This window comes from Ursus americanus, chromosome 33 (assembly GCF_024610735.1).
Source record: "Ursus americanus isolate L20-20 chromosome 33, mUrsAme1.1.p, whole genome shotgun sequence".
Classification (NCBI taxonomy): domain Eukaryota; kingdom Metazoa; phylum Chordata; class Mammalia; order Carnivora; family Ursidae; genus Ursus; species Ursus americanus.
The window spans coordinates 25,049,044-26,197,073 of record NC_142159.1 but is presented as its reverse complement, the minus strand read 5'-3'; the positions used below and the strand labels follow the sequence as shown (position 1 = coordinate 26,197,073).

Here is a 1,148,030-nt window from a genome sequence, read left to right as displayed (position 1 = left end):
ATAATGAGAGCGTAAGGTACATGCACGTGTTTAATGTGTGCCAAAGCTAAGAGTAAAAAGAGCTGGAAGCAAAAGATGGTGGCAGGGGAGAAGCAGAGAGACATTTCATCCGCTGATAGGCAGGGAGACAGGGCTCGGGCTGGGGGGCCAGGGATCCTAGGAGCAGAGCAGAGCCAAGAGAAGCCCTAAGTCTTTCTGGAATTGATCAGTCTTCTCCCCAAACATCCGTGATCTCAGCAAGTGCATGGCTCTGTACTTTGGTAAGCTGCTCATCTTCCTTCCCCATCTTCTTGGGAAATCCAAGGAGAGACAGGTGGAGGTGGCTTTGTCACAGAGGACGCTTGACTGGGGATCTACCTTGACCACAGAGTCAGGCCAGGTTTGAAGAAATGTCTTGTTTTAAATCAAGGGCCAACTTCAAAGAAAAACCTCTGGCTATTGTTGGTTGGCTGGTTATTTTATTATTCAAATTTTTTAAAAAAAATTTTGAGTAGGTTCCACGCCCAACGTGGGGTTTGAACTCACGACCCTGAGATTAAAAGCTGCATGCTCTACCCACTGAGCCAGCCAGTGCCCCTATTTTATTTTGTTTTAATTTGTTTTTACATGTTTCTTTTCCCCTCAAACACTGAGAACCTTATTATCTAACAAGAGGCCCAGAGGCAGGTGGTTCCGGAAGTGACGGATCAGCTGCTCAACTGTATCATCAAGGAGGAAGGCTCTTGCCATGTTGTTCCTGGCGTCTCGGGAGTTGTGTCTGTTCAGGTTGGATCCTCTTACGGTGCCTGGATGGCTGCTGTAGGTCATTAAGAAAAATACACGAGTATTTTATCTAACAAAAATAGCAGGAGGGCTTGTAGGGAGGGGGGATGAGGAGCTGTTTAATGGGGATAGGGTTTCAGTTTTGCAAGATGGAAAGGGTTCTGGAGGCTGATTACACGACGAGGTGAATGTGCCCAACCCTGTTGAGCTCTACACTGAAAAACGGTGAAGGCGGTCAATTTTATGTTGCGTGTGTTTTATCACAATTACAAAATTTTTTTTATATGTTGGGAGTCTTGGCCTCTTGACTTTGGGTGACTTTTATTTTTTTTATTTTTTATTTTTATTTTTTTCAAGATTTTATTTATTTGACTGAGAGAGAGACAGCCAGCGAGAGAGGGAACACAAGCAGGGGGAGGGGGAGAAGAAGAAGCAGGCTCCCAGCGGAGTAGGGAGTCTGATGCGGGGCTCCATCCCAGGACTCTGGGATCACGCCCTGAGCCGAAGGCAGATGCTTAACGGCTGACCCACCCAGGTGCCCCTTTGGGTGACTTTTAAATCCAGAGATTTTATTCCTGATCTCACTGTCATCAAGAAAGCCAAGCAGTAAGCAGAAATGTTGCCTGTCAGTCAGATATCGAAACTTCCGGAACTCAGCTGAGGGTCACTACTGCTCAGGGCCAACCTGACACATCTTGAGGGCTCCCATTGCATTTCTGAATGAGTTTTCAACGTGACGCAGGCATGAGTTCCGCTGTCGTCAGTGGCCAGCCGACGCCTTCGTTGCTCAGTGTTAAAGCTGCAGTGGCCCCTGGAAAGGCCAGAGCAGGGCTTCCAACCCAGTGCTATCATTTGGTGCTGGGTTAGTTTCTTGGGGGGCTGTCCCGTGCACTGTAGGAAGCTTAGCAGCATCCTGGCCTCTCCCTACCAGATAAGCGGTACTCTCCCCTGCTGCGGCCACCAACAATGTCTCCAGAAGTCCCCTGAGGGACAGAATCACCCTGGTCAAGAACTCTGGATTAGAGGGGAGGACACTGGTCACGAACCACAAGGACGCTCCTCTCCAACATCGGCTTCTCTTACTGCGGGCACTCGGAGAAAAAATTTCTAGCTTCTAGAATTTAATGAATTGAAAAAAAGTATATTTAAGCTACCATTTATGGGATATTTCTTTTGTGCCAGACACTATGCTGATTCATCTCATTGAATTCTCTGATGTAATTTTTTTTTAAGATTAAAGAAAGATTTTGTTTATTTATTTAAGGGGGAGAGAGAGAGAGAGCATAAGTGGGGGGAGCAGTGGGCAGAGGGAGAAGCAGACTCCCTGCTGAGTGGGGAGCCTGATGCGGGGCTCAATCCCCGGACTCCAGGACCATGACCTGAGCTGAAGGCGGATGCTTCACCGACTGAGCCCCCCCAGGCACCCCTTTCCAATGTAATTCTTAGTAGCTTCACTTGGCAGAGAAGGAAGCTGGGCTCAGGCAGGGGCTTGTCCCAGCCCGTGGAGCCCATAAATGGCGAAACCAGGATTCAGACGCAGTCTGTCTCCGCTTATGACTGCCTTGATGTTTCGTTGTTTTTTTCTTTTTTAGATTAATCCGTATAATGATGTTTCAGAGGACTTGGAGCCGTATGTGTGGTAACGTCAGCTTTATCTTATACTTCCCTCGGACATGTGGTGTGAGATGATGTTATCAGGGACCTGTGAGGGCGGGGAATGTTCTGTTGCCCACTCAACAGCTCTGAGTCCAACATCAAGTGTCTGTGAGTGGTGGGGGATAGGTACCTTCTTGCATCCCTGGCGAGACAGGTGGCTCAGGGGCCCCACATTATCCCCTTCCCAGTTGTAATACTGCTTGAATGTCCCTTAACCAGCAGAGGGCAGACCTGTGGTCCCAATCGACAGAAGTGGGCAAAGAACATTGTTCCTGAAGGTTTGGAACGGAGGGGGAAAGGCTTAGGAAAATGGCACCTGCATCCCTTGCTTGTCCAGAGGTGGGGCCGTTTTTATATTTTTGTGGGCAGTGTATTTCATTGTCCTGTTCTTTAAAAAAAGTGCATAGCCTCCTTCCAGAACGATAAAGTTGAAAGACCACCTTAATTTGGTCTCTTCTTCCTGCCTTACCACTATTAAGCTGATCTTGGTCTGTATTACAGTCACAGGAGCAAGAACGGTCTCTACTGGGAAATACCATTAAGAAGGAGAAGGTTTTCCTCTGCATCCTCCTATTTGGTAAGTTCTCACAGGCTCAGTGGGGCCATGTGTTCAGGCCCCAGCATGCTACCTTTAGAGAGGACAGGCACACCGGTCCTTTTTTAATAAAAAAGGAAATTACCCACAGAACCTTTAGCCAAAATTCTATCTGGGCTGAAACTCTGATGGATTTACCCAAATCTTCATTTTTACATGCTCACCTGCATGAAAACCGCAGGAAGGGTAAACAGAAAGTTCTCCAAGTTTGTTCCGTTTCCCAGAGAAGCAGGCTTTCCCCTGCTGCCTGGCCTTTCTGGAGCTCCTCGTGTAACTAGCTACGTGCCTGGCAGAGCCATATTAATCATGATAAGCTGTTCACGCAGAGGCCTTTCCTTTCCTGTCTGTGTTACCACCCGCATTTCTGTCGAGTTGAGCGTTTTCAAAATCTCTCTTGGATGCGAGTGGTGGAACATGGTATTGGGAGCATTTCCTTCCCCTTCAAGCTCTGCTCTTCACTCCCAGACATGTCTGATTACGTTCAAGGTTGTTGCTAAGCCTAGTACAATGGTTGTTTGGGAAGAAATCCAAAGAATGTCACAGATTTGGTTTGTTTGATGAAGGGGAAGCCCCCCTCTGAGCAATGAGTTTCCTCCAGAAACAGCCCACCTCTTGGATTCAGGTGCTAGCCGTGATTTTAGAGTAATTAGTTCTTTGCAAACAATACGAAAGGACAAAAGTTTCAAGGTGTGGGATCTCCATGGCAACGACTCAAATTCCCTGCCTTGCCCAGGTTTCAGAATGGTAGGAGCTGGTCATGACATTCCTCTGAAATTGGCCAAAGCCTCAAGACCCGCAGGGTTGCCCATTCAGGGCCAAGAATCCAAATTTTTGCATCTCCCAGGCAAAATGTCCTGTTAGGTGGGTGTGGTGGGCGGAATAGTGCCCCCACCAAGGTATGTCCCTGTCCTAATCCCTGTATCCTGTGAATATGACCTTACTTGGAGAAAGCGTCTTTGCAGATGTAATTAAGAATCTCATGATGAGATTATCCTGGATTTAGGGTGGGCCCTAAATCCAAAGTCGGGTATTCTTACAAGAAAACAAAGAGGGAGATTTGAGGCGTGGACACGCAGGGCAGAGCCCATATGAAGACAGAGACAGAAGTTGGAACAATGTGTCTGCAAGCCAAGGGTTGCCAGGGTCCACAAGAGGCTGGAAAAGGCAGGAAGGTCCTCCCCTGGAGCCTCCAGAGGGAGCGTGGCTCTGCTGTGACCCAGATTGGAGACTTCTGGCTTCCAGAACTGTGAGAGAATACATTTCGGTTCTTTGAGACCTCCAGCTTGTGGTACTTTGTTACCACGGCCACGGGAAACTCGTATCTGGATGACTTCTGCTCCCCCCATCCCATGCTTTCTGTGCTTCAGTTACGGCCAAGAGCCCTTTACCATTGACCCGAGAGCACACTTGCTGCATAAGAAAAGAAAAAGGGAAAACAGATTTGGGGTGGAACGCACCCTGGCCAGGTCATCAGAACACAGTCTGGGGTCCGCAGGGTCGACCTGGGCTACAGGTGCTCATCCTGGGCACCCCGAGCAACAACTCTAGGTCCGGCTCATTGCCTGTTCTGTCCTTCCGTCTGTTGCAGCTTCACTGGAGAGCTCGGATCCATGCTGCTACTCCTTTCACACTCTGGTCAGAATCCCTGTTCTGTGGCATCATGAATGGTTTCCATGGAAATGAAAGGTTGAGATAGAACGGTGCCAACATACATCTGAACTTTAGAATTAAACAAGGGCTATTGTTTCTGCCAGCCGTGGGGTTTCATTCATTCTGAAGATGTCACAGGGGGGTTTGGAATGTGTGTCCCTTACTTCCTGATTTTTCTGCCACATTCCAGACCACCTGGCTAATGAAATGTGGAGCGGCATGGGAGCACCTCGAATCTTCACGTACCTCACTCTTCAGGCTGTCTCCTAGCTTTGCCTGTGCATGGAAATGTCAACAAGTAAGGTGAGATTTGCTGTAAATAACCAGATGGTCCCCACGGGGTAGGCTGCAGGTGAGGTGGAAATCCTAGCAGGAGACATCACGGCCAAAACTTCACCAATCGAAACTCACCTCTGGTTTAGTGCATCTGAACAAGCACACAGAAGGGGGAAGGCAGACCCAGGGCGATGGGCTGGCCTTCAGGACCTTGAGGACAGGGGCTGGGAGTCCACACTGCTTCCTGCCAGTACCTGAGGCACGGCCTCCGTCGTGCACAGAATTCTCCAAGGGTCAGTCACAGGGAGAAGCAGACCGTAACCAGCCCTCTAACCAGCTCCTGGGAACTGATGTGCCCTGGGCAGAGAAGCCCAGGTACGGATTCCGAATCACTGGGGCTCTGCACCCTCGCCTTACAGGAGATGTCACCTGGTGACTCTTACTTCAGAGTAGGTAGGGTGACTATATATATATATATATATTTTTTTTTTTAAGATTTATTTATTTATTTGAGAAAGAGAGAGCGCACAGAGGGAGAGGGAGAAGCAGACCCCCCGCTGAACTGGGAGCCTGACACGGGGCTCCATCCCAGGACCCTGGAATCAAGACCTGAGCCGAAGGCAGACGCTTAACCAACTGAGCCACCCAGGTGCCCCTAAATTTTATTTAATTTTAATTAATATAAATTTAAACGGCCACATCTGGCTAGTGGCTACTGTATTGCACGGTGCAGACCTAGACAGTTTCAGCCAGTCTTATAGCCCTAAGGTTCTGAGTCCCAAATTTGTCCAACTGCCTCAGCCTCTCTCCTAACATCCAGACCCAAATATATCCGATTTGTTGTATTTACTTGTATGTCTAACATACATATGTATGTATGTATTTCAGACTTAACATAGTCAAAACTAACCTTCTGATCACAATATAATACCACTTTGAACGCCTTCGTGTGGCTATTAAAAAACAAACAAAGTAGGGGCGCCTGGGTGGCGCAGTCATTAGGCATCTGCCTTCGGCTCAGGGCGTGATCCCGGCGTTCCGGGATCGAGCCCCACGTCAGGCTCCTCCGCTGGGAGCCTGCTTCTTCCTCTCCCACTCCCCCTGCTTGTGTTCCCTCTCTCGCTGGCTGTCTCTCTCTGTCTAATAAATAAGTAAATAAATAAATCTTAAAAAAAACAACAACAAAGTAGCAGGTGCTGGCAAGGATGTGGAGAAATTGGAACACCGTGCACCTGCCGTTGGAAACATAAAAAGGTGCAGCTGCTGTGGAAAGTGACAGGGTAGTTCTGCAGAAGTTTAAACAGGATGGCCGTGTAATTGAGGAATTCCACTCCCAGGTATATATCGCAAAGGACTGGAAGTGGGGACTCACACAGACATTTGGACACCCGTGTTCTTAGCAGCGTTATTCACCGTGGTTGAGAGGTGGGAGCAGCCCAAGTGTCCATCAACAGCCGAATGATAGACTAGAGGTGGTCCATGCACACACAGAATATTATTCAGCCTTAAAAAAGAAGCAGATTTTGACATGTGACCGTGGGGATGAACTTTGAAGTCCCTCCATCATTAGTGGAATAAGCCAGTCACAAAAGAACAAGTATTGTGAGAGTCCACTTATGTGAGTTTCCTAGAGTAGTCACCTCCTAGACACAGAGCAGGATGGCAATGGCCAGGAGCTGGGGAGCAGTGGAGTGTTCAAGGAGTACGGAGTATCAGCCAGGGAAGGTGTAGAAGTTCTGGAGGTAGGTGGCGGTGATGGTGACACCACAAGGAATGTATTTTTTAAAAAATATTTTATTTATTTATTTGGCAGAGAGAGAGACAGGCAGCGAGAGAGGGAACACAAGCAGGGGGAGTGGGAGAGGGAGAAGCAGGCTCCCAGCAGAGCAGGGAGCTCGATGTGGGGCTCGATCCCAGGACCCTGGGATCACACCCTGAACCGAAGGCAGATGCTTAACGACTGAGCCACCCAGGCGCCCCAACAAGGAATGTATTAAGTGCCACACAGCTGTAGAGCTAAAGATGGTCGAAATGGTATATTTTGTCATGTAAAAAACCTGACTTTTCTGACATTTCTTTCAAACCTGCTCCTTTTCGGCAGACTTTTCATCAATACCAACTCGATTTTTCCATTTGTTGAAGTGAAAGACCTCTTCTCCCTCTCGCAGCCCACATTCGGCACACCTGTACATCTCAGCCCGACATGCGTTCAGAGCCTCACCGCATGTCACATCACCCAGCATGCTGGGCCACGGATCACCCCGCCACACACCTGCCCGCTGACTTCTCGCGTCACCCGGAGCCACAGCACGTCTTTGCTCTGACCCGAAGGCCCTGCGTTATCTGTCCTGCTACACAGGCCTCCTCCGTTTCTTCGGACACCCCAGGAATGTCCCCACCTGCCGTTCTCTCTGCCTGCAGGACCCTTTGCCCCAGATCTGCATGGCCCGGCCCCTAGCCCCCACCTTCTTAGGCATGCACCCCTATCTCAGTGGCCCTTCCCAGTTTACTCTGTCAAAACTTTCAGCACCCCTCCCCCCACTCCCCCCCCACTTCCCCCTTCCCCACACTTCCTATCCTTCTTGCTTGGTTTCATCTTTTCCTCATTCACATTCATCAATAGCTAACATATTATATGTTTTATTCATCTTGTTTATTTTCAGCCTCCCCACTAATATGTATGGTGGTTAAGGCAGGGGTTTTAAACTCTCTTTCGTTCTCTGCTTCCCCCCACCCCATGCCCAGATCAGGACCCAACATACAGCTGGCACTCAATACGTATTTGTTAAATTAATGAAGGAATCCAGACGGTGAGGGAATTGCTCAGGACCCATCCCTTTCAGGGACTCTTCTTTGACTGACGTGAACACCTCATCTCTTCAGGGTTCAGTCGACGTGAAGCACCTTCACAAGCTCGGTTTACTTTTCATCTAAGTCCGTGGTTCTCAGGGCGATGTTATCCTCTTAAGGGACAATTGTCAGGAGACATTTTTACTTTAGTTTATTTATTTTATTTTTTATTTTTATTTTTTTAAAAAGTAGATTCCATGCCCAGCGCAGAGCCCAATGCTTGAACTCACGACCCTGAGATCAAGACCTGGGCTGAGATCAAGAGGCAGACGCTTAACCAACTGAACCACCCCAGCGCCTGTCAGCAGACATTTTTGGTTGTCAAAAGGGGCAGGATGTGTGTCCCTGCACTCTAGTTGGACAGCTAGGATGCAGGAGAGCTCCCCACGACAAAGGGTTATCCTAACACAGTGTCACTTGTGCCGAGGTTGAGAACCCTTCATTCAGCCTAATCATGTGAGGTGCTATCTAGGCTGCGTGTAATGAGAGGTGAATTCCTTTCAGGCTGTTTTAGGCTGAACTGTGTCCTCCAGAAAAGATACCCTGAAATCCCAAGCCTCAGTTGTAGCATGGTAGACATTGAGAACATTGAGAACCCTTCATTCAGCCTAATCATGTGAGGTGCTATCTAGGCTGTGTGTAATGAGACATTGAGAACATTGAGCAATGTGACCTTATCTGGAAATAGGGTCTTTACAGAGGTCATCAAGTTGAGATGGGGTCATTCCGGTGGGTCCTAATCCAGCGTGACTCCTGTTCTTATAAAGAAGGGAAATCTGGACTTAGACACGCACCCAGGGAAGACCAGGTGAAGACAGAGGGAGGGATGGCTGTGCCACTAGAGCCATGTAGCTTCAAGCCCAGGGACAGCAAGGGCTTCCGTCCACCACTGAAGCTAGAAGCCACAGGGAAGGATCCTCTCGTCTCGGGTCCCCAGGTAGAGCTCACGGCTGCCCACACCTTGGCCTCCAGACTGTGAGAGAGTAAATTTCTGTTGTTTTAAACCACCTAGTTTTTCACACTGTGGTAGGGCAGCCCCAGGAAACGAATACAAGGGCAGAGCCAGTGCTAAATCCAAAATTGATACTAATGGGGTTGATACCCTGTGACCATTAAATTAGTGTCTGGGAAAAACGAGAGATTTCACCAGGATTGTGGTTAGATTCTCATCTGGGAGGAGAGACAAGGATATTTAGTCTTTTGGGTATTATGAAACTCATGACCTAGAGTCGGCCAAGAGCACTTGGATAATAGATGTTCAAGCCGCCAGTCGCCAAAGCCTTGCATGGGAAAATTACCCCAGCACAAAGTGGTTTTTGCTAATATTAACTTTGGTTCTATTTCAGATCAATGGAGGCAAAAAACCAGGAGATCCCATAAATCCCGTTGAGCCTGTCACAGCTGCCAAATTATGCCCTGATAAAGCTTTTGGTGGCTAACGATATGGCCGTTCACCCGGTGTGGATGCGACTGGGAGGGGGCTTTCTGGAGAGCATCTGGCCCGCGGTGGAGACACTTGTCATAGAGCGTTATCTGAAGGCTCTTTGGCTCTAATGAAGGGTGAAGCTTTGAATGTGATTATTTCTAAACAAATAAATAATGAGGATAATTTAAAAATAAACAAAGATCGGGATTTAAAGGCTACTTATTGTCCCAGGACCAAGATTAACGGTGAGTGGCAAGTTTTCGTGAGAGATAATGTCTTTTCACATATAAAAGATCCTATTGATTTCCTGTTGGTATTATTCGGAAAATGTGCAGTGCGTATCTACGGAGAAGAGACAATCTTCCATCACTCGCTTTATGGGAGGAGAATGGTTATTGTATCTCTTCCCATAAAATATAATCTCTTTTCCTCCTCCAAAAAAAAATCTATCTGTTCCTCTGGGAATTTCCATCTGTAATCTGGGAAAGTGAATTGATTTTTTTTTCTTTTCTTTTTCATGTGCCAGTATTTTTATATTTGGCTTCTTTACATTTTCTCATTGTTCTCTGGAGTCTGGTTTTTCTAGATTGTTATTTGAGCGCATCTAAAAATTCCTTTAAAGTCAGTGCCATTGACACACACACACACACACACACACACACACACACACACACACACACGATGGTGGATGTCAGGTTCCCTGTGACTCGCTTAGGAGGAGAGCCCCTCCCTCATCCTCCACTGGGGGCTGGTGTGAGTGCCGAGGAGGGCTTTGGAGGCAACGAGAGGTCGTCTACCATGTTGCAACAGGATAAAAAGGCAAAAAACCCAAATCACCGAAGGAAGGAAATGTTCTTCCCGAGGATTGGGGTTCTCAGCATTACCTCCGGGCATTTCTTCAGGATCAATGAAGATACAAGGGCAAAGTCCTTCATATTTAAATATCATGCTCTGAGCAGTGGCTTCCCAAGCTATTGAGTTTGGCCACGAAGAGATTAGCAATGCAGTCCTGTCCAGATCTTACACGGGGAGGTCTGCGAACTATAGCTCCAAGCTGCAAAGCCCGTCCTGTGGCTCTGTCTTCACCTCTTTATTAACACAGACCCTGCCTCAATTCTCCTAGCCCAAACCTACCCACCCTTCCAGGTGCAATCCCTCCACAGCCCCCTGCCACGCTTTCTGCCCTCTATGCTAGTTTTTCTCTCTTCCCCGAACCCCTGTGGTAGCCTGGATGGACCATCCCAGCCAGTACTGGATTATAACTATGTCTCATTCTCTCTGTACGTGTGCTCTTCTCCAGGACCGTCGTGGGCCTGCTCTTCATGCTTCGCTCCCCATTCTCTCCCTCCACTTTTGCGCTGTGCCTGGAGCCGACCGTTTATTTTGCACTATTACTAGATGATTTTTTTTAAAGCCTAAAAAAAAAAAGTATATATATATATATATATATATATATATATATATATATATATATATATATATAAATGTGTGTGTTATATTGTAAATCTCAATGTTATGGGCTGAAATGTGTCCCCCCAACTTCACACGTTGAATTCCTAATCCCCAGCACCTTAGAATGTGACTGTATTTTTAGAGAGGTCTTTAAAGAGGTGGTTAGGTCAAAATGAGGTCATTAGGGTGGGCCCTGATCCAACAGGACTAGGGTCCTTATAAGAAGAGGAGGTGAGACACGCACAGACGCGCAGAGGGACGACCACGTGAGGACACACGGAGAAGGTGGCCAGCCATGAGCCAAGCAGAGAGGCCTCAGAAGAAATTAACCTGCCAACACTTTGCTCTCAGACTTCCAGCTTCCAGAACGGTGAGGATGTAAATTCCTGTTGTGTAAGCCCCCAGTCTGTGGCACTTCATTACGGGAGCCTTAGGGAACTTGTCTCATCAACTAGTCACAGAGCCTAGTGACACAGGACAAAGGCCAAATTTCTTAGCTTTGGTCAAGACCTTTTATGTCCTTGTCTCACCCCAAATTCCCAATCTGTCTCCTCCTTTCCTGTCGTATCCCTCCGGACACCCTATCTGGGTGACTCCCAGGCTGCTCCTACCCCAGATTCCCTCCCATCTCTGCCCCTTGTCCTCAGTGCATTCCCTTCCCAGACAGCTCTCTCTTCTTCCCCCAAATGCAGACCCAAACCAAGGCCAACCCAAGCCCAAATCCTCCTAAAGCTTCAGCAATAATCCATTACCTAGAAAGAATCATAGAGGTTTTTTGTGGATCATGCAGTGGTTTTCAAACTGTGCTCCCCAGGATCTCCCTCAGGGGCTACCGTGTATAACGGGGGGGGGGGAGGGGGGCAGCAACGAAAAGGGTCAGCCCCTCCCAGCCATCCACCAAGCAGGGAGCTGCTGGACTTTTTTCTGTGTGATTTGTTTGCCTTTCCACGTGTTACTTAAAAAAGGGCTGTGCGGTGCTGGAAAGCACCCCCAAAACTCCTATCCTGGATGGAATGACGACACAATGTCCAAAAAAGTCATACAAAGCTAATGGTCCTTGCTCAGGAAACACTTAGGCTAAACAAAGCCTGTAACTTTTATCTAGATTTCCTAGAACTGGACTCATTGCAAGGGATAAACTCAATTATCAAAACTCATTGACTCCGAAAATGCAGCTTCCAAATACTACTGCCCATTCCAATTCATCAGACAGGCAGCTGTTACGCTGTTAATGTAATCATGACTTCCCTGGTTATTAATCTATTTTCTAAGTGTGAAAGGATGGCCGTTTGGATTCTCTGACACAGATGTGGACATTTGCCAGGTCACATCTGGCCGGGGGTTTGTCGAACAATGACTTCATGAAGAAATCAATTCCTGTCCCCTTCGGCTGACCTTAGGGCTGTCTTCTCAGGCTCGCTTTTCTCTATTGTAATCTAAAAATTAAATTTCAGTCTTTATGATTTATGCAGTGCTATTTCTTTCAAATTTTAGCAGCTCATCTTGTGTGTTAAGGAGGTCTCAATGAGGCAAGGAGGGGGGAAGGTCTGTAATTATGTCCCTCGCAGAATGAAGCTAATGTCCCTGCTGCGACGTTTGGAGCACGTTTCCTTGGACCTTTTTGTTTCAGAGTTCTGGCCAGAAGATTTCCTACCTGTAGGACTTACTGCTTTCTTCAGCTAGCCTTTCAAGATCAAATATCAAATATCCACCTGTGAATGGACAGTGGGTGTACTGAATGCCCATGTAAGTGAATCAGGAACGTGTGGCTAAATACGCAAGTTCCTCCTCGTTTCCCGCCCCCAACCTGCCAACGCGCGCCCAGCTCTTGAGCGTCAGGTCCCTGGATATTTTCAGAGAGAAAGGCAAGTCCCTTGGAATCAAGGTGAGGTTATTTGTTCTGAGGCGGTTGGATGTTCTGTTGCGATGGGAACCCTCTTCCTTCCCTCTCCTCTGCTTTTTCTCATAAAATTCCATAACTAGATTCATAAGTCAGTATCATCCATCTGATTACTCTGTTTCATCAGAGATGCCTATGTCATAGATCTCCTATGTTTCTGATCAGTTACCATGGATATGGTTTCGGTTATCAGAGTTCTCAGCAACTGCAAGCTGTACTTTGTGGGCTTCACCCACTGTAAGGACTAAACTGCAAAGCTCTCGGTAAACCTCGGTTATTTATTTGTGTTTAATTCCTTTTCATGGAAGTGGAAGGATTACAGATCCAGGGGAGACAGTGGGGAGGGGAACTGAAGAATTGGACCATATGCTTGTTTATTACCCAACATTTGCTTCTCATCCTCACTCAGAGCATACATTCCGAACGTGGTTGAAGCTTTGGGGACACTTCCCTCGGAGACGGCGGAGTTTGGGGACCTTTTAATCATTTCCTTCCTCTCCCTGTCATGCTCAACACACCACGGCATAATTACTTGTTTACCTGTCTGCCTCCTCCCCTCCCCCAAGGCTACACACTGAGGTCCTTGAGAGGAGCCCCCCGGCTTATCACCGCATCCCCAAATCCTGGCAGAGCGCCTCCCGGTTCTGATTATGTCTTTTCTTGTATGTTTCTCCTCTCAGCTGAAAAGTGCAGGTAAAGCTAAGATCCCTTGTTTGAGACAGGGCTCCTCTGGTTGTGAGAAAAACCTGCTGAGAGAACAGGGGAGAATAACAAGGAGCACCTGCAAGGCTCGCAGGTTTAGGGCTGCTCTGGATGCAGGGCTGCCCTCGGGCTCTGGGGAGTGGGAGTTTGTGGGTTTCCCTCTGCCCATCATTCGGGGAGGCTACTCAGTGCCTCCATTCCCTGCTCTCCTGCTTCTTGCCTTTCACTCAGCATCTCTGCTCTATGGCTTCTGCCGTCCCTGCTTCCCGCTCATGATTTCAGTTGCAGAAGACCCACTGTGGCCTCTCTGACTTCTTTTTACGTCGTAATGTTTAAACTGCAATTTTGAACATTAACTAGTCCCCCTTCTCTTTTGCTCCTATAGTTTCTGCCTTCAAATGCCTAGAGCAACAATCTGGTCCAAGCCATCTTTCTATACCGGACAATACATAAGCAATGGATGGTTGGTCCTCAGGTGAGGGTACCCTTGTCCCAAACAAATATGGCTAGAGGTCAATGTCATATGCTAGAAAACAGGGCTGCTCATGACAGCTTTCCCCAAGCGATATGGGCAGGCCCTGGTGCGGTCACGTGGGTTTGTCTCTACAACACCCAGTGTTGCGTGGCAGCCGTGTGGCTCGGGCTGAATCTCAGCTGGGTGGGAAGGCACTGCTGAAGCCAATCAAGGTAATTTCTCCTCCCCCGTTCTTGGGTTCTCAAAGGATCCAAGGTTGGTTCAGTGCACAGTACTGTTGTGCACTGTTGGGGTGGCCAGAGCGGGAGCCACTCTTGCTTCCACCCTGAGGATGATGTCATTGCCCAAGAGGGCAGAACCCAGGGCAAGGCGGGGAAACTGAGCCAGAGCCAGCAGATGAGGTAGGTCCCGAAGCCCAGGCTTTCTCTGGGCTTTCAGTCAAGTGATCCAATACATTTCCTTGCTGTCGAAGCCAACTTGCTTTGGGTGTTTGTACTTTGCAGCTGAAAGCACACTGTGGAGGGATGAGGGGTAGGAGGTGGAGGGGAGGTTGGGGGAGTCTTGGGGCATGGGAGATAATGGGTCGTGCACATGCCTCAAATGGTTAATTCTGAATCTCAGCGGGAGCTGGACCGCTTTCACAGGCGGCTGGCCTGGGCAATCACGCAGGGTCCTGTGCTTGGCTTAATGCTCTACTGCTGCTGTCTTGAAATTCCACAAAATTTTAAAATGGAGGTCTGCATTTTCATCTTGCAGCAGGCCCACAAATTATATAGCCAGTTCGGGCAGGTGATACGATATATGGGAAAGGAGTTGTAAACTGTAAAGCACTATACAAAACATTTTTTTTTTTATTACGTATAAGCCTCCTGTCCTTCCTCCCAGGGGCTGACGCTACTGTGTGGACCCCCTAGTGTAGTCACCGGTCTTCCTGCCAAGAAACCTCCTGTTCATACACTCCCAACTGTCTGCTGCCAGACCCCCAGTAACCTGCGTAGGCAGTGAGTGGGCTCAGACCCTCTGGGCTTCCACGGGAATGTGGAGAGAAAGGTGGAGAATCATTGCTGATAGAAATTTCTTTTCCATTTCTAGGAATTTGGGGAAGCATATGGCCAAAGTTAAACTAATTGTTTAACTGCTAAACAAGCGAGCAAAGCAAACACACAGACACACAGACACACACGCACACACGTGCACACTCGCTTGCGCTCACGGCTCTCAGATAGAAGGAATGGCTGTCTGGCTCAGCCTGTCCTTTCATCCTGCCGATGTTGTTACTGAGTGAGTGTTACTTTGGAGATAATTAATGTGTCCCATTTTAGTGCAAAAATATACCTTGTCTCAGGTCACATGACAAATGTAACCATAAAAAGTTTAAAATGCTATTATTTAAAATTTATTTTCTCATAAAAAATGGTTCCTGAAATGATCTTAATTTGAATAACTTACTCCATAGTTATGATCCATTACGCCCTGGCCCGGGTCCAGGTTTGGTAATCCGGGAGCCGCGTGAGATCCCAGTCGGGAGTTAGGGCTGTGACCACGGTCTCGATTAGCAAGTCCTTCCTGGGAGGCTCAGTTCTGTGTCTGCCCCATTTTGCATCTGCCTGAAACTCAGGCTGCATATTACCCATTTTACACTCCTTCCCCCCCGCACCCCTAAAATGGCATTTCTTTGTGAAATTACTGTGGAGTTTTAGAGATGTTTAAAAAGTAGACTTTAATGCTTAGATAAGGAAAAGTGCACGACGCTGGCTACAATCGTCAGGACTAACGTCCCCGTTGTGCCTCGTCAGTGATTCTAAATTCTTTGCTTTGGGGATCCCCCTCTCCCAAGCTTTTCTGACCTCTGGGCATCGGAAGTGCTTGGAAGCAGGATCCTATGGTCATCATTTGGTAATATCTGGGGCTTGAACCCCTGAGACACACTCCCCGACTGACCCGTTTGGGTCAGCGTGTACCCTCTCTGCAGTGACACACTTCCCCTAGTCGTTAGTGGGTGCCTGTACCCTCCAAACCCACAGGGGTCCTGGGCAGCGCCTACACTGAGTAAAATTCTCACATGTGGCAGGTACAAAATCATGGGCTATCGGCTCCATTGCTAATCTGCACGGGCAAGGTCAGGAATTAGAAAACGTTCACCTTCCAAATCAGGACCTCACCACACCCAAGTAGCCTGCTGTGTTAGCCTCACCACACCTCCACCCACGTTTGCTCCCTGTGCCTGGTGCCTGGTGGGCTTTTGTTTTGTTCTTGGTCCCTGGGCCAGCAGCATCGGCATGCCTGGGCACTTGCTAGAAATCAGGATCTCTGGCCCTTCTCAGACCTGCTGAATCAGACACTGCGTTTTAACCAGCTTCCCCGGCGAATGAGTGCACGTTCAGGTTGGAGAGGCTCGGGTCTCAAGGGCCAGGCCCCATTCGGGCTGCCCCCTCACACACCTATGTCTCCTTCTCTCCCGCCCCCTCCTGCAGGTGTCTGGGGCTCTGACTCCAGCAGCGTGGAGCTAGCATCAGGGAAATGTCTATGCTGCTCTTTCTGTCTTAGCTGCTGGGAGTTGGCAAGCACGAAGGCACCGCCTGGCAGGGCTCGGCGAGCCCTGCAGCTGGGTGGGAGCGGGGGCAGTGGCCGGCCAACCTGGGGACCCTGCTGGTCCTCCTGTGCCTCCTCGCTCCTGGGCAGTGGTTCTGGACGGGCTGGCTGGGGCAACGCTGGGCGCCTGGTCCCTCCTCCTGTGCCCCAGCCTCTCAAGAGCCGAGGAGAAGGTGTGAAATGACTTTGACCTTGGCGTCTAGTCCGATCCCTCTCGCTCTGAAAGTGCTTCTACATGTTGGCCTGGTACGTTCTGAGCGCTGCGGAGTTTTGGCAGAGTGTCCGATAAGTATTTTTAGTTCCTTCCTCCTTAATGTTTGCCAGAAAACCACAGTCATTACTCATGAGCAGGGCAAATTTCCTTCCTCCCGGTCTCCAGAAGAGTTTGGGTCTGCCCTCAGATGCCCACTGAGCGTCCCCTGCCCTGGCTTCGGAGTTGCCTCTGGAATCAGCATGAAGCCAAACACCCAGCACAAAGCACAACGCCGTGGCATTTTTTAACAGAAAGAGCCCCGACTTAAAAAAAAAATGTATTTTAAAAATTGTAGTAAATATATATAACAGAAAAAGTACCATTTTTAACCATTTTAAGTGTATACAGTTTGTTAGCATTAAGTACATTCAGTGTTGTGCACCCATCACCACCCTCCATCTCCAGAACTTTCTCATCTTCCCAAACGCAAACTCTGTCCTCAAGAAACTCTCACTCCCCATCCATCCCCGTCCCCCAGCCCCTGGCTGCCACTCTTCTTCTCACTGTCTCCCAGCATGTGACTCCGCTAGGACCTCACGAGACGAGACGGATCACACAGTGTTTGTCCTCTTGTGACGGGCACACTCCAGGGAGCATAACATTTTCAAGGTTCATCCACGTCTAGCGTCCTAAGCTGTTAAATAAATCACTCCTGTAACAAGAGTAATGCTAAATTAAAGCACAACTACATTTTTTGTTTTAAGCCAGTAGTTTCTGATTAGTCCTAGTGCATGTTTGCTAAGACAGGGCAGCTCTGCTTTCAAAAGAGGGATAGCAAACTAGGAGGATACCGAGCACAGACCACCCCTTGGCTCCTTCGTGGGAACGGTCGGGGGAAAGCTGCCTTGGCCCCATCAAAGTCCACAGGATTAGGGTGTAGATCTTTCCACAAATGCCAAGACGCCAATTACCTCTGCCAAGGGGAAAGTGCCTGCATTCTCAGCATCTTCAATTTTGGTTCCCTGTGTGGATCTTATTTTTAATGGCAGTACCTTCCAGACCACAAGGGACAAGGCTCCCTCAGAAAAACCTCACCATTGGTGGAGGGATAATGGCCCTAAGGATCTAGTTCAGTAAACACAGGATTCTTTTGTGATGCACTTTTCCAAATGAAGTGCACACTTTGGGATTAATTAAACTCTTTTCTAGCTGCCTGCCAGTGTAACCTTTCTTTTATGCTTCTTAGGGGGGCACACGATGTAAAAAGTCAAATCTATTATGTTCATGACTTGGAGGAAAAGATCTGGGACAAAATTACCTTACACACTGTTGTGTTTCTTTCTTTCTTTCTTTTTTTTTTCCTGAGCATTGGATCAAATGCAGAGCTCCCTGAGCTGTGTGCCAGCTAAACAACAGATTTGACCCAGAAGAAGAGTGACTTAGAATTAAAGTCATACAGACCGCTGGCGACAGTGTGAACCCCCGATTTCTTGGCACACTTGGGGGGCTGTTTAAGAGGTACGCAAAACTGGAGTGCTGGATGCTTAAACCACAGCCATGTTCTTGCTCCAATCTTGTGGCGATTTTGATGCATGACATTTAATTAATTTTACAGTTAATTCTTTACATTGTTCCTCTCTTGACTGTCACTCACTGATCTCTCAGCTGGTTGGGAAAAGTCTGTGTCAGTCATTACCCTTGCTGGAGCCCAGACAGGGTCATCTGGCCACAGCGGGAGGCAGCAGCGAGAAGCAGCAGGCATGAAGCCGAGACAAGATTTCAGCACGAGGGCGGTTTCCTGGAAGAATCTTGGTCTAGAAGCTCCCAGGTCTAGAAGTGTCCCATGAGTACCTTTCAAAGCTTCTCTTTCCCTGGCCTCGACCTCCAGGAGCTTTGAAAAAATGCTTGCATTTTTAAGACTTTTTCCCCTGTTATGTCAAAATCACACACACGCACACACACACACACACACACACACACACACACACACACACACAGAGGCACGCACACACGCGGCAACAAATAAGTAGAAAAGAGATAATGTTGGGCGCGACTGGGTGGCACAGCGGTTAAGCGTCTGCCTTCGGCTCAGGGCGTGATCCCGGCGTTATGGAATCGAGCCCCACATCAGGCTTCTCCGCTGTGAGCCTGCTTCTTCCTCTCCCACTCCCCCTGCTTGTGTTCCCTCTCTCGCTGGCTGTCTCTCTCTGTCGAATAAATAAATAAAAAAAAAAATCTTAAAAAAATTTTTTTCAAGAAAAAAAAAGAAAAGAGATAATGTTGAAAAGCAACTTTCTCCCCTGACATCCCCAGCCCTCCCCCCAAAGTGACTTCACCTGTTCCCTGTTTTAATTCTTCCAGAGTTTCCCCATGCTGTTCTAGGGTTACACCTCTACTGCTGGATTTGTCAATTTGGGGCACTTACCTTTTGACTCCTAACTAGAAAGATGAGGCTTAACTCACCTAACTCCATCCTTTCTCCTTTGCCCTCTTCTCTCTTTTATGTTTATAACTTCTTTCTTTCTCTTTCCTTCCTTCCTCCCTTCCTCCCTTCCTTCCTTCCTTCCTTCCTTCCTTCCTTCCTTCCTTCCTTCCTTTCTTCCTTCTTTCTTTCTTTCCAAGATTTTATTTATTTATTTAACAGAGAGAGAGCACAGTAGGGGGAGTGGCAGGCAGAGGGGGACACAGGCCTTCCGCTGAGTGGGGAGCCCTATGTGAGGCTCGACCCCAGGATCCCGGGATCACGACCCAAGCCGAAGGCAGATGCCCAACCAACTGAGCCACCCAGGCGCCCCTATAGCTGCTTTCTTGAGCCAGCAAGCACATACCATAAAATCCACCCTGTTCAAGTGTATAATTCAGTGGTTTCTTCGCGTGTTCGCAAAGCCGTGCAACCACATCTAAAGCCAGCACGTTTTGCATTTTGTCCCCCACTGAGAAACCCCATCTCCATCAGCAGACAGTCCTTCATTCTTCCCTCCTCCCAGCCCCTGGCAACTACTCATTTCTCCACATCCTCACCAACACAAGATACTTGTCTTTTTTCTCATGGTCCTCCTAGTGGATGTGACGTGGTTTGTGACCGTGGTTTTGACTTGCATTTTCCCTGCTTACTAAAGATTTTGAGCATCTTTTCATGAGCTTACTGGCCATTCATCGATCTTTGGAGAAACGTCTATGCAGGTCTTTTGTCTTTTTAAATTGGGCTGATTGTTTATTGTTGGGGTGTCAGAATTCCTTATGTATTTTGGGTACCAGATCCTTACCAGATACATGATTTACAGATCTTTTTTTTTTTTTTTTTTTTTTACCATTTTATGGGTTGTCTTTTCACTTTCTTGATGGTGTCCTTTGAATCACAAATATCTTAAATTTTGACCAAGACCAATGCATCTATTTTTTTTTTTTTTTTGCTGTTCATACTTTCAGTGTTGTATATAAGAAATCATTGCCTAGTCCAAGGTCATGGAGATGTACTCCTATGCCTTCTTCTAAGATTTTTATAGTGTCAGCTCACCCGTGAAGGTCTCTGGGGGATTATGTTGAATCTGTGGGCCAGTTTGGGGAGCAAATATCTTAACAACGGTCAATCTTCCAGCCCGTGAACATGGATTCCACTCATTTAAGTCTTCCTGAAGTTCTTTCAATAGTATGTTGTGGCTTTCAGGTTTTGCTGCAGTTGTAAGTGGAATTGTTTTCTTAATTTCATTTTCAGATTGTTTGTTGTTAGTGTATGAAAATATAATTGATTTTTATATATTGATTTTGTATCCTGCGGCCTTGTTGATCTTGTTTATTGGTTCTAATAGTGCGTGTGCGTGCATGTGTGTGTCCCTTAGGATTTCCTATATGGAAAAGCATATCATTGGTGAATAGTTTTATCTCCATTTTCCCAATTTAGATGCTCTTTTTTTTTAGCTGAATTGCCCTGGCTAGAACTTCTAGTTCGATGTTGGACAGAAGAGGTGAGAACGGCCATCCTTGTCTTGATCCTGATCATAGGGGTAAGTATTCAGTCTTTCACCATGAAGTGTCCTGTTAACCGTGGGCTTTCCGTAGATGCCTTTATCAGGATGAGGAAATTCCCTTCTATTCCTCGTTTGTTAAGTGCTGTTAAGTGAAGGAGTGCTGGATTTGGTCAAATGTTGCTTCTGTGTCTGTTGAGGTGATTATGTCGCTTTGTCAGAGAGAGAGAACAAGCAGGGGGAGCGGCAGGCAGAGGGAGAAGCAGGCCCCCTCTGAGCAAGGAGCCCAATGAGGGACTCGATCCCAGAACCCTGGGATCATGACCTGAGCTGAAGGCAGACGCTTAAACGACTGAGCCACCCAGGCGTCCCTATGGTTGATTTTCACATGTTAAACCAACATGGCATTTCTGGGTGAAATCCCATGTGGTTATATAATCCTTTTCATATGTTGCTGGACTTTATATGCTAATATTTTGTTGAAGTTTTTGCATCTAATTTCAAAAAGGATACTGGTATGCGATTTTTGGGAGATGTGTTTATCCAGTTTTGGTATCGGAATGCTCGCCTCATAGAATGAGTTGGGAAGTGTTCCCTCTTGCTTTATTTTTGGGAAGAGTTTATGAAGGATTGGTATGAATTCTCGTCCAGACATTTGGTGGAACTCACCGGTGAAGCCACAGAGGCCTGGGCTGTTGTGTGGGAGGGTCGGTAGGAGGGGGAGTTTTTGTTTACTAATTCAGTCTCTTGTAGGTCTATTCGTATTTTTTTTTCTTTTTTTTTTAAGAGAGAGAGAGGGAGAGAGTGCATGCTTGGGTTCATGAGCAAGCAGGTGGGGAGGGGCAGAGGGAGAGGGAGAGACGGAGTCCGCAGCAGGCTCCATGCCCAGCGGGGAGCCTGATGTGGGGCTCCATCCCACGACACTGAGATCATGCCCTGAGCCGAAATCAAGAATTGGATGCTTAACCGACTGAGCCACCCAGGTGCCCCAGAGCTTCTATTTCTTGAGTCCCTTTTCGAGTTTTCCCTCTTTTCTTAACGTTTGATATTTACATTATTATTTTAAACCTTCTAAAAGTCATTTTCGTAACTTTAAATAACGGGCTTATGTCTTGATTTCTTGTACATCAACTGTCCACAATTTTACTTGACCCTCCACTTTGTCAGATAAGGATATTTATACCCATCCTTTCCTCCCTTCTTTCTTGTTATATCCGCTAGCTACGCTTTCACAACAGGGTAATGTTTGTGTTCTGACAACACAACCAGACCTTGGGGGCTCTGTCTACAGTGTGAATTGAAAAGCTAAAAACCAATGCATGGCTTTACATCGTGATGATATCCTCAGGAGTGTTTGGTGCCAAGAGTGAACTCTGTGCCATCTTTCCAAATATTAAAAAAAATTATTATTATATTCCATTGATTGCTTAAAATTATGACACATTTTGTTTGCTTCTTTTTTGGGCCTTTCTTTTATTTTTTTTAAGATTTTATTTATTTATTTATTTTTTTGAGAGAGACAGAGCACGAGCTGGGAGGAGAGGGAGAAGCAGGCTCCGCATGAGCAGGGAGCCTGATGTGGGGCTTGATCCCAGGACCCTGGGGATCATGACCTGAGCCGAAGGCAGACGCCCAACAGACTGAGCCACCCAGGAGCCCCAACCATTATTTCTTGTATACTTTCTGTTGTTTTCCCTCCAAGGTCTAATTGCCTTTCTTCCTTCTTCCCTTCCCTTCCCTTCCCTTCCCTCCCTCCTTCCCTCCCTTCTCCCTCCCTTCCTTCCTCTTTCTTTCTTTCTTTCTTTCTTTCTTTCCTTCATGTGACTTGCATTCATCCTATTCTCAGTTCCTTTTCAAGCTCTCATTTATTCCCTTTATTTTCACCAGAGATCTTCCCCCTGGAGCCCCCCGCTTTCCTGCTCCGAACTGGATGATTGCTCACAGGATTCCCAGCAGCTTTTGAAAGCGGTTTTCTGCTCCAGCCCTAACCACTTGGGCCTCCTGCTCTTTGCCAGTAACGTCAGCTCCTCTAATCTCTGGGTCTTCCCTCCTTCCTAGTTAAGCCCTTTCTGAATCATTTCTTCTTCTGATTTTTCTTCCTGCCACCATGGAACTTTGCTTTCACTTGGTTTTTCTGTCTCTAAAAGGAAAAGTCTAGATCTTTCTATAATATAACTTCAGCAGAATTTAGAAGAAGGAAATGAGCTTATATTGAAAATCTGCCTCAGAATGCCCAGGAGAAAGAGGTGTGACACAAAATCAAGGAATTGATTTCATTGTTAATTTCTTGTGACTTTTCCCTGCTTTTGACTAATTCTCTATCCTGCAGGCTAGATTAATTTTTGAGTTTAATATCATTGTATAGCGTTCAATCAGAAAAAGGGATAATCAAGGTTAAAATTGTTATACAATTAAGTTATAGGTTTCCTGTCCTCCTAAACAGGAAATATGAAGAATTTGCTTCTTTAACATTAAAATTAAGCTAAATATTGATAAGTCTATCAGCAAGTTTTTGAGGAAGATAATTTAATGGATAATCCTTGTCGAGTGCTTATTAAACAGAAGACTCCCTACTTCAGTGGACAGAATTTGTATTTGAATCTGATGCTTCACTGGAAATTTTTTGGCTAACTTCAACACATTTTTTGAAAGGAAAAACAAATTGGATGTGCAAGTCTTCTTTGTAAGAAGACAGAAAAATCGTTTTATTATGAGCAGTAACTCAAGAAATCAAGCTTTTACACCTGTGAGTGTTAGGGGTCGGCTGAGTAGATGCTCGGATTGTGACAGACCTCACGGTGTCTCATGTCATATTATAAAGCACATGTCATGATTCAAGTTTTAAAATTTGCATGAAAAATTCAGCCCGGAAAGAAATTAGGATAAATTGGAGAATGTCAAAATCATATAAAAATGAAGATGTTTGACATCACAGGTGACTTAAAAAAATTTTTTTTATCTACGTTCTTTTTTTTTTTTTAAGATTTTATTTATTTATTTGACAGAGACAGCCAGCGAGAGAGGGAATACAAGCAGGGGGAGTGGGAGAGGAAGAAGCAGGCTCCTAGCGGAAGAGCCTGATGTGGGGCTCGATCCCAGAACGCTGGGATCACGCCCTGAGCCGAAGGCAGATGCTTAACAACTGCGCCACCCAGGCGCCCCAACTTTTAAAATTTTTGAGAAGTATTTTTGCCTTCATCAACGCAAACCTTTGGGCAAATGTTGGATCAGATGTGCAAATAATATAAGAAAAATTGCCAACTCATAAAACGTTTACTTGTCTGCCAACCCCCTGTGGTAAATAAGGAAGAAAACCTTATCTTTTGCCACCTTCCCAGTCAAAATAGTTAACAGTTCTAGGCAGGTGGGCTAGTAGCTGTTTGTGAAGCCGACTTGAACACATGCCATCCCAAAGATAATGCATATCACTTAGAACTTGGAATTGACACATCATAGGTTTCCCCCCTTAATTTATAGGGCAATAAAAGCGGTCATAAATGTAGGTGCACTCCACCCTTGCAAAGAGGTACCATTTTTACGATTTTGACAAGTTCACACTCCTGGTTTTACCCTCACAGTGTCCTAGGTTCAAGTATTTAATATTTAACAATCTGTATTCTATAAATAATAGATGTGCCTGTCTTCACAACTGAGTATCAGCTGCAGATTTTATTGTTGACAAGAGTGATAATGTTCTTTCACCTTCTTAACTTTTTATGTTACTGTTAATTTTCCCTTTGTGGCAGAGAGTCGAGGGAGGGGTCTGGGTCATTCCGGAGGAAAATGAGCAGTTATAATCCAATTGGAATCGAGCCCTGGGAGAAGCGTGGGTAATTCTATGACCATTTCAGTGGTTTGAGGTCACAGGCTCATGCATGGAACTCACGGAACCGGAAAGCACCCCAGCCATCATCCACCACCTTCCCGTGATAGGGAGGCAGCCCAGAGTTTCATGTAACACATACTGGGCTCAAATCTCCTAAGTGCAGAGAAGATTCTGCAGGACGGTTTTTGGTGAAGGAATTTGGTCAAGGTCTTATGGCTAATATTAGGAGAGTGGATGAAATTCAATTCAGTTCAAGAAATGGTTGGAAACCATTGAGAAACAAAGTCCTGGCTCCCCAAAAGTTTAGATCATAGGATTTCCTCTGCTGAAAATCCTACAGATGAACTTCTACTACATTAATAATGAAATCCAAATCCAAACTCCTGAAATCCAAACTCCCCATTAGGGGCCAACAAGTACCTTTGAGTTCCCGCTCCTTCCTTCCCTGTCTGGTGTTCATATCAGCTTCTCAGACCAAGCTCATTCTATCCTCAGGGCCATTGTACAGGCTATTCCTTGTGCCTGGTATGCATTTCCTCTAGACAGTCACGGCTCCAGCCAGAACAGCATATCCACCCACGGTCCCGTGCACCCGGTGAGGCATTCCCTGTCCCATTTCCCTGCTTCGTTGATTTCACAGCACCTGTCACACTGCATGCTGCCCTTTTCTGTTTTCTCTCTGGTCGTCCATCCCTTGCTCTGTAAGGGGCGGACATTGTCTCTGTCCTCTCCAACCGTATCATCAGGGCCTGAGCTGGTACAGAAACACAGATATGGCAGAATACAGAGGGCAAACGTTCTGAAAGCAATCACGATGCTATGGGGTGGTGATGCCCCTCTGGCCTTCAAGGCCGGTCTTGGTCAACCCTCTCCTGTAATTCTGCCTTGATGTCCTCCCGAGGAGACAATCTCTCCTTTGTTCTCCCCAGCACTTAATGGGATGTTTCTTGGAATACTTCTGATGTAACAACTTAGTTACTTTGATAGTTAATTTTATGTGTCAATTTGACTGGGCCGGGGGATGCCCAGATTAAATGGTATTTCTGGTTGTGTCTGTGTGTGGGGGTGGGAGGGTTCCGAGTGACAAGAGCCTTGGAATGGATGGACTCAGTAACGTGTAGGTTTGCTTCCCAGGGTGGTGGGTGCCATCGTCCATGGAGGGCCAGAACAGAATTGAAGGCAGAGGAAGGAGAAATTTGCCCCTTCTTGCTTCCTGCCTAACTGCCTCAGTTGGGACATCTTATCTCAGCTTTTCCATTCCTTGCCCTGGGATTTAAATCGTCAGAGGCCTGGTTCTCAGCCCTTTGGACTCAGCCCCAATTATACGACTGGATTTCCTGGGTTACCAGCTTGCGGATGACAGATCATGGGACTTCTCAGTTTCCATAATCACATGAGCCAATTCCTATAATGAAACTCTCTCTCTCTCTCTCTCACACACACACACGCACACACCCTTTCTCTCTCTGTCTCCCCCCCCCCCCATATCTCCTGCTGGTTCTGTTTCTCTGGAGAACCCTAATACAGTTACCCTTAAAACTCCCTCTCTGGAGGGCAGCTTGGAGCTCCTTCCCTATTTCTTTTTTCTTTTTTTTTAAGATTTTATTTATTTATTTGACAGAGAGACAGCCAGCGAGAGAGGGAACACAAGCAGGGGGAGTGGGAGAGGAAGAAGCAGGCTCATAGCGGAGGGGCCTGATGTGGGGCTCGATCCCATAACGCCAGGATCACGCCCTGAGCTGAAGGCAGACGGTTAACCGCTGTGCCACCCAGGTGCCCCTCCTTCCCTATTTCTAATGGCCCACGGAATCCTTGGATTTTCTGGGAGGTCAGTGAATGAACAAAAAACAGCTGAATGAATGGAGCTGAGCGTTTGGAATTTGTGAAAAGCCTTTCTCCTCACGAATCATGAGCGTATCATTGGTGACTCTAGTCTGAGCTACCCTTTACTCAAAGGTTACCATACATGAGCCTGGGCCTCCTCTTTGCTTTCCAGCCCCGGAGGCAGGCAGGCTGGTTCTCTTAGTTTAGCATGGTGGGTTAAATAGGCTTTGTAAACACCCATAGGAAACAACATTGACAAAATAGAGAAACAAAATGTGTTGAGAGTCTCCATTTGAGTCTCCAGCGCTGGCTGCCTAAATTCCTACAACCTCAAATGGGGGTTCTATGGTTTGGAATGAGAATGACTGGCTGGACAGAGGCTGCTGCAGATCTGTAAACAGTAGGGAGCAAATAGCAACCGTTGTGTCTTCACTTCCATGAAATACCTTGCATTTTTTTAAAGATTTGATTTTTAAGTAATCTCTACACCCAACATGGGGCTTGAACTCACAACCCCAAGGTCAAGAGTCACACAATCCACTGAAATATCTTGCATTGTCAAAAGAACTTTTACAGGTAGTCTCTGACATTCGCAGCCCATGAGATGCCACGGTAGATACTATGCACGTTTTTGGACTAGGAAACCGAAGCTCGCAGAAGCCATGTGACTTGCACAGTGCCCCTGTGTCGCTTTGGCTGAGGCAGGCCATCGGTCCAGCGCCTTTTGCAGATGCTCTGAAATTGCAAAGCAGCGCTGGGAACAGCGAGGGAAGCTGAGGACTTCCCTCCATACACAATGTTGATGGCCAAATAAGAGTTTGGAAGCATACTCCCTTGAATTTTCTCTCCATTTCCTTTCCCGTCTTGCACATTTACTGCTAACTATGTGATGATTCGAAGAATTGTGCTTGGTACTGGCTCCAGCCTGTCTTGTTCAATAATCCTCTGTAGGGTTTCACTGTGTCTTTGGGGAGTCCCGGCTGCAAACCGAGGAGGTGTTTGCTGCCAGTTCATGCACGTGCCGGGAGGGGGGGGTTCCTGTCTTGCCTACCCCTCATCCTGGGTCTGGCATTGGGTGGGGGTGTTCCGGGAGGGGCGCCGCTGTGTCCAGCTGAGCATTGTTATTTTAGATTCCGGGTAGCTCATGATCATTGCCCGTTGTCATGGGCAGATTCTCCTTTCTATTTAGGCTCAAGCCCCCCTTCCCCACCCTGGGCCCAGGTGCAGCCTCAGCTTGCCCCTCGATGAGGGAGAGCTCTGAAAGAGGCCTTCCCTCCCTCTTCCCAGAGCCTGTCATAACTCAGGACTATTTTTACCCAGAGAAAGTGGCCTCTGAGGAATGGCATGGGAAATGAGGGAATTTTCTCCCTGCCTTTGACACAGACTCTCTGTGTGTACTGGGGCAGGCAGACTCCCTCTCCCATGCAGGGTTTCCAGCTCTGGAAGGTAGGAAATAGTCTGGTGACTTGTCTCATCCCGCCAATAAGGAAATATTATATGCCAAACCAGTGCTGACTCAGCACTGACGGCTCATATGAAATTCCTGGCATAGCTATTTTCCTTCAAAACCCAAGAACGTATCAGTGAATGGCAGGACAGTCACATTAGATGGATGGCCCACCAGCCTGTGGGGCTGTAAGGAGGGACAGGGAATTTCCTGTGGTTTTGAACCCGTATTTGGTAAGCTTGGCAGTGTCTCATTGAGCGTACAGCTGGATTGCTGCAAGGATTCAAACTTTTATTACAACAAAGAAAAAGGACTGAGCTTATCTGCATTTCACACTGTAAGGTAGGCTAGCTTAGCAGGGTTTCCCCTCTACCCTGTTTAGAAAGAGCGATCCATGGAAAGATGCAGCCAAAAGAACAGTTGGTTTTATCCTGATCACACAAACGTTGAAAAAGTGAGCCTCATGTTTGGCTGGTGTTGAACAAACAACATCACTTGGCATTTGCACCACTGTTTTCCTCTGCAGAGAAACTTTGTAACTGGCACAAGGGGGAAAAGGTCTCCATATTGCCATTCTTACCGTGAGAGAGGGTATAAGTCATCTGGTTGTGTTAGGCGTGAGAGCCACTGGACAGCTATGTATGTAAGTGGTTGAGTGTCCACAACAAAATGCCTGGATGTGGTCCCCGATGCTTACATGTGTGCATTTTTTAAAAAGATTTTATTTATTTATTTGATAGAGACAGCCAGCGAGAGAGGGAACACAAGCAGGGGGAGTGGGAGAGGAAGAAGCAGGCTCATAGCGGAGGAGCCAGATGTGGGGCTCGATCCCGGAACGCCGGGATCACGCCCTGAGCCGAAGGCAGACGCTCAACCGCTGTGCCACCCAGGCTCCCCTACATGTGTGCATCTTAAATAAGAAGAGACAATCTATAAATAAAGAAAACTCCAGAGAGGGAACCTAGAAGATAAAGGCATGAAGAAAGGTCCCTTCCTATTCCAATTTTCCAGCGCCTACCCTTCCTGCAGGCCGGGATTGGTGGTGATGGTGGGAGGGGTGGGGGGGTTGGTGGGGGGAGCTCTGATCATTTGCACAGCGCCTCGCAAGGGTAAGCATCAGGGCCCATCAGAATTACCTGGGGGATTTGTTAAGACGCAGCGCGCTGGGCTCCTCTTCTGTAGGATTTCCTGACTCAGTAGGTCTGGAATAGCCCCCCAGGATCTGCATTTCTCACAACTTCCCAGAAAATGCTGAATGCAGCTAATCCAGGGACCCCACCTTGAGGACCACTGATCCAGTGGTGTGTCCCACCAGAAAAGTGTGGGTGCGTTACTCACTGAGGGACACCCCCACCTCTGGCACATCTGACTTCTCAATATTCTGACGGTAGACAGGTATTTACAGAACTGTCCACATTAAACAAAGGAAAACTGAAATCAATCCCTTACTCACCTGACACGTAAGCCACATCGACGTTGACTCTGATAATCAAGAAATGATAGGGCCGTGTTTTGGCTGCATTCTGGTTCTCTAAGAAAAGGGACAGGCTACACAATTATTAACATTTTATTCTTAACTTAATTATTAACATTTTATTCTTAAATTATTAACATTTGTAACAGGTTCATTTTCCACCTACCAGTGGCAGAATAGGTGGAAAGTAAACTCTGGATTCTAAGCTTTGAGACGTAGTAGAGAAACTCCAAGTTCACATCTCCTGGGTGGGGCCGTCAGGCCGGTGCTGGGAAGGAGCTAGCTCACGCAGGGAGAGGACTGGACCAGGGGATGGGCAGCCATCCAGTGGTGAGCTGAATCCTCCCCCACAAACACACTTCCCCTTCTTGGAATTGTTCTTGAGTCTTCTTTCTCTTGCACTCCACATGCATTCTGCCAGCGGATCCTGACTGCTCTGCCTTCAAGATCGATCCAGAGCCCGACTCCTCTTCACCCCGACAGCTCTCACGCTGGTGCAACCCACCATCACCTCTTGCGTGATTGCACAATTGCTTTGTAACTGCTCTTCCTGCTTTTTTGCTTTTGCTACCTGCCCCCCCCCCCAACTGTCTGTTCTCCATACTGTGGCCAGATCGATGACTTCAGTTCTTACATCTCATCACAGCACTCCTGTCCCAGCTGATGGCTTCCCCTTGTGCTCAGATCTAGAGCCAAAGTCTCCACGTGGTTAGCAAACCCCACCATCAGATCTGATCGCTCCCTTCTTTAAACTCTGAGCACATCTCCCACTGTGCTCTCTTGTGCTCACTCAGATACAGTAGTTTACCCTCTTATTCTTTCCAGCCCACCAGGGAAGTGTTTGCCTCAGGGCCTTTGCACTGACTCTCTCTCCTGCCTGGGATGCGCTTTGCCCAGGGACCCACAGGGCTCTCCCTCACCTGCTTCGATCCTTGCTCAAGTATCACCCGAGGCTTGCTTTCCCTGATAGCCCTTTTGGAAATTGCAATTCCATTCCTCACTCTTCCTCCCCCTTTTCCCCATTTCTGGACTTATTTTTCCCCCCATAGAACTTACCACCATCTCACATATGTACTTAACTTTTAAACTTTATTATGTCTCCCACTGCAAGAATGTTAAAATCCACAAGCAGGAATGCCCTTCTGTTTTGCTTACGGGGCCTGCCATGTAGCAGGTGCTAGTAAACAATGTGTTGAATGAATTCTGATGTCAAGTGTAAGGGGAGGTGGAGCATGGCACGAGGGCACTGGGAAGACTACACAGGAGAGGAGAGGAGGATGAAAGGTAAGGTCTGTGAAGGGGAGCTGGTAGAAAACGCATTCACCTCTTTGGTTTCATCCATCAAGAAGCTGCACACGGGCTCTGAGAACCCAGGAAGCGTGTGCACTAGGTGATGTCCTCTGATGATTGCCTCCCTCTCTGTATTTTCTCGTTTTCCTTTCGCTTCTTCAGGTGGGTAGCTGGCTCTGCATTTCATTGCCTCCGACAAGCTCTGAGACTGGCAGATTGTGGGGGTAGCTGCAAGATGCTGGTCCTTGTTTCTGAAAGCCTAAACCCATAAGAAAACTGAAGAATGTTCACAACGGAAGAGAAAGGGAGAACAGGGTGGCTTGGAGGAAGCCAGAAGGTCCCTCGGAGTGGGCATGGGGTGTCTCCTCCTCATACCTCAGCCCTAGCAATTGTTCTAGAGCCCAGGCCTGGCTAAGGGAGCAGAGAAGTCCAGGGATGGCTAAGAATGTGCTCCCCAATCCTTAGCTGCCACCCCACCTTTCTCCCACGTCCTCATGCCCTTCAGTCTTGCCCTACCCACACCCACGCTTGTTTGGCTTCTGCCCTTTTGCCTTCATCAAAATCCCTGGTAACTTCTAGGTTGGATTCACATCCATCCTGTAACTTGATGTTTTGGTGATGGTGGTAAGATACACTCAACATAAAATCTACTATTTTAACCATACCGTTCAGCGGCAGGAAGTACGTTCACACTGCTGTGCAGTCCTGGCCGCCGTCCACCTCCAGAACTTCTTCATGTTGCCCAACTGAAACTCTGCGCCCATCAAACACTAACGCCCCGTTCAGCCCCTCTACAACCTCCATTATCACTCTGTCTCTGCGAATGTGACTACTCTAGGGCTTCACGTAAATGCAATCCTGCAGTATTTGTTGTCTCGTGACTGGTTTATTTGTGACTTAGCATATTGTCTTCAAGATTCGCACCTGTTGCGGCATGGTCAGAATTTCATTCCTTTGTAGAGTCAAGCCACGTTCCCTTGTGTGAAATTCATATTTGTTTGTGCGTCTACCCACGTTTGTGTCACTTTTACCTTCCGGCTACTGTGAATCACGTTGCTACAAACGTGCGCGTTGAATGTTTTCGACAGACTCTGTTCGAGTCTCCGCTTTCAGATCTTTGGGGGTGTCGACCTGGGAGCGGAATTGCTGGATCGTATGGTCATTCGACGTTGAACTGTTTGAAGAATCACCCTGCTCTTTCCGCATCAGCTGCACCATTTTACATTCCCACCCGCCGTGCACGAGGGTTCCGGCTCCGCCACACCTCCCAGTGCTTGTTATTCTCGTTTGTTTTTTTCTTTTGACGGTAGTCACCCTAGTGGATGTGAAATGGTTCTACCTTGACTTTTCTGTGGCATTTGACTCTATGGACACTTCCTTCTCAAAACCCACTTCCTTCATTTTCTCCTGGGTTTTCTTTCCTGCTTCTCTGGTTGTCCTTTTCCTCAGTCTCCAGTCCAATCACCTCATCAGTGTCAGCATTGCCCAGGACTGCACCTAAAGTCTCTCACTACATATATTCACATACTCTGTATGTTTTTTACTCCAGATACTCACGTACTCCATGTAACTCATAGACTCCGTATACGCATTTACTCCATACGACTCATATAATCTATACGATTAATATAGTCCATATACTCATATAGTCCCTATAACTCATGTAGTCCATATACTCATATATTCTATGTAATGCATATGACTATCATTTGAATAATGATAATAAATTAATTTTAAAATCAGGACTGTGACTCTGAAAAACAATACCTTTCAAAAATAGGTACTCCACATGTTTAAAAAAATGAGGTAGGGGCACCTGGGGGGCTCAGTCGGGTAGGCGCCCGACTCTTGGTTTTGGCTTAGGTCATGATCTCATGGGTCTTGGGATCGAGGCCTGGGTCCAGCTCTGCACTCAGTGGGGAGTCTGCTTGAGAATTCCTTCCTCTGCCCCTCTCCCCACTCATGCTCTCTCTCTCACATAAATAAATCTTAAAAATCAGGTAATACAGAAAGGTTTTGGTGTGAGGTCTCCTTCCCATCCCTGTCTCCCAGTTCCCCAGGTCTTTATCTTGGAGGTAACCCCCCGTTGTGGGTTTCCTTGTATTACTCCCAAGTATGCTTGGCATTCACAAGCATTTATAAATACCCACACGCCCCCTGCTTTTTTAAAACAAATGGTAACACCTTGTTCTGCACCTGAATTTTTTCACTTTGTAATATATCTTGGCAATTGTTCTATATCAGTACCCGGAGAGCAGCCTCATACATCTTCATGGCATAACCAGCATTGCTTCGACTTCCCACCCAGGTCCCCGGGACGTGCAGCAAGGACACATTTTATTTCAAGTCTTCAGTTTTGTTTGCATTTCCTGCCAATTTTTTTGTTCTGCTTCCTAATGCATCGGTGCTTATTTTACTATAACGATCATATTTTAAAAGCGATGCTCTAGAAGAATGGACTTTGTTTATTCTGCGATTTATACACCTCATTGGGCACATGTACCTGGTTGGACACATAAACATGACATCGTGAGATCGTCACAGTGACCTTGTGAGGCCGGCAGAGCAGGGATGATTAAGCCCCTTCTGAGGGTGAGGTGGCCCTCAGCAATGTCGAGTGAGCTGCCCCAGGCGACGGTTTGTGGGGCCACAGCCGGGAGGGCACCAGCACCTGATAACATGTCACGCTGCCTCTCAGGATAGAGAGGAAAGAGGATAGAAAACCAGAATCTAAAAAACAAAGTACAGCAGGGTTTACATGGAGGGATACTTGCATAACACGTTTTGCCAAGTGTGGGGTGAAAGCCTTGGAAAATACAGCCCTAGCTAATACAGCAGGAAATGAGACCAGTGCTCTCGTATTTTAAGAAGCCCCAAAGTACTGAGCTTTAGTGTGAGAATAGTCTGGACCAGTTATGGACTGAATTGTGTGCCCCCCAAGTTTGTATGTTGAGCCCTAACCGCCCCCCCACCTGTACCCCAGAGTGTGACTGTATTTGGAGATGGGGCCTGGGAAGAGGTGGTTAAGTTAAAAAGCTGTCATTAGAATGGGTCCTAATTGAATAGGACTGGCGTCCTTCTAAGAAGAGGAAATTTGGACTCGAAGAGAGGAGAGACAGCAGGAATGCTGGTGTGCAAAGGAAAGACCATGTGAGGACATGGGGAGATGATGGCCATCTACGACCCAAAGGCAGAAGCCTCAGGAGAAACCCAACCTGCTGATGCCGTGCTCTGTGACTTCCAGCCCCCAGAACTGTGAGAAAATAAATTTCTGTTGTTTAAGCTCCCCCAGTCTGTGGCCCTTTGTTATGGCTGCTTGAGCAGGTTAGCCCAGGATCTGCCCAAGGGCTGTCTTTAATTCCTTTCCATGTGAATTTCCTACCCCCCAAACAATGGGGTTCCTTGGATAAGGCTGGGTTGAGCGTTTGTTCAGCCATTCGGTATTTATTGCACCTGTGCCGTGCCTGGGCCAGTCTGGGCATGAGGCATGCAGCAGTGGCCGTGGCCAAGCCCCTGGTATCCTGGAGCTCCCATCTCCTCTCCCATCTCCAGCTTCCTTCCCAGGTGAGCTACTGCAAACATCTACCAGGGAAAGGGGGAAGGGGGTGACATACAAAGTGAATTTAATGACCCAGATCATGATTTATGGAGGGATCCAAATGTTTGTTTGTTCTTGCTTTTACCCACGAGCTTCTCTTGTCGGTGGCCTCGCTGAACATGGGCATAGAAGACAAAGTAGCTAAGGTAGATTATAGTTATGCCTCGTCTCATTATGAGAGTGGTTCAAAGCACCCAGCGCAGCCAATTTGGAGGCTGGCGGGTTCTGACAATGCTCGGAGCTACTAATTTCCTTGCGTGTGTTTGCGTGTGTCCAGAAAACCCTCAGATTCAGAGAAGAGCTAGGATCCTCCCAGCACTGGTGAGGATCACTTCCCCTCTTGGTGGGGAAGACTCAATGGCCAATGTGTGTGGGTCAGCCTCTCTGGCCAACAGCAGCTCCCCCCCCCCCCGCCCCGACTTCCCGGGCCCTTTATGCCACCGGGTGCCAGGAAGAGCCAGCGTCACTGTGAAGCCCGGCCGTGACTCATCTCATCTCCCTAACTTCGCTCTCAAAATGTGCTCCCTGGACTTTGTCAGGCAAGCCCGAGTGGCTCATTGCAGACACCATCATTAACGTGCCTTTCACGCTTCTTAATTCCCCCCAGAGCTTTCACAATCATCGCAAACCCGAGCAGGGTATTCTTCCCAGAGAAAGACATTCATCATGACCGAACCCAACCTCCGTCTCCAGTGCAGGAATTACTACAATTGCCAACGGGAAGAGGGAGCCAACAGGTATTTTTAAAGAGGCTCTATCCACCGGAGGATCGCAAAGAAAATATCCCCTTTGAGCACTTAGTCACACACATCAAAGGAAACAACACTTTCAATCTTCATTTGCATCGTACGGGCATTAGATGTGGTCCAGTTACACTGAGCTCCGCTTGAAAAGGCAGAAGTGCCAGTACTTTTCAAGCCTTGACGGAGACAGAGAGAAAATGCAGCCAGGCAAATAATATATCACCCTGCCAAGGCATTTTCCATTTTTAAAAGGACAGAACAATTTTACATTATTTCTGGAGCCTCTTTGCAGCAAATATCCCTTGACATTTATTCTCGCACCCCGGCCGGCCTAAAAGCCCTGCCTGCTCCCAGCCTGCGGCTCCTGGGTGCCGGGACCACATTCTGCCTTTTGGTCTTGAAGCTCCAGACGTGAGAAGGGCAAGTGGCCAGGGGTTGGCTCTGCGGAAGGGGCCGACGAAGACACCAGCCTGGTGGAAAGAACATGGCGTTTCAGGTCACTTGATGCTGGATGGAGAACCAACAGGCAGGGCCCAGAGCTGCCAGGGTGGAAACGCGAGGCAGGCTCGCAGGTTTTCAGAGATGAAACAATGAAGTGTGGTTGCACTTGGCGGGGAGGCCTCTTGGGGAAGCGGAAAACGGCCACCGGTTCTAGAATAATTAGCACCAAATGACTTCTAGTTAGGGTGACAAATGAACACGTTTTCCGAATCTGGAGAAGCAGGATTGGGCTGTTAGGTAGAATTTTCCAAACTGTTCTTTCTAAGGTGGTCTGTGGTTCCCTCCTTGCCAAGTGCGAGGTCTTTTCTCAGAGGGCGAACTATGGATTTTATTGTTTCGAGCCCTCAGCCCCGGCTGGCCTGAAAAATCTCAGGGTGCTGAATGATTAATTCCAACCTGCCCTAGAAAACGTTAGTCAGCTGGCAAAAGGAAATAGCCCAACACAGAGGCAAAAAGAGCAAATTGACTTTATCTGTGAGTGATTATGTTTGACAAGATGAAAAAAGGAAGAAATCTTTTGTCACGGAGGAAAAATTGTGCTTTGAGAAATCTTTGCCCAAGTCTTAAGACTCTGCTTTACACGGTTTGAATTAAAATGGAAATAATCCCAGCCCCCCCCTTTCTCTCCCAAATAAAGAGCAGAGAAACAAAACTTCATTTTTATACGTTTACTACAGTGGAGTTTTAGAAATCAGATCAGGAGTTCCCGGTCTACTCCAGCCAGCGCTTCCATTAACTAGCAAATTCTCTTTCGAGAAACCTATTTTTGAATTGCTATTTACTACTAAAAGTTTAATTTTTCCTTTAAGTATTTGTCACACATGTAGTCAAATTCTTTGTGGGTGGGATAGCAAGGCAGATGGGGCTCCTCTCCAATAAGAAAGAAGAGCCAATTTTCACTCGGAAGGGCGAAAAGATCAGGACTGTTAGAATCATTCTTCTGATTTAACATTTATCTTGTACCCACGGCATCACAGTCTGCTTAGAATTGGAAAGAAGGCATCGCAGGCAGGAAAACAAACTGTTTTGACTCAATCTATGACTCAAATTTTACTGCTTACATTTTTTTCCTTCACTAATTAAAAACAAAATTAACCTTCTTTTAAAAATCCCGAACTCTTTTTATATTTTACACAATCTTCTCTCTGGTATCCGCAAGGCTAACTCTCTCAGCTCCTTCAAGTCTTTGCCCAAATGTCAATTCCTTATCTATCTATATCTATCTATCTATCTATCTATCTATCTATCTATCTATCTATCATCTATCTATCTATTTACTTATTTATGTAATCTCTACCTCCAACATGGGGCTCGAACCCACAACCCCGAGATTAAGAGTTGAATGCCTTTCCAACTGAGCCAGCCAGCCACCCCCCCACCCCCAGCACTCCTAAATGTCAATTTCTTTCTTTTTTTTTTTTTTTAAAGATTTTATTTTTATTTTTATTTATTCGCCAGAGATAGAGACAGCCAGCGAGAGAGGGAACACAAGCAGGGGGAGTGGAAGAGGAAGAAGCAGGCTCCCAGCGGAGGAGCCCGATGTGGGGCTCGATCCCATAACGCCGGGATCACGCCCTGAGCCGAAGGCAGACGCTTAACCGCTGTGCCACCCAGGCGCCCCCTAAATGTCAATTTCTTAATGGTGTCTTCACCGACCATTTCTATTTATCAGCACCACGCTCTAACCTGCTGAGCTAACTGGCCTTCGACCTGACCATTTCTATTTGAGACGACATCTCCCCAACACTGGTGCTTCTGATCCCCTTTGACCTGCTCCACTTTTTATTTTTTCCACAACGCTTACGGACTTCCCACATCCTGAGATTTTCTTTATCATGTTTATTGCCTTCACTGGAAGGTGAACATCAAGAGAGCAGAAATCTGTGTTTTTCTGTTCAGTGAGGGACTTGCATGGGACAGAGCATTGCCTGTGAGTAGGGTGCTCAAAAAATGTTCAGTCACTGTATCGGAAGAAACCGTCCAAGATTTGGAAATGAGCAAGCCTGTCCATCCGGCAAAGTATTGGGCATTGCCTAGAGGACCCTCTGGGGAGGATGTGATTCTATCAGAATGAACACCTTTAACTGCCTTTCTGTGAACTGGGTAGAAGCAGAAAGCTGGGCGGAATGCAGATGATTCTTGCCCGTAGACGAGACTGAGTTCTGCCCTCTGGAAAAGAGGACCCCAAACATGACACTTTATTGCCCTATAAGATATGAACCACTTGCATCTTCTAGCAAGCATTCTTGCTTGCCTATAAATATACCTCTGTTCTTCAAATTCTCCTTCCAACTGGTGTCAGTATCTTACTGGTTCCCTCATAATCTAAGGAGCTAAGGACAGTTCTTGACACATACTCACTTTATATTTGTGTGAGAGTCATGGTTTTTATAAGCTTTTTGAAAATTATGAGCGAGTAAAGGAGTGAATTATACTCCCTGCCCTAGGAAACCTTAGCTTGTCCCGTGGTTTTAGATACCATGGAAGGCTGATTGCTCCCTAATTTGTATCTACAGCCACAACCTCTCTGTGCCCCACGTGCGTATATCCAGTTGCCTTCTTGATGTCTCCACTTGGCTCTCTAACAGGTATTTCAGAATTAGCGTCCTGAACGGGATTCTGGATGCCTCTTCGAAACTTGCTCCTCCCCAGTCTTTAACGGGCAACACTTGCCGACTCAGTTGTGGAGGCCAATACCCTAGGAGTCAAACCTTGGTCCCAAGTGCTTCTTTCTTGTATACTTCACATCCAAACATTCAGCAAAACTTGACCCATATCGCTGCTTTCAATCCCTATTCTAAATCCACCTATCTCTTAAGTCTATGGTCTATGACCTGCCTCCCGTCTTTGTAAATAAAGTTTATTTGGAGCGGAGGCGTGGCCATTTGTTTGTAGGTTGTCCGTGGTTGCTTTGGCAACATGGGGGCAGTTTTGACAGTTGAGTAGTCGTGACAGATCGCAGGGTTTACAAAGCTGAAATATTTACTATCTTGTCCTTCAGTGAAAAGAATTTGCTAATCCTTGGACTGAATAATGGCTGCCAAAGATATCAGGTCATAATCCCTGGAACCTGTAAATGTTGCCTTATTGGGGAAAAGGGTCTTTGCCAACGTGATTAAGTTAAGAATCTTGGGGCACCTGGGTGGCACAGTGGTTAAGCGTCTGCCTTCGGCTGAGGGCGTGATCCTGGCGTTCTGGGATCGAGCCCCACATCAGGCTCCTCTGCTAGGAGCCTGCTTCTTCCTCTCCCACTCCCCCTGCTTGTGTTCCCTGTCTTGCTGGCTCTCTCTCTGTCGAATAAATAAATAATATCTTTAAAAAAAAAAGAATCTTGACACGGGTGAGACGGTCCTGGATTATGTGGGTGGTCTCTAAATGCCATCATACATGTCCTCATAAAAGAGAGGCAGGGGGAGATTCTCTGTCTCTCTGCCTGCCTGTCTGTCTGTCTCTTACACACACACACACACACACACACACACACACACACACACGAGAACAATGTGAAGATGTTGCAGAGAGAGTTTTGAAGATGCTGGCCTGGAAGATCGGAGAGATGTGGCCACCGGCCAATGCCGGCAGCCCCTGGAAGCTGGAAGAGGCAAGGAATGGATTTTCCCTGGAGCCTCCACAGGGAGCTCGGCCCTGCCAACGCCTTAATTTTGGCCCAATGAAACAGATTTCGGACTTTTGGCCTGCAGAATTGTGAGAGAATAAGTTTCTTTTGTTTCAAAATCACTGAGGTGACAGCAGCCACAGGAACCGAATATACCTTGTTTGCACCACCGTCGAATTCTGACTGCCATCATCTCCTGACGAGCCTCTGGGCTCCCTCTCTTATCCTCTTGCTGTCTATTCTCCACCTCATGTTCCAGTGATGTTTTAAAAACACCACTGAGATATACTCCCAGCTCAATACCCTCCATCGACTTTCTAGGACCTTGGGAATAAAATCCAAAGATTTCACCATGCATTCAGAGTCCTATGGGTTCTGGCCTTAGAACCCTCTTTGGATTCACTTCCCCCTCTTCCCGAATGGCCTCAATGCAGTTCCTCCAACACAGCAAGTATGCATTTGCCTCAGGGCTTTTGCACCTTCTGTTTCCTCTTCCTAGAATGTTCTTCCACCCCACTCAAACTGCGCGGCTCACTCTCACTTCCTTCAGGCTTCAGAGACCCTGCCCTATCTAAAATAGCACCCTCGACTCCCCACCCTCTTATCCGACTTTATTTTTCTTCAGGCATTTATCATTCTCTAACCTTAGATCATTTATTTCTTTATCATCTGTCTCTCCTACTTCCATGCCAGCTCCACGAAGGTGGGCATTTTTCTGGTTTGTTCTCTGCTGTACCTCCACACTAAGAACCAGTGCCTGGTACCTCGTAGGCACCCGATAAATATTTGCTGGGTGAATGCACATGGTACAAAAGACTTAAACCATTTCAAATGAAGAGTAAGCTTTATTTCTTTTTTCTGCTTTACCCTCAAAGGAAACTATAGGTTTCTTGTTATCTTTCCAGAAACGTTTTCTGTATGTGCAGGGATATCTGTATGTGCAACAGATGTTAGATCTCTGTATATAAGAGAGGAGTATACATCGTGACTTACTTTGTTCCCGTTCAACAGTTCAGCTGGAGAAACTCACATAGCATATACCCCCATCTTTTTAATGGCTGTGTAATATCCTGCAGCTTAATACTTAAAAATACATTGCTCACTTCTTTTGAAACAGGGAGAATTTAATGGCAGTTAAATGCTATGGGCCACGCTGCGTTTATGAGCTCCAGGGGACAGCAGAGGGCTGATGTTTCTCGGGTGCTCCTGGGTGCCCATTAGAAATGATACCACTGATACCTACATCAGCAGCTTTCTCCTTCAGATGTTTTGACAGGTCATTTTACCTTCAACGACTAAATAAAGTTTCCTTGGAAGACTGAGAGTCAAAATAGATGGCATCGGAAAATGCTGAGGCAGATAAGAAAACAAATAAAACAAAACTTAGGAGCCCTGCAGATGCTCTCGCCAGCCTTCGGTGGGGGCCGCAGTGAGGAGCAACCCTACCATTTGCATTCGCCTCCTGGCACCACCTAAACAGAGGATGACTGTGCAAGCCCGGGGCTCGCAGGGCAGATGCTAAGTGCTTTCGCCCCCTCCCTCCGATCAGACTGCTGCCCACAAGTCCTTGCTCTCCAGAGAGTTTGGGGGCCCTACTAATGTCTCTTGGGGTCCCAGGAAGCAGAGGCAGTGTCCTGGTCTCCTAAATCTGTTAGCTTCAGAAGTTTTACCTCACTTTGCATACGTGCCCTTCTGAACCAGCAAAACCCATTTCTTTAATCTTTTCTCCCCCTCTTTAAAAAAAGAAGCCATTTCTTTGGTTCCGGGTTCACATTCAATTAAAAAAATGATTAGGCTGTCATACCAGAAGGCTCATGAGGGGAGGAAGAGACTTTAGTTTTGATTAATTAATTAACTTTAAGATTTTATTTTTAAGTAATCTCTATACCCAATGTGGGGCTTGAACCTACAACCCTAAGATCAAGAGTCACATACTCTATGGACTGAACCAGCCAGGCACCCCAAGACTTTAGTTTTAAAGGGAAAGTCCAGAGAAAACTGGATTAACTTTTTAAGTAGGGCTCGGAGATGAGATACATCCTATCAAAGACATTTAGCTTTAAATCCAAGGAGGGTCCGTGGAGAGCAGATGCCCTCAGGTCTGTGTTATGTAATAGCTGGGCGATGTAGAAAGGTTTTACTATTACAACTATTGTTTAAACAACATCTCTTGAAATCCCTACCACAAGGATAATGTTCTGTTCTGGGTTCTAATACTAAAAGGAGAGCAAACCCACCAGAAGGAAGTGGTGTGGTTTGTCCTTAGACATCCCCCCGTTCCTTCTGACTTGGCTGTACTTCAGTAAAGGAAATACAGAACACTAAGATTGAGAAAATGTTCAAAATTTCAACAGATTCCTGGTCCACGAAGCAGGACTTTTATGTTTGAATTACATTTCCAATGAGCTGAAATTCAGCTCTACAAGGTCCAAAGATCTCCTTATGTGTAGACTTTCTGACAAGTCTGTGCTCTTGCTCTCTGAGAGTATACCCTGGATATGACAAGGGCTGAGATGCTGTGTACCGAGGCAGGTGGGGTGCAGAGAGGAGGAAAGATGGGGGTTTGTAGGATTGGAAAAACAGGGTATATAGGGGAAGGTTTGTTGTAACAAAGCTCACGAGTTTTCATTATGTTTTATCTTATAAAGGCAAGGGGGATATGGGATCGCCTGTATTATTTCTTGCAACTGCATGAAAATCTAGTCATCTCGAAATAAAAAAAAAACAAACAACATTTAAAGCAAAAAGCAAGAGGAGAAATTTTTGGAAGTAGAACTTTTGGATAGTATTACTTTTAACAATGCAGCCTTTAACAAGGCACAGGCGGAAGAACTCCTTTGTTCCTTGTCCTGTGTTGGGAAAGAGTGAGCAGGAGTCTTTAAGCCAATGAAGGGGGTTCAGTGCACGCTTTTCTCTGTCAACTCAGTAACATGGAGTTCCAGTAACTTCTGGTTTAAGGAACGAAGTCCTAGCACTCTTATCTTCATTACCTGTAAAGATAAACAATCACTTTAATTACTTCAGAATGCTGACCAGGAAAGAATACTCTCTTACAATTATTTTTGAGGTGAAAAAGTAACAATTTAATATTCCCATGATTTACCTATCTTCATCTGTCCCTCCACAGTAACACTCTTTCCTTGAAGAATATTGAGGCCCAAACGGGCAAGGATTCAGAGGGTGGGGTGTCCAGGAAATTTTCTGACTCCTCCCCTTTCTAAATGGGCTCATTTAGCCAGTTTCTAAGTGGATGCTTCCCAGACCATAAATGCCCACCTCTTGGAAGCCTCCCAAACAAAGACAAACACCAGTTGTTATGGATTGAATACTTCTGTCCCCCTCCCCAAATTTGTATGTTGGAGACTTACCCCCTATGTGATGGTAATAGGAGGTGCGGCCATGGGGAGATGACAATTGGATGAAATTGTGAAGATGGGGCCCTGTGATGGGATTAGTGCCCTTTTCGGAGTCAAGAGAGGACTTGCTTCACCTCTGCTTTCTGCATCGGGAGCAGGTACCATGATCTCAGACTTCTAAACTGTGGGAAATAAATTTCTGTTGTTACAAGCCACCCAGTTGCTGGAACCTTGTTAGAACAGCTTGAACTGACCAAGACACCAGCCAGCCAACGAGCCACCCCCCACCCCCCACATCTAATCCTCTGGATCAGCAGTTCTCAAACCCATTCATTTCAGGACCCCTTTACGAACTCTTAAAAATTATTAAGGACCCCAAAGAACTTTTATTTTTTTAAAAAAGATTTTATTTATTTATTTGAGAGAGAGAGAGAGGGAGAGCACAGATGGAGAAGCAGACTCCCTGCTGATCAGAGAGCCAGACACAGGGCTCCATCCCAGGACCCTGAGATCATGATCTGAGCCAAAGACGGACGCATAACCGACTGAGCCACCCAGGCACCTCCCCCCACCAAAGAACTTTTATTTGTGATATGTTTATTTATTTTTATTAAAGATTTATTAATTTTTTATAAATATTTCATTTATTTGACAGAGAGAGATACAGCCAGAGAGGGAACACAAGCAGGGGGAGTGGGAGAGGAAGAAGCAGGCCTCCCGCTGAGCAGGGAACCCGATGCGGGGCTCCATCCCGGCCCCTGGGATCATGACCTGAGCCGACGGCAGACGCTTAACGAATGAGCCACCCAGGCGCCCCTATTGATTTATTTTAGAGAGAGCACAAGTGGGGTGAAGGCAGAGGTACAGGGGGAGAGAGAGAGAGAATCTTAGGCAGACTCAGCACTGAGCACATAGCCCCAGGAGGGGCTGGATTTCACAACCCTGAGACCAGGACCTGACCGAAACCTAGAGTCGGACCTTAACTGACCTCACCACCAAGGCACCCGTGATATGTTTATTTATAGCTTATGTACTATATAGAAATTTAAAAAATATTTGTGAGTTCATTTAAAAATAATATACTATTTACATATTTTTAAAATAAAAACTGAATTTTCCAAAACAAGAAAGTGATGAGAGCGGCATTGTTTTACAGTTTTGCACATCTCTTTAACACCTCCCTTAATAGAAGACGGCTAGATGCTCCTATCTTCTCCTGCTCTCAGTCTGATTTGATGTCATACATTACATGGCCTCCGGAAAACTTCACTGTACATGCATGACACACTGACATAGTATTATTAGGAAGATGGTTTTGACCGTGTAGAACCAGAGAGTCTTGAGGACCCCCTCACCTCCCCAGGTTTCCAGGCTGCACTTTGAGAACTGCCATTTCCGTCTCAGTCTAAGACGCTTCCCATAGGTGCTTTCCACTGTGACAGTCCTGCTTCTCTGAAGTTCTGGTGACATTCGTGACTTCTGTGTCCCCACTTCACCTTGACCTGCGACCTGCTGTGGTTGATGTTTGTCAACCCCTGCTAGGCTGTGAGCCCGGTGGAAGGGGACACTCAACTTTATTCACTTTTATATCCTCAGGACCTAACACACTGTCTGGCCTCCATTAGGCACCGGATAAAAGCACGTTTTAATTTAAATACATGTTTTAATTTTAAAAGCTGTATCGTTATGACTACATTATAGAAAATAAGAGACAGTAAGAAAAAAACACTCCCCATCTCCCAAATGTTATTTCTTGGGTGTATTTTGTATCTGTCATTTTACAAAATGCAGTTTTTTAGAACTAGGACCACATCATACATAATAAATGAACACCATAATTTCGAATAATTTTTTCCCCTCACCTACCAAAGGGTAAGTTTTTCTTTCTGATGTCTGTGACTACCATAGTGTTCCATCCCATGGATCCAACACAATGTACTTACTAAATATTCAACATTAACATGTTCAGGATGCTTCCAAATTGTTGTTGTAATAAATACAGTGATCCTGTAAAGAATACCTTCACACATACAACTTTTTTGGCATTTAGTGTTATTTCCTTAGAATAGATTCCCAGAAGTAAGATTACTGGGTCAAAAGATGCAGACGGTTTTTATGGCTTGTAATACGTACAGTAAAATTGCTTTTTAAAAGGGTTATACTAATTTCCAATGCCACAAGCACTTTCAGGAATGTTTCACTACTCAAATTGTCAACATAGGTACTATTAAGAATGCCAATCGATAAAATATTGTACCCTAGTTGTCAAAATTTTGCATTTTTTGAGGCTCATAAAATTAGTTTGTTGAAGAACGAGTGTCTAATACAAACATTCTTCTTGGACATTTTTATTTCTGGAAAACTTAAGAGATTTTTACTTGTGAACACAGAAAAAGAACGCATGTTGTTAGGACTGGCACAGAATTCACTTTGACATTCAAATCTTAATGCCAAAATTATCGAACCGGGACCTTTCGCTGATTCTGCTAGTTGTCTTCAACGGTAGCAAGGGAAAAAAGGATAACATCTGAGAAATGAAATGTTCCCACCGCAAACCATACAAGATGCACATAGAGGGGTTGGAGTTCTGCTTCTCCTTCAACTTTTCTCCCTCCCCACCCCCCGCCCCAACTTGGAGGTTTCTGCCCTCTCCTTTGTTTCCGGTATCACCTGCCCACGTGCACCAGTGCTGAATTTCTCTGGCAGGGGGCATCTTCCTCCCTGCCACCTCGCGTGGCTCCGGGCTGCTCCGTGCAGTGAGCGCCGGTGCTCCGGGTGGACTCGGACTTCCAGAGCGGCCGCCGCGGTGCGTCCGTCCCCCCAGGAGGCTGCTGACCTGCTTCTAGGCTGGCCTCCCACCCCGCGCGCAGCGCGAGTGCGGCGGGCGCTGGAAGAGACAGGACCGTGCGCCCAGGAGGGAAGGAAACTTGGCTTGCCTCGCCCTCCGGGCGGGCGCGCCGCGGTTCAGCGCTCCTCCAAGATTCCCTTCGGCGGCCTCATCCTGGGACAGGCACTTATGAGTCATCGGCTCTGTGGGTCACATGGCCAACGTGACCAAAATAAAGTTTCAGTATTTTAAGCCGCTAGAAAAGGGGACAACGGAGCACACCGGAGGCGGGCAGCGGAAGGCAGGCATCGGCGGGCACAGACTGGCCGGGCACCCGCGCTAGGGGCCGCGGCGGCGCGGGCGCCCGGGGGGAGGGGGGGCGGGGCGGGGCGCCGGGGCCCTGGGGAGGGGGGAAGGGGCGGGGCCTGGAGAGACGCGCCCCTCCCCCACGGCCGGCAGCGACGCCCGGACTCCCGGGCCGGCCGGCTCCGAGTGCGGCGCCCTGCCGACCTCCGCCCCAAGCCCTGGGCCCCGCTGTCGCCGGGCAGCAGCAGGCCGCGGGATTCCGGAGATCCCGCCGCGTCCTCCACTGCCACCGGGACCCCACGCGCCGGCAGCGGCTTCCCCGGGAACGTCCTTCAGCCCCGGGAGCACGCGGGAAAAGCCCCAGCGCGCCAATGAGCGAGCGCCTTCCTCCTGACGGTCACGCTCGGGGGCGGGGCTTCCCTTCGCCGCTCCCGAGTTCCGGGAACCCCCTTTGATTGGTCTGGACGGCCTGGGAAACACTGTAGTAACGCCCAATCAAAGCTCCACGTCCCGGCCTCGAGGAAATATTCCGTGTCGGCTCGGTCCTAACTGGGCAGTTCTTCCCGGCTCTGGCCACTGGGAAGCTTTGTTTAGGTCTGGAAGGCGGGCTTTCCTGGGAGTGGGTGGGGAGGGGGCGTTGATTCTTGACCAATCTTTTCATTCCGTTGGGTGGTGACCAGCCAATGGGCCGGGCGGATAGGACGCTCCTCCCGGAGAGTAGTGAGACCCCTGGTGCGGGGCGATTGGTGGCGGGCACTATGAGTGGCAGCCTCCCGGCCCAACGGGCGCAGTGCGTGGGCCGCGGGGCGGGGCCAGGGCGGGTGCGCGGCGGCGGCGGGGTGGCTGGGCCGGCGGCGGCGGCGGTACGAGGCGCGCGCTCGGGGTCCCGGTCGCGAGGAGGAGGAGGATGTGGCGCGCGGAGGGGAAATGGCTGCCGAAAACAAGCCGGAAGGTAAGAGCCGGCGCGTGAGGGGCCGGGGGCGGCGCGGCGGGCGGCGGGACCCGGCCCCGCCGGACATCCCGGGCATCGGCGGCGCCGGGCGGGAGCGCGGGGGCGCGGCGGCGGCGGCGGGCGGGCGCCCCGGGCCGGGGAGGGGGCGGCGGGTGGGGGGGCGGAGCGCGGCCGGGTCCTGAGGTGACTCGCCGGGCGGCGGAGCGCGGCGCCGCACACCCCCACCCGGGGGCGGGCTGGGGCCGGAGGGGCGGGGGGCCGGCGGGCGGGGGCCGGGCCCAGCGAGGAGGAGGAGCCGGCGGAGGGAGGGCCGGCGCCTCCCCCACCCGGACCGGGCATCCCCGCCGCTCCCGGGCCCGTGGTGCGGCCCCCGCCCCTCGCGCCGGGCCCGGTGGGGGCCGCGGGGCGGAAAGTTTATCCGCCTCAGGCCCCCTCCGGCCCCGCGCCCCGCTGCCCCGGGCCGGTCCCCGTCGGGGGCACGGTCGGCGCTCAGCCCCGCCGCCGGTGGCTCTTGGGCGGCAGGGCCAGGCGGACTCCGTCCAGCATCACCCTGGAGCCCCGTGGGCGCCTCCCAGAGCCGGCGGGGGTCCCCGTTCTTCTCCCCGCCAGGGGGACCCCCTCCTGCGGAGCGTCCCCGGGCAGAAGGGCCTCGTGTGACCCCTCCCCCTTCCCTTCCTGGGAAGGGGGCCTGCGCAGCATCCCCGCCCCTGGCAGTCGTTCCCATCCTACTCCTGCCCTTGCACCCCTCGCAGCCAGGAGGGTGGGGTCTCCGTTTCTATGGCAAGTGAGGATCTCCATACTCCCTTGCCCTTTACCTTCTGTGACCCTGATCCTTCTTTGGCAGAGGGGTCTGTCTCAACCTCTCATCTTCTGTGGAATCTTTTGGGGCTTCTGCACACCATCTATTGACCCTTTAGCCAGGACAAGGGGACTTGGGCTCCCCATGTTCTTCTTCCCTCATCCAGAGGGTAGTGGGGGCCTGTGCAGCTCTGAAGTCATTTCTAAATAGGAAAGCAGATACTTCTTACAGATTTTGCATACTCTCTGCACACTTTCCTGGGTTAGGGTGAGCTCATTTCCTGAATACCCTTTGAGTTGCCCTCTTTTTCTTAGGGGAGAAACTGGACATTCCAGTGCCCCTTTCCCCATTTGGCTATCTCCCCTAACATGTTCTCACTCCTCAGAGTTTCTTGTCTGGGTGAGGATGGGGGTCCCCCATCAGATGTAGGGCAGGGCTTCCATTGTGCCTAGTACTTGAGTAAGAGGCGTCTACGGTGATTACTCCTCAGTGTCTGAGGAAAACAAGGGTCTGTTTTTGCTTCCATTTCCCTTTTGCCTCTGAGGTAGGGGCAGCATTCACCAGTTGACACTACCCCACCAAGAACATGGTCTTGTGCCCTTGTTTTTTGGTGTTCCCATCACTGTCTTCTGTGCAGTAAGAACCTGACTTTGTACATCCTACATTCAAGAGTTTTTGAACCTTCCCTGGAAATAAACTTCCCATTTCTTTTTTAAGAGAACCCATATCCTCCTTATGGCTTCTGTTTCCCAGTCAGCCATATTTAGTGAGCCTGTTACCTTGACTTTTTCTGATTTTCTTAAATTGTATTCATGTTGGCTGGGTAAGAAGAAGCCATATGCCTTTCCATCTAGAAAAGGGAGTGTAGACACTCATGTCGCCCACATGCCATTCGGGAAGGGGTTGCTAGTGTGCTTGTTGTACTAGAACCTTCCTTTGGCCTCGTGTTGTCTCTCATGGGATCTGAACCTTTTTTTTTTTTTTTTTTGGATCATATAGCTTTCTGGTGAAGGGGAAATTTGGATGCTTTCTATTTATTTGCTGCTTTTGTTCTCTTTTGGTGAAAAACACGATGCCATGCATTTGTTTGTATATATACACATGTAGGTATGCGTTAAAAGACAAAGTCACATCTGTCACATGTACACCGTAAGTCGGAAGGGTTACATGGCTAGCTCTGCATTCTGCGTGTATGTGGGGACCTTGACATGTACAAGTATGAATATATATTACTGTTGTTGGTAACTCTTCAGGCTTAGAAGAATCAGAAAACTCATTGATAAATGGCCAGTTCTTACCACTCTTTCATTTGTCATTTGTACTGTACTGAATAAGCAGAATGACATCTGGAACGTTCAGCAAGTCCCCGAATACATGAAGTGTAGAGTCTTGCCGATGCACACCAAAACTTAGGCATTCTGAATTTAGGGGCAGTATTCTCTGCTTGATTCTTCATAGGGTGAAAAGTTCTCATCTTGATCTCTTTTCTGCTGGGTAGGGGAAAGAGGTTTCATGTATTTGGGGCATCAATAGGAGGGGGTGAGAATATGTGTTTCTGTGACAGAACTAGGAATGAACAGCCATAAATATGTCGCTGTTTTATTTTGGCCATTTAAATAATTGAGAGAGGTTGTGCGCAGTAGGAAAAGGTACCTTTGGGAAGGCCTGTGACACTTCATCAAGGGGTGGGAGGGACTGTTGTCCAGGTTTGTCCTGAGTATCACAGTTTGCAGATTTGACTCTGGGTCAGGGCCATGATGGAGCCTCCTCTGGGGCCCCAGTCCCTTCCCTCACTGAGTTTGCAGTGGCTGCTGGCTGCTGTCACTCAGCAGCAAAGTCTTACTTTTTGACAGGCTTAGCGTGGAGCCTCATCCTCTGTCAGACTCAGCATTTGGACCATTAAGCATTTTTTGAGCAAGGAGTCTCTGTCCACCTGGAGTACCAACTAAGGGAGGCAGGGTGAACTGGAGCATTGGTCAGCATTAGGCTTTGACTTCGAGATTTTGCCCTTCAGGTAATAACGGAGTTATCCAGTGGACGTAAAACCCACTGCCCCAAAGTAGCGCTGTTAACCTCAATTTCCCTTTTTTTTTTTTTAAGTTTTTATACTGTTTTTATTCTGTCTGGATCTATACTCAGCTTGATGGAATTGTATATTTTTAGGGTGTGGTATTAATGACCTTTGGAAAACGAGAGTTGAGTACCTGCTGTAGATGTTAGGGTGTTCGCAGGAGAGTGAGCGTTCCCATCTCACTTCCGGTGGTGGATCCTTTCCTGTCCTTCTACCTACCACTGACTGACTTTCTGGGTCTCCTCTGCTAATCGGGGTGCTCTGTACAATGGGCAATGGAAGGAAAATGGTAAGGGTTAGAGGAACACACTATGGTTAGTGTGTAAAGTTGGGCTCTTTTCTTTGAGTTTAATATGGCTGTGCTTTCTGTGTCACCCTCCCCATAGATTATTGGAAATCAGCTTTTCCCTCTTACTCGTGCGGCACATGGTGGTCTCTCGAAGTTAGGCCTGCGAGATGGATTCTCTTAAGGACTTTTCTTTCTTACATCTTTTTGTTAGAACGTCACTCTCTCCTCCCGCTCAGTCCTTACCTCCAGTTTTTTGGACAAGGTTGGGTGACTCACGGGACAGCTCTTCTTCCCTTGTCTTCTTGAAGACTTGACTTATCCTGCTGTTAAATGTTGGGTTTCTCTATCTTACCGATAAACTCAGTGGATTCCAGGTGTTGACATGTACATAGCCACCTCTACTCAAGGTCAGACTGGTTGGATTTTCCTTTCCAAAAGAGTAGGATTGCTCTTGCTTGTTCTTTGAGACATATTTATATATCCTGCTTGCCCATGTTTTTCCATTTCTTTAGTGTTTAGGCTTTGCCTTTAAAGTAGACTATCCTTTAGTGTCAGGTGACGTTATTTTAGTTCTCTGTTTATGTCGGATGTAGCCTGTGTGCCTGGTGGGATTATAATTTTTCTTACTGCTTTTGAGGTAGCCCATCTTGTGGTTTAACTTTTTTTTTTTTTTTTTAATTTTTTTTAATCACTCCTGTGGGCCATTCTTCATTTCCCACTTCCTAAGGTTCAGGGAAGTACCTCGCTGTGTGCAGTTGTACTATTTCTTGATTTCCTTATGCAAAAGGAATAGAAAGTGATTCTCATGTTCTTTCTTTCTCCTCATAGTTGTGTCTGTTGCCTCCTTTGTGGGACCTTTGAATTTGTCCTTCTGGAGGGAAGCTGTTTTGGGATCCGTATCCCATCACTGGGCGCGCTCATTCTGGAGACATTCACTGAGCTTCTATTATGTGTAGAGCTCTGTGATGGTTATATGACTGTACTTGAAATCTCTTAGTATGAATGACATTCCAGTGTTTCTTGTACTTGTCTTTCTATATATTCTTTTAAGGAATTCTTTTCTGAATTTTAATTGTTTGGCTTGTAATCTTACAAAAATTTACTTGAATGGTGTGCTATCTGAACTCTTATCCCCTCCCTGCAGGATTGGGGGTGTTAGAGAGGGTGGAAGGCAGAGTGAGAGGCATTTAACAGCTTTCCCTCAGACTGTGTGTAGGGTGTATGTAGAAAAAAGTAAGGTCAATCTTCTTTTTAAATGGAAGGGCTTAACTTTTAGGTCACTTAGATACATGGTTGGTTGGAATGCTTGTTTAACATTTGAACAGAAGCATACCAGGTATTGTATAGAACATACTAGGTATTGTGTAGAACATAATATCAAATGCATCCTTTATAGAAGGAAGGGGTAGAAAAATAATTTACTCATATGATGAACTGGTATGTTTCATATCCTCAGATAGTAAGAACCGTATGAGATCCTGTTACATTTTTGCCGCCAAGAAGTGTTATATCTAACTTTGTGCCTAATTGTGGTGACCATTCTTAGGCTAGATATCTGGTTTAAATTACTATGCTTTTGTTTATTATGTGGCTCTAATACTTTATACTTTCTTTAATACTTTATACTTTCTTTAATAGTACTTTTATTTGTATCTTTTTTTTTTTTTGAGGTAAATAATCTCTGATTATTTTTGGTTGTAGATTTGGTATTCAGAATGATGACAATAGTAATAAAAAATTAACCTGAAATGCACTTTTTTTCATTCTGTATTAAATCAGATTTCCCTTCCACAATGTCTGTAGAAACCAGTTCTTCTAGTATTTCACGCTTAAGAACTCTTGTTTAGGGGCGCCTGGGTGGTTCAGTCGTTAAGCGTCTGCCTTCAGCTCAGGTCATGATCCCAAGGTTCTGGGATCGAGCCCTGAGTCGGGCTCCCTGCTCAGTGGGAAGCCTGCTTCTCCCTTTCCTACTCCCCCAATTGTGTTCCCTCTCTCGCTGTGTCTCTCTCTGTCAAATAAATAAAATCTTAAAAAAAAAAAAAAAAAAAAGAACTCTTGTTTAGGGTTGTTATAGTATGTGGTTTGGCAGTGGCCTTTATTCATGTGAATATTTGAAGATTTTTTGTGGTGACAGGTGATGTGTGTATCCATTATAACAGATCATTTTCTAAAATGTTCTTTATCTTCTAGAATCTCTTATCCTGCCTGTTTTTGATGTTCTAGGTGACCTAAGTCCTACCTCCCTTTCCCATATGAAGAAGTTTCCTTATTGCCCTTGTCATTATTATAAAAAAAGTATTTGTAGATCTACTGTATTTAGTCTGTCTTTACTAAAGGAGTGTGCTCACCATTCCTTTTGTCTTGTAGTAAGAGGCAGTGTCACTTCTCTCTCCCTAAGGATAGAGGGATGAAATGAGGTTTAAGCCATAAGACCAGGGGTGATAGTAGTAATTGTAAGTGGATAGGATCCCAGGGTGAAGCACCATGTCCTTCTGGCATCTGGGACTCCTCATTTAGGATTTTGGAAATTTGTTTTTGCTGCATTTAGCCAGCTTCCTTCTTGGCTTGATAATTGTAAATTTCTTTGGGCAGAGTCAGCAAGTATACTACTTCATTTGGGACCTTCATTCACAAGGAGGTAGGGGTCTTCTAATGTTACTGTCATACTAGCTGAAGTCTTTGGTGTGTTTGAGTGTGAGAGTAGGAAGTATTCTTGTGCTCTACTTCTTTGTCCGTATAACATGAATAGGGTTGCATGCTCATTCACTCTCTTTTCCAGGTTATAGTGTGTAACCTGTCTTTCACTCTCTTCTTCTTCCTCTTGTTCTTCTTCCTTTTTTGTTTTGTTTTGCACACCTGATCAGGTTCAGGATAGAGGTCGACCAGACATTATCCGGTCCCTGTATTTTGCACCATCCTTGGATGTAGTGCCTATCAGTCCTGTCATTAAGATGTGTTGCCATTCTGTCAAATGTGATGGTCTTCCATCCCATGATATTTGTCATGTGTTGGTAAGGACAGTGTTTCTCTCTATATATTGACAATAGACAGCAGTCCCTGATTTTTTTATGTGGAGGGACAAAGTAAAAGGGGTTTTTTTTCCCCCATCAGTATGCTGGCTGTGTATTTCTAAGGTTGTATTGCATCTTTCTGCTTTGAGCGCCATTGCTTGTAGAAGGTCATGGGCCTCCTTGTGTAAAGATTGGTAATGCTTCCTGAGCATTTTTTAGCTCATTACCCTGGATTAAAAAGGAAATACTATGTACCCCATTGCAAAGAGAGGCCAAGTGTCAGCCATGTTACTTCCCTTCCACTCTCTCTCTCTTTTTTTTTTTAGAAGATTGTTTATTTACTTTCAACTGATGGACTGTCATAGATGGAATGGCCAGAGGTGTTTTTTAAAAGGTTCTTCTACATTTACCCCAGTATTTTGTTCATTTTTAATAGAGTCGCATGTTTCCTTATACATGAGTCCTTTACTCATTTGGAAAAAGTGCAGTCACATTTTATGTCATTTTTTTTTTCAGATTTAGCCAGGCCTTTCAAGTCACATAGCATATCTCCGCCTGAGACTTCCCAGAAAGTGACTGCGAGGGAGATGTACTGGTCTGGGGCCGTGTTCCTCAGTCCGCTCTCTGCAGCGTGGGCCTGTAGTTCCAAGTGTACAGAGTGACATGCCTTGAAAGAAATGTTTGGATCTGAGTTCTTTATGGTTTGAAACACATTACTGCTTGGAGACTAATTAAGTGGCCTTACTCTCACCACTAATTTTACTTCTAGTGTCATCTGAAATATCTTCCCCCTACCTTCTCTCAAAAAAATAAAAATAAAAAAAAATCCCCAAACAACAATCATAACACAATCCCAAAAAAGCCAGCTCTGACTGCGCCTGCTGTACAGTTGAGCCACTAGCTTTGGACATGTTGCTTAATTGGTACTTAACAGTATTCAGTGGGGCGGACCTGTGAAAGCCTTTGGAACACATAGCATTCAGTCATTTAGCAGCAGACCACACAGTGTGTCTTTCGTTTTTTCTTATCTGTCACCACGAGGTAAGATTGTGTATTTAGTTACTTAAAAACACTTGCAAAGTGAATTGTTTTTCCTTTATTTTCACTTAACCATTGGAATGAAAACCGGGGTTTACTTCTCATAATAATAGTAAGTTATTGTGTCCCTACTTTTGTATACCATGTCTGTGAGCAAATGGGGAGCTAACTCCCAGTAATGGCAGTGGGACTAGTTAGACTTGCTCTTTGTAGCCGGTACATTATTGTGGAGATGATTTATACTTCAAGCGAAGTCTGGTGTCTGTAACACGTGATAAACCAGATGTTTAAGTTTATTTAATCTTTTTTACAGTATGCGTTTACGACGTATCTGTGTGTTTTGTTAGAATGATCCGCAGATACAACTGGAGGTACTCCTGCAACTAAAAACAAAATGAGAAAAACAAAGCCTTTCTTTCTAGCTTTGGAAAAACAGGTGTTATCTTTTTTTTTTTTTTTTTTTCCTTCATTGGGGTTGATTTAGAGTGCCAGGAAGCATTTCTGAAAGTGTGGTAATACAATCAAGAATTAATCTTTTTGAAACTTAGATTTGGTTTTTAATCCTTGTTTGAAAAGTATTTCTGAGGATGTACGTGCCCCATTGGTTTTCTGGGGTACTTGAATATCAAACCATTTGGAAGCGATAAAAAGAAATTGGTCTAAAGTGTAAAATTATCAAATAGAAGAACGATGCACTAGTGAAGAAATTACGCATTTATCATTGAAGATAATCTGAAGTGATGATCGGAAGTGTAAATTCAGATATTCTAAGGAAAAATGGAATGTTGGCGTGGGTACCATGTTGAAATTGGCACACACAGCTATTGTCTGAAGAACACTCTCCAACATGGAGGTGCTTAGAAGATAAAGAGGCTGATGGCATTGATTATTTTAAAATGTTAGGTGTTTTTTCTCTTTTTTTAAAAAGTAATCAGAATAAAATAACCCTTCTTAGTGAAGAAAATGTGAACTTTAATGGAAGTTTAGAATGAAATAATTTAAAAAGTGAACATAAAAGATAAGGATTTTTTTATTGCAAATCCACAAGGGGGTAGTGATGTTCTATCAAAGATATTTGTGGTGGAAATGTAAGATGATCTCTTTTAACATTTTAGATTTATAGATAAAACCGGTATGTCTGCATTTTAACTTAATAAGATCTTCTTTTTAAAATGTTTATTGGCAAAAATGTTTATTGCTTAAATTAAAAAAAAATCCCATTTTGGGTGAGTGGCTATTTTAAGCCATGTGAATGGTAAGGAAGAGAGGCTCTCCTTGTCGTGCTGTGCTTTGGAAAGGTTACCAAGGATCTGGGGGTCGCTTATTTTCTAAGAATGTAATAATCTTAAATTTCTTGGGAAGTGTTAGGCATCTAGGAATCAGTGACTTAAGTGTCCTTAGTAAAAGGATTTTAGGAAATCGTGTCTAAACTTTACAGAAGTTTGTATTACTGGTTGTATTTTCAGCCTTGCCAAGAGATGAAAAATGTGAACAATCCACACCAATAGGCACTTTTTTAATAGTTCTAAGTAAATCAAATTTTTATAATGTCTTTTTTTATTAGTTTATATTACATCATTAGATAAAAGCGTTTTTTCCCCTCGCACATAAAAATTCTAGTAGCTTGCCTGAGGTCATTGAGTCCCACCCCATTATATTCAGAATTGCTTAAAATTAGGTGTGGTATGGCAGTGCCAGGTAATTTTCAGTGGAGAACTAAAGCTATTATCATGTGCTCTTTTTTTGAATGTGATGGAAGAAGATTTAAGGTGGGGCTGAGACTGTATTCTACTTATTTAGAGACCCGCTAGCCATATTTTTACAAAATATCACTTTTAAGAAGACCATGAAGCAGTTCCATGGTTTAGAAGTTATGCTTGTTTGTGGCATACATATTGGGCATTTTTGCTTTTTGGTCTAGGGAAAAAGGTTAATAGAGCTTTTTCTCTTTCTGTTTTTCACTCTCCCTGCCCTGAGCAAGGGCTTTTTCTATTTTATCTCTTTTCCTAAATGACTGGTGGTTTAACATCCCAAAAGGTACACAGTTTCTTCACAGACTCCCCTGAGCTCTGCTGAGAGCTGAACTATGACGTCAGCATTTTCATTCATGAATTTGCTCGTCTAACTCTTTTCTCGTTTTGTATTCCTGAACTGACTTCTGGCACATGCACAAATCAGTTTACCATTAGTCAGCCCACAAATCAGCGATAAAAGGTAAAACAAAAGATAAGATAGGGGGTTGTTTTGATAGAGCTGAAGTTGCTCAAGCCGATTTGCGTCAGTGTAGTTTGGACAGGGTTTCTGGCGAAACAGATTGAAACCTAAAAACAGTCAGTTTAATTACCTCATGATTTTGTGGATTGAGCCGTGTTGTGAGCATATTGACACTACATTTTTGTTCTCCCATGAAGTTCAGAGCACTCTGCTGCAGTTCCTTTGTTATAAAGTAGCATTTCGGTGGTAATTTGACTAAATTGGAGGAGCTGCTTTATTTCAGAGAGGTGAGGCCTGGACATTAAATTATGTTCCACTCAAATTGCTTTTGGAATGCATTTGGACTTTTTTGGGAGTGGGGTGGGGTGGGGAGGGCATTGCGTTGTTCTTGAAGCATTTTCGGTAACTTTGCTGCTTGAGCCTTAGATTTTCAGCAGTCTGCAGTTGTTCGTCTGTAACTGGCGTGCTAGCCGGGCTGTCTCAGTAGGTCTCCTCTCCCTCCAGGAGGTGCAGCACACTCCAGGTACTCCCTGTGGCTGTGGGCTCCTGGTGCTCCTGCAGGGAGGCCACTGCTTGTAATTTAGTACTGCGTGAGAGCAGTTCTTGAAGAAATCTTATTTGGAGTTTTCCTCTGCAGGGCCGAGTTTGAGGCTGAGCCTCCGGCATGTGGCATCTTCCAAGCCTCCTGTAGTTGATGAATGGTGAGCTTTCAAAAAGTTCATTTTCTCTGCTTTCTTGGGGGTTTGTTGACTTTCTACATATTTAATTGCCAAGAAACATTTGGAAATAGAGTGTGTTATATTTAGAAATCATTTTAGCTCAGTTACAATTTATGGTTGGAGTAGATGATTTGAACTGCAGCCATTTTGATTGATACCTAATGTTGCTCCTGAGATGACTTTTTAAACCTCATGGCAACTGAGAGATACCGTCTCCTCCCATCCTGGATGGCTTTGTGTTCCTTTAGGTTGCGCCGAGGTGGCTGATAGGAAAACAGAGATATGTGGTCTCTCACTGAGCTTTGTCCTTTGTCTAAGAAAAGAAGTAAGAGCAAGTAGATGTGAATAAGCATTTGAAGATGACTGAATGTTTATAATTTTCTCTGAGAACTAAGACATTTTAAAATTGTTTAAATATAATTTCTGTGAAGGAATCTAATTGTAAATACTATTAAAGAAAATAATATCTCATGGTAGAGGGTCTCTGCAAACATTCCCTAATTTTCAACGCTGTGTTCTACTGCAGGATTGATGAAAAGTTACGCGTTTTGATATCAGACTTCAGAACATGGGGAAGACTTGCTGTGCTGTCAGCATTACCCCAGTTTTGTCATGCCCTGAACCAAATAGTGCTAGGTAAGTCCTCTGGTCAGAAAGGCTTAGGAATCCCACATGGCTTTTAGTGCCAGGCCCACTGTGGCCCCCAGCTCCTGCTCTTCTCTTTCATAGCCAGGAACCTGGTTAAGTAGGACCAGGGACTCCAGCCAGAGGTGTATTTTCTGCTGTTCTTGATGCCACTTACGTAGGCCACGTGCTAGAAGCCTCTTCCCTTGGCCCCCACGACCTTCTCTTCTTACCAGATTCTACTCCATCACTCTTGGTTCTGGCACAGCTTCTCATCCTGCTTTCCCTAGACTTGAGGTCTTGTATACTGAGTTGATAATAATTTTGAGATAATTCAAGTGTTGGGTACAGGGTTGTCCTAGTGATGACCTCTAAAGTTCCTTCCCGTCCTGACTTAGGATGATAGACAGTGAAGTTGGATGTATGGAATTTGCTTTGTGGCTTCTTTGCTGGTATGCAGCCGTTCTCTTCTGTGTAACTGTGTCTTTTCTTTTTGAGGTACTTGTTCCAGGTCAAGAATTAATATTGTTGGCTCAAGCTGTGTAGGAGGAATTAGAACTATAGTCACGGAAGTGCCTTCCTCCTGGCGTATGTAGAGGGTTTGATTTTTTAGGTCTAACACCTGTCATGAATGTTTACTTTAAAAAATGTAAAAAATTATTAAAGTTGTTAAGGATGCACAGCACAAAAATGTTCATTCTGCTTGGTTGTTCCCTAGGACACATTTAGCTCTTTATTCTAATGTGGATGAGAGTTCACAGTTTTGGAGAAATAGACTTACATATCATATGATTACAGATCTGCTAACCTCAGACTTTTTATGTTTAAGGTAGTCTTATTTATATTCATTTAGTTGTGTTTTCTGGAGTTAGTTGATAAAACTTTTATGAAATGTGTAGATTCCCAGTAATTCAGTGAACCATGAGTCTTCCTATTAAGAAACTCATGGAGGGGCGCCTGGGTGGCTCAGTCAGTTGAGCATCCTACTCTTGATATTGGCTTAGATCATGAGATTGAGACCCACGTCAGGCTCTGTGCTCAGCGTGGAGTCTGCTTGTCCCACTCCCTCTGCATCTCCCCACTGCTCATGCTCTCTCTCTTTCTCTCAAATAAATAAATAAATAAGAAAAATCTTAAAACAAACAAACAAACAAACAACCCAGAGACCTCCACACTGTTTTCCAAAGTGGCCGTACCAACTTGCATTCCCACCAACAATGTAGGAGGGATCCCCTTTCTCCACATCCTCTCCAATATTTGTTGTTTCCTGCCTTGTCAATTTTTGCCATTCTAACTGGTGTAAGGTGGTATCTCATGTGATTTTGATTTGAATTTCCCTGATGGCTAATGATTTTGAACATTTTTTCATGTGTCTGTTAGCCATTTGTGTCTTCATTGGAAAAGTGTCTGTTCATATCTTCTGCCCATTTTTTGATTTGTTTATTTGTTTCTTGTGTGTGGAGTTTGAGAAGTTCTTTGTAGATCTTGGATACCAGTCTTTTATCTGTAGTGTCATTTGCAAATATCTTCTCCCATTCCGTGGGCTGCCTCTTAGTTTTTTTGACTGTTTCCTTGGCTGTGCAGAAGCTTTTTATCTTGATGAAGTCCCACAAGTTCATTTTTTCTTTTGTTACTCTTGCCTTTGGAGATGTGTCATGAAAAAAGTTGCCGTGGCCGATGTCAGAGAGGTTGCTGCCTATGTTCTCCTCTAGGATTTTGATGGATTCCTGTCTCACATCGAGGTCTTTCATCCATTTGGAGTTTATCTTTGTGTATGGTGTGAGAGAGTGGTCAAGTTTCATTCTTTTGCATGTAGCTGTCCCTTAAAAAGTTAAAAATTGAGCTACCCTATGATCCAGCAATTGCACTACTGGGTTTTTACCCCAAAGATACAGACGTAGTGAAGAGAAGGGCCATATGCACTCCAATGTTCATAGTAGCATTGTCCACAATAGCTAAATCGTGGAAGGAGCCGAGATGCCCTTCAGCAGATGACTGGATTACGAAGATGTGGTCCATATATATATACAATGGAATATTACTCAGCCATCAAAAAGAACGATTTCTCAACATTTGCTGCAACATGGACGGGGCTGGAGGAGATAATGCTAAGCGAAATAAGTCAAGCAGAGAAAGACAATTATCATATGGTTTCACTCATTTATGGAACATAAGAAGTAGGAAGATCGGTAGGAGAAGAAAGGGAAGAAGAAAGGGGGGGTAAACAAGGGGGAATGAACCATGAGAGACTATGGACTCTGGGAAACAAACTGAGGGCTTCAGAGGGGAGGTGTGTGGGGGAATGGGATAGGCTGGTGATGGGTATTAAGGAGGGCACATATTGCATGGTGCACTGGGTGTTATACGCAAGTAATCACGGAATTTTACATCAAAAACTAGGGATGTACTGTATGGTGACTAACATAATATAATAAAAAGTATTATTATAAAAAACAAAAAAAAACCAGAAAGAAGCTTGTGGATTGGGGAGCTTTGGTGAGTCCACTAAAATCGATCACATAGGATCTTCTCTTCGTCATATTCCTCCATATGCTATAGGCCTGGCATTTTGAGAGGCGTTGAACATCATTTGTATTTTAGAAGTTTTTTTCATATTTAAAGGTACTGAGGGGCAAGTTACAGTTCTGGTGTTCTTGTCAACTTTCTCTGCCTTATCCTTCCTGTCTCTGCCGTTAGGAAATGTGCTGGTTGGATCATTTGCCTGGAGGTTTCTTCTTGATTTAATTTTATTGATAGAGGCCATTGAGCTTAAAAAGAAAGCTATAACAAGCAGAAGGTGGTGAGTGGGCACTCAACATTTTTGAAGTACTTGTTTATGTTCCTAGGGGTCCTCCAGAAATTGATCATGATTACTTGACCAAATTCAAGGCCCAGAGATTTATTCCAGGCATCCTGGGAGGCAGAGAATATCAGTCTTTCTCCACTGAATCTGATTATTCTACATGTGACCCATTGCTGCCTGTCCGGGTGTCTCTGATGCAAATCTGGTGATAGTGGCAACCTTTCTAACTGGCTTAGTATTCTTGACAGTTGTTATCTGTCCTCTCCAGGGATTTTTAGTCTCCAGCCTCTGTGGCCGTGTTTGGAGTTAGCTGCTCTGGTGCTGCACCAAGCGCTTATGGATGTTCTCGGCTCCCTTCTTCACCGGCCTGCCTCAGTACCACCTCCGTGAGGTTCTTTGCCCCTATCATTTCGTGAAGGAGCATAAACAGAAATCATTTGTTTAGTAAGAATGGAAAGGTCATGATTTTCAGAATGCTTTTTAAAAATAAACATTGGTGAATGGCGATGGTGTGCGACAATGTGAATGTACTTAATGGCACTAAATGGTATACTCTAAGAAGGTTAATTGGTAAACTTTATGTTATGTATATTTTACCAAACGCGTGCGCGCGCACCCACACACACACACACCACACATTCCAAATGGGTTCAAAACCTAATGAGAAAAGTAGCTATAAGGTCCTCACAGTACATATTTGACAATATTTTCGTTATCCCAAGGTGGGACATTGTGCCTTAAATAATGTGTCAGAATCTCTCTCTCACACAGACACACACAATTAATAAATGATGGTAATCAGGTCCGGAGGTTCATTTCTACAAGAAAGTGGATGCTAGGACACTTGCTGTCACGGAGGGTGACAGGCCCTACTTTAGAGCAGTTTTGATGGCAAGGAACACAAGCCATTCAAGTTAGGTTCAGTGAAGGTGGTTTTTGTGTAAGAAGAGCTAGAAGCACTCTCAGCCTCCCAGGACAGAAACTGAAGTGCTGCTAGACAGTTCGGGAACTGCGCCTGGAGACTCTGAGGTAGTAGGCTTTTCCTCTGGAGACCCTGTGGGGTGAGCTGGGGTCTCTTCTGGGATGCCAGAGCTCCCAGCTCTGCTGTTCCCTGTGTTTCTCCTTGCAGACGAGATTTCTCTGCTTCCACGTAGCTTCCTTGCTCTGCCCCCTAGCCTGTCGTGGCCCCAGGCATGGCTCCTGTATGTCCTCACTCTGGTCCCAGTGTTCACCATCATTGGGCTCCAGTCCCCAAGGTTTGTATTTAGAATATTCAAGATGGAGAATTGGATTGATTCCTCTCAGCCAGTTGCTTTGTTTCCATAGGGCAGGTGTTCATCCTGGTCTAGTCAACTGTGAAGGAGGGTTGGTTAGGGTCTGTGGGCCTCCTGACTGCTTAGAGGGGCCAGAGGGAATTGTGTGAGAGGGTTCTGTAGCATGGGGTCCTGGCATCTCAAACTCTGTCTCCATTAGTGTAAAAAGAAAGAATATTGACTCCAAAATGGACTTCTTACGTTTGGTTGCTATGGGGAGGAAACTCTTTGAAGAAGAAATGTTCACTGTAGCTGCAGGTAGGAGGCCAAGTGTCCTCAGCCAGGCAGCCTAGGTGTGTGCGAAATAAGTCAGCCACACGTGTGGTAACTGTCCCAAGGCTTGTGCTTTGAACGTTGGTGAAGCAGGCAGGATGCACTGGAATGAGATGGTCTGTGCCGTCTTTGCCCTGTGTGGTTCTCAGGTAGAATAAGGCACCTTGGGGATGTCTGTGTCATCTGAGGTTTTCCACAGGTCAGATACTTGGGTGTGGTACTGGCATAAAGTCAGGTCCCAACAAGGTCCATGAAGACAGAGGCTGTGTCTGTCCTCTGTGCCTGGTACTTTATTATTACTTGTCAAGTAAATGAATTGACTTAAGAGTATTAACAATAACTGATGGTCACATGGCCCCCACAGGACTCTTTGCTGTGGACCATCAAACTCAACAGGTTGGAGACATGCATCCTTAGTAAGTAAGGGAGATGCTACCTCAGAAGGGGCAGTGTTGGGAAAGAAAACAGAAAACAACCTCTGTTTACGTGTGTGTGGTCACCTGGATGCACACTTGTTTGGCTTTTCCTTGCTGTATCCATCGGCCCTCTCATAGCTGGTTCTTTTTTGATTTCTCATGGTGGCAGGTGGAAGGCTGTAAAGGGCCAGTAGTCTGCGCGCCATTGAGTGCTCTGCAGATGCAGCTGCTTAGTGATTGCCGTTTCAGAGCGATGACCCTTGAGTACATTGAGAAAAGCAGTACTTGATATGTTCTGCTTAACAAGAGAGTAATGTATATAATGATTGATTGATTGGTTTAGTCGGCTTCATGGCCAGGGTGGAGCCTGATGTTGGGCTCAGTGTCATGACCCTGAGATCAAGACCTGAGCTGAGATCGAAGTCGGATTCTTAACGGACTGAGCCACCCAGGCACCCAGAAGTATATGTTTTAAAGAAACATAACCATCAAAGTAGTTTTTAGTAGTTGAAGGGATTTGCTTCCTTTTCTTAATAACGCCTTTATCGAGATGTAATTCATATATGATTAAATTCAGAATTCACCCTTTAAAATATACAATTCAGTGGTTTTTATTATAATTACACTGTTGTCCAACTGTCACCACTATCTAATTCTAGAACATCTTCACCATTCCACAAAGAAACCTCTACCTGTTAGTAGCCACTGTCCATTCCTCCCTCCTCCCAGTTCTAGGCCATCATTAATCTATTCCCTGTCTTTATGGATGTGCCTTTTTTGGACATTTCATATAAATGGAATCCTACAATGCGTGGCCTTTTATGACTGGCTTCTTTCCCAAAGCATTGTGGTTTCAAGGTTTGTCTGTGTTGTAGTATATATGAATACTCCATTCCTTTTATGGGGGAATAATACGGTACTGTATAGTTACACTACATTTTGTTTATTCAGTTGGTGGGCGTTTGAGCTCCTTTTTGCCTATTGCGAATAATTCCACTATGAACATTTGTGTTTTTGCGAAGACATATGTTTTCAGTTTCCTTGGGTATATACCCGGAGTGGAATTGCTGGGTCATGAGGTAACTCTGTGTTTAACTTTTTCAGGAACTGCCAGACTGTCTTCCAAAGTGGCTGCACCATATTACATTCCCGCCAGCGATGTTTGAAGGTTCCAGTTTCTTCACATCGTTGCTAACACTTGCTGTTATCTATCGTTTTTGATTAGAGGCGTACTTGTAGATGTGAAGTTGTATCTTATCGTGGTTTTGATTTGCATTTCCCTAATGACTAATGATTTAAGCATCTTTTCATGTGCTCACTGGCCTTCGTATGTCTGCTTTGGAGACATGTCTGTTCAAGTCCTCTATCCATTTATGAATTTTGTTTGTTGTTTGGCTGTTGGGGTGTAGCTGTTCTTAGTATATTCTGGTATGTCAGCCCCTTACCAGATGTGTGATGTGCTGATATTTTCTCCCATTCTGTGGATTGTTTTTTCACTTTTGTGATAGTGCCCTTTGAAGCACAAAAGTTTTAAGTTTCAGGGGCACCTGGGTGGCTCATTTGTTAAGCGTCTGCCTTCGGCTCAGGGCGTGATCCCAGGGTCCTGGAATCGAGCCCCGCATCAGGCTCCCTGGTCCACCAGGAGCCTGCTTCTTCCTCTCCCACTCCCCCTGCTTGTGTTCCCTCTCTCGCTGTCTGTCTCTCTCTGTCAAATAAATAAAATCTTTAAAAAAAATTTTTTTAAGTTTCAAGTTTAGTTGATCTGGTTTTTCTTTTGTTGCTTGGGCTTTTGGTGTCGTAAGTAAGAAATTATTGTCTAACCCAAGGTCATGAAGATTTAGACCTGTGTTTTCTTGTAAGAGGATTATAGTTTTACCTCTTGTATTTAGGTCTCTGATTCATTTTTGAGTTAATTTTTGTGATTTTGTGAGGTTAGGTAGGATTCCAACTTCATTCTTTTGCGGATATCCGGTTGTCCCAGCCCCATTTGTTGAAAAGACTGTACTTTCCCCCCCTGAAGTTTCTTAGCATTCTTGTCAAAAACCAATTTGCCCTGAGCGTGTGGATTTAATTTGGGAGTCTCGATTCTGATCCATTGATATGTATGTCCATCCTTATGCCAGTACCACACTGTCTTGATTACTGGTTAAGTTACAGTTAAGTTTGTAGTTAGATTTTGAAATTGGGGAGTGTCTGTCCTCCAGCCATGTTCTTCTCTTTAATGATTGTTTTGGCCATTCTGGGTCTCTTGAATTTCCATATGAATATTAGGATTGGCTTGTCAGTTTCTACAGAAAAGGCAGTTTTGATATCAATAGGGATTATGTTAAATCTGTGGATCAGCTTGGGGAGTTCAAATCCTTTTTATGAATCCTGATCTGCTGTTTGCTTTGGGAACTACTGGTAACTCAAGCAGCCAAGCATCTTACCTTAAAAAGAATATTGTTTTAACTTATTAATATGGTAGGCTGCCTTGGTGGAAACATGTAATTCACTGTCAGGCCAGAATTGGACTTTTCAGGTTTCAGAAGAGCAACTTGCTATTCGTATAGCCTGTTGTTTGGCTTGTGTATGTGTTCTTTTGGTGTGAAAGTTTGCTGGTACCTTGCATGTTTTGAAAAAAAATGTGGTATTCTGGTTAACACTTGTTATGATTAATAGAGAATTAACAGATTCCACATATGAATATTTAGTTATCCAAGAGTTAGAGCATGTTACAGTAAGATTGTAACATTAAAATTTATATAATTGTTACTGTCAGGTGTGTCAGAAGAGAGTTTAGGGTCTCACAGTCCTGTGGGGGCCATGTGACCGTCAGTTATTATAAATACTCCTAAGTCAGTTCATTTACTCGACAAGTAATAATAAAGCACCAGGCACAGAGGACAGACACAGCCTCTGTCTTCATGGACCTGACTGGGAAACTGACAGTAAAGGTGCCCTGTGCCATGAAGAGCTCTGTGCTGTAAAGGCAAGTGTCTCATAAAGGGATTTGACTGACCCACGGGATTGGGGGAGGCTTCTTGAGCTGAGCTCTGAAGGAAAATGGGAATTAATTGAGGGAAGAATGAGGAAAATAAGTTTCTGGTAATCGGATGAGCTGGTTAGTGAGATGTGTGGGGATGCTCTGGTTATATTCTGGCTTTTTATAGCTTTTGAAAAAGAGTATGTGGAGACTTGACTCTGCCCCTTAAGTGCCCTGTGACTTTGCACAAGTAGCTTAACCTTTTTGAGCTTATTTATGTAATGTTTGTTAATCTTATGAGGCAGTGAATAACCGTTTTTATTTAGAGATTCTTATATGAAAACTTAAATTTAGGCTTTTGATTGATTGTATTTACAGAATCCAAAAATACTTATTTTTTTTGGTCATTTTCCATGGTTGGTTACTTAGGAATGCAGTACTGGTAAAATGAATATTTTCCTGAACGTTTTTCCTAGTCTTTGGAATTGGGATTCACTTCAGTTCATACAGAAGCCTCTGGTCTGCAGAGCAGCAGATATTGATGTCACTGATTCAAGGCAGGTCATAAAGAATGCTGTCATCAGGCACTGGGGGGAACTGGGAAGACTTATTGAAGGAGGTAGAATTTGACCTGGCATCACTGATAGGCAAACATGGTAGTTGGAGGAGAAATTCCAGGCAGAGGGAATGGAACAAAGGCATAGAGCCAGGAGAGTACAGGGGGTGGCTGGAATTGTGGGTGCATGTGGGTTGGTGAGCCTGGACAAGTAGGTAGGGTTCAGGTTGTAGGGGCTTGGAAAGTCAGGCTGAGGAGTCTGGATTTTATTTTGTATATGCTCTGGGAGAGGCTTTTAGAGCTTTGTTTTGTTTGTTTTTTTCCTTTAGCAGAAGAGTGGGATTGACTGGATAAAGTCAATTCTCCTTTAAGGTGCTAAGAAGGGCCTCCTGCTTACCTCTCCAGCATCCTTTCCACTCTCCAGCCATGTGACATTTTTGTAGATTTTGATTGGTGGGGGCACCATGTTTTCTCTTGGTGTTGGCCTTTGTACATTGCCGCTGCCTTGACTTAGAAGGTGTACCTTCCTCCAGAACACATGCACACGTATTCAAACATGTGCTCTGCTCTACCGACTTTCCTCTGGATTTCACCTTCAGTGAGACTTGTCCAAGAAGCCTCGTTGACCATCCCTCTCTTTTTAGATTGGATTGTTTGCCCTTCCTGTGTGCATCCACAGACTCTATGTTTTTTTATGTTTAAGCACATTTGAGTTTGCATTGGAGTTGTTTCTTTATTTCTCTTTCTCCCTCCACTAGGCGTACATCTTTAGTCGGGGACTTGAGTACCTGGCACCTAGGTTGGGCTTAGTAAATGTCTGTTGGTTGAATGAGTGAATGAACGAAGAGGAAGGGCTGGCGTTGGGAGAAAGTAGCTTCTGGCAAGAGTGTCTGTAGCAGTGGGTTGCAGAAAGGAGTTGAGTGTGACTAAGTTGTCTGTGTGAGACACACAGTCTTTTGGGCCTTGAGAGATGAGAATAGGTGAAAGTGACTTTCAGCTTTTGGGCCTCCACAGCTGAGGTTAGGGAAGGTCACTAACCAAGATAGGCAACCCAGGAAGATGTGTTTTGGGAGACTGGATACAAATGTATCAGTAATCTGTTAGATGCAATACCTATACAATATGACATTTCAAATGTAGGTCAAAGTTTCGGGGAAGTCATTCCTGTCACTGTGTTTTTTTTCTTCATTGAACTCTCAGAGGGCAAGGGGGCCCTGGTGATGGAGTAGCCTCCTTGGCACAGGGCAGGTGAGTAGACTTGGAGTGGCAAGTAGAGATATGCCGGCACAGTCTCTGGTAGAGCACATAAGCTTCATGAAAGTAGAGAGCTGGTTTGTCTTGCTTGTTGTTAGATCTCTCTGCCTGGAGCAATGCCATTTGGTTGAAAGAATGAATGAATCAGTTCAGAAGAATTGGAAGACATAGTAGTGAGTGAAATTGTCGTGGGAGAAGAAGGGATGTGGGAACAGAAATGTGTCACCGAAGGGGAGAGGACCAGTGGCCACTGAGAAAGAATGGTCAGAGGTAATAGAATAAGAAGAGTATAAATGCAGAGGGTTGGAAGGAGGTTATCGGTTGTGATGCTGTAGAGAGTTTGGGCAGAAAGAAGACTGAGAAAAAGCTATTGATTTTGTCACTTTGGTGGCGAGTTGAAAGAATGAGAAAGAGATGGTGTGAGGGCAGATAGTCCCTTCAAGGGTTGTGGTGGTAAATGCGGAGTGCTGGTGAACATGAGAGTGACATGACACACGAAGTCTAAGCTGAAAAGAGAGGTCGCTGGGTCCTGGTGGGCCATGGATGTACACATTATCTATTGTTGCTCTAGCAGTTGCCACGTACTTAGTGGCGTAGAACAGGACACCCTTATTATCTGATCCTGTGGGTCAGGAGTTCAGTTAGGGCTCTGTGAGTTCTGCTGCTTCAGGGCTTCACAAGCCTGCAGCCAAGGGGTTTGGCCAGGGTTGTGGTCTCATTTGAAGGCTCAATCGGGAGAGGATACTTGGAATTCCAAGTTCACACAGTTTGAAGGATTCACTTCTTGGGTGGTTAGACTGAGGGCCTCCATTCCCAGCCACATGGGCTTCTCCAGCATGGCAGCTTGCTTCTCAGAGCCAGCGAGGGAGCGAGTCTGCTAGCAAGACGGAAGGGACAGTCTGTATCACCTGATCACGGAAGTGATATCTTGTCACCTGTGCGCTGACCTGTGGGGCTGGAGCAAGTCACCAGGTCCATTGCACATTCCAGGGTAGGGGTTACACAGGATGTATGTTAAATGTCATCAAGAGATGGGGTCATGGAGGGTCCACCATAGAATTTGTCCACCACAGTAGGGAGGGACGATGGCACTAGAAGGCATAGGACTGTTCTTCAGGAAGAGGCCCTGTAGGATGCAGATGGCAGGATGGGAAGTTTTAGAGAGGGAAGCTTTGGGGATGAAGGTCCAGGTGAAGGTTCAGATAAAATTTTTGGTGACATTTCTCAGGAGACCTTCCCTATCCTCTCTCTTCATCCCTTAACAAAGTGGGTAGGTGCCTCTTGAAATGCTCTTTCCTGTTAAACAGATTAACAGACTGTATTGTAATTGCCATCGATAAACCCTTCTGCCTTGCTAAAGTTGAATAATTTACCAGTAAATTCTTGGTCAGTGGAGATATCTGCCTTGTTTGCCTTAGCATGTTAGTGAGGAGGACCAAACGAGGTAATTCATATGGAAGTATTTTATTGAATGTAAAGTGGTATGCAAATAAAAGTATTAAGCTGTGCTTTCTTCCCCCAACCCCAGGTTCAGTAGGCTGTATGGACTTTAATATACATTTTACTTGTTAACATGGCTTCATTATGTTGTACCTAAGTTATTGAACTAGGCTTTATTTAATACTGTGCTATTTTTAGGGCCTTTTGAGTAGTGTTTGCTTTTGTGATAAATGACCCCAAACTGCTGTACCTTTCAAGCCCTTGTATCCAGTTTTTATTGTTTGTGAAAAATCTGTCCTTGCTGTCCCTCGTCACTCTTTTTGCTTCTACTGATCTGTCAGTTTCTAGCTGTCTTTTCAGACCCTTCTCATTTGTTGTTTCTGATCTTCTCCGGTCTTGGCAACCTGATAATTAAGCTTATTAGAACTGTGAGTAGTTTAATAGTAATCAAGCTAGGAATACGGATCAGAGAGCCCTTCTCACAGTGAGGTGTGGGAGCTTTTGTGCTTGGACTTTGTAAAAATCTCTTTTGGCCTCAGAGTGTGTCTTGGCTTCCTTCCTAGCTCTGGCTGTGTGCGGATTAGGTGAGGTTCCCACATAGCCCGAGTTCCATTCGGGGGAGTGAGGCTGCCATTTTCTTGGCGTACGCTTCATTGCTCTGTTATGAGAAACAGTGTCATTCTCCCCTTGAGTTTTGATGAGGTTTTAGTTTTTGGGCAGTAGCAAGTGGTGATGTTGATGGGTGGTCTGTAGTTCGTGGACTAAAAAATATTTGAGGAGCCCAGAAAATCTTTCCACCAGATCAACATCTAGGCACGTGTGATATTGCGGTGCCTTCCCTCGTTAGTCTTTCCTTTGGGACCCTGAACTCCCAGCTTATGTACTTGATATTCTTGGATAATCCCTCGGTGTCTACATTTGCTTTAGCTTTTCTGTCAGAGTGCCTTGTGTACTTTTCTGCCCAAACTTCTGCACTGTTTCCTTGTGGAGAAGCATTACTGCATCTTTAGGGAGAGAGCCTTGGTTCTTGTGGAGATAGCTCAGGAGTGTGTGGGAAGACCTGCTCCTGGTTCTTGCTCTGCTCCTTTCTAGCCAGTGGCCTTGGCAAATGTCTGTAACCATGCTGTGGCGTCTCCTTTTCTAGAATAGGCATCATGTCTGCTCTGCTACCTGCTGGGGCCAAAATAGGATTTTATATACGGAAATGCTTGTTACTTGTATGTAATATCAAATAGAATGCCTTGTTTATTGGGCTGATTTTGTTGATATTTTATAGTGCTCTATCTTTGAGAAGTTAAAAAAATTGTTGTCATTAGTGCTAGTAATGATAAGTGCTGCTAAAGCAGTGTAATTTTAAATTTCATCTAGTTTTTTTCTGAGTATGTTCTACTAGAATCTGTACAAATGTGGACATTTAATAAGTGCTCTTTGATTATTTTCAGAATATTGAGTATACTGGCTTCCTAGCCAAATTAAATTTATGAAAATTCTAATGATACTGTGATTCATATCTAGAAAGAATAATTTTTTTTTTTCATTCTGAAATCACTTTAAGTACGCTTTACATGAATCTCTGGTAATTGCGAATCAATTAATGTGATTTCTCAGGTCATAAATCAGGCTTGATATATTGTAGTATTAGTTCCTGTGTAAGCTTCTTAGAACTTCAGCTGTTTTGTGGTCTGTTTTAGCTAGTTGTTTGCTTTTGAACTCAATTCTAGGTGTTGAACTCAATTTGAGAGCCTAAAATGGTTTGTGCCCCAATTACCTTAGAGGTTACTACTTCACTTTTTTATTGAGCCAGCCCTGGTAGGAGGGAGTCAGCCACCTATCAGACGGTTTTCCTTTTAACTTGAGTACATACTTTAATTTTGTCTCTGTCCCATAGGAATGTTGTAAGGGTTATTATAGTAGCACCTATGATATATTTTGAACTTCTTGAAAAGGGGTAATATGTGAGCACAAAATATTTTTGTACTGTACCACCTAAGTTTCCCCCCACTAACCTTTTGTGGTTCAGAAAAAGGATAAAGTTACTTGTGTTTAGGGGTACAGTCTCAGAGATCATTAGCCCGATTTTATGGAGTGTCTCCAGAGCAGGGCCTTTGCCAGACCTCATGTTCCTTTTTGTTTGGCAGTTCTGTGCTCTCGCCAGAAATGTTTTAGTATTGGCTCTCTTGGTGTCTGTGAACACTGTTGAGTATTTTTACCCCTTAGTTCTTCTTGGTGGGTCTAAAGTAGCTTTTGTCTTACTGCTTGATTGTTAGGGGACCAGAAGATGGGTGGCAATTCAGGGCAGCGTTAGGGGAGGGAGAGAGGGTCGTAGAAAGGCTGGTAGCTGCCGTAAATCCCACCATCACGACGATAAGACATGGGGCCACTCGTTTTCCTTTCCGTGAACTTCTCGGAATGTCATTCATCTGGGAATTCACCATCATTTGAGCTTCCGTTGTGTGCCAGACATTAAGTATTAAGTACTGGAGATACCAGGACCAAAAGCCAGACATCCCTTTAAGGATGCCCTTGAGATAGTCTTATTTTGAGTATGTTAGAAAAATATTTATCAGAGAAGAAAAGCTAGTAGATTGGTTTTAGCTGCTGAATAGCCTTAGGGATTAAAGGTGGAGTTGTAGGTTAACAGAAGACATTTCTGAAAGGAGTGATTCTTCTGTAATTAGAAACACACACACACACACACACACACACACACACACACACACAAATGGCATTGTGCAAGAGACTGCTAGCTGATCAAGAAATCCATCTCTTCTTCCTGGGCATGTAGCCAGACCACATTTCCCAGCCTCTCTTGCAATTAGGTGTGGCTTTGTGGCCAAATGTTAGCCAATGGAGTGAGAGCAGGGAAGTGTGCCACTTCCAGGCCTGGCCCGGAAAACCCTCCAGGCATAGTCCCGTGTGTCCCCCCCCTTGCCCTCTCTGCTGGCTGAGAAAGAAGAGCCTAGTGACCTAGTAGGGTGCCGGGCGCCAGAGCCGCTGCTTGGAGGGGAGCCCTCTACTGATCATGAGCACCTGTTTTGGGCTTTACACCATCAAGAAGTAAATATTTATAGTGTTTGAACCATGATACAGTTTGCTCTGAGTAGCCTCCCTAACTGATCTAGGCATAATGCCTAGAACGCTAGGCAACACTAGCGAGTTTAGTCAAGGTGCTAAGAATTTCTGACTCTGCTATATGTCATGTTGTATGAAATGACCAGCGAATTTCAAGAATCAGTTTAAGTCATAGATGAAATATGTGGCAAAAGTTTTTTAATGTATCATTTCTAATTGATACAAGTGGTTTATTGCGTTTCAGTGTGGCCTCTCTCTGTCTTTGATTTAATGAGCTGTGTGGGCCTCAGTTGGCTTTAAAGGGACTCTGTGGAGACTTAAACATTCAGAGTCCTTATTTCGAAGAACTGTAAATACAGTTTTCATCATGCAGCTTCTCTATTCAAAAGCCTGTCATCGCTTCTTATTATGTAGCATTTTGTTTCATTTATTCCAGCAGCATTCCAAAACTATGTGTCACACCCTGACCTAGGTTCTCTGAAGGGAGTCCGGTGCCTCCAGAGTTTGGGCTTGGTACACAGATAGTTACTGAGTTCTGTACTGCTGCCATCTGCTCCTTTTAGCCTTTAATAAATCATGTATTGTTTCTTCATTACATTTTTTTTTAGTATTGTCTGCAACTTGGTAGAGTAGTTTTTGGAGGCAGGGAGTGTATTTTATAGAGCTTCTGCTTCTCCCTTCTTGGGTACTTCTAGAGACGCTGGACACTATATTAATTGAGGAACCATCCCTGTAGTTTCTTTTAATTATCTTGTTTGGATTTTCTGGTATAGTTTTGTATTATAGTTTGTGTTAACAGTCAGATGTACTTTTTTTAGTCTGTTAGGAATTCATAGAATTATGGAGGAATGTTACGATTGGAAGGATCTTTTTTTACATGAATTCCTGATCTTTTAGAAAACCGTCTAGTTCCTGATACTCAGGGTTATGGCCCTGAATCATGGCATGGGCATCACCTGGGGGCCTCTTAGAGGCACAGGGCAGGGCCACACTCAGACCTGTGAAGCAGAACCTGCATTTTAACGAGGCCCTCAGGTGACCCGCATGCACATTAGGGTTGCAGATGCTCTGTTGACGGTCGACGCCCCATTTTACTCTCAAGGAAACTGGTTAAGTAGGGAGTGGCCCAGAGTCACACAGCTGTTCATTTTATTGGTCCCCGTCTTTGGATACATCTTGGGATCATTTGGGAACTTTTCAAAAATACCGATGCCTGGGTCCCAGCCCCACACATTCTGACTTACCTGGTCAGGATTGCAGCCGGGGCATCAACATTCAGAAAATCTCCCTGGATGACTGACATGCAGTCAAGCTGAGAGCCACTTGTCTGGTTGATGAGATAAGCCAGCTTTCTTGATGCTTCAGTCAGGGAGGCCTTTTACTCCACGCATGAATACACGTTCAGAAATGGTGTTTTCCCTACCTGATTTCTCACCATCATGCATCACCCATTTTATATCCATGGCATTTACCCCGATTACCACCTGCTTCCCCCACTGGCACGTACTAAAGGGTAGGACCTTTGTCTGTCTTGTTCCCTGCTAGGTCCCAGCTCCTAGACCAGTGTCTGGCACATATTAGGTACTCCTTTAATATTTGTAGAACAGACAGAAGGAGTTGTGATACAGAGGGAAATGCAGGCCGCTCAGATCTCACTAGCAGGATGACCTGTCTTGGAAGGCTCCTGAAGGGCAGTTGAGCTGAAGAGTCAGCCAGGGAGGGCAGCATGGAGATGTGCAGCTGAGGGCGGACATGGACCCAGATCTGTCTGCCCTTGAACTTGCACTTAGAGTGTTGTCCTGGGGACAGAAAGGCCAGCTGTTTGCTTCAGACCTTAGCAGTTAGTGGGACTGGGATAGAGGCTCCACTCCATAGACCTTCAGACTGGTGTTCCTCCATCCCAGAGCCACCTCTGGCTTGGTATCGTGAACAGATCATCTGAGGGTCCTCGGAATGAGAGGCCTATCCCAGAGTCTGGCCTGTGGGTCTGCAATGTAAGGTAGCCATTTCTCATGGAAGTTTTGTTGGGTTTTAGCTTCTTTCCCTTGAGAACCTGGTGTTTTTGAGGGTGGAATGACTTGATTTCACTCTCAGTTTATTTGAGTTTCTTTTCTGGTTAACTATTAAGACTTTATTATGCCAGTGTTGAAGAGAAGTCATGGTTGATTGTTCGTGATATTTCTGTTACTTTTTCTTTTTTTTAGCATTTAATTCTTCTGATTTGTTATTTGGTATGTTTTACTGCTCATTTACCTATTGTCGAACGTTGAAGTTAGGTGTAAAAGTCCTTTTTTATGAAGCCATTCATCAGTGTGTCCCGCTGTACATTAGTCATTTTTAAATCTTTTGATGTTAAGATCGTTGTTAAGATGTCTTGTTAAGTGGTAAACTTATACTATCTTTTCTGGGTAATAGGAAGCCAGAAAATGTTAAGCCTTGAATGTAGCACATTCTTTTTAACATCATAGAATTTCAAGTTTCAATTACGAAATGACATTGAGATGAGATGTTGCATTCTGTGGTTAGAAGGCTGTTGCTGGCGGTTCTTGCAGATGTTACTCGAAGTCAGACTGCTGTTGGCTCTACATCAGCTACTCACTGGAAGAGATGAATGTTGATTTTCCAAAGGATACATGAATTTTGAGCTTAGTCCATAGTTTATAGGGAGAGTTCTTAGGCTCAGATGTTACCACAGGTTGCTAGTCAGTAGGCACCACTGTTGATTAAATCAAACAGAGGAAGAGACATTAAAAACCCTTGAACAAGAATTTTCCAGAAGCAGTAAATAATTAGGGAGCTGATGGTTATCCTCGTAGCTAGCAGTCACATTGTGGAGAAAGACCTAGTCTGTGGTGAAGCATTTGGTCATGGATATAAGGAGAGGAAAATTGAAGATTCAGAGAGGTCAAGTTTAGTCAGATTTCAATACTCTTTGGCACAAAAAATTCAGGCAATCCTTGGTACTTAGAAAATGTTAACATTGTTAAAGATTATTTTTACTAAGCACAGAAACAATAGCACTTCATATTCGTGTTGTAGTTTTGAATTTAAAGCACTTTGTACACATCATCCCTTGTAATTCTCCCAACAACCCGTGAGATGGGAGAGGTACTATCACTACCCTTTTTGATGAGATCATATATAGAGAGGTTAATTTACTTTTCCAAGGATAGCTAGTGAGAGAACTGAGCTTTTCATATTTTAAATATAAAATGTTAAGGGTGATTATTGAACTTCTAAACTGTCCTTGGTTTTCTAAGTATATACATAAGTGGTTTATAATGCAGGATGAATAATCTAAAAATTTTTTAATACTGAAACTGAAGAAGGATATTTTTAGGACCAAAATAATCGCCTGGCAAGACTCACAGAAATTGTTTTCCTTTTTTTAAAGTTACTATTGTGTAGTTTTTTGTTTTTTTTTTTTACATGAAAAGTTTGATTTTATTTACATGAAGCAGCCTGAGAGTAGAGACCTGGTCTTCCAACTTCCTCCTGGCTTACTGTACCTGCCGTACTGTTAGTTAGCACTCATTAAGTCCTTTGGAATGAGTTGGGGCTTGGGCCCACTGTTGGGAAATGGTTAGTAATGTTGTTGAATCCTGACTAAACTGCAAAATGAATACGGCATTGGTTCTTAGCAAACACTTCCTGTATGTACAGCACATATGGTCCCTATTAAAAAAATTATACACATAATATGTGTTCACCAGCATGTATCTTTTTTTTTTTTTTTTAACACACATATATTTTGAAACACTCTTGAATCTTCAGAAAAATTGCAGGTGTGGTAGGAAGAGCTCTTCCCCCCTCTCCTAGCTCTTTCCCCCCTGAACCCTGTGAGAGTAAGTTGCTGGTGTGTTTCATCATCCCCACATACTTGCTTACCTATTTCCTGCAAACCAGAGATGAGAGCATTCTCCTCTGTAACCACTACATAGTGATCAAAATCAGGAAATTAACACTGAGACATTTCTACCCCTTGATCCTCAGATGCTCCTGCAGCTGTGCTGGGTGACCCTGCGGCAACCTTTGTAGAGAAAGGTCCAGTCAGGACCCTGGGGCACACTGTCTTGTTTCTTCAGACTCCTTTGATACAGAACAGTTCTCAGTCCTTTTTGACTCTCATGACCTTGACACTCTCAAAGATTACAGGCCCGTCATTTTGTGGAATGTTCCTCAATTTGGATTTGTCTGATGTTTCCTCACGATTAGATTCAGGTTTTGCATCTTTGGCAGGAATATCACAGAAGAGCCAGTATATATCTTTTTCAAAGATTAGTTTTACATTTTATTTTCTGTTTCCTTAGAGCGTTTCCCAAAGTGTATTCTGCGGAACTAGCACCTACTGTGTTCTCAACACCGTGCCACCTCTAGAAGGTAGGATTCGAAAAGCTTTTAACTTACAGGAAGGGGTGGGCTTGGCAGTAAGAGTAATTCCATCATGGTAGCGCAGTGGACATAGCCTGTGACCATGCCTCAGGGGACCTGGGTTCTGCCTTTAACTTGCTGTGTGATCTTAGATGAGTTACTTAATCCTTCCGGGGGTAGCAAAATAATACTCCCTTTGTAAAGTTTCTGTGAGGGTTCAAAAAGGCAAAGGGTTTAATCACATGGGAAATTCAAAGCACTCTGCAAATGTTAGATACTAATACAACAGTTGTATAATTCTAGTATCCAATTCCCGTGACTTCGAGTAGGAGCCGTGTGGTATTGTGGGAAAAGCCACAGGTCACAATTGAATCCCATTTGAGTCACTAGCTGCGGCTCCTGGGCAAGTTAATCTGAACCTCAGGTTCTTCATCTGTAAAATGGGGGTAATTATGCCCTGATGGGTAATTGTGAAAATTAAATGAGAGAACGCAATGTAAAATCCTTTCTGGATGCCTGATGTAGAGTCCTACAAATGTTTACTTCCTAATAAATAGTAGAAAATAAGTTTACTTGATCACATGCGGCTCAAATTGAAATTGAATGGAATGAAGCAGGAGAGGATGCCCCAGAACCCAAATTGAAGCAATCGATTGTACAGCTTCTGTGCTCCCACTTTATCTGCCTCTGCTCGCATATTTTTACATTAAAAATGTAAATGCAGATAAATAGTGAGAAGTTTATTGAACCTAAGTTAGGAGTTGACCTAAACCCGGACCAGAGATTTTGTGGTGTGATTGACAGGGAGAGGGTAAACCTGGGCTACCTAAAAAAAGACAGGATGAGTTTTGATGATCATACACTCTTAAGGAGAGAGAGGAAAGGGGTCGTTAAATAGCAAAACTAGTTGTTTTCTATGAAAAAAAAAAAACCCAAAACTATAATTTTTTGTTTTCTTCAACTTCAAAAGTCTTTTGGATAATTACAATTGAGTAACTCATTTTGGAGAATTTCTTTTAGAGAGATATCATACCGATGCTTGGCACATAATTAAGCACATTGTTGCTTAATTAATATTTATTTTGGGTGCATAGTGATTTGAAGGTCTTAGGTTAGTGACGGCGGTATTTGCTGCTGTGAGCGCTGTGCTGACTTGAATATAATAATATGTGCTTATGTTTCCCTGAATCAGTTCCTATTCTACTAATTAAATCTAAGCACATAATAATTAGAGCTGAACAGAAAAATTGTAGAGCTTCCTTTTAATTTTACTATTCCAAGTTGTTGATCAAATATATTCCCAATAAGATTTAGCAGTTGGATACACTGTTACACCAACTTACTTTGAACAGTTTGGTCTAGAGGTTGAGAGATTAATCATAATCGACTTGATTGAATAACAGTGTTCATAATTATTCATGGAACCAAAAATATTTAATTTTAATTAATTATGAATCAAAATAAAATGGATGTTATAATTTCCAGGTTAGAGTTAATATAGTTATGACTTCCCTTACAGGAGTCAATAGTGTGTTCCAAGGAGAGAGTTTAAATATATCTTTTAAAATTTAAATAAAGGATTTGGTAATGTTAGTTTCAGTTTTTTGAACTAAAACATGAAAATAATTCTACTTTTTGCCTAATTAAGTGAATGAGCATTTTTTGCATATTTTTTAGTTAAATTGTACTATGCCTCTAAAATTATTGTTTGGGAAATATTTGAAGGTTGTCTGGAAAGGATGGTTCATTCTCTAGAATTATAGCTGTCAGCCAAGCACATCATCTGTCAATTTCAAGAGTTTCACTAGTTATTTTTATTGTGAAGTAGGTTAGAAAACTATTTTGCAAAGTCATATATCATACACGCATATTTTGCCAGATAATGATAATGAAATGTTTTACTGTCTTTTGTTGACACTTCCATGATGCAATGTCAAAGTTTAACTATTTGAATTAAATGCTGAGATGCAGTTAAAACCGGTATATACCTTACTTTCACTGTTAACTCCAGATACTATTAATAGTCTTAGTACTGAGACAAACATTTAAAAACTGGCACAGGAATTTATCTAATTATTGTATCATTTATAGTTATTCCAAAAACATTAAAAAGCAGCTTTTAATTAAAAAACAGAGTTTTGTACAGTCTGGCCATGTGAGCAGTTCTTTTCCAGTGTGAAAAGCAGAGTTGCTCTCCCATCACACTGTAACTGGAAAACTGAAATTTGAAAATAGGAGTTTTAAGATTCTGCCTGTTTGAGCTCCTAATATTCTTTTCCCAGTATTAAAATTGCCATCTTCATAATGCACATTGGGAAAATTTACCCATTGTTATGTTTCTAAAAAACATCCAATTTATATTCAGCATGAACCTAAAATTCTGGAAATAGCACAGTTTAAAAACTGATTAAGGGGAACTCATTGGCCTGTCATACTCCTCTTCCTTTTGAACCCATGGCTGCACATCCCCATAAAGTGCTATATTTGGAATCGTGATTGAGACAGTGCTTACACAGCCATTCTCCTTTTCCTCTTTGAAAGCCTTTGGGCCGATTCACCGCTGCCTGATTTGGTATCAGAGTGGAAGACAGAAGCCTTTTCTGTGGCAGTTAGTTGTGCTGTTGAGAAGAGTATCTCTTTCTCTCGCTCCACGTGCGTGCATACACATGTGCACGTACACACGTGTGTGTCTGTACACATATGTATACACACGTGGGAACACACATGTCTAGGTGTGTGTACACATGTGTACATATATGTAGGGACACACACACACACACACACACACACACACACACACACACCTGTGTTTTATAGCCACAGGACAGCTGGGTCCCTCAAGGAGGCTTAAAAGAACAGATAATTAACATCAGGTTGTGATCACAAACATAAAAATAGAAGCTGGGGTTTAATCTTCTGTTCATTATTGTTGAAAATTATACTTTAATAGTTTTCTTGGAGGTATGACTAGTCATATACAGTTCAGAGTAAGCCTATTGATTGAGCACCTAGTGTAATACTGTTTTCATAAAAGGTATCCTGTAAACGGTGACTCTTTGAATTGAGTATAGATTTTAGAATTTTACCTCTACTTACAGAATTGTACACATCATGGGAGATTAAAAAAAAATGAGAATAACACCTCTTTAGGGGAAGAGAGAAGGGAGGTATTGGCTCATGTGATTTGGTATTCTGCGCTTTATAAAGTTTTATGGCCCATGGTGCCTCCCTTGGGAGGATGCAGTGCAGGGAGCATGCATAAGCACGTAGTATTACACCGGTTTTATAGAGGGTGATTAATACAGAACTTTCTATGAACATTCTCTTAGTTGAACACTTTGTTTTCTGGTTTCATAGCAAGATTTTTAAGAAGTTTAATTTTATTTTGCTATTAAAATTTTGGATTCTTAAAAGCAGTCAGTTTTTAAGTTTTTCAAGTTTTAGTACTGCTTACAGAAATAGAGGATTGGGCATTCTAATTCAATTGGTTGTGTAGTTCATGGACCAAAAAAGATTTAGTATGCTACAATTCTCTTAAGTTCCTCCCTTTAAAATATTTCCATATTATGTAGTAAATTTTTCCAGACTTATTTCTGTGCCCAATATTTTTCTGTTAAGGTCTTTTCCTTGAGAAGAAATGTGTTAATCAGATGAAAAATGTTTGGAGAAGATTTTGTCGTGATTGTAGAAAATTTTTTATTCTTATGTTTTTCACATGCTTAAAAAATAGGCTGTGCTAAGCAAAATTGCAGTAAATGGCTGGAAAGATATATTGTTGTATTTCACTTTTAATATTATTAACTAATTCCTGTATGCCTGTGTAGGGTTCTTTAATTGTAAGACATTTAATTTATTGAATGGCAGTAAATTTCATAGGGATTTATGCCTGGAGGAGAATTGGAGATTACTTAATTCTCCTTGATTTAGAAAACTGAGAATATTAAGTAACTTACCCAAGGTCACACAGTTAGAAAGTAGCAGAACTGGGTCAGAATCTTGGATTCTTGATTTGGAGTTCAGTGTTTTTATTGTACCTTTTGATACCAGAATAAGTTATTTTAACTATGATTTTCTGGAGCAAATTCAGTCTTTAGGATTTTAGTGTGTTGCTCCTAGTACCTGATTATGTATTGCACTCTTTGGATATTGGGGCTTCCATTTAACATTAAAAAAAAATTGGACTGGGTGATTCAAAACTTTGACCTAAATGTGCCAAAACTGGCAAGAAATTTTGAGCCAGGCAGAGGGACTTTGTTATCGGAATGAAACAAGAAATGATCTGTAAATGAATGAATGAATGAATGAAATAATACATAAAGGAAATGTTCTCTTCTAGAAAGTATCTGGGAGACTGATTATCAGGTAGTCAGACATACCATCTTGTCTGAAAGTAATGAACTTTTCTCTCACTAGTTTAGAAGAGTTACATTTTGATGAAAGACATTAATTAAATAGATATGTATATGTAAATCAAGTTAATTAAAATGATATGTTTTTAGATTTAGGCTAGAAGGACCAGCCTCTGTATTTACCTAGGTTGCTAGTTGCAGGTTTAAATTCCTTATATTTATAAGATCTATAATTTGCCTTTGAAAGGATAAGTCTTATTTGTATTCTTGGGGATGAAGTAGTATTAGTTCATAAATAAAATAGTCATATTTTATTATAATTCCTCTTCCTTAAAAAACTTAAAACTTTTCAACTGGTTAATAGAAGATTTCTGGGTTTCGTGAGATTAAATCCTTTTGCAATTTGGATGTACTTCATGGAAACCTGGTGGGAGAACCTTTAAAAGTAATGTCCTGCTTAGGGGCAGCTGCTGGGATATTTCCTGCTCGCTCACTTGTCGTGGAGCAAAAGCTCCATCTTATTTTAGAGCCTCTTGACCAGATTCCTGCTGCCACCTCTCTGATCAGTGTGTAAATGAGCATCGTTAACCAGAGGAATGGTGCTCTTGGTCTCACAGTGACCAAACTAAGCTGCCGTTTCTTAGCTTGCCAGTATACTTAAAAGGAGATTTTCCTCTATTATTTTCTCTGAATCTATTGTTTTCTTCTTTATAGATGATCATGGGAACAGCAATAGTAGTCATGTAAAAATCTTTTTACCGAAAAAGCTGCTTGAATGTCTGCCGAAATGTTCAAGTTTACCCAAAGAGAGGCACCGTTGGAACACTAATGAGGTAGATAAATTTCTATTTTTAGGGGTATAATTATTTTAAGGGCAAAGTTGTTAGGTCATTTGGCATAGTATACTACTTTCTATTAGTTTTAAAATCAAAATACTGAACTAGGGGATTGTAAATGAGAAGAATATTTAATCTGGGTTTAACAGAAACCAACATGTTTCTTGAACTATCTCTAATCGGCTTGGCTTGCGTTGAAAAATATAAAATATGCACGCTGACTTACTAAGGTAGCATGAGTTATCATACTTGTGTTCTCTTGCATTTTGGCGTCTTGCATTTGGTGGTTAACTCTGCCTGCATCTCAGCTAAACACTAGTTCTTATGTTGTCATGAATTAATAAAGAGACAGCCCCAGTGTTCCACAGAACATGCAGTGTCTTGACAGTGTGAAGTTTCTGTAGCATTGGGAAGGACAGGCTTCTTATTAGCAAAACAGCTGTCAGTCCTTTGTGGTGAAAAGAGTTTGCATGGAGAATTTGATGAGTTTACCTTAATGATAGGAGTTTTTATATTAGGAACAGAGGCTGTATGGTAGATTGTGTATTTGGCATCCAATTAGAAGATTGGTAAAGTAGAATCAATAAAAGTATCTTCTTGGATGACGTTTCTTGTTTTTGGTAAGTCTTAGTCTGGGAGTCTTAATATTAAGGGTGGATTGCTTTGTCATCTTTTTAATTTTGAAATCTGAATATTTCCGTGTAGGGTAATACCCATTTAGTGTGGCGATGAGAACTGGGTATGTGTCCATTGATCTGGGAATTTTATTCCTTTAGTTCAGATGGCTGTGATTACTGGCTTTCCAAAGTTGGGCTAAGTCCATTTGTGTGGCTGGCTCAATGTTCACTTCCAAGTTAAGTTAATACAACCTCCTGCTCTGTGTTGGGCCCTCAGTTTTGTTAGAAGACACAGGAAGACAGTAGTGCTGACTACTTTACCATTATCTTTTTAAGATTATTTTGTTCTAACTTCTTGACTTATAGTGCCTTTGTTTTGAGTTTTAAGAGGTTATATGGGTGAAAGTTGGTCTGCTTAATCCTAGTTGATAGATTTAAATACTCAGTAGACCCTCATAGCTTTGATACCTTGTCTCAACTGATTTTACATTTCTTCTAAGGTATGTATATTTTGATTATTTGCATATATTATATTTCCCCCTTAGACAGAATACTTTTACCTCAACAAACATTAGCTAGTTTAGAGGCCTGTTGTTTTAATCAGTTATTGATTAACTATTTTAAACATGAAAACAAAGTAAATATGCTGAAAATTAGTTTTAATCATAGATCATTACTCTGTCAGCAAAATAGTATGATTTGGGAGCCATTCAGTAGGTCATAACTAGGTCATGAATTATTTAAAAACTCAATATGTTTCTTAGTAGTCCCTGAAACATGGATCTGCTCCCTTACTATTATATATTAGCTCCAGTTTATGTAAAAATGAAACAAAACACATAATCGGTATATATTTTTTTCAATATTATGTTTTATGTGAAATTGGCAATTTATTTTTAATTACGACTTGAAATTATATTTGAAGCCAGCAAGCGCTTAATTAAAATTCGTGGTCTTTAGGGTCTTCTGAAGCTGGAGTCACAGTATCTGAAGCTTAGTTGGTAGAGTGTTCAGATCCTTGTATAGGACTTCACCTTTTACGTATTTATCTCTGGTGTTGACATGTTCCCCTTTACTTGTAGTTCAGGTACATTATAAAGCACCTAATAAAGATTTTTTATAGAGGATGAGATTAAAAGGAAAATATGGAGCTGTTCTGTACTTTCTTCTAGGACCCTGGCCCACAGAGCTCCTTGGAGACCGCTGATTTAGGTCACAGTGTTGCGAAAGTTCCTGTCCAGAGAGGAGACTGCGGCCCCCTCTCTGACTGGTGAAACATAAAACTGGGGGCTCTGAGACACGTGGGTTGTTTTGTGCAAGCTACCACTACTGCTGAAAACGCCAGTGAACAAAGTGTGTTCCCAAGGGGTGTTTGGAGGCAGGACAGGTGGCTCAGCTGGCAGGGGCCAAGGCTCACACCCTTTTCCCTCGTGACCCGTTGTTCACTCAGTAATTTGTCAGCTCAACACTGACAAAAACTCTTACGAGAGAACTGAATTTAAAAGTTGGCCCATATTTCATTTCAATGTAGAGGACACTGGCTTTCTTTCTTGTTTATTTTTGGCTTTAGGAAAAATAGGGGAATCTTGGAGTGACAGCTGAAGACTTAGGGGTCCTTAATTCTGCAGAGTGTTACGTGGTGATGGTAACCTTTTTATTTTTTTAAAACTGGCTTGGATAACAGGAACAAAACAGTCAGTACTCCTGTTAAAGCACTTCCTTCTTTGATCTAGCTGGTGTTGGCATTTTCTCGCTTGCTTCAGCCCACCGTCCTGCACGCTGACACTGAACCTGAGGGAAGCGGCCTTCCGTGGGCTTGTCTCTCACTGGGGCTCTCAGTCCTAAATACGGTGGAGTCATGCTTAGTCAGAGTTGCCTGTGAGGTCCGAGGTCTCTTGAATTGCTCATGAAGTGAAGTTTAGTCATACTGCCATTAGTAAGGGCCCGTTTCCCGCTGGGCTTGCAGTAGATTGCTGTGTTTTGGTGGAGGGCCACAGGAAGTATTTGGCTTGTATTTAGGAGCAGTATTGTTCAAAAACTGGTTTAGATTCCCCTTCCCGGGGACAAGGCGCTGTCACTGGGAGAGGCATGAGGGAGGGAGAGCAGTGGACAGCACACCTGATTCCCGTTTTCCGTGTCACTCTATGCAGCATATGTTTGCGGAGCAGCCTGGTGGCCGGAGTTGCCTGTCCGAGGTGTCTCTGTCTCCCATGCTTGCTCTCTGTTGGGTGGGTACAATTCAACTTCTGAGTATAATGTGACTCCTCCACACTTTTGAGAAATTCCTTTTTTGAGACCTGTGTTGTAATATTTGTGATGATTTGAGAAAATCTAGGTTTTGTACTGTGTCTTTGTTGAGAGAGGGAGAGTGAGATTGTGCCCATTCAGATGTTGCCATTTATCGAGGCCCTGTTTTTGCTGGTGGCTGGGCACTGTTTATAATTATAACACTGAGCCTTATAATAATGTTACAAGATATGCCATATTTCCTTTTACTGATGAGGGTGTAGTGGTAAAAAGTGGTTAACTCATTTGGTCAAGATGGCATACTTATTAGGGCCTGTCGCTCTTTGAGCTTAATTTCTTGTATGTTGCTTACTAATTCTTAGGAACGTTCATTCTGTTGTAATGTTGCCTTGGCTTTTAATCAAAGACCCATAACTCTTAACCACATTAGTGTACTTGGCAAATCCATTCTGTCATTTAATTTTGGATTAAAAAGAGTTAACATAGGATTAGTATTGTGGGTTCATACGCAAATATTTGGTGAAGCTGAAAGTCACTAAAAAGGAAGACTACTAGAAGATAAGGAGGTCTTAGGGCCCGGCTAAGCTCCTGGAACCTTTTTTAATGCATTGGAGTAGGTAAAATCTCTTGCCCTTCCTGAATGTTATTTGCAATTGCAAAATAAATGTTGTGTCTAGAAACAAATCAGTTTGGATTATGCTTTCTCAGCCACACACAGCCTTCGCCCATGTTCTTGCAGGTGATAAAGGAGGGGTGATGATGATGGTGGCAGATTATGGCAGCCCACATTGACTGAGCATCTACTGTGTGTGAGGCACTGGTGGGTCCTTGATGCGAATAATCACATTTACTCCTGGAATTCATCCTATGAGGCGGATTATGTGATTATTCTTATGGTATCAACGAGATCTGAGCCACAGAGATGTTAAGTGATGTGCCCAAGAGTGGTGGACTTGGGAGTCTAACCTTGCAGCCTGATTTCAGAGCCCATTCTCTCCAGTTCTGTCCCAAAGAATAATTTCAAGTAGACTTTCTCAAGATCTCACAACTGTTTACTGACTTCTAATCCTTTTGTTTTATAGAGTTGTTTGGCATCTTTATTTGTTTACATCTTCAAGTATTATACATAAACTTAATATATTTTTGCATGAAGTTTTTTTTAAAAGCACTCATTTCAGGGCACTGGGGTGGCTCAGTTGGTTAAGCATCTGACTCTTGAGCTCGGCTTAGGTCTTGATCTCAGGGTTGTGAGTTCAAGCCCCCGCGTTGAGCCCCATGCTGGGTGTGGAGCCTACTTAACAACAACAAAAAGGTAGCACTCATTTCTTAGGCGAGTAGTTTTGATTCTTAATGAATATTAATATGTAGGCACTGGATAATGAAAAATATATTAAACGTAGAAATTTTGAACCTGTGCGTAATTTGAGGGTTAGGCTTGATTTTCTGTCCAGGGCTGGAGAGAAAGAATGTGTTAAACAGAGCAAAATTGTGGAAGAACCAGCTCTTATTCCATAATCAGTTTGGCATTCACCTCTTCATTAGGTGAACTGTTATAAGGTTTCTGCATTTTAAGTTAATATTTTTAAGGCCCAGAGCCAGAAAAAATTATGCTAATGCAACTCTCTGATTGCACAGAAAGTGCATAATTACACATATTAGTACTCCATGTATGTTGTCCAGACTGAAATTCTTTTGTTTAGTCATTAATTAGCTGTTTGACTTAAAATACAACTATTGCATTCCCCCAGTCGCTGGATCTGGATTTCAGATGGCATTCTTCCAAAGCCGAACTAATGCCACACCAACAAACCTTTTATAATGAAAATGTTCTGCTTAAACGTTCAAATCACTTTTGTGTGCTACTATTTTTGAACTATTAATGCTCTTTTTTTTTTCCTCTAATACAAAGTTTCTTTAGAGGAAGTAAACAAAATAGAATTCTAGTTTGTACTGATCTTAAGGAAAGTTGCATCAAAGGTTTTTCAGTTGGTGATAGCTTCAGAGATTTTCATATTAAATGCATCTTTTTTAATGGTAAAAATGTCTTCGTAGAGAGCATATAGCTCTCCACTGGTACAGTCTAAGTCATGCCAAAGAACCTGCAGAAAAAAACCCTAAGTGTAATGCTTTTTATAGGGAGAGAATTGCCTTTTTAAATCCTGAATACTTTTCTTTTTCCTTCAATTTTTTATATTCAAGTAAGAAAAAGGGACGTTAAGACTATGAGGTTTCTTAAATTATATTTCATTTCAGTTGTTTTAATTAAGAAACTACCTTTTCAAAATTTCTTTAGTCATTTTTTTGTGTAGGCATATATTCTTGAGTGTTTTTTGTGTTTGTAATTTTTCTCTTGGTATACCTGATAGAGCCATAGTTTTAAGGGCTGTAATTTTTTTCAGTGATTGGTTTTTCTAGTGTGTGTTTGTGTGTGTGTATATATATACATAATCTTTTTGAAAGACAGACCCACGTTTTGGGGGGATCATTTAGCACTCTTCAGACTTCCACCAAGCAAGCTATGAAGTTGAGTGAGGTATTTGGCCTTGGTGACTGGGAGGGTTAGTTAACCCTGACGTTGGCCTTTGTTTTGTGTAGCTTTGGGCGGTGGTAATGGTTTGAATGGTCCCAGGTTATTCTTGGAGTGCAGGCAGGGCTCTCCTGGTTCAATCACAAGTAGGAAAAGTGCAGATACGAACAGTTCACAGAAAGCCAAGCTTTAAGAGGGACCCCATTTGATTTTCGAGTACAGTATATGGTACCAAATTTGAAATTAAATCTGATAATTTTGTAGCAGGTGGGTTAACTGTAGTTCCTCTGTTTCACTTAGTAGTATGAGGTCAGTAGTATGAGGTCCAAATGAGCGCGCATCTGGTTATCAGACGACCTGTATCGGCTTAGCGTTGGCGGTAGCAGAGGCGGATTGGATGTATTGAAATGCTGGGGCGGATGTCTTTCTGTATCTGTGGGGGAAGGCAGGTGAGGAGAGGTCGAGACAAGCGGGTTTAGCTCTGAGGAACGTCAGGAGAAGCAGATCTTACCTGCAGAGAGTAGAGTAATGTTCATAACGCTTGAATGAGATACTAAAGGAAAAATTTTTTAAAGGAACTGTGGACCTGCCTCACTAGTTTTGACCCTAGTGGTTTTCATTATATGATATTACTTCAGAATGTAGCACTTAGAAGAATGCTTGGCCCATAGTCAGTGTTCAACAAATACTTGTTGAATGAATGAAATGTGTAAAAATACAAAAAACTCAGTATAAATTTCTGAGCTTTTGGAGTTCTTATGCAGATATAAAACTCAAATGTATATATGTTACATAAAAAAGACTAGAAAACTAATAAAATTTATATTAACATTAGTTAAATGCGATGGATGATGTTTTGCTAAAACCAAATTGTCTCTTGTGATACGAATGTAATTATGACTGTTATCAGGCAGGGTCTTTTGAAATTGGCACATGACACTATCATGTGCCCTGCAGTGATCCCACCCCTCTCCGCACTGAACTGTATAGAATCATTTCTAGAAGTCTGTGGTTAGGCCTTGGTACAAATACATGTTTTAGTCTGAAGTTCACTTCTGGATTTTCTCATTGGTCCGAGAACAACTTAAACAGGTACCCAGGCGATTATAATCATAGATCACAGACTTGAGTAGTGGATGTCTGTGTTAGAAAAATTGGTTATAGGTTTTATTTTTTCAGGTTATAAATTAAGATGTGAAGTGAAGAGTTTCATAGTGAACTCAAGGACCACTGAGATCTTGGAAGGGATACATGGTTGGCAGTCAGGAACCGGTTCTACCTAGTCTTGGCTCTGCCACCAGTCTGCTGAGTGCTAGGTAAGCCACCTGCCTGGCCTCGGCCGAGTCTGCTTTGATTGTGCTGAGTGACCTTTAGAGATCTGTTGTAAGCCCCGTTCTCCAGTTTTGGAGGCTAAATCACTGTTGCTTTCAGAGTTGTTAGGGAGTGTAGGACATTCAGGGCAGGCTTGGGTCCACCTGGGGTGTGTGTTTATTTTTTGCTGTTAATCGTCCCTTATTTTTATTTTTAAAGTCTGTGATTCAGTGTTTTTTAGTATATTCTACATACAGTTGTGCAGCCATCACCACCATTAATTCTGGAACATTTTCATCACCCCAACAGCTCGGGTTTTCCATGTCTCTGGACTTGGTGGAGTCAGCACCCTCAAGGGGTGGCCAGCCTTTTTTTAGGGGGCTCAAGGTTCTTATTTGGTGTCTCCTCCAAGTTTCTATACATTTGTGGCATTGGAACTGAAATTAGAATAGATGTGTTTTTGTCTAGGTCTTAACAGAGTGCTGTGTCCTGAGATTGTTTTCAAACAAGTACAAGTGAGTATCGAGTTGGGGCCTCATTTTCTGAGGGAAGAAGAGGGTTTGAGGAGAGTTTTCAGTTGAAAACTGAAACTCTATACTGTGCGAACTCCCATCAGTGGGTTACGTGGGGATAAACTATCCTGCTCTTTCTAGTAATGGTGGGAGACCCTGTGGCTGTGACTAAGGAGAAGCTGAGCTCTGGGCATTCTTATTTACTTATTGATTTATTTGAGAGAGAGAGCACAAGCAGGGGGAGCAGGAGAGAGAGAAGCAGGCTCACCACTGAGCAGGGAGCCTGATGCGGGACTCAATCCCAGGACCCTGGGATCCTGACCTGAGCCGAAGGCAGATGCCTAACCGACTGAGCCACCCAGGCGCCCCTGGTGGGCATTCCTTTTAGCTTACTGGTTTTCAAGCTGAGCAGGCATCAGAATCACTTGGAAGGCTTGTTAAAACACGGATTGCTGAGCTCCACCCCCAGAGTTTCTGCCCTAGTAGGTCCTGTGTGGGGCCCCAAAATGTGTATTTTTAATAAGTTCCTATTGAAACTTACCTAGATGAAGACTCTCAGGCCCCTGGAAGTGTATTCTAACTAACTTCACTTGACTTTAGTCTTAGCTCTGCTACCCTTATACCATTCAGGTATATTTTGGTGTACTTTGGCTACGTGGGGTACAGTGGAGCTTTCTAGAGTCTTATTCTGATATACCTAGAAGTAAGAGAATGCAGTTAGTTTTTTGGTATTTATCTCAAGTATTGGTTAAATGTCTCGTTGAATAGGAAGCCCTTTTAAAGTATGGGTGGCAGTAGGGGTATGTGGAGGCATATTCTAATTTTTGTGACCTTGTTTTGAAGAGGTAGCATGAAGAATCATCTCCACTCCCCCTTTCTTTTCCATCTCTGTTTGGCCCAAATAACTGAAGACAGCAGAACCCTAAAGCTGAATGTCATAGCCTGCCTACTTACCTACATACCTATCTTCCCACTTCTGGTCTTTTTAATACTACCTTCCAAATGTTTCTAATGATAAATTCTGTTATCTTGGTGATTATGAAGTTCTGTTGAAGATTTTGAGAGAAGTTCCTAAAATACAATGTAAGTTTTCCAATTTTAATGCTTTTAGAAAACTGGAAAAAATGAAAAAGAAAAAAACATACAAAGGAGTCCTTTCTTGATGGCTGAGAAACCACAGATGGGCTGGGGTGGGTGTGATGAAGATAAATTTGTGTTTGGGAGAGTGTTTTCTCTGTAAGGGAGAGTATTATGGGCAGGATGTGTGGATTTCATGAGGCTTTCTTGTATGCTTCCCTGCTTGTGTGTTCTCTGGTCTGGTGAAGGGTGTAGAGTTGAAATAAATGTAAAACTTACAGAACCTGTTGTTTACATTTGGGGAGAAAGGAGGAAAGTAGGAGGAGCTGAGGAATTGGACAGGACTGAGCAGAGGTGGGTGTGTGTGCGCGCGCACACGTGTGCGCGCACAGTGTGGGGCAGCTGTGGTGGAATTCTGAGGCAAGCTTCATTTTGCCTTGAGTTCACTTTTCTGTGATTCCAAAGGAGTTTATGGGAGAAAAGAGAAGGTTCCATGTCCAAGAGAATAGGAAGCTGAAAAGTAGCTTGACCTGGGCTAGACAGTAGGGCCTCTTATGCCTATCAGAGGGAGCATGTGACGGAGAGGGTTGGCCTCCAGAGATGCTGCAGCAGGAGCACTTGAATCCAGGCTCTCCATTCTACTTTTTCTGTTTACTTTTTTTTAAAATTAAGGTTTAATTTTTTTTTTGTTTGTTTGTTTAGAGCAGTTTCAGGTTCATAGCAAATTGAGAAGAAGGTACAGAGAGTTTCCATACAACCCCTACCCCCAAACATGCATAGCCTCCCTGACTACCAATGCCCCCACCAGACTGGTACCTTTGTTACAACTGATGAACCTACGTTGACGCATCATCATCACACAGAGTCCCTAGTTTACATTATGGTTCACTCTTGGTGTTAAGATGTCTTTTCATGGCTTGGTAGCTCATTTCTTTGTAGTGATGAGTAATACTCCATTGTCTGGATGGACCATGGTTTGTCTCTTCATCTACGGAAGGACATTTTGGTTGCTTCCAAGTTTTGGCAATTATGAATAAAGCTGGTACAAACATCTGTGTGCAGGATTTTGTGTGGACATAGGTTTTCAGCTCCTTTAAGTAAATAATCAGGAGTGAGATTGCTGGATTCTATGGTAAGAGTATGATTAGTTTAATAAGAAACTGTCAAACTGTCTTCCAAAGTGGCTGTACTGTTGGTATTCCCTCCAGCAACAGTGAGAGTCCCTGTCGCTCCACGTCCTCCCAGCATCTGGTGGCGTTGGTGTTCTGGATGTTGGCCCTTCTAATAGATGTGTAGTGGTTATCTCATTGTTGTTTTAATTTCCCTGAGGATAGATGTATGGAGCCTCTTTTCACATGCTCATTTGCCATCTGTACCTCTTCTTTGGTCTGTTAAAGTCTTTGGCCCATTTCATCTGTTTGCCTTCTTATTGCTGAATGTCAAGAGTTCTCTGTGTGCTCTGGACAACAATCCTTTATGAGATGCATTTTTGCAGGTATTTTCTCCCAGTCATTCTCTTGACTTTGTCTTTCACAAGGCAGAGATTTTTAATTTTTATTAAGTCCAGCTTATCAGTTATTTCTTTCATGGATCCTGCCTTTGGTGTAGTAACGCTACACCCAAGGCCAGCTAGGTTTTCTCCTGTGTTATCTTCCAGGGGTTTTATAGTTTCACATTTTTTTTTTTTTTAAGATTTTATTTATGTATTCGACAGAGAGAGACAGCCAGCGAGAGAAGGAACACAAGCAGGGGGAGTGGGAGAGGAAGAAGCAGGCTCATAGCAGAGGAGCCTGATGTGGGGCTCGATCCCATAACGCCGGGATCACGCCCTGAGCCGAAGGCAGATGCTTAACCGCTGTGCCACCCAGGCGCCCCTATAGTTTCACATTTTATATTTAGGTCTGGATCCATTTCTACTTGATTTTTGTGAAGGATGTAGATTTAGATTCTTTTCTTTTTTTTGCCTCTGGACGTCCAGTTGTTCCAATACCATTTGTTGAAAAAACTGTCTTTGCTCCATTGTTTTGCCTTTGCTCCTTTGTCAAAGATGAGTTGAATGTTGATGTGGGTCTGTTTCTGGGCTTTCTGTTCTTTTCCATTGATTTATTTGTCTCTTTCCACTATACCACACTGTCTTGATTACTGTAGTTTTATAGTAAGTCTTGAAGTTGGGTAGTGCCATTCCTCTGACTCTGTTCTTGTCATTCAGTATTGACTTGGCTATTCTGGGTCTTTTGCCTCTCAGTGTAAATTTTAGAATCATTTTGTTGCTATCCACAAAATAACTTGCTGGGATTTAGGTTGGGATTACATTGAATCTATAGATTTAAGTTGAGAAGAACTGACATCTTGACAATATTAAGTCTCCCTATCTGTGAACGTGGACTATCTCTCCATTTGTTTACATCATTCTTTGATTTCATTCATCAGAGTTTTGTAGTTTTTCTCATGTAGATTGTGTACTTTGTTAGATTTATGCCTAGTTATTTCATTTTTGGGGGTGTTAATATTGTGTTTTAAAAATTCAAATTCCACTTGTTTATTACTGGTATACAGGAAAGTGATAGACTTTTCTATGATTGCTTATTAGTTCTGATTTTTTAAAAGGCCTAACATCGGCAGAGCAAACATCTGCTCTGTTTACTGATGGATCTGAAGAGCTTAAAACAGTGCCTGGTACTGGTGGGTCTTCCGTGACCAAAAGCCTTTTGAAAATTTCTCTGAGGGATGATCATTCCATGTGTAACTCAAGCCTGAAGTAGTTCCCTTTTAAAGAAAGGGTGGGTAGCACTTTAGGGAAGGGGGAAAGTCCCAGCACAGAAGGTCAAGGACAAGTGGGAAAGGCCACACCCTCTTCATGTTCTGGGTAGGAGACAGGGCCTGTTCAGAGAAGCTAGCCAAGAAGAAGGCTATCCTGTTGGAAGCGGGGATCTTATTTATAGAAAGGGCTACAAAAGCTTCTTTTTCAGAAAGAGAAGGGGAGAAAACACTTAAATATGTTTACCTTTTTAAAAGTTAAGAAAGATTTGAGAGAAAGGGACAATGCTATTTGCTTCCCATTTCTGAGAAAGGATACATTAAAATAGCTTGAAATTAAGCAGGATCTATAAAATTGAGGTCAGAGTAGAGTCATTTCCCATTTTTCCTGTCTTTAAACCATGTAGTAACAGACACCCCTTTCCTGGCATCAGAAGACAGCTGTTAATGTGCATGCTAGGATTTGATTTTATTTTTGTACTGTTGAACAACATTTCAGCTTCCTAACTCTAATTGTTCTATTTAAGAATCAGTTTTGTTAGATGCTTTAATCGTTATTAATCAGAATTTTTATATGTATGCATTTTCCAGTAATTTTTAACAGTCCATTCCTGTAGCAGTTCAGAGAGCCTGCTGTGGGGTGATTATGTATTTTTTATTTCATAAATGAGGATGGCAAGATGTGTTTTAGAATTAGCATGTAACATCATCTAATGCAACATCATCTAATTTACTGTATAAGTCACTTCTTTTTATTGTATATGGTCTGGGTGCTCCTGCTGGGCTGTGAGGTCTAGGTGGACAGGCATCTTCATCTGTTCTGTTTACTGATGGATCCGAAGAGTTTGAAATAGTGCCTGGCACTTAGTGACTGTTTAGTGACTAATGGACACAGTTTAGGTTTGCTACTCACGTGTGCTGCTAATAACTTTGTCTCTGAATTCTATAGCCTGGGGAGTAATAGTCACTGGTAGTGACAAACCGATCCATGGGAGCTACCCCTGAAAAGTTGTGATGTGGAGAAGAGGAGAATATGTACTCCCCACGTGTGCACTCAAATCGTTCCCAAATCCATGGAGGGAAGGTTTTAGGCAAACCCACTCAGTCCTTATCTCAAACTTAAAAGGCAGATAAGTACGTCACACCTGTCCAGGGCGGGAGGGAGGATGAGGCGGGAAGCCAAGACTACCCTTTGTGGAGGAGCTCTTGCCATGTGGGAAATGAAACCGGGGAGAGGGAGGGCCCTCCCACTGCCACCCCCTGCCGTTAATTCACACAGTACGGCACGGGTAGGAAGGTAGCCAAATCACCCCAAAGTCTACTGTCAGATAGAAATAGTTGACTTTTTGATAGAAGTCTCTTCAGACATTTTTCTGTGCTGATGTGGCCGTACATTTTATTTATTAACTCAGAGTAGGTTTATTGTGCATGTAGTTTTGTAATCTGTTTTTTTCTTAATAGGTTGTATACATCTTAGGGCTTTTTTTTTTTTTTTTTAAAGATTTTATTTATATATTCGACAGAGATAGAGACAGCCAGCGAGAGAGGGAACACAGGCAGGGGGAGTGGGAGAGGAAGAAGCAGGCTCACAGCGGAGGAGCCCGATGCGGGGCTCGATCCCATAACGCCGGGATCACGCCCTGAGCCGAAGGCAGACGCTCAACTGATGCGCCACCCAGGCGCCCCTGTCTTAGGGCTTTTTGGACAGTGATCCATAGCATCATGTTTATTGACTGCATATTACTATTCCATTGTATTTCATGCTATCAGTTATGCTTAGCAATATTTTTGAGGGCCTAATATGTGCCAGGCACGGGTCGAGGATGGTAAGGATACCAGACAGTTAAGTTTCTGTTCTCATGGAGTTGATAGTTTAGAAGGAAAGACAATACCTACGTAAATAAGGAGACAAGAATTTCAGAGAGTGCTAAGAAGAAAATAGAACAGAATACTGAGGTATGAGTCTGAGGTTTGGTCAGGTGGTTTGACTTCCTTAGGAAGTAACTTTTGACCTGAAATCTGAATGATGAAAGAGGGCTAGCTGCTTGAGGATCTAGGGGAAGAACATTTTAGGCGGAGGGAATAGCCGAGTACAAAGGCCCTGAGCAGGAATGCATTTGGTTTGAGGAACAATAAAAAAGACATTCTGGCTGGAGCAAAGAGGACATCTAGAAGGTTGAGATATAGGCTGGGTGGGTAATGACTAGCTCTCGAAGTGTCTGGTAGTCATAAAGATTTGGAATTTTATTTTAAGAGTTACAGTCATTGGAGGATAAGCTCCCAGGAAGTGAGTGACATATTATATGGATTTTTTATTTTCAAAGTCTTTCTCTGGCCACTCTGTGGCCAACAGGGGAAGTAGAGAGACCGGCGAGGGGGCTGTTGCAATAACTGGCGATCGTGGTAAGAGTGAGGCTGAAAAGTGGGGTGTATTTTGGAGGTGGAGGTGTTAGGGCTCGTGGGACCGGACATAGAAGTAGGAGAAAGGAGAAGTCAAGAATGATTCCTAGTTTGTGGCCTCAGGCACGACCTTGGTGCTGGTGCTCATACGGAGACCCAGAAGACTGAGGGAAGGGAGGGTGGGGGTGGATCAAGAGTGTTCTTTGGGGTATTGATTTTGCGATGTCTGTTAGACACTGAAGCGGCAGCATGGAGTAGGCAGCTGTCTGGGAGTCTGAGAGAGGTCCTGTCTGGAGATATAAATTGGAGAGCTATTAGACTAGATGAGATCACCCTGGGGGCAAAAGATACTTAGGAGAAGGGATGAGATAAGCCCTGAGTGGAGCAGGAGAAGGCAGCAGAGCCAGGGAGTAGTGGTAAACCACGCAAGTGTGAGATGGAAGCCCGGAGAAGAATGTGTTTCAAGGAAGGTGTATCAGTTTTCTTTTTGCTGCTGTAACAAATGACCACAGACTTGGCAGCTTAACACAGCGCGGATTTATTATCTGAAGAGTTCTGTAGGTTAGACATCTGACCCTGGTCTCAGTGGGCTAAAATCAAGGTGTGGGCAAGGCTATGCTCCGTGCTGGAGGTGCTAGAGAAGAGTGTTTCCTTGCCTGGGCTCCCTTCTAGAGGGCTGCTCACATTCCTTGGCTGTGGCCCCTTCCTCCGTATTCCGAGCTGGCAGCACAGCCTGTCTCTGACCCCGCCTCCATTGCCACACCCTTCTCTTGAACTCTGACCTCTCTTGTCTGCTTCCAGTTTTAGGGACTCTTATGATTACATTGGTTCCATCGGGTAATTCAGGATAATCTCACTATTTTAAGCTCCTCTGATTAGCAACCTTAATTCTTTTTTTTTTTTTTTTTAAGATTTTATTTATTTATTCGACAGAGATAGAGACAACCAGCGAGAGAGGGAACACAAGCAGGGGGAGTGGGAGAGGAAGAAGCAGGCTCATAGCGGAAGAGCCTGATGTGGGGCTCGATCCCAGATCGCCGGGATCACGCCCTGAGCCGAAGGCAGACGCCCAACCGCTATGCCACCCAGGCGCCCCTAGCAACCTTAATTCTTAAATCTCCCTGCAACTTTGCCGTGTAACACAACATATTCCCAGGTTCTGGGCATTAGGATGTGGCTATCTTTGGGGAGCCACTGATCTTCCTAGAGGGTATAGTCAGAGGTTACTGAGAAGTCAAGTAAAATGAGGATGAAGTCACCATTGATTAGAGCACCTGGAGGCTCTTAGTAACCCTGATGGGTGGTTTCAGTGGTGTGGTGGGCACAGAGGCCCCACTGGAGTGGGGAGAAGGGCAAATGGGTGAGGATGTGGGGGCTGCAAGTGTTAGTGATTTTTGAAGAGAGTTTTGCTGTGAAAGAAGGGGAATTATGGCTCGGTTTATAAGGGTAGCGCAGAGCACAGCTCTAAGAGAGTGAAGTGGGAGCCCTCTTTGGTGCAGAGGTTCAGGGAAGACCTCTAAGGAAGGGGTTGAGTCTGGCGTCGGCTGGTGTGGGTTACCTGAGCCAAGGACCTGGAGTGAGACCAAGAGAGGTTTATAGAGTTGGAGACACCTGAAAAAGGAATTAATACGGTAATTTACAATCAAGCAGAACGTACTGATGATTTGTCTGCATGCCCCTGGGTCAGTGGACAGGATGTTTGTCAGCAGCTACGGCAGGGTCCCCACCCCACCACCCTGTTGGCCAGACCTCTGAAGTCCATGTAGAACATCTGCCTTTTATTCCTCATGGACCCGCAGTGGTCGGGCCCCAGTGGTCGGGCCCCAGTGCCCCAGTACGTCCTACCTGCAGCACAGAGCTCAGTCCTTTCCTGCCTCCGTCCCCCCCCCCCGCTTTTTTGTGTTTTAATAACATTCATACTCAGAGTACTTCTTGAACAGTAGGCTCTGGGCAAAATAGGCATGAACCAAACAGTTCCCTGCCCTGTGGAGCTTGCATTCTAGAGGACCCATCTCAACTAATAGGTACATCCAAAGCTGTCATCTCCAGGAGGCAAGGCGCTGAGTTTGTATGGGCCACTCTTCTGGGGCTCTTGGGTGCTCTAACCAGCTGGTGGGCCCTCTCTTAAACCTCATCATTCGGCCACCTCTTGGAGTGGGCCAGCGTTTCCTGTTGGCAGAGCTCCCCGTCCTCACTTCCCTAGGGGATGACCTAAGTGCTACTAACACCCTTCCTTGGAGAGGCCCTCCCTGAACCTCATCCACGGCTGCCCTCTTTTCCCTTTTTTTCTCATCCAGGTTAAATTCCAGAGTCCACAGTATGTAATCACTCTCTTACAAATGTCCTCAACTTTCCTGCCCTTCTCTCCTCCTGTCACACCCAACTGGATAAATCCCTGTTCCCAGTGAACCCTACCCATCTCCTGGCCTCTGTGTGCCTGCACCCAAGCAGCTTAGTGTTGCTGGAGAAAAACGGAATAAAGAGTCAGACTTCTGTCTTTGTCAGTTCTTGGTCACCAAGTGAGCACTTAGCATCACCCACGGTTCTCTAGGATTCTCCACCCACTAAGCCTGTTCTGACTCCATGACCACTTCATACTTTCTGCATGTTTTCTGCCAGACCACCCCCTTTACCGTCACCATCACCTCTGGCTCTCCGCTGCTGAGCCTCTTTACTCCAGATTTTCCCACCACCAAACCGAGTCTTCCTAACCTCTGTCAAAGGCCAGTCTGGTCACAGGAGCTCTGGACGCCAGCCCTCCCCCTTCTCAAGGACTTCAGTCTGGCAGTCATCCTGCATTCTCCTGCATTCCGGTCCCTGCATTTCTGTCAGCTTGTCCAGTTTAATGTCCACAAAATCCAGCTTCCCTTTCCATCAATAGCCCCATTTTTAATTCCTCAGCATTAGAAATTTCCTGTGTGTTTTCACTTCCAGTTCCTCTTGCAATTCCTCTTCCCCTGCTCCAGTGAAACTGTCCGTCTTTTCCAGCATCATACAAGTTGCCAAACCCAGCAAATATTCTGCAGCCTCTTCACAGCCCTTCCTTCCCCAGACACTTTGTGATCGTGTGTCTTTTGGGCACTCCTTCCTCTTGGGCCGCTGCCTCTCGGTACCCCATGCCCATCTTTCTTCTCATCCAGCCTTTCAAGGGTCAGGTTCCCCCAGGCTCTGCCCTCGGGGTCTCTGTTCACACCACACAGTGTCTTGAGGTATTCTCATCTACCCACAGAGCTCACGATACATCTGTATATCCCCAGTTACAGGCCCCGACTTTTCCTTAGACACTTCCTCAGATGCTAATGGGCACCTCAGGCAGCTCGTCCACAATTGAACTCTGGATCTTTCCCTAACTGGTGCTCCTGCAGTAATCCTTACTGTCCCTTTCTCCCACCCCCAAGATCAAATGCAACACCAGACTGTACCACATCTCTCCGTGTCCCCTGCCCAGGGCTTTCTTGGGCTTTTTTTGCAGTGGAGTGAAGAAGCCTGTGGATACCTTCTTGGAATTATGTCTTAAAAAACCATTTATGGGATTACAAAGGAAACCAATTGTATTGAAATAGTTACCAAAATCTTACTAAAACACGGATCTGATTTGTGATATGACAACATATATACTCCTTAAATGTTCTTAAATAACAAGATCTAGTGGTGGGTCTGTAACTACCATAAATTTGAAGAAATGAAAAACACAGATGATACTTCCTGTCACGGCATCAGTAATTGGGATGAAAGACATCTGAGATTTTACAAGTCACAGGTACTGCCCGTGTTGCTGAGGTTTGTTGCCTATACTCACAGTTAAACAAAATACTGCATTTCTGTTGGAGTTTAGTGAAATAAGGATATAGTTCTTGTCTCATCCAAGTTCATGAACCCGGTTCTGTCTTCACTGTGACCCTTCTGTCCCAGGGCCACGATCACCGCTGCTCCCCTGGACACCCACAGGAGCCTCCCATGTCACTCCCTTGCCTCTGCTTTGGACCTGCTCTAGTTCATTCCCCCACAGCAGTCAGAGTTACCTTCTTAAAGTAGTGAAATGTGAATCAAATCATGTTTTTCCCCAGCTTTACATTCCTCAAGTGCTTTCCACTGTTTTGTGGGTATAAATTTAAACAGATGGTCGACGCTCTCTGCTCAGCCTGGCTGCCCTCCTTCTCCTGTCTCACCTCAGGCCCTCATCCCCACATTGGTTGAGCTTCAGCCATGTTCTTCCAGCTTCAGTTGTGCCTTGCTCTTCCCACCCACAGGACCATGGAATGTGCTGTTTGTGTCCTTTGTTGCACACTGTAATCTATTGCTGCATGACCATATTACCATATGCTGAGTGCCTTTAAACACCGTACGTTTCCTGTCTTACAGTTTTTGTGGGTCCAGTGTCCAGGCAAGGCCTAGCTGGGCCCTCTGCTCTAATTTCTCCTGAGGCTGCATTCAGGGTGTCGGCCAGGATTCTCATCCCAGGGCTTGATTATGGAAGGATCCTCTTCCCAGCTAATGGGGTTGGCGGCATTCAGTTTCTGGTGAGCTGTTGGACTGTGGGCCTCAGTTTTTTGCTGGTTACTTGTGCCTTCCTAACTGTGGCTGCTTGGCTTAAAGCCAGGAAGGGAGAGAGAGTCCTAATGCTGCAGTCATAAGCGATGTAATCACATGTGTAGTCACCGACCCCATCATGTGGTTGTGTTCTGTTGGTTAGAAGCAACTCTCAGGTCCACAGGTGGGTCCTCCTTCCCACACTCAAGGGGAGGGCGTTTACAGTGGAGGCCAGGATGGTGGGAGCCAGCGTTTTAGAGCTGGTCAGCTCCCTCCCACCTCACCCTCCACCCCAGGCATCTACACTTGTATCCTTAAAAGAAGAAACAAAATTTCCACATGCCTCTCCAGAGGCCCTCCTCACAGACAGAATGCCCTGTGGTCAGCATGTGCCAAGCCACACATGACATACAGGAGCTGAGTCTACCTCTTAGCAAATCCGCAGTGTCAGAGATGGCCGTGAGGAGTTGTCCAAGTGGTAGATGGAAACGGAGGAGAGAAAGTCACTTTCTCAGGCTCCTTCTTACTCCTCCTGCCCACTGGCCAGTCATTTACAAAATCCCTACTCTGTGCTGAGTGTTGGGGTTGTGTTGGGCTTAGATGCAGGAGGAGTAAGATAGGAGCTTGCAGTTTGGAGCCCTATGTTTCTCAGTTGAACACAAGTACTTTTGAACTGGAAGGTCTGCCAGTTTTCAGACTTAAAAAAATTTCTTTAAGCAGCTGAAAAATTTCTTTAAGCAGCTGAACCGTCTTTTTTCAAATATAAACTTATGGAGAACCTAAATCTGTAAAACAGATGAAAGTAGAGATGCCCTGGCTGAAGCTGGGGAGCAGGGCTATACTCTGCCTGCTTGGGCTTCTGGCTTCCTCCAGAGGCGGCTGTCACAGTGAGGCCTGGGCTCTTGGGGTGTCAGAAGCAAGGTTAGAGCATGACAGACCAGAACGGTGGCTCAGGAAGCTGATGCCCAGAGGGGTGGAGACCAAGTTAGTGCAGACCAGATCTGTTCATTGTCTGGATCAGTGGCTTTCACATGGGGTTGGTGCTAACCCTTTAAGGTATTTAGAAACAAGTGGGAGTATTCTTTGAGTGTCATGGTGAGTAGTATGTGTGGGTCTTCTCTGATTCTGTTGTACAGAATGGTAAAAATGTCCTCCTGGAGGAGCTTAGAGAAACCAGTCCCTGCTCTTAGAGCTCCCAGCGCTCTTCATGTTGGTGGTTCTCACCCTTAGCTGAATGTTAAAATCGTCTGGACAGCTTTTAAATATATCAGGCCTAGGTCCCACCCCCGACCAATTAAATTGAGGTCTCTGGGGTGAGCCCCAGGCTCAGGATTTTTAAAAGCTCCCTGGGAGATTCTAAGTGCAGCCAGGGTTGAGAATCACCACCTCAACTCTACCGTTGACTGCTTTCAGAAGAAGCCTTCATTATAATTAAACAGACTGTGGTTAAAAGTAAGCAAAAGGAAATCTGGAGGGGAACATTTGTAATAGTCCAGTGGGCTTTATGAAATGTACAGTTACATTATTAGAGCACAGATCATTGGAACCAGCTGACACTTCCGAATTTGGACTAAGACTCAAGTGGTGGATAGCACTCAGAGTTTGGTGTCTGGGCAGAGGTTATCTATTTCTGTTTTCCCTGTTACCTTCTTTATCCTTTTCCTTTCTGAATATTTTAACCTAATTCGATGAAGCAGCTGTTTGTAACAAATTTTCTGTCTTCTTTTCTTCCCGCAGTCCATCTCCATCCGTTAGCTACTGTTCTTTGTCCATACCATAGGGCTCTTCATTGTTCGTTCCATTTCCTGTCTAATCCCAAACACTGCGACAGTGAGCATTCCTGATGAAGTGGCCATCCAGTTTGGAAAGACAAGATATTTTACAAGATGTTTAGTTTCTGAGAAACTTCAGTTGTTAGAAAACTGATGTTGTTGGCTTAGTCAGGGAAGGATCTGGGAAAAAAAAGCTCAAGAGGTTAGCTCAAACCTTACGTAGGGAGTTCTCAGAGTAGGTGTTGGCTACTGAGGGTCTCTCATAATTGTTCCATTGAGAGCAGTCTTATTGAGAATAATTACAGCCATCCTTGTTGTACACTTCCAAATTTCCTTCACGTACTCCTCCTCTCTGACACTGACATAAGCTCACAATGACAACAAACTTAGAATGGCTTTAAAAATACTTCACAAATATGTAATGAAGATTAATCTCACTTTGCTTTCTTTTACCAAAATAGTTGTTTTCCTTCAAACCCACTCATTAATTTTCAGTTTTCTTACTGTTTGATTTTTTTGAATTATTCATCTGTACCACTAAATTCTCTGCTTGTGGTTCTCTGTGAATTGATGCTAGTGTTAATGGTTTAGCCCTCTATCTTTTTTTCCTTTCATGAAATTGCATTGGAAACACAATTTAGTCTTCAGTCAGGCTGACTTCATTGGTTTTTGACTTCTTTAATCTTTGAAATGTGGGCTGGAAATGTTATGTGTATGTGAGTAAATGTTACATGTTTGTTATATATGTGTATGTATGTTTTGTGCATGTGGGTAATGTTATATATATGGGTGTGTTCTCTGTGGGTAGATGTTATATGTATATGTGCTTGTTCTGTGTATGTAGGTAAATGTTATATGTGCATGCCTGTTCTATTAATGTGGGTAAATGTCCTAGGTTTATGTGTATATGTTCTGTGTATGTGGTTGTTATTTATATGTATCTACCCTGTACGTGGGCAAATGTTACACATGTGATGTACGCGTGTGTGTTCTCTGTGTGAGTGAATGTGATGTGGGTGTATGCTCTGTTTATGTCGGGATTAGGTGTGGTTTGAAGAGCATTCTTAGTAGGGGTTGTTTATTACACAGTGCTGAGGTTATTATAAGAGCCTGCTGGATCTGGCAGTCTCCTCTTCTGCTCAGTGCACCTCTAGCACTGTGTGCCTCCAGGATAATCCTACTTACTTTTTAAAAAATTTATTATTTTATTTTACTTACTTTATTTTTAGTTAATTTATTTTTCTTTTTTAGAGAGAGGGAGAATGCGTGTGCACAAACAGGGAGGGGTAGAGGGAGAGGGGGAGAAAGAATCTTAAGCAGGCTCTACACCAGCCTGGAGCCCAATGTGGGGCTCGATCTCATGATCCTGAGATCATGACCTGAGGTGAAATCAAGAGTGCGCCACCCAGGCTTCCTGATCCTACTTACTTTTTCAGATGGTTTGGAGGATTCTGTGAGTTAACAGTTACAACACGTAACATAATACATTATAAAACTTTACTTCATTTGCCCATATTTAAAGTTTAAATAAATACTAAATAAAACACAAAAAGCACTAACTTTATGTAAAATAAAAGGTTGATATGTTGGATTATATTGAAAGAACTTCTGTTTATCAAAAGGCACCATTAAGTGAATGAAAAGTCAGGCCATACAGTAGGATTGGCCAACAGAGGCTTATAATTAGAACATTTTGAGAAGTCCCGAAAATCACGAAGAAAAGAGAGGCAAACCCAATAGAAAATGGGCCAGAAACTTGAAAGGCACTTCACAGATGGTCAGTATACATAGGTCCTCATCAGTCATCAGGGAATAGTAAACTAAAACCTCGGCACCATGCTATTATGTACCCAGATGACTAAATGAAAAAAGCATCAAGTGCTGGCAAGGCACAGAGCAGTGGGAGCTCTCAAACACTGCTGAAGGGCATTTATATCAGTGCTGGAAAACTAGAATTACCTATCAGAGTGGAAGATGTGCACACCACGTGTCTCAGGGGTTCCATTGCTCATGTATATTCCCAACAGAAACCTGTGCCTATGTATACCAAAGATACACATACAAGAACATTCTCAGGAGTGTGATTCCAGATTCCCCAAAACCAGAAATAGCCCAAATGCTCACCAACAACAGAATGGAAAAATTAATTGTGTTATATTCATATAATGTAAAATTGTGCAGCAATGAAAATGAATGAACTTATGCTATATTCAGGAAATGAATAACTCACATACTGTGGTGTGAAAGAAATCAGACTCTCAAATTTATATATCGTGTGATTCTGGATACAAGTTCAAAACAGCTCAGAAGCAGGAAAATTAACCACAGGTTGGATGTCAGGAGTAGGCACCTTTGGAGGGTAGGGGAGGGTCTGTTAGCAGGGCTTCTGGGGTGCCGGTCATGTTCTAGTTTTTGATTGTGAGTGTGATACGCGTACATGGACACACAAAAATATACTTGTGATTTGTGCTTTTTTTCTGTTTGTAAATAATATTTCAATAAAAAGTTCATTGAAATGGCATATAACGTAAAATAGATTATTAAAGAGCAGTGAGAAATGAGCAAGATACAGCAACATGTAATGGCATGGAAGAATCTTGAAATGCAGTGTTTGATTCTATTTTTGTAAAGTTTAGAAGGAGTCAATGCTCAGCTCTCATTAGGGAAAACAAGTAGCTAGTGGGTATCAGTCAGGACAGCAGAGCTATGAGTGTTACGAAATAAGGGATTTATTTAAGAATAGACTGTATGCAACTGTGGGAGAAGCTGGAAACAAGAGTCCAGTGGAAGAATTAGAGGGTTAGAGAAGCATCAGAAATCACATCCTAAAGCTCTATTGGGGGTGGCCTGGCAGCCAGTGAAGTTCTGGGAAGCCAGGCAGGAAAAGCTGTCACCTCTGCCAGGCTGCTGCTTTCTTTTTCCTCCCTTCCCTTCCCCTCCCTCTCTTTTTATTTTTTTTAAGATTGATTTATTTATTTTAGAGTATGCACGAGTGGAGGGAGTTGTAGAGCGGGGGGTGGGGGGAGAGACTCTCGATCAGACTGTGTGCTGAGTGAGCCCTAGGTGGGGCTCGATCCCAAGATCGTGGGTTGATGACCTGAGCCAAAACCCGAGTTGGACGCTTAACCGGCATGCTTAACCGACAGCCATGCCGCTGCCCCAGGCTGCTGCTTTCATAGGTCTGCTGCCTAGCATCTAGTGGTAGGTGCGGCCTGGAGGGGGGCTGGCCGTTAAGGGGGAAGGTGTCTTCTCTTGGTTGTCAGGGCTAGCAGTTGGGGAATAAAGCTAGTGTTGGAAGAGGAAACATGTGGACAAGCTGGAACCTTCTGGCTCCTGTTTCTGTCTGTCACCACCTTCTGAGAGCAGAGGCTCTTCTGCTTCCACCTTTTAAATCTTGGGCAGACTCAGGGAAGGGATCCTGGGAAAGTCCAGCTTGACCAAACTGATTGAGGTAAAAATGGCCACAGTGGTGTTTGCACAACCTTGTGACTATCCTAAAATACTCTCTATTGTATGTGCATGATATCTCTGTAAAGTTGGCGTTTAAACAGACTGCCGTAGGTTGAAAACCCCCCAAAAAAGCAAGGAAATGATGAGTTCAAAAATTAGGATATTGGTTAGCTCTCAGTGGTAGTATTAGGAACTCTTTCCTTGCTATGGGCGAGGGCTCCACTGCGTTTGCTCTATGACTGCACAGTCTTCTGCAGATGGCATATGGCAGCCTACACACACAGTAGCCGTGAATTCACAGCCCCGTGCGGGAAGTGGTGCGTCAGTGTGGTTTATCATGTTATGGGGGCACAGTGTGCTCTAGTCTGCGATTTCTAGCTTTTTAATGATTAGAAGATGTTAACGTGGATTATTTCAGTGTTCCATCTTGGGATCTGGAAGTTTCAGGGTAGTAGTTGCTGCTTCTCCATCTGTGTCTGTGTTACCGCGAGGTGTTTTTCTTAGGGCAGCAGGGGTGGTGAGCGGAACTGTGGGTAACAAGGCCTCCAAGAGCTCCTGACGTGCCCGTGAGTAGTTCTGAAAATAGGTTAATAGGATATTCCTAACATTTTACTGTATATATTTGATTTTAAAATTTCAACCAAGATTTCTTTGCACTTAAAAGTAGATTATACAGATTCATTAAAGCATTTGTAACAAACCTGTTTTGATAATCTGAGAAATCAAAACACTCTCATCATCTGAAACTTAGTGGAAAATGCCCTTATCCACTCTTCATTTACATGGAGCCACTTTTTATTTGATTGCTTGCTGTGGCTCTTTTTATCCTCTTTGTAATGAGGAAGCAGTTGCCCAAATGAAGGAAGTTCTGCAGCTTTCCTGCCTGGGGCTGTAGTCGTACCATAGTCAGGAAATGGGTACGAAGGTTTTTACAGAAGTTGAAAACAAAGATTATCTTGTACTTTTTGTATGCAAAGGCTAGAAAAATTTTTGCTGTAGTTACAGAGACTTTTAGCTTTACGTTCTTTTGGTGTAGAACATAAGTAGCAAGGTATTTGAGTGAGACAGTTTAACTCCTTAACTAACAGGCGCCCCCATACCATTATTTCTACAGGGGTTAAATTTATAATATAAAGCCTCATTATTGTTACTTAGAGTGCCCCTGGACTATTGCAAAACTTCAGAGGTACATTTGTTACATAATGAGATTCTTAGGGTTTTATTTTGAGTCAGATGTCATTCTTTATAGTTTTCCATTAAGAAATATATTTTTGGGGCACCTGGCTGGCTCAGGCAGGGGAGCATGTGACTCTTGATCTCCCGAGTATGAGTTTGAGCCCCATGTTAGGTGTAGAGATTACTTTAAAAAAATATATTAGAAAAAGAAATACATTAAAAAAGATTTTATTTATTTGAGAGAGAGAGAGGGAGAGTGCACAAGCAGGGGGAGGGGCAGAGGGGCTAAGCGGGGAGCCAGACGTGGGGCTCCATCCCAGGACCCCAATATCATGACCTGAACTGAAGTCAGATGCTTAACTGACTGAGCCACCCAGGTGCCCTAAGAAATACATTTTTGATAATTTTTATAAGCCAGTTAATTAAGCATTTTGTCTGTTAATATGTTTGTTCAGTAGTCATTTTCAGTGTCTGCTATGTGCCCCGAGCCCTGAGATAAGCCTAGCCATTTGGAAGGGAGGAAAAGGTGGTCACGGTCATGTCAGAAGACATACATAAAAAATAATTGCAATATGGTAATCAAGGATATAATGAAATTATGAAGTGTGTATGTACAGGATAAATTTGAGGTCTGTAAATGGTGGCTGTTGTATAAAAAAATGACACTCAAGCTGTATTTTGAAGATGATTAAGAGTTTGTTAGGCAAAGAGAATCAGCAAGAAAACTTTCCAGGGAGAAGGAACTGATTGTGTAAAGGAGTAGAAGAAGGAGTGATTTCCTTGGGTAATAGGAATGGCTGGCATAGGGTTTAAGGAAAGAGATGGTTGAATTAAGGTTAGAGAGACAGGCAGCAGCCAGCTCACAGAAAGCTTTATATGCCATGCTGGGTTTATATTTTTATCTCATAAGTAATAGGGATCAGTGGAAAGATTTTAATCAGAAAGGTAAAATGATCATACTTTCATTTTATACAGTCACTCTGTGGGCAGTTTAGAGGCTGGAAATCTGGGGAGGAATCCATACCAGAGATAATTAAGACCTGTTTCTAGGCAGTGGAAGTAGAGAAGGATCTGGCCTGAGATCTAGAATCAGTAGGATTTACCATGACCTCTAAGATGTGATGACAAAGGAGAGGAGAAATTACTGAGACTCTGGCTTGAATGATAGTGATATTGTAGATAATGGAATATGGAAAGAAGAGCAAGTTTGAAGACACTGAACTTAATATTTGTATAGTCGAATTTAAAGCACCTGTGAAACACCTAGACAGAGATCCTAGAAGGCAGTTGGATATAGATTTGGGTGCTCAAGAGAGATCTTGAGGAAACTGACCTTATAGGTGACCTTTTGCAAGGAGAGTTAGGGAGAATGAGAAAAGAGGCAGGTTCGAGAAATGAACTCATTTCCCCCATCCTCTCTGGAAAGTAAGAGAGCATCCTTAGATGAATAGGAAGAGAGAATAGGAAGGAAATTGAGCTTATGAGGGAGACTCAGAAGGAATAGTTGGAGAGGAAGAGAACTAGGAAAATCACAGAAGCCAAGGGAGGATAGAGTAGTAAGGAGAATGAGCAAGAGGAAAATATGGGAGTGGGGAAAATTTTTCTTAATGGTAGACTAAGTGGTTGGGCCCTCTTTCTTACAAGTAGAAAAGCTGGATAAACCAAAATTTATGTTGAAGGTAATGGGGAGCTAGAAGATGGTGAAGATTTGTGAGGCCCAAGATCTGTGGGAGGAGGGAAGCTCATAGATATGAGATCAGATTTGAACCTACTTATGTTATAGAGGAATCTGCTAATTCCAGAAGAGGCAGGCAAGCAAGAAACTGGAAAGCCAAATAGAGATTTTGATGGACTCAAGGGATTGGAGGTGAGGGGCAGATATTATAATTTGATACATGTAGATCAGGGAGGAGGGACCCTGGAAAACTTCTTAGGCTTTGAGCAGAGTTCCCAAAGGCCTGTATTCTAGGAATAGTAGTCTCTCGGAAGTGCTGAAGTACAACTTCAAATACTCTCAATTTTTGATAGGATCAAGATGATCTTGACAGAAATAAATGTAAATCCTTTCTGGAAGAAGATAACATGATTATTTCTGCATTTATTTATAATGACTGGCACTCATCCAGCAGATGAGAATTTAAGACAATTTGACTGTGAAACCAAAAGAAACAACAGACTATGGAAGTGGATCCACAGGGATCCAGATAATTAAGTTTTAGAAAATGGTGTTGTATGTAATATGTTTAAAGAAATAAAAGACAAAATTAAGAATCAGTGAACTGGAACTTTAAAAAAAGAAAAAAGAACCAAATATAAATTCTAGATTGAAGGATTATAACTGAATTGAAATTAAGATCTTAATCAATGGGTTTAACAGATTGGTAGTAGTAATAATTTGAAAATAAATATTCAGAGCAATGAGAAATGTGGAGAAAAATGGATGGGGAATACGTAAAAGAGTGTAAGTATGATGTGAGTGAGGTTCAGTGAAATTGTTTAATGAGTGTGTAATTGACATCCCAGTAGGAGAGGAAGGAAGAATGGTGCAGAAGCAGTATTTGGAGAGATAATGGGTGAGAATTGTCTATAACAGACAAAAGCATCAGATCACAGATTCAAGAAATACTGTAGACCCTAAGCTAGATAGATAAATGCAAATAAAATCTCATTGAAACATAAGATTGCTTAAAACCAAAGATAACAAGAAAATCTTAAAAGGAGCTAGAGAAAAATTATGTACTACATTCCAGAAGACCAATAGGGGTGCCTGGGTGGCTCAGTCAGTTAAGCATCTAACTCTTGATTTGGCTCAGGTCATGATCTCAGGGTCATAAGATTGATCCCCAAAATAATTCTTGGACAAATTTCAAAAGGTTGAAATCAGACTTATAAAGATAGACTTACTATTTGAAAAATTAATATAAGTCACTAAGTTAATAAGATAAAGCAGAAAAGTAATGTGATAATGTCAACAGACACAAAAATTATCCATTTAAAATGCAATCCCATGACACGTTATGACTAAATAGTAACTAACAGTCCTTAGTTTGATAGATACTACTTAGAGAAGTCCTATGGCAAACATCATGTTTAATGATGAAATGCTGAAGAATTTCCTTCTGAGACTGGAGAAGAAATAAGTTGTTTTTGCTGTTACCATTTCTCATCATTATTTTACTAGAGGTCCTACTTAGTTTAATAAGACAAGAAAAATAAAGAGTACAAAAATCAGAAAGTAAAGAATAAAACTGATTTTGTAGATGACATGATTATATATGAGGAAAATCCAAAAAATTTCCTTGTAAGTTAATTATGATTAATAAATAAGGTTGCAAGATTTAAAGTAATGTGGGACACATCGCAATTTTACATATCAGCAACTAACAGAAAATGTAATAAAAATCTCATTGCAGTAACATTTTTTTCAGAATTAATCTAAAGAAATATAAGACATCTATACAGAAAACAATAAATATTGAGAAAAGTTAAAGATCTAAATAGATATACCATGTTCATGGATTGGAAGACTCAATATTATAAGATGTTGATTCTTCTCAAATTCATCTATGCATTCACTATAATAGCAGTGAAAATGTCAGCAGATTTTTTTTCTTTTTTGTGGAACTTGACAGACTGATATTAAAGTGTATATGGAAATGTAAAAAGCAAGGAATAGCCAGAATAATTTCGAAGAACAACAAACTGAGCAGGCTTACTGTACTGGATAGCAAGACTTATTATCAAGCTGTAGTAATGAAGAGCGCTGTTTAGATAAGTAGACCAATTGACCAAACTAGTCCAGACACAGACCGTTTCTGATCTGGACACTCGATTGATTGCACAGGAGGCACTGCTGAATAGTAGAGAAAGGGCAGTCTTTTCAGTGAATGGTGTTTGGTTAATTAGATACCCATGTGGAAGAGAAAAGTAAAGAAATGTGACCCGGTACCTTACAAACATAGAAATTAATTCCAAATCTGTATCAGGCTGGATCCAATCAGGAAAGAGAAGCTAAGCAGTAAATTGAAAGAAAAATTTAAAATGTAGAATTTTTAACTGTAACAGGGAATTGAAGTAATGAGAGATTGGCTAGTAAAAAAAAGAAGATAAGAGTAGCAGTTATGCAGGGGCGCCTGGGTGGCACAGCGGTTAAGCATCTGCCTTCGGCTCAGGGCGTGATCCCGGCGTTATGGGATCGAGCCCCACATCAGGCTCCTCCGCTATGAGCCTGCTTTTTCCTCTCCCACTCCCCCTGCTTGTGTTCCCTCTCTCGCTGGCTGTCTATCTCTGTCAAATAAATAAATAAAATCTTAAAAAAAAAAAAAAAGAGTAGCAGTTATGCAGAGCAGCTGCTGCCTCTAGGCCTAAGAGAGAGCCCCCAAGGAAAAGGTCCCCTACCCCCAGAATTGAGACCTGGTGTCTTACCGCAAGGCAGAAACGTGGCTGCTGGTGTTGTGCTGGTGGAGCTTGTGGAAATCTGCTCTCTGGAACTTGGCAGAAGTTGCTGTCTAGTATATCATAGGAAAACTGTCTTACAGGAGGTACCCTGCTCTAAAATCCCCCAAGGGGGTGGTACTGGGGGAAGCTGCTGGCTGCCAGGTGATGCTGCCTGCACTGCAGGAGCTGGGTGGGTGCTGGGTGGGTGCTGGGGAACTGCATGTGCTGCAGGAGGTACGTGCTGGAGAAGCCACCTGTGTTGAAGGAGCTGGACACTTAAGGGAAAGTATTCAGAAGGCTGTAGAGATTAAGATGCCAAGATGGTGCCAGTGGTTTTTTTTTTCTTTAGCATATAAGATTATGGTGTCTCCCCTTGTTTGTATTCATCACCATTTGTTTAATACGTGTTGTTAAACATTCTGTCTATGCCAGATATAGAAATGTGTTTGTTATCAGATACTTGAGTGGACAAAATAGACATTGAACTTGCTTTTGTAGGGTTTATAGTCTAGTTGGATAGCCAGCCATTCTGTCAGGCAGTGGAGCGCCTTCATCAGGCACTGCTCTAATCCCTGGAGATGGATATATCTATATCTATCTATATCTATATCGATATCAAAATCGATATCGATAGCTATAGCTATATCTGTGTATCTATATCTGTATCTGTATCTATACTGGTGATCTGGACACCTTTTGCCTTTGAAGGGAAACAGCCATTAAGCAGATAGTCATAAGAGTAGGTATTGTATTTACAAAGTCAAATAAAGGGTAAGGAAGCAGAAACATAGGCTGCTACAAGAGAGGAGGGTCTGTTGGGTCTAACTTAGACTGGAAGCGGGGAAAGGTTTTTTTACGGAGTGATATTTTCATGACATGAGACATGAGGGTGAGGAGGAGTTAGCTTGATGAGTTCAGCGATCAGAGAGGAGGTCCTAGACAAGAGGGAAGAAGAGTGTTGGCACATCTGAAGCAGTGGGAGGAGAAGCAGGGAGTGGCCTGGGGCGCAGTGAGGTGGAGCGCGGTAGAAGTGCAGCTGCACCATTCTGCAGCTTGAAGGAAGCTTGGCTGTGAAGCGGAGGCTGCGGTGGGGTGTAGAGCAGGCAGCTTTGTGTTCTGTTTTATAGGTGGGGAATGTGAGTGACTTCTCTTGGGAGGGAGAGACCATAGAGAGAGGAGAAGGCAGTCATTAGTCCAGCAAATATTTGAGTGTCTCATGCGAGGCGGTATTCTGCACTCTTGGAATACATGAAAGAAAAAAGGTCTCTGTCTTCAGGGAGCTTACATTCTAAAGGATGAGACTGGAAATAAACAAAATAAGGTGCTCAATGTATTGTAGAGAGAAAAATAGAACCTACTCACGGAGCTGCAGGAGCTGAGGCCGGACGGGCCGTGGGAGGTAGTTTCAAGCGGCGGGTGCATCTGAGGCCCCTAGAACGCAAGATACACCAGGGCAGAGATTGTCGTTGACGCGCTGCTCTATCCCCGGAGGCTGGAGTGGTGCCCGGCACATAGTAGGTGCTTAATAAATGTTTTATGAATGATGAATGACGCAGGATCCCAGGGATGGGATGGAATGAGTTGTGGGAAAACTCAGTTCGCCCCTGTCTCCCTAATGCTCACATTGCTGCCATACTCAGCAGCACTTCTGACACCAGATGTTGGGGGGTGTTCCCCCACCAAGCTGTTCTCCCCAGCACCAGCTGGGTGTCCTACAATTTAGTTCAGTTCTGACACCGTGCATCTGGAAATTACTTCGGATACCACAGGGTAAGGGCTCAGTCCTACAAGACTGCTCCCACCCTGCTTTAGATCCCTGTGCTTCTGATGGGCTGTAAAGCTGAGGTTCATTTAATTTGCTAGAGTGCTCACAGAACTCAGGAAAACACTTAGGTTTACCAGTTTATTAAAGGATATGATAAAGGATACAGGTGGACAGCCAGATAAGAGATACATAGGCCAAGGTCTGAGAGGTCTCGAGTGCAGGAGCCTCTGTCCCTGGGGGGGTGGGGTATATCACCCTCCCTGTGTGGATATGTTTGCCAACCTGGAAGCTCTCTGAACCTTGTACTGTTGTGGTTTTATGGCGGCTTCTTTATGATCAGTTGTTAACACCATTTCCAGCCCCTCTCCCTTCTCTGGAGGATGGGGTGTGGCTGAAAGATCCAAGCTTCTAATCGTGGCTTGGTTTTTCTGGTGACCCGCCACCTTTCAGTAGCCATCCAGGAGCCCATGTGAAGATGTCTCAACTGCTCTTATCACTTAGGGATGTACAAGGGGTTTAGGAGCCCTGTGTCCTGGATAGGGTTGAATACCAACTATGGGAAAAAAAAGAAAATCTTATCACTTAGGAAAATTGTGAGGGTTTTGGGAGCTCTGTGCCATGCATGGAGCCAGAGACTAATAAATATTTCCTGTTATCTCGCGTTGAGAGACCAAAATGAGATTAGTCATGGATGAAGGTATATTGTAGGGAAGGTGTGCATATTGTAGGGATATTATTACTGATAACCCCCGATTCAGATTATAGTAGTCACCCCTTTTTTTTTTTATTTTAAAGATTTTATTTATTTGACAGAGATAGAGACAGCCAGCGAGAGAGGGAACACAAGCAGGGTGAGTGGGAGAGGAAGAAGCAGGCTCATAGCGGAAGAGCCTGATGTGGGGCTCGATCCCATAACGCCGGGATCACGCCCTGAGCCGAAGGCAGATGCTTAACCGCTGTGCCACCCAGGCGCCCCTATAGTAGTCACCTCTTAACTGTGGTTTGCTTTTCATGGTATCACTTAAACACCGTCAAATGCAGATGATCCTCCTCCTGACATATTGTCAGAAGGTCAGTAGTAGCCAAACACTCTGTCACAGTGCCTGTGCCATTCACGTCACTGTACGTCCTCATGGAGGCGTTTCATCCTCTCACGTCATCACAGGAAGAAGGCTGAGTGCAGGACAATGAGATATTTTGAGAGAAAGGCCACATTCACATAACTTATTACAGTATATTGTTATAATTGTTCTGTTATTAAATTATTGTTAATCTCTTCATTTATAAATTTAGCCTTATTGCAGGTATGTATATATAGGAAGAATATATACCGTATACAGGGTTTGGTACTAACTGTGGTTCAGGCATCCACTGGGGGTCTTGGGACATATTCCTCACAGATAAGGGGGGACTACTCTAAATTATATTTGCTTTTAAAGGATTTGATTGTTCAATTATATTTTGAATTCTTTGAGTTAATGTTGTTTCATGGCATTAGTTTTGTCCACTGTATGTTTCTCAGTTGTATTAGTATTAATTTACAGATCTACTTATCCTCTGGGGTATTACCTAATTAAAAGGGGACTAGTTTTAGTAATTTTAAAATCAAACTGGTATTATATATTGATTTATATATTGAAATTCTTTTACCACCTGTCTTGCTGCATTATACTGCCTTAAGGTGGTGGTGCTGGCAGGGTGGGTATGGGCATGTGTGGGGTGTGTTTTTATGCCAGTTAAACCACTTTAGCTAGAGTAGTTCAACAGTTTAGCAGTGTTTGAGTTTAAAGTTACACTCCTTGCAGTTATTCTTCTGATCCATTAATTGGATGGATCCTCAGTGAGTTTTCATGTAGCGTTTGCTAAGTTTAGCCTCACGATGATCTTTTTCTTTGCTTGAAATCATATTGACGGACCATAACTCCTTCTTCTAATTCAGGTACGCACGAAGATTGCCCTTTATTTGCCGAGTCTTATGCTTTCTGTTTGAGGATTCCAGTGCCATATATAACGTCATAGCTCAGGAAGATAGAGCTTCTGACTGATGAGTATAGGGCATTCCTGTGTTGAAAAGACTTTGATACAGATGTTTTAAGACCATTGGAAGCTGGCTTATATTTGAAGGACTTCATCTGTGAGTGAGGTAATGGGGGAGCACACTGAGTCGCCTACATCCTTTTTGCCATAGGTAGTCTACCCGTCCCGTAGGAATCACTTTATTGTATTTCTATTATAAAAGTATACAGACAGGGTGCCTGGGTGGCTCATTCGGTTCAGCGTCTGACTTGGGTCATGATCTCGGGGTTGTGAGATTGAGTCCTACATGGAGCCTGCTTAAGATTCTCTCTCCCCCTCTGCCCCTCCTCCTGCTTGCATTCTCTCTCTGTCTCTCGAAATAAAATATTTTTTAAAAAGTATGCAGACATATATTTTATTATAAAAATAATGAATGGTCATTGGAAGCATACTAACAACAAAGGCATGTAGAGATTAAAAATTGAAACTTTTTCTTGAAATTGTATGCTCTAGGAGATAACCATTCTCAACAATTTGATTTATATCCTTCTCTGGACTTTAAAAATGCCTATGTAAATCATGTGTTTACATGTAGTGTGTGTGCATGTGTATGTATAGATGCATGTTTACATGTTTATAAGTCTCTGTGTGAGTACCCCCCCCCCCCCGAAGGAATCACACATGCCTCTTGCCTGACCATTCTTCTCCCCACACCACTGTCTGTTGTGGTCGTTTCCCACACGAATGCATGGGTGTGGCCATGCATAACTGCAGAGCAGGGATGTTTTGTAAAAATTTTAAACCAGTCCTTAATGGATTGTCTCAGCATTTTGCTCATGTAATCAGTGATGCACTTAACATTCTTGTTCCTGTATTTTTGCACTCTTCTCCAGTTATTTCCATAGGAGAGAGGCCTACTGTGCAGTTGCTCATCTAAGAGTGGAAACATTTGTCATGTGCCCTCTAGAAAGGTTGTGCCAGTTTGTATTCTCAGTAGCTGAGAGTGTCCATTTCCCCAAACCCTAACCAACACTAGGTTTTTTAAAATGTCTCAAGTGAAAAATGGTGTCTCTGGTAATTTGCATTTCTTTGCATATTCCTAAGATTTGGCATGTTTTGGCTGCTTGTGTTACTTTTCTTACTTGTCTGGTCATTCTTCTACCCTTTTTTTCTTCTTTTTTTAAGGATTTTATTTATTTAACAGAGAGAGACAGCCAGCGAGAGAGGGAACACAAGCAGGGGGAGTGGGAGAGGAAGAAGCAGGCTCCCAGCGGAGGAGCCTGATGTGGGGCTCGATCCCAGACCGCAGGGATCACGCCCTGAGCCGAAGGCAGACGCTTAACGACTGAGCCACCCAGGCGTCCCTACCCTTTTTTTTTTTTAAATATATTCTTCATCTTTTCCTTCTGATTTCTGTGTGTTTTTCTGTAAACAAGTGTGTGTATAATTTTCCCTGGCTAGTCACCTGTATTTCATTCTTAATTTTCTTAACTTGTTAAATACATCATAAGCAGTCCTGTAGGTCATGCATTCAGACTTTGAATCTTTCTGGCCTGGATAGCATGCCTGGGACAGTCTCCCCACCCCAGTTATTCAGTATTCTCTCTAGATTTTATCTGTTACATATTTTTATCCTGAGATGTTTAATACAGATAAACGCTTATTATAAATGGGCAGGGTGACATATACCGAGCTCTAATTTCATCCCCCTCCCAATACATGCTAATTATTGAATCATTGATCCTTTCATACTGGTTTGAAATGTTGCCTGATTACCTTGTGCTAAATTTCAATTAACACATGGTTCTTTATCTTGATGGCCTCTCTTCGTTGATCTATTGAGTATGTCTTCATAAGTCCCACATAGTGTGTTCTTTCCTTAACACACTCATCGTGAAAATTATTGCTCTTATTCTAGTCTTAAAGATCTTTCAAAAAATGGAGTGTGACTTCATTGGCTTCTCTGAATGATCTGATACCAGTTTCTGTAAGCTGAGGTCACAATCTTTTTTTTTTTTTTTTTTTTTGGCAGCAAATGTTGTGGGTTGATGAAGAAAATAAAGCAACTTCTTGTCACTGAAAATAGAATTGAAATAATCTCTATCCTTCATTTCTCTAGCTGTTGTGCTCCACCTATCCTCCCATCTTGGCACACATCAAAATAGAAGTATTTCTGGGGTGTGCTGGGTTAGTGGGTGAGTTCTCTTGAGGTCAGAGCCCGCTGGGCAGGGGTCTGGGTGTCCCAGGCTCCTTGCAGAGCACGAGGGGCTCAGCATCTGTAGCCCGCACGTGATGTGCCTTGTGTCGTCAGGAAGTACTGACCTGGGTTAAGGTACTCCAGCTTCAGGCAGTTTTCACTGTAGGCCATTACAGCTTCATATAGATTTGGCATTCTGAGAGCCAGACTTCTTCTTTAAAAAAAAAAGAATTGTAAATATGCATAACATAAATTTTATCATCTTAGCCATTTTTAAGTATACAGTTCTTTGGCTTTAAGTACATTCACATTGTTGTGTAACTGTCACCACCATCCCATCTCCTGAACTCTTTCCTCTTGCAAAACTGAAACTCTGTTCCCATTAAACACTCACTCCCATTCTCTCCTCCCCATCAGTCCCTGACAGCCTCTGTTCTACCTTTGTCTCTGAATTTGACTGCTCCAAGTTCCTCATATGAGTGGAATCATGCAGTATTTGTCTTTTTGTGACTGGCTTTTTTCATTTATTGTAACGTTCTCAAGGGTCATCCATGTTGTAGCATGTATCAGAATGTCCTTCCTTTTTACAGGCTGAATGATGTTCCATTATGTATACACCACACTTTGTCCATCCGTCTGTTGATGGACACCTGTCTGGCTTCCACCTTTGGGTGTTGGGACTCATGTTGCTGTGAACATGGGTGTACAAACCTGAGAGCCAGACTTCTTAGAAGACTTGTCTTCTCCCCCCATTTTTGCCTCTTCTTTAGATACTGGCAATCTGAATTTAGCTTCCGTTATTCTGCTGAAACTTCTTTCTTAGATCACCAGTGACCTCAAAGTTGTTTAATATAAGGAACATTTTTCAGGACTTGATTTGGTTTCTCAGATGCAGTCAAGCAAGTTGACCATGCCTTTTCCCTTGGTGTCTGGGATGGTGTATGCCCCTGTTTTTTTTCCCCACTGCTGGTTCTTCCTTCTCAATCTCTACCCGGCATCTAAAGGTGGAATTTCCTCAGGGTTTGAAACTAGTCCTTCCTGTGTGACTGTTAAATGTAGATATTTCTGGGAATCTGAGGGCCTTTACTTCTTGATTTCCACTCTTTCTCGCAGTGACCGACCCCACCCCTCCCCCCAGCCCAGTTCCACAGTCTCAGCCCGTCCAGGCTCCTAAGTTTGTTTTCTGAGCTCAGTGCTCTCTGTGGAGCTCCACACCAGAACTGCTACCTGACATCTCTGCTGGAGGGTCTGACAGGCTTCTGCTTAGCATCTGAAATAGAACTGATTGTCTTCCTCTAGTCTCTCCTGTCTCAGTAAAGGGCATCTCCCAGGTGCTCAAGTCAGGCCTGGGGGTCAGTTTAAAATAAACCTCTACAATCCGAATAGGTTTAGATTTACAGAAAAGTTACAAGATTAAGAGAGTTTTTCAGTACCTCCCCGCCCCCCCACCCCGTTTCCCCTATTAAGATTACTTTGGTACGCTTTTCCCTCCCCGCCCCCCCCCCCCGCGTTTCCCCTATTAAGATTACTTTGGTACGCTTTCCCCCCCGCCCCCCCCCGTTTCCCCTATTAAGATTACTTTGGTACGCTTTCCCCCCCCCGCCCCCCCCCCCCGTTTCCCCTATTAAGATTACTTTGGTACGCTTTTCCCTCCCCGCCCCCCCCCCCCGTTTCCCCTATTAAGATTACTTTGGTACGCTTTTCCCTCCCCGCCCCCCCCGTTTCCCCTATTAAGATTACTTTGGTACGCTTCCCCCCCCCCCCCGTTTCCCCTATTAAGATTACTTTGGTACGCTTCCCCCCCCCCCCGTTTCCCCTATTAAGATTACTTTGGTACGCTCCCCCCCCCCCGTTTCCCCCTATTAAGATTACTTTGGTACGCTTCCCCCCCCCCCCCCCGTTTCCCCTATTAAGATTACTTTGGTACGCTTTCCCACTCCGCCCCCCACCCCGTTTCCCCTATTAAGATTACTTTGGTACGCTTCCCCCCCCCCCCCCGTTTCCCCTATTAAGATTACTTTGGTACGCTTTCCCTCCCCGCCCCCCCCCGTTTCCCCTATTAAGATTACTTTGGTACGCTCCCCCCCCCCCATTTCCCCTATTAAGATTACTTTGGTACGCTTCCCCCCCTGCCCCCCCCCCGTTTCCCCTATTAAGATTACTTTGGTACGCTTTTCCCTCCCCCCCCCCCGTTTCCCCTATTAAGATTACTTTGGTACGCTTCCCCCCCCCACCCCGTTTCCCCTATTAAGATTACTTTGGTACGCTTCCCCTCCCCACCCCGTTTCCCCTATTAAGATTACTTTGGTACGCTTTCCCACTCCGCCCCCCACCCCGTTTCCCCTATTAAGATTACTTTGGTATGCTTCCCCCCCCCCCCCCCCGTTTCCCCTATTAAGATTACTTTGGTACGCTTTCCCAACCAAACAACCAACTGATTCATTATTATAAACTAAATTCCACCCTCGATTCAGGTTATCTTGGTTTTCCCCTAAAGTCCTTTTCTATTCCAGGACCCCACCCAGGATGCCACATTAAATTTACTCATTGGGTCTCCATAGGCTCCACTGGACTGTGACAGTTTCTGACTTTCCTTGTTTTTGTTCACCTGACAGATCAGGTATTTTGTATGATGTCCTTCAGTTGGGTTTGTCTGCTGTTTTTCTCATCACTAGGCCGGGGTTGTGGGTTTTGGGAAGGAAGACCCCAGAGGTGTGCTGCCATCCTCATTATATCACATCAAGGGTGCCTGCTGTCAGCATGACTGCTCGCCGATGACCTTAACCTTGATCACCAGGCTGAGGTGGTATTGATCAGGTTTCTCCACTGTAAAGTTACTATTTTTTTTCCCATCAGAGGCCATTTTGACCCCTCCTTCTTTTACTCCACATTGAATCCAGACCTACTGGTTCTGTTTGCAAATAAGCTTCCTTTCTGTCCAAATCACTCTCTACAGCCGCCACTGCTGTCTGAGCCACATTACCTGTGCCGAGACTGCTTTGAGGGACCTCCTGGCTCCTGTCCCTGCTTGTACCCTCCCCACCAGTCTCCACCCAAGTGCCAGAGTGGTCTTTTAAAAGCACTTGGGTTACAGTACCCCTTTCCTCAATCCTTTGGTTGTTTTCCTGTTGTACTTAAGATACTGTCTCAGCTTCTCAGCATGGTCTGCGAGGCCTGTAGGATCTTACGTCTGTCACCCTCCAGCCCCTGGACAAGCCCCTCTCCCCTTCTTCTCCCTGACTCCCTCCCACACACTCTGGTGCTTCCTGCCACTTTGCCTTTTACGTGTCGCTTCCTCTGCCTGGAAGATGGTCGCAGGCCACCTCGTTGTCCTTCAGATCGCAGCTGTGTGGTATTTTCTTAGGGAGAACTTGCAGGCCCCCTTGTGAGCCGAGCGGGTACCTCTGCATGGGTTTCCACAGGATCTTGCACTCCACCTTCCCTCTGTGCTCAGGGTGCTGTGTGGGAATCCTTACTCACTGGTGAGGACTCACTGCCTTTCGCTGTGTGCCCCGGGCATCTCTCACACGGAGCTTGCCCCAGAATTTCATGCTCAATAAATATTTATTGAGTAAATGAATTTGTCTTTTATTTAAAATAGTAGGTAGAACTGCAGAATGGGAACCAGTTTATCTTCCTTGTTTTAAGCATGCAAATATGTAAATAAGGTTTTGAATTTAATTCTGTCATTCCACTGCTTTAAACCCTACCTGTATTCTTGTAAATGCATTGTATAAGGTCCTGTGATGGGTACAGCAGTGGATCAAGAAGTGTGTATTCACCTCAAGGACCTACCTATTCATTCGTTGCCTCATCCTCCAAACGTGTGTTGAGAGCTGCAGTGCAGAGTCCCGCACAGGGCCCGTGTGATACTTTTGGGGCCTCTGTTCCCTCGGGTACTAAGTCATGGAATGGGGCAGATCTGGACAGATGTAATTTGAATTCCAGCTCTGCCATTTTTAAGATTTATGTCTTGAACTTAACCTTTACCCGCCTGCAAACATAGGGATAGCGTTATCCCTCTTGTAAGTCTTGGAAAGAATAAGGTAAGAAAAAGAATATAAGATGATCGGTATCATAATCATTGCAGTCACACAGCTAATGTTGATTGCTTTTTAGGTTCTAAGCACTATGCTAAGCAATTGATACTACTTATTGTCATAAATTCTCACAGCAGCCCTATGAAGTAGGGCTGTCGTTATCTTCATGTTATAAATGAAGAGAGTGAGAATCCGTTAAAAAATTAAATAATTTGTCCAAGGTCATGGAAGTCGTAAGTGGTAGAACTGTTACTGGAAGCCAGAACTGCGTGACCTGATTTCAGAGCCCAGGAAGGACTCCCTGTGTCTTGTGAAGCCACCGACCTTCCAGTGCAGCTTCAGTCTTTTGGGTTTTAAAGATTTTTTCGGGATCAATTGGCATTTTAAAAATGTTAATAGTTTTGGGAGGGAGAACTGCTTTAAGCTGTTATCAGCTGGAATTTGTTGGCAACTCTGACATCTGTGACTCCGTGCCTGTGGGAGGCAGGGTGTGTGTGTGGGGACTGGAAGGTGGGGTTGAACCTACCTGGGCACTTTTTCTTACAGTGAGGATTGTGACTCTTACGGTTGGTCATACTCACCTGGTGGTTTTACCAAAACTGCAGGCCTCAGTTCCTCTTTTGATATGCTCAGTCGTCGTCTCCTAGTCTCCTAGTGGCAGGACTTGGGAAACAGTTTTTACAATGACTCGGTTTACGTAGGGGGAAACAGTTTTTACAATGACTCGGTTTACGTAGGGGATACTTTCTTATTCAACTGAAGTTTGAGAAGAGATGGGAAAGGTGATGATGATCCTGACTTCGTGCAGGAAGCCACAGAGCAGTTAAAAAGCATGGGCATGCACATAAATACACAAGCAAAATATACAGTGGACGGATCTGTTCTCCTTTTGTTTTATTTTTTGTAAATTTGTATTTTGGGGCAATTTGGCATATGTTGTGTTATTCTTTTCCCCTAGTGGGATAGTACCGAAAAGGAATGGGTCTTGGCTACGACAGGTTGACATAATATAAGTTTAAAATCTGATGAAAAAAAAAAGTGAAAATATTTGGTGAATTTACATATCATTTGCAAAGCCAGGAGTATGTTGTCTAAAGCTGATTCTGTAGTCTCAGAGAAACTACGTCACAGTGCCCTGATTTTCTATTTAGAAAACGTGGTTCTGGAGTTGGGGTTCAGTGGCTCAGCAAGAGCGGCTCTCCGTCACTCCCCCGTGATTCTCCGCTTTCTCTGCATGGGGACTGCAGCCTGGCCACGTGGCTCAGAGGGTGCAGGGGAGGGCAGAGTCTCTGTCTTGTGTGCCCCCTCATTCTGAAGTGGCTTTTTGAGGTATAATTGGCATGTAACAAACGGCACTTAGAGTGTATGGTGCTAAGTGTTCACACGCACACGCCGCACGGCCAGCCCCCCTCTGCCGTAAGGAACGTGTTCATCACTCTGAAAAGTTCCTGGGGGCTCTCTGCTGTCCCTTCCTCCCACTCTCTTGATCCTTTTGTGGAATCTTTGAAGCTGTTAGGCCAAAAAAATGATATTGTTGAGGATAAAATCATAGGTAGGAAGGTATTTAACCTGTAGTTTTTAGCTTTTGTTTTCTTTCTGAAGACTAGTGGAAGTAATGTGATGATTGTAACTGTAAGTTGCTCTGTCATTGATGGAAAGTTTTGAGAAAAAGACATGTATCTTAGAACAGACTATCTTTGAGAAGCTTGGCAGAGATGTATTTCTAGAAAGGTTGAAGAAATGATAGAGGTGGTGACGGTTGTTGGAGGGGCACGGAGGACCAAATGCTTTTATTTTAGGTTTTCAGTAGATGGTATTTCTAACAAATTCTGTCATAAAAGGGTAATAGGAATAAATCCCCACTTAACTGAAGGATATACTTAGCTCAAGTGCATTTTATTCTCGTCTGTTTTATTGAATGACATAGTGGTGATTTATTTATTTATATTTGTAGGCAAACAAACTGTTTTTGGCCTCTCACTGTATGAACTCCTGTCTGGACGTTCCTGTTTCCCACCTCTGAATACACTTGCTGAGGCTGGTTTCTGTGGAGCGTCAGATTGTTGAGTTACTGGACGTTTGGTAAAGAAGTGGTGGGATCGATAGGGTTCTGTTGTAATGTTCATTTCCGGCTGTCTCCTAGCTTTCTGACTCTCTGAGTTTTCTCAGCTGTTTATTTTTCATTTCTTTTTGGTTCTCGCATGTATTTTGTTTTGTAAGTAATATGCTTGAGGTAAACATGGCAGCATTTGTGTCATGATTTAACCTCATTAGAAATGATGTTCTTTGTCCTGTGTCTGTTTAGTTGAGAAATGAACCAATTCTCTGTGCTTATAAATGCTGGCAGGTCCTTGGCAAAAAACAAAAACAAACTAACCTGGAATACAAATTGAGTGTGTTGGAAAACGTCCTTATAAAAAGTGATCCAGACATGACATTGAGAGCTTACTGTGGGTGAGGATTTCCCTGGAAAAGCGTTCTTCATTGGAACTCTGATGACATGATGGTCTCGTGACAGTGAAGCTTGGTTGAGTATTTCCGTGATTTGATCAGTCTGCACTACGGCAGCATAGTTCTCCAGTTTAGATCGAGGATAGCATGCTTGTTAGTTATGCCCCAAGTTCTGGGGGGTTAGTAGGATTTTTGATCATTTCTTGTTTAATTCAGTGACTGGTCATCATTTTGACAGGGGACTATCTTGCAGTAGATGAGCTTCTGTGCCCGTTGATGTAAAAATGCCAGTTCTAACAGCGAGGGATATGTTTTGGGTTGAAGAAGCCTCCTTAGTCTTTGCGAGCACTGGTATGTATAAATTCAGTCCATATGTAGTCAACCAGTGCCTGGACTCAGGGAAGAAAACGGGGCTCCTGGAGGAGACCTGAATATGGTAATTTGGTTTCTGAGCCACTCCATCTGGGGCCCAGGATGGGAGCTAGGAAAATCTTTTGTATACATCAAGTTTCAGCTTGGGTCAGTCCTTTGGGAAAAAAAAAATAAATAAAAAGCTAAGCGGGTCCCATAGCTTCTAGAATTCAGAGCCAACCTATCGCTTCAACAGATTTCAGGTTAAGTAGGCAGTTGCCATATTGTTTCTGTGGGAAAACGTATGTATGTTCCAAATGCCTGTATCAGTGAAAGGGCTCTGGCGAAAACTCATGGTTGAAGTTCTCCCTAGGTTTCCCCTGTCCCCGAGCCCTCCTCTTAGGCATTAAATTATATTCCAGGACCCTCGAATATTAGGGACGTACTAATTCCTGCTGGCCTTTACTTTCCTCCACCCCAGATAGCAAAATTATTCGTAGATTTTCTTGAATCACCTACAGTGTTATTTGTTGGCACAATTACTCGAGCCACTTGTTTGTCAGGACTTGGGGAGAGTTCTGTTTGTTTGTGTTTTTTACTTAGATTATTATCGTTTCCATGGAATCCTGTGGGAATTTGCTTGGTTGTAGTGAGAGCGATTCCTTACTGCTTGGGCTGCTGTCATGTTGGAATGGGTTGGTGTCTCTGCAGCTTTTGGCAGGGGTTAAACTGGTACGGCATTTGGGCTAACATATTTTTGTGAGTTGGTGAATTTTAGAAGTGATTTAGAAGACTTTAGAAAAAGCCTCTATAGGTGCTCTATCCTCTTGTTTTAGGAAGAAATTATCTAGTAAGTACATGTGTTTTGGTAATGAAGGGGTACGTGTAGATACTTAGATCTGAGTTGATACCCTTTTCCTTATTTTAATAGAAAATCTTTTAGTGAAACAAAACTTGACTACCGGTATGCTGGCTCCTTGCCTCCTCCTGCAGACCGGCGGGAGCGGTGTGGGCACCGGTGCTCCTGAAGCCACATGCGCCTTTTTTTGATGGGCTATCGATTCCTGCTGTAGTGCTCCCAATTGCTTGCATGCCTCCCAGCAACAAATACGTATGTGACAGACTTTACGTGAGATGAGCATTCCAGAGAAATGAAATGCTAGTTTACTTTTCAGTAGCTGTGGAACTTAAAAAAAGAAATCATGTTTTTAGAACCGTGGCCTTAAGGCACTAACAAACACACTTGTATCTGGTGCATGAAGCTCTGCAAGTTATTTTTAACAAAACCTAATCGGGGGAACAGAAATCTGACGTTTATAGAGTTTGTTTATTTATTGATTGCTCTAAGCCATCAGAAAGAATATGTTGTTCCTTTTAATAAACTCCTTTTGGGCAGTTGTCTATATTTTAATATATAAGTATTTTTGGAATTTGATTTTAACAAGGTAAACTCTGATGTTGGATACTGTGGGATGGAACACAACTAGGGGCCTGGAAGAAGGATGGTACTTAAATCAGGTCCTGTTTTGCTCCCCGTGGTGCCAGTTATGTTCCCATTTACCCTCTCAACCCTTGAGCCCTCATTTGCACTGCCCCTTAGAGCCTGCGGTCCAGTAAGTGCTGGAGACTTGTGGGTCCTGAAATCAGGGAATGTAGCCTGCTCCAGTTTGGTTTTAGAGAGCAGACTAAAGATTACTGTATCACGATTGTGTTCACTTCCTTTAGTAGTGAAAGGAATATGGAAATTAATTTGCTGTAACTGTTAATTGTTACGCTTGCTGTTGCTGCAAAGTTAAGTATGTTTGTCATGATTTAGATGGCAGCTTTGTGTTGCAAAACAAAACCTTAGCTCTTTTTGTCTTTTTTAAAGCAAACTATTCTAATTTGTTAATGAGGAAGATGAGTAAATAATAACTAGAAATTGAAGCCTAACCTTTCAGATACTTTTCATTGTCAGAGATTCCTCTTGTCAAGCTTCTATTAATTCTGTGTAATTCCAGTAGAACTGCAAGTTATTTTGCTTAAAATGTCTTTTCTCCCCTCTGTGCAGTGAGAGTTGAATGTGAGAACAGATCTTAATAGATAGAGTTACACAGTTTATTTGATCATGTATCACTTTATCGCTGTCTTCTAGAACATTGTTATACTAAATGTTCCAATAATGGAAATTTTATGCAGCTACTTCAAATGAAACAAATTTGCAAAAACTCAATTTTGGAACTCATTCCTTGAGGAGAGGAAAAAACTCACCACACTGTGACCAAATTAGATTTCTGATATATTGGCAACTTATCAAACACTGTCATTTCCAGAAAACAGGGTGTGGGGTCCAGTGGAAATGTCAGTACTTCTCAGCCACTTATAATTGGAGATATTTTGGGTTTTAATGTAATTGTGTGGTTAAACTTTTACAAAAATTTTTTGGTAACAGGTAATTGAAATTTGGTTTTGTACCTAAATAAAAATGGCTCTACACGGAATCAGAAATGACTTGTGTTCAATTACAGGGGAGTCTTCTTTTCAAGAACTTGATTTTAAATTCTCAGAGATACTAGTTTTACTTACTAGAGCTCCTTTGTTTTGCAGAGATCATGATGCAGCCGTCCTTTTGGATTTCTTTTTAATAATGTGTGACCCTTCACCTTTGATCCCCTGACCTGCATTACCTTGGTAACCATTTCATTTTTTAATTTAATTTCATTTTTTAATTTTGGTGTACAAGCTGTAACATTTCATCTCTCAAAGTGTAACACGCTGATTTCCTTAAATAGAGATACCCCTTTGAGCGATAAATTTGCAAAATGCTGTCTTCATTTTCTGTATTAAAATTCATTTCAGTTTTTAAAATAAAGTGTAATCTGTGTTTTCATCCTTTTAAAATTTAAGTTTAGCGAGTGCATTTCCCCATACAGTAGATCTCCTTTTCTATTCATGTTTTGCAACAGCTAGATTACCTTGCTGATGACACGTAACTCTCACGCACAGCAGCCAGCCACCACCACCTCCTTCCACACATACCCCCTCCCTCTCAGCACGCACCCCTTCCTGTGCAGATTACCTCCTCTTTCTTTCAGAAATAGTGGCAACTTGAGTTTAGCAGTCTTAGCTGCCACGTTCTACAACCTCAGATTACATTTTATATTCTCAAGTATTATTGGGACAGAGAGTTGAGCCCCTTAATTCCATGTATGGACTAGAAGATAAGAAAGTCGTCTCTTCCCCAGAAAGTACCTTTCCCCTCCTTTAATATTTATTTCTTTATTTGAGGCATAAGTTAATAACAAGCAACATTTTTAACATGGTCAGAAATGTGCTTTTGTCTCTGCTGAAGCCTGGGGAGTCAGCTGCAGTGGTCTGCATACCTGATTGCTTTATGACATGTGCTATTTTGTGACTGTTGTTTAGACATTTTTAATTGTATTCTGCTTTTCAGAAAATTCTTATTCAAAAGCAAAACAAACCAGAGTCTGAAAACAAAAATCAAACTTGAGTTAGTTCTTTGAACTGGCAGGATATTTCTAAGAAATCATGTTCCTTAAAAAAAAGTTGTGGGAATTTCTTAGCGTGGCCTGCTGAAGCGCAGATTATTTTTTAAGCGTCTCATTATTTTATTCTCTAACATTTAATGCTGATGCTTTAATTGCACACAGCTGAAGCTGCTAAATGAGCACTGAAATGGATTTAAGTCCTCTCTGAGCTTTGTTGATACCTATAAAAGTTTATGTCATTCATTAGAACCACAAATTAAAATTAGTTGTAGTGAGCTGTTCAGTGGAGATTGGAACTCTCGTGAACACGTCTTCAGGCTTACTAGCTTGTTTTTGTCTGTTGTACTTACCTGGAAAACTGCCTTTGACCTTGGCTATCTTTTCACAGAATTGCAAAATACCAAGAGCTGAGAAATACAGATCCTATGATTACAAAGCCAGAAAGTACATGGAATGAATGTCCCAATAGTTACGAGCCACTTATTGTTGCCTTGAATTTTAAGGTTTTTTTTTTTTGTTTTGTTTAAATGAGAATGCTTCAGAGTTGTGTAGGAGTATTTTCCAGATCCCACCCATGATGTGTTCCTCCGATGGTGTTATCCTCCCCGCCCCGAAGGAATAGCGCACAGAGTGTGCTCCCCTCCTCTTGCGGAAGCACCGTGTAGCCACCCAGTGCCTGAGGGGGGCGGGCTGATGGCCCCCAGAGAGTCACAGGCTCCCTGTTGACTGACAGAATCAGGGCCTCTTGACATCTTCCCCGTAGGCTCCCATGGCTTCTAGAGATAGTCAGCTACTTTATTCCTAAGTCCAGCAGGCGCTGAAGAGACATAAATAGGTGCACTAGAGAAATGTTTTTATTGTGCTATTTTATTTTGCAATTAGGTCACTTAGGTTTTCTTTAAAGTGTTCTGCTTAGTGCATTTTATTTTTTATTTTTTTATTTTTTATTTTTTTAAAGATTTTATTTATTTATTCGACAGAGATAGAGACAGCCAGCGAGAGAGGGAACACAAGCAGGAGTGGGAGAGGAAGAAGCAGGCTCCCAGCAGAGGAGCCTGATGTGGGGCTCGATCCCGGAACGCCAGGATCACGCCCTGAGCCGAAGGCAGACGCTTAACCGCTGTGTCACCCAGGCGCCCCTGCTTAGTGCATTTTAAGCTAACTTAATTTTTCTAAGAGAGTTAGTGTATGGACATATTTATTACTTAACTTTCAAGAACCGTTGTTTATTTGGTTCATATGTAGGGATTCTGGTAAGTTGTAAGCCACATGGATGTAGGTTTTGTAAGCATGATTCAGAGAAAACTCTAGTCTGGGCGTCAGAAAAACCTGCTTTTAACTAACAGGGTATCTGGATGTGCCATTTGGATCTCTTAAGGTAGTTCTACAAAACTAAAGAACTGGAATAGAAAGACTTCAAAAGACTTACATGTTGATGTGATTAAAAACACGGAAATCAGTTCAGTTTAAAAATATAAGAGTTTATAAAACATTTCACAGATTCGGCTTCAGTTTTATCCTATATAAAATGTAGACTATTGTTATGTCTCCTACTTACTTTTTAGGGTTGTTGGCAGGATAAATGAAACACTGAATGCTGGACCCAGTGGGAACCCAGAAGGAAGGTGCTTTTGAAATTAAACTTCGTCCTGTGGCTGTACTGTTGGCAGCTGTGACTGTCACACTGAGAGGCAGTTGTAGTGAAGTCTGTGGTGAATGGCCAGGAGCATGGGCTCTGCAACCAGGTCGCCTGGGGTGCAGGGCCACCTCCCACTTTGGCCCCTTGCAAGTGGTTTGACCTCTCTGTGCCTCAGTTTCCTTCTCTTTAAAATGGAGCTGATAAGAATAGCCCCCTGCTCAAGAGGGTCATGGGTGCGTCTGAGGCAGATGCAAGTTCAGGTGTGTAAAGGTAAATCTGGGCTCCTAACCTTTTAGGAAGAAAAGCTTAGATGAGTAAGAGCACTGAACGCTTTCATGTTAGTGGTTTTTCGCTGTGGAGATACAGGAAGAGACCCATGGGAGAGACACCCCATCTCTCACTGCTCCGCTGGCTCCCAAGGAGTCAGAAAACTGTATGAGGCTTCAGTGCTTCCTCCTAAGTTGAAGAAGTGGAAGGAAGTCGCCGTTGTGGGGGGGGGGGGGGTCACACAGTTTTCCAGGTGCTTTCTATACATTTTAATTATCTAAATTTATCTACGAGGTGAGTGGTGTGTTCACCCTGTTTTGCACCTGAGAACACTGATGATCAGGTGGTTAAATCAGCCCTCATAGGGTCATACTCCTAGGAAATAATGGAACTGGGACCTAAGTCCAGGTGCTGTCCTTCTCCTGGCACCTGCATCCTTATTTTACTGGCAAACGTGGCTGGACCCCTGATAGGAAATTGTTTTGCCGTTCGGTTGCAGGGGACTCAGCTGTGTGCATTATGGTCCCTTAACCATTAGCAGTCCTGACTTAATAAGGTCTCCAGTGACCTGCTGCCACTACTGCCGGGAAGGCTCCATCTTGACTGCACACCCAGGGTCACTGTACAGCTTTGAAATATGGCGCTCTGGCCACGTCATCAGAATGGCTCTGATCTGGCCATTCTGGTAGAATCAGTAGGTTCAGAAATACAGGAAGTTTATGTTATAAACAGAAGAAAATGTAAATAATTGGTGCACATATAGACCTGTGCTTCCAGAACATGGGCCAGTGCTATTAATTCTGTAGTTAGCTACACTGTAAGTTAAATGGGCCTTAGTGGGCCATTTTAGTAATTCAGCCACCTATAATCAGTACCCCTTCTGTGGGAAAAATCCCAGCCATCCACTCCATAGAATATAGTCCTCTGGAAGTGGGCACCTGACCATCCCCAAAACCAGGTTTGAAGTTAGTCACGGAACTGAGTATAGTTAGGGGGCTCCACCTTCTTCCTCTCTCACTTCTTTTTTTTTTCCCATCTTGTATGCTCCCCCCCTCCCCCCGCCTTCTTTCCTCTAGCTCCCAACTCATCTTTCTCCCATCCTTCCTCTTTTTCTTTGTCTGCATCCGTGGGCCAGATCCCTCTGGGTGTGTCTATCCTTGGACCCCAGAGCACTTGAAATACTCCAGGAGGCCTAGCACGAAGTAGGTGTTCACATCGACATTTCTTAATTTGTCTTCATATCGATCTTTTGGAGGAGTAGGCATTACCCCTCATTAGCCTGTCAGCTTTCATTGGTGATTCGTTGAATAGGGCGGAATGTGGGACAGTAGGATGGACTTGACCGTTCTCGAGGCACTGGTATCAGGCTTTTAGTGTGTTTGCTGTACAGTTTTTAGAGCTGGACTGTGAGGCCGTCTTGGTTGGACCCCTCACTTTGCTCCTGAGAGGGCAGGCCCTTCCTCAGGGTGCTCCGCGGGTCCGGACGTGCTGCTCGGGTGCTTCCCCCTTCGTCACACTGACGAGGGGAGCAGAGCAGATGCTGGAACACCTGTGCGTGTGTGCCACTCACTGTCTGTCTCGAGAGACGGTAGGAAAGCATCCAGCCCTTCTGCGTTGGTGCCCCCTCCCGTGAACAGCTTCCGCAGCAGAGTGCTTTGGGGGTGACCCAGGGGCCTCCTCACGGCCCCCATCTGGCCTCTGCAGGAGCCATGCTGACGGAGGTTAGCCCTTCCTCGGGCGTTGTGGACACCGGGAAACCGGCTCCAGGAATGAGGAGAGGGTTTTGCCGTCTTCAGCGGCAGTCGGCTCTAGCCAGAGAGGGAGTTAGAGGAGGAGCTGCGGCAACCGTATAGCTGCACAGTCAGGGGATCACGGGAAACCTCTCCTGTTCCTTCTCGTTTGTGCTGCTTGTTTCCCTGGGAAACTGTGGCCCTGGTTACCATGGACTGTGTGACATGCTTCAGAGTCCTAGGATTTAGACCAGACTTTCCACTTCAAGTGTACATCTTCACCTGGGGACACAGATACCCCGCACGATGACAAAGAGCACACGTGCCTACCTCAGAACTTGGGTTATTCGGGTTTGATCATCCAGTCCTTTCCCTCTCTCTCGTGCTGGTCCTTTCGAGTGGTTTACCCCTCTTCGCCCTTCATTTTTCCAAGGAGAGACCTGGGTGATTGTTCTGCTGCTCTCGTTACGGTGGCGAGGAGGACTGGTAGGGAGGGTTGGAGCTCGGGCCTGGCTGTTCGCCGTGGTTTTGCCTGCTCGCGGACCTGTTACAGCATCTGGTGCAGAGGAGCTTTGCGCGTAGTAGACGCTCAGCAAACACTCGCTCTTTCTGTTCTCATTAGCACAGGTAATTAAGAACAGGAGCTGATAGACTGCACGTATCTGTGCAGAGATATGTCTGTAATTAAAGTTTTAATTAAAGAAACACCAGACCAGGCAGATGGTTCTTATGCCTGCATCCTGTAAACCAAACAGCCATGGCTTTTCGATCTTGCACAGAAGCAAAGAGGAGACTAGCCTCACTCGTGGATGGCACCAGAGGGGAGGGGGGACTCTTATTAACTAGCCATAATCTAATTTTGGTGGTACTTTTTGTGATGTCAAATCCAGGGATAATCACTGCAGTTTGAAATGGAAATATGATACATCAAAGTTATGTCCCAACCAAAGCTTTTAAGTCTCCAGTCAAGGGCATTACCACAGCCCAGCTGGTATATCACAAGGCGTGTGGTTTTGTGCTAGATCACAAAAGCTGACAAAGTGTTATTTAGGATCATCAGCTAAATACAGTATTAGAGTGCTGTCATCCTGATTTTCCGGGTTTTGCCACTGTATGCAGTGCAGTATTGAGATACGGGGTGTGTGCCTGCTTGGCTCATTCAGGTCTTCTGTGCTGTTGATGTCACAGTGACCTTAATGACCAACCAAGTGTAGAATTTAAAAAAAACAACCACAGGGGTAGCAGAAAAAAACTTAGGTCTTACCACTTAGAACAACCTCCGCCCAGGGAGCCCCGTGAACTCGTTCAGGTCATGGCACTCTTAGCAGGAGGCCTGAGCAGTGCAGAGAAGAGGCGTTGGGAGGTCCGTGCCAGTTCACCTTGACCTCTTGGGATGCATCCACTCCTTAGTCCCCAGTTTCTTACCCTTACTCGTAATCGTTTACTCATCCGTGCTCACGGTTTTCTGGCCTCACTGCACTGCCGGTGGGCAGTAGCTCAGCTAGATGCCCGTTGATGTAGGCATGTTTTTATCACTTAACGTCTCACTCATTTGTTTTCTGCTTGGTGGAACCAGCGTTGAAGATGTTCATTTTCTATTTCACAGTGAAACATCTTAGAGGATTAGGAGAGTGGTTTTCTACTTTGCTTAATGGTAGGTGACCTTATCCCTGTTTATTTTTGAAGAAAGTAGGGCTCTCATCAGAAAAAGCCCGTGCCACACTGGGACGTACGTAGGTATCTCCACATTAAAGATGATGGCACAAAGTGATAGAACCCAGAAGTACTTTAACTCATCGTCATGCCGTCTGTAGATCAGAACTCCATCCCTCCCAGCAGAAATGCCAAATTCACGAACCTGTGATGCACTATGAGTGACGCATGTGTACGATGGGTAGAGAGAAATGTTTTTATCATCTTTTTGCTTGGGGAAGAGGTCAGTTACTTGGGGAGGTACTGTTTGTTTTCGGAAGAAGCCAGTTCACTGTAAGCTACTTTGAATAAGTGGGCTTCGGTGTTTGTGTCCAGGAAATATTGTCAGACCCATAGAGAAGTGCTCCTAGGTAGTGAGTTGCCATTTTATGTGCATAATTTGAACCTGACTGGCTCTGAGGTCTGCTTCTTCTCTCATCTGGTGAGAGACCTGAGCATGTAACCCTCAACACACGTAGCACGGCGTTCGGTTGTGGGAGGTTTCCTAGGAGGTGATGCGTTGTTGCTCAGAGTGCAACAGGAGCGCCTCCCTTCAGGGGAGCAGATTGTTGCTTCTCCACAGGGAGAAGGAACCATCAGCAAACAAACCCACCTGGAAAAGGAGGTTTTTAATTTCTTATTCTGTGGTGGGTTTGGAGAGAACTTTCGTTCTCCCTGATACCTAGGTGCTGATGGAGTGGGCGGTGGAGTGTTGTCTACCCTCAAATGACTTAAATTTGAACACTTACTCATTGGTTCAATATTTATTGAATGCCTAGTAGCAGGCACTGTCCTAGTTACCAGGAATAAAGCAGTAAACAAAAGAAGGCCATTCCCCTCAAAAAGCTTATTTTCTGGTTGGGTGGGGAGGGGTCACAGCCAATAAACAAACAAAAAACAAGTAACAGTAATTGAGTGATTATATGTGACAACATTTATTCACTAGTTAGTCCTCAGAGCAGGGAGGAAGCAGGTGCTCTTGTTGTCCTCGTTTTGCAGGCGAGGACACCAAGGTACAGAGAGGTAGCAGTTAAGTGCTCAGTGTCACACAGCAGGACGTGCTGCTGGTCTTCCAACCCCGGTGACCTGCCTCCGGGTGCATGCTCTTCACACCATGCGATTTTCTCTTTTAAACAACAGCCTAATCTGTTTATTTCTCCACCAACACAGAAACGTTGATGCTACTAAGTGTGATGAGGAGCAGTGAAGCTAAGTGAACCGTTGGGAGGGTTCCTGGATGTTGGCCCGGGGGTGTGCAGGTGTGTGCTGTTTGAGAAAGTGTGACTTGAGCAGGTGTCTGGTACAGTGATTTGAAGGAAGTGACACAGTGATCCAGGTAGTATCTGGAGTGAGAGTATTCCAAGCAGAGGGAAAGCAGAAGCAAAGGCCCCCAGGTGGGTGCATGTGGGTTTGGCAGTAGCAGAAGAGAAGAAAGGAGAATAGCGAGGAGGCCAGTGTGGCTGCTCTGAGTGGGTTTGGTGAGAACAGTAGGATGAGGTATCAGGGGCTATGTCCCACGGGGTCTGACGGGGCATGGTGAGGTCTTCTGATTTTAGTGAACGAGAAAGGAAGCCACCCGAGAATTGTTGAGCAGAAAGACACCATGATTTAAGGGATCACCCTGAATGCAGTGCAGAGAACGGTTTAGGGCAGGGGTTGGCAGACCATCCCCTGAAGGCCCAATCCAGCCAGCCACCTGTTTTTGTGCAGCCAGCAAACTGAGATGTTTTTTGTATTTCTAAATGGTTGAAAAAAATAAGATGAATAATAATTTGTGGTACATGAAAATTATGCGTAATTCAAATTTCAGTGTCCATTTAAGTTCTAGTTTCACTGGAATAGAGCCACAATCATTCGTTTGCATATTGTCTGAGTCTGCTTTTGAGCTGCAACAGCCAAGTTGAGTGGTTGCGACAGAGACCATCTGGCCCACAGAGCCGAAAATATTTACTATCTGGCCCTTTAAGAAGTTCGCTGATCCCTTAGGTTTAGGGCCGTAGGGATGGAAGTAAGAAGACTAGTGAGTAGACTGTCGCGAGGGCTGGTGGTGGCCTGGACCAGGGTGGTGAGAAACGGTCAGATGCTGGATGTGTTTCAGAGGAAGAGCTGACAGGTTGTGTGCAAATACAAGGAGTTGGGGTGGATGCCAATGTTTTTGCACTGAGCAGCTGGGAGAATGCAGCTTCTCTTTGCTGAGATTGGGAAGCCCGTGGGAGCCGCAGGTTGGGATGAAAGGGTGAGGAGAAAGCAAGAGTTGTGTTTTGGACGTGTTAACTCTAACATGCCAAGTGGAGGTGTTGACTAGGCAGTCACATATATGAATTGTAATCTAGAGGAGAGGCCTAGGCTCAAGCCAGACTTCTTAGTGTTTTCAGCATTTAGAAGGTTCTTACTTGCTCTGGGATGCATGGGATCCTTAAGGGGGATTTGGATAGGGAGAGGTGTTCAAACATGGAATGCTGTGGTGTTAAGAGGAAGGAGGAGAAGAAAGCAAAGGAGAATGGGAAGGAACAACCAGAGAAGGAAAGCCAGGAGAGCAAGGTCTCTTGGAAGAATGTGTTTCAAAGCAGAGAGAGTGGTCTTCTGTGTCAAATGCTGCTAAAGGTCAAGTAAGATGCAGACTGAGAATTGACTGTGGACCTGGCAGCATGGAGGTCAATGGTGACTTTGATATGAGCTGGATGAGTGAAGTGGTGAGGACAAAAACCCTATCCCAGCTGGTTCAAGCAGAAATGGGAGGACAGGAAGCAGAGTTGGTGCTTTTGAAGAGTTCTGCTTTCTGCTGCCCAAATGTAGGCTGTGAGGGGGCAGAGTAGGGTTTAACCTGGGATTGGGATTTTGCCCTGGGAATGCTGGCGGGGGAAGGGGCAAGGGAGCTGAGCGTTGGTGTGATGAAGGATCATATACTCTAAGACAGATGGGCAGCAAAAGGGAAGCACAAGGAAGATGAGGGCAGTGAGAGGCCATGGCAACAGGGGGATTGAAGGAATAGGATCAGGAATGGTGCCTGGGTGGCTCAGTCAGTTAAGCGTCCAACTCTTGACTCTTGATTTCATCTCAGGTCATGATCTCAGTGTCTTGGGATAGAGCCCTGAGTTGGGCTCTGCTCTGGGTGTGGAGCCAGCTTCGGATTCTCTCTCCCTTCTCCCTCTGACCACCCAACTTGTCTCTTAAAAAAAAAAAAAGGAATGGTTGGAGTAGGGATAGTCAAAGAGAGGGATGCTTGTATTTGATATCGAAGGAATGCAGTTGTAGTTAACATCAAGGCCTAGGATAGTGCTGTCCAATAGAAATGTAATGTGAGCCACATGTGTCATTTTGAATGTTTTAGAAGCCATGTTTTAAAGAAGTAAAAAGAAACAAATGAAATTAATTTTAATGATCTATTAGCTCAATATATCTAAAATATGTGAACATGCAATCAATATAAAAATTATTGAGATATTTTACATTTATTTTGTACTAAGTCTTTGAAATCCAATATGGGTTTTATACTTTCAGCATATCTTAATTCAGACCAGACACAAGTTCAGGTGCTCAGTATCCACATGTGGCTCATGGCTGCCATCTTGGACAGGTTGGGGATGCTCGTGGAAGTATGGTTCAAGGGTATTAGAGAGGAGTGGGTCAAGGAACAGGCCAGTGTTTAGGAAGGATTGTCTGCATGGATCTGAAACCACTTATGACTCCTGATGAGAGTAACAGGGTTGGAGAGGCAGAAGGGGCATGCTGTGGCTCTTGGTAGGATCTGTGCCTCAGTGGCTGCTGCTCTAACCTTCTACCTGCCAAGGAGCATTTCCTGACCCTGATCCTGTCCTACTTCTCAAAGCATCCGTGAGGTTATGAGGGATTGCTCTTGCCTCATTTAAAACCCAGGTGGTGGTACCTCCTTGGAATGATGGATTTGGGACAAGATTTCTGAATCACAGTGAAGTATCAGAACACAAGGCCATAATTTTGACAAGATCTTCCAAAAATGGCAGCTTTTCACTTGGCATGTTTTTATTTTCATCCACAAGGCTTTTCATTGACTCACTAATGAAAATACTAACTCCATGTGGGCAGCTCATTACAGCCACACACACCCCACCCCCAGGAAAAAAATACCCTTTAGATTCTTATGTTTATTTTGTTGTATCTTTAGATTCTATCTTTATTTTGGCATAATCCTCACATACCTCAAATGTTAGTTATACTTCATCCTAAATGTGTTTGAATCCCTACAGAAGTCAGCGTTTAGTAGCTTCGAGGCTGTCCCATGTGGTAGAAGCAGCAGCATGCAAAACCTGCCTGTCCTCATCTGATGCTTTTGAAAGGGCAGGCATGGTCAGCCTTTTACTGTGTAGAAGATTTATATGTATGTGTGTATATATATATGTATATATATATATGGCATGTGCACGCTTGCTCTGTTACGTGTGTGTGTGTATAACAACTTACATAGATAAATTTATATATTTGGTTTGGATCCACAGTGTGTCTTTAAAGATTAATAAAAATTGATGATGAGGTCAGAAGCTGTTTTTAGCCTTGTAGGCCAGGAAAATTAAACTGTTTTGAGAGGATAAACAGGAACGCCTCAGGCCACTCACATGGTCTTGCTACTTTCCATACAGATAATGAGCCCCAGGGAAAAAGATGCATGGATACTCCCCTTCTGTACCTTTATCAAGTTTAAATTATTTTAGCTTCTCTTTAGTTTCCTGTTATATTAAGATTATTAAGATTAACCAAAAAAAAAAAGAAAGTCCTCAAAAATCCTACCAGCTCCAATATTTAGGAAGAGTCTGTTTTGAGCCATGGATTTGTGAACCTTGTGTTCTTGGATGACCTCTGTTTTGAAGGAATAATTGCTTGTTCATTTCGTATGAACTAATGTCACGAGGATGTGGGGTCTAGGTAGTTTGTCTTGTTAACGTCCGGACTTAAGTAGTTCCATGAGGGTGTCACAGCATTTACTGGTCACTAGCTGTGCACCCTCTGTAAATACAATGTCCTTCTGGCACCAGCGTGCTCGTGTGAAAGAAGACTCAGTAGACACAATTTAGTAATAAGGAAACGTGCTCACTACATAAGTTTTCTTAAACTCTCTTTATTCTAATTAAAATGTTTATCTAATAGATAAGTGGGTGAACGCTAAGAACTGGAAATTAAGCAAGAAATTTAAAGAACGTTGATGGCTTTATTGCAGTTTGTTTTGAGGTTTTTGTCTCCACTAAATGCTGGTTTGCTTTTAAAGTCACTCCTTCACACATAAATCTTTATGACGAATGGACTGGAATTTATTCCAACAAAAGAAGAGCTAGTTTACCATGCCACTTGTAAATGATAACACATGTTATATAAGAGAACCAAAGCATTAGCTTTTTAAAAGCATTGTTAGCATGATTACTTAATGTGGTCCACACACAATTCTAGTTTCTTTGAAAGTGAAGGTCAGTGTGTCTAGAAGACTAGGGAAGTGAGTGCTTTGACATTTGTTCATTGTTTTTTATTTAGATCTGGGTCACTACCATGCTCTTGGTATAATTCTTGCCTCAAAAAAATCCAGAGCATAACATTTAAACTTGTACTTTATTCCTTCAGAAATTTACTGCTGACACTGAAACTTGATCCACCCTGGCAGGCGTAACCCTCACCAAAGCAGATGCTTGTTCGGTAGTGGGCAAGCCTTTCCTTGCCCTCCCTTGTCCTAGAACCTGTGTGCAAGCCAGCTCTCTGAATGCTTCTCTGGGTTGGCATCTGGATTTGCCTTTATTAATAAAGCATTCATTAACTCAGAACGCCCATCTCTGCATGCAAGTGGAGGTGTTCACGGACAGATACAACCTCCCCCACACGCTCTCCCAGCCCTGGCCTCCTCCTCTGCTCCCGCCCCTTCCTGGTTTTGTGCCTGGCAGACAGTCTCTTTCTGGAGGCCAGCCCGGATGTCACTTCTCCATGTGCCCTTTCTGCACAGCCTGTCCTACTGGCTCGCTTTTAATGGGCACTGCTTTCCGTGTTCCTCTGAGGACCCTTGCCATAGCATATTGTAATTTGTCTCTTTATTGGTGTTTTTAGTCCCCTAAACCATGAGCTCCTCAGGGCAGGTGCTAGACCTTACTGATTTCTCTTTCCCTAGAGGCCAGCCCAGCATGTGTGCATGGCTGTTAGTGAATGAATGTGGCTGGGTAAAAGGGGAAGGGATGGTGGGGTAACGCACCTTCAAGCCAAAAAGGTAAACTTAGTTGTTTTGGGGGAAGAGAATAAATACTCTTTTCGTTTATGTAGTTCTTAAAATTTGGGTGGCAGAAAGCAAATATGCAGAAAACAAGTCAGAAGCTGCTGTCTGATTCCACAGAGACAGTCACATTTTATATTTAAAAAATGTAATTTACCATTGATCGCCTTGAAATCTTCAGTTTGTTGTTCTGGTGTCTTAACTAATTATTTAATTGAGTAACAGCTAGGGGAATAGATCATACATGTGAGGACTTCCTTTGTAAGAAGCCCACAGCTCTTTTCTTTCTATGATGTGTCCTTTTTAGCACCATCCTCGAGGCTTGTGAAACTGAGCTGCCTCTCTGCATTGGACACATGCTTGAATGTGATGGTTCTTTCATAAGTATCTGGTTCCACGGAAGTTCACTAGTCATGCTTCTGTTGCATCAATTTGAGGTTTGGTTGGAAATCATTCCCATAGTAGAAAAACAAATTAGCGTCCTCCCTCTGCACCCAGCTTCCAGCTTCCCCTCAAAGATTCATTAGCATGGTGTTCAGTATTTTACCCAAAATCACTCACTTTAAAATGGCTCTTCCCCTCTTAGCATCTAAGCAAGGGGAGGTAAGTGAGACAGATCAGAAAGAACAGACCTTCTGCGGCTTCCTTCCGCGTCAGTGTGCGTTTGGTGGTTCAAGGGCCACTGTGGAAGTCACCTGTAGCTTCTTAGGATCTTACCTAATGAAGGAAATGTTAGTCCTACTCATTCAGTGTTCCTTTGAAATACTGCATTCCTCTAACCTGTGAAGCTGCTTGAAGGGACGAGTGGCGGTGCTGGGGATTCAGTTTGAGCAGTCCGCCTTCTCAGGCCCGTGCTTCACCTAATGGTGTCCAGCAGGGGAGCCTCTCGAAGCATTGTGTCCTGTTGCATCAATATGTACTTAGACACGCTAATCTGAATTAGAGAGCTGATTGTACATAATGACTCCTTGGGGATGCCGTGGTAGAAAAAAGAAAACAAAAACTTAAGTAGTCTACTGAATATGCATAGTCAGTAGAAAATTCTCCTAAAATTAGTGTTAATTGAATCTGAACCTTGATCATCTTTGAACCCTTAATTTTTAATTCGATCCCTTAAAAAACTCTTGTGGCCTCTTAAAGATACATCTTGCAACCAGTAAAAGTTACACTGTAATGATTGTAAAAAGGCTGAGTTACCGTAGGGAAGTGAGTCATCTGTGTGGATATATATATGTGAGTAGTGTGTCTGGTACATTTATACGTCTACATACACATGTGCAGGCATGTGTGTGTTTATACAAACCGTAGTTTGTCTTTATTCAGATGTCTCCTCCTCTCTGCCTCTGGAAATGGGGCACATTTTCTTCAGTTAAAAACAGAAATAGAAGCGATGGTCTTGACCCATTTTACACTTATTTATTTCAGGCTCTCACCACACACTTGTTCATGGGCGCAGCAAGAAGAGGGACCCACAGAGCTGGAGCCGCGAGGGCTGGCACATTGGACTCAGAGCTGGCAGAACTCGTAGGGGGATCTTGCCATCCTGCAGCCCCATGTCTGGCTCCAAGATAATTCTGTTAGTGAAGTGCTTGCACTTAAGATCCAAAATTAATTTGAACTGAATGTTACTGAAAATAAAGTAGATGAAAGTGCCCCACTCTTGCCTTACCCACAGTTGTTACGCGAGAGATCCACAGTCTGACCTGGCTGTGGGAGAGCAGGTCTCTGCCCACGTGCCACCTGGTCACGGAGGTCTCGGCGATTGTCCTCGTGCCCAGATGCCACTCTCCGTCCCCTTTGCAAGCTTCTCTTTTCCTAAGAGCACTCATCTCCAGAGTGGTGGTAGGGTCATGTATTGGTGGCTGTCTTTGTCCTACAGGAATGGAAGCCCCACGAGGGCAGGGCCTCTGTGCTGTTCCTGTCTTCACTGTGTGGGGAGAGTCTGAATAAATGCTGTGAGTGCATAAATGGGTCACCTGATGTGGTGTCCTTTCTGAATGTTTGCTTTTAATTTGCCTTTTATAGATAACTTTTTAAAATGATAAAACAGTGAAACTTGGGGGTAAATATAAAAATTTTGTTATGATTGAAATGAGCAGCATGGGGTGTTTTTGAATTGCCGGAGCAAATCAGGGCTTTAGAATATTGAATTACAAATTTACGCTCTGTTCTGGTAGCCATGCCTCCTGATGAAGAAGCAGAGGAAACAGATGTAGGAGAGACAGGAGTCCTGTCTCTGGAATAAGGTGTACCTTGGAGAGCTTGCAGTTTTGGTTCCAGACCACTGCAAGAAAGCGAGTATCACAATAAAGTGAGTCAGATGAATGTTTTTGTTTCCGGTGCACATGAAAGTTAAGTTTACACTATTTTTTGCTCTATTAAATGTGTTAATAGCATTATGTCTAAAAAAATGTACATATCTTAAAAAATATTGCTGAAAAATGCTAACCATCATCTGAGTTTTCAATGAGTCGTGACCTTTTTGCTGGTGGAGGGTCTTATCTATATGCAGTGGCTGCAGACTGCTCAGGGTGGTGGGTGCTGAAGGTTGGGGTGGCTGTGATTTTTTACAACAAGACAACAATGAAGTTTGCTGCATAGATCAACTCCTCCTTTCACAAATTTCTCTAGCACGCGATGCTGTTTGATAGCATTTTCCCCATAGTAGAACTTTTTCCAAAATTGGACTCTGTCCCCTCGAATGCTCCCACTGCTTTATCAACTAAGTTTATGTAATATTCTGAATCCTTTGTTGTCATTTCAGTAGTCTCCACCAGGAGCAGATTCTCTCTTTAAGAGGTTCGTCCATAAGAAACAAGTCCTCATCTGTTCAAGTTTTATCATGAGATTGCAGGGATTTGGTCCCATCTTCAGGCTCCACTTCTAATTCTAGTTCTCTTGCTATTTCCACCATACCTGCAGTTCCTTCCTGCACTGAAGTCTCGAACACCTCAAAGTCATCCATGAGGGTGGGAGTGCATTTCTTCCAAACTCCTGTTCGTGTTGATATTTTGACCTCTTTCCATGAATCATGAATGTTTTTAATGGCATCTAGATGGTGAATCCTTCCCAGAGGTTTTCACTTTACTTTGTCCAGATCCATCGGAGGAATTCGTATCTAGGGCAGCTATCCCCTTATGAAATGTATTTCTTGAATAGTAAGCCTTGGAAGTTGAAATGACTCCTTGATCCATGAGCTGCAGGATGGATGTTGTGTTAGCATGCATTAGTCTCCTCGCACATCTCCGTCAGAGCTCTTGGGTCACCATAGGCATTGTCAGTGAACAGTACTATTTTGGAAGGGATCTATTTTCCTGAGCAGTAGGCCTCAACAGCGGGCTTAAGATACTCAGCAAACCATGTTGTAAACAGATGTGCTGTCACCAGGCTTTGCTGTTCCATTCGTAGAGCACAGGCAGAGTAAATGTAGCCAGTTCTTTAGCGTAGTTCGAAAATTCGCACCATGGCAAATGAGCATTGGCCCCAACAGGAGAGGCAGCCTGTCCTTGGAAGTTGGAAGCCGGGGGCTGACTTCTCCTCTCCAGCTGTGGAAAAGCGAGGTAAGCCTTCCAGCAGCAGGTGTTTCGTGTCCGTGGAAAATCTGTTGTTTCGTGTCGGTGCCGTCGGGAATCCTCTGAGCTAGATCTTCTGGAGAGCTTGCCGCCGCTCCCGTGTCAGCACTTGCTGCTTCCCCTCGTGCGCTCCTGTGATGAGCACGGCTTCCCTTAAACCTCATGAACCCACCTGCGCTGGCCTCAGACCTTTCTAGTGCAGCTCCGTCCCTCTCTCAGCCTTCAGGAACTGGAGAGTGAGGGCCTCGCTCTGGATGACGCTTTGGCTGAAGGGAATGCTGGGGCTGGTCTGCTCTTCTGTCTAGACCACTAGAACTTTTCCCATTTCAGCACGAAGGCTGTTTTGCTTTCTTACCCCTATGTTCACTGGAGTAGCACTTCTAATTTCCTTCAAGAGCTCTTCCTTTGCAGGCACAACTTGGCTGTTTGGCAGGAGAGGCCTCGCTTTCAGCCTGTCTCGGTTTTCAACATGCTTTCCTCCCTGAGCTGAATCGTTTCTAGCTTTTGATTTAAAGTGAGAGACATGGGCTCTGCCTTTCACCTGAACACTTAGAGGCCATCGTAGGGTTGTTAGCTGGCCCGATTTCAATATTGTGGTGTCTCGGGGACCAGGGAGGCCTGAGGAGGAGAGAGACAGGGGAACAGCTGGTCAGTGGAGCAGTAGGACACACCCGACACTGATCAGTAAAGTTTGCCATCTTACACGGATGTGGTGTGTGGCATCCCAGAATAATGACAGCAGCAACATCTGATCACAGATCACCTTAAAAATATAATAATAATGAAAAAGCTTAAAATACTGCGAGAATGACCAAAATGTGACCCAGAGACACAAAGTGAGCAAATGCTGTTGGAAAAATAGCACCAATAGACATGCTTGGCACAGGGTTGCCACAAACCCTCCACTTGTAAAAACTCAATACCCGAGAAGCCCAGGAAAGCAAAGCAATAAAACAAACTCCTTTATTTTAATATCAAGGCATCTAGTGAGAGTCTAGAAAGAAGCAATGAAAAATAAAAATAGGTAGAAAGTAGATATTTTTTTGACTTTTCTTAATAATTAAAAAAAAATAGATTTTGGCATCAAGAAAACAAGATAAACCAGAATATTTCCTAGGTCAAAGGGGCATTAACAAAGACACAGAGGCAGTTATTCTAATGGAACTAACGGAAGTGCTTCTGTTCTAGAATACACATTGCAGCTGCTCCCTCTTTATTCCTTTCGTGCTGGTGTCGGCCACAGTACCCACATGTTCTTGAGAACCTTCAAGGAGGATTGGTTTGTTTGTTTTTAATACAAAGGTCAAAACCCAGGGAAACTGTATCCTTTGATGTAGGCTGTTATCTCAAGGTGAGTTTATTCGGGGCACTAAGTTGAGCCAAACTGGTGAAAGAACTTCAGCTTCTCAGGAATAGTGTACTGCATTTGTCAGATTGTGTTCCTTTCATTGTGAACTTCAGTTATTCATTGCACACTGAAAGAATCACCTAAAACCGGGAAAACCAAAGGCCCAGTTGAGCTTGAAGTTTATGTCATGTAGTGAGGTACCCAACATTTCTGATGAAATCAGTAGTATGTTTCACTTCCTTTTAAATAAAGTGTGAAAAGCAAAGAGCAGGTTTTTATGTACCACAAAGCAAAACAAAAAAACCTTTCAGGGCATAATGCATTTTTCATTAAACTCACCACTGAACTATTTTGATTATGTAATCTTATCCTCCCATGAACGTATAAGAAGTGTGAATTTTCTGGGGTGAAGAAATAATTGCAGAAGCTGGTTAATGAGGCAGAACTCACACATCTGCATTTATGGTTTTGTGGGCAAATAAATCATCAGTGGAGGATACAAATGTAAAGAAAAATTCTTGATTGCGCTCAAGAAATGCAAGGTTGAACTTTTTACTAAAATAGAATTTTACAGCCTCTCCGAGGGATGTTGTGAGTATTAAATAAGTGTAATGTGCTCAGAATAGCAACCCAGGGCGTAGTGAGCACTAGGAAATGTGTGCCCTTTATCTCTTACACGGATTTTAGTACAAAAGACTAAATCATGTCTTAATCATGCATCATAAACTGAACTGTAATTTAATGTGGTGAATGTCCACCTTAACTCAGTCAGGAGTGGCTTTCAGAGCGAGGAAGATCCTGAAACGTTTTTCTTTGGGCCCTTATGTGTGCCATGTATGAGATCCTTGGACAGGTTACCCAGATGATAGGCCTAGAGCCAAGAGATGCGGGAGCAAATATGTAACTCTTAGTTGTATTTTGAAATACATTATTTTAAAAAATCCGAAGATTCGATTGACTTACTTTTTTTTAATTTTTTTTTTTTTTTTTTTTAGCATGCCCTGTTGCTGTGTTTGTGTACTTCTAAGTTTTCTGGAATTCAGTTGAGATTTATGACCAACAGATGCTTAAAGCCGTTGTCAGAATTACGTACCTAGCGCTTCATTGATTTGAAATCTAGTTTTCATTCAACATTCCTGCAGTTTAAAATGTGACAGAAGTTTTTCAAGAGTGATTACATGAGTTAGTGCCCTCTGGTGGCACACAGAGGACATCAGGCAGAGAGGGACTGACCCGTTGAGCCTTCTAAAGGAAACTCTTCTGAGGAGGAGTCTTCTTGTAATTGGTTCTTTTCTGAGAGCTTTTCTTTTTGGTGGATTTTGAAAAGGTCTGCAGTGGTTGATTTATGCCCATCTGTAGTTTATTTTTCATGTGTTGGGTGCTCGTCAGTGCGCTCGTCCATTAAGCCATGGCCCTGGAGGTGACTAGTAACAGCCTTATGGGGAGACTTCTTTAGCAGTGTGGGCTAGGATGAATTTCCGGGTGAGAGGATTTTCAGGTGAATTTACTGGAGGAAGGTATACCAACGTTAAGATTTTCGAAGGGGGATCAGGACATCCATTTTTAGATGCATCTCTTAATTTGCCTTTTGAAGAGGGGACCACTCACTTCTTGGATTGATGGCCTTTGGGTGACTCAGTGGTGCCACTTGAGACAAACCTACCCAGTGGATTGGAAGTAGGTGGGCATTGTGGTACATTTAGATCTTCCCTGCAGGGCAGGCCCCACCTTTCCCAAAGCCTGGGTCCTTTGGCCAGACTCGCTTACTCTTGGGGCTTTGGGGTCAGGCAGGCCAGAAACAGCATCTCATTCCCACCTCTGAAAAGCTGTGGGACCCTGGGAAGTCGCTATGTCTTTTATGAGTTTCTTTAGCTGTGCGATCTGGCTGTTGCTGCTTCGAACCTACGTCAGGAGACAGTTGTGTGGTGGAAATGAGCTCGTGTGTGAGAGAGTTGTAAGCTTTGTGCAGATTGCTATTACATACGTGTTTCTTTCCTTCTCTTCCCCAAAGCAAGTTCCTCCCTCCTTTAAAATGAAGTCTTAATCTTGAATAATGTTATATTTACAGCCACGTTGCAAAGGTGGTACAGAGTTTGCACAGTCCCCTTACCTAGTTTCTCCTGCAAGCCTCACTTTGATATGACCAGGTTTCCTTATACTTTTCATGTATAATCCCTGTGATCTTTGATCACATTTGGCTTAAAGTGCCAATTTAGCACTTGGCTAAGGCTGAAATATTTGCCTAAATACCTGAATTTTGCTGAAGATGTGCCATTTGCTTCCAGATCATCCTTCTGTTTTTACCTTGGTCCGTGTCTGTGACCACTTGACAATAGAGTAGTCTTTGATTTTCCAGGATCTTAACACCTAAACAGTTTCCCCGTTGAAGAAGTTAATGAGCTGTGCACCCATAGGGGAGATGAGGCAGGCGGTTGGCGTCAGCGTGTTACCGAGGCACATTGGCACCCCGGCCACATCTCACACCGCCACAGTTTAAGTCAGGGTAGAAATGTGCATATTCCAACCCCCCTCCCCCAAACCCCAAAAACATTTCTTACATTTGGAAATACAAAAAGAACTGACATAGCTTCCTAATCAAAAGCCCACCAGCTAGTTTTAATATATAGTCTGTAATTAGTGTATAAAAAAACAGTAGCAGCTCACATTGTATCTACCTTTATAATCTAAGAAAATGATTTCAGACAACATCTCATTTGGTTTCTTAACCCTGAGAGATAGGTAGGGAGAACTTTGTCACTCCCCTTTCGTGTACCTGGATGAAGTAACGGAGGCCAGGGGGTGACTGATGGAGGCCGAGTTCATTAGAGCCACTCTACACACGACTGAACACTTCTCACCCAGGCCTCCTCCAGCACTCCTGTAATAATGTGGCTTTGAAAATGCTGTTTTCTCTCTTTTATGTTGGCTAAGTGCCATCCCAGTGATCATATTTGTGCTTCTAATATGCACATTTTTTGATACCTGATTGACAATTTATATATTTTGTTTCAACGCAGATCCTTCCTGAATATTATCAGATCAGCACTATAGGCTTGATTTAACAGAATCTCACCATCCTGGGCCGTCAGGGAAAGTCGAGGTCTGTGCCCGGGTGTGCCTGCAGCCTACTTTGAGGCGGTGTCCTGTGTGTGATCTTTGGGCTGTGTATTGTGCTGTAGGGAACCTTGGCACTGGAGACACGTAGGACTTTTTATTTATTTTTTTATTTTTACGAACCACAGAGATATTTGAGTCAGAAAATGATGTAGTTCGAAAAAGTGATAAATGGACCAGGTTCTTGAAAAGCCAGCAGAACATCTTACTTACACAAAATCAGAAAACAGAAATGAGTCTCCTAAGGAAAAAAAAAATTTTTTTTTTTTTTTTGCAAATAAGGTGCTTTTATATAAATTCTCATATCTATTTTTGTGGTATAAAATTTAATTTTGTCATCGTTTGTTTGTTTTGTGGTTAGGTCTCCATTTCTCACAGCATCTCACTTAACCTGTCTGAAAAGGTGAGTTCAGAGGAAGCCATGTGCTGCTGCCTGTGGTGGCACTCATGCCCAGACGGTTAAGTCTCACTGCCCACTTGGGTGAGTTTGGTGGGTGATTTTCTTTTGTTTTTTTAATCAGTAACATAGACCAAGCTACAAAGCCAAGTGGAAGAATTAAGATATGTTTTAATCTTTTCAAGTTCTAAGAGTCTCATTAAAGAACCATCTTTTTTCTTTTTTTTCTTAAGCTGACAAAATGTCCAAGTGCTTGCCTGGTTCCTGCCTGGCCCCTCAGAATTCTGGAGCCACAGCCAGGGTGGATCCCTGGTGGCTTCCCTCATGGCCTCTAGCGAGGGTGGGTGTGCTGCTCCCTTGCAGCAGCTCCGGATGTCACCTGGGAGGAATCTTCGCTGTGGCTTTGATTATCCTCTTCAGGTTGTGCCTTTTAGGAAGTTGTAAAACAGATGGTGCTGTCCGGCTGGGTAACCAGCCGTCTGAGATCAGCCCTGCTGATGTGGGCAGAATTCAGAATGAAGTTTTAGCTTCACGGACATGTCGTGGGGAAGTTGCGTGTCATGACAGGCCGTGTCCCATCAGGGGGAGTGCTGTGGGATGGACCCCGAGGAGGTTAGACTAGGGGCTGCTGGGCTTCCTCTGGCTGGCGGACTTGGCTGTGGGTTGCCCAAGATGGTGACCGCTTCCCTCTCGGAGTGGTGGGTCTGTAACCTGAGTCGTCAGTCTGAGAAGGGGGTGTTTTGTGTTCACTTGGGGTTTTCTGACATTGACTGGAAAGAAGAGTAAGACTTTAGTTGTGTAATTTACAATAATGACCAAAAACCTCAAGCCTGCTCCCCACAAAACATCCAGTTATCCAAATATTCATTCAAATTATAAATTTCTTTCAGCTACGGGCACTTTTTTCCTTGTCTTTTTCCATTCTGTTTTCTTTCCCCACCAGATAGATTCACACTGAAAAATAAGACAGGCTCCAGTATTTGCATGTTGAAAATTAAGATCCGTGCCCAGAGGCGCCTGGTGGCAAGCACAGTGAAGCAAGCGGAGAACTGGGGCAATTGTTTATTTGAAGGTTGGTTGTGACATATGAATGAGCCTATCTTTTTAATACCTGCCCATCTGTCCTGGACTGAAACAGACTTTTGGAATAGGTTTTGCATTCTAAGTTCAGTTTTGAAAACCAACCATTCACGGTGAATGCAAAGTTGCTGGAAGTTTGTTTCAGAGGTGATGCCACCCTCTATTTCTGTGAACCCTATAAAAATAGCATGGAATAACATTTAATTATGCTATGCTGCATATTTCATGTGGCATTAAGGAGCAAGAGTTGCCTTTACAACGCATTAAGTTTGGAAGGAATAAAGGCTTTTTGTAGGTTCTTTGGAAGATACTATAATTAAAAGATTTGCTCAAATGTATTTGTCCCCTTTTGAAGAGTTTAAAGAAATCCATCCCTCCCTTCCTAAATTGATTGCCTCTCGAACATCAGCCACGCTTGGCAGTAAATACGGTGAAGCCATTGCTGCTCTGCTGATGTGACGGCTTCTTTCTGTTAAATGTAAAATAGGTTTTTAATCTTCTGATTTAGATGTTTAATAGAAAGTAAATGTTTGACTTGCTTTGGTTTCTGCTGAACCTGTATTTAAATCCACACAAACAGTTTGAATAAAGTGAAAACATCACTGGACTAGCTATTTTAAACATTTCAGGACGTGAGAATGCTAAATGGGGTTCCCTTTTAAAACTAGAAATGGCTGCTTGCATTTACATAATTACTGCTAACTAGCACAACATTTTACATGGTGACAAACGCAGGGTAGAAAAAGTATCTGTTTTAAAAAGTCTGGTAAAGCTGAAAAGCTCTGTGAGCAGCTGCTTCATGCGGAGGGCCTTTGCAAAGCCAGGGGAAGGAAACCTTTCCGGAGGGAGGGTGATGTGATGTCGTGGGAGCAGGCAGGTAGCTCAGGCAGCTGCTTGGAGATGCTTGCAAGCTGTCCCCTAGGCCGAGCTCACAAACCTTTCATTTGGAAGCAGGATTGTAGGTATTAGTTCCTAAATTCGCTTTTCAGTTTTGGAGCGGGTAGGGCATTCTCTGTCCGTGGTTCAATGGTGTCTGGTGAGGTTGAAGTTCAGTGTTGGTAAAAACAGCCTGGGAGGATGTTTGTGAAAATAAAGACTAGTGTCTCCTCGTCCAGACTGAGCAGTCAGTACCTCCAGCCGGAAGCTCAGGTATGTCCTTGATTCTGCCTTTTGTCCCCTGCCACAAGTGGGACCCACCTGTAAGTCCCTTTTTCCTTCTCACATGTGCCCCGCTGTGTGCATCTCTGCTGGTGCCTCCCGAGTCCGGGCTGTCCTCGTTTTCTTTGCCTGGACGTCTGACCCCTCTTCCTATCTGGACTCCTGTTGCCAGTCTGGCTCCCTGTACAGGGACCAGTGTGATTTATGAAGAATATAACCTGGGTGAGGTCACTAGCTTGCTTCAAAACTCTGCAGTGACTTTCTACCCATTTGGAGTGCACTTGGCCTGTGTGGCCTGGTCCCTGCGACAGCTCTCAGGCTGTACCGTGTGCTCTTCCTCTGGGCGCATCGACCCTTCCCACAGTTGGAACACACCCGGTCGTGTGCTTCTCCTCTGCAGTTTTCTCCCCATGGGGTACTGTCCCCCCCACTCTGTGTTTGTGTGCCAGCTTCTTCGTGCCACTCAGGTCTCACCTCAAATGTCATCTCAGGGAGGCCCTTCCCAGACAGCCCACGCTAGCGTAGTCCTCCGTCACTCTGTCATGTGGCGTGTTTTGGTAGCATTTATACTGTCTGAAATTGTCTCTTGTATTCCTTTGCCTTTCTCTGCTCTCCTCCCCAGCCCTCTAGAACGTGAGCTCTTTTAGGGCAGGGACCTAGTCTGTCTCCTCAGTTGTATTCTCAGCAGCTACAGGTTCCTGTAAGTGTACAGGTTGCCACTGATTAGATGAATGCAGAAGAGGAGTCCTGGACAGCACTCACGTCCAAGGAGGGGGCTGACCTGGTGGAACTGGGCACCCAGACGGACGGTCCTGAAGTTCTTGTCGTCTCCAGGTGGTTTCTGGAGCTGTTTGGGAAACACCACTCTAAACCTTGCCTTTTGGCATTGAAAGTTGACATTTGGGGTCAATGAATGGCTGTGGACATGGTTCAGCCCATGTCCCACGAGAGTCGGGGACCTTGCTCTCATGGCTCCCTGAGTGAGATGAAAGGTCAGTATTCCCAGTGCTCTTGGTTCAGTGGGAGCTCAGCAGTGGGGGTTTTGCCTCCTTGCTGGGGTGGTGCCTTACCTTGCTAGAGAATGAATTCGAACTCACCCACACCCAGCTTGAGAGCTAGACCTCATTTTCTGTGATTGCCCCTGTGGCATCTTTCTTATGACAGTGATGGGTACACTTTCTATGTTCCACATTCTTTCTGGGGCTAGGGGACTATTCTCCTAAAGATACCAGTATTTGCAGAAGTCGAAACTTTGGTGAGTAGCTTTGAGCTTCTCTGGTTCTCCTCTTGGCTACATCCCAAATTTTTAGGAGGAAAATGTGGTGAAGCTATAGATAGCTGGGAAGTTGATGAGGATGTTTGGAAGTGAATTGAACCCTTCGTGTTCAACTTTCTTAAGGAAAGAAGAGGATCACATTTCCAACTCACGGCCATCTCAAATATGATATGCCACTGCAAGCTGTCCGTCAGGGCATTTACTTTGGTCTCAAATATGCTGGTTTAGGGACTGGGTTGTAGAACTCAGGAGACCTGTCTGCTCAGCAGAAGTTCCACTGTACAACCTTCCATTCTTGCTGCTATCTTTATCAGGACGTTGTTACGGTGTTGGGTTGTTTCACTAAAAACACCAACTTCTCAGTTATTTTATAGTGAAACGGAGCTTCTTAGAACCGACACCTAGGGACAGAGTCCTTGAGCTGGAGCATTTGCATTGCTTTTGATTGATCACCAGTTCATTAGACTGGATTTAAGAGAATCCCCCCTGCCCTTTTCTCGTGTGTGACTGGAGCCTCGTGCCACCCATGGCATGGTGTCTTGATTGCCTGGCCCCCCACTTGCCTGGCTAGAGAACAGGCTCAAGCTGGAGGGAACAAGCAAGATGAAGACAGGCAAGAGTCAAGAGAGGGTCTGGCCGGCCGGAGCCAGAGACGTGTGCAGTGGGGGTGGCTAGATAGGGCTGGAAAATTGGTTCCAAGCAGCTTATGGGAGGTCTTGTGTGTAAGAAGTGGGCAACTGTAGGTCATTTCCCCTGATAACTGAGCTGGTGACCTGGGGTGTGTGTAGGGCTGGCTGGGGGCAGAGAGAAGAGCTTGGAGGACGTTATCAGTCATTGGTTTCCTAGTTATTGGAAACTCCGTCTTTCCTGGGAGCCATTTTCCTCTCTAACAGATGCTGTGAGAAGCTGTCTAGTGCATACCCCTGAATTGTGTATCTTTTCTGATTTGGTCCTTTTGGTTGGTTGCTTTTGAAGTTAAGGTGCTGGTTTGGTCAACTAAATATTCGAAACAGACTCCCATACACTCCTGGCTGGTAAGTATTTGAAGAGCAAGAGCAGTGACTTCCTGCGCGAGTGATTAGCAGGCATGCTTGATGTGTGGTGGACACGCACAGTGTCTATGGTAGTTACTGTGTGATTGCTTGAGCACAAACCAGGGCACACTGGTCCAGCCTGAAGTGAGGTTGCCCCTCTGAAAGGACATCCTGGTTGCATTTTACTGGCACTGTGTGTAAGCAAGGGACAAGCGCCCATTTACTATTGTTCCCATCTCCTTTTCCAGCCTTAAAAAAGCCAAAATGATTTCCTGCCTGTAAATTGCTTGGTTTTCTTTTTCTGGTCTTTTCCTTTTGTGGCGAAGATATTTGCAGAAATTTCTGGCTAACCAGCCGTCCGTAACTTTCCTCTTCACTGCGGATGCTGTGGTTAGTGGTATCTGAAGAGCCCCACAAATCCAAAGTTGTTGCCTTAGGAAAGCTGAGATTCCAGCGGTTCAGCCGCTGCAGTGGGGTTTTACATTCCTTGTCTTGAGACTGTGTTTGACTCATTAAATATTTCAAGTTAGTTGAGAAACTTAAATATTTGTTAAATTTCAGGGTGTCCTGACTTAGAGAAAATGAATTACTGTGTATACTCTATAAGACCCATCTTTTGCCCATTCCTCAGCTTGTAGTGATGATGAGGCTTAAAGATTCTGCCCTTCAGGCGACAAGTGAAAGCCCCTTCGACAGGGAGAAAATGCGCCAGCAGTGGGGAGCAGTTCTCCTGCATGGCATTAGCTTTGGCTTGTGAGTTGGCCCCTCAGGATGGTACACACAGTTTCCAGGGAAGAGTTCAGGAAAGACTCTGGAAAGGGATTTTCCCGACTCTCATCTCAAGGGGAATCTCCTTTTCGCTTCAGCTGGCCAAGCTTAGCTGGCTCAGCGTGCCTGATTCCTAGACCGGCTTCCCGCCCTCTCAGCACATAGCAGACCTCCAAACAGGTGCCTGGTTGACGTGGATCCCCTGGTTTGCTTTGTTTGAACTATTATCTTTCTAATGGTGAAGTGGATGATCTATACGGAGCACCAAGGTTCTCCTTCCTTCCATCCCCTCCATGAGCCCGGATGCCTGCAGCGTGCTTTCGTGTGGATCTGTAGGACAGACCAGGCAGTCCTTCCTGTAGGGTCCGTGAGGTCATCTGTACCTCGAGTGCTTCTTCAGGGTGGGGGACGGTTTGCTGCCCCCGGCAGCGCTGCTGTCTCCGTGGAAATGTGCGCAGCCTGCTTGCCCATCTGAGATGCACCACGGATGATAAATAATAATCATGCGGCGTGATTGCTGAGAGGCAGGCTCCAGCCAGTGTGTGCTGGGTTGTAGTGTTTTCCTGATGGATGGAGCCTATTCTGGGAGGCAGCTTATTGTCTCACGTGAGCAGGCTTTCTAAAATAAACGACTGCTTTCTTAATATTTTGAATCCTTTTCTTCAGCACATGTTTTGTAGCCGTGGTTTGAAAGCTTGCCAAATATATGCCTTCGCACAACTCCCTGTAGGGCTGGATATACAACCAGACCAAACAGTGTGATTTAAGGTTGAACATAATTGGGAACTCAGCAATCACTTGCCTTGCATTTGATAGAATGGCAGCAGAGTGCTCTGGAGTTATTTCTCCGTTAAAAAATTATATATGTGTAATACACACAAACGCATACTTGTATATAGTTTCACTGCCTCATAATAAAGAAGTCGTGTCTGAAACCACTGGCCAGAAACACTAGTGTGAAAATTATTACTTGACTTTTGTGATGGAGGCAGTAATGAGCTTCAAACAGATCCTAGCAGTCGATACCACCGATGTGACTGAGGACCTTAGTCAAACTGTATAAGGTTACAGAATGGAGAAAAATCAGAAGGTGGCAGAAATACATCTTAAACCCAAGCCCCCATCAAGACTTTCATCAGGTGATGTGTTCCTTGTTTCTGTGCACTTCAGTAATTGAGCCATAAACCTGGTGAACTGGGTGCGGCCTCCCTGTTAAACAAGGGGCTTTGGTGTTTACATTTCAAGCGCTGCCGTGTATTTGGGATTGTTGGACCGTCAGTCTCCTGTAATTGAGACCTTTTCATGTGCCTCTTGTGCGGTGGGAAAAATGCTATTGACAGCCCCACTTCCTGAAGCTCTTTAGAAGATGTAATTGAGAGCTCTTTGAGAAGTCACATGTGGAATCCCAAGTTTGTTTACCAGGCCGAGGGAGATCATACCGGCAGACATTTATGGTGACTCTCTGGATCGCAGAGGGTGGAGATGCACGAGAACGTCTGCTTCACTCCCGGGCACGCTGGCTCCTTGAGGCTCTCGCCGGCCCTGGCGCCATGCAGGAGGAGGGGCGTGGGGAGGGAAACCATGCCCAGCACAGCCGCCACGGTTTCCTGATGATGGCATCCCATCGCCACACCGTGATACAGCCTGCCGCCACCCCTTGTAAGAAAAGGAAATAAAACTCTGAGGTGGAAACGTTGCTATCTCAACTTGTGCGATTAAAGTGATTTTTTCCCAGGGATTTCCTCCCCACCCCCTACCAAAGTTTGGACACTTTTCTAGTCATTGAAAAGCTATCTTTTGGAGTTTCAGACAGTCAAATAAACCGAGCTCCAGAATTTAACTTTTATTTGCAAACAACATGATTATGAAAGATCCTGTGGAATAATATCTATATATTCTACCTCTAAGAATATGTGAGTTCAACGAGATACAAGATACAAAGTCAGTTGTATTTCCGTATATTAGCAAAGGTGAAATCAGAAAACCAGTGTCATCTGATTACTTATCAGTAGAGCATTAGCTTTAGAAACATCCAGTACAAAAGCTAAGAATGTGTGTACGACTTCTGCCCTGAAGACGAATGCGTTGCTGAGAGAGGTGACGTCCAGCACAAGCGGAGGGTGAGGCTGTAGATTGAAAGACTCAATATTGTTAAGATGTCTGTTTCCCCTAAATTGATTTAGGAATTCAGTGCCATCCTAGTCAGAGTTTAGACAAGCTGGTTGTAGTTTATATGGAAATGCAAAGGACCCGGGAAAACCATATCCATTTTGAAAAGAAAAAAACTAGAAGATTTCATTGCCTGATTTTTAGGACTTCTTATAAGCTACAGTAGTCAACCTAGTGTGGTTCTGCCAAAGGATAGACACATAGATCAGTGGGGCAGAATGAAGAGGCCAGAAATGGACCCACACATCCATGGGCTAGTTGATTTCTGACAAGGGCACAAGGCAATTCAGTGGAGAAAGGATGGTCTTTTAAACAAATGATAATGGAACAGTTGGACATCCTATGCAAATGACACGAACCTCGACCCGTACTCTGTACCATATAGAAAAATTAACTCAAAATGGATCATAGATCTAAGTTTAGAGTCTAAAACTTTTATTAAACTTTTAGAAAGAAAACACAGGAGAAAGTTTATGTGACCTTGGAATAAGCAGAGATTTCTTAGATACCAAAAGCGCAATCCATAAGAGAGAAAAATGGATTTTGTACTCATCAAAAGTTTAAAAATTCTGATCTTTCAAAGATACTGAGAAGACAATGAAACTATAGGGCACAGACTGGTAGGAAATGTAGGCACAGCATATGTCTATTAAAGAACTTGCACCCCGAATATACGAACTCTTTAAAACTCAGTAACGTGAGTTATTAAAATGGCCAACTTAAAAATGGGGAAGAGAAAAATTGAATAGGCATGTTAAGATCTACAGATGGCAGCTGAGCACATGAAAGACATTCGGGTCATTAGTTACCAGAGAAATGAAGTAGAAACTACAGGGAGAGACTAGCACTTACCTATCAGAACGTCCTCAAAACAAAAACCTTGGTACTACCACTCATACCTTGCTGGTGGGAATGCAGAATGGTACAGCCATTTTGGAAAGAAATTTGAGTTTTCTATAAACCTGCACTTTAAAAAAATATTAAATCTGTACTTAAAATATGGCCCTGCAGTTCCACTTGTAGGTATTTACGTGAGAATGAGAGGCTGTGTTCATACAAAAACTGGTGTGTGAGCCATGGCTTTATTCATGACTTCCCAGAGCAGAAAACTCGGTGTCATTCCACTGTCGAGTGACTCAGCTCAGTGGAACACTACTTGGCAGCGAAGAGAGGCAAACTTGCTAGACCACGGATGAATCTCACGCGCGTTGTGCTTAGTGAAAAGGCTCAGAAGGCTGCAGACTGCCTGATGCCACTTAAGAACATTGTGGAAGAGGTAATACTACACGGGAAGGGAACAGATCCGTGGTCTGGCGTTGGAGGTGGAGGTGAGTGCACTACAGATGGGTACTAGGGAACTTTCTGTACCTTTATTATGCTTCTGGTTGCACAGCTATACATGTCTGTCCGGATATGGAGACCTGGGCACCTGAACAGGTACTTCACCAGAGAAAGCATATGACAGGCCAGTTCACATGTGGAAAGGTGCTCGACACCGCCCCTCCTCAGGCAGGTAAAATCAAAGGCCTTGGGTGCCGTGTTGTTGCTGCTGGCGTGTGTCATGTGACCCAGCTGCTTTGAGTGCCTGCTTGGTAGTTTGTGTGAAATCGAGCATCTACATTATGATCCAGCAGTCCTACTCTCCCTGTTTACCTTGGAGAAATGAGAATATGCAGTCCTCCATTCCTCGAGATTTGCTTTCTGTGCTTTCAGTTAACAGGGGCAGGTGACCCTCCCTCTGACGGAGTGGCAGAGGGTCATTAGTCACCTCCTTCATCTCATCACGCAGGCATTTCATCATCTCACATCAACCCAGGAGGAAGGGTGAGTACAGTACAATGAGAGAAAGAGAGAGAAAGACCAGAGTCACCTAATTTTCGTTACGGTCTTTTGTCATAATTGTTGTATTTTATTAGCTGTTGTTGTTAATCTCTTACTGTGTCTGATTTATAAGTTAAACTTTATTGCAGGTATGTATGTATAGGAAAAAAACATAGTATATATAGAGTTCAGTGCTATCCATGGTTTCAGGCATCCCCTGGGGGTCTTGGAAGGAATCTCCTGCGGATAAGGGGGTGCTCCTGTATATGTCCACACAAGGACTTGCACAAGAATATTTATATAAAGCCCCAAACTGGAAACAGCCCACATATCCATCATCTGAAAAATGGATGAACAAATTGTTATCACAATGGAATTCCACCAAGCAATAAAAAGAATGAACTATTGATACAACTATATGGATGGATCTCGAAAACAAAAGAAGTACATACTTTTGAAACCCATCTATGGTGATGGAAAGTGGTTCTTGAGGACAGAGGGTGGGGGAAGTAACTGGAAAGAGAGCGAAGAAACTTAGGGTGATGGAGGTGCACTAAATCCCATTTTAGGTTGTGATTGTGTGGGCATACGTCATTGTTAAAACATCAAACAGATTCAGGTCCGTACATTCTGTTGTATGTTAATTACACCTTAATAAAATTATCTTAACTCACTTTTATAGACATTTTCTTGAATCCTTTTTTTTTTAAGCCATTTATTCTGTTGGGTCATCATTACGTGCATTTTGCATGAACCCAGGTTTCTGTGTGGTGCATGTTGTTGACATTGTACAGTATCCCACTGGGGCAGGAGGAAAGGCTCAGCTTCTGATCGCATGGCTTGACATGGCCCACGGCCTCAGAATGTCGAAGGGACAGGTAAGTAACCCCGTGTGTTTTGGCTCTGTGTCCTATCGGATTTGCCTCTATTGACCGGCTCACCATGTGTGGGATCGGTGCTGTGGAGAGCTTGAAGACTCCCATGTACCTTACTCATAGGGGCAACCCCTTCTGGAAGCTGATGTGGCTGAAATTGAGCCCTATGGACGGAGCTGGATGGGTGGCACGAGGGATTGAAAAAGAGCCTCTTGCTCCAGCTCTCTTTAAACATCAGGGCTCTTGCTTTGGTCTTTCTTTTCTCACTGCACTTTCCGTGGGTAGTGCCGTCCGTGGGCATGGTTTCTACCATCACCAGTCTGTTGACGATTCCCAAATTATCTGCAGTTTGTGCTCTTCTTCGAGTCAAAACTCTCTAGATATCTTCTCTGTATTACTCTGTCTTCTCTGCTCACAAATGTGCTGTTATTCTCATTTTGTGTGAAGTTTCTCTCAAACCTTTCTTGCAACTGCTTCATCTCTGCGTTTCCCTTCCTGTCCTCTCCTCAACCACAAAGGTCGGGCATCGACATCCGCATCCCATGCAATAGAAACTTCTCCTGTTAGGATTCACTGAGAATGCTTATTACTAAATCCTGTGGCCCAGTTTCGGCCCTCCTCCTTCCTAGCTTCTGTGTACCGTTTGTTAATGTTGACTTTCCTGTTTTTTCTTGGGGAAAAAAAAAATCTTTCTCTCCCTCGGCTTGGGGTCACAGTTCCCTCTCCTGCTTTGCTGCACAGACCCCGCCTTTCTCCTGGCCATCTTTTGAGATTGTAGTGCCTCAGATTTGTGTCCCTGGCCCTCTTTTCTCCTGTGAAAGAATTCTGGCCTGTGTTCCATTATCCGATGGCTTAAATTTCCCCTTCTACACCCACAGCACCACATCTGGATCTTTAGGCCCTACCCCTCGCCCGAGTCTGATATCTTTGTTTCATGTTGCATACTGAACTCTTGAAACTCACTGTGTCCCAAGCCAGACTTACCGTTTTCCCTCCAGCTGATCTTCTGTCTGTTCCAGAGTATCCCCTGAGACCGCCAGCCCAGGCTCACAGCTCTGGAGTCCGATCGGCGATCCACAGGTTCTGCTTGTCTTCTCCGTCTCTCCCAGCCACTGCCCCAGTGTGGGCCCTCACGACCCCTAGACTATTCCTGGGTCTCCCTGCTTGTTCTTCTTTTTCCTACGACCCACTTCTGCCTTCATCTGAAGGCGGTTACCCCTACTCTGCCGGTTAAAGCCTCAACTCCTTAGGATGACAGTGAAACCCTCTGTCCGTGCAGCACCTGTCCCTTCTGCACCTGGGTGATGGGAACACCTGTAAGTTTCAGTTAAATTTCCCCTCCTCTCTGTATCGTCCTCGTCGCCTGGCAGAATGACTTGTTCCCTTTTCTGGGTTTGTGTGGCACTTCACATATTTTCTTAATAATTTGTGGATGTGTGTCTCTGTACATATTGGGGATCATTCGCGGATCTCTCGTGTGTGTTCCGGGACCAGATAGCCTTTGCATCCCTGCCCTGCCTCTGTGCTCCCACACACTCTCTCTGCTCCTCCACATGCCCCGGGGAGGCAGAGCTGAATGTTGACACTCTGGCCAAACGAATCCGTTGCCTGCTTGGGAGTGTGAGCGGAAATTGCCCACAATTTCTTCAGACAAGCCGGGAGGGACCAGTCTGTGATCTGGAAGCGGTCCAGTGTTGGTGCCAAGAAGAGGGATTTCCTCTTTCATGTCCTGTCCAAATGGTTCTGGTGGTCTGATTCTCCCAGTGTTCTCCGGTTCCTGGGGAGGGGTGGGAAGAAGGGTGGGGAGAAACCCACCGCCTAGCGGCTTTCTACAGGAGATAAAGATGCCGGCCTCCTACCAGAGAGGACTGTGTCTGCCGTGCCGAATATGTGCGAATACGTGGTTGTGTCTGGGCTGCTCATGCTAATTCCAGATAGAAAAGGCTCGCGTCAGGCCTGCTCCTTCTTCCCACTCCTGGCAGGGCTGTGGGTGGGCGGCAATCCCGCTCCTGACCTTAAATAAAGTGGCCTGTGGACCCAGAGAAGAGGCTTTATTGTGGACTGCTGCTACCCCACTGACACAGAAAACAAGGGTGGCGGCAGGTGCTGCAGGCGGGGCGGGAGGTGTGCCAGGGACGGCGGCCACGGGGACGGCAGAGTTGGGCATTTTTAATTGATGCCTTTAATAATTACTGTTTAAGCAACAGAAGGCAAAGTGAGATTGTTTCAAAGGCAAATCAGAGCAGCACGAGTTTGGAAGTTGGCTCAGAAATCTGTGCCTCCCATTCCCGCTCTGTGGCTGTTATTTGAATATGTTTTTTATTCAATTTTCCCTCCCCCTCATTTTTGAGCGCGGCAGTCTTTTCCCTAGAGGGAGTGGAAGAGGAAGGTGCTATATGAAATATTCTCATACAGTTATTATTTGCCCAGGGCCAGTGCAAGTTTCTTCGGCAAATCCAAATACTAATTTTAGTGAAGTTTGAAACCCTGCTGCCTGTGCCGCCGTGGGCACCTGAGGAGGAGCGGTCGTGACCCGCCCGAGAGGCGGCCGCGGGGCCGTCTGTGCCTGTGACACAGCCTTGCTGTGCTCCAGCAGGGCCCCCTGGGTCTGAAGAGGAAATGGAGATCCATCTTCAAGACAGACATCAATTTCAGGCCTCAGTATTTAAATATTTGTGATTTGTCTGTTCTAATTGCTTTTCAGTTTGTTTGCTTTTTCAAAATCCGGTGTGTGGTTTCCACTGTGTCCTTGAGTTGGTGAAATGGTAAGAGTTAGAGGATGTCCTGGAGCCTGGGCAGCCTCGTCAACAGTCACTGTTTGCTGAGTCGCCAGACATCTGGGCTCTGGGACAGATAAAGGGACACGGGCCCTGACCTCTCGGAACTCTCGCTGTAAGGAGGCATGGCAGACTGACCTGCAGCCTCAGCTGCTGTCCTCCCTGGCGGCCCCCTCATACCTTGCCACAGCCCGTGTTTCTGGGAGGTGTGTGGAGATTTTAACGGGCAAGAGTAAGTCTGGGCAGCTTAGGCCAGGAGCGCCGCCTGAGCCGGGCGTGCTGCAGGGTGAGCTTCAAATGCACGCAGCTGAGGGGTCCTGGGTTTCTTCCAAACAGCTGCTGTGGGACCTGTGTAAGCCTGGGCGCCTCCTGGGTCTCATGTCCCCTGCTGTACAGTGAACTTGCACTGTTTCCTGGGTTGACAGTCCCTTCCTGGTGAGACACCGAAGGCTCTGTGAGTCTAGCAGCTGGTACCAGGCCAGCCCAACAGGGGAGTACAGGTGGTTGTCCCAGGGGCCACAGCCACCTTCTGCCTGGGCACAGGGAGCTGGGAGTGCCCTCGGTCAGCCCAGGACTGCCCCTGGGCGCATGTGCGAGGTTGTGGTCCTGGCTTCTCAGAGACAGAGTTCCTGGTGACGGGCTGAGCAGCCAGCCCTTCTGCTCGGATCCCATCACACTTTGGGTAAAATCCAGAGGCCACCCATGACCTCCAGGCTTCGGGTGGTCTGGCTCACAGCTCCCCCATTCCCAGTGCCTGTGTACTTACTGCCCTTCTCCCTGGAACCCCAGACAGTTCTCTCTACGTTTCGCTCTCAGCTGTGCTCAGACGAGCCCCTCCGGTGACTTCCGTCGCCACCTTATCCGACGAGCACTCCCTGACCCCTCTGCCTGCTGGCTTCCTGCGAGGTGCTTCAGCTCCCTGCTGTGTAGCATCTTCTTATCTGTGTATCCTCCGTCTCCCTTGTGACAGGAAGAAGGGGCTTTTGCTGTCAACTGTTACCGTGGCCCCTGGCCTCCTGAGCCTGGCGCTGAGTGCCGCCCTGCCGCCCTGGGTAGCACACAGGCTGATGGCTAGGCCTCTGTGTCGCACTCCCCAGCCAGGCCTTCTACCCACAGCTTATCTGTATCCTGGCACAGGAGACACTGTTCGCTGCTCACTGCAGATGCTAAGCTAGAGTATTCAAGAAGCATATTGAAAGTCAAAGTTAAGTGTGCTTTTCTGAAGAAAAGGTTTCTGTGTCAGCGATTTGGCAACTCGCTCACCTCCTGATTCTCCTCCATAAATCCAAGCCTCTCAGGACAGTGGCCCTGTCCCCTTCTCCACGTTTGGCAGTCAGAGTTCATAGTTGTGAACCATAGTCCTCATTCGCTTTATTTTGTTGGGGTGGAGAATCGGAAGGTGGACATAAAATTTAAAAAAAAAATGCTTTGATTCAGCTTTGCCACAAAATACTGTTCATGAGGCACTGGGGGTCCAGAATTGTGAGACCAAACTGCACAGCTAGCTGGGAATATATGCTGAAATGCCCTGTGCTTTGCCCTCCCCACCTTGCTCAGGGGGACAGTCCTTGCCCGGCTCCTGACTGTGCAGTATTTCACGGGAGTTGTCACTGACAGGTAGGCGTGCAATAGTAATTCAGCCAGATTCCGACATTCTCAGAATCACATGTTAGCATTGAGAAATCATTTCTGGGACTACTCAATCAATTTAAACTTAATTAAAAGGCATTGAATCAAAGAATAACATGGTAAAGTATAATAACCACAAGCATCCTGGTCACTTTATATCCTAGTCCTTATCCCACCTTTTCAATGGAGGCAGGTAGGATTAAGCAGGCCGACTTGCCACGTTCTTTTTTACTCTTCAGGAAAACAAAGATTTCTTTGCCTTAAAAGAGAACTCTATTTATTTGTCTGCTTTGGTCATTTGAAATATTAGACACAGACTGGAGAATCCTTGAGAATTTTAATAATTTAGAGGAAAGGGCACTCGAAGTCAAGTCACCTAATGTTCTATATTTGGATAGTGTATGTCTGAATTAATTCGAAATACACGTGAAAGGTCAGTTTTGCCTCCCCATTCCAGCTGCATTTGGGAAAAAACCTATAGCTGTTCTTTCTAAGCAAAATCATAGTCGTTTCATTCTTGGGCACTCCCTAAAATGATGCACAAAGAAATGCTCTGGCCCCTTGGGGCAGGTTGGGAACAGGCATCATCTAGAAATTCATAGCCAGAAAAGGCCCACCCCAGGGCTGCTGGTCTTGAGGCCTCTGCGGCAGGGGTGTAGTTCTCAGGAGAAGAGGGTCTCCGCCCTGAGGTGGATCCTAGAGCAGACCCTTGCCCCAGTTGACATGTCTGAGGGGTGGAGCTCTACCTGGCCGAGGTGTACATGTGTGGGAGAGGGAGAGAGCGTGTGGGGTGTAGAAGGCTCTAGTCGTCTAAAAAGCTGGGGTCCTGACAGTTTGCAATGTAGAACTAAGTGCAGTGGGTGGAGTGGGCCATAGGAGGCCACTCTACCAGCTGAGGCCTGGGTACACTCAGAGGCCGCCTTGGGCTCATCTCTGAGTATGACCAGGTAAACTTGATCCATGTGCACAAAAAGACTTGTCAAAACCACGCCTAAGTGAACTTCCCAGGTCCCATTTTTCAGACTCAGCTCTGTGAGAGGCTGGTGTTAACCTAAGGCCAGGGAAGATTTCCTGCGTCTTCCTCAGCTGCTGGCCTCGAGGGCTGCCCAGCCTGTGTTGAGCTCTGCCGCAGCCAGCCTTGACCAGTCCCCAGATCAGTGGCCTTTCTCACAGTGTGCCATCACGGACTCTGCGCTGCCCCATGTTGGCTTTTGGCTTTATCCGTGCATCGATGAGGTCCTGGGTGTGAACACGGGAAGGCAGTGTTACCTGATGGAAGGCCCAGGTGGCTGCGAAGTGATTGAAGGGGCACTTTGTGTTCCTCCTGCTGGATCATAATTAAGTTCACAGCCCAGATGATTCCAAAGCTGCCACGGACTTTCCGTAGGTAACCTCTGGGTAGGAAAGAAGAGCCACAATCTCCAATATGGCAACTTTTTCCCCTTCTTTTCCCCTGGCTATCTTCCAGCTTCCCGCTTCTGCACAGCTAGTCACCCGGGTGGCCCAGAACCTCTTTGTGTCTCTTTTGAGCCAGGCCGGAGCATCTCTTCGCAGGGTTAACCCTCTCTACAGAAATGTTTCTGCAACATCTGAGGTTTGCAAGAAAAAGCCAGCCTTTTTTTTTTTTTTTTTTTTTTAAACGCTGGTCTTGTTGTTTGAAGGGAAAATTAATACGACTTGATGTGTGCTTGTTGAAAACAGCTCTCTGCATGCCCATGTCCCTCCAACATGTCACGATTTGGGAAGGTCTTCAGCTTCTCACAGGCCCATCTTGTACCTTCTGTGTTTACAGAGCGCAGCAAACAGGGTCAGGAACCCATGCTGAATATTGAATGAGGGGATACTGAAAAGATGGAGGTGTGTTCTCCCGTCACCTAATAGGTCTCTGTGTGGGAACCGGTGGTTGCTGAATCCGAGGGTGCTCGGGGCCTGGCCCCCGGGGCCGCCAGCCTTTCCAGAACCAGAGCCCCATTGCCGGCTTCCAGCAGCTCAGAAGGTTCTGCTGGGGGCACTTTGTAATTGCCCCACAGTGAGGAAATTGAAGTGGCGGGTGAGGCATGGACCTGAAGGGGGCTGTGTGTCCCCATTGCTGTCCTCCAGGATGTCGTCCTAAATTGCTGTACATCTGCTAATGAGGAGACAAGGCGTTACCTTCCGTTTGGAGCAGCTGCATTAATTACATCCTCTCAGACATCCCCTGTGCCTACCACTCCTGGCCAGCTTCCTTTGCTTTAAATTAATAGACCAAAGGAGAGGGATTGGGGAGGGTGTCCCTAGAGGCCACATGCCCTCTGCTCCTCGGATGTAGAGGCTGACTTTTCCTCAGGACCAGGACCTGCGGACTGGCTCTGGGAGGCGGTCCTGGGAGGGAGTGAAGGAGCCTGGGAGGCCACTTCTACAAAGGCGGCCCATTTGAGCTGGAGAGGACACTGCCTGTTGTCATTTCCTTGACTTTCTGTGCCAGTCCTCCTGCCTTTTGGCAATTATTGTCCATCCAGAGAATGAGACATCAGTGACAAGTCTAGAAGCCGGAAAACAAAGCCCCTGCAACGGTGTCTGCGCCCATGTACTGTCATCTCCAAATACTCTGGAAGGTCGGCCAACAGAGGGGCGGCCAGGCCCCTCCCTGTGCCATGCCCCTGCCTCCAGCCGTAGGAAGAGGCAGCTGAGTCCGTGGCCCTGAGCTGCTGAGGGCAGTTAACTTCCCTGAGAGTTTCCATCTGAAAAGTGGGAACAGGGGTCTTGCCTCCTGGGTCTGTCATAAACGTAAATCCACGACTTCATTATTTCTCTCTGCTTCCTTGTTTGAGGTCTGCATGCTCCCTGCCTGAGGCGAGCATCAGGCTCATTCCTGGCATACACTGGGAGCCTGGTACATATTTGTTGAGCAAATGAATGTGACAACGATTTGCACAATGATAGCTAAGGACACCCCATCCCTTGTCTTTCCAGATCCCTTCTCCCTCCCCTCCCCTTCCCTGCCTTCCACTGTTGATGGCCCAGATTTTAGAATGCCCTGGTTGGTGGGGGGCTGTACTGTGCCAGGCCTGGACAGGTGAGCAGTGTGAGCGTGGCTTACGAAGCATAAGAAAGGTTTGCCTCCTTCGGCTCGGCAGCTTCACTCTCGATCCCGGATTAGCAGGTTTTGTAGGAGGCACCCAGGAAGTCTTGCACTCTTGAGTTCATTGGCTCAGGGAGCCATAGTCCTGAAGGTCAAGTCCTTTCTGACTGGCTGCCTCGGGACGCTTAGCAGGCCAGCGGGGTAAGGAGCAGCAGTGTCCCCTGTTTGTTTCTGAATGAGAAGTTATTCCCAAGAAGTCACCAAGTGTGAAAATGTGTGTTGTCTTGCTAATGGGACACTAATGAAATATTAAAGTGTGTCTCTCTTCCTGTCTGTCTCCCGGGGGCCACTCTATCCTCTTGACTTTAGTCATCTTCACATAAAGAGCCCCAGGGAATTAACATTTCTTAGTACTCTTCAAAATGACCTTGGTATTTCTGCTGCCATAGGAGAGAAGTTCATACTGTACATTTGGTGGCTCTGTGGCTGGGCCGAGGCTCTCCCTCTGCGGGTGTGTGTGTGGTGTACCTGGGGAGGGTTCTTTGGGTCGGTTCTACCAGTAACTTGTCCCCCAGGCTGACACGTTCTCCCAATTCCCATATCCCCCATCTCTGCCTCTTTTTCAACAGAAGATCTGACCCCAGTTTGTAGGGGATAGGCTGTCATAGCTGCTCTGGAACCAGGCCTGCTGCCCGTCGTCATGAATGTGTCACAGAATCCTCCCAACTCGCACCCCCCGCCCCCAGTTGGGCAGCTGGGGAGGTGTTTCTGTTCCCGCTTTGCAGGGAAGGAAGCTTGGGCTTAGGGAGGGTATGTGGCCTGTCCAAAGGCGCAGCCTTGGTAAATCATAGAGGCAGGATTTGAACCCAGCCCACATGCCGAGAATGCCAGTGCCTGGGCTCAGAGCCGCTCTGCTGTGTTGCCTTCCCCAGCACCTCCTGTCCCACCTACAGACCTGGCCTCCCCAGGCTGCCTTCCATGTGCTGTGCTCTGGAGTGAGTCACACTGTCTGTGCCTCAGTTGCCCTCTATAAAAGGACCAAGCGCAGAGAGGACCTTCCTCTCCTGTGTGAACACTCCAGAAGACAAAGGTCACTGAGGAAAGGGTGGGAGTTCAGGGACTAGTTTCTCCCACTGTGCTCCAGATCTGTGCCTGCATCTTTGCTCTGGCTGCCACTGCTTGGCCCCAGGAGCCCTGGCCTGGATGCCTGGGAAGGTTGACTTAGCCGGCTCACGTGGCTCTCAGTCCCCCTTTCGCACCTGTACTCCTGTGACTTCCACATGCTGGACACAGGTCTGTCAGGTTGCTCAGCACTCCGCGGAGGGGCCTGCGGGGAGACCTGCCTTTGTGGTTCCCCATTCCTCCAGCTGCACTGGGATGCCCTCCCCGCAAGAGCCCTGTCAGAGCAAGGGAGGCATTCTACTTGACCCCCAGGAACTCTTGGCCCAGCCCTGACCCCTGCTTCCCCCCGCCCCCCTCCCAAACCTCAGCTTCTTCCACCCTAGACCCAGATGGGCTTTTTTTCTGGAAGCTTCCATCAACAAACTGTTCCTTTGTACTGGATTTTGCACTCTTCTCTTCCTGAATGTGTTCAGGTTGCTTCATGGCCGAGCATCTCTGTGCTGTGCCAGGCTGTGCACTCAGGGGCAGAGACTGTGGAGGAGAGAAGGGGGAGGGGAGAGGAGAGGAGCAAGGGGCTCTCAAAGGACATGAATGGACCTGGGTTCTGAAGGTGGAGCTGGATGTTTGAGAGAGAGGGATGGAGGCCTGCCTAGTGGGGGAGAATGTGGGCTCAGGAGCAGGTGAGGTTGGATATGGGGTCACATGAAAAGTGTGGGGCTTGTCAGCATTCTGAGAGGGGCCAGAGAGGCTGCACTAGGGTGAGGGCCTCTGCTCACGTGGTCTCATACTGCCTTTGGGGTTCCAAGTGTAATCACAACTGATTATTTCTGAGGGGTTCGGTTTGATGCCTGCCTCCCCCAGTTGAATATAGGTTGCAGTAGGGCAGGGCCCACTCTGACCTTTTCATTGTGTACCTCTGGTGTTAGGAGAATGATGAATACACAGGTATTACATAAGCTCACGGATGAATGGGTATGCGTGTGAGTTAAGGTGAAGAGAAGTCACACACAGCTACAGAACGCCCCAGCTAGTGGCTGCCCGTGGCCATTTATCGTGGCCTCTGACTAGTGGCCTGGCTGTCTGGGCACTGTCTGCCCCTTCTCAGGTTCTGGTCCCAGGCCAACCCTGGGGGAAGTGGTGGCACGTGTGCTGTATGGTTGGGCCACAGACCTTTCTTGATTCAAGATGCAGCCAACCTAGACCTGGCTTGAAAAGTTGGGGCTTTTAGCTCAGCGGGTCTGAGGAAACGGGGAGCTCATGTTGTTATCCAGGGCGGTGTCAGCAGCCACAGAGTCTGGGGTGCTGCTCCGTGCTCTCTCCCCTCCCCAGGAACACATTCTTGTCTCCACCTCACCAGCTTTTTATCTTAATTTATGAGCCTGCTGGAGTACCAATGAAGACATACTGTACTGCCTGAAAAAACACAGCGTTATTCTAATTCTGTACGATTCGAAAGCATGCCTTTGGCTGGTGCTGCTGCAGAAATAAGAGAAGCAGGAGATGTACCCCTGGACGAGCTTCCTGGGCTTGTCAGGGGCTCCATCCTGGCGGCCTCTCGTTGGCCCTGGGCTTAATGAAGCCTTCTGATTTCGTTTTCAATTCATTATTTTTTGAAAAAAGAAAAGCTGCTTTAATGGAAGCTTTTAAAATCCCAGAGCTTTGGATTTCTCTACTTTGTCAGGCAAAAGTGGATTCATTTAAGTAGTTTTATAAAAAAAAATGCATATACTTATGAAGATTTCAAAAATTAGATGTTTTACTCCTAACACTCCAGGAACCTAAAAGCCAAACTTGGAAAATAATTTTTATAGTGGGGTATGTGCATTCACTCAGCCAAAAAATGTAGCAATTTTATAAGATCTCTGAATTTCTGCATTTCATAATTTCTCTGTCCTGTCCTCTTGGGTTGAACTCCTTCCCTGCCCAGCCTCCTGAATGGGGCTATAGTTCGGGAAGTTTCACAGGAAGAGGAAGAAGAGCAACCCAGTGGGAAGAGTTTTGGTAGAGCCAAGTAAACATTACTTTTCAAGATGGGAGAGACCAGTGCCGTCTGCAAGGAAATGGAGGGGTCAGAGAAGCGGTCTAGAAGGAGAGGCTTGCTGGAGGAAGGTCCCTGGGGTGGAGGCAGAGCGGGGGCAGCAGGAAGAGGTGCACGTGCGGGCCAACATGGGGAATCATGTGAGAGGCAGCAGCTGGGCTCTGGCCTCCAGCTCCTTGGCAGGGGTGGAGCCATAGATTTGGGAAGGAACATGGAGTCAGTGATGTTCATGATTGCTAAGAAGGGGAGCAGTCAGCCCAGCTGCTGACCAAGCCTGGGGCCTGGAGGCAGGGGTGTGGCCCCAGTGACTTTTCCCAGGCCCTCCACCCTACCACCAAGAGTCTGATCCCACCGTCAGGCTGTCGTTCCCAGCCTCCAGCACAGGACTGGTACCCCGTCTGTGTGTACCGAGTCTTTGGCTGTAGGTCCTGCACATTGCACATGGGCAGTAGAGCCCCGGAGTCCTCTGGCTACGCCCTAAAAACACTTTCCTGCCCCAGGCCCAGATGCCTTGGAGAGGTCAGGAAGGGAGCCAGGGTATGCAGTGTCTGTGTTCTTCCTCTGCGCTTCTCCTTGCCCCCGGGGTGGAGGGGGGATCCTCCTGGCTGGACTGCATCCGGTTCCCCCGGCTGTCAGCACAGAGCCCGGGCCTTTCCCAGGCCTCACAGAGTGGAGAGCCCATCCATTTTCCAAGAAAGGACGCTGAGAGAGATGGCCAAATTGAGTTAGGAGTGCCAGGAATCCAGACCCGCGAGCAGCACCGAGTTCCTGTAAGGCCCGCCCCGCCCCTGAATTACAGCTGCTTCGGCGTCTGCAGGGAAGCGGGGCCGCTCTCCCCGTGGCTTTGACAACAGCTTGATTTACAGGCCCGCATGTTGGCTGCACGCTTCACATCAATTCTCTCTCCTTCTTTAAACTTTTAAGACTTTGCCTTATGAATGAGGCCACTGGTTTTCTGGGTTCCCTGTGCTTTTATGAGTTTTCTTCCTTTCTTCTTTCCTAGTTTCTCCATAACCTGTTCTGAACACCTGCTCTGTGGTGAGACCGCGCAGGCTCCCCAGGGGTCTAGAGATGAACGTGGCACAGTTCTGGGCTTCAAGGAGTTTGCATTCTCGGGAGGGATGGGAAGAACCTGGGTGTACAGAGAAGTGCAGCCACTGAGCAGCTGTGTGACGGACCCTTACTCTGTGCCAACGCTCTGGGAGGTGCTAGGGCCCCCGTGGTGACCCAAGGCCAAGTGGGCCCTACGCTCACCCTGTGGGGAAGGGAGAGGTGTGTCAAGAGGTGGGAGGACTGAATCACAGGCTCCTCCCAGAGCCCACAGCAGAGACTGTGTGGTCTGGGGGGCCCGGGGTGGGTCAGGGAAATTTCTCTGAGCAAGTGACATTAAGGCTGGCACCTGGAGGATGAGTTAGCCAGCTGAAGGGGATTGGGGACAAAGAAGATTGTTCTAGTCAGGGGAACTGCCCTGTGAAGATGTGGTGTCCAGAGAGCATGGCATGTCCAGAAACTGCAGGAAGCGGAGAAAGTGTGCAGCTTGGGGAGCGAGGGTGAGGTGTGGCCAGGATGTGGCTGGAGCTGTCTGCAGGTGCCAGGTGGTACAGAGCCCAGTCAGCGGGAGTGGAGCGTTTGTATCACGCGCCTAGGAAGGCTCTGGAGGGCCCAGGAGAGGGGCGGCTGACAAGAGTTCTGTTGCTTGGAGGGGAAGGCTGGGATGGATGCACGGAGAGCTGTTTAGAGACCGCGAACTTGGTGTTACTAGTCTAGGTGACAGTTGGGCCAAACTGGGGCAGTAGAGCTGAGTGACAGGTCCAGAGGTTAAGGAAAGGAATCTGTAGGAGTTGGTCGTAATCAGAGATGGAGGGTGGTCCAGACAGGAGTGCAGGGTAGCTCCAGGGTTTCTGTGTTGGACAGCTGGGCTGGAAGAGACTGTATTCTGCCATGCGGGACCCAGGGGAGTATGGGAAACTGCAGTCGGGGCCCCCAGGAGGCCCCCGTGTGCAGTAGGATCTAGGAGCATGAAACTCAGAACCGAGATGGGCCTGGAACACACAGGTTTGGGAGCCATCAGCAGCTGAAGCCCTGGAGGTAGATGGAAACCCCCCAGGGAGTAGAGTGAGAGAGAAGAGAGCCTTGGAGAGCCCCAGAAGGCACAGCATTTAAGGGGAGGATACAGGCAGGACCACAAGCAGGATCAGGAACATTTGCACGTCCTCTGTGTGCAGAACAATGGCAATTCCTAGCCGGTGGAGACCATGGGGGGCTGAGGAAGATAGTGCAGGTCAGTGGACCAGCATGCAAAGCAGAGAGGGAGGGAGGCCCGTATGCCTGGGACCTAGGCTGGGTGGGGCCCTGGATGCCTGAGGCCTTGGGCCTTGCTCTCCTGGTTCCAACTTTCCTGCTGTGGCACCCAGTGGTGAAGGCCTTGCCGGCTCCTGTTTGCAAAGTTACGCCATTATGCTCAGCAGCCCTGACGTTGAAGAGCACAAACACGTTCCAGAAGGAGAAAGCTTCCACCCAATCCTGAGCTGCTACTGGAGAGTACCGAGGAAGAATAATATTTTTTTAATCTAAGAGAACTTTACATTTATGCTTGACTGAAGCACAGACCACATTTGTCCTGGGAGCCAATGGGAAGCCGGGGTTTGGGTAATCTATGCAAAGGCCCCTCAGCTGCCCTGCATCCATCATCCCAAGTGACAGAATTTACATCATTAATCATTGGCGGTAATAGAAAAGTCATTGGAATAGAATGTTGTCACAGGATAAATGTCTCCCAATTGCATATAAATGTCTGGGCTTTACTGTACTGTTTGTGCTCGAGAAATACTGTGGCTTCAAAACGGTATTTATCTGGCATCGGGAAATAATCAACACTAGCCGGTCCTGCCTGCAGCCTCTCCGGAGGCGGCCCAGGGGCATTGCACCCACCTCCGTGTGCACACACAGGCTGGGCAGAGGGTCGAGGCCGGGCTCCTGGGTGCCCCTTGGCGGACAGTGGGGTGAGTCAGACACGCTCAAGGTTAGGGACCCCACTGTGTTATCGCAGGTGGGGTCCCTGAGCTGCAGGGATCTGTCCCCTCCTCCTCTGTGGCCTCAGACCGCTTGCTGCAGAGGAGACAAGGCCACGAGCCTGGGCCGGCCTTGCAGCTGCGGTGGCCTCCCCGAGAGGTATGGTGGCTCCAGGGCACCGCAGGCTGCAGGAGGCCGGGTGAGGCCCAGCAAGCCAGAAACCAGAGAGCGAAACATTTCAGGCCACCTCCCCATTTTAGAAATGAAGTCCACAGCGTTTTTTGGCTGGCGTCTTTCTGTTCCGTGACCTGAAAACACTCTGTTTTTGGAAAGTGCAGATCTGCTGACACCTTTTTCTGGAGGTTTGTTGTGTTTCTGTCTGTGGCGAGCCGCCCTGCCTCGGACAGGCCAGATGCTGCTGGAGGAGGTGCTCGGCCCCAAAGCCCGGCGCCTCGTGCTGCGGTTTGGAGGAATTGTTTCTGTGTGAGCCTCAGGCTCTCCACCCACTCGGTGGCCCTGGAGCCTGGTAGGGCTCAGCAGGGGGAGTGGCCCCCGGAAGCAGGGCAGGCGGGCGGGAGCCTGGAGGCCGCTGCCTGTGGTGGAATGGTTTGCTGGAACCTGTTAGGAGCCATCACATGACCGACGAGCCGCGTGAAAGCAGAGCCAGGTGTCTGAGCTGATAAGCCAGGGCTTCGTAGCGTGTATCTGGTGGGAGAAGAGGTAGCTGCCTCCTTTCTGTAGGGAATTCCATAAATCGGCCTATCAGATGTAGAAGTGATCTGAGCCCATCTAACTGGGTGGGTTCCCTGACGTTGGATGTCACAGACTGGTCATATTTTAAAAACTTTTTAATTTGACCAAGTGAGGCCATTAAAAGCCAATCACCAGCTACTATATCCTCATTTGTAAAAGGAAGAATATTTTAACACCAACATTATAAGAGGAAAGTAATTTCAGGACAAAGAATATTTCTTTAAATGGCATAAATTTGGCTTTAGGAGGAATTTGTTCCACTGTACCTGTTTTTGTTTTTTTCTCTTTTATCTCTCTTTTTTTTAAGGGCTGACAAAAATCTGTTTCTGGTCCCCAATTCCCTCATTTCAGATGAACGAAAGGAGGGGAGAGGCCTGGCCAGGGCCCCACAGCCAGCAAGGTCTGTGTATCATTCCAGCTATTTCTGGTTCCATAACAAATTACCACAGACTTAGCAAACTCATTCGTTATCGCCTCTCCTGGGTCTGCAGGCTAGCTGGGCGTGGCCAGGTGGCTCTCGCTTGGGGTCTGGTGCCATTCCTGTCTTTGGAAAGATGCGGACTGCTAGACCAGTGGGGGCTACTTGGGCATCACCCCCCCCACCCCGCATGGTCTCCGTGGCAGCTTCCAGACAGCCAGCCTGCACATGGGCCCAGAGGTGCGTGTCCTGAGAGAACCAGCTGGACTATGGAAGCACAGTGTCCCTTCCATGTGCCATTATTCAAGGAGTGGACACTTAGACTTGACTTTCTGATGGGAGGAATCTAAGGGTTTTCCAGACATATTTTAAAAGCACTGCATGACTCCCAAGCTCCCTGGAAAACCAGGTTTTAATCTGGGGCACTGAGATCTTGGGAGTCCCCTCCCCTCCATATGTGTTTCAGGAACAAGTCAGGTGGAGGATAAAGTAGGTGGCTCTCTGGTGATGGGTGGCGGGCTCTGCTTGTTGGTCCCTGCTTGCACTTCTCTGGAGTAATAAATTTCCTAGTAAGGTGGATTCCACCAACTAAGTATCAATTAAGCTCTTTTATGGTCATAACCAAGATGATGAAGTCAACCTAGAGGAATAACCTGTAAAAGAATAGAGACTTCAGGAATCTGGAGTGAACTCACAGAATCCCAAGCACCTGCTCACTCTGGGAGGGCAGCCTTTAGCCCTGGTTGAGCACCTGCTACGTGCAAGGCACTCGGTTGGTATGTGGGGGTCCAGTGGTGTGCAGAGGCGGGGCAGGTACAAACCTGTGCTCCTCAATGTCCATGGTCAGATTGGGAGTGTCCCTGTGTTGCCCCGTCAGGACCAGAGCATAGGAGGGGCTCTGCTTGGTGTGAGCTGGTGGGCTGGCCGGCTTTTGGTTCTCAGAGGTGCTCCGGAGCTTCCTCTGTTTCCGGAGGTTTGATGTAAAGGTCCCAGGATGGTGAGGAGGACTAATGGACCATCCTCACCCGGTACATGGCCCAGTCCCCAGCATGGTGCTGGCAGCCCTCGCTGGTCTCTTGTCACAAGGCCTGGACTGTTCAAGGTCCGATGTGTGAAATGGGGCAGGGAAATAGGTTTCAGCCAGCCAGGGACATGTCTCGTATGCAAGAAGTGGCTGACTACGTGGGTTGCTTCCGGTGGTGGTGAGCCGGCCAGCTGGGGTGTGTTTAGTGTCAGCTGGGGCAAGGTGAAGAGTGGGAGTACCTGCCATTTATTGGCTTCCTGGTGACTTGAAACCAGGTGCCTCCCCTTGGGTCCGGCCCTGCATCCTGCCTCCATGCTGACTCGGGCTTCCCGGCTGCCAGCGACCTTCTCTCCTCCTCTGGCCTCCCATCTTCTCTGTAGAGCCTCTTTGAGTGTCCCTCACCTCCGCCCCACTAGCTGTGTCTGCCCTTTGTGCCTCCCTCCTTGTGGGGTAGTCTGGAGACTTGGATGCTATGAAATGTCTGAGGGAAATTTCTGGTTCCCTCAGGGTGACAAGCCCCATCCCTAGGGGGCCCTCCAGAGCTGGCCCCTTCTGTGTTTCCTGTGGTTCCTTGGAAAAATCAAGCGGGGAGGCTTTACATTTCTGCCCTCCCTACTGCCCCTCTGAGAACAGTTCTTCTAGGGCAGTAGATCCGCTACCAGCCCTGCGTGAAGCATGACCACATCTGACGGTCCTTAGGAAGCTGGCCAGATGCCCATCAGTGGCTCTGTTGGGGGTGCCCACTCGTGGATAGTGATTGAGCACCTGTCATGTGCCAACCACACCTCTCAATCCTCGGGACAGAGCAGTGGACAGACACTCTTACCTTCCCCGCGGACTGCCCAGAAAGTTGAGTCAGCCAGACCTGCTGGGTTTGGTGGATAATTGTTTTATACCATATCTCTGGCAAAAGGGAGGGCAGGTACAAAGAGTTCCCTAGGTATAAAATTAATCAGAAGCAAGGACTCCCTCCATGGTCATCAGACAGACTGGTCTGCAACCTTCCAAATGAAGGAGAAGCCCACCCGTAATCAGGAACAGAGTGCTCTGAACACAAGCTAAGTCAGGCCTGGCCACACAGACACGAATCCATTCATTGGATCAATGTTTATTTATCATGTGCCAGGCACTGTTCCGGGGACTGGCTGTAAATACTGGGCCCAGAGAGAGCTTCCCTTCTCCCTGGGGGGATAGGCAGTAGAAACACACGAGGTGCTGGAGAACAAGCCAGCTGCCTGGAAGGGGGCAGGTCTGGGAAAGCCTGGCTAAGCTAAATGGCTCTCGGGCAGTGAGCAGTGGGCTGCAGAGCCTGGAGTCAGGGCTTGCCTCCTTCCAGAGCTGGGACTCGGGGCTCCACGGGGTCCCCCACCCCCCGCCACCCTGGCCCTCTCAAATGTGGGAAGGTAGCCGGGGGCTGCCCCTCCTTGGCCTGGCTTCTCCCTCCTTCAGTGCCTGGGTGTCGACTCTGTGTTTCTGATCTGGGTGCCTGTGAGGAGGGAATATATATTTAGACTCTTCTGTACTTTCCGTGGTAACAGTCGCTTTATTCCTGGTGAAGAATGAGGAAAATGGGTCAGCTGTATTTACTAAGAAGCGTGTTCCAACTTCTTTTCTGAGGCTATTTATAAACTTTAAAAAATGTGAGCTAAGTTTTTACATCTTATTGGAAGCTGGAGTGCCTATGAATACCCTTTCTATTACTATACCGGGGAATCTAGCACTTTGGAATTGAAACGATTCGAGTAGGGCAGATAAAAATCTTGCAAATAGTGATTTTGATGAACTCTGGCAGCCTAAGTTTGCCTCTTGGTCTGATTTCTCTGAGCATTTTCTTCATGTAACACAGTCTAGCTTTGTTGGGTAGGGTGGGGGGACTGCACTATACCTGCGGACGTCAGCCCCAGGCCGTGCTGGGCCTTGGTGGCTGCGGGTCGAAGGGAAGGTGGGCTCCTGGAGCGTGGGAACCTGGGGAAACTATTTTGGAACCTGCTCCTTGTTTCTACCGTGGAACCAGGCCATGCACGGGGCTGCTTGGTCCTGCTGGCTCAGCCCACCGCTCACTTTCTCCTGCATCCCTCACCTCTGATGCCTTGCCCACTGTGTCATGGAGTTACAAGGTCACTCCCATGTGCCTCTGTGCAGAGAGCATGTAGCTTCTTTCCAGGTGGCCTGAGCTTGCTGGTGAGAGAGGAGGACTAGGGTGTGGGATTTGCTCCACTCTGGCAAGTTTAGTCCAGTGGCTTGCTCCAGCCCCTTCTGTTACTCTGTCTCTGCCTGGCTATGTTGGGTTCATGTTCAGTCTTTCTGAGTGCCCCTCAGAGGCCCCCTCCATAGAGGGGTACGGCGAGGGGTATGTCCTTGGGACTTGGTGGTAGCTGAGGGTGAGGGTCCCTTCTGCAGAGAGCTGCACTGTTGATGCCCCAGGAGCAATGGCCCCGTCTGGACTTTGGGGGAGGAGTCCTTGTAGGTGGAGCCTGGTTCCATCTTTATCTTCTCCCAAGAGGACTTTCCATCTTGACCATCATAGGCCTCAGCCTTTCTGAGTCCTCTCAACAAGGCATTAAGCTGCCCTCTGCCAGTTGGTCCCCCTGGGGACCGTGTGTGGGGTAAGAGGCACGCTGTAGGTGCTGTTCCCCTCACTAGCTTAATAGTTGTGGGGACCTTCCCTTCCCTCTGTGCCCTCACCTCCAACTGCTGTCATGTTGATAATAAAAGTTGTAATAATATGATAGTGATGACACTCCCCACTGGCTGATCACTCACTCACTATGCCAAGCAGTGGTCTAGGCTTCACACCAAGTCAGTCCCTTAGGACAGCACCTGGCATGTTTGCTGGCAATGATTACTCATTATTGTCCATCTGCCTGCTCTGTGTTGGGAGGGGCCTTGGGCCAAGATCCCCCCGGAGCAGAAGTTCCCAAACTTTCTTGGTTCTTGGCCTCCCAAGTGCCTCAGTGTATCCCTAGGCTGCAAGAAATACCTCACAGTTCTGTTTATTAAGTAGTTAGATCCAAATACCTTAATAAATATCTGTGTCCTAACAACTTAATAGTGGCTTGAAAATATAATACTCATAATATTTTATTTCTTTCTTAAATAACCAAGTTACTTACTAATGGAATGTGTGTGCCCATCGGTCAGCAGACAACTTTTCAAGTCCTAGAATCATATTGGGCACCACCACCCCCATAACATACTGATTTTTGCAAGGCTCTTACTTATCTCTGCAAGCACTGAAAACCCAGCTCTGCAATGACATGGCTTGCTCAAAAGGGATGTAGGATGATCTGCTGGTGGAACTGTAAACTACCCCAAGCTAGTAGTTCCAACAGTATCTGACGGATACTTAGTATTGCTCAATAACTGAAGATTTTCTGCTGGTCTCCTAGGTGTTTACTGAGGTTCCCCAGGGTGCCTCGGTGCACAGTTTGGGAACCATGTTCCTAGAGCCTGTGACTTCCTCTTCATTTCCAGGATGCAGATCATTAGGCCTCAGGCTCTCAGAATCCTACGTACCTGTCTGGGGTGGTGTGGGAGAGAGGACGAGGATCTCATGTCCCACCTTCTTCCTCTGTCTCCTCCCCTCCCTCGTCTCTCAGGACAGGCCAGGGTGGGTGCCACACTCTTGCTCCCTCTGCCTCCTGTTCTCCTCCCGGGAGCATCAGCTGTGGAGCAGGGGTGGGGATGGAAGGGCATCTTCTCCATACTCATGGAAGAACTTGATGATCCGAATCCTCCAGGATATGAATCAAGAAAACCCTCCCTCTCGATAAACTGCTTTCCGATCTGTGGCCATGCTGCTGACACTCATGAAAATCACATTTGCCATTCAGAGCTGAGAATATTCTTTGTTGTTTGGTGGATACGTGGTCTCAGCCTAAAGTACTGAAAGCTGTTGCTTCAGTGGGCAGGGAGCTTCCCAAACCACTGGACTTACAGGATAGGGAGTCTAAAAAGGCTTTTAAGATGCAGTGCCCACCTGCAAGTATCAGAGCAGGAACCTGATGTTCTGTCCCTTCCTGTTCAGCAGGGACCTGTGTCTTAGGTACAGACCAATCATAAACCCAGGTGGGCAGGGCTGTGTCTTATTAAACAGGTGCTTCACTCCAGGGCCTTGGCTTCTTCTGTTCCGGCCCTCACACAGACCTCCTTTTTACCTTTGCTTCCATCTGAACCCTCTCCAAAGAAGAGTTTATTACCTCTGTCTGCCCTGGGAAGATGCCTCTGGCTGCCTTGTTCCCAGACAGGCCTTTACCTGCGGTTCTAGCTGTGTGCCTCTGCACTGTCTCTTCCTCACTGGCCCTCTGTCCATTTAAGATCTCACCTCAGGACCTTTGCACTTGCCACCCCCCCCCCACCTGGGACCCTCTGTCTTCAGCCACTCCCATGGCTGGCCCCAGTTCATTTTCCAGGTCTCATTTCACATGTCACTTCTCAAAGAGGTCATCTGCGAGGACCCTGTCTCAAGAAAACCCCAGCCCCACGGCTTACTCTTCACAGCCTTTTGAACATGAGCTTCATCCAGGTGGAGACCATGTCTACATCTGCGTCTGTGTTGTTCACTGTTGTTTTTTCTGTACCTGGCCCCAGGCCTGGCCCATCACGGGCACCCAGCAGACACATCCTGCTGAGTGAATGTTTTCACAGGGCAATACAGGGTTTTTTGTTTGTTTGTTTGTTTGTTTTTTGTTTTTTAATGGGAGAGACTTATAGGTTTACCAACTCTTAATTTTGCCGAGAAAGACAGAAAAAGTCTAGCAACCATGTATCATTAACATTTCATAAAAGAAAAGTTGGAAGGATACAGTCTCAGAATAAAGGACAGTTCTTTAACTGGAATCAATTTAGCTTTATTGAAAACGTGCTACATTGTCCCTTTTCTCATCTCATGGAGGATGGGTGAAAACCCTCATGAAAGGGCACTTGGGTGGCTCCGTCAGTTAAACGTCTGACTCTTGATTTCAGCACAGGTATGATCTCAGGGTCATGAGATCGAGCCCCATGTTGCCTCCCTGCTCAGTGGGGAGTCTGCTTGAGAGTCTCTTCCTCTGTCCCTCCCCTGGCTCGCGTGCATGTGTTTGTGCCCAGGCGCTCTCTTTCTCTCAAATAAATAATTTAAAAAAAGGAAAACCCTCACAAAAGACATAAATCCATCAGTGAGCACTTGGGGAACACCACTTTCACCCTCCATGGAACTTAGTGACCCTCCACCGCCATTCTCGTATAGCTCTCGTGGCATGTGTGTCCTTCGCTAAGTTGAAACCCCTTTTAGACTTCAGTTGTCTTTGCACTTGCTTCGTTGCTCTTGTCGATCCCTGGACACTTCCAGATTCTGCCTGGACAGAAGCTTCTCCCCAGAAGCTGTGCAGGACGGGCCTCGCCTCCGCCTGCTCCCAGTAACCTGCAACCTTGTTGTCATCTGTCCGCACACCTGTCTCCCGGGTGGGCGGTGAGCTCCCCAGGACAGGATGCAGCTCTCCCTCCCTTCCGTGCGTGGGGCCTGGTGGACTGCGATCCTCACTGTGCACTCGCTTTGCTTTCGTCTGCGGAACTGGCAGTGACCATGTACAAGTGTGTAGCAGGGCCAAGCTCGGGCCACAACTCAGGGGCCTGCGACACACAGCTCGCTCTCTCTCCCTTTCGATAACTGAATTTAATTTCTATTTCAATCCTTCATTCCACCAGGCCACAAGAACATAATCTCATTTAGTTCTAGGGTTTCTAAATCAATTTAAAGCTTCCCTTAATCCATTACTGGGCCTATAGGTGGGTGAGGAGGGTGTGGAGGTGAGGGGTCTGGTCCTCAGTGCTGCCACTTCCTCAGGTCCCTGGCTGGCGCCCCATACGAGTCACTGCTCTGCCCCTCTGACCCCATGCAAGGCCTCTTTAGGGCCAGGTCCTTTTCAGCTGCTTTCACACCCCTCTTGGGTGGGTGAGGAGCCCTTCGGCTGCCCCTGTGCCCCCACCAGCCATCTCTGTTTTTGGGGGCGCAGGGTGAATGCTACCAACTCCCCTTGAGGAATGAGACTCCTGCTGGGAGCGTGAGCCTCTGTGGGGTTCTCACATCACCCATCACCAGGGCGGAGAGGGGATGGGATCCGTGCCCCTCATGTCCGGCCCCCACTCTCCCTACAGCTTGGCAATAGGCAGGAAGAGGCTTCTGCTGTTGGGGCGTCCCCTGCACCTCCTCTGTATACGTCCAGGTCGTGGCTTCTAAAACTCAAAAGTCATGGCTTCGATTCTTGGGTTCTCTGTCCCACATAGCAGCCCTTCCCCCAGGTGTAGCCGCCCTCAGTCGGGTCAGAGTTACAGGCTGCAAAAAAATGCGGGGTGAGGAGAAACCTGTAGCCACACCTCCAGCATATGAATCTGCTGCAGGTGAAAGTTTAGATCTGGGCTCTGTCGGAGGGCTTCTAAGACATCTGAGGAAGGGGAGAGGGTGTGAGCTCAGCACCCATGGGGAACTTGCCTTGGAAGTGAGCCCAGTAAATACGGTGTTGTAGCTCATTTGTTCATTGGTGGATTTGTATTTACTTAAAACTTTCAGTTTTAGAAGTGATAGAGGAGCAATGAGGAAAAGTAAGGAAATATAGAAAAGCAGATAGAGTCAGTCATTTATCTCAGCCCCTGGAGACCTCTTTATATCATGGTGTATGTCTCTACAGATAGTTTAGTGATAAAAGCAGAGATAATTATAGTGCAAAATGTGGCTCACACTGACTGAGTGCTTACATCTGAGTGCCAGGCATCCTTCTAAGAATCTAAGACGATGTTATTTGGTTAAATCATAACAACTCTATGAGGTGGAGAATACTACTATCCTGTTACAGTTGAAGAAACTGAGGCACAAAGCATTTATGTAATTTGCCGAAGCGCAGTCAGCTGGGAGCCTGGCCGTGTGCTCACCCTGCGCACCTGCAGGTGGGGGTGCGTATTTATGGCCAAGATAGAGAACAGTCAGTGTTCTTGTCCTAATTTCTTTCAGGAGAGTAACCATATCTTTCTCTGTGTCCTCAGGGCTCCGAACACCCATTTACTGACTGAATGAACGAGACGGGATGTTTTGAATTCTAACGCAAGCTTTTTCACCACTAGTCACGGGCAAATCACTGTTCCTTCTGTTGATGTGTTTTCTTTTCTCTCCCGGGCTCATGGCACCTGCACATCCCTGAGCCTCTTCACACAGCCTGAGGGGCCCCGGGCACATTCTCATCTCTGTCTAAAAGCAGCGTCACTGAGGCATAATTGACATACGCTAGACTGTACATATTTAAAACGTACAACCTGGTGGGTTTCAGCATCGCCATTGCTAACTCAAGAGAGTGAACGGGTCCAGCCCCCACTCCAGAAGTGTCCTTGAGCTCCTCTATAATCCCTCGCTCTGGCCCACCCTGCCTACCGCCCCCAGGCAACCCCTGTTCTGCTTTCCATTGCTGTAGTTAGTTTGCATTTTCTGGAGTTTTCTGTAATTGGAATCGTACAGTCTGTACTCTTTTTTTGATCTGCCTTCTTTCACTCTGCACGATTATTTTGTGACTCATCCACATTGCATGTATTCACTTCTTTTTATTGCTGAGTAGTGTTCCACTGTGTGGATCTGAGACAGTTTGTCCGTTCACTTGTTGATGGACACTTGGGTGGTTTCTGGTTTTTGATTATTACAAAGCTGCTAGGAACATTTGTGTACAGGTCTCTGTAAGGACATATGCTTTCTTTTCTCTTGAGTAAATACCTAAGAGTGGAATGGGCAGATCACATGAAAACGCTAACCCGCTTTTCAGAGTGGTAGCATCATTGTACCTTCCCACCGGCAGGGTCCAAGAGTTCCCCGCCCTCCTCACCCTCCCCAGTGCTTCGTGGGGTCATTCATTTTAATTTTAGCCATTCTGCTAGGTATGTGGTCACATCTCGTTGTGGTTTTAATTTGCATTTTGCTAATAACTAATGACATTCATGTACTTATGGGCCACCCCTTGTATCTTCCTGGTGAAATGTCTGTTCAAATCTTTTGTCCACTTAAAAAAAAATTGGGTTATTTGTGTTCTTATTATTGAGTTTTGAGAGTTCTTTATGTATGTTCTTTAGCAGACAAATGTTTTACAAAGATTTTCTTCCAGTCTGGGGCTCTCTGTTCATTCTCTTAGCAGTGTCTTTTGAGGAACTGAAGTTAATTTTGATGAAGTGCAGTTTATTGATATTTTTGCTTTTAAAGATGGTGCTTTTGGTGTCATGTCTCTGCCTAACCCAGGGTCATAAATATTTTCTCTTACGTTTTCTTCTCAAAGTATTATAGGTTTTAAACTTAGGTATATAACGTATTTTAAGTTAATTTTTATATATGGTGTGAGGTATGGAGTGAGGTCCACTTTAATTTTTGTTGCATGTAGATGGCTGGTTATTCCATCACTATTTGTTGAAAAGCCTCTCCCTTTCTTCACCGAATTGCCTTTTGCTGCTTTGTAAAAATCATTTGTCTGTATATGTGAGGGTCTGTTTCCGGACCCTTCTATTTTGTTGATCTGGTTATCTACCTCTATGCCAGTGCACACTGTCTCGACTACTGCAGCTTTATAGCAAGTCTTGAAGCCCTTTGAATCAAAATAGAATTAGCTCTCCAACTTCATTCTTCTCTTTCAGATCGTTTCGGATACTCTAGGTCCTTTGCTTTCCCATATGGATTTTAGAATTGGCTTGCCAGTTTCTGAAACAAAGCCTGCTGGGATTGTGATTAGGATCGAGCCTCAGATTGTATTCTCTGTGGGTCCTTGATTCTGGAGTTGTCACCTGGCAGTGCCCCACACCGGCAGCTGCAGGGTCAAATGAGTGGCTGGATGGGAAGGCACCCATAGTCAGTAAGAGAGGATATTCATATTTATAATTGGAGACAATTTGCATTGACCATAGGGGTCAGGATTTGATTTTTTTTTGGCTGAGCCCAGGTCCCTGCTGAGGAATACAGAGCTGACCAGTTCAAACATGCTTGTGGAAGTTCCCATTGCTCGTGGTCCTGGGTCAAGGCTTGACAAGGAAACTGCCATTCCTTTGGGATAGTACAAGTGGGTCTCTTCTTTAATCTGACCCTGTCATCTGCCTTCAGCGTTGGCGTTTGAGGTTCTACAGGTGTGAATGCATGTTCAGGTGGCCCTGCTAGTGGACACTGGGCAGGGCTTTCCTTTCCAGAACATTCCTTTGAGAAGGAAAGAGAAGAAGACTCGCTAATTGTGGCCCTGCCCGGGCTGGTCATGTATCTCTGTGTGCTCCTGTTAGTGTGTGCTGTGGAGTCCCTCACTTCCTTCCAGGCCTGGTTTGTGGCTGGCAGGAGCTGTCCGAGGCCCCAGGGCAGGTGCCCTGGCTTCTCCCAGACCTGCTTTTCAGTGAAGGTATTTTGCAGGCGATGTGTTGTTGGAGAGGAAGGAGAGGCTCTGCAGAAGCTCTGATGTGCCATTTCAGTGGGCTTTTCTGAGGACTGCTCACTGGAGGCTGCCCCTGGGGAGAAGGAGCTGTTAAACTGTCAAAATAAAAAGTCAACCAAACTCCTTAGGCCAATCGAAAGCACTTAACTCAGATGACAGGCAGCAAAGGCAACGGATTTCCCTGCAGTGGGTTACAGGGGTGGGGGGTAGGGGGAATGCTCTTGGGGAATTTAAAGAACGGAGGAAAAGTTTTAAAATATGGGAATATACCTAGTCAATAATACATTAAATTTGGGATTCATAAAAAGAAATAGTGGTGAAAATCTCCCCAAATAAGTTTTTATTCTAGAATTTGATGACAAATCTCCCGGAGCACTGGTTATCCCGTAGGTGTGGTACTCTGAAATATAACCCGAGGCATATATATTGTCAAATAATAAAGTATTATGAAACCAATCAGCTGTGAGCTCCCCACTTGGCAGTTTGGAAGCAAAACCCTTTCTCCTTTACAAGGCCAAGTGACTCTTAATTCCTCCCGGGAGATTTCACGTTCAAATGTGTTCACTGCCAGCTGACAAAAGAGGCGAGTCCAGATTTATTACCCTGGCACCTGCAGCAAAAAAATGACGGATGATGAAAATATATTTAATTATCATTCCATGCTACATCTCTGCCTGCTCCAGTCGCAGGGCTGCAGCTGTTGGCACACACTTTATTTTAAAGTCAATGTGCTTATCTGGAGCGAAGGCTGCTCTCTCTGAGTAAATTGACTTGTGGGAGGAAGGGAATGGCGATCTTCTGTAGACCCAGCTGAACAAATGCAGATTTGTATTCCGTGTGCTTGCTTTAATTGTCTAATCCGCCCCACATCATATTAGCTTTGGGATTTGGCTTTTGTTAAGAAAACATTTGCAAGAAGTAAACTTTTCCATGGCCTTTCCGAGCCGAAATGAATGATTTTCCTTCCTGGACCGTAAAGTGCCACCTGATGGCGGGTGCTCACGTTTCTGCTGTTGGCATGGAAGTCACCGTCCGTTGCATGTCAGAGAGGAGGAGCCCTAGAGAGCTCGAGAGCCCCTGGCTGGGCCTTCCTCTGTCACCAGATGGGGACCCCACAGACCCAAGGGAGTGGGCTCAGGACCTCAGAGGGCGGGAGGCCTGGGATGGAAGCCCCTGTGTTCTTGTGGACCGTGGCTGTGAGAGGTCTAGCCGCTTGGGGTGATGAGCCCGAGCCTAGAGAGTGACCCCATAGAACTGCCCTCCTGCTTGTCTTGCACTGAAACCTTCTGGAAAGCAAAACCCTGGACAGAGCCACAGCACTCTGACTCCGTGGAGAGCATTGGCTTTCGTGGAGTGAAGGCCATGGGGAGTCTGCCGTGGCTGCTGGGAGTGTGTGTCATTAGCCTGCGCCTAAGATGATGCAGTTTTCAACAGAGAGTCCAGATAATAGGCAGTATCTAACGTGGCAATTTTCCTGCTGTATCTCTTCTTATCAGTAGAAGCCACTCGATGTTTTGTATACGGTGGGATTTAGTACAAAGTGATGGAATTTCCACTGAAAGTAAAACACAATAACTGGCTTAGTTGGGATATAGGGAGAGATGATGCCGAGTGTTTCCGAAGGTGCCTCGTGCTGCCGATGGCCGGAGGCGGATGCCTGTGGATGGGGTGGGAGGGGATGAGGTTTCTGTGAATGTGAGCTGGCACAGGGAGGGGCTCATTTCCTCTGACCTTCTCTTTGATGAATAAGGATGCAAGATTGCCTCTGCTGAGCCTGCAGGACCTGGGGCTGGGGGGAGGAAGGAGAGCTCTGGCTTATGGATTGGGGTGGTGCGCAGAGCTCTCGTGCAAGATTTTGCCTGGAAGCCAGAGAGAGGAGTCCGTCCTCACCAGCACCACCAAGGCCACCATGATGGTGTTGCCAAATTCGTCATCATGTCACCACGTATCACGCATGAGACCCCTGGCTAAGTCTTGCATTCGTCCTCTCCAATCCCGCGGGGCAGATATTATTCTGCCCAGTTTGCAGATGAGGAAACTGAGGTTCAGGTAGGTGACAGAGCTGGGACCTGAAGCCAGGCCCTGGAGCTCAAGTATACCTTTTCAGTCAGGAAATGTAAATACATACATGACAAATAGAATATGTGTAATGTATATATTTGATTTTGTAGGGCAAAGGAAAGAACGAGAAAGCCAGCTCCGCTCTTGTCAAGAAAACAGTTTGAGGATGTCAGCAGTCTTGAGTTTGAAGACTAACATTTAGGGATTCCTTTTCCCCAGTAGCCAACGGTCTCTCAGCTCCAGGAACCAGGGTCCCTGAGAGGAGCCAGAGCTGCGTGCGGAACCAGAGGAGGTGCTGTGGGGTCCCAGGGCAGAGTCCCAGCCGGCGTTGGGGTGCCTTAGGGGAGCCACAGCCTCTGCTCTGTCCTGGCAGCCTGGGGCCTCGGCTGCTGGAGGGAGATGGGGACGGGGCCCTTGGAGGGCTCGCTGGCGGGCCTTGGGCACAGACACTCAACCATGCTGTCCTCCCAGGTCTCCTAAGCGGTCACCCACCAGCCCTCACAAGCAGTGCAGCCCTGACCTTTGTATTTCTGGTCCTTCATGCCCTCGTCTGGCACCCAGTGGCCCAGCAGGGCTCTAGATTTGATGCTTGACTATAGTGCAGGCTGACTGGGTTTGTGACTTCATATCTGCGGCTGAGCTGCGTGGACACATGACAGGGTGCGGCCACGTGCTGGCCCCCCTCTGCTGCCGAAGCCCCACACTCACAGCAGGGGCCCGGGGCTCACCCTGGCTCTCCACGACCCTGGGGCCTGCCTGCTCTGAGTCTCGGAGCGAATGGCTTTCAGCAACAGTTGTTGTGTGTCTCCTGCGTGCCGGGAGCTGTGGTGGCTGTCCGCCATGTTCACGCGTGTCATTAGCAGACCCCAGGCCATCAGAACTTGAGGTTACTGCCAGAGGAGCAGGCGTCTCCCGTGTGGGTTGTATCAAAGGTCGAGGAGATGAGACACGTCGTGACTAGCTTATCAGGGTAACCATGGGCAAAGAAATTAATACCGATTTCATTTCCAAGTGAGGCTGATGACTCTTCTTTCCACATTAATTTTTATTAAGCATTTTATGTATTATTCCAAAACCACAGAGTATGCAGACAGTTTAGAACACATTATGGGTTGTGCGTTTTGTAATGATCATATGGCCGTAGTCCAGAATGTAGAAGGGAAAATAAACACGGTCGTTTTCCAGTGGAAGGGAATCACCATGGTGCTGTGTGGATGGGTGTCGGAGCCAACAGCACCGCTCACAGGCTGGGCTCGGGACCCAGCGCTACCCCATGCACGGAATGTGGAGTTAGCCCCCGACCTGGGCCAGCACCTGGCCCCTCTCAGCCCCAGTCCCTGCCCCAAGTCCTTCCCTCCTGGCCCTCTGCTGTCCGGGACTCTCTGATTCTCTGTCACTGGACACACCATACAGGGCCTTCTTGCCACTCAAGCCTCCGCTCAGGGAAGCCTTCCTTACCTGCCCAGACCAAGGTAACCCCGGTCATTCTATCACATCACAAGGTTTTCTTTTCAGACCTTGGCCCTCACTTGCTCTCTGAGGGTTTTTCTTAGTACTTGTCTCCTCACTCCCACGTGAACTTCAGGAGATCAGGGAGTTTATCTGCTCATCCCAGTGTTTCTGGCAACCAGAATAGCACATAGCATGTAGCAGGCATGCAACAAATATTTATTGGATGGATGGATGGATGGATGGATGGATGGATGGATAACCGTCTCCTCCCCTAAACTGTGTGCTCCTCAAGGGCAGGGAATAACCCCACCTCAGCCACATGGCTGGTGCCAAGCATCCTGTCTTCACTCGTGTCTGTGTGGGACCTTCGGCAGTCCAGCCAGGGGGGATGGAGGCCTGCTTGGGGCTGTGCTGGGCTAGGGGTTGTGGATCACTCAGTATAAAGAAAGGTTGGGCTTTCTGGGGAGCCAAGGGTCCAAAATGAGTAACAATCCAAGGTCTCCAGAGGCAATGGAAATCAGGGCTTTGATGATATGCCTTGAATCCTGGAGGGAGGACAGAGAAGGGCACAGTAGGTGTCCACTCTGGAAGTGTCACTGTGGGCTTTGTCCCGTTGTCAGTCATCACCCCCGCCTGCCCGTGGTGCCTGCGGGGCATCCTGATAGGTGGGTGTGGTCTGTCTTATTTTCCTATGTCGCGGCCCACAGGGCCAGTAAGTACAGGCCAAGGAAAATTCCAGAACCCTCTCCTGCCTCCATCTGCCGCTGCCTCTCTGGGTACCTCCTCCCGGGAGGTGTCTCACAACTATATGGGGACTCCCAGCAGCCCCTCCCAAGCCAGCTTCAGTTGTTCATGGGTACTGGGCACTGCTGTGTGTGAAGCTGCAGGACGCCTTTGGGAGACTATGGTGTCCCCACGAGAAAGATGCCCAGCAGCCCCCAGGCCCTCCTGGAGGGCACATGTGCCCAGCTTTCTAGCAGCTCTTCCCTGACCCCAGTCCCTCAGGGGTCACATGCTGGTGTCCACTCCATAGTGGGGAAGCCATGACCTGGAGAGTGCAGGGACTTGGTGCCCTCATGTGGCTCCCCCAGAAGCTGACCCTGAGGCACCAAATTGGTGCCTTTTGGAAGGTGAGGTGGCAGTGAGTGGTTGGCATCATGGGCCCAGAGATGTGGGAGCACAGCGCAGAGCGGTTCCAGGAGGGGGATGACAAAGTAGGGCATTGATCCACTAGCTCCCGTGTCTCACAGGCTGACAGTCACTCCTAGGGTGTTAGTGGCCCGGCACTTCTGGGCTGTCCTGCAGACCGACTGAGCCCCATCTGAAAGCAGTGGTCAGACGCTCAGAGAGGTCTGCGGGTGACCTCCGGGTGGGTGGAGGCAGTATGGGTGGGTCACACATCTCAGTAACCGTCCCCAGCCAGGTGGTGCCTGCGGTAGACCAGAAGTCAGGTGTGGCCACTCCAGGCATGAGCAGGGCTCTTTCCCAAGACTCCGGAAGGAGAGATGAGAGGCTTGTGTCATGATAAATTCATGCCACCAAAGAGCCTGAAAAAGTGGGAAGCATGTGAATGACAGAGGGCAGAAGCCAAATTGGCCACGGGGTGTGGGTGGGTCGTGCTGCCCTCCTGGGGGGCCTCATCTACATGGTTCAGCGTGTGACTTTTCAGCTGCACGAAAGCCTGCCTCTCTGCCCCGATTCTCTGTTCACCTGTTTTTTTTTTTTTTTAAAGACACTCATTTTACAAATGGCCTTCTGCATATTACAGTGCTGTTCACAGTGCTTACACCCTGTTTCATAATTGGCCCATACAATACACCCTGTTCAGAATTTTTAATCAATTCTGGCAAGTTGCCCCAGCAATTTAAATAAAAAGTATATAAATGAATTTAGTATTTTAATATTACAGTGACATTAGCCTTATATATGTACTTTGCAATTTCATGCAGTATTACAATTTTATAAAATATTCCTCTTCATTTGGCTGGTGGATAAACCTCAGAGTTAAAACCCTGGGCTTTTCATGGAACCAGCAGAGAAGGGAGTGAGCTCAGAAGGCAGAGAGCAACCTTCAGGCCACACCGTCCCCGGAGGCCCAGCGGCTGCCCTTCTTTGCCAGTGATGCCAGTGTGCCCACCTGGCGTGGGGCTGCAGTGGGCAGCGTCTTTGTGTGCTGGGACGTGGCCTTCAGCTGGGTGGTCTTGGGCACGCCCTGACCCAGAGTCATACCAACGGGCCAGACCCCTCCAGAGATGCTGCCAGTACACACCTGGGCAGCCTGCTCCTCGCTGGCAGGGCCCGAGATGGTGCCTCGTGGCGGACTGAGCATGTTAACGCAGGGGGGCCCAGCCCTCCCACCTGGTAATTTCTGTGGAGGCCCTCAATGTGCTGGGCAATGTGCTGACCGCTCTGCAGGTGTTACTCCTTGTCAAGGGCACAGTGACCTGCCCGTGGCTGATGCAGTGGTTCGTCCTCATGTCACCTGACCCACCAGAGCGTTGGACACAGCTGATTCCTCCCTTCTCCCTGGAATAGTCTGTCTGGTTAGCAGGTTTCCTCTCACCTTGGTGACAGCTGCTTCTCCGTCTCCTCTGGAGGCCTCAGGGCTCAGCTCCGGTCCCCTTCTTTCCCGCTGACTCCCTCTGGGCCACCATACTCTGAAACGTTGCTGCTCCCGAGGCGGAGGGGAAGAGGCTAGGGGACATCAAACGCTGGTGACACCTACCTCCAGAGGGCAGGGAAATGGGATCTGTGCTGTGCCAGAAATAGGTATGGATGCTGCTAATGGCCTCCAGCCCCATTTCCCACTTGTGCATTCCTTCAGACTCATCTCAACGTGGCAGCCAGAGTGAGTCTTTCTTTCCTTTCCTTTCCTTTCCTTTCCTTTCCTTTTCTTTTCTTTTCTTTTCTTTTCTTTTCTTTTCTTCTAATTTTTAAAAATTTTGGTAAAATACGTGTAATGTGAAAATTACGGTTTCACATTTTTTCGCATTACAGTTTCACATTACAGTTTTAAGTGTACAGTTCAGTGGCATTAAGTGTGTTCACATTGCTGGGCAACCATCCCCGGCGTCCATCTGCAGAATGTTTTCGACTTGCAGAACTGAAGGTCTGCACCCATTACACACTAAGTCCCTTTCCCCTCCCGCAGCCCCTGGCACCCACGATGCTACTTCCTGTCTCTGAATTTGACTGCTCTCGATTTGTCAAATAAGTAAAATCGTACAGCATTTGTGTTTTTGTGACCGGCTTCTATCACCGAGCATAATAGTATCCTCCACGTGCAGCCATGTGGTAGCAGGGCTCAGCATTTCCTTCCTTTTTAAGCCTAAATAACATTCTGTTGTATGGGTCTACCACACTTTGTTTACCCATCGGCAGAGACTCGGGTTGCTCCCGCTGCTTGGCTGTCGTGAATAATGTTCTGTGAACATGGGTGTACAGAGATAGAGCGATTCTTCTAACACAAGAGAGACCATGACAGCCCTCTGCTCAACCGTGGCCTTCCAGTTCTTGCTGAGAGGCCCATGCCCAGACCATGGCACATGAGGACCTGTCCAGCCTGCCTCTTGTACCCCGTCCTCAACTGTGCGCTGCCCTGCAGCCACACTGAACTCTCCTTTCTTCCTCAGACCCATGGGCTCACTCCTGCCTTGTGGCCCAGGCACATGCTGTTCCCTCTGTGCGCCCTGTCTGGGACACTCTTCCCTGAGAGCTTCTTGGCTTCCTGTCATCTCCCTCAAATCTTTGTTCCAATGAGACACCCGCCCTGATCACCCTACTCATGTTGTGTCATACCCCCCTCCTCTCTCCTTCAAATCCTCCTGGCCTGTATAAGATAGCATTTATCACCCTCTACCATGCTACGTAAGTCACTTTTTTATTATGTTTATTATCTGTCTCCTACTCTCAGGGGGCAGAGATCTTTTCTGTTTCATTCACTGAAGTTTCCTGAGCACCTAGAACAGTGCTTGGTACATCATAGGTACTCAATAAATACTTGTTGAATGAATACATGATTTTCTTTTTCTGGTAACAGCTTTATTGTGATATAATTCATATGGCACACAACTCACCCATTAAAGTACATGGCTCTGTAGGTTTAGCATATCCACAGAGTTGTGCAGCCGTCAGCACGAGTGTTGGGACACTTTCATTACCCTCCAAAGAAACCCTTTAGCTGTCACTCCCCGATCCCCCCGGCCCTATGTTCTATCTGTATAGATTATGCTATTCTGGACATTTCATATAAATGGAGTCATATATCATATGGTCTTCTGTGACTGGCTTCTTTCCCTGAGCATAATGTTTGCAGGGTTCAACCATGTTGTGGCGTGTATTAGTGCTTCATTCCTTCCTACTGCTGGATAGTATTCCATCGCATGGATATATCATATTTTGTTTATCTATTCATCAGTTGATGGGCATTTGGGTTGTTTCCACTTTTTGACTATTATGAATAATGCTGCTGTGACCATTCATGCACAGTCTTTTTTTGTGTGGACATATGTTTTCATTTCTCTTGGGTATATAGTTAGGAGTGGAATTGCTGGATCATGTGGCACCTCTGTTTTTAACCGTCTGGGGACCTGCCAGATTGTTTTCCAAAGTGGCTGCACATTCCTGCCAGCTGTATATGAGAATTCCAGTTTTTCCACAGCCTCTCCAGTGTTATCTTTCTTTTTGATTCTAGCCATCCTATTGGGTGTGAGGTGGTATCTCACTGTGTTTTTGATTTGCATTTCCCTGGTGACCAATGATTTTGAGCATCTTCCATTTGCATATCTGTATATCTTACATTTGGTTATCTTTTTTTTGGAGACATGTCTATTCAGATCCTTTGCCCATTTTTAAATTAACTTATTTCTCCTTTATTACATTCAGGTCTTTGATCCATTTTGAGTTATTTTTGTATATGGTGTGAGGTAGGAGTCCAACTTCTTTGGTGGATAGCCAGTTGTCCCAGCATTATTTGTTGAAAAGACTATTCTTTCCCCATTGAATGGTCTTGGCATCCTTGTTGAAAGTCAATTGACCATAAATGAGAGGGTTTGTTTCTGCACTCTTTGTTCTATTCCATTGATCTGTATATATATCTTTATGCCAGGACCACACTGTCTTGCTTACTATAGCTTTGTAGTAAATTTCCAAATTGGAAAGTATGAGACTTCCAACTTTATTCTTTTTCAAGATTGTCTTAGCTATTCTGGATCCTTTGTATTTATACCATATGAATTTTAGGATCGGCTTGTCAATTTCTGCAAAGAAGCCAGTTGGAATTTTGATACAGATTGTGTTGAATTTGTAGATCAGTTTGGGGGAATATTGTCTTCTTAACACTGTTAAGTCTTTTGATCCATGAGCATGGATGTCTTTCTTTTTATTTAGATCTTCTTTAGTTTCTTTCAACAGTGTTCTAAGATTTCAGAGTATAAGTTTTGCACTACTTTTGTTAAAATTATTCCTAAGTATTTTATTCTTTCTGATGCTATTACAAATGGAATTTTTTAAAATTTCATTTTTGGACTTGTTCTTTGTAAGCGTATGGAAACAAATTAATTTTCGTATACTGATCTTGTATCCAGCAACCTTGCCGAACTTGTTTATTAGTTCTAATAGCTTTTTTTCTGTGTGTGGATTCCTTAGGATTTTCTTATAGATGATCATCTCATTTGCAAATAGAGATAGTTTTACTTCTTATTTTCCAATCTGGATGCCTTTTATTTTATTTTCTTACTAATTTCTCTGGCTAGAACCTCAAGTACAAGGTTGAATGGAAGGAATAAGTGAATTTTATTTTATTTTAAAAATATTTTATTTATTTATTTGAGAGAGAGAGAGAGAGAGTGAGAGCACATGCAAGCAGGGGGAGGGGCAGAGGGAGAGGGACAAGCAGACTCTGTGTTGAACTCGGAGCAATCCCATGACCCTAAGATCATGACCTGAGCCAAAATCAAGAGTCAGACTCTCAGCTGACTGAGCCACCCAGGTGCCTAGGATTAAATGAATTTTAATTAATGTTCACATCATTCTAGTATAGTAATTATAGTGTTTATTCCCGTTCGTCAGTTAAGCAAACTGAAGCTTTAGAGAGATGAAGTAAATTGAGGTTACATAGCTGGCAAGTGATAGAGTTGTGGGGCCAGCTCAGAACTGCTGCCGATAGTTTACTTGTTAGAGTCCTTTTTCCTCTAGTTGTACCATCTCTATGTATGGTGGGCACTTGGAGACAGACCAAGGACAACCTGCTTGATGACATTCAGAGGGTTTGATAGTAAGTCTGGAAGTCTGAGGGGCAGGACTAAGTGCCTGTCTGTGTGCTGGATGCCCCGTATAGGCATAGGCAAGTCAGCAACATGGAAGCTGTAACATTTGCACATTCTACTGAAGTCTTCCTCTTCCAGTATCTCACTTTATCCTCTAGCAGCCCTGGTATGAGAGGGATGAATCTTAGTGTTCTCCCATTTTACTGATGAGGAGCTGTACTTAGAAGGCTCAAGTGACTTGCCTGGCCTCTGGGAAATGTTGGCATGGTAGGGAAGGGGTGGGATGTCATGTGGATTGAACATCTTCTAGATGCCAGACACTCTGCCGAGCACTTCACATACAATGTTCTGTTTACTTATTTACTTATTTTTAATAATATTTTTTATTATATTATTTTAGTCACCATACAGTACATCCCTAGTTTCTGACGTAAAGTTCCATGATTCATTACTTGCGTATAACACCCAGTGCACCATGCAATACGTGCCCTCCTTACTACCCATCACCAGCCTATCCCATTCCCCCACCCCCTCCCCTCTGAAGCCCTCATCTGAAGCCCTCAGTTTGTTTCCCAGAGTCCATAGTCTCTCATGGTTCATTCCCCCTTCTGTTTTATTTAATCCTCACTCAATATCACTATCCCCTTGCTATTGCTCTGAAAATTGATGGTTACAGGGGCTAAGTAAGTGGTTCCATGCACACAGCTCATAAATGGCAGGATCTCCCCTCAAACCCAGGCGTTTGACCCCAGAAATTATACCTGCTGTCCCTGCACCAGGAGACCTGAGATGATTAAGGAAATTCATTAAAGGGAAACAAACATGGAAAAAGCACGATCCCCAAAAGACCAGCCTTGCCAGATTTTGTCGCTCCCGGAGACGTGGCCCTTTGCTGTGGCACCTCCCCCTCCGCCCCCACCCCCTTTGGTTTAGCTACTGTCAAGAGAGGCTAGATAATCTTGGAGGAAAAGCAGAGACCTGTTCACACAAACTCCTGCTTTTTCTGAGAGAAGTCTGACTAATCCAGTCCCTGTGACTAATCCACTCTCCGACTTTATCTTTGGAACTGATGATTAACTGAAATGGGTTAAATCATTCCCATTTCAGCCCCACACCTGGATGTTCCCCGGGGGGAGGGGGTTAGGGTGTTGTGGGGATCTGTGAACCGTTGGGCTCTCCATGTTTCCGGCAGGCAGGGCTGGGGCCAGGTCCCACGTGGCACTGCAGCGTCTTCTGCTGACATCACAGGTGATCCCGTGTGGATGCTCAGAGCAGAGCCAGATGCCGTGGGGACAGGTACGTGCAGGGTGGTCCCCTTTGTTCAGACCTCGTGGAAGGTGCTGTGGGCGAGAATTCTGGGAAGAGGAGGCTGCTTTGTTGTGACTTTCCTTTCCCATTTTATTCCAAGAGCCGACATTTTACTCCCAGATCACAAAACTCCCCGAAGGGGGGACAGAGTCACCAAAGCTGACAAGTGCTGTAGCTCGGGGAGGTGCTGCTGGCCAGGAAGCCCACCCCTCAGACCCTGCCGTCGGGGTAGGTAGAGCCTGGATGTTGGAGTCAGGCCCCCGGCAACTCACTTGCTGTATGACCTTTAGCATATGGTTTAGTATTTTTCATCCTCAATTTTTTCATTTTAGAGCTCACTTAGTCTAAGCTCATTTTTCAAAAGAAGGCACTGGATTTTGGAGTTATCCACAAGGACACACAATAAGTAAGTGACAGAGGGAAGGGCAGTGACACATGTTGATGGCCAACGGTACACCAGGCATCTCATCGTCCTCACAACCAGCCTCAGGAGGCCTGGTGCTCTCCTCTCACTTGACACGAAAGGTTACTCAGCTGAGACCGCACAGCAACAGCATGGCAGAGCGGGACTGGAATCCACGTGGGCCTGACTCCAGCCCCAAAATGGATGCATCCTTGGACTTTCCACTGGCTGGTCTCAGCTCAGCCCCCAGCCGTTGCCTCTTGGATGCTGAGCAGGGGCGCCGTCTGCCCAGGGGCGGGAGACGGTGTTGGCTGGGAGAGCCTGGGGAGGAGGCAGTGAGGAAGGGTAGGAAGGTCATCACCTTCTCCCAAACTACCTCCCATACTACCCTTTTGCACATAAGCCTAATTGTGAAGAGGAGCCTGGGACCTGTGGAGGTTGTCAGCTCCTGTGACATGTTGGCAGCCTCCTATCTTGATGGGGTGTTCTATGTTATACATTTAAATTATAGCTGGTGAGGTATTCCCTTGTATTCCAAGGCTGAAAGCTTTGGGACTTTCGTGAAAAAGGAACCCAGTGTCTTCCGAGCCAGGCTTCCTCCAAAGTGCATTTCAGAATAGCCTGTGGGAATAGTGGCCCCAAGTCTCAGTGACTTGGAACAGCAACAGGTAACTTGCCACTCCTGCCTGAGGCTCACTAGGTGGGCAGGGTCTAGGCTCATTGGGGCCACTCAGGAACCTGGCTGATGGAGCCCCCCTTTCAAGCATGTTGGTCACTATGCAAGCGGGAAAGCAAGAGCCTTGGGTCTTCACCTGGTAACTAAATGTTCCAGCCAGAAGTGACGCGCTACCTGGAAGCTCACAACCAGACAGAACTAGTTCCGTGGCCCCTGCGCCCCCCTCCAACCAGGGTGGGACAGAGAGGCACTCCTGCCACATGCTGTCAGGGGGAGAGTGGGTCCAAGGAGTAATCACAGTAGAGGAGCAGTGGGACAAGAGCTCTTCTGGGTGGTGGGGGGGGGTCTCCTGTCATGGGGCTGTGCAGCAAGCAGGGGTATCCCGTGGAGTCCCCAAGGCCTGTGCTGACCCTCCTGCAGGGATCTGCAATGCCTCTGCTGAGGGAGAGGCTTCAACCAGGGGCCTGGAACAGAAGGAAGAGGCTAGAGAATCATCTTCACCTTGTTTTTCCTTATGGCTGTGGGCTGGGAGTTGCAGACACCCTTCTGATTTGGGGTCTGGAATCCTGATGGGGCCCAAGGACAAGTCCCAGAGGAAGGAAATGGGCTCGTTCTCACTTTTCTGTGGGGTCAAGCCGTGGAAGGGCTCGGGAGACATGGTGAAGACAGGAGCGTGACAGCTGCCTGCAGGGGAGGCTGCAGGGCTGGGGGCTGGGACCTGGGTCAGATGGGCCCCATCCATTTATCAGTCCCTCCTTCCATTACTGAATGCTAGCTTTGTTCGTCTTACTAGCTGTGTGCCTTTAGGTGAGTCACTTAACCTCTCTGAGCCTTGGCTTTCTCATCTCTAAAATTTGGGACCTATTTCCTACCTCGTGGAGGGATTGTGAGGATTCAGTGGATATGCATGGAAATCTCTGGTGTGGGCCTAGCACACACTGGACGCAGCAGAATCGAGTTGAAGGAAAAAGATCACAGTTCTCTGGTCTGTGAAATGGGTGTCATAAGAGGCATCTTTACCTCATGGGACTATTAGGAAGACCAAAAGAGATAATCTGTGCAAAACCCCAGGCTGGTGTAGGCACTTGGGGGACCTTAGTGTCCTCCTGGCCTTCAGGGGCTGGGAGCTATGGAGGGGACTGCTCTCCCTCCTTTCCAGTCAGGCTGCAGCTCTCCAGAGCCCTCATGCAGCCCTGTCCTTCTATCCTGTGGCTGGGGCAGAGAGCCTCGCCCTGTCCTGGGAAAGGCCTCCTCCCCTGCGGTCAGCCTGGGAGGGTCCAGGGTGAGGGTACCTCACACACTGTGGGTGCCCATGGCGGTGAAGTGCTGTTTTTATAACCTGTGTCTGGGCTGGCTTCCGCCTCCCCCTGCCCCTGCAGCACCTTGCTGCTCTCTTGAACCACTTGTCCAGCCTCTGTCCAGCAGAACCCCACTGCTGTGTGCACCCTCTGGTGCCTTCTGTCTGTGGGGACAGCTGTATAGAAGAGGAAATCATAACATCAGGCCGTTGAGGTGTTTCTGGCATCAAATGGGATAAAATGGTGTGTTTTCTTTGGGAAGGAATATTATTTAAATATTTAATTTATTTTACCATAATCAATCCCCATTATAAAAATAATAAATCTTTGCAGGGAACTTTGAAAATACAGAAAAGAATTTGGAGGAAAAGGGGGGGTTACCCCAGACCTCACCTCCCAGAGGTCACAACTGTTGGCATTGTGGTCTGTTTCCTTCCAGCCCCCTGCTGTCTAGACATGTGTTTGTTTTGTTTCATAAAGCTGGGATCGTAGTTTTGGTAGCTTACGTGTTCATTTAACAACATATCATGAGCTTGTCCCCTGGTCATTAAATATTCTTTGCAAACATGATTTTTAATGTTTGCCTGATAGCCCCTCGTGTGGTTCCCATAGTTTTTCTCTATGTTGCTGTTTTAGCTTTGAGGAATTCAGCACAGATTTCCTTTGTGGACTCTGGCCCTGTCTGAGAGGGTGAAAGATTCTAGAAACTGTCAAGAGAATTCTCCCTTCGCCAGGCCTGTCGCAGACCCTTATGCGCTGTGCAGAGACTGGAAGGATAAGGCAGGGCCAGGGTCCAACCTGGGGAAGTTGGCCACAGTGACCTCAGATGTCTGGGTCATGTTACTGTGTTCTCAGTCCCTGGTCCCACACCGCGGGCCCGCCCTCAGGCAAGCCGCTCTCAGCCTTGAGGGGGACACTGTCACCATCATACTCCAAAGCTGTGGCTTCGCAGACCCCCAGGCCTGAGAACCAGATCCCACCCAGCGACGCAGCCTTGCTGGCTCAGGGCTGACCGCCTCATGGAGGACGGGCTTAGGACCTAAATGCGGGCCCCCTGGTGCCCACAGGGAGCCAGCTTGCTCCAGAATTTCCCGTCTCCCTGACCTTGGAATCCACTTTCCTTACCTCCTTGTCACCTCCTTATGCCCAGAGTCTGCTTTGATTGAGGAACTCTAATACAAGATGGAAAAAACCCAAGGGTATGAAAGTCACTGCACTTTATAGCCTTTTAAGGGCCTTTTAAAAACAATGTTCATTCATTTTTTTTTTTATGAGCTTTTTGGTATACACAGTGCATAATTCCACATAAAATGGCTGAGCATTATACCGGCATAAAAACCCAGTGCCAATGTGAAAGTCCATGAAGGTAGGGGCTGGCTTCTGGGGGAGAAGCCCCAGTCCTCCGGTTTGAGGAGGTTCTGGATTTCAGGGCCAACGCACGCCCTCACTGACCTGAGGTCAAGACTCGGGTGGTTGAGTCCTTGAGGCGCGAGGCTCAGGCTCCTCCCCAGCCAATGATGCTGACGTTGCTTGAACCCTGACCTCCAGAGTCAGCCACACACACTGTTCTGTACTTGTCCATTTTCTGGAAAGTTGGCTTTGCTTTTGTCAGCTAGCCGGGGAGAGCTGGTCCCATGTTGCCGCTTTTTAAATGTCAGTTTGATGACGGACCAGTGCCTAAGCCGGCCAGGGGTGATGGCTGTCTGCAGAAGTGCTGGGCGCTGTGTGCAGAGATTGGCGCCGGCTTGGTCCCAGACCCCAGAAGATTGTGGGATTGGAGGGCATTTGCTCAGTGCCCAGAGCTGTGTTGAAGGAGCCTCCTACTCACGTCCAAGGTATGGTGTGGGTGGGGGAAACTCCAGTGTTATTTGTCCTCAGACCCTTGACTCCTCTCTGTAATCTCATCAACCACAGCTCTGTCCCACAAGTCCCAACATTTCATTATCCAAAGTGGATCTCCCAGGTCATTTCTTGAACCCCCCAAACAAGTATCTTGCAACAGGTATTTTGTAGGGTCCTGAGGTCTGAGTTTTGCTTTGCAGGATAGGAAGGAGAGTTCCTGTTTCTGGCATGGTCACTTTGTGCCCGGCTTGTGTCTGGTACAGAGCAGCCCAGTCATGGGTACTCTACAATGAGACCATGAGAAAGAGAGACATCATGTCACTTGTCCAGTGCCACACAGGAGAGAGGCTCTGAGCTCAGCAGCCCAGCTCCATGGCCAAGCCCCTAAGGAACGTGAGCCTGTTAAAAAGTTCAGCAGGGCCCCCCAAGCAGCTGGGAGTTGGAACAGCACCAGTGGGTGCCTATTCTTGAGCACATGGGGCTGGGACTCTGCCACCTCCTCGCTCTCTCTATTTGCCTGGGGCAGGGCTGTTCCTTGGCTGGGGTGGGCTGCAGGGGCAGGCTGCTGTGCTCTGACCCTGCCCTTTCTCAGTCTGCACCTGCTTTCCTGGTCATTCTTTTGATGCCTCTTTACTTCATGGTCCTTATTCTCCTTTGTTAGAAGGGCTTCGTGTTTATTGATTGTCTCCAGACCTTCCATTTTTCTCTGCAGCTCCAGAAATCTGGAAATGAGTCTTCCAGCCTCGTTAGCCACCGGATTCTGCAGAGCATCCGACCTTTCCCTAATCAGCTTCCACTAATCATGGCCAGTGGCTCTGAGTGAGCTGGGGTGGGAGGCAGGGTGCGCAGGGCTGTGGCTGCGGGGGGAAGGCCCATGGGACCTCCCCAAAGGCTAGAAGACACCAGACACTGCACCTGCTGCATCTCTTCCTACCTCTTCTGTCACCTCCATGCCTCTGACCCGGGGTCACAGGCACGTGTCTCTTAACATGCTAGGGGGCTGCCCTGGTTCAGAGGCAGACATGGGGTTGGGGAGAGAAGCTGCGGCTTGTTGACAGCCCCAGGCCAGTTCCAGATGACATGTAAGATGGAGCCAGGGCTTTGGGGTTGGTTAGATCTGGGTGGAGACCTGGCCCCAGCTGAGTTAGCTTCTCTCTACACTGGGGAGAGTCAGGGCACCGTGGGCTGATGCTGCTGTGGGAGTGGCCCTCAGGATGACATGATTATTGCTGTGGTTGTGGAGTGGGAACTGATTTCTCCAAGGACCCTGCCTGGACCCCATCTGTGTCTCTAACCTTGTACCACGTCTGGATCGTGGTTCATGGAGACCCTTCCGTGCTCCGGTTGGGGCCTGAGGCTCCCCATTTTGCTGCCTGTGGGGAAGAAGCAGTTTGGATTGGGTGGAGCTTGGCTGCCAGGGCTGTGGGATCTGACCGCCATCCTCCCTGTGGCCAGTGGGAGAAGACTCAAAGCACTCAGAGAGATTTGCTCCAGTGGGTCTTTCTGTGCAAATAAATAATCCTGCAGACAACAGCCAGGAGGGAAGCCACGCATCAGGGGAAGCGAGGTTCAGCGCCGCTTCTGTGGTCCCCCCCCAGCCCCGCCCAGCTCCTTCGCGGCAGCATTTTCTGCTTGAGAAGGTGCTGCGGCAGGGTCTCATTTGGGGACCCACAGCTCATGTGGCTTGAGCATCCACTGTTCCAGGCACATTGCCTGGAGCTCCCCACTCCCCAAGTTCAGAACCATCCTGGGTCCTGCTGCATTCTGCGTCTGGCAGCCCCAACAGTGCCCCAGACCCTGGTAGGAATTGGGGAGCAGGCAGAACTCCGCCCCTCACCTCGGCCAGGTGCTTACTCAGGTGTACACCGAGGTCAGCCTGAGGGCCTGCCGGGTTGGTGTGGGCTTCCTGGGGAGCGGTGCCGGGTCCCAGGTGTCGTCCGTCCCTCTGCCTTCCTGGGTCCACAGTGTTTTAGCGCTCCCTTTGGCTGGCCCTCCTCACGCTCCTGTTTACCATTTGCTGTTAACAGCAGTAATTACAGTACAGTTGTGAGATGAAAACATGACTAAATTATGACACTGCTTGTGTAACAATCTCTTAAAACTGACTCAGAAGGCAACAGCTGCACAATCAGGCCATAAATCCTCCTAAATGAACTTGTCGGTGGCAGCGGTACCTGTGTGGCAGTGCTACGCGCGAGCTAACTAGGCTTTAATGGGCTTGGTGAGGGAGCACCAAGGATGGCCTCGTAAAGAAGGAAACTTTGTTCTTTGTCATGAACCACTTGTTCTCTTATAAAAACAAAGGGCCCAGTGTTGGCCCATTAACTCCCTCTGTCGTCAGGGACGTGGTGGCAGAGCAGCCAGAGCAGCCATCTGACAAGCTGACATCAGGGATCCTGTCCTGCCTGAGGCGGGGCCTTCTTGGGGTCCAGGCGGAGGTCGTGCGCCAGGGGCCGGGTGGATGTACCCCAGTGCGCGTGGCCTTGGCGGGGCCCAGGGGAGCTTCTGCCATCCTTCCTGGGTGGGCCAGCGCTGTCTGCCATTCTTTTTTTTTTTTTTTTTTTTTTTAAGAATTATTTATTTATTTGAGGGGAGGAGGGACAGAAGGAGAGGGAGAGAGAGAATCTCCAGCAGACGCCATGCAGAGTGCGGAGCCTGACTCAGGGCTCAGTCTCACGACCTGAGATCATGACCTGGGCAGAAATCCAAGAGTCGGCGGCTGTTAAGCCTGTTAGGACTGCACCACCCAGGCCCCCATGATCTGCCACTCTTAAGCTCAATGCACGGAAAGAGGAAATCCCAGGCAGGACTCTGCAGTTCAGTGGGGGTGATGGAAGCTTGCAGCCAACTTGCTCTCTGGAAGAAAACTTCATGTACCACAAGTCTCAGAAGAAGGACGAAGACTGGTAGGTAGGTTGTTAAGTGTGTTTTTGTCCTCCCCCTTCCCCCCATCCCTGCTGGCAGCCTGACAGGGTGATGCTTTCCCAGGAGCCCTGCTGCCCTTCTGCAGACCAGCTCTCAGTACTGTGCTCACTGCCTGTCGCCGCCAAAACAGATGACTGTGGCTTCAAATAACATGGATATATTGTCTTACAGCTCTGAAGTCAGAAGTGTGACGTGGTCTCAATGGACTAAAGTCAAGGTGTGGGCAGGGCAGCTTCAAGGGGCCAACTAGATTCCTGGCCTGCCCCCCCCCCCCCCATGATCAAGGCCAGCAATGGCGGGTGGAGTCCTTCTCACATCACAGTTCTGACCTGCTCTTCTGCCTTCTTTCTCTTCCATTCTGAAGGACTCGTGTGGATTATACCGAGCACACCCGGATAATCTTTCCTTCTTGGGATCAGCTCATTAGCAACCTTCCCGGCACCTCAATCCTACTTGCCCCTTGTCATGTGACATAACATATTCATAGGTTCTGAGGATTAGGACATGGGCATCTTCAGGGGGATGGGATTTGCTCGACCAGAGGCAGGTGGAGAGCAGGGCTGTGGGCTGGTTTGGCCTCTGTAACCTCTGAGCCAGGCACAGGCAGGGCTCGGACTTGAGGAACGATTGCTGAGCTGGTCCTCCAGGAAATAAGAGAAAGAAACATGGCTGGGTCAATGGCATGGCCTGTTGGTGCAGGTGACAAGCCACAGTAAGACACTGCTGATGGGACTTGCAGTTTCCAGGAACTCCTAGTCAGAGACAGTGTGGACGTGTGTGAACAAAACCCAGGAGACGTGCCCCACAGCGTCGCAGACTATTGGCATCTTCCTGAATGAAAATAAAAAATTGGGGGGGCGGTCAGCAACAATCTTCCCTTCCCAGACCACCTCCCTGGAGAAGGTGCAAATCAGGAAACTGGCCTTTAAAGAGGAAGTTAGCGTTAACAATTTTCAAAATAAATGGATGACACACAAAGCCCAGACATGGCACAGACCCATTGGCTGGGGCACGATAACTTTCTCCATCCTGGGACCGCAAAGCCTACCACGCATAGCCCGGAACGGTGGGCTGCCTCCACCCTCTCCCATGGCAGCCAGGAGGCAGCTGGACTCCCTCTCGGATAGCTTTCGTGATGATTTGCAGGCATCTCCCCGGACCTGTCCGCACAACAGATTTCTGGAGCGTGTCCTCAGGGACCTCCAGCTCCAGGCCTATTACTGAAGTCCGTCACCCAGAAAATCTGTTGACGGAACCGTTCTCTCTGAACTGCAAGCAAATTGGGAAATTTGAATGTGATGCAATAAGCCTGCAATAAAACAGAGCCTCCGAGAAGCGCACGGAGCGCATCTCCTCCCTGCCCCAGTCCACTGCGCCTCTGCAGCTTCCTGAGCTGTCATCCTCGAGGGTGGCCACATACAGTATTTATTTTTTTTAATTAAGCCGTGTTGCTGTGTGGCTCACCCTCCACAGATGCTTTATAAAGCCCAGCCTTATAAGTTGCTGGAAGTTTTTATTTTTTTTAAGCGGATAGTAAAATTAAGCAGTTATTAGTATTCACGAAAAATGTTCGTGGCAGGCTTTGCACACGTAATGAGAAGCCACCTGCAGTTCAAAGCAGTACTTGATAATGCTGTAATTAGATTTGAGATGCAAAAAAGCTCATTAAAATTAAATAACATATTTGTCACTGTTTTAAGAGGTACAGATTGCCTAGAACCATGCTGGTCTCTTGACCTTGAGTATTTTGGCGGAGTCCTTGCTGCCAACAATTGGAAAATAACATCAGCAGTTCTACAGAGAGTCCCGAAAACATGTTCATCCTCGGTTCAGTCTGTGTTGAAAAAAATTATATAGATATCCAGGGGAAATTACGGATTTGTACACAGTGTGCTCTGGGAGAAGAGGGTGACCTCTTCAAATAGGCAGTTCAAATAGTGCTGAGGAAAGATGAGCGTGCGTACAGGGGAGGGCTGGAGGGCTGGGGCTGGTGGTAGTGGTGGGGCATTGTGACGGCGGGGTCTGCAGGAAGTGGTGGGGGAGCATCGGACACCACTGCTCACCTGTCTGACCCCGGCCTGCATGAAGCCACTTGCTCAGAGTGGGCCCAGGGCTCTGAGAACCAGACCGTTGGCAGTCTAAGCACCAGTGAGATGTGGCCTAGACTTCCAGAAGGTCACAATCTGGCTTGGGAGACAAGTCACAGAAAAGTCAGGTGCCAGGAGAGGGAATATAGTTAATAAAAGCAGCTAATGTTTACCAAGAGCATCTCGCATACCAGGTACGAAGGTCATCATGCACTTTACCTTAGTAACCCTCTCCATTGTGCCCACTGTTGCCTGGATATTATTCTGAAAACTTCACATCCATGTACCATTTCATCCCCACGGCAACCCTGTTACTCCATTGTACAGATGTGGCAACTGAGGCCTGAGAAATTAAATAACAAGCCCAAGGTCACTGGGTAGTTTTTAAAGCCCTGACCTTGACAGATATTCTGTATTTCTTTTCTCTTGAAATCTGTAAAGCATTCTGAAAAAGTAGGATGTAATTTAAAAGCAATCATGATGATTTTCATTCTTGGAGGAAGAAAATGCAAGCTGCATTCAAGAGGTGGAGACTGGGGGAGTTTGCCTGGAGCAGAGAGCTCTTACCTGGAGGTGAGCAGACAGCTGGATTGTGGGAAAAGACAGCAGTTTGTACACAGAGGCCTGGCCCAGCCTGCAGGGAGAGTGTGGGCTCTCACAGCCTGGGGGAGCTGAGGTCCCGTCTGTCCTTGTCCTGGGGAAGGGAGCCTGTGGGAAGTCAGCCTGCGGCGGACTGCCCCTCCCGCGGTGGCTGGATTGATTTCTGAGGCTGACTCTCTTGGCACTGGGTCCAGATTTAGTTCTGTGGAGAGCTCGTCTTTCAAAGTCCAGCTCAAATGTCACCTCCTCTGCAAAGACTCCCCCAACCCCTGAAGCAAAATTAATCACCCCTCCTCTGTGTTCCCACAGCACTTTGTGGATACCTTCAGAATAGTCTTATCACATCGGGCTCGGATTTATGTGTTTACAAGTCTCCCTCTCCCGCTGACAGCGACTTCTCGAGGGCAGGTCCCCTGCCACTCTGCCTTTGTGTCCTTGCACCTGGGGCAGTGCTGTGCATGCAATGGGCGCTCAATATATGATGAGTGAGTAAATGACGGACTGTTAGGTGATTGAATTTGGTTTAATTCAACGGATAGTGACAGAGCCCTTATGACACGCAGGTCCTGCCCTGAGCCCTTTACATAGATGAATTTACTTAGTCTTCATGACAGCCCCAGGAAATCAGCTCTGTTATCTCCATTTTACAGGTGAGGAAACAGGCCCAGAGAGGTTTTGTAACTTCTTCATATGGTGCAGCTGGCGAGTGGTAGAGCTGGGCTTTTCAATCCCAGGTAGTCTGAGGTGGACACAGCTGCTTAAAGCAGTCTTACCGATAAGTCCATTACGATTCTGAGCAGTGATTCTTGCTAGGGAATCTCTGGAATTAATTCTTGTTTCACATTTCTTTTTTTTTAAACTCGTCTGAGTTTAGGGAGGTTTGGAAAAAGTGTTTGGGCTGCGATGCAGTTAAGGCTCCTTTGTTGTAAGCCACAGAAACCAACTGTAGCTAAATTAAGCAAAAGTGGATTCTCCTGTAGCTTGCAGAATGGATACACTGGCTGAAGAGCTCTGGGGAGCCAGGACCTATGCAGCAGGAGCTGAAGGGTAGGCTTGTGGGGATGCGCTCCCTCATCTTCAGTCTTCCTGTCAAGTCCCCCCTCCCTCGCGCCACCCGCAGATTCCTGACTGTGTGGTGAAGAGGGAGAAGACCCAAACAAAACTAGGGGGCTGTTAAGACTGACTGTGGATGGGTGTTGGGTGGGTGAGAAGGTCTACCGGACCTTTGCCAGAAGCCGCCTGTCTGCTGCTGTGAGTTCCTGCTCTTCATGTGCCTTCAGCGGTCTGGGGGCCACCCCCTGTGGTCATGGAGGCTGAGGAGCATGAGGGCCCAAGGCTCACCGTCCTGTTTCCTTGAGACATATTCCTGGAGTTGGGGGTGGGGTGGGTTAGATGATTCTTCCTGAAAGGAATATTCACTGGCAGTGACCTTTCTCAGGTTTTTAACATTTTGAGGGGATTGATTGAATTGATCCAAGCCCATTCATTGTGGGGCTCCAAGGGACACAAATATCACAGGCCAGCCCAGCTTGGAGGTTTGGAAATGGGCATAAACTGGGGTTAAGACTGTCTCTCTCACGGGGATGGCACCAGACCCTAGAACAGGGGAAGTAGGGTCTGGCTGGGTGTCCCGGGAGAACTGCGCAGACAGAGGGGAACTTTCTCAAGGTTGCTGCAGGTTGTTGCCCTGGTTCAAGGCAAGGTGGGGGCCCCCTTTTCCGGCGGTGGGAGAGCAGGTGGCTGTGAGTCGCGCCAGGCAGCCAGTCCACAGTCTTCCGGGATGGGAATCATCTTGCCTCGTTTTGTCAGACCCAAGTCCTCAGCCTCAGCCGGCCGTCTCCATTGCCCCACTAACGCGTCTCCCCCAGACGTGCCCCGGGCGCACGGGGCAGTTTCTCTGCAGCGTCTGCTGTAGGGAGCATCCGCCATACGGAGCATCAGCGCCTGCAGCTCTCATGGCCTCCACGCCTCTTCCAGGCGCCTTTATGTATTCATTACACAAACACGCTCAGAGCGTCTGTCTGCTCTGTGTGGGGCACAGGGTCCCTGCTCAGACACAAACAGGTACCACCGTCTCCCCCACTCTCTGCCTGACAGCCCCTCCCAAAACCCTCTTCTGAGGCCGCCTCACTTCGCTAGGTCAAGGTCAGCTCGCCCTGACGAATGGTGGGCCTGGCTGTGAGCGTCCCGCCAGCGTCCCAGGCCCAGGAGCCGGCACAGGGGGCGCCCGGCCCCTCCCAGCCTGTGTGGTCCCGCCCTTCTCCCCTTTTGCCGGGTCGCTCCCGGCCGGGCCCCGCCCTCCCTCTTTGCCCCACCCCTCCTGCTGTCGCCCCTCCCCTCCTCTTCGGTAAGGTCCTGCCATCCTCCCATGGCCCCTCTGGTCCAAGCCGGGTCCCGCCCCTCCCACCCGCTCCTCTCCGCCCCCCGTCCTCACCACGCTTGCAGGAGGCCCGGTGATTTATATGGCCGTCTGAGCGGTGACCTATAAACCCTTTTCTTCAGAGGGTGCCTGTTCTTGGATTAAATGCCTCTGAAAGGAGCCTCTGCCTCAGAAGTATCATGTAGAATGTTTCCGCTGACGGAGAACATGACCTTTAAAACCCCAAGTAAAGGAATCTGAGCTGCCAGGAGGAGAAGGAGGTGAGAGGGCGCTGAACTGGGCTCCACCTGCCCGCGGGGTTCACGACCCCCCCCCCCCCACCTGGTTGAGGGGTGCTGCGGACCCCAGCCGGGTGTAGGGGCCCGAGGCGCTGGCAGGCCCTTTTGGGGAAGGGAGGTAGTGACTTGTACCCTGTCGGTCACCAGTGGGTGTGTGCTGGACTCACATTTCATCTGAGGCTTAGGTCTTTGTTGCTTGGGCAGAAAACGTGGTGATCGTGACTGCTTTCCTCCCATGTTGGGGTTTGTGGACTCTTGGCAGTGGCCACTCAGTGGGTCCACATAGACATTGTACACGAAGGAGGCTACCTTTTCTCACCTTGCTGTTCCCAAAGGCAAATGGTCATAAATAGAAAGGTGACTGATTCACTCCTCCCCTTCTATATTTTTTCTTAATTCTTTATTCACGTTCAATTTAGGTAACATATACTGTATTATTAATTACTGGGGTAGAATTTAGTGGTTCATCAGTTACATAGAACACCCAGTGCTCATCACATCACGTGCCCTCCTTAATGCCCATCACCCAATTATCTCTTCCTACCCCTCTCCCCTCCAGCAACCCTCAGTCTGTTTTGTAGAGTTCAGCATCCTTACGGTTTTTGTAAAAAACCTTTGCAGACATTGGTTTACTTTGGTTCCTGTGCAGTACATGGAGGGGTGTCTAGATTCTTCTCTCCGAGAGGCCTCTTGGTGGAAACAGCTAGTGTGTCTTGCTTGTGGATGCCATCAGGAATTTTCTGGAAGGAGGATTAGAAGGTTTCTGCAGAAATGAGTCAGTTGTAGGCCTGTGGGCCTTTGTGGCCAAAAGCAGGGGACTGTCTTCCATCATGTCATCTTTGTAGGGACTCAGGGAGGGGAGGCCGGGTCAGCTGGGAAAGAGTTGTCTTCTTTTGAAGGTTTGAGGCCTCTTCCAAGGATCTCAAAGTGGCAAGTGGAGATTTATTTGTGTTCTCACACAGAGAGGGAGGGTCTTGTTTTGGAGACCTGCCCAGTCCTGTCTGACCTGGGTGCACGGTGCTGGGCCCAAAGAGAGGCAGGCTTCACCACCACGGCACAGAGAGGCAGGGTCTAGTTAGGAGGGCCTGGCTGTGCCCTTCCTTGTGGGATGAAAGTGATGTATCCTACTTTGGGAAAAGCAGCATGACGTGTGTGGGTCTCTGTATGTGTGTGTGTGTGCGCGTGAGTGCCCCTGTGCTCATGCCCACATGTACTTCGTGTCTGTGTGTGTTTATATGTCCTCGCATGGGTGTACGTTCATGCACGTGTGTGCCATGTGTGTGTGCGTGTGCACATGTGCGTGTGTATGGCACAAAGCCATGTCTAATCCAGGGAACAGAGGTGTTCTGTTGTTATAAATAAGGCTGATTTTTATATTCCCACTTGAGCAAGGAGTGCAACCAGCAGACCAAAGGTAATGCATTTCAGCTGCCCGTTGGGGAAGGTAAATGTGGTTTATAAGCCCCTTTAGCTCAGAGGGGGCTGGGTAGTGGTGGCAGCTGAAGCAAGGCGTGCTCCAGATGGAGGGAAGGGACAGGGTGGTGATTGTGTGCCCGGGTTTCTCTAAAGGAAAAAAAATGACGTGCCGCCTGTTAGCTAATCAACAGTGAGGAGAAAGTCCTGACAACAAGTAAAGAAAACTTAGCTGGCAATAAAATAAGGGACTTTTTATGGTGGTTTTTATGGGAACATTTTCACTTTGGGAGTTATTAGAGTTAGTGCCGGTTGTGACAAAAGCCGCATTTGCATATCGCCCGTGATGGAGGCGGGATGGAGCCTGAATGCGGCATTAACTGCATATCAGAGACCCTTTCAGAAGCCAAACAGGATGACATTTATTGCAAGCTCGATGCCGCGTGTCTGGCATTAGTTACTGCTTGTTGTGTCCTGTGGAATGTAGATTTTCAGTCTTGGGATCTTTCTGGGACTTGGCGCAGCAGCTCCCTGGGTCAAGAGCAAGCTAGAACTTTTGGAGTGATGGTGGGAGTGGGTGGCTCTGGAGGGGCTTTGCAGGATCACACTTGGCCTGGGCGCCTGTTGGAGGCTGATCTTGGGGAGACTGCCATTCTAGGATTCAGGCCCCATTCCAGGAGACATAGGAATTTCTCTCAAACGCTCTTAAAAAAAAAAAAAAATCGAGATTTAATTCACATACCGTACAATTCACTCATTGAAAATACACAGTTCAATGGCTTTTAGCGTATTCACAAAATTGTGCCACTATCACCACAGTTAATTGTAGAAGATTTTCCTCACCCCCAAAAGAAACCCCTGATTCCTTAGCCATCACCCCAGTCCCCTACCCCTTCCTGCACCAGAAGACCAGTACCCCACCTTCTGTCTCTGTGGATTTGCCTCCTCTGGACACTTCACGTCTATGGAATCATACACGTCTGGTTCCACTTGCTCGACATCCTGTGTTCAGGGTTCACCCACGCTGTAGTGCGTGTCAGGGCATCGCTCCTTCTTGAGGCCCCGTAACATCCCATTGTATGCACGGAGCACATTTTGTTGGTTTTCATCAGCTGATTTCCCCCTTGTATGAAATCTCTTTCCTTTTTCATTTTAAAAGATACATGGAAAAATCCTGGTTGAGCCCGTTGGAACAAACTTGAGTTTTCCTGATGGAAGGTGGAGTTCTGGATGGAGGAAGAAGCAGAGGGTGCCAGGAGATGCTGGGTGGTGGGTCCTTTTGAAAAGAGAGAGCTGATTCTTTGCCATCTGGCCTGGTTGAGGCTCACTCAGCAGGAGGTCAGTTTCCTCTGACCCAGAACTGATGTTGGGGTCCTGGGGGCACTTTGCTGCTCTTCTTTCTGAATCAAAGGGGACCCTTGGCCTCTTCGAGGAGGGACATCAGTGTGGAGAGGGCTGTGGAGCAGCCTGGATTGGAGGTGTGGAATGGGGGCATGTTCCTGCCTTGGCCCCTCCTCCCCACAAACTCTAGGGGTGCTACATGGGGTAACCACCAATTTGAAGGTCTGGTCTGAGTCTGCGGAGGAGGGGCGGCATTATGCGTTTCGGAGATGGTGTCTTCTGCTGATGGCAGAGGGTGATTCCAAGGGAGGCACAGTGGGCTTCTGCCTGGCCCAGATTTAGGGAGGGTCTTAGGGCAGGGTGTGAAGACAGAACATCCTATTTTTTTCCTCTCCCAGAAAATCAGTAGGATTCCTCAGTGACTCAGCTCTGAGTCTTAATTATGCTGCTATGTAAATATTTCTGAGGTCTCTTGGTTTTCTCAGTTGGCATTATATCACCGTTAATAACTAGAGGGCACATTATAAATATGCAAACTCATAATAATGCATTAACTCGAAGAACATCGACGAATTGCCAAACTGAGCCTGAGGCATTGGGCAGCGTGTTCACTTTGCTGCTGAGACCACCCCCATCTCCTGAATCATGGAATCCAAGAATTCCCTTGGCTCACCCTGTCCCAGATGGCACCCTCAGGAGCAGCCCATTACCCCATTTGTGTGCTGAGCAAACTGCTCTCAAGTGGCTCTGGACATGTTTTCCTGGATGCTGAACCCTCCTGAGCTTACCCCCTGCTTCTGTCTGTGCTTGGACCAGATTAGCTGAGGGATTGCCCTTGGCCTTCTCTCCCCTTGGTTAAGTTGGAAAAATCATAGCTGCTGCTTTAGTTCCTGTCCCAGCTCACATTCATGAATGTGGCCTTGGGAAGTCATATCAGCTTCTTTGTCTGAAATTCATTAATTTGACAAGTATTTACTACATACCTATTGCATGCCAGATGATGTGCTGGGCAGTGCATATGGTCCTTGCCGTCTTGCAGCTGATGGTCTGCTGGGGTAGAGAGACAAGCAAACTGGCAGTGATAGGAATGTGATCAATGTGTGTGTTAGAAGCATGGGGGTAACTGGAGCACCTGTTTAGGGCATGATATCCAGTCCTGGTGGGTCAGGGAAAAGTCTTGGACGAAGTGCTATCTCAGTTTAGATCTGAGGATGAGTTGGAGATACCCTGGCAAGGGGAGGTGGCTGGATAGAGAGTGGAGGTGAGGTGCAGGGAAGAGCATGTGAGGCAGAGGGAACAGAGTGTGCAGTGGCTTTGGGGAGAAAATGCAGGGTATGAGTGGGGCCACAGGATGGAGCAAGTCAGGGAGAGGTGTGGTGAGGTGGGCTGCAGAGGTAAGCCAAGTTCAGTCTTCAAGGGCCTTGTCCATCTAGCCAAGTTGGGAGATATGTAAAGAAATTGGGTTTTATCTTGAATGTGAGGAGCCACTACAGAGGGCCCCTGTTTTGCCTTAGAGAACTCCCGGCTGCATGTTGGTGAATGGATCAAAGGGGACGAGAATGGCAGCTGAGATACATGGGGGTGGGGACAGGAGGTCCTTGCTTGGCCACCCTGAGCATTTGCAGTGAAGGCTAAGCTAGTGGCCTCATCCACTGCTGAGTGCACCGTCCCATTCACCTGTGCCATGCTCAGTTAGGCAGCTTTTGAACAGGATGAGGGTGACGGGCCTGAACTTGGAGTCTAGGCAAGAAGGAGGTGGTGTTCATGGTCTGTGGAGGCGGTGGCCAGATGCATGTGACCTCACTGGAGCCGGACGGGGGTCGGGGTGCTGCAGAAGTGAGGTGGCCAGATGGGGGAGGCACTGGGTCTGGCAGCCAGAGTTCTGGACCCCAGTTGCTGTGCTGCCACTGACATAACCCGGCTAGGCTCCTCACCTGAAGACAAGGATAATGACACCTGCTTCGCAGCTGTGCTGAGGCCAACTGATGTGCTGGGCTTAACCTGAGACAAGCTTTTGAAGGCAGACTGCGGACGGAGGAGCTGGTCCTAGCTCTGTGCACTTTTTCTGCCTCAGCACCCTCATCCATAATATGGTGACTTTCCTTGGAGTTTTTTGGGGGCTGAATACAACAAGAAAGTGTGTGTTCTTGGTCTTTCTGTTCAGGACGCAAAGGTTGGATGGGTGTTTATTGACCTTAAAAACCAGTGTCGTCCCACAGTTTCAGCTTCGTCTGCATTTCTTCTCATTGGATGTGGACCATAGTTAGATCTATTTTAAACTTTCTATTTTGAAATCATGATAAAATTACAGGAAGTTGCCAAGATGGCACAGAGAGGCCCAAGTACCTTTCGCCCAGCTCCCCCGGGGGCTGCATCTTGGCCTGCTGTAGCACCAGGTCGCAACCAGGAACCTGGCGTTGATACAACGTGCATATCTGTCTGGTCACTTCATGTCACATGTATAAATTCATGGCACCTGCCCCACAGCAAGATCCAGAACAGACCCCCCACCACGAAGCTCTCCCACTCCCCTTCTTTGTGCCCACCCTCCCACTCACTGTCTCGGACCCCAGATAACCGCTGGTTTGTGCTCCATCTCTGCAAGATTATTTTGTATTATGAACTTATTTATTTGTATTATTATAATCTATAATAATCTTCCAGAAATTTAGGAACATGTAAGGAAAAATCTTCCTGCTATTCTGCCGTGCCCAGATGGCTACCACCATCGTTTCAGTGTACGTCTTCCGTGCCTTCTTTGGCACATATGCAAATATTTAATGTATTTATAATCTTAATGCATGTGGGTTCCACACCCTGCTTTTCCGCCTGATACACCACGCATCCTCCACATGCATTGGATGGAGTAAGGCGCGAGCAGCATCTAGAGAGTGAAACTGGGCGGGGCCGCGCAGGGACCAGGTGTGGTCGGTAGAGAGGCCACGGGTGCCTCTTGCAGCCCTGCCTGCTGTTCCCGCAAGGTCCCGGAAGCCCCTTGGCTTTCCAGAGTGGGCCCGTCACCCCACGGCTGGCTCGCTGGTCCTAGGACTGTCAAGGAGCATGAAGCAGAGACGGAAACCTTGAAACCTTGAAAGTAATTAATAGAGCGAGAGCACATGAAGTTCCTGAAGAAGAAAAGCACGTCGTGGGTCTCCTGTCTTTCCTCATCCTCCTCACTTTGTGAGTAATTACACGTGGCTGTCTGGGAGTGGGAGTATTCATAGCAACGCCCCTCGTGCTCGGTGTTGGAATTTTGTCTTAGCGGCACTGTGCTTATAAAAAGGTAATCACATTGCAGAATGTGCAATTGTATCCGCGTCTTTCTGCTGCAACTTTAGTTAGGATTACAAGTAAACAGAAAACAGAAAACTTGAAATTGTAATATCCCAAAGAGTTTGTAAGCGCCCCGGCGGTGGGTGGGTGGCGCTTCCTCTCCTTCCGCCCTTACTACGTACGAATCTTACGGTCTGTCTCTTAAACTGCGTGCGCAGCGGCAAAAGCACCTTCCGGGTAGATTTGTAGCTGATGAAGAGATCCACAGGCAGGCCTTTTATTAAAAGGTGTTTAATAACTTTTACATCTTTGTTGCATTAGAGCTGATTTGGTGCAGGGTAATGGTGTCTGTGGCCAGGATAAAAACACCCGTGACCATTTTCCATCATTATCAGGTAAGTGACGGGCATGGATTTCCTGCTCTTTGAAGAAGAAAGAAAAGAAAGGAGAGGACAGGGCTGTGTTGGAGAAATAGGCGGGCTAGTCCGCGCTGGCTCCAGGGTCACCCAGTGGCAGCCAGGTGTGACTCCACGTACTCTGTCATTAGTGTTGGCTCGCGACCTGCTGCCCCTCAGCTTCCTGGTGGAGCTGCTGGCTGTTCTTTCCAGGGGACCCCTTTGTATGTCCTGGACAGGCCGAGAACAGGAGGTGGGTCATCTTGGTGGGGTGAGCATAAGGGTGGAGCTCCTCAGAGAGCTTAGATGCTGCTTTGTGCCTGACATTGTTGGGAGGGAGAAAAGCAGGAGGTGCACACTGAGGGCTCCAGTAGGAGCACTTGGCTGGATGTCTCCTGTGCCTTCTCTGTACCCCCCAACAAGGAGCATCCGCCTGGAGAAGGTTTGGTAAGGCAGGATCCTATGCAGAGAAGCAGGTAACTGCTCTGTTGCTCTGGAGGGGAGGGACTTTGGTTTCTAGAATGGCTAAAGACTGTAAGCTTCTGTAAGTTGCAGAAAAGTATAATAAGCAACTTAAAAGAAAATCCTATGTGTACTCTTAGTGACACACCTGGTCATTTGTCTTTAATAAGGATAAAAAAGCCTTGTTTAAGACATTTACTCATGCCCTTGAGTAAATTAATATTGATTTGATGTTTGACAAGGGTTTGAATTTTTACTTTTCCTGCATTTGGAGCACTAGTCCGTGGTTAGTAAGCACTTTCTTGCACCAGCATCTGCAATGAACCATTATTCATTCCATCCAATTCCACTGAGGGCCCGCTGTGTGCCAGACTGCCCTTTTTGGAATTCAGGTGGCTAACCAGGTGAGCCCTGCCTTCATCGAGTTTATATTCTAAGGAAAATGCTGTCCAGGGGAAGAGGGAAGTCCTACCCAGCTGTCTTAGGGGCTGGCGATTGGCCAGGAAAATCTTGATTAAAGGATCTGCCTCAGTCCATCTGGACTTCTATAGCAAAGTACCATTGACTGAATGGCTTATAAACAACAGACGTTTATTTCTCACTGTCCTAAAGGCTGGAAAGTCACTCTCTGGGGCACTGCCCTCATGATCACTCCCAAATGCCCCACCTCCTAATAACAATCACACGAGGGGGTTAGGATTTCAACATGTGAATTTAGGGGGACACAAACATTGAGTCTATAGCAGGAGTTGAAATTAGAGGGAAGTGGGGGGGGCAGGGTAGATTTCATTATCTGTATCCACACACAGCCAGAACCTATTTTGTTCTTGACGTTGGCCACATTTCTTAACCTATTTGGTTTCCTCCCTTGCCGACTACACCTAGCTTACAGGGCTATTGTGGCCTCAAACACTCAGCCACATCTGGACTGTGGCAACTGCTCGTGGGTGTTGGCCGTTCCTGTGCCATTGGAGTGGATAAGGATCTCCTTTCTCTTACTTCTCCTGCGGCTGGTGGGGGGGGCCTAAGCTGGAGATGCTGCCTGCCACATCCAGGACATCTGGCTGGGGAAGGACCGCTCACATCTCCAAATCTCAGAGCCGAAATGAGCTGCTCTTGGTCTTGCTTGGGAGTCCTGGGGTGAAATGTCCCCAAATCCAACTTGAAGCTGTGGTCGATTTTTGTGGGGTTCTCATTATTTAAAAGTTGGCCTAGAGTGGCATTCTGGTCTGAAGAAAGATGGAGGCTGGAGCTAATCGGGCCCCTGGCACAGCACACAGAGCAGCTCAGGACCCTGCAGCTTGGTTTGGGCTGTTCTGACAGGGAGCTCATTTGTAATATATATTGTTCTCGATGCCAGGAGCTGCAAGCATCTCACGTGGGGAACCAGGAGAAGGAGGAGCAAGGTAGCAGGAGGGGAACACAGGAGCTGAGAATCCAATTTTTCATATAGTAACAAAACAATACAGTTGTGTATTCCCATAATATCTCTTCAGTTTCTTGGGGTCTGGAGTTGCATCTATTTTTAAAAACACTTGGACCAATAATTCTGCTTTATGCAGACCGACTGGAGGGTCTCTGGCTTGGAGATTTAATGTCAAATAAACCCTAAATGGGGTGGCCCACAGCATGGTGGCCAGCAGTTGCAGGTAAGCAGTTTTTCTTAAACAAGCTGAGAAAGTGATAGAAATAGTCGCCGTGTTGCTCCTTGTTCCAGAGTGAAAGCTTTCTGTGAGCAGGGGAGTTGGTCGCTGGCAGGGGAGATGGAAGGGGAAGCTTGTCTGATGTCCTCCTGTCTGCTCTGAACTCCATGCCAGCAGACGTCTTGCGGGGCTCTGGAGGGCAGGAGGCTCCCAAGGTGGAGGCCGTAAGGAAGCCTCCTCTCAGGGGGCTGGATGTCTTGGAGAATCCTCTAGGCGTCAGGACTGTGGTTTCTTGGCACTTTGGAACTGGTCACAGACGGCGGAAGTTTGGCAAAGAAGTGCTGTGTTTTGCAGGGTTACTTGAAGCAGGACTGGGGCTGATCTCTGAGCCACATCAAATCGGAATATTTTTCTTCGTCAATCTCTCCTGAGTTTAGAGCCCCACCATTTGCTGTCTGTAACGCATGTGTTTTTGGAAAAGTTTCTCTCATAGCCATCTGCCTAAGTCCTGGCAACTGAAATGATGCGTCCCTGGGACCCCCACCTACAGGGCTCCCAGCCATAGGCTATCTTCAGGATCGTCCTAATCTTTTAAGATTTCATTGTCATTAATCAGTACATCATTATTGAGTGTCTTACCTTTTGTTCCAGTAGTGCTGTAAGAGTAGCGAGTCTCTTGCTCATTCATTGATAATAGGGTATCTACTATCTTCTGTTCACAGCCTTTTTTCTTGAACATTCTATTAGAAGTTGGTCCCAAATCTGGAGTTCTCTGGGCTCCCCTCTCTGGGGCTGTATGAGAGTCCAGAAGAGCCCCCTGTGTATGGCTGCCATGGCTTGCCCAGGTCTGCAGACACCAGCAGAAGAAAGCAGAGGCCCCTGGGGGTTGGGTGGTCCCAGCTTGGCCAGGCAGGGCCACTGTGAGCCTTGGTTAGGCATCTGGTCTTTGCAAACATCCCCCCTTCCTCTGAAGTCCTACAAACTCAGAGTTGTTGTGTCCAATCAAGATCAGATCCCCAGACCCTGAGACCCTCCACCCATGTTCTCCTCAGACCATGGAAGAGCCAATACCCCTGGGATCAGGCCTGCTCTGGAATAGCCTCTAGCTCTCTCCCATCTCAGGAGTCAGCTCAGAGACTTTGGATATACAGAGATCTCTGTCCAGGAATATTCCCCAGGGAGCCAAACAATCTCTTCCAGCCCTGAAACATAAGATAGTTATTTACTTCCCTGTGGGGGTAAGTAATAATTTAAAAAAAATCATCCATTCATTCAACAAATACCAAGTATGTGTTGGAGTAAATAAAAGGCTTACCATCTTCCTGGGAGAAGGGGAAAATACCTTTCTTTAATTTCTGAAGAGCCTACAAGACAAAAGTTAATTTTTCAACGGATTATCCCACTGATACTAAATTCTCAATAAATCCCCCTGCTGCACACGGCTTTTCCTGTGCAGGAGGCGCCATCACTGTTTTCTAAGGGACCTTAGGAGACCCTAGGGGACTGAGGTGCAGAGTCACACAGTCGATGGAACCATAAGCAGTCCCAGGCCTTCCAAAGCCAACTCCAGCACTCACTCCACCTACCACATACCGTGTCACCTCTGAGAAGTACAGAACATTGTCCCTGCCCTTGGGGGCGCTTGGGGTCTTTTCCAGAGGAGTAAGAGTCAAACCTGAAAAGTTTAGTACAAAAACTAAGGAGCAAGAGAGTGGTATGATTTGCATTACTACCCTGTAATCATCCTTCGGCTTGCTTGTCTGTTTGCTGTTATTGTTCGTTGTTTTTCATCAGGCTGTGTTTGCCCCTGAATGCCTGGAAGTGCCTGGGTGTCATTTGTTGAATGCACGCATGCATGAATGAATGCTATAGGAATTCGAGGAGGTGGACCTGGAAGGGTGGGCATTCTTTGGTTAGGCTGAATGGAATGACAAACACCGGTTTAGGCTGGTGGGGTGCTGTGGTGGGTAAAAAGGGAGGCCTGATTGGAGCATAAAACCAGCTTCATTGAGATGTGATTCATATAGGGTACAGTTCACCCAAACTCAGCTGTTTTTAGTGTATTTGCAGAGTTGTGCACGCATCACTACAGCACCTTCAGACCATTTTCATCCTCCAGGAAGGAACCTACACACCTTACCTGTCTTCCCAAAGCCGCTGGCAATTCCGAACATCTCACTTAAGTGGAGTCCTACAACATGTGGCATTTTGTGCTAGCTTCCTCCACTCAGCACAGTGTTTCCAGGGTTGGTCCACGTTGTAGCCTGCGTAGGGCTTCCTTACGGTGTTGCTGAATGATATTCCCTGGTGTGGATACAGATTGGAGCATCTGGACTGCAGCTCACGTTAGGGCCCGGGACGCCTGAACTGAAGCTGTAGGAGCAGGAGCTTGACCTAATCAAATGGGAGTTTTGAGAAGCTCAGTCCGACAACAGGGTCAGATGAAATGGATGTCTGGAGGCAGAGAGAAGCATGGAGGCTTTCTTGGGTTTCTTCGTAGGAGGCAAGGACCGTCAGATCCAGGGAATGGAAAGAGACACATGAGCAGGCAAGGTTCTGGGGACCTTATGAATGCGTGTAAGGGACCTCAGAGGGAGATCTGCATTTCTGGCCTGGGGTGCTGGAGCCTGGGGCATGAATTGTGTGGTGACTGATGAGAAGGGGAGAGGTGAGTCTCTACGTGTGCCCCACCTTTTGGAATGATGTCAGGTACAGGGTTCAGTTGGCTGGAGGGCTCTGGGGGGAGGACCTGAGAGACAGAGGTTCCTCTTTTAAGGAGATTGCCTTTGAGAGGGCAGATCCGTCTGAGAGTCAGGCCCTCGGTACAGGGAGCACATCTGTGAATCAGGAGCCAAGCTCTCCCCGAAGGATGGGTGAGCCATACGCAGGCAGAGAGGAGAGAAGGGAATATTCCAGATCCAAGCCAGGCAAGTAGCAGGAGCAGGGGCACTGGATGGGAGAGAAGTAGTGTGGGTCTGGCCCTAGGTTGGCACCAGCAACCTGCAGAGAACATCAGGGAACAAGGCAGCCAGGCAAGTATCAACACAACATCTGAATATGGTATGTCCTAAGCACCAAGCGCTGGGGGAAGCTTCTGATGTTGGTCTTTACAACAACCCACAGGGCAGATTTTATTCTAATTACTACTTTATTAAGACTTAGAGAAATTAAGAGCTTACCCTAAATCACATATCTACAAAAGTTTTCATTTAGGTGTGAACAGAAGGAAGTACAGTGCGTTTTAGCCTGGATAGACTCTACCCCTCACTCTACTCACTTCTAGAAATGAGCTTGCAGTTCAACAAACACTAATTGAGGGCTGGGCATTTGGGATACAAAGTCAAGTAGGACCCACCCCTGATTTTGGGAGTGTCTCTGACGTGCACAGTGAGGACACACTCACATGTATAACCTGCCCATGTGTCTCCACTGCTCCACCTTTCTGGAGACGCTTGTTGAACTGGTGCATTAAATGCACTAGCAGGAATTGGCCTGGGACACTCGATCCCACTTCCACCTGATGGGGTGGGAGTCTGAAAGCATGGGGCACGGTTCAGGACCCAGTGGTCTGGTGGGACTGGAGGAGGGTGTGTGGAAGGCCGTGCAGGGATAAACAGGAGATGAGCTAGGATGCTGACGGATGGATGAAGGGGCAGGGCGGCATCTGTCTCCTCTGAGGAGGTTTCTGGAAACCTCCCTGCCTTCCCCACCACGCCCCAGGCCCAGCAGGGCTGTGCTTCCCAGGTAACATCTTCCCACCTGCTCTGCACTCCGGGCCACCTCCCCAGCTCCCAGCCTGCTTTGCGAGGGCAGGGCCATTCCATTCTGCATGGAGACGCTAAATGGGTTTCCAGCAGCTCCAGAGAAAGAGATCCATTTAAACTGCCGGTCCTGGGGAGGAGGCTCAGGAAGAGGAGCCATCACAGAGTTCCTGCATTTTGCAGCCTTCTGGAACGGGAGCAGCTTTTAGAATTTCAAGCCACAATTTGTATTCAAATGAAGGTCATTTGAAAGGTGTAACAGAGTAAACAGCCATTATTTCATTTTGATGGTGGCACTAAAATTATAGTGTTGGTTGAATTATTTTAGTGTAGGACCATTACCATCTCCCTAAAACACTTAGAGGGGTTCTTAGAACGCAGCTCCAATCCTAAAATTAGAAGAAAATTAAAAATCACAAAGCGGTGATGGCGATGGTGGTATAATTTGGGGGAGAGGACCCCTGAGTGTGGGGCACTTTCTCTGTCCTGTGCACACCCGCTGTGCTCGCCTTGCCCAGCACAGCTGTGGGAAGGGTCCCCTAAGCGCATGCGAAGAAGGGGGTGTCGTAGTGCTTTAAATTGTGGGACATAAAGGAACACCCTCCCCCCACCTGTCCTTCTGTCATTCAAGTCCTTAAAATCCCACCACTGGGACTTTACTCCCTTGGGCTTTTCTTCCAGAGGAGCACCCTTGGTGGGAACCCCATCCCCTGTCCCTTTGACAGGAGACTTCGCTGGAGAAGGGGAGTCCCTTGGCTCACCAGCTAGTGGTGCTTCAGGCTTACCCGTGAGGGGCCTGCAAGTTCACTGTGGGATCCAGGGCAGGCGCTCTCTTCCCTGATGGCCAGTTGCCTTTCAGTCTGCCATTAGGGAGGCTGAGGGGATGGGTCCCATTTAGGAACCTGTTAAATTGCAGTGGCACCAGGACTCAGGAGTGTGTAGAAAGGCAGACCCAGGAGAGGGTTTGGATCTTCTGACTTCATTCTGGATTCTGCAAATCCAGAAGCTGAGGCCACAGAGGGATGTGACTCCCCTAAGATCACACAGCAAGTCAGTAATGGAAGAAGACTCCGCCTGGAAGCTTGGGCTTCCTTTGCTATGCGTTTCAAATTTCCGTTCCCCTCTCCGAGAGCCTCCAAGTCAGTTGTTTGCAGAAATAGGAATCCTCTGGGTTTCGGACAAGAAATACAGTGTATATGCTGGCACAGCCTCAGCGGCTTTGGAACAACACCCTATAAGCAAACACATTGATATTTCTGCGGCAAAACACATGAATATTCACACTAAGTGGGGTAAACAAAGACTAGAAACTGTGTCAGTTCAGATTAAGGCTTGCCGCTACATGGTGCCAAATTTAAGAAGAAAACTGGAATTCCTGAGTCTTTTGGATTTGAGAATTTCTAAGAAAGAACATGGCCGCCTCTAGTAGCGACACATGCTCCTTGAGGGTAAGTTGAAAGGTTCACAAAGGTACCCTTTGGGAGGAGATGGCCATTGCTCCCAACTTTACTGATTGCTAGACTTTAAAAAAGCTTATTTTGTGAAGATAGAGTCGATATGTAACATTATGTTAGCTTCAAGTGTACAACGTAACGATTTGATACTAGCACGTAGTGCAAAACGATCACCACAGTAAGTCTGGTTAACGTCTGTCACCCTACAGAGCTGCGAAGTCGTCTTGTGATGAGAACTTTTAAGATCTCTTAGCAATTTTCCGATAGGCCCTATAGTACCATTCACTAGAGTTGCCACGCTATACATGACGTCACCCGGTGACATTTATTTCATAGCTGGAAGTTCGTGCCCTGCGACACCCTTCACCCGTTTTGCCCACCCCTCACCCCCGACCTGGGGCAGGCACCAGTCTGCTCTCTGTGGCAGTGAGCTTGCTTGCTTGTATTTTAGATTCCCCACAGAACCCACGTCGAGACTTTTGTCTGTGTATTTTTATAGAGCTGGATTCTTCCTCTGTACAGTTTTGTACTTTACATTTTCACTTCTTATTACATAGTAAACACTTTTGTACGTTTCTGAACGCTGAAGCCTTTTCTGTGGTTCCACGGTTGTGAGAAGCCCACGTCTCGCCCCTCAGCCTGGAGCTTTTCTCCCTACAGCATGCGCTGCTTCTCCACCAGTCAGACCGGGAGCCCCACAGGGACCCCGCCCACCCCACCCGCCCCCCAGCATCCGGGACGGCTGGGAATGACCTGACAGAGGCCTCCAGGAGCTGTGTGGGGTGGCGGGGTGGGCACAGTCTTCTGGGCAGAGCTCTGGGGCTGTTTCCAGGATGTTTCTTCTTCCATGTGGGCCGCCGGCATCTGAGAAGCCCGGCAGCCTGGAAAATGAGAGTAGGTCCCGGAGACGTGGCTCTGCATTTGTCTGTGTTTGTAGAGGGCAGAAGGAGAGGCAGAGTGGGTGTCTGCGTCAGGCCCCCAACATGGGTGTGTAGCACAGACCTCGAGGGGAGTATTTCTTGCCTCATCTCATACTCGAGAGCCCCTTCTTTGCTCCCTCTGTGTCCCAAGCTCCCATGAGCTAGTGTCCTTCCTCAGAGTTGCAGCCAGCATCACCCCGTCACCAGCTCCCTGTCCCTAGGGAGGTCGTCACCCAGAGAGTGGCTCCAGGCTTTTGATCCTGGTCTGCACAGATTTGCCTGCCTGACTTGGGACTTGGTGGGAAGCAGGCCATTGGAGATGACTGATCCTGCTTTCAGGCTTCTTGTCACCCTCCCATGAGATGGGGCTGTGGGATAGAGGTGGGGATTTTGGACTATGTGACCTTGAAGTCCTTTCTGGGTGGGGGAGCCTCTGAGTTGCCCTGTTTATACTTTTCTAGATGGTTCTTGGGGTTTGGGAACAACTCCTAGGGCTTACAGAATGTGGTGGGCCCTATTTGCTGTCTTTATCCCATCTCACTGTCCCTTGAGGCAGGTGGTGCGAGTGGGAATTCCAGGAAGAAACCCAGAGTGTGTGTGGGGAAAACTGCATTCCTGGAAACTCTTCTTATTGATGCCGTGTCTTTTGAAAAATAGTTGTGAGTTCTCAGAAAGGACTAGATTTTAGGGCCTGTGTGACCCCCCACCCCCAGCCTTGTCCCACCCTTCCTTCCACCACATTCCAGCTATACTGGCTGCCTTTAAGTTCCAAGACCTCAGGCACCCACTCTCTCTATTCTCCCCACCTCCTCTGCTAACTCTTACTAAGTCTCAGCTTACGTCTCAACCCTCCAAACCTACCAGGCACCTCTGTCACTATCTGTCATCACACTATATGCTTTTCCTTCATAATATTTATCACAGCTTGTCTTTGTGTATTTACTTTAGTGTTTTGTTTTATTTCACATTTGTCTTCTCTACAAAGCTTCATGGAGGCAGTTTCCATAACTTATTTGTTCAATCCTTTAGCCCAGTGCCTGCCATATGGTGGGCATTCAATACATAGATCTATTGGACGGATAGATGAATGGGTGGTTGGATGGGTGGATGGGTGGATGGATGAATGGGTGGATGGATGGATGGATGAATGGGTGGATGGGTGGTTGGATGGGTGGATGGGTGGATGGATGGATGGGTGGATGGATGGATGGGTGGATGGATGGATGGGTGGTTGGATGGGTGGATGGGTGGATGGATGGATGGGTGGATGGATGGATGGGTGGATGGATGGGTAGATGGGTGAATGGTTGGATAGAGGGATGGGTGAATGGATAGATGGTTGGATGGATACGTGCATGGATAGGAATATGGACTCCTTTTGGGGCATTCCATGAAAATTAAGCTAAGAATCCCAAAATGTCCCTAGGCCCATCCTATATTAACCAACTATATTCTGACTCTTTTGTCACAAGTACAGAAAAAAGCCAAAGCAGGTTGAGAAAAAAGGGAACTTATTGTGAGGGTATAGGAATGTCTCACAGGGAGAAGCAGGCTCAGGTAGAAACTGGAACAGGGAATGGGAAAGCCATCCAGACTCTCTCTCCAGCTTGCACCCCTCTGCACATTGCATTGTTTTCTCTTGGCAACTGGCTTGGTTCTGTTCTCAGTCCGTGTGGCGGGACACTGGTACCCTGAGTCCTGAGTTTACATGTTATCAGGTCAGCCACATGAAGAGGTGACTGGCACGCCCTTGAATCCAATCCCAGATTCCTGGGGAAGACAATCTAGAGTCATCTGCTGGGGGGACCGGGGTCACACATTTGGACTGCCGGGGCACACCCTTGGATGTGTGTGTGCGGGTACTTCCCAGAGAAAGGGATTGTTGTATCTGCCACACCAGTTTTCCTTAGCCTACCCTGTGGATCTTGTTTCCAGTTTTGGCAAACGTTCTTATATCCCATTTGATGCCTGTCTGGTCCTATGCTTGTTAGGTCCGAGGCCTAGAAGCCTGTGCTGATTGTAAGGCTCTCCGCTCAGCTGCAAGCCCGGAAAACCTGCCCATCTGGAGCTATGAGTACAGGGCAGCGGGGCTCACCTGCGGAGCTGAGATCAGCCCTGCGAGGCTCGCCTGGTTTTGGGGAGCGGATGGTAGCCATAGCTGTAGTGCCCCCCCCGCCCCCGGAAAAGTTTCACAGGTTTTCCCAAGTGAGATGCTCCTGGGCTACATCAGACACCCACCATGGAACAAGAAGCAGCCAGCGCCTGGGCTCTTCAGATGAGCCCGGCTCTTCTCCCTCATCTAGTTCTGCAAGAGGCAGTGTGCTGCCATTTCAGACTAGAAATTTTCTCCGTGAAAAGAAGGAAACCTCTTTATGCACTTTTGCGATGCAGAGTCTAATTTAGGTTTCAATAAGGGAAGGGACCATTATATCACCCTACTTCAGTGCTTCCTGTCATTATGTTATATTTTTAAAAATACTTTCATCGGGGGCCCTATATACACTTACAATCTCTCTGCATTTATTTTCTTTTAAGAACACATATAATAAAACTCAAAGTTAATAGCATGAAAATAATTTCTACAATAACAGTTGTAGCAAATCTTAGACTTGCCAGGGTGAAGGTGGCTAGACAGAGCGAGGCAATTACGTCTATTATTAGCAGTGCGCGCGAAGGATTGATGTACAGTGGGCTGCGTGTAAGCAGAAGCCTTCAGACGTGAACTACATTTTAATAGTGAAATTCTCATAGATTATAACTCCCTTCATTAACATTTTCACACATCGCTGACTAACAAATGAGGAGAGAGGCCTTCTGCACGCTCAGATTTATCATGCTCCGGGTGCTCTCTGCACCTCTGTGTATGGGCAGAAGCTTCATCTTCTAACCTCTGACTGCGGGAGGATTAACCCTTCCTGGGCTGACGTGTTTCCTTCAGGGATGGGAGAACATTCTGGAAACACAGGCTTGCACTTTCACACTCCGAAGGGGTTGGGCCTGGGAACAGCCCTGCTGGGACTTTCTCTGCATCCCGCCTGGAAGCACGTGCGGGTGGCTGTCTGAGGGTGGAGGGTCTGAGGGGAACGGGCTTCACGGCCACAGATCACCTCTCAGTAGAGAAGCTCTGCTCAGGTGCTTGAGTCGCCAGGTGGGGTGTGCTTTCAGCATAAGGGGATGGGCGATGGGAAGTGTAGATGTCCTCTTAGCAAGGGGAGTAGAGTGGCCTTCTGTCCCCAGCAGAGGCAGAGGACACAGGCCAAGGTGTGACAGGGAGTGCAAGGAGGGCTCACTGGGCAGAGCAGATCCCAGTGAGAGGGAAGTGGACCCTTTGGTCAGGGTCAGGGTGCACAGTCTAGTCCTGGGAGAGGCTGAGTGTTTACGAAGGACGTGGATACCACCATGCCTGCCCTGGGGGGTGTTTATGATCTAAGGAGAGAGAATGTGGAGGAAGGGATAGTGTTCCTAGGTCATTCACCAACAATCCTCCGTGGGACCATATAAACCGAGAGTGGGTGCGGGGGCATGCTGAGAAGGGCTGTCTGTGGTCACCCCATGAATCGGGAGGCTTCCTGGAAGAGTCCGTAGGTACAGTGGTCCCGGGAACGTGGTTCCTGGTGCATTGTTGGTACCTGGCCCCAAGTGGGTTGGAAGAATGCTAGGGATGAGAATTAATGCAAAGAGAACAGCTCGCAGCTGTCAGAGCACTGGGGCAGAGTTTGCAGCCCAGCTTCCCATGGAAATACCCCTGCTGCTTTCTTTTGGGACACAAGCCCTTTGGTGTCTGCGGTGCCAATCTTTGTAAACTGGCTCTTGGGCAGATTTTGCAATTTGATTGGGCCCGTAATGGCATCTGAGACCCCTAGGGTCAATTCCCTCCAGTGTTCTTTTGTGTGTCTCTTGGGGTGAGTATTTTGATAAACTTTTCAGAGATGATCTGACCCAGACATTCTTGGTCTGCACGTTATCATCCCCTGGGGGAATTTTAGAAAACTACTGGTCCCAGGGCCCATCCTCAGAGCCTTCATTTTAAATGATCTGGGGAGGGGCTCAGGCTCCCTAGATGGTTCTAATGTGCAACCCAGATTGCGGACCCAGAGACGATTCAGGCAGGTGACCTGGCCTTCAGCTGATTTAGCTGGAAGAACATAGGTCCTATCAGAACAAACAAGCTGTGGACACAAGGCCATCTGTCTATAAAACTCCTCACTCTTCCTTTCTCTCCTTTGGTAACCTACAGATATTCATTACTGTTGGTGCAATGCAGGGTGCACAGGACCAAATCCTCTAGGTCATTATGAAAAAGGGCCACCTTGCCCTGGGTGCCAGGAATCCAGGTGCCCCTCTTCCCTGTCACTCTTTCCTTTCCTCTCATGCTCAGCCTGTGCCACGTGGCGCCCACCCCAGCCTCGTGGTCCCTGGGTGAGCATCATCTGCCGCAGGAGCTGGCTTCTGTAAGCTTTGACCTCCCCCGTAACTCGGTGGGCTCAGCCGGCTCAGTCTGACTCCAGCACTGCACCATCAGCAGGGGCTGCTCTGCCTCCCATTCCTCTTCCCTGGGAACATTATCCCTTAACTAAAATCAATAGGCCCAAGACATGCTTGGAATCTGGAAGCTAATCGCTCACAAGCTCCAGTTCCCTGTCAGGGCTCTCCTAGCGGCCGTCCTGGGCTGTGCAGTCCGGGGGAGGTGGGACTGAGTACTGGCCAGGGGCTTGGAGGCCCTGCGGGGAGAAGGGCCGGGGTGCTCTGCAAGCTGGTGCTGGGTGTCCTTTCTTGAACGGGGCTCCATCCTGCATCCTGGCACCCCATCAAGTGTTAAGGAGCACAGGAGCCAAACGTAATGAAAACTCAGCCTCATTTTGCATAATCAGGCGCTACTGAAATGATCCTTTCAGTGCTGCATGTTGCAAATTAACAATCTGACTTATATACAATAAAAACCCGAGTATTGTACCAAGCACTGCTTCTTAGGTGGTGGATACACAGATGGAAATTCATTTAATGAACTACAAGTCCCCGAATGGATCCTCAACTTCTTGTAATTACCCTGGAAAAAACCCCAGTAGAAACTGAAAAAAGCTTTTTGTATTCCTCCACTCCTGCTTTGTGGCAGCCAGCATTCTCCATCTTTAAGGTGGCCTTGTAGGAAAGGAGTATCTTTACATGAGAGTTCTCTGGTAGGGTATGGGCCATAGGCAAGTGAGCCGACTCTATCCCCCCACTCCAGATTCAGAGAACAGCATGGTTTTCAAAGACCTTGGTGCTGAGCAAAATGCGACTTAAATGGTCTTATGAAGAGTTTAACCCACAACCCTGGTGTCAGCCCGTGAATAATCTGGCTGGCTGCCCGAGGGATCGGGGAGACCTGGTCTTTGAAGCACTTAGCTGAGAGGCTCTGCCCATCCTAGGCGGGGACTCAAACCTCATCCTGGTAGTTTTCCTTGAAAGATGTTATCTCAGTGTGGGAGGCTGTCAGGAGTGTTCCACTGGGCCAGAAGCTGCTTCCCTGGCTAAGGTGAGAGGGGCAGAGGGACAGAGGGACAGAGGGATGGAGCCCAAGACCACCATCTTCCCACCTCCCGCAGTCAGGGCCGGGTGCAGGGGAGCCGCTTCCGTGGCAGGGGCTAGGAGTGGACGTGGCATCCGCCAGGAGTGCCACACTCGATGAGTATCGGAACCTGTTCCATATTTATTATGGGCAACAATTTGACTAACGGAGAATTTAGATTAATAACATTCAGGCCGGAGAAGTAATTTCCTTTGAGAAAGCGATTTACATGCACTCTGCCAGAAAGAGCCGTCACTGCTCTCTTGTCGTGTCAGCTCAAATAATGAAGTTGAAAATAACACGGGAGGTTAATAGGTCCAGCTTATCTCCTTAGAACTGAAAAGCAAGATTTACAGTGTGGAGGCTGTTTTGCATATTTCCACTGGGAATTGAAAGGTTTTCTCCCCAAACAAGATTTATGAGAACCCGTGGTTCAAGGTATCTGCACTGTTATTGCTCCTAAGTGAGGCTGTAAACCTCTTCATTTCGGTGGGTGCCCTCTGGCTTTAAAAAGAGCATCACACTGGCCCCGGGCCCCGGGGGGGGCCACTCTGGTGCCACTGTGGGCTTTCCTCTGAGAGCAGAACCATCTGCTTGGGACTCTGGACGTCCACGTCATTTATTTGCAAAGAGGTTTAAACATTTAAAAAACGTGTTTTGTCATCGTTTGGTGGCCGGCCCTGGTCTTGAGGAACACGGGGGAACAGAGCTGCCTGGAGGCAGAGGAGGGTGGAGACAGCCGCGGTAGGGGTCCTGGACTCCAGGCAGGAAGTGAACGGAGAGGGCCGGCCAGCTCTCTGTGGGCTCCCTGCAACCAGCTTTCCTGGAAGTCCTACCCCACCACTTCTGGTAACATCTCATTGGCCACCTCTCTCTGCAGGGAACGCTGGGAGCAGTCATCTTTTTGCTCCTCACTTTCCTGCCTCTGGTAAAATCAGGCCGTGCTATTTAGGAAGAAGGGGAGAACGGATATTGGTCGGCTACCAACGGTGTTTAGCACAAATGCTTAGTGCATTTATTCTTAATCTTTCTTGTTTGCTGTTAAATGCATTCTAATGATAAAATTCCCCTTAAATACTGCTTACACTGTATCTCACAATTGTTTTGCTTTTTCCCCAATGCTGTGTTAGGAAAAATTTCAAGCAAAAGGAAAAGTTCTAACAATTGTAGCTAACATCCTCATCTCTGCCTCTTGGACATTTTGCTATATTTGCTGGATCACGTATCCAAATTCATGTGCCTATTCATCAGTCCATCTTAGTTTTTGGTGACTTTCATAGTAAATTGCATATTGCAGAATGCATATTGTTTACTTACTTTTTAAGGGAAAATTTATATATGTGAAATGCACAATTTTAAGAGTACCATGTGCTAAGTTTTGACAAATGCGCACACCCACGTAATCCAAATTCCTATTAAGATACAGACATTGTAGTCACCCCACAATGTTCCTTTTTGCCTCCTTTTAGTCAACGCACCCCTCCCACTGGCCACCACTGTTGGGATTTTTCTCACCATAGATTGTTCCTGCCGGTTGTAGAACTTCCCATAAATGAATTCATATAATATGTACTCTTTTGGGTAAGGCTTCCTTCCCTTGTTGTGTTTTGAGATTCATCTGTTGTTGCAAGTATCAGTGGTTTTTTTCCCTTTCTATTGATGAGCAGTGTTCTATTGTATGAATGTACCCAAGTTTGTTTATCCATTTGTTAATGGACATCTGGTGTGTTTCCAGTTTTTGGCTGTTATGAATAAAATTCCTGTGAATATTTTGTACAAATCTTTTTTGGGGATGTGTGTTTTTATATCTCTGGAATAAATGCCTAGGAGAGAATTGTTGGGTGCTATTTTTGTCTCTTAAGAGAAACAGACAGATTTTTTTCCTAAAGTGATCACACCATTTCACATTTCTGCCAACAATGTATGATGATTCCAGTTTCTTCACATACTCACCAACATTTAATGTTGTCAGTCTTTTTAATTTTAGCCACTCTAGTGGGTATGTAGTGGATTTTCCTGTGGTTTTAATTTACATTTCCCTGATGACTAATGGTATTTTTTCATGTGCTTATTGATCATTCATGTATCTTCCCTGATGAAATGTCTGTTCTAGCCTTTTCCCCATTAAAAAATTTGGATTTCCTTTTTATTATTGGCTCCGAGAAGTACTTTGTGTAGTCTGAATACAAGTCCTTCCCAGCTATATGTTTTGAAAATATTTTCTCCTAGGGCATAGCCTGCTGGTTCATTTTTACAATGGCATCTTTTTGGGAGCAGAAGTTTTAAATTTTGCTGAAGTTTAATTTATGACTTTTTCCCCTTCTATGGTTATTGCTCTTCCTGTCCTAAGTAGCCTTTGGCTACCACCTTGTCATGAAGATATTCTCCTGTTTCCTTCTGGAAGCTTTATAGTTTTAGCTTTTAAATGTAGGTCTGCTTTCCATCTTAAATTAATTTTTGTGTATGGTGTAAGGCAGGAGATAATACTTACTAATTTCCACAATGATGTCCTGTTGTGTCAGCACCATTGTTAAAAAGACTTTCCTTCCCTCATTGGATTGCTTTGGTACCTTTGCCTAAAATTAATTCGCCATATAAGAATGGATCTAATCTGTCTCTCCTATGTTAGCACCTCACTGTCTTGATTGCTGTAGCTTTTTAAAAATTCTATTTTTTAAATTAGTTTCAGAGGTAGAATTTAGTGATTCACCAGTTGCATAGAATACGTAGTGCTCATTACATCAAGTGCCCTCCTTAGTGCCCATCACCCAGTTATCCCTTCCTTCTACCCACCTCCCCTCCAGCAACCCTTGGTTTATTTCCTAGAATTCGGAGTCTTTTATGGTTTGCCTCCCTCTCAATTTTCATTTTATTGTATTTTTCTTTTCCTTCCCCTATGTTCATCTGTTTTGTTTCTTAAATTCCACATATGAGTGTAGTCATACGTTATTTATGTTTCTCTGAACTTATTTCACTTAGCAGAATACCCTCTAGTTCCATCCATGTTGTTGCAAATGCCAAGATTTCATTCTTTTCGATGGCTGAGTAATATTCCATTATAGCTCTATATCTCTATATCTATATCTATCTATCTATCTATCTATCTATCTATCTATCTATCTATCTATCTATCTATCTATCTATCTTTTCCATCCATACCACATCTTCTTTATCCATTCACCTGTCGTGGACATCTGGGCTCTTTCCATAGTTCGGCTATTGTGGACATTGTTGCTATAAACACTGGGGTGCATGTGCCCCTTTGAGTCAGTATGTTTGTATCCTTTGGATACATACCTATTAGTGCAATTCTTGGGTCTTAGCTCTATTTTTAACTTTTTGAGGGACATCCATACTGTGTTCCAGGGTGGCTATACCAGCTTGCATTCCCACCAACAGTGCAGCAGTGTTCCCCTTTCTGTACATCCTCGCCAACATCTGTTGTTTCCTGACTTGTTAATTTTAGCCATTCTGACTGGAATAAGGTGGTATGTCGTTGTGTTTTTGATTTGTATTTCCCTGATGCTGAGTGATGTTGAGCATTTTTCATGTGTCTGTTGGTCATTTGTATGTCTTCTTTGGAGAAATGTCTGCTCATGTCTTCTGTCCATTTCTTGATTGGAATTTTTTGGTTTTTGAATGTTGAGTTTGATAAGTTATTTGTAGATTCTGGATACTAGCCCTTTGTCTGCAAAGACATTTGCAAATATCTTCTCCCACTCCATAGGTTGCCTTTTCGTTTTGTTGACTGTTTCCTTTGTTGTTCCTAAAGCTTTTTACCTTGATGAAATCCCAATAGTTCATTTTTGCTTTTGTTTCTCTTGCCTTTGGAGTTGTGTCTAGCAAGAAGTTGCTGTGGCCGAGGTCAAAGAGGTTGCTGCCTGTGTTCTCCTCTAGGATTTTGATGGATTCCTGTCTCACATTTAGGTCTTTCATCCATTTTGAGTTTATTTTTGTGTATGGTGTAAGAAAGCAGCCCAGTTGTATTCTTCTGCACGTGGCTGTCCATTTTCCCCAACACCATTTGTTGAAGAGACTGTCTTTTTTCCGTTGAATATTCTTTCCTGCTTTGTTGAAGATTAGTTGACCATAGAGTTGAGGGTCCATTTCTGGGTTCTCTCCTCCGTTCCACTGATCTATGTGTCTGCTTTTGTGCCAGTCCTCCAAAAGTATTCTTTTTCAAAATAGCTTTGGCTCTTCTGCTTGCTTTGCATTTTCCATTTAAATTGTAGAATCAGCTTGTCAATCTCTACCAAAAAAAAAAAAAAAAAAAAAAACTTCAGGTATTGTAAGTGGAATGGTGTTAAAGATATGGATCAATTTGGAGACAATTGCCATCTTTAAAATATTGAATCTTCCAATCCACAAACATGGAATATCTCTTCATTTAGGTCTTCTTTAATTTTCCCTCTGTTATGTTTTATGGCTTTTAGTGTAGAGGTTTTTATACATAATTTGTTAAATTTATTCCTAGGTATTTTATGGTTTTTGGACACTATTGTTAAAATCTCCAATTAAGATAAGAAATTTATTAGTTTCTTTCTTTCTGCCAGTTTTGCTTCTTGTTTTTTAAGCCCTGTTATTGAACATATTCATATTTATGATTGTAGTGTCTCCCAGATTAATTACCCCACTTATCATTATGGAATGTTTCTATTTTTGGTAACACTCTTTATCTCAAAGACTACTTTACAATACCCACTTCAACTTTCTTATGCTGATGGTTTACATGATATTTCTTTATTCATGTATTTCTTTCTTTCACTTTATATTTAAAGTATGCTTCTTATAGACAACATACACAACTGTCTTGATTTTTAGTCCATTCTGACAATCTCTGCTTTTTAATTGGTGGATTTAGTCTAGTTATGTTTAATGTAATTATGAATATGGTTGGATTTATGCCTACCATGTTGATATTTGATTTTTTTCACTGTTTTTTTATTGCTCTTTGGGTTAATTAAATATTTTAAAAGAATTTCATTTTAATGTCTCTATTGGCTTTTTAGCTTTGCTCTTTTTACATGTTTTACGTTTTTTGGTGGTTGCACTAGGGAATATAATATATATTCTGAACTTTTTATTGTCTACTTACAGTTAGTATTTGTACTGCTTCATGTAAGTTATAAGAATCTTGCAATTATGTAGTTTAATGTACTTCTACTTCTTCATGCTATACTGGTTATATGCGTTATATCTACGCATGCTGTATAAGCCTCTATAATGCATTTTTTCTTTTTGTTTCGAACAGTCATATGTAACTTAGGAAAATTAGAGAATAAAATGATATCTTTTTATAGTCATCCACATTTCTGAGGATCTTCATTCCTTTCTGAAATGAGAGTTACCGTTTGTATCACTTCCTTTCAGCCTGAAGAAACTCATTTAGCTTTTTTTCATAGAGAATACTTTCTGGTGATGAATTTTCTTATATTTTATTTTTCTCAATATGCCTTTATTTGCCTTCATTATTGGTGGATCTTTTCATTGTGTATAGAATTCTTGGCTGACAGTTTTTCTTTTTAGCATATTAACGTTGATGTTCTCCTCTCTTCTGGTCTATTGCTTTTGATAAGGAGTTTTTCAGCATTTATTTATTTACCTCCTTTATGTAATGTGTTGTTTGTATCTGGCTGCCTTCAGGATTTTTCTTAATTTTTAGTGTTACTCACTTCGACTGTGATGTGCCTAGGTATTTTTGACTATGTTTTGTTTATTTTGTATGGGGTTTGCTGAGCTTCTTGAATATGAAAATCTACATTTTTCAATATTTGGGAAAATGTTGTGTATTATTTCTTCAAATATTTTTTTTCTGCCCTTTTCATAGTCTCTTTTTCTCCTCGGACTCCAATTATATGTATATTTGACCTTGCATTATTTTCCCACCAAATACTGATGCTTATTCACTTTTTCAAAAAAATTTGTTTTTCAGATAGAACAGGATTTATCACCCCAGAATGACTGACATTTTGGGCCAGATCATTATCTGTTGCCTGTGGGAAGGGTTCCCTCTGCATTGTAGGACATTTAGCAGCATCCCTCACCACCACCACTAGATGCCAGTGGCATAGCCTCCCATTTGTGACAACCAAAAATATCTCCACACATTTCTAAATGTTCCTTGGGGGGCAAAAATCATCTCCAGTTGAGAATTAGTGAGATAAGTAAATGGAAATTATCCAGTTTTCGGGTTCACTAACTCTTTCTTCTGTTATCTCCAATTCAGTGAATACATTTTTTTTTCAGTGAATACATTTTGATATTTTATTTTTCAGTTACAGAAATTTCATTTGGCTCTTTTTTTTTTTGTAGTTTTTACCTTTCTACTGAGTTAACCCATTTGTTTCTTCATTGCAAATGTATTTTCCTTTCCTCACTTGAGCACAAATAGCTCCTTTACAATCTTTGTCTTCTAATTTCAATAGTGTCTTAAAATGTAGGTCTTACTATTATTCTGGTATGGTGAGATGAACAAATTGGAGGATGACTGCTATTGAAAATATAATTTGTCACTTATAGTTCTCAAGAGGAAGGCACACAGCATGCCATAGTGGGCCAAACAGGGAAGCACAGGGCTGTTTAGGAGGCAGAGGGAATGAGGAGAAAATGTAGACAAGAACTTTTATTGTGGTTTTTGAGAGCAGGACAAGGCAAGGCAGGGCACACAGGGATAGGATTAGCTAGTTTGGATAATTTCAGTGGGCTCTGGGGTGTAGGGGCTGTCCCTAGTTGTCTGGTAGCTGGGGCTGGGGTGATTGGGCATGGGGATTGTGGTCTGTATAGAAGAGGCTTGTGAGAGCCCAACAAGAGATGATTGGGATATGGGCTTCAGGTTGGCTTGCATATGAAAGGTGTGCTCCTTGTCAAAGTTGTTGTCTCTGTCTAGGAGTGAGCTAGCCCTAGGAGGGGCAGTTTCTCCCAATGTCACAAGGCCCCAAGATGTCAAAGCATCAGAATAAAAAGAATTGCTTAATACAAACTTTTGTCATCTGAGAGTTAGTCCCCACCCCACCGATTACCTTTTCTCTTGAGTCTGGGTCCCATTTTCCTGCTTGTCTTTTTTTGTAATTTGGAATTATATTCTGGATCTTGTGGATGGTATGTTGGAGGGACTGCAGATTCTGCTATGTTTTTCTGAATAACAGTGAGCTTTTGTTTTAGCACACGTTGCCAAATTCAGACTCTAAACCAACTCTGCTGCATTGGGCAGCAGCAGAAATCTCTGCCCAGGTCTTACAGTATTAGTGGGCTGCTAAGAGTCAGCTCCATGCACATGTAATTCCGGGACCAGCCAGACATTTGGGCAGAATTTATACACCAAATTTGGAACTCTTGCTTTGTAGTTTTCTCCTTTCTGGGATTTCCTTCTTCATTTTCCAGCTACTGTGGTCCCCTTCACTCTGTCCTCTGATTCTACAACCAGTAATAAATCTGCAGGTTTCTATCTGAATATTAGCTGCTCCATGACATTGACAGGGCTCTGCCTTAGGCAAAATCTATAAAAAACAAAAATGCTCAGAAGCTTACTCAGTGCCATCATCTTCTTCCAGGTGTCCAAATCTCTCCCTTTCTACCTGATTTTGGTCTCTCTCTTGTGTCTTCAGATTAAAAATATATATATTTTAAATGTGGGGGGTTGGTCCAGTATGAGCTACTCCTCCATTATTGGAAGTGGAATTCCTTGTATCCCATAAAATTTGACATACTGTGATTTTACTAGGTGTTCCAAGTATTTTAAATTTCCCCTATGATTTTTCCTTTAACAAGGATCAATACAATGTTTCTTAGTTCCCAGATATTTGGATTTGCAATCAATCCTTTTGTTATTATTTTAAAATTTTATTATGTTACAGTCTCAAACACAGTTTGTATGGTGTTGATTCTTTGGCCTTTACTAAATCTTCCTTTACGGCCTAGTGCATGTTTAATTTTTGTGAATGATCTATGTGTGCTCAAAAAGGACGTGTATTCTCTATTCAGTGAGTTCTCCATATATTTATTAGTTCAACCTTAATAAATCTCTTTATCTTTTTATTTTGCTTTTTGTGTATCTGAGCCATCAATTTCTGAGAGGGGCGTGTTAAAACCTCCAACCAAATCTCTTGATTTATTTCTTTCCTTTTGTGGCTCTGGCAGTTGTTAGTCTGCATTTTTTTTTTTTTTGAGGCCAGATTCTTAGGTGTGTATCTTCTCGTGATCATTATATCTTCTTGAGTTATTGTGCCTTTCAGAAGCAGCTACTATTCCTCTATCTCTCTTCTCTATCCTTTGGCGCTCTGTGTATCTTCAGTGTGAGGTGTTTACATCTCATCTCTCTTTAATTTGGGGAGATTCTTGGTTATTAGTTCTTTATTAGTTTCCCCCTCCATTTATGTCTGTCTCTGTCCTTCTGAGGCTCCTAGAATATGGGTGTTGGCAGGTCTACTTCTGTTCGCCATATTTCCTTTCACTTATTTATCTAAAAAATATTTCCCAGCTTTGTATCCTTTCTTGGTGCTTCCCAGGAACATTTCCCGACGTGGTCTTCCAGTTCACAAAATTATTCTTCAGCTACATGTTGAATGTTTTATTTTAGGAAAAGAATATGATAACCTTGAACCTCTGACCACCTTTATCCCCTCATTTGAGTCAAGAGGGAGGTGTACATTCTTGGCCCCACCCCCGTTTCTCCCATGCATCTCATGTGCCCTTGCCCCCACTGTCTGCTCCTTATTGGCAGTTGCCAGAGGAGCTCCGACTCCTAGGGCCCCTTCCCAGTGATACCCATCCTCACCATCTTGTTCAGAATCCACTCCCATCCTCTCCACCTACCACCACTTACTTTACACTGCATTTTATTTCTTTATCTTACTTATTTTCTGTCTCTCCGGCCAAATGTAAGGGCCAGGAAGGAGCACCTTTTGGTTTGCTTTGTGCTCTCATGTTTCCCCAGCATCCAGTGCAGTGCCTGGCATGGAGTGGATGGTCAGTAAATATTTGCTAAGTGAACCAATGATTACACCGTATTCTTTTTTTATCTTTTTTTTTTTTTAAAGATTTTATTTACTTATTTGTCAGAGAGAGAGAGCACAAGCAGGGGAAGTAACAGGCAGAGGGAGAAGCAGCCTCCCCACTGAGCAGGGAGCCCAATGTAGGACTTGATCCCAGGACCCTGGGATCATGACCTGAGCCGAATGCAGGCGCTTAGCCAACTGAGCCATCCTGGTATCCCTACACTGTATTCTTTATTTCGATGATGATGATGATGATGATGATGATGATGATTATTTTGTGAGAGCTACCTTTTATTGGACATCTTCGTTGTTCCAGAAACAGTGCTAAGGTCTTTACATTTATGGTATTATTTCAATATTCATTTATTCATTTATTTCTGTATGTTTTTATTGTGGTAAAATATACTTAATATATAATTTATTATTTTAACCCTTTTTAAATGGACTGTTCATTGGCCTTAAATACATTCAGATTACTATGCAACCATCACCACCATCCATCCATCTCCAGACCTTCCTCATCTTCCCAAGCGGAAACTCTGTCCCCATTAAACAAAAATTTAATGTGTTTCATACCCAGTGTTTCCAGTTGGGTCTTCTTTACAACTGCCTGTTCCTACTTTATATTCCCAATTACCTTTCCTTATTTCTTTGAGGATATTTATTTGGATTCTTGTGTTTTGTCCATTAATTCTGCTTTATGGACAGATATGGGGTGTCTACCGCTTTCTCCTAGGGTGGCTGCTCTTCTGCCAAGTCTCGTTATTTTTCCCTGGGAGCTACAGCTGCCTTGATGGTGATAAGCACCTGGCAGAAAGGTTGTGCCCAGGCCCACACTTGGGCTTTTCCTGGAGAGTTTTGGAGAATGGGCAGGGGCAGGGGTGGAGAACTTGGATGTTAGTCTGGGCTTGACCAGTCCCTGATTTGAGGTGCCCTCTGCTTGCGCCCTGGTCAGCCTCTTTTCTGAGAGCTGCCATCCTTTGCCACAGACCCCTTGCTTATGAGGTGGAGTGTTTAGGGGCCACCCCAAGACCCGTTCTGCTTGTCACAGACTTCTCATCTTGGCCAGGTTCTGTCACCACAGTGGTACTAGGTGAGGGGCTGGTGTTTTTGCCCTTTGGCTGCTCTTCCTCTAGGGACAGGGCGGGAAATGACCATCCAGGGCAAGATGGAGTAGAGACATGGGCCACTGGGAAGTTTCCTTGCAGCCCTGCTCACCATGGAGCAGGCGCCTCTCCCACTTCCCAGTCCTGCAAATCCCTGCATGGGACTCTGCATCTTTCTCTTCCTGAGAACTTCTCAGTTTCTGCTTCTTGTTCAGGGGCATCTCCGAAGCATGGGGAGCCAGCAACCTGTGTCAGCTCACTTCTTGTGAGCTTCTTGTCTTTGAAAGTGCTTTGCTCTGAAGGTCACTGGGCAGAGGGTTGGCTTCACATGGCTTGCTTGGGGGGCAGTTGAAGAGGAGGAACATTGAAGACTTGAGGAGCATCTCTTGTGGGGAGTGACCCAGAGCAGGTGGGCCTGGGGGGTCACAGTCCTACTAGAGAGCAGAGGGCTGGGCAGGTGCCTGCAGGCCCTTTCCTTGGGGCCTCTGTCCATTGGGACCTGAGGTTCTGGGTTATGTGGCTTCTCTTGGCTGTGACCTTGGGTGTGTCTGACCTGTTTACTACATGAGTTTACTTTCAAATTCATTGCTTCTCTTTCCCACCTTTACCTGTTAACTTCCCCCATTCCCGTTCCTTCTTTTGCCTCATGGGCTGCCAAAGACTCCTAGTTCTCTGCTCTGTTGTGAAGTGGTGAGGCTTGTTTCAAAAAAAGAGTGTGTGGGAAGCCACAGACATGTTTTTATAGAATTCCAGTGTCTTTGGGCAGGAAGGGGCTTTGGAGGTGACAGATTTCATTGATTTCAGATGATCTTATATTTGACTCACTAATGACCCATTTCAGGGATCCAGATCCCATACCCATTGGAAAGCTCCCATACTTTCTTTTACCTGCACACTTGTTCAGTTATTTGTTGTTACATTTGTAATTTCTTTAAGTTTTAAGGTCCCGAATATTAGAGGAATAGTGTTGGCAAAAAAAAGTGACTGGAAGTTCTTAGTTATCTTGAAAGCCTCATGTCTCTGTGGCACTGCCCACCACCCTGTAACCACAGACTCTCAACCCCACAAGAATGGGATTTTGTCTTTTGTTCACTGCTGTCTCCCCCAGTGCCTGGGACAGTGCTCTCAGTGTGTGTTTGCTGAATGTACAGATGACGGAGTTAGTAACCCTACTCTGGACCCCTTCTCTTAGCTCCAAGCTGAGCTTGAACACTTTCAAAGGTGGAGAGCTTCGATTTGGCATGGTGACCTGCCTGCCATTTCTGAGTGGTATGAGTAGTTAGGAAGTTCTCATGTCTGTCAGACTTAGATTATTCCCCCTCAATATTCATTATTCCTGCTTCTGTTCTCTAAAACCATGGAGAAGACCTTGCATTCATCTTGTCTGTGACGGCCCCTCTGCTGTTGAAGAGCAGCGTGGTGGGCACCCTGGGGTGCCTCTAGCAAGCATATGTTCCCCATTCTTTCCATCTTCTTCAAAGGGCTTGATGGTGATAGTCTTCTCCGTCTTAATTATCCTCCACTGAGTGAGAGCTAGTTTTCAGTGCTGCTTGTAAATGTGGTCACCAATCCAGCACTAAACCACAGCATGGCTGCTGATCAGAGCAGAGAGTAATGGCACTGCTACTTTCCTTTCCTTGACATTTCCTTGCATGAATGCAGCCGAATGAACACCTTTCAAGTTTGCTCAGCTAAAACCCTTTTCCAACGGACTCTTTCCCTGGTCCTGGACTCTAGCCGGGAGAGGCTTTGAACATAGGTGCAGGTTCAACCCCTCAGCAAGATACGGAATAGAAAGGAGCTGGGCTGGGGCTCAGGAGACCCGCCCACACTATGGACTGGTGATCTGATGGTCATGATCCAGTGAAGCAGCCCGGCGTGAAAGTGCTTTAAAAGCCATAAAGATGTCTAAGGTCCCCTGTTATTGTGGCGTGCCTGCCTTATTCTATTGAAAATCCATTGAGGTCTGTTTGAATTGTGCTCAGCCCACCAGAATATCAGCATCCTTCTCAAAGCTGTTATTCATGGGATGTCATAAGCCCTTTCTAAGACTTTATTGAAGCCATTGATAGAAATGTCCCATGTGATAGGGCCCAGGGCAAATCCCGTGGCACACTATTGGAGGCCTCCCCCCGGGAGTGACTGGGATCTATTATTGTAGACTCCGCAAGTTTGGTTATTCAGTCAGTGATGAATTTGCCCACCTGTACTACTGTCTAGCTTGTATGGCTTCATTTTGAAGGATAACATGAGGGCCTTTGCTGGTGGCCTTGCTGAAACCCAGGGACATTGAGGCATGCAGAACCCTTGTCCTGTCACCAAGGAACATGTGATGGTTTGCCATGACTCAAACTGATGGTACTGGACCGGCTCCCGCTGCTCCCAGCTGCTTTCTGAGTGCTCCCCAAACCCACAGTCCCCAGCATTTTATCACAGAGCATGGAGCACTCAAGTCACAGCAACTTCTGGAAGGCACATGGTAAGGACCATGGTAAATGGCCAGTGATCTGCCTAACTCGGTGCTTCTCAACCTTCACATTCTTGACACTGGGGGCTGGAGAGTTCTTTGCTGTGGGGGGCTGTCCTGCACGTGGTAGGACGTTTAGCAGCGTCCCTGGCCTCTACCCGCTAGGTGACCGTAGCACTCACCTTCCGCTGTGATGATCAAACAATGTTTCTAGACATTGTCAAATACCCCTTGGGTCGTTGGCGGGGGTGGGGGGATGGGGAGTGCTCTGCTTAGAAACCATTGGTCTAACTAAAGGGGAGAGGGGCAGGAATATTTAGAACAGTGAAACCTGCTACCACCACATCTTTTGAACTTGACTTCAGAATAGGTTTGCTGTTCTAATTACATTTTGCAAAGATTAGTATTACAGTGAGTTCACATGCTTTGATTTTGTTCTGTCAGCATAGAGTAATGTCCAGAAGCATGTTTGGTGCTGGAGTGAGAGCGGGGGTCGAGGGGAACTGCATTGGGATTAATATCTGGGGCCTCAATAGCTGGTTGGGGGTGGTCCATGATGAAACAAGTGGAACCGGACTTGAGTCTTGGGGGAGGACTTTGACAGACTCTCAGATCTTGTCTGTGCCTAGTAGAGGGGCTTTGGGCCTTCATTATTGCAGTTCAGGCAGCAAAACCAAATCGAGGGGCATCTTCTAAGGTTCTTTGATTTTAAGTAATCACTCATGCAGGTAGGTTGGCGGCCAGGGGAGGCCACACAGGTACTTTGTTCAGAAGTTATTGTTTCCATTAGAAAGAGTAATAATTTTCATACACCAGTGAGAACAAGCCCATCTCACCACAGGTTGAGGAGGAGAATAATGGAGAATCTCCAGTTTTACAAAAGTGTCTCCTTTATGCCCTGGGAGGTAATAGTGGTTGAGAGAGGTGAGGCAAAGCCTGTCATTGCCTGTCCAAGAAGATATTATTCATCGTTATTATTTTTATTTTGAAAATTAACTCCCCAAAGGGGCCAGGCTGTGCTATGCCTCTCCAAGGGATGCTCCCACTTTAAAATGTAAGCTGTTTTGAGATAATCTGAGCACAAGAACACATCCAGTTACAGAAAATGATTTCCCTAGCTTTTCCTGAAATAAAAAATAGCCCAACATGCTTAGGAAATGGGAATTATGGTGGACACTACATTATTTTCTAGATGGATCACCTTATAAACTAAAGTCCCGTCATCCAGTTAATGGTGAAAAATTGTCTATTTGAAGAGAGAATAATTGCCAAGGAGCAGAGAGGCCGAGTCTGTTGTTTTCTTCAAAAAGAGGGGTCTAGCATCAATTGTATTTGGACTTCCATGTGAGGCAGCTGGGAGAGCTTGGATGGGGAAGGAGAGGGAGCTGCCCTGCACGGACTTCTGGAATTGGACCTGGGGGCTTGGCCGGTCAGCAGAACAAAGCTCAGGGGGTCCCATCCTAGTGCTAGAATGTGCTTATGATCCCACAGAGCCTTCAGAAATGTATTTGTTTGCTTTAAAATTTTCTTTTAAGTCTTTCTATTGTGACGTTAATCATATATACAAAAAAGCGTCCCAAACAAAACTGTGCAGATCAGTGGAAATGTGAAAACCATCTGTTTCAAGAATGGAACATGCCAGTGCCTCAGCAGCCTGCTCCCCTCACTACCCCATCTTCAAAAACAACCACCATCCTGACTTCTAACCCTATAATTTAGTTTTGCCTGTTTTTTCAGTTTTTTGAGTTTGAGAAGTTTAGACCTATATAGAAATTGCAAGAAGAATGTCATGAGCACCTGTCCCCCCTTCACCTACATGGACCGATAATAACCATTGCCATGTCTATTTTTTCTTACCTGAGAAATTGTTAGATGCCAACCTTGGAGCCAGGTTTTTAGGTCCTATCCAGGCGAGGTTATATTCAGGCCGGTTTTCCAGACTGTTACAGGTACTCTATTTGCCAAAACCTGACCGATGCTAAGTGCCCATTTGAAGGCTCCTGGCAAAATGAAGAGGGTGGGGGCTCCTTGGAGCCTTTGGGGGTCCAGGTTCAGTTATCTGGGAAAAATGACCAATCAACCCATCTTCTTTCTCCCCTTTTCTCCTTTCTTCTCCCTTTGAACAAATATTTTCTTTTCTTTTTAAAAAGATTTTATTTATTTATTTGAGAGAGATAGTGAGTATGAGCAGGGGGAGGGGCAAAGGGAGAGGGGGAGGGAGAAGCAGACTCCCTGCTGACCGGGGAGCCCGACGTAGGATTTGATCCCAGGACCCTGAGACCATGACCTGAGCTGAAGTCCAACACTTAACTGGCCGAACCACCCAAGTGGCCCTGAAGAAACATTTTATGAACACAGTAAGGATCTGTGCCAGGTGCTGGGGTACACTGATTGGCAAGATGGGTCTCTTGTCTTTGCCTTCATGGATCATATCTTCTGAGTGTGAGGGAAGGCCTGAGCAATATACCCATAATGACAAAGAGTGGTATACAGGAGGTTCAGGTGACGGGGAGGGGACTAACTCAGTCTAGGAGGGCCAGGGCAACTTCCTGCAGGCAGAGAACTCAAAACAGAAGGAGGAGACCCTGATGTGGACTGAATTGTGTCCCCCCAATTCACATGTTGAAGTCCTAATTGCCAGTGTATTAGGAGCTGGGCCTTTGGGAGGTGACTGGGGTTAAGTGGGGTGCTGAGGGTAGAGCCTGCACAATGGGGACTTCTAGGAAGGGTAAGGGGCTGGAGTTTACTCTTTCACCATGTGCGGACACAGAGAGAAGCAGCCACCTGCAAGTCAGAAAGAGAGCTCCACCAAACCCTGAAACCTGCTGAACCTTGAGCTTGAATTCTCCAGTGTCCAGAACTGTGAGCAAATTAATTTCTGTTGTTTAAGCCCCTTAGTCAATGGTATTTTGTTGTAGTAGCCTGAGAAGTCTAAGCCTGACAGCATCACGCAGGAAAGAAAGGAGAAAAGATGTTTCCAGTGAGGGCTACCATGAGTCCTGTGTATGCCACGTACTATGAGCCCACCTAGGTGGGCTAAGCACGCAAACGCACAAGACCATTCACAGAATCTATGCAACCAGAGCACTGGGTCTGGAGGGGCACTCCCCACGAGTAGCAGCTCTAGGAGCTGGCTGAGTAGGAGATGGTGTGGGATGGACAACGGCAGGGGATGTGATGGAGAAAGAGCTCAGGGAGGCCAGGGAGATGGAGAGGAAGAGTGGCCAGTTGGCCAGCAGCACTGGGAGAGATGGGGAGTGGGGGGCCATGCCAGTGCCATGTTTTGGGCTTAGCTAGACTTGGAGGAGCACTGGGAATTGCTTCTTAGACCAGGCCATGGTATTAGGGCTTGGGAACTCCCCAGATTTAAATCTAGTCTTGTCTTGAGCAATGGGATGTATTCTGATTCTCCTAACTCTGTTCTTAAAACCCTGGGTGGTAAGAGCTGGTGAGCAAAGAGATTTTTAAGAATGGAGTTTACTTTTCTTGGTTATAGACTAACATATGCTTATTACAGAAAATTCCAAAAGTTACAGAAAAGTAGGAAGGAGAAAGAAAAGACAGGATAGTATTTTACCAGAGTGTAGTATCAGTTTTAGAAATTCTGTTGAATGGAAGGTGGCAGGCTTTATTACTTCTATTGTTTATCTGATGGACAAAACAACAAAACCCTCTACTCCTTTCAGAATTACCCTGAGGCCAGGCATAGGAAATTGGGTTAGTGATTATAAGGAAAATGATATAGAAACTGACCCATCCCTAAAGGCAAGCTTAGGAATGTAGTCAAGGGGGATGAGATGGTGGTGGCCTCCTCCAAAGTGCTGAGCTAGATGAGGTATCCCCTGGGCTGTCACCAGTGCTGGGCACCTGCTGTGGCTGAGTTCCCGTCACCTGTCACAGAGGACTGTCTGCACCTGACATGCCTGAGCTCACCTCCACTGCCAAGGGCGGGAGTCTATCCCCAGCTGAGTCCAAGATTTATCTTTCCTTCATCTCCCACACATGTTCCATGATTTCTCCTTTAGCCTCTTTATGAAATCAAACATTGGAAACACTGTGTAATTTTTAGTTTTTTCTTTCTCCCCTGGTTGGAGGACTTATTTATTTACAGTCGGTCTCCGACTTCCAGTGGTTTGACTTCTAAGGATTCGACTTGACGACAGTACGAAAGTGATACACATTCAGTAGAAACTGTACTTTGAAGTTTGAAATTTTTTCTTCTTTTTTTATTTTTTATTTACTTTTTGAAATTTTAAGTAGGCTCCATGCCCAATGCAAGGCTCAGATTCATGACCCTGAGATTAAGAGTCACATGCTCTACTGACTAAGCCAGCCAGGTGCCCCTTTTCCTTTTTTATTTTTATTTGTAATTTTTTTTTTTTAAGATTGAATTTTGATCTCTTCCTGGGCTAGCGATACGCCTTGCAATCCTCTCTCGTTATGCTTCCGGGTGGCAGCAGCTAGCCCCAGTGACCACAAGGGTGAGGGACCCACACGCTGGCAGTGACTGCTCGGTGCTTTCAGCAGAGCATTCAGTGTGTTACACGGGATAGTCAGCGCTGTTATAACATAGGCTGCGTGTTTCTGAATCACTACAGGTGATTCTGCCCAACTGTAGGCTGGTGTAGGTGTTTGGAGCACCTTTAAGGGAGGCCAGGCTAAGCCATGATGATCAGTAGTTTAGGTGTATTAAATGCATTTTCAACTGACAGTATTTTCAAATGTATCATGGGTTTATTAGGCTGTAACCCTGTTGTAAGTCAAGGAAGATCCTTACTTTGGTTTATATCCTGTTCACTTCCAGGAAGGATTTGTGATGGCTTATAATAAAATTTGCTTTTCCAACAAGGCTGCCAGATAGAAGTAAAAAATTAAAAAACCCATATTCATAACATTGTTGTAATAGGCTTCACATTTAGCTACAAGTGCCTGGTAGTCAGGGATAGGAGGGAAAGCTGCTACTGGGGTGCCTGATTATTTGTTTGGAGGGAAAAGACCAACTCTGAGATGAGGGCTACTCTGTCACTAAACCCTTCAAGGAGCTGATCACATGGGATGTTACTCGAGGGGCATGACTCAGGAGAAAGGCCCACACTGTTCCAGTAGGTTAGAGGCCCTGTGCTTAGGGCAGGTGACAGCAGGTGACAGCAGGTGACAGGCTTAGACATGTTGAGCGCTTCCATACTTATTCCAGTTTGAGGCCTAACAGAAGAGGACTCGAGAAATGAGGGTCCCAAATGGGGACCCCTGAGTGGCCACAGCCAGTGCCAGAACCTGCTGGCCGAGCTGATGCAGCTTCCCGTCTAGTTGGGAAGACGGAACATCACTCCTGGGGCCTCCCCTTGTCTCTAGCCTCCCAAGGGTATTCCCACTTCCCACTGGAAATAGTTCAGACTGCTTAGGACTCCCTCCATGGTCCTAAAGGTCTCAGTTTACCTTCCGGTGTTGAGCTCCAGCCCGCCTCCTCCCACCCCCTCCTCCAGACCTCCGGCTGCTTCACGCGGTCCTGCTGCCCAGGCTCCTCTGCCTGCTGTTGAGTGAGGCCTCTTCTCGAAGGCCTGCCTCTTGGGGACGCCAGCATTCTGCCCCTTACAGCAGCGATCCCACCTGCCCTACAGTGCTCTGTGATCATCCACGGACCCTCCTTCCATGGTTACAAACTCCGTGAAGGGAGACAGACCCGTGGCTCATTCCATTTGCTATCCACCCCCAAGGTCTTTTTGCACAGGATAAGTACTTAATGATTGTGAATTGAATTCACTTAGAAAACACCTAGAGTTTGTAAGAGCTGGAAAACAGCATCTTGCACAATTAGCATACACAGGCCTGAGTGCGGGCAGGCGCCTGGAGCGACAGAAGGCAGGCCTGGGGTGGGCGCCCTCCCAATTTAGGAGCAAGATGGGAGAGACTTGAAAGGGAAGCCCCGCAGCCCTGCCTCCATTAGGCAGTGGGATTTGGAATGGTGGGGTGCGGTGGGGGCTTGATTTTGTGGCCAGTGCTGTCTGGGGCACTCTGCAGGGGTAGAGGGAAGTGGAAAGGGAGCCAACCTCTTAAGGAACCTGAATTCCTGTCTGGGGCCTCATATTTACTCCCGTGAGATTCTCCTAGAAGCACACGTGGGCGTACGAGTGTGGGGCGAGTGAGGCAGAGGAACCGTGTGTGCAGAAGGAGAGGAGGCAGAGAACGCTGAGCAGTGGCCGTCAGCAGAGGTTCCCACCTCTGTGCGCCTGATGGTGACGGGAGTGTCACGGGGACAGAGGCAGACGCAGGGCTGCGCGCACAGCACGTGGCGCATCAGAGCGGTGTGGCTTGTTGGTTCCTTGTTTTCATCGACGTGAGCAGGCTACCAGGTGGGAGAAGCTGGACAGGCCAGCCAGGAGCTTGGCTCTGTGTGGGGCAGGAGATGTGCTAGTGTTGCCCGGAAGCTTCTTGGAGAAGGGAGGAGCCGGGTCTGGGGGCTGGGCCTCGAGCACCTCCGCAGAGGACCCTGACCGACCCGGGGAGCACATTCTCACCCCGTACCTGTGCCAGATTGGTAGGACTTTTCCAAGTTGATGGCTTCAAGTCTCCACTGTTTAAATTTCCTAAGACATCGGGACCCCTCGTGAGTGGCTCTAAAGAAATTGGATTGCTAATAAATGCAAACTAAAATATTCATTTAAGAAGATTATTTCATATTATTAGGTAGAATTAACTCTCTGCTCTGTAATGGTAGAATCCATAACTATCTGAGCTATTTAGTGAATGAAATATTTAACCTGATCTGTATGCTTTAAGTGACCTAAGGATAAATGTTATGGTTTCGTGCTGGAGAAAAAAACCAAGGGAAACAGATGCTTCTGGCCTCCTGCCAACCTTCCTGTCTCCCAAGGTGAGACACCCTTGGGAGGCTCTGGCACTTTCTGCCCCTCCCCGTGGGTCAGCAGGGGCTCTCATCCACTGGCCCCTGGCAAGGGAGCCCAGGGGCGTGGCCCCTTCACGTGCTTCTGCCTTTTTCCCAGTGGTGACAGTTCGTGGGTGGCAGAGGAACGAGGAAGCCGGAGGGTTACTTTTAGCTGCGTGACCTTGCTTGAGGTCAGTCACATTCCTGACCAAGTCTCAGCCTCCCCATCCACAATGGGGCCATGGTGATCGCTGGATACAGTTCCAGCCTGCAGAGTGCAGCACAGGTGGGGTGGCCCTCTGAATTCTGTGTCCGGGGCACTTGGGTCTCTGGGCAGGGCCCAGAGCTCCAGGGGACTCTCCAGGCCGCTCAGTTTCTATTGCCTTTTTTTCTGGGCTGGCTTCACTCTTTCCCATTCCTTTTCCCTTTTTTCCTGCTTTACCCCCATCTCCTTTAGCCCTGGGCCTGTTCCCAGCCCAAGGGAGGGGGCTTGGCCAGGACTGGCTGAGGGAACTTTCCTGTGTCCCTTCCTCGTCCTCAGAGCCCAGGCAGCTTTGGGACAGAGCCAGGGGCCCAGAGGGAACAGGAATTCTGGGGGGCTAGGGGGCTGACCATCAGGAGCAAGGAAGCTCTGGTGGCCTCTTTGGGGCAGGCTGGTCTGTCTGCAGGGACAGGCCAGAGCTTTCAAATGTGCACATGGGGGTGAGGGGAGAGGGAAAGGAGGGGGTGGGGGAGAGGCCTGGGGAGAAGGTGGAGGAGAGGGAGAGGGAGAGGGAGAAAGGAAGAGAGAAAAGCAAGCAGGGGACAGACTGGTCAACTGAAATCTGCCCTTCCCTTTCCCTGGGGTCCGTGAGCTCCGCGTTTCTGCCGAGGTACCAGCTGGCCGTAACAGGCTTACCTGGGTGGTGAAGCAGGTTTGGGGGCCTTGCCCCTGGGGTTTGGATGCACAGCCCTGTGTGTAGGGCCTGGAGTGAGCTGTGACCTCTGCCCTCTGCCCTCTGAGGAACTTGGGGCTAGGGAGGGCATATCTGTGCTTCTCAGTACACTGTGGGCTCGTACCTGGACTTCTGGGGCTCATTCAGCCTCAGTGTTGGGGCTGGGATTAGGATGGCTGCCTTTCCTTGCCCAGTTCTTTCCTGTAAGGGCAGGAAGGAAACCGGGGTCCAAGTCCTCTTGGGGGCTGTTTGGTTCCAAGACCAGGGTCCGCTGAGTGGCCTGAGGAAAACCCCTGCCTGCCCCCTCTGTGCTGAGGGGCTGAGGGGCTTACTGAGTGCTTTCCACCTCTGCATTTCACTTTCCCTGCCATCTGCATTGGCCAGGCTGCCAGGCACATTTTGCTGCGGGCCACCTGTGCTGTGGTGGCCCCTGGAGATGATTTGCTGCAGCTTCCGAAAGGGGCGAGCTTCACACTGTGGTTGTGGCACGGGAACTGGCAGTTCCAGGAAGCTAGGGGGTGAGCCTGTCCGCTGCATCTGTCCCCCCGGGCCACACAGAGCCAGGACCCCCGATCCAGGCTGAGCTCATGAGCTTGCCTAGAGCCCAAAACAGAGGCCACCCATCAGTAGGGTAGGCTGTGGGTTTGGTTCGGCTTTTCACCCAGGGCGGCGGGTTCAAGCGCCGGGCGAGAGGGTGAGATCGGAGCCTTCTGCTTTCTCTGGCTTTGTCCCCAGGGCAGATGTCCTCGGCTATAACCACGAGCTGTTGGCTCAGGACGTCGCCCCTGGGAGGGCTCTCTGGATCCTGGGAAAGCTGAGGCCCAGAGAAGAGAGAAGATAGGGCTGCAGAAGCCATCAGGGAGGGTGAGAATTAGGGCCTGCGTCAGGCCCCCTGGCCTGTGCTCCTTATTTTGCGTCCAGAGCTCAGGCATGTCAGCTCTTGCCTGCACGTTGCCCCTGCTCTGCTTTGCTTGACTACCATGGGCCCTGGGCTCAGGTACCGCCTCCTCCGGGAGCCGCGTCTGGACACTCCCAGTTTGGGTCAGCCCTGAGGGGGCCAGGAGACCTTTTCTGAAAACAGCCTGCCTGTCTCCTGAGTTCGTTAGCTTAGCTGTTTGGCAAGTGGACTTTGGAGTCGGAAAGACCCAAGTTCACATCTCGGCTCTCCTGCTTGCTGTTAAGTGGTGTGAGTCCCCGCTTCACTGTCTCTAAAATGGAAAATTATACTGGGCCCAAGAGACCAGAGACCTGGCATGGAACAGATGCTCCCTATGTGTTAGCTGTTGCTGTGTGTTCCCCGGCCCCGCACCCACCAGCCTTCCTTTCAACGCATTTCCGAGCGGTAGGATTTGTTGCTAACAGTTTCTTGCACTCGGCCTCCCAATCACCTTATCTTTCATTTCAGCCAAACCCTCTGGGTGGAGCAAGTGGTGGACAGAGCTTTGGGTGGCGCGTGTGGCCTGGTCAGTGGCTGGGCTTGTTTGTCACATGGACCTCTGGGTCCAGGCGCAGGTGTTGTCTGATTCTGATTGTTGGGGCAAAAATTCTAGCCCCAAACATCCCAGCAGCTGTCCATACAGACACCACCTGGTTTGGCACCACTGTCAAGGGTGGGAGCCCCTTCCTGATTTCTGCCACCACAGACTTTGTGGCCGGTCCTGCTAATAGTGTGGTCAACTCATGATTATCTGTTCCACCTTGAATTCGTTACTTTGCCGTCAACCCTTCAGATACTCCGGTTGCCTTTAGAATAAGCTTCTGGAGCTCCCCTCATGGCCTGCAGGCCCCTGCCCAGCTTCCCAGTACCTTCTCTGACCCTTCCCCATGGTTCTGTGTTCTGCAGCTACCTGGGCCTTCCCTCAGGACTGCACACCTGTCACTCAGGTGTCCTTCTCAGGGAACCACGCAGCCACTCTCTTTAAAGAAGCCCCTCCCCAGCCTCCTTCCTTCAGGACATTTATTGCAGTTTGTAGCTCTTTTATTTGTTTGTTCCTTTCCTGTCTGGTCCACTTCCCCCACTGGACCGTAAGCTCTTCGAGGTCCTGTCCCTCGGAGGCTGGCAGGTGGAGATACTCATTAATATATGCTGTCTGTGACCTTGTCCTCGCCGGAGGCTGCACACCCCCACTCCAGAGTGGCCCTGGGACTGCAGACCCCTGATGCCCGGGGGCCTGTGCCTGTCCTCGTCCTCCTTCCTCGCTCACTCCCTCCTGGCCCAAGTGTCACCGGTCATTCTCCTGACTCTGGCCCCATTCTCACTTCATTGCACTCCCTTGGGAAACTCTGACCCTGGTTAAGTCACACTCTTGCCTTCTTGCCAATAGCTGTGGTGGTCGGAGAGGGAGCCGCTGGCCCGCTGGCTCCACGGTTCTGTGCCGCTGCCCCGCGGCCCCTCCTCTCACTCTCCAAGGCTCCCTTCTCCCCCTCTCAAGCCCCCAGCACTGCTCTTGCCCTCTCTTGGCTGACGACCTTGCTAAGCAGAGATCGTAACAGAAAACTTCCTCAGGCTCCTCCTGCCAAACCTGCCAGCTCCCGCACCTGTGCCCGTGAACGACCTTCTCTGCGGTTACCGGGAGGCCCTGGCTCCGTCCTCCGCTGCTGTGCTTGGTGCTGCTCCCCTGCCTTCCCAAGCATCTATTTCTCTCCCTTTCCTGGATCTTCCCATCAGCATACAAACATGCCATGATTTCTCCCATCTTAAAAATATCCCTCTCAATGTGGAGAAATTGGAACCCTTGTGCGCTGTTGGTGGGAATGTAAAATGGCGCAGCTGCTGTGGAAAACAGTAGGACTGTTCCTCGAAAAATTAAAAATAGAACTACCATCTGATCCCTCAGTTCCACTCCTGGGTACGTACCCGAAAGAACTGAATGCAGGGGCTTGAAGAGCTGCTCGTGCACCCACGTTCACGGCAGCATTGTTCACATCACCACGGTCACCTGGGAAATAACCCACGTTTCTGGGGACGAATGCACAGATCAGCCAAATGTGGTCTCTCCACACAGTGGCATGTCATTCGGCCTCGGAAGGAAGGAATTCCCAGCACCTGCCACCCTGTGGGTGAACCTTAAGGACATTATGCTAAGGGAGGTAAGCCCGTCCCAAAGACAAAAACCATATGATTCCACGTGTGTGAGGTTCCGAGAAGAGCCAAAATCATAAGGCAGAAAGCAGAAGGGAGGGTGCGGGGGCGCCGAGGAGGGGGGACGATGGGGCATTAGTGTTTTGTGGGGACGGAGTTTCATTTGAGGAAGATGAGAAAGTTCTGGGTACAGATGGTGGTCATAGCTGCAGAGCAGTGTGAACATACTTAATGCCACTCGAATGGTCAAAATGGTAATTGTATGTTACGTGTATTTTGCCATAGTAAAAAATTTGGAAAGCAATATACAGAAAGTTGGGAAGTTTGGAAAAGTGTGAAGGAGAAAGTGAAAACCACCCCTCTGTTGACCTCACTGCCCTCCAGCTGCCCACGCCAGGAGCATTGCTGGTACCTCCGTGGCCGCGGATGCCCCTCCAGCCCGCCACATCTGGACTGTCACCCCTGCACACCCCCCACTGTCAGTCCGGAGCCCCTGCCACACTCTCGCACTCTCGGCGCTGGGCTCCTCCCCGCAACGGCCTTGCCTGGCTTCCCTCTTGCCTGAGCTCCTTCTCTCCCAGTTTCCTTTGCCGGCTCTTCTCATCGCCACCCCCGCCCCCCGCCCCAGCTCTGAATTTTGTTGCGTTCCAGCTCTGTCCTTGGATTCCCTGTTTGCCACTCACAGCCAGCTGCATGCTTCTAAATATAACGCCCACCTAGGAGTCTGTGGCCTGGGCTTCCCTCCTGAACCCCAAACTCGCCCATCCAGCCGCTCCTCTGATGCCTCCACGGGTCAACAGCCCAAACCCTGCTAGCTGCTCTTGCTCCTCCCCAAACCAGAGCTTCTGACTCTCTTCCCTGCCACCTCCATCTTCCCACAGTCTTAGCCCAAAAGCCTCAGGATGATCTTTGAGCCGCCCCACTTCTGCCTCCACATACTCCTTCCATCAACACACCCTGTTGGCTCTACCTTCGAAACGTCTGGCATCTCACCACCTTTAACAGGTGCCTCCCCAGCTCCCATGTGTTACTGCAGCCCCCACACCTGCTCCCTTGCTCTGCCCTGGTCTTCCTGCTTTCCCACGCCCGCAGCCAGGACGGTTGGGCCAAGATGAAGTCCACTCGGTGCTCAGAACCTCCAGTGGCTCCCACAGCACTGAGGGTAAGAGGACATGGCCTTCCGGGGACCCTCCGGCTGCCCCGTCCCGCCCTTGGCGCCAGCGGGCCTGCCCAGCTCGCTCTTCCCACCCCCAGCCTGGCTGTTTGCATTTGCCGTCCTTCCTTCTTTGGCTTCTGGAAAGGCTCTTCCCCTCCTCTGGCATTGCCAGCTCCCACTCTCTCTTAGTTGCTTCACAGGAGACCCTGTTTCCTTATGTGCAGAAAGAGGAAGTACAGCCCCATTCCATGAGGCAGTGCGTGCAAGGGCTGGACCTGACTTGGAATAGCTGCTCTTGCTGTGTGAGCCACGCTCGACTGTTCCTCCCTAAGTGTTCCCTCTCCAGGGAGCCACCGGGACAGTTTCAGCCCCTCCCTGTCCCCGTCACACTTTTCTCCACAGCACTGTCCCTGAAAACCACTTGATGCGTGTTTACTTGCTGCCCCTGCTGATTTTCCTCCTCCGAGTCAGAATGGAAATTCCATGAGCACAGGGACCCTCGTCCCTTTTTTGTTCCGTGTGTCCCCAGCCCCTGGAACACTGGCTTATGCGGACCAGGTGCTTGATAAATAGTTGAATGAATTTGCTGGGCTGATGAATGGAAGCCCTTCCTCTCCCCCATCTGGCACCGGGAGCATCTGAGCAAAGGCGTGGAGATAAGATAACACAGAGCGTGTTTCAGGACCCAGCAGACATTTTGGTGGTTCCTGGAGAGGCCAGTCTTGAGGTGAGACTGGAAATGCCGCCTTGAATCAGGTTGTCTTTTTATTTTATTTTTTTAAGAAAATGTGATAAATATACATAATATTAAATCCACTATTTTAACCATTTTCAAAAAAGATTTTATTTATTTGAGAGAGAGAGAGAACGAGCATTGGGGAGGGGCACGGGGTGGGGAGAGAGAGAGAGAGAGAGAGAGAGAGAGGAAAGCAGACTCCCCCACTAAGCAGGAAGCCTGATGTGGGGCTTGATCCCAGGACCCGGAGATCATGACCCAGTGAAGGCAGACGCTTCACCAACTGGGCCACTCAGGCACCCCTGTTTTAACCATTTTTAAGTGTGCAGTTCAGTGGTGCCAAGTTCATCCACCACCATCCTTCCATAGAACTTCCTTACCCCAAATGGAAACTGTCCCCATTAAACACTACTCACCAGGCCCCCTGCTATTTGACTCTAATAACTGCTATTTGACTCTCTGTGTCTATGAATTGGTCTCTTCTAGGTACCTTGTATAAGAGGAATCATATAATATTTGTCTTTTTTTGTCTGGCCCATTTTGCTGAGCATGATGTCTTCAAGGTTCACACATATTGTGCCATGTGTCAGAGTTTCCTTCCTTTTTAAGGCTGAATGATATTTTTTGTGGCTATAGACCGCCTTTGGTTTATCTGTTCATCTGTGGACTATTTAGGGTTTTCCACCTTTTGGCTTCTGTGAGTAATGCTGTTCTGAGCGTTGTTCTACGACTATCGATTCGAGTCCCCGCTTTCAGTTCTTTTGGGTTTATACCCAGAAGTGGGATTGCTGGGTCATACAGTAATTCTGTTTAATTTTTCAAGGAAGAGTCATCCTGTTTTCCAGAGAGGCGGGCCATTTTACATCCCCCCAGCGACGCACAGGATTTCCGGTTGCTCCACACCCTCACCAGCCCTTGGTCTTTTCTGGTTGTTTGTTTTGATCACCCCCGCGGCCCTACTGCCTGTGAAGTGGGGTGTCGTTGTGGTTTCGACCTGCATTTCCCTAATGGCTGTGATGTTGAGCATCTTTTCATATGCTTGTCGGCCATCTGTACGTCTCCATTGTGGAAACAACTATTCACTCCTCGAGTCCTTTGCCCATTTGTGAGTGGAGTTATTTGGTTTATTGTTGTTGAGTTGGAGGAAGTTTCGAGTGAGCCTGGTTTGCCTGTGAGGCCTAAGAGGTCAGTGTTTTCTCCTGGGGAGCACGGGGAGACGGGGAAGGCTTCTGAGCATGCAAAGGAGTGGCAGGCTCTGATCTGCGTTCTAGAACTCTTACCTGGATGGGAACATGCAGATGGATGGGGCCAGGGAGAGACTTGAGGCCGAGGTGGTGTTAGGTGGTAGGCAGGAGGCCCTGGCTGAGGGTGTGGCCGTGATGAAGGGAGCACCCCACCTAGGGCCACATCCCAGATAGCTTGGACAGCCTGGGTGTGGCATGGCGAAGAGGGTCAAGGGGAGGGCTTCCCTGTGAGAAAGTGATCCCCGAGGCATCTGCTGTTGAGTAAGCCACCAGGACCAAATAGTTTCAGTGCTTCCCCAACTCATGCACAACGACCCCACCAGGTGGGCCTGGCTGTCCTCACCTCAGTGTGCAGGTGAGCAGTGTGGCCCGGACATGTTCCACACCTGGCTGCAGGTAACACAGGTGCCCAGGATGGAATCAGGAGTTGAACTTGGATCTACCTGACTTGCCACCTCGTCAGTGTGGCTGGGGCCCCTCACCGTTTGTTAGTTCTTTGTATGTTCTTTGCGGGAAGGGCGGGGATGTTGCAGTCCTCAGCTTCCAGGAGCTGGCAGAACTTTCCTTCACGTCTTGCCTCTACTCTTCCAGGCCCAAACCACCTCACAACGCTGTCCTCCTCCTCAAGACTCCTTGTATTTAAAACCCAAACCACAAAAAGCCGGCTGAAAGCGACCTCCAAAGTCAAGCACGAGGAGGCCTGGCAGTGCAGCTGCCGCCGGAGTCGAGGCCGTGACCTTGGAACATAGAAACCCGGCACATTTGCTCATCCTAAAAATATAGCTCTTAAAATAGACCCGTCGCGTGGGAGCGGGGAGCCTGCCCATTGTGCAGGTTCTGGTGGGGCCGCCCTGCCGAGGGGACAGGGCCTGCTGGGCGGCTGTTCCCTAGGAAGGCACCCATGGCTGGCCCCCTTGGCCCTGTCTGTATGGGGAAGGTGAGGCCCAGGTCTGGCTCCCAGGTGTGCATGTCCTGAGGCGCCCCATCCAGCCCTTGTTCTTGAAACCCCACCTGGAAGCAGTCCTGTGACCTGCTCCTGGTTGGCGCAGACGGAAATCTGAATTCAAGTGGAGCCTGGGGCGAGGCCTTGGAAAAGCTGCAAACAACAGTTTGTGTTTTGGGTGTGAGGCTATAAATAGCCCAGGAGGCCTGAGGGGGCTGGAGATTGAGTCAACTGTGAACGAGCTGGAGACAGTCTCCTTTTCCTGGGAATCCCAACGCCCTCTAGAAATGTGAGCTCATCTTTGCTCCACGCCCTCTAGAAATGTGAGCTCATCTTTGCTCCACGCCCTCTAGAAATGGGAGCTCATCTTTGCTCCATGCCCTCTAGAAATGGGAGCTCATCTTTGCCCCACGCCCTCTAGAAATGGGAGCTCATCTTTGCCCCACGCCCTCTAGAAATGGGAGCTCATCTTTGCCCCACGCCCTCTAGAAATGGGAGCTCATCTTTGCCCCACGCCCTCTAGAAATGGGAGCTCATCTTTGCTCCACGCCCTCTAGAAATGGGAGCTCATCTTTGCTCCACGCCCTCTAGAAATGGGAGCTCATCTTTGCTCCACGCCCTCTAGAAATGGGAGCTCATCTTTGCCCCACGCCCTCTAGAAATGGGAGCTGATCTTTGCCCCACGCCCTCTAGAAATGGGAGCTCATCTTTGCCCCACGCCCTCTAGAAATGGGAGCTCATCTTTGCCCCACGCCCTCTAGAAATGGGAGCTCATCTTTGCTCCACGCCCTCTAGAAATGGGAGCTCATCTTTGCTCCACGCCCTCTAGAAATGGGAGCTCATCTTTGCTCCACGCCCTCTAGAAATGGGAGCTCATCTTTGCTCCACGCCCTCTAGAAATGGGAGCTCATCTTTGCTCCACGCCCTCTAGAAATGGGAGCTCATCTTTGCTCCACGCCCTCTAGAAATGGGAGCTCATCTTTGCTCCACGCCCTCTAGAAATGGGAGCTCATCTTTGCTCCCTGCGCCAGCTCGCCCCATTACACGCTGCAGTGACAAGAGCGAGTGACTGCAGGGACTGGCCCCTCTGTAACTAAGGCCCAACCCAGCTGCAGGTAGAGACATCCCAGCTGCCATGTGAGTGCAGCAAGACCGTGTGTGAGCTCTGTCCATTGTCACCAGCCTCGAATTACTTCTTGTCACTCAACATTTGACTCCGTTCCCAAAAGGAACCGTCTTCAGTGGGGTGCCATGTCCAGGACCCTTGGTATAGGTGGGACTGGACCAGCTCGGGTGTGCTGAAGATGACACGTTCTACCTGACACCCATGAGCTGGGGAAGCCTGGGCCTTCGTGGTCGTGTCTAGGCATCTTAATTTGGCACTTGTGGACAGTCTGAGGGACCCGGTGTGCCCAGGGTGAGTGTCAGGGAGTTCAGGAATGTCTGATAATCATTTGCATAATTAGGTCTCTGTGTGTCTTCTTTTGGACAAAGAGGATGGAGCTTTTTTCCTCAGATTCTGGAAGGCTCCCTGACCCAACAAGCACATGCTAAATGATCTGTAAATTTCCTTCCGGCTCTGATCGCCTCTGACCCTATTATTCCAAGTTGAGACATTCTGCAAGTTATAGGATAGGATTCCCTCTTAGCACAGACGCCAGCAATTTGCAAGTTTCCATTCGTAGTGCCGCCTTGGGTGTTGCTAGATGGACTGGCACCTTGGAATGCTCAAGATTTCTAATCTTCAGAGAGGCTCTCGGCTCCTGTACCCGTGAGCTACATTCTCCTCATGACGCAATAACCATTTCCTGGGACGCAGTGGAGGCAGTTAAACGCGATGCACTAATAACTGGATTTCCCAGGACATCTCGCCCGTCCCGCCCGTTGCATTCCTCGCCACCTGACAGGGCCACCCCATTCCCACCTCGGCACCTTCGCTTGGCTTGTGCTCTGCCCGAAATGTTCCATGGCTCCCCAGGTCCCAATCCTGGCAGCCGTCAGGGTCTGATGAGATGTCTTCCCATGGGGCTGCAGCCTCTCCTTGGAATGCATGTAGTGTTACTTTTTTCAATTTAAAACATTGTATTTTTAAAATGATCATACTGTAAAATTTTTTTTGGGGGGGGTACATTTCTATGAACTTTAGCACCTGTAACCAGCACCACAGTCAGGGTACAGAGCAGCTCCATCACCCAAAACCTCCCTGGCGCTGCCCCAGGAGCTGCTCTCCGACCCTGTGGTCTGGTCTTCTCGAGAAGGTCGTCTTGAGGCTGGCGTCTCCGCTCTGCTAGTCCCTCTGACACCCATCCGAGCTGTGCGTGGCAGCGGCTGGTTCCTCCTGGTCGCCGGGACAAATCCATTCCGACGGTGCTTTACGTGCGCCCTGTCTTAGTGAACTTCAGCTTCTCTTGTGCGTGTCCTGGGTCGCTGGAGCAGGACCACAGGGTCAGTGACACAAGAGTGACATTGATCTTATAGAACTTTGGCATTTCCTTTGTCCTAAACGAATCCCTGCTAAGCATAACCTTCGGTTTCCTGAATTGAAAGCAGTTAAACCCCCGCCCCCCCCCGGCGTTCTGTGAGCAGGAAGAAAAGAAATCAGGGTGAACTATACCAGCGATTCACTTCTACCTGTTCCCCCACTTCCTGTCTCTTCTTGGCACGCATCCCCTGCTGTGTCACGGGGTCCGCGTGTCCTCCCCTTCTTCTGCCCCACTGCCAATAGCCTTCAGTGGCACGCACGTAGAGGGGAAGTGCCATGCTCCCGGAAGGTCCTGAGCAAGCTCGAGGCTCCGTGGTTTGCTCTCTGAACCTCTCGGGGAGGCAGGAGCAGCAACAGAGTGAAGTGGGTTCAGCCCAGAAGTGGAGAGGCTGCCTTGTGGTCTGACTCTGCCAGTCCCAGCTCTGTGACCTTATTGACGTGGCTTCCCCTCTCTGGTCTTTAGTTTCTTTATTCTGAACACATCTGTTAGATGATGAAGCTGAGGCAGGCGTTTCAAGCTCTGAAACCACGTGGTTGTGTGATTGGGTGACCTCAGTGCACACATTCGTGTGGGCCTCCCAACACAGGCAAGCGGGTGTTCCAAGGCAGTGGCTTTCGTTTATTGTAAAATATGAATTCCTTGCTTCTTACGGCATATGCTCACCTGGCAAGTATTTATTAGGTGCCCACTGTGTGTCACTTTGACCTTGAGAGTTGTAATGTTTGCAAGATTTGCAAATACTGCCTGATGGCTTTGTGTTTTTTCTTTAAATGAAGAGAGGACAGGAAAAGAGTAGCTCTGTGTTATCATCGCCCCGTTTAATTTCTATGGGTCATTCTTTTTTCTTCTGCCTCCTTTTCTGGGATCGCTAGACTCAGGTTGGTGTCCTACAGATGGGCCTCCTGAGCACTGAATGTCCGAGCGCCCCAGGAATGTGGGCTAGCGTGCTTGGCCCTGGGCCCACCCGGGCCTGCCCTCCGTGCCCTGTTCACTTTGCCCCCAGCAGAAGAGCAGAGGAAGGGGTTGCTTTTCTCCAGAAGGGATCTGGTGTAGAACTGGATACAACTGGGTCCTTCTTAGTCGGGGCTTGCTCCTCCCAGCCTCGATCCCTGGCAGTCTTGGGGCAATCCTCTCCTCCCAGCCTTGATCCCTGGCAGTCTCAGGGCAATCCTCTGTTGAGGATTCCTACGTCAGCACCTTTCCCTTGCTCTGCGCTCTGTGGTTCCCAAAGCCTCTGCACTCAGCACTGTCTGGTCCTCCTGGGCTCTGAGGGGTTCAAGGGCCCTGTCAGCTCACAGGTGGTGGGTGGAGTTGGGGATTCAGACCCATCCCTCTGCTCTGATGTCAGAAAGCAGCTCCGTTGAGCAAACTTTTTAATGATCTCAAGTGGGGTTCACATGAAAGAAGTCATGGAGGCAGTGGATAAGACTCAGCTGAGGGCAACGAGAGGCGTGGGCCTGCCTATGGTTAAGGGTGCTTGTGGTCTGGTGGGTACAGGCATTTTCTGCCCTCAGTGGGCTTACCCTGAGGGGGAATAGCATTTTACTATTATCTTTATCCCAGAAAGAATAGGTAGGGACAAGATTCATGGAGGACTGTCTTCTCCCCATCTGGAAAACTCCATGGCAATTTTACAAACATTCTCTATCCTTCTAACTCTCCCTTCCCTACAAATTTATACTGCCAATTACATGAGATTAGCAAAAGGAAACTCTGTGCGGACAATGCTGGTTAATAGATATCTTTTTGATAGCTAACAGTGTGTTCTCAATAACACATAGTAGACTCTGCCCTCCCTCCAGCCATGGAGCCATGGTCATCGCAGAGCGTGTACACATGAGGGAAGATTTGTTTCCTGTCATTGGGGTTAAAACCATTTTTGGAGTCATTTCTTGCTTTAAATGCCCATCCTTTCCCTGCCTAGCTATTAAAGCTTCTAGCCTCTTTTGGCATCATTTTACCCTGAAAGAAGCCAGCTCTCTGTCTTGACCTCGTGCACTGGCTCTGCTTTCTGTGCTCAGCATCAGAGAAGCAGCCTGGGGATCCAGAAGAGAGGGCAGTGGGGATGGGTAAAGACTGTCCCTCCTGGCATCAGAGTGTCTGCTCCCACTCTGGCTCTGTGGGCCGCGGCCTGGCAGAGGGCTCTGGTGGGAGAGCAGATGCTTCCACGCCTCTAGTGCCCTGGTGGTGAGGTGGGTCTGGTCCGGGAGCGGGTGGAGGCCCAGGTCCTATTAGGCTCCAAACCACTGACATTTCCTGTGGCTTCAATGTAGTCCTGCTCTGGAACCCGTGGACCCAGTGGGGTTCTCAGGAGTTGGCTTGCCTCAAGACGGAGATGGATTGGGCACGCCTCCCGAAGGAAGGGTCTTCCTGGTCCAAGCCCTTGCTGTCAACTTGGACAGTTTCTGTAAAGCCAGTTGGCGACATTTGGGAATGTTTCCTTCTGAACAACAGCCTAGCTTATTGGCTAGCAAGACCTTCCAAAGGAGTGAGTTTGGGTTGGGGATGGGATTAGGCTTTGTGTGTGAATTCAACAAGCTACCCTGTGTGTGAGGAGACACATGGATCAGGGCAGCTCCTGGCAGTGTGGGAGCAAGGGGGACAAAGCCCCAAACTGAGGAGTAGAGTTGTAGAGGGAGCCCCTCTTGGCAGACTCCCCTCAGCTTCCCAGAGGAGACAGTGTCTCACCGTCAGAGATGCCGTAGGATCATCAGAGAACAAGAAATCAGCAACATAAATGGCAGACGGTAGGCTGGCCCGGTAAACATTTCCATCAAGATAGAACACAAGGATGCAGAACACCGTGGGCCCTTTGCCTTTGACCCTGGAACCAAGCTGTATCCTGGAGAAACTGCTTCTGTGTCCACACCCCTGCGGCCAGCCCCCCCCCCCCCCCCCCGCTCTGCTGGCTCTGTTCCCCTGGACCCTCCCTAACTCCACTGTTTTGCAACAGTCTTGAAAATCAATGGCTCCCTTTCCTCCTCTTTCCCAAGCATGGGGCTTGTGATTCCAGAAACAGTTTAGGCCCAAACCCCAGAGTGGTAGGCGTTGATGGTTTCTCGTTTAGGGGACTCTTTGGGGGCTGATATGACTGGCTGCCAGCTTCTCTAGGAGAGCCGGGATGGCAGTATCAGCTGCAAAATGATGCTCTGTCTCTTACAGGAGGCGGTTCTGCTCTGAGTTCTGAAGGACTATGACTTGGAGCCGATTAGGGCTTAGGAGTATATTCCAAAGTGTATATAGGCAATAGATAAGTAGATGAAGAAATAATTTTCTATCACCTGAAGCCCAAGGCTTAGTGGTTAGGACCCTCCGAGGGCACCGGGATGTGCGCCCTGCATCTGTCACAGTGGTAGGGGCTGCAGACGGTGAGCTTGGCCTTGAGCCGTGACATGCAGTAGCATGATGACCAGGGCCAGACACAGTGCCATGGGCAGGCGGGGTAGGCCCAAACAGCAGGCAGCAGCCAGGGTGTCCTCCCCTGTCGGGCCTGAACTTGAAGCTTGCTCTCGCAGGCTGTCACACACAGCTGGGTGGGTCTCCTCCTTTGTGCCCAGGGGGCCTTCCCCGTTCGTGCACCAGCCTCTAGGATCCTAGGCTCAGGCCATGGGAGTTGCATCCTGCAGATGCGTGGGATGCCCAGGTCTGGTCAGTGGCTGCTCTTAACCCTTCCCTGCGCTTGGGTCTCAGGAGTGAGCCCACAGAACGCCCAGATGCCAGCTGTCTTGGCTGACGCAGCCCAGATGGTGTCGGCAATCAAGCCCTTGCCAGGTGGAATCACTCCGTGTTTACAGGGGTAGTTTCCGAACGTGGCCGTGATGAATTGTGCTGCAGCAGGGTCTTGACAGTGAAAAATGGGGCCATGCAATGGGGCGTGACAGTGCGGGGTCCCTGTGGAGCTGCAGCCCGGCACTTGAGCCGGGCATCTTGCACCCCTGGGAGCAGTGGGTGCCTCCTCCAGCTCCCAGAGGGGAAGTGGACAGCTGCGCACTCCTGTCCTCAGGTTCTCTCTTGTCTCTCTGTTCCTTGCATGCACATGCTTTTCCCGTTTTTCCCTCTGTCTCTCCCGGCCATCACGTGGCCATCAAACACCTGTTCTCCTGCTTTCTTGCTTTCCCTGTCTCTCTCTCTCTCTCTCTCTTCCTTCCTTTCTGCCTCTCTTTCTCCTCCTTTCTTATTAGGTTTTTCATTGTAATCTAACCCTCCCTGTGGGACAGAGTGATCAGGGGCAGGAGGGAGACTTGGGGATGATGGATATGTCCACGTCTTGATTTGGTGATGGTTTCATAGGTGTAGGCATGTGTCAGAACTGATCAGTTGCACACCTTAAGTCTATGCAGTTACTGTGTGTCAGTTCTACTTCAGTCAAGCTGGTTTTGAAGCACTCGCTCATTTGGAGTGGGAGAGCAGTGAGGATATGTTTTTGAATATTTGACTTTTAGAAAAGACTGTGTTCTGTTTCCCTGTAAACTAGAGGGAGGCGAAGACCCAGCCTGGGGCCATTTATTTCCGGGGTTCGGGTTCTCTAGCAGCATCAACAACTCTTGTGTTTGGCAGGTAGTTTAGTCTTTCTGCTAAGCCTATGAAATAACTCTTGTGTTTGTCCCCAGAGACTCAGGGAAAGTGAAGTGACCCACCCAAGGCCACACAGGTCCATTGCAAAGACTCAGGTCTCCAGAGTGTGACCTCTCCTCCACCACCAATCATGGGATGGGACGAAAAGCCACTTGGAACAATTACCAAAGGATGTTGGAAATTGCCTGCCACCTACCCGTGAGATTTGGTTTGCGTTTGAAAAGAAGATGGTCTGCTTCTCTTTTCCTCTCTTTGCCATGTCCGCATCCTCAGCAGTGTGCCCTCTGTGCTGGGGGACAGGTGCCTTATTATCCCTTCTACCCAGACATTGGCTGGGTGGCTGTGGACGTAGGCCTATGGGACGGGCCCAGGATCGCCCTGATGAGCATTGGGTGGGGCCAGTGTTGTGTGGCTGGTTATGCAGCAAGGGGACATGAGGAGTGGGCTTTTAATCTGGATTTGGCATCCCTAATCAGTCTAGGGTGACATAAAACAGCCTCTCTTTAAAAAAGTCAGATTTGGTCAGATCTTGGTTTCTGAGTTTTTGGAATAGCCAGGCAAACTTGCCTTTGCAGCCTCTGAAATCCTAGAGATACAAGTGGGCCCCAAGTGCTGGGTGGCATTTTTGGGGCATTATCTTTTCTCTCTCGGATTGAATGGTATTTGCTGGCTGCATTTCTGAGGTATTTGAAGGAGGGCTAGCTATGTCTACGGTTCAGCGTGTTCCTGGTGAATATTAGGTAAGAGTTTAATCCCTTGGGATGGGGGGAAGCAGACTTACCATCAAGACACAGACTATGCCCCTGTGGGACTCACACCTCTAACTCTAGTTTCAGAGAAAGGTTGGGTTCGATACAATTGCAGTAAAATATAGCCTGATTCAGGAGAATTGGGGAGGTTGGCAGGTGTCAGAAATGAAGGGGAGATTTGGACTTGATGCAGAATGGCTCTACTGGGGTTTTCCCAGGTCCTGGGGAGGTGGAGCTAGATCTCCTGCCCCAGACTGGGAACAAGAAGTGTCTGTCCTGTCAGCAAGACTAGGAAGCTTCTGTCCATCGGCACAGGGGCATGGTACACCCCCGAGCCTAGGTATAGAAAGAGTTTCCTACCAGATAGAGGGATGCCAAGCCTACTGTGTATGTAGATGTGAGGCCAAATCCTGCCTTGTCCATGCAGGACAGAAACCCTGAGTGAGAACCTAATGTAGTGTTTGGTCTGGGCCTCGTGAGACCCTTGGGCTTCGTCAGGTGTTAATGTGAAACTGTCCCCTGCGGGTAAGTCCTCAGCAGAGGGCACACGCGGGACTCCTGTGGAAAGAAAGCTGGGGGCTCCCAATGTAGATAAGCTCTGAGACGTGGGTTACAAGGCAGACAAGAAAATCTCCTACCACAAGAGAGAACCCACAGATGCCATGAAAGGAGGACTCACGTGGCAGGAACCGTAGACAACAGAGCAATCTGAGACAGATATTAGACCAAATATGGTTAGAATGTCTGAAGAGACGAAATAAGAAATAAAATCCATGAGATTTGACTACGAGATAACGGGACAGTTTTCTTTCTTTTTTTTTTTTTTAAAGAATCAATTAGTTGTTCGAGAAATAAAAATATCTAATATGTGAGACCAAAAAAAGAAAAAAGAAGTCCCCCTTCAAATCAACTCCTAATAGGTGAGGCCAACAAAAGCCTATACATGTGGCTGTGGAAAGAGTTAGCAAAGCATACCATGCTCTCCTGAGGAGGCCGTCCAGACGTGGTGCAGGGGAGTACAGATGGCGGCTGTGGGTGAGGAGGTCCAGTGTGCATTTAATGGGGTCTCAGAAGAAGACAGAATGAGAGGGAGGCGTACTTGGAGAAATATAGCTGAAGGAATAAAGAAAGACACAGGCCCTCCTACTGAAAATGAACTCGGGGTCCCAAGCGGAATAAATAAAATCACAGATTCACGTGTGGATAGTGAACACCAGAGATAAGGAGATGTCTTAAAACCCCCAGGAAAACAGCCACAGTAAGACCTCACTAATTTGGATAAAAACAAGAGGGGGAAAATGCAGGATAGGGGCTGCTTTCTGTATTTTAATACGTCTTGCTAGGAAAATTACAGGGGAAAATGTGCCTCCGTCAGTCCGTACTAGCAGCGGCTGCTGCCCTTTAACAGCAGAAGGGTCCTTGCGCGTCTGCTCCTGGGGCTCTGTGAGGTATTGTTCACCTGATGTGTTGCCAGCGCAGTGTCTGCTCTGTGAATACCTTTCGGGGATAAACCTTCAAATACGGGCTGTGGGCCTGGGATCCCCTTGACAGGTGCTGCTGAGAACGAAAATGTGATCTTTCCAGGGTGCTTACCTCCTATTAATAAAGGGGAAAAAAAGCAAACTAAATTAATCTCGGGAAGTAAAGTGCCATATGAATCAGCTTTCCTCACTCTGAAAATAACTTGCAAAGAATTTATAGATCCCCTAAGTTCTGCTGATTTTTTATATTGTTTACTTTCCTCTCCAAAATATCAAATAATTCACAGGTGGTAGGTATGGTGGCTATATGGATAATTTGCAATGAGAAATGGACAGCAAGAGAAATTTCCTTCTAGGGGGTCAGTGCTAGGGTGACTCCCTAAGACTAATGGTGCTGGATTAATAACCCGGGTCTGCTTCCATATTCATAGCCTGTTCCCTCTGAAGGCTGGGATATTTCCCACTTTTATGTCCTGCACAAAACTGTAAAGCAAAGATGGTTTCATTGCAGCTATGTGCGTAATGAGATGCGCAAGAGCCGCTCCTGGCCGTTCATCAGCGTCTGGGGAAGGCTTCTGGAAGCCTGACCTATTGCCGCGGCAGCTGGTCTGAATGCAATGACTTTCCCCTGTGGGAATGGATGCCGCAGGACCTGAGAGCTGGCTTTGGAGGCCCTGGGGGGTCCTGGCCATGCTGTTGGGCTACAGCGAGGAGGGGACGTTCAGACCTTGCTCATGCACAGGCCGCTAGCTGGGGTCTCTTAAACGAAAGGACTGCAGGGTGTCGGAAGGAACTGTGGGATGCAGCCACCTGTTTCTGGGGTCGTCTTCTCAGTGCAGTGGGGGTGGTTGAGGAGGGTGGGCAGAGCTGCATGGGTCAGGTATTTGAGTGCGTCTCTGTGCCAGGCTCTGGGCTAAGTGCTGGGGAGACATTGAAATAATTAAGACATTGCCTCTGCCTTCAAGGTGCTTCCTGGGGAGTTTCGGGAAGAGCAGACACCCACAGACGATTTCAGTGAACCAGATTGGTGCAGTGGTAGCGATCTGATCAAACCTCAGATGACCACTGCTTACCTCCTGTGGAAGCAGAGGTGGAAGAGGGGGCTGGGGCTGGGAAGCCTTCCTGGGCAGGTATCTGAGCCAAATCTAAGGAGTCAGTAAGATTTGAGCAAGGGCAGGTGAGGAGGGGACCACATGGGCAAAAGCCCAGAAGGGAGATGTGTCATCACAACAAGGGACTGGAAGGATGTGGTCGGTGGTGGCATATTCGTGCTCCTCTTACCTTATATTTAGGCAGGCGTGTGGGGCACAGCCCATGTGTCATTCAGATGAATGGATTTTGGATTTTGGAGGGCAGGAGGTGGATAAAGAAGGGACAGCAGTTCGAGGCCTTGTGGCTCCTCTTGCCAGAATTCAGGTATAAGCAAAAACCATAAAATGAGTTTCAAAAGGTTTTAGGGACCTTCACGGGTGGTTTCCAGTAACAGGGGAGGGGGACATTTCTCTAACCTTTGACCCAGGAATTAAGGTTTGCATGGGGATCGAGAGCTGCCTGTCCACTTCTCTGGCATAGACTTCCCTTGGCCACTTCCATAGGTCTTATCCTTGTGCTGGTGGCTTTCTTTGAGAGGTGGCAGAGCTGGGCTTGGGGTAGATCCTTGGTCTTGGTCTTGGTCTTTGAGCGTGGTTGGTGAAGGTTGGTGTTTCGGGAAGTTTCCAGCTTCTGGTGCCTAGAGAAGGGGGTGGGGAAAAAACAGCTGAAGGGTCAATGCCATAGCGTTTTCCTTCCCAGCTCTTGGGGATAAAGTGAAAAACAAACCAAATCCCCCACCTTTCCTGTTTGTATTTGGGGACACACACACACACAAACACACACACATACCACTCACTAGCTGCTGGGATTCATGATAAGATCATGAATATCAGCATTAAGAGGCTGCTTTGAGGATCAATAGCAAGACATGCGCTGCATTTAAAAACCAGCAATGAAGGTTGAAGCCTAAGGGCACCACCCCTGGGAGGCCCACTGGCCCTGGGGGAAGGGAGGAGTTGAGGCTTCCTTATATATTTCAGTGACCTAGAGGTCAATATATGCCAGGTTACATTTTCTTATCTGTTCTTTAAATCGTGGTGCTCACTTGGGCCTATATTTTCAGTGTACTCCATCGGCCTGGTGTTTCTGGTGGCAGATGTGGTGACTCTGAGACTTTTTATTTATTCCCTTCGGTAGTAAGGCCAACGTGTGCATTTACTGTCAACCAGAAATACTCTTTAGCATTTTTCTTCCTGACACTTCTCTGGGTCCAAGTTTATGGCGGAAACGAAGCTGGAGAGGAAAAGTGTGTCATGTGGAGCCGCCAGCAGTGACATGGCCATCAGACATTGCGTTGTCTTACTGGAGCACTGATACCTGTGCAGGGGCGTCTCTGGGCGGTAGGGCTGGAGGTCAGGGTGGACCTCACAGCATGAACCAGCGAGAACTGCCAACCACACCGAGCCCCTTGGTTCTTCCAACCCAAGAGGCTGTCTTAGACACAGGTGCCCCTCCAGCTGGACTCCTGGTTGCTCTCTGAAATTCCAGTTTGATTTCTCACACCTCCTCCTTCTTGCTCCTGTCCGGGAATCTTGAGTTCTACTCAGCAAGTTGTCCTTCCTCCCAGTGTTTCTCTGGTCATCCTGAACCTTGGTCACCATGCCTGACTCCAGTCTGCTGACAGTACTTGTCCATGGGCATCCCTGTTGGGCTTAGAGAGGGACTCTGCTGTTGGCATTCATTGTTTTGTGTCCTCCCCATCCCCCTCCCAGTTTTGGGGTCCGTGGTTTCCTTGCCCTTTTCTTTCCAGGGCATCGTGGGGTACCTGTTGTGTGCTCAGTGAGGGTTTGGGTTGTTGGGGTTGAATACATGTGCACTCTTGTTCTTTCTGACCTGGGCCTCAAAGTGTTCTGAAGTTAGGATTTTTAATACCTTGAAAGAACCCCCAAACAAATTAAAGACTGAATGCCCAGCTCTCAATTTTCCCCCTTACTTCGTAGGTCCAGCTGAGAATGCACACCCCACCCACCTTTCCCCAAAACTTAAAGAAAGGTCTCTGTCTTAAGATCTGGGGACGGAACAGTAACCTGAAGCCAGGGAGCTTCTCCTGAAGCCTCAAGACCTGGAGCAAACAACTGTCTGGAGCTTGATTTCTCCTTCCGTAAAATGGGGAGATTTATCCCCACCCTTATCCACTATAGGAATATATGGTGTGCATAAATTAAGCCCCATAGAACTTTTTATGTAAAAAATTGATGAGGACTAAAACAAATGTCAGTGCAGTTGGAGCTCTAAGCACCATGATTACAGAATTGTTTATTATCGTGATGGTTCATTCACCCGTTCAGCAAATATTTATTGGCTGTCTGCTGCGATATCGAAGGTACTGCTATAGATCTTGGAATACAGGAAGACAGACTGAAATCTCTGCTGAGCTCATGGAGTTACATTCTAATGGGGCAGAGAGAGACAATACGTGAATGCTGTGGGACGTGTTGTAAGGCAAATACTGAGGACAGTAGAGCAGAGTACAAAGATAGCATGTCAGCGCACAGTTTCAGAGCAATTTGAATGTGGAAGGTGTTATTGGTTTGGAATCAGGTCTGGATCAAAACCTGACTCCTTCATCTTCTGGGGCAACTAATTTAACCTCTATGAACCCCGGTTTCTTTGTCCATCGTATGTAAATGGTGTTCATTTTCCACAGCAGTTGTTGCATAATAAGGATTTAGTTTGAGAAAACAACTGGCACATAGTAGGGCTTAATACATGGGAGCCTTTGTTGCTACTGTGGTCAGCATTACTGTTACTGTAAAATCAAGGGCTCCAGTAGTCGCCCGTGTTGAACAGTCTGTTGCTTATCCTAGAACCTCCCAGTGAATTCGCAAACATCTGGAAACATTTTTTGTGTGTAGCCTATGACTGAGCAATCAACTTCTCTAGAGCAGTGGCTCTTGAACTTTTTGGTTTTAGGAGCTCTTCACACTCTTAAAAAGTTATTGAGGACCCCAAAGATCTTTTGCTTCTGGGTGATAGCTATAATATTTACTGCAACAGAAAGTAAAACAGAGGGGTGCCTGGGTAGCTCAGTCGGTTAAGTGTCTTCCTTTGGCTCAGGTCATGATCTTGAGGTCCTGGGATCGAGCCCCATGTTGGGCTCCCTGCTCAGTGAGGCGTCTGCTTCTCCCTCTCCCATGCTCCTCCCCCCGCTCATGTGCTCTCTCTTTCTCAAATAAATGAATAATCTTACAAAAGAAAATAAAACAGAATTTATTAAAATCTGTATTACTCATTAAAAGTAACAGTAAGATACTAATTTCACGTTCATATAAATGCATATTATTTAATGAAAAGTAACTATATTTTCCAACACCATACAAAATCTAGTGATAGAGTAACATTGTTTTACATTTTTACAAATTTCTTCAATGTCTAGCTTCATGGAAGACCATTGGATTCACATATCTGCTTCTGCCTTCAATATATTACAATATTTGAAATATATGAAGAAATTTGGCCTCATATAGATATATAATTAAAAAAAAAGAAGTATTTTAATTGCCTTTTCAGAGAATTGTGAATATTCTTCTTTGATACTGTACCAAAACTCGACAGGTGGTACTTTTTAGAGGTTAATTGCAATGTGGAATCTGAAACTCTATCAATGAATTGCTTTTATACTTCGTTACATTGGCCTGTACTTTTTTTTTTTTTTTTTTTTTTTGAGGGGGACTATTTTTTTTAACATAGATCTTTGAAAAGTTTTACCCAGGTATGTTTGTAAAATCACATTGGTCATTTTGAAGATATTGGTTTACTGAGCAATGCAGATCTTCCAAAAGTTAACATATTTCATCGTACAGCCCCCAAAATTTTACCTTTGTCTATAGCATTACTATGGAGGTCATTAGAAAAGTCTTTAAGTTTTGCAAGCTGTCAAGTTCACAGTGATGAATGCAAGTTTTCCCAAATTCTAATTTTTACTTGAAAATCCCAATTTTGTCATTGCCTGCAAGTATGGTCAATTGAAGTGACAGTCTTACTATGTTCATTAAAAAAAATCTGTCAAATGCTTATTTGTTGTTAATTTCTAATTTTATTCCATTGTGGTCAGAGAACATACTTGTATGACTTGAATTCTTTAAATTCTTTTAAAATTATCAAGACCTATCGCATGGCCCAGAACATGATCTACCTTGGTAAATGTTCTGTGTGCACTTGAAAGGAGTGTGTGTTCTGTTGTTAGTTGGAATGTTCTATAACTGTCAACTAGGTCAGATTGCTGATAGTGTTGTTTAGGTCTTCCACATCCTGTTTTTATGTCTACTTGTTTTGCCAACTAAGGGAGGAGTGTGGAAATCTCTAACTAAAATTGTGGATTGGTCCATTTCTCCATGTATTTCTATCAGTTTTTTTCTTCATATATGTTGAATATCTCTTGTTTGGTGTCTAAACATCCATCCATCCATACATTTATTTATGGCTATTGGGTGTTTTAATTTTATTTATTTAAAAAGCTTCTATTTGAGTATAGTTGACACACAATGTGTTTGCAAGTGATCTAGCCAATCAGGGGTTAATATCCAAAATACATAAAGAACTTATATGATTCAACACCAACTCCCCTCCCCACCAAACAATTCAATTAAAAAATGGGTTGAGGGGGGCGTCTGGGTGGCGCAGTCGTTAAGCGTCTGCCTTCGGCTCAGGGTGTGATCCCGGCATTCCGGGATCGAGTCCCACATCGGGCTCCTCGGCTGGGAGCCTGCTTCTTCCTCTCCCTCTCCCCTGCTGTGTTCCCTCTCTCGCTGGCTGTCTCTCTGTCACATAAATAAATAAAATATTTAAAAAAAAAATGGGTTGAGGACCTAAATAGACATTTTTCCAAAGAAGACATACAAATGGCCAACAGACATACGAAGAGGTGCCTAAACGTTTATGACTGTGATGTCCTTTTGATTAAATGACTCCTTTATTATTATGAAATGAACCTTTCTACCTCTGGTAGTATTTTTTTGTTCTGAAATCTACTTTGTGTGATATTTATATCGCCACTCCATATTTCTTCTGATTAGTGTTGGCATGGTATAGCTCCTTCCATTTGTTTATTTTCAGTCTATTTTTTGCCTTCATATTTAAAGTGAGCATCTTGTAGACAGCATATAGTTGAATCTTACTTTTAAGTCCAATCTTACAATCTCTGTCTTTTATTGGAAGTTTTAGCCTATTTATATTTAATGTGATTATCAGTATGGTTGGGTTTCCATTTGATTTCTATTTTTTTCCCATCTGCTGTTTGTTTCCCTTTTCTCTTTTTCTACCTTCTTTGGGATTAACTGAGAGGCTTTTTAAAAAAAATTCTGTTTTATCTGTTTTGTTGGCTTGTTAGCTGTAACTCTGTTATTTCAGTGGTTGTTTTAGAGTTTTTAGTACACGTCCTTAATTTATCACACTGCACTTTCAAGTGATTTTGAACCATGGCATGTATAGTAGGAAGCTTACGACAGTATAGTTCCATTTCTCCCTTCCATTCTTTTCTTATTCTTCTCACACATTTTACTTTAGATACGTTATAAACCTCATAATTATTATTTTTGGTTTAAATGGTTGATTGTCTTTTAAAGATATTTAAGTAATATAATAGTCTATACTTTTTAAAAGATTTATTTATTTGAGAGAGAGAGAGTGAGAAGGGGGAGGGGCACAGGGAGAGAATCCTCATGCAGACTCTCTGCTGAGCATGGAGCCCAACATGGGGCTTAATCCCAGGACCCTGAGATCATGACCTGAGCTGAAACCAAGAATTGGACACTTAACTGACTGAACCACCCAGGGGCCCCAATGGTCTTTATATTCACCCACATGTTTACCACTTCTGGTGCTCTTCATTTCCTTCTGTAGATACAGATTTCCATCCAGTATCATTTTTCCTTCTGCCTGAATGACTTCCCTTAACATTTCATGTCATGCATGTTGCTGGTCATGGATTCTTTCAGCTTTTGTAGCTCTGAAAAAAGTCTTTGTTTTGAAAGATCTTTTCACTGGGGAAAGAATTCTAGGTTGACAGTTTTTCCTTTCAGAACTTTATAGAAGTTGCTCTATGTCTTCTGGCTTGCTTGTCTTGTTTCTGGTGAGAGATCTGAAGGTCTCCATGTCTTTCTGTCTCTCTACACAATGTGTCCTTTTTTCTGTGGCTGCTTTCACGATTTTCTTGTTGTCACTAGTTTTAAGCAAGTTGATTATTATGGGCCTTGGTGTAGTTTTCTTATTTATTTATTTCATTTATTTAGGCTCATCAAACTTCTTGGATCTGTGGATTTATAATTTTTATTAAATTTTGATTTTTTGGGACACATTTTTTCAAAATTCCTTCTGTCCTTTCTCCTTTGGGACCATTATGCATATTAGACTGCTTGAAGTTGTCACTGATGATCTGTTCATTTTTTCCCCCCTTCTCTCTCTCTGTCTTTCATTTTGGGTAGGTTTTATTGCCATGTCTTTAAGTTTGCTAATATTTTCTTTGGAGACATCTGATTTTTTGTGACTCCTATCCAGTGGGTTTTTTTTTTTTTTAAATCTTATATTTCATCTTAGGTTTTCATTGCAGTTTTTTTCCTTAGAAGTTTTAGTTGGTTCTGTTTAAAATTTCTGTCTCTCTCTCTCTCTCTCTCTCTTTTTAAGAATTTATTTATTTGAGAGAGAGAGAGAGAGTACAAAAGGGGGAGAAGAAGAAGCAGACTCTCCACTGAGCAGGGAGCCTGATGCAGGGCTCAATCCCAGGACCCCAAGATCATGACTTGAGCCAAAGGCAGATGCCTAACTACCGAGTGCCCCTCCCTGTCTCTCTCTCTTTTTTAAAGATTTTATTTATTTATTCGACAGAGATAGAGACAGCCAGCGAGAGAGGGAACACAAGCAGGGGAAGTGGGAGAGGAAGAAGCAGGCTCCCAGCAGAGAAGCCTGATGTGGGACTCGATCCCAGGACTCTGGGATCACGCCCTGGGCCGAAGGCAGACGCTTAACGACCGAGCCACCCAGGCGCCCCTCCATGTCTCTTCTTAATGTGTTTAGTCTTACCTGCTAATTTTCTCATTGTGTAATTTTTGGTTTGGTTGTGGTTGATTTTTCTTTTCATTATGAGTAATATTTTCTTGCTTCTTCACATGCTCGGAAAATTTCTGTTTGCTCCAGACATATGAATTTCACCTTGTTGGGTAGTATATACATTTTCATTTCTGTAAATATTCTTGAGCTTTGTTAGGTGATCCACAACAGCTTTGAGTCTAGGGCTAATTTTTGCCCATGACTGAGGTAAAATTCTACTAAATACTCTATCCTGTGCCCTATGAAGTTTTTCACTCTGGTTGGTGGGAATAGGCCCTGCTAGGCCCAGTGTGGATGATCGTGATCATTTGCTAATGCTTTTGGATGATTCATTATATGACCTCAGATAGTTTCCTTACATACGTGCACCAATCTATTTATCTGACTACTTGAGGGGGAACCTCTGTATAGCTCTGGAGTTTTCTCTGTGACTTTCTCTGGTATTCTGCCCTATGACCTCCTCCTGCTTTGGCCTCCTTGGATTCCTAGTCCTTCTCCCCAGCTCAGGGAGATTGTTGGACTCTGCCTGAGTCCCCTTCCTGTGCTATGGCCTATAGACCTTCTCTTGTAAGCTCCTAGGGCAGCCATAGGTCTCACTTTGTTTATTTACCATCTCTTTGGGATCACTGTCCTTCATTGTCTGACGTCCACTGTCTAGAAAACTGGTGTTTCCTATATGCTGTCCAGCTTTTAGTTGTTCCGAGCCGAGGATACATCCAGCCCATGCTACTCCATCTTGGCCAGAAGGAGAAGTGTTGCCAAATACCCAAGTCTGAATAACCGTAATTTGTCAGTCATCCTTTCAGTAGAAATGGTGTTTCATGGATAAGTCGCTAGTTCAGCTTGCACCGATCGCACACGTTTTTCTCCAAGACAACCGTCTTATGTACTTCAGTTGGCAGCAGACGTGCTTTAGGCATACTTCCATTTTGTCACACACAATACTGAAAAGACATGTAACCAAAGATTGACATTTAATAAAACCAATAATTTTTGGAAGCAACCCAAGCATTCATCAATAGATGAATAGATAAAGAAGATGTGGGACACACACACACACAGGAATATTACTCAGCCATAAAAAAATGAGATCTTGTAATTTTAGTTTCATTTCCAAAAAATAAACCTGAGGAAATCCAGCATGATAGGAAAACTTGAAAATGTGGTTGGTTGGCAGATAGGTTTTTATGATATTCTGTAGTTTGGGGAAAGTTTGAAATTCTTCACGTTCATCATTGTCAACCTTGATGTTGAGAAATATACAAAGAGAGGGTGCATCAATAGATGGTAGGTTCCCAGTTCCGTGGGAACAAGACTCAGCGAGCACTGGCTGGTGAGCTCACCATGGGATTATCCTGGTGTTAGCAGCTGTCATTTACCGAGGGACTGCAGGACTTGACAAAGCTTCACGTTCAACCTCATGATGACCTTTGAAATGGGATTATTGTCCTAATGAGACCACTCACATTCTGAAATGTGTAACTCATCCAAGGTCACTCAGTTAGTTGTGAAGTCACAGTTGGAATCCAGGTCTTTTTGGGTTTCAGGTCTGTGCTTTGCTCCATCTACTAATGTCCGAGATGATTGGCTTTTCATGTGAAGTTATTCTGTTTCTAGGTTTCCTTCAGCTCTTCTTCCAAACCACTTTTTTTTTTTTTTGTAGTTTGTTATGTTTCTACTAAGTGAGCCAGCAGGATCAATTACATTGTGTTTGTTGCTATAGCAACAATAATGCAGTGGTATTATTAGTTATTGTTACTATTTGGTTGTGTGTGAGATTCAGCCAGGTTGATGCCCTGCTATTTGCAGAGGGCTCTTTCCAGTGGCTGCAGCTTTCTTGTCTTTGAAGCTAATTGCATCGAGGCTGTGCTTTGTTCAGTGAGGCCTTGGAAGTTTGGGGCTGGGACTGTAGCTTGCTATAGGAAGACTTCTTGATCAATTTTGCAATGGGATCATTTATAGTATTTTAGGTGATAAAACAAAAGAAACTTTTGAGGTTGTTGATAATAATATCCCACTGACACATCAAGCATTGTCTGAAGATTGATTTGAATTAATTGAGTAGATGATGGAAAGAGATGATCTACATACTTGTGTAGTTTTTCCCACTTGCAGCTGTCTGATGAAGAAAAACGGAGACAGAATCCTTGCGATTATATTAATGCATCTGGGAAGATGGTCTGAGGATTTATAGAGTTTAAAAATAGAAGGTTGAGAGTTTTATGGGCATGTTTACCTGCCAACGTTCCTGCAGAAGCCAGAGAAGGTAGGTGCTACAGAGAGGCGGTTACGTTAGCTGGAGACAACCCCACGTGGAGGTGGGACGTCACAGCTTCCCCTGTGCCTCTGCTCCAATTAACAAGGCATTCGTTCGCTGCCGAACCCATTCTTCCGGTTCGTGCTACTTTCTCTGTGTCTTCGCATCTGTTTTCATGACATCTGGAAGTATGGACAGTGTTTTCTTTAAGTTTTAGATAAATTTGAGAACAACACAGCCCAGAGAAGTCGTGACTCTCAAACACTGTGGGTGGGAATATATATTGGTTTGATCTTTTTGACTGTAATTTGTAAGCATGATGGTAAAAATACCAGCTCTGGAGCCGGGCTGCCGCTTTCTGGCTGTAAGTCTTTGGGCAAGTCATTTAATCTCTGTACCTCAGTTTCCTAAACTATGAAATGAGGCTACATAGTGCTTAATTAGGTTGTTGTGAGTAAAAGAGATAATCCGCGGAAAGTGCTTACCACAGTGTCTGCACAGAGTAAACCTGCAGTAGGTGTTAGCCCAAGTAAAACTGTATTCTCTTTGAGTCAACAGCTCCACATTTAGGGATTTGTCCTATAAGAAAGCTGTTGTAAGTATTCAAAGACATATTTACACGGATATTCGCTGTGGCATTGGCACTGCGAAGTAACCTAAGTGTCCGTCAGTGAGGGATTGGTTAGTCGTGAAATGGAATCTAGTGCAGCTGTTAGAAGGGTAAAGAGCAGGGCGCCCGGGTGGCTCAGTGGGTTGGGTGTCTGACTCTTGGTTTTGGCTCAGGTCATGATCTCGGGATCATGATCTCAGGGTCGTGAGATCGAGCCCTATGTCGGGCTCCGCGCTCAGCAAGGAGTCTGCCAGGGATTCTCTCTCCCTCTCCCTCCCCCTCTGCCCCTCCCCCAGCTTGCATGTGTACACACACTCTCTCTTTCTCTCAAATAAATAAATAAATAAAATATTTTAAAAAAGGATAAAGAGATTTGAATGTATTAACATGTTAAGAGATTGGTGCCATATTATTAATTTTTTTGCCATTTCAGTTTGAAAATTTTATTTTATTGCTTTTGCAAAGATTTTACTTATTTGACAGAGAGAGAGAAAAAGCACACAAACGGGGAGAGGCAAAGGGAGAGGGAGAAGCAGACTCCCTGTAGAGCAGGGAGCCCAATGCAGGGCTCAATTCCAGGACCCTGAGATCATGACCTGAGCTGAAGTCAGACATTTAACTGTCTGAGCCACCCAGGCACCCCCTATGTTCATTTCTATACTTCATTTCTATATATGTATACTCATATACCTTCTCTTTTTGTCTCTCAGTGTCTCTCTCTCTCTTCATGTACACACATGTATAGTTTTAAAATACATATAGGGGCGCCTGACTGGCTCACTCGTAAGAGCATGTGGCTCTTGATCTTGGGGTTGTGAGTTCAAGTCCCACCTTGGATGTAGAGATTACCAAAAAAAGTAAATAAACTTTAAAAAGTACATGTAATGGAAGCATACGGCAATTCTTTGCAACATTGTCTTTCTCACTCAATATTCTGTTTTTGAGATTTATCCATGATGACATATATGGCTATTTGATATTCCCTTCTAAGGATAACTGATTCACTGTTACATTTTGCTTTTACTTTTTTTATTATTACAGACAGACCTGCAATGAACATTCTTATGTCTGTCCCTTTGCACATATGTATAAGGTGTAGGAGTTTCTTTAGGGTAGGTACTTAGAGGTGCAAGTGGTTAGAGCTGTATGCATATCTTTATATGGAGGGGGCAGACAGAGAGGGAGAGCGACTCCTCAAGCAGACTCCCCACCGAGTGCAGAACCTGACGTGGGGCTTGATCTCACGACCCTGGGATCATGACCTTAGCTGAAATCAAGAGTCAGATGCTTAACCAACTGTGCCACCCAGATGCCCCTTGAACAATTTTTTCTGCCCAGTACCTTCCACTTTTTGAGCATTATTAATGTCTGTGGATGTGAAGTGGAATTTCAGGCAGAGGAGAGATTTGGGGCATGTAGGACCTGTAGTATCTCTCAGTTTTTACTCAGCGGAAGAGTCTAAGGGAATTCTGCTTCCTATGTGCAATGCTTGGAATTTCATGAATTTTAGAATCGATCTAAACTTAAGAGGCCATTGGATTTAATCTTTCACCCAGGGCTGGAATGCCCTGTATAAAATCTTAGATAAATGGTTAACCCACTTCTGTTTATTTTTTATTTTTTTTATTTTTTTCTATCTGCATTCAATCATGTCCATTTCTTTTTTTTTAATAATAATTTTTTATTATGTTATGTTAGTCACCATACAGCACATCCCTAGTTTTTGATGTAATGTTCCATGATTCATTACTTGCATATAAGGTGCCATGTTATTAATTTTTTTGCCATTTCAGTTTGAAAATTTTATTTTATTGTTTTTGCGAAGATTTTACTTATTTGACAGAGAGAGAGAGAGAGAGAGAGAGAGAGGGAAAGTGCACAAACAGGGAGAGGCAAAGGAAGAGGGAGAAGCAGGCTCCCTGCTAAACAGGGAGCCTGACGTGGGGCTTGATCCCAGGACTCTGAGATCATGACCTGGGCTGAAGGCAGATGCTTAACCGATTGAACCACCCAGGTGCCCCTCAGTTTACAAATTTTAAAGATACAATAAAGTTGAAAGATTTTTGCAATCTTACCAACAAAGATTTTACAAAGATTTGCAAATGCTTACCAATTAGCTTCCACAATTAGCATTTTATTTTACTTGCTTTATCACATATTCCTCTACGCAGCTAGCCAGCAGCTTAATATTTTGATTCATTTCAGAGAAAGTCGCAGATATCAGTACATTTCCCCCCAAATACTTCAGAACGCATATATTGATTAGAGTCCATTACTTGTTTACAGTTCTTTTGAAAAATTAGTTTTATGATAATACAGATATTATATGAACCCATTTATGTAATAAACGAAGATGTTTCTATATGTGGGTCTACATGGGCCATACAAACCGGTTGTGGTGGTAATCTGTTAGGAGTGGCGTTACTGAACGGTGTACTTTGACTTACGAAGTTTGAATTAGAACATTTAATGTAGTGCTGGAGCTTGGCATTGTGGTTCCTCCTCCGCCTTCTTCCTCCCTTCCTCGTCCTCCCCCTCCATCATCATCATCATCATCATCATCATCATCATCGTCATCGTCCATAGTGATAGGAAGCTTCTGTTGTAAAGGTCCAGCATACTCAGACAACCGTGCATTTCATGCAGCAGAAGGGACAAAAATGGGACACTTTTCTAATTGGAGACACTTGTTTTGTCCTTAATTAAGTCTGGGGTCCTTCCTGATACCTTCGTGTGAGGTCTCTGAATTAAAAGCAATAGCACTTCTGTAAACATCTGCACTGTCACGTGAGAGCCTGATTTTAACGAAATACTGAAAAACAAATGGAGATTTGTGGAAGACGTGGGTATGTGGGGTGATTTATCTCAAGGGGCGTTTTATTCTGTGAAATGCATGAAACTAATTGGCATGTGTCACCTTGGCTAATGGGACTCGCTTTAAAGACTGAAACCAAAGTTCTAAAAGGTAGAAAGATGAGGCTCTTAGCTTTGTTGCAATTAGGTATCCAAGTGCTTAAACCCACTTGATAATTTTCTCTTCATTTCTGTGGGCTGTGGAATGTGGGAGGAAAAATGGGTAACCATAGGGGAGTGGGGGGTGTGAATACAGACCTATATATAATTTACTTTCCTGGAAAGATATATAGTCAAGTCATTTCAATTGCTTTTTTCCTGGGGGCGTGTATCCTACAGATCCTGCTTGGAGTTGGGTGGCATCCACTAGAAGTGGCAAAAACATTTTTTTTTATGGAGGAATTCAGGAATTTTTAGAGCTTTGCAGTGCATATTTTTCAATATGTTAAGTGCTATCAGAGGGTTTGGATACTTCAATCTTCTTTAAATAAATGGATTTTACAATTGCAAAGTGGTGACTTATTCTTTTTTGGGTTGCAACTCACAATAGCTCCACCTTTTAAGTGAAATTTTAGACACGGTGGGTTCCAAAATGCTAACTGTGAATTTTTGGGCTTTTAGCATTTTGGAATAGAGTTTCAAGTTTCAGAAGCAGCCAGCATATTTCAATTTAATCTACTGCTGCTGTGTTGTCTCTTGTTGATAGCATAACGCCAGGGCCACAGAGATGTTTTCACGATGTAAATAATTTGTGTATTATAAGTTGTCTAAACACGGCATGTGTGTGATAGGCTGCAATAACATTGCCTGGATATGGTTTTACATGACGGACTGTAATAGGTGCCTCAGAGTCATTAGAGCCCAGTATGTAAATAATCCGCATTTAAAATTGTCTTAAATGTGCTTAGACAATGGATGTGAATACCTCCTCCAGATTCATTAATTCTGTCACGAATTCACAGTTCACAGCTCCCGAAGGCATCAGCCTGGCCCGTCTCACGCTAGCCAGCAGCAGGTCGGTTTGCCCATCTCCCAGATGTGTTTGTGGATAGGTGTTGGGGTCCACCGTGGAGGCTCAGGGATACAGCCAGGAAGAGTGCAGATTACAGTCTGGACCCATGACTTTCTGCCTCTCCCTTCCATCTCTGTGTGTTTTTTATAAAGACAGAGACAAGTGGGAGCAGGGACACGGAGGGCCGTAATCTGGTGCCCCAGTGTTTGGAGGAGTAGGGAGGCCAGAGAAAGCTGAAACATTGTTGCTTAAAAGTTGCCCCCGAGCCAGCATGGGTAATGGCATCTCGGATACCCTCTGCCCATTTCACGCGCATGGCCCTGGTTGGATTGGGAGCTAGTACTCTGACCACAGGTTGGCCTGTCTGCTTTCTTCTCTGCTTCCTTTTTGGCTGACTAGAGACTGGCTGGTTAGACTCATGAAGGCCTGGGGGTGCGGGGGCCGCGAGTTCATGTGCATCTGTTGTTCAGGAGGGCCGGCTAAGCTCTCTCTTTGAAACACACACACAACATAACATAAATCAGAGCCAGAATCTTTTAACATTTACAGTTTTAAATGAAATTCCTGTTGAGAGTCTCTTAAGCTAGATTTATATCTGATTTTGCATTGAACTGTGTCGTTATGTGGGGCTGAGAAACTCTTACGAAATTAAGCATAATGCGAAAACATGCTGAAAAGACAGTTCTGTAGAAATGTGAAACATTATTATGTTATAGAATATTGGAGTGGAGAAATATGCATAAAGGCACGATTACCATGGACATTTTCCTTTTAATGATCCTCGTACAATCCTTGGCAGAAAGGTTTGCTGACGTCTCCTTGCAGATAAAGGAAAATTGAGACAATATTGATATTCTGCATCCATTTTGAGTTCCAAAGAATACCAGGATAGCAGACCAGTCTGTTTTCATGTTCTGAATGGAGGCCCAGCCTCTCCAAGCTGATGCAGGGACCTTGGGAGAATCTGTGATTTGTGTTTGGGGATTTGGCCCAAGCCTACACGCCATGGATAGACCAAAAGAGAGGTTGAAATAACATGTGGAAAGATTAACTTCCGGATGCTCTGAACTGGAAGCTTCTAGAGGCTTCTAGGTTGGATGACTCTGAGGTTGTCGGGTCCTTTCCTCTGAAGAGTTTTTAGGATGGCAAAGTATCTGTCAGGGATGGTTTGGGGGTAGTTGATAGAGACTCTTAGCTTGGGCTAAGCTTTACTGCTTGCAGCTGGGGGCAGGGCTGTATTCCATATACCCATCATACTCTACCCCCAGGGGACCTTGCTCAGCTCCCTTTCCCATGTAAGACTCCCCCTGCCTCATCTCACCCCTCACCTGGGCTACCCTGGCCCCTTGTCAGAAGCCATGTTCCCCTTCTTCTTCCTGGCAGACCTTCTGGGGATTGTGATTCTGGTGGGGAAAGGAAGTGCTGTTTCCCTTCCCCATGGACTCAGTCTCTGTCTGCTGGCAGGAGGTCCAGGGCAGCTGGAGCACGGCTGGCTGGCGGCACTGAGATCACAAGCCTTCTAGAAATGCTCCCTCCCCACTGAGCTCCTAGCAGGTCCCCTGGCAGGGTTGAAACTTTTCCAAAAAACCTTCCTGAGCCTGTGCCCTCTAAGCCTGGCATTGAGATGCCACCTGCTGTGGGGGAGGGGAACAGAGACTGAGATGTGTCCCCACGATTGAGCTCAGAGGCCTTTTGCATTTGCTCTGGGTTATACCCAGGGTCCGGTGATGGCCAGCCCATACCTTAAATGGGGCTGGTGGCAGTTCTCATCTCTCACTTCCCTTTCTTCTGCTCTTCTTGGAAGCTCTTAAAGGACCTCAAGGCATTTATTACTTAGAGTTACTTGAAATTAAGCAATTTAATTCTAATTTGGGCCTGCAATGCCTGGTTCTTGGCCACCAGAGGTCACTGTAATAAGGTGGAAAGCAGGTGTTTCAGAGAGTCTTAAGTTGGTAGTTGGCTCAAAAAAATACAATGAAACCAAACAAAATCCCCCCAGTTTTCTAACTGGCCTAGGGGTGCTGCAGTGTGCTCTGGGGTGTGGACCTGAAGCCCTGCTTTCCTCTCACTTGGTCTACCCTACTGCAAAGCCTGGCAGAACCAGGGCAGGTGGCTGCTTGGGGAAGTCTCGGCTCCCCAGCCCCTGGTGCAGGCCTCTGGTAGGCGCCTGTCGTGTGCATCAGGGGCCCGCAGTCAGTAGGAGGGCTCTCCTCCTGTTCTGCCCACCGCACACCCTGGCCTTCATCTTCGGAGGCCATTTCTTGCAGCCATCTTGGGGTTAGGCTCTCTGAGCGTGTGTCTTCACGTGCGTGCGTGAGTGCACATGTGCGCACTTCCCCCTCTGTAACATGGAGTCAGTTACGGTACTGTCCGCCTAGGGCTGTTGTGTTAGGAGATGATGCAGAAAGCCCAGTGCTTGGCTCACACCTGTGCTTGATAAATGTCAGCCACAGTAACATCCTTACTGGGGAGGACCCACGTGGAAGCATCTACACCCCAAAGAGGGGCTTGAACGCTTGCTCAGCAGATTGTAGTGTTCCCCTCCCTGCCCTCTTTGGCCATCCTCTCTGCATGTTGATGCTATCAGTGGAAAGTAAGAAACTCCTGCCTTTGTTGGCAGCAATATCTGAATGTGTGTTCCAGAGAAGGGGTTTTTGTCTTTGGTGGGTGGCTGGCAGGAGAACCTTAGAGCTTTAGGTGGGAGGGTGGGTGGCCCACATTTGGCAGACACTTGGGTCCTCTGGCTGGAGGTTTTGTGAGGTTTCTCATGCACTCATTTCGTTTTCAGCTCCAAATGCCTGAGTTGCCTGAACCCAGTGAAATTAGAGATGCACGCGGCTCTCTGCGAGTAGCCAGGCAGCGTGGGGAGAGGGTGGTTTTGGATGCAGGTGCTCACATTCCTCACTGGGAACATTTGGAGGATATATGGGTCTTGGGGAAGGTGAATGCATTACCTGGGTCCTCTGGAGGGCCGTTTGGGCTGCCAGTGGAGGAGGTCAGGAGCAGTGATCTACAGGACATGCTGCTGCCATCCGCCTTCAGCAGTAATTTCCCCTGGATGTTTCTGCGGAGGTGCCACACACACACACACACACACACAGAGAGAGAGAGAAAATCACTAGGGCTGCAGAGCAGGCGAGCTGGCAGCATCAATGGTGGGGCTGCAAATCTGGGCCTGTGAACCCAAGCTCACTGACTAGCCACAGGGTCCTTCCCTGACTGGCTAGGGAGGCTGGGAGACCTGGAGAGACAGGGCAGTGCTGTTGGGGACCCTGCTCTTGGCAGTGTGCCTTCCGGTGTGACTGATAGCACGAATGTTGTGGGCTTCAGCTGGTCCAAAGGGAACTGAAGCTGGAAAGGCACAGGCATGATTAGCCAATGGTGATGGGCCTCCAGTGCACAGCTGTTGCGGCGGGCTCTGAAAGGGGAGAGTGCTCCTCGAACTTGAAGACTTGCCCTTTAGAGCCTAAATGAGCTGGAGGCAGGAAGTTCTTGGCCCTCCCTTGGCTCCCTGGGTGACCTTCTGGAGCATCGGCTCCTCGCTAGCTTTGGAGAGGACACTTGTCCCTGTGTGTTGTCCCCCTTAGGTCCACCTGGTGCATCTTCCCTCCCAGCTGCTCCTTGTCTCCTCCCTCCCCCTTCCCTCCTCTTTACTGCACCCTTCTTTCCTCTTCCTGTCAGCGGGTACCTCCTGTCCCTATGTCATCCCACCATTTGGACTTAAAAACAAAAGCCAAAAACCATACCTGTGAGGGTTTTTGAGACAGGTTCTGGAGTTCTCTGGAAGCAGCTGTCATTATAAACCCGGGGACTAAATCTCTTCAATTGTTCCTAACTTCTGCATGAAGGGACCTTGCGAAGTATAGCTTAAACCCCAAAACTCTGCACAGATGAATCTCTCCTGTTTTTAACTCTGTGCCAGATGCCAAGCAAATGTTTTATACGCTTATCTCTTTAATCCTCCTAAAACCCCAAGAAGCCAGTACTAATGCTATCCCCATTTTTTAGATGCAAAACAGAAGTTCAGAGCATTTAAAAGATAACTTGTGTGAGGTCATCCAGCTGGAAGGTGGCAGAACACAGAAACCTGCACTCTCTACCCACTCTGCCATGTTACCTCCAGGGACAGTGGCCAGCCTCTCCTGGGAAGGTCCCCGGCTGTCACCAGCCACACCTGCCTGTCTGACGCCCGTCTGCTGTAGTTGGAAGCGTCTTTCCCACTCGTTCTGCCCTCAGCTGAAACAGAGAACAGCTGGTCTCCATCTTGCATGAAATCCCCTTCATGTATGTCTGACTAGTCATTAAGTTGCCCCCCAGGCCAGCCTGGGACTCTTTAAACTTTTAAATATATCTGCATTTGAAAGATTATTTTTATTCCATTAGAACCATTGCATGCTTCCTGTAGATGCCCTGAGGGAAAAGGGCTTCAGGGGGGGAGACAGGAATGTGACCGGTGTTCCTGAGTCCTGGTTCTTTCAGCTCAAGATACGAAACTGGCTTTTAGAGCACTGTATGCCCGTGGAGCCTGAATAAAGCAACGTGAATGGATTTCAGGGGTCTCTTTGAAGATGTCCTCCAAGATCTGCTCTTGGATTGTGTGACTGATAAGGGCTTGGGGTTACCGAAGCCCAACCTGCTACTAGTAATCCCTTTCCCTTAGAAAATGTACACTCAGAGCCCTCAAATGTGCCTGACTGAGACTTTTCCGTATGAAAGACAATGTCATCAGGGCGTTTGGCAGTGATATGGCACTTAAACCTGAAAAAAATAAAAGACAAGATTAAATTAATGGCTTACATGCTTCTGTTCCTTCCCAAACTGCCTTTCCAGGTGCCCAGAGCCCGACTTTTCTGAAAGGCTTGGCTTCTTCCAATGGGGTGCCTTGATGGGGAGGAGACCCCTTTACGAGGATCTCTGGCCTCTGACCTCTTTCGGCAGAAGTACACAGAAAGTCTAATTTCAGATCTGCTTCTGCATATAAATAGCAGTATTAGTTTTAAATTGAAAATTTCATTTTTCCTGCCTGGTGTGTAAGCAAATAATTGAGACCTAATTTACTTTATTTAATAAGCCAGCAGCCAGTGTGGGGAAGCCCACGCTGGTAAGAACTTGGGAGCATTGTTTACAGCATCCCAGATTTTTCTGGCTGGCTTGTTAGGGTCTGAGCATGCCCTGGTGCAGCAGACCAGGACAGCAGATCCTCCACCCCTAGTCCCCTGAGAGCTCCCACACGGCCTCCCAGGTGCATGAGGAATCCGCTTACAAGGCTACTGACTGCCATGCAGGAGCTTTCCATGAGTGGCTCCCAACATGGGGAGCTGGTGGAGCTCCTGGTGCCCATGGGGAAGGGCCACAGCATCCTGGAGCTGCACAGGCTTCGCGCACACGTCGCTGGCACAGAACTGATGTGTTCATTCTGCAGACAGTTTTGAATGCCTGGCACCCTGCTGGCCAGATGGAGAAGGCATTGTGTTTCTCTTGAAGAATTCATGTTTAAGTGGGAGAGACAGTGGAAGACAGGAGAGAGTGACTAATTCCATTTGAGAAAGAGTGTGGGATGGGGCAGGACTGTGTGTTTTGGATTCACACAGGACCAGTTTTTGAATACTGCTCTTTTTACTTAATAGACCTGTGACCTCAGTAAATATATTTAGTTTCTTTGAGGCTTGGTTTCTTCATCTGTAAAAAATGCACATAGCAATGTTTTTTTTTTCCAGCTTGGCATATGGATGAACTATAAAAGCAGATGCACAACTGTCATGGGACCTTGCCCATCACAGCTACTGGCCTGCGAGAGATGTGGGGGGGGGGGAGCTGCCCATCGGTATCTGCATTTCTGCCTGGGGGCTCATGGTAGGACTGCTGTAACCTCTTCTCTTTGAAGTCATGGGTAGACCGGCTTTGGCCGGTGACTCGTGTCTCTTCTGGGCAGAAGCTTTAAGAGCTAGTATGTGCTTCGCTATGTGCCCGTCCCCCAAGTTGGCAACACGGAGGTTCACATAAGTGGGCGCCTTCATCAGCCTGGATCCCCGAGAGACCACAAGGCACAGAGTCCCCTCCCCCAAAGCACGCATTGGGTGTGTGTGATATGAACAAGAAACAAATCACTGAAATTCTAAGGTTGATTGTTATGGTGGCAGAACTTGGAGCATCCTGACTATATGTTCGAGAGGATTCATTTTCTCCTTTCAGTGAGAAGGAAAAGGTTAAATTCAAGCCCTCTCTTTAGTCAGGACCCAGCATTTTTCAGATGCACAAGGGGAAAAGGGAACTGCAGGATGGCGCCCCTGGCTCTCAAGAGCAGAATGCTCCTCCTCCACTCTCCTCCATTCCCCTGTCTCATTCTGTGCTCTCCACCCTCATCCTTCCTTCGTTCTCTTCTCTTGCCAGGTGTCCTGAGGCTCCATGACCCTGGCAGTTGTGGCACAGCCGGCCTGTGTCCCTGGAGAGGTTGCCCGTCTTGGGACTTTGCAGTGCCATTTCTCCTGTGCCCTGAGCTTCTCCCTCCCGCCCCCTCCCTCACAGGTTACCAGGGTTAGACAATGAAGCACGCTCCCCACTGTCCGTGTGGGGACGGCAGCGAGGCGTCAGCCAGCTGGGCAGGAGGTGTGTTTGAGGGCCATCACCCATGTTGGACCCGCCGCAGGAACTGAGCTTTTGTGACCTGGTAGCTGCTGTATAGACCCTGGAATTGGTGTTGACATGTGACTTTTGCTGGTTTTCAGTGACAAAGAAGAGATTTTAGAGCTTCACTCACCCCTGCCCTCCAGTTAATTCCCTAGTTGGCCAGCAGGTGATTTGCAGGCCAAGTTGCCCCAAGAGCAGGGAAGGCTGCTGGTTACAGCTGTATGGTCTGTCTGGGGCCTGAGACACAGAGAGGTTATCGTGGGGGGGAAGGTAGAGTTTTCCCGGCCTCGTGGGGATGAAGACATTGGCTGGATGGCCCTCAGAGCTGTGCTTTATTAAGATAATAATACAATCACTGTGGGAACAGAGCCTATTAATTATTATGACAAGGAGAACTTTGGGAGTGTGGGAAAGGGAAGAGAGAGAGTCACTCCGAGGTAAAATAACGCCGCACTCGGAAGGTCCAGGTAATCACGAGCGAAGCAGACGCTAACCACATAGTTACAGTGGGAGTCGTTCTGAAAAAGAAAATACAATTAAAAGTTTAACATTTGATGGAATCAGTAAACTAAGTTGCTAGAATGAGTCTTCTTGGGGGAAGGGAGAGTCTGCTGTGTGCTTCGGTGTGGCTGGGCAGACGGGGCATGGGGGGCCCTGTTCCCGCAGCCCTGGCCCGGAGGGACTCTCTCCATGCCTCGGGTGGGTTCGTGCCCCCTTTGAGCTCTGCAAGGGAAGCAGCGGTCCCTCATCCGTGCCCGCCTCTGAGCGGCCTCTCAGCTGCTCCGGAGTCAGAAGTGGGCAGGCGCACTTGTCGCTGGGTGGATGGCTTGAATCACACTCGGATATACAGCCTGCAGGTGTTGGCAGGTGCGGTGCTTGAACGGGGCTCTGTGTCTTCCTAGGCGGGTGGGCCAGTTGAAGCTGAGCTTTGTGACAAGGCCTTCCCCAAATGCATTCAAAATTGTTCCTAGGACTTTCGAGACTTTAAGATGATCCACCAACCAGTGTTGCAAATCTCCTCCAGCTTTAGGAATTAGCTTAAAATTAAAGTTACAGAGAGGCCAAATCTCCCTAGACCCGAGCTGACTCAGGAACGTGCAACGCGTGGCTTCATTTCAGCCCGTAGCTCCCTGTTATCGTACACGAGGAGACCGTCATCGAATGTCAATTGGTTACTTGACACTCAAATCAGCCCTTCTCTGGACTGTAGGCACAGCACATTTCAAGTGCAGGGGTCACATGCTCCCTGAGTTGGTTTTGAGTCTTGGCCTAAGCGGATGATCCAGATGGGATCAACGTGAGCCGTGCAGGGGAAGGCTGTCTTGTCAGGATGGCCAGTGGGCCGTGAACTTAGAGCTGAGAGGGTTCATTAGGAAGACCCAAAGAGGAAGCAGACGGGATGGCTGCTGCTGCTCTCTGGGGCATCCCCCCCCTCAGCGCCTCCACAGGGATCCCCAATTCTGGCGGATATAGTAACTCGCAGCACACTCGTGGTTACACTCCACCTTTACATTGTGCCCCTTGTTTTCAAAGAAACAATTAACAGCCAACAGTATGCGATGCGTTTTGAAGTGTTTACTTACCTCGTGAATGTCCATTAGATGCTGAGTGTGGTCCAGGCGCTGTCCTGGATGCTGGGATACAGCAGTTACAAGACTTACAGACCTTTGCCTTCGTGGAGTTTATATTCGAGCAGGAAGAGTGGTTCAGGCGCTGTCCTGGATGCAGGGATACAGTGGTTACAAGAGTTACAGACCGTTGCCTTCGTGGAGTTTATATTCGAGCAGGAAGAGTGGTTCAGGCACTGTCCTGGATGCAGGGATACAGTGGTTACAAGAGTTACAGACCGTTGCCTTCGTGGAGTTTATATTCGAGCAGGAAGAGTGGTTCAGGTAGTCAATAGGATGAGTAGGGGAACTTGGTGATGTCTCAGAGGGTGACGTGTGCCCTGAGAGGAAGTGAAGGGATGGGGGTGGTGGTGGTGTGCAGAGCACGGGAGAGGGCAGTAGGAAGTAGGGCGGTCAGGAAGGCTACCTTCGTGTTTGGGTAAAGCCTCAGGAGGGAAGGGAGGGAGCCACGTGGCCATCTGGGGACTGAGGAAGTAGCAGGTGCAGTGTCCCTGAGGGGACTGTTATGAAGGGCAGCTGGGATGGGGAGACTGGAGCTGGGTGAACGGGGGAGGGGAATGTGGAGGGACCTGAGATCAGAGAGGGGATGGGACTTAGGCCACTGGGAGGGGCTGGGGGCCGCTGTTCCCGACCAGCGCCCTGCCTCCATGGCCATGGAGGAATGGGGTAGGACTGGAGCCTCCCTGTCTCCTCTGACTGGGGAGATAGGGCGGGAGGAGTCTATAAAGAATGAACCACCTGGACCCCGAGATGCTCCAGAGGCAGCACTGGGGGCAGGATGGGAGCAGGATGAAGACACCTGATTCTAGGCTCCCGTGTATGGCTGGGTCCACACTCCTGCTGCTCTTTGCTCCTCTGGATCCTGGTGGGGTGGTGGGTTTAGAGATGGACCCTCTCTCAAACAGGCCTTGGCTGCACAGAGCACCGTCAGGGGGATGGGGTGTGGGGGAGGGGGAGAACAGACTTCAGACTTCCACAAACTCTACCCCCACGGTGTCTGTCAGGGCAACCCAGACTACGGAAAGTGCAAGCACGTCCCCCTGACTCTGTGCACCCAGGCAGACAAGTTCGATGTTGTGCCATATTTCTGTATATGAGGAACTCGGTAGCAGAGTGCATTTTGGGGGGAGCAGTGGGCAGGGTGGGTGGAGGAGAGAGTGCAATGGAGGTTGGGGGTTGCACTCAAAAGACACCCTTGCTCTGTGAGCTTCTAGTCCTGCGGAGTGAGACGAGATGAGAGGCGGGGCTCCCCTAAGGACACAGAGAAACAGGAATGGCGGCATGTTTGTGGGAGCTGGATGCAAGAGCCCCCGGGGAAGCAGCTGCAGGTGGCGCAGTTTTGGAAGTGAATCCCAGCAGAGTCTGTCCTCAGCTCGAGGGCATGGTGGCCACGCTGCCCATTTGGGGAGGGGTTATTTGGGTTGCATGTGCTCAAGGGCTGGCCCCCAAGTCAGCCCTTTCTGTTTTGGTCTTGGCTGGCGAGGAGCTGGGCGGAGGCGACCAGAGACGCCAAGAATGATGTCAGTGTCCAGTGTGTCAATAGGAGGGTTTGGTGGGAGGTCGAGACCACACTTCGGGTCTGAAAGTTCTTCTCCCTGGTTGCTTATGCGCTGAAAATCTCAGAACTCAGAAGGGCAACTCCAACTTCATTCTGAATGCCGTGGGCTGGTGGGGAGAAGTCCACATGCTCTTGGTGACGGTGATGATGCAGGCTTGTGGGTGTCCCAGTAACCCTCCAGCCCCTGAGAGAAGGGAGATTACCCACTGTCACTACAGCTCCCATCCCAGGTGACACTTCCAAACTGGTCCTACTACTAAATCCTCTGTCTGTGTGGGGCTGATGGGTGCAGCTGGGGTTTGGCCCTCCCACATCTGGGACTCCAAACTGTGGGCTCACTTCAGGTGCTCAGCATGGGGGTTCAGAGTGGTTGGCGATGAGCTTGGAGACTCAGCTGCTGTTTGCCCTTTGATGGAATGTCCTTCCTGGGGAAAAATCCCTGTTTTCTGGGACAAACTCAGAACATTCCTGAACCAGAGGCTGCTCCCTTGGGTCCATATTCATTCTAATTGGTAGCTCCTCTGAGCTCCCAAATTGCCCTCTATTCCCAGACTCTGATCCCCATACAGCTCCATGCACCCCCTTTTCTGACCCCATCTCACCACTCCCCCGACTCCTGGAGCTTTCTGCTGTGCTCTTTGGAACCTGCAAGCTCTGTACATCCCTACCCCGTCCCCAGTGCCGGCTCCCCCTTCTCCCTGTGTGGGCTCCCCTTCTCCCTGCGTGAGGCCTCTGGCTCTCACCCTTGTCCTGCAGTAGATGCACCTTCGGTCTTCGGGGCCTCCTCCAGATCACTGTCCCTCCCCCAGTTCGTCCTCAGATGGTCCTGCTCCCTAGCACTCCATGGGGCCATCTTGGGTCATTCCGCCCCCCACTGGGCAGTGCCAAGCCTCTCCTGTTCTACCATGTTTTCACATCCTCTGCCCATGATGACATGGTGACGTCCACTTTCTCAGGTCCCTGACCTCCTCCCTCCCCAAGGCTCCTCCTCCACCTTTCTCCCTGACTCATGCCCATTGCTGGGATCTGGTATCTCCAACCTCCACCGTCATGATCTCAGGTTTCAGATGCTCTTCCAGACCTGCCCATCCTCCCTGCTATCTCCTTTTGGTGTTTTCAACATCCCCCTCCCCCACTCGGCCATGCCAGCTCTCCTGGAACCAGGGATCCTGGTCACCTCTGTCATGGCCTCACGCTCCTCCTAACTCAGCTCAGATTCCACTCAATTATTGTGCACTCCCATCTGGTTTCTGGGCCTGTCATGTCATCAGACGTGCTTGGTGGAATCCCAGGCTCCTTATACCAAATCCCCTCCTGCCCCGTGCGCGTCCCACCCTCTGCCTCTAAGGGAACCTCAGGACCTTCAGTTCACCACCACCAACTTCAGCTGCACTCCTCACACTGCCGCCACCTCCCACATGCTCTCCTCGCCTCTCCTGCCCTCTCTTCCAGCCTCTCTCCCTCCTGCCTGCCCTCTCACCAAGGAGAGGAGAGGAGAGGAGGGGAGGGGAGGGGAGAGGGGAGGGGAGGGGAGGGGAGGGGAGGAGAGGAGAGGAGAGAGGAGAGGAGAGGAGAGGAGAGGAGAGGAGAGGAGACATTCAGAATGGCCAGCCTCATGGCCACTGCTACTTCCATGCTTGGCTGGCTCAGGGAGCCAGACAGAACTGAGCCCGGGGGTGGCTTAGGGGCCAGGGGTGGGGCAGGGACAGGGCAGGAGGGGATTCGGTATTAGGCAGCCTGGACTCCACCAAGCACATCTGTTGTGGCCCAGGGACCATATGGGGATGCACCAAGTGACTTGCTGGGGCAGCTGGAAGCACAGGCTGGTCATGCTCTTCTCTGAGGACATTTTCCCTTGTGAACTGTCATGACCCTGTTGCGCTGCCCTTCCTTCTTCTCCCCTGCACTGGCCGAGTCTTCTCCCACCTTTCCTTCCCTTGCCTCCTCCTTGCCTGGTTCTTTCCTATCAGCATCCACATATGCTCCCATTGTTAACAAAAACCCTCTAGACTCATTTCCACCTCCAGCTCTGACTCCATTTGTGTGTTGTTCCCGTTACATCAAACCCTCTTGAAGGATGAGTTCTCTGCTCGCTACGTCTGACTTTACTGCCACTATAGGTTTAGGCACAAGAGTACATGGCAGCAGCCTCTCATCTGCTTTTCTGTAGTGGGACCCCTGCTTTACCCCTGCTTTCCTCTAGTAGATTCTCGACACAGCCGCATGAGGGGTCTTTGTAGAACATGCCTCCTTGCTCATAGCCCTCTCATGGCTCCCTGTCACTTGAGGTAGACCAGGGTCTTTACTGTGACCAATAAGGCACAAAAGGACCTTCCCATCCATGTCCCTCTGAGCTCACCCTCACCTCTCCCCTTGCTCAGTCCACTTCAAAGACCCAGGCCTCTTCACCATTTCTCACCCCAGGGCCTTTGCACAGGCTGTTCTTGCCTGAAATGCTCTCTCCCCTAAGTATCTATGTGGCTCCCTCTCACTCCTGCAGAAGGGGATTTCTCTCTGTTTTGTTGTGTCCCCAGCACCTACAACAGGGTCTGACAGGTGGTTGGAGCTCAGTGCACATTTGTGGAACGAATGAATGAACACTGCCGGCAGGAGCCCTGAGTGTTCCTGATGAGAAGGCTCTTAGCAGTGCAGCATCTGGCACGGTCCCCTCCTGTGGGCTCTGCAAGCCTCTGTCCTCACTGGCCTTGGAGATGTCTTCCCCGCTGGCCACATTCCCCCATGTGCTCCCACCGCCTTTGCTGCAGTGAGTCCCCGGGGGGTCCCCTGTGCTCACGGTCTCATCCCAAGCTGTCCACCCTCACCACCTCTGAGTGAGTCACTGCTCATGCATGGACTGCCTCCTTTCCTGCTGTTCTCACCCCAAGCTTATGTAGGGAGCCAGGGGCTCTCCTGCTGATTCATAGACAGTTCCCAGATGAGCCCCATCCACCCCCCCGGGAGGAAGGATGGGAAGGGAGGCCGCTGTCCGCATCTCTTGGTTCCTACCACAAAGAGCTTGCCTCCCTGGGGTTCTCTGAGTTTGAGGTCTGTTGGCAAGACTGATGGATGATCTAGGGGCCGGGGAACATCACGTACTTACTCATCTTCTACTTCTTGCTTTCCCTTTCATTTCCCCGGATTTGTCAGAAGCAAGTAAGAGGGCCAAGTGGCAACTTCTCTCCACTTGAAGATGGGCTGAGCCAGACCTGCAGTTGGGGGAGGGAGGGGCAGTCCCAACTTTTTTTCCAGGCCTCTCAGAAAGCTCACCCCAGGAACAGGCCCAGCCCCTGTGCAGGCCATGTGGGCCGATGGTGACGGCATTGTGTAGACAGCTCGCAGGGCGCCATCCTAACCCGAGCAGAGTAGCCCACAGCATGGCCTTTGGGTCAGGCTGACCTAAACTCAAGTGACTGCACTACCACTTCAGTATTCTCATCTGTAGAATGGGGTAGTGAGAGCACCTAGCTCACTGGGTCGTGTGAGGTTGGAGGAGAATGTGTGACTAGCGCGTACGTTGGAGTGTTCACTGGTAGCTCTTATTATTTCAGGCAAAGCCCTGGAACTGAGAACCAGAGACTTCCCCTTACAACAGCATTAGAACTCTGCACAAAGCACCTCAAAGCCCTGGGATGGTTCTGCTCTGACTCTCAGTGGCTCCAGTGGGACTCAGTGTCCCTGAGCACCCCCTTCCTTGAGCTTGAAATGAGTCACAAGAGAACCCTCGAGAAGGGGCTCTGAACTCTAATATACAACACACGGTTCAAGGATCGCTGGTGTTTGCTAACGTCGACCCACACAGTGAACATTCATTGTGCCCTTGTTTCGGGTGCTGTGGGAGATGGTGACCACCCCCCATGGACACCTGCTGTGCCGTGGCCCCTGTCCTGGGTAGCTCCGTCTTCATCTGGGGGCTGTGGTGACTTCACAGTGGGTGGCCCCGTGTCTCCCATTGGCAGACCCCAGGCCACTTGCTTAGTCTGTTCCCCCCAGGGCTTCACCTGCCAGGGCCCACTCAGGACACAGAGGCTGTGTTCTTCTGTCTCTGCCGTGAGTCCCGACTGGAAGGATGCTGGGGCTAAACAACCCCAGTGGAGAGCAACCTCTGGTCTGAGGGGCCTTTCTGGGGGGGCGGGGGGGAGCTCTCCAAATTAGATCCTGTCCCTGCACCTCACTTGGCCCAAGGAGCACCGTTTCTCTTCTCCTCTGAAGTTTCTGTATCTCCTGCTACTCCTAAAAGGCTTCAGTAACATATCAAGATGCAGAGCTGGTTCCTGGGGTCCAGGGACCACCAGGGGCAGGGGGGTGTTGGCTCAGGGGCCTTAGGGTCACTCCTCACCTGGAGCCAGCCAGGAAATGGCATTTCACAGACATGCATGGCTTGGTGACCTCTTTCGATGTTACCGTGGTACTTTTGAATATCTACATTTGTGGTTTCAATCATTTATTTTTAAGCTGTCAAGTAACTGAGCCTGCAATTAGAACACACTGCCGCCAGGGGGCGAGGGGCGCCCGATCTGACCTGTCTGCTTAAGCTGCATGTGACTATCTGAAAGGCATTTTCAGTCATTACTTTACCAGCTCTTTTTACTTTTTAAAATAAAAAAACCCCCCAAACTCTGTTAAAACAGAGACACACACATACACACGCACACACACACTAAATACTGCCAAACACCAGACATAATCACTCGCAGTTGGGTGGGTTTAGCCCATGTTTACTGACCACCTTTTAAATCCAGGCCCTGTCATTGGTGCTGGGGACACAGCGATGGGTATGATGGGATCTCCCTCGCGAGAGAGGGGCACAGAGTCTGGGAACGGGGGAGGCAGATCTCCGAGAAACATCTGCCAGGTGCTGAAAAGGCGGTGTGAACAGGGGAATGGCTCAGGAGAGGGGCCTGCCATGCCAGGAGAGGCCTGGGAGACCCGAGCCCTGTGCTATTTCAGGGGAGTGGACACAGGCAGGTGTGCGTCCTTCCCTCCCAAAGCTGTGGGGACCAGATGGCTAGTCCTGTCCCTCTTGGAGGTTCCACAGGGAGAACTCAGTGTTAGGCACCCCTGGGCCGGCATCCCAGGCTCATGTGGTGCTCAGTACAGCTCCCGAGACTCGCCTTCTCCTGCTCACGCTCATGGCTTGGGCTGGCACCTCTCTGGGTGGATGGAGAGCCCAGCGTGGGATGAAAGTGGAGAGATGGAGCCTCAAGCTCAGTCCTCTTTCCCACCAGGCCCGAGATGGGGTCCGGGCTCTGGGCTCCCGGCGCTTTTCCATCTCTTTGCAATTCGAGGTCCTTTTGGAAGTTTGCCTGTCGAGAGATGAAGGCACTCTCCATTTTGCCCTTGAGTTTCTCAGCTGGGAAATGGAGCTGTGGGCATGGGGCTCCTGCCCCAATTCCCTAGCATCCCGCAACGCGTGTAAACCGACTCATGCACTGGCTGCTTTAGCAGGAGGGGTCCTGGCGATCGATCTTTGAAAGAGCTTATATCTCTGCCAGAACAAAGTATTTAAAAAGGCTAACCTTACAGGTATTTAAACATAGATTTAAAGTGGATTTTACGATACCTCTATGCAGCAGACTCGGCAGATCTCAGGTCGGCAGGACAGCTCTTGCTGCATTCAGACCACACTCTGCTCAGGCTATGTCTCCCCTCCTCCCAGAGAAGGGGCCAAGATTCCAGGAGTCTCCTCAGGTGCTTGGGATTGTGTCCAGCTGCCACTGGACTAATCTCACCCATGAGGGTGAAGTCCCATCCAGGTCAAGTGTCGAGAGCCGTGGTTTTGTTTACACCTGCATGAGGCCTTTCTGGAAACCATTTTGGCAGTTGGTTCTGATAACAGCCCGATTGAAGTACAGATAAGGGTTTGGTGGGGTGGGCCCCCCAGCCCAGGTGTAGTCACAGTTTGTCATGGGTCCTGCATTGAGGTCTCTACCATGACCGTAAAGCCTTCCCCTGTGAGCTGGATCAGACCCAATGACTTCTCAGAGCCAGGACTAGGAGGAAGGCTGCCTGTGGGAGGATCTGCTTCACTGGACCCCAGATCCTGGAGGCCCGGCCAGGGCAGGCCTTTGCTGGTGGCAGGGTTAGGAGGAGCAAGGGCTGCTTTCCACTGCAGAGGCAGGGAGGGACACTTCCAGCAAGATCAGGTTTTCTCAGAGTTGACCCGCATTGTGGAGATGGTATTACCCAGGGTGCAAGTCCACGAGCCTGGCTGATATTTCCCAGAGGGGTGGCCCTGGCAGGGGAGTGTCCCCACCCTCCTTCCTCTCTCACCAGATGGAAGTAGCCCTGCCGACACCCAGCTCTGCCTGCCTGGGGCTCTTCCTCTGGATTCCCCAGTGCCATGATAGCTCTGTAGCAGCCAAGATGACATGCCCCCTGACCCTGATCTGCCGCTTCCTGCCCTCTTGCCTCTGGGACCGGGAGAGAGAGTTTCTGGCCTTGCCGATTTATTTTACGTTCAGCATGTATTCCTTGGCCCCGGGTGGCTGGGGTTTCTCATTTTTGTTCCGGGACTGATCTTTTGTGGGGAAAAGTGGAGGAAGACATCCAGGCACCCCATTCATGGGCCACTGGCCTGCCTGGGGAGCCCTCACCTGGAGCCCTTGCTTCCATGGCTGGCAGAAGCTAAAGTTCATCACTATGGAGATGGCACTGCTGCCCAGAAGGCTAGGCTCACATAGTCCCTCCGCTCAGAGCGATGCCCAGCAGATGTTTGTGGGATGAATGAATAAGCGGAGGGTGAGTGAGCCATGCTGGGCCAGTAGAGAGGGCACGGGTGCCTCTGTGAGTGTCAGTGTCCTGCGGGGGGCGGAACCCCCTGAAGCTGGGTTCTCCTTTTCAGAGATGATGTCTGGATGGATGGAGTCACCCAAGTTCTAGGGTCTGAACATAGGGGCCAGGGCTTATGAAAATCCCCTCTTTTCCTTAAACTAGCATAATTTAGATGTCGTCTGGCTCCATGGAAGCTAAAAAATACTTCTGATAAGTCAGACAGTTTCCCATGGCTAAAGCGAGTGTAGAGAATAGGGCGCACATGCACGCCCCCCCCACCCCCACCTCTCTCTTTCCTGTTGTGTGTTCCAGGCCATGTCTGTAGGCTCTGAAAGCTGTGTTCTTCTAGACTCAGGGCATGAATTCATAGGCCAGGGAGGTACACGCTTGGGTCCTCCCTGACATTCCTGTGCATCCAGCACCACTGTCTGTTCCTGGGCTCTCCTCTGCGTCCACCCCTGGGCCTCCTGAGGATGTCCTACCACCACCCTCTCCATCTCAGGGTGTTCCCTGCCCCTGCAGAGTTCTCTCTCCAGACAGACTGGGGAGGAGCTCCAGTGAGCTCCCTGCTTCTTTACTGACCCCAAGGACTCAAGTCTGGTTCGGTTCAAGACGCCGTCAAGTGGATGGTGGGGTGGAAGGTGTGATGCTGACAAGCCTGGCGGAGTTGGAAGAGTTAAAGAAATCTTCTGGTCTGGTTACCGTCCTGGTCCCCTTGTGGTCACTCTTCCTCAAATGTCACCCCATTTCTTCCTTTTTTATTCTCAAGAGAGCTTCTTCCCAGTCCTAAAGCGATCAGAGTGGAAGTCATGTGCGTTGAGGAGGACTGAAAATAGAATGTAATGAGCGGGCTTTATTGAGCTTCCTGTTGTTCTGGGCACTATGCTTAGTGCTTTAACAATATGACTGGGTCTAAATCTCCCCCAAACACTGAGAAGCAGAGGCTATTATTGCCCTTCTTTTCGGTACGAGTGGCCTGAGGCCCAGGTAACAGAGCAGATAAGCGCAAGAAGCAGGACTGGAATCCAAGCCCCTGGCCCTCAGCCGGTGCACCTGCCCCCAGACCGGGCCCGGGGCCCCAGCGTTGTTGGTGTACCTCCTCCGGGAGAACTTGCAGTGCCCACGCATCTGAGGTGGACTCTTGTGAGTGGAAAACCTAAGATGGGTGGGTTCCCTTCCGAAGGGGATGTGTTAGTCTTCTTGGGCTTCCAGAACAAATTACCACACACTGTGTGGCTTAAACCACAGACATTTATTTTCTGGTAGATCGAGAGCCTAAGATCAGGTGTCACGGGGCTCGTTTCTCCTGAGGCCTCTCCTTGGCTGGGAGATGGCTGCCTCTCGCTGTGTCCTCACACCGTCTTTCCTCCATGTGCTCTTCCCTGGTGCGTCTCCCTTCTCATAAGGACACCAGTCCTGTTGGGTCAGAGCCCACTGATACGACCTCATTTTACCTTAACCACCTTTTTAAAGGCCCCATCTCCAGATGCAGTCCCATGCTGAGGTTCTGGGGGGCTAGGACTGCAACATGTGAATTTGGGGGGTACCATTCATCCCATAACAGGGACCTTCCACTTCACACTGGCAGCGTCTCTTTGACCACTGTTTAACTATGGCACACATGTCTAGAGACCGCCAGGGTAAAGCAGCCAGCTGTGGGTCATGGGCGCACCAGAAGTGGTTATGCCCCCAAACCCTCACACCCCTTGATTTTATGTTCCATCCGGAACAGCATACATTTTCTCCAGACTGTGGAAAGTTTTGTGGCCTCTTGTATAATACAAGACAAGCCTTCTGCATTGAAATTGTTCGAGAATTGGGTTCCAATTTCCCAGGAGCACATAAAGTGTTGCCAGAAAAGCAGAATTGTTGGAGATTTATGTCGGTTTTTCTGACAGAAGGAAGATTTCCTTTTGTTTCTTGGAACTGACTGGAGCGTGCTTTTGCCAGAAGAGCGGCCTCGGAAGGAGCAGATCGTTTTCCCTTGTTCTTCCTTCTTCTTTTTTTATTCCCTCTCAATTTATTTTCAGGTCAGAGCTTCATGAGGTCGCTGAAGCTGTGAAATCTGACAGACTCGCCATCTGAGCAAACAGACTGTCCAGGAACGGGTTTTATTTGGCTCACAAGGCGATGTGACAGTCTGGGAAAATCCCCAGTCTTTCCATTTTGTCTTTGCCTGAAAGAGTTTGGTTCAGTTCAACAAATATTAATTGAGTAACTCCTTTGTGCCAGGGATGATGTCAGGTGCCAAAGCTCTGAAATTGGGTAAAAGCCAGTCCTGTCCCGAGCAGGGCAGACACGTAAGCTCACGTGTATTCTCAAGGTGGATCCCTCACAACCCGGAATATGTGTTCAGCTGTGCCTGCTGGCTGCTGTGCTCACAGGCTGTTAACCTATCGAAACAATTTTGTGACTGTTGATGAACAGGGTGCCACCCCAAGCTCCCTGGGTGCCCCTGCTGCTCTGGCCTGTGTCCGTTCTGAGTAGTGGTGTCTGTGCCAGACCATTTTATGTTTGGGGTGTCACCCCTGTGAAGGACATGTCGATAGGAGGGGGTTGGGTTGAGGGTTCGGTGCTGGGAAAGGCATTTTGGAGGAGGTGAAGGCTAGGTCAGATTTTGAGTAGAGGTTGAGCAGACAGACTGGACGGGGCAGGAGGTAGGCCTTTCTAAATGGGGGATGTAGGCCGTGCAAAGGCTCTGAGGCAGTACATGGCATGGTGGGCCTTGCAATGTGGTGACAGAGCAGGGGAGGTGGAGGCGGAAGCAGCAGGCTGGATGGGGGGCTGCGGGCTGGAGTGGGCGCAGCGCCGGGCGATGGTAGCTGGGTAGAGGGTGGGGCTGGCGGAAGGAGCGGAGAAGAAGAGCCCGATTCAGATAACCAGGGCTTTGCATGCCATGTGGCAGTGCCAGCATCATGAGGATGGGCGAGAAAGGGTTTATTGTGATGATTTATACTGTCCCGTTACATTTTTAAAATGTACATATTTTAATATTCTACCTTGTTCTAGAAAGAGTTTAGGTTTCAGAGACATAGCTGATGCTCAGTAAATAGCTGTGTGATAGGTTATATATTTAAGGCCAACATAAAGAAACATATAATACAGTCAGTTAAACATTTTTGGTGCAAAGAGTGAGGAAAGGAAGAGAAGATGAGGCAGGACTAAGTTGTGGAGTGAGCGACACAGAACCATCTATCAGATGCGCTCATAAGGTCCCAGCACCTAGGGACCAGGGGAGATACTGTCATTGAGAGGCAAGGGAGGGTGTGTGGGAGGCCCAGGGAAGACCTCGCCAGGAGGCTCCTGGCCCAGTGGCAGCGTTGCCGTGGAGCTCGCGTCCAGGTCGTGGGGTGGGCAGCGTGTGGCCCAGGTGCGAAGAGCGGGGTCTAGGGGTTGCAGGTGTGTGTTTCGCATGAACCAGTCCCACAAACCGGGCAGCCAATAGCGACAGACATTCATTCTCTCACAGTTCCAGAGGCTAGGAGGCCAAAAGCAAGGTGTCGGCAGGGCCCGCAGACGGGGACTCGCCTCTTCCTCACTCCCAGTGGAGGTGGTCGATTCTTGGCATTCCTGGGCCTGCAGCTGCCTCCCTCTGGTCTTTGCCTCCGTGGCCTCCACCCTGAGCATCCGTCTGCATGTGGCCAGACGTGTTAGAACAGCTGTCCCATCTGTAGGGCCCACCCCACCCCACTCCAGGGACGACCTTGCCTTAACCTGATCCCATCTGCAAAGACCCTATTTCCAAATAAGCCCACGTTCCCAGGTACCAGGTTAGGACTCGAGCACATCTTTTTGGGGACATGATTCAGACCTCCAGAGCAGGTCCGTTCTGGGCTCGAAGTGCTGGCAGAAGGAAAGTTACAAGGACATCTGTACCGCAGGGCCTCTCAGACGCATTGATGAGGCACAGCCTCCCCGGGGGAGGTTATCTGGAGCTTTTCACTAACTCCTTTGACCACAAGGAACTTCCCACCGCACCCCACCCCCCACCCCCATCCCTTTCCCTTTATTTTGGGAGAACATCTGTGGAGAGAATGTTCTGTGGCACATAGCTTAGGAGAGGCTGGTTTAGTTGCATTGCAGACTGGAGGCAGGGACAGACGGAACCTCCCCCCTTTTGCAGTGAAAGACTTCTTCTGAAGGAATATCGCTGCATGACCCCCTCCTCCCTTTTTGTGGTTTTAAAGCTATTTTGGATCCGAAATACATCCTGGCTCTAATTTGCATTTGCATTTAGATTTAAAGGAGTAGATGTTTTCTTCTCATAAGAAAACAGCAAGTTGTGGATATAAACTGGGGGCCAGTGGAACAATCATATCTCTTGGGCTCCTGCTGTGTGTCCAGCATCCTGCTAGCATGGGGAGCAAACATAATGGTGAGTGAGCCAGAGACATTGGCCTCTTGCAGTTTATATCCCAGTGAGGGAGAGAGGAAAGTAGATCAGTGCGTTAGTCAGCTTGGCTGCAGTGACAAAATACCGTGTAAGAGGCAGCTTAAACAAGACACTGATTTCCCACAGTCCTGGAGGCTGGGAAGCCTCAGACCAAGGTGCCGCCAGTTTGGGTTTTGGTGAGAAGCTGCTTCCTGGGTTTCAGACAGCCACCTTCCCGCCATGTCCTGGCATGGCCCAGAGCACGGGCTCATTCTCTCTTGCTTCCTCTTATCAAGCCACTAATCCCATCACGAGGGAGGCATCTCACATGGGCAGTGAGGACTTCAAGAGGAATTTGGTGGGGATGCAATTCAGCCCATAGCCATCAGTGAATAGAGAGTTGAGGCCATAGCCTTGGCGAGAAGTGCTGTGGAAGAGAGTAGAGGTGTGTGTGGGGGTGCTATGAGGGCTAGGCCCTGGGGAGCTGGGATGGGAAGGAAGGGAGGGAGGTGACCTGGGAAGGGCCAGGAAAAGTGCGTGTCATGCGACGAGAACTGCGATTGCAAAGGGCCCAGGATGGGAAGGGGCTCGTTGTGGTCCAGGGTTGTGGTCCACTGGAACCCTGCAATCACAGAGGGGGCATGGTGGGAGGGGGGCTGGCGGGAGTAGAGGGGAGCCCTGAGATGTGGTGGGATGTGCTTAGGGGCCGGTCTCCCTGGTGATTTTTCAGGTCTCTGAACAACACTTTGACTTAGTTGCCTGTCGATCAGACTTTACCGCTTCCAAGATAGACATGCTTCCTTTTGTACACGGCACCGGTGGCCTCTACAAATGCAGTCACTCACCTGCTTCCCACCAGCCGGTTGGTTTTGGTAGAGTTGGCATCAGACCGCAGCGTGCAGGAAGTTGAAGCTGAAGTCCTGGTGAGAGAAAGAGCAAACTAGCTAAAGGCACATTTGTCTCCTTGAATAAAAGGCTGCATCCCTTTCAGAAGTCTTGATGCTAACAACATCTGTGCCACATGACAGCTGCCTTCCCAAATGGCTACGTTAGCCTAGGGATGTCTCAGGGAGGGCATCCGGGGCTCGTTTCACCTGAATCATAGGTGAAATTAAGAGAAAGAAAGCTTTGCCTCCTTGCTGGACTAAATTGTCATCTGGGAAGTGCCACGGTTCAGAGTTTAGGGGAACACATCAGTGTCCTGTACCTCTGTGGTCCTGTTTGCTGTCCTGATTCCATGAGACCTGACTGGGGGTTTGAATTTTCTCTATTCTATTTCCAGACAGTCCCTTGATTAATCCCAGCATTCATTCATTCATTTATCCAGTATTGGAGTGTCCACTGCCTGCTGGGCACTGTGCTACCTGCAGAGGATACAGAAAGAACAAGACAGACAAGCCCCCTGCTTATGTGTGTATAGTTTGGTAGCTTAACGCAAAAGGCCAGTTTCTCCAGGCGGGGCAGCTCTTTGATTGTTTGCTCAATGGCAGGCCCCTCTTCTTTCTTGCTAGCAGGTGTCAGTGCCAGATTCTTCGAGAGATGCCAGGTCTCTCTCTGGTCGTGGGGAGTAAAACTGGATCAGTCTCACCCATCATGCCAAGTGGTTGGTTTGGGGGCACGCCGTAACTCAGCACCAGTGGGATGTGTAGGAGCACCAGGAGAAATCTCCTAGCTCTTCCAAGGGGGTTCTGGGCTTTGGGAATGTGATGACCGGAGGGAGCTGCCGTGACCGTCCTGCTCCCACGTGGGTGAGCCACGCAGGTGCAGCCCGAGGTCAGGGTGTCCAAGCTAAAAGAGCAAACATGGGTTCCCGATGATGTCATTGATGTCCTCCATCCCTCCAGACCTCTTGGGACATGAGATAATACATTTTCCTTCTTGTTTAAGGCTTAGGTTCGATTTTCTGTACTCTTGCAGCAGAAGTGTCCTTGTTGATAAAAACACTTCGCTCCTCTATCCGTGTGCTGTCAACACCTGCCTCCTTTTAACCCTTTCCATGTCTTGGACTCAGTTTTGTGCAAAAGTGCTTTCTTCTCTCACTTGCCAGATGCTTAAGGAAACCTTTGCTTCTGTCTTCCACCCCCGCTGTCCAGCACAGCGCCTGGCTCGCCTGGGGTCCTGCGTGTAGTAGACTATCAGTAAGTGCTTATTAAGTTGAATTTGAGTTTTTAGGACAGGACTTTAAATTTAGTGACTACCTGTGGGCTTCTGAGAAGTTATTGAAAGCTGACTGGTTGCCCAAGGGAGAGGATGAGCTGATCAAGGCAGGTACTACTGGGCCAGGCTGGCAGCAGTGGGGATGAAAGTGTCCCGAGGGAGGTGCCAAGGAAAACCCATCGTGCAGCCTGAGCTCTGTTTTTTATTGAAAAATCCATTTATAAATAATCTGGACAAATAAAGTAAACGGCACTTTATTGGGATTCAGAAAAATTCATGGCTACAGAACACTGGTCCCCATGTAGCCCCCCAGCTCCTGATTAGTTGCCGGCACCTGTCCATCACAGGGGGCCCTCCCGGCCGCTCTGGGGACTGCCCTGAGACGGTCTCTTTCTTATTTCTTAGCATGCTGGGCATGAACGTTCTCCTCTTCGTTTTACATACTAGCATTTATGGGATGTTTCAGCCGAGTGGAGTTATTGTCCTGTCTTTATGGAGAGGGAAGATGGACCCTCTGCATTGTCCCTCATCATTCTCTTGCTGGAGAGCCCCTGGGACAGCAGGAGGGGCGGCTGGCCTGGTCCCTGCACAGCGGTAAGGCAGGAAAGGCAGGCTTCAGACACCTAGTGCCCTCGCGGGCCCGCTAGCCCCCCATTGTCTTATGGGTGTCATCTTCTTATTTCACGGAACCTTTTTCTTTCCTGGCTGTTGTTCCCTTAACCCAAAGGCACCTGATGAAGGCTGTCAACATTTTTTTTTAAAGGTTTTATTTATTTATTAGACAGAGATAGAGACAGCCAGCGAAAGAGGGAACACAAGCAGGGGGAGTGGGAGAGAAAGAAGCAGGCTCATAGCGGAGGAGCCTGACATGGGGCTCGATCCCATAATGCCGGGATCATGCCCTGAGCCGAAGGCAGACGCTTAACCGCTGTGCCACCCAGGCGCCCCAAGGCTGTCAACATTAACCACGTAGGAGCATCGTCAGTTATCGAGCATCTGCCTCGTGCCATGCGCCGTGCAGAGCGCTCTCCTGCTTCATCTGCCCTAGACCTCAGACCTCCCAGAGACCCCCTGAGGACAGAAAAGAGACTCTGAGATGTGAAGTGTCTTGCCCAGGGTCACCTAGCTTGGAAGTGGTGGAACTGGGATTAGACTCCACAATTTCTTTTTTGGAGGTTCACTTCCTTCCCCCGCGATCACAGTTATCATATTTTCTAAAGCAGAATTGGACACAGACTGCCTAGCACAGAGTGAGGAGGCAATAGATAGCTGTTGGAGGCATGAACAAATGACCCGGACCACGGACCGGCCAGCAGGACTGATCTTGTGTCAGTGGCTAAGGGGAGCAGCCAGGCAGAGACTGGCTGGCAGCGTGGTGGGGTGGCTGAGGGATGTGAGGGGCGTGCGGGGAGAGGGACGGGCAGTGGGGTGGCCAAGAACTTGCACACAGCTGCCTGACCGGGCGCCTTTGCCAGGCCAGCCAGGTCTGGAGCTGAGTGAGACACCAGACGTACTCTAGGCCCAGCTTGGGAAAATATTACAGAGTGCAAAATAAAATTAAACAGTATTAACCACAGGCCCAAATTGCACCTATATTTTAAAAAGCATTGTGCAGCTGAGACTTATAAAGCCTAGAACCAGCATGAGGCTGTCTTGCTTAATGAGAACCTCTGCCACTTCCTGCTCCCTTCCTTGGCCTCCCCCAGGCTTGCTTGTTCATCCTCTTCTGATGCTCTTGCTCCTTGGGTCGAAGGGCGGCTCCTTGGTAGGATATGCCCTTTGGTCTCTGGAGGAAGACGGCTCTGCTGCAGGCGGGGTCTGGAAGTGCCTGGAATGGCCAGCTCCTGGATGTGACAGCCTCAGGGGCTGCAGGCACCCCTTCTTTCTTGGGTCAATGAAAAGGAAGAGAGCAAAATCAGTGCAGCTCACATGGGGGCACCTCAAGAAGGCTCCACAGGCTCTCCTGACATCACGGCCAGGAAGGTTCCAGAAAGAAGATGTGTATGTTTCACTAGACTTTCTAGACTTACAAGAAACAGATATTAAATAACCACTTCTGGCCTTATTTCAGCTTCCTCATTAATTCATGTTGGGTCCTGAAGTAAATAATTTTCATTCAGTAACGTGTTTTCCCTTACTTGAAAAGTAGGTGTGATTCTGGAGCTGGTGGTCACTGCTGGCTCCCCGTGGCTCTAGAGTCAGCCTCTGGGGTCGCATTTCCCTTTCTGCATGCTAATGCTCCTTGAGCTTTGCACAGCAAATGCCTTTTGAGAAGCTGGCTTTATCTCATATGCAGGTCACACCTAGTGAGCCCTCGTGGTGACAACAAAGGAGGTGGTCAGCTCAGACCTAGGCCTGGACCAGGACCCCGTCTCCACGTTGACTCCAGCACATCACGGGCAATGCCCATCTCTGTTGGTGGCAGGGAGGGGACAGGCAGAAGTGTCCTCCCAGGAGCCTCCATGCTCCATCCTTCTATCTCATCAAACTGTCGGTACCGGCCATTGTTCTTAGGCATAGAATCATCTGTGTGTGCATGCGTGCGCCGTATGTGTTAATTCTAGAAAAATCACTCAGGCATTGTAAAGACTCGGTGAGTCTTGGTGCAAGGGACTGGGGAGCAGAGGTGCTTTCTTTGGCTCTGAGCACCCAGGCAAGGTGCACGTCAGAAGGGGAGGCTTGCCTGTGTGTGTGTGTGTGTGTGTGTGTGTGTGTGTGTGTGTGTGTTTGGGCAAGAGAAAGTTTAGCGAGGGCCAGTCTGAGCCACAGGCTGCCACCTCTGGCAGAAGTGGCTTCTGCTCCCGCACGGAGGTAGCTCTGCTGGCTGAGCGTGAGAGGGGAGGGCACGTTAGCCAGAGCCCGCAGGCCCAGGGCTAGTGCGGGAGTATGGGGTGGAATGGTGCCTCCCCCTTCTCTTCCCCTCTTCGAGCAAGGTCACAAATGACAAATGAGCAGGAGATGGTGAAGGTGGATTGGGTAGGATTTGGACGTGTTTCTCCTGACCTTGATGGAGCCATGTCCCTCCTATTTGTAATCTTGGGCTAGAACAACTGACAAATGGCCTGATAGGAAACAAAAGCAAACAATAGACTCACTTGAAAGATACAGTGAATAGAATTTAATTGAATTTTTTTCTTTTTTTTGGGGGGTACAGACATTGATTTGACCCTGTAAGATGTAGAGAGTAAATCATTAGAAGAATTAGTATACATTAAAATGTGGTTTATTATCATGGAACTTTTATTGTGCTTGTAGTTGTGTTTTTAATTATTATTTTAATGACTTTCTGTATTTCAAATCATGATAAATCTATTTTATTTTTTAAAAAGAAGCGGACTATAGTTTTACAAGGTGATACGTAGTATAGAGCTGTTGATGAGAATTGCTCCTCTATTACTGAGAATGAACAGACTACAAAGACTGAAAACGGACCGATTTACACACTTTAAAAAGGTCAATTAATATCTAACCATTAAACACAGATGCTGTAGATTAATCTCACTATCTTATCTAGTCTCCGGGCTCCTATTGGATCATGCAGAGATTGACTTTTTAAACAAAATAAGTGAAAGAAGCTAAAAGTGGAAATGCCTAGGACCAATGAAAGCAAAGGATTTGGGGCATAATGTGGTGCAAATACCCTGTGTCCTCCTGCCTGGGGTCATCAGGACATGAGCAGAGAGGATAGGGCTGACTGTCCATGCAGTCTTTGAGGGATGAAGCAGAGGCTAGTGGCTCTGTTGGTAGATCAGGGTTTGGGGCTATTTCTCTCTGATAGTAAAGATGGATTTGTGCTGGCCCATCTGCCTTGTGTCTTCTGAGCTTTCTTGAGGTCAAGGGTAAATCCTTGTTACATGCTTGCTGGGGCTTTGTGTGTAGTCTGGTCTGTGTGGAGATCAGCTCCCTCACCACTCTGTCAACGCTGAACTCATCCAATCTGCATTACGTGATGCATGGTATTAGTGTCATGATCATATGTCCTGAATTTCCTAGTGCAAACCTCTCATTTCAAATATTTGGTCCTATAAGCCATGTGGGGGCTCACACCAACTTCCTCCCTGGCTGCATACTGGTTGGATATTTCTGACTTTGCGAGGTTGTCAGGCAACATGTCTTGGCAACCAGAGGCAGGGGAATGTAGATGGGATGTGTGTGGGCTCTGGAGACACAAGGTCTAGGTCTGAAACCTGCCACCAGAATTTATTAGCCAGATGGCCTTGAACAGGCTTATTTGTTTGTTTGCTTGTTCATTCAATAAATATTTATTGAATCTGGGTCAAGTAGTGTTCTAGGGGCTGTGATCAAAATGGAGAAAATCTCTGCATTTTAGTGAGGGTGGCAGTAAGAACAGAGAGGGACAATTAAAAAAAATAGTATAAACAGTATAGCAGTATGTATACTGTATTGCAGAATATCAGGTGGGAATATATACCATGGGGGAAAAATCATGAGGGTGAGGACAGAGTACAAAAGGGGATGTTGCTATTTATACGGTGATTAGGGAAGGCCTTACTGATAAACATTTGGATTGAGACCCAGAGGAAGTGAGGAAATGAGCCAAGTGGAATTCTGAGAGGGGTCTCTTCTAGGTTCATGGAAATGCAAATGCAAAGGCCCTGGGGCAGGAGCATGCTGGTCTGTCTACTGAGTAGCAAGGGAGCAGAGTGCAGGGAATAGATCAGAGAGGGAGTGGGGCCAGATCATGCAGGGCTGGTAGACTACTCTGAGGACCTCAACTTTGACTTTGAGTGAGGTGGGAACCATCTTAAAGGAAGCCCCTCACTGGCGTAAACCAGGAGACCATCTGGGAGGCCACTGCAGTCGTCTGGGTGGGACGTGCTGGCAGCTGGAACCAAGGGGGCAGCAAGAAAGGAGGGAGAAGTGTTGGGATTTGGACATATTTTGAAGGTAAAATGAAGAGGATTTGCTCATGATCTGTGAGCAGAAGAGACAAGGATGGTTCTCAGGTGTTTTGTTTGAGCCACTGGAAGGGTGGAGTTATCATCTGCCGAGATGGGGGAGCTATAGGAAGAGGAGGTTTTGTGTGTGGGTATGTGAGGGGTGTTCAAGCATTCACATGTGAGGCATGTGGAGTATAAGATTCCTAGCAGGTATGCAGATGGTTATTTAATAGGTAGCTGGATATATGAGTGGAGTTCAGGGTACAAGTCCAGGCTGAAAGTAGAAAATTAGGGTAGTCAGTGTAGAAATGATGTTTGGAGCTCTGAGTCTCCATGAGGTGGCAAGGTGGGGGGAGATGGAGAGGAGGCCCAAGGACTGAACTTTGGGGCATTCCAGTGTTTAGAGGGCAGGAGAGGAGGAAGGAGTGAACCATATTGAGAATAGCAGTCAGAGAAACAGAAGCAAGACCAAGAGAGAAAGAGATGGGGGTCTGAGAGGCTGAGTGAAGGTAGTGTTTCCACAAGGAGGGAGATGAGAGGGCAAGCAAGATGAAGGCTCTGAAATAGCACTGGCTTCAGCAGTGTGGAAGCTGTTGGTGATGGTGACTAGCACTGTCTTGATGGAATGGTGGGGGTAAAAACGTGATAGGAATGGGCCTAAGAAAGGGTGAGAGGAGAGAAGTTGAGGCAGCTAGTTTGGACACTCTTTGGAAGGAGTTTGCCCTGAGGGGGAGCATAGGATGGAATGGTAACATTACCTTAAATTTTTTTTTTATTTGGATTCAGTTAATTAACATATAGTATATTATTAGTTTCAGAGGTAGAATTCAGTGATTTATCAGTTGTATATAACACCCAGTGCTCATTACATCATGTGCCCTCCTTAATGCCCATCACCTAGTTACCCCATCCCTCCCACCCACCTTGCCTCCAGCAACCCTCAGTTTGTTTCCTAGAGTTAAGCTTCTTTTATGGTTTGTATATGTATTCATCTTCTTTTATTTTTCCTTCCCTTCCCCTATGATCATCTATTTTGTTTCTTAAATTCCATATGAGTGAAGAAATCAAATGATAATTGTCTTTCTCTGATTGACTTATTTCGCTTAGCATAATACCCTCTAGTTCCATCCACGTTGTTGCAAATGACAAGATTTCATTCTTTTTGATGGCTCAGTAATAGTCTGTTGTATATATAGACCACATCTTCTTTATCCATTCATCTGTTGATGGACATCTGGGCTCTTTCCTTAGTTTGGCTATTCTGCTTTTTTAAACTCTCAGCTTCCTTGTCTGTGAAAAGGGACAATGCTATTACTTGTGTCATAGAGCTGTTGGGAAAGATAAAATGAGATGCTGTTGAACCCCCAGTGCTTGGCACATAGTAGGGCTCCTGCATGTTTGCCAGTGCTGTTGTCCAGCTTCTGTGGCTGAGGCGTGGACAGGAGGACCTGAGCTGGTGTGTCTGCATCCAGGGTTGTTTCAGTAATCTCTGATACTCTGCCCTCCTGGGGTTGGAAGTAAATCAGAAGTTTGGGTATATTCCCAACATTTTCAGCAGCTGTGAAGTGGCATAGAAAGATCAGAAAGTCAGAAGCACCATAGTCCTGTTAAGTGGTTGGCTTATCTGCATGACTATGCAAATGAGGCATGTTGCCGTGCTCACTCCTATATTCTGTTTTATTGCCTGCTTTGCAGAATGGCACATTTCAAGATGAAAGCCATTTGGACTTTGAGCTAGAGTCTCTGAAGTATTTTCTTTTCTGATTATAAAAACACGTACTAATTGTAGAAAAAACTGGAAAGTTGAAGGAAATGTACAAAAGAGAAATTTATCTAAGGCCTCACACCCAAATCCAACTGCGGTTAACGTTTCAGGAGATTTTTTCCCAATATTTTTATGAACTCTTTTAAAACATAATTGAGATTGTTATACTGCTTATATGTGTAAAACATATTTGAAATTGTATACTGTTACACAGCTTTTTTTCTCAGTTTTTCTCCTCAATATTGTATTTTAAGCATTAAATTCTCATGCATGTTTTTAATGGCTGTGTAATATGAAATCTTTGAGTTTGCCACCTCAACTTGTATCAAAGTAAAGTGATGATAGTAGTTAACCCTTATATAGCATTTACTGAGTTCCAGGCTTTGTTTGAAGTACTTGGCATAAATTAACTCATGTAATCCTCATCACCACCTTCTGACACAGGTACAGTCATTATTCCTAGTTTACAGTAGAGCCTTTAAGGCTGAGTTAAAGCCCTTCATTGAATGTGAGGACCAAAGGATGAAAGAACTGATAATAAAACAGCCAGTGTTGCCTGAGTTTGTCATGCAGCTACCTTCTTTTTGAAACACCTGTAGTGTTGGGAGTAGAGGTGGGCAACATGCCTCCTGCTTCAACTTTGCAGGGACCAAATCTCAGCAATTTGGGTAACTCATGTAAAAAAAAAAAAATCTCCCCATCCATTCTCTTACAATCTCTGAGTAGTTGTGGTTTTCTATTTATTTGTTTCTCTTGTTTTCATCCTGCATTCTCTTCTACCACTGCTTCTTAGTTGCAACTTCCATCAGAATTCCTGGGGACTGGAGTCTTCATGTTCAAGGATGGACAGAAACAACTGTATCCTAGAGCAGTGATGTCCCAATACTTGTCCTTGACATCCAGAAATACATTTCATGTCATGATCCAGAACACACACATATATATTAATCTGTGATGAAATATCTGAACAGGAATTTCAAGAAACAATGCTACCTTTGGTGTACTCTGATATTTTCCATTCCATTCCACTCTACTTCCATTCCATTCCATTCCATTCCATTCCATTCCATTCCATTCCATTCCATTCCATTCCATTCCATTCCATTCCAAAGAAATATCAGTTCCCACCCTGGGTTGATTTAAGGACTCACTAATGGGTTCATGGGCTGTGACTCACAGTAAGAAACTGCTGCCCTGGTTGGTTCAGGACCAAGGACAGCAGCCCCTTACTCCCTCTCCCCTGCCCTGGCATGTTGGTTTCTTACTGCGACTCAATAAGCTTCTGTCCACTTGGCCTGGACTTCCCATGGCCCACTTTGGATCTTATTGGTCTTAGAGTCTCACACCACTTTCTAGTTTAGGTGCCTAATCTTCCAAGATCAAAAGCTTTTTGAAGTGAGGTCCTAGGTCTTTCCTATGGTTTCTATCCCCCATAATGACTGACCCAGATTTCCAAGGAATTGATGGAGCCTAACAAGTAAAGATAAGAATATTGCATCAAGGCTGCTCCCTTGAGGGGTGCAGCTGGCTGCAGACACACTGGGAATTCTTCGTAGACTGTTACCACACTGGACAGGAAAGGCCTCCCTTTACTGGAATCCTTTTCTTTTTTATATGACCAGGAAAAAAGGCCAATTCTGTCCTCCTCCGATTGATATTGCCATATTGTGAGCCTTTGAGAAGGAAGCTCCCTTTTAATAAAAGCTTTGACATTACATGCATCATCACATCACACCCTTCTCAGAAAGATATATTTGACTGGCTGTGTTTTCTGCCCTGCAGCCTATGCTGTTCTTCATATGACACAATATGATGCTTGTGGGCTCCTTATCATTCATCTTACTCCTTGATACTATCAAGAAACAAGAGAAGAGGAAGATCTCTTTTTTCCTTTTAAAGTAACCTGAGATTCTGAGGGTAGGGCCCACCTCGTCAAAGGGAAGACTGATACAGACTATCAATGGTCAGGTTTTGGATGCATCTTCCATTTGTAGTTTTAATTAAGGCCTCATATGGACCTACGTTTGTGTCTTTGGGAATAGGGTATCTGCACGATTGATCAGTATTATCTGCAGATTGGAGCCTCGCCCTGTTCTGCTCCCCCAAAGGGATTCCTGCTGAAACAGCATAGCAGTGGGCCTTTTGAGTTGTGTGTCAGCTAGGAAGTCTGTGTTTATGCATATGTTAAGGTCTTCCGAGACCAAACTCAACTGCTCTTCAAAGCAGAGTAGAACAATTACCTCTAGAAAATTCATGAATTCTTCTCCTGTTTACTCTTCAATTCCAAAAGCTCAGAACTGGGGTGCTTGCTTGCCGTGTGGGATTCATGATCACAGGTGTTAGCAAATGGAGGTGGTGACTAAGCTTAACTTCTTTTATGAAGGCGGGTTATGAAATCCAAACACTATTGAAATCCAAACACCTTTCATCTATTAATGGCCACCAGTGGCCTATAATCAAGTCACACTCTGTTAGCTATACAATTAACTTGTTTGTTTGAAGTGTGAATTAAGGATTTGAGGCATTTGCTAATTAATCTTACTTGCTCCCTACTTTAGCTGAAATCCCTGTATTTTCCAAATTCAGGCGCTTCTGGAATTTAAGGACAGATATTTGTTGACTCAATTTTCTTCCTACATGAAATGAGCTTGTTTTGCTTTTGCACAGATGGAAAGAAGTAAGCTTTCAAGCCTTTCTTCCCCACTGGACTCTTCCTTAATTTCATTCTCAGTTCTGTAACTTATGGCAAGTACCTCCTCCTTGCTGCAATTCTAATGGCTCTCTCAGCTTGAGTGTGGTACCCCTCCTCTGGGGGCAGAGGCAAGCGCTGGAGTCTCCCCCTTTGCCTGCCTCCTTTGATTCTCTCTTTGTTTGTGGCTCTCTTCTGGAACGAGTTTCCTTTGTAGATAATGGGATTCCATTATGGGGTGTTAGGGCTGCTCTGGAACTGTCGGCTGTGAGGGAAGATAGGAGGTTTTGATCAATGGTTTCTGCTTGTATCTTGGATGTGTTAATTTTAAGATGGCTTGCTTCTGTTTTTATTAGTTTTATTGGATTTGGGGTGGGGGAGGGGTTGGGATGAGTGTTAGTGTTTGTTCTGCAAGGAAATTTAGTTGTTCAGAGTTAAGTGGCTCTGCTTTACTTGGAGGCAGGAAGGGCCAAAAGGAAGTCAAAATGCCCACCACTATGCTGTCCCTATAGGCACCAGAACCATTGTTGCTACCTTCAAATCCTTTTCTGACCTCTTTGAATGATTTGAGACCCATTTCCAAAGGGCTCTATTGGTTAATGTTAGAGCAGAGGTAGATTTATCATTGTGGGTGGGCTTATCTATTGGTAAGAAGAGAACAGACACACACCTACACACAAAAACACACCCTAATATGAATTTCTGATTTTCATAGCTAGGGATTCAGAATTTATCTTAAAGGGAGGTGGGTACACAAAGACCAGCAGATGCAGGATATTTTTACATGGCTTGTCCCTTGTCCCTAGTTCTTAATGGGAGTTGGCAGTGTGTGACTGTCAGTGACACTTTCTGTGCAGATAGAATCCTGCCAAGGTTGAAAAAGAAGCCAAATTCTTGCAACACTGCTTCTGTTTTATATTCAGGTTTATATCACTATTCTGGAAGGACTTATAACAACAATCTGTGCTCTTTTAGGCTCCTCTGATTCTTGAACTGAATCTGTCAGATCAGCAAGTCTACATCTTCATCCAAGGGTAGACGTGAAGGGTGGGTATTGTTAAAGCAGAATCAGTATTCACTTGTCCCTGGACATTATCTCTTCCTCCCACTTTTTGATATTGGAGAAAGCCTGGATCCCCATAGACCTCAGAATAACTTCTCTCTGAGGCAACAATGGTACCCTCAAAGTTTTAACCCTGGCTATGTTCTTTATTCATCAGTTTGCTGACCTCTCAAAGAATAAAACAAAAACCTAAAAATCTAAAAATTCATGGCAAGACTTTTGCTGCTGTCTATGATGGAATAACTGGGACCAGATTTGTCCTCTTGCCATCAACAATATAAAACCGGACAAAACATGTGGAATAATATTGTCAGATGTTATGCAATAGTCAGGGTAGGATTTTGGTTCCCAAGTGGATATTGTGAGTCTGACAACCACTTGGTATTCTGCTTGGAGGCATTTCAAGTTTGGTTTCAGGGAGATTACCCCAAACAGAGTACAGTCATCTTGCTGAGTTGAAGAGACAGATATCAGAATTTGGGGAGATTGAGATGGGCGAATATCAGAAGGCAGAATGTCAGAGAGTAGAAAGCCTTGTGGAGAAAGTGCTCCAGAAATCTTCCTGGGTCCTCTGGAAATATCTATTGGATATTGAACTGTTGAAATTTGCCAAGGTTGGGCTAAAAGCACCTAGGGCTGTAAGGTGAAAAGTCCCCAGAAATACAGGACTGGGAGGTATTCAAATTCTGACCAACCAGATTGGACAAATGGGACATGTAGTACAGAAGGAAAAAAAAATAATAGTAGGGCAAAACATTTCTAGAGTAAGAGGTACTGTAGACCCATCTTTACAAAGATTAAGTCTTAAGAGGATCAGGTTATTCTACAAGTAACTCAAATGCCTGCCAGAGCAAAGCCTAACACTCTTCATTTAAAGATATGATGGCTGACAGTTTTCCAAATTTGATGAAAATCATAAACGTAGTGATCCGAGAAGCTCCACACACCCCAAGCAAGATAAATACAAAGAAAACCACAGCAAGGCACACCATAATCAAATTGCTTCAAATCAATGATAAAGTCAACCAGAGGCAGGGTTGGCAGGGGGTGGGGGGGGGGAAGACACATTACAAGAGACAAAGATAAGAATTTATGCAGATTTCACATTAGAAACCATGCAAGCCAGAAGACAGTGGAGTAAAATCTCTTATGTGCTGAAGAGAAAAAAACCTGTCAGCTGAGAATTCCATATTCAGTGAAATTATCCTTAAAAAAAAAAAAAAGAAAGTGAAGTAAAGATGTTTTCCAATAGGCACACACACACATCAGAAAATTTGTTGCTTGGAGACCCGTACTATAAAAATGTTAAAGGAGGTTCGTGTGAAGGATGACACCAGATGAAAACTTGGAGCTATACAAAACAATGAGGAGTGCTAAAGATGGTAAATGTGTAGGTAAATACAAGATATTTTCCTTCATTTTTTTATTTCTTTAAAAGATAATCAATTGTTTAAATCACTGCATTGGGGGTCTAGAACATATCTAGAAGTAAAGTATATGACAATAGACAATACCAGGAATGAGAGAAGAGATAAAGTGGAAGTATACTGTTTAAGTCTGCAATACACACGATGGGTCTAGTATTATTTAAAGGTAGATTCTGTTAAAGAGGCAAAATGTAAATCTTAGCGCAACCACAGATGAGACAGAGGCAAACCTAATAAGCCAGTAGTGGAGATAAATGGAATACTAAAAATAAAAAAAAATCAGTTACTCCAACAGAAGGCCAAGGGAAAAAAAAAGAGGAAAAGGGAACAAAGAACAAATAGAACAATTAGAAAACAAATAGTATGACTGTAAATTTAAACTCAACCAATTTGATAATTACACTAAATACAGTCTAGACATTCACAAGAGAAAGCAGAGAACTTGGAGTCGACACAGATTTAATTAAGCAAGAAAAGAAAAAAAATGATAAATTGAATTTAACCTAAAATTAAAAACTTCTGCTCTTTGGGGTGCCTGGGTGGCTCAGTTGGTTGAGTGTCAGACTCTTGATTTTGGGTCAGGTCATGGTCTCAGGTTTGTGAGATCAAGCCCCACGTTAGGCTCCATGCTGGGTGTGGAGCCTGCTTAAGATTCTCTCTCCCCACTCTCCCTCTGCCCACCCCCTTGCGCTCTCTCTCTCTCAAAACATAAAACAAACAACAACAAAACTTCTGCTCTTTGAAATATATCTTTAAGATAATTAAAAAGTAGGCCGGAGATGGGAAGAAAACACTCATAATCTCATCATGTATAAACGTTACGAAGGATTCATATCCAAAATACAAAATGAACTATTATAATTCAGCAATAAAAAGACAACCCTACTAAAAATTGGGCAAAAATTAAAACAGACTTTATTAAAGAAAATATATAAATGGTCAATAAGCACATGAAAAAAATGTTATATATCATTTTTTATTAGGGAAAAGCAAATTGAACTGCAATGAGATAGTTATGTACACACTACAATGGCTGAAATAGAGAAGCGTGATAGTGCCAAGTGTTGACAAGGATGTGGAGCAACTTTAATTCATAAACATTCCTAATGGAAATAAAACAGTGCAACCACTTTGGAAAACAGTTTGGCAGTTTCATGTAAAGTTAAACACATACTTACCAAATGACCAAGTGATTCCACGCCCTAGGTTTTTACCAAAGAGAAATGAAAATACACGCCCACCCAAAGACTTGTGAATGAATATTAATTCCTTATGAATTTTTATTCATAACAGCTCACAACTGGACAACACAAATATCTGACAACATTTGGATGAATAGACAAATTGTGACAAATCTTTACAATGAAATAATACTTTGCAATAAAAGGGAATGGATTACTACACAACGGCATGAATCCATCTAAGAAACATTATCTCAAATGAAAGAAGCCAGACACGAAAAGAATACATACTGTATGGTTTCATTTACATAAAATTCTAGAGCAGACAAAAATAATCTGCAAGGAGAGAAAGCAGATCAATGGGTGCTTGAGGCTGGAGGTATGATGGAGATTGACTGACAAGGGGTATGAGGGAAATTTTCATGGTGCTGGAAACATTTTATATCTTAAATGTGGTGATAGATACATAATATATTTGTTAACATTCATTGAACTGTACATTTAAAATGAATAGAATCAGCCTGATCATGAAATGGGCAGAAAACCCGAATAGACTTTTTCAGAGAAAACATACCCGTGGCCAACAGTCAAATGAATGGTGCTCAACATCACTCAGCATCAGGGAACTGCAAATCAAAACTGCAACGAGATACCACCTCACACCCGTCAGAATGGCTAGTTCAAAAAGAAAAGAAATAACAAATGTTGGCGAGGATGTGGAGAGAAGAGAACATTCCTGCACTGTTGGTGGGGATGAAAATTGGTGCAGCCATTGTGGAAAGTGGTATGGAAGTTCCTTAAAAAGTTAAAAATAGAAGTACCCTACGATCCAGCAATTCCACTTCTGGGTATTTACCTGAGGAAAATGAAAAGACTGATTAGAAAAGATATATGTTTATCGCAGCACTATTTATAATAGTCAAGATATGGAAACAACCTAAGTGTCCATCAATAGATGAATGAAAAAGAAGTGGTATATATATACACAATGGAATATTACTTAGCCTAAAAGAGAATGAAATCTTACCATTTATAACAACATGGATAGACCTAGAGGTTACTATGCTCGGTGAAATAAGTCAGAAAGAGACAAATACTGTATGATTACACTTACATATGGAATCTAAAAAAACAAAACCAATGAACAAACAAACAAAAAATCAGAAACATACTCAAATACAGAGAACATACTGATGGTTGCCAGAGGGGAGAAGTGTGGAGGGGATGGACAAAATAGGTGAAGGGGATTAAGAGGTACAGACTTCCAGTTATGAAATAAGTCACAGGGAGGAAGCATACAGTGTAGGGAATATAGTCAATAATACTATAATAACTTTGCAGATGACAGGTGGTAACTATACTTACCATTGTGAGCATTGCATAATGTATATAAATGTTGAATTGCTATGTCATACACCTGAAACTAATATAACATTGTATTCAATTAAAAAAATAAAGTACATTGTGGTGCCTGGGTGGCTCAATAGCTTAGGCATCCAATTCATGATTTTGGCTCAGGTCGTGATCTCAGGGTCGTGAGACTGAGCCCTGTGTTGGGGCTCTGTGCTCAGCACAGGGTTGGTTTGAAATGCCCTCTGCCCCCCCACCCCGACTTGTATGCATGTGTGTACTCTCCCTCAAATAAATAAATAAAATCTTAAAAAAATAAAAAAATAAAGTACATTGCTATAGAAAAATATCAGAAGGAATTACCACCAAAATGAATGAATGAATAAATACATAAATGAGTTGCCTTTTATTGTATGTAAATTATACCTCGACAGAGCTGATTAAAAACATTATAGCCCAGCGATCTACTGTGTGCCTACAATCTGCATATATTACCCTATGTAATACAGTGTTTTATCCCATAGCTCAGGTGAGGAAATGTCAAGTCACTTGACCGAAATCACAAAGCCAGAGGTAGATGGAGTGACACTTTTCTACTCTACCAGAAATGCTTTTTTATCTCCCCAAAACGGCAGATTGGATCTCACAAATTAAGGGTATACATCGTTCCAATGCCTTTCAAACTACTTACTGTGTGACTGGCATCTGGGAAAGTTGATACAGAATCCTCCCTGGGGTAACTTGGATACTTCCCCCAACACATGCTCCTTCTCCTTTAGGTGTCTTTTCATTACCCACTGCTTTTTAGTATGTTTTCTAGGATGACACCGCAGTGAGGTTACCACTATCCTCAGGACTGTGGCTGATTCTTATTAGGGTCCAGTCAGGACACAGAAACCGTATTGGTTATTTGAACAGAGAAAATTTAGTATAAAGAATTGTTAATTAGTAAAGGGTAGTTGACTACCAATAGGGATAAAGAGAATTCTGAGGGTTCTAGAAGTACCAGGTATCACTGGAAGAGCAGCTACTGCCCGTAGGTTGAGGAAGAGTAGACCATAAATAATCTAGGGACTAGACTCGGGCTGAAATTCGGACTTTTTCAGAGCACCTGGCCAACACAGGAACATGCTGGCTGCCAAAGGGTATGGGCTGCAGTTGGTCTGCAGAGGTGGCTCATTGTTGCTTGAGGGCATTGGGAGGATCAGAGGTGTAGCCTGTTAGCGAGGGAGTGTGCTGTGGGGTGTTGCTGGAGCTCTGAATAATATTGATGATGATAGTAATAATGATAGAGCACAGAAACCAGAAAGGAGACGTCTTCTTGCCACTATCATCTTGCAGGGTGACTTCGTTGCTCTCTGTTGATGAAGCGTAGGATTTTGCTAGGCTGCCCAGGAGAAATATTTACAGGGCCCATCATCAGTGTCACAAAGCAGGACAAATAAGGGTGAAGTTGGAGCTAAAAGATAATCATTGACAACTGACACAATATTGAAATAGAAGGTGGGGCAATCTTAGGTCCAGATTAATTGACAACTATTGTATTGAGGGCAGTGACTGCTCTGGCTAACATAACTCTCTTCTTGTTTTTTTTTTTTAAGATTTATTTATTTATTTGAGAGAGAGAAAGAGAAAGAAGGAGAGCATAGAGCAGGAGGGGCAGAGGGAGAGCGAGAGAGAATCTCAAGCCGACTCTGCACTGAGTGTGGAGCCTGACGTGGGCCTCAATCCCACGACCTTAAGATCATGACCTGAGCTGTAGCTAAGAGTCAGATGCTCAACCAGCGGAGCCACCCAGGTGCTCCTAACATATCTCTCTTCTAAAATCTATTGCTCTAAATGTATTTTCTTTCTGGATAACCGGCATGGTTTATGTCTTATAATCCTCTTTGTTTTCAATGCCAGAAACATCAGAGTGGGAGCCCAAAAGTCATGTGCCTACAAGGTCCAAGTAGGTGTTGTGAGGGAAGAAAGCCAGCCAGGTGGGGAAGGTGGCCATCTGAGAGCTCGTGCCTACCCACAGCGGCAGCTTCTCAGCCCCATCCAGTGGATGCTCTGCAGGAACATGGGTCCAGAGTTGCCAGATCTTATTTTTCAAGAAAAGTTGGAAATGCTCATCTCCCAATCCTGAAACGTTGGCAAAAACACCAAATGGGAACAAACATGGTGTGCACCAAACCAGCGCATCTGTGGGTACATTCAGCACCCCGGGCTTCCTTTGCTTTGAAGATGCCTTCACTGCCTTGTTCCGGCCAGTTGGCTTTCAAGCCTGTTTACTTCACTTTTGAAAAAATTCAGTTTTTTTCCCACTCTCCCACTCCCACATTGTCGTTCAGGATCCCATCCTGTCCTTCCTGGGCTGTTGTCCCTCTCCACCATCACACCATCAGAGTGCTATTTCTCAAGCACAGCTCTTCTTGTATCTCCCCTCCACAGGAGAGCTGTCAGTGACTTCCCTGGCTCTAATGGGTAAAGCTCCATCCACTGGTCATTTTAATTCCTCCCCAGTCTGGTGCCTGCCTGCCCTCGCAGCTTTGGGTTCTGTCATTCCCCGTGCCCTGCAGACTCTGCCTACTTCCCATTGCTCAAAGTTCCCCAACCACATTTGCTTCTCCCACCTTCCTGCTTTTGCACTTACAGTTTTCTTCCCCTCATGCCTTTACCATTCGTCAGTCTGGCAACCTCTTACTCACTCTTCAAGACCCAGTTTAAACCTTCCCTTCTCTTCTCAGCACAGACACATGATCTGTGCTGCTAGTTTGGTGTCATCATCTGTTGTGTAGTTGACAAATAGCCCTGGATCCTGCAGCCCTGTTTGTCTTCCCAGCTGTATTTCTCAGGACCATTACTCACATGTCTGTATCATTAGGGCCTTGCAAAGTGCCTGGTGTATAGTAGGTGCTCAATAATTCATCAAATGATTGAACCATTGAGTGGATAATGAAATGAATGAAAGACTGGGTGGTTTGCTTCTTCACCAAGTCTCTCTCTGAACATTTTTATGACGGTTCATTGTTTCTGCTTGGATTGGCACTTTGATGGTCATGACAACACTTTACCACATCTAAATAAGATAGCCAACTGGGCCAGACTTTATTGCAGAAGTCTGGGCTGTTAGGAATTTATCCTGAATTGCTACTTTATCATTTTGTAGAAAGTCTTCCAGATGCCCTTGGATCCCTGAGATCTTAATCACCACCATTCTCATAAATTGTCAGCATAGAACTATGCTACCACTCATAAAAAAAAAAAAAAGGAAAGAAACCATTATTCTGTATTCTAGTTGTTGACAACAAGAGCTGGTCATTTTGAAAGCATGATTTGGGGTGCTGTTTTTGATCTGTGGGTGGGGACCCAGAGCATCCTGTAGAGGGTGCTGGCTTGGCCAGCTGGGTGCTTGAGAAGTACATCAGTGAATGGAGACATACAGAGAAGGGACATCACACTGTTGGACCCAGGGTCGAAATATTATGGAGGGGGAAACCCACTAGCTTTATGCATGGGGTGCCCGGCAGGTGAGAGATGCCCCTGGGAGAGGGTTATGGAATGGTTATTTATTTAAATTAAGGCCAATTATTTTTTGTAAAGTGCAGAGAGCGGTGGGTTCTGGGAAAATGTGCTTCCACTATAAACATGTTGGTTAGAAGTCATTAATATGACATTCACACATCCCTAATAAAGTACATAACACAGAGATCTGGCACCATTGAAATACCCAGAGGACATTAAGTATGAGTCTTAAAACCAAGAGTATTGGAAACAAGATATTTTTACTTCTCGTTTGGGAGTAATATAATTGCATTTTGTGGCTCCAGCAGATGCTGGGGCCAGCTGCTAGGAGAGTCCTGGTTTCCCCTCCCCCCCACCCCCAGCTTTGGTCCCTTACAGATAAAACCCTTGTGCAGAACTCTCATAAAAAACAAACTTTAAAAATTATCCCTTGGCTGAAGACTTATTTTTTTTAGTCTGTGAAATATCTGAGATTGTGTAGACCCCAGATATTTTTATTACTTGGGCTCAGGAGTATAAAAACAAATGTATCTATATATAGTTTTTTGTTTTTGTCTATTTAATTTGTCCCAATAAGCACTAAAGACCCCTCGAGACTGACCCTACTCTCTCCCTGACATTGGACCCATGCCTTGAAGACAGATCGCAGATAGACTGTTCCAGGGATACCTGGGAGGGACTCCTGCCCTTTTTCTGAGGGCTGCTCCAGGTGAAATTATTGAAGGGGAAGCCAGTTTCTCGGGGCTGGATGAATCTATGGGGTGTTTGCAGCGGGAGGCTCCTTCTGGAGAGGGAATGGAAAGTGACAGCGAGCTTGGGCTGAGGGATGGGGGTGAATTCAGCCCCTCTGAGAATCCCACATCCTTTCCCAAACAGGTGCAGCTTCGTGCCCCCCTCCCCTGACACCAGAGGCAGGACGCAGCTCCTCGCACCGGAGGTGGACCAGTGGGGCAGGAGCCCCGCTCCAGGGGAAGTGTTTGTTGTGGCTGCATCTGCATTCACACCCGGGCTCCCCTCAGCCCCGTGGATGCAGAGGGCTTGGCTTTAGAAGGCATCTTGTTTTTGCAGATTCCTCTGATGTCTGTGTCTAGGGCTGCGTGTCCAGTGTGGCAGCTGCATGTGGCTGTTGAGCGCTTGCAGTGTGGTTGTTCCAAACTGAGATGGGCTGCGATGGAAAGGACACACTGGGCTTTGAGAACTTTAGTACAAAAAGGAATGGGAAATAGCTCACGACTGCTTTCTGTAAATTAGTGAAATCATAATCATTTGGACCTACTGGGTTAAAATAGAAAATATATGAGCAAAATATGCAATTAAAATTAATCTCTCCTGTTTGTTTTTACTTTTTTGCAAGCATAGCTTCTAGAAATTTGAAAATCACGCCTGTGGCTCACTTGCGCTTGTGGCCCACGTCCTGTTTCTCCTGGACAGGGCTGCTCTGGTGCTGACGGGCTGGCTGGGTGCCGCGTTTTGGACGTGGAGCACTGAGCAGACTGTAACACCTCTGCGCGCAGGGCACGGAGCCTTACTGGCAACCACACCCTGTCTGTTCACCTGCCCAAGCCCCAGCCTGCACCAGGACTCGGCTCAGACGGGGGCTCTTTTTGTGTCCTTTCAAAGAGAGCTGGGCATTCTTTCATTCCACCTCACTAGGTCTGCTGTCATCTCCAGATGCAGAATTGTCTGGGGCTCTACAGTGTTGAGACTCAGAGACTCAGACCCTCCCCAGATATTGCCAAACTAGGAGAGAGAACCAGCAGGCACAGAAATGCTAGCGACAGCGGGTACTGTGTGCTGGGAGGCCAGGAGTGGTGCAGCCATTACTGAGAAGGTTATGGAAGCCAGAGTTCACAGAGTGAGGCAGCTGGGAAGACTCCCTGGAGGAGGTGGGCTATGAACAGGGCCAGGCAGGTGACATGGGCAGAATCAGCACATAGGGGCTGAGGTGGGAAGGGATAAAAAGAACCAGTCTCAGGGCAGCCACTGTGGATGACCACAGCCCGCTGACCACCAAAAAGTGCTTTGTAGTCCTCCATCAGACCCCATCATCTGGGGGGCAGACAGGCCCAGCCTTACCTGGCAGTTAGGTGGTGATGCCTTTGGATGGTGGCAATTCACGACACAGCATGAAACAAGGCAGTGATACTAAGTGTGGAGCCTTGCTGCCCCTTGGTCTCGCCCCCTCTGCCCTCCTGGATGGGGCTGGGTCAGTGCTTTGGGGAGAGGCCCACCCACCTCCCTGGTCTGCAGGGACTGAACCTGGTGGCGAGCAGATACAGAGGCCTGTCGGACCCTACTACAGGTTGTTCCCTGAGCCCCTCCACACACAGACACCGTACCTTGACGGCAGTTTTTCTATTTGAACGTCCAAGGGACAAAGTGAACATTTAAAATCTGCAAGCTGGACAGTCTTTGCTTTGGACCCTGCAGTGAATTCCTTCATCTTGACAGTTGGGTCATTCTTCTCAGCATTGCTGCAGTATTTAGGGTCCAAGAAGAAAGAGATACCAGGGAGAGCCAGGGAGCCGGGGGAGGCCTGTGGGCATGGGGTGTAGCTCTTTGGGTTCAGGTCCAACTTGTAGGCAGGGGGGCTGGCATTTTCTGTACCCCGGTGCCACACTCAGCGGATGTCTACCCTCTCTTCTTGTTCTTTTTTATTACTAGTGGCACTTAGTACATTCACAATTTGGCGTTAACCTTCACCACGATTTAGTTCCAGATAATTTTATCCCCCCAAAAGGAAACCACATACCCATCAGCAGTCACTCCCCATTGTCCCCTCCCCCCAGCCCCTGGAAACCACCAATCTACCTTCCATCTCTATGGATTTGCCTGTTTGGGGCATTTCGTGTCAATGGAATCCTACAATATGCGGCCTTGTTTTCTGGCTTCTTTCACTCGGCATGTGTTCAAGGTTCACCGTGGATCAGACCTTTACTCCTCTTTATGGCTGAACCGCGTTCTGCTATGTGGCTTCAGCACATTTTGTGTTTCCATCTGTATTGTGATGGACGCTGGGGTGCTTCCACCTTTTGGTGATTGTGAACATAGTCCGGCTGCGAACATTCGCGTACATGATTTTGTTTGAGTGTTTTCACTTCTCTGGGGCAAGCTCTCTTGTTTGAGCATTCCATGAATTTCCTGGGCCAGACTAGAGTTTGAGAGCCAACAAGATCAGGCATGCACTGTGAGTCAGGAGCCCTGGTTCCCAGTTTGGGTCAGCCACAAATGCTGACCTTGGGTAAGTCCCTTCCCTTCTCTGTGCCTTAGTTTCCTGCGCTGTAAAAATGAGGTAGACCAGATCTCTTTCTATTTGCTTTCCTTGGAGTCCTGGGTTGGTAGAGCTTTGGGGAAAGAGGGAAAGACCAGACAGTTGGGCTGAAGATCTTTTTTTTTTTCTTTTTTCAAACCTCTTTCCCTTCGTCAGTTTGACTCTCTCTCTTTTAGTCTGTTGTTTTTCTCCGCATTGTAAGATATTTTAAGTAAAAGGTTTCTGAATATAAGGTATTTTCCCTGTCACTGAAGTGTAGATGGTCCCATGAATCACACGAGGGCTTCTGAGTGAAAATGAACTTGATCCTGCTGGAAAGAGAGAATCCCACTGATGGGTGCTCAGCCTGGCTTCCCTTGGTCCCCTGAAGGGTGGTGGGGCAGTGAAATGCCTCCAGGTCAGTGGGGAGACCTGTGCTGGAAAAAGCATGACTCTCCACATGCTGGTTTCCTTTTCTCCTTCTGAGCACATCATAAATTCAGAACAGTAGTGGAGAGTGTAGGCTCTGGAACCATTCCGCATTGGTTTGGGTTCTGGTTCCACAGAGACTAGCCATGTGACCTCGGGCAAGCTACCTAACTGCTCTGTGTCTCAGTTTTCCCACCCATAAAATGGGCATGGTTCCTGCTTCACAGTTTGCTATGAAGATTGAAATTAACCCTCATAAAGTCCTAGATCGGTACCTGGCCTTAGACATCATTCTACTAATGTTAGCTGTTGTGATGATGGTAATGATGACACAGATGATGAGGTCTCTGTTCCTCCCAAAGCCATCCCCTTTCCTGGCCCAGCTGACTCTCCTTACTCTGAATTTCAGTGGTCCTTACTTTGCTCCACACTAGTTAGCATCTGTTATTCTGTGTCGTTCTTTGGCATGTGCCTGTCCATTTTCCCGATATGTTTCCTAGCTTTGGGAGGGGGTCTGGCCCATGGTCTGCCTGTCTGATGATGAGGCAGACCAAGACCCGCAGCAGGGACATGGGCTGTGTGGACTGGGCAACATGGGCCTCGGAGTAGACAGGTGACTCAGACATCCCAGTCCGGCTGGAAGCCAGGCAACTTACGGAGATAAGTGCTGGTAGCTTCTGAGCCGCACCATTTTGGTACCTGCTTCCTCGTCAGGGGCCTCCAGATGGCAGCTGTCATCATGTGGATCTCATGATGAGCATAGCGCTGGCGGCGGGGGGGTGGGCATTGCTATGTGCTGGTCAGTCTCATGATGAGCATAGCGCTGGCTGCGGCGGGTGGCATTGCTATGTGCCGGTCAGCGTATTAAGACTTGTTGCTCCGTGTAAGAGCCCCACGAGGTGGTCCTGTCTCAGTTTCATAGAAAACCGAGGTTTCTACAGGGTAAGCAGTGTGCTCAAGATCAGACAGCTAACAAGCGGCAGAGCCAGCACCCAAGCCAGGTCTGTTTGCTTCCAGAGCATGTGCTCTTCACTTAGCCGCGATGCTCCATCACCTTGCTGCAGTGGCGTGAGCTCATTAGAGCACTGGCAAGGGTTTAGTTAGGGACCGAAGCGTTTTGCTGCGTTCAAGCTATTACTTCACCTAATAATAAACCTATACAAACACACAGCACCCCCAGAACGCATGCACACAGACACACGGACTCTCTTCTACCTGCGCATTCGTTTCCCTTACGTCCACTCTCCCTCCCTCCCTCCCTCCCACCTCCCTCCCTCCCTCCCTCCTTCCTTCCCCTCTACAGAAGCCTGTCAGGACGCTGTTAGGTCCTGGGGATACATCAGTGATGACGTATCCCCTGCCCTCAAGGAGCTCATGATCCAGTGGGGGATGCTATCCAAGTAGACATGCAATTAGGACGCACAGTGATAAATCACAGGGAATGGATGGTCCGGTGCCATGGGAGCATGCAGGATGGGCAGCTGACCCCGCCCACGATAGTTAGGAGAACCAGCCAAAGGAGGGGGTGTCTGTCGACGGGGAGGCCTCAGGGAAGGCAAATAGAGTGTGGAACAGAAGAGGCTCAGAGATGAGAGAGAACAGGGTGCTGGTTGATCCATTTCTTTAGCTGCAATCAGTGACAGGAACCTGTGCAATGAGGCAGCTCTGTTTTGGCCCCAGGATTCCACATGGCAGGTTCTTGGTGAAAGATGCGGGCTTCCGGGATGAGGCGGTGTGGGCTCTGGGTTACCAGTCACTGGCTGTCTGGTGGTAGTGGCTGGTGTCCATGATGATATGAGACCTTGGTCTCCGCCTGAGCCTGTGGCTTCAGGCTGCATGCTGTGGGTGGCGTTCTCTACTTTAACCTATTCTGCTAACCTGGTTGTGGTGAGAGTCTCCACATTTCCGTCAGGGGCAGGTTTAGCATCTCTGGTCACAGGTGTCAGCTCCGTCGTGTCCAGGCCCAGAGGGGGCTCACTGCAGAGGAAGGCTTTGAGCCTCTGGGCGGGAGGGCTGTTGCATCTCGAGCCCTCTGGGAACCCCGGCTGCAGAGAGTAGAGAAGGAAGCCCCTGCTCTGCATGTTTTGATAGTCAAGGGCAGCAGCGCCATGTCGTATCATCACCAAGATCAAGGGAAATGTGTACTAGTCCAGCCTTCACTGAACTCCCAATCCCTGCCAATTTCATGTTAGCAGATCTGTTTGGAGCTGGAAGTAATGGGCCATATCATGCCCCAGAGCTGGAGCAATGACTTATGTTGATGTCACCCACTGGCTTTTTATGGAAATTATTAATAAATCAGTAATTCTATCTGCAGTGATGTTGTTGTGTTTATAAATATTTAATTTACCTTCAGGTGCCCACATTTTCTCCATCTTTGCCTTAAACTCTGCTGACATTGCTCTTCTTTCTGAAGCGCCGCTCAACAGATTAAGTTATCAGTAGAGGGAAAGGTTAACCTCTCTCTTTCTCTTGCTCTGGAATATGGCTTTATCTTTTCTTTTTAATCTTTGCGTGATTTTGGGCAGGGGGGTGGGAATCAAGCTGCGGGAATGTGACGTCTCTTGTGACAATGATGAAAGATGAGTCCGGCTTCAGAAGAAGACAGACGAAACTTCCCAATGACAACCTTGCATGAGTGTAGACCTGTTGTTGGCATGTGTTTGTCCCTCCTTCAAATTAATGACATTTAGTATCTGAAATGGTGTCTGATGTTTTCCTCCCACAGAGAAATAGCTTTGTCCTTGCCACCAACTCAGCTTTTGAAATCCAGTGCTTTGATTATTATTGTACGGCAGGCTGAATGGAAGGGGCTTAGCAAAATCAAAATAGGAGCACCCTCCAAGTCTAGCATTTTCCAGCAGAGATGGGGGTCCAGCCTCGCCAGGGAGGTGGCCGCTGGGAAGCAACAGAACTTTCTGACCTCTCAGGAGCCGACGTGAGCTAATTGTTATTATTATTTTTTTATTCTTCTGTTTCAGGAAATTGCAGCTTATTTAATAACATTTGAGAAACACGAAGAATGGCTAACCACATCCCCTAAGACAAGGTAATGTCCCAGATCTTGCAGCTTTTCAACTGTGTACGGTAAATGGATTGATTTTCATTGATTACCTGGTTTGGCCAGTTTGTTCATGGGCAAGTTGAACATACCATGTTGCGTTTGATAGCGTGCGACACTGAGGTCTCGTTAGTTGACCTAAGACCGTGGCCGTGAACACAATCAGAGAGCTTAAAATACAGCCCAGCTGCCATTACATGAATTGGGACTTTTAATGGGATGGCTTGACACTGGGTCCCCCAGCCGGCTGCTTTGAAAACCTCGGCAGGTGGGAACATCAGGGGAGGTCTATTCTGGGAAAGTGCCCACCTGCCACCAGTGTTCTCTAGAAACTCACTCTTTAAACGGGAGACTTCCTGAACTGTCCAGTTCATCTCAACGTGCTTTACAAACTGAAAGTTGAGTTAATTTTCGTGGTGGTGAGAAGATCTTCCAAATCAGAAGCAGGGGCTAAGATTGCGGTTTATTATGCGGTGAGTGCAGGGACCACTACAGTCCCGGCCCTTCCCTCACGACTCAGGGCTGCGGAATCGGTGAAGACGCTGCCTCCTTGTGTTCTGTGGCACAGATGATAGTGCTGTGTGAACAACGGTGAAGTTGGGGCTTAGGGTGTATTTAAAAGGTAGCCTCTTCTTTCCTCCCCTGCCCTCCGTTTTTATTTTTGGTATGTTACAGTTTAGTGCTTTGGAAATCCATGGCCAGCAATGGGCACCACCTTTCCATTAGTGGTGACAGGGCCAGGCACTCGTCAGTGTGACGCGGGTCAGCCGGTGTGCAGCTCGCACGGTGACGGGGCGGTGGGTGTGGCTTCAGAGGCAGAAGGCTCAGTCTGTCTCCCTTGGGGCAGAAGCACCAAATTCTCCAGGTACGTTAACTAAGACCAGGGGAAGGGGGGGGGTGTCCTCTGCCCCCTTGGCCAGTTCCTTGACCTCTACCCTTTCTGAGCCATGGAGGAGAGAGGGTCTTATCCTCTAGAATGTTTACTCATTCTGGGTGGTACTTTAAACTACAGGCTTCAGTTTTTACTGGCTAGCATCGTTTAGATGAGGACAAAAATGTCCATTTTGGAGGAGGTTGGAGAATATTGAGGAGAAAGGTTAGTTCTGAGATTCACATCTCCACAGGTGCGGATAGAGGTTGCTGCTGATTTTTTTTACCCTTCAGCCCAAATCCCTCTGTAGGATGTTCTCAACTCCTCAGCCTTCTGGGGCCGTGATTTCCTTTGCTATAAAATCAAGTGGTTTGCATTAGTCAGCTTCTGCTGGGATCATGCTTTCTGAGAAACAATCTCCAAACTTAGCGACTTGGAACAGCAGACCTTTTCCCCCTGCTCTCGGGTCTGTGGGTTCGCTGCGGCTTTGGTTGGATTTAGGACTGCTCCACATGTCTTTTTGTTCTAGGACCTGGGCTGACAAAGCACACACAGTCTGGGACGTATGTCATGGAGCCTGGCAGGGGTGTAAAAGCCTAAGGCAATCCGTGTAGGCGTAATGAGGATCCCTGCGGGACGTGGCACCCCATGTCGCACCGGCTCGCAAATCCATTAGCCAAAGCCATTCCTGTGGCCAAGCCCAATAAGAACGGGGCCAGGAACGACTTTCTTCTGTGGAGCGTGGGCGGGGGTGGAGTGGATGAGCAAATGGTGGCTCAGGCTGCTGTTTGGTGAGCACAGCCGTGTCCCCAGCTGTGGAAAGCCTCACACACTTAGCTCTCCTTTCTTCTGAGGGCGTCTTCTTCCAGGGCAGACATTCCCCAACTTGAGCAGGCACCAGGATCAGCTGGACAGCTTGCTAAAATACACATGCTGGGACCCCATCCCCAGAGTCTCCGATTCAGTGGTCCTGGTGTGGGGCCTGGGCACCTGTTATTTCTAACAGGTGCCCACGTGACGGCACACAGCCAGTCTGGGACCTCACTCTGAGAACCGCTGCCCTGGTTTTTCTGTGGGGGGTTGGGGGAGAGAAGTCTGTCCGACTTCTGTCTCTGCACTATTCCCCCACTCCAAACAGTGCTCTCTTCTCGAGCAGCCTGCAGCTTCTCTGTGTGCCCTTCACTCCTCAGCGAAACACTCCTTGAATCTAAGTGGAAGGAAAGAGCTTCTCTTTAGCCGGAGAGGGAGCTTCTCTGGAACGCGTCCCGGGCCAGACATCTGATTTCAGATACGCAGACACGTGCTGTGCCTCAGAACGCCCTCTGACTGCAGATCAGTGGCACATTTCAAGCGGGGATTTTGCCTCGTGTTTCCGCCTTCAGTGTTTGGGTTTCAGTTGAGAAGTGAATGTCACTCACGGTCATGCCTGACTCACTTGACTTTCTGGAGCATAAATAGAGCCAGGAGGCTTCCCATCCCGAGGCACAAGGGGCATGCGTGCAGCTGAGAGGGGAGGTGGGAATCAGATTTTGACAAATCCGGGTTTGAGGCCTGACCCTGTCCCTCAATCACTTTTTGAGTTTTGGAAAGTCATTTTTAGCCCCTCATTAAAAGCCCCTCTGTTCTTCTTCATGTATGAAATGGAGTCCATGCTCCTGTCCTCACTGGGCCACTCTGAGGGTCCAGTGAGACCGTATTTGTGGTTTGGCTTTCTTTGCATGCTGTGAGGCTCGGTGGGGATGCATGTCCCCATTCCTCTTGTCTGCGAGGGACGGTCCCCGGGCCCACTGGAGGCTGCAACTTCAGGGGACATCTGCCAGAATCTCTCCAGGCTTTGGAAAGATAGATTTCTTTCCTCAAGGCAGAGGGTGAAGACAGAACGTTTCCTATTAGTATTATAATATCCACTCCGTGTTTACACTTGAAAGCTTCTCGTCCCAGGAGGAGGAAAAGTTGCTGTGGTTGTTCAAGGACCTTCCTAAATTAGTTGTTGAGTTGAGTTTGGGTCCCCCCCCATCCCTAGTATTGAAATTAATTGGTGCCGTTAACTGCTGAGTTCATACAAACCGGCCTCCTGGTACTAAGGAATTAATGACACCAATACTCCGCTGAACGAGAAGGCAATGCAACTTCGGCGTGCCACCACCACCGCCCCTGCTAATTTCATCTTAGAAAATTAATAAAAATGAATTGCACCACTGACATTTATAGAGTTTCCTAATAAAATGATACATTGTTTGTGTGGAGGAATCCCTATTAAATTAATTGTTGTAATCAGTTCCCATATAGATGTTGGTATAGGAGCTGCACAGGGACCCACTCCCTGTCTCGGTGGCTTGCTGATGGCTGGGGTTATAAATATAGCCCTTGCTCGGATACTGCCCTAATTACAGAGAGGGTCCCGGGAGCCCCGCTCACCTGTTTTGTAATGAGGTGTGCTACCAGGAGGCTCCCAGGGTTGGGGCCTCGGCGGCGGGACCGTCACAGGGTTGAGTGTTGAATGTTTAAACAGCCCGTATTGTATTATCAGCACCTGGGACCTTCTGGAAATGGCAGTTTGAAAAATCACCCTTCAGGACATCTTTATTTGGCACTTGCTGTGTGCTCAGCACTATAATAATACCATTTGGAGGCCCTAGGGAACTCCACACTCCCCATCCCACCAGGTGAATTTGGAGTCTTGGAATTAAGAGCCTCCTCCCTCGGTCTAGATTATTCTTCCAGCTCCTCCTTCTGGCCTTGATTTGGTGTCACTCTCTGCGAGGTCTTCCCTGAACACACTACTTAAAACCACACCCCTCCCATGCAGCCAGACCTCCTTTCTTTTTTTTCTTGTTTTATGTTTCTCTGGAGCACTTGCCTCCACCGGACACACGATGTATTTCACCTATTTATTGTCTAATTCATTTACTCATGGTCCGACCTCTTCTCCTCCAGAGTGACAATACCACGAGGTGCTGGTGTGCTGGTGCCTGAACAGTGCTGGACACGCTGCACTCGGGGCACGTTGGTGCCATGAAGGAGAGTGGGGCCGAAGACATGTCTGAGTGTATGGAGGAGGAGACTGGGCTTGCTCTGTTCTGTTTCTGTCTTACGTGTCTCCCCAGGATCTGCTAACTGACCTGGGGGTGTGCTCTGAAATCCTTTTAACAGCTCTGCCGGGCCGCGAGATACAGAGACGGTATGTGACCTGCCCAAGATTGCACAGTGGATGTTGGACCTGGAACTTGGGCCCGGGGTTATCTTACTGCAAAGCCTATCATCTTAGCATCATTTTATGTTGTCCCGCTGTGCGGGTGTGAGGTTCGAAGGAGGCCCAATACGGAGTTTCACTATTCCCTCCCACCTCCCATCTCCAAGATTTCTGAGGCACCCGGGAGAGCCAGGCGCCAGGCAAAGCTTCCCTGTGTTGGTGAGCACGGCTCAGGCGCGTTGGTCAGGTGCGTTCCCGGGCTGCCCCCTGCACCAGACTTAGCCTCCCCTGTAGTGCAGAATGCAGAGTGTAGCAGGGTCCAGGGGGGTGGGCTGCAAAGTTTAGCAATCCCAATAATGCATTGCTCCTCCCCTGGGAAACGTGCAGCCCTCCCTGGAAGCTGGGGAAACGCAAAGCTCAAGATGGAATTGGAAGCACTTCCTTCCTAGGAATCCCGTGTACACCGGTTAGAAGGAGGCTGGAAGATGCTATTAATTATCTAATTAATTAATTAGATTTATAAAGATAGCACCTAACACTGAAGCACTAAAGGTCTAGTAATAGAATTTTCCTATAATGAGCACTAAATGCTTCTTGGTCAATCAGCAGTAAAACAGCCAAGTGTAGGGAGGGAGTTTGGAAGGAAAAGAGAAGAAAAGTGAGACCCAAGTTTCGAGAAGACCCCTGTGACTCCCAGAGACACGCCACTGTCCTTCTCTCGTTTCGCTGGACCCCCCTTGTCCATTGCTTCTTGCACTCCTGGTGGTGGCTGGGCGGGAGGGTGGCCACCGAGTCCTCCACCCTCTCCTCTTTCTTACCATGTCCTCCCCCCCAACCCTCAGGACTCTTGTCCCCTGAATGGAGTTAGGCAGTGCTTCTGCCCATGTTCTGGACTGCAGTCCGCATACTCGGTCCCCAGGTCGCCCGTACCACTAATGTCGCGCTTGGATTAGGGGAACTGCTCCCGTTGCGTTTCCCTCTCTGGGCTGGACCCCCTCCCTGCACCAGCTGTCTTGCAATGCTCCTTTGTGGCATCATTGTTCCCCTTGAGCCCTCGGAGATTTCCTATATGATAAGTCCCACTCTGGTGTGACGTTCAAGGTCGCTCTTCTGCCTCGAGCCATCTTCTTCAGTAGTTCCCTTTGATTCCCACCTCAGAGCACCTACTACAAGTTAGGGGGCTGCTTCCTGCTCTCCAGACACATCTTCTGTGTCCCCTACTTTTGCCTTCAGATCTCGAATGCTCCATGTCCAGCCCAGTCTGCCTGTCCTTCGAATCTCAGCTCTTTCTGGGAGCCCCTGCAAATGCACCCACCCGTAGTGAGCCCTCTTTGCTGTCAGCTTCTGCAGTCCACATTCGCTGTATCGTCAGCTGTTCGACAGTTTAGCTGCCATCAGTATGGAAGTCTTCCCTCCCCAGGGACATGGTGAGCACCCTGTCCTTGGGTCACAATGTCTCTTTTGTCTCTGAGTGGCTAGTGTTCAGAGGAGCTTTGATGGGGCACAGGGCGGTGTGCAGACTTGGGCAGAGCAGCGGTCTGCAGTAGCGCAGGCTGGCAGAGTGGGGCCAGGGGGTGGGCACCGGGCTCCCCACGGAAAGCCAGCCTGATCGGGCCCTAGGCCGGTCCCCGTGCAGCGGCGCTGCTTTTGCCAGGCCCTCTGTAAGTGGCCCATGGCGGGGACCTGTTGACCCCTCATAGGGCATCGGATCTGTGGGACAGCCCCTATTCCTAGGGAGGCTGCTTGAGACACCACAACAGAATTGCACAAGTCACGTGGGGATCCCGCTTGGGTGATTCAAGACCTTGCAGAAGTAAACAGCAGTGAAGTTCCCACCCGTGGTTCCGTCAGCATGGCTGCAGCTGGCAGACCCTTGCTCCCTGGGGTGTGCCCGTCACAGGGGGACAGATCCCATGTGACTCCACTCTGTGAGGTCCTAGGGGAGTCAGACTCACAGAGACAGAGAGAAGAAGGGTGGGAGCCAGGGGCTGGGGGACGGGGATGGGGAGTGAGTGTTTCATGGGGCGTGTTTCCATCTGGGAACAGGAGAAAGTTCTGGGAATGGATGGTGGTGACAGGTGTGCCACAGTGTGGATGTACTGAATGCCACTGGACTGCACACTTGAAAGTGGTAAAAATGGTAAATGTTATGTTACTTGTGTTTGACGATGATTAACAAAAAGATTCCCATAATGGCTTCTTTCTGTGTCCAGTTGGGCAGAGCGGGGTGGGGGGGCCAGGGATTGGCTGTATGTGTGTACGCATGTGTGCGTGCAAGTAGGGGGTTCTGTTGGGGGACGGAGTTTGAGAGGTTGGCCCTTATACCTACATGATTTCAAGGACTTTGTTCTTTGTGGCTGCAGAGAAAAAAATAAACTGGGTCAGCAGTCATTTCAATGTGGCGACCTTTGCGTTATGCTGAATTGGGGACCTGCTATCAAATTAACATAATGATGTGTCATGTTACATCCATTTCAGTATTTGCCTAATATATTGAGCGAATCCTTGACGATGTGCAAACTATCATCATTAAGCAAAGAGCAGTGCAGTGCGAGGGGGCTCGCAGGTGTGGCGTCTGCTGCCTGAGGCCTCATGAGCAGCCCCGTCTGCCCCGGGACCTTCCCGGAAGGCATCTGTCTCAGGGTCCTGTGGTTTTGAGACCTTTCCCAGTGAGGCAGGGAATTAGCTGTGACCTGAATCCTGATAAAGTGTCTGGTGTCTCGACAGTGGTGGGGAAATCCCTAGCCTCCATATCGAAGTGGGTCTGTCCCAGATTCCAGTTCATTATCCAGAATCACAGAGGGCAGAGGAGACGAAGCAGGGGGAGCTGGCAGAGGCCACCTCTCCCGGACGCCCTGTGTGTGGGAAGGGGGTTGCCCGGGTCCCTGCGACCCTGGTTCCCCTGGGAAGTGTTCGCCACTGTCCCCTCTGTGGGTGGACGGGGGGAGTGTGTGCTCCTCTGTGCTTAGCAGCTTGTTGAAACGGCACCAGCAGCCAGGCCAGCTTTCATCATGTCCCTCCTGGTTCCGGAAGGCAGGGCAGCATGTCCTGGGTTTCCTTCCTGGAGGCGAGAGAGGGAAGGGACCTTTGTGTCTCTGGCCTCCCCGGGCTAGGAAGGGGCCACTCCAGGTTCCTGCTTCTCCTTTCGCTAGTTTTATTTTTATCAAAAATATCCATGCACAGAGTTTAATAAGTCAAATGGCCCTAAAAGGCTTGTAAGAAGGAGCAGCAGACCTCTGCCCCGCAGCTCAAGCCTGTGTCCCAGGAGCGACCGCTTCTCCTTGCAGTGCTGAGATTTACCTCCAGACTTCTCCATGTGTTATTCTGCTATTTCTTGCTTTGTCAAGTTTAGACGGTTATCTTTTGACTTCCTCATATGCCTAATGAGGATTTATTTCTCTCCCTCTGCCACCTGCTGTGTTTTCCTTACCTGGGGGAAGGGCTGGGCTGTGGGATTCTGAGTATCGCATCTCTGGATGCTGACGTCTGGAGGCACCTGCTGGGTTCTCCAAGGTGCTGTCAGTGGTCTGGGAACCAGGCAGGGAAGGGGGTTGGAATTTCACCATCAATTAGTGAATTCCCCCAGTTTACATCTGTGTTTTCTGCCTCTTTTCTGCTGTCTTCAAGTCTGGAGTCTTTCAGGGTCTCTTTCTCCAGAGAATAAATGTGTCTCCGATAGGGGCAGAGAGGCCAGGTGGCTGCCTGGCTGCTCGGGGTGGACGTGGGGCCCTGGGAGCGTCTGACTGGTCCCTGCACAGACCTGAAACCTCTCCCTGTCTCCCACCACATTTCAAACCTCTGCCTTTTCGGGCACCTGATTCTTGCAATTTGCCAGCCTTCCCGGGCTCTGTGGGCAAGTGGGCTTGCTGTGCCCGCTGTCCTGTTGGGGCACGTGGCTTTGGGTTTCTTCCACTCAGCTAGAATGTGTTGACATCTCTGTCCCACTGCCATCTCTGCTCCTGTCGCCCTGTCCTTGTGGGCCTGCACCTGTTTTCCTTCTTCCGTGGCTGGCGCTGCACAGGGGCTGCCCCGTGTCTGCAGCTCACGCTCACACTCAGTCCGACTCGCTGTTTCACTGTCTTGCTATTTTTCTCTTTATCTCTTTTTCAGGGAGAAAAGTCTCATAATGTAGTTTCGAGGTTTCTAAATGCACAACCCACTCAGGGCCCAGGAAATCCCATTGCCAAGATGTGTACACCCCTGTGCACACGGATGCAGCCCCAAAGGTGTGCTGACACCACACCCCCGACACGTGTCTCACCTTCTTCGGTGTACCACCCTTGGTTTAGAGCCTTTCCTGGTGTTGGCACAAGGGCTGTGTCGTGGCCTCTCCCTGGGCAGAATTTTGGGCGCTCAGGGGGCTGCTGGGGGGCCATGTGGTATGCCATGCATGTCACCTGACCATGCCCCTCAATGCCTTCTATCTCTGCGTGGCTGTGAACGTGTCTTCCTTGGGTTGTGGGTGGTGGGGTGCTCTCATCAGGGCCCCCGCGGTGCAAGCTGAGGTGCTGGGGCACCTGTGGAGACTGCTTGCCCAGGGGGCTCCTGCCAGCGTCTCTCTGCGGATGACCTGGCAGTGAGGACTGTTTCTGAGAATGAGACAGCACTGGCCTTGAGCTCACACATGCCGATGGCATTTACGGTCCTTATCAGTGCCTACTCCCCGCGCTCTTGTTTTGTTTCTGCTCCTGCCAGTTCATTCTTGGTGTCTTCAGTCCCTGGATTTGGAAAATTAGGATCGTCTGGTATTTCTATAACGGGCCTGGGCTGGTGTCTGTGGTATTTCCTGCAGATCAATTCTGATCTAATAAATTGTTGCTGGCTGCAGGGAAAGGGAGCCGCCCGCGTGCCTAGCGGCTTTACGAGGTGGGAAGGTATGTTCTCGGGAGAGACCATTCTTTGCAATTCATGTCTTCTGTGTAATGAGTAATTCCCAAATTAGCTGGGTATTCTGGGCAGGAGGTTCTCCCACTGTTCTCAGTCTGGTTAGGAGCTATTACTGTCTTTGCTGTTCTTAGATTCCCCACAGTCCTTTATTATGGGGCTTTAAAAAAATTTGAAAATAACCAAAAACAAAGGAAGGAAACCTTTCGTGGTTCTCCAGCTCTACAGCATATCCCACTTCCCATGTGAGCTTTTGCTTTGTGTGATGTGTGTGTTTATAGGCACCCACACAAGTACACACACACATACGTGATACACACATGCACACTTGTGGACACACACACAGACATACCTGCATCTGCATATGTACGTAATACACACACAGAGCATACATATGCACGGACAGGTGCAGACATATGCATGTGCAGATATACATGTTTGCACGTGCACACCTACAGAAACACACACACACTTATACACATATGTATATGACATACACAGATGCACAACACCCACCCACACATGTACACACGCACACACCCACTGTCCATCAGTTCTGTCTTGTAAGAGCAATATTTCTGGGAAAATTTTCCTTCTTTTCATTCAACGATTTAATAAGATGGGATGAAATACTATTTCTCCTAAAAGAAGAAATATGTTTTTCTATAGTGGCTGCCCTGACCTCCCCGGGTAGAGAACTCACTGTTGAGTGAGCTGCTTCATTGGAGGGGCCCTGGGGGAGAGAGGACCCAGGCTCAGGGTGGGGGCAGCGTGCAAGAGTGGGGGAGCCAGTTCTGCCTGAGCCAAGGGTGCGGCCCTCACCGAGAGGGCTTCTGGGTGGCTGCTTTGCGATTCCCATCGCTGCCCCAACGAGGTTGGTAGGAATGTGGGAGTGGGTGTTCGTGGGGGCTCTTGAGGCACAGGATCGTTTCGTCGGTGGTGGAATGTGATGTGTGTGTCATGGGGCAGGTGGCGGCCAGGCTGCGGTGTCGGGGAGGTCAGACCCCTGCCAGTTTTCAGGGGAAAGCTGTGGAGAAAGGCAGTGAAATCAGGGAAAGAAGGAAACTACGTGCAGTGACATAGGAGACGGGGCACGCGTGTGTCCAGCACAGCCCGCGTGTCTTCCCACACATGCACACCTGTGGCTCTTCTGCCTCCACTGTTTTGGGCTGCCAGTAATTAATCCGGCCCACCAACTTTGGGGGATGCTGTCCCCCCTCCTCTGATCTGGGGCTTGAAGGGGCTCTGTTGGGGAAGACACACAGCCTTCGCCCATGGGATTATGCGCAAGCCCTTTTACTCCTGAACTGCACAGCACCACATTGTCCCCTCATGCCGTTGTCGGTCTGCTTCCACTCATCTGGTTCAGTGAATAGCTCTGATGGCCCACTGTGCGCCAGGTGTGGTGCTGGGCTTTGGGGGTGTGGTGGTGAGACAGGTAACGTAGAATAATGGCACTTTGGAGGAGGGCCACAAGCGACAAGTGCAGTGAGATGCTGCCCTTCCGGGGGGGTGGAGGGAGTGACGGGTGGGCTGCCTTCCTGAAAGGCTGAGCTTTGGGCAGAGACCCGGCAGCTGATTGGGTGAGTGTGCAGGTGTGTACGTGTGAGCATCTGTGTGCATGTGTGCAAGCGTGTGAGGGAGTGTGTGTCCGTGCATGTGTGCTAGTGTGTGAGTGTGCGTGTGTGTGTTGGGGGGGTGACGTGAGGGGAGCGTGAGACTGGATGGGAAGTCCTTGCCCTGGAGGTGATTAAGGTTGAGCTGAGCGGTGAGCTGAGTGGTGGTGCTCGAGGAGCAGGTGCGGCTGAGGTGAGGGAGGGCTGCGTACACCAGGCAAGGATTTGGGGATAATGGTGGACCCATCGGGGACACCTGGGGGAGGGTTTGAGCAGGGCGGGTGAATGATCAGGTGTGATGAACAGCCTCATCCTGGTTGCCCCGGAAGTGGAGAATGAACTGGAAGGACAAGAAGGGTAGCGCGGAGAAACCCAGAGCTCTCACTTGCCTCTGCAGGTATCCATGCTAGTGATGGAAAGACCGAAGCTGCCACATCTTGTTAGTTGCTGTCCTCTCAGAAGACACGGTATGATCTGGCCTTACGAGTTGAGAGTCAGAAGAACTCTCGGCCGCCCTGGGTGAACTGGGGGCTCAGCAGCTCTGAGCTGAAAGCTTTGATTCCCCTAGAATGTCAATAGCTCCGCACCGGCTGCTGTCACAGCCCGCCTGTCCCTTGGTCCCGTTGCATTCTGTGCTCCTCCTTAGTTTCTTTGCTGCTCTTCAAACTGGGGTCCTGACTGAGGCTCCAGGGGAGGCAGTGGTCCCCCGGCGCTTTGCTGGGCACGATGGCTTCACACACGGGCCTATCTACGGGTTAGAAAAATATTGACGACAGTGTGATAGTGACGGATGACAGGGGGAACGCATGGGAGAAATCTTTTGAAACTATTGCCAAACTTTGAGTTCTTTTTTGGCTGTGGTACAGAATTCCAAGCTGAGAAGAAAATCTATCCCCTTCACTTTATGATAAGTCATTTGGTTCTCGCTTCCTGTAGAAAACTTCCAACCTTCACTCCTATGTCCTGTGAGCTTCTGTCTGGAGTTACCATGGTTCCGCCATTTCTCCAGTGCCAGAGGGCCTGCAAGGATACGTCAGAGTTTTGCAGTTTGTTAATTTTGCATTAAATAATTAATAGTAAAGTTAATTGATGAATTATTCAATTTTCAGGTAAAATGGGATGATAAATATTCATAACTTATTTTATTAAGGGAATTTCCATTTCATATGCCATTAAATCTAGATTAACGAAGGCTGATTTCAAATGAAGATCGAAAACAATTGTGCTTTGGAATTAATTTACTAAGTTAAGGTCATTGCTTAGTGAGTTTACCCCCTGCCAGAAAGTTAGGGCTTCATCACCTGGATAAATGTCTGAATTCACAGATGTAACATTGCCGTTAGTTTAGGAACATTCCACGAGACCGCTGGGGATTTCCCCTGCAGCGTTTCCAGTTCCTGGTGAGCATGGAGAGGAGCACGGTGAAGTGGGGGTGCGTAGAGGGCAGATCTGGGGTCTCAGCCACATCTGGCTGTTGCTTTGAGCTGTTTGTTGTTTTTTCTCGAGCTACAACACAATTTAATATTAGCCCAGACCTAACGTGATGAGGGTGTACATTCTGGTAAAAAAGATTGTAAATGCACGCATCTCAAAGTCAATTTTAAAATACCTGGCTTTTCCCATGGAGTTCTAGGAGGTATGTTCTGTGACTTCCTGTCCAGCAGTGCTCTCAGCCAAGGGGTAACTATAGCTTCAGTTTTTATTCGTGTTTTCTAGCTATCTGATTTCTTTGAGGTCTGGTTTATGTTAATTCTTGAAACTGCTGTAAAGCCCCGACCCACAGACCAGCACTGAAGGTTCCTCAGTAACCCCCAGGCTGTTGATAACTTGCAAAGCTCCTTCAAATTTGGTATCTCAAGCCTTATAACAGCCCTACCAAGTGGGGAGTGCCCATGGCATACTGAGGCAGGGACGGGGTGGGAGAGACAGAAAAACAGAGTTAAGGGGAAGCGGGAAGCGGGGAATGGGGGGAGAGAGAGAACAGGGAGAGAACAGAGTCCTTTCCTCTCCTGCCTAGCCACTTCCCTCTGCTCAAGGCTGAGGCAACCGAGTCTAACTGATTGTGTTACCCACTCAAGGTTGCTCAGCTTAGTTAGGCACAGACGTTGAGACCATAGCCCAGGTCCCTCTGACTCATATTGGCGTGCTTTTGTCAACTTCAGCATCTTAGTGCTTTAAAATAATTTTTTAACCACCCCGAATAGTGGGGCACTTGGGAGTATTTATAACCCGACGGAGCAGTTTTCTCTGCATCACCAAGTGTTCGTTATTTTTTTCCAGCAAAACTTGTTTGCTCTGGAGAAGTTGATCCTACCGTAAGCCTTCATTTCGGAGGAGAGCATTTGATGTTATATCTCATGAACCCGCTGTCCTAAGATTAGCCCTAATTGGCTTGGAAAGTGGCTTCCAACAGGCAGATGGCTTAATATCTCGACTTCCTGGTTGTGACTCAGGGAGGCTTCAGGGTTCTTTCTGGTTTGGGATAGTGGTCTTGTTAACCTGGAGGGCAAGAACCTATCGCTAATGTGCAGATTGAAGTGCTGCCTCGGGGGAGATGGGGTGGAAACCACCAGGGACAGCCTGTCTCATCGGGGATGTCGGATGGCAGGCGGGGCGAGGACAGGGGTTGTTGAAAAGCAATTCTATAACCTCTAGCACTCGTCAGCAAGCCTTTATTGAGTGCCCGCTGTGTGCATAGGTTTGTACTAGGCACTGTGCGGTTACAAAGGCAGTAGAAAACATGGCCCCTAATCTAATTGGAGAGACAAGTCATGCATATCTGAGATAACTGGAGAGTAATTCCCAGACAGCACACACAGGAGAGCCTGGTGTACGTGTGTATGCACGCACGCATGCGCTCGCACACACACGGAGCTGTAGGAGGAATGCAAAACGGGGCCAAGATCAATTGGATTCAATTGATTTCATTGGGAAAAACAGCACAGCAACATTTGTAAGGGTGAATTTCAATCAGAAAACCATGAACTTTGGTTGGGGGAGGGGATGGTGTGCCCTGATGGGGGACAGGAGGGCAACACTTGGACTTTTCTCGTCCTGAAACCACGTATACAGCAGCTTAATTGGTGGCTTTGGCATAAGTGATTAGAAGGCTCTAGAGGCCATGGAATGCACTAGGATGGAATGAAAGCCCAGAAAGAATAGCTTCGCAGAGGGGAGGGCTGCCGCTGGGATGTCTTCATTTGTGTTCAGTCTGTGGGGAGCCCGGCAGAGGCTGAATAAGGAGGCAAAGCTGTTCAGGATGCTGAAGAGCTGTCCTGGAGGACACTGCCACGGGCCCCTTTCATCCAGTGTGTAGCTAGGTGTAGGGCAGTTAGAAGGCCTTCCCAAGCTGGGATTCACAGCCGGCCGTCTAATTCGAAGGCCTCTGTTGCTCCTCGGCCCTTGTGCCGCTCACAGGACCATGAGTGGAACCATTTGCAAGATCACCCTGCTGGGACACTGGGATCCTGCCGACTTCTTCCCAGACTGGAGAGCAGTGCTTGTCCCCTGGGGAGAGTTTGGGCATCCCCCCGAGACTTTTGACAATCCCCGGAGACATAAATATGTTACATATTGGTGGTCACAGTGGGAGTAGACATGCTACTGGCATCTACTGGTAGAGGCTGCTGACACTGGTAAACATCCTATGGTGTCCTGCAGTGTGCAGGATAGCTCCTCACCTCAAAGAATTATCTAACCCTACATGTCCGTAGCGCTGAGGTGGAGAAACCCTGATGTCAATGAAGAGAATTACATGCTGAAGTGCATGGTGGTCATGAGCCAGACTGGATTTGAATCCCAGTTCTGCCACTTATTAGCAGGAAGTTAACTACTCCCCCCCCATGCCTCAGTTTCCTCATCCGTGTAATGGGAATTACAACAGTGCCTGTTGTTGTCAGGAGTAAACGAGTGAATGCTTAGCTCTTAGGACACAGCGTTGGTGTATTTACTATGATTGTCTTGCCAGGAATCCATTTAGAAGAGCAGTCACATAAGCCCTGGGCTCTGTATACACACAGACCAATTGTTCTTTGCTTCTGTTTTTGTAGTTGCACAGAATGATGGTCTGAAGACGCATGTCATTCTCAACTACCAACAATGATCTTTGGGATAAACCAGTTTCTGAGAGGAGAGAGTATTATTGGAGTTCATGTCTTAACAGTCAGCAGAGAAGGGTATTTTAGATGGTAGGTGGTTGCCAGGAGAGTCAAAGTTACACAGGAGGCCAAACTCAGAGCCCAAACTCATTGGTTATCCATGTAAAAGATATTAATTGATCACTAAGTTAGTTATCTATTACTGTGTACAAATTACCTCAAAATTCGGTGGCTTAAAATAACAAATATTTATCATTTTTGTGGGTCAGAAATGCAGGACAGCTAAGCTGGAAGCCTCTGCCTCTGGGTGTCTCATATGGTGGCAGCCAGGGTGTCAGCTGGGGCTGCAGACTCATCTGAAGACTCGAGTGAGGCAGGACTCACTTCCAAGCTCATGCATATGGTTGTTGGAGGATTCCATTTTTCATTGGCTTTGGGCCAGGGGCTCAATTCCTCACCAGCCATTGGCCAAGGTCACCCTGGTTCCTTGCTGCATGGGCCTCTCCAAAATGTCAGCTTGCTTCATCAATCAGAGCAGGTTAGCAAGACAGTATGGGAGGGTGAGCAAGACCAAAGCCAGAGTCTCTTCGGAATCTGATCTCATAAATGACATCCTGTCACTTTTGTTGAACTCTGTTTCTTAGAGGTGTGCCACTAGGTCCATTTCACAGTGGAGGAGGGTGTCACAGAAGGGCATGAATTCCAGGGGGCAGGGATCACCAGGGACTAACTGAGATGCTACCCACCACAGTCAAGTTTCACATGGAGACCGGTAAGAAAGGCAGAGTGTGACTGGGGGGCTAAACGTGGCATGGACACTCGCTTTCTGTGTGACCTTGGGCAAAGCGCTTTTGCCTCTCTGGGACTTAGTTTCCTTCGCCTTAAAATGGCTGAGTTGGATTCAGAGATGGCATATATGTGTGACCCATCAATGCCCAGGGCAGGCATCACTAATCATGACTCCGTTTTCTTGAGAGCTGGATTCAGCCTCAGAAGCCTTCTTTACACAGCTCTTGTTTTGGAGGGTCCCTGCTAGAGGGTTGGCATCCATTTGCCGTTGCTGAGTGATCTGTAAAAGGACATCTGTGGTGTGGCGTTGCAGACCACTGATCAAGATGTTGCAGTATTTTCAGTAGATCAGCTGGACTGTCCTCCTGTTGGCCAGCACATGAAAACTGACTGCTTAGTGTTTGGGGACCTCGGGTGGCCCCTCTGCTGCCCAGTCCTCCCTTCTCATATAACACCTGGACTCCAGGTGAAGGGATGCAGGGGGCATACCAGCTGAGGGGCCATGGGATCTGAAACCCAGAGTGGGGTTGGCTTGACCTGGCCTTTTCGTTGGTGTGGTGGGCTTCTGTCTGGTTCCTCGTGGTGGCAGATCTGGCCTCGGTGATTCTCCTGCCTGTGGCAGCCTGGAAAGGGAGCACAGGTCATTCTGGAAATGAGCTCACGGTGGCCCGAGGTGTTTCTGCATTCAATTTATCTGACTTCCAAGTGATGCATTCTGTTCCTTCCTGGAACATGCTCCTGGGCTCCAGGTGTTGGCATAATTTGCTTCTGAGATCTTGCTACCACCCATTCATTGCTTCCGGTAGCTGCTGGGGCATTCTGTTAACAAGGAGCAGAGCACATTTTCTGGGCCTTGTAACCCTTTATCCCAACCCATTAGAATTTCCAGGCCCTCCCCCCCTTATTTTAAAGTTTCTTTTCCTGAAGGGCTGGAATGTTCCGAGGCAGTTTAATAGCCATCGATTGGCAATGATTTTTAGGGACTGTGCCTCAGGAGAGCTGAGAAGCCAATAATTAATCCTTTCAACAGCTCACCCCTTTTGTTTTAAAATGACCTAATAGCTGCATTGCTTGAGCAGGCCGGGCCAGCCTGACCCAGTTCAGCTCCTTGCCTTCTGCTTCATTCAAATAAGCCCGCTATGAATTATTCAGCCCTGCTGCAGGGGCATGTGGGTCCTCTTGTTGTAATATTTAATCAGCAACCTTGAGGCCAGTGCTGTTTTTACCGACAGCTGCTGCTCACTTGGGGCAGATGAATGGGTGTTCTTAGAAGGGTTGGATTCCTGCCTTTTCAAGGAGGCTGGTTTGTCTTCTGATCCCAGAGGGACAGTGCTGATCCTTGGGCCTCTCCATGCTCCCTTTGGGGTGGTCTTCTTCCCGCACCAACAGGAAGTGAGTGACTCTGGGCCCCTCCCACCTTAGGGACTCTTGGGTCACTGCTGTCCCCACACACATTCCTACTGTACTAGTGTCCTATTGCTTCCAGAGCAAATCACCACGAACTTGTGGCTTAAAACAACACATTCATCATCGTACAGCTCTAGGTCGGACGTGCGAACACGGTCTCTTGGGCTAAACCTGAGGTGTTCAACAGGGCTGCGCTCCTTCTGGGGGCCCGAGAGGGGAGTCTGTTTCCTTGGCCCCCCCATCTCTGCTCACTGCCCCTTCCTCCATTCCAAGGGCCAGCCTTGCGGCAGCACACTGACCCTGTCTCTGGTGGCCTCTCTGCCTCCCTCTTCCACTTTGAAGGATCCTTGTGATTACGTAGGGTCCACCCAAATAATCTGGGCTATTCTCCCCCTGTCAAGGTCAGTGAACCAGCAATTTTAATTCCATCTGCAACTTCAACTTCTCCTTGCCACATAGCCTCACGCCCCACGTGGTCACACGTTCCAGGGATGAGGACGTGGACATCTATGAGGAGCTTTGTTCTGCCTCCCATATCCACGTTGCCCTGGCTCCACTCTTCCTGGCTTTCTGGAAATTTCTATCGAGAAGAAAACCCCTGAGAGCTCCCCTAAGCAGGCAGGCTAGTGTGATTTTAAGAGCCTGGGCTTTGGAGATAGAGCTGGCCATTTTAATTTTGCCATCTATGAATTAGAGAACGGTGTTGGATGTGTGACAGCTAATGACCAGCAGACAAAATGCTTCATCTCTCTGAGCCCAGTTATCTGTCCTGTAAAATGGGCTTATTTATGCAGACCCATCTCCGGGGTAATTGCACAGGGTGGACGGGATAATGTGTGGAAAGGCAGCTGCAGACGGGGGCCGTTACTGTGACCGTCACAGGTGTCTGTGTCAGTCTGAGTGTGTGGGCATCTCTCTGTTGGGGGGTTTGTATCTTGTTAGCTCACACCCTGGACCCCGTGTGGGGGCAGGTGGGGGGAGGACTTGGGGCTGGTGCGTTTGCTGCAGGCCTGCCGCCCAGAGCTGCGGGTTGCTGCCTCCTTTCGCCTGCCTTGCACGTCTGGCTTCATTCAGACCTTCTCTTACTTGGAGGATATGGGGTCGTGTGTCCCTCAGAGCACGGGTGCACTGGCCTTTTTCTTTGTCTCTCTCGAGATACTTGTCAATAATCTTCACAGTGTCCACCTTGGGGTTCTCTCTCTCACACCCCTCAAAGGGTTTGGCTGTGCCATCTCCTCACAGTAACCAGCCGAGGCAGACATTACTGTCCCCGCTTCACGCAGGGTTGTGTGGTGGGTAAGTGGCAGAGCTGAACACTAACCCGAATCTTCTGGTTTACACTGAGTCTTCTGTCCTCCAGTTCTAGCTCCTTCTCTCCTCAGCCACCCAGCAGATGTTGGCTGCTCTTGATAAGCTTTGGGGCCCCCTGTCCCCTCCATATTTCTGTCTCTCTTCATGGCAGCACGTTCTGGGGGCCAACAGTTTCCTGTTTGCTCTTGCCCTTGAGCGATGAAGGGCAGGGGCAGCAGTCCCACGGAGCTGAGCTGTCCCCTGGCAGCCCTGTTTCCTGGGGGAGAGCCAGTTCTCTGGTTCCAACCCGCTGCCCTCATGGGAAGTGGAGATGCGGTGCTTAACCCCAGGGGGCTACTTGGTAACTCCTTTCACTTTCCAGGACTCCCCTCCTTGCACAGGGCTGATGGGGGGGGAGGTGCTTTGGGGTGGGGCTTGGTTGGCTGTCCTCACCCTTCTGCGTTTGCCCATCAGTGGAGCCTTCCCCGGCAGACTCACGGCCCCCTTTCAGGTGCACTGGCCCCATCTCTCCTGCTTTTTCCACTGACTCCCACTTCACCCCAGGAAGGTGTAGCATCAGCAAGAGAAGCAGCAACTGTCTGAAATGCAGTGTGTGCAAATAAATTATTCAGTGAAACTCAGTCTAACTTTATTAAGGCTGGAACCATCCTTCTCTGTCAGAAGCCACGGATGGGGTAGGAGCCACAGGAGGCACGGGACGCGATGACTTCTGGGGCTGGGGGATTGCGCTGGCCGTGGGCTGAGCACCAGTGCCTGGGCTCTGGCTGGGGTTCCCATGTGTGCCCCGGGCCTCATGCTCAAATGTGTCCCTGCGGTGCCTTTAACCGGGTGGGGCTGCCTGGAAGAGAGAGGAGCCAGACTTTGCTCCCTCTGGCACGGCCCTGACCTGACTCCCTTGGTGTGGAGAAGAGAATTTGGGGGCAGGAATGGCTTCAGAGCATCAGGAGGACGGCGAGAGAAAGGAGGGCTGCAGGCAGACCTCCAGCACATGTGTGTTCATGGTGTCTCACATCATAATAAAGTTAAAGCGTCGGTGGCATTTTAAATGCTTTCCAGATTAATTTATATTCTAACATGGTAATGAGGAAGCAGCTTTTGTCCAAGAGGTGAGATATGCAAAAATAACCTTTAAGTTTCTCATAATTAACCTTTAATGATATCCTCTCGCTTTAGCAATATATTTTATGCTTCAAAAATATAACAGACAGAAAGAAATGAGTGCCTCTTGCATCCAAATGCCTGGCAAAAGGGAAGTCATGTTGCTGTAGGAGTTTCTACCTCTCCATACTTTTAGTCAGACTATGTGGGAGGGTAAGATGGTGACATAACCACATGCGCCCTTGGCCTTGTAGCTGGATGGGCCTTCTTTTTTTTTTTTTTTTTAATGATTTTATTTCTTTATTTGACAGAGATAGAGACAGCCAGCGAGAGAGGGAACACAAGCAGGGGGAGTGGGAGAGGAAGAAGCAGGCTCATAGCGGAGGAGCCTGACGTGGGGCTCGATCCCATAACGCTGGGATCACGCCCTGAGCCGAAGGCAGACGCTTAACCACTGTGCCACCCAGGCGCCCCTGGATGGGCCTTCTTTCGCGCAGTCCATGAGCCACTGTTTCTGGCATTCACTGCTCATTCTTGCTCCTTAAAGCCTCCGTCACTAGGGCCGTAACCAACCGACATACCTAGTGCAAGGACCTTTCCTCTGTCCTCATTCCCCTTGACCTTGGCAGTATTTGACCCCATGGACTGATTGACCATCTGTCAAAGTCCTCTCTAGTCTAGTCAGTTCTGTGGAGCACCTGACACATGCCAAGTGCTGTGAATCAGGCTCTTATCAATCCTCAGATCTCAGGTCTAGTGCGGCCTGCACATCCCCAGACCACAGTGGCAGAGGGGCAGGAGAGTGTGGTGATGAAGGTGAGCAGGAGGTGGGAGGGGAGAGCTGGAGAGGGATAGCAGCCAGGGAGGGCTTCTCTGCTCTGTCTCAGTTGCCCTCTGTGTCAGTCAGGGCTCTCCAGAGACACAGAACCAATAATAGTGTGTGTGTGTGTGTGTGTGTGTGTGTGCGTGCGCGCACGCGCGCGCGCGTAGAGATTTATTATAAGGAGTTGGCTCACGTGACTATGGAGGCCAGTGGGTTCCAAGACCTCTGGTGGGCAAGCTGGAGACCTAGGAGAGTGGACTAGCAGGACTAAGACCCAGAAAGAACTGATGTTTCAGTTCCAGACTGAAGGCAGGAAAAAGACCAATGTCCCAGGTCAAGGTAGTCAGGCAAGGGGAGTTTTCCCTACTTGCTGAAGGTTCAGCCTTTTGTTCTATTCAGGCCTTCAACGGATCGGATGAGGCCCATCCACACGAGGGAGAGCAATGTGCTTTACTCAGCCTCCTGTTTGAAATGTTATCTCACCCCAAAACATCCTTGTAGACACACTCAAAATAATGTTTGACCCACTTATCTGGGCATGTGGTGGCCCCGGCAAGTTGGCAGGAGTCACCGTTGTAGCTCCTGCTTCAGAGTTCCCTTTCCCTGTCTCATTTACTGGTTCTTCTCTCCATATTTTGCTCCTTGCCTTCTGCTCCCATACCTTCAACCGTCATCTCTGGCAGATGACTTCTGGTGCTTGGCTCCTGACCCAGCTGGGTTGAGTCATTAATCAGTTAATTAAAAAAAAAATTGCTTAAAAGATAGGTATTGACTTACCAGTATTTTGACTTGGGGCCAAGGTGTTTTTGGTTCTCTCCAGTGGGACCTGCTCTTAGTGGGTGAATTCCATCTTCTTTCCCAGATCACCTTGTAATCCTTTGCCTACCATTTCCAATTTATACTTCTTCAAAGTGAAGAGGAGACTTAAGGACGCTTGTGAAGCAGTCTGGGTGTAGAATCCTTCCAGAGTTTTCTGACCACCCCACCAATATTTTATAGTTGAATCAGTCCCCTCTAACTTGACAGATTCTTCAAGCAACTTACTTCCATTGCATCTTCTGAGTTGACCGACTTTTCACAGAAACAACCATCGTTCTTTTTATTCTCTTGTTTTGTTATTCCATACCTTATTTATTTACATAATTACAGTGAAAAGTACAGCTGGCACAAACAGGCTTGGAAATAAACATAACTGACTCCTGGTACACAAACAGTCAACCGAAGGATCAAGAAATGCACAGCCTCCGAGAGCGTGATTACCACCTGTGGTAAATGTACTGATGGGTGACCCATAACGGGGGTGGGGGTGTTGCTCACCTGTGGCAGCTGCAGATTTCCATTGGTGCTGATTTCAGCGTACAGGTGGCTTCACAGCCCACCCAGCTCAAAGCCCCCTGAAAAACTAACTGCTGGCTCTCCTGAGTGGGCACAGAATGACCAGCGCACACTGCCTACTACCCTTCAGCCTTGGGCAGGCCATGGGCTTCAGGCACGGGCCATTTTTAGTATATGTAAAAATCAGCATATCTCAGCCCTCATCATCTTCACTCAGCAACTAGCTCCTCCTCATGTTTATAACCCCTGGCTGCCCCCTTCTGCACGATCGGCTGCTCCCCAGACCCTTTGTGCTACCCTTCTGCTTCCCATCACCCCTACTGGGCCTGCCCTCCTCTCATGGAGCTTTGAGCTTTCCTGGCTCTTTATTATTCCTACAAAACTTCTCTGTTCTGTGTCCCAGACCCTGAGGGTCCTATTAGGCAGTTGGCTGATTAATTTAACAGCATTTTCAGCCAAGGTGTTGGCTTAAAAAAGCTTTATGTGCTTCTTGCCTGGACGGCGGGCTGACTCACGTAGGTGAGTCAGGCCCCAGGGCATCTCTCAAATCTTCCTCTGCCGGTGGGTGTCTCCACTGATGGATACAAGCATCTCTGATTGCTTGGAACTCATTTTTGGAATCTTTCCACCGTTCTTCCTGTCCTGGGGCTACCAGGTCCTCCTAGTTCAGGAGTAGGATGGGTCAGAATGAGACTTCAAATTCTTGGCATCCCACTTAGGGCTTCGACGCTTTTGATTCTAATCAAAAGGTGGTTTTTGGAATCAGATGTTTATGCCTGTATTTTCACACATTGTTTGAAATTTTCCATTGTGGAAAAGTGCGCGTTGCCGTGTGTTAGATAAATAGCACTTTATCCGCTTCTGCGAATGCGCATGAAACAGCAGAAGTGGGGGATGTGGTCTGGCAGCACCAGGACCATCTGTGCATCAGGGATGGAGGCGGGAGACCTTGACTGAAGAACCAATGTAAGGGAGAACCTGCTATTTAGGCTCACTGAATACAGACCCATTTGTATAACAAACTCTATTTGTTAGAAGATGAGCTGACTTCAGAAGCTGGTTTTTATGCTGAAGAGCAGAGAGTGGCATGTGTAACGAACAGAGTTTATCTTTGTGTGGAATGAGAAATAATTTGCTAAGCCAGTAACTTCTGTATTTCCCAGATACCTGTGCAGTTCACACATAGCCTGGGGTCTGGAGTGCAGGAAATTGCTTTTCCTAGTCTTCACAGAGCTCTTAAAGGACCCCTGATGTCAGTTCAAATTTTGGAAATGAAAGGGTTAAGTGCTTTCTGTTTTCTCCGAAGACTAGCTAGTACTTGATCTATTTTTATGAAAATGATTCCTTTGGTGCAGTGTCCCCCCCAAAATCAGTCAAGAGCTGCCCCACTTCCCAAACCCCACCTTTAGGTCTGGCTGTAGTCTGGGACCTCAAGCCGGGCCCCAGACCAAGACCAGTGCGGGAGGTACTGGGAGAGCCACTCCGAAGCAAACACGCAGGAACCCACAGCATTAAACACGAGAGACAAACCACCAGAGCCCTAACCTCCTCACTCCGGCTCTCCTTTCCAAACCTACATAATCCTTGGGAAAGCATGGCAATTAACGGAGGCACCATTATTTTTATTTATATCCTGTCAAATTCGGGTCCTGGAGAGTTAACACCATGAGCCCCTGAGCCCAGAACGTGGGAGAACATGCTTGTTATTGGCAAGAAATGCTGCTGTCATTACCTCACCCTGAGATCTGTCTTCTGGGCTAATCGGTGGCTAGAGTAGACAGTGGTTTCTGTAGCAGGAAGAAGGGGGCTCTGTAGAGGCCCCCTGATCCTAGAGCAGGCACTGCAAGGCTCCACCCCGGGAGAGCGAGGGCGTAGGATAGCACACACAGCAGTAATGGAAGATGAAGTGCCATTTGCTGAGTACTGGCTGCCTTTCTTACCTGCGGTTCCAGGAGAGGTTTCACCTGTACAGAAAATGGTGTGTGGGACTTTTTCTCAATTCTTTCCCGGATGGTACTGGCTAGTACCATTCTGATGCACAGGTGGGAAGTTAATTCCTTACGATCCATGGAAGCCTGGGGGCACCAGGGCTTCCTCCTTCAGGGAATGCTGGTTGAGAACAGCTGATGCAAAGAAGGCTAAACCCTTTTGATGCTTTGTCTCATTTCATCTTTACAGCCACCCTTTGAGATAGGTACGATTTTCATTACCGTTTTATAGATGAATGAACTGAGGCTTGAAGACACTGAGTAATGTGCTTATCTGAGGTCACAGATAGTAAATGACAAAAACATGAGGACCGGAACCCCCAGATCTGTCTGACTCCGTGTTAGTTATCTGTTGCTGCGTAACAAATTACCACACACTTGGTGGCTTAACAGGGCACACATCAGTTTCTGTGGGGCAGGTGTCTAGGCTCCATTTAGCTGAGTCCTCTGCATCAGGGTCTCTTACATGGCCACAGCCGTGTGTCTGCTGGGGCTGCAGTCTCACATGGCGGCTCAGCTGGGCCCTGGTCTGCTTCCAAGCTCATGCAGTTGTTTGACACCAATTTCCCTCAGGCTCTGGGGCAGAAGCCCTCAGTTTCTTGACACTGGGCCCCTCTGACATGAATACTTGCTTCATCAAAGCATGAGAGCCAGGAAGGAGATAGAGTCTTCTAGCAAGACAGGGGTTATGACCTTATGTAAGTTAACCACAGAAGTGATGTTCCATCCATCACCTTTGCTGTGTTCTATGGGTTAGAAGTAAAGCACACCTTCTCCTCACACTCAAGGGGAGGGTGAGGCAGGGGTGACTGGGGACATTGGAGAGTCTGTGCACCACAGAGTCCAGAGCCCAGCACAGGCCCTGCTGCCCCCCTTATGGAGTAGAGAATACCCAACTTGGCGATAGTTTGGAGATGACCCATGTGGGTCCAGAGATTTAATTGAACTGTCTGCTCTCAGGTGATACAGTTTCCATTGTTTTCTATCAGGAACAGAATTAAAATCTCAGAGCCACACTTTTGATTAATGTATGAGATGCAATATTACACATTTCATAAAATTATCTTTCAAAGAGTGAATCTGTTTCCAGGAGAGATGTCAAGGGCATGGGTTGTTTTGTAGACACTGTCTTGCTTTTGGCAGCTAAGAAAAGCCAGCGATTCTGCCAGGGGTGTCAAGCGTCCAGACAACTCCTCAGGATCTGGTGTCCACAGTTTGAGGAAAAGAATCTTTCAAGAGAGGACAAGTCCGTCATGGTGACTGGAGAATCGAGTGTGGTGGGAAGCAAAGATCTGTGTGCCTTTCTGTGCCACTGACACACTCTGGCTTTGCTCCCGGGGCTGGCCTGGGAGCGGGTTTAAATGGAAAAAAGCAGGCTGAGCTACATGTGTAAAGAGACCACTGGGGATCCAGTAGGACATCCTGGCAGATTCTGGACAGAGACATGAAAAATAGGCAACGACTTCCAACACATAGTAGGTGAATAAGGTGGATTAAATAAAGCTCCAGCATTGTCAAGAATTAGATGTTCCCATTGATGGAATGTTCTGGTTACCAGAGATCAACTGTATTCCCCACAGAAATGGTCAGTGTTGAATGAATTACAAAACTCCTAGGGTCGTGGGCATAGTTCCTGGGTGAAAATGTACATGAGAGCCATGATGATCGACCATTAATTCACTGTTGATTCATGGGCACTGGTGGTTATGTCCTTATAGCTGGGTGATCCCCGAATCCCCCGAAGTGCCTTGCTGGGTTACTGGATTGTTAGATCCAGAAGGTCCTGAAAGGGCTGCTAGAAAGAAGAAGTGGGCACAATCTTGCTCTTCCACTCTGCTGGCTGGGGTGGGGGGATTCCCAGCCGAGACAGGAGGGCCAGCATGTTCATTCTGGAAGCCCTTCTCAGGAGACTCCCTGTATTTGGTTGTTGGCACTCAGGCTTGGCCAAGGATCCATGGTGGAGGGAGGGGAGTGGTGAGGTGGATGCCAGGGCAGTCTGTGGGAGTTGCTGAGTATCCCTGAGGCCCAGGGGGATGTGATGAGGTGACAGGCTCCATCTAGGGCACCACCACTTTTGTCCTTTGGTTCCCTGCCTGATGTTGCCTTCTCCTTGGGGACAAGGCTGGTCCTCTGGCTTGTCAGGCACTTACCTGGCTCCTCAGGATTGCTCCAGGGGAAGGACCCGTGGGGCTGCCAGCTGGCAGAGTGGGAAGCTCTAGGAGACTGTTTCAGGGAAGGCTATGGAGAGAGTTCTGGGCTCCAGAGTGGCCCAGGGGGTGCAGAGGGGAGGGGCTTTCTCTTTCTTCCTCTCCCCCCAGCTCTCCTCATGGAGACCCCACTCCCTTCCTCACGAGGGGTGCAGAAAATTCCCACTTGTTTCTGTCCAAGACAGATCTCAGGAAGATGTCTGGAGTGAATGGCTGGTAGAAGATTTGGATTTCCTCCCTCAGAGGCTTTTATTCGAGAATGGCTCAGAGGCTGATGTTGAAAATGAGACCAAGGTTGCCCCCATCTTCAGCCCCACCACCTTCCCTGTTACTGAAGCCAGAGCTGGGCCCCATCCCCGAGTTCCCTGTCTACCCTCCATCACACCTACCCCTGCCCTTATCCTAGCTGGTCTCCCTTTTACCCTCACCCCACGCCAGCCACTGTCCCCACAGAAGCCAGGGTGTAAAAGTGCAAGTCTGCCCATATCACTTTTCTGTCAAAACCCGTGTGGCTGCCAGCTCTTCCCAGGATGGAACTCAAGACCCCTGATGCGGCCAGCAAGCCCCGTGCAGCCCAGCCCCAGCCTGGCCCCCCAGCACAGTGTGATGGTTAGAGGCTTGTCTGTTTCCTAGGGCAGCCATAACAAAGCACTGCAGCTGAATGGCTTAAATAATAGACATTCATGGGCTCACAGCTCCGGAGGAGGTCTGGCTCCTTCCGAGGCTGTGAGGGAGAATCCATCCCATGCCTCTCGCCTAGCTTCTGGTGCCCTCAGGCATTCCTTGACTTGCAGATGGCTGTCTTCACCCTGTGTCTTCACGTGGTCTTCCCTCTGAGAGTGTCTGTCTCTGTGTCCAGATTTCCCCTTCTTATAAGGACACTGGTCATCCTGGATTAGGGTCCACCCTAGTGATGTCATCTTAATGTCATCATCTGCAAAGACTTGGTTTCCAAATAAAATCATAGTCACAGGCACTGGGGTTAGGACTTCAGTATCTTTTAGGGGACACAATTTAGCACACAACAGATGCCACGTGTGCTGTGTGCCCTCTGCTGTCTCCACACCTGCTCCCTCTCTATTTCTTGGCTGTACCAAATTCTTCTCTGCTGCTTGCCTTCACCCAGGAACACGTGCCCTCCCCTTTGCTTTTGATAAACCCTAGGTACCTAGCCTGGGCAGGATCTTTGCCCTGCTGATCCCTGATCACTTCTCAGGTTCCTTCCTTAGGGGTCCTTCCATGGACTCCTGCCTTGTTTGGAGGGCCCTGCCATCACTCCCATAGCATCTGGAATCCTCTTCTATAACTCACTTCCCTGGCCGGCCTCCCCTGTGGGGATGTCTTCCCCATAAGCAAAGAGACTGTGTCCAGCCCATTCACTGCTGTGTCCCTTTGGTGGTGCAGTGGGAATCCTGGCCTTGCAGTGGGAGAAGTCTGTGGTGTTGTGTCCAATCCAAAGGCAGCCAGGGGAGTGGCTGTGGGCTTTGCTGGGAAGGGATCTCATGGGGTCAACCTAAGAGGGTGAACTCGGTGGCGAGCCCTGAGGACATGCCCAGCCCCAGCCACCCCTGTGGCTTCTTGTCTGCAGGGGTGTGTTGGTCAGAGATGAGGCCGCCTCTGGGGCATATGCCTCCCACCTCACAATTGTTGGCTTGCCTCCAGTTGGAGACCCCTTACTGGACATCTGTTGGATATTTTGTCATTCTTTGCATTACTTAGCTGGGCCCCAGTGGGTGACTCCATTAAGCAGGAGAGCCCAGAGCACTGTGTCTGGAGTCTGCACTTGGCAACATGCTGCTTTGGTTCCATGGTCCTGTGCCTCTTTCTGGGCTCTTTTTCCTCCTCTTGGAATGAATCCACTCCTTCAAGACCCTCGTTGTCTTCTGCATTCTTCCCTCCAGCTATAGGTACAAGGTAATGCTTCCTCTGGTTGAAGCAAGTCCCCCACCTAGAACATTCTATTCATCCTTCTGGGCTCAGATCAAATGCCCCTCCCCTTCGGTTTCTTCTTTTTCACCCTGCAGTGCCATTCAGTTGCTCTTTCTTTATTAGGTGGTTTTATGTGGCAGGTAGATGGCACCTCAGCAACTGTAATTCATTTGATAGACATTTATTCTCGACCTGCCCCTCACTTGACTGTAAACTCTTTGAAGTTGGGGATGATGTGCTTGCTATTCAGTACTTTATGTTGCAGAGGGGGCTACCCAATAGATTCATTGACTGAGTTTTCCACCTTTGCCATCACTGAGTGCTAAGCAGATTTCTTGAAGTTTTGGGTCATAGGCCTCATTCTTGAACCCCCATGGTGAAGCCCAGAGCTGACAGTGAAAGAGGACCTAGTAGATACGTACGGAATTAATGAAGTTGCTGTCGGAGATTTAGTGTCTGCCTTCCCAGGTTTTGTGCAATTTAGTGGTGAACTCTTAGAGAACAAAGACCCTCAGGCTCTAAAGAAATGATTTTTTATTGGTGGGAGCCCAGAGAAGTGAGGACCAAGAAGTGAAAGGAGAGGAGATTTTGTGTGGCAGGTTTTCCTGGTGCCCTTAAATTTACTCAGAGTGCTGTCCACACCCTGTCCTCTTATCTGTGAGCCCTCAGGGAGCTCTGAGTCCACGTTTCCTTATCAGGCCGAATATTTGATTTCAGAGTGGAACGTCCCCATTTTCTCTTCCATTCTTTATCCCAAGCCATACCTGCTCCCCTGAGGAGAGTCCCCAGGAAAAAACAACAAAAAATTTATTGATCCTCTGCTTCCACACCATCTTAAGATGGAGGAGCACACCTGTCAAGAAGGTTGAGCCAGATATGGGAGTCAATCTCTGACCACCTGCAGCGGCTGCCCGTTTCTCGGTCACTCTCCTCCAAGTCAGCTGCAGGGACATGAAGAGATCTGCTGGGTCTCAGGGAGCTAACCATTTGTCCATCCATCTGCCCATCCCATCCATCCATCCATCCATCCATCCATCCATCCATCCATCCATTTTTCCATCTGATGCTGATCGAGCCCCTCCTATGTTTCAGATGCCCAGAGTGGATAAGATCTGTTACTGTGACAGAAATGTTCAGAGTGATTGAGAGATAGCCAGATAGATACTGTATTCAAGGTCAGCATAGAGTCCCATGGTGGCATATATGGCGGCCACTTGCCCATCCCAGATGCCTCCCTGGAGTCAATGACATCTAAGCTGAGATTTCAAGGAGGAGCAGAGAATTAGCCAGGCCAATGGGAAGGGGAGGAGGGTGAGAGGCATTTCAGGTGGGAAGCTGCATTGAAGGGTATAAGGGCTAGAAACCCAGACTGGGGTGACTGGGGGGCACGGGGTTCAGTAGGATCAAAACATAGGGATGGGGGGGGTGGAGGTTGAGGGAACAGACCCTGGAAGGCCTCATATGTCACCCAAGCTAAGGGATTGCAGCTTTGGCTCAAAGCCAGGTCACATGGCAGAGGCTCCAGGCAGCTCTTCCTCTCCACCTTCCCTCCCAAAGTCTGGCCAGTCCATAGACACTGGACAAATGCCTTCCTGTTTTGAGACCAACTCAGCCTGAGGGCCCTGGTTCAGATTTCCCTGTAACTCCTCCTGACCCCTCCCCAATTTGATCTGCTGCTGGCCTCTGTTCAGGCAGGTAATGACATGGAGTCGTGTTTAATTCTGAACTCTGCAAACTTAAAAGATTAAATAATGGATTTTTTGATCTGCTGAGCTCTTTCCTGGATAGAATGATAATAAGATGTCAATTGGAAAAATTTAAATATTGATGAGTTTTAACTTTGTATTGATTGGGCAGTGGCATATTTTGAATAATGATTCACATTAAAAATACAAGGATTCATATTGATCATGCAGTATCTTGCTGTATTAAAATAATTGAGTAATCCTTAGAACGTGGTATGCTTTAAAAAATTTGTTTCTTTTAATAGCCAAAGACCCAACCAATGCATAACTTGCAACAAATATTTGGCATCTCTACCTTTTCCTTCTGTGCCCTGTAGGACCGATATTTTTCGAAGCACCGGGAAGTCTGGGGTCTTGGAAAGCCCAGTGTGTAGGAGCCAGCAGATGTGGGAACCCCAAGGGAATTCCCAGACTGTTCAGCTTTTCCCGGGTGCCTGCAGCTCTGGGGATGAAGGGAAGGCTGGAGAGAGTTTGGAAGTTGTTTTTTCATTTTTGTTGAGCTTGAAACTGTTCCCTTGGGATCTGAGATCCCAAGCAAAACCTGTGTGCCCAGGGTTTTGCTCATATTCCTTGAACTCACCTTTGCCCTTCTTGTTGAGACTGGCCATGGTGTCTTAAAAGTTTCCAGCCTGTCTTTTTGTCTGACTTTCTTTGTTTGTGGCTACTGATCTCTCCCCAGGACTCCCACAGAGGCTCAAGAATCAAGCATTTAACAGAAGAGAACTACCATGTGCTGGTATTATGTGCCAGCCACTGTGCTAGACTCTTTATGTTCATTCATTCTTCATTCATTCATTCATTCAGTACATATTTATTTATTTTTATTTTTTTAAAAAGATTTTATTTATTTATTCGACAGAGAGAGAGACAGCCAGCGAGAGAGGGAACACAGGCAGGGGAAGTGGGAGAGGAAGAAGCAGGCTCATAGCGGAAGAGCCTGATGTGGGGCTCGATCCCATAACGCCGGGATCACGCCCTGAGCCGAAGGCAGACGCTTAACCGCTGTGCCACCCAGGCGCCCCTCAGTACATATTTATTAAATTGGAATTCTGTGCCAAGCACACACCATGCCTGCCCTTATGGGCCTTCCAGCCCAGAAGGGGAGACAGACATTGAACAAACGATTTACACACGACTCAATTAAGTCCAGGTGTGACAGAGGCTACAAAGGAAACCAGTCCAGAGATTCAGCCTAGTGTGGGATGGTGTGCAAAAAAGAGCCAGCCTAGAGGGCCCACCGGGTATCCTCAGAAAGGCCTGCTTGCAGTGTTGGTCCTTGGCTAGTGTCTGGGAACTTGACTGGGAAACAGTTCTCTGTTCTGACATAAAATTTACCTTAAATGGTAAGAGTGGCTCACCATGCCTGAACTGTTTATACAAATAGTGTGGTTCATGCTGAACACCTGGTTTCCTTCTTGGATTCTGGAATTTTGCTGTGTGTTAAGCAGAGGATGCCTATGTCACCAGCCACGGATAAACCCAGGTGCTGAGACTCTGATAAGCTTCCCCGGCAGATGATACTTTGATGTGTTGTCACAACCTGTTGCTGGAGTAATTGAATGTGTCTAAGTGTGGAATTAAGGGTGGGACTCCACTGGGAGAGCACCCTTGGAAGCTTGCACCTGGTTTCCCTCAGACTTCACCCCCTTTTACCTTTCACTTTGCCGATTTTGCTCTGCATCTTCTTGCTATAATGAAGCTTAGTTGTGAATATGCCATATGTTGGGTCCTGTGAATCCTTCTAGTCAATCACCATACCAGAGTGGTCTTGGAATCCCCCAACATTGGGGAGTCAGAGAAGGCCACCTGATGAGGTGACATTTAACTAAGACCTTGAAGAACAGTAGGGATGAGACACTGTGTTGGAAAGCACTGTAGGCAAACCCAAAGGCTCTGTGGTAGGAACTGTGCAAAGGCCCTGAAGTAGGAACTGAAACAAGTTAGTGTGGATAGAGGTGTTCCTGGGAGGGTGCAATGTGACATGGGCCCAGAGAGGGGAGCATAAAATCCTAGATTATGGTGGGCCTTTTAGCCACATTAGGGAATTTGGACTTTATTTCTTTTTCTACAGCAGCCCTACAAAATAGAAAGATTAGCCCCATTTTTTAAAAAAGGTTTCATTTATTTATTTGACACAGAGAGAGAGTACAAGCAGGGGGAGTGGGAGAAGGAGAAGCAGGCTCCCAGCTGAGCAGGGAGCCTGATGCGGGACTTGATCCCAGGACCCTGGGATCATGACCTGAGCTGAAGGCAGATGCTTAACAGACTGAGCCACGCAGGCGCCCCAGATTAGCCCCATTTTTAAAGATGAACAAAATAAGATCACTTGCCTGGCCTCCCACAGCCAGTATGTGACGGAGCTTGCCATGAATTTGGGTCTGCCTGGCTTCTAGAAAGCCTGGGTTCTCTCTGCCAGATCCATGGTATAGATAAGGGCAGGACTTGAGCCTTCCTGAGAAAGGTTACTGAGAACAGTTAAGCCAGGTTGTTATTTTCTGTTCTTTTCCTCTGGGTCTACTGTCTTTCCAGGGCTCACTGCTTTGGAAGAGTACTGTGCACTGTCACCTTTGGGTTGGGGAAGAGCAGTGTATGAGTTCCATTTGTTCCACATCCTTGCCAACCCTTGGGATGGTCAGCTTATTTATGTAAAACGTGCTGGAGCCAATCTGTTAGCTGTGGAGTTGCCTCCCTAATGACTGATGATGTCGATCACCTTGCCATCTGCCTATTGGTCATCCAGGTGTCTTCTCTGATAAAGTGTCCATTCAAATGTTTTGCCCATTTAAAATTATATTGTGTTCCTATTACTGAATTGCAGGGGTTCTTTGTATATTGTAGATAACAAATTATTTGTTGGATATGTTTTACAAATATTTTCACTTTGCCTGTGACTTGCCTTTTTATTTTCAGAACAGGATTGATCATTTGAAGATACAAAGTTTTAAATTTTGATGAAGTCAAATTTGTTGACTGTTTCTTTTATGGCCTTGCTTTTCTGTCATATTTAAGAAATCTTTGTCAAATCCAGTATCATTAAGATTTTCCCCTATGTTTTCTTCTAGTAGTTTTATACTTTATGTCTTACATTTTCCAGTTACTTTTGTATGTGGTGTGAAATGCAGTTAAGGGTTCTTTTCTTTTCCCCTCTGTGGGCACCTGATAGTTTCAACACTGCTTGTTGAAATGATCATCCTTTTCTCGTTGAACTGCCTTGGCCCCTTTGCTGAAAATCAATTAACCATGTACATGTGGGTCTTTTCCTAAATTTTCTGTTCTGTTCTGTTTTTCTATATGTCTGTATTTGTGCTGATACCACACTTCATTAATACAGCTTTACAAGGTATGTTCTAAATCAGGTAGTGTGAATAATCCAGTTTTGTTCATTTTCTAAATTATTTTGGTTTTCTACGTAATTTTCATTTCCATATACATTTTAGAATGAGTTTTTCAGTTTCTACAAAAAGCCTGCTTGGATTTTGATTATGATTGCGTTGAATGTGCAGATAAATTTAGAGAGAATTGGCATCTTAATAATAACCACGTTTTCCTTTCCATGAACATGAGGCATCTTTATGTTTTCTTTAATTTCTTTTTGCAGTATTTTATAGTTTTCACTGTACAGGTTTTTTGGTCATATTCATCCCAGTATTTAATATTTTTGATGCTATTATAAGTGGAATTTAAAAAATTTTTCAACTCTGTCGTTGATGCTAGTATGTGGAGGTACAATTGCTTTTAGCACGTCACCTTTGTATCCTGAAAACTTATTGGTTCATTTTTTTAGTTCTATTCGTTCTATTATTTAGTTGATTCCATAGGATCGTCTCCCTAAACACTCATTCTCTTCAGTGAATAAAACCAGTTTTATTTTTTTCTTCAATCTGCTTACCCTTAATTCTCTCTCTCACCTTATTGCAATGGCTGGAAAATAAAATGTGGGGCAGAAATCCCTGCCCCGTTCTCGATATTGGCAGGGAAAGTATTCAGTCTTTTATCAGTAAGTGTCTTAACTGCAGGTTTTATATAGATGCCTTTTGTCAGGTTGAGGAGTTCCCTTCTATTTTAGAGTGCTGAGAGTATTCTGGGGGGAGCCGATTGACTTCTAATTGATCTCCCTTGCTTCTCATTTTCATTCCCAGACCACTGTCATCCCATCTTCCCTGCAAACTCTCCTTCAGTGTTTCCATGGTCCTACCATCCGGCATCTTTCCTTCTTGTGATGATCGCAAATTCCCTGAGTTGCTCTCTTTCATTCCGTGAAGATTCTGAAGCGCCTGGTTTACTGTCTCTTTCCAACACCACACGTGTCATTATTCTTGGTGATTTTGATATCCATGTAGTGATCCTTTCAAAACCTAGAAGTATTAGCCACGGTAAGGAGTGCTCTTTGCTATTACAAACAAACCTCGACATCTCAGGGGCTTAATTTAACAAGAGATTATTTCTTGCTTATGCCATGACCTACACACCTCCCTGGTACTCATCTGGTGAACCCAACTGTGTGACTTCTGAAGGCTTGCATCTGCCACCCAGTGTGGCTGGAGAAGAATACATACCGGAGATAACTTGTGTCATTTTATATCTACAGTCCCTCCCCATGACCTTTGTGCCCCCCAAAGATTACGTACATAACTCTGTTCATACCTGTGCCAAGCTATGTCAGCTTCTCCTCTCTTAAACAGCACCTCTGCTTGGGCTTCAGTCTTTATTCTGACTTCACTGGAGAACAGACTAAATCAGAACGGAGTCTCTGCATGTGCCTGTCAGCCCGTCTACCTGTGTCTACATCCAGCCTTCTCTCCTGCACCTGAGGACAGCCTGTCTGCACTCCTACTCGTGTGCTGGATTCCATTGCTTCTTACCCATTCGAGGGCATTGTCCCTGCACTTGTTCCCTCTCTGTCATTCATCCTGAGCTTTTTCCTCCCTGTCAGATCATTCCTATCACCAAAACCAATCTACAGCATCTCTTAAAAAAAAAAAGTCCCTCCTCTAGCTGCTGCCCCATCTCTCAGCTTCCCCCTGCAGCAAAACAGCTTGCACTGTTGTCTCATGCGTTCTTTCCAGTTCCTCTCCTCCACTGCTCTTATTAGATAGATAGATAGATAGATAGATAGATAGATAGATAGATAGCAGGGAGGGGCAGAGGGAGAGGGAGAGCGCGGAGCCTGCATGGGGCTGGGTCTCACGACCCTGAGATCAGGACCTGAGCTGAAATCAAGAGTCGGACACTGAACCAACTGAACCATCCCGTGCTCTTTTATACTCAACCAAGCTTTTGTCTACTGTCCTCCAGATAACCTCTTGTTAAGGACGCCACATCCAGTGGCCAGTCTCTGTCCTCCGCTTGCTGGCCTCTGAGTAGCACTTGACATACCTGCTCACCTCTTGAGCCAGAAACCACTTGCTCCGGGTGCTCCTTCAGCAACTTTTCCATCTCCTTCGAGCTTCTCAGTGTCTCCCCAATCCGTGAATGCTGGGGTGCTCCAGTGCTCAGTTCCCTACCCAAGTGCTCCTCCAGGCTCTCAGCTTTACATATCATCCTCGTGCTGATGACCCCAAATTTATCATTCCAGCCCTGACTCGATTTCGCCTCCTAAAATGCTCATGCCCCGAGTCTTCCCATCTCAGAAAATGGCAACTCCAATGTGCCCTAATGCCAATGAGTCATCCTGGACCCCTTTTGCTTTCTCTTCCTTCATCTAATCCATCAATGATCCTGTTGGCTCTAGATCCAGAACCCATGGAACTCTTCAGAGCCCTCGCTCCTTTCCTGGGGCTCCTGGATTGCTCAGTCAGTTAAGCATCCAGCCCTTGATTTCCACCCAGGTCATGATCTCAGGGTCATGGGATCGAGCCCCATGTTAGGCTCTACACTCAGTGGAGAGTCTACTTGAGATTCTCTCTTCCTCTCTCTCTGTCCCTCCCCCTGCTGGTATACTCACTCTCTCTTTCAAAAAAAAAAAAAAAAAAAAAAAGAACCCTCACTCCTTTCCCTGTAGTCTACACCACCCTCATCTTTATCCTGCACTGGAGCCCTCTTTTAGGATTTCCTTCTAACACATTCTTTCATGTCACCCCCATTCCTCAGAAGCTCCCAGCAGCTCCTGTACTACTCAAGGATTACAAAGTCCTGCTGGACCCAGCTTTTGCTACCTTTGGGTCCTCACTTCCTACCTGCCCACTCTGCCCCAGCCTCGGTGCTTAGCTACCCCATGCATGCTCCTGCCTCCGGGCTTCTGCTCTTTGTTTCCTCTGCTTGGGATGCTTGCTCCCCAGATGTCCTCAGAGCTCCCTCCCTCACTTCTTCCAGGTGTCTCTCCAGCATCACCTTCTCTTGAGCCCCCTACGCAAAACAGCACCCTCATCCCTTCTCTCATTCTCCTTCCTGTCCTACTCCCTGGTTCTGGATTTGGTACCCTGCCTGTAGCCCCTCGGAGCATGCAAGGGGCAGGCATCCTGACTCCTTGTTCACTGCTCTGCTCCCTGGTGCCTAGAGAAGGGCCCAGTTTGGCATAGGGACTCGATAAATCTTTCTAGAATGAATAAATTTCAACCCTGTCCTCGATTGATAAACAAAAATTCCATGTCCTCCTTTAATTTTAATTTAAATTTTGGAAATTAAATATGACTGAAAGGAAATAAAATCACTTAAAATTTGAATGTGCATTTTTATCATTAATAACTATTATAAAAAATTTATGCTAATTTTAAAGATTCAAACTGTACAGAAATGCATAATAAAAAGTGAAAGATGACCGCTTCCACTTTTTCTCCCATTCCTATTTCTTCCCATCACACTGTCCCCAGTTGTACATCTCTGTTGACAGCTTATGTCATTTCTCTGTATAGATAATAGACACACACACACACACACACATGAACTTTTAAAAATGGTATCTTGTTCTGTACTATACAGCTCTCTTTTTTTTTTTCACCTAAAAACATACCAAAGATAATTTTCTATGCTAATGCCTTGAGATCTTCTGTGACTGTCTGATACCTAGAGATCTGTTTTGCTCCCTCCCTCCCTCCAGGGGCATGCTCCACTTGTTAAGATCATGGTTCAAAAGCCCCTCCCTGGAAAGCCTTGATTCTCTGCATTGAGTGTCACACTGCCCATGTCACAACCTTCCTGGCACCTTTCCCCATTGGTCTCCTGCTCACTCCTTTCTGCCTGCAGTGTGGCTACTTACTGCTCTGATTCATTAGGTTACAGAGTCCTTGGGGACCAGGCAGCGTGCATCTTCTGTAGTTCCATGTCTTCCATAGTTGTGGGCTCAATAAATGCTTGTTGGATGGATGAATGGATGGGTAAGTGGAAAATGCAAAAAAGTAGCTTTTCTTCCATTTTTATCCTAAGAGACACCTGAGAATGCTTCCTAACGCCGATCTTGCAGGTGTGCTGGCTGGGGCATGAGCTAATTCTTCCGTCAGTCCATCAGGTGAAATTGCTGGCTTGCTCAGCCATGGGGTAGCATTGGCACTTTTAAAAACAAAAAAACACTCACTATAATAACAGTAAAAATTACTGTTGCCACTTAATTGAGTGCTTACTCCTATGAGCACTGCACTTAAATGCTTTGTATACATGTCTTCTTTAATTTTCAACAGTCTATATGAATTAGATACTGTTATTATTTCTGTTTTGTAGAACAGGCCCAGAAGTCGCTTGCTCCAGAATGCGCAGCTACCTAGCGACAGGTGCAGGATTCAAACCAGGGCTATCTGGCCCACAGCCTGACCTTGCCCTTGTCTCACCGAGAACCAGCTTTGCATGGAATTGTTTCCTCGGGTTGGAACCGGTTGTGTTTTTAATTGCAGAAAGCAACCAACTCGTGATTAATAGATTAATATGGCAACTTACCCTGCCCCCCTCCCCGGGAAAGTAGTTCTCTAACTTGCACCAAAAACTAGTAGTAAAAAGACTCTCCAGAAAAACTTACTCCACCTCTGCCTAAAAAAAAAAAAAAAAAAAAATCCTTCCATGGCTTTACCAGGGTCAACCTCAGCTCCCTGACTACTTGATAACTTGATACCTTTGGCTACCTTTCTGCTTTAGCAAAGAGGAGATGAGCTCAGGAGTTAGACCCAGGAGAATAAACATTCAGATCCCAGGTAGTTTGTTATATAAGCGGTCTATACTTTGGACGGCATCATCCACTGTTTGTCAAACTCTGGGTTCTACATAACTGAGTTTAAAAGAAAAAAAAGCTATCTGTGAAGATTTTGTCCAAGTTCCACTTGGTTAGCGCTTGCAATGCGCACTGTAACAAAGCTTTAATATAATTAAATTTTAAATTCCATGTAGAATCTAGTGGGTAGGCAGATGTACCGGTATGTTAAACTTTATGTCGCTTGAAAATGGTTTTCAAGTACATCAGAGGGAGACCATCCAGCTGTAAAATTATCTGCTTTATGATGCCGCATCGCAGCTCTGATCTGTTTCTGTTAATTAAAAATGTACCTTAAAGTTGAACCGTCCCCACTCTCTGCTACCTTTTCACCTCTTTCTTAAAATTTACCAACGGAAGATGAAGTAGCCTGACTGTTCCGTGAACCTTTGGGGATGTTTACGCAGGAAATCACTTTTCAGTTAAATATTAATTTTTGTGGCTCTTGAGCTGGGCTCAGTCCCTCTCCAGGCCAAAGGGTAGCCTTCAGGTATCTGCGATGGTCCAGGCTGTGAGGACTTTGGCTGACCAAACCTTCCAACCTCTCGTAGCAGTTCCAGAAATGAAGAGAGTAACAGAAGTTCCCAAAGGTGGGGAGAAGATGCTTGCCCAGCTCTTCCTGAGCTGGCCAGGGTGGGAGCAGCCTTAGCAGGTGTCTGCCCTCAGAGTGGCCTGCCGGGGTCCCTCCTAGGACCCCTTGCTCAACTTCCTCCCCAGAAGCCTTTCATATGACTTTTTGATGTCTGATTTTTTTTTCTGTGAAAAGTTATCCCTTTAATTTCAGAGGTGTTTAATTTCAGAGATGTTAATTACATAGATGCTTCCTTCTCTGTTAAAATACAGACCACCCGCGGACAGGTGGCTACTCGTCAGCCATTGACCCCTTGATGTGGCTGAAGCTCCCGGATCCTTCCCAGAAGACCATAGGGACAGTGGATATCGGTACTAGGTAATGGCCTTTGGAGAGAGAAAAGGACACACAGAAGGGCACACTGGGTGCTGGAATCCTCCCCAAGCCTGGTTCTGGATGGTAGCTAATTAACAGCTGTAAATACACTCAGTGTTACTTTTTAAATGAGATCAATCTTATAACACACCTATGATAGAGCCTGGCACACAGCAAGCCTTGAATAAATATTGGCTATTATTGAGATTATGAATATTTTATTCTTCTAATTATAATCAGATCCTGGTAGGCCCTCTTTAGGATCCTTCTGGAACCTGCCAACAGGCAGAAGGAAGGGAAACAAGTAATGCCTTACATGGCCCAGGAGGCCTGTCAGCCATCAGACAGGGCTGGGTACTGAGGGATCATCTTGTTTAATGTCCCAGGTTTTCAGGACAGAGAACAGGTGCTTCTAGCAGAGAAGGTGCTCGAGTAGATGCACAGGGAGCTGGGGTGGAGTTGGTTTCCCTGCCCCTCCCCCCATTCTTCTGATTGCTTGGCTGCTTCACCTTATCCCAGCTTGCTCTGCACCAGAAAGGACTGAGGCGAAGCTGCAGGATCTGGCTGTTCCTTGCAGCCCTCTGTTACTTTGTTGGGATGGCTGCCCAGGTACCCCTGCTGTGCCCTGCTGACTGCCACCACCGTCCCAGGCTGCAGGCGGAATGACCGACCATAGAGTGTCTCCCTGGATGATAAAGAGCCTTTCGGTTTGCAGTGGCCTCTCTGCTTTCTCACATTGTACTGGGCCTCCAGTATCATCCACACCCTGTTGCAGGACATACGTTTCCTTCCCTTGTGCTGGAATGTGGTTGTGGTGATGCTCTTGGAAAAAGTCTAGGCCCTGCAGCCGTCTAGACACCAGGGGGACAAATGCGGGACATTTGCTAAGAGGGGATTGGAGGTGGGAGAAAAGGATTCTGCTCTGAGCTCAGTCTGGAGTGACTTGCTCTGGGGGCTCAGGAGAGGCCAGTGTCCCCCTTCCTCCTGGACTTGTAGGTGACTGGTTTGGGAAACAACCCACACGCATATGAATCCGGGGTAGGTGCTGGGGGCATCATCCACAACCTGGGCCAGACTGTGTAGCAGATGGTTCCGGATACAGACAGGCTTCCTGGAAGAGGTGGAACCTGAGGTTGGGAAGGAGGAAGCCAGTGAGGCCCAGATCGGGGTGGGGAGAGGACACCCTAACTCAGTGTTGTGGACCAGCCTCATGTAGGGTGCTGTGTTTGGGGCTAGGGCAGCCACTGCTGGAGGACAGAGAGGACACAAGGCCAGCTGGTGTTGGTGACAGGCTCATGTCTCCCTTTAGTTAGAACCACGGGACAGTCAGGATGGGATGTGGTGATCAGGCTGCCTGGTGGCTGTCCTCAGGCTTGCTGCCATCTCCATTGAGGTGCTATATGGCTGCCCTTGTCAGGAAGCAGATGACTTTAGGATACAGTGACAGGAAGAAGGCCTGGCTCAGCATGGCCTGTGGCTCTGTGATCATGGGCAGGTGACATCCCCTCCCTGGGGCTCAGGTGCCTTCCATGAAAAATAAAGGGTTCAGGGGTGCTTGGGTGGCTCAGTCCGTGAAGTGTCTGCCTTCGGCTCAGGTCATGATCCCGGGGTCCTGGGATTGAATCCCGCATCGGGCTCCCTGCTCAGTGGGGAGTCTGCTTCTCCCTCTGCCCCTCCCTGCTGCTCGTGCTCACGCTCTCTCTCTCAAATAAATAAATAAAATCTTAACCCCAAAAGTTCAGCCAGCTTTGTTCAAGGTGCTGTCAGGCCGCACATGTGGGTTCTGATCCGGTGTCATTTCTGCCCTGGTCTTAGTTTTCCCAGGTCAGAGCCACGTTGCAGGACTGGATATAGCACCCTCTCCCTCAAGGTGGCCTGAAAGGAAGATGGGCTGCTGATCTGACAATGTGCTGGGCCCTCCAGGGGCTGCGGGGAGGAGGGCCAGGCCAGAGCAGCTGGGAAACTGGAGGCTTCCGTGCAGAGAAGGGCCTGGGTGTTGGCTCTGAGTGTCCACAGCCGCCTGGTGGGAGGGGAATGTCAGTGGCAAGGTGAGATGGGCCATGCCCCAGATGTGCTCCAGGGAGGGATGCTGCTGGGAGCCGAGCTCTTGGACGCTGGGCTTGATGTCGGTCTCCATCCTAATCGCTATTGCGTATTTTGAATATCAATCTCATCCTCAAGTGTTAGTCTCCATGAGAAGCCAAAACCTTCCTTGAGACACCTCCAAATGTTGACCACATCGTGCACAGCCACTTCAGGTGCGCGGAGCGAGAACGAATTACCCTCTGCTCGCCTCATCCACCTCCTGAGTGTGAACAGTTGGCTTCTCTGGACGGAGCTGGCTTTTCCGGTCTGATTACTTTGGTTGGTGTGGGATTTCCTACTGGCGCCGTGGGGGAACCCTTTCCTGCAACCACCTGTCAGCTCCTTTCTATGGCAATGGCCCACATCTGCAGGCAACAGTGAGACTCTTTTCCCAGAGGAAGCAAGATGCCCTGGGTGTCAGTTCACCCAGTGTTCTCACCCTCTCCCGAGGAGTCCTCACGGAGCATTTACTGCACTTGACCTCCATTGCAAGGCAAGTACCCTCTTTCCTAATAATAGTACAAAAAATGTGTTTTTGGTCAAGTTGAAATAGTGACTTCTAGGGATGTAGATAAAGCAATTCAGATGTCGAGTTATGCTGCTTCTACCAATTTAGTTGTATGGATGTGTAGAAAATCATATGTATATAAACTAAGTTATTTGTGGAAATGTGGCTTTTCCATTCTTGCATTTTGTGAAATAGTTTTTATTCAAGCTCTTCATGTGCATGTTGCCGAATCTCCCTGAATGTGAGCCTTCTCATGTGCACAGCAGAGGCGGTACGTACTTCTGCTGTTAGAGGTACCCTACTTTTTGAAGCCAGGAATAATGCTGCACTGGAAATAGTACTCCATGTGTCTGAGTCAGCTCAAGGGCCACCACACAGTTCCATGGACTGGGCAGTGCAAACCACGGACATTTATGCCCTCACGGCTTTGGGAGCTGGAGGTCCAGGACTGGGGTACTGGTGGGGTTGGGTGCTGATGAGGACTCTCTTCTTGGCTTACAGATGGCGCCTTCTTGCTGCGTCCTTAGGAGAGAGATCTTAGAAGGCCACAGTCCTATTGGATTTAGGACCCCCACTTTATGATTGCACTTAACCTTAGTTACCTCCTAAAAGCCCTACCACGAAACACAGTCACACTGGAGGTTTGGGGACTTTGAGATTTGAATTTGGGGGGGGGGGGTAGACAATTTAGTCCATAGTACCAGGCCATGAGGCCCAATATATATGACATCAGGCAGGATTCTTAAATTTGCCTTGTACATGTTTGCTGTGGTCTTCATATGGTAAGAACTCGCTCTTGTTGCAAGAGCTCTTTCTAAGGCAACAGAGCTTGTAATTGTGAAGTCGGACCACTCAGAACAATCACTGAAACTGTGTCACATTTATTTGCCTCCTTTTACCTGTTCATCTAGTGACCTCTGTAAGCATCCCAAACCAGTATCGATGGACATCTTAGCTACTGTGTCTTCTCCAAATAGTACCTTATGATTCAAAGTAGAGCAATTAAGAATGTTCCCTATAATTTGAAAAACTGTAAGTTGTCAGCTGGAAGCTGGTCATTTTGTACCTCACAACAAACCATGACGTGACCTTGCTGTGACCTTGCTTATTCGTCCCCTTTCACGAGAGCGAGATGAGGGACGGTTGGGGACCTGATCAGAGCTGTGTGGCTAGACTTGAACCTGGATGGATTCTTTCTCCCAGAGTTGTGTTCCTTTTTTTGTATCACTGGGCTCTGGAGGCCAAGTGATGGGAGGAAAGAGGGGGTTCGTGACATGGTTAAGGCCTTCCAGGGGATGAGTTTCAAAGACAGCCCTTTGTCAGGGCCCCTTCTTGCTGTGTCTCCTAAAAATCCATATTAGCCCCAAGAGGCAGGGATGCCTCCTCTCCGCAGGGACCAGCGCTGGGCTGTTCTGCCTTCCCCTTCCTGGCCAGGCAGGGAGGGCACCTTTTTTTTTTTTTTTTTTTTAAAGATTTTATTTATTTATTTGACAGAGATAGAGACAGCCAGCGAGAGAGGGAACACAAGCAGGGGGAGTGGGAGAGGAAGAAGCAGGCTCATAGCGGAAGAGCCTGATGTGGGGCTCGATCCCATAATGCCGGGATCACGCCCTGAGCCGAAGGCAGGCGCTTAACCGCTGTGCCACCCAGGCGCCCCAGGGAGGGCACCTTTTTGCTGCTCCTCCGTGGCTTATGTGGGGCTCCAGGTCCCTCTCCATCTTGCCTTAAATAAGGGTTTTAGTGGGCTGCCAGCTTTTTCAGCAATTGTATTTATGGAAACCACTAAAGACTTCAGAAAAGGGTTTAATTCATTGTGAGGTTCTGTCTTTGAAGGAATTTGTTTAATACTGCAGGGAAAATTGGGCTTTCAATACAGGAGGAGCAGATCTGCCCTGTAACTTGGAGAGGCAATGGGGCTGGAGAGGGGAGTGCTGGTGAAGCCGGTGGGCTTGGAAGGAGGGTGATGGGCCCAGGACAGCTTCCCAGGGAAGGCAGGGTTATAGGACAGTGTCTGCTGCTTAGTGTCTGGTGACCCTGGGGTCGGGGCAGGAGCTAAGCCTGGGCCGCCAACATGGGGCCATGTTAATCCAGGAGTCTGTGAGCCCCTGGGGGCCAGGGGATGGCAGTCCCGTGGGCACCCGCAAGCCCCACATCTGTGTCCGGCCAGCCATTTGCTGGTGGCTTCCTGGCTGGGGGTATGTGATGTGGCTGATTGAGCAGAAGGAGAGCCTACCTTTCAGGGAAACTGGAGTGTGGTGGGGTGCTTGCAGTCTAGAGGAAAGAGCTTTGGGTTAGCACAGTCCTGGGTTCCAATCCCCTTCCGCTGTTTGTGAGCTGGTTGGCCTAGTCTTCCTGAATGTTGGCCTTCTGTTTACACAGCAGAGACAGTACGTACCCCTTGGACTGGTGTGTGCAGGGATTGTCCCTTCCATTTATGGAGCACTGACTACGTCATGGTGCCATGCCACGTGCTTTAATTGGGTCTTTCTTTCTCTTTCTCTCTTTCTTCCTTCCTTTCTTTTTCTTTCTTTCTTTCTTTCTTTCTTTCTTTCTTTCTTTCTTTCTTTCTTTCTTCTTTCTTTTTTTTAATTTTTGTATATTTATTTGAGAGAGAGTGAACCAGGAAGAGAGTATGAGTGTGGGGAGGGGTAGAGGGAGAAGCAGACTCCCCGCTGAGCAGGTAGCCCGACTCGGGGCTTGATACCAGGACCCAGGACCAGGACCCTCGCTGAAGGCAGGCACTTCACTGACTGTGCCACCCAGGTGCCCCTGAGTCATCTTCTTTAAATGAGCTGTTTCTAAAGGCCCAGCTGAGTATCTCCCTCTGGGGGGTGCTCAGTAAGGACAGCTCCTTCCTCTCTGCCCCCAGGAGAACTGGCCGGCTAGTTATTGCAGAAGTAGCCCATGGGCCCACGATCCTGCCCTCTGTGCCCATGCAGCAGGAGCTTGGCCGGCCCCGCAGCCTGGGACCTGCTCCCAAGCCTGCCTCCCTCGGGGCTACGTGGATTGCCCAGGGCCTCACAATATTAGACGTTAGTTTTCACCGATACTGTAGGGGAAAGGCACACGTATGAAAGAAGTGGAGAGATAAGAACATGCAGGAAGGTTATCTTCCAATTAAGAAAGGCAGTAATTCTTTCCGTCAGGAGTCTTGTCCAGGAATATCCATTTCATTGGTGGTGAGAAGCGTGCTGTGTGAATGCTGCCTGGCCGCGTACTCACCTCTGTGGAATTCCTTTGCCTCCACACTGGAAACCCACAGCAATCTGAGGGCTCCTGGAGCCAGCTCCAAGCTGGGCCCTGGGTGCCTACCACTGGCTTCAGAGACCTGTGCTCCCTCGTAGGGCTGGGTCCCCCCTGGCACAGCTGGGCGGAGGGACAGCTTAGGGAGTCAGATGGTGGGGAAAGGGTGGGCATGGGGACCTCTGGCGAGGACCGAGGGCTTCTTTTCCGCCAGATGTCAGTCTTGCTTCTCTCCCCTCCTTTTTAAAAATTAAGACTTTACTTTTTTAGAGGAGTTTTAGGTTCACGTTACATGTGAGGGGAAGGTCCAGGGAGTTTCTGTATTCCGCCCCTCCCCCACTATGCACAGCCTCCCCCATAGCCAACATCCCTCCCTACCAGGGTCGGACATTTGTTACATCGGTTGAACCTGTGTTGACACCTTATCAGCACCAGAGTCCACAGTTTACGCTGGGGTCACTCTTGGTTCTGGACGTGCTGTGGGTTCAGACAAATGTGTAATGACAGGTATCCATCATATAGTGTCATGCAGAGTATTCGCACAGCCCTGAAGTCCCTCTGTGCTCCGTCTGTTCATCCCTCTCCCCACCCCACACTCCTGGAAACCACCGGTCCTTTTACTATCTCCATAGTTTTGCTTTTTCCAGAATCTCACAGCATTGGAAAAATACAGTATGTGGCCTTTTCAGATTGGCTTCTTTCACTTAGAAATGTGCACTGAAGATTCTTCTGTGTCTTTGTATGGTTTGATAGCTCGTTTCTTTTTGGCTCTGAATAATACTCCATTGTCTGGATGGATCATAGTTTATCCACTCACCTACTGAAGGACGTCTTGGGAGCTTCCAAGTTTGGGCAGTTATGAATAAAGCTGCTATAAACATCCATGTGCAAGTTTTTGTGTGGACATACGTTTTCAGCGCCTCTGAGTAAATATCAAGGGATGTGGTTGCTGTATCGTATGGTAAGAGCGTGTTTAGTTCTATAAGAAACCACCAACCTGTCTTCCAAGGTGGCTGCGCCATGTTGCATCCCCACCGGCAATGAACGAGGCTCCCTGTGGCTCCGCATCCCCCCGCATTTGGTGTTGGCAGTGTTCTGGATTTTGGCCCTTCTAATAGGTCTGTAGTGATATCTCATTGTTGTTTTAATTTGCATTTCCCTGATGACATAGGATGTGGAGCAACTTCTTATAGGCTTACTCGCTATCTGTGTATCTTCTTTGATGAGGAACGTTCCCTGCGCTGTCCACTCACCCCCTGTAGGCCTGGCATCGGCACTCTCTCCCAGACATCTTTACTGATCAGAGGGCGGAGCGGGTCCAATCCCAGCTTGGCCACTTAGTGGGTGTGCAGCCAGCCTGCCCGTTCAGTCCCGGAACGTCCAGAAGCCTAGCATGTCAGCTGTTTACCAGGTACTAGCTCATCCCTCCTTTCTCTAGGGGTCACAGGGGCCTCTGGGTGTGACTGTCACAAGGCGGTCCCTGCATAGCACGGACCCGCCAGTGTGGGCAGCATTCCTCTCTTGCCCAGCCTGCTGTTGGGATGTCTTGTCACTTGCGTCTCTGCCCAGCTTGACTGTGGGTCCCTGAGATCAGAGCTTGGCTGCTTGTCCTCAGGCCTCGGTGTCTGCTCAGTGCTGAGTACAGAGAAGGGCGCAGAAATGTTTGTTGCCTTGTTCGGGGCATGCGTTGCCTTGTTCAGAGGACATGCGTGCCCTGTGGGCACATCTCCGAGGAATAGGCTGGAGGAAAGTGGCCAGTGCTCTTGAGCACTTCTCCTGGTGGCCTGGTTCCTCCACACAATGCCCTCCCCACCAGCTGCCCAGAGCCTGGGGTGGGGCAGGGGCTCCTGGGAGCTTGCGGTGGGGCAAGGTCAAGCCACAGCTGGGTTGAGAGGGTCAGCTTTCCCTGCCAGAAACGGGGAGTCCCAGGTGCCTCCATTCTGGACTCGGAAGGGGCAGTCACTCTTGGAGGAGAGAGTGCTCATGTCTGAGCATGTTGGCCTTTGTTTCTGAGCAGCAAAAGGGCTCCCTGGCAGAGCAGAAAGTGGCCAACAAGCTGGAACCTTGAAGGGTCTGACCCTAAAAATAGGCTCCTGGGGCAATCAGCTCAGGGCTGCGAGGCCTGGAGGCTCGCACTGAAGGGAATTTGCTCATTCTCTGCCCCTCGATTGCGAGCAAATGTAGCCGGAGAAATGCTTTCCCTTCTCCAGCTCTCAGTCATAGCGATACCGTCTTCAGCCCAGGGTGATCGATTGGTTACTCCACCTCTGTGTGATCTGGGGCCAGTTGCTTAACCTCTCTGAGCCCGGGATAATAACAACTATCTCCTAGGGCCGTTTGGAGGATCAGATGAGTTAATGTCCATGAAGGCAGAGTGTCAGGAACATGGGTTATTTCTTGTTTGGGTTTGAACATGAGGTTAGATTTCCTAGCTGGCCTCAGACACACTGAATGGGTGACAAGCACTGCAGGCTTGGTTCTCAAGGGATGGCTGTCCCTGAGCTTTGGGGGGAAGGGACACATCCAGCCTAATTCCCAGAATAAGTGGTGGCTGGGCAGGTGGCCAGTGGGTCAGAGCCAGGCCAGAGGTGCTGACAGTGTCCGTGGGGGAGAAGGCGGGGAGACAGAGAGTAAGAGCAGGCAGCCTTGATGGCAGTACAAATCCTGACCACAGTTCCCAGAATTAGGGTCATCCTTCCTGCCTTTGCTGTTCTCCGGGGCTCGTGGCACTGGGTGAGCTTTCGTATTGTTCATTTCGTCATTGGGAGAGGGATTGCCCAGGACTCACACAGGGAAACCGATATTCGAGACATTCACTTGAACAAGGAAATGGTGGCATTGGACTCCAGCAGCCAGGCTGTTCTCACCCAGCAGTGCATCAGGGACCGCGGACTCCGAGCACTGTCCAAGGTTCACGAGGAGAAAGGCAAGTGCAGGCAGAGCGCGGGGTCTCACCTAGGCCCGGGCAGCCGCCCGCCTCCTCCGTGGCTGACTGCAGTCTTGCCTGGGAAGTCCAGGCTAGCTTCACAGGTTGGCCCAGACAGATAGGTGGACATGATGCCCATTGGGACTGGGTGGGTGTGGTTCATGGGGCAGGAACAGAGATGTTTGTCCTACTGGAGGATGCAAAGGGGACGTCATATAGCCCCAGCACATAACGAAGGAACATGGCTGCTTCCTCCATTGTGGGGGACTGTGTCATATTGGGGAGGGGGGATATGTTTCCTTGAAGGTACGAAAGTCTGTACCCAAGCTTCTCAACCGTGGTGTGTGGATGTCCGGCTTGGATGGTCTTTGCTGTGGGGGCGTCGTGTGCACTGCACGATGTCTAGCAGCATCCTTGGTCCCTGCCCACCAGACACCAGTAGCACCCGCCCTCAGCCCCAGCTGTGACCATTGAAAATGTCCCAGACATCGCCCACTATCCCTGGGGAAGCAGAAGCACTGCTCTATGCAGTGCTGCAAAGATACGGATTCTTAGTGTTTTAGGGACCGAATCTTGGCATGTGCGAAACGGTAGGATGCAGAGCCCAGGTCCTGGGGTAGGGGTCATTCCTTCTGGGTGCTCCCAGGGAAATGCCTGGGTCTTGGTCAGACATACAAGTGGAAAGTTTGTTTCCCTTCCGATATCATCACTGCTGGCTGGTGCTGCAGACAGGCTTAGAAAGGACTGTTCCGTTTTGCCCGTGCAAAGCAAGCAGGCATTGTGTGCTGTTCATTTATTGATTGACTCATCAAATGATCTGCCTCAGCTGCCTGCATTTGTTTATAGGGTGAAAATTAATGCCACAGATGTTTACTGTATAATAGGATTTGAAATCTGTTGTGGGGAGCAACCGTTGAAACCATTGGGCCAAGAATGAGAAAAACACTTCTGCATAAAGGAGGATCTGGTTCACTAAGTAGCACACGGTACTTGCTGTCAGATGCTAACGAGAAACAGGGGCCTCCTCTCTCCCTTTTGGCCGGTGTTGCCTGGCACGTCTGTCTCCTTGGCTTTCTTCTGTACTGTGCTTCGACAAGGCACCTTCTAACGTGTTTCCATTACTGAGAGAGCTTCTCCTGCAAGGGAGCACCCCAGCCTCATCATTCAGCAGTAGCACCGACGCAGGCCTGGGGCTGCCTGCTCTCTTTCTGCTCATCTCTTTCCAGCGGGCAGCGGGCAGCTCTTACAGTAAGGCTGTCTGGACCTCGCAAGTGTGGGGGATCCCCTGGTGACACCCCTCTTGGCTCGGGCCATGTCTCTGCTCTCTGTTGTTTGGAACCAGATCTCTGGATGTTACTGTCCTCTAAGATGTGAGCCCTTCTTTCTTGCCAGAGCATCTAACCCACAAAACAGAGAGAGCTATGGAGTCGTAGCCGATTCCTGGCCATGTCCATGACTCAGGGCTGATGGGGACCCCAGGGCTTTCTTGTCAGACTTTCCCCCCTTCCTCCTTGGCTTTGGGGAGAGTCTCCCAGCCAGGAACATCACAGGTCACTGGTGCCGTGCCAGTGACTACCGGGAGGCCCTGGTGGGAACCTCCTTTCTGAAAGGCTTCTTCACATGGGCTCACAAGCACACACACTTCATTTGTATTTTCCCTTATGCTTTTCTCTTCAACTGGCTCTGATTGGATTCACCACAGATTAACATTTTCCATTATACGTTATAATGTGTTTTTTTAAAACCAAATCTCCCTTCACAGATTGCTGTCTTTATAATATAGGAATTATTTCTCAGTCACTTTAAAAGTCCTGCTTCATTAGCTTGGTGACTGTTTGGTAATTTGCAAAGTCACTTTCACAAGTTTTAATACTGCCCGGTTGAGAATCACAGTCATAAATGTATTAGATCTTAATAGTGTTATGATTTTGTCTGAAGTGAAAAAAAATTAGAATCAGTAATTAGCTCTGACCTCCACACGAGCCTACGCTGTGCAGGAGATGATGTCAATTACACCATCAAAGCAGCCAGAATCTTCTGGTGAGGCCTTGGAGCCCTTGGAGCCCTTGGAGTCTGAGCTCTTTGCTAAGACCAGCAGTGGCAAAACCTTGTGTCCCCCCTTCCTCCCTGGAGTGGCTCAGAGCCCTTCCCTCCACGTAAAGCATCTCGTGTCTAGACTCAGCCTCCAGGGAAGCATGCTGGGGAGGTGTGGTTTCTACCCAGGGGCAGACAGACACGTTGAAGGCCCCATGCTCAGGCTCCCGCTCTAGCTTTCATTTTTGACAGGTGATGCTACCCAGTGGGTGGATGGGTCCAGAGGCTCATGTTTGGATTTTTGTGTTTGGTGTTGACACTTTCCTCCATCTTCCTGTGCCACGGCCACATCTGGGTGGTGCCGGGAGAGGGGCAGGGTGACAAGGGCAGTGGTGTGAGTCCCTGCTCTGAGCGACCAAGCTCCTGGTGGGAAGCGGGGGCAGGGTGCTCCATGCCTGGGTGGTCTTCTGTCTGCTCCATGGTCAGCGGCACCTCTGCCTGCCCAGAGGCCTCTCTGGTCCCTTCCGCCTGCAAAGCGTGAGCCCAGCTCCCGCTGCGGAGACAGGGTAGGTGGGTTGGGAGGAACGGGAGCCTCACGCTGCTTTGTCATGTTTCGTTTGCCCTGATTAATTTCTGCGCGGGCCGGAGGGAGTGGCGCTCACCCCCAGCCTCTCACAGATGTTGCAGGCCAAGGTTTTCTGGCCAAATCGATTTTGACATTTTGATAAGAGCCCATTCGCCGTGTTCTGTATTTTGAATCTTTGACTCTAAGCTGTTCTGAAAACCAGCTGTGAACCTAAATCTTGTTTGTACGATCTGCATGCTGCCTCAGCGGCAGAAACGGCAAGCGCCTCGAGGTCATTTCACAGACACCTGCAGCGAGTTAGGCGGGATGGGCGATCCTGAATCGCCGGAGTTTATCGGACTTCTGCCGCGGGAGGCACTGTGAGAGATGCATAATGAATGTCTCGAAACTGCTTCTGTCTCTTGCAGTGTTTGGAATGAAAAAAAAAAAAGGTAGAGCTTTAATGGAAATATTTTGTATTCATGAAAAAGACAAAGTCCCTGCTCTTAAGAAACTTGGTTGTAGAGGAAACCTGGATGTCTGCCTCAGGAGCCAGGGCCTCTGTCGCTTGGTAGAAGGGGAGAGAATGACAGGTAGGATTGGAAGCATTTTAGGCCACCGTTTGAAGGGCACACACCTTCCGTCCAGCTCGAGTGTCCCATTCACACGCGTTATTTTAGGGGGAGTTAGAGAAGGAGTGACTGGCCATCAGCCCCCATCCGCGAGTGAGGCCCTGTCTCTCACTCCACTGTAGGTGACCCTCTGAGGAAATCGCACAAACCAAAGGAGATAAACAGGGTGCAAGGTGAAAGTCTTGGACCAGGAGGGAGGGGACGGGGCTGGAGATGGTGAGGGACCAGCGCTCCCATCTTCCCTCCCTCATGGTGAACATTCACATGAGGTCTTTGGTGGGTGGGAGGAGTTGGAGCCCCCCAGCCTCCAGCCCCAGCTGACTTCCTGCATAAGGGCACCGCGGCTTCTCGGTTCTGGGCTCTGTGACCCTCTTCCTCTTCTCTTGGCTTGGGGATCATTCATGCGAGAGGGAGGGATTCTGGGTCTGGGGTGCATTTCATGAATGACAGTGCCTGTGCCATGCGAAGGCTGGAGGTTCGTGAAGCACTGAGGAGGGTTGTGCCGGGGCATGGAACAGATACCGAGGGAACCAGGAGCCAGTGGGCCTGAGCTCCTGTCACCGTCCTGTCACTAGCTTCCTATATGGTTCCTCCTGGGGGCCTCAGGGGCCCCAGCCATACCTGGAGCTGTTGGGCTAGAGGATTAGCAAGGGTGCTGGGAATTGCAACCGCCCGCAAGTGAGCCCTTGCTTCCCAGCTACACACGCTCGCTTCATCTTTATGCAGAGTGAGGTTGGGCTCGGGGGGTACTGTTAACCCCCTTGTAGGAGAGAGCAGTGGAAATGCAGGGAGTGGGGGCATCCACCACTTATATAGTTTAGGGGGACACTTTCCTGGAGTCTGAAGATGCATGGCCTCCACGTGGGAGTGACCCCCCACCTGAGATTCCTGTTTGTCAGTGTTGGCGTGTCACAGCCTGGGGTTGCCAGCTCCAGACCACACATGTCCCTGGTCTCGTTTCCATTCATTTCTGCGTTCATTCAGTTCCACATGTGTTAAGTACCTCTTGTAGGTCTAGCTCTGTGCCAGGAAGGAAGTGCAAAGATAAATAAGAGATTGTCTCTGTCTTCAAAGAGCTCACAGTCTAGTGGAGGAGACGGACACAGAACCGGCTGGGTATAAGGTAATGCAGGGAGGAAGAAATACATATGTGGTAATGGAGAGGAAGGCACCCAGCCGGCCTGTGAGGGCCACAGAGGGCTTCTCAATAAGGACGTGACATCTGAGCTGAATTCCCTTCAGCATGAGCTCCTTTTGACCCACACCGAGCATTCAGCTGAACCACAGATAGCACAAGGCATGAGCCTTGTTTGCAAGGGGCTGAACCAGACCCCAGAGTGAATACAAAATTGCGTAAGCTCTTCTTCGCAAGTTGCGTCCAGCTTCGCGGAGCCCGATTGGGCTTTCTCATCCCAAGACCAAGATGATTTCAAAGTATCTGCAGCAAGCGTAACTGTTACCCTGTGGATGGTTTTATGGCCAGTGTTTAATTTCATGGCAAGCAGAACATTCACGATTTTCAGATTACCTGGACCAAGTCATATTTGCAACACTTTAAAGACAGGACTACCTTTATTGTGTGAATTATTCTTTCTTGAGGAAACCATGACCACCACTCACTAAGTTCTCTTACTATTGCTATTGACTAATGAACCAGCAAGAACTCTAAGAGAGGCTTTTAAAGCAAAAATTCTCGGGGTGCCTGGCTGGCTCAGTGAGTAGAATATGCAACTCTTGATCTCGGGGTTGTGAGTTCAAGCCCCATGTTGGGTGTAGAGATGCCTTAAAAATAAAACAAAATAAATAAAGCAAAAAAATCTCCGTCACCTCCTTTGTTTCTGAGAAAATCATGAGCCAGAAAGAATTCTTATGCATAAAAAAAGTATTTCATAAAAATTAACACAAATTAGTGATAAAAACTTTTAGCAAGTTAGGGATAGAAGGTTCCTTTCTCGGTGACATGAAAGGTAAGTCTAACTATCAGAAATTTATAGTACAGGGAATGTAAATTAAAACCACAGATATACAACACGCTTGCGCAAGCAACTGGTAAACAGTTAAAAAAAACCTGAGGTTACCAAAAGTGGGTGAGTTTGGAGAATAATAGGAAGCTCATATATTGTTGGTGGGGATACAAAGTGGAATAGCCACTTTAGAAAAATATCAGGCGTATCCTTATTAACTAAACTAAATATGTATCTACCCTATGATGCAACAATTCCTCTCTTGGATATTTACAAAGAGAAATGAAAAGATACGTTCACAAAAACACTTGTGTAAGAAGGTGCTTGGCAATTTTATTCATAATAACGGAAAACAGGAAGCAACTCAGGTATCTACCAACAGGTGAATGGATGAAGAGTGGTCTGTCCTACAGAGAAATGGTACCGGCAGTAAAAAGGAACAAGGTACTGATGCGTGCCGCAGCACGGATGGAGCTCAAAGACGTCATGGTGAGTGAAAGAAGCCAGACACAGAAGAGTGCAAATCTATGCGTCATTTACATGAAACTGTAGATTGGGCAAAACTAATCCATGGTGAAAAAAATTCACAGTGGTGGTTGCCTCTGTTGTGGGTGATCGTGTCTACAGTTTTACTGGGAAGGGACACGAGAGAACTTTCTGGGTCATAACAATGTCCTAAACCTCGAAGGATGTTTGGGTTACAAAGATATCAACATTCATCTCGTGATCCATTGGGGAGCCGCACATTTATTTTGCTCTGTAAACAGTACCTGAAAAAAGAAAAACCCAAACAAAAAATACCTGCAAACAAATATTGAACTCTAGCTAATGATATACCTGCTGGAGTGTAGTAATGTCTGCAGTTTATTTTGAAATGGATCAGAAAATAAAACGGGTTAGTGTATGCATAGAGGGACGGCCAGATGGATGGTTGTAAGATGGAGCAAATATAGCAAAAAGTTCATTGTAGGATCTAGGTGCTGAGAATGAGTGTTTTCTTTGTGAACTTCTTTCAGATTTTCTGTATCTTAGTTTTCATAATCAAACGGCGGAGGGAAACTAAACAATATATCTTTCGTGGATTCATACATAGCTGGTCAAACCAGATAAAAACATGAAGGGAATTTTAGGCACAAACCAGGATAGCAGTTGTCTTTCTGGTTGGGCTTTAGAGAATGGGCTCAAAGAAATGCCCGCCGTGGCTTTGTGTAGAATGTTCTAGTCTCTAAGTTGGGGGTGAGGTGGGGCTGGGTTAATGGGTCTTTTACTTAAGTTTTATAATTTACATATATAGACCATATATCCTTTTATGTATTAAGGATTACATAGCAAGATTTAAAAAAAATTGTAAGGCTCTGAAATTTTTTTTTAAAGGAAATGGTGAGATCTTAGAGGTAGGGGAGTTCAGTTTTAAATTGGCTTTAAATAGTTTGGGTCCAAGAGGGAATTCAGGGGAAAGGATTATTTTATCATTGTATAGCAGGAATCCCGCATGGGGTAAAAGGTGATGTTTCCATGATTTTGGAAAATGTCTCTTCAAACTGACTTTATTTGGTTGCAAAAATTCAAAGTGATGAGTATACTCAGTATGCTTATTTTTAAGTATTAGTAGAAAAACAAAAGTGGTACAGCTGGGAGTCAAACTGGTAACTCAGCCCTCAAATCCAATGACCTTCCCTCTTCACTCTCAGCAAATGATCTCACTTCCTACTTCAACCAAAACAGAAGACATGAATTAGTATTTTTGTATCCTTTGGGTAAATACCTATTAGTGCAGTTGCTGGATCATAGGATAGTTCTGCTTTTAACATTTTGAGGAACCTCCATACTGTTCTCCGAAGTGGCTGCACCAGTTTGCATTCCCACCAGCAGTGCAAGAGGGTTGCCCTTTCTCTGCATCTTCACCAACACCTGTTGTTTCTTATGTTGTTGATTTTAGCCATTCTGGCAGGGTTGAGGTGATATCTCATTGTAGTTTTGATTTGTATTTCCCTGATAATCAGTGATGTTGAGCATCTTTTCATGTGTCCGTTGGCCATCTGGATGTCTGCTTTGGAAAAATATCTATTCAGGTTCTCTGCCCATATTTTAATTGGATTATTTGGGTTTTTTTTGGGTGTTGAGTTTTATAAATTCTTTATATATTTTGGATACTAACTCTTTATCGGAGAATGTCATTTGCAAATATCTTTTCCCAGTCTGTAGGTTGCCTTTTAGTTTAGTTGATTGTTTCCTCCACAGTTCTATGGAAGTGTTGTATCCCTATATTGTACACCTGAAACTAATATTACACTGTATGTGAACTAAATGGAATTTAAACAAAAACTTTAAGAAAAGTAAAACAAAACAAAACAGAAGACATGAAACCAGAATATCGTAGCCATGCCCCACAACTACCAGCTTCCTGGCTGCCTCTCCCCTCGGACAGCTGGGAGGGCGGTCCATCTGTGCTCCATCTCCCCGAGCTCTACACCCCACCATTGGCTCCCTCCATCTCCTGGATAAATGTGGGGATGGCCTTGCCTCCTGTGCCAACTTCATAGTGTTGTTTCCTAAAGATTAAAAGATTAGTATACCCATAGTGCTCAGAATGGTGCCTGGCACGTTGCACAGATTGAGTAAACATGAGCTGTTAGCTTTTATTCTTAATAACTTTGCCCATTATGCCTCCTTTCTATATCTCACTATAAAATTTATATATAATCTCACCCTCCACTTCTGCACCTCACCCAAGAGTCTTGAAGTCATCCCTCATTGGCTGTGTCTTTCCTGTAACCCCTGAAAGTGCTCCCACCAATGACCTCCTGGTTTCTTAGTCCTCATTTCTCTGGATCCCTCTCTGAACTACGTTTATTTCTTCAGATAGATGCCCTCTGGCTTTCCTTCTAGCTCCCGCTGCCTTCTCTCTTATCTCTGTGAGCTCCCGTTTCTATGCCTATCCCTCAGGGGTTGGTGGCCCTCGAGACTTGGCCACACTTTCTGTTTTCCTTACTCAAAAAAACTTTCCTTGGGAAATTTCATCTGCATCTATGGCTTTGGTTCCAGTGATGACAGTGAAGTCCTCATCCCTAGCCCAGAGCTCTCCTGGCTGTCAGAACACTAGTTGGTCCATGGGACTGTGGACACCTCCACCTGGATGCCCCATGCTCATTCCCCTGCCTTGGGATGTGCACGTGCCCCAGTTCTGTTGCAGGGTACGGTGCCATCCTTGAGCTCTTGTCTCTCAGCTCCCACATCCATCAGTCACTCGTGTCAGCTCCCCCTGCTGATACCTGGGGTGAGATCTTCTTCTCTGTCCTTGCCGTATCTGTCCTAGTCCCGGTGTCCACCGTCTCCTTCCTGGACGTGAAGAAGCCTTAATCTTCTCCCTGTTCCCTCTCTTGTCATCCTTCAATCCATTCTCTCTACTGAGACCAGAATAACTTCCTGAACTTCAATTTTGGCAACATCAATCCCTACTTAGACCATAGTAGGACCTCCCTGCTGCTGCTCCTTCACAAGATCCACAGATGGTGTCTGGTCCAGCCCCAGGCTGCCGTGTGGCCCCGTCTCCCACCATTCCTTCTGTCTCTCAGGTCCTCTAATTGCTGTACACTCTTGCCTGGCAGGCTTTTCCAGCTTGTACTCTCTTCCTGTGACCCTCCTTCTCTCCTTGTTCACTTGGATGACTCCTCCCCTCCTCCAGCACTCAGCTTAGCTGCCACTTGCCCTAGGAAGCCTCCTCTGATCTCTTTTCTCATTCATGCAACAATTACTCACTGAGTGCTTACTCCATCCAGGCGCCGAGGTGGAGTGCCAAGGAAGAGAGGCAAGGCTCTTAACCTCACGGAGCTGACATCTATTGGGGGGAAGACAGTAAGTGAATCAATGATTCATCCGGTATGTTTGGTTCCAATATTGATAATAGCATTGAAGAAGGTAGAACGAGGTAATGCAGTACAATGTTGGAAACATCAAGTAATCTACCCCTGGTGACATTTGAGCTTTTACCTGAAGGAGTTGAAGAAACCAACCATGCGAAGATCAGAGGGAAGGACAGCCCAGGCAGAAGAAACAAGTCAAAAGACCTCAAGGTGGGGAGGCTTCTGGATATGTTTGAGGAATAGGAAGAAGACCAAGGCTTCTGGGGCATGGTGAGCCCCGGGGAGAGTGTAAGGTATCAGGCCTCCGCGGCTCACTGGGGGAAGATTAGTCATCCCTTGTAGGTCACAGTAAGGAATTTGGATTTTATTTTTAGTGCAGTTGAAGCCATTGGAGGGTTTTAATCAAGGGAGTGATACAATCTGATACAGTTTTTAAAAAATATAACAACTTTATTGCGACAATTCACTTACAATATAATCCACCCATTTGAAGTGTACAATTCAGTGATTTTTAGTGTGTTCACAGAGTGGTACAACTATCACTACAGTCAATTTTAGAACCATGATCAATGTTCATTACCCTAAAAAGAAACCCTTGTACCCATGAGCATTCGCTCCCATTCCCCCCCCAACCCCTCCAGCCCAAGATAATCATGAATGTACTTTCTCTCTCTATAGATTTGCCTATTTCTGCACATCTCATATAAATAAAATGATACAACATGTGGTCTCTTGTGACCGGCCCCTTTCACTTAGCACCGTGGTCTCGAGATTGCTAAGGCTATAGCTGGTGTTTGTACCTCATTCCTCTTTGGCTGGATGACATCCCACTGTCGGATGGGCCACGCTGTGCTGGTCCATCATCAGCCGATGGACGTTTGGGTTGCTTCTACTTTGGGCTTCTGTGAATGAGTGTGTACTGGTTTTTCCGTGGACATACATTTTCAGTCCTCTTGGGCACATAAGTAGGAGTGAAATCGCTGGGTCACGTGGCAACTCTACGTTCCATCTTTTGAGGAACTCTCAGACTGTTTTCTAAAGCGGCTGCACCATTTTATTTTTGCACGAGATTTAGTCTGAAAGGTTTCAAAGTTTCCGTTCTCTCCTGCTGTGGAGAATGGGTGAGGGGGAAAGAGTAGCAGCAGGAAGACCTGTCGGGAGGCCGCTGCAGGACTCCCAGGAACACGCGCTGGTCCTCTGCACTGGGGTTTTGCCCCGGACATGGAGGCGGGTGGACAGGTCAGGGTGCAGCTTGGAGGTGTCACTGGCAGAGTTCCTGGGGCGGCATATGCCGTGAGGGAGGGAAGAGTCAGGAGGGCTTTCCACGGTTGGAGGGTGGGTGGTTGGGCCACCTGGTGAGGTAGGGGGGACTGGGATGTAAGCCAGGTGCTCTCCTGAGCGTAAATTGTCAGATGCCTACTGGCCATTCCGAGAAGAGACGGGGAGAAGGCGGCAGATACACGAGCTCGCCGGGCGGAGCTGGAGAGGCACATTTGGGACCATCCGCTTAGAGGTACCATTTAAAGTCCGAGAACGTTAGTTTACCCGCAGAGGGAGTGAAGTGGGGCTTGGGTTAGTGATGGGGTGCTCCGGCATCGAGGGGTTAACAAGGGAAGACTCCACTACAGGAGCCTGAAAATGACCTCTGGTGAGGGAGGGAGAAGCTCAGGAGACCGTGGGAGGTTTCATGGAAACAGAGAGAAGGGACATGTTTTAAGAAGGGGGTGACACGTGCTACTGGAAGTCATAGTTGTTTGAAGGCTGAGAAGTGACCATTACATGTGGTCACATACACATATGTGCATGTGTTGGTGGCATGGAGAACATGTTGAAGTGACGGGAGTAAAGGAGAGAAAGGGCAGTGCGTTGTAACCGAGAAACTTCTCCAGCCTGCAGACTAGCTAGACTCTAGACTGGAGAATCTAGACTGGACTCTAACAATGCAGAGGGGAGGGGATGATTGGAGGGAAAAGTCCTTGAGGGCAAGAGGGGCCAGACCCAAGCCCAGGGAGACAGTGGCCCCTGGTAGGAGCACTGGGCAGGAAGGAAGGCAGGGAGGGCAGGTGGTGCTTCGGCAGGACAGCAGATTGTGGAGGGAGCATGGGGTCAGTTCATGACCCAGCACTCCTGTTTTCAGAGGAATGTAAAGATCACGTCATCATCTGTTGGCTGTTTGAGGGGTGAGGACGTGTGGCAGTCCTCTGAGTGTGGCCGAGTGGGCTTTCAGGGAAGGGAAGGATGGTGTGTGTTCATGGATTTCACCTGAGACGCATCTGCAGAGCTGCCTGGACCATTCCTGGGCATGCTGCGTTTTCTGGACATGACAGGACTGCGGAGTTCCAATAGCTGTTTCTTTCCTTTCCTCCAACCTCCCTCCTTCCCTCCTACTTCCCCTTTCCCTCTCCTTCCCTCCTTCCTCACCTCCCTCCTTCCCCGCCTTTCCTCCTCCCCTCCTCCCCTCCTCCCCTACTTCCTCCCCTCCCTCCTTCCCTCCTTTCTCTCCTCCCTCCTTCCCTCCTTCCTTCCCTCCTTCTCTCCTTCCTTCCCTTCTTCCCTTCCTTCCCTCCCTCCTTCTTCCCTTTCTTTCTTTACAGGTTTCTTCCTTCCTCTCCTCTCTCCTTTCTTCCTCCTCCTCCTCTTCTTCTTCCTCTTCTCCTCCTCCTCCTCCTTCTCATCCTCTCTCTCATCCTCCTTGCCCCTCCTCCTCTTCTTCTTTTGCCAGTCCAGTGCAGGGAGAGGGGCAAGGTGGTCAGGGTGTCCAGCAGGTACTATAACAACAGAGCCCACAACCCAGGTGAGGACAACAGTGAGGCCGGAAGGAAGCAATGGAGAATGACCAACCAGTGTGGTTGGAAGTCTTCCTTAACCTGGGAATGACTGGGTGTCAGTCATTGCCTGGGAGAACTAGAGGGATAGGAGATGCTGGTCAGAGAAAGAAAGTTTGCAACGGCAATTTCAGAGCGGGGCCGTGGTTGGTGTCTGGAGGAGTGGGAGGCCAGAGTTGGTGTGGAGGGGAGGAGGCTGAGGAGCTGAGGGGCCTGGGGGAGGGACGGACCATCACGTGGATGTCGGGGTCACCAGAATGGTGGCAGAGGCTAGATTGGAGGGAAGAGAACAATCCAGGATTATCAGAGCAGAGCGTGCAGGACGGCCAGGAGGTCTGTAATGGCAGAGATAAGAAGGAAAGGACAGGCAGCACGATGTAGAAACATCAGCTTTAAAGAACTGTGGTTTAGGAGGAAGAAGCAGGAAAAATATCTTGGAGCTGGTAATAGCGAATGAGGAAGGCACCAGCTTCCCCCCTCAGCACTGTGGAGCTTGGGGTGTGAAGGGTGGGCATCAGGGAGGACTCAGAGAGCACCCTTGGGGGACAGCAGGTTTCATCTGGGGCCTGACCTGAAAACAGATTGGCGCCTTCGGTGTAGCTGTGCCCGCTTTAGAATGAGCATTCCGTTTTCCAGTCTTCATTATTCACTGCTGTTTCTCCAGTTTCCAGCCCCTCGTCTGTGCTCAGTAGTGTTTGTGGACTGAGTCGGAGACCGCTGGGGACTCCCCCATTGGGCCGCTGCGGCGTGGGTGCAGCGACCAGCTGAGGGCCCAGGAGAGGGGCCTGTGACCTTGGAGGCTTGCCTGTCCCCATCTCTTGGGCCCTTCCTCGTTCTGACCCTCGTGGCGGAGCCAAGTCTGCCCTACGTTCTATCTCAGATTATTTTTTTTGGCAAATAACAAGGCATAAGATATTGACTGAGAACTACAAGGATCCCACAGGCCCCAGCTGGCCCCATTACTAGCTATTTGGAAGTCGAGGCAGACAGATTGGATTGGGTTGTTGAAGGAATTTGCCAGTTTGTGGTGGGAACTGAGTTGGATTTATTGTCATTTTTGCCAGCGGTGCTTTGCCAAATATTTATTTCATCTGAGGATTCTAGAGAAGTGCTGGGGGTTTGACGGGCAGGCGGCGGGCTGCCAGCATGGCCTGTGTTTGAGCTGCCATCCCTCACTCTGCCTGGTGCTTTATTAATTCCAAGGCTCTGGAGCCTGCCACACATAGCAGCCGGAGTCCCGGGTCCCGTGCCCAGAGCTGGCCCCGTCCCGCCATGTGCTGAGCTGGGCTCGAGGTCAGACCCCATGGGAAGTGCTGAACTCATCCTATTTGCACCTTTGGAAGCCCGCGAGAAGAGGACCTGGACAGATTGCTTGAAAATTAAAATGGTTTGTTGCTTGTGTTTGCAGCCTTTCGGCCTGTGAGGTTTATTTCACTTTTATAAAGAATAATTAATCGAACTAAGAGAAGAGCTTTATCTAATTGTGTCTGAGTGTCTTTAGGGCCAAGTGTCCACCAATACCTGTGATGATTGGAATGCCCAGAGAAATGAGGCAGACAAGTATTTCTGCCTTCTTTGATATCTCAGTGGTAAAAACATTGATAACGGTATTGTCCTTTCCAGGAGCATCCTATATTAAAATGGTTGTCCCTTTGTCCCTTTTGGAACGGTCACTTCATGAAAAAGTGTTGGGAGAGCTGCTTACATACAAGGCAGTTGAAAAGCATTGGAAGTGTGACAGTAATAGAGCAGACATCACCGACTAAGAAAAAGACCTATTTTTAAAAAAGTAAATGAAATGGAATTTTGTCAAGTCAATTAAAATTGGTTAAAATTGTCCCTAGAATGGACAAAAGCTGTCGATATGTAAACGAGTGGTTGGAGATCTTTATTCAAACTTCATAATATGACACCTACAGACAAACACAGAGAAATGATACAATTACGCCTGCTTATGCACCACCGAACTTTGTCAGATCTTAACCTTTGCCCCATTTCATCTGATATTTTTGAGAAGATAGAAAGCATAACATCCACGTCCTGATCCTACTTCCCTCCCTCCCGCCTCAGGCTCGCTATGTTTTATTCTCCTGTGCATTTTCGTTCCAACGTATTTCTTATACTTTTATCACATATATACATACTCCTTAATAATGCACAGCATTGTTCTGTAGATTTTCAAACTTTATAGAAATGAGACCATCTGGTATCTTCTTACATTGTTTTAAACTCGATCCTTGCTGATATGCATAGATATCATTATATCACATAATACGTCTCACATGCATACCCACGTAATCCTGGTTCGCTTACGCTAGCTGCTGTGTAGGGTTCCGCTGCGCTGGCACGTATGTGCCGTGTTTCTCTGAGGCGCGCGTGTGTGTTTACTTAGATTTTCTTATATTCCTACGACTGGGACTGCTTGTTGGAGTGTACACAGCCTCAACTTCACCAGATACTGTCGAATTTCTCTCCAAAGTGATGGCACTGACTTACGCTCCCAGCTACCAGTACGTGAGAGTTCCCGTTTTTTCCACATTCTCATTACAGACTGTAAAAGTTTTGCCAACTCGAAGATTGTGAGACATCCCATCATGTCTGGATTTCTAGTTCCTTGCTACCAGTGAGGCTGTTTCTTCACGTGTTTCTTCTTCTGTGAATTTCTCATCCTTTTCCTTTGCCCATTTTTTCCCTACTGAATTGTCTTCTAGTTGCTGATTGATTTGTAGGGATTCCTTATATTTTCTAGATACTGATCCTTCACCAGCCCTATATATTATGAATATCTTCTCCATTTTGAGACTTTTAAGAAAGGTAATCTCAGTGATGTCTCTTGTTGGGTAGAAGTTCTCGATTTTGGTATAGTTCAGTTTTATCAACCTGACTTTTTCTGGTTCGTGCTTTTTCTTTACGTTTAGTACATCTTTCCCATCCCAAACCGTAAATATTATTTTCTAAAGCTGTTATGTTTTTTGCTTTCATGTTTCTGTTTTTATCCACCTGGAATTCACTCTGCATAGGAAAATTCTTATTTTTTTCCGTGTTAAAAACCAGTTGTCCCCATACCGTTTACTGAGCAATTTACCCTTTCCCCGGATCTGCCCAGCCTGAGGTCCCACACAGGACTTCTTTCTTGTATCAAGTAATCCCGAGCGGGTACGTGTGACTCCGAGTTCCATTGCAGTGGTCAGCTTGTCATTCCTGCGCTGGCACTCGTCTGGGTTGTTGAAGTTTGAAGTTTACTGTGACTTTGCAGTGAGTCTTGGTAAGCAGTAGATCAAGTTGTCCTCACTGGCTGTGTTCTGTGTGTCTTGCCTATTCTTAGTCTTTGCTGTCCCGTGAGTTGGGAGATAATCTTGTCAAGATCATCACATTCCTGTGGAGATTTTGATGGGAATCATAGTGAATCTGTTTTTTGGTTTGGTAAGAATTGACCTTTTCATGATATTGAGCCTTTTATGCTTTTTTTCCTTAAGTTTTTATTTACATTGTAGTTAGTTAACATATATGGTACAATTGGTTTCAGGTGTAGAATTTAGTGATTCATCAGTTACGTATAATATCCAGTGCTCGTTGTAACAGGTGCCCTCCTTATGGGTGATGGGTATGGAGGAGCCTTTTATCTTTGGATAGGGTATACCTCTCCACATATGTAGGCCGTCTTTGTTATATTTCTGTAAAATTTTATATTTTATGCATCAATTTATTCTTAAGAACTTTATATTTCTAATTGCAATTATAAATAGTATCTTTTAAGTTATATTTCTGTTTGTTGTTTATAGAAGAGTAATGTTCTTGGCATGGTGCTCGTATATCCAGCCACTCTGGTAAAATCTCTTACTAACTTAATACCTGTGGTAGATTCTTTTGGATTCTGTTTAACATCATCTGAATATTGAGTGTTCTTTCTTCCTTTCCAAAGCTTACAGCTTTATTTCTTGTTCTTGCATTAATGTGTGAATTAAGACTTCTCGTACAGTGTTGAATAGAAATGGTGATAATAGGAACTCCCGCTTCACGTCTAATACTAAAGGAAAGTCTGCTAATATTTCATGGTTAATAGTGATGTTTGCTGTAGTTTACCTTTTCTTTTCTTTATTTTTCTATTAAGTTTTTAATTTCAATTCCAGCATAGTTAACATACAGTGTTATATTAGTTTCAGGTGCACAATATAGTGATTCAACAATTCCGTACATGACTCGGTGCTCATCACGATAAGAGTGCTCTTTAATCCCCGTCACCTATCTCACCCACCCCCACCCACCTCCCTCTGTAGTTAAGACTGTGAGTTCTTGGTTTACCTTTCTCTTTCTCTTTTTCCCTTTGCTCGTTTGTTTTCTAAATTCCATATATGAGCGAAGTCCTATGGTATTTGTCTTTCTCTGACTTCTTTCACTTAGCATCATACCCTCTAGCTCCATCCATGTTGTTGCAAATGGCCATTGTATATCTACACCACATCTTTATCCGTTCATCTATTGATGGACAATTGAGCTGCTTCCATAACTTGGCTATTGTAAGTAACGCTGCAAAACTATTAGGTCAAGAAAGTTTTCTTCTATTTCTAGTTTGTTAAGAGTTTTGATCACAAATGGATATTAAATATTATTGGCCACTTTGAATGCAGCTATTAAGAACAATTATATAATTCTTTCCTATAATCTGTTAATGCGATGAGTTATATTTACCTTATAATGTTAAGCTAATCCTAGAATAAATCCAACTTGTTCATGACGTATCATTTTTATACATTTCTGGATTTGGCTTTTTAAGATTTCATTTAGAAGTTTTGCATTTCTGTCATGACTGGCATTGGCCTCTGCAATTCTTTTTTTATGATGTCCTCGTCAGGCTTGGTGTCAAGGCTGTTAGTTTGAGGCTATGGAATAATCATTCTTTGGAAAAATTTGTGTAAGTTTGAAATTATTTGTTACCTGAGTAGGGAACCATTTAAATGCTGCAACCATCTGGCCCTGTGTTTTTCTCTCCTGCTTCATTTTGTATTTGTGTTTACAAGAATACTTGGGTTTATATCTTCTTGAGGCAGTTTTGGTAAGTTTTTTTTGTCTTGTAGTTTGTCCATTTCATTTAAGTTTCCAATTGATTGTCAGGAGAGTGCCATATATCTTCCCAATAACATTTCAATCTTTAAGGCTTCCTGGTTCTGCTCTTTTCTCCTGATCCCATTGTTCTTTTCCATCAGGATTTGGTCAATGGGATTGTTCTTTTCAAAGAACCAACTTTTTGCTTTGCTGTTCATATCTATTTCATATATGTCGTCCACTTTATTAATGTTTCTTATATTTATTTCCTACATTCTACATTCTTTAAGTGTATTCTTCTTTCCTGTTTCTAATGTGTTAGGTTGGAAGCGTAGCTCATTAATTCTTAGCCTTCCCTCTCTTTCATATGAGCGTTCAAATGTATACCTTCCCCCCTAAATATGTTTTAGCTGTGTCTCAGACATTTTAATATGTAGTGTTTTGTTTATCATTCGGTTCTAACTATTTTATTATGTTTTACTTTTTGAGTTGCTTAAAACTGGCTTCTTAATTTCCAAACATAGAGGGATATTTCTAGCATCTTTTCATTACTGATTTCTAATTGAATTTTTGGTTTCTAGTATAATCAATTGTTATTTGGAGAACAGGATCTATATGACGCTAGTCCTTTTGAAAATTTTCAGACCCAGTATTGGTTCCGTTGAATATGCAGCAGGGAACATGTATTTTCTAAATATGTTTTTGGGTCAAGCTTGTTAATTTTGCCGTTCACGTTTTCTCTATCCTTATGATTCTTGTTTTTATTTGATCTACAAAGAACTGAGAAAGAACTAAAAGCCTCCGATTTATAATGGTGGATTGGTCAGTTTCTCCTTGTCCTTCTGTCAAAGCTCCTTTATTGACTACTTCACTTCTTGATAAATTTGTTTTCAACCCGTTCTCCTGGAACTAGAGGAAAATACAGCTTGCTCCTCATCCCATTTGTCCGGTGACCAGTTCGAGGAAGGTTGCAATCTCATCGATCATTTTCAGCCGCAGTGAGCTGCTACGAATACGTTCAATTGTGTGCATTTAGAAACATGGTCACGTGCATTCATGACTAGGTGCCTTTGCTCATGCTGTTCCCTCACAATGCCCTTAACCACCCCTTTTCTCCACCCGTTGATCAAGGGCGAACTTTTTGTCTTCCAAGCTGTGCTCGATTATGATTGTTTCAACTCCTGTGTCCTCTGTGATACCCTACGTTGGACACCGGCCCACAGTGAATAAATGGTCAACAGGTATTGATTGGACTGAAATAATTTCTGCCCTTAGGAACTCCTTCCTATGAATTGGCCCCTCTTCCCCAGTCAAATCCTTCCCTTAAACATTTTTTTTATTGAGATGAAATTCACATAATACAAAATTAACCATTTTAAATACCATTCACTATAACTCAGTGGCATTTATCACATTCCCAATATTGTACGACCACGTGTGTCTAGTTCTAAAACATTTTCATCACTCTAAAGTAAAACCCCAAGCCCATTAGCCAGTCATTTCCACTCCCTCTCTCTCTTGCGCCTGGGGACACTCATCTGATCTCTGTCTCCATGGACTTGCCTACCTTGGGCATTTTGTATAAGTGGAATCACAGAATGTGTGACTTTGGGTCTGGCTTCTTCCACTCAGCACCAGGTTTTCAAGTTGTCCAGGTTGTACCAAATATCAGAACATCACTCCTTTTTACGGCTGCCGACTATTCCGTTGTACGGATGTGCCGCCTTCTCGTCATCCGTCCATCCACTGATGGCTTCTGGGTTGGTATTTTTACCTTTCCTCTCACTCTGCCTCCTCACCCAACATTTTGTTTTTTCACTGTTGCGGGAGAGATTGAGGTTGAAGCCAATGGACGTGGAACTCATCTCGATTGCATCTTAATCCAGAAGAGCTTTTAGGGGGCAAGGGTATGGGGAGCATCAGCCGGCAGCATGAGGGGTCTGTAGAAAGAGGAAGCCGCTGAACTGAATTATCACAGAGCTCAGTACCGGAGGCCTCTGAGAGTATTAGGGGAGTTAATGAGCACACAAGAGCCTGGATTTCTGTGCGTGCACCTCTGGTGCAGGGGAACCAGCCTTGAGATCGCTCCTTGGTCTTTGAACAACTGTCTCACCAGGCTGCTACATCTTTGTCAGCTCGGTGGCTTCATTCTCTCCAGGCCCTCCCTGGGAGATGGCAGGACACTTGTACTCGGCAGCAGGAAGGACACTGGCTTCCTGGGACAGCACCCATGAGTGGCTGGCGTCCCTGGGGCCCTGGGCAGTGAGATCTGAGGGACGGTGATGTAATCAGCCCAGCTCCTTACATCGTGGGTCTTTGCAGACTCTCTGGCTGTGATCCCCTAGGTTGGGAACAGCCAAGTGTTTAATGATCTTCTTCTGCACCAGCAATTTCAGGCTCTGTGAGCTAAAATTAGATTCCTTCCCCAGTGCCTGGGGGAGGATAGGCCAGCTCTGTCCATCCATCCTGTGCCAAAATGTGGCTGGTGACAGCCTGTGTGCGTGTGGGCTCAGGGGCAAGGCTCAGAATCCCCAGCTTTAGGACGCTGTCCCTTCCTTGGCTTCAGCTTGTGCCATCCGTACAGGTGGCAGGAGCAGCGCTTTGCTGCCCTGTGTCCTCCTGAGGGCCTGCGCCTGAACCCCAGTGCCTCCCCTTCCCAGCCCTGTGACCCTCGGCACACTGGCTAAAACCGCGACTCAAAGTCCCTACAGCATGATGGAAGGTACCTGGTGATAGATTCTTGATTAATGTCAGGCCCGTCTTCCATCTTTATGCCGTGTAGGACAGCAGAGAATACATTCTAAAATGGAGTCTCTCTACTTGTTCATGTGATCCTTTGGTTGGTGGGGAGGGAGTGGGGAGGAAGATAAGAGTAGATGTTCCTTCCTGCAAAACCCAGCAGGACCCAGAGGGACTCAGCCTTAGTGTGGGTCACCGTGGTCACTGAAGTTCCCTTACCCCCACCCTCCAAGGTACATTCGGGCACTCTGCCTTGTCCCTGGGTCCCTTTCCTGTTGTTGGGACTGTGAAACTCTCTAGGCGGTTGACATGAGAGTCACTCTGCTTTTTCCTGGCTCCCCATCTCCCACTCCTGAGGAAGAATGGCCCATCAAGGAGCCATGGGAAGAAACTCCCCAGGCCCTCTCTCCCCGGAAGTTGCTGCTCTGGATTGAGTAGTGAAAACGGTAGTACTCTTCTTCTGCAGAACTTACTGGATTAGAAACTGAGTAAAAACAGCCCCAGCTGCAACCACTATACACAATCACTGTCAACAAGGAAAATTTATGCCTTAAAAATAAAAAGAAACTCCAGTGCATTAGTCAGTGTGCGGAAGTGTTCACGAGAAAGGTTTGTTCTCCAAGTAAACAGCTACAATGGAATTGTAATCAAATTTCTTAATGATTTCCATAAATCTTGGGTACATAAAAATACACAAGGCCCTTTTTCAAAAAGTCAGTGTTTACAAGTGCCTTGGGCGAGGGAAGAGGTAACCCAGAGAGCCCTGTGTGCGACTCTGGAATTTTCCAGAGGAGAAGCCACTAGACGAGGCTGAGAGCACATTTCTTCCTCCCAGCCTGGGAGCGCGAGGGGCACCTGGCCTGAGGCTCGGGCCACTCTTTCTGAGGGGACACCAAGAGACCTGCTTTTCGGGGAAATGGGGAGCAGACCCTGGACCCCAGTTCTTTTTTTTTTTTATAATAATTTTTTATTATGTTATGTTAGTCACCATACAGTACATTCCAAGTTTTTGATGTAAAGTTCCATGATTCATTGCGTATAACACCCAGTGCACCATGCAATACGTGCCCTCCTTACTACCCATCACCGGCCTATCCCATTCCCCCACCCCCCTCCCCTCTGAAGCCCTCAGTTTGTTTCCCAGAGTCCATGGAGGGGGGGTAAACAGAAGGGGGAATGAACCATGAGAGACTATGGACCCCAGTTCTGATGCTTCCAGCTGCTCCTGTGGGGGCCAAGGAGAAGGAAGCTGGTTCTCTATGGCTTTGTTTTTGTTTGTTTGTTTTTTTAATAATAATATTTTTTTATTATATTGTGTTAGTCACCATACAGTACATCCCTGGTTTTTGATGTAAAGTTCCATGATTCTATGGCTTTGTTAGCGGAGTGTCTCCCTGCCTGCGGGGAACTGGGAGGATTTAGAGCCTTAGAGCCCTGGGAGGAGGGCAGGAGTGGTTGGGGTGGAGCTGTGCACAGGAGCCATGGCGGGGGTGGGGAGGGGTAGGGGGAAGGAGAGCGCGCTGCTCTCAGGCCTGTGTCAGTGGCCTGCGGCTCTCCTCTGACACACTGGGCCCTCAGCTTGTCTCTCTCCAGGATTAGCATGTGGTGCTTTTCTAAATTATTTTTGAAAATAATTTAGAAAATTAGAAAGAGTTTCAAATACTGTAACTTAACAATGATTTAGAAAATTTGAAATTTAGAAAAATATTCCATGAATGATGTTGGTGCTTCCTGACGTGTGCATGTGCATGTGTGTGTACGTGCGTGCATGTGTGCGTGTGCGTGTGTGTGTGTGTGTGTGTAAGAGAGAGGCAGGGGAGAGCATGAAAGAGACAGACATTCCGGCCCGGGTGACGAAGCAGCTGCCTAGATGTTGGCACCGGTCACGTGTCCAGGTGTTGCCCTTGTCCCTGCGGACCCCCTGGGGAGACCAATGGACAGGGTCACTGACATCTGGCTGTGAGCTGGTGACAGGTTAGTGCCACGGCGTGTGTGATGGGGACGTTAGGTGCATGTCAGTAAAATAATGGAAATGTTTTTCTCCGTGCATCAACACCCCGTCCCAGAACCGCTATTGCTCAATTTTCTGTCCCCCCACCCCTGACTGCATGGATCCTCAAGAAAGCCAGAGAGAGCGTCTTGTTCGAACAGTTGGCCACACATGTGCGTGATAACCCAATTCCATTAAAATGTTCATACGTTCAGCAGAAAGGCACCACGCCAAATGGTCTATGTGTCGTATTAAGCCGTAATCAGAATTAAAATGCGAAATCCCAGCCTTTCCAAAATGTGCTTTCCCTTAGAAGGCTGAGTAAATGGGGTGCATGGAGGGCCATGGCTGGGATGCTGGGGTGGGGCAGGGGGGGGCCAGCTGGACCTACACACGTGGGTGCTCCCCGTCTGGGTGCGAGGTGGGGTGCACTGGGGGGCTGCCATTCTCAGGCCCATGAGGCTACAGCAGAGCCCCCTCCTAGGCTCCGTTTCCCTTTGTCCTCTGCACAGACCTATGAGGAGGCACTGCTGCTGGTCCAGAGGCTGAAGTCACACAGCTAGGATCCAGGTCTGGGCCGTGTGCATGTGCGCCTGTGCGTGCGTGTGCACGCGCATACCACAGAATCCTCATCTACTGCCCTGAATCTCCCCTCCCTGGTCCCTGCTGCCCCTTGACCCTTGATGCCGTGGGCTCCTATGGGCTTTGGCTTTCTGACCTCTCGTTGTCCTGCATGTAGTGGCATTTGCTTGCCTGAGTTGTGTTCCTCCTGGTATTTTGGGAGCCCGGCCCATAGTAGGCGCTTAATAAATGCTAGTTGCTGGATATATATGTATGAAGCACCGCGTCAGGGATATGACCATTTTAAAGATGAAAAACTGAGGCCTGGCAAGGTAAAGTGAGTTTGTCAAGCTCACGCTGCTACGTGGAAGAACCAGTAGCACCCTTGCCACTAAATCCGTGCATCTCAGTGGGCTCCTTGGTGGCGCCCAAGCCCTGCTGGTGTTGCACAGGGACAAGGTGTGTTGAGGGGCGGCCCTGGACCTGCCTCAGTGTCACTCAGTGAGCTCCTCTTCTGTCCGGTGAGACTTCTTTCGCAAAAGCAACTCCACTGCTAAACACCAGCCTGCAGGCCCCTGCGATGCACCAGGCGACCAGCCGTCTCCTGAGTCGGGCTGTGAGTCAAGCCACACATTGCTGGAATGCTGTCTTGGTACAAAGGCCTGTTTCCGGCTAGGGTCTCCCACTGCACTCTTCTGGGCCAGAGCCAGCTGAGGGGAGCAAATAAGTTCCCCTCGGCCACTGCATGTTCTAGACAGGCAAGCTCTGCTCAGTGCTGTCATGGTTCCAGAAAATCAGGTGGCAGGGAGAACTCTTTCTCGCCAACAGACACTCTGACTTCTAAATATATTATTTTCCTTTTTGTTGATCTTGTCAGTTCTTTCCCACACTTTGGTATCCCTTTTCTGCGCCCTTCTTTATGGAATTAATGATCTGTAGGCAAACCGTGGGCTGGGTCAGGAAGGCCTCTCTCTGGGGCGGGGGCTGCACTCCCTCTGGGGCCCACAGCTCCTGTGGCTCCGGGGCCCTCCAGGCCTTGGGTGTGCATACCCTCCTTTGTCTCTTCTGCCCTCACATTCCCCCTCTCTGGACACAGGCCTGGGGTGGGAATGGACATCTCCAGACTCATGAAAATGATGAAATCCTTTTATAATGTGGTCAGCCACCCTTGCTGCATTTTGTAAGATGAGATTTTTTTTTGCAGCAAGGATTCTCTTTTTAAAAATATTTTAATTCCGGTACACTTAACCTGCAGTGTGATATTAGTGTCAGATGTACAGTGTAGTGGTTTCACAACCCTGTACATCACCCGGTGCTCATCACGACGAGTGCTCTCCGAGTCCCTATCCCCTATCTCACCCTTCCTCGCCTCCCCACCTCCCCTCCGGGGACCAGCAGTGTGTTCTCTGGAGTTAAGAGTCTGGTTCTCAGAGGGAGATGTGCCTGGCACTGCGGTCGTCACTGCCAGAGCAGGGGGCTAGGTGTGGGGGCAAAACCAAAGGGAAGAAAAACTCAAACTCAGAGCATTTGGAGTTCTGTGATAACAGAAGAATGCTCCTGGGGTCGCCCAGGGGATCTCGGGAACTGCAAAAGCCCTGGGGCGGGACGGGGTGGGGGGTGCTTGCTAACTCCTGCCCCTTGCCTAGAGTCTATGTGAGGGGCCTCTTCTGAGGGACTGGTGCTTTTGGCTCTGGAAGAGCTAAAGTGGCTTCAGGAGATGGGGTGCTTCCTCTAGAGTGCCTCAGAGAGCCCGCACGGTCATAGAGTTGGTGTCCTCCGGCCTCAGGGTCAAGGCGGATGCACACTGGCGTCCAAGTGCCCTTTGAGCCCTGCCAGCCCCTTCTGACTTAATAGCTCATGTGCACGTTTTCCTCATCAGCCTGGGTCAGGGATGGGGCCAAACCGATCCTGAGGCTGACTGTCCAGAACCCCTCCCTGGGGGTCGGCTCTGGGTACCAGATCCTGGCACGTCATGTTGAATAGAAAGCTTTGGGAGAAGGGATGAACTGGGAGGCAGCATAGTGTAGTGATAACAGTATGAAGTGTAGCATCGGCCAGGCCACCTCGAGTCTCCCTTGACGTCTCCTGCACCCAGTTTCCTCACCGTCCAGGTGAAGAGCATAAAAATCCCCACCTGAAATTGAAAACAGGAAATCAAGAGAGACAATCAAAGAAATAAAAAATTGGTTCTTTGAAAAGATCAATGGAATTGATAGACCTGAGCTAGGCTAAGAAAGAAAGAAAGAAGACACAGATTACTAATACCAGAAAAGAAAGAGGGGACATCACTGCTGATTCCATGGAATTAAAAGGATAATACAGGAATATTATGAACAAATTTATGACCACAAATTCGATAATCTGGATGAAATGAACCAAATCCTCGAATGACACAATCTGATAAAACTCACACGAGAAGAAGTAGGCACTCCGCATATGCCTATAGCTATTAAAGAAATTGAATAAAAAATTAATAACCTTCCAAAACAGAAAACACCAGGTCCATACGGGCCCACTATCTGTTTGAATTCTATCAAACATGTAAGCAAGAAATAATACCAATTCGTTACAGTCTTTGTCCGAAGAGAGAAACAGAGGGAACCACTTCCTAACCCGTTCTATAAAAATACTCACCTTCCTGTTGTTGAGGATTGAGTGAAATATGCAGGTCACATAGTGAGCGTGACACTGATGGCTGTGGAGGACATAGGAGAACTTCTAAAAAATAAACTTTGCTCTTTAGCCCAGTTTTAGACTTACCAAAAAGTTGTAGGGCTCATTGAGAGAGTCATCGCGTACTCCCCTCCACTTCCCTGTCCTTAACATCCTACATTAGAATGGCGGATCCATTACAATCGATGAACTCATGTTGATACGTTACTATTGAAGTTCATACTTTATTCAGAGTTCCATAGTCAAAAAACTAGAAGACTGTCCTTTCCTGCTCTGTGAGCCCATCTGGGACACCACGTTGCATTGGGTAGTCACGTCTCCTTAGGCTCTTAGCTGTGACAGTTCCTCAGATTCTCCTTGGTTTTGATGACCTTGACTGTTTTGAGGAGGACTAGTCAGGTATTTTGTTGAATGTCCCTCAGCTGGGATTTGTCAGACATTTTCCTCATGGTTAGCCTGGGTGATGGGTTTTGGGAGGGACCCCAAGGTACGGCTGAGGTGGTGTGTGCCAGGTGTTTGTGCTTCAAGTTGCTTTGTCTCTTGCCCCCTTTGTCATACTGTCCTGTCGGGGGAGAGTCACTACGCAGCCCTCACTTATGGCCCTGGCTCCCTTTCTTCTGAAGGATCAGGCTCTGCCCCTTCGGGGAGGAGTATCCACTTAAATTATTTGGAATTTTTCCTCACAGGATATTAGTCTCTTCTTTGTTTGCTTGTCCATCCGTTCAGTCATTCTCTACGTCCGTATGAATGTACTTCCTTCTGGTTTATGTTTAGGATGTTTAGTATGCAGGCCACTGTATTCTGTGGCTCAAATTACTCTATCTTTGGGCCATCATCCAGGGTCTCCTGTGTCCACACTGACGTAGCTCCATCACTGAGGATTTTTCTTGGTACGTCCTTGTTTCCTGGCAGACTCCAGCTCCTCTTGCATACTTGCTTCCCCAGCCCTAGAATCAGTCATTTCTCTGTGGATCCCTGCTTCCTTCCCCTGGAAAATGGTATTAGAAACCCAGATCTGGTTACTCAGTCAGCTTCTACCATCACAGTTCCTGTAAGATTCCCACAGCCCCTCTTGGGTGGACTAACTAATTCGAGTAGTTTCCACTCTTTCCAAGACTTTTTGTAAAGAAAGTTCATATTAATAAATGAATCCAGGTAGGCTAACTGCGGTAGTGACCCTCACATCTCAGGGGCTTCATGTAATAAAAAATGTATTGTTTGTTTCTTAGTCCAGAGGCTGATACATTTTTCTATAAAGGGCTAGGTAGTAAATATGTTCAGCTTTGTGGGCCATAAGTTCTCTGCCTTTGTAGTGTGAAAGCAGCCATCGACAGTATATCAACAAATGCTATGTCCCAATAAAACATTATTTACAAAACAGGTGGTGGGCAGGATTTGGCTTGCAGGCCAGCATGTGCGGACCTCTGTCCTAGTCCAGCGCAGTTGTTGGGGTGGGGACTGCACCGTGCGCAGTCATTCAGGGGCCTAGGCTCTTTCCACCTCATGGCGCCATTAAGTTCGAGGCTGAGCTCTACCTCACTGCTGGAGGGCAAGTGAAGATGGACAATCTGCATGCGGGAAACTGTGACGGACCAGGCCCGGAGGTGGCATGCATCATTTATGGCGTCTTCCGTTGGCTAGAGGTTAGTCACGTGAGTCCATCACTGCAGAGGGCTGGGAAATACTGTTCTGTAGTATGCCCGGGAAGAAGAGGAGGAAAACAGCGGTACACAATGGAGTACCTGGGACAGGCAAGGAAGTAGCCTAGGCTCTACCCACACACCGAGGCCCCTCCCATATACTGAAGCTCTTCCGTCCACTGAGGCCCTTCCCGCACACCACAGCTTCTCCCCTATGCTGAGGCCCCGCCCACACATTGAGGCCCCTCCTGCACACCGAGGCCCCCCGACACTTGCAAACCCCTCCCCCCACAAAGGCCCCGCCCACATACCACAGCTCCTCCCACACACTGAGGCTCCTCCCCCATACTGAGGCTCCTCCCACATCAACCCACTTCCTGTAATGCTCCACCTGAGGAAAAGACTTGAACACTTCAAAAGAACAAGAGTCTGTTCTCTCTCCAGTGGCTTTGTCCCTGTCTCTGTGCCCAGGCCTGCAGAACTGGTACAGAGTGCGGGTGGACAGGAGAGATCTGCTCTCCACCCCTGCCCCTCAGTAGGCTGTATCTCTGCGGAGATTTTTAAAAGGCTCTTTTAAAAGGTTGTGGACAGTTATCCTCTGTTTGTGTCTCTGCCCTGATTTATATTCAAGTGACTATTAATTGCCTACCAAATGAAAGCTCAGCATTTGTAATTAGGCTGGCAAATTCTGTATAACATTTTTGACTGTGTGTTGGGGCAAGGAGGGAGCGTATGTTAATGGCATTGAGCTAAGCCACACCTCCTCCCCTAGCCTGCTGATTAACCCCAGGTTCACTTGGGGCTGTCTGGTACTCTGCTAATCAATGAAGTAGCTGGCTCTCTTTGCATTTACATCCTGACTTGACTCTTAGCCAAGGGCTGCTGGCTTTGGTTCCAAAATGCTTTCTGTGCTCAAAGAGGGTGCCTCTCTGCTATGCCACTTCTGCAAAGGGAGCTGGCCCCCTGAGTGGGCAGGGAGGGTGTTCCCTAAAGAGGCAAAAGGGAAAGGGTCCTGTGGAATAGCCAGGATGCAGAGAGCTCCCTGCAGTTGTTTTGGAGCATGCAGGATGAAGCTCTCTTTTCAGTTTCTTCACAAGAAGTCTTGCCATAATTCAGCTAAATAGATCATGGTGCTGTGTCAAGAATCATAACCTTGGAGATTTCCTTGGTTTGTGTTGTATTAATCTTTTAAAAACACAACTGGACTGGAAGCATCCATTTTCAGAGCAGTAGGTTGCTTGGCTCTGACTGTGGAAGTGCTCTCCGGCATGCTGGTGGAGTAGACAGGTGTGAATAGCCTAGGACCCAAGAGTTCTTTCTAGAACAATTAAGGAATGATTAAGGTAAGGTGCCCCAAGCAAAGAACACCTGCGCAGTAGCCCCAGGGTATCTTCATAACCAGGGCAAGGCATTTCTGCATCCCTCTGCAGTCACTGCTCCCAGGTACATGGAGGGATAAATGGTGGCGTGGATATTGCCTTGTGCATAGCAAGTGCTTAATTCATGCACCCAGAGAAAAGAGGGTTAATAACAATTCAAAATGGTTATAGAACAGCTTTGAATAGCTATGCACTAAGTAACACAGAAATCCTCTTCATAATGCAGAAACTACAAAGAAACAAGGAGACTTAGATAGAAACATGCTAATAATGGAAGATTTTAACATAACCACACTCAGCACAATATAGATCAAGTGGACAAAAATGTAACAACATAATTAATGAAGCAGATAATTAATACGCAATTTATGTAGAAGTTTATGCCATCATAATACAGACTATACTTTCTTCTTAAGTGTAACATTTGCAAAAATGTGTCATATATTAGGTTACAAAGAAAACTTCAGTACACTCTATGAAGTAGAAATATTACAATACTCTGATCACAGTGTGCTAAAACTGGATATTAACAAAAACCAGAACCACAAAGACACTTTCATCTAGAAGTTTTAAAAACTCTATTAAACAACTCTTGGATGAAAGGGGGAAAACAAATAAATTGAAAATGAAAAAGAAATAACGATAGTGAACACACTACTTAGCAGAATTTATGGGTTACATTCAGATCAGATGAAAATTTATATCACTAAACACTTTCATCAATAAAAAAAATAAATGAACAATTCTCAGCTCAAAAGCTAGGAAAAGAACCACAAAGTAAACCAAAAGAAAGCACAAGAAAGAAAATAAGGCACAGAACAGAGGAATAATAGATATAACTAATAACTCAAAAAAACCTAGTTTGAAATATTCACAAAATAGACAAAATGGTTGGTAACAATAAAAAATGGGGGGGGGGACACAAATATATAAAATAAGAATTGAGAAGGGGGACATACCATTGAGATAGAAGAAATTAAATACATTATGAAACTATTTTGCAGACTTCTATAAGAATAAAACCTGGATAAAATACAGTACTCAAATCAGCTCCATTCATTACAAGAAGCTTAAATAAACAAATTTCCGTGAAAGATGTAGAAAAAATCACCCAGGAACTACTCCACTAAAAAAGCACCAGGCCTACATGGTTTCACAGGGGAATCCTACCAAACTTCCAAAGAATAAATATTCTCCATGCTTTGTGAGTTGTTGCAGGGTATTGAAAATAAAGGAATAAATTTTATTTCTTTTTTGAAAGCAAGTAGAACATTGATACCTAAATTTTTAAAAACGCACAAAAAATGAAATTATAGAACAATATCACTTATAAATATTAAAGCAAAAGTGCTAAACAAAGTATTCATAAACTGAACCCAATACAACTTTAAGAGATCAATGCACCATGACCAAATAATTTTTTTTCAGGAATGCAAGGTTGGTTCAATGTGAGGAAATCCATTAATATAATAATACACTTATGGGGAAAAATCATATGATTACCCCCATAGATGCTGAAAAACCTTTTAGAGAATTCAACACCCATGCCTTATATATCAGTTAAGAAAACAAGAATGGATGGATGCTTCTTAGTATGATAAAATAATTTAGATGCGTGAATTCTATAGTTGGCATCTTACTTGATGGGGAAACACTAGAGGCATTTCCACAAAGATCATTATCAAGACAAGGATGCCCATGTCTCCACTACTATCCCACAATTGTACTAGAGGTATTAGAAATTAGCACCATGAGTATTAGAAAAGAAGAATTAAAATTACCTTGACTTGCACATGATATGATAATATACTGGGAAAGCCTTAGAGAGTCAATGATAAAAGTAAATGAAACAATAAAATCACTTTGGTAGCAGGGTAAAAAATTAATGTACAGAAATCAATAGCTTTCTTATACATAAATAAGAATGAATTAGAGGACATAATAGCAACAGAGAAGATAAAATACTTAGAAATAAACTTAGCAAGAAATGGGCAAAGACTGTATCAGGAAAACTCTAAAACACTTTTGAAAGATGCAAAAGTAGTTTTAAATAAATAGGAAGACATCCCTTGGAATTGGATGAGATGACTTAACATCATAAAAAAGCCAGTTTTTCCAAAGTTAATTTATGACTTGACTCAATCCCAGTGAAAACACCAATCAGCTTTTTTACGGAGCTAAGACAGTTATATTCCAGTTCATATGAAAAAGCAAACATGCAATAACCATGAAAATCTTGAAAAATAAAAGCTACTTGGGGGAATAGCCCTACAGACATTAAAATGAACTAGAAAGCCTCTATAATTAAACTAGTGTGGTATTGTTGCGTGAACAGACAAAATAGTGGTGGAACTGAATGCAAAGCCCAGAAGTAGAGCCAACGGCATCTAGAAATTTAGTATTGATAAAGGTGGCATCTCACACTGTGGGAGCAGATGAAGTTTTCAGTGCACTGTGCTGGGACTGCTGGCTAGCCCCTTGGAAAAAGAGAAAATTAATTGTATTTCTTATACTGTACACAAGAATAAACTCCAAATGGGATCTGAGACCTAAATATAAAAAATGAAATCATAAAAGTACTGCAGGAAAACCTGCACAAATTTCCCTATAACATGGGTGTAGGGAAAGGTGCAGGGAAATCAAACTCTAGATTTAGTAAAAGAAAAGATCGATACATTTGATTATGTGAAACTGAACACTTTTGACAGGGCAAAAACCAAAACCAAAGCATCATAAGTACAGTCAAAATGTAAATGACAAAGTGGGAGCAAATATTTGCAACATACACCAGATCTGAAGGGTTAATATATATATTTTTAAAGATTTTATTTGTTTATTTGAGAGAGAGAGAGCGAGAGAGCGAGCACAGGCAGCAGCAGAGGGAAAGGGAAAAGCAGACCCTCTGTTGAGCAGGGAGCGTGACATGGGGCTTGATCCTCGGACCCTGAGATCATGACCTGAGCTGAAGGCAGATGCTTAACTGACTGAGCCACCCAACTGCCCCAAGGGTTAATATCTTTGATATATAAAGAGCTGTTAAAACTAGGGGAAAGGAGGACCTGATAGAAAAATGAGCAGAAGATGTAAAAAAAGATAACTCATATATACAGAGAGCTGATTGGTGGTTGTCAGAGGTCAGGCATGGGAGGGCAGGAAAAAATGGACAAACTGGGTTTTGGGGGGTTGCTGTTGTTTTAGTTTAAATTGAATTAAAAGAAATGAAAAGATAATTTGCATAAAAGAAATTCAGGTGGCCTTTAAACGTATGACAAGATGTTCATCCTCACTTACAAGCAGAGAAATGCAAATTGAGCGGAGTCCAAGATACCATTTTTCACCTGTCAGTTTGGCTCAACAACACATCTGTTGGCAAAGCTGTGGGGAAACAGGCTCTCACATACATTACTGGTGGGAATGCAAATGGGTACAACCCCGTCAAAGGGAAATTTGGCAATATTTATCACAACTACCCTTGCATTTACATTTTGACCTAGACATCCTGCTTCTAAGGGTTAACCCTGAAGATACATCCCAAAAGTACAAGAATACTCATGGACAAGATTACTCATTCCAGAATTATTTGTAATTGCAAAATATTGGCAGAAATTTAATGTTCAAACATGATGGAGTGGTTGAATAATCATTGGTATGCACATACAGTGGAGACTGTGCACTTGTCAAAAGACAGAAGGAGGTCTCTGTGAACTGGCATGGGGGACTTCTAGGATATAGGGGTAAGCAACAAAAGCAAAGCATGGAAGAGTGTCTCTATGAGGGGTGAGAGCTTGAATTGAATGCAGATGAACACAAGAGTACTTTCTGGGGGTGACAGAGTGTTATAACACTGGATGGTGGTGATAGTTGCACACCATGTACTTTTATTAAAACTCATCAGACTGTACATCTATAGTGAGTATAAAACATGTAGCTAAACAGAGCCATTAAAAGAACACTTTCAGTGTGCTACTGTTGTATAATAAAGGTAAGACAAGAAAATATACACACATCTGTGTGTTTTAGTAAAAAAGAATCATAGGAAGGGTAAACTAGAATCTAATGAGATGATTACCTATGGAGGTGGTTGGCACAGGGGTGTAAGGATAGGAGAATGGCAGTGGGACAGAAGTGATGATGAGTGAGATTCTCTGAGATACATTTTTATATACTTTTGACATTTATAAACGTGTCAATATTTCACATGGATAATAAACCACACTGGAGGTGAGGAAACTCCCCAGGTGACTTTTGGATTCCGTATTTGACCAAACACCCGGAGGCTAATAACAAAAAATAAGTGTAAATAAGTATATTGTTACTCTAATTGGTAGGTTTGGCTTTTGAAGGGGTGTGGATTAGTAACTCTGAAATTATTTATATTCAAGATAGAGGAAATATGTAAATTTATTGGGAGTAATGGGAGCCAGTTTTCTCCAAAGCAGTGAAGGAAAGTACTCACATAGGAAGGTGGGTGGCTAGATTAGTCCTGTGGTGTTGGACGGGAATTGGAGTGTCTGTATGAACATCACACACATACATAGAGCTAGGTGAAAATATAGGTGGGTCTATCAGTGTAGCTGTGTAGCTGAGAGAGCCTAAAAGCAGTGATACTCAGTAGCAAATCCAGCCCCCAGGTCTGGTTTTCTAAATAACTTCTCCACTAAAAGACACCAGAAATCTTCAGAGAGATGGTACTTCCAGGGCTGGGGCAAAGATAGTACAAGATGGACCAGAGAGTAAGGAAGTGCTCAAAGAATGATGGAGATGTGGTAAAAGGATGTAAGAGCCAGACTCTCAGGGATCAAGTCTGGGATAATTGAGCAAATTATCATGGAATTCATGTAAATAGATAAGTGGAGAAGAAAGAAAAGTATTTCTTTATTGTAAATTGACAGTGTAGAAGGGATTTATGAAGTCCCAACATATCCACAAAATTCTTACTAATTTCAAAGGGAAAATTCTAACTTTACAATGGAGAAATATGGCAGACCCTACCTGACTCAAGTGGCCAAAGTTAACATCACTAATAATGAGGCAGTAGCCATCCTGTGCCTCTGGATATGATGCACTAGGGAGGACACAGAGCCCTTTCTGTGGTCTGCCTGCTGAAAATGTACAACCTGAGGAAACAGCAGACAGACCACAACTGAGGGACTTCTGCAAATAATTGCACAGCACTCAAAAATGTCAAGGTCATGAGAGAAAATACCTAGAGGAACTGATCCAGATTAAAGAAGACTAATGGAGATAAAAGTAGATGTTAGTGTGATGCTGGACTGGATCCTGAACCAGGTGAGGTTTTGTTCTTTTCTTTTGCTCTATAGGACATTATGGGACAACTGGTGACATTGGAAGGTCTGTAGATGAGATAATAGTTTTGTGTCAATGTTAATGTTCTGATTTTTAGGAAATACACAATAAAGTATTTAGCGGTAAAGGGGCACTGTGGCTTCACCTTATTCTCCTACCATTCAGAAATCGTGTGTGTGTGTGTGTGTGTGTGTGTGTGTGTGTGTGTGTGTGTATTTCTAGAAAGAGAGGGAGAGGAAAGCAAATGTGGTATATGTTGACATTTGGGGTATGTGGGTAAAGGACATACAAGGATGTCTTATTTTTGTAAATTTTCTGTAAGTATTAAAATGTTTCAAAATAAACATCTATAAAAAGGTATTGGTAGTTAGTGATGGAGAATTAAATGAGATAATACATATACAGTGCTTACTGCCAACCCTCAGACATAGAATCACCGAGGGAGTGTTAGCTCTTACTATCCTGATGGCAGTGCTGCTCAAAAGCTGACTGGTGGGACTTCTTTTGTTGTTGGCAGATGGTGGATGGCAGCCTCACTGACGGCTCTGCTCTGATACCCACCCAGTGTGTGACTGCAAGTTGGTAGTACCTACTTAAGCCATCATTTTTAGGGAGCTAGCTTCCAGATAGACCTAGTTTAGAATGAGGTTAAGTCATTCATTATTTAATTTATTCACTATAAACATCAATTATTAAAAACGAGGTAGCAGGCACTATTTCTTGCAAGAAGCCAGCTCCTGGGGGAATGGACACTGAGTTTGAAGGAAAGAAATATGTAAAACAGCACAGTGGAGAAACGCACACAACTTGGTGCGTATTTTCTGGTGGCTATATTGAGAGTCTCCCTGTTGGGTGTAATTTGGGATTATTCCTGGTGGGTGAATTCAGAGTCTCCTTAGTGGGTGTACTCAGGAGTCTCCCTGCCGGGTGTTTTCAGAGTCTCTCTGGTGTGTATACTCAGCCATCTCCCTGGTGAGTATATTTAGGGACTCCTTGGTGAATGTAATGAAAGTCTCCCTGATGGGTGTATTCAGTCACCCTGGTGGATGTATTTAGAGTCTCGCTGGTGGGTGTATTCAGAGTCACCCTGGCGGGTGTATTCAGGAGTCTCCCTGGTGGGTGTATTCAGGAGTCTCCGTGGTGGGTGTATTCAGGAGTCTCCCTGGTGGGTGTATTCAGAGTCTCCCTGGTGGGTGTATTCAGGACTCTCCCTGGTGGGTGTATTCAGAGTCTCTGTGGTGGGTGTATTCAGGACTCTCTCTAGTGGGTGTTCAGAGTCACCGTGGTGGGTATATTCAGAGTCTCCCTGGTGGGTGTAGTCAGAGTCTCCCTGGTGTGTGTATTCAGGAGACTCCCCAATGGTTGTATTCAGGAATCTCCCTGGTGGGTGTATTCAGAGTCTCCCTGGTGGGTATATTCAGGAGTCTCCCTGGTGGGTGTATTCAGAGTCTCCCTGGTGGGTGTATTCAGAGTCACCGTGGGGGGTGTATTCAGGACTCTCCCTGGTGGGTGTATTCAGAGTCTCCCTGGTGGGTGTATGCAGGAGTCTCCCTGGTGGGTGTATTCAGAGTCTCCCTGGTGGGTGTATTCAGGAGTCTCCCCAATGGTTGTATTCAGGAATCTCCCTGGTGGGTGTATTCAGAGTCTCCCTGGTGGGTATATTCAGGAGTCTCCCTGGTGGGTGTATTCAGAGTCACCGTGGGGGGTGTATTCAGGAGTCTCCCTGGTGAGTGTATTCAGGAGTCTCCCTGATGGGTGTATTCAGGAGTCTCCCCGGTGGGTGTATTCAGGAGTCTCCGTGGAGGGTGTATTCAGAGTCACCGTGGGGGGTGTATTCAGGAGTCTCTCTGGTGGGTGTATTCAGAGTCTCCCTGGTGGGTGTATTCAGGACTCTCCCTGATGGGTGTATTCAGGAGTCTCCGTGGTGGGTGTATTCAGAGTCTCCTTAGTGGGTGTACTCAGGAGTCTCCCTGCCCGGTGTTTGTTCAGAGTCTCTCTGGTGTGTATACTCAGCCATCTCCCTGGTGAGTATATTTAGGGACTCCTTGGTGAGTGTAATGAAAGTCTCCCTGATGGGTGTATTCAGTCACCCTGGTGGATGTATTTAGAGTCTCCCTGGTGGGTGTATTCAGGAGTCTCCCCGATGGGTGTATTCAGGAATCTCCTTGGTGGGTGTATTCAGAGTCACCGTCGAGGGTGTATTCAGGAGTCTCCCTGGTGGGTGTATTCAGGAATCTCCCTGGTGGGTGTATTCTGGAGTCACCCTGGTGGGTGTGTTCAGGAATCTCCCTGGGCAGTTAATTCGAGTGGGTGTGGGAGGAGGGATGGAGATGCTCTCCTGGGAGAGAAGAACGTAAGACAGGTGGTGAAGCTCTGCTCGGGCCAGTTTGGGAGAGGCTGGAGCACAGGGTGGGAGGAGCACAGGATGGGAGGAGCACTTGTGGCATTGGAGCTGACATTGGAAATGACTCTGGGTTTGCAGGTAAGGAATGTTGGCTAGGGTGGGGGTCGCAAATCCAGGAACGCTGATTAGTACCAGCCTCTGGAGAAGTCCATGTTTGTCTATGGTGAAATGCAGGAAATTATGGCAATGTGGTGTCTGAACAATCATGTTGGGAAGGGTTGCCAGCCTCCCTTTCTCAGGAGGGACAATCTTTTATATCCAAGCTCATTTTTTAACATAAAATATGCCTTCTTTTATGAATAGTATTGAAAGCAGATGGCAATTTTTTCAGTGTCCTTACTTGGCAAAATAAAAAGTTGTCAGTCCTCTATTTGTCTCTCCGTTACATTTTTAAAAACTGGATCATAAAATGGAAACATCTGGGAACCTAGGCATCTAGATTTCCGAGGCAGAGTTTCCTGGCACTTTCCACTTTAAAAAATGTATTTCTTATTGTTATCATAAGATATTTTAAACATACAGAAAATTATAGAGAATAAGAGGAACATCGGTCACCTGCCCTCTGGATTTTAGAAAAGCCCACACTACCTTGTACCAGCAGTGTTTTTGCCATTTCCATGGTCATTGATGGTTTGTTTACCTGCCCCCGCTCCTGCAGCCCATTAGTGTGACACACTCAAAGGCAAGGACCAGACCTTAACCAGGCACAGGCCTTTCAATGCAGTTCTTTTCATAGAGTTCTTCGGAAGCTGCTTTTTTGAAGCAACCATTTTGATGCATTGATGTTTGGACCACACCTAAAAGAAACCATTACCTCTTTAAAAAATTGTGAGAAAATGGGCATAACATAACATTGCCATCTTAACCATTGTCAGGTGAATAATTCAGCGGCAGTAAGTACATTCATGTTACTGTGCAACCATCACCAACATTCATCTACAGAACTTTTTCCTCTTCCCCAAATTAAACTCTGTCCCCATGAAACACTCCTGGGTCATTCTCTTCCCCAGCCCCTGGCACTCACCCTTCTACTTCTTTTTTCTCTCTATGAATTGGGCTACTCTATGTGCCCCATAAGTGGGATCATATAGCATTTGTCATTGTGTGTCTGGCTTATTTCACTTAACATAATGCCTTCAAGGTTTGTCCATGTTGTAACATGTGCCAGAATTTCCTTCCTTTTTAAGGCTGATGCTCCACTGTGTGCACATACCACATTTTGCTTACCCATTCACCTGTCTATGGAAATCTGGGTTGTTCCTCTCTCTTGGCTATTGTGAATAATGCTGCTCTGAACATGGGTGTGCAAAAAATTCTTCACGTGCCTGCTTTTAGTTTTTTGGGGGGCTAGATGCCCAGAAGAGGATTTCCTGGATCATATGATAATTCTACATTTAATATTTTGAGGAACCACCATATTGTTTTCTACAACAGATGCACCATGTTACGTTCCTACCAATAGTGCCCAAGGGTTCCAATTTTTCCACTTACTATTTTCCTGTTTTAATAATAATAGCCAACGGAGTGGGTGTAAAGTAGTATCAAACCATTACACTTCAAGCATTATATGTTTATTACCAAGGAATATGCAAAGCAGATGTTCACCCTCTGTTCCTGACTCCTGTCCTTTCTTTGGCTCCACTACCCCTCACTGTGCTTGCCTTGTGCTCGTCTGTACATGAATGGCTAGTCCTTGTGGCATGGTTTCTGACAAGGAAATGCTGGAGAAACCCTAAACGACCATTAGTAAAGGAAAGGTTAAATAATCTACACCACATGCAGATCATGAATAGCTACGCAGCAATGAAAAAGAATGAGTTATGTCTGCAAGTCTGATGTAGAATGAGGTCTATGACACATTGTTAAGTGATGAAACCAAGCCAGAGAATAACTTGAGAAACTACATGTGTGCAGAGCTCTGTGGGGAAGTGTACATGATTGTGTATAATGTATGTAAGATGCATTATATGTCATGTAAATTATTCTTATATACCTATCCATAACATAAATGACAGGTAGTGTAAATATATATATACCTTTTATAAACACACACGTGGAAGGTTCTGGGGAAGTATGCGTGAGGTGGTTGACCATGATGACTTCTGGCAATGAGACTGAAATTGCTAGGGGAGGGGAGTTTCAGATTTTACTTGTCATACTTCCAATTGTTTGAGTTTCCTTCCTTCCTTCCTTCCTTCCTTCCTTCCTTCCTTCCTTCCTTCCTTCCTTCCTTCCTTCCTTCCTTCCCCCCCTTCCTTCCCTTCCTTCCCTTCCCCTTCCTTTCCAAGAATATATCACTTCTGTAACTTAAAAATAGAAAGAAAGGAAAAAACCAAATACAGTGCGTCTGATGTGCCAGTCATGAAGCACAAACCATCAGTCATGGTACTGCATCTATTTTAGGACGTGAATATCACCCACAGTGATCCTATGCGGACATCACAATCAGTGGTGGTCAATGTTACTCACATGCTAGCTGAGCCAGGCTCTGTTCAGTGCATTTACATGCACTCACTCATTTATCCTCACTAGCCACATGTTGAAGGTTGTCCACACTTTCTAGTTGAGCAAAGAAGCTCAGAGAGGTGAAGTCACTCACCCAAAGTCATGTAGCTAGTGAGTGGCACATAATTCTTTAATGACAACATAACTGCCTTCTAGACAGGTGTGTGGGTAATTTTTAAAAATCTGGATTTTAACTTCTCATTTTTCTTTGAAAGTAACAAGATGCCACATATTGTTCTCGTAAGATTTAAGAACCATTTGGATCTGACTTATTATTTTTTAATTTTATTATTATTATTATTATCATTTTGCTTTGGCTTCATTTGAACACAGCTCTGTTCTTAAGAGCCTTTGGTCATGGGAAGGGTGTCAGGAACTTGTCAGCAGCCTCCATCAGAAACGAAAAGTCCTATGTTCCTATTTTAAATAAAAAGAATTACTACGTAGGGCAGCTCATAGCTTTGTTCTGAACCCTAATTGTGAGCGGATAGTTGATAGATTATTTTATTTATTTTTTTTATCTTTTTAAAAGATTTTATTTATTTGAGAGAAAGAGAGCACAAGCCAGGGCGGGAGCGGGCGGGAAGCAGAGGCAGAAAGAGAAGCAGACTCCCTTCTGATCAGGGAGCCCGACATGGGGCCCAATCCCAGGACCCTGAGATCATGACCTGAGCCGAAGGCAAATGCTTAACTGACTGAGCCACCCAGGCGCCCCAGTTGATAGGTTAACAGTGGAGTCTCTAATTCTGGATAGGAGTGTGTCCTTGGTCTGTCTCTGCATAAGCACCATGGACGAATTGTTCCTAATGGCCTGGGTGGCCGGTGTAGCATCCCGTCCTGTACCATGTCAGCAATGACTGTACCTTTTTGAGAAGCATTATTTTGTTATTTTACAAGTCATCCTTTTCTGTGAGGGACGATTTCTTGGATGGCACCAAAATGAGCAGCTTCCGCAACAAAGATTTCCAAGTGCATCATTTTGTTAAACTCTTAAAACTGTTAAATTAATAAAATCAGCTTAACAGAACCCTGATTAGTTTAAAATTGCTTTAAATTTGGTCATTAAGTTTCAGGGAACATGTAATTTTCTCCACATCTGGTACAGCTGCAAGGCATGAGGGATGAGGACAGAGTGGGGGTAACAAATGCAAAGGATGGCGGGGAAACACTTTGTCATTGATGGTTTCTGCACCGCTGGCTCCCACCCCCAGGAATAAGCGTCCTGGCGAAACATTAGCCCCTGCATCATGTCTCCAAGAACATTCTCTTCCTGCCGTGAGAAGGACAGTACAGAATAGCTGGGCATCAAGGAAGTTGGGCTTCCTTCCTGAGAACCCTGGGAACTTGCTGTGTCACCCTGGACACATGTTCCTGCTTCTCTGTGCCTCGACATCCCCATCTGTGAAATGGGCTGATACCCATAATGTCCTGTCCCTTCAGCGTGTTTCAAGGGCTGGTGGGAGAATAGTGCCATCTTTCCTTACGAGCTGTTAGAAAGGTCTGAGGCTCCTTATTTGGAGAATCACACGTCAGTGTGCATTCACTGTCTTCTTTGTTACTAACCTCCTGGCTCTTTTGTTCTTCTGGTCCGCATTCAGGATCAGATACAGAAGACACACAGTGATGTTGGACTAGCGTTAGCAGCTAGCCCCTTCGTCGGCATCTTTTCCCACCTTGGGTCTAAGCTTTGACAAGCCCTGGAAGCTCACTCTGTGCTGTGTGGGTGTCTTCCCTGGCCGAGGGCTTTGGCACTTGACCTTCAGCTAAGATGGCATCACTATTCACCACTAGTGGCTGCCACCTTCAGAAACTTTTGTATTTTCTCCAGGATCATGTGAGTACTTTGGGGCAAATCCCAATGCGAGAAGGGGCTGAAGCCGGACAGCCTGATGGTGGAAATGCAGTCATCGTAGGAAGGAGTGCTGGGGATTGCATTGTTTGGGAATCATTAAGTTAGAGCTAGAACCCAAGGCCACAGGCCGCTCAGAGGGAATGTCAGTGCTTATGGCTGATGCTAACCACTGAGGAGGGGCTTTCCCCAGAGCAGCAGTAGCTCTGGTAAAGAGCCAGTCCTAAGTGCCTGCTCCCTGAGGGGCGTGGCCGGAGCAGTCTGAGCATTATGGCCTCTTAACCTTGCAGCTGAGGCTCATGATGCCTGTCGAAAAGGAAGAAGCGAGCCTTAGTGGCGTTACATGACATGCCAAAAGCTACGCCTTGAGTCTCTGGCAGGGCTAGGATCTGAACCCAGCGTGGATAGTGAATGCGGATTCCCCAGCGGGAGCAGGAGCTGAGAACGTGAGGGTGGGTGGCGTGTCGGACAAGCATGTGAGCGAGGTCCTGAATCATGCTGTAAGAGCTCTGTGCTGAGTCACTCGTTGATCTCATTATGCACAGAGAGCTTGGGTTCACATGGCACTGGGGCAGGGCTCCCTATGAAGCGAGAGACCCCCACAGGCGCCAGGGCTCCTTGAGGAGTCCAGCACCTCCTGCTAGTCCTTTAAAAATAGTCATCTGCTCTCTCAAGAGTGCGTCATTTTTCAAGTCACACGTCGTCCATGAAAGCCAAGCGCCTTCTGGAATTTATGGTACTTAAGTAGGTTACTGCAGCCCCGTTGCATCTGTTTCTTGAAAACTGTTGACGCTTCTGATAATAGTAGAGAAGTTCCATGGAACGCCAGCTGCTGCAGGAGGGGGTAGTCTGGTAGGAGAAGGGACAGCAGCGGGGAAGTGAAGGACACGGACCCTGGAGACATGAGTTCCACCTGTGGGAGCCCGCCTGAGGGAGAGTGGGACAGAAGCTTGCTCTGAGCACAGAGAGCCGAAGCATCTCAGAGCCCAGAATCCTATAAGCATGCAGCGGGAAAAGAAAGTGAGGTTTTGAAAATTATTTTCTCTGGGTACTCCCTTCAGGTTTTCAGGTAGATTTTATAGAAGAGGCTCTTGGCTTGACATTGTCACCTGCTGTCAGATTTTCATTAGTGATTGCCACAATCTGATGAGGAACTGACGGGGTCCTTGAAGACAGCAACAGAGCAAGCGGGAACCTATGTCTTCTTGAAAATCTTTCATGCCCATAGCACCAGATCTCATCGATGGATAGAGGGTGCCCAGGAACGAAAGAGCATTGGGTACATATACATACGCATATTGTGGCTGGAATGTGGATGATACATATTAAATACAGACTTGTGCCTAATAATAGGAAGTATTTTCAGCTCCTGAAATGTGGTCTTTAGAAGTATGACATGGAAAAGAATAAAAAATACTTTTACTAAATTCCCTCCCTCTGCAGTCGCCTTTCCTCCTCAAGAGCTGGTGGAAGCCACTGCTTTTCTGGGCAGTCGGTCTTGAAGCACAGCCCCGTCTTCTAGACACGCGGCAGAGTTTTCTAACTGATGCTTCTGATACCTTCTAGTATTCTTGGAGTTCACTAGCTTTGAGTGCAGTTGGCAAAGATCTAGACGGAGGATGTATTTGGACAGGTATTGAATATAATAAACCATACTTAAATATTTATATATGGAATTATTTTTTTTATGGTGCTGTTCTTTAAATCATTAAATAAGGCCCTGTCATTTCTCCAGAAGATACATGAGCACTGTCTTTAAGCATATAGATCATTTTTGCCTTAGAACGATATCTCAACTTAAAAATGATTTCTACAGATGATCTTTTACATACATTTGTTATTGTAGTGAGCATTACACCCTGCTGTGTCACAGTGATGCTTGGAGGGGTCCTTCTGAAAATAGCTCTTTATTTGCAGAAAACTGAAAGGGGAGAAGGCAAGGAGGACTCACCGTATTCCATCTGCCTGACCCCCGCCCTCCCTGAGCTCTTGTGAAGCGTCCCTGGGCTGTGAGGAAGGTCTGGCTTTTCTCTTTCGTGAAGAGTCTTAGAATCTTGGGATTTTTATTTGCCACTTATGCCTCCAAGGCCTGCCTCCCTCCCTCACTCTTTCTTTGTCAATTTGAAGAGCTCTCTTTCTATTCCTAGTAGTTACCTAAATAACAACCATTTGTTTTTAAGATTGATTCTGATAAAGAGTGCATTAGGCATCTCAAGGGCTACAATGTGGCAAAGTGTCAGACTTTCCCGAGTAGGAAGATGCCTGCTGGCCAGGCAGAGTGTTCCTGGCTTTGTGGTGAACACACACACACACACACACACACACACACACGTGACACACACCAGATGGTGGAGGATTGCCGTGTCCAGCGCGCGTGAGGGAAGGGTCGGGTAGCGAGATCACCATCAGCACTGTCCACCTTCTGCGCATAGACGATGGGCTTCGCCTTCCTTCCAGCTTTTGATGTCCAGGGTAGTCAGGCCACTTTCTTTGGCCAGTGAATGTGAATAGAAATGACATGTGTCACTTCAAGGCACAGATCTGAAGACGCGGGGCTGAGCTTCCACCAGCTCATTTCCCTGAGTGAGGACTGTGCCCGCTGCCTGTGGCCGAGCCCCCGCCGAGCCAGAATGGCTGGGTGGTGTGAGCAGGAAATGAACCTTCGTTGTTATTGTAGCAGAGTCCGACCTACGCTGACGGGCACAGGTGCAGTAAAGCCTTCGGCTCCCCGGGAATCCCGCCATTGCACACGGTGTGCTCACGCCCGTTGGCACGCCGTACCTGGTCTAGAGGTGACTCTGATCCCATGAGGAAGCCGGCTTGTTAATGTGCGAGTGTAGCCGATCATTGGCCGCAAACAGGAGGTGAAGGAGCATCTGATTAAGAGTGTGTGTCTCTGTGCGTGCGTGTGTGTGTGTGTGTGTGTATGTGTGTTTAGAAAACCTAAGTTTCTTTAGAGACTCATCTGCCTGCTCCGGGGAGCTTTCCTGGGGGCGGGGTGATGGTGGTAAAGGACGCCTGTCGGCGGGCGAGAGGGGGTGCTGGTGCTTAGCGCGGCTGGAGGGAAGCACTCTGACCAGGCTTCAGTGCACTAGCAGATTCTGGAGTGATTTATATGAAAACAGTTTAAGGCATTTACTAGCTGTAAGAACTAATTTCCAATAAATCAGACAGGATTCCCTTTGGAACCAGAAATAAATGAGGGCAAAAGAAATTGCCAAGGGTTGTTGAGCAATAAAGAGATGGGTTCTAGATATCTTGAAATGATATTTAAATGGACAAAGTTGATTTAACTGTCTTTTTTCATGTCTAGGAGTAAGATTTAAGTCTATAGCATGTCATTATAACCAGGAATTATTCACCAGGAGACTTTCAGCATCTCATGCACGTTCCACTGAATGGCAATGTTAATATTCCAGTTTCAGCCCTAAATTGTAATGAAAAGGCATTAATTGCTTGGTTCCCTGCAAAGTCCATTAAAAAAAAGTGTTTCTAGAAAAAGTTCAAATTTGGTCCACGAGGCAGAACTTTCATTATCAAATTTTAGTCATTTTTTCTAATTAAAAAATTTAAATGAATATACATTTTATTACCTCCAAGTCCACAAGTACCTATTATTCACGAATGGTAGTCTGGCACTGTGCCACAAGCCTTGGAAATACAGAAAAAATCAAATATGTATGTGGTTCTTGAACTCCAGAAGTATGAAATTCATGGGAAGATTAACTCATGAAGCCATCTGAGAAGCAGGAGCCACTCGTGGACGCTTGCCAAAATGCGGGGACATGAGGTTCTGGGGCTGGTAGACGCTAGCACAGCCTCAGAAAGGAGGTGAGACGTGGGGTCCAGAAGTGCTCGCTGGACTTAGCCGAGGCAAGGAGGGGTCCATGCTCCAGGATGGGGGATGGCTGTGGCCAGAACTGGACACAGGAAGGAATTTTGGGGTTTCCGAAAGACAGATAGAGGCTCTGCAGTGATGCAGGCTGCATTCTGGATATGTCTGGTCCCACTGGATGTGGGCATTTATCACACCAAGATTCAGCATAATTTCCTGGGAAACCGCAGGCTCCCTGCTCCTTGGGACCTGAGAGGTGGCTGGTCTTTTAAAGAACTAGAGCATGGGATGTCCTTGGGAGACAAGAAGATAGGAAGGGACAGAGGATGCTCGTGATACCCACCCCTCTGTAGCAGTCCCTGTGTGTGCTTTTTTTCTTTAATCTCCTTTACTTCTCTCAACAAGCAGAGTGTTTTTTACTCCATTTTCATAGATGAGGAGATAGATTCCAGAGGTTTGACATGTTGCTCAAGGTCACTTAGCCAGAAGACTGCAGAGGGGTCTTTGACTCCTGGCCCTGGCCCTGCCCCTTTTCAGGGTACAGAAAGTGCTCCAAAGAATAGCAGGCCAAGGCCCAGCTTCTCAGTAAGTTCTAGAATATCGAGCTGGCCCTCAAGCCCAGGAATTGCATGAAAGGTAGATGTGTTCAGGCATGGGAACCACCCCCAATGGCCCCTGCTCAGCACACTTGCAGGGCCGAGATTCTCAGGTACTGACCCTGAGTTTGGGGACCCCAAGAGGAGCACCTCCTGATGGTTTGTACCCTAGGCATCTTGCCCCTGCACCCACAGTTGACCCTGACTCTCATGGAGAGCAACACCCTAAGAGGAAAATGAGGAGCCCGTTTGCAAAGTCAGGTGCTGACCCAGCATGTCCCCCCATTACCCTCTTGGACTGTGGTGGCTGCACGCACTTGAGGAGTCTTCCGAAACCTGTCACTTTGCTCGGAAGGCTCCAGTGTTCCCTGCATCACACAGCAAACTCACAGCCGACCAGGACCCCAACAGCCCAGTGGTCTCTGCATCATTCCTGCTGGCTGCTGCTTCAGGGATCCGCAAGAGGCCAAAGGCAGGCTTCTGCTCAGCGCCCTCTGCACTGCTGTTGCCACGGTCTGGAGCAATCCTTCCCCCATACCCACACATTTCCTCATTCCCTCATCTTTGCTCTAAGTTTCTCTGGGGAAGACAGAGGCTGCTATCAGCTTTTCCCCCTCCTCTCTTTGAGAGCCTCAAGGACTGCATGGCTTGTGGTAGGGGCCGTCTCCATCTTGTTGCGAGGCTCTTCCCTTGACATGTTGCTCAGAGGGCAGGTGGAGCCCTGTCCTCAGCTCTGCTGTGGGGCTTGGGTTCCAGCCAGCCCTCCCGCCTCTGCCCATGGCAGCCTTCCTGCCTGGACAGGCCTCCTCCAGCCTCCTCCAGCCTGTCTGTCAGGAAAGCCAGTGGTGGTCAGCGGGGCCCTCCAGGTCCAGAGGGCCATTTGTGACTGGGATAGATGCCATGTCCTTTACTACCACAGACCAGGCATGGTGTGGTGTTAGCTGCATTTTAGGGAGCAGACCCTGCTGGCTTAGTCCTGTGCAAAAGCATCCAGCTGCTTGCTGTCTGGTAAGACTTCATCTTTTCCACTAAGGTGAACAAGGTGTGTGTGAGGCTCTCTGTCCCTGGTTCTTTCTCCGGGGAATCCATCCCCTGTGCGATGAGAATTTCTCAGTGCTATTGAAATACATCCAAGGGCAAGAGGGAACTGGCTGCTGTATGAAGTCCTGCATTGCCCAAGGAAGGGAGTGCTGGATGGATGAAGGGAGAGGAGAGGTTTTTTTTAATAAAAAAATTAATATTCAATATTTAGATATACAAAAATACAGCAATAATGAATGCGTAGTCCCATACTAGCATTAGCTTGAGAAACAGAGCACAGCTAGTCTGTTCTGGGCTCTGTCTTCCCTGGAGCCGATCACTGTTGTGAATGTTTCTGAACTTCCGCTATATGTGTTCCTAATGAGTAATTTCCTTTCACATTTTTAAACTTCATATAAATCCCTGCATGTACTGCAAACACTTTTTAAATTAAATTATTTTATCTGAAACAATTTCCAAATGTTGAAAAGTTGCAAAAAATAATACAAACGTCCCTTGTGTATCATTCTCCACATTCCGCCGCTGTTAACATTTTCGTGCGTGTGCATAACCATTGCCTCTCTGTATACACGTGCAGACACGCACGCACACAGAACACACTCATACGCACAGATATGAACTTGTGCACATATGTAACGATTTTCTTCTGAAACACTCGAGATAAGTTGGAGATACTCCTTTACCTCTAAATGCTTGAGGGGCGAATTTCTGAAGCCCAAGGCTATTCTTTTCCAGAAGCCCAGTGCAAGGATCAAAATCAGGAAGTCAGCCTTGTTACTACACTGTCAGCCAAGCCTTAGACCCTCTAGAAATCCAGCGGTTGTCCCACTGATGCTCCCACAGTTTATTTCTAACTCTCAATTCTACTCTGTTGATCTGTATGTCTGTCCTTGTACCAGTACCACACTGTCTTGATTATCATTGCTTTGTAGGAAACCACAAATGTGGTTTGGGCTTTGGTCTGGAACTCGACGCAGGAGCAATGGGCTGCCCTTAGGTGTCCGTCGGTCCTCACCGGCAGCCGTTCCTCAGTCTGTTTTCTTTCGTTCTCGAGCGTGACATGTTTTCAAAGGCTAGGCCGCTGCCCCTTCGAAGAGTTCTGGTTTGTCTGATGTTTCCTCGGGGGTAGATTAGGGTACACGGTTTTTGTCCAAAATACATCGGAAACGATGTGCTGCCAGTGCTGCTGTCCGATCACGTGGTTCAGGTGGGTTCTGCAGCTTCCTCCAGTGTCAAGTTGCTGTTTTCCTTTTTGTAATTAATAAGTGTCTCATGAGGTGACACTTGGGGACTGTGTGAATATCTCGCTTCCCATCAAATTGAAAAAAAAATTTTTTTAAATGTTTAAAAACAGCTTTTCTATGGTATGACTCACACACTACACAACTCACCCATTTAAAGCATACAATTCAATGGCTTTTAGTATGGTCCCACATACGTGCCCCCCTCAAGCTGAAGCATATTTATCGCCTCAGAAAACCCCATGTCATTTAGCTCTCAGTCCACTGGCTCCCCTCCCCACTCCCTACCACTTGGGCCCAGGCCTCCCACGAATCCACTTTCACTGTCTACCCATTTCTGTCTTCTGGACTCTCATGTGATTGGGCTCACAGTACGTGGGCTTTTGTGTCTGGCTTCTTTCACTTTAGTATAACGTTCTCAGTGTTCGTTCAAGGGGCAGCACGTGGCAGTACTTTTTCCGTCTTATGGCCAAGGAGTATTCCACAGGACATCTTGTTTATCCATTTGTCTGTCGGTGGACGTTTGGGTGCTTTCTACTTTTTGGTTATTACGAATAATGATGCTACAAATATTTGTGTACAATTTTTTGGTGTAGATATATTTTTCATTTCTCTCGGGTGTATACTTAGTAGTGAAATTGCCTGGTCGGGTGGTAACTCTAATTATTTGAGAAACTGCCAGAAACAGCCCATTGTCCAAAGCGGCAGCACCATTTTACCTTCCCACCAGCAGCGTATGAGGGTTGCAGTTTCGCTGTCAACATTTACTAACACCTGACTTTTTGGTTCTAGACATCATAGTGGATGGGAAGTAGTATCTCATTGTGGTTTTGAGATCTATATATATACCTGATGACTAATGATGTGTATATTTGAATATCTTCCATTTGCATATTTTCCATGAGGAAATGTCTATTCAGATCCTTTAACTATTTTTAAAAATTGGGCTCCTTGTCTTTTTATGATTAAGTTGTAAGAGTACTTTATATATTCTGGATACAAGTCTCTTATCAGATATGTGGCTTGCAAATATTTTCTTTCTTCTTCCATTCTGTGGGTTGTCTCTTCACTTTTTGGGGGTGTCCTTTGAAGCATAAAAGTTTTTAATTTTGTTGAAGTCCAGTTTATCTATTTTTTCTTTTGTTCCTCATGCTTTTGGTATCATGTCTAAGAATGCTGAGTTCTGGGTCATGGAAATTCACTTCTGTGTTTTCTTCTAAGAGTTTTATAGTTTTAGCTCTTACAGTTAGTTCTTTGATTCACCCATTTTGAGTTAATTTGTGTGTGTGTGTGTGTGTGGTGTGAAGTAAGGGTCCAGTTTCATTCTTTTGTATGTAGCTATCCAGATGTCCCAACACCATTTGTTGAAAAGACTAGTCTTTCCTGATTGGAATGGTCTTGGCACTTTTTTTGAAAATCAACTGACAATAGATGTTTGGGTTTATTTGTAACTCTCAGTTCTATTCTGTTGATCTGTATGTCTGTCCTTGTACCAGTACCACACTGTCTTGATTATCATTGCTTTGTAGGAAATTTTGAATTTGGGAGGTGTGAGTCTTCCTACTTCATTCTTCTTATTTATTTATTTAATAGTATTTTTTTATTATATTATGTTAGTCGCCATACAGTACATCCCTAGTTTTTGATGTAAAGTTCCATGATTCATTACTTGTGTATAACACCCAGTGCACCATGCAATACGTGCCCTCCTTACTACCCATCACCGGCCTATCCCATTCCCCCACCCCCCTCCCCTCTGCAGCCCTCAGTTTGTTTCCCAGAGTCCATAGTCTCTCATGGTTCATTCTTTTTAAAAGATTGTTTTGGTTATTCTGTGTCTCTTGCAATTCCGTATGAATTGAAGAGTTGGGTTGTCAATATCTACAAAGAAGTCAGATAGAATTCTTAGACATTGTGTTGAATCTGTAAAGCAGTTTGGGAGTATTACTCTCTTAATATTAAGTCTTCCAACCCGTAAACATTGATGTTTTTCCATTTATTTAGGTCTGTTTCTTTCAACAGTGTTTTGAAGTTTTCACAGTGTAATTTTGTACTTGTTAAAATTATATCTAAATATTTTATTCTTTTTGATGTTATTGGGAATGGAATTGCTTTTTAAATTTTATTTTCAGATTGTTCATTGCCAAGTGTATATAAATACAATTGATTTTTGTTTATTAACCTTGTATCCTGCAACTTTGGTGGACTTGTTCATTAGTTCTAATAGTTTTTTTTAGTGGATTCCTTAAGCTTTTCCATAGACAGGATCATCTCACCTGTGAATAGAGATGTTTTTATTTCTTCCTTTCCAATCTGGATGTCTTATGTTCCTGTTTCTTGCCTTGCCCTGGCTAGAACTTCAGTACAGATGTTGAATGGAAGTGGTGAGAGGTGACATCCTCATTTGTTCTTGATCTTAGGGAAAAACATCCAGTCTTTCACCATTAATTATGATGCTAACTGTGGATTTTTTTGTAGATGCCCTTTATCAGGTTAAAGAAGTTTTCTTCTAGTTTGTTGAGTGTTTTTTTTTTAATCATGAAATTGTGTTGGATTTTAGCAAAAGTTTGTTCTGTGTCTATTGAGATGATCATGTGATTTTTGTTTTTTAGTCTATTTATATATTACTTAGTTGCTTTTCAGATGCTGAATCAACCTTAATTCCTGCTATAATTCTCACTTGGTCATGTTGTATAATTCTTTTTATATAGTAATCCTCACTTATCTGTGGTGAATTTGTTCTAAGACTCCACTGGATGCCTGAAACCGTGGATAGTGCTGAATCCTATATATACTATGTTTTTTACATACACATAGTACCTACTCTAAGTTTAATTTTTAAATTAGGCACAATAAAAGATTAACAACAATATATATTAATAAAATTAATAAAATAGAGCAATTACAACAATATACTGTACTATGAGTTATGTGAATGTGGTCTTTCCCTGTCAAAATATTGTACTGTATTCATCCTTCTGGTGATGATGTGAGGTGATAAAATGCCTATGTGATGAGATGAAGATAAAATGAGGTCAGTGATGTAGGCATTATAATGTAGTTTTGGCTGCTATTGACCTTCTGGCAATATGTCAGAAGGAAGAACATCTGGTTCCATACTGTGACATGCCAAGGGTAACTGAAACCATGGAAAGCAAACCCACAGATAAGCAAACCCACAGAGACTGTTATGTTGCTAGATTCAGTTTGCTAATATTTTGTTGACGATTTTTGCATGCATAGTTCTAAAAGTTATTGGTGAGTAGTTGCTTTTCTTGTTATGTCTTAGTGTGGTTTTGGTATCAGGGTAATACTGGTTTTATAAAGTGAACTGAAAATTGTTCTCACTCCTCTTATAGTTTTTGGAAGAATTTGTGAAGAACTGTAAAGGATTAATTATTCTTTAAATGTTTGGTAGAAGTCAGTGTTGAAGCCAGCTCAGCCTGGGATTTTCTTCGTGGGTAATTTTCTGATTATTAATGCAGTCTCTTTACTTGTTACAGGTATTTTCAGATCTCCATTTCTTCTTGCATCTGTTCTAGTAGTTTCTGTTTTTCTAGAAATTTTCTCATTTCATCCAAGTTTTCTGATTTGTTGGTTTACAATTGCTTATAGTATTCCTTCATAATCCTTTTTATTTCTGTTGTGTCATAGTAATGTCCCCTCTTTCAGGTCTAGCTCTAGTAATTTGAATCTTCTTTCTTTTCCTCTTGGTCAGTGTAGCTAAAGATTTGTCAATTTTGTTCTTTTTCAAAGAGCTGCTTTTTGTTTAATTGATTTTCTCTATATTTTTCTATTCTCTATTTCATTAATTTCCACTGTAATGTTCCTTATTTCCTGCCTTCTTCTTGTTTTAGGGTTACTTTGCTCTTTTTCCCCCCTAGTCTTAAGGTGGAAGTTTAGGTTATTGACTTGAGATTTTTTTTCTTTTATATATTTCCCTCTCAGCACTGCTCTTGCTGCTTCCCATGTTTTAGTATTTTGTGTTTCCATTTTTGTTTATCTCAATGCATTTTCTGATTTCCCATTTAAATTCTTTAGCCAATTGGTTATTTAAGAGTGTCTTGTGTAATTTACACATATTTATGAGTTTCCCCCCATTTTTTGGGCTATTGATTTCTAATTTCATTTCATTGTGATTGGAGAACATACTTTGTATCATTTCTATCCTTTTATGTTTACTGAGTTTTGTTTTATGGCCTGGCATATGCCTATATTAAAGAATGTGCCATGTGCCCTTGAGAAGAATGTATCTTCTGTTGTTGAGTGGAGTGTTCTAAAGCTGTCTGTCAGGTTAGTTGGCTTATAGTGTTATTCAGGCCTTCCATTTCCTTGCTGATATTCTATCTAGTTGTTCTATCCATTATTGGAAGTAGGCTATTGAAGTCTTCAAATACTATAGTAGAATTGTCTATTTCTACCTTCATTTGTCAGTTTTTCTTTATGTATTTTGGTGCTCTGTTATTAGGTGCATCTGTGTTTATAATTGTTATATTCCCTGATGCATTGACTTTTATCATTATGAAATGTCCCTCTTTATCTTTAGTGACATTCTTCGTTTAAAGTCTATTTTGTCTAATATTAGTATAGTCACTTCAACTTTCTTGTGGTTGTTTGCATGATATATTTTGCCCATCATTTTATTTTCAATCTATTTATATTTTTGAATCTAAAATGTGTTCCATGTACAAAATGTTTTTATTTTACATAGTCATATTTATCAATCTTTTACTGCATCTGTATTTTTGAATCATCATAATAAAATCTCTCCCTATACTCATGTTGTAAAGGAGTTCACCCACATTTTCTTCTAGTACTAATATGGTTTCATTTTTTATATTTACATCTTTGATCCATTTGGTACTTTTTCTTGTGTTTGATGTTGGGTGTGGATATAATTTTATCTTTTTTGTTAGCCAGTTGTCCCCACAACATTTATCAAAAAGTCTTTCTTTGCCTCAGTGATTTTAGAGGCCACCTTTATCATATACAAAATTTCCAAATATAGCTGCATCTATACCTGAACTTTCTTGTCTACTCTACTTCTGTGTCTATTCATATACCAGTGCTACACTATTTTAATTATGAAGGCATTGTAGTATTTTTAATGTCTTGTAGGGCTTACTTTCCCTTGAGGCTTTTGTTTCTCAGTGTTTTCCTGGCTGTTATGAAGGTTTATTTTTTCCTATGAACTTTAGTATCATATCATTAAAATTATAAATTAACTTAGGGAGAACTGATGTCTTTATTCTATTAATTGTCCCATCCAAGAACATTTTCCCTTCATTCAAGAAGGCTTTTGTGTTTTGTGTTAGTTTAAAAAAGTTTCCTTATAGCAGTTTTGTATATCTCTTGCTAAGATTATTCCTACATATTGTATCTTGTTGTTACCATTGTGAATGGGATTTTCTCTCTGCTATTGATTTCTGAATGCCAATTTTATATCCTCCTATTTTATTGAATCCTTCTTTTGATTTGAATTATAAATGTGGTTTTTCCCCCCAGCATATTTTCTTTCTTTCTTTTTTTTTTTAAAGATTTTATTTATTTATTCGACAGAGATAGAGACAGCCAGTGAGAGAGGGAACACAAGCAGGGGGAGTGGGAGAGGAAGAAGCAGGCTCATAGCAGAGGAGCCTGATGTGGGGCTCGATCCCATAACGCCGGAATCACACCCTGAGCTGAAGGCAGACGCTTAACCGCTGTGCCACCCAGGCGCCCCCCCCCAGCATATTTTCTTGAGGTTCATCCGTGTGGATGCCTGTAGCTCTAGCTTATTTATTTTCACCACTGTATTCTATTCCATTGTGTCAATATACCACAATATATTTATCTAGTCATATGTGAATGGACATTTAGATTGTTTCCTATTTGTTGAAATAGTGGTTTTCCAAAGTTGTTATATCACTTCTCACCTCTTATCTGTAGTGTATGAGTCCATTGCTTTATGGTTTTACCAGCATTAGCCATTATCAATCCTTAAATTTTGTCAGTCTGTTGTGTAGTAAATGGTGGAGTAATATGTTGGTTTTTTTTTTAAGATTTATTTATTTATTTTACAGAGAGAGCACGCATGTGAGAGAAAGGTGTGAATGGGAGAGGGGCTGAGGGAGAGGGAGAGAAAGGCAGAGAAACAGACTCCCATTGAGTGTGGAGCCTGAATCAGGGCTTGATCCCAGGATCCTGAGGTCATGACCTGAGCCAAAACTGAGAGTCAGAATCTTAGCTGACTGAGCCACCCAGGTGCCCGTGGAGTAATATGGTTTTTAATGACTGTTCTTAAGCTCTTAGTTCTAAATTCTGACCCAGATGATCACTTCCAATAGGACACAGTGTCTGTGGGCTGCAGCCTTCATACCTCCTTCCTCTCAGCACCCTTCTCTCACTCAGAAGTGTTTGGCTCCTGATAGGAATTAGGAACTATGATGACTCTTTCATACCTTTGAGAGAAAGGTACTTCTATAAAAATTAAATGTTCAGTCATAAGATGAGGACAGATCAGCCTGAGGTCAGGCATCCTAGTGGGATTTCTTTGCTGAGTTAATTGTATTTATCAGTGCTATATGATTATCAACTATCAGCATTTACTGAGTAACAGCTTGAATTTGGCACTTTGCTAGGCTCTGTACAGGGTTTAGTGATGAATTAGGCCCAGTTCCCACCTTCAAGGGGCTTATAACCTAATTGGAAGAGAAGACATGTTCACCTTAGAAGATACGCTAGGTTAACGCCAACAGTGCCCCAGGAGGATGTTATGTGCTGGGTTGCTGATGCAGACAGAAAGGTCTCCATAAAATGAATGTAAAAATAAAAGGGCATATTTCTTTCTTCATATCATATTACAAATTCAGTAGGAAAAGCTGTCATAGAGTTTCTTCTTCTTGCATTAAACAGACTAAATTCATCCTAGTAAAAATGCATACAACATCTAAAATATCTCCTCTGTCTTTCCAACCTGTACAGTCACCGACAACCTAAATTTCACCTTCGAGGCTGGGTTCACCCAGTGGCACCTCCCTCTGAGTTCCACGTAATTCCAGTCTAGTGGAATCAACTCTATTCCCAAGTGGGCACATCTCAGGCTCTTATGTCATGAGACCTAGTGTCTGGTCCAATTGTGACCCAGCAGCTGAAGCCTTGCCCTTGTTTCTCATGACCGGATCACTGGCTCTGCAGTTCTCCACAGGCTGTAGTTCATGTCGAGCTCCTGGTACCTCCAAGATTGGAGCCCTCAATTTCTTCAGCCGTTCTGAGAGTAGCGCTGTTCCCTTCCTTTTGCTGTCTGACCCCTGTTACCTCTCCTGGGCTTCTCAATGCTGAGTGCCCACATGCCCAGGGTCAGGTATTTCCTTAATTAGCAAGTCCCTCATTCTGCTGCCAGCCAAAACCGGGTGTATGACTAAGGTTTGATCACACCATATGGGTAAGAAGTTTCCATGCTCAATAAAGTGCCACCTCATCCACTTTACATAAGGGTGACATGTCCCTTTAGCGTTGGATGCCTCGTTCACTCTCGCCTGGTCCTGTTGTGGCCAACAGCACACCCTTGAGGCAGCTGGGCAGCATTGCAGGTGTAGACAGTTTATGCCAATAAGTGTTCTAAGGGGGAAGCCAGCTGGTTTGTGCAGACATCTTGTCTACAGCCTTACTAGGTCCACTTGCTAGTCTATCAGACTGGCCCAGTTCATGCTAGTGGGCTTATTCTTTGGTTTCATTTAGTCATTCATTAATTTGTTAAACACATATTGTGGGCTTCCCTGGAAGTTCTATAATTATCCCATCAGTTGAAATACCCACACATGCAAAAAGCCTCTCTCTCCCTTTATTCCACAGAGAAGTGGGTGTCTCTGAGCATCTGAGAGTTTGTGGGGTTGTTGCCAGAACTTTCCTTGTTTGTCTAGCCCTGTGCTGAACAAGGGTGCATAGGTCAGGGTCATGACTTGTGAAACCTTGTGGTTCTATTGAGGGTACAAGTAAAGCCAGCCCACATGAAGCAATGAGTGGACATGTATGCCTCTGTGTTTTGCTGTTGTGGTTTGAATGAGAGGGGCTTGTATTGCTCAGTGTTCACTGAGGGCTCGAGTGGTTTAGGATTGCTTCTAAAATTTGAAGCCCGGAACAATAGGTAAACTTGAGACAGATTCGGGGGTGAGGGTGTGGCATCATACCTGGGGAGAATAACCTAAGTGTGCTCAGAATGAGCATAGTGGGTTCTAGAGATACGGAAGAGACCAGCATGATGGTACGTGTTAGATGTTGCATGGTCATAGCCTCGGGAATGCCACTCAATGAGATTAGCACTTGGGAGCTTTGTGTAGGATACTGTGTCCTGGAGTGGCCAATGCTGGGCAGAACTGGCTGGCATTGGGCTGTGGTTGACCCTCTGTCCTGGGCATGGCCATGGAGGTACCATAGCCTATGGCCGTGATACAGAAATAGCCTTCATCCACGAGTCAATCCTCCCATCCTTCTCCTGTGTGACTGCTGTTTGAGCACTTTTATTTTTTTGTTGAAGCTGTAGGGTAATTACCCTTGTCCTTAATAATTGCATTAGTTTCCTTGATGAGCAGAGATGCTCTAGAGTCTGTGCTGTTAAAAAGAGGTTAGGATTAAGGTTTTCAACCTGCTGCTGGTGTGAGAAGGATATCTCCATGCCAATTACTGTCTCCTTGATAGGATTAGTCACTGTGTTAATTGCTACTCAGAAAAAACGCCAAGTTTGTTGTTTTAGACTTCGGCTTTTAAAATATTGCAGATGTCATCTTAAATGCAAATTGTATTTGGTATTAGAGATAACTGTTGATCTATTAACACTTTGGGGTTGATTTGTATCCGAGGCTGTGTAAGATAGAGGAGTCTTGCCCTTGGATTATTAATTGCATCTTTGATGGTGGTTCCAGAAACTGGGAGGGGAAGGCAGCTGTCAAGCCTGTTCCTTGGCACTCTCTTTGAGAGAACTCAGGGCTCTGTCAACAACAGTCTGTTGGAATTGGCCAGAATAATGTATGAAACAACCTCACGTCTCAACCCAAGAGCATCGCCTGTCTGCTCTGCAGGTCACCCTGGTTGGTTAGCTTCTGGTTTGTACCTTGAATGTTGTGTCTCTTCAGTGAGTGTCAAATGGCCACAGTAGCTCTCAGTCTTTAGAGATTTCTGAATTGATGGCACCTCTCCATTTTGGGCCAAGAGAGACTACTCAAAACTAGGGAATAACCTATGTTATATAGGACCTTGTTTTTAGTTTATATTTTAAAAACTTATAATTTTGAAGTAGTCTCAAAATTTCAGAGTTGTTGTGGGAATAGTACAAAGAAATTTATGCCCTTCACCCAGGCTCCCCAATTGTTAACATTGTTTTATCACTTTTGCTTTATCATTCCTATGTGTGCGCATGTGTATTTTTTCCTGAACCACTTAAAAGTAAGTTTCAGACGTGATGCCCCGTGACTCCTAAACCCATTAATGCATTTCCTAAGAACCAGGACGTTGTCTTGTGTAATTCAATACAACGATCAAAATCAGGAAAACAGCATTGATAGGATATGATTATCCAATCTAGACTTTATTTCTATAACCAGTTATGTCCCAATAGTGTCCTTTATAGCAAAATGTAACCATCATTATTGTTGTTGTCATCACCATCATCACCATCACCACCACATCATCACCATCATCACCATCACCATCATCATCACCATCATCATCATCACCATCACCACCATCATCACCATCACCATCATCATCACCATCATCATCATCACCATCACCATCATCATCACCATCATCATCATCACCATCATCATCATCATCACCATCATCATCATCACCATCATCATCACCACCACCACATCATCATCATCACCACACCATCATCATCGTCATCATCATCACCATCATCATCATCTATTCCAAATTCCCATCTAAAATCTCACATATATTTCCATGTCTTTAATCTCCATCAATCTGGAACAGTTCCTCAGTTGCTGTCTTTCATGACTTCGACAGTTTTTGAAGAACACAGGCCAGTTAGTTATTTTGAACAATGTCCTTCAACTTGGGGCTGTCCGCTGTTTCTTTGTAACTAGATTCAGGACATGCATTTTTGGCAAGAAGACCAGAGATGTGATGTTGGGTCCTTCTCAGTGCATTCTATTAAACGGCACGTGGTACCAGCTATCTCATTGCTGGAGTTGTTAGCTCTGATCACTGGTTAAGATGGTATCTGCTACGTTTCTCCAGTGTGAAGTTATTGTTTCTTCCTTTGTAATTAATTAGTATTTTGTGAGGAGATATTTTATGTGTATGTAAATATCTTGTCATTCATTAAACTTTTACCCACTTGTTTTAGCATCCACTGATAATTCTTGTCTGAATCAATTATTATTATAATGTTTGCCAGATGGTGTTTTTTCTAAATTTATTTGTTGTTTGGTACTTTCTACTGTATTGAAGATCTTTTGCTTTCTTACATTTATTTATTTACTCATTTATTTATTTATACCCATATGTACTCATGTATTCCCATTTTAGTCGATGAGTTACGGTGACTAAATTAAATTGACTAAGTTACGTTCAGTGAGTAATATATTTGTCCAGTGGTTTATAATCTAGTTATTTTGATGGTTAAATTGTCACTGTTATTTGGCCACTGGGAGCCTCTTCAATTTAGCTGCTGTGTCCGTTTGACAGATTCGCATAATATTTTTCATATCTTATTATGAAAATTTTCAGACATACAGAAAGTTAACAGATTTTTCTGGTCAACACCCATACCCTTATTACCTACATTTTTAAATTACATTTTCCCATGCTTCCTTTATCACACATCTAACCGTCTATCCATCCAGCAATCCATCTTATTTTTAAATTGCATTTCAAAGTAAGTTGTAGACATCACTGTCCTTCATTCTTAAACATTTTGGCAGACATATTGTCTCAGGTTCAAAATTTGTTTATAGTTCTTTTATTAGGTAAAATATACAGTACGATGTACAAATATAAAGTGAACCATTTGATGAGTTTTGATCAGTACGTTCACCTAAGTAACTTAAAGCCCTATCAAGATGTGGAACACTGCCGTCACCCCAAGAAGTTTTTTCATGTCTCTTTCCAATCATTCCTTGTGCCCATCTTCCCCAGGAGCTACCACTGTTCTAGCAACATAGATTCGATTCTATTCTAGAATTTTATATAAATGGAACATGTATGGTATGTATTCTCTTGTATGAGAATAATTCTCATCATAATGATTTTCAGATTTATCCATGCTGTTCATTACATCAGTCATTCATTCATCCCTCTTTTTTTTTTTTTTTTTTAGCACCTTCCTACTTTCTGGCACAACAAAATGTTCCAAGGTTGCCTTGTACTTTCCTTGCATAAACCCTGGGATTAGCTCTCTTCACGGAGCCCTGGCTCTTTCTAGTAGAGAATGGTTTCTGAATTCCAGGTGTATTCACTGGTATGTTATACTTCTATTCATACTGGTATGTCACTGCGTCTAGGTGCTCTCTTTCTCTTAATAGAAAAAGCTAAGAAACATGTGAGAGTATGTATTTATAAATACATAAACACATAGATGTCTACATCTATTTCTACCATATGTGTTCATGCACGTGAGTGTATGTATGTAAAACCATGAGTTCATAATGATACCAGTTCCAATCCAGCACTGCTGGATTCTAGTCTTTCATCTTTTCCTATATGGAACTTCCTTCTCCAACATGGAGAAATTTTTCTGAATATATTTATTCATTTTATAAATCCTAAAATATATACAAAGTAAATAAGAATTAACCTGTACCATGGAAGAAAACACATCTACTAACTAGAGTTCAATTTGTATATAGTACTCCTTGTCTTTAGTTTGAATGCATACGGTTGAAATGCTGTGTTCAAGAGTGACGTGGATTGGTCTCCCTCTCCTGACTTCCATTTACTCTGGGTTATATAATTTTGGGTTTGTGTTTTGTTTCTGTTCAATTGTAGGGATCCCCTCCACCCGTGTTGATTTTGTTTTTAGTGTGTAAAACATTAACATGTTAGAAAAGGTAAAACTATGCAAAAAAGCTAAACCCGAAGAAATGTCACTGCCTCCATCCCTCTCATCAGGTAGGTAACCGGTATTTTTTCTCTTTACTGGCCTGTGTTTCTTTTGCTAAAACAAGCAAGTACATTTATATTTTCTTATTTTTTCTTTTTTTTCCCTTACACAAAAGAGAGATGTTCCTTTGCACATTACTTTTTAAAAATTTAAACCTTTTATTTTGAGATAATTGTTGATTCACATACAATCGTGAGAAATAGTAGAGAGATCTATATCCATGTACCCTTAGTTTCCCTAATTGTAACATCTGGAAGACTACACTGTTACAACCAGGCTGTTGACACTGATCCAGTCAAGACACAGTACATTTCCATCACCCCAGGGTGGGTATCCTGTCTGTTGCCCTATTTGGCCACATCAAATTCCTTCTCCCTCCTAACTCTCTTTAATCCTTTGCAACCACAGATCTGTTCTTCATCTCTATAATATTATCATTTCAAAAATGTTACATAAATGGAACCACACAGTAAGTGAACTCTTGGAATTGTCTGTTTTCTCAGCATGATTCTCTGGAGAGTCATCCAGTTGTTGTGTAGCAGTCTTTCCTTCCTCTTGATTGCTGAATGGTGCTCTGTGGTGTGGCTGGACCATGTTTGTGCAGTCACTTACCCATCAAGGGACATCTGCCTGTTTCCATGTTTTTGGCTATTACATATAAAGTTGTGACAAACATTTGTGTACAGGTTTTTGTGTGACCCTAAGTTTTCATTCCTCTGGGATAAAGGCCCAGGAGTCCGGTTTCTGGGTGGTATGGTAGTTACATGTTTAGCGTTTGCAGAAGCTGCCAAAGTATTTTTCAGATTAGATGTACTTGGCATTCCCAATAGCAATGGACAAGAGATCCCATTTCTCCATATCCTGTCAGCATTTGGTGTGGTCCCTAATTTTTACTTTAGCCATCCTGATAGGTGTGTACTGATATCTCCTTGGGATTTTAACATGTGTTTCTCTAATGCCTGATGAGGTGGGACATCTTTTCATGTGTTCGTTTGCCATTGTATATTCTCTTGGGTGAAATATCTGTTTATGTCCTTCGTCCATTTTCTAATTGAATTATTTTATTAATTTTTTTCCTGTTGAGTTTTGAGAGTTCTTTATATATTCTAGATACTAGTTCCTTGTCTGAATTATGGTTTGCAAAAATTTCTCCTAATCTGTATCTTGTCTTTTTGCCCTCTTAGCATCTTTCACAGAACAAAGATTTTTGATTTTGTTGAAGTGCAGTTAGTCAATTTTTTCTTTTATGGATTGTGCTTTTGGTATTAATTTTAGGAATTCTTTGCCTTGCCTTAGATTCCCCAAATTTTCCCTGTGTTAAGTCCATCATTTTTTCTGAGTTAATTTTTGTACATGTGGAATGGACTTAGGTTGAGTTGTCTTTCTTTGTTTCTCTCTCTCTCTCTTCTCTCTTTAGCCTATGGATGTCCCATTACTCTAACACCAGTTGTTCAAGGCTAGCTTTCCTTCTATTGAATTAATTTTACACATTTGTCATTAATCAGTTTGGCATATTTGTGTGGGTCTATTACTGGATACTCTATTCTGTTCCATTTGTCCTAGGTAATTCTTTCTCTGCTAACACCACATGGTTTTGATAACTGAAGCTATATAATAAGCCACCTTCTGTTCTGATACTTCCTGCGCCTTTATCACTCTTATTTTGCATATTTGTGCTTTCTCATTCTTTGATTAAGTTTAGCTAGTGGTTATGCTGTTTTGTTGATTTTGTTGAAAAATCCAGAATTTTGATTTATTAGGTTAATCTACCTCCTTAATTTCTACATCTAACTTTCTTTTTCCTTCCTTGTGCTTTTGTTGTTATTCTTCCTCTTCTGGGTTTTTGAGTTTGTCACTTAAGATTTTTAATTACTCCTTTTTTGGGGCACCTGGGTGGCTCAGTTGGTTGAGCATCTGACTCTTGATTTCAGCTCAGGTCGCGATTTCAGGGTCGTGACATTGAGCCCTGTGTTGGACTCCACGCTCGGTGGAGAGTCTGATTAAGATTCTTTCTCCCTCTTCCCCTCCCCACCACACTCTCTAAAATAAATGAATACAAATCTTAAAAAAATAAAAATTTTAATTCCTCCGTTTTTATTGAACTAAGTGTTGAGGCTATGAATTTTTATCTGATTGCTGCTTTAAATATGTCCCATAAACTCTGATATGTCATGTTTTAATTACATATATGTATATTTTGGAATTTCTGTTATTTTAGTTTTAGTTTTTTTTATTTTTTTATTTTTATTTTTTTAAAAGGTTTTATTTATTTATTTGACAGAGATAGAGACAGCCAGCGAGAGAGGGAACACAAGCAGGGGGAGTGGGAGAGGAAGAAGCAGGCTCATAGCAGAGGAGCCTGATGTGGGGCTCGATCCCACAACACCGGGATCACGCCCTGAGCCGAAGGCAGACGCTTAACCGCTGTGCCACCCAGGCGCCCCTAGTTTTAGTTTTTTTTTTAAATTAATTTCTAGTTTTATTATACCATGATCAGAAAATATTCTTTGTCATCTTTCTACTTTATGAAGCATTGATTATTTGTCACCTAACACATGATCAATTTTTGTGGATAGTCTATGTACTTTTAAGCACATTCTCTAATGTCAGATATATAAATATCTCTGTATGACTTGCCTTATTGATCATGTGTTTAGGCCTCTGTAGACGTACTTACTTTTTGGCTAACTGGTCTCTTGTGCTGAAAGGGGTGTGTTACAGTGTCCTATAGTAGCATGTTTGCATCTATATTTCCCTTCATTTTCTACAATTTCTACTTACAATTGTAGTTGTAGTCTTGCTTGGTACATAACATTCATTACTATTATATTGGGAGGGGGGATTTTTATCATCAGAGAATGTCACAAGCTTTATTCCTCCAGGTCGGCTCACTCTCCTTTGTCTGATATCAAGATTTAAATACGTGTTGTGTCATTATTTCCATTTACCTGCTATATCTTTGCTTATCTCTCTGTTTGTAGAAACCTTTCCGAATCCCTTTTTACAAGTGCGCTTCAGTGTACGACATGTAGCTGGATCTTGTTTTTTTAAGCCAAATTGAAAATTGGTTTCTTTTCATAAGTGATTGAAGCCCATTCACAATTATTTATATGTCCAATATTTATATGATTGATATACTTGGTCTTAGCACTTTCATAATATTTTATATAATAAATACAATGTATTATGTTCTGTGTTCTATTGATGGTATTTTTTGCTTCGGACGATGCATTTTCTTTGTTCATTTATTGACTTTCTTTTGATATTTAAGACGTTTTCATTTTCATTTGAACAGTGACCTTTGTCTTTACTGCCTTTTAAAAATTCCCTTAGTCCCCCATAAACATCCACGGTCTGGCTTGTCTTTTGCCGATGGGTCCTTAGACTCCCTGTACAACCTCCATTGGGTACAATGTCCTACACAGCTGTCATGGAGCTTATTCTGTTTTTGTCTTCCTCTTGTTGTCTACCATTTTAAGGATTTTATTTATTTATTAGAGAGAGAGAGAGAGAACACACAGGGGGAGGGGCAAAAGGACAGGAAAGGAGAGAAGGCCAAGCGGACTCCATGCAGAGGGTGAAGCCAGATGCAGGACTTGATCTCACAACCCTGAGATTACCCCTTGAGCTGAAACCAAGAGTCAGTCGCTTAATCGACTGAGTGCCCCCAGGCGCCCCTGTCTGCCATTTCCTAGTTGCTGTTTTTACTTTGACCTGGCATGTAACATCTCTGTTGTTCTTCTACCCTTACTCCCACATTTAACTTCGATCTGTAATCGAATATATTCAGTGTTTCCCATACGTCCCTTTGCCAAACAGTCCCCCACTTATCTCCTCGGTAGATGAAGTTAATTCTCTAGCAGGCTCCTTACGAATGGCTCGGGGGTACATTCCTCCCTCAATTCTTACACACCTAAGACTGTTTTTATAGCTCAGATTTTTGCAGATCTGCTTTGCTGGATCTAAACCCTTCAGTTCACAGCGTCTTTGTTTGACTTTCGGGAAGATGCTCCATCGCCCCCCTGCCTGCCCAAGGCTGCTTTTGAGACATCTAGCGAGGGTCTGTCTGCATCTCTTCCCTCCTCAGTTATTTGGTCTCTTGGTTCGCAGGCTGTGAGAATATCTCCTCAAATGCATCTTTGGGTTTTTTCATTCCGTTTGCAGTGCTCTGTTTCGGTGCGTGCTCCTGCTTTGTGGTTGTATGTTTGGAGGACTTTTCATCAGCTGAAATATTTAGATTCTCCTTTTCATTTTCCTTCCAGGAGTAGCCTTTCTACGGAGGAGGATGCTCACACCTCTGCGGGTGCAGGCTGGCTGCTGGCCTGTGGTTTCTGGGATTTTTGGTTCAAGAGCCCCCTCTTCTGTCAGTGCAGCGTAGTGCAGTCTCTTCTAAGGTCGGCGTTCGCAGCTGCAGGTGGGGCGAAGGGGAGGGCAGAAGCGCGTGCCCTTGGATTTATTTTATTATTTTTGCTTCTCGGATTCCCAAGTGTCCACCTCCTGCTCTCCCCCCTCCACTGCAGCTTCCCCAGGGGTGCCCACCCGCTTTCTCGCCGTCTCCTTCCCTTCCCGAGCTGCCTCTGGAGGCCGGTGCCCACTGTGAAGCCCCTTCCCTCTGGTCAGTGTTCTGGTCCCTCTTCTTCAGTGTTTTTGCACTTTCGGTGTGCTTTCTCTTTCTTCAGGTACTTTTAATTTACTCCTAAGCCCTCTGTTCTCTACTTGGGGGTCGTGGGTGGTTTTATTGCTTCTTTTTGTTGACCCGGGTCATTTTTGGAGCATGGGTTGGGAGACCTGGATTTTTGTGGCCACGGTTACCTGGCGTACCGGGGCGACCCCTAGGTAGCATTTCAGAGATGGTGCAGTGAGCTCGATTTCGAGTGCAATGGGAGCCCAAGCCTGTTATTACCAGAGTATTTTCATGTAAATTGTTCACAAATGCATTTTGAGGACACCATCGAAAAGATCGGAAAGGTATGCTCTCTTCAGAAGGTGAAGCACCCCCCCCCCCCCCCGTGAGCTTATTTACAACCCATCTGTTGAGAGTCTGTTCCCACAGATACTGCAGGTGAGTATCAGGGAGCTGGCGGCCTCTGGTTTAGGGGCCGGACTCAGAGAGCCTTTTACTGGCGGTGCGACCCACTGAAGGAAGCATGGCCATTCTGTGGCCAGAGGGGAGTGTGAGCTGGTGACCTTGATGTGTCCCTCTCTGTCGAGGAGAGACTGCTCGCCATCCACATGTTTTAACAGAGTTCTCACGCAAGGCTAACGCCTGGGTCTGCTTCAGCTCTCCATGGCTGGGGACGGCAGCTTAGTGCCTGACAATGCTGAGGGCCTAAGAATGTTTGTGGAAGGAACAAACTGAGTATCTTTGTTCTGAAAATAAACCACTTCTGAGTTATTATAGTAGAAAAACCCAGGCCCGCTCACAGGACAGGAAAAGCTGGTGGCGGGGGTGGGGGGGCGTCTGTTCTTGGGCCCCAGAGGAGCAATGGAGAGAACTGGAGTGCTCTGGGAGGTTCTGTTCCCAAACATGCCTCTGAGGCAGCTTCCGTGCACGGCCAGCAGCAGGCTGGGCCGCTGTCTCGCCCTCCCATGGACATGCGGGTCCTGGCCTGCCCATTTTCTCTCTGGATCGATACCCTTCTTCCTGGCACAGTGAGTGCTCCCAAGAGCACCCAGATCACTGGAAACAGTTTCTGCCTCTTCGGGGACCACTGATGGGTTTGGCCATTTGGGGGCCTCAGGATGCTGCCCCGTCTTCTCGGTGGGTTCCAGAGAAGGGGGCCACCTCAGCTCCATGGCTTTGGACCCCTCCGTGGGAGGGGCCGGCACCTCAGACAGCCTCTCTGAAAGCACATCACTTAAGTCTGCCTTTCCAAAATGAGGGCTGGGGGGAAGCTGCGTTGGGCAGGGAAGAAGGAATTCCTCTCCCTAAGGGGTACCTGTGAATCAACGGATTCAGTGGCTCAGGTTCTGAATTTGTGCTCCAGTGTCCAGACGGCCCTTTCGCTCCCTCAGCTCCCATACCTCCATCTCCAGCTTTGGCTGTCAACCCCTCAAACTCCCAGACAAGGGGGAACCAGTCCCGACAAGGAGGCCATGTGTGGGGCGGGTCTCTGAGGAGCTGTTTCTGTCCTTTAGACCTCTACCTCTGCTTCCCCCGCCCTCAGACCGGACCGGCCTTCCTGTCTCACATCTTGCCAGCCGGCATCAGCATTGGAGTGAACCCTGGCTGGGAGCTCCTGCTGGGCCCGCCAGGCAGGAGAGCCAGAGGCGGGAGGCCCCGAGAGCCCACACGGGGTCAGCGTGTGGCGGCCGTACGGTTAATGAATGATAGGTTCCTCAGAATCCGTCGTGGAGAGCGTCAGAGGCAGCTCAGGAAGGTTCGACGCCATCCAAGAAGCTGTAGGTGATGGGACAGAGTGACACTGTCGCTTTTTCTCCCAGAGCCTTATTTTTTCTCTTTAGACAGAACTGTCATTCATGGCATTTGTTGTTCACTCACTCACTCACTCACTCACACATTGACGATTACCGTCTCCCGCCTTGTGCCCAGAACTGTCTAGACGCTGAGAATCCAGCATGGGCTCAGAGCACTTGCCTTCAGGGGGCTTTGAAGAGCAGTGTGGTTACTGTGACTTTTGGGGGTTCACAGTCTGTTAGCTTTGGAAGGAGGAAGCCCATCCAGAATCAAACCTGTTCAAGTTTGCTAAACTGAACAATGTGCAGATTTCTTTGGCTACAGATTCTTCGTTTCCTTGCGGCGGAACAGCAGAGCCATCGGTCTGCTGAATGGGGCCACCCCAGGGTCATGGTCGAGAGCATGGACTTGCATTTAGACCCAACTGGGTTCGATCCCGGCTCTGCCGCTCACGGCTATGCCATTGGGATCCCATGAACTGCTAGACTGTGGTTTTCTCATAAGTAGTTTGGGGATGATTCTTGCCTCAGTGGGCGGATTCAATAAGGTAAAGGAATTGGTGAGTTTTACCACATGGTCAGGAAGGATGGTTATGGCTCTGTGGCCTCTGGTAGCCCACAGGTGTCCGCACACACACAACACAGGCTTTCCACAATCCTGCCCTGGGAGGCGGCAGGGCCGTTGTCTGAACTGCCGGCTGCCCAGATAGGGGTGGCAGGACTCTGACTCGCTGCAGTGGGTTATTGAACTGCTTTGCTGCCAGACACAATGTGCGGGGTTCTTACAATGTCAGTTAGATCTGGGAAATGGACCAAGCATGATTTCCAGCTAAATGAAACACTTTGGGGCCATCAGCTACAGAGATGATGCTTTTGAGAAAGTCTCTTGAGGGTTATGTCAGATGGGCGCTGGGACGCTGGGAGGCAGGACGCAGGGCTGGGCCAGCTTCTGGGGTGCTGCTGGCTGTGGGGGCCCTGCACTGCCTGTCTCAAGTACCGCGAGTCGGGGGCAGAGATCTGGTCCATATGGAACACCTGATCCGCTGTCCTGCTCATCATTCCTCTTCCACTCCCGTTCTCCCTCCCTGTTGCCTGAGACTCTGGCAACTACACGAGATTGTTTAGATAAGTCACATTGCTTCCCTAGCCCACTCCATTCCCCGTTGTGAAACAGTGGCTGTGCCTGGTGGCAGAGGGAGCTCGGGCTTTGGTGGGCTGGAGGGGGTCTGGATGCTGGGCCCTCCCTAGAGAGCCTCGACACTTTGCTCTTTGCTGTGAGGGCCTCGCTGCCATCTCTGTACTCTCTGTAAAGAAACTTTACAGATGACTCTTTCTTCATAGCACAGTCCACGCCGGGCCAGGAAATGCCCATTGGTCTTCCTGCATCATGGAGGGAACTTGTGTTAGGCCGGCTGCATGATTTCCAATCTTGTCTCCACCATGTGCTGTCTCTGCAGTCATGCAGGTTTATCCTGTGGAGCCCAGTTCCCTCCCTCTCTCCCTCCCGCCCTCCCTCACTGTGGTGTGAGGGGCAGTGTGATGCTTATGAGGGATCCGGTACACTCCCTGGCACAGAAGAAGGGAGCAGAAAATATCAACTCACTCCCATGCCAAATCTTTCCTTTTCCTTAAGATCTCAGAGCCATTTCCTACTAGATCTTCTTCCCTTGCTGACTAATACCCTCATTCCCCCCTGCCCTTGTGAGCCACCCTCTCAGTACATATTATAATGGGTCACAGCTTAGACCTTTATCTTGTCTTTTCTTACCTATTCACCCATCCACCCACTCACTTACCTATCTACTGATTCACCTGGCTACCTATCCATCTACCCAGCCAGCCAGCCAGCCATCCACTCATCCACCCATTCACCTATTCCATTCTTCCTTCCTTCCTTCCTTCCTTCCTTCCTTCCTTCCTTCCTTCCTTCCTTCCTTCCTTCCTTCCACTCACCCACCCATCCACCCACCCACCCATTTAACCAACCATTCATCTATCCATCCTAACATACATTCCTTGCTTCCTTCATCCAGTGATTTATTGGCTGTTTTCTCCATGTAGATGCCAGACTGTCAGGAGTGACATGGCTCAGTCTCTGCTCTCACTAAGCTTACGGTTCAGCAGAGGATAGAGACATGAAACAGGTGTCTCTGCATGCATGTGTGTGTGCATGGGGTGGGGGTGGGTACTAGGCAGGGAGAGTAAGCACTGTGTGGGAAATGCATGGAAGGGTCACCCTCCGGGGTCCAGCAGAGTAAGGAAGACTTCATGAAGGAAGTGACTCTCCTTGACTGTATATAAGCAACTTGAAGACAGGGGCTGTGCTTTTCAGAGCCTTAGAAAAACAGCCACATCAGTAGGCAGTCGATTGAGATCCTATTATTTATATGAGGTTACAAAGGGTTTTTAACTAGGGTTATAAAGAGGGATGGAAATGTGAAATAAATAGTAATGCAAGGTAATGGTTAATAAATGCTTGTTCACTGAATACATGGGTGAATGTGCCTTTATCAGCTTACATTTGCTAAGAAATTCTCCCAGCACATGTTAAATCTCTGACTCCCTGTGAATAAGAAGCTTAAGAAGGGCTCATCTGAGTTTTCACTTGATTCATGAATATGTAAGCAAGCTTCCTTTTAATCTCAAATTTTATTTTATCAGACATATTTCAATTTATTTATTAGGTCTAAGTTTTTCATTTGGATCTATGAGAAATTTAATGAAGCCGTCATCCCGTGTTCCGTGTGACGGGTAGAAGGTGGATGAGGTGGTCCAGCAAGTGGTGTCCTGGGTGCAAGACTCCTGAATAGCCAGTGATCAGGGAGCTGCTGGGCTATTATGAGCAGAGAATAGTCCTAATTACAGTCACTACTGTGAATCACAAGCGTTTCTATGGTACCTTGACTTGTGCGGCACCTTTACGTAAAGCCAGAGAGCTCAGACATTCCCGCAGCTCCCCGAGTGGGAGAGAAGCCGGCTCCCCGCAAGGTAGGGCCCTAGGTCTTGCCGGCCTCGTTTTCCAGCAGGAGAGGCTGCGGGTTTGGTTGGAAATGTAATAGCTGCTCAAGGCCGGGCTGCAAGCCAGTGGCCGAGGCGCTTGACGAGTGTGCCGAGGGACGGCCTGCGTTTGCGCCGGTCTGCAGGCTCTCCTTCCGGTTGGCAGGGGCACCGCCATGGGGCGGCTCAGCTTCCACCCAGTGGGGAGAAGAGAAACCAGCCGCTGGAGAATCCCAGTGTGTTCACACTCCCAGTGAGGCCCGCGGTACAAACGTTCTCCAAAATGATTTCCCACTTGCTAAAATTAATTTTTTAAGGAAATCTGCTGTATACTGGTTTATCTTTAGACATCACCATCATTTTGGACGGCAGCACAAAACTCTCAAGGTCTCCCGCTCTCCTCTTCTGTCATTCGCGTGGGGTCCTGAGGTCCTGTTGGCAGGTTGGAAGCATGGAGGGAAGGGTCCTCTCTCCTGGAGTCAGGTGATTGTCAAGGGCAAGGCTCTAGGGTCAGTGAGGCACTGGCTGAGGCTCCCTTGGGGCTGTTGCGTGGGAGCATCTGGAGGATGCGTGTCCCCTGCTGGCCCAGCCACTGAGTATCAGCTACTCCGTGTCGTTTGGACCGACTGATGGCACCCTGCCCACCACACTGCAGCTTCCTTTGCTGCCTGTCTACACGGGCTGCTGCTCTGACGAGCCCTGATTTATACTGCGTGCATCGCCATCAGCCCATAGCCAGTGGAATGGCATAAAGTGCCTCGACCTGCCACCGTCCACAGGGAGGTTGGAGGAGAGTCTAGAAGTGTCAGGAAGGAGCCCAAGGGTGCCAGGTGAATGGGGCGCCTCAGACTGGTGCAGTACTCACCAAGAGACAAATCTTTGACTCCCCCTCAAAGGCCCTCCTCTCCCATCACCCTCTCCCCTCCCCCACCATCAGTTTCCCGAGAACTTCTCTGAAGCAGGAGTGGGGATTCGTTTTCTATGACACTGGATTTCTGGAGCTTGGAACTTCTCGGGAAGTCAGGTCATGCAGAGGAGTGGCGAGGTTGGCACCGCGGAACCGTGGAACCTGCCAGGCAGGTTAGTGATAACTGTCCAGAGAAATGCAGAGGATGCCCAGGACATTCAGCTCCATTTCTGGGGTTCACTTCTCTACTTGGGTCTCCTCTCCGGAAAAGGTCACAGTCAGATGGGCAGACTTTCAGTGGGCTCTGAGTCCTCTCCAGTAGAGAAGTCTGGGGTCCACTCTCCCCGAGGAAGGCTCTGTTCCTCGCCTAGAAGGTGGCAGGGGACCCCCCCCCCCATTTTTGAGTGTGGCCCTGCCGTTCACCTCCTGATGGGCTTTTGGGATCCATCCCTTACAAATGTGAGGTTGCTTATATGTGGGACCAGTGTCCCTGGGAACGTTCTCTGCTTCCTAAACTACGAGTTATAATCCCCTGTGATAAGGGGCACCGTGAAGAGTGACCGAGAAAATCTAGTTGTTGTCTCTCGCTCCGAATGAGGACAGGAGCTACTGTTTGTTTCTCACCTGACTCTACCCCCCTCACCAGGAGTCCTTGCCCGGTGTCCTGCGCACCGTGGGCTGATGGCCACTGCTGGCTGCTGGGGAAGAAGGGCCTGAGGCAGGATCCCCATGGTAGAACTTTGTGCCTCAAGCCTGCCTTAAGGTCATTGCTGGGCTTTTTACCTCATCCTCTCAGCTACCTAGCTCCCCTGGCAGTAAAACATCGTTTTCTATTAAATGATGTGTCTGACATTTACCAAATTTTTATGTGACAATTTAGAAAGAACCGGTTGCATTAAACAGCCTTATTAATATTGCAGTAACATGATTAGGGGAACATCATGGTCGTTAGACCATAGGGCCAGATTTACGAGCTCTGGAGAGAGGAGGCAAAGAAGTCTCTGTTGACCAAAACACCTTCAGCACAATCCACGTTATAATTAATGAAAGTCAGAGATGAGTCCCCCTGATCACGACACAGCCCTGCCCCGTGAGGGTGGTGCTGAGAGCACCTTGGAAGGCACGGATTATGCGTTACCATCTGGGGCGCGCGCACGCGGACTGGCCAGTGTTTAGGCTGCTCAGAAAGCCACCTCCGGCTGGGTCTGAGGTGGACCAGATGGGCCCTTTCCGATCCCTCTGCTGGTGTCGTGGGACTCTGGATCTTCGTGCACGTCGTAGCCGTCTTCCAGGCTGGGGTTGGGGGGCGGGCAGCACAGGACAGGGGTCAACATGTGTGCCTGGGGTGACAGTTGCCTACCCAGGATGCTGGTGTCACTCATAACCGCTGTATGGCCTTGGGCAAATTGTCTAGCCTCTGTGAACGTGGGCGGCCCCCTCTGTGGAGGAATGACCCCATTACATACTGCTCAGGGTCACGCTGTCAACCAGTGTCCGACACTTACTTCCTGCTCCGTATGTGTTGGCTCCTAGTGGGCTTTGAGGAGGACTTTACGGATCACCTCTGCTCCCAGGCCTAGTTAGGAACCCATTGGAGATATTTTAGGAGACCCACCATAGTTAATATATCCTATCAGGTCTATAGGAGACTCCAAATCAAAGGATGTGGCTCCTGCCCGGGGGTTTCCAGCTTTCTGGGGAAGCAGGCATGTGGTACTCCCTGGAATCAAACAAGGAACGATGCAGAGAGGATCCAGACGGAGGGACCCGTGTTGTGCTATGGAAGGGCAGAGCAGGTGAGATTTAATTCCACGGAGGGAGGCAGTAATAGTGTAGCATTTGAGATGGGTCTTGAAGAACCCAACAGCACTTTGGCCTTGGCCAGAGGAGGAAGAAAGGGACTTTTAGGCTAGGGTGATACCCTGCACAGTGACGCAGAGGCCGGAGGATACATGTCATGCAGGTGACCTGCTGGGGCCGGGTCCCTGGTACGTAAGGCCATGTTGGAAAACGGCAGCAAAGCAGGCTGAGCCCATTTGGCGGAAGGTTTTGGATGCCAGATTAATGAATGCTTCATTCACAGGGTGCTAACAGTGTGTGGTTGGGACTTGAAGGTCACCCTGGAGCAGGTGAAGCGGGGGCTGGTGAGGTTCTGTCCCAGGGTGGGCAACTCTGGGGAGTTGCATATAGAGACAGGAGGTGAGAGCAGGGGGTGGGGGACTCGGCGGTGGGTTGTCAGTGATAGAACATCACCTTCCCATGGAAGCCTGATGCTTGCAGAGTGCTTTACAAAAGTCTGCAGAGATTGGTGAGATGTGACCTCTGTTCTCAAGGGGCCGGGAGGTGAGACTCAACCCTCAAGTGCCAGATGACGAGGCAGGGTCTACAGACTCCGGGGTGAGGAATGGGGGTCGGAGGGGTCTGGGGGGTGGGTGGAGAAGGAGAGGGGAGGGGGGCAGGAGTGTGGGCCTAGAGGGGCGCCAAGCCTATAGGCAGATGGCAGAGAACAGCGTAAGCATCCCTAAAAATTCAGCTTTCCAATGACAGAGAGTTTTCTTTTTTCTCTTACTATAAACAGTACATGCTCATTATAGACAAATTGGAAATATAGGTAGGCAAAAGAAAAAAAACCCCAGAACTTCGAAGTCCTACAGGCACAGCTAAACATTGGTCAAGATGTGGGGCCTGACATTCATTCTTGCTTTATCCAAATATTTCTTTTGTGGTCTTTGAGCTGGTTGGGACCCAAAGCATGGCCCTTTGAGGCCTCAGTGGGTAATTCCCAGGGACCCTTCAAGTTCAGGGATAGGGCATTGGTGGTGTTGGGGGCCCCTAAGCCTGTGCAGCCAGGTGGAGGGTGCCCAAGGTGTTAGCCCGTGGAAGATTCTGGAGCTGGTGCTGGGTGCCCGGAAGGAGGGTTCCCTCCCTCCAGCCTAGGGAAAGCACCACCTGGTACTCTTGTGGCCCCAAAACCCTGGTGTGGAGGCAGCAGCCTGAGGATTCCTAGCCACACTCCGGGCTTTGGTTGGAGAGCTTCGCTAGAAAGCCAGAGGAGCCCTTGCCAATTAAAGGGAGCTTCTGGGAAGCAGAAAAGAGAGGGTTAGGGTCAGGGATGAGGGGTTGGGGGAAAGGAAGATGTCTTTGAAGAAACCTAGCAGCTTCTAGCTCTGGCCCCAGGCACTCAAAGCCACTTAGCATCCCTGTGTCCTCCCTGATGGCTTCTCCGGGCTGACCCCTCTTCCCCGCAGCCCTCCCCAGGCCGGCCGTTGCTTATGGAAAAGCTTCTTCCCTGCCCGTCTCCTGCCATCTGGAACATCCCCCTGAATCTCTCTGCCTCATCACCCCTCCATCTGCATCGAAGGTCATCTCCCTGATTCTGTTATTAACCCCCGCGCATTTGCTGGGGTGTGTGGGCTTCTGTGTGGGAGAAAATCGTTGTTCCCATCAGGATGGAGGCGACAGCTGCAGGTCGTGGCCTTGGGTACAGGTTATCACTCAGGCTTTTCTGCCGGGAAGCCCGGGCCTAAGAGGCTGCGGAGAAAGTCATCATTTCTCAGCCCAGGTAAAGGGCAGCTCAGATGATTTCTGCATGCATCCCGCAGCCCCTGGCTCCACACCAGGTGGCCACAGAGACCTGGTGCCTGTGACTTTGCTCAGAGCCCAGGGCTATGGCCATCAAGGCCTGTCCCGTGGGCAGACAGCTTTCTTTCCTTCTCGAAGGTCCCTCTCTGAGCTCAGAGCAACTTGGCTCCATGCCTACTTGGGGTGGGAGCCTTCAGCAGCCAGAGGAGGAGGGACCTTTCAGTGCCTGGCACATGGCAGGCCGAAGAGAAGCCATCCCTGGGTCCCTAGGTAGCTGCATTCAAAATGAAGAGGCAGCTTTGGTCATGTGGCAAGGAGGGACTCCCAACTCAGGGTGCCCTGGAGCCTGCTGCAGACTGAGAGCCTCCACGGTGCCCCTCCCCGGGCGGGTCAGGCATCCGCAGTGCGGACGCCTTGGGGCAACTGTGCAGCCAGTGTCTTCACCCCGCGATGGTGGCGTTGTGGTTGCGATGGGGCCCAAACTTCTGGGCCGGTCTGGAGACGAAGGGCAGGCAGGAGAGAGGAAGGAAGCAGACGAGCTGGGTGGGTGGGGAGGGTCTCAGGCCTCCTGGGCCCCCCGGGCACTCATCACCTGTTCAGCTAGCACGAGTGGTGCGAAGTTTTCAATCAGTCAGTGGTGTGATTGCCGGGTGATGAGATGGGTGGGGCGTGGGGGGCAAAGGTAGCTTCCCCTCCTCATCCGATGGACCAGGAGCTGACGTCACTCTCCAGCTGGCAGTTCTGTGACCTTGAGGCATTTGTCCCCTCTGAGATGCGGTCTGCTTCTCCACAGAATGGGGAGCCAATGGCAGCTATCTACTGGGATTGTGCGGGTAAAAGGAGAGGACTCTGGGGCTCAGCCAAGCCAACAGGGCCCCTGGCCTCACAGAGGCTACCGGAGCAGGGACAGCTCAGCCTGCCGAGTGTCACAAGGGGTGACCCACAGGGGGCTGGCAGAAGACGTGTGGGGGCCAGCACCGTGGGGAGATACAGAGAGAGCAGGGCCCATTGAAGGACTCGGGGCTGAGTGCTCCTTCGTGCTGGGTGCAGTTGGCCGCCGTGCTGGAGGACACGGCCTGGTTGACCAGCACCTGCAGGGACGGTCTCCCCAGTTCCATCCTGAGCCAGGGCACCCTGGACCTCTGGGCACGGCTGTGCCTGTGCTGGACGGTGCAGTCGGCCTGGGCAGGACCCACCGGCAGGAGAAACAGCCTTCGTCCTGGCTCTTCTGTTTGCTTTGGAGCCAGGAGCGTGATTTACTCTAGAGAGCATTTTTATGTTTTCCACTAAAAAAAGTTACTAGACAAAACAATTCTATTTTAATGCACAGCATTTCTATCTTGGGTTACTTTCTGTAGAGGACTTGTCTGTTATTAGTTTGTTTATTGATGGATTCCTTTGCTAGACTCTAAGCTCCCTGAGGACCAGGACATGCCTGCCAGTGGCTCCCCAGAACAGACAGCAGTGCCTGGCATGGAGGAGCCCCAGGAAGCGTGTGGAGAGCAGGAGGGACCAGTGTTTGCAGTGACCTCTTTGCATCTCCCTCGAAGGTGGCCCTGCCCGATGTTTACACAGCTCCCCCTTGGCGGATCTTCTGTCTGCCCATCTTTCTCTTAATAGTTATGGATTATGGAAAAGAAGAACAAAGCCCATTAAGAGGTTCCCCTACATTTGATTTGAGGAAGTTTTCATCAGAACGGCTCCATTTATTGGCCTTTAGCGTACAGCCTTATTCCCTTCTCTCAAAATGAATATTGCCTTGTCTCCTTGAGAAAAATTGATTTCACCCAGGAAGGAGAAGAGCAAACTCCCTCCTCCTGCTTTTCTTCTTCTTCTTTTTTTTTTTTTCCTCCCACCGAGACAGAATTTATCTCCTAGGTAGGTGGGGGGGAAAACAGGAATAATTGGACCAGAAGCTAATTCCCAGAGATTCATTGTCTCGAACGCTCCCACCAGAATGTGGGATGCTTGCCTTGAATTGCATGCTAATGATAAATGACAACTCTAACAGACCGTCACATTGAGATGTTTAGTCCTTCCTGCTAGGAGATGACACATTAATTTTCCCTCAGATTTACACTGGATTATTAATAAAATATCAGTGTTGGAATGTGACAAGTGAGGGTCTGTAGAAGTGCAAGGCTCTATTTAGGGGCATGGATTTTAGCCAAATGAGATGTCGGTGGGGTCAAACATGACCCAGATGCTGGTGGCATTTGAGCGATCCTCTTTTCGCTCCACTGGGCTCAGGCTCCCGTAACCTGGCTGTGCTGAGTAGCCGGAATGGAAGGTTCTCTTTCTTTCCAGCAGGGAGGAATCCAAAGAAAGGTGATGCCATATGTTCTTTCTCACTTTTTTCTTCTGCTTTGTCATTGACCAAATACTTTACTTGTAAGTGGTGCTTTCTGTTTGTTTTCAAGAAAAAAGAGAGGACTTCCTTTGTTCCAGCCACTGAGTTGCTTGAGGAACTCGCTCATTTGATGAGCAATTACAGAGTGTTTACTGTTTACACGCGGCAATGGCAGGTGGAGAAGGCACAGGGACACAGTCTGGGTGAGCCGGCCACGCCAGGTCTAAATGATCACCCCACTTCTCTGCTCGAAACCCTTCAGGTGCTTCCCAGCCCTGTGAAGGTGATGTTCAGAATTCTCAGAAGGGGTGGGGGCTGGGGGTTGAGGGGGGTCAACCCCACCGGCCCGAATGAGACGAAGCCTCCCTGTGACGCCCTGTGCTGCTTCTCCGCCATGTTCTCTGCAGTCGTGCTGATAGAGTTAATTCATGTTGTCTCAGGTCTTGTGTCGCACTTGCAGGAACGTGCAGACCCCTCGCTGCTCCCGTTCTGCCGCTGGTGCGGGTCCCCTACCTGGTTCCTTCGTGTCTTTCATCACACTTGGAGCAAAATCCAAGCTCCTTCAACCCGGGCCTGCCCGGCTCTCTGGCCTCACCCTCTGCCTGCACCCCCACCTGCTCTCTGCCCTCCAACCGGCTTCTCGGGCCGCTGGCCTTGCTGCTCTCTCTTTCCCGGGAGCCTGGCCTTCGCCTAGGCCTCTGTTCAGTCGCTGCGTCCCGGGGAAGTTCTCTGGGCTTCTCCTCCTCCTGCCCCGGCTGGCGCAGGGCCCGCCTCCTAATCCCCGACCGGACAGCAGGCTTTACACAGGCTTGGGACGCTTTTGGCCACAACGGCACCTAGAGTGCCTTACACCAATGCCTGGCCCATAATAGCTGCTCAATAAATATTAATTGAATAAATCACTGAATGTCGTAATAGAATTTCAAGCCGAGCGCCCTGGGAGCCCTAGGAGAGGAGCCATTAATGAGTCCCTGCAGGCTTGCTCTGGAGTGATTCCTGGTCATTACCATCTCTTCGTATGGGCAGTCTTTCCAGTGACCTCCAGCCTCCATTTAAAGGAACAGAGCTGTGGTTAGCAGGCTGCATGTAGTGATCCTCGGGAAATACAGATTGGCCTCTGCCTCTGAGTTCTGGCAGCTTGAGCTGTCCCTCCTCCTGCCTTCAGTCCCCTACAGGGGCATCTGGGCCTGTGGGCGGGAGAGTCCGGCGCCCACCCCCCGGGGGGCCTCCTGGCCTGGCCGTGTGGGCCGGGCTGTCCTCGGGGTACAGGGTGGCCTGTGGGACTCGGGGTGCACACAGCACTCACTGTGGGGCAGCGCTGGTGCTGTTTCCACCTTTATTCTGGAGAGTGAAGACCGGTGTTGAGACGGCCTCCAGCGGAACTCCTGGGGATCGGCTGGTCTAGAACATCAGCCGCGGGCGTGGGCACTGACGGCTCGCAGCCGACGGGGCTTTTAGGCGTCTGAATCTACCCAATCGTTTGTTTCCTGATAAGAAAGCCTCTTTTAAGATTTTCAATTTGCCCTTATTTTAATGAAAAGAAGCTGGGGTTGGACCGCCCAAGAAGGAGCTAATCAAATAAAGCAAATTGGTGTTACCTTCTCTTGGTCCCTATGATTTCTATGGCTCCAGCTGGAATTTATTATGAAAAGCAATTGGTTTTCATATCTGGTAGATAGCAGTTCCAGCCGGGCCTGACAGCCCTTCCCTCCTATCATTCCATAAATAGCTTGCAGGGGCCGGACTGGGGTGGGGAGAGGGGAGGACACGGAATGCTCCCCACCAGCTTTCCCGCTCCTTGTCCCCCAAATCGTGAAGACCCTATAAACAAGTCAGAAGGAAACACCAGGTTGAAAGTTAATAAGCCAGCTCCTGTCCATGAGATTTGGGCCGTTGCTGTGGCTTCTTGGGGTTCCGTTTGGCATCCTATCAACCTTGCTGCGCTCCAGCCATCAATTACTACTCTTGCTGGGTCTGTGTGCAAGGGAGATAAGCAGGGGAGACATTCCTTTTCCAGATTCCTTTCCTCTCCTTGCAACAAAAGGAAGAACTAGAGGAACAATTTAAATCAGGCTCAGATGATCCTTTATATGAAACATTCTGCCGTGAGAGGGACCGTGGGCTCTGAAAGTGCCCTGGGTTGTTGCTGTTAGAGAAGGAGACTGGGTACCTGGGGGATGGGCCGGGAATTTGCGGCAAGATGCCAGGAAGGGGTGCAGTGGGCTGGTTCACTGGTTCTGTCCTTACCAGCTGTGTGACCTTGGGAAAGTTAATTCCCTTCTCTGTGCCCCAACAATATTCACCTACCACAGTTGTCATGGGATTCGCGCGAGAAGTGGGTAGGAAGGGCTTCGTCTGCATCTGCCACACTGCGAACGCTTGACAAATGGCTGCTCTTGTTGTCATAGCAATTGTTGTCATGCTGATTATTGACATTTTGGACTAGACCTCGTACTTCTAATGGTACATTGAAATCAGGCCATTCTGTGTTGGAAAGATCAGAAAGAAAGGTGTGGGTACACGTGTGTAGGCTGCAGTGAAGAGTGGCATTTCTCATTCTCTGCCCACTGGAACGGAGACTAAGCACTGGCCTTGGGAACAGCATCCCCTGCTCTAGGACACACTTTGTGCCTTGTCACAGGAGCCTGTTTCACATTTGGGGTCAGGGCCTAGAGGCCATTGGAACCACAGAACTGCGTTTCCCTCCACTCAGGCCTTTCTCTGTGCCTCATGGTGTGAGGGATGGGACCAAGGGCAATGAATAGAAGGGGAGAAGATAGCAGGAGTCTGCCCAGGTTTGGGTTCTAGCTGGAAAAGGGGACTCTCTGGAGATGCTCACTGTTTAGAAGCCATCCAGACACTGCTTAGGGAGGCTTGCTAGGAACGAAGACATCATCTGTTCTCCAAGGGAAGCCACAGGGACATATCAAATGAATTCAGCGGAACAATGGCCGATCAGCCAGATCAGAGCTTACTGTGCAAAGTCTGCTGCCTCTAGGCCAGGCCCAGGGAAGGGGCTGACAAGACACCCCAGGAAGCCCACAGATGCTGGGGTAGCAGGCTGGATCTCAATTGTCTGCATGGGATTTAAGGTGGTTGTCAAGGTCCTGGAGGAAGGGCCATGGACCTGAGCTATTTACTGATTTCTAAACTCAGGCTCAGGAGAGAGTATCCAGACCATTCCTTTCATAGGATTAACCTAGCCTTGGCTGCAACCCCCGGTGGCTCCGTAAGTTCCTATTTAATATCCACACCCAAAACCTCTCAAGAACACCTCACTCCTCTGATCTTCAGTTATCAATTGTCTCTTATGTACCTAATTTGAAAAATGTATTTTGCCTTAAAGTGGTGGATGAGTGTGTATGTGCCCCAGTGCTTACAGAGAGGTGGCTTCTCCCATGCGTGAATGTTCCAGCCATACCCTATGTATGCCATTTCATTACACCCGAAGTCTCACCATCATTGACCCAGGCGGTGGGACCCTACAAAAAGGGGCCAAGTTTGTTATTATTAGTGTGTATTACATGGTGGGTAGCATGCTGGGCAGCTTGCATGCATTATGTCTACTACAACAGGGAGATCAAATAGTTGTTGAAGGTCACACAGCTCATAAAGAGCCAAGCCAAGACTGTAACCTAGAGCTCACTTCAAATCCCATGATCGTCTTTTTTTTTTCAACTTCTTATTATGGAAAGTTTAAAACATTTACAAATATAGACAGGCTAGTGTAATAAATTCCTATACTTATCATCCACTTTCAACTATGGCCAACACATGGCCAGTCTTGTTTCATCCACATTCCCCCCTCACCACACACGTTGTTTTGAAACATATCTTAGACACTATACAATTTCATCAGTAAATGCTTCAGTATATAGCTCTAAAATATAAGGTCTTTTTTTAAAAACACTTTTGCACTATAATTATCACTCTTAAAAATTAATAATTCTAGGTATCATTAAATATCCAATCACTGTTGAAGATTCCAGTTGTTTCACAAATGCCGTGTGCGTGCGTGTGTGTGTGTGTGTGTGTGTGTGTGTGTGTTTGGGTTTTTTTGTTGTTGTTTTGTTTTTTTGTTTTTTAGAGAGGGTTTGTTTGCCTCAGTATCCAAGTAAGGTCTATATATTGTGACTGGTTGACACATCTTTTGTTTTTTTAATCTATATATTTCTACTCTAGCATTCTCTTATTCTCTTTTTCAATTTTTGAAGAACCCAGGTCATTTATCCTGTAGAGTTTCCCACAATCTGGATTTTGCTGACTATATCCCCATGGTGTCCCTTACCATGTTCTTCTGTCCTCTATGGGTCTTATAAAGTGGTAGGTCAAGAGGTCTGAATAATTTCGAACTAAAAACATTATTTTTCCCTACAACAACGTGTTCTATCAGGGACACATTCTATCTGGTTGTCTCTCTTTTATGATGTCAGTCACTGTTGATGATTCATTAATTATTAGGGATTGCAAAATGGTGACATTTTAATTGTCACTTATTTATTGGCGGGAATATTTTATAGAGAAAGTTCTCTTTTTTGTGATTTGTTAACTTAAAGGAACAGTTGGTACAGGAAAGGTAAGATAAATGACTGATTCTTCCTCCTAATCCTCTTTTAGTTTTCAAAATAATGTATTGGGTCACTGGCCTCCTCCAACAATGATCACTTAGTTTGCATGCTTTAATTTCATTATGAACTTATGGATTTAAATATATTTAATGTGTTCTAACCCAAAGCAGTTGCTATTCTTATTGATGCTCAAATTGGCCCATTTTTGGAGCCTCTTCAAGTTGGTTCATGAGTTCTTCTTATCTGATTTAAAATCTTTGACACAGCTCACATCATACTTAATGGTGAAACTGAAATTTTTCCCTCTAAGATGAGGAGCAAGACAAGGGTGTTTATTCTCACCATTTCTATTCAACACTCTACTGGAGGTTCTAGCCAGTGCAATAAGGCAAGAAAAAGAAAAGGCATCTAGAGTGGAAAGGAAGAAGTGAAACTCTATTTATTCATAGGCAACTTGCTTATAAATGTAAAAGATCCTAAAGAATCTGCAAAAAAATTTTTTTACTAGAATTAATAAATGAGTTTACCAAGGTCATAGAATACAAGATCAATATACAAAAATCAAATTGTGTATCTGTCTATAAATGGAAATGTGGAAATGAGCAATCCAAAAAGGAAATTTAAAGTAAACAATTCCAGTGCTCTTTTCAGCAGCACATATACTAAAACTGGAATGATACAGAGAAGATCAGCATGACTCCTGCACAAGGATCTCATGCAAATTTGTGAAGTGTTCCATATTTTAAAAAATAAAAAATAAACAGTTCCATTCACAGTAGCATCAAAAGGTATAAAGTACTTAGATAAATTTGATTTATAAAGTATAAAACCTGTACTACAAAGTCTTACTGAGAGAAATTAAAGATTTACACAAATGGAGAGATACTCCATGATCTGTGATTGGAAGTGATTAGAAGATTCAGTATTGTCAAGATGGCAGTTCTTTCCAAATTGATTTTTAGACTCACTGCAACCTCTATCAAAATCCCAGCAGGCATTTTTGTTGTTGCAGAAATTGTCAAACTAACCTTAAAAGTTTCTACAGGAATACAAAGGACCTAGAATTGTCAAAACAATTTTGAACAATAAGAGCAAGGTTGGAGGACATATAGTTTCTGACTTCAAAACTTAATACAGTGTGCAGCAATCAAGACAGTGTAGTATTGGCATGAGGATGGAAAATAGAGTAAAGTATGAAGTCCAGAAATAAAGTCTCACATTTATGGTCAATTTATTTTCATCAGACATGCAAGTGTAATTCAATGGGGGAAAGGATAGCCTTTTTCTTTCTTTTCTTTTTTTTTTTTAAGCAGAAGCAAAAACAAAAACAAATGCTGGGACAATTGGATGTCCATGTGCCAGAAATCAACTTAGTCCTTTACCTCACACCATACACAAGTGTTATGTGTTATAATGCATTATAGACTAAAATGTAAAAGCTAAGACTATGACGCTAGGAAGAAAGCACAAGAGAAGATTTTTGTGACCTTAGGTTAGGAAAAAGAAATCCTAGATATGGTATTGAAAGCATGATTCATAAAAGAAAAAAATGATAAATTGGAACTTTACCAAAGTTAAAAACTTTTGCTCTTTAAAAGGAACCCATAAAGAACAGGAAAAGTCATGGACTGGGACAAAACATTTGCAAATTCAATATCTGATAAAGGACTTCTATTTAGATTTTATTTAAATAGCTCTTACAACTCAAAAAGAAGAACACAACTCAATTAAAAATGTGCAAAAGATTCAAATAGACGTTTCACCAAGGAACTTCTATGAATAGCTAATGAGGACATGGAAAGACGCTCAGCATCATTAATCATTAGGGAGATGCAAATGAAAATACTGCTACACACCCAGGAGGTTGGCCGTAATCCAAGAGACAGACAATGCCAAATGCTGGGAAGGATGTGGGGACATTGGAATCCTCATTCACTTCTAGTCAGAAAGTAAAATGGCGCTGCCCCGTTGGAATACAGTCTGGCAGTTTTATGTTTATGTTCTCCGATGTATCTGTCTTTCACCTGTTGTTGCTGTGTTTTTAATCATGCTTAGGAAGTTTTTCCCACTTTCCGGTTACAGAGAAATTCACCTATGTTTTCTCCTCTAGTAGTGTGATTTTATTTACTACATTTAAGTCTCTGGTCCATGTAGAATTCACGCTGCTCTACAGTGTGAGTGATAGATCCAATTTTATCTTTTTCCATATGCCAATATCACTTATTGAAAAGTCAGTCCCCTTCCCCCACTGACTCGCGATGTCTCCTTTAGTGTATACTAAATTTGCATATGCAAGTGGGAATATTTCTGGACCTTCTATTCTGTTCCCTTGGTCTTTCTATGTATTCATGTGTCAATTCCATACTTTTGAAAATATAGAGACTTCATAGAATGTGTTAATAACTGGAAGGGCTAACTTCTACATCTCGGTCCTCTTTATTAAAGTTTTTCTGACTATTGCTGGTGTTTTTTCCTTCCCAATAAATTTTATAATAAAATTCTCTAGATCCAGCAAAAAATCCTAATGGGATTCTTGTCATTACCTTTTATTTATAAATTAATTTTGGGAAGATTGACATTTTTATGATCTTCGCTCTTCCTAATCAAGAAAATGTGATGTTTTTGCATTTATTGAACCTAATTTGTCCTGTAGACTTTTATAGTTTTTCTCCTCAGGTTTGGGAATTTCTTATTAAATTTATGCCTAAGTATTTAATTTTCTTTTTCTCTGTAGCATTTATAATAATGATGTAAGCCATACAGTATATATACGATGGAGTCCTCCGTCATTCCTTCTGCTTTACTTGTGTGTGTGTACATGTGTGAGTGTGTGCACTATTAATTATGTATCTTAATTTTATACCTGCTTGTTTAGTTTTATAATTTGCAGCAGATTTTCCATTGATCCCATCATCTTTTTACCTTATTGCATGAGTATTATTGGTTTTGCCAGGCATTAGTTTCTCAGATTAAAAGGTTGTTTGGCTAGAAGCCTCCCTCATTAGAATGAAGCTCCCTGTTGTCTACGGTTTTCCCCTTGATACTCCTCTCCCTGCTGCAGTGGAGGACTTGGATTGTGTCCCTGAGGCTCCCTTAGACTGTCAGCTTTAGTCAGGACTTCCCCCAGGAGATCCTGAGGAAGAGGACTTGCGTACCAGCAGTTTATTTGAGAGGTGGTCCCGGGAAACACCAGCAGGGGGCATGAACATGAGAGAGGAGGGAAAGAAATACAAGTAGAGGGCTCTTGTCCAGCAGGTCTCTACTTGGGCAACTGGAATGTAGGCTCTGGAAGACCCCATAGAGCTCCCAGAGTCGTCCTAAGCATGGGGTGAGGAGGCCTCGGATTGCCTCAGAGTTATCCCAATCATGGGGCAAGGAAGCCAGGACTTCCTCCCCCAAGCCCCCCCACCCCCGCTGGGTGCAGGATCCTTTCAGGGCCTTAAATATCACCCAGCCAGTAAAGCAAACCAGGACTGGCCCCACAGTCTATGCTAGACCAGTAGATTTGGGGGGAGGCTCCGGAGTCACGCTGACTTCGAGTGAATCCTGCTCAGACACTTTCTGGCTATGAAGGCTTGGTTCTCACCTGTATGATGGGAATGATGATATTACCTCATAGAGTTGCTGTGAGGATGCAGACACCATGGACAAAGACACAGACGGAGAGGTAGCTGTGGATGTCGATGTGAGTAGGTGCAGGTGTCGACATTGAGACACACAGGTGGTTGCAGACAGAGCTAGAGACACAGGCAGATACAGATGCAGATGCCGGTGTAGACAGATGTACGGAGGTAGACAGAGACACGGGTATAGACGTAGGTGTAGGCATGGATGTGGCCTGCTCCTCCCATGCCAGACCCTCTCTGGGACTGGGGATCAATAAGCAGCAGGACTTCCGTGCCTCCCACTTGACTGTCTGTCCTCGACTCTATTCCCATTTCCATGCTCTTCTCAGGTGGGTGCTACCTTTTATGCTGTCATGAGATGTACTCAAGCCCTCCCCTGACTGGCTCACCCCTCCCTCCTCTCCTGGACCCCTTCCCACCAGCTCCGATTTGCTCTGGATTATCTTCTGGGATGGCAGTTCAGCCTTATTTTCTTTGATCTGTGGGGCCCCTCTGCAGTCTGGTTTTCTCTTTGCCATTCTTAGGACCTGAAAACTATGGAGGGAGGGAGGGACCTTCCCCATCACACAGAGCAGAGGCAAGTTCTAATAAAATCAGAGTGCTGGATTAAATACGATTAGGTTCCTCATTATTGCAAGTTAAAGTGTTGATTCCATTTATTAAGGCCATTTAAGGTGGACACTTTGGTTCCCTGTGGGATTTTGTCCATCTCAAAGTGTCGGGTGACAGGGCCATTCTCACGTTCTCAGAATGCAAAGGGCAGGTCACTGGAGGAAGATGGGTTTCTTTAGGTGGGTGTATTTGTGGTTCTGATTGTGGACATTGACAGTATTTCAGGAAGTTCACTGTCTCTGGGTCATAGTCATGATCTGGGGACAGTTGGCCTGAATACACTGCTGACAGTCACTGTCCATGTTTATTTAAAAAAAATTTTTTTTAAAGATTTTATTTATTTGACACAGAGAGAGCACAAGCAAGGGGAGCGGCAGGCGGGGGAGGGGGGGAGAAGCAGACTCCCCGCTGAGCAGAAAGCCCGATGCGGGCTCGATCTCAGGACCCTGGAATCATGACCTGAGTCAAAGGCCAACTGAGCCCAGCTGAGCCTCCCAGGTGCCCCACTGACCATGTTTAGAAAGGACGGGAGGGTGGAGCAGATCTGTGTGTAGCCTCTTCGCTCATGGGCAGCTGGATTGGATTGATGTTGCAACAGATGAGTTTTCAGGGACCAAGGGGGTCCCTGCAACACTCTCATGGATGTCTTCATTCTTGAGTGGAGGGGGCAAGACGAATGCAGAACCTGTCTATTTGATCAGATGTATTCCTTTGCTTACTTCTGAGACAATGGCCCTGAGGACAGTAGTTGGACGTTGGGCTCTTCCAAGGATACGAACCTAGAGCAGGGTTGAAGTGGAAAGAGGCAGGCACAGCTGGCCACACTTTGAGCCTACTTGCCATTTAGAAATGGAAGAATACTGTAAGGTTTTCAGTGCAGACTTGTAAGTGCGAGACAGACGGTCAGGTGACAGCGTTGTGACAAGCGTGTGAAGCCATTTCCCAATTGTTTTAGTTGGCCCAACTTAGGGAGGAAACCAATACTGACACAAAGCAATTGCACCATGATCAGCAAACAATGAAGTGTTGGGAGTCACTGTTGCAAGTCTATAATTTCCAGTGGAATTGCTGTTCGGTCATCAGCTTGCTGCTGAAGGACACAGCCAGCTTGGTGGGAACGGCAATTAGCCGCTCTCACCCCGGCGTGACTTCTTTTCCTCTACAGACAATGGAATAGTAAGACCTCACTAGTCAGTGTTGGGTGCCTGCTTGTGAAATACCCCCTTGTTCGGGGGAAGAGGAGCCTGGGGTGGAGGCTCTTGCCCCAGGCCACAGGGAAGCTCCGCGTGGCCTGCCCTCTCGCCTCCGCTGGATCAGAGACACAGCTGCCCACTGGCTCTGGGGGAAACCACGTCCTCTGCCTAGCTTGTGTAAAGAGCTCTTGCACCACAGCTGGGAATGAGACATGCCTACGGTGGCCTCCTGGGCGCACGGACTCATCGGTGCCCCTTCCTCTGTGCTGGGGTTGCAGGCTCAGAGGGACATGGAGCTGGCCACGGGGCGTGAGTGGTGTGCTGTGAGCCTTCAGGGGCTTCGCGGGCTTCCTTGAAGGCTGAACGTGCCCACCCCCCGCTGCAGCTTTGTTCTGGAAGTGGCTCACCATAGACACGCTGCCAAGGGAGTTTAGTTCTTTCTCTTTTTGGTGTTTCCAAACCAAAGTTTGTGCCCACTGCAGCTGCGGACACCCTCTGCTGTCTGTGGTTGGTGCCTGACTTCTTTCAGGAAAAGTCAAGGTTCTTTTTGTCCGTTCTTTTTGAACGGACCTAGAGCGACCACCCACTCTCAGCATTGAGCAAGTGGGCAACTAACTGTTTTCCTAAGGTTAGGGTGGTCGTGGACGAGATAGACAAATTTACGGGGCAGGGCTGAGCCTTCCGACAGCCGAAGCCCAAATGTGAAAGAATCAGGTGCTTAGCTGGCTTGAGAAGAAGGGCTGCGGATGTTCCTCCATATCTTGCAGCGATCTAAACTCAGGCAATGAATCAGGAGCGTTTGGTCCGGACGACTAGTCCTTCTATTGGTCTGTTCTTAACATAGTCATCTAGCGTCTGCGCTAAACTTATTTATTTCCTAATGCTGGGTGATGGATTAAAAGATGTGTAGAAAATCTTTCTACAAGAGATAAGATATTGCAGGCTGCCACAACACCCCTGGCTCTTTTTGCTTTCTCTTGCTGTTTTTTCTACTTTTCAGTGCAGAGCTCAGGCCCCCACATCGTATATCTTGATTAGATGGTGGATATTACTAAGGGGATGTTTTTTAAGCCTATCATTGACACATTTAATTCATTAGGTACCAGATCCACAAGCAAATTTTGGCTGGCCATAAAACATGGCTAATCCAGGGAGCTGCAATAAAAGGTGAAAACTTACGTCCCAGCAAATGTGGAATATTGCTTTTCTGTAGAGACTGTTACTGGTCTACGATATCTTTCTTCATAAATTTTTCTTGTGCTTGGTTCTCTTGGTAACGTAACCATTTGTTGTCTCCAGACCACAGAATGGCTCAATGATCCTCTACAACAGGAAGAAAGTGAAGTACAGGAAGGATGGATATTGCTGGAAAAAGAGGAAAGACGGGAAGACGACCAGAGAGGACCACATGAAGCTGAAGGTCCAGGGAGTGGAGGTAAAGGGCAGACAGGCTCTCGTGTTCCACAAATGTTGTTTCTGGGCTGCAGTGACACGGAATTGCTTCGGGGTAATTTGTTGCCAGTCCCCTCTGTCAAAAGCAGTTTTGTTTGCCAAGACCCCATTTGCCGTTTTGTTTTGTTTTCTGTTTTCTTACCCAACAGTCTCCATTCAAGTTTTCCGTGAAGCCAGATTTAGCTAAAGTGCTTCTGTTTCTTGGGAGCCCTTGGTGTGTAGACTGAGATTTGCAAGGTTCCTGCGGAATCCTGTGTTGTATGTGTCACAGAGGAGCCTGCAGGGGCGAGGGACGAGGGGGCCACCGGAGGTCTCTACCACTCTCTCGAGGTGGCCTGGACCTGCCTCTGTGGCGTGGGTCCCTTAATGAGCTGGTGATCTCCAACCAGAGCCTGGCTTTGACTCTCTCTACTGATGGCCTCTTCTGTTTCCCTCTGGGTGTTTTGACCTCAGGAAGCTCGAAGGTGTTAAAGATAATTAGATGGGATTACAAGGCGTGTGGGATTCTTGCGGCTGGGGTGGAGGTGGGCAGTGCAGGACACATCTCGGGATCTGTGTGAACTTCGGTTTGGGTCCTTGGGGAAGACAGGGTGCAGGCTGGCTTCTTGACCGTTGTCCTGACACCACAGGCTCTCACTCTTGGGCAGCCATGGAGACATTCTCCTGGGGTCTTTTCCTTGTTTGAGGGCCTGGGCCACATGCCACAGTGGTAGAGGGAGAAGGTGTGAATCGTGGTGCATTCTTGGCCTGCTAGTTAGCGAGCATCCACTTCTCTGCACTGCTCGCTGATCCTTGTAAAGGGTCTTCCCTGTGAGTACGGTGCTGTGTTGGGCCAGGAGCTGAGAAGGTGGCCCGTGATCCACCTGGTATTTCACGCTGGTAAAAGCAAGGGATCCTGGAGTCCTTTGGTGTGCTGGGTCCCCCAGGCTGCTGGAATTGATCAGTTGGACCATAAGCCCACTTGACTTCAATGGCTCCCACTCCAGGCTGACATTCTTTGTGACGCACTTCGTCATTATGACTTTTTGTATATTAATCATGTGCTTTTATGGCTGTTAAAAATAGCATCCAGTGGCTTTTATTATATTACCCCACAGAGAGAGATAACTTTTGTTTTATGTTTTTGTGTTTTTTTAAACACCCAATAACAATGCTTTATGATGATGAACAAAGAAAAGCCCCGACACGAGAAATTCCACGTTCGTACGTTCTCTCGCATTCTGTGTTTGCACAGAGTGGTTTAGTCAACCGTTGAGACATGAAAATGCAGATCGCCCTGAATGTGGGGGACCTAGCTCTAGGATGGTGACTGGTGATCGTGCCAGCTGACCAGCCATGGCTGCAGGGGGCCCAAGGGCGCGGGAGCTTGGAGGGACAGCTGGACACGGAGCAGAGTGGGTGAGACCCCCACGGGGCTCTTGCTGGGACTTGCAGGGTCTGTGGGAGCTCACCCCAGAGCTGCACAGACGACCCCTGTGCCCTCAGGTCTCTGGCAGGGCTCGTCCTCAGTCATACGTAAGTCAGGAACTTCTGGTCGTCCGCAGCAGCGGGGTGGAATTCTCCCTCAGCAGCAGCTCAGAAGCCCAGGGCCAAAGAAAGTCACAGTGTTCATTTTCTTCCCTCACGTGATAAATTAGAATTGTCACTGGATGGAATCAGAACGATGTGCTGTTATTTTTAGGCCATGTTTGTGTTTGGAGTTCTTTGCAGCTCACGCTTACGGTCTCCCATGCAGACACCTATATGGGGGACGTTGGGACCCTCGGGACCAGGGAAGGGAAGGGGCGGGACAGCAAGGGGTCTCCGTGACTTGCTGAGTATAAGTGGCTGTGAGGGATGGAACAGGAGAGGGTCTTAGAGACCCTTGGTCGGCCACACAAAGGGCCTGCTTTCTGGTTCTTGGAGAGGGAAGCCACCTTGGGCGGGCACGTGGTGTGGTGGCTGCTTCCACGGAGCTCAGGGAGTTGTCCCCCTGAGTCAGTCAGTGAGCACTGACTGTGTCCACAGGGAAAACAGAAGCCATGTTTTCTGCCTCAGAGACTCACGGTCCAATTGAAGAGGCAGCCGTGTCCACGCCTGCAAGTCCCTGGCAGTGCTGAGAAGTATGGAAACCGGAGCTTTTCGGACAAGTGTCCAGAGAGTGCAGAGTGGGCTGGGATGATCAGAGAAGCTTCCTAGTGAGATGGGCTCTAAGCTAAGCTCTTGAAGTTGGGTAGGGCTGTGTGTGTGACCTACACAGGATTCTAGGGCTCCCCTTTCCACTTAGCGCTGTGGTCTGAGTGCCATCTCTGCTGATACGTATATCCCCTCGTCCCTTTTCACTGCTCTGTAGCGTTCCACTGTGGAAGCATTTGAGCCACCCCCTAGTCAGCAGACTTTCAACATGACACCGCTGCAGGAAACGTATCTATACGTGTCTGCCTGTCCGCGTGTGCGGCCCGGACCTGCCGGAACGGCTGGGCACGAGGTCTGAGCATCTTGCCTTTTACTGGACGCTGCCAAATGGCTGTGCTAAGTACAGGCCCAGCGGCACCGAGAATGTCCATCTCTTCCCTACCCTCTTGTACACCGATGGGTGAGAAATGGTACCCTGCTCAATTTGAGCTGGGTTTTTCTTAATTATTTGTGGAGATGAGCACATCATGTTAGTGGAAGTCCTTTGTGGTGGGTTATCTACCACGGGCATAATTTTAAAACAGCTCCAAAGAAAGACATCTTTGGCAAGAGCAGCCCCACGTCTCACTGTGCATTTCCTGCATTTGCTCTGATCTGGGCCGGTGGCTGGGAAGCGCAGAGGTCACGCAGGGACAGGGGGAAGGTGGTCCTTTCCACCTGGAAAATTGCCATGTGGACATACATGGAGTTTTGCATCTCACGGGAGGAGGCTTCCCCCTGGAAACCCCGATTCTTCCTTCAGTGGGTTCAACCAGGCGTTCCCATTGACTCAGTACGTCCGTCATGCCAGGCATGGTGCCAGCCTCTGCCCCTGCAGCGGAGGGTGGCAGAAAGTCCTGCACAGGGTCTCAGAGCTCTGATTTTTCTGCCACCTGAGCTGGTTTCCTCAGTTCAAGGGCATGATGAAGATATTCGGATCTACCGTTTAACATATCACTTGCTATAAGCCTTTCCTCAGGCCAGGAGAACTTCCAGCCCTGTTCATGGAACTGCTCGGCAGTCCAGCTTCTTTTGTTCTTCGAGGCTGGGGCCCTAGGAACACACGGCAGCTCAAAAGCACATTGATTTTCTCCGCCAGGCACAGGATGGGGGCAGCCGCTTTTGAAGCTGACGAGCTGTTAAGTCCGCGATTAGTTGTCTTGTCTGTAAGCCACGGAGAAGCTAGCTCGATAAGGTTTCCAGGGACGACAAAGGTTGGCAGGGAGGAAAATGAAGGTGGTTGTGATGTCAGCGTTTCAGGAGATGAAATCGCAGCAGGCCTGAGGTCGGCCCTGCTCCCCGGGTGGACTCGTGCCTGCTTCTCTGGAGCCTTGCTGGGGGGAGGCGCTCTGGGGGGAGGAGATTCCGTGAGAGCAGAGGGGCAGATCTGAAGTGTCCCCGTGCCTCCGGGATTGCACACCCCAGGTTAGGTGAGCTGGGTGGTCTTCGGGCCAAGCCGGAAGAGTTCACATACTTTTCATGTTCACAGAGCTGTTCTCTGGCCCCAGAACTTAAGGCGCTGTCTTCCGCCTGGTCACAACCCCTCTCCCTCCTGAGAGTGCCGGGTATTTCACAACCTAGGCCAGCACTTGTCTGTCTGTCTCCCAACCCCTTCGCTGCCAGGTTCCCACAACAGACGGGAGACGCACACTTAGTAGAAAAAAGGCCGCTGAATTATGACTCTCCTGTCCACATACCAGCTCTACTGTCTCATTCAACCCTCATCGAAACATCCATGTAAAGTACTTATTCTTATGCCCCTCTCATAGACAAAAAGATCGAACCCCAGACAGGGTTTTTCCTACCCCATTTCCTGCCACAAGTCCGTGTGGAGCCGGGACTTGAGCCGAGGTTCGCCTGGTTGCACGGTGAAAGCGCTTGCCCTGACACCCATTACTCCCGGGCCTTCTGGAGGGATCTGTGGTGTTTTCCGATGGAGTCAGCACAGACCCTCCATCCGTCAACCAGCTGTCAAATGCCTTCCATCCAGCACATTGTGATAGGTACTGAGAATGCAGTGTTCCGATCTCACGGCGGGGGGTGGGGGTGGGGGGGGTGGGAATCAAGCACGCAGCTCCAGCGCCAGGTCAGGAGTGTATTGGAGAAATTGCAAGTCCTTGTGCAGAACACTTAGAAAGCGTCCTGCAGGCAGGCGTGGACGCAGAGAAGTGACTTGAACACAGGGAAAGAGGCACTGGTGGGAGGGAGAAAGTAACAGGTAGGGCTGGGACACGGCGATGGGCAGTGACAGAGTCTGTTGAAACACAGCTACTGTGATTTACAACAACAGGTGGCCAGAGTCGCACCGTGTCAGAATCTCTCCCAGCCCCACGTAGACCAGATGTTCGCCTCCCAGGGATGAGGCCTTATCTCCTCTGATCATAAGGCGTGCCTCCCCTCGCCGCAGATGTCCTGCCTTTGGAGCCAGTGGGTGGTCGCGGCACGGAGGCTGTTGGCTCAATTGTAGGCAGCGTGGACAAAGCCATCCTTCCCCACCCAGCCTGTGCTGTGGTGGACAGGAACCCCCGGCCCGGCCCATCTGCCTGGCAGAAATGCCAGACATCCCCTCTGATTGGAATTTGCAGCAGCGAAGAGAAAGTTTAGTTTTGCTGACCTGTTTGTACTGCCTCAAAGAATGAAGAGTCGCTTTGACTTCTTGACTAACTGCCTGAAAGCCCGAAGCCTGTTGTGAGCACAGCGGCAGCGGTAACAAGGTTATGTTTTTGGATTCAGCCTCATTAGAAGTGATGTTCTTTATTTGGACACTTAGGCCACATATTAAAAGGAAAAAAAAAAGCACCTCTTTCAAAAGTAGGAATGATATTGTAGTTACCGCATTAGGAATTAACAGGGCATGAAATAACTGTCTGCCTCGTGGCGATGCCAGATCATTCCAGCTCTGCTTGCAGCCATAAGATAAATAGGTATATTGCTTGCAGCTGATGGAATATATTTAAAATGGCCAGCCACAAACATGTATGGTGCCCAAATCAAGTCTGGAAAGCAGCTAGGAATAGATGAAGAGGTAAGGGGCCGGGCAGCTAAAGCTCACAGAGAGCCACGTGAATCTGCACGTTGCCACCAGGTGCTTTTGAATAGAACGAATACTTCTTGCTTCTCTTAGATGCTAGTGTGGCTCTGGTCCGTGGTGTTTGATCTCTCTCCGTTCCCCTCCAGACTCGCCATGCGCCCACCGGTCTCTACCGCACGGCGCTCCTTGCTCCCAACCTGTGTTCTCCCACATCTCCGTGGAGATTTCTGAAGCTTCCGGGGGCGTCCTCCCTGGCCCTCTCCCGCCGGCAGTAATCATGCCCCCCCTTTCATTTCCGTAGCCCTCCATCCGTACCTTTCTGCAGGAAGTGTTCTCTCTGACTCGACACTAGCCTGTCCAGTTCAATAAACATATATTCAGTACCTCGGATTTCTTGGATACGGGCAAGTCTGTATCTGGTATCTAGGCGCTAGATGGCCCATCAGGGGAAGAATAGAGAGAGGCAAGTAAGATGCAGCATCATGCTTGAAAAACTTACAGAAACACAAAACAGGGCGTTTCCATGAGATGTTGGTAACTGTCCCCACAGAGGTTTTGGGGTGTTGGAATGAGTTCATTTCCCCTCTCGGAGGACAGGGTCTGGACCAGTCACTGCAGGCCCTTGATTTGAGCAGTGGCCTCTGAGTGACCAGCTGCTTTCACAGGCACCCCCTCCTCTGAGCCCCCTGCCCCACCGCTGCTGTCGAGTCATGTGAGTCAGACATGTTTATCCCCATGGGGACTTGCACTCAGGTCTTTGTCCATCCCGCTGCCTCTGCGCTGGCGTCCGGCGCTGCTGGCTGAGGTGTTCTGTCTCCTGATGCCTCTGCAGCGAGCTGACCTGGTCGGTGGTACCTCGGACGATCTCCCTCAGCTCTCTGCTGGCTTTTAATCATCTGAGTTTTTGTGTAGTGTTCTGCTGGTGCTCGAACACGTTAAAACCTAATTTCCTGTTACCTGGATGTGTTTTGGTAGAATCAATTCAGGAACTCGAATCCATAGTTTTTCTTTAATTTCTAATTACTTAGCATCCCTGGTGACATGTCCCTACCCAACTCATATAATTAAATTTTAACTAATAAATAACATTAAACTAGCTATGCTTTGAAGCGGCAACAGCCTCGGTTCACGTTCTGCTGAGCTCGTGGAGGCCTGGCCAGGATGGCAGTTTTGTTTCTTTTTCTTAAAGCTCTATCTTCCCTGACCAAAGGCAGTTAGCAATAGCAATGACAATTATGGCAGCATTTATCGAACACCTACTGAATACCTGTTCCTGCCCCCATCGCTTTGTGTGCACCATCTTGTACAATGACCTGGCAACATTCCCATGAAGCATGCAATGCCGTTTTCCTCATCCTTGAGGAAGATGTGATTAATTTCCGGGAGATTAAGAAATGTATCTAAGGATACCCAGCCTGTCAGGAACAGAGTGGAGATAGTGCCCCAGCTCTGTCGGATCACAAATTCCCAGTTTCCTCATCACCAGACCATATGAGCTTTCAAAACGCCTTGATACCCAGAAGGCGTGTGCTTAGACCAGGGAGGAGAGTGGGGTTTGAGATGCAGCGCCATGCACCCACGCACAGGTCTCAAGTGAGATGGGGGATAAGGAAGGTCTTTTAGTACAAGTGGGCCTCCCTTCTTTATAACTCCCACCGGTCAGAGGAGAAAGAGCCCCTCCCTCACCGTTTCTCCAGCCCAGGAACCCAGCTCCCTCGGGCTCCCTGGGGACTGCGAGGAGAAGATCTGGAGGCCTCTTGCCCTCCAGTGGGTGGGATTTTGTCCCCCAACACTCTGAATACCTGCAGGACCTGCTGTCACTCCTTAGCTCTGATGTCACCCGGGTCCTATAGGAGCTTTTTATATTCCCATGTCAACCGTAACTGAGGGACAACAAGCTGCATTTATCTCTCCCACTATGAATTGTCAGCGTCTATCCGTGCTGAAGCCATAGCTCTCAAGCTTCCAGGACACACTCTCTTGGGCATGGGGGTCCATGTGCTCACACTCTTATGCAGGGTTTCTGGATTTAGAGTGTGCACGTGTATACACACACACACACACGTACACATGCTGCCCAGTGACATTTGAATTTCAGATAAGCAATAAATAATTTTTCAGTACAAGTGTGTCCCGTGCAATTGTCTGGGACATACCACACTAACATATTATTTGTTGCTTGTCTGAAACGCACATTGGGCTGGGTGTCCTGTATTTTATCTGGCAACCCTCTGACCATCAGAGCAGTTTCCTTTGAGTCTTTGCAGATAGAGATTTGGCTGCTTGGGTGCTGGTCTCGTTGAAGACTCGAGGAACGGAGTTGGTTTATCTCCAGACACATAATCGATGCAGGAACCATAAAAACCAGGAAGGGTGCTGGCCACGGCTGCGGAGAGAAGGCACTCCTGGCAGTTTCCCAGCAAACCAAGGGCTGCCAGACCCAGGGACCCTCCTGCTCTTTCTGAAAAGAGAGTCTGGGGGCCACTAGGACTTCTGGAGGCCCAGGCCTTGCCCTTAGAGGCTGCTGCCCAGGAAGTAGGCCTCCCACCAGTGATGTTTGAAGAACTCGTTGGCAAAGAGGTGCCAGGAAGATTTCAAAGGAGACCTGTTTGTAGTTTCTGCCTTCCTCATCTCTTCGGTAGATTATAGTTTGTAAAATATTTTGCAATTTCCTTTTTTAAACTTGATTTGAGCCCTATTGAGCTCGAAACTCCCTGTTGAAGGTAGAGCAGCAAGATATCAACTTGGTATGCTGAACTTGTATTTAATTATTGTCATAACAGTCCCTTAACGTGATTGCAGATTAGCCCACAAGGACAGGAATGGAAATTTTAGCATATTCAATTACAATGGGAACTCTTGAACACCACTGTCAAAATTCACCCAAGGGCCTTTCCGTTTGGGCCCCAGCATACAGCAGGTGCAAAGTTAGATGTTACTCAGGACACATAACCTTGATTTTGTAAGCATAATTTACAGCCTCATCCAGAAGCTGGGGACGCCTTTTAAGAACGTGATATATATCCCACCCACCTCGGTAAATGACCAGATACAGCTGCTTGTGTTGGGTGAAGAGTATCTCTGGCCTTCACTTGACCGAATTGTAAATTATTGATCTTGTCCACATCTTTCAATGCCCTGACATTGCTGGGGAAATGTACTCCTGTCATTGGCGGCTGTGGCTTGTCTCCGTGTGGTGCCGTCCATGCTTAGAGGGCACGAATCTCCAGTCCATCCGAGGAGAGTCGCAGCTGACCCCTGTAACTGACATGGGTTAGTCACTGACACAGGGAAGGCATGTGGTTTGCAAACTAATCAGGCCCAGGTTTCTGTGTCTGTTTCCCACAGACCAGCAAACATCACGGGGAAGATGGAGGGGTGGTGGTGGGCTTCTGTGCACCCGGGAGGAGTGGCAGACGAAGGCGTTAGTGCATAAACAAGAGAAGGGAACGGCTACTCACCCCGCTGCTTGGATGGAGGCTGCTTCTGGTCTCCTCGTTTCCCCTGCGTGCTTGTTGGGGTTCTGGCTGCTAAACTGCGCTCTCCCAACCCTTCCTGGATGCGAGGCCAGCACCAGAGATGGAAAGTCAGTGATTGCCCGACAGAGCACCTTTCTGGTCCTTGTTTGCCTCCGGGACAGCTGAAGTGACCTTCCATTTCCTCTTTGCGTGTGTTCATTCTAACATCTTGTAACCATTTACGCTCTTTGGGATGTGCCTTTACTTCTTGCCGCAAAGCACGCGTGTCTCACTCATGCCAAACCTGAGGGCCCCAAGGGCCTGTGCACAGTCATGTGACCCGTCAGTCAGCGCTGCCAGCCTCAGCTGGGAGCTCTCTAGAAGGGCGAGTCTCGGGCCCCACCCCAATCTCCTGAATCAAGATCTGCCTTTTCGTATCTCCTCCCATGATTCATAGGCCCGTCCATTTGGAAACGATTGGCACAGCCATTCTCTTGCTGCTGGTGGGGTCTTCCCTTGTTGACTCAGCCCTAGGCACGTGGGTTTTTTTGTTTTGTTTTGTTTTAATCTTATGTTAAGGAAAACGTCCAAAGGAAGATTTTACAAGTTGGTCTGGTAATTCATTGCTTGACTCCCAGCACCTTTAAAAACATCTAGCTGAAATCTGATCATATGGTTCGAGCCCACCAGTCCTTCTTCTGCCCTTGACCATGAAGGAGAGGGAATAGTGGGTTTCTGATGGCGGAACACGCTAGCTCCCTCAGCCCTCTCCTCTGGGGGAGCTAACCCGGTTCCTGCATTGTTTAGCTCTGCCCTACAGGGCACTTCCTGTCCCCTGTTGTAGCCCAGTGCTTGGCATGGTACTTGCTACATACTTGCTGCCCAATAAACATTTTTTGAGTGAATGGATGAATTGATGGATTTCTTCTGCGAAGGGTCAAACAGTAAATAGTTTCAATTTTGCCGGCCAGGTGGTCTCTGTCACACTGGTGCAGTGTGACAGCAACCATAGATGATAGTTAAGGAATGGGTATGACCGTGTTCCAATAAAACTTTATCTGCAAAAACAGGCTCAGGGCTAGATTTGGACCATGGATGTATTTTGTCGACCCCTGTTCTAGATTATGGCAGCAGGTTCTAGAAGGAGCAGGGTGCTATGGAAACCAGTGAGAGATTGATGGGGGGTGATTAGGGACTTGCCTCTTATATCTGAGCACTGGTCTGTTTTTAGACTCATGTTTGCAGCCTGACAATGTTCAGGCCCAGCTTATAATTCTGTCAGGAATTAACACTTTTGCTCACGACACACTGTCACATCAGACGGTGCTGTTCGTCATGTTTGTCCTGGTGGAGTTAGGATGTCTTCTTTCTCTTTCCTTGTTGTGGTAATACGTCCATGTGGCATAAACCTGTTTGTTTTCGGTCTGAAGAAGCAAGGCGATGTCCCTCGCAAGGGCAGTTGGGAAGTGTCCTGTTTCTCCCGCAAGCCTGCTTCACGGTGCTGCAGAGAGGGCCGGGCACATCCCAGTGCTGTGCTCTGAGCTCCTCTGTCCGGGGACCGCTGAGCCAAAGGCGTGTGACCTTGCTCTGACCAGGTGGATCAAAGGATCAGCCTCTCACGGAAGAGGGAAAGGCTGAACCCCTGCATCTTCAGGCCTGAAGTGCTTTGAAAGTAGCCTGGCCGTGTTGTGACAACGTCCCCCTAGAATGGAGGCTGTAGGGAGGGTACAGATGTTATTTGTCCGTGTTTAAGTATTTACATGACAGCGCGAGAAAACCGGGGTCTTTCATCTTTGCTGCTACAATTTCCGTACAGTTTTATGATGGATGCAAGAGGTAGACATTTATTACAAAAGTGTTAAGAGATGTTGACTCTTCACGAATTGATTATTTAGAATTTATTTTATTAAATATTTTAGGTGGCATGTGATAAACTGAACCTCTGCTGGTTTGCAGCTTAATGCTTCATGTATCTGCGGCAGTGATAAGGAAAGCAAAGACTCCGTTTGCCATTTCAGGGGAAGAATATGGATTATTATTAAATCTGGAATGGGCCTCTTGAGAAGCCTTCCTTAAGGGAACATGCGTATCAATAATGTCTTCTCCATACGAGAATCCTAATGTTTCACTTATGGAAACATAAATTCCGAGCAAGTGGCTGTGGTTTTTGCCTCCCTTTGGCTCCTTATATCCTGTGCTCGTGGCTGACCTGCTCTTGTTCTGGTGTTCAGAGTCCTTCCATCTCCATGTCTTTATCCTCCTATTTCTAATTTTTAATGCTCTTAAAAGATCTGCTGAGGTCTACGCATTTCAGCACCTGAGATGCCGGCAGAGACCAGGATAGTGTTCCTTTGGCTTGAAATGTCCTAAAAGGTTTGTTTAAGTCTCAGAGGGGATGAAACTGGGAGGTCTCAGAACGCTGACCGAAGTGTGGTTGGCTCATGCTGGATGTAGGATGTTGTCCTGAACCCACTCTTGCCGAAGCCAACGGGCAGCAAAGCCAGTGTGGTGGGCTGCTTCTATGGCGAGGACAGCAGGTGGGCACGCCCTGCAGCTGTGCCCATTCTCAGGTGACACGGAGTCAGGGAGGCCCAGCAGGTGTGGCCGTCGGCCTGCCACCTTAGGACATGCAGAGCTCCCAGGGGACGTCTAAGTGAGAATGACAGGCCGGCACACATCATGGTGACATTGTGAAGGTATCAGGTTGTCTGATACCTTGAGTTTCAAAATGCTCCCTGACTTCTTCCTCTTCCCAAAACATTTGACAGATGGTTCAATGCTGTAATCGTTACCGTAGGAGACTGTGGGCAACTAGTGGGGGGACGCCAAGACTCCTAACCTCCCCCAGGTTCCTTACTCATCCGTGCGCAGAGCAGCCCCGTCACCCACTCAATCCTTCCGTGGTGTGACGCCCCGACACGGATATTTTTCTTGAACCCCTCACTTTGTTGTGTGCTTTTATACATGGAATTAGACCTACTTGTCAGCATAATGCCATAGTAAGTTCAGTTTCCCCAAAGAACACACTGAACTGTTCGCAGTTATTTCTTACAAACGAAACCTGCTTGGCTCTCCACAGGACGAATCAGTCCAGGAGGAAGTGCGTTCACTACTGACCTTTAATTGCTGCGAAATAGTTAAAGGAGTCCACACTACAGCCCCCGTCTAAGTGTGGGCACAGAGGGCTCCCTGGTCTGGCACAGCGGGCTTCTGTTTGGTTCTTCTGCTCTCCTGGGATTCATTTTCCTTTTATGCCCGACGATCAGAGCCCCCAAACAGGAGATGGGTTTGGGCAGGCTCCCATTTCCTTGTATGCTCGCTCAGATTCTGTCCCACCGGTGCTGAGCACAGGAGGGACTCCGTTTCTATTTGCTGGAGAGCTGGGCCATCAGAGTCTGGGGTGCCTGATGGCGGGTGGGTCCCAGACCCCGAGCGGAGCTGTGCATCGCGGGGCGCTTGGACACCCACCGGGGCTGGGGTGCAGTGGCCTCCCGCGGGCGGAGCCCCCTCATTTGCCTTTTCTTGGGAGGCGGTGAAGGAAGCCTCATGGAAACAGCTTCCCTCCCAAATTAATGAACACTTTCAGACATGATATGAAATGTTTGGAAACGAGATGCAGCACAGTATTTTGCCCGTATTTTTTTTCCTTTCACAACACCTGGCAATAAAATTCTCGGGCTAAATAGCAGATGAGTGTGCGTCTCATTATGTAGAGTAACTTCGTCTCTAACTTTTTTAAGCCCTCCAGATGGAAGCACCGTATAAATGTGGAGAGCTTGAGAGGGGAAATGAAAATAAATGCACTAAGAAATAAAGAATCTGTTTTTTATACTTTCTTTTGCAAATAGTGTTTGCAATGACATATTGTGAATGGACTGAATTATAACAAAAACGGAAATGAAACAGAGCTCGGGGGTAGGAAGAGCAATTGTTACACTCACTTTAACTGATATAATGCAAAGCAACGCTTTTTACACTCAATTAGTTTGCACATTGTGTTGGACACAAACCAGAATGTAGAACATTTTTGGGTTTTGTTTTTACATGATTAAGGGAGATGAGATGAAATAAATTCAGTAAATTACCCTGCGTTCCTTTTCGGTCTGAGATACTTTTGTTTTTCCTAACCCCTGGTATTGAATGAATGAGGTTGGCTCCAGCAGCCGACCTCTGTTCCCAAACAAGGGGCTCCTCCGGAGATCAACGGACTTTCAGTAGAGTTCCTTTCTCTGCCTAAGGGCCATCTTTTGCTGCACAAACAAGGTTACGAATCAGAGCTATTTACATTTTGTATTTGACCATATTTTGTGCTTTGAATATCAGAAAAGGATAGCAAGCGTGATAGCAGCTACCAGATGTTCACAAGCGTTTCGGCAACAAAAGTGTTTCCAAGGCTGTGTATTTCAAGATCCTTGTTTAATTTATTTTGCTTAATTATCCTTTCTTGCATTTTTAATGCTCTTAATATGATAATATTAAGAATTGCAGTGCGTGATTGCGTGTTGCTCATTTGAATAGATGCTAGATGGGAGGGGGAATGTGGTTTGACGCCCTCTCCTGTGCAGCTCCGTCTCCTGTAAGCGGGGTCTGGGAGGGGACCGGGTCTCCACCACAAAGCATGTAGGAAAGTGTTTCTCAAACTTTACCGTGCGCACCAGCCCCCTGGGGGTTCGGATTCAGTTGGTCCGAGAGGGGCCTGAGGTGCTGCATCCAGAGAGAGCTCCCAGGAGATGCGGACGCTGCTTTGAGTGGAGTGAAGCTACTTTGACTCACACTTTGAACAGTGAAGATGGGAAGACATCAGGGAGGGAAAGTAATGTCAGCTGAATCCCCCGGCGGCTGGTCAGCTAACTAGTACCCCTCAGTAGCTGAAACCAACCAACACCTGCTGACCAAGCCAAGCCCGTGGTACCTAGCACGTGAGAGGGTCTCCTTCTGGAGCAGAAGTTTTGGTCAGGGGTCTGACTCTGGTCTTTTTCCCTACAAGCAGAAGGAAAGCTCCACCTGTAGTGTGCTCAGAGAGCCTGTGCTTTATGTTCAAAACCACAAATACTAACATGAAAACAATGGGAGAAACCTGTTAAGTATAATATCCAATTACAATTATTTTTTACTCCGAAAGGCATGTCAAATAAATAATGCAGTTTATGTTACTTCTAGAAAATGCAGCAGCATTAGTTAATTTACATAAATTATACAACTCATTATCTTTGTTTATAAAAAGCCTTAGCAATATTTTGGCTTATGGATCTAAAATGGAAAAAAACCCAGATTTCACTTCAGTGTAGCTTTCCTTTCCCGCAGTCACCTTTTTATTTATTTACAGAAAGAGCGTCTATTTGACAGATCCCCTTAGGATCACTGCCCTTTCCTCGTGATGAATGCAATGCAGTAAGTCTGACTTTTGTTTATAAAAAGCCAAATAAATACCAGTGAAGGAAGCCAAGCACCCAGAGCTCTGAACAGCCATGGCGGCTTCCCCTGCCGGCTTTGCCTGCCGCCTGACTTCAGTGCCAATATGTGCAGGGTGAGGAAGGGGCTGCAGGGGCCAGGAAGCAGGTTTTCCTTCCTTTTGTCTTCCACATAAGTTCCCAGGCAGCTCGGGTTAGGTGCCGTGGTGCCTCCTCCTGATATTACCACCTACGAGCAGATGGAATCTTCCTGTGCTGTCCGAAATGGTGGCCACGAGCCACGTGTCATTATTGAGCACCTGCATTGTGCCTACGCTGAATTGCGATGAGCTGGAAGTGTAAAATCCGCACTGCATTTCATAGACTTAATAGGAAAGAGAAGCCCTGTTAAATAACCCGTTAATATTTATATTGATTACGTGTTAAAAGATTTTAAATGTATTTGCTAAATAAAATATATCTTTAAGATTAGTCTCACCTGTTTCTTTTGACTTCTTTACCGTTGCTGCTAGGAAATGTGAAGTGCGGCTTTCGCTGCACTCACACCGAATAGCACTGGGACCATAGCATACTCACCAGGAGGTTGCAGACCTGGATTATGTTTAAGCGCGCCCATAATTTAGACTCTGATTCTAATTCTTCCACCGGCCCTGCATCAGGATCTGACTCATAATCAGAAACTTAAGATGCGATGCCGTGGGAAGGGCAGGTCCTGAGTGATGGTGTGGCTGGAGATTTGAAGGGCCCATAGGAGAACAACATGATATGAGAAAATTGAGCTCTTATCCCTCGATAGCGCTGGGCTGATGCTTCTGGCTTGAATATTAAAGTCTTTACCTGTGGATGGAGGAGCCCAGCTCCCAGGTTATTTCAGAGTGGAAACTGGTGAATTCTAAATTCTCCTTCATCATGTATGCAGACCCATTTGAATGGCAGGAGAGAAGGGCTGCCCCGCGGCAGGTCTGCATAGCTGGGGCGTGCTTGTTAGAGCAGGGAATGGTGGACATGCTTCTGTTTGTGGGGAGACCTGTGCCCTGCCATTTGCCAGGGTATCTGGACGTTTGATATCAGTGTATTCCAAATGGAAGCCAATGCCAGCAGGTCTTCCAACTGGGAGGGCATAGCCCGAGACCCCAAAACCCCAGGGCTCACCCCTGAAGGGAACAGGGCCTGGAGCTCTTTGCCTTCATAGCACTTGGTGGGTTAGAGACAAAGTGATTTCTGTCACTCTTTAGTTGTTGATTAATTATTCCTTTACTTCTCCCATCCATCCATCTATTCAAGAAACATTATTATGAGCCCACTGCATGCCAGGCGCTTTGATAGGCATTAGAGATACAGTGATCCACAAAACAGATCCATTGTCCACTCTCTTGAAGCTCTCCACTGAGTGGGGCGGGGGCAGACAGGACAGAGGTGAGCAGCAAGTACCTCAGGACCCCTGAGGAAAATGCTAAGGGTGATGAGCCAGTCATATGCCCAAACCAAGAACAGTGGCCAGGCATTGGGCTTTGGTGGTTCGGGAGAGCCTGAATGAGGCAGGAACATTGTACCTGTGACTCAAAGGACAAAGAGCTAGGATGGGGCATTCTCAGCAAACAGGACAGCGTGAGTCTCTCAGGTGGGAAAGACCTTGTTTTCCTGCTGATGGAATTGGACCAGTGTGCCTGGAGAACAGGGACAAGGACAGGGTTGTGTGAGATGTGGCTGGAGGGTCCTGGAGCCAAGTCACGTGGGGGCTCACATGGGGTAAGGATTTTGCTATAAGGGATTTTAGGAGGTATCTCTGGGGTGTTGGGGAAAGTTCTGGTTCGGTAACTTGGCCCTAGACTGAGTGATACTGGGCCTGCCACTTAATCCCTCAGGGTGTTGTTTTCCTTATCTGTGAAGCAAAATGACTGAGGTAGGAGAAGAGAAGCTAGCCAGAATGTTCTTTAAGGGTTTTTCCTGTGATTCAGAGAGAGCTCAGTGTCTTCTCTTTTTGGATCAGGTAACCTTCATGTCCCTCCAGGGCTGGTTCTGGGTGGTTTACAAGGCACTGGCAGTTTGAAGTCTTCAACCTTGATATTTGTGAGTTCCTTGGCCTCATAATATATGAGAAGACAGAATGATCCTTGGCAGTGCATCAGAATCACCGTGGGCTGCTAGGGTTCTAATGTGTAGTCTGGGGTGGGACATGGGCATTTGTAATTTTTCAAGAGCTTCCCAGGTGGTCGATTCTGCATATTGGATAGATTGAAGATCCCCTGGGGATTGTGCCTCTCTGAGGGGACAAAGATAGCCCCCACAGCCAAAGGCTGTCTGTGTAATAGTATGTCAGATACCTGAGACACACAGGGTCTCCTGGGATCCCTCCAAGTCCAAATATGTAGGCCTACCATTAGACCAAGGGTCTTAGTTCAGAAATTATGATTACCTCACTTTATACAAAGGGAATCTGGTGCAACCCACAGAATAAATCCATAGTACACTGAGGGGGTTTCTGGTAGGTTTTTGTTACATTGACAAGTTATTTGCTGAGAATGTAAAGGGATTGGTTGTCATGAGTGCTGTTAGTAATCTTGGGATTGGGGGTTATGACACAGCTGGTGAAGAACATTTCTGATGCATCTTCCTACCATCCCCAGCCACCCTCCACTGCCACGAGTAAGCCAGTTGAGTATCTACAAAAAGCTTAAGAACCCAAGGACAGAGCTAAGTGCTAATCCAATGACCTCTTGTACATCTCTAAAAATACCCAGAGAACTCTAATGGCAATGGCAAAGCAATTGGTAGCAAACCTAGCATCCCACCAAAGCCAAATAGAACTCTGGGGAAAATATGTGAAATGACTGTTGTCAGTTGTTGGACAACAGGCAGTGCAGGATTGTGATGTCTGAGAAGAGTAAACAAACAAGATGAGTTCTGGCTTTCTGGCTGGAGCCTTCTTCCCAGTAGCATAGAGATAGGAACCAAACAGAACATGGCAGTCTAGTTGAGTTAAGGAGATCTAGATCCAAGTTTGGGGTGGCCAAGGCAACTGGAGAGTATAGGGAAGAATACTGGAAAGAAGGGACATAAACAGAGGAAGGGATCCAGAAATCTGAGTAGTAGGTCTCCTAGAGTCGTCGGCTAAATAGTAAGCTGAGTATGTATAAGGTGAAACTCCATGAGATTGGTCAAAGAAAACAACCACTGGGAGCTGTAACTAAAAATTCTCAGAACTCATATGCAACTGGGGGATGTTCAATTTTGAACTAGGCTGTGTGAATAGATGTTATTGAACACCTGGGGCATTTATTAGAGACCTCAGAAGGGCCACACCTTAAGAATAGGACTAGACTCTCCCTGGTATAAAGACTAATCTAGACTCCCTCTAGCAAACCACAAAAACAAACCTCCAATAAGCAAGCTAATCTGAAAGTAATGCAAGTGCTAGACATAGCAAAATGCAACATTCTTTAAAGTATGACAGCAAAAATCAATGCTCAACAATATATCATGCACAGTGCCCTGCATTCAATCAAAAAGAATTAAACATGTAAAAAACAGGGAAATATGACCCATATCTGGAATAAAAATCAGTCAGTAGAAATGGAGCCCCAAGCAAAATCAATGTGAAATTAGAAGACAAAGACTTTAAAACAGCTATTACAAATATCTTCAGTGATTTAAAAGAAAAGATAAACAGTGCAAGGAGAGGATTATAAGAAAAATAACCAAATAAAACTTTTAGAATTTCAAAATATATCTAAAGTGAAAATTTCACCAGATGAGTATATTAGTTATTGACTAATGGGTATAAAATCACTACAAACTTAGCAGCTTAAAACAACAGACATTTATTATCTCACAATTTCTGGGAGTTGGGAATCCATATGTGGTTTAGGTGGTCTGTTTCAGGGTCTCTCACAAGGCTGCTGCAATCAACATGTCATCCAGAAGTGAGGTCTTATCTGAAAGCTCAGCTAAAGAGGATCTACTTCTAAGCTTTCTTAGTTGCTGTAAGAATTTAGCTCCTTGAAAGATGTTGGACTGAGGGCTTTAGTTCGTACTTGGCTTTTAGCCAGAAGCCACCTTCAGTTTCTTGCCATATGGACTTCTCCAACATGGCAGCTTGATTCATCAAAGTATATAAGACAAAAAGACAATAGAGTTTGCTAGCAAAACAGAAGTCACAATCTCTTGTAATCTAATCACAGATGTGACATGTGACATCTTTAATGTATCCTATTGATTAGAAGCAAGTCCTCAATATGCCCATGAAAAAGAGATGAAGATTGCACAAGGGTATGAATAATAGAGGTCAAGACCATTGGGGCCATCTTAAAGTCTAACTATCGCAATGGGCATAATAGTGGATTAGGTGCTAGAAACGAAAGTCAATGAACTTGAAGATATAACAATAGAAACAGCTGAAAATAAAGCACCCAGACAAGAAAGGGTAGGAGAAAAATAACAGAGATTCAGTGAACTTGAAACAATACAAGTGATTTGATGTACCTACAATTGGAGGCCCAGACTATGGTCATGTGGGGACAGGAGCAGCAGAAAAATGTTGAAGAAATAATGGTCAAGATTATTCCAATTTTGATGAAAACTATAAAGTCCTAGAAGAAACTTAATGAACTTGAACATTAGGCAGAATAAATACATAGAAAAGAACACCAAGAATTGTCATACTCAAATTACTGAACACCAGCAACAAAGAGACAGTCTTTTAATTAGGCAAAGAAAAAAAAGACAAATCACAAAGATAAGAATTACTACTGATTTCTCATTATTAACACTGCAAGTAGAAGACAATGAAACATCTTTGAATTACTAAAAACAAAACAAAACAAAACTTGAACTGCAATTCTTTATTAAATGAACATATTCTTCAAAAATAAAGGTGAAATAAAGACATTTTTAGGCAAACAAAACAAAACAACCCTAGGATAATTTACTGGGGGCAGATCTCTACTATAGGACATATTAAAGGAATTTCTTCAAGCTGAAGAAAAATGTTACTAGATGAAAGCTCACATTTACAGAAAAGAATGAGGAGTACCAGAAATGGTAAATATGTAGGGAAATATAAAATACCCTCCTTCTTGTTTTTAAAATTTTCTTTGAAAGATAATTGACCAAAGCTTATAAAATTATAGCTCTTAATGCCTATAACAAAAAAGAAGGAAGATCCCAAACAATAATGTAACCTTCCAACTCAGAAAATTAGATAAAGAAAAGCAAATGGCACCTAGAGTATGCAGGAGGAAAATAACTTAAATGATCAACTTAAATGAAATAGAGTGTAGAAAATAATAGAGAAAATTGATAATACCAAAATTGGTTCTTTCAAATGATCAGCAAAATCTTTGTACCTTTAGCTAGACTGACAAAGATAGATAGATAGATAGATAGATGATAGATAGATAGATAGATAGATAGATAGATAGATAGATAGATAGAGACAGGCAGATAGATGATACACAGATTGATAGAAGACCCAAGTAACTAAAATCAGGAATGAAAGAGGGGACATCGCTACTGACTTTACAGAAATAAAAACTTTCATGAAAGAATACTATGAGCAACCATATGCCAACGAATTAGATAATTTCAATTAAATGGACAAATTCCTGGAAAGATACAATTACTGAAATTGATACAAGAAGAAATCGAGAATCTCAGTAGACCTAAAACAAGTAAAGATATTAATTTAAAAATCTTCCGACAAAGAAAAGCTAAGGGTCAGATAGATTCACTAGCAAATACTACCAAACACTTAAAGAATAATTAGCACAAGTCATTCACAAGATATTCCAGAATATAGAAGAGGAGAGAACACTTCAAAACACCAATTGTATCTCTATACACTAGCAATAAATAATTTGAGACTCAAATTAGGGAAAAAAATCAAGAAAACAATTCCAGTCTATAATAGCATCAAGAAGAATAAAATACCTAAGAATAAATATTTTAAAGGAAGTATAAGACTTGTAAATTGAATACTACAGAACATTTGAAAAGAAATTAAAGAATACCTAAATAAATGGAAAGACATTCTGTGCTGATGCATCAGAAAACTTACTATTAAGTAAGTTAAGTAAGCAACAGTCCCCAAACTGATGTACAGAATCAATACAATCCCTAACAAAACCTCAGCTAGATTTTTTTGCAGAAATTGGTGAACAGGCCCTAAATGGAAATGCAAGGGACCCAGAGTAGTCAAAACAATATTGAAGAAGAAGAACAAAGTTGGAGGATTCAAAATTCTCAATTTAAAAACTTACTGTAAAGCTCCAGTAATCAAGTGTGTTTATGGCATAAGGATGGACATATAGATCAATGAGATAAAATTGAGAGTCCAGAAATAAACCTTAACATTTTTGGTCAATTGATTTTCAACAAAGGGGCCAAGACAATTTAATTAAGATAGAATAGTCTTTTTAGCAAACGATTCTGGGACAACTGGATATACACAGCAAAAGGAGGAATAACGGACCCATGCTTGTATCTTACACAAAAATTAAATCAAAGTAGAGCATAGACCTAAATGTAAGAACTAAAAACATCAACGTCTTGGAAGAAAACAAAGGAATACATCTTAATAATTTTAGGTTAGGAAATGATTTCTTAGTTATACCAAAAGCATAGGTAATTAAAGAGAGGATTGATTAATAGATTGGACTTCATTGAAATTAAAAGCTTTTGTGTTTCAAAAGTTGCCACTAAGAAGTCAAAAGGCATTCTACAGTCTAGGAGAAAAATTCTGCAAATTATAAAGCTGACTTATATCTAGAATATGTAAAGAATTCTTACAACTTAATAATGAAAAGAAAAATAACTCAGTTAAAATGGGCAAAGAATTTGAATAGACATTTCCTCCAAAGAAGATATATGAATATCCAGTAGGTCCATGAAAAGATGTTCAACAATATCATTAATCATCAGGGAAATCAAAGCCATGATGAGATACCCATTCACATTCACTAGATAAATATAATGAAAAAAGACAGATAATAACAAGTGTTGACAGGGATGTGAAAAAATTAGAACCTTATACATTGCTGGTGGAGATGTAAAATGGTGCTGCTGCTGTGGAAAACAGTTTGTCAGTTCCTTAAATGTTAAACATAGAGTTACCGTATGACTTAGCAATTCCGTTCCTAGAGAAATGAAAACATGTTTACAGACATACTTGTATACAAATGTTCATAGTAGCATTATTCATAATAACCAATAAGTGGAAACAACTCAAATGTCAATCAACTGATGAATGAATAAACAAAATGTGGTATATCCATACAATGAAATGTTACTTGGTAATAAAAATATGTTACAAAGACCACATATTACATGACACCATTTAAGTGAAGTGCTCAGAATAGGGCAAACTATAGAAACAGAAAGTAGATTAGTAGTTGCCTAGGGCTGAAGGGGTGTGTGTTGGGTAGGGATGGGGAGTGCCAGCTAATGGGTATAAGGTTTCTTTCTGGGGTGATGAAAATGTTCTGAAATTAAATTATGGTGATGATTGCACAAGACTGTACATATACTAAAAATGTTGAGAGACACCTTAATGGGTGAATTTATGGTGTTTAAGCTACATATCAATAAACTGTTAAAAACAAGATGATTGTCTAAAGCAAAAATAATAACATATAGAGCAAAGTACATGACAACAATAATACAAAGGAAAGCAGTGGGAAGTGGAAGTGTATTGTTGAAAGGTTCTTAGGGTACTGATGAAATGCTAGAATTATTTGAAGCTAGAATACTATGATTAAAGATACATATTACAAATCCTAGAGCAGCCACTAAACTCTAAGAGAAATAGCCAACAAGCCAATAGTGGAAATGAGGTGGAATACTGAAAAAAAAAAATGAAGCCAGGAAAAGAGAAAAATGAAATAAATAGGACAAATAGAAAACAAATAGCTAGATGGTAGAGATGAACCAAACTGTACATTATTATATCAACTATAAGTGGGTTAAACATTCCAATTAAAAGCTTGAGATTATCAGAGTGGACCAAAAAAGTAAGCATGTAGTTGACATGCTTTCTACAAGAAATACACTTTAATAATAAAGACACAGATAGGTTAGAAGTAAAAAGATGGATAAAAGATATAGTGTGCAAATTGTATTTATATATGTATATATAAGACATAGTGTGCAAATATAAGAAAGCTGAAGTGACTATTATCAAGCAAAGTAGACTTCAGACAAGGACTGCTACTAAAAATAGAGACATTTCACAATGATGAAAGGGTCAGTCCCATCAAGAAGACATAACAGTCCTAAATGTGTACATACCTAATTACCTGGCTTCAAAATACATGCCAAGTGATGGAACTGAAAGGAGGAACAGAGAAATTCATAATTATAGTGGGACATGTCAACATTCCTTTCTCAGTAATGAATAAAATAGACAAGAATTCAGTGAGGACTTCAAAACTTGAATAATGCTATCAACCAACTTGATTTAATTAACATTTTTGAAACAAAATACCCAACAATAGAAGAAAATACATTTTTTCAAATGCACATAAAACTTTTAATAGGCCATGTGCTGTACTGCGGAGCAGGTCTCATTAAATTTAAAAGGATTGCTGTTTCTCTGGCAGTAACTGATTTAATTTAGAATTTCAGATGTAAAATATATATCTGAAGTTCAAATTTCCAAATATTTGGAAATTAAACACCACATCTCTAAGGATAAAAAGGAAAAAAATCATAAAGGAAACTAGAAAATAATTTGAAATGAATAAAAATTAAAACACAACATATAAAATTTGATGCACCTAAACCAAGTCTTAGCAGGAAATTTATTCTTATAACTGCTTGTATTAAATGCTTATATATTTACATTTGAAATCAATAAATGTAATTCATATTAACAAATGTTTCCAAGATGATCTAAGCTTTCACATTAAGAAACTAGAAGAAGAAGAGCCAATGAAAACCAAAGTAGAAAAAAGGTAATCGTAAAGATAATAGTGAAATCAATGAAACAGTAAATAGACAAATAATACAAAAACTGGCTCTTTGCAAAGATCAATAAAATGACAGACCTGTAGCTAGTCTGATCAAGAAACAAAAGAGAGAGAACACAAGTTTTTAACATCATGAATGAAAGAGGATATATGACCACAAATGCTACATACATTCAAGGTAAAACCGAGGAATATCATGAACAACTTTACAGTGATAAATTTGGCAACTTAGATGAAACGAACACATTTCTCGAAAGACAGAAAGTATTAAAATTGACAGAAAAAGAAAAGGAAAATCTGAAGAGCTCTATATTTGTTAAAGAAACTGAACTTGTTATTAAAAATCTTCCCATGGAGAAAACTCCTTCAGAGTGAATTCTATCAAACATTTAAGGGGAAAAATAATGTTAATTTTACCAAACATTTTCAGAAAATATAGGAGATTGGAACACTTTTCAGTTCATTTTATGATACCAAAACTAGACAAAGACATTACAAGGAAAGAAAACTGTGGACCGTTATCTGTCATGAGCATAAATGTACAAACCCTTAATACAATATTTGAGCAAATTAAATGTAGCTATCTGTAAAAAGGACAATATACCAAGATTAGTGGGGTTAATTGCTGGTATGCAAGGTTGGATTAATATTTGAAAGTCAGTCAGTGTAATTCACCATATCAAAATAGCAAAGGATATTAAGCATAATAATTATATAATTATCTCAACAGATACAGAAAAAGTATTCAATACAATTCAATATTCACTCGTGATTTAAAAAGAAAAATTCTTGGCAAAGTAGGAATAGAAGGGAATTTCCTCAGTCTGATAAAGGGCATCTATAAAAAGCCTCCACCTAATATCATACTTAATAGTGTATTATTGTACTTTCCCTTAAGAATGGGAAGTGACCAGTGTGTCTACTCTTACCACTTCTATCCTGGAGGTCCAGTGCACTGCAATAAGGCAAGAAAAAGAAATAAAAAGCATACAGATGGGAAAGAAAGGAATAAAACTTTTTTTGTTTGCAGATAACACGCACACATATATAGAAAATGCTAAGGAATTTATGGGAAAAAACTGCCAGAACTAATAAATAAATTTACGAAGTCCACGGGGAACGAGGTCTGTATTTAAAGAACAAATGTCTCACCGGTCTCAGTCCGCTCTCTCGCGGGTGCCCTCTGTGTTCAAATCAAAACCACACTGAGATACCACCTTACGCCAGTTAGAATGGCAAAAATAGACAAGGCAAGAAACAACAATTGTTGGAGAGGATGTGGAGAAAGGGGATCCCTCCTACATTGTTGGTGGGAATGCAAGTTGGTACAGCCACTCTGGAAAACAGTGTGGAGGTCCCTTAAAAAGTTAAAAATTGAGCTACCCTATGATCCAGCCATTGCACTACTGGGTGTTTACCCCAAAGATACAGACGTAGTGAAGAGAAGGGCCATATGCACCCCAATGTTCATAGCAGCAATGTCCACAATAGCTAAATCGTGGAAGGAGCCGAGATGCCCTGCAACAGATGACTGGATTAAGAAGTTGTGGTCCATATATACAATGGAATATTACTCAGCAATCAGAAAGAATGAGTTCTCAACATTTGCTACAACATGGACGGCACTGGAGGAGATAATGCTTAGTGAAATAAGTCAAGCAGAGAAAGACAACTATCATATGATTTCTCTCATCTATGGAACATAAGAACTAGAATGATCAGTAGGGGAAGAAAGGGATAAAGAAAGGGGGGGTAATCAGAAGGGGGAATGAAACATGAAAGACTATGGACTATGAGAAACAAACTGAGGGCTACAGAGGGGAGGGGGGTGGGGGAATGGGATAGACCGGTAATGGGTAGTAAGGAGGGCACATATTGCATGGTGCACTGGGTGTTATGCACAACTAATGAATCATCGAGCCTTACATCGAAAACCGGGGATGTACTGTATGGTGACTAACATAATATAATAAAAAATCATTATTAATAAAAAAATAAAAAATAAAAAAAAATAAAATCAAAAAAAAAAAAGAAAAAAAATAAAGAACAAATGTCTTTCCATATATTAGCCATTTCCATAAATTAGGAAAATAAATTGAAGTTAAAGAAATGTACAATTTAAAATAGCATAAAAAACTTGAAATATTTTAGGCTAAAATTAGCAAAGTGTGTGCAAATGGAAATGTATAAAACATTGCAGTGAGAAATGAAAGAATACTTAAGTAAATGGAGAGAAATACTTTATGCATGAATTGGAAGATGAGTGTTGTTCAGTGGCAGTTTTCTCCAAATTGGTCTACAGCCTCAGTGCAATCCCAATCAAAATCCCGTCAGCCTTTTTTTTTTTTTTTAGAAATTGATAAGCTGATTCTAAAATTTATATAAACACAAAATGGACCTAGCATAGCTAAAAGAATTTTTAAAAATAAGGCTTAAAAAGTTACACTACTTGATTTTAATACTTAGTCTACAGCTACAGTAAGCAAGACGGTGTGGTATTGGTATCCCTGGGTTGATCCATGTCTCGGACAGGCAGGTTTCAGGTGTCAGTTTCTGGACTTTCCTGGGAGCCAAACTGGAGAGCTAACTCAATCTTCCCCAGCTGTGATGGGGTGTGTGGGGGGGGGGGGGGAGAGAGAGAGAGACAGAGACAGAGAGAGAGACAGAGAGATGGGGCTCTGTGTTCTTTTATGCAATGGTCAATCTGGGGCACCACAAGAAGGGACACAGGAGAGGCTCAGGAAGAGAAAGTTTACTATACTCAGAGGTCCTAGGAACAGGGGGCGTGTCGCACACACAGGGTCACATGAGAAGACACCAGGGTGGTCACAAAACGAGGGGGCTGTACATGAAGGGAGGAGAGAAACCTAGGTCTTTATTGGAATTTTCATGGGAAAGACAGGGCAGGATAAACAGTTTAGGATTGGGTGGTTGGAATAATTTCAGTTGGCTCTAAATTATAGGGATAGTCTGGTGCTTGGCCCTGGGATGATTAAGGCAGAGGAATATTGCCTCCTGGGATTAAGGGCCAGGCAGAGGTGAGGCCTAAATTTGGTTAGTTTGCATATCAAAGGCACACTCCTGGCTGAGCCCTTTGCTGTTCCTCTGAAATCAGCTAGCCCTCCAGGGCAGTCTTTCCCTAGCCAGAAAGGTTTTTGAGTTTCGGAAATGGAAGATGAGTAAATTCTGGAGATTCACTATAAAACATTGTGCTTATAGCTAACAATAATGTATTCCAGATTTAAAATTTGCTAAGAGGGTAGATCTTATGTTAAGTGTTCTTACCGTGCACACAAAATACTAATGACAATAGATAATAATAATACTGGGGGAGGGGAAGAAGCCTTGAGAAGGGATGGATCTGTTATGGCTTCTATGGTGGTGATGGTTTCACGGGTGTATATTTATCTCCAAGCTCATTCGGTTGTGTATATTAAATATGTACAGCTTTTTACATGTCAGTCATACCTCAATAAAGTGGTTTGAAAGAAGATGTCAGAACATCATAATATGTGGAAAACAAAAAATGTAAACCATACAGACTCATTCTCGCATTGCCTCATAGACGGACTTTCCCAAGAAGCCCCTCCATGGCACAGAGAATATGTCATTTTTTTCTTCTGTCTCCTCCTTCTCAAAATAAAACACCTTCCTCTTTTCTACAGTTTCAAAACAAATATATACCCATTGTAAAAGTAAAAAAAAGTCAGACAATATAGGAAAGTGGGGAAGAGATTAGATTCACCCTAAACCCTAAATCCCATTGATAAAACTGCCCATGATGTATGCACTTCTGAAGAGTTCACACACACACACACACACACACACACACACACACGTGCGCGCTTTTACCAAAATATGGGATTATATTGTACACACTATTTCCCACTTGCTTTTTTTCACTTGATTCCATGTTAAGTGATTTATGTCATTTTTAATAGCTCTGTGTGATACCACATAGTCAACCTGTTCACTGCCACTGGACACTGAGAATATTACCACTGTTTGCCGTTACAAGTCACACTGTAACATCCTTGATTTATTCAGTATTCCTTCAACAAATATTTGAGGACTTACCGTGGGCTAGGCTTTTCATACTTACCCAATTGTTTTCTTGGGTATATTCCTAGAAATGGAATAATAATGCTGGGTCAGAGGGTATAGCCACCTAAAAATTTGATACATATGGCTAGATCGTCCTTTGGAAAGATGGTGTGAACTTACGAACACACCGGCCATGATCATGAGGTCCTGCTGCTTAAACAAATGAACCCACCCCCCCCCCCCGTCCCCACAGGGCTTGGCACAGGCAGGGCTCATAGTCGGGGCCTCGTATCATTAACTGAGGCAGTAACTATTAACAGAGGGGTGAAACCTTTAGTTGCACAGACATTTGTAGCACAGCACTGCAGGTATGTGTGTCATGCCTTCTTGTAGCTCAGAGAGGAAAGAAGAGTCTGCCTCCGTTCAGTGTGTGCGCAGTGTCTGCGGGGAGTTTTCCCACCCCAGCCATTCAGGAACAAGGACGCGTGTCGTGGAAGGCACCGTGATGATGCTGAGTGCTTTTCATACCTTGTCCTAACTTCACAGCTTGGGTGTTTCATAGATGAGAGGCTGAGGCTCAGCAGTTGGACAGTCACAGGGCCACTCAGCTGGTGAGCGGGAGCACGGTGATTCCAGTGCAAGACACCCTAACACCCAAGCTCAGACTCAAACCCCGTCATGGCTTTGGGACTTGATCTTGTTAGTCTTTCTTCTCCTAATAGCTTGGCTTTGGAGCTTATCCGTTTCAGAAGTATTATCGAGCACCTTCCAAGGGCCAGGAGAGAATAGAGTGGGCAAGGTCTGGGCCCTCAGGGAGCTTCGAGCCAGTTCAAGGAGACATAATTTCATCACTTAATTGTGTGAAAAGAACTATGATCAATGCCATAAAGGAAAATCGAGGGACTCTAAGACCGTTCAGCAGAGGGATCTGGTCTACCAGGAAGGCGGCTCTGAAGAAGTACGCTCCTGGAGATTGTTAGTGAGTGGGGATAGGGAGGGCATTAAGGAGAAGGGGCAATAGTGTTTCAGCAGAGGGAGAGCCTGTGCAAAGGCCCTGAGGCATGACGAAGGGTAGTGTGCTGGAGGAAAGGTGTGAAGGCCAGTTAGTGTACATGGAGCTCAGAGTCTGAAGGGGCAGTGAGGAGAGTGGGAACTGAGCCTTGCAGACTCTCCTGAGCTGTGTCACGGTGTTTAGAATTTAGCATGGGAGCAATGGGAGCCATTGGAAGGTTTAAACTAGGGGAGTGGTATCCTCGTATTGTTTTAAAAACCTCGCTTAGGTGGTTATAGGGAGAACTGACAGGGGTGGGGTGCAGATTCAAACAGGAGGGACTTCTCTTTCCACTGTTCCAAGCAGGTGGTCCGGCTCCTCTTTTTAAAATTTTTTTTCCTTTTTTCTTCTTTTTTCTGTTTTGATTAGTTTCTTTTCCCTCTTCTATCTTCATTCTGGGCCTCAGGCTTCAGAAGTGAAAGGCTACAGATGGCTCAGGTCTTAGAGCAGTGAAGTCAGGGGACCAGCGGCCCCGAAAGCTGTCATATGTCACACAAGTCATCTTTCCAGAGCTGCAGCTACCTTCCCAGCAGAATGTCAAGCAGCTTGGTACGAGGAGCATCTGCTCTGAGCGGCTCCGAGCATTGTCAGAACACCATAAACAAAACGGTCAGGTTTCTGCAGATAGCCTCCTGGCCTCCACCAGCACACTTGGCCGCTCTGTGGGCCGGCTTTCTCTTCCGGCATCTGTCTTCGGCACTTGCAAAGCCCACAGTGCAGGGCTTTGGGACCGGGCCTTTGGGATGGTGTGCAGTCTGCATGCTAAAATGCCAGGAGCAGGACTCGGAGAGCCGCCCTCGCTGTGTCTGATCTCTGGAACGAGAGGCAGGCTCTGTTCCTGCTGGGGGCCCCTGGACCAGAGAGAAGGACTTGCCCAGCAGGATCCTTATCCCAGAGTCCCCAGGGTAGGAAGGGAGAGAAGGCAGGCCCAGAGGGAGGAAGGAACACTTGGTTGCCGTAGAAACCTTGCAGCATCTGTAAAGGCCACTCAGTCCTCCTTGGACACCTTTGTTCCTGGCAATGTCAGAAATAGCTGGCCTCAAAAAAACCCAAAAAACAAAAACTGGTGACCACGGTCTTCCCAGCCTGATGCATATCCATGCTTCTTGCCCACCTGGGCACCCGGCCTCATGCTAATCTCCTCCACCCTGTCTGGCTGGCCAGTCATCAGAAGCCCTCTGGTATTCTGAATTATGAGTTATGGTCACCAGCAACGAACACTGAGGATTCATCTAGACAGCCTCATCTTGGCTTCTTTGAGGGAGCCCTGGAATGGTTCTCCAAGCCCCCTCTTCAATGGTAAGACCTTCCTGACCCAAGAATGAAAGTCCTGGGCTTGGCACAAGTGTGACTCTAAGAAGGGCCTCCTGCAGAGACAGTCTCCTTCTGGGCTCTTGGTGGCAGCACGCTGAGGGTGGGCTCTTGGCGCCCATGGGCGTCCAGGAGAGCGATCAAGGGCAAGCTCTTCTTGGGAAAGCAGCGTTCTCATTGCTGTGTAGCCCAGGTTTGTAGTAACGGTTTGGGTAATTGCTTTGTAATTAACTGCATCACCTTCTTCCTGTTTAATAAATAGCATAAATAAAACCAACCTGCATGTGGTGGGATTGTAATTCAAATTCCATGGACTAGAGCTGCCCATTTTTCATTTAGCATGTAAAGGCCGTTTCTATGTAAATTATTTCGAAAGGTTCTCCATGGACTAATGACATTAGTGTCTGGATGGATTGAAATTGTCTGAGTAATTGATACTACAACGGTGTGGTGCATCTTGGAGAAAGGAATTGGCACTGTAACTTGTACACTATTTTTTTTTTATTAAAGCCAAATTAGGACAGAGCTGCTGAAAAGCTAAAACAAATATTTCATAAACAAGAATCCAAAATGTGACACATTTGTTTTGACTTAAAAAGCCAAATTCTTTACAAACACAGAATTAATGGTTCCATTGATAAACTTTCCACAGGAAAATGATGAGTACTGGCAAGCGTGGAGATGCTGCCTTTCCCCTCAGCTGGTTGGCCAGGTCCTGCCCTGAGCACGGGGCTCCTCTGCTTCCAGCCCCCCACCCCACCCCCCAACTCATGGTAGAAATTGTAGTAAGACTATTCGTCCACTTTTTATTTTTTTTTAATTTTTTTTTAAAGATTTTATTTATTTATTTGACAGAGATAGAGACAGCTAGTGAGAGAGGGAACACAAGCAGGGGGGAGTGGGAGAGGAAGAAGCAGGCTCATAGCGGAGGAGCCTGATGTGGGGCTCGATCCCATAACGCCGGGATCACGCCCTGAGCCGAAGGCAGACGCTTAACCGCTGTGCCACCCAGGCACCCCTTGTCCACTTTTTAAAACACAGACTTGAGACTTCTTTTAATTTATAACTAGGCAGAATATTAATCTTGTAAACCAATTCAGAAATCTTTTTTTTTTTAATGGCCTTCTGGGCTTGAAGGTGGTAGGTATATATTTAATAAAGTGAAGTGCTTTATGGTTAATTGTCAAAGGCCTGGTCTACCACATGGAGGAAATAATTGTCGTAGAAACAAGAATAAAACCTTGTTCCCAGGTAGGTAAATGTCCTGAAAAATTGGATTCCATCCCCTTGAGTATGAATCCCTTGTAAATTAAACATTCCTGCAAAGAGACGTCAAAGAGGCAAAGTAGAAAAACAATCAAAAACTTAAAAACGAGTATGTTCTTAAATGAAAGAATTAATCATGCTAAATTAGAAAAAGTATTAAAATAGTTTTAGATTAATGCAGACTGAATATCAATATAATTGCAGCAACTTAATTTGGCATAAAAAACATCTAATGAAATATTTTAATATCACTGTCCATTCAATTTACCAGCTTGAATTTCATGGGGTATTAAGTGGTTCTTCAATTATCATTGCAAAACCTTCCAAATTCATTTGGGGCTTTTGTTGTTGTTGTTGTTTATGGAAGGAGTGAGGAATACATCTGTGTGTGTGTGTGTGTGTGTGTGTGTGTGTGTGTGTGTGTGTGTCTGTCTGTCTGTCTGTCTGTGCATATTGAATCTAAACCCCAAATCCTACTTTGTAGAAGAGGTGAGAATCAGTCCCTCATTCTTGTCAACTGTGCCAAGGAGCAGCGTTTCCTCCACATCAAGAGTCTTTGTCCCTGGGGGCTGGAGCTCCCTGTGTGATCCTGAGAAATGATCAGTTTAACCAAGTGAAGAAGAGTGTCACACTCATCCAGGTCAGCCCTTCATTATGCAGTCGAGCCGGATGGTCGCCCCATTGTTGCAGAAGGGAGTTTGAAGGAAGCTCACTTCCTGTGGATTCTCTGACTCACAGAGCGCGATGGAAACAGGCAATACACTAGAGGGGAATTCCAGATGGTGACTGCCTAGGTGTGCTATAGTCCCAGCACCCTTACCTCTCCTGACACGGTACTTTTCTGGCTCTCTGGTAGCTCTGAGACTGGTCTGCTCCACACATCCCGTAGGCTCTTGCCCTTGTGCTGGGGTGTGGCCATCTCTGTCCCCCTAAACGTCCTTCTTGTTCTCTGTGGCTCTCACCTCTCTGGCCCCAGATCTGCAAGAGCAAGTCCGCTGGGGCAGCAGTGACCGGTGATCTTCCCTTCACTCAAGTGGAGGGTGTTCATGCCGCATCTCAGGAGTCATTGGTAGCATTTGATAACAGCTCAATTTGGCCTCCATAAAACTCTCTTTCATAGTGTTCTTGACCCAGAAATCTAGGTCTTGGTGACCTCTCTCTCACCATCCTTCCTCATTCAGGCTTTGGTGTGAGGCTTGAAAGCAACTCTACTTGAAGGCTGAGGACAGGAAAGGAGGATTGGGTTGGCATTTAGATATCACCGGGGTACGGAGCAATTTGGTTTTGTTGCCTTGGGCTGTAGGGAACAAGTGAAGTTTTTGAGCAGGAGAAAAATATGACAAGCGTCCACAAGATTTATGTGTGACGGTGCTCATTACAGCAGTATTGATAAGTGTGGGAACTGGAACAACCTCACTTTCCAACAATAAGGAATTGGTTAAATAAATGATGGTACTCTGTAAGTATTTGTTGAGTCAATGATTATATAGAAGAGCATAAAGAAGAACAAAAAAGAAAATAAATCATCTCTAATCCTGTCCTCTGATATCACCACTGTTAGGGGTTTTGTTATTCCCCTCCCCCAATCACCACACAGGATACACAGTATCCACCATATCTACTGCCATCCCAACTCTAGTAGACATCCCATGCAAGCTTTTGACGCAGCTTCTCTGCTGAATCTTATGTTGTAAGCAGGTTCTCATGTCTTCCCATAGTCCTCGCAGTCCTGACTTGGAATGGGCATCTGTTGCTCTGGGGTATGGCACCCCTCGAAGTTTGGACAGACACATTCCCTTCCCACTCTCCACTGTCTCCAAGGCCGGCTTATCCATGCCTATGGCTCCATTAGCACCTGCCCACAGGTGACTCGAACTTCTCTACTTCCTGTGGCCCCAGACCCCTTCTCTGAGCTCTAGACAGGACAGTCAGGTACCCATATGGCCTCTCCCATCAGACCCAGCAGATGCAACCCAAACTCATTATCTTTATGTGTGTCTGTTTTAGTGAAAGGCAACACCATCCATAACGTTATGCCAGCCCAAACCACGAGGCCTTCTTCACATACTCTTCTCCACCGGTCCCTCATCCAGACAACTCGGATCCTTTACCTCCTGAAGCTCACAAATCCGTCACTTTCTTTCCACCCCCTCAGCCATCACACGAGCTCAAGATATCACCCCATGGACTTAGCCTTGTCCTTCCAAGTGGTGCCCCTGGGGAAGCTCTGGTCCCCCGGCCATTCTCTGTGCTGCCCCTGAGGGGCTCTCCACCATGCAAAGCCCATCAATCCCTCCTCTGCTCTCAGGAGATCTGGAACTGCTGGGTGGAAACTGAGACTTCGGGGCCAGGCTGCCCAGGTGGAGTCTCCATTCTCCCTCCTGCTACCTGTGGGGCTTTGTGTGTTTTACGTACATTCTCCTGTGTTTGTTTTCTCGTCTTCCGTGAACATTAGGTGAGTGAGTCACAGTGCTCCTAGCTGGGCCCTGGCACGCAGAGAGATGATTTCAGTATTTGCCGTTGTTATTCTTATTCTGTTGTCGTTTGTAAGGTAAGGATTTTAGTAAGAAACTCATGAGTGAATATGGACATGCTGACCACAGAGTAAGCCCTTGGTTAGTGTTAGTGGGTTTTTTTGGTCTCTCCAGCCTCCTGCTGTGTCATATGCTTCTTCCGGCCCTGCACTCCACACAGCTCCTTCAGTTCTTTGTGCCCACTCACCACGGGGCCTTTGTACACATTGTTCTGCCTGGAACACTTCCCTCTCCTCTTCTTATTAACCTATTCTCAGGTCTTAGCTTAACCGCTGCTTCCTGGCCTCACTGACTGGACCACATCTCCTTGATGTTGAATGCTCCTTCCCAGAGAATCCAGAGAATGTGTCCGGGAGGGATGGCATGGTGGAGTGGAGTCTCTGTGATCCAGTACCCGGTGTGGGGGAAGACACAATTCAAACTGCCCTCTTGGGAGCCCGCTGCTCCTGCACATCTCTCCTAGAGTGTTCCAGTGGCCTCTGGTGGTGACTCACCATCCCAAGTCTCCTTCTGGCCAGGTGGCCCCAGAGAGAGTGGCTGTCCAGCCTGAGCTGGAGAGAACCATGTGTGGACCCAGCAGATGAGTTTTTCAGACAGCTCACTTCTGCGTCACCCCTGCCCCCATAGGCACAGCTGCCAGTGAGAGAGTGGATCATGAGGATCAGCAAGAGCCAATTTCCTGTTCTTTGTTTTCTTTTAATTTGAGAGAAGACAGACAGAACCTTGTCAGGTAATTACATCCCAGAGGGGAAAATGTTGGAGCAACTTTCCAGCCAAGTCTGTGATTCACACTGCCTTCCGTGGTGGGTTATTCTGATACGTATCTGGGAAGCTCTGTGATGTGCAGGCTGACCCTGCCATGGTGTTGCCTCTGTGGCAGTTCTTGGTCTCTGGTGTTAGTGACTTCTGACTCAAGGATCATCCGTGGTTCTCTGAAAGCCATTAGATGCGAGTCACCAGCGCCTTTCCCCTCTAACGGCAGCTCTTCTAAACAGACACCAAAGTCTTCTTTTTTCTTTCTAAAATACAGACCACATATACTATAGCTTGTAAACAGCTGAACTATTTTATTTTATTATTTTTTTAAGATTTTACTTATTTGAGAAAGAGAAAGAGAGATAGCAAGAGAGAGCACATGCAGGGGGGAGGGGCAGAGGGAGAGGGAAAAGCAGACTTCCTGCTGAGAAGGAGCCCGACATGGGGCTCCATCCCAGGACCCTGGGATTATGACCTGAGCCCAAGGCAGACGCTTAACTGACTGAGCCTCCCAGGTGCCCCCAGCTGAGCTATTTTAAAGATGTCGGGGCAACAGGACTCCCTAACCTAAACATCACATGAAGGGAAACCAGCGCTCAGGTGACCAACTCCCAGATCTGCTCCACCTCTTCTAAAACCAGAGATTCACATGTCCTCCTTTCTGGGTGAAGGTGGGGTCCCTGGAAGGATCAGGCAGCCCCATTTGAAACTTGGTGACGACAGCACCTGGCAGCGACTGTAATTATGCCTCACTTGTTCCAAGCTGCCCTGATGGCTGAGATCCCTACAATGCCAAGCTGGGAGCCGCAGGAGACTCATGATGCAGGTGGCCATGGACGTTTCTAAATCGTTTACAGATTCACAGGCCACATGTGTCCTCTTCTCACAGCGGGAAAGGCCAGGAAGGAGACCTGCTCCTCCAGTGTGTGTTCTCAAAAGTGGCTCTTTGCGATGCTTCCACCACTGTGCCGAGGGAGCCTCCTGCATTCCAGGCACAGCGCCAGGCTCTGAGGACCGATGCCACGTGCTCTCTGCCCTCGGGGTGCCCACCGCCTGAGTGCCAAGTGGGTGGGAGAGTGTGGGGCGGGGACAGGGAAGACCTCACGAGGAGATCAGCATTGATTGGAGTCCTGAAAGGTGAGGAGGAGCGGATCAGGTAGATCCCGACATCAGGCAGGCCTTTAAAACTTCAGAGCAGTGATTCCAGATCTGGGATCTCGGGGTGATCCCTGACAATAGTCTCAAGGGTTTCTGCTGTTTGTAGCACTTCAGAAATGCAGAGATCTTCCATGAGCAGGTGTGTCTGTGGCCGTTGCACCCAGTCTCTTCTCTTTGGCTGGAATTACATCCATTCAGAGTGGTAACACCACCATCACCCCGAGAAGCACTGACGGGTAATGGAAGGGATCACCGTGTCAATCAGGATTCTGGTAGCCAGTGTTTTTCTACGTGGGGTGAAGATTTTTGGAACCACAAGCTGGAGCACTGGTTCTCAAATCTCAAAGTATGTTAGGCTCATATTGTGAACGGTCTCAAATGACCCTGAATGTTCCTGTGTGACAGTCAACAAGTGAGAGATTTGGGGGGCTACGGAGGCTGAGAGCAAGGAGGATAGGCCTGAGTGAAAACCCCCGCTCCACCTTTACTAGCAGTGAGACCTCAGGCATATGAATGAAGCTTTCCCAGCCTCAGTTTCCCCCCTCTAAACTGAGGACAGAGGAGCTCTAAGGACTCCAGATGATGTGTATAGAGTTTTGCTCAGTGCCTTTCATTGTGACTACTCCCACCCCTATTACTGTAAGCATCAAAAATCGTCGTGATTATCACCATGAGACTTACCCAATCAGTAGAAATTAACTCGATCTGATTCTTTATAGCTGAGATCAGCCTGCCTGAGCTTTTTGGGGGGGAGATTAGAGAATGAGGGAAAGTGAAGTTATTTTTATCACCACGAAACACTTGGCAAGGAGAACAGCCTTGAGGGTGGAGGGAGGGAGAGGCTACGGAGGGGCTTTTAGCGACCAGGAGCGGCTTGAGCATGGTGAGCAACCGGGGGGGAAAGTGGGCCCAGCACCCCACAAAGGGCGTTCCGGTGTCCGCAGAGTGTGTGCACTGTGAATAAACATAGTCATCGCTGTTCATTCGTTTCAGGACTCAAATTGGGTCTTACCTCATCGTGATGGTGCAGACATGGGCACTGTTGTCATCTGAGGGCCAAGAGCTCTGAGGAGGTCTGTTCTTATGAGATTGCTAACTTGTATGTACAGACTGCTCTTGGGACTGAACTGGGCTCTTCTGATGAAGGTCCTCCGTCTTCTCCTTCATTATCATCATCACAGCTAATATTTTCATATGGTGTATTGGTCAGGATAGGCTAGGCCAAGCCCTGGTAACAAAGAAACCTGCGATACTGTGGCTTAATATGATACCGGTTTACTTCTGTCATTAGAACCTTGATAGGGTCAGGTAGCTCTCCTGAGTGGCTCTCCTCCAGGCAGTGACTCACAGGTCCCAGCTCCTTTCATTGTAGGGCTCTACCATCTTCACATCCCTGACGACAGAGAAGAGAGAGAAGGTGTTTTAGGACCCAGGCCCGGAAATGGTATTTGTCACTTTTATCCTCGTTTTATTGGCCAGAACTCTGTCATGTGGTCAATCTAAGTGCAAGGGAGGCTGGGAAATGTAGTCTCTTATTGCCCAAGAGGAAGAAATGATATTGATGAGCACCGGCCAGTCTCTACAATGTGTATATTATCTCACATAGTTTTCCAGAGAACCCCAAAGTCTTAGTGCCATTATGGTCCCTATTTATATGTGAGGAACCTAAAGTACAGAGAATACCTGCTTACGCTAGTAAGTGGTGGAGCCAGGATTCAGGAATAGGAATGTAGGACTCTGAAGGTTACACTCGGACAGGAACTCTCAACACAGTTCAAGCCCACACGAAGAGCTTGACATCTAGAGTGCTTTCCTGACAGGAAGGGGTTGCTTTTTGTCCTAAACCCCCAGAGCACCTTACCTCTATTTTCCTTGGCACTATGGTCATTCATCTTGTCTTCTGTCCTAGATTTTAAGTTTCAGAATCAGTGTCAGCTATGCATGTCTGCATTGTCCTTCGCCTGACAGATACGTAGCCAGCACGGAGTAAAGTGACTATGAGATGGGTCATTAAGTCAATAGAGAGTCTGGAGTCCTGGGTGTGGAAGGGAAGAGGCAGGAAAAGAAGAATGTGGATGAAGACCCAGAAGAAGGGGGATACAGGAAGGCCAAGGGTGAAGCAGGAGTTGAGAAGGAGGAGCTGGCTCATTGTGTTGCATGCAGCACAAGCATGAAGGAGGAGGACATTGGAAGAGAATAGTAATCAAGGCGTCACTGGCACCCTTGGAAAGCGCCGCGAGTGACAGGCAGAAGCCAGAATCCCAAGGATCGAGTAAGAGTGGGAAGAGGCAAAGGCGATGAGTTAGTGCGGGCTGCTCTTGTGAAGCATTGGGTGTTAACAGAACAGATGGGCAGTATGGTTGCAGGTGGGCTGAGCTTGGGGGGTCTTCCGTGTGTGTCTGGGTGAGGGAAAACAAGTAGGAGGGGCAAGAGTGAAGAAGAGTTGAGGGAGAGGGTTGATTTTGAGACCCAGTCCCAGAGGACAAAGGAAGGCAGGAGGTTAAGGTCATAGGCGAAGGGCTGATCTCGGAGAGGAAGGAACATTCTTTCCTCTGTGAGAGGTGAAAAGGAGCAACATGGGTCCAGTTTCCTTATTTATAAAACGAGGGTGCGTCTCCTTATACCTCCAGCCTTTGTAGTTATCATGAGTCTATCGGGTTAAATAGTGTCCCCAAAAGTTATGTCCACTCAGAGCCCCAGAATGTGACCGTATTTGGAGATACGACCGTACAGATATAATTAATGAAGTCAAGATGAGGTCATACTGGAATAGGGTAACCCTAATCTAGTGACTGTTGTCCTTACAAGAGGGAAGCTTGGGCACAGACCCTCAGAGGAGAAGTCCCTGTGGGTCAGAGCTGGAGACTGGGAGATGCAGCCACAGGCCGAGGAACGTCACAATTTGTGGCAGCACCGGGTAAGAGGCAAAGAAACATCCTTTTCTAGAGCCTTCCGAGGGAGCACGGCCCTGCGCACACCTGCACGCTGCACACCTGGCCTCTGGTGCTGTGAGGGGATACATTTCTGTGGTTTAAAACACGCAGTTGTAGTAATTTGTACAGCTGCCCCGGGAAATGAATACAGTGGGGAACATAAAGGCGCTTTTGAAAGTAGCAGGAAACGTATAATTACCATGAAATGTGCGGCATCTTCATCAAAGTCATCATAAAAGGGCAAGTCATGGACGTGGCCTGGCAGAGGTGAGGGGATGGGGGCGGAGAGAACTCAAAGTTTCCACCTTCGCAAGGGCTTTCCCTTGGCCTGGAGGCTTTCTCCTGCATTATCTGCAGTCTCTCCGGATTTAGGTGATTAAAAAAAAACATGGTTTCTCCTTTTCCTGGTTGCCTACAGCCTCAGTGTGGGACTGGGGAGGAGAGCCGTAGGTGGGGTGCAAGTCGCCTCCCTTCTGATCGCTGTGGGGGCGCGTGGTGTTTGGGAGAGAGTGCTGTGCCCCGGGGCGCGGCCCGGCCGTTCTGCATTTCCAAATGGACTTGACGCCCTAATCGTCCAGCTTGCGGTGAAATAAATCTTACATATTCTGTCCACATGAAAAGTGACTGTCTTCAGCTTTTCCTTGCATGAATAGGAACCCTTCTCATCCATTATATTATTGTTGCTGTCACCATCTTCATCACCATCATCGCCGTCAGTATCACATCGGGAGAATGAGCGTGGCATCTTTCGCTCGCCCCTCTCTGAAGGAGGAGAGCAGTGGAATGACACTCCCAATCCCTGGAAACCCCCCCCCCCCCCCGTTTTCAGTTCGTGCTTTTTACCAACATGTTCTTCGAGGTTCCTTTTGACTTTACTGTTCTGGACTCTCCCCTGATGTAGGAGATGAGGACGCTGACCCATGGGTGAAGTGACTCTCCCAGGGTCACTCAGCTCTCAGTAGCAGGGTGGGAACTGGCCCCTGACTCTTGGGTGCACGATTCAGGCTCCCAAGTCCATTTTCACATTCTTCCGAGTCTGCTGGAAACTTAGGGGGCCACGGAAGTTGCTAAGTCATGTGCCAGGAAATGGGGTGGGGGCTACGGGGTCTGGAGGAATCAGGCCGCATCCACTGAAAGCCGCACATGGGCCTCCACTCCAGAAGCAGACACAGTGCCCTGGGGGAGGTGGAGACAAGAGCAGGCGGAGAAGTGCAGGGGCAACTGTGCTGTGGCGGGACCACCCCTCCTGCCGGAGCTGGGATTCATTAGAACCGTCCATGCCCGACCAGAGCGCGCCATGCTGGTCGGGGGAACCTAGGCTCTGGCGCCAGCATGACCTGTCTCTGCCCCGCGGTCGTCATGCAACGACAGTGGGCCTCTCTGAACCTCAGTTTTGTCATCTGAAATAGACTGAATAATGCAAAACTCCTGGGAGTTGTTGAGAGGAGGTGCATGTGAAGCGCCTGTTCCCAGTGGGCTGACTGTTCCTCTAGGTTCACCCTCCCCATCACACCCAGCAATCGGTCTGCTGGTATTTCCGAGCAATGAGTTAGCGGCTGCCAGAGGGATGCTCACTGGGGCTACTTCAGCTGCCTGAACAGCTTGAGCCCACAGCTCGAGCCCGCACTGGGCTTTGTGCGTCCCTCTTCTGTGCTGGCAGAAGTGAGAGAGCTGCGAACTTAGCCCAGGACTGGGTGGCCAGTGTGGACAGGGCAGCCAGCCTGGCTCCATTCCACTGGCGGCATTTACTGTCAGACATTTCTGGTTGTCACCCAAATTTGGCTTCTCAGTTGGAGCTCTCGAGGTGCATTCTTCTCTCCAACAACTGTCTGGAAGCAGAAAGTGGTGCAGGGAAGAGAACCAGCCGCCAGCCACCCCCGCTGTTTTGACTGGGCTCTGCGGATGAAAACATCTGAGAACGCTGGCCAAGGGCACGCGTGCCCATCTCAGAGCTGGCGCGTGCATCGTGGGGAGGACGTGTGGCACAAACACACTCTGACGTTTATATTGAATATTTTAGTTTGCAGAAATTTGAAATTAAATATACTTTCCACCTACACTATGAAAAATCCATTTATAGAAACCAAATCAAATTGGAGATCTAAGGACTGGTGGCCAGAAATGAAATATTTTAAAAATAAAGTATATGGAGATTGAATTGCTGAAACGGTGGCTTGCTCTGAGGCTTCGCAGGATGTGAGCTGGAGGGAGGCTTATTGGACAGAGCCTTCTCTGGGGATCAGTTCCGAACTACTTGTACATACCAGCAGTTTGAAAAGGGAGAAAAAAAAGTTCTTTGAAAGAACTTATTTAACAGCTGAACCAATCTTCTGTGTTTTCTGGAAGCCGCCGTGTATTTCAGCCCTGGCGAATGTGTGTGTGTCTCTTGCAGATCATTGTGGGGATTGCTTGAACACTCCGAAGAGGCTGGGGGCTGCATTAATGCCCCCGCCTCCCCCCACCCCCCAGCCTCTGCTACCCCAGCCTCGCCATTCATCCTGAGGACTTAATTATCTTCTGAAGGATGATACGAACCCGTATGGCTTCTTTCTGCCGAGCCCCCCTCTCAGTACTCAGGAGAGGGGAGCTCAAACTCGGCTCTGGCCTATGTCTCTGAAATGTTCCCTGATCGAATTCCTTCTGAAGAAACCTCTTTCCAGCCCTTTAAAACTCACGAGGGCTGCCGTCTCTGCCCCTCCTGTTAGGGGCTCTTGCGACCCGGCGTGCATTCGCGTGCTAGACTGCAGCCACGGACATGTCTGAGAAAGCTCAGCCACTTTGCCCAAGTGAGCTGATGTCATTGCCCTTCATGTTCCTGGCTCCCTTCGAGAGGAGCTCCTAATTCAAAGCCAAGCATTTTCTGCAGCCTTGCTTTCATCTTTAGGAAATAGGCATTGGAGCTCCTACGGAGTGCTGCCCACCCCTGCCCCACCTCCCTTCTCCCAGCAGACAGACATCAGGAGGGATCTCTTGGAAAGCCAGTCCTCCCCCATTCTCCTGGGGAGCCGGGGGAAGAACCACGCTAAGAAGCAGCAAGAGCTCGGCATGCGGCCCAACTCCCTACTGGGTTGCGGGGACTCATAAAGCCCCGGTAATTTCCATGTAGGTTTTCTGCTGTCTCCCCACCATTTACTGCTTTCCAGCAGATAGGGAAGGGACTGGGCTGCAGAGGCAGTGGGGCTGGTAAAGGAGGGAGAATCAGGCACAGCTTGTCCCTGCAATGAGAGAGACCCTGTCTCCAGAAGCCATGGCGGAGGCCTGCAGGGCCAGGGCTGACGTGTGCTGGCAGGCCGCCGGCCGCAGAGAGTCGTTCCCTCCTGCACCTGGAGGCCGTTCCGGGGCTGGCGTATGTCTGGCATCGCTCTGGCGCTCGGTGTGAACAGAGCCCATTGGGTCGTTTGTCAGCCAAGACAGAAGAGTCATGATGAGCCGATTTATTGAGCATACAGAGTGTGGTGGGGTGCAGGCCCAGATGGTTCTGTGATCCATGTGTGCACCTTCCTGTTTTGGTTAGTTGGTCATTTGCTTTCTGGCCCCGTCCACTGGGAAACGCATTTATCACCACTCTGTCCGTCATGCGGCGGCGCTCTGTTTTTGTCTGCTACACTGAAAATGCTCCGATTTCAACGTGATTGAAGCAGGGCGGCAGAAACGGACCGCATCGCACTTAGGACTGTCCGTGGGGGAGTGTAGGCATGAATTACCCCCAGTGTAGTGCCTCAAGGCCTGCTGGTTCCCTTGGGGATGAGGACAGGGAGCATCTCCGTCTCTGTAGCTTCTTGTAATAGTGCTGCCACCCGATGGCTGCCCAGGGTCCCCAGGTTGGCCGTGCCCCTGACCTTCCTCCAAAAACTCAGAAGCATCCCATCCGTCGGGCCTCTTTGGAACCTGTTGGAGGAGGATTTTCAGTGATGAGCATCTGGCTTTTATAATTCTTTTTCTGCTCCTTGCCAGTAGTCTCATGCCTTCCACCTGTTAAAGCGTGCAAAGATACTGCAGGCAGGCATTTTCCCAGGGGAAACGCAGTGGATCCCCAAGTCCGGAGTAAGCCAGGCTCCCCTCGTTTCTGTGCAGAGGGCATTGGGTCATCCTGGGTACCTGTGGGAGGAGGCGCCAGGGAAGGTCACCCCAGAACTGATTCTGCCAGAAGTACAAATGCCTGTGGGGCTCAGGCGGAGGCAGGAGAGGCCGGCGGAGGCGAGCTCCAGGTGGTAGGAGGCTTCCTTGAGACTTCATGGATGGAGCTGTTCTGTTCAGCCAGGTCTGACCCCTCTGTTCCCCACTTGTGCAGGGTCAGTACTGGAGGCTATGCTGAGCTTCTTCCAAGAGCAGGCAGCAGGGAAAACTCATCAGCTCTCGGCAGTTACTATGCAACGGCGGAGACGTGCCATCCCCTTAAAAGGATGGTGGCTCTCAGGTTCCCAGGACTGGCCTGTACCTGATGTCCCCAGGACAAGGGGGAGTCTCAGAAGCAGCGTTTGGGGGACAGGCAGTCTTGGCCAGCAGCCAGCTTATACACGGTCCTTGGTAAGGCCAGCCCCATAGAGAAAGGGCTGCCTTGGCCACGTCTGCCCAAAGCCTTAAACACGGAAACCACCCACCTCGTCTCCTTCGGCTTCCCAGAGAGAATGCTCTAAATCACACAAGTTTCTGGTCCCTGGCATAGTGATTTCCTGTCAGACATGAATAAATGGGTATTTTCATTTTATCCCTGTGCCTTACGAACTTGGCTAAAGGGAAGACGGTCCATCTCAGACTCTGCAATCACATGGGGCCTCTGAGCCTGCAAGTGAAGACCAGCCCTGCCGGGGCACTGTCACTGGGCAGCAGCTCTCGCCAGAGTCCTTCCCCTACTGGGCTGTGAGGCCATGGCCCTTGATCACAGGTCTGCCCCACAACTTCCCTCCATGCTGGACCTGGTCTCCAAGGTCATTCTGGTGTGTACTGCCCTGCCTCCTTGCTGCCTGGCCAATCGTCATGTGGAGGTCTGGGGCACGGGCTCGCAGTCAGGTGTCAGGTGTGCAAATATAGGCACCACTGTTTGCCTGTCTCGTGGCTACGAGCAGTTTTTAATTCCTTTCTGCTGTGGTTGTCTAGCCATAAGACAGGGATCGTGGTGGCACCTACATCTCCGGGTCGGGGCAGCACACGCTCCCTGCTTGGAGCGCTGTCTGCGCACACATGTGCTTGGTGTTCTCAGGCCCCAGTCCGGCCCTGCCTCTCCCACTGCACCCGTGTGTGTGATCTATCAGTCAGCACCCCCGGACTGAGAACTAAACCACTCAACTCATCTTCACGAGCTAACCTTTTCCCTCCAGCCAGATTGTAACTCGTCGAGGGGAGGGTGTGCTGTGTTTCTTTTCAGTCCGCACACAGGCTCCTAGCAGAGTTCTGGGCACGTGGTAGGGACCCAGGGAATACCCGCTGGCTGACTGAGTGGTTGATGATACTGTGAATCTGGGAGTGTAGATTAAGAAGTCCGTTCCAAATTACTTCCAGGTGCTCATCATTTCAGCATCACACGGCCGCACGGGAGAAGGCCCACTATGTGATATTTATTCATCTATTCAACAAATATTTATTGAGTGCTTGCCATGGACCAGCTCTAGTTCCTGGGGACTCAGAAATGAATAAGACAGATCATATCCATGCTCTCTTGTAGCTTACCTGGCAGCCAGGAAGGCCGACAAGGGACAGATACAATCCAGGAGGTGATTAGTGCCACAAAGAAGGCAGGGTGGATTAGTTATCTATCTCTGTGCGACGAATTACCCCCAAACATGACACCTTACGGCAACGCACACTTATTATCTAGCCATTGGTGTGGGCTAGGGGTCCGGGCACAGTTGAGCTGGGCCCTCCGGCTTGGAGTGTGTCACAGGACCCGTCGAGGTGGTGACCAGGGCTGTGGCCGTCTCAAGGTCCTACTGGACCATGGCCCTCCCCCAGGCTCCCTCGTGTGGTCGTGGGGAGGACCCTCGTCGTGGGGGCCTCTCCAAGGCTCGCTTGCAACACGGCAGCCTGCTTTATCAGAGAGAAGAGAGTGAGCCTGCTGGGACCCTTGGCTCACAGTCTCTCGTGCCAGTCTTCTGAGTGAAGTGGGTGCTGTTGGGAACCCCACTTTGCAGATGGGATGTGAGCCCAGCTAGCGAGTGGCAGGGCCAGGGTTTGGCTCCAGCAGCCGTCCTCCCGCTGATGCTCTGCCTTTCCGTCCTCCAACAGGAGAAAATGGCAGCTCAGTTGCTTTTGCCTCAGCGGAGGCGATGAGACATGAGCTGACTTGAGATGCACGGTGGTAGGACTTCTTACCAACTTGAATGTGGGAGTGAGGGGAAGAAAGACATTACAGATGATTCCAAAGATGGGGCCTAAGCAGCGGGGAGCAGGGTGGTGCCATCACCTGGCTCAGAGAAGAACAGGAAGGAGTGGGTGTGGGGGAGGACACTGACGTCTTGGCCATCTCAAGTGTGACACTGGTGTGGCTGTCCAGGAGGCCACTGAGTGCCCGACCCCAGAGTTCAGGGGAGCAGTCAGGCCAGAGATGCAGACTTCTGTACTCACTGGCCATGGATGGCTGCCTGGGGAGAGAAGTGAAGAAAGAAGCTGGCTGAGGCCGAGGCCCTGTGGCACCTGCAACGGTTAGCAGCCTGACAGGAAAGGGAGAGCCAGCAACGGGGCCCATGAGGCAGCCCGAGAGAGCCAGCAAGGTGTGGCAACCTGGAAGCCTGGTGGGGAGGGACTCGAAGAGGAGGGAATGGGGAGCTGTGCCAGATGCCTCAGGAGTGTGACTGGGGGGACGGGCTGGGAAAACTGCAGGACGGGATATTCAGGAAGATCCTGATTTGCTCCAGACCATTTCTCCTCCCTACAAAAAAAAAAAAAAAAGCTCCTTTTCATTATGACTGTTAGATCTGTAGACCAGTTTTGATCCATGAACATGGTATATGTCGATATTAGGGAAGGTGTGTCTGGATTTTGTTATTTTCACACACCAGCAAATGGTGTTCAGTTTTGTTCTGACAGGCAGTTACATTGCTGGCAGCTCCTCTTGGTTCTGATCAGACTTGGTTCTAATCTAACAAGGGCACGTCTGGTTTGGTTTTGCCCTTTGAGGTTTCTGCCCTTACTTAAGGGCATGGTTCTTACTCTTAAACAAATGTACCAGGTACTCAGCCAGGCTTCTGCCATCCGGCCGGGCCAGACCTCAAAGGGCCCCCAGCCCCGCACGACCTCTAGCGTGTCTGTGAGACTTCAGGGCTATAGCGGCAGTGGAGTCTGGCCCTGCGTATGGGGAGCTCTGCCCTCAACTGCATACTCCCAGGGAACCCCCAAGCTGACGTCTGGGCCTGCCTTCTGCACATGTCCTTTCTCTCCAGAATCCAGACCTGCAAGTTCTAGCTGTTCTCTGATTTTTTGCCTTCTCCAGCCAGGGAGGCCATGCCCTGCTTGGACCCACTTCCCTGCATAATGGTCTAGAAAGCTGGGCAGATGTGGGGCTCATCTGGTGGGTTTTCTTTCTTATGGGATCATAGTCCCGAACTACTTGTGGTCCAGTGCCCAGACAGAGTAGCCCCAGACACTCGTGGCTAGTCGTATGGCTGTTTCCAGCAGGGGGGCTGGTCCTGTGTTGGTCCCTTTTCTGTGACCAGAAGCCAAGTCACTCCAATTTGACATTGACAGTTTCTTCCCATTCCCAGCACCAGACTGTCACCCTTACTGGTGACAGTTTTATGTGATACAGAACAGCCCTTTTGGTTGAAATAAAATCAAGTGAGACAATTCGTAATCTGAAATGAACAAAGACCACAGTAAAGACTGCTGTTGTGCTTGTTGGCTGTGTCTGTAGGGAACTCCCAGGGAAGGGTTCCCAGGGAAGGCTCAATGGGACATCCTTGGACAGAGGGCCCTAGGACTGAGTATTGGGGTGGGCTTCCTGGGGGACAGGTGCAGGGCAAGGACCATGGGAAACATGGCAGGGGACCAGGGGGATGAATTCCTCCTCAACCTTCCCCAGAGATGCATGGCCCCCTCAGGATGTCCAGGTGCGGGCATGGGGGGGGGGAGGTTGGTGGCAGCTCCCCTCTGCCTTACACCAAAGATTTTTTTCTGCTCTTGAATAGCCACTGATAGTTTCCTCCCATGCCTCTGGGATCCCCCGGAATGTATTTTCTGCTCGAAGGGACAGTGATTGTCTTTTCTCTGACAGTGAATTGAAGTGGGACCCTTAGCTCTCTCTGACCTGATACGTTTGGCCCTCTCTCCCGGGAGTCTGTTCACATAGGTACATTCCCCCATTCACAGGCTCGGAACTCCTGTCATGGGCTATTGGGGAGATTCTAGAGTTTGATGTCTTAGTGGCTCTGGGTTACCAAAGTCTGTTGTATCAGCTTCTATCTGGGGCTTATGTGTGTATTTATCAGTACATTCTATAACAGATACTTACTAATTACTTACGCAGCAAATTTTATTAAGCACCAAAGATGTGCCAGGCACCATGCTAAGTTCTGGAGCCCCCAAATCCCCAATCCAGGGCCCCAGAAATGCGCTCAGGGGCCATTTCAGAGAGATGGGGAGTCTAGTCTCATGCGTGGAGACAGCCATCACCAGTGTTCAGGACTGAGCGCTCCTCAGCGGTCAGCAGCGCGGCCTCCCTTGCCCTCTCCTGCACGGCCAACCAGGCTCAGGATTCCTGGACGCAAGGAGGTCACTGGCTTTAATGAACGGGGCTAATGTAATAGAGTCAGATCCCAGTGTGCGCCTCGCCTCTCCGCTGACTTGCTGCGTGACCTTAAGCAAGTACCTTCCCCCCTTTCTGGGCCTGGTTCCTCCTCTCCAGGATATCTGAAAATTCTGATTCAAAATGTGAGCAGGAGGTGCAGAGACCTGGCCTCCCTGCCTAGCACATTCTGTGTTCATGGATGGGTCATTAGGAAGACCGACAGTTAAACTGCTCTTCATAGTCACACAGCATGGGAAACAGCGACTTGATTTCTTTACGTTAAAGGCACTTTGTACATCAAGAAATATTATTAAAATCATCTTGGCTTCTGGGTCAGAGCTTCAGTTTGGGTCCTGCAACAGTCTCCCCCCTCGTGAGCATCCTGTGTGTGACTCAGTAGGGCTGGGGCGGGGCGGGGGGGGGGGGAGAGCGGGGGGGGGGGTCTGGCCCACCCCACTAATCCACACTTTCTCTGCAATTCTCCCACTTGTTTATAGTCTGGGCAATTTGCCTCCTGCTGCTGCATGACTCAGACTCGGAGAGCTTCCAACCTCGCCCTGAGCCAGCGGCTCCCCTGAGTCAGAAGCTGGGCCTTTGTGTCTCAGTCTCCTGGAGCCTCCAGATAAAGTTCTCCCTCCCGGTCTCCTCTCTGGTCACCTTCAGGCAGCAGCACCCCAGCCCCACATACATAGAGAGCACTGTGCCAAGGACCTTGAGATGCCCCCCCCCCCCCACCGCCCACCCTGGGACAGGTTTTCCAGCTCCTCTTATGGGTTTGTTTTGTTTGGCTTTGAAATGCAAGTTTACTTCTGATCAGGGGCAGCTTCCCTCTTTATGGGCTGAAGCTGAAAGGATGGGGGGCCCTGTATAGGAATAAACAACACAAAATAATGAACACAAGGTTAGGCCTGCTTCTGAGAAGGGATCCAGGCAGCTCGAGGGGTCCTGAAGCTTAAATGCTGTTAACTTCACAGTAAACCTGCCCCTGGTTCTGATTCACTTAAGATTTGGAAAAACTGTTCCCTGCACCGTAAATTTTAATTTAGAATAAAATAAGAGAACCGCTTGCTGTATATTTATTTAGAATCCAGCCGCCACTGCGTAATTCAGATTTGAGATAACGTTCTTTAACAAAAAAAATTTCCTTCACATTAAAGCAACAACAGATTGAATGTCCAATGAGTCACAAATGCCCTTCTGAGAACAGCTGCATTAGAGGGGCTCACTCAGAAAACATGATTTTCTTTCTTCCAAGGCTGTCTTCAGCCTGCCGACATCCCCCTCAGGCCCTGGTGTAGAGTCTCCCCACCCCTCCCCTTTCCCTCTTCCCCTCCTGCCCCATCCCTGCTCAAGCTGCCAGCCCTCCAGACACTTTACACATTTAATATGTCCCACCCAAGCACACCAGCGCTTTTAACTACAGTAATTGTTTAGAAAATTGTATAGAAATTGATTGAACCAGAAAATTGAAAGATTGTAAGTCATTGGTGGGCAATAAGGGGAAGTGAATTCAAATCCCGATGTCGGTCGGTGACATTTTCAGACTCTCCTGGTTTAAAGTGATTCCAGAGCAACTTTATTTGAATAGTCTGTGTTGCACTCAAAGTAAATATTAATTCCATTACACCATAAACTTTTATTTATCACGACAGCAAGTTATAAAGTTCTCTTACTAGAATATAGCTTCTAAATTGCATATCATAGATGAGATACAGCGCGTGCAGTGGGTGCTAGCAGCAATTACCCACCGTGCTTTATGCAAGTTGGTATTAAATGCACTTTCTAAATATGAGTCGCAGCCTGAGCTTATGCAGAAAATCTTCCATGGCTATTATCCAGGAGCCCAGAAATACGAGGAGAGGGTGACGGAGAAGTCACAGCGGGCAGGGACCAGTCTACAAAGGTCAAAGTGCATCAAGTCCCGCGGCAGTAACTCATCGGAAGCATTCTTTGCGTGTTATGGGTCTGACTTTTTAAATTACATAAATTGCTCATTAGAAGCGTTGTGTAATTGCTTTACTCTGTGGTATTGCGAGAAGTGTAGGTTTTAATTATTCTTTTTTGATTTGTAGTGTGGTTTGACTTGTTCAGGGTGATGGTTTGAAAATATGGAGCTGCTTTCATTGTTGCACTAAGTGAGAATAGATGACTCTGTTTATCAAATTCCTTGACTTTGCATTTGGGGAGTACAAAGGGGTCTTATGGCGTCTCAGCCCCTGTTGGCAGCTGTAGGGGGTTCACCAGATGGGGCCTGGGGAGAATCCTTCTAAGCCTTCCAGGCAGCACTTTGGGCTCTGCCTGATTCTTGCATGACCTGAGCAGAGCCTGGCGGTGTTTCGTCTGTGGATGGATTTCATGACATCTGCGTGCAAGTCTACATGCCTCTTGCCCACAGTGTGGCTAGCATGGGAAAAGCCAAAGCTCTTTTGTTGTCTTTGGAGAGCGGGGCAGGGACAGTGGGTGCTCCTGGGATGCCAGCTGCAAAGCCGCCATTCTCTCCCATCCCCTTTCGCAAGGGCAGCCAGCACCACGGCGCCCAGCCAGCTCCGTCTCCCGCGGCACCGAGGCCTCCGCCTTCCCAGCCCCATCCGGAGCGGAGCCATTCTAGCTCCATCACAGGCCGCTGGCATTCCGGCCCCTGGGCCCGGCCCCGTGTCATCCAGCGCCTGGAATTGATGAGTTGTGAGACCAGAGCCATGGCTTTGGGGGTAAACTTCCAGGACCCGCTCTGGCTCATCTGCAGCCACTGATGAATAAAAACTTGATTAGGACGCTGGTCCTTGAAAGGCAGCTATTTTAGGACTCACTTTTGGAAAGGCAGGGGATTTCTTTTTCCAAGATAAAATTATGCATTTGTCAATACAGCAATAGCATCGACTGCTTTCTCTTGGGGGTCTCTTGCCTTAATTATTCTCCGGCAGAAAGCTTTTCTCTTTGAAGCCTGGCTGGCAGTGGACTTCCATGTGTCTGGCTTATTGAGAGGTGCCCACACATCTCCTTTTTGGAGCAGCTCCCCTCTCAGCAACAGCAGAGGGGCCAGCCTTTGCGAGTCTCGGAACGCATAGGCACCAAACCCTAGTCCATTTCTCCTCTTTCATCACCTGCTTTATGCATGTGCTGTTCTGTTCCAGGCCAGACTTCTGTGACATGAAAAATACGCTAAATACGGGCTGCCACAGGAACTGTCATTAACCAACCACTAGTTGTGCCTTTATAAATTTTTACACACCGCTAAATTATAAATATGCAATGCTGCGAGCAATGAAATACGCACCTCCAACATTTGCAGTTATAAGACCTGTAATTCTGCATGCACATTGGGAGGGGTGGGACAACCTCACCTGTTCCATGGGTCAAGTCCACAGTGGGCTTCTTCTCCAGGGGAGCCCTTGTGGGGGGCACCTCTCAGGTGCTGGGCTCCCCTGCATGGCGCCTTTTCCTTTGTTTGATGCTGATGTGGACTCAGTAAACATAGGTTTAGTGGCATCTGCTCTGTTTCAGAGCCGTGCCAGGCGGGGGATCCGCACTTGAACCAGGCTTTGAAAACGTGCACCGTCTTTTGCGGGGACAGACAAGTTACCAGGTGATGACAGTCCAGGGCGATGAGGCCCACGGGGAGGGGTGCCCAGGAGCTCTGGGAGTCTAGGATGACTTTGAACGGAGGCTGTGGCTTTGCTTCCTCATCTGTGAGTGGGGCATAGCCCTGTCTCCTTCTTGTGCTCTTGGGGCCATTATACAGGTTCCTGCCTATAAACGCATTTATTTAGAGTGGTGCCTGGTGCAAATTAAGCATGCAGGAAGTGTTAACTATTATAACCACCTTTGCTATTACTTGATTTCTTGCTGTCTTACGCCTGAGATTCGTGGCTGAGACCATGGCTCTTTCTTGTTAAAGAGCACGACCTTCAGCGTTGCAAGGTTTGAATGAGAGACATTGTGTGTTCTCCAACATGGAAGTATATTTACTGTCTTTGTTTTGATATCAAAAGCAACTTACTGTAAAATGGAAAGAGTATAAAAGTGTGTAGAGAGTAAAAGTCTTCGGTGTGCACACGCATACAGAAGTATCGCTTTTCACCAGCACTATACTGTGAATGTTATTTAAATCAATACAAATAAAACAGATCAATACAAATAAATATCTTCTATCACCAGCACAGTAGTCCTTTGTAGGGACCTACTCTATTGTTAAATACGTTGTTTCTGAGGTTTTTTTTCTCTCCATACTTCTAGGAATATCCTTGAACATTTTTTTTTTTGTATACCTGTCGGATTATTTTCTCAAGATAATTTCTAGAAATGGTATTATGAATTAAAGGGCTTTCGTATTTTAAAAATTATGCATTTTTAAACTCTACATTATGTGAACTTCGAATGAATAATACATGATAGAGAATTCAAAAGACAGAAAAAGATATGCAGTAAAAGAGGAAGGGAGGGAGGGAGGGAGGAAAGAGAAAAGAAGGAAGACAAATAGTCTCATACTGGCTGAGGTATCAGGATCTGGGTTTTTGTCAGTTGTTTCTTGGTTGGGTCATAATATTTATTTTTGCTATCGAAGATAATTTAAAGTGGGATTTAGTTTCCTTTTATAATAAAATTTTATTTGTTTAAAAAGAAAAGTAAGTCTCTCTCCCATCCTGCCTCCCCACCCACCCCCGAGACCCCCATGTTACTGTTTTCTCATTGATCCTTCCAGAGGCGACACTTCTTCTTTTCTTTCCCTTTGTGCAAATCGTAGCATACTTCACTCATGGATTGCACCTTGCTTTTTAAATTTAAGACTCTAGCCTGTAGGTTGGTTTCTATTAGTACATACAGAGCTGCCTCATTCTTAGTAAGAAGTATTAATTGAGCAACTACTATGTGCCCAGCATTGTTCTAGGTTCCAAAGATGTGGGGGCCTTGTTGACACACATTCTAGAAAAGGGAAATAGACAGTAAATCGTGAAAAAAATATACAGGGGAGGGGCGCCTGGGTGGCACAGCGGTTAAGCATCTGCCTTCGGCTCAGGGCGTGATCCCGGTGTTCTGGGATCGAGCCCCACATCAGGCTCCTCCGCTATGAGCCTGCTTCTTCCTCTCCCACTCCCCCTGCTTGTGTTCCCTCTCTTGCTGGCTGTCTCTATCTCTGTCAAATAAATAAATAAAATCTTTAAAAAAATATATACAGGGGTGAGCATCATTAAAAAAAATGAATTAGAGAAAGACATGGGAAGCAGGTTCATTTATAAACTGGGAGGTAAGGGAAGATTCTATCGAGGAAGCAACAGGAGGCCAAAGAGCTGAAGGGTCAGGCAGCCCTGGGAAATTGAGGGGGCGGGAAAGGTTTTCTGTTATGACAGCAAATGGAAGGCCTTGAGTTGGGAGCTTGTCTTCAGCAGATGAAGGTGCCAAAATTAATGTATTCGACACTCTGTTGATGGATAAATGCTGAATTAAATCACATTGCAACCAACATTATATGTCTGTTTCCTCATATCCTCACCAAAACATCATGTTGTCATACTGTTTCGCGTGGTTCCGACATATATAGGCGGTTATCTTGTAGTTGGACTTGCCATTTATTGTATTGTTAAGAAGTTGAGCATTCTTTTCTATGAACTGTGTATTCACATATTTGTAAAATTGTGTGTTAGATTATCAGTCTTTTTCTTATTGGTTTGGAGAAGCTCTTTATATATTACAGAAATTGGCCCTTCTTCCTTAAGATGTATCATAGATAATTTCTAAGTTTTTTGATTAAAATTTTTTTTCTATCTGTTTAAAAAAAGTTTTAAGTTGTCCCATTTATCAGTCTTCTTTTTGTGGCTTCCAAGATGTGTGGCATAGTGATAGAAGCCCTTTCTTACTCTAAAATTGTACAAAAACCCACCTTATCCTAGTACTTAAATGGTTTCATTCTGTTCTTAATTTAAATCTTTGATTGATTTGGCATTTATTAAAGTAGAAGGGATAGGGTCAGTGTACAGTATTTTCCCCCAGATAGCTATTCAAGTATCCCCAAACTGTTTATTGAGTTAATTATCTTTTTATCTACTGATGGGCATGTGCCTCCTCTATCATATACTAAATTCTCAATTATATTTGGACCTATTTTTGTCCATTCTATACTGTTTCTGTGATTTGTCTGCTCATGCTTTACTGCTGCACTCTTTTCGTTATTGTAGTTACAAAATACATTTCCATACTCACGGGACGAGTCCACCTTTATTACTCCTCTTTTCCAGAATGTTCTTGGCTACTCTTGCTTGTTCATTGTTCTAACGAACTTCAGAATGAGTGTCCAGACCTAAAAACAAATCCTGGCTGGTATTTTTATTGTAGTTACACTCCTACCCCCCTGAAACTGGCAACCACTGATCTGTTCTTCATCTCCATGGTTTTGTGCTTTCCACAATGTCTTATAAATGGAATCACACGGGGTGGAACCTTTGAGACTGGCTTCTTTCATTCATTTGAATGCCTTTGTGATTCATCCAAGTTGTTATGCTCAGTAGTATTCCATTGTGTGGGTATACTACCATTCACCTACCCATTCACTGAATAAACTCGCTTTTGGTGATTATGGATAGAGGTGCTACAAACATTTGTGTATAGGTTTTGGTCTGAACATAAGTTTTTATTTCCCCAAGGTAAATACTCAGGAATGTGATTGTTGCATCATATGGTAAATATTTTATTAATCTTATAAGAAACTGAAAGACTTTTTGTTGTTGTTGTTGTTTAGAGAGAGAGAGAGCATGAGCAGGGGCAGGAAGGGAAGATGGAGAGGGAGAGAGATAATCTTAAGCAGGCTCCATGCTCAGTGTGGAGTGTGACTCGGGGCTCGATCTCAAGACCCTAACCTAAGATCATGACCTGAGCTGAAATCGAAGAGTTGGATGCTCAACCAACTGAGCGACCCAGGTATCCTTGAAAAACCATTTTTATTGTTTTGAATTTTTTGTTTTTTATATTAACTATTCTGATCCACGTAGACCGGTATTTCATTGTGGTCTTAATTTGCATTTCTTTAATGGCCAGTGATGTTGAACAACATTTCATGTGCTTGGTTTCCATTCCTATATCCTCTTTATGGAAATTGTCTGAGGTTTTCTGCCCATTAGAATAATTTTTTTTTTTACCATTGAGTCATAAATGTGATTTTCCAATATTTTTTCCCAGTCTGTAGCTTGACTTTTCGTTGTCTTAAGAGTGCCTTTCACAGAATGAAAGTTCTTAAATTTCCATGAAGTTCAACTTTTATTTATTTATTTATTTATTTGTTTGTTTATTTATTTATTTATTTGAAATTTTTTTGAGAGAGAGAGCATGCACAAGTGAGGGGAGGGCCAGAGAGAAAGGGAGAGAAAGAATCCCAGGCAGGCTCTACACTCAGTGCAGAGCCCCATGTGGGGCTGAATCCATAACTCATGACCCCAGCTGAAATCCAGTGTTGGATGCTTAACTGACTGAACCACCCAGATCCACCAGATTTATCAGTTTTTAAAAAGGATCTTGCTTTTGGTGTTATGTTAAAGAAATCTTTGCTTAATTCCAGGTCATGATTATTTTTCTCCTGTTTCATTTTAAAACGTATATGATTTTATATATGGCATTTAGGTATATGATCTATTTTGGCTGTCCTAGTCCCTTTGCCTTTTGATATGAATTTTGATATGAATCAGCTTGTCTATAGCTACAAAAATTCCTGCTATATTTTGATTGATATTGCATTAAGTATATACATTGCTTTGGGAAGAACTGAAGCCTTTACTATGCTGAGTCTTCTAATCCATGACCATGATAGATATCTCCATTTATTTAGATCTGCTTTGCTTTCTTTCACTGGTGTTTTGTAGCTTTCACTAGACAGATCCTGTAAGATTTTGTTAGATTTATACATATCCCTTGTACCTGTAACCTTGCTATAAGCTCACCTAATATCTAAGAGTGTTAATTTTGGGGATAGATTTCTTAGGATTTTCTATGTAGACAATCATGTTGTCTGAAAATAGTGACAGTTTTACTTTTTCCTTCCCAATTTATATGACCTTTATTCCTTTTTCTTGGCTTATTGCACTGGCTAGGGCTTTTATATAATGCTGAATAGGAGTTTTGAGAATTGTGAGTGTTCTTGGCCTGATCTCAGTCTTAGAAGGAAAGCTTTCAGTCTTTCAACATTAAGGATGTTAGTTGTGGGGGTTTTTGTTTGTTTGTTTGTTTGTTTGTTTTTATAAATGCCCTTCATTTGGAGAGGAGGTTCCCTTCTATTCCTGTTTTGCAGAGACTGTTTTTGTGAATGGATGTAGAATTTTGTCAAATGTTCTTTCTGCATCAATTGATATAATCTAATGGTTTTTCTTCTTTAAACTGTTGATATGGTAGATGACATTGATTCATGGATATTAAACCAGCTTTGCATTCCCAGAATAAAATCCATTGGATCATGGTATATTAATCTATTTACATATTGCTGAATTTCATTTCATAGTATTCTGTTGAGGATTTTGTATCCATTTCCAGAGGAATACTGATCTGTAGTTTTCTTTTGTTGAACTATCTTTGTCTAGTTTTGGTATCAAAGTAATGCTGGTCTCATAAAATGAATCCAAGGGAGTGCTCTTTCCTCTTGTTTTCTGGAAGAGATTGTGTAGAATCAGTTTGTTTGTTTGTTTTTTAAAAGTTTAGTCAAATTTGCCAGTGAAACCATCTGGGCCTACAGAATTCTTTTTCAGAAGGTTTTAAATTAGCAGTTCAACTTATTTAGTGGTTATAGAACTATTCGGGTTACCTATTTCTTTTTGGGTGAATTTTGGTAGTTTGTAGTTTTCAAGAAATTGGGTCATTTCATCTAAGTTATTAAATTTATGTATATAGAGTTGTTGTTTCCTATATTACTTTTTTTTTCCCTTTCTGTGGGGTCTGTAGTGATCTCTCTTCTCTCATTCCTGATACAGGTAATTTTTATTTTCTTTATCTTTTTTTTTTTTTTGTTAATCATTGATCTTGTTTTTATTTGTCTTTCAGTGAACCAGCTTATGCTTTCATTTATTTTCTCTATTGTTTTTCTGCTTTCAATTTTATTTGCAATTCATGCTTATATTTATTATCTCTTTCTTTTGGCCTACTTTGGGCTTATTTTGCTCTGATTTTGCTAGTTTCTATAAGTAGATGTTTATATTACTGATTTGAGACCTTTTTTTTCTACTATAAGCATTTAATGCTGTGAATTTCTTTTTAAGTACTGCTTTAGCTGCACCCTACAAATCTTGATTTTAATTGTTTATTTAGTTGAATATATTTTTTAGTTCTTCTTGAGACTTTCTCATTCACCTGTGGGTTATTTAAAAGAGTTTTCGTTTTAATTCTCAAGTATTTGCACATGTTCCCATATTCTTTCTGTTACTGATTTCTGGTTTAAGTCCATTGTCATCAGGGAACATACTTCATAGTATTTCAATTCTTTTACATTTTAAGATTTGTTCTATGACCCAAGATATGGTCTTTCTTGGTGAATATTACATGAACACTTAAAAAGAATGTATTCTGCTGTTGGTGGATGGAATATTCTCTCAATTTGATTCAGTTGGTTGATAGTATTATTCAGTAATGTCCTTGCTGATTTTCTGCTTGCTTATTCTATTTTTTACTGAGAGAAAAGTATTGAAGCCTCCAACTGGAGCTGTAGATTTGTCTGTTTTCCCCTTTAGTTTTTTGGGGGGTTTGCTTCATATGTTGTAAGGCTTTTTTGTTAGGTGCATACACATTTAGGGTTGTTATGTCTTGGTTCTTCTTTATATTTTCTATTTATTTTCTGAGACTTTTTATGTTTACATACTTTAAAGGGTGTTTTACCCTTCTTTCTTTAAAAAAGATTCTATTTCTTTATTTTAGAGAGAGAGAGAAAGAGAGAGAGAAAGAAAACACAAGGGGGGAGGGGAGGAGGGAAAAGGAGAGAGAATCCCGAGCAGACTCCACACTGAGCATGGAGCCTGATGTTGGGCTCAATCCCATGACACAAGCCAAAACCAAGAGTCAGATGTTTAACTGACTGAACCACACACATGCCCCCGCCCCTACTTCTTGGAGTATTTTTTAAATAACTGATTAAGTCTTGGTCAGGTAACTCCAACATCAATGTACCTTTTCCATGAAAGTTGAGATTTTCCTAGTTCTTAATCTCCCACATCCAGTTTTCTGGACCAGCCTGTGGGTCCTGGCAGTTCTCTGCTACCTGTCTGTGAATTCTGTTTCCAAACACAAGCTAGTACATTTTGTGCCTTAAGCCATATGCTCTTTGCTGTGATGAGCTATGCACTGCAGTCTTTGCCTGATCTGCAGTTATAGACATCCTCTATGAGCATCTTCCTATGCCCTGGTTAGACCTTACTGCATTGGGCAGCACTTCTTCAGAACTATTGTGAGAGTAGAGAGATTTTCTGGCTATCAAGCCTAGAGTTTGTATTTCTCTTGTTCTCTCTAGTGTTTGGGAATGGTTTCCTGGAAGAGAAGGGGGTGATACCATATTTACTCCACTGTATTACAACAGAGTTTGGATAGGCTTATTTTGATATGTATTATCAAAATATGTATCAAAATTTGATACATACTATCACATTGCTCTCAAGAATCTTAGATGTCCTTAAAAGTGTCTGTATAAATTTAACTTGATATGTACTAGGGAAGAAGTATGCGGGAGACAATATATGTGAAAAATCAGGAAGACTGGCTGGGAGAGTGAGCTACTTAGCTGTAGCCATTTGTCATCCTTGGGTAGGCAGTTAGGAAGCAGGGCAGAGGGTCATGTGAAGCCAGAAAGAGCTGTCAGAGGTGCTAAAGGGCCACTTTATTAAAGAATTCCATGTTCTGAAGGCATTTTTGTATCAGTAATCTGAACTCCCACTCAGGGCAGGCTGGGCAGCCCACCCCAACTTTCCCAAGAGATGATTATTTGCTATGAGTGGAAGCTTGTTCCCTCAAGAAGATCCATCCCAGGGCTGAACAGCTCAGTTCCTGGCAAGTTGTCACAGAGACCTGAAGTCTACCTTCCAGCTACTTGTATCCTTTGGTGCTATTCTCTAGTTGTGAGCCCCACGAATCTGCTCCTCTCCACAAGTATGGCAGCTGTTCCACTACTACATGGCGGAGTCCTTCAACAGAAGGTTTTCCCAACAGCAGCTCCTCGTGTGCCAGTTCTGGAGAGAATGGCTGTCCCTGGGGCCGTGTGTACACAACCCTGCCTGGGTCAAAAACCGTAGCTCCCAGTGCCAGACAGGAATGGAGTCCTGCAGGGCTGGTCTGTGCCCAGCAGAAGTGTGTGTGGTGCTGTCCATGGTCCTCAACCACAATCTCTAGATAGGTCATTGTCTCTTCTTTTAATTATGGAACCCCAATGTCTTTTCCCGGCTGGCTCCCAATAATTGTTGAACGAATGCATGAATAGGCTGTGATTGGGGGAAAAAGGGGAGCTGAGGAAGAGAGCTCTGCTTTTACATCATCATATAACAAATGGAATTGTGACTGAGGTTTCACAATTTAGGTACCCGATTCTGTGTGCTGTTGATGAGTCTTTCATGTTTCTGACAGTTATAGATTTCTGCCTCTGGAATATAACTCCCCTGCCCCCAATTCTATATTTATGGGGCTAAGCTTCAGGCACACCCGCAGAAAGCCTAAAGTACTTTGCTGTACATCTGAGATCTAATAGTAACAGCCTCTGACCCCCAGGGAACCTGCCCTCCTTCCAACTCTCAGAGAGAATCCCCAAGTTTTAATCATCCTGAAACTCTCTGGCTGAAGGGCAGACACAACCCTGAGATATCCACAAGATGTATGATTAGATTCAGAGAAAGAAAGGCCAGGGGTGAGGATGTTGAAGGGGTTTTGGTCCTGCAGGTCAGTGATGGGTGTCAGCAAGCACAAAGAGTGAATGAGAGTATGCTCAAAGGTTCAGTTTCATTGCTCCTTCTCCTGGAAAGCAATTGTCAGCTGTTGACTTTCAGAGCAGCACTGGGGCTGAAGTTCATGTTGGATCTACCCACACACCTTAGGACTCTGAGCCGCCTGAGAGGAGGACGTTCAGGGCTTGGAGCTGCAGACACATTATCACTGTTGTCAGTTCAAGACATTTCTCTGTGTATGAAGTGTAGGTTTTGGCCTGGGTCCACGTGTTGGGGAGGAAGAATTTGGTTCTGTTTTGTGTGTGTGTGTGTGTGTGTGTGTGTGTGTGTGTGTGTGTGTGTGTAAAGGAGTTGAGATGTACAAACCAAGGAAGAAGATGGTTGCCCTCTTCACATATTTTCCCAAGTGTGGGTTGGTTCAACAGCTCAGAGTGGAGCTTGGGAAGCAGCCAGACCTGGCTTTGACTCTGGTTTATTGCTTATTAGCTGGGTCAACTTGGAAAACTAGAGAAAACTTCTCTGAACCTTGAATGCCTTACCTGCCAGATGTGGGCGTTCTACCCCTTAGGATGTGGTATTCATTTTCTAGGGCTGCTGTAACATGTTACCATAAATTGGGGGGTTTAAAAAAACAGAAATTTATTTTCTCACAGTACTGGTGGCTGGAAGTCCACATCAAGGTTCAGCAGGACCATGCAGGTTTTAGGAAACTTAGAATCCTTTCTTGCCTTTCCCAGGTACTGGTGGCTGTCAACCATTCCTGGCATTCTTTGGCTTATAGACACATCGTTCCATTCTCTGCCTTTGTCACCACATGGTTTTCTCCCTGTGAGTTTCTGTCATCATGTTGTCTCCTCCTCTGTGTTTCCACATGGCCTTCTTCTAATGACACTAGTCACTGGACTTAGCCCCCCCCCCCCCCCCGCCAAGCTGATATGACCTCATCTTAACTCATTACATCAACAAAGACCCTATTTCCAAATAAGGTCACATTAGAGGTTCAGGGTGGACAGAATTTTGGGGAGATACTATTCAGCACAGTACATGTCCTTTAAAGATTAAATGAGACAACACATGTGAAATGTTTAGCATCATGTCTGACACACAGTGAGTGCTCAGTAAGTGATATCTATTATTGTTACTTAAACCATTTATAGAGCACTTTCTGGGTGGCTTTACTGTTACTTCTAGTATCAATAACAATTCTGTTAATTCATTTAGTTACAGACCTTTATATGCCAGGCATTCTGCTTGCTTGGCTGAGGGATGCGGAAATGAGAGCCATGGCCTGCTGTGTTCAAGAAGCTCCCCTTCCAGGAAGAGGCACACACATACCTGTAGCAGGATAACTGCAGTGGATAAGGTCCTATGTGCCGGGAGAGCAGGCGGGTGGGGGGGGGGGGCACTGTTCTCCGGCCCCCTCAGGGAATCAGGGAGATTCTCAGAGGTGGTGGCTTTTGGGGTGAGACTTAGGGTGGGTAAGGGCTATCCCCAAACAACTGAGGGAGCAGCAACATGTAAGAGCATGGAGAAGGGAAAGAGCATCATTTGTTCATTTGGCTGCAGCATGGGGTCCCAGCTCAGGCAGATTCTGTCCTGTCACTGGGAGTGAGAAGGGTAGAAGAGAAACAGCTGATGGGTATGTGGACCCTGTCCTGGGACTGAACCTGCACCTCCCATGGGGAGCATGGTCCTGCCTCTCCTTTCCACCCTGGATGAAGCCTGTGGGAAGGGAAGGAGCTTCTTGCTGGAGGGCTGGGGAAGGAAGGCTTCAGATTGGGAAGGGATAGCAACAGGCATGCAAGAGCAGAAAGGAGGCCAAGGTGGGCTTCCAATGTGGCTCTTGGAAGTGGTTCCAAGGAAGCTTATCTCAGAGCAGCCATTCACCCTGCTCGCCCTGCCTCAGCCTGGGGCCTAGAACCTTGGAGCTGACTACATCAGCCATTAGCTACAGCTGTTAAAGTTTGAATGATCTCAGATCAATCTGTGTAACCTTTTAGAGGTTAGTTACCCTCTCTGTAGCAACCTGCCCTCATCTGCAAAATGGGAATGACACGAGTATTGGCGCGAGGCTTAGATAGGTGAGAGCACGTACAGCACTGAGAACAGCGCCTGGCACACACTGAACCTGTTCACAGCTCTTGCTCAGTGGCAGGTTAGTTGGGAGTCTCTCCTGGTGGTCAACTGGGACATCCTGAATGGAGCTCGATATTGCACAATTTAAGGAGGCAGGAGGCAGAGGGCAGCGGGTTTCACAACTCTTTTTGGGGGTATTTACGAGAGACACTCAATGTAGGTTAAAGAAGAACGTAATGTGACCAAAGTTTTATTGATTTTCCTGTTTCTTCCCAATCTTAGAAACATTTCTTGATCCTTTTAAAGCCCTGGGAAGAGGCAAATGCTTTCTTCATAGAGGCCCTTCCCCACCTAGGCCCTGCTGGCTGGTGCGCCACCTGCCTTGCATAGGGTGGGAGGAAGCTCTGGAGAAATGGGCAGGTGTGTGGAGCTAACATGCTTGAAAGGGAAAGGAAGCATCTGCACAGCTGCTGTCTGAGACCAGTGCTCCCGTGCGATGCCAGGGGGGGGCCCCTCTCCTGGCTTGGGATGTACTGCTGTGCAAAGAACAGGCCATGTTCCTTCTGATTAGGTGGAAATTGCACTGCAGTGGTACAGGGGGCCACAACGCCTTTCTCACTTTGAGTGGGTTGGTAAAGGCTTCACTGCGGGATGGAAACTCCGTCAGTGACAACTTGGCCAGGAGCCTCCCGTGGGAGGTTATCGGTATACCTGAGTGAAACACAACACTGGACAAACTTAATGGGGAGGGGGGCAGTGAGTTTCACAACCATTCCAGGGGGATATTTATGAGAGACACTTACTTTGGTTAAAGAAAAATGTAATGTGACCAGAGCTAAGTATTATTGATTTTTCTCCTCCATTTTGGTATTAAATGAATCACAGCTAGTGTGGGCTCTGACTGTATTAATGGGGTTTCCTTCGATGACTGCTCAGCCGAGAGAGCTACCAAATTGGAATTCCATGGGAGAGGATTATCGGATGTGACAAATGGGAAAGGAGGAATGTTTTTCCTCAGCTATTTTGGGGGTTTACATAAAATGTTGTAAAAAGGGAGAACCCTTCTCTTCCGCAGCCAGATAAGATGATCTTCCCCGCTGTTGTGCAGTGACCACCCCCTGCTACCAATGAAGGCCAGCCCTACTGTTGCATTCCTAGATCCTAGCACAGTGCCTGGCATACGCAGGTGTCTCAGAATATACGGGTGGAATAAGTGAATGAATGACTGGTGACTGGTGAAGATGCATCTGGTGGTGAAACTAGGCAAGAGGAGGCAGCACAAAATCATGTGTGCTGGGTGGTTGGAAAGGGACAGGTGAGGAAACTCAAAGACATGGAATTGCAGGCAAGTGGGATTCATTAATTAGTCAAAGAGTATTTGAGGGGTGCCTCCTTGTACCAAGTACATTTCCTATCCTCATGGAATCTACGTTCCAGCGGGGAAGGCAGACATTGAACAGTTACAAATTTAATTACTTAAGTACAATTGCGGTGGGCCCTGGAAAAGAGATGTTACGAAAACGTGACAATCTAATGTGATGCAGGGTTGAGGGAAGGCTTATCCAAGGAAGTAACATGAAGATCAGAAGGAAGGGTGTTAGATGGTAAAGGGGAAGAGTAAAATGGGCATCACGTACACATATTCATTCAGCAAATAGTTACTGAGCACCCATTATGTCCCAGGCATGTTCCAAGTGCTGGGGACATACACTGGTGAGCAAATAAGGTCCTTGTCCTCAGTGAGCTTAAAACAGATTGCAAAGTTTTGTGTATCTTTTGTTAGATTCATTGTCAGGCAGACGATATTTTTGATATTTTTTACACTAAATCTTATCTTTCAAAATGTTGTTTTGTGTATCCTACGGCTGCCGACAGAGAGAAGTGCTATTCATTTTTGTATATTGACTTTGTATCTAGGTAAACCCTTTCATTCAGTCTAATAGCTGATCTGTAGAATCGTCTGTATTTTTTCATATACATGTAGATAATCATGTCATCTGCAAATAATGAACATTTTATTCCTTCCTTTCTGATCTTTATACCTTTGATTTTTTTTTTTCCTGCCTTACTATGCTGTCTAGGACCTCCAGTATAATATCAAAGAGAAATGGTGATTGCAGACGTCCTTGTCTTGCTGGTATCAGAAGGAAAACTTTCAATAATTCATCTTTAATTATAATATTTGTTATAAGCATATTCTTTATCAGATTAAGAAAGTTCCCCTCTCTTCCCAGTTTGCTCAGAGTTTTGCTTGTTATAAGTGAATATTATTATCCATTCCATGTGAATGAAAACCTTTTCTGATCTTTTCCGATTGAGATAGAAAAGAACACAGTCACCAAATCAATCATCCTAAGCCATGTTTCTGAGTCCACAGTAATCTGTTTTAGGAACGACATCTAACACGGTAGCTGTGGATTGACTGGGGCTGCTACCCAGTTGAGTAGTCTACAGTCATAGTTCAGCATCAGTCGGGTTCTGCAGGAGCTCCTACTGGTGAATTAAGTAATGACATAAATGGGATCACCACATCTGCTTCCTTTAGATCCGTAAGGATGACACTTGTCTCTGCCACCACCCCCGGATGCTGTTCTTGCTTTGTTATCTTAGCTAGTATGGGGGGTGGTACTTTCTGAGACTTCTACTTGGTTTTCCCCCATTGTACCTCACAGACCAAGGGCCCACCATGAGGCTATACCAACTGCCAAGTAGGTAAATCCCAATCACACATTTGAGGATGAGGGAAATGACCACCAGATAGATCACAGACCCAGCAGACCCATCATAAGTCGACTTTGAACAGGAGTCCATTTATTACCAAGCCTCCACTCTAATGAGAGGAACATGATTACACTTGGGGGTCTCTGAGTCTTGATATTAACCCAGGCTCTGTGTCTAGCAACAGTCCTCCTTCCTGACTATATACAGTTCGTGCACAGATAACCCCAAAAATGGCAGTAGGAAGGACTGGGGGATCATCCCATTATATATACTTCCTTGGGATTCCTTTTTCTTGGGCACCTGTCCATCTCTTCTTCCAGTGGTTCCAGTATAAAAACTGGCTGAGGCCCAGAGATTAGGTAAGGGATTGTGACTTTTTATTGGGGTAATTGCCCTGCCTTCAACTCCCTGGGCATCCATCCCTGATTTCTTCCATTGAACAAGCTTGCCAGCCTCTCCCCTCTCTTGCCCCATGTTCTAATGACCTTCTCTATAACTCTCTGCAGATCTTTGGCTGTTGCATTGCCCCCTCTACTGCTTTGATATCCTATCACCCCATTGCTATCAGCAAGGCAAATTCTCTATCAGCCTCTCCTTTCAGCCCTTCAGCCCTGCCCTACCGAGGAGCCATGGTCACCACTGAACTTTGTAGTGATGCTGGGCCCCTCTCATAGACACATTCCTTATGCCCTTAGAGTACAGTGTGTCTTCCGGTCCTTCCCATGAAGCATCCTTTGTTTTGGCCATAGGTGTTAGCTTCCTGGGCCCTTTCATCCCTTCCTCTGCCGTTGACCAGGGCATTCCTGGCATTTAAACTTCTCTTTTTGCATATTTTTAGGAGCCATCCCAGTAGAGAGCTTACACTATCTCCAGGGGTCTTCACCAGAGTGTTGGATTTCAGGAGCAAGCCCCTAGGTTCACACGCTCTTCATTATTCAATTTTGTGGTCAAGCCTCTTTGAGCAAGAACCTTCAGAATCCATCCCCCCATGTCCTTCCTCCAGTACTACTTGGCCAGGGCTTGCAGTAACTTTGGGGTGTAATCCCTGTCCTTTCTTGTCAGGCCAGAACATCCCTCTGGCTTATGCTGCTCTTTAACCCTACCTACAGGCCCAATATTTAGTAGGGGGAGTGGGAACATATCCTGAGTTGAGGGTTCTGCATTGTTTTTCTAGCATAGGAGAGCACTAGCTCTTCCAAGTAGGGTGGGCACTTCTTCAGGCTTGGAAGATTCCGAGTTGTCTTGGGGAATCAAAATCTTTGGAGGCATCTGGGGAGATGCTTCCATCCCACGTTCCCAATTTTCCCAACTCGGTCCCTGACCCTGGCTTAACACACATCGGTTGGGCATTTGCTCTTTGGTTCATCCATTGTCTAGTAGATCCTAAACTTGGTCTGCCCTGCAGGCCTCCATACCTGGCTTTCAGTTGCCTATTATTTGCCCTCAGCTTTTCATTATCTTCCTGTAAATCAAGGGTCAGTAAACTTTTTCTGAAAGGGACAGCTAATAAATATTTTAGGCCTGCAGGCCATGCAGTGGTCCTCTGCTGCAGCTACTCAACTCTGCTTTTGTGAAAGCAGCTTGGCCACATTGCATAAATGAAGAGGTATGGCTGTGTGCCAGTAAAACTTTATTTGCACAGGTGGCCTCCTACAGGCAGTTGTTTGCCCACCTCTGTTGCAGAGCCTCTGTGGCAATAGCCATGCAATCCCATCATCCCAACTGGAACGCTTAGACACTGCTGCGGGGGGGGGGGGGGAGTGTAAAATGGCACAACCACTTTCTGTTGCTCTCTGAGTCACGCTTAGTTGTTGGCATTTTTCTAGCAATTCATCCGTTCCACCTCAGTTTTCAAGCTAGCTGGCTAAAGGTGTTCATAACATTCTCTTATCTCTTTAATCCTTGTTTCACCTGTACTTATGTGCCTGTTTTATTCCTAATATTGTTTAAATGTACTTTCCTTCTTCTTCTCTTGATACTTGCCAGAGGTTTGTCAATATTAGACTTTTCAAAGAATCAACTTTTGACTTCATTGATTCCCTCTACTGTATAATTGTTTCCGTGTCATAAATTCTAGCTGTGGTTTGTATTATTTTTTTCTTTCTACTTTCTTTGTGTTGATTTTTTTCTCTTTGTGTTTACTCTTTTTCCCCCTATTACTTAATGCATTATTTTCACCCATTCTTCTTCTCTGAAAAAATAACCCTGAAGGTATATAATTTTTCCTACAAATGCTATTTCAGGTGCACCTACATGTTTTGATTGGTAGCATTTCTGCTGGCACTTAGCTCAGTGCATTTTACAATTTTCACTTTTATTTCTTCTGTCAGACTCATGGCTTGTTTGGAGTATTTTAAAGTTTCCAGATACGTAGCGAGGGTGAAGACTTCCATAATATTCTACCTGCAAAACTCTTCCTCCGGAAATCCACGTGGTTTGCTCCCCTGTCAGATCTTTGTTCCACATTCACCTTCTCAGGAATTGGTGTATATCCTCTTGAATTGAATCTTTCATCGATCTGTAGTTATCCTCTTTATCTCTAATAATGGTTTTCGCCTCAAAGTCTATTTTATCCATTTTATTGATTAATATTTGGTGGATCTCTTTCCATCTTTTTACTTTGGACAGTTCACTTCCTTATGTTTTTTACCTATGCCAGGTTTAAATAGCATATCATGAGATTTTATTTTTAATCCAGACTGCCAATCTCTTCCTTTAACTTGAAAATTGAGTCTATTTATATTGGCTGTAATTATTGATCAATTGAATTCATGTTTATCATCTGGAACGTTCCATGTGTTCTGAGGGTTTTGTGTGTGTTTCTTCTTATTTTCCTTTCTTTCCATGTTTTTGATTGATTGAACTTCGTGTTTTTCCCTTTCCCATCTTTTACAAACGTCCTGTGGTTTGGAAGTTGTATCCTTTGTTTCTTTAATGGTTATCTTATAAATGTTAACATAGATATCTGACCTACTAGAGTCTGAAGTTAATCAATAGTCTGGCCATCCTCTTGAACAATACCAGAAATACCAGGCACTTGGCCGTGACCAGCGCCGACCCACACCCTCCTCATCCAAGCAGTAGTTCTTGCTGTGAAGGTGTTGAGTGTATCTTGATTATTTTATGTCCCACAAGATAGCTATTATTATCGTTCTCATTTACACAGCTAATATTTTCATTCTTTGCTTTTACAGATGCTTATTGAACACTATGCACCAAGCACGGTTCTAGGCACTTGGGATACACAGTGGGTGGAGCAGAGGAAGTTTCCTGACCTCATGGGCTTTACATTCCAGCTGGAGGGGTGACAGGTTCTAAACCAGAAATGTAATCCATGAGTAAATTATGTAAGACGTTAGAAAGCGATAACTACTCTGGGAAAATGGAAGAACAGGACAAGGCAGAGGGGAATGCAAGTACGGTTGTCTGTGGGGTGGGGTGGTCAGGGCTGACCTCAGGGAGGCAGTGGGATCTGAGGGAAGGCTGCGGGGCTTAGGGAGGGAGCCATGTTTGCCAGAGGAGGAACATGGGAGCGGTGAGGTGGGAGCATACTTGGCATGTTCAGAGTCAGCAAGGAGACCAGTGGGGCAGGCAGAGTGAGTGAGGAGAGCAGAGCAGACAGGAGGTGGAGGGCCAGGTTCCCGGGGGCCTTGTGGGGTGTGCATTGTAGGGGCTTTGACTTCTACCCTGAGTGCAGTGGGGCGCCACTGGAGGGATCTGAGCCCAGCAGCTGTGGGATCTGCTTTATATTTTGAAAGGTTCCCGCCCACTGCAATGACAGCACACTGTGGGAGGAGGAAGAAGGATGGCGATCGGGTGTCTTAGTCAGTCTGGACTACTGTAACAAAAGACCATAGACTGGGCAGATTGTAAATAAATTCCTCTCAGTTGTGGAAGCTGGAAGTCTGCTATCAGTATAACCTCATGGTGGGGTTCTGGTGAGAATCCTTTTGTGGGTTGCAGACTGCTGACTTCTTACCCTATCCTCACATGGTGGGAATAGCAAGGGGGCTCTCTGGGGTCCCTTTATAAGGACATTTATCCAGTTCAGGAAGGCTAATCATCTCCCAGAGGACCCATCTCCTACTGCCATCATATTGGGGGTTAGGATCCTGACATATGAATGGGGGGGTACAAACATTCAGTCTACTTCATGAGGGACCAGTTAGGAGGTTAACGTAATAAACCAGGCCAGAGATGCTGGTGCCTGGGGCCAGGGTGTAGCCTGGTAGATGGGGAGAAGGAGTCTAGTACTGGGTTTAATCTGAAGGTGGCACAAATAGGTTTCTTCCTGGATCAGGTGTGGGGTGGCATCAAGTATGTCCCAGAGGGTTTTGTCCTGAGCAGCTGGAAGATGGAGTAGCCATCCCCTGAGATGGGCAAGCTGTGGGAGGCACAGGTCGGGGGGAGCAATGGGACTTCAGACATGTTGAACCTGAGATGTCTAAATTCAGCTAGGCAGTCAGATACCCGAGTCTGGGGTTTCAAAGGCAGATCCCAGCGTTAGTTGTTGGCCTGAAGCTTATACAATTTTAAGGGCCTTCTTTAAGAAGAAAATGCAAAGTTGTATAAAAATCAGATACAAGAGAGGCCCAGAAACTTGAGCTCTACTAAGTCTACAGAGAACTGCCTTTTCGGGGCAGGGGAGGGGGAGGTCCATGCCAGAAATATGAATGCGTACGCCCTCAGCACAGAGGTGGTGTTTCTAGTTGTGAAATGTTCAAGTCCTAACCCCCAGTACCTGTGAATGTGACCTTATTTGGAAATAGGGCCTTGGCAGATGTACTGAAATAAGGTGGGCCCCACATCCACTAAGACTGGTGTCCTTTATAAGAGGAGGAAGAATGGATGCCGGTGCAAAGCAGGGCATGAAATGATGAGGGCAGAGCTTAGCGCAATGCAGCCAAGCCACGTGCCGCCAAGGTTTACCAGCACACCCCGGACATGGGGAAGAGACAGGAAGGACCCTTCCCCGGAGACTTTCCAGAGAACCTGGGCCTGCCAGCACCTGGAGTTCAGTCCAGCCTCCAGAGCCGAGAGAGGATACATTTCTGTTGGTGTAAGTTGTCCAAATTTGTGGTGTTCTGTGCCGACTATCCCAGGAACCCAGGTCGGTAAGGGAGGGGGTGCGAAAGTAGCGGCCCAGGATCAGCCGTGAGGCTCAAGAGGGAAGGAGGAGCTCGCCGCCTCAGGCCACCTTCCAGGACTCAGCCCTGAGGAGGACGGGCTGGGGACAAAGTCTGTGTGGAGCTGGTTTAAGAGCGACGAGGAGAGAGATGGGGGCAGAGAGTGAGGATCTGCCGAAGGCTCGTCCTTGGTGAGCAAGAAGGAGCAGAGCTTGCAGAGGGGAGAGAAGTTGCTGGAATGCGCCCTCGGTTCTGCCACGTCCTTCGTCACCCCGTATTCTTGCCTCTCAGGCCTTCCTTCTGGAACCGTTTTCCCTCTGCTTGAAGCCCATCCTGGAGAAGCTTCCTTCGCGGAGTCTTGTCGGCAGTAAACCTGCTCAGGTTTCGTCGTGTGTTTGCTTTGCTGCTGCAAATATCTTCATTCCGTCCTCCCCCTTGAAAGACTTTTTTGCTAGATATACGATTTTAGGTTGACAGTTACTCTCTCTCAGCACTTGAAAATATTAGGCCCGTGTCTCCTGGGACTTTACCGTTGCAGTTGAGAAATCAGCTGTTGGTCTAATTGTCATTTCTCTTTTTCTGACACAGCCGTTGAGGCCCCCTCCCTCCTCCTCTCTGTGGTCCACATTCTCCCCACAGCGAATCCCATGAGGGTTTATATTTGCTTTTCCTGGTGGGGATTCACCGGGCTTCGAGAATCTGTGGTTGGCTGGATGCCTCTCAGACCTTCAGAGTTCTCAGACGTTGTCGGGCAGGCTCAGCCCTGCTGCCTGCCTTCCCCCTCCTCCCTCTGCAGTCAGACCAAGGCGGAGGCCGTCCCCTGTGCACCCCTCCACCTCTGTGTCGCCTCTCCCCACACCTGCCCTCCGTATTGGCCTTCTTAGTATCTTTGGATTTATCTTTCAGTTCACCAATTCTCTCTCTGACTGTTGATTATTTCCCTTCAGTCGTGTCGTAAATGTTTACTACTGTGTTTTTGTTTCTAGAAGTTCTAGTTCCCTTTTACTTCAAAGCGGCATCTTCAGTTTTGAGCTTCTCTTGCTCCCTCATGGTCTTTTCCTCCCCTTCTCTTTCTGTAAGCAGATGAAACAGGCCAGTTTTAGCTTCTGTTTCTGATCATTCCAGTATCTGGGTCTTTGCTGTTTTGATTTTTAACTTGATTTTGTTTGTGTTGGTTCCTGCTTATGGAGGATTGTTTCCTCCTGGGCTCGGTGGTTTCTTCCTTCTGACCTCATGCTCTGGAAACTGCACCAGCAGTCATGTCAAAATGCAGTGACGCCACGTGCAGCGTCCCTGTCCTTCCGGCACGTGCCCTTGCCACCCGAGGAGCGTGAGGGGCTTCCCTAGACTCTGGGCCAGGGAACGTCAAGTCAAAGAAGTTGAAGTCACATTTTGAAAAAAACAAAACAAAATCCTGAGCCCTTAATTAATAGCTTAATGTAATTTCTAATTATGTTGGGGTTTTTAAATCTCCTTCCCTAGATGAACATAAACTGTGACTAAATATTTTCTGAATAATTAAATTTAATATTTTTTAATAATTAGGACATTGCAGTTGAATTCATAATTAATCATTTTTTCCCCTTCATGTGAAACCTTTTTCATTAGTGGAAAGAGATTCCAAAATTTTAAACCGAACAGAACCAAGAGATGCTTAGATTAGTCTTTGAAAATGGTGCCACTTTGTGATGCCATCTTGTCCTGCCTTTGACCAACACGTTTTGTTTTCAGGCTTTAATTTTCTGAGTTGGGAAACTCCTTTAATTTTCTCCTGGGCCTGTTCTCTCTGGAATCATAGACTTGAGAGCTGAAGGGGCCTTAGGGGTCCACCCCTCCCTAAAGCTGAAGCATCCAGAAAAAGTATTTTTCAACAAATACCCAGTATGTTTGTGATAATGGGATGGGGAGAGAGTCTCTTTGATTACAGAAGTGGTGCTCCGTCTCTTCGCTGTGTGAGCCCAAACTCATTGCTACTGACGTTCCGTAATGCCAAGTCTTGCAAAAATGTCACTTTAATAGACAATGAAACAAATTCTCACTTAATGATGAGAATCCCAATACGAAGACAGGTTTTCCTTTTTTATTATTATGGAAATACACATAGGGCTGCTACAAAGACATACTGTATGGAAGGGCAAAAAGTCTCCCAGCGCCTCCTCCAGAGCCACACTCAGAGGGAACAACGGTCACACAAGGTTTCCAGGCTGTTGGCGGGGTGTCCCAGCCCTCCCGCCCTCCTTCCCCACACTTTCTCCTCTGGCTGCTAGGCAGACAGTAGACATGGAGACTCCCCATGAGCCTGGTCATGGTCATGAGGTTCAGCTTTGGGCCATTTCTGCCAGAAGGGTAGGGGAGAAATTCACGTAGACTGAGCAGGCACAAGGCTGAGGCTCTGCTCTGATCTCCTCTTCCCCTCAGAGCAGCGCGGAGAAGTAGATCTGTTATCTCTATTTCACAGGGAAAGGATCAAGGATCCAAGACAGCAAATGGTCAGCCACTACCACAGGGTTAGCAGTCATCGAAATAAGCCCCAGGCTCCATGTCACAACCACACTGGGAAGAGGGACCTCAAGGTGCTGCAAACCCTGGGGAAGAGGTGTGTCCCTTCCCTACCCTGAGCTCCCTTAGTCCCTTCGCCCCTCCACCTTGGCTGGGAGACAAGCATGAGCTCTTCTGAGGATACTTCTGGCCCAGATGACAGTTGGGACCAGAGGTGAAAGCAGCATTACCTGCATGAGCCGCAAGTGACCCCAGCAGGATCTGGGCATTTGGCGTCATTAAATAGATCTTTCATTGCAAATCCAGTCTCACGTGCCTGAATTCTAAATGAATGTGTTACCCAGGACAGTGGGAATGCATATATAAAATATATATATATATATTATATATATATATAAAATATATATATAATATAAATATAATAAATGTAAATAAATAGTATTCGATCACACTTGCTTGTACTAGTTGGCTGTGAAGCTCTAAGAGGGAAGTATTAATTCCCAGAAGCTCCCCTGTGATGGTCCTCTCTCTTTAACATACTGGCTGTTCGGACAAGGCTGGTCACACAGGAGCTGTTTACCCCTCCCTGAGCCAGATGTCTGGGGAGGGGGGGCAGCGTCTCCGGTGCCCACGACCACCCTCCGGGGGCAGGCTGAGCTTGTCGCAGGGACTTGGGAGGCGGAGTTGTGTTTGACTCATCAGGTTAGAGTTAGAACTCAGTGAGGCCCCCACACCGGAGTTTAGGGGGCGCACGAGCCCGTGGAGACAGGTTTCAGGACTCCTTTACACTCGTAAACTTCAGTGAGGACCTCAAAGAGTTTTAGATTATGGGTTTATAGCTCTTGGTCGTCACTATATTTGAGTTAAAACCGAAGGAGTTTTGGAGGGCGCTCGTCGTGATGAGCACTGGGTGATGTATGGGACTGTTGACTCACGATATTGCACACCTGAAACTAATATAACACTATATTTTACCTATACTGGACTTAAAATAAAAAGTTAATTAAAAAAAACTGAAGGAATTTTGAAACCCAAGGATGCACAAGCATGGCACATCGCCCCAGGTGTCGGATCAACCACGTCATCATGTCATGGAGCCTCTTGAAAACACCCCACTAGAGGCGAATCGTGTCTCAGGGTCATCACGAGGATAGCATGGGTGCTGACCACACTTTGAGAACCTCTGTCCAAGGCACACCCCTGGAGAGCTGACCAGAGGGAGTCCTGGTCCAAACCACAAGCCCGGCATGCTCAGAGGCGACCTCACGCTGCGGTCAACAGTCTCTTGGTCTTTCGCCTCTTCGGCCCCCTTACCAGCAGTAAGCCGGGGCAAGGAGGAGGTAGGCCATCAAGGGCTGCCAGCTTTATCTGAGCAGCTGGCCTGTCCCCAATCCTTGCTTTTCTTGTTTGGGTGGTTTCGTGGAAGGAACTCTTTGGCGATCTCCATATTTTAGTAGCAAGAAGCGCGAGGCAAGCTATTTAGGATTTGTGACTTAGAGGCCTCTCCCCACCTCATCTGTGCAGAAAGACTGGCTTTCCCTGCCTTGTAAATGTCCCTGCCGAAATCCTGTAACTCCATCCTTATCACACGGTTCAAAAAAGACTCTGGAATTGTGCTCTGTGGTTTCTCTTCGGGCAGCAACTAGAAGTGTAGCGAGAGGGCCCGGAGTGGGAGCTTCTGGATTGGGGTCTCGGGGGCCCCCACTCCGTCATCCCTAGTTCACTGTCAGGAGACTCTCATAAAGGAGCCTTGCAAGGACTGGGGACACATGTTTATTTTATGAATGACTTCAGGGAAAAAGGAAAAAAAATCATCCAGAGTGTCATCCAGGAGGCTGTGTTCTTTTTATTATGTTTTGTCGGTAAACAAAAAAAATTGCCACATTTAATACTTACACCGGTCCTGTGGGATTTCTCTGACTAATGTAAAATGACAGTTGTCGCAACATTCTATATAAATACAAGTCTGTTTGCGGGAGCCTGTTCTATTTTTAATGTAAACCACACCTAACTTGCTCTGAAGAATTGTACCCTTGGAATTTAGAGTCCTGTCTGTTGTCTATTCATGGGACTGCATTGTCTTCGGAGCAGCCCGGAAGAAACCAAAGGCATCCCAAACTTTTTAGTTTAATGTGAGAATTATTCACCTAATTTCCCTGCAGCGATTGTGTTACTTAATTTATTGTTGTGCGGAGCTGCGAGATGGTGTCGCTAATGAGTGACACAGTGTACTTGGTGAGCCAATCTATAATTTAGGAGGCTGCTGATGATCTTAGTGCTGTCTGCAGTCTGAGCAGAGCAGGCAGTAAAAATAAAGAATATACTCACAGATTATATAAATATGCGCAAACCCACAGATTCCCGCATACAATACCTATTAGTAGGCTTGTAGCCCCCATTGGTTGCACAAAACATGAACTTAGCTTTCCACGATGAACAGGGAAAGCTGTGTTTTGTAAGTTTCCGACAGACTCTTCGGCCAGCCCCTTCAAGGACTGTGAGCTTCCGGAGAGCAGGAGGGACCAGGGCCACTGTGATGACCTTGACGTCAGCTCTGCTCCCTCTTACTTCTTGACCACTTCGCCCTGCACCGCTTCGATGGCGCTCGCAGCAGGGTCCCCCGTACTCGAGCAGGGGGGCTCCCAGCTGCTAATTGGCACGCAGTTGCTGAACTTGCAGGAGACTTGGCCCCCTTCAGGTCTGGCACATGTGTGTCAGATTTCGACTCTAGTGGTGATGACGAGCTTCCCCCACAGCCTGGACTCTTGGCAGTTACCTGCGAGCCGTGGGAATCGACATCAATACCAGTGGGATCTACCTGTCGTTCCTGACAGTGAGGGGAAGACCCGTGGATGGCCTCTGATCCAGTACCGGACTCCTGGCAAGAGCAATTGCATCGGTGCCCCTTCATCCAAGGTCACACCTGGAAAAAAAGTATCCCGAGTGGGGGCAGATAGAACACGCCGTTCTTTCTGCTCTGAAATTCCCTTTGCATTGGGAGATTTCCGGGCAGAGGCCCCATATTTTGTCAGTGAGAAATGTCGTGGGGCTCCTGCCGCGTGCAGCCGTGGGCATCAGGATCTTTGTGTCTGATTCAGACAGACAGCTGGGAAAGGGAAGAGGCCGAGCCTGCATCTTTGCAGGGTTCTTGACAGCCCCCCGACGCCGTGTTGCAGATTTTCCAATAAATACGTAGATTCCCTGCATGCCCCTTAGAAACAGGGAGCCTCGCATATTTACATACTATCTATACTAGGTTTAAAAGTCAACTTTAGATTGGTTTGCCGTTTGCAGTCTCTTGAATAAAGCATTTTTGTAGCCTACTCAAAATCCCCTCTCTGTGTTTACATTTTAATGGGCATTCCAGTGAAATGGAGGATTTTTTTTTATTACTTACATTTATCAGGGGAGGAGGTGGGGATGGAAACAACCAAATGGTAGGGCTGCCTCTCTTTAGACCACTGGCTTCTCTGTTCATCAGTGGGTTACGGTCTGATGTAAGCTAAGCATGCCATTTTGTCAGGCAAGCAGAAAGGAGAGGAAAGGCTATTTTTATTTGGGTTTAAAATATCTATCCCTGAGAGTTTGTAGAATTTTAAAATAGTGTGTTAGATCTCTAACATCACTGCAAGAAATGAACATGTGTAAGGAGAATATTAAATCTCATTTACCTATGTGGAAAGTACCATCCGTTTCATGTAAGGAGTACCATTCAAGAATTGTCCTTGCTGAAAAAGAAAAGGAGGGGGAATCATCAGCCCCCTGGCAGGGCAGAGAAGCCCGTTGACCGGTTCCTTGTCGCAAATGCTCTTGGGAAAGGAGTCCCGAGGTGACCTCAACTCCTTGGGGGCATTTTGGGGACAGTTTTGGTTTCTGTGGCTGCATCAGGGGAACCACCGCTCAGGTCTCGGTGCGCAGAAGCTGCTTTCTGAAGGGCGGTAGGATCTTCCGGGTATGGAAGCAAATTTCTGCCTAGGCCAGCAGGTAGCTGATATTGAGATCCTCTTGTGCAAAGAGCTCCCTCAGGCCAGGCCAGCTTCCAGGACTTTGATTCAGTGGAGCTGCCAGTGTCTGAATCTTCCTCTGGGGATGTCTCTCTCTTTCCTCCCCTGACATTCCCGGGAGATCCCTAATTAAAGCTACAGATATGGTTTAAAAGTACACTCACCAGATGTTAGTTTAAAATGACCTATAACTGGCAGCAGAGATGGGAGAGGCTAACCGTGTCTGAGGCCTTCCGGTGCGTTTTCCTACACTGTCATTCAGTATGCAAATGAAGCCCAGCAGAATCTCAAAGCCAGCCTTGCCAAGCCATAAAACCAACTGCTTTGAAAGCAATGCATCAGTAATTCTTATCACCTGGCATCTGGAGTGGGGGAAAGCTCACTTCCTAACTAGAACATGTCATAGTGTGACTTCGGAGGAAGCTTGGAGTTTGCACTCCGCACACAGTTTAGACTGATGGATCTGCTTGCTGAAGCTCATACTGCTCCCTTTAGGACAAACCATTTTTTAAACCAAATCCAGGCTCCGAGGTGTGCCTGCCTTGATTTGACTGTCCCCGATCACCACCGAGGAGAAGGATCGTCAGGTGCCTGCAGCAGAAGAGACCAACACCGAGGCTTGGGCAAGTCAGAGCCAGCGGCCACCCTTCTGGGGTTTTGTTTTTATTTTTCTGTGAAAGTTCCTATTACGTTCTAAGTGAGTTAGATCTCAGACTCTCAGTGTAGTCCTGCTCTGCCCTGCAAAGCCGAGGGATGAGGGATGCAATGCTCCGGAATCAATATCTTGGGAACGAAAGGACTCTTTCCCCGAGGACTGAAATTTATAGGCAGCATGCTCCTATCGGCACATTTATCAAAGTAAACATATAGGTTAAATTACAGTTTACCCAGCAGCCACCTGTCAGTTCCTTGGGACACCCTCGGTCCCCGAGATGCCCATCAGAACAGCTGAGTGCTCTCAGCTCCGCTCGTCGGCAGCTTCCCAGCCTGACGCTCTTGAGCTCGGGCTCCAGCTACAGGCTTCCCGGTGCCTGGATAAAAAGATGACCCTGCAGCCGAGAGTCATGTACCTCTCGCTCTGGGGAGGAAACCAAGGCCAGGCCCTCACACAGAGGAGAGTGCGGCCAGGATTTGGACTCAGAGAGGATGGGCAAGCACCCATGTGCGCTCCCCCTGGCTGAGCGTGCCAGAGTGAGTCACGGTGCAGGAATGTAGCCAGTTGGTGGAGGCAGATGTGTTCATAGATAGTGTTGAAAACAAGACCGCTGCAGCCTTGGTAGTTTAGACCCAGACCCCGGTTTCTGTCGTAAGTAAAATGTGGTTAAATAAGACTAGCCTATTGGTGGCCAAAAAGAGAGCCCGTAAAGCAAGCTGGGTGCCTCAAAGGCATAGTTATGTATCAGCTAATTAAAATGTGACCACCGGCTCACCAACTCCAAGCCCTGTTTCCCATTCGTTAATCCATAGGGACACACAGCACAAGCCCAGATTGGCCATCCCATTGTCTGTGTGGCTGTTGCCTCCCTGGACTGGGTGTTGGGCTGGAATACTTGAGATGGCAGTCAAATCGGGGGTTGGGGAGCGGGTGGGGGGGGCCAGATGGCCCCCAGTGGAGCTGCATTGAGTTGAGTCAGGTAGCTCTGCTGGCTGGCAGCCCCGGGCTAGGTCCAGTAGAATGCACCTGTTCGTCAGGGCTGGAGGATGGGGCCGTTCACCCAGCCCAGAGTTGCCTGGGGGCTCTGGCTTGGGTACCTGGCTTGGGAAGCCAGCCATGTTAGAATGGGCACTGGGACTGAGAAAAAGCTAACTGACTCACAGGCGCAGGCTTGTCTCATAAACTACTTGGGAATGTCGAAGAGGTTCAGCAAGTTTTGCTCAGAAATGAAAGGCAGAGAGACCTAAGGTTGACAAGACCAGGGCAATGCGCCATATTGGTAGCCTTGGTTGGTGGCCTTGGTTGATCACATTTCTGTGTTTCATGTCCTAAGGAACGCAGGATGCATGGGAACATCCTGTCTAGGGTTTGGTGCTGGGTCTGGTTCATGAAGCTCCCAGAGCCAAGTGCAGTCCTCGGCTGGGTCCTTCCCTCTTCCTGTCCTCCTGAGTCCCCATGTGTGTCCCAAGGGACCTGGGGCCTCCTTTCACATCTTGCTTCGAGTGATAGCTTCCACCCAGGAAGAAGGAAAATGGTGGCAGCAGGGCCCAGAAGCCAGTTTTCCATTTGCCTTATGCTCCTGAGGCCGCAGAAGCAACAACCAATAAATGGCTAAGGCCTTGACCTCTCTGGGGCATGACTTATGCAGATGGTGGCAGATCATTGAGCAGGAAGTTGGTTAGTCCACCGTCACCCAACTGTTCCAGGAGGCCTGGCCTTGAGCTAGTTGATCAGTGCCTGTCACCTCATAACAGGGATGGGCACTGAGGGCCTATGTCCTCTTGGCAGCCTTTCCCGGGTGTCTGCTCAGTCTGCCTCATTACCTTCTTCCTTTGCAAGGGAGTGAAAAGGACCTGGAAAGTGGGGACAGGACATATGCAGTTGGGAATTGTGATGCTGAATTTCAGGTGTCAACTTGGCTAGGCTATGGTGCCCAGTTTTTGGTCAAACACCAGTTGTTGTGAAGGCACCTCTAGACTTTGAGCAAAGTGGATTAGCCTCCAGAGCGTGGGTGGGCCCCGTCCAATCAGTTGAAGGCCTTAGGAGAAAAAGATTGAGGTTTCCTGAAGAAGTTATTCTGCCCCCAGATGGCAGCCTACAAACCCTGCCTGAGTTTCTGTCCTGCTGCCCTGTGGAATTCAGACTCAAGACTGCAGCATTCACTCTCAACCTGAATTGTCAGCCTCCACAATCATGGGAGGCAATTTCTTAAAAGAAATCTCTCTCCGTAGATATCCTACTGGTTCTGTCTCTCTGGAGAAGCCTCACCAATACCAGGATGGCGGTGCCACTCTTGCTCCACAATTTTGGAGGTTCTGCTCTTTTTTTTTTAATTTAATTTATTTTTTTTATAATAATATTTTTTTATTATATTATGTTAGTCACCATACAGTACATCCCTAGTTTTTGATGTAATGTTCCATGATTCATTACTTGCGTATAACACCCAGTGCACCATGCAATACGTGCCCTCCTTAATACTCTTGACTCTACTACCCACCCTCTTTCTTGGCTGCCCACCCAGCCCCCAGGCCTGTTAGGTCCCACAAAGAAGGACTGGGAGCAAGTCCAAGAGCATGCCACCTGCTGTGGAAACAAGTATATGCAAATGACCATGCTTCTTACAGATTTGTGCCAGCTCCTGAGGGATGAAGGGTGCTGCATAAAGACATTGGTGCAGTTCTGGCTGGTTTGGAGCTGGCTGCCATTCTGTGGGTACGGACTCTGCGCCAGGCTCATCGCTGAGCCTTTACAGAGAGTACGCCGTGTACACAGTAATGGACTCAGCACATTGACTCACTAGTCACTCATTTATTTGAATATTTATTGAGCACCTGCCATGTCCCTAACGCTCTTCCCAGCATTGGGATAAGTGGTGAACAAGACCAAGTCCTATCCTCATGGAGTTGACAAGGGAAATACATTCAATAAATAATAAAACATAAGCAATGATATATTTTCAGGCGTATGTAAGTGCTATGAGGAAAAAATGAAGTAGGACAGCCAGGGATCCATGGTGGTGATCGGTCTAAACGGTGTGAATATACTTAGTTCCACTGAACTGTATGCTTAAAAACCGGTGAGATGGTATGTTTTATGATAGGTGTATTTTCCCTCAACTTCAAATAGTTTAAGATGTTCTAAAATGTATTGTGCTGACGATTGCACAAGTATATGGATAAACTAAAAAGCTCTGAATTGTATGTTTTAAATGGGTGAACTGTATGGCATATGGACTATATCTCAGTAAAGCTCTCTTCTATTTTTAATTTTTTTTCTTCAAGATTTTATTTAAATTCAAGTTAGTTCACATGTAGTACAGTATTAGTGTTAGGTGTAGAATTTAGTGATTCATCCCTTACACACACCCAGTGCTCATCACAAGTGCCCTCCTTAATGCCCGTCACCCAGTTACCCCATCCCCCCCCCACCTCCCCTCCAGCAGCCTTGAGTTTGTTCCCTGGAGTTAGGAGTTTCTTATGGTTTGCCTCCCTCTCTGTCTTCATCTTATTTTATTTTTTCTTCCCTTCGCCTGTGTTCATCTGTTTGTTTCTTAAATTCCACACATGAGTGAGATTACATGGTATTTGTCTTTGACTGACTTATTTTGCTTAGCATAATACCCTCTAGTTCCATCTGTGTCATTGCAAATGGCAAGGTTTCATTCTTTCTGATGGCTGAGTAATATTTCATTGTATGTGTAGACCACATCTTCTTTATTCATTCATCTGTTGATGGACATTTGGTCCCTTTCCATAGTTTGGCTATTGTAGATAATGCTGTTGGAAACTTCAGGGTGCCATGTGCCCCTTCGAATCAGTATGTTTTTATCCTTTGGGTAAATACCTTTGGGTAGTGCAATTGCTGGGTCTTAGGGTAGCTCTATTTTTTTTTTTAAGATTTTATTTATTTATTTGACAGAGATAGAGACAGCCAGCGAGAGAGGGAACACAAGCAGGGGGAGTGAGAGAGGAAGGAGCAGGCTCCCAGCGGAGGAGCCTGACATGGGGCTCGATCCCAGAACGCTGGGATCACGCCCTGAGCCCAAGGCAGACGCTTAATGACTGCGCCACCCAGGCACCCCTGGGTGGGTAGCTCTATTGTTAACTTTCTGAGGAACCTCCATCCTGTTTGCCAGAGTGGCTTCCCCGGTTTGCATTCCCACCAGCAGTGTAAGAGGGTAAAGAGAGATAAAGCCAGGTGAGGGTGGGTCGTTTCAGATACAGAGGTCAGGGAAGACCTCTCTGAAAAGGTGACATCTGGTGGGAACTTTTGTCATCATTTTTCAGAGGGGTCTCCACAAGGTTGAGCGACTTGCCCAAAATGACAGGTCTATGCAGCGACTGCGGGCCTGCGGGCCTCCAGAGCCTCTCCTGCTCTGTGCACCCGTTCGGGGTTCTGCCTGCTTTTCCCCTTCTCAGACCACTTTCATACTCGCCTCTCTTATAGGTGTCCTTAGTCTCTCTCTCTCTCTTCTTTTTTCCTGCAGACACAGCGAGAAGCAGATATTCAGGGCCTGACCCAGGGTCCCACAGCCAATGATAGGGTGCAAACACTACCCCGTCCGGGGAGGCAGCAGACTTGTCCTGTAAATATTGTAGCCCTGGCGGCCCACGTGGTCTCTGTTGCAGCTCCTCAACTTCGCTGCTACGGCACAGCCTCGGCCATGGGCACATAAACAGATGGACAAAGCCGTGCTCTAGTAAACCTTTAGAGACAGGCAGCAGGCTGGATTCGGCCCAGGAACCATCGCTGGCCAACTCCTGCTCTGGTTGTCATTGTCTCTGCTCTGGAAGGACTACCCAAAGAAGATGAGATTGGAGGGAGGCTGATAGTCTCTGTCTCCCCCTTCAACTTGTGTCGAGGAAGAGGTATGTGAGGTGTTTCACCCGACTGGATTCCCCCAGAACAAGAGGATGAAGCAGGACCCTCTCTGACACACAGACACAGTTCTGTGGAGAGGCCCAGGTGAAGGGAGATCCCAGGAAGCTGCCCATTCTGCCTAGTTGCTTCCGCTCATGGGCCACTAATGACCCGTCATCCTTTCATCCATCTGTCCGTCTGCCCATACCTGCATACATTCTTCCTTCGATCTGTCCATGCATCCGTCCATCTACCCACCCACACAGAGACACATACATGTGTGCTTTCTTCCTTCTGTTCATCCATCCGTCCATCCATCCCTCCATCCACTCATCTACCCATCCACCCATCCATTCATATAACCACACACAAACATACACGTATCTACCTTATTCCTTCTATCCATCCACCCATCCATCCACTCCCCCAATACACATATATCACATGCATTCTTCCATCCATCCATCCATCTGTCCGTCCGTCCATCCATCCCTCCATCCACTCATCTACCCATCCACCCATCCGTTCATATAACCACACACAAACATACACGTATCTACCTTATTCCTTCTATCCATCCATCCATCCATCCACTCCCCCAATACACATATATCACATGCATTCTTCCATCCATCCATCCATCTGTCCGTCCGTCCGTCCATCCATCCCTCCATCCACTCATCTACCCATCCATCCATCCATTCATATAACCACACACAAACATACACGTATCTACCTTATTCCTTCTATCCATCCATCCATCCATCCACTCCCCCAATACACATATATCACATGCATTCTTCCATCCATCCATCCGTCCGTCCGTCCGTCCATCCATCCCTCCATCCACTCATCTACCCATCCACCCATCCATTCATATAACCACACACAAACATACACGTATCTACCTTATTCCTTCTATCCATCCATCCATCCATCCACTCCCCCAATACACATATATCACATGCATTCTTCCATCCATCCATCCATCCATCCATCCGTCCGTCCGTCCATCCATCCCTCCATCCACTCATCTACCCATCCATCCATCCATTCATATAACCACACACAAACATACACGTATCTACCTTATTCCTTCTATCCATCCATCCATCCATCCACTCCCCCAATACACATATATCACATGCATTCTTCCATCCATCCATCCGTCCGTCCGTCCGTCCATCCATCCCTCCATCCACTCATCTACCCATCCACCCATCCATTCATATAACCACACACAAACATACACGTATCTACCTTATTCCTTCTATCCATCCACCCATCCATCCACTCCCCCAATACACATATATCACATGCATGCTTCCATCCATCCATCCATCCATCCATCCATCCATCCATCTGTCCATCCGTCCATCCATCCAGTGTTTCATTTACAAACATGTCCTCAGATCCTACTCAGTACCAGGCCATGACTTAGGCCACAGGGCTTCAGTGGGACAGTTTCTGCTCTCAAGGAGCTCACTCCATGAACAAACTCACGTAGCCCGTCAACTAAGGGAGTGAATACTGTGATAAAGATATGGCAGGGAGTAGCCTGGGGTGTTGGCCAGAGCCCTTATCACCCTGGAAGCCCTTCCTTCTTAGGCCAAGCCAAGACTCACTCTTGTCTATAGTCTGTTATGGTTTCTCAGGACAGCAGCTCGTTGACTCCAAAGGATCTCTGAGATCAAGCTTTTCCTATAGGTCTCTGGGCCAGCCTGCACCCTGAGCTCTGGATCATGGTCTGGGGCATACAGAGGCCTGCCTCTCAGCTAAGCAGGGCCCTCGGCTGCCCTGAGATTTGGAGTGGGAAGAAGAGTTAGTTCTCAAGGACGCACGGACAGTGCCAAGGAGTGTCTGGCAGTTGGGGGTGGGGGGGGTGGTCATAAGGAAGAGAAGCAAAGTCACCTCTGTCCTCTCACCCATGGAAACAGGTGACCAGCAAATGTCTGCTGAGCAGAACGGGACACCCTCCAGGAGGTGGGGAGCAGCTGTCATCGTGTCCAGTGAAATGAAAATATTTCCTTTCTCTTTGTTATCTAGGAGCAAACAAAGTAGATTGGAGATTGTTTTCGGTAACAAAGACTAGGCCGAGCGCTCTTGTCAGGGGAGTCCATTTCTCCCTCTGAATTGAGCTGTCGCCCAGCGTGAAGCTGGCTCCCCTGCAAATGATGCCGAAAGCAGCCCCGGATGGCATTTGCCAGCCTGGGTTTCCCGCGGCTGCCACCAGCCTAATGTCTGCGTGATTGTTCTGCTGTAAACATCATCTGTGTGTGCGTTATCTTCAGACAGCCTGGGCTCGGCAGGCTGGCCAGGGTCCAGTGCTTTCTCTCTAACTCAGAATCGTGACTGTCTTGTCCCCGTGGGATAAATGAGATGTGGTGTCTCTGCCCCCGGCAGAGAGCAGAATTAAAGGAAGGATTTGGGAAGGAGCTCTGGGCTGACCTCCTGGGAGCCACGAGGGCGAGCAGGGGCGGGCCAGCCTGTGGGTCCTCTGCTCCTCGCGGCCCCACAGCCCACCGTGCTGGAGAGCGGGTAACAGCTGTTGACGGTTCTTGATGTTGCTGGGAAGCACTCCATGGATTGTGTGTTTGCTCTGTCCTAGGAGCTGTTTTACATGGATTCCTCGTTTCATCTTCACGCCAACCCTGTGAGGGAGGTGCCGTCAGCAACTCTATTTTACAAATAAGGACACTGAGGCAAACAGTGGTTCTTCCCTCAGGAAAATGGGCCTGGGTTCAATCTGCCCCCCAGGTGCTGTTGGAGCCCCATAGGGAGCGTCTCTGGAGTGGCCAGAGGTCTCAGATGACCTGGAGTGGGGGGCAGGGTGCTGCAGCCAGGTGACCTCAGAGGACCTCCAGACTCCGTGGTCTGTCCAGAGGCAGCGAGGGAGATGCGGAGGCCGGGGGTCCCATGGGCTTCCTGGGGTGGGAGGCAGGCCCCCATCACCCTCCCAGCACTGACCCAGCTGGCTACTCCTCTTGCGGTCTCCGGGGCTGCCCTTGCGAACCATCCCAGGGTCAGGGTGGAGAATTTGAGTTCTTTCCCTGCGGAACCCTCTGCATAGCACTGACTTGTGACCTGCTCGGCGTGTGCTTGTAGGAGTGGGGCTTGGGCCATGGGGAAGAGGTGGGGCTGGAGAGCTCTGAGGTCTAGGATGGGTAGAAGTGACTGCCCGTGCTCACGGTGGGGTGCCCATGGTGACCCTGGAGGAATGTTCCTCATTTCTTACAATCCTACAACACTTAGAATCCCGGAACATAGGGCTGGAGCCACGTTAGGAAACAAGGAATCCAACCCCTATGTTAGAAAAAGGAGTAGATGAGGGAAGAAGGAAAGGAAGGAGAGAGGCTGTCCGACTCACCCAGCAGGTCACAGGAGTGACTAGACGCTCAGGTGGCTTGAAGACGGAGCCGTCTCGGGGCCAGGGCCCAGCGCTCCCAGCCCTGGTTGGCGGGGGGCAGACTGTCCTCCGCCCTGGCTGTTTTCCACAAGCCCGTGCCTGTCTCTCGAGAAGCGTTTCCCACGTTTCCTGGCAGCGTCTGTCGGATGCGGGTCTCCTTGCTCCTGTGAAGGTCTGAAGCGAGTGTCCTACGTGCTCTGTGGGCACCGGTTCCTCCGCCACGCATCGCGCGGCTCGGGTCCTCAGCTCCTTCTCCCTGACCCCGTGCACTGCTAAAATATTGTCCTGCGGATAGGAAATGAAAAGGGTACAACCTTATTTCTTCCATGATCGCCCAATCTAGCCCAGAGGTATAATAAAACCCCAAACTTTCCTTTCAGGAATCATCTTTTATAAGTAATATCTTTCCACGCTAAGTGGTAGGCACACAATTGTAAAATAAAACACAAGGCTCGGTGACTCCAGGTGGCTTGGGGGGGTGTGAGGAAAGGCTGCCTTTTATGGTGGTGAGCTTCCAGGGAGCCAGCCTTCCTGGATTATGGGGTGCATGGCACCCGGGGGTGACCAATAGCACGCTCTATCGCCCAAAGCTAGAGGCTCCTGCCTGGGCCATCTTAGCCACCCCTCTGCGGTCGTGTAGGAGCGGAGCAGCCTTGGTTATCTGTCTAGTGGAGGGTTTGCTTTTACAACAGAGGTGAGATAGAGTAACGGGATTAATTTTTACCTTATTTCACAATGCTCTGTTATTGTTCACTTTCGAGAGTTCCTTTAACCACTGTAATAACGGATGCATCTGCCTTTGTGCTCAGTGGGGAATACCCCGTCTCTCCCCCACCTCTCCGTCTCCCACAGATAATCATGATCCTGACTCGTGCTCATCTTTTCTTATTACTGTTGGGTTAGTTTCAGTCTTATCACTTATACCTGTATCCCTACATAGGGTGTGCCACAATTTTGCCTATTTTTTTGTTTTTAACTTTGCCTATTTTTGAACTTTATGTCACCAAGACCCGCTTATGTTGGTGCCTAGCTATGGTTCATTCATTTTCGCAGCTGTATAATATGCCTCCGGGGGTCTCTGCCACAATTCACGTAACTCTTCTCTTGCCTGGGGGCATCTGTTGTTTCCAGTTTAGCATTGCCCAGAGCCACCGTGCATGTGTCTGTGTCTCCTGGTGTACTTGGACAGGAGTCCCAGGCCGGGTGCCCAGTCATTTACTGCTGTGACACAAACCACCCTGTGGTCCCACACAACCACACCATGCATGCTGCTCGCAGGGATCAGAGGGGGTGGCTTCAGTGGATGGGGCTGGGTTGGCACCTCTCTGTCCCCGGAGTCCAGGACCTCTCCTCATGGGCTTTTCCCCTCGCTTCTCCTGGCATGGCAACTCGGGGCTCCTGATGCAGGTTTTCCCAGATGCTTCTGATGGTAAACCCTAAAGTCTCAGCCTGGCACTCCCACCAGGTTCTATTGGTGGAGCAAGTTGGTAGGTCACCCCAGGTCCAAGGGCAGAGCAACTGGGTTTCTCAGGGGAAGAACAGCAAGTGGTTATCTCTAGTGGAGCCCGCAGGGTAGGTGAATACTCATCTTTATAAGTTAACCCAAGTTGTTTTCTGAAAGTGATTGCATCATCAACAGCGCCCCCAGCAATGCAAAAGTGATTCCCAAAGTCTCCACCCTCTGCAGACCTTGCCAGGATCTTAGCTGGGATCTGGCCATGACCTTATTTGCATTTCCCTGATCGTGAGTGGGGTGGGGCATCTCCTCATACAATTATCAGCCACATGTTTCTCCTCTTTCCATTTCAAGTCTTTTGCCCATTTTTCTATTCAGTTGCCTCTTTTTATTATAAGAACTATTTATATTTTCTTGATGCAAATCCTTTTTCCTTACATGTTGCAAATATCTTTTGTTTTCCAGTTTGTAGCTTTTCAGTTTTCTTTAAGGATCTTCTGATATAGGCAAATTTATCAATATTTTATTTTGCTTCTGATATAGGCAATTTTATCAATATTTTATTTTGCTTCTGATATAGGCAATTTTATCAATATTTTATTTTATGGCTAGCACTTTTTAGTCTTCTTTAAGAAAAAAAATCCTTCCCTGTCTCAAAGTCAGAAAGATGTTCTCCGCAATTTTCCTTGAAGTTTTAAGGTTTGGCTGTTGACAAGTATTAATGTCTGGGAGCTGTCATTGCTAAGCTGAATTTTTAAGCACTGGCTGCAGTCACTCTGGCTGTAATATTGTCACTGACCTCCCTGCCTTCTGCTCCCAAACATGTGTGGAGAAGCCCATGGTGCGTCTGTGGAAAGATGAGGGGGAAAGAATCACCAGGACTGCGGGATCATGAGCAGGCGTGTTGGGTGTGCTGGGAGGTTCCCTGCTGGGGCCTTCCCCATCGTGGTCAGCCACGGTGAATCCCTAAATGCCAGGGAAGCCCAATGGTGGTTGCATTTGCGGCTTAAGCTGGAGCGGGGCCAATGGCAATGGTAATGTGGGGCTCGCTTTTAATGAGGTTAACGGTTTAGGGTTTGAAAGCCTTGGGGTGAATTAATCTGTCTCTCTCTCTTTTTTTTTTTTTATAATGATTTTTTATTATGTTAGTCACCATACAGTACATCCCCGGTTTCCGATGTAAAGCTCGATGATTCATTAGTTGTGTATAACACCCAGTGCACCATGCAATACGTGCCCTCCTTACTACCCATCACCGGCCTATCCCATTCCCCCACCCCCCTCCTCTCTGAGGCCCTCAGTTTGTTTCTCAGAGTCCATAGTCTCTTATCCAAGAGTCAGAAGGTATTTCCCTGGGAGCCAGGATTTGGGAGGAGAAAAGAGCACTTAAGTCCCGGATTCTGGTCCCAGTGCTACCTCTCCTTGCCATGTGACCTTAGGCCATCCTCCCTCTCTGTTATTCAGGTTCCTTCTCTGTAGAATAGAGAGGGCCATCAGTGGCCCAGACAGTCTCTCGGGCCCTCCTCTTGCCAGTGGTCTCCTCTGATCAATGACGGCAGCAGGTGTTTGATGCTGCTGCCCCGTCTCAAGCTGACGACACGGAACTGGAGCAAGAAAAGCCCAAGATTTAGCTTGAGATGTAAGCAACTGAAAGCTTGCCTTTAAAAAAAAATACTTATTTATGTATTTATTTATGTATTTTTATTTAAGTTCAGTTAATTAACATACAGTGTATTCTTAGTTGCAGAGGTAGAGTTCAGTGACTCATCAGTCGCGTGTCAGCGCTCATTACATCACGCGCCCTCTTAATGTTCATCTGGAAGTTGCCCCATCCCCCCCACCCCTCCAGCAACCCTCAGCTTGCTTCCAACAGTTAACCGTCTCTTATGGTTTCTCTCCCTCTCTGATTTTGTCTTATTTTATTTTTCCCTCCATTCCCCTATGATCCTCTCTTTTGTTTCTTAAATTCCACATATGAGTGAAATCATATGATAATTGTCTTTCTCTGATTGGCTTATTTTGCTTAGCATAATACCCTCTAGCTCCATCCACGTCATTGCAAATGGTAAGATTTCATTTTTGATGGCTGAGTAATATTCCAGTGTGTGTGTGTGTGTGTGTGTGTGTGTGTGTGTGTGTGTGTGTATACATATGTATATATACTACACCTTCTTTATCCATTCATCTGTTGATGGACATTTGGGCTCTTTCTACAGTTTGGCTATTGTGGACGTTGCTGCTATAAACACTGGAGTGTAGGTGCCCGTTTGGATCACTGTGTTTATATCCTTGGGGTAAATACCTAGTAGTGTAATTGCTGGGTCATAGGATAGCTCATTTTCAACTTTTTGAGGAACCTCCACACTGTTTTCCAGAGTGACTGTACCAGCTTGTATTCCCACCAGCAGTGTAAGAGTTCCCCTTTCTCTGCATCCTTGCCAACATCTGTTGTTTCTTGACTTGTTAATTTTAGCCATTCTGACTGGTGTGAGGTGGTATCTCATTGTGGTTTTGGTTTGTATTTCCCTGATGCCGAGTGATGTTGAGCACATTTTCTTGTGTCTATTGGCCATTTGTATGTCTTCTTTGGAGAAATGTCTGTTCGTATCTTCTCCTCATTTCTTGACTGGATTATTTGTTCTTTGGCTGTTGAGTTTGATAAGTTCTTTATAGATTTTGGATACTAGCCCTTTAACTGATGTATCATTTGCAAATATCTTCTCCCATTCTGTCTGCTGTCTTTTGGTTTTGTCACCTGTTTCCTTTTCTGTGCAAAGGCTTTTTATCTTGATAAAGTCCCTATAGCTCATTTTTGCTTTTGTTTCTTTTGCCTTTGGAGTTGTGTCTTGCAAGAAGTTGCTGCGGCCAAGGTCACAGAGGTTACTGCCTGTGTTCTCCTCTAGGATTTTGATGGATTCCTGTCTCACATTTAGGTCCTAAATCCATTTTGAGTTTATTTTTGTGGATGGTGTAAGGAAATGGTCCAGTGTCATTCTTCTGCATGTGGCTGTCCAATTTCTCCAACACCATTTGTTGAAGAGACTGTCTTTTTTCCATTGGCTATTCTTTACTGCTTTGTCAAAGATTAGTCGACCATAGAGTTGAGGGTCCATTTCTGGGTTCTCTATTCTGTTCTGTTGATCTGTGTGTCTGTTTTTGTGCCAGTGTCATACTGTCTGGATGATCACAGCTTTGTAATAGAGCTTGAAGTACAGAATTGTGATGCCACCAGCTTTGCTTTTCTTTTTTAACATTCCTTTGGCTACTCAGCATCTTTCCTGGTTCCCTACAAATTTTAGGATTATTCTTTTCAGCTCTGTGAAAAATATTGATGGTTTTTTGATAGGGATTGCATTGAATGTGTAGCTTGCTCTGGGTAGCATAGACATTTTAACAACATTTGTTCTTCCAATCCATGAGCATGGAGTTTTTCCATTTCTTTGTGTCTTCCTCAATTTCTCTCATAAGTGTTCTGTAGTTTTCAGAGTACAGATCCTTAACCTCCTTGGTTAGGTTTATTCCTAGGTAGCTTATGGTTTTTGGTGCAATTGTAAATGGGACTGATTCCTTAATTTCTCTCTCTTCTGTCTCATTGTTAGTGTATAAAAATGCAACTGATTTCTGTGTGTTGATTTTACAGAAAGCTTGCTTCTAAATTGGGTTTTACCTCCGTATTGTTTAGACTCACCAGGCTGGCCTGGGAACGGCTGCCACCTGGGAGGCGGGCTGATGTACACAGATGAGCCTGGCTGGTAGGAATTTCTCTCTCCGTAGTTACAACAGTCATCAAGTATTGTTCTGAAAATCTGAAGTATCTTGTTTTGTTTTCTATTCTTAAATTTGTTTCCAACTTTCCTGAGGTTCAATTTACAAATGAAAATGGTATATATTTAAGGTGTATAACGTGATGAGTTGCTCTATGTATCTGTTGTGGTGATTCCCACAATCAAGTTAATTAGCACACCTGTCACCTCACGTACTTACCATTTAGGACCCCATTAGCAACATTCAAGAGCACACAACACAGGGTTATTAACCACAGCCACTGTGCTACCCATCGGATGCTTGGAATTAGGCATCTTATCACTGGAAGTTTGTACCCTTTTACTAGCATCTCCCCATTTCTCCCACCCTGAAATATTTTTTTAAGTGGGATTTTCGAGGAAGAGAGCGGACAGTGAAGCTGGGGCCTCAGGAATGGGGCTGGGCTCATCCTCGCAGCTCCTGGCCTGGTGGGAAGGGGCTCTCTCTGAGCTCTGACTTCCCTCTGCAAGCAGTTGCTTGTCTGCCCGAGGGCATGTGGCACCTGAGGCAGGTACCCAGACGCATGTGTCCTAGGGGACCTGGAGGTTTTCCTGGGTGCAGCTGGGAGCCTGGTGCCCTGACTCTACTCCTGAGCTGTCGCACATGGTAGCACAGAGTGAATGGGGCGGATGGCCCTGGTGCATTCATCTTCCACCTCCAAGGGGTGACCTGGCCGAGCAGCTCAGCTGCGCGCCGATAGCCTCAGAAAGCCCGCATGCGCCCTCTGCAGCTCTGAGCTGTTGGTGGTAAAGACATTCTGAGCTATTTATGGGAGGAAGTAGGCAGCTACTCCATCTCCGTGCTGAGTCTGAGTAACGCTTCTCGGAGAGGAGAATGGCGACCAGTTCTAAAAAGAATAGCTTGGAATTTGTCGCCTGCATCATTGGCTCGTCCCCGTTCAGCCTTTTCCATAGAAATCTAGGGCGAGGCTTGGACTGTCGCATCAGGAAGGGGCTTTGAGGCTCATCCCCCGTTTTCTCAGGTGGCAGCTGAGCCCCACTGAGAGAAAGGCCACAGAGTAGATGGTACCCAAGGCCAATGTGGGGTCCAATCACCCCAACCTCTGTTGTCACACCTACCCTCTGGGTCATGGCCATGAAGTTGTGTTTTTTAAAAAGTATCCTTTTGGTTACAAGGAGCCATGACTTGCTCAGAGCACTTGTGTTCATTTCCATAGCAAATCGCCACAAACTGGGTAGTTTAAAACAAGACAAATTTATTCTGTCTCAGTTTAGGAGGCCAGAAGTCTGAAATCAGGGTGCGGGAAGGGTTGGTTCTTTCCAGAAGCTCTGAAGGAGAATCTGTTCCCTGCCTCTCTTCTGTCTTCTCTTCTGACACCTGCTGGCACCTCCTGGTGAGCCGGGGCTCACAGGCCCATCACACCATCTCTGCCTCCACCTTCTCCTGACTTCTCTGTGTCTCTAGTGTCCTTTTCTGCCCCTTGTAAAGACATCCTCATTGTACTAAGGGACCATCCTAATCCAATGTGTCATCTCAGTCCCTTCCTACGTCTGCAAAGACCCTCTTCCTAAGCGAGGTCGCTGCCACAGAGTTAGGGTTAGGACGTGACTGCCTTAGGAGGAGCTCATGGCAAGGCTGTGGGACAGGGGCAGAACTGGGGAGCGGGCTGGGGGCTGTGCTCACTCACTCGGCTTGTCTCGTGGGTACTGGGGAGCGGGCTGGAGGCTGTGCTCACTCACTCGGCTTGTCTCGTGGGCACCTCGCTCTCTCTGAGCGTCCCTGCGTCCACGTGGCAGGTCTGCTCCTCTGTCTTCTCATGGCCAACGAGCCTCTCCGTTCCCTCCCATCCTTCTTCCTCCTGCTTCCTGGTCCTTAGACCTTGTCCTGACTCCTCGTGGTTCCATGTCCGCTCTTCTGGCCTCAGGCTGAGCAACTTCTTTGCCCCAGCATCTGCTCCTAATTGCTTCCTCTTGTGCCTTTTCCCAGTGGGACCCCGAGGGGGGAAATCCTGTTGGCTGTGCCCATCTTCCACATCAGCAGAGGGGACACTGGCCAGGCCGGCCTGCTGACTGGTTGTCCCAGGCAGTGTGCTCACTGTTGGGCCGGCGGGAAGAGGGGCTGTGGTCCCGGGCATGGCCACCACTGTGGTCTGCCCCAGAAGGGTCAGGGTTGGGGCAGGCACGAGGTGGAGGGAAGGATGAGCACAAGAGTGCAGAGCAGCTATGTGCTCGTGCAGGAGAATTTCAGGGGACTGGGGTCCACAACGTGGGGTGGTCAAATTGTCAGTTATGTGACACGTGTTTTTACTCCAGTCTGAGGGAGTGAGAAATAGATAATAGGAACCTGAGAAAAGTAACCCCATGGGAATATTCTAGCATCAGTCAGGACCTCATTCACTCCTTAGATTCAGAGCGGTGACTTCCAGGGGTGCCACGATGCTAGGACTATCCAAGAAAGAGGGAGCCCCAGTCCCTGCACTGTAGCCCTCATTAGACAGGAAGGGATGTCTGTGATTGAGGAAAGGCTCTCCAGCCTCTCCCCCGGATGCCCAACAGTTACCTACTCTTCATTTCTTGACTCTTCGGGTCTTCTTTGGGCCTTCCTGGAGCTCCTGTGTTAGCTCAGTGCCTGGGCGGCTGGGCAGCCGTGAGGCCTTCTTCTCACCTGCTCAAACAGTCCTATCGCTGTCTGCCAGAGACGTTGTCCTGGGGAATAGCGTGTCCCCGTGCTGTGGGCTTAAGACAGCAAATCCGTGCTGATATAAACGTAAAAGTCATTACCATTCTCCTCGAGTATATGTTAATGACACCACGGAATAGTGATAATTAGATGAAGCATCATTTCACACCATCACCAGTGTGCTTTACATTTATTTATCGTCATTTCTTTCTCCAAAGTCAGCAAAATGGAGATGGCACAATATCCCAAAGCATCCGATGAGAGGAGTTTCCCGCGACTGTTAATTACTGCCTTATGAGCCCATCATTCCTGACATTCACCTCCAGCCCCTCTGGGGATCTAAGGAAAACACACTCTCCTGCCCATCTCCTCTGTCTCTTTCCATCCCAGGACCTGTCTGATGCTGGCCTGTGCCCTCAGCACAGCCGCTAAGGGTGACCGTATTAGCCTGCTCGGGCTACGGGGGCAAAGTACCACAGACCCTGGGGCTTAAGCAACAGAGATTGGTTATCCCTCGGTTCTGGAAGCCAGATATCCAAGATCAAGGAGTGGGGGTTGGGGCCTCTCACCCTGGGACTGCAGATGGCCGTCCCCTCCCTGTGTCCTCACAGGGTTGTCCCTCTGTGCATGCCTGTGTCCTGATCTCCTCTTACAAGCACACCAGTCCTACTGGATACTCACCCATATGACCTCATTTTACCCTAATCACCTCTTTATTTTTTTTAATAAATTTCTTTCAGATTTATGTATTTAGAGAGAGAGAGTAAGCGTCTGTGCGTGCATGAGCAGGGGGAGGGACAGAGGGAGGGAGAGAGAGACTCTCAAGCGGAGCTCGATCTCAGGACCCTGCGATCATGACCTGAGCCCAAATCGAGAGCTGGCTGCTTAACTGACTGAGCCCCCCAGGAGCCCCCCAGTCACCTCTGTAAAGACCCTGTCTCCCATACAGTCACACTGTGTGGCACTGGGGATTAGAACTTCAACATAGGAATTTGCGAGGACACAGTTCAGCCCATGACACACATGGAGTTCCCGTGGGCCCAGTGGCAGCCTTTTCTGAGCAAGTGGGATTCCCTCTGAGCTGCTTTCTTCTGGGGGCGCTACACTTCCCAGCTGAGTCTATCAGCCCCCACCTGATTGTTTATCACACCCCCTTTCATCTCAAAAGCATTTTGTTGGGCAGGACATCCCGCGGCCCCACCTCTGGGTGGGGGTGGGTATATTCCTGCGTGGGGAGGATCGCATGATCTGTAGGCAGCTTTTCCAGCAGCAGAGGCCGGCGCAGTGGGGCGGTGAGGCTGGCACGCATCCGAGCTTTGCGTCAGGCCCTGCTGGGCACTAGATTTATTTTTTCATAATCTGAAAAATGGACCATTGTCTGCCCGGCACGATACTCGGTCTTTATACGCACGTTCTTTCATTATCTGCACGGCGATCTTGTAGAAGATGCTCTAGCATTATCCCCGGGTGGTTTTTTGGATGTGGAACTTGAGTTCAGAGGGGTTCAGTAACATGGTCAATGTTACCCAGCAAGTAACTGGTATAGTGGGATTTGAACCCAGGTCCTTTTGATTCTAAAGCCCATGCCATTTGTCACTGACTCACGAGTAACTCAGAACAAACCCCTCAGCCCATCTCGGACTATCCTGGTTTCTCTTCCTATGAAATAAAAAAAGGGACAGAATCAGGCTGGGCTGCTTGTCATGCTGGTTCTTTTTTTTTTTTTTTTAAGTTTTTATTTAAGGGGCACCTGGGTGGCTCAGCCATTAAGCGTCTGCCTCTGGCTCAGGTCATGATCCCAGGGTCCTGAGATCGAGCCCCGCATTGGGCTCCCCGCTTGGCAGGAAGCCTGCTTCTCCCTCTCCCACTCCCCCTGCTTGTGTTCCGTCTCTCACTGTGTCTGTCCCTGTCAAATTAATAAAATCTTTAAAAAAAAAGTTTTTATTTAAATTCCATTTGGTTAACATACAGTGTAATGTTAATTTTAGGGGTACCATTTAGAGATTCAGCACTTTCCTATATCACCCAGCGCTTGTCACAAGTGCCCTCCTTCGTCCGCATCCCCTAATTCCGCCCCCACCTCCCCCCTAGGTGACCATCAGTAGTTAAGAGTCTGTTTCTTAGTTTGCCTCTTTCTCTCTCTTTTTCCTTTGCTCAAGTATGTGTTGATTCTTGTTTTTGTTTCTCGGGGCTTCCATAACAAAGCACCACAAAGCCAGTGGCTTAACCAATGGGAATTCATTGTCTCACGTTTCTGGAGGCCGGAGTCTGAAATCCATGTGATGTGTCCTGTTGGGAGGGTGGGTTCCTCCTGAGGCCGCAGGGAGGATGCCTCCTAGGCTTCTCTCCTAGTCGTCCTGGCCTCGGGCATTTCTGGGCTAGTCTGCCGTCTTCTCTCCGTGCCCTCACCTCATCTTTTTTCTGTGTGTGTCTTTCTCTAAGTTTCCCCTTTTAATAAGGACATCAGTCATGTTGGAATAAGGCCTAATGATCTCATCTTAACTTGATGATCTGCTGACTCTATTTCCAGATAAGGTCACGATCACAGGTACTGGGTATTAGAACTTCCATGTCTTTTGGGGGATGCAGGGGAGCCCGTAACGGCACTGAAGTGAGAAGCGCGTACATCTCCACGTTCAGGTCAGCAGTGGTGAGCCATGTGCCTTCTGGGCCTTTCAGCCAAAGTCGAGCAGGCCTGCTCCTGGGCAGGACCTTCGTAGGCAGGCGGATCTTCTGGTTGGAGGGAAGCAATGTGGCATCTCAGTGTCGCTTGCCCTGGAGTCTGACTTGGGGGTGGGGGACACCTTTCCAAGCGTCTCCCCCATGGATCCTTCAGAAGCTCCTCCTCTTTGGCTGGACCTGTGACCCTTCGCAAGGCCCCAGTGCAACCGTCTGGGGAGGGGTGCTCTCTCCCGTGTGCTCCCTGAGCACCCACTGCCCTAGCGCCCCCCCGCCCATCTCTCCGCACTGAGTGTAGCTGGGCACAAGGAGCTCTGGGCCCACGCTTGGCCTGGGGCCCGGGGAAGGTGCCCGTGGTGGCTGTGAAGTGTCGGTCCTGCTTTATGTACGGTCCTCTGAGTCCCCCCCTCCACCCCCCCATCCCCCAGGCCCCGAGCCCCTGCCATTCCCCGATTCCCTATGGACACAGTCACAGAATCCCTGACCTGGGGGAGACCTGAAATCTTCTTGTCTTTTATTTTATTCATTTCCCCTCGCTTGTTCTGGGAAGGTTCTAAGGTGGGCCAAGTGTAGTCGAACTGGCTCTGTGATGTCACCAATAGGAAGCTGGCATCTGGCCTTTGTCTGAAAAGTCCCTTGATGGCTGCACGTTACTCCTCATGGCGGCCGTGCCTGTGTTGGGAAGCCCCCCAGCTATCAGGAAAGTTCCTTTCTTGTCTTTATAGGCAGCCCAAACTGTTTTCCCAGGACACCTGCCTTCGAATTAAACCACTGATATGGAATTGTGTGTGTGTGGGGGGGGGTATACAAATCCCAGAAACCCTAACGATGTGTGTACACACGTGTGAACATATGGGCATGTGTGTGAGCACAACACGCACGCCTGTTGTACTAGACAGGACTTCTTGGAATTGGGTTTCTGGCCCACCAAGTTCTGCTGGGGACTGTTCTCTCCCTCGGGCTGAGGTGGGGGCCACCAGCGTGTGAAGACGCCCGTGTGCTTAGTGGCAGGCAGTCCCCGCATGTGGCCCCAGCTGCTGGCTGCGTCCCCCTGGCTTGTGGTCCCCCTGCTGTCCCCCGGAGCCACTCTGGTGGAGGCAAAGCTCAGTGTCCTCGGACCCCAGGAATGTGGGGGCTGGGCAGCATGACGTCTGGGACTTGACACATACAGGCCACCTTCCAAGAGGAGCATTTTCTCTGAGACAGAATCCAAGTGGCCTTGCGCTCTTCCCAGGCACCGGCCTGATGTCTGAAGGATTACTTTCATTTGGGGAAAGTGCAGAGCTGGTGAAGCGTTCTGCCTGCTAATCATAGTGCTGTGCCAGGCGTGCGGGGAGCTGGAAACAGCCAGGTAGGAACTTCTAGCAGAATGAAGGCCACACAGGTCTCCAGGCTCCTGACCCGGCCGAAAGGCAGAGTGCAGGGGTGAGGCTGCTCTGTGAGAAAGGGCCATAACCCCTCCAAACTCAGGGAGGGAGTCCCACCCTCCAGGAAAGTTTCCTCCAGCAGACACACCTGGGGTCTGCATTGGATGGTTGGGCCCCGTGGCTGGGCCCTGAACCCACCTTCCAGGGCATGTAGGCTGATCTGGTCTCGGATGTGGAAACTGAGACTGGGGGAACAATTGATCTGGTCAGCGCGTCATGCCCTTGTGCCTCCCTGTCCACTCGGGGTGGGTCTGCCAGGGGGCCTTCGAGGGGCGGTAGTCACTTGGGAAGCCTTGTGACTCTGCATTTCAAGCTGTGCGCCAATCCCAGAGTTGCAGGGTAAGATTCGAGGGCAGTATATTATTTGGGCTTGACATTTATGGCAAGTATAAACAGAGCGTTATTACTACTGAATCATGAGCCTCCGACCAAGGGGAAGGCGGGGAGCTGAGAGCGCACGCAGGTGAGAGGGAAGTTTTTATACAAAAGAGAACAAAGTGATATGCTCCCGCTTTTAATACTACTGCTATAAAACACGGAAGCGCAGAGCAGAAAATTGAAACCATCAGGAAAGTGTCAGGTCTGGGGCAGCCAAGACGAAAGTCGCCACTGATGAAATTAGGGAGCTGGCTCGGCCTCCGAGGGGTCACGGGTTCCCGGAGAGAGGAAAGGGGGAAGGATGGAGGAGGAAAGGAGGAGAGGAGGGCGGGGAAAGAGGAAAAGCAGGCTAGGGGAGAGAGAAGGACAGAGAAAAAGAGAAGAGGCGGGAGGCACCGGGATCGCCAGGGAGGTAGGAGAAAAAAGGGTTTCTTGCGCTCATTGTTGATTTTTCCCTGCGGTCACTGCTGACATGGGCTTACTAGGGGACATCCTTTTCTCACGTGGGAGGCTCGACCACGTGCGTGCCTTGACACCTCCTGTAAAGGGTCATTGAATAGATTCCTCAGGCTGTGGGCTCCAAAGACCGGGTGCGCTTGTGGAGGTCCCCGGTGCATCTGTCCTGGTGCCGGCACAACCCCCTGGGATGGGAACATCTCGTCAGGACATTAACGGAGGCGGGGCGATGTCTGTGCCAAGCTCCAGGGGGGTGATGTTTGTTTCAGAAGGTGTCCTAGCTGACTTCCTCTCTGGTAAGGCTCCTCAGCCATTGGCCAATGGTCCCCTTCCCACCAAAGGAATTTTTAAATCAGCTGTGATGAGCCGCGTGTCTTCTGGGCCTCTTGGCCTTAGTCCAGCAGGCCCGTTCCTAGGCAGGCCATTTGCGTGTAGACCTTCTGGTTCGTTCCTATGTGGGGAAGAGAAAGGGGAGTGGTGTGGGGTCTCAGTGTGGGCTTGCCCTGAGGTCCATCTCAGGGACAAGGGGTCATCTTTCCAAATGTCTGACCCGTGGATCCTTTGGAAGGTGCACCTCCCTTCTGGCTGGACCCATGACCTGTGGCAAGGCCCCAGTCTTGAAAGAAAAAGCAGGAAGCTGGGGAGAAGGTCTCTTTCCCCTCTGAGTGAGCCAGCCTCTCCATGGGACAGCGAGGGGGTTCCAGAGCAACGCTGTCCCTCCCTCTGGAGTAAGCGCAGTGTGTCGAGATGGCCACAGACATTTGTGAAACATCTGTAGGTTCCAGGCGCTGATGAGACAGACACTCAAGGCCACCACCTTGCCCACTGGGGGAAGGGGACCTGGATGCTCATCCTGGGTCATGGTGTGACCTCAGCCACGTTACCTAACCTCTGGAAGCCACGTTTCGTCAACTGGTCACTGTTGTTAGCCCTGCGCCTGACCCACAGGACATGCCAAATACCCCTCTATACTGGGAACCCCCAGTTTACTTCCCCAGCTCTGCCCTCTCTGCTGAAGCCCAGATACCTAGCTCCAGGGCCTCAGACCGTTCCTCCTCGGGGGCTGGCAGGCCTCTCAGACTTACTCCAACCCAGTGGAACTCCTCCCAAATTTCCACCCAACTCACTTCTTCCAGCTCTTCCCCATCCACCCACCCAGCCATTTCCTCCAAAAACCAAGGAGGCATCCTGGGTGTTGACTTTTCCTCTTCTTCCCCATGTGATGGCTCAGCCAACCCCACCGCTCCATCCCCAGCCCACTCACTGCTTTCCACCCCGGCCGCAGAGTTGTCTGCTGAGGCTCCTGCCGTCCATCCTCCGCTCAGAGGCCCACACGGGGATCAGCTCATGACGCTTCCCTCTCAAAATGCCCCAGGCGCTCAGGTGGCTGGAGTAAAAGCCAAACCCCTTCCTGTGGCCTTCTGCCCTTCCCTGGTCAGCCCTGCACTCCAGCCTCACCTTCCGCCAGCCGCTCCCCCTCTTGCTCCCTTGGCTCCCGCCTTGCTGGTCGCAGGTGGACATGCCTGCCCCCCCCCCCAGGGCCTTTCCCTCTGCCTAGAACACTCTTACTCCAGATTTTGCACAACTGGCTGCACTCATCCAGGGCTAGGCCCCCATGTCCCACTCTCTCCCCCGGGAGGATCTGAGGTGGCTTCACTGTGCGGGGCCTGGGACAGAAATGTTCCCTCACTGTCCAGAGGGCTGGAGAGAGCTCAAGCAGAGACTGTGAGATAGTGAAGGCCCTGTGGCAGGGCTGCCGTCGGCGGAATGGTCAGCCAGGTTTGGGAGCGATGGATGTCAAGGCCCGAGGGGAGCCTGACTGCAGCAGGCTTCTTCCTTTTGGTTGGGTTTCCTACATGACTGATGGACATGCCTGTGAAGAGGTGGGGGCACCTTCCAGGCAGTTTCTGGGGCCTCCGTGGAGGCTCCGGGCTGGGGCCCTGTGCCCTTGGAGGCCAGGCCAGGCACTGCAGGGCAGCACACCTGGGCACTCACTGTGGAACTTTCCAAACCAGCACTGGACTTCTGCTCGTGTCATTTTGGCCCCACCCTAAGTTCAGCCACAACGGTTGAGCTTGAGTGAGACCTGCCTCTGGGCATGTTCTCCTGGAGCCCCAGAGGCTCTTCCTGCTCAAGACACCTGCACAATCTACAGATGGGCCTGACGGCTTCTCTCGCCTCCTCCTCAAATCCCCCAATCTAAGTGAGGGTGGAGCCCCCAACCTATGGGCCACCAGGCAGGCTGCCTGTCCACAGGGGTCCCTCCACCGTGCCAGGGCTCAGCTCTGCCGGAGTGCAGCCTGCCCCGTTCCTGGTGGCTGCTTTTATACGGAAATGGAAAAACATTGATTAGGAGCAGGGCCTTTGGAGTCATGTAGACCCAGGTTCAGATCTTGCCAATTCCACTCACTTGATTGAGGACAAGGTACTTGAACTCTCTGAGCCTTAGTCTCCTCCTCTGTGATGGGGCCGCTGCAGTGCCTTCCTCCTGGGGTCGGGTGAGCTCCAAGTTCATATTCCCTGCTGTTGTGACCTTCTGCACTCTGTCATCTTCATCTTCGTGATGCCCTGCCTGCTGGCATCCCCACCTGGGCCTCCAGCCAGTTCACAGTTGGTGCAGGCTCCCCGGAGCCCATCTGTTCTGGCATCTTCTGGGTCCAGGTGAAGGACATTGCTATACACAGACCCTATTAGTGCTTTGGTGGGTTTTGGCTCATGGGGGATTTGGGGATACAACAAAGGTCCCCGTGATATTATCCAGTGTCACGTAGCATCCAGTCTCGGGAGGAGAGAACACATCTATGGATTCTCCACCTTCCCTTTCTTCTACCCCTAACCCTGCAGGGAGCAACAATTCCCAAGAGCCCAGGACCTACCTCCTTTCCCAAGCCTCGTCCCTTTGGTTCATGAGAGGCCATCCAGGGCTCCTGGGGAGAAGGAGGGTGTGGTCTAGTGGAGGGGAACAGCTCTAAACTCACTGCATGTAAATTCAGTAAAAGTGCAAAGAACTGCTTGTGGTTTCCTCGAGAGAGGAACTAAGTTGCCTAGATTCTGGGGTCTCAAGCCTGGCATGCCCCCCCCCCCCCCAGGAGCTGGGCAGCCTTGGGCAAGTCACTTCACCTCTCTGGGACCCAGTTCCCTTGTGTGTAAAGTGGGGATAATGATTCCTACCCAGGGGATGTTCAGTCCTTTCATTTCACAAATGTGGGAAGGTAGCGATGAGGCCCAGACGAGGGGGTCTACAGGGCCATCCCGCTGTCCTGAAAGTTTCACCCTTTATCCAGAGGGCTCTGGAAAGCCGTAGAGGTGTTTTGGGTTGTTTGTTTTCATTATTTGTATGCATAGCATTAGTCGGTGCTTCTAAAAGGCGGAATGGGACACATCCACCGCTTTGAACAGAGGGCCCAGCATACAGGAGGCGCTCGCAATCCTAACTCCTCCCATTAGGCTCCTGGTGATGCTTGTTCTCCGTAACTGGAGCCGTATCACCCGCTCAGGTAACTGGCTTTGGGAGGGAATGGCCGGGTCTGTAGTGCCGGACCCTTGGGCCCCCTCTGCCCGGGGAACTGAGTCCGAGGAGGTGCTCTGAAACAGTGTTTGAGGGGGTCAGAGAGAGTACGGGGGCTTCTCTGAAGTTGGGGGTCTGGTGTGCCTGGTGAGGGTGCGGGAGACGAGGGTGCCGGGGCGACCCTGGCTCACAGGCTGTGCGTGGCCAGGGCCTGCCGGAGTGTGGGGACCCGTCTCTGGGCCCAGAAACCCCAAGCAGTCCTTTGCACTTTTACTGAATTTACATGCAGTGAGTTTAGAGCCTGGAGCATTTTGAACTCAGAGGAAGGAAATTCAACTTTTATTTTATCTCTTAGCTCTTGTTTATGAATTTTTTTAAAAGTTGTTTTTAGTTTGAGGTCATCGTTCTGCTTCTACTTTGGTTTCAGCCTGTCCATCCTCGGCTTTTGCCTCTTGCCCTTCGAGCTCCTTCTGGAGGGAAGCTTGGCTGGGAGACCTGACCATCTCTGCGACCATAGTCCCAGCCACACCACCGAGGCGGGTCTTACGTCCCTTTCTTCTTCTTTTCTTTTTAATTGTTCTCTTCTTCCCTCCCTTCTCCCTTCCTTCCTCCGGTGGTTCTCCCTTTGCTCTGCCTCCCCGCTCCCTCACTGGCAGGGTAAGCACAGGTTAGAGCCAAGGAGATGTGAATTTGAATGCCAGCTCCGCAGCCTCTTGACTTGGCGTCCTTGGGCCAGTTGCTTAACACCCCCATCCCTGGGTTTCCACACCTGATAAATGGGAGCAACAACAAGAAATCTGGCCTGCTGGACTTTCTGGAAGGTTCGGTGGAAAACACCTTGCTCAGGAAACATGAGCGTTATTATTCAGAAGTCGCTTCATGAGGCATCTGTATGCCACCTCCCTTTGTGGCTGCTCTTGATGGCCACCCCCAGAGCCACACTCCATTTGGATGACAGTGGATTGTGCTCTATGCCACTGCCAAGAGACACAGCTCCTGGCTGAGCCATGCAGAGAGCCAGCCCATTGCCCCACCTCGGAAGGACACCTCTCCTTCCCTCCCTTCCCTCAGAGGTGGCTATTGTTTGAAATTCATGTGTTGCCTCCCAGGGTCTTGTGACATATGCTTCTGGACCTTTCTATGGGCATGTTCCCTTTAATTTGGAGAAATCCCTCAGTAGGCTTCCATTTAGTGTCTAAACAGGTTCTCCTCTCCACCCCGAAACCACGTGGAAACTGTCCATCATCTTCCCTGGAAGGCTGTTCTCATCCTTGGTGCTTCTTTGGATGGTTACAAACAGGGTCCGCTGTTTTCTGGGCTGTGCTGAAGCTGTTTGTGTGCTGCGGGGACGAGGGGCTTGGTGGACTCATCCTCAGAATGAAGGTCCAAGCCCACATCTTTGGGAGGCTGATGGACACAGAAAACATCCCCTTTTCCAGGCTTCTCCACATTTCTTTGCCAATAAAGGGGTAACCAGGATGGCTGTGGTTGCTGGTCATGGGAAACAAGACAACCCTAGTCCTGGCATTTCTGTTCTCTGCTGGAGGAAGTGGGATCTCCAGTTGCTTTTCTGAATCTGTAGCTAAAACCCTTGACTTGATAAATGAGATGTGACCTTGAAGTAAATTTGCCTATTATCTAGAAGTCATGGAAGCAGATATTAAAAATGGACTTCATTTATTTCACGAGGAGTTGGAGCGTGTCAAGCTTCTCATAATTAGTAATAAACTCATCTCTGCTTGATGACTTTTTACACTGTTTGTATTTTTTATTGATGCAGTCACGCTCAGGTGGCCATCACTTCAGGCAGGCTGGGATGGGGCTGCTTACAGCGCAGAGTTTTATTTTCGTCCCAGGAGACCCCGTGGTCTCTCCACGCCCAGTGCCTCCCCTTCCCCACTTTGCCTCTGCGGCTCCTTCTTCGCCGCACTCAGTCGCCCCTTCAGGCGTGGCTACCTCCGCGAGCTTGCAGAAATAGATCTTAGGTGCTGGATAGAAATATGTTTTCCTTCCTGCGTGTGTTAGCTAGCCCCCCTCCGGTGCCACGGTAGGCGCCTGGTCAGGGGAAGCACTGCTGTTTCCAGACCAAATGAGGCCTAGGGGTCTTGTTAACGGGGCTCCTTGCCACGAAATGTGTGGTTTATGGCGAGGCAGGTCACCCTGGCTTTGTCTCTTCGGTCCCGTGGTGAGAGCCTGTCTCTGACTGGCATTAACAGTTAAGAAAGAGATGGCAGAGCTGCAAGCCCCCAGGGACCTGGAGCCTGACGGCTTTGGCTGTAAGATCTCACCCTTCAGCAACTCAAAAGGCCCAGAGGGAAGTGGGGACTGCCCTAGAATGTTCTGGAAGGTTTGCCCTATCCACAGAGCCTGGGGCGGGCAGGCTCACCTGTGTGCAGGAGGGGTGCTCTTTGCTCCTGTTCCATCTCTACAGCCCTGTTCCCAGCTGTGGGGCCAGCTGATCCCTGTCCAGTGAGACTCTGGGGTCAGAAGATGGCCAGCCTTTCTCTTCCCTGTGCCACGTGTGGGAGCCGTGGAAGGTCTGAGGAGGCATGCATAGTGGGAGCCACCGTGAGTGCCAGGCTTCACGGAAGAGCTGGGCAGCTGTGTGGCCCCATTCCCGTGAGAGAGGAAGCAGTTGCTGGCCTCGCCGAACTGTGCTCAGAAAGAGGCTGGAGAGCCCTGCATTTCTGATGCCCCCCGGTCCTCCTCATGGGGAGCCAGCCAACCAGGATGAGATGGACTCAGGCAGCCCGTCCCTTGAGACCCGCCGCTCAGAAGCATCTTCATCCTCCTGCACGCGGCGACCCTCTCCTTGCAGCCTTTACTGCGAGCTCGTTCATTCATTCTCTCCCCTGCTCTCCTTCTACAGCTGGTTTTTAGCTCTACTGTGGCAAGAAACATTCTTGACCATCTACGTTTGCAGAGACAAGGTGTTCTGCAAATCCATTCGCAGTGGGCCATGCCCAAATGTGGTTTCTAGAGCTGGTTCGGGGGATGTGGTCTGTGTTCCGGGAACGTCAGCTCTGAGAGGGAAGAGCCTAGAGTGTGTGCATGACAAGCAGACAGGAGAAAACACCAGCTTTCAGAACCAGGGTCTGGGCAGGTGTCTCGGTCAGCTGGAGCCTCTGTGACAAAGCACCACAGACCCAGAGCTCAATCACACGTACTTCGCCTCCCCCAGGTCTGGAGGCTGCAAGCCCAAGATCACGGTGTTGGCAGGGTTGGGTCCCTCGAAGGCCGGGAGGGAGACTCTATGCTAGACCTCGCCTCAGCGTCTGATGGTTTCCTGGCATCTTTGGCCTGTAGAAGCCTCGCCCCGATCTCGGCCTTCATCTCTACACCGCGCTGTCCCAGGGTGCATGTCTGTGTCCAAGTTTCCCACCTTTATAAGGACACTGGGCATATTGGATTAGGGCCCGTCCTAATGCCCTCGTTTTAACCTGATTACATCTGTAAAGACCTTATCTCCAAATAAGTTCAGATTCCAAGAACCTGGGGGTTTAGGGAATCTAACATATGAATTTTAGGAGGGATACAATTTAATCCGTAACAGCGAAAAAAGAGAAAATGCACCTTATTGACACGAGAGCTGCAACTCACCAGAGAAGCGGGTTTAGGAGGTGATACCAGGAAGGACGAGCCCGGGGGCCCCCTGTGCTGAGGCGGTGGAGCGCGTGGGGCAGAGGAGATGGGCTCCTGTAAACCACAGCTCAAGCCTCGGGTCCACTGCTTACCAGCCTGTGACCTCCATCAGGTGACATAACTTCTCCAAAAGCCCCATGTCCTGCTTGTGAAATGGGGCTAACCACCCCCTTGAAGGGCTGATCTGGGGGCCAGCGACCTAACAGACAGAACTCTGCTGGGAGCATGGTAGATGCTCGTGGATTTTGCGTGTGTTCCTCCCCCACCCCTGAGACCATACGACCCCTGAGGGGCTTGGTCCGTCTCATTTCCCATTAGCCTCGGCCTCACCGGGCCGAGCGGTGTGCTCAGATACAAGGATCTGCAGTGAGAGAAGACGCGTGAGCTCCTGCCACGCTGGCCACCTTCTCTCCACCAGATCTGTCCGCAGCCACTTGGCAGTCAGGGCACACCACGGCTTGGTTGAAGGGAGTTTACTGCTGAACTTAATAGGGTCGTTTTCTGCAGCACATAAATCTCTCTGTGCTCGGCCGAGGTTCCCGGGCGGCTGGTACCCAGCCATTGTTCATGGGACTTACCCCTGGGAAACGGGGCTGTGGGGGTTAGAGCATTGCTCTGGAGGTTTCCTCCTTGGGAGGGGCTCCAGCTAATGGGGAGATTTAGTGATAAAAGCTCACTCTCTGGTCGCTGCCTGCCAACCGGGCCAAGGGGTTGGCTTCCACAGGAAAAAGGAGGACACTGTGTAGAATTCGTAACCCCTCCTTGTAGCAAGTTGCCACCATCGGCTTGACCAAAAGGGGCGGGCAGTATCTCAGGTCAGTATCTCTGAACATAGACTCATTCATTTGTTCAACAAAACTCCCCTGAGCTCCTAGCTTGGGCCAGGCCTGTTACCAGTACCAGGGATACAAAGGTGAACAGGACAGATGTGGACCCCAGCCCCACGGGACTTAGAGCCAAGCAGGGAACCTTCAGGGGAGGGGTGGGTGGTGGTCTTCCCCAGGGGAAGAAAAGTTTTCGTAGGGAAGCACCTTCTGGCTGATGCCTGGTGGGTAAGTCGGAGCTGACCAGGTCGAGACGGGAGTCTGAGGACCCCGAGACCCCCGAGGAACTGTGTCCGCTCTCTTCAAGGACTTCTGTGATTCTCATTGTTTACTTGGTTGAAGGAACTGGAATATACAGGTCCTATGTACCCAGTCACCAAAGATGACTTTTCCACAGCTCACCTTTTTAAAAAGTCAAGGTGAATCTCATTTCATGCAATAAATATTAACCTGGAAGGTTGGGGGTACATTAAACTTTTATACATCACAATCAGTTTCTTATGCAAGAGAGGACTTGCTGCTAGTTAAAGGAGGCTGGGGTGAAAACTCCCCCCGTGGGCGCCATCCCACCCTAGTCCTCTGGGCAGGGTCCATGTATACGACCTGTCTCCGATACTCCGTTCCCTTTCCTCACTTTCTGCATCTCTGACCTGATTCCCAATGCCCTGGAGCGGCCCCGTGCCTTGGCTCCTCTTTGAGGAAGAGTCCCCAGTATCCACTCAGTTCCTAAAATGCATGGGCCGTAATCCACCTGTCTCAGAAAACCAACCATGAAACTTTTCTCTCTATTTGGGCATGACTAGGTGGCCAATAGCAACACCTCTTCCCCAGTGACCCAGGTTCCTCACAGGGCCGTCCACCTATCCCCTGCCTGCTTCATGCCCCAGTCACATGAGGTCGTACCTTACACTTCCTCCGTCTTACCAGCCTTCCTCTGATGGCTGGAGGGCATGGGTGGAGACGGTGGGCATGGGTACTTGGGGTGGAGGTGATGGCTGGAACATGACTATTTTTGCCAACCCACCTAGACGAGGAGGGCTCCCTGTAGAGGTTGGAGTATTTTTAGGAAATGTCTTAAGGCAGACATATGCCACGTTGGAAACTCACGGGATGTGGACAGAGTGCGCCGCGCCCTTGTCCGACCCATGGATGCAGCTCACTCATAGGACTCCTCGTGGACTTGGGCTGGGATGGTTTTCTTACGTCCATTTTACTTGGTGATTAATGCCTTTTTTAACGTTCAGCTGCGGTGAATTCTTAATAAATTATTTTGTAACACATTGAAATCACTTTGTAAGCTTTTTGTTAACACCTTTAAGAGGCCTCCAGCTATAAAATATTACTTTATCATTTTCCTGTGCTGGACATTTGATGTAATGCTCATGTCTGGGAGGTTGTTAATAAGTAATGAATGGAGGGATGATCTGGGGGTGACCTTTTATAGAACATCATCTGTCAGCCAAACTTCACTTAATCCTTTCTTCGCGCTGTCTCCTGGCTTTCAGGGCACAGTGCTTTACAGGTCAGGTGGTTTGGTTCCTGCCAGTGTGATATTTCCACAGGATGGGTGACGCAACGTTGGACGGTTGCCCTCTCCCTGGGACCCTGGGGGGATTGGGGCGCTGTGATAGCAGGTCTATTTCGGGCCCAGCCAGTGTGGGAGGGAGGCGGTCTCCTGTCTGACCTGAACAGGGGCTCTCTGTGTGGGCTATGGTGACCCTGCAGCCAGCTAGCCAGGTGCGAGTGTCTTTCAAATGAGCTTCTGTAGACAGGTCCTCTGCTAAAGTTGTCCCCTCCCCAAAGGCACCGCAAGCCAGAGCATCACAAGGACCAGGACAGCCAGGGACAGAGCCCAAGGGAGAGTCACAGAACTATAAAGTCACTGAAGTTTAAAGCCAAAAAAAAACCAAAATGTTTATCTAGTCCAGCCCCATCAGCGCGCAGAGAGGAACTGTAGTTCAGAAAAGTCGAGGGCCTTTCCCAAGTCGCCCACGGGTCTCACAGAGTTTCCACCTGAATCCTGAACTCTGGCCTCCGTCTCCGGTGCTCTCCATGGTGGGATGGCTCTAGATCTGCTTCATTCGTTCATACGTGTTTTCCAAATGCCGATGACACGCGGCTCCTATGTGGCATCCTGGGGACCTCGCAAAGAGCAAGACAGATGTGGGGTCCCTGGCCTCCTGCAGGATGCCTGGTGAACCAGGAGGGCACGGTGAGCACCGAAGCTCCAGTGTGTGCTGTAGGAGGAGGGGAGGCTGCTCCGGCAGGGGACATCGGGGAGAGGGCGTGAGGATGGGTGTCAAAGGTAAGACCTAGTAGGACGTTCTTGGCGCTATGGGAGAGGGGCGTCCTGCTGTGTCGTGCACTGAGGCTACAGAATGTCACCTGTCTGTGGTTCTCGGATTGTCCAGTGGACCCATCGCTTTCGGCTTCTGCCAGAGTCCCTGGCACGAAGCAGAGGCTCCGTATGGATCTGTGGAATGAAGGAATGAGTGCGTGAGCCACCTACCAAGCTGGGAGTTCTCTGATCAGTCTGGTGATGGTGGTGGTGGTGAGATCTGCCGTGCATGACCTCTGGTCTGCATGTGGCTACGGATGGAGGACTGCGAGTCATCCCGGATGGTGACGTCCAGGGCTCCAAACCGAGGGAGCAACGGTGACATCCAGCCAGCTTACTGTTGGCTTTGAGGCCGGGCCCCACAAGGACTGGCCCAGAGTAGGGGGCCGTGGTCCCCACGGGTCTCAGGGAAGGAGGCTGCCTTCCACACCCTATAAGGTGTGCCAGGACACTGCCTTCCACACCCTATAAGGAGGCCTGGCCTCAAGCACTTGGCTGCCCCCTCCTGTGAGTGAGTTTAATGGCCCTAACCTGTAACACCAATTCAGGCATCTGAAAATCACCCTAAAAATTATCTCTAGAGTTTTATTTCCTCAAATCCTGAATAGATCACATTTTATTGTTGAATGCTGAAATCTCATTACTTTCAGAAGTGCTATTACTAGGCTATTACTTGAAAGGAATCCCTCTCTCCTGTTCTGATTAAAACCTCCTGTTCATATTTAAAAAATAATTTCAGACCTTTCTATTTTTTTATGCTTCTGAAAGTCTAGATGTGCAGAGAAGCTTCTCTCCCAGGGCCTAACGCCCGGTATGGCCCCATCTGGGTAGGTTGGCAGAGGGAAGTCCCGCAGGGGCTGGGATGCCGGGCCCCCTTCTGATGCCCCTGCCTGGGGAGGATGGCACCCTTCCCCCACCTTGGGTGCTTCATAAAATTGTAATCATATGCTGCGATTAGACATAAGATTCTCATTGCGGTCCTGGCCCCAAGGCGGCTCCCCTCATCGCTGGTTTGAGCCAGCTCTGGAGTTATTTGCCAGCACGACAGTTCTGGGAAAGCTCGCCATATACTCTGGAATTTGGCCTTTGCACTGACTGCTGAACCCAGGGGAGCTGGCTCAGCCTCCCCCAGAGAGGTCAGGCCCCTGGGCAGGGGAAGCGATGGAAAATGTTCCTCCTCTTCCTGGCACCCACCCCCCCCCCCTTGCACTAAGGCATCCGGTTTCCCCGGTCTGACTTTCTGACCCCGGGGGAGTCCTCCAGACTCCACAGGGCTCACATGCCCCCCTCATGTGCTCAGCTTTCTGCGTGTTTCTCCTCGGGGCCCCTGTTTGCTGTGACTCCGGTAGGCTCAGCACAGCTGCTGGCCTGCGGGGCTCGGAAAATGTTTGTCTGATGGACGGCAGAGTTAGCATCGGTACCCAGAAGGCAGAGTGGGTGTGGGGAGGGATTCTTCCGAGAGGTGGCCTTAGGACTTCTTTAGGGCAGAGGCCATGTTTTTGGCAAATCGGGGTCTCCCAGGTCAAACGCATCCTGCCAGGTAAATGGCAGCACGCCCACCTTCCTTCCTTGTTCCTTTTGTTCTGGGCTAACTCCCCTGACCCAAACCTGGAGGTATGCTTCCCTGTGGATACAAATCCTAGCAATGCAGCCTGGGGCAGAGACCTCGTGGCCAAGTCTGCTTGGGGGTTACGGTGGAGGAAGGAAATGCCTGTCCAGGGCTGGCGAGAGCCAGGTGGGAAAGCCATCCCCTCCTCTCCAGGGGCTGCTCCTCCGAGGCCTCGGCGAGAGCTCAGAATAGCTGCGTGGCCCCCACATAGGCACTGCTCGAGTGCACACGCGGCTAGAATTCTTTTCTGGACTCTCAGCAGATGGAATTATTTACGGCCACCAGGGCCAAGATTCCCTGGCTCCGCAGATGAGTTGCGGCAGGGAAGTCGATGTTCTCTCCCCGCGGAGAGCTGATGGGATGCTCAGCTCTACCCTCCCCAGCGCTGGTCCTCAGGGCCTGGCCGTGGACGCTCATGTCCCCCCAGGCAAGTCAACGTCTGAGCACCGGCGTCTGCAGTGAAAGCACTCGGACCACGGCTCCAGCCTCCTGTGCTGATGTGAGACCCGCCAGCCGGGCTGCCCTCCCTCCCCGAGACAGACTAGGGGCAGCACCGTGTTTCTGATACGACCCATCCGTCTGGGTCACTGGTTCCAGAAGCTGGTTTTCGATGGCGCTTCACGGTCATCTCACTTCTGGTGATGCAAAAACTGACCTCTGTCCTCGTCTCCGGGTCCCTTCCCTTCTCCTCACCCCCACGCCGCCTGCGTCTTCATCTCTGGGCCATTCTTTCCTCTTGAAAAAAATCCTGCTGACAGGAGCTTTCTTACTTGTCATTTTGGAGATCATCAACAAATTCTATAGAGAGGTGACCTCCATTATGAGACAGAAACGGGGAGTTGGACGGGACCCAAGCCGAGGAGCCGGAGCTCTCCTGACTGGCAAGGTGACATTGTGTGTCATATCAGCATTCATGGCCAGCGCTCTTCTCCTCGGAGAGTAATTATTTCTTTCAGAACGAAAGGTCCAATTTGCTGTAAAGAACAGAGCCCCAGGTAAAAGGGAAGAGCTGGCTCTAAGCTCCCTTGACAGAAAGGGACCCGACTGCCCCCGTCCCGGCTTGGCTTCAGCCTCTATCTACATCATAATGACCATTCCGCCAGATTTATTATGTTTATTTGTACTTCCTTCCCGTCATAACACACGAGGGCAGCCGCACGTTCCTCTGGTGGGGCCGACCCCACAGCTGGGGCTGAGCGCCCGGCCGACGCTGCGGGCTCCTCGGTCCGCCAGGCTCTGGGCAGCCCGAGATGGCACCTGCGGGGAGACGCCGGGAGGCCCGTGGCGCTCTGCCCTCTGTCGCTGTTCCCCGATCCTGGGCCGGTACAAGGAGAAGAGTTGGACCACGTCTAGGGCCCTGGGCGCCGACACCGCAGTAGACCCTGTTCACAGAGGGCTCGCTCCGACCCAGACCCTCGGCGGGCCCTCGGCACTCGTCGCATTGGGTCCAGACAGCCTGCCCGCGAGGCAGCCTTCCGTGCCCATTTTGTGGATGAGCTGGCAACGCCTTTGCCGAGCCCCAGCCCCCATGAGGACAGGGGCTCCTGCTGGCTGCGCTCAGGCCATCTACCTGTGGTAGCACTTGTCACATGCACCGTCTTCCCTCGGCACCCAGCACCGCAGCCAGCCTGCACAGGGGCGCGGCGCACTTCTGTTCAGTGACCGGGTGAGCACGACGTGAGATGCATTCCCACTCAGAGCTGCCCGGCTGGCCAAACACGGGCCTGGGCTGGGCCTGAGCTGCCCCACTGTAAAGCCCATGCCACGACCACTCCGTTGTCTCGACCTCCCATCACACCACGACTATCACACTGCGTTTGGACACGCCACCCCTCCACCTCCTTTATTTTTGGCTCTGTTTGAGGGGGGGGGTTCAGTCAAAACTGACATGTTGCACAAGATTGGAGAGTGCAGAATGTGGAGGTACAGGTACCCAAGGGGGCTCCACCAGGTCCCGGGTGGGTGAGCTTCTCCCTCCCCCTCCTCCACCCCTGTCACGGGAACCTGGAGGAGGTAGGGTGGTGTCCTCAGTGAGAAGTGTCTGGACCAGACCCTCAGCCTGGGGCCTAGGAGAGAGGAAGGACTCCCATTTGTCATGCTGGTCTTGGCTGGTGTCCAAGCACAGCTGATCCGAGCCCTGTGCACAAGGCTGCTTGGCTGGCGAGAGCCAGGACAGAGTTGAGACTTGAACTTGGAACTCCTGATTGGTGATCTTCCCACTAGACCCCAGTGTCCATGTGTGGGAGTCAGGGGACAGCTGGAAGACCATGCTTGCTTCTGACCCCACCTGCAGAACTGGGGGGAGGCCCTGAGTCCACCCTAGCTTCTGACACTACCCACAAGTTGTCCTCACTCTTATATCATTGCCCTGTCCCTCCCGGGCCTCCACCCAGCCTCCGCGGGGGCAGCAGGGACTGGTCTACAAGGACCGCGTCGCGCTCCTCATCTCTGGCTGCGGCAGCCACTTTATTTGGCTTGATGTATATGAAAGAAATAAAACTCAGAAGCCAATTGACTTAAACATGGAACAAACGCAGCTTGGTTATTATGGTGTACGCTAAATTTTAATGGCATTTAGAAAGCGTTTTGTGGGGTAGGAAATAGAAGCAAACCCATCAAACCTCGACTATGCTCCATGTTTTATAGTGCAGAACATTTTTCTGCTACAATCCAAAGACTTTAAAATGTAATAAGGTACATTTGAACCCAAGGGTTTTAAAATATACGTAAGAAACATGCATATCCAGAAATGGAGTAAAATAATCCATTATGATCCAGGTCGGATTCGAGGGAAGACACACATTACTGGAAACGCTTTTAACATTTCATGTCCCCCAGACTGTTATTTATTGACACGTGTTACTGTGCCGGGATTAACGTATTGCCAAGTGAGAAAGCAAAGCATGGCTGGGGAGGGGCTTTCACACTCGACGTTGCTGGGCTCTTTGCTATTTATGAATGTGTTTGCTCATATATGTCTAAGATCACATGGCACGTGAATTACTGTATCAGTAGAGAAATTATGCCAATTTTCCATTCTTACGTTTCATCAAAAATTTCTCTGAGTCTTCGTGTGCATCTTCTACACGTGTCATCCACACCACCGCTCCGTTCTCCTCGCTCCAGGTGCTGGGGTCCTGGGCTCTGTGTGCGTCACCGCCCCGTCTTTTAACGTCTCCTGGTCACCCTCACCACACCCCCTCCGTTGTTTCTGTGGGTGAAAAAGTCTCCAGAACTCTCTAGGAACCGGCCCTGCCTCTGTTGGATCACCTGCAGAAATCTGCTCGTGTCTTAAACACCACTTGAAATACGAATCTGTTTCGGTGATCTTCACATCTGGGGGCCGAAAAAGCCTGGACACCCTCTGGCTCCTCAGGTCTCCCCCGGGGAGTGGTTTTGCCCCCCACGGACATCCGGCAATGCCTGCAGACATTTTTGGTTGTCCCGCCCGGGGTCAGGGTGCGTCTGAGATGCAGGAAGCTTTTGTGTCTTCTCCAGTCACCCCACCAGCCAGCGGTGGAGACCCGCAGGACCCCCCTGGAGTCCACCCGGTGCTTTGTATACCTTTGACCAGACCTCAGCTGCCAATCCAGGGAAGGCCTACCTTCTTTGCCGAGGGCGCCCTGCTCTGGCCTGTGCCCGAAGTGTCTGCTGGTGGTGGTGTGGTTAGTTCCCACAGCGTCGAGAGTCCCAGGCCCACTGGGGCCAACGCTGCAGAGGGCGGCCACTCTCCTATCTTAAATCCCTCCCAGTCTCCCTGCATCTTTAAGCACGGCCGGGCCCATTCTTGCCCTGGGAGGGCCTTTCCCCTGCTTCACTAGCCGCCGTCCCCCTGTAATGCTGGTGAGGCCACTGCGGGCTCCCAGTGGGGACAATAGACCTGCTTGATGTCAAGCAACACAAATGCAGGTGAGACCAAAAACTCATTCTAAGACTAAAAATGCTGATTTGGGGGGTGAAGATTCCCGCTGGTGTGTTTACGGTGTTTTGTTTGTTTGATGTTATGTTGTTAGCATTTGATTTCTGCTTCAAAAGACAGCAAACATCCAGAAGTCTACCTCCTAGCCCACCGTCTAGGAGCGGGGCCCCTCTGTCCTGGTCGGGCTCTGTGGCAGGCTCATTCCCGAGGGCCTGGAGAGGTAACAGGCACGTGACTTTGTGTCTCACTGTCTTACTTAGCCTCCCACACGAGCACGTCTGTGTCTCTCGGTCAGTGCCATCGTCGTCAGTGTTAAGAATCGCAACCGCCCGCGGTTACCGAGTGCTCACACGTGCCAGCCGCTGTAAGTGCTCGCCTCTGAGCGCTCATTCAGTGCCCACGGCAGCCCTGTGCGGCCGGCGCGTGCCCATCACCCCAGCGTGTGGGAAGGAAGCTCGGGGAGATTCAACAAGCAGCTTCAGGTCACAGAGCCAGTCGGCAGCAGGGCCAGAGCCGGAACCCCGAAACACTGTCCAGAGCCCGTCCTCTCAGCCACTGCCCCACGAGGCTGTTCAGCAGCTTCACCCTCACGCTGGTGGACAGGCCCCCCTGAAATGGCCCTGGGCGGCGTGCTGGTTCTGCTGCGTGCCGTTAAGTCTCCAGAACTTCATCACCAGCCCAGCGTCCCAGGTGGACACTCCTTAGGTCCTTGCTGGCTCGCTTGGCCAGCAGGGGGGAATGGAAGAGGGACACTCTAGTCCAGACTGTCCCAACCTCGGCGCTAGTGTTCGGGACTGGATTGTTCTTTGCGGTGGGCCTGTCCCGTGCATTAGAGGGTCTTCGGGAGTGTCCCTGGCTCCACCCACGGGAGTATTTCTGCCCAGCGGCAAGTCTGCCACCCCAAGTGTGACAACCAAGAATGTCTCCGGACTTTGCCAAAGGTGCCGGGAGCAAAATCGCTGGGGCCGAGGAGCCCGGCCAAAGCCGCGGTGTAAGGAAGACATTGGCTCAAGTGCAAGATTGAATGATCTGGGGGTGTCGGTTCGCCTCACTACTCTGCGACCTGGAGTTGGCTGCCGTTGAATGAAGTGAGGCCCAGGCGTGGACACTGCACTTGTGCAGGCAGGCGGGAAGGCCCTGCCTCCACCCACTGCCCCTCCCCGGGGCTGGAACCCTCCCCTGCGCGGGTGGAAGAGTGTGGCATCCAGACCCAACCAGGGCCCAGCAGAGCAGAGGAGCCAAGAGACAGCAGGAAACCCAAAACAACCATCTCCTGCTTCCAGACAACTTTGCTTTTTTGCCTTGTGGGGAAACTTATAAATTATTTGGAGAGCAATATTAGTCTTTTTGCTTCTGAAAAAGGTTCTGCATCTTTAATAGAGCCTGGTTTTGAAACATAACTCACAGAGTTGTACAAATACCCCATCAATAGTGCGGTGGCTCATTTCATTGTTCTCGGCGCATGGAATCTTCATTATTTGCACTGCTGATAAAAGGCAGCATTTTCAGCAGATCTGCACTACTCCATTTAGCGGAGAACAATGATTTATTCCTCCCTCACTATTGGACATCCTCAATTTCCTTGGGTAATAAAGAACGCTCACACAGATGGGATGAACGGGGACAGCCAGTGGCTCAAGCCAGGCAAAGGCAAGAAGAGTGGGCAGGGGTCCTGACCGGTGACCCTGCTGAGGAAGAAGCCTCCGGAGTCTGCCTCCTGGCCTGCGCCGGCAGCCGTGGCCTCCGGTGGCAGCCCAGAGTTAGCACGCGTCATTGACAAATTGCCAGGAAGCAGCCGGGTCCCCGATGGAAAACCGCCCATCTCAGCACTGACAGCCCGAACCGCTCCTTCCTCCGCAGAGATGAGCGTCTCGCGGAGCCTTTATTTGAGACCACAACTCGGGGCGGCACAAAGTTGTGACCGTGTGTGCATTTGCCTTGCGTTGTTTTCTCCATATTAGAACATTCACAGCCTGCTGAGGATGGGGAAATCAGAGTAATAGCCTCAAACCGGAAATGGAGGAACTTTCCCATTCTGCACAAAGGGGAGTGTCGCGATCCCTGGGCACGCAGGAAGACAGCCTGCCGCTAGGCAGAGGGGGCAGGTAGGGAGAGAGGAGGAGCGGGCCTATGGACAATGACAAAAAGGTCCTGAATAGCTCGCTTCTCCTGAACACAGATGCAATTTGCCGCATCTCAGCCTCGCTTGGGTGGAGGGGAAGAAGGCTCGAGACGTCTTTTGGCATTCCCTGGAACACAGTAATGGCTCTGGAGACTTGCACGTACTGGTGCAACAGCTGCTAGATGAACCTTTAGAAGTAGCTGGATGGTAGGGAAGGGAGCGATGGGTACGCATGCTCACTAGAAGCCAGGGTGATCCAGACTTCTAAGAGGGGAAGGGAGGCCTCTGGACCCAGGCACTAGGCCACTGTTCATGCTAAAATAACTGGCAGGTAGCTGCAGCCTGGCCAGGTGGGATGGAGATGGAGCAATGCTTGCTGGAGCTGTGTTACCGGAACATTCTGGAAGCAGGTGACTAAGGAGTTTGTGGCCTGAGTCATTTCCACTGGGGCACCAAGAAAGCCAAGATGACCTCTGTGAGAAAGGCACTCAGCCCGGTCCCGGACCACCCCACACCACCAGCCACACCCCCTGACTGCAGCGGGACACTTGGGTCACCTTACCCAGAGGAAGCAACATCCTGTTTCAAAGACTAATTGCTGCTGTGGCAACCTGGCCTTGGCTCCCTGGTCGCCACTGAGGGTCTGAGGCAGACACACATAGCAAGTGTGTTGGCGGAGAAGGGAAGAGTGCCCACCGCGGACCAGTGTCAGTGGGGACAGGCGAGGTGTTCAGCCATCATGACGCATCTCCTCTCCCCAAGCAGCTGTGGGCTGGGCCTTTTCCCTGAGCGGGACTGGCCCTGTGTCACCGGCCTGGATGCTCCTAAATACCAGGGACCCGTCCCAGGCCAGACGCATGAGACACAGGTTTGTCTGTCAATTTGTGAATCAGATGTTTCCCACCATCACGGCCTTTCCACTGATTAATGCAAATAAAGAAGCGTATGGAGTCAGCTCTAAGCAACCCCGCCCCTTGTTGGCAAAGACAGGAGCATCCAGGTGTCGCAGGAAGGGGTGCCTGGGGTGACAGAATGGGGCAGGCAAAGACAGAGACCACCTTCTGCCATCCCACATGGGCCCTTCCTGCGGGGAGGAGCTCTACTGGGGGGCCTCCCAGCTGCCTCTCCCCCTTGCCTGCCTTGGACTGGGAGCCCCTAAGTCCTCAGCTTTTATAACACTAATGGGGAGGTCAAATAAATATTTCAGGGTCGCCCAAGGTCTCCCTTGGGTCTTATTTATTCCTGGCATCCTGGCCACCTTGGTCTAGAAATGTTTCAAATTGCCGAAGTATGAATAGTAAGACCGCAGCTATTTATTTATTTATGAATTTATTTATTTTTGCTCCTCATACCACCTGGCTGGGTGTGGGCGGAACTGGACAGCAAGTGGCTCTGCTCCGGCTGGTCCCGTGCTTGTCTGCCGTTGACGGCTACCTGCTTGCTCGGGGGGCATCTAGGTAGAAACCCGGCATTGCATTCAGGCCTCACCTTCTAGAAGGAGGCTAGCTAGCACCAGGGGACTCAGGAGGAAAATGCGCTGCCCGAGCCTGAGCTGGGGCGTGCTGTTGTCTTGGTGACCCTGGCCCAGAACCTGGAACTAGTCTACAAAAACAGTGCCTCGTAGAGGCAGGCAGCATGCCCGAGTGACCCGGTCCTTCTGTGCCAGTAAACTCAGGGGGGCCCCTCCTTCTCGATGATACTGCCCTCCTAAGAGGTAGTTTACCTGCTTTATAGTACAGGCCAGTGGAGGAAAATGTTGTAGCCCCATGGCAGGTACCTGGGGTCTCCTGGGATTAGGACTGTACAACAGGTTCTTCTGAGGGTAAACACCCTCTGTAGTCTGGACCTGGGACTCTTCTTGTCCCAAGATGGGAGCCAATGCACTGTGTGCCCGAGGTTGGTTACCATTTGCCCCCTCCCATGCCCACAGGTGCAAAACCACCCCTCCAATGGGGGCTGCTCTGCAGGGCTGCTTTACTCTGAGCCCACGTTGGAGGGCTCTTGTGAATGAGATCGCAGATTGGGTGGCAGATCTGGGTCAGTCCGGAGGTGCTGGCCCCTGCTACATGGCCATTCTGAAAAGGACTCTGCTGGGATAGAACAGCTGCCCATAAGCCCCCACCCCAACCCCAGCACATGGAGAGCACCGGGGTGACGGGGTCACAAGGCAGTGTGAGCCGTCCTGGCTCGTTCACCTCTCCTCTCTATACCCACTACCCCAGGAGAGATCTGAAAAACTCCAAGAGTTCATTCATTTGGCAAATTTTTCAGGACTTAAAAAGTGCAAGGCATTGGGGAGATAGCAATTAACAAACCCTCATGATGGGGAGAGGGACAAATAACAAATGTGTAAGGGCAGTATGTAGATTAATCAGTGAAAGTCCAGATATAGAGGGGACTTTAGGCACGGCCTGATCAAGGTTCTGGCCCTGTTCTCTGTGATGCTTTCCATGCTTGGATTTTTCCAGTCCTCACTTGGCTTCCCTCGTGTTAATAAAATGGGTGTAGGCATTCAGGCCTCACAGACACATCACCTACCATCCCAAACAAGACAGAACCTCTCTTTCCCAACCATCGAACAAAAAAGTCTTGGACTTCACTCTGATTGGATCAGTTTAGGTCATCACCCAATCTCTTTGGCTGAGAGGATACAATTAGTTTAGACTAAGGGTTGACAAACCCTGGCCTGTGGACCAAATCCAGCCTGCTTCTGTTTTTGTAGATAAAGTTTTATTGCAACATGGCCCATTTGTTTACATATTGTGCACAACTGCAGAATCAAGAAGGTAAACAGAAATTGTATTGCCTACAATGCCAAAACATGTGCTAACTGACCTTTTACAGAAAAAGTTTGCCAACCCTTGGCTTACACACACATTGGAAGTGGGTGCTAGAGGGAATCCCCTCAACTTTTATGAGTGTGACATAACGGGGCGAGGGAGGGAATAAATGCCGGGAAGGCATTCGGTCCACGTTAGCACCTCCTATTCATTGATTCCTTCAGCAGATGAAGCCCGGTCAACTTGGGTGGGACTAAGGCCCCCTGCCCTGCCAGAGAGAGCCTGATCCGGAGAAGGAGAGCAAAGCCACGTTAAATAGAACAGCCGGAAGCTGGAAGCAACCCAAATGTCCCTCAGCTGCAGAATAGATACACAGACGTGGCACCTCCGGAGAGTGGAATACTGTTAACTCGTAGAGGGAGACGAGGCCCTGACATGAGCTGAGACATGGATGAGCCTTAGAAGCTCGACCCTGCGTGAGAGAAGGGTCACGTTGTATGGTTTCCTATCTGTGAACTATCCAGAACAGATCAGTCCACAAGACAGCATGCAGCCTGGAGGTCGGCAGGGGCTGGCGGGGAGGGGACACGGGGAGCAACCTCTTCATAGGTGGGTACGGGGTTTCCTTTTGGGGTGATCAGCGTGTTCTGAAATTAGTCAGTGGGGACGCTTCACCACATCTGCTGATGCCCCTGAATCGCGCATTCAAAATGGTGCGTTTTACGCTGCGTGGATTTGATCTCGATTGAGAGAGAGCAGAGCCCGCGTCTGCACTAAACTGCACGGGAAGGCTCCTGGGCTCCAGAGGCGTTCAGAGGAAGAGCCTTAGGGCCAAGGCCTGGTTTCCTGGCAGAACTTTATTCCCGCTTTTCCCCGGTTCATGTCTCCCACAGGCTCCCCGGCGGCCCCACGCTCTCCGCCCCACAGAGGGGCTCTGACAGAGGTTTGCATGCCTTGGGGGGCACCACAGGCGCCCCCTCACCTGGTCTCTTTAGCACCCTGGTGGTGAAATGCCACATTGCATGACAGACTCTATAAATTTGCCTGCAGCTTTGGCGTTTATGTTTGCCACCTTTGTAAAAATATTATTTCCCTTTGCTACCCGGGTTTTATAATGTCAGTATACCAAGATCCCCCTCTCAGCATTACATTTTATACACAATGCCGCTTTCTTTATACCCTAGAGCACATGTGTTTTTCTAACTTGGCTTTCAAAAATAGTTGGTTTTCAAAGAGATGTCACGGGAGACTTGCTGTTGGCAGCGAAGTAAGGGTTGTTGTTTTTTTTTTTTTTATTGTTTTCTGGAGCAAAATATGTGATGGAATCCTTAATTGAAATTCACCTTTAACATTCAAGTTATATTTTTATTACAATTTGAAATCCATCGTGAGGGATCATTACCTGCAGGGATTCCTTTCCTTCGGGAACGTTTCTTCCTTGGTGTAATTTAAATCCAGGGAGCCCAGAACAAACAGCAGGGTCTCATATTTCGAGCCGGTGGCAGAGAGGGCTGCGGGTGTCGTGCCCAGGAAACGTAAAACAAAGTGCTGTCTCTGCGGATCTTCTCGTTGGGTTCTTGTCGGGGCATCCTGGGGCGCTCTGGGGCCTCTCCGCCGGCAGAATGCCCCAGAGGCGAGGGCAGTGGCCGCCTGGACCAGCAGGCAGGATTGAAAGGGGATTGGACTTCTTACTCTCTCTGCCTCCAGAGTGGCTCCTCACTTTGATCTTTCAGTCCGCCCCACCCTCTCCACACCTCCCCTTCCTTGTGTTTGCATTTCTCAAACCCACACCTTCCGGGAGCCAAAAAGGCCTATCCATGTCTGTGCGCCCCTGTTCTCTAGCACGGACGCGGTGAGGCCTCGGCCGGGCAGCACCAGGACTGCCAAAGTGAGCAGGGTGGAGGGGTGATTCTTCATCAGCAATCACCACTTCGGGAAATACAATGGCAACTTAATTAATCGCCCAATGCCAGCACTCAGGACAGTCTGCAAGAGCTTCTCTAGAATTGGAGGAAATTATTACAAATTGTGCATTCAACTCTTAGGATGAATACCAGAATCCAGCCATCATATGTTTCGACATGTCTATTATTTATATGCAAATGTGGCTCTTGCGCAAGGATTTCCCAAGAGACCCCTGGCTTAGTTTTCCTGCAAGCTCAGAAAGTGACTGTCCATCAGCCTGGCGTGTCCCTCTCCTTGGGTGTCCTCAAAAATGTTGTCTGGTTAGATCACATTTCACTGCTTTTGGCTACCCTTGCACTGGGGCTACTGAGTTGAAAAAATGCTGCCACTTTATAGCCGAGTTCCATGGTGCCTCAGTAAGACTCTGACACGCATACGTGCTTGGTACAAATAGTTTGAAGACTTTCTGGAGACGAGATAACAGTCCTCTTTTCCTGCCAAGCAGGGGTGGGCACTCTGGGCTTTCTGGAAACAGCCTCGCCCTCCCACCTAGTTGATCAGGTCGTTCTGAACTGCTAAGCAAAGCTGTCGGAGTCGCACATGTTTGCAGATAGCAGCAGCAGAAGCCACAGAACAATGAAAACAGTGGCTAGTTAGCATTTATTGAGCAGTCATCGGGACCAGACACTGTGCCAAGGGCTTTATCATAACATCCTAAGGTCTTGGAAGGTTGATGAAGATTAGCTGCTTTCTAAAGAAAGTGGTTAAGAAAATGTGCTCTGGTGTCAGACTACGTTAGTCAAAATAGAATGCAAGTGACCCAAACCCCCAAACAGCAGTAGCTTAACTAGGATAGTTTGATTTCTCTGCCTTCTCAAAGATTGGTCAGGAGATCCAGAGCCAGCATGGCAGCTGGTAGCTGATCAGAGTCCCAGCTTCCCATAGTGCAGCATCACCATTCTCCATGTGCGGTTTCTACCTCACGGCACAAGATGGCTGCTTGAGCTCAAGCCATAGGGCCTGCATTCCAGCAGCAAAAAAGGGGAGACCAACATTCCTGCCTATATCCTATTGGCCACAACTCAGTTACAGCCACATGTAACTGCAAAAGATGCTGGGAAATATAGTCTTTCTTCTTCCACAGACCCAACTAGTACTCAAAGAAGAAGAGATTGGGTAAAGGGGTGCAGAAGCATCTCTGCCATAGAGACCTAGATGCAAGCTGGTTGTTTGCCTCCGCTGAATTAGGACTTGTTTTTATCTGTAAAATCTGTAAAACCAGGTACTTGATAGGCCTGTGGTAAAGGACACATGAGACAGTCACTCTACAATGTGTAGTGTAGGACCGGGACAGACAGGGCCTGGAAAATGGTGAGAGTTACCATCACTCCCCAGGACAGGCACAACCCCTGGCTCCCCAGTCTGAGGCCAGGCTCCATGGCTAGGGCAATTGGTAAATTCCTATGGGGAGCTGGTAAACCAGATCATTTATTTTACACCCCCTGGCTTTCACAACTTGTCTTTACGCCTTGCCACATTTGCATTCCATAATAATCCAGTGTGTAGCTATTCTTGCCCCCACTGTAGCGAGGCTGGTCCAAGAACTTGGAGCCATCACTCGGACATCAAATCCAGAAACTATATATATACCTTACATAGGAATATACATTATATATATATATATTATGCCATGTAATGGTGGAGTCTAAGAAATTTGGGGGGGAAATGCTTCCCTTTCTGCTGGTAGTTCATTCATTTATACAACCAGTACGTATTCACTAAGCAGTGTGCTAAGCACCGGGCATACAATGATGAACACACAGACATCTCTGCGCTGGTATGGAGCTCAGTGTGCCATGGGGGTCAGAAGCAAGATCATCACATCATCACAGAACAAGGGCACCCTTACTTATAAGTGGCACAGTGGAAACAGCATGATGCCTGGAGAGTGTGGGTCCCGACCCCACTTCATTGACAGACTGAGGTCTTTGCCACAGGAAATGAAGAAGGAGGACCAAGACAGATATTGTTGCCAAAGATAAGTAGTGGGAGAAGCATCTTTAGTCCCTAGGGCTCCTTGACAGCCTCTGAACATTCATCCATGCACGCATTCAATACAGTGTAGTATAGTGATCTGGAACGTGGACTCTGGAGACAGATTCTAACTGGTTTAAATCCTGGTTCTGTCTCTTACTAACCCATAACTAACTGCTATGTGCCTCAGTCTTCTCATCTGTAAACTGAGGGCAGATAATAGTAACCCTGCCTCCTAGAGTTGTTGAGAGCATTAAAGTGAGTTACTGTGTCTAAAGTACTTAGAACAACATTCGGCAGAGGGTAAGCCCTATGTGAGTGCTGGCTCAGGAGGACGGGGATGTCAGCGACGCTGCTGCTGATGGTCTTGGTGGGGGATGGTGACGTTGGCATGGTCCCGGTGAAGATGCCGATGACACCGATGAGGAAGAGGAGAGTGATGATGGGGAGGAGGGGGAGGAGGAGGAGGAAGAGTGATGACGGGGAGGAGGGGAGGATGATGATGATGACATTGATGAGGAGGAGGAAGAGAGTGATGACGGGGAGGAGGGGGAGGATGATGATGACATTGATGAGGAGGAAGAAGAGAGTGATGACGGGGAGGAGGGGAGGATGATGATGATGACATTGATGAGGAGGAAGAAGAGAGTGATGACGGGGAGGAGGGGAGGATGATGATGATGACATTGATGAGGAGGAGGAAGAGAGTGATGACGGGGAGGAGGGGAGGATGATGATGATGACATTGATGATGAGGAGGAAGAGTGATGATGGGGAGGAGGGGAGGATGATGATGATGACATTGATGAGGAGGAGGAAGAGAGTGATGACGGAGAGGAGGGGGAGGATGATGATGAGGAGGGGGATGTGATGATGACATTGATGAGGAGGAGGGTGATGATGATAACATTGATACTGAGGAGGATGGTGACAAGGGTGATGAAGATGGTGATGGTGACATTGATGACAATGACAATGAGGAGAAGGAGGATGGGGATGCTTATGATATGAGGGGATTAAGTCCCCCCCCCCCACATACTGGCCATTACCATCCACGCTAGGTGTGCAGAGAGGAAAGTGGAGAACCTACCAGCACAGCAGGGAGTGTGCAGGTCCCGAGGGCCACTCTGGGAAGGCAGAGGGGAAGCTGTAGCTTCCTTTTCAGGAAGGCCCCATGGAGAGGCTTCGATGCAGGGTGTGGGCACCTGGGACAACAGATAGAAAGGTGGCCATGGCGCCATTCAGCTGGCTGGAAATGCCCCCCCTCCCCCGACACAGTGTGGACTCGCTGCTTCTCATGGAGCTCCGGAAGTGGCCAGGGCCCTCTAGGGCTGCGGACCTCACCAGGTGCCAATGCGGAGTGCCCAGGGCCAGTGATTCCCCTACACCCCCCAGGGGGCGGCCCCGCGGACACCAGTGGACGTGCTGGCCTTAGAGAGCCTCCTTTGAATCCATGGCTAAATTTTTGGCCAATGAATAGCTCGAATGCCTGATATTTGTTTTTATTCCATTCACAGGTAAAAGGAGTTTGTGCCCATCTAAGCAGCAAGGGCACACATTAGATAAATCAGTAAATCCTTGCCATTTTGTCACTCTTAATTTTTTGTTAATTTAATTAGGATGGAGATAGTCCAGTCTAGGAGTGCTAAGTCACGCACCATAGAACTCTGTAAATCAGTTCAGCATGTGACTGCGTATGCGGGTGGTTGTTAATCAGGAGGGGCGGGGCGGGGGCTCTGGGGATCAGCTTCCGGCAAGGACCCTCCCCTCCCACCCGCCTGCACACACCTGCCTTCCTTCCCAGACTGCCGCCTCCCTTAGAGCGGCCCCAAGGAGGTCTAGCGCCCCCTGCTGTTTAGTGGGGGCAGTGCCCCCTTCTGAAGGCCATTCTGAAGACTTGAGATCTGAGGCCAAGCTGCCTTTGTGTGGAGAGGGGGCTTCCTTCCCAGTGGGGGTCATGCTGAACAGGACCTCTGCCTGCTCTCTTCCCTTGGAGGCTGTGACCTTAATTTCCAACTCAGGGCCTGATGGGACCCTCCCCCCCCCCCTGCCCCCGGGCCAGGGTGTGAGGCAGGCTGGCCAGAAGTCTGTTCTGTAGCCCTTGGACATCTGCTAGTTGGCTCCTTCAGTTACGGAGAAGGTTTGCTGCAAGGTGAAGTGGCCGGTGCTGGCTCCCACCAGCGCATAGCAGCCCTGGGGTAAGAACCAGTGAGAGGCTGGTCCTGCCAGCCCCCAGCCTTCTCCACACGCTTTGCAGAGTCCCAAACCTGTCGTGGGCTCCTCATGTTGCATCCCAAGGGGCTTGATGGAGCAGGGTGGGGCTAAATCTTTTCTGACGAAACATAGGTGGCAAGGGACGGAGGGCTCAGGGACACATCTGACCACCTCCCCGGCCACAGCGGGATTCTGTCTCCTCTCACAGGTCAGCCAGGTCTGGCAAGAGATGGGCCCAGGACTCACAGACTTGAGCTCTGGCTGCAGGAGGCAGCCCTCCACCTGTGGGCTTCTGCTGGTGAAGGAAGCCCTGCCCTCTAGCCCCTGCACCCCCCCCCCCCTCAAGTCCACTTGCTATTAGCACGTCACTAGATTTTAGCTGGACAGCAGCAAGCAGTATTTCCAGAACAAATAAAGCTGCATAGACATTGGCTTTAGGTGTTTTATGTTTCAACTCGAATATGTTGATTTGGGCCCTGCTGTTTGCATAGCATCTCTGCAGGGATGTTTGGGACATTTAAATTTCCTGACCACCTGCCAGTACTTTAAGTGAGGGGAACCAGACAGGCTGGGAAGGGTCCTGAGAGGCCATTCTGCACTCCCCCATGAGCGAGCCAGCAGGAGATGTGAACACCAGAGGGACAGGGGCTGGTGAAGCCAGGCCAGCCTTGAGCCATTTGGAGAAGCGCTCACAGAGTGCTCGGCCAGCTGTGATCGGAGCCACGGTGAGCTGACTGCACACTCACCCCACCCCGCATGGACACCATGCTCCCTGCTGTCCAAAGCAACTTTGGGGTTGCCATTCCACCCACTTACTTCCCCCAGAGCTCAACTGGGGCCCCACCCTGCCAGCCACTCCCATTGCATCCAGCCCTCCGGCTCCAGGTGTTTCTGACCGTCTGATGGGAAATCTGGGGCTTGTCTGGTGGTCCTGCTGAATCCGTGTGGTTTCGAGCTTCTTTCTGCATGCACGAAGCTCATTCACTCAGAGGTGGCACCCCAGCATTGCACTGTGCCTCGCTCAGAGTTTACTCTGAAGGGCACCTCCAAAGCTTGCCCACCCTTCCCATGGCTGTTAAAGGCAGACCCCCTTGGGGAATGCAATTTCAGTGACCATTATCAAGCAGAGACCCCAGTGCCGCCCACAATGGGCTGGGGGACGCTGCCCGCTGAGAGATGATCTGTTGTCGGTAAAGCTGCATTTCGAGCCTGATTTCCATGTGGGACAAGTAGGAATTGAATCGTCCACATTTGTGCCAAGGGCATGGCTTTGAATCAACTTCCCAGACCTAAGAAGCAGAACTCAGGAAACTCTCCTGTGTGTGTCCCACCGATGTCCTCGGCCTCGCGGGCCACAGCCCTCACCCAGCTGAGCTGCTTAGTGCAGAGAGAGACCCGGTGTCTGAAGACCCCGACGTGGGCACTACCCTCTCTGGGAGGCGGGAGGCTGATTCACCCCGACACAATGCCAAGGGCTCCAGCCCCTATGTGTGGTTTCAGCTCTGCCCCCCGGGGAGCTTCTCATCTTCTGAGGGTGGATCCCGTTCCCAGCTCCCTCCCCTCTCCTAAAGGCCCTAGAGGCGCCCTCCTGCTCCCTGACATCCCCCCTTCTGCCTGAGAGGAACATGCTCTTCAACAAGGGACAAACAGGGTGGGAGGCCTCTCCTGCCTGCGACTGGCCACAAGGAGCTCAATCTGAGCTGACCTCACCCCTGCCACAGTGGAAGGGACAGCGACTGCACGGTGTTGAGGAGTCATGAAAAAATTGATGAAACATACAGCGATCAGTAGTGAGGCTCCTTCCTCCCCCTCCAACACTCACAGGGGCCACGGGAACGGCTCTGAGGAGGCCCTACTGCCAAGGCTAGTGGCTCTTCAGTCCTGCGGGCGTGTCTTTCCCGGGATGCTCAGTGGTGCTGCCCACTCTCGTTGCCATGGTTTCTGTGATGCTGTTTCTTGGGTCCCTCTTCTCTTACTAAACTTTTGGTTCCCAGGCTCCTTTGCTGGCTTCTCCTGAAAGTCAAAATCCCCTAGAATCCTGCCGTTGGCCCCCTGGCTTCCCAGTGTCCCTGCCTTCTGCTCCGGGCGGATCTCATCCCTTATGCGTTCGGTCCCCCAGCTGGCGCCTCCCCCGTGTGTGCTGTTGGCCTCTCTCATTGAATGTGCTAGATGGGAGCCTCTTCCCTGCCCTTCCGCACAGCCCTGCTACCAGCATCACCAGCACCACCAGCACCACCAGCACCACCAAACGTCCGGCTTCTGTCCCTGCTACCATCACAGTGACATCAGTGTTTACTCAGTCCCCGAACCAGCAGGGCTCATGGTCCTAGTTTCTACTTGCCCTCCACATCCCCAGTCCCACTCCTTACTAGGCTCTCGGTTCTCTCCTCCTGTCTGTTCTAGTTCAGCCCAAGCCAGGCTACGAGGTCTCTGAGCTCCACAGCTGAAGCCACCCCAGCAGCGGGCAGGCTCCCAGCTTCCCTCACCCAGCTGGGGGACTTCCTCCTTCTGAGAGCCTGAGGCCTCATGTGCTTCTCCGCCGGCCATAAAGCTGGAGGCGCGTCCTCAACTAACGCACGCAGAGAGAAAGCTGCAAAATAGATTTTAAATTGTGCATGGTATAAAAATGATAGCGGGAGATTGGACACAGATGGGTAGGAGGTTATGATGGAAAAGAATTTTGCTTAATCTTGGAATGAAAAATACTCTGATCCTGGCAGAGTCCAGTCAGAAGGAATTTCCAGCAAGATCTGTCTTCCTGCCACATTGTCTTCAACACAATTGATCTTTGCTTTTATTGCCTTTCTCCTCCCTTCCCCTCACTTGGCTTTTTTTGCAGATGGTGCACGGAAAGCCCTTTCTGTTGTTGGAGCCATCCCCAGGTGTCCCCTTGCTCGGTGCTGGCCCCTCCTTCCCCTGCGGGCTGGGGAGACGTGCCTGTCTGTCTGTGGCTTGCTGACCCAGGCGTATCTCAGGTTCAACCCCAGCCTTGGGCAAACTGCCATCCTAAGGATCATTTTTTTTTTTCCCATGGGAAATGGGGGTGTGGTGGTGCTGCTCCCACAGGGCGGCGGGAGCACTGGCAGCAAGGGCACAGGGAAAGGCTGGCTCTCCCATTGCTGCTTCTGTAGTGCTGCCACCATGGCCACCACTGAGGGCGGAGCTGAGCACACGCCTCTGCTCAGGTTCACGCTCACGGGCCGCCCCTAGACTGCTGCCGGGGGAGGAGGCTGAGACAGCTCTGTCCACGGGGAGCCAGACAGAGGGAGCGTCTCCTCAAGATGGTCCTGCAGCCTTCGGACCGCCAGCCGTCGAGTGCCGTCGCAAGCGCCCGGCCGGCGTGGCTCCGTGTGCACGTCCAACTTGCCTTCCTCACTAATTTCAAATGTTCGTGCAATCTAATGGGGGGTGTTTACCACCCTCTCTTCCAGGAGGGAGCATCCTGGGAGGGCTGCTGTTAGAAGGCGGACGGGCAGGTGGCCCAGCTTTGGAGCCCAGCACGGGTTGGAGACACTGTTCTGAGGCTCTGACGAATGGCTGGGCTTTGGGCTTCTGGGTCCAGGGGGTTTGGCCAACAGCCTGCCTCTCCCTGCCGAGCCCTGGGAGAGCTTCTGCTCCCACGGGGTTGTGCTTCCTGGGACTGCTCTTTCTCTTTTGAGACTGGGAGTCAGGTGGAGCCTCACACTCGGGGATGCTCTCCCAACCCCCCACCGTCTCTCCTTGGCCGGTGGCTCCCCAGCTCCATCCTTCCTAGCCCCTCCCCCTGGGGCTGTTTGCTGGTGCGGGGCTCTGCCACCACTCCCTCCTGTAGCCCCTGCTGGGTCTCTTTGGGTTCGAAAAGTCTCAGGTGTCCAGACCTCTCACACATGCCCAGCGGGTTCCCTTAGTGCTGCTTGTAAACAGCCTGCTTCCTGACCAGACCCAGAGACGGGCAGAAAGGAGTGGCCTCCAGACCCTACCCGTCCCAGTCTTAGCAGGAAGGCAGGTGCCTGGCTCCACCAGCGCGCCTCTGGCCGAGCACAGGCCCAGCTTCTCCGCTCATTCTTTGCTTTCCGAGCCTGGGGATCTAATTCAGCACACGGGCACTTTTATCCCTACCACTATTTTAGCATCTGCACAACAACCTCCGTAAACTTACTGTTGCCCGGCCTGCATTCTGAATGAGTGACTCCCCGGTACCAGCTGCTTTGTGCAGGGCTGATCTGGGTGCAGGAGAGGAGGCTGTGCAGAGCTGAGCGCCCGAGCACGTTCAGGGCTGACCTGTCCCACTCCTGTCCTGGCACCCCGAGGACCTGGAGAAACTCGACTGGGGCCTGGGCCTCAGGGAGCTCCCGGATTCCCATGTCTAAAGGTCAGGGGTCACCGGGTAGGACAGGAGGGTGACACGGGCTGCTTCAGGTTATGCTTTCCCCAAGCATCCGGCACAACGCAGGGACTTCCCGTGCTGGGGCTCACTCCAGGTGGGCACCCTAGCCCTGCACTCCAGACCAGCCTCCTCCTATAATTCTATTTGGACCCTGGGGGGTAGCTGCCGTTGCCTGTAGGACCTCATGTCTGTCCATGGGGCCAATACCAGCTTTGGGAAGCAGACAGACCACTGCTCCAAGAATGGCTCCCCTAGTAACCAGCCCTGGGACCCTGCCCTTGATTTCTCCTCTCTGGGCTGGTTTCACCTTGTCAAGTGGGACTGATAATAATCTCTATTCAGATACCATTTAAAAATGTGCTAGGACCTCTTTCAACCAGGTATGGTAGGTCACCAGACATGCAAATGAGTGTCATAGAGAAGCTTATAGCTCACAGATCCCTAGGCTCAGGATGCCATGCAGGGCCACATGGGGCACCAGAGTCATTCAGGAGGCAGAGGCCCGAGGAAGATGTGGGCCAAGAGCCTTTATTGTGGTCTCTGCAGGAAGGAATGGGCAAGGCAGGATATGCGGGCTTAGGATTGGCCATTTTGAATAATTCCAGTGGACTCTGCGGTGTAGGGACTGTCCCGCGCTGTCTGGTGCCCGGCCCTGGGATAAGTAGGGCAGGGGAGTATATTGCTTCCTGCAGTGTAAGAGCCAGATACAGCAGGTGCTTCTAAGTGTGGGCTCTGGATTGGACGGTTTGCCTATGAAAGGCGTGCTTTCTGGTGAGTCACCGACTATCTCCAGGAGCTAGCTAGCTGGAGGAGGGGGCTGTCCCTCCCAGGTCAGGTCAGCAAGACCCCAGATGCCAGGGCATCAAGAATGCTAAAATAACAAAATACATGTAATACAGACACCCCATGTGTGGCAAGTTCCTGGCAAGGCCCCTACGGTAAGCACTCCGTACCAAAGAAAGAACAAGGGATGCCTATGAATCCCCTTCACCCCGAAAAGAAGGACAAATCTGCCTCCTGTCTCCACGACGGAGCAGAGTGTGGGCCTGGGCCAGGCATCTTCACGCTCCCCAAAGTGCCCAAGCAGTGTAGCTATTTCTCTCAAGCTGGTCATTTTTGCATGCACTCATGGGACGGAGGTCACCTGTCTGTCAAAGGGGATGGGTGGTGTGTCCAGCGGCTTCCCTGGCTCTGGGGCCGTTTCCTGTGCCCAATATCTGGATGCTTCGTGAGACCTTTCACGTAGAGCCCAGAGGCGTGCCTTCAGCTGACTCTTTACAGTCTCTAAGTTTTTTTTGTCCCCATTCTACAGATCAGGAAACTGCTGCTCAGAGAGACTTGGGTCACCTGCCCCAGGTCACATGGCCAGGAGGTGCTGCTCGCTCCCCAGCACTGCTGGAGGTACAATTAACACACAGTAAAACGCCCCTTTGTGCGTCGGTTCTGAGAGCCTGGAGAAAAGCGTGCAGTCATGTGATTACCGCCAAAATCAAGATACGGAGCATTTGGGGGGTCAAAATGTACAGTCTCCCAGTTCTGAAATAAATGGGTCATGGGGGTGTCATGTGCAGCATGGTGACTGTAGTTGATAATACTGGACTGTAGATCTGAAAGCTGCTAAGAGCGTACATCTTAAATGTCCTCACCACAAGAAAAAATATTTTTCTTTGTAATTATGTACAGTGACAGATGTTAACTAGGGTTAAAAAAAAAGATAAAGAACGTTTCCATCACCTCAAAAAATTTCCCTGCGTTCCTTTGTAGTTGGGTGCTCTCCGCACCCCAACCCCTGGCAGCCCCGATCTGTTCTCAGTCCCTAGAGCTCTGCCCCTGCAGAACGTCCTGTAAGTGGATCACACGGTACGTAACCTTTGCGTCTGCCTTCTTTCACTGAGCGCGGTGACTGTGAGGTTCAGCCCCATCGCCACGGACATCGAACACTCATTCCGTTGTATTGGTGAGCTGTATTCTGCTGTGTAGACGCACTGCAGCTCGTGTAACCGTTCACCTGCTGAAGGACATCTGGGCCGTTACCAGTTTCGGGCTGTCATAAGGAAAGGACTCTGAACATTCACATATGGGCTTTTGTGTAAATGTGAGTTTTTATTTCTCTGGAATAAATTCCTAGGAGTGAAATTGCTGGGTCACCTGGTAAATTCGTTTCTCAGAAACAGCCAAACTGGCTTCCAGAGAGACTGCACCATTTTACGTTTCCACCAGCGATGTGCGGGAGTTCCGATTGCTCCTCGTCCTCGCCAGCATTTGATATTGTCATTTTTAGGTTCTTCTAACAGGTGTTTCGTAGTACTCACTGCACTTTTGATTTGCATTTCCCTGATGAGGAATGACGTTGAGCAGCTTTTCATGTGCTTATATGCCATCTGTGCATCGTCTTTGGGGGATGTCTGCTCAAATTAATATTGCCTCTTGTCCATTGGGTTGTGTGTTTTCTTATTATTTCTTCTTATTGAGTTTTGAGAGGTCTTTATATATGCTAGCTACAAGTCCTTTATCATACATAAGATGTCCAAATATTTTCTCCAAGTGCATTGCCTCTCGTTGTATTCTCTTAATGACATCTTTCAAAGAACAGATGTTCTTATTTTTGATGAAATCAGATTTACCAATTTGTTCTTTGATGAACATGTCATATCGAGGTAGTCTTTGCCTAACTCAAGATCCCAAAGACTTTCTTTGCTTTTTCTAGATTTAGATTTTACACTTATGTCTGTGACCTGTCTTGCATGAATATTTGTATACGGTATGAGGCATGTATCAAAGCTCTTTTTTTTTACATATGGATATCCGATTTTTCCAGCAGCATTTATCGAAATGACTATCCTTTCCCCACTGAATGGCTGTTGCACTCTTGTTGAATATCGATTGTGTACATATGGTTCTATTTCTGGACTCTATTGATATCCACCCCTTGGCGAATTCTATGCCGTCTTGATTACTGTAGCTTTGTGGTAAATCTCAAAATCAGGTCGTGTAAGTCTTCCAACTTTGTCTTTCTCTTTCAAAATTGTTTTGGTGATTCTACTTCGTAGCCCTTCTGTATCAGTTTTAGAATTAGTTTGTTGATTTCCCCAGTGTTGACTGGAATTGCACTGAACCCATGGCTCAGTCAGGGAGCATGAACAGCTTACCACTACTGAGCCTTCCAGTTCGTGAACGTGGAACGTGCCTGTATTTGGGTCTTCTTTGATTTCTTTCTCCCGTGTTTTATACTTTTTAGCAAACAGATCTTACACGTATTTTATTAGATTTATTCCTAACATTCTTGTACTTTTTACTGCTGCCACAAATGATACTTTTCCCCCCATTTCCAATCGTGTATTGCTGTTATAAAGAAATGCGATTGATTTCTCCTGTTGTGTATTGAGCTGAGTTCAGGTCTTTTTGGCTCCACAGACAGCCCTGCGCCCTGCCCCCAGGCTGTCTCCTTGGCACCAGGAGCCGGGTCTGGGAACTGGGTTACTGGGTTATCGCCCCAGCACCTGACTCTGAGTCTCCAGCCTCTGGCTGTAGATTTTCTCTCTAACACAAGGATTGAGCCACCTGCTCTTCCATCACACCAGCCCCCCAGGACTGTTAGAGATGAGTGACGAAGGCAGCAAGGGCCTCAGTGCTCTGGCATGAATAGTTTGACATACTTGAGATCTAGTCATTTTTCTTTTTTTTTCCGATCCAGGTGTTATCATTTGCATCTTGGGGAAGGTGGATGATGTGGGTGGACGGATGAGTCAGGAGACAGCTGCTCACTCTGTGCCGGGCTCCAGCGGCCACCCACCCCCTCTCACACTGGCTCAGCAGACCTGGGGGGCTTCCCTTGTGTGTGCCCACCTCTGATCCAAGAGCACCTTCTCCCCTCACCTTTTTCTCCCACCCATCAGGGAGACCCAGGTGAGCCTTCCCTCCTTGCCTTCTGCCACAGCAGGCCATCGCTGTGCACCTGCCATTATCCCCGAGGCAGTGACCAATGGTCCCCTGTCTTCAGCGGCGTTGGTTATCCGGCCCATCCCCCACACCGTGGGCATCAGGAGGGCATCACATTCATTTCTGTGGCCTGTCACAGGGCCCGTCAGTGCCCTGTGATACCGAGAGATGCCGTGCCTGGGGTTCCGGCTTCTTCCTCTCTTTTCCTCATGGTTTACAGTCACTTTGGGAGACACCTCTGTTGAGTTGGCAGCAAGCTCCAGCAGGCAAAGCTGGCAGAGACTCTGGCAAGAAGAGGTGGTGAACAGAAGCTGGGGGAGGTGGGGAGCCCCACCCGACGTTACTGTTGAGACCGGAACTGAAGAAAAATCTGGAATGCAGCACATCAGCCTCCTGCGTGGCCCCCTTCAGACAGCACCCTTGCCCAGACCCTGTCAGCAGGCTGTCCTCTTCCGCTGTGGGGCCAGAGCAGGCCAGCTGACATCTATTCATCCTCTTTCATTCACAGAGTAGTCCCCGGTGCCTAGTAAGCACTCACAGAGTACATGGTGAATAGATGAATGAATGAATGAATGACCGGGCCTCCGTACCAGGCACTATGCTGGGTGTTTGGGATACTCGGATGAGTGGGAAATAGCGCTGACCCTCAATTAGCTCATGTCCTGGGGAGGGAGGCAGACACAGAAGTAAAAGAACAGTGCGGGTAAGTCTAACGATAGAGGATATGTAGGGACGGTAGAGAGGAAGCTCCCCAGAGGGCTTTCTGGAGGAGGTGACACAGGCCTTCAGTGATGAGTAGCAGGGGGCCAGGTGTTAGGGGAGGGGAAAGGAGGGGGAGGGCAGCTCCAGCCCGAGCATGGGAGCAGCACGCTGCTCTGGCCAAGCTAGAGAAGGACAGGTGAGCTCTGTCTGTGCCCGTCCCCTCCGTGGCCAAGGACACCCACCAGCCACATGACTGCGGGTTGGCACTGCAGACTGGGGCGGTTAGTAGACCCTCATTGGTTGTCCACGGAAGAAATGATTGAGAGTCACTCGTCTGGCCTCTTTGTTGGGTGCCCGAGGGGGTGCTCACGGACCCCCCCGCCACACCCTCAGAGGGAGGCACTGGGTTATTTCACTTCATGGAGAGGTGGGGTGACTTCCCCAAGGTCTCTGGCTTCTCAGCAGTGTGGGGTGCCATTACTGATTGCTGCGTGCCACACGGGGCCAGCCGCTGGCATCCCTAATCTCATGTGTCCCCACGAAGCTGCAGGCCGGTGGCTTATCTGCATCTTACAGATGAGAACGCTGAAGCCCGAAAGGTTACCTGCTGTCTGCAAGGTCACAAGGTGGGATTTGTCCTCTGGGTCAGGACCCCAAAGCTCTAGTTCTTAGGTTGTTGGCCAACCCTTTATGCTGTCAGAGAGAAAGGCCTCTGGGGGAGGGTGACTGCCCATGGTCACACATGGGACCTGCTCTGCTGAGGTGCTTCTGCCAGAGCTCCTCCTGGGCCGCACCTCAGCTCTGATGGTGCTCGTGTTGGCATCTCTGGTTTGGGTAACTGGAGCTCCACACCGGAAGTCCATGATGCTCTTCCTTCCCCATTCACGATGGCCTGGGGACTCTGGGTCCTTCCTCAGCCCTGGGCCATTCCACGACTGACCCTTCTCCTGGGCTGTGGCCGCCCTGCTCCAACCACTGACCCAGTCAGGCCAGATCTGACTCCAGATGCGGCTTTGACCAGCGCTGCCCCAGCCCCATGCACAGGGCATCCCAGCCTCCCCAGAGGGCTGGCCGCATTGAGTGACCCTCCCGCTGCAGCTCCATAGGCCACACTGGTGTTTGCAGAGAGGGTATGACAAGGCCTACCCCATGGGCACCTTCTGGGCCTGGCCAGACTGTGAGTCACTCCATACCATCCCCGGCTATCAGCAGGCCCTATGGGCAGCCTTTCAAAAGCTGTTTGGCTGAATGAAGTGCCATTTATAATCCAAGGTCTACAGACTCACTTTTGGATTAACTCTGGCCCCACTTGCCAAGTGGCCTTGGGCTTTGAGAGCAGTCGATAGGACAAGACTGTTTCTGAGGACCGCACCCCAGCCAAGGGAACTCCTCGCTAGGGTGTCCAGACTCCTCGCTCTTGACCTGGATGGTGAGGTGAGGGCATGCCAGCACGCTGCGTGCCTGGTCACCTTTGACCCGCGGATCTCTTGCCACCAGCAATGTCCAAGCCAGACCAGCGGGACAAACCAAAAAATGTCTTCCTGATGTTTTCCATGGAATTGTTTAAAATCAGTAATTGTCTTAGTTTCTTATTGCCGCCCTGACAAATTGCCAAAAACCTGGTGGCCTAAAGCAACGCACGTTGACTATTTTACAGACACCTGACACAGGTCTCACTAGGCCAGAATCGAGGTGTGTGGAGGGCTGCATTCCCTCACCTTCCTCAGCTCCTGGAGGTGCCAGTGTTCCTTGGCTCGTGGCCCCATCTCCCATCTTCAAAGCCAGCAGTGTTGCTTCTCTGACCCTCTTTCTGCTGTCACATCTCCCCCTGACCGCAGTCCAGGAAAGGGTCTCTGCTTTTAGAGATGCGTGCGATTACGCTGGGCCCACGGATAGTCCAGAGCAACCTTCCTGCCTCACAGCATTTAACCTAATCCCATCTGCAAAATCTCTTGCCAGGAAAGGCCTCATCTTCTCAGGTTCCAGAGAGGAAGACATAGACATTTTTGGATGGCCATTATTCTGCCGACCACATTACTATGGCTCAAAGAACAAGGTGTTTTTAAAAGGCATACTTGTATTAATTTCTTTTGTATTTTTCCTGCATTTGTACAAATGCACAGACATGCACACATTCCCCCCCTTTCCACCCTTTCCACCTAATTATTTATTCACAATTATGAACTTTGGCTTTGTCATTCAGTGATGTACCCCGGAAAGTGTTTCATACTATGTCAAGGGTTTCCTTGTTCTTCTTTTCCCTTTCATTCCTTCTACTATGCATGATACTGCACAGTGGAGACGGACCATGATTTATTATTGTTTCCAGTAGTTTGCTCTGACGCACGTTCTTGTGGGAAATAGTTCTGTGCGGTCACTTAGCCCTTGTGCAAGGGCATCTGTAGGACACATTCCGGAAGTGGGCTCGCCGGGGCAGAGGGTACTTAGGCATTTGTAATTTTTCGACTTATCTTGGTTAGGTCTTCTACATCCTTGCGTATTTCTGTCCACCTTATCTGGGACAGAGAACGGGAATGAAAGGCACCTGTCATTAGCACCTTTCTATTCGTCCACCCATCCTCTTGAACGTCTGCTTTATTAAGGCCCCTCTTTGTTACCTGGTCCCTAACAGTTTACTGCTCCCTCTAGCATCATAGAGTGTCCTTTTGGACTCATTTTTTGCTTGTTGACCCGAAGTCTACCTTTTCTGATGTTGCAGTTTCGACCCCTGTTTTCATTTTGCCTATCCCCAGTGCCCCCTGTGCTCTTGTCCAACCTACAGACGCCATTACTGGTCCCATCTCTGAGCCCACCCTCGTGTCGTCGCTGCTCCCAGAAATTCCCTTCAACTTCAGTTTTCCCATGTGGATCTCGCCTTCTACTGGTGCCCCTCCAAACCCCTGCGATGGCTCCCACCCACGTTGAGCAGTTTCCACTTGTGTTTAGAGACGGCCTTTCCGTGTGCCCTGGCGTTGATCACCCAGTGGTGGGTCTCCTAAGGCAGAGGCTGTCCTCCTGTGCTGCTCCCCCATGAGGTTAGCCTGCGCGAGGCTGATGAGAAACACGGGCTCTTGGGTCGGAGGGCTGCCTTCTCCGTGTGGTCTGCTGGGTGGAGACCTCTGTGCTCCAGGGCTGTCAGGGACCCCGTGCTTAGCTTCAGCCGCAGGCTCGGTGTCACTCCCTGGGCCCTGCCTCCCCACGGGGTCTCCCAGGAGTCTTGCTAAGGGGTCCCTGTCAGCAGCCAGGCTCAGAGACGTGTAGGGGCCCCCTCAGCGGCCAGACCCCTCCTATAAGAGAGAGCAGGCCTCCCTTCCTTTGACTGGAAAACAGTTTAAAACACATTTTGAAAAAGTCAGTCTCTGCAGAACAAGGAGATTGATACGGGCAATTTCAGGTCTCTCTATAACCGAACTGGAGGATGAAGCCTCCCTAGTTAGTGATCGGCATAAAATAAAGGTCTTTTTAGTATAACAGTAAGTTAACCGTTAATTTTACAGTTGAGCGGAGGTGAGCTCGCGCGACTGTGGGGCAGCGTGAAGCTTTACGCCCATGGTCCCGCCTACGCACGCAGGTGAGGGGTGCCCGTTGCTGCTGGGGCTGCTCTCCGGGGGAGAAGGACTTCCCGGGCCCTCCTGCTCACTCACCTCCTGCACGTCAGGGTAATGTGCCCTCCATGAAGCTTCTCCATCAGCTGGTACCATCGCCTGATGCAACAGTGAACGCAGGTGTCCCCAAAAGAGTAGCAGACTTGGGGTCCACGGATGGGCCGCAAAGCCTGGCTCCTCACTTGCAGCAAGCATGTGACTTCTCCGTGTGGAGCCTCCGTTTCCTATCTGTAAGTGGGGATAACAGCGCACTTTGCACGTGCGGCTTCCGTGCACAAGAGGACAACACGTAGCCCGGGGTGACCTGAGACCTGACGAGCGTGACTCCATGTTGAATGAAGGGGCCGGCGCCTCCCTGCTGTGGGGGACGGAGGGAGCACGTTCTTACCCGGCCGCCCTGTTGTGGCCCTTGGCAGGTTTTACGGTCGCCAGTGATCTTTCTCGCTCCAGTCTTCTCCCAGAACAGCACTGGGAGGTTAGGAGAGCAATCAGGACAGACGTTCCCCTGTAAGGACGAAGGGTCCTGCCTGAGTGCGGAGCTGGGGCTTCTGCAGCTGCCCAGGCTTGGTGGGGCCCAGTTCTCCCCCTGGAAAGTGAATCCTGCCAATCCCAGGTTCCTTTGGACGAGAGAATGGAAGGGGAACCCCAGGGAGGGGCCTATGCAGGGGCCCTGGGCATGGCCGGGAGCACGGATCAACCTTCACGGAAGTAGGGCGTTGGGGCCCCCGAGCCCCAGACTCAGGAAGGGAAGGAGGAGGCCCTTTGCACAGCAACTAACGAGCCGTGAGTGTTCCTGAAGGACAGCCCAGGTGGCCAGATGCCGTCACGCGGGGCGATTCTCCAAGGCACACATGCGACCAGGAGTGTGGGGAGTTTCGAAGAGACTCTTGACAACGGGCGCTTAGAAGACGTCCCTGAGTTGCCAGCAATGCCCTTGGCTTTGCCTTTTCCCTCTGTCTTAGGTCTCCCATGGGCACAACCGTCACACTCACACAGAGGAGCACATGCTGGTCTCCCGTGCGCCGGCGGCGGCTGCTCTGCCCGCCGGTGCTGGTGGCCGCATGCCGCCGGCAGCCCGCTGCTGCCCAAGCGCTTGGTGTAGTTATTCGGGCTTTTCAAGAAACCTCCTTGAGTTTCTGTCAGTCTTATTTCTGAGTTAGTTGTGCAGAAGCTGCCCCCTAGACAGGTGCACCCCAACTGAGTGGGGGACGTTTGGGCTGGATTAAATCAGAGGGAGGGGGCGCCTGGGTGGCTCAGTCAGTGAAGCGTCTGCCTTCAGCTCAGGTCATGATTTCAGGGTCCTGGGATCGAGCCCCACATCAGGCTCCCTGCTCAGGGGAGAGCCTGCTTCTCCCTCTGCCCATCCCCCATTCATGCTCTCTTTCTCTCTCTCTCAAATAAATAGAATCTTTTAAATTAATTAGTTAATTAATTGGAGGGAGGGTCTTGTCAGCTCCATATCTCCACTTCCAACTTCTTCAAACCGAGGGCATCCAGCCCAGCTGGGCAAGGGAATGCACTTGGTGAGACCATTATTATTACATGGTTGCTAAATACCTTTCGATTAACAAAAGACAGATTGGCTGAGTAAACCCTCCAAAGTGGATTTGGGGGACACTGCTGTACAATCCCGTACGTGGGTTTTCAATAACCTGCCCTTACGAACACCTGTCAGCAGGCAGGGCTGCTGGAGAGGCTGACTCAGGGGACTTTCGGCTGCTGGGGTAGTAACCTGGGGAGAGGTGAACAGATGCCGTCAGAGCTGGGCTCAGGGAGACATGGGGAGTCTGATGCGTGGGCTGAGGCCCCGGACTCTGGGGGCAGGAAGGCCCCAGAGGGGAGGGCGCCAAGGCTGTCTGGATGGAAGTCCTGTTTTTGCCTTGAGTCACTCCTGCATTCAGGACAGATGGTCATACGTCCCAGGGAAGGACCCGTCTTCATTCCCGATGCAGGGATGCCAGCAAGGAGCAGGCCAGAGATCCTGGCCCTCAAGGAAGGTCTGCAGGCCTGGTGCTCGGGCTGTGGGGCTGGTGCTCATGGGGGACACCTGTAGCCTGCTCTGTCGGTCCCCACCCTGTCCAGGAGGCCAGCTGGGGGGTACAGCTTGCACTGCCCTCTGGCCCATCCGGGGTCCTGTGAAGCCAGGTGATGGCAAGTTGCCCACCCTCCTTCTGTTGTTCTGTCTTGTCCTGGCCTTTGCCCACACTGGCAGTCCTCATGCTGTGTACCCAGGGCCCCCACGGGAGCATCCCAGGAGCATGCGGGGTAGGGGAGGAGGCAGCACCTCTGCCCGGCTGTCATCTCCCCTGGGAGACAGCCCCACAGTCAGCTTCAGCGATGGGCCCGGGGGATTACGTGCAGGCACAGACTTCTGGGCATTAATGTGTGGATTAAGTCTGGCGTGACAGGCTCCTTCTTGGCTCCCAGTCCTCTATTACCCCCCTTTCCAGGCCAGTGTCAGAGCCGGAAGGGCTTAGTGTCCCTCTTGGAGTTTGAAGATGGGGAAGGCCCAGAGAGTGACTCGCCCTTGGACACATACCCATTGGCAGCAGGGCCTAGGGCGGCCCCTCCCACCCCCGCGCCGCCCCGAAGCCCCTTCGCCGCAGTTCCTGAGCCTCAGTGCCTGGAGTCCAGCTGCCTTTCTCCCCCCACTGAAGCAACGGGGGCCAGGGCCTGCCCTGGGATCCCTCTTCTTGCTCTCTCCCTAGCTCTCAGCAGACAATAATCAGGAACTCCTTCAAGGACTTACCATGACAGTGGCTTGGGGGAAGGAGCTGAGCCTAGGGAGTCTACCCTCCCAGCAGAGAGCCACAGGAGTAGGGGGTCTGCTACCTAGAAGGAAGACAGGACCTCCTACGGATGGGTTCAGCTCTGCATGTGCTGGGCATCCCCTGTGGAGAGGCAGAGGGGACCGAGGAGAACTCGGAGGGAAAGACAGGGCAGCTTGTCTGAAGGCTTCTGCCTGGGGCCTATCACCGATCTGAGACCTTACTGTCCTCCCTTGGGAAAGGCTGCCAGCCCTGTCCCCACAGCCACCAACCCCTCATCCCTTCACCCCACAGGCTGGTAGAGGACCCCGTCAGGCTGCCCTTGAGAGAAAGAAGGAGCTGGAGGACCTCACCTGCTAAGGTCTTCCCCCTGGTAGAGTCCAAGTGCCTCCCGGGCTGTAGCCATGCTAACGGCTGACTCTGAGTGACCATGACCTGCGCCAGGTACTGTGCTTGGCACTTCTGCTTGGCACTGACCCTGCCCAGCAAGCCCCTTGGGGAGGGGTGGTGGCTGTCTCTGTGGGAAGAAACAGGCTCAGGGAGGCTACCCACTGCCCAAGGTCATGTGCCAGTACGTGAAGTGGGAAGTTAAGCCTTTTTTGTCCAGGATAAGAGACGCGTCATTTAGTTTTCAAATGAAAAGAAGTCATTTTTGTTCTCGGAGGGGAAACACCCAATTCCCCACCCCACCTTTCTCCCCAGGGGGCCTTAGGGAGAGGGAGTGACACCCAAGCTCTTTTGGTGTCAGACACATGAGCACATGGCATTCTGGCATTCCGCCCTTGGGGAACCTTCCCTGTCTATCCAAGGGCCCAGGCCTGGACCTGGCCACGAAGGAGGGATCGGGTGAGTCACTGAGCAGGAAGGAGCCCCTACCCTGGGACTGTGGGCTCAGCTGCTGCCTTGGGATGAAGAGTTTTGAAGGAACAGTGACTAGAAGCTTTGTGCTTCAGCAAAGAGCCGAGGACCTGACTGGTCCTCTGTATCTCTCTGCTCTGGCCTCCTGGAAGGAGAACAGAAAGCATACGTGACTGCTGATTTTCAAGGGAGCAGAAAATGTGGTTCTTCTGTAGGGCAGGACTGGATGAGGCCAGGACTGAGGTTTTCTTCCATACGGACCGCCCCAGGGCCGCCGAGACAGCACGGGGAAAAAAGAGCCGAAGTCTCCAGAAGTGGCCCCTGGAAAAACCCCTTGGACGTGTGGCCCACCAGGGCCTGCAACAGAGGGGGTCACTGACAGCCGCTGAGGGAGGGTCTGGCCACCGCAGTCCCCGGGCTCGAGCCTCTGGATGATTAAGAGCCCACCGTCGGTGCAAAGTGACCCTCAGAGACAGTCCGATGGCCTTGTGTTAGGACAGGCTAACCCGCAGAGCCTGACTCAGGAGCACCTTCAGAGGTTTGATAACCCTGAAAACCAAGACCCTTTGGAGAAAAACAACAACAACCATGTCACCTAGAGAGGATGAGGAAGTCCTGGCAAATACGTAGGATCAGGGACCACAGGCTTCCAAACGCGCTTGCCTCGGCTCAGGTTGAAGAACTGACCGCCTGACCATCCTGGCATTGGACCACTCGAGGACGCCCCCGCTGCCCACACGGCAGGGCTGGGGATACCGAGTCCTCGGGGCGCGGCTGCTTACTGTGTCAGAGCATGGATGCCGTGTAAAACCCAGGGTGTTCTAGGCCCAGAGCTATCCGCTGAGAGAGATTCGCTGGCTGTGTCACACACGTGGCTCGAAGGAGGATTCTCCAGGGCCCTGCGGGAGTTTTGGATCCCAGTGGGCATGGAGGGTGGGCACGTGCGTGCGTACGTGGCATCTGAGTGACTTTCTGGAGAATCAGACAGATTGCATCCCCGGGTCGCAGTTTCCCACGCCTTGCTGCTCATGTGACCCATGAGTGCTGGGAAGGGGCTGTGTTGGGTCCTGGGACAGCAGTTTCGGCCATTTCAAAGCCATCCTGGTCCTCTTCGCTCTGACACATAAATGGGGGTTTCCTCTATGACGCAGTGGCTGGATTGGGTCTGAGAACTGGTGCAGGGGTGTGCCTGGACCTTCTTGGCCCCAGGCCTGTTTGCTCTGCATTCAGGTCTGCTTGAGCTCTGTTCCTCGGGCAGGCACGCCTCCACTGTGCTTGGCGTCAGTGCTCTGATCAACTGAGGCAGCTCACTGACTTTATGCGAATCACTGGCCTTTAAGAAATTAGAATCAGATTAAATTAAAGACCTAGAGCAACACTGACTGGAAAGGGACCTTTTTTTGCTTGGTGATTCAGAAGGCCATGGCCATCCTTGATAGTAGCTGATCTCATTGGTCTTTGATTAGTTACGAGAAAGAATCTTGGCCCGTTTTGGGGCTCAACAAATACAGTTGAATAAGTGAACAATTGTCCTAGAATCAAGCCAGCTTTTTGCCATGCTTTAGGTCTAAAGACCCAGGCCCTTCCTCCTGCCCCAACCCCCAAGCCCCTCATTGCTCTTTGTTGTTTCTAAGCCAGTCCTGGGAGCCTTGGCTGAGTCCATGGATCGCTTCTCTTGATCAGCTGCTCTGATGTGGTCTCCAGGACACCACCTTCCTGGCCTTCCTCCTACCCCTCAGGTTGCTCTTTTCAAGACCCTCCCTCCCCTACAATGATTGGTATAGTGAGTGCCCAGAGCCCGCTTCCTGGTCTTCTTCCTGCTCATTGATACCCACTTCCTCTTCATCTCCTGCCCCACGACCTAGAATGCCATCTCCATGCCGTTGCCTCCAAGATTTTTATCCCCCACTCGGACCTCTCCCGAACCTCACATATGGGCATCCAGCTGCTTACCGCACGTCTGCATGTGGCTGTGCAATAGTAATGTCTCCCGTGTCATATGTCCTGCTGATGTCCCCCTCCCCAAACCCGCTCAGCTTCAGCCTTCCTGGCTTAGGCAGTGGCATCCCATCCTTCTAGAGACCCAGGCCAGACACCTTGGAGCCATCCCCGACTCGCCCTCCCCCCCGCCCCGTGCTCCCCTCTTCCCCCCATGTCAGTAAATCCTGTTGGTTCTTCACTCCCATCGGTGCCTGGGACTGAGCCACCATCTTCCTGTGCTGGGACTCGCCTTCCCCCTGCTGCAGCCTCCCACCTGGTACACACGCCCCCACGCTTGCCCCTCGCATCCGTTCTCAACCCACATCCAGATGCCTCTGCAGACAGCTCACAGCCCTGCAACGGCTCCCATCCGTGGGTCACTGGTGGCCTGTGTATCATATAGACTCAGCACTGGACTCCGTCCTGATCTGTCCTTGTCTGCAGGGCTCCACCCAACTGGCACCGCCCTCATTCTTGAAATACCTGCCTGGTTGTCCTCCTGCCTTGCTGGCCACCCTTCTCAGTCGCCTTGGCTTGTTTCACCAAATTATTCTTGACTTATAGATATTAGAGTCCCTTTCTGGACCTCCTCTCTGTCTACACACGTTTCCTGGGTGAGCTCACTCAGACTCGTGGTTTTCAGTGTCATATGTAAGCTGATGACTCCCAAGCCCATACTGAGGGCCTGGGTTTCACCCCTGAAATCTCAGCCTTCCCACTGGACGCTTATGTATCCAGGCTAACGTGGTGCCCATGGGGTCCCCGCCCCCGCCGCCCAATAAGCTCCCTCCCTTCACAGTGGACACTGAGTCAGGAAGTGGCAACTCTAATCCTTCAGTCATTCAGCCGGAAATTGGGCATCATCCTTGACCTCCGCATCACCTGTAGGCCCTCCACACACCCGCACCCCCGCCGGCTCTGCCTTCACAGCGCTTCACCCCTTCCCGCCACCTGCAGGACTCGCATCGCTCTGGATCACTGCGCTGTTGTGTTTCTCTGGATTACCACGATACCTGCAGCCTCCACCTTTGGCCCCACAGTCTCTTTGTAATGTGGCAGCCATCAGCTCATGTCACTCCTCTGCTCAGAAGTCACCAGACGGCAGCTCCAGACCATAGCCCACACCTTCGCCGTGTCCACAGGGCCCTCCTCTGTGCAGCCCCACCTGCTGTCCGGACTCCAGGCTTCTCCGTGACCGCTCTAGGCATGCCCACCCTGGGGACCTTCACCCCTGCCACCCCAGCTACCTGCAACACCCAGCCTGTTCTCCCCCCTCCTCTTCCTTCCTGAGTCTGCTCAGACGTCCCCAGCAGAGAGGCGTTCCCTGCTTCTGCACCACACGACCAGCCCAGCCCAGCCATCCAGGACTTCCCACCCCCTTGACTGTCTCACTCTTCCCCGTTGCCATGTGTTACCATCTGGAATACTGTCTGTCTAGTCATTTGTCTGTGTCTGCCTGTCCACGGAGTGGAACTTCATGGGGTCTAGATATGTTTGCTGCATTATCCCCAGGGCCTACAACAGCGCCTGGCACTGGGACATAGTGTCTAACCGACGAATGAGTGAGTGCACGGGCCGGCGAGGGCTTCCCTTGCACGGGCGCCTGGCTTGCGTGTACCCCAGAGCCCCCAGCCTGGCCTGCTTCTCCGTGGATGCTGTTTGCTCTGTCAACAAGTCTCTGCTCCGTGCTCAGTCCCCTGGAAATCCATGCACATAACCTCACAGTTCAAATATTAGCAGTGTCCTGAGCCAAATCCGCGTGTTCTTGAGCCTCCGAGTTGGTGGCGAAGCAATCAGAAGGTTCAAGTACAAAGCCGTCAGTGCTTAGGGCCTTGGAGAAGAGTGCTCAGCCAGGTGAGCAGACGGGCCTCAGCCAGATCCTGACCGCGGGTCTGAGTGTCACCCTGGCCTGGGCTGAAGGTTCTCTGGGGCCCCCAGGAGCACATCCCAGAGATGTCAGGACACCCGTTCAAATGTGCCTCCCTGGGGATCAAGGTTCAACCATGTTGGGCCCTCGCCTGAGAAAACCAGCCTGTTCTTGTTCTCTCCCTGCTTTCCAGCCTTCGTCCAGGGGACTCTCAGCACCCCTTAGGATCGGGGCTGGGTACCCCAAGGGTCGTGAGTGTGGCTGAGTGTGTTTCAGCAGGGCGTGCAGCAGAGTGGCTGAGTGTGAGGACTAGGGTTGCACCTCACAGGTGGGGTCACTGGAGGTAAGTCCTCTAATGTCTCTGGGCCTCAGTTTCCCCATCTGTGAACTAGAGATACTGGCAGCACCCCACAGGCTGCGGTGCTCTGCTCACCGGGCACAGCGGACCCCACGGCTCAGGCAGGTGAGACATGACCAAGCAGGTCTCGCTCAGCATAGAACACCTCCTCCTGTGACTTTGTTTACCTCCCACGTCTGCATTTAGAGAAGAGAACAATGAGTTAATCATCCATCAGTGAGTGATGACGTGCGAGTGGACAGTGCATGGTCTCCAGAGCATTCCTGTCACCCTCCTCAAGGTCCTCCAGGTATTTACAGTCAGCCTAGGGAGATAGCGCCTTGTATCAGAAACCATAGCAGCATAAGAATGCCCAAAACCAAGTGCCACTTGGCGGGTGAGTGAAGCGGCGGCTGGGAGCCATACGGGTGTTGGTGAGCCCCACTCTGTGCCGTGGGTCCCACACTTGGGTGCAGGCTCTGCCTTTGAGATGCTTAGTTTCAAAGGGCAGCCACGGATATGTGTGTGCACAATTGGGGGTCAAGGGAGACAGAGGGCCACACAGGAAGAGAGGATCAAGGGAGAGTCGGAAGCGCCTGGTGTTCACTCCTGGTGAGGGCGGGACTGCTGCCCTAGAGAAGACATTGCATCTGGGCCTCCGCTCAGTCGGCTCAGGCTGCCATGACCAATGCCACCGACTGGGTGGCTTCAACAACCCAAATTTATTCTCTCAGGGTCTGGGGCTGGAAGTCCAAGATCAGGGTGCTGGCGTGGTCTGGTTCTGGTGAGGGCCCTCTTCCCAGCTTGCAGACGTCTGCCTTCTCACCGGGTCCTCACAGAGCAGAAAGGGAGAGGGAGAGCGCGAGCGAGCACGCTCTCTGGGGTCTCTTCCTTGAGAGCACTGATCCCAGCATGGAGGGCCCCACCCCATGACCTCCTCTAGACCTAATTGTCTCCCAAAGGCCACATCTCCAAATACCATCACATCGAGGGTTAGGGCTTCAACATACGATTTTTTTTCTTTTAACTTTTAGCTTTTTAAACGTTGATGGGAATGTTTATTGCCTTGATTGTGGTGATGGTAAGATGACTGTATACATGTGTCCAAACTCACCAAATCGTATACATTAATTATGTGTGTTTTTTTGTATATGAATTATACTTCAATAAAGCTGGGGGAGGGGAGAAAGGGGACGGCCAGTCCCTTCTTCAAACTAGCTGGGACACGGACATCATGGCTTCCACTCAAACAGACTCTTACTTGGGGGTCTTCTGTCTCATGCAGCTGAATCTCATACTAGCTGCTGAAACAGCAACTTTGGAATCTGCCCTAAGCTTCCTGTAGTTCTTTCTGATACCAGAGTAGGTTCCTCCAACACAATGATGCCCCACCTCTGAGACATATGAATTGTGGCAGGACACAGGTGTTCAGTCCCTAACAGCCGCTAAGGAAGGGGGGTGGGGAGGACATGCCCTGTGGGAGCGCTGTGGGAAGAGGGATCAGTACAGCTAGCTGACCTCCTCCGCACCCAGGCTCAGCCGCTCTTCTGAAGCCTGGCAGGACATAGAATGCCACAATGAAGATACATCTCTTTGACAATGGACTAAAAACATAAAAGAGAGAAAAGCAAGTGTTTTAGTATCCTTCTTTGATGGATAAGGAAAGTGGGGGCTGGAGAAGACAAGACCACAGCCAGGCAGCTCACGACCAGTGGGGGTGGGCCGTCAACACTTTGTGGTCCCCACAGCCCCCATGGTGACCCAGCCAGCCCGGGGCTGCCTTGTCCCAAAGCACCGAGCTGAAGACAGACATTCCCTCTGGCTCCCGTGGGCTGGCTGGCAGGTGGGCGTGGGCGGCCCTCTGCCAGCCTTCCGTGGACTGTGTCCGAAAGGGCAATGAACAGTTTTCATAGGTTGCCCTGCAAGATTAGTTTTCAGAACATAGATTAATGGAAGTGCATGTTTAAGTGCTTTGAAAATATTTTCTCTCTTAAGCTCGATGGGAAGCCGATTACTACCAATAAGGCTAATGAAGATACAGCATGAGTTAGGCAGAGTCTCAGGGAGAAAGAGCCCCAGCTGGGGCCTGACCTAAGTAGTTGAGAACCCGGGCACGGACGATGAACGCTGCGTGGGCCCATCCTCTCCTGACTGGGCTCACTTTGTTGAAAATCATCTGGAAGTGCAGCTATAAGAATGAGAACAATCCACGCACACCCCTTGGAGCTAACTGGCCATTAATACTCTAGGGGATTTCCTCAATCTGTACCTGTCGTTCTTTTTAGATGAGCTGATCCTGCATATTCCGTTTTATTTCCTGTGCTTGTCAATTAGCATGAATTCCGTAGTGGTCAGATTGTTTACTCCCTCTGCCTCAGTTTCCTTATCCATAAAATGGGCTGCTACCTTCCTTGTCTACCTTTTAGGGCTATTATTTGAGTCAATTGTGGTAATAGGCGTGGAGGCTTTATGTAACCAGGTGCTTTATGCTTCCAGGATTTTGTGGGGGCTTTTTTTATTCATTCATTTATTCATTGAGCAAATCACTGTATACATGCCAGGTGGAGAAAGTGCTCTGAAAAAAAGAGTCGTTTGGGGGGAGTCAAGGGGGTAGGAAAGGAAGGGACTCTGAACACGCTTCATCTTTATCCACCAAACAAACTTATTCAGCCTTCAAGATTTTGCCCCAAATCACCTCTTCCTGAAGGCTTCAGGGAACACTGTGGGCTGTTTGGTAACACTCACTGTGTGCCCCAGCACCAGGCTGTGGCTTTCTGGGGTGAGCACTCTGCTCTCCTCACCTCTGCACCCTCAGTGGGTGCTTGGCGGGTGCTTGGTAAAGGGAGAATGGGTAAGCGTGGACCTTTCGTCTGTAATCACGGCTGCCTTCTCTTGAGCGTCGGCTCCCTCCCTGCAGCCCGCAGCCTTGCGGATCCAACCACCGTGCACAGGCAGCTCTTTCTCTCCGGCATCAAGAAACTTTCAAAAGTCATTTATCATATAAGCATTAATAGAAATTTTTATAAAAGAAACAAAATAAAAGCTCCCGTTCTCTCCCACCCCCCCCCATTTCCTCTGCTCTGTAAGTGAAACTAATTTGATCTTTCTTATTATCCACCAGATCTCGAAAACATCATTTGTGCGTAGTGTGTCATGGTGCAGAGTCTTCCATGAAACAGTATGCCTCCTCTGGACGGGCCGGGAGGCCAAATTGTGAAGGGAGGGCAGGTGGGGCTCTGCCTGCCTGAGAGGAGGGCACCACGTTATGATTCACACCCCACACCTAGAAGTTAGTGGACCAGCCTTGTCTTGGCCTGAAGCTCAGCCTTTTTGGCACAGCTGATGGGTTCAGGGTAGGAAAACAGGCCTGGTCGGCATTGCCGTGACTCTGGTGGCTCTGACTGCGTCCTCCAGAGTCATGGCCCCAGCTCCTGGGAGGTGGGATGTGCTTCCAAGGACCAGAGGAGTATAGCCTAAAGTTGCAGCTCAGTGTTAAGGCAGGATGGGGACATGGCCAAGTTCTGTGTAGTCCGGGACTTGCAGCGAGAAGCTGTCCCCCAGCCTGATAAGCTGCTCTCCTCTGAAGTGAAAAGAACACTGTGGCCGTAGGCATCATCTGCAGGGTGCTGTGTTCCAGCTGGGAGAGGGGGTGCAGAAGAAGGGGTCTCCCTGCACAGGCAGGGAGGTAGAGTAGAGTTGGTTGCAAAGTCACTTCCAGGAGATCTTGGGGAATCAAATCTAAGCCCTTGGACCTTTGTGCTTATTTACTTCTGGGAGAAGTTGAACGTATTTGAGAACTGGACCAAAGCTGTAAACCTGATCCTCAGAGAAAAAAAGAATGCACATCAGCCCACCACACACTGTTTTGCGGGGCTTCAGAGGGCCACAGACCCCAGGCTAGAGGCTCTGTCAGGGATGTGGGCCTTTGCTGCTGCCCGCAGCGGAAGGATACCCCAGGAAGACAGAAGGAAGTGCCATTTCCTCCAGGAGGAAGGTGCAGATTGAAAGCAGAAATTAACGTATCCATCCATTCATCCAACCAACATGTGCCCAGCAGATTTCTGCACCGAGCCAGGCACTGAGATGGCGGCAGACAAGAGATGGGATGGGAGGCAGGGGAGGCAGATCCATGGCTCAGGAAACCATAAGACTGGCCAGAGAGCCCTGCACACTGCACTCTGCTGGGAGGACAGGCAGCAGACAGGGCTCGTGCAACCTGCCCATGTCCTTGGTGAGGGCACAAGGGCCCCCTGCACTCCAGGTCTCCCCTTGCACTCTGGCCTCTGGCCTCACTCTACAGTAAGAGGCACACAGCGTGGCTCCAGGCTCCCCATCTTCTCTGGCCCAGATAGCCGCTGGGCGGAGCAGGCAACCGTGGACAGTTGTTGGTGGCCGCAGTTCAGGATTGAATTCATTCAACGGGCATGTATGTACTGAGTGCCTATTCGGGCCAGCGTGCTGCCAGGGACTAGAAAGCAGGCCACGGCCACTATGAGGCACTTTCTAATCTCAACGACGTGGGTAAGCTGTGGCCCTGGGAAAACATGGCAGGGTAAGGGGGCGCTTGACCTCTGAACAGTACCTCCCTCCTTCCCCCACCCCCACTGCAAGCACTGATGAGTGGATGAGTGCATTACCTTTCTAGCCTGACATCTAAAAGCTGAGAAAGGTGAAGAGTGCCTCTCGCAGGCTTTGCTCTTTCAAAATACCCAGGGACCCAGGGGCCAGGTAGCCAGCACAGAGCTCAGGCAACCTCAGTAGCATCTCTGTGTCCCCTGTTTCCGTGGGTACCAGCCTTTGGTGGGGGATGGGGCCAGGAAGGGGCAGGCTGGCTGGGACACCATTGACTCCTGTCTTGGCACTAATAGAGGACAAGCAAACACCATCTCCTACAAGAACTGCTGACCTGGGGTGCCAGTTTGCAGCCCATTATCTGCTAAATAACTGCATCGATTCGATTGATACTATTTGTTAGATAAAGCAGAGGGTCCTGGATGTGGCCAGGCAAGGCCCAATCTGCATGAAGATCATTTAAAAGATTAACTTTTGTGAAAGCCTCAAGGTTTGGCAAATCCATAATTAATCAGCCTGGCTCAGAGCTTCTGTAATTGGGGGCTGGAGACAACTCTGCAAAACAGAGCAGGGGTGGAAAAATGGGTAGAGAAAACTCCTTCGTCGGCCACATTTGGGGAGGAGGAGCCTGAGATGTGGAGAAGTGGGGGTTCTGAACTGGATCACTTTGTGCTTCCTTTCAGCACATTTGCTGCACGTGACTTATAAATAAGGGCCAGCGTGAATTGCAAAACTGAGTTAGAAAGACCTGAAGAGTTGTCCTCCTGGGAAGCAGGTTGAAATTAAATTTGCTCCTTAAATCTGGCCTGTGTTTTTAGTAATTTGTCAGGACAGCACTAAAGCCTTTCTCCTCGGTGATGGCCTTTAAGAATCGCATTTTCTTTACTCAACATCCCTAGGTATCGTCCCTCTTAAACTGTCCTGGATGAATCTTCTAGAAGCAGAGCAGGGACGTAGAGGTTTGAAGAGCTGGTGTCCTCATCCCCAGGGACAAGTGAGGGTGCCAGCCAGTGGGGGACAGGAGATGTCCAAGTCAAAGAAGGACTGTTTATTACAATCCTGAAAAGGAGCCAGGGCATCTTTGATAAAAAATTCATACTGGGACGATGTCAACCTTTTGACCGCTTCCTGAGTGGCCCACAAATGTCAGAAAAGCTCCATTTCTGTTTATGCATTGTGAATTCCAGCACATTTAGTCACTAATCTGAAGGGATTGATGCTCAGCTGTTTGGGTGTGGGGAGCATGAATGCAAATTTACAAGTTGATTATGGGGGATCCACACCCGGTATTTCTACAGCAATGGGTCCAGAAAGGTCTTCTCAAGCACTGGCTGATCATCGTGCTTGCAACATAGCCAACCTCTGGGAAGGTCTGCAGAGTCTAAATTGGAATGTGAAGATTTAGTACTGGCCTACACAATAATTTGCTTTAAGCTGTATAAATAGTATTTTATTTGGGAATTCATTGAAAGGAAGTTTTGAAGGTCAAACCCTTCCCAACACTGAGTGCGTATGTATTTAATGTTCAATCGCTGGTCTCTTTTATAATCCTGAGTGGCTTGGCTTCAGATATATTTTTAGCGATGGGAAATTGAATGTCAATTTGAGAAAGCCTTCCCCCAGGATGGCCCCTCAGCCCTCTGCACACATCCCTCAGCCTAGAGAAGAGTTATAATCCCAGCAGTTCCTCTGGGAGGGAGCAGGTGCTGCCGGCCAGTTGTCCTCTGAGGCAGGCTCCAGGATCAGCCCTGGGGTACAGCCAGCTCTGAGTTTCAACGGATTCTCCAGGCTCCTTGCCACTCCTCCGTTCTTTGGAGTCTACCCTTCTCGGGTATTCCAGAAATGAGGTAGGAACAAGAGAAAGGCCCCAAAGAAGAGGGAGGGAGGGTGCCGTGACTTGCTGCAGCCCACCCCCCTCTCACCCACACAACCTCCCCTCCCGACTCACATGGACCTGAAACAGTCAAGACTGGGGTTGGTGTCCTTGGAAAGTATCATATCTGTAAAAGGTTATGGCTGGCACACAGGTGTGCTATCTGGGGGAGAGGTGAGGACCGTGAGGCCATAGGCACCTGTCAGACCCTGGGGAGTCGTGGGGACATCGGTGCTGCTGAGAAGGATGAACTGGAGCCAGGCCCTGGTCAGGTGGTCGGGGCAGCCTGGCACAGGAATGTGGTCCCTGCACTGGAAGGTGGATCCCTAGAGAGCTGACCTTGAATAGCTTCTTCACCTTTCCACCCCAGTGCCTGGAACAGTGCCCAGGCTGGAGGAGGGACACATGAGGATTTGTTATGTTAATGGTGTTTTAGGATGGAACTCCAGGAGAGAGCGGAGGAGACAGAAGCATGTTTGAGGCATAGCTTGCTGCCTCTAGGACTTTGCCAAGGGCCAATCACAAATCAGGGAGTGGGACTCATTCCCCCCTGCCCTGCTCAGTTGCCTTGGTGGTTCTCACATTGCTCGTCAGCGTCAGGTCCGCAGCCCTCCCACTCCGCAGGCAGCACAGGCCAGGGCTCTGCAGGGGGGCCACCAGGGCCTCCCCACACAGCCTCCTGAGAATCTTATTCTGAAGTCACCTTGCTATTCCTCTATCTTCCCACACTGCCTTCTCCACTGGGATGACTTTGTCCTGGCCCACAGCCACCTGGTGAAATTGTATCAGTCCTTCAAAGTCCTGTTCAAATGCCTCCTTTTTCATAAACACTGCCCCACACCCCACCCCTGTGCCAAATTAGAAGGACTCCCTTCATCCCTTGTCTTGTGTTACATGGCCTTTGCAGACTGGATTTAGATGTCTCTATGATTCCTTCAGCTAGCCTCAGTGCCTGGCACACCGTGGGGACTCAGTGAGTGTTTCTTAAATGGACTCTCCTCTGGTCAGTCAAGAGTGATGGTTTTAGTCATCTCTGCCCTGAGTTTATATACACTCAGCACAAAGAAGATTCCTTGCTATTCTGAGATGGTGTGGGGTGCTTTCAGGTTTCATGAAAGCTCTTCCATTTTAGACAAGTGTTGTCAGGACTTAAAGCCAGAATGACCCGGGTTCCAATTTGAGCTCCACACAGAGTGTGTGTCCTTGAGTAAGGTCAAAATCTCTTTGAACATCAGTTTCCATATTTATAATAAACTTAAGAGCAGTTCACATGATTATTGTGAGGTTGAAACATGGCAATTTGTGTAAATCCCATAGCATAGAGCACAGCACATTGTAAGTGTTCAACAAACGGAAACTCTTAGCATGGCGATGATGATGATGATGACATGGTGGTGGCGGTGGTGGTGGTGGTGATGATGACTGTCACGATGGTGGTGGTGGTGGCGGTGGTGATGGTGGTGATGATGATGACTGTCATGTTGGTGGTGATGGTGGTGATGATGATGACTGTCATGATGGTGGTGGTGGTGGTGATGGTGGTGATGATGATGACTGTCACGATGGTGGTGAATGATGATGATGACTGTCATGATGGTGGTGGTGGTGGTGGTGGTGATGATGATGACTGTCACGATGGTGGCGATGATGATGATGACTGTCATGATGGTGGTGGTGGTGATGATGAGGATGATGGTGGTGATTGTCATATGGTGATGGGATAATGGAGATTATGGGGAAGCTGGTGATGACAGAGATAATGAGGATGAGGATGGGGATGATGGGGATTATGATGATGGAGTTGGTGGTGGTGGTGATGATGATGATGATGATGGGGATGGTTGTGATGAAGATGATAATTATGAGTTTGGGGATGAAGATGGGGAGGAGGAGGTTGGGCGAATGAGGATGGGGATGATGAGGAAGATGACAGGGATGATAAGAATGGGGTTGGTGCTGATGATGATGGGAATAATGGCAATGATGGGGATGATGATGATGATGGTGAAGATGGGCATGACGAAGATGATGATGGGGATAGTGGTGATGTTTCTGCCCTTTTGAGGCTCAGGGAGCCTCTGTGCCTTCAGGTCTTTGTAAGCCTATCTGATATCTGACCAGTGGCAGGCCCAGATCAGGCACACAGACCACCCTGCCCTCACCCCTCCCATCCTCTGTGTGTTTACCCACAGGAAAGGCTGCTCTAGAAGCCTCTCTTTCTGTCCTGTGGGCTAGTAAAGGCACCAGGTAAAATCTTTGCTGAATCCCTGCTCTTCCAGGGTCCATCAGCTGTTTCCTATTAAGAGTTTCATACATCCCTTTGACATATTTTTATTGTCAGGTTAGAAGAAAATATTCCACTCGTTTGCAACATTCTCATTATATTCCCTTTATAACAATTTCTAAAAGAGAATAAATATAAAATATTTCTCTGTATTGTGGCAATATTTCAGCCTGACTTTAATATGCTGCATGGTTTTTCAACTCACAATTCTTCTAACCTTGTGATGACAGTTAAGAAATCTTCAGGCCTGGGAAAACATGTGGATCAATGAGTTAGTGGAAGCGCAGGACACTTTATGGGGATTCGGGGAGAGCAGCTTTCTGCCAACTCAGAGGTACCATCTCAGCCTTGCGAAAGTAAGCCACCCCAGCACCTGAGGTCTCCTTCCCTTGGGCCATTTCTGAGAACTCAGGGACATCTCCTTCAGGACCGATCAGCAGCCAAGGACCCAAGGAGCCCGGTCGGGAGGCTTGGTCTGGAGGGGGGAGGTGGGGAGCCCTTGACCATGGCCTCTGACCAAGCCTGGCTGCCTCCAGGTGGCCATCACAGCCTATCCCAGGGGATCCAGTCACTTGGGCATCCAGATTTCCAGTTCCCACCTAGAGTAAAGCTCCCACTCTATCTTCAGTCTCAGGCACCTGGTGGGCCTCGATCCCTACCTGTCCCTGAAATGGACTCTGTGCCATGCTGGGCAGCCCACTGGGCAGATGGAGGAAGGGTTACTTCCAACTGCTCTCCCTGGACAGGCAGCCACTTTGGAGTGAAGCCTCTACCTCAGCCTGCCTCAGTATCTCTCAGGCTGGCCCCAGCCCATCTGCAGACCAGCACCCTTGGGCAAATTCTTGCTCCGTGCACCCTTGTTCTGGGCTCATAAAGCAGTCCAGAGCAAGGCTGAGCAGTGGGGAGCTGAGAGGACCCCAGACAGCTACAGAAACCGGTGTTGGTTGAGAATGTGCTGGGTTCTAGAAATATCTCTTCTCTCTTTTCAGCCTCACTTTTACCTTGTGAACTAGGTATAGCGTGGCCATTCAATAGAGGAGAAGCAGGCCCAGAGAGGGAAAGTGACCTACCTAAGGTCACATACCCAGGAAGTATGGAAGCCATGATTTAGACCCTGACAAAAAACTGGGGTCCCAGGGAGTTTGGTCCAGGTAGTTCTGTGAATGTTTTCAATATGCGGGGATGGAGGGGAGCGTGTCACGGGGGCAATGGGGGAGATGGGGCACGTAGACCATTCTCCCTACTGGCACTCTTCTGGGTGAGGAAGCCTTCTGGTAGGGTCCATGGCTGGGCCGGGGTGGTGGGAGCTGGTGGCATCACTCCACCCCCAGTGGGAAGGATGCAGGGCCAAGGACAGGGCTAGACCTTTGGCCCAGTGATAGTCCCTCCCAAACACGGCCCTGGGGAAGGCAGCTGGCTCCTTCCCATTAGCAGCCGACTTCTGTTGTCAGAGTGCTGCACAGTGGAACAAATTTTGCTGCCCCCCTTGTGGCCCTGCACCTCCTGTTATCCCTACCCACGGCCTCCCTGTCTCCCAGCTTCAGTGGGAGGGAATTATTTATGGCCTTGTTTACTTCATTCTCTGCAGGAAATGCCTGCGCTGAGCCCCACTGGGAGACAGGTAGCAGGGAGGCAGGTGGCCCAACCAGGGCCAGCCACAGAAGGGTCTCCAGACCCGACAGCCCCCCAAAAGGAAACAGGAGTCTCCCTCCAGTGGGATCCCTTAGACCTCAGGCTGCCTGCCTGCTGCCCTTTAGGTCCCTGAGGGGGGATCTCCCCAGGAAATGGGCCAGCCTCAGGCTCCAGCAGGCTGGTGGTGGGTGTCTGAAAAGGAAGGAGGGGTGGGAGGAAGGGCTGTCCTGCCCACCTCCACTACCCACCTGTCTAAGTCTCTCAGCAACTGGGCCAGGACCCCCTTTCCTCCTGGGTGGGCTGGGGGCTCTGTGACACCCCATTCCCTTTCTTGGCAGGCCTTCTGGTGGGACATTTGCATCTGGGGGCTTCTGAAAGCCACTTGCTCTGTACGGCTGCCCACTGCAGCCCAGGTCCAGCCCTGTACCTGTGGGGTCTCCGAGGACCACCCAGCACCTTCCTGATGTAGGGTCCCTCCAGGTGCCTGCTTCTCAGGGAGGGGCAGTCCCAGCAAAGCCATTAGCAAGCAGGGGCCATTGGTAGGTAACTCACTGGTGGGAGAAGAAAAGGAACAAGCTATTGAAACCCACCACCATCTGGACGGGTCTCCAGAGGATGTCGCCCTCTGCAAAAGGCCAGTTCCGATGGCTGCAGGCGGGACGATTCCATTTCTGTAACGTTGAAATGACAGAATGGCAGAGTGGAGAAGGGATGAGTGGCTTCAAGCAGTTAGGAAGGGGGTGGGGCAGGAGGGAAGTGGGTGTGGCTAAAAAGGGCAGCAGGCGGGACCTTTGTGGACTGGGAATGTTGTCTTGACTGCGTCAATGTCAACACCTGGGGCGTGAGGGAAAGGAGACCCGCTAGTCCCGGGACAGCGGACGGCCCTGCTCTCAGCCCCAAAGACAGGCGAGTGGGATCAGTCCAGGTGTGCAGGGAACACGGGCCTGGCTGAAGGCGAAGCGGGGCTGCTGTGGGCCAGCCTTGAGCTCCACCCCTCGTGCGTCCTCTTCCCCTCCGTGTCCCCCAGCGTCCTTGCCCTCAGCTCGCTCTCTCCTCTTCTTTCCAAACTTGCTCTCAGGAAAGAGAAGGCCCGTCCTCGATAGCTCTGAGCATCTGCAGCGCTGTTTGCTCTTTCCCTAGGGATCAGCTCGCTGTGGCAGCCGTGACCTTGTCCCCTTCAAGGATTGCGGGAATGCAAGAGCCACAGGACAGGGCTAAGCCCAGACACATGGCAGGGGCATCTGCCTTCTCCACCTCAGCCGGGGCAGAGACTTGGGGGTGCAGGGTTTCCACAGCAGGGGAGCTGGGAGGAATGTACCATTTGTTCCTTTATTCATTCATTCCTTCAGCAAATGCCCCCAGGCCCCCGGACATGTTCTAGGACCCTCCTTAGGTACCAGGTATTCTGAAATGAGCCTGGCATCTGCTTACCCGCGCCCTAAGCTCAGTCTCGTGCAGGGAGCGGGCCCCAGTACTCTTCTGTCAGGTGCTAGCCCAGGCCAGGATCCTGTCATGCTGGGGCATGGAATCCCAAAGCTCCAGAATCCTCTTTGGAGCCAGAGGGGAGCCCAGCCCCAGCTCCCTCCTGGGCCCTTGCCCCGCTGCCATCCATGTTTTAAAGCAGAAGCTTACTGTTTTCCAGGAAAGGAACGCTTCTCGCCAGGGAAGTGGCCAGCTGTAGACGCTAGGCCTGCAGGACGCCTAGCCTGGCCAAGGTTTGGAGGCCACTAAGGACAGTCCCTGCCCTGGGGGCGCATAGTCGCATTGGCGCCAAGGCTGACCTGTGTGGAGTGGGGATGGTCCAGGCAGAGGCCCTCCCAGATGACGTCCCCCAGGGGGTGGCACCCTTCCTGCTGCAGCCTTGGCTCCTGGGGGGCCTGGTAGGAACTGTGCTCACAGCATTCAAGCCGGGGTCCTGGCCATGTTGCACCCTGCCAGAGATTCTTCCTCAGGCAGCAGAGGCTCTGAGGGAGCAGAAGAGGAAGCTGGGAAGCGCCCACCACCTCCACTGCAGTAGCCCAGCCGGATTTGCAAGTAGGAGAGGGGGACTCTGGGCTTCTTAGCCCAATATTTATCCAGTAGATTCTCAGCTTCCCAGTAGCTCAGGCCTCAGCCTGGGTGCATAGTGATTGGAGATGTGCCCTCCCCTTGTGCCCCAGGCCTGGGGCTGCCAGGGAGCTCTCCAAGCAGGGAAGGCAACAGGGGGCCGGGCAGGGGAGAAGATGCCCCAGCAGGAGAGGACGCTTGAAGCTGGCAAGTCTCCCTGCAGTGCTGTCCTCAGGACCAGACGGCATGCCAGCCTTGAGACTGGTTTCCAGTGCCCACTTGTGAGGACGCCCCCAGGACCTGCCTAGAGGAATTCTCCCAGGACCCCGCAGCGCCTTTGATGAGCCTTGAAGTCCTGTCTCATGGGCCCAGCGGGGGGTTGGACCACATACACTTCTTGTCAAGCCAGCAGGTTGGCATCCTCCTGGCCTCCCTCGCCTGCAGATCACAGAGCCTTCCTGGCCAGGCCTGGCCCTTAATCCCCTGCTCCCTGCCCCGGATGTCTAGCAGTTAATGCTGATTCCTGGGACTTGTCCCTTCTGCCCACAGGCTGGAAGCGTCATAGTTTACCTCCAGGGCAGTTGACCCAGTTGTGATCTAGATTCTTACTCACCTGCAAGCCCCCAGCTTCAGACCTGGGAAGACTTTGGGGCTGGGGTCCCTGTGGGCAGACAGTGGGGGTGGGATGTGGAATGTGGCAGGGAGCTGAGGGCCCTGCTGTTCAGCTGGGGGACATAGAGAGGCTGGAGGCCTCCATGCCAGGCAGAGGGGTGGGGTGCCTTCTGACCTGCATGCAAAGCGTGGTCCCTGGCAGGGAAGTGATAGGACAGATCGCATTTTCAAACCATCTCTCCCATCCCCCATCTCAGCATCTCTGGGCACAGGTGGAAGCCTTGGCCAAGGGGGCTAAGACCAGAAAGGGGAAGCAGGCGGTTATAAGCAAGCAAAGGGGGCTGCCCAGGTGGAAGGGGGCCCTGCGGAGGCCCCTCCACACCCCAGTCCATCTCCTCACAGGCCACTGGTCTGAGGTCTGTCTCTGGCCATCCAGCCGCTTGCCCGGCCCCTCCTTGGCCTGCAGCCTCTGGAAACCATGACATCCCGATAGGGGGATGTATTTGCACAGATGGCCTAACAGAGCACCATGGACGGGGGACTTAGACAACAGTTCTCGAGGGACCTCTCTCCAGCCCTGGAGGCTGGAAGTCCAAGACCAAGGTGGGGGCAGGGCTGGTTCCATCGGAGGCTGTGAGGGAGAATCTGTTGTAGGCCTCGCCCCAGCTCCTGGTACTTTGCTGGCGGTCATCGGTGTTACTGGCTTATAGATGCGCCACCCTGAGCCTGCCTCCGTCTTCACATGGGATTCTCCCTGTGCGAGTCTGTGTCCGATATTCCCCTTCTTGTGAGGAGACCAGCCATATTGGATTAGGGGCCTGCCCCCTTGACCTCACCTTAACTCACCAATGCCATCTGCAATGGCCCTGTTTCTAAATAAGGTCATATTCTCAGGTACCTGGGGTTGGGACTTCAGCGTATGAATTTTGGGGGGAACACAATACAACCTGTAAGAGGGGATCTCCGACTTTTAGGCAGAGAAACACACCCTTTCCCTGGGAGAGCTCAGTGCCTGGGTCTGAAGAGAAGACTGGCTGTGGGCGGTTTGGGGGCCCGGACAGGGGTCTGTCTCCCCAGAGGACCCCCATAGAGTAAGTCTGGGGCCGGCAGGCTTCGCTCACTCATTCATCCACTCAAGCGCTCACTGGCACCTGCTGCTTCTACTATCCTACTCGGGATACGGCAGGGAGGAAAATGGGCAAGGTTCTGCTGCCTGGGCCTTACTTTCTAGGTGGAATTAGAACAACAACAACAAAAAGGTCAACAAATATAAAAATTCTCCCCAAGTAGGCATGAGAGCTACTATGAATGAAATAAAATGGGAACATGATAGAAAATAACAGAGGTCTCACTGAGAGACGGCATTTGAGCTGAAATCTGTGAGGTTCGAAGAAGCACGGAGAAAGACTTACAGGCTCCGGGCTGATAGACTCAGAGGCCGGCAGGCAGGAAAGAGCCCGGCGCTGCAGGAGCGTGAGGCTCTGGGAGCAGATGCCGGCTCTCGTGGGCTGTGGCCCTCGTGGCTCGTCGCCCTAGGCAGGCAGGTGGGCAGAGTCCAGGCAGGTCAGAGGCCTCCAGCCCTGCGTAAGCGGCAGCCCAGGCACTTTGTGGCAGCAACGCACTGTTCGAGGGGGCTGTTTGGGTGATGGTGTCCTAGTGGAGGACTTTGCTCCAGAGAAAAGCCAACTAGAGCTTTTTTTGAAGTCTTTCAAATCCTTCTGGAAAGAAGTGGAAGCACTGGTCAGTGGACAGGGAATAAGGAGCTGGGAGGGATGTGCCCTGCAGATTGTCTTGGTCACTCTGGGCGACCATTACTATGGAGGCAGAAGGAGTCCCCGAAGGGCTGGGGCTCAGTGATGGGTCCCCAACCTCACTCCAAGGACTGAAGCCTGGCCCGTGTCCCAGGAGCCAGTGGGGAGGCCGTCGGGGAGGTGGCCTGCCCCCCCATCCTTGTCTTCTCACTGCTGCACTTCAGCTACGGCCCTTGTGCCCCACCTGCAACAGGGCCAGAGACAGGCAGAAGTGGGGGGATGGGCTCCGTTCCTGGCACATGGTTGCCACCCTGAATCAGAGAGATTTTAGAACTCAGAGAGCCTCGAAGGTCCTGGCGGGGCCGAAAGCACATGATCTACTATGATAGACCAGAGTCTGATGCTGGGATGGACGCTGCCTCAGTTTCCTCATCTGTGAACTGCACAGCACACCTCCCTGTGTATTTCCATAAGGGCCCAACAGGGACACTTAGCCCAGAGCCCGCATGCAGCAGGTGTCCGAGAAGCATCTCTGCCCCACCGGGGCCCGTTAGCCTTGCAGGTCCTGGCAAGAAGGCCCTGGTGCCGGGACGCGCAGAGCTTGGCCCGCCGTCCCGCAGAGCCTCCTGAATCCAGAGCCCCTTCCTGGAGCAGGGAGGCCTCCAGGGTACCGACATGGGTGAGAGAGGAAGGGAGAGAGCTGAGTGCCCCCCCCATAGGAGCGAACCCTGGTGTCTGGCACTTCCCAAGATTCAGAGTGCCTGGCCCGCGCGCACTCTGTGACACACATAGGCAAGTTGCTTGGCCCCTTGGGCCTTGGTTTTCCCATTTGTAAAACCAGGAGGCCTCCACAAAGCCTCTAGAATTCCGTGAGGCTTTGTGGAGGCCCAGCAGGCCTGTCTCAGTGGCAAGGGAGGGAGGCAGCTGGGAAAACTTCCTGGGAAGCAGACCCCTGCACTGGGCTCCCACACACACCACACGGACCCAGCGCAGCAGTGCATGGCACAGAAGGCACTGGTCCCATTGCAGAGGTGAAAACAGGGCTCCGGACCCCTCACACAGGCACTCAGGCTCTCTGTGCCCACCACCTGGGGAGAGGGAGGTTTCTAGTGCAGAGCCTGGGGATACACTGCATCCCCCAGTGCTGTAAGGGGTGGGGAGCGGGAGCCCAAGTGGCCGCAGCTCTGACTGTTGCAACCGCTCCAGATGAGTAAGCAAATAGGAATCCTGGCCTTCTCGCTGTCCTCGCTGGCGCCTGGAGAGGCCGAGCCTGGAGCTCCAGGGGGCAGAGCCAGGGCAGCCCCCGCGGAAAGGAGGCCTGGGTAGGACTGGACTGCAGCCCGGGAAGGAGCCACGTGTTGCCAGGAAGGCTCAGAGCACAGGGTGAATCTGCATCTGAAGTGCCTGATTGATCGTGCCGCTCAGAGTGGATATATTTTTTAATAATCTGTTTCCCAAATTAGCCTCTCTCTGTATAGCGGCGATCACAAACAGCATGAGACACTTTTTTTTTACCTGTCAGTGGTAGATATGCGCTTTCCTTCAAGAGAGAAGCAGATGAAGGTGCTGGTCCCTGGACCCTGCACCCTGGAGGCTGGGGAGCGAGGGGCCCCGGCATTCAGAGCTGATGGGGCAGGGGAGGGGCAGGGAGGCCACGTCCTCCTGATGCAGGGCTCCTCCTCTCCGTGGCCTGGGGGCAGGCGCCCTCACCTCCCTGCTCCTCTCCGCACCTCTCCGCACCCTGCTTTCCTCAGCCACAAGATAGCAATGGCTGTGGGTTTTTCACGAAGCTATTTTGGGGTTAAAATAAATGTATGGTTCAAACATAGTAGATATTCAATAAACACTCAGGGAGCAGGAGCCTCCTCCCCCCTCTGCCCTCCTGGTGGCTTTGGGGAGCCGACTCCGTCTCGGTTTTACTGGTCCAGTTGATGCCGGATTGTAAATGCTTATTTTTAACTCCTGTCCCCTTTGCATGAAGGTGTCCAGTGGAGCCTGTCTGCTCTCGCAGGTGCCAGCTTCGGCGGGGGGGGGGGGGGGGGGTGTTTCTCTACCAGTTAGGATGTTTGGTTGTTGAGGGTTCTGTTTCTGCTGTTTGTAATTCAACACGATAGGTTCTTTCTGCTCCCCAAATAAAAATGGTGCAGTAGTGAATAGGTTCTTCCTGATCTGCCCCCTCCAAGGGTGCGTGTCCTTGACTGCTGTTGAGAGACTCCCCGTGAGTGCCTGTGCCTTGATGGCTTGAGTGTAAGAGCTCCTGGTGTCACACTAAGTGACTGCTGTGTGCCCTGCCCCAGGCTGGGCAAGTCTGAGGGGGTAGAGAACAATGTCGGCCCCCCCGGACCCCCCCGGCCCTCAGAGAGGTGAACACAGGCCACCGTGCAGTGCCCGCTGGTGCGGGGCAGGCTGTGGGCAGGGGCAGTGGGAGCTCGGGAAAGGAAAGCTGCAGCTAGAGTCCGCTCTCCGGAAGGCGGGGTCCTGAGCCGGGCCTCAAAAGATGGCAGAGCTGGGACTGGCGGACAGGAAGGGACAGCTCCACAGGTGGAGTCAGCCTTGAGGTGGGGCTGAGCCCAGCACGGGGGGGGCCAGTAGGAAATGCTCTTGCTTGCTGCTTGTTAATTGGGCAGTAAGTCCCCAAGGGGCTGCAGTGTGCCTGGGAGGACCCCCATCCCCAGCTGAGGCGCAGCCGCCCTGTCACACCTGCTTCTCCGGCTCTTAGACCAGGGCGGGCTCTGCTTGAGCTCGCCGGCTCCCATCAGGGTAGACCTGGCTTCTGAGCAAAATCAGGGCCCAGGGAGGCCTTGATTCCACAAGTTTCGGAGGGCTGCTCCGTGCCTGCGCCAGCCAGCAGTCCTCTCTCAAGAGCCCCCACCTCTGGCTTCTGGGGACCCCAGACCTTCCCCAGCGCTCCCCTCACCCCTCGTGTTTCCGGGGAGAAGTGCTGACTGTTGGTCTCGACTCTCATTTCTTTCTGGAATTCATCAAAGCGAGACCCCTTATGTTCAGCGCTCAACAAGGCTGTGGTGATTAAGCACTTCAATTGATTAATCAAATTTCCTGTGATGAGAACTACTGTCATTCATTAATCTGAGCGGGATTATAAATAAGAGACGGCAGATCCAGGAGAGGAACGTGTTGACAGATGGAGGCGCCGGCCTGAATCCCAAGTAGGCTCCCGCTTCCCGAGGGCTCGAGCCGCAGGCAGCCCAGGGACAGAGCTTCCCTAAAGACAAAATTAGACCGAGATTAAAGTAGCCCCGATTTAATAAAGAAATATGCAGAGATGAGCGGTTGGCCCGGGGAGGGGACGGCGCAGGTCTGCGTGCCAATGGCCAGACCGTGTACGTGGAGGTGGTGGCGGCGGCTGCCAGAGGGAAGCCGCTCAGCCCGGAGCAGACCCCACGGCGACTTGACGTCAGAACTGCACACCAGTGCAGAATATGGGTTTTGGAGTCAGAGCAGCCCTGGTTCAAATCCCGTCTCCATGGATCCGTCGCCATATGACTCAGCTGAGGTTCTTACCCTCTCTCGAGCTGGCGAGATGGGGATGCCACGGGTACCTCCCTCGTCAGGTAGTCGTTAGGATTAGGGGAGGTGTGTCTGCGAGGCCCTTTGTATGCATACCACAAGTATTTTTTGAGCTCCGACTATACGCCCGCCCTGGGCTGGCATTCAGAGATTTACAAGGACTAAGATGAACGTGGTCCCGGCCCCTCTTCAGGCTGGCATTCCTGCAGAGAACAGACGTGACACACGGACCCTGCTTTGAGGCTGGATTCCGGTGGTGGTGAGGGCCATGGAGCGCACAGGGTCAGGGAGAGCGCGTGGTCACCAAGGAGCCTGGCCTATCTGGGGGCCAGGGGACCATCTGGAAGAAGGAACATTTGGGCTGAGCTCCGAGGAGAGCCTAGGGCTGCAGTGCGAAGAGGTGGGGCATGGGGGAGGCCACAGAACTGATTCCCAGGGAGAGGAGAGCGTGACCGGGGCCCTGACACAGGAATGAGTAGGCATGGAGGGGGTTGGGGGAGGGCGCTGTGCAGGGCCAGGGTGGCCAGACACACAGCAAGCCGGGAGGGTGGCAGCCCCGGGCGAGGCTAGAGCTGGGCAGCAGCCAGTACTCAGAGCTTCTAGCCGTGTTGAGGATGCAGGTTTTAGGAATTAGCACTCCCCAAGCGGGGGCTTGGTGAGGGGCTTGGGGAAGCAGTGGGGTCTCCTCACTGAGGCACAGAAGGAAGTGGCTGGCCACCACCCTGGCCTTCTCGGGCACCGCATTCTCTGTTGGCCTTCTGGACCCAGATGTCTTCCCATCCCCTGGTCTTCGCGCACTTCCCACCTGTAGGTCCTGCCTCCAGGGACACGGTCCCTGACTCCCGGCCGCGCTGTTGCTGATGGAACTTCAGCTCCCAGCTCAAGTGTGCTGCTTTCCCGAGAGGTCAGAGCCCCAGTGACAACCCCTCCCACCCCCACTGCCCACCGAGTGCTGTGGCCTCTTGATCACAACCCAGTCACAGCTTCGACCCGCCCCTGATATGTGTGATGGTCTGTCTGACACCGTGGGTGTGCTCACATGAGCAGTAGGCCCCAGGAGACAGGGACCATGTCAGCTCTGGTCCCCACTGCGTCCTCGGAGCCTGCGCAGGGCCTGGCGCACCAGCAGAGGCTTGTTGAGTTCATGGATGCTGGGTCGAGGTGGCCTCGGAAGCATCATCGAGATGGGAGAGCAGGCAGGGTAGAGAACTGCCCAGCCCCCACGTGCAGCTCAGCCTCTTCTGAGAATCGGCCTGGACCACGTCAGTGCGGTAACATGTACGAGCTCCTGCTTGGTGTACAGCCCTGCTACGGCACAGGGAGCAAGTTCTTGCCTTCTAGGAGCACTGAGTGGGACAGCAGAGGTGGGCAAAGAAGGAGATCATTGCGATGCACTGAGGTTAGTGTCCCACAGATGGAAGCCCAGAGCAGGGTTAGGCGACTTTCTGGATGGGCGGGGGCCAAGGCTGGTTGCATCGGAGATGGCAGAGTTGGGGGAGAAGTGAGAATGGGGTTGTAGGGGGAGGGGTGCACGCAAACCGCCACGGCCCCTCAAATCCTGGCACCGTTTTCTGTCTGTTTTTACCTCCTGACATCCTGGTCAGAGTCTCAAGGCAGCCTCTGCAGGGGCCCTGGCTACACAGGCCAGTGAGCCATGCGAACCCTCCCTCAGACCCCTGGAAAGAGCCTGCAAGAGCTTGTGGGGTGGGGAGAGGGGAGAAGCCGAATTCCCTCACTTGGAGGAAACCCACTGGTGCTCAGTGAGATTAAAACTATCACTCCTGGCTGAATTGGCCTCTTCCACCGTTTGCTAAATAATTAAAGACTCCTTATTAAAAGAGTTACCGTCTTAAAGATGTCAGCCCTTCATCTCTCATGTCCTCTGTCTGGAATGTAGCCATGGGGCTGTGTCCAAGCACCCCTGCCCCAGAACCCAAGGTCATCTCAAGTTGCTTTTGAAGACCCACTGTGTGCTCGACACCATGGCACGTGTCGACATTGGTAGCTCAGCCTGGGCCTCTCCTGCCACTGTGCCCCCTGCAACGTGACTCAGCGCCCACGCCAGCTGGAGCAGGTCTCAGAATACAAGTGGGGAGAAGGCAGGGCGGGTTGCAGTCCACCTTCCACGATGCGCTTCCTCTGCCCAGCCCAGGGCTGTGTGTGGCTTCCCTCCTCCCTGGGCAGCAGGCTGGCGGCGGGCAGTGAGCTAAGGGGGGCCTAGTTCTGCCATGGAGAAGCTCCCACCCAGGCAGGGAGGGGCAGGGAAGCAGAGGAGGACCACCCAGCTCTGCCCGGGAGAGTCAGAGCCAGATCAGAGGAGAAGCAAGTGTTTGCTCGGCACCCTGAGGGACAGATGCGGGTTCGCTGAGCCTAGAAACAGGGCTTTCCCCAAGACTTCAAAAACAAAGCAAAGCAGATGAAAGCCACAGAGTCTGAAAGTAAGCGGCACGTTCAGGGATTCATTCCACAAACAAATGAGTGTCTACTGTCTGCCAGAAACCATGCCAGGCGCTGAGAATACAGAAATGAGTGTGACACGAACCCACCCCGTGTACAGTTTGCAGGCTGGCAGGGGAGGCGGACTAGAAACAGTCTCTGATGCGAAGGGAAATGTGCTCCAATGAGAGCATCCTCCAGCCACCCCTACAGCACCAAGGAAGGCGTGATTACGTCCATGCCTTCCGGCAGATGACGCCCGGGCAGCCTCAGAGGGACACTCAGAATTCACTCCAACGCGGGTGGTCTGAACACACTGGGCACAGAGGGAGGTGGCAATGGAGGAGACCAAGAAAGGGCTGAGGAGTAGCGGGGAAAGGCACGGGCCTCCCTTGTGGGAGATGCAGAGCACTGGCAAGGAGGGAGCTAGAGCCTCTGGAACGATCCAAGCAGGGAAGAGAAGATGCTATGAGAAGAGATTGCAGAAGGACCCCCAGAAAGGAGGTGGTGGCAGTGTTGGTAAAGAGCGGGGAGCCCATCGGAGCTGTGGTCTGAGCTGAAGGGATGGTCAGCAGAGTGATGCCCCACTGCCCCCACGGAGCTGTGAGGCGGGCTCGGTGGCCGGTAGGCTGTGAGTGCCCAGCCAGAGCGAAACTGCCGGAGGTGTCCCTGGAACTGGTGGTGGGGGGGACTCTGCCTGGAGTGGGGGTTTGTCCTAAGACCCCTCACAGGGTGGAAGGAGTTCATTGACCTCTGGACTAGAAGGCACAGGCTACCTGATGCCGGAGGTGCCCAGGGAGAAGGTGGGGCACCAGGGCAGGGCAAGGACTTGGCCGCCAGCAAGGGCTCCGCTTTTCAACAGACCCTCATGTTAGAGGAGTCTTGCACTCGGTTTGAATTTTTCTTCCGGGAAGGTCTGTGCTCACCTCCTAAGTGGTGAAAATCTCAATCTACTGTGCCTAATCGTGGCTGGGGTGGGGGGACCCAGGCTTGGAGGTGTCACCTGACGTGAGCCCCACTGGGGTGGGGGCTGGGCCTTGACTTGAATAAACATCCAGGAGGCAAGGGGGTGTCATGGATGGAGCTCCTGGCTTCTGGGTGAGGCCGCCGATGCCTGGCCCCACCTCGGATGGACAGACAGACAGACGGGCCTTACTTCCCTCATCTGGAAAGTGAGGGAGTCAGGCTAGTGCACAGAGGATCACAAGAGCCCCTTTCAGCTCCAAATACTTTCCAACTCGATGCGTCTTCCACCCACCCGCTCACCTTGCTGTCGGCAAGAGTTAAGTTTTAATGAGAAAAGAATTTCTCTCTGGAATATTGAGTATAATTAAAACTCTGCTGTGAAAAAAAAAAAAAAAAAGCCCAGCAAACATGGAGAGTACTAGGGGAAGTGAAAATGTTAAAACACAACCCCCATTTTCCTCTCCCTGCGACATGGATTATTAAGTCAGGTTTGAAAAAGTTCCTATTAAATATTTAAATATTGCATTAAATATTCATCATCTCAAAAATTGCTTCCTAACCGATCCTTAGGTAAATATAACAATATTTGATCACAAAAGCTGCACAGCCTGACAGGCTCAGAGAGGGTGAGAATCTGTCTGCGCTCGGTTCCCACGGGGCGCAGGGAATCCCGCTCACGGGAGGAGGCCGGGAGGGCAGGGCGGAGGCCAGCCGAAGTGACACGTGGGCCGCAGGGCTGCAGAGGGATGGCGGGGAGCTGAGCCCGCAGGGGGGGCTCTCCTCCAGGGGAGTCTGTCCCCCAGGGGTGCCTCTGCGGGACCCTCTGTTGGGCCAGTGCCAGCTGCAGACCTGAAGGTCCCTGCTGAGGGCCGTGTGAGGTATGTCCCCCAGGGTTCTCCCAGGCTGTGCACGTGGCCCTGCGATTCCTTGTGTGGGCTCGTGGTCTACCCCAGTGGAGTACACGCTGCTCTCTGAGGGCAGCACGCGAGAAGCCCCCACCCCCCACCCCCGGCAGTGATCCGGCCTCCCAGGTATAGAGCTAAGGTGGCCAGAGGCTCTACGGCCGTGCTTCTCCGCCTCAGTGTTGTCGGCTGGGTCACTGTTTGTGGTGGGAGCTGCCTGGCCCCCCAGGATGTGCTCCCCGGCTCTGCCACACCAGTCAGGCCCACATGAAATGGCCCCAGACATTGCTTGGTGTCCTCTGGGGCTGAACCCTCCCCTGCTGAGAACTCTGCTCTCAAGAAAGGCAGTGAACACTTGCAGCGTGAGGATGGCTGGGCACTGGCCGGAGGGAGGGGGAAATCCATCCAGTCCGAGTGTGGGGCCGGTTTTGCATAGGTGTCGGTGCAGGACAATGAGGCCGGGTAGGGGCTGCGGAGCATGGGACATGAGTGGCCACGGGGCCAGCTCACCATTCCCACATGACACCTTCCCTGAAGGCTTCAGAGCTGGTGGCTTCCACCCCTCCCTGCTTTGTTCTGGACTTCCCCCCCTCAGGGCCACAACCTCAAGGCCACAGAGCCCCTGCAGCATGCCAGCCATGCCAGGGCTCCCATCCTCCTCTTCATCATCCCCATCCTCACTTGCCCAACCTCCTCCTCCCCATCTTCATGTCCAACCTTGTAAATATCCGGGGTATTTATGCACAAAAATGGAAAGGGGTTCCAAGCTAGAGAAGCAAAATATTTCCCATAACGGCCAATGACCCGTTATGAATTGTGATCCCAACATGGCCTGTCTGGGCACCTTGGGGTGGGAGGTGGCAGGCGGAGTGGGCCAGAAGCTCAGGGCAGCTGCAGGAAGCCACTGCTGAGGGGGAAGGGTGGCTGACTGACACCTGTTTAAGGGAGATGGCAGAGGCTGATGCCAGGAGTGTGGGGCATGGCGTGGAAAAACCACAGAGCTGATGAGTTGTTGGGCGGCTAGCCTGGTCCCCCTCCGCTGGGTGAGCCTGGGGTTTCCTAACCTGAAACTATACCCAGGGTGGGGTGCAGGGACCCACTGGCATTTTCCAGAGATGAGGCTCCCGACTCTCATCTCATGGCACCAGGAGAGACTGACCAGCTCTCGCAGGGATGAACAGGGATGTGGCCAAGGCACCCCAAGGACAGGTATGGACATCGCCCCACTCTGGCCCTGAACCCACCTTCATGTCACGGCCTCAGTGTCTTCTCCTAGAAGACAGGCCTAAGTCAATGCTGGCTCCTGCTCTCCTCTCAAAGCTGTTCCCTGGTGAGAGTGGCCTGGGCTTGGGGGTAGGATGGAACAGTGGGTCTGAGCTCGAGTTCTGACCCAGCCATCACACACCTTAAGGCCCAGTGTCTCATGTGGGGAGACAGGAGGAAGGGTGAAGTCCTGCTGTCCAGTCCAGAGCAGATGCAGCCCACTCAGGGCCATGGCATCGGCTTCAAGGCCACCATCCAGCTGGCGCTGGGTCAGAATTCCTATTGAACTTGGACGAGTCTTGACCTCTGTAAGGCTTAGGGTCACCTTCCACCAAGTGGGAGTGCTAATTCCCACCACGAAGCGTCGTTGGGAGGACAGAGGGAGCATGTGTGCCCCGTAGCCAGCATGCGGTGACACATCCGTAGGCGACTTTGGCCAGATATGCACAAAAGCCCAGGCAGAGGCCCCAGGTAGCCGAGTTTCATGGAGAAGACAGAAAGCGTGGTACCGCACAAGGGGTTTCTGTTACCAGCCGCAGCAAGAGGGGAAGCAGGGCCCTGGAGGCCTCAGCCCACCTCCCGTGTGAAGGGGCGAGGAGGGGAGGGAAGGAGCTGCAGCGCTCGCTGGCCTTGTAAGCGGCACAGATGCAGAACTGGAGACAGGTGGGATTGAGTTATCCACAGGTGCCCGGGGCTGTGAGCCGCCGCTTCACCGCTCTGCCTGCAAGATTCAACACCGCCCCTTGCAGGTTAGCGGCATATTGGATTCCAACGAGTCATATTTTACCGCTGCCGAATAGTTGCAGGCGACAGAAAACCTGTTTCTTTCCCATTTTATACATCCAGGAAATTTGTACCACATGCAGCCTGCATGTCATTACACACTTTAAAATATTGCATTCTTTCTTTCTAGAACCTGCGGATCTATCACAAGGCAGATAAAATGCAGGGCTGTGGGTGAGAGAGCCCTCCCGTGGGGCCTGGAGAAAGCAGCTAAGTGTAGGGTGCCTGCTCTCACCAGTAAGAAGCCAGCCCACCGCTCCCCCCCCCCCCCCCGGGGAGGCCCATCTCCTGGAGGCTGCAGGACAATCTGTTATTTCCCCAGCAAGGCTGGGGATCGCGCTGGCTCGGGGGAAGCAGGTGTAATTACAGAGGCTCAGGCAGGGCACTGCTCAAATGGATGCAGGGTCTGCTGCTAGACTTAAGTACATATTGCTGAACCCCAAGACCGGCCCCCGACTCTCACTGTGCTTAGGCTTCTGGTCCAGGGAGACCAGCCCTCCCACCGGACCCCACCGGAGTGTAGAACGAGGCTCCGCTCCAGCTGGGACCGTTTGCATTTATGATCTTCTCTGCAGAGCGCACCTCTCAGAACCTACCAGGGCAGGGTCCTGGAAAGTGGGTTTCCAGAGCTTCGACCTGGGCAGGCAGAGCTGCTGCCATTCCTAGGTGGCCGAGTGTGGCTCAGCCCCTGGGCCCCGCTCTCATGGGACCTCCTTTCCCGCTGGCTTCAGCTGGCGCCCTGGCCGCCTCAGCTCTGCTGAAGGGGGTGCAGAGACGAGTAGGCCCCATCCCTGTTGGAAGCTCAGGCTCTGTGTCTCCCGAGCAACACTTCCTCCTTCAGTCCTTGGCCTAACCAGCTTTTCCAGAACATTCAGTGCCAGGGTTGGGGAGACGTAGAGGAATGTGGGTCCAAACCACGTTGAGAAGCTTTTCAAGGGGGCGGGAGGCCTTTTTTCCTCTCTTCCTCCTCGGCGGAGGCTCCTTGTCAGGCCTGGGATCGACGGTTGAGTGTGGGCAGAGGCTCTGCCTGCAAAGCACTAACAGGGCAAGTCATCACCAGCCCGTCCCGACGGCCCTTTGTCCTCCTTCCCTTGGCAATCCTGGTTTCTTCTGAGCTGGCTCCCAACAATATGCCGTTCCCCGGTAGCTCCCCTGTGCTGGGCCTTGTGCAGACCTGGGGTTGGGGTTGGGGGTGTCAGTAGAGGGGAAAGGGAAGTCAAGCGCATGTGTATGAGGAGTAGACAAGCTCACTGAGGAGATGGGACTCCAAAAATGCAGGAAGGCAGGGCAGCTCCTGGGTAAGTGCTGAGATTTAGACAGCGGTTGCACTAGGCAGGAAACCACGCAAGGAGCAGGGGCAGCCCCGGCCCCGAGATGCGAGCCCCAGAGGACAGGGATTGTCTGGTTCCCCACCAAATCCCCGGTGCCTCGAAAGGGCCCGCCACGTGATCGGCGCGCAGCAAGTGTGTATCAGCTGAATAGGTGGGGTGCAGGTGGGCCTCTGTCTCCCGGGTCCTTTTGAGTTCCCGAAGCTGAGGCAGCGTCTCCAGGGACTGTGTGCAGTGGCGTCCCTGACCCTTGTTTGTGCCTGGGCCATAGTTTTGTTTTGTTTTGTTTTTAATTGAGGTGAAGTTCATATAACACAAAATTAACCCATTTGAAGTGAGCAGTTCAGCAGTATCTAGAACATTCACAAGGTTGTGCAAGCATCACCTCTATCTCGTTCCAAAGCATTTCCATCCCCCACAAAGGAGACCCCCCTTGCCTTCTCCCCCGACCCCTGGTAGAGCTGCTGTCTGACTGTATGCATTTGCCTTCTCTGGATTTTTCCCGCGGAGGAATCACACAATTTGTGGCCTTTCAGGTCTGGTTCTTTCACTCCACACAGTGTTCCCAAGGTTTCCCGCACGCCGTGGTGTGTGTCAGCGCTGCGCCCCTTCTCATGGCTGAACAACGTTCCATTGTGTGGCTCTGCCCCATTTTGTTTATCCGCCGTCCGTGGATGGCCGCGTGGGCTGCTTCGTCTTTGTAAAGAGCTCGCGGTGAGCGCGGGTGCATGTGCTGCTCTGAGTGGCTGTTAGGAATTCTTTGGGAGTTGCTGGGTCATAGGGCAATTCCGTGTTTAACATTTGGAGGGATGGGCCACTGCTTCTCTACAGGGGTCAAAAGAGATTTGTGAATAAGCCTCGGGCTCCAGGAAACAAGGGGGGGCACTGCATGTGTTGGGGAGCAAGGAGAGGGAGTGGGAGCAGCCCACAGCGGCAGGGAGCTCGCACTCCAGCCTGGGGGTAGGGTCTATGGTGGAGAAGGGGCGTCCCCGCTATGCGGTGGGGATACCATCCTCCCATTCCAGGAGGAGGGTGTATCTGGGGAAACCGAGGAAGACCTCTTGTGCTCCAGTCACAGAAAACATGTTGTCATCTAATCCTCATTCGATCCAGCAAACCTGCAAGACCTGGGTCCTCAGTACCTACCCCCACTAATAAGGACATTGAGTTTCAAGGAGACCAAGCCCCCCACTCCACCTGTCCCTACACCTTCCCAGCCCTCTGTGCACTTTAAGAAGTGAGTTTCCAGCCGGGGTCTGGCTCCCATGCCCACACCCTGCCCCCAGGGGCAGATCAGGAAGGGCAGGGAGGGGCCTCTGCCCCCCACTCAGCCCTCCTCCAGAGGTGCCCAGGAGGACAGAAGTGCTCTGTCTGAGGGCCCCGGGCTCCTTGGGGACGTTCCCTCCTTCCCCTGCTCTCCCATGAGGGCCAGCATGCCTCATCACCCTATGTTCAAGGGAAGGAGGGCTCTCGTCCAAGGTCATGGAACCCTCTTCCTGCTAAACAACAGGTACCTCCTTGTGTGGCCGGTACTATTCAAGCCTCACTCCTGTCATTATCATCATTATTATTTCCATTCTACGGAGGAGGAAATCGAAGCTCAGGGTACCGAGTGACGAGGTCCCTACGGCTGCAGAGTGCCCCCAGGGCCGCGGGGGGTGTCCCACGTGCTCAGGCACTTGGAGGCACTGAGAGCGGGGCCTGGGGAGGGTAGGCTGTGCACAGTGTTCCCAGCACATTTGTTTCTCGGGGAGGGGGCATGGCTGGGGACTTCCTGAGGGATCCCGAGGCTCCCTTAGGATCAGGTTCAGACCCTTAGGTTCCCAGGACAACCAGACTTGCCACCCATCCTGGCATCTCCCTTTGGCTGGAGCCGGCTGGTTGGCATAATCCCATTTGGGTGCGTTTCTGACACAGGCCCTCAGATCGATCGCCTGATACCAGGGGTACTCCGTTCACTGAAGGGCTCTTCCCTGCTGCCCCCTCTCTTTGTAGTGATGTTTTCGTGAACTTGAGAAAAAATCGGGAAAAGGCCCGTTCCCTCTGTCCAGCCCATTAATTCTGCATGCTCAGGCCCAAATTAACCTTGGCAAGGCTTCGAGAGGAGAGAGTAATTCTAACCTTAAAAATCTGCTGATTAAAGCTGGTTTCAGGAATTCGATTCTACTTAATGTCTTGGCAGGGAGCCCAGCCTCCCATTAACATGTCCACAGACTCGGGCCCTGGCATTTCCCTCCACCTCCTTAATAAACAAAACCCCGTTGCCTGTCTTAAGCAAGAATCCCTTTCCTGGACTCCCTTGCTGCCCGCAGTCGAGTGTGTTGCCGAGCGCCGTGGGTACCTGGACGGTGTCGCGGGTGCCTGGGCGGGGCGGTGCTGAGAGCAGGGTTCTCGCAGGCCCTGGAACGGAGCAATAATTACAGCAGAAACGCCGGGCACTCCAGCTCCGAGAGGACTGGGCAGGGCAGACTTTAGAGCAAGTGCTGATTTCTGGGCAGCCCTTCGCCCTGCGAGCCCCCTACAACGGCCCCTGGGGACTCAGCTTTAGGAGCTGAGCTGTGGTGGTTTCCACGTCTCCCAAGTGCCTGCACCTTCTGGGAACAGGGACCAAGGGATGGGTCATGAGTCAGGACACGGGCCAGCTACCTGGAACATATACTGAAAACCCCTACACTGAAGGCCCCCTATAGAGGCTCAGCGGCTCCCGTTAGCAATCACTTTGGCTAAAATGTGCAAAGCCATGTTAAGACAGGCCAGCCTCAACAGGCCATTTGGCAAGGGGAGCGCTAGACCCAGAGTTACTTGTGGGAGTCCCTTTTCCTCATCAGATGCCTCAGGACAGGGGTGCCTGTAAGAGCAGGGTAGACTCCACAGCCCTTAGCAGAAGAGGGAGGGGAGGGAGGCCACGATCACCATAAAGCACTTTCTAGATCTGTTCCAGCCACTGGCAGGGCACCAAGAAAGAGGTCTCAGCAATACGCTTTGATGAAAGAAAGGAAATTTCACTTTATTTATTCATTATTTATGCCTGGTACTTTTAGGAAGTATTTGAAGTAGAAACAGGTCAGATATATACATATATTGAAATAGTCTCAAAGAACAAGAACGTGAGTGTGGGGAGGGAGGTGAGTCAGAGTATGTGTGTATATACCTAGAGAGACAGAGACAGAGAGACAGAGCGAGGGAGGGAGAAAGGATAGTGTCCCCACCCGCAGTTCCCCAGGGGTGCAGAGCGGCCTGGCATACTCAGTGAGGTGGGGTGCCCATGGGGGACCAGGTGCCCGGAGGGATTTCTGAGACATGGGCACGCCCCAGGGGGTCTGGTTCCCGCAGCTGTTTGGCGAGGGCAGGGGATGGACAGGAGCCCACACCAACCTGGCTGAGGGTACCAAGGGTGGGAAAGCGGGCAGGTAAGAGCAGCCATGTGCCTGGACTGGTCCCCTGGCAGAATCCCTTCGGCTTGGCTGTAGAATCCAGAGCAGAGCCCACAGGCCAGCCAGGAGGACCCCAGAGTTAAACTCCCCACCCCCCCCTTCTCTGCGGGAGAGCCATGGCTTGGATCGCCTCCTTCCCTAAATCTAAATTTACCTCATTATCAATTTTTAGCTCTTACTCCATTTTATACCCACTAATTTATTAATCCTGGAACCCCCAAAAAACAATAAAGCTGAAGCTCCAGGGATTTTATTTATATCTTTAAACATGATTTTTATGCCTTTTTATCTAAAAATTCATTTAATCTTTATGGCCCCTCTCACTCATGTCGCGGTTAGACGGCGGCGGCCCCGCAGATGTGCTGCCCCGCAGACGCTCAGCCTCTCCCTGGGGGAGGCGCCCCAGGGGAGCAGAGGAGTTGGGGGGCACAGGGGCGCCGGCACGAGGCGGGGACCCGGCGGGCTGTGATGCTCTGTGGTGGCCCTGGGGCAGGAAGTCCCCTCCCTGGTCCCTGGAAGAGGCTGGCGGTGAAGGGGCTTCTCAGAGCTCACGCTGCCCCCTGACCTCTGCTGCTCATTTTCCCCTTCAGGTCCCTTTACCAGAGACCTAAAGGGCCCACGTGCTGTAAAGATGATCTAGAATTTTCTGTGGAGATGTTGGGAGCCTCCAGTGTAAGGCTCTCAGTGATCTACCTGTAGCAGCTCTGAGCATTTCTCTCTACTCCTCACCCAGACCCTGGGGCCTTGAGGTCTGGGGAGGCGGACAGTGGCTCCTCCTCCCTCCCCCAGAGCCCCCACCGGGAGGGTCTCTTTGGCTCTCTCTGCTTGCGCAAGGTGCTACTACCCCCATGCACCCCCTCCGCCAAGCTCCTGCTGATGCCGGTGCCCGGGGGCACTCCTTTCCCCGCGGTCTGGGGGTCCACAGAACTGTCTGCAGGGTGATAGGGTGGGTTGCACTTATGCCCCAGGCCTGCCAGCCAATGCCCCGTTTGGGCCCTCTCCCTCGCACACCTCCCGAGGATGGGGCAGAGAGCTACCAGCCTTACAAAATTTGCTGCCCCAACCCTTTCTGTCTACCCCTTCATTCCCCCAGCTCTGGGGACCCAACATCCGCAGCCAAGCTGGGCCACCTGGTCCCCCGTGCTCCTCCGGGGCATGCACCAAAGCTCCACCAAGATGGGGGTGAGTTCCCAGAGTTCAGATTCCAGCTTTAATGCATCCCTGTGACCTTGGGTGAGGAATTGATATCCCTGAGCCTCAGCTCCCACATCTGCAGAGAGCGCACATCCCACGCCCTTCCAGGAAAATGGACCCCTCCCCCAGGTCACCTATAGCACCCAGCACAGGGGACTCTCTATCCAGTCGGCAGGCAGAAAGACCAGTTTAATGTCCTGGGAGAGCCCGCCACCAGGATCCCAGACCTGGAGGTAGCCAGTTTCAGGGAGGAGGAGTTCCTTGAAGCCCTGGAAAATGAATCTTTGGGAGCCTGCCCACCCCTGCCCAGAGGGCCCCCCCAAGTAGGTACAGGGCTAAGGGGCTTTCTCCAGGGAAGGGTCTGGCCCCACTGGCCAACCAAAGCGTGACCATGGTTGGGACCTGCCTATGTGACCCACCGGTGTCAGGTTGGGGGGCCCAGCCAGCCCCCTCGCTGTCTGGCCTCAGTCCCCTGCTGTGGAGGGGCCTCGGCTACACTGGGAGGTGCCATTGCTGACTGTCTTAGCAGAGAGGCCAGGATGGAGACGGGGTCAATGATGATCTAATATTCCAGATCGCTCCTGTCACCCACCCGGAGGCCAAATCAGACTGCAATCCATTTAGCTCCAACTAATTTTAAAGCAATTCACTATTTAACAAGTTCTGAGGCCCAATGCTTTTGCAGGCAGCATGCGAATTGAATCATTTGGTCTAATCTTAGATTAATACGAACCAAATCCTTCAGTGAGGACAGTCCCGGGAGCAGCCTGAGACTTCACCCCTTTGTCTTTGACACAGGCAGGCCCTGCAGAAGGCCTGACCCTCGGCCACTGGCATGGACACCTGAGTGAAGCTGGCAGGGGCTGGCCTGCTGGGCGGGGTCAGGCAAGCATGAGTCTGTGTCCCCCTCTGCCTCTTCCCAGCCATGTGACCTTGGACAAATTGCTAGCCTGCCCAGCCTCAGCCTTCCCCAGGATGTCTCTGTGCGGGACGATGTAGAGCTAGAGAGGAGAGACAGGAGAGAGTCCAGTCACCACCCCTCCCCCCCAGCGCCTTCACATGAGACCTTCTAGTGCCTTCTGGGATCTGCTCCTGCTTTCAGGGCGCCAGGGGAGCAGCAGACTGTGTACGTTGAAGCAGCTGCTGCTGGTCTAGGGAGTTCTGGAAGGTACTGGAGGGTTTTCCCTTCACCTGCTCCTTGGAGAGCACCTGCTTGTCCCAGGTTGTCCAAGCTTTGGCAGCAAAGGAACCGTGTTTACCCCCTCCTGGGAGCCCTGCAGCTCCGTCTGCTCAGGTGCCTTCCTGCCCCCCCTGAGAGTCCCAGGGCAGCTGGCTCTTCATGCCTCTGGAGTCACACTGGCAAGATGGGACTCTTGCCAGCTGCCCAACTGCAGTGGGAGAGAAGAAAGCACGAGGAGGACACACAGCAACGAGAGGTGGAGGCAGAGGGAAGGAGGGAAGGCTGATGGGGTCAGAGCCCAAGTTCTCATCCTGCGTCTGCACTTGTGCCTCGTATTCTCAGAGTTCCCACAGCCCTTCCAGGAAACCTGCTTTGACATGCAGAGTCTGGGCCGGCGCAGCGGGGCAGAGGCGTGAGAATCACAGGGTCTTAGCTTCGATGCAAGGCCATCTGCCGACCGCTCATCCCAGGTCCCATGGGGGGTACAGCAGAACAGTGTGTGGTTCACAGACTCGGCCACCCATTCCTCTGCTTAAGATACTTCTCTTGTCCACCTGCCCTGGCCTTTTCCACCTGTGATCCCCCAGCCTACGGCTACTCACCCTTGCTGACTCACGACAAATGTCACTTCCTCTTAGGTGACTTGGCTGACCATCAGCATGAGAAAGAGACTCTTCCCTCCCCCGGCCTCCATCACACCCTCTCTTGGGGCAGTGCACTTAGCAGCAGGCCTGCTTTGATCTGGTGTTGCTGGTTTGTTTGTCCCACTCTCTGCAGGGGAGACAGGGGATGGCGGAGGACAGGGGCTCAGGACAGGCACAGAGTCCGCAGTGGGGACTTGTTTACGGGAGACTCCAGCTCCACGCCCTCCTCTTACAACCGAGCCAAGGCCAGCTCGGCCCTGGGGGCCCTTTTTTGGAGGGTCTGGATATCATTCCATCTGCCTGGGCACTGCCTCTCACCTGCCCCTGCCCAGAATGTTCTGAACAAATGGCCCCGTCTGTATGCCTTCATCACTTCAGAGCAGCATTAAATTGTTATCTTCTGGGTGGATTCCCCCTTTCCTTCTATCACCTCTTTGTCTTCTGTCTCCTTTATACCATGACACATTTTTAAAACTATTCATCTTTGTCATGTGAACATCAGATTCAAGCGTGTGAGATAAACAAGGCACCTAAAAATCTATTTTCACTCTGATTGCCGTTGTGCAAACAGTCACCTCCCCCGTGGGAGGGAGGTGGGGCCGGGCCACTGGGGGAACATGGGGGCCGCCACGAGCCTAACCCAGCTCTTGGGATTATAAGTGGCGATGTGCCATCAACACCCCAGTCTGAAGACACAGCAGGTACTGTGCCTGAGCTAGAGAAGGCTTTAGGTGGGGAAGAAACGGCGAGTGAGCTTTTCTGTGGCGGCACATGCACTCTGGGAGATACTTGCAGACCAATTCAAGCTGGCCCAGGTAGAATGACGCGTACCAACCTGCGGACGTTCCAACTCCCCAAAGTGGAGCCAACATCCAAAAGTCCCAACCCCCATGTGCCATCTTCCCCCAAACCCTGGCTCCCCCAAGTCCCAGCTGTTGGGGTCTCAGTCTCCAAGAGTGTCAGCCAGACGTCTCTGCACTGGATCTCCACTCTCATTCTCTAGAGTCACAGTGTCCAGTGGAGCTCTCTGTGATGATGGAATGTTCCATGTCATCCTACGTGGTAGCCACTAACTACATGTGGCCACTGACTGGGGAAGTTAAGGTTCAACTTTATTTCATTCTACTGAATTTGAATTTGAATAGTCACACATGGCTCACGGCTGCCATGTTGGATACCACCACTCTGGAGAGGCCTGGTGAGCAGTGCTAGGAACCCATGGAGTAAGATGCTGGACTCAGACTTTCCCAGAGAGGGAAGTCAACTGCAAACCTTGGCTTTGGGGTTTTCCTGCCTCTTGTGGGAGGAGGTCCCCGGAAACAGAAAGAAATGTTTGCTTCAGGGAAGAAATTCCACTGGCAGCCAAGGCCACAGAGATGTTTTGCTCCTCTGAGGGAAAGGGCCAACTCACCTATACATCCCCAATACTGAGCTAGCTGTTTTCAGCTTTCCGTACCTTATCTCCCTGAATTCTGCTTAGTTAATAATAAGGTGCTTGACAGGTACAGGAAGCCATATTTTCATTGGGCCTCCACTACGTGCCAAGAAGTCCTCTGGTCCAAGCACCATGCCCGAGTGTCGGCTAATCTCGTACGAGACATTTAGGCTGATACGCAACATACTCAGGCCCAGAAAACAAACAACCACAATTAAGTCCAGTTTGAAAGACATCTGAGTTCTGTGAAAGCTGCCGTGGACGGTGGCGGGAGATGTGACCTGCCCTGTACTCCCCTGTGTCCCGTGGATTTGTTAAATGAGAAGACTGTTCCTTCCCATTTAGGTCTTTGCTGCTCCCTCTGTGCTCTGCTTAGATATTCACATCACGTGGAAATCAAGCGCAGTTTATTGAGCACCTGCTCTGTGGAAATCACTGTGGGGAATTTTACAAAAGACGATACAATTCACATTCTTCCCAATCTGGTGGATCAAGGGTCAGCAAACTGTGGCCCACGGGCCAGAGGTGGCCCACCACCTATTTTCGTACAGCCTGAGCTAAGAATGGTTTTTACATTTTATAACGGTTGGGGAAAAAACATCAAAAGAATAATATTCAAGTCTTGTGAAATTATACGCACAATTCAAATTACAATATCCGTGATTAAGTTTTTATTAGGATGCAGCCACGCCCATTTGCTTACTCATTGTCCAAAGTTACTTTTGCCGTATGAAGGCAGGATTGAGCACTTATAACAGCAACCATCTGACTCACGGGCCAAGAATATTTACTATCTGGCCCTTTATGAAAAATGCCAGCCCTGTGATACAGGAGACAGGACTGCAGACGACAGTGATGGTGTGTATGACGCCTGGGGCAGAATCCACAGCCTCATGGCTGCCCAGGACCCTGGGAATCCCTTTCCTAGGACCCCTTCCACTGGCCTGATGGGGGGGGGGGGGCTTACCGGGAGAGGGAGGGCCTAGATGCACTCGGGCGAGAGGGGGTTTGCACAGACAGTGGGACCACGGGAGCAGAAGTGTGGGAATGGGAGGCATGAGGTTGGCCTGGGGACAGTGCATCCATGTTCTGGATGCTGAGAGCAGAGGGGACAACAGAGGGTTGAGCTTTTCCTCGGAGGAAAGGAGGAGGGGGAGGCAAGGAGGGAGGGAGAAGTGGAGAATCTGCTGGTCGCATGAAGCCACTGAGAGCCGGACAGAAAGGAGAGGTGCCTGGTGGTGTCCACTATCCCGACCAATAAAGCTTGGCTCATCACGCAGAGGGGCTCCCTTCTTTCACCCACTGAAGCCATCAGGTATTGAGGCCTGTCAGACCGTCTGGCACATGGGGGACCCCCAGCAGCTGAGTCTGTTGGGGAGAAATCCCCTGGAGATTTGCAGCCAATATGCCCGTTCTTTATAGGAAGCATTTTCTTTGAATTAAAGGAAGCTTCTGTTTACTATTGGTTTCCCTGTAAATTTATCTTTGCTTTTTATTAAAGAAGGGGGGAAAAAGCCCCATAGTGTCATAAAAGTAATTTTGAGTATTTAAGAAAAAATTCCTCCTTCTCAGCTGTCAACTTCAAGGGAAGCTGTCAGGCCTTAATTCCACAAACATAACAAATTTGAAAGTTGTTTCCAGCTAGGGGTGAGATTCTCCTGAGTTTCCTATAAATAGCTAGTTGCTTTCTCTTTTTCTCTCCTTGCGTGCATACATAAACAAGGGGCTCACAGCACGCTTTCCTGCACACACCCCACACGTGTGCACACGCACCTCATGCTTACACACGTACACACACAGCTGTACCCACCAGCCCTGGGAAGTGATTCTCCCTCCAGCCACATCATGGCCCCCAAACGAAAAGCTCAGCCCACAGAGTCCCGAGGGGAGCTCGATCAAAAGCAGCAGGAGTTTGTGAAACACAGAGCACTGCAGACAAGCTCGATTGCTATTCTGATTCGTAGGTAGCAGAACGGATTTGATACGCTGCCTCGTGAAGGGGTGTGCAGTGCGGACATTCTCATGGATGAGCTGCACAGTGAGAACATGGGGACAAAGGGACCTGGCAAGAGAGTCTGGGTCAGGGCTGTGGGGCTGGCTGCGGGTGCGCTGTGAATGAAAGGGGAGAGAGCCAGGGCGCCGGGCCCAGGGCGAGCCAGGCCAGTCATGTGCTGAGTGTCGGCAAGCTCACGACTGCTCCATCCACCTGAAGGCTTGGCTCTTTGCTGGAGAAGCCAGCCTGGACGGACACCCCCTCCCCGGCTTCTCTGTTGCCTTCCAACACCGTCCCTATGCCCCGATTGCTGCTTCCAGCCCAGACCAAGCACCGGGTCTCTGCACCTCACCCCACCCTGTGTCTCTACTTGGATGTCTTACGAGCTCCTCAACCTCACCAAGCAGAAAGGTGAAATCACCCACCAGGCTGCTGCACCCCCGGGGTCTCGTGGCCTGGGGCATGGGACCACTTGTCCCCTGCCCCCCTACACACACACCTGTCTGCGCAGCCAGGAAGCCCAGCGTCGTCCTTACGCCTGGCAAGCATGACCACTTCTCCATACCTGTCTTGCTGCCACCGCCATCTGGGGCCAGTGGGCCTCCAGGCTCCCAGGGCTGGCCCCGTGCCCCTCACCTTCCACAGCTCTGTTCCCCACGCTGTGCCACAGTGAGCTTCTGAAAGGCAGATCTGATCACGATGTCCCAGGGCAAAGTCAAGCTCCTGGCTGTGGCCCCCACAGCTAGTGTGAGCGGACCTGACCTCCCCGACCCGGGCCCTCCCCGTGCCTGGCCTTGCCTGTCATACTGTCATCCCTCCCAACATCCTCAAGTCAGCCTCTGTCTCACCTCCTGTCCCCAGCTGCTCTTCCTGCTGCTGGACTAACTCGCCTTCCCCCCATTCTTCCAGCAGCCAGCTGTGCTCATCTTAAAGCCCCCAACCCCTCCGGCCCCTCTCCCACTGTCCTCTGGGATTCTCCTGGGCATCCCCCCTAGGCATCAGCTCTTGACCCTCTCAACTACCCATGAGACAGGAGGAGGAAGGTGCCCTTTCACAGCCTAGAAGGACAGGACCCTCCCAGCAGGCCCCCCCACCCCAAGCAGGACCTGTCTCTCCAGAAACCCCTCTTTGCTGACTCCAGCTCACCAAGGGTGGATTACTGGCACCTTCCTTCCCCACAAGGACAGTAAACCAGCTACTTCGAATGACTCAGAGTTCCCTGAAACTGAAGCTTAGCCCTTTAAGCACTAAACGTGGAGCCATTTTCCAGGATGGTTTTCTCGTATGTGGTTTAAAGACCTGGGCCTTCGCAATACCACAAACAAAAATGAAATAGTTACTGACTTCGGGTCCTTTCCTGTACTTTCCTGTGGAGACGGGTAGGCCAGTTGTTGGCCATCTTCATCCAGAGGGTCTGAGGCTCCCTGCCTCCCGGAGCTCCTAGTCCTGGGAGTACAGATGGGCAGGGAGCCAGGTGGGTAACCCGGGGTCATGGGGAGGTCATGCGGAGCTAGGCAACATGGCGTCAGGGGGAGCTAGGCAACACGGGGAGGGGTCAATGTCCTTGGGCTCCTTGAGTCCTTAGGGCTCTCTGGGGGGCTTTTCCTTCCTCCCTGGATGCTATTGGACGTGGTTCGCTCTCGTCAGAGGCCTGCTTTCCGTCTCTCCAGCCTTCCTAGATCGTGCTTCTCATCTGTGGAGCCCAGAGACATTGGATCACCGGGGTGGTTAGGATCATATCTAAAAATAGAGTAACTAGGTTCTGAGTGAGGCCCCGAACGCTCTCCTGATTAAAATGCATGAGCTTCGTGTAGAATCGGCGATGTTTCTTTTTACCATCATCCTGCTTATTGGATGATGCTGGGCAGTTCGGGGGGGGGGGGAGGTTGCCCACAGGTGCTAGGGTGGCTCAGGGGAGAACGGGCACAAGCTGTCTCCTTCCTGTGGACTCAGAAGGGACACACAGTAGGTGTTGGGTAAATTCCTGGTGAGTCCTCCTGTGTAGTTCAGCCCAACTCAGGCAGATCAGCAGTGAACTGGGGCGGGGTGGGGAACGGAGTTGCCCATCAACCACGTTCTTTTCAAGTTTGAGAAAAAGCGGTGGAAAGAGAAGGAGACAGGTGAAGGGGGAAAGTCTGCAAACCCTCAAGAGGAACGAACAGTGGGAAAAAGCAGATGCGCAGCCTTTTATTTCAAAGAGACAGGTGAGAGTTCTTCTCTCAACAATTTATGTCTCTCTCCATTTGGCTCATTACATGAGTAAGAGTAATGAAACTGCCCATGAGAGTATGCAAATTCCAAAGGAAAAGAGCTGATTAAAGTTGCAGGGGGGTTGCTCATTTGTGGCAAACAAATGCTCACAGGAAATGTCCAAACAGGGGTCTCCTTTGGCAAGAAGGAGTGAGTTATCAAAAATAAAAGTAAAAAAAGAAAACGCAGTGTATTAAAAACCAGAAAAGTCAGGAAAGAATATTGCCTTCTTAATAATAAATACATTTTGTGGGCAAGAATTGCAAGGGAATCGCTTAAATTAATTTCCGCTGTGTTTGGTTGGTTTCTACAGGGTTTAGTCCCAGCTGACAGCGATCTGTGTAAGTTCTAACATATTGGAAATCTGATTTTCTTACAGCCAGAATCCCGTAGTCCAAACTGATTTCTCTTTCAACTCTGCTAATCAGACAGGCAGGGCTCAAGTGGACTCCTAGTAGAACCGAATTGCACTTGGTCTTTTGGGGGGTGCTTTAAATTCAGAGCTGCTGGGCCCTTCTCCCTACAGCCCCGGGGCCAGGGGGCAGGGCGGGGCTATGGTGAGGTTCGAATGAGCAATGGGAGGTCAAGGGGAGACCTTGCTCATCCTTGGCCTGCGAGGCTCTGGGGCCCTGCCTTCCCTTTCTGCCCCCCCTCCTCCCAATTCAGGAATGTGAGCTTTGGAAAGCCAGGGAAACTCTGCAGGAGATGGAAAGGGAGCATTCCGGTTTGGAACTGGAGGCTACAAAAGAAAAGGCAAAATCCTGTCCCCCTGAGACTCTCAGAGTTGGGTTTTGAGAGGCACCCGAAGGACCGTTCTCCTCACCGGTCCCCGCTCCCCACCTCTGCCTGCAAGCCTGTCCCCAGTGTCCAGTGCTGTGTGCACAATACACCAGGAAGCCGCCCACCTGGGTCCAAGTGTCCCTCCTCGCTGTCCCCACCCCCACCTCCACCCCCATCCAGAACCAAATCCAACTGCCAAAGAGGCAGCTTTAACCTTACAACAAACACAAACGTGAATGAACAAACTAAATAAAAGCCAGCAAGTGGGGTGCGCACGAGGGGCCGCTCAGCCTCCGGAGCTCAGTCCTAGCAAGCGTTGCCCCCACCCGGCCCCCACCAGCTTCAGGGGGCCCGCCAGGCAGGGCTGCCGCACCTGCCTGGCATGATGCCCTTGACCACGAAAGGTCTGGAGTGTCGTGTGTGTGTGCGTGCGTGCGTGTGCATGCGTATGCGTGCGTGCGCGCGCCCCTGCACGCGTGCGTGCTTGAATCCATTCCAGACACGTTCAGTCCCTCCCCGTACACCAAGAGGTCTTAACCTGGGCTCTGTGTATGAACTTCAGGGGAACGCCAAGCCCCTAAAATTAAGGCAAAATGTGTACGTATGTGCATTCCCCTGGTCCCCGGCTTTTCTGGGTTCTCACACGCCCCTATGGCCCCCCAAAGGGAGAGCACCCCAGCTGTCCGTCCGTGTCGGCCCGCTAGCGTTTCCCAGCTGTGCTTCTGAGATACGGCCCCAGACGTCAGTCCCGGCCCTGGAGCCGGGCCCAGAGGCGCCCGCCCTCAGCCTCAGGGTGCCGGTCCGTAGCCCTTTCTCGCTCCTTCTCTGTTGCGCCGTCTTTCTCCCTTCCTTCCCTCTTTCCAACTGAATTCTCGTTTTTCCTCTCTCCCTAGTGCTTGTACGGCTGCTATGTCCATTCCTCCATCATCCCCACCTTCCACCGGAGGTGCTACTGGCTCCTTCAGGTAGGTGGCTGGGACTGCCTTCTTCTTCCGTCTCCGGTGCTGGGAATGTCTGTGGAGGGAGCTGCGCGGGCGTGGGGCTCCTGCGTGCGGCGGCTGGGGGCCGAGGCGCCCTGGCAGGCTTTCCTAGGGGCGTCGGCCTGTGCTGCTGAGGCCAGGGGTGTGGCTGGCCTGGTGTGCTGTCAGGTGCCAGGCAGGGGAGAAGCCTGGTGGAGGGCCAGTCTTTCCTGCCCCAGGAGAATAAGGCCCCACCGGGTGCTTCCAGGGTGCCTCGGTTTCCTCTTGATGAGGACAGAAAGGCTGAGTGTCCTGCCCCTGACTGCAGAATGCCTGTGGGCTGAGAGCTGCACATTCATTTTCTCTTGCGGGTTAGTTAGTCATTGGCACTTGTGGAAAATCGGCTCTCGGAGGCATGCCAGTGGCAGTTGGATTGATTGGAATGGTTGTTGGGAGAGGAGCCCGTGGCTCGGCAGGAAGGAGCCCAGTCATCGATTTGTGATGTCTGCTGTACAGTGGGATGGAGAAAGGGGTGGAGGAGCCCCCCAGGCCCCATCAGTGTGGCCTGACTGACGGCTCCCTGTCCGTGGTGCTTGTACACAGCTTGGCTGAGTCAGGCCTGGCTCGGCGCTGTGGCCACCCAGCCTCTTCTGGGTTGGTGGTCATCGGTGGTGATCCTGCCTAGGAGAGGGTGCTGCCGTGTGAGTGGGAAGGTCCAAGGGATCCTCCACCAGTTGGGCTAGACCTGGGTCCTTTGCAAAGTTTGTCCTCTGATCTGCAGCCGCTCTCTGTGGGCCCCAGCCTGGTGGGCCGGGCACCACTGCCCCGATTTCTTCCTACTGCCTCTCCCCAGGCATTGCGGCCTCTAACTTTTCCTTCTGTGATTCCACTTTCTGCATCCACCGTGGTTCAGGTTAGCCAACCTCTGGGCCCTGGGGTCTGGAAGATCTCCCTGGCTCGGCAGTACAGTTGGGAAGGGTCTGGCAGATTGGAAAACAAGCCCCCAACACCATGGCATGCACTCAGAGAGCAGAGGGCTGCATGCGCCAGAGCGCAGAGGGGCTACTAGTCCCAGGGAAGGTGGCCTGGAAGGCATCTGCGGGGCCCAGAGCCATCTCGGTGTGGACGTGGAGGCTCAGCCCAGCCCCTGCCTCCAAGCCCTTGCCCTTCTCCCTCAGTTCCAGAAATAATTGTCTATGGTTCAGCAAGTTCATTAACGAATGACGCCTGAGACTGTCCGAGGATGTGCTGATTTGCAAAGACCCGGCTTCCTGGACTTCTTGCCCCGTTGTCAGTTTCCGGGGTTTGTCTCCCCGGGAGGCTGGCCTAGAAGAACCGGTTTCCTAATTGCTCGGCCTCACGTTCTTGTGCAAGGGGCCTCTCGTGTGGTCATGGGATGATGCTTTTCGTCTTGTTAACGTGAAAAGTTTTCTCTTCTACCTGGCTGCAGGGGTGGAGGGTGGGGCTCCCACCTTGAGAGCAGGGATCCAGTGCGGTGGGAGCCTGTCCTTGTGTCCCTGGGGTCACACTCCAGCTGCCGAGAAATATTTTCACCCCGAACAGACTGCAGCCCAGTCAAACGCCTTCCTGGGTCTCCAAAGGCCCTGGGGCCTGTTTTGGCTTTTTTCTTTTATGGTTTCATGTCCTATCAAAACCCCTTTTGGGCACACTCTCCTGCTTCCCAGCCTGACCACTGCCCTCTGTTGGAGCAGTGCCCCAGCCAGTTTCCTGCCAGCCAGCTTCTCCTGCAGCCCCGCTATGTGCTCTTCAGAGGTGCTCCCTCCTCCAGGCCTGCTCTCCCACACCCACACCTCTGCCTGACTCCTCGCATCCCGTCACAGGCTTGTGGCTTTTTGATTCCACTAAATTTACTTTCCTAGACACTATGGACAGCCATGGGGTGTGAGCTCATTACCCCTCCAAGCTGGTTTCCACTCACTGAGATTCGGCTCCTCCTGCCTTGTTTCTGGGGCCAGGTGAGAAGTGGGGGCCAGTGGGGACAGGGGGAGAGGGTTGATGGCTGTCCCGGCCCTCCCCTCCCCCATGCTTTGGTCCTGGCCACTATGTGCTGGAGACATACCTGGGGTGATTCACTTCCGGCTGGTTGTGTTACCTCCAGCTGGCAGGGGGCCCACCTCCCCAAAGGCCAGTATCACAGGAACTGGTTTCTTAAGGGCAGCTCTGGGCCCCTTTATTTTCTCTTTCCAGCCCCAGGGAGTTGTGACTCCAGAGCATCACCCTTGTTTCTGTGAGCAGGTGACAGGAGGGGACGCACACAGGGGTGGGGACTCCTGCTCGCCAGTCTGTGCTGGGCAGTAGCAGGTTGGGGAGCGAAGGCCAAAGCAATTAGGGGGGCGCACGTCCCGCGCAAGCCCAAGAGCCACCGCGACAGCCGGCGCCGCTCAGGGCAATTTGTTCCGGTGCTAATTACAACACCAGGATAATGACGGTGTGGCCAGGTTTAATTTCTCTGATATTAAACAGGAAAGAAGCCACGAGACACTGGCCCAGATGGAAATTGGCCCAAGTTTGTCTCTGACACCAATTACCAGGAAAAAGGATTGGGGGGCAGTGAAGGTGTCAGGGCAGGGGCTGCAGCAGGAGCAAGGAAGCAGGCCACTCCCACCCTGTCCCTGACTCCTGGGTCCCCTGAAGCCACCAGCTGCTGGCCACACCTCCTCACAGCAAGCAGGGTGGGAGGGGCTGGGGGACAAGGGGAGCCCTCCTGAGTGGAAGGGGGTTGGAGGGAGCAGGGAGGGGAAGGAGGGCTTCTGGGTAAAGGAGAGTTTGTTCAAGGGGCAGCCCCCATGCCCTGCCAGCCCAGCAGCCAGCAGCAGCCTCTGGGATCCCAAACGGATACCACTCATCCCAAGGCCACTTAGCACAGCATGGCCCTCTGCCCCCGCAGGCCTGGTTTCTTCTGCAACCAGACTGGGAGGGAGGGAGCTGCACCCCTCTGTGTCTCCATTGCCCAGCACAGATCCTCAGCTAGACAAGGAGGGGCCAGCCGCTCAGACTGGGGTGAGAGAGTGTGTCAGACCTGGGGCAGGGGGTCAGCGCCCCTGCCAGAGCAGAGGATGGGGGAGAGGAGGGGGCAGGAGCTGACACAAAACTTGAAAGTTTCAGAGTGAACTGGTTTTCAGGGGAGAGGGCTACCTTGCCCTCTCCGTTGCTAATAAATGTTTTATGAAGAGGTGATCAGGGAGACAAGGGAGGAGCCAGAACCTTCCCCAAGAGTGGAAGCCCCACCGTTCATAAGGTCATTGTCGCGACTGGCGTGCATATGAAGTCATCTGCCCAGCTGGGTCGGGGCCTTTGGGGGATTCGCCCTGGGACCTTGAGAAGCCACGGCCACTGGCCGGGATACCTGCCTCTCCCACCACATCATCGGCACACCAGCCCCCGTGTCACAGCTGGCAGGACCCGTAGGCGCCCCTGAGCTCAGCCGCTGCATTTCCTAGATAGACGCAGAGGCCCAGAGAGGACCGGGCTAGACCCAGGGTCACCCAGCTGGTCAGCGACGGAGCAGGCTGGGGTCAGGCCTCCAACGGCCTGAGCACGGTTACCCCTGCAGTCACCCCGGCCCTGAGCCTGGCTGGGGCCAGAGGTCATGTGGCCACTCCTGCTGCGGGGCTACTCCCAGGGTGAGCCAGACAGTGGGGTCTCGGCCTCCACCCCTGCCGCCCACAGACTCTCCTATTGGGGTTCTTCTGGCACTCAGGCTCAGCGCCTTCCTGCCGCCTCCTGCATCCCCTTCCTGGACCCCCACTTTCCACCCCTTTGGGCGTTTCTCCCCCATCCACAACCCCAAGGAGAACAGGCCCCATTTCAGGCTAGACTTCCCAGCAGATTCTGTATGGCTCATTTGGAAACTATTTCTGCTTCTAATGAGTGTTTTTCTTTGTGCCCTTGTCCTCCAAAATGCTTAATGAATGTTTTCTGTGCTGGAGTGAAGCAGGGGGTGTGTCCCTGTGTGTCTGCCACCGCCGTTCGGGGGGCTGTTAGGCTGCCGAGACCAGCTCACTGGGGCGGAGGTAGCGAGGAGCTGCTTCCCAGCCCACCCTGGCAGCACACATGGAGGCCTCTGCTGTGCAAGCACAGAGACCCTGGGGCTTTGGGGAGACCCTGGGCCTGGGGGCTCCTAGATCGCTGGAGAATGGCGGGTGTCTGGGTCCCAAGGAGGAGCTGGGTTCTAGTTCTGCCCTGACGACCTGAGCATCAGAAGCTGTGACCATACCAGCCTCCTCACTCAGAGCAACCTCTGCGGGTCCCCGAGGGGGTGCACTGAGACCCGGGCATCCCCAGCCCACAGGGGAGGGGCTGCGGGCAGACAGGCCTCCTCATCCTGGGGTGTGCAGTATGTCCCGTACATATATATTTCTCTCCAACACCGACGGTCTCTGTGCTGCCTCCGCTCCCCAGGAAGGGTCCTCAGAGCTCACTGCTACCAGGAAGTGGCAAAGTGGGGGCACGGTTGGGTCAGGGGGAGGCATCCTGCAGGGTCACGGAACACCTGCTCCTGTCCCCAGCACATCACCCACAGGCTGTGCTTCGGGGCAGCCACTTGGCACAGGGCGGGGGAATGAGCACCATCGGCCCTCGGTTTGGGATGGCGTTTATTTTAACCCCTTGAAATAGTGGGGTTGGGTCACCCAGGGAAGCACCTGGTAGCTGCGTGCCTCTGGGCAGTTCACGTAATTTCTCTGTGTCTCCATTTCCTCATCAGTAAACGGGGACAATAATAGCGTCACTGCACAGGGCTGTCATCGAAAATTAGTATAAACACAGCCTGCTGCACGGACACACGTAGCTCGCTCCTGGCACATGGCAAGCGCTTAACGGGATAGCTCCGGGCTGAACCTATAAGCTGGCAACCCGACGCCCCTGGGAAAGCTTTGTGATCCCCCAGGCCGCATCGTCCCTTTATCCTGTGCAGCGTGGCTGCAGGGGGCTGGAGCCAGTGCCCCCCAGCACGTGAGCTGGTCAGGACTGGCTGGCCAGGGTGTGTGTCCTCCTGCAAGCCACCCTCTGCTGCAGCAGGACCCAGAGGGAGACGCTTTCTAGAAGTGGTGGCACTGTTGTTGCCATAATGTCCCTTGCCCCCCCCCCCCCAAAAGACTTGAAATCCGTCTGGGGAATAATCAACTCTTTTGCAATTTGTGACCCAAGTACCCCCCTACCCGACATCCACTCACTCTTTCTGGAAGTGCAGCCCCACCTGGGACCATGTCCCCAGCCCTCAGGGGTGGCCTGCAGGTGAGCTGGGCCACAGAAGGGACCAGAAGCCCCAACTGGGTCCCTGGAGGAGCATATCCACACTCCACCCTCGTGTCTTCAGGCTCATCCTGGTGGTGGGGACATCTCCACTCAGAGCGAGCTGGACTCCACCAGCAGGCTATCCCCGAGATGCAGGTGACAGTCCAGCAGAAGAGAGATCTGCCTGCCTCCCTCCCTCCTTCCTCTCCTTCCCTCCCTCCTTCCTCTCCTTCCCTCCCTCCTTCTTCTCCTTCCTTCCCTCCTTCCTCTCCTTCTTCTCTCCTCCCTCTCCTTCTTCTCTCCTCCCTCTCCTTCTTCTCTCCTCCTTCCTTCCTTCCTTCCTTCCTTCCTTCCTTCCTTCCTTCCCTCCTTCCTTCCCTCCCTCCTTCCCTCTCTCCTCCTTCCCTCCCTGCTTCCTTTCTTTCTTCCCTCCACCCTTCTCTTCCCCCCTTCCTCCCTCCCTCCCTCCCTCTCTCCTTCCTTCTTTCGTTCCTTCTCCCCCCTCTTCCCCCTTCTTTCTTTCATCTTGTTTTCTAATGGAAGATATTATAGCTTCATAAAAAATGCTCAAGACTTCTTGCTCAGTAACCGTGTTTATGTGTCATTGGGGTGGAATAGAAGTGGCTGGGAAATAAAGTGTCGTGGAGCATGCTCTGTGGTCCCGTGAACATGTCATGCATTACTCAGACTGAGATTCCGTGGGGCTCACTGTGACGTGTGGCTTTGACAGGGCTTAGAGCAACCGGAGGCATTGTTGTCAGGCTGGCTCTCTGTCCCAATGGGGGCATTTTGACCCGCATGCTTCAAGGAAGAGAAATGAGTTGGTGCCTGAGGAGTCCCTGCCCCCCAGGCCTGGGTCAGTGGGGAGGAGAAGGTGCCTCAGGCAAGCTGCACCCTCTGGGCTCACCCCACAGACACTGAGTCCCAAAGCCGGGAGCTCCGCCCAGCACGGGTGTCCTTCCGTCTGCCACAGAGAGTGGAGGACATGGCAGATGCCAGGAGTGGGCTGGGCTGGGGCCGAGGGTCTTCTGACAGTCTGTATGGCCCGCAGACACCACAGCCAGGCACCAGGTGGCCCGCAGTGCTTGGTGGGGACTCCAAGTCCAGTGTCATTTGGTTCTCATGGCTGCCCTTGGAGGGGAGTCAGGGCTGGGTGAATTCACCCTGATTTTCACAGATGAAGAAACTGAGGGTCCGGGAGAATAAGGAACCCCCAGAGACTCAGGCAGACAGGGCTGAATCCAGGCTCCTTAAACCAGGGATGGAGCAGCACAGGGGAGGGAGTCACTGGACCCCAGGTGTTTGGGGGGGACTCCTGTGCGGAGAGGCAGATGAAGGACCCTGAATTTACATGCCTGGGCACCTGGCTGGCCCAGTAGGTGGCACCTGACGCTGGTGGGTGAGATGAATCCAGAAAAGGCGACCCAGCGTGGGTAGTCAGGGAACACTTCCTAGAGGAAGAGGAGGTGGGATGTTCCTCCGTGCCCTTTCTGACCTAGGGCCGGTGTGGGCCACGGTGCACAGTGACAGGTAGGACTAACAGGGTCATGTGGAGTCCAGGCTCTGTAGGCTGCAGCCCCACTGTCCCAGAAGTGCTCAGGACAAGTGTCCCAGGCCCTGGTGTCAGTCAAGTGACTTGGAGGCAGCGTGGGGGAGGCCCGCACCCCCCATCTCTGCTTGGGTCTGGGGGGGAAGAGAGCAGGAGAGACGGGGCCAGAGCATGGCAGCTTGCGGGTTGAATGCTGCCCTGGAGTCTTCTCCAGGCTGACGACAAGTACTGTCATTATTGGCACGGGTAAGAAACAGTAGCCCTGTGCAGCCCGTGAGGCCGACACTTTGTCACCGCCACGTGGAGGCGCGGCTGGGGCACGATGGGAGCATGCTAACCCTTATGGAGGCCGGTTGGGAAAGAGGAGCTCCCAGCACACGGCAGGCAGAGTCTGGAAAGAAGCTCCAGGTCTGTGGGTAATAGGACAGGGCTCCAGAAGGTGTTGGCGCTGAAGGAGAAGTGAGTGGAGGGAGCCCAGTGGAGCAGGGGTGGCGCAGGGGGAGGAGGGGAGAGGGTGGCACTGCAGGCGGCAGGAGCCCTATCCCCCTCCTGCCCCCACCCCGCCCCAGGAGAGATGGTGGAGAAGAGCAGGAAGGCCCAGGGACAGGGGAACAGAACAAAGTGCCATCTTCTAAGCGACCCGGGGTCTTTCTCGGGGGAGCACAGCAGACGGCCAAGCCGGGGAAGGCTTCGGCCGCCAGGGAGGGGCAGGTGTGGGGAAGGTAGCCCCAGGCTGCTCGGCGGCATCAGAGGGCTCGTTCCTGGGCCACCTCCTTGTGCCACTTGTATTGTAGCTAGCAGCTTCCGCCCCGTTCTCCATTAATGTGCCTTGAATAACGTGACGAGAAGATAAGGTAGACACTAGGAATTTACGGTGCTATGCAAAAATCGCTCAATTCCATTAAGATTTCAGGATCTTTGCCAGGCTGCACAGCAGAGCGGGTATTATTTCCTTCTTAGACATCTTTGCTTGATTGCAATTTATGATGCCAGGGCCTCTGCTGTACCCACCTAAAGCCTCCAGAAAAATATGGCCATGCCCCCAAAGCAGCCATTATTCTCTCTAAGGAAAGTCACTGGGTATTTTCCAGAAGATTCCCTCATCCTGATCCCCTTCTCTGAGGGGAGGGCGGAGCACCCTGCAATCAGATCCCAGCTGCTGGACCCTCACCTTGCAAATCTCAGCTGCCTGGGCAGCGGGAGCCCTCGGGGGAGGCGGGACCCTCTACCGCCACCTGCTGGACTGGGAAGGTGCTCAGCAGGGAGACCTTGAGGCCAGGGGAAAGGCTTCCCACTGGCTACCTGCCGGACCCCAGGGCCCACAGTTTAAATTCAGCTCTGTGCTTTCCTAGCCACGGACTCTGGCCGAGTGAATGACCCTCCTTGAATCTTACTTCTCTGTCAGTGAAACAGGCATGAAAGTCCTCTCTCCTGGGGTCACCGGGTGGAGGGACTGAGCTAAGGCCCACAAAGGTCTTCGGGTCATGCTTGGCAATGGTGGCTCTGCTCATCACCCCGCCGTCCCGCCGTGACTATTTCCGGCAGCTTTTGCTCTTGGCAATTGTGTGGGTGGCTGTCATTGGTGAGGTCTGAGAAGGTCTCATCCAGACCACCTTTCACGTGGCAGAATGCTGGGGCCCTCCCGTGTGCCTGCGTGGTGACAGGCCCCGTTTGCTAGTGCACCTGTGGTCTCAGGCAGGAACTTGGCGCTCGCTTAGTGAAAGGGAACCTCACTGTTGCCATCGCCATCTGTGGGCTGCTGTTCGCCCTCCCCCACCACCACCACCACCTTGTCCCCTCAGCTCCCTGCCCTGCCGGGACAGGCTGCCGTCTATCCCGGCCTGTCCTGCAAAGTCCCTTTGTCCTTCAGCCCTCCGAGGACCGAGTGGCCCGGACCAGACTGGAAGACAGAGCAAGAAGGAGGTATTGCTCCTTGGAGATGGGAGTTATTAATTAGTCTGATTATCCAGGACTTGTCAGTCTCTTAATCCTTCCGTCTGCAAAGGGGTTTATGCCTCCACAGCGCGTGTTGTCAGCTTGGCTAAGCAATTGCCTTTAATGGAAAGGCAGAACAATGGGCAATACAGTTTGGTTACTATCTTCATTTATCCAGCCGAACAACCCCTGCTCCCTTCCACAGAGCATGCTTCAAAGACGGGAGGGAGGCAAAAGCCGCTTAATTTCCCTTCTAGACAATGTGGGGCTTTTGTTTAATTATCCTTTCCATGTAATCTTCAACTGACATTCTGTCCTCAATATCCTAATCTCCTTTGGAGCAAAGGGGAAAGGGTGGTTTCCAAAGCGAAAGACAAAAGTTTGCCTAAAGGAAACGCTTTCTGTTTTGTCTCTGAAAGAACTCAAAGGGCCAAGAGTAAATTTCAGATGGAACTTGATAAGAGTGAAATGGCAACTGTGAGCCTTCGATTGATGAGCTCTGTGTGTGACCTGTCAGGTGCTCGCTCAGGCCCCCAGGTGTCCCCCCAGCTGGTGAAGCTGGCCCACCCGGGCAGGTGACTCTGGTCCGTGACATGGCATCTCGGCTGCTTTCCCCAGCATAATAGTCCAGTGGTCCTCAGGATGCAGCTATTCCCATGCAAGACAGCGCACACCCGACTCACAGGTGTGCACAGGTGTGCTCCTCACTCCTCCCCTCTCGGTTCTCTTGCTCTCCTCCCTGTAAAGGGCTCTAGGAAGCCCAAAGGAGACTTCTTGCCAGTCCCCCCACCACTCCCAAACTGGGCAGGACATCCTGAGAGCTTTCCCGTCTCCTGTTCCAGACACACCAGAGTCCTTGTTGGTGATGGGGAGTATTAGCAGGTCCATACCTTCCTGGCCACCTGGCTACTGGAGGATGACAGCCTTGTGCCTGCCCTTGCCCAACACAAGCCTCGTTGGGCCCGAATCGAGAGGCACAGCCCAGCAGATCAGTGCTTGTGGAAGTCTCTGGAACCTGGTGGCCTCTCGCTGTCCTCATCCTCAGCAGTCCTGTGTCTTTCTTTGCTCTTCCTGCAACTCTGCCTTCCTGCTTCTCCCTCAAGCCCATCAACTGCTGGCACATTCTCTGCTTAACAAAATGCTCTCCCTTCCAGCAGGAGTCCTCAGATATGTGCCCCAAACCCACTCTCCCCTCACCCTGCGCCTTCTCTCTCCTTCCCTCCATGCCACATGCCACATCCCAGGCTCACCCATAACCTCCAGATTGTGAAATCCAAAGGTTGTGTCAGTGCATCCTCTTTGCTGACCTCTAGGCAGCAATTACCAAGTTGGCCATTCCCTCCTTCTGGAATGTTCTGTTCTGCAGCAGGGACACTCCCTGGCTGTCTCCCACACTGCCTGATCTTTATAGATTCCTCCCTTTCTCTTCCACCCCTCAATGTTGGCGTGTCCCTGGGCTTCCTGGGCCTTCTCTTCTCTGTCTACACTGTCTCCCTGAGTCCTCTCACTCACTCTCATGGCTTCACCCACCAGCTCTACACTGACACCTGCACCCTGACCTCACCGCTAAGCAGCAGACTTTCGTCCAGCCATCCACTCAGCATCCCGCCCAAATGCGGAATCAGCATCCCAGGCCTCCCTCGGCCGAAGCGGAATCTGGTCTCGTCCGTGTGCTCACCTTCCCGCTGTAGCCACCACAGTGCCGCTGCCCAGGACGTGAGCCAGCCTTTCTGGTCCCCATCTTTTGCCCACAGTCCTCTTCCCCATCAAAAATACGTCTCAACCATATTCCCCTCCCCCCTCTTCTGCTGCTACCAAGTTAAAGCCACAACTGTCTCCCAGACCAGCGTGAGTCTCTCTTGCACATGTAGTCCGTTCTCCACGAAGGAGCCAGAGTGGGCCACTCCCATCCCAAACCGTACCAGGGCTCACGCTTTCAACCAGTTCGGTAAGTCTACACAGCACATAAAGTAACAACCAAAACCTTAACAGGCCACGGAGGTCCTGCACTTCCAACCTTGTTCTTCCTCTCCCTCAGCACTCTCCAGCCATGCTGACTTCCTCCTGCCTCTCACCTGATCCAAGCTCTCTGGCCTCAGGACCTTGGCACCTGCTCTTCGTGCTGCCCGGAGGCCAACCTGGGCCTCCATGGTTGACACTAAGATTCAGGTCTCCACTCTATCCTCAGCTCCTCAGAAAGTCCTCCTGACACCCCATCTAGCTTCCCCTCGCTCTCTGGCAAAGCACCACCAGCACCATCTTATGAAATATTAAGGGATACAGAAAAGTCGAGGGTATTTTACAAGCATCCTAGACCTACCACCCAGATTCTACTGTTAACATTTTCTTGTATTGTTTTATTAGTTTAAGTTCTTCCATCCATCTTATTTATTTTTCATGCATTTCAAACTAAGTTGCAGACGACAGTTCACCTCCCCCAAGTACGGTGGCCTGGGTATCATTATCATTAACCCCAGATCAAGGTACGTGCTGTTCTCCTTCACTTTGAGGTGAAATTGGCACCCAGTGAAACAACTGGGGGCACAAATGTCAATGCAACACAACCCAAGGCCATGGCAAGATTTAGAACATTCCCATCACCCCAGAAATCCCCCCATGTCCCTTCCCGGCAGGTTCCCACACTGTGTGCTAGAGATCCCCGCTGTTCTAACTGTCCACCACGGATTCGTTTTTCCTGTTCTAGAACTTCCTATAAACGCAATCCTACAGCACGTCCTCGTCCTCTTAGGTGAGGCTTCTTCCACTCAGCAAATCTCCCGTGATTCGCGCGCAGTGTTACACTACCACGGTGTCGGTCCTTGTCTCTCCCCCGCCCCCACCCCCAGCCTTCATAAGAGCAGGGACATCCTGCTGTGTTTGCTGCTACCCCTATAGTGTCTAGAACGGTGCCTGGCAGGTAGATCTGGAAACAGAATCAGTGTAGCCACCCAGACCGCATCTGAGCTGCCCACTCCCAGCTGGGGCTCCATGGAGCCCTGGTCCTGGGTGACTTCCCTCCCCGACCATCACCAGAATCTCCTGCTCTACCTTGGCCAAGCCTCTGCTTCCAGCCTTCACAGCCGAAGACCTTGGCTGAGCCCAGGTCCATGCTCACTGCAGGATGGGCCTGGCCCAGCTAACTCCAGCAAAGTCCCCAGGGCTACCCAGACCCAGACCAGCTCTTTCTGTTACCTCCAATAAGCTAGTATTTAGAAATTCTGCCCCAAGTTCTCACCCACCTGCGCGCTGAGCTCGAGGCCACCCCCATGGCCCCACCCTCTCCTAACCAGTGCCCTCCTGCACTCCTGACCTCTCACTGAAAAGGCCAGCCCCCATGGGCACATGTGTCAGGCAGCTGAGGCCTCCCCTATGTCACCCGTGCTTCCATCACACCCCTCTCTCCCGGGTGTCTGTCGAGCAGTCAGCTCCACTGCCCCAGGGGAGAGGGGAAGGAGGCCTGTCTCCGCCAGCCCTCCTGACAGGCATCACGGTGCTGACAGCCGCTGTGATGCTCCCTGACTCGCTGCCGCTCTCTGCTTCCTGGGAGCAGCTGCCTTTGGTGGCGGGGTGGCTGGGGAGGTGACGTGGGATGAGCCAGGCCCAGGAATGGCACGGCACTTCTTCAGACAAGCCCTATAAAGTTTAGTGGTTTGGGCAGCACGGGCAGAGAGCTGCAGCGGAAGGAGGGTCCCGGGGATGTGGGGCTGGGCGTGCTCTGCTGCCTCTGGTCCCGTGTCGCTGGCAGCCTCCCTCTGAGGCTCTGGGTGGAGAGGGATCCAGAGGGATCCCCCTGCGGAGTCGGGGTCCCCCCCACCAGGCCCAGCCCCAGCCCTGCTTGACTGGGCAGGTTTCAGCAGCATTGGCAGTGGAGCTTGAAGGGACCTCAGAAAGGAGCTGGCCCAACCCCATTTACATAAGAAAGCTGTCACCTGGGCAGCTGGATGACTTTGCTGGGGGTCCCGAGTCACTGGAAGAGCTGGGCATGAATCCTGCTTCCTGACAGCCAGGCCTGGCCTCCCTGCAGGACACCCCTTCCTTCCAGGGGAGCCCGTGGGGGAGCCACAGTGCTCTAGCCAGCCCTCCAGGCCCACCCCCGCGCAGCTCAGCACAGCCCCGGCGTCTGATCAGAGAGTGCAGGCTCACAACATCAGCCCAAGTCGACCTTAATTAGATCAAAGATGGTCCTGCTGCCGGAAACAGATCGTGTGCTCAGCCCCAGAAACAAGGTTGGAATTTAACCGCTGTCAGGGTGCTGGTGGCCTCTTTGTGGGAGACACGCAGCCGCCCATCCACTGCCGTGGCCGGCTGAGACATGGCCGGGCACTCGCAGGTGTAAGGATTGTGTCCTGTGACGCCATGGTTTGCTGGAAATGTTTCACAGCCAGGCTCTGGGAAAACCAGATGCCTGACAGGAGCGTTCGCCAGTTTCCATGGTGCAAACGCTCCTAGCAGAGCTGGTTTCAAGACGCTGACTCGGTGTCCGTGGGCTTGCGACCTTCCTGAATGTTTGACAAACCGGTACAAGCCAGATCGCGCACACCCCTGCTTTATTGTTCAGTGTAGTGCAGACGTGGAGACGGAAGCCCGTGTCCCGCACTGCGGGGCCTGTCTGGGCCTCTCCGTTCCTTGTCCAAGACAGAGGCGTCTACTTCGTGGAAGAAAAGGCAGGGTCTCCCCTTTGAATCTCCGCTGGCACAAGTGAGCTGCCACCGTGGAGAGTTCTGAGACCGAAGGGGACCTGCTTTGGGCATCTGAGACCCGGCCTCCAGGATGGTCTCTGTCCCCTCTACGCGTCTGTCATTCAGCTGTCTTACAGTGGCTGATGAGCTCAGCACCGCCAGACCTTCCAGTGTCATGCCAACCCAGGCCCCTCCTGTCCCCTCTCCCATGTTTGGGAGGACGCAGGTGGAAGTTCAATCAGGGTCATAGCTGTGCTGCCACAGGATCTCACTCTGATGGTCAGAGCTCCACTCTGAGTGAGCCCAGTCCTCCCCCCCAGGGCGGCACCTTCCCAAGGCAAGGTCCTCCCTCAATCCCATTGCTTGTCTCACCCCAGGTGGGAGCAGAGCCTTCCCGGCCTTCCCAGCACACCCAAGCTCTGGTTGTGAATCCCAGCTCCACCCTCCCTCCCTCACCTGCACAAGGGAGATAGTAATAGTACCTGCCTGGGGGGCGGGTGTTGAGAGGAACAAAAGACTGGGCTGTGACACACAGCCTTCTGCGGCTCCCATGTTCCTCACTTCCTGTGGCACGTTCTTCAGCACCTGGCAGCAGCTCTTGGATCTCAAGCGGTGGTGGCCACCAGAGCGGGACCAGGGGGCGAGCACTCTGGGTAGGAAGCCTTCACGCGGGGTGGAGCTGCCGCCTCCCCCTCCGGCCAGGCCAGGCCACAGCAGAGCCTGCCGGCAAAGGGGAGATCAGCCATAGCGGTCCTGTCCTTAAAATGTTGATATTTGGTGCATGCATTTTTGCATTAATTTTGATTTTTCTTCAAAGGCTGCAGTAAAATAGCATTTGTCTTGATGGCTGAGCCCCCTAAATTGAGGGCCCATTGCCTCACACCAGTCCCCAGGGGCCAGCCTGTGCTCACAAGTGTCCCTGGCAAGATGATTCAAGCAAATTCATTGCGGGGGGCACCTGGGTGGCTCCGTCGGTTAAACGTCTGCCTTCGGGTCAGGTCATGATCTCAGGGTCCTGGGATCGAGTCCCATGTTGGGCTCCCTGCTCAGTGGGGAGTCTGCTTCTCTCTCTCCCTCTGCCTGATGCTCCCCTGCTTGTGCTCTCTCTCCCTCTCTCTCTGTCAAATAAATAAAGTCTTTTTTAAAAAAAGAAAAGAGAACTCATGGGAAGATTCCACATTCAGATGCCAGAGCCCGCGTGGCCTGGAGGACACAGGAGGACAGAGGCTTCCAGGTCCAGGGCCTGCCTCAGGTGTCCAACCCCTGACTGAGGCTGTTTCAGGGCACTCATAGCTACACCCCCAGAGGAGGGGCCCAGGCCCTGGCTTGTCCTTGGCCCTGACATTCGCTTCCTGCATCCCACCGTCCAGGCCCTCTGCTGTGTCTCGCTGGAGTATTCTCAGTTAAGGCCTGTGCCCCGACCTGGCTCAGGGGCCTCTGAGCCATTCCCCGAGCTGCGGTCACTGTCTTTTCTTTTTTCTTTTTTCTTCTTTTTTAACTTAAATTTTAGGTAGTTAACATACAGTGCAATACAGGTTTCGGGAGTAGAATTCAGTGAACACCCATTGCTCATCCCAACAAGTGCCCTCCTTAATGCCCATCACGCATCTAGCCCCTCCCCACCCACCTCCCTCCAGCAACCCTCAGTCTGTTCTCTCACTGAGAGTCTCTTATAGCTTGTTTTTTTTTCTCTCTCTCTCTCTCTTTTCCCCCTCCCGAATGTTCATCTGTTTTGTTTCTTAAGCTCCACATAAGAGTGAAGTTATATGGTATCTGTCTTTCTCTGACTGATTTATTTTGCTTAGCATAATATACTGGTTCCATGCATGTCATTGCAAATGGCAAGATTTCATTCTTTTTGGTGACTGAGTAATATTCTACTGTGTGTGTATATATATATATATACACATATATATATCACATTTTCTTTATTCATTCATCAGTCGATGGGCATTTGGGCCCCCTCCATAGTTTGGCTATTGTTGATAACGTTGCTATAAACATCAGGGGACCACTTTCTTACGCCATACACAAAAATAAATTCAAAATGGATGAAAGACCTAAATGTGAGACAGGAATCCATCAAAATCCTAGAGAAGAAGAGGGGCAGCAAGCTCTTTGACCTTGGCCGTAGCAATTACTTACTAGATATGTCCCCAGAGGCAAGGGAAACAAAAGCAAAAATGAACTCTTGGGACTTCATCAAGATAAAAATCTCTGCACGGCAAAGGAAACAGTCAACAAAACTAGAAGGCAGCCTGTGGAATGGGAGGAGATATTTGCAAATGATATATCTGATTAGGGTTAGTATCCAAAATCTATAAAGAACTTATTAAACTCAACACCCAAAAAAACAAATAATCCAATTAAGAAATGGGCAGAAGACATAAATAGACATTTTTCCAAAGAAGACGTCCAGATGGCCACCAGACGCATGAAAAGATGCTCAGCATCACTCAGCATCAGGGAAACACACATCAAAAACCGTGATGAGACATCATCTCACACCTGTCACAATGGCTAAAATTAACAACACAGGAGACAACAGGTATTGGCGAGGATGCAGAGAAAGGGGAACCCCCTTGCACTGTTGGTGGGAATGCAAGCTGGTGCAGCCACTCTGGAGAACAGCGTGGAGGTTCCTCAAAAAGTTGAAAATAGAGCTACCCTGTGACCCAGCAATTACACTACTGGGTATTTACCCAAAGGATACCAAAAAAAAAAAAAATACACACGTGGTCACTTTCCATTACCTCCACACACCTCCTCCAGGGAGAGAAGACGACAGGCTATAGTAAGATGTTTTCGCTCTTCCCTGTGACTCCACCTGTCCACCATCTGACCCTCTGTCCGTGCTCATCACTCGGCTCCGGGGCCTCTCAGGTGACCAGGGCCTTCCCACAGTCAGCTGCGGAGGCCAGCAACTCCCCGCAGGCTGGGCCCTAATGCTGACTATGTCCCTGGCAGGATGGGGTGGGGACCTGGAGAGGCCAGGGATGGGTCCAGACCCTAGTCCAGCACCTCACCCTCAAAAGAGCCCCACATCACCCTAGGCTTCATTCCTCAAGCCTCCAGGACCAAAGGGCCCTGGGGCAGGGTTGCGATCAGGGACCGCTCCTCAGCCTTTTCCCCTCAGCATTTCTGCCCATGTCCTCTCTCTCACACACACACACACACACACACACATGCACATACACACACACACACACACACACACACACACACACACACACCCTTCCTGCCCCCAGCGGTGCCTGACTCCCCTGCAGAAGGCCCCAGCCTCAGAATGAGCTGTGCCTCATCTCTGCCGAGGGAGGGAAGAAGGAGCCCAGGGAAGTCCTCCCTCAGAGATGAAAACACTCCACAGAACGAGTGGTTTCCTCTCTGAGATTTTTATACATTATTTATTAACACTTAGGCTACATTTCTCTCAGAAACTAGCAAGAAAGGCTCCATGAGTGGAGGGGCTGCCGGTTCTGGAGGAGGAGCTGCCGCTGAGTGGTCCCCAAGAGCCTGGCTCCTGTCCGTGCCCCTACCCCCCGCTCCCTGCGGATTCCCCATCACGCCCTGGTGTGTCGGCGGGAACTGAGAAGCCACTGCGGGCTGCTGGGAGGAAGCTGGGTGTGGGGGCTGCAGACCTGAGGGCAGGCTGTGCCGTCCTCGTTGCTGCTTCACTGATCTGACCGCAGGGAGCCGGCAAGTTCACCAGGCAGCCGCTGAGACAGTCCTTCCTATAGCAGAAGCCGGCTTCTAAAGGGTCATAATCAGGCCTGGCTCTGGAAGATCAAGCAGAAGGTGTGGGTGTTTGTAGCAGACAACAGGCATGGGGGACTGGGGAGGGAGGGTCTGGGCAGCCCCAGAGGAGGAAGGGGGTCCCACCCGAAACTGCCGAGGCTCTGAGGCTTGTGGCTGGCGTGCAGGATGCGGGAGAGGGGACAGATTGGGCTGGGTAGGTCAGCCTCCCGCTTCCTAGCCCCCGGAGCACCTGTGCAAATCTCACACAGTCACAGAGCTTGCAGAGGTGGTGAGAGGTGACTGGGAGGATGCAGGAAGACCCCTCTCCTCCTCCTGCCTCTGGAGCACTGGACGATCTGCAATGGACGATGAGGCCCACTCAGGTCACGCAGGTTCTCCAGGGCTAGGCAAAGCCTTGAACCAAATGTCTGCTCCCTGCCCAGCACCCCATCCCCGGGCCAGCCACTTTCGCTGGGTCCTGTTAGCTCTCCAATGTCCCGCCAAGTCCTCTGCCTCCTCTCTGGAAGAATACAGGAAAAGGAAAAAGCTGCCAAGCTCCTCACTGGGCCTGGCCTGGGCCTCTGCCCGGGTCCCCATTGCTTTTGTTTTTCCTGGGCGGCCTTCTGTTCTGTCCTGCCGCAAACAGCCCCACACCGGCTCCTGCCGAAGCCTTTGCAGACACCAGAGAATGTCTGCCAGTCGCACGTGGGTTCCACAGTCCACAAACCTGAGCGTTCCCCATGACGAGCAGCTCTCAACCGCCACACTTACAGCCCCAAGGCCAGAAAACGCAGCACCAGAGGCCATGGCCCCACTGGCCCAGACCCCAGGGTGCCCCGTCCTCCGTGGCCCTGTGATACCGCTGCCCCCCCCCCCCCGACACTCACACATCCTCGTAAGGAATGTGCCCAGGTGACTACAGGGACCCAGGGAAGGCTTGGTCCTGGAGATTTGATCACGCACATGACCAGCTCTCCTCTCCCGTAGTTGCTAGAAATCAGGCCCAAGTGGACACTTGAGACTTTTTAGTGGGCATGAGAATAGCCTGTATGCAAAGCTCTGGACTTGCGGAATGAAGTTATGCCAGCAGCAGAAGGCCCAGAATGGGCTTTAGTTTTCCTGCAGCTCCGGGCTGGAAATCTGTCCTCATCACTCAGTCAGTGGGGGAATCTATCGTGTTCCGTTCACGCACCTGCCTGACCTCTGCCCACCCTCGCCGGACATGGGTTCCATGCGTGCCCCGGGAGGTGCGCAGGATGGCGGGCTCCCCGTTGTCTGTCTCCTTTACTCGGTGAGGGGCCGAGTAAAGGAGCTGCTTCCTGTGTCCTGGGTGCCCGAACCTGTGGGCCAAAGGAAGTGTGCCATCGGATGCTGCGCCACTTGGCGGCTCCTGACCATTTCCCACGGCCGACCTCCCCCTGTGCCACCCACGTGACCTTGGGCATGTTTCTTAATCTCTCGGATCTTCGGCTTCCCTGTCTACAAATGCGTGATACAAGACTGTTTGGTAGGGACCTCATAGTTCGTGAAATCACTCATGTAAGGCTTGGCACACAGTCTATGTGGGTCCCTTTTCTCCTGTGTCCACATGAACTCGTCGCAGTCCCTTCCCTTCTCTGGGCCTCAGTTCCCTCATCTGAGGAAAAAAAGATGTGATCCAAAGCAGTGTGAGCCTGACCCGCTCAGTTCTGAGGGTCTGCAGGCCTCCCTCCTCTTCCTCTTCCTCGGCACCTCCCTCCTCTTCCCTCCTCTCACCGTGCTGGGTTCTGCCACCGCCTCCCCGGGCTCCCACATCTACCTCGGTCCTCAGTGGATCTGCCTGCTTCAGTCCCTGTGGGAACAGCCTCCAGGCTCCCGTGCACACAGGAAAACCCTATCAGCTGGGCCCCCTCGGTGCTGGGGCTGACCTGGGGGTGGGCGGTGACACCCTGCTGTCCCCAAGGCATGTTCCTCTTTGTCCTGTTCAGCTCACCCGATGGCAAGTTATGTAGTACCTTCCAGAAGGGTTCAAATAAACTCATGACCAAGAGGTCTTTCGTGGGGGCTTTGTGGGGAAGGAAAGAGCCGTCTGGGCCTAGGAGGGCTGGTTTGAGGCAGCACCTAGAGAATGTGTAGGTCAGCCCCTCACGTGGTGTTGCGGGGCGACCATGCTAGGCGCTGAGATCTTGTCTGAAATGTGCCGGAGGAACCAGGCTTTCGGCACGCGCACAGTGCATGTTCGAGGGGTCAGGCGCTATGCCGGGGGCTGGGGATCAGGGAGGAACCAGGCCGCCAGTGCCCCACCCTCGGGAGTTTGTAGTGGCGGGGGGAGAGGGGGGCACAAGGCGTGCACACGCACACATGGGGGCCCAGTGCAAGGGATTTATCCATTCTGCAGAGTAGACATTCATGTATAAAGACTCTGAGGCAGCACATGGCTTCCTCAGGCAGAGGAGGACCCCATGCCTGCCGGTGCAGCCCTCCACACCCCGCAGGGCTGGAGCCCCCCCCCCCCCCGCCCCGCTCCAGGCAGGGCGGCTTTCACCCCTGGGGCCCTCAGCTGACACCCGTGACCTAGAAGAGGTAGGGACACATCCCTGCACACTGCTCCCTGCCCGGTCCCCGGAGTGGGAGGGACGACAGGTGCTGGCGTCCTCGGCTTGCTTCCGGTGGCTCAGCACATGGGGTGACTTTCTGCAGGAGGGCCCATGGATCCCAGTGGAAACGTTCACTGGCCAGCCCCGCTGTGCATCTGAAGGGGAAGCCCTGTCCCAGGTGACCGCCTTCTCTTCTACGAGTGCCCAGAGCGCCTGGAAGATGTCACAGAGGGCACTGGGGGTACATCGCTCTTCCCCCAGACCCAGAAACACACCGTCCTCATAGAAAATCTGAAGCCAGGCTTCCCTTGCCAGGTTGCCGGGCCTCATATCCACTGCTGGGCAGTCTGAGGGGCTTGTTTTTGTGCATGGTCAAAATGGGCAGGCAGGGGGCGCCTGGGGGGCACAGTCGTTAAGCGTCTGCCTTCGGCTCAGGGCGTGATCCCAGCGTTATGGGATCGAGCCCCACATCAGGCTCCTCCACTAGGAGCCTGCTTCTTCCTCTCCCACTCCCCCTGCTTGTGTTCCCTCTCTCGCTGGCTGTCTCTGTCTGTCAAATAAATAAATAAAATCTTTAAAAAAAAATTTATATAAAAAAAAATGGGCAGGCAGTTACTGTTTGGGGGCACCTCAGTCAGCCTTCCTGACGCCAAAACCGTAACCACCAAGAGCAGCATTGAGCACTGCCCCTTCGCCTGACGGACGAGTGGCAGGGGGCCAGAGGCATTCGCGCCATAGCGGGTGGTATGGGAAGCTGTTGGGGTCGTATGGGAAGCTGCTGCTGCCCGCAGGGCCTTCCAATCCAGTTGTGAGGACAAAGTATCCACTTCCTGAGTCAGGTCCTCCGACACGGAGGTGGCCTCCTTGGACACTGCAGGCCGGACAAGCCGCCCTCTTCCGGGTGGGATGCTCTTCCCGGGGGACCCTGAGCCCTCCGGGCGGAGCTAGGACCCAAAAGCAGGTTAGACCTTCTGGTTCAGGGAGCAAAGGCACTTTGTCTCTGACCTGACCAAAGGAGAACCCACCAATTCAGCACATTCCACCAACTCAGGCTTCCTTCTGGGAATGTCATTTACTTTGTTTTTTGTTTGTTTGCAAATAACCTAATGACTCCTTTTTTTCTTTCCAAAACAAAAAGGAGACCATAGGGCATGTCCCACCTACACATCTGACATCCTCCAAGCTTTTTGTGTGTGTGTGTGATGGCATTCGCACCTGCACGGCACCCTGAGCGATTGCCCTGTCCACCCCCTGCCCCTGCCTGAGCCCTTCCACCCTTGGCCGGTCCCAGGCAGAGGCAGACGGACTCCATCCGCCATCTTTCCTGTTCACAACGATGTCTCGAGGAGACTTTCCCAGTGCTTGTTCTTCTTAAGGGCAAAGGTGAGCGCCCACTCCAGCTGAGCTCGGTGCTTTCACAAACACAAAGCAATAGAGGTGAAGGATGTCCCCACCACTGTCTGGGCGGTGCCGAAAATAGGCCTTGAATCTCCTGTGTTTGGGCTTGGAGTGGGCAAGGACAGAAAATGGCCTCCGACGTGTGCGCGTGTTCAACTGTTTGAACTAGGACCTGCCTGCGCGTTTTCGGTCATCAGTTAACGTATCTGGGTGGGGAGAAAGGGAGAGGCCTAAATAATTACAAACACTTCAGAGGGTTTTTTTTCCCACTGACTAAGGTTAAAATGAATAGTGTTGATCCGTTGCCCAGGCAGTAGGCTTGTTAAAGGAAATGGTATTTAAAATGATTTTTGAGCCAAAGCAATTTGGCTGCTCCAAGGCGTCCTTTATCTTTTGCTTTCAAGAGGATAATAATGTTTAAAAACGAAGTCACTCATACCATTTCCTGTCGGGAAGCCAGCGCAGTGATGGGCAGCTCTTCCTCTGGGTTTGTTTACTTGCTCTGTGATGGAAAGGCAAGCTTAATGGGGCCCCCTTCTGCAGAGGGCTCCGGAGCTCCCCCGACCACACACACACACACACACACACACACACACACACACACACGCGATGCGCTCAGACACTGTGTCTCCCGCTGAAGGCTCTTTCGCGCGTTGTTGCCATCCGTGACTTCCCGCCAGCTTGGCCTGAGCTTGGGAGCTCGAGGCTCACGGCAGCCAGCTGGCTTCAGGGGTTGAGTGGAGGGCTCCGTCTGGGATGGGGCACTCTCCTACTTGGCTAAGGGACCCCCTCCCCGAAGAGAACATGGTGGGTCACTCCCATTGAAAGGTGCTGAGCGGGTCCTCCTGGGCAGGGATATTTCCTGTGTATCACTGGATTGAGAACAGCTGGAGCAGCCGACTTCCCTTTTAGAGTGAAGGACCCAGACGAGCTGACTTCCCAGTGAGCCTGGATGAAGGGCAGAAGAGCAGCTCTGTCCCGGGCTGGGCCGGGCAGGGCTTACGTGGGCGGGGTGCCTTCTGCGGTCCAGGGATCCTCTCTGCTCAGGTGTGCACAGGACCAGGTGCTCTGCCCGCCTGCCTCCACTCACAGAAGCCTAAGGCAGCTCTGGAGGCAGCAAAGTGGGATGGCAGGAACTTTCCACAGCAGGACAATGGGGACGACCACACCTGCTCCTCAGTGTTGCCCAGCGCCTGCACACAACAGCAGATCCATTGTGTTAAGCCATCCTCTGACCTTGTTTTATTACTCAGAAGCATGGCCTCCATCCCCCCCCCCGCCCCCCGGGGACAGGTGGGGAAGTTTATCCTCAGGGGCCACCTCCTGAGATCTAAATCTGGCCACAGAAGGAGCCCATAAATGTAGGAATGTGAAACAAGGATGTTTTGGTGAGTCCGTGGTCTTGCTGTGTGTGCTCTTAGCTCAGCTTCGGGGTCACACGGCACCTAGAGAGGAGGGCTGCTACTGAGACCGCAGCAGTTGACGGGTGGGCCCGCGGAGACACATGGCTTTGTTCCCCACGTCTGCTTCCCACGCTGCGCAGCACCTACCAGCGTCTCCTGCTCCATCTCGTAGGGGACCTGGCAGCCCCCGCCGTCCTCAGGCTGAGCAAGATAATTTAGGATGGCCGCTGCTCCCTTGGTGCATTTTAAACACACTTCCGAACTCTGTTCATTTTGCCTTTGATGGGGAGGTGGCCTTCTGGGTTTTTCTTTCAAGAGATGCAGATTTAATGGACTGTGATTTTTCTCCAGATCTGCTGTTTAAAAAAAAAAAAAGAAAGAAAGAAAAGCAGCATTAAAAAAGCAACTCAGAATTTCTATTTACTCAGGGAAAAAAAAAAATCTGCTTGCTATTCAGGCCCTAGATTTTCCTGGGAGATTAGTGTACTTGCCTGCCAAGATGTTAGCTAAAGGAAAACACATTTGCTATAGATCAGAAATATTTATCCTTTTCTGGGCAGGAGATCCGAAGAACTTCATCTGAATGTATAGCACCTGGAAATATGAATGAATTCAATCTCCCGAGCTGTGGGCATCCTCCAGAAAGGCCGGTCACGGGGCAGGGGTGCTTGGTGGGGGGACAGGCAGTCTCTGGGAAGTAGAAGCCACGAGGGGGGGTCAAGCAAGGCTGCTGGGCTGGGAGGATGGGGTGTAGGCCAAGGGTTAAGAGGCCCCGTCCCAGGCAGGAGGCGAGGGTCAGCTGGAAGGAGGACAGTGAGGCTCCCAGAGCCTGAAAGCCTTGACCGGCAAGGTTGCTTCATCCTGGGGTAGAGGACATTGACCCTGCTCTGCTTTGTATGTTCTCGGAGCAGGGTCGGGGGCCGAGGATGGTGGGCGACTTGGGCCAGTGCCGCTCCTGCTTTTTTGACAAGAGAGAAGGAACCTCAGCTTCCATTGAGCTCTATGCTGTTTCCCCAAAAAGGATGGCCCCCATCTTTTAAAATTTTCAAATGTATCAGATTCTTCTTCGGTTGCTGGAGAAGAGTGACAGAAGCAAGCTCATGAATGATTAAAAATCTAATCATTGTTTCCACCCAGACGGCCCGCCAGCATCCTGGTGAGAGACAGGGACAGAAGTACGCCCACTAACTGTTAGCGACTTTTCTCATCTGGCTCTGCCACTCACTGGTCCTTATTATTAGGGTTTGTTTGACTCCTGCAGAGGTGCTCTGGATTCTTGGAGGGGAGGGTCAAGTTCAGGATGTGGGGGGCAAAGGGAGCAATGAATCCTTGTGACGTCAGAGCCCCTTCCAAGATCATTTGTCTTCCAGACCCAGTGTTTCCCCTACAAGTGATTTGCACTGACCGCCAGCCAGCATCCACCCTGCCTAAGCACAGCGGGGCTGGAGTCCAAGGCTGCCGGGCCCTGGACATGTGGCCTCTCACTCTAGGGGCCAGCAAGCCTGGCAGCATGGCAGGGGGGCAACATCGGCTCCTTCGGCCAGAGAAGGATCCACTCAGGAGCCCCCGCGGGCCCCTGGTCGGGTGGGGGGTGATGGCGGGAGTCCAGATTTGAGGATCTGCCCAGGGGGTTCTGCTAACAAGGATTCTGTTAACCAGAAGCCCATACCCTTTTACATGGAGCCCCTAGATCTCTTTCAAACAAAATTACTCCCAGAGCTTCTCAAGGATAAACCAGTCCGGGAAAGACTACAAATCTTGGGAATTTATAATAGGGCTGCGTGTTCTCCGTTATCTATTTTGGTCTTGTTCAGAGGGGCCTCCCGGCTATAATTTAATCTCAGGTAGATGAAAGCTTCTTTCCTGTCCCTCCGAACTGAGGAAACACTTCCTCTCTCTCTCCTGGGCCAGGGCCAGCTCTCTGAGCCTCCCCAGGAGCCAGCAGGGCACGGCCTGCACAGAGCAGGCTGTCTGGACCTGTAGGGACGGCTCAGAGCGATGTGGTAGGCCTCGTCTTTGCTTGAGGTCGGCCCCAGACAGCTCACCTGAATAGGCTGCAGCTTCTTTGTACTTGAAAAGCAGCCCACGTGTGGGAAGGTGCACAGGAGAGAGAAAGAGGTGTGTGTGAGGCAGTATCGGGCTGTATGTGGGACACGGGAGCCCGCGTGCACGATTTTCCGGTTGTGGGGTGGCCTTGATACCCTAGTGTCGGCCACCTTCTTGAATGTCACAGCTGCAACACCATTTCCCTGGGTTAACTGATCCCCAGCATCTGAGCCAGGCCTTGTTCGTCTCGTCTCGGCCGTAATTAAAAAGCAGGTGGCTCGGGAGATAAAGGCAGCAAGAGAGTGGCATCCCGGCCTCAACCTGCTGTCTCCTTTAGAGGAGGATGTTTGGGAGGCCATGCCGTCTGCGCTTCTGCCTCCCAGAAGGCTGCAGTCCGGCTTTCCCGCAAGCATGCTCGGCCTCCTGCCCCAGCTGCTCCTCCCAGGGCTGCTGGTCACCTGCCTGGTCAGGCTGGTGCCCTCGATCTGGACACAGCCCAGGACTCTCCATCCTAAGGGTCTGCAGAAACACACTCCCTCCCTGGGTCCAGGCTGAAGAGAGAGGCACAGAAATCACACTGGGCAGCACCCCCAGGAGATCTAAGGCCAGGACACATAGCCAAGGCCACCAGGGCCTCTGTTTTTCATTTCACTGAACAGTAAATCCGTTGCGCGAGGTATTCAGAAAGAAGAGTGGGTGCAGATTTGCCTGAGGCCACTTGCCTGAAGGGCTCCCTGTAGGATTTCTCAGGCTGGTGTAGGTGCCAGAGCCCCTGCCCTTCCCCCCCACCCCCCGGGAACGTGGTGCCCTGTCAGGCTCCACCCCCCACCCCGTCAGCCTGATGCTAGTCATGGACACTGTGCTGTCCCTGAGCGATGTCTGGAGCTGGGAGCCAGCACCCCACTGCTTGTCAACAGCTCACCCAGGGACACGAGCCCAGCCCATCCCCCACCCTGATTCTAAACCGTTGCTCTGCCCCTCGCTCATCAGGGAGCCTTGGACGGTCAGAGCCCATCCCTCAGAGAGCAAGAAGGCCCTGGCCTGGCATGACCGTCCATGGTGCCGCTCCCACCAACCACGCTCTGTGGGTTCACCCGGCACATTCTCGGTGTTACGCTGGAGAGGTCACCTCCCACATCGTGCAGGCCTTCCATTCATACTGCTGATATCCCATGGACAGCATCACTTTCATTTTTCCTCTCCACCTTATCTCAAGGGACTTATCTCTTTGGAGACACAACCACACAAACTCAGAGCCCAGAAGAGAAATACAAGGGAGCTCATCCATGAGGGTGGAAGACAAGAAGACCGCCAGGAACTCGCCTTAATGGCAGGGGAAACATGAGACAAAGGCAGGTCATTTAATTCCAGAGCATTCACAGAATGCGTCAGTCCTAATGCACAGAGGCAAAGATGGCCAGCAGCCCGCCCACGGCCTGGGCACATGAGCCCCAAGGTTGTGGGTTGACCCTCTGGGCGGGGATCCCAGGCTCTCCCCTCGCTCTGCAACAGCAACAGCCGCCTCTCGTGGGTCTTACTGCATCCAGGCCGTTCTCACGCTCATGAAAGCCCAGCCTCAAATACCACGGCCCAGAGTCAGAGGTCAGGGCCGGCTCCATCAGAGACTGACAGCTCCTGTGGGTTTCCCCTTCCTCTGGCAGGGTGCAGTCAGCTTCGGAGAGAAGGAAGGAGGTTCCATGTTTATTTTGTCGTCTTGAAGCAGTGAGTCTGGTAATGCTGCAGCCCAGCGGGAATCCCACCACCTCCGCAGACCCCAGGGACGGTCAGGGCTTCGGACATGGCTAGTCAGAGCTGGGTGACAAGAGGGATCCCGGGCAGGGACTCAGAGCCATCCTGGGGGGCATCCAGGGCCACCTCACACAGAGCCCTGGGGAAAGCACCCCTGGAGGAAGGCAGCTATTACGCATCTGGGACAAGTGCCAGCGTGTATGGGGGCCACTGCCAGGGAGCCACTCTAGCAAGAGAGAGGATTCTCCTGGAAAACTGCTTCACGTCTGCCCTGCCAGCAAGCAGTCATTCCAGAGGCAGGCGTCAGTTCGAAGAAAGAGTAGCAGGGGGCGGGGGGCAGGAGGGAGATTGTTTGCTGAGATGAAGTACAGCGTGCACCGCGGGTCTGTGCGCAAGATGAGGGGAGAGGCCTGATAGCGGGGATTTGGTGCAGGATCCCGACCAGATGTGCCCTCCCAGCTGCAGGTCTGCTCCGGCTGCCATGTGAGATGTTTGTCTTCGAGAGCCTTGCCGAAGACACCCCTTTATGGCCTTGTGCTCGCTGGGGTGTGGGTTTCGGCAGGACAGGGAGACAGTAAACCTTGGAGGCTGGTGTGTAGAGTGGCCACATTTAGCAAGTCAGATTTGTAGATGCCCGGTTACCTTTGAATTTCAGATAAACAACAAATTAAAAAATAGATAAGTATGTTCCACTCAATATTTGGGTTATACTTATACTAAACATGCATTTCTTACCTACCTGAAATCCCAGTTGAGATGGTATCATCTATCTTAGTTGGCAAGCCCTCTGCTGTGGGCTTTTCTCTTGAGCCTCTTTCTGCTTTTCCATCCATTTCAGCACTGACTACGGGTTTGGTGATTATATGATGGATGACACCCGCTAGAACCCAAATTCCTCTGCCGCCTGTAGCACCACGGGGGTCCCCATGTCCTACAGAGTCTTCCCTGAGCCCCCGGGGCCTCCAGCTAGGGGCGTTTGGGCTCCTGTGCTTGCAGCAAGCCTGTGCTTCTGGAGGCTGCAGTGGGGGCCGGAAGGAAGCCAAGGGGTCCTCTGTCTTCGCAGTGATCCCAAGCCTCTTGGCACGAGAATGCCAGCAAGGTGGCCGGTGGGTTTCTGCTGTGGGCGAGGACCTGGGGTACAACACCACTGAGATTATAGATTACTAGGACAAGTCCAAGGTCAACAGAAGCCTTGGATGGGGACTTGTAGGATTCACAGAGTGGTCCCCATTCTATCCGTTGCCAGATGGAAGGAAAAAGCCTGGCCCACTGGAGCCTTCGTTGTCGGCTTCCCTCTGGCCCCCGGCCAAGGACAAGCCCAAACTGGCCTCTGTTGCAAAGAAGTGGCCTTTGAAAAAGTGTGTCCTCTGCCCTGGGAAGGAACATTTGCAGTCAGGTCTGTGCATGGAATTTTTATTCCTCTAATACAGCCTAGGCAGGATTTAGTACACAAGTTCTCCAGAGGAAATGCATTCAATAAAAATTTGATGGGCTCCGGCAGCTCAGCCGAATCTCCTTACGAATTTCAAGTGTTTCTTGGTCCCTGGCTTAGGCAGGAGCCCAGTGACAGTCTGAAAATGGCCTCTTTAGCCAGGAGCCCTCGGTGCAGGGCCTGCCCCCAGCCCCCTGCTTGCCCAGGTTGGAGAGTAGGGAGCCTCTTGCAGAAGGAACTAAGCCCCAGGGCTCTGGGGGCTCAGGAGGTGGCCCTCGTAAGGAGATGAGGGCGTTGGACGCTCAGTGGGGATCTGGTGTGTCTGAAGACCTAAAGGCAGTGAAGGAATAGAAATGAATTGCTGTGACTTGTGGGGGAAGAATAGGAACTGTTCATTTATTATCTTCTGACACTTCTCATTGCTCAGCACTCAGAAGAGAGTTCAGGGCTGGAGACAGGTGTGTGGTCCCGGCTCGGGCGTCCTGTGGGAAATGCGTGCTAGAGGCTAAGCTTGCTGCAGGTGAGGTGTGGTTCAACTCACCTCTCTGTTCTCGGCTCTTTTCCCGGGCCTGGCACAGAGCGTGAGGCCAGCGAGTGCCCGATGGTGTTGGAGAGAGGATGGCCACATGTGAGAGATAGGGGAGCCTGCTGTTCCCCCTCTGGCTGGTTAGGAACCTCCAAGCATGACCCAGTACCCCCCCTTCATCCTGGTGAAACAGTGCCAGGTCATTGGAAAAATGTTCCCAGCCTCAGCAGCCACTGCAGGGACATGACTGGGAACAAGAGCACACATCCATGGCAGGGAGGTCCTTCCTGCCCTGGCCTCTGCTACAGAAAACGTAGATGGACAAGGGGAAATAGCAAGCCAAAGAGTGTGTTTGCAGAGTGGCTCTCAGCCCCCAGTGCAGAGTGATTCCTCTGCAGTGCCCAGCCTTGCATCCTGGGAAATACCACCAGCGCAGGAGAGCTGGCCTTCCTCTCCCTTTGGACCAGCCCTGAATGCCGCCCTTGCCCAGGCTCCCAGAGGGCAGATCATGAGGATGGCTTGTGGCAAGGACACAAGTGAATTCTAATCTTGGATCCGGCATCTACTGGGCAGCCCCCAGCAAAGAACTTGACTCTCCTTAGCCCGTTTCTGCACCTGTGAACATCCCATGGGACCACGTTGGCAAAGACTTAGCCCCACAGCCTGGTCTAGAGGCTGTACCGGGTGGTCAGCAAAACCCAAAGCTGCAGGCCATTCTAGGCTTTCCTTCTGGCTCTGGGGAACCGTGCCAGCTTTCTCTCTTGTGGTGGTTTCCCCTTTCTACCAAGGTCCAGTGTGGCTCACGGTCACTTAGGCACACGGCCATCAGATGGTGAGGGAGGCTGGCCCGTTTGGCATTCAAGTTACCCTGGCAACACCTCCTGCCCGCGTGCCTTGCAGATGGGAACCATCCAGGCCTTTCCAGGCCCCTCCCCTGAGCCACCTCTCTCTGTTCCCCTATGTGTCTGGGGGCACAAAGCTGTGGAGGAGACAGCCATGGCTTCTCTTGGCCCGAGGAACCACTAGGTGTGGCTCCTGTGCACCCAGGTGTGGGGAGTGTGAGGCTTCCAGCCATCCTGCTCCCTTGTTACCTGGGCTTGGCCTCCAACCTGATGACCTGGGTCAGGGAGGGGACTTGACCAGACTGCTCAGCCTCAGTCAGACAGTATGTGCCCCACATGCCCCTGCTTAAAGTTTCCTTCAGAAATGTATCTGGTCCCTCTGCTAACTAACTCCGGCACCCAGACCCTCGGGTTTCCAGCTGTTCACAGGGTTTTGTGAGGCTGACCCCACTTGCTCGACCTGCAGGAGGGAGAAAGAAGTGGGGGTGCACCAAAGGACAGTCCTCATTTCTGCAACAGAGGGTGAGCAAAGTCAAGAACTTTCCGGAGCAGTGGTCCTCCATCTCTTTCCTGCCCCAGCACATAGAATACAGGTGCTCCGTGCCCAGCAGGAATATCAGTACTGATCACTTCAGGGAGCAGACCACCCTCTCCTAGGGGACATGTGGATCCCAAAGTGACATGGGTATCCTTTCTCAGAGCGGCGTGCCCATCTACCCCACGCCCAGCCTCCAGATCACTGGGGGAGGCTCAGTGTCTCCCCCAGCCTCCTGCACGGGTCTACCGGACGCACACTTGTGCACACCTCCTGGGACACGCATAATTCCCATGGTTCACCTGGAGACCAAACATGTGCGAACACATACTCAGGTGCATACCTGCTCACCTGGCCACACACACATACGAACGCCTCTGACGCTCACGCATGCCCCCTGCACGTACCCCCAGCAGAAGCCCCCCAGCCTGCTCGTGAGATCCCCGCCCACATCGGGCTGCTGCAGCTCAGACAGGTGGTGGTCCAAGAGGAAGCCTTGGGTGGTTCCCTGTTTCCTGGGCCACCTGGGGTGGGGGGGGAGCTCCCTCTGGTCTCTGAGGCCTGCTGTGGACACTGTGGTTGCTGAGTTCCTCTCGGGGCCACACTGGGGTTCTCCCAGGACTCGGGCATTGGGTGAAAACTGGAAAGGTGTTGGGCAAAGCAGGACAACTGGTCACCACAGGGCAGGCCAAGCACTCGAGAGGAGGGAAGCTGGATGGGCAAGCCTCCATCTCCACCCGTCCCTCTCCACATCCCCTGGAGCTGCTCTGTAAAGAAAGTGGTCAAGGCAAGTGTGCTTCCCAGACACTGCGGAGAGTGCAACAAGACCAGGCAGTGCCCAGGTGGTGACCTTCTGTCCTGGAGCTATGATGGCCTGTCAGGGAGGGGACTGGGCCAAAGGACCGTCTTCCCAGAGCTGATTGAAGCAGCACTCTGGGGCCTAGGAGAAGGGTGGGAGAAGTCTTGACAGACAACCTGGAAATGTCCTTGGGGCAACGGAGCGGGGATTCCACAACCTGCGGAGCTGTGCCTTGTCCTTCTCAGTTTGGAGCCGGTTCTGTCCACCAGGCCCCACATCCATTCCTGGGGTCCAGATAGGCTGGAGGCATGTCCCAGTCCCTCCTGAACCTGGCATCCGCCCCGGGCTCAGGGTCCCCTGAGGCAGCAAAGGCAGGGGTGTGAGGTGGTGACAGGCATGTGAAGGGCAGCAGCAAAGCCTGACTGAGGTTCCAGCAGGCACACCTGGCCCTGTGGGCGCTTCCCTTGCGTCACCTCCCCTGACCCTCCCCGCCCGCTGAGGGGCACTTAGGTGACAGGGTCTGCCCTCTGCCTGCCTGGCCTCCATGCCCCAGAGTACAGGAGGGGGCTGGCGGGCCATGTCGTATCATGTCATGTCAGTGGGAAGCAAATAGACCAGACCAGGGGGGAGGGAGAGGGAGGAAATCCACTGAAGAGAAAGCCGACTTAGACTCCTGTGCCCTCCGTGGCCTCCCTGGTCCTGATGGCCTTCGTTGTCAGGCTTTGGGGCAGGAATGGGATGGATGTTTCTGAAACCAAAGAAAATACTCCCATGTGCTTTGAGGAAGAGTGGGGGTGGGGGCCGAGTCCCAGGTGAATAGTGCCCTGAGCCGACGTCCCCGAGGGGGCAGGTAAGGCCACCCCAGCTGCACGGAGTGCCCAGCTCCACGCTGGGGTCCCCGACATACACACACCAGCTCAGTCTGCACATGCACACACCCACCCTCATGGTCACACACACCTACACGCGTCGCCTTGTACACTCACACAACTTGTGCGCTCACATGCAATCTCACACTTACACACATATTCGTTGCCTTCACACTCAGCACACACCCACATGCTCACAGTCATAGTCGCTCACACACATCCACACATTGCCTTTCAAATGCCTCACACGTGTGCACTCACACTCACCCTCTCACAGTCATACCCCCATGAGCACACACACTTTGCCGTCTGCATATCCTTGCACACACGTGCTCACACACACCCTCTCACAGGCTCACACACGCTCATACGCACCCACACACACTGCCTTGCTCATGCCCTCGCGCACACTCATAGGCGCGCTCATGCCCTCAGGCCCCCCTGGTCCCCAGCAGCCTGGCTCGGCTCACGGGGCGGGAGGGGCGCGAGCCAGCGCTGGGTCTAGTGAAGCCATTTGCTCCTCCAAGCAGCACTTAGCTCTACTTCCTTTTTCTCTGGAAAACCCCAAACATTCCCAGGAGGGAAAACAGGCCCTTTATTACCTCATGGGCTCAGAACACTGCATCGAGGTAATTGAAAGTGGCTTGACTCAAATTGCATTTTCTGAGGAGCCGCGAGAGACAGGCCTGTAGAAGGGAGGGAGGAGGGGTGGAGGGCCGCTTCGAAAGCCGGCACCGAGCAGGCTGGGAGTGCTGGGCCCTGAGCACAGGCCCAGTCCCCAGAGGCCTCCCCGGGGCCACCCCCATGGAAGTGTAGAACTTTGACACGCACCCCACAAAGAGCATCCGAGCCCTGAGCGGGCAGACCCGCCTGCCACCTGTGCCAGCCCCCTAAAAGCTTCATCCCAGGAAGGGTCTTCAGCCTCTCCCTGCAGGTCACATGGTAGCACACGGTGGCCATTCAACAAGTGTTTGTTGACTGAATGCTGGTTCGCGTCTCAGGGCCTTTGCTCGCATGGCTCCCTCCCTCACCTGTTCCTTCAGATCCATGCAATGCTGGTGAGCACTCAGCCATCTTCCAGACAGGGAGCTAAGCTCTGTACTTGTAAGCTCAGAAAATCCGCCAACAGCCTTGGGAGGTAGTGGCGCTGCCCCGTAGTGGATGGGGAAGCTGGAGTGCAGAGCCGAAGCCCCTCGCCTGAGACCAAGTGGACTGGCCTTGGACCGGGGTCTCTGGCCCAGGTCAGCTCTGAGGCCGGCGGGGCCCATCCCGTGGCTGGCACTGTGCCAGGCCCATGGCTCTGAAGACCCCTGCAGACCCCTGGCCTGGCCAAGGCCGAGCCCTAGCGCGGGGAGAGGGCACTACTTCTCCATCCTAAACAAGAGTCCTCAGGAAGCCGGGATGCGGGCTGCTGTGGTTTGAAAACGCGTCCTCAAAATGTCTGTGACTTTGATTGGTTGTTAGTCATGACGGTTTGAAATTGCACGTGGCATTAAAGAAGAATAGCGAAAGGGGACACGGCTTAAAATGGGTGAGAAACGCAGCTTTAGTGCCACTAAGTCTCTGAGTCACTTGTGTGTCCCTAGCCACCAGCACTGAGCCCAGCTCACGACAAAGGCTCAGAAAATGCTTGTCGAATGGAATTAAGGAATGAGGAAGGGCGGGAGGGAGGGAGGGAGGTTGGGAGCCACCCAGGACCTGGAGCAGGTGGGACCTTCAGCAGACACCCATCCCTAGCCCTGAGGGAAGGAGGGGCTTGTTGCGTTGTGCCGATCCCCAGGGTCCCTATCTCTCCCCCGAGGTCTGCTGCAGGCTCGGCCAATGAGTGAGAAAGTGAGGGGGCCCCTTCCAGAGGGCCAGTAGAGTGCTGGAAAACAAGATGGGCTGGGCCTGAGACGGGAGCTCAGGGCTGTGGGGAGCATGGAGCATGAGGATCCCTTGCAGGGCCCAACACGGGCTCCCACCTGGCTGTCCTGCGGCAGGTCCCCCCCCCCCCCGCCCGCCCCAGGCAGGAGAGAGGAGAGCAGCCGTGAATGAGGGTTATCTGGGGACTTCTGAGCCCAGCGGAACGGGGAACCACAAAACCGTTCAGTGATAAACTTGTGTCTCTCATGAGCAAACAGTTTGCTCACCTTGCCACTGTCTTGGTGTTAACAGCAGTGTACTGGAACCTTCTTAGAACTATATCTGGTCCATCAAACCAAATGGGGGGCACTTTCCTCCCCCATCCCTACCCCGCCGTTCTCCCCAGTCCTCACGCTAGAAGACGAACAGAGTGGCATCCATTTGGAAGACAGGGCAGCAGGCCTCCACCAGTGCCGGGTGTCACTCGGGGGTAGGGGGACACCAGGATTCAGGGTAGAGACCAAACATTGTGACACTGATTTGATTTCTGAACTGCTCGCCTCAACAGACTTTATAGTCTGTGGACCCTCGTACCATTTTTTCTCCTCCTGGTTTACTCTGTTTCTGGATTATTGTCTGTAAGTTTCAAAACGGCCCAGGATCCCTGAGTGGTTTATAAATTAGGGCTGTATCCTGGGAGCACCCAGTAGTGCTGATATATTTTAGGTGGTGTCAGAGTTTCCATTATAAACCCCATTTCTCAGAGGTTTACAACTTGGCCATAAAAATGCACTGGGGCCCGAGGCTCGGACTATACCACACGCAGCTGCCTGAGTCCCTTCCTGGTGTCCAGGCAGGAGTGCCTGGCAGGGACATCCGGCTGGTGAGCCCCAGAACAAAGGATGGGGTGGGAGGGTTCCACGCCTTAGCGTGAGGGGAGGTGAAGACAGGGCCTCCCCCCTCCTGGCCAGCAAGCTGTGCCCTCCAAACAGCTGTCCATAAGGGATTGTCGCAAGCTAGCAAGGCCGGTCGTCTGGGCAGGGAGGCCACCAATGGGGGAGAATGTATGCCTGCCAGTGAGTCTCCCGGGTTTACAGTTACTCTGCCCCAGAAATGCCCCCTCCAAGGCCATGTGGGTGCCCTTTTGGCAAGCCCACTGACCCCCAGAGACCAGGCAGACCGACTTCCACACTAAGAAGCAATGGGCTCAGTGTCCCACTCCCGTTTCCCCTAAAGCACTGGTCATAGAGTCGCGTGTTATGGGAAGTAGAGGAATGAAGACCAGCAGTCCCCAGACGCAGGCAGCTTGTGAAAGAACATCAGTGCCTGCCTCCCCGCCCCCAGGAGTTGATTGGATTGGTCTGGGGCTGTCTAAACAATCAACAATCCTCAGGCTAAGGCCCAGCCCTGCAGTCGGACCCGGAAAGTCTGGTGATGTTTCCACCACCTCTGTTCCCTGAACCTGGCCAGGCCCCTTCTTGTCGCTGGGGCCCTGAGCACCTGGGACCTATACTGAGACTAGGGGGCCAGTGACTGTCCTTGTCCCCCAGCGCCACTTCACAGAGGGAGCCCCTTCTAAACCTTCTCCCAGGAGCCACAGGGACAGAGCCCAGGCAATAGGGAGCCTGCCTTGTTTTCTCCCAATTTCTTGTGAGGCTCCGGGATTTCGGCCCCACGTGGGAGTCACGGGCTTGCCTGGATAAACAGAACCATGTCGGGGGGTTGCCCAGCTCTGAGCCTGGCTGCTACTCAGGAACTCCTGCCCGCAAAGAGCCGAGGCCTTTCCTCGGTGGAGTGCCACCTGTCAGCCCACGAGGGCACTTTTCCTCCGATCCTTCACTCAGAAATGTCCACCGTGCACCTGCCCCGTGCGGTTGCTGTCCTGGGGGACGGGAATGTACCAAAGACCGAAGTGGACCAAAGGCCCTGCCCCCCTGGGCTTACGCCCAAGCAAGGGAGACGCCACTGAACAACACACATGATAAGGAGGTTCTCTAGCACAGAGGAGACCATCAGTGCCATGGGGAAGAAACAGCAGAGGGCATAGGAGGCGATCGGGAGCGTCGGCGAGGAGGACACATTTCGAGGTCTGGCTGGCGGTGGGGCAGAGAGTCAGTCAGGCTTGCTGCAGTGCTGCCGTGTAACAAAGAGCCTGGGAGTCTCAGAGGCTGACAGGGACAGATATTTCCATCGTGGTGGCTGTGGTCCCGTGGACCTCCCTCTGGGGCCTGGCTGGAGTGGTGGCTTACTGGGGAGTCATGCCTGCCCCCACTACACTGGCCAACACAAGTCCAATGGGGGGGCAGCAGCAGTGGCGGGGGAAGTGGAGAGGGGAGGGGAGGGATGCTTGCTGAACGGCCATGCAATCTCCCCATTGCAACACAAGGAGCCACATGGGAGCAAAGCCTGGGAGGCTGGGGGAGGGGGGCTGGGGGTGCTGCAGACAGCAGGAAGAGCATGCAGATAAAGGGAAGAGACTGTGCCAAGGCTTCAGGGGTACCTGGCCTCTTCATGGCAGTGAGCAGCACAGCAGGGTAGGGGGAAGGTTCTAGAAGGGAAGATGGTGGCAGCCCCATGAGCACCTTTCCTGAGTGGGAAGGGACTACTGCAGGCTTTGAGTGACTTACACTCTAACACTGCCCACTGGTCTCTTCATCAGAGGGAGACTGGGGAGACAAGGAGGTGGAAGCAGGAGGCCAGTTCAGGGATGCTTTCAGTGACCCAAGTGTGAGAAATGGTAGGTCCAAAGTGAAGCTGTGGGGTGGAGAGAAGGAGCCCATTCCAGTCGGATTCTGAGGCATAGCTGTGGGGTCTACTGGCCAACCAGACTCGGGGTTAGAGAAAGAGAAGCTTCCGGGCTGCCCTCAGGGGTCTTGCCAACCATGACAGAGGCTGTGGGGGTCACGTGTGCTGCTGGGATGTCAAGGTGCAGAAGCCTGTAGGCGTGTATCTCGGCACCTAGGCCTGCTGTCACCACAGGCTGGGCAGCCCGAACAGCAGGGAGTTGTCCCCTCATGGTGCTAGAGGCCAAGCTGGGGGTGACAGCAAGGCTGGTCCCACCTAAGAGCTGAGGGCTGTGAGGGAGACACTGCTCCAGGCTGCTTTCCAGCTTGTGCTGCTTTGCTGACAATCTTTGGTGCCCCTCGCCTCGTGAAGGGTCAGGTCACCCTGACCCCTGCCTTCATCCTCACCTGCCTTCTCCCTGTGTGCATCGGAGCCGGAATGTCTCCTTTTATAAGGACACCAGTCATATTGGATCAGGGGCCCATCCTAGTCTAGTATGACCTCATCTTAACCAGTATGACATCTGCAGGGACCCTATTCCCAAGGAAGGTCGTGCCATGGACTAAATGATGGTGTCTCCCCCAAATTCCTGTGTGGAAGCCCTAACCCTCAATGTGATGGTATTTGGAGATTAGATGAGGTCAGGTGGTTGGGGCCCCTGTCATGGGATTAGTGTCCTTATAAGAAGGGTAAGAGGCACAAGACCTCTCCCCACCATGTGAGGGTGCAGGAAGAGGGTCCTCACCAGAAACCAGATTTGCCGGCATCCTGGTCTTGGACTTCCAGCCTCTACAACTGTGAGAGGTACGTGTCTGCTGCTTAAGCCCCCTGCAGAGCTGCCAAGTTAGTCACATCCTGAGGTACTGGTGGCTTTGACATATGGATTTGGGGGTGGGGCACATCCAAGTGAGGAGGGCCCCTCACAGACCCCCCATTTGACTCACCTCCCAGGCTCAGGGGCCTCTTCCCAGCTCCCCGGGTGAGCAAGGGAGCTTGGGATTCTCCTAGGACATCTTGCTCCTCAAGCCAGCCCCCAAACCCCAGAAAGAACACTAGAGGCAGTCGGGCAGCTCCAGAAAGAATGAACACAAGTGGGTAAAGGCTGCCATTCTCCTGTTGTCTCTTTCAGCACTGAGCACCTACTGTGTGCCATGCACGCCGGAGAATTTGAGGGTGCATCAGAGAGAGTCCTGGGGTCGGGAAAAGGCTGGAGGGTGGAAAGACAGTGAGTACTGAGCACAGAGCTTGGCGCCGATCTCAAGGGCTCCGTGGGGGGCCATGGGGGGCCTCAGTCAGGGCTTTGCCCTCCAGGGCCCTTGCTGGGACATCACGCTGCTGCTTAGCAAGGGTGACTTCTCCCATGCGCCCTGTTCCACCCCAGCCAGTGCATCTTGAAGTGAGAGGCACCAGTCTAGAGGAGCACAGGTCCCCACTAAGTGTCTGCCTGATCCCAGCCTCCAGGCAGGAACAGCCCGTGTGGAGAGACTGTGAGGCCTGGTGGCTCAGACGCAGGGGCTCAGGGGCTCACCCTCCCCAGGGACGCCTCCCGAGCGAGAGGGGTGGGAAACTTGCTCCCTGCCCGCCTCCCCGTGGACTGGGAATGCGGGGTACTTTTCGAGTCTCTGCTACTTAACAAGGAGTTGCAGGCTTCGCCACAGAGGGGTTTTGTTTGGAACTTAAAACACTTGCTCAGATTAATGACCAAAAATGTCAGATGTGTCCACAGTTAATTATTCATTAGATGCTTAATTAGTGTGGGATGATCATGACATTTTAATGTTATTAATTTTTATACTGTAATAGGATTTAAATTGTTCTCCTGTCCCGAAGCCTCCTGTTAGAGTCGCACTGGAATCGGGGCTGGGAGGAGGTAGGGGCTGTGGGGGTGGCCGGTGGTGGCCAGGCAGCTACCTGGCCGGGGTCCAGAGCCCACACACACCTCTTCTGGCCTGGGAGAAGCTTCTTCCGGGCTGCCATGCAGCCTCTTCAGAGCTGGACTCTTCCGATGGCCGGGCTGGCAGTAGAAGCTGCTGGAATGGCAGAAAGGGTAAACCAGATGGCTCTCCACTTCTTCTTCCTGATCAGATGTTTCTGGAGTCTCTGGTCCTCATTCCCTCACCCCGAGATGGGAGGAAATCGAGGGAACCGTCCTGAGAGCCCCACACGGAGAGGGAAAAGGGTCCCAAGCAGCGGCAGAGGACCACCCGTCTGTCACAGACCTGCCCCCCCTCCCACAGTCCGGAGAAGGGGCCCGCCTGAAGGAGCTGTTGCCTATTGTTAGACAAATTCCTTTAGAAAGGAGCCCTATCTGCCCGGGGAAGGGCGTCCATGTGCGGGACACTCTGCAGTCTCATCTCTGTAGAGTGGACACAGCTCTATTATTAGTTTCTAATTATGAAAATCATCTGTGCCCATGCTTTAAAATCCAACAATAGGAAAAGTAGAAAGCTAATAGAAATCATATGAAATCCCACCATCCAGATATGATAACTCTTAACATTTTTAGTGTATGAATTTCCAGGCTATTTTTAGGCACATGACTATGCAGACTTTTACAAAAAAATATACTCATATTATATAGTGTGATCTTGTCATCTGCTTTCTTCCCCCAACTAAACAGCATCTTGTGAGCATCTTTTCAGGCTGATGGATACAAATCTGCATGAACCTTTTTAGTGGCCACATTATATTCTATTCCACAAATGTGCCATAACTTCTTTAACTGGTCTCCGGTAGTTGACCATTTGATTATGTGTAATTATTTGTAATTTTTCACAGTTAACTAGCAGAGCTCCTCTGATAATGCTTTTTGTGTTGGTCTGGCTGTACCCTCGGGACAGATTTCTAGAGAGGAAATCGTTGGGTCCCGGGGGGACTTCTTGATGGTAGGGAAAGCTTTGAGTTCATTTCTACTTGTGACTTGGCCAAGTGTTCTGATTTCCCTGCCGCTGTTCTCCCATCTGTGAAATGGGTATAATAATACTGTTCTTCTGAGTTGTGGTGAAGACGGCAGGACCCGGCAGGAAGCCTGAGGCTTAGCAGGTGCTGCTAAAGGTTAGCTTCTCACCTGCAGACGTTACACACTGACTATCGGTTTATAAAACACCTAAGTGTATATTATCTCTTCTAATCGTATTGTCTTAAGGGAAGAATAAGTAAAAAGGATATGGAGGCTTAAGACGTGTGCGGCTAAGTTCAGGGGGGTGGGGACTCCAGTCAAGCTGGCAGGGAGAACGGGTGATGTCTGGGGTTTGTCCTTAAGCTTTCAAGGAGAGGCGCCTAGAGCAACTGAGGCACATTTCCATATGCCTTATCTATCCTGCCCCCAATCAGAGAGAGAAATATGGTATCCATTCAGTCCCGGGACCTACTTTCCATTGATGAGACCCATCCCAAAATGGATAGGGGAGTCCAAGCAGAGGTTTGAGCCAAGATCCTAGAAAAAGAAGTCCTGTCGTGGAAGGTTGTGACCCCCCAGGTGGCCTGGATGAGCCCTCCTGCGCCCAGCTCTGTGTGCCCGTGACTCTGGTCTAACACAGGGCCACTGCCAAACTTGAGCCTCTTGGAGATACTCTCCATGTTCTGGCCCTGAAAAGAGGGCTGGGGTGCAGAGAAGCTTCTCTGGGAGCTTCAGAAGATACCGGGCAGTCACAGCGAGTTAGGTTATGTTTAGGAAGAACAGATCAGGAATGGGGGCCATCAGTAATTCCCAGGGCTGGTTACTCTCTTTCTTATGCAACTTGAAAAAAACAACCCTGGTAAAATGAAGCTGGCAGTAAGACCCCCCAGACCCAGGAGCCCCCTCCAGAGATGTAGCTGGGCCTCCCAGAGGCTGAATCACCCCCTTCCTAAAATGCTTCTCTTTTTTTCCAAGGGCCTCTTTGTTCTGGGCCTGATTAGGAGCCCAATGACAGCCCCGGTGCAGGTGAGGAGGACAGAGAGGTCTGTGTAGGTGGAGTTCCCTCAGGGCAGCTGCCTGCAGGAGAGGCCCCTCCAGCCACCCTGTAGAGTCAGCAGAGCGTGAGGTGGGGCAGCCGGTGGGTAGGGAGCCTGGGCCCACTCTCCTAACCTCAGGGAGATGGGCCTTCCCCACCCAGAGCCGATTGTGAAGAAGGGGCCAGGCTGAGCTGGCCTATTGAGGATGGGGTGCCCATCCCTCGCTGCCACCATCTCTCTAGAAGCCAAATGTCCTCAGGAACATTCATGAGGACCCACACATCCCGTGAGCACAGGAGCCGGGTGAATGCTCATCTCCCTTCGGGGGTTGAACTTCACAATACCCCAGTTAAGCATTCCGCAAACTGGCCTGTGGTGGCACATGCCTGCCAGCCCCCAGCGTGGGTGTGGCCCAGGCGCTGAGGGGAGGGGCCCTGGCCCGGTGCCAGGGACAAAGTCCCACCACCCCAGAGAGACAGGTGGGCCCCAAGGAAATCTCCCGGCCTTCCTCCCACCCGCCACTGCAGACAGCCTGCTCCAGAACAGGGAGAAGGAAGAAAAAATGTGAATCTGCAGTTGTGACTGAGATAATAAACAGATGCTCTAATTAGAAGTCTTCTCAAATCGTCAGAAGCTCATTTACAAGGGGAGATGGCAGAGGCATTCTGGTGCCAGCGTGGAGTTCCGTGCTGGGGAGGAGTTTGGGGGGATCCTCACCTGTCGTCTTGTGGCCTTGGCAGGTGGGCAGGGGCCAGGAGAGGCAGGAGGGGTGGGAGCAGTCTTGGGGGGGGGGCACTCCACAGGTGTTTTTCCTGCACGCCACCATCCGGGCCTTCTTGGGCAAGAAAGCTCCACACACCTGGAGCCCTCGTGTGCAGGCAGCAGCCCAGACACCCCTTCGAGGATCCTTGGAGCTAGAAGCAGGGCTTCCACCTGCTCTGTGAGTCCCCCTTCAGTGCTTCTCAGCCGGGACCTTCCTTGTCCCTGCCTCCCTGTCCCACTTCCAGGACCTGGGCCGCTGATGCCAGGCCACTCTCTCCAGCATCGAGCCACTCCTGAGCTGCAGACCTGGTATCCACAGACATTCCCTGGGGCAGCCAGAGACCCCCCCCCCTCCGTGAGGGTGCCGCTGAGCTCACATCAGCTGGCCCTCTCCTCCCACCTTGCTCCCCCTCTGCTCCCTCTCTCACCCCACCATGGACAACTCACACCTGTCAGTTCTACCCCAACCCTTCCCCCCCTCCCCCGCTCTGTCCCTGCCTCTCTACCTGCAGGGCCACACCCTCCCCAGCTCTTTCACCTCTGCTCTTGACCTTTGTCACCATCTTTGCTCACCTCAGGACCTCAGCTGTCACTTGCTGCCACAGTGCCACCAGTGGTGGTCTTTCCAAAACATGTCACTTCATCTCATTCCCTACCCAAAGTCTTCAAAGGCCTTTGTCCTGTAGAAGGAAAAGCAGCCCCCACCCCAAGCTCCCTCTGGCCTTCGTGGACTCCAGCGCCTGGTTCTGTCTCCGGAGGCACCAGACTTTGCTCCTCCTCCTCTTCCCATGCCTCCTTTTTCAAGAAACAACTCAAAACCTAAAGACAGCCCACTCTGGGCAAGCACCCTGAACCTGCCTCCCCCAGGCTTCTGTGGGGTCTGTGGACCACTGTATCAGAAGCACCTGGGGGCTCATTAAAACTACAGAGTCCTGGGCCCACCAGGGGGCGATGGGATCAGAGCCTCCGCAGATGGAGCCTAGATTCAGCCTTTCCAACAGCTATCCCTGCTGAGTTTGGAAACCACCGTCCTGTGCAATCACTGGACGTTAATGGACTATGAATTCATTTAGGGCCAGGAAGGTGGCCTTGCCCTCTGTGTCTCAGCATTGAAGGCAGGTGGTGTTCCTTTGTGCTGAACCTTATTTGAGGGCTTACTCTGTCCCGCATCGTGTTAAAACTCTTGACCCAAGTGAAATCATGTAATGTTCCAGACAAGCCTCGGAGGTAGTGCTGCTGTTCCCTGGATCTCACAGATAGGGAAACAAGGCACTGAGAGGCTGAGTGCCTTGCCTAAATTCACAGCTAGTGGGTGTGAGCTGGGATTCCAACCCCGCACTCGTCACCACTCAGGGCTTCCCTGCCGGTGCCTGGGACATGGTAGACGCTGAATGGTGGCTAGATGAATTCACGGGAGGCCACTTGCCTGGAAGAAGGAACTCATGTCTGTGCTCAGGAAATGCGCTCAGCTCCAGCTTCTGAGCCAAAGCCCTACAAGATGGTGCCTTATAAGGGAATGCAGGCAGCAGGCACCTTGCTGGCCAAGGATACCTCCGTCCCCACTGCCACCATCCCGCCTGCCAGTCACTCCACCTGAGAACAGTGAGCGCGGGGCCTCGGCCACACACCAGTCCACTCAAGGAAAGTTCTGGCAAAGGCATGCCCTGTATTCAGGGTGGGCCTGGTGTCTGTCAGCATAGCTCCAGCAGACGCAGGCTAACAGTGGCTTCCGCCAGGGACCCTCCTCTATAAAGCTCTGCTAACACGGTTTCTGGGGCTGGCTGAGCGACATTTAATTCCTGGCCAAATGGAGTAACTTGGAGCTGAAACTTACTCAATTAGTGGCCCGGCACGGGAGCGAGGCCCTCTCAGAAGTGCTGAGTGTGAGGTTCTTGGCAGGGGAGGGGGAAGCAGGGCAATGGCATGGGTTCCAGTGTCATGCGCCATCAGTCACTCGTGTCACGGGGCAGACGTGGGTCCACCCCAGGGAGGGTCCAGCTGAAAGGGGTGCCGTTCCCTGCAGCTAAAGAGAAGCACGTGGGGACAGGTGGTCTCCCTGCAGGCCTTGCTGGGGCAGCTGCCTGAGGGTCCCGAGGGCATCTCATCAGGCACGATGCTGGGGTGCACTGGCTGCTGAGGGCCCCACCCCAGCCACCCCGGTCTCCCAGGCTGAGAACCCAAAGAGCCACGCAGCCTTCTGCGTCTTGCTTCAGACTGTGGAAGGACAAGGTGGTGGCCGATCCAGGCTTCACTGAGCACAGCCAGAGATGCAAAATCCCCTACAGACAGGCTCGTGCGTGCGTGCGTGTGCACACACACCCACGCCACCTTCCCAGCAGTATCTGACTAGCCGACACTTAATACTAGTGGCTCCCGAATGCTTGTCTCCAATCCTTTGTAGCTTAGGATGAAGTTCTTATCAGCCCAGGGAGAATGAGCGAAATATGAAAAATGTGGCGAGCTTTTCATAAGCTAAATGTTCATTGGAAAAGGACTGTCTTTTTTCTGAGACTGACCTTCCTGCCTCTTTCATGCTTAAAGCATCCATTCTCTTATGAAAGTGCAGTGACAGGAGAAGGGGTGACTGTTTTTTAAGGATTTATTTGGCAACATCTCTGTCAGTTCCCCCATCTTTAACTGAAAATTTTTATTAAGATGATTGTAGCTTCATATGCATTTGTGAGAAATGATGTAGAGAGATCCATTGTACCCTTTACGTAGTTTCCCCCATTGGTAACATTTTCTCCGGCACAAATGCACAATGAGAAGAGTGACACTGTTTCAATCCCCCAATCTTGGTTTTCTAGTTTTACTTGTTTTATTTGTATGTGCGTGTGTGAGTGTGTCTATACAGTGTCATCATGCGTGTGCATTAGTAGACCCAGCATCACCATCAAGATATTGACTAGAAGTCCATCCACGTTGTCATGGTATCAACAGCTTACCGCTTTTATTGCTGAGCAGTGTTCTCTGCTTATAGAGATACCACGCTTTGTGCAAGCATTCACGCACCGGAGGACACCTGAGTGTTTCCAGCTTGGGGCTACATGTGAAGCTGCTGTGAACACCGTGTTCAGGTTTTTATGTGAACGTAAGGATTTCTGTGGGATAGATGCCCGAGAGTGCGATTGCTGGGTCGCACGGTAGCTGTGTGTCTGGCTTCATGAGGCGCTGCCAGACTGTCTTCCAGAGAGGCTGTCCCACCTGAGGTTCCCACTGGCTGTGCGTGAGGGGTCCTCTCTCTCTCACTTCCTCACCGGAGTTTGATGTTGTCCGTATTTTCTGTTTGAGCCACTCTGATAGGTATGTAGTAATGTCTCGTTATGGTTTTAATTTACATTTCTTCGAAGCTAATGATGGGGAACATCTTTCTACGTGCTCACTTGCCATCTGTATCTCCAGTGAAATGTCTATTCACGACTTTTGCCCGTTTTCTATTTGGATTGCTTGATGGCTTTTACTGCTGAATTTTCAGAGTCTTTACATGTTCTGGACGCTACTCCCATGTGGGATGTGTGGTTGGCAAATACTTTATCCCAGTATGTGACATCTTTTCATCCTCTTCAAGTAGGCTTTTGCAGAATAAAAGTTTTTAATTTTGATGATGTCCCCTTTATTCGTTTTTCCCTTTTTGAGTCATGCTTTTAGTATCAAGTTGAAGCACTGTTGGCCTAGCCGTCAATCTCAAATATTTTCTCCTGTGTTTTTTTCCTAAAAGTTTTATAATTTTACATTTTACAGTTAAGTTCATGCTGTATTATTGGTGAATTTCTGTTTAAGGTGTGAGACTTCGTTCAAGGTTCTTTTTTTCTTTCTTTCTTTCTTTCTTTTCTTTTCTTTTCTTTTCTTTTCTTTTCTTTTCTTTCTTTTCTTTTTTTTTTCCTATAGATGTCCAATTGCTCCAGCATCATTTGTTGAAAAGATTATCCTTTCTCTATTTAATTGCTTTTATAACGTTGTCAAAGGTCAGTGGAGCATATTGGCATGGGGCTATTTCTGGTTTTTTTTTCTTTTATTTTTAGATGTTTTATTTATTTATTTGACAGAGATAGACAGCCAGTGAGACAGGGAACACAGCAGGGGGGATGGGAGAGGAAGAAGCAGGCTCCCAGCGGAGGAGCCCGATGTGGGGCTCGATCCCGGAACACCGGGGTCACGCCCTGAGCCGAAGGCAGACGCTTAACTGCTGTGCCACCCAGGCGCCCCTATTTCTGGGTTCTGTATCAGGTTCCATTGATCTATGTGTCTATCCCTTCTTCAACATTAGACTTTCTTGATTGCTTCCTATGTATTTATAGCATAGAGAGTATGGGTGTGTGGGTGCATACATATGTTTAGTTACCTCTCAATAGCAAGCAGAGTAATACCTACTGTATTCTTCCTCAGCAAGATAGGTTTAGCTATTCTAGGGTAGGGCGCATGCCTTTCCATATAAATTATAGAACACATTCATCTATGCCTATCAAAACTATTGCTAGGAGTTTGATAGGAATTGCATTAAGCCTACAGATACATTTTGAGAACGGGCGTCTTCACGATGCTGAGTTTTCGGATCCGTGAGCCAGGTATGCTTCTTCATTTACTACACCTTCTTTGACTTTGTTCACCAGCATTTCGTAGTTTTCACCTATAGATCTCATACATGCTTTATGAAGCACAGGCTTTAGAATTTTCTTTGGAGCGTCTGTAAACAGCGTTGTGTTTTTAATTTCAGTTTCCGCATGCTCATTATTAGCATACAGAAATGCAGTAGCTTTTTCGGCTTTGATCTTGTATCCAATGACTTTAGTGCCCTCAATTATTAGTTTTAGGAGATTTTTTTGTAGACTTTATAGATTCCTTGGGATTTTCTATATAGACGATCATGTCATCTGCAAATAGAGACAGTTTTCTTTCCTCCTGGCCAGTCTGTATGCCTTTTATTTCCCCCTCTTGCCTCATTGCCGCAGGACTTCTTGCACTCTGGATAAGTTCCTAGTTAGGGTTGTTCCTGATCTAGTGGAAAAGCGTTCAGTCTAACCATTAAAAGTATGCAGGTGGGCTCTTTGTAGATACATTTTACCAAGCTGAGATCATTTCCTCGCATTCCTAACCTGCCAAGAGAGTTCCTTCATTTGTTAAACTTCACTGTCCTTAAAACCTGAGGCCTTGGAATCGCCAGTCTGTCCCAAACACATGCTGTACCTCCCAGCTGCTCTCTCTTTGAACTTCAAGGGCTCACGGTGGCCAGTGAAGGTCCAGAGCTCCCAGCTCAGGTTTTGACTCTAAATCCTATGTTCTACCCCACCCATCCCTCTCTCCTCTGCCAAGGCCCCTCCTCGGGGCCACGTTCCAGCCAGAGGCAGGGCCACTTGCTTACTCATTTATTCACCCACTCATTCATTCAGCAAGCCCTGACCCCCTAGGCCAGACCCTGGGGTCCAGAAACGAAGATGCAGCCTTTGCCCTTGAGAAACTCAGTTTAATGCATGAAGTCCATTTCCTCCACTTAGCTCCCATCACCTTATATAGATTATCCATCTCCTGGGTTCCCCTAGGGGGTGGCCAGGGCTGTGGCCCCAGGAGTTGTTCCACTCTGACATTTCTTTTTCCAGGAAACATGTATCCCAAACAGCTCCCCAGAACCCCAGCTCCGCACCCCCAGCTGCCCTGCAGCTAAGTGGGAAAGCCAGCTGGCGCTTGGTCCCCATCTTACCACCCCCTCCTGCACAACCAGAGCCTCCAGGCCCCTGGAAGCAAAGGACAGACCAGGCTTCTCTTGCCCTCCCAGCTCCTGACACTGGAACCTTCTGCAGAGCCCCGAGCTTTCTTACTCCCCACAGCCACGGGATGATGTACTATTGATGTTCTTGTTGGGTTTGTTTTTTTTTTAATCAAGGGAACAATTTCTCTATATGCAAATCTCTTCAATAATAATAATAATGTTATTATCAGTGTGGCCTCAGGCAGAGTCTGGCTGAATTGCAGAGCAGCTGAGTTTATAGTTTTTAGGCATTATCACGCTGGCTCCTGGGAGCAGAGGGAGGCTCATTTCCCCTTGAACAGTCCCAGCCGGGAAGATGATATCAGGTATCAAGAGATACCTGGCTATTACGTTCTCATTCGAATGCCTGAGAAATCACCCCACCCTTCCCTGCTTTCCACCCTGCCCCTCCTCTGTCTCAGGCTGTGGCCAAGGTTAGAGCAGCTCAGAGCCTGCCCCCCCCCCCATGAGCATTTACTCAGCACCCATTAACCAGGTAGGCCAATTATTGCCCAGGCAGGGGGGCAGAGGGAAGGCTGGTGGCTGCTCACAGCCCGAAAGGGGAAGCTGGCAGGACGGTGCAGGGTATATGGCCAGTCCCACAGCCCCACAAGCGCAGTGCCCTTGGGAGCCCCCCAGCCCAGACTCGGGCGGCCTAGTAAGGCCGGGACAGTGGTGAGAGAGCAAGGCACTCACCTTGGGCACAAAATTCAATATTTTGAAAAATCAAAAGTAATGCAAAAACTCCATGATACACAAAGTATCAACATTATAAATAAAGGCAGGAAGCCTCTGGAAAGGTTTGCCAGAGAAGGGACGTCTAAAGTGCAAGCTGGGGAAGTACAAACAGACTTCTGCTGCCTCCACTTATTACCTGTTCTCCCAGGAGCCTCCCCAGCCTGGGGTTTGTCACCTGTTAGCTGGGGTGAGCAACATCTGCTTCCTGAGGTCGTGGTGAGGGGACGTGAGACTCCGTACGTACCGCCGTCCGGGAGAGGGCCTGGCGCGCGGTAGGTGCGTGTGGCCCACCATGATGAGCGTGAGGATAATAATCTGACAAATTGTATAGCGCCTTCCCTCTTCCCATTCCGCCACCCCAGCTCCGTTCCTGGGTCACCCGAGATGGGGGTGTTCATGTTTGAAGGACCTCTGCCAGCTCTGCTCTGACAAAGACACTTGCTCACCAGCGGTGGCCAGTCCTGCCGTCAGAACAGCGCACTGCGCAAGTGAGGCAAATCTCGTCAGGGTCCTCCTCCCGAAGACCGGGCGCCTGCGAGATCAGCCTGCAGGGCTTTCCTGTGGCTACTCTCACAGCTCAGCCCAGGTGGTGGCTTCTGGAGGTCGGATGTCTAACATCGCTCTCTGCAGGCTGAAGTCAGGGTGTCGGCAGGGCCTCAGTCCTTCTGGAGGCTCCAGGGGAGAGTCTGTCCCCTTGCCTTTCCAGCTTCCAGAAGCTGCTTGCATCCTCATGCTGTGGCCTCACGTCATTCCAAACTCACTGTCAGATCACCTTCTCCAACTCCGACCCTCCTGTGTCCCTCTTACAGGGACCCCTGTGGCTCCTGGATCAGGCCCACCAGGATGATCCAGGATAATCTCCCCATCTCAAGGTCCTTAACTTCATCACATCTGTCATGTCTCTTTTCCCGTGTAAGGTCACAGTCACAGGTACTAGAGATTAGGACAGGGACACTGGTGGTGGTGGGGGCATTATTTGGTCTACCACTCTACATTCTACGTGGTCACCTCTCTGACACCTCTAGCTCCTGGACTGGGTGCCTGGGAGCCACAGCCAGTTGTGGGGGGAGGGCAAGAGGGGGCGCTCTGAAATAAAGAGCCTTCTCCCCTTAACCGATTGGGGCATAAAGCTACACTGGAGCCTCAGCACGCTGGCTCTGGGTAGAAACACCTTCTTCTAGTGACTTCTAAGAGGAAGAGCCTAGGCTGTACCAGATGAGGAAATATGAGACAGGACAGGCCAGCAAGTAACCACTGGGGTGTACGTGGGGGTGGGGGGCTTTCCACCTGCAATGGCTCTCTGGGCATGATTTACAGCAGTGAGGGCCACATACTCCCCAGCATGCCAGGACAGGATTACCCACTAGCTTAGAGGACATCAGCCTGGTTCTGGAAGTGGGCCATCCGGGCATCCTCAGGGTCTCCCAGGGCCAGGCCAGGACCTGACCAGAGGGCCCAGCTGAAATGGGAGTGGGGGCTGTGGTTCTCTGGTCCTGGCGCTCTAGCAGCAGATGGGGCTGGACTCCAGCCCCTGCCAGCCTTGGCTGGCTGCCTCCAGGAGCCTGGCCACCTCCAGGAACTCTGAATAATCAACCCCATTTGCATCACCGGGCATCAGACCACTTCCTCTTCGCTCAGCTGCTGGGGCCTGTGTTTCCCAGAAACCGGCCTTTCAAACAGGGGCTTTGAGTGCCAGGAATGTCTGCCTACCCCCAGGGCTGTCCGCAGGCTCTGGCAGGCCTGCCTCCTCCTGCCTCCGACCAGCTGGCTGTGCCCTCCTGCTAGGAGCAGGGTCCCAGGCCTGCCGACTCCACATCACTGATCCCAGCCCCGTGTCAGCTTGTAAGATAATGATCTTTGTAAGTCTCACAACATCCTCCTGAAGGAGGTGCGACTGTTTACAGAGAGGGAAACTGAGGCTCAGAACATTGGCCTAATTTGCCCGTTAGGGAGGGGTCAGGATCTGAATGGAGTCCTGCTCTTAGTCTCTAGCCATCATCCCCTGACCATGCATGAGGCTCTGCCTCAGGCAGGAGGATGGGCAGCCCTGGGTCAACCTCTGGCCTCAAAACACGGAGAAGCTTCCCACGTTAGTTCACTGGAACATGGAGATGCCTAAACTCACTCCTGGAGAAAGAGATCTATACGGTAGGCTGGGACCAGAGCCAAGGGCATGGCACAGAGCCTGGGCCCCGCCTTGGAGAGGTGCTCTGGGCAGGGGAAGGTCAAAGGAGGTAGGAGGGGAAAATAGCGCCATTGACTTGAGGCCTTCTTTATGGACATGAAAAAGGCCAAAACCATCATCTGGTTTAGCCCAGGCACTTCCTCTTGGAAGTCACTAGAAGGTGCTGCACCCAGAGCCAGAGCTCTGAGGGTCCAGCCCTGAGCTTCATGCCCCCATCAGTTAAGGGGAGAGGACTAGGCTTGAGAGCCCCAGAAATGGCAGGGGTTCTCAGGCCCCACAAATGTACACCTGTGCTTGTCTGTTCCACCCAGACCCCTCTCTCTCTGAAAATGGCCAGAGATTAGGGCAAACGGCAACACCAAAACTGTAGAGATGGCTCCTAGAGGATGGGGAAGCTTTGTAGGGCACAGACAGCAGGGGGCCTGGAGGAGGGGTGCCCACACCCACTGCCCCCTGCAGCGCCAGCCCATGCATCCCACACCCTGGAGAGACAGCACACACCTCTGGCCCCTTCCAGAAATGCCACCACTGAGTTTCCCCGGGGCTGTGGACCCTGTCGGCTGCCCGGCAGAGAGCAAGCGTGCTCAGTTTCCTGGAGACAAGGACTTCCCTCCCACTCCAGAGAAGACGGACGTGAGTCTCTGTGCCCTCCCTAAGCCTCACCCTGGAGGGTATGGAACTTAACAGCCACAGGCAGCACCCAAACCTCCCAGCTGCCAAGCCTGCACCACAGGGAGGACAGAGCCGGGCCTCTGCAGGAGAGAGAGAAACCCCTGGAATTTTCTTCTGGAGACTCACCTGGGTCATTGGCATTTCCACATGATCCCTCTTCCCTTTTGGCAGGAGGAAAAACAGAAGTCCAGATTCAGGGCTTAGCCCTCAAGGAAAATAGCCTGGGGGGGGGGTTACAGTTCCAACCCCTTGATTATCATTTTCATGACACTAGAAATCCTGGTTCCTCGATGAAGTTTTACATCTACAGAGAAAACAGGACGAATTTTAAAGTAAAGTAGCTTCAAAGCCCGATACTCAACGATAACCACAGTTAATATTTCAGTAAAAATTCTTTCTTTGTAAAGAAAAGTGCAGCTACGGGTCTCCTTTGTGGCCCCGGAGAGCTAGCCTCCTTTCCCGGGGCTCAGGTGATTCCCCTCGGAATCAGATTTATATTTGACATCTTGCCATCGAGTGCCTGCACGGGTCTGAGCATGGAGCTTCCCTATGGGACAGGGCACGTGCCCTCACAGTGGTCCTGGACCCCTTCTAGATCAAAGGTCGAACACCTTACAGGAGTCCAGGGTAACTCTTGGGGTGGAGAGGACCAGGGCAGCATGAGCCAGTGCACCAGTGGGGGGCAAAGACAGGCATGGGACAGGCTTGACCCAGGTCACTGTGACCTTGGATGTGCCTACACCTGCTACCCCATATGGGGTGGGCTCAGTCTGGATCCCTCTTCCTCCTCCTGCGTGAGCCTGGTCCCCGCAGCCCTCCCCTCCATCCCTGTGTGGGGATGTGCAGTGATGAGGTTGAGAATGGGACTCTGGGCGGGACTATCACAGCTCGCCCTGGCCTCATGCCAACCCTGTTGGACACTATCATCATAGTCCATACAGCACCCTTCAAGGCAGGCACCATGACTGCCATCCCCATTTTACAGATGAGGGACTTGGGGCACAGAGTACTTTAGGAACTTACCCAGGTTACACAGCGAGTCAGTGAGAAGGCTGGGATTTGAACCATGCAGTCAGGCCCAGAGTTTGTACTTGTCACAGCTCCATGATACTTCCTCTATGCAAAGGTTACAGACGGTCACTTACTGGTCCTACTGGCTTGGATGTAAGCCCCAGATCTCTGGGTGTGAGCTGTTGGCCTTGAAGAAGTCACCTCAGTTTCTGTATCTGTAAATTGGGGAAAATAATCCCTTCATCGTTAGGTTTTCTAATGGAATGACATGACGTAGAGCCCAGCACATGGTAGGCATTCGGTAAGTGGCAGCTGTGGTTAGGATGGACCCCAGACTCGGGACTGTCCTGGGGCACATCTGGGAATGTGTGTCCCAGGCCCAGGGGGCATCCGCCCAGGGGGACTCTCCTGCCTGCGGCCACTGCCCACAAGAGGGTCCAGGCTTGCACTGCTCAGCCCACCTACCCCACGCACAACCACCCTGGCCTCTTGGGCCTGGCTCATCCTTCTCCCTCCCTGTTACGCACTGAACCAGAGCTTCATGAAGGGAACCCAGGCTAATAATTTAAGAGGCAATTTGTTATTAGTGTGGCACTGATGCATTGAGCTGACCAGAGTGCCTTTCAGCGGATTATTATTAAATATTAAGTCTATTGATTCGATGTGGAGTGGCGCTCTGGTTGGTCCCTAGTAGCTAGGGACATATGTTTGTTTCCGTGATTTATGGAAACCAGGCCCACTCCAGGGAGCTCTGCAGCCTCACAAATGTTACTAACCTAAGTCCCCTTCCAGCAGCACTCGGAGGATTATAGATGAGGATCTGAAGGTCTGAGAAGCTTAGAAACTTGCCCAGGACCACACAGCTCGTAGGTGGGAAAACCAGGATTTAAACTTGGGGCTGTCTGAGCCAAGCCTCTGCCACTTTGAAGCTGTGTATCGGCACACAGTAGGGATGGATTAAATGTGCATTACTATTTCCTCCCAAATGGAAGCTCTGTATCCATGCGAACAGGACATGGACTTTTTTTTATTTACTAAAGTATCTCCAACACAGAGTCTAAACTCTTAATATGCTCAGTAAATGTTCAGATGGAAGGATGGCTGAATGGAAGGCCATGGGAGGAAGGGAGGAAGCAAGGAGGGAAGAAGGAAGTCCTGGTCAAAGTCCCCAGCAGAGTGGTGTGCTCTAAGAGAGTCATAGCTTTACCACCTTGATGCTACTGTGCGTCTTCCAAAGTCTCAAAGTCTATGTTCTTTAACATCTCCATGCTCCACATTTCTGAACTGTAAAATGGGATGAAGAATCATAGCGCCTACCTCGCTGGGTCACTGGAAGGATGAAATGAGCTAATGCACGTAGACGCGTAGACGCACTCGGTGCAGCCGCTGACGGAGCCCCAGTCCATATGGGTCCGCCACTGTCAGTGTGCTGCAAACCTGCACAGAGGTTTGAGGTTCCAGGGGCCCCAGGAGAGGACCAGAGCTCCAGACCAGAAGTAGGCCCAGGAGAGGTGGGCCCAGGTCCCCTGAGCTAGGGGGATATGAGATGAGGGGCTCCCTCTGGCCTGGCTCCAGGACACAGACTGATCGGGGAGCCTCTGTCCCTCTGTTCCTGACCATTTTGAGGCTGAGCTGCCTCTGGGTAAAGGGTTTCTTAGAGCAGCATTCCCAGGACCAGCAAAGCACTTTCCATGCCATGCCTGTGGTCACTGGGGCTCCAAGAGTCAGGGGACTTGACAGGTGGGTCACCCTCCAAGCCGAGTGTCCATCTGGAGCAGCCACAGAAGCTTTGAGCTGGGCGTTGGCTTCAGAGTGGATGAAAAGTCTTTTCATCCACCTACAAAATGCCCCAAACTGCTGTTACTTCTGTGGCTTCAGATGATGCTCGTCTGTTAGGTGTCTGACGTCATGAGAGAAATGAAAGCAGTGGAAGGGAAGGAGGGAGGATGGAGTGAGCGGAGGAAGAGGGGTCAGGAACCACCGGAAGTAGAGGCCCTAGGGCCCTCACTGAGGTGCCTGCTGGTGGGGAGCCCTCCAGCCCCAGGCAGCAGCCCGAGGGGCAGCCCTCTGCGTCCCCACAGTGCCAGCAAGGGCGGTCCCTCCCTCCCTGCGGCATCAGAGTCCTGGTGGAGAGGCTGCTTGCCCCTTGTGTGCCCCCAGCAAGACTGCCCGAGACACCCCATGCCGGCCCACCTTCTCAGTGTCTTCCTCAGACTGTGGCTCAGTAGGAAAGTCTCTGTGGGGGATGGAGAACTGCAAACATGCATAGGGCTTGGCAACCTCACCTTCTCACTGGAGTTCTGGAAGGCAGTACCTCCCCCCAACCCCAGCCAGCCTAGCATGGACGGTATGGTGGTGGGTGCCGTCGCCAACTGAACAAGGGAGCAATAAAGGGACGTGTAGTACGTGTTGGGGAAGGAAGGATGGAATGACGGAAAGAGAAAGTAGCCTGCGGCGTGGAGTAACAGGGTGAAGCCGACCCTGAGACCCCAGGAGTCCTCCGGCACCAGGACGGGCGGCTCTTTAGAAAAGGAGGGATCGTGTCTGGAACTCACTCGGGAGGTTGAGAACAAGGGGCTTTGAGTTCTGAACCTATCCAGTGAAACCAAAGAGTAAGGCTGGTAGGGATGATCACCTGGGTTTATTCCTGACGCAGCTGTCATGCCCAGGTGTGGGGCAGTAATGGGACATGCCCAGGTGTGGGGCAGCTGTAGGACATGCCCAGGTGTGGATGTGGGGCAGTAATGGGACATGCCCAGTTGTAGGGCAGCCATGGGTGCGTGGGGGGTACCCGGCATGCACCTGCACTCTCTCCAACTCCTGAGTCAGGAGACTCCCTCCTAGGCTGTGAGTGAGCTGAGGACCTCAGTGCAGGCTGGGGGTCTCTCTCATCCTCCATAGCTTCTTCCTCAAGGTGGGAGCACCAAGAGGGGAGCCAGGACCCCCCTGAATCTAGCCCTCTGAGTCTAGCCCTCTCCCATTTGGTGAGCAGGGGTGGGGGGTGAACAGATGGGGCAAGAGTGGGGGGCTCCTGGACCTTGCTAGCTGTCTGAGGTGTTGGAAAACGTTCAGACCCCACCTCTTCCCTGAAGCTGGGAGGGGCCTTTCCAGAGGCCTCATGGCCAAGGCCAGTGGAGCCTAACTGAGCTGGGCCTACAGCCTTGTGTTGACCCCAGCCCAGTGCCCCTGCCCCCCTCACCTCCTGTCTGGCTTCACTGGAGCCCCTGGGAGCCCCCCGGCCCCCTCTGCCCACAGAGGCCCTGAGGACCCCCCCCCCCCACCATCCACAGCCTCCTATCTGCCAATACAAAGCCATACATCTTGGTGTGTGACAAATCACTTTTTAATTGCCTCAAGGAAGAAACCCATTAGTCTTTTCTTTACGTGAGAATCATCATAATATTGGGCAAAACTCTGATGGCTGGAGGCCTAGGCTGGGGGCCACGGGGCTATTTTTAGTTTGCGCCAACATCCCACTCCAACGTTCATTTTAGGGAGGGAGGACTTAAATCTTCCCTGACACCCCAGTGCCTCACTGCCCACATCAGGAGAGCTCGCCACCCACCCGAGAGGGGGAGGCCGCCAAGCCAAAGAGGCAGCTTAAAATGGTGTATTATTTGTCCAAATAAATTTGTGTCACGTTTCATGCAAAATCCATTTCCCCTTAAACAAGTTCCAGTCAGCAGCCTCCCAGGCACCAAGCAGAGCTGAGGCGAGGCCCTGTGGGCTGCTGCCTGCTCCTCTCCTGCCTGCACCCCCCTCTCCCACGGGTGCCCCGCAGCCCCTCCCCACACCCACCCATGCCCTGAATCTTCTTTCTGTGGCTGCCAAACGGCAGCAGCCCCGGTGGGGCCTCCTCCCTCCATCTCCCTGAGACCCCAGAACACCACAGGTGGCTGAGCCGTGGCCTGGAGGCCTATCTGGGGCTCCAGCAGTCCCCAGCTTTGGAGCAAGGTCAGCAGAAAGCATTATTTATGGCTCTTCCTGGGGGCCTCCTCAGGGACACAGAAAGCAGGCTGGGCTCTGCCCCTTACAGACTAGTCTGTCTCAGTCCCAGAGAAGATAAAGAGAGGTGAGGAGTAGAGAGAGAGTGGAAGGGGGGATTCTACCCAAGAATGGGGAGGCAGGTGACAGAGAAGCTGCTGGAGCCAGCCCCCCACCCCAGGCCAACCACCCACATGCCTTTGAGACACCAAAGCTGCCAGTCCCTGCTGGGGGGACAAGGGCTGGGTCCAAAGGCGGTGCTCCAGGAATGTTAACGCATTCTCTAGCTGCTGAGTGTGGTACACTGGCGTATGTCTGCGGACACAAGGCACCCCAGGCAGGGCCCCAGCCCTTGTAGGATGATGCCTGCTGAGGGGCCCCTCTAAGGGCTGGGGTCACAGGAAGGGTGCCCCTCGTTCTCGCAGCCAGTTCTGTCTTCGCAGAAGCTTGCTGGTTTGCAAGAGCAGCTGACTGGCACGTCGGGGGTGGCTCAGTCACCCAGTAAAGAGAGGTGGGCAAAGCTCTGCCTCGTGCTTTTGCAGTTTCAGGTGGGACAGGAGTCACCACACGCAAGTCGGAGAAATCCTAGTGATCTATTATTGAGGCAAACAAACCTAGTGCCTGGGGAGGTGGAGCCTGCAGGTTAGACAAACAGCCACTTCCCTCGGGCCATAGCCCTGCTGCCCAGGAGGGGACACCCAGCCAGCCACTGGTTCTTTGAGACCTCCAGGCATCATGCAGAGGGGTGCTACCCTGCAAAAACCCATGCACCTCCGGGAGGTGTGGAAATGCCATGTCTTGGCAAGGGCAGCTCTCGTGTGCTCTGGGCATCATTTTTAATCAGAGTAAGGAGCACTACACGCTTGTCTGTGTGTGTGCAAGGCAAGGTTGCCGAGTGTAGGTTCCACCTGATGCTAATAACCTTAATTGTAAATCCTTTATTTATAGACTTGGCCTATAACAACCTCTGCCTGACATTAAACTGAACGCTGACTAAGGCAGAGGTGGGCTGAGCATCCCCCCGGGGGCCCAGAGCTCAGATTCCAGCCCCCAGCAACTCCGTGTATTAAGTGACAGGGCTCATAAAACCCCATGGCTCCCTCCCCACCGCTGTCCGGCTCCCAGGGGGCAGATAGTTGGAGAAACTCATGCAAAATAAATTGCACTGCATTTTCATTAAAAAATAACTGCATCTGACTCAGCATTTTGGGGGAGGGCAGTGGGGAGGGGCTTTGGGGAAGCATCCAAGGACAAGCGGAGGCAGCAAGCCCCCGCCCCCAAGTTCTCTGGGACCCCACCAGCTGGCTCCTGGCCTTTGCTTCGGCTGCGGCCCCACTGCTCTGTAGCTCACTCTCTGCCCCCGAGGCCATGAGCAGTCCTGAGAAAGGCAGCTGGAGCTTCCAGAATTGGGATCTGGTTTTACTGGAGCTGGACAAGCCTTGGGAAGGGAGAGCCCAGAGTTCCCAGAGGGCAGGGATGTTTGGGGCAGGGGCCCGTGCTGGGATGCAACTCCTGGCGCCCCCAGCCTTGTTCTTCTCCAGCCAAGCGTGTGAAGCGCTGTGTCTGTGGGACACCACGGCAGGGTCCTGGTCAGATCTCAGGGCAGGTGCTCACATGGGCACGGGTTTCTGGGCATCAGCCCAATTCTCTTTCTAAATAGCAGGTCCGCCCAAGGCCTTCGACCCCCAAGTGCTGCCCCTTGGCCTGCAGCTCGAAACCCTAAGCCCTAATGGTCCCGGAATGACTCCCAGGAACCCATGCTGGTCAGGGCCTCGCTCACTTGCTCAGGTCTCACAACCTCAACGCTCTCCTCACCCCTCCTTGGCCTGCTGAGTCCCTCCTGGTCCCTCTGTCACATCGCAGACACAGCCTCCTCCTCCACTTCCGGTCAGTGACCCTCAGCCCCAGCCTCTCTCCCCGCAGCCTCACCACTGAGGCACAAGCTCCTTGCCCAGCCAGGAGGTAGCGGCTGCTTAGCTGGTGTCCAGGGACACTCGGGGGTGACATTCCACAGCAGCTGTAGGTATGTGCTGCCTCCGCCCCCACAGCTACCGAATGCAGCATCCAGAGAGCCGAGGCATATGGCCTAACCAGGAGGGACGCATTGCCCCACGGTTTATGGGGTGAAGCGTGATTAAGCGGATGGGACATCAGGGCTGTCTTTGAAGAGGACACTTTTCCCATGACCCTTTGCCTGTTGGGCAGCAGGTGTGAACCAGCAGAGCCCCAACTCTCATGGTCAGCAAAGCACCCCCCACCCTCCTCTGCAGGATGCTTTGAGCCCTAAACCCCTCTGCCTCCACTCCCTCAGAATAGCCAGCAGACACATAGAGCCCCTCCAGCTTCTGGGGGGCCAGATGTGGACAGAGAGGCCCCTCCTGGCAGCATGCAGCACGGCCCTGGCTACAGAAAGCCTGATGTCCCTTTTTCTAAAGGTGCCTGTGTGTGCCAGGGCTGCGTGTATGCTCTCCCGCCCCAGCTCGCCTTCTGAATGGGTCAGGGCTGAGCCCAGGGGGCTGTCTCCCAGGAGCCGGGCCTGGGGCACGTCTGGGTGCACTGGCCTCCAGCCCAGCTTCCCAGGAGGAGCTCCTCTCTCCACTGAAGGGCATCAGGACACGGGAGCTGGAGCAATATTTTCCCCAGAAGCTTCTCAGCCTGTCTCCGCTGATGAATCTCTTCCCTTAAAATGAATTTCAATCCTTTAGTCCCAGACAAATAGACACACTCTCCAGCCCCTTGAAAGAAATGAGATTTTAATTTGGGATGATTTTATTCAGCAAATGCCCCAAAACCGTATACTTTCCAAAGGGAAACTCCAGGTTCAGTGGAGCCTTTTGGGAATCGAAGAAAGACTTTTCTCTCTCACTGTGTCTCTTTTTTTTTCCCCAGCTCAAACTGAGAAGGGAAAACCTTTTCTCTCAGAAGGATATTTTCCTTTTTTTTTTTTTTTTTCTATTTTAGAAAAAAAAAATCCTTCTTCCTTTTTGAAAGCACTGCTCTGGGTTTTTCTCCACCCCCCTCCATCCTCCAGTGGAGTCCTGTCTAATGAATATATTATGATCAGAGGCAGACTTACCATGGCACTTACCAACCTTCAGCCCACTCCTCTTTTGGACTTGGTGTGCTGGTAAATTTCACAATGGGCTCTCTGTGGAGGGCCCCTGATTTGTATCACTTGCCAATTTTCGTGGAGTAAACACTCCCACCATGGTCCATTTCAAGCTACCAACATGCTGTCTCTGAGTGCCGGTGGGAAGAAATCCGTGTAATTGGCTCTCCTGAGTCGGTACAAGCCACCACCAGCACCGCCATTACAGACCCTCCCCAGGACACAGCCCCTGATTTTGTGTTCTAAATTATGTGTTCTTTTTCCTAACAAAGGCCTGCCAGGTTGTATAAACCTCAGACCCCAACACACTGACTCTGCCCCTGATTATGATAGGTCTCCCCGTGATAGCTGCGCGCCAGGCTGTGTTCAGACCAGACATCACGGAGCTGGCAGTGGCTGATGAGCCTCCCTGTTCCACGCTGACACTGGGGAGGATGGGGTTCCCAGGCCTCCAGTCTTTTGAACCTCCCAAAAATACGCCGGAATTCTGAAGGGCTACATTTCTTTTGGGTCCCATTTAGAAGGGACTGAATCCTGGGCCCAAAGGATTCATAGCCTGCCAGCCTCCCCATGGCTCAGCACCCCCTTGGAGCCCACACGCTCCAGGGCCAGGATTGCAAACCTGGAGCCCTCAGGCCTCCCGCTGCATTTGGCTTACACACTGCTTTACACAGATTTGAGCCAACATATGCAAATCTGGAAATTTCACACAAAAACTTAGATTTCTGACTTTTCTGGAAAACCCAGAAGATCTAGCCTTGTTGGCCCAAATCCCCTAAGGGCAGCAGCAAAGGGGAGTTGCTGAGCGGCCACTGCTAACCCCATGAGACAGGATGGGGACCATCAGCTCCCCAAGTCACATCCTCCATGCTGGCCCCACTGCCCCCCCACCCTGACACCTGGCCCAACGAGTAGCTGCCGTTTCTCATGGTTCCTGTGCTATGGTTTTTCTTAGAGAAATATTTCCCTTTCCCAGGTTTCTTTCAAAAGTGGGAAATGAAAGATAGAGCAGGCTGTCCATGTGTTTCAAGAGAAACGTGCATGGCATATTTCTTGGGGGGAGTGAAGAATATTCCTCCTGGGGCCGTTGCATGGCACCATCCAGGGGACACATTCCCATCGAAGTCTGTGGGAGTGACACCTCACCGTTGTATACCACACTGCCTACACTGCCTGGTTCCTGTGCAGTTAATGTGCAAAGTGGAGTGGTGTCAAAATAATCCCACTTCAGGTGCCATTGCTCTTTGTACACAGTGACCTACTTCACTCCCTCGTGTGTCTCCATGGCTGAGCAGACCCTCCAAGTTCTCATGGAAATTCTGGCAAGGCACCGTGAGAGCAGACATGGGAGAGCAGGGCCCAGAGACCAGTAGCCCCAGTGTGGAAGGTGCCCGTACTTGAGAAGGGCCTGGAAGGCAAGGGAGTACTAACTAGATGGCCTCAGGGCCCAGATTCCAGCCCCCTGCTCTGGGTGCATCCTTACTACCGCACGGGCTGCCTGGTCTACTTCTGTGCCTCCTATGGAAGCCAGCTAGGACGCTGCCTCCTCTGGGAAGCCTCACCTTCCAGAGAGTTAGTCATGCCCCCTCCTCTGGGCTTCCTCTGAATCCCGCACCTGCCCAGCACACATTGTGCGTGCTCCTCTGTGTGCTTTCTGTTGACATCATCTGGCCCGCTGTGTTGTTCACGTGCTTTGTCCAAGATTCTGTCCTCAGTGCTTAGGACATAGGCTGGTGCGTGGTTAGGACTCAGTGAATAATTGTTAATCAGATGGATGGATGGATGGATGGACGGACGGAAGGACGGACATAGAGGAATCCCAGCCCTGGAGGCCCAGGCTGGGGCCCTGCATTAGAACCAGAGTACAAGTAAGGCTTGGTCAGGGTAGGTTCACTTCTAGAACCAGATTTCACCAGAAGAGTGACTAACCCCGAGTCTTGCCACTAACTCTCTGAGCTCCTGGCTGAGAGTTCTTGTATCCTCCCCACCTACCCAACACAGTGGCCCCTGCTGGGGGGAGCAGCAGCTGGAAGGGTAGCCATCCTGCTGTGCAGGCATCTGCTCTGTTCCCTGGCCCCGGCCGTGAGTTCAGGAGATTTCTATTCTCGGGGACATGTATAATTGGCGCAATCAGTACCGTATGGCGCCATGCGTGCAGGACGGCTGCACTAGTCCACCCCCTCCTGCCTCTGCTTCTCACGGACACCAACCTGGACACTCCACTCTAATTGCTGGCCCTTCCTGGTGTGCAGGTGGGAACCCACAGACCAGTTGAAGACGAAAAATGCAGTAAGTTAAAGGCTTCTGAGGGCTAGTCATATAGTCAAAGAAAGGTCAAGAAAACTATTGCTAAGATCCAAACACCAAGTGAAACTCCGGTCCTTGATTAATTGACTAAATCATAGAGGCTTTGACCTACCTCTCTGAAGTTTAATGGATTAGTTGATTAGTTGCACAAAGTTGCTTCACCGCCCGGAGGAAGGAGTAGGTCACTGGTCTTTGGCTAATGGTATGCCCCATTGAGTTGCTTCCAACCGCCCTGCCACATCGACCCAGGGAACGGCGGGGTCCTCCTGCACACTGCCTCTCCTCAGCAGAGATGCAGGGGCTGTGCCGCTCAGGACAAGGTGACGTTCCTTGCTGCCCCAGGTGTTTGTGGCCCAGATTTTCTGCTCTTTTTCTTCTCAGCCTTCTTCTATTTGTCCTCTCACTTGCCTCCCTCCCTTCCCCCGATTTCTTGCTCCTTCCCTGAGCAGCTGTTTGGAACTTGCTTTCTGACCCCCTGCCTGCTCCTCCCAGCAACCCGAAGGGAGAAGGGAAAGTGATTACCACCACCACCCCACCCCCCCGCCGATAGATCTCATCAGTGCTGTCTAGGCTTGGGGGAAAAGAATCACCACCTTTGTCATAATTATTGATGTGAACTGGATTCGCTGAGTTAGAGGATGGGAGAAAGGTTGGTATTATGGGCACCAGACTTGCTTTGGTCAATAAAGCAAATTGGTTTAAGTGAAAATAAAGCAGCGTTCGCAAGTATATTAGAAGAATAAAGTAATTGCTGTCCAAGGTGCACAGAATATAAATCTGTGTGCTTGAAATTATTACAATGTGGTATTGATTACCTAGAGCCTGCCATTGCTTTTTAAGTTATAGCTTATTAAAGGGTGATGTGCCCAGCTTATAACTTCCCTGGCATGCACTGTTGAAGCATGTGGGAGATCCAGGGGCTCGCTGCCCCCCAGCACGGCTGTGATCGCAGACTCGCCCCTCCAGGCTCAGCCTGCTGGCACTGGCAGCTGCCCACTGGGGGTCCCGCTCTACTCTGGGACCTTCCTGGATCCCAGGCAGAGGTCTGTGGGAAGCCCCAGAGAACTTTTTTTGTTTACTCCTCACCAACAAGATGATAAGCCTATGGAGTCAGATACCATCTGTCCTTCTAATGCTTCCTCTGCATTCCTCCAGACCCAAGCATTGTGCCGGGATGGAGTTGGCGTTCCATAAATACTGCTTGAATGTGAATGTGAATGGCCTTGTTTTAAATTTTGCTCTTTATTAAAATTTTTTAATTACAAAAGCAAATAGGCTCATTATGACAAATGAATAAATTATTTTTAAATATTTAAAAATATTTTTCTAAGCATAAAAATTAGATATGCTCATGGTAGAACATTTTTTTTAAAGATTTTATTTCTTTGTTTGAGAGAAAGAGAGCAAGTGGAGGTAGGGGCAGAGGGAAAGGGAAGCAGACTCCCTGCTGAGCACAGAGCCTGACATGGGGCTTGATTTCACGACCCTGATATCAAGACCTGAGCCGAAACCAAGAGTAGGATGTTTAATCAACTGAGCCACCCAGGTGCCCCTCATGGTAGAACATTTGTAAGACTCGGAAAGGTATTGAAAAGATAATAAACATCACCTATACGCCCATCACCCAGAGACAAGCCCTGTTCACTTGTTGACATAGTTCTTGCCAGTCTTTTTGCTATACTCACCTATAACAATCGTTCTCATAAAATTTGTAATATGATATGTATGTAGCTTCATATTTTTTATTTTTTCACTTGCCATTACGTCAACAGGCTTTTCACCTGTCATGCAATATTCCTTAAAATATTTTTAATAGCTGCATAATATTCCATCTTATAGCTGTCTTGTAATTTATTAGTCATTTCCTTTGGTTGGACATTGGTGATGCTTCCAGTGTTCAGCATTATAAATAATACTCTGATGAACCTTCTTATTCATGAATCTTTCATCTCGGCCTGAGTATTACAAAAGGGCAAGTTCTTAATGCAACGGCCGGTGGTGAATGTTCCCGAAAGAGCCAGTTTGGGTGTGTGACCTGCTCTTGGTTCAATGCTCTGCTGTCACATCTTTGAAATTCTTAACGATTTTTCAACAAGGACCCCACCTTTTCATTTTGCGCCGGGCTCCACAAATCATGTAGCCCATCCTGGTTATGGAACATTCTTTCCCCTGGTGTGAAGGAGTCAGGACCATCTCTAACCATCCAGTGCCTTTGTGAAAGGGTCTTGCCTTTCATTCCCGTGAAAGCCAAAGAGCAGTGCGTGATCTCCTCGTGGGCCCAGCTTTCCCGAGGCTGAGAGCTGCTGCACCAAGAGAACTTTCCATAGAGCTGACCTTTACCCTTCAAACACCAGACGGTACATATTACTGTGGCCATGTGTCTCATTTTATCTTGCTTTTTATTTGACCCCTAAGTTGCTTACATGGCATTTTGTTTGTGTTCTTTGGAATTTCTAATTGTCCTTTGTAAAATTTTTTGAAATAGTCACAAACCAAAAGGTTGAAAGGATAATTCAAAAAATTGGTGCTGAGCTATTTGAAAGCTGGCAACCTGATGCCCTATCACCTGAGAACAACAATTCTGTGTGTATTTCCCACAGACAAGAGCATCCTCCTACATAACCATAGCAGAACTCTCAAAATCAGGACACTAACATATCTGTTACGACGGCCTCACACTCAGTCATTTTACCAATGGCACCAATAATGTCAGCATCCCATGTCACATTCGTGGTCATGTCCTTCGGTCTGGACCAGTTCTTCCTTCTGTCCGTGACTTCCAGGATCTTGCCACTCTTGCAGAGTCCAGACCAGGTATTTGTAGACCGACTCTCAGTTTGGGTTTGTCTGACGTTTCCTTGCGGGTAGATTCAGATCGTGCATCTTTGGCAGGAATCTTGAAGGGATGCTGAGATCTGTCGGGTGGTCCAGGATCTCCATTGCGTACTTCTCGTGTTCACTCAGATCACCTGATGGAGGTGGTGTTTGCTAGTCTTCCCCACTGTAAAGCTACCCTCTTCCCCTTCCTAATCAATAAGTAATTTGTGGGAGGTACATTAAGCCTATATAAATACACTACTCCTCATCAAACTTGTAGTTTATTCATTTACTTATTTACAATTTTCGGGACTCGTAATTTCATTATTCCATGGGTTCTCTCATAATTTATTTTGGTGGTTGGTGGGTACCCATTCAAGCTGGCTTCTGTGTCATTTCATACAAAGACATCATTATCTGAGCACTTCTTGGTTTCTGAGCAAGATGTTCCAGGAACATCTCGATATCTCCTGGGATGAACGTATCTCCGAAGAAGTCTGGCTCCTTCTAGTGGGAGGTGGTATTCGGAAGCCAAGATCTGGGCATAAGTGTGCTCACTGTTGTGGGGATGTCACTGCTCCCAAGCCCTCTCTGCGTATTGAGCTGGGGAATATGTATCATCATATACACGTGTGTGTGAATACATACACCCTTCTGCATCTGTATTTCTACATAGAGAGGTAGACATTTTGAAAAACACTAGTTTACTCTGATTTGGCTGATTCCAGTACACCATCAGAGGATTCATTCTTACTTTCTCCCTTGTGACACTTGTAACTATCTCCTCCAATAGTAAGAAACCTGTCTCCTGTTATCCTTAAATATGCTCATACATTTGCTCAGTCTCCCTGTTTACAACCAATCTCACATCTCTGCCACCATCTCCTCCCTAACGTGGACACCCTCCTCGCCCATCAGTATGCCCTTAATGCTGTTGTAAGAAGGATTCGGAAGCCCATGGGAAAGTCTGCAGGCTCAGGGGCGAGGGTGATGTCATCGATCAGCAGGGTCTGCCCCAGACCGAGGAACAGGAAGTGTGGAGAAAGCTGCCGGGCATACGCTACCTCTGACTTAGGGTAATCAAGAGAAGCATCCGTATTGATCAGGCGACCATATAATTTTGAGAGAGAAGTAATAGTTAATAATTACAATTACTAAAAGTTGATAATTACACTGGGACAACAGGTATCAAGCAGGTCATCTGGTCATCCTATGTATTGAATGTACTGGGCAGGCACGGTTCTGAGTCTGCTCTTATGATTTTGACCCTCTTTGTCAGGGTCGTGCTTGAGCTCCATAGGTCACACCGTAGCTCCCTCACTGGTTTCTTCCCTGCCCCTCCTGTGTAGACTGGGGATGTCCCTAATGAGACTCGTTAAGAGTAAAGGTGCCCCTGCCAGGTTGCTGTTGCTCTTCACCCTGGCACCCAGACCCCTTCTTCCCAGGCCCATCAGCTGCAGGTGGAGTTCTTATCTCAACCAGGAGGAGCCTGACCCTTTCTGTCCCTCCCTGTGAGGAGTCTCCTTTGGCTTCCTTCACAGAGTCTGGAGGAAGGAAAACATCTTTTCACTAAAGGAGCCCACAGGGCAGAGCACCGCCAGTTCATTTTAGTAGATTCTTGTCAACTTACTGATTGGAACAGGTGTGAGGACTGTCTGTGCCTGGGTGTTTCACTGAACATTCTGGAAAAGAACGGACTGACCTGGAAAGGCCAGATGTGACTTTCACCCTCACACAGAGAGACGAGTCTGGATTCAACTAGCCAGTGCTTCCCGCGGTCCCTCCCCTTCTCTCCACCCCAGGCTGTCCTGCCTCCCCCACAACACCCCCACCCGCCAGGAGGGGAGAAGGTGCAAAGAGAAAAAGGTGGCCATTGCATTCTGAAGCCAAGCTGGGTTCTGGAAGCTGGCCAGAGGCTGCAGGGCATGTGCACCCGTGTTTGCGTGTGTCTGTGTGTGTTAGTGTGCATGTGGTGTGTGTGTGTATAGTGTGAGTGTGCTCCCATGTAGGCTGTGTGTGTGGTGTGTGTGTGTGTTGTGAGGAGAGACACACCCACCCAGCGCCCCCTCAGCACCCAGGCTCCCAGGCCCTGAAGGAGGCCCAGCACCTGCCCTCTACCTGCTGGGTGGGACCCTGAGCCCAGGCTCCCAGCAGCCCCTCCTCTACTTGGAGGCCTCTGGCTATGGAAACTTCCTGACCCTCCAGAGAGGGAGTTAAGGCTCCTCCGTCAGAACCTTGGCCCTGTCCCCCGGCACAGACACCTGCTGCCAGCACAGCTCCCAGATCAGTTGATTCCAGCTGGCTGGTTTCTTCTCAGGGGGCGGAACCACATCTTAGGCTCCCCCGTAGGAACTGGTGGCCCTAGCATGAAGCCCAGCTCGGGACAAACCTCGAGGAAGGAGAGCTACATGGGACTGGGTGGAGACCCAGGCAATCCTCACCAAAATCCTGGAAGCAGGCATGCATATCCCTCTTCCAGACACAGGGTGAGAGCAGCTCAGAGATGTTTGGTGACTTGCCAGAGGTCACCCAGCCAGGAGAGAATGGAGCTCAGGTTGAAAGCCTGACCCCAGTGCAGGCCCTTCAGCAGAGCAGGGCCAGAAGCACTGACCCAGCTCTCAGCAAGTAGCCTTCCCACGGCCCTCCCGGTGCCCCCTGAGCTCCGGTGCAGCTTTGGAGCTGAGACAGTGATTCTTCTGCCACACGGGGCATCATCTCTGGACTCCTGACCCCTGACCTCACTCAACCTTCTTCCAAGTTTGGCAAAACAGGCAGAGTGCTGGGCAAAGGGTTAGGCATGTGGCTGCTGCGTTCCTCTGTCCTCCAAAGGCTGGCTGCTAGTCTTGATTACTTGGAACAGTGGCTACACCAGCCCAGGCCACACCCGGGGAAGGATACTGTGCGGGACAGCCATCCTCTGTGCACCTGACACCCGGGGCGGGGCCGCAGCAGAGTGCTGGCCAGCAGGAGGGGCAGTGCGGAGAGGTTCAGAAACTGACCACCTGGCCCTCATGGCCCAGCCACTGTGAGTTCCACCCACCCTGGGTTGTCGTCCACACCATCCAGCAAGTTTCCTGTTTAACAGAGCACTTGAGGTCTGGCTCTCCTGCTTCCGTTCAAAGGCTCTGGGTTCTGGAAAAGCCTGTCAGCTCCCTGAAGATGCAATGCAGCCAAAGGGGAGTGGGGTGACAGAGGAAGGGCTGGCAAGGCCCGCTCCAGCATGGGCCCCCCAGAGCCCAACAGGAGTCAGGAGGTGGCACTGGGGGGTTGCGGGCGTTAAGAAGTGGCTGAGTGGGAAGACCTTGTGGAGGCTCATAGGATGCATGGACCATGTGGGCTGGAGTGGACTGGCCACAGTCTCGCCCCTTGCAGAGCCGCGAACTGCTCGGAAACAGGAGGCACTTGCATGAAGGTGTAAATGAATGTGGGAATGAACGAGTGGCTGAGCGAAGTCAGGGTAGATGAGAAGAGCATGGTGGCAGGGAGGGAGAGAGGCCAAAACCATCCATTCTCGGCTGCCGTCAGTCCTGAGTGCTGCTGTGTGCGGGCTGGCTGCCATCTTAGCTCTGAGCCACTTGCCTTAAGCTCAGGGATGACAAATCCGCAGGTTGCCACCTTCCCTTTCTGAGCCCTGGGCAGACATTACTAATGGATCACAGCACTGTTTCCTGCTCAGCCCGCACATGGTCTCAGAATCCTTCTCAACCTGGCCCTGCAGCGCTTGGTAGAAGCTGGGAATAAGATGGAAGCAGTTGGCTCTCCCTGCTCCTACCCCCTCCTGTCACTGTCACCAGCCAGCTTGCCCCCGTGCTCTTTCTCCCGTCTCCAGCCTCACACAAACCCTGAGCGTTCCCTCCCAGGTCTCCTCGGCAGCCCGCTTTGACCACCACTTGGGGTCTTCCTCCTCCCATAGGACTTAAGCTTTCATGACCTGCCGGAGTTGCCTCAGCTCCTGGGACCCCTTTCCTTGGCTTGCTCCGTCCCCAGGAACAAGATCCAAACCTTTTTAGGGGCAGAAACAGAACCCAGCTGATTTCCCAAGCCAGATGGTGGGGACTCACATCTGAGAGCTGAATTTTTCAGATTTTTTGTTCAAGCAATCTGCTAATGGAGGCGAGAACAAGGCTCACAGTCATCAGCCGCCTCTGTCAACATTGGGTAATGATGTGCGAAAGCTGGCGTCTCACAGTAAACTGCGAGCCTGCAGATATTCCCAAGCACCTGCGGCCCGGGTTGCCCTGCAGCCCAGGGGGCGAGCCTCGGCAGTGCCCAGGAGGCTGGTAGTGGGGCGGGGCTGCTCCGGGAGCGCGATTGGACCACAGCTTTGGAAATCTATTTATGGGACCCACAGAGCTCTCCCTTATTTAGAACCAGAGAAAACTGACAGCTTCGATTGACAAAAAGCACCACAAAAAGCAAGGGACCGTTTGTTTCCATTTTTAGAGTGGTGATGCTTTTTGGGGAGTGCACGTGGGCAGGACCCAGGAGGGCAGCTGGGACCAGAGCTTCTCCGAGCCTCTCTACCCCTCCTCCTGCCCCCTGGCCCAGTGCAGCCACCTGGCCCGCTGCCCACCCGTGACCCCTGCAGCCCTTCTCTTCTGCCTTCCCCTCTTGCCCTCCTGAGACCCCGGGCCATGCCCTTCTGCAGGCTGATACTGTCCTCGTCATATCGGGGACTGAGCCAGGGTCCCAGGATACGCCGTACCACGCAGGGCCACACCGTGCCACATGGGGCCACAAGATGATGCACCAGGGTCCATCGGGAGGCAGAGGGATTGAGGGAAATGGGGGCAAGAGTCTTTAGTGTGGTTTTACGGGAAGAACAGGCAAGGCACAGTAAGTAGGCTTAGAGTTGGCTGGTTTGAACATTTTCAGTGGGTTCTGGGGCATGGGGGTTCCTTTGTTGTCTTTACCTGTTGCCGGGTGATTAGGGCAAGCGGGGAGAGGGGCCTGGAAGGTGACAGGAGGTTGGTGGGGACTCTCGATCAGCTGGTCTCATATGAAACGTGCCCTCAAGTAGTCATTTACCATCTCTCAGAACTGGCTGGCCCTGGGAGCAGCAGTCTCTCCAGGGTCAAGGAGACCCCAGATATCAGGGCATCAGAAACACAGAAAATAAGAAGGTGTGATGGGCACACCTCTCCCTGGCCCTTGAGAAGGTCTGGCCCTTCCAAACTTCTCTACACAACAGCCGACAATGGAAAAAACACTAAGCTGAGCTTTTGAGACCCACAAACACGTGCACATACGCCTCGCGGGCTAGAAACCTCCCCCTGCTCTAAGGTTAAAGACCACTGTGGCCCTTCTGCTCTCGGGCCTTGCCTCCAACCGCACACCCTCTCCCCACTCCCCAGACAGCCTGGCCTGGACAGGTTCTCCAGTGCGCGCCCTAGAGATGTGCACGCGCGCATGTTCCCTGGAGAAATGCGCCATCGGCCTCTCCCCACCGGTCGGCCTTCCAATCCCTGCAGAATGGCGCTCACACACCCAGGCTCCCGTCCCTCAGTGTGGGCCTCGGCTGGTGTGAGTCCTCAGTGCAGATCCCCACCAGACTCTGCACCCACCAGGGTGTCCCCAGCGTCTGTCACAGGCTGTGGCTCACAGCAGACACTCCGTAGATACTTCTAAACCCGTTGGCAGCCCTGAGAGGTAGGTGTTCCTGCTTATCGCCATTCTTCAGATGAACGGTTGAGTCTCGGGAGATGTAGTGGCTTCCAGGTCATGTGGTCAGGAAGGAACAGAGCCTGGGTTTCAGGTGAGGCTGGTGTTACTTCAAAGTCCCTAACTTCTCGGGGCACCTGAGTGGCTCCGTTGGTTGAATATCTGACTCTTGATTTCTGCTCAGGTCATGAGCTCATGGCTCCTGAGGTCGAGCCCCACATCAAGCCTCTCATCAAGCCCTGCATCGGGCTGCAGGCTCCTGGCTCCCTGCTCAGGGCAAAGTTTGCTTGTCCCTCTCCCTCCCCCTCGGCCCCTCCCCCCACCCTGCTGGCGGGGGACACACATGCTTGCTCTCAAATAAATAGATCTTTTCTTAAAAGTCCCTAACCTCTCTATGTGCCCCCTCACTGGGGTTATCCTTTTGGGGGACAGTCTAGGCCCAGCCCCCAGGGAGACCAGGCTGTGCCCTCCCAGGATCCCACCTCCCAGGGTCCCATATTCTATTTTGGGCGACAGAAAACCCAGCATCTGCAAGTGGGGGTGGGAGGTCCGAGAGAGGGGCTTTTCCACCGCTGCATGTTGTTTGCTGGTGTGTTAGTGACCTCAGGCTGCTGTAACAAAGTCCCACAAAGTACATGGCTTAACACAATAGAAACTTCCTGCCTCATTCTGGAGGCCGGAAGCGCAGCGAGTTGGAGGTGTCAGCAGCACTGCGCTCCCTCTGAAGGCTCCAGAGAAGGATGCTCCCTTCCTTCTTATGGCTTCTGGCGGCCGTAGGCCGTCCTCGGCTTGTGGACCCATCTCTGCCTCCCTCGTCCCATGGCCTTCTCCCTGTGTGTCTCTCTCTTTGTATCCAAATTCCCTTCTTCTCATAAGGACACCAGTCCTACTGGATTGAAGGCCCACCCTAGTTCAGTACCACCTCATCTTAATTTACTGATTAGATCTGCAAAGACCCTATTTCCACATTCTGAGGTTCTGAGTGGACATGAATTTTAGGGTGGACACAATTCAACCCAGTCCGGGGGATTTTCTCTTCCCTCTGTCCTGTCTTCTGAATGCACCCACAGGACCTGGGGCACGGACTGGCCTTGACGTGGGCCCATCAGAACCCACCATGTCCAGAATGGGCACGTGATAGCGCATACAGGCCTGCGCAGGGGGTCTGGAGCCCTGCCAAGCAGCAGGACCAGCTCTCTGTCCCTGAGCCGCCCTTCCCTGCCGGACAGTGAAGATTGAACCAGGCATTTCCCCAGCTGTGATGGTCTAGGGTCCAGAATGATCCGCAGCCTCTTTCTTCGTAGGTCTTTTTTTTTTTTTTTTTACTAGAAAAGCAAATGAAAGCTATAATGTCACTGATTTTCAAAAGTACTGGTACAATAATACACATTCAGGGTGGGACAGTAGGAGTCAGCAGGAAGACTCGGTCCATTTCTCACCATGGCTCCTTTCAATGAATCCGTCAGTCAGTTGCCATGTTTCTTGAGCCCCTGCGAGCCAGCCTCTGACCTGGAACCGGAGGAGGTGAGACAGACACTGTTCCTGCCCTCAGGGCGCTTGCAGCCACAGGCCCTGACGTTCTTTCGTTCTTTCGGGGAAGCTGGAGCAAGGCACCATGAGCCTGCTGTCTATGAGCATCAGGGAACAGGCCAGGGCAGCTGCCTGGGACCACAGCAGTGGGAGGCGGGGGGAGGGGGTGGATGGGCCCCCTGAGCTCCTGTGTGAGCATTGCCCTACCCCCACTGCCCGAGGCCCTGTGTCAGTGGAGCCTCCAGGCCTCAGACTCAGGGGAGCCCTGAGGCAAAGGGATAACCAGAACTCCTGCAGGCTTGGCCCCCCCCAGCCATCCCACCAGGTGCCAGCAGACTCTCACCTCCTGCTTTCCAGAGCTCTGCTCGCCCCAGCCCCACCTTGCCTGGCCTCCCTCCCTCAGCCCAGGCCCAGGCCTCTGTTCTGGGTGAGGCTGGATTCCCTACCAGAATGGCTGGCACTTCCTTCTGGACAAGGCAAGAAGAGGGGGATCAAGGCCCTAGGGGTGGAAAGGGGGACATGCCGGAGCCCCTCTGTACAGGGCTCTCTACATGGAAGCCCTGGGGGCCCAGGAGGGAGCACTCAAGCCCCCTCCATCCACCCAGGAGTCCCTGCAGGGTCCAGGCCTCTGCTCCCCTGACCCCAACAGAGAGGAGGGAACTCTTTTCCAGGGTGTGGGGGTGATTATTTAAATGAATTTAGGGACCCTCCCTTGTCGCTTCCGAAATTGCCTCACATCCACTAGGGTTGACGGGCAATGAGTATGGTCCCCAGGATGGAAGGGACGCCCCAGCCCTAGGACATGTGGACAGAAAAGTAGGGATTCCCAGGTTAGCCCACCCCCATGCCCCCCATGTCTGCAGGCCATTCCATCCCCTCTCCATTGAAACCCAACCCGCAGCTGTGGCAGGAGGCCACCAGAATCAGAGAAGGATTTCGGCAGCTGTAGTCATTAAGATAAAAGTCGCCCTAATGACTCGAGTGTTATTCAGTTCTGATATCTTAATTTAATTGGATTTTTTTAATTAAGAAAAAGACCCATAATCCTGCCAGCACCGGGCTGGTGGCTGCCTTTTCGGAAGTGAACCTTGGGGGTTGGGCCCCAAAACCTCCATCCTTCCCGCTGAGGCCAGGGTGGCTTTAGGAAGAGGGACAGGGAGGCCTGGGGGTCTGAGCCAGGAAGGAAGCAGAAGGCTACTGCGTGAGAAAGGCCAGGGTTTACCCCTATTGTGCAGCTCAGGAAGGAGGCAGCAGCTTGTGCTGATAGCGCCGTCTACCCCCAGGAGGCCGGGCACAAGCATCGCCATCACCCCGCTGACACGGGCCCTGAGTGGTGGCTCTCAGGAGCCGTGGGCCCTTCTCCGCCCCCAGACACGAGCCTTCTGCCTCCCATCTGTTGCCCAGCAGCCCTGTCCTTCTCAAGGTCACAGTAGCTATCTGGAGCCCGGGGCTCTGCCCAGGGGAGGGGGCTTACTGGCCTCCTTCTGGCTTTGGGCCCTCAGTGTCCATGGCCCCCCTCCCTGTGGCCCTCCCCCACTGAGCTGCAGAAGCCAGAGGCTGCTTGCTGACGGTGATTGATGGTTTACCAATAGGAGTGGAATGAAGTTTTAATAGTCTCAGATTAAAGGATCAGGGAGCAGAGGGAGCAGGGAGCGCGTTCCTGTCTTCTCAGGGAACAGAGCCTAGAGCTGAGCAGAGGGCCTGTTAAAGCCACAGGCCAATCTGGTGTGTATGGGGGAGGCTGCATGGGAGGGTTCCCCAGCCTGCCTTTGCCACGTGCGTGGTGCTGGGGCGCCCGCGGCTCTCTCGGGGTCCAGAGCAGAGCCCCGTGAGCTTGGCATCCTCTCTGAAGCATGAGCACCCTGCCATGGGTCCAGGCTGAGCATTCAGCCTTTGGGAGGTAAAGGAACACACAGAGACTTGGGTCCTAGCTGGAAGGGAGTTCTAGAAAGAAGCACGAGTTAGTGAGTTTCAGAACATGTCTGGGTTCTCGGATGAAAGCTTGGTTCTCTGCTCTTCATAGAGAAATGCAACATTTCTGTCATTCGGGGGATTAGGGGTAAAATAAATGCACATCCCCTCCCAAATCACCCGTGACTCGAGGAGCCCGAGGCCCTGCTGACAGTGGATCTAAGTGGGATTTGGTGTCCAGAGGCAGCAGGGCGCTTTTTCCCTTCTGCCTTTGGTGGGGTTATGGTTCACGCCCGCCCCAGTGGTCCCTCGGCCCTGGGGCAGGAGGAGGGGGCAGGGCCTAGGAGGCACCTGCATGGGGACCTGCCACCCCTCCCTTGCAGCCCCACTGCCTCTGTGTCCCTTCGTGTCCCCAGAGACAGGGGCACTGGCTCACGTGTGCAGACCCCCTGCAGCGCAGGCCCCCAGCCCTGAGCAGAGGCTGACAGCGGCCTGCAGGTCACTGATGTGGTGTGTGGCAGGGAGCCACGGCCCAGGACAGGAGATATCCCTGCCCTCTCTGGGCTTCCGCCCCTCTTCTGTGAATGAGCCAGTGCATGACATGAGACAGGCAGGGCTGGCTGGACCAGCAGGAGGAGCAGGAGTGTGACCTGATAATGAGTTTTAAGGTTACGGGGCCGAGATGCATTTCCACTGGCTTAAGACGGCGTCACCCACCATCGGCTCACTAATGAAACTGGGTCCGTCCAATGGGCCTGGCAGTGCCCTCAGCAGAGAGCTTCGGGAACCTGGGACACTGGCTGGGCAGGGGGTGGGGGGGGTGGGCGGGGCTGGGGAGACAGAAACACGGGGGCTGGGAGCTGGAGCCTGGAGAAGCAGGGTCAGGTAGGGCTGGAGGTTGCGGGAAGGAAGGGGTGGGGTGTCGACCTCACGACAGCCACCTGGGAGGCCTGAGGAGAGGAATAGCCACAGCACATACAAGTAGGGAGGGCCAGGGTCTGTGCTGAAAATCCCTACCCTCCACCTTCCTGGCCGAGCGAGGCATCTCGTACTGTGGCAGGCCCACAGGCACGTCCCAGGCTCAGCTAGGTGTTGGCTAAGGGGGCAGGTAAGTGGGTAAAGGGCTCCCCCTCTGTGCTACTCCCAGCAGCATCGGACGGTTGCCCTGTCGGGCCCCTCTGCTATCTACTCAGCCCCTGGGGCTGAGGTCACCCCTCTCAGAGGAGCCTCCAGAGGCTCGTGGGGGGTGATGGGGGAACAGAGGGACTGGCAGAGCACCTGAAGGCAGAGCTGGCTCCACGTGCAGGACCCCACACGTGCCACCGCCCATCGGAGACCACCCACCCCCTTCCCAGGACCCCGAGGCCACAGTCCTAGAATGACTCCTCCCTGGTTCCCAGAGGCAGATGGTTGTGGGTCGGTGAGGCTAAGCCCTAAGCCCTGCTTGAACCCTGGCCTGACTGACAAAGCAGCTTCCCTGCAGGGGTGCCAGGATCGTCCCACCCAACCAATTTCCAAAGCTCCCTCTGTCCTGCCCGAGCTCCACCACCACCACCTGCCGGCCTCTGTCTGTGCAGAGAGGCCAGGTCCCAGCTACCCATGCGCCCGGGCCTCGGCCCCTCCACAGCCCGCTGCTGCAGCCACAAAAATCAACCTTAAGGAATGTGCATTAGACAACTGTTACTCAGCATATTTTATGGTGTTTGCCTGGGTTTGAATATGTAAAGGCACTAAGCTGTTTAATTCAGCATTTTCCTGCATAGTTTAGAGGCATAACTCAGTCTGGTGTCAGCGGCTCCACGCAGCAGACTGGGAAGGCCCAGCAGTTGGGGTAATTTAAGCTTTGTTTGCTTCCCTCTCTCCTTCATCCCAGTTGGCAGAGTTGCTGGGCCTGCTCCCTCCGTCATGCCAGGTCCCCTCCCGTGCCTTCTCAAAGCTACCCGGGGCCCCCTGACAGGTTGTCAGGCTACCTGCACTCTCCAGAAATGTTATCTCCTCTTTTTCGGAGATGTCACCCACTGCCGTTTGAAAAGACACCTGAGTTGTTGCCGGATGTTGCTCTGATGGCTTATCTGACTTGGGCTGGCTCCAGGAGAAGGTCCGCTTTCCTGCATCTGGTGTTAACCCCCGCAAGGCCGGCCAGTTGACTGCCCGGCCCTGTTTTCCGCTCCCCACGATGACGTCCAAGCGAGGCAGCAGCTGGCCCTTTAAGCCCAAGCACACCTACCTGCAGACCCTAAACACCTGCTTCCCTGAATGTCCCGTTGCCTCCTGCTCCCAGTTTGGCCAGAGCTCTGGGACCACTCACCCTGCTGGCCTTAAATCCTGATGAAGTCTGGGGTTACCAGGCCCATGACAGAAACGTTTTGTGAGCTCCCCCTCCCTGCCTTCCAGAGAGAGCTCGCTCTTGCCTGTCCTGCTGAGGCCCCTGAAAACATCCCATCCCACCCCCACACCCAGCATGACCTCAGCCCTAAGCTGGAGTGTCCCGATCACCTCTCCAAGGATGTTGCCGCCCCTAGGCCCCCAGACAGCATCTGCCCAGCCCACCTTCCCCGTTACCTCCTGGACTGTCCTCACAGGTGAGGAGGGCAAGTGGGCGAATGGCCAGGGTCAGCACAGGTCCTCCAAGCAGCTGAACCCAGTGGCTACGGAGCCCACGGGAGGGCCTGGTACAGGGCCTTCCGCCTGGCTGCTGGCAGTGAATCTGTTCTGAGCCCGTTCTCAGCTTGGCCCAGCTCTTCACCGAGGCAGGGAGTGGGGGGCTTGTTCTCTGAGTGGGGCTGCGTTTGCAGGTGGCTGTTTCAGGAGGACTGGCAGGACTGAGGCCTGCAGGGTGGCAGGACCCGACTCTGTGCCCTCCTATCGCCACCATCATCATCACTGCACCATCTGGGTGTAGACAATGTGCCCCATATCCCAGTCCCTGCAGCCACAATGGCCCAGTCCCCTCTGCAGGAAAGCTCAGACCATGAGCTCTCCCACTCAGCTAACTGCCCGCATAATCCTTTTAATTCAGTGGAAATTTTTCTAAAATCGTGTGTCCATTTCTCTACTTTTAAAGCAGTATACTGATTAAATATTACTTTTGCTTTGATAATTAGGGATCCTGGGAGGCGTCAGGGCTTGCTTCATCCCACTAGGACCTCTGGTGGGAGAACGGGACTCTGCTGGTGGACACTGTGTGGATTCCAAGGCTCTCTGCGGGACCCTATGCCCCTCCCGCTACCTCTTTCCTCTGACCCAATCCTGAAATTCATCTGGGAGAGCTTCCTTGCCCCAGCGTGTGGCTGTAATTTTGGATGAGATAGAACCCTCCTTGACAGGACTCCCACATTCTACTGTGGGTCATTTGCACTGTGGTATGAATTAGGGCCCTCTTGGAGAGAGCTGGGAGAGCTTAGTACTTAGGGAATGGGGAGGTGGAGAGAGGAAGCAGGGGGGAACAGGGAGGAGTTTCTGGGGGCACATTCTTGCCAGTCCGTGCATGTGCCCAGGGCTAGCTCAGGATGTCAGCAGTCAGTAGGGTGGGAGTTTGGCTGCACAGGACCTCAGCCGGGGACCTGGAAACTGTTCTGATATTAGTTTTTAATTAAGGAGATTTGTTTAGTGCTATTAAACTTTGTTCTGAGAGTAGAAGCAGGGAGGCACCTCGATGATCGGTTCATCTGGTCTGTGCTCTGAGCCTGGCGCTGCCCTACTCGCGAAGGCCAAGGTACTCATGGGCTCCCTGCCCAGGACCCCCACCTCCCCAGGCCTAGTCATTGGTGGGTTTGATGGGCCCTGCCTCTGTCTTACACCACCCCCACCCCTGGAGAGAAAATCAACGTTGTCAGGGTCCACAGAGTGGAGGAGCCTGGGAGTCCCAGGGAAGGATTCAACCCCCACGAGCTGGGTGGGTGAGGTCAAGGGGCCCCTTTACCTCTCTGACCCCCCGGTTCCCTCAAGTGCAAAACAGGGGCCGTCACTGTGGTCTCACTAGTGGTGTGCCTTAGACAGCTCACAGATCCCAGGCTGGGGGGCTTCCGCCACAATGTGTACTTCTTACAGCCCCGGACAGGGGACACAAACATCCAGTCCACGGCGTGTTGTGAGAGTTTATAGGGTGGGAGACGGGCAGTGTCCCTCCCAGAGCCAGGCTTGTGAGTGCCCAGCAGCCCCCTGCCCCATCCCTACCCCCTCCACCATCTCCAAAGGGAAGGCAGTTTGCTAAAGAAGATAAGGGAAAGGAAAGACAAAATCAAAGGCCATGGGGGGCCAAGGGCTCAGTCTGATGAGAAACCAAGTCTGTGCTCCAGCTATTATGCAGATGTCTCCCTCCCCGCCTCCCTCCCCGCCTCCCTCCCGGCCCCAGCTCTTCCGGAGAACAAGGCAGCTGGTGTCTGAACTCATCACTGCCTGACTCCTGGCCTGTGTTCTGCGAGGAAGCAATGTCTTAATTTTAAGGTGTATTCATGTTTCTGGTTCTAAGGGTCTCCCCCTGGACCAGGCCTCAAATCCTGGCACCGACAAGCCTAATGAAACGGCGTTCAGGAACAGGGGTTAGTGCCCTGCAGGAGGATGGAAACAGAACAGGAAGACAGGCCAGGCACCCTGCTGAACCCTCAGAGCTCGGGCTCCCGCTCTCCCCATCTCCCCATTGCAGCTGGACCGCACAGTGGACTCGACCAAGCACTTTCACTGGGACGTGCAAGGCCCTCCGTGAGAGCAGATGATTGTTCCCATTTTAGGGTTAGAGAAACTGAGGTTTTGAGAGTGAACTGTTCCGTTAACTGCAACCTGGGGGTTCTGGGGGTTCTGCCTTTGCTCCAAGGCCATGGCAGGTCCACTTGCCATCCTGACGTGGGCTTTGTGGGGTTTCCAAGAGAGGGGGTTTGACCCCCAGCTGCCATAACAAAGTACCACAGACGGGGGGGGGCTTAAAACAATGGAAACGCCTTGTCTCCCAGTTTGGGGGGCCAGAGGTCTGAAGTCAAGGTGCTGGCAGGTTGGTTCCTTCTGGAAGCTCTGAGAGAGAACCCTTCCAGGCCCCCTCCAACTTCCAGTGGCTCCCACCATCCCTGGAGTCCCTGGTTTATCACGGCACCTCTGATCTCTGCCTCTGTCTTCAAAAGGCCTTCTCCCTGTGCGTCTCTCCTCTTCTTACGAGGACCCCGGCCACTGGATTTAGGACCCACCCGCATCGACTGTGACTGCACCTTTACCGATTACTTCTGCAAAGACGCTACTTCCAGATAAGCTCCCATTCTGAGGAGTCGGCTGGACATGAGTTTTGTGGGGACGCTGTTCAACCCCCTACAGCCACAGGCCCCAGGGAAGAGGGAAGCTAAAGAAAATCGGGGCCTCACCTACCGGGCAGGTGCTGCCCGAAGGACGGGAATCCGGGTCATGCTGGTGTGGTCTCCACACCTACCCCACTGCCTGGGAGCCCACCCAGGCCAGGGGCCGGCTCTGACCGCTGCCAGGACCCAGAGGGGGCCCAGGGCACCCATGCAAGTGCCACCAAACAACAGGAGGGGGGCCATCGAGGTCATGACAGGAGAGGACGCAATGTTGCGTGCTGAGCTCCAAGCCTCAGGCTGGGGGCTGCGAGCTGGTCCTATAAGCCTGTGAGACAAGCCTTCGGAGCGGACATTTCCCAGCGTTATTAATTACTGGGGAACCCAGTGCAGCGTCTGAACAGGAGGGAACGGCAGCCCCTCCTCCCGGGGTTCAGGCACCTGGTGGGTAAGCCGTAGAGTGGGGGACACTCGAGCCTCATTTGCACGGCCCTGGATGCGCAGGGGATGCTCCCTGGCCAGCTGGGTGGAAAAATAAATCACCTGCGGGGCTGACTCAAGCCGGTCATTTTGCCAATGAAGCTCTGATAACTCGCGCTGGACACGGCCCCCGATAGATATGCCTCTATTTTTAACTCTGGGATCAGCAGGGTCATTTTCCAGAGAGGGAGGGCTGTTTACTCAGCTCCCTTTCCACGCAGATGAGGCTCCCTGGCCAGCTGTGGCTCTCACCCCAAGCTGCTCCCCTGCCTCGCCCTCTCCACCTTCCTGGGAAAAGGTTGTCGGATTTCAAGGCTCAGCAGAGAGAGGCCAAGGGATCAGGCTGGCAGAGAAGGGGCACGAATTCCAGGTTCCCCCAACTTTGCCAAGTCCAGCCAACTTGGTATCCAGCTGCCAGCATCATTTTGCAGACTCCAGACCCCCAGCTCTGGGCTTACTCTGAGGCCTGTGCTTAGGGGACCCTGGGAAGGACCTAAGTGTAGACCCAATCCTTAGTAGTAACCCCAACGGTACTCCTGTGTTGCTCTCTGGGCTGCTGCTTCATGCCCAACCCCTCCCTCTCTGTGCTCACATTCTCGATCCATCAGATTCTGAGCCTCTGGGGTCTCATCTGTAAAATGGGTTCATATTACTGCCTCAGAGGTCAGGGAGGCACGCATAAAAGAGCTCACACGGAGGGTTGGGCTCTCTGTCCCTGGCCAATGGTCGGCACTCGATAAATGTCAATGTCTTTTGAGTATTCTTTGCTAAGCCTCACAACCCTGGGAGCCGAGGTTCAAGCCCAAGATGGGATTCAAGCCTGACTCAGTAGCTGGGCTGTGCCTCTGTGTGCACACCACTCCTCCATCCCTCGCTGCCCCAGTCAGCCTCTCGGGACGGGTGCCTCCTTATTCTCAGTGTCTTAGATTCACACTCACCAACAGACATGTAGGGAGGAGGGCTGGGCCTCATCCCCGGGGCATGGGCTCCTTCCAGGCTGAGTCTCTCCCACTTGTTCGAGGCAGGATCCTATTTACAGAACATAGATCTAGAGTTTGCAGATGGTCTGTGGTATGCAGAGCACTGGGCCAGGAGGAGGGAAAAGCGAGATCTAAGCCTGGCTCTGCCTCAAATGGCCATGTGATCTTGGGCCAGTTACTTGCCCTCCCCAGGCCTCAGTTTCCACCCCAGCAAAACTATGGTAAATAAGGTTTTAATAACATTTGCTTTTAATAACATTTGTCAAGAGAGAGTCTGAGTTCTGGCTCAGACAGAAAGAGTGCTGTGATCAATGAGCAATGTCTGGCGCAGGTATAGGCAGGGAAAAAGAGGCGTACTTATCATGTACTTGTCGTGACCGTTCTCCATGATTGCTAAGGGCCCCTCCAGATCCTGCCTCCCTGGATGCTTCAAGGAGGGAGTTGGCAGAGAAGGGTGATGAAGGCAGTGAAGCAAGCAGAGAGGCCTGACTGCAGGGAGGCTCCGAACCGGGGTAGACAATAGGAAGCACTTTAAGATGCAGAATGGGGCCATATTATTCAGGGCACTGCAGTTTAGATGGGCGGCACTAGGGAGCCAGAGACAATCCCTGAGAAGGGGCATAACACCGTGAAAGTCCTATTTTAGAGAGATTAGTCTAGCAGGGCTGTGTAAGGTCCATCCGAGCAGGGAGGCAGGAGGATGGCGGATCATCACTTGCAAATATTGGGCACAGGCCGACAAGGGTCTGACTCAGAGCTCTGAAGGCAGAAAGGGGGTCGGAACGTAAGGGCAGGAAGAACGCGGCAGTCCCAGGACTGATCAACGTGAAGGGTCAACAAGGCCAGCATCGTGTGTCCCCGCTGGGAGATTAGAGGCCTGGTGGAGATGGTCCTCAGGGTACTGTCACCTCTGGCTGTCTAGAACCATGCCCCACCCCACCCCCAGCTGCTCCAGAAGCATGTGTAGATCGCGGCATGCCCAGAACCTCCGAAGTCCCCCAGTGGTGTTTATTATTTATTTTAGGGTTAATGAGCTTTGAGGAGAAGGCCCAGCTTCTCCCAGCTGGTACTTTTACTTCATCAGCCTGCCTGGCCCAGAGGGACTCCTGGAAGCAGGGCCACTGGCATCACAGCTGCTTGTCACCAACACAGGCCAGCACGCCCCCTAATGGCTTGCTGTGACAATGCAGGGGCTTCCCCCACTGGCCATTCTATCAGCCCTCTTTTTTTCCCTTTTTTAAGAATTTAAATTCAGTTAATTAACATATAGTGTATTATTAGTTTCAGAGTAGAATTCAGTGATTCATCAGTTGCGTATAACACCCAGTGTTCATTACATCATGTGCCCTCCTTAATGCCCATCACCCAGTTACCCCAACCCCCCACCCCCTCCCCTCCTGCAACCCTGTTCGTTTCCTATGGTTAAGAGTCTCTTATGTTTGTCTCCCTCTCTGATTTTGTCGTATTTTATTTTTCCTTCCCTTCCCCTATGATCCTCTGTTTTGTTTTTTAAAATCCACATATGAGTGAGATCATACGATAATTGTTTTTCTCTGATTGACTTATTTTGCTTAGTATAATACCCTCTAGTTCCATCTGTGTCATTGCAAATGGTAAGATTTCATTTTTTGATGGCTGAGTAATATTCCATTATATATACACACCACATCTTCTTTATCCACTCATCTGTCACAGACATCTGGGCTCTTTCCTTAGTTTGACTGTTGTGGATATTGCTGCTATGAACATTGGGGTGCAGGTGCCCCTTCGGATCAATACATTTGTATCTTTGGGGTAAATACCCAGTCGTGCAATTGCTGGGTCATAGGGTAGCTCTATTTTCAACTTTTTGAGGAACATCAAATCAGCCCTCTTAGAGGGACGCCTGAGTCGAGACACAAGCTCGGTCTTGTCTGGGATATGAGATGCATTGTTTTTTAGCATCAGATTTCCTTCCTAACTGGAAATGCTTCCGGTGGTATAAAAATGGATTGATATTCTTTGCACCCACACCAGCCTCCATTTCTTTAAAATGCTTTCATGAGGCCTTGGTCTATCTAAAGCAAAGGTCAGCAAACTTCTTAAAGTTTGAGTCAGTCACTCTTTTCTGCCTCATGGTCTCTGTCACAACCCCTCCACTCTACTTTGTAGCAGGAAAGCTGCTGTAAACAATACAAGTGTGAATGAACAGGTGTGGCTGTGTCCCAATAAAACTTTATTTACAAAACCCGGTGCAGGCCGCACTTGGCCTGGGGGCCGTATATAACGTACCAACCCCAGGTCTAGAGCCTCATTTCCAAAACTAGATTGTAAGGTCACTCTTATTTGCTGTCCTATAAAAACGGGGTTCTGCGACCAGGTGGCTTTGGGAAACACTGGAGAAAACACTTTGTCAGGTTTTCCCAGAAATATGTTAACATCACACTGAGAACCCCCAAGTGGGGTGAGAGACATGCTCCCCACACTCATCTGACTGTGGAACTCTTGTTTCCAAAAGGACCTGGTCCCTTTGTCTCTCCTTTCCCTACACCCACCTGTTAGCATCTTTCTTGACAGTTTAGGAAGGATGGATATAGGAGTAGAGGCGGTCACACCCAGATGCTGTCCAGCTCCTCCAGGGACGAGGGGATGTGGCCTGTGGCAGAGCTCAGGGCACAACAGCTCCACAACCCTCCGTTTTACAAAGAGAAAACAGAGGCCCTGGGTCCTCCAAGGAGCCAGGAGCACCAAGAACTGAGCCGAGTGTTTCTGCCTTCCCATGTCCCCAGCCCCAGGCTCTGCCAGTGACCTGTCTCAGGAAGGCTGCTTGCCCCTCAACCTGGGGTCCCACAGCCGTTGCTGGGGGAAGGCCAGCCCACCTGCCCTCAGCCAGCACTGACAAGGTGCCCAGCACCCAAGTTGCTCCCGTTTCCATGGCAACGGATGGCCACGCCCCCGCAGAATGGGGGCCCCTGTGGTAGGGGCTGTCCTACCACCCACCCTGCCCCTGGGGGTGCAGCCAGCAGGTTTAGCCCAAGCTTCTGTCTTCAGTGAGCGCAGAGCCTTGGGCCAATGAAGGGAGTGGCAGGGAAAAGGGCTGTCGCCTGCCATCAAGGGAGAGGGCACTTGCTGAGGGGCAACTGGGCCTATTGTGGGGGCACCTGCGCTGCCCCAGGACAGGGACGGGGCAGCTGGCCCTGATCTTCAGACCCTCAGACCAGTGCATGGCTGATACCCCTCTCCTGGCCTGGAGAAACCCTAACAGCTTCCAGAGAGAAAGCAGACTGGCCATCACAGCACAACAGTCCTCAGGCCGTGGCATCGAGGGTGCCCTGGGCTTCGCAGTGTGTGCTGGCATGGCCTCACGACAGCCCTGGAGGAGGTGCAATTATTTCCTGCCAGTGTATACCAGGAGAGCCAGGGTAGAGAGTCAGGAACTTCCCAAGCTCCCTGCATTCCGAAGCAGCAGAGCCAAGACATCGGTTCAGGTCGGTTTTACTCCAGAGTCCGTTTTTTTACATTTCCAGACAGAGGTCTGGAAAAATACGGCCTTCTCTGTCATCACTGCTTTGGTGCAGTTCTTGGGGCCTGGGACGTGTCACCTAAGCCGTGGAATTTACGTGAGAGGCGGCGATGCCAGGAACTTGCCGCCGCTTAGCTAAATCTGCCTGTGTCAGCCAGATCACGGGCCGATTTCTGAGCTAGGCACAGGCTGGGGGCTGGGGCTTCCTGGACCAGAAAAGGCTGGCCCTGTCCTCGGGGGAGCTCGATGTCCAAAAGAGGGGACGGGCGGGTGAGTTCAGGCAGCAGGACGAGTTTCTGGCAGAAGGATGTTTATTTGGGTGGGCTGCCTGAGTAGGTATCAACGCAGAGGTGACATCTGGACTTTGGGAGCTTTGCGGGGGGGGGGGGGGGGAGGGGCAAGCAGAGAAGAGGGAAGCGCCTTCCAGACAGGGAGCCTTGTGGCAGAAGGGGAGTCTGGGGAAGGCTGACCTCCAGGCGTGGGGGACCACAGTGAGGTTACACAGGCAGCAGTTACCACAGGGGCCACAGAGACACACAGGTCTCTTCCCACGGGCCGGGTGGCAGACACCCATACACAGAACAGCCGTTGACAAGCGTGGACCTCCCGCGTGGGTCACACAGGCTGGTGGGTGTGGTAAGAGACACCTTTGGGAATCACAAGACTCCCATGGGACCACAGAAGGCCCTGGGTGCGGGTGGAGCGGACAGTGTGACCAGAAGTGGGAATGAGGAGAGGACGGGTGAAGGGGAAGGAAGAGGTGGAAAGGAGATGGGGAGCCTGGAGTGCCAGGCCGAGGGAGTTGGACTTTGTCTCTTGACCCTGTTTTTGGCCTCATTCATCATGGACTCAAAAGCCTCTGAAGGGCCGTCTCTCTGTACACAGCGTACTGATGCTGCGACTGGACGGGGCAGGGAACAGGCTCACGCCAGCTTTAGGACAGCCTTGTCGGGGATGGCGAATATCACTTATTCTCGGTGATGCCAAAGGCTACCGTGCCTGCAGGTCAAAGGTCACCAGCACCTGGCCCTGAGGACGGACAGTGGGCCAAGCATTGTACAAAACCCCTCACATGCTTCGTCTCCCTCAATGAGGCTGTTGGTTGGAGGCAAATTTGGGATTCGGTTCTTTGCCTCCCCAACCAAGATCTGCCCCAACCTTGTGCCCCTTGCAAGACTTATATACAGAGGCACTAAAATGCCATGTTCTGACCGTGTGACCTTGGAAGGCCACCTAACCTTGCCAGGCCTCGGTTTCCTCATCCATAAAATGGGTCTAATAATAGAAGCTACCTTAAAAGGTTATTGAGGAAAAAGATGATGTGTACTACTTATAAAATGCAGTGATATGGAGTGTAGTTCTTTGTCTCTCAGTGCCCAGGGTACTGGGGAGCCATGGAAGTTGTGGGAGCAGAAGTCAGGGGCCTGATGGAGACATTTGACTGTGTTTCCAAATGCAGGACTGAAGGTGAAGGCACCCTGGCAGGACAGGACAGGGCCGGGCTGGGGTTTCTAAGTCCAGGGAAGGCAGGCAGCCCAGAAAGGTCACAGGGCCTCATCTCAGTGTTGCTGGTGCCAGCGGTGCCAGTGGGGACTCGGCTCTGCCCCGCCTGCCTGTCCCAGGGGGCTCCCTGCTCTACCCTGCTGGGCGCTATGAGACGGAAGGATGGGTTTGAAGGGATTTCTCCTGGAAACAGCCCCCTTCCGTGGCTCCAGCTGGCGGGGCCGGGGACGTAAGTTTGGTTGTCATTCTAACATGGCTCAAACCCCAGCAACTTCTGTAGCGTTTATGGCGGCCTCCAAGAACCTGCAGTAATGTTCTTTGAATTGCTAAGCAACAAACCCTTCTCTCACATGGAGAAAATTGAAACATTGATTTATCTATTTGTTTTGCAACTAGCACTAGCGGCTTCATTACTCTGTTCCCTGGGGACACCCTCCCACACGCTCGAATTGAAAATTAACTCTTTTTACCTAGGAAGGGGCAGCAACGGGTTTTTAATTTGGAGAAAGTACAGAAACAATGGCTGGGCCAGGTGCCAGAAAGCAGGAGGCAATGCTGACCCCAGGCCTGTGCCTGGGAGAGCCACAGAAGGGGCCACTCGCCTTCTGCCAGGCTACGGGCCAGCCCCCTGGGCAGGGACAGGCCAAGAGCTGCTGAGGGCCTGAGGGACGAGCCTCCCCCCGGCCAGGCTCCCTCTCTGGACCTCTGTCTCCATCAAGGCTCCGGCACTGGGCGTCTGTCCTCATCCTCTTGCTGGTTTGGTCTGGAATAGAAGGAGAGCTGCTTCTGGAGCTCAGACAACTCAGGTCTGATGCCCAGCTCTGTGCTGGGGGCTTGGAGCAGCTCTGTTAAGCTGTGCCTCAGTTTCCTCATCTGCCACAAGAGGACGGGAATCCTCCCCCTGAGCTTCTCGCATGGCTGCTGGGGGCTGAGCAAGGCCGCAGAGCCCATGACGGGGATTTGGCAGGTAGAGCATGTGAGCCCTGGAACAGGCTTCCTGTCAGTCTTACACTCTGGTTCCCACGAGCTTTCTGGGGATGCTTTCCCCTGGAGGGCCAAAGGCTGCATTTGTTGCTTCTGGAACTCTCAGCAATGGGAGGAGCTAGCTCTGTCCCCAAAAGTAGGAGTTTGTCTCCGGGTAAAGCAGAGACCTTTGCTAGGAACCGGCCACTCCCATAAAGCATAGCCCGCAAGGCAGCTGCTCAGCGCAGGAAGGAACGGGCTCCTGTCCACTCTGCTCTTCTGGTAATGCAGTGCTTTAACTGGCTTCCTGAGTTCTTCGTTCCCCTCCCCCTGCAGCCCCTTAGGACCTCACCACCCTGACCTTCGCAAGCCTCCTGCCTGCCATCCTTGAGTGTGGTCATGGGTGAGCCTCTGCGATTATCTCCAGCAGAAAGATCGGCTCAGGCTCTGAATTCTTTGGGGTTGGATTCAGCTTCAAGTGGCAGAAAACAGGCTAACAGAGGCTCGGATGCTAAAGGTTCATCTCTCTCTCTCTGCAAACAGAGTCAGTCAAGGCCTGGTGCAGTAGCCACGATTTCCAAGTGACCCAGGCTCCTTCTATCTTGCTGCTCTGCCATCTATTCCAAAAGCTTCTGGTCCAATATGGCTGCTCTAACTCCAGCCATCCCATCTGCATCCCAGCTGCCAGGAAGAACACTTCCTGGAACTTGCACACACCCCTTTCACTTACACCCCCTTGGCCAGAGCTTGGTTACATGGTCATGCCTAGCTGCAAAAGGAAGCTGGGAAATGTCATTTTAGTCCAGGAGGCTGTGCACCCGGAAGGTTAGGCACTGAGGAAGAAGAAGGAAATGGACACTGGGGACGCCCACGGCCTCTACCATGGGCTCCATGGCTATGTCCCAGACAGAGCCGCTCTAACCCCCGCCCAACCCTATGCACTCACGATCACCTGCTTGTGGGCCCCAGTCTCTGGGTGTAAAAAAGCCCCACCCAGGCCTTGAGCTCACACTCTCTGGAAACTTCCAGTAGAAATCAGCTAAGAAGGAGTCTGGGGGCGCCTGGGTGGCGGCACAGCGGTTAAGCGTCTGCCTTTGGCTCAGGGCGTGATCCTGGCGTTACGGGATCGAGCCCCACATCAGGCTCCTCTGCTATGAGCCTGCTTCTTCCTCTCCCACTCCCCCTGCTTGTGTTCCCTCTCTCACTGGCTGTCTCTATCTCTGTCAAATAAATAAATAAAATCTTTAAAAAAAAAAAAAAAAAAGAAGGAGTCTGAAGGGGAGACTTAAGATCAGGCATGTCCTTGGTGGAGAATGGCAGGGCTTTGTCTTCAGCAGGAAATTGGTCTCTTCTGAAGTGGATCCCGTCCCTCACCTGCCCATGGCCCTGGGGGAACAGGGGATCAATTCCATATTGTGAGGGAGTATGGGGGCTAAGTAGAAGCCCCAGGTGAAAGGTGAGCTCCATTGGATAGTGAAAGGAGGCTGTTAATAAAATGCAGAGACTGAAACTAGGACCCTCCTGGGAAAACCAGGACTACTGGTGGCCCCGTGTGGATGTGAAATGAGGGAACCTGAGAATTCCAGAAACATGGTTGTGAGCACGGAGCATTGGTGTTGTACCCCAGGAGGAGATGAGCTCCCCGCCACTGGGGGTAAATAAGCAGAGGCTGAACTACCACTGGACAGAGATGTAGGTGGGACCCAGTAACCTTTCCCAGCTGAGCACTTTTTATCACGGCAAAAGCCAGAGACCGGTCTTACTAAGGACCCCTGTCCCTGACCCTCACTCCCTCCTCAGCCTGTCCATGATCACACTGGTGATCTGGAGGCCCTGGCCTCCAGACAAGTCATCAAGGCCTGGTCCACAAGGCCTTTCCATGGCCCAAACCTGTTCCGGGTACACAAAAAGACAAAGGGGGTGTCTCAAGGGTCATTGTCCCCACTCTAGGGATCAGTGGCTTGAGGTCAGAAATGCCCAGAGTTCTTAGTGGCAGTGGGGTCAGGCGAAGAAACTGGGCAGCTGCCTGGGGCCCCATACCCTTAGGGGTACTATTGTATCCCTGGCGATGAGCCAGGGTGGAGAGCAGGTTGTCCACTGTGCTCTGCTCTTTGCGGGGGGCGGTGGGGGGCTTCTGGTGCACATCTGCAGGGCACTCTGATAAACCCATGGGAGGAGGACCCCAGGTGCCTGTTGGAGAAACCATAGAATCCTTTTGTTCTTCATGCAACAATTATTTATTAAGTGCCGGCTCTGTAATAGACACCCCTCTAGGTGCTGGGGATACTTCAGAAAACAGAACAAATACAATTTCTGCCCCCATGGAATTTACATTCCATGCAAGGAAACAAAGAGGGATCCACAGTCCCTCATCTGAAACCCCTAAGGCCAGATGCACTCCAACCAGCAGTCCTCAACTCGGGGCAGCCTGGGAATGTCTGTGTGTCACAGCTGGGGGACGGCTAGTGGCATCTAGTGGGTAGAGGCCAGGGATGCCACTCAGTGTCCTCCGGGGCACAGGACAGCCCTGCATAGCAAGGAATTATGAAGCTCCCAGCGCCAGCAGTACCGAGCTTTAGAAACCCGGTTTTGGCATTCAGACTTTGCATTTTAGAAACGTAATACAGTGCATAGACCATATATTATGTAACGTCCCCAGCGGGGTGTGGAGTAACACCCCATAATCAAACGCATTAATATTTCTGCAGCAAAATGTATGAATATTCACACTAAGAGGGATGAACCACGACTATAAATAGCCTCACGTCAGTTCAGATCACGTTTTGCCACCAAATGAGTTATGAACAAGCTTTTGGTTTTCAGAGCTTTATGGATTTTGGAATTGGATTGTGGGCCTGTAATATAATTTCAGATAGTGATAAATGCTGTAACAAAAACAAAGGAGAGCAAGGGAAGGAGTAATGCAGGGCTTTAGATAGAGCAGCCGAGCAGGGGACTCTGTGGAGGTGACATTTGAGCTGAGACCTGAGTGGAGTGAGGAAATGGGCCATAAGTAGGTCTGGGGAAAGTGCTCCCAGCAGAGGTTCTGATACGGTGTGGAGCTTGGACAGTCTAAGAAACAGCCAGGGGGCCAGTGCACCCCCAGTGGATGAGCAAGGAGAAGACAAGTGGGCAGCAAGGCTGCAGAGGTGACCGTGGGGCAGGTGGGCTCAGCCTGTAGCCTTGGAAGGACTTGGGGTTTCACTGTGAGTAAGGAGGAGAGCTCTGGGGACCGTGAACATGGGGCCGCACAGGCTGTAGAGGGGAGAATGGGCTGCGGGAGGGTGGGAGCCGGCCTCAGGGGACAAACAGGGCAGGACCAGGACCCAGAGAGCCCCGGTTCATGCATCCTGGGTGGGGGCATACTCAACGTAAAGGGAAGCAGATCAATACTCGGAACCTCAGACAAGCCAGCACAGACAGCAGCTCATCAGTCCTGAAACACTGAGAGCTTCCTGCCTCCCAGCCTTTGCTCAGATCAGCCCCCAACTGGCCCACCTTCCACCTCCTCTCTTGGCCACTTGCAACCCATGTGTTGGGTTTGGGGGAGTAAGCGTGTCTGGTTCCCCAGCTGGGTTCCATTGCCTGGAGGGCCAGGCTGAGCCTTCCGTCTCTGTGTCTCCCAGTACTCCAGGCATAGAGCTCCTCGGGGGAGCTCACAGGGGCAGGGACGGAGCTGATACCAGATATCCCGAAGACATTTGGAAAAGGCAGGGGGGTCAGAGCAGTTCCAGGGAAGGCAGTGGGAACCAGAGAGAAGGAGCCAGAATGAGGACAAGAGATGTTCGCAAGAGCAGAGGGGGAGTTCAGGAAGAGTCTCCTGTTTCCGGCTGGGCCTTTTCTGCCAGACGCATGTTTCCCTCGGACACCTGGGCCCCCACCAGCACGGATAGAGCCTTTCCATAGCTGCATCCGGGGCCAAGTCATGGGTGCCGGCCACCTGTGTTGCAGCAGGTGGTGGCTGTGGACACCCTCTGGACATAAAGCCCCTGAAATTAGGGAAACGTCCTTGGTTCAAACCCGAGTCCTCCCCTTTATCAGAGAAGGAACTTTATCTGGACTCTCCTGGGCCTGAGAAGGAGCCCCTGCTGTCCCGAGTGTCCCAGGGCCTGTGTAGCCTCCAGACTGCAGTTCTAAACTGAGCCGTGGTGAGACCACCGGGAACTTGCGACAATATCAGTGCCAGGGTTTGTCCCCCGGCTGATTACCTGAGAACCCAGGACAGGCCCAGGCACAGACTAAGTATTTCTTACAGCCCCAGACAGATCAGCAGCAGCCAGGACTGCACACCCCTTCCCCCAACCCCAGCCCTAACTGGCCCATCACCTGTACCTGTTGGTCCCGAAGCCTGCCTCCCGTGTCAGCACTCTGCCCTGAGTGTGTCAGGCAGAAAGCCCTGAAAAGGAGAGAAGGATGCCCCTCCTGGGCACTGCCTCCTTGGGGGGTGTCCCACCCAATCCTCACATCACCGAGGTGGAGGGTGTCTCAGTCCCCCCGGCATTACAGAGAAGGCAGCACGGGCTCCGCGGGGCTCCGAGCTGGAGGTAGCTGGTGGCCGAGCCAGGAATCAGCATTCTGACGCCTGGGCTGCCTGCGAGGTGGAGAAGTACCACAGCCTGTGGGCTGGGGCTTCCCCCATCCCGTTGTTGGGGAAGGGGGCTGCATCACTTAAGAGGGGCTTGTTGACTGTGGCCCACATATTTCAGGTAGGGACCTGCAATGTCCCTGAAATCCCCCCTTTATAGCCCACCTTGTATGCTACCTACACAGCCGGCTCCCTGAAGGGCCCCACGCACGCACCAGCAGCTCCCAGGAGCAGAGGGGCATGAATGCCAGGAGTAGTTCCTGTCCCCAGGCCACTGTGTCTGCACGCCTCCCCTATTCTGCACCCCCCCCCCCAGATCAGGGTGAGAAGGAAGAGGCCCCTCTAGCAGGAGCAGGGGAGAGGAGCCTGGGGGGGGAGGCAGAGAGTGGGGGGGCTCAGAGCCTACAGCCTGCTTGGCTGAGCCTGTCCGGCGCCCAGCCTGATTCCTGCAGGCAGCCCCACTGTGACCGGCAGAGGCTCTGGCTGGGCCCTGGTCAGGAGGATGCCTCCCACCCCAGGTCCCGCTTCTGGAAAGGGCGAGCCTCTCCTCCCTAGAGTGCTCGGCGCGGAGCCATCTAAATCCAATTACTCAAAGAGCGGGGTGCGCATCTGCGGGGGACTTTGCTGAACACCTTCCACTCTAACCGCCTGTGATTTCAGAGCTGAATATCTTTCAGAGTTATTTAAGAGGTTCTTCCCTTTTTTCCCATTTTGATGATATGTTTCTAAATTATACATTAAACTTATCAGGGTGAGTAATACCTCACAGCTTCCCCGTGTCAGGCCTAATGTTACTTACTCGTCTGCCGCTTCGTGTTTACATGGTTGAGGGGGAAATGCTCCTTTCGGATCCATTTATCTTCACATTAAGTGTTTAGAGATGAGAACCTTAGACAGGTTCGAGACACCTGGCTCCCCAGGCACTCAGCTTCCGCGGGAACCTCTCCCGCTTCACCATGCACGGACTGGGGTCCTGTTGCCAGGCCGCCTGGGACCTGGAGGTGCCACCTCCCCAGGGGACAGTCCAGGGGGCAGAGAAGCCCCCAGAGGGAGCAGAGATGGGAGTCAGGCTCAGAGATATTTCCTGGAAGGGAAGCGCCACCAGGGAGCCTAAGAGGAACCAGCCCCGAAAGTCTCCGTCCTTGCCCCAGGACCTGTGGCTTCTGGGGGAACAGACCCGTGATGCTCCATCCATGCCTGTCTCTCGAGCTCATTCATTCCTTCATGCATACGTGCATGCATTCAAGTAGTTGTGGCAGCCTCTGCTGTGCTGGGGTAAGCGCTGGGATCCTGGATGCTGCCCTGGGCGCCCGGGCTGGTAGGAGAGCCCTTTGAGGCTGGGGTCCAATAGAAGGGCACAGCCTCAGCCCATTCAGGGGTCTGCTGGCAAGAAGCCTTCTTGTCCTCCCAGCCAAGGGAAACCCCCTTTCTAGGATGAGCCCCAAATCAGCCAACAGGCCAGGTGGCCGAGCAGGGAGGGTGGCCCCCCTCCTAGTCCCGCTACCCTCCAACACCCATAGCTGGCACAGTCCTGCTGTGGGACTCAGGCTCTGCCAGGTTTGGAGGAGGGACCTCTGCCGTCTGGAACACGCTGCTCTCTGCACAGAAGGCCCAGGCTGAGGACTGGAGGGGAGAATGGCCCCCAAGGGCCAAGGGCAGCTGGAGGCTTCCAGAGTTTGCACGCTTAAGCTATGCTAGTCGCTTTGCCAGGGTCCTTTCATGTAACCCTCACCACCAATTTCACCACGGGGCTTGCCCAAGATTGCCTAGCCAAGCGGGGGGGTGGGGCAGGGACTGGAACCCAGGCCCCGCGGACCGCAAGATGTGGGCTCTGCAACCCCACACAGCATGGACAGGGACATGGGAGCACAACCAGGACAGAATGACCCCACGGTGCACTCCCCCCAGGGGAACCCGCCCGGTGGGCGCTGCCCCCAAAGCCAGGCCAACAACCTCCAGGCAGGAGATTCACCCAAAGGGAAGTGACGGGCCATCTATCGTATCAATAAACTTGCTTAAGGCACTCTCTGTCTTCCCATAATGAAATGGGGATGCGATCCCACCGTGTTATTGGGCACTGGGGCAACTCCGCACCAGACGCTTATTATTTTCTGCCACTATCAGGGAAGACTGATCGTGCTTGGGGAAGTGCAGCTTAAAATTGAAAACCAAGCAATTTACCTTCAATCGCTTCTCAGAATTTTGTGCAGCCAGAGACAGTTAAGGAGAAATAGACTCCCTTTCCATTTTAAGTGTTTTCCATTAACATTTGTTTCCTCCCCGAGATTGGGTTTGGTGGGGGGAGGGGTGTTGGCTGGCCTGGCATCCTGCTCCTGCCGCCTGCAGGAGATTGCCTTCAGGCGCCTCTCTCTGAGGTCCCACGGGGTTAAAGGTGTGGGGTCACCTCTCATCGTCTTGGCAAGGCTGTCTGCTGCCTTATTTCTGCTTGTCCCCGGGTCACTGGGTCAGTCGGTCAGCTGGGCGCTGGGCTGAGCGTCGTGCCTGCAGAGGTGAGGCTCTCAGGCACAGCAGGGACAGGGTGCCCACACAGGGGTGGGCCATGCCCTCTTCCTGGGGGCTCCGCACCTCCCCACCGGGCTGGGCTCCCTGCACTCCGTCCATTCAGGCTTTCAGGGGCTGGTGGCGTCAAGCCAATCTCCCAGGACCTTTGTATCTCGTTTCAGATCAGAAAGAGAGGTCGACTTTGGGATGCTTGGCCCGTGAGGAGGCCGAGTCCAGGCTTGTGGATTTGACAGTGGAGAGTTGTCTGTGACACGTTAGTGTGGCATTTTGTGGGCCACGTGCAGGCCTCTGACTCCTGGCCGGTGATGGTTCTCTGCACCCAGCCCCCCAAATCCTCCCCCCACCCCTACTACCCCCCCACCCCCCTATCCCCCTACCTCTACCCCTCCATCCCTCCACTACCCCCTCACCCCGGCCTCTGCCACACCGCCCCTACTGGGTGGGTCTTGGAGGTGTGCTCACCGTCCAGGAAAGGAATCCTTTGCTCTGGTGCTGTTGAAGTGGGGAGGCAGGAAAGGCCCCAGGACGGACCCCCAAAGCCTGTCTTCGTTTCTTCCAGGGATAAGAAGGGGGGCTTTTGCTGAGATGTAAATGGTTCCCCGCTTGTGAATTTAAGTTACGTCCCGAGGCCCCTCCGTCAATGTGGCGAGATAAACCATTGTGATCGTCTCAAAGCCCAGCGCCCTCCAGGCTGTGTGGCTCCAGGCCTGGCCTCGTATGTTGGACCAGCCTCCCCTGTGGCTGGCTGCACAAGGCCGGGCTGTGTGCAGATGAGATCTGCCAGCCCTCTGCACACACCTCGGCTTGGCAGGATCACACCGAGCATGCTCTGGAAACAGGAGCTTGCAGGTCAAGCCCTGAGTTAGATGCTTGTCCTGGAGGTCTCCACCCTGAACCCTGAGGTACCTTTGGCCCATGCACATCATCCTGGGGCTCCCCGCTCCCAGGGGTGTGAGCGAGAGGGGGTCTCTAGAACACAAGCCACCATCACTGCCCCGAAAACTGCTACACGTCTGGCAGGATTTGGGCACAGCCCAGCGTTGTCCGGCCTTGCTGGGAGCCTGGCAGGGGCTGCCTTGAGCTGCCCTCATGGGAGCAGTGAGCTAAGAGGAAGGAAAATTCAAGGCACACCGAGCAGCACATTCCACAGGGGCAGAGCAGGGGCTTAGGCACAAGCTGAGACCACTTGGATGGATCCTGGGGTTCCTCACGCCCCGCAGTATTACCAGACCCTTCTGGTTCTTGTTCTCGAGAATGAAGGGCAAGGGAGGCCGGGACCCTGGGCATCCCCCTAGGCTGCCGTCTCTGCCCACAAGACTGTGATGTGGGACAGTCTGGCCTCAACACTCAGGTGGTTTATGAGGGCTTCAGGACGAGGTGTCCCCCCCCACTCCCCACACTTGGGGTGGGAGGCTGGCTGACAGCCACCCAGCATCCCCTGCCCCCTGCCCCAACCAGCCAGGGCTCATTTGGGAGAGGACCCGGAAGAGTCCCGAAGCATAGCTCCTGCTTTCAACGTGACCAACACCTTTGCACCCACCCCGCCCAGGGCGACACGGCCCTGGGTGCCCGGTTCTGGCAGCAGCAGGGAGGAGACAAGGAGACCAGAGCGAGGTTGTCCCTGTCCTGGCCCCCAGGGCACATTGCAAAGTCCTCCCAAGAAGCAGTCTGGGAATCAAGGTCACTAGACACAGACTCTCCAAGCTTTTTACATAGTTCTCCTTTCGCATTCGCTCCTGTTTTTCTTGCCGTACACGCTGTACGTATGGGAGAGTGCGTGGAACACACGGGCAGCCGGGGAAATCATTATAAAGCGTGCCTCCCAATGCAGGACAAGCAAAAGAACAGTATTCACAGAGGCTGGCTCTCCAAGGCGTGCCCCTTCCCCATCACGGAAAGAGGAACCAGGAACTAGGACCCCCTTCCCCAAACTGCAGTATTTCTGCGCCCTTCTGGGGCCATGCAGAAACCCTTGTTCTCGCTGTGGATTTTGTCCCCTGCCTGGTCTCTGAGAGAAAGGACTGCTCCAAAGATGACAGGATTCAAGAGAGATTAATTTGTTATTTTAGACTTTTAGAAAGTGCAGTTGTACAGAAACGGAGTCCCTGGGTCGTGAGGAAGTTCAGATCAATTAAAACAATTTACTTTGCTGCTAATGATTTCAGACCATTGTAATTTATTGGTAAGTAAATGACTTCAAAAGCGCATTCCTTTGGTGGCTGCACAGAGGGAATTTTAACAAGTTCTTGGATAAATTAAGTCTGGAATTTGTTAACAGACCATTATTGTAAAACATTGAAAGTAGGCCTTTCACACCGCTCCAAGGCCTTAAAGTTTCCAGAAACAATTAAAACTTCTAATCAGTTCTTCATTGTTTAAGCAAATCGAATGGCAAGAAAGGGCTCCTCATAACAGGTGGGAAACGCAGACCCTGCAGCGACATCCAAGGGGCTAGTGGCCGCTGGAGTCCCTTCGGGGACACCTGCTCTCAGAGAAAAACCCAAATTTCTGCTCTGGTCAAAATACGCCCTGCATGGTTGGGCTTCCACCCACCCCTCCGGTCCTGTCTCCTGCTTCTCTGCCCTGGGGGGCCTCCGGGAGTGGCTACAGCTATGGCCTCCTTAATGTACCTCTCTCTTGCCTGTCTCCCTCCCCCCGCCCCAGCCAGCGCAGCCCCCGGGCTTAGCGTCTGTGTTCACCAGCAGCTGGCACTGGAGTGCCCTGCTCCCAATGGGAGTGTGAGTGATTGTGCTGTGACAGCGCCAGACACGTGACATGGGTTGTGTCCTATTGGAATGGACCAGCACCCCAGGGGGCATGCAGAGCAGGAGTTCAAGGACACGGGGTCCTGTGAGAGGCCTGGCTGTCTTTCGAGCTGCCCACCGGTGCAGGACAAGGTGGTGGGCGTCCAGGCACTGCCGTGCAGATTGCTCTTGGGGCTTTGCATCCGGTCAGAAGCGTGCTGGTCTGTGCCTTTTATGCAGGGCCCAGGTCCCTGGAGGCCAGCTGGGATCTCCTGCAGCCTATTCCTTGGGAAATGAGGGTTCTCCACGACTTCTTCCCAACCCCCAAACACCTCGGTCTCTTGAGAATGGTTAACAGGAAGGATGATAGCTGTAGCATTTGTGAAGCATCTGGGCAGGATGAGGCCCCGCCCACCTCAGGAAAAGGGGTATGGCTTTTACCTCAATAAGGCCGCGAGGTAGGGATCGCTGCGCCGAGGGGCAGACTGACGTGCAGAAGTTAAGGAACGGGGCCTTCAGATGCCTGTGTTCTAAAGTCCCTTGTGCTGTGCTGCCGCCCGTACCTTTCACGCTGCTTAATGCCACTCTGCCTGTGGGGCCAGGGACTCCTAAGCCAGACCTGCCGACACAAGCAAGCTGTCAGGCGGGGCTCAGCAAAGGCCTGGGCCCCACTAGGTGGACAAGCAATGAGCATCTGGTGCACTGGGGCCGGTGGGGGATAGCCTGGGACAGTTCCTACTTCTCATGTGTTCATCCATCAGGATAGTTATTGAAGGGTATGTGTTGGGCACAATTCTAGGTCCAGGCATTTGGAGTCCTGGGGTCCTCACTCTCACAGAGGGGGTGTCGGGGGGGTTCCTAGTGGGAGGAAGCAGAGACAATGAGCGAATGAACAAGAAAATGTTGAATGTGTGTAAGGTCTAGGGTCTTACTGATCTGGGGTGAGCAAGGAGGTGACACTTGAGCTCTGACAGAATGACACAAAAGAATGTTCTAGGAGGAGGAACCAGCCAGTGCAAAGGCCCTGAGGCTGGAAGGACAGGAAAAGCAAGCAAGCATGGGTGGTGAGTCAGGGGGACAGAACAGGAGGGCAGGTGGCAGGCAGCCAGGGACCGAGCCCCGAAGGAAGGGCAGAGTGTGGATTTTACTCAGAGTGCAGGGCAGCCTTGGGGCATTTTCGGCAGGGTGCAGACATGATCTGATTGATGCGTTTTAAAAGCTTCTTCTGGGTGCTAAGGGCAAAATGGATGTGAAGAGGCCAAAGTGGAACTTCCAGACCAGCCAGAAGGCTCTGGCAGGGGCCCTGTGAAAGAATGGTGACCTGAACCAGAGTGGAAACAGTGAGGAGGGAGAGAGGAACAGAGATCTGCCTTGGCCCCCGTGGGCTCCTTCCCATGGGGAAGGATCCGCCTTGAGGTGAGGCTGCTCACTATTGGTTTGCATGTGAGGTTGAGGCAAAGAGAGGAATCGGTGTGATGGACGGATTCGGGGCCAGAAGGTCCCTATGGGTGGCAGAGCCCTGCACTCAAAAGCGAAGTCCCTGGTGGGAGCTTGGGCGCTGCCCTGGCCGCAGTGCGATCGAGGTACCTGTGGACGCCCCGGTAGACTTGTTTGGTCTGCTGGGGCTGCTATCATGAGGTACCACAGACGGGTATCTCTCACGGTTCTGGAGGCTGCAAGTCCAAGATCAGGGCAGTGGCTGTTTTGGTGTCTGCTTCCTGGTTCGCAGAAGCTGTCCCCTGCCTGCGTCTTCATGCAGCAGAGTGTGAGCCCTCTGGTTTCGTCGTGTTCATAGAAGGGCACCAGTCCCATCATGGAGGCCCCACCCTCATGAGCTCATGTAACCCTAATCACCTCCCAAAGGCCCCATCTCCTAATACCATCAGCCTGGGGTTCGTGCTTCCACACGTGGATTTTGGGGGACACGGGGATTCCGTCCCATCGGCAGCGGGTGCTATCGGTTTGGAGCTGGGTGGGGAAGTCATGAGCCTAGTCAGGAATCAAGACCTAGAGTGGGAGGCTGGAGACCGAGCCCAGAGACACCCCAGCACTTACAGGTCAACGGAGGAGGAGGAGCAGAGGGTGCCGGGAGAGAACTGTCCCTTGCGGGTGCCATAAACTAAAAAGAGTCTTTCGGGAAGGAGCCCACGGGGGCCAAGCGGATCTGTAAGCGAAGACGCCCCCCCATGAGGCCCCGGCTCATCACACTGGGCAAAAGCAGCGCCGGTGTTTCGGGTCGAATGTGATCAGTGTTTAGATGATTGGAGCCAGGTTGGCAAACCGTCCCAGAGCCAACATAGACGATATGTTAGTAATTTCCATCGTATTTTTGGCAGCTGCTGAGACTCCAGAGCAAGGCGGAGAACTTTCAATGGAGCACTGAAAAGCAGTTTTTAAAAATACCTTTTAGAAAGCTATTTAAAATCTCCTGTCTGCAGCAAAGTTAATGTATAAACTTAGCGCTTTAATTTGGCTCTTCTTTAAACAAAGGAGGTGGGAGGCTGTCTCCTCCCCTGGTTCCGCTGAACCCGGAGGCTGGTTCTCGCTCAGCATCTCGGAGCCCCGAGGCTCCCCGGTCGCACCCACCCCCACCCCCGGGCCCAGGCTCAGCCTCCAACAGGGTGCCCCGATCACCAGATCGAAACGACGAGGAAAAACAAGTGATGTGAATTCCCCCAGTTTAGAGATGGGGAAACTGAGGCCCAAGCTGGCTAATAAGAAGCTAGGTGGGTATGGCCTTGTTTTAGAGGTGAGGAAATGAAGGCAGCTCAAAATGCCAGGCTGGAAGGGACCGGGCGAGGTCACGTACCATACACTGAGAGCTCACCCTCGTCATCCCCTCGGAGCTTCCTTGCCCCCCCCCCACCAGGCGTCACAGGCACCTCCCCAAGCCGGCAGTGGGAGGGGATGCAGCCAGGTTTGGACCTACTGGAGGAGCCTGGCTACAGCGATTCTCACAGAGGTTAGGGCCCCTGTCAGCCTCTGGGGTGCCTGATGAGCGTGCGGTTTCCCCAAGTTAACTGCCGTGCAGGGAAGCAGACTCTCGGGGTCCTTCCAGGGTGATTGTGACACTCATGAAACTTTGAGATGCCCTGCGCCCAGCCCCCTGCCCTCAAAATGTGCCATCACAAGTCCAGAGAATCCAGGGACGTCGATGCCATCCCCGCTCCGTCCACAGCTGAGGAAACAGAGGCCCCTGCACAGAGTTCCACAGAACCCAGGCACATGAGCTCCGTGGCAGGTTCTCCTCACAGATGCCCCCTCCCTGGCCCTGGCCAGCCTCCAGTCAGCCTTCCAGAGAGGCAAGCTGTCTGCCCAAAAAGGTGTCATTTGCAGGGAAAATTGGTGTCCAGGTAAACTGTGGCTGAAGTAGCCCGGCTGCCCTTTGGCGGTGGTCTCCCTGGCTTCCTGGGTCCCCAGCTCCAACAGTTTAGCCTGAACTGTCCCAGCACCTCCCTGTATCCTTGCAGATGGGTGGGAAGTCCCCGTGGGGCACTGCAGCAGTGACAAGGTCCTGGGGCCCGCAGACAGTGTGGAGGAGACAGAGCTGGGGGGTTGGTGCAGTAGGGCTGAGCTACCGGGACAGGCAAGCAGGAGGGCTCTCAGTCCATGGAGGCTGGTGGCCGGTGTCTTCCCCACCGACTACAGTCCAAGACAGGCCAAGAACAGCATGCTGCATCCCTGCCCCAGCATGGAGGGGCTGGCCTGCCCGTTCTCAGCTAGGCCATGTGACCAGAGGTGGGTGTAAATGGAGGAGACTTCAGATGGGGTGGTTCCATGCCAGGTGCTAGCTGGATCTTGTCAATAAGGGTTCATCTCTTGGGAGATACAGTTGGACTTAGAACAAACTTCACCAGAGCTTTAGGGTCCTTGGCCCAGAATTTACCCTGCATCTCCCCAAGCCCCATGCCTGCTCATACCCACACATATGTTATGGTGACCACGCCACCTGCCTCCCATCTGTAAGACTCCTGTCCACCTCTAGCTCTGTGTCCTGGCCTGCCCTCCCCTGGGGCCCTGCCTGGGGCCCTACCTGGGGCCTGCTCCCACACAGCTGAAAAGGTCCCGTTCTTCAGATGAGCCGTGGGGCCCGGTTTCTTGGGGTCATGTGCTCTCTGGCCAGTTGACTGCAACTTCTATTTTCCTCTGTGGTTGAATTGGCCGTCACCTGCCGGAGACAGTCAGATCTGTCAAGCCCACGCCACTCGCTTTTATAGGTTCTCCTGGCTTTATTGCCTTTCTTGGAGCAGTGAGGGGCAGCCAGCTGCTGAAGAATCATTCAGGATGACATGGCTTTTTAGATTTCATTTCCCCATTGCCCACCCCCACTCATGTCTCTATCTATGGGAGAGAGTGACAAGGTGATGGCACTTAGAACTCCCAACATGAACAGAACTAATGCTCCCAAGGACATGCTATATTCCCCCATTGACCCCAGGAGCCCGAGGACATGGAGGGCCTGGCCTGGTCCTGGGCCTTTCCACTTTCCATTCCCTTTGAGACCTCAGGTATTCATCGTTGCTGGCATCTTCTCCCTCTGTTGCCGTAAGATACTAGCCTGATTGCTCCTAACGCCACCAACCTGCTCCCCGGCTCTCCAATAAATACCAGGACCAGAACCCGTCGCACAGGCAAGGGCCTTAAATGAAGCTGGTTCAAGTCTGGGCTCCGCCACCTACCAGCTGCGTTTGACATTGGGCAAGATGTTTGATCTCTCTGAGCTTCCGTTTCCTCTGCTTCTAGATGGGAGTGATGAGGGCACCTGCCTCCCAGGGTTGGTGCGAGGACAGGAGTTGACGCATATGATGGGTTAGCTCGATGTCTGGCATAGAACAAATGCTCAATAATTAGCAGGAAGCACTGTGATTTTCTCTTACCATTGACTACTGGTTGATTGATTGATTGCTTGCTGACTCTGGCCCCAAGATCTACACAGGAAGGAAGCGATAGACCGGCAGAGCTGGACAGCCTCTGAGGGTCTGATGGGGTCAGTGGAGTAGAGCAGGAGCTTCCTGGTGGGGGGTTTTCCAGAGAAACATAACCAGTAGGATTGTGTGTGTGTGTGTGTGTTCATGTGTGTGTGTGTACATACAAAATGAAAGAGAGATTGATTTTAAGGAATTGGCTCACCAAATTGGCCCTCCCTTGTGGGGCTGACAAATCCAAATTCTCTAGGGCATACTAGCAGGCTGGAGACCAGAGGAGTTGATGTTGCAGTACTGAGTCCAAAATCTGTCTGTAGGAAGAATTTCTTCCTTTCCTTGGGGAACCTGTGTCTTTCTCCTAAGAACTTCAACTGATGGGATGAGGTCCATTTACATTATGCAGGGTGATCTCTTTATCCCAAGTCTACTGACTTAAATGTTAATTTTATTTTAAAAATACCTTCACAGCCACATCTAGACTGGTGTTTGACCAAATATCTGGGTGCTGTGCCCTAGCCAAGTTGACACATGGAATTAACCATCACAGGAAGGAACAACCAAGTGCCCTTGGCTGTCCTCTGCCAACACCGTGGTCTCTTGGATGTGATGGCCCCACCCCTGCCTGGTCTGCATCTCTCCCACCCCTGACCTCTAACTTTGGGGGGTAGTCTGTGGGAGGGCTTCAGCAAAGGACAGATACCACACCAGAAGGCTCATGCCCTGTAAGTCACATGAACCAGGCAAGGCCCCTCAGCAGAGAATAAGAAGGTTGCCCTGGTTAGGTAGGGAGAAGCCAGTGTTGTCAGTGGAGCATGGAACAGGCCCCTGAGCCCTGGTCCTGAATTAAGATCCCATTCAAGTCCAGAATCCAGGCCCCTCCAACTAAGGGATGCCAGGCAACCACAACCTCTCCAGCGGAGTATTTGGGGAAGAGCCTGAGACCCAGCAGCTGCTTCCCAGGATACAACACAGACCAGGAAATGGTTCCTTTAAGACGGAACTTGGATGCCAGCAATACACGACACTTCCACAGTAGAGACTCAGATCAATTCTCCTTTATCTTTTCTGGAGGCTCAGTATGATGAAAAGTGGCCTGTATCTATGGCTGATAAATAACTAGAAACTTGCTGTATCTGCTTTCATTTGATTTTCCTGAACAATTACCACTAGCATGCCTTACATTCAGAGGCTGAAATTTTAAGTGTCCAAAAGAACTTCCCAACCAAGCCCGCCAGGGACTCATTTGAAATGTTCTTTGGTGCATGGAAAAGTGACCAGACATGATCTATGAAGGAGCTTGGAAGAGCATTTCAGGTTAATGGCACAAACATTTCCTCCTCTCCAGGGGATGGAACATAGGAAGACATTCCCACCCCCACCCTCAAGCCCCAGGAGGGACTGCCCTGCCAGACCTTCCGAGCTGAAGGACCACCCCTGGGTTCAGGCCTGGCCTGCCCACAGCCATGGGAGAAGGCTGGCTCTAGACCAGACAGTTCCAACATAGTTGTGGGCATCGAGCTTGAACAGGATGGTGTCTAGACCAGGAGTCATCCAGAGAAGGCTGCTAAGGGGGAGGAGGGCTCTGGAGTCCTCAGGACTGTCGGGGGAAGAAACTGGGAGTGCTGGGCTGCAGACGCTTTCCATCCTGTTTTCATTCCTCTCATCTAGCGCTCTGGTTACAGTGTGACTCTTGTTACATGCCTGCCTCAGCACCAGGAGAATAAGCTCCTGGAGGCCAGAGACTGCATCTTCCAATACCCAGAGTGGTATTGGCATTCAGCACCTCCTCAGTACATGTTAAATGGAAGGATGGATGGGTAGACGGGTGGATGAATAGGTGGGTAGACAGAAGAGGGGGGGTTGAGTAGGTGGATGGATAGGTGAGTGGATGGATGGATGGATGGATGGATGGATGGATGGATGGATGGATAAGTGAGTGAATGGATGGATGGGTGGATGGATGGATGGGTGGATGGATGGGTGAGTGAGTGGATGGATGGATGGATGGATGAGTGGATGGATGGATGGATGGATGGATGGATGGATGGATGGATGGATGAGTGGATGGATGGATGGATGGATGGATGGATGGATGGATGGATGGATGAGTGAGTGGATGGATGGATGGGTGGATGGATGGGTGAGTGAGTGGATTGATGGATGGAAAAGTGGATGAATAGGTGGGTAGACAAAAGAGGGGTGGATGAGTAGGTGAATGGATGGGTGGATGGTTGGGTGGATGGATGAGTGAATGGGTGTATGGATGGATGACATGAATCTGTCTTCAAATCTTTGAAAGACTATCACATCCTGAAGAGTAGAGTCCTATTTTATGTGGATTGAGAAGATAAAATCATGGCAGATTCTTCAGGGTAGCATTGACTTCAGGTTAAGAAAGAAAGACTCAAATGCTTTTGGTGGCATAGATGGTGTGGGGAGGGAGTGACCTTCCATCCCTGGAAGCGTTCAAGAGGAGGGACTTGTCGGTGTAGTGGAAGGTGTTCTTATGCTATGGAAGGCAGGGCTGGATGACCTCAGAGGGCCTTTGCAGCTCTGAGCTGTGTGAGTCCTCTTGAACCTGTGCCCTCAGCTAGGCCAAGGAGCTCATTTCTCTGGGTCAGGCTTTGGCCCCTCTGGGGGCCCCATACTCTACCTTTGCTGCTGCTGACCCTTGGCTAGGGTACTTTCTCCTGGCTGCAGACCCAGTGCTCCTGCCCCCTCTCCTCCCAGGCCTCAGATGCTGCACTGGAGTTTGCCCCGCAGGCCTGGTTGAAGGTGATCTACAGAGAGAACAGAAAGCATGTGGAGGCCACGTGGGCTGGGCCCTGATAGAGGCAAGGGGTAAGGGAGACAGCGGGGAGCTGCTGGAAAGGTCCCTGCAGGGATGGGGGAAACAGAGCCAGGACAGAGCCTCCTGGGAAGTCTCAGTGTCCAGAGGGACCCCTTCTGGGGGCAGGTATGTGTCTTTGTCACCCCGTTTTAAGACCCAGGGCCCGCAGGAGTGGGAGAGGGCCTAGTGGGGCCCATGACTGGGTGACATGAGGACGTGCCCCAACAGGGAAGGGCAGAGGGGCTGCGTGAGAGGCTGGTGGCAGGGAGGGGACTGGACCCCGCCCCGCCAGCAGGATCCCCTTTGGCCTGTGGGGGTCCCCTCGGCAGCCCTTTCTCTTCAGAAGATCTGAGTGCTTGTAGCTGCCACTCTGGCCGCCAGTTTGATCCGCACTCGCAGGTGCAGCCAACGCTCACCTTGTTCTGCTTGAATAATGCAGGTTGTGAGGCTGTTGACAGGCTGTCATCTGCTAGAAAGCAGCTTCGACATGGCCAGGCGCGTGGGGAGCCCGGGGCCTCGCCCTGCCACAGGTCCAACCGGGGGAACAGGAGGGTGGCATGGTCCAGGGTAGATGGATGGGAGCTGGAGGTCTCCATGGCCTTTTCCAGAAGGACGGTCTGTGGGAAATTCTACAAGAAAGCAAGGGCAGGAGCTCTTGGGCTGAGCTGAGCAGCCGGCTCACAGCGCTGCCTGGGCCGCGGGGCTGGGGGCAAGGCTGAGTCACTTCCCGCCCGAGGACGTCCCGCCGCCCCGCCTCCTGGCCCCACCGCAGATGAGGGCTTTGCCGTGAGCCTGCTGCTCTTCCCTGAGCCTGGGTTGGATTTTTTTTCCTAATGTTTAAAAATTCCCAGCAGCTTGGCAGGTGCCCGGCTGCCGGGTCACCCCATCGGCTGTTGTGTCATCAGACATCATGTTTACCCGTCAGACACTGTTTTCCTGACACTCAACACTCAAAATAATGATCTCGTTGGAGTGCCGTCATGAATGATTCATGAGCCTCAGCTCCACTTTGGGTGTTAACAGCCAATCAAAGGCCCTCAGATTGGGAGCCTGGCAGCCACAGGAAGGGAGCCCTGGCCCCGGCCTCCAGCCCCCCAAGGGAGGCCCAGGGGTCCCTGGCCTGCCCTCAAAGCTCCTTTCCTCCAGCCCCAGCCCGGCCTTGCAGAAGGCCGGAGCGCGAACAGGGAGAGGAGAGCAGGGCACAGGCTGGGTCCCCGTGGGCACCATGGGGCCCTGTAACCTTGCTGAGAGTGTCCAAGCTCAAGGCTGGAGTCCCAGCTGATCTCCACCACGGACAGGTCGCATGACCTTCAGCAGGTCACTTGGCTCCTCCGAGCTTCCCTTTCCTTTCTGCAAAGCCAAGTGGGGCCAGCTCTCCCACAAGGCAACGGGGAACACGCATGAGCTTCCCGGCGTGTGGGAACACGGGGCTGTGATTATTCACCACTACGGCCTCACCTCCCCCAGGCTTTCTTGTCTCATCTTCCCATCTGTGCGACAAGAGGATGCCCTCAAGCCTCCTCACCGGAAGCACGGCACGGTTCTCTGCTCTTCTGGGAGTGCGTTACAGGACGGAGTCAAGCGGTCTCGGCCTGGCAAGCAGGTTCTCGGGGACGTTTCTTAATAAAACGCTGGGATGGAGAACCTCAGGGACACAGGCCCAGCACACAGCCCAGTGAGGGCTTGTGCCCACGTTCACATGCGTGCACGCACACACACACACGCACACACACACACACACACACAGCAACAGACAAGCATGGCGACTTCTCGAATACCCACGTAGTCCAGCACATGGTGACTCTGAGGGAGGAGATGGCATACCTGGGTTCTCTTCTTTCCCTCCTTGGCCCACCCGCCCCTCCCCACAGTCAGCTCCCGGCGGAAAGGGTGGGGTCCCCTTGATCACCACCGCTCCCCATCCTGTTCTTGTTTACACAGTGTAGCACACCGAATGGGTGCTTAATAAACATTGGTCAAATGAAGGGAATTTGCAGATATGTATTGGGTACTGGGGACACAGCAGTGAACAAGATCGATTGGGTACAATTAGCCGTGACCTGCCACCCCGCCCTCGTTTCTCCTGTAGAATTAAGGTAATAGACCAGAGGGTTGTATCTCCAACACCTCAAGGGATCTGTTTTTTGTTGTTCAAAAGTGATGGAGAGTGCCTGCCCCCCAGAGCCTGTCAGCAATGGTTGCAGGAGGGCAGGGGGTCGGGGGGGCTCATAAATGACTCTGGCCCAGAGGAAGGAAGGTACCTGGAGCCGTAATAGACCCTGCATGAGCCAGAACTGATATCTGCCCCTTCTCAGAAGCAAGATTCAGCCCCAGCTGGGAAAGCCTGCAGCGTTTCATTTGCTCCCTAAATGGCCTGAGAGCAGAATGCCAGAAATATGCATAGTCTCCCTGCTGACCTGAGTCTCTGGGGGAAGAGAAAGTTTCCCCAGCCCTGGGTCTTGAGCCCCACTAGGGCGATGTGAGCGAGCAGAAGGCCCGCTGTGCCCCCACCTTGGAATACGACAGGAGGCCCCGGGTGGCCCAGCCACCGTTGGGCCCAATTCACTAATGAGAGTCTGACAAGGGCTGCATGTGGCTGAATGCTCTTCCTGGCCTCACCTGCCACAGGCCTTTCCCCAGCTACACTCGTGTGCTGGGGCAGAGTGAGGGCTGCTGTTGCCTCAGGCTGCCCCTGGCCCCCACCTTTCCCCCATGGCCTGCCCTGTCATGGCCACGGGTCCTCACGACTCTGTGCCTTGCCACACCCTGCCTGGGCCTGTGACCATGATGTCCCCACCTGCTCAGAGCTCACTGGGAGCGAGTGGAGAGATGCCTGCCAGGCAGAGCCATTCTGACATTTCGGGAGACCAGGGACCATGCAGAGGCCAGAGTCTAAGCAAGGCCAGCACTCAAAGGGCTGGAGCCGTCCTGCAGGGGCCCTTGGAGGACATGACTGCCCTTTGCAAGTTAATAAGGCATTTCAAAGAAAAGGTTCGAGTGGAGCAGAAGGCGGTGGGAGCAATACATGGAGCCTGTGAGAACAGATTTCCAGGCTGGCTCCCGCTCCTGCAATAATGCCTTCTCCTCAAGAACCCCCCCAACCTCCCTCCAAGGCTGCTCCTCTCCACCCAGAGGGTCTGTGTTCTTTGTTAATCTTTCCACGTGTGCCAGTCTGGTCTCCCCTCCAAGTGTGTTTCCCAAAGGCAGGGACCCCCATCTTAGAAATCTCTGCACCCCTCCCCCCTGGGGCATCAGCAGGTGCCCAGCCAGACCCACACCCCGTAGACCTGGGGTAGAGGGAGCATGAAGACATTGGGCAATTGTGTCTAATCCATGGGTGACCTGGGGCTGGACATGAGATTCGTGTCGGGCCACATAGTCATTTTCACCTTGGAATTGGAATGCAGAGCAAAGCTCAGAATCCTAGCTGATCCCCCCTGAAGTGCTACTATTTATCTGCTTATTTATTCAAGACCCACTGTGTGCCTGGTGCTGGGATGAACAGACAAGGAGGGTGGAGAGTCCTGAGCAGTGAGTGCAGGCTGCGATGATGGTTGGCCCAGGCTGGTCCCAAAGCATGCAGGAGGGGTCCCAGCCTGGCTGGGGTGGTTCCTGTAGGCAGTCAGCCATTGCTGAGAGGCTTGGGGAATGGGCAGTGATTTGCCCCGCCAGGAGGGAGAGAAGGCACAGAGGAGAGGCAGCCCCAGCTGGCCTCTTTGGGAATCGCAGAAGCATATATGATATGGTCCTTGCCCACAAGGAGGTGGTGACAAATTGGGGACAAGTTAAATAGAACAAGATTTAAGCCCTGTTGCCAAGTGGGGATGGGAGCGCGGCAGGGGAAAGCACGTGATTAAGTGCGGGATGAATCACACCACCACACGGGCTTTGGGTCAGAGGAGAGTGATAGGTGGTGGGGGCAGGCTGGACTCTGAGGTCTGAGCAGGCAGGGAGGGGACTTTGGTAAGAGAAATGACTATGTGAGCAAAACCCAGGGCCCAAAGGTGCAAGCTGAATCCAGGGACCAGTTTAGCCGGAGCAGATGAATTGGGGTCAAAGGTGTGTGAGGGGGCTCCTTTCAGGTCCTGAGCTGGCCCCATCTGCCCCCTGTCCCCCCAGAGGGTCCTGAGGACTCATCGCACATCCCCTGACCCTCTCCCACTTTGTAAGTCTGACATGGAGCGTCCCATTCCAGCCTAGCCACCTATTTATGCCCGTCTTCTCCTGCTCACACAAAACCAGACCCCAGAGACAAACAGGGAGACATAAAAAGGACAGAAGATGAAGATTCATTGACGCCAGAACCAACTCTATTCTAGAAAATTGAAATATTTTGTACATAATGACAATCGAGTCACCGGGCGACCTTCCCAGAATAACTTCCCAGATATATGACAGCGACAACAGCGGCCCCATTGGCACTGACACGCTGAAGGCTCCCCAAAGCCACCACTTAAAAAATGCCTCCTGTGTTATTAGCATTCCTCACTTGGAGATATTTATGCTCGTCACTGTTATCAACAGTAACAAATTTCAAGAACCTATAAATGACACCACCCCCGGAGACAGAGCCTGGAACAATCCACCATCAGCTTGCCCGGCCCGACTAGACCATGAACATCAAATCAGGCTTATCTGATGGACCCTGGTGCTATCCTCAGAGTCTCACACCACCCTCACTCACCTTGAACCCTGGAAGCCCCGGGCCCAGCTGCATCCACTTCACCTTGGCCATCAGGGGCTGTCAGCCCTGCTGAGGGGTGCTGCAGGGGGTGAGCCGGAGCAGGTGTGTCATGCCCTTCTGCTGCCCTGCCCCCATCTGCACACCTGCAGAGTCAGGCCCTCTTCCTCATTCATTCATTTATTCATCCGTCCATGCAGCAGCACGTTTGCTGGAGTGATTGCGATGTAGCATGAATGACCGGGCCATGCGCAGGGTGCGGTCCAGTGACCTCCATCCTGAAGGGCATGATGCCAGGCAGGGGGCAGCCTCAGGACCTGGACCCCGCACCCAGAACAGCCCCAGGGAGGGAAAAAACCTGACCTCTCACAGGAAGGGCAAAGCAGGCCTCACACCTGGCCCCAGTCCGGCCCCCCACCCCACCCCCACCATGTCTGATGCTAAAAGCTGCCCTGAGACACAAACAGGAAGTGGATGGCGTGGGGATGGGATGGTCAGGCTTTGGAGCAGGCTGCCCAGGTGTGGATATGGCCTTAACACTGACTAGCTATAATCTTATGAACATCAGTTTTCTGAGCCGTAAAAGGGAATGGAAACCATTCTCAGGGTTAAGAAGATCAGATGAAATAATGCATATCAGGGATGTAGCATAGAGCACGCTTCTTGGCACAAAGTATAAATGCTTCGTAGATGAAGACTCTTGCTAATTTTAGGGATTTTCTCCTTTTGCTTTGGGTTTTAATTCCCCTTAAAAGGCAGAAGCCCTAGAGAGGGGTTCAAGTGGCACCCCCATGTGGAGAAACCCTTTGGTGGTTGCTTGAAGACACAGAAGGGGCATGAGGAAGGAGGCAGCCTGCTAGAAAAGGTGGCCAGCATGGCCACCTCACGAGCTTGGCCCTCCTTGCACTCCACCTTGGAGTGACCTTGGGTCGATCACATGCACGCCCTCAGCCTCAGTTTCTCTGTTTGCTGCACAGGCTTCCTGAGCCTTGCCATTCATATGGGGCACCTACAGTAGCTATTTGTGGAAGGTTCTGAGCAGGATTGCTGTGAAAATCTAACAAGATAATGAATGTGAGCAGGCTTTGAAAATACCCAGTGTTTTGTAAATGTAAGAGATTATTATTCCCATTTACCACCCTTTTAAAAGGATGTTTTCCCTCAATTCAGCCAAATTTAACTTGGATGATGAAGAACCAAGCCCGGGAGTCCCCAGCTATAATTTTCCCGCTTCCTTGTGCCTCTGAATATTAAAACACAAAGGCTCCCATTGCCGAGGGAAACCAAAACAGCAGCACATTAGAGGCGCGACTGCACAAACAGAATTCAAAGTGATATTTCAAGCGGGGCGTTCTGTTTATATAAACCTTGAGAGCCCTCGAATGTCAGCAAAACTTTGAAATTAAAATGGCTTCTTCCTGCACTTCCCAATCTGTTATTGAGCATGGGTCTTGGGGTAGCAGAAGGTCAGAAACCACTTGGGGTTTACTCTGTAGTGTTAGAAATGCTGAGCGATGAGGCAGGGAGGCAGTTTAAGTGGCTCCGTGGGGGTGGGGGTCGGCCTGGACCAAGGGTGTGAAAGTGACCGTGCCGGGCGCTGTCCAGAGTGCTGAAAAAGAGGGCCAGGCCCCAGGCAGGGATGGAAGGGTGTTTGGGTGAGGGGTCCTTCCCCATTGGCACATTCCTGTTGTTCCAAGAATCCTTGAGGAAGGACGGGGGACCCTGGGGATCCCAAGTCCCCTGAGTTACTGGGGTGGGGCACTAGCCGGCAGAAGGAAGAGCATGAAAGGGAGGGGGAGACAGGGCCCACCAGAGTGACAGCTGCAGTGGAAATGAGAGAAGAGAGGTGAGCACAGAAGCGAGAGGAACTGGAAAATACAGTAATAAAATAGAGAGATATACTGGGTGACAGCAGGGAGATAAATGGCACAAGTTATACGAAGGGCTTATTTTTGTGCAAATATTTGGGGCTCTATAAAATAAGGCTGTTTATTATAAATCTGTCACCTGAATAAGTCTTGCCAACCCACAGGTGTCCCCTGCAGTGAAGTTTTCTCTCTAAGACATGGAGGGTTGAGTTCTTGGGGTTGAGTGTGGCTGAGCCTGCTCCTTCTGTTTTATAAACTGCCCTTCCCACGGGGGAAGTGTGGCTGCTGGGAGCCAAGAGGAGCTGGGCATGAGGCCAGGGCCTCCGCTGGTCCCAGCCATGGGCTGCTGTGGTGGCCTTGAGCTTCATTTCCAGCTGAGAGATTACTGTATCCAAGTGACTGAGATTCCTGGGTCATGGAAGGCCCACCCTTGGCTGGGAGTCACTCGATTCTGTCTATAAATATCAGAATGTGTCTACTGGGCCCCTTTCCACCTCCAATAGGGAGGACACACCAGAGCCCAAACATGTGGCAGCAATCAGGTGAGACAGAAGGAAAAGTTCAAGGGCTTATCAAACCCCCCTGTACAGACTTTTGAAAGTGTACATGTCCTTCTGCCTGAACTGATTCATATCAGTCCTGCCTAGAACCAAGGGGAACATGGGAAGGCTCTGGGACCTCAGGGAAATTCCCGGAAGAACTTGAGTCCTCTACCCTCAGGTTCTCTGGCCAGCATATCAGCAGTCATACCGGGGCTGACTGGTACTCAGATATTGGGGTGGCCCCTGGTTCTTCTAATCAGACACTCAGATACCCAGGAAGACACAGCCTGGGATGGTGAGTGTCCCACTGGGAGTGTTTACCTGGAAGATACACACACACTTTCACACACACCCTTAAGGTCTAAGGCACTATTTCCCCAGGACCAGGATTGATTTCCTCAAAGAAATTTGCTCTCAGATGTCAATTTTTCAGTTGTGAAATAGTCCAACAAATGGAGAATCAAGAGTCTCAACCGTTCCTACATCCAGTGTTGGAGCCTGGCTGGTCAGAGCGAGATGAGATTGCTTGGGATTCAAGGGCAGGAACCTCTAATAGGAAACTGTGACCAGACGCAGGTTCCCTAACTTCTCGGAGCCCAATTCTTCAGCTCTGAAGCGGAACAGATCATAACAACAGTGCCTGATAAGATTCTTGGGAAGATTCAGTGCAGGAGGCCATGTAAAGCCTGCAACCTAGAGCCCACCTAGCACAGTCAACAGGAGCTTTCATTACCATTGACTGGGCAGGAACTCAGCCCCGCCCCAGGCGCAGAGTAGGGGCTCCCAAACCGCTCAGATGGACTTGCGTCTGCTTCGGAGATGCGGTGCTCCCCTAGCAGCCTGGGCATTGCTGTATCGTGGCCAACCCCGCTGTCATTTCTTATTGTCACCTCAGCCAACCTTGATTCCATCAGACTGGACACATGACCTGCCTGTCCCACTGGGCTTCTGCAGAGAGTGACTTGCACTCCCGTAGTCACACCTCCAGTGCTGGCACATAGGACCTCAAGAAAGTGTTGGCTGAGTGGTGAATGGAAAGAGGGCCTCTTAGCCCATGTTGGCTCTGGAGACAGTACCAAGCCAAGCAGATCCCCATGGGGGAGGACCATTTTCTAGGAGAGGGCAGCCCTCCCATTCTGCAGCCTCCTGTCATCTTGCTTTGTGTGTGGATCCATCCGTACTTACAACTCCTGCACCTTTGGAAGCAATGTCGTGCTTTCTTCCCTGGCCAGGGGGCCTCCACCCCAAGAACTGGCTTAATGCTGTTTATGTCTCCCTCATTTTCAAGGCTCTGGCTGGAAATTTGGCTTCTCGTGGTTGATCCCAGTCGGTTTTGATGATATTTTACAGCGCCTTCCTAATTTACTGCCTTTTTATGACTATGGTAAAAGGCCACACGTCAGGGAACGCCATCAAACAGGAAGAAGCGTCCCCTCTCCTTGTCAGCTCAAGTTGAGCGTTGTAATTTACAGGGAAACCTTGTGGCTTAGGGTGTTTACCTCCCACAGAACCAGTTTCTTCTTCCATTATGAGAATGAGATAATTAAAATACTTCCCTGTTCCTTTGATATGGAATTAGGTTCGCTCAGCCCAATTGCAAATGCCAGTTTGAAGGCTGTTATGTTACTTGGGTTTCAATTTAGAGCTATCCGTTTCTTCCAGAAAGGTGGCCATGTGTGTGTGTGTGTGTGTGTGTGTGTGTGTGTGTGTGTGTGTTTTCTTTTTTTCCTCTTCACCTGATCTTGGATTAGATATCAGGAAGAGAAGGGAAATAAGGGACTTATTTAAATGTAGTTAGGAAATTTGCATCTCAGACTGATGCAGATCTTGGCTGCAGATTTTAGGGAGGCTGGGGCCCAGGGAGGGGAGCCCCTGAAGCTATGTGACCTCCCACAAAGCAGCGGACCTCACAGCTTGGCCAATGCAAGAGAGCACGAGGAGGTGGAATCTGTTTCTTTAGGAAAAAAGCCACAGTCTAGCTTCTCTCCCCTGCCAAGCCTTTTTCCATCTTTACCAAATGATGCCATGGCAAGATATTCCTGCCCCAGGGATATTGCCCCAACTCAAACTGGCCTAAGCAATAGAGTCTGTGACATCACCTACGAGGGAAGTCGGAGGGAATGCAGGCTGAGGTTAGTGAGCTCAGAGGCTTGGTCGTGTCACCAAGGACCCAGGTTCTTTCCAACTCTTTGCTCAGCTGTCTCCAATGGTAGCTTCATGCTCTTGCTGGGAGCAAGATGGCAGCAGCAAGTCCAGGGTCACACCCACATGTACCATTTTAGGAGGAAGATGGGAGATACCGCAGCTCTTGCCAGTGGCAAACCCTCTTACCGAAGCTCACACTTTTGTTGCCTCATTAGCCAGAAATGGGTCATAGATTCATTCTTGAGCAATCCCCATGGAAGGGGATGGGAGAACACTTGGCCAGTTGGGCCCCACCTCACCTCCCAGCCCCCCGCAGGCCCAGGCTTATGGCTGCATGGGGGAGAAAGGAATTTTGGTGGGGAACAAATGCTGGTAGACAACCCAGCAGCATCCACCATAAAGCCATGTCACATTTCTTATTAAATGGTGAAAACAAAGAAATGTATGTGTAAAAAACCAAAGTAATGATAAAATGAACCCCAGAATAGACCAGAACTAGCCCTGGCACCTTTAAGTTCCCTCTAAGGACAGTCTTACTCTCCCCATCCCTTTTGGAATCCTGAAAGTTGAACAAAGTGGTACCCGGAGAATAGGTAGAACGTGGGGTCATTGTGTGGCTCAGTGGTTCTCAACTGAGGCAGATTTGGCCTCCCAGGGGACATTCAGCAATGTCTAGAGACATTTCTGATTGTTACCATTCTAAGATGCTACTGGCTCTTAGATGTAGAGACCACGATGCTTCTTAATCTCCTACAATGCACAGGGCAACCCTCCATAACAAAGGAATATCCAGCCCCAAATGTCTGCAGTTGTGACATTGAGAATCTGTGTTTAAGCCTGGCTTGCATCCAGGATATTCCCATGGTGCTTTGCTCCCAGGGTGGAGGGGAGAGAGGAGGCTGACTTCCCAACTAGTTGGGACTAGAAGCTGGGAAACACAGGACCAGGCATCGCTTCTCCTTCCCTTCTCCCACAAAACTTTCCTTTGCCTTTGCAGACAAATATTTCACTCTGCCTTATTCCACATGAGTTTCCCTGGGATACTGTAAGCATTTAAGGAGCAGGCTCCCGTTCAGTGGTTCCTGTCTCCATGCCAGCACTCACATAGTAGGTACTCCATAAACGTGGGCTGGGAGGAGAGAGGGGAGACAGGGTGGGAGGGAATATCTAGGACTGAGGAAAGAGGAGAGGATTTAGAGGCCAAGGCCCTCAAGGCAAATCTTGGCTGGTGCTGAGATCAGCTGGTTTTTAGCTAGAAAACAAAGACATTCAAGAGCTGGTCAGAGAGATTCAGAGGTTTTGCTGGAGAAATTGAACCTGACCGTTCCAACCAAGCCAAAGTGTCCCCTGACAGGAGAAGGTGGGAAGAAGAGATGAAAAGGTGGGAAGGTCAGAAGAGGCAGCTCCAAGGACAGGTGCAAGACAAACAGGGTTGGAAAAGGTGGAGCAAGAGGGAAAGAGAAAGAACTAAGGAAGGTCACAGAGTCAGAAATGGAGCCTGCTGATGCTCTGTCTCATGATGGGAAGAGCAGGGCCAGGAGCAGAGAGACGCAAAAGTCCAGGGGAGGCCACAGAGCCTTGATTGGAGGCTGAAGAACGGAGGGAGCCGGGTAGGGACCATCTGAGGGAAAGCAGACCTCTCGTGGGGGCAGCCAGCGGGAGGTAGCCACAAGGAGAGGGGCCACTGGTCTGAGGGCAGCCAAGGGCCCTGGGAGGACCACCCCTCCATTCCATAGCAGCAGACCACAGCAGGAGGATGTGGTCACTGCCACCTGTCAGTGCCAGCAAAACTTCCACTGGGGGCTGTAGTCTCAGAGGCTGGGAGTTTTCCCTTCCCTCCAGAGACATTGGCTAAGCCAGGTGCCAGCATGAGATGGTGGCAAGGGAGGCTGCAGGTCATGCTTTGCTGCCAATCTCCAATATTAAAATCTCTGGAGCCCTGGTCAACCCTATCCTGGCATCATTGTTCAATAGAGATACTCCCCTCAAAGTTAATAAGAAGCTAAGAAATTAATTTCCTGCCAGGTGCCTCTGCCCGGCAGCCACAGCTTAACGCTCTCTATCATCTGGGGTGTATTTAAGTAACAAGGAGAGGTGGGGGGGGGGTGCCAAGTGCTGTACTGGCCCTTCTGGAAGTTTACTGGATAAGGGATGGGAAGGTCTGTGCAACCGGAGCAGAGCCGGGTGTCCTGCAACACAGCCTGACCATGAGACCATTGCCTCTGAGAAGGTCACTTCGATTTTGCACCTGGCCTCGGCACGTTGCAAAATTCCAGGCACCAACGCAGCTCCCCTGCATGCTGGCCCCCCTCTGCCTCTGGAGAGACTATGCTAAGGATAAAGCAAGGCATCTTCTCAGGGGTGACCTTGCGTGACATTGGAGTTACTTCACACCTCTGGTTTTGCAGAAACCACATTCAAATGGGGGGAGTTACTTGCCTCCGAAGGCACCGTAAAACGGACCTGTTTCAGCTCATGACCCTAGAGGTATGGAGGGCAGAGGGCACAGAGGTTGATTGGTTTGTGAGGTCACTAACCAATGACCAAGTGGCTACTACTTGCTGGGAATTGTGTTGGGGGCTCTTTGATGTTTTCCCACTTGACCCCCACAATGGCTCTGTCAGGTGGGCGTGATGACCCTCGTTTTGGAGGGGAGGAATAAGAGAGGTGCTGAGTAACTCGGCCAAGATCACACTGTGTTTAAAGTGGCCCAGGTGGGGCCTGAGCCAAAGTCCGATTCCAAGTCCAAGTTCTTCCCATCATCTGGCTGCCGGCAAGATAACAGATGGGTGCTCTGTTTCTATCTTCTTTTAGTTCCAAAGTTAGTACCCGCTACTGAACACAGCTGACTTAATTATAACCCATCTTTTATGCCTCCATTCAACAAATGGCCAACGAAACAGATTGTTTTTTCAGAACAAACCTTAAACAAGTTAAACTTTGGTAACTTTCTCATGAGTGGGTAAAACGGCATGTTTCACCTCGTGCTGAGTCGTGGCTGCCAATGGAAACCTTCCCGGGTGATTTCTTCTTAAAAAGGGCAGGTTTTCTTCCACGGAGACACTGAGTCTTGAGTTCAGGGGGGAGGCTCGTCTAACATTGAGGTGCTCTTGGACTGTTTCACGTGTTCATCAAATACCCAGCCCGGCTCTGGGCCAGGCACCGGGCCGACGCCAGACGAGCAGACGGGTGCGGAGCCACTGCCACGGAGGGTGGCCCTCGCCAGCCCCTGCGCTCTGCTCGCCGGGGGGAACTTCCGTTTCTTCTGCTCATGGCTTTTCTCCTGAATGTCCCCGAGAGCGGGGGCAGGGGAGGGCAGGGGTAAGGGCAAGGCTGCCCTAAGCTCTTCCTTCACACCCGCCTGTGTCTGAGCCCTTGCTTCCCCCAGATCTTCCTCAGGCTGTATTCTCACTCCAGACTCAGCTCGAGGTCTCCTCGTCAGAGGCCTTCCCCGAGTTCCGTGGCTAAACTCCGCCTCATGCCCCCCTCAGGCACCCATTGCCTGGGCTTTTTATACTCCTAGCACCGAGCCCTTCCAAAATCACCCTCTCCTTTCTCCAAATCTGCCTGGTTTGTCTTTTCCATGCTCTTTTTTTTTTTTTTTAAGATTTTTTATTTATTTATTCGACAGAGATAGAGACAGCCAGCAAGAGAGGGAACACAAGCAGGGGGAGTGGGAGAGGAAGAAGCAGGCTCATAGCAGAGGAGCCTGATGTGGGGCTCGATCCCACAGTGCCGGGATCACGCCCTGAGCCGAAGGCAGACGCTTAACCACTGTGCCACCCAGGCGCCCCTTTTCCATGCCCTTTGAGAACAACTTCATCTTATTCACCTTAGACCTGAACTAGACCAGCCCCTGGCACGTCGTGGTTATGGGAGGATACCTGTTGAATGAATGAGTGGGTGAATGAATGAAGTGAGTACTACCCTCACCGCCATTCTGCAGAGAGGAAGCTGTTCCTCCAAGAGGCTGGGCATCCCACCTAGGAGCACCCAGCTGGTGAGTGGTGGACCCCCCACCCCTCTCTCAAAGGAACTAAGAGAAAAGAAAGCCTTGTCTTCTGGGGGCAAGCACTTACCCCCTTTCTCCTCCACAGCGAGGGAAGCATAAAGACAGAGCTAAGAAAGGCACCTTGCTCCAGTGAGTCTAAAACCCTCAATCAGAAGAGGTGTTTTTTCAGCTTTTACCTTTCAGCTTCCCCGTACCCATCAGCTTTTTCCAAAAGGAGCTGCGGGCTCATTTTACCGACAGCTACTAGAATTAATTGCCGACCCTGGGTAGCTAACTTCTCTTAACAGCTCCATGGCAACAGTGGTTCGCAAATGCCAGCAAGTGTTTTTCTGAAGGGACTCTGCCCCTTACACAAAATAGAACATTTTGAGCGAAATTTAAACACAGTTTTTAAACGGCCCTGTTCTGATTTCTTCACACTTCACAAATGCTTTCTTTGCAAACATGGGTGTCCCAGTTACCCTGGGCTGGTGCCAAGGCCCTCGGCCCAGCGTCTGTCTTCTCAGCTTCAAGGCAGCCGTGGTAAGACCTAAAAACAAACAAGAAGAGAGAGCTGCGGGCCTCACAGCTGAGGGGCAAGTGTGAGTGTGCGTGCATGTATGTGTGAGCATGTGTGTGTGAGTGTGTACGTGCGTGTACACGGAGAGTCCAATCAGCTCAAATGCAGAAGGACCCAGAATGGCCTGTGTAGCTTCATTCACTCTGCCTTGGCAATGGCAGGAGGGAGGAAGGGAGAGGGTGGTGGGTAGACAGAGGGTAGATGATCCACCAACTGGCCGCCACGCTCACTTCCCTCCAAAGGCACGGCCCAGCCCCCAGCGACCAGTCCACACTGGGTGCCCCACTTCCCCACCACCCCGAAGGCAGATGTGGTCAACCAGACTTCGATTCGACCGGTACTTGTTGGCCGCCTACTGAGCGATGAATTTCCTTCTGACATAGACTCTGGGGTCAAAAAGCCTGGGTCTAAAGGAGGAACGTAGACCTGAGCCCAAACATCAGTGAAAGAAGACGGTGTGAGTGCAGAAGTCTGCTCGGGGAGTTTGGGCAGAATGCCGTTACTTGGGGTTGGGAGCGTCTGAGGAAGCTTCCAGGGCAAGGTGGCATTGGAGCTGGGTCTGGACAAGCAGGTGGAATGGGGACTGGTAGAGATGGGGTGGAAGGAGCAGCGTAGGCAGAGGTTGGGTGCTCCCAAGGACCGAGCCAGGGATGTGAGAAGGGTGCGTGGAGGTGTAGACAGAGGGGATATGGCCCATCATGGAAGTCAGACTGCTATCTTGGTGGGTTGAATTCATAGAGAATGAGGAGTCATGGAAGGCCAGCAGCAGGTGGTGCCATTGGAGCTGGGACTTGGGAAAATGGGTCCGAGAGTCAGGTGGGACCCATGAGAAGACCAGTGCCAGTGGCATGGGTGAGGCGATGAGGACCAGACTGGGGCACTGGCCTTGGGGACAGAGAGAAAGCCTCACTGTTCCCAAATTTCTACCCTCCTTCCATTCTGCTGGCGTCAGCCTTGCCTTAGCGAGCGTGGCGAGAGCCACGGCCATGTGGTCCCTCTGGAATTTCCTAAGTCTGTGGCTTCATTCTGCCCCCACCAGCAGATGTGGGTCTTGCTCTCCAAGCACAAAGCTTGCAGATGCCCGGGGAGGCTGGAGGACACCCCGTCTGTCTGTCGCACCATCTGAAGAGGAGTAGGTCATCCTTTCCCTGTGGCCACAGCAAAGCCCCCTCTCCCCCACGAGGGCCTCTGGCATCTGCCAGGCGAGGGGGACAGGTTCGAGGAGGCGTCGGTTGGTGGGCTCACCCTCCTCCGCTATTTGCAAGGGGCGAGCGTGGGGCAGCCCGGTGCTTGGCTCCAGCCCGCGGATCGGGATGCAGCTGCAGAGGCCAGGCCTTGACCGCGTTAGTGTTCAGGGTGTCAAGCCCTGCCAGTCTGGGGGACAGGTCAGCTCGCCTGCAAGGGCAGGGGCTCTAGGGAAGGGGCGGGCCTGCCGCAGTCACTCTGCAGAGGAGACGGCCCCCGGATTTGCCTGTGTCATTAGTACGGCAGGCTCCGTTATTACCCGAGGAGGCTTACAGGTTATCAGCCAGCTCCAGGAGCCACCGGAGAAAGGAGGAAGATAAAGAGGGATTTAAAAAGAAAATAACAAAAAGAAAAACTGTAATTTCTAATCCAAACCTCACCCTGCAGTGGCTTTGTTAACCCCCAGTCACTCTTTCAAAACATAAACTGTTGAGTGCTACAATTACTTCAGTGATTACACTTTATCTTGTCCTACCAAGGTATTAAAGAGGAACTGGGGAACACATTAAAAAAACATACAGCCCAATTTAATCATGATTCCCTCTAAAACAATTGCTGGAATCTCACTGTTACAGTTGCCGGAGCATAAAAATCCTATAGGTGCTCGGTGGGCCGGGCACAGCTCTTCCCTGCTGCTTCCACTCTCAGCCCATTTGTCAGTCAAGGGAGAGCTTTGGGGTTTATGTCTTTAACGGGACTTAGTGGAGGGGCCCCCCACATGCTCCCCAGAGCAGAGGGAGGGTGGCCCAGCTTCCAGGCGCCCAGACCTCCCTTCTTGGAACACCTGCCCCCCCACTGCTACCACCAGAAAGAGGCTGAACTGAAAACATGAGGTCCGAGAGCAAAGCACAGCGGCCCCATCCAGCCCACCGGGGATCTCGGGAGCCTAGTCAACGGTCAAGGCTGCAAAGAAGGGCCTTGGCCAGGAAGCCAGCCTTAGTGTAAGTGCCACACGGGGTGAACATCCGCCAGCTCTGCCCTGCTGTGGTTTCTCTCTGCAAAGCAAGGCAAATGCAATCACTGCTTTGGGGTGGTTTGAACCCCAAGAGGGGCCAGAGTAGGAAGCCAGCAGGGGCTGGGGAGTGGGGTATGGCTCCCCGACCTCACCCTCTCCCTCTCCGCCGGGTGACATTAGAAGTCACCGCCTCTCTTGGCTCCATGTTCCCAACTGGAAAGGGAAGGGGATGGGTAAATTGGCTTGGACAAGCCCTAAGTTTCTTCCCACCTCAGTCATTCTCCGTTCCGAGAGGAATACACAGAAGAGTCCAGGAGGCCCATGATTTGCAGGATCCTTAAGGACCTTTCATACACAAATTAAAGTAGCTAAGGCATCCAGGTGAGGAGGTAAGCAATAATTATTAGAGAAGAGTTTGAAAGACCTGAGGTCACCTGGCTTGGGTTGTATCTGGCTGAGGAGTGCAGATGCCCCCCGTGGCCAGGGAGAACCCCACACGTTCTCACCATGGGACAGGACGTGGCTAGGGTGGGTATCTCTCTGAATTCATGGACACTTAAATTACAGAATATTTCTCAGAAATGTAGTTTTGTTTTCTTCCAGCACTTGGAAGACAGCCAAGAATTGCCTCAGAGATCCTATTTTCATGATTGGACAAGAATGACCCGTGTTGAGCTCATCAGAACCACTCCAAGGGCTTGAGTGTCCACTGGCGCTAACGATGCTTCCTCAGTGTCTGAGAAAATTTCTTAACCTTGCCTCGATGGGCTCCTGTCTTAGGGAATTACACCTCCAAATGAGAAATGTCTGAATCAACATGGTTTCACTCCACACACAAGCTCTGTAAGACCTTGGGGACAGGTGGTCTGTAGCAATACCGAGGGATGATGTCACATGGGTTTGAGAGGTGATCATGATGATACCTGGCCACTTCGATGTATCAGGCACTGTTCAAATGCTTGTCTCATTTCGTCTTCACTACCTCATGGGGTAGGTAGCAGGATTCTCCCCTTTTTGCAGGTGAGAAAACTGAGGCACAGAGATGGGTTTGCCCAGGTCCACATCTGGGCAGTAGCAGAACCCAGACTCGAACCCCAGCAGGTGTAACCAGAGCACATGTCACCATCACCTTTAGCATCACATAGACCTGGGTTCAAGTTGGCACTTTGGCAGGCGACCTACTTCTTTTCACTTCATGTTCCTTGTGTGTGAACTAGAGATAATGGTAGGCAGTCCTTACATCGTGGGGTCCTGGTGAGGATTAAATGAGCTAAGGCCTGTGAGGCACTTGGCACCCAGCACTGGAGCACACAAGTGCTGGATAAATGGTAGCTCTCAGCAATCACAGTGACTGCTGTTGCTATCAGAACCAGAGGACAGTCTGAACGATTGAGTGGAGAGAGGAGTGGCTTAGCAAAAGGAAGACATATCTGTTTAGGAGTTAAGGTTCTTGTTTGGTTGATGCAACAGGAAATTCAACTTGAACTGGCTTCAGGATAAAAGAAAATTTGGGGGTTCGAGTTACTGAAAAGTCTTGAGATGTGCTGGCTTCAGGCTTGACTGGATCAAGGAGCCTCCAGTCAATAACATGGAGGTTTGGTGTCTCCTTCCCTCAGCTCTCCCTCCATGTTGGCTTCCTTCTTGGACTCCATGCCCTGGCAGCAAGAGATGGCTTCCAGGAGCAGGAGGCTTCATCATTCCAGGCTCAGGTCCAGCAGGAAAGAGCATCCCTACCCCCTAGAGGCTCCAGCCAAGTCCAGGGATTAGCTCTGATTGCCTCTGGTTGGGACTCATGGCTAGTCATCACAGTCCAGAGAATACAGGGCTCCAGTTGGCCAGCCTGAGTCACACGCTCCCTCCCTGGACTGAGTCCGAGAAGGTGTTTTGTTCCCTGAAGTATATTTGGATACTTTTATCACAAGAACACCAATGCAGTAGAGTCGTGTGCAGCTCTGCCTCCCATCAGCCCTGTAGTTCTGATCAGATCATGTGGCACGTCTCCGTCCGAGGGGGCTCATGTGGCCAGTGGGGACAGTGGCACATGCTCGGCTTCCTCCGGAGCTATTGTGAAGAGCAGATGGACAGGAAAGGCTCCAGAGCATGTCAGATGACTGGATGATGCTTTGGTGCCATTGTCACCTGATGGGGTTGACTCACTGCCTAATGGGGCACGGTTCTGAGCAGAGACACCAGCCCTGGGCGTGAGACTGAGGCACATGTCCTGGGAGAAGAAGGGGCAGAGAGGGGAGGGCAATGGGCTTGGCTTCTAGTCTTCCAGGATCCCACGGCCAAGTGTCAGCCAGAGGCTGGTAAGAAGGGGATCATGTGGCCCATGGATGTGGCTCCTGGGAGGGAAGAGAGGTGAGGAGTAGGGACTGCAGCCCCCAAGACCTGAGTACAAAGTGTCCATGCTGCCAGCCCCGAGGCTTCCCACTCGGTCCCCACTGGGCCAGGGCCTCAAACCCTGAGCAGGACCCCTTCCCTAGAGTTCTGCATCCCAGCAAAAGGTCCAAGGCGTCTTACCTCAGGGCTGGCTAGAGGGACTCTTGCTGTGACTTTTAATAAATCAGAAATGAGTTCAAGGTGAGAGCCCGAGAAAAACCAACAATCTCATTCAAGCCCAGGCTCTGCCAACTACAGGGTGACAGCCGCCTGCCTCCCTGGCAGGTGCCCGGCAAGTGGGAAATGACAGGCAGAGGCTGAGCACCCCGGCTGACATGCCGAGCCCTGGATCCCACCCAGTGGGTACACCCCGGATCTGGGTCCCAGAGAGAGATGACCCTCAACATTCTGACCTCCTTCCATAAGCCTTTGGGTTATCAGCCGCCAGGAACTAATATCACCCATTTAAAAAAATCTATTTCTACTTTTCAGCCCATGTCCCCCTTGGGATAATGAGTCTCATACGTTAACTGCCCGCTGTGCAGAGTTGTTTGTGCTAAAATTACCGTCCTGAGCTCCAAGGGGAACCCTTACTCTTAGCATTTGGGGATCTGGTGAAAAAGCACACATTCACCTTCTCCCCTTTCTGACCTAAAACATTTACATTGCATTTCCTCTCAGCTTTTGTCTTTCTGGCCAGAAAGATCCTTATCTTTGTGTCCCCGTGACCACTGCCCTTCCTCCACCCGTAACCCCCCCGCCCCCGCACTCACTAGTCCAGATCACGGTTCGTAATAAAGGGCCTTTGCTGCTTCGACTCCAGCTCCCGGTGCGCCCAGCTCACCAGGCTTGCTCCTTTGGTCCCAGCGACGACTTTGGACACTGGCATCCGTGAACCGCAGAGGTCTCCCTGGGTCTGCCGAGGGCACCGGGCCCACCTGCCTCCACGGCCAATTTGTTTTACTCCTCCCGAGCGCATCGCCTTGTGCTTCACCCACAATGGGCTCCATCTGTCACTCTGCACCCACTAATGCAACCCCGCGAGATCCTCTCAGGACCGATCGCAAACTTTGGGCACTTTATGGGCACTTCGCCACCCATAAAAGTTTAGTGTCATCTGCAAATGAGATTTTATTGGGCATTCCTTCCCTTAGATCATTTGTAACGACTTTAAATAAGGCCAGGCCTGGCCCCGTGCCACTGTGAGTCTCAGGGCTTCCGTGTGCGCGTCTAGAACCCTAACCACGTGCCCCACCGCACAGGTGCGCTCGGCAGCAAGGTCTTACTGCGTGATGAAACATTCTCCACGACGGTGGTCATGCAGGATGGCTTGACCTTCTAGGGGGCATTTGGGTCAAACATTCTCAGAGGCTTCCGGAAGGTCAGGACAGGTGGCCTGCCTGGCGCCTCTTGAAGCCCGTGAGTCCTTACGTGCATGGGCCAGGGTGGGGGGGCAGGGGGGTGGATGGTGACTCCTCTTCCCACCAGCACCGCCGGTGTCCGGGATGTGGCCGGGGCTGTGCCAGGCGCGGGTTTCCGCATCACCTGCGGGCTGGAGGGGGCAGCGCGGGCCGTCGGCTCAGCCAGCACGGCTCCCGGAATTCCGCACCAGGTGGAAATTGTTTAAGTCTATTCCCGTGACTGGAAAACTCTGGTAATTGTGTAATAACAACGGCAGTGGCAGCACTCGGCAATTACCCAGGGTTTTCATCTTCAGACCACTTTACCCACATTAACTAATTAAATCTCCCAGCCTCCCTCCAAAGTGGGGAAGGGCTGCAGTCCCAGACTCCCCATGGTGCCTGCACTGGCTTAATGAGGGCAGCCCGGAGGAAGGGGCGCAGGGGCTCCCCCTGGCAGCCAGCCTCTGCCCCCATGTGGAGCAGGAGAGGAGACCCCATGTGGGCCCTAGCTGGGGAGCAGGGAGGCCGTGTGTGTCCCCAGCCACGCAGGGCAGAGGCGAGGCCTGGCTCCCAGGGACTGCGCCGCCAGCTGGTTTCACCTATTACTGGGCTCCAGAGCCCCTCTTTCTGTTCCTCCTCTCCCTCCTTTCTCTGTTTTTGGGTCTTTAGCCACCACCTACTTTGGGAACCTGGGTCTGCCCGCAGTCGCCAAGTGCTCTGCTCCTAGCTGTGCCCCGGCCCCACCTCACACCCCTGCCTGAGCACAGGGGGTGTCCCGTGGAGGCTCTTAATATGCAGACGGGGACTCTGCTGCCTCGGCCCTGCCCCGAGAAGCTCACAGACCAGCGCAAAGCCAGGACTTCCAGCCCCACCCCTATTCCCATCAGCTCCCAGTGCCCTGCCTGACCCGGCCAGGCTCCCTGGACTTGTCTGTGCCCTGGCACAGATGCTAACCGGGTAGCTGCTGCCCGGGGCACTGAGGCTGGACGCACAGTCCCCTTGGAGCCCCAGGGGCCAGGCGGAGGGGAGCTGTGGGGCTGGGTTGAGTTACAGCTTCCTGAGCACTGAGACTCTCCATCCCTGGAAGGCGTAACAATAGCATCTGTGTCCGTGGGTTGTTGAAGGGACTAAGGGAGGGATTGCCAGTGGGGCTTGACGGTGGGGTCCTGAACGCAGCTGACACTCAGAAAGCGATCTTTGCAAATAGAGGTGCCCACAGGGAGGTATGTGCTGGGGCTACAGGCACGTTCCTGCCCCCTCCCCCGCCCCGAGGAGCAGAGAGGATGTGCAGTGTGGCAATCCTGTACATGGGAGTTCTCTGCAGTAGGGAAGAGAGAACTGGAATGGGGGTAGCAGCCCGCAGGAGACCTAGGCAGCTGGGCCCACCCTCCGCAGGGAGCACAGTTCTCGTGTGTCCTCCAGCCAGCACGACCCTCAGCCTGCCTGCTGGCAGCCCTCAGTGGAGAACAGAGGGGAGAGAACGGGAGCCTGCCCAGGGCCCCATGACTAGCCTCGCTTCCACTGGGGACATGGCTTTATGCAGAGCCGAGGAGAGATGCCAGGCTGCCCCGGGCAGCTGGAGCACAGGCGAGAGGATTTTTCTCTGCCTTGCAGCGTGGGGACACCCACAGCCCCGAGCTGCCTGGCGGCATCACGTATTCATTCCCTAATAAATCCTGCCCTTCTTCCTGCCGGCTTCGCACTCCTGTTTTATGGGCATCTGCCCCGCTTATGAAGCACCCAGGAAGAGGAAGGCTCTGCCTCTTACGATCAGGCTTGTGGGGCTTTCGGGATCTGCGTAAATGGTGCTCACATGACAGAGGCAATAATAGAATGGGCTTGTGGTGCGCTCGGTGCTGAGTTACTCTGTCCCCTCCCCGGGCCGGCCGTGCGCGGGCCCACCCCCGCACCCCAGCGGCAAGTGGGGAGGTGTGTGGCACTATGACACGCTATTATGACTTTCTGGGTAATGTATACATTTTCACTATCACACAGCCTCTCTCCTCCATTTTTCATGAGAACTGGCACGAGATTAATGACTGAGCCACAGAAGAAACGGAACGCCATGCCACTCTGATTTATCGACCACTTAGCGTTGATGAAGCTGCAAACAAGAGTCAAACAGATGTTGCAGCTGCATTTTTCTTTATCAAAACCAACAGCTTTTTGCATTTTTAACCACTTCTTGCGCTGCTGTCCTGCTCCTCCACAGAAGGGGGTGCTGGCTCTGGGCCTCCTCCTTCCCATGGAGGTGGAGGAGCCCAGGCCGGAGCTGGGGGGACCCCCTGGCACCCAGCAGTGGACCAAATCCAGCAGTGGCCAGGAGGAGGACACGACACCCCCGAGGTTCTGCCTCTGGGCAACTCGGGGCCCCAAGGGGGGCCTCTGGTGGAGAGCTCACTGCTGCACCTTCGGTCCATTCCTGAGCCTGTTACACACCTGGGGCTGGGCTCTGCATGCAGCAGGCACAGGCTCAGCTCCCCCCTGTAGACTGCAGTGTCCCCCCACCTCCCTCATGAACCCACAGCAGATTACTGAACCCCCATTCAAATCAGCAGTGTCGGTGGCCTTGCTTGTGATCACTGGCCATGGGTCAGGCCCACACTGAGCTCCTTATGGCCTCGCCTCTCTCCCAGCCAGGTCAAAGGCAGTCATAGTCCTTCCCCATGCTAAAGGGCAGACACGGAGGCTCAGCCAGGTCAAGTCCTTGCCCACGCCGGAGCACCCGCCCCTGGGCCCTACCCTGGACCTCTTGGGAGCCGGAAGCCATACGAGCCATGGGGCTCTGACTCCAGGTTGGAAGTTGGAGCTCTCTGGGGACTGGGAGAAGGTTTAGTACCCCTTCCCAGTCTCTGCGCCACTCCCATCCACCCGTGGCTGCCACCAGCTTGGGCTTGTCTGCTGTGCCTCCTGGTCTGTTTTCCTCTTTCCTTGCTCCTACCCTCCTCTGCCTCTCCCTCTTGCCTCCAGCCCTGGCCTGAGGTCCAGTCCTCCATGGAGGGTGAGTCTGGTTCCCCCTGGGCAGGGTCTCTGCTAGGGAAGCCTGTGGGCGCCCTCAGAGAGACACGGCCCTCCTCCTCCTGCCGCTCTCCCAGGCTGCTTGCTGCACCCCCTCGCCCTGGGCACAAGGGTCCAGAAATCTGTAGTTGCCACAGGGGCTGCTGATGATGAATCCGGATCACAAGTGCCGCTCCTGGTGCCCTGGCTGCCGCCTGCCCCGGTCACTGAGCGCCCACAGGATAGTAGCCATCCACACAGGGGAGCAGGGATGCTATCTTGACCAAAGCAGTCTCCCTCTCTCAAATTCCATCACCAGTCATTAAAAAGATTAAATGGGCAGTCACGCTTTCTCCCCACTGCTGGGCCAGCATCTCCCTCCTGCCTCTCCCCACAGGACCCCAGTGGCCCAGGGCACCCAGGTCAGGAGGGATGAGCCAACGATTGAAGGGACACACAATCCCCCACCCTGGCCTCCCTTCTGCTCCAGTCTTTCCAAAAAGAAGCCTCACCCCAGGGTAGGGGGAAGAACTTTGGTCATGGTGACCAAGAACGGGAGAGCTGTGTGGACAGGGCACCAAACCAGGGTAGGGATTCCCCAGAAACTCAGTCGTCATGTGAAAGCAGCTCAAATGCCAGGTGAACCTTGAGCCGAGCCAGAGATGGTACCCGGGGGAAAGGGGGCAGTTCTTGGGCATCTGAAGCCCCGACGCCCCGGAGAGCCAAAGTACTGGGGGATGGGAGGCTATCTTCCAGTAGCTGCTGACAGTCATTTCCTTTGGCTTTGAACTCTATCAGTGGTTCCCAAACTGTGTTCCAGAGAACACTAGGGTCCCAATAGGGGCTCAGGCTGATGTTCAAATAAGCTTGGAAAGCCTGTTTACTGCAATACCTATGAGGCTATCCCCCTAAGCAAGGTGCCATAAAGACTGACAAATCCTGCCATAAAGGAGCCTGTGTGCCTTTGGCAAAGCATGCCCTTTCCGGAACATTCCTAACCCCTCCTGTGCTTTTAGACATGAAAGTCCTTGGCTTATTCTCCCTAGACCTGCCTTTGTCCCCAAGGGTCAGGTGAAATAACGCCATTTGGAAAAGGTGTCTCAGGAGACCAACTAACTCTGGCCCCCAGGACACACCCTTCCACCACCTTACGCCTACGCATGCATCTCTGCCCCACAGAGTCCTGCCAGCCCGGAACTCGGTTGGCCAGCAAATCCAGACTTCACATTTTCAGATAAAAACTGGGGTGGCACTGGATCAAGGGGCCAGCTTAGCCTCCCACCAAGGGGCCAAGGGCTCCGGGACACCCCAGGGGCTGCCGCCCCACTTCCAAGAGGGTGGTCACTTCCTCTTCCTCCTCCTACTCTTGATCTGTGTGTCCCTCGGGAAGACACACGTGGGGGTCTCCTGGATGGGTGCCAAATGCTGAGTCACTGGGGAGGAGACAGCTGTCCCCATACTGCCTCCCCCAGTGAGGTCGGCTGCCTGGCAGGCTCGTTGGCCCGTGCCCCAGGGACCATTCAGCTGTCCCGCACCCTCGACACTCGGCAGGTGCTGGCACTGGGCTTGGGGAGCCAGCCACTGAAGGAGCCTGGCCAGCAGAGCTCATACATCGGGTGGGAAAACAGCCCAAGCAGTAGTTGCTCAGACCTGAGAAATGGGGGTGAGAGCCAAACAGGAAGTGGTGAAGGGTGCCGGGACAGCAGGAGTGGGGGCACCCGTTCCATGGGGTCTCAGAGTAAGGTGTCCATGCAGAGGTGGTGGTGAGATTTGCAGGACGTGTGGAACGGAGCACGCCAGCTGGAGAAGGGCTCGGGAGAGAACAGGCAGTCTGGGAAATGGTAATGTCTGGGCAGGTGGGCCAAGGGGAGTGTGAGGCCAGGAGTGGCTCCAGAGAGAAACAGACGGTCGTCCTGTAACCATGTCAGGAACGTGAGCTTCCTTCACAGGGCCAGGGAGGCTGGCCCGAATCACAAATCATGGCTGCTGGCCTGAAACAGTGGGTGGGGAGGGAGTCCAGAGCAGAAGTGAGGAGACCCTCAGACGGTCAATGCAGCAGGGGTGAGGGCCTGGGGAGCAAGACGCGCAGAGTGGGCGGGAGGAATAACAGAGCTTGCTCGGACTGGCTGTGGAGGGAGAAGGAGTGAGAAGAAAGGACGTGCACAGCTGGGGGAGGGCAGAGCCTGGGTGGGCCGAGTTGGCCATGAGGACATCGGGCTCAGCCCTGCGAGCTAGGGGTCCTTTGGAAGCCCCAACAAGGGCAGTCAACGGGCAGTGGGACAGGTGAGCCTGAGCCAAGCAGAGAGGTGGGGCTGGGGAGAGAAAGCTGGAATCCTCGCCATACGATGGTTGTAAGGCCACCAAGCTGCATGAGGTCACTAAGAAAGGAGAGGGACAAGGACCCCGCTGGGAGGTGTAGAGGAAGGGGCGTCTCCGTGCTCTCAGAGGAAAATCAGGACAGAGGGGCTGCCACAGAGAGGGAGTGTGTTTTAAGTGGCTAAACTGCCTGCTAGCTTTACTCTGGTCATTCTGTCGGAAAAATGTCAGAGTTTGGTCTGGTTTGGGGTCTGGTCTCGTGGTGCGTGGGAGTTAGAAGAGCAGGACTTCTTCCAGACCAGATGGGACTTCACACCTCTCAGGGGCCCTGTGGGGGCTGTTTCCACCTGCACACGAGGAGCTCAAAGCATCAGACGGAAGGGATGGGATCACCTAGTCCGTTGCGCTTTCCAAAAGTTTCTAGAACGTCTCTGAGACTCTTACTTATCCTCAGCCACAGCCCACCCCCATAGGGCTCCCTTCCCCAGGCCCTGTTAGACCAGACCTGGGTCGTAAACCCCAGAGAAACATGCAAGCAGCCCAGGGAAGGCAAAGGCAAGCTGGCTCCACAACCATCCAGAATCTGGAGTCCCAGTGGGTCTGCAGGGGTGCGTCCTCAACCGTGTCCCCCCGAGCTGGGCACAGGCGAGCGCCTCTCCAGCCCACTGTGTGCAGCCAGCAGAGCAGCCTTCAGCCAGGATCTGACACCGTTATGAGCGCTCCACGAAGCTGATGCATTGGGACTCTCTGGCTAATATATTTTTCTGCCAAAAACACCCAGTAAAATGTACAACTAATGAATAAAATTGCCACGTTGCCAAGAAGTGATGTGTGCCCCAAATTTCCAAAAATACTTCAATCACTCTGTGTCTTAAAACCAGCCCCAGCCAGGTAGTCGTTGCTTGAAATTCAGCTCAGGAGTTTCAGCCACGGGATCCCCAGACCCTCGGAGGGAGTGTGTGCTGAAGACACAGACCATGATGCTGTCTGCTCCTGCAGCTCTGGACCCCAAGCCGAGCTCCTTGACCCTTCAGGGGCTGGCACCTTCTCCCCAGCTGTATCAAGGCCACCGAGCAGCACAGGCCCAGAGCGAAGCCTCCACGTTGGGCATATTCCCGGATTCAACACGAACAGTGGTGGATCGAGAATCCCTAAGTCAGTAGTTACAGATGTGGGGTGCACAGACCACTGGATCTGTGAACCCCTGAAATGCAGTGTCACTGTGCCTTGGGTAGTATTCGAAGCTGGGCGTGGAATACCCACCACATTCATCAAATTCTCAAAGAAGCCTTTGACCCAGAAAAGGTTAAGGACTAGCCTTGCCTCTTAACCTCCTAGGAACACGTTTTCGGAAAGACTTCTCTGCCCTTCGTAGACCCAGAAAACTGAAGACAGGTGTCGGTGGAACACAAGCCTGGGAAGCCCGAGGATGGGAGTCCTGAGACAGCCTAATTCAATTCTATAAACACGAAATGAGCAGTGGTCACTGCCAGACACTGTCCCTGTGGTTGAGGAGTTCAAGGAGGCGGAGGGCCACCGACTGTGAAGACACAAACCTCCATCCTGCTATGGTGGATGTATGGAGGGCCAGGTATCAGGGAACACTTCCTGGAGGAGGAGGCAATCCTTGTGCCTGTCCTCAGAGAATAGATGGAAGCTGGTTATGCAGAAATGCAGCTAGGCCCTGAAGAAGGGACAGAGCTTCCTGAAACTGTGGGTGCATGGTGAATGTGGCCCTTTGCTCCCCAAAATCCCGCCTGCCCTCCCACCGCCTCGGCCCCCCACAGCCTCCCCAAGCACCCAGGCTGAGCTCAGTGGGGCCATGGGGCAGAAAGCTGCAGCCCTCTCATCTCCCAGGCGGCTGGCATCCTGGCTTCCTACCGCAGGGCAGGGCCTGGCTCCTTCTCTGGGGCTGGGGCTGGAATCAGAGGAAGCTCCCAGGGGGCCTGGGGGGGCCTGCAGCCCTTTGATCCTTCCTCATCTTGCTCAGCGGCTGGTGCTGCCGCCTGGCCAGGCACTGGCTCAGGCAGGAGCCCCCGGCCCAGACTCAAACCTGGGGAGGCCAGTGTGTCTGTAGGAAGAACATAGGGCAGGGACTTGGGTGTTATCACCCCATTTCTCCTTGGCTCCCCCATCCACACGTTGAGTATAACATATCTACCCAACCCACCTGCCTCTTGGGCGTAAAGTGAAATGTGAGATGGGAAAGCACTTAGACCAAGCAAAAAAGAGGCCACCAGATGTCTTGGCAGGCCCTGAATTTGGAGTCCGAACCCTGGCTTCCAGCCCAGGCTCTGTCCCCCGCCACACGGCTTTGCCGCAGTCCGCCGGTTCTAGACGGAGTGCGCCCCGCGCAGCCCTGCTCGGCCCAGCCCGGCCGGCCTCCCCACCTAGCACGGGCGCCACCGGAGATAATGGCTGGAAAGTGCTCCGAGAAGAATAAAGTACTGTGCCGATGTCAGGGATTATCAGTATTATTAAGGAGCGTGATTACCGCAATCCAGAAAAGCTGCCATTAACGAGAAGGCTCCTGTTCGCGTTGATTTAATTTCCTGGTTAACTGAGCGTTGGCAAGAAAAAAAAACTCTGTGTTTCAACCCTTATTGAAAATCTTTTTAAATTATGCCAGTCTACTTTCTTGCACTGGTCATGGCGTAGTCTTGGGTCTTTATTTATGAATGCATTGATTGAGTCACATAGTCATTTATTACTCTTGCTCTGACCATATCCCAAAAGGCAACTATAGGCCCAGCCTCCTCCGTGCGGGGGGTCCTCGCGCCCTCCCAGGACTTGCCAGCGGATATCACTCAGAAAAAGCAGAGGACGCAGGTCTGGGGAAAAGCCTGGGGTGGAGCCTTCTAACTGGTCGCACCCCAGCTCCCTGGGGCAGGTTAATATATTGCCCTGGGTTTCCCTATGGTTTAAGCAGTCCTTTCTGATTGGGGTAGGTGTTTCTGGATTTACCCAGATGCACTCTAAAGTGTTATGATTGGGTTTGGGCGGGGGGAGTCTTGTTTTATTTTTTTTAACAAACTTGTCAGGCCTGATGTGGCCAAGCAAATGGTCTTGCGTTCTGGAGGGCCACAGAAAGCCATGGAAGGCCCGTGGTCTTGGCAGGGAAGCTGCTGTCCCACCAGATCCTCTTGGTAGGTCGCTATCAGAGTTGGTGGTGGGCAGAAAGTCTCAGAGGGCGTTTTGAATTGATTCTCATGGGAAGAATCCCATGAGAACCCATTTCCATAGAACCATCTGGGGACAAAATGAGGTCTTCACACAGTTCTTCCTGTTCTAAAGGCTTCCCAGGAGGAGTGTCCAGAGGCTCTGAGCGATAGCTTCCTCTCGGGTGTTGCTCGAAGTGACACACTAATGGGGCTGTTTGTCCAGGGAGAAGCCCACAGGCTGATGGACGGAGGGATGTCCAGCCCTTAGAAGTGGGGTGCCTTAAACTCTGGGAACTCCATTTCCCCCGGGGAGGAAGGAGGTGATGACGTCTGCGTGGGAGACGTCCAGCGAGCTGTGATGAGGGACTGCATGGAGCAGGGCCAGAGCTCCTGGGCAGCTGTTGGCATGAAGTCCTGGATGTCAGACTAGCAATATGTCCAGCCTCCTGTGTGGTCCTTGGTTACACACACATCAGCCCATGTGGTTCTCAGTTGGGGGTGATTTTGTCCCTCGGGGACAATGGGTGATGGCTGGAGACACTTCTAGTTGTCACAACTGGGGAGGGGGCAGGGTTTACTAGCATCCTGTGGGCAGAAGCCAGTGCCCAGGGCAGCCCCAGAACCAGAGAATGATCTGGTTCCGGATGCCAGCAGTGCCAAGGTTGAGAAAGCTTGGTGTAGGGACGCCCAGCCTGTCTGCACCTGCTGGGAGGTCCCCTTGGGTGGGCTCCATGCCTCCCTCATGCTGCCAGTCTCTGTACTCTCCCTGCAGAACCCCGACATCGTCCTGGTGCACTATCTGAACGTCCCGGCCATCGAGGACTGCGGTAAGCCATGTGGCCCCATCCTCTGCTCCATCAACACCGACAAGAAGGAGTGGGCGAAATGGACGAAAGAAGAGCTCATCGGGCAGCTGAAACCCATGTGTGAGTAGTCCTGGCCCACCCAACCCGGGGTCCCGCGCCAGAGGCCAGGCCAGCACCATGCTGGTGGGTCAGAGGTCCTCTGTGGCCATCCTACTCGGACAATAGTGACCGTAGCTTTTCTAAGGGTCACTCCCACCGTGCTCTCACTTGATCCTCTGAGCACCCTACATGGTAGCCAGGGCACAGAACATCAGGAACCGCAGGCCCATGTTGCAGATGACAACACTGAGGTTCAGAAGCACGAGGCCATGTCAGTGAGGAGCGGAGCCAAGAGAGCCCAGCACCGCTCTCTCGTGGGCTGCAGACAGGAGGGCAGTCGCAGTCTGGGGACAGTGAGGCCTGGAGACAGAGGAGGGGCTGGCCAGAGCTGGCCTGCCTCCAGCCCCCAGCCCATCTGCTCCTGGACGCGGGGCTTGCTCCAGCCCTGGCTCCCAGACTGGGCGGAATGGAGATGACCAGAATTAGCTGTATTTCATTTTGCCTGCAAAGAGATGCTCTCTGAAGCATCTCAGGTGCACATCGCAGAATGCAGGATGCTGAGTGAGTCTGGAGAGCTGGGCACGGCTAGTGCCTCGTTTCCGCGGGCAGCCGCTGGGGCTCTCGGTGGCCTCCCTGCCGCCTGGACTCAGGAAGGACAGACACGGGTCTGCCAGACCCGAGAAGACCCATCCAGTGCGCAGGGCCCAGGGTTCCAGAACATTGATCGCTGAGGCTCAGTGCAAAGACGCGTCATCATACAGAACCTCAGAGAAGGAGTCCCCGGGCCCCTCAGAGCCCATGCCGCCCTTGGAAGCGGAGCTGCAGGGAAAAAGCCAATGGGCACCATATACAGACAGCAGCTAAAATGTCCTTTCCTGAGGGACCATAAGTGTCCTCTCACTGGTAGTATCCAAGCTGAAGCCTGATGGTACCCGCAGTGACCAGCTCATCCTGAGAGTCCCTCGGTGCTCAGATGGGGGATTACCACCCATTCTCAAGGTTGGGCTTAGGGACAGGAAGGAAAGAGGGGTCTGGATGGGGAGGGAGACCCCCAGTAGGCCAATGGCCTGGCCGCCCAGGGGCTGGGCCTGAGACTGAGCCATCTTCTTGAGCCAGGTGCTGGCGGGGAGCACCAGTGATCTTGGCCTCACTGCTCCTGCTGCCAGGAATCTAGAACCAGGAGGCCCGGGGTGGGGGGGATGGGGTTCCAGGCTCAGGCTGTGTCCCGTGGAATCCTCCTTCACTGCGGGTATGACACGCCCATCTGGTTTAAACCTCCCAGTGTCCCCAGGGTGGATCGCTCTCCCCTGTCCTCATCTGCTTACCCCACCTCATCCCTCTGCCCTCAGCAGACACCTCAGCTCTTCTGCAGGCCCTGCCCCACTATGGGCTTCACACTGCCCCCCCACCCCGCCCAGCTTCCCAGAACCTGCAGGGAGACATCGGACCAAAATTCGCCTCCCATGCTTCACCAGAGGGGGCCCCCTACCCTCTGCAGTACTCTGCAGAGCACCCAGAAACTTGGAAGACATTGCAGCTAATCCCCAGGAATCTTGCCTGTGCCCCGCCATTCCTTGGGGCCCTGTACAGTGCTGGGCACATACACATTTGTAGGATGGTTGAATGGAAAGCGTCTGGGCCCAGCTTTGGTCCACTCCCCACAGGGACCTGAGTAATTGACAAAGGCCCCCAGTGTCCAGGCCCTGGGAGCCAGGGCTGCTTGGTGGTCCCCCCCACGGCCACCCTAGGGGCCTGGGGAGCCAGGGCAGTGGCGCCAGGGGTCCTGGTCTCAGACTGGCCTGCCCACCCCTTCCAATTCAGTACCGAGGTGGGGTCTAAATGGGCAAGACTCGTATTTCTGTGTGACCTCAGGCCAGTCGCTCACCCTCTGCACCCCAGCCCCCTTCCGTAAGGTGAAAGAGCAAGTCCAGAGTCTCTGCACCAAGATCATAGCACCCAGGCAGCTCCTGCAGGCCCAGCGCAGCTCCTGGGCCTACAGACCTGGCTCCGAAGTGCAGGGCCACGACCTCATCCCATTCCTGAGGAGCTTCTGGAGACCATGGAAGCCAGAGGTTAGCCCGGAGGCAAAGATGCCTTTCATGGTGGCCACCGTGGTCAGAGCCTCAGGCCTGTGTCCTCCCAGATGCCGCGTAAGCGCACCCAGAGGACCCTTCTCCTGGAAGCCACCCCATGGCCACTGTCCTCATTCTTGTATTCTGTCTGCTCCCTTTTTCTCTCCTCCTCGCCTCTACCTCTCCACGCAGGAGCCTCCCCGTGTCAGACAGGAATGCCACCTCCCTAGGGGCAAGGGGATTAAGCTCCAGGAACTCTTGGGGGTGTCATCCAGACCTGAGTCAGCCTCTGAGGCTCACCTGGAGGAAACTGTGAATGCCTGCTCAAAAGTCTGCAGTGCATTGAGAAAATTATGTAAAACTCCAACAAACTCCCCATAAATCTAGTAACACTTGGCTCACTGGTGTGTCTGGGGGCGGGGAGCACGCAGGTACTGAGTGTGCACGTGTGTGCGTGGCCCTGGTTAGAGGTGCGCAGCCTGGAAGTCAGGCTCCAGTGGGAGCTTTGGTGCGATGAGTCCTGGCGCACACACAGGGCACCAGCCAACCGTGTTCAGGGAGAGCAGAGGTGTGCGGGGAGCCAAGAAGGCATCAGATTTGGTTCCAAAATCAGGCGTGCCACCCAATGCTGGAGCCAAACACATTAGCTTCATCACGTTTTCACATAAATCACATTCCTTCAAAGACTTCACAGTTTGATTTCCTGATGTTTCCAAATTTCTCTGCCCTACAGCAGAGTTGTCAGTGGTTTAATCAAAATGTTGTGCTTATCGGTGGTGAAGGAAACTCGGATCCACAGCCTTCGCCTCACCTGTTGCACGATGGGGGACTCCTTGTTTCTGAGCCTGGGGAATCTCCCAAAGGCTGGCTTCTAAGCCGAATTGATTCTGAGAACCCTACGTTGAGACCACTTGGTCTCACAGGGACCTCCCTTCAATCTGCCATCTGAGGGATGCCTCTTACAAAACTAAAAAAAAAAAAAAAAAAGAAGACAGGGAAAAATTAAGATATCTGGTAGGAATTCCCAGTGTGTTTCCAAAGATGCTTCCTATCTTTTGCAGTCCCTTCCTTGGCAGTTAGAATATGGGTGCTGCTGTGACAAAGACCAAAAGAACAGTGGCTTTAATAAAAGAGAAGGATATTTCATGCTCGCATAGTAGTTCAAGGCTGACATGGCAGCCCCACAGTGTCAGGGATCAGCCACCTGGGCTCCTTGCAGCTCTTTGCTCTGCCATCCCTAGGGCACTGCTCTCTTTTTTGTGGTCCAAAATGGCTGCTCTAGCTCCTACCATTGCAACTGCATGCCAACCAGTGGGAAGCAGGGAAGACAATGTGGAGGGCAGGCTTCTTCTTTCCAAGAACAGAGCCCAGAGGTTGTACACAATAGTTCCACTCCTATGTCATGGGGCAGAATTTGGTCATATGGTTACCCTTGGTTGCAAAGGAGTCTGGGAAGTGTAGTTTCATGCTAAGCACTACCATCCTAACATACTTTGTGGAATAGGGTTCTGCGTGTAAGTCGTTCAGAGCTGAGTGGAGCTGAGCTCAGCCTGGGGTGTCCCTGTGGGGTCTCAACTGAGAATCACTTGTCTTAGGTCAAGGCCTGAGAATGATTGCCTTAGGCCCCATCTGAGCATTGGAGTTTATAGAATTCTAGTGAATGTGACCTACAGCTCAGTAAATCTCATCCTGGAAATTCTGGGGTCTGTTCCAGTGCAACTGGTCTGAGAGTACCAGCTTTGGACCAGCCAACCGCCATAGTGTGTGAGCAAGGGACAGGGCAGGTGGGGTTCTGCCGGCCCCGGGTCAACTTTGAGTGGAGAAGAATGCCAGGGAGCCCTGTGCTGCAGTCCTGCTGGCCTGGTGGAAAACGTGGTTAGTGTTCCTTGGCTGCTTGGAACCACAGTGGCTCTGAACCACTGTGCCCTGGACCTTCCACTCTTGGCTTTACTTGAGCCTGCAGGAAGTCAGATAGGGCCCTTGGAGGGATCCCCTCCTCTGAGCATCTGTGGCTTTCTGCCTGGCCCCTTTCCTTGGCAGCCTGGGAGGGGACAGGCATGCCAGCCACTTCCCAGCTAGCAGGAGATGAGGTGATGCCATCCAGAGTGAGGGATGAGGGCATGAATTTGAAGCTGTGCTCACAGCCCTTCCCCCAGCTGTCCTGCCCAGGGACTGGCCAGGTGGCCCTGCATCGCTGAGCGAGGCCGGGCCATCCTGCAGACCTCCATGGTACCAGAGATCATCAGGCGGCTCCACCAGCCCCCTCTGGGCTTGGCTCTACTCAGACTGCCTTCCCAGGGTCCCGAGACCTGTGGGTGAGAAAAGAGGAGGGCTGGCTGGGGAGCCTGTGTAGCTCCAGGGCCTGCACCCACACGTGTGCAGTGAGGCCAGGGTGCCTGGAGACAGGGAACTTCACATTGCTGGAAGTAGCTGATGTGGCAGAGAGGCTGGAGGGGAGCCAGCTCATCAGCAGGCACCCTCGTCTCCCAGGAGCTCCTCAGCCACCCCCATTTGAAGCCAATGGAACCCTCAGTGTCCAGAGCCCCCACCCCTTTCTCCACCTGTCTGAGCCACCCAGCCCCTGCAGCACCCAAGGCTTGCTCGTATAGTCAATACATCTGTTGTTTTCTCATAATTTTCCAGACAAAGACCAAAGATCCAGTAAGAGGGGCGGTGTTTATTTGTTTTGCTTTTTTGCTTAGATTGTAATCCTGGTGATTATAGAATATCAAGAAGTAGAATCAACAAAGGCTTTCCTTTCCGGCCCCGCACGGAACCCGTTCCTGGTCCATTAGCGCCACCTGGTGGCCAAGAGCAGCAGAGCAGCTCAGCGGTGTGAGCCCTCCGCAGGAGCCAGGCTCTCTCCTTGGCTCGTGCCTGGGGGACGTGAGGCACTGCGCTACCCCTGCCTGTGAATCTGGGGTCTGGGTTGTGGTGGGAGGCCGTCAGGGTCCTGCTGTGTGATTCTGGAGCCCTGGGCTGGGGTTGGGGCTGGAACAAGCAGAAGAGGGCCCCAGGGAGAGGCACATTACAGCCTTTCCTCTCTGACTCAGTCTATCCTGATCAGACATCAGCCGGCTGGTGCAAGACCAAGGGGCTGGCAGTGCCAGCGTGACAAGGAAGGCATCTCCCAAGTCTTGGCCAGAGTGTGTGGGTGGTAAGAGGCAGTTAGCAAAGCAGTCACAGAGGCGCTGCCCCCACGTCGCTACAGGCAGGGGCACGAAGATGGGTGGGGGAGGGGGGACAGCCAGGCGAAAGGGACTCTGCTGTAAGAAAGGGTTAGAGGGTTTCTTTCTGGTGAGAAATGTTCACTTGGAAGCACTTTCCAGTGTCCTCTTCTCTGAAGTTACACTCGGGACAGGAGCAAAGGACCTGGAGTCAGGAACGAGCTTGGGCATGGCCGGGCAGCCCCCCACTGGGGCTCAGGGGAGCCAGAGCAGCTGTGGTTCCCCACCCAGCGCTCCGAGGCCCACAAAGCCTGGGCAGAGATGTTGGTTCAGTGCCAGGAGCCGTGGTCGACATTGAAATGGCCTGGGCAGATTGATCAAAGGCGGGCCCCTGGCCCACCAGCCACCCAGCCCCTAAGGCTTTCTGATTCCACAGGTCTGGATAAGATTCTCATGCTTTTTGAGGGATCCCAGCCTAAATCAAGCTCAGGCAAGAGGCTCACCACAAGCCCTGTCGTGGAGATCAGGGTCAGCACCCTTCTGGGGCCACAGGCCTCTTTGAGCATCAGATGGTATTCTGATCCACGTGGGAGGGAAGCAGGCACTGGAGGCAGAACCGATCTCGAGCATTCACCAGGAGTCGGGTGTGTAATTGGCCCCGTGAAGTCTTTCCATAGACTCTGGGTTAAGATATGCTATCCTAGAAGTTTCCTTGGGCTAAAAGTTTCGCGTTAGAGCCAGGCACATAATGGGGTCTTGCAGACATTACTGACTTGAACTCGTGAGAAACACTGTGTACCATGAAGAGGAGCATATCTGCGTCCTCATGGCAGGCCCAGGGCCCAGGGCGGCAGCATTGCCCCTAAGAGCAGAGGCACTCGTCAGCGGCTGGAACCTGTGAGAGCCGGAAGGTTCCGCCCTGCTCCCTGCCTTGGTCCGCAGGATGTGGAGTCACTGGGGGAGGTGAAGACAGTACAGAAGGGCCCAGAGAAGATTTTCCTGCCCGTTTTGCTTGTCCCTGTGGTTAGGAGCTGCTGGCACGGGGAGCAGGCAGAGTGGGCCCCTTACGTCCCCAGCTTCTGCCAGCACACCTTCCTGGAACCTCCCACCCTGGCACAGAGGAAAGCAGGCGGTGGGCATCAGAGGCAAGTCGGCTCGGGCTGTCTTCCTTTCCCTGCTCAGAGGACCTGGCTTGCTTTGCAAATGCGCTCCCTCAGGCTAAATTGTATGTGGCTGATCTGGCCCCCAAGTAGGAAAACTGAAAGAGAAATACTTCTTTTGATTTCCTGTCTCTCGCTGGCTGCCTGGGCACCGCGCAGCCCCTGCTGTTACGGAATGCCCAGCTCTGTCTTAACCATCCCCTAACTCAATGTGCTCTGATGGAGTGCATCCCCGGGCCACTGTGGACACCAAAGCCCCACCCACACCCCGTGCCTGACTGCCACCCAGAGCTGACATAGTCTTTGCTCAGTGCTGGGGGTGGTTTTGTTAAACTTCGAATCATTGCCAAAATTAAAATCTCCAGACTTTCAGCTTCTCTTGGAATATCGAAGGTTCTGACCCACACACTGAGGAGCCCAGAGGCAGCTACCTCAGTGCCCCTTGCCTCCCAGCATGTAGGTACCACCTCCAAACCCAAGGAAGAGGCGTCCGATTCCAGGATCCTTACAAGCCCAGAGGCTCAAAAGAAGCAAGATGGCAACTGTCCAGAACCCCACGGGGCCCCCTGCCCCCACTGCCAGGGGCCTGGAGGGGCTGCTCAGAGAGAGGTCCCTCCTGCCATCTCTGCTGCTGAGTGGGGCCTGGGGAGATGGTCTGCCTTTAAGCCTGAACAGGAGAGAAGAAGATTCCAGAGCCCACGTGGCTCCCCAGATGTAGGATGACTGCTGGAGCTTCTCTCCCAGCCAAGGCCAGCTGAGCTTCCGACATCACTAGACAACCAGAGCTCCGAGCACATTCACATTCTTACTAGGACGCAAAGAATTCGCTGCCTCAGCAACGGTGCCACTTAGCAAACCGGGAGGAGATTCTGAGAGCCTCCATCCAGCCAACTCTACAGTGCCTCGTCCTGGGCCCGCTTAGCAGGCAAACACCCAGCCGAGGCAGCTTCGTGTGTCACTGCACCGCTAGGAGATGGCCTGGGAGGCCAGGTGCCTGGCACGGGGAGTCCGTGCCTATATGGCCTGGACAGCCCGGATGGGCTCCCCACTGGGAGGGTTCCTTCCCTGCCCCTCACCCTCCAGGTCCCAGGCCCCTCCCACCTAGAAGAAGTGCTCCTTTCTCAGGCTCTCAGCCTTCCTCCACCACATGTTTACCATTGGAACAAGGTGGATCCCCCCAAGACGATGATGCCCCATGTCCCCAGACTTCCAGAACCAGTAACTACAAGCTCATTGGGGACCCAGCACTTGCGTCCCTGTGCACACACACTGTTCTATCCCCACTCAGCCTCTGCACTCCTCCAAGTGAGATTTCTGGAAATGTTGTCCTCGGCACCCGTAGGAGAACAGAATTGAGGATGTGATGGGGAAACGGAATAGCGTGTGGGTGTCTGGATATAAGAACTCAAATCCAATGAAAATTTTATCCAGTTGAACCCAGAAATCAGAAACAGGGCCTTTATTCCTGTCAACAAGAACACGGTCAAGATGAAACTGGTGGCTGCTGGTACCCATTGACCTTGTTGCCATGGAGACAGCCTTCGTGTCAACAACTCACAGGATCCAACTGGGCTCATTCACGCAAGAGGCACGTGGCGGGCCCCCTCCAGCCTGCCTCCATCACATGGTTCCTAGGTGGGGTGCCCACAGGTCTCAGGGTTGCCCGGAAGTGCCCAGGTCGCACCGTGGTGCAGCCAGGTGATCACAGCGCCCCCGTCAGTCTCCCAAGGTGGCCGGTCTGGACAGCAGGTCACATGGCCACCCTATTTATAGGTCGTGACTGAGTGTTGAGGACCTGAGCAGAAGTCCTGGATGAGTCCAGGCTGATGGGGAAGGAGGAAGGAACCCGCCCTACCCCCCACAGGCCTCATGTTTGGCAGGGGGAGAGGGCAAGTGATCATCTTTGTCACCAATATTCCATGTGTCACCTGCTTGTCACGGCACAGAGAACTCTCTCGTGCAGAGAAAGCCAAATGTCGGTTCCAGCAGACACTGCCTGTATGGTTACTATAGTGACTTAAGCTCCAGCCAGCATGCCCTGTCATGGGCAGAGAGGGACAGGCAGCTAGCTGTCACCAGCCTTCTAGAGCCACCGTGGGGCAAGCAGGGACCTTTCCAAGCTCTCCTTTCTGACTCTGTCCAGCTCCTCTCCAAACTGTTCCTGGCACGATGTTTTAGAACAGAAAGGGGGTCTGGCTCCGGGTCTTAGGCTCTGGTCTGCCTCAGAGCTCCTATGGACACCATCAAATCAGAATCCTGGGGGTGGGCCCCACTATCTGTCTCTAAAGTCCCTTGGGGAGCATGCAGTCAGGAGAAGCACCCATTTTACACATGAGCAAACTGAGGCCAAGAGAAATCAAAGAGCCTCCCGAGATCACATGCGAGTGAGAAAAAGAGCTGCAGAAGCTCACCCCTGACCTCAGGCCAGCGTGTTCCCCCAGCCTGGCCCCGCCTCCCCCAGCTCTTCTTCCCATACAGCTAGCTGGGACATTGAGCTGAGAAACCCTGCCCTAAGTTCCACCGCTGCTTAGGATAGCCATGGTGGGAAGGGACATTTGTGGCTTCTGCAGGCACCCAAGAGGAGGCCACCTCTGGGCCCCTGGTCTCTGACTCAGTAGGTCTCCTCCCCACCCCACCCCCGATGACTGGAAAGCCAGGTGAGGAAGACCTGTCCCCAAACCCTGCCCCCACCTTCTCTGGGAGGAAGCTTTCTTTGAGTTCCCTGTCTTTTGTAGAAATTTCCCCTAAGTACACCCAAGTCTGCCAAGAGAACCAAGGCCAAGCAGGCCTCTGGGGACCCTGGCAGCCCAGGTGTGGACCCTGGGACGAGCTCCTCACACAGACTTTCCTCCCTGTCTTGCTGGCATCCAATCTTCCAAGAGCAGGTCCGTGGCGAGTCCTGCCTCCCACTTCCTGCCCTGGGTTGGTGGCCCTGCCTGGCTGCCCGCCTGGCCCTTCTGAGGCAGCTGGCACCCTCCATGGTCACGATGGGCAAGGGGCTGGGGGACACCACCCAGCCCAGCCCAGCCCCAGGTTCAAGGGTCCCCTGCATGGTCACCACCCAGGAAACCAGACAGCCTGTCCCTCAGAAATGAAGTGAGTCCAGCTGTGAGTGGAAGGAACTCTCAGCCTCCTGATGGGGTAGCTCTCCCTCCTCTGCCCACTAATTAACCTTCCATCCCTTCCTGGGTCTCTGGTGGGCTGTGGGCTGGGGAGGCCCTGGCAGGCAGGTGGCTTAGTGGGAAGAGCTAGACTCTGAAACCCCTTGCCACCCCCACTCACCTGCTGTGTGACCTTAGGCAAGTCACATAACTTTCCTGACGTGGTCCTCACATTAACGGAATGGGACGATAATTCTTCTTCAAAGGATTGTTGAGGGATTAAGGACATCGTCTCTAGACCAGTGGGTCTCACACTTGAGCCAGCATCAAATCCCCTGGAGGGCTTGTTAGGACTCAGATCGGAGCTCCATGGACGGAATTTCTTACTCGGTCGGTCTGGATAGGCTGTGGGGGTGTCCATGTCTTATCAGGATCCCAGGTGGTTATACTGCTTCTGGGACCCCAGTCTAAGAACCACTTCCCAAAGCCCCATCCACTGGAAATGCTCCAGAGGGGACAGATAATATTTGCAATATAGTCAACAAATAAAGAACCCAGCACAGTGCCAGGTTCTGGAACGTCCCTGATCTCAGGGCCTCTAGAATGTGCACACACACACACACATGCACACACACACACGTGCACACCAAGTGTGCAGTGCACAGGGCGGGTGGCTCTCTCCAGGGGCTTCCAGGGCTCCAGCCGGTAAGGCCGGGGAGGGGGAAAGCGGAGTCTGCCTGGGCCTCCATGACAGAATAGCACAGACCAGGGAATTTCCACCATGGGAATTAATCTCCATGTGCACACACACTCCCCGTGTCTCTTCCTCTTCTTACAAGGACACGAGTCCTGTTGGATCACGACCCCACCCTTATGACCTCATTTAACCTGGCACCTCCTGAAAGGCCCTATCTCCAGACACAGTCACCTTGGGGTTAGGGCTTCAACCTAAGAATTTGGGGGCACACAATTCTGTCCATACGGGGGGTGACAGGGAAGTCCACCTGGGCTCAGGCCTAGCCTGCCTTGCCAAATCTCCCCCAACCCCAGCCCTGCTACCACCACAGAGCTGGACCCGAGAAACCATAACCTAGCCCCAGGTGGTGGCGAGGCCCCACCCCATCCCCAGCCCCCTCTCCCAGAGCCCAGTGACTCTCTTCACAGTGGTTGGCCGCCTCTTGGGTAAATTGTTCATCAGAAGCTTCTCTCCAAAGCATGGCCCACATGCTGTTGTCATTGATTTCATTTTGATTATTCATATTAGTGGGATCATAGCTGCCTGGTCGCGGGTGGTAATTAGGGTGTCACATACGGGCCAGGTCAGCACTGGAGTGGGCTGGGGGTCCCTGTGACAGGCACCCCAGCCTCTGCTCTGCTGGCCAGTCCTCATGCAGGGCATGCTCTGGGCAGCCCAGCCAGAGCCGGGGGGGGGGGTGCTGCAGGGCAGAGCGGGACTGCTGGGGGGGCCACGGGAGCACCTGCATACCCCAGTTTCCAGTGGAAAGTGGGGCCCTCCTGGGAACTTCTGGCCTGCACAGACCTGTGGGGAAGTGGGATTGGCCCACCCACGCACCTGCCTTCTCCCTCCCGTGGTACCTGCCCCTGCCCAGCCTTCCTAGGACCACCGCCCAGGGCTGTGCGTGGGTTGCTGTGGGGGCCCCCCATCCTGTGATTCAGCACAAGTTGGGATCCTCCCATTTGAGGTGGCCCACTGTGGCCTGGGAATTAGGAGCCCGGTGCCCTCCACCAAGATCTAGCAAACAGAAGGGACAAACATGACCCCGAACCACCAGGAGGCTGTTTTTCTGGGAATCTCCTTTTCTCTTTCTGTGCTTCCCCCTCACACACACACACACACACACACACACACACACACACACACACACACACACACACCCAGGTCATGACCTTTTTAATCAAGTGTATTTTTAATGCAGTTTCCCTTTTGCTGCTTTTGCAAACATGGCGGGGGAAGGGGGGGAGGCAGGGGCCAGCCGGCCAGCGCACGTGTTTATTAACCTTTCCTTCATAAAACACTCTTTTCCCATAGAAATCTCCTTTCCCGCTGATTCATTACGTGTCGGGAAGCAGAGCATGACATGTTAAAAGCCGTCTTGATAGTATTTGATATTCAGTACTAACAACTCACCAGCTCGGAGGAGGGGGCTTCTCTCCCGGCCCCCACCCGAGGGGGAGGGACACAATCTGCATATTGAATGTGCCAAGACAGTAGGTAATTTGCATTAAGCATCCAGAAATTCTCTGCTTGCAATCTGTCACCCTTCACTGGGTTTTCATTTTATAACCTTCACAACAGACAAGAGGAGACCAAGAGGCAGAAAGAATGCAGTAAGCAAGCCCGCTTGGCACGGCTGGAGGGGAAGCCCGGAGTGGGCGGCAGCCGTCAGCAGAGAGGGGCTCTGGTCAGAAAAGCCAGAGGACTCCAGCCCAGGCACCTGCCACACTCGAGGGATTAAACTGCCCACCCACCCCCCACCCCAAGACCCAGACTTTCGGGCAAGGAGTAGCCGTGTGGCCAGAAGCCGGAGGTGGGCTACCCTGTGGGGAGGCCCAGCGCTCATTTCTCCAGAGAACCAAGTTCACACCCAGGTGGGGGTTTTCCTGAGAATGCCTTGGTCTGGCTTTGCAACAGGCATCCGCTCAGAGTTCCCCCTAGGAAGAAGCGACAGTGGCGGCCTCCGGAGGTTCTTCTGCTCCCGGACTTGGAGTAACCTGCAGAATTCAGGCTCAGGACAGAGCTGTGCGTTCTCTATCCTGACTGCCCATGAGGAACTCCTGGGGAGCTTTAAAAAAAATGCCTGGCGCCACCCCAGGGCAGGGGCTGGGACACACCATCTGCATGTGCAGATGCAAGGGGAGGGTCCTCAAGCCCTGCCCCCGCCCCCCAGCCTCTGCTTCCTCCTCTACAAAACGAGCAGTCTGGAAAATGTCCTCAGCCAGGCAGACCCCGGCCTTCACTCCTGCCTTGACCAGGCCCTTTCTGTTGTTATCATCTTCCCTATTGGGTTTCCAGGTGAGGTTGATTTGAGAAAAGGGCTCCATAGCTGTCATGAGATCTGCAGACCCCTGGCCTGGGCCTTGCCTTCCGGCTGCCGAGGACAGGTGGGACCTGAGTCAGCAGGAGTGCAGGCGTCCTGGGGCTGCCAGCAAGCCCCCTGAGGGATCCCAAGGTAGGAGAAGGTGGTCTGGAAACCGCCGCAACACCCCCTGCACAGGCTCTGAAGAGGCAGACACGACTTCCCCTCCAGGCAGCTCAGCCAGCGCGGGGACAGGAGCCGCTCAGCAGCAACCCCCTACCCCCTTGTGATGACACACAGGAAGCCAGGACCCTCTGAGAGCAGGGCCACCAGCCTCGTCAGAACGGGAGCGGCACCTGGGGCAGATGTGCAGAGAAGGAAGGAGCGCCCGACGGGGCTCCCAGCACATCAGCACCCCCACGTCAGGGGGCTTCTTTGAAAAACCACTAAGTCCTACATAAAGGAGTTCACAGGGAACGGTGGCCGTGGAGCTCTGTCCACGGGGCTCCAAGGTAGAGCCACCAGTGGCTGTCACCGCAGGCAGCTTCCTTCCCCGAGCCCGGTTCCCCCAGCATCGGGCAGGCCGGGGAGTGAGGCCGGCCTTGCGTGTGCTCGTGCCCATCACAACCAGGGACAGTCAGGACAAGAGCTGTTCTTGGCTGCGAACACACCGCCTACAGGCAGGTGGACGGGGCTTCCTCCTGGCCGCCCTGTGAGGCGGAGACTAGTCTATTCCCATTGCACAGGTGCGGGCCCCGAGACTCAGACAGGTTTAGTGACTTGCCCAAATCCATACAGCAAGACCAAAACCTGGACTCATCCCAATATGACTCTGACCCAGCTCCTCCCGTCTGTGTGGACCGTCTCCCTGCACGGCTGCTTCTGGAGCCTCACAGAGCGAGGGCAGGCATGGGGCAGGCTGACGGTTCTTCCCTGGAGCCCATGTGAGAGAAGCCCCTCCAGAGGAGAGAGGACATCGTCCTTGCACTGGCAAAGCCACTGGCCTCTCCCCGGCATGACCCCACCCTGCTTCTGTTCCCAGACCACCTGTTCCAACCGTCCCCATTTCACAGCAAGCTGGGTCCCTCCTAGAGCCCCGGGCACTGGCCCCCAGCCCCAGGGCTACGGACTCACTGCTTCTGGAACTGGGGCCGCTAGAGCCACCAGAAAGAGCTGGGCTGGGCCACGTGCCTGGTGTGTCGGCTGGGTCAGCTCCAGCGGAGGACCATGGAACAAGTGGGCATGACACCCATCAGCCCACAGGCCCAGTGGTCAAGTCAGTTTATTTTCGGCTTTCAGCCTCTGTCCTTCCAGGCAGGTGGGGAGCCATTCCGTGGATCCGCCACCACAGCAGGGACAGCAGAGGTCCCAGGCTTGGCCCTGCAGGTGGCTGGTCATCAGTGGGCCTCCACTGTCTAGGTCATGTGGGCCCTTCAGTCCTCCCCCTTCTCCCCCCACAGCCTAGCCTGCACTGCCCCTCGAGGCCGAGATGTCTGGTGAGAAGGAGAAGCAGAAGCTCCCCCCCAGGGTTGGGCATCCACCCCAGCACACAGCCTCCATCTCCTTTCCAAATCTCCACTACCTACAGTCTGGAGGGGGCCTCAGAGGCCGGCCACCTCTCCCTCCCAGTGCCTGCTCCCTTCTCCTCCACTCCGGGGCCCGTTGAAGAGCCACTCTCGTGCACTTGGACTTTGGGAAAACGGAAGCAAATCTCTAGGCAGTCCACTCCCCAGGCTGCACCGTAGGGAAGGGAGGCGGGGAGGCAGAGGAAGAGCACGGAGCTCCCAGTGGGAGCGGGGGTCTGATGGGCCAGCCTGCTCCCCCACCCTCCGTCCTCCCTCCCCCCTGCCATGTGCATCAGTTCCCCCCTGGAGCCAGCCTCCCAGCAGAGAGGGAGCTATGTTCTGAGAGGGCCCAGGTCCCAGCCCTCCCGGGTGCTGCCCCTGCGCCCCGTGACCTCTGACCACCCCTCTGCCTCTCTCTCCCCATAGTCCACGGCATCAAGTGGACCTGCAGCAACGGGAACAGCAGCTCGGGCTTCTCCGTGGAGCAGCTGGTGCAGCAGATCCTCGACAGCCACCAGACCAAGCCACAGCCTCGGACCCACAACTGCCTCTGCACTGGCAGCTTGGGTGAGCGGGGCCCCACGGGCGGGGGGTGGGCGTGCTAGCAGGCGGGGGGGGGGGGGGTCTGCCCGACAGCTGGTGTGGCTCTCTTCCTCAGGGGTAGCCTTCATGTCCGGTGAGCCGAGTGGGGTCGGCCAGGAGCCAGGGGACAGGGCAGGACAGGACAGCACCCGGGACAGACCCGCCCCCATCCTGCCCCAGGGGGCTGGTGGGGCAGCCCCCTTTGGGCAGGAGAGAGAGCAGTTTCCAGAGAAGCAGCTCCCTCTAGGAATGGGGGCAGCAGAGCCAGGGAGTGCATGGGGCTGGGGCTCCAGGCCTCGTCTACGCACAGCAGGCACCCTCCAGGCGCCATCCTGGGTATCATCAGCAGGAAGCCCAGGTGCCCGGGCACAGGGCTGACACGGTCTTTTCCGGGAGGGCAGCCCCGAGTCAATGGGACCACTCAAGCTAAACATCTTTCTTTAACCTCTGTCTCCTCCAAGAATATAAAGTGTCCCACACTCTCTGTCCTAATGTGTCTGTTTTTCTGATAATGGTATTTGCTCTTCGAAATGTGCCTCCTCCACCTCCTTCTCTGCCTTAATTAGGTATTTCCATTAGAGGGTCATGTCGCTTCTCCACGACGTCTTCATGCATTCAGGAATCATGGTGGCGAGGCCGTAAAGGCTCAGGGGAGAGCTCACCCTGTTATCAAAAGTGAAGTGACCCTCACCAGATGGAATGAAAATAATGGCAGAGGGAAGAGAAAAGGGGAGAGCCGACCTGGGGGAGGGGGGCTCGTGTGCAGAGCCCCGGGGAGACTGGCCAGAGTTCAGAAGCCCTTGGCCTAGGGCTTTCTCCCTCTCTGCCATTGAGCTGGGAGGTTAGGCCTCTTTCTTTGCTTGGGTCTTACAGGGATTTTGACCCACAAATTGTTGAGGACAGGCCCGGGCTGGCCACATGGGGAAGAGGGGCAGATATCTTTCTGCCTCTGGAGCAAAGTCTGGAACCCTCTTTGGTCCTGGGGCCTGAGAGCTAATCCAGAGAGAGAATATTGCCCTCCAACCCCCCACCGCCAAAAACACCTCTGTGCAGCCTGCACGGCCATGGAAGTTTGGGGCAGGGGAGAGAGACACAGCCACCACTCTGGGCCGAGCCCCCACAGCCAGCAGGAGCTGTTTCAGTAAAAGGGGTCTGTCTGTGAAGGTGGAAAGTACTTTCCTGGAGGATGACGGACCCTCCACCCTCTCCTTCCCAACCAGCTATGTCCTGAGACACTATTAGCAGTGTTGTTGGTAGTAGTGAAAGGACATAGAGGAAAGAGCCCCCTGGTCAGGACGATGGTTCCACAGAGCACATGAGAGCCCCAGGGACTGGGGTCGGGAGGCCCGAGGTCCCAAGTGTGGGTTACACGCCAGCCCCAGGGGTCAGCGGGCTGCCTGGGCTCCCAGGCTGGGCTCAGCCAGGCCCCAGCTGCTCGGACAGGATCCACCGCAACCGCAGCTCTGACTCTCTCTTTGTACGCGCGCGTGTGTGTGTGCGTGGACGTGTGCGTGTGTGCACGCGCGTGTGCGTGGTGTGCCTCTGATCTCCACAGGCGCGGGCAGCAGCGTGCACCACAAGTGCAACAGTGCCAAACACCGTATCATCTCGCCGAAGGTCGAGCCGCGGACAGGGGGGTACGGGAGTCACTCAGAGGTGCAGCACAACGACGTGTCCGAGGGCAAGCACGAGCACAGCCACAGCAAGGGCTCGAGCCGCGAGAAGAGGAACGGCAAGGTGGCCAAGCCCGTGCTCCTGCACCAGAACAGCGCGGAGGTCTCCTCCACCAACCAGGTGGAGGTGCCCGACACCACCCAGAGCTCCCCCGTGTCCATCAGCAGCGGGCTTAACAGCGACCCGGACATGGTGGACAGCCCCGTGGTCACCGGCGTGTCCAGCATGGCCGTGGCCTCCGTGATGGGGAGCTTGTCCCAGAGTGCCACGGTGTTTATGTCTGAGGTCACCAACGAGGCCGTGTACACCATGTCCCCCACCACCGGCCCCAACCACCACCTCCTCTCACCCGACGCCTCTCAGGGCCTCGTCCTGGCCGTGAGCTCCGACGGCCACAAGTTCGCCTTCCCCACCACGGGCAGCTCGGAGAGCCTGTCGATGCTGCCCACCAACGTGTCCGAAGAGCTGGTCCTCTCCACCACCCTCGATGGTGGCCGGAAGATTCCAGAAACCACCATGAACTTTGACCCTGACTGTTTCCTCAATAACCCAAAGCAGGGCCAGACGTACGGGGGCGGCGGCCTGAAGGCGGAGACGGTCAGCGCCAACGTGCGGCACTCGCCGCCGGTGGAGAGCGGCTTCAGCTTCACCACCGTCCTCACCAAGGAGATTAAGACCGAGGACACCTCTTTCGAGCAGCAGATGGCCAAAGAAGCCTACTCGTCCTCGGCGGCAGCCGCAGCCTCCAGCTCCCTCACCCTAACCGCCGGCTCCAGCCTCCTGCCGTCGGGCGGCGGCCTGAGTCCCAGCACCACCCTGGAGCAGATGGACTTCAGCGCAATAGACTCCAGCAAGGACTACACGTCCAGCTTCAGCCAGACGGGCCGCAGCCCCCACGTCCACCAGACCCCTTCCCCAAGCTTCTTCCTGCAGGACGCCAGCAAGCCCCTCCCCATCGAGCAGAACGCGCACAGCAGCCTAAGCGACTCCAGGGGCACCTTCGTGATGCCCACAGTGAAAACAGAGGCCTCATCCCAAACCAGCTCCTGCAGCGGCCACGTGGAGACGAGGATAGAGTCCACTTCCTCCCTCCACCTCATGCAGTTCCAGGCCAATTTCCAGGCCATGGCTGCAGAAGGGGAGGTCACCATGGAGACCTCGCAGGTGGCCGAAGGAGGAGAGGGCCTGATCAAGTCTGGGGAGCTGCAGGCCTGTAGCTCCGAGCACTACCTGCAGCCCGAGACCCCGGGGGTGATCCGCAGCGCCGGCGGGGTCCCCATCCTCCCGGGCAACGTGGTGCAGGGACTCTACCCCGTGGCCCAGCCTGGCCTCGGCAACGCCTCCAACATGGAGCTCAGCCTGGACCACTTCGACATCTCCTTCAGCAACCAATTCTCCGACCTGATCAATGACTTCATCTCCGTGGAGGGGGGCAGCGGCACCATCTATGGGCACCAGCTGGTGTCGGGGGACGGCGCGGCGCTCTCCCAGTCGGAAGATGGGGCCCGCGCCCCCTTCGCCCAGGCGGAGATGTGCATCCCCTGCTGCAGCCCCCAGCAGGGGAGCCTGCAGCTGAGCAGCGCCGAGGGCGGGGCCGGCACCATGGCCTACATGCACGTAGCGGAGGTGGTCTCGGCCACCCCGGCGCAGGGCACCCTGGGCATGCTGCAGCAGAGCGGACGGGTGTTCATGGTGACCGACTACTCCCCAGAGTGGTCTTACCCAGAGGTAAGCTGCTGCTGCGCTGGCCTCCCCCACCCGCCGTCCTCCCGCAGCCCAGGGAAGCTCATTTGCATGGGGCTGCCCTTTGGATGAAGCTCTGGACCCTACAAAGTTGTCCCCTTCCTCTGTCCCCGTGGCCTTTCTCGAGCAGTGGTTCCCGGACTTCACTGAAGCAAGTAGCTTGAAGGTCAAGGGTCTCCTGGGGGCCGGTGGCCCTCCCCACTCCCACCAGAAGAATAGTCCGCCGTTCCCTGGCTTATTCTGTATTAACATTCCACCTAGGTTTGCTCTGCTTGCTTGCTTGCTTTTTTTTTTTTTTCTTTTTTTTGAAAAAATGTCCTAGGGCTGCTAAAAACAAAACAAAACAAAATTCAAAAATCACCACCATAGGCCATCCATATCCATTACTCCTGATTTGCTTCACTAAACAAAACATAAACAAATTCCCATCCACTTTGAGAGGAAGGGCACAGCTTCTGGAGAGTCATCCATGAAAATTTCTCCGGTAAACCCAGCCTCTGCAAACTCAAAGGCATGTTACGTGACCCAGGATGTCCCACCCGGGACCTCCCTGCCCCCACCTCCGGTTGCTCTCAAGCCCAGGGCTGCCGGAAAACCCAGGTCTTGCCCCGGTGGCGCGAGGTTTAAAGAAGAAACCTTGGCTTTTTCTCGGAGGTAGAAGGGCATAGGAAGGGGACAGAGTGGCCTGAGCTTTCCCTAATGCCCTGCTGCCCACTGGGGCACACGCTCCCTGACCCCGCCCAGCCCACCTGCCCGGTGCTTGGGGAGAACACAATCACCACGGGGCCCACATCGGCCCTTTCTCCCAGGGAGGTGGCTGCCCCCAGCTCCCTTGGTTCCACTGCCACGTCCCCTGGAAACTAGGATTAGGGGCCCCTGTCCAGTGTACCAAGAGAAGGGTGCTCCTGCAAGACCGGGCATCTCCCGAGGTTGCTTGAAACAGGAAAACAGATTCCACAAAAGGTCTTCAGGTGTGGGCAGTGCAGGGATGCGGGCCAAAGCCTGAGCACATGACAGACCTGGGTGATGGAGGGGCTCCCTGGGGTGAGGCCCGAGTCGGGACCAGACCAACAGGGTACCCCGAGAAGTGAACTGCTTCGCGGAGCCAGTCTCTGCTTCAAAGGCTCCCTAGGGCCCGGGTGAAGGGGACACTGTGACCCACGGGTGGAGTGCATCTTAGGGGAGATTCCCGGGTGTCAGTCGGGCTCTGCCATGATGTCACCTCTCCATGACTCAGTTTCCTCACCTATAAAATGGGGGTGACTCCTGTCACTTACTCGGGGTAAGGTGTAGTGCTGGGACTGTTTGGTAAAATATTCGCCCGCAGTAAGTAATCAGTGAATATTGTTTGTTGTCCTGTGGCTGTCACAGCTCGAGACCCACTGGGGTCCTTTCCTGTCCTGCTGCCATGGCTGTGGCACAGAGGCCCCACGAAGCAGTTTCCTGTCCGTCCTGCTCACTGGTTGACCACTTACAACCTTGGGGAAGTCACCTAGACTGTGGGCCTCGTGATTACAGCTCTGACTGGAAGGCTCATTACTTCTTCTCCTCCTTCTTTTATGGCAAAGCACAGATAAAATCAGGCACAAATGTCCCCAGCTCTCAGGAAGGTGTCACATCAACTCAGCCACCGGCCCAGGCTTCATGCAAAGGGGTCCAGGAAAGACGGCGGGGGCCTGGTTCTGCCCCGTACTATGTCCGTGTGCGGTGTGTTTAGTGGGTGTCCAGGGGCCACTACCCCACGTGCTGAGAAGCGTGGGGCTGGGGTCAGACAGTGTGTGCCCCAAGTTTACTAGCTGGTGGCCTGGGGCAAGGCAGCCGCCTTTCTTGTCTCTGAAACGGGTAATGATAGCTAGTATCTTGCTGGCTGGCTGTTAGGGACCAAGTACTCGGGCAGCACCCACCTCTTCTATCCACCTCCATGGGCTCCTCCCCCAAGACTCCGGAAGATTCTGACCGGGCCTACTCTTGGTGTGGCTCGGGTTGACCCTGTCAGCGGTACTCAGTTCAGTGGCATCCTCATAGCACCCACCACATTTCACCGCCCACCCCAGGTAAAAGTCAGCTCAGCCCAGCAGCCTGCCCCCCACCACCACGCCCCAGGGCCTAAGAAAGCAACTCAAAGGAACAGGGAGGGGGATGTAACAAGAGGTCAACTGGGAGACCTGGCTCCCTGGACCTGTTTCCTTCTCCGTAAATGGCTGAGAGGCGTGGCCTCGAGGCCCTGCAGGTCCTGGGCCTGGGAGGTTTGGCCCTCAGGACCCTTGGAGGCACCCTGGAGCCTGAGTCCTACAGGAACTGGAGGCGGGGGACAGGAGCCCTCTTTCCCCAGCCTCAGCCTGTGCACACTGGCCCCCCAGCAGGGGTCCAGGCCCCACCATGGCTTCCCTGGGCCTGGGGGCGCCAGCGAGGGGCTATTAGCAGACCTGGTCTCCTGATCTGTACCCCAGTACCGGCAGGTCCCCAAACTGTACCTCAGGGAAAGTCAGTTCAGCAGTCTGCCACGCGAGGGCAGCACGGGAGCAGGAGAGAATGTGGGTCTGGGCACCTCGGAGAGGCAGTGTCCAGCCCTGGTTTTCCAGAAGCCCTTGACGCTTCCAGGAAACAAAAGCACTCAAATTCAATTTGATTTGGAAAATGCACAGATGCCACCCAGCTGGTCCCTTTGGAGCCCAGTGGCCACACAGTGAGGCCTCTGCAGAGGCCGCAGGGGCTCTGACCGGCCACTTCCTCCTCACCATCCTCCCCCTCCCCGGCCACCGTCTCCAGGCCAGCAGCAAGGGCCACCCCCTCCTGGGCTCCCCTACCTCTCTCCTGACCCTTCTCTCCCCCTCACAGCCTCCTGGCTGGCACATTTGCCCCTCACCCTCATTGCCAACAGTGCCAAGAGCTCAGTTCTGCCCATGCTCTGCCAAACCAGACACTCAGCCCCACACCTAGTGGGACACCTAGGCCCAGGGACACTTGTTAGGCTGTACATATGAGCTTGAGCTAAACTGGCCCAGCTCTAAAATCCACTCTGCGGGAAAGCTAAGTCCAGGCCACCTTGCTGTCTCTTCCGGGAGTGTCCCTCCCTCCCACCTCCCAGATGCTCTCTCCCCCCTTCCCCTGCAGCTGCAGCTGGCCGCCAGCACATACACACGCACGCATGCCTGCGTGTGCCCCAGGATCTGCCCTGGGTGCACCAGAAATCTCGGTCCTTTATCTCAGGACTCCCAGGGACAGACCTCAGATAGCATTTATCACCCCCTTCCCTCCCCCAAACCCTCTGCGTCATCTGCCTCCACTGACAGTTTGCTGCACCAGGCAGAGGAAGCTGCAGTTAGAGCCGTCAGGTGCCTGCGTCACTGGTGGATTGAGTGCAGCCAGGCCAGCGTTGCCATGGGAACCATCCCCTGAACTGATGGATGCTGAGCCCATCCTACAGCGGTTTCCATGGAGAAGGTCCTGATGTTCTCCAGTCATTTCTACAGTTCTTTGTTCCTCACAGCGGCCCTAGCTTCTTGCCAGCAGCTCTTGATTGGGGTTATTGTTTGTTTCCTTTTTTCTCACATGGTTACTGTCTGTGGCTTTTTGAAGCCACTGCTCCTCCACTTCCTTGGATCCAGGGAGGGTCGTGCCCTGAGCTGGCCTGTGGTTCTACCTGTGTCAGGTGTCACACCTCCCAGCCAACATCCAGCCCCGAGCCCATGGGCCCAGGAAAGGTGGCCCCAGTCCTGCCACTGCCCCAAATCTCACTATGGAGCCATATATCAGTACCAAGGAATGTTAAGGCCAGTAGGGCCACCAGAGAGGTTGGGCCACTTGGCTGAGGACACACAGCTACTAAGGGACAGAAGCAGGCCTCCTGCTTTTGGCCTCTGGGCCTGAGCTATCTCCACTGTCCCCCACCTTTGCTTGCCTAGCAGTAAAGTGACTTCTCCAAAACCATCCCATCCCTTCCCAGCCAAGAGCACAGGTGGAATGCCTGCCCATCTGGGAGAGCCCCTCCTGTGCTGGGCTGTGGGAGATCACCCCTCGCTTCATCCCTGGAAACACCCCCTCCTGCTATTGATGCCCAAGGCCAGCCCTGGTCCAGATCTGGGTTCCAGGAGCATTGTGGGCAGCCCGGAGGATTAGCCTTGTGTTGAGGCTGGGGGTCCCTCCATGTAGGGGTGGGCCAGTGCCAAGGAGGGTCCACGCAAGAACTGGTGACTGGGCAGGAGAATGTCTCTGGCAGGGGCCAGGAGTGAGAAAGCTGGGGTCTGGCCTCTCTGGCCTGGAGAGGTGGGGATAGGAGGGGCCTGCACCCCTGACCCCCCTGACACCCCCCCCCTCCAGTTTCAAGTAGGTATGCTGCTCAGTTTTCTGCAGCCTGAACACTAGGTGGCGTTCTCCACCCTGTCCTATGCAGCTCCGGGCCCCCTGCTGGGAAAGGTGGCTGGAGCCTGGGGTGGCCCATCCAAAGACAGCCAGAGAGGCCACCATCCACAGCCCCCAGCTCTAAGCCCCCGTCCCGATCAGGGCAATCCCTGAGCCCCTCCAACTCTGAGTCCTCCTCCCCCATCTTTGTTTCTGCAGCCTTCACCATCCATGCCCCCTCTTCCACTATCCCTACTATATACCCTGGGGATCCTGCAGCTCTCCCCATTTCCCCACCAGAACTCCCCATCCCTGGGGTGACACTAACATGCTCAGGCCTGTTTTCAAACTCAGAGTTCCCGAAACCTGTCCACAAGTAAGTGACAGAAAAACTCCCTCCCTCCCCTCTCCTTCCTTCCAGGGCTCCTGCCCGGCAGGTTCTCAGGCTCATCGTGCGCTGAAAAGGTTTGAACAACTCTGTGCTGCCTTCTGCCTAGAACTGAAAGTGACATAGGAGAGGGTCAGGGGTCAGAACCGCTGGTCACCGTGCTGGATGCCAGCTGAGGAAGGCAAGGAACGTGCGGGGTGTCCCGAGAGGCTTCGTCTTCCTGCCGCCATCCTGAAAACAGCGGTTCTCGAAAGTCAGGGCATATTGGAGTCCAGGAGCGCGCACGTTCACCAAGCCCGTGGGGCAGGGGCAGCCTGGAAGGCCCGCGTCCCTCCCTCTGTGGCTGACGTCCCTCTCTGCTCCTCTCTGTCCCTCCAGGGAGGAGTGAAAGTTCTCATCACAGGCCCATGGCAAGAAGCCAGCAATAACTACAGCTGCCTGTTCGACCAGATCTCAGTGCCTGCGTCCTTGATTCAGCCGGGGGTTCTGCGCTGCTACTGCCCAGGTGAGAAGACCGGCCCCCGCCCAGGTGTGGGGGCCCCAGGAGCGCTGCATGGAGGGTCAGCCTGGGAGCCACCTGGGACAAGTGGTGTCGTCACTCTGAGCCTCGGTATGCTCTGCTGGGATGGGGGGTCCCAGACCAACTAGTATAACGTCATTAGTTCAGGCTCATGGAGCTCACGTCAGACAGGGCTACAAGGCCTGCTCAGCTGGGATTTTGAAGCGAACACGATGAGGGACTATTTGGACAGCCAGTGAGCCAGGCTGCCGCACGCGGGACTGGGCACGGCGGGAAGCTAGAACCACCCTCAACCTGAAAGGCTCCTGGAGCTGGTGCAGAGAGCCAGATGGGGGAGGGGCCCGAGAGGAGCCGCATCTGGGGTCAGAGCGACCAGGCAGCCCTCTCTCCTCTGGCCCGTGCCTCCCACAGTTCCAGACCACCAGAAGCCACAAGAGAGAGAGCGAGCCCAGGCCGCATGGCCCAACAGGGTCAGTGCCCTGGGGCACTGAGCAGCTCAGAGAGGGACGGAGTGAAGGCAGCGGAAGGGTGGGGGGGGGGGGGTGAGGGCGTCAAACTAAGAATAATCTGCACAAACTCCCTTGAGAATGTGAAACCATCTACCCTGCACCCAGAAAAAGGCACATGCACATAACTTGCTTCCGGTTTCAGGGGCAAGACACCCCTGTTGTCCCTGTGGCTCTGATCTTCACCCTCCCTTGCTCACCGACATCTGCTTAGCTTGCCGTCCCTGTCTGCTCAAGTCCTTGACCTCTGGGCCATTACCACCTCCCCCGCCCCCGGCCTGCCAGCTCCACGTGGGCAGGATCTGTGTCTTCCCTGGTCACCAGGCATCCCCAGGGCACATCACAAGAAGATCAGTATCTGTGAAGGAACCTGTCTGTAGGGTTCTTGTTTTCTGATCCCCATGCTGGTGCTGGGAAGATCCTTTGGCTGACATTAGCTCCAGGGATGGCCTGTCCAGCTCGCCCAGGCAGTAAATGGAGAGAGTGCCTATCCCATGTTATCTGAAGCCAGGGTCCACAAAAGGAGAGAGTGCTCCCTGTGGAGGCCGAGGGTTGGTGAAGACAAGTGGGGACAGGGGCCTTGGGCCACCCCAGCTATCTGCCTCCCCCCACACCCTCCCCCCAGCCTGGGGCTCCTGGATTCACATGGAACATTCTTCCTTTTCTCTCTCTCCTTTCCCTGTGCAGTCCCCCAGAGCAGAATGCTCCAGAACTGGGTTCACGGGTTCAGCCCCCACGTGCACTCAGCACCTCCTTCACCACAAACATCTCAGGGAGCCAGGGATGGTGCCCATGGTGGCCTCCTTCTACTGGCCCTGCCCCCACCTCTGCCTGGCTGGCTCCAGAGGACCCACTTAGCCCCCTTTGCTCCCGGGAGCCCCACTTGGTCTGGAGCACAGCCCTTCAGATGCCCACCACTCCCCACCACCTCTACTCCAGGGGGGTAGGGGGAGAGGGCAGCATGTTATTACACTGTCCACTCGCCACCTGCTGCTGGAACAGGACTCGCCTGGCCTATAAATAGAAGCCACTTCCTGTACCTGGCCTTTGCCTGGCTGAGGACCCAGACCTTGCCTGTCCTAGGTTATCTGACCCTCCACAAAAAAGACTGGCCTTTGCATGCCCTCTGGACGATGTCCCGGGCCAGGGCCTGGCGCGTCCTGGGTGCTGAATCAGTCACATCACGGCACATCCCAGATCAGCCAGTTACCATCTGGTGACCTTAGCTCCGTACTCGACCTCTCTGGGCCTCCATTTCAACATCTTAAAAACCAGCTGTCAGATGGGTGAGAGCAGAGAGGAAGGGCGGTCCATGAAGCACTTGGTTCACAGGCTCAGTTCGTGAAGGTGTCCATGCGCGAGGCCTTAGTGCTTTCCGTTTCAAGGAAGAGAGGGGATCCGTGCCGTTAGGTCTCTCGGCAGGCCGCTGTCCTGGTCCCAGAGCATTCCTGGGTCCCGAGAACTGGCAGCAGAGTGTGCCTAGGCCAGCGGGTCTCCCAGCAGCTCAGGCCCCTGTAACATAGCACATCCTGGACCCAGGGATGGGAAGGCACAGGCGCAGGCAAAGACTGAGAGCCAAGGCCCCGCTGCCAGAGTGCCATTTTGTTCTGCAACTAACTGCAAAGAGGGGGTCCCCTTTGGACATATCTGCTTTAAGGCCCAAACAAAAGCACGTCACTGTAAGACAGTGCTGGGTGTATGCATGCATTCCTTCATTCATCAAACTGTTTACCAGGCGTTGGTAGGCATCTAGAATGGAGCAGAACTTAAGACCCAGCCCCACAGCCCAATGCTGACCCAAGGAGCAATCAGCCCAGGGAGGAATCAGTCAGGCAAACAAGCCACTGTCCTGGGGGACGATTCTGGCTGCTCAGGATACAGCCTTCCAAGAGCTCGGGGAATGAGCTGATCTTGAAGAAGGAACGCTCGAAGCCAGAACCAAACTGGCCTTGCCGAAAGGAAGGGCTCAGAGGCCTGGGAGCACATACCGAGCTGCCTTAGGAGCTGGGAGTGACACGGGGGGAGGGGACACAGGGAGCACACGTGGCCACCACTCACTAGCCTGGCACCCTGATGAGGAGACCAGACCCTGACCGGGAACATGGTCCCCCACCGTCACTGGCCACAGACCACATGCAGGAACGAGTCTGCATCCTCTGAGATTTCAGGAGTGCTCCAAACACGGGAGAGAGACAATAAAGTCAGGGCACCGAGCTCAGGGAGAAGGGGTGGTGACGGAAGACCTGGGACTTCGGGAAAGGCCCCCCTGGGCTCAGGAGGAGACAGGAGAAGCCACCAACCAGAAGACTTGGCTGGCAGGACAGCCCCCCTCTGGATTCCTGGGAGGTCACCAAAGGCAAGGGGTGAAATTCAACATGACGCAGGCAAGTGCACTGTATTTTGAAGCAAGTCACTCAACAAAGGGACGAGTGGTTGTACCACGCCTGTCACTGACCTTGGCACTGGGCATGAAGAGGTGATCAGGACAGATCTGTACCCAGCTCTCACATTTTACTGCAAGAGACAGAAAGATAAAAGGACACCAAGAAATCTCCAAGCAAGTTGGAGGGAGAGCGGAACAGGTGGGGGGAGCTGAACACAGCAAGGCTGGAGAAGATGGCGGGGACCAACCCATGTCCCTCCTTCTGAGTCACGGGAAGGAGTTTGATTTGGTTTCACTTGCAATGGGAAGCCATTAGTTTTAAGTAGGGAAGTGATGCGATCTAAATTATGTCTTTAAAAGATGAGTCTGGGTGTGTGGGAGAACAGATTGCCGGGAGGAAGAACAGAAACAGAGAAACCGTAGGAAGCAGGCAGAGGGGTGATATCCCAACTTCAGGAGGGGAGCTCCCTGGGCAACATATTCCCACCAGTTTCAGGTGGGGGCCTTGGGATGTGGCCCCCTGACACCATCCCGGCAGGAACAGGTAGGTCTCGAGTGGGCTGAGGTTGCCCACAGCAGGACTCTAGGTGAGAAAGGCTGACAGCTTGGACCAGAGTGGTGGCAGGGGAGACAGAGACAGTGAAGGGACCAGGATTCGCTGATGGACTGAATGAGGGGAGGGGGAGAGAGCCGAGGATGTGCCCCAGGCGATGGCCTGCCTGCACCAAGCTGCTGGTCTGGGACCCGGAAACTCTGATAGGTCTTCTCCTCTCTGTTCTGTCTCTCTGTGGAAAGATGGGATGCTTTTGATCAGCCACATTCCAGCATCACAGGTTGTACAGTGCTGGGGGATGCCAGGAGGTGTGAAGAATAGCAGTTGAGGGACCACCCCCCTCTCCGAGTCAGAACACCTGTCACAGAGAAGCCTTGGGCTCCCCAGCCGCCAGCCGAGGCCAGGAGGCCTGCTAACAGGCGCAGAGCTGAGCGGGTTCAGATGGGGTGTGTGCTGGCTGCCCTTTCTTCCTGTTGGTAAACAAGGCAAATCTCCAGGGCGGATGAGTGACTAGGGACTTGGAAGTCTGCCTGGGGATGCTGTCAGGGCCTCCGGAGGTTCTGGACTTGGCTGGGAACCTCTGCCCAGAGAGGCACCGAGGAGGTCCTATGGGACACCCACCTACCGTGGAGCCAGCGGGTTCAGCTCATGGTCTGGAGCTAAGAGACCACACCAGGATGCAAAGCGGAGAGGGAAAACCCACTGGTCAGCCCGGGGCAGTGATGTCCTAAAGATCTGCTCTGGGGACAGTGGCGTCATACACCCACCTTGGATGAACAGAGGCCTCGGGTCAATGAGCTGGTTTTCCCATGGGAAATAAGGTCTGCCTCAGAGGGAAGCCGGAGCTCTACTCTGCCCTGGGGAACAGCTGACTTGGACAGTTTTCTCAAGTCTGTAAGCTGCAAACCAAGAGCCCAAACAGTAACATGATGCCCGTGTGCGTCCTCCCTGGAAATCTGTCCTGGGGAGGCCCTGGGCACTAGTATCTGGTGTTCCAGAAAAGCAGGGCAGAGAGCACATATCCCTGACGTCTACCAGAGGACAAGGCCTGGTGGGGTGAGCAGCCTGTATGCCCATACTGGCCCTCAGGGCTGTCTCTGTGGGCCACGGGCCCCAAGATTTCAACAGGAGCCATGCATCCCCGAACCCCAGGAATGAAGCAGGTTTCTGCCACGTATGGGCTCTCTTCTTGCCGACAGTCAGAATGTCCCAGTTGTTTATTCAAGCAATACAGTCTTCATTGGGCCCTGTGCTGGAGACAGAACAGTTAATGAGACCCACAGGGGCCTGCCTTGCCAAAGCCCACCGTCTAGGCATTGGAGGGAGCTGCAGGCTTCACATCAGCACCCCCAGCTCGGCCCCCATGGGCCCAGAGTAACAGGTGCAGCTGAGGCTCCTGCCCTCATCAGGAAGGCAGGGGAACTTCCGAAAATACATGGAAGGCCATGCCGAGTGCATCACGACAAGCTTGTAGGATAAGGTGAAAGAGAGAAGTAAGCACAAAGACTCCAAAGCAAATACTGTACCTGGACCTCATCTAGGATGGGTGGGATGAGGGAGAAGTCAGGCAGCCATGGGCAGGGCTGGGGACCATTCATTCAGCAAATCCATGCTGACTTCCCAGTACCTGCCCTCACCAGGGAGCCGAGGAGAAACAAGCAAGTACAATACGGATGTGGGAGTGATCACAGGGCGCCTGGCTGAGTCTGGGGTCCAGAGAAGTTTCCAGGAAGAAGAAGCACTACATCTGGGCCTCGAGGAATGAGCAGGCAGAGGCTGGGACCCCCAGTGAAGGGGGCGGGGAGGGGCCACTCCAGGTTCCTGAGTGGTTCCAAGTTGAAGGGTGCCCAGCCCCGCCCCTTGCCCTGACCTCTCTTTCCTTTGCTTTCAGCCCATGACACTGGTCTTGTGACCCTACAAGTTGCCTTCAACAACCAGATCATCTCCAACTCAGTGGTGTTTGAGTACAAAGCTCGGGCCCTGCCCACACTCCCTTCCTCCCAGCACGACTGGCTGTCATTGGACGGTAAGAACAGCGCTCGGGTCACCTTGCCAGGTGCTGAGGAAAAGGGACACTTGGGGACCCTGTGCACAGGGTGTGGGAAAGAAGGAAGCATTCAGGTTCCCTAATGTCCACTCGGGGCAAAAGTCTCCACCACGGAAGGACCGACCGGGTCACTGCCTCAATCTGGGTCTCTCACCAGCACAGAATGAAGTATGTGCATTTGGGCCTGTGGGTGTTACTCCTGCCGGGGGATCTGAGTGGCCAGACAAACCCCCGAGTTGCTAAGAGGTCTCTCTCTGGCTAGCTCCTGAGAAGCAGGGTCTGAACACCCTCTACTGCCCCCCAAGCCAACTTCTAAGGTGCCGTCAAAGAGCAAGCCCCCGGAGGCCGTCACCAAGCGCTGAGCCTCTTAGAGATGAAGCCAATGTGGGCAGCCGAGGGGAGGTGGCTCAGACTCGACTCCTTTCATGTTCCAGGGCCTGGATGGGGGTCTGGGGGTGGGGGCTGGGCTGTGTACTAAGTGCTTTCACCTCTTAGGGATAACAAACCAAACCTTATGGAAGCCCCCAACACCTGTCACCCCCAGCTTCTAGACTGTGTCTGCCTTAGCCTGTGCCCCATGGAGCATCTGAAACAAGTCCAGGATCATCATCATGGCTGAGGGTGGAGGGCCAGGGAGCCCCAGTAGGCTCAGATGGAGGAGACAGGATCTGCTGTCCCAGGACGGCTCTCGGAGAGCCATTGGCCTTGAACATGAGTGAGCACTGGCACCAGAGGCTCTGTAGAGAAAAGCTGCCAAAGACAGGTGGGGGGTGCTTAGGTCAGAGGTTGCCCTTCCCAGCTCTGGGCATGCCTAGCAGAAACCCTGGAGCTGGTCTGGGTTGCTGAGCTGGTCGTCCACTCTCAGCCCCCAGACAGAGTGGGAGGGATGGCAGCACACACGTCAGTATCAGGGCAGCCCGCAGAAGCACCAGTCCATGGGGTACTCGCCAGAGACCTCATCAGCCTGAGGTGTGGGCCTTGCCTAAGCCGCCCCTGGGCCCTCTGCAGGGATCACTTCCTTAAGCACCTCTTTGCTGCTCCCAGCAGCCCTTTGCCTTGTCAACTCTGACTTCCCCCTTGCTGCTGGCTGCTGGAGGATCTTCTGGGCTTGGGCACGTGCCCTGGGCCACTTTCCTGAGCGGTGTGCAAATCTCAGCCTCATCCCTGCCCAGCTCCAGCAGCAATAGGGTGCTTGGTGGCTACCCTGGCCACCAAACCCTCCGAGCTGTTCCCAGAGGTGGCTTTGGGTCAGCAGGCATCTGCACCCTGGCAGGAGCTGCGTGGGAGCACCGGGCTGGCCTTGGCAGCCACCCTGGGCAAGACTGGAGCCAGCCAGAGCAGTGACGATGACCTGCAGGATTGTAACAGAGAAGGGCAGGGTGACCAGGGGCTCCCGTTCAGGAAATCCGGTTTCAGTTTTGCAGAACAAACGGGAAATGGAGCAGGATATTCTGCAGAATCCTGGCTCTCCCCAAGTGACCAGGTCACCTCACCAGGATGGACTGGAGGATATTGGGACCAATGTAGGACCTGCCTGGGAGATGGAGCCCTTCCGAAAGCCAAGCCTCAGTCAGGCAGTCCCCCCCCCCCCCCCCCCGTGGAAGCCCAGAGAGTAAGCTGTACCGGGAGCTTACTGGCAGGGGAGGGTGCTGTGACAGAGACCACGGGGAAGGGAAACCCCTCTCCTTCATTACAAACACATGGCAGAGTCCTCAGCCTACCAGCTCCCTTAGGCGATGAACTGCTACCGTGCCTGGCACCTGCTCCCCAGCAGCCCCCTCCTGAGAGGACTTGGCGCTCTGACCTCCAGAGGCCTCCAGTGGAAATAAGCATCCTCCAGCCCCTGGCCAAATACACAGGAGAGATGACAGGTTGGGGGAAAGACGGGAGAGGCCCACACCGCTACAGAGAACAGACCAGAGCCCCTGCAAGACCTGAGGAATCCCTCTCCCTTTTGTCTTGGGCAGGTATCCTTTCAAGTAATGGGAGGGGAAGTTGGCCAGAGCAGAGGAAGCGTGAGACCCCTTCCCTAAAGGAATACAAGCGCCTTATCCACCAAAGGAAAAGTTTTCCAGGATTTCACCAGCCTGATAAATAATAACCGTAGGGGAGGGAGGAGCCAGAAGTGCAGCCGCAGTGCCAGGGCATAATCTGCCTGGTGCCAAGGGGACAGCTGGGACGGCCCCGAGGGTAGGGGGTCTACGGGCCCCTGGCCAGCCTGTGGCTTAGCAGTGCACTTTGTGTGGGGGAAGATGCTGCGGGGACCAGGCTGGCAGAAGCCTTCCTCTCAGCTCCTCTCTCCCCTCCCACCCCCACGGTTACTGGGCAGATTTCGCCCTGGGAGCTGCTGGGAGGTGGGGACGCGTGTGCTGCGGCGGTGAGGGGGAGGACAGGGGGTGCAAAGGGGAGGGGGCGAGGGACTGCGGCGCCAAGCAAACTGGGGCGCGGCGGCCGGGCAGCGCGCGTGCACACACGCGCGCACGCCCACGCAGGCACACACGCGCACGCAGTCATGCCCGCCCCGCCCCCCGCGCTCTGCAATGCAGGGGTGCTTCGCCGGCAGGCTGGCAGCACCGCGCCTCGCGCCCGCCACGACTGCGGCAGGGCACCGCTCACCCTAAGGGCCGCGCCTCTCCCCAGCCCTGCGGGACCGCGAGCCGCAGGGAGCGCCGTGCGCTCGCAGCCCAGGGGCCGGCCCTGCCTGCGCCTCCGTAGCCCTGCTCCTGATCGTGGGGGCGCTCGTCGCCCCTCCCCCATCCCAGAGGTCGCAACATGTTTGGGGAAGAGGATTTCTGCCTTCATTTGATTTTTTAAATGAATGTTTGCCAGACGAAAGGCCGCGTGGGGGCACAAGCGTGGAGCGCAGCAAATCCGCACGCCCGCGCGCGGCTGCGGTGGCGCAGCCTTTGTTCCTGGCACTGCCTTTGTCTGAGCCGCCGCGCCGGGTGGGGGGCAAGCTCCTCCGGCGAGGTGCTTCGGAACCATGGACCCAAAGTCTCAGCCGAGCGCAGCCATCCAGGCGGAGACCGGGAGACCTAAGGAGGAGATGGGTGGGGGGAGAAAGGAGGGGGTGCTGCCTCCGCCACTTAGCTATCTAGGGGCAGACCTTGGGAAGTGCAGCACTTCCAGTCCCCGGAGCTGCGGCTCCTCCGCCAGACCTAAGCGCCAGACCTAAGCGGCCTCTCATCCCTTACCCACCCACCCCGTGCCCTGTCTGCCTGGACCCCCGCTGCCCAGCACAGGCTGGCAGGTTCTAGGCTGCAGTACGTCTTTGTCCTGTGAATGCGCACGTGAGTGAATGAGTGCCCACCAGACACATCAAAAGAGCTTATCCAGCCCAGTGGGCAGAAAGGCTTCCCTGACCTAAGACTTCAAGCCTGAGCAGGGATTAGCTAAACCAAGAGGGATGAAAAGGAATATCCCGGGGAGTGGGGGCAGCGCAGCGAGGGCTGAGGGGTTGGGTGGAACGGTGGCTGGCTTTGGCCAGGCTACTCCGAGAACTACCGTTTTCACTATTTCTTACCCCAAAGGTGCAAATTCAGAGCAAATTTCCCAGGGCCTGACCCCAGAGTGTCTGGGGCAGGCCAGCTGTGCATTTGGGAAGGCAGTGGGACCTCTTCTGGGCTAGAGGCAATCAGACTGAGTTTACCCTGGAGATGTTTGTGGAGGGACTCTGGGAAATGTCTCTTCGGCCTGCTCTGGGTCCTGTAGACACGGACAGCCGGGGCTGTGCTGCGCAGGGAGAAGATGAGCTGTCCGTTTAGATGGTCTCCCTGTGCATGTGTTTGCAAAGAGAATAAACCCAGGCCATTTTACACTGCAGCTCCGGAGCCGAGGGGGTGGGGCTCCCATCTAACCAAGGGCACTGGGACACCTTTAAGTGACTCCAGTCCCTGGAATAGAAGATAAGTGGAACTTTTAGGAGCACTGTTCTTTTTCTTGCAGCCATCTGATTCTTCCCAAGGCCAGGTTGAGAAGCCCCGGGGTCCCTCTGGCCCCAGCCCCACCCCACCGGCCCCCTTCTTAGAACCCCACTAAGCTGCTTAGACGTAGACTCTATTTTCAGTTGCTTCTCAGGCAGCTGGGCCTCTGCCTGGGCGAGAGGATTGGAGTGAGGCTTGGATGCAGCTTTCTTGGGCTTGCCAGCTGGCCACCTGGGCAGGCCTCCTGCTGACCCTCAGGGGCACGAGAGGGACCTTGTCATCTCCAGCAGAGTGGGGAGCAGGGACTGGAACTGACTTCAGCCACTAGGTGCCTGCTTCCTACATAGGAAGCAGCCCAGGGCAGGCAGGGCACCCACCAGGGCCCGAGGGGGTTATCCAGTAAGCCAACCTTCAGGGCAGTCTGCCTCAGGGTTAGACGTCTGGACAGATTGAGAGTAGGGAGAGCTACTCCCTACTAAGGAGGTGGAGAGAAGGAAAAGCAAGATTTGGCCTCCCAGTTTGGCCTTCTGCTCTGACCAAACCTTCTATGCGAACAGGTGGAAAATGTGTAGCTGGGGTGGTCCCCGGCTAGGCCCCCCGCTTCTGGGCTGCCTGTCCACCCCACCCCCTGTGGCTGTGTTCCTGCCAGCCTCTCCCCTGAGAGCCGTTTCTAAAAGCAGCCTTCACAGCCAGAGACCACACACTGACCTAGAGACTGTGGGGGTAGCTCAGTGGCAACAGGAGAGGCCATTCCAGCTGTGAGACTAGCCCCCAGAAGCCTCTAGGTGCTTTTTCCCTCCCATAGTGACACTCCAGGGCGTTCTGACGAGTAGACTGTGCCCGCTGCTCCTGGCTGGTTCCCTCCCTCCTGCAGACCCACAGCCCACCTCCGAGTTACTCTCGTCTGCGCCTGTGGCGTGATGCTGAGTTGTCCACATGGGAGAAGATGCACAGAGCTAAACAATTTAGTTGTAAATAATGTAGAATGTCACTGTTTCACTAAAAATAAGGCAGTTTATTTTATGGAGTTGAATACAAAATTCACAAGAGTTTTTAAGATAAGACATACAGCGGGAGTGAATTGTCTTTGACTTTGGAGAGCTGCCTTGAAGTCCATCCATAGCCAGTGCCCGTGGACCCACCCTCACCTGCCTCTGGGAGGACTCTGGAGGAGAAGCTTGAGGAGCACTGATATAGGGGTCCTCCCCATAAAGAAGTGGGTGCTGCCAAAAGCCTTCTGGCATTCATCTGGAGTGGGTTAGCTCATGGGTACTTCTTTGCCTGAGCTAACCTGCTTCCGTGTGCCCTAGACCTCACTCCCAAGACAAGGGGGCAGCAGAAAAAAACTGGTTTAACCTGATCTTATACGTGGGACTTGGAGTTGGGTGGGAGGACGATCCCCCTCTCTGAGCTGCAACCTGCCTGACCATGCCTTGCTTCAAAGCATGGGCGCTCTTCCTATAATCAGTCTTTGTGGGGTCTACATCGTTACAGATTGGGGGTGTGTGTCTGTCTTTAGCCCTCCTTAGCCAGGGACCAAGGGGCCTGGTCCTCAGATGCCTCCTGGAGAAGTGATCTCCTGCTGTTTGCAGCTGGGGCCACAGCAAATAGATCTGTGAAGGGCTCCTCTGTGTGGCAGGGAATGGGTCACCTTGGAGCTGGGCCTCACCCGCCTCCTTGCAGCAGTGACAAATGGTGCCCTGCAGAGAACTAGCACTGAGGAGCAAGCCCAGCATCTGCAGAGGCCAGGGAGGCAGCCTCTGCATCTTCATCCTGGCTGCAGGAAGCAAAGGAACATCTGGGGAGGGAGCCCCAGAGCTCGGGCACATGTGGGTGTTGTAGGGAGGGCTTGCCGGCTGCCTGCCTCATCCTGAGGCATCAGGGTGGGAGGCTCAGCCAACTTAACCTTGACCGTTGCATTAGTGTCCCAGGACCACTGTAACCAACAACCACAGACCCAGAGGCTTAAACTGGAAATATATTCTCTCGAGGCTCGAGAGGCTGGAAGTCCAAAATCAAGGTGTCAGCAGGGCCGTGCTCTGTCTGAAAGCAATAGAGGAAAATTCTTCTTGCCTCTTTCAGCTTCTGGTGGCTGCTGACAATCCCTGATGTCCCTTGGTTAGTGGCAAAGTGACTCCAATCTGTGCCTCCGTCGTCACACAGCACTTGTCTCTATGTGTGTCTGTGTCCCCATTTTCTCTTCTTATAAGGGTACCAATCATTGGATTAGGGCCCACCCGATCCAGTAGAAACTCATTATGACTACTTACATCTGTAATTAACTGATTACAAAACGTTATTTCCCAATAAGTTCACATTCGGAGACAGAGGGAGAAGAGAGTGCCCCAGGAGAAAGCAAACTACACAGATATTCACAGAACATTCCAGAAGGAAGCCTATGATGAAGACTAAGAAGGCACAGTCAGGGGAGTCGGGGGGACCAGGAGAGGGTAAATTCACAGAGCCTAGGGTCTGGAAGACCTCACAAGGGGATGGGGCAGTCAATGGGGTCAGAAGTCCTGAGAGCCCAAAAGTTGAATGGCCATGAACAGGCAATGGGGTGCTCTCTCCTGGGCCACTCTCTTTTCCCTGAGGGCTGGGCCCCACCCAGGGCTCCCATTATGGTATATAAAGGTAAAGGTGCAACTTCTCCTCCTTTGTGCCTCTTCTCAGATCCAGAACCATCCATCTAACTGCCCCCTGAGATAGCTCTGCTCAGATTTCTCTTGGGCAAAGTCAACAAGTCCCAAATGTTACTCACCACTGTTCTTTTGTTGCTGCCCTGCAACCCTCCATCTCCTACAATATTCCGCATCCCAGGAAACCAGGAGTCACCCCCTCCCTGCACCCCATCACCATCCTAGCACTTTTGTCCCCCCTATTTCTCTTGCCTCTCTGCATCCCCTGTCCACCACCTTCATGCAGCCCAACATAACCCCACGTGTATGAACCAGTCTCCTGGCTTGTCATCTTGCCTCCTTCTACCAGGGGCCATTGGTTCTTCACCTACTGTGTTCCAGACACTGCTCCAGGCTCTAGAGAACCTTTCTGCTCGTGGAGTTTATATTCCAGTGGAGAGAAAGATAACAAACAAATCACAAAATAAAATATCAGGGCACTTAAAACGGTGGCCTGGTAGAGGGTACCAGGGTGGCTACTTTAGGTTGGGGGATCAGAGGAGGCCTCTATGGGAAGACAATATGACAGGAAAGGAGCCAGCCATAGTAAGAGCATGGGAAGAACATGTCAGGCTGGGAGAATAACAAAATCAAGGTCCCCGGGGAGAGAACAAGCCTGTCGTGTTGGAGTAGCTGAGGAGGCTGCTGTGACTGAGCAGAGGAAGGGAAGACGTAGGGGAATGACAGGGTTCCAGGGAGGGCAGCAGGAGCCAGGCCATGTGCAGCCCATCAGCCAAGTCAGGGAGCTGGAATCCTATCCTGAGGACAATGGGGGCCACGGGAGGGTTTTATGCAGGTGAGTCGACACCCTCATGTGTTTGAAACACCTTTATGTGTTTGAGACCCCCAGCCACCTGACACTCTTACATCAGTGCAGGCAGGAGATGATGGGAGCCCTGATGGGCCGGTAATGATGAATCCCAAGAGACACAGTTTGGGGTTCAGAGTCAAGGCTTGAGCAGATGATTTGATCATGGAGGATGAGAGAGAATGATGGATGGGTCATACCTGGGCTTAGGGCTCAAACAACTGGAGTACAGGGGATCATTCCCTGAGATGGAGGAGTTTGAAGAAGCAACAGGTTTGGGAGATGGGGAGTGAGGAGTTTGGTTTTGGTCACGTCGTGCTCCGTGGCCTTATTAGCGTCACCCAGTGTACATTTGAAAGTTGGTAGGTCAAGGAGAGTCCAAATGGAGATAAAATTTAGGAGTCATCAGCTCATAGATGGAATTTAAGGCCATGGGCTAACTGCCATTGCCCCATGGAAGAGTGTAGATAAAGGAGGGGGGAGGGCGCGGGTCCACCGTGGACTCCCCCAGACATTTGGATGTCAGACAGAAAGGAGCTGGCCAAGAGCCTGGGGAGAAGCAGCCAGCAAGTCAGGAAGAAGATGAGAAGATGTGATCTCAGGGAGGCTAGGGGAAGAGGGAGTGTCGAGAAAAAGGATGTGGGCATCTGTGTCAGATGAAAGGCAGGGCAGAGGGTTCCAGGCAGAGGAAGCCACATGGAGGGAGATCCTCAGGCAAGAGGGAGCAACGTGAGTTGAAAGAACCCAGAAAAGTGGCTGAAAGCTGTGGGTGAGATGGTGCCAAACCTGTGTCTGAGCTCAGAGCCAGCGCCTTCCCGGGTCCAGGGCGGGACAGGAAGGCCCAGGAGCCTCTCCGACTCCTACCTGACCCAGGAGCTCCTGTGCCTCCCACACCGCTGCCCTTCCTTGTGCAGCAAGAGGAAGGACAGGGCCTGCTTTGCCTGCCTTGCCTTCTGGTATTGGCCCCAAGGCCTGTGGGCCACAGGAAAGCAGTTCCCTGTCCCTGGGCCCGGGAGACATCCTGCACCCGCTCTGAATCCCTGGGACAAGCTCTGTCCCACTTGCTCCCCAGTGGGGTGCAGGGGCTGGGGGGTGAGCCCCAAGGCCGAAACCAACTATGACTTATCACCAAAGGGCATGTGGATGTCAGACCCCGTGGAGACGGCTCTCAGCCCCAACCCCTGGTTATTGCTGGAATGCAGGAATCCTGCAGATGGGCTCAAAGGCTGACTGGCAGGCCCACTCGGACACCTGTACCGCTAGCTCCTCCAATGATTGTGTTGGACTCCCATTATCCTACCACATCATTTGGATGTGGGCAGCTGTGCTCCAGAAGCCATAGCCTCAAAGAAAGGCCTCTTGGCAAAGCTGGACCCCAAAGAGAGCAGAAGGCCTGGGGATACAGACAGCCGCCCCAGCGATTCAATGGCTTCCTTAGCCTTTCCTGGGATCTGTCTTCCCGAATCTACCTCCCTGGAAAAGAATGGAGATGTCAATCTGTTTATCCAGCAGTAGGGAGCCATGGTCCTAAGACTTCGACACTCAGAATGTCATCAGCAAGGAGAAGAGGCGGGGGGGCAGCGCCAGAGCTGGTGTGGCCACCTGGAGGAGGTGAGTCCTGGAGGTCCCAGAGCAGGGTGAGGGGAGACACTGCCTTCAGTCCAGCTCCCCACGGGACAGAGCAGACAAAACTGCCTCTGGCTGGGGCCAGGAGCAAGGCCTCTCCTTTTAAATACACACATTTCTGGTCCATCTGAGCAGCCCGGCGACCTTGTCCCTGCCTGTGACAACAAGCCATGCAAAATAGTGCGACAGGCTGAAGACCAGCTTCTTCCACCACAGTAAGCCACTGACACTTCACACTTGTGACCCCGAAGTCCTCTGTTTGAGAACAAAGAGCGACAGGCAGGCGTGTGTCAGATGCCCCGTGCTTAATGAGAATAACGGGAGACAGCTTAAGAACCAGCAGCAGGGCGGAAATAGTTGACACCCCAGCAACAAACTGAATCTTCGGGAGTTGGAATGTGGAGGAAGCTCAGTCTGCACATAGTCCAGCCTCCTCATCCTTCTGGCAGGAATGTGGGCCCGGAGAAGAGCGGCGACTTGCCCCGAACCATTGCTGAATCAGGACAGAAGCCCCTCCGGACTCCTAGTTCAGCGTGCTCCCCTCCCCGCACAGCCAGACTCGCCGAAGCTCTGGAAGCCGGGACGCAAGGTTGGAGGAGAAATGAGCTGGCTCGAAGCCATGGGTGGTGTGGTGGACTGTGGTTTCCTTCCCTCAGTCCGTGTTTGCTCAGGTGTCCTGGCTGAATGGGCTGAGGCTCCTTCCCATGATTCGCACTGACGAGAGAGAGAATAGCCACCTGGCACCCACCTTCTCACTGAGGGACTGGTTCTGACTTCAGCAGAGGAGGGCCCCCCAGGTGTCCTTTCTCTTGCCCAAGTCCCAGATGTGCTGGTGGTGTGAGCAGGGAACTCTGCCCCGGTCCTCACCCCGTTCAGCAGCACCCACGTTTAGAAGAGCTGGTGACAACTTGTATCACTTCCGTGACATCACGCTGCATCCAGCGGTCTTAACACACATGGGAGAGTCGGCAGACCCCCGAGCCACCGTGATTGTCTCTTTCTGCAAGAGCTGCCTCTTAGGACAGACCTGCCCACCCAGGGGTTACGTGTTTTGAGGCACTGAACTTCCCAGCAGCCTACGCTGTCCGCCACCCTCCACATAAGGACTCAGATGCAGCAGTGAGCCGGAGATGCAGCGAGAATCACGCCCTGGTGGTCCGACGCCACCCACTCGCTCTTGACTTGCACACAGTGAGAGTCTTCCTCTGAGCCTCTTCACCCCACTTCTGTTCTGCTGCTTCTGACCTGACCTCCAGAGCTCGAAGCATCCCTTCCCCCTGCTCCTCTCTTCCCACAGTGCTCTCCCCCCTCGGCCAAGCAGTTTGCAAATTAGGACCTTCAAACCCCACAGGGCTTCCTCCTCCCAGGTCTGTCACTGTCCTATCAGAGGCTTTTCTTATCACACATCGTCAGTTTCCCGCCACTTTCTTTCCCTTCCCATCCATGCTGTATGCCACTGATGCATTCAGAAAGGATGGAGGGAGTGCCCACTGTGTGCCAGGCACTGTGCAAGGTGCTGTCTGCTGGGAGAGACAGACAAGAAAACTGGCAAACATAACCCAGTGTGGTGAGATCTGTTAGGGAGGGAGGCTGGGGCTGTAGGAGCACTTGTTGGGAGGAAGGGGGCGGTCATCTGTTCCTTGGGAAGGTCTGGATAAACTCACTCTCCAGCATGGGATACAAATGCTTTCTAAGCTGGCCTCAGCCTGCCTTCTCAGCTCATCGTCAGCCCTCGCTCTCCCCTGCATAATGCTCCACTCTGCACTCTACTGCAATCTGCAGGCTTCCCCAAACGTACCGTGCTGCTTCCTACCTCTGGATCTTCACACGTGCTTTCCCTCTGATCCCTTGGGTGTCTTCCCTGGGGTCAGTTTAGAGAACCCCTACTCTATTGAAAACATCTACTCTAAGCCCCCTCCACTATAAAAGCCAATTCCCCACCTTGTCCCTTTTCCCCCATGTGCAGGAACACCTTCTTTTTACTTGGTTTTCCCATCACACTTTATAAATTCCCCCATTAGCAATTATTCTTTGTAGTCATTTATTCACTAACTGTTTGGTGCCAGACACTGGGCCAAGGGCTAGAATCAAAATAAATGAACAAAACCAGGGGAGGTGCCTGTGCTCAACCAGCTCACCTTCTAGTGGAGGAAAAATCAGACCTGACCTCCAAGCCTTCCCACGAACAAGAGCTTGGGGAGCTTATAATGGTGGGACGACTCCTCAGGATGTCTGGGAGGAATTTCTTGAAGAAATGAGCCTTGAGCTGAGATCTGAGGAAGGGGAAGTTAGCTCCATGAAGCGGGCAGGCAAGAATATTCCAGGCAGAGGGAACAGCCTGCACAGAAGTTGTGTGGTGGGAGGGAGCCTCGTGGGTATAAGGGAGCACGTGAAGGCTGGTGAGGTGGAGAGGGAGGGGGGATCAGACCAGAAAGGCTAGTGGGGTGCTCAAGGATAGGGCTATGTGGATAAGGCTAAGGAGAGCTTTGTCCCCAGGAAGAGGGCAGACACTGAGGTTTGAGAGGCAGTGACATGGCCAGGTGTGCATTTCAAGAAGGGCTCTTGGCTGCTGTTTGGAGAATGACGGAAGGAGGGTCAGAGTGGGTGAGGGTAGACCGGTTAATACTCCAGGCTGGAGATGATGCTGGACTTAGTGGTTCTGGAGAGAAGGGACAGCGTCAAGAGACATTCAAGAGGTGACATCGACATTAATTGTAAGTGGATTAGATATGGAATCTCTGTGTCATTCACCCTGGAGAGGACTAGTCACGAGTTGGGCTGAATTTGAAGGGGCTTTGGGACATCATGTGAAAAATCAATAGTGAGTGAGTGGACGCTAGATCCAGAGCTCAGAGAAACACATGGGCAGGAGAGAGAAGTCTGCGATATGTCTGCATGGAGCTGGCATTGGATGAAATGGGCCAAGGGGTGTGGATGAAATTGACAAAGGTGAGAATATAGCTGAATCCTGAAGCCAAGGACTTTTGTCTTAATTATCATCATGTCCCAGGAGACTGGGAACATAGTAGGTACTCAATAAATGTTTCTTCAAGGGATGGATGGATGGATGGATGGATGGATGGATGGATGGATGGGCGGGCAGATGGATGGACTGATGGACAGCCAGTGGTGTTTTGTCACCATCATCCTCACTGCTGGCTGACCTTGACTTTAGGCTACAGCATCCCTGATATCCTCCCTGATGTCAGAGCCAGGCTAGGGTGGGTATCCAGAACTGACCAGGCACCATGGCCTCCTGAGAGGCACTCTGCTGGACCCAGGGCTTTACAAGTCAACTGTGCATGCCCCTGCCCCGGGAGCTCACCGCCCAGGACACAAGGCAGACCAGACAACACGACTCCATAGAGGCGGGTTCTGAGGATTATGGAAGCACATGAGAGAGCCAGGGGTATCCCTCTGTGCCCCCAACAGGAAGGGAATGTGTTTGACAGATGCCGATCCTGTATGAAAGCTGTTCTTAGCAGTGCTCTTCACATGTAGAAAGAATGTGAGAGAGTTAGTCAACTGTGAGGTCAGAGGGTGCCCAACCCATACAAGACCCCCTAACTTCTGATCCAGACTGCAAGTTCTGGGGTGCCTAAGACCATGCTCAGGTTCGATAATGTACTGAAAGGATTCACAGAGCCCATAAAAGCTGTTATACGCAGAGTTTATTGCGTCAAAAGGATACAGAGACAAGGGGGCCATCCTGTGGAGTGGTGGACAGCGTTGCTTGCCCAGCACCAGTGTGGGATGGTGCTCGCGGAGTAGCACCCACCAAGGAAGCTCACAGGAGCCTCGGTGTCCAGAGCTTTCTCTGGCGCTCTGTCGAGTGAGCATGAGCCGTTGGCCACCTAGCTGATTTGTGTCTGGCCTCTCCGAAGTTGGCCGATACTGTGTGACCAAAAGCCCCCACCCTGAATCACGTTGTTGGTCCTTTTAGTGTGGCCAGCCCCACCCTATCAATACCCCCTGTGACCAGCCCTTACCTTAAATCATATGGTTGAACAACCAGTGACCTGAGGCCTCCAGGCAAACAGAGACACTCCTGTAAGGCGTAACATTCCAAGGGCTTAGAGATCACCTCCCAAAAGCAAGGATAAAGTCCAGACTTCTTTTGGGGCAAGGTTAAATTTTTTACTGAGCAGAACAGCACCTCCTCTTTCTCTGTTCCCACCTGCCCTTACCTGCCTCCCCTACTTCTCACCGGAGCAGACCAATTTCTTTCTGTGTCTGTGTTGAGAGAGGAAATGTGTGTTTTCTGTTGTCTTTGTGGCCGTTGTTTTAAAAAGCTTTGCCCCCACATGGATCTTGTGTCTTCAGCAATTCTTTGGGGCCGAAGGACACATTTTATTAGGAAAAATGGCTTGTCTTCTGCAGGGAGTATTGTCCAAGACCTCCCAGGCAGAGATGCGAAAGTAAGTAGATTACAGATCTGTCTATCTAATTGTCAATTAAATAAGAAATTCTAGAAGCCTTTGATGGCTAAGCTTATTATTCTAACATATTATTTCAATTACCTCTTTAAATTACTCACCTGTGCCACAGCCTGTGGTGCTCTGTAAATGAACCTGCGTCCGTCTCCGTCCCGCAGACGGCACCCCTGGCTCTAGCAATGTTCTCCTCTCGCTGAAGTGTTCTCCTGATGGCTCCATTTGCGGCTGCAGGGTTATGAGCGGTTCCATTGGGACAGCCGGCCTCCTGCCTCCCGCCCTCTCTCCCCCTCTCCCTCCGCAATGCTGGGGGCTGGGAACCTGGAGGAAGCGACCCCCTCTTCCAACAGCGCTCCTCTTCATTCTGCCGACACTGGTGGGAATGGATCTGACCTTGCAAATGGTGACCAGCCGGGTACAGATGGGGACCCCAGAGCCAGGACGGGAACCTCGGCAAGAGCATTCCTGTTCAGTAACTCACCTCCAAGAAAAAGGGAAGACATATATGCAGCATTCAGCCACCTTCTAGGATGTTAACAATTTGGTGCGATTCTTAAGACTCAAGGCTCTAATTTTATAAGCTCGGTGATGTTTATTATGACATTGGAAGGCCTGGCCTGGGTCACCCAGGAGCTGCAACAGCCAGCGGAGCTCACGGTGGAGCTCCAACAGAGCAGGTCCAACACAGGGGTGCTAAGGAGCCAGGCCAGCACCACTGCAAACACAGCCCCACCAGGCTGGGCCTGATGCATTCGAAGCCCCCAGTTCTCCGCACCTTGGACATGGCTAATGCATTCATCACCAGTCTTTGTGCTCCTGACCTGAAAAGCAGCAGGAGAGAACAAGCTCCGAGCAGAAAGCAGATGTGCAGCAGGAAGTCTGACTCCAGGGCCCGATTGCACTTAAAGACATCATCCTCCCTGGACAGTCCCGTGTTGGATACCCAGAAGAAAGCGAGTGGGTGCTTCCCTTCTATTTCCCACGTTACTTATAAGTGAGTGGAAGCCAGGAGGATCATTGGGCGGGGCTGCATTTCTTGTGATGGTGCTCAGAGGATTTCTCTTTGGAAACGGATGGGTGGTGCCTCTCAGGCCCGTGGGGAGCCGAGCCATGCAAGGGACTGACCCAACTTCCTGGTCCCGAAGAAGCCAGTGAGCTGCCGGCCCGTGTGGGGTCGTGGCCACACCACGAGGGTCCACAGCAGAAACGTGACCCGGGGTGTCAAAGAGAAAGGAGCTGGGGGTGGAGGTGCACGTATGTGCCTGACATATCCATGCTTTTCCCTGGTCACCTTTTTTGGTTTTTTGTTTTTTTCTCATTTTACCCCCTAAGGTATCTAAAACTAAATTGTCAGTTCTGCTTCCCCGATACGCACAAGACAGGTGCCGTTTAATACGCACTTGCCTCTAATTGTGCCTTCCCTTTTGACTGCTTTTGTCTTCTTTTGGTAACTCAGAACACGACGTGACGCGACAGCATCCCCTGTGCCCTCGCAACCTCGGTAATTATCATTCCTAGGCAGTAGCTCGTCGCTTCCTTAAAAGGGGAACTTTCTAGCTCTTGTTTTTACTGGTGCATGAGCTCCAGGTCTGGGTAGGCAGCCACCGTCAGGATGGGGATCTCCAAATGGGTTCCCCGGTAAATACCCCGTATGGGTCTCTGGACTCAATTGTCGCCTCTAAGAGAACACACTCTTTTCTCTTTAATCAGATTTCCATGTTGGGAAGGGATGGTGTCTGTTTTATGAGAAAGCACACCACGGCAGTTTTAATAAGTGCGTTCTGAGTGTACAGCTCCAGTCACAAACGTGACTCCATGGGACAGTGGGTGCGTGGCAGCCTCTTTTGAAGGCTCGCTAGGTTTTCCTGCCTCGAGGAGAAGCCTGCAGCCGTCCAGGGGACACCTGTGGTGCTCTCTTAGACCCTAGGGATCCAGGCTTCCTAAGGTCCTTTCCAGAAGGATCCTGGGGGTTGGGGCCCTGATTTGGCCAGACTGGCCTTCAAGGGGGAGCCATGGCAGGGCCCAGGAATTCTGCCCACAAGGATCTGTAAGGTCTTAGGCAGGCTAAGAGATGCGTGGAAGTGCATAGAAGAGCGAGCTTGTATTCGCTCTGGCAGCCATAACAGAGCACCAGGACTGGGGGGCTTAAACCACAGAACTTTATTTCCTCCCAGTTCTGAGATCAGGGTGTCAGCAGGTTTGGTTTCTTCTGAGGGCCGTCTCCTGGGCTTGCTGATGGCGACCCCCTCACTGCGTCCTCGCAGCATTGTTCCCGTCCACGCTTCCGTCCTTGAGGGTCTCTCTGTAGGCCTACATTTCCCCTTATAAGGAAAGGACACCAGTCACATTGGATGGGGGCCACCCTAACAGCCTCGTTAACGTAATCACCTCTTTAAAGGCCCTGTCATCAAATACCGTCGCCTTCTGAAGTACTGGGGGTCAGGGCTTCAACACGTGGATTTGAGGCAGACACAGTTCAGCCCAAAACAGAGTTATTCTCCCCAGATGGGAAGTCTTGCCTGAAAGGGATTTCATCACTGCCTAAGGCCCCAGACGCACCCTGTGAGACCTCACGGGGACCCGTCACTCAACACCAGGGCTCCTGCCAGAGTTTTCTGACTATCTTGGCCAAGGTGTGGACCGGTTACCCTGCTCTACTGTTTAGCTAAGACAAAGTGCCAAGTGCCTTTTGGGCACCAGGCTGTGAGCTCCACAAACAACTCACCTGAGTCCTTACGATGAGCTTGTGATGCGGCCACTATTTTCATCCCCATTTTATAGATGAGCACACTGAGGCCTAGAGAACAGACCCTTTCCAGGGTGTCAGAGCTGGAAAATAGGGGTGCCCAGGCCTTTCTGACTCCTGAGCAGAGCACTCACTGCTTAGATGTTCTGCCTTTTAGGGATTTTAAGCTTCTGGTTCAAACAAAGCCCATGCGCAGACTGGCCCGACTGGCCCAGCTTAGGGGGCCCACAGGCCAGACACCTGCCTCTTTGAGGCTGTCTGAGGTGTACCTCCAGCACAAAGGGTGGCCATCAAGTTGACTGGCATGGCTTCAGGAAGGGTGCTTGGTGGAGGGAGGGGCAGCAGCCCTGTCAGCAGCCATGTCTGTCCTTGCCTCCTTGTTCCACCTGGTTGTACCTGTCCTTGCAGCTGTGCTTCTCTTGCCCGCTGTGAGGCTGAGCAGAGAAGGAGCTAAGAGCTCCAGCTCCAGAGTATGGGGGGCTTAGGGGAGCTCTGCTCCGCACAAGTACACAGTCCAGGACAAGTTACATCAGCCTGCTGTGCCTCGGTTTCCTCCTGTGTAAGCTGTGATGATAGCAGCACCTACTTCCTAGGCTTCGTGTAAACATGGAAAGAATGGATGTGGATGAGAAGCACAGTTGGGGCTCAGTGACTGTTATCCTGATGACGATGATGACAATGACAGTGATGACTATGACGATGATGACAGTGATGATGATGACAGTGATGACGATGATGGTGATGATGGCAGCTCCCACCCCAAGAGGAAGAGTAAATTTCTCTGCTCCCCAGGGGGCATCTGCTCACTGGACCCTCATCACCCTGCAGACTTACTGCGCTGCACCACCTTTTCCATAAGGACCATGTTGCCAAGAGACCTAGAACAGATGGGACCTTCGGAGAAGTGAAAGGAGGTGTAGGGTCGGACTAGCCTGGGTGGGACCCACAAGGTATACTGGCATGTGCTCAGGGGTCTGGGTCCTTGGTCCCAGTTCCTCCTGAATGACTATGAAATAGGGTTGGGGGAGAGGCTCTCTCCTCGTCTGTGTGTGATTACTGGCCATGCCTAAGGCATCCAAGCCAGCTTCCTCACCCAGCTACCATGTGCTCGGAAAGGCAAGCTCATTTTAACAGCAGAGGAAATAAGTCATAGTGGGAAAGAGTCCACCATTCCAGAAGATCCTGGAGTTTATCAGAAGATAGTCCTAGTCCCCAAGCCCTCTCCGGATGCCCGACAGGCTCTGGGTTCGTCACTTTACATTCGTGATCCAATTTCATCCTCTTCATGTTTCCAGCAGATGTTTCCATTCCCATTTTACTGAAGAGGAAACTGAATCTCAGAAGAGTCGGGTGACTTGTCCTATGGCACACAGCTGGGGGAACGTTCAGACTCAGGGCTGTCAGGCACTAAAGCCCGCTGGGTGCTTTATCACCACACACTACCACTTCCTGAATGCGTTTGGGATTATCCACCTTTTTAATATTCCATGCCTCTTAGAGCAGAGCATGCCCCACCCTCACAGAAAGACTAGCCATGTGTTTCATCACCTGGCCTGCACATAGTGTATGGGGGAGGGGCAGGGAGAGAACAGATGGCCCTGTATAAGCCTCTGGGGAGGAGTCCGTGTTTTCACCCAGCTTCTTTGGATTCTCTTTCTACACTACGTCCTTTAAAAGAAATCCCCAGTTCTCAGGGTATGGGTAACGCATCTCCTCCACCCTCCAGATTAGATCTGACAGCCTTCCCAGGCTGATACAAATCAGGGTAGCATGGTTTGCCCTGCTAGCGAACACCTTTTGTCCCCTTTACCGGTGTCCCCCCTACAGTTATCTACTACTCATAACAAAAAACCACCCCAGAGCTTAGGGGCTAAAAACAACATCCTTGCATTCGTTCTCTTAACACCATGGTTTGCTTGGGCTCCTGCACACAGCTGCATTTGTGAGACTGGTCACTTCAAATCCAGAGTCCCTCCAGCTGAAGCACAGGGGCGATCGCTGCGCCAGGTCCCGTCACGCTGGACATCTACACAGTCTTTGACCTCTTTTTGCAAAATGAGAAACTGAGGCACAGGAAGAGAAAGGAGTTTCCCACACAAGTGGTTTGTGGTGGAGCTGGAACCAGAGCCCAGGCTGCTGCCCCCAGGCCTGGGTCCTTCCCCCCACCCTCAGGACCTCCCTTATATGGAATGCTCTGGGGCCCTGATAAGGACATTTGCAGCTCAAGTGGGGGGATTTGAGGCTCTCTGCAAAGCTTACCTCCCCCCGCCCCCACAGCAGCCAACAATTGTAATGGAGAACCCCTGCACACCAGGGAGTTCTTCAAAAGGAACCCCAAGTTCAGGACGATGTTGTCTCCAGGATCCTGTAGAGGAGGCCGTCACCGCAAGCCAAGCCAGAATTTGACAGACTCACCCCTGGCTTTTTTACAACCTCTCAGAAGCACAATTAGAAATGACCCCTCTTCTGACCTCCTTTTGCTCCTGGATGTCACCATCACTGACTCAGTGCTTCTGCTGTGTCTGTCTCGTCGCCTCCAGAGCAGTCATGTGGCAGGGCCTGTGCACCTAGATTCTCGACCCATGTCTCCCACACTAGGCCAGACACGAGGGGCTTGGCAAACAAGGCTGGACAGAGTGACTCTGAGGATAGACCATCAGGCCCCCTGAACTCGGTTTTCCTTTTCCTATCCTTGTTTTCTTTTCCAAAGCTAATCCACTGATCCTTTTCTATATTTCATTCTTTTTTTCCTTATCGTGGCTGTGTTTTACAACTATATTGAGATACGATTAACGTACCATACAATTCACCTATTTCGAGTGTACAATTCAAAGATTGTGCAGACATCACTACAGTCTAATTTTCAAACATTTTCATTCCTCCAAAAAGAAAGCCCATATCCATTAACAGTCATGCCCCCATTCTCCCCAGCACTCCTGCCACCAAGCCCAAGACAACTATTCATTTGTTTTCAATCTCGATAATTTTGCCTATCCTGGATATTTCATATAAATGGGATCCTATAATATGCGGTCTTCTGCAGCTGGCTTCTTTCATTTAGCATGTCTCTAAGATCCATCCATGCTCCAGCATGTGTTAGTGCTTCATTCTGTTTTAATTGCTACATGAGTATCCATGTGTGTGGACATATGTTTTCACTTCTCTTGGATATACCTAGGACTGGAATTGTGGGGTCGTAGGGCGACTCTAGGATTAACCTTTTGAGGAACTGCCTGGCTATTTTCTAAAGCAGGTGCATTTTACATTCCCATCAACAGGGAATGAGGGTTTCGATTTTTCCACATCCTCACCAACACTTGTTATTGTCCATCTTTATTATAGCCTTCCTGGTGGGTGTGAAGTGGTATTTCATTGTGGTTTTGATTTTCATTTCCCCAATGCCTAATGATGTCAAGCATCCTTTCATGTGCTGTTGGCCATTTGTTTATCTTCTTTGGAGAAATATCAGTCTATTCAGATCCTTTGCCCATTTTTTTTTAAAGTAGGCTATTTAAAACAAATTTTTTGTAATTATTCTTTTTACATTCTAGATACAAGTCCCTTATCACATACATGAGTTGCAAATATTTTCTCCCATTCAGTGAACTATCTTTTTCATTTTTTTGATGGCGTCCTTTGAACCACAGAAGTTTTAAATTTTGATGAAGCCAAATTTATCTATTGGTTGCTTGTGCCTTTGATGTCCAATCTAAGAGACCATTGCCAAATCCAAGGACATGAAGATTCACCTCTGTGTTTTCTTCTATGTGTTTTGTAGTTTGGGCTCTTACATTTAGGTCTTTGATCCATTTTGAGTTCATTTTTATATGTGGTGTGAGGTAGGGGTCCGACTTCGTTTTTTTGCATGGGGATATCCACTTGTCCGGCCTCATTTGTTGAAAAGACTCTTCCTTCTCCATTATTTCTTAGTGCCTTAAAGATACACTGTATATGCATCTTGCACTTGCATTTTTAAATTGTCATTTAGTTGAGAAGACTCCTATTTAGTTTTTTTTTTACTGAAATTTGATATATTTAGAAACAGATTTGATTTCTTATGAGATAGAAGAGGCGAAGTTATCTCCTGCACTAACAACCCAATCTTAGTACTTTATTTCTCACTTGTGCTCAAGTCCAACGTCGGTTTGTAGGGTGAGCTCTGCTCTTCACGGTCACTCAGGGACCTGCCCAGGTAGAGTCTACATCTTTACATAAACAGGCTTTCACAGTTGCCAGGGCTGCGGAAGAGAATGTGGTGGTTCTTAGAAATTTCCCAGACTGCTTTCTTAAACAAATGGTATCTAAATGGTAGCAAGAGTGTTTTAGGTACTTGGAGAACTGTCAGAGAGGCGCAGAGTGAGCACAGGCTCAGAACCTAAAGCCCTGATCTGCTGCCTACCATCTGTGTGCCTTTACGTGATTTATCTGACTTCTTAAAGCCTTTATTTTTTCCTCTATACAATATCCAGCTTGCAGGATAAATAATGGCAGTGTACGTGGGTATCTAGCATAACAACAGGCAGACAACAGGCATCCAACAAACTGTAGTTCCCTTCATCCTCATCTGCACCAGGCTGCACCCCCTTGGTTCATCATGAGACCCTCAGCAGAGGTTAGGACTCACCATCCCTTCTTTCAGGGGCAAAGATTGCACTTGGTCTGGGTGCTGCCAAGTGATCACAGCACTGAGCAAAGTTTTCTTTTTCCCTATTTTTAAAAACAACCCAGGGATACTCAAAGCCCAATAAAAACCTGGTGTAATAATCCGCCTTAAGCATATGCCCGCCTTACCCTGTCATTTCCTACCCTGCTAGAAAGAAACATGAATACCCATAAGGAAAGACAACCTGTGGGTACTTGGTTCTAGCATGCTGACAGAGCTCTGAACTTGCTTCAGAAGCATCTAGCTTACCCCACCCAGCACCATCTGACTTTCCATGAATGGGCCCATAGAAGGCACTTGTTCTCGTGGCCTCCATCCTGAGACAGGGGTGCAGTGGGGAATTAGAGTGGCAGATCTTCCAGGAGAGTCATGGGCTCAACAGAGGAACAGTGAAGGGGCTTTCCTACTGCAGAAATGTCACCCCAGGCTGCCTGAAAGGAGAGCTCCAGGCTGCTGACCCCACTCTATCACCAGGGCACAGACAATGTGAAGCATCCATGACTACCTTTCTCACATGCCGGGTGGACACGGGGCTGCTGGAAGAAGGGTGAAGGGTAATGATGCCCCTCCTCGGGCAGCTAGGGTGTCCAGGTCTGAACCTCTGCCTTTTTAAAACAAACCCAAGGAACAAAACGTCCCTGCCTGAAAGACAGTAAAGAGTGAAGACACCTTCTCTTTAGCAGTGGTCCAAGTGCCTGACCTCGGATCCTAATTATCCTGAGTTCCCCGGCATTGTAGAGTAGAAAGGCAGGCATTGCCCCTCATGATCCCGTCTCTCCGGTTGTTCTCTGTGGCTCACAATCCATTCAGAGCAATTCAATAACCATGAGCCGAGGACTTACAGTGTGCCCGGCGTTGTGTAAGGTGCCAGGAGAAGTTAAGACTTTGTTTCTGTTCTCAAGGAGATTAGAGCTGTCTCAGTCTCGGCCAATAACAACCAGCTTTTTAAAGCACGTTTTATCAATGTAAAATATACATATGGAAAAGTGCCCATAGAATAAGTATGTGAAACACAGCTCAAGTTTCACGAACTAAAACTAGTGCCCAGGTCAAGAATAGAACATTATCAGAAACCCAGAAGCCCTCCCCTCCCCTTTCCCATCACCACCCTAAGATACCCTGACTTCTAGTAGCAGCAGGAGTGAAGTTGTACTGAGTGTGCCTTATGCACCAGGCACTGGTGTAAGTACATCTATTGGCTCATTTAATTCTCACCCATAGATACGAAGGCACGACAAGTGGGGCACACAGCTAGCAAGTGGGAGAGTCTAACTTTGAACCCAGATGGTTTGTCTCCAGAGCCCTCCTTCTTGACTACTAACCCTTACATTTCCAGCCCTGGAAGCAATAGAGGCCACTCAGGAAATGCTTCAGCAGGAATGCATTAACATAGCTCCTGGGTCAATGCTCCTGGGGGTGAGGGGGCTAGAGCCAGGCCTTAAGGAATGAATAGGGGTGCCCCTAGCCCATGAAAGGGAGCTGGGAAGCAGAGTTGGGAAGTGCAGGGGTCCTGTGTGGTGAGAACAGGGCGGACACAGGTGGGGGCAGGAACAGGAAGGGCTTGTTGGAGCAGGGCTGTGAATAGCATTGGGTGTTGTGACTTCGCCAGGGCAGGGAGGGACTCGCTGCAGACAAGCAGCCACGGTCAGCCCCCAGGAGTGCGACTGTGCATGAACTGCTTGCTTCCCTGGCTCCGATGTGTGGCACAGAACCACGGGACCCAGCCTCGCCAGGAGCGTCCTTGGCTTGGCCTCTAACCAATTATTCATTTTTGGCTGTACAGGCTTAAGAGCTGTGCAAAATTCTGTGGTGGTTTTCACGCGTGTTCGGGTAGGGTAAAAAAAAAAAAGATTCCGTTCCCATCTTTTGCGATTCTTTTTAACCCAGACGGCAGGTAAGAGACATAATCAATTTTAAAGATAACTGACAAGATGGAGGAAAACAGGGAAGATAGCCTCGGGGAAAGTCCGCGTGGGTCAAGAGCTTTTTGTGTGTAAGGCCGTAGGTGGGTGTGGGGGCGGCGGCGATTGAATAGCAGCAAGGCTACAAATGACATAGGGAAAGGAGAAAGGGTGGTGGTGTCCACTTGGGACGCCAGGGAGGGCTGCTTGGACACGGTGAGCCTTGATGGAGAGGTGTGACTTGGACTTAGGGCGGGAGGCGAGGCGAGAGGTTGTTATGCAGAAGTATCCAAGTGAGAAAGCCAAGCCGCAGCCAGAACTTTTGGACACCAGGGTTAGACCCGAGGAGTGGGCGGAGGCCTTGAAACTCCAGCTAAGGAGGTGGGGCCCTGAACCTCCGGCAAGGGAGGCTTGGACGCTCCCGAACTCCCGGGGGACTCGCCATTCACCGTCACGAGCCAGACAACCTCCGCTCCGCCCTGGCCGACGCCCGCGCACCTCTGCACCCCGTCCCCAGGACTTGACCCGCGCCCTAGCCGCCCCGGCCGGCTCGCCGCGCCCCCCGCCCCTCCTTCCCGCCCAGCCTTCCGCGCTCCCCCGCTCGCCGCGCAGCGCAGCGCCGGCTCCTCCCGCGGCTGCATTGCAGACGCCGCCGCCGCAGGGCGCGCCGGGGCCGCGCCAGGAGCCGAGCCCGGGTACACGGGGCGCCCCTGGGAGCGGGTCTCCAGCGCGGACCCGACGGCGCCGCGGGGCCGGGAGTCGGCGGGGCGGCACCGCGGAGTCGGGCAAGCGCGGTCCGAGCGTCCCCCGCCGCGCGGGCCCCGGGGAAAGCCTCTCGGGGCCGTGAGCCCCGGGGAGCGGGCGCGGCCGTCGGGCTCCGGGCCGTCCCTGCCCTCGAGTGGACCGCAGCCGCCCCTCTAGCGGGCCTCCGCAAATCTGGGCGGGGAGCGGGCGGCGACGTCGCGAGGAGCCGCGGCCAGCCCGGGCCTCGCGTGCGGGCGCCCGGGGCCGCGGGGCCGCGCTCCGCCCGCACCCTCCGGGCCCGGCCGCCGCCGTCCAGCGCGGCGCCGCGCGGCTCCGGCGCAGTTCCGGCGCAGTCCCCGCGCCGAGCGGCTCCGCGCCCCACACCTGCTTCTGCCCGGCTCCGGGTGACGTCGCGCCCTCCGATTGGCTCGTGCGGCCCGGAGGGCGGGGCCGAGGCCGGTGAGCTCACCGCCGCGCCCCGCCATTGGCCCGGGCGTCGCACTCGGGCTGTGGCGGGGAGACAGCGGTACCCGGAGCCCGAGTCGTTCCAGCTGCGGCGTGTGGAGCTGAGCGGGTCGGGGCCGGGCTAGGCTGTCGGGGCCGGGCCGGGCCGGGCGGGGCCGCGCGGGAGAGGAGGAGGAACGCAGAGGCGGCTCGGCGCCAGCCCGACCGAGCGGTGGCCGTGCTCTCCAAGTCCGAGTGAGTGTGCGTGTGGCCGAGGGGAGAGTCGGCCGGGCGCGTGCGGGGCGAGGGCGGCGGCCAGCGGGGGCGCGCGGGGCGGCTGGGGCGCGCGGGGGCGGGGCTGGGGGCGGGCGCGCGCCGGGGCGTGGGGGGCGCGCGTGTTCGCGCGAGGGGGCGCGAGGTGTGTTTGAGGAGTGGGTGCGAGGACACGCGCGGCCGTGGAGGGGGAGGGGCGTGAGGGGCGCGCGTGCTCACGCGAGGAGGGAGTGTTTTGACGCGTGAGTGTGCGTGGGCACCGGAGTGTGTTTACGGCGCGGGTGTGAGGGAGGGGGTGTTTGGCCGAGCGTGAGCGGCGCGTGTTGATGGAGCGAGGGGGAGGGCGTGCGCGTTTGGGAGCGGGTGTGCGAACACGCGTGTTTACAGAGAGAGTGGGGAGGGAGAGATCGCGCGCGTGGATGGAGAGCGCGAGGGGACCGAGTGTGTTTTGACGCGTGAGTGTGCGCGGGACCGTCGTGTGCCCGTGGAGCAAGCATGTCTGTGAGGAGGTGTGTTGGGGAGTGGGTGTGAGATCACGCGTGTTTCTGGGGCGAGTGGGAGTGTGAGGGAACGTGAGCAGCGAGGCAGAGCGCGCGCGCGTGTTGATGCTAGGCAGCGAGGGCGGGAGCAGGTGTGAGGACACGCGTGTGTGCGCGAGGGAGTGGGAGTGTTTGGGTGAGTGGCGGTCTGGGGGCGCGCGTGCGGGGAGTGGCCGCGGCGGGCGGGCGCGGGGGCGGAGGGGCGAGGGGCGGGAGCCGCGAGCCGCGCGGGCGCCCACAGGGCCGCCGACTGGTTTTTGTCTATGAGGCGCGCCTCGGCGGCGGGCTTTTCGGATCCAGCGCCCGCTCGCGAGGCGAGGCACAGGGAGACGGCGGGGGACAGGTGCCCCTGAGGCGGGGCGCGGGGAGAGGGTGGGGGCAGGTGCCCCGAGGCGGCGAGGAGGGGGAGGCAGGTGCCACTCGGTGGGAAGTGGAGCGGCCGGGTGCCCCTCGGCGGGGAGTGGGGGGCCCTGGTACCCTTTGGCGGGGAGGGGAGGGACGGGTGCCCCTCGGCAGGGAGAGGGGCGGGGACAGGAGCCCCCTCGGAGGGGCGTGGGGAGAGGGGACGGGACAGGTTGTCTTCCTTCGGGAAGAAGGGAGAGGGCCCGGGACTGGTGCCTCCTCCACGGAGAGAGGAGAGAAGATCCAGACAGGCGCCCCTTATGCGGGGAGGGGAGAGAAGGGTCAGGACAGGTGCCCTCTCTGCGGGGCGCTGGCAAAGGGACAGCACCAGGACAGCACCGAGCTCGGCCCCAGGCGCCTCTGCAGGACTAGGCGGTTGGAGGCTGCCTTTTCCAGCAAGCCAATGGAGTGAATGAACGTTTTATTAATGTGTGCGTGGAACCCGGCGGGGAAAGTTGGTTGAGTTCAGAGACCAAGAGCTTTGGAAAAACTTGAGAGTTTGATTTACCTGCAAACCACGACAGGACAGGTGCATTGACCTTGCTTCCACCAGCCACGCTCAGATGGGCTGGAATAGAGCCTCCGGGAGGCCGCCTTGCATTTACAGGATCTTCCGTGACTTGATTTAGGTATTGCACAACTTTAAGAGGTGGCCCTGATGGTGTTCGGATGTTTGAGACTTTTTCGATCTCTGTAGGTTTCTGTAGGCATCAAAACAAATTTCTGAAAGTCTAATACTATTGCAAAGTATCTTCTTCATCAATTGGTTTACCAGGGAATGATGACAATTTTAGTCTATTTTATATTTTGTCCACTCTTGCTTGGTATGATTTCTACTGATCAATCTGAGGTATGTAATTAGCAAAGCAGATTCAATAACGTGAGAAGTGCTGTTGGATATTACAGAAGTGCCTCATGTGTGTGTTTGGTTCTGTGTATTATATTTCAGTCACCAGTGAAGCCAAGACCTGAAAATTTAAAACTATGCCCCTCTCCCCCAGATTTTGTCATATATGGTAAAATGGCTGGCTGTATATAAAGGAAACCTTTTCTCTTCCTACCCAAAGGAATTTTTCAGAGAGTTTTCCTACAGAAATTGTGTCATAGAGAGAAACTGCTACCTGGGAACCTGGTAAAGAGAAACACGTTCAGCAGTAGCACATTTCATGGCGTGTGTTTATAGGAAAATAGTATTTTAAGACCGGAATTAGACAATAGCAAATATGCTTATGTATTTTCTTTATATTAGATCTAGAGAGTAATCATGTTTAATATGCTAGGAAATAACATTTATTTACAAGACATGCATTTCCCCAATAAATTTAGCTTAATAGAGAAAACAGAGAAGTACCGTAAATATCTAAGGGACCTCCATTAAATCATCCTGATTAATTATATTCTATAGAATCAAAGTAGAAACACAGTATTTAATGCAGTAGTTAAGAACGACATTGTATTAAAAATTTTTTTAAATCAACTTTTCTGCATTTGTGATACACACACATAGACACACACATTATTAGTTTCTTAGGACACTGCTGGGCCTTCCTGTCTATACTAGCAGCTGTCACTGCTGCAGGCTGTTCACGTTGGACTGTTTTAGAGAGCATAGACAACAGGTTGAACTGAGGATTTTTTACTTCATGTGAGAAAGATAGTGAAGTTAAAGAGTTAGTTGATGTTGAATGTCCCTAGCGAAAGCCCCGAGGCCCTTGTTGATGGCTAAGCTGCAGGTGCTCTCTCAAAAGCCCTCATCTTGTGCCAGTGCAGGAAATGGACATTTTGGGGACCTAGAATTTCCTTTGGGAACCATCAGAACTTTTCTGATATTTCCCGATCATTGCTGTTGTGAACTTTTCAAGCTTCAGAACTGTGCTTGTAGGCTGCTTTTTTTAAATGTCTAAGGGAAAATTGTTAATACATTTATTTAAAACACAACTTTAAGAATCACCCAGAAAGGTCAGTAAAGACCATTTTGTTGAACTTGGCACCGTTTTTTAGCTGGTGCGGTGGTTTCTGGAAGTCATTTATTCTTAGCGGTGTGCACTTTCCCACCCCTTTTCTGACTGTTCATTGTGTGTCTGCCGTTTCTTCTCACATTTAAAGGGTTTTGCTTTCCCTGGCTTAAAGTGGCTTAATATTTGTATTCCATCGATCTTTTCAAAAAGAGACTCTCTGAGTGGTGCCAAGTCTTCATTGTTAAATATCAGCCATGGCATCCTGTCACAGTATAAGCTGAATATTTGGGAGTTATTTCAGTTATATATTCCCTTGCCAAAAAGCATTTCGCATGAACACGTGACGTAGTTTGTGTACACTCACCTCTTTTTTTTTTTTTTAATGATTTAAGGGAACTTACAGAGATACAGGCGTACCTCGTTCTATTGTGCTTCGCTTTAATTGCATTTCACCGATAAGGCATGTTTTACAAATCGGAGGTTGGTGGCAACCCTGCGTGGGAGGGAGCAAGTCTGTCAGTGCCGTTTTTCCAGCAGCATTTGCTCAGTTCGTGTCTCTGTCACATTTGGGTAATCCTTGCAATATTTCAAACTTTTTTTATCATTATATTTGTTAGCAGTGATCTGTGATCAGTGATTATGACTTGCTGAAAGCTCAGTTGACGGTTAGCATATTTTAGCAGTATTTTTTAATCGAGGTATGTAGTTTGTTTTTAAGACTGAGTGCTATTGCACAAGTAGTAGACCACAGCATAGTATGAAAACAACTTTTATAGGCACTGAGAATCAAAAAAATGTGACTCACTTTATTGCCATGGTCTAAAACCAAACCCACAGTATCTCCAAGGTATGGCTGTATATTATCACACAATGAAGCAAGATAAAAATAGGTGAAATAAAGAAGGATAAGGCCAAAGGAAAGTGAGGGTACGTGGAGGGGAAATGGGGGCTCTAATGAAGTTAGTAGCATTCATTCCGTAAAATCTTACATACTTCCTGGAGGCAGGCCTCTGCATTCTGGGCTTTCTGGCAACAATACACATGATGTAGGGTTAATTTTGTCTTCCTTACAGCTGACATGGACTTTCTTACATTCTGTGTAAGGTCTGACAGCCAACCAGGACTTTTCAGTGCTGATGGGAGAAGCCCCGATGAGATGCGCTGAATGACATTGAAGGCTGCAGGTCACCATTAGTCACATTTAATATCTGGGAGATGCTGAGGAGCCTGCTGGGTGTCGGTACCTAATGGCGTGAGGATAGTGCAGCTCGTGATCACGGACACCATCACTGATGGTCTTGTCCCCTTCTTGAGTGGATTGCCCTGAAGTCAAATGAGCGTATTTCTTTGCTCTTGTTTGACACATCTAGACATGGATTAATTTGCAGCAGGCAGGCAAGGGGATGCCTTTACCCTCAGGAAATAGTTACGCTCTGCCCCCTAAGCAGTGTAGCACGGAGGCTCATTACAGTCATGGCACCAGACTTTGTACATAGTGTCTTTGCTTTTCGTACTGTTGGGGGTGGGTGCATTGACAATGTCTGTATGACCTTGCTTGATGCTTTAGTTCAGTATAGTTCCTTTTGTGTACTAACAAATTTTAGTTTCGAAAAGATCATGGTACCTGTAGCTTTTTAATTTTGTGTTGTCTGGTAAGCACTGAACGTAGAGCATAGCGTTAGACATATGACGTATAGAAAGATCAATTAGTCAACACGTTTTTAAAAGTACCTATTATAGGTCAACTGTTAAGCAAATTATAACATTATTACAAATTTGAGGAAGGCAAAGTACGCAAGGAATTTAATCAGAGTGAAAGTTTATAGGAGTTAAGCTAGTGATGCTAAACTGATATAACATTTTTGTAATATTGAAAGTAATGGCAAATAACATAAGTTCTTCCAAATACGTTAAATTAACATTCATCCACTACCAAGATTAACTGATTTCCATTTTTTTTCACCTTTCGACTTTCACCGCTCTCTTAGCCAGCTTTTCCCCGTCTCCCAACAACTACTCAGTATTCTAAATTCTCTGAGCCTAACTCAAGTCTTATTATTGAAGCCTTTCCCCTCATCTGCCGGCATAGATTAGTGGCGGTTTGAAGGGCAGGGCGGCACCCAAGTTATACCCTCCCCTCCCCACCTAGCATAATGAAATCTGGGAGCTGGAGTTTTCATGACTACTGTTAGTTGACAAACAGATTACATGTATGGTGTTATTTATTGGATAGAATGGGAAGAATGTGTTGGGAATGTGTTTCTTCAGGCTGAAAGCACACCTCCCTCTGATCCTACTTCTTGCACTCAGTTCAGTCTTGTCTGTTAGTCAGTTGGACACAGATGCCACAGGATTTTCCATACAGAGCAGTTCAGGGTCCCTAGGGGATCGGGGTTTTCATTTAAGTGGTCTTGAAGAGTCCTGGCCTGTACCACTGTGAAATCACTAGGTCTGCCACCTGAATCATCTTTCTGGCTTTCTTATGGTTGGCCAGACGCTTGCCATCTAGGAATAATACAGTAGGATGAGTACTTGTTTTGTTTTTCAGCTCTACCACTGAGTAAATGAGAAATCTCAAGTAGGGGCACCTGGGTGGCTCAGTCGTTAAGTGTATGCCTTCCGCTCAGGGCGTGATCCCAGGGTCCTGGGATCGAGCCCTGCATCGGGCTCCCTGCTCCGCTAGGAGCCTGCTTCTTCCTCTCCCACAGCCCCTGCTTGTGTTCCCTCTCTCACTGGCTGTTTGTCAAATGAATAAGTAAAATCTTAAAAAAAAAAAAAAAAAGAAAAGAAATCTCAGGTAAATCACCTTAGGTCTCTGGATCAGTGCCTTACCTGTGTTCTAAACCTATTAGGAGTGGTTCAGGAGATTAGTGGTCAGCATCATTAGTTTCTAAAATCAGAGTACCCTGTGCAGGGTAAGTGTGGATTTGAGAAGTTTTTGTTTCAGGACGCACGCGCGTGTGTGTACTGGGTTTAATTCTTTCCGTGGGCCACAGTCAAAAGCTACTGAAAGCCCCTGGACCAGGTAATTCTCGAGTGCTCTTTAAATCTCAGTGTTCTGTAGTGATTCCCTTTCCTGGGCCGTGTCTGTTATGACAGTTGATTTACCTAAGGTCTGAACGAGTGGAGATGCTTCTGTAGGTATGGAATTCAACACCAGATAGGTTTCCAGCTCAGCTGGAGCTCAGTGCACCTTTTTCTGATTTCTTTAGGTAATCAAAATGGTTCAAATGAGCACGACAGCTTATTTCCACCGCAGTTTATTCCACGTTTTATAGGGAGATTCCAATGATAATTTTGCACTACCGAGGTATATGTAATGGATATTTAATTGGATATTTTTTTTATTTGTAAGTGGGAGCAGACTTTCACTATTTTAGTGAAAGGATCCACATTTCAGTTACTATAGTCACCTTAGACTCCTCTTTTAGCTTCAAGTAACAGAACTCCCAACTCAAACTGGCTTATATAAAAAAGGGAATTTATTGACTCTTAGGAAGTCTGGTTTTGGAGTTATCTTCAGATATAGCTGGTTCCAGACGCTCAAGTGATAGCATTAGGAACCTGTCTCTCCCTCTCTTGACTCTACTCTTGTCTATGTTGATTTTATTCTCATTTCCACATTGGTAGCAAGATGGCCCCCTCAAAGCTCCAGGCTTGTATTTTGCCAATTTAGCAAATATCTCCGGGAAGACAGCACATCTTTGCCAGTTGTTCCAGGAAATGTTCTGTTCTTCTTGGCTCAGCTTGACTCATGTGTCCAATCATTGGAATAAGAGGAGGCAGTACTCTCATTAGCAGGGCCTGCCTCTCCCTCCCTGGAAACAAGAATTGGGGTCAGCACCACCTGAACTACGCACAGGGCAGGAGCAGCTCCCAAAGGAGAAACAAGATGCCATAGCCTGGGAAGGGGGAGGGATGCGAGGCAGGCATACTGTGAGGGAGCTGGCGCTTTTTGATGTTCAGCCCGATGGTCATATTCCTAAAGAAAGCACCCTTCATTCGGAAACCGCAGAAGCTCCTAATAAGGCCGAGTCCATGATTTTATTCTCATGGTCTCATTTTAAATGAGAAGACACCAGAACCTTCACCTTTTAATAGGTGCTGACTCACAATTCCTAGGACCATTTTTAAAAAATACGATTCAAGTCCTTAATATATTATACGCCATGGTTTGGATAAATCAACAAAGAATTCATTTAAATATCCTTTTGTCTTTTCTAAGGAAAGAAACCATTCATTCTGCTCTAGCCAGAATCCATGCTTCTGGCATTTCTGTGCATGTGTGAAAGATGTTTTATCTAACGATGTAAAAAATAGGAAGAGCCCAGCCTAAAACTGATGGTGTTCTGAAAACTTATAAGCCAGTTGAGTGATATTTCTCAGATAAACAGTACAACAAGTGATAGGTATGTTCCCAAGCTAGCCTGAGAGGAAAAACGTTTTGGACCTGTAATGGATACTCAGCATTTGCAGGAGAAAAATATTAAAATAATATGTATGCTTGTGTATATCACATTATACACTGCAAAACATTGAAATGTATAATGTACGTAATATATACAGAGCCTACACTTACATGTCCCAAAACATATGAAATAATGCACGTCCTATTTTCATATTAAATGATGTTGCTCAAATAAAAATAGAGGTACATATAAATAACTTAGGGGCACCTGGGTGGCACAGCGGTTAAGCGTCTGCCTTCGGCTCAGGGCATGATCCCGGCGTTATGGGATCGAGCCCCGCATCGGGCTCCTCCGCTGTGAGCCTGCTTCTTCCTCTCCCACTCCCCCTGCCTGTGTTCCCTCTCTCGCTGGCTGTCTCTATCTCTGTCGAATAAATAAAATCTTTTTAAAAATAAATAAATACATAAATAACTTAGTAAATGAAAACTTTTTGGTGAAAATTCTTAACTCATAGGGTAGAACCCAAAATATCTCAGAAATTACAAAGTCTAGCTCCCTAACTTTTTGGAGGAATAAAATTTAAGTTTCTTGATAACAGAACCATAACATTATTCTTATTATCAGTTGTAATTACAGTCTTCTTTTTATTCTCAAGTGGCACCGAGAAAAGAGAGAGAGAAACCCTTCTGAGGTATCTTGAAGGTTGGAACAGTGGAAGGGACAGACAGTGTGTCAGAGGTTGTCTGAAGTGGGACTGACTGGACTATCAGAGGAAGTGGAGTCGTCTAGGAAGAAAAAAGGAGATGGGAAGAAGAGATGTCGGGTCAGACAGCTTCCCATACTAGTCCCTGGGTGACGTTCCGCCTTAACCCACATAACTTTATCAGGGTCTGTGGCTGGTTGGTGTGACACCTGAGCCTTGCCTGGTGACTGGAAAAGGAAAACAAGGAGCGTGGACCAGGAACTTCCTCACCAGACGTTGTCTGTCCCGGGGTATTCTTTAGGACTGGTTTTAGTTCCTAAACTCTTCTGTGGGAACATTAGTTACAGGAATTGCTTATAAGAAGCTCCCACAGCCCCACACAGAAAGATTCAAATAAGTTTAGGAACATGCCTTCTGGCTCTCTACCAGCAGTTTACAGCATCTGTTAGTTAGCCTGTTAAGGTTCCGAGAAGTCCTGCATTGAAGAAATGCAAATGTATTTAGTTGTGTTTAACCCAGTAATTCAAAAACACCTTGACACATTTTGTTTTTATGGTCTACTGAGTAACATCTCATGGAAAATCTTCTACAGCATGCAGTTTGGAAATGTTTCAGTGGACCGTCCCCACAACATCGTCCTGAGCCTGGAACTCACGGCTGTCCCCTCCCTTGGGTCTGAGTCCCCTGATATTGAATGTACAATTTTGTGCATGTGTACTTTTCTAGGAAAGGGTTTGTAGCTTTCATCACTAAGAGCCAATGAATGATGGAGGGTAGGAATCACTGTTACGGGTTCTTTCCTAACAAGGGAGGTCCAGCTTCTCCTGTACATTTTATGTCTGTGTAGGGACGTTACTCAGCAGACACGGTGTCACTCAGGAGCATCAAGTGGTAACCGGCAGCTGACTGGTCAGTTATTAGGCTTATTGTCAAATAGATTTAAACACTGGCAGCTACTGTCTTCCCACCGAGAATTGTGGAAAGAAATTGCCTCTGCAGGACACAACCTTATCGTTAAACTCCAGTAATATGTTATTTCATTACAGTAAAGATGTTTGTTTTTAAAGTTGAGAGCCACTGACCTGCAGAAGAGAAATCCGTTGAGAGTTCCTTAATGATAACTACTAAAAACCAACTAAGTACAGAAAGCTTTTCCTTCAGGAAATTGAAAACCATCAACTCGCCTACTTTTAGATTTAAAAATCAGGATCATAAAATACTGTTCAGGAAAGAGTGAGCAGTAAATAATAGACATGCATGGAATGCTTCAGTCTCCCCTTGACTTAAACCAAATCCTCAGAGAGCTCTCAAGTCGGACCACACCGGCTCTTGGTTGAACTGCTTCTGTGAAATAGTGTTTGGTGTCTGTTAATACTAAATGGTGATAAGCAGTCCTTTGAAACCCAGTACTGCCTTTATTGCAAGGATGTCCAAGTCCGTGACATCACGTGCTCTCCAAAACAGCTGACCGTGATCTTGAAACTGCCTCCCGTTTTGCTTCGTTTGCCAAGTTCAGCCAAATTTGGGACTCAAAATTAACGATTTTGGAGGGTACTGTATGTGTTTTCTGTACAGTAGCTTTACGTGAGCTTTATTTTACTCTTTTCGTGAATCTCGATCTTACCTGATCTATTATTAACCATAAGTATTTTTGTCAGCCACCTCCAACAGACGACATACGTGGATCCAGGGTTGGTGCCAGTTAGGCGAGAGCAGGGAGGGAAACAAAGAGGTTGCGGAGGGATGGGATTGGGGCAGGGAAGGGAAATCAGGAAAATGAGGAAGAGGGGAGAATGGGAGGAATGTGTTTGGGGTTTGTGAGGGATGTTCCCCAAGCTTAGCACCTGCTGCCCTTTGAGCTGGTTCTTAACCTTTTGTTCCATGACTTAACTACTCCGTGAACCTTTAGACCCACTCTGCTCCAAGGTGGAGGATTAAAGAAGCCTGCTTTGGGCTTCCAAGAGGATAGCCAGACAAGGCAGCCCCCAACTCTATGAAATCAAGTTTCATCCCCATTTAGTGGAAAGTGTGATACCTTGTTAGCCTTTCCACCTAATCCAAGGGATGTCTGAATACTGGCCTCAATAATACATTCATTCAGGCCTCACCGATTTGGAATTTGCAGAAATTTGAAGATTACTCTGGTGCAGGGATAGAGTGGTAATGGGAGATGTAGCGCATGAGTGTGGGGTGAGTGGCGTGTGGACCCAGGAGAGCAGACGTTGGTGTGTTCCGATGCGGCAGTCGGGGCCACGAGCCACACTGCCCTCCCAGGGATCACGACACCTCCAAAAAGGAGCTTAATGGTTAAAATTATTCTAAAACTCCAATGTCCTGGGGCGCCTGGGTGGCTCAGTCATTGGGCGTCTGCCTTCGGCTCAGGGCGTGATCCCGGCGTTCTGGGATCAAGCCCCACATGGGGCTCCTCTCTCCGCTGGGAGCCTGCTTCTTCCTCTCCCACTCCCCCTGCCTGTGTTCCCTCTCTCGCTGGCTGTCTCTCTCTCTCTGTCAAATAAATAAATAAAATCTTTAAAAATAAATAAATAAATAAATAACTCCAATGTTCTCCCTCAGAGAAATATTTTTATTTCTGAAAAACATGTTTAAAATGGTACAACTTGGGTTTTTTTTTAAATGTTTATTCTCTGTTGTCAGAAAGACCTATAAGTTGCAAAATAGTATTCTTGAATCATTTCATCTCTCAAGACCTACTTTATAATGCATCCATTATTTTAAATAATACAACTGTTTTCTTTAAAATATATGCATTTCAGTCAATGCATTTGGAAATGATGTCCTCACCTATATTTATTCTGGATTTTTACAAAACCTTATAGCATTATGAAAAAGTATTATCGTAGTTAATAAACTTTCAAGTTCTAGAATTGAAACCATTCTGGAGAATCCAGTGTTTACAAAAAAATACATATTTTTGGAATATCTTGGACTTTAACTCTCACGAGTAGGCAAGACAGTTGGGAATGTCTGTGCAGATGGCATTCCTGCAATTAGTTCTGAGAGCAAAGCACTGCCAACAGCAGACCTCTAAATAATGTATGGAGAATGAGTTGGACACAGAGAAGGACTTTTCCAGCTAGAATCCCAAACACATGGTTTTTCAGATATTGAAACTCACCAGGAACTCAGGGCAAATAACATCTATTATGATTAGTAAAATTAGCTAGAAGCAGCCAGGATTATTTTTTCCTCCAGGTACCAGGTAGCACATGTGATTAGCAAAGATTTTTTTTCTTTTCTTTCTTTTTTTTTTTTTTTTAAGATTTTTACTTTTTTAAAAGTAATCTCTACACCCAACGTGGGGCTCGAACAGTCCTGAGATCAAGAGTCGCGTGTTCTACTGACTGAACCAGTCAGGTGTCCCCAAAGTTTTTTGGTTTCATTTTTGTTTTTTTATGGAGTTTTCAGTCCCATCCCACCTCCTCACCCCAACAGTCTCCACCTGGACCTTGTTCTGGAATGCTACTTCTGAGGTGGAAACTACCAAATGTAAGAGTTATTGTGTACCAGTCATAATTAGGTGTTTTGTCTGTTTCCAGATGCCTGCTCCCTGATACAGTCAATGGCATCAGGTAAAAGGTGGCCCCATGAGAAGGGAAGGGACTGCGTTTACTAACTTGGCTGGAGAAAAGTACACCACAGAAATGACTAATGGAAACATATTTTGTTCTAAATAATATCCTTTGCCTTGCTCTCCTTAAACTCACATTTTATATTTCTAACAGGTGAAATTAAATCACGTATTCATCAAATCCATATTGAGGGCCTACTCTGTGCCAGGCATTCTGCTAGGCCTTGGGAATATCGCGATGAACAGAACTCACAAGACTCCTCTTTACCTTTACATCAGACTGAGGTCCTTGAAATAAAGGCTCCATCGTACTAGGTTCCCTGGGTGCTACCACGACGTCGTGAGCTTTCTTGATCCCTGTTATATCCCGAGAACCTCAGCACACCAGTGCCAAGTAGTCGTGCCTTGGGAGTGGGGATTGACTCGCTATTTGCAGAACGAACCTGTTCTGGCTCTGATTCTCCATAGTTCTTCCTGAAAGATTTCAAGTGCTCAGGAGTTTTTGCTGTTAGAGCTGAGCACCACCAATCAACCTGCTGGTGGTTCCTTGAAGTCGTCTTGCCTCCTGACACTTGCTGTGCATTTTGTAGTTTTTCTCTGCCCTGTCAGCTCTTGGGTGTTAGGATTTTCATCTCCATTTTCCTGTGTGCACTTAAATTTCATTCCACCGTCACACCTTTGCATCCAGGGGAGGAAGATGGTTGCTCACCTCCAAGTCTCATTACAGCGCTTTTTCTTTAAAGACCTCATTAGTCTTAGTGGTGATAGGCTCCCCTGGTCTTCATTCACTTTGCTCTTACTACTTTAGAACATCTCCATTTGTGCTTGTAATATCTCTTATTTTCACTGGGCACTGAAACTGTTGAGACGGTATTCTCCAGACTTGTTGCTTTTGGAAGTTAACAGACTTAGAATGTTCTACTCTGCTGTAGGCTGTGAAGGTAGGTACAGAATCAGTGTCAGAGTTCCTGATTTCCATTGTTCTCACACCAATTGGCTGCAGTTTTACTACGCTGAACTCCAGTCGGATTTGCTACTGTATTGACTGCGCAGTCAGCTCCGGCATAATTTGGGGTGCTCTCCCGTGCCTCACACCACGGGGCAGCACAGCTGAGCTGCTAGGGTCTTCCACCAAGCCTTTGTGTCCTTGGAGAACAGGTTTGAAATTCTTGCCCTCCTGCACCTCAGCCTCTGGCATGGAAAGAGTTCAAGGGAGAAATAATTGCGTGTTTGCTTGACTCCTCTCGTCACGTTTGTTTCCTTTTTTTTTTTTTTTTTTTTTTTTTTTTTTTTTTAATTAATAATGATTTTTTATTATATTATGTTAGTCACCATACAGTACATCCCCGGTTTTCGATGTAAGGCTCGATGATTCATTAGTTGTGTATAACACCCAGTGCACCATGCAATATGTGCCCTCCTTACTACCCATCACCGGTCTATCCCATTCCCCCACCCCCCTCCCCTCTGTAGCCCTCAGTTTGTTTCTCATAGTCCATAGTCTTTCATGTTTCATTCCCCCTTCTGATTACCCCCCCTTCCTTTATCCCTTTCTTCCCCTACTGATCATTCTAGTTCTTATGTTCCATAGATGAGAGAAATCATATGATAGTTGTCTTTCTCTGCTTGACTTATTTCACTAAGCATTATCTCCTCCAGTGCCGTCCATGTTGTAGCAAATGTTGAGAACTCATTCTTTCTGATTGCTGAGTAATATTCCATTGTATATATGGACCACAACTTCTTAATCCAGTCATCTGTTGCAGGGCATCTCGGCTCCTTCCACGATTTAGCTATTGTGGACATTGCTGCTATGAACATTGGGGTGCATATGGCCCTTCTCTTCACTACGTCTGTATCTTTGGGGTAAACACCCAGTAGCGCAATGGCTGGATCATAGGGTAGCTCAATTTTTAACTTTTTAAGGGACCTCCACACGGTTTTCCAGAGTGGCTGTACCAACTTGCATTCCCACCAACAATGTAGGAGGGATCCCCTTTCTCCACATCCTCTCCAACAATTGTTGTTTCTTGCCTTGTCTATTTTTGCCATTCTAACTGGCGTAAGGTGGTATCTCAGTGTGGTTTTGATTTGAATTTCCTTGATGGCTAATGATTTTGAACATTTTTTCATGTGTCTGTTAGCCATTTGTATGTCTTCATTGGAAAAGTGTCTGTTCATATCTTCTGCCCATTTTTTGATTTGTTTATTTGTTTCTCGTGTATTGAGTTTGAGAAGTTCTTTGTAGATCTTGGATACCAGTCCTTTATCTGTAGTGTCATTTGCAAATATATTCTCCCATTCCGTGGGCTGCCTCTTAGTTTTTCTGACTGTTTCCTTGGATGTGCAGAAACTTTTAATCTTGATGAAGTCCCATAAATTCATTTTATCTTTTGTTTCTCTTGCCTTTGGGGATGTGTCATGAAAAAGGTTGCTTTGGCTGATGTCGTAGAGGTTGCTGCCTATGTTCTCCTCTAGAATTTTGATGGATTCCTGTCTCACATCGAGGTCTTTCATCCATTTGGAGTTTATTTTTGTGTATGGTGTGAGATAGTGGTCAAGTTTCATTCTTTTGCATGTAGCTGTCCAATTTTCCCAGCACCATTTATTGAAGAGACTGTCTTTTTCCCACCAGATGTTTTTTCCTGCTTTATCAAATATTAGTTGCCCAAAGAGCTGAGGGTCCATTTCTGGGCTCTCTATTCTGTTCCATTGGTCTATGTGTCTGTTTTTGTGCCAGTACCATGCTGTCTTTGTGATCACAGCTTTGTAGTACAGCTCGAAGTCCGGCATTGTGATACCCCCAGCTTTGTTTTTCCTTTTCAACAGTTCCTTGGAGATTCGGGGTCTTTTCTGGTTCCATACAAATTTAAGGACTATTTGTTCCAGTTCTTTGAAAAACGTTCTCGGTATTTTGATCGGGATAGCATTGAAAGTGTAGATTGCTCTGGGTAGCATGGACATTTTAACTATGTTAATTCTTCCGATCCATGAGCATGGAATATCTTTCCATCTTTTTATGTCTTCCTCAATGTCTTTTAAGAGTGATTTATAGTTTCTAGAATAAAGGTCCTTTACGTCTCTGGTTAAGTTAATTCCAAGGTAACGTATGGTTTTTGGTGCTATTGTAAATGGGATGGATTCCCTGATTTCTCTTTCTTCGTTCTCGTTATTCGTGTACAGAAATGCAACTGATTTCTGAGCATTGATTTTGTATCCCGCCACGTTACTGAATTGCTCTATAACTTCTAATAGTTTGGGAGTGGCTTCTTTTGGGTTTTCCATATAGAGTATCATGTCGTCTGCGAAGAGAGACATTTTGACTTCTTCTTTGCCGATTTGAATACCTTTGATCCCTTTTTGTTGTCTGATTGCTGTTGCAAGGACTTCTAGTACTATGTTGAATAATAGTGGCGAGAGTGGGCATCCTTGTCGTGTTCCTGATCTTAAGGGAAAGGCTTCCAGCTTTTCCCCATTGAGAATAATATTTGCAGTAGGCTTTTCATAGATGGCTTTTATGAGATTGAGAAATGTACCTTCTATTCCTACACTCTGAAGGGTTTTAATCAGGAAAGGATGCTGTATTTTGTCAAATGCTTTTTCGGCATCAATTGAGAGGATCATATGGTTCTTGAGTCTTTTCTTGTTGATATGATGTATCACGCTGATTGATTTGCGAATATTGAACCACGCTTGCATCCCAGGTATGAATCCCACTTGATCGTGGTGGATAATCCTTTTAATGAACTGTTGGATTCTATTAGCAAGTATCTTGTTGAGGATTTTGGCGTCCATATTCATTAGGGAAATCGGTCTGTAATTCTCCTTTTTGAGGGGGTCTTTGCCTGGTTTGGGGATCAAGGTAATATTGGCCTCATAGAATGAGTTTGGTAGCTTTCCTTCTGTTTCTATTTTTTGAAATAGCTTTAGGAGAATAGGTATTATTTCCTCTTTGAATGTTTGGTAGAATTCCCCAGGAAAACCATCCGGGCCTGGAGTTTTGTTATTTGGAAGGTTGTTTATCACTGACTCAATTTCTTCATAATTAATTGGCCTGTTTAAGAAATCAATTTCTTCCTTTTTCAATCTTGGTAGTTTATAGGTTTCCAGGAAGGATTCCATCTCTTCCAGATTGCTTAGTTTATTGGCATATAGCTGTTGATAAAAATTTCTAATAATCCTTCCAATTTCAGTGGTGTTCGTCGTGACCTCTCCTTTTTCATTCATAATTTTAATAATCTGGGTCCTTTCTCTTTTCTTTTGGATAAGTCTTGCCAGTGGTCTGTCAATTTTATTGATTCTCTCCAAGAACCAGCTTCTAGTCCTGTTGATCTGCTCTACTGTACTTCTGGTTTCTGCTTGATTGATTTCAGCTCTAATTTTGGTCAACTGCTTCCTCGTGCGTGGATTAGGCCTGTCCCTCTGTTGCTGTTCCAGCTTCTTGAGGTAAGAATATAAAAACTGCATTTTAGATTTTTCTATTCTTTTGAGTGAGGCTTGGATGGCTATGTATTTCCCCCTTAGGACTGCCTTTGCAGTATCCCATAGGTTTTGGACTGTTGTATTTTCATTCTCATTGGTCTCCATAAATTGTTTAATTTGATTTTTGATTTCCTGGTTTATCGAGTCATTCCTGAGCAGGATGGTTCTTAGTCTCCAAGTGTTTGAGTTTCTTCCAAATTTTTCCTTGTGGTTGAGTTCCAATTTCAGAGCGTTGTGGTCTGAGAATATGCAGGGGATAATTTCAATCTTTTGGTATCGGCTGAGACCTGTTTTGTGTCCCAGAACATGGTCTATTCTTGAAAATGTTCCATGGGCATTAGAATAGAATGAGTATTCTTTGGTTCTGGGGTGTAGTGTTCTATATATATCTAAGAGGTCCAACTCGTCGAGTGTGGCATTCAAAGCCTTTGATTCTTTGCTTAGTTTTTGCCAGGGTGTTCTGTCTATTTCTGAGAGTGGAGTGTTGAGGTCCCCTACTATTAATGTATTTTTATCTATATGTCTCTTTATTCTGGTTAAGAGTTGGCTTGTGTATCTTGCTGCTCCCCTGTTGGGGGCATATATATTTATAATTGTCATATCCACTTGTTGAATACTTCCTTTAAGAATAATATAGTGCCCTTCTGCATCTCTAACTATAGTCTGTAGTTTAAAATCCAATTTATCTGATATGAGAATTGCTACCCCAGCTTTCTTTTGAGGTCCATTTGCGTGAAAGATGGTACTCCATCCCCTTACTCTCAGTCTGAATGCATCTTTGGGTTCGAAATGAGTCTCTTGAAGACAGCAAATGGATGGGTCATTTCTTTTTATCCAATCTGCAACCCTGTGGCGTTTGAAACCAGAATTCAAACCATTAATGTTCAGGCTGAGTACTGAGAGATATGCTTTTAATTCTGCCATGTTGTCAGTAAAGTCTTTGTTTGTATTGGCTGTGACTTTCTGTTTTGTATCACTCTTGGGGCCTTTTTACTTTTATAGAACCCCCCGTAATACCTCCTGTAGGGCTGGTTTCGTGGTTACGAAATTGGCTAGTGACTGTCGATTCTGAAATGTCTTTATTTCTCCATCAATTCTGAATGACAGCCTTGCTGGATAAAGGATCCTTGGCTGCATGTTTTTCTCTGAAAGAGCTTTAAAAATGCTCCCCCAACCCTTTCTCTCATTCCAGGTCTGTGTAGACAGGTCTGATGTAATTCTGATGCCTTTGCCTTGGTACGTGAGAAATTTCTTTGCCCTGGCCGCTTTCAATACTGTTTCTTTGGATCTCATATTTGCGAATTGCACTATGACGTGACGTGGTGTAGGTCTGTCATGGTTGAGCTTGGGAGGGGTCCTCTCTGCCTCTTGGACACGAATTTTTGTTTCCCTTGCTAGATTAGGGAAGTTTTCAGCTACAATTTGTTCAAATATCTCTTCTAGACCTCTGTTTTTCTCCACCCCCTCGGGGATGCCGATGATTCTAACATTGGATCGTTTCGTTGAGTCAGTAATCTCCCGTAGCCAACATTCGTGGGCGTGGATTTTTTTAAGACCATCTTCTAATTTTATTTTTTCCTCTATTAACCCATCCTCCAATTCACTAACCCTTTCCTCCGCTTCCGTGACCCTGGCCGTCAGAGCCTCTAGTTTTGCCTGCATTTGGCTCATAGAATTTTTAATTTCTGTCAAATTCGCTCTCATTTCCGCCCTTAGGGATTGTATATTCTCAGTAATATTTTCCTGAATACTTTTTTCAAGTCTACTCATTATCTTGACCATTGTTACTCTGAATTCCATTTCTGATAATTTGGTTACATCCATATCCGTTACTTCTGTGGCAGAGGCCCCTGACTCACTGTCTTTTCTTTGCTGGGGGGGGCTTCTCCTTCTTGTCATTCTGATGAAGAGAGGTTGCGGGGTTTCCAGAGCCCAAAATTATTGACTGGGTCCCAGGCCGTGCCTCTTGTTTTATAGGGATCTTAGAGATGTGGGCTTCTTCTTTAAAGATTTTATTTATTTACTTATCTGAGAGAGGGAGACAGACAGTCAGCAAGAACGAAACAGAAGCAGGGGAGTGAGAGAGGAAGAAGCAGGCTCCCAGCGGAGGAGCCCGATGAGGGACTCCTTTCCGGAACGCCGGGATCACGCCCTAAGCCGAAGACAGGCGCTCAATGACGGCGCCACCCAGGCGCCTCGGGTTGTGGGCTTCTTGATTTTTCAGCCTGCCTTCTGTGTTCTGGGGGAGGGGCCTGCCGCGCCGATACTCAGGCAACCCTGTTTGGTTAGAGTCTCCGTGTCCCCTGCGAGGGAGGATGGGGATGGGCACTCTCTGAGCTGGTATTTCCAGGCTTTTGTTCTCTGGCGGCTTTCCCTGGCGGCCGGCTATGCCTCTTCTGAGGGTCAGAGCAGCAGAGGCTGCATTGTCGCAGAACAGAGGGATTGCGGCCCGTTCTCCACTGATGTTCCGGCCACTTTAACTCTGTTACTGTTGGTGCTGCTCAACCCTGCGGCGTCCCGGGATGTGCGCACCAACTCGGCGACCCTGCCCTCACTTCCAGGGCCGGCGCGTCTCTGTCCTTTGTGTTTCTAATGCCGCCAGCCACCGGCCGCCCAGTCTCTGTCCTTTGTGTTTCTAATGCCGCCAGCCACGGGCCCGCGCGTCTCTGTCCTTTGTGTTTCTAATGCCGCTAGCCACCGGCCGCCCCGCGCGCTCCCGGGTCTCCCGGTCTCAGTCTATGCCCGGTGAGCACACCTCGATTCCGGAGTTTCGTGAGAAGCCTGGTGTCGCGCGCACCCGGTTCAGGGTCTCAGTCTGCTGTTTCGCGGGTGCCGACCGCGAGTCCGCCCGCTCCCCCGTGCAGGTGGCCCGCCAGCCGCCAGCCGCCCCGCGCGCGCTCCGGGAGTTCCCGGTCTCAGTCTGGATCCCGTGAGCACACCGGGATTCCGGTGTTCCGGGAGATGCCTGGTGGCGCGCGCGCGTTCACGGCTCACCGGTCTCAGTCCGCTCTCTCGCGGGTGCCCTCTGTGTGTCCCCCGCTCCCCCGTGCAGGTGGCTGCCGCTTCCCGGCGCCCAAACGCGGCGGCTCCCTCCCCCTTCCGTTTATCTTCCGATATCCGTGCACGGTTTACAGCTCCCCTCTTAGTACCTCAATACTCAGCGCTGGAGATGTTCATTTGTAGAGATCCAGATGCATCATCCTGCGTCTCAGGCTGATTCCGTGGTTATTTAGGCTGGTCTGGTACCTATCCAGCTCGACTCAGGGGACCGGCTGAAAAAGGGGTCCCCTACTCCTCCGCCATCTTAACTCTCACGTTTGTTTCCTAGTCGCTGTGAGTTGTTTAGTAGCCCCCTACCCGATTTTCCTTGATGCGTCCAAGCTCTGAGTTTGTGAATAGTGGAAAACATGGACCAGGGAGAAGAAATATGGATCCAAAGTCACTGCGAGTGAAGAAAGTCTGAGAAGAATTGCTAACTTCCATTTGTCTTGGTGTGTAGAGTTGGGGAGTTTTTAAAAAGTGGAGTATGGCAGTTTTTTTCTGAGGCTAAATTTAGCCATTGCTTTGGAAAATCAGAGTGGTACAGCTTGTGCCTTATCTCTGTCCGGCCCTTACCCTTCCCTCCACACTTGGACATCTTAAATGGCTTGCCGGAGAGGACAGCTTCATGTGCTCCAGTGGCCCCATTTATTCTGGGAAGGAATTAAGTGACTTCATTTTCCCCGTCTTTCCGAGCTTCCTAAAAAATTTAGGAGGCTTCCTAAGCAGCAATTGCAGTCCCTACAGAAATAGTTCAAGTCATGCCCCCTTTTGCTTCATCAGCTCTTCCTGCCAGTGCGGCCAAGGGCTGTAAATGGAATGAGAGACGGCCTCTCATTCCCAGTCCAAATAGCAACAGGAGGGCACATGTGCACTTGAGCTACAAATAACGCGTTTTAAAATAGCAGGTGGTATTTGATGATTGCTCCTTCATTCATTTACCTGCCAAGGCAAAACTTTTTCTCCTGCTCTGGCAACAAGACCGGAGGTGGCTCAGATCAAGCAGTTGTAGCAACAAGTTCTCTCGTGTTTGCAGATATTCGTTAGCTGGGTTTCAGGCATTCAGATCCACGCATACTTCATGACGCTGTTCTAAAAAAATCTTTCTTTTAAGACAATAAAAATTTCACGTTTATACAACAATCTACCCGTGACAGACTTGTGAAGCACTTTTGTAACTAATTATAGGCACTCCGTCCGCTAAGGTGGGCTGCCAGCCATGTGTGTTCCAAATACTCCATTTTGCCGGAGAAAAGTGGGACTGTATCAAATATATAATGGGAAGCTCAGTGGATGAAGAAGAGTGGCACTGCTGTGAAACCCCAGTTTGTGTCTGTAAAGAAGTCAGATATTTCTCAGCTCTTTTGCCAGAGTCTTGCACCAATGCGCTGCAGGTACATAATTTCCTTCCCTGAGCCGAAAGGAAGTGGCAGCCGGCCAAGTAAACTCCTAGAGCTTTCTCACGTGTTTTCAAGTCAGTTCCATTGGGTTTTGATCATCCTGACCACTCTCTCCGCAGGAAGAAGTGTAGACTGCTGCTAACTGGTATGCTGCCACCTGGAATCCACGGTGGCTAGTGGAGGTTGCTCAGAGCCCTTGCCCCAGAGTTTGATGACCTCATCAGTAAATCGGCTTCCAGAAGAGGCTTAAATTAGAAAATAATATTCTTTTCCATTGACTGAGCACCCACTCTGTATCTGGTGCCAGGGTGCAGACAAGCTCCCTGCTTTCAAAAAGCTTCCCCTAGGGGTGCCTGGGTGGTGCAGTCGTTAAGCGTCTGCCTTCGGCTCAGGGCGTGATCCCTGTGTTCTGGGATCGAGCCCCACATCAGGCTTCTCCGCTAGGAGCCTGCTTCTTCCTCTCGCACTCCCCCTGCTTGTGTTCCCTCTCTCGCTGTCTCTCTTTGTCAAAATAAATAAACAAAATCTTAAAAAAAAAAAAAACCTCCCCCTAATAGAAAGGACACCTGTAGGAGAACAGCTCTACATTTGTTTGCTAAGTACTGTTAGGGCACAGGGCAAGACATGAAGGTTCACTGCGCGTAGTGGAAAGAACATGGATCTGGAGTGCAGCCTGTGTTCAAATCCCTGCCCCGATACTTACAAGCAGTATGACCTTGGGCAAGCAACACATTTCTGAGCTTCAACTTCTTCATCTGTCAAATGAAGAGGAAAAGCCTTCCTTTGGTTATTTTGAGGACTAGAAATAATGCATGTGGACTCGTCGACTGTGGATATCCAATAATAATATGAAGTGATGTGTGAGCCACACTCTGAAGAACAGCAGACTCACCTGGTGGACAAGGGAAGAAGTTGGCATGACCGAAGGTCCAAAGGCACCTGAACCCCCAGTGGACTAAAGAACAGTGAGTGATAAGACAGTCCCTAAAAAGTGGCCTGAGACAGCTGGTCAGGAACGTTCTATGCCATGCCAAAGAGCTTCAGTTTTATTTTTTAGGTCAAAGTTGGGGGAGGGGGACTTAAGTCTGATATAATGTCTGAAACTTCCTCATGTTGTACTGCTCAGTACAGCCCTGAAAATAAACCAGGTTCCAAGACTTGCGGAGAGGTAATCTAGAGGCAACCGTAGGTACAGCTAAGTGCTGGGAGCCTAGGAAGTCTGGCTGATGTAGACACCTTCTTACATCAGATCCTTAAATACTTGGGATTCTCCATTTTTACAGAAGCAAGCGCCAGCCTTTCTAAACTTAGAACGTACTATGGGAAGTCTGACTTCATGAGATTTTCTCTGTCTTTAAAACTTCGGTATTGTTTAGGAATTTCAAGTTTTTAGGTAAATATTAACTTGGGACATTTTTAAATGAGTCCCTTTGACGCTTGGGAATCCCTATCAAAGAGAAAGGAGGAGATGACCCATGACTGCTGCTGCGCCATGTGACTCTTGCATAACAGGCCCTAAGGGGAGGCTGGGACACGGTGAACCCAGCAAAGGAAAAGGGGATATGAAGCCCCAATGAACCACTCATTGACCCTCGGGCCAGTGATTAGCTGGAAGTGTTTCTTTATCTTCTTCTTGACCTTTGTAGTACTCAAAACTGTTCTGGGAATTTGAGTATTTTTTCTATACGTTTTCTAATGTTGTGGGAAACTCTAATAACTGGAGTATAACAAGGTAGTTGGATAAACTACTATGCTATGTTCTATTCCTATACTTTTGAGTGACGGAAATTAGACTTACAAATTTCTTTTTTGTAGTTTAGTACATCAGTGAGATTTCTTTTCAGCATTTAATATATGGGTTTATTGCATCCAGGTAACACATAGTTACTTCCGCCATCATCTTATCTACATTTAAAGTACCCCCCCAGAAGGCTACAATGGGCACTGCAGTGCTGTTGAGGTGCGGATGTCAGTATGGACTCACGTTTATTTCAGCGTGTTACACATGGATACAGAACAATCACAGATGTGTTTGTGTACATGATCTGCACTTACACGTGTTTCCTTGCTCTGTCTGCTGAGAGGGCCTGGAAGCAGTGACGCCCCAGCAGCTCCAAGCACACCCAGCACCCAGATCTTGGCTTCTAAATGCCATTCTCCAATAAAAGGAACCACGGCTCCTCAGAGAAATTGCTGACTCTAGGGCTGGGACAGGGAAAATAAGAGATGAACCTGGATATCTTATAATGCCAGAAAGTAAGAAGTGCCTGAAAAAGAAGGGAAGAGGCTGGGGGTATGTCAAAGGGACACAGGAGCTAATGTGAAAGAGCTCCCAGTGGCCAAAACTGGGACAGTTTGAGCAATAAACGAATGTAGTATGGGATTATGGCCAAAGGGTAAAGTAAATATTTGTGAGTTCATATGGATATAAATAAATGGTTGATCAAATAAATTCAGAAGGACAAATCTCCCTTATGGGAGAACTCCAAAGAATATATGTGGATACTCGCCCATCCACAAAGTAGAGCTTTATTCCCTATTCCTAGAGTGTGGGCTGGACTTATTTCCAAAGAATAGAGTATGGAAAGAGGAAAATGATAACTTTATCATAGAGCAATCTAGCAGACAGCACCTTGACCAAAAATCAAGGTCGACATCAGCAGGACATCGCATGCCACCGATGTTATTGATGAGCAGTGCACTCTGCCTCTGATATTCTTCCTGAAAACTCAGGACTCCAGTCCATTCGTTAGAAAACATAGCAGACGACTTGAACAGAGGGACATCTGCAGAGTGCATGACCAGTGTTCCTCAAAACCGTGAACGTTGTGGAACTAAGGGCTACAGAGAAGACTGTCACATCCAAGAAGAGAGAGGGCGTGGAACAACTAAATGCAGCGTGGCGTCCGCAACTGGATCCCAGCACCGGAAACGTCCCTTAATTCTATCGGCGAGTCTAATTCAAGCCTGTAGTTGAGTTAGTAGTGATGCTAGTGAGTGTCCGAGTTTTCACAGATGTACCATGGATATGTCAGATGTCGCCATTAGGGCAAACTAGGCAAAGGTTTATCAGAGCTCCACGATCTTTGCAACTCATCCATAAATCTAACATTCAAGATTTTTAAAAAAACACATTTTTAAAAGATTTTATTTATTTGAGAGAGTGAATGAGCACATGAGTGTGTGGGGGGGGGGTAGAAGGAGAGGGAAAAGCAGGCTCTGCACTGAGCACAGACCCCGAGGCAGGGCTCCATCCCAGGACCCTGAGATCATGACCTGAGCCAAAGTCAGACACTTAACTGATTGAGCCACCCAGGTGCCCCTACAATGCATTTTTTAATAGAGGGCCCTATCGGTATGACTGGGTCCCAGTCCAAGAATTGCTCAGACTGAAGCAAGCCTCACCACTTTAAAAAATTTCACAGAAGTTTATCTCATTCCCACAAAAACAATAGGATAGTGGTATCCCTTTTTTACACACGAGAAAATTGAGGTGCAAAGTGGTAATTTTTTGAAAATCAAGCAGCAACAGGATCAAACCTGGAGCTCTCATCTCTATTCCCGCGATCCTTCACTCCGTCACAGCTGCCCAGTCTAAAAATGCCACTTCTGCTAAAAAGGGGTGCAGAACGGGCTCATGAAGAGGCTGAATGAATCACGAGCCAGACTGTTGCTGCAGAGCCGTCAGAATTATTTACTTTCTGTCTGGGGCGCAGGCACATGTGTGCATGTGTCTTGAATGTCGTGGGAAGGAATTGCTGCATGGTGGTTGAAAGCCCTCATTCCCTGAAACCATGAAGGTAAACAGACCGCTGTAGGGACAAGCAAGACACAAAGACAGACGTGTGGGAAGACACCCCATTTAGTGACCTGAGAGAAGAAGAAAGCAATGAGGAGGTAAGATTCGATGGGAGTGAGCAAATGGTGTCTGATTCATTACAGAGAGCGCTGCAGGGGGGCAGACTTTAGTTTTCAAGTTTTGTCAGCTCTTAGTTGGCTGTGTACATGAGAAGAAAGTGTGCAACGCAGTGTTGTTGACAGAGCTGGTGTGGAAGGAGCTGGCATGGTTTCCGTGAGGTAACGTCTCGTGTGTCCACGCTGGGCAGCAACCCGCGCATCTGCTCGAGCGGGGCTCTTGGGCCATCCTTTACCGAGCACTCAGGCGGAGAGAGGCTTCGTTCTGATGGGGGGAGGTGGGGTCTTAGAGCCGTGGTTCCTGAATGTGGCCCGGGACCAGAAGCATCAGTCTCCCCTGAGAACTTGTTAGAAGTACAGCCTCTGGGCCTTACCCACACCTCCTGAGTAAAACAAACTGACCCTGGGACTAGGGCCCACCCATCTGTCGTGAGAAGCCCTCCTGGTGATTCGGATGCCACCTGGCGTGTGAGAGCCGCCGCAGTGAGGGCGAGCACAGCGGATGGAGCACACGGACACTCTGTCACAGGAGGGACGCCCACACGCACCCCTGGAACTTCTCCTCCACGGGAAGTGAACCGGTGTCGGACCTCACCTGGCCCCAGGCTTCAGAGCCAGGGGTTCAAATGTGGCTTCTCCAGGGGCAGGGAAGAGTGGGAGAACCTTTCTGCAGAAGCAGCAGCTTGTTTTGGTGAGACAGATAGAGCCCTAATCCTTCTAGACAAGAACAGAAAGCTGGGGACAGCCAGGCGGGAGCTCGAGCCGGAACAGCTGGCTTGCCTGGCTGGGACCTCTGGAGTCTAAGGTGCTCGTGGAAGCAGGTATTCTCGGCGTGCTTCGTGTGCAGTCTGGTGCTCATGGAGGGGGAGTTGGTTGCTTCCCTCAGACTCTCCTAGGGACATGGGGCTTGGAATCTCTCAAAGCTGAGTCACTGTTGGCTTTGTTTGAAATGTCATGGGTGAGAGCTGAGGCCAAATTTATCAGCCCCCTAGATCTACACATTATTTGTTTTCTCTCTTCTCACCCCGCCCCCATATTAATTCAAAAATCCAGTTTATTCAGCCTGCAGAAATTATTTGTTGGCCAAAAAATGAGGGCAGGGACATCTTCATTAATGTTCAGGTCACCCCCAGTGCTTGGTACAGAGTAGGTACTCAATAAACATTTGTGCATGAATAAATGAATCTGAAATCTACTTTTTTACTCTAACATCATCAGAATTTTTTTTTTTTTTGCTTTTCAGTAATTATCGTCCCTTTATCCCATGAGCACACATTATATACAATTAAGGCAATAAACAGCTCTGCATTTGCCAAGTACTTTACAATAGTTTCCACATCATCAAACTAAAACCAGAACAAGTGTACGATCGTGACTTTTGACTGGCCAGGAATGGAGACGGGAAGACCCTCCTTCATCCATCTGAGTAAGCTCTGTGGACGGAGAGGGGCCCTGGCCATGCTCGGAGGACAGGAAGTGGGATCAGAAGGCTCTTGTGATTCTCGGTCAACACAGTACCACAGGCCCATACGCTACGGGGTGCCAGCTCAATCATTTCCATTTGAGGTTGTTTCTTATTTTAATTATCACTACCTTCCCGCTTTGGAGTTGAGAGGCTCAGAGATGCCATAATGCATGATATAATTTTGTTAAGAGGCAAATAATTGCTTCTGAGTATCTTCATGAAGTGCTTCTCAGAGCAGCTTAATAACGTGAGAGAGCTTACTGCATGGTTAGCCATGGGGATGGTGCTGAACAGACAGCCCAGAACAGAAGCTGGGACCTCGGTGGCAGTCGTGGAGTTGTAACTCAGTGTCTTGATCCGGAGACTTTGTGCACAGGGCCCAGTTCCACGACATCAGAGAGGATCTGTCCACAGTGTCCGTGCTGGGCCGGGGGCCGGGCGGGTGCGAGAGGCCGACCTCACTGCAGCAGTGCAACCGCCGGAACAGAGCCATCTCCACGGGGCCAGGTGGCAGGCCAGGCGCCCCGCGGCACCCCAAGGGGGTGGGTCACCACCGGACTCTGCTCTCTCTGCTTTTCCACCCCTGTGCGTGACACGGAAGCTTAATGCTGGCCACCGGGCTCCAACCAAGGACCCAAAACCAGCAAGATGGATTCTGCACACTCGTCTAGTGGGGGCAGGATTTGTAGGCTTGAGAAGAGCTCATCAGCAGGTGACTATGGGAGCTGCCCGGTCTCAGTGGGCTGCACAAGTGTCTGGGAGCAGGTGAAGCGCATGACGGGGAAGAAGCAGGGAGAGTCGATACACGTGCCACAGGGCATCCCTGCCGTCCGACTTGGAGTCAAACTCGAAAGGGAGGATTCTTAGTCTTCATTTGGCTCCACATAAAAGTCCTCCATTCTGCAAAGTGTCCCTTTTCTAAGGGAGAGGGCATGGAATAAGGATTCTGGTACCAGCCCCGAAGGCACAAGGGTCGCAGGACGACAAGGACCATGTGCAGCACATGACACGTGGACTCAGGGTACTTCCCTGTGACCGCCCACTGAGATGCTCAGCACAGGGGCCTCGGCGTTTGTTGTAGCCGTGTGTGTGTGTGCGTGTGTGTGTGCGCGCGCACGCACGCAGTGGTCACAGAGTTCTCACTTTTCAAGGGGGAAGATTTTTCTTTTAATGTGCTTCCTGGAAATAGCTTTATTAGAAATTAATGTCATGATCTTTGAAGAGCAGTCTTCCTCCTCTGGCTTTGTGGTTTAGTAAAGTGGAATCCGTTTGACAGCCAGTCTTGAAAATTTTCCTGTGAAACAGGTATTTACTGTCCTATTATTGTAAGAAAAAAGTTCTCTTTCCAAGGGTAACACCAGTTCTGTGTGTCTTCACTTCCCACAACCTCTCCCTCCTGTTGGTGTTATATAGCGGTTAAGCTCCAGGCCCCAGACCCAGAGAGATTACTTGTTTTATGCCTCAGTTTCCTCCTCTGTGAAAAGAGGGTGGGAACAGTACCTACCTCATGATTATTGTGGAGAGTAAATGGGTTAATATTTGTAAAGTGATCAGAATGGTGACTGGCACATGGGAAGCTTACTGTCCCCGGTTAAGAGTTGAGGAAACTGAGGCACTAAAGATTTTGTGCAAAGCTACACAGCTCTCCTATGGCACAGCCAGGTTCTTGTCTGCGTCCTGTCTGGTCCTGGCCCCCTCTCCAGCTCCACCCTCTGCACTCCTCTCTGCTGTGGTCCAGCCACCCACCTCCTGCTCCTTGAATGCCCGGCTTAGGGCCTTTGCATTTGCTAGTAACTCACCCAGCTCTTGCAGACCTCACTCCTTCTCATTCTGGTCAAACTCAAGTGTCCTCTTTCCTGACTTACCTAAATTCTAGCCCCACCCTATTGTTCCTCATCACATCATCCTGCTTGCTTCCCCTACTAGAGCAGGAAGAGGCCTTTTCTGATCAGTTTACTACTAAATATCTGACGTAGCGTTATTTAAAATGTGTTGAATAAATATAGGTGCTAATGATTTTAAAATGGTCTTAGCTTCTTTTTTTTTATTAGCTTCTTTTCTTATGTATGCATGCCATCCAAATCGTGATATGCATGTGTGCGTGCACACGTATGCGGGTGTAAATGCATGAATGTGGAGAGAGAGGGAGTCTAATCTTAGAAATGTGGTGCAGAATCACAGACTTCTCTGAGATACAGCCCTAGCCCCAATGGTAATGGCTTGATGTTTTTCTTACGTAGAGGCGAAGCATTTGGTTGTATCGGCCTCAAAAGACTGACACATGTTCAAGGAAATGTGTAAGGGTCTCAGCCAGTGAATGATCAGCAAATAAAATATTTTTTCCCCAGTGTTTGGGTAAAACAGATACTACTCTTAAAAAATGTATGCGTATATAATTTATTTATACACACCGTTTATGCACACTGACGCACACATCTCCTTTCTTCTACTGATTTAAATTGTACTCATTTATTCGTTCTAGGGGCCTACCTGCCAGATCTCTCCAAGGTTTCCATTGGGGAATTTGGCAAGGAAATGGGGTGCCAGGAATGTGAAACCAGTACTGTAACAGAAAGGGATTTTCTGTTCCTATAGTGGAGAGCTCTGAGCTACTGTAGACGCTGCAAGTCTGGTGGGAGGCGTCAGACTCGGTCCCATGCTGGAGATGTCTGGCCTGGACAGACCTCTGTGGTTCCGTTAGGCTGATGGCAGTCCTGAAGGCTTGACGAGGCCCCACGTCGGCTGCTCTTCTTCCAGAACACAACCTCACTCTCCCCTGTTCTGCCCTAGATAACCAGTTCAGGATGTCCATCCTGGAGCGCCTGGAGCAGATGGAAAGGAGGATGGCTGAGATGACGGGGTCCCAGCAGCACAAGCAGGGGAGCGGAGGAGGCAGCAGTGGAGGGGGCAACGGGACTGGGAACGGAGGAAGCCAAGCTCAGGTACCAGCTTGCACTGACTGACCCCTTCCATCTTGTATATGTCTTATTGATCAGGGAGGCAGTGGGTCACAAGTCCTTTGTCTGATACCGGTATCATTCCTAGACTAGTCCCAGGGAGTGCTTCATAATCCTGTGCCCCGAAGCATTAAAATCTGTGTAATAGCAAAGAAGCCTTGACCTGTGGACCGTCCCAGGTATTGACCTCCTGAAGCCTTAAATCCCTGCTGTTGATCTCAGAATTCACTGCTGTTGCCTGGCAGTGGGAGTTGAGGGATCCAATGAAAAGCAGGCCCAATGGTGACTCAGAGTTCAGTTGGAATCTATTTTGTATTCTGCATTCCTTATCTATTTTAAGTGTAAATATGAAACATAATTGAATTCAGTAATTCAGAAGCCTTGTATAAACTCAAGATGACCATATGAGAAGGACCCAGAGAAACTATTTCTGAAATTATTTGGTGGAACAACGTTATCTGTTCCATCCTGTTTCACGTGTGCTTTTTCATAAATTCCATGAAGAATTTGCCAAATATAGGGAAATTACTAGATATTTTTTTAGAGTCCTCTTAGTCTTAGAAGCCTTATAAAAATTCATTTAGGATCTTCATTTTGAGAAAATGTCCTGGGCAGAAATTATTTTTCAGGAGACCCTAGACACAAATTTAAAGGGACAGAGAGTGTTCCTGTCTCTACTACTGAGTTATTTTCCCTGCAAACCTCAAGTCAGTCTCTCTTTTTCTCTTCAAGATGAATAATGATTTCCTCGGAACAATTACATTTTTTTCAGTGAACATTTTGAGTTTTATGGTCCTTGTAAATATCAAATGTTAGTAATATTTTTAATAATAATCCTAGGCAAAAACAAAGTGGATTATAGACCACACCCAAGAAATTAACCTCTTTTTCCTCGAGTTCTCTTCTTATTTCTCACCTGTCTTCAGGAGTGAAAAGGAAGGACTTGGCACACAGTAAAATATTGTTAAGGCTACAGTAGGATTCTTTTTCACCTATACTCCTTAATTTTAGGAAAGAAGTAATCCTTGTTTGACATATCTCATGTCAAATAAGAGAGTCCCATGAAAACCTTTTCCTTTCACTAAGAAAGGTCTCATGAAAGGAATGGAGTATAATATCTTAACAACCCAGCCCTTGGGTAACGGGCCTGCTATGACCTGATCCCATAACAACTGCAGTGGAAGAGCCTTCCATCATTTATGCTGGCTTCAGTACACACCTGTGTCCACCTTCTGTGATAAAGATGTGGCTGTTTGTGTTAGTGCAAACAAAAAAAATTCCCTTCTTGTTCACTGACCTGTAACTTCCACGTGCGTGTGAGTGTGTCTGTTTGGGACGTGTGGGGCGGCTCTGCCTGGGCCTTTTGAGTCAAGCTCATTCTACCACAGGTCGGGATCACCTACCTGTGCTCCAGCCCTAGCAAGGGTGACATTCTATCTATCATCTGCCTTTTTACTTTTGTAGGCATTTCTTTTTTTACAGGCCTAAAAGTAAAAAAAACAATGAGGAGCAACAATATTTCTGTAGTAATTGAATTTTGTGGGCTTTATTGCTGGAAAAAAAAAAAAACACTTTTTAAATAATTCCAGAGGTAAGACTCAGGCGAGAAGTAGCATTTATGTGGGGGGATGTTCAGCAGAGGGCTGCCATCACAGAGACTCAGTTTGAGGTGACTGTTGAGGTGACTAAGTTTGATTTTATTTTTCTTGCTTTACAACTGAGTAAGAGAAGAAAGCCACAGTTAAAATTCGTGAATTTCTCTTTTCTGTATTCCTCTATTATTGTTAATAACACTTAAATGTCAAGATCTCTAATGCTTCCCTCAAAGGACAGGATCATTATTGGATTTTTAAAAGTGTTTCTTTGGGGGAAAAAAATCTCCTTCTAAGTGACTTAATTCTCCTTGAGGAGGAGCAAGGGAGGCAGAGGTCCAGGTGTACCCCCAGATGTAAGAACCGGCTCGGCTACCTGCTTGTTCTCATTCCAGTCCATGGTCTACTGCGTGTACTGTAACTGGAGGCTGGTGGCACCTTTTTCTTTCTTTCTTTTTTTTTTTTTTTTTAGCAGTTACGCTTTCCCGGCGGTGGAGCGACATGGTGTTCATAATCAGAGTGTCAGCTGTGATAGACAGACTCTGGTGTTCTCAGAGTTATGGAAAATTACCATGTGCCACGAGCATGGCCACGTGCCGCTGAGCTGAGCCCAGCACGTTCTAGTCTCTGTTTCATGATGCCTCTCTATGTGCAGTTTGGTGTTTCCCATTCTGGACGGCTAATCGTAAAGCATTTGTTTCTCCTACGTGAAAAGGCTGGCTTGGCAGGGGGAGGCCCTTGGTCCTCAGTCGTTAATAGGCACTTCCTCTTCCTAGTGCGCTTCTGGCCCTGGGACGCTGGGGAGCTGCTTCGAGAACCGTGTGGTTGTCGTGTGTGAGAAGATGATGAGCCGAGCCTGCTGGGCCAAGTCCAAGCACTTGATCCATTCAAAGACCTTCCGCGGGATGACCCTCTTGCACCTGGCTGCTGCGCAGGGCTATGCCACCCTCATCCAGACCCTCATCAAGTGGCGGTAAGGCTGGGGTGTGGACGGCTGGGGGGCGTCCTCGCTCATCAGCTGGCAGCTTCCTCCTGAGCGTTGCCACTGGTGGAGAGATATCTGGCCATTCAGTGAGCATGACCATACCTGTGAGCAAAGGGCTTTCTCTGAGGACAGTTCCCCAGGGAATTTTATGAACTTCTGCCCAAGAAATGTGGACTGAGGTACTAACTAAATGTTGCCCTTCTGTTTCCTCTGGACCACTAGTCCAAACCACCCTATGAAATTAGGGGCTCTGTTTCCTCACCTCAGGGACATTACGTGCACACTTCGGTTTCATCTTTGTGGGTTTTAGAACATTCTGGTGTCTCTCTTGAACACTGATTAATTGTGTAGTAATTTCTGGTGCTATCCCTTACAGCACAAAACATGCAGACAGCATTGATTTGGAACTGGAGGTCGACCCCTTGAATGTGGACCACTTCTCCTGTACTCCTCTGGTAAGGAATAGGTTCATTTATCCCCTGAACTCTTCTTCTAAACTGGCCTAGGGATAGGGTAGTGTTTTATGGCCCCATTGAGATTGCCGGCAAGGACCGATTTGTCAGTTGGCAGCAATAGCAAAAGTAGAGTATGTTTTTCAACTCGTACTGAGAAAGCTTGCTTTGTTTTGCTGTTTTTTAGATGTGGGCATGTGCTCTAGGGCACTTAGAAGCTGCTGTCGTGCTGTACAAGTGGGACCGTCGGGCCATCTCTATTCCTGACTCTCTAGGAAGGCTGCCTTTGGGAATTGCCAGGTCAAGGGGTCATGTGAAATTAGCAGAGTGTCTGGAGCACCTGCAGAGAGATGAACAGGCGCAGCTGGGGCAGAACCCCAGAATACACTGTCCTCCGAGTGAAGAGCCCAACACAGATAGCTGGATGAGCCAGTGGCACAGCGAAGCCATCAACTCTCCAGAAATACCCAAAGGAGTCACCGTTATTGCAAGTACCAATCCAGGTAAATATTCAAAATTATTACATCTCAGAACTCGACATATTTCCCATTTGCTTTCATGCAGCTACCCTCAGAAAAGTCCATAGGATTTTCACATACACTTAAGGGTTTGGGGTTTTTTTGTTTTTTGTTTTTTTATGTTTCTGATTTTTCTTTGAGCTATAAGAATGCCTACTGCTTCCCCCCTACCCCTCCCAAAAATAAATGCAGAGAGTAGCAAAAAAAAAAAAAAAAAATCTGTGTCCGTTCAAGAAAGAAACACAAATTTTGGAGGAGGACTATCTGAATACAGTATATGCTGCTGGGGAATATTTAAATGTTAGGGACGTGTCTTGAGTTCCGGCTTTGCACTTTGTGTCTCCCAGGCATAGAGAAAGTGTTAATTCTTTAGGATTCCTAATTTTATCGCCTGTCCTGACTATCCTTTCTACTGTACTTTTCAGAGCTGAGAAGACCTCGTTCTGAACCCTCTAATTACTACAGCAGTGAGAGCCACAAAGATTATCCAGCTCCCAAAAAGCATAAATTGAACCCTGAGTACTTCCAGGCAAGGCAGGAGAAGCTGCTCTCCACTGCACTGAGTCTGGAACAGCCAAATATCAGGAAGCAGAGCCCTAGTTCTAAGCAGTGTGTCCCCGAGACAATCAGCCCCAGTGAAGGAGTGAGGGACTGCATCCGGGAAACCTCCCCTCCCACTCCAGAGACTGCAGGATTCCAAGCCTCTGGATCTCAGCCTGTAGTAAAGTGGAATTCCAAAGATCTTTACATTGGTGTGTCTACAGTACAGGTGACTGGAAATCCGAAGGGGACCAGTGTAGGAAAGGATGCAGCACCTTCACAGGTGCGTCCACGGGAACCAATGAGTGTCCTGATGATGGCTAACAGAGAGGTGGTGAATACAGAGATGGGGTCCTACCGCGATAGTGCGGAGAGCGCAGAATGCTCACAGCCCATGGACGATATACAGGTAAGCGTGGACAAGGTAAGCCCGCAGAGGCCTGGGCGTCTGTCGTCGCTCCCTCCATCTTTACAGCCTGTTCCCCCAGGCCATGTGATTTGCTCACCAGCAAAGGGTTAGAAGTGCAGTCTTATGCGTAAGAATGTTGGAGTATCTTCTTTGCCTGGGCCACATTTTCATCCAGTGACTCAAAAGTTGTGACTAGGGCCTGAACACCAGTGACCTGGGTCTCAGCAAAGCCTTCCTTCTTCACACCAGCTCCTTGGAACTCGCCCAGGGCCCTGTGGTGGTCTTCTGCTTCCCTCCTGGTCCAGGGAGACTGACTTCCTATTTTAAGTACAAGTTTAACAAGAGTCATGGCCTGATCATCGATCATCGCTAGAATAGGAGGCCTGTGGATATAATTTGAATGACCTAAGTGATTTGTTGAGCACAGCTGTCATCTGCCATTGTAAAGGCGTATGTGGTGTGAGGCCCTCGAGGTGCAGTGAAATATCCCTAAAGCTGATGATTGACTGTCCTTATAATAAACCTAGAAACTCCAGAATTCTGGTGAGGCATTAAACTTGCAATAGATTAAGAGAGTATATACTGCAGTAAACTGGAGGTTAAGCTAATAAGCAGGCAAATTCCATTAAATAAACAGTACTGCATAGGTGAGGACCTAATGAGCAGCCAAAGAGTATGAATTTGACTTCCTCTCTTTCCTAGTTCCTGTATAACCCAAAATAAATGTAACAGGGAAAAAACTCCCATGAAAAATTCAGTAGAGAACCAAGCCTATAGAAATGCCACAGGAGGGAGGGGCCTGGAGAGCCCCTATCCTGCCCAGCATTCCTAGGGAGAGGTCCCATTGCTGAGTGGCTCCTCTTCATCCCAGGGCCCCCTTCCTGTCACCCCTGCTGTTAGCTCAGAGAGAGAAGGGTAGGGTGGGGGCTCCATTACTTACCTGCCAACCATTGCAGTTGTGGGGAGGCCTGCCAGGGAAATCAAAGAATTTGATTGGAATCTTTAAAGGGCCAAATGGTAAATATTTTAGGCTTTGTGGGCCATATAGACTGTCATGACTATTTAATCTGCCTTTACAGCACAAAGGCGACCTTATAAAATATTGAATGAATGAGTGTGGCTATGTGCCAATAAAACTTTATTTACACAAACAGGAAGCTGGCTGGATTTGGCCATACCGCATAGCAATACTAAGCAATCTAGGACAATATTTATAAATGTAAACATAGTAAATCACCAGACTGTGAAAGCCAGTGCCGTTCACTGGAGCTCTCTGCCGTGATGGAAACATTCTGTGTCTGTACTGCCCATCGTGGTAGCCACTGGCCACTTTTCGGTCTCCATAGCAGAAAACGTAGCCGGTGTGACTCAGGAACTGGATTTCTGATTTTACGTAAGTTCGATTAATTTAAGTTTAAATAACCATTGGATGGCAGAGCTTTATAGCAGTTGGCCTTTGCCAAAATGGGATTGATGCAGGAAATACAAAATAACCTAAAAGTTCTACTTTACATTTTCACTGAGCCTTGAGAGAGTAATATTTTGCTATCTTAAGAGCATCTACCTGTGAAAAAGCAACAGTCTCAAGAAGTATTCAGCCAAATGAAAAAATAATGAAAAATAAGTAATACAAGAAATAAGTAATTCGAGCCAGAGTTCAGGGAGGAGTGGACAGTAAACCGGTAAAACTGATACGTCTGAGGACTTGATAGTGTGACCGTACACAAAGGGCACTTGTTTTTTTTTTTTTGTTTGTTTGTTTGTTTTAAGATTTTATTTATTTATTTATTCGACAGAGATAGAGACAGCCAGCGAGAGAGGGAACACAAGCAGGGGGAGTGGGAGAGGAAGAAGCAGGCTCAAAGCGGAGGAGCCTAATGTGGGGCTCGATCCCATAACGCCGGGATCACGCCCTGAGCCGAAGGCAGACGCTTAACCGCTGTGCCACCCAGGCGCCCCACAAAGGGCACTTGTTAAGAAGGGATGCTTTAAATATAGGAGGAATCCTATTTTAGAACTAATATTCTTATTATTTTAATAAAACTAGGGAGGTAGGGAAATGAAGGTGAAGGGTATTAAAGCAGGGTGTTAAAGATCTTACTTGGGGAAGATCACAGATTTTGTTCCACTTGTATTATTGATAAGCGTAGACTGAAATAAGCTTGTTAGGAATGTCAGGTTAATAGATGGCATAAATACAGGCTACAGACTTTCTAAGTCATCGAAGGAGGGAAAAGGGAATTGGGGCCCATTTGGGAAAAGTTCAGGAATGGTAAAAAGTATAAGTGAAGCAACAGAAATAATAAACAGAAAACGTAATATTGTAGGAATATTTTCAAACATGATTCATTCCCACTTTGCTAACTAGCAATTCTATTAAAAGATTCTCAGATTGGATTTTAAAAAAGGCAAAACATACTATATGCTGCTTGTAAAAGAACTAAAATGAGATGACACAGAGAGAAGGAAAAGGAAACCATGGGCAAAGATGAATAGACAAATGAGTGTAAAGAGAAAAACGATACAAAGTACAGTTTAAGGCAAACAGTATGTAGGGATCATTTGTCAAGAAGATACCACCCATCAACAGCCTCTGGATACTAAAACGAAAACCAGTGAATACAAAGCAATGTGGAGCCACACTCATAATCATAGTGTGAGACTGACATTTATCTCAGAATTTGTCAGCGTGAATAGCTGCAGGAAGGATGTGAAAACACGGAACAAGGCTATTAGAAAGCTGGCTTTCGTAGGTATATTTAGTATATGTGATAGAGTTAATGCGGGATATGCTTTATGTAATTACGCAGATGTACGTAATTCATACACTTAGCAACTATACAGATGATTTCTCCTTTCAGGTATCCTAGCCACATGCGTGAAAATTGCTCATACGTTAGAACACGACGGGAATTTAAACAAAAATCCAAAGCTGCACATTTAAAAGCTATCTTCTCCGACCACAATACAAGAAGTTGAGAAGCAAATGACGTGACTTTTTAGGTCCCACTGCTTAGAATGTTATTGTTTTTGCAGCCAGCACAGTAAAAAGTGTGTGTGGTCGCCCAGCGTGTGGACCGTGGTGATGTGGTGGTGTTCTCACACTGATACGTGTTCATAAAATGAAGGACTTTGGGGGGGGGGGTGACTGTAAAGTTATAGCCTTCAGTCTCCAGAAATTCCACTTTGCTTTTAATAAAATATTTGAATACTTTCATGGAAAAGGTATCAGGCTAGGACTTCTTGCTGCTTGAGTCACGAATCAAGGGGCTTATATGGAGGAAAAGGAAAGCCTGCAATATTTTGTTCATTTTTATTCCTATTACAAGAACCATTCTTGTTTGTTGAAAAGTTAGAAAATTACCCAAGATACGTGTTTTTAACAGCTTCATTGAGGTATACGTCACATCCCATAAAGTTCACCCCGAGTGCTTCGTGTGATGAATGCTAGTGTGTGCAGCTGTGCGGCCATCCCCTCGGTGCCCTTTAGAGCACCGCTGTGACCCCCGGAAAGTTTCCCGTGCCCGTTTGCAGTCATCTCTGCTCGCCTCCCAGCCCTAGGCAACCACCGATCTGATTGCTTTCCCCTGAGTTTTGCTTTTTCTGGAAATTTCATATAAACAGCCTCCTGAACTTTGCAGGCTTCCGTGTCTGGCTTCTTGCACTTAGCATACTGTTGGGAGGCTCATTCACGTTGTTTAAGATAAGCATTTTGCCACCTTTGTATGGGTCCTTTCAGAATACTTTCAATTCACTTAAAAGCTTAAACTGCTATTATTTTAATTTCTATTTTCAAGAAACATGCAAGGAAGTCTTTAAAAACAAGGCCGTATCTCCAAGTCTAATTAAATTTGTGGCAATGCAGACTAAGCCCTGGGGATTCCTAATTCTATCTATTAGGAATGTACTTGGGGTGCAAGTATCAGCCCCCTAACTAGAGTGGTTTAGTAACAAATGATTGATTTTTCTCACATGACAAGAAGTCCAGAGGTTGATTTGCTCAGTGATGCCAACGGGCCCAGACTTTTCCCTGAACTTTTTGTTCTTTTTGGCGACAATTCCTCTTGATTCTTGTTTCCTTACGGTTACAATGTGGGTGCTGGAACTTGTTTGGAGTCAAGGCAGGAAGAAGAGGGGAAGAGTCAAGGGCATCAATACTGTTCATCAGGAAAGCAAAAGCTTTGCCCCGAGACGCCTGTGTGGCTCAGTCGGTTAAGCGTCTGCCTTCGGCTCAGGTCATGATCCCAGGGTGCTGGGACTGAGTCCTGCGTCAGGCTCCCTGCTCCGCGAGGAGCCTGCTTCTCCCTCTGCCTGCCACTCCCCCTGCTTGTTTGTGTTCTCTCTCTCTCTCTCTGACAAACAACTAAAATCTTTTTAAAAATTAAAAAAAAAGTTTTTGCCCCAAACCCCGCAGCAGATGTCTGTAGAGTCTCGTCCAGAAGTGGGTCCCATATCCTCCTCTCAGTGTGCAGGAAGGTGGGAGGTCAAGAAGAGGATTATCTAACTGGTTTGTGTCAACCTTGAGCTGGCCCCTCACATTGGCTCACTGCTGCCCTCTACAGGACTGGGGGTCTCTAGGCAAGGCCAAGGTCGGGGGTGACCATCCTTTAGGTAACCTGCAGCATCACCATGGTAACGTGACAACTTGCTGAAGAACTGCCCACAGTATCATTAAATAGCTGGTCCCAGCTGAACAGAGAGTAGGCACAAGGCAGAAGTTCTCTAAGACTTGACTGAAGGTTTTTGGCCAGACTATGATTTTTGGAGAGAATCAGGTCTCAGCATATTTGGCTGAATGGTATAAAACTTACAGTGATATTGGGGTGCACTGGATTGAGGTAGAAGGCTGCCCACCCTGCTTTTTTCTTCCCGTGGGTGGGGGGTGCTGGATAACTTCTAAGGTTCCCTCTTAACCTGTTTGGTGAACTCTGGATTCCAGGTGAACATGATGACCTTGGCAGAGCACATCATCGAAGCCACACCTGATCGAATCAAGCAGGAGAGTTTTGTGCCCACGGAGCCCTCGGCACTGGAAAGAACAGACACTGCCACCATCAGCAGTACCATGAGCTGGCTGGCCAGTTACCTAGCCGATGTCGATCGTCTGCCAAGCGCTACCCAGATCAGGTCAGTGGATGTCCGTGGGTCACTGACCGGCATAAATTCCCAGGCTCAACGGGAGGCGTGGGAGGCCAATTAGATCTGATGAATGCTGTGTAATAGGAGCCCTCGTGCAGGAAGGAAGGAAACATGGGGACAAGTTCCTTCACCACTTTCAGGTCCCTGCTCATGTCCTCACCTCTTCTGTGACTTTTCTCCCCTTGTAGCATATGTGAGGTCATGTCCCATGATGTTTCGCCACAATTCAACTGAAGTTTCACAAGGGCCAGACAGCATCTTCAGTGGGTTTCGTATTTAGCATAGTGCTAAACTCATAATAGGTACTCAGTAGGAACTTACTACCTGAAGGACAGTTAAAGTACGGAATACGTTCAGCAACTTGACCGAATGAAGGCATATTCTTAATAGCGCGCAGTGGCCCTTGTCTCCTTTCTCAGCAGTATATAATGGGTCGTGCAGATCAATCACCAGTCTCTCTCCCTTGTGTCTCCTCTTGTTTCAGAAGTGCATATAACGAACCTCTAACCCCTTCTTCTAATACCAGCTTGAGCCCGGTTGGCTCCCCAGTCAGTGAAATAGCTTTTGAGAAACCCAGCCTTCCCTCAGCAGCAGATTGGTCGGAATTCCTGAGTGCGTCTACCAGTGAGAAGGTCGAGAATGAATTTGCTCAGCTAACTCTGTCTGATCACGAGCAGAGAGAACTCTATGAAGCCGCCAGACTCGTCCAGACTGCTTTCCGGAAATACAAGGTAAAGTAGAACAGAGTCCTGATGTGACATTTGTAAGATCAGGGAACACAGACAGAAGTCAGAATCATCCAAACCAAAACTTATGCTTTTTTTTTTTTTGCTGAGTCTGTAGAATTGTTATTTGGAATTATTATGTCACATGAAATATTAATAATTTTTAGATGCTTTAGGGAAATAAAACTAACCAGTAGGGTGATAGTTATCACCACCTCAATTTATTCTTGGTGATGATAATGGATATTTATTATTTAGTTAGTATAGAGGAAGTTGATACTTCTGCCACAGGAATCTATAACCTAAAGCAGGAGTTCTTAAGGGACTGGGACTGTAGGCAGCCCATGAACTCCTGAAATTTTATGCTAAAGCTTGTGTGTGCATTTTTGGTGGCAGACGGTCTGTGGCCTTCCACAGATTCTCAAAGGTGTCTTTGACCACCCCGAGAAGGTGTTAAAAGCCAATAATCATCGATCCCAAAGTTGGAGAAGTTGGGGTTATATTAGGAAAGACAGTGGAAATCTGGCAGCATGTCTACAATACCTGATTTGTTAAATACTTGGAAAACGAATATTTTTGGACCTCCTAACATCCAAATATCATAGTTCTATTTAGAAGCAAGAATCAGAGATTTATTCTGTAAATTCATTTTTCCTAATTTCTACTTATCATTAATTATCGCTGTATTTTAGTAAACCTGGGGGCCTCAGAGAAAGTTACAAATGAGGAGTAATTCTATTTAAGTCTGAAGAAAGTTGACATTTCTTTTCCCAAATTGTTATTTCTTACACTAAGCCGTGTTTTTCCTTCACTTTGCCCTGCAGGGCCGACCCTTGCGGGAGCAGCAGGAAGTGGCTGCCGCTGTCATTCAGCGTTGTTACAGAAAATATAAACAGGTAAACCACAGCTTTGGGTTGCAGTAGGAAGTGCTCCTTGTCCAAACAGCACAGGTCCCCGGGGATTCTAGCATGTGGTCTGGCCAGAGAGCACTGTGTCCAGGACCTGATTCGAACACTGACTTTGGATTACGTTGACCAAAAACCAGAGGGAAATGTTCCAGAGCAGGGGGTAAAAAACGAACCAAAAAACCATCTGTAATTAAACTTATGTCACAAAATAATGTCTGTTCAGATTGTCGGCCTTTCGGTATTATGACCCACCTGAGATATTGGTCTGACCAGAGAAAATTCTTTGTCTGAAGTGAGGCACTGTGTTCCAGTAATTGTATCTGGAGTCATTGAAGAGCTCTAGGGAGCAAATGAAATAATGGCAGTTATCTTTGACCTTGACTTATAGAAATTATCTACTCTCAAGCCACTTTTTCTTTTAGCTTCCTTCCTATCCATTTTCGAATGAAGACTTGGAAGAAATATCTCCAAAATATCTTAAGACACCCACAGCATCTTAAACGGCTTTTGCATTCCTTAGTTAAGAGATGCAGGGAGGATACCTCAGTGTTCTTTCGCGCAGTGTAACTGTTTCCAAAACACCGTGTAAGGTTACCTAACTGCTCTCACGTGGGAAAGGGAACTAATGTGCATGGGGCCCCGAGGATGTACTAGACCTTGCGGCCCACATCATCTCATCACATCTACTCCTTACAATTACTGGCAATAAACAGGTTTATGTCCTTTTACAATGAAGAGGCTGAGGCTCAGAGAAATTAAGTCAATATTAGATTTTCTTAACCACCTGGGTGGTTAGAAAATATAAAAACTTGCCTAATTGAGTTACACTGGCCCATATGATAAAGTTCAGGCCTGTCAGTAGATTCTAGAACCTGTCAGGGGACAGTGCTCTAGGTAGGTTTTAAACTTTTACTTAAGGAATAATACGTGCTGAGATGTGTAGTAGTCATACGGAAGTGTGGTAGTGTGTTCTGTTATGAGGCAGGGCTCACTTCGATTTCTGGTATAGGTTGCCATGTTCTTGAGTTTCTCTCAGAGTAAGCCCTGCTAGTGAAGGGGGGGTTGGGAGGAGTCTTCAGCTTCTAGCCCATTGAGTTCATGATCCCAGAAAATGAAGGTTTATTGTGTAAACGCTGGCACCACGGTACCTGGCTCTGTCCTCATGTTAGCACAAGCAAGACACACAGTCAAAGGTTCAAGTCTGTGATTACAACACGTATTTATTCCAAAAGATGAGTCTTGGTTTTGGTTTTGGTTTTTAAAATCCCCTCCCAGAGAAGTGTTGTCTACAACCAGGAAAACAGAAGGCATGATTTTTTTTTGAAATACTGACAAGTATAAGACAAGTATTTTGGAAGATGGAAGGCATTAATGTAGCCAGATTGACTTTTTTTTTTTTTCTGGTTGGGAGTTTTATTGGTTCTGGTTTTTAATTTCCTTCTATTCAGCAATCTAACATTAATCTTGTATTTTCTGTTTCTCCCCAAGCTGACATGGATAGCCTTGAAGGTAATGACACCCAAGTCCCCTCACAAACCATTCCACCAGAGTCACAAACTTCACACCCATCACCAGCTACAAGAAGGGGCCATTAAGACGTCAGGGTCAGGAAACAGGCGCACTCCCCTTGCCAGGCCACCTAACCACAGTGCATCTCTGGGGACCACGTGGTTATTCAGTTGGAGTGGGTTTTGGCATTAAGTCATTGGACATTTTCTCGGTCACGTCAATCTAAAGAATCCATTCAAGCCAATTCCTGTGAGCGCAGTGAGCCACTTAGTGCATTTCCCTTCCTCCTGGTGTGCATGCCTCACTGTGGCCGGGCAGTTTCTGAATGTGCAGTGCGCACCGGCCAAGGGGATGAAAACCATAGCAGCTCTGTAGGATACAGGCTGTCTGAAAATATTTTGGGGCAAATGAAAATGGAAAACAGGTCAGACGAGACTAAAGAGGAATCTTGCACAAGGGTCTTGTGTCTTGAACATTCTGAGAAGTCAGTTCCCTCCCCTCGCTCCAGCTCGTACAGGCAGAGATGTACTTAGGCACAGGGGTTTTCTCAGGAGTATTTTTCTCCGTGATGGTAAGTTGCCTTCTTGCAAGCACAGTGCTTCCTTGTGACTTCTTGTCCCCAGAGTCCTATTCTATTTCATTAGCAGTTTGGACATCGCATTTTTTAAATATGGAGAGCTCTGCATTTTTAGTGCCTGGGGACGGAAATGGAGGAGAGCTCCTGCCCCCGTGCCTTCATCCCTCCCTCGTGCGGTGCAGCAGGCGGGCGGAGGGCTGCTGGCGCCAGCTCCCGAGCAGGCCCTGGTTCTGTGACACTTTTCCCGGTTTCATGGCTTCACCCCTGTGTCGGTCTTATGAGTGTTAATCTTTTGCAGGTTAAATGTCTTAAAGGTGTCAGCGTTTCATGATAAGCCTTGTATTTGGGACCTTGCAACTCAGAAATGTGTCCTACGGAACAGTAGTTAGGAATCAGCTACTGACTGCTCTTAGCGGGCTTGTGTGTGGTGGTGATCGGGATGCATAAAAAAGGTTATTTTAAAATATTTCGAAATTGGATAGTAAATATGAATCTTAAACATTTCAGTCGTGCTGTCTAAATGTTTTTATTATTCCTAAACGTCTACACATAATTGCTATTAAAAATTTTTTTTTCAATAAGAGCAAAATATTTTCTATTTTGGGGGAAAAGCACATTTAAAGCAATACAATGTCTGAAAGCAACCCGTAAACTAATATTTTAAAGCATTTGGATAGAGGTAGGTGAAAAGGTTTCCTAGTCTGCCTCTTTGATGATTGAACCGAGAACCGAGACTAGGATGATAAAGGGGAAAAAGGCGTTTGTGTCCTTCCCCCCCTCCCTTGGCGCGCTCCGAGGACACAGCGGCGTGTGTGGCCCCTGTTGTTACTGTGTGCTTGTTCTTGTCTCCCTGCAGTATGCACTTTATAAAAAGATGACACAGGCTGCCATCCTTATCCAGAGCAAATTCCGAAGTTACTACGAACAAAAAAAATTTCAGCAGAGCCGGCGCGCTGCTGTGCTGATCCAGAAGTATTACCGGAGTTATAAGAAGTGTGGCAAGAGACGGCAGGCTCGCCGAACAGCCGTCATCGTACAACAGAAGCTCAGGTGGGTTGAGCTTTCAGCGGGGTGAAGCTGTCTGGGGAAGAGAGCCCTGGCATCGTGGAAAGAATGGCCCTGCCCCGACGTCTGGGGCGACACGCATGCCACGGGGACTTTCTTGACCACTCAAGATGCTGTGACTGCGTGTGGTGATACCCGCGCTGTCAGTCCATCTTTGTCTGTTTAGCAACTTCTCTCTCCAAGCCTGCCCCCCTGCCCCCGTTCAGTTATTTTGGTGGCCCCACCTGACTTCAGCTGGGGTGGGAAGCTGGCAGGACCCAAGTTCCTGTTCAGAGAGGGCACCCCGTTGGGCAGTCTGAATTGTAGTGTCCCTGCATGTGAGACCTCAGAGGCCAGCTAGTTCATCTTTGAGAGTGCGATGGGGACTCTGAACGCAGTAAGATACGCCAACAGAAGTAGTTCAGTAGAGAATCAGACTCGGGTGAATTAGCTTTGACCCTGAGAAAGCCTGTCTAAGGCCGGAATGCCTTCTTCCACAAAACGAGCTCATGAAGGGTTGTGAAAGGACAGCTGAGTGTCACCGTATGTTGGACCTGGGCCCTGTGTCCCTCATGGCCAGGGGAAGGGGTCCCCTCCTTCCATCTCTGTCGTGGCCCGGGCCTGCCCATGCTGTTGGGTTTGCTATGTGAACTGTTTAATTAAAAGCCCTCTGTCACTGCTCACCTGTTTTCAGCATGCGCACATCAAGCGTCACAGGACCGTCTCGTGACATTGCTATTCCGGCTTTTTCAGGAGCAGTTTGCTAACCAAAAAGCAGGACCAAGCTGCTCGAAAAATAATGAGGTTCCTCCGCCGCTGCCGCCACAGGTAACCCTACCCCTCATGTAGACAGTGTGCTCGTCGAGAGCAGTAGAACAGCCCTGACCCTCCTAACCACGCATGCCCGCCTCTGCAGAGCGAGTCCCCGACACTCATCAGAGTAAGCGTCCCGAATCGCGTAGGAGAGCAGAACTCTAACTAGGCACTGAGTTGGTGCTTCCGGAACCCAGGTACCTGTCTCAGACTACATGGGAAATAGCAAGCCGTGGAGACTCACGCCAGCGACTTTCCGTCTTAATTTGGGTGTGAGGACAGCGTAGTGGGACTAGCTTTTAATTCCCGTTTCTCTTTCACCTCTTACTTCCACGCGACACTGCAGCACACTCTTCTCTCCGAGCCCTCCCTGTGCCCGTGTGCGTCCACACAGAGAATAAACAGAGTTCCTGTTCTCAGGGAACGGATGGAAAACCACCGACTCCATCCAGGTTTTCCGACTTAGGATTTCTGCTGAATAGCGGGTGCCCTCTGCTGGAGATGTGCAGGAAGGGGAACCCGTCTGAGTTGAGAGGTGCATTTTCAATGAGGAGAAAACAGGCTCCTGTGACGGGGGCCTTCCCTGGAGACAGGACAGCTTCCCACAAGGCCAGCTCAAGGGGTTTCTCTTTGTTTCCTCAAATTGGAGCTTCCTTTGTGAATGCTAGGCTCTTCTCTTAGATCTGGGGGGAGCTGGTGAGATCGTTTGGTTTTCTTGATTAGGTGAGCACTCTGGTCTGACATCTGTCCCAGTGGCCTTCTGAGCTGTGTTTCGATGACCCTGTGTGGTGTCGCTGCTTCCCTGCACATCGGGAGCAGTGCGGTTTGCAGACCCAAACTCGGAAGCAAGCTCTTTGACGTCTCGTTTCCTCTTCCTGTTTCGTTGTACCTAAAGCCTGAGTGTCCGGGTTCAACTTGATCCCACAGAGGCTCCCTTTTACTTCAGTTTTTCTGGCTCCTAACCTGTCTGCTTGCTAACTTGGAAACTCTTTTGACTTGGAGACTTAATAGGGGTTAACTGGCCATTTGTACTTTTCCTTCTGTCTGCAAAAGAATTCTTTTCTGTGATGTTAAAAGGAAATGTGCACAGAGCCACACGTTAACAATAATAAAAACTTGCAAAAGAATACTCTTTAGGATGTATTTGCAATTCTCTGACTAGAACGCTACTTGAAAGCGGCTAACATACACCAGCTAGGCCTCAGCAGCACATTCGCTCTCTCCCACGCAGTGAGTGGGGTCTTTTCCCCCGTAATTAGCTAGCCGATGAGATTTCAATGTCGACACTCAACTAGGAAGTCTTGTTAGGAAACGCAGATGACAACGTGAGCACCTGTACATAATCACATTAGTCCTACAAGCCTTCCCGGGGGCCGGCTCTTCTCGCCCGCTCAGTCCTGCCTTTGCCAGCATGACCGTACTTGCAGCCAAATAGGGTAGTTGATTTTCTCCGTTCAGTGAGACCTCTGGGCCTTCCCTAGGCCCTTTTCCAGAGGTTCTCACATGTGCTCACACTCCCTCCTTCCTTTTCCTCTCTGACCTGCAAAATGAAAAACACAGGAAGATTCTATCCAGTCCTGCCGAGACTGCGGTTAATGCCTTCCTGGAAGATTTTATTTTTAAGAAAATTAGCTTTACATTGCTCTTTCTTAGACCACTTTGAACAAACCTGAATGTTCACAAGTCGCACTCTCCTTGTTTCTCCTAGTCTTCTCCTCAAGCTCTGAAAACACCTGTAGGTAGTGTGACCTTGGTTGTTACGAGAAAACCGATACAAAGTCCCACTCCTTTTCTCTTCTTTCTTGTCCGAAGCTGTGCGCTGTGTTTACACTGGGCGAGTTGAGAGGGTAAGCTATTTAAACAAAACATACGTGCATCAAAGGCTGCCCCCTCCCCAAGAGTAAATCGGGCAAAGGAATCCTTTCGCTCTTGTTTTCAGAGCTCTCTTTTTGTAAACCAGTAGGGAAGAAGCTCATGATTACCTTTCTCTGCTTCATATTTTAGCTAGTAGTAAACTCTTGAGGGTGCCAAGAAGGTTTGTTATGAAGAGAACATCAGATTCTGGACTCTGAATTCCTATTCATTGTTTGGGATGAAATAAAGGCCCCTGGACTGGCTCTCTTCCTTACTTGCCCTGGAATAGTTCAGAGGTTAGGAGAAATGTGCAGGCAAATTTTAATGACCTTTGTATGCCCCCTGTGTCAGATCCATAGTTTCTTCCCACCCTTGTGTCCTGAAGATCTGTTGAACCGAAAGTCTGAGCTCCTCTTTTCCCCAGGATGAACATAGCCCTGTTTCCATTTTGGGGTACTGAATATTATTTTAAGAGAAACTGTCATGTGACCTGTCCCTGAGAAGCATTAAAATAGAAACCTCATATGACACCCTCTCAGAAGAGGTAGGTAGGTAATGGCTTCAGGAATCAATAAGAAGTGTCCCATTTCTTAAGGATTTTGCTAAGTCATACGACCCCCACATTTTTAGACTTCACGATAAATTGGTGAATTTCCTACCTGCCCATTTCACACACCCCATCACCCCCTCCTTTTCTTTCTTTCCAAAAAAGGAAACACTTTATACTCTTTGTTGTTGTTGTTGAAATAAAGCTATGTATAAGGTTTCTGTTGTGACCCTCACATGCTAATAGCTCTTTGGTGTTGTTTTACTGTCTAAAGCCCCCTGGTGGACCATAGGCTGTACAAAAGGGTGAGTTTAGCTGCCTGCTAGCCAGTGTTTACCTTTACCTTCCATTTTCAATATTTTGCTTTTTGCTTGCTTGCATGGGGCTGCAGCCTAGGTATGCCAGTAAGTTCCACATCCATTTTGAATGAAATACGATAAAATGAAAACTAACCCTAATTACTAACACTGCTACATTATACGACATGCAAACAGTCACATACAGCAGACGGACAAATGCATGAGTGAGAGAAAGGGAGGCCCTTCTGACCCGGCCGCAGGGCATGCGTAGACGTCGGTGGGGTTGAGACAAGGCTGCACCATAAGAAAACATCCAGCAGGTGGTTCTCTGTGATTCAGATAATTGGCCACCATGAAATTCTCTCCACTACTGCCTGTGTCCAAAATTTCTAGAGCAAGAAAGCTCACCAGGTGATACTGGCTTTTTTTTTCCTTTTTTATTTTATTTTTTTTAATAAATCGATTTCTTATTTAGAGTTACTATTTCCCCGTTCCCCTGTTCCTCTAGTTTCATTTTCTAAATCTCCCTTTCCCTGGTGCCATGAGGTAAGTCAGCCCACGAAGCTGCCCTTTCAGAAACACTGCAGGACATTCATTATAACGCAGCGAGCAAACCTGACTTCCAGAGTTTAACAGCAATGCTGAATAAAGACAACGTGGCGTCAAGTGTCTTAAATCTGTATACTGTATGTTGCAGTGAAGATTGGGTGTTCCAGTAGAATTCGTATTTTAAAGAAATGGTAACGGAGCGGTATCCAGTAGACACCATTGGTGTCGTTGAGATTTTAGAATATGACGCGGATTTGTAGGTATACCGAAGGGACAGAAATCTTTGTCAGATGGGACTGTCACATGCCTGAAGTTACAGTAAAGGATTGAATGTCAGGAAATTGATTTAAAAGCCAGGAATATCATTCAGCAAAATCAGATTTGAATGTAGATTAATTGGACAACTTTTGTCTGATAGACTTAAGAGAAAATGCACTTAAAAAATTAGCACAGAAGTTACCTCTGCCAGCTCAGGCGCGCTCAGCGCCCTCCCTTCTGACCCTATGGCGATACTTGAGTCATGCGTAGGATTTCCGAGAAGAGATGATAATTCAAAAAATCGAAAACTTCTAATGTTTCTGGAGCTAATATTTTTCATCCAAGTACATTTATGTGGATGCTGGTATTTTACTCATTATATTTCAAGTCAAAGGCCAGCTAACTTTGCTTTAGAGGCTTTAGTAAGATAGTACATGTCTTAGGCTTTGTGGGCCACACGGTCGCTGTCACAGCTGTTCAGCTCTGCCATCAGAGCATGAGAGCACCCATAGATGACACGTACATAAATGGTTATGGCTACCATGCCAATAAAACTTTATTTACACAGATATTCATTGGGCTGGATTTGGCCCATGGGCTGTAGTTTGCTGACTGATGATGACGACGATGATGATGATGATAGGAGAATTGAGTTTTTATAAGTTCTTCCTAAAACAAGACTCTATCCCTATAAAAGATTCAGAGTCTCACCTGGTTAGAACCATGGATAGTCACTGAAAGAAAATGTATTTAAAAAAATAATAAAGCAGCTACACTGGTCTGTAAATTTAACTAGTTAGTCCTCTTGAGGAGTGGGCAGTTGTTCACAGCTGTCCCATGTAGCAGAGCTGGCTCAGAGACATCTATTTAAAACGTAAGAGAAAAAAGGGCACCCAAATCTCCATCTCTTTCTCTTTCTGTTCCCTCTCACTCTCTGCATACATAGATAATATTTCTTTCTACTTCAAACAAACAAACAAACAAAAACCTCCCAAAGAGCAGATGCATGCCCTAGGATTCCGTTTAACTAAAAGCTGTAGTATCTGGCATGTGCAGTTCATACAGTCGCTGCAAGGAGACAGCGTTTAGTAAAAATGGTTGCTTATACACTTCCGAAACTTGTTATCCTCTGGTATGTCAGCGATCATTTTTAAGAGTCCGTCTTGCAAAGGTGCTCTTCAACACCAGAGTCCCTACCGTAGCTTCTTTAGTGCCTGCTGCGTTCCGTCCCAGCCTCCCGAGCTCCTCCCCAGGCAGGGAAAGTTGGAATGCCCTGACACCCCGTACCTGCAGTCTCCAGGGAGTTTGTGAGATAGGAGCTGAGAAGCTCAGTTTCGTTCTAGACTGGTCCTGTTTCTCTCCCTGTGGCTCTAATTACCAGTAAGGTCTCGCTCCCTCTCTGTCCCATCAGAGAAGTCACAGTGGCCCTTCCTCCAAAGGTCCCCAAGTTGAAATGACTCTTGGGAGGCAGAGCATTCTCCGAGGAGAGTTCTTATTCCTGGAATTTATATCAAAGAAGTTAAAATACATATTTTGTAAATGTTTGAAGTGTCCCATACTTAAGACGTTTAAGGTTGGTACATCAAAAGATAATAGTTGAAGACTGAAGGAATTAAATTTTGCAGGCAGAGGTTGTCAAACGTGATTGAACCCTGCCATCTAGACGGATGAAACAGTAGGCTCTCTAGAAAGGCAGGTGATGTCGGTCATCAGAATTAAGGCACAATAGGCTAATTCCAGGCACATAAGAACCAGAAAATACCGTTGTGTCTTCCAGCTTTTAGTCTTCACTTGGGGAAGGCTAAGAAAAAGCCCCAAATACCCTTCACCGTATCAGCTTATTTTCACACAGCCTTTCATCCAGACTGAGCCCCTAGTTTACCCACTTAAAATAGTTTCCAAATTCTTGATAACTCTCATAGGGATTTGTTTTGTCTTGGACACAATAACTGTCCATTTAAGAGAAAACTTTTGTTATGCACAGAGAGATCTTTAAATCAACAGTCTTCATTATTAATTCAGTTAATGTAGGTGTTCTGCTTTCAAAAAACTGACTGGAGGATTTCTGAGATTGAAGAAGTCTTTGAGGTGCACATTGCTGAAAACACTACTTCCCAGCCGGGTTTTGAGTACACTGGACAGGGTGATATTTAGTGCCGTAGCAGAAAACCAAGATACCGCATATGTCAAGAAACAATAAATACCCGAATTACCTGACATCCTCCAGGTACTGAGACTAGACAGGGCAATCCCTCTTTTCCTAGCTAGAAAATGGCTTTCCACTTCTCTAAGATATTTGGTTTTTGTGGGTATTGGGAAGTGTTCTCACAGATCAGAGAGACTACTCTCTGAAAAGCAATTCCTAGACAAATTCCTTTTTTCCCCTGGGATAATACTTCTGTGAGAGGGCCGTACACCTGGAGCGGTCACTGCAGACACTCTCGTAAACAGTGGGCAATCTGGTTTTCCAATAACCTGCTTTTGTAAGTGGCTGGCCTAGTATGTGCGCTCAGTAAAGGTGGGCAAAGCTATGCTCCTGGCATAAAAGAACCCTAATCGGAGGACGAAGAGGTAACACTTTCTGGTCACAAATTTTTAAGCAACAGATTTTCTCTGTATTTGACAACTGGGTTTCTAAACACTTAACTTTGCCAGATGGTGCCAGTTATCTGGGTAAGTAGTGATTTCAGTGCTGACTCTTGAGAGCAGTCCAGTGAAATCTCTTCAGTTCTGCAGGTTACCCTTATACTTTTGGCTTTGTTGTATGTGCTTTAACCCAAGGGACAATTGGCTAACGATGCCTGAAAGTCTGCTGCTTGACAGAGGGAAGCAGACCCCGCTCTAGGTCAAACACAGTGACATCACATTTCCTTAGTTAAAGTCGACAGGAGGCGTAGTTCCCAAGTGGCCCGATATATTTGGTGAGGAATAGGAAACGAATGTGTGGGATGTGTCATTGTGGATGTAATTCAGATACCCAAAGTAATTTTGTCTTACTTGCCTCTTTTAGGAAATGAATATTTTTGGAACACAGTGGTGTGTGTTAAATTGCAGACGACATGCTCTGTGTCATTCTTACTGGGCCTCTCTGTCTTTTTTGTTTTGCAATCCAAATGAGATTTCTGGAAAATGGCAAGATCTCTCTTTTCCTAAATTCCCCACGAGCTATTGCAGCTCTCAGAGCAACAGGTAACTAATCAGAAAGCCGCATCTGGCTGCCCTGTATATTTTTGACGTCCAGCATTGCAAGAATATACCTGCTGAAATCCACTGACTCATGAAACATTTCTCTGGCTGAGCGTTCCCGAGTAGATGTAATGAAGCAGCTTTGCCTTATGCTTTACCCATGGAGCCATCGTTTGCTACAAGTTTCGGAAGCAGGCCTACTTCATTTATTCATGAATTATCATTGGACGTCTGACGGAAATAAACCCTGTGGGCTTTTGCTGGCTTTCAGTGCTGTTGCTGCCTACCTCACTTCAGTACATTAGAATGCAACATTCGTTTTGTTGTTTTTTCTTTGGTTTTGTTTTTTGTTTTGGGGGTCGGTTGGTTTTTGGGGGGGGGGGCTGTTTTGGTTTTTGGTTTTGCTTTGTTGTTGTTGTGGAGACTGCAGCAGTATCCCAGAGTGGCGATTATGTTCAGCCTAGAGTGCTTGGGCAGATCCCGAGGTCGTCTCCAATTTTAATAGTGGCATGGTCACGGGTCAAAGTCTTGCTGCCCTAATTACCTCAACTCCAAGCCAGTCCTAGGAGTACCGTTTTTCCAAGGTACTGACGGGACGCTGAGGAATGTGCTCCTTGCAGCTCTCCGTACAGTAGTGAGAGCCTTGAACTACGGAAGCTGTAGTCTCTGTCCCACATGACTTGTCTGTCCAGTCCCACGGAAGGCTGCTTGGCCTGTCTTCTGCATGGGGAAATTCAGAAGCAAGCGTAATTGTAATGGGGTTTCTTTTTAGATGACCAGGACATTGCTAGGGTAGGTTTTTTACTGGCCCTGAATGAATCTCGCAGGTGTAATTCCTTTAGAGAAGCGGACCTCAGTAACCATTAGCTGCACGTAGTTAGCGTAGACCACGCACCAGGAGTTCGCTGAACATCTGTGTTCTGAGTCCTATAAATACGGTGACTGGATCTTCAAGCATAATTCCAACTTCAAGAATTCTGATCTCTATTTACCAAGCTGTGTACTGAAAAAACTAGGCTTATAATGCAGGAAGTTATCGATGACAGCGGTTCCGTCGTCGACGTTGGTTTTGGATTATAAAATCGAATTTTTTTTCTCCACTGAATTTTTCAGTTGGGTGTGTTTTGTGTCATGTGAATCCAACATTTGTGAGACGTCGTAGTAGTAACAGAGGGATAGAAAAACGTCTTATAAACTTTTTTTTTTTTTCCGGAGAATGATAAGCAGGAATAATGATTACAAAAGAAGTATACTCCTTGTAGCACATTTTGGAAATATAAGTAAGCAAGGAGAAAAACTGAGAGTTGATAACAACTAAACTTTTATGACGCTTCTCGTGGTAGATGCATGTTTAGTTAACACATGCCTTTTAGTGGTTATTCATGTCCTGATGGAGACAAGGCAACAACAAATTTCTGTAACTATTTGAAACATCTGTTTTAAGATTTGCTGACAAAAATTCTAGTATCACATGTTCTAAATTACTTCGGTGATATAGTTAATTGTTTTGTGTTTCTTTATAGGCAATATACCATTCAAACATTACTTTTTGTCCAATTGACATTTGACTTAAAATAAAACAAAATTAAATTAAAGTTAGGTGCCTCCAGTCTACCCTAATAATCTGCCCTCTAGTGACTTAGAGCTCCATTTATGACTTCAGTAGGGCGGGTTGTAAAAGTCTCTCAATTTCATCTAAACGTTGAGAGGTAAATTGACATTCACACAGTCTGCCAATTGGAAATCGGAGGAGGATAAAAATCTTCCCTTTCCTTGGTTCTTATTCCCGCTATTTTCAGATCTCAGATCCATTTTATAAAATTGGTAAGTGCATTTTATGTGGAGGAATTTTTGTCCTCCCAAACACCGTAGTAAAATTAACATAAGGTCTCATAAGGGACAGCATCTCCGAGTTGAGGAAATGCAGTTGTTAGGAATATAGTTATGAATTGTTATCTGTTTCAACGATGTTCTCCTCTCATGCCACAGAGATTTTCTAAGTACCTTTGGAGAAACCAGTACAGTAACTGGTTTTTTTTTCCATTGTTTTATTCTCCTGAGTTATATTGGAGGCAGCAGGGTGGAGAGGTGAAGTCAGACAGCCCTGGGCTTGAAGCCCCACTCTGCCACTTGTTAACTGTATTATTTGGGGCATGTTGCTTCATTGCTATAAATCTCAGGTTCTGCATTTACAAATTGGAGACAATGGGGAATGTGTCGGGAGGACTAAACTAGGTAACGAATGCTAAGCCTATGTACAGCCGTTGGAGCAGAAGCCTTCCCTACCTCTTCCCTAATTCCTCCTTCAACATCTTTCTCTTAAAAAAAAAAAAAAAAAAAAAAAAGCCTATGCCACTGAAGCCATTCGGGGATCATTTGTCATGCTAACGTACTGTAAAAACTTCATCATGAAACTGAGAACTAAGTTCCCCGCCATAGCTCAGGAGTGAGGAAAGCCTAGAAAACATATCTGAGGTCAGGGCATCTCCTTTTCCCAGTGTAGACGATCATAGTCATTTCTGTATGTGGACATGCATCTCTCCTTAACCTAGAGCCATGTGAGGCCATCACTAGTTCATAGCAGAGTATTTACATGGTGACTTTGAAACCTTATGAAAACTTAGTTGACTTTTTAATTAGTTTCAAAAGAAATTGCAAAAAAAAAAAAACCTGCAAAAACAAATGTGACCATTTTAACTAAAAAACTTTTAAGGTTTACCCACTATGACCAGCTGATGACAGCTTCTTCGGTATGAGACTGTATAAAACATTCCTGGTTTATAATTCGCTCTCTTTTTTCTTTCATCTCAATGATGAACTTAATCTTTTTAAAGCATTCCTCTTCACTCTAGAAAAACTGTGGATGGATATCTGTGTTTATGCTGTCAGATTTTGAGTTCAGAATTCTTCAGATTCTAGAAATCTCCTCAGTGATGGAGTCACTGTTGCATATTTGTGAATGAGTTCTGTACTAGTGCAGAAATCAGATGTCGTATTTGAACTAGCATGCACATTTGGCGGCGATTCAGCAAGTAGGTCTGCACAAGTACAGACACTTTGCATGCCCGGAAGTAAAGGGGGCATCAGTGCATGCCTTGCATTTTCCCAGCCACAGGGCTGTTAGTATAGATATTGCATGTTTAAAAATTGAACACACGATATAGCATGTTTCAATTTTTAAAAAGCCATTTATTTATCAAGTATGCATGTCCAAAATTAGGGACCTATAATGATGCACAATTCTGTACTGTAATATCCAAATTACCCTCAAGCTTAATAATCCATGCTATACTTAATTACAAAATTTAAAACTCAGTAAATACCTGGATCCAGTTATGAACAGAGCGATGTGTTCTCAATGTACCTGTTAAGAAAGAAGGATTTAACAGTTTTGAAGATACACCGTTGATCAAGCTGGAGCTGGTGTATTTAGTAAATAAATCAGGCAAATAAGAAAGTTTTCGAACGTGATAATTCTTTTCAGTATTAATGATGATAAAATAATAAAGCTTTTTTTCTGAAAGAGAGCAACTTCTCTTTGAAGAGATTGTATCAACTTTGCAGAATACTCAGAAATGATTCTGCTTGGAGGTGGTAAATATATTGTTTTCTTAAATTGCTATAATAGCGTATGTGCCAGGCCACAGAATCCCAGCCTGTGTAATGTTAACGATAACTTCCTACTGCTTTTCAAAATGTTTTCTTGAGTGCTAACGAGAATCTATTTAGAAAGTAAACTGGCTTTTGTTTTAAAGTAGAATTTAAATTGACCGGTATCACTTAAGATAACAGCAGAAACCTTACCCTTAGAGAATCAGAAAACTGTGTTTGGGAATGACTGACCTCTGTACGAGCCCACGAGAGAAACAGATGAGACTTCTTGCGCTGTTGAAGTTACAGGGTATCCATGTCCTGAGAAACTGCCGCTTCTATTTGCCTAAACCCATTCTCCCACACCCATTTTGGGAAACAAATGTTATTATACGGCGTGCAGAGCTACACCGTCAGTCGTGTACCGCGCATGCTGTGTTCAGGACTTAGACCCAGAAGTCACACCTGTATTTGATCATTTTGCTATTAAGGCAAGATCTGAATTATTTGTCACTGAAAGGAAATAATCTAGCTTGCAACCCCTTCCATGGCACCCCATCTACGTCAGGTGGCCATACTCGAAACCCCAGACCAAGTTTTATATTGAGAACTATAGACTGGAGGGGATAATTAACATGTAATTTGCTGATGTGGACTTTCCACGACTCTGTTGATACCAATGTCATTTAAATTTGTTTACTGCGACTGTTTGATAAATAGAACACAGTGTACCTTATTGGTACGCACCCTGTTGCTATCCATCTGGGAGCACTGGGGAAGTGACCTGAACATCTTGTAAAGTTACAAGGTGGATGGGAGGAAGGTAAGGAATAACAAAAATCGGAAAGACTCCACAATATGCGAGCGCAGGAGTAGAGCCGTGCAGGTGTCCGCTCGGCTGCAAGATACCTACGGTCTTGAGTCTGTGAGCAAAGCAGTTCAGTCCCTGGGTGTGTCAGAAGCGAAGTAAGTGTGTGTGCAGTTTCCCTGACTCGCCTCCTGTGGGACTGCCGGGCATTAATGGTGGTCCCAACAGGCTAACAGGAAAGCTAGGTGACCAGTTAACTCTTCCTAAGATGAGCACGTTACTCTCACACGTGACTTGACGCAGTAGACTTCGGTTTTGCTTTGTGTTTAGAGCCCTCGACGCAGAGCAGAGTTTCAGGAAGGGTCATGTCTTCCTCTTGGAATATTTCCCCCAGGGATTTAGCAGGAGTTTCTTTTGCCGTCAGTCTTCCAAAGGGTTTTTGTCTTGGTTTTTCACTTCAGAGGGTATGGTAATGCCCTTCCCCTCGTCTGGCCACGGTTTCGCTGTATAGCTATCACCTGGTGTTCTGTTCTGTTTCTCTTCCAGAGTGAAAGAGTTGAGAAAGGCCAAGGAACTTGAAGACATACAGCAGCATCCCTTAGCAATGTGACATTGCTTTTCAGACTGTTTTCATTTCTGTTTTTAGCAGAGACATGCAACGACACACACACGCACGCACACACACGCACACACACGCACACACACAATCCCTCTGCAGTTTTGGGGAGATCAGCTGCAGGATTTTAACAGGAATGTGTTGGTCATTGCATTTGCACTTTCATGGACAACTTTTAATTTGATCAGCAAGACATCTTGGAACTCAATCTTCTGTTGGATCATGGGAAAACAAGACACCACGAGGAACTGAAAGAGGCTTCCTCTTCTTAGGAAGAAGCCGGTTTCCTTCTCATATAGGGCTGTATTCAAACATCGTGTGGAACTGTACAAATATTTATACCAAAAATATAGACAAGCAAAGGTGGGGACGCACTAGCAACAAGAGAGAGCGCTGCTCCTGCACCTGTCAGTCACTTCCAAGAAGCTGAATCTTTGGGATTGGTTCTCAGTGGAGGGCTTAGATCGTACAAATCTGTAACGGTCCGCGTGCTCTCATTTCCGTCACCGATCTTATTTTATTTTCACCTGTGTTTATTTTCATCTCTACAGCACACTTAATGCAACTTTTAAAATCTGCAGGTTTTTAATGTCTTGTGGAAATTTGCAGAGGGGCGGGTGTGTGGTCAACGGGTAATGCATGGGAACTAATGAGAAACAGCTTACAGAGTTTAAATTTATTTTCTTGTCCCCACCACCTCCCAAGAACCTGCGAGGATAGTGATCATCTTGTCCCTTTTGTCATGCTCAGCACTTTAATTTTTGGGCCTTACTTTCATGTGCAATGAGATTTACTTAGAGAATTGGTACAGCATGGAGCTTTTTTTAGTAACCTTGGAAACTGTAGTCATTCTAAGGAATCATAAACCTTGCCTGGACATTTGCCACCTAAAAGATCAGTGTGGTGCTGCGTTCTGGCCAGTAAATTCCATATTTTTGGCTATAATCTCATCCAAACTGAGCAGTTTCTGTGTATATAGAGAAGGAGAAACGGAAAGTGAGAAAATATTTGAAAGGGATTATATTAATTGCTAAATATTTTATTCACAAAGGTCAATAACATGGCAAGATAAAATTATTTGTATAGTTTTGTCTGAACGAGCGAGAAAAAATGTGGATGTATTGTTTGTATATATTGTATATATTAAAACAAAGAGATATGTGCATGAACTCAAGAAAAAAGAAATGAACAAAAGCAAAGCATTAGTGGCTATGGTCTGTAAAATGAAACAAAAAAAACTTTATTTCACTATAAGAGTACTTTATTTTAAATGTTCTTTAGAAGAACATTTTGCTAAAGCATGACTAAACTGCAAAAAACAAAAAACAAAAAAAGAGCTACTGTATTTAGACTTAGGATAAAAGGCAGAGTAACATTACTTAAAAAAAAAAGGATATGTTTACATTTAATTTTGGCTATCAGGAGTTTATTTTATTTAATTTAAAATTTTTTTGCCAACGGTGCCAAGTAATGTGAATGCTAATATTGCTTACGAAAATTAAGTTACTTTTGCTAAACAGATAATCGTAAGATGAATCCGTATGTGCTTCACGCCATCCAGTCACTCCAAAAAGAACACTTAGAACGATCAAAACCTGACAAAAGAATTAGTATGGAAAGTAGGAAAACGTCTCATGTTTTTCCTATCTCCTGCTGGAAATCAGAAAATGTTAACAAAAATTGCACGAAAAATAACTAAAAATTTAAAAGATGCAAACTGGTCTCGTAGGGTTGTCATGGTCTATTACTCTTTCCATATAATGAGGAGCCAAAGAACTCTGATGCTTTTAAAAACTAAACTACTAACGTTAAATTGAGAGAATAAAGTTCGCATTTGATGATGCCAGTTTAAAATTCCCAGGTTTCAGGACCAGTTGGTGTAAAGCTGAGATAATAGTTTTTTGGGTTTTTTTTTTTTCTTGGTTCCGGCTGCCAACTGTAAGTTAAAACTCAAGGCTTGTTGTGAAGCCTGAAAATATTCACAAATAAGCTTTTAAACTGGTGTCTTTAGAAGGAAGGTAGATACAAAAAGATTGTGGTAAAAACTGGGGTCAGTGCTCTTGGTGCCTTTTCTATAATTGTACTTGTTTTTTAATTACTTCCTTTCACTGCCAACCTCGGATTACTGTACAGTATATGTCTTACCACTTGTGATCAGCTTAGACAACAGTGACAGCCCCACAACCAGTAGCCACATGTACATTTGTAAACTGACCTGGCTTGATTTTGTTTTTAAATGTGTGAGTTATGTTGCAGCTGTTGCACTCCCCTTCCCCAATACCTATTATTTTACACAATTTGACTTGTAGGAGGACACTGAGTAATTACAAACACACAATTGTATTCGAAAATGGGAATAGGAAGGTGAAAGCCAGCTCTTTCAGAATATCCCATATTAGTACTGAATTTAGATACGTTTATTCCATTTCTTATGGTACAAATAACTGATCTTTTGACAAGAGTAATGACCTCAGTGGATTTGCTTTAACCCCTCACATTTATTTATTCATTTGTTGTTTTTTTTTTTAATGTCTCCCATGCTACATTTTAGCCGAGTAAGTTAGAAACTTCTGGAAGATAAAGACTACATAGAATTAGGAGCGTTCTTACGGAGGGGATCGGAAGTAGGTTCAAAACCTATCGGTGTAGCCTACCAGTACAACTGTGAATCCTAGGTGAGGTACAAATGCACTTCCACTGAAACGAAGCATTTCTGACCGCTTTTTCTTGGTTGTGAATCTTAATTTTGAATATAAGATGATAGGTAAGCGCAGCTTTCTTGGATAATCTGAATTCCCAAGTGCCAGGAGTAGGATTTCATTATAAAATTAATAGCTAATCTTATTCTGTCTCCTGAAGATTTAATTGCTATTCTTGTTACCCATTTGAAATCAGCTGTACTGTGTGAACGAAATAAAGACAATAACTCGAACCCCTCTCTGGCTGCACGGTCGCTTATGGCAGTTCCACACAGTAGTTGGCGCCCAATGGGGGGTCCCTGAGACTTGCATGTAAAACTAGTCTAGATGTCTTCTTTTTTGTAAGTTTTATTTTTGTAATTGTGCATGTGAAGCATCATTGAATCAATGGATCTGTTGAAGAACTCAGCTGCTGGAAACCATGCAAAATGTTTTGAATTGCCCTTAAAATATGGAAAATGTTTTCTGAATGCTTTATATTCTTTCTGCTGTAAATTAAAAATGAAGAAAATTTCCCCATACTATGTGTGTGCTTTGCTTTAACTTTACCTAGTACTGAAATCCAGGGTGACCAGGCTGTTTCAAACCCAGATGAGATCATTGCATGAATTTCCTTAGATCTAGAGACAATGTTTTGGCATCGACTATTACAGAGTTTCAGACATGCCCATAAAATAAAAATGTCTTAGTAATTACTGCCACTGCCCCTAGAACACTTGCTTCTCAACGGTCTTCTCAGGCACCTCTCAACATACCAGTTACTTGAAACATACAGACACCAATCTAAATTCACCGCTGCCGCTAAAATCCTCTGCTGTTTTTGAAAAGGCATTTTCCACTGACTGCTAATATCCATCTTCTTTTCTGAGAATTCCGTCATCATCTCCTTTCCTTTCACTGCGGTGTCATCTTGTCTCCCTGGTAGTCCCTCTTTCACGGAGTCCCGTGTGGATGCTCCTGCCAGACCAAGGCCACAGGATATCTCCCAACTCCACCAGGCCCCAGTGGTTTCTAGAGCCCACTGCATTTAAATGACATTCTCCTTTCTTGTATATCCTCTTTATTCTGTCTTATTTTCACCTGTACCCCAACCTGCCCTTTCTGGTTGGGCGGTGCAAACCATGTCCATTTCCACTGCTGTCTTTGGTCATGTTTGTTCATCCCTTGCCTGGTGAGTTCTCTTCTTATCGACTTAACCCAACTCAAATCCCATCTCCTCTGTGACACTCTTGTTTATTCTGATACACACTAACACTTCCCTTTTCAAATTATTACATTGACGGTCGGAAAAGACAGTTCGGTATTTAAGTATTTTATTTTTCATTTCTCATCTCATCTGCCGGTTGACCTGGCAGTGTTTTGCATTGTTCTGTTTCTTTTTTTTTAAGGTAGGCGTTGTCAACGTTGGTAGGAATACTTCCAGTAGCAACTTTAAATACATTGCAAAGTAACTCACTGCATTTGGATTTGTGACTCCGCCTACAGCCGTTCAGAAGTTGAGGACCTACTCTGTGCCGGGGCCCGGGAATACAAAAATGTGGAAACTAAACACAGCTCCTCATGGCCAGGCTCCCCTAAACAGATTGTAGTACGGTCTGTGCAGTAACAAACATTTGAGTCACAAACGAGCACACGAAGAGAGGAAGTCTAACCCTATCAACGCCTGTGATAAATACCCCAAAGGGACTTCCGATCTCATTTTAACAAGTTTCCTAGGGAAACGTGGGGTCTCCAGGACCACTGGGTTAACGCGGGACGTCAAGCAGAAGCACACAGCCCGCAGTACTGTCACCTCCAGGGAAATGGCTCCCGGCCCAGAATAATGTACCACGCCCCCGCCCTCATTTACCTACACAGTCCCCTTACAGTGCCTAATGCGCACGCCAGCGTCGCAAGGGCGGCGACGGGCAGAGCGTGCCCAGCGCGACAGAGCCAGGTGCACCGCCCGGCGCAGTTAGCTCGCGCCGGACCGCCCAGCAATCTCGGGTGGCCACGCCCCCCGACACCCCGCCCCTTTCCGGCGCGCCCCTTCGCGGCCGCGCCCGGCAACGTCATCTGTCCCGCGCCACCGCCCCGCCCAGCTCCCGGCCTTCGGTCCCGCTGCGCCGCTCTGTTGACCGTCGCCCGCCGCCGCCAAAATGTGAGTGACGCGGCGAGACGCGGGGCGGCCTCGGATTCCGGGGGACGGTGGCCCGCGGCTGGGACCCTCCCCCGCCTCGGTTCCCCCCGGCAGCCGCTCGGACGCGGGCCTGCGCGGTGGCTCCCGAGGCCCAGGGGTGGGCGGCGGTCCCGAGGGTGCGGGCTGCAGGCGGGCCGAGCCAGCCCCGCCGCGCAGCCCGCAGCCCGCGGCGGTCGGGCGATCGCGGAAGAGGCGGGGCGGGCGGGGGCTTCCCGGAGCTTGGAAACGCCCCCTCCCTCCCCTGCCTCTACCTGGATTCCACCCCTTCTCGCCTTTCCCTAATCCCCGGCCCGAGGCTCCGGAGAGGAGCGGTGGCCTCTGCCCTAGACCTGGAGCGCCTGTTCGCGGCCTGGTGCTGGGCTGGGCTCCGGAAGTTGCAAGGGAAAGGACCTCAGTCCTGTGTACAGAGGCACCAGTGGTCAGAGTGGACTCAGGAGCAGAGCTGTGGACCTTCCCTCTTTAAGCAGAAGCCGTCTTGTAGTGGCTCTTAAAAACATGGGAGTTTCCGGTGGTCACATTCAGAGAAAACTGTCAAGAGTCACAAGGACCCTCTGTCCCCTCCCGCCTGTTCATCGCTCACCTGTAGAGGAGGAAGGAATGGGTGCTTTCCCTGGGTTCCTTCTAGGAGCTGGGATCACCCCTCTGGAGTGTACCTGCTGAGGCCGCTCTGCCCTGAAATCACAGTGGTTAAGGTCTAGATCCGTGGGATCTGTGGGACCTGGTCTACAGACAGGCTCCACTGCAACCAGCTGTGTTGACTTTCTAAACCCCACTTTATGCTTTTATAAAATGGGGTTAATAGTAGTACCCCCTTCAAAGAGTTATAAGAATTAAATGAGAACATGCTTGGAGAAAATGTGCCAGTACATGGTCCTTCACTGTTAACCTATCAGAGAATAAAAAAGTGCAAGGGCAGGCATGGGATCTGCTACATCCCTGGTCTTTGACAAATGGTAGGTATAATAGAACTGGAATCAGTGGCAGCATCAGTAGCTGTTGTATGCAAGACACATGGTAGGTGTTGTCTTGGATACAGGGAAGAGACCTCTTAGACACAGGAGTCTGTGATCTCTTAGGGAAGGCAAGACATTACAGATGCTCCTTGAACAACGTGGGTTTGAACTGTGCAGGTCCTATTACACGTGGGGTTTTTCTGATAAATACAGTACAGTACTGTAAATTATTTTGTCTTTTTATTTTCTTAACATTTTTTCTCTAGCTTACTTTATTGTAAGAACACAGTGTGTAATACATATAACATACAAACTGTGTAAATTGACTGTTTATGTTATTGGTAAGGCCTCGGTCAACAGGAGGCTATTGGTAGTTCACGTTTTTGGAGGAGTCAAAAGTTACATGCAGATTTTCAGTTGTGGGGAGGGGAAAGGGGTCGGCGCCCCAAACCCCACCTTGTTCAAGGGTCAACTGGTGTGCATGGGTGTGTGCAAAATCAAAGCGTGGCCAACCAAGTAATGGAAGCAATAAAGACTTCAGAGCCACAGGTGGTCAAGGAAGATCTGCCTGGGGAGAAATAGGCATTCAGTGAGGATTTGAAAAGAGGAGTACCTTTTAAGAGAGGGAGCACTGCTTCATCTCACCTTTTCCACTCACAGCACCTCTCCTCCCTGCATCTTGATGTTCCTGACCCTGTTTCTGTAAATGAATATATTTCTCCGTACTGGAAAAGTGGCATTCTGTAATTGTTCATAACTGTGGAAACGAGTCTTGCCACAATGAGAGATCAGAAGAGTACTGAGTGCATTTAAGTAGATGTGTGCCTTTAAACAATAAAAACTTAGAAGATAAAGTTTTCCTCTCTTAGGATCCCTGGTGTTAAGATCAGGTGCTTCAGCGATGCAGAGTAGAGCTTATTAAACCTTCACTTTAGACTCTGTCACTTTTCACATACAGATGAATCTTGGAAATTATAGAGGAGTTAGAAGAAATGTCATTAGAACCTTTGCTCATTGCTGTAGGAAGGATTTCTTTTTCTGCTTTAGTTATAAAACTTCTAACAGCGAGGTCTTGGAATAATGTCTTCATACTTACAGAAATGTATTTGGAATCAGAATTCCCTCATGCTTGTGCCTTTCCGCGTTTCAGGTCTACAGGCGCACCTGCAGGTCCAAGTGCCGCCTCTGGCAGCAGCCGCAGACTTCAGCAGACTCAGACTCAAGTGGATGAGGTATTGCTCGCAGACGCTGGAAACAGTGAATTTTAAACCAACATGGAAACACTCGGGAAAGAATGCTTTTTAGAAAAAGTATCATAAAAGCAAGAGTATAAAGGAAATTTTGTTCCATAAATGTGACAGATGAGCTAAGCTTCTGAGAAGTCGGTCTCCAGGTGTCATGCTTGTGTTCCCATGACCAGATCTTGTTCTGAACCACAAATACTTCTGAGACCATTCCTCCAAGAACTACTTTATAAGATATAGTTTGCCACAATTAAAAAAAAAAAAAAGGAAAAGAAAAAAAAACCACTTTATAAAATAAGGTAATAGAGTTTTAAGGATTAGATGTCTAGATTGTTCAAGCCAAGACCAATCCCTCCAACCAGATTTTTCATCAGAACGCTTCTTACAGTAACCTGACGTTCTGGTTACCAGGCTTGAGGAAGCCTCTAGAACTCAGTTCCAACTGTCACCCATTCATGTACAGAAGTCAGACGCTGGCCAGCTGCTCTAGCCCAACAAATCGATATTTGTGGAATTCTTGAGTTAGAGGGCCCTCACGGCATCTTTTGTTCTGCTTTGTATATGCAGACCCACAATGAAAACTGAGACGTTCAGACTAGCATTCTGTAGCCTGAAGAGCTGTCAGTGTCCAACAAAGACATCTTGGTCTTTTGCACTTAGCTGCTTTAAAAAGCAGAGTTAGGGGGCACCTGGGTGGCACAGCGGTTAAGCGTCTGCCTTCGGCTCAGTGCGTGATCCCGGCGTTATGGGATCGAGCCCCACATCAGGCTTCTCCGCTATGAGCCTGCTTCTTCCTCTCCCACTCCCCCTGCTTGTGTTCCCTCTCTCGCTGGCTGTCTCTATCTCTGTCAAATAAATAAATAAAATCTTAAAAAAAAAAAAAAAAAAAACAGAGTTAGGGGTGCCTAGGTGGCTCAGTCGGTTAAACGTCTGCCTTCAGCTCAGGTCATGATCCTGGAGACCCAGGATCAAGTCCCACGTCCGGCTCCGCGCTCGGTGGGGAGTCTGCTTCTCCCTCTGCCCCTCCTCCTCCCTCTCGGGCTCGCTCGCTCTCTCACTCAAATAAATGAATAAAATCTTCTAAAAAAATAAAAAGCAGAGTTAAACTTAGGTTAGATTGCATTATTAAATCATTTGGTCATATTTTGGTCTCATGGTTTTGTTTATGAACTGAATTCTGAAAATTTTACATTTCCATGGTAAGAAACCCATTCTAAGTCCACCCTGGATGAAACTTTTGTGTACTTACAAAAGCAAACTGGGTCTTTTTTCTTAACCAAAGGAATTTTAAGGAGAGGTTGTTGGGTTTTTTTTTAATTGAGGTAAAGTTTACATAACATACAAGTAACTATTAACCAGTGGTGTTCAGTATATTCATAATGTTGTGCAGCCATTACCTCTGTCTAATTTGACTACTTTTGCCTCCCCCCGAAGAACAGTCTGGACACGTGTCATCACCACTTCCGGTTCCCCTTTTCTCCCATTCCTGGCGACCTGCAGTCGGCTTTGTGTCTGTGGGTTTGCCCGATCTGGCTGTGTCCTGTAAAGGGGGTCGTGCACCGTGTGGCCTTCCGTGTTTGGCTTCTTTCCCGCAGCATGATGTTGCCGATGGCCATCCACGTCGTAGCATCTGTCAGTACCTCCTTTCTTTTTGTGGCTGAGTGGTGTTCCACGGTGTGTGTGTACATGATTCGTTTTTCTGTTCATCTGTGGAGGGGATTTCTGAGTTTCCACCTTTTGGCTGTCGTGAATAATGCTTCTGCGCGCCTGCCTGGCCAGATTTCTGTGTGGACGTGTTTTTATCTCTCCTGGATACGCACCTAGAAGCAGGAGTGCTGGATTACGTGGTCATTGGTGTGTTTCACTTTTTGAGGAACTGCCAGACGTGTCCACATTCCCTCCAGCAGCGTCCGGGGCCTCCTGCTTCTCCACATCCTCACCAACCCTTGTTAGTTTCTGTTGTCCCTGAGGGGAGCGGTCCTCCGTAGTGAATAGGATTCAGAGTGGTTTTGGTTTGCGTTTCTCTACTGACCAGTGGTGTCGAATTAGGTTCATGTGCTCGTTGATCATATGCTTTCTTTGTAGAAATGTCAATTCAAGTCTACTGGCTTTTAATTGGGTAGTTTCTCTCTTTGTTTTGGGGTGTAAGAGTTCTTAATATATATGTATTCTGGATGTTAAACCCTTCTTAGGTAACTGATTGGCAAAAAGTTTCTTCCATTCTGGAGATTTTTTTTTCGCATCCTTGATAATGTCTTTTGATGCACAGAGGGTTTTAATTTTTAAAAAGTTCAATTTATTTTTTCTTCTGTTGTTCTTGATTTGGTGTCAAATCCATGGCCAAATCAGAAGTTAGAAAGATTTGCTCTTATGTTTTCTTCTGAGAGTTTTATAGTTTTCAGCTCTATGCTTAGGGCATTGATCCATTTTGAGTTAATTTTTATATATAGGGGGAGGTGTAAGGGTCCAGCTTCATTCTTTTGCATATGGCTGTGCAGTTCTCCTAGCACCGTTTGCTGAAGAGACCATCCTTCTCCTCACTGAGTGATCTTGACAGCCTTGTCAAAAATCAGTTGGCCATAGATGTTTGAGTTCATTTCTGGATCCCCAGTCTGTATGTCTGTCCTTATGCTAGAATCACGCTGCTTTGTGTACTGGAGCTTTGTCGTAAGGTTTTGAAATTGGAAGATCTTAGTCCTCCAACATTTTCTTTTTCAGTATTGTTTTGGCTATTCAGGCCCCTTGCAATTCCATAAAAATTTAAGGATTGGCTTTTCTGTTTCCAGGAGGGGATGGTAGGGGAGAACGACAGTGGAATTTTAATAGAGATTGTCGAATCTGTATATCTGTACAGTGCTTGAGGCGTCTTGCCATCTTAATAACAGGAAGGGTTCCCATCTATGAACATGGAATGTCTTCCCATTTAATTAGGTCTTTCATTTCTTTCAGCAGTGTCTTGTAGTTTTCAGTGCACAAATCTTTGGCCTCCTTCGTTCAATTTATCCCCTAGGTATTTTATTCTTTTGGATGCTACTGTATATGGAATTATTTTTTTAATTTCCTTTTCATTTATCTTGTATAGAAACAGTCTGATTTCTGGGTGGTGGTCTTGTACCCCGAACCTTCACTGAATGTGTTTATTGGCATTTTCCATATATGGAATCATCTGCACATAGAGATCGTTTTACTTCTTTCTTTCCAGTGTGGATGTCTTTTATTCTTTTCCTTGCCCGGTTGCTCTGGCCAGAACTTCCAGTACAGTGTTGAACAGCATTAGTGAAAGTGGGCACCCCTGCTTGTCTTGATCTTAGGGAGAAACTCTCCATCTGTCACCACTGAGCATGGATGTTAGTTGTGGGCTTTTCCATCACTGTCCTTTATCACGTTAGAGAAGTGTTCTTCTATTTCTCGTTTGCTGAGTGTTTTCATCATGGAAGCGCGAGGCACTCCCCGCTCCCTCCTTTTTAAATGGAAGTATGGCTCCAGGTAATAAAGTGCTGTCCTGAAAGAAAAGGTGCCCATTTACTTCGCTGAGAGTTCTGCGTGTTCTCCCCTTCCTTTCTGCGTGACCTGGTGTTGACCGTGTTCCTTCAGGTGGTGGACATCATGAGAGTCAATGTGGATAAGGTGTTGGAAAGAGATCAGAAGCTCTCGGAGTTAGACGATCGTGCAGACGCGCTGCAGGCGGGAGCGTCCCAGTTTGAAACAAGTGCTGCCAAGTTGAAGAGAAAATATTGGTGGAAGAATTGCAAGGTAATTTTCTTTTAGCTGGTTTTTACATGAAGTCACCCTCTGTATTCCCAAGAGGGCCAGCCGAGGCTGCAGGTGTGGGAGATGAGTGTGACGTCCCCTCCGGGGCAATCTGGATCGACTTTGAGTCTAAAGCGCTGACTGCATCCATGCCCCTTTCCCCGTCCCCTCAGCCAGGAATGCTCCATGAGCCGTGGCTGACCTTGGAAGCGTGTAGAACAGGAATGTCCGAAGTCGGTCACAGACCTCAGCCCAAGGCCCCGAGCACAGCCTGGCAGGAGAGGGCTGGGCGTGGCGGTCCGCTGGCCTGTGATTCCGTGACTGGGGCTCCAGCGTCACAGGATGGGGGGGCCGGTGGGCTGAAAGCCAGTGGGCTCCACAGACGTGCGGAAGCAGCCCTCCAGCTGCGTGTCCCGAAGCGGGTCTGCGTCTGCCGCAGCCCGAGTGTGTCTTGCCCCCTTACTGGTATCGGGGACACTTTCTGACGCACAGGACGGCTTAGTAGCCCTTCCTTGTGTGAGGAGCTCGTATACACAAGCGAATGCCTTTCCACGGACCACAAGTCATTTGACCATCTTCTAAAAAGCAGATAAATGACCGCATGCCATAATTGAGAACAGTAAATTTAGGCTTTAAAAATTAGGAATTGTTTCAGATTGTAGTGCACCTTAACGTCTCGGTCAGTGACTAGAATATTGTACTTTCCGGTGAGCACACGATCTCTGCTTGGAAATGTGAAACGGTCTGTGTTTTGTCACAGATGTGGGCGATAGGGATTGTCGTCGTGGTCGTCATCATCATCATCATCATCGGTGAGTGTCCCTGGCCTAAACTCATCGTTCAGGTCTTCTCGGTCTGGGCGCAGCTGATTCCACATACAAGAACTCAGAATAGAAGTTCCCGCAGAACTCTTAGTTTATCCAAAGATTTTCGTTTTCTTCAGTAAATGTTTTACATATTTGAGTGTTATTTCACTAAAATCCAAGGGTTTTTTAAATATAAACATTGGTCCTTTGAAGTTAGAGAAAATGTATTCATTTCCACTGACGCATCTGTTTTCACGGAGTACGTTTTCATCTGATATTTCCTTTTACAAGAAACAGTATCGTCTGTTGATTAAAAGCGTGACTCCCTGTTATCCACCGTGGCTCCGTTCCCGTCCGGCTGCGTGGCCTTGGGCAAGCAGATTAACATCCTTGATCCTCAGTTTCTTCCCTTGTAAAGTGGGGTTGATAATAGTACCCCCATATGTTTGCTGTGAGGACACCACTGCCCAATAGATAAAGAGCGTGTGGGGCGGTACCCGGCGCATAGTGGTAGTCGTGGCCGGAGGAGTAGACGAACCCATGCAGACGCGCGTGCGCGCTGAAGCGGGATGACTGGCGTTATTACCGCTGCTACCGTACGTGATCCTGGAACAGGCCGTTGCCGTTTGTAGCCCAGGGCCTGGGAACCATTTGCAAAAGCAGTTCGCCCCGTCCCTTCCCTTGACAGTGCCCTCAAGCCCTCTACGAAGCGCAGAGGGGCCCCTGGTGAGAAGTCGGCCAGACTGAATTGCGCGTTCAGCCTGCGGCCTTCAGTGTTGACCCGGGCTTCAGGGAGAGACTGACCGCTGTTTCCTCTGCTTCTTGTGTCTCCCCCGCTCGCTAGTGTGGAATGTTTCCCCGTGAAGAACCCGTGCAGCCCCGGCCTGCTGTTCAGGAAACCTCTTCAAGACGTTTGACTTAGAACCTGCTAAATTCTCGAGCTCGCCTACTGTTCTGTCTAAACTGATTCTTTTCTGTTCGTTACGGTAAAGTTTAATTTCTAGGAAACGTGCCTTTGTCATGTCATGAGCACTCCAGACTTGACGTGCGGCTGATGGAGAGGATCTCTTAAGTTCCCGAGGGTCGTCACCTCGAAGTAATGTTGTCGGATGAATTGCCATGAATGCCACTTACGGGAATTTGTTCCAAGTTAGCCATCCCTGTCCTATGACATCCTCAGAACCACATTCTAAACCTTTCGGTGATCAGATCTCCAGTTTGTGCCTTCCAGAAAGAACACTACTGCCTAATGCAAATCTGTAACGATAACAGGTTATGCCTTATTTTGCTATTTTTCAGATTCCCTCTAAGAGAACTCTCTACTGTTTATAAGCACTACTGACTCTTGCGCTGTATTTAAAATAAGATGTGGAGGAAGAGTTGTTGCTCTTACATTAGATATGAAGATGTTTGCTTTCTTGTGACTGTTTTTGTATCACTTGCTAAAAATATTATTTTAATCAGAAGTAATAGCCTCTTTAAAACATTTTTATAGAACTGTGGCTATGACCAAAGTTTCTATTTTGCCAAAAAGTTGAATGCCAGTACAGTGTCCTTAAGTTGGTTCCTGACAGATAAATTCAAAAAAGTGACAAATGGAACTTAAGGTGCCCTTCAGAATTAAAATTATAATATTGTGCGTGAACCCTCTACACCCTAGCAGGCCTTTCTTGCCTTTGGAGTGCGGTAGGCGGTGCGGCTCCCCCTCCGATTCAGCATTTCTCCCAGGGGTGGGAGAAGGTTTAAGCGGGACTCTGACCATGTCATCCGTAGAGACTGAGTTCTACCCAGCAGTTGGCAGATGGTCAGCCGTGCACCCCACTAGGTCTCTGCTAATTGTGTGAGCAACAGTTCTGCAGCCTTCAAGTGAGACCGTCTATGAACTGGTCGTTAACTGGCCCAGACCCCATAGACGATAGCCTCCAGGAGTTTGTTTCCTATTTTTATCTGTATTCCACTTCCTAAATCTGTCTTCTAAATTATGCTTTCAGTTGGGCATTGGTCAGGGGCGGATGATTCTTCCCAGGGGATAGCTAACCAGAGACACTTTCTTTCTTCGACGTCATGGGCTGTCTGCACAAGATGCTGCTTTGGAAGTAGCTTTGTCACCTGAGGGACTTGTGTGTGTGAGACTTGGACCATCAGGGCGGTGGCCTAAGGATGGGAGCTCAGGTAGGCATGCAGACAGGCGGGGGTGAGGGGGTGGGGGGCGCTAAGGGAGAGCTGCGGTGGTGTTACCGCTCTGGCCCGTGGTTACTGGAGAGTTCTAAAATTCTTGTTCACGTGCTAGCATGTGACTTACAAAGCAACAACAGTTGAGGGACACCAGGACACGGGCTCCCTTTAATATCTGTTCCCCTGGCCTCACGGTGAAGACGTGCCCTGCAGGGCACCCAGCTGTGAGAGGGAAGCAGCCGTCAGTGTGGGGCGGGCCGTGAGCCCCCCACCCCGGCCACTCGGGGGCGCTAGCCGGGTCTGACTCTGAAACCTTGGTGCTCCCTCCTTGCCTCGTGCCCAGTCCCACGTAGCCGTCTGGCTCCTGCATTAACCCAGGGGCACCTCGCTTGTATCTGTGCATTTAGCTGGGAGCTCACCCACTATAATGAACTGAATAAACTGTTTATAAACGTAATTCCGGTATCTGTGTTGCTTGTGGAAGAAGAGCTGTGCATGGTCCAAGTCTTAAAAAGGGCCGTCCTTGCTGCTGCCTTTACCTCCCACTTAGAAACCCCAAACTCCACTTTCTCTTCCTTCTCCCCAGTCTCCTTCCCGAGGACTCATTGCTTAGTCCCCAGCATTTCCCCATAGCCTAGGGAACCCAAGCAAACCCTTCCCCTTGGGGAAGTGGGGGGCTGGCTTTCTCACGATTACCAGAATGCTCAGGATCTGGCTTTTGAGTTTCTTAAATATATGCTCTTAAAAGAGTGACGTGCAGTCCTGGCCCTGTATCTGGTAGAATAGGGAGCTGCCTATGTGGCACGCAGGGAAGGTGACGTGGATGGTCAAGGTACTTCTCCACACATGGCTCTCAGTTTGATTCTGCGTATCCTTCCCCCTGAATACACTTCCCCTCTTAATCTACCACCACTAGGAACAATAAAATACGGGTGGAAGTAGCCTTTGCTTATGGTTACAGTAAAACACCAGTTTCCTATATAAATCTGGGAGAAAAGAGGTTGACTTCTTCCCACTGCCTTGACCTTGGGTAGATGGTTGCCTCTTTCTTGTCTGGCGTGCCATGTATCCTGGCAGAACACTCTCAGTTGAATTGTGCACAGTGGAATTTGTTCAGGACCTTAATATAATGAGATCTATGTAAATTTTGGTGCCATTTTCAAGCTTTTGAAGGAAAATCTACCATAACGGGCTCTTTTCTGCCTCTCCTGTAAACGTCAGGATTCTTTGGCCAACTGGGTCCTCAGCCAACTTCTCTTTCCGTTCTTCTCCCTCTCCCTGGTCAATCTTACCTATTCCCTCGTCTCTAATCATTAACGTACTGATGATTCCTGACCTAGTGGACACAAGCCTCTCAAACTCAGCATGGACCAAACAGAATTAAGCATTCCCCGCCACATGCTCCTCTTCCTACCGTTAATAGTGTCTGTTCCAGAAAATGGCATTACCATCCAACCAGTATCCAACGCCAGACAAGTCCACTGGACTTGTTGGTATTTTTAGTCGCCATACAGATCACTCAGAACGGGCTGGAACGCTACCTAATAAACATTCCCCAAATCTCAATGGCTTGAAGTTATTTCCTTGATCATGCCTCATGTCCAATGCCAGGCAACAGGAAGGTTCTATCGTCAGTCCCTCAGGGGGGGACTTCCTGTAAACATTTGTTTCGGGTTATCACTGTGGCAGGAAGGGAACATCAGGAATTGTGCGCTGGCTCGGAAAGCTTCCGTTTGGAAGTGGGGTTCTTATCTCTGCTCACATTTTACTGGCCAAAGCAAGTCACGTGACCCTGCCTAACCTCAGAGGTGGCAGGAAACACATGTCACCGGAAGGAGAAATGTGATGTTTGTGAACATTGGCGTCCTGATGACAATTTCGGTCAAAGAATGAGGCAGATTCCCCTTGACTCGTAAGTATTTTCGGATGAGTTGTGCATCCTACATGATCATTCTATATTTGCATCACTAACAGAACATTTTTTTTAAGTATGGTAATTTTTTTATTGGTTTTGCGTGAGGATTGTTTGTTTAAAATTGACTGCTTAGTGCATTTAAAAATAGCGTTCTTGGGGGCGCCTGGCTGGCTCAGTCGGTGGAGCGTGGGACTCTTGCTCTCAGGGTGGTGAGTTTGAGCCCCACGTTGGGTACAGAGATGACTTAAAAATAAAATCTTAAAAAAAAATAGCATCCTTATTTACAACTGAGCCGCTTTTCATACTAGCAGAAAATTCAATCTGTAAAGCCACAATTTACTAAATAAGCCAATTATGGCATAATTATTAGAAAATAATTGATATTTTTTCTCATCCTTTAAGTAGCAAGCTAAGTGCATTTCAAAATCTTCCACTTGTCTTTATACCGTCAAGACCATGGGCAATCTCCTGTTAACACAAGTGCCTGCCTTTAGCCCAGGCTCTGGACCCGAGCCTAATGGAAGCCTTCCCTCCAGCAATTGCCTGTTGTCTGCAGCTCTTCCTCCTGCTTCATCCTCTCTCCCTCCCTGTTGGATCACCCCATCAGACCCCAGTCGTGGTCCCCACATCCCTCCCTTGGGCAAACAAACATTTGTCTACAGCCCCACGCAGCCAACTCCCTTCCCACAGCTCCCCGTGATCACTGCCTCACATTGAACTTTTCCTTCAGCCAACTCTGCTGAGACATCTTTAACCAAGGTCATCGTCTTGGTGAAGCGCCACAGAAATTTCTCTGCCCTTGTCTTGCTCTGCGTATCACCAGCATTTGATACAGTTAATAGCTCTGTCCTTGAAATATTTTATCTAGCTTCAATGACCCAGCATTCTTCTGCTTTTCTTTCAACCCATCTGTGGCTCCTTATTCTTCGCTTGGTTCTCTGCGTGGCCTCTCAATCTCCGTGCCTCCCCTCTCCCTCAGTCTTGGCCTTTGGCCCTTTTCTATCTGCATTCTCATGTTGACACCATTTCACCCATGACTGTAAACGCCATAGGGACTCTGGCCTCTCCCAAGTGTCAGCCATATCTCCATCCCTGGCCTCTCCCCCATGTCCCGGGCTGAGAGATCCAGTCACCCCCACCTGACAATCCCACCTGCATGTATAATGCGCTCCTCAAACACGTCTGCGAAACAAGTCTCCATTCTCCGCTCATCAACACTTACTATCCCCAGACGTGTCCATCTAAGTTGCTGACCCATGACACGCAGCACTGCTTACACCAAAAACCCAGGAGTCGCCCTTGATCACTGTCTCGCTCTCTCTTCTCACAACATACATTCAACTCATCGGCAAGCTTCTGTGCCCCACAGGCATCCCACGTCCAGCCTCCTCTCACCATCCTTCCTGGCACCACCCTAGTCCTACCGGTCCTCAGCCCTCTTCTTGTAACTAACAGCTTCCTGCTAACCACACCTGTGTAGAAGTCTGGCTGATACAGATCTCTATCTTGCTTAAAATCCTCTTTCCACTACCTTTAGAAAAAAACCCAAATTGCGTTTCCTAATTATAATCTGGCCCTTCCTAACTTCCTGATCTCCCCTCACACTATTCCTCCTCCTTCTGTGAATTCTCCAAAGTAGAGGGTCTTTCTGGTCCTTAACAACACACCTGCTCTGTCAGCACACCCCCTGTCAGGTCTGGGGGCCTTTGCAGGTGCCTTCTGCCCCCTCCGCTGGGTCCACCCCCCCCCCCCACACACACACACTCAGGTCTCAATTCGCCTTCTCAGAGAGGCTTCCCCGATCACCAGATTGATGTGTCTGTTGCCTCCTTCACCCTCCATCTCTGTCCCAGCTACACTCCATCCTCGTTTCATCTTCCACACAGCACTCTCCACTTTCGGACCTCTGTGCACTCGCTTGTGTTTCCCGTCTTCATAAAAGGTAGACGCCCTGAATGGCAGGGACTTTTGCCACCGTTCTTTCTCAGGGACCACAATCATCCCGGCCTAGATCATCCACGCAATAAATACGTGTTGAATGAATGCAGTTCGACAAAACAAAACTGGAGAGGAGAGGGAGATCGGCCATCATTTCGAAAAAGGAGGTGGTTTATCCAATACATGATATGAACAATCCCCCCCCCCACCCTTTTCTATACAATTCCTTTATTCATCCAATAAAGACTGAAGATTTTTCATGTACCAGGCACTGGAGAGGGGTGGAGCTGTGCACTTCCGATGAGTTGACACGCAATCTAAAAAACCTTCAAGCTGGTATTTTTAAAAGGACTTCGCCACACCTTCCTTTTCTGAAACCGTGTCTTCTACATGCACTTGTCTTACCCCGTTGCCAAATCAACCTGTAACTTGAAGAAGACCAGGGAAATGTTTAGAGTCCGTCGTCAAAGTTCCGTTTTTGAAACCCGGCTTTGATCTTCCCGGGGCTGCTCTACTGCCGGGGGCCTCCGAGCCTCAAGAGCTGGCGGGCGCGAGAGCAGGAAAGTTATGCAACACGCAAAAGGGAACCCGAGAAGGCGCAGACGAGGCGCTCGGATGTGCAGTGCTTCTTCCCGCGGCCCGGGATTGGTCGGACCCGCGCTCCAGGGCTACCCCCTCACCCCCGCCCCGACTGCCCCTGGCACCTGCACGCCCAGCCGCCTGGTTGCCCGCCCCTCACGTGGGGGCCGGTCAACCCCTCCCGGGTCCCGCCCCCAAGTGATTGGCGGCTCGAGCACCCTATACCAGCCGCGCTTGGCTCTAGCCGGCCGTAGCCCCTCCCACCCCACCCCACCCCCGCCGGTACCCTGAAGGGGGCGGAGCACTCGACTAGCGCGGCCAGACCTCCGGCCCCCTCCGGGCCCCTCCGCCCCCCGTCATCGCGCCGGCCTGCCGGGATTGGCCGAGCGCGCCCTCCGCCCGACACCCGGCGTTACGTAACGGGCTCCGGGGCCTTCTCCCCGCCCCCTCGCCTCCAGTTATGTAACCCCCCCCCCCCCCTCCCCGCGCAGGCCCCACCCCCGGGCCAATGGGGGCGCGCAGAGTCGGCCGCGGCTGCCAATCGCTCGGTCGGGGGGCCGGGCCGCATCTCTTGGAGCGCGAGGGGCGCGGCGCGCGGCGGGCCTGGGGACTACGCGGGTCGCGGCACTGCGGGGCGAGCGGCAGCGGCTGCTTGTGAGTGCTGTGCCGGGCCCGGGAGGTCTCTCCGGGTCCGCTCTCCGCTGTGGAGCCGGCGGCCGGGCGGCGCCGGGCCGGGAACCTGGAGCTCCTGAACTTGGCGCCGGAAGCTCCCTCTGCCCGGGTCCAGTTTCTGGGTGCGCGCCGCCCGTGCGGAGCCGCGGGTGGGCAGGCCGGCGAATGGGAGAGTCTGGCCGGGGAGGGGGGCGTCTGTCACACCCAGCTTCCACAGCACATGGTCCGTGTCATTAAACCCCTGTCCCCACTGTCCCCCCCCCCCCCCCCCCCCGCCTCCAGGCTGCTCCCTCAAGCGGAGCCATCCGAGACTGCATGGAGATCCTGCAGAGGCAACTTCGTCCAGGTGACCGGGCATCAGTATTGGCCGGCTCCTGATGACCGATCATTTTCCCTAAGGCAGTGGCATGGACCAAAATGAGAAATAAATTCCTGTCGCTGATTGCGAAGTGAAACAGAAGCAGGAAACAGACTGAAGGCTGCCGAGCAAAAGATCGACCCCTGTGAAGACCTGGGAACGTCCAGCGGTGAATGTCTGGACTGCAGGGGGAACGAATCTCAGGAACTTGAAGGACCACAGGCCTGCGGCTCTGAGGCCGTGGGGCGAGGAAAGGAGGAGATGTGGAGCCAGAAATCCCAGCTGGGGAGCCCACAAGTGGAGAGCCGCAACAGGTGACATGACCTGGTTTGTTGTTGTTCTCGGGCTAGTACAGGGGAAGGGGGGCTTAAATTGTTTTATTCTTTTGTTTGTAAGCCTAGGAGAAAGTTTAGGGGGATATTCAGACAACTTGGAATGAAAAGCTCTGGGAAACTGAAGAATTACCAAAGAGTACCAGAAGTCCAGAAAGAGTGGTTAAGGCTTTAGCTGAGCAGGGAGTGGGGGAACTGCAGTGGGAATGAGCAAGAATGGAAAGTGTTCGATGTTTACTAGTTTCTTTGGCCAGGATCTCCCACCTGTGCAAAGGGGAAAAGAAACCTGTGAACTAAATGAGTTGATCCGCGGGAGGCACCTTAGAAAGTTGCTTGGCACATCGTATGCTGCTCTTCTCGTTGAAAGTGTGAATTGACGGTTTGGGTTTTTTTTTATCTTACAGTGAAGAGCAAGACTGAACTTCTGAAGAACTTATGATGGTTGTGCAAGAAATGAAAAAATACTTCCCATCAGGGAGACACAGTAAGCCAAGCACCGTGGACGCCCTCAACTATGCCCTTTGCTGCGTACACGGTGTACAAGGTAAATGAGCTGGAGAAAAAGTACAGCCGTGCAAATACATCATTTTGCTCCTAACCATCGGCCAAGCCGGAAGAGTTGTCGGTGTGGTTCTTGGTCCCTGAAGTGTTTTGAGCTTTTTTGGCGCTTGATGCGAGATGAGCAAATCCACAAGGATTCTATTCGTGTCATAGTTTTGCAAATTAGGAACATCAGGAGAACCTCGTTTGTGTAATAGTTTAGGAACTGTTGTTTAGTGACTCTGCCATGTTTTGATGATTTGCTGCAGGAGGGTAGAGTTTAGCACATTTTAAAGACTCACTTTTTAAAGGGGATCGTTGTCTTCTAAGGGCATTGGGGAAAACATACATTTGGCTGAGTACAGCTTGCCTTTCTGGTCATCCACATACTGTCACAGTTCGTTCATGATATATCAGGAATTTGCCATATTAGAAATGCACAGTTGCAAACACCTTTTCCTTTTTATCTCTGACCTTTCTTTTCCAGGGATTTAAAGTACAGGTTTAGCACAGACCTCTGTGATGTCAGGTATGACACACAGTTCCTGAATACGGAAAGTAATATTTCTGCCATGAGCACGTCACATGCATGTACTTGGAATTTGGGGTTATCGTACCTTGTATGGATCTTGCTCCTTGTGATGCAGATCAGAAAATCCTAAAATCCAAAGGCTTATGTGTGTACAACTCTCAGTGTTTCAAGTGAAAGAAGATGATCTGGTTTTGAGGCGGACACGCTGAGGTGTCCTCATCCTAAAAAATAAGCCAACTTCAGTGGTGGTAAAAATGATTTCCTTAAGCTGTCGCTGTCACCGGACCACCTGTTTATTTTCCTGTGTTTCTTAGCAAACAGTGAGTTTTTCCAGACTCTCAGTCAGCGTGGAGCTGTGACCGCATACGGCCTCGAGGAGCTGGCCATGGCTGCTTTGGGGTACACTTCCAAAAACACAGTAAGAATCCACACATTTTGCCGTATCGACCTGGGTGATTTCTCCTAACAACCGTATCTAGATGTAGCTGTTGAAACCTAATACGCGGGAGTTTCAGGAACCACGACGCGAGGCAGACCGTAGCAGCGCGCTGCTGGGGAGACTGTGTAGTTAGTTTCTGCTGCCCTTGCGGGAGCACAGGGGTAAACCCAGGCAGCCGCCCGGGAGTGGTGGTCTGCTGGCCCTCCCTCAAGAGCTGCCCCTGCCTCCTGAGCATCCCTGAGTTCTCTCTAATTAAGAGGGAAAACAAATAAGCTGCAGAGTAACCACCCTCATTTTATTCTAATCTCCGAATCGTTAATTTGTATTTATATCATTCTTGGTTCCAATACTTACTCCCCTTCAAGTTGTAACGACTGGATTTTATAGAACAGGTGAGTTGAGGTGCTGTCGTTTTTCTGTAAAATTTGGGAAGAGACATGTAGTGTATCTTTTTTGAAGCTCTTCCTGTTGGCAGAATCGTTCAGCCTCACGCCTTACTGATGTGATGGAGATTACTTTGTTTTATGTGTAGACGTCACGCTGAAAGATCTTGTAAGATCGGATCGGGAGCTGCCCCTGAGATCACAGTAGTGTTTGTTTTACTGACTGGGGTGTTTGTGGGACCCTAGTGGGTGTGGCGGAGATGGAAGAGACAAGGAAAGGCTTAAGAAAACATTTTCCCTTGAAGATCTTCCAGGTAGAACTAGAGAGGAGGACGTGCCGATGCGGGCAGAGGCAAATGGTGGCCGATTATAAATGTTCTTGCTGTCTGATGCAACAGATAGGAGAAATGATTCTTACGTAGCGAGGCTTGTCAAAGACGGGGTCTTGAAGGAGACTCTTGAGCTTGGTCTTGAAGCCTAGAGTTACGCATTGGTCAAGAGAGGACAGTCCCCTCAGTCTGCACACGAGAAGGAATCCTCAGTCAATATGTTGTACGCACGTTTAGTCGGACGAGCTGGTGTATTGTTTGGTATGGAAATCTGACCTTCAGAAGATAAAATGCAGGTTTGATGACGATCACTAAGGCATATGTCGGAGAATCCTGCTGCCTTTGCAGGATATGTGCGTGCGTGGATCACGTGAGGAGTCTGGAAGAAATTTACCTCTCAGGGAATATTGTTCGCAAGTATCTCAATATTTGCATTTATTTTAAATGTTTTCCTAGGACACCTTTGTGGCAGTGTTTTCATTTCTGTCTGGAGGGTTAGTCACATTTCTGAACAGGCTACTTCAGTCCCGAATTGTAAGAAAGATTTCTTGGAGTCTTCTCACTTTGTGGAACTGCTTGCTCCTCAAGATGTGAGGGTGTTCTGTGCACACACTGGCCCCGCTCAGCTTCCCCCCTGGAACAGCTGGACCCAAAGAGGTAATGGGTCCAATGCTCAGATGTTCACCTTGCTGCATAAAGATCGGTTGCGATCTTTCGGAAGGAGTACCAAAATTAACGTGTTGTTTTGAACCTGCAAACTCTATGGCTTTTTTTATGTCTTTATTTAAAAAGTCAGAATGTGGGGTGCCTGGCTGGCTCCGTCGGTGGAACGTGCAACTCTTGACCTTGAGGTCATGAGTTCGAGCCCCACATTGGGTGTAGAGATGACTAAAAATAAAACTTAAAAAAAAAAAAAACAAAGATAAGTAAATAAATAAAAAGTCAGACTGTGTTGGAAACAGCATTTTAAATGCTTCCAATAACAAAGTTCCAGTTGATATGCTTTCATTTAGTCAAGTTAATTTTACAGCTTCTATATCATAAATATGGGTTTTTTTGAAATACGGTGTGACTGCCTGCGTACCGTATGGCGGGTTCATTGTTTAAAGATTCTGTTTTCTCTAAGTTAATAAAATTAAATGTTTTCCCTCTTACATTGACTTCATTATTTCTTTGCTTTGTTTTGGAGATAAACTTCTCATGGTTAGCTCCCCTTCCAGTTTTGCTTCTTCCTAAAAGTTCACGAATCTCATTACTTTGTTTTTCTTCTGAAATGCTTATTTCCCTGAACTGGGCATGCCTCGTACTAGTTTCCTTGGTGACTTTCAATCCTGCGTGATATTTTAAAATGATTCGTTATTTCTTTTTAAAATCACCTTATTATTACTTATTTCACCTTCTTTGTGAAGCGTGTCTTAAAGAGCTTAGCGTAGATCAACCTTTTTCTTTTGATTCCCAGCCCTTTTCTCTAGTTTTTTGGAATTTAAAGTTGATTTGTTTATTATGATAAAAAAAAGAATCCATTAGCAAAATGTACCATCTTAACCATTTTTAAGGGTACAGTTCAGTCGTGTTGGGTACATTGGCATGGATGTGAAACACACCTCCAGAACCTTCTCATCTTGCAAATCGAGGCCCCGGGCCCATCCTGACTTTCTAACGCAGGACGTGGTCCTGTGGGAACAGTCTCGCACACTGCTTTTTTCCATGGCAGACCTTTGCCCCGTCTTTTGTGTGCAGGTCGTGGACGCTTCGGAACGCACACCTGTCTTCCTTGCTTGTTTCCAGCTCTTTCCTGTTCCCCTCACTCAAAAACATTGATTTCATTCCTCTTCCTCTTTCTTGAACACGTATTTTCAACCTTTAACTGTCCATCTGTTTCTCTGCTTTTATTGCCCCCTCGTCCACTCCATAGACATTTACTCAGCAGGCCCCTTGGGCCGGGAGCTGTTCCCGGTGCTGAGATGCCGCCGGGAGCAGGGCGGACGGCGCCTTCTGTCCGCCCTCGCGCCTCCCCAGCCGCCTCCCCCCAAGCCCCAGCCCGACGTGGCCTCTGTGGTCTCTGTCTGCTCTTTTCAGCCGTGCTATCTTTGCAAATTACTTATTGCCATGATATTTCCCCAACGTGTAAAAAGGTAATATACCCTGAAATCATTGTTTTGGGGACCTAAGTATTGACTTCCTCCTTAAAGAGATGGTGCTCCTCTTGGCGGCTGCTCGCACTGGGCTTTGCCTCGCACACCTCAGGGATTCCAGCTCTTCTTGAGCCGTTCGTGGCCTGGGCCCCTGCTGCCTCCTTCTGCCCTTCCTTTGAGCTCATAGAACATGAAGGGGACAAAGGAAGCTATAAACTCAGCAGTTGTCAGCCTTTGGCCTGGTGTCCGAGCACATTTCCCCTTTGGTTCATTGTACAGGCCTCCCAGAAGGATCTGACCACTGTTTCTTTAGAGCACACTTCCAAAAATCAAGGATTCATCTGCTACAGCTGAGGTGTGGAAATGATAAGGGGCTCACATCACTGTTCGAGATCCCACGGTCTGGCTCTCCGTCCTGCACGACCCCTAGAGAATGCAGTTGAATTCAGGCACCTGGTATCCTCACACAGTGTATGGAAGTCTCTCTTCTGGTAGAATTGCGGTATTTCCTATGTGCAAAGAATTTTAAGCAAGGAATCTGAAGATCTGAGTTTTAAATTGAGTTCTGTCCCTTTAAGAACGAAGGAGGCCATTTAGCTTCTCACGGTGAAGTCATCACCATGTCCTACCAGCGTGCTAACACGGGACTGCTGTGAGAAGCAAGCATGCCAATGGTTGAGAAAGCACTTTCGGTATTTGGAACATTCTGCAACATTAGGGGTCCTCTTTGTTGCTACCATTCTACTTAACGGTTACTGTTTGCCAGGGACTTTTCTTCATGTTTCAGTGGATTGACTAATCTTCCCAAGAACCTTACGAGGTGTGGATACCATCACCGTCCCCAGTTGACAGATAAGGTAACTGTTAGTTTGGGTCTGCTGAGCAGCAAATGCCAAGATAGGGGTAGCTGTGTAAGCCATTGGCTGCGGGGGGTGGTGGGGGAGGAGGGAAGCGGCGCCCTCAGCCCACAGTGCACGTCTGACACCCGGGGAAGAAGCAGGAACAAAGGGGACTGGGGAGGAGGAGGCTTGACCTGCCGCATAGCTGAAAAGACAGCTTGGCCAGGCAGTCAAAGGGAAGTCCAAGCCACAGTCACGCGCCGGGGGAGTCCTGCGTCTCCATGGGATGGTCCCGTCTCAGTTCGGCTCTGTGCACGGGCTCTGGGTGGGAACAGCCACAGGAGCAGGGCCCCGGGGCAGCAGCTGTGGCCTGTGGTCAGTTACGTCCCCTGAAGCCGGGAACCACGCCCTTTCTCAGCCACTGTGGTCACTGAGGCACAGAGCTAAGGGACTCACCGAGGTCACACTACCAGTAGGCGTGGAGCCGGGTTTCACCCTGGCGGTGTGAGTCCAGGGTCCTTGCTCGGAGTCAGTGCCCCTCCTGACCGCGTCAGTCCCTGTGCTGGAACCATCAAACAGGGCATCTGTAGTCACACAAAGGTGGGCGTTTGAAAGCGACACCAAGGAATCAGTCCTGTTCATAAAAATCATCTCAAAAAATTAAGAATATTTTTGGAACATCCTTATCTTGCTGTCATTCCTCCGCAGGCTTATCTGAGCCTTTCCTGGGGTGGTTTCGGTGTTAGGGCTGTTGGGTGTCTCAGAGTAATGAATTCAGCGAGCTGACCGCGAGCTGTCAGGACAGTGTTCTGGTTTCAGAACTCCTGGACTGTGACCCCCTAGCGTTCTGAATTCTGATCGTTGGATCCTTGGTGCCTTTGAAACTGGAGTTCTTGCGGTTTAGTTGTTTTTTGTTTTTAATCATGTGCATTTTCCCTGATGGTTCAGAAGCCCATCTTCTGACTCTTCCTGTGACCCTCTGCTCAGAAGTGCCAAGACCTGGGCCCCGAGCCCTGTCTTGGTTCTTCAGAGTTCTCGTTGTTTATGCTCCTTCAGTGTATGTTTGTAAAACATCTCATTGGTTTTAAGTGTTACCTTGAGTCTTATAACTGAGGATTTCTTCACTCCGGCGAGCAAATGCCCAAAAGATCAATTCAAGGAGCTCTAAGCAGAGGGGAGCTAAATAGTCAACAAACACATGGGAAGAAAGGTTCAGTCCCTCGATCAAGGCAAACTTAAACATTTCTGAATTACCACTTCACAAATCAATAAAATTAGAGCAGAAATCAATAAAACTGGCACAACCATTGGCATGAGGGTTGTGAGAACGTGTCATTAGAGACCCTGTTGGTACGATCTTCTGTGGATCAGTGTGACACTCCACGGTGAGAGTCATAAGACGATCGTGTCATCTACAGGCCCCAACTTCAGGGATTTTGTCCAAGGACAGAAAAAAGTGGAAGACGTTTATGTATCCTATACTTGAATACTGTAAGTTGTCCAGATCGGAGGAACGTCCGGACTGTCACAGTGAACTAGAATATGGCCCCCAAAGTAAGTGTGCCCCGGGATTATCGCCTTGACCTGGGAAGGAGGACCACGGGCAGTTTCAGCAGTTCAACGAGGGAAAGCCGCCAGTCCCACGCACCCTCACTGTCTCCCCGAGGGTCCCTGCTAGAGTACCGAAGCCCCCTGGAACGTACTGGATGCGGCTCCATCTCAAAGCGAGGGCAGGAGCCCTGTTTGAATCCAGAGTATCTCCTCCTTGCAAGGATAGTTTCTCGTTGGTTTGGGGGTAGCTGGGGTCTTCCTGCGTTGGAGGTGCTGCCCTGGGAGGGGGTGACTAACACTTTGTTTTCCGCAGCATCTCAGTACGAATTCGCTCCGGTGAATCCTTTTTCTGCAGGATCCGGTAAGTCTAGGGGCTTGCGGGGGCCAGGAACGGTGGCTTACACTCTGATTTTATTTGGCCCTTTTTAGATTCTTTTATATTCAGCGAGCGCTGGGTTCTTTCCACAAAAAGTTTGTATTTCAATTGAGAAGAAGCAGCTTACCCTCACAAAATGACTAGATAATAGCACAATCAAGGGGAGGACAGAGAGATCATTCTTAGCCTGGGGGTGCTCGCTCGCTCTCTCATGCTCTCATGCTCTCTGTCTCTCTAAGAACTGCTGGATGAGGTTAAGTATACTTTCAAATGCCTACTGTTTGGGGATCTTTTGGTTTTTGTTTGCTTTTTGACTTTTGGTCACATTTAAAATGAATTTTTGAAATTTTACTTTATTTATTTATTTATTTTTTTTTAAGTGAGCTCTGTGCCTAATGTGGGGCTTGAACTTGTGCCCTGGAGATCAAGTCACACACTCTACTGACTGAGCCAACCAGGCACCCCTAACTTTTTAAATTTAAATGACTGTAAAGAAAGTAAGATAGATATGTCTAAGAGAAGGACATAGTGAACTGGAAGAAAACGGACCAAAATTTTAATCGTAGTTGATTTCTGATAGGATTTATTAGTGATATTTTTCTCCTCTGAATTTACTGTGATGTGTTCACGTTACTTTTGCAAGAAGAAGAAAATGTGGTTCAGTGACGTCACGATTGCCTACACGAGTATCGAAGTTACTAAAGGCTCGAGATGTGGAAAACTCAAGCGAAAAGTCCTTCTAATGGATCAGTCAGCACTCCGTGGGGCTGGGGGCCTTGAGCTGATAGCACTCCAGTGCTTGGGGAGGGCTACCCCGGGGAAAGGGGTGCAGGGGGGAGGGCTGTGTTGGTTCATTCAGTCCTTCACAGGTGAGTTGTTATGAAGACCTTAGAACAGTGCTTGCCACAGACTAGGTGCTGTTCGTGTTTGTTTTGCTAGTAAATATATTTGTGTGCCTTCTCTGAGCCAGGCAAGGGTCAGGCCACTCTCTCTTCTCAGTGGCGGAAGCAGGGTCACGGTTGAGAGTGGAGACGCGGGGTGGAGGCCCCAGAGTCTGCCGAGGGGCAAGGAAGGCGGTGGGGGTGGGAGCACCAGTGCACGTGGACGTGGACGTGAACGTGGAGCTTCTAGGCAGCTAAAGACCTCCTGACATGACTTCAAACAACGGTGGGGGAGGCAAGGTGTGACGGGTAGAAACGGGGGAGCGTGGATTCGGTTGTGGCCACGTTGACACTAAGGGGACCATGGTGTATCCAAGGGGAAATGTCCTCTGGGCAGCTGAAGCTATGACACAGGGTGCAAGCCCGGGAGTCGAGCCGCCCCTCCCCAGGGGGTTGCCCCACAGCCAGGGACGGGGCTTGGGGCGCAGTTCCTAACCCTGCTTCCCTGCGCAGGCAGGCGCGTGAGGAGCGCGTCCCCGCACACAGGGCTCTGTGCCCACCAGGCAGTAGCCGAAGCTCCAAGACTAAGTCAGTCCTTCCGGAGAGTGTAGGCAGGGACGGTGGAGAGCTGGCTTTGGGGGCGCGTCATCACAGGGAGCCCTGATTTCTGTCATGTGGTGCTTGGGTTAGACGTGTGAGGTGAGACAGGTAGGGAGGTCACACTGGGAAGTTATGTTTCAGGTCAGAAGAAAAGTCGTGGGGTGGTTAGTTCCATTTTTAACCCACTAAGCTGCTTCTCCATAAATCCCCTTTTTCATTGAATAATGGATGAGTGTAATTATCCTTGGGTATCGAAAATGTAAACTAACATTTCTTTTTAGAATAAACGCATTTAAACATTTTAGATTTGGATTGCTCTCTCTCGGAAGTCACCAAGAAGGCGCCTGTCCTGCCTTGTTTCACGCTGGGCTCCCTGACTGCGTCAGGACTGGTTCCTCGCCCTTTCTGTGCTTTTCAGGGGAGGCCAAGACAGAGCAAGAGAAGCATTACTGCCCATTCTGGATTATCCGCTCTTTGATGCACGTACATAGCCCTACCCAGCCGGAATCGGAGCCCTGCTGCCTCACGCTGGTGGAGGGGATTCACTCTGGTTATGAAGGTAAGTCAGGAGTGTCTGCTTTCAGATCAAGCTCACCTGACAGCACCTCACGTAGGAACATGCGAAAGCCTATTTACTGCAGCCGCAGAACCAGAAAAGAGCACGTGAGGCTTCACGTCGGCCCTGAACTCTTGGGCATTTAGAGCTGATCTGCCCCGGTGTCTGTTTGCTGACCCTGACTTCTCGGTGGTCGTCTCCTTCAAGGTCGGCATGGCCTAAGGGTCTCAGCACAGACTTGGCCACCGATACCTGGTCCTGTGATCGTTTCTGTACTGGTGACTGTCCTGTGGCCTTTGGCTTCTGCCCTGTATGAAACAAAAGCATGGAACTTGGGGGCACCTGGGTGGCTCAGTCAGTTAAGCACCTGACCCTTGGTTTCAGCTCAGGTCATGATCTTACCAGTTGTGGGATCGAGCCCCGAGTCGGGCTCCATGCCCAGCGGGGAGTCTGCTTGAGATTCCCTCCCTCTGCCTCTCCCCCCCCCCACACACACTCTTTCTCTCTCTCAAGTAAATAAATAAATCTTAAAAAAAAAAAAAAAAGAGCATGAAAATTGTTGCACAGCGAGGTCACAAGAATGAATTTATATTTTTTGTGTTCAGGAGGCCCTTGAGTGAAAGCCGTAGTCTCTGTCCTCTGATGGCAGAACGACATTTCCAAATTCCTGTGTTAGTACACAAGCAGCTTCCGTTGATTGTTTGAAATTAAAGTCAGTTCTGCTGTGGCCTGACGTATGCTTTCCCACAAATTACCGTCCCATGCAAGAAAACAAAAAACCAAAACGCATATGCACACAAAACCACAGGGCTTAAGGGAAAAATGGGTTTAGGGGCACAACACTCAAAACCTTAACCACATATTAAAAATAAGCCAGGAATCTAATAAAAATAACACAGCTTTACACACATTAAATGGTTAAGAAATACACAAACACTGCAGTACGGGCGTGGTGCCTCCCCTGTGGCTTGGGGCCGTGGGCGGTGGCTCGGGGTCGCGGGCTGCCGCTCCGGGGTTACGGTGGGGGTGGAAGGAAGGCCGTCTGGAGTCAGAAGTGCACGGGCGTGTCTCCTGCCATAACACACAGCGCGAGGCAGCCCTAGATGAGGCTGTGCGTGTGTCCGTGTGTTCTTGGGTGACTCCATTTGCCTCTCGCTTCTTGCCAATGAAACTGTGCATGATTCCAAATCGCTGCATTTTCAACGTGAGACCGTCGAACGGACCGTGCCGGTTTTCTGACACAGATTGAAAATATCCACATCACACTGACACCAAATGCAATGCACTTCGTCGTCCAACCACCAAACACCGCCAGACCCGCTGGGCCTGACCTGTCATTGCCTCCAGCTTTGACTGCGGGGCTGTGGTGAGTAAGCTTTCCGGGCACACAGACTCTATTTAAAATCGGCTTCAGCGGGCATCGCATTTTGACCTAATCAGAATGTAGTTAATAATGACAAGTCTCACGATTTCACCATAGCCTTGGCTTCTTGAAGGCCAGGCCCCTGAGTGGGATTTCTACCATTTCAGATAGAGGTGTTGTTCCTCTGTAAGAAGTGGTCAGCAAAGCGGATGACTAATTAGATATTTGCCTTTAGCGAGTCTTTCTGTTTTTCATAGCTCCTCGAATCCCGGTGGATAAAAGAATTTTCACCACGACACACACCCCAGGGTGTGTCTTTCTTGAAATAGATGAAAGGTAAGTGCTTCTTTAAGCCTGAAAGAAATTGTGTTTCTGGAAAAAGAAAAATGAGACCATTTACATTATGTTGACATGCCTACCCCTACATGATGAGATGGACGTCTAACCGTTTGCCCGGTTGCTTTCTTAGCTTGAAGCTTATGTTTTCCTGTAAGTATCTTGCACATTATGCTTCTACGGTTTATAAGTTATATTTGATTTCACAACAGTCTGCTTTAGGTAAGTCAGGAATTATTGTCCCACGTTAACGAGAGGACAGCGACCATGGATATGGTATGTGATTGTCCTCAAAAGGAGACCAGAACTTGAACTCTGGCCTCCAGTTCCCGTGCCAGCATGATTTCCACCAGACACGTGCTTCCCTAAACACCTTTGACGAAATGTTTATTAGTCTGAAGTGAGGAGGACAAACAAAAGGAAAATAAGAACTGATTTTTTTTTTTTTGGTGAAGCTGAGTTTACTTAATTTAAAGCATCATCAGTCATTTTGAACTTATGTCTTTTCTACTTTTTTTTCATATTTTAGTGGTCTTACTTAAAGATTAGTGGTGGTAGATAGCAGTTGTTGCTTATTGTTGTTTTTTAAATACTTTTATTTGGAAAATAAACATTGTTTTCCCCTGATGAGTACCCTCTGTTTCCCCCCATGGTGTTTTTTGGTTTTTTTTAAGATTTTATTTATTTATTTGACAGAGAGAGAGACAGCCAGCGAGAGAGGGAACACAAGCAGGGGGAGTGGGAGAGGAAGAAGCAGGCTTCCAGAAGAAGAGCCTGATGTGGGGCTCGATCCCAGAACGCAGGGATCACGCCCTGAGCCAAAGGCAGACGCTTAAAGACTGAGCCGCCCAGGCGCCCGCCCCATGTTTATTTTTGAATTTTACTTATTGGTGAAATCTGGAAATCGGGGGCTCAGTGCACCGTGGTGCACAGAAGTGTAAAGCAACAAAGTCAGAATGGCTGGTACAGTTATGATAGTTATTAATTTTGATTTTTGAAAAATCTTAACATCTGAAAATAGGTTTATTTAATAATAGATACCCTGAAACTAAACAGTAGTTGGTGAAATACTTTGCATCATGGAGTCTGTAGAGAGTAAGAACATTTAGTTGCAAATATCCTGGTAATGGCTTAAATTTATTGCATTGGAAATGTTTGTGAATTTGTGCGCAGAGAAGACATTTACGGAGTCAGTTTTTTCTAAGTCATCCTGAAGGCTCTGCATTCACCGCTCTCCCGTGAAGCTCCATCCTGCACATGTCTTTGTGTTCCTGGCGTCTACTGGTTATTACCTTCTGGGAAACACTGTTTCTGTGCACTTTTAATCGTGCTGGATAAATCTGTAGCCTGCTTTATTCACTTAACACCATAAGCATTCTTCTGCCCTATGATGTGATCTTTGTAAACTTTTTAAATGGGGAAGGGGGCGTCAGAGACCCCTGAGGAACTTGCTAAAAATACGGATTCCTCATCTTACCCCAGAAACTTTGATTTGGTGAGGCTGTGAATCATTTTCTAGCAAGTTCCATAGGCAACTTTGACATAACATGTCCAGTGCCTGGCATTTCTTAGATTATGGAACCATATCCCCATGGCTCCTTTTATAAATGCTGGAATGACATCTTTTGCATACCTTTTTTTTCATATTTAGGACTAAGTAAGGAAGTATTGTTTAAAGCGTATAAAGGCTGAAAATGGCTTGCTGCGTGTAACGTGCTGTCTGTGCTGTGTCTCTACCCAGAGCGGGGCCTCTGCTGGGTTACCTACGTCAGGATCTGATGGGAACGTCTGTCTTAGCATTTCTGCACCCAGAGGATCGTTCTCTCATGCTCGCTGTACACCAGAAAGGTCAGGACCTGCCTCTTTATAGGAGGAAGTATTTCTGTAACCACTCATCCGCTCTAATTTTTCATTTCATTTCTTGTTAGGTCTTCTCCTTAGCTCTTAATCACTAGAGCTCAGCCTTTAACAGGTGAGCACTCTGGGGAGATGCTCAAACAGTTTTTTTTCTATTTTGACATTCTGAAAAAATTAAAAATAAATGCCTAGAAAAAGACATTTGCAATAAATATCGGCATGAAATAAATTCTCATCTCGTCGTATTATCTTATATAGTCTCAAAGTACGCAGGCCACCCTCCCTTTGAACACTCACCCATTCGATTTTGTACTCAAAACGGAGATGACATCGTCCTGGACTCCAGCTGGTCCAGCTTTGTGAACCCGTGAGCTAGAAGGTGTCTTTCATCATGGGTGGGCATAAAGTTTGAACGTAAGTTGGTCAGTGCTCATGGTTTTAGAAGACCCTTTTTACCAGATAGCATTCTGCCCCCCACTGACTCCCTTCGACTCAGTTGGCACATAAACTAAATAAAGAACAGATTTTTTTTTTAAAGTGCTTTTGGAAGACTGGCAGTGTGTGTCAAGAACCTTGAAAGATTTCTACCTCTTTGACCTCATGATTCCCTTATGGAAATAGTCTAAGGAGATATGCCTCGATACGAAGATAGCTTTATAATGAAAAGACATATTTTGCACCATTGTTCAATCATACTGGTGGACCTCGAGTAGCTTATATGTCGATCATTAAGTATGTCCTAGACTATTCGTTTGACATGTTGTATTACTGGTCAAAGGAAGTTTTTGCAAAGATTACATAACATGAGAAATTGATATATATTAGATTTAAAAAGCAGCATACGAAATTGTTTATACCATCTGAATATAAACGTGTTCAAATACACACAAACACTGTGAAGTAGGAGAAAGAAGAAGAAAGGAAATAAGATACAGATTTTGGCTATTTGTAGGGTAATGGGATAAAGGGGTTTTTGGGTTTTTTGTTTTTTGTTTTTTTGCCTTTTCTGTATTTTAAACTTCTCTTTAGTGACCACGTAAAACTTTTTATATCTGCTTCTGTTGTCAAATTCCACTTATTTGTGTCCATTTTATCCAATCTTTATTTTTAAAAAGTAGATTCTTTAGTTTTTGTTTTCTTGCCAACACAGCTGCCTCAAGCCTGTTTGATTACTGCTACCTATCCATGTACCAGAAACTTCCGAAATGGGTCTAGAACAAACTGGCCCGCCGCTCTTGTCGCCTAAAATACTCCCAGTCCCTTGACGTTTTGTTTAAAATTTAAAATTGACCTTGTAGTTTTCTCAGCTGGGCCTTGGGTTCCCCTGTGGTATCGCTTTTGGGTTTTTTTAGCATGGAGACTCTACTTAACTCTTTAGAATCATGCTGAGATTGAGAAATTATGTCTTTTGGGTTCCGCTGTACAGCGTTGTGCACATAAGCATAAAACTGAGAACAGTTGGTCTACCAATAAGACCTGCTGTCGCATCTTAATACTATAATAGAGGATACTCAGCCATGGTGAGAGACTGTCCCAAGGTCCTCCTATGTCTTTGTGCTCTGGGGTTTGGCCTCTGAGCAGAGCAGGTCTGGATCCCTAATGGGAGAAATGGGCTCCTTGCTGCCCTAACTCAAGAGGCCAGTTTGTGCTCGAAAACTAATGTAATAACGAGGATAAGAAATATGACTTCCACGTCAGTGTTATTCATGTTGGTCAGAAAGGACTTTTTTTTCCCGGTAGGAAAATCTGTGGGGAAATGAAAGTAAAATCAGGTGGTTGCTTAGTATGACTACAGGAAACCCCAGAGCAAGTGTGATTGCTTTCATGAAGTGTCCCTCTGGGTGTCTGTCGATCGGTCTGCATGCCCTCCCCGTCAGTGCCAGAGCCATGTCCTAGATGCCCCAAATGTCCTTTTGGTTTGATTACACAATGTGTGAAATTAACTGATAATATAAGTACTCATGGTGTTTGCAGCTTAAAAAAAAAATTATACCAGTATTTGCATCTCAATTTCTGGGATTATGTGAGGGAAAAACTTAGAGTCTAGTAAGCATTCATCGCTCTTGTAAAATAATCGTCCATTATATTCATCCAACTGTTTTAACGAGTACTTACAGATCACCTGCTGAGCTGGACTTTGTGCTAGACCCCGAGACCAAGATGGTAGACCACACAGACATCATCCCCACCGTCCTGGGGCCCACAGTGCTGTGGGAGAGCCAGGACCTAGAAATGGCGTGTGTGGAATGGAGTTTTGGCAAGTGTGAGGTTGAAATGGGAAGAGTGAGGGGGAACAGTGAGGGTGTTCAGCGGGGAACCTAGCCACCTCTCGTGGGTGGCAGGTGATGTGCTGTTACCTCTCGTCCTACAGATAATAGCCATGTACTCGACAAAAGAGTAACTTTCGCAGAGGTCCTTTGAGGAGGAGGTTGGGAAGTGGAGAACAGAACCGGTTTTCTCCCTGACCCCTCAAGCAGCGTCCTTCCATAGCCAGTGGCCTAGCGCTGCACGGCATTTGCCACTTTCTGGTCAAGGCTGCGTCTCCATAGCCTGCACGTTCGTCAGCTTGAGTTACGTGATTACTGACTAAAGATACAACCTGGCTTTGTAGAAAGTTTCACAGACAAGACCAGATCTCATAACACAAAGCAGTTGGTTCTATTTCCATTCCAGAATTTCACTTGAAAAACAAACCCAAACATTTCTGGAAGGTATTCAAGCTCATAGTGCATGGACAGATTTATCATGGGTCAGATGTACCTTACCCCAGATTGCTCCTTCACTGATGGATTCATTCTTGTACGTGCCAGGCACTGTTGGAGGCACCAGAGAGGTGAACACAGCAGGCCAGAGAGCCTGACCCCACAGAGCTCACATGCCAGTGGGAAGCTGGGGGGCACAGGCAGCAGATGGGCCAAGGGGGTGCCACGTACAGTGTGTCAGGCAGTGCACTCAAGCACAGTTTGCCCTGAACATTCCACATGCACCATGCTGTGCTGATAACTTGTCATTTGACACCACCCACGGTCTGCACGCCGCGGGAGACGACATGGCCATGGGGGTCTGGACAGAGAGGGAATGGGTCTCCAGAGGCAGAGAGCTTCCTGACTACTTTTATGACACTGCTAATATGGTTTTTTGATAATTATTTCTGTCTTTGGGAAAGTATCTCAGTTATTAGAGAATTGGGTTGTGTGTTGTGAGAAACAGCACGATGGCAGAATGGAAAGGGAAGGCACTGGCTTTGGAGTCAGGCGTGTAGATTCAAACCCGGACTGCTGCTTCTCAGGTATGAGAGTCGGCAAGTGACCCACCTTCTCTGGCATCACAATGATTCCTGCTTTGTAGGGGTGTGAGGACTCAGGAGATGACAGGTCTGACTCAGTGTATTGCATTAATAGTACTTGAGTTACCTGAGGTACTGAGAGGCAATACATTGTGGTGGCAAAAGTGCACGCCGGAGCCTAGACTCTGGTCCCTTCGTGAATACCTGCTTAGACTTTACCAGCTGGGGGACTTTGAGAAGTTTTCAGCTCCGGTGGAGGTAATACTTGATAGAGCACTTGGAACGGTGCCTGGCACATCGTGAGGGTTTAGAAAATGTTATTCTTGCTGTAGGTTATAAAAGCAGTTCCTGTCACATAGAAGGTCCTAAATGAACGTCATTTCCTTCTCTTCTTTGTGATGTTTTCTGCTGGCACATCTGCCTCTCGCTGTGTTCAGGTGGTAGTTTTGAACTGCACACTGTGACAGCCACATTCTCACCAATAGTTGGGTTGCTAAAATGATTAGGTATGTTAAACGTTAAATGTTGTTTGGCAGACCTAGGGTCTTAAAATTTCTACAATAGGCTACTGAGTTAATGTTAAAATTTGAGGCCAGTAGTTGTTGAAGATATTTTGGTAGCTAAGGAGGTTACTTGTCACTGATTTTCACATCACAAAACAGTGCTGACCCAGACGTTGAAAGATTAGAGCTCTAGACAACCTAAAGAAACCGCTTAATGTCTTTGTATTTTTCCTGCCTCCACGGATGGATTTAGCTTTGTATTTTCTATTTGAAGTCAGAGAGTTGCTTTGTATAAGTATAGATTTATTACTTGAACACTCTATTTAAAAATCACTGTAGACTTCATTGTAAATTAATTTTGAATTGCTTGACTCCATCTTTCACTTGGCACTTTGTAGGAGTCCACTGAATGAGGATGTTTTTGCTACCAGAAAGAGAAAGACCAACAGTAAGGACAAAGACATAACAGAATTACAAGAACAAATTCACAGACTCCTCTTACAGGTAAAGTGAGATTTTAAGAAGCAAACACAAAATTTCCATAATCGTGTTTTATTTTAACAGTTGATCTTAGTAAAGCCACCCCACGAAAATACATCGCAGGGAGAGAGACATCTTTACCCTCTGCGTTCCAGGAATTTTTGTCTTCCTGTTTTTGTTTTTAAATTCAGTTCTATTCACCTTGTTTTCCTTTTCCTGAGTGAAATACAGAGAACATTCTTGTAAGATCCCATTCTGAGGGAGCAAACCAAGTCGGCAGGTAACAGGGAAGCTGCTTCTAAATGAGGGCGTCCTTCTTGTATTCCCAACGCTACCCGTGGGCTCAGCGTCTGGGTCTTGGCTTCAGTATTTTAAAAAACAATTCCAATTTTAAAGGTGGGGGCAGAGGGATGGCAGGTCTCCGTATCAGGTTCTTACAAGGCAAACGTGGGGAAAACTGTCTGTTGAAAACAAACGCCAAGAATGATTCCTGCTGGAGATTCCGTTAATAAACCGGTTAAGCGTTTACGGATGGTGTCACCGAGAAAACCGTGAGCCCGGCACTTTCCAAACGGTCTTTCATAGAATCTCTGGGGTTCACCGGTCAAGGTCATGGAACAAAGCAGGGTGTATATTTAATCTCTTCTGTCTGTTCTAAACTCAGCATCAAGAGCTAGAGTTTATTTTCATATTTTGTTGAATCTGTTCTGTGTGGCTTTCCAACAATTCGTTGTTCTAGAAATGCCCCCCTAGTCTAGAAAAGGAGGCCCAGCCCTTGAGAATTGCTGAAAGGAGCGAGGCATGCCCTTTCTGTCAGCGTCCGAGTTCAAGGCGTCAGCCTTCACACGCCCGACGTAGGGGTTCGGGGGCAGCCATGTTAGTGTTCAGGGGCGGCCATGTTAGTGTTCAGGGGTCGCGCGGAAACGCTGAGCGGCCGCCGGAGCTCCGAGCCGCGCCTCCCTCTTCCTTCAGCCGGTTCCCGCGAGCGCCACCAGCGGCTATGGAAGCCTGGGCAGCCTCGCGTCGTACAGTGAGTCCAGCGGGACCCGCGCCCAGGCGGCACGCAGGGAACCCGTACGTGAGCGACGGCGTGTGTGCGTGCGTGCGTGCGTGCGGCGTCCTTTCCGTCCCCTGCCTCAGGGTGTGCGATGTGTCAGGACCGCTTCCACCCTCGGCGCACAGCACTTCTTGTTGCATGTTCTTGACCCGCTGGGACCGTGTTTGATAAACAGACATCCTCATCCAGTTCGGTGCGGAAAAATGTCTGTAAAAAGAAAATACCACCCTCGGAAGGTGATATTTGGGTCCCTTGTGTGCTTTCTCATAATTTCCGTGTTGTGGGCAGATTTACGTAAAGTTGCATTTGTACGAGGGGCCCCGTGGGAGTCGTTATTATGCCTGTAGTCATGTCTTCAGAGAACCGGAAGTTCAACGTATTTTGTTCGTTTTTTAATGCGTTTATTGTGTTTGTTTATCTTTTAATTAATTTTCTAATTTTTGAAACATATTCTGTCATTCTTTTCCCTACGTGGACTTTGCAGCAGGTCTATGCCAGTGTAAACAAAATTAAGAATCCAGGTCAGCAGCTCTGCATTGAGTCAGTGGCCAAGTCACCAGATAAGCGAGCGACGGGGACGCGCATGGGACGGCCCGGTGAGTCAGCAGGGCAGCCCCCAACCTCCGCCCGCGGTTCTGCCCTCTTCTGCGTGGGCGTGGCGCGTGCCAGCACAAAGCACTGCCACCTTTCACACTGACTTGCCCAGATGGTGACAGTAATAATGCTAATGGTAGCAGCAGATACTCTGAAAGCTAAATGGGATTAGCGTGTAATTTCTGTATATGTCCACCGAAGAATTAATGTTTTTGATATTACCAACAGATCCATAGTTCTCCCACACGAGACATCTGTCAACCGAAAGAGTTAATTTTAGAATGGGTCTCATAATAATCCCTTCCTGTCATTTAGAACAAATGAAGAATATTTATGACCTTCATTGAATGAAAAACTGGGGACTTTTTTTTTTCTTTTTTGATACATTTACTTTTCTCAGATATGAGCTAAGGAGCATTCGGAAGGAATTGGATCACTCATGATAATTGATGTTATTTAGAAAAGTCAACCTACTGGCCTTATAGAGCAGAGGAAGGATCAATCATATCAACTTAGTGTAGTTGGCTTTCTCTTCATTTATCTTCCTGAATGTTAATAAGTTTGGAAGTCTTTGTAAGTTTGGTCCCTGAATGTTATTAATGGTCTCTATCATGGTCGAATGTGGGTATTTTACACAGTAGGGGTGAAATTTCTTCTCTAAGGTCAATAAAAATTAAAAAAAATAGTAGCTATATTTTTCAGGGCTTGCCATGGTTTACAAAACAAAAGCATCCACCTGCTGCTCCTACGGGTGATATCATGAGGGGCCCAGGCTGCCGTCTGGGTACAGCGCATCCAGTCCTTCCATTTTTCTTGTCTCCTTGGTAGGAGATTTAACCTTCTGCTTCTCTCTGTTGCCATAGATGTAAGGGCATGAGATAGAAACACCACCTTTTTTTGTCCCTTGAAACCATCAGATTCCCTCTCCGCAAAATAATTTATTTGAATATCTTCTTGCTGTATATCATTATCCATGTCCTAGCATTGGAACTTCTGTAGGGGGGTTTGAAGGCTAAAATTTCTTTCTTTTTTTTTTTTTTTAAAGATTTTATTTATTTATTAGACAGAGATAGAGACAGCCAGCGAGAGAGGGAACACAAGCAGGGGGAGTGGGAGAGGAAGAAGCAGGTTCATAGCCGAGGAGCCTGATGTGGGGCTCGATCCCATAACGCCGGGATCACGCCCTGAGCCGAAGGCAGACGCTTAACCGCTGTGCCACCCAGGCGCCCCTGAAGGCTAACATTTCTAAATGTTTTATTGTCTTGTCCACTTTGTGCTGCTCACTGCTGCTTGGGCCTAGGACCTCATTTTAGGGCCACAATTTTATGTCCTGACCTCTGTATTTCTTGTCAGAGTACAAATCGTTTCTCACCTTCTGGTTTGTTCCATTTCTTATCATCTACCATTGATCTGGAAATGCTGTCAGTACCATGGTTTGAAGGCTGTGTTTTTAAGCAGTCATCAATATTCCATCATTCACCATTTTATAAAATTCAAGCTATAACTAATTCTGTGTATTTATGATGCTATTCTAGAAACTGATATTATTCTCCGACTTAGCTATGGCTGTATGTGACTCTAACACAGATAGGTTGTCACTTTTGAAGGAGAAGGAAAATCTGCCATTTGATATTGCTTGGGGGGAACTATTGTTACTTGGGCATCTTGATTTTATTAACATCTTAAGACCTACAAGTTTAAAGAGGTAGTAAAAAATCTTAATACTCCTTACTCAAGAGAAACAATTATGTAACTTAAAGATAAAAATGCTGTAGTTTAAAAATTAGAAATAGCACCCATCAGGGGCGCCTGGGTGGCGCAGTCGTTGAGCGTCTGCCTTCAGCTCAGGGCGTGATCCCAGTGTTATGGGATCGAGCCCCACATCGGGCTCCTCCGCTGGGAGCCTGCTTCTTCCTCTCCTACTCCCCCTGCTTGTGTTCCCTCTCTCGCTGGCTGTCTCTCTCTCTCTGTCAACTAAATAAATAAAATCTTTAAAAAAAAAAAAAGAAAGAAATAGCACCAATCAAAAGGAAAATACTAAATAATCATTGTAAACATGTTTTATATGCAGGGTGTCAGAGCCAGCAAGAACATAAGGTTTTAAGTATATATTTTTACCTTTCTTATGAGGGCAGGTTAGACTTTGAACTAGAATAAGAAGGGGAATTTTAGAAGTTCATATGGAAAAGCAAGGAGTAATGAAGATATAAAGCCCCTTCATCAGCTACGTATACCCATGCCAGCTTCCAGAAGCAATTGGGGAACTTGGGGGAACATTGACTGTTCTACTTCCAGAGTGGCAGCACCTGAGGGAGAAACACTGATCCATGAACCGAACTCATTCAGGATGAGCGTGCTTTGGTTTGTGCTCAGGGAGGGTTGGAAAAAGCATCATTCCAAACTGACAAGGAAGAAAGCCACATGGCAGTGAGTTCATGAGCTTTCTTGAACCCTTCAGAGTGCTGAAGCTCCGGGGCAGCCAACAGGCCTAAACTCTAAGGGGGCACATGCTTGCGGGGAGACGTGAGATCAAGCCCCGGGTACTGGTGCGCTGGCTGACAGAATCAGCAACTTCAAGAGACCGGCCCTGAGGCACAATACAAAGGGAGGACCACAGGCTGCAAGTGGAACAAATATTGGCAAAAACCCAAAGCTCTCTAGCACACCGGCCACCATGTAGCAAGCACAGAGTGTCACTAGAGGCATTTGAAAGCTGTGATACATCGAGTGAAACCATAGCAACAGCAAATCTCAGAGTGGCCAACAAATTAGTTAGGTTAACTCAAACACAGCCCCAGCAGAAGGAAAGGCATGGCCAGTCTCCGCTGTCTTATACAAGGTGTTCCGTTTTCAACAAATTATGAAGCATATGACAGGGCAAGGAAAAAAAACTGCCAAAAGCCAAAGCAGTCATCAGAACAAGAGTCAGATATGACACAGATGTTGGAACTGTCTGGCAGAGAATTTAAAATAACTACAAATAATATATTAAAGGCTCTAATGGACAGTAAGCAACATGCAAAACCACATGGGTAATCATAGCATAGAGATGAAAAGGATCAAATGCATGAGAGATACACATATACCTTTGATGGGCACTCAACCAAGAAAAGGATCCATAAACTTGAAGATAGATACATAGAAATTACACAAACTGAAACACAAAAGAAAGCTACAGAATAGAGCCTCTCAGAATGTGGAGACACAATCAAATGATCTAACATAAGAGTGATTGGAATCCCAGAAGAAATATTTGAAGAAATAATGGCCAAGAATTTCCCACAGATGAAGACCATCAAGTAGTGTGGATACAAAATAACAAAAACCAATCACAAAATAAAAACACCATGCACTCGAAAAAAACACAACTCCCCACATACTTGGAAATATATTCGAACTGCTGAGAACAAAAGCAAAGGGGATATCTTGAAGGCAGCCAGAGCAACAAAGACAGACTACATACCGGGAAACAAAGGTAAGAATTACAAAGACATTTCCTTAGACACCATGTACACTAGACGACTAAATGTCTTCAGAGGAAAAATAAAACTGTTAGTGCAGAATTCTCTACCTAGTGGAAAGTATCTTTCAGAAATGAAAGAGATAGAAAGATTTCTCAAACAAAAACGGGAAGGGGGGAATGTATTGCCAGCAGATCAATTCTCTGAGAAACACTAAGGGAATTTCTAAAGATGGAGGGAATATGGTAGAGACATAAAACTTGAATCAACACAAAGAAATGAAAAACACTGGAAACGGAATTAATGAAGAAATTTAATTTTTTTACCTATTTTTAATTGCCCTAGAAGGTAACTGACTAAAGCAGAAATACTCTTATGCATTTATGACCTATGTAAAAATACTGCAAAGAATCAGGAGAGGCACTGGAAACATGCTGCTGTGGAGTCCTTACACCAGAAGTGATATGTTATTTGAGGGTAGAAACTGATTTCTTAAAGGTATATGTTGTGAACTTTAGAACAATTATTGGAACTAGTTTCTAAAGAAGTATAAATAATGTCAGCAGAGGAGATAAAGCGGAATTTAAAACATTTAATGCAAAATGAGATAGGAAAGAAATAAAAACCCAGATGGAATAAATGGAAAACAGCTAGCAAAGTGGCATACTTTAATTCAGCTGTTTCGGTAATCACATTAAATGTTAATGTTCTCAGTATACCAGCTGGAAGGCTGAAATTGTCAATTGGATGAGAAAAAAATAAGAGTCAGCTGCATAGTATCTACCAGAACCCATTTTGCAAATAAAAATACAGGTTAAGAGCAAAAGGCTAGAAAAGATATACATGCTAACAGGAATCCAAAGAAAGCTGGAAAGCTGTGTTAATATCAAGTAGTGTAGACTTTAGGACAAGGGACATTATCAGGATTTCAGAGGGATATTGCATGACAACAGACGGGTTGATTCTCTGAGAGCATGTGACAGTCCTAAAAAGTTATGCACCTAACATTAGAGCTTCAAAATACATGGAGTAAACACTGATAAAGACTTTGAGAAGTAAATCTGCAGTGGTCATTAGAGACTGGAACACACCTCTGTCTGATTGATAAAACAAGTGGACAGGAAATCAGTAAAGATGTAGAAGACCTGAACAGCACCATCAACTGAATTGGCCTAATGGACATTGATGGACCACTCCAATCAACAACAACATGATGCCTATGCTTCTCAAGGGCACACGGACCATTCATCAAGATAGACCTTATTCTGGGCCATAATGCAAGCCTTACCAATTTTTTAAAAATATAAATCATAACAAATATATTCTTTGACCTAATGGATTAAACCAGAAATCAGTAACAGGAAGGTTTATCTAGAAAATTCCCAAATGTTTGGAAATTAAAGAACATACCTCTGAATGACCCACAGGTCAAGGCCTTAAGGGAAGTAAAAACATTTTGAACTTGAATGAATTGAAAAAAACAAAAAATTTGTGGAATGCAGCTAAAGCATTGCTTAATGGGAAATTTATAGCATTAACTGATTATATGGGAAAAAGAGGAGAGGTCTCAAATAATCTAAGCTTCCTCCTTAAGAAACAAGAGCAATAAGAGCAAATTAAATCCAAGGTAAGCAGAAGGAAAGAAATCATACAAACCAGATATCAATGGAATTGAGAACAGAAATCAATAAGAGAAAATTAATGAAATCAAAAGCTTTGATAAAAATAAAATTAACAAAACTCTGGCCATACCAATGAAGAAAAGAAGGCAGAAATGCCCACTATTGGGAATGAAAGACCCCACAGATGTTAAAGGGACTACAAACAACTCTATTCCCATAACTTTGGTCTATTAATAACTTGAAAGAAAGAACCTATCAGAACTCAGTGAAAAAGAAATAGATAGCTAGAATAGACATACCTATTACAGATACGGAATTTGAAGTTAAACACCTTCCAAAAAGAAAAATCTAGGCCGAGATGGTTTCACTGGAGAATTCTGTCAAGCATTCAAGGAAGAAAAGTGCCAGTTTCTACATAATCTTTTTCAGAAAATAGAAGACAGAAGAAAATAAAAGGAAGTTTCAAAAGGAAACTCCCAGATCCCTTTTATGAGCCCATTATTATCCTAATACTGAAACAAGATAAAGACAATTCAAGAAAACTACAGACCAGGATCCCTCATCCACATATTTGTAAAATCCCCAATTATATATCATCAAATCAAATCCAGCAAAGTGTAAAAAGGACAAATATACCACAACCAAGTATGATTTATCCTCGGAATGCAAGGCTGGTTCAATATGTGAAAGTCAGCCACATTTATTCACCATATTAATAGAATAAAAAAAGACAAACCCAAAAGGTTATTTTAATAGATGGAGAAAAAGCATGTGAGAAAATTCAACATCCACACATGATAAATGCTCAAAAATTAGAAGTAGAAACGGGATTTCATTAACCTGACAAGAAAGGCATCTATAGAAACCCTTAGCTAACATTATGCTTGATGGTGAGAGAATGCTTTCACCCTAACCCGGAGAACAAGTCAAGGATATCCACTCCCCACGTCTTAACGTCAAACTGGAAGTCCTGTCCACTGCAATAGGCAAGAGAAATAAAAGACATAAGAGATTGGAAAGAAAGAAATAAAACTATTCACGGATGACAGGATTGTCTACATAGAAAAATTCTAAAGAATTTACCAAAAAAGCTCCTACTGATTTTAGCAAGGTTACGAGATACATGGTCAGCATGTGAGATCAATTAAAGTTCTATGTACTAACGAGGAACAATTGCACCAGAATTTTTTTTTTAACTACCCAAAATTGAAATACTTAAAAAATCCAACAGAATATGTGAAACAATCCATATGTGAAAACCTTCAAAACACTGATAAAAGAAAAACTTTAAAATAAAAAGTACTAAGTGAATGAAAGCGGTATCAGGTTCGTGGATTGGAATACAGGATATTGTTGTCAGTTCTCCTCAGTTTGATCTGTACATTCAACGTCATTCCAAGTAAACTCTCAGCACGATTTTTTTTTCTGTATATGTGTCATCAGGCAGGTCCTCTAACTTCTGTGTAAAAAAAAAACTAAAACGGCCAAAACAATTTTGAAAAAGAGCAACATGGGGCGCCTGGGTGGCACGGTGGTTGGGCGTCTGCCTTCGGCTCAGGGCATGATCCCGGCGTTATGGGATCGAGCCCCACATCAGGCTCTTCCGCTGTGAGCCTGCTTCTTCCTCTCCCACTCCCCCTGCTTGTGTTCCCTCTCTCGCTGGCTGTCTCTGTCTCTGTCGAATAAATAAAATCTTAAAAAAAAAAAAGAAAAAGAGCAACAGTGTTGAAGGACTCACTCCATCTGATTTCAAGACTTAACTAAGAAGCCACCATAATTAACACAGTGTGATGCTGGGGGAAAGATAGATCAGGGGACAGATTAGAGTCCCAAAGCAGACCTGCACAAATACAGTCAGTTTTTGAGGTGCAAGATCAAGTCAGTGGACAAAAGGTAGCCTTTCCAAAAAAAAAAAAATGGTACTGTACAACTTCTTGAAAGACATGGGTAAGACAATGAAAAGACAATGTTTGCAAATTATAGCTACGATAAAAGAAATTCATATCCAGAATACATAAACTGTCAAAATCCAACAATAAGAAGATAATCCATTCCAAAAATGGTCAAGAGATCTGACACTTTTCCAGTGAAGTACACACAGATGGCAAATAGCATGGGAAACAACACTCAGTCTCAGTTGTTAGGAAGTTAAAACCGCATGCGATGCCATCACACACCCATTAGAATGGCTAAAAGTAAAAGAAAAAATACAGGCAATACGAAGTTCTGGCAAGAATGCGGAGTAACCAGAGCCCTCAGGCAGTGCTGAAGGCGATGTGGAGTTGTACAGCCACTTTAGAAAAGTTTGACAGTTTCTTATAAATTGAACATACTCTTACCATATGACTCAGCAATTCCATTCTTATTTACTCAAAGTGAAAGAAAAACTCAAATTCACACATAAACTTGTCTGTGTATGTTTATCACACGTCGTTCACACTCATCCAAAATTGGAAACAACCTAGATGTCATTCAACAGGTGACTGGATATATGTAACCAAATTTTAACCATTTTTAAATATACAGTTTGGTGGCATTAAGACCATTCACGAAAAGATAAGAGAAACAGGATATTTGCATGGCCTCAGAGCGTGCCTTCGAAACAGTTATTGTGTACGTCATGTATTACGCGTAAAGTAGTGACTTCATGTGGAAGAAACCCGGCAGACAGCACCTTAACCGGTGAACAAGGCTGATACACCAACAGTAAACACGTCAAGGTCATATACCCCTGGCGTGAGGCACTGCGACGGGCACTGCCCCTCTGCGGGAATCTTCTCCGAGATGCACACCCTCAGCCGCCTCATGACGGAACATCAGGGAAACTCAAGTTGGGGGGCATTCCCGCAGAATTCCTGTCCTGTACTCTTCACTAGAGCTGAGATCGGGAAAGACAAGGAAAGATGGACACTGGCCACCAAAATCACCGTGAGACCCCGGGTGGGACCCTGGAGCGGGAAATGACCTTTCACGGAGGAGCGGGTGACATCCACATAGGCCGTAGTTAGTAGCTGTGCGCCGCTGTGCGTTTCCTAGTTTTGTGCGTTCTGTTAATAGTTCTGTGAGATGTTACGTTGGTGGAAGCAAGGTGCAGGGTATACGTGAGTGCTACTGTTTCTGCAACCCTCTTCAAGGTTAAAGTTATTTAGAAATTAAAATTATAGGAGCTCCTGGCTGGCTCGGTTGGTAGAGTGTGTGACTCTTGATCTCAGGGTCGTAAGTTCAAGACCCCTATTTTTATTATCTTAAAGATAATTTTTTTTAAGTATAAAAGTTACTGAATGATAGTTAAGCAGGCCTTTTTCCATAATCCCCTCTGGAAATGAGCGGGGCAGCTTCCAGGCAGCTAAGGTGACCTTCACTAACAACAACAACAAGGATAGCTAAGTCAGCCTCTCAGCAGCGTTTGACGTGACTGGTTCCTCATTCCTGGAACCAGTTTCCCCGTCTTGGTTTCCGCGATGCCATGGTGGCGGGCTCTCTCTTACCTTTCTCCATGTGCTTTTTCAGCCTCCATTCTTGGATCATCGTTCTCCGCAGGAGGTTGAAGTTCGTCAGGGTTCCAACCTGAGGTCTTGGGTCTTCTCTGTCTAGCCCTGCTATCCAGTATGGTGCTAATAGCCACACCCTAAATTCCAGTTAGTTACAAATAAATAAAACTGAAAATTCAGTTCCTCGGTTGCTGTAGCCACATTGCAAGGGCTTAATGGCTACCTGTGGTGTCGGTGGCCCCCATGCTGGACAGCACGAATGAAGGGCAGTTCTGTCACTGCAGAAGGTCCTGTTGGACACAGGTCCGCAGGGTAGTGCCTTGCACTCCACACTGTGTCTGGTCACCCCCTCCCCGGTGATGCCCGCATCGGTCAGTTGGCAGGTAGTGTCAGCTTAGTACCATGAAGTCCCCATCAGCCTTTCACCTGATAGTTTTATTATTAATCTTTGCCCGAGACGTGTTTTTCACTCCTTTTTTGTAAAAAAACAAAAAAACAAATGTAAACATTCACGTAATCATTCCATGTGGAGGCCTTTCTGTGTAGGTAAATTTTTCAGATCTGAGCTCATCTTTAATAGCTGCATAATATTCTACTGAATGCGTACATGCCAGGGACCTGATCTGACTGTGCTGGCTCAGTTCTTAGACATACGATGTTTTCAATTACACATCCTTTCATTCTGTTTCAGATGAGCGGACGCCTCATCTACCTTCCAGACATTGAAAAACAATAGCGTGCCCACAGAGTCTTGTGAAGATTGGAGAAAAGACCAGCATAGCCCATCATATCAGCAAATAAACTGCATTGACAGTGTTATCAGGTGTGAGACAAGTTTTGAGAACACGTCAGTTTTTCCAAAAGCATACACCATCGCTGTAAGCACACACCTTGCATCATTTTTAATATTGGTTGTTTGCTTTTTCACTGTAAGTCAGTAGATATTTATGGAATGCCTATTTACATATAGTTTATAATAAATTGAACATTTCAGGGGATGCAGAAAATTAGCAGACGGATCCCTTCTTTGAAGGAGCCATAGTATGGTTGAGAAGACAAGACTTTGATCATAAAAATCAAAGATTTGGAGATCAGTTCAAGGTCACAGTAAAAGACGACAGGCCAGTGGCTGAGGCTGGGTTGGTCAGGGAAGACCTCATCAAGAAGAGAGTGCAGGGGACTCACACAGAAGTGCTGTGAGAAGAGCAGAAACGTGGGAAGTGGCAGAGTTAGGGGACGGGCAGGCATGCGTGACCGAATTACGTTGTCGCAGATGCCTGAAGAGCTGCAGCGTTCCAGCTTTGAAAAGAAGGTGCATATCCTGTACCGATACACCCTCTTCATCCTCAGAAGAAGACAGAACCACAAGGCAAATGACGCCGCCGCTTGCACGGTAACCCGGACGCGCTCCTAGCTAGACGCAGGGTGGTTACAAAGCCAACCCCTTCTGTTTCTTCTAAGATTTTGTCTTTACGTATTTCATTGATCACAAACAAGCCTGGTTTCATATTGTTCCTTTATGGCCAGAAGGCTTTAGCTCGTCCATTACAAACATTTGCAAACTGCGTCTTTATCATAAATTTCCTGTGGGGATTTTTCTTTCCATTGTCAATTTCCTTTGTGCCCCAGCTGTGTCTCCGACCGCAGCCGTAGCTAACCTGGAGGTGCCGGCCGCCGGGTGGGCCGCACACGCTGCAGGAGGCGCTCGGCGGACCCTGGCCCCGCGGCGCTGAGCCTGGGCTCTGGTGTGAGCCAGTGCAGCCGCAGCAGCACCATCATCCACGCCCCGCCACCAGAGTCAGGTGCCACGCTTACGTCCCGCTCTAAAGTACACTCGGCGTGAGGTGGGCCACCGAGAGAAGACGAAAGTCCCTGACACCGGTTACTTAGGAAAGACTTCCAAATTGTAGTTACGTTTTCCTCTCTTTGACTCGGTTAAAGTACTTTTGGAAATATCATCATGTGTATATTGGTTACGTAGTTGGGACTGTATTTCTAAGTCATTGTCATTTGTTGTCACATCAGCTGTTGTGTGGGAAGCACTTAGAAACAGGACCTGCTAACATAGTAGTAAGTCCTCAGTTAGCGGTGACCGTCACCAATGGTTTTCTGTGGGGCTGCGTTAGGTCACTTTGTTGCTGCCCTCGAAAGGTGTCCTTGTCAAACTTCGACCGTGGTTGTGACTAGGTTGACCATATATGTATATATATTGGCCTGATGACAATGAGAAGAGTGTGTTTAAAACTCTCTTCCTTTTAACAACATAATGACTTGGTAAATTATTCTGATGTCTTCTTTTTGTTCCTTTTTACTGCCTCCTGTCCTTTGACTTTGTTGTTACAACAATTTGGTGGATGAAGAACTGGCGAGAAAGGTGTTAAATCAGGTTTTTCGGTTCTCTCTCATTTCTCTTTGCTAGTCTTCAGTGGCAGATTCGTAAACACGTGTTGAGCTGTCACTCTGTGCCGCCATCTGTCCTGAGTCCTTCATAGGAATTAACTCGCCTAATCCTCACACTGGCCCTTGGAGATGGAGAGCGTAGTATTGACAGGTGGGCTGGGCGTCGGTGCGAAGACACCAGAGGCACAGCTGTTGTGAGATTAGATTCTGTCCTTAATGAACTGAAAATAGTTTTGTTGGAGCTGAGCTAGTCCCTCAGGAACAGGCAGATGCACATTTTTTAGTGTCCCTTTCTTAACACTGTCGATTCCCATGTGGACACACAGCCGCCAGTGACAGCCCACACAAGGTGGGTCTCACCCAGTGGGGAAAGATTTTTTGATTATGCCTCTAAACTTTTTGTACTCTGGTGTATATTACCATTTTGAGAGGATTCATACTGAGGTCTCTAAGCTTTTGGCGATGATGAACCAACGTACCCTATTATGGATGACTTTTCTCCGTAGCTTTGGCTACTTGGGCTTACACAAGAACACAATTGGCAGTTGCAGAGCATGTTACTGAATGATGGGCTCTGGGCTCTGAGCCGAAGGGCTGAGTCACCGTTTCAGATTTGTAGTTGGTGCACTTGAACAAGCAGACGAGCAGGTAAAGCTGAGATGGTAGTGATTTGGGAGATGGAGCTGGCATGGAGCAGTTGCAAGTGGTGAAAAGGAGCAAGGTGTGGCCTTGAGCTCGGACAGCGCAGGGGGAGTAAGAGGGGGATCCAGGGAAGACGGAGGAACTGGGAGGTGAGGTCCCCCGGGGCCATGGCTGAGCTGGCGGGTGACAAAGACTGCCGGCTGGTTGCCAGAGTCTTTGAGGAATAAGTTTGGCAAATCGGCCCCGGAGTATCTGCCAACCTGTAATTGTTGTTGCTCTTTGATAGGAAGAAGTGACAGCAGGGTATACATGGCTAGTAGTGATGGTTCTCCCGAAATCGCCTCACACGGGCAGCAGTCTCAGGGCGCGCACAAAAAAGAAGCATTTCCCAGTGTAGCTGAAGAGTCCACGTGGAGATGGTAAAACAGACCGCTGAGTGCGTTCTAGTGACATATCAGGTACCTGAGAGGTAAGAAAGTGCTTTAGAAGACCCACTTTATGAGTTTTTTTATGGTTTCTTAAATATGTTGTTTAATACAAAGTGATTTTTAAATTATGTTCTTTATACATGCTCTTAGAGAACTAGATTTTCACATTCATTCATCTGGAGGGAAACGAGTGATCCTAGGACAGTGGCCGTAGAAGACCCACACTGACCTGACAGGTTGTGCGTCGTGAGACCAAAGCAAAGTAAGGCAGCCCTTCCCAAGATGGCGCACAAGTGCAGAGCTTCTCTCCAGCTCTGAATGGTTCCCGTTCAATAAGAAGAGAGGAGCTCAGGGGAGTCTGCTTTTCCCGTCTGCCTCAGCCCGGCACTGTGCAGATGCTTTCCACCAAGAAAAAGTGCTCTAGCTTCACCCACTTGACAAAGAGTGGATTCAGCTATTTTTTTAATGTGCACATTATATGTTAGCAGGAGATATAAAGTATAACCCAAACCCAAGAAGTGCTTTTCTTGGATGACAAAAGAACCCTGTGCCTTATTCAGGACGAAGGTTGCTCGTTTGTCCTCAGGGTGACAGAGGCTGTGCTGAGAGAGGACCTGGAGAAGCTGGCGGGCATGTGGCGGCGGCAGCCCCGGTTCTCACGCGGGCAGAGGGAGGAGCTGGCCAAGGTGCACTGTTGGATTCAGAGCCAGACTAGCACTCGAGGAATAGACATACAAGGGAGCACAGTGACGACAGCCGTCCTCTATGATGTTTTCTGCGCCAGGCAGTGCCCGAGGCACTTAACACACATTGCATGATCCCGCTGAAAATTACGGTCCTCACAGATGTTCCTGCTTTACCAAAAACAACAAGTAACGTGTACAGATACTAAATAATTTATATATGGTTGCACAGTCCTTCTGATTTTGAATACAGGCCTTTTGGACTGCAAGTGTGTTTCCTGTTTGGAGTGTTATGGGGCGCCTGCTTTGATGTCTGATTGACGGGGGGGGGGAGGAATAAGAGATTTGCATTTCAGATAGGCACGTGTGTCGGAACAGAGCTACACGTCAAGATGTGGGATTCACACGAGAGGTAGGATCCTATCTAGCAGGATTCCATGAGACCCACGTGGTCTTCTGCTGTTACAAGATCTTCTCGATGAGATCATATGTGAGTGGCTTGGCCAGTGGAGCTCTGATTTGCCAGTGGTCCTCGTGGCAGCTCCGTGGAACACTTGTGACAGTTGTACCAGGAACGAGCCCTTCATTCCCTCGAGTGTCAAGCTGCGGATGTGGGAGGTGACAATGTGTGAAGTTAAAAACCTCACAAGAGAAGAAAGCTAGGTGTTCAGAACAGTGTGGTGTTAAGGCTTCTGAAGTAAACAGGTGCTAGAATCCCCCCTCCTCCTTTTTAGAGAAGAGAATGCGTTCCCGCGACTTAAGGCTGGTTAGAGGTGGCATTGCCGAAAAGCAGGAGCTGAGCCCGTTACTCATTTCGGGTGTCTTCATTCTTAAAGTACTATTTGTGTGGGTTTTGAGTAGAAGAGTCCATGAACGGGCCCCAAAGCAACTAAGCGGAAGTGTGTAAACAACTGCCATGCTCCTAACAATAATTAGGAATGAACTGTCACATAGGCTCTTCTGAGACATGAATTGAATAAATTGGGTACTAGACATAAGGTGCTTGGCCAGCACTTCACTGATTTTAAACTTTCCGGATGACGTTACGTCCTGCCGCCCGTCTCGTTCTTTCTCGGAGGGCTGCGCCGGTTGGAAAGCGCGGACTCCCTGGGCGCCGCCGCGCAGTCCTGTGGTCCAGCTCCGGCAGCGAACAGCGCCGGGGGCCGTGGAGGCGCGCCCGCCGGGACCCGCTGGACAACCAGACCTCCTCGTGCGTCTCTTTAAACCCCCGACTCTCAGTGACCATGAAGTTGTCGCTGAATGTTAAGGTTTTCCCTTCTTGATTTTTTGTAATAAGCATCGTTTTTCTGAAGCAGAGGTCATAGATACAGTCTTTAATGTCCGTGTTCCTGGTGTGTTAAAGCTGTTAGGGAGGTGTTCGTTCTAGTGTCGCTGTCCTCGGAGGAGACCGGACGGCCTCTGGAGAGGTGTGTGCACAGGCGGCACCCGAACCCCGCGGTAGTCAGAAGTACAGGTGGGAATAGCCCCGAACCTTCGCCCCCTTTGTTTCGTTCTGTTGTTACAGAACTCATTTTCCCCGTGAGAGGACTTGACATCCCACCTGCAGGCCATCTACTCTTCAGAATGGTTCCCAGAAATGTAGTACTTTCATCTGGTCCTTGCGCAGCTTGGCGCTTCCCTCCGTGGTTCAGATGAAATGTTCTCGTCGGCCCACAGCGCGAGTCCCCTCGGTATTTACCAGTGGTAACAAATACCGCCCATCGGTACACCGGAAGTACCTGCTCGTTGGGGCTGGATTTTGAGCTTTGTTCTTGTAGACGCCTTTCCTTTTCAGTTTCCACCTTCCACTGAAATTCCCAAAGTCCTACCTTAACGTCAGTCTGCTTACGAGAGCTTATTCCTTGGAGAGCTGAAGTTGGTTTTTGCATGTGTGACGTTAAAACAGAAGGAGCTCCTCGCTCAACCGGTGGTATTCCCCTTTCTAATGGTTTCGTTTTTAAAATAATGACTAAAAAGTCTCAGAAGTCATGTAAAAAATAATTATTATTCTTTTATGCCTCAGTGTTTAAATGTCGTCTCACCCAGAATTAACAGTTAACTCTTTCTTTCCAACCAGTTTACACACAGAGGTCTGGCCATCTTTGGGGGGGGGGGTCTGTAAGTGCCGTGACGGGCTGTGTGGGGACAGCAGCAGTCCGCGGGATCTCCGCTGTCCTCGCAGGGGTGCAGAAGCGGGCGAAGATCAGTGCTTCCTACGCTGGCCGTACTTGTGTCTTCTAGGAAGTGAGTGGGTTGTTTATTGATAAGTTAGCTCCCTGTTCTTTAGAGAAGTTCGTGATTCCTGCCCCGACTCAGAATGACGTATGACCTACGCAGACCAGAAAGGACTAGACGCAAGTGAAGGAGCAGTAACCTTTTATCTTTTACATAACAGACTGATTGTTCTTTTTTTGTTGTTTGTTTTGTTTTGTTGTTTTAAGAAAACACTCTTCCTCGTTTCAAGTTTTATGGTTTTTTATAAAAGTGCGTCCTGATGATAATTAAGAGACTCAACGTTTTTATCCATGATTCCATGGTGACTACTAGGCCCTGATTCTCAATTCCCATAGCTCGGGTTTCCTTTCTAAAGTAGGTTTTCCTGGAAGGTAGTTCTGTGTGTCGGAGCCATTTTCAAACGCTAAGCTGTTCCATGCAAATACTCCGGTGTTACGACTGGGGAGCTCATATTCTACTGCGTGCTGATGGCTGAGTGATTCCTGAGCTCTTGTGTAGGTCAGTGTGCTCATCGTGACCTTCTGCCGGGACAGAAATTTTAATTTGTTCAATCAGAAATGACGTGTGGCTGTCAGAGTTCACTCGGCTTCGTGCAGCACGTTTTATACCTTATGTTCTCCAGTCATGGAAGCACCTCTTTTTCATTCTTTCCTAGATATTGATTTTATCTGCATTTGCTGATCTCTTTGCCTTAGTACACATTTTACGGAGTGCATATTATGCCAGACTTGATATGAAACTGGTGCTTGTTGTAGGCAGATCTGTAATACCGTTTATAACTTTCTCTGTTGACAAGTCGATTATTTAGGGATTGGACCGCGACGCTCGCACTGCTGGAGGGGGGAGAGGAGCTCAGCAGTGACGCTGCTGCCCCCCCCCCGGGGGGCTGTACCCACTTTCACACTTTGCTGTTCAAGTTTATTAACTTTTTGTATTAATAACTAAGAAATTGGTAATAAAAATGTGTATTATAGGCTCCAATGTTTACACAAATGTTACCCAAAAGGCTGCATTTTCTTGCATATGAGGTCAGGATTTATGAAAAACAGAATGCTGTGTGAACAGAGTTGTTTTGCAGTTAAGTAAAACATTATAATTCCCAAGGTAAATTTAATCTAAATTGAAATTTTGTTTCAACTGAATTTGTAATTAATTGTGTGAATTTACTTATTTTTAATGATTATTAATATTTCAATCAGGTATCTTTTTCAAGTAAAAACAAACCGTGTATATGTAGAACTTGAGATATTTTTGCACTGTGTCTATAAACCTTTGCCCTGAATATGTATTTTTTTATCATCATGAAATGTTTATTAAGAGCCATTGAAAGGCGCTCGATTAACATTGGCTTTCTCAGCAGCGCTGTGCGTTATCGCAGCGTCTGCGCTCCGGCTGCGTTCTCGAATCCCTTACACCGTGCAGCCCTCGGCCGCGCTGTGAACAACCCTCCGTTGGGTCCTCAACATACATGCATATTTTTAACACCAGTCGTCATGCCTGCTTCACAGAATCCAGCATCAGAAGGCTTCTTTCCGATCCCGTAGAGCACACCTGTGCTTCACAAAGTGTGTGTTACGCTTCGTGGCAGCAACGGGTCTCAGAAGTAACATACCCGACGAGATCCTGAAGCCGAGACTAGATGTCAGACGCTTCACACCCGTTGGCACCTTTCCGTACAAAACCGTCATCGCGGACGGAAAAACAGCTCAGTGTTTATCGAGTGTGCGTGGCTCCAACGGGAGCTGTTCCGGGCGCTTTCCGTGACTTGTTTGGTGCTCGCAGCGCCCTGAGAAAGAAGCGGTGTTCGAACCCTCAATTCGCAGACGAGGACGCCGAGGCGGAGGGAGCCCTAACCTGGTGGAGGACTCGCCCTGCGCGGCGGGAGCAGGGATCGGAAGGAAGGTTCGAGTCCGACCCCGGCGCCCCATCCGCAGGAGGCGTTGCCTCCTATCCCTGAAACGGCCAGGGTTCCCAGCTACCCCGCACTGGGATTCCCCGGGAGCTCTTTCTGGGGTCGTAAGTAGGAAATGGCTTAGTGCCGCCAGCGTCGTGCGTCAGAGAGCCGCATGAGCTCCGCGTCAGCCGGCGAGATGCCGCAGTGTTCCTGGCTGTTACCGCCGACGGGCCCCTGGAGGGACGCGTCCGTTCTTCCAGTTTGAGACAGCGTTCCCCCTAGATTTGTCCTTGACGTCCTAAAACCAGAAAGTGAAAGCTCTTCTTTTTTTTTTTAAGACTTTAATTATTTGAGAGAGAGCGCACACGTGCTTGCGCAGGAGCAGGGGGGGGGACAGAGGGAGAAGCAGGCTCGCCACTGAGCAAGGAGCCCGATGTGGGGCTCGATCTCAGGACCCTGAGATCATTAGCTGAGCTGAAGGCAGCTGCTGAACTGACTGAGCCACCCAGGCGCCCCACTGATTTTTTTTTTTAATAATCTGTGTTGTCTTTTTTAAGGTTGAGAGGACATGGAGGTAAGATAATGTTTAAGTGATTTGTAGTTTAACTGTTTTAACTAAATTTTACTTTTGCTTCTGTTCACTTACTAACTTTACTTTTAAATTTTCAGAGAATTCTTTAAGGATAAATTGATGGAAAGAAAAATTATAAATTTTCAGGACATGTTTATAAGTAAAATGACCACTCATGATATTTGCAAAACATAGAGGATTTATTTTCCAAATAATAATGAACAGGGTACAGTTTGCTTAGGTTTTTTTCTATACTATATTCAAATCAGACATTTTCGTTTCTAACTTTCTAAGATGGTTTTTGAGTTGACTAGTAGATGTTCATTTCCTTTCAGACACAGTATTTCCAGAAGCATTCAGAGGGAGACCCACGCTTCTTATCTTGTTTCCTGTTTCTGGCCAAAAGATGACTCAGGAAAATGTTAGGATCTTGTCCAGAGAAAGCCTGAAACTAAATCCACAAAAAAAAAAAAAAAAAAAAAAGAGAGAGAAAAGAGAAAAGAAAAAAACCCACATAGGTTATCAATGAATTAAGACCCCTACAAGAAAGAGGAACCCTAATTAAGACTTAGGACCTCTGAAAAGTGTGTGCTCTGTTGTGTGGGGTGTAAGTGCCGTAGCAGCCCGGAGTGTGGTGGCTCTGGAAGGGCTCCCTGTGCCCGGCCAGTGGTCCACCCCCTCAGCCCTCGGACTGCCCTGACGTTTCCCAAGCCCTCACTGACCCATCTCTGGTTGAACAATCAGTAACATGTTCTGTCCATTTATTATCATCTGTGTGAAACAGATTTGTGTTTCCCCTGAAATGAACTCTCCTGAGTTTATTTCTCCTGCAGAACCGCACGAGCAAATCCTACTAGTCACCTTTGTGATTTTAGAGTCTTTAGCCGTAATCCTTCTACTCAGAAGAATATAAACCTCTGAATGATGACTTTTACTTCGTCCCATGCAGATGCCACACCGACCCCTTCTGGGTGGTTTCGCCCAGTTGGGACCTCAGGTGGTGTCTGCCATCTCCAGGATGGAGTGTGTCCGGCACATTTTTATAAGGATGTCAGTGGGAACTACACCGAAAAGATGTCTCTGGCCAAAGTGTTTGGGAAGTTCTTGATTAAGGTTAAATAAGTTTGTCTCAGGATTTTCTGGAGGTTTCGATGCGCTGATGTACACAGAATCACCAGGGCACGAGAGGCTAGAACAGTAGGCGCCGCCGACTGGCTGGGGGGTGGGGGCGGCTGGCGTACCCTGAAACCCTCAGGAAGCGCTTGGAGTTTGGGGGTGTTGGTGATGGTCAAATGCAGATTTTTCTTTCAGCATCTGAGGCCCTCCGGGAATTGCGTGCCGTTTCTAACCGTCTACTATTATTCACCAATTCCCAGCCTTTGCCTCACGCCCAGAGTAGCTCCCGTGCCCTGCCCCCTACTGCCCAGGTTCCACTCCATGTGTGAGCACAGCATCCTGCCACTGGGACGGTAGCTTCCACACTGCGTGCGCGTCACTTCCAGCTAGGACACCGATTTTGATTCAGTGGGAGATTCGGCATTTCTCACGAGCTTCCCAGTGACACACGACTGCTGGCCCCTGGGCCACGCATGGGGTCAATGGAAGAGCTAGCACGTGGGTGACGGGCTGGGAGCAGGGACCTGATCTGTGGTTCGTTCCCTTAAACTTGTTACAATAATCTTTACCCCAGACAGGCACTGGACAAGTTCCTGTGGTCACATTTTATACGAGTCAGAATTTAGAAGAATTAATGCTTTGAAAGAACACTGATTGGCCAGTTTCTTGAAGGTATGATTTCTACCCAGGACACTACGCAGTTCAAGAATTTAGGGTCCTCTAAAGTCAAGGTACAAAATGCTTCACCCTAACGGTCATACTCAAGTCGCTTACCCTTCTCAGACTTCCTCTAGGGTTAGCAGCGTCGGTACCGAGACCTGGAAAACAGTATTTGGAAACCATTCATCATCAGATCTGTGATTTCTGTTTTATGCTTGTTTTACTTAGAACAGAATATTACTTAGTCACGTCTAGTTTCTGGTCTTCCTGTTTTCACTCTGCAGCGATGTTTACTTGAAGGCAGCTAGGCAGGCACCCCCGTTCTTTCTTGCTGGTGGAGTTCACAAAGGACACTGCATTGTCCCCAAGAAGTTAGCAGTTCAGTATTTGATTAGAAACATTTTAAATGAATGAACTTCTTTCTGTTAAACAATGTCTATTAAAAGGCTCCATTTTGGGGGCACCGGGGTGGCTCAGTCAGTTAAGCGTCAGACTCTTGATTTGGGCTCAGGTCATGGTCTTGGGGTCGGGCTCTGCGCTCAGCGTGGAGCCTTCTTGAGATTCTCCCTCTCTGTCTGCCCCGCCCCCTGCCCCTTCTCTAGGAGGAAAAAAAAAAGCTCCATTTTGTTTCCAGAATGTTCTAAGCATTTGTGTCCGTGTGTAGAGTCCAGTCAGAGAAAACAGTAGAAGCTGACAGTTGATTGGTGGCTGTGTGTGACTGTGTTGAGCAATGCACTTGCATTTTCTCGTTGCCTTCACAACAGCCCTGTGAGGTGGGTATTTGTACAAAGCCTGTCTACCGATGAAGAAACCGAGGTACCCAATGATTAAGTAGTTTGCTTAATTTAGCAAGTGGGAAAGCAGGATTTAAAATGGCACTTATTGGAAACTGGGATAACACCCTCCTTCCCTCCAAATAAATCTGTGCAGAAAAGAATATATACTGAGGTGCCAAGGAGAGCACGATGCTTGCAAGGAGGTGGTGAGAACGAGAAAACACAAGATTGCAGAGGAGTCTTTACACCAGAAGGAGAGAGTGTGGGGCAATTTATTAGCCTGTTGTATAGGTCATCTTTCCATTCCAAAACAAGTTTTTACCTCATCTAGTGAATGAGAATAGAGAGTAATTCAGCAGCATTAAAATCAGACCACGTATCCATGCAAGAATTATTTTACCTGCTTCCCTAAGACCGTCACCCCTCCCTGCCCCTGACATCTCCAGGAGCATTTGCAGGGGGGACACTCTTTCCAGTTCATCCAAGGCTGGTCTTGTGTCTCCACCGGGTGCTACACAGAGTAATAATAGAGGTTAGTAAGGCTGTTCATCCTTCAATCACTTCTGTATTGTCTTTGGGGGGCTCTCGGGCGGGGAGAGACCACTAGAGATGCTTCCAGTGCTATGTTCGTGATTTGTCAGTGGTATCTTAACAGAGAGGTGGGGATGGCTACGGCCCAATCTGCAAGCTGGCAGGACAGAAAACCAAGAGCAGTGGATCTAACTCTGACTCTCTGCACCCTTGTGTGACCTTGCCAAGCCTCTCACCTGCCTGTTACCTTTCACTTGTAGATATTTGAGTGATAACACTGGAGAGGAAAAATGAAGGGGTGTTTTTCTGGGAGCCAAGACTGTTTATGTTCTTCTGATAAACCAAATAAGGTGGTAGCACTCCTTATCTTTCTGGCCTTCCAAGATTTGAATACAGTCATTAGAAAAGAGTCAGCCTTGGGGCGCCTGGGTGGCACAGCGGTTGGGCGTCTGCCTTCGGCTTAGGGCGTGATCCTGGCGTTATGGGATCGAGCCCCACATCAGGCTCCTTCGCTATGAGCCTGCTTCTTCCTCTCCCACTCCCCCTGCTTGTGTTCCCTCTCTCGCTGGCTGTCTCTATCTCTGTCGAATAAATAAATAAATTCTTTAAAAAAAAAAAAAAAAAAAAGAAAAGAGTCAGCCTTTAAAACACTCTTTCAAGACTTTGATAGTAACATTTTGAGTATGAGACTTGGTCAGCTTAATACAAGATGTATGGCAAGCGTGCATGGACGCGCATGGGACGTGCGCGGAAGGTGGAAGGTATGCTGAGTGGAGACTTGGCACCAGGATAGCTCTCTTGGCCAGCTGCCACCGTGCTGAGATCAGGGGCTCCGGGAGTCCCAGAATGCCAGCTTGCTTACGGCTTGCAGAGACTGAGCTCCAACCCCAATTGGAAGACGATGCATGGAAACCATTACAAAGGCATCTGAGCACATTCACAATATTTCTGAAGAATAGTGATGAAAAGTCTGTGAAATCTGGCCACATGTATGTGTGTGAAATGAGGCTCATTTATGTAGGAACAACTAAATTAGAAAAACAGAGACAAGAACTTGAGGGGAGGCTGTCCCTGTTTAGGGTTTGAGTAAGATGCTGCATTCGTCGGAGTTTTAAAAAATCATAGTAATATGTACATTTTTGAAGAGGACAGTGGTAGAGTTAGTCTTGATTTCATCTTGTGCTTGCTTTTCACTGTTTTTTCTAAATAGCAAAGATTCAATAAAGTTAATGCCTGGTTCGGGCCAGTAACATGACGGGAGGTCAGGGGCTGTAGCCGCGGACGGGCACGTGTCAGTGGCCAGCAGTGCTTGGCCATCATCAAAGAGCCTCTGAGAGAAACTTAGAGACTAGAAGTGATAACAATCAATGTTATGAAAGAGTTTTTTTCCTTTAAAAAAGTCTAAAAGTGCCCCAAATTAAAGACAAGATAAAACCCAGTTAAAATGTTTATGCATCAGTTGTTTTATTCCTTAAACTAAATTAAGAGGAAATAGCCAAATAAGTATTGACTGGTTTTTTTTTTTTTAATTTAACTCACACTTAAACTGAATGAAACATAAAAAGGACAAGATACTTGACCTGGAAACTGATGTCATCTCTAGCTCCAGACTGTCCCTTTTTTATTCTTTAATAAACATTTGTGGTTCATGTAACACATGACAGATGATTACTTTTAACTTAATATAAAATAGTTTTAATCTATAATTGGAACAACCAAATTCTACATCCAACCAGTTCATTTAAAATAGAAACTAAAAGTAAATGGTGTTTAAAATCTAGTACAATTTTTTAAACTGAAAAAAAATTGACCAAAACAAAAGTTTGGGTTACAGAAATGACGTGAAATAAGCAAAGCTACCCTTTTTTCTCTTACGTTTTAGAAAGAAAAAAAATCTAAAATGGGTGTAAGGTCCTCTACTATTCTATCCATACTAAGACTTAATTTAACAAGACTTCTGCAAACAAGAATTCCCATTCTTATCTCTAATTTTGCATTTAAGACCCTTGAAGACTCTTCCAAGACTAACAGAAGAGGAACAAATTCATCTTACCTGAGAGCTGCAGGGTCTCTTCCCTGGAGTCAGGGACAGGCAGAGAGAGGAGAGGATGTAAGCATCCTATGAAAAGCAAACACCAGAAGATCAGCTTACACATGCTGAGCAAGAGACCAGAGTGTCCCTTCTTGGCTTCTGTTGCTCAGAACTTCCAGCTTGCTCCTCGTTCCGCGATCAGTGATATATACATGATCCTATGACTCATATCACCCCCTCCAAAAAATTAAATTTATTGGCTATGAGGCTAAGAGGCAATCACTTTGCATCGATGTAATTTTTCAAGGTAACAACTCATAGACAATAAATGTGCTGTCATTGCCTAGTGCACAAGTAGGTTTTGTATAAAGACAGAACAGTTACGTTTATAAATCTGGCCAAAGGAGTAACTGAAAGCAATAAATCATGAGTCAAAGAAGGGGTCACACAAGAGCTGGTGTGACCAAGGCAAAGACATGGATTTATGAGTCGTAGCAGGAGTGATGCAGGGCGTGACATGGAATGTGTTGGTCTCCCTTTTCTTAAGCCTTCAAGAGTGATAGATGAATTGTCCTGTTGTATTGGGGACTGCCATGCCCACAGAATGACAACGTGTGGATTAAAACTTAAAACCAGTTCTTTACTTGAATGAAGCCAAGTTAAAATGCACAGCAAACCTTCAGGCTCAGAGCAAGTCTTCAATTTCAATATTGTTCGTCAAGGAGGGGTGGAGCACAAACCTGGAAACCTCGCTGATGAATATTTCCCGCATCTGACTGCTGTTTCTTGCTCCCACCCTGCCGGCCTGGCCCCTGCCTGGACCACCACATGGCCTCCCAGTGAGTGCCCACGGGTCTGCACTCCACCCCACCAGTGTCCACACCGCATAGCGGTGCCTCTGGCACGCAAGTCGGATCATGTCAGGTCCTTGCTCAGAACCCTGTGCGGACCTGAAATAGAAGTTAAAACTGCAGAATTACTAGGAGGAAAAAAAAAACCATGAACCCCTTCACAACTTTGAGGTAGGCAGACATTTCTTAGCTGAGACATCAACCACATAAGCAAGAGATGGATAAATTTGACTGCGCCAGAGTTAGAAACATCTGCTGAGAGCTACTGGTAAGAAAACGAAAAGACCAGCCGCTGCTATGAGAAAAGTCACAACACATATGCCTGATGAAAGACTTCTCCATAGATAGAAAATATATATACACATATAAAAACCATAACGCAGTAAGCCAAAAACCCAATGAAAGGAATGAACACATACCCCACAAGAGAAGCTGTACAAGTCCCTACTAAGGACGTGAAGAAATACTCAACGTCGTGCTCATCAGAGGAACGCAAATTAAAATCACAGGAAGGGGCTACCGCACACCCGCCCCAGGACAGCGGCTGCAGTCAGAAAGACCAATGATCCCAAGTGTTGGCAAAGGCGGGAGCACCCGGGGGAATGCAAAACAGCACAACCTCCTTGCAGAACAGTTTGTCACGTCCTCGTAAAGTTAAACATCCATTAAACTGTGCAAGCCAGAAATCCCTCTGCCAGGTCTCCACATAGTCAAGTGAAACGAATACACCGACCCAAGAATCGCTTCTACACAAACATTCACAGCAGCGGAAAACCGCCAACAACCCGAGGTCCATCCACAGGCGGATGGATATGCCGCGCTGAATCGTAGGGTGGAATTCTACTAACAGTACAAAGGAACCGCTGCTAAACACAGGAGGATGGATCTCAAAATTTCGTGCAGAGAAATATGCCAGATGGAGGAGAGTACCTGTGGCGTGATTCATTTAAATGACATTCTAGAACTTGCAGCACACTTCAGCGGGAGGTGGAGGGTGGACTGTGCGGGGACTAGGGAACTTTTGGGGGTAGTGAAAACCTTCTGCATCGTGATCAAGGCAGTGGTTACATGGTTATATATATACGCGGACCAAAACTCCTCAAACTATACACTTAACACGGGTGCACTTTATTGCACGTAACTGATACCTGATAAGGTTGGTTGTATCTTAAATATCCCTTGGCTCCTAGTTCATGTTTCACGTCTTCCAGGGCTGCTGGCCCCTTACAGCTAAACTCCACTGCTTCCTGAACACATTCCTGCCTCAGGACCTTTGCTGTGGCTGCTCGCCACATGAAATGTTCTTTGCTCAGACGTGTGCCTGCCTCTCTTCCTTGTCTCCTTTGAGTGTTTGCTGGAATGTTACAACCTACATGAGGCCTTCCCTGACCTTCCTGCTTAAAAATTGCCACAAACCTACCCCCGCCGTCACTCATACTCCTGCCTGTCTCAATTCACCCCATTGCACTAAGCGTTCCAGCATGGTTACGTATTTTAGGTCATTATTGTACATAGTAGGCACTCAGTAAATATCCGTTGAATCAGCGAATGGGGCACCAACCATGTGTCGGGCCATGTTTCAGGGAAAGAACGGTGAACAAAGTAAGTTTCTGCTCTTGTGAGCCTTCTCACTGGAGTCAACAGACAACAAAATGAATATTTGCTATGATAATTTTTTATTGCCATGATGAGGAATAAAGCATAGTGAAGAGACGGTGCACTGAGGCAGGAGGTTAGACGGGCAGTCAGGAGGCCTCTGGGAGGGGGGACACATGAGCAGAGACCCGGGTGGAGCCGGGGAGCCGTACATTTGGAGGATCTCCCAGAGCAAGTGGAGGAGTGGCCTGGAAGCAGGTGGAGCACTAACAAGAGTCCCAGCAGGGGCGGCGGAGGAGGGGCATGCTGCTGATGGGCAGGAACATCCAGCACAGACCCCCGGATGGGCAGCAAGGGGTTATCAGTGCCTGCATGGGGACAGGGACAGCGTCAGGGCAACTTCGCTCACAGGTCTGGTGGGACGGAGGGTGGTCGTCTTACTTCAGATTCATCTACGCGGTCAGCAGACATCTCGGCACCTGCAGCACACTGGCACGGCCAGGTGGACGGCACAGCCATGGACCAAGAGGACAGAAAGAGGCTCTCAGCCTCACGGCCCGGTGTGCCAACAGGAACCACTGTTGGGGGGGGCGCCTGGGTGGCTCAGTCGGTGAAGTGTCTGCCTTCAGCTCAGGTCATGATCCCAGGGTCCTGGGATCAAGTCCCACATCGGGCTCCCTGTTCATCGGGGAGTCTGCTTCTCCTTCGCTCTCCCTCTGCCTGCTCGTGTGTGCTCCCTCTCGCTCCCTCTCTCAAATAAATAAATTGTTAAAAAAAGAAAGAATGAAACCAAACCACTGTTGCCTCCCTCCCTCCCTCTCTCTGGCTCCACACTTCTTGCCTTGATACCGCTCTGTCCATTTTAGTTCATTCTTTTTTCTCTTTGCAGAACTGGCTTTCTTTTCTTTTCTACATGTGTTTAACCAGACATACACCCCACAGCCCAAGATTTGCCTTTCTTCAGTTTAAGAAGATCAGCTCTGACTTACTATCTTTAAATCCAATTTGCAAATTCCTAGGAGAGAGGGTTCAACTGGCCCAGTTCACCAGGGCTTTAGCTGAACGCCCGCATGGAGGGTGCCTGGGGCAGCTGTTGCACAAGAGAGGGCGATGGCCCCAATGGACATCCCAACCGGAATACAATATGGCAGGAGCAAAAAATGCACTTACACCAGGTAAGCCAGCTTTCAGAAATATACCCGAAGGAAATAATACAACAGAAGCAAAACATGACCTGAAGGCGTCATCTGCAGCCTTATCTGTGGAGGCCAAGACCGTAAATCGAAGCTTGCAGACTGAACTGCGTACAGGGCTCAAGAAGCGATCATGTAAGTGAACGAAGCCGGCTTGGCGAATGCAGTAGGGATTGGTGGGGAGTATGGCAAAGTGGAGAGTTTATGCTGTCTCTGAAGGTGGACTCCTGCTGCTGGTTGCCAAATCTCAATACTAGAAATCCGGATTTTAAGGGCTATCCATGATTTCTCTTGGCAACTAACTCAAATTAAAAAACAGGAATGACAGGGGCGCCTGGGCGGCTCAGTCAGTTAGCGTCCGACTCTTGATCTCGGCTCGAATCATGATCTCAGGGTGGTGAGATCGAGCCCTGCATCAGCCTTCACGTTCAGCGGGGAATCTGCTTGGAATTCTCTCTCTCCCTCTGCCCCTCCCCTTGCTTGTGTGCTCTCTCTAAATTAATTAATTAATTTTTTTAAAAAAAGAATGACAAAAAAGTACTGTAAGCCCGCTGTATCTGTCAAATAGTGCACGCCACGCTCTACTCACCCTCAGGTGCCTGGTTCTGCCCTAAAAGCCCAAAATAAGCGTATAAGTTAGAAGATCATGGAGCTTAGCAACACTCAAATAATAGCTAAAAGATTATAGAAACTTGGAAAACAGGTGCCCGGGAGGCTCAGTCGATTGGGCGCCCGACTCTTGGTTTCAGCTGAGGTCGTGATCTTGGGGTCACAGGAGGGCTTCATGCTCAGCACGGAGTCTGCTTGAGATTCTCTCTCCCTCTCTGCCCTTTCCTGCTGCATATATTCTCTCTCTCTCTTTCATAAAAAAATCTTAAAAAAAAAAGAAACTTGGAAAACAGAATAACAAAGAAGATATAAGGAGATTGACACTATGTAAAAAAAAAAAAGCACTATGGACAAGAACTAGCGTGTAATCTTGCGATAGTTGTGCGAGGGTAAAGGGTTGTTCCTTTAAAGTGCTATTCTAGTGTATACAGTGCATAGCTACGTATGACATGTATCTATTACACGTGTGTGTAAAGCGTTCAGGAAGCCAAGTCCTGCAGTGAGGTCGGGAAGCAGGCGGGCTGAGGTTTGGGGGTTGTCGGTGCCCCTGGAGGACATTTCTGGGAGAGGCGGGTGAACTTTAGACGTCTCTTCTCCATGGAAGAGGCTCTCTGCCAAGTTTCGTCATCCTCTGGTGACTCAGGGGTACTTCTGACAGTTATTAGTGATGATTTACAGGATGGCCTAATTAAGTTACTACTAAAGGCTTAAGCTCAAAAGAAAATTAGCTTCTTTCCTTCAGCGGACCATCAATGACAATGTCACCTTGTCCCAGAAATGTACTGACACATCACTCGGTCCTAACAGTCCTTGCGTTAAGCAAGGCAGCTTTGTGTTTACGCAGAACAAATGTCAATGATGACCACCTTTCCTGAGAGGGGGGGGGTCCCTTTCATTAGTTGCAAATTGCCTTTTTTCCCCCAAAGACTTTATTTCTTTACTTGAGAGAGTGAGAGAGAGAGAGAGAGAGCACGAGCATGGGGGAGGGGCAGAGGGAGTGGGAGAAGCAGACTCCCCACTGAGCAGGGAGCCCGATGTGGGGCTCGATCCCAGGACCCCAGGATCATGACTTGAGTTGAAGGCAGATGCTTAACAGGCTGAGCCACCCAGGTGCCCTACAAATTAACTTTTTAAACGAGAGGAGTAATTTTTGTGTCTTGAAGAAAAAAACAGTTACTATGACATACTTGGGGTGACTCGTGCCCATGGAGCACCAGTGTCCACTGGATAAACATGAAAGTCCCAAATCTCTTTCTGGTCTGTTCTGAAACTGATCTGAGTCACCATGTCTGCTGCCATCTCTACCGTGTCCTGTGGGCATAACGTTTGGGTGCAGTCCGCAGCTGTGAGGGCTCGCTTAGGAGACGTTGATAGGAGTGACTCTGTCAAGTGTTTCAAGCCTGTTCGGTGCTTTCTTAGTGAGCACTGACTGTCAGAATTGAGGGCAATCTATCAGAAACGTGTTTGTGCTCTTCAAACCCTACAGGGCTCACGCCATTTTTGAGGCAGACCTGGGTCCCTGAAACCAGCACAGCTCACATTCAGACGACGTTTCGGACACCATGGGGGTCCACTCTTATTCCTGTTAGTGTAAAATCATAGGGTACAGGCTCTCAGATGTAGAGTGAATGCATATTCATGAAACATTTAGCTTAGTCTATATTCGTTATAGGCTTAGTTTATATTAATTTAGATCTCGGATAACCATTGCGTGTAAATGGCTACTGAATGCCTCTGTTGTCAGTTACACTGCAGCAATAACCCTGGGGAATCACAGCCACCACCCCCCTCCCAGGAGAATCAGGGGCTTCATGGGAGAGGTGAATGAGGACCAAGTGAGAAAAGAGCCTGAACCAAGGCCCAGAGGATGTGCTCAGTGTGTCTGTGAAAGGCTGGACCCAGTTTGCTTAGACCGGAGAGGTGGATGGGACTAAATCACATCGCCAACTTAAGGAATTTGGATTTTTGTCCTTTAATAGCAAAGAGGAGAGACGAGAAAGGGTTTTAAACAAGGGAATTGTGTCATTCACATCCCAGGTATCAGGTGGTGATAGGTGCCCTGAAAAACTAGGCTCAGGTGGGTGATGGGATGCAGGGGCCATTTTAGGTAGGAGATCAGTATAGAAGGAAAGGAGGAGTTTGCCATGTGGCTAGCTGAGGGGGAAAAAAAAAATTCCAGGCAGAGGGAATAGCAACTGCCAAGGCCCTGGGGTAGGATTGGGTTATGCCTGCTTTGAGCAACACCGAGGAGGTCAGCATGGCTCCATCAAGGGGGAGAAAAGTGCAGGTTGCAGACAGAAAGATGGTAGACGGACAGATTTCGGTTCTTGACGGGTATTTTAAGGACTTTCAGCTTTAAAGTGAGTAGGATAGGAAGCCCATTTGGAGCAAAGATATGGCAGAATGTGAATTATGTATTAAAAGGCTCACTCTGGCCCCTGTGTGGGGAGGTCCACAAAGAAGAACAGGGCGGAAGGGAAGAGATCACCCTCTGGAGGCTGGAACTGAGGGTGGTGGTGATGGCCAGGTTCTACAGCTATTTTGAAGGACGAACCACTAGGATTTGCTGGCGAACTGGGTGCGAGACAAAGACAGACATGGAGGATGACCCCAACATTCTCGGCCTGAGAATCTGGAAGGGCGGCATCACCTGTCACAAAATGTGGACAGCCGTGGGTAGAGTAGGCTTGCAGGGGATTGTCAAGAGTGGTTTGGACATGTTGGTTTGGGGTGCCTATTAGACAAACGTCACCCCCACCCCCGCCGCCCAGGCAGAGGTCAAGAAGGAACTGGAGGCACACGGGGTCCAGGCGGAAGACCTGGGCTGTAGATAAAACCTGGGGTCAGCAGATGGTATGTAAAGGCATGGGGCCACACGAGTCACCAAGGACGTGAGGGTGGAGAAGAGAGCAGAGCAGAGTAGGTGAGGGCCCAGGAGACAGACCAAGTCTTTGGCAAGAGCAGTTTTGATAGCATCGAGGGTTGAGAGGCCAATTAGAATGGACTCAAGAAGTAATGGGGAAAAGCCTAGTAGGCTGGGCACTCCCTCAATCTGCAGAGTAATAACGATGATGTCCATGCAGGTGTCCCAGGCTCTGCGTGCTGCACAGCACGTGCCTGAGTTGCCAGGGGGGAGGAACAGATCTACGGCCACATCCCCTGCTTTTCAGATGACAGAGGGAGGCTGCATGCGGTGCAGAAACCTGCCAGGTTCCTGCGGCTTGTGAGCCCTGGGCCCGCTACAGGGCTCCACGTCTGGCTGGGCTGTCACCGTATTAACATTCTTCGCAGGACCTAACACTGTTGGAAGGGGGGAGCTCTGTGGCCTACCCCTTTCAGGGGTAGCTCCGGGTGCTCAGGGGTCCTTCCACTGCAGGGGTGCCTGAGAGGAGCCACTTTGTGGAATTGAGCGAGTATGGCCCTGCCCACCCCTCCCCAAAAGGGGGGTGACCGCAGAAGGAAATAGCAATGTGTCTAGTGATCACTGCATGACTCGATGGGCCCAGGTTTTTATAAACTCCTTTAAAAAACAAGTCCATCCATTTGCCTTGAAAATGTCACATTTCCATGGGACCTTGGGGTCAGCCACAGATGGGCTGGATCTTCACTTTCAGGCATCATTTTTCTAGCAGCGACCTCCATCGCCATCCCTGTGACCTAGAAGGCCACTTTCCAAAGAAGGATGAGCTGCCGAAGCACTGACACTCCGGGTCTGGACTTAACGCGCCAGGGGATGCATCACGCATTGCGAATGACGGCGGGAGAGGAAGGGTGCTGGGCAAATATCCACTCTTTATTGATTTGATTCATCCAATTACATAGGAGCCCCGTTTAGGCATTGTTCAAAGGAGTGACTCAAATGTCACCTGAATGATGCCCGGACGGCTTCAGCCAGCATTTTTCATATTTCCGATGTCACAGGAGGCTTTTAGTTACAGAGAATCGTAATCGTGACCGAGGGCTGGGTGTGGAGTTAAACGGAGCGATGGGTCTACAAGGGGAATGGGCGCTGAGCAGAGCTGGGCCAGCGGGGTGACTTTATCGTGATTACTATTTCTATTACCTCTTCCGTAACTCGTATGTGATGGAAGGTAGCGTGTATCCCTGATACTTCTGTTCCAACTCAGATCCAGTCATCAAAACTGAATTCTTCACGGTGCATCGGAGTCCCTGGCTCACAGAAGTATTTGATGTTTCAGGTGAGAAAACCCACTTGTCCCCTGAAACAGTAACTAAGCTTTCATTTCCAAAGTTTCCCTGTATTTCTTGCAGGCCTGTTCTAAGAACAGAATTTAGTTTACCTGAATCCTCCAATGCAAAGATGGAGAGAATCTCTCAAGTTTCTAAAAATACAGAATATCAAAGTATTGTTTGTTTGAATCATTTCATTTTTATTACTTCTTTTTTGCAACGTCTTCTAGCTCAAAACAAAACAAAACAAAAAAACACCAAGAACACACTGATAGCCAAACAAAGTGTGGTTGATTCATTTAATAAAACCATAACCATAGGGAACCATGCAGTGTCTCAGTAAGGAGGTATTGAAGAGGACCTTAAAGGATTTGGGGTGGGTGATTTGGTGGGGGGTCTCCAAGAAGTATGGCTATGCTCTGGATTGGCTGCTGTCGGGAAGCAGAGCTGATTCTATGCTTGGATATCGCAATCATTCATATCTGGAAAGTAGGACAAACCGTGTAAGGCTAAACTTTGACGAAAGAGAAGCAGCCATCTCTCATGTTACCAGGATAGGGGGTGTTGGATCATTTTTGTGGTTCGAATGAGCTCTTGTTTTTGTCTGAGCAGATCTGCTTGCCGGCGCTGTTGTTTTGCTGTGGTCCAGCACGGACATGGGGTGACCTCGTCCGATGGTGTTGCATGAAATCAGTGTCCAGCAGGACCAGCTGTGAGGGCCAGGCCAGCCCCACCACTGGAGGCTGCTTTCCTCTTGCCATCCATCCACGTGCGTATTTCTCAGATACATAATACAGTGGGCTTTCTCCGTGACGGACACGCAGTGGTTTACAAGCGCAAATTCATTCAATCAAACGCTGCCCTAGGACCCTCCCTCACACCCTGTGCCCCCTCCCCTGCTCTAGCTTTTCTTCACAGACTCTGACATGCTGTGGGTTTATCTGGTGTCTGTGCGCTCCGTGAGGGCAGGGCCTTCTGCTGTATTCGCATTGCCTGGAACATAGCAGCTCAAAAAATTCTTGGTTAGGGGTGCCTGGGTGGCACAGCGGTTAAGCGTCTGCCTTCAGCTCAGGGCGTGATCCTGGCGTTATGGGATCGAGCCCCACATCAGGCTCCTCCGCTATGAGCCTGCTTCTTCCTCTCCCACTCCCCCTGCTTGTGTTCCCTCTCTCACTGGCTGTCTCTATCTCTGTCAAATAAATAAATAAAATCTTTAAAAAAAAAAAAAAAGATGGAGTGCGGCAATATATGAAAGCTTTAAAGGAAAAAATTCTTGTTGATGCCGACATTTAATTAAAGAGTGTATTGTCTGTATGATACATACATGCCTGGCCAAATCACAGCTGGTGTTTCCTAGTGGAATTTTCCAATGTCCTGATTCCCAGGGCCACTATTCTAAAAGACAATTAGCAGTCCACCCATCCAGTCACCCATCCACCCATCTGCCCACCCACCATCCCTCCATCCATCCATCCACTTACAGCTTTTATTGGTTTGTGCATAAGTCTCATTCAGAAAGTGGACATACTTGGAAAGTTTCCAAAAGATAAGTTTTCTTTTCTTGTTTTTCCTTGTCCGCGTGTCTATAGGGCTGCTTTGTCAGGTGCTTCGCTAACACCTGGGAAGGCCCCAGGAGTCTGGGAGGCAACACTGGCGGGCTGAGCACGAGGTCCCTCGGCCCTGAAGTGCATGAGACAGCCCGGCATAGGGTCACCTTGGGTGGGGTGTGCGGGGTGAAGGGAGGGAAGGAGGACTTGGGATCCGCTCAGGGGCACCGAGCCTCCCGCACCTGCCAGCCAGAGAGGAGGTGGTGCCTGGGCGGGGCTAAAAACATAGCTGGAACCCACAAACTTCGATATGTTATATTTTTTCATTCATTTCAAAACATTTTCTGATTTTTCTTGTGACTTCTTCTATGACTCATGGATTACTCAGAAGTGTACTTTTTAAATTTCGGAATGTTTTGGTGTTTCCCAGATATCTTACTGTAATTGATTTTTAGTTTAATTTCATTATGACCGTTACATGTACTTTGCAAAATTTTATTATTTCAAAGTTTGTTAATTTTATTAGTTCAAGTTTGTTAATGTTTGTTTTATGACTCAGAATATGGCCTGTTTTGATGAATGTCCCATGTGCATTTGAAAAGAATGTGTATTCTATTGTTTTGGACGGAATGTTTTCTTTTCTTTTTTTTTTAAGATTTTATTCATTTATTTGAGAAACAGAGAGAGATAGTATGAGCAGGGGGAAGGACAGAAGGAGAGGGAGAAGCAGGCTCCCCCACTGAGCAGGGAGCCCGATGTGATGTGGGGGCTCCATCCCAGGACCCTGGGATCATGACCTGAGCCGAGGGCAGACGCTTCACTAACTGAGCCAACCGGCTACCTTGGATGGAATGCTTTCTAAATATCGGTGAGATCAAGTTGATTTATAGTGTTCAGGTCTTGTATCTTTTGCTGATATTCTGCACTAGAAATGATTGATTATTGAGAGAAGACTGTTGAAATCTGCAGGAATAATTAACTTTCTTTTTCATTCTATCACAGTTTGCTCCATGGATTTGGAAGCTCTTTCGTTGAGCGTGCACATTTAGGAATGGTGTGTCTCCTCGGTGAAATGGTCCTTTAACTATTATTAATGTTCTTTTTGACCCCTTTTTCATCATTTCTTTTTCTGAAATCTACTTAATCTCTATTAATATAGCTGCTTCAGTTTCTTTTGACTAATATTTTCATAGTATATCTTCCTTTATCCTTCCGCGTTTAACCTAAGTCATTATATTTCTTTAAATATGGCATATATTTGGGTCTTGTGTTTTCAATCCTATCTGACAATCTCTCTTTTAATTGTTGTAACGTAGGCCATTTACATTTAATGTACTTATTGATATGGTTGGCTTTAGGCCTCCCATTTTATATATATATATGTTTTTCTTTCTCACTATTTTTTTTGGTTCCTCTCTACCCTCTTTCTTACATTCTTTTGGATTGTTTGAATGTTTTTAGTTCTTCATTTTAATTTATTTTTTTTTTGCCCATTTCTCTTTATATTCTTTTATAGTGCTCACTCTAGGGATTATGATATACATATCTAACTTTTCATGGCCTATTTAGATTAATCTTTTATCAATTCAAGTAAAATATACAAACTTTATAAGCATCTAAGTCCTTTTACCCCCTCTCTCTTCAAAGATTTTATTTATTTATTTAGAGAGTGTGAGTTGGGGGAGAAGTAGAGGGGTGGGAGAGGGAGAGAATCTCCAGCAAATTCTGTGCTGAGTGTGGAGCCCAAAGCAGGGGTTAATCTCACAACCCTGTGATCATGACCTGAGCTGAAACCAAGAGTCGGATGCTTAACCAACTGAGCCACCCAGGTGCCCCCCATCCTCTATCTTACATTATAGTTGTCCCTATGTATTACACCTATATTCACCGAAAATTCTACCAGACAATACTATAATTTTTTTCTTTCAGCAGTATCCATATTTTAGAGAAATTAAGAAAATAGTCCATTATATTTAGTCAGATATATACCACTTCTATTGTTCTTCCTTCATTCCTAAAGGCATCCCTGCAGTACCAAGTGTCCCTGTGATGTCACTTCCCTCCAGCCTGCAGAACCTCCTTTATTATTTGTTTTTGAGCCAGTGTGCTGGCAACACATTCTCTCAGTCTTCCTTCATCTGAGAATGTCTTTGTTCTGCTGTCATTCCCAAAGAATGTCTGCACTGAGTATAGAACGTTGTTCTGCTGTCTTTCGTCTTCCGTAGGTTCTGGTGAGGAATCCACAGTCATTCCAAGTGTTCCCTGTACCAGGTGTCACTTTTCTCTGGCTGATGTCAAGATCTGTCCTTTATCCTTGATTTTCACCAGTTTATTATGCTGTATCTCAGCCTGATGGTCCTTGACTTTATCCTGTTTGATGGGTCACAGAGCTTCTTGGATCTGTAGATTTTTATCTTGCACCAAACTTGTGACGTTTTTGGTCATTATTTCTTCAAGTATTTTTCCATACCAGTCTCTTTCTCTTCCCTTTCTGGACCTCCAGTGGCACAAATATCAGATGTTTCGATGTTATTCCAGAGGTCCCCGAGGCTCTGCTTGATTGTTTGTAATTAATCTTTCTCTCTGTTTTTCAAATTAATTAATTTCCTTTGATTTATCTTTGAGTTTACTGACTCCTTCCTCTATCATCCCCATTCTGTTTTCTTCCAGACATTGTATTTTTCAATTCTGAAGTTTACATTTCTTTATGTGGTTTTTATTTTTCTGCTGAGATCTTCTATCTTTCCATTCATTTGAAGTGTATTTGCCTTTACATGGAGCACAGTTATAACACCCACATTAAAGCCTCTGTTAATTCCAGTATTGGGGTCAACTCAGAGTTGGTGTCTGTTGATTTTCTTTTCTCTTGAGAATTGGTTACATACACGTTCCTGGCTCTTCATATGCCAAACAGTGTTTGACATTTTGGTGATTTTGTTGTGAGTCTCTGTGTCCTGCTGAAATCCTCTGGAGAGCACTGACTTGTTATTTAGCAGGAAGTTACCTGGCTAGGTTACTACCGCAAGTTCTATTTGGCCTTCTGTGAATGGTGGTTCCAATGTCACTTAAAATCTTTGCTGTGTTCCTTGGTGTCTGTTTCATGCATGTAGCACTTAGAGCTTAGCCTGGGGTGAAGCTGCTGTTTATGTTTGCAGTTCACTTCTTGAAGTCTTTGCTGTGTTGCTCTGGGCCTCCTGCTCATACACAGCTCTGAGGACTTGGGCCCATTTGTACATAGAATTAAGAGATCCCCTTCACCAGCTGTCTCCTCTCTGTAATTCTCTGAACACTCTTTGACTCCCAGGGGCCCCTTTCTCAGTCCTGTGGCCAGAAATCCAGACTTTCTGAGTTATTACAGTGCTCTCTGCCACTTTGTAGGTCTGAGACTGGGGTTGCTCTCAGGGCAGGGCCTGGAGAGATTAAAGTGAGAAAGACAGAAAGACAGAAAGAAAAGGAAAAAGAAAGAAAGAAAGAAAGAAAGAAAGAAAGAAAGAAAGAAAGAAAGAAAGAAAGAAAGAAAGAAAGAAAAAGAAAGAAAGAAGAAAAGAAAAAAAGAAGAGAAGAAAAGAAAAGAAAGATTCTCCCATACTCTCTGGTTTGTGAGGACCTTGTTCCTGGTTCTCTGGCCAAAAAAATGAAACAAAACAAAACAAACAAAAACAAAAAACCCGACAATAACAACAACAACAAAAAACCAACCCCAAAACAAAAAAACAAAAAACAAACCCAGAGCTGCACAGTTTTATGACCAGAGCTGCCCTCAAGTCAAAGGCAGGAAAGAAAAGAGGAAAAACAATCAGAAACTCACCACTTACCCTCCTAAATCTTCAGGTGTAAATTCCCTACCAGTCCACCTCCTTGCTTACCTTTCACAATTCTCAGTTATTCTTTGTACTTTGACTTCTTCCCTTCAGGATGTGTCGTTTGTTAAGAGGGCTTAGTAGTCACTGGATTGGAGGCTCTATCTAAATAATAATCCTTTGGACTGAAAATTGCTCTTTTCCTCCCTTTTTCTTCATGATGTCACCATGTCACATTTTGTGAAAATCCTCAAATAATAATATTTGCATTCAGAACACATATGAGTAAACTGCACACATACTCACTTCTTTTGCCCAGTCTGTAGCCGGATTACGCTTCTGAGGAGGGCTGCTCATGCAAACATGCTCCCTGCACGATCGGTGTCTTAAAAGCCTGGAGAATGCACCTGCTGTTTTTTGGACCTTTGCAAGGTCAGTCTCATGTTTATTCTGCAACATGCCCTCCCCCCCACTAATCTCCCCCCATTTTGTTGGCTCGCGTGTATGGAGCAGCATAACTTAGTATGAACGGAAATGCATTTTAGAGAACAGTGTTTGCCTGCATTCGAGTATAATTACACGACAACGGGAGATCCACGTCCAGTAAACACAACTCCTGAGTTTATGTGAGGTTTGTGTTAGACTTTAGGGTGGGTTAGGGTTGGGGGCTCATTCCCTTAGCTCTCCCTGTATGCGGGCCGATTGTGTTAATTGTTTGGGGAGCTAAAGATTTTAGAGGGTAGACTAGAGTCACTGGTTTGAAAATGAGAAACATCGGGATATAGCTGAAGGATTCAATGGTTTCTTTCCTGGTCATTGAGCCTGTAGGTTTCTAAGTGTGAGGAGGTCTTCCAGTTCAATCAAAGAACGCCCCCCAGCTTTACCTATGTCTGCATTTTTGTGCACAACGTGTTATTTAAGATGTCCTAAATTTGTTTTGAAAACGACACTGTTGTGCTTTATTCTCTTTCATCCTCTTTTTTACCACTTAATAGTATAGCACGTTATATATAATTATATGTAATCTAAGAAACATTACTTGTCTAAATATTATTTCTTTCTAAGAATCCTAACTGTTGGAACTGGTTTTGCTTGGATTGAGAATATAGAATTCAATATAGAATTGGGGCAGAAGTGCACACTCTGGGGTCTGATGATGCTTGTGAACGGGTGGGTGGTCCCACTCACCGACGGGGTACCACAGACAATTTCTCGATCTGTCTATGCCACAGTTTGCTCATTTGCCAGACGGGAATTGCGGTCAATCTTCTCACTGCGAGGATTAAAAGAGATGGTGTGAAACGTGCCTAGCGTGGTGTACGGTGGTGTCAGCTCTCGCTGCTGTCCTCTAGGTGTGGAGGTCACACCGTCATCACTGTTGACTGACAGTGCTCCCAATGTGCTGGATGCTGGCACCAATGTGGGGAATAAGACATAGTCCCTGCAGCACACGCCGGTGGGGAAGACAGACACACAGACAGATCTTCATAATACAGGGCGGTAAATACAATAAGAGCGACGTGCCCTGGGAGTCCCAGGCAGCAGTGGGTTCCTAGGAAGCCTTTTTTCAGTGAGTGTATTTTTGGATATGGTGGATTCCTGGCCTCGGACATAAAGGATGAATAGGAGTTAGTTTCCTACTAAGGGACATTGGAGAGGAGAGTAGGGACCAGCGCGAGAACAGCGTGATTCAAGGTGAGATCAAGCATAATATATTCAGGGAAGCTACTTGAGAGAAACTCTGGAAAAAGGAATCATATTTTTAATAAAGTCCATGGTGGAAGGCCAGTTTCATCAAGAACTCTTTCTTTGACCAAGTAGGGACCCAGGATTCCTAACCCATGTTACTGTTTTGACACTAAGAAGAACAAATAACGAAAGTAGCGTTTGTGGTGAAGCTTCCACAGAACACTAAAACTTTTTGCGTGTGGGTGTGGGTGGGGAACAAGAGAATTCTTCATTGTTCCCTTATGAATTAGGACAGTTTTAAAACATGGCCACACATTCTTGCACACGTTTCCCATTGATAAGTGGAATGTATGTCGCCCTCCCTCGAATGCGGCCTGGCCGTGTGTATTGATCTTTACGGCGGAGTACCAAGTTATCCTAACACCTAGCAGCCTAACACTGCAAATAGCTGTTATCTCAGTCTCTGAGCGCAGGACTCGGGCAATGCCTAAGTGGGTAGTTCTGGCTTAGGGTCTCAGGTCACAGTCGAGATATCAGCTGAAGGCTTGATCCGGGCTATAGGCTGAATGATTGTGTCCCCCAAAATTTGTGTTGAAACCTAATCCCCAAAGTGATGGTATTTGGAGGTGGAACCTGGAGGTGATTAGGTCGTGAGGGTGGAGCCCGCACGAATGGGATTAGGGCCTTTATAAAAGAGACCCCCAGAGACCTCTCTCGCCCTTCTGCTGAATGAGGACACAGCCAGAAGACGGCCACCTGTGAAGAAACCAGTAAGTGTTCACCAGGCACCAAATCTGTCGACACCTTGACCTTGGACTTGCTGGCCTCCAGGACTGGGTGAGATCAGCGTGTGTTGTTCAAGCCCCCAGTGCCTGGTGGTTTGTATAGCAGCCCGAACCAGCTAAGACCGCGCACGTCAGGATGGCCGGCTCACGCGACTCGTGGCAGGACCTCCGCTGGGCTCTTTGAGGGTCGTCATGACGTGGCAGCTGGCTTCAAGAATGGGCTGGGGGTGGGCGTGGAAGGAAGGAGCTGCGGTGCCTTTTGTTACCTAGGCTTGGAGGCCATATACGGCCACTTCTGCCATATTCCGTTCATGATCCACGAGTCACTACGGATAGAGTAGGAGAATTAGGTGCACCCTTGGAAGGGAGAATCAAAGAATTTGTGGACATTTTTTAAAACTCCTCCACCCTGTGACTTGCAGCAGATATAATGCAGGGAAGGGGTGTTGCGTGATTGCTGAGGCTAGGTCCTCAGCGGGGTGCGGCTTCGTTGCTCATTGCGACACTCGCCTTGGGCGCCGTGAGTCGCTATGCAGGAAGCTGACCACCCTGCAGTCACCGTGTCTTGAGGGATCCCAGGGCACACGAAAGGCCATGTGTAGTTGTGCTGGCTGACAGCCCAGCTGGGCTCCACGGACAGCGAGCATCAACTGCCAGACGTGGGAGCGAAGAAGCCTCCAGATGAGCTCAGCTCCCCAATAGCTTGTCGCTTCCAGCCACGGACTGTCCTAGCGAAAGGCCCAGGCCTGGTGGAGCAGAGACAGATCTTCCCCGTCTGAATTCCTGGCCCACATGCCTGTGATCATAATGAAAGCCCGGCCTCATGCCACTGTATCGTGGGGCCATTGCTGCACGGCCGCAGACCTAGCACACGGGGAGTTGCCGGTTCACGCACGCTCAGCCTCTGCTGCGCGCCTCCGGCTTCCTTTTCCTGCGGATTCTCCCCAGCTCTTTAGCTGCTCTTTTGGCACAATTTCTTTGTCCTTTTGGATATATCTAGGAGAGCATCTCAAATAATTTCCGCAATAACTTCTACAATCCCAGGGAATCTCAGGAAAGCTAAGTTGACACAGGCTCAGAATGGACACTGCTGTCAGACTCAAGTTTTAGTAGATTCGGAAGTAGTTAAAAACTAAGCCGACTCACTCTCAGGGAACCGTGGGCAGGAACTGCACATCAGAACCACAGTGAGCTATCACCTCACATCTGTCAGCACGGCTAAAATCAAAAACACAAGAAACAACAGGTGTTGGTGAGGATGTGGAGAAAGGGGAAACTTCATGAACTGCTGGTGGGAATGCACACTGGTGCAGCCGCTGTGGAAAACAGTATGGAGCTTCCTCAAAAGGTTAAAAAAAGAGCTATCCTGTGATCCAGTAATTGCACTCCTGGAAAACTCACCCACAGAGCATGAGAACGCTGATTCAAAAGGGTACATGCATCCCTATGTTTTCTGCAGCATTAGCCACAACAGCCGGATTATGGAAACAACCTCAGTGGCCGCCAAGAGGTAAATGGATAAAGAAGAGGCAGTGTTTATATACACAACGGAAGAGTACTCAGCCATCAAAAGAATGACATCTTGCCATTTGCACCAACGTGGATGGAGCAAGAGAGTATGATGCTGAGTGAAATAAGTCAGTCAGAGAAAGACAAACACCATATGATTTCACTCAGATGGAATTTAAGAAACAAAACAGAGAAAAAAGAGACAAATCAAGAAAACAGACTCTTAACTATAGAGAACACACTGCTGGTGACCAGAGGGGAGGTGGGTGGGGGGATGGGTGAGACAGGGGATGGGGGTGAAGGAGCACTTACCTTGATGACACTGAGTCACGTAGGGAAGTGTTCAATCACTACATTGTACACCTGAAGCTAATAGAACCCTGTATGTTAACTATACTGGAATTTGAAATAATAAAATAAAATAAATAAAACAATAAAATAAAATAAAATAAAATAAAATAAAATAAAATAAAATAAAATAAAAACTACTTAACCAGAATAGTTTTCATTTCTTTCCATTAACAAACCCACACACCACCTCCAGGAGTCCCAAAGCCCACACGTAACTATTGGTTTAAGGAAACCAGTCTGTAGCCCAGTGGGCTGGTCCCACCGTACACACAGCCAAGAACGTTCTGCCAAGAAAGAGAAGCGATAGCGTCTGCTTTCCTAAAGCTACAGAGAAATCAATAGCCCTTGTAAAGTGTCCCCACCGAGAGGCAGGGCTGGGTGAGCTGAGCGAGGGAGCAGCTCCTGCCAGGAGGAAGAGACAGCGGGGCTCACAAAGGAGCTGGTAGCAGGTGCCAGAAACTCACTGCGGTCTTGGCTTTAGCCCTAGAGCAGAACTTCTCTCACCCTCCAGCCCTGCTCTCCCTCCGCTTCCGTCCTGGAGCCCGTGCAGCCAGCGCATTACGCGCCGGCTGTTCTAGGACTTTTTTTTTTTTTTTAACTGTTAGGAAAAAAGTGGCAAAAATGAGTTCAAATTTGGCCATTCCTGTGGGCTTTCAGGCTGGATTTCTTTCTCTCTCTGTTGTCCTGTCCTTTACTGCCAAGTAGCATGTGGGAGGACTTTGTCAGCGGGACACAAATCATCAGGCTCTTTTGCCCAATTATTAAGAGGTTCCATCATGTCACTTTAGTGGCTGGGCTGGCCTTTTCCAGTAGGGCCTCTCCCGGCAGACAGCACCCCCTAGTGGGCGTCTCTCCGGCGTCGCGGGGCGGATGGATCCTGAGGAGCTCCGACGGTACCTTTGGCCTTGGGCACGTTTGCGTGATCCAGAGACAAAGGCAGAGATCAAGGAAGCAGAAGGATGAATTCTTCTTTCTTTCTTTTTTAAGTTTCTAGTTTTTCTTTAAACATTTTTATTCATTTATTTGAGAGAGAGAGCAAGAGCATGAGTCGGGGGAGGGGCAGAGAGAGAGGGAGAAGCAGGCTCCCCACTGAGCAGGGAGCCCGAAGTGGACTCGATCCCAGGACCCCGGGATCATGACCTGAGCCCAAGGCAGACGCTTCACTGACTGAGCCCCCCATGCGCCCCTGAATTCTTTCTAATAATGAATGTGATCACACACAGATCAAGTTTAAATCTTTATCTGCAGCAATGAACGCCTTATTTAAAAAAAAAAAAAAACCTAAAACTTAAAAACAGATTAGAAGTGAACTTGAGATATTCATGAGGGATCGTTCTTCAAAAATGACGTCAGCCAGATTGGTATTGTATAGCACTGACTTGCAGCTAAGCTCCAGGGGCAAAAGCCACCTGCCACAGGAGCAGTGGGGGGGGGGGGGGTCTCTTTCCAAAGCCTACACCGCATTGTGGAAGGTGTTGAGAATTCTCGCCCGGCTCTGGCAGAAACGGGCTAACATTCTGGGGATCGTTCAAGGAAACAAGCTCATGAAAGGAAATCGGGGGCACCTGGCTGGCTGAGTCAGTGGAGCATGCAACTCGGGGTTGTGGGTTCGAGCCCCATGTTGGGCGTAGAGATTACTTAAAAATAAAATTTCAAAAAAAAAATCAGATGTTAAACTCTTGCATCTCTCTAGCAACGGAAGACACAAAAGCACCCCCAGCTCCCGCCTCTGGGCTCTGCTTTGTTGGGTATCACAGTTGACCTTTAACCCTTACTCTGTGTTTATGATCCACATCTGTCTCTCCGATCCTCTTTCCACCTAAACTGTGTTTCCAGCTACACGCCTCATTTTCACGTGCGTGGCACTTTCCCCTGAAATGCAACAATTCCAAAGGAGCACTCAGCAGCCTCAGCCTTCTCGCCCCCATCCCGCCGTCTGGCTTGTCACCCTCACGCCCACGCCAGCCAGTGGGGACCAGCCTCAACTCCTGATGCGTCATCTGCAAGTCACTGGTCTCCTCTCCCGCCCCTGGTCATTCCGTTACAAGGTCCAGGCAGCGTTTCCCCTTCGCGCCCTTCATCACCCCTCTCCGTTTTCAGTACTGTGTCTACTTCAAGGTTCCCCTTGTCTGCAGGAGCCCATGCGGGCGTCTGGCTGCTGAAAATCCTCTGGTCATCTCATCCAAGACACCATGTCTGAGACGAAGGAGGTTAAAGTGCTGGGCCCCTGCCTCCTCAGACCACATGGAAAGTGCGAGATTCGGGTCTCACGTTTGATGAACCCAACTGTGTGCGGGCGGTGGCTGAGTGTCTGGAAACCATCCCTCGGACGGGGGAGGAAGCGAAGCAACTGTGTAGGGACACAGGAGCTGTTTGCCGACATTGTGAGTGTTGTCCTGTCCAGGAAGCTCTGGGCAGACTTCTGGGGTAGGAATCGCTCCCTGCCTCTGGTTGGCTGTGGGACCTTGGCCAAGTTCCTCCCGCTTCTCAGTTCCCTCCTCCTACGGGATAAGGACCGCCCTCATCTCCAGGCCCGTGTGGGGATTCAAGGTGCTAATAAGGGGAGGTGCTCAACAGGTGTTAGCTATGATCACGATGGCAGGTGTGATTGGCTCTTCCATCCTGAAGAGGCGCCAGAGAGCACACCTGGGTCCAGTCTGGGGCAGGTACAGGACTGGAGACTTCAACTCAACACAAGACAGTCCTTTAAATACAGCCTTTAAAAATAGAGCCGCTGGGGCGCCTGGGTGTCACTGTCAGTTGAGTGTTTGACTCTTGGTTTCCGATCGGGTGCTGATCTCATGGTCATGGGATCGAGCCCCACGTCACGCTCTGCGCTCAGCGTGGAGTCTGCTTGGGATTTTCTCTCCCTCTGCCCCTCCTGCTCGTGCTTTCTCACATGAATGGATGAGTAAATCTTTAAAAATTAAATTAAACTAAATTAAAATAAAGTCCCTCTCCCCAGCCTCCCCACACTGCACTTCATTAAGAGTACGAGAAAAATGCCAACAAAACCAACCGCAAGACAATCTATTTTAGAAAGTGCTCTGAAAATCCCTCCCACATCCTTTTTGATCTCAGCTTCTTTGCATACCACCCTTTCACTCTCCCGCCTTGTCTGACTCCGGCCGGCTAGAATTGGGTTTTCCTATCCCTCGAGCGTTTTCAAGTAGACATCTGAATGTCCACCCTGCTCCCAAGGGCCACGCAGGCAGAGGGCTCTTCCATCCTCAGGACCACATCGGGGACTATGGCTTAAAAACCTTTAAAAAGTAGATCATGTTTGATGTGGTAATACCACTTCAAAGAATCCATCCCAAGGAGATTATCAGAAATATGCAAATACGTACTTGCCAAGATGTTTCTGGCAGCATGCAAATGATGAGGTCTATTAGCTATTGACCTAGAAAGATGCTCACAACATCTTCTCAAAAAAAAAAAAAAAAGATCATATTATGGGGGCGCTGGGTGGCTCAGTGGGTTAAGCATTCAGCTCTTGGTTTCTGCTCAGGTCACGATCTCAGAGTCGTGGATGGAGCCCCCTGTCCGGCTCGTGCTCAGCGGGGAGTCTGCCTGAGACTCTCTCCTGCTCCCCCTTCCCCTCCCCCCTGCGCTCTCGCTCACCGAAATAAATAAATAAATCTTTTGAAAACTCCAATTATGTATACCTTAAACACTTACCCATATGCCTACCTCAGTGCAAAGGCTGGGGGTAAGGACACCCAGCGGGCCTGCCCGCGGGTGCGAGAGGACGAATGGCTTGCAGTCTGGAGACACACGTTGATCTGAAACTATTAACGAAGGAAAGACTAGAGCTGCGGGGACTCCCGGGACCACAGGAACCCCTCTGAGAATGGATTTGAATTGTAGGGGTCATAGCCCTTTATTTTTACCCTTTGAGAAGGTTAAAATTATATGTTTGGTTAATGAGCATTGAACTTAGCTCTCACGGTGCCCTGAGCCCCATTCAAACATGAACTCATTCATCCTCCTGACAGCCCCCGAGCCCCCCTGGATGAGGCCACGGCCACAGGGAGGGAGGCATGGGCCTTGTTCTCCCAGGAAGGATGGAGCAGTCGGGCTTCAGAAACTTGTTCTCGACCTGCCGCTCTGCTGGCCCCTGAAACGCCAGTTCTGGGAATGGTGACGGCCAGGCTGATGGGAAACAGCTCATTTAGAGAAAAACCCGGAGAACGTGGGAAATTGGGTATTTGGTGCCATTTTGCTGAATCTTCCTGTGTGAGTCCAGAAATGGATGTCTAGGGACCATGTGGCTGATTTGCTCCGCTGAATGTTCAGTGAACAGTGCCCCCAGTTGTGTCCTTCCTGGGTGACCCACGGTCCCAGCAAAGCCCTACCTTTCTGTGAGGCCAGAATGCACATGGGGGAGCCCCACGTCCGGGAGCTGACCGCGGGAGCAGGAGGCTGACCCCCCGGGAGAAGCGGCCCTGCAGGAGTAGATCAGCCACGATACAGGTGGAGCCTATTCCAGTGGACATTAGCAGTTTGCCTAAGTTCTTCTGTTCTTAAAAACTATTGCTTTTGGGGCGCCTGGGTGGCTCAGTCAGTGAAGCGTCTGCCTTCAGCTCAGGTCATAATCCCAGGGTCCTGGGATCGAGCCCCGCCTCAGGCTCCCTGCTCAGCAGGGAGTCTGCTTCTCCCCCTCCCTCTGCTTCTCCCCCTGCTTGTGCTCTCTCCCTCTCTCTCTCTCTCTCAAATAAATAAATAAAATATTTTTTTAAAAAAACTTGATTTTATCAGAAAGTGGGGCTATGGCTGAGATTTATGAATCTTGACTTTCCACTTAAACTTCTTCATGGTAATGTGGTACAAGATGTGACCTGCAGCAAATTAATAAAAGAACACTTAGCTAACATTCGCAGTTAAAAAAAATTTCTGTGACGTAAGAAGCAAAGATGTGACTTACAGATTAACAATTATCTTTGTTCTGACAACCTCCCCAAAACCGAGTCTCTAAAACCTTCCCCTAATTCTGCACTTCATTTAGAAGGATGCTTGGTAGCCGGAAAGCCGGAAGACACAAACAATGCAGGAAAGAAGTTTCCAAGTTCCACCTTCAACAACCAATGTATGAAAAAAACCTTCATTGATTGCTCTCTCTAAACTTTCATCACATCTATAAAAGTGTATCCTAAATTTTACTTCTTCCTCATTCCAAAAAGGAGGGGTATGTTTGGACGCAAGACTTCTTCTTTCGGTAAGGGAGCCATGAAGCTCCCAGGCCCTTCTGTAGGTTTACGTTGCTGGAACGTCCTCTCCTTCTCTACAGGCGACTCGTTCCCGGGGCACCTGCTCTGTGCGCCCGGGCTCCCTCCGCCACGGGCAGGGTGGCTGCTAGGAGGGCTTGGAGGTGCAGGCGGAATCCAACCAGTCTAGAGATCCTTCCATGAAAAGAACAGCAAGAGAAGGGAAGGAAGACATGGATTATGTGTGTTTGATCCGTAACGGACACAGGTAAGGACATGAAAGAGAAACATTCTCTTTAAAACGAATCACGTAGCCCAATGCCCCGAGGAGCTGAGCTCATGGTGTCCTCATAGCTGGAGGCCACCCTGCTGGGGTCAGCCTCCTTTCTTGGTCCTCATACACACCTGGGCGAGCGCAGATGATGCTCCCGACACCTGCTCCCGGAGTCTCAGGGGTCAGACCCTCCCGGGCCAACCTTCCTGGAAGGTCTGAACCAACTATGGTCCTCTTACTGCCATCCCCTTTGCTCTTAGGGAAGACAGCAGCTCTGAGCTGGGTACTCAGCACGGGAAATTCACAGCATATATGCTGGTGGCAAAGGGAGGTGAGGAACCGCACAGCGCTGTTTTAGAATCAATAACTTGTCCATTATTCATGTAAAGATAACTATCATTTGAAAAACAGTCTTTCATACTCAGAGCCAAACAAAGGTCGAATTGCTCAGTCCTCATTTCTTAATCAAGAATTGTTAGAGTTCGTGAAAGAATTTCCTGTTCTAACTGGGATAAAAGACCTGAATGTACACCATGGGACGCTCTCTCCATTTTTCAGCGAAATGCTGAATTTCAGAAGCAGCCTTGTCTGTTTAATTCAGAGCTGTGTTGTCTGTCGTCCAGACAAGATAATGGGTGTGGGGCAGTGAATGCCACTTTCCCCATTTGAGCTCATTCTGAAAGCATTTTCCAAGGGAAATGTCTCAAGTGCAGAGTCGAATTTTTCCTAGGCTTTATTTGAAACTTAACGTGTGAATGACTCCCCAAAACTGTGTTTTCATGTCATCTGTAATTAGATGCTTGAGATTTCAAGAGTGACATTGCAGATTAAGGGGGGACAGGTGGGTTATCCATGTAGAAGAAATGGACTGGAATCCTTACCTCACTCCAAACATAAAAATCGGTTCTGGATGCATCAATAAAACAGAGGTAAAAACTTGATCAAATTAGGCCCTAAACCCAGATGACTTTACTGCTCACAGTAGTCTCTTATTACATGGCTAAGCTCCCTCTTAGATAACTTTACCTGCCCTGTGGAACCTGGAGAGCAGGCAGGCTGCTGGGAGTCGGCCGCAGGGGTCCAGGCAAAAAACAAAAACAATAAACCGAAGGCCCGCATTAGGATAGTGGCAGTTGGGATTGAAAGGTGGGACTGGATTCTGGAAATCTACACTGAGATTTGTTGGTTAGCTAAACGCAGATGGCAAAAGAGACAGTCGAGGGATGCTCCTCTGTTTTCCGCCTTGGGAGAGGAAGCGAGACGGGCTGGTCTGCGGAGGAAGTGATACCGTTTACGGAAGAAGCTGCGGTGCAGGGAGGCACCAGGCACCGGGCCACGTGATACACACAATCTAATTGAATCTAATCTACAACCTCGGGAAAGGTTGTAATGCAGACGTTCTTACCCTGAATTTATAAACAAGGGACTGAACGTAGGGAGGCTTAAGTAACGATCACTATCACAGTGAGGAGGGTGGGTCTGGTGCCGAGCAGCCCCAAGCAAGAGCCCTTCCCCAGTTTGGAATAGCTTGGGTTTGAGACGTCTGTGGGAATCCCTGCACACTCGTCCCGCAGATAATTCAGCGCGCGAGGCTGCGCGCCGGGGTGAGGTCGGGGGGAAAGCAAGCCAGAAGGGACAGCAAGTTCGATGCCCTAAAGCAGGAAAGAGTTTCTCGTTTCTTGTCCATGAGCATCGGCTTGCTTTCTTCTGGTGAGTTGTAGGCAATCGTCAGGCTGCTGGGTTACGGGGACGGCGGCCCGAACTAGGCACCTCCTGTTTCATCCTCTGGCACTTGGGGGCATGTTCACCTTTGAGGGTAACAGATTCTGGCAACTAGCTCCGCCGTCTCAGACAAATCCCTGAACTGCTCCGGCCGTCCCCCTTCCCATCCGTAGGAGAGAGAAGCCGCTCTTTCTCCCCAGCCCCCGCCGGCCCTCTGCGGAGTGGTGTTTACTGCCCTCTTGTGGCCGCGCGCTCCCGATCGGTCCAGGTGATTGACCTAAAAGCTTCTACCGGAATCGAAAAGATCAAATGTTGCAGGAGTAAAGGCCTGCACACCTGTGTTACTATGTTTATATTTGGATGTGCTGCTTGCTGATAGCAAGAGAAAGGAGGGGGCGGAAGGAAAGGAAGGAGGAAGTGAGGGAAGGAGGGAGGGAGAGAGGAAGGGGAGAAGGAAGGAGGGAGGGAGGGAGGAAGGGGGAAAGGAAGGAGGGAGGGAGGAAGGAGGGAGGGAGGGGGCAGCGAGAGAGGAAGGGAAGAAAAAGCAAAGAAAATTAAGAAGCCACCACCTTTTAGATGCTGAGCAAGAACCCAAGGGGCTCCGAACAAATGGTTACCTTGTTTCTCCTTGACCAGGACTCCGAATTTGGGTTTGAAAATGAACTTCATGTGCCGTATTTCCCATGTGCACTTTTCACAACAAAGAGGAGGCGAAAGAATTTTTTGGCCGACAACTGCCAGAGTTAGAATTTTAAGATTTCATGATCTTTAGGATCTTAGGATACATTTTTTTCTTAAATTATATTAGAATCTATTTATTATCAATTTCAGTATATTTTAATTTTTACAGTTCTAAAAGAAATTTGTTTTTCACAGTTGCTTTTTAAGGAATGTGTTAAATAAATATTTATGCTCCCCAGCGTTAGCTTTTTCGGATGAAGCTGGAGCGATGCATGAACGTCTGTGAAAGCAAGCAGAGCTCTGCTCTGGGTCGTCCAGAAAGCACGTTGCACAAAAGAGAAGTTCACGTAGGACTCGGCGAAGACGAGTGAGCCTGTGGTCAGCAGGCAGCAGCACCCAGGCTGAATGGGGAGCCAGTTCAGCCCTGTCCACACGGCGGCCTCATCCAAGTCAGACCTTGGGCAGGGAAGCCATCACCAGAAATCAACTTCTACACATTATGCTGGAAATGTTGTGATTAAAATATTTGTAAATCTGAAGGTTTTTTCTATTTTTAATTTTTTTATGAAGTGTGCATTTTAACTCAGTACAGCTGTGCTAGTGACATAGAGTGACGTGTGCCAGCGTCACCATGCGGCGGGTCAGCACTTCTCTACATTACTCAGCGCTCATCACGACAAGGGCACCGTCTAATCCCCACCCCTACCTCACCCACCCCACACCCCCTGCCCCTGGTGACCGTCAGTGCGTTCTCGATAGTTAAGAGTCTGTTTTCTTGATTCGTCTCTCTCTCCCTTTTTCCCTTTGCTCATTTGTTTGGTTTCTTAAATTCCACATACGAGTGAGATCATGTGGTGTTTGTCTCCCTGAAGGACTTATGGTGCTTAGTATTATACTCTTTATACTCTGTAGCTCCACCCGTGTTGTTGCAACTGGCAAGATTTCATTCTTTTTTATGGCTGAGTAATATTCCACCGCGTGTGTGTGTGTGTGTGTGTGTGTGTGTGTGTGTGCGTGTAGCACGTCTTCCGTATCCATTCATCTGTTGATGGACGCTTGGGCCGCTGCCATAGTCCGGCTGCTGTAAATAATGCCGCTATAAACATAGGGGTGAGAGCATCCCTTTGAATGAGTGTCTTTGTATCCTTTGGGTAAATACCCAGTAGCATAATTACCGGATTGCAGGGTAGTTCTATTTTTAACTTTTTGAGGAACCTCCATACTGTTTCAATCTGGAAGGTTTTTGAACTTCCTGTTAACTAATGCATACATGGATTATATGGGACAAATTGAAAATCCCAGGTCGGTGAGCCTTGCCTTCCTTCCTTTACGGCCCACGGATAACCGTGGAGAATGTCAGATAATAAAAGAGTATAAATGCAAAAGTAAATCTGTTTAAAACCTTAGTCAAACACCTTCCTAGGTCAGTTACAATTCAAATATAAATTACTCGGTTCTCATACCACTGCTGCTTTCTTTAGTGCAGGTAGTCAAGAATTTACTAACTCCACAGGAGGAAACTGCTGGTAATCGTCTAGAATCACCAGAAGTTTAATCAGGCAGATAGATCTCTTTTTTTGTTGTAGTGTTCCTTAAGATGAAATGTAAGGTTTTCCCCACCTTTTATTTTTTTAAAGATTTTATTTGTTTTTCTATTTATTTAGAGAGAGCATGAGTGGGGGAGAGGGGCAGAGGCAGAGGGAGAGCGAGAATGGCAAGTAGACTCCATGCTGAGCTCGCAGAGCCCTATGCAGGGCTTGATCCCACGACCCTGTGATCATGACCTGAGCCGAAATCAAGAGTCCGCTGCTTAACCAACCGAGTCACCCAGACACCCCTTCCCCCACCCCTCCCCCACTCCGTTTTAAAGGAGACATTCAATATATTTGGGGAGCATTTATTAAGCACTTACTGCATACTACATAGGAATTGAAGATTCAGAGATGACTAAGCCACAGTTCCTGCTCTCAGGTTTACAGCCGGGTAAGGAAGACAGACAGGTGGACACAGGGCAATATGTAGACTGTGGGAGGCACAGGGATGGGGTGATATAGGAGGCCCAGGGAAGAATCCAGGAGGGAGAGAGGGCTGTGTGGAGGGAGGTCAGACTCCCAGAAGGAGGCTGCTTTGGTGGCTATTGAAGGAAGGCAGGATTTTGTCAGGCAGATAAGAGCATTTTAAGCAGATGGAAAAGCCTGCGGTCAAACCCAGTGTCATGGAACAGCACTGCGTGTGTGGAGAACCGGCGAGTCAATGGAAGACTGACTCGGTGCTGGCTGGGATGGTGACCTGGGATTTTGAACTTCACCCCACGGATGTTGGGAAGCCCTCGATCAAGGGTAGGCAGCACAGTGATGGGGTCACATTTGTGCAGTTGGAGACATGCCTGAGGGTGTAAACCGGCTGGATGGTGAGGCTGGGGGTGAGGGACAGGGCCCAGGAGACCCCCGGTTTCCTTGCCTGGGCGTGTTTGGGGGGCACCTCCTGGAGCAAGAGAGAGAGAATGCTGGAGGAGGGGCAGGTTCGAGCCGATTACATAGTGAATTCAGCTCTGAAATCTAGGTGAAGATGGAACCTCTTTCGTGTGGATTAGAGGTTTTATCTACCCCTCTGTCCAGCCAACCCTCTTCTGTGCGCCTGTGTCTACACATGTACATATGTTTCCATCTGTCTGTCCGGTTTTCAGTCTCCAGTTTTATCTGATGGTTTCATCCTTTGACGAACTTTGTCTGAATTAATTACTTCATTACGGGCTGTAAAATGGGGTTGCTGCTGCGTTTTCTGATACCACAATTTCCCCCCTGAGCTGGGGTATTTGTTTGCTCTGAAATGTGGTGCATACGGGACAGGCACCATACGTGTTTGATTCCCTTTCTTTGATTGGGACCAGAAAAGTTTAGTTCAACACTTAGATTATCCTAGAAAAAAAATTAGAGCAGATGGAAAGGTATTTTTTCTTCTCTCATTAACACTGACGGGAAGATGCCCTGATCCGTATCCCAGCGTCATACACAGATCATCTCCGATAGACGCTTCCTCTATTACAAAGCCATGCGAGCAAATGGAGGCTTTATTATTTTTTAAATGTATAAGTATTTCCTAATTGTCTATAAGAGTTATTTGTCTAATAAAAAATTAAAAGTTATAAAAATAAAGCTATGGCCTTGGGATGTGGCGTATCAAAGCACAATTACATGGCCCTTATGATCCTGGGGATTTCTCTGGATGCCAGTCCCTGGAAATGTGGTCCCAAGGCCTGGATGGGCAGAGGGCTGAGTTGGAGCTTCCAGGGGAGCCAGTGCAGAAAGAAAGAAGATGTCTAGCGGGGAGGAGGGCAGGAGGACGAGGCCCCCAAAGTGAGAGCAGACAAGTTCTTAGCTGGCCTGTGTTTTTCTTGAGTTTTTGTTTGATGTAATATGTCAGGGAAGGTGTACCCTGCCAAGCTGGGTGAGTTTTAGAAACCTCTCCTGAGCACTTAAGGAGGAGAGAAAGAAACCTAAGAACACAAGAGTGTGAGTGTAAATCACTTGATTTACCCTCTGGCCATCTCTGACTTTTGTATGAATTCAGTCCTTCGCTGGCGCCATTTCCTTCCCTTAGCCCTCAGCCTAGACACAGAGGCACCTTCAGGAAGCAGGCAGCATGGACACTGGCTGCCTAACCCGCTTAGACCAGGTGCCACCCCCATCCCCACGCTGGTGGGATTGTGCTTCTCAGTCACGCTTGCCTCAGTCCTAGCAAGGAAGGCCCCTTCTCCAGAAGACCAGCACGAACCCCCGCCCGCACCACGTCTCCCGACTTAGTAGTTAAGTTTTGGGGGGGGTCCAAGGCTCTAGGCAGGTTTTTGACTGTGGGGGCAGAGGGGTGGGGGCCCCTAAACCCCTGCATTGTTCAAGAATCAACTGTATCCCCCTTTCACTAGGTCTGCCAAATTCAGCAAATAAAAATACAGAACTCCCAGGTAAATTTGAGTTTCAGATAAACAACAGATAACTGTTAGTAAAAGCATGTCCCAAATGTTGCTTGGGGCATATTTATACTGAGAAATCATCATTGTCTCTGATCACATTTAGCTGGGCACCGTGTTTTATGGTCTGCTTTACCCAAGACCGCAGGCAGCCCCCAGGTCTCACACCATCTCCTTTCAGCACCATCTGACTCTTGAAAAGGTGAGTGCATTTGCTGTCACCTCCGTGCCTTTCGCGGTCCCGGAGCTTGGCTTTCAGGATTAACACCCCCTCGCAGGGCCTTCCAGTAAGGGGACTGCCTTATTTGCTAAGCCTAAGGTATGTTTTATTGTCACTTCCTGGTCTCTAGGTGACCTCTGGCCATCCTGACTCTTCTCTCATCTCCTGGCTTCTGCAAGACCACTTCCCCCCACCACTCTCTCCCACCACCAACATGGCCCTCTGCGGGGCCCCCCACGGTCCGTGCTGACACTGAACCGGCTCCTTCCTTCCCCCGCATCTCCTGCAGGGCCTTGGCTCTGCCCATGCACCATTCCCCCCAGCTGCCCCGGTCAGAAACCAGGTCTCATGCCCCACCCCAACAGACTCACCCCAACTCCTGCAGGAGCCCCTTCATTTGGCTGGGAGTCAAGTCTTGCCTGTCGTTAATCCATTTTCCTGACTGTAATCAGGGAGATCTTTCCCAGGTGCATATCTGACCAAATCCCTTCTCCGGTTCCGAAGTCAGGGCCCACAGTTTAAAATCCAAGCCTCCTAACATAGCCTATTAAATCTGGGCGTCTGGTCCCTGCTGGCCTGCCCTTCATCTGCCCTCAGTCCCCAGCCCCTGCCCTCCCTCCCCCTTGCCTGGGCCCTTTGTTCCTTCTGGGAAACACACAGTGGGAGTAGATGACTCCTCCTCACCACCCCCTCCCAGAGCCTTCCGTCCCCCCCTTCCCCGTGGGCCTCCCACCGCACGGAGTCCCACCCCCACCCTGTCGCACGGAGTCCCACCCCCACCCTGTCGCACGGAGTCCCACCCCCACCCTGTCGCACGGGGTCCCACCCCCACCCTGTCGCACGGAGTCCCACCCCCACCCTGTCGCACGGAGTCCCACCCCCACCCTGTCGCACGGGGTCCCACCCCCACCCTGTCGCACGGAGTCCCACCCCCACCCTGTCGCACGGGGTCCCACCCCCACCCTGTCGCACGGAGTCCCACCCCCACCCTGTCGCAACAGCTGTCTTCCTACCAGGCTGGGGACTCCTTCCAACTACTGTCACAATGGTATTCCCAGCACACAGTAGGTCTTGGTGACACTATGTCTCTTCGCAGGTGGTACCGGGCCGTCCCCTGGACTCAAAGCCCTCAGGTAGGCAGCGGGTCCTTTGTCTCCGGCCCTCGCGTGGTGCCTGGTGCAGAGCCCGGGAGGGATGCTGGTTCAGCGGAGGGGTGAGGGGTATTTCAGTCAGCATCAGCCTCTTCAGTGAATTTGTGAGAGACATATTTGAGAGGTTTCATTGACAATTAATTTGAAATACAGCTGTCAGAATCAATATTGGTAAAAACAAAATAGCATTCATTTTTATGTAACTAAAATGTTGAGAGCAAGAAATCCCAAACTCTAAATCTTTCGCATACTCTGGCACTGAAGCCCGCTTCCATGGTTTACGAAGAACGGCATTTTATTTCACGATTAGCCTTTATGATGTGATGTTGCCATAGTAACATGAAGGTTTTTAAAAAAATAAGCTTTTTTCTCATTCCTTTTTTTCTGTGAAAATGATAGCTTTGTGTTTTATTATAGAGCCCTTTTTTAAAAATGTCAGAAATGACCAGTCTCCCCTCCACCACCACACACAGACCACATATAACGCACCCGAGCTGAGGTCCGTGGGTACCTGTCACCCACAAATGGAAAGGTCTGCTCTGCACAGAAGAAAGACACCCACTTTAGCAGCCATACGCCCCTCATATCAAAAGTTTCCATCAGAATGATACCTTCCACAAGAAAAGAAAAATCTGTTTCAGAAGTAACCTAAGCTTGCTTTTAAGCATTTAGAAAATTGTTTCTAATTTGTACATCCCTAACTGCGCTCATTTATTTTGGTAAAAATGTACACTCATTTCTATCAGACTTTACCCTCAGATTCCTAAATTAATCCCCAAAGGGGGTCATATTAGTCTGTCTTGATTTTCTTTCTTTGTTAACTGTCATTTAGGGGGAAAATGACTCATACCCCAAGTTCCTGTGTTTTTCATTTATAAGTTTTAGCCACTACACTAAAATATACTACGATAGAAGTACCGTATGGTCTGTGTGGTAAGTCCAGAATGAACTGTGGACTTTCTGTGTTTCTAATCTGGGACAGATGAGCTTAGCTGAGTTATTGAGGGTGACCCAAGATGGTAGAGCATGACCGATCCCTTTGTGTATGTGGATAATGGACCACAGAGAATTATACACCAGGTGTCCAAAGCTGAGAGGGGAAGCCCTGTTAGAATTTGTACCCCAGTCTCGTTCCTGCAGTGGTGCTGGTAATCCACAAGATTCAAAGACCAATGAAGGTACTTCATCTATTTAAATTAAAACAACAGGGGCGCCTGGGTGGCACAGCGGTTAAGCGTCTGCCTTCGGCTCAGGGCGTGATCCCGGCGTTATGGGATCGAGCCCCACATCAGGCTCCTCCGCTATGAGCCTGCTTCTTCCTCTCCCGCTCCCCCTGCTTGTGTTCCCTCTCTCGGGGGCTGTCTCTATCTCTGTCGAATAAATAAATAAAATCTTTAAAAAAAATTAAAACAACAGTTTTTTTTCTGAGCACATATATAATTCCATCATATACCAAAGCGTTAAAAAAAAAAAGCATCCTTTAAAGAAGGGAGGAAAATGGAAATACCTATTATTACATTAGATTTCTTTCAGGCAGTAATTTTCTTGGAATGCAGCTGAAGGTCAGATCCAAGTCAAAGATGACAGAACCACTGGCTGGCTCATCAGCAAATTATTCTTTTCTCCCCCAGAAAAATCATCCGGTAAAATTCAACACGCATTCATGATTTAAAAATTAAAGCTAACCCTCTTCACAAACCAGGAGCAGAAGGGAACTTAACCTGATCAAGCATATCTACAACTCCCCCAGGCCCCCCCAATATATAAGATAGAAAAGACTATTACAGTCTACTACAAGACCCAGCATGAAGTCAGGCAGAAAAGACAAAAAACAAAGGATTGGAAAAGGAAGAAACTATTCTTATAGCAAATAACATGATTGTACAGAAAACCCGAAGAATCTACATCGTACCATCAGAAATAATAAGAAAGTTTAGCGAGGAGATGGGCTAGAAACAAAATATACTCAGACAACAAACAAAACCACTACAAAGCAAACACAGGGGCGCCTGGTTGGCTCAGTTGGTAGAGCGTGCGACTCCCGATCTCGGGGTTGTGAGTTCAAGCCCTACGTTGGGCATGGAGCCTACTTTAAAAAACAAATAAATAATAAATAAATAAATAAAAATTTAAAATAAGAAGCAAACACACACCAAGGTACCTAGAAAGAAATCTGATAAAAAGATGTACAAAGTTTCTGGACTTTGTAAAACTTTGTGGGACATTAAATTAAATACTTGTCCTACCAGGTATCAAAAGCTTTTATAAAGCTGCTGTAACAGAGACAGTATGGTGTTTGCGTGGAGACAGACTCCCTGACCAACGGAACAGGACACACAGTCCAGGAACGGATGAACGGACGTGTGAAGACTCCGGGAAGGACAGAGACGGTGGTGCAGATCTGCGGGGAAAAGATGGACCACGGACTAAGTGGCACTGGGTCTAGTGGTTACCCGCACACAGAACTCACAGTCGGACCACGAGCTCACAACACGTGCGACAGCCAGTTCTTGATAGATTAGACTTAAGCAGACACTTAGCACTTTCAGAATAAACGGTGAGGAAGTATCTTTATGATACTGGGGCAGGGAGGGGCGTCTTTAACCAGGAAACAAAAAAGGGTTAACTATATAAGAAATGAACTGCAAATTTAACCAAATTAAGAAATTTTTTTTGCTTATTACTAAAAAGACTGAAAAAGCTACAATGTAAAAGAAAGATCACAAGCAAAGCAGATATTTATAATACATCTGGAATATGTGAAGAACTATGAACCAACAAGAAAAAGACAACCAAGTTTTTTAAAAAGGGCAGAAAAGGGGGCGCCTGGGTGGTACAGTCGCTTAAGCATCGGGCTCTTGATTTCGGCTCAGCTCATGATCTTGGGGACATGGCTCTGCGCTCAGCAGGGAGCCTGCTTGGGGATTCTCTCTCCTCCTTCTCCCCCTCTGGCCCTCCACGGGTGCTCTCTTTCTCTCAAATAAATAGATCTTTTTTTTTTTTTCCTCTAATGAGCAAAAGACCTTGAGCAAGCATTTCACGCACACAAAAACACAAATGATAGAAAAACATGTGACAAGATCCTCATTAGTCATCCGGGAAGTGCAAAATGAGACAACAGTGAGAAGCCCTCTTAAACCCACCAGACGGGCAAAATTAAGAGTCTGGCGATCCCGGAGGGTAGCAAGGATGGGACTCAGTGAGGCTGACAGGTGCGTGACTTAGAGCCACCGCTCTGAACAGCAGCACAGCCGACTTCTTGTTCAGGCGTAGTCCCTGGTCTTCCCTGGCTGAGGATTCTGCCTTCCGCCCGTGAACGCACAGCTTCACTGCAGGGCTGGCTCTAAAGGTTAGAATCTAACCAACCGGCCGTGAGCAAAGTGGCCGGTACCCCTTTGCCCTGAGACGGCCAACGTTCCAAGCGGAAGCTGCTCCCTCCACCTAAGAAATAATGTGGGACGGAGCCACGGCCAGCCTGCCACAGGCATGTGATGACAGCAAGACATGCATGTGGTTTTGATGTAGTCCGTTAAGATTGGGGGTGGAGGGGGTAAGGAGGGTCGTTTGTTATTTCTGCATAACTTAGCTCATGAGATTGAACATTTCTGTGCTAGGACGCATCTTTGGAGATCCAGAAATTTCACTCTAAGAAAGTTTCCCTAGCGACACTCTCCCACAGGACACACACAAAAGAACACGCACATCAACACTGTCCACAGTTGCAAAAAAACCTGGAAACAACTCAAACGTCCTTTGGTTCAGAACGGATTGATAAATTACGGTATATTTGTAAAACTATACAATCATCAAAAAGAACGCATGCTAGTTACACACGATAACAGGAACGAGTCTTTATAAATAGAATGTTGAGTGATTAAAGCAAGTCACAGTAGCCTAATACCATTTCCATAAAGCTCAAAAAGCAGCAAAACTAAATAACATGGTTTGGGCTACATAAATATATAAGCAATGATTTTTTTTTTCAACCAAGGGAATGGTTCGTGTTGATGGTTCTGAGAAAGGGTGCTGGGGGCAAGGTGGGGGGCTAGGCAGATGAGGGAGGGAAGCAACACACAGATGGACGCTCTGACCTTGACTCTGACCCTACGAAGGGTCAGATGTTAAATATTTTAGGCTTTGTGGGCCTTACAGTCTCTTGTCTCTGCTCAACTCTGCTGTTGTAATGCAAAAGCCACCTGAGTGTGGCTGTGTGTTCCAATAAAACTTCATTTGTGGACTCTGAAATTTGAATTCTACATACTTTTTCATGTCATGAGATATTAGTCTTCTTTTGATTTGTTTTTAACTATTTAAACATGTAAAAATCATTTTTAGCTCAGAAGCCATACAGAGACACACGACCCCTCAGATTTGGCCTGTGGGAGTTTGACAGCTCCTGCTCTATACTCTGGTTGGGCTATGGGTTCGTGGGACTTCATTCTGCCATTGCTCATTCCCACCTGTTCCATTTATTTAGTATATGTACCAGATATTATTTTTAACGTTCTTAAGAATTAGAAACACATAAGCCAATTTTTAACAATGGGCAAAAGAGAGGAAGTAGATTAAGAGACACAAACGTCTAATTATAAAATAAATAAGTCACAGAAATGGAAAGTACAGCATCGGGAATGCGGTCAATAATACTGTAATAACGTCGTATGGTGACAGAAGGGGACAACACTTACCGTGTTGGGCGTTGAGTAACGTACAGAATTGTGGAGCCTCTATGCTATACCCTCGATACTAATATTACATTGTTTGTTGATTATACTTCAATAATAAATTAAAACAATTTTAAACAACAAAGAACCGAAACGTAAGCCCCGGTCCAGAGAGAAGCAGCGCAAGGTAGAGGACACAGAGATGAAGGGACCACAGAACGTGCAAAGACATAGGAACTCTTTCCAAAACTCTTCCTCGAGGTCTGAGATATTTTTCCCTTGACCTCAAATCTGGGCACTGTCATAATTTCCTCCCTCATATCAGTACAGCTCATTGTGTTGACTATCTGAACCAATGGAAAATTTGGTTGGGGGTATTTCCTGCATCTTGTGGCTTTTTGTCATATGTCATATTAGCACACACACACACACACACTCAAATGGAATTGATTTTTGACTATCATTTTGGCTGGACTATTGGCCTACATGATGTAATTTTAAATTCTCTTTGGATTTCAAAAACAAACTAGCTGAAGCCTATTAAGCATTATCTGGAAAAGCCCCTTTCCCACCAGCTCTGTCCCATACATGCACTAAAAGGGGTACATTTTTAAAGGCCAACCTGTCAGCATTTTGAGAAAACTTGGGGGTAATCCTGAGTCTTATCTAGGACAGTGTCTTCAATTTAGTAAGATACGATGGTGGGATCACTCATGTTTCTCCTGTGATTCTTCTCAAGACAGTCCCAGCGGAGTTTTGGATTTCTGCTTTACAGCTCACATTCTCCTTCCTCTTCTTCCGGAAATCGGCAGCTACAGGCATCTTCCTCTTGAGCAGTTTGTACTGGCCTCATAAATGCTGAAAAGCAGTTTAAAAGTAACTTATCTTTTGCTGTTTGTTTTAACCATTTAACATCCAGTTTCCGTCAATCACAGTCACAGGACATCTCTAAGTCGCAACCGCGCTCAACTCTAATTTGAACAAGTTTATCAATAAGAGAGATGATAGCAAGTAGGAGCTTTTTCTCAGGATTATTTACAATTTCTTCTTATCAATTACTCTTATGGGTCCTGAAAAACGATTTTATTTTCTACGATGGCTAAAAACTTGAGCATGAATCAGTATAGCACAAAATTAGTCATATCCCAGGGGCACCTGGGTGGCACAGCGGTTAAGCGGCTGCCTTCGGCTCAGGGCGTGATCCCGGCGTTATGGGATTGAGCCCCACGTCAGGCTCCTCTGCTATGAGCCTGCTTCTTCCTCTCCCACTCCCCCTGCTTGTGTTCCCTCTCTCGCTGGCTGTCTCTCTCTGTCAAATAAATAAATAAAATATTAAAAAAAAATTAGTCATATCCCAAACGTAACCATAGTTTCGATTCAGCAGTATGGATTTTAGTCTTCAGGGTTACTTAGATTACACACTAGACAGTGTCTTTTGAATGAAATGCTTGCGGCACCAAGACATTAAAGATACTCCCACTACTTCCATCTATCGGCAATTAAAGAATTGATTTATGCCTTAGCTTCCTGGTTTCCTTTTACATGTTAGTGTGAAGTATTTGTGTTACTGCTGAGCAACTTTTCATCTTTTTTTTAAAGATTTCATTTATTTATTGATTTGAGAGAGAAAGAGAGAGAGTGTGTGTGTGTGTGTGCAAGTGGAGGGGAGGAAGAGCGGAGGGAGAGGGACAAGCAGACTCTGTGCTGAGTGTGGAGCCCAATGTGGGGCTCAATCTCAGGACCCTGGGATCATGACCTGAGCCAAAATCAAAGTCAGATGCTTCACCAACTGAGCCACCCAGCCCCAGGTAACTTTTCATCTTAAACAGATTTTTAAAAATAGCCCAACAATTTAAAGGGCCTGCCTCAATATTACATGCTTCTTACTATAAAAAAAAAAATAACCAAGGAGAGTGACATCACAAGATGGCCACATAGCTTGTTCCTATCTTTGATCTCCCTCCTAAGAAGAACAACTAGCAACTATTCAAGAACAAGACACCACTGAGAGAATCCTAGAACATGGGGATGAGGCTGTGGCAGCCCCACCTCTGCACCACAGAGACCAAGACGGACTGTGTTAGGAGGGTAAGAGAAGCAGTTACCGTTGACCACACTGCCCCTCCTGTAGGCCCATGCAGCACCACACAGAGAGGTCCCTCTGAGCCTCTGGCTCCTCCAGTGGGAAAAGAACCCAAAGGGAACCACCGGCTTCTCCCAGCATTGGGGGCACTTTAGGGGAGCTCCTATTCTGATCTCACACCACAGGAATGGCAGGGGGATCTGCAGGGCCCAACCACTGGGAATCTGATGGAGAAGGGAAAGGAGCTTGCAGCAACCAGCACACGGATCTTGGCAGACTGAGTACATACTTGCAAAGTCCAAGGAACAATCCCAACCAGTAGTCTTGTTTATGCAGAGCCAAGTTCAGGGCTCACCCTGACCAGAGAAGTTGATGAGGTGCAAATCTGCCTGATTCAGACCCTCAAACAAGGAGTTTTGCCCACCGTAGAGCCTGGTTTGCCCATGCCCAGGCAAGGAGCTGAATCATAGCCCCACCTGCTATGGAGAATGTCTTCCAGCCTCGTCTAACCACAAGGGCTGGTGACAACTCCTGGAAGCTCAAATTCAATACCTGGTGAAAATATCTTTCAGGAATGAAGGGGAAGTCAAGACATTCTCAGATGAATATTTAAGAGAATTTGTCACCAGAAGGCCTACCCTAAAAGAATGGCTACAGGAAATTCTCTAAATAGAAGAGAACTGATAAAAGAAGGAATCTTAGAATATCAGGAAGGAATAAAGAAAAAAGAAATGAACAAATATATGGGTAAATACAATAAACTTTCCTTCCCTTGAGCTTTCCAAATTATATTTGACAGTTGAAGCAAAAATTATAAGTGTCTAATATGGTTCTCAAAGTATGTAGTGGTAATATTTAAGATAAGTATATTATAAATTGGAGGAGGTTAAAAGGATGCAAAAGCAGGTAATATTTTCATACTTCATTCAAAGTGTTATAATGTTGATACTAGTAGACAGATAAATTATGTACAATAACTAGAGCAGCCACTATAAGAGTTACACAAAGAGATACACTCAAAAAAACTATAGGCAAATCAAAGTGGATTTCTAAAAATGTTCAGGTAATCCCAGGAATGCAGAGAAATGAAAACCAGAGAAAGCAAACAGAAAACGAAAAATAAAATAGGATCTTAAGACCTAATATATAAATAATTACATTAAATATACATGGTTTAAATATACCAATTAAAAGACAGAGATTAGTAGAGTGACCATTATATGTTGTCTACAAGAAATTCACTTCAAATATAAAATGGGGGCAGCTGAGTGACTCAGTTGGTTAAGTGTCCGACTCTTGGTTTCAGCTCAGGTCATGATCTCAGGGTCATGAGATCAAGCTCTGCATCTGGCTCTGTACTCAGTGTGGAGTCTGAGATTCTCTCTCTCCCTTTCCCTCTGCCCCTTCCTCCACTCACATGTGTGCACTCTCTATCTCTCTCAAATAAATGAATAAAATCTTTATTAAAAAAACAAATATAAAAGGTAGTTAGGTTGAAAGTAAAAGAATGCAAAAAGGTATACCATGTATATATTAATTTTTTAAAAGCAGGCCTATATTAATATCAGATAAAGTAGATTTCAGAGCAAAAAAAAATTATCAGCACAGAGAGGGAATTTTCATAATTTTTTAAAAAGTCAATTTACCCAGAAGACACAGCAATACTGAATGTGTATACATCAGACAATCAAGCTGCAAAAAAATAGGTGAAGCTGAACCTGATAAAACTGAAAGGGGGAATACACAATTCCACACCTATATTTGGAGAATTAAGTGAATAATAAGAGAATACTACGAATAACTTAAACACATACATCTCACAACTTAGAGGAAATTGACCAATTCCTGAAAAAATACAAACTATCACAACTTACTCACCATGAAGTGAATAGTCCTATAATGATTAAGGAAATTTATTTTGTAATTAAAATCTCCAAAAAGAAAATCTTCAGGTCCAGATAGTTTCACTAGAGAATTCTACCAACTATCTAAAGGAGCATTAACACCATTCTACACAATCTCTTCCAGAAAATAGAGAAGGAACACATCTCAACTTATTTGAGGAATCCAGTATTACCCTGATACCAAAATCAGACAAAGACAATTCCAGAAAAGAAAACCACAGAGCACTATCCTTCATGAATATAGCTATAAAAATTCTTCACAAAATATTAGCAAATGGAATTAAGCAATATATAAAAAGGACTATCTACCATGACCAAGTGAAATTTAGTCCAGGGATGCCAGGCTGGTTCAATATTCAAACATGAATCTGTGTAATCCATCATCTTAGGTGGATGAAGAAAAGTCACATGATCATATCAATTGATGCAAAAAGTATTTGACAAAATTAAACACTCATTCTTGATTTTTTAAAAAATATCGGAAAACTAGAAATAAAGGATGGACTTCATCAACTTGATAAAGAAGAGCTACTAAAAATCTATAGCTTACATCATACTTACTGGTGAAAGACTGAATGCTTTTTCCCTAATATTAGAAGTGAGGCAAGGATATTCACTCTGACCACGCTTAGTGGACATGGTGCTGGAAGTTCTAGCCAGCACAGTAAGTCAAGAAAAAGAAATAAAAGAAATGCAGATTGGAAAGGAAAAAATGAAACTGCTTCTATTTGCAGGTGGCATTATAGTACCTGTAAAATCCCAAGGAATTTACAACATGCTCCTGGAACTAATAAGTGAGTTCAGCAAAATTATGATACACGATCAATCTATGAAAATCAACTATACTCTTATAGAATAACAATGAGCAGGTGGAAATCAAAATTTAAGATAAAATACCATTTGCGATTCTTAAAAAAAATTTACATGCTAAAGCCTACATTTGATAAAATATGTACACGATTTGTATGCTGAAAACTACAAAATGCTGATGAAAGAAATAAAAGAAATAGAAGAAAAATAAAAGTCTTTACTATGTTAAGACATAAATACTTTACATAGTAAAGACATCAATTTTCACCGATGTAATATACAGGTTTACCACTGTTACTATCAGAATCCCAACTGACTTTTGTAGATACAGATAAGATTGTCCTAAAATTTATTTGGAAATGCAAAGGAACTAGAATAGCTAAAACAATGTTGAAAAAGAAAAATAAAGTTGAAAAATCCATCTACCCTCTACCTACTTTCAAGACCTGTTTTACAGCCACAGTAATCAAGACAGTGTGGTGCTGGCAGAGAATAAACACACAGCTCAGTGGAACAAAAGGGAAAAACCAGAAATAGCCCCTGCACAAGTATAGCTAACTGATTTTTGAGAAAGCCACAAAAACAATTCAATGAGGGAAGAATAATGTTTTCAACAAGTGATGCTGGAGCAACTGGGCATCCAAAGGCAAAAAAGAAGAAAATTCTTGACCTAAACCTCTCACACCTTAAACAACACTTAGCTAAAAATAAACCACGGATGTAAATGTAAAACATTTAGAAGATGACACGGGAGAAAATAAAAATCTTTGCGGTCCAGGACTTAAAGAGTTCTCAGACATGACTCCATACATGAAAAAAACAAACAACCTGACAAATTGTACTTTATCAAAATTAAAACCTTTTTCTCTGCAGAAGACCCTGTGAAGAGGAGGGAAAGGCGAGCTACAGAGTGGGCAGAAACACAAAGCCCACACCTGCCACAGGACTCCCCTAGAAGGCGTCAAGAACTCTCCAATGTCAACAGGAAAACAAACAAACAAAAATCCAATTAGAAAATAGACCAAAGACATCAAGGAACCTTTCACCGAGGAAAATACAGAGGTGGAGAATAAGTATGTGAGGGGCCCCTGGGTGCCTCAGTCGGTGAAGCATCTGCCTTCGGCTCAGGTCATTATCTCTGGGTCCTGGGATCAAGCCCCACATCGGGCTCCCTGCTCAGCGGGGAACCTGTTACGCCCTCGCTCTCTCCCTCTGCCCCTGTTTCCGCTCTTGCTCTCTCTCTCTGTGTGAAATAAATAAATAAAACTTAAAGAAAAAAAAAGAAAATCAGTACGTGAAAGGATGTTTGACCCTTAGGGGAAGCCAAATGACCACGATGGGTTATCACGGCTGGATACGAAACTGTGGCAGTACAAAACACGGCCAAGGCTGAGGAGACATGATTGCTCTTACGCCATGATGGAATATTACATGGCACCACTCCTCCAGAAAATAGTTCGGCAGTTTCTTAAAACAACAAATCACATGGCCCAGAAACTGCACTCCTGGGCATGTATGTTAGCGATATGAAAACTATGTCCACACATAACCTGTACGTGATTATTCACAAAAGCTTTATATGCAATAGTCAAAAATTGGAAACAATCAGAATGTCCCTCAGTTGGTGAATGGTCAAACACACAGGTTCAACCATGGCACAGAACGCTGGTCAGGGGTTAACAAAAAAAAATAGCCCACCGTTGAAGCACATCGTGCCTTGGGTGGACCTCAGTGGCATTAAGCTGAGTGAAAAAAGCCAATCCGAAAAGGTCACATGCTTATAATCAACTTATACGTTGCGTACTTCTATTTATAAAACATTCCCTAAGTGACAAAAGTATAGAGATGGGGGACTCCTGGGTGGCCCAGTCGGTGAAGTGTCTGCCTTCGGCTCAGGTCATGATCCCAGGGTCCTAGGATGGAGTCCTGCATGGGGCTCCTTGCTCAGCGGGGAGCCTGCTGCTCCCTCTGCCTTTGCTGCTCCCCTTGCTTGTGCTCCCTCTCTCCCTCTCTCTGACAAATAAATGAATAAAATCTTTTTAAAAAAGTGTAGAGATGGAAAACAGACTTGTGCTGCCAGGAGGGAGGGGGGAGGGAGTGGATGTGACCACAGAGGACTAGCAGGAGGGGGTCCTGGGGGTGAGGGTACATTTCTGTTTGGTTGTGCTGGAGGTTAGGCCAATCTACACATGTGATCAATGACATACAGCTAGACACACACGGACATGTCAATGTCAACTACCTGGTTTTCATAGTGTGCTCTAGTCACAGAAGATGTAACCCCATGAATGACACATGAGACTTTTCTGTACTGTCTTTACAACTTCCTGTAAACCTATAATTGTTTCAAAATAGAAAGTTTTTTTAAATGGCCTAAAAATTTAAAAAATGGATTGCAGTTTCATTGCAACTCACTAATTACTCATCACTACTCTTGCAAAGCATTTGTGTTGTAGGTGGGGTGAAGGTGGGAAGGATAATTCTTTAAATCAGAAGTTTTGGTGAGCACTTGGGGGGGTAACTGTTTTCCTGTGCGTTGTAGAATTTCAGCAGCACCTCTGACTCCTTTCACTAGATGCCCTCCACGCCCCCAAGGTTGTGACCACCAAAACTGTCTCCAGACATTACCAAATGTCCCTTTGGGGGCAAAATTGCCCTCCTTGATAATCTCTGTGCTATACTAACCAGACAAAAGTGTCTTTTCCTTTCTACTGTAAAAAGCTTTGCCTCAAAAGAGCTCATATCGAATACGTTTATAGTGGTCTTACGTTGTTTGAATAAATACAGGAGTTTCTTTCTGCCATGTTTAAGGACAGAGAAACGGAGCACGAGAAAGAACACCAGCAACAGCACAGCAGCCGACGTCAGTGTCAGAAAGAAGACGATGATCTGGGGCGTATGTCCTTTAAAAAAGAGGAAAAGGAGAAATGCATGCAGATATATAGTTTTGCAAATATACGTATATTTATAGTTACATTGGTAAACCCCTAATCACAAGGAGAGGTGGTGCCTTGGACATCTCTAACCAGGTAACTTAATAAACTTAACTGCATATAAGAAAATTTTTTATGGAACCTAAATAATTTCTCCAGAGGCCCACAAAAATTAAGCGGCTTGGCCTCTCAAGAATGTAGAAAATATGGGACGCTATAATCCCCTTAATTTGACATTATCAAAGGTGTAGTATTTGTCTGGGTAGTTTCACCCTGTTCTGCTTACTAATGTGTATCTCAGATTGCATTGCAAATACTTGAAAAAAATCGATGGGTTTTTGGACGCCAGGATAAAAGAAGGAAGGCATGCAGGAGGTGCCTGTTGTAGGCAGAGATGTGAGGCATCACAGTATGGGGGCGATTTAGATTCCAATCAGAAGAGCCATAATGCATCCACTCTGGTTTAATAGCAATGAACCAGCTACCTGGATCTCTTGCAGGGGCAGGCGTGGTGGCAGAGGTTGTACCTGGAGAGAAGTCAGCCGAAGCTGGTCCACACACTGCATCACTTTCCTTCGTCCCATTCACAAGTACAGACTTGCCTTCCAAGGAACAGCTTGGACCATCCAATGAAGAGTTCAAATAATTAATTTAAGTACAGGTCATTCTAATTAAAAATATTGACATTTTCCATCCAATAAAGCAGCCCAGTGACAAAGATGTGTGGGTCTGGGTTCATAAAGATATTATGGAAAATATACACTTGACTGGCTGGCTTCCTCCAGCTTTCACAGTTCTCCATAATCCACTCCATTCTACCCACCTAACTGGATTCTTCTTTCTTCCCAGGCTGGGGAGCCCTGTCCCACAACTGTCCCCAGACTGTTTTGCCTGGTTAGTCTCTCACCCTCTATTTCCTAAGCATATTCGACCATCTCTGGCATACATGAAGGACAGACAACCTAGCCTAAGGGTTAGGAGTTCCTAACCCTATGATGTGCTGGCATCAGACAGACAAGGGTTTGAGCCCAGGGTCTGTCCCTGTGCAGAATGACCATGGGAAAGTTAAGAAGATCCCTCTAAGACTGTTTTCTCATCTGTAAAATAAGGTATACATGCTCCAAGGGCTGTTGTGAAGAGCAACAAGGGGGGACAAGCTTGCAGGGGCTGGATTTTATGAACCCAGACCCAACAAATGGTAGCTATTATCACCATCATCATCATCACCATCATCATCATCCCCATCATCACCATCATCATCAACACCATCATCATCATCACCATCATCACCACCATCAACACCATCATCATCAACATCATCATCACCATCATCATCATCCCCATCATCACCATCATCACTATCATCATCAACACCATCATCATCATCATCATCACCACCATCAACACCATCATCATCAACATCATCATCACCATCATCATCATCCCCATCATCACCATCATCACCATCATCATCAACACCATCACCATCATCATCATCACCATCATCACCACCATCAACACCATCATCATCATCACCATCATCATCATCCCCATCATCACCATCATCATCAACACCATCACCATCATCACCACCATGATCGACACCATCACCATCATCATTGTCCTATGTCTTTTCCCTCCTCCCTTTACCTAATGCAAACCCACTCTTCCTCCAAAACCAGTTCAATCCCACTTTCCATGCAGACCCATAGACTTCTCTGAGCTATTTCTGTTGAAAGACCTTAAAAAAAAAACAACCTTTCCCCATCTGTATAAACCAATATTTTTGTAAAACCTAAGAATGTAAATGTAAAATAATAATCAAAATGATTTTCTAGTAAGAAAATCAAATGAAGGGGCGCCTGGGTAGCGCAGTCGTTGAAGCGTCTGCCTTCGGCTCAGGGCGTGATCCCGGCGTTCCGGGATCGAGTCCCACATCAGGCTCCTCCGCTATGAGCCTGCTTCTTCCTCTCCCACTCCCCCTGCTGTGTTCCCTCTCTCGCTGGCTGTCTCTCTGTCACATAAATAAATAAAATCTTTAAAAAAAAAAAAAAAGAAAATCAAATGAAAAAAAAGAACAAAGGCATACAAAATACAAGACCTCAATTCTTTTTAGGGTTGACGGGCACACGTAACTCTGCCAATTGCTTTACACGTTTCTAAATGCTCACTCTTAGAGTGTGTGGTGTTCCTGCCACGGATACCACAAACTGTCTGTGGATGAGCACCTGTCCGCGGACCACACTCTGAGTAGCTCTGGTCCTGATCACACAGGTCGACAGGCAGATTCCCATGTATGCTGTTGGCTGTGTGACTTCTGTGATGGTCTTGTTTGCGCAAGGAGGTGCTATGTTTTTGAGGGTAGGAAACATAATTTACCCTTCTTGTATCATCCTCCATGCTGGCCTTGCACCCTTGATGATGGGCTGAGTGATCAGTGAGGACAGGTAAGAGGCAGCAAAGAGATTGGAAGGAAACAGAACAGAACAGCTGGGACAGACAGTAACAAAGTTCCAGCAAATCTGAGCTAAATGCTCTGGGCATTATTTCTGGAGAAAATGCCCACTTTGTTATCAAATCACTATTACCTCATACTGTTCACATGTTGCCTGTTCGTATGCTCTTCTATGCCTACACTTGCTAGATTTTTAAAGCAGGCTCCAGGCCCACGTGGGGCTGGAACTCATGACCCTGAGATCAAGAGTCACACGCTCCACTGACTGGCACCAGCCAGGTGCCCCAGATAGATTTTTTTAAAACTTCAATGATAACATTCTTTGTCTTTAAAAATGTTAACCCAGGGACACCTGGGTGGCTCAGTTGGTTAAGCATCTGCCTTCAGCTCAGGTCATGATCCCAGAGTCCTGGGACTGAGTCCCTAGTCAGGCTCCCTGCTCAGTGGGGAGTCTGTTTCTCCATCTGCCTGCAGTTCCCCCTGCTTGTGCTCGCTCTCCCTCTCTCTCTCTCTGACAAATAAATAAATAAAATCTTTAAAAAAAAACTTTATAAACAAACAAACAAAATTTTAACCCAGATTCTCTATTTTGAAAGCAAAAGGAAATTATACATACTTTGTCCAGGGTTGACAGGTGCCATGTTTCTGATCATTAAATGTCCCAAAGTGACAGTCTTTACAACCTGCATAAAAATTAAAGCAACAATAAAAAAAGGGAATTTTTGATGATTTCATAACTTTTCCTGTGATGAGCATAATTACATAGCATGATACATAGCATAATTACATAATAATACAGTCATAATTACATAATAATGAAGTCATTAACTTAACACAATCTACATGGGTTATTCCACAATGCTTCTTGAAATGAAATCCCAAGTTGACTAAAGTTTTTATTCCAAGTGTACACAGAGTATTGTGTATAGATATAGATGTAGATATAGAATGTATGGAAATGCATGATCCTGGTGAATAACAAATGTTGTGATCTCAAATTATTTCCATTGATTGAAAAATAATTTTGTGAGTATCATATACTTGACTCAGTGGTTCATTGTGTGTTGCTTCAAGGTTTTACTAATCTATGTTTTACTTTATATTCAAAGGCCCAAGACCTAAACGAATGACATATGTCTAGATAAACAGACTTGCCCTAGATTGAAGAAGAGCAAACCTACCCTCTTTGGTTAATTCTTGACCTTGTTTACAATCCGGTTCACACATGGTGCATCCCGCCCCCAGGCAGTGGAATCCTGAGATGCACTCACACTCTGCATTGCTGATGGGCGAACACACCTTCTTGGTCCTGAAAACACCTACAAAGTTTCCCAAGTTACATTACACTTGACCTCTGAATCCAGGAAGCAAATTTATGTTCTGCAATAAAAATCATGCTAAAAAAAAAAAAAGAAAACCCACAAAACCCGTGCTCACTCTCACAATGTTCCCAATGACCTGAGAGTATAAAGTTCATGTTTAAATCTCTGTAGAAGACATTTTTACATTTTCCTAAGTAAATGCTTCTCTCTTCTCAAATGAGTGTTTCCCCCAATATTTAAAAGCTCCATCTACAAATTATTGCTTTTACAGCAAATTATTTTACTGGACCTGCCTTTTGACAGAGGAACCAGCATAGTTAACATTTCCACCAAGATCAATACACTAGAGAATAAAAACCTGTCATCCCAACACATGTTCGGATCAACATACATCTTTTAAATCATACCTTCACACTGCCTGCATATGCCACAGGCCTGTTGTCCACTGGTGCTGGAGAAACTATCTTGAGGACAAGGAATGCAGATCTGACCCTTGCTTTTCCCACAGAAAGTACCTGAGAAGGTAGATAATAGGTGTACTGTTGGACAACGCACAGCCATCGCCCAAAGCATTATAAAGTTCTCCAGAAAACTAGAGGAAGAAACAATGATTAGTTTCTAGGTGGCACAGTGACACGCTTTACTTTGATTGACTGTTATAATTATACATTTGCAAGATTGACCTTAGCAGAATTACAAATAACAATGTATAGATATTGCAACAGATAAACCAACAGAAAGAAAACAGTTTCCTTTATCTATTGAACAAAAAAGGATGACTTCTCTTGATTGATCCAGGAGATCAATATGACTGGGTTCAGGGGATCAGCATCCTTCATCAGTATACTAGCAATGTACATGTGTCTGCTTCTCCCCACCCTGCTACTTCTTATTCCCTGCTGCGCCCCCCAGTCTGAGCACAGGTCCTCACAGAGAAGGCTGACATTTACTGAGGTCTTGCCATGTGCCATGCACTGTTCAGAACCTATCATGGGATCCTCCCAGCAAAGCTATGAGATAGGTTCTTTCATTATCCCCCTATGCCAAAGCTGGGACACAAGGTATTAAGGGACATGGCTATGTTCACACAGCTAAGATGCAGCATCCAAGAAATGTTTGTACATGAATGAATAAACAAATCATTGAAACAGAGCTCAGTCACCCTGACTACTAGACTCCCTGAACCATGTATTCAACAAAACCGATCAAACACACATGTGAATTTGGTTCTTACCAGCTGGGCATTTATTACAGGAATCCTGCACTGATCTTGTCCTCTCAAAATTCATGACCAACAACATGGTAGCCACTATATTGTAATAGCCACTGCCCATGGTGAGATCTTGCATAGATTGGATACAAGCAAAGCAGATTCCAAAAGGGTTTTAATCAAAGTAGCTGGTTTCACAAATTCCACTCTGCAAAAGGTAAAAATTTCCAAGAATGAGGTGGTTTCTCCTTTTAGGATTATCGACATTTCAACCATCACCTGTGCAATCCATAAGACCATAACTCAGGGTTTTTCAGAAATACTTCATTGATGGAATATTATGGAAAAGGTGGCAGATGCACAGACACTTCTATGATGAGACAGACATGACTACACACATAGTTTTGTGCAGGTTTGCCAAAGCCTAAGCCTGCACTCTCCAACGTGTTTTGCCAAAATGCAGAAATAACAGTAACAAGAATTTTTGGGGACTTTCATAGACACTTAGCATTAGCATCCAGAGTTCAACAATGCCAGCTGTTTGCTGGCACTGCGACAGAGTTCTTAAAATGACAATCTGTCAGTCTTATCTAACAGTTCAGCTCACTGGGGAGATATCTCATTAATCCTTCCCCTTTGTCAGAACAATATGTGAACATTTCAACACCCAATTGCTAACATGTTGAAGCATCGATCTGCTCAACTTATGATCACATTTTCTTAATAGACCTATATTTGCCCATTTTGAGATTTGAAGCTCATATAGTAACAAAACTACTAAGTAAGAAACCTCTTTAGGCCAGGGGCTTGATCTTTATTTAATGGGCTATGGAATAAAAGTTATTGGAAATTAGAAGGGCAAAAAGTCTAGACACGGAGAAAAGGAATAAAGCTTCTATCTTTACCCCAACTCCGCTCCCCCAGCTGCCCCACACGGACAAACCTTAAGCTCTCTGGGCTGGTGAAGAACTTTCCACTCCTTGATCTTCAGAGCAGTGAGGCTCTCCTCTCGCTCGCTGCAAGTCAAACACAGGGGTTTGGTGACTCAGCCGGGGGCGGGGCCTCGTGGGAAATTCCCGCCACGATTCTGTGAGGTTGCTCATCTGATGTTTGCTGACCCCAAAATCCCCTAGAGCCCCCATCCTCTCTTGATAATGGCACTTCAAACCATTTCTTGGAAGCAGCTATGTGGTGTTAGGACATCTCTCAGATGACTTTGGGAAAGGGTGTTGTCACTTCAAGTAGCCCTCCAGGTCAAAGCCTTTAATGTGTCCTACACACATTTGAGATTTGAAGGATGAAGGCCACTTCTGAAGATGTATCAGTGCTTTTGCCACAACGTACCCCCACTGGTATAATAATAGTAATGCTCTAGCCATAATTCACTGAGGGCACTGACGTACCCGGTGTCACTCTAACAAGCACTTTAATGAACACTGTCCTCAAAAGAACCCCAGGAGTTGACATTATCATTATTATTAGAGTAATGTTACGCAAATGAGAACATTGAGCCTATGAGTCTAGCCAGATAATCAGCAGGTTGGGGAGCCAGGATTAGAACCCAGGGCAACCTGATTCCTTGCTACTGAGCTCCTTGCTATGTGGGTGAGTTGGAGGAAGAAGGAGGGAGAAATGAAGAGAAGTGGAGACAAGGAAGGCAGAGAACTTATATGGGGGACGACTTTGGGTAAAGTTGAGATCTATGAGCATTTTTTAGAAAACCATTATTTCAGTTTAAAAAAAAAAAGGAAGAAGAAGGGGGCACATGGCTGGCTCAGTCAGAAGAGCATGCAACTCTTGATCTCGGAGTCCTGAGTTCGAGCCCCATGTTGGGCGTAGAAATTACTTAAATGAATAAATAAAAACTTAAAAAAAATTGAAAAGGAAGAAGAAGAGGAAGAGGAGTACAGGAGAAAAAGAGGAGGAAGGGGTGGTGAAGAGGAGGGAGGAAGAGGAGGAAGATGCTCTCGGATACTAAGATGGTCCTGTCCAGCACTGAGAGGCTAAGGGTCCTCAGAAAGACAACCAGGGGAACCATAGCAAGAGTGGTTTCAACTAAAACAGATGGCTTTCTGTTAGGATTCAAACAGAAAAGAGCTATTTTCCCCCAGGAGACATGGGGGCTTAGTGTCAAATTGGGGGAGGCTAATGTGTATTAAACACTTACTATGTGCTAAGCACTTTACATGTTTCCATGACTCCTATCATGCCAATGTCTTCCTTAGAAACTTTCCGTGGCTCCCTGTCGTCCACTAAAGGACACCTGGATCCTATAGCCCACTATTCAAGGACTTCTGGGACCTGATCTAAAGTCGCCTTTAAAAAAAATTAAGATATACCTCAAATAACATAAATTTCACTATTTTAAAGTGTTTATTTCACGGAATTCACTGATGTTCCCTATGTTGTGCAACTATCATCAGTATATCATTCCGGAACATTTTCATTGCTCCCAAAAGACACCCATGAGCAGTCCCTCCCCAGTGCACCCTGACCTTGACCCTGGTAACCACTAGTCTGCTTTCTGTCTCTATGAATTTGCCTGTTCTGGCCATTCCATATCCATAGACTCATACAGCATCTTGTTTTTGCATCAGGCCTCTTTCACTTAGCAGAATACTACTCCACTGTGTGGATGTCCACATGCTGTCTCTCCATCCATCAGTGATGGACATTTGAATTGTGCCCCTTTTTGGTTACTATGAATAATGCTGCTCGATTATGTGCGTGTACACTTTTGAATGGACGTGTTTTCAGTTTTCTTGGGTGTATATCTAGGACTGGAACTGCTGCATTGTATGGTAATTCTGTTTCACTTTTCGAGAAAATGCCAGACTGCTTCCCAGGGCAGCTGCACCGTTGTACATCCCACCAGCAATGGATAAGCAGTCCAACGTTTCCACATCCTTGCTGGCACTTGTTATGTTTCCATTTTATTTTTAATTAAAAAAATTTTTTATTATAGTCATCCTGATAGGTGGTACTTCATTCTCGTTTTCATGTGCTACCGTTATCGCAATTTTATTACGCCCCCCGCCGTCCCCCACACACACATAATGGGAGCCGTAGAGCACAGCGCATGCGCAGGAGCCCAAGCTTGGCTGTTAAACTGACTTGGATTGAATCTAGACTCGCTATATGACCTTGGACAAACTTCTTAACCTCCCTGAGCCAATTTTTCCAACCATGTCTTACAGATACAGTAACACTGTGCTTCATCCTCATTTAGTGAGGACTAAATGAAACAATGAATATGAACTACTTAGCTCCATGCCTGGCACACAAGTCTCAAGAAAACAGCAACTGTTATTATAAGACTTACTGCTTTAAAATTTGCCTTCCCTAGCTTTCCATGCTGGTCATCAGTAAAGCAACCAGGGCAAGTGGCAAAAGAGAAGGAAAATGCATGGGCTGTCCACAGAACTTACTCCCAAAATCTGAGAGTCTGCCAAGAGTCACTTTACCTGTGATAATTATGGGATCCCCTCCACCGGCTTTAGCAGAGTTGGCCCCATGTAGGAGTTTCATACCATATAAAAATGACATTGCTGATCACCTAACACTTTCAAAGTCACGATCCAACCAAGTTCCCTCCTCATTTACATGTGGTACTCTGTTTAACATCACCACATGACATTTAACTGGACGATATTTTCATTTAACTAAATGTTACTTACTGATCTACATTTTGGATAGTCTGTGGGCGGAGATATTACCTCCTCTGAAAGTGACGTCTGCCATTTCCCAGCACAGTAATTAGCTCACTTTTTCAAGCTGGGCTAGTGACATAAAAGTTTGACCGAGAGGAAAGGTTCTCAAGATTAGCTTCACCAGCCTGTGATACACAACATCGACCACTTCGCAGTTAGTCTCCTGAAGGCGATGCACGGCTTGGTTCGAGTGTTGGAGTATACTGTTCATTTAACACATTCTGGTTCGATAAAACCATCACAGGAAGCTAAGGCAAGTTCTATAGGTAACCTGATGCACGTACCATCCAAGCTAACCAAAGATAAACGCTCCCCCACAGCTCTTGGTCTGTGGCCTGGAAACACAGGGTGATAGCATCTCTGTACTGAGATATGGCCTCGGAGCGGCAGGCACCGTGTGAACCCCATGGAACTGCGGCTGGGAAAGGCAAATTCATTAGCCAAATCCCTGGAATGTAATAGATTCTCGTATAATCTATTATTTTGCAATACCTGGGACTGTAATAGATTCTCGTATAATCTATTATTTTGCAAGAATATTATGGCAAGTATAGTTTCCAAAAGTCCCATGTGTCCATCTTCTTGATCCTATTAATATACCTGATTGCAGTTCTGGAAGTCCTTGTGAAATGGCGTGGAATTCGTAACATTTGCACATGAAGTCTGAGGAACGCTTTGCAATATTAATTCATACTTTTAAATATGCACAGGCACAGTAAGTAACATAAGAACTGCAAGGTTGGGGGCGCCTGGCTGCCTCAGTCTGTAGAGCATGTGACTCCTGATCTTGGGTTCGTGAGTTCAAGCCCCACGTTGTGTGTAGAGATTACTTGAATAAATAAACAAACAGGGGCGCCTAGATTGCTCAGCCAGTGGAGCGTCTGACTCTTGATTTCGGCTCAGGTCGTGATCTCAGGGTCATGAGAACAAGCCCCACACTGGGCTCTGTGCTGAGTGTGGAGCCTGCTTGAGATTCTCTCTCCCTCTTCCTCTGCTCCTACCCACCCCCTGCCACTTACACGCTTTCTCTCAAAAAAAAAAAAAAAAAAAAAGAAATTTAATTACCTTCCAAAAACAAAAAGTCTCACCTATATTGAAATAATTTTAGATATTTGATATTTATCAATTATCATTTTTTATTTTAATAAATTTAAAGCTTTTAGTAGAGTAACTTTTTAAAAACATGAAACATAATTTTAATTGAAAAAATTCTATTTACATTTACACTTTACATTACATGTATATAAATTCTGTATGCTTTGAGTACAATTATATGTGTTTTTACTCCTTTGTCAGCACTGTCAACAGAACACAAATTATGTGAAGTTCTCAGCTACAACAAATGAAATAAAGGCAAGAAAAAAGAAATTTTATGGAGCAAATAACATCATAATTCATGAACTAATGTGTCTTTACCACCCATTGAACATTCCCAGACCACCCAAGTACATTCAGCTACCTGTAATAATTAAATTCGGTTGTCGTTGGTATTTTCCCAACTTTGTGACATAAAAACAATTACTATTATTATTTTGAAGACATCTCTGTTGGAGTAGAAAAACAGAACCCATTTAACACATCTTTAGCTTGGTTTACCACTTTTAAATATTCAGACATATGGTATATGAGTTCCATTTCTACACCTGCTCCGGACCTCACAAGTGTTAGCAAAAGTGTTGAGAGGCATGTAGCAGGCATTCCGGAAACCTTTATTGAATGAATGAATGAATGAATGAATGAATGAATGAATGAATGAGTTTGTTAACTCCAATCTCATAGCCTGCCTACCTCCTCATGCCCTAAACTTTTCTTTCTCTCCCTCCCTTGGGAAATCATTCTGGTGTGTGCACCCCACCTACACTGTACTCTTCCCTCTCTTGAGCCTCACGTAAGATGCTTTTCTGCTGATGGCTAACATTTACTGAGAGCTTACTCCCTGCAAGGCACTATTCTGCAAGTGTACATAGTATCCCAATTATGCCTTCCAACAGCCTTTGTCCTTACTTTACAGAAGAGAAAACTGGGGTGCAGAGAACCCAGGTAGCCTGTCCAGTGTCACCAGGCTGGTAAGGAGCAGAGAAAGGGTTCATCTGGCTGGCTGGCTCCGGAGCCCATGCTCTTGACAAGGACTCTTAACGCTTCTGTGCACGGTACTCTTCCATCCTTTGGACTCTATGCTCACCCCTTGCATAATAATATTTTTAAGTTTGTAAAATACAATACAAAGGATTACAGAGGAAATTAATTATTTTGAAATATACTCACCAAATATTTAAAAGGCCAACTTGCAATGTGGTACTATATGGACTTTGTCATTAACACATACCTGTCATAATTTCAAATTAACCATGAGCCATAATTTCAAATTAATCAGGAGTATAAATGGTATCTTGGGATATCTGTAATAACTGTAACATGATATGAAAATAACTGACTTCCACTGGTGTGATTATCATAGGTACTGTGCCTCTGGCTATGCTCTGTAGAATTTTAAATTCAAGATTGAAGGAACACTAGATTTCTGCTAGTGGTTAGTGAAAATAAAAGATGTAATTTTCCCCATCCAAATTCACAGACCCCTGAATTTTATCTGTGCCCCTTGGTCTTCTGCAGACCCCGGGATCACAAGCCCTGCACCTAGCCTCCTTTCATGTCTTATGTTGAGACAGATATACTCAATACTTAGTTTTAGCTCCGGGAATTTGCATAGTCTCCAATTCATTCTTCTTTTGAATCCTTATGTGGATCCTGTCACTGCACCTTAAGGCAAAAGCTCTGTCTATGCAATTTGTATCCCTCATCATCCCCATCAAGATGGCATGTTTTCCTGGTCCATCACTTTCTATGTTCCTCTCCTATGGGTCCCTCACCAATGAATTTAAACAGATTGCGACTGTTGATAAATGTTTCCTAATAATACTAGCTAACACTTACTGTTGCTTCTGCATTGCAGATGTACTCAGCATGCTATTTAGCCTCTTCGCAGTTCTGCAAGGCAAGAACTATTGTTACTCTTCTAGCGCTAAAGAAACAGAAGCTGAAAGAATTCAAGCCACCAAGCCAAGTATTAATGACAGCATTGGAGTGTCTACTCAGGCCACTGTTCTAGCTTCATCTCTGTTAACTCCTTTAATCCTCAGAATCACCCTGTGAAGTTATCCCTGTTGTACAGGCGGCGGGGGCGGGGGGGACGAGACATGAGGGTCAGCTAATTTGCTCAGGATCATGCAGCTAGCACGGGGCAGAGCTGGGCTTAAACCCAGACAGGCTGGAATCAGGACAGCGTATTTTCTCGGCACACCAGACAGCCGCAGTTAGGGAAAGAAGCCAGGGCTGGAGCCCTGCTGTTCTCACTCCGAGGCTACCTTCACATTGGGCCAAGAGCTATGACTAATCCAGGAGCTACTCATTCCTGTGAATGAATAAAAAGATCTGTTGACTCAGCAGCGGAGCCTGAGACGGCCGACGCAGTGGTTTGAGAGCTGAATCGGAAACCACATTTGAGCTCATCTACGTGAATGATTGCCAATAAACTGACATTCGATTTCAACTTTGAGAAATGTGATGAAGAGTGCAATCAATAGCCACTTTTTGGGAGGAAGCTAAACTGACTTTTTAAAAATTTTAGAGCATGTAACCAAAAATTATTAAGTAAACAAGTGCTCTAGATTTTAAAATCCCACTGGAGACAGTTGCCACAGGTCACTGAAGGGGAAATGTTCTTTGGACTGCAAGTGACAACGGTGATCAAAGAAAAATCAACCCAATAAGCAAAGTAGTCCTGAAGCTTATGACCTTCTGCTGAAAGCTAGCTTCTGCCTGTGGCCCCTCTCCGTAGCATTCACCTTAGTCCTGGGGAAGGAAAGTGCTTTTATAATGAACAAATACACAAATGTATCCAGTTATTTCACAAACTCAACTTTTGTCAACTAACGTACACAAGGTTTTTTTCCTCCAAATCAAAAGCAAGACAACATCAGATGAATTTTGTTTCCTTCTGAACTTTTTTTTTAAAAGATTGTATTTATTTATTTATTTGACAGAGAGAAAAAGAGCACAAACAGGGGGAGCAGCAGGCAGAGGGAGAGGGAGAAGCAGGCTTCCCGCTGAGCAGGGAGCCCAAGACAGGGCTTGATCCGGGACCCTGAGATCATGACGTGAGCCGAAGGTGGACACTCAACTGACTGAGCCACCCAGGTGCCCCTCCTTCTGAACTTCTTAATGGTGATTGGTATTACCTACCAAATAACTCCAGTCACATGTCAATCCATTTTGTCCTCAACAAAATCTGTGTCCTTTTCTTCCAGATTTCCATTATAATGGAAGACCACTGCATAAACCATTGGTTTTCATTGAGATTTTTTTTTTCAGTTAAATGCCACTGCACTAAATCAGAGTTCCAATGGACATGCATGTTAGTTGCAAATACCTAATATATGCCTACAAGGTCTATCCCACTCCAACAATTTCTAAGTTTCGTTACTATCATTAAATTATTCTCTATCCCTTATCAATTCAATAAATTTAATTCACAAGCATTTACTGAATGTCTCATGCAAGTGTGCACATGATCTGACCTGTCAGTTCTCCCACTTTGCATCCTTCCACTCCCCTCAAGCCGGCTGTCCTGTTGTTCTTTGATGGAGGAAACACACGCCGGCTTCAGGGCCCTTCTTTGCCGCTCTCTCATCCAAAATCTCACCCTCTCACTTTCTAGATGACTTGTGCCCTCGTCTCACTTAGGTTCCTCTTCTCCCTGTTTCTATCTCCTTTCAAGCCACTACTTTCCCGATTGTACGTATTACCACCTGACACACAGAGCTTTTCCTGCATTTGTCTATTGTTTGAAGGATGTCATGAGCGCCATCGGAGGGGACACGGTTTTTCACTGCTGTATCCCCAGCCCCGAGAACAGTGCTGGGCACATGACACGCACTCAAAGCTTCTTGAATGAATTTTGCTGTCTTGTGAGACATATCTAGATAAGACACCATGTCAACAGTCTTCACACCCTAGAGAGCAAGGAAGAAGTTCACACAAATAACTATGATAAAGCGGCCCAGCCTTACAGATTCTATAATAGAAGAACAAAGTGCTGTGGGAATATATGGTCTCCTGGAGCACTTTGCACTGGAATTGGGTTTTGCAAAATGGAAAGTACCCTGAAAGGCTGGTAGGGAAGCAGATGGCATTCCAGTTAGAGGGAGCTGCTTTGTGCCAAAGGCTTGAGGAGGCAAAGTACAGGTTATGTTCAAGGAACAGAAAAAAATGAGTGAGGGAGAGTAAGAGGTTAATAATGTGGAAGATAAGGAACCACAGTGTGGAGGGACTTGAACGCTGTAAGCATACCTTCTGATTGTAATCCCCCGCGTGGGCGGGTACTGCCAAAGCCTGGAGATCCACAGCACCATGCTGGCACGCCAAAGTCGCCAGAGTATTTTGTTTTCACCGCGGGTGCAGCCCCGGCTTAACACCACGTGCAGGAAGTGGGCTTGAGGAAAGAAAGGGATTACAGTCAAAAGGCAGGAGCAAGGACTCAAAGTTCTGCTAGATTCAAATGTGTGCTGCTGGGTGGGATACTGATCACTTTGACCACTGCCAGAAATGTCGTGGCTCCTGGATCACCGTGTTCTCAAGATCTCTGGAATATGGAAACACTGCAGCAGAACTGGAATAAAGGACCACCACAGGACAGAGCCAGAAGGGACCCCACATTTCAAGTTGTCTGAGCTCTTGTTTTACGTAGGATCTCAGTAAGTCCTCACCAAGCTATGGGCGGGCATTACTATTCACATTTCACAAACTAAAGGTGTTTTTCACGCTTTTGATATACCTATATCTAAACCCTAATCAGATTCTTATTGATAAGATGGCAGGAACAGCAGAGCAGGGCAGCGTATCCCACCAAGACCCAGGGAAAAATGAGAACGGACGGGGCCCACGGCACCGCCCTGTTTCCGACGCAGGGCTCTGCAGGTTCTCCAGAAAGCCGCCGCTGGGCGGATCAGCAGCCTGCACGTAGCGGCGCTCGCGGCGCAGGAGCCCGCGCGCCCTTCGGCGTCCGCCACCGGAACCAATCTGGGATGAGGAGGTGGGAAGGGTCGACTTCCTGCCTCGCCTACGCTGGCCGCAACCTCCCCCGGAAGTTCGCGGGGGTCGCTGAGGTGCGACGGTGACCGCACCGCGGCCGACCGGTCCTTTGGATACTTTCGGCCGCCCGCAGCGGAGCTGCTGCCCGGCCGACGACGTGCAACGAGGCCGGCCGCCGCCATGCAACGAGGCCGGCCGCCGCAGGCCCGAGCGCGCCGCACGGGCAGCTGGGAACGCGCGCCGCCCCGCCCCCTGCCCTGCGGCTCGGCCAATCCCGGGCGCCGGCCGAGGACCCTCCGCCCCGGCCGCTGGAAGTGGGCCTGACGTCACTGCGGGTCGGCCGCCGGCCTCTGGCCCCCCACCGGCTGTGGGAGTGGTGCCAGGTGGCCCACGCTCGGGGGGCTTTCGCACCGTTTGGGAGCAGAGGCGAAGCCACCGCCCGGGCCCCTCACAGACCTCGGTGTCAGAATTTCCCCCTTGCGCCGGCGCTGCCTCAAATGTCAGGGCTCGCCTACTCTTCTCCTGTCTCGCCGACCTAACCTTTCGGGGGCTCGGAGGGGAAATTCGCCGTTTCTGCCGGACCTCTCTGGAGCTTGCCCCGAACCAGCCTTTAGTGGATGTTGAAAAATCCATTTACTCAATGCCGCAAATGCCTTCCTTAGACCCAGTAACTGCAGTTTAGCCCCTCGCCCTTTTTAGTGAACCTAGGAAAGGGTGAAAATAAAGTGACCCTCTCCGCTGCACATTTCCCATTCGCTGTCCGGCGAAATGAATTTGATGGGGGAAAAGATGATTAAAATAGGAATAAGAAATTGGTTGGATCCTCACTGTAAACGGTAGTGTTCTACAAATGTAAACTATTAATCTATAGTGATAGTCAAAGGAGGGAATATCTTTAGGGTGAAACAAAGATAATGCTGAGCAAGTACTTACTGAGCACCTGCTATGTGCCAGGGAGTGTACTAGATGATAGGGGTTCAGCAGTGACCAAGACAAGAAGGTTCTACTGAGTTCAAAGGATTAGAGGGAAACAGGTAAAAGACAAAATGCTAAAGAAGTACTATCAATGAGGTCAAAGATGCATCCACATTCATAGAAAATGAGTATTTAGTGAGATGAGATGCTAAATGTGATGCATGGAAAAATAATAAGTAATCCGGCAGCAGTTTCTTTGCCATTTATTGTGATCAGGCTACTTTGGGGGAGGGTTGTTTTTTGGAACCAGGATCCGAACGGCCACTGGTGGCTGTTGTTAATATAGGGCAGGCAAAAATTTCACTTCTACCTCCTTAGGGTCTCCGGTGGAGCCTCAATTAAATGGACGTAAAAAGGTTAACAGAACAAAAGCACACAAATTTATTTAATGCAAGTTTTATGAGACCCAGGAGCCTTCAAGATCCAAAGAGGTGGCAAAAGCTAAGTGTTTACATACTGGGTTGAACAAAGAGTGACAACTGTGGAAAGGTAACCAAAGTAAAACAGGAGATTAAAGGAAGGTAAGAGTTATTTTAACAAGGTCTCCGTATGCGAATTCTTCCAGACTCAAGTGCCTCTCTGGTGGTGTTTCTTTCCTCATGTCACTGGGAGGGCAGTTCTCACCTGAGAGTTTCATCTTCTGCTTTCAGGATGAAAAAAAATGGGACTCTGAGTGCCTTTCTTGCACCTTTTGTTTAAAAAAAAAATGCCTTTAACTCAAAATAATCAATATGCCAAGGTGACGTATTTGGAGGTAGTATGTCCCGAACACCTTCACTCACATGATCAACATAATTTCTCCATTGTGGATTGGGAGCTCACCAAGACAGAAGAGTATCATTTAATCAAATGTTGCAAGTGCTGCAAGAAAAAGGGGATTTTAGGCTCCCTGAAAACAGCCAGAGACAAAGCATAAAGACTTGTCAAATGGTGAATAAAAAAAGTAGTGACTAGGATGAGGTTTTTCTGCCTGGAAATCAGGGACTGAAATAGGAGGTGTCTTCACTGCCAGTAATAGAGCAACATTTTTTGGTGAATGGTTTAATTTTTTGTTTTATTCTGCAAATAGGCAGAAATAGGCATAAACTAGAAAGTTAAGAGAATGTCATGGGTGTTGTGGACTTATTAATACTGATAGAGTTTATGGTGAGTAGAGTGTGAACTTTGGTATCAGAGTATCTGAATTTGACCAAGACTCTGCAAGACCTTGGTAATTACAGTCATTTCACCCCTCCAGACCCCTACCTCTGCAGCTGTGAAATGAAAAGTATGTTTTCCAGGAAGTTAATATATAATGTCTAAAACCAATAAGGAAAAATAATAGTATTAGCATATTGTTTAAAAATACAGTTGACTCTTGAATAATGTAAGGGTTAGGGCCGCCAAAACCCCCTCATGCTCCAAGCCTGTACAGTCAGAAATTTGCATATAACTTTTGACTCCCCCAAAACTTAACTATTAAATAGTCCACTGCTGACCAGAAACTGTACCAGTAACATAAAGTCAATTAACACATATTTTGTTCATTGTATTTTATATATACCATATTCTTATAATAAAGTAAGCCAGTGAATAGAAGATGTTAAGAAAAATCATAAGGAAGAGGGACACCTGGGTGGCTCAGTTGGTTGGGCATCTGCCTTTGGCTCAGGTCATGATCCTGGAGTCCCAGGATTGAGCCCCTTGTCAGACTCCGAGTCTGCTTCTCCCTCTGCCCCTCTGCCTGCTTGTGCTTTCTCTCAAATAAATAAAATCTTTAAAAAAAAATCATAAGAGAAAATACATTTAAAGTACTGAACTGTGTTCGTCAAAAAATATCTGTGTGGACCCATGTAGTTCAAGCCTTTGCTGTTCAAGGGTCAACTGTATTGAGACAATTACAAGAAGTAATTTAAAGAGTTGAAAATATTTGCCTCTGGAAAGCAGGTTTAAGGGGGTAGGAAGGACTGAGTCAGAAGACTGCTGTTTTTCATTTTGAACCTTTTAAAGCTGTATCACTGAGCTATTGCGGTATAACAAAATCTGAGCACTACAGTCTGCCATTTCGCTGTGGTGACTGCCCCGGGCACAGGCACAGGTTGGCCGAGGCAGGTCTGTTCCACATGTGTTAATTCTGAAACCCCGATTGAGTGGACAGCAGCAGCAGCCCTGGAGGAAAAAGTACAAGAGAGCAAGCCTGGTCTCCAGGTCAAACCTTTTCAAGGCTTTGATCAGGTCTCATCTGTTCACATTCTTTTTTTTTTTTTTTAAAGATTTTTATTTATTTATTTGACACAGAATGAGAGACAGCCAGCGAGAGAGGGAACACAAGCAGGGGGAGTGTGAGAGGAAGAAGCAGGCTCCCAGCGGAGGAGCCTGATGTGGGGCTCGATCCCAAGACTCTGGGATCACACCCTGAGCCGAAGGCAGACGCTTAACGACTGAGCCACCCAGATGCCCCTCATCTGTTAACATTCTGTTAGCTAAAACAAAGCCAAATCTGGGGTACCTGGGTGGCTCAGTTGGTTCAACATCTGCCTTCAGCTGAGATCATGATCCCGGAGTCCTGGGATTGAGTCTCACATCAGGCTCCCTGCTTGACGGAAAGTCTGCTTCTCCCTCTGCCCCTCTCCCTGCTCCTGCTCGCTCTCTCTCTCTCAAATAAATAAAAATCTTTAAAAAATAAAATAAAACAAGGCCAAACCCAAAGTCAAAGGGCAGGGAATTTCCTCCACTCATGCAGGTGAAAGAGGAAAGAACGAATATTTCTAAAAGATAATCTACCATAAGCAATACTTGAGTTGTAAACACTGTGCAATGTATTCATTCATTTGATAAAAATCGATGCTGGCCCACGTCCATTTCAGATCTTGAGGTGATGCAGATGTCTCAGGAGTGTTAAGTCAGATTCATTCTCTCTCCCTTTCACCACTAAGACCATCTGGCTTGCCATTTTTGTTCTGTACTGGTTATCTCATGCTGCAGCAGGCCACCAGCACGGTTGTCTCCTTACAAAAGTTTACTATGGGCACTGGAACACAAAAGCCCATCTTCCCTTGGTTTTCCTTCATCTACCTAAATCCCTCCTTAGTTTTTGAAATACACATCTGACCACTTGCCTATTTCCCACCATACTTCAAAACTGAAAGTGGGTGGCTTTTGCCTGCTTCCTTTGCAAATAACCAAAGATGAAGTCTTTTCAGAACTCCCAAAATGTTTTCTTAAAATGCCAAATGATTATTTAACGACACTTAAAAATTTTGCACAATGCAGTGTTGCAATTTATAAATCTATTTACAATTCTTAATAAAAACCACTCTCACACCACTCTAAGGATCTCATGAAATATATTAAAGCACTTTGCAAACTACCAAAGGAATGTAAGTTATTTCTTGAAAATAAATGTTTTTGATAGCTAAACTGAAACTTCAAAAACACCGACAAATTTAAAATACTGTTTGACCTCACATATTACTGGTGAGAGTGATAAGTGACTCAACTTGTATGGAGTTGTTCCAATGTATTTACCACTTCTGGGAATTTACCCTCCAGTTTTACCTACACAAGTAGGACATATAAATAAGATTATTCAATGTAATGCTGTCTGTACAAAAAAATGACTGCAGTGACGCTTGGGTGGCTGAGTCAGTTAAGCATCTGACTGTTGATCTCAGCTCAGGTCTTCATCTCAGGGTGGAGAGCTCAAGTTGCAGGTTGGGCTCCATGCTGGGTGGGGAGCCTACTTAAAAAAAAAAAAACAGCTGGAAATAACCTGTGTTATCAGTAGGGCACTGATAAATAAACTATGAGATAAGTCACAATAGCATACTGTCTGAAAAAAAGGAAGTTCCTTTTGATAAGGAAAGATCTCCAACATGTTCACTTAATAACGTGGTGGCAGGGGGAGGACAGAACAAGGTACATAGTCTAGTACATTTCTATGAGAAAGAAGTAAAACAATGTATTTGCTTGTGCTTACATAAGGAAATCCTGGAAAGATGCTCAGGAAACTAATACGACGTTACTCACAGGGAGCCAGGGACGGGGATGGAACTGGATGGGGACAAGGATAGGAGTCCATCTGTTCAACGTAACTTTTATCACCTTGGTTTTTGAAATGGGTAGAAGTATCAGTATTCAATTCAATCTTTTAAAAACAAAATTTGAGACGCTAACTTAAATAAATGTCATTAATTAAGTACTCATCAGGTCCATGTGGTCAGCAGTGCTCTAATCCTGTGGGTGCAGAAGCAGCCAACGGGACCTTTGGGAAAAATACACCTCTGAGAAACTAACACACGTCAAAACACCGCACGCAAACAAATGCTAAGAGTCGCACAGGCTCGGGGGACCGGTGGCCCACGGTGGGGACACAAGATCAGGAAAACCTTTAAGTCATAACAGGTCGGAAGGGGACATGGGAAGGAGCTCCAGGAAAGGGACACCGAGTGCGCAGAAGAAGCGTAAAAGCACAACTCCACTCCATGAAAACGCCTCATCACAGCAACCCCCCCCAGTTTCCGAGAGGACCGCGCGTCTCCGGGCTGCGGCGACAAGCGGGTTAACTCCAGCGGACGCCCGCGCCATTCGGGGTTGGGGAGATTTCGTGAGGATGCGAGAACCCCCGGGATTCTCGTGATGCTGGGTGTTCCAAATGGACACATCCCTAGACTCAGTGAAGAGTCGGAAAGGCCGGTCGCCCCCCGCAACAATCCTAGGTGGGTTCAGCCGGATGTTTCGTAAGCGAGGGAGCGGCACCAGTCTGTGCAATGCAGTGCAGGAGGAGGTGGGGCCTGGGCGGCGTGCGTCTGCGCAGTGGAGGGCCGGGGCGGGGGGGGGGGGAGAACATGGAGGGGTCTGCGCGAAGGGCGTCTGCGCAGCACCGAGGGGCGGGGCAGAACGAGAAGCCGGGCGGCGTGCGTCTGCGCAGTGCGGGTCTGAGGGCCGGAGCGACGTGTGTGCGTGCTTGCGTCCGTCCCGGTTTAGTCCGGTTGTGGTTTGGTCGTCCCCGGCGCGGAATTGTTGCCGAAGGGGCCGAGGTGCCGGGTCTGTGGGCAGAACGTCGAGGTTCGGGTCGGGGCCTGGGGTACGCTGTGGGTGGCGAGGGGGCCACGGGCAGCCCGGTGCGGGCTACGGAAGGGGGCACCGGAGGACGGGGTCCCGCCACGCCTGCGGCGCGGGCGGCCTTCCGGCAGGAACACACGTAACGACTTCGTATTCTCCGGGGTTGTGTGCATGGCATCCCACCAGTTTGCAACTGGTCAATACTGTGTTTGGTGAAGCGGTTTCCTTAGCGTCTGTTTTGCATGGACAGCTAAGTCCCCAAAAAGAACTTGCTAAAAACTGTTCGGACTCCCCCCCCCCCCCAGCAGCTTGGCGGCTCCCGTTTACAATGAGAGAGCGAAGTGCAAAGAGCGGGTCCAGTTGGGTTGAGTTTAGTGGGGGAATTCCCATCTTTTTACATCATTAAAAAAAATGTTAAATATTTAGCACTGTTAATTTTCCAGAATTTTTAGTGCAGTTATTGGAACTTAAAAGAAAATCCCCTCCAAAAATCTCACCGACTAACTGCTAAAGACTGTGTCTGTAACTTTTTGCCCATGAAATTAAGTTTAGTCGTTTTCTGAAATAGTGTTTCTAAAAATAATACTATCTCCCCGCGTTGTGTGTAATGCAAGACCCATGTATTTGTGTTTTAGAAAATGTTGGTTGCGGTAAGTTACTGTATATTGGATTTAAAAAAAGAAAAAAACCATGGTAAAAGAAAATCCGAATAGTCCCAACACGTGTTAGCAACCTTACTGTGTTCTCATCTCAAAATAACAGCAGTTGAAATTCTGTGTAAACAGTATTAACCTAAAGTGCTTTTTACACATTCTGTGTATCAGAACCTTTTCCCTAGGAGGCACTTAGTTACTTTGCTTAAAAATGTTCCTAAACTTGGAAGTTTTTGGCTGTTTCAGGGTTGCAATGCAAAGTTTTTTGAAATTCTTTTTCTTTTTTACATTAAGTCTTTAAAAAAAGACAACATAAAAATGGCTTCGAAAAGAGCTCTGGTCATCCTGGCCAAAGGAGCAGAGGAGATGGAGACAGTCATCCCCGTAGATGTCATGAGGCGAGCTGGAGTAAGTCCCCCAACGTTTTCTTTCTTTTTTTTTTTAAATTTTTTTTTAAAGATTTTTATTATTTTAATTGACAGAGAGACAGCCAGTGAGAGAGGGAACACAAGCATGGGGAGTGGGAGAGGAAGAAGCAGGCTTCCAGCAGAGGAGCCTGATGTGGGGCTCGATCCCGGAATGCCGGGTCACGCCCTGAGCCGAAGGCAGACCCTAAGGACTGAGCCAGCCAGGCGCCCCCCCACCCCCAACGTTTCCTAGCCCTCCCCTTTTTCAAACATTTTTGGGTTTTGAAGTCATCCTGAATAATCAGTGTACTTTATAAAATATTTCAAACACACAAAGATACAGAAACTATATAATAGTTACCTGTCTATTCACTGTCCACATGTAATACTTGTTAACATTTTGCCATATTTCTTGTGGACCTACTTCTTGAGGAACTGGTGCTTTAAAGAAATAACGCATCACACAGCCCTCTTTGTAGATTTCCCCAATACTATTCCCCTTCTGGCCACAGAGATAACTGTTCTCTTATTGTTGTGTGTCCATCCAATGCATGTCTTCAAAATAACATTAGACTGCAGTTGCATATTGCATGTGTCTCTTTCTCTCTCTGCCTCACTCACTCTATATATATCTATAGTGAACACTTAAAATAGCGTTTACTGATGCTAGGTGTTATTCTAAGCACTTACATAAACTAGCTTAAGTCCTATAACAACCCTATGAGTTATTGCCATTCTCATTGTACAGTTGAAGAAACTGAGGCACAGAGACACTAGATAAGGTGTCCACATTGTAGACTTAGTAAGTAAAAGAGCCAGTACTTCGACCCTAGCAGTCTGACCCCAAAGTCTGTTACCCTTCATTTCTCTGGTTCTCATGAATGAAGACACATCTAGATTCGGTTTGTTTATTTAAAATTGTTGCTTATTATGTTCCGTGAATATGCTGCAATCTATCCATTCTTCTGTTACGCAGTTTCAGGACATCACAATACTCTAATATTCTTGTACGGGTTTCCTTATGCAAATGTGTGGACGTTTTTTTCTGATTTTATGCCTGAAAGTGAAATTGCTTGGCCAAAGGGCAGCCCATAGGTGGCATTACCAGATTTTGTCAAATGGCTCCCCAAAGTACCAACATGTGGGCCCACCAGCAGTATAGGAAAATTCCCATTTTCCCAGTACCAACTCTTGGTTTTATTTTTTTTTTATTTTTTATTTTTTTAAGATTTTTTATTTATTCATTTGACAGAGATAGAGACAGCCAGTGAGAGAGGGAACACAAGCAGGGGGAGTGGGAGAGGAAGAAGCAGGCTCCCAGCCGAGGAGCCCGATGTGGGACTCGATCCCGTAACGCCGGGATCACGCCCTGAGCCGAAGGCAGACGCCTAACCGCTGTGCCACCCAGGCGCCCCAGCTCTTGGTTTTATTAACTTTGTAAATTTTTGCAAGCTAAAGTAGTATTTCATTGTTTTAACTTGTCTTCTGTCTTAAGGAAATGGCATGAGATTTAAATAGCAACAGTAACTTTGCAAGATGGATTATTAACAGGATGATCTCCCAAAGCAGAACGCTTATGGGAGAAAGGACACTAACCAGGCAGGGTACCAGGACAGCATCTGTAAATCAGGACTGTCCCAGGCAAACTGGGACAGACCTAGTTATTAAATATATTTAGCTAACTTATTAGCTTAAAGTCAGCATGGTTTTGTTGCAGTATTTCCTGCCAAGCTATTTTAAAACAGCAGCTGTGAAAATGTTACTCTAAATTTATGTTTCAGTGATAAATTTGATGACATCTTTCTCTTAGATTAAAGTCACCATTGCGGGTCTGGCTGGGAAGGACCCAGTACAGTGTAGTCGAGACGTCGTCATTTGTCCTGATGCCAGTCTGGAAGATGCAAGAAAAGAGGTTTGTTCTCTATACCTGGAATTATTCCTATGGCTTCTTTATCAAGTTCTTCAAATGTGTTTTGATTACATCCCAGGCTGTTAGCACAGACTTATTTTAAGAAAGTTACTTTGCTTGGATGTCTTCCCCACTATAATAAGCCCTGGGAAGTCGAGGACTCTGCCTTTTTCACTCTGTGTCCATGGAAGCTGGCAGTTTACTCAGGGGGTGGTTGGGACACTTTCATCAGTGTTCCTCTAGCTTCAAAGGCCACTTTGCTTCGTCTCACAACTTCATCACCTGATACAGGAATCAACTGCCACATTTCCTGTTTGTTTCTTATCCTTTATTCAAAAGCTGCTTTTTGCCTTTCCGGTTTCAGTGGCACAGACATAGTTGTGTTATTCATTTTATGTGGAACAGCTGGTAGTTGAGTAGTGCTGGGATTAAGGGAGGAGTAAGAATTCTAGTTAAATTGTGCTTTTTCTTTATCGTGACAATCACCTTTGACGGCGCCTAACACCTGGGAATCTGTGAAGAGCTGAGGTCCCTTTCCTCAGAAGCAAGCCCACCCAAACCTGCGTAGGCGCTCTTGGCCACCGTTCCGTAGTTCACTGCTTAATGGCCAGTGTGATGGGGCTGTGGGCCGTATGCTCTTGGAGCGTCAGTGTGGCAGGAAAACCAGCAGAGGCAGCTTGTGGACGGCCATCCTTTCGTGTTACGATATTCAGATTTTGTACTAGTTGCAACAACATTGCATCGTAGAGCTACACCTTCGTTTGTTTAACTGCTCTTCTGTGAACAGGTTTTTGCTATGACCGACATTTAAAATAGGAAAGTGTTGTCGGACTATCACTGTAGTGCACATTTCAGATGAAATGTTTTTACTTTTTTTTTTTTTCCCCCTTAACAACAGGGACCTTACGATGTAGTGGTTCTGCCGGGAGGCAATCTGGGTGCACAGAATTTATCTGAGGTAAAAACCATATAAAGGAAGTATTTCAGCATCTGCCTGTGTTCTGTTGGTTTTGTTACTAAAATAGTTCAGGAAGGGAGGGTGGGAATAAACTAGTAGCAGGTGAAATGAAAAGTGGTGTTCTGGCTTAATTAAGAAAAACATCTCTCCTGACATTTACTACATGAGTAAGTGGAATTAGTGGAAAAGTTATTTGTGAAAAGATTCTGTGCATACAGTTCACGGTAGAAGAATGAATCTAATTTTGTGTTTCATGAAGGTTTAAGCATAAAAAGCTAAGAGACCGTGGAGCTGGGGGCTGGGAGCTGCAGGGGACTGGAACTGCCAGTGGGGGTGAAAAATGACTTCAGAAGAGGCCTCTGCTTCTTCACTGAAGTCCTCTCTGAAGAGTTAGCCTGCAGGAATAGTGGGAGAGGAGGGAGGAGCGCGGCAGACAAGCTTACAAAGCGGGCTGAGTCTGACTTATGGGACTCTGCTGGACCCTGTTGCTTACTCTGCCATCTGAAAACACCCAAAACACCACATACCCTTCCTTCCTCTTCTTTCTCCCAGGAGCACAAAATGGCAAGGGTCAGTTTGCCCAAGGGAAGTTGCTTTTCTCATCTCATCTTTAAACATCCTTTAAAAAAGGATGCCTTTCTCTTACAATAAATGCCTTCCTTAGGTCTAACAATGTAGAAACAGTATGAATTTGATCATTTTTCTATTAATGATTTAGAAATATTGTTAGAGAATAGATAGAATCTGCTTTTAGTTTAAACTGCAAGATCTTCACCCAGAGTTTCCAGCTGGAGATTGAACTTGTGGCTTCGTGATAACTTGATGTGTTTGGGCTTTCTTCGAATAGTCTGCTGCTGTGAAGGAGATACTGAAGGAACAAGAAAAAAGGAAGGGCCTCATCGCAGCCATCTGTGCAGGTAACGTGCAGAACCATCCTGGGTTAAATGTGTTGTTGGGTTTTCTTCAAAAAATACGTGACAGGGTAGCATTGAATTAGAAGATTTTGTTCAAATACTTCTTTCCCTTCACAGAGCATGAAGGACATCCGTATTGGCCTATTTAATTTGGGTGGCATGAAGTTGGTGTCATTTCAGAAATGAGTACAATTGTTCTATTTTCTGCCTCTCCGTGTTTTTGGTCTATGTTCCGTGAAACTTAATGGTTTCCGTGTTTGGTTGACCTCTGAGGAAAATAACGCCCTCTGGAATTCAGTAAACAGCTTGTTACAGCAAATCTCTGTGCCAGAAAGTGTATCTGCCAGCACCCAGTCAGCAAGAATCAGTCAGACATAAACATAACAGCTCTGTCCTGCGCTTACCCTGCGGATTCAGAGGCCTCGGGGTGCTTTCCGCCTAATCCTCAGTGTTAAAATTTAGATCTTAGGCACTGTGTTATCTGTCACGTAATTTAGAAGAAGGTTGTTGGTACTTCATAGATGTCCCCACGTCTTTGAAACTTAGTAATATTATGTTTTCTGATTCCTTTGTAAAATCCAGTCTTAATGCTCTAGTGTCATGATACTCTGCCATCTTGAGTTTTTTCCATAGTGTAATTTTGGCCAGGGCCTTTTTTGTTATTGGTCTTCGTGAAATCTTTGTCAAAAGAGCAGTAAATGAATGGATGGATGGCTAGATAAAATGACATGACGTTTTGTTCAGTTTGATGGACTTGTTAAAGAGGTTAGAAGCCAGGGATCCCGGGGACTTTGCATAATTACAGCGGAGATTCTCGGGAGTTCTCTCAAGGGCGTCGTAAGGTGAAAGCAGATACCAAGACGTAATTTGGCCTTTTCCTTCCCATTCACAGAGGAGTGACAGGAGAGTGGGACGATGCCGTCACGGGTGTGGCATGTATGCTTAAGTATCGGTTGTGTTGTAAAAATTTCCCAGTTTTAATTTCTAACATGGCAGTTACTGATTGATGTAACCCACATAAAAGCTCAGGGGTCCTACAACTCGGATGTTTGAGGGCCTCAGAGGTGACCACCCTGGCAAGCCCTGTTCTCGGGTTCCAGTCAGCACTAGCCTTGTGACCTGCCCTTTGGGCACAGGGCTTTCTCCTTGCTGAAGGACACTGCAGTCACTGCAGCCTTGTTCTTAGGTTTTCTAACCAAAGGAAGAAAGGAAGGGTTTGGGCTGGATTTGTTCCCTTAAGACTCTGCTGAAAGTAAAAACCACATGTCAGTTTGTCCTTCTTGTCACTGAGGTGGCAGAATTATTCGCCACATCTGGTTCAGTGTTTGGCGCTCAGGCAGCTTGAATGCCATGCTAAGGAGCTCAGGCCTTATAATCCTTTAAATCGATGTTAGCCATAAACAGCCCTCTCGCCTTGTGTTTGTCTTGTTGAACATCCTGTACTGCTTCTCTGGGTATGGCCAGAAATAGGAAGTGTGATGAAAAGTAAGATGATTCTTAAGTATTGCAGTTAGGAACTGGGAACCGGGTACTGAAAAGACAGTTTGCTTAGTCCCTGGTATTGAGGGATAATATGTAGTCACTGAGACAGAAACTGGAAGGGAGACAATCTTGGTAAGATAAAATGGAGGTGAAGGGCCCAGGAATTGTCAGATGCCTGGCTCTGGGTACCAGCTCCCGGACATGGAAGTTGGGGGGTGACCCTGATGTTTTCTCTGCATGTTGCCACACGGTGGCGCTGTTGGCTTCCGTGTCGTGGTGGCCCAAGGGGCTCCTGCCTGCAGTGCCCTCCACTCAGTCGGGCTCGGTCCCTGCTGCCGATGCGGCAACGATTCCATCTGTCAGAATTTCAAGTAATGACAAGTAAATATCTCTTCTTGAATTCTCCAAATAGGATTCTTAAACCCCAGAAAGTAGTAATTATGGGCTTACCATGATGAGCAAGCCATCATGGAGTTCCTATATTCAACCGAAACATAAATTTATTAACGTTACTGTAGGCAGCGATTTTATCAGCTGAAGGGAGGAGCCTAAAAATTCCTAACTCACTGTACGATCACCTCTCGAGGTTTGCGTTCCAATACAAGATCATGTAGGGAATTACTTCTTATTTCTTAAAATCTTACAAAGTAAGAATTCAGGGTAATGATGACTCCATTGAAATAAAAATTGAATGGTAATTATTCAGTCTTTACAGACTTAAAATTTGCCCCCATACATGGCTGTCCAGTATGTAGCATAAAAGTAAGGTGGTGAGAGACACCAAATCTGTTTCAGGCTTTTGATTGAGGAGATATAAATCGGGACTTGGCTTGGTGTCAGGCGGAAGGCTTATGTAATTAAGTATTATTTGTTGATCTTCCTGTGAACAGCAGCTGTGATCTAGCCGGTAGGTATGGTCTATAACTCCCTTTTCCTTGGAACTGTGTTGATACATGAAAGGTCAGTGAGAGCAGGTGCGTGCGTTGGCTGAAGCTACAGCACACAGGCTCTGTCTCAGGTCTTCGCCGTGGCTCCCCAGCCCATGCTGGAGGTGGCGTTGCTGTGCTGAAGCAGGTTTTCCTGGGTGTGGTGTGAAGCTTGGAGAAAAAAAGTTAGAATAACTACTTTTTTAAAGTTTTAATGTAACATAACAAAGTTATAAGATATTTTTGGTTTTAGTTCTTATTTGAGGACCATTACATATGAAATATGCTTGTGATTATCGATGAAATTGACCATTTTCAGTGAATACATTTGGATAAAAGTCTCAGGTTAGCAACCGCATATTTTAGAGGATCAGAAACTGATCTTTGTGCGTGGTCTTAAGTGGTTTTTAATAAAGAAATGCTAGTGTCCTTATATCTCAGACTTGTGGGCATTTCGCAGGACTGGACAATGTCCTATTCATTGTAATAATCCTACCACCTGGGATCTTTGGGTGGGTAGATGGAGGAATGAGTGCTAATCTTTCATTTTTAAGAAGAAAAAATTAGTCTGTGAGATAGTCAAGTCCAGAAGTTGGGAGAGCACCAGCTGCCTCTCATGTGCTCAGAGGAAGGCCTTGGTGGTCTCTCCTTCTAGGACCCCGGGGACCCTCGCTTGCATTTCCTTGAGGGGGACCACATTCTGTTTATTATTCCACTGTATGATTTGATTAGATGGGTATTGAAGTATTCTGAGTTTGTACACTTTGCCAGATGTGCTCGGCAGATGGTTTATTACAAACATACTTTACCTCTCATATGAAAAAGTGTTTAATTTCAGAATCATAAGTGTATTTTAAGTAAGAGCCTCCTGGTTTTGAAGAGTACTTCTGCTGTTGCAATTTTTAAACCACTGGTTTTTCTGTATCCACACTTAAGTCTTTTTATTAATCTTCTTTTTAGGTCCTACGGCTCTTTTGGCTCATGAAATAGGTTTTGGAAGCAAAGTTACAACACACCCACTTGCTAAAGACAAAATGATGAATGGAAGTAAGTGCATGCTTCTATTTTAATGTACAGAAAGACCTTCTCAAAAAGCTGCTATTTAGCGTTGTTTCCCACCCAGGCTAACCCTATGCAGAGAGACTCTGTGGGTTGAGGTGCTGGCTGTTCCTCGCTGTCTTCTCAAGTGTTCCAACTAGAGAGAGGGTAGAGAGAGGGAGTGAGCAATGGGGCAGAGGTGGTGCGTTCCTGTCTCTGTGTGTGCCCTGCCAGGGGCTCAGGGACTAAGCAGAGGCCCGCCAGAGATCCGATTGTCCTAGATGGGAGTGATTATGAAATGCCAGGTTAACTAGGAATTTTTACTAAACACTTTGCCAGCGGCCTGAGGGTAAACTTTAAACCTCGACAGCAGTTTCAGAAAGTGCCCTTTTGCCCGCAGTCCAAAGTAAAATGAATATTGCTCTCTTCCTGGATGGCAGGTCTGTTTCCTTGGGTGACATGGTTTTGTTTTGTTTTGTTTTTTTAGATTTATTTATTAATTTCTAGAGACAGCACAAGCGGAGGGAGGAGGGTAGGAGGAGGGGAACAAGCAGACTCCCTGCTGAGCAGGGAGCCCAATGTAGAGCTTGATCCCAGGACCTTGAGGTCATGACCTAAGCCAAAACCAAGAGTCAGTCACTCAGCCGACTGAGCCACCAAGGGGCTCCCTTGGGTGGCATGTTTCTTTTATAAATACCAGCTAGATACCTAACTTTTATTTATTTTTATAAAAACAATTTCTATTTGTGGTGTAGAGTGCAAAAAGTACAAAAGAGGGGTGAAGTCAAAACATAAATATGCCTTTTCTCACTTCCTCACCCCCTTTCTGCTTTTCAGAGGTAACTTCTGTTAGAAAGTTCCCTGTGTAATGCTAGAATTTTCTCTGCACATACTCATTATCCTTTGTATTTTAATGTTTTTACTCAAATGAGATCTGCTAAATATATTGTTCTGCAGCTTGCTTTTTAAATCTAAGATTGTATTCTTTGGGCGTGGCCGGGGGGTGTCATCTATCAAGCATTTCTTTAAATAGAAGGCAATGGATAATTCACAGCAAAGCAGTATAACCAAGCATCTGAACGTACAACGATGTACTGACTGATCCTTCCTCATATCAGCCACCACTTCTCAGCACGAGAGTCAGAACACCAACCAGGTAGTGTCTTTTGTCAGACAGGTGGCATCTTCCTCTGCCATCTGTCCCTGGAGTGCCTGTAACAGAGAGGCAGAGACCAGGAACTTGCAAAGAGAAAGGAAACTCACACCAGTGTGGATAATTGCAAGAGCATCTGAAATGTCCAGTTAGAAGCCAGAAGTGGTTTGCTTGGCATTCAGCCAACAAGGAGACTGAGTGGCTGGCTCTGGGTGAAACATCAACCAGCCTAATTTCAGTGAATAAACAAAAAAGACAACACAGTGACATCGGTAGCTGATTTGGAAACCGCCATTTTCTCCCCTGCCTCAGTCCTGCCGGAGGCTGATTCTGAACTAAGGCAGAAAGGAGGGCAGGTGACATGGCTTGTGTTGTCTCTGCAGCCGAGTCGAGTTGTGCGTTGTCACTGTACTGCATTTTCCTTCTAAGTAACAGACCGTGCTTTTTTGATCAGTGTTAGGTGCACAGCACAATGGAGCGTAAAGTGCAGAGTTCGCACACACGCCCTTCCCGGGCACGCACACACCATCTCCCTCACGTTCCTCTCCTGCACTAGAGCAGTGCCTGTGTTACAGTCCGTGAACCTGCCCTGACACGTCATCACGGCCCCCAATCCGTCGTTTACGTTAGGGTTTGCTCTTGCCGTTGGATATTCTGAATATTCTTAAATTTGATCCAAGGTAGTATTTTCTTGAAAATCTGAAACTTTATTTGAGTTGCTAGAAAGATACTAAGTTGTCGATAAAACCATTGGTGTGAAAAGTGATTTTTTTTTTTTAAAGGCTCTGGCTGCTGGGCATTTTTTAATGTAGGTATAGAGTTTATTTGGGGCTCCTGGGTGGCTCAGTCGGTGAAGTGTCTGCCTTCAGCTCAGGTCATGATCCCAGGGTCCGGGGATCGAGCCCTGCATCCAGCTCCCTGCTCAGTGGGGAGTCTATTTCTCCCTCTCCCTTTACCCCACCCCCTGCTCGTGCACTCTCTCTCTCACTCTCTCTTTCTCTCTGTCAAATAAATAAATAAAATCTTTAAATCTAAAATCTTAAAAAAAAAAAAAAAAGGAATAGAGTTTCCTTGGAGCTAACAGGTTTTGGAGAGTTGGAAAGATCGGAATCAGGCTTCCTAGGTCGTTACGACATATTGGGGGAAGGGTCGAGTAGGAGGCCACGTTCCTCCCCTATCTGAAGGTGGATCTGTTGTGTCTGTGCTGGTCATGCCTCAAGAACACTGGGGTGGATCAGGAATAGAAGCAGATTATAGATTGTTAACTCCCAGGGTTTATAAAGTACGTTCACAAGCATTATGTCCGCGGGGCCTCGCAGGCCGGGGTGCCCAGCAAGGCAGGTACTGACTTCCCAAATGACGACGCCGGCTCTGAGAGGCCAGGCGACTTGGCCAGCGTCAGGCTGGCACTCGGGCCCGCCTCTGTCCCCGTAAGGCTCCCACACACGGTTCAGTGACGAGGTATTGAGTTCAGCCAGGAAGTCCTACTGTGAGAAAAAAAGTCAGGAACATCGGGCCCTTCAGAGCGCTCGGAGAGGGGAGCGCTCGTCACCTCCTGGTGTCTCCTCTGGTCCTCCTTGTCCTCGTCACTACTTAGTAGATAAGCGTGAAATTTTTGCTCAGTTAAGCCATCCAGTGGGAAGAACACGGTTTTCCCGTTTCTCGGTCTTTAAAAGAAGAAACCGTGACTTTAATAGCCTTCTCAGTTGCTCCGGGTCGGGGGTTCTAGCAAGCATCTGGAGGCGCAGCAAGAAGCTGAGCCGCGGGAGCTGCGTCCCGGGCGGCGGTGCGGGTGTGGCTCCCGGCTGCCGGCGTCTCCTTCCCCCGCCGAGCCTCGCTTTCTCCCCTGTCCTCTGAGGGTCCCGGTGGCCCCTGCCTCACGGGGCTGTTGACAGGCCCCGTGTGGTACTTACTGTGTGTAATGCCCGCAGAATGTGGCCTGGCACTAGCCGGCGCGGGGAAGGGAGAGCTGGTAAGTGCCCAGCTCTGGGCCGAGTGCTGGGAGCCCTCGGCCGGCTGCCGGCTGTGGTAACGACCCCACCGCTTGGCCCTGGTATTCCGCGGGACTGGACTCCCACAGCAGCCCTGCGAGGGTGGTATCCTCCCCATTTTACAGAAGAGAAAAGTGAGGCTCAGAGAGATCGGACAGCTACTAAGTGTCAGCCCTGGGATTTGAATCCAGAGCTGCTGTGCTCAGAGGTCAGACTTTTCCTTGAAGGGCCAGAGAGTAAATATTTCGGGCTTTCGGGGACTTCCGGTCTGGATGGCAGCCACTCTGCTGTTGCAGAGCCACTGACCAAGTAGGTGAGATGTGTGCCAGTAAAAGCCGCTGTTCTGTGCCGACCCCTTGGGTCTAGGCTCCCCGGTTGCCTTTTCTCTGAAGAGGCTTCCTGGATTTGGGGTGCTTGCTTAAAGTTAAAAAGAAAATAATACTTAATGCTTTATGCCAGTTGGCTGTGGGGTTTCAGTTTGCAGAGTTCCCAAATCCAGATCAGCTGAGCTCTGTGCACTCCCCACTCGGTGTGGGCGCCTGGTCTTTGTCCGTCATTGCCGCTAGGTGGAGGTCGTTGGTAAGTGTAGACCTCTTGCTCTTCGGGGCTGAAATTGTGAAAAGAACCATGGAACTTTGAAATGTCTTCAACCAGTTTAAGTTGTATTTGTAATGTTTGCCCACGAAGAGATTGTTCAGTGAGCCATTTAGAAATTGCCTCACACTGCTGCAGTCTGGCAGTTCATCTCTCAGCTCTGGAAGACTCGACCCAGCCAGTTTTCTGGTTTAGCATCTAAAATTGCCTTGGCCCGGTTTAACCATCAGTAAATGAGGTTAAGTTGTGAAAACTTTTTCCCTTCAAACCTGAGGTCCTCTTTTTCTCTATAGTATGATAACTCGGAAACTTGTGATGTGTTGTATTCAGTTAGTTCAGTGGGTGGCTTGATTTCTACTGAGGATAGTGAGATATGAACTACTCTGGGCGTTCTTGATCACTCGGAAAGGACGTGCACATCAGTGCGTGGTTTCTAACGCTCGTGAATACGGCAGAGGCCAAGCGGGACCTGTGTGGCACCCCCACCCACTCCGTTGCCCAGCACAGGTGGCCGGGAGTCGTCCTCATTGCCTCCCCATGTTCAGTCCTGGGCTAAGTTCTGGGCATTTTGTCTCTAAGAGGTTTCTCAGACCTTCGTTTCTTCCCTGTCCCCACTGTCCCCACCCAGGTCACCATAAGCTCCCACCAGGATGGCAAGTTTTTTTCTGTCTTCCCCTTTGGTTCCTTCCAGTCCAGTCTCTGTGCAGGTCCGACACAGAGGGTTTGCCCACCAGGACGTGGAGTATAGTGTCACCTTTAGGTGCTGGAGAAAGTTAGCAAAGCCTTCTAGGGGCAGAACTGGAGATGCTCTGATGTGCACTTTGGAAAGGTTTTGTAGAATTTATGCGAGACCAGCCTGCTGTATCAGGGCATTGAGTTGGGAGCGGTACGCACTGTTGTCCAGCAGAGCCCGTTAGGATGTAACCCTTTTTCATTCTGACTTTGAAGGCCATTACAGCTACTCTGAGAACCGTGTGGAGAGGGACGGCCTAATCCTCACGAGCCGTGGGCCTGGAACCAGCTTTGAGTTCGCTCTCGCCATCGTCGAGGCACTGAACGGCAAGGACGTGGCTGACCAAGTGAAGGCCCCGCTCGTTCTTAAAGATTAGAGTAGAAATCTTGGATCAGAAGTAGAGAAACAGGCCGTTTGTAATCATTCTCACCATGTTCACTTGAAGCAAAACGGCGGTTGCCGTGCCGAGCAGCCTGGTTGCTGCCCCCGTGCAGAGCTTCCCACCTACGCCCGCGTGCCCATGGTCCTGAACCTTGATGACACAGAAAATGGCCTTTAGCAAACTACCGATTGTTACTTTGTTTTTTTCTGGTTTCACCTTGTGTCTGTGCGTGAAACCAAATTCATGATCAGCTTCACTTGAATCCGTTAACCGTTGACAGAGCTACTGAGATACACGAGCCGTGAGCACATCTGACATGGCAAAGGCAGAAAAGTGTAAAAGCAAAGATTAAAGAAGCTTGTGATTGTTTTTTTCCCATTTGTTAACTGTGTATCGTTAATGTGCTATTAAAAATACCGATGAAGTTGGCTGTCGTAGTGCGTTATTGTAGACCGGTTCCTTTTTCCGTTGCAGAAAGGGTCCTCAGATGGAAGTGAAAACCTCTGGAGGCTATCCCAGCCTCTGCTTCCCTTCTTCAGTTAACAGACACCAGGGGCTGACACGCACGCACCCCGGCCCCACCAGCCAGAGCCCCCCCTCTGTCCCTGCCCACGTGACCCCGGTGAGACCCGCCAGCACGTGCGACTCCATCCTGGGGCCTCTGCTGTGCCTGCTGGTGGCGGTCTGTCTGCTGAGTGGCTGAGAGGACAGGCAGGAGAGCCTGCCCAAGAAGGCTGAGAATGGCGCTTGACCTGGGATCCAGCCGGACCTGAGCAGGAGTGACTCCTGGGTGGTTCACGGAAGCCAGCAGGTTCCCTGGGCGTTTTCGTCTCCTGCCGAGTGACGGCTGCCTCTCTGAAAGGGTGGAATAGGGTCAAGGCTTCAGAACACGGAGCTGAGCTACTAAGTAAAACTCTTAGCTGAACAGCCTCATCGCATGATACCTTTTCTTCCTTCCTCCTGTTCCTTTTCCCCCTTCCCTCCTCTGGCAGAGAACAAAGGTCAGCGAACTTTCTGGAAAGGCCAGCTGGTAACTGTTTTAAATGTGGGCCAGAAAGTCCCGGTCACAACTACTCAAGGGGCCTTATAGCACCAAAGCTGCAGACGAGACACGAGACACGTTAGGCAGGGACCGTGGTTGTGTTCCAACAAAATTTACAAAACCAGCCAGCTGTGCGGATTTGGCCCTCAGGCTGTGCTTTGGTGACCCCTGGACTGGGAGGGAAGGCAGATAATTTTTAAAAAATACAGACGTATAACTGCACATTTTGATAAACTATGAAGCTATAAAGAGACTGCTAAGGGAGAGAGAACAGGAGAGACTGTGTTCTGAGAGGAAAGCAGGGGAAGAAGGCAATGATGGGGTTACTTTCTGCCGCTGGTTAGAGAAGGCCTCTCTGGGAAGGGACCTCGGGAACTCTGGGGACTTGGGTGTGAATGAGGCAGGTCTGGTAGCATTCCAGGAAGAAGCCGGAAGTGCAAAGGGCCTGAGGCAGGAGCACGTGGGATGTGGAGGGACAGCAAAGGCGGCAGTCGAGGGGGAACTCGGGGTTAGGGGGTGAAGTTGGGGAGGCAGCCAGAGCCAAGGATTAGAACTTAGGGAGCCATCGTGGAGGGACCCAGTCCTACTTGGCTCAAAGGCCCTGCTGAGAAGGGCCGCTGCAGGCCCCGGGATGGGAGGCTTCAGGTATGGGGGGAAGGCAATAGTGGGGCGTCTGAACGTGGGTGGGAGAAGAGTCGCCTAAGGCACTTTGCCACATCTCTGACTTGAACACAAGGTCAAATGGAGCTTCTGTGTCAAGAGCTGGAGGAAGTGGTTAAGGGTGGGTAGAGTGAATGTAGAGATCAGATGGACAAATTTGAGGTGTGTATAAAATACACTTTCACTAAGGAACGAGAAACCAGAAAGTCCCTGACCTGAGAACAGTGAGCATTGGTAAAATCCAAGTTACCAGGGTTTACCAGCAGCCCCTAGCTCAGGATAAGCTCCCTGGAATTTTGGAGGCATCTACAGGAAGGGAACCAGCAAAGTAGATAATTTGAATTTTTGTGCCCTTGGGGCAGCCAGAAAAGGTGGTTCCAGAATGACCAACGATGAAAGAGCATTTCTGAGACGATCCTTTATCAGAGCTCAGGTGTTGTCGGGAAGGGTTTTTTCCTGACAGTGTTTGGGGCAGGGGCAGCAGGGCGGCCTTATCTAAACCTAGGGCCCTTTCTGACTAGGTCAAGAATTACTGGCTTTAGGCACATTGATAACAGGTAGAAGCCTCCACCCTCTCTCTAGCTGCTGCTTTTCTGTGCTAAACACACCTGCGGCCCTCCTAGGAAGCTGGGGGAGAGAGGGAGGCAAACAAAACCTGGGAACATTTGAAAGTACCTGGAGTTGGAGTTCAGGGGTGTGGCCCGTCCAGCTTGACTGGATGACCCCTCCTAGGCCCGGGGTCACCGAAGGTCAAAGTTAGAGGGATTTTGGCCCCCACTTTGTCCGCTCAACCTTAAGGACACTAGCCACAGCTTTGAGAACTCCCTTGATGTGTCCAGGTTGCCCGGATGATTAGGGAGGAGAGTGGGTCCAGAAATTAAGCTCTAGCTGGGAGCTCGGTCCTGAGAAAGGGGAAAATGTCCTGGCGGGACATGGCCCAGTGCAGGGCAGAAGGCAGCCAGGCTCCATTCCTGGGGCCTGACCAGGGAAGTGACGGCTAGCCTACTCTTCTGAAGGGGAAGTCAGTGACTGTCTTTCGCTGTGATTTAGGATATTATTGTGAAAGGCTTTGATCGGGTTCCTAGGGGCTGAATAGTAGGATAGCTAGCTTACTGAGCGCCTACTGTGTACTGAGCACTGAGCTGGGTGACTCCTTTCTTTCCCACTCTACCCAAGAGGGGTCATACTGCACACCACCCTGTTCTGCCCCTTGTTTGGGCACTGATTCTGCCGTAGAGAGCGCGTGTTCTCTACCGGTGCCGGGAGACTCGCGTGCTGCCGCATTCAACCCAGTCCTCAGTGCCAGCAGCCTTACAACGTGGCTGGAGTTGCCATTCAGTGTAAAAAGGAGAGAAACTTTGTCTCTTCAGGGGCCGAGAACCTGTCTGTCCTGTGCTGTACAGGATTGCCAGAAGGCTCGAAGGCCACAATAAAAGGGAAGTACCTTTTCTTAAACTGTGAAACATGAAATGTAAAGTATTTGTAGTGTGGCCAACTGTCTCATCTTAAAGTCTGGTTATGGGTTCTTTTTTCTAGGGTGTTGATTCCCTAAGAAATGAGGAGAACATTAAATTTTCCTGCGGAATAATCTCAGCTTTTTTTTAAGGGAATTCCCTATCTTTGCCCTTAGTTAGGGGGCCTTCCTAAGTCACACCTGCCTGCCGAGTCTTCAGTCCTCCCGCGCACGGGCTGGCAGGTGTGCAGGAAGGGGCTCAGGAAATCCTGTTTGCATCTGGCCGGGACACACCCTGGGTGCTCCTAGCGTGCGGTCCTTCTGGAGCTGGCCCTTCGTCCTGTCCCAGCTCTGGCCTGAGGCCCTGGGCCTGGGGGCTCCCATGGGACCCAGAGGAAGGCATCACCTGCTCACCATTTCCACCATCACTATCATCTTCATCACACGGTCCTCTCTGCTTCCTGCAGCCCAAAGGGGCTGTTCCAGGTTCCCAAACCAGTCCTGGGCCAGCGGCAGCGATCGTCAAACCAGATGAGGTCTCCCCACTGGACCTCATGGCTCTGCTGCTTTATTTTGCTTTCTCAGCTCTGTGTGGGACCATGTCCTCGGGTCTTCTCTTTTTAAAAAGTATTCTGTTTTTGAGTTCAGCCTGCTCTTGGAAATTTTTACCTGGCTTAAAAATAACATGAGGAGGGCACCTGGCCGGCTCAGTCAGTGGAGCATGCGACTCTTGATCTCGGGGTCGTGAGTTTGAGCCCCATGTTGGGGGTAGAGATTACTTTAAAAAAAAAAGTATTTAAAAAAGAAACATTCAAATGAAAAGTTCGTTGTCTTAAAGACAAGAACAAAAGTGTAGGTAACACAGGAGCCATCCATAGACGCAGCCCTCGGGTTGGGGACAATAGACTCTGGGAGCTACCTTGCAGGAGAGCAGCGAGGATCAGGGCCCTGGGCCTTGCTGGAGCCATGTCTCTGTTTGAGTTTTTTTTTTTTTTTTTTTAAAGCCAAACAAAGGTGAGTATGCCATAAAAAGTATGCTTGGCTAAGGTTTCTTCTTTCAAAGGGAGAATAATTTCACCAAGTTTACTGAAGAGAAAGTGGTGCTTTGTTTTTACAACCAGATGGAATGTAGCCAGTGTCAGTCCTGAATTCCTGTGTTCTGAAGATCTGTCCTTTCAGCCCGGCCATTGGGTGGAGGAGGCCTTGGGCCCTGCCTGCCCTGAGCCTCGGGGCCCCCGGGTGGTGTGGTGTGTGGTCAGTTTCACAAAAAGCACAATTCTCTCCATTCCCGTTGCTGAATGACCAGCCCTGGGGATGGGTGGGGAGGGGTTGTAAGGTGGCAGCCTTGTGAAGCATGACTTAACCAGGTGAGAGGCAGGTAGAAGATGGTACGTAAGCTGATAGCCGCTCTTTGGAGCCTGAGACTGTCCCTTCCGATTCGCTTTGCACTGTGAATCAGTGCAGAACTAAAACCTGCGAGTTCACCAGCAGGCATGAGATCACCCTCTTTTCTAATACTTGGTTGTGCGTCTACGTCCCTTATCCAAGAATGACAGCCACTCAGTGTACTTAGGGCAGAGCAAATTATCTCTGGATTGTGGATAATACTATGTCATTACTCCATGAGGCATCTTGCTCACTGCCACCTGGGTCTTAAAACACTTAAAAAAAATTTAATTATACAATGGATACGTCAATACCTGCTCATTGGAAAAGACTCGGATGATACATGAATACGTGAAGCAGGACTCGAAAGTGTGCCTTCCTACCCTCGCTCACTCCAGCCTTGCCCCAAAGTCCCACTTTAGGGTCTCTCTTCTGGTCTAGTTTCTATGAATTTCCCAGTCTAATGATCACATCCACACCCACACACATTCTAACAGGTTGCACATGCACACAGATACGCACATTAGGGTTTTGAAAATTATTCTGGAATGAATAAAATAGGATCCTATTGTGTACATCATCTTGCAGCTTCAATTTTTAAAAAAATTTTAAATGTTGGGGCGCCTGGGTGGCTCAGCCATTAAGCGTCTGCCTTCGGCTCAGGGTGTGATCCCAGCGTCCTGGGATCGAGCCCTGCGTTGGGCTCCCTGCTCCGCTGGGAGCCTGCTTCTTCCTCTCCCACTCCCCCTGCTTGTGTTCCCTCTCTCGCTGGCTCTCTCTCTCTCTGTCAAATAAATAAATAATCTTTTTAAAAAAAATAAACAGGGCACCTGGGTGGCACAGTCGTTAAGCGTCTGCCTTCGGCTCAGGGCGTGATCCCGGCGTTACGGGATCGAGCCCCACATCGGGCTCCTCCGCTAGGAGCCTGCTTCTTCCTCTCCCACTCCCCCCGCTTGTGTTCCCTCTCTCGCTGGCTGTCTCTAGCTCTGTCAAATAAAAAAAATAAATCTTAAAAAAATAAAATAAATAAAATTTAAAATGTCTTAGAGATCTGCCCATACCAGGTTGACCTTGTCTATGTGACAATTGAACAGCACAGATGTATTGTAACCAATCCTCTACGGATGGATTTTTTCCTCCAGTTTTTAAAATTGTGGTAAAATGCACATGGCATAAAATTTGTCATCTTAGCCATCTTTTAAATAATTTTTTAAACACCAAAGGAAGTTCTGCACCTTGTTTTTCCTCCCCCCCTTTTTGAAAGATATTATTTAAGTAATCACTACACCCAACATGGGGCTTGAACCCACAACCCCGAGATTAAGAGTGGCATGTTCTACTGACTGAGCCAGCCGGGCGCCCCTCATCTTAGCCATTTAAAACTACACAGTTGAGTACCAGTAAGCATATTCATATTGTTGTGTAAACTTCCATCTCCAGAACTCTTCTCGCCTTGCCACACCGGAACTCTGTCCCCGTTAAATACGAACTCCCCATTCCCCCCTCTCCCAGCCCCTGGCAACCATCGTTCCATTTTCTGTTTCTGTGATTTTGACTATTCCTCATACCTCATGGGAGTGGAATCATACAGCATTTGTCTTTTTGTGACTGCCTTATGTCATTTAGCTCATGTCCTCAAGGTTCCTCCATGTCGTAGCACGTGTCAGAGTTTCCTTCTCTTACAAGGTGAATAATATTCCTTTGTGCAGACGGACTGTGTTTTACTCATCCATGCATCTGTCGATGGACGGGCTGCTTCCACATTTTAGCTACTGTGAATAATGCTGCTGTGAGCATGGGTGTACAAATACCTCTTGGAGAGGCTGCTTTCAATTCTCTGGGGTCCCCACCCAGAAGTGGAATTGCTGGAGCACATGGTAATTCCATTTCTAATTTCTGAGAAGCCACTAAGTTGTTTTCCATAGTGGCTGTGCCATTTTTACATATCCAGCAACAGTGCACAAGGGTTCCAGGGTCTCTGCATCCTCCCCAAGATGTATGCTTTTCTTCTTTTAGAAAAAATGATAGCAGCCATCCTAATGCGTGTGAGGTGATAGCTCGCTGTGGTTTTGGTTTACACTTCCCTAGTGGTTAGTGATATTGAGCTTCTTTTCACGTGCTTCTTGGCCACCTGTATGTCTGCTTTGGAGAGATGTCTGTTTAGTCTCTTGCCCATTTTTGACTCAGGCTGCTTAGAGTTTTTGTCAGTGATATTAAAGGATTTTTAAGGTGTTTTTTTTTTACAGTTATTCAGTATTTAAGAAAACATTTTAGGGGACAAATTGGTGTGTACAGCTTTGTGCAACTGTGAATATTTTTAGAGAGGTTTTTAGATCAAAAAGCAGGCACACTAATCTTGACAGATATGGCCAAGGTGTTCCCCAATTTGTCTGCTCCCCTGTCCTCAACAATGCTGGTTATTAACCACCTTTTTTCCCAAAATTTTAGTTCCAATATATTAACCTATAGTGTTACATGACCTCCAGGTACACAACATAGTAAGTCAACAATTCTATACATTACTCGGTGTTAATCATGGCGAGTGTAATCTTTAATCCCCTTTACGTATATCCCCCTCCCCCCACCTACCTCCCCTCTGGTGACCATCAGTTTATTCTCCATAGTTAAGAGTTTGTTTTTTGGGGGCGCCTGGGTGCACAATGGTTAAGCGTCTGCCTTCGGCTCAGGGCGTGATCCCGGCGTTCTGGGATCGAGCCCCACATCAGGCTCGTCTGCTATGAGCCTGCTTCTTCCTCTCCCACTCCCCCTGCTTGTGTTCCCTCTCTCGCTGGCTGTCTCTGTCTCTCTCAAATAAATAAATAAAATCTTAAAAAAAAAAAAAAAGAGTTTGTTTTTTGGTTTGTCTCTTTTTTTCTTTGTTTGTTTTCTTTTTTTTAAATTAAGTAAGCTCCATGCCCAACATGGGGCTTGAACTCACAACCCCAAGATCAAGAGTCACATGTTCTATTGACTGAGCCAGCCAGGTGCCCCTGTTTGTTTTGTTTCTTAAATTCCTCATATCAGTGAAATCCTATGGTATTTGTCTTTCTCTGACTGACTTATTTCACTTAGCCTCATACCCTCTAGATCCATCCATGCCGTTGCAAATAGCAGGATTTCATTCTTTTTTATGGCTGAGTAATAATTGCTCTGAACATACATACCACCTCTTCTTTATCCATTCATCTGTTGATGGACACAGGGGTTACTTCCATATCCATCTTTTTATGTAAAAATATTCATTGTGAAATAGCTGACATACAAAGATTGGATGAAAATGCAGATGTACATGGGGCGCCCGGGTGGCTCAGTCAGTTGGGCTTGATTTTGGCTCAGGTCATGGTCTCAAGGCCTTGGGATCAAGCCTGGCATTGGGCTCTGCATTGGGCATGGAGCCTGCTTGGGATTCTCTCTCTCTCCCTCTCCCCCTACAACCTCGCCATCATTTGCACATGCTCTCTCTAAAAAATAAATAAAATTAAAATTAAAAATAATAAAAAAGGAGTATGCAGATGTACAGTTTTAAATGAATGGTTATTTACTCACCACCCAAATTAAGAAAAGGAACTTTACCAGTATTTTACTGGATGATTCTTCCCAGGCATAATCCCCAACCTAAGACCCAAAGGTAAAACCACTTTCATAAATTCACTGCATGAATATCCCACAATTTGCCCATTATACACTGATGAATATTTGGGTCACTTTCAGTGCTGTCCACATGTCTCCTGATATCCACATGCGGGAGCTTTTCCAGGGCAGACACTTTGCTGTGGACTTCTCATGTTTTATTGTAGGACTGACAGGGGTTCTTAACTGTTTTTGTTTCATGGATCCCTTTTGCACACTAGTGAAGCCATTGGACACTTTCTTAGAACAACATTTAAGAATATATAAAACAGAACACATAGGATTACAAAGAAAACAAATTGTATTGGAATATGGTTTTCAAAATATTAAGAAAGCAAATTCGTGATAAAATATATGTTCTCCTACCATTAAATGGTAATATTTAGTAATCAGTCTCATACCTACCCTAATTTTTTTTTCAAGTAGGCTCCACCCCCAGCATGGAGCCCAGTGTAGGGCTTGAACTCAAAATTCTGAGATCAAGACCTGAGCTGAGATTAAGAGTTGGACACTTAACCAACTGAGCCACCCAGGTGCCCCATACCTACCCTAATTTTGAAGTTGTGATGAACATAAATGATATTTTGAGATATCAGCAACACGTTTTGGTGGAAGTCACAGGCATGACTAATACTACTTTGGTTGCTAATAGAAGAAAATACCAAGTTTCAGCTAGAAATTAGCAAAAATATATAGTTTTTCTTTTTTCTTTTTTCTCATTGAAGTTTACAGAGCCCCGAGTTCCATCTGTCTACCCCAGGTTAAGAATCCCCACAGTAAGAAAGGCTAACCCCTCTCCCACGTGGTCATGGCGCTTTATAGTCCGTGCATGGTGAATGACTGCTGTCTCACTTCCTGACAATACTAGCTATGGTCCAGCTTTCAAATTAGTGCCAATATGGTGGGTGTGAAATAGTATCTCCTTGAAACTTTAATTTGCATTTTCCTGATTATTCATGAAGCATCTTTCCATGTGTTTTTTTTCCTTCTCTGTAATGACTATCTTTTGTTCATTTTTCTGTTGGGTTTTTGGTTTTTTTTTTTTTTCCTGATTTTTAGGAATTCTTTATATGAGAAGAAAGGGGGGAGAAATGGGTGCAGTGTTTTTGCTTTTGTTTAAATGAATAATAAAGAAAAAACCCCTATTATTTATATATGTTGCAAGTATCTTCTGGATTTTGGCTTGCCCTTTTTATTCTTTATGGTATCCATGTTAAATGGAAATTCTTTATTTTAATATAATAGAATCTATCAATTTTTGTCTTTATAGTTTGTGCTAAATTCTATCTCAAATCATGAAGACTTCCACTTTTATTGTTTTCTAAATTATTTACAGGTTTGTATTTTACATGTAAGCCACCTGGAATTAATTTTGTGTATGTTGAGGTAAGGATCTGATTTCATTATTTTCCCACATGGTTAATTAGTTGTCCCAGCACCAATTGGTGAATCCATTTATTCCTCACTAACCTGCAGTTCCAGTCCTGTCTGAAATCAAACTTCCATAAGTGCTTTGTTTCTGGGCTCTACCCTGTTTCAACAGTCTATTATTCCTTGCTGGCATCAATACCCCACAGCCGAATTTCTTTACCTGGTGGAGGCAAGTCTCCCATTTTCTTCAGGCATACCCTGGCTATTGGCAGCCTCAGCTCTTCCATGTTAGAATCAGCTTGCCAAATCTCAGAAAAAAGTACTCTTGGAATTCTTATTGGGGTTGCATTGAATTTGTAGAGCAATTTGTGAAAAGTTGACATCTTTCTGTTATTGAGTCTTATCCAAGAATATAGTCTGCTTTCCATTGCTGTAGTCTTCTTTAACATCTAATGTCTTTTCAATAAAGTTTTGTTAATTTCTCCAGCAAAGGCTTGCACATCTTTTATTAAATTTATTATTAGTTCTTCCTTCCTTCTCACTTTTCATTTCTTTTTTTAAAATTTCTGATTTATAAAGACCTTTTAAAATTTTCTGATTGTTGCTGGTATGTAGAAATGCAGATATATACTTTTATGTATTCATTGTGTATCTAGCCTTTAAAAATTCTAATATAATGTAGTCATAAATTATTTTACAACTTTCATATATCTATTCATATCATCAGCAAAGAATGACAATTTATTTCTCTCTTTCCAATCCTTAAGTGTTTTATTTCTTTTTGTTGCCATTCTGTCCTGGTTAGGCTCCTCAGTGCAATGCTAAATTCAAGTGATCAAAATGGGCAACTTACGTTATGTTGGAGTTTTTAAAAATATTTTATTTTATTTATTTGATACAGAGAGAGCACAAGTAGGCAGAGCAGCAGGCAGAGGGAGAAGCAGGCTCCCCGCTGAGCAGAGAGCCCAATGCGGGGCTCGATCCCAGGATCCTGGGATCATGACCCGAGCCAAAGGCAGATGTTTAACCAACTGAGCCACGTAGAAGCCCCGCTGTGTTGGATTTTAAAGGGAATTAAATATAACATTTGTTGTAGAGTTGTTGTCATTTTTGTTGTATACTTGTATTCCATCTTTGTTGTTGTTGTTACAAAACACTACAATTTTAGTGGTTTAACAACAGAAATATATAATCTTACGGTTCTGGAGAGTAGACATCTAACAGGGGTCTCACTGCGCAGAAATCAAGGTGTGGACAGGGTTGTGCTGCTTTCTGGAGACACTAGAGAAGTATCCATTTCCTTGACTTTTCCAGGCTCTGGAGGCACCCGCCTTCCTGGGCTGTGACCCCGCCCTCCAGCTTCAAAGTTCATCATGTTGCATCGCTGATCCTTCCGTAGCCACACCTCCCTCTGACTGACTGCAGCCAGAAAAGGTTCTCCACATTAAAGGATTCATGTCATCAGATTGGGCCACCTGGATAATCCAAGATGATCTCCCATTTCAAGGTCCTGAACCCTAATCATGTCTCCAGAGTCCCTTTTGCCATGAATGGTAATGTATAGATTTTAGAGATAAGAATGGGACATCTTGGGTTGCCTGGGTGGCTCAGTCAGTTAGGTGTCTGCCTTTGGCTCAGGTCATGATCCTAGGGTCCTGGGATCCAGTCCCACATCCGGCTCCCTGCTCATCCGGGAGCCTGCATCTCCCGCTGCCTTTGCCCTGCCCCCTGCTTGTGCTCTGCCTGCCTCTCTCTCTCTCTCTCTCAAAATAAATAAATAAAATCTTAAAGAAAAAAAGTTTAAAAAAAACAAAGGCAAGTGTTTAGGTGTTCTCCATAAACCACTTATGCCCTAGAGCCAGGGTTCTTGGCGAACCAGTGGTCTCGAAACCGCTCATGACAACCCCTCCCGGTCACTCCTTGGATGTTATCTATCGTGCTAGAAGCCTGCAAAGAATTGTTAAATCCTTGACCTCTCCAAGAAGGACGTACATTACCTGATCTATAAGGTGTGTGTAAGGTGGGGGTACGTCCTAGCAAGAACAGAAACAGGAAAAGGAGCAAAAAAACACATTTTCATGGGGTCCCTTTAGTTTCCCCATCTCACAACTACCATAATATTATTTATTAGGTTAGGGAAATACACTTCCATTCTTTGATTGCTAAGTTTTTGTCATAGGTAGATGCTGAAATTTATTAAGTGACTATTCTAAGTTTCTCAGTTAAAATCATATGGTTTTTCTTCTTTAATCTGTTTATGTGATGATATATTAGTACATTTTCTAGTGAACTACTCTTACATGCCTGAGATAAACCGACTTGGTTTATCATGTTTTATCTTTTTTATACGTTACAAAATTCTGTTTGGCAAGTATTTAATCTAGGATTTTTTGCATCTCATGAGGAAGGTTGAACTGGTATTTTCATTTCTTGTATGATTTTTGTGTCAAGTTTATGCTAAAGTCATACCTTGAGTGGGAAGGGTCCTTTTTCTTTTCTACAGAAACATTCGTGAATGATTAAAATTATGTACATATATAAACATGTATATAGTTATGAATGATTAAAATTACATATGTACATATTTAAAATTATATATGTACACACATATGTACACATGACAAAATTATGTATGTACATAATTTTAATCATTCATAACTATATACATGTTTATTTATTTGAATATTTAATGCCATTTGCCTCTGAATCCATCTCGGTCTGGTGAGATTTTTGTTTTAACTGAGCTAAAATTCATATAACCTAAAGTTATCCACTTTAAAGCATACAAATTCAGTGGCATTTAGAAATTCACAGTGTTGTGCAATCATCACCTCTATCCAATTCCAAAGCATTTCAGCATTTCCGAAGGAGACTGTCCCCATCAGCAGTCACTCCTTCCCCCTCCCCTAGGCCCTGGTGATCTCTTCTCCACAGTCTGTATCTATGGAGTTACTGATTCTGGATATTTCACATAAATGGGATTATGTTGTGTGTGACCTTTTGAGCTTGACTTCTTTCACTTAGCAGAATGTTTCCAGGCTCGTTAACGTTGCAGCACGTGTCCGAATTTCATTTTTAAGCCTGAACGATTCTCTGTTGAACGGATCCACCGTACTGCGTATATCCGTCCGTGCAGTGAGGGTCATCTGGGTTGTTTCCACCTTCTGGCAGTTGCGATTAGCGCCGCTGTGAATAGTCATGCGCAGCCATTTGTTTTGAGTGCCTATTTTCACTTCTTTTGTGTGCATACCTAGGAGTGGGATTGCCGGGTCCTATGGTCATTCTATGTTTAACTTTTTGAGACTCCACCATTCAAATTCTTTTCTAGTAGCTTTAGCAGCACATATACTAAAATTGGAAAGATACGGAGAAGATGAGCATGGCCCCTGCACAAGGATGACACATAAATTTGTGAAGCATTCCATATATTTTTTTAAAATTCTTTTCGGGTAATAGGATTATACAAGTTCTTTATTTCTTCCTGAGATAGTGTTGGTGAGTTGTGTTTTTTTCCAGGAAGGTACCTACTACTTTATCTAAGTTTTCAAATGTATTGGTGTAAATATTGAGCAGAGGAAAAGGGAGAGAGAGAGTCTTAAGCAGCCTCCTTGCCCAGCATGGATGGAGCCCAACGCAGGGCTTGATCTCACAACCCTGAGGTCATGACCTGAGCCCAAGTCAAGAGTTGGAAGCTGAACTGACTGAGCCACCCAGGCACCCCGATAATATTCTATTTTATGTTTTGTCTACTTTTTAGAAATTTCTACTCTTATTCTTTCCTCTCCAGACTTTTTAAATTCTAAAACTGAGTGCTTGATTCATTTATTTTGAAATTTTCTTCTTTTCCAACATACATATCCAAGATTAAACATTGTTTCTATATATTGATGTCAGTGTGTTGCAGCGTTCGGTTCTGATGACTTGCAAGTGTATGCATTTTTTCCAATTTAGCTATATTTTGTCACTGATTTCTAACTTAATTGTGGTGTGGTCAGAGAGCCTGGTCTGTGTGGTACCAATCCTGTGAAATATGTGAAAACTAACAGTTGGTCAACTTTTGTAACTATTTCACGTGGATTGAAAAAAATGCATCTTCTCACATCCATCAGAATGGGTAAAATGGGGAGGCAGAATATTCCAAGCACTGATGAGGGGTTGGCAACTGTAACACCCACATACTGCTGGTGGGAATGCAAATTGCTCCAACCATTTGGAAACCTTTGGGGCAATATCTGCAAAGGCTAAAAATAAGCTAAATATACCCAACAAAAATACATACACATGATCACCAGTAGACACCTACAAGAATGTTCATCCTGGGACACCCGACTGGCTTAGTAGGTAGAACACATGACTCTTGATCTCAGGGTGGTGAGTTTGAGCCCCACACTGGGTGTAGAGATTACTAAAAGAAAAATAATAATAAAGGTTAAGAAAAAAAAAGAAGACTGTTCATCCCAGCATCATTTGTGCTACTTGCAAAGAGGCAACAATCTAAAAGTCCATCAACGGAAGAATGGATAAATGTGGTTTATTCATACAATGGAATGAGAATGAAAAAGATATTTCTACACACATAAATCTCACAAACATGATATTGAGCAAAAGAGACACAAAAGAGTACTAGTGTATGATGTCACTAATAATAAGTAAATATGGGCAAAATTAATCTATAGCATTTGAAGTCAGGATGGTGGTTTCTATAGCATGGACTGTGACTGGGGGTGGTGCAGTGGCAAGAAAAAGAGTTTGAGGGTGTCATAAAGTTCTTCCTGATCTAATCCAAGTCCTGGGTCTGTAGTGTGTCAACTTCATGAGAATTCATTAGGTCATATATTTTTGATTTGCATACTCTTCTTTATATATGTTATTGTTCAATAAAAAAGTTCAGGTAAGGATTGCCTCGTGGCTCAGTTGGTTAAGCCCCCGACTCTTGATTTTGGTTCAGGTCATGATCTTGGGGTTCTGGGATGGAGCCCTGTGTTGGGCTTCTCACTTGGTGGGGAGTCTGCTTGAGGATTCTCTTTCTCCCTCTCCCCTCCTCCCACTCGTGTGCACACACTCTCTCTGTCAAATGAATAAATAAATATATTTTTAAAAAAGTTCACTTAAAAAAAAGAATGTATATTCTTTAATTGCTGGTTGCAGTATTTATATATTCATTAAATCAAGCTTGTTAGGGGTCCCTATCTGGCTCAGTTGGTGGAGCCCGTGACTCTTGATCTCCAGGTTGTGGGTTTGAGCCCCACATTGGGTGTAGAGATTACTTAAAAATAAAATCTTAAAAAAATCTCTTTAAATCAAGCTTGCTAATTGTTCTTGTCAAATCTCTATTTTTACTTACTTCTTACACACTTGATCTGTCAAGTACTAAGAAAAGTTGTACTAAACTTTCCCACTATAACAGTGGATTTGTCAGTCTCTTCTCTTGGATCTGTAAATATTTGCTTTATATATCTTGAGGCTATATTATTGGGTGCTTACAAGTTTAGAATCATCTCTTCCTGGTGAATTGGAATTTTTTGTCATTATATAGTCCTCTTTATCATGGGTAATGATTTTTGCTTTCTTATCTATTTTGTCTGATGTTTCATAGCTGTTCCAGCTTTCTCTTGGCTACTGTTTTTCGTTTATCTTTATCTACATTTTCAATTTTTTTAGTGTCCTTATGTTTTGGAAGCATGTCTTGTGAACAGCATGTAGAGGAATTACTTTTTTAAAAATCTGGTTCAACAATGTTTTCTTTTAACTAACATCTTTCTTCTGACTTTGTTGCAGTTGAGAAGTTAGTCATTTACTTGTTATTCCTTTGTAGGTGATTCATTTCATTCCCCTGTTCTGGCTGCCTCCAAAACTTTTTTTTTTAAATATTTTATTTATTTATTTGACAGAGATAGAGACAGCCAGCGAGAGAGGGAACACAAGCAGGGGGAGTGGGAGAGGAAGAAGCAGGCTCATAGCAGAAGAGCCTGATGTGGGGCTCGATCCCATAACGCCGGGATCACGCCCTGAGCCGAAGGCAGACGCTTAACCGCTGTGCCACCCAGGCGCCCCTGCCTCCAAAACTTTTGCTTTTCTTTGGTATCTTCCAGTCTCACTGCAAATCTATGATTTGTGAATCTACTTTCCTCCTTCCTTCTCTCCCTTTCTCCCTTCCTTCTTTTAATCTGTTGGGATTTATTAGATTTTTGAATTTGAGCCTTGGTATATTTGAATAATTCTGGCAAATTCTTACCTATTATCTTTTCAAATATTGCTTCTTTCTCATTCCCTCTGGTCTCTCCTTCCAGACAACATAACTTACCGCCTTTCACTCTATATTTCGTCTCAACCTCTCTTTCATGTTTTCCTTGCCTTTGTCTTTTGGTATTGCATTCTCTGTGATATTTTTCAAATCCATCAGCTAGTTCATTAATTCTTCATCTGTGTCCACTCTGGTGGCTGGAGCATCCACTGAATTATTCATTGTAATTATTACATCCACTGAATAATTCATTGTAACTACTCTGGTTTATTTTTAAATGTTTTCTTTTATTCCTTTGAAATCTATTTGTTCTATGTACATATTTATTTGTTTAAACATACCAAACACATGTATTTTATGTTCTGTATCTGATAATTCTGAAATCAGAAGTCTTCGTATTTGTGTCTGCTGTCTATGGTTTCTGCTGTTCTTCTCTATGGTGCTTTGTTTCCTTGTGTGTCTTGTGATTTTTGCTTAGGAAGTGTTCATTATCCTCGATTTCATTTTTCATTCTGTAGGAATTCTTTGAGGTTTGAACTGAGGTTGAGTTCTTCCAGAGAGGGTTTGCATTTGCTTCTGAAAGTCACATGAGGGTTCTGTTATCCCAAGATGGGCGGTGTGTGTGTGTGTGTGTGTGTGTGTGTGTGTGTGTGTGTGTGTTGATGTGCACACGCTTGGTACCAGTTTTGGGGTTCAGTGCAGAAAATAGAAACCACTCAGTGTATTATATGCAGAAAGGAGTTTAAAACAGGAAATTAGGTGCTTATAAAATCCCTGGAAAAATGGAGAAGTCATAAGCAGGAGGCCTCCTTGGAACTGTTGAGTTGAAGATCACATCACCGTAGTTTTAGTTCAGGCATAAGGAAACTAGGATTATGAAGCCACTAAGGCTACTGAAGCTATTATCATAACAACCATATCTATGCACAAAGCTGCTGATAAAACCCTGAAATGCTGAGTCTGGCCACCGCCACAAATGTCTTTCACGCTCTCTCCACGAATTTAGTTATGAGCAGAAAGACAACCTTCTGTCTCAATTCTATCTACCAAGTCTCACACAGGTCTGTGCAGTTGGCTAAACCTAATTCACATCTACAACTTAGCTGCAAAAGAGCATCAGAAATGAGGTTTTTACTTTCTGGCCCCTACAATGCAGGAGCTGGTAATGTGTACTGAGTCCTGTTGATCATATTCAGCATAGAACCACCAGATGGCTTCTCACTGCTCTGTAACAGCTCAGTTCTTGTTAGCCTTGGGTCAACATTTGCCTAGTGTATCTTTTCCATCCCCTTATTTTGAACCTGTGGGAGACACTATTCATTGGCTACTGAACACTAATTTCTAATTCTCTTCTCTTGTATACTTTTGCTATGTAGGGTGGGGGTGACTGTTTTCTCTTGCCAGCTGACAACTGTTTTGATTAATGAAACACAACCAGAAGTCTGTTGAGAATTCTGGGAAGGTTTTTGCTTTTCCTGAAAAAGGAAACAATGTGACTAGTATTGCTTCTTTTCTTTTCCCGCCTTCACTGTGAATGTAATGCCTGGAGACTTGGCAGCCTTTCTGTGACCATGAAGAAAAGGTCAAGAGAAATGCTGAGACACCATCTCTACACTACTGAACAAAGACCAGCAGCCACATACTCCCAGACTTCTACAAGAAAAATAAACCCACTTTGTCAGCTATTGTTAGATGGTGTTTCTGTTATTTGTACTCAAAAATTGTTCTAACCAACACATGACATTCTTTTTATGTGTGTCTTCTGTAAATAACATATTTGTTGTTGTTAACTGAAATCTGAAAATCTCTGTATTTTAAAATGGAGATTTAATTCATTCTTTTGTGATTGCTAATATGTTTTGACTTATTCCTGTAAACTTATTTCGCTTACTTTTTACCATGATTTTTTAAAAAAGATTTTATATTTAAGTAATCTCTACACCCCATGTGGGGCTTGAACTGATTACATTGAGATCAAGAGTTGCATGTGGTACTGAGCCAGCCAGATGCCCCTACCATGATTTTTTTAATGTTAAATTCCCCCTTTTTCTTTCCATTTGTTGGATTCATCATTTTTTTAAAGTTTCATTTTCTTCTTCAAATGATTTAGAAGTTGTATATCCAATTTCACTCAGTATCCCAACAGAGACAATTTTCGGATCATTTCTTCTTTTTGTGTGCTGTCGGTTGAATACTTTCTACTCATCTGTCTTTGTGTTCATGTTATGATTCTTTCATCCAATCTGCTGTCAATCCTCTAAAACAAAACAAAACAAAACAATTTTTTGATATCGCATTTTTCAGGTCAGAGATTTCCATTTGGTTCCTTGTTGTATTTTCTATATTACTTCTAAAAATTTCCTATATCTTCACCCCTTCTATCCACTCCTCCTGTGAAATCTTTATATTTCTGGTAATGATTTGGCATCTTTGTTAATTCAGCATCAGGTTATCTGTGGGTCTCTTCTATTGACTGCTTTTTCCTCTCGATTGTGAGATGCATTCTCTTTCTTTTCATGTCTTATAAATCGTTATCATATACGGAACACTGTGGATGATATAGTGTAGTACAACAGTTTCTGTCATCTTCCTCTGAAAAGTGATAAAATTTGTTTTAGAAGGTAAATAAATTACCAGCAGATAACTTTGATCCTGTGGTGGTTTGGTTATAGGCTTTGTCAGGGTGTTTATTTCAGGTTTGCCCTCAGTTTGGAATTTGGTCCTCACTTCTAAAATATGCTCTTTCTGGGGTTTTAGTAGAAAGCCCAATGGGTTTACCAAGCACCTTGAACTTGGCTGGACTTGATATCCAAACTCTGTCTTCACGGTTGGGCAGCTGCTGAAATTCCTGCTCAGTTCCTCTGGCCTTCCGGTTGCTGCTTTCCACCGGATCCTTGGAGACGTGACCTGCACATGCAGTCCAGGATTCAGCCAAGGATTTGGGGGATGTTTGTATACAGATCTGGGGGCTTCCTCCTTTCCAGGATCTGCCCTCCCTCAATTCCCGTCTACTCTGGCAGGAAACCCTGTACTCTAACGTCTGTCTTTTCAGCCCAATAAGACTGACACTTCCAGCTTGAACCCGAGTTCTTGTAAAAACAATGATATGAAGGTGGTGGAACGTACAAGAACGCTGAGAGAATTAAGGAACTGTCTTGGGGGAAAGCTGGTTGCACATGGATCTGCACTGGTTTGATTCCTTTTTTTCCAGGGCACTGATTACTCTCCACTACCTTCATATCATTGTTTTTTAAAACTATTTTATCGTGACTTTATAATTGTCATAGGCAGGATGGTTAATCTGATGCAAGTTTTTTTTGCTACTACCTGAAGTAGAAGTAAGCTTCTAAATTTTTTATGTGCATTTAATAGTATTCAATAATACTATTGATATTATAATAATGTACATTTAATAGTATTCAATAATATCAATTAATCAATCGTATCCTCTCCTCCCAAAGACCAAAACCTCCATCTGTTTTCAGTTTCCTCCTCATTCTCTTCCTCCTGGGATTAATCTGGGATCTTAGTTCTCCATTATTATTAATTCTTTAGTTATGCATAAAAAATGATCTAAACTTTGCTGTAAACTCTAATGGCTTTTCTGCTCGCCATTGGCCGTTGGATACATCTTCCTCCTCTTTAGATTCTTTTTGTTTTGCTGTGTTGCAATCCTAGAGAAATTCTTTCAGAAAGCCAGTCTGAGAATGACAGACTTTCTGAGGTTTGTATGCCCAAAATATTTCATTCTGACCTTTCACTTGAATGCTAATTTGGCTGAGTACAAGACTGGGTTCAGAATCACTGTTTCTTAGAACCTTGGTAATATGGCTCCACTTTCTTCCAGCATCCTGTGTGCTCCTTTGTGGGTAACTTCTGCTCATTTTTCCCTTTGGAAGGTAGTTTTTTTCTCCTGCATCCTTGGTATTCTGCAGTTTTGGGAAATGTGTCTGGGGAGAGGGGCAGAGGGAGAAGCAGACTCCTTACTGAGCAGGGAGCCTGACGCAGGGCTCAATCCCAGGACCCCAAGGTCATGACCTGAGCCACAGGCAGCCGTTTAACCTACTGAGCCACCCAGGTACCCCTGGGTGTGTCTTATCTTCAAGTAAATTATTTGGTATGAGAGGGTCCTTTCTTTATGAAGACCCATGTGTTCAGATCTGGGAAATTTTTTCCTGTTATTATTATTTAAATTTTTAATTGGTGTACGGCTGACATATGATATTATATCAGTTCCAGGTGTACGACATATTGGTCTGATAATTATATACATTACAATATACATGTTTTAAGTATTTCTTTTATGCTACTCTCTATTCTTGTCTTCGCAGATACTAAATGCCTCCTAACTTTTCCTCCTATTTTCTGTCCCTTGGCTCTTTTTCACAATAGGCTGTTTTTGTGGATGTAATATTCTGTCTAATCTCCGAGGATTATTTTAACATCTGTTTGCCTTGTGAAATGTTCACATGGGTGCTGGTCTCTGTTTATTGACTTGTGTTCGTTTCTTGACATTAATTTTCCTCAAGTGCTTGGTGACTTTTGATTTTCTGCTCCTACTTGTGTTTAAAAATCCCCACTCTCCTGTCTGGAGATCCTGGTTCTGATTACATGGGCTTGGAAGTGGAAGGGCCATGCTTCCAGATCGAGTGTGTAGTCGGGATGGGAGCTCGCCACCTTGACAGTTCTTGCTAACGGGGGCCTTGCTGTGTCTCTGTCACCAAGGCCCCAGATTGTACACACACACTCCCTGACAAAGCTTCACACAAGGGGAGAGGGGGAGAAGCCGGCTGGCAGGGACTCTGGAAGGGGGTCCCCAGATAATCACCCTGACACCCACCCCAGGGCTCCTTCCTGTCCCGTATCCATAAAGGCAGACTTTTCTCAGAACTCTTGGAGGGGCTGTCACAGAAGTCATGTCCTGTGACTATTTTCGTCTTTCCCTTTGATCCTATCTCTCCATCATATGGCATCTGTCTGCACTGTATCTTTCATTAATTCCGGAAACAGCCTGGTATGCCAGTAGACAGTTTTGTGTTTTACTTACAGATTGGTCCTTGATTTTAGGAGATTTCAGGAGATGCTTAGCAGGGCTGCAGGAGGCCCGTGTGTTAGGCTATCGATGGACTCTCCGTAACTCTCTTACCTGTACATTCCTGGCTGTGAGCTATAAAAGAGAGTGCTGCATTTGAATAATTAGAGCAGCTTGTCTCTGTTGAGGTTCAAATTTAAAGGAAAGAGACCTGCCAACATAAGGATCTGTCACTGGAAAAGGAGGTGCAAATATATCCTTAAGATTAGGCTACCAGATTTTAGAAGAAAACCTTTCAGGGAATTTCCCACCCAGAACCAGTAATGGAGAAGTAAGGTGATAAATAATCCCAGAAAAACGTAAGTGGACTTCTAAGTCAGCCCAGCCATGTGAGTACACACTGGTGTATAAATAATATGGCCAAGTTTTATGTGCAGCTCAGGGTGTGGCACTTAGGTATGATTCAGAAAGAATAATATGAGTTTGTATAGATGGAAATGGGCATTTGGGCGGGGATTAAGCAAGGACAGAATTATAATGCGTGCCGGTGGGTGGTAACACCTCTTTTTGCCTATACCAAGGCTGTTCAGAGAAAGCTCTGTGTCCAGAAAACATTTTGTAATTAATGCATACATAGAATCCTTAGGAATATGCTTTAAGAAAAAAAACGACGTGTATCGAAGTTGTCTACGGACTGATAGAGAAGGTTTTGGAGAAAAGCATTTGAAATAAGAATTTCAGTTTGGTAAATCAATTTCCTTATGAGATCCTTATCAATGACTAGATGACAAATGGCGATCTATTTATCGCTGTTAAAATTTGTGGATTCTTGCAAAAGGAACAATCGGACTGATTCAGCATTCGTGAAGCTTGGAAGAAAAAAAAACGTGTCTTCAAAAACAAAAAACAAAAACAGATTTCTGGCTGCGGTCCTCAGAATCCTCCTACACAGCTGATTAAGGACAGAATCAACAACTGTTGTGTTGTTACACGCTCTCCCACAGCACGGCTTTCCTCGGGGAGCCACTGCCGGGCCCCGATGACGGTGACTTTCTCACTTGGCTCTGGACAGGTGTGTTTCCTTTCAAGCCGGGTCTCCTGGTTCCAAGGCCGATCTGATGGTGTCACAACCCCCGTGCACTGGGGCGCCCCGCACAGCGCCCGGCACGAGACGAGTCTCTGATAACTGGGGGCTGTGGAAACTGTTAAGGACAGCTGCGAGCAAGTTAGATCAGCCCGAATTCCGTCACACAAGACACCCCACGGGCCGGAGCTACGTTGTGTGGAGCAGACCCCGCGGCCTGGGGACCCGAAGCTGGGCTCTCTTGCATACCGATTCTGCGGCCGTGCCAAGTAGCTCTCCCAGGTCAGGGGGCAGGAGGAAGGTTGAAGATGGAACAGCTGAAAAGGTAGATGGGAAGATAAAACCGTGGCAACGCTTTGGGAAGAAGGAACTGCCCGGTTAAATGGGCTCTTGTTGTCTTTGGAATGCGGTTATTATAATTTGTATTGAAGTGACGCACGGGGCTCGGAGGTGCCTCCCCCACCCGGCTGCGCAGGCAGTGAGAACCCGGCCCGCGCTATCTTCACAGTTCTGCGATCATGTGAGCCCGGCCACCTGGGCTCCTGCAAGCCCCAGACGTGTAATTAGAGGCTCCCGGGCCGGGATGATGTGCAGACAAGTCTTATCATGCGTCTGGGCTGCTGTGGGTGCGTGCGTTCCCTCTGCAGCTGGGAGCTGGTGAGCCGGCGCCTGGGCCTCCCCGCGCTACGGGAACTGTCCAAGCTTCTGCTCCGCGGAGAACTTTGATCGATTACTAAGCAGGGGCCGCGTAAACGAGGACACCAGTTCACGCAAGCGCACGAGGTGGCTGGCGATCGGGGGCACAGTGCGGCTTCCTGTGAGCTGTGGTGCCTGAGGCTGAGGCTGCTGCGGGCTCAGGCCAGAAAGACAGACTCATCCCGCCTTACACAAGAGGGGAGGGTACAGAAGTCAGGCAGTCCCCGGGGGAGGCACTGGGCTCAACCCTCATGACTGTAAAAATGAAGAAATATGCATGCAGCATGTGATTAAGATGTTTATTTGACATGGATCCAAAGTTACTTCCAAGGCACGAAGTGGCTGCCTTTCTCCATGAGGCCACAAAGTCACGCTGAGGGACACAGGAACACTCCCAAGGGCTGGTCCCCTGGTTACAACGAATGGCCTCCTCCACCGGGCCTTTTTACTGAGTGTGTGTGGGGGGAGTGGGGGCAGATTTATGCACGGTCATGGGTGCTGTGTTAGTGAACTTGTTCCGGGTTGACCCGCTGAGGGCTCCTGGCAGTTTTCAGGAATCACGGGGCAAGGGCTGACCGCCCTGGGGAGACACACTTAAGCCCAACAGCCTGATGGCGGCTCTCTTCCTAGCAGGTGAAACTAGTACCCAGAAGAGTCCCTCCGACGGTCCCCAGCTCCCTCCCCATCCTCAAACCCCCTCTGTTGCCAGGTGGCGGGGACATTGAGGCACGCTTTACAGGGCTGCTCTGATGCGAAGGGTTTCCTCAGATACAGAAAGTCAGACACACCAGGTCTGTGTGCCACTCTGAGTTCTGGGCAGGTAACATGAAAGCCGGGGTGAGCTTGTTTCAACACGCTCCACTCACAGATTCTTGGTGGCTTAGGCAGAAGGTTCTTGAAGTTCGATACATTCAAGGGAAAAGCGAGCCTGAAAATTCCCACCCTCCAATTGCCTTAGACATGCCTACGTCATGTTATTTCATTCTGTCACAAGGAATAAAAGGCAAGGCTCACCAAGTTCAGGCACATTCGGACCTTCTTCCCTGTTCTCCTCCCCTCTCCCCTCTCTCCTCTCTGCTTTCCCCCAAATAAGACCCAAAAACTTCTCTTAAAAGGTGTACGATTCGCATGCGGAGGGGAGAAGGACCAGAACATTTGTCAAATGGTCTGGTCTGCAAAGAAAACTAGTCTCTGTACCATAGTTTGCACCAGACTTATTTTCTAAAGACAAGGTCAGCTCAAACCTTTAGTACCAGCTTAGAGATTCAGTTCACCTCTTGCTTTGTTACACATTTCAAAGTTGTGGCACCTCAAGGCTCTGGGAAACCATTCCTGGACCCCCAGGTTTGAAGGCATAGCTTTAGTGATGCTCACGCAAATTAATCTTGCAGAAAATCTTGGCCGATCAAAGTTAACATGCATCAGCTTTATCTCCTCAATTACCATTAGCATAATGTATAAATATTTACACGGCAATGTTATTTTTAAAGCTTTATTAGCTTTTCATAAAATGCCTAACAGAATGCCAGAACTAATTTCTAAGTTAATTTAAAAAAGTGGGACCCAAGTCCATTTTGATAGGAACTCTTTCTAAACAAAATACTGCATCTGAGTATTGTGACAACGTCCATTTCCTGGTTTTGATAATGGACTATAATTTCATGAGATGTTATCTTTGGGGGAATCTGGGTAATGGGTCCAGGGCATCTTTCTCTGCAAGTTTGAAACTTCTTGTGAGTCTATAATTACTACAAAATAAAAAAGCAAACAAACCGGGTATGAAATAACCATGCTGGGAGCTTATTTTTAAGAGAAAGTCTCCATGTACCTCAAAACTACAAATTAGGTGATGAAATTAAGAACTGCAATAGAGAATAACTTAATATATATTTTGATACTTGAGCCAGTACACAGAGGGATGCAGTGCTCTTTTCTCCAAGTATGAAATGCTCTGGAAGAATCTGTCGGCCTCTTTTTTTGGAACAGGGCCCCTAGCATCGAAGAGACACCCTCTTAAGGAAAGTTCTCTTCATTACATAGTTAAGATACCCCTAGAGACCCATAGAGACATCAGCAACATATAAACAAGCACGTGGCATTTAAAAAAGATAGGCAACACATAATCGATTATTGCAGCCTGGTAAGACGTCATATTTAATATTATCTGCATTTTGAGTCGACTGACAAATGAGTCCTCTTGACCTTAGCATCTGCTCTCCGCCATGAGACAGTCCCTAATAATAAATCCCTGCGGTTTGTGTGGTATTGGTCCTGCTGGGGCCTGGTCTCACTTTGAGGGGACCGTGGGGCTCAGGGAAGCTAAGGGAATCCTTTGCATCGGATGTGGGAGGTTGACTGGAGCCCGCATTTCCTGAGTTGAGGACAGTACTTTGTCACTAGATAGTACCTGCCTAATCACAGGGCATCCAGTGGCCGCTAACAGCTGATTCCCCCTGCGGCTGGTCTCAGCACAGCTGAGTACAGGCCTCCGCAGGCCTGGGCCGGAAGAACACTCCCGAGTCCCACTGGCTCCGGGTGCGGGGTGAGGACTGAGCTGGTGCTCGGGACAGCGTTGTAGGTGTGTAGCATTCACACCACGGCGAGGCGCTTTTGGTTGCACGAAAAGATAGGGATAAAGGGTATTCTTGCAAAATCAAGGAAAAACATGAAGGTTCAGAGGGAAGCAAATGTGGAGCTAATTAAAGAGGGGCTTGGGGCGCCTGGTGGCTCAGTCCGTTAAGTGGCCGACTCTTGATTTCGGCTCAGGTCATGGTCTCGGGGTCGTGAGGCTGAGCCCACCTTGGGCTCTGCGCTCAGCAGGGAGTTTGCTTGAGATTCTCTCTCTCTCTCTCCCTCTGCCCCCACGCTCTCTCCCTGAAATAAAAAAATCTTAAAAAAAAAAAAAGATAAAAAGATGGTCTTGACCACAATACAAGGAAAGGCAATGGAGGGGGGAAAGAAAAGAGGCAAAAAATATGAGATGCAGATAAAGATCAGTGGGAGTGCTCCATTCACTTCTCTGGGACTGTCCCGGCACCCCTGGGGGCTGGTGGAGCTCACACAGGGGGTGGGGTAGAAGTGGGGGGTGGGGTGCCAGAACCACGTGCCCCTGGGCTTGTCCCACCCAAGATCTCCAAGCTGCTGCTTCTACCTCAAAGGACCTCTCAAAGCCAGTTTTCTCCATCTCTGGTCCTGACATCTCCCCTGTCCCCTTGTCTCTCCAGGTCCTGACACCTCCCCGTCCTGACATCCCTGCCTTCCTCTGTGGCTTCTTTCCAAGCTGTTTCCCGTGCAACAGCCACTGTCATCTTTTTAAGACCAATCAGATCCTGTCGCTCCCCTGCCTACATCTTTTGAGTGGGTCCCTACTTGCCCAGTGCCCATCCTCCTGCTGCCACAGCTTCTGGCTTATGGAAGACGCCAGCCTTTTCTTTCCAGTCTCAGGGGCTCACATGTAAATTGTTTCCTTGGCTTTTCCTCCCTATTCACTCCACCTCCTTCAGCTTAGGGTCTGACCCTTGCATCTTACCTCCTTAGAGAGTAGAGCCCCTTTGTTCCCTATGGTACCATTCACTCCTTGTTGGCACTCACCTCAAACTGTAATGAGGGACTGCTTTAAATTCGAGGGGGCAGGGGTGCCTGGGTGGCTCAGTCAGTGAAGTGTCTGCCTTTGGCTCAGGTCATGATCCCAGGGTCCTGGGATCGAGCCCTGAAATGGGTTCCCTGCTCCTCGGGGAGTCTGCTTCTCCTTCTCTGCCCCTCCCCCCTCTCATGCATGCTCTCAAAATCTTAAAAAAAAAAAAATTCTAGAGGGCAGAGGATATGCCCACCTCCCAGGACCTAGAATGTGGTTGGTATTCCCCAACAAATGTCTGTTGAACCAACTCCCCAAGCCCATTTCTCCATCTGTAAAATGTCAGAAATAGTACCTGTCAGGGCATAGCGAGTAACCACTGACCTCAAAGTCCATGCACGTACCAGCGGCTGTGGTTTTACACGCAGTTGTCGCAGAGAATTCCCTATCGTGGGTCTCAGGACACCCCGCCCCTATTGTACCCAAGGACAGAGACGTTAAAGCATCTACCCAACACATAACTAGAGGTAGAGGTGGACTCTCCGCCCGGCTCACTGACCTCCGAGCCCTCATTCTTGACTCTGGAGGATACCAAGCACATGCAGGGGCTCCGTCAAGGTCACGGAGAGCTTCACCATTGCCCAGGAGCCTGCAAAGTGGTGAGAGGGCCCAGGAGAGGGGAGAGCTGAGCACAGGGCCCCGCGGCACTGGAGAGGTGTCCTCACACGCAGGGGCCCCACTTCCTCCTGGTCCAGAAGCTGTGAGAAGCAGCCTGTCCTCTCCGGGTGGGGGGAGGGGCCATGGCAGGCTGGGGTTCCTCTGGGGACCTCACATCAGACAAGCAGCAGAGCTTCCCAAAGGGCCCACGACAATCCACACCTAATCCTGAAACTCCGTGTGAGTCCCATCAAGTCTGTTTGAGAGCGGATTTCTCCTGTATGTTCCCCCTGACAGGCATGCCCCTCCCCAGGCAGCACATGTTGTGACGGTAACACCCCAGCATCAGTTCAAGTCCCCTCTCTGAACTGTTAAAGGTGAAAACAAACAGCCTGCTTTCACTATGCGTATGTATAAGGCTCAAATGACTTATCTTAGGAAAGCACAGTAAATTTCAAGCATTTAGGAAGCTGTCAAAAATCTTCCCTTGTGCTTAGAGAGGGCCATGCTTGTCAACGTATTTGAGACATCGACTTTATAAGAGTTTAGGCAAGAAACGTGGTTAACGGTGTCATAAATAGTATTATAACTTTATTAAAATGAAAAGACAATATTCAAAATAATGCAACAAAAATGAATAAAATCCTTTGTCCAACACTGTACACATAATGCGGAAATCAGTGCATTTTTCTAAAGCATGTCTTAACCTTCATTTAGTTCATACTAAAATATAAGCTTTAAATAGCTCAAATAATATTCAGCAGTTTAAACTGTAAACAGCTTGTTTAACTGTTAAGAGAACGTCGTCATAGTGTGCCTGTTAGCGAGCACCGTCTCTGTGCTTATCTGTACGAGACCCGACGTCGAAGCACGCAGAAACCCCAGCGCACGCTGCGGCTCTCACTGAGTCCAGGTGAAGCGGCCGGCCCGGAGAGTCTCAAAGGCAGGAAGATGCTGACATGACCTGTGCTATTAAGACATACTGTGCTATTGGCCAGAAGTGTTTTACTTAAAAAGCAAACAATCCCCAGGAAATACTGAATAGGAACCAGCAACACAAGGCCAGCTTGTGTTGTATTTGTTTATTAATAGTCTAAAAAAAAAAAAAAAACAAAAAAACACCAACACAAAAACACAACACACGCCCTCCAGTGACTCTCAGTCACACAGCTCACTGTTTCACGACTGCTTAAAATGGACCTCCTGAACACGGGCGAACGGCCTGCTTTTCCATGGGAGTCAAATGTGCCCCCGCCCCCCCCCCCCCCCCCCCCGCGGCTGCAAGGCCCGCGCCACAGTGGGTCACACCAGCGGGCAGAACGGAGCAGAAATTGTCAGGAAAAATCATGTACGGATTCTGGTATCTTCTCATTTCTCATGTCTCATGTGTGAGACATGCGTGCACAGGTGAAAACAGCGGCTGAGCACACGGCCAACCTCCCCTCGACGGAGCAGAAGGCAGAACCCGGAGGGACCCAGGCCCCGGGACGGTGTTTACACGGGGCAGGCAGAGTCACGGACGGATGTGCGGCCTGCCCTCGGTGGCACAGGTGATTGTGGAAATAAAGGAGACAGAACTTCACGGGCCCGAGAGCCAGACCCTTGCAAACTGACTAAGCAAAAATTTTGTTTTTGTTTTTTTATGATTCCGATCTAAACAATACTGTGTTTTCTTCCATTTTGCTCAATTTTCGGTCAGGACTCGTCCTCCAGCTTGTTTTATCATTCTGAATATATGTTACTCTAAGGCAGCAACTAATTGGTTACCCCGTGACTATGGCCCGTGGTTAGGCCACAGGCGTCTACAGGTCTCTAATGTCTACACATGTCCAAGGTTCCCCAGCCGCCCCTCCCCATCCGCACAGCTTACACTCCGGGCTGGAGCAGACTCTCCTCCAACGCCAACAAACTCGGGGCTTCTCGGCATGAGAGCGCCTCCCGGCTGCTCTGACCCCTTCTCTCTAAGACGGAGGCTTCAACTATTTGATTCTTCAACCTGAACCACTTCCCCGTGAACCTCAACCAAACGGGAAAGTGGCTTGGGAGCCATTGGCTCCTAGGGAGCCCCTGCTGAACCACGACCCCAGAGCCTAAGGAGAAACCACATAGGACAAATGTTTGCGCTTCACGTGGCCACCGAGATCCAGTTTTGGTTTTGAGTCCAGCTTTTCTGCGGCTGAGACGACACCGCAGTCAGCAGACGGTGGCTGGGTTTGGGCGCTTGTGTTTGTTTCTTCTGCTTCCCGAAAAAACTTTTCATATCTGTCCAGGTACGGTGGTCTCTCAGGTAGCAGGTAGTAATGTGTCGAGCTAACCTTCTTCCCATTTTCAATGATGGGCAGAATGCACGGGACCTTATTGGCAGACCCTTCGCTGTTCTGTCTCTGCAGGGCTTTGCTGCTGACGTACTTGGGGTCAGGGGCAAAGCTCTGCGTAGGGGGCATGACCCCATTGAGGTAAGACGGGAGGCTTTTGGGGCTGGGTGTGCGGGAGTTACTCCGGGATAAAGGTTCTCTTGGTGGCACTTTGGGAGGCCTGTCTTCGTCACTGTAGGTGCTAGAAGTCACTTCCGCTGACCACCTTCTGTAATCCGGCTTCACTGGCCTAGGAGGTATGGGCACCCTGGGGGGCACCTCGGGTTTGTCTTCATCGGAGTTCGGAGAGGCTCTGTGTATGTAGCTGGATATCCTTATGGCTGGCTTGTTGAAGGATCCAGCTGGTCCCGAATGAGACCTCCTTAATCTTCGGTGGCTCTGGGGCGGAGGAGGGTTTGAATTCTGCACCCCGCCGGTCTGATCAGGGGCCTGGCTGAGGTCCGCGGCCGAGACAGCCGGGGTATCGAAATAGGCGTAGTTGATCTGTCCACACCCACGGAAGCTTCGCCTGCCGGGAACATCGTATTTGAAGCCTGAGAGCGTACAGTCTTCCAGGAGCAAGTCCGTGTCCGAGCTGGTGAGGAACTCTACCTCACAGTCCGTCTCGTCCAGGGAGAGGTCTTCAGAGATGGGCAGCGGCGGGAGGGGCCTGGAGCCCCGGTCACAGAGGGCCGCGCAGGGGAAGGGGGAAGGGGGGCTCTTTATGGGTGTGAGCGGAGGAGGAGACGCACAGACCCCGTTCACGGAGAGCTTCCTAAAACCACACACGACTCGCTCCTCTTCGCGCTGCCCCAAGTCTTCGCCCGGGGGGATGAGAAGGGGGGCCAGGCTGGGCTTCTGAGCGGGGCCGTTTTCCGCCAAGTGGCTGCCGTTCCTCGGACCGCATGTCGCCGCGTGCCCTGGAACGAACGAGAAGGTCAGTCGAGGACCCGCGCCGTGCTCTGCCCCCCCGCGCGAGGCCGAGCCCGGCTCCCTGCGCCCACGGCTCTGTGCCAAGGCAGCGCCCACCGGCGGCTGCCGCCCTGAGAACCCCCGTGGGGCGGCCCAGGTGTAATTAGGGCCAGAGGATTGCTCATGCCCGTGATCCGGTTCAAAGACCGAGTTATCTCTGCCATCTCCCTCGGACATGTGTGCGGCGCACACCCACACATCTCGGCAGGTTTTGTGACGTGTGCAAAACTCGCAGACGACGAGCAGCGTGTAATTTACGTGGCGACCGCACCACACCAGCCCGGCCATGTAAGAGATGTGGCGACACGAGGCAGGCAGGGCGTGAGCGAGGCGACACCGGGTCCGCACCGTTAGCCCATCGTGACGCTAGGAGAGCGTCGACGTGCTAGGTGCTCCTGACAAAAATCTAAGGAACACAGTGTCCCCGTCACACGTGCCACACGGCACATCACACGCTTTCCTAAGTCCTGTATCCACGTGGACACTACTCGATCTCCCTCGGATGCGCAGCCGATACTTGTGAGAGACGAGGGCTCTCCTCCGAGGTCCCTAAAAGCTGTAAGCGGATCGGAGCTGGCATCGGAGCTCACGGACCGTGAAAGCTCACACCTGCACACACAGGTCTCGTCAGGGCACCAGTGACTCAGGGCGAAGGCGGGGTGGCTCGAGAGCGAGCAGGGGTCAGGCTGCCACCAGGGGTCAGGCTCCCGCCGGACACGGTTCGGGCGGCTTCCTCACTGCAGCGCGGTGCTGGAGGACCGGCCGGGGCCAGCCAGGCCCATCCCCACGGCCAACTGCCCTCAAGCACGGCCCCGCTGGGGTTTCCAGGACACGTACCAAGAGCCGTGAGGCGCTCCTGAGCCGCAGAGTTGAGGCTGTAGGCCATGGTGATGGGGTCAATGTCCAAAAAGTGACTGAAAGGAAAGGAAAAACATCTCGGTCATGACCAAGGAGCCATCGTATTCTCGATCTCAGCTTACCATCACGGGCTTAGAGATCTCAGGGCCGTTCTGCCCTGCGCTTACTTTTCAAACTCACTGCGGCTGCCCCAGCAGGTCCTCACGGTCCTCATGGCTTGGCCATCGTGCAGAAATCCAGTTTTCAATGGGACTCTAATCTCCTGAGCAGCAACTCCCGCCGTGGACATGGTGTCTGACTCTGGGAGGTCTCCACACTTGTGAGGCCTGGGGATCTGCGGTCAACCAGTAGCTCGCATTCCCTGTGGGTGCGGGACAGAGAAGAGACGAGAGAATAAACAATTCACAAATAGCCACACAGAGCTAACAGCAGAGAATCTGGGGGGATGTGGGAAAGAAAAATTTAGTTATAGATGTTCACTCAATCCCGACCTTTCGGGATGAACTCATCCTTACTTCTCAGGATGGCACTTAAATGCAGACACTGAGAACAATGGGGGGGGGGCGAGTACTAATCAAAGCTCTGAAATGTTTGCGGCTAAGTGAGGAATAATCCGTGGAGAGCAAAAGCAGATCTCCGATGGCAGCCCGACACCTGCACGACAAATCCCACTCGCTGGCCAAAGCGCACACCGCTCTCTAACGTCCTACGACCCGACCTTCCAGAGTGCGGTTATAGTGGGCACGGAGGTCCCGGTCCCCTAAGCCCACCGGGTCACTTCAGAAATCACTGTATTCAGTCCTGCAGGACCGGCATCCGCTAACCCCCAGCGCTGCCACCGCGCCGGAGACTGTACCGTGGCGCCGCGTTACCCCACGAGGACAAACTCTCCAGTTACTACCTCCTCGAGAATAAAGAAATAGATACGGAGATCCTCATTTCCATTATCCTGCAAAAATCAAGTTCTGCAAGGCTGCGGGCTTCAGCAGAGGCCTGGGACAGCGTCCTCCTTCCGCTGAAAGACACACTTACAGGCACATTCTTCACATTCTCCTGCGTGAAGTGCCTCGGGATTCACGCCTCGCTGTAAGGCAAGGGTGACGGAGGCTAAGTAAGTGCCCTTTTCTTACTCTAGGACGTCCTCGGTGTGAGGACCCTCTTCCTCACCAGGTGGTCCGTGTCTGGAGTCGACCAGGAGCCCGCCCCACACCTTCTTTCTCGAGGTGTCCACTAGCATCCATCTCTGCTCTCTTCAGAGAGTCACGCTTCCTTAGAGCAAGGGGAGGCTTTTTTCTTTCGGACACTAGGACATGATCTGTCAACTCTCTGGGTAACACTGACCCCTTCTGGGATGTGCACAGCCGCTTCCGAGCGCTGTCTCGCGCTCTCCCCAGGCAGGGGTACAGCCACCCGGAGCCGGGCGGTGTGCTGAGCACTGGGGGCGACACAGCTGAGTGCGACGTGCATGCAGGGGACGGCGGAGGGGCTACACAGGTCATCGGTTTTATGGACAGATCTGTCACCCACGAGACTGGGAGTCCAGGAGAGAGGCTAGGTCTCAATCGTGAATCACAGCAAGTGCTCAAGGACCGAGCGCCATCGAATTCTTAGCCCCGTCCGGACCACCTGAACGCACACGATGAATAGAGCACGGGGTCTTTTTTTTTAGCTACAGATTAAAAACACTCCGCAAGTGCTGTTTTTGACGCAGACACAAATGAGAGACAGTAATGTTGCAGTGACAAAGGGAAGATGGGGCCGTTACTGGTCCTACCTTTTTACCCTCCCAAAGCCAGCTGCTCTGATACATGAGGCAGAGACTCAAACAGGTTTCAAATAGTATTTCAAATAGTCAAGTGTTCTTTTTCTGGGATCAGTCTCTCAAAGATATACGATTAAGAACGGGGTGGGGGGGACCCCACCATTTAAGAAATCTAAGCTACTGGGAAGTCTTATTTTTTATTTTTGGTCTTCAGAAGCTTGAAATGAAACACACGTGTTTTTACTTTACCTGGATTAAGGAAAGCTACAGAAAACTTAAGAAAAAAACAAAGAAACATTTTTAGAACACACTGCTCGCTGCTCCCTCCAGGCACTTGGCCTGGTGGTATGTGGCGCTTCCCCCCCAGCACCCAACAAGCACAGGCAAGACCACAGGGAAAGTATCTGTGGTGATGTAAAAACGAAAGGCCAAGATAGGAAGAAGAATATGGTATTTAAGTAGTTTGAAAGCACACGTTTGGAGATCCCTCATCCAGATTACAGGAAAATGCTGCGGGGGATCCTGGAGGCCCAACCCCCACCTGTCTGCAGGCCAGCAAGTGCTCCTCGTAATTACTGCGTGTCAGCCTCCTAATGCAATCTAAATCTTAGCTTTCAACAGAATGATTGTGTAACTATCGCCTCTGCTTGGAATGGCCTCGGAATTCTAAACTCACATTTCGATGGCCCCTTAAAATTATGTATATGTTCTAGAAAGTTATTTTTTATTCATTGTTTCCATCACCTACTTGTTAGCTTTAAGAAAAAAAATTTTTTTAGTATAAAAAGAATTGTGTTCACTAAGCCAGCTCACTTCTGACCACAATAGTGTCTTTGTGTATTCATTGAAGGTGACCTGCCTCCACATTTCAATGGGGAATTGTGAATGGGACGTGTTATGAAACTGTCCGAACTTCCTACTTGCTTGCATGGGAGAAGCAAGGAGAGAAACATAACTGCATGTTCTCTTTTGGAAAATAACTTCCAACGACAGGCTGCGGAAGGGTGACCTGCCGTAGGTTTGGAAGCAGTGTTTCAGGCGTGTTCGCGGGAATGCCAGCCGAGGCAGGAAGCCACCTGCTGCTCTCCCACGCCTCTCTCAGAACTCCCCAGGTCTGCAGTATGCACCCTCCTCCGGAAAAATCGGCACAGCCAGCATCAAGTTAAAAAGAAACCCACGGCTCCAGGGAAATTTCACTAATGCTGCAGTGTTTCAATTTTTGTTTCTGTGTCAACTGTAAAGCCAGCTCTACCTGACAATTCATTAGGAAAGCAACTGCAAAAATAGCCCTACGTGGGGAAATCAGTATCTCTCAGCACAAGATGGTATTCTGTTATGAAATGCAAACTGTGAGAGCGAATGTGAACCCAGGCAGTCTGGTGTCGAACAGGATCAGAACGACCTTGGGCAAAAGAACTTCCCTAAAATTCATCAACTGACCTTTAGCCTTTTTAGACTGTCAAAAATGCAGTTAAATACCGATCCCAGATGTGAACTACCGTTGCCTACTAACATCACTTTTTTAAAACTTCAAGACAAAAAAATACATCCCCTAAGACCATCTGTTTCTTGCGGCTGTCCTTGGATTTGCTCTCCTTGCAGCTTCCCCTCCCCCACCGGGCTCCCTGAGTTTGGATCCACTTCTACGGCTTCAACTCTACGTAGACGGCTCCTCAATCTCTGAATCTCGACTCCAGCCCTGGCTCAAGCTTCCACTTTGCATTTCCTATTGTCTGGTGATTATCTTTCCACTTGGACGGTCCTCTGGCATCTGCCACGCTACAAACCGAACTCCGTCAGTTACTTCACACCCCCTCCCCCTTCCCAAGCCAGTTCAGGGTCTGCGAGGATCCTGCTTCTCCTACAGGCACCATTTTTAATAACCTGAGTTACAACAGGTGTCCATTCAATCACCCAGTTCCATAGCCTATTTCTACACTGCTTCTCAAACCTCTCTTCCTTCTGTTCACGGGCACCGCTCTGCCCTGGGTCTGAAGAGACCTGACCCTGCCCTGCACACCAGGACCAGATCCATATTCCTGAACTGGAGCGCAAATTCAGATCTTCCACTGCTCAAACACCTTCAAACGCTTCTAAGCTCTGCAGGCTGGCCTTAAGGCCTCTCTAACAAGGCAGGCCCTGGTCTACCTTTTCAAGCTCTTGCTTCTCTTTTCCCCTCATCTGTTAGAATGCACCTTTTCCTTGGAGGCCATCTGTCACACCACCTTGTCCTCTACTTGGCTCCCTGCTGAAAAGCCGCACAGGGTCCCCATGTTCTTGGGTTATTTCGTGCCATGCCCCGATTCCTTGCCCATCCTCCAAATCTTTTTGGACAGGACTTTCTCCCCCCCCCCCGTGTAGATCCTGGCATCGTTCGTTTCTGATAAATATTTACTAAATGGATATTGAGAAAATATTCATCTCACTTTTAAAAAGTACTGACATGACAGACTCACGTTTCCCGTAAATCAGTGAGGAGCTACAGGATTCACCGAACGTGGGTGGACACCTCCCGATGACAATAATGTGACAAGTGTAGGTAAGGAGCAGGCGAGAGATTTTCATTACACTGGTTTCCAAAATCTGAAGTGGACGGTTTGCAGACTGGGTAAAAACTCGAAGCTTAAGTGGTTAACAATGTAACTTTCTAAACTGGTTTCTATTACTGTACATTCACTTAAGCAACCAGGGGAGAGCTTTCTGAAAATAATGAATTTCACCTTCTCTTCCACACCATTCCTTCCGCACTCACTGTTTCTGTTGCTAAATTTAAGGTCGCTTTCCTTAAGCAAAACAAAAAAGGTTACACCAAAAAAGCATACCACACATGCTTTATTAAGGTGAAATCACATGACTTTGGATTGAGGAAAGTCACTTTGGAACTTTTTTTTTTTAAATACCAAGCTACCTTATGACAGTAACCTAGATGTGCTTACCTTCCAGCAGGTCTCATTAATAAATCTCAAAAGCAATCCACAAGAGGAGGAGGGGCACATTTTTGTCATACAACTCATCCAGTTCTGCCCAGTGCTTCCTTATTTAAAAGTGTGATGTAATTTCCTTCTTTCAATCTGGTTTTAGAACCTGATTTCTGTTTATTCAGGGTGATAAATGGTCTTTTCACCCTTATTTAACAACTACCTACACCACTATTTCCTTGCCCAAAGAGAGAGAAGATAATCCTATTCAGAGCCAAGATTTGTAAAAAGAAACTGATTTCGGAATGTGACAAATTCCATGATTTTATTTTTTACTGAAAAAAAAGATTTTCAATTCCATGGTTTTTGAGCCTGCCCACATAAGCCCCCATCTGCATGTGTATCTTCAGTCTGAAAATGCCTAAAATAACCACCTTTGAGAATATCAAAAACAAAACAAAATCCCATCGTTTTTATCGTGATTCCTGTCTAAAGCACTGGCAGCCAAGCTGTCTGACACACTGGACATTTAGTGTGGCCGTCTGACAGAAGTTTAACTTTTATTAATAACACGAGAAGACTTACTGATTAACGCTCATCTAACACATTCGGTGTCTATGACAGTTCCAGTGCTGCATGACCTGAGTTTACTTACTGAGCCAAGGACTCTTCCCAATCAAAGGCCCTAATTCAGGATTTTTCTCAGATTTCACCGTAACAGACCATGATTTGGGGGAAGGGAGCGAAGGGGCAGGCGGGCAGGAATTTCCTTCGCGCTCCCCCGTTACCACGGGAAGCATAAATGGCCTTCGTGTTAGAAGCATAGAGGACTTCACGTCTTTTATATTAAGTTAATGAATAAAATGTAATTGAAATGCTCCTGCAGGAACTCAAGGTACACGTGCTGGTTTCAGGAGCCAGGCAGCACGGTTCCGCGGGGTGGGGAGGGACATCTGTCCCCGCGGCATCCAGCCTCCCCGCGGCATCCAGCCTCCCCGGGCATCCAGCCTCCCCGCGGCATCCAGCCTCCCCGGGCATCCAGCCTCCCCGGGCATCCAGCCTCCCCGCGGCATCCAGCCTCCCCGGGCATCCAGCCTCCCCGCGGCATCCAGCCTCCCCGGGCATCCAGCCTCCCCGCGGCATCCAGCCTCCCCGGGCATCCAGCCTCCCCGGGCATCCAGCCTCCCCGCGGCATCCAGCCTCCCCGGGCATCCAGCCTCCCCGCGGCATCCAGCCTCCCCTCAGCGGGCCAGCGCGGAATGGCCCACTTGTAGGTGGTAAAAACGGAGGCAACAAGGAAAATAATTTATCTTCAGACTGTGGAAAGCAAAGCTGAGTGACATAATTTCTTGAATAATTCAGAGTATTTTCTAGCTGAGTATTTTCAGAAACGGCAAACTAACAAAAACCTATTCGTTCCACGGCATCGTCATCAATAGCCTTTTGATTCGCTTAGTGTCCTCCGCAGCCTCGCGCAGAGGCAGGAGCGGACCACGGTGGGGACGTGGTCTCTTGTCCTTTGTACGCTTCCTACAGATGCTACGATCAGTACCGGCACATGCACGGGGTGGGAAAATATTATTCGTTTTCGACATACACATAATAGATTTCCAAATGGAAAAAACACGTGGGTTCTATTCTCATCTTAACAAGGAGCACAATAGTCCAATAATGGGAAGGCAGTCTTTAAAACTTGAAAATTTACTTAATGAGCACTGGAGTCACCCAGTGGGTGACTCCAGATTGTCACAATGAACATAAAACCAGTACAAAAAATAAACTAATTCTTGGAAACTTATCTGACAAGCATTGTTCTAAGTGATTTATATGTATAACTTATGTAATCCTCCCAACAACCCCATGGGGCTGGTTACTATTATGACCCTCATTTACAGATGAGGGACTGGAGGCACACCAAATGCCTCGCTCCAGGTCAACAGTGGGGCCCGGAGACGTAAGCCAGGCTCTCACCACACCACCGGGCCTCTCTCTCCAAGCCCCTCGGTCTCCTAACTGACCCACTAGAAGGCTTGTGTTAAGTGTGGCTCAGACAGACTTTTCTGGGGATTTGCTGCTTGCTAATAGTTTTTCTTGGGTAACGCTTAGACTATGAAAGTCCCTGTTTTACTTCAACTCCCTCAAATCCTCTTGTGAAAGTTATTAATTGCAGATCTGGCCTATGTATCCTCCGGAAGGGTGGGTTAAGGCATCAATTTTATATTCTGTGACTACTTTAAGCAATTCTTTCAAAGCCCTCAATCTTTGAGGATACACTGATGGCTCACCATTACACAACTCATTACAAGATAGTTGGTATCAAGCAGGTCTGTCTTTACCCATAACAGGGGTCCCCACATATACCCAATGGGCCTCATTTTAACACACTCTCGCAGCATGGATCCCGGCAATGGTGTTACAATCAGGCTCCATTTTAAAGTCTAGAATTTAATAACAGAATATCTTGTATTTGTAAAGCACTCCACAAATTACAAAGCACTTTCTGCTACATTATCTCACCTGATCCCCAGAACATCCCTGTAAGAGGAGGCAGGGATTAGACTCTGCATTCTGCAGATGAGGAAGTGAGGCCAAACATCTTCCTGTTAGCAGAAAGGCCAGTGAGGCTCTTCTGCTCTCTAATCCAGCACTCCCCTGCTACACTTTCACTCCTCTCCTCTCCACCGTCTCTTCATTCTAGGCAAAAACCTCACTTCTTTCTTTTTTCCTTTTTTTTTTTTTTTTTTAAGGTTTTATTTATTTTAGAGAGAGAGCATGAGCAAGGGGCAGGGCAGAGGGAGAGAAAGAGAATCCAAGCAGAATCCCCACTGAGTGCGGAGGGGGTGGGGGATGACGACTCCATCCCATGACCCTGAGTCAAAATCAGAAGTCAGACGCTTAACGGACTGAACCACCAAGGCACCCCAACCTCACTTCTCTTTCTGATGTTCTTATTTATCAGTGGGGAAACTGATGCAGAGATGGCTAAGCGAAATGCTCAAGACCTCAGTGCTAGTCAACTGCAGAGACAGGAACTGGAGCTCCATGCACAGGGTTTTACTCACAAATTCTTAGAGGGCAAGGATGAGTTATTGCCACAAATGGTTCTCAAGTGCTTATTCTGGAGCAGATCCTATGGTAGTGAAAGAGACGTGGCTGCCGCCTGAGAAAGCCTCAATGTAACGAGGAGACAATAAGCAATTTCAGATTGTGATAACGTCCCCAGGAGGACAGGGTGGGGAGGCCGGACTGACAAGGGTAGTTAGGGCAGACCTCCCTGAGGCGACTTTTTAAATTGAAATTTAATGATGAAAAAGAGGCAGCCGTGAGAAGAATTAGAAGAGTATTCTACTCAGCGAATAAAATACAGATTATCTGAAATAACCTGTACCTGGCCAGGTTTCCCATTCTGTGGGTCCTCAAGAGGAGCTTCAATGTCTTCTCGTCCTTACGCTCCTACTGCTTCCCCTGAAATGTTGAATCATGGCACTCTGGAGTGGAAAAGGAGTAAATCTCATGTAGCCAGAGCCCCATAGTCTACAAATACATTCACCAAGGCCTGGAAGATTCACCTCTTAGAAATACTGCCCCATTTTACAGTATGAGGAATTGGGTTAAAGTATCAGTAATGATTCCAAATTGCAGAACCCTTTTTTCCCTTTCTGAAATCTGAGTCCCACACTAACTTTTCCCCACCTTAAAGCAAATTTCTCTAGTATGCTAGTTACTTTCAGAACCTTGAAACTCACCAGTTTTATCCACCTTTACAGAGCCTGCATTTATGCTGTGCGAAAAACGCCAGAATGCCACAGCTGGATCTTGTGTATCTAGTATCTAGTAGGTTATTCGTTCGCTTTTATGAAGCATGGCCAAACACTAGTAGCACCAAAAGATGCAAAAAGAATCCTGATGATGAGGTACCAATTCAAATTTATTGAGACTGAAAGCAGAGCTGTTTCTCTGGCAGAGAGAGCTGATGACATTCAAATTCCTGGAATTACCCTTGGCACCACCTTTCCCTCCTCTGCTCACCTTTCTAAAGCAACCTGATGGTATGTAGACATTCAGGTCAGTTTCAAGCATGTTAGATAGTACCTGTAATTTAGGCAACTTGCTTTTAAAAGCTACCATTAGTATTAGCTGAAAGGGAGTATTATCTGGTTCAACTTCTGAGAAGCAGCAGTTAAGAGTTATTTTCACACAAAAACTCAAGTCTACAGTATAATTAAATCTCACAGAAAGAGTGACCAGTACCTATTGTGAAATGAAGGTAGGAGAAACAATTCATTGAAACAGTAATTTTACCTATCTGGTGAAAAAATGAATAATTTAGACATTTCATAACAGCCATAAAAAAAGATTTGCTTTCCACCCTTATCAGTGACTGGTCCAATCCTGCTGAGCTTTAAGATGTAAAATATGCTTCCATGCAATTATTTATCAGCCATCAACTATGTGCAAGGCTGCACAAGATAGAAGCTGTACAAGGAACAGTTCCTGCCCTTAAGGAGTTTACAATCTAATACATGTCAGGTTATAAATTGTGAGCCCAGGACCTCTATCACCTATTAGCCAGTATCCACTGAGACATGCAGCTGAAAATAAACCTCTGTGTGCAGTGAAGAAGCTGACAAATACTGTCTGAAGTTCAGGCTAAAAGCTGTATGTATTTGTCTTCAAATCTGCTAATATCTGGAAAAGATAGCAGTATGTTATCTGATAACATACCGGTAACCAATCATAGCACAATTAACAAGAAGCGAACGCTTGTTTTGTCTTAGCAAACTTTGGTCCATTCCTGAAATGGGTACCTGGTCTCCTGTCTTTGGTCTGTTCAGGTAAAACTTTGCTGAAAACTGTGTAATTACAAAAGTGGTGGGGGGGAAGGAGTTTAAAAAAAAAAAAAAAAGCAAGACTTGGTATGGTGAATGTTTCAGTATCCTCAAAAAACACATATTCTTTGCACTCTTACAGATTTATAAAAGCTGAAAACTGTGCAAAATACTGTTCTTCAGAAGAAAAAAAAAAGGCATTTTAACCTCACCTTTCTTCACCTCTGACAGTTGCTTAGAAACCAGTCCGGCCCTACCTGTGTTGCAGGTGTACCTAAAGTCACCAACACATCTCTTTTAAAGCTACAGTCTATTCTGACTGCACTTAAGTTTATGACTAACAATCTATTCATATTTTTTATCAGGTAAGAGACTGGTTCCTTTCAAGCAATGACGAAATCCTAATAAAGACTTAGGAAGCACCAGTACAGCACCAATCATGGTTAAGAAGTCATCTAATTTGTACGAGGCTGTGATACACATATAAACACACACGCACATACACACGAGAAACACCCAACAAGCAGTCACGTTCCGAACACAGAATTCTGCACTTCCATTGCTTCGGAAACAGTATTTAGGACGCTCCGACCAAAGGATCGCGTTTCTGAGATAGGCGGAGGGGGACTCGGAACTACCCCGTGGAATTCAAGGACCCTGACCGGGACGACCGTCGTCGTCGAGAGACAGAGCTGGGGGACCGCGGGCCGGCCATCCCCCAGCACAGCCTTCGGGACGGGGCTGACGGGCACACGGTGCGCGCCGGGGCAGCGCAGTCCCATTGTGGAAAGGAGGACGCCGAGGCCGCCGCCAGCCTCACGGGCGCAGGACCCTGGCCCGCGGCTCCCGAAGCCCGGGCCCCCGCGCAGCGCCTCCGGACCGGCCCCTCCCACCGACCCCCGTCCGTCCGTCTGTTCATCCGTCCGGGGAGCTCCTCATCGCGGCGACCCTCTTCGCGCCCCAGGGACCCGCCCAGCGTCAAGAGCCGCCCGCAGCCCGGCACAGGGGCCCGGCAGGGGCGGGGGCGCGGGGCGGTGCCGCCCTCCCCACCCCACCCCCGGCCCGCAGGCCCCTTACCCCCGCGGAGCCGCGGCTGCCCCACGGCGCCCTCCCGCGCATGTCCGTCCCGGCTGGCTCAGCGCCGCGGGCTCAGGGGCCCGGACACCGCGCAGGCGCCTCGCCACTCGCTGGCCGCCGCTCCCCGCTCGCGCTCCCCGCTCGCACTCGGCCGCCGTCGGCGCGGCAGCCGACGCCGCATTATATAGCGAGTGGCGGGGCCGTGACGTCGACGCTCGGCGCCCCACCTCCCCCGCTCAGCCAATCCCGGCCGTGCGCCGCTTAAAGGGGCGATGCCGCGGCCCAGGCGCTGGCCTGGGGTCCACCGGCGTCGCGCGGCCCCGCGGTGATGCAGCCTTTGTGTCCTAGGGAGCCGTTTCTGGGCCTCGGCGGCCTCCGCGCCTCAGCTCTGCCCGATCCAAGCAGCGGCTGCTGAGCCGTCAGAATCCTGAGGCTGAATTTTTCTCCGAAGTGTGAGGGCAGCTCGGTCTCGGCCCGCGTTCCTCCCAAGCCAAAGGGGGCGCCGAGCGTCGCGCGGGGTTTCCCGTCGTTTCCTGGCCCCGGCGGGGTTTGGCGGGTGTTACCGGGTCCGCGGTTCGCTGCCGCCGCGGGGGTGGCCGAGGACTCCCGGGCCAAGGCCAGTGGAGCCTCGCAGGGCAGGAGGCCCGCGCGCACCGGGAGGCCTGCGGGCCGAGGCGTGGGAGGGACAGCAGGGGAACAGCATGGACTGAGTGGGACATTGACGGACAGTGTGGGGACAGCAAGGGACGCTCTAGGACAGCACGGGACATCGAGGGACAGAGTTGCACAGTGTGGGGCAGAGTGGGACAGCATGGGACAGGGTGAGACTGAGGGGCAGTGAGGCTACCCTGCTGAGGGCCTTTCATGGGACCACTGAACGCGGGTCTGCCCAGCCGCCTCTCCTCTGACCACATGTTTGAAAATCAAGGCCAGGCCCTGGTGACAGCTGACCTGCCCAGGGCAGCCCACGGACTTCCATAAGGAGCACCCCCAACCCCAACCTGGCCTCTTCTTCAGTTTCCAATCTGGTGTTTACTTATTAGACCCACGCTGCTCTCAGCATCTGTGGGCATTCGGGCCCCCAGTGATGCCCAAGGACAAACCAGCCGCCAGCCTGCGGGAGGAGGCTTCTCCCCCCACGGTGATGCAACTTAGGCTTATAGTTTAACCGTAAAATAAATACTACAAATGATAACAAACCAAGAGTAACTAAAGTAAGAAAAAAAGCAAACAGACAGAAACCCTCCAGTTTTAACTAGAACAGTCCCCTGAATGGTACTCTCTTATTAAGTAGAGGCCACAGACCTCCGGCTGACCTCCTCAGTCCTGTAGAGCCCCTTCTTGGTTTCAGCAATTGTGCCTGAGAGTTACACATTTAGCGCTACCTAATTGGGGTAGTTTAACATATGGAATGAGATTCTGACCTCATTTTCAGGTTAACTATTAACTTACGCACTCCATGAAATGATTTGCCTTTTCTCCCCTATTGTTTACTTACATTCTTCTAAATTTAATTCAAAGGCCTAATTTTGAATTCAATGCCTTCTCTCTCTCTCTCTCTCTCTCTCTCTCTCTCTCTCTCACACACACACACACACACACACACACACACACACACACGCAAGAAGGATCCCTTCGTCCTCTTTCAGTTGCAAGATAAACATGATTAGCAGAGAGCTCTACTCTCTTTTCTGGTCTTTCTGATGGGCCTACAGGGGCTCTTGGGTCATTTTCATGCCTGTGCTACTTACCAACAATTCAGTTATGCCGTCTATTAACTTATGTTCTTAGTGCCCTTCGTTTAGTTTATTTTAGGATGATGGAAATTAGTCACAACTCCTTGCTGGTTTTCTTAACCAAATTAGGTTTTTTGATTCACAGAAAATCTATCCAGATTGTTCCCCTCCCCCCCATTCTGGTTTCATTTATGTTTAAGACTTACCCATATGCTGTTATCAGTGTACTGACAGGACCAGCCTGAGAACTTGACAGAGAACATCTTTTCAGACCTCACAGTGCAGCATTTACTGAATGGGGACCTAGATGAGCTCAAGTTTCATCCAAAAGGAACCCTCGTTACGCTATTTCAAGCCACTACAATACAGTTGTAATTTGTGCTTTGGTCTTATTGGCATGCTTTTACATTCCCCTATTCATTACCAGTGATAATTCCCAGAGCAACCATCAAACACACCCCCTCTTTAGAGAAAGAAGATCAACAGAATACTCGCTATATGGTTGGGAGCTGTATGGTGAGCTGTTTTGGTAAATTATCAAAAACCATAAAATCACGCGAGTAATATATGATTAATCCATTTTTTTCTTCCGATCTATTTTAAACCAGCAAAATCAACATCTTTATTCATTTTGGGGAAAAAAAACAGTTATAGTTGCTAGCTTACTGAATTTTGCTTACAATTATGTTTATGTAATATAGCTCTCTCAGCTGTGGCCGAATTACATGAATAGACTCACACCCCACAAATCTTTTATGTAATAGTCGATTAGTGATATTTTGTAACACCATGGTCAGTCAATGATATTGTAGAATGTTTTGGGAAGAGTTTAAAAAGAAAATGCTAAAGCAGCTTGAAACAGTATTAGCATAATGTGTTCACCAAGTAATCATTCATTGACTTTTTTTTTTTTTTCATTCATTGACTTTTAGCAAATTAGAACATTAGACTAGAGGTTTAGGGTAAAAAGATTCTCTTTGTACCAAACCTAACTTGTTTTAAATTGTCTCCAGTAAGAGAGAAGTTTAAAGTCAGACAATTTTTTTTTTTACCTCTCTCACAGTCCATTTCATTTTGATGCACTTCTCAAGGAATTTATATTAGCTGATTGTTTTTTAATTAAAAAAAAAACTAAACACAACATCTAAAATGTTAGGCTTACATCTCATCGACCCAAATTGTCCCTTTCCACTTGCCTGTTTTTCAGTGTAAGAAGAAGCTGTCCTTGGAGTAAGAACAAGGAGAGGTTCTTGCTCAGAAACCCTAGAATCACAGACACTGCTTTTCTAAAGACACCGTTCCTTTTCCTCCTGTCTAGCAAGACGGCAAGCTGTGTGTAAGCAGGAACATGCTGGACCGGGGCCTTACAACCTTACCAAATTTATGTTTGAATGATTATTGAATCCTGCCGAAGAGGATACACATTTTGGTGTTTATTCTTCTTGATTATTGATGGTTTTGTGTTTCTATATTGTTTATAAAGAAATACTTTTACGTGAGACACTTTCTGAATCACCCTCTTAGTTCTAAAGCGTTTACTTTTGTCTATTCATGATATAAATGTGACTATGCACTTTCCTTTTTACTAATTTATAGCTAAGTGTGCAATAAAAACACAGGACAATGGAAGCATTGCATTTCTTAGAGGTCATTTGTTCGTATGCCACCTTATGATCTGGAGTCATTGGGCACAGATGTGTATTTCTATATCCAATAACCTTTGCGGGTTACTGCAAAACAGACTTGCTGGTAAGAGCCGAGGTTCATTCATGAAGGGCACCACACCCCAAAGAAGTCTCCATGGAGCTTCCAACTGTAGCACCCATTTGAAATATTGTGCAGGAAAAGGTTTCTTTATAACTTCCATTTTCCCCTTCTGTAGTTAGGGATACTCCTCTCCCTTCCTAGATTTTCCCCTAAAAGAGAGAGAGAGAGAGAGAGAGAGAGAGAGAGAGAGAGAGAGAGAGAGAGAGAGAGAGAGAAAAGAAAAAACATGTACCGTATACTCAGCCTGTGAGAAGACTGAGCAGGCTGGTTTTAATTGATCAATTTATTGTTTAAGTGTTAGGGCCGTGGCTTAACTACCTTTTTCTTAGTATGAGTTTTAGAGAGGCTATTTATATAGAATTGCTTGTTTTTAAATTGAACCACTTTTCATTGACCTCATTCTCTCTTAAGAAAACTTTGATGCTATTTGGTGATTATTGTATTTCCAGTTCTAGCCCATTTCTGGAACTTAGAACAGCTAGAAACTTTTTAGCAATAGGTGCATTAATTGAATGCATGGATGTTTGCAAGACAGTGTTTTTCAGGTTTCTTTTAACGTGAATCTGATTTTATCCTCAAAGTTTAACATTACGTTCCCCTCCAAGGAAATGCTGTATTTCCTATTAGCTGGCCAGTAGGGTGCGCTCTAGCCCCTTGCCAGATTAATAAATTAATAAATTAATAAATTAATTAAAATATTAATGTTGGGGCGCCTGGGTGGCACAGTCGTTAGGCGTCTGCCTTTGGCTCAGGGCGTGATCCTGGCATTATGGGATCGAGCCCCACATCAGGCTCCTCCGCTATGAGCCTGCTTCTTCCTCTCCCACTCCCCCTGCTTGTGTTCCCTCTCTCGTGGGCTGTCTCTATCTCTGTCAAATAAATAAATAAAATCTTTAAAAAAATATATTAATGTAAACCCTTCATTAAGAGGTTTCAGAAATCTATTTCATTCCTTTACTGCCACCAACACAGATGAGGTCTGTTGATATAGACAGAAACGAATCACTCAGCATACACAGCATATATGGAGAGCAAAACTGTTCCATTAAAAAAAGAAAAATTTGAGAGATTTACTTCTTTGGATTTAGTTCCAAAATAATTTGCTATTATCTTACCAGATCGATCTCTCGGTGACAGATATTTTCTTTTATTCTGGGTAAAATGAGAATAAGAAATCTGGCGCAGTGAGGAAGGGCCCAGGCTCTGGGCTTACATCCTAACTTTCTCACCAGCTGAGTGACTCAAGTACTTACTTCACCTTTTGTAAGACAGTGCTAATAGTGGTTCCCACTCCACAGGGTCCTGGGCCAGAGAAATGAGATCGTACGTGGGAAAGTGTTTAGAACGTAGCCTGGCCCCAGTCAGGGTTCAATAACAATATCTGTTTTTATCATTATTGCTATATTCTCATTGTGATTGCTGGTAATATACTCGTTGAGGGATTTTTGAACACCTTTCTTTGCAAGATTCCAAAATTCTCTATTGCTTATTAGTATACATGATTTCATTTGTCTGGGAGGTGGTTTCGTTAAATTCCAGGAGCATAAACAATTTAGAAGATAAAATGTCTTACTTGATCTGCAGTATTTCCACTTAGGGCAAAGAAGAGGAACTGCCATAGCAAAATTTCAGGCACCAGAAACCCTTGGGGAGACACACTAGGCACGGGAAAAATCTCTGAAGGGAAGGTAACAAGTAGCCACAAACCTATGAGCATCTTCTTGTAAACCCATACTCATAAACATCCATAAGTATGTGTCCTTTTTTTTTTTTAAGGTTTTATGTATTTGAGAGAGAGGGAGGGAAAGAGAGTGCATGCACAAGCGGGGGGAGGGGCAGAGGGAGAGGGAGAAGACTCCCCATGGAGCAGGGAGCCTAACATGGGGTTTGATTCCAGGACCCTGAGATCATGTCCTGAGCCGAAGGCAGATGCTTAACCAACGGAGCCACCCAAGCACCCCAACATGTATCCTTTTGAAAAATAGATTTAGTTTGTACAAAGTCCCTGGAGAAACTTTTAAATAAGAATGGCTTTACCGTTTTCTCTGTAATACAAGGACAAGGGGATATAGTCAGTGATTAGGTACAGTAGCGATGTGAGAACTCAGTGAATGCCAACACGTCTCGGGATCCTTCCTTCCTTCCTTCCTTCCTTCCTTCCTTCCTTCCTTCCTTCCTTCCTTCCTTCCTCCCTCCCTCCCTCCCTCCCTCCCTCCCTCCCTTCCTCCCTTCCTTCCTTCCTTCCTTCCTTCCCCAATCAGTATTTATTGAACTTCGACTATGTGCCCATTCATGCTAGGTATTGGGCAGTGAGCCAGAGAAACATGCAGAGAATGTTGGGTGGTGGGGATTATAGACAAGCACATGGGAAGCCTAACTCATATAAAAATGCAAAGGAGTCTTCATAACAAGACTGTAGATTCTGCCTCCTTAAAAAACTTCGAGACTCAGACTCTTTGAAACTGTATTTTCACTAACTCTACACTAAGGAAATAATCATAACTAAAGCTTCCCAGCCAAAGTTGTTTGATGCAGTGTCGTTCATAATAATTAAAAACTGGCCTGTTAGTAGGACAGTCGGCATGTATAATATCGAATATCTATTCAGCTATTAAAATGACACTTATGCAGATTTCATAATTAGGAATAATAATAACTAATAACAGCTAATGCTTTTATAGCATTTACTAGGAAGTGCGCTCCGTTCTAGGGCTTTACCTGGATGAGTTAATTAAACCTTCACACAGCCCTGTGAAGTCCATGCTGTTACTATACCCAGTTTATGACTGAGGTGAAGTAACACGCCCAAGGTTACAAAGCTGGTACCTGCGGGTTTAAACTGAGGCAGTAACTTTCAAACACCACAAATTCTTCCATTATCACGCTCGGTGTAAAAAATTGAATATGTGGAATACCTATCCTCATGTCATCAGGCCTTTTTTACTCTGCTAGTGACAGAAAAATCCAACTCAAATTCATTAAAAAAAAAAAAAAAGAGGGGAGTTCAGTGCTTCAGTCATGGACAAGTCTAAGGGTGTGTGGCTGCATGGACTGCTTCATTCAGGTGCTCAATGTCCCCCACATCAGGGCTTGCTCTCACTTTTGGCTTTGTCCTATTTTGTGGCGACTTCATCTTGAGGTTCTTCCACGGCGTGATGACTGCCAGCAGCTCTGAGGCAAGATGGCTGCCAGCAAACTCTGGGTCATTTAATTAAAAAAAAAAAAAAAAAGATTGGTTAATGGTTTGAACAAAAACCCTGGGCCTGATTCTCATTCGTTCCAACGGAGGGGCAGGGAATGAGGGTTCTGAGTGGCCAAGCCTGAGCGTGAGCCTGCCCTTGGAACCATGGGTAAAATCAGCTGCCCCGGAAGCACATCAACTAAAGGCAGAGGAGGTGGTGATTTCTTCCAGTCAGATTGAACAATGGACCAGGAATGGATGTTTTTGGTGTACATCGAGTATCCGCAACAATTTTCTTATCTATAGGATAAACATTTAACACCGTAACTTACAAATACCTGGACGTTTTCTGTTCTTTGACTTTGATGACCCTACACCGTCACACATTTTTGGTGTCCCTCTTCAGTCCTCCCCAGCCTTCTAGTCTTCTCTTCCTAGGGTGCTTCACTGTGGGCATCCTCTGGAGCTCTCTTTGTTTCTAGCTTAGCCATCTCATTCAATTCCTGAACTTTTATTATCAGCTCTACATGAATTGTGCCAAAATCTTCTGGTAGCCCTATCTTCTTTCCTGACTTTTAAATCCACACTTTTGGTTTCTTACAAGTGCTTCCCCCTTGGATATTTGTTGCAGATTGTTTTCCTTGGGAAGCAGGCTTTGGGATGGAGGATGATTTATTAGAGTGTGCTTTTGGAGTATATTGAAGGGAGGAGGAAGGACCAGATTTGGTCAGAAGGAGAAGTTGAGCTGTGATGCAGGTCCAAGATAGGCCTTAGCTGACCCTATGGAAAGGTTTGGAGCTGGATTGGCCCTCCAGAGTTGTCCCGACTTGGGCAAGGGAGCTGTGTCTTTATTCCTTCCACCCTCATTGGCCAGTCATTGGATGTGGTCCCTTGGGAGGAAGAGTAATCTTGGGCAAAGCAGTTTTGTTGTTGTTGTTGTTCAGCTGAGATACTCTCTAAAGAGGGTTGACAGCTAAGGACTATTTTCTGGCAGCAATCATAGAAGTATGGGGTCTAATCCAGAGGTAAAACTTTCAGCCCTCAAGGGGGATCTGGGTAGCTCCTTATAGTACCTTCCTTTGGTTCTCCCTGGCTGTTGGTCTGTTCACCTTCACTCAATTCTGGTAATTTGGTTGGCATTTTTACTTAGATATTTTGAGGCTATGTTATTAGGTGCATACAAGTTTAGAACTACTAAATCTGTCTGGTAAATTGAACATTCTCTTAATATATAATGAGCCTCTACTAATAATAACTTTTGCTTTAAGTTTGTTTTTTTTGGTATTGCTATAGTCACACTGGTTTCTTTTGGTTTGTACTCGGTGAATCTTTTTCCAAAATTGTCTTTTTAATATTTGAGTTTCCTTAAGTTTTAGGTGTGTCTTGTAAAAAACACAGAGCTAGTTTAAAAAAAAAAAATCTTCTAACTGGAGAGTTTAGTTCACTTATATCTATTGTGATGACTGATATGTTTGCTATAATTGTCATTTATTTTATCATGTAATTCTGTGCCTTCTATTTGTCTTGCTCTAAGGAGCTTCTTTTTTCTTCTTTCTTGTTTTTTAGGCAGTTGTTGCATTTTTTGTCATCCCATCCCCCAGTTCAGAAATTGTACTCTTTAGTTCTCTTTCTTAGTGGTTATCTAGAAATTATGAAGTGCATACTTAACAAATAAAGTCTAAAGGTAATATCTTTATCCTCCTGAAAAATACAAGGAACACATTAAGAACACATTAACTCACATCACTGCCTCCGAATTTTTATTTTCTTATCTAGAATTCTAATCTCTCTGTCTTTACTACCACTAATTGGACATTACTATTATTATTATTATTATTATTATTATTATCATCATCAATACGGTTAACTCTTGAACAACACAGGTTTGGAAATATAAGTGCATAGGTCCACTTATACATGAATTTTTTTGATAAATACAGTACTGTAAATGTATTTTCTCTTCCTTATGATTTTTCTTTCTTTTTTTTTTAAAGATTTTACTTATCTATTTAAGAGAGAGAGAGAGTGAGTGGGGAGAGGAGCAGAGGGAGAGGGACAAGCAGAATCCTTGCTGAGCACAGAGTCCAATGTAGGGCTCAATCCCATGACCCTGAGATGATGACCAGAGCCAAAACCAAGAGTCGGATGCTTAACCAACTGAGCCACCCAGGTGTCCCTCTTCCTTAATAACATTTTCTTTTCTCTAGCTTTCTTTATTGTAAGAATACAGCATATAATACATATAACATACAAAACATTTGCTAATTGACTATTTACATTATCACATAGGCTTCCAGTCAACAGTAGGCTGTTAGTAGTTAAGTTTTGTGGGAGTCAAAATTTACACACAGAACAAACCCCGCATTGTTCAAGGGTCAACTGTATTTTTTTAAAAGATTTTATTTATTTATTTGACAGAGATAGAGAAAGCCTGCGAGAGAGGGAACACAAGCAGGGGGAGTGGGAGAGGAAGAAGCAGGCTCCTAGCAGAGGAGCCTGACGTAGGGCTCGATCCCATAACGCCGGGATCACACCCTGAACCGAAGGCAGACGCCCAACCGCTGTGCCACCCAGGCGCCCTGGGGGGGTCAACTGTATTTATTTAGATTTGACCATTTACCTTTTTTATTCATAAAATCCTTCTTGTTTTTCAGATATTATTTTTAGGGTTACTTTTCTATCTTCCTACAATATATTTCTTTTGAAAGTTCCTTTAGGATTGGTATATTGGTTGAAAATTCTGTCAGTTTTTGTTTGCTTGAAAATGTCTTTTTTTCATCCTCCTTCTTACAAGATAATTTCAGGTATGTACAACTCTAAATTGTTGATTTTTTTCCTCAGAACTTTGAAAGTATTATCCCCCTGTCTTCTAATATTATCATTATTGATGAAAAATTAGTTGTCAGTCTAACTGCCCATTCTTGTAGGTACTAATTTTTTTTCTGTCTTTAAAGTCTTTCTTTTTATTTTTAAAGATTTTATTTATTTATTTATTTGAGGGAGAGAGAGTGAGCACAAGTGGGCAGGGGCAGAGGGAAAAGGAGGGGGAGAAGCAGACTCCCTGCTGAGCAGGGCTCAATCCCAGGACCCCAAGTTCACGACCTGAGCCAAAGGCAGATGCTTCACCGACTGAGCCGCCCAGGCGCCCCTACAGCCTTTCTTTTTGTTGGTACATTGCAGTTTACTTATAACTGGTATGTGGAAGTTCTTTCGTTTATATCTGAGGATTGCTATATTTCATTAATTCTAGAAAATTGTTAGGTATTATTTCTGTTACCTCTACTGTACATTCTCCGTTCTTTTTTCTCCTTCTATAACTTTGATTAGATGAGTATTAGATCTTCTTACTTTGTCCTTTGTGTCCATTAACTCTTTTGTACTTTCTATTTTTGGCTCTCTGTGTTGGATTTTGTGTAGTTTTTTTCAAATCTATCTTCCAGTTTGTTATTACTCGCTGTATCTCCTACTTTAACATTAGTTGACTTTATAGGGGCGCCTGGGTGGCTCAGTCATTAAGCGTCTGCCTTCAGCCCAGGGCATGATCCCAGGGTCCCACATCAGGCTCCTCCGCTGGGAGCCTGCTTCTTCCTCTCCCACTCCCCCTGCTTGTGTTCTCTCGCTGTCTCTCTCTGTCAAATAAATAAATAAAAGCTTAAAAAAAGAAAGAAAGAAAGAAAGAAAGAAAGAAAGAAAGAAAGAAAGAAAGGCCCAGTGCTAGTTTTAAAAAATTCTATAATAATTCTAATATTATTAGTATTATTATAATTCTATAATAATTTCTAATATCTGAAGGTTTGTGGGTCTACTCCTGATGTTTGTTTTTTCTGCTTAGTTTTCCTAACTTGTTTGCTCATGCATTTTGTGCTTTTTGAATTGAAGCTTATATTTTTTAGAGCTTTATCTGTGGGAATTCAAAGATTGGTCTTTGTTTATGCTAGACGCCAAGAGGCACTACCAAGCCAGGATTACTTGAATAAAGTGAATTTTGGGCTAAGGGTTTTTTGGATCCCCACGCAGATAGTGTGGGTTCTGACACGTATGAGGATGGGCTAATGGTAAGAAATTTTCAGGGGAAATTTTTTTTCTTTCCGCCACAGCCAAGATAGGCAAGTAAGTATCCTCTCCATCTTTCTCTTCAGAACAAACATTTTCCTAATTCATCTACTGGAAGTGTCACCTTTTAGGGTCTGAACTTTTGTAGTCTTTTCTATGGCATCCCACTTTATGCAGACACCTGACTTTGTCTCCCAAATCCCACAGACTCAATGCATTAAAACTCAAGGCCGGGAGTCAGCAAACTTTTTCTATATAAATATTTTAGGCTTTGGAGGCCATATGGCCTCTGTTGCAACTACTCATGTCTGCCATTATAGCCTGAAATCAGCCATCGACGATCCATAAATGAATGGTTGTGGCTGTGTTCCAATAAAACTTTATTTACAAAAGCAGGCGGCTAGCTAGATGTGGCCCATGGACTACAGTTTGCTGACCCCCTGCTCTTGGCCATCAGGAGTCGGCAGAGGGCAACTTCATCATTTTCTTACCCATTTGGAGTCCTGCTTTTTCCTATGTCAGATCTCTGAGGATTTCACTTACTATTTTGCCAGTCCAGTCATATATTTATCCAGTCATATATTTATAAAGATGTTTACAAATATCTTGCTTGCAGTTGAGTTGCTCTGCAACCAGGAGAATTTCTCTGGATATCTTGTCCACCTTGTTCCCACAATGGAAGTCAGATTCATCTTGTCAGTACAAATTTTCTCAAATTTTCAAACTGCCCAGAGACCTTTTTCTTTTTTTTAAAGATTTTATTTATTTATTTGACAGAGAGAGAGACAGCCAGCGAGAGAGGGAACACAAGCAGGGGGAGTGGGAGAGGAAGAAGCAGGCTCCCAGTGGAACACGGAGCCCGATGTGGGGCTCGATCCTAGGACCCTGGAATCATGCCCTGGGCTGAAGGCAGATGCTTAACAACTGAGCCACCCAGGTGCCCCTGCTCAGAGACCTTTAATAACCACACTTGCCTAACAGTTTAAGTCCAGAGTTCTCAGATGGGTGTTTTGGTCTTTGTCTTTAGCCTATTTTTCCAGTTCTTAGCTCACCTTACTTCACGCTTTCAGCCAAATTAGAAAACTCACACGTTCCTAGATAAGCCTTCCGTTACCACCTCTCCTCCATGGTCATGCTGTTCCCTGCACTTTCCTTACATGGCTCGCTCCCGGCGTTCCCCATGGCAATAGCAACTGGTTAAAAGATGACTCTGTTTCATCTCAAATACCATCTTCCCAGTTGTCATCTCAATTGGACACGTTCCTTCCCTCCTCCAGTGTTCTGCTTTATATTATAGCTATTTGTAAAACTGTTTTGAGAAACCTGCTGGATTGCAAGCTCGTAGAGGACAGAGAGATTCCCTTATCCAGCTGGGTAGACTTCTCTCCTTTCCTTGCAGAGCACCTAGCGTAACATTTTGAACAGAGCGGGTACTTAAATATTTGCAAAATGAATGAATACATAACCTTTTTTTTTTTTAAGTTGGGAAAACTCAATATTTTATTGTAAAGTCCATGTCATTTTTCAGGGGTGGATCCTTCGGCTTCTCAGTTGCTTATCGCAGCCATTGCGTTCCCTCAGAAATAGAATTACCACTGTGCTCACGTCCTACAGCCCACGCAGAATCTCTTTCCATGGTGTCTGAGGTTATTGCCAGCACAGTAATGACACCACCCAAAGATAACAACCGTTAACAGTGTATATATTGTTAACATTCCCCCTGTCAATAAGCACTCTTTCACGATACGATATTCTCACGGCTACTTAGTAATCCATCATCGGATATAGCATGATTCATGCCTGACCAGTTCTAGTTGTTAAGCTTTTTACATAATATTATTACAAATAATGTTATAAGCAACTGCCTTGTATGTAATTTTTCTACCTCTCTGCTTATTTCCTCAGGATAAATGCTATCAAGTAAATGATATCAAAGGGATTGAACGTCTTTGAGAACTTTTTTGATTCCCGAATTAGAACCAGATTATGGGACCAGTTGGGACACCCACGAGCAGCACATTGCTCATTTAATGATACACTCTCCAACTTTGGAGTTTTTGATTAGTTTTAGGGTTTTGCCTTTGCTGATTTGTTTTTGAGGGCCAATTTATTAGGCAAAATTTTGTTTTAGGGAAATGTACATTTCTCTTATTGATACTGAAGTTGAGAACATATGTGTATGTGTGTATGCCCACATACATACATACATACACATGTTGATTGGCCCTTATATGTCTTTTGTGACTTACTTGTTTATTTGTCTTTTCTGTTGTGGTATTGCCTTATTCCCATGACTTCTATATGAAGGAATTAATTTACTGTCTATCACATACGTTACAAATATTTTCCCTGTTTAGTATATGTCTCTTTTTGTTGTGGCGGTTTATGGCAATTCCTTGCCTTAATTTTTTTTTTAACTTTGACATAGTTTCAGATTTACAGAAAAGTTTCAAGATTAGTATAAAGAATTCTCAGATACCTTCACCCAGAGTCCTCCTACGTTAGCATTTTATTACATTTATCTTATTCTTTTCTTCCTGTTTTTCTCTATATAATTTTTATTTGAACAATTTACAGGTAAGTTACAGACATGAAACTGGCATTTTAAACACTAGCCATAAAGATTTTAAAAATAGACTTTGTTTTTTAGGACAGTTTTAGATTTAGAGAAAAATTGAGAAAGCAGTCCGTAGTTCTCGTATACTCTGCACCCAGTTTCTCCCATGTTGCCATTACTTACAATTAATGAACCCATATTGATGCATTATTATCAGCTAATGCCCATTGTTTATTTGGATTTCCTTAGTTTTCACCTGATGTCCTTTTTCTGTTCCAGGAGCCCAACCAGAGCAGCAGATAACAGTAGTGGTCCTGTCTCCTTTTGGCTTCTCTTGGCTGTGACAATTTCAGACTTTCCTTGTTATTGATGACCTTGACAGTTTTGAGGAAGACTGACTGGTCAAGTGTTTGGTCAAATGTCCCTCTATTGGAATTTATCTAGTGTTTTTCTCATGATGTTATTGGTTTGAAAGAGGAAGACCATATAGAGGTAAAGCGCCATTTGTATCACATCATATCCAGGGTATGTGCTATTAACATGATTTGTCACTGTTGATGTTGACCTTGACCTGAGGAATACAGAGTTATTTAAGGCTCTACAAACATAATCAGTGGCATTTCGGTCAGGTCAACTATTCTGAAAAAAATGTGGATGTTCAATTATTTTTGAATCATCATAAAAATTGTACAACAGCCAGAAAGTTCATTGCAATTTATGGAGTTGATTATGTTGATGGGAATTCCCTAACTGTAAGGTTAATTTTATACAGTGTGTTCTTGGTGATACTATGAACTAGGAGTTAATGTTACAACAGAAAGTCTTAAGATCAATTCTTTAAACATTTAGCATATTTGAACAGCAGAGATTTTTACATGCATTTGTATGAAGCTGAGAATATCTGTATGTCTGTATCCCAGATGTAGCATTTGATTTTCTAGAATTGTTTTTGCAAAGGAACATGTCTTATCTAAAAAATAATTTAGCTGTCTTGTTTCCACTATTCTTGTGTCCATTCACTGAATAAGCCTTTTGAATGTTTGAGCAGTTAAATTCCCCACATCCTACATTTGATCATTTCCAGGAGCCAATAAGAAAGTTTAGTAGAGTGAATTTGAATGATTTATTTGTACAGAAAGAATGAATTTCCTCTTAGTTGTACATCCGACACCCACACGATACCTCATCTATGATGCTGGGAAGGAACATTTTTGGAAGAAATTTGATGCCCAATTAGTGTGTTTTAATTTGGTCAGTGGAATTTCCATCTGGCTCTGATGTGTATTCTGGAGGGCAGACCAGCACGGAGTTAGACAGTTTATTAGTTTGTGAGATGGGGTCACTTGGTACAAAAAACATTTCGCAGAAGCAGGATTTTATAGATTCTGAGTAACCACCCCCCACCCTGCCGCCCCCACCCCCTGTTTTTGGTAGCACAGGACGAATGGGGACTGAGAGAGAACGTGCTACTTTCTTTAGACTGAACACAGAAATAGATTGTAGATGGATGTCTTCTCTTCCAAGGAAATTAGAAATTCACAGAGGCAATGATATCTAGCAGAAAAGTAAGCATTTCCTTGTTCTAGGTTGCAAGGCACGGCATTTTACTTTAGATAGATGCGTTTTGCGAAAATAATGAGTATGCTTTTAAAGTTTTATTGTCCCATACATATAGGGGCAGGAGGAGAGCGAGAGAGAGAGGGAGAGAGAGAACAAACTTATTCACCTTTCACAACTTCCCTGTGTGGGGTGCATTCAGATGCTAACACTGACAGGAACTAAACTCAACCACCACAGACAACCTAAGATAAAACAAGCCTGTTTTAAAAGTAAGGTTTTCACTGAAGGTTTTGATTCCCATTTTACTGGAAAACCGAGGAGATTACAGATGTAAAGGATCCTGGCCAAAAAACTCTATTTTCTTTTTTTTGGAAAGTATCTTTTTACTCCATGTCAAGCAGGCACATAGTTGTTTCCTGTGCTTTGTTGTTCCATCGTATACACGGGAGAACGCTCTCTGCTCCTGTAAGAATTGCTCTCCCTTCCCAGGCCCTGTCTCTGCAGGGTCGTCACTGTGGAGTAAGGGCCACACTTGATTATCTCCCACTGTGGTCTCCATTCTTTGTTTAGGCAACAAGTTAGCCCTTCCTCTTTAGATTGCCTGTTTTTTATGAAGGTATAATAATACAATCTCAAACGATGGTGAGATGTTACTTTTGAATGGGAAGGTCTAAGTGTGTTTCTAAGGACAGTTCTCAACTTCAGGTAATTAGGAATGCATTATCCTTAGGAGAGAGGGGCGACTGTGTGCCCCTAAAACTTAAATCTCGAATTTTGCTAATGCCCGATTCCAACTGTATTTAATCATAACGACTAAGATACAATCAAATAAGCCCCAGGCAGAGAGGTTTACTGTGAAAACATTCAATCCTTCCAGGAACAGGACCAGAAATTTCTCCATATGTCTGTAGACCTGAACCTCAGGATGTCTGTGAACATTTTACTGTGTTCCACTGTACCCTCGAGTTTGTTTCCCAGCCATGGAAAATGCCCATGAGAAAGAATTGTGCAATGCTAACTGTTAGTCACTTTATATTTCCTGAATATTCCCTATTTAATTTTCCTGGTAGCTGGCAATAACATCTAGGATTTAAATTGCTGAAGGGAGTTCGGGAAAACCCACATAAATGTCTAAGATGAGGTTTGGCAAGCTCTTTGTCTTGGTGACATAACAATGTCATAACTAGCGATTTCATCCAACAGGAGAGGCAGGAAATCCCTGCGGCTGCCAGACACCCACTTAAACGCCTGAGTCTGAGGATCGTCGTTTGTTAAAAATGGATTCTACACAGTTTTTAATTTGATTATCAGGCTGCTGGAATAAAAATTTGGCCCTGACGTTTAGAGGCAATGAGACTTCTTTAAAAATGGGCATCTAAAAGGGACTTGTGAGAAAGACAAAAGAAAACCGAGTCGATTTTCTGTAAGTGGGGGCCACAGCTCTTCCATGAAAAGCCCAGCCTGCTCCCTCCGGGTGGGGCCCGAGCTCAGGGGAGGGCCCGCCACGCCGACCCGGCGATCAGACGGATGACGCCCGTCCCAGGCAGCCTTTTCTCACACCCTAGAACCCAAAGGACGTGATTTTTTTAATGGAAGACGGCATTTTACAAATTGAGGTATTATATTTATCTTTATCACTGCGCGGAGAATGGTCTGACATGTTCCGAATTTTATCCCAACCTCCACGTTGTTTCATGCTTTATGAAGTTTGGATTACTTCAAGGTACCTTTTCCTTTTGTTCATTTTTTGTTCTTATGGTGGTTTGGATCCATAGATGTGACCAACATCTGCCCCACAATTTGATGACTTTTTATTGGAGAGACCTGTACACTCGCAGAGGAAGTTTACCGTTCTCCTCCTTACTGTTACACCTGCTAATTCCGTTGTGCTTACTGTATGATCCTGGGCTACTTCCTGGTCTGTTCTTTGATACTTAATTCTGTCACTTCGGTAATTGTTGAGGTCACCCGTTACCATTACGTATGTGTATTGGCTGCATTTCACCATTTAAGACATTTTTATTGTATTTATTGGATCATGAATTGTGTGTTATGGTTTTATTGTTTAATGGTCTACCATTACAAGATGATTTTATCTGCTGATAGTTCTTGCTCTGGCATTGATTTAATCCCATACTATGGTGATCCGCTCGGCTCTTCTTCGATTTCTACAGGCGTCTTAGAATGTCAACCATCTTGCTCCTTCAAAGGCTGCCATCTGCTCGTGTTCATGTAGTTCCTATGATGGCAGACTGTTGGGTTCGGCTGTAGAGTGAAGTCTAATCTCTTTGCTCTTCGTGTTACAATTATATCTTCTACTTTATGTCTTCGACCCCAAACTCTGCCCTCAACTCCAGAACTTGGATATCTAAAAGGCAACTGTATCTCTTTCCCAGGGCTGCCGACAAATGTACCACAAACTCGGAGGCTTAAAACAACAGAAATCCCTTGTCCCACAGCTTTGGAAGCCAGAAGTCCAAAATCAAGATGTCAGCAGGGCCACGCTCCTTCTGAGGCCTTAAGGAGAGTCATTCCTTGCCTCCTCATACTGGTGGTGTTGGCCAACCATCCTCGGCATTGCTGGACGTGAAGCTGCATCTCTCCAATCTCTGCTCCAATGACCTTCTTGTGGGGACATTGGTCTTACTGGATTCAGTATGTAAATGTATGCACTATGACCCTGCAAGACCCTTTCCCCAAGTAAGGTCACACTGTAAGGTCCTGAGGGCTGGGACTTCAACATATCTTTTGAGGGGGACACAAAATTTTAAGATAGTTTTCACTTCACTTTTTAACAGCTTTGTTGAGATTTCTTCTTGTGGTTTTTTGAGATAGTTTCTGCCTTAGGACCTTTGCATCTGTTGTCTCTTTGCCCCGGTCTTCTCATGGCTTACCTAGATCATTTGGCTCTCTGCTCAAAACTTCTTCAAAGAGGCCTCTTCTGACCACCCTCTCTCAATTAGAAACTCCCATCCACTTACACGGACCACTGACCGACGTATTCTGTTTGTCCATTTCCCCAAGTCCATTGAAGGGCCGGCAAGAGCAAGAGATTCACCTTGCCTCTAACCAGATATCCCCAGGGCCTAGAACAGTACCAGGCACACAGTAGGAGTTCAACCAACATGTGCTGAATTAATACGAGAATGAATATAGTTCTAGCATCATCCATTTCCCTATCCCTTTATTGGGCAGAGATATGAATCAGAGTGAATAAGAAGATATATGGAAATGCTTAAGTGGAGCACAGGATGACAGTATGTGCAAAGGACCTGAGGCAAGAGCATGCTTGGCATGTTCAAGTGACAGCAGGGTTGGCCAGTGAGCGAAAGAGAGCCACAGGAGAGGCGATCAGAGAAAGGAACCATATCAAGCCGCTCTCCCCTTTCCCACCATGTTCTGGCCACCTCATGTTCTTTTCCTGGCTATTCTAATAGTTGTCCTCTCATTCTTGGGTGGTGGCTTAAATATCACTTCCCTCTCATGATTGTATTGCCACAGCATCTCATAGCGTTTATCACCAGCAGCATATCTATTTATCTCTTTATTGTTTTGCCCCACTGCCCCAACTGGCACAGAAGTGCTGTACGGGTCAAGACCGAGTTCGTTTGCTAACTGTTGTGGTCCTAGGGTCCAAGACGGTGCAAGTTCCTGCAAGCATTGGTTCGTTGGTTGAGTGAGTGAATGGAGAAGTACTTCTATTGGTAAATGTGTTCTGCTGAGTTGTTTAATTCCGTTTATAAGGACACATTTCTCTTTTCCTGGGAGAAGAGGAAGAGAAGAAGAAAGAGAAAAGGCAGCCATATCTAAATATGTCCCCACCTCCCATATTTATCACCAAATAATACAGTTATATTCCTGGCATTCTCCTGTGTGACATTTTTCTATTCCCATGACCTCAAAGCATATCCCTTATGAATTCTAAGGCTCTGTTTTCTCTCTTGCCACACGTATCAAGTTTTTACCCAAAATATTTTCCCAGTGTTTCTTGATTTTCTTCTCACATATTCTTCATAACATTAACCTTATAAGGCATATAAATATTTCTAGTCTGAGTTTAAATAAGAAAAAAGTGAAGCCAATTGTCTAGAGTTAGTAAGTCTATCAATGAGCTTTTATTAAGTGGTTTGTTTACCAATTCCACATATATTTACTGTGTGCTTACTGGTTATGAGGCATTGGGCTAGGTTCTGGGGGTCCTGGGATAAACTGGGCAGGAGAGACATGGTTCTTGCCTTGCGAAGCTTATATTCTGATATGAAGCAAATATCAAACATTATTTTCATAAGAAATCATTGAATTACAATTTACATGTAAGGGACGCACAAAGAAGGAGTAAATGACACTATGAAAGTATTTTACGGTAGGACCCGAGCTAGGCTAGCTAATCTTAGGGGTCAGGGAAACCTTTGCTTGTTGCCTCTCCATTAAACATTCTTCGCCTTTTTGTTGTGAACAGAACCCTGATTTTGTTTGGATTGGCCGAGCATCCATTTCTGTCCTTCCCTTGCAATGAGGGATGGCCACCTGACATAGCGTTGATGACTCACGTGGTGGGAGTGCACTGGATGGTGCCCACTGAGTACGGCTTTGCTGCTATAGGCCCCACTCTTCATCCTCAATGTGCTTTCTTCCGCTTCCTCCTTGATGGGGGTGGCCGTGGAGCCATATGAAGATTGAAGTCACACGCTAAAGATGGCAGAACCCAAAAAGCCTGGGGTACTAATGATATCAGGGACCTACCGTGCCTGCCCTCGGTGGCAATCCCCTGACTCCTTTGAGGTGCTACAATGAGCCCTTATTTGAGTTAAGCCGCAGGAGATGGGTTTCTGCTACGCGCAGCTCCTCATTAATGCAGCTTACTTGAGAATGTGGCATTTGATCTGGGCTTTGAAGGGTATGAGTAACAACTGAGAAAGGGGGCCAAGAAAGGGGCACTTCCCGCAGGCTCTGCTTAGACCTAGGGCTTTTGAGTATCAGGGCTTCATCATCTGCGTTAAAGGGGATGGGACCACAATTTCCTAAATACCTCTCCGTTGGACTTGAGGATGAACCTGCTGGAGAAAAGTCTAGTAGCAGCAGCTGGCCCCAGCAGTGTGCGAGGCACTGTTCTTTTTTTTTTTTTTTAAGATTTTATTTATTTATTCGACAGAGATAGAGACAGCCAGCGAGAGAGGGAACACAAGCAGGGGGAGTGGGAGAGGAAGAAACAGGCTTATAGCGGAAGAGCCTGATGTGGGGCTTGATCCCATAACGCCAGGATCACGCCCTGAGCTGAAGGCAGACGCCTAACCGCCGTGCCACCCAGGCGCCCCGGCACTGTTCTTTTTTAATTAAAAAAAATTTTTTTTATTTATTCGAGAGAGCGAGAGCACGAGCAGGAGGGGTAGAGAGAGAGGGAGAGATCCTCAAGCAGATTCCCCGCCGAGTGCAGAGCCCGACTCGGGGCTCAATCCATGACCCCGAGATCAGGACCTGAGCCGAAATCAGGAGTCAGATGCTTCACTGACTGAGCCACCCAGGTGGCCCATCAAGGCACTGTTCTAAGGGGTTTGCACCCGTGACCTCATTCAGTTCTCATAACAACCCTTTGAAGGAGGTGCGATGGTTGTCCCCACTGAGTAGAGGAAGCTGAGGCTAAGAGAGATCAAGCCAGTGGCCCAAGATTGCACAGCTAGTAAATGGAGGAGCCCGGAGTTGAAGCCCGGTAGCGTGGCTTGAGAGCCTGTGCTCATTAGCTCATGACAAGCAGGGCTTGACCCAAGCTTTGGACTCATTCCTGTCTCCTTTCCTTTGATGCCTTTGAGGACTCCTGAGATGTGTGGGCAAACAGGAGATGTTGACTGTTCTTCCCAAAGGGTGCACTTCTGGGTTCTGTTTCTCAAGAGCTGATAAGCCAATTAGGTGAGGGTTTTAGAACACCCTCATGTAGGGCCTCTCCTTTCTACTGATTCTGGGGCCCCTACTGAATGAACTGTTCCCTTGCGTCATGAGATATAGAAGTTCTTGATACTCTTTTTTAGACCCTGACCCAAAGTCTATTGATTCGTTCCAAGTTGTGATAAAAATGTTTATCCCAAGCTTATTCTCGAGGGCTTCTTCTAGCTTCTGGGTGCTTGCTTTGTCTGTTCTCCACTGCTCCTTCTGGGATGCCCCTGGAAAAATGGAAATCCTACCCCGTTAGGTCCAGCTCAGGATGATTCAGAAAGTAGTTCACAGATTGCTGGTTCAAAACTATTTTGAAAATTGTAACTGGTCTGCGACAAGACGAGTAGGGAAATGGAGAGACTTTGGGCAATTTGACATTACCACAACGTCCAAGGATGTGGTCCGTGAGTGAGTCTTGGTGGCAGGGCAGAGTCCCCTCCGGATGTCGTCAGACTTAGATGATGAGTTGGATGCAGCTGTGTCACAAGTGTGGGCAATAGGACCCCTTGTTGGTTCACGATGCATTGGAAATGAAAACAGAAATGGTTCTTCACCACAGAGAGTTCGAGAATCCCACTTGTGACTCACGGTGGCAAGTCAGAGTGTGTCATGTAATCTGGCACTGGGCCTTATTTTTTTAAACTTCATTCTAGTTGTTTCATCTGTGGGGTCTCACCTCCTTGCCCATGTCGCAAGACCTAGGATGGCACAGTTTGTCCCTTCTTTCCTGTCGAACCTACCACAGTACTTAGCAAGATGCTGGCCACGTACAGTTAAAAGAAAAATAATTCAAGTGTTTTGTTCTGTTTTTGCCATGATTCAAACCATGAGATGAGGCAGGTTGGGCTGGCATGAGGAGAAGCGCCGACTTTGCCTCACTTGGCGCAAAAAGGGAAGACATTCTCTCATAACTCAGTTTTTAGAAATACAAAGTCAAGGAAGAAGCTTCAGGCACGCTATCGTAATAACCATTCCTGGGAGCCTGTCACATGCCAGGCACTGTCCTGGAGGCTGTACTTACTTACTCATATTATTTCATTTAATCTTCATGCCATCTCGTGAAAGTAGATATCCTCGCCACCATTTTGCAGATGAAGGAGATGAGGAATCAGAGAGGTTGTGTAACCTGCATGAGGTCACACAGCTACGAAGGGGAGGTTGTCTGTCTGACTTCAGAGCAGGTGTTCTTTTCTTATTCCCATCACTACTTAGTGACGGCATTTATTGCTAAGAGGGCATGTTACTGGTTTTAGAAAATACTTCACATGTACTTTAAATGTCATTTGTCCAGAATGGCTTGTTTGGTCGTTGATGCGACGTCTCGTATTTCCATGAGAGCTTCTCCTTTATATACTTTGCTTTCACTTCAGAGTGCGGTGCAAAGGCTACGCCCAGGCCAGGCTGCCCGCAAATTACAATTCCAGCTTTACCTTTGCAGTTCCTGGGAGAAGAAAGACAAAGCCTTCTTTCTGGGGTCTAATCAGGCTGTCACTTAGCGTCCTAGCTGCAGAGGTCCGGGCATGCAGCTTTCGCAGGTCCGCGTCCCGTCTTTGGGGACAGCAGAGTGGTTTCATGCCTCTGTGGTGTGTTATGTGAGCTGTGTCCAGTATGGGCTTTTCAGATGCCGCTTTCTGGTTCTTTGGGAGAATTGTTTTCTAGTGTTTTGAGTGGTCTTCAAAGGCTTTTGTTATTTAATTTCAATGCATAATTCTCAGCTCCTAATGCAATCTGTTTCTGAAAATGGTTTCAACAACTGGCTATCCTGAGTTAGACTGAATTGCGGTGTAGACAAGACGAGGGCACATTTACCGCGGACCGAGATACTCAACCTGGTTATCTAATTATCCTCCAGGACATAGATTTATAATTATATTCCTTTTGATGTATTTAAAAAAATGGAACTGACTATTTTCGGGGTCAAGTTTGAGCGAGGCAGAGTGGAGATTTTTATGGTATTTGAATTTCTAAAGCAGAATCCAGGTCTATACCTTAAAAACGATTTTTATGTTTTAGAACACAAGGTTACTGGGAAGTGTCTGCGTTCCACGTGAGTTCGTCGGTCCCTAACGAATTCAAAGGGAATCTGATTATGGAAAGGTGGCTGAGAAACTCACTCTGTTTATATTTTGTTTATTTTGAGGTGATCCAGTCATTGGAAGAGAAAATGGAATGATGGTGATTCTGGACGCTAATATAAAGGTGGGAGCTAGAAGGAAGGAAGAAGATAAATCTCCCTTTCAGAACTCAAAGGGTCTGCTGAAAAGTCATCTACCAAGCATGGTTCCTCTAAAATATATGTGTATGGGCTCAAGGAATTTTTCCTTAGCCAATTATCTCTGTCACATCACTGTCCCTTTAATCCCTCCCATCTAATTGGTGACCAAAGCCAGAATTCCATCTGCTACATGAAGCTCTTAATCTGTGCCTTCCTCTCCGGTCCGGCTGCCCTGCAGCTACTTTGCCTCGTCTCCTTGAATTGGTCTTCCTTGACCGCAGGATCTTCCGTTCTCCGATCTGACTTTTGCCCTCCTGCCATGGTGGTGGCTCTTTCGAAAATATGTGCCTGATCCTATCACTCTACCACGGAGAATCCTTCATTTCTCACAGGAAGAAGGAGGAGGAGGAGGAGACAAAGAAAGACAAAGACCAGATGAAGCACAGAAACATTGCTTCCTAATCCTTGTCCACCTTACCTTCATCATCCCTGGTATTCTAGCCCTCAGAGACAAGCCAGTGACTCCTAGGTCTGTCCTTTGATCTAGAATGTTCTTCACCAGCTTGCCTCCCGTCCCCAGGCTCAGTAAGGTTTGGGCATCATCACCTTCGACGAGCCTTCTGACAATCTCTTCCCGCTCTCCTCTGCTTCTACTTAACAAAAAATCCCAGTGTGTTTCCAATATTAATCTGGGTGGCATACATTTTATTTATTACATTTTAATCTAATTATTGTATTTTAATACCAGTGTGCATGGTGGTTGAGACCTTGGCCTCTGAATGCTGACTGCCTGGATTCGGATTCTAATTTTGCATTTCCTAGCTGGGTGATGTGGTGGAATTACTTAAGCTCTCTGGACTTCGATTTACTCATCTGTGAAATGAGGATAATGACAGCCCCAATTTCTTGGGACTATAGTGGAGATTGGGCGAATTAATGTGTGTAAAGTGCTTTGAACACTGGCCGGGACAAGATGAGGGCTTCGCTCATTCCATGAAGAAGCCATTATGTGAATTGCATAGATTTTATTTGAGAAAATACTTTAAAAACATTTTATTTTTGTTGTTGTTGTGTTTATTTGTAAGATAACTCATTGGATCATGTTAAAAATCCATTGCACCAAACTGCTCTTCGTTGGTAGAGTTCTTAGAAAAATGAAAATCTTTTAAAATAAAGGAGTATCGTACCCCCGGGCTGAGAAGTTTCCAGCAGTTCTTGGATTTTAGTAATTTTAGTCCGAGTCTTGGCTGATTGGTAGCTTATCTGCAATGTACTCAGCTCATTTACTCGGTTTCTGAAGAATCAAGTGGGGAGATAAAGTGCTTCCCGTGGCGTTACCGTAACCACACAGCAGAACTGGGGGTAAGAAGTCACCATGTCTGGTGTTTGTTCCTTGTCCGGGTGAATCAGGGAACAGCCGTGTGGTTCTTCAGTTCGCCACGGGTGACTCCATTGTCCACCATCATACCTGATGCTGAATGGACATCCTTTACCCCAAAACTCTTGTGCACCTTTATTTCCTTAGAACAAGTTGATCAAAGTGGAATGATTGAGTCAAAGGAAATAATTAAGTCTTTGGATATTAATTGCTAGCTTACCTTCCAAAGAGGTTTTATTCAGTTATACTCCTACCAACAGAGCTTGGAAACGTCCACTTCCTCCACACTTTTGCGATCACTGAGGATTTATCTTGTTTTTCGTCTTTTCTACCTTCATAAACCAAAGGGAGGAAAAGACAAATGAAGAAGGTGACTTGCTTCTGTAGGGGAGGAAAACTTCACCCTCATTTGCTCTTCTTTATTCTTTTTTTTTTTTTTTTAAGATTTATTTATTTATTTTAGAGAGAGAGAGAGAGCATACGTGTACTCAAGCAGGGGGGTGGGGAGAGGCAGAGGGAGAGGCAGAGGGAGAGGGAGAATCTCGAGCAGACTCCGAGGTGAGCATGGAATCTCACGCAGGGGTCGTGAAGTTGAGCTCAATCTCTCCCTGAGATCGTGACCTGAGCCGAAATCAAGAGTCGGGCGCTTAACCAACCGAGCCACCCGGGTGCCCCTCTTTATTAGTTTTTAATAAAAGCTTTATGCTTTAGATTCCACTATTTTTCTGACTGCAGGATTTTTAATAATCCAAACTTTTCATATCCGGTACGTTGCTTTTAAATCTTCATACATTAAGCACGAGAGAACAAAACCCTGCTAATATCGCCATTGCATGCATGGAACATGGTTAAGAAGAATCCCAAAGACTTTACACTCCAGACTCCAAAGACTGACTCTTCAAAAGGACAGCAGGAATACCAACAATGGCATTCAAAGAAACTCAGCCTGGAGTGAGACTGTGTAGAGTTTAATTAGTAATAGAGAGACTTGAGGTGATTTAAGAGACATCCGGCATATATTGCTCGTGGACGAACTCAAGATCTCTTGGTGACGTTGTTTGGAAAACGATCAGAACTGTTAATTTCATTCTCTTTTTATTCAAAAAGGTATACGGATTAGAAAGACGGTTACAGAACTTCGTGATGATTGGTGGTACTATATATTATCTCCTACAGCTTTCTTGTTAGGTACTCTCTGGAATGGTTATGTATATTTAAAGGAATGCTAATGCGAATTTATAGCTAAAAAGTAGTTAGACATGAAGAATGTGTGTCTGTATATATATATATATTTAATCAAATAACTTTCATGATATTTGAAAGTAAAATTCTGTGGCTCTGTGGGAGGGAAGGAAGGGGTTAAACATGGCAGGAGGGTGCTGGGACAGGCCTCTGGGCTGACTTCTCATTAGGAAATCTGGTATTTCAGGTTGGACTGGGCTTTGGGAATGGCTGCTCCTTTGTTCAAGAGAAAAAGTGCATTAGATCTGGCAGCAGTCTCAGACTTGTAGAAAATGAATTCCAGAACTTTCTAGCATAGGAAAGTGAGGCGGCCCTCCAGCACCCTGAACGGAATTCACCCCGTGAAGCTGACACGGTGTCTCTGATTCCCTCCGGTTATGCGCCCTGACAGCCAGGGAACTGACCCTGCAGGGTCTGGCGCCACCAGACAGCCCTGGTGGTGATTAACTCTACAAATCCTTGCTCAGAGCCCTTGGGTCCCTTCACATGTATTGTGAGATTAGCTCTTTAGTAAAAGTGACCTTGAAGCTGCCTTTCTTATTTCAGGTGATTTTGTTTTCCTACTTTTCATCGTCGGGACACACTTATTTCTATGTCTCTGAGGGCCAGCGTCTGTGCATGGATTCCTTCTTGCGCCATTTTTTCAAAAGGTTGCTTCATCTAACCTGTGACTAATTGGTTAAATAAAACCAACACATACCCCTGGAATTCAGGAGTACATTTCGTTCCAGGCCTGATAAAAGGCAGTAAATTGCACTGTTCATTCCTGTCATCCTTTATCTCTCCCTTTCCTGCAAAATTATCATCAAAAGTCATGCTGGAAAGTTCTTCATGAATCTAGCACGAGCTCTTTCATCCATTGCACATTATTCTGGAAATTTCCCCGCAGCCAGCTCCTGGGCTCCCTGCGTCCTCCTGTCCGTGCACAGCTCATGAAGAGAAGCCATGGGTAGGAGGAGAAGGCTGTCAGGAGGAAGAGAACGAGTAGAGAGGTTGGAATGTAAACTAAACCAGAAATTCGTGATTTGGCGGGCAGTTTAGGTCCTAGTGCTGTCGCGCTCAGCTATGCCATCGCTGTGACTTCGCCACTGTGACTTCGCCACTGTGCGCTCACGTCTCAGCTGGGGGGAGCGACTTACCCTCTTTGCGCATCAACGTCCTCGTTTGTAAAATGGGGTGGAAACACGTTCAGGCGGCCTCTTCTTCGGTGGTACCCTTAAGACACCGTTTTTGTCTTTGTTAAGGGTACCTCTAAGCTGGCAAATGCTCTGAAATGTTTCGTTTCAATAATTCCTGAAAAATGCTAACATTCAACTACTTTGCAATGTTTCTGAAATAATTGGTGAAAGCGTAATCCTAGAATTTTTTTTTTTTTAATCTTGGCTCATCTACAACTCCAGCCTTTCTGTTGGTTCAGGTTGTTGGGTGATTTGAATCACGGAGCTCTGAGGGGAGCGGCGTACCTGAATAAGGAGCACGGTTTTATAGGAACCCAGCCCCCGTGCCTAGCACACCCTTCCCCCAGCCACTAGCCTCGTGCGAGCTCCTGTCCGCTCTGGCCTCCAAACCTACCCCGTGCTCCCCTTCCCGGCTGCCTCCAACTCACTTTTCATGGCACAGAGCAAGCATTCGGTGGATGCAGATCTGATCATATCCCTGCTGACTGGGCATCCCTTCAGGATGCCCCCTGGCTTGCCCGGGGCTCTTTCTCAGTATCCTCCTCTCCTCTTTCTCTCTCTCTCTCTCTCCTCTGCCACTGTCCTCTCTTCGAGTTCCTCCAACCAGCCGGACTCCGTTCTCTCAATCCCAGACCTAGTTCTGCCCTTCCCTCTGCCTGGAATATTCTCTTCTCTCTTTGCCTGGCCAACTGTACTGTTCCTCGGGGCTCACTTTTTTTTTTTTTTTAACAATTTTTTTTTTTAAGATTTTATTTATTTATGTGACAGAGACAGCCAGCGAGAGAGGGAACACAGCAGGGGAGTGGGAGAGGAAGAAGCAGGCTCCCAGCAGAGGAGCCCGATGTGGGACTCGATCCTGGAACGCCGGGATCACGCCCTGAGCCGAAGGCAGACGCTTAACGACTGCGCTACCCAGGCGCCCCTCGGGGCTCACTTTTAATGTCTCTTCTTGGTGGCGGCCTTTTCTGACCCCTAGACTAGACTCAGCATCCTTGTGACATGCTTCCTGGACATCTCTGTTCCCGATTCTTCCACTGTTCTGTCTCCTCCTCTAGACTTGCCCGGAAGTGCCACGAAGGCAGGGGCACGACTCTCCTGTTCACCTCCGCACCCCCGGAGCCAGCCGAGCGCCGTGTGCCTCACACAGGAGTGTGCCTGTTATGTGTTCATTGTACTAGAAAGGATAGTGCCACCTAGCCAAAGATACACCACTTCCTCTCCGATGACTGTACTCATGCATTCAGTAGATGACCCCCCTGCCCTGCGTCCGGCACTGTCGTGTGGGCAGGGGACACAGCAGTGAACAGCACAGCCATAGATTCTTGCCATCATGGGGCTTGCATCCTTGGAGGGAGAGACCAATAGTAAGTTAAGTAAACTATGCCGTATGCTGGATGATGGAGAATAAGAAAGCAGGAAGGAGGGTAGGGTGTGCTGAGGGAGGTGGTGGGTGTGTTTCGGCTTTTAGTAGGTTAGTAGGGAAAGCTTCACGGAGGTGGCCTTTGAGCCAAAGCCTGCAGGAAGTGAGGGAGGGAGCTGGAGGGACGTTTGGGGAAGAACCTTTCAGGCAGAGGGAAAGCCTACAGAGCAGGTGTTTCCAAGAACAGCCCGCAGGCCTGGAGGCGGGAGCAGAGTGAGCTGGGGGAGGGAGGGGGAGGGAGGACTTTGAACTTTACTCTGCAGGCAAAGGGGGGGGGTCTGAGCAGAGGAGGTGGGGGAAATCCGACTTACGTTTTAAAAGGTTCCCTCTGACCTCTGTATAGATAATTGACTCGAGGGCAGCAAGGCGGGAAGCCAGGCCGCTGGTTAAGAAGTTTTTGTGAAAATCCCGGCGGAAGGACAGTGGTGACTTGACTTAGGAGCCAGTAGTGGGGGTGGTGAGAAATGGTTAGAGTCTAGATCTGTTTTGAAGGAAGGGCCAAGAGGAGGAGGAGTCAAGGATGGTAGCCAGGGCTTTGGCCGGGCTAACCAGGGGATGGAGCTGCCAGGAAGGGGATGGGCAGGTGGCTCGTAGAGCGGGTTTTGGGGGACAGAGGAGGAGCTCAGCTTCCACATACTTGAGATGCCTATTAGTTACCCAGCATGTGTTTGAGGTCTAAAGTAATGAATCTAAGAGGGCAATTTTCTTTCATCTGTTCATGGGAGCAAAGAAATATCATACATTGCCCCGAAGAATGGAGACTAACGTTGCTCTCTTGTATAGGAGTCTACAGCTATCCATCTCCTGTGGGGGCACGCCGGGATGCCATTTCTCTTAGAGTAGACGTCAACCCGGATTCTGTTTTAGAACCAACAGAACTGTTGTCCACAGCTGATGTTTGCTTCATTATATAAAGAAACTTATTTTTATAGTAAGCTTGTTGGGGAAAAAAGTGAAACGTCATACCTGGATAGAACCACATTAAGTACGATCTCTCTGATGACTGAGGTCTTGGGTCAGCATAGACCAAGCAGCTGTCCGTTATGCACGCTGAAGGCCTACTGTGTGCGGTGGGTCTTCTAGTCCATTACCGAGACAGGGGTGCAAGGACTCTCAAGCGCGTCGGAGTTTTGGCCACGGCGCTGGCTCAGGCTGCCTGTCCCACTTATTTCCCTTGTGTCTACTCCTTCCCTAGATGACATTCAGTGCGCCAGCTTTGTCCCTTCTATTCTGACTGTTGAAATACCTTTCCCTCTTCCTTTCCACTCTCCTGTCTTTCCTAGTGGAGTTCCAGCTTGCGGAGGATGCTGCGTTTAAGTGATTCTCAGATAAGCGAGCTCTCACTCATTTTGCATTTTCCCTTCGGCAACTTTAAACTACTCTTTGCATCAGCTCCTGGGGGGCATTCTAGCGCACTTAGGGGCCGAGAAGGCTGAAGGGCCAGGCCCCTGTGGAAACGCTACTCGTCGATCAGACCTGACAGGTTACAGATAAGCAAAAGTATATTCATTACTATGTTTATGCGTAACTAGTTTGTATCCTTTCCCTCAACTAGATAGTTTTATATACTCTCCCCAAGAATAGGATTTTTACACAGGCTGCCCCAATTCCTGTTGTTGATAACTAACAGCCAGCTGGAAAAGCCAGGTCAGAGCAAGTGTTCTTGAAACTAAAAGAGTGTGTATGCCATGAAAACGAATGTTAATAAAGTAAGATTTATTGTGGGGCGTCTGGGTGCCTCCGTCAGTTAGCCATCTGACTCTTGGTTTTGGCTCAAGTCGCGATCTCACAGTCATGGGATCGAGTCCTACGTCGGGGCCCTGCGCTCAGTTCGGAGTCTGCTTGAGATCCTCTCTCCCTCTCCGTCCTGCTCACTCACTCCCTCTTTCAAATAAATAAATAAAATCTTAAAAAAAAAAGGTAATCTATGTTGTTAGATATTTGTATCCAGAAAAATGGATTTATCACTGAGTTAACTTGAACAAATATCGCCTGGTCAAAAAATTACTTTTCATTCTAAGCATTGAATGATAACATAGTTCGTAAAATGGATGCATTCTTCCAACAGCGGGTTAAGTCCGATTGTTTGGGTTTTTGCTGGAATCCCAGTGGTTTTTCAAGAGAACTGATTGTTTTCCGATGAAGCTGTTCACATGCATTTGAAGCCAAGAGAAGGGGTGATTAATTTGCATTCTCTTAGGGGCGCCTGGGTGGCTCAAGTCAGTTAAGCGTTGGCTCAGGTCATGATCTCAGGGTCCTGGGAGAGGACGCCCCCCCATCACTCAGCGGGGAGTCTGCACTTCCCTCTGCCTCTGCCCCTTCTCCCCACGTGTGCACCCTCTCTCTATCAAATAAATAAATAAAATCTTTAAAAAAAATTGCATTGTCTTAGGCTATAGAATTCTCTCTCAGGCCAGTAGTGTTTGATGAGGTCCGAATTTTCATTTCTGCTGTATAGACAGTAAGACTGTACGAAGTCATGGAATTGTCTCTGTAGGATGAGATACGATCGTGAGGCCACACAAGCAAACCCATAGCCTGCGTCCGGACTCTCGAAGTCGCCGAACACCCCGTGTTCGAGAGGATAAAAGAAGACATTGAAAAGATTGTTTTTAGCTCTTTTCCAGTGATGCATTTTTGCCACCCTTCATGTTCCAGAACAGAGTTGAAGCTTAGCATCATTTTAAGCAGGGGACGGAAAGGGATACGTGAGGCTGGGGGAAAGGCAAAAAAAGAAAGGAACTTGAGGGACCAAAAAAAGCACACATCCTTCGAAGGCCTCCCCACCCCAGGACAGAAACTGCCTTGGCCGTCCTGATTTCTGTGCAGTCAGAAGGGAATTGGTTTCCCAGCTGTTCTGGTGTCTTTTACTGATTCGTCTCTGCTCCCACGGTCTGCAAGCAAAGACCGGATCTTCGCGCCTACAGCCCCGGCCAAGCCTGCAGCTCCCCTCACGCGTGACTCACCGGCGGGGGCAAACCTCCTCCTGGAGCAGCTGCCGCGGCCCCGGGAGGACCCCGCACAGCGGCTGCGCTGCCGGACCCGCTGACCGCCGCTCTCACCTCGATGGCACAGTGAGGCTGGGGTGACACTGTGACCGCTACAAGATCCTGGAGGTCGTCTTGAAGCCTCACTTCAGTTTAGGATTGCTAGAAGGCCGATCGTCATTCAAAACTCCCCCCCACGAGGGGCGTCGGGGGGGGGGCTCAGTCGGAGAAGCGTCTGCCTTCGGCTCAGGTCATGATCCGGGGTCCTGGGATCGAGCCCCGCATCAGGCTGCTTGTTCGGCGGGGAGTCTGCTTCTCCCTCTGCCTCTGCCCCTCCTCCTGCTTATACTCTCTCTCTCTCTTTCTCTCTTTGAGGAATAGATAAATAAAAATTTTTAAAAATTCCACCACCTGTGCCCTGGTGCGTAAGCGATCACTTTCGTGAAGAATAAAGCCCTGCTTGGTTTGAGGCTTGGTTAAGTCTCTGCTACGATTACGATCAGTATGAGCTGAGCCAGCTTCATAAGAACGCGTTTCTTAAACAGGATGACCCCTTGCTGGTTTCCTCTGCTTCTGGCATACCTCTCCTCTGCTCAAAGGCCCGTTCTCGAGGCTTCGCTACAGACAGGGAGAGTAGGCGCCTGCCCTCAGAGGGCCTCCAAGCCGCTTGAGGCCACAGATTAAAGAGTGAGAATCATGGATTCACAAGGGAAGGCAAATGAGATACCATTTCACAGAAGGTGAGATTATCTTTTTGTGTCAGTCTACACCGCAATGCCCGTGTCTTCCAGCCTCGCGTTGTACTTGCCGTTAGCATGGTGTCACAGACGTTGTTCTGCCGACTATCTCCTCCCTTATTCTAGTACATTCCGGCCCTCACACGGTACACGGTGCTTTACACATAATGCGTGCCAGGTCAGCGTTTGCTGACATAATTGAATGGGGGAAGGCTTTGTGGGAGAGGCAGAGCTCGGCCCAGCTCGAGATAGAGAGGGGAGGTGGGGCGGTGACATACTGCCCACATATGAGTCATTTGTCCTGGGCCTTGAGGAAGAGCTTGCAAAGTCAAAACAGAGTGGAGACACGTGCCAGGTTGAAGGAATGAGCTAGCGCAGAGCGGAGTGTTGGTTTGACGAAATATGGGGTCAGGAAGGAGGCCGGCCAAGACGCTGGGTTGGGATGTTAGTGTGGCCAGCTCTAACAGCAGGGCCCTACAGAGGTGCTATGGGTAGACGTATGCCCAAGTCAGAGCATGTCTTTGTCTCCCCATTTCATGCTGAGGACACGCTCTTCATTTGTACCTTAGTGCGTTTATTACGTTCTTGGTGGTGTTGGGGGATGGGAAGGGTGTGTTCAGAGGATTTCATTGTTTCTCTTTCTTCTTTCTTTCTTTCTTTCTTTCTTTCTTTCTTTCTTTCTTTCTTCCTTCCTTCCTTCCTTCCTTCCTTTCTGTTTTATGTGTTAATTAGTTTGTTCTGGAATTGGTTGGTTTTCAGGAAAGAGGCTGAATGCATTTGGGAAAACTATTCGAAAACTGGATTGAGGAAATGAAAGTTTCCCTTTTTGGGGTCCTCTTTTCTGTTTTTCCTGGGACCCTGGATGACTCTGTAGAGATGCCACAGATGAAGAAAAGAAATTCTGCAAAACCAGAAAGCTATCTAGCTGGGAGCAGCTGGTCAAGACAGGGAAAGCAGGAAGAAACAGCAGGTTTGGGGAAATAAGTGAGTTTCTGCATTGGCGGTATTGCGGGCCATCAAGGAAGACCTGGAAATTGCCATTTGGAATCAGGGCTCGAGTTCGAGAGAAGTTGGAGCTGGGAAGAGATTTAGCAGCAAAGGTGGTAATTAGAAGTGGGGGACAGTGCCTGGGGAGAGCAGGTGGAATGGGGTCCTTAGCTGGGGTCCATGGAGGTTCCAGTGATTGAAGTTCAAGGCTCTATAACCACCGGAAATTGTGACCAATATCTTCTGTGAGTTCCCACCTGGCAGGCTGGGATGGAGTGTGTCTGTAACTTTGGTCAGATTCTTAGAGGTATCAAAGGTTAAGAAATCACTGCTGTAGAATGGGAAGATGAGAGCAAGAAGGTCAGAACTGTGAGGAGAAATCAGCATTTAAGGAGTTAGCAGAGAAGAGCCAAGGAAAGAGGCCGAAGAGATTAGGAAGGCAGAAATCTACCCCGGAAGTCAGGTGGGTGCGGAAGGCAACGGAACGCGTGAGAGCGTGGGCAGCTAGGTTCAACGGTATCTTAAAGTCAGATAGGATTAAAAGAACACATTCGTTTGACCTCTAGGAAGTCACTGGCGACTTTCAGAGAGCAGTGTGAATGGAAGGCACGTTGTGATAAGCGGAGAATGGGAATCGGGGAGTGGGGAGTAAGTCTAGCTTTCTCTTTCTGGAAGGTTAACATTTGACAAGAGTGAATATTTACTGAGTTCCTGAGAAGGGCTGGAACTCATGCCATTCATTGTGACATAAATGTGAGCAAGGTGACATAGGCTTTGTTCTCATGGATCTTAGGGTCTCGGGAGAGAGAGGCACTGATCAAATAACAGCACAGAGTAAGTGTATCGTCACAGACTGGGTCAGAGCTTTGATGGGAAAAACATGGTGCCCAGCACTGAAACCCAATCTGGGGTCCAGGAAGGACCCCTGAGGACGTGATCTTTGAGCTCAGACCTGAAGGGGGAACCGGAATGAGATGGTCGGGGGTGGGGGCAGAGAGCAGAACATTCTAGGCAATGAGGAAAGTCAGAGTGAAGTGTCGAGAGAGAGAGAGAGAGAGAGAGAGAGAGAGAGAGAGAGAGAGGAAGGCCAGTGACTGGAGCCCATGCTGGGTCTTTTAAATGACAATGAAGATCTGAGTCTAAGAACATTTAGGAAGCTACTGACTTGTGGATGGTCAGACACAGTTTTGTATTTCAAAATAAAGTAGAAGAATCCAGGTGAGAAATAATGGCAGCTTGGACCAGCGTCCTGGCAATGAAGGTGAAGAGAAGCAGAGGGATTCAGGAATCATGTAGGATTTAACACAGCCCTAGAGGGCAGGAGAGAGAACACCGTGACTTAGGGAACACCTGCAAAATGTCAAGTTTTTTGGGGCGCCTGGGTAGCGCAGTCGTTAAGCGTCTGCCTTTGGCTCAGGGTGTGATCCCAGCGTTGTGGGATCGAGCCCCACATCAGGCTTCTCTGCTGGGAGCCTGCTTCTTCCTCTCCCACTCCCCCTGCTTGTGTTCCCTCTCTCGCTGGCTGTCTCTCTCTGTCAAATAAATAAATAAAATCTTAAAAAAAAAAAGTCAAGTTTTTCTTCAGGGGCTGAACTCTGAAGCTCATTTGTAGGCAAAGAGAAAGAGCAGAGGAGAGAGAGAGAGCTTGAAGAAATACTAACCAGGCGGGGCCACACGGGTCCTGGAATCAGAAATGCTGTTCTCTAGATTGAGAAGACAGGGCTGGTGAATATTAAGGTGTGGTTACAGGTAGAAAGGAGGCAAATGGAGGCTTGAAGCCTTGATCTGCAAAAGGGGGCTTGCATGTGTTTTGGGGTGAGGCTGTGACCCTCCAAATAATAAGGTAGCCCCAGGCTTTGTAGGATGAACAGCAAGGAGCTCTGAGATGGTTCATGGAAGGGACACAGAACATATATGAACATCTGTGTACATACACGAACACCGCCTGACCCTTCTAGCGCTTCACCAAGTCAGTACTTCGGTTTTATAATTGGAAACAGAGGCAGGGAGTTTTAATATGTCCTAACGTCAAGCAGCTATCTTGAGCTGTATTAAGAAATCTTCTTTTCCCCCAAATCCGTGAGGTGGTTTGCTTGACAGCTGGGCTTGGGCTTGGGTGGGCGAGTGGGTGTGGTACAATGAGAAGATCTCAAATCTCAGACACTCGAGTTATTACTCAGGAGAACTGGATCATTGTGTTGGACAAGGCACCGCACAAGGCTGAATTTCCAAAGTCTCGTTCACTTGTATTTCATACTACCGATTAAGTCCAGCTGTAGGAACACCAGTGGAATCCATCAATCTTAAAAAATCAACGCTGACTTTCAGTTTACGGAGACAGATGCAGCGAGAAGTCGCGTGTCAGATGTCTCCAAACAAATGTGCTTAGTTAATGTCCTAACTCGGAAAAAGAATTAGAGTTTTTAGTTGACTTTTTAAAAAAAATTATGAAGGATTAATGTGCTTCTCCCCGCCCCCTCCCTTTTTTGGATACGGCTGTGGGAAAGTTGGACTCTTTTCAACACATTAGGTCCTTGTTGCAGAATCTCTGAGTGGATCTATCTGTTTGTGGGGACTTGCAGTCTTTTCCAGGCTCCATGGGCACAGCTTTGTCACAAAAATGGCTTTTCATTCTAAGATGCGTCTTCTCTGAGGTCAGAGGGAGAAGCGTGGTCCGAAGGCGCCATGTTGGATTAGAAATGAGCCATGCAGTATGGGCTGCAGTGGGCCTGCTTGGCAATCTCGAAATAAATGCAGCTGGAATAATTTTCGATTCAACCCTTGGCAAACCTTCAGTGTGTACAAAAAATAAAACAAAAAACAAACGCAAACCTGTGGTGGAGGCTCAAAGGCTGGATGCACTCAGCGGCCATCATTCTGTCTATTGGAATTGCCTGCAAACAATGGGTCAGCTCTGCGTCCTGCGGAGGTTCAGTTAGCGCTCTGGGAGGAACTTACTCTTCCTACGTGAGTTAATACGTCTAATTGCTGAGCATAGCACTTTGCAGTGTTTGATGCATATTAGCTATTATTTTTAAACATGACAATCATTTGGGATTATTCCCTTCCTGGGGCTCAGTTTGTACCCCCAAAGGGTCACAACTATGGACCCCATTTCCTTCTCCATGCATATGGTCTCTCAGTTCCAGGCTGACATACCCAGGTTTTCTACCACACGCGTTCCAAGGAGACCATTCACGCTGGGAAAGTGCTTTTCATTTCCACGGCGTCTGTGAGACTGGCTTCTGTATTACAAGGTATCAAGCGCTCCTAATTCGCTGGTAGAACCAGATAAGTTAAGCAGCCGACAGTATCTCCCCCATCTGGGTCGATTCCTTTCTGAGTTCCCAGGAGAACTAGGTTTTGGAATTTTCCCTAAGTGTCTATATCCTCCTAGGGCTGAATCGAACCTTTGGCGTTTCCTGTTCTATACTGGGAACCAGAAGCTTTCTGAATTATCTCATAGGACATTTCCTGATCTGTGAATCTTGAGAGCATGAAGATCATGTTTTCCCCTCATCATCTCCTGATCTCGGTCTCCAAGGAACATGTGTGTGTTTCATTACAACTCCACCGTTTCCCGCATCAGTGATAACTCTGTGGGTTACGGCGCGTACATTCGTACACAGCACCAAAGGTTACCAGTACGGATTTATTGCTCATTACATCATTTTACTGTGGGGTTGATTCACTCGATCAGTTTATTTAGCAATTAAAGAATATTAAGTAAGGCAACTGTACCAACTTACACCAGCCCTGGCTTCGCCGGGTCTACCACCTCTGCCCTCTCCTAATCAGTGGCCTGATAAGGTCAGTCTGCTTTCCCGGGGATGGGCCTGCCGGGGAGACCCAGCAGGAGCTTCCCAGCACGCCCTGTTTCTACTCAGGCACTTGGAGAATGAGAGGACGCTGTAAATCTAAGAACGTAGGCAGTCTTCTTGTTAATGATTTCATTTTCACTTTTAAGGTCTTGAGTGTTCTCTCACGATTGTTTGCTTGGTCCTTCACTGTTTGGAGGACGTTGTTCTGACTGCCAGCTCCGGAACGAGGTTCTCCTGTCCTCATCAGAGTCGATTTATTCTACTCCGCTGGCCTCAGATGACTGGTCACAAAACTCTTGATGTTCAATTAGGAATAAGTAAGTCACCACTTCTCACAGAATCAAAGTTAAGTTGTATTTATTAAAAATTGGTATTTCTGGGTGGGGGTGGGGATTAAAGACTGCACTTGTCATGGGAAGCACCGAGGGGTGTATAGAATTGTGGAATCACTATATCGTACGTCTGGAAACTAATAGAACACTGTACATAATGCTGGAATTGAAATTTTAAAAACTTAATAAAAAAAGGGTTGTTTCCAACATTCCATTTTTAAAAGCTTCAACTGTGCAGAAATGTTGAAAGAACTGTAGAGGGAACACCCTTGTGCCCATCACCCAGAGTCTACAGTTTTCATATATGTATTTGTTATATAACCATCTATCCATCCATCAATCATTTTATCTTTTTATTTTGAAATAATTTTAGATTTAAAGAAAAGTTGCAAGAATAATAATAAAGTTCCCAATACCCTTCATCAGCTTCCCCTAAGGTTAGCATCTTACAAAACCATAATACAATGACCAAATCAACATTAGAATTAATTAACACAAAATTAACATTATTGGACTATTTTCTTAACCTTTCTAATAGTGAGTTTTTATTTTTTCTTAAAGATTTTATTTATTTATTTATTTATTTATTATTTATTTATTTATTTGAGAGAGAGAGAGAGAAGAGGAAGGAGCAGAAGGGGAGGGACAAGCAGACTCCACGTTGAGCTTGGGGCTGGAAGCGGGGCTTGATCCCATGACCCTGAGATCAGGACCTGAGCTGAAACCAAGACTTGGATGCTTAACTGACTGAGCCACATGGGTGCCCCATGAGTTTAATTATATTTTACTTAAAAAATTGTTTTTCCAAGTGGAATTTAAATAAAAACTTGGGGAAAAAAATACTACAACACTGTTAACAAATCTACAGATCTTATTTGAAGTTCCTCAGTTTTCTTATGAAGGTCCTTTTTCTGGTGCAGAATGCAATCCCGGATCCCACCCTGCATCTAGCTGCTGTGTGTCCTTGGCCTCCAATCAATGACAGTTCCTCTGTCTTTGTTTTTCTTACCCTTGACCTTCTTGATGTATACTGGCCACTTATTTTGTTGAAGGTCCTTCGATTTGGGTTTCTCTGAAGTTTTCTCATGATTAAATTGAGACTATGCATTTTTTGCAAGAAGACCACAGAAATGAGATTATGCCCTTCTCTGTTCATCACATGGCGGGGGGTGGGCATTGTGGCATTCTGTATCATTGTTACAGAGGTATCTTTTGTCCCTTGGTTAAGGGGTTGTGGGCTGGGCTTTTCCACTAGAAATTTATTTTTTTTCCACTTTGTAAATAATAAGTGTTTGGGAGGAGACACTTTGAGGCTACACAAATATTCTGCTTCTCCTTAAATTTCACCTACTAATTTTAGCAGGTATTGATGGGGGGCGGGGGGTTGCCTGTGCTCTCTAATGGTGATTTCCTACATCCCTCATTCTTTGTACATTGACTGGCTGGGATTCCAGCTTAAGGAAAAGGTGTTCCCTCTTATTTATTTGTTTATTTATTTATGTATTTATCTTTCTGTCTGTTCAGTTATTTATTTATATCAAGATGGAGTCAAGGATCTTTCTTTCGTTTTTTGGATTATAATCCAGTATTATCTCAATTTATTTTGTTGCTCCAATTGTCTGTTGGGTCATTGGAAGCTCCCTTCCGATGAACCCCTGTACCCTTTTGACCTGCACCAACATTTTCAGAGCACTTTCTTACTTTCTGGCAATGCAAGATGCTGCAGGCTTATTTTGTATTTTCCCTATTTTCTCCAAGGAGCCCTGGGTTCTTTTATGAGAATGGTGCTTAGAAACCAAGATCTGGGCACTAAGTGTGCTTAATGCTATGGGAGTCCCGTTGCCCTCGCCAGGGATGCAGGTAGGAAGTGTATGTGTTATTCATGTGTAACAATCTGTATTTCTGTATTTATCCATCCGTGTGTGTGATCAGCTGTGCACACATATGTATTTACAGATACATATTCTCATATAATTGACCAACCCCTAACTCCACAGGGGAAAACATGGCTCTCGTTGCCCACAGTGTACTTACTTATTTGTCCAATCCTAAGACACACATCCGTGTGTGTGATCAGCTGTGCACACATATGTATTTACAGATACAGATACAGATACGATAAAGTCGTTTCAGAATTGCTAATTCACAGTCCCCCCCACCTCCCAGAGACGAACTTACTAACTGGAGTCCAATATTTGTACAGGAATCTTTTCATCTCTAGCGTTATAGTTTGTAGCCCAAAGTTGCTTAGCTTAGTTCTTTTCTTCCTTACCCTCTTCAGTGTGGTTGTGTTATTCGCTCATATTACGATCAGCTTCACGTTACTGTTTGGGCTCTGTTTTGGGCTTCTTCCACATCTTGGTTGGTTCAAAATATTTATACTTCCTTTGTTGGTATGTGGGGGAACAATACTGCCGTGATGCTAAAGCTGGAGTGATACAGACTGTCCACCCAGGGAAGTGTTGCCTTTCCCTATTCTTTCCTCCACGTTCCCATCTACTCCTCGCACGTGGCCCATCTCAGTTCTGTCTTGTTTATCCTTCCTGTATCTCTTTTGCACACAATAACAGATTCCACACCTCCACATGTCCCCTTCTCTCTTACGTGACTCCATCTTACATGTGATGCATTTCACAGCAAGTGGCGACTATCAGCACGTGTTTACCCTACACACGTAAGCATGCCTGTCATTAGCCAGGCTCCAATTCATGTGTATTTTTTCCCTTTTTATTTCTTTGAAGGTAAAATTCATGTTCAGGAAAACTCACGAATCTCAAGTGTACCATCGGATACGTTTTGACAAATGTATACACTGTGTGATGCAAATTCCTAACAAAATGTGGAGTGTTACCATGACCTCCTAAGGTTCCATGGTCCTCCTTCCCAGTTACTTCCCTTCTCCAGCTCCGAGACAGCCAGTATCCTAATTTTTTCTACCATCGGTTGTTTTGGCCTGTTCTAGACTTCGTATAAACAGAATTATACAATGTGTACTCTTTTGCGGGAAGCTCCCTTCACTTGGCCTGTCTTTGAAAGACATCCGCGTTGTGGTGTGGATCCTAGTCATGCCCTCTATGGCCTCAGCGCACCACTGCAAACACACCAGTGCACGCAGGATGAACAGTGAGGGTCCCGTGATACAGACTGAGCCTCTTTCCATCCGATGCTTTTCCATCCGATGCTTCACCATCCTCTGGTATGACAGTGCCGTGTTACATATATTTTAAATGATTTTAGATAATTCAGCTTTAAACATATTGTCTTGTACAAATATGCATAGTGCTTTTCGTTTTCTTTTTTTAAAAGATTTTATTTATTTATTTATTTATTTTTAGAACAAGTGGAGGGAGAGGCCGAGGAAGAGGGAGAAGCAGGCTCCCCGCTGAGCAGGGAACCCCACTTGGGACTTGATCCCAGGACCCTGGGATCATGACCTGAGCCAACCTATGGAGCCACCCAGGTGCCCTGCATAGTGCTTTCCTTTCAAAAAGCTCAGTGCTAAAACACGATTAGAGGCTCTCTGTATAGACAGATAAATGTCCTTTAAGACATTTAACATTGAAAAATTCATCCAACAAAAGCCTTGATCCAGTACCTATTTCTTGAACATTTATTTCATGCAAGTTACTGTGTTCGATGTTTGGGAACACAGGCATGAGGAAGACAGAGGCCTGGTTATGGATGTTTTGGGGCACTCAAGAAACACTGGGCACCATCAGAGAGAGGATGTCCTGCGAAGAACCCCAGTCATCATCCCATTTCTTTGCTCCAAATCGTGTGAGAAATGCAGCGATCTTCAAAACCAGTAGTCCTCGGAGAGAAGCTGGCCATGGTTTTCGCAGCTGTCATGTGGGCTCAGGGTCACGGAGAGGGATCAGCGGGAGCAGGGAATATGTGAGAAGACAATGGGAGCCACCACAGGCCTAAGCTGTGCTGCCAAAGGGGGGCTGGCATCAGGAAGCGTTTCTGGAGCATGTGGTGCCCGCTCTCACCTCGGCCAGCAGCCCCTGAAGTGCAGGTGGGAGCAGGGCACAGCGCTGACCCGGGCCACCAAGCACCACACGGCTTCCGTCCCTCCACCCCAGGATGGCACGGTGTGGAGGGGGCACCCGCAGTCGGCATCTACAAAAGGCTACAGGCCCCTTCACCCCTTTCATGCATAAAATGAGGCCAGGCATCGCTCCATAATTTGCTCCAGGACACACCTTGGAAGGCACTCAGTGAGTGCTAAGTTAGCTGAAGAGATGTGTCCATTTAAAATCTCTCTAGGGGCGCCTGGGTGGCTCTGTCAGTGAGGCGTCTGCCTTTGGCTTGGGTCATGATCCTGGGGCCCTGGGATCAAGTCCCCCATCCGGCTCCCTTCTTGGTGGGGAGCCTGCTTCTCCTTCTTCCTCTGCCTCTCCCCTGCTTGTGCTCTCTCTATCTCTATCAAATAAATAAAAATCTTAAAAAAAATCTCTCTCTCACACACACACGAAAATAGATAAATAAAAAATAAAAAACAGGGGCGCCTGGGTGGCTCAGTCGTTAAGCATCTGCCTTCAGCTCAGGGCGTGATCCCGGGGTCCTGGGATGGAGCCCCACATCGGGCTCCTCCACTGGGAGCCTGCTTCTTCCTCTCCCACTCCCCCTGCTTGTGTTCCCTCTCTTGCTGGCTGTCTCTCTCTCTCTCAAATGAATAAATAAAATCTTAAAAAAAATAAATAAAATAATAAAAATAAAAAACAAAATCTCTCTCTCTCTTTTTAAAGTCTTACTGAGTAACCTGTAAGAAACTTTTTGGTATAAATTCAGTAACTTCTAGACTTGGAAATGATAAATGCTTTTTTTTAAAATAAAAATATGAATTGGAATGGAAATGATTTTCTTTCAAAACACTTTAAAGAAACAAATTATCATGTGGAATCTCATTTTGAATGAATCAGAGTACAGTAAATCCCAAAATATCCCCCGAACTGCCTGCTGTGGTTTGCTAAGCAGGAAAATGACTTCAGCAGGGCAGCCTTTTTTCCCTCGATCCACAGCAGGCCGCCTTTTGTGCTGTTCTGAAAACATCTTAATTCTTCCCCAAGTACCATGTTTCTTGGAATTATTCACCGGAAATTAATAGTATTCTGAGTTTTAAAGTAATTCAAACCACAGTGACTTTGTAATGGTGCTTAGCGTGGTCTAAAGAGCGGTCGAGCGAGCACAGCTTCTGACAGCATTAGTCCCCCTGGCACAGAGTAGCCCCCACACAAAGACGTGTGTTTCCGGCTCAATTGTGTGCGCTGGGCTGCTGTACTGGGTAGGGACAACAAACAAGATAAATGAGTAAAATATGCTGGATAATGTCAAGTGCTAGGGGAAAGGAAGTGAGGCAAAGGCAGATCTTGAGTATGCTGGGCTGGGGACAGAAGAGTGGCTGAAATGATAGATCGGGTGGCCAGGGAAGGCGTCCCTGGGGAGGTGATATTTGTGTAAAGCCCTCAATGGTATCTGAGTCGTCTGGGGAAGAACATTCCAGGCAAAGGGAAGAGCCTGTGCAAAGGCCCTGAGGCAGGAGTGTGCCTGAGGCACAAGGGCATAGTTGGAATGTAGTGAATGAGGGGGAGAGGAGTTAGGGATGAGGACAGAGAGGGAACAGGGGCCACATCACGAAAAGCCTCACGGTAAGGACTTTGGCTTCTATGCTGAAGGATGGGGGAAACCACTGAAAGGTTTTGAGCTGAGAAGGGAGCTGACCTGAACGGCGGGTTAGCACCCAAAGCAGAAGGAGCAGTTGAGAGGCTCTGTGGAACCAGGGACTGCAGCACAGAAACCCTTGTCAAGAAGGGAAAGCCCATTTCCAGTGTTTACAGACAGGCTCGGTCTCTCCGGACAAGGGAAAATAAGAGCGCAGAGCCCTCGTTCAGATAACTGAGCAGTTGCGGATTAAATGTGTGATGTTATTTTTAGAAGATAGCATTTTTTTTAATGCCCTGCTACTGGTTTCTTGTATCTTTTAGCGTGCACCGTGGGGGAAAGATAAGGAAGGCTGACCTTCCAAGCACAGCACCGAATCAGAAGGCCTTGTTTCCCGTTCGGGGCCTGACTCCGACCTTGTCATATCCTAGGGTTGGTTACGTAAATCTTCCCGAGCTTTAGTTTCCTCAGCAGGGAGCATAATTGTTAATTACTTTATGGAATTATTTTGTCAATTAATAACATGTTAATAGTGTGACGGTCATAAAGTCCTCGGAGTGTCTTTGAAATAGGCATGACACAGAACCGCGGTGGTGACCAATTAGTGTCGCTATTATAGGAAACACATGGCATTTTAGCACCGAAAAGGCTCACGGACAGGAAAAACTGTGGGCGATGGGGAGTGACTGGTGCAAAGCTGGAAAGAGATGAGTGGTGTGGAGAATGACATTTAATTTCAGGACCTTTTGATGTTTTGGGGCCGGGATTTTGCAATGCTGCTAAAAAGGGATGGTCACTGAGCAGGACGCAGGACAAAGAGAGTGCGTGTTAAGGTGACTCGCCTCCTGGGCCCGGGATCTGGCGCCCAGTGCGTGGGTCCCCTTTCTACCTTATTCATCCTCAGTTGCTGTATTTGACTTGAATACTTTGTGTTTGGGGGCCGTGTACTCGAAAGGCTGGCAGGGCTGACCTCTGACAGATACGCCACGGATCATCGCAGGTGTATTGAGATACGGGACACTTACTTTCCTTATTACACACTAACTTATCAAACAAAAGTGTGACATCTCAAATACGTTGGCACGACTTGATGAAGAACGAGGTGCACCACGGTGGATCTTCCTTAAAGACATAGGATGATTAGGACCACGTTGCCTAGAAGATGGGCCTGCAGGAGGGACTAAAGGCCCTCTGTCCATTAGCGTCAACGTGTCTGTTGCTCTGATAAGGTCCTTTGAATGCTTTCTTTATTCATTCAACAGATATTTTTCGATAATACACTGTGTTGGGTGCTTCAGGGCATAAAAGGATGAGTTAGACACGGTGTCTATTGCCAATGAGCCTATAATCTAACAGGGAAATAACTACAAAATCAGGCAGTTTGGGACGTGTGTCACGAGCAGTCATGAGGGTGCTGGGGAGGTGACAGCAGGGAGAACCCTCTGGCTCGGAGATCAGGAATGCTTTGCGGAGGAGCTGATGACGGGGCTGGGTCCGCGGGGAGAGAGGGCGGCAGTGCATTCAAGCGGAGGAGCTAAAAAACCTAAGTGATGGCAGAGTAAGGCTTCTCAGAGGGGGTACGGCTGCCAGGGGGGGCTTCGAGGGCACAGGGGAGACACGAGGAGGACATAACGGGGCCAAGGGCCCCGCCTGAAACCCGTTGAGTGTGTTACTGACGGGTGGCCCACCAGTCAGACGGGGGCCAGGAGGCTCCGGGAGAAAACCCTGGTGAAGTCGATTTGGGCCAGATTTTAGGCTTGAAAGTCAGGCTGAGAAGTTTGCAGGCAGTGGAGGGGTGATCTCTGAGCTGAGCTGGGACCTCTGCAAAGGGCATTTTAGGGACACAAATCTGCGGTGTTGTCGAGGACGAACAGAAGGGTAGAGGGAGTGAGGGGAGAGGGGAGAGGGCCGGCGGGAATAGGAAATAACAGCAGAGCTGCGCAGGCGAGGATGCGATTCTAAGGGGAAAACTAACACGACTGGGGGACCGGGGACGGTGAAGCATGAAAAGGAATCCAAAGATCAGGGATGCCTGAGGGGAAGGAAGAGGCAAAGATTCCTCTAAAGGGTTGCATGTGCGGGAAACTGGAAGATGGTGACCCGGAGGAGGGGCGGTCAGAGCTGCCGTGTCAGTCCGGCGGACTATTAACTCGGCCGGCAGAGGCGCGGAGACCAGCCGCCGTCAGTTGGGCACCTTGACCTCTGAGGTGTGTGGTTAATGTACGCGTGGGATTTCTCAACGCCTCATCCGTCCGCGCCGTCTGATCTCCTGGAACGTGATCAGATGTCGGGCTCCTGCTGTTGGAATTTATTTCCATCGGTTGTCTGTGTCAGCATGCAGGCGGACGTTCGCGCAGCTTCGGTGGGGAATAAAGGTCATGCACATACGTGCTTATTTCTAAATGAGCTGTAATTACATGCACCACGCAGGACTCCATGACTCACCTCTGCGCTCATTAACTCCACCCAATGAACTGCCTCTTTCATTCAAACATGAAGTCACTTCATCCACTTCACTTTTTAACTCTTGGCAGGGATTTAATGACTTTTTTTTTTTTTAAAGGAACCCAAAAGTTTGAATCCCACACTCTCATGAGAGCCACCAAGGACTTGTAGGGAGACACATCCGTTCTCGAAGCGTGAGCGGGTTCTGTGTGTCTCACTGAGACGTGGCGACTGCCTCCACCCCATCCGCCAGGGGTGACAGCGGGGCAAGGTGTCCGTAGCTGGTGAGCGTGCTTCACCCATTACGCTTCCACCCAAGATCAAAAAGCATGGTGGACATTTGGGTTGATTTAAATGCTTGGTGAGAGGGGAGAAGTAAAACAAATATGAGTGTAACATCCTGCGTTTAGCTCTGAGAGAAGCAGGTCACAGGAAAGGCTATAAATCAGGAGAGGCTGGTGGCTGGTCCTGTGGTCCAGCACCAGGACGCTTTCCGCAGGGCAATGAACTGGAGGGTAGAAGAAAACACTGGAATCCCTTCAAATTCCTGTGTACGCTCATCTCAACTCGTGTTTGTTGAGTAGTGACTACGGTTAGAAGATGGTTTTCAGCACAAAAGAGAGAGTTTCTGTTCTTCGCTCTAATAAATTTATTTACGGACATAGAATCGTTTCTAAAGTCATTAGAGGGATTTGCAGGAGAGAATTTAGAATCTTTTGTAGGTGTGCGATGCAGCCTTCACAAATACAGTCTTGGAAATCAGTATCCTTGGTTGGTAATGACACTGAAAGTGTCCCCCGCGCCCCCCACCCCACCAGATAACTGCCATTCTTAAAATGCTTTTAACTGGGAAATACTACAAACATAAAATAAGGATTCCCATGAGCTTTAAGATTTACTCTGGCTGAACCTTCCTGGGGAGCCCACATCTCACGGTCGTGTATCTTACCGAATTCAGTGACCACAACAACCTTGTGAGGCCGTTTTTTCAGCCCCATTTTAGAGATGAGGACACTGAGGTTCTGACAGGTTGAGTAACTTCCCCAACCTCCTACTAGCGAGCGGCAGGATGGGGACTGAAGCCCTGGCGCTCAGGTGGTAAATTCTCCGCTCTTCTATCCTACCCAGCCCTCCCCGGGAGAAAAGACGCCAGAAACAGACTCATCTGGGCCCATGGAAACAAAGTACCTAAACCCTGAAGTGAAGGGAATTAAAAATCCTCTTGATAAACAGACTTGAGAGCTGAGGGCTGTTTGGTTTCAGAATCCCTTGTCACCTACCCACCCTCTCCATTTTGGGGTTTAATGTTCAACGAGGTTATCACATGGAAATCCAGCAAGCAAATCTTAGGAGATTTTCAGGCCAAACTGTAAAACCCATAATGTTTACATGGTCTAGATAAATTTTTATTGTCTATTTATATTTCAATTTCCCAAACGCTGATAGCAAAACTGCCCTTATATAAACACGAGAAGAAATTCCCAACACTCAAATATTATTTTTATCTACCTTCACCATCTCGAAGCTTCTAGACAGTTAGAAAATATGTCATCTTTCTGACCACCGTCCTTCTGCCTTTGCTCCTGAAACTGGACGTAAGTCTAAGGTTGCTCTGAAGTTAATGATTAAAATCTTCGAGTGGACATTAGTCATCATTTCTTGGGAGCATTCTTGGGTCATCCATTAGTCTGCTGTTCTGGAACACCATAAGGTAGATTCGTAAATGGCACAGTGTGGGTTCTGATCTCGAGAGAATCCTACCTATTGTTAGTGGTTTTTATCTAAAGGACCACCAGTAGATCTCCACTTTTGAACATTTCCCCCTTAACCGGTAGTCTTGACTGTCAAGGTCACTTCCTCCTTTATCAAGTTGTTATTCAACCAGAGTCTTTTTTCCAGGGAACAGCCTTCTGAAGGAGGGTTCAGAAATACCCAGATTTCTACCAAAAGGAATTTCTATATTTTTATCCAGTGCCTGTTTCGAATACATTTTTCTAAACATAATTCTTTTTATCATCCGGACTCTTATGATTCATTCAAAAGAAATCCAGAGCCAAATCAAGGTTTTTAAACAGATATTTCTAAGGAGTGTGTTTTACAAGTTGACCTATTTTAGTTTCCCCGAGAGGTTATTTCAGGTCGGTGAATAAAGATATGTTCATGAACAGCAGAGACTACATTCGTCGATTCCTAAAAGAAAACTCAGATTTGGTGAGACTTTAAGTTTTTCTTCGGTGATTCATAATCAGTTTTGCAACTTGAAAGCAGTTGATGAATCATTCAATTTACGAATCTGCTGTCACTTCCTTAGAGCGAAGGGCTCTTTTCCTTATGGCTTTCTAAAGTTTGATTCAGTTATCTGAAAGCTGTCAGGGTAAAGCCTCATGTTTCCTACTTCCCAAAGAAAGAGGATGTTATATACCCATCTCACCTTTTTGGCCAGGTGAGAGGCTGGGGACTAGTGGTGTAAGTTGTATGAGACGTCACTGCTCTGGGCTTCTCAGCCACTGCAGAATGGAGAGTTGTATTGAAAAACAACAACAATAGAAATACCAGTCCTGGTTTTCTAGTTCTAAATATGAAGTCTGTTTTCAGTTATCTTGCTTCTGCCTCCCGGTGCAATAAACTCGAGCCACCTGGACGATTGCTGGGCGATACGACCTTTCACTAGGATGGAATGGCAGCTTTAATGTAATTCTTCAAAACAAGACAAAACACCTTCAGCTGGTCGGGAGATAAATGTGGTATACTTACACTGACAAGGCCTTTGGGAAGAGAAAAGTGGCCTGCTTTCAGGCCCAGACAGATCATTCACTGTGTTCCTGGATTCCTTCGTTTGATCAGGAAATCAGATCAATATCCTTATAGGGGAAGGTTCATTTGGGTCACAGGTGGAGCGCTTTCGTTAAAGTGTCTACTTCTTAGTCCATATTAGGCAACAGGAACTGCCTGAAAGTCATTTATTTTTCATTCTGTGTCATTCAGCCATAAATGACTCAGTTCTGATATTATTTACCAAGCTCCACTGGACTCCTAGGAGAGGCAGCTCTGCCACACATGCGATGCCAACCTTATACACTCAGCAGGGAAGGCAAATGAGTGAGTCGTAAAAGGGATGCTTTTTCCTTAAGATCATAATTAATTTAATAGCTGACTCACATCCCAGGGACTTGACGGAGTCCTCAAAATGCTTCCTTTCTAAACTAATACAGGCTTAATCTACGTTATTTGACTGTCAAATGGTCAAGCTTAGTAAAGCTTAAGGGGGATTTTTAAAAGTCACACTTGGAACCATGTGGGATTCCAGAATCTAATCTAGTGAAACAGGAACAAAGGTGAAAATATTATGAAACGTTAATCTAATATTCAGAATATCACAAGGTCTTAGGACCACTTTAAAACACAGACTTTATTTTTGTTTTAAAACTGTTTTAGGTCCGCAGCAACACTGGGTAGAAAGTATAGAATTCCCCTAGCCCCCCCCCACCCACGCACACTATCAACGTCCCGCACCAGACTGGTACCTTTGTCACAATCCATGAACCCACACTGACACATCATAATCACCCAAAGTCCATAGTTTACATTAGGGTTCACTCCTGGCGTCGCACATTCTGCGGGTTTTGATGAACAGATGAAGACACGTCTCTCCAGTACGGTAGCATACAGGCTGGTTTCACTGCCCTACAAACCTCTTTGATCTGCCTACTCGGACGTCTTATGTTTTTAGTTTCTAATTAAGTGATCTAAACATGAGTGAAAATCCAGAAGTTTAAAAAAGTACAAAAACCAAGGGTTTAACTTAAAATTAATGGCGGTTTAAAATCATGAATATTTTCTGCTTAAAGTGTACAATATCATATATTTAAATGTCGACATTAGGATTTCATTAATTCAGAACGTGTGTCTGAAATTTACCTTTTCAGGGGCCACGGGAAGAAATTGTTGGCTGAGTAAATTAAACAGTTTAAGTGTCTGAGAAGCTTGCAGCCAAGGGACGGCACCAACTATCACCAATCCCCTGCCAGCAGGGACTCGGCTAAAATTAAGGAACTAAACAACAAAGGACAGAAAAATCTCTGAAAGGTCTCCAAATAATTAGGAAGATAAACAACACCTTTTTTTTTTTTTTTAAAGATTTTATTTATTTATTCGACAGAGATAGAGACAGCCAGCGAGAGAGGGAACACAAGCAGGGGGAGTGGGAGAGGAAGAAGCAGGCTCCCAGCGGAGGAGCCTGATGTGGGGCTCGATCCCATAACGCCGGGATCACGCCCTGAGCCGAAGGCAGACGCTTGACCGCTGTGCCACCCAGGCGCCCCAAACAACACCTTTCTAAATAACCCATGCGTCTAAGAAGAAATCGCAGTGGAAATTAGAAAATATTTTGAAGTGAAGGAAAGTGAGAACACAGTATATAAAAATTAGTGACATTGAGCTAGAGCAGGGCTCAGAGGGAAGTTTATAGCGTTAAAAACAGACATGAGCAGAGGAAAGCATCTAAAATGAATAATCTAAGTTTCCAACTTGAGAAACTAAAAGGAAACAAAGCCAAATTAAAGCAAATATTTGCATAATTAAAATAAAAGTGGAAACTAATGAAACAGAAACTGCGGAGAAATATCAATGGAAGCAATAGTCAGGGCTTTGAAAAGATTAATAAAAGTGATAAAACTCTAGCCAGAATCATCAAGAAGAAAGGAGGGAAAGCACAAATCACCAATATCAGGAATGAAAGAGGACCTCACCGTAAATCCTACAGATATTAAAGGGATTATAAAGCAACATTTTGAATAATTAATGCCAAAAAATTTGACAACTTAAATGAGACAGACAAATTCTCTGAAAGATTCAAACGCTGAAATGGACTCAAGAAGAAATAGAAAATCTTAATAGGCTCATGTCTAGTAAAGATATTAAATTTGTAATTTTCAAACATCTGACAAAAAAAGACACCAGGCCCAGATGGCTCCATTGGCAAATTCTATCATGTATTTAAGAAAGAATTAATACTATTCCTACACAAACTTTCAGAAAATAGGAGAGGTAACACTTTCCAGCTCATTTCACGAGGCTCGTTTACTCTGATACTGAAACCGGACAAAATGATTATAAATAAGGTAAATTATAGACCAATATCCCTTATTAATAAGAGGCAAATTCCTTAACAACATATTAACAAATCAAATCTAATTTTATATCCAGAAATTCAAGATTGGTTTAATTTTCAAAATCAATTAATATAATTCACGGAACAAAGGAGAAAAACTGTGTATTTGTGCAGGTGATCCCCAAGCCACCTCCAGATTCTGTGACTCTCGAGGACTCACGGTATTCAGCATAGAGTCATACTCATGGCTGAGACTTATCACAGTGACGGGATATAAAGCAAAATCAGCAATGAGGCAAGGTCTGGAAGACAACAGGTTTAGCCTTCCAGGGGTCCTCTCTGTGCTTAATTCTCCCAGCAACACCTTATGACAGCACCTGTGAGTTGCTGTCCTCCAAGGAAGCTCATTAGAGACTCTGCCCAGGTTTTTATTGGGGGCTGGTCACATAGGCACCGTGTGGCATATACCAAGATTCCAGACTCCAAGGAAGAAAGCAGGTGTTTAGCATAAACCACATTGCTTGTACAAACAGTTCAGGTACAGCAAGCCACCCTTACCAGTGCTGGGAATGGTGGGAACCCTCCTGAAATCTAAGTCCCTAGACCGCAGCTAAAGGCCAACCTTGCAAACAGGCCTTTCAAAGTGTAGCAGGCTCAGACCTGCTATGTTAACTCTTTTCTGTGCAATATCTCTACTGACGCACCCCCCTTCCCACCTAAACAAAACAAAACAAAAAATCAAAATTGTTGGCAAAAATACCTACTTATAAACCGCTGACAAGTTGGGAATAGAAAAGATGTGTCTCACTCTGATAAAAGGATATCAACAACTGAGCACTGACAATGTCCTTAATGGCAAAACACTGACTACTTTTCCCCTAAGACTAGGAACCACACAAGGATGTCCATTCTCACTTTTCCTATTCAACATTGTACTGGAGGTCCTAGCCTGTGCAATAAATCAAGAAAAGGAAATAAAAGGTATACACATTGGAAAGATGTAAAACTATTTTTTTTTAATTTTATTTATTTATTTGACAGAGATAGAGACAGCCAGCGAGAGAGGGAACACAAGCAGGGGGAGCGGGAGAGGAAGAAGCAGGCTCATAGCGGAGGAGCCTGATGTGGGGCTCGATCCCGTAACGCCGGGATCACGCCCTGAGCCGAAGGCAAGCGCTTAACCGCTGTGCCACCCATGCGCCCCAGATGTAAAACTATTTTTATTCATAGACAACATGATCTTATAGGTAAAAAATCCTAAGGATCTACAAAAAATGTTATTGGGTATAATTGAGTCTAGTAAGGTTTCAGGATTTAAGGTTAATATACAAAAATCAATTGAATTTCCATATATTAACAATGAACAACTGAAAACTCAAATAAAAATACCATTTATGATAGCATCTAAAATCGTAAAGTACTCAGGGATAACCTTAACACTCTCTCTCTCTGTCTCTCTCTCTCTCTCTCTCTCTATATATATATATATTTAACTTCTGTACACAGAAAATTCCAAAATATTGCTGAGAGAAATTTTAAAAGATATAACGTAATAGATAGATAGACCATGTTCATGGATGGGAAGACAGTTTTTAAAAAAAAAAACCTCTTAATTATCTCCAAATTGATTTGTAGATTCAATACAAACCCAATTAAAATTCCATCCGTGTTTTTGCAGAAATTGGCAAAATGATCCTAAAATTTATATGGAAATGCGAAGAGCCTACAAAAAACAAAGTGATTTTGAAAATGAAGAACAAAATTGGAAGACTCACATTATCTGATTTCAGGATTTAATATTCAGCTACAGTAATCAAGACAGTGTGTGGGGTTATTCCTAGAAAGCGTATTGTCAGCCCTACGGGGTGGCTGTGAAAGCAGCTGAAACATCAGCAGCGTTCTTGATCCTGGGCTGTTGAAGGCAATGGCCGGGAAGGAACAGGATCCCATCATCTCCTGGGGCAGGGCATAGATAAGGAGGTATGAAAGAAAGTAACCCTCAATTCCCCGTCCTCCCTCAGGCGATTGCTAGCAGGAACATCCTGTTCCTCCCTTATCCCATAGCCCCCTCCCTGCGTGCCTGAGTGTAGGGGAGGGTACCGGCCTGCTTTCCGGCTTCAAGACAACTGCCATCTCTTTATATTCCCTCCGCATGCTTTGATACATCTGTCCTTGCTTTGCTGATAAAAAAACAAAATAAAAGCTATGTGCAGAATTCAGCTGCTCCCTCTCTCCCTGGCAGAGGCAGCCCTGCATGGCCACCCAGAATGGTGTCTGAGAACTTTATTCCAGTGCACGATGACACAGTGCAGTATAGGTGTAAAGACAGACTTACAGATCAGTGAAACAATTTAGAAGGTACTAGAAATAGACCCACGTATATATAGTCAGTTGATTTTTGACAAAGTGGCCAGGATAATTCAGTTGGGGGAAAGGAGAGTCTCTTCAAGAAATTTGTAGTAAAAACGGGATATCCACATGAAAAATAGGAACCTTGATGTTTACCTTATACCCTAAACAAAATTAACTTGAAATGGATCATATCTTATAATATAAACTAAAGACACAAAAAATATGAACCATAAAAAATTGAAAAATGGACTTCAACAAAGTTAAAAACTTTTGCTCTTGGCAAGACACTGTTAAGAAAAGGCAAGTCACAGACTGGGAGACTGGGAGACAGTATTGGCAATACAGCAAGCACGTGAACATCAACATCATGAGGCATGAAGAAAATACAGACTAAACCCACCTATACCCACTAGAATGGTTAAAATTTAAGAACATGACAATACCAAGTGTTGGTAAGAAGGTGGAACACCTGGAATTCTCATACATTACTGGTAGTAGTACAACATGGTACAACCACTTTGAAAAACAGTTTGGTAGTTTCTTATAAAGTCATATACATGATTCAATTCCACTGCTAGGTGTTTATTCAAGGTAAATGAAAATATAGGTCTCCGTAATAACTTGTGCGAGAATGCTCATAGTATCTTTATTCATAATTGCCAAAGAACTAGAAACAACCAAAATGTCCATCCACAGGTGAATCATGATACATCTATGCATAGAAATGCTATTTTGCAATACAAAGGAACAGACTGATGATTCACACGGATAAGTTTTAAAAACACATTGAATGACAGAAGCCAGATACAAAAGAGTGTGTACTATATGAGCTCAAATCTCCAGAGCTCTCTTCATCTTGCCCAACTGAAGCTCGGTATCTGTTAAACATCTTCCCATTCTCCCCTCCCCGTGGCCCCTGGAAACCGCCATTCTATTTTCTGTCTCTATGAATTTGGCTACTCTAGGTACCTGATAGAAGTGGAATCGTACAGTATTTCTCTTTTTGTGACTGGTTCATTTCACTTAGCATAACGTCCTCAAGGTTCATCCATTCAAATATAATTTTTTGAGGAGCCATCAGAGTGATTTCCTGCAGGGCACGGTAGCCTTCCTCTTGTCCCCGTCGCCCCGTCTCTCGCCCTGCATGTCCCAGTTTCTGCATTGACATCGCTCTTCGTGGAACCTGCTATCACTCCTGTTATTTCTTGCTTTTCACCGTCACAACTCTACCGTCTTGCAGGGGGATGGTTTCTCGCCACCCCCCACCCCACTGGGTTTAAAACTAACAGCAGAATACAGTCCAAGGCCCTGGGAGGAAGGAGCATATTAGGTGAGGAGAACTTCTATTAGACAGAAAGGGGAAATGAAAGTCCTTTCACTAGGGAAAAGAGTAAGTCAAAGGGAATGAGACTAGGGTCGGGACATTGCCTGAGGCCCCAGGGACACTGACTTCCTGTGCCATTAGATCTGCCTTTACAGACAAACCTTCGTAAGCCTGAACTCACAGCTTGACATGCAGCTAAGACACATGTTCCAAGTCATCCGATTTCATATTGTCATTGGCAGATTTCACAGCAGCAAGTAATTACGGTTTGTATTGAATATATTGAGGTACAAAGTCCACTGCCTAGTTAATTTTGTGAAGTCAGTTATCAAGGATGGAATCTGTTATTATTTCAATGTTTATTGAGGACCCTAATGTGCTAAACACTTATTATGATTGCCAGATAAAGGAACAGCATAATGACACCACGTGGCCACAGCTGCTTAAAATTTCAAGGTAATAGAGAGCAGTCGCCTGGGCAGCGTGTGATTGGACAAACAGGAGATGAGCGTCGTGTGGATAAGTATGCAGTACATATGTTTAAGGAAATACAACGTAAACTATATTTAGGAGGAAGACGCAGTTCAAGGTGTTGATTACAACCCAGGAAGGAGATCTATAAATCGTAGCTATCAAGTCAAATAGAATGCTGGGGGTCATGTGTAGAGATGTTGGAGACAAACAAATTATATTATCACGCCATTAAATGAATACATAGTGAACGGACGGATGAATTAATGAGTGAATGAAAAATTTCGTGAATTACTTGTCTTCCTGGCTCTCAGGACAAACCCCAAAATAGCTTTTCTACTTAAAATGTACCTTTTCTTATTCCTTGAAATAAGATTCTCAGGCATGGAGAGTCTGTCTTTTTAATTTTGGTTTCCAGGGTGAGTCCTTTTGATTGGAAGGCCATAATTGACTAATAAATGGATTCTTCAACCCAGCAGTGAGAACCCATTTTGTGTGAGGTCAGGTCAGGAAAAAAGAAGATGTTTTGGGGGGATTTTCCCCCATTTAAAATCAAAATAGATTTGAGATCCATAGAATACATGTAGACTTTTAAAATTTAGATTATCTTCTTAGTATTTAGTAGTACTTAGTATTACTTACTAACACTCGGTGTTTAGTAATACATTTCTTCAGTAATTGTAAAAAATGGAATTGTATCATTAAGATCCAAAGTTGGTATGTAGTAAAATGAAAAATTATCCTAGGCTTTTATCCAGAAATTAGATCTTCGCCTGTGTGGTGACAAGAATTGGTCGCTGATATGGTCCTTTGTGGCTTAGGTTATTGGCTTTAACCATCACCAGGGAGATGTGCCAATCCTCCCTCCCTCCCACCTTCTGCCCAAACAGCAGTGTAGCTTAATGACTGGTACAAGATACAATAATACAGTAGCCGTATTGTATATAACGTAGCTAGCCATAACGTATATAACATGGTGTAATAGGAGAATTGTCCATAATTTGTTCCAAGCACTGTACATGCCCCGTGCCAAGCACACACCCCAATAAAATTGATCAGGGCAAATAATCAGTACCAAGACTGGATAAGGACACATAAACACAGATGGGGCAGAGGATATAATAAACATCTTTAAGGACTAGAAATTGATCAATTCCTAGGAAGATAGAACTTATCAACAGTGACTCAGGAAGAAATAGAAAACCTGACTGGTTGTAAACCCATTAGAGAAATTGAAACACAAGTTAAAATCTTCTTGTGAGGAAATGTCAAGCCCAGATGTTTCTGCAGATAAGTTTTACCAAACATTCAAGGAAGAAATAATTCTGACATTGCACAAGCTCTTTCAAGTAATAGGGATGAAGAGAACACACCTTAACTAACTGATTGAAACTCAAATCAATTTGTGTAACCATGACACCAAACCCAGCAAGAATGGTACAAGGCAGGAGAATTCCTAACTTCACTCATGAATATAGCTGTAAGCATCCTAAACAAAATATTAATAAACAAAATCAAGGAAGGTAGGAAGAAGATGAAGTCGATTCTAGGAAAATCTATTGTAATCTGCCCTCTCAACTGATTAAAGGATGAAAACTATGGATTGCCTCAATCAATGCAGAAAAGCAAATTGTAAAATTTAACATCCATCCATGACCTCCCCCCCACCCCGCCCAAAAAAAATCTTAGCAGACTACAAGTAAGGTGAGAATGTCCTTAACATAATAAAGACAGTTTAAACAAACAAAACTACAGCAAACCTCGAACTTAACGCTGGAGCACTCAAAACATTCTCTTTAAAATTTGGAACAACCCAAGACACCAAGTTCTACTTCTGCTAGTGCACAGGGTGATGGAGGTGCTGGTTAGTGCGGCAAGACAAGGAGAAAAAGAAAAGTCACAGAATTGAAAAGGAAAAAGTAAAATAGAAACCATTCGAGATGTATTTGGCTTCTTAGAAAATCCTAAAGAGCGTACCCATACACTAATAGAGATTTGGGGAAGGTTGCCGCGGGGGCGCCTGGGCGGCTCAGTAGGTTAAGCCTCTGATTCTTGGTTTCCACTCAGGTCCAGAGCTCAGGGTTCATGAGATCGAGCCCTGCCTCGTCTGTACCCTCTAACCCCTCCCCCCCAGGGTCAGTGGGGAGTCTGCTTGAAGATTCTCTCCTTCGGCCCCTTCCCCCCACTCATGTTCTCTCTTTCTCTCTCTAAAATCGATCAATCACTCAATCTTTGGGGAAAAAAAGAAAGGTTCCTGCAAAATCAAAAAACAAAAACCAAGCGCATTGCTACAGTGTCGCTAACGCAAGAACAATCAGTGAAAAATAGGTAATAAAAATAATACCACTTGCAGTAATGCTTCGGGATAAGTGTAATGAAAATGAGCAAGACTTTCATAAAGAAGATTATAAAATTTGCCCGACAGACATTAAAGACCTAAATATATGGAGAGTTACCTCATTGAAGGCATAACCTCTCTTGCACGCCCAACTTTGTGGAGACGTAAGGGACATACGATATTGTGTAACTTTAAAGCGTACAGCGTGTTGATTTTCTGCACTTACGTATTGCAATATGATTGCCACCTTGGCGTTAGCTGACACCTTCATCACATCGCACAACTACCATGTATTCTTTGCGGGAGAACATTTAAGATCTCCTCTCTTAGCACCAGGGTGTCTAGCCCAATGTTGTTATCTGTAATCACAATGCCGCAGATCCCCAGATGCTGCTCACTTTTTAACTGGAAGTTCACACTCTTAGAGCAACATCTCCCCATCTTCCCCATCCCTTGGCAACCCCCCCATATTCTGTTTCTACGAGTTTGGCTTTTTTAGATTCCGTGTATAAGGGATGTCATACAGCATTTGTCATTCTCTGTCTGACGCATTTCCATAGGCTCCTAAACTTGTCAATTGTCTCCTAACTGATATATCGATTCACTGTTATTCTAATGAAAATGTCAACAAATTGTTCGTGTTTTGTTTGGTTTTGGTGGAAAAATACTATAAATACTATAGAATAAAATACTATAAAATATAAAATACTATATACAGTAAGATTTCATTTTGTAAAAGGAAAATATCCACATTTACTGCATGCATAAATACTCTGGGAAAAAAATTTGAATGAGGGATTGTTTTCTATTGCTATGTAACAAATTAGCACAAACGTAGCAGTTTCAAACAACACCTGTTCGTAAGCTCACAGCTCTGTGGGTCAGAAATTATCATATGGTTTCACTCATTTATGGAACATAAGAAATAGGAAGATCGGTAGGAAAAGGAAAGGAAGAATGAAAGGGGGTAAACAGAAGGGGGAATAAACCACGAGAGACTATGGACTCTGGGAAACAAACTGAGGGCTTCAGAGGGGCGGGGGGTGGGGGACTGGGATAGGCCAGTGATGGGTAGTAAGGAGGGCACGTATTGCATGGTGCACTGAGTGTTATATGCAAGTAATGAATCATGGAACATTGCATCAAAAACTGGGGATGTACTGTATGGTGACTAATATAACAAAATAAAAATTATTTAAAAAATAATCAGGCACAGTGTGGCTATTTCCTGTTCAGAATATCACAAGGCTGAAATCAATTTAGGGACTGGGTTTATCAATTTATGAGTCTCTTGTTTGGAGGTTCAGCAGGAAAATCTGCTTCTAAGTTCATTCTTGGTGAAATTCAGCTCCGGGGTTGGAGGACTGAGTCCTGTTTCCTTGCCGGCTGTCAGCTGGGGTCTGTTCTCAGCACACAGAAGCTGCCCACGTTCCTTCCAACACGGTCTACTTCTCGAGCAATTGCGTGCTGAATCCCCCTCATGCCTAGAATCTCTGACTCCTTTTCTGTGACAGTCAGAGAGACCTCTGCTTTCAGAGGGCTTACATGTGGGGGGCGCCTGGCTGGCTCAGTGGGTGGAGCGTGTGACTCTTGATGTCCGGGTCGTGAGTTCGATCTCCATGTTGGGTAAAGAGAGAATATTTTTAAAACTGTTGGGGGGCAGGGGGCTTGCGTGAGCTTCGGTAGGGAGATTGCATCTTAGAATTCTCCCAAACACAGTGAGATTATGGGCGTGTGTGTGCACTTTTATATATTTTACGATTGTTCTTTTTCAGCTGTTCTCCACAATTCCCCTTACAATTGACCTTTTTTTGTATCTAAAATTTCTTTATTAAGCATAATATTTGTTTTATATTCTTGGTGTACAGCCTCACTAAATAAATGTTGACCTTTATCAAATGTTTTCTCTGTAGCTATTAAAATAACATTATTTTTCCCTAAGAAATCATCAATGTGGTGAATTACATTTGTGGATTTTTCTGATGTTAATCCACCCGTGCATTTATGGAACACAGTGTTTTATTATGTAACTATTATTAAAATTATTTAAAATTAAATAAAATTTTATATTCTCTCAGTTTATCGGACTGCTAGTGAATCCCCCTCTGTAATTCACACATATCCATCTCCACTGCCAAATTTTTCATCTCTGTTTATAAGTGAAATTGGCCTACTTTTTTGTTTTTACTTTTAATGCTCTCATCCAGTCTGCAGTCTGGGAATCAGCGTTATATTCCTCTTATTAAACCAGTTGGGCAATTTTTTCCTCAATTTTTCTTGTTCTCTTCTATTCTTCTTCCTTCCTTCCTTCCTTCCTTCCTTCCTTCCTTCCTTCCTTCCTTCCTTCCTTCCTTCCTTCGGAAACAATCTGCGTAAGAGGGATTTCCTGTCATTGGATGTTTGTTAAAAACACATCCATGTGGGTGACTGGGGGGCTCAGTCGGTTAAGCATCTGCCTTCATCTCAGGTCATGATCCCAGGGTCCTGGGATCGAGCCCTGCCTCAGGGTCCCTGCTCAGCGGAGAGTCTGCTTCTCCCTCTGCCTCTGCCTGTCGCTCTGCCTGCTGGCTCTCTCTCTCTGTGTGTCAAATAAATAAATAAATAAAATCTTTAAAAAGTTAAAAAAAAAAAACTAAAAATAAAAACTCATCCATGGTGCTGTCCGGAATAGAAGCTTGGGTTGGAGGTGAGAAGAAGCACGTTGACTTCAGGAGGGAGAGATTTAAAAACATTAAGAAGTTGTTGTCAAGGAGAGATGTGTAGACCACTCTCGAGGACTTGTCTCCGGAAGGGGGCAGAGGGAGAAGATCGAGAAGGAGGGCGTAGGGCCCAGGACGTCTTGCTGGGTTATCTGCTCCTCACCTTCTTGCTGGAGGATGGGAGACAGTGGAGCAGGCTGGAGCCCGGACGAGTATGATCCCACGGAGCGAGAGAGTTTGAGGAAAAGGCAGAAGAGATGGAATGATCCAAGACCAGGGGAAGAGCACGTCTAGATGGAGACGTGGGAGGAGGGACCTGGAAGGGAGGAGAGAGAAACTTGATGGGAGTCGGTGTGTGGATCTGGTGGTGCCAGGGAGGAAATCCCTTCACAGCCCTACTCCCGGGACAGGAGGCGAGCTCAGACGGCACGGCCCGCAAGCACGATGAGTTAGAGGGATGTCGTGAAATTCTGCACAATGATTAAAGTTTTGAAGGAAGCCAGTCTGTCCCCCATCTTAGAATACGAAACAAAAAAAACCCAAAACCCAGAGAAAGATAGATATGCGTCGTTTTTATAAGTCCAAACGATATTACAGCCTCAAAGTGCACAGAAAGAGTGCAAAATGGTGTGGCCCCTTTGGATGACACTTTGACAGTTTTCACGCATGATCCAGCGATCGCACTCCTTGCCACTTACCCAAAGTAGCTGAACCTGTCCACACAAAATCTGCTCATGGATACTCACAGCAGCTCTATCGTCATTGTCAGAACTTGGAGGCGACCAAGATGGTCCTCAGTGGGCAAACGAATCAACAAACTGGTAGGCTTATACAATGGAAGTTTCTTCAGTGATAAAAAGAAATGAGCCATCAAGCCAGCAAAAGACATGGAGGAAACGTCAATGCATATCACTAAGCGAAGGAGGCCAACCTGAAGACGTACCAGATGCTTTCTAACTCTACGACATTCTGGAAAAGGCAAAACTATGGAGACAATAAAAAGTTCAATGGTTGCCAAGGCCCCGGGGGTGGGAGGGATGAGTACAAGGATTTTTAGGGCACTGAAACTGCTCCGCGTGATGCCAGAACAGGGCGTGCATGTCAGTATATACCCGTAGTATGTACAAGGCCAGGAGTGACCCCTAATGTAAATGGGCTTTAGCTAAAAACAATGTGTCTGCATCGACTCACCAACTGTAACAAATACACACTAACGAAGACGTGAATAAGAGAGTAAACTGGAAGGCCCAAGGGGGTGTATGGGAACTGTGGACCTTTCCCTCGATTTTTTCTATAAACCTAAAGCCTGCTGTTGGTGCTAAGTGCAATAAGTCAAGCAGAGAAAGACAATTATCATACGGTTTCGCTCATTTGTGGAACATAAGGAATAGCAGGGAGATCGGTAGGAGAAGGAAGGGAAGGATGAAGGGGGGGTAAACAGAAGGGGGAATGAACCACGAGAGACTGTGGACTCCGGGAAACAAACTGAGGGCTTCAGAGGGGAGGGGGGTGGGGGACGGGGCTAGGCCGGTGATGGGTAGTAAGGAGGGCACGTATTGCATGGAGCGCTGGGTGTTACACGCAAACAATGAATCATGGAACACTACATCAAAAACTAAGGATGTACTGTAGCAGTTCAATAAAGTCTCCAAGGATTTAAAAAAAAATTCTTAAGCTGCTTGAAAAAAAATCTATTCATTTAAAAATAAATACAAAATTAAAAATAAAACCCCACAGAAACCGTAAATAGTTGTATACATTTTAGATCACTGCTGGGCACCGAGGATATCCAGGGCTGTGGTCGTCATTCCTCAGCGTGCGTAACATAACCCAGAGCTTGACGGAAGACAGCATGGCCTCAGCAGGTGAGCCAAGGCTAGGAATGAGAGGGACGGCAGGAGGTGCAGACAGGGACCAGGGACAGCTGTGTCTTCATGTTTTTCATGTCACCCAAACGTTTGGAGTTTGCTGTCCTGTGATGTCCCACTTTCCTCACTGATGGAATCACAGTCAGCCTCACTCTGACCTACCTGATGGCCGGAGATGTTTGCTATCAGGTCCTTCTCCCCGAGGCTACTTACTCGTCTATAAATCCACTGGAGCGAGCCATTGTCCTACGATTCCAGACTCCACCTGCTAGAGACAGAAGAGAGACGGAATAATCAGAGACCAGGGCAAGACCACATCTAGGTGGACACCTGTGCCGTGGCCGGGCATCTGTGCAAGGTGCCTCTATGACTTTCTAGGGTGAGCAAAGATGATTACTTCCAAAAAAAACTTCACTGAAATCTTTGGTCTAACAGAAAATGACCCTAGGAGCTTCAAAGGGGATGCCGGATGCACTGACTTACAAAGCCCAAGGCCAAACCTTGAGATTTGGGTGCTCTGGAGGGAGTGTTTTCCAATACCGACCACCAATTCTCTGATCCTCTGACACCAACTGGGCGACCTCCAGTTCAATTCAATTCAATTCAATTCAATTCAATTCAATTCAATTCAATTCAGACAGTAACTGCCTCGAGTTAGGGCAGGTCCGCTGGTAAGCGCTCAGTCCCAGCCTGTCCCCACCCAGATGCTGGTCGCAAGTCCTGGGCCACCTGTACTTCTCACCGACTGGCTATAGATCAGGGGTTCCCAAGACCCCCTGCTAAGGTTCCATCATTTGCCAGCATGGCTCCCAGGACTCATAGGGAGGCGTTTACGTTTACCAGTTAAGTATAAGGGACACAAGTCAGGAAAAGCTGGATGGAAGAAAGGCACAGGCATGGTCTGGGGACGGGCTGGGTTGCCGGGAGCTTCCGTGCCCTCTCCGGATACACTATTCTGGCGCCCTAAGTGCTCACCCATTGGGAAGCACATCAAATCTTGTTCAAGGGTTTTTATGGAGCTCAGCCCATCAGCTCCTCCTTCTCCCCAGAGGTCGGTGGGTGGGGCTGAAAGTTCCAACCCTCTAATCTCTTGGCCTTTCTGGGGACCAGCCCATCAGAAGCCATGTAGAGGCCCCAGCCTGTCACCTCATTAGCATAAACTCAGGTGTGATCAAAGGAACTCATTATGAATAACGAGACACTCCCGTCACTCAGGAAATGCCAAGGGTTTTAGGGGCTACGCGTGCCGGGAACTGGGGAAAAGACCACACAGTTCACGTGAAACCGCAGGTGCCCTGCTTGTGCCTCTGCCTCTTCTGTGTCGGCCCCAAGGGGATAATGCAGCTGACGTGCAGGTTGGGTTCCAGAACATTCCTTGAAGAAACTTTGTATTTGAGGTTTCAGGAAAAGTCACTAAGAAGTCATCATGGTCATCTTCGGGTTCTTTGGTGTTGGCTCCCAGCCTTTGAAATTTTCATTAGTTGGCAATATTCAAAACGTGGAGATTTCTGATCTTTAAAAATCAGAAGGGACTGCCAAAATGATGCATTGTCACCAAGTGTCGGGAGGTGAGCAGGGCTGTCTCTTGGGGCAGACGTGTCCTCTTCAGCTCCCCAGGGTCCCCTCCACACCCACAGCCTTACCGACACCGGGAGGCTGATGCCGTTGACACATGGTCGGCACAACTCGAGGCTCATCAAATGTTCCCTAAACTGGGGAGGGTCAAAGGCAAAGGCGAGTTCAAGTTCCCACCTTTTGCCACACACAGAACTGCTTCTAGTCCCCAGATGCCTTGGCCTTCCCTTATCCCGTGACGATTCATTTAAGGACCCCTCCCCAAGCGTGTGGATGGCTTGCGGACCAGTGGAAGGTTTGGAATCTCTTTTTGAGCACAGGCCACAGCTTCTCCCCAGGTGTATGTGCCAGTGACAAATGAGGCAGTTTACATATCTTCAATACATGACATTCTGCCTTCTTTCCATCTTTGTGTGACATTAATCAGTTCCATTTTCAGGGTATTGGGTTTTTCCAATGTAGCAGGCCACACTGGTGGCCAGAAATATTTCTCAATCACGCAGAGTGTGTCTGAGTTCTTCCCATGTGTATGGCTGCAATAAAGCAGCCCCTATATTCTGATTATTTAGACTTTTCTTTCGTGCCCTTTTTGCCTGACGGTCTTAGAATGTGAAACTCTTTTGCAAATGGCCATAAAAATACAGTGTTGAAACTTTTCACCATCACTAATGTGCATGTAGCCATTAAAAAGATGCCTTTTCTGTGGATATTTCAGAGTTAACAAAAAAAAAAAATACAAATTCTAATTCCTTAGAGAATTGGTTGCGTTGAAATATTTACAGAAGGTCAAGGAGTTTCCCCTCCCGCCTGGAGCGGAGAAGTAAAGCTGTGGGCAGTGGTTAAGCAAGTCCAGCCTTTCAAGCCTTGTTTATTCTGGAAATAACTCTGGAAAATGCCTCATATGGTTCCCCAGAGACCTGGAGGTGGGCCTGTGTCAGTACATGACGAATGAAAACAAACCGTTCCTTTGCAGCGTTGAGCAAAATCTATAAAAAAGGTTTTTCTTAGAACTTCCAGACGGACCTGAGGGACCAGAAATGAACTTGAAAGTGTAAGGAAGTCAAAGTGCAGAGCAAGACCAAAAAAAAAATATCTCACCCAACCTTATAACCGATTTAGATAGTGGAAATTATATAAACACGAAGTCCACGGAACTCGGGCAGTTTGAAGTGGGTCTGAAACACTGGCTTGTTGTCATCAATTCCCAGTTTAGTAATGAAGTCATTCCCTGAGGACCGGCTTAGCGGCTGCCTGGCTCTCAAGACTCACCCCCAGGGAGGCCAGGACTCGGTCGGTGTTCCCTCTGCCCAGGGCTCGTCCAGGGCCCCGTGGGCGGGAAGCCGCCTCTTCTTGCATGTGGTTCTGTCCTGTGGGCCTCTCGTGAATGGTGAATGGATGGGTGGTCATGGAAGGTGGTGTCCCCGGGCCAGCTGACTCCGAGGGGTAGACCCTGACTGTGATTTCCGGCTGGAAAGTCCATTTAATCCATAGGCACTCGGATTCATAAAGCGCTTATAAATGTGGGCCTGGTCAGGGGATGTACGCTGAACATCCGATGGGTTTGTTTGCCTCCCTCTCCGCTGTTATTTTGATCAATCTTTCTCCCTCCTCTGCCCACCCGCCTCTTCCCCAGGGACCAGCGCTGGGATCTGGTGTAGGTTCCAGGTGATCCGAAGTACACCAATCAGAGTGCTTCCGAGAGTTCTCAAGCTGGATCTGAGAGAGGGGAAACCCATCTCCCTCCATGCTCTCGCAGTCATTGGGGTATGGTGCTGGGCGCTGCCGGTGGCCAGGGCTCCCGCGTGCGGGGGGTGGGGGAGTGTCTGCAGAAGGGTGACAGTTAAGCAGCTTCAAGCCCAGGCAGTCTGCGTAATGTCAGCTGTAATGCCTCAGTAGATGAGCGCGAGGGGACATTCAGGGGACACGGGTCTCATCTACCTCCTGATTCCAACTCCGGCCTTGCCTGTCCTGCAATGTGCTTCTCTGGGCCCACCCACCCTGTACCTCTTCTTGCCTAAGTAGTTTGGATTCATTTTCAATAGAAAGAGACTTAAAAATACAAGACGCACATCCCTAGGGAAGCAGAAGTGAATTCCCCGTTGTCTGAAAAACCAGCTCGAACTTTCATGTGCACAAGAAGTTATTTGAGATTTGAAAGTGGGGGTTTTGGCTCCATGTGCAGATCGGTACACTTTAGTTCCGTCCTGCTTTACATAATCACGTTCTTTCTCAAATAGAAAATTCTTAAAACGTCCTAGCAATACAATAATGATGAGTGTCAGAGTTTATTGGGTGTTCGCTATGTGACGGTATTACTGAATGTGGGCTTAATGTTTTTCATCCTCACAAAAACCTATGAAACTCAGCCTGTCATCCCCCCCCCATTTTATAGACATGGAAACTGAGGCACAGAGAGGTTAAGCAGCTTCCTCCAGGTTGCACAACCAATAAGTGGCAGAGACAGGATCTGAACCCCAACTTTCCAAGCTCAGAGACTGGGATTTGAATCTAGAAATATATTAAAGTATTGAAAACCATGGGTTTCTAGTTATGACAGTCTCGTTTGAGACTGAATTATGAATTTTTAATTTTTTTAAAAGATTTTATTTATTTATTTATTTACAGAGAGACAGCCAGCGAGAGAGGGAACACAAGCAGGGGGAGTGGGAGAGGAAGAAGCAGGCTCCCAGCGGAGGAGCCTGATATGGGGCTCAATCCCAGATCACCGGGATCACGCCCTGAGCCAAAAGCAGATGCCCAATGACTGCGTTACCCAGGCCCCTGAATTTTTAATTTTTTTAAAAAATAACTTGCGCTATTTTTCAAGGCAATGAGAAAGCTGGACATGCCCTCAAAGGCATTCTGCTCTATGACTTGAACGTGCGTGAGAAGAGAGTTGGCCAGAGACGTTTCGATCTGCCTTTCGGTGGCAGAGCCGGTGCCAGCATCCCCATCTCTGATGCCCATTCTGGCTGTACCATTCTGGGAACGCATCTTGAAGCAAACTCTCACCCTCCCAGAGGTCAAAGTGGGGTGGCGGTCTGGCCTGGAGGAACGCACCTGCCGCAGAGGGCCGAGCACCTTGAAACCCTCGGAGCCCGAGCTCTGCCCAGCTTTTTATCTTGATCACAGATGGCTCCAACAGACTGAACAGAAAGATGGTTAATGCTCAGCCCTCCTCTCTCAAGGTCCCCGAGGCACATGGAAAGTAGGAGAAGGTGGACCAAGGCTCGTTTCAACGTCATTCCTGGGAAGCGTTTCATGCAATAGCTGGAGAATTAGGTTGAAAACCCAAAGTCATGTCCCAGAGTCTTTGGCCAAGGGCTAACTTCTACTCGTTACCGTTTCCATTTTGAGAAACTAGAAAAAAACTACCAACCTCCTTTACTCTTGACCAGAGGGGAATATGAGAATCAGAATGACTGGGCCCCTCACTTCCTGTGAGGTTGTGAAACAAAAGGTAAACACTTCACGGGTCCGTGGCAGCTCCGAACAATTGCCCCTATTGTGGGGAGAGCACAGGCTTCTTTTCCTCTTTGCACGAGCTTTTGCTGGTGGGGAGCTGAGCAGCAGAGGGCCGGCCGAGCTGCCCGCATTTGCAGGGAGAAGATGCAGGGAGATTTGCTCTCTGGGCAGCTTGTGGCCATTTTCAAGGTTTAGGCAGAAATGCCTGTCCTTGCGTTATTGGGCCGAGTTTTCTTCTGCACGTTTCGGAGGCCCAGCACGAGGAGGCCGTTTGGGTGGGGATAGCGGGTTTGCTGCCTCGATAATCTTATTTATGAAGAGCTGGGAACTGGGCGTCTGAGCTGGAGCCCTTGACTCTGCTCGGGAGCTTTGGTGTTGCTCTGGTTTTCTTCCTTTTTAGGTTTCCCCGCGGTGAGCCCTTCGGAGAACAAGGTCGTGTTGATCTGCGGCGGTGACTCACCCAGGCTTTGCCGTGTCTCCTCTGCAGAGACTCGAGCGCCCAGAGTAGAACCTGAGAGCAGATCCAGGACGGACGGCAAGGGCCCCGTCGGCACCGGGAACGTGCGGCTCATTCAGCGGGATCACCTGGGCTTTGCCTTTTAGTTATCAAAGGAAAAATATTCTAAAACCGCAGGAAAGAAGTGTTTGGGGTCCATGTGAACTATCCTCTCCTTCATTCAGCGAGGAAAGAATACCTGTGTGACCTGCTAAGAAATATATATGAGTGTCTCTGCCCTCGGTTCTAATATTTGGTCTTTGACCCTAGTTCCTGACACAGAGTTCCTAAAGCCCGTGTAATGCCCTGGGTGATGGAGGAGTGTCTTCTGTTCTGATGAGGACGCTCCTGGATGGTTCCTGGATGGGGGCTGCTCACCAAAAAGACCGAGCCACGATTCGAAGCTTGGAGCTTTCGGTATGGCCCCCCGCCCTGCCCCCATCCTTGCGAGAAGGGCGGGAAATGGAGTTAATGGGTGATCATACCTATGTGTGAAGCCTCCCTAAAATTCCCCGGAAGGACAGGGTTTGGAGTGTCCAGAGTGGTGCACACATCCACATGTCGGGAGGGTGACCGCTCCCTGGGACGCAAGCCCCGTGTGACCCTTCCCGCACTTTGCCCTAGACGCCTCTTCATCTGGCCCTTCATCAGTTTCCTCTATTATACGATCAGTGGGCAAGCGAGTGTTCTCCTGAGTCCCGTGGGCTGTTCCAGTGTATGACGGAACCTGGGGAGGAGCTGGTGGGAAGCCTGCTCCGTGGCCAGTCCGTCAGAAGCCCAAGGGAGAACCTGGACATGCAATTAGCCTGTGCGGTGGGCGCCGTCTTGGGGGACTGAGCCCTTCCCCCATGGGATCTGACTTCTTCCGGGCTGACGGGGTCAGAGACGGGAGGACGCCCAGCTGGTGTGTGCAGGACAGGAGGGTTGAAGAATTATTTGGTGTGGGAAAGTCCTTCCCCACATCTGGGGTGAGACGTGAAGTATTGAGAGGAGAAAAAAATGTGTTTTCCCGAGACAGCCTATAAATTGTGCTGATCTTAAGGAATGCGGTGGAGAGCAAGTCGATGTCTCTAATCTCATGGAATTTATAGGTAAACGGGCAGTTACAATTACAGTATGATAAATGCTGTGATGGGCAAAGTCGAGGGTCATGCAAAAACTGCTGAGGGTTTCTGCCTGGACTTTGAGTCAGGAAAGGGGAAATGGAAAGAATGATTCATCCAGACCAGGGGAGGTCTCCCTCTTACTGTCTGTCTCCTTCAAGGCTGACTGCTGTGAGGTGGTGAATGATTTCCTTTAAGACCTGTGTCCTAAAAAAAAAAAAAAAAAAAGAATACGATGACTTATTTATTTAATTTTTTGTTATATTTTTACTAACCAGAACCAACCTACAGAAAGGCTATAATTACGGTACAAAAAACTTATTTTTCCCCCTGAGCCAACCTGATGGCCCACCAAGCCTGACACTTCAGCGTGCATTCTCTGCAAACAAGGACATTCTCCTACGTAACTGACGCACGACCATCGGCATTGGGAGATTGGCAGTGACTCGTTCACACCCCCTGATCCTTAGACCCCACTCAAGTTTTGCCAGTCGTCCCAAGAATGGCCTGTATGGAGAGAAGTCGCCTGAAGAATGGCCTTTATGGTCAACGTTGCCTTTCCTTGACCCTGGTGATCACGCCAATTTAGAGAGAATAGGGCAGTTGCTTTGTAGAGTGTCCCTCTGCTGTCATTTGTCCCAGGCTTCCTCACGACTGGCTTTCAGTGCACGTTTGGAGCAGAACAGCTCAGAGGTGGTTGCCCTCTCACTGCATCCTTGCTTTGGTGCAGGATTTCGACCTCTGTCATCACCAATCATCTGATTAGGTGGCAGCTGCTAGACTTCTCCACCAGGAAGTTACTCTTTTGTCCTCCGTCATCCATGTGTATTTTGAGGGAGGTACTGAAAAACATCCCATTCCTCGTCAGACTCTTGATTCAGGATGGACTCATGATTTCCTACTTTATCCACTGGGTTATAATCTGCCACCATCTTTTCTTTGATGCCCAAGTTGTCCTATATTTGGTAGCCCCTATAGGTGGTCAACCCGCACCGGCTGACTTCTGTGTCCTTTTTGTACGTTCCAATCACCCTCCGAGCATTCCCATTTTTTTCTGATGCAGGTGGATGTTCCAGGTTCATCTTCTACGTGCCCCGAGCTGGCCCTGGCATCAGCGACCTCTCCACGGGGCTTCTCGTGGCAAATGGTATTTAGAAACCAAGATCTGGGCATCCGATGCGCTCATGGCTATTGAGCTCTTGCTGCTCCAAGGCGCTCCTCACAGACGGAGCTAGAAATACATACACACACACACACACACACACACACACACACACACACTTGTTTCCGTATTTTTATTGAAATCCTTGAGATTATACCAATACCTTAAGCTCTGACCCCAAACCACAGGGTTCATTCTGCTTTTCCCCCTTTCCGTATTTGTAACTCCCTTCTCCAGCAGCGAGAGGCCCAGCTCCCATTCTTCCAAGTGTACTCACATCTTTGATCAAGCTTGTGTGTGGAATCGGTCTCTGCCACCCCCTGCTCCCATGTGGACTCCCTCCTCATACCTGCCCCGCTCTGCCGGCCCGGCCAGCTCTGCCACATGCACAGAGGCCTCCCCTGTCCCTCCTGGGCTCCAAGTCCTCACAGACGCAAACCTTGCTCTACCACCCTTTGGGACTTTAGGGCAGAATCACCAAGGAAAGGAACAGAAAGAGAAGGAAAGCAGAAGGGGAGAAGAGGGAGGGGGATGGAAAGGAAGTGGAAAGGCACAGGAAGGAGAACAGGAAGGGCCAATTACCTTTTTTCTCACCTTTGGAGAGATTACTGTATTACACATGGTCGTTTCAGAACTTAGGCTTACTTGGCGCAGAGGCCTCGATTTAACCACCTCGCACCCCTCCCTCGACCTCTCTTTCTGTATCTCACGACCCATCCGTCCTGGGCTCAGCCATCTTGGAATCCGCTCCGGAGTGTGCAGTTCCGGAACATCCCGTTTGTCTGCTTTACTGAGGAGCCTTTCATGTCAGAAAGGCATGAAGAATTTTCACGTCCCTCCAGAAGAGCACAAAGGACAGAGGCACAGGACATCTGATATCTCAGAGGCAATTTCATGCAATTATGAGATCATATCTCTGAGAGGAAAAAAAAATACGGCTAAGTGTATCTTTTTAAAGGTTTTGTCCATTTTTAAAAATGGGAATGAGCACCATTGTTCATCTTTTATTCAGTTAGTTTCATCAGGTTTTCATTCCCTGAGTATTATCTCTTTAGCTTTCTTAAAACTAATTAAGAATGTCAGAAAAATGCTGAAGTTAATACTAAAAATTATTAGACACTTTAAGTGTTAAGTGTACCCCCCTACATTTAAGTGTAACATTTCAAAAGGAAGCTTGGGCCAGTACTGTCTGGTTCCATTAGAATGAATTAATAAACAGACAAAACCAAGATTTCCTCGGAACAATCGGAGCCGTAACATATTCCGGTTGCAATTTTAATTTTACACTACGTGTACCTCTTTCCCAAATATATCCATTCGGGAAGTGGCTCATTTTAGGGATTTCTGAATAGAAGCAAGACCAGGACAACCACAGAAAGGTCTACTACAAACATCCAGACCCTTGCGTGGATTACAGTGTCCCATCCCCAATTTTTTATTCTGGGCTCACTGTATGAGCACCTCAGAGATCGAAGGCACCTTATACGTGAGATGCACTTTTGCTGGTAACACATCAAATGACAATACTGATATTGTCGTGTTTTTTTTTTCAAATAATATCAAAATACCATTTTTAGTAACCTCAGTATTCTATTTAAAACCTTTCAAATTCATGTAATGGTGGAACGAGGTCAAACCTTGTCTCCATAAAGACATTACATCTCCCAGAGTCTGGCTTGCCCCGGCTTTGCTGCCTCCTTCCCCCCAAAACCCTCCTCAGGGTACCCTCAGAGCCACGTGAGCTCACAGAGTGGCCACTGCCCTTGTGGGACGGGGCAAGAGGGTTTGGTGGGGGGTTCGGGAGGCAAGTGGTGATGACCGCTGGGAGGGTTTGGGGTGAGGGTGTCAGGCTTGGGAGGGGGTTGGGAGGGTACATAGGGAAAAAGGATTGAGGAGAGAGCCAGACATCGAAGCCAACTGCCCATGAAAGTCTAAAACAATGGTTTTACACCCACAAACATACTGCTATTTTGGTACCTAAAAATACTGTGGTATCAAAAGGGCATGAGAAAACTTTTAGGCAGTGACAGGTACATTCACTCTCTCTCTCTTTTTGTCAGCAGGCTCCACACAAGGCAGGGCTTGAACTCACGACCCCAAGATCCAGGCCTGAGCTGGAATCAAGAGTCGGATGCTTAACCGACAGAGCCACCCAGGGACCCCTGTATGTGCAGTACCTTGATTGTGGTGATGGTTTCATGCGTGTACACACATGTCAAAACTTTTCTATCCGTACACTTTTAAATGTGCAGTTTACTTTCTGTTTTATTTTATGTCTCAAGACAGCTGGTTTTAAAAAAATCATGGTGCCAATAATGCTCAGATGAGTCCTAGAGTTGCTAACTGTGTCAAAATCTAACAGTCAATCTGGTATCGATTTTTTTTTTCAGATTTTATTAATTTATTTGAGAGAGAGCGAGAGACAGAGCAGAGAGGGAGAGGGAAAAGCAGGCTCCCGCTGAGCAGCGAGCCAGACGCAGGGCTTGATCCCAGGACCCTGAGATCATGACGGGAGCGAAAGGCAGGTGCCTAACTGACTGAGACACCCGGGGGGCCCTGGTATCGAATTTTCTCTCTGTACTTGGAAAGAGCTCGGGCCGGTATTTCTGCCTGCTGTCAGTAGGACATGGTGGCCCCAAGGACCTTAATTACCTTAGATGAATTATTTTCATGGGGGCTGATAATTAATCCAGTGGGCTCCATTCTGCACGTTTACTCCTTGCATACATTTGTCAAGGAAGAGAACTTTCCTCTGCCCTCTTTGTTTCAGTCCTGAGAGCCTGCAAGTTAAACCCAAAACAAAACAAAACAAAACAACAGTTTATCAGGAGAAAAGGCACTCAATTCTTATTAACATTTTTGTACGTGAGAGTTCACAGAAAAAAAAAAGCGAAACTCTAAGAAGCAGTGGACTTGGGGACTTATATACCATTTTAACAAAGGAAAGGGAGTTTGGGTTTCAAGAGATGGTGAATAATGGGGAGGTTAAGTAGAAAACATATGAGGGGACTAATGGAAGATTAGGATTCTTTCTGTAAGGTCTATTTCTGCAAACTTGTTTGTCTGCATCCCGGTGATAAGAGTTGTCTCCTCTTCCTGGTACAGGGGGGCGGGGGTGTGGAGGAGGGATGGGGTTTGGCGAGTTTGGAGGAGGGGGGAGTAGGAGACACCTTCACAAAGGGAAATTTATGCCCTGCTTTTACACAGTTGGTGGGAGAGCAGAGAACTCTCCCTGCCCCTGTTGATTCTCAATTGCTTTCAACTCAAAATAACACTTAGGCCAAGGAGGCAGATGTGGGGGTGGAGTATTGCGATCCCCTTCACAGGGAAAACCGCCAGCAATTAAACCTGTTAGAAGACTTGGTGCCTCTGCTCCCCACCCGACGGCCCTGCCATTTTACTGGCACCTTTTTGTGGGACGAGGAGATTGAGGGCCTGAAGTCAGTCCGCCTGCAGGATTGAGCGGCTGTCCTTTAGGGGGTGGCATTTTGCAGTCCGAGTCTGTCCTTGTTCTGACCGCAAGCCCCCATGCACCTCCCTCTCTTGCCTTGGGCACCCCTCCTGCCTTCCCCGTTTCCCACTTCCTCCCTCCCTGCTCTCTTCTCCTGAGATAGGGCACTCGGAAGAGCTTTTCTCTCTTTCAGAACCTCATGCAGTAGTTTTCCTCTTGACTTTGTTTCCATGGGGTTCACATTTTGTCTGAATTCGCTGACCTTACCCAGTGGGTGCACACCGATCATTTGTTTTTCCAACACAAAATATTTCCTTCTGCTTCATGCTATCCATAGAACGTTCCTCTGCGTAAATACTGCCCATTTAGAAAGCAGTTCCCAGTTTAAATAATCCTCACTGTTTTAGAAGAAGGAGTTTGGCTCAGAAGCCTCAAGACGCCTTGTGACCACCAGCTGAGATCCTAAACTGACCCAAAAGGGGAGCTGGGGGGAGGGGCAGTAGTGTAAAAAAATCCCTTTCCAAGAAGCTGAGGCTTGGAGGAGAAGATCCGGGTGCAGGAGTGCGGGCCCCTTGCCATCTTCCCCACTGCTCTGCTGGCCGGTCCTGGCCGGTCCTGCACCGTCCTCTTCTGCCCTGACCAAAACAGTGCCCAAGAGAATGAGGATTTCTACATTTTTCCTGGGAAAAAAAGCTTCTATGTCTCAAATTAAATATGCAAAAATGTCAACTTCGAAGGTACCTTTTATAAAGTGCATCCTTTGGTCTGAAACCCTGTCCTCCAAACACCATTTTTAAAAAACTCAATAGTCTGCACACATCTCAGGATCTCAAGGTCACAGATTTCTTTCCCCTTGTTTGGAAGAACCACAGGACCAGCTCACACACGTTAAAATGTATCACTGCGGGTTGAAAAATAACAGTGAGGCTTAATTGCTTCTCCTTTTCCTCCTGGGTGTGAGCCTGCTAGTCTCCCTCCTGCCACCTCTAGATTTCCCTCCCCACTTATAACCCACATGCTCAAGGAGCATGGAAGGATTTTCCAGTCCCTCCTCCTCCTCCTCCCCTGATCTCACACTTAGGCCATTGTGCAAATTTGCCCCGTGCTAGTTGGGGTGGGGGTTTCTTGAGGGAGTCTTGAGGGTCTTTTCCATTTCCTCAACTGCCTCCTGCCTCCCCCTTTTGTCCTCGAACACACACAAACACAGCAGATGCGCAGAGCAGCTAGGGCAGCGGGTCCCCCACCCCCCACGCCCCCCACCCGGCCTCCCCAATCATTTCCATGGCTCCATGTGGTGCATGTATCCGGCAAAACCCGACCTTTCTTCTTGTTTTCCAGCGCCATTGTACAGCCAGTCCTACACAGAACATAACCTTACCCCTAAGTACTTCAGTATGCACCCATAACAGATGAGGACTTTCTCTTTTTCCCCACACGAGCGCAATGCCATTATCAACCTAACGCAATTCAAAAGAACCCTTTCATACTGACCACTTGGGCCACGGGGGACCGCAGCCAAGCATCTGGGGATGGGCTCCGGGCTGCAGTCGGTCAGCAGAGCTGGTGGTCGGGGAGAAGGGCTGGGTGGGGACACAGGAGAGGGAGGACAAGCTGCAATTCACCGACCCCTCTGGGTCTGTCTGTGCTGCATCAGATCGTAATAATCTTGGGAGAGTAATGGCTGTTCTCCCCTCCCCCACCAAGTCCCGTGGGACTTCCTCCTCTGGCTGCTGCTAGCGTGGAATGACCCCCGGGAAGGGGCTCAGGGACTCTAACTCCAGCTTAGCCAAGATGACACACTACACACCACAGCAGTCATCTAATTCCCAGTGCGCGTTCAAATGTCCCCAGTGCCTCGATAATGGGCTTTTACAGTGGATTTGTTCAAATAGGGGCCCCCAAGAGATCTACACGTTGCCTTTGTTCCTTCTCTTAAGTGTCTTTGATTTCTAATACTCTCTGTCTCTCACACACGCACACACTTTTTATGACATTAATTTTTTCCATGACAAAGAAACCTGGTTGTGGGTCTGGTAGACATGCCCCACATTCTGAATCTGGCCCATTCTATCTTCCTGGTATAATGGAAATGACCTCTAGAGGCTTGGTACGATTCAGGGTTTTGTTGTTGTTATTGTTGTTGTGTTGTTGTTTGGCAAGAATGTCTGAGGTTCCTTTGCTCTCACCTCCCTCATGGCTGCTAAGCTCTCCTCCCCTGTCTTAGGCTGATGGGGTTGGGAGAAGCCAGGAAACAGCCCCTGGGCTATGCTACCTTCACCTCAGCTCTCTTAATCACTCAGCATGACTGTTTCAGGCGGGAAAACTGGATGAATCCGCTGTGTAACTCCTTCCACGCCCTGGCCTCACGCCGAGGGCTAGTGTGTCTCTCTTGGCAGTGTTCACGGTGCTGTTTCTTCCCTCGGCGCACTGACTCTTGAAGCACCATGGTGCCCCCGTCATGTCCGACACCAGCCGTAGTGTGTCCGTCGGATAAACGTCCAGTAGGAAGAGACCACACATACACCTCACTGTAGAATAATTCCCTATTTATTTCAGCGAGGGGACCGAAGCTCGTAGAAGTATGAAGCAGCTTGCTCCCCAAGGAGCAGCCCTGGACGCCCCCCCTGGCTTCCCCAATGGGGTGAATCGTCACCATCCGCGGGGGCTGCTATGCCCTTGAACTTTTACATGCGGCACCTACCATCACAGTTCAAGAAGAATTTGCTATAGCAATCCATGGCTTTTGTTCAAGGAACGTTTACCAACATTGGGCTCTCCTGTTTCTCGAACCAAACTCAGCTTCAGCAAGGGCAGTTCGTTAGGGGGAAGAGACATTGGAAATCTGGGCTTCCCCGGGGTGCCATCGCTGTCTCCAGATCCCTACTGTTCTGGAAAGTCAGTGTCCCTGCAGTTGTCCCTGCAACTCTGTGTCAGTACCCTGAAATGCGAATGTTTGATCCAGAGTGCTGGGAGGGCCATCATCCCATGAGAAGGTGATTGTATTAATCCTTTGAAGTTTTTCATCGAAAAGAAAACCTGTAAAATATTTTTGTAAAGACCTTGTGGGGGCGCCTGGGTGGCTCAGTCGGTTAAGCGTCTGCCTTTGGCTCAGGTCATGATCTCGGGATCCTGGGATTGAGCCTGCATGGGTCTACCTACTGGGCGGGGAGTCTGCTTCTCCCTCTCCCTCTGCCCCTTTCCTCCCCCAACCGCGCTTGTGCTCTCTGCTCTCTCTCTCGTGCTTTCTCTCGCTCAAATGAATAAATGCATAATCTTAAAAAAATTTAAAAAAAGGACCTTGTGGATTCTTGAGAATGCATCGATGGGCCAGAGTTCCACCAAGTCTGAGAAACACCAGTCTGCATCTAACACATGCGTTTTGACCGAAGAATATGCATTTGAGATAGAACAAGGTTCTGCCCAGGAAGCTGGTTCAGAGCAGAGAGGGGTGAGCTCCTATGATAGACACCAGGATCCTCAGAGTCTAGTATAAGCAAAAGGGACTGTACTGGAAGGGCCTCAGGAGCTCTGAGACTGGACGTGAGGTTGAGGCAGTGGGTTTGGAAGTGGAAATAATCTGGTTCCGGAGAGCTGGGAGCCCTGTCCCCTTCCACACCCTCAGTGGGAGGAACGTGCTGGGATTTTCACTCCATCAGATTGCCCCAAAGGGGAAGAAGCTATCCCATAAAAGGAAATCCAGGTGCGATCAGCATGGAAGGACGGTTGCGGGACAGCTGAACCCGACACTGGCCCAGGCCCCTTGACATAAAAGAAGATGAGCACAAATTCACAGTTTCTGGCTTAAAAAAAAAAAAAGGCCTAAAACCTCAAACCTAAAGGAATTCATTTTCTAAAATCTAGCTCTACAAACAATACTGAGAAAAGCCAAAAGGAAGCTTATCAGCTTGGGGTATTTGTGTTAAATTCCTCCATTTACCACATTCCAAGAGCAGGAGTTATAGTCATTGGGAGGGAATGTTTCAGAGAACACCGAGGTCAGGGAAATGTGGTCATTTGCGTTTTGAAACCCAGAACCGTGTGTTTCTACAGCTGCCGACTTACCAGCTCCCCAGGGATGGCAGGCTGACTTCATCCTGACCGAGGGCCAGCACGGCCGGAGGCTTCTCTCTGGCCAGGAGGGATGGCTTTCGTCGCTCAGGACGTTGGGGAAGAGTCAGCCGTCCGTCCGGGATGGCTCTTCGATGTGGGGATGCGAGGGACTCGTACACAGAGATCGGGGGCGGAATGAAGTTTGTCCAAGTGGACCAAAAGGTTCATATCACTGAAGGCAGAAAAGTGCTCCTGATTCAATTTTTTAAAACAATTATTAACGTTCTTTGAACTTTCGAGTGGAGGGAGCCGTTAGCGGCGCTGACCCGTCAGGCCGACACCGTGAAACCCTGTTCATGGTAAAACTTCACCCATAACGCATCTCAGTTTAAAAAGCGAACATAAAGAACGTGATGATGAAAACGAGGGCTGGTGAAGAGAACAGCATGCTAACGTTTCTACAAATTGGCCACCACGTGAATTTTCCCCGCTTTCTTAGTCATTTTCATTGGACCAAAATTAAATTTGCCCCTATGAGAAGCTAAAAATGTAATGACAATGACGTCGAGTGTTGCTCGTCATTCTTTAGGAAGAAAGATTACCCACACCCACGTTCTGTTTTCACTGAGGCGCGCTTACCACAAGCCGTCTGGAACTTTCTGTCTTTACTTGTCATTTAGAAGCAAAACAGGAGACTTATGTATACAAAAAAGAAAAACCTCAGTGATTAAAACTCATTTTAAAGAGTGTAAAAATTCCAAGCAGTTCATAGAACCAGGTTTTTTTTGATGCCGTGATACACATGTGACTTCTAATCCAGACTGGAGCCTACATTTATCACAAAATAGATCACTTTAAAATTTGTTGATAAATCATACTTTTCCTAATGTGATTTGTTTTAAGTAAAATAGTATATGTCTCTCCTTAAATATGATAAAGGGGAAATAAATATTTTTACGTAAGGTGAGTTTCGGGGTTGCGGTAGAAATCGGCCAGTTGCAGCAGTAAGAGACGGTGTGAGAGTAAGACTTTGACTCCTGACCCACTCTCATGCCTCAGACAACCTAATAATCCACAATCTGAAAATGGCGGCGTCTTGCTGTACCGATCCGCCACTGTCTACCAGAATACTGCCCCTCAGGCCCCCTCGGTGTGGAAAATCTGAGGTGGCCACCGAAACCAGCTCTGACTGAGGAAGGCACCAAAGAACGTGTCAGGTGGTCTTGGGGATCAAAGGAGGGAGAAAATCTGAGTCACCAGGTGTCAGAACAGCTCCAGGGACTCCCTGGGGAGCAGAAGTTCCCATTTCTCAAAACTTTTGCCATGAGCTGCCATATTATCTTCCAGAATAATCTGGGGAGCTTTGTGCCATTTGCCTCTTCCTTCTGTAGCTGCTCTAAGCGGGGCTCCCTGATGGTCTCTTGTCGGTGGTCTGAGCCCCATCCCACATTCCATGTACAGGTTGATCAGAACCTTGACAATCCAGTAGCTTCTGGTGTGGACACAGTCACCCAGGCATGATTCATGGGCCACTCCACCTCTTGCGTGACCCATTAGGTCCAGGACCAAGGAGTCACTTGTGTCTTGGCGCTTGCGTGTGGCAGACACAGCCACTTGCCTACCTGATAACCATTCTCCCCCTTCCCTATTAGAAGCCTGGTTTTGTTCAGGGCCACATGGGGGCCCCTGGAGAATGCCCACATTTCTCAAGGCCTCTGCAGCTAAGGGTGGCCAGGTGACCTGATTCTGAGTTGTGTGAGAAATCTGCCAGGAATTTCTGGAAATTCTTTGCTTTTGAGATGTAGCACCACCTTATCCTCCTTCTCTTTGTCTTCCTCTTCCTGTTTGGATTATGGACACGAGACTGGAGCTGAAGAAGCCATTTTGAGGCCATGAGGTAGAAAGGCTTATGCTCAGAGTAGGGTGGAGCAGAAAGACAAAAAGAGCCTGAAATGCCCCATTGTAGCAGGTAGGCCTGCCTGACCTTCGCGGGGCCCGATCAAGGGTACAGATGGAGGCCTTCACATCGTGTCCAAGCTTAAAAAATGATCAGTCACGCTGACAAACTGTTAAAGAAAATATGTTCTATCCTCCTAGATGACAATACACTTCATGATGATGAAATTTTAAAAGTACACGTAAAGCCATTGTTTTTATATGACTTAAAGTCAGCAAACGATCAAAGATAGCTGAATATTCTAGTACACTTCTCTGTATTCCACTGCACAGTACTTAATCATGAATTATGATTCAGGATTTTACTACGCCTTGGAATCCGCGTTTGCTTTGAGTGTTAATTATCACTGTAGAGGGGTGTGGACAGAAGGATGTTGGAAGAGGTCGACTGAATGAATAACCCGATTAACACCAGGACATAACCTGGACATTTTGGTTGGAAGTAAATCTTGAATTTGGGCATACTTCATTACGATTTACGTCCTTTTCAAGAAAAAAAAAAGTGACAAAACCCTTTTATTCTTGTGGGTTTGGAAGATATTTTTGGCGTGATCCTAAGAGGATTGCAATTTTCCTCTCCTCGTACATCTCGTAGACTTTTCTGGAAACCAAGCTCAGCCTAAATAATTATGAATACAGTTTCGTAAGATAAAGGTTAAAGAAGTTCTTTATAAAGACACATGATGGATGATGGCTTTCTCTTTCCTAAATGGCAGTCCCATAGGTCAGGCAGAAGGCGAACTTAATAGGTAGCTATTATGTCAAACCACAAAGAACTCTGAATTCCGTGGTGGCAGAGCCTCTGACCTCACCGCCAACACGCAGAGACTTCAATCTTCTTGTGGTTTCAGAATCAGAAATGCAGTCTTTCCGTGGCCCTCCCCTACGGCTTGTCAAAGGGAAATGCTTCCAGAATCATCGTGTGAGGGCAGCCAGGCTGCAGAAGAGCGGTTGGAAGTTTACGAGGGTTCAAACTATATCCGCAAGCTTTCAAGTGCAGACAGCAGATAGTGGGGCTTTCAGGACACAGCTCTTAACTGATGCCCCAGAGTCTAGGAAGTTCTCCAAGCCTGTAAGACCAGCCTGGCTTCGATCCATAGTCTTAATGATGTGAATTCCAGTTTTTTTCTACTTCTGGTCTAGACTAAGCTTTTGTCTCAACCCCAGAACATTACTATCTTCCATCGCGGCTTGTTCAGGGCACAGAACTCACGTGTGAGAGGAGGTTGCGTGCTGTGGTCTGAATTGTGTCCCCCCCCCACCCCCCAGACCCATTCCCCAAATTCCTTTGTTGAAGCCCTGACCCCTAATGTGACTGTACTTGGAAATAGGGCCTTTAAGGAAATGACAGAGGTGAAATGAATTCATCATGGTGGGGATCTGGTCTGATAGGACCGGTGTCCTTATGAGACGCGGTAGAGACACCAGAGAGTCCTCTCCCCATCCTGTGAGCACGGCCAGAAGGCTGCCATCTGCAAGCCAGGAAGACAGCTCGCACCAGAATCTGACGATGTTGGACCTTGATCTTGGACCTTCAGCTTCCAGAACTTTAAGAAAATAAATTTCTGTTGTTGTCTGTGGTATTCTGTTATGGTGGCCCCGGGCTGACTCCTGCAGAGTGGTTTACCCCAGTTCCTTTCTCATTGAAATCTAGTCTGTGCTTCCCCAAACTCTTTCTTCCCAAAATATGTGTAAGAATTTAGCTATACAAATGGTTTAAAAATATAGAGTATTTCATGTTTGTCTTTATGTTTTGTTCTCTCCTTACCCTGATGATTGTATTTGAATGTGAATGTAGAGAACTTCTTCTCCTCCCCCTCCCCTCCTCCTTCCTTCCTCCTCCTGCCTTCACTTCTCCTTCTTCTTCTTCCTCTCCTTCTTCCTCTTCCTCTTCCTCTCCTTCTCCCTCCTCCTTCTCCTCCCCCTTCTCCCCTCCTCCTCCTCTTTCTTCTTCTTTTTTTCTCTTTCTCCTTCTCCTTCTCCTTCTTCTCCTTCTCCTTCCTCTTCCTCTTTCTCTTCCTCTTCCTCTTCCTCTTCCTCTTCCTCTTCCTCTTCCTCTTCTTCCTCTTCTCATCCTCATCCTTCTCATTCTCCTCCTCCTTCTCCTCCTTCTCCTTCTTCTTTATTCGGCCATACAGAAAGGTATGCTCTGTGGGGAAACTGGCAGACAGTTGAGATTACCTGTTTGGCTTGAAGGAAAAAATATTGGGCGGATTATTATAATGGTCACACCTCTGATTAACGCCTTCCATTCACAAACACCCATTCATATGTGATCACATTGACGCCTCTGGTCAGATGCCTCAGCCAAGATCACACAGCTGCGGTGAGGGCCAGAGTCAGGACTCCCTGCTCACACAGGGAAGAGGGGGATGGTTATGCTGTGCAGTGCTATGTAAAGGGAATATTTTTGGAAATTGCTATAATAAACTGAATTATACCATACAATTTAAAGAGGAGAGTGTCTATCGGTGCCCCCCCTACCATCCTGCACCACCTGTGCCCTTCCCACACCCTCATAGGCATGTCTGGGTCCCCCAGGTCACGTGTGGGTGGAAGGCCATCTACACTTGGCTCTGGATCCTTATGACCCTTTATCTTTAATTTCTTTTCAAAACAATAAATATTTTCATAGAGATAGACCCATTTGTTATCTCTCTGGGTCATTTCTCAAAAGTTGAAGCAAAACACTTGGTAAAAGAAACCATTCAGTTTGGCTTTGCTCAATAGTTTGCTCTTGAGATGGCAGTGGACAACATTTCCCCCTCCACCAACTCTTGGAAATCCCTCTCAGAACAAGAAGAACAAGAGACCAAAACACAAACTCAGTCCTAGATGAAACTGGGACAGAATCACTGGTGAGGAAGAGGAGCTGGAGAAGACAAGGAAGCATCTTCGAGCCTGGGGAGTCGAGGGGGTGGTCCAGGGGCAGGGCCAGGGCGGTGTGAGGGCTGAAGACAGTGGGGGTTTATAAGAGCATTAGATGCCGCCTTCTCACTTCGCTTGATTCTGCCAGATTCGTGGCCAACTTCTTGCCCTAGTGGCATCGAGTCACCTAAGGACCCTGAGAAATGCCGATTTCCAGACCAGCGCACCCCTCTCCATGCATGCCTCTCTCCTGGCTGTAACTCAGGTGACTGGGGATGTTGAGAAGGACCACCCCTGCTTCCTTCCCCTCTTCTCCTTGGGCTCTGCTGGCCTGCAGAGAGCAGGTGTCCTGTCAGTCTCGCCCATTGGGGAGGTTGCCATTTTCCAGCACAGCTGAGTGGGTGCACTTAATTCTAGGTTGCAGTGGGAGGATGCTTCCTTGGCCAGCAGACAAGAAGCCGCCTTCTCCAAACAGCCTCAGCAGTAAGAAAGCCGGTGTTTTGATCCCCATCTCTCTGGCTCTGGCACCCATCTTTCAGCTAGCTCTGCACACTTTCTCAGGAAGCTACTGGAAGATGTGGTCCATCAGGATGGGGGAGTAACCAAGAATAGCCAAGAACAAGGAAGACAGGAAATCCCAGAAAGGAGGGATTCAGGGAGCACAGGGAATTTCCAGGGCGGTGGTAATGGGAAGTCCAAGGACTAATTTATGCAGCCACCAAGGGAGCAGACTAGCTGGGATTAGGGAGCCCAGCACCCAAGAAGAGTCTCTTGGAAACAAAAATGGAACCAACTGATCATTAGATAGGTTTAGTCCTGTGGCATGACAAGATGTGAAGGGGTGTGGGGAGACAGCACAGGGGCAAATGAGACAAAATAAATGCAAATATAAGGCAACTATTAACTTGGGGATAAATAAAAAAAATTGTAGAAGAAAGGAAATATAATCTTACTTTATTGCTTGATTCAGCAGTGAAGAATATTTACATGGCTCTAATAACGTAAATATTGAATACCAATCTAACCAAGAGTAATGCTGTAACTATGTTCAGATGCAAGAGCACTAAATCCTCCCCTATGATAATAGGTGATTCTAAAATGGATTAATCGAGACAGAGTGGCATAACTATACTTAAACACGTGGTTGTAACTATCAGAGGAACCTGCTAAGTGTTGAAAGAACCCAAAGAAGTTGAGCAGGGCAATAGATCACTCCTTTGTTTTGTTTCTGCTTTGTCATAAGCCTTTTAACAGTACTTGACAAAACACGTGAACAAATCCCGCCCTGCCCCCCAAGAACCAGACACTCATGTTTCGCCTTGATAAAAATAAAAATTATAAAACCAGTTTGGGCTTGTTTTCAGTTTCCAACTCTGGTTCCAATCCTGCAGAGGCAAGCTTAACCCGATATGTGCCCCCATGAAGAACTTCTTGCAATACTAATTTATACTCCCATCTGCTTCCAAAAGGGTTTTGAGGCAGCTCAGAGTAAAAATAATAGGAAGGAAAATCAGTAGAAATCATAGCTCTGTTCGTTGTAGCCAAAACTTAGAAGCACTCGAGATGTTTTTGGTAGGGGAATAGACAAACCATGGTACATCGGTGTAATGGAATAGTATCCAGTGATAAAAGGAAATGAGCTATCAAGTCACAAAAAGGCTTGGAGGAAACTCAGACGCATACTGCTGAGTGAAAGAGGCCGATCTGAGAAGGCTATAAACATACTGTACGGTTCCAGCTACATGGCATTCCGGGAAAGGCAAACCCTGGAGGTAGCGGGAAGATCACGGCCGCCTGCAGTGATGGGGAAGGGAGGGACGGGTGTCTCGGTGGAGCACAGGAGATTTCTAGGGCATGGAGACTATTCTGGATGATACCGCCGTGGTGGATACGCGGCACTCTGTGTTTGCCAAAACCTATAAAAGGCAACATCCACAGTGAACCTCGTGTAAACTATGGGCTTTAGTGAATGATAATGTATCAGTTTTGGCTCGTGACTGTAACAGGCACACCGCACTGGGGCAGCTGGTAATAACAGGGGACACTGTATACGAGAACTCTGTACTCCCTGTTCCATTTTTCTGTAAACCTACAATGCTTGAATGAAATAACTCATTAGAAACAATCAGTACCTCAGGAAAACCCCAAACCATGAAAACAAGAATGAAGTGACAGATACAATTCCACTGGAGATACTCAGGCTAAGAAAAAGGATTCAGCTAAACACAGACCTTGACTCCGAAGTTCTCCGACAAGCAGGTCCAGGGAGAGATGGATTCCGTAGGATAGTGAAGGGAAATAGATCAGTGTGTCGGGAGGCACAGGCCAGCTCGGAGATGAACTTGTCCCACAGTTTTCATTCTGAAGGGACAGACAGCATAATGGGTCACGACCTTGACTTGACCTTGACTTCCACTCGATGATCTACACATTGCCATTTCTTAGCAGCTCCCGGAGTTAAACCCTCTGGGAGGGCCTGATGTTTCCTTGTAGTTAATAAAGACACATCTGGGGGATAGAGCGGGGGATGGAGGCGTCCCTTTTCTGGGCGAGTGTTTACCAGGATCAAATTTTATGAATATGGATTTGTCCCTCCAGCTTCCACGCTGAGCCAAGGCTGGGCCAGACGTGTCTTGTATACTTACTTATTTCCTATTTGCTTACTTTTTTTTTTTTTAAGGGCTGCTTTAAAAATCAATGCACAGTGTTCTTATTACGATAGACTCCGAGTTTTAGGGTATAATTCTCTTGCTCCTTCCGTTGCATTAGCAAAGGCCATCACGATACAGCAGATGTTAGAGTCGAAGGGACTTGGAAGATCAGGGGAGCCCAGCTCATTTACAGATGAAGGGGACCAGACGGAGGTACGCGGCTTGCTAGTTGGCGCGCGGAGCTGGTTCTAGGACTCAGGCTCATGAATTAAGTGACACGCCTTGACCCTTCGGCTAACACAAACGTATTGCCTTGGGCCAGGCCAAACTCCAGGGCCTTCACCATCGTCAGGCAGGGGGCCACACCCAGAAGGAGGCTGTGCGGCTGCCTCTGAGCCGACTGCCTGCCATCCGCAAGACCATGTCATCCTCCTCGAGCCACCCGCCGGCCCCCGGGAGGCCGTGCGCTCTTTGGGCCTGCGGGCTCTGGAGCAGCCGCACGGGAAGTCCCACTCACGCGACACCGGCAGGGCTACGGGTGGGTCGATAGGCGCCGGGTTACAGGCTGCTGGTTCCGAGGACGGTGACATTCTCATCTCCGGATCATCTCAACACCCTTCACCTCCCAGCTAAACCAGCCGCGGCAGCTTTCTGGAAGGCAGCCTAAAAGGAGCATCTTGTCACTTCCTGCCGGTGTCACCGTTGAGTGTCAAGCGCGTGCTTCAGGGACCGGCCACGGCTTTGTCTGCAGAATTCTGGCTGTTGTGACGTGGGGGTTTGCACTCTGTGGCCTGTGCTGACATTCCCAGTGGGCGTGCATGTTTAGCCCGGTTGAAAACAGCCACCACTGGGGGCCCTTTTGCTGTGACACTGACTTGAAACATTGTTACTAAAGGGTGGTAAAAACGAAGCTCCTTGGGCTTCTGTAAGGCTAATAAATCAAGCCTCATCAAGAGCACTAATTCAGGGCTCCTGGGTGGCTCAGTCGGTTGAGTGTCTGCCTTCAGCTCAGGTCATGATCCCAGGGTCCTGGGATCGAGCCCCACATCGGGCTCCCAGCTCGG

At 48.4% G+C, this 1,148,030-nt stretch overlaps 8 protein-coding genes, 4 long non-coding RNA genes, 2 other non-coding genes and 1 pseudogene across 32 annotated transcripts; 10 read left to right on the top strand and 5 right to left on the bottom strand.

Annotated features, from left to right (window-relative positions):
* The first annotated feature begins 2,265 nt into the window (after nt 1-2,265).
* Nucleotides 2,266-9,437, top strand: LOC123796074 (uncharacterized). The gene is made up of 4 exons (XR_006780663.2): nt 2,266-2,401; nt 2,920-2,995; nt 4,854-4,966; nt 9,136-9,437. It is a non-coding gene; the product is annotated as an uncharacterized LOC123796074 (long non-coding RNA).
* Nucleotides 9,438-41,547: 32,110 nt separating this feature from the next.
* On the bottom strand, nt 41,548-45,691 carry LOC123796165 (uncharacterized). 2 transcript variants are annotated; one of them, XR_006780686.2, is made up of 3 exons: nt 43,525-45,691; nt 42,182-42,351; nt 41,548-41,803 (listed from the first exon to the last, which is right to left on the bottom strand). It is a non-coding gene; the product is annotated as an uncharacterized LOC123796165 (long non-coding RNA). The 2 variants fall into 2 exon arrangements; XR_006780685.2 differs by having other exon boundaries at nt 44,840-45,686.
* Nucleotides 45,692-46,045: 354 nt separating this feature from the next.
* On the top strand, nt 46,046-125,169 carry LOC123796167 (uncharacterized). The gene is made up of 5 exons (XM_087858388.1): nt 46,046-46,254; nt 62,929-62,992; nt 75,422-75,491; nt 80,546-80,664; nt 124,887-125,169. The coding sequence occupies exons 1-5, from the start codon at nt 46,061-46,063 to the stop codon at nt 124,893-124,895; spliced, it is 456 nt and encodes a 151-aa protein (XP_087714514.1). The 5' UTR covers nt 46,046-46,060; the 3' UTR covers nt 124,896-125,169.
* Nucleotides 125,170-204,573: 79,404 nt separating this feature from the next.
* Nucleotides 204,574-885,999, top strand: CAMTA1 (calmodulin binding transcription activator 1). 7 transcript variants are annotated; one of them, XM_087858384.1, is made up of 21 exons: nt 204,574-204,753; nt 324,342-324,409; nt 457,936-458,071; nt 642,049-642,120; nt 773,791-773,944; nt 788,453-788,593; nt 790,164-792,010; nt 797,133-797,259; nt 802,608-802,742; nt 855,694-855,845; nt 858,229-858,425; nt 858,814-858,892; nt 859,077-859,392; nt 859,833-860,356; nt 865,296-865,483; nt 865,980-866,226; nt 867,045-867,116; nt 870,071-870,264; nt 871,012-871,086; nt 873,747-873,777; nt 882,710-885,999. In XM_087858384.1, the coding sequence occupies exons 3-21, from the start codon at nt 457,952-457,954 to the stop codon at nt 882,740-882,742; spliced, it is 4,704 nt and encodes a 1,567-aa protein (XP_087714510.1). In that variant the 5' UTR covers nt 204,574-204,753; nt 324,342-324,409; nt 457,936-457,951; the 3' UTR covers nt 882,743-885,999. The 7 variants fall into 7 exon arrangements, with proteins under 7 accessions (XP_087714510.1, XP_045659517.1, XP_087714508.1 ...); XM_087858387.1 differs by having other exon boundaries at nt 204,575-204,753; nt 860,172-860,356; XM_045803561.2 differs by lacking the exon at nt 873,747-873,777 and having other exon boundaries at nt 866,022-866,226.
* Nucleotides 451,844-451,950, top strand: LOC123796191 (U6 spliceosomal RNA). The gene has a single exon (XR_006780699.1). It is a non-coding gene; the product is annotated as a U6 spliceosomal RNA (small nuclear RNA).
* Nucleotides 886,000-887,473: 1,474 nt separating the features above from the next.
* On the top strand, nt 887,474-897,042 carry VAMP3 (vesicle associated membrane protein 3). The gene is made up of 5 exons (XM_045803564.2): nt 887,474-887,618; nt 889,761-889,842; nt 893,449-893,607; nt 894,365-894,416; nt 895,255-897,042. Coding segments are annotated over exons 1-5 (315 nt in total). The 5' UTR covers nt 887,474-887,616; the 3' UTR covers nt 895,275-897,042.
* Nucleotides 889,227-889,625, bottom strand: LOC148107249 (putative protein SCAMPER; annotated as a pseudogene).
* PER3 (period circadian regulator 3) lies at nt 896,475-942,158 on the top strand. The gene is given in 24 exon segments (XM_087858720.1): nt 896,475-896,506; nt 901,509-901,671; nt 901,972-902,035; nt 902,130-902,361; nt 902,784-902,923; nt 903,766-903,869; nt 905,059-905,092; nt 905,095-905,348; nt 909,116-909,488; nt 911,403-911,543; nt 913,161-913,239; nt 914,981-915,087; nt 915,355-915,462; nt 915,465-915,510; nt 919,284-919,389; nt 920,338-920,441; nt 920,897-921,022; nt 930,282-930,413; nt 930,864-930,983; nt 931,053-931,309; nt 931,312-931,431; nt 932,787-933,044; nt 933,047-933,101; nt 933,647-942,158. Coding segments are annotated over 24 exon segments (3,387 nt in total). The 3' UTR covers nt 933,879-942,158.
* Nucleotides 938,775-943,682, bottom strand: UTS2 (urotensin 2). Its single transcript, XM_087858719.1, has 4 exons — nt 943,580-943,682; nt 941,396-941,506; nt 941,318-941,322; nt 938,775-938,894 (listed from the first exon to the last, which is right to left on the bottom strand). Exons 1-4 carry the CDS (start codon nt 943,680-943,682, stop codon nt 938,775-938,777), a joined length of 339 nt encoding a protein of 112 aa, XP_087714845.1.
* A 32,651-nt stretch (nt 943,683-976,333) lies between these two features.
* Nucleotides 976,334-1,002,327, bottom strand: TNFRSF9 (TNF receptor superfamily member 9). 5 transcript variants are annotated; one of them, XR_015722826.1, is made up of 10 exons: nt 1,001,342-1,002,327; nt 993,226-993,298; nt 992,307-992,490; nt 991,480-991,587; nt 990,932-991,069; nt 990,367-990,433; nt 987,781-987,911; nt 987,131-987,265; nt 980,188-980,423; nt 976,334-977,302 (listed from the first exon to the last, which is right to left on the bottom strand). XR_015722826.1 is itself a non-coding variant. In XM_045803570.2 (10 exons), the coding sequence occupies exons 4-10, from the start codon at nt 992,419-992,421 to the stop codon at nt 980,335-980,337; spliced, it is 783 nt and encodes a 260-aa protein (XP_045659526.1). In that variant the 5' UTR covers nt 992,422-992,490; nt 993,226-993,298; nt 998,927-998,980; nt 1,001,342-1,002,327; the 3' UTR covers nt 978,738-980,334. The 5 variants fall into 5 exon arrangements, 4 of the variants coding, with proteins under 4 accessions (XP_045659526.1, XP_045659527.1, XP_045659525.1 ...); XM_045803570.2 differs by lacking the exon at nt 976,334-977,302 and adding an exon at nt 998,927-998,980 and having other exon boundaries at nt 978,738-980,423; XM_045803571.2 differs by lacking the exon at nt 976,334-977,302 and having other exon boundaries at nt 978,738-980,423; nt 1,001,342-1,001,483; nt 1,001,826-1,002,327.
* A 5,619-nt stretch (nt 1,002,328-1,007,946) lies between these two features.
* On the top strand, nt 1,007,947-1,021,664 carry PARK7 (Parkinsonism associated deglycase). 4 transcript variants are annotated; one of them, XM_087858588.1, is made up of 7 exons: nt 1,007,947-1,008,075; nt 1,009,048-1,009,161; nt 1,010,971-1,011,072; nt 1,011,968-1,012,027; nt 1,012,875-1,012,944; nt 1,016,310-1,016,396; nt 1,021,074-1,021,664. In XM_087858588.1, exons 2-7 carry the CDS (start codon nt 1,009,072-1,009,074, stop codon nt 1,021,232-1,021,234), a joined length of 570 nt encoding a protein of 189 aa, XP_087714714.1. In that variant the 5' UTR covers nt 1,007,947-1,008,075; nt 1,009,048-1,009,071; the 3' UTR covers nt 1,021,235-1,021,664. The 4 variants fall into 4 exon arrangements, with proteins under 4 accessions (XP_087714714.1, XP_045659529.1, XP_045659530.1 ...); XM_045803573.2 differs by having other exon boundaries at nt 1,007,948-1,008,103; XM_045803574.2 differs by having other exon boundaries at nt 1,007,954-1,008,082.
* A 9,010-nt stretch (nt 1,021,665-1,030,674) lies between these two features.
* LOC148107248 (uncharacterized) lies at nt 1,030,675-1,041,494 on the top strand. Its single transcript, XR_015722794.1, has 2 exons — nt 1,030,675-1,030,797; nt 1,032,097-1,041,494. It is a non-coding gene; the product is annotated as an uncharacterized LOC148107248 (long non-coding RNA).
* LOC123796190 (U6 spliceosomal RNA) lies at nt 1,034,110-1,034,213 on the top strand. Its single transcript, XR_006780698.1, has one exon. It is a non-coding gene; the product is annotated as a U6 spliceosomal RNA (small nuclear RNA).
* Nucleotides 1,041,495-1,048,631: 7,137 nt separating the features above from the next.
* Nucleotides 1,048,632-1,062,987, bottom strand: ERRFI1 (ERBB receptor feedback inhibitor 1). Of its 3 annotated transcripts, XM_045803578.2 has the most exons (4): nt 1,062,840-1,062,987; nt 1,052,421-1,052,614; nt 1,052,233-1,052,309; nt 1,048,632-1,051,343 (listed from the first exon to the last, which is right to left on the bottom strand). In XM_045803578.2, exons 2-4 carry the CDS (start codon nt 1,052,540-1,052,542, stop codon nt 1,050,160-1,050,162), a joined length of 1,383 nt encoding a protein of 460 aa, XP_045659534.1. In that variant the 5' UTR covers nt 1,052,543-1,052,614; nt 1,062,840-1,062,987; the 3' UTR covers nt 1,048,632-1,050,159. The 3 variants fall into 3 exon arrangements, with proteins under 3 accessions (XP_045659534.1, XP_045659532.1, XP_045659535.1); XM_045803576.2 differs by lacking the exon at nt 1,062,840-1,062,987 and having other exon boundaries at nt 1,052,421-1,057,988; XM_045803579.2 differs by lacking the exon at nt 1,062,840-1,062,987 and having other exon boundaries at nt 1,052,434-1,052,546.
* Nucleotides 1,062,988-1,129,282: 66,295 nt separating this feature from the next.
* On the top strand, nt 1,129,283-1,138,704 carry LOC148107247 (uncharacterized). 3 transcript variants are annotated; one of them, XR_015722728.1, is made up of 4 exons: nt 1,129,283-1,130,142; nt 1,131,892-1,131,975; nt 1,134,054-1,134,154; nt 1,137,998-1,138,704. It is a non-coding gene; the product is annotated as an uncharacterized LOC148107247 (long non-coding RNA). The 3 variants fall into 3 exon arrangements; XR_015722729.1 differs by having other exon boundaries at nt 1,134,051-1,134,154; XR_015722730.1 differs by lacking the exon at nt 1,137,998-1,138,704 and adding an exon at nt 1,134,381-1,135,084.
* The last annotated feature ends 9,326 nt before the right edge of the window (nt 1,138,705-1,148,030 follow it).

Coding starts and splice junctions, on each gene's coding strand:
- LOC123796167 (XM_087858388.1), top strand. CDS start 46,061: ATGAGTGGCAGCCTCCCGGCCCAACGGGCGCAGTGCGTGGGCCGCGGG. Junction 46,255..62,928: donor TGCCGAAAACAAGCCGGAAG/GTAAGAGCCGGC, acceptor TAACTTTTTCAG/GAACTGCCAGACTGTCTTCC. Junction 75,492..80,545: donor CACCGTGCCACCTCTAGAAG/GTAGGATTCGAA, acceptor TCTTCTTTATAG/ATGATCATGGGAACAGCAAT.
- CAMTA1 (XM_087858382.1), top strand. CDS start 457,952: ATGATCCTCTACAACAGGAAGAAAGTGAAGTACAGGAAGGATGGATAT. Junction 870,265..871,011: donor ATCGTACAACAGAAGCTCAG/GTGGGTTGAGCT, acceptor CGGCTTTTTCAG/GAGCAGTTTGCTAACCAAAA. Junction 871,087..882,709: donor CTCCGCCGCTGCCGCCACAG/GTAACCCTACCC, acceptor TTTCTCTTCCAG/AGTGAAAGAGTTGAGAAAGG.
- VAMP3 (XM_045803564.2), top strand. Junction 893,608..894,364: donor ATTGGTGGAAGAATTGCAAG/GTAATTTTCTTT, acceptor GTTTTGTCACAG/ATGTGGGCGATAGGGATTGT. Junction 894,417..895,254: donor CATCATCATCATCATCATCG/GTGAGTGTCCCT, acceptor CCCGCTCGCTAG/TGTGGAATGTTTCCCCGTGA.
- UTS2 (XM_087858719.1), bottom strand. CDS start 943,682: ATGTGTAAGCTGATCTTCTGGTGTTTGCTTTTCATAGGATGCTTACAT. Junction 941,507..943,579: donor AGAGACCCTGCAGCTCTCAG/GTAAGATGAATT, acceptor TACTCTGTGTAG/CACCCGGTGGAGACACAAGA.
- TNFRSF9 (XM_045803570.2), bottom strand. CDS start 992,421: ATGCAAGATCTCACCATGGGCAGTGGCTATTACAATATAGTGGCTACC. Junction 991,070..991,479: donor CATATGCAGGCAGTGTGAAG/GTATGATTTAAA, acceptor GAAACTTTGTAG/GTGTTTTCAGGACCAAGAAG. Junction 987,266..987,780: donor TGCCCCTGCAAGAGATCCAG/GTAGCTGGTTCA, acceptor TCTTTTTTAAAG/GACATACGCCCCAGATCATC.
- PARK7 (XM_087858588.1), top strand. CDS start 1,009,072: ATGGCTTCGAAAAGAGCTCTGGTCATCCTGGCCAAAGGAGCAGAGGAG. Junction 1,009,162..1,010,970: donor ATGTCATGAGGCGAGCTGGA/GTAAGTCCCCCA, acceptor TCTTTCTCTTAG/ATTAAAGTCACCATTGCGGG. Junction 1,016,397..1,021,073: donor AGACAAAATGATGAATGGAA/GTAAGTGCATGC, acceptor CTGACTTTGAAG/GCCATTACAGCTACTCTGAG.
- ERRFI1 (XM_045803578.2), bottom strand. CDS start 1,052,542: ATGTCCACGGCGGGAGTTGCTGCTCAGGAGATTAGAGTCCCATTGAAA. Junction 1,052,310..1,052,420: donor AGCCGCAGTGAGTTTGAAAA/GTAAGCGCAGGG, acceptor CTTTCCTTTCAG/TCACTTTTTGGACATTGACC. Junction 1,051,344..1,052,232: donor GGAGCGCCTCACGGCTCTTG/GTACGTGTCCTG, acceptor CGTTCGTTCCAG/GGCACGCGGCGACATGCGGT.